Source organism: Bos grunniens, chromosome 18 (genome assembly GCF_055505025.1).
Source record: "Bos grunniens cultivar Pamir isolate PY7600 chromosome 18, Bosgru_T2T1.0, whole genome shotgun sequence".
Classification (NCBI taxonomy): domain Eukaryota; kingdom Metazoa; phylum Chordata; class Mammalia; order Artiodactyla; family Bovidae; genus Bos; species Bos grunniens.
The window spans coordinates 21,659,755-22,813,187 of NC_141182.1; the positions used below are offsets into that span (position 1 = coordinate 21,659,755).

At 41.9% G+C, this 1,153,433-nt stretch overlaps 8 protein-coding genes, 9 long non-coding RNA genes, 1 other non-coding gene and 1 pseudogene across 105 annotated transcripts; 8 read left to right on the forward strand and 11 right to left on the reverse strand.

The window, feature by feature from the left end:
* Positions 1-581: 581 nt before the first annotated feature.
* Positions 582-5,582, reverse strand: LOC147353213 (uncharacterized). Its single transcript, XR_015145003.1, has 2 exons — positions 4,877-5,582; positions 582-3,929 (listed from the first exon to the last, which is right to left on the reverse strand). It is a non-coding gene; the product is annotated as an uncharacterized LOC147353213 (long non-coding RNA).
* A 5,005-nt stretch (positions 5,583-10,587) lies between these two features.
* Positions 10,588-23,581, reverse strand: CHD9NB (CHD9 neighbor). 3 transcript variants are annotated; one of them, XM_086350662.1, is made up of 3 exons: positions 23,321-23,581; positions 23,003-23,232; positions 10,588-11,676 (listed from the first exon to the last, which is right to left on the reverse strand). In XM_086350662.1, exons 2-3 carry the CDS (start codon positions 23,176-23,178, stop codon positions 11,571-11,573), a joined length of 282 nt encoding a protein of 93 aa, XP_086206788.1. In that variant the 5' UTR covers positions 23,179-23,232; positions 23,321-23,581; the 3' UTR covers positions 10,588-11,570. The 3 variants fall into 3 exon arrangements, with proteins under 3 accessions (XP_086206788.1, XP_086206790.1, XP_086206787.1); XM_086350664.1 differs by lacking the exon at positions 23,321-23,581 and having other exon boundaries at positions 23,003-23,142; XM_086350661.1 differs by lacking the exon at positions 10,588-11,676 and having other exon boundaries at positions 22,483-23,232; positions 23,321-23,554.
* Positions 22,911-252,628, forward strand: CHD9 (chromodomain helicase DNA binding protein 9). Of its 36 annotated transcripts, none has more exons than XM_086350647.1 (40): positions 22,911-22,966; positions 115,452-117,071; positions 158,001-158,332; positions 170,751-170,862; positions 171,548-171,605; positions 174,942-175,088; positions 175,947-176,015; positions 176,098-176,153; positions 176,804-176,921; positions 180,329-180,415; positions 180,646-180,783; positions 183,681-183,802; positions 186,961-187,204; positions 190,994-191,170; positions 192,504-192,647; positions 192,745-193,000; positions 194,165-194,375; positions 196,246-196,441; positions 197,783-197,950; positions 198,653-198,832; positions 203,418-203,528; positions 208,537-208,733; positions 209,183-209,382; positions 216,251-216,410; positions 216,861-216,950; positions 223,909-224,012; positions 224,505-224,622; positions 225,240-225,297; positions 227,647-227,689; positions 228,048-228,267; positions 230,440-230,642; positions 232,865-233,773; positions 234,941-235,104; positions 235,832-236,104; positions 236,838-237,006; positions 241,585-241,724; positions 242,037-242,258; positions 244,430-244,558; positions 248,077-248,181; positions 249,156-252,628. In XM_086350647.1, the coding sequence occupies exons 4-40, from the start codon at positions 170,837-170,839 to the stop codon at positions 250,029-250,031; spliced, it is 6,888 nt and encodes a 2,295-aa protein (XP_086206773.1). In that variant the 5' UTR covers positions 22,911-22,966; positions 115,452-117,071; positions 158,001-158,332; positions 170,751-170,836; the 3' UTR covers positions 250,032-252,628. The 36 variants fall into 36 exon arrangements, with proteins under 36 accessions (XP_086206773.1, XP_086206752.1, XP_086206777.1 ...); XM_086350651.1 differs by lacking the exon at positions 22,911-22,966 and adding an exon at positions 62,103-62,261; XM_086350649.1 differs by lacking the exon at positions 22,911-22,966 and adding an exon at positions 83,801-84,148.
* Positions 252,629-272,542: 19,914 nt separating this feature from the next.
* On the forward strand, positions 272,543-318,810 carry RBL2 (RB transcriptional corepressor like 2). 2 transcript variants are annotated; one of them, XM_086350665.1, is made up of 23 exons: positions 272,543-272,885; positions 276,723-276,853; positions 279,416-279,616; positions 283,940-284,004; positions 287,453-287,581; positions 288,921-289,081; positions 289,173-289,237; positions 289,826-290,012; positions 294,904-295,070; positions 297,185-297,294; positions 298,009-298,112; positions 299,464-299,601; positions 300,437-300,601; positions 301,404-301,515; positions 305,214-305,483; positions 305,678-305,958; positions 306,051-306,227; positions 312,137-312,208; positions 312,874-312,979; positions 313,818-314,023; positions 314,642-314,806; positions 317,350-317,521; positions 317,673-318,810. In XM_086350665.1, exons 1-22 carry the CDS (start codon positions 272,646-272,648, stop codon positions 317,518-317,520), a joined length of 3,423 nt encoding a protein of 1,140 aa, XP_086206791.1. In that variant the 5' UTR covers positions 272,543-272,645; the 3' UTR covers position 317,521; positions 317,673-318,810. The 2 variants fall into 2 exon arrangements, with proteins under 2 accessions (XP_086206791.1, XP_086206792.1); XM_086350666.1 differs by lacking the exons at positions 272,543-272,885; positions 276,723-276,853; positions 279,416-279,616; positions 283,940-284,004 and adding an exon at positions 286,265-286,487 and having other exon boundaries at positions 317,350-318,810.
* Positions 318,811-319,456: 646 nt separating this feature from the next.
* AKTIP (AKT interacting protein) lies at positions 319,457-328,185 on the reverse strand. 18 transcript variants are annotated; one of them, XR_015145466.1, is made up of 12 exons: positions 328,120-328,185; positions 326,944-327,070; positions 325,370-325,483; positions 323,985-324,190; positions 321,835-321,899; positions 321,650-321,750; positions 321,044-321,132; positions 320,870-320,968; positions 320,670-320,777; positions 320,364-320,513; positions 319,835-319,895; positions 319,457-319,671 (listed from the first exon to the last, which is right to left on the reverse strand). XR_015145466.1 is itself a non-coding variant. In XM_086350675.1 (11 exons), exons 3-11 carry the CDS (start codon positions 325,409-325,411, stop codon positions 319,561-319,563), a joined length of 879 nt encoding a protein of 292 aa, XP_086206801.1. In that variant the 5' UTR covers positions 325,412-325,483; positions 326,944-327,070; positions 328,120-328,185; the 3' UTR covers positions 319,457-319,560. The 18 variants fall into 18 exon arrangements, 12 of the variants coding, with proteins under 12 accessions (XP_086206801.1, XP_086206794.1, XP_086206802.1 ...); XR_015145467.1 differs by lacking the exon at positions 328,120-328,185 and adding an exon at positions 327,921-328,032 and having other exon boundaries at positions 319,457-319,668; XR_015145465.1 differs by lacking the exon at positions 328,120-328,185 and adding an exon at positions 327,921-328,032.
* A 16,672-nt stretch (positions 328,186-344,857) lies between these two features.
* LOC147353218 (uncharacterized) lies at positions 344,858-379,130 on the reverse strand. Of its 11 annotated transcripts, XR_015145472.1 has the most exons (5): positions 378,791-379,130; positions 378,074-378,245; positions 374,494-374,557; positions 345,575-345,742; positions 344,858-345,121 (listed from the first exon to the last, which is right to left on the reverse strand). XR_015145472.1 is itself a non-coding variant. In XM_086350702.1 (4 exons), the coding sequence occupies exons 2-4, from the start codon at positions 378,160-378,162 to the stop codon at positions 374,294-374,296; spliced, it is 273 nt and encodes a 90-aa protein (XP_086206828.1). In that variant the 5' UTR covers positions 378,163-378,245; positions 378,791-378,928; the 3' UTR covers positions 374,234-374,293. The 11 variants fall into 11 exon arrangements, 2 of the variants coding, with proteins under 2 accessions (XP_086206827.1, XP_086206828.1); XM_086350702.1 differs by lacking the exons at positions 344,858-345,121; positions 345,575-345,742 and adding an exon at positions 374,234-374,413 and having other exon boundaries at positions 378,791-378,928; XR_015145474.1 differs by lacking the exons at positions 344,858-345,121; positions 378,074-378,245 and having other exon boundaries at positions 345,634-345,742; positions 378,791-379,100.
* A 335-nt stretch (positions 379,131-379,465) lies between these two features.
* Positions 379,466-381,210, forward strand: LOC147353219 (uncharacterized). Its single transcript, XR_015145480.1, has 2 exons — positions 379,466-379,795; positions 380,892-381,210. It is a non-coding gene; the product is annotated as an uncharacterized LOC147353219 (long non-coding RNA).
* Positions 380,706-382,078, reverse strand: LOC147353220 (uncharacterized). The gene is made up of 4 exons (XR_015145479.1): positions 381,946-382,078; positions 381,162-381,279; positions 380,953-381,077; positions 380,706-380,838 (listed from the first exon to the last, which is right to left on the reverse strand). It is a non-coding gene; the product is annotated as an uncharacterized LOC147353220 (long non-coding RNA).
* Positions 382,079-384,812: 2,734 nt separating this feature from the next.
* Positions 384,813-386,521, reverse strand: LOC147353221 (uncharacterized). The gene is made up of 3 exons (XR_015145481.1): positions 386,383-386,521; positions 385,708-385,745; positions 384,813-384,942 (listed from the first exon to the last, which is right to left on the reverse strand). It is a non-coding gene; the product is annotated as an uncharacterized LOC147353221 (long non-coding RNA).
* A 1,153-nt stretch (positions 386,522-387,674) lies between these two features.
* Positions 387,675-422,996, forward strand: LOC147353222 (uncharacterized). Its single transcript, XR_015145483.1, has 3 exons — positions 387,675-387,781; positions 422,545-422,687; positions 422,776-422,996. It is a non-coding gene; the product is annotated as an uncharacterized LOC147353222 (long non-coding RNA).
* On the reverse strand, positions 415,682-511,783 carry RPGRIP1L (RPGRIP1 like). Of its 5 annotated transcripts, none has more exons than XM_086350680.1 (26): positions 511,741-511,783; positions 508,091-508,182; positions 506,389-506,533; positions 502,966-503,264; positions 500,526-500,628; positions 498,839-498,982; positions 487,396-487,501; positions 485,238-485,384; positions 483,840-483,913; positions 478,052-478,191; positions 473,029-473,135; positions 472,748-472,798; positions 471,905-472,084; positions 471,246-471,363; positions 463,215-463,667; positions 460,357-460,508; positions 457,014-457,392; positions 452,815-453,005; positions 452,586-452,666; positions 450,997-451,101; positions 450,098-450,260; positions 448,553-448,626; positions 432,722-432,905; positions 423,930-424,014; positions 418,928-419,061; positions 415,682-416,365 (listed from the first exon to the last, which is right to left on the reverse strand). In XM_086350680.1, the coding sequence occupies exons 2-26, from the start codon at positions 508,173-508,175 to the stop codon at positions 416,253-416,255; spliced, it is 3,813 nt and encodes a 1,270-aa protein (XP_086206806.1). In that variant the 5' UTR covers positions 508,176-508,182; positions 511,741-511,783; the 3' UTR covers positions 415,682-416,252. The 5 variants fall into 5 exon arrangements, with proteins under 5 accessions (XP_086206806.1, XP_086206808.1, XP_086206810.1 ...); XM_086350682.1 differs by having other exon boundaries at positions 511,278-511,783; XM_086350684.1 differs by lacking the exon at positions 471,905-472,084.
* A 304-nt stretch (positions 511,784-512,087) lies between these two features.
* On the forward strand, positions 512,088-935,045 carry FTO (FTO alpha-ketoglutarate dependent dioxygenase). Of its 13 annotated transcripts, none has more exons than XM_086350693.1 (11): positions 512,088-512,159; positions 514,629-514,786; positions 622,639-622,716; positions 639,272-639,899; positions 658,819-658,962; positions 680,535-680,614; positions 689,761-689,904; positions 698,085-698,204; positions 749,431-749,555; positions 788,611-788,718; positions 934,680-935,045. In XM_086350693.1, exons 2-10 carry the CDS (start codon positions 514,784-514,786, stop codon positions 788,693-788,695), a joined length of 1,407 nt encoding a protein of 468 aa, XP_086206819.1. In that variant the 5' UTR covers positions 512,088-512,159; positions 514,629-514,783; the 3' UTR covers positions 788,696-788,718; positions 934,680-935,045. The 13 variants fall into 13 exon arrangements, with proteins under 13 accessions (XP_086206819.1, XP_086206815.1, XP_086206821.1 ...); XM_086350689.1 differs by lacking the exon at positions 514,629-514,786 and adding an exon at positions 551,899-552,007; XM_086350695.1 differs by lacking the exons at positions 514,629-514,786; positions 788,611-788,718 and adding exons at positions 551,899-552,007; positions 788,785-788,812.
* Positions 579,558-580,832, reverse strand: LOC147353225 (non-selective voltage-gated ion channel VDAC2 pseudogene; annotated as a pseudogene). The gene has a single exon (XR_015145469.1). The product of XR_015145469.1 is annotated as a non-selective voltage-gated ion channel VDAC2 pseudogene (transcript).
* Positions 632,488-634,475, reverse strand: LOC147353226 (uncharacterized). Its single transcript, XR_015145484.1, has 3 exons — positions 634,342-634,475; positions 633,832-633,936; positions 632,488-632,628 (listed from the first exon to the last, which is right to left on the reverse strand). It is a non-coding gene; the product is annotated as an uncharacterized LOC147353226 (long non-coding RNA).
* Positions 864,358-868,597, forward strand: LOC147353227 (uncharacterized). Its single transcript, XR_015145482.1, has 2 exons — positions 864,358-864,490; positions 868,551-868,597. It is a non-coding gene; the product is annotated as an uncharacterized LOC147353227 (long non-coding RNA).
* A 2,131-nt stretch (positions 935,046-937,176) lies between the features above and the next one.
* On the forward strand, positions 937,177-940,445 carry LOC147353228 (uncharacterized). The gene is made up of 2 exons (XR_015145485.1): positions 937,177-937,380; positions 938,419-940,445. It is a non-coding gene; the product is annotated as an uncharacterized LOC147353228 (long non-coding RNA).
* Positions 940,446-948,570: 8,125 nt separating this feature from the next.
* On the forward strand, positions 948,571-948,695 carry LOC147353229 (U6atac minor spliceosomal RNA). Its single transcript, XR_015146743.1, has one exon. It is a non-coding gene; the product is annotated as a U6atac minor spliceosomal RNA (small nuclear RNA).
* Positions 948,696-992,638: 43,943 nt separating this feature from the next.
* Positions 992,639-999,032, reverse strand: LOC147353230 (uncharacterized). Of its 3 annotated transcripts, none has more exons than XR_015145004.1 (3): positions 998,674-999,032; positions 994,160-994,256; positions 992,639-993,060 (listed from the first exon to the last, which is right to left on the reverse strand). It is a non-coding gene; the product is annotated as an uncharacterized LOC147353230 (long non-coding RNA). The 3 variants fall into 3 exon arrangements; XR_015145006.1 differs by lacking the exon at positions 998,674-999,032 and adding an exon at positions 994,841-996,187; XR_015145005.1 differs by lacking the exon at positions 998,674-999,032 and adding an exon at positions 994,439-994,834.
* An 88,682-nt stretch (positions 999,033-1,087,714) lies between these two features.
* Positions 1,087,715-1,090,732, reverse strand: IRX3 (iroquois homeobox 3). 4 transcript variants are annotated; one of them, XM_086349531.1, is made up of 5 exons: positions 1,090,098-1,090,732; positions 1,088,778-1,089,930; positions 1,088,582-1,088,648; positions 1,088,258-1,088,388; positions 1,087,930-1,088,137 (listed from the first exon to the last, which is right to left on the reverse strand). In XM_086349531.1, exons 1-4 carry the CDS (start codon positions 1,090,362-1,090,364, stop codon positions 1,088,301-1,088,303), a joined length of 1,575 nt encoding a protein of 524 aa, XP_086205657.1. In that variant the 5' UTR covers positions 1,090,365-1,090,732; the 3' UTR covers positions 1,087,930-1,088,137; positions 1,088,258-1,088,300. The 4 variants fall into 4 exon arrangements, with proteins under 4 accessions (XP_086205660.1, XP_086205659.1, XP_086205657.1 ...); XM_086349534.1 differs by lacking the exon at positions 1,088,258-1,088,388 and having other exon boundaries at positions 1,087,715-1,088,137; positions 1,088,811-1,089,930; XM_086349533.1 differs by lacking the exon at positions 1,088,258-1,088,388 and having other exon boundaries at positions 1,087,715-1,088,137.
* Positions 1,090,733-1,153,433: the final 62,701 nt, after the last annotated feature.

Consider the following 1,153,433-nt stretch of genomic DNA (forward strand, 5'->3'; position numbering starts at 1 on the left):
GCTAGAGCTCTGAGATGAGTGTGTAGCCTCCAGGTTACAGGCAGGGGAGGACTGCCCAGAGGAGCTCTTCAACTTCTTGCACGGGGGGACCACTGTATGACCCACAAATTGGTTAACAGCTTGAAATAAGTGTGCAGGTTCGTTCACCCCAGCCTTCGTCACCTGGGCATCGGGTATTTCCTTATGGTTTTGAACATATCGTTCATTGTGTAATCAAGTTCATGTGAATCTCAAAGATTTGGGCTTAGGCAAGTAGCTTCTATGTAATTATCAGTGATTTCATTTTAATGAAATCCAGTGATCAGCCTAGGCAAGTAGCTTCTACGTAATTATCAGTGATTTCATCTTAATAAAATCCAGTGATCAGCCTAGGCAAGTAGCTCCTACGTAATTATCAGGAATTTCATCCTAATGAAATCCAGTGATCAGCCAAAAAAAAAAAACACCTAGGAAATAAACAATGGTGATATACCAGCATTCAGTAGTTGATAAGCAAAAGTATGAATACACCATCTCACAATTTCTAGAGCCATATGCTTCCTTATAGTACAGTTTCCCAACGTGGCAAAAGAACATGTTCATTAACAGGTCCGAGTATGTTTATTCTCTATGTAAAAAGAAGAAGTCAGGTCAACTCCATTGCTGCCCTGCAAATAGTTTCATCAATACCATCTTTCTAGATTCCATATACATGCTCTAATGTACAATATTTGTCTTTCTCTTTCTGACTTACTTCACTCTGTACAATAGGCTTTAGATCCTATGACTGATTCATGTTGATGTATAGCAGAAGTCAGCACAATATTGTAATTATCTTTTTTATTTATCTTTTAATTAATAATCACTTTACAGAATTGTGTTGTTTTCTGGCACACATCAACATGAATCAGCCATAGGTATACATATGTCCCCTCCCTCTGAACCTCCCTCCCATCTCCCTTCCCATCCCATCCCTCAAGTTGATACAGAGCTCCTGTTTAAGTTACCTGAGTCATACACCAAATTCCCACTGGCTATCTATTTTACATATGGTAATATAAGTTTCCACGTTACTCTCTCCTCCAATAAAAAACTTAAAAAGAAAACTTTTTTTTAATTAAAAAAAATAAGGCAAAGGGACTTCCCTGATGATCCAGTGGCTAAGTATCCCCCTTCCAATGCAGGGGATATGGGTTTCAACCCTGGTTAGAGAACTAAGATCCCACATAGTGTGGGGCAAGTTAGCCTGTGCATTGTGACTAAGACCCAATGTAGCCAAATAAATACATAAAATAATTAAAAAAAAAAAAAAAAGAAGAAGAAGCAGGAGAAAGTGCTCTCTTACGCCTCTGACTCGCTCTCTTTTTTAACCAGTGCCACCTGGCTTGCGGGATCCTAGTTCTCCAACCAGGGATTGAACCCAGGCCCTCAGCAGAGAAAACTTGGAGTCCTAACCATTGGACCACCAGGGAGTTCCCACTCTTTCTCTTTTTTTTTCTTTCACTCTTTCTTTCTCTATTTCCTTCCTCTTTCTTTCTCATGTGAAAATACAGGGAGACTCCCACAAGCCAGAAAATGACCTTTTACCACAATCCCAGAACACATGTATCCTGATCTTAGACTTCCAGCCTCTGAAACTGTACAAAATAAATATTTGCTGTGTAACCCTCCCAATTTATGATATCTTGTTCAGTTCAGTTCAGTCGCTCAGTCATATCTGACTCTCTGCGACCCCATGAATTGCAGCATGCCAGGCCTCCCTGTCCATCACCATCTCCCGGAGTTCACTCAGACTCACGTCCATCGAGTCGGTGATGCCATCCAGCCATCTCATCCTCTGCTGTCCCCTTCTCCTCCTGCCCCCAATCCCTCCCAGCATCAGAGTCTTTTCCAATGAGTCAACTCTTCGCATGAGGTGGCCAAAGTACTGGAGTTTCAACTTTAGCATCATTCCTTCCAAAGAACACCCAGGGCTGATCTCCTTCAGAATGGACTGGTTGGATCTCCTTGCAGTCCAAGGGACTCTCAAGTCTTCTCCAACACCACAGTTCAAAAGCATCAATTCTTTGGCGCTCAGCTTTCTTCACAGTCCAACTCTCACATCCATACATGACCACTGGAAAAACCATAGCCTTGACTAGACGGACCTTTGTTGGCAAAGTAATGTCTCTGCTTTTCAATATGCTATCTAGGTTGGTCATAATCTTGTTAAAGCAGCCCAAACTGACTACGACATACAATAACACAAATGTCACACGTTTGCATACAAACGTTGGTCCTCGTCTTTCCTCCACTTTATATTTTTATCTGAACTGTGCTTCTGGAACAAGCTGTCACCTCCTCAATATGGGGGTTAAAGCTTTGTCCAATATTTGTAGAGGAGATTTTTAAGATTTCTTCCTTTTTTCTTGATATATTAATATAACCTTAAAGAGGTTATGGACTAAATTTTGTTTGCCGTTAGTCTGTTTGTTTTTTCTCAGCCTCATGTGGTTGCTTTTAAGAATCCCTTGAGAGCCCCTGAGGAGGACCAAGGGTTACCTGAAGTTCCAGTGACTATAGGGAGTTGAAGGGCTAAAATGGAAAGATAGAAAATCCAGCTTGGTGGATTTATGTTTTCCCAAAGGCGTTATTATCCTTAGAAAAGTCACACTGAGAAGAAAGGAGGCAGGCAGAGTTAGTGCCATGGTGGCAGAACATAGAGTCAGTGGGGTTTGAGAGAAAAGGAATTTAGTCTACTGAAAAGTTCCCATGAGAGGAACAGGATCAAGTAGGGAGAATAGAGAGGCCTTGAAACCAAAGCCAGAAAGGAGAACTTCGAGCCCAAGAGGTATCTTCCAAACAAAGATGTTAGATTGTAACTCAGCTTCAGTAAGTATACTCATTTCAACTATGACTCAAACATAAGTATCTTCCCTGGTGGGTCAGATGGTAAAGAATCTGCCTGCAGTACACAAGACCTGGGTTCAGTCCCTGGGGTGAGAAGATCCCCTGGAGGAGGGCATGGCAACCCACTCCAGCATTCTTGCCTGGAGAATCTCCATGGACAGAGGAGCCTGGTGGGCTACAGTCCGTGGGGTCGCAAAGAGTTGGACACAACTTAGCGACTTTTCGCTTTCTTCACGTTTTTTTACTTCACAGGGCCAAAAATCAAAGAGGGCACAGCAGGTGCAACCCTCATACCCAAAGATAGCCAAGGAGGAAGGAAGGAAGCATCTCATTGCCATAGCGATGAACAGAGGCAGTGGCGAGAGAGACAAGAGTCCTTACAGGATGAGACCTTTCAAGATTTAAATTTCGATGAATTCCCTGAGAGTTGCTAATGGTCAGTAGAACCCCACTTCAGATGTGGTACCCAGACTACCCATATTTCAGTCGTGTCCGACTCCTTTCGGCCCCATGGACTGTAGCCCACCAGGCTCCTCTGTCCATGGGATTTCCCAAGCAAGAATACTGGGGTGGGTTGCCATTGCCTTCTCCAGGGGATCTTCCCAACCCAGAGATCAAATCTGCTACTCTTAAGTCTCCTGCATTGGCAGGTGGGCTTTTTATCTCTAGCGCCACCTGGGAAGCCCCATTTCTACCCTTCAGATCAGTTCAGTTCAGTTCAGTCGTTCAGTCATGTCCGACTCTTTGTGACCCCATGAATCGCAGCACACCACGCCTCCCTGTCCATCACCATCTCCTGGAATTCACTCAGACTCACATCCATCGAGTCAGTAATGCCATCCAGCCATCTCATCCTCTGTCGTCCCCTTCTCCTGCTCCCAATCCCTCCCAGCATCAGAGTCTTTTCCAATGAGTCAACTCTTCGAATGAGGTGGCCAAAGTACTGGAGTTTCAGCTTCAGCATCATTCCTTCTAAAGAAATCCCAGGGCTGATCTCCTTCAGAATGGACTGGTTGGATCTCCTTGCAGTCCAAGGGACTCTCAAGCGGCTTCTCCAACACCTTAAGCAAGTAGAAAACCAGAGTAAACTTTTCAGTTACCAAAACCAGGTTCTCAGGAAACAACACTTTTAGCTACCACAAGACAAAACAGTAGCACAAAAGACAGACAGAACAGCTGCCTGTAACAAAAGTCCCAATATCCAAAGAACTCAGGGATGGGAGGAGCAGACTGGGAGGGAATGACGTAGAAAAGAATGGCTTTATTGCTTTCCCAGGTAAAGGGGGACATGGTGGGTGCCTGTCCCCCAGAAAGCATAAGTCCCAACCCAGGAGGATTTGATAAGGAGTTTTATAGCAAGGGGCTTCCCTGGTGGCTCAGACAGTAAAAAAATCTGCCTGCAATGTAGGAGACCCAGCTTCAGTCCCTGAGTCAAGAAGATCCACTGGAGAAGGGAATGGCAACGCAGTCCACTGCTCTTGCCTGGAGAATTCCATGGATAGAGGAAACTGGGGGGCTACGGTCCGGGGGGGTTTGCAGAGTCAGACACGACTAAGGGACTAACACTCTTTATAGGAACAATTTAAGGGTGGGGTTCCTCTCAAGATCAGGGTGTGTGCAGGGCCTGCACTCCCTTAATCCTGTCTCAGGTGGTCTCCACCCTAGAGAATTTGATGAAGGGTTTGAGAACAGTGGTTCAAAGCTGGGGTCTCGGACAAAATCAGGCTGTGAGCAGGGTTGGCAGTCCCTTCATCTCATCTCCCAGGTGGCCAGTCTCCTAATCTTGATAAGTTTCCCTGGTCCCTTTAATCTTGCCTTGGGTGATTTTTTTTTGGCTGTTCCTCCCTTGTTTAAAAACAGCAAAGAACTGGCTTTAACCAAAAATTTCCTTCTGTAAATCAAAAATTTGGAAAATCTTTTTCAGAAAGGCAGAGAGAGGCTCTTACTGTCCTTGCTTGGCCAGAGTCTGGCGGAGACCCAGGATCCTAACTGGTAAAATAAAGTTTACCTTCGCTGGCATGGTCAAAGGTCCGGGGATCTCAGCAGCAGTCCCCTGAGAGTGGAGAGTCCCAACCATCCCATCTTTACTGCCAAAAGTCATGGGAAGAAAACTTTTCCAGCCTCTGTCCAATAGTTGGGGCCTGATAATTTAAATGAGAAAAAGAAAAAAATCAGATTAACAAGAGAAAACAGAACGTTAATTTTCACACAAGCTTGTGGGAGCTCCCAATCACGGAAAACTCTTGAAATAACCCAAAGGAAAGGTATAGACTTGTGTGCATGCCTGCTCAGTTGTGTCTGACTCTTTTATGACCCTGTGGACTAGCCCACCAGACTCCTCTGTCCATAGGGTTTCCCAGGCAAGAATACTGGAGTGGGTTGCCATTTCCTTCTCCAGGAATGTGTATATAAACCAATTTAACAAAGAGCGGTGGGTTAAGGCTTCAGTGGGAGAATATGAAAGGTTCTGTTGGGCTTTTTGATGCTAATGAGAATGGACAGACCCTCTTCTTGGCAGTTAAATTCACAGGAAACTGCCGAGGAGGAGGTTTAATGGCAGCTGTATTTTGTAATGGCTCTGATTCAGGCAGCTAAAGGAAATTTACACAGCGTTCATTTCTGCACCTCTGTGCTCAAATGTTTTCACTTTAAAATAATCTTTATACCAATTCTGAGGGTCCAAGAGGATCACCGCAATTCTCAAAGGAGTTCTCCAAGTCTCACCCTCTGGAACCAAACTGCCTAGTACATGTTCCAGCCCTGTCTGGGAAAGCTGAGAGACCTGGGGTAAATTACTTACTCCTCTGTGTTTCAATATGCAGAAAGAGGATGGAGTGATTGAAAGGATTAAGCAAGTCCTATGTGTGAAGCATTTGGAACAACGCCTGGACGCAGTAAGAGTGATACAAGTGTTTCCTGTTGTTATTTTTTTATTGCAGTATAACTGACATGTAAGATTATATTCATTTCAAATGTACAAAGTAATGATTCAACATTTAGGTATATTACAAAATGATCACCACAGTATGTGTAGATAGCATCCATCACCAAGCTACAGAATTATTTTTTTTTTTGTCCTATAAGCTTCTCAAACTCAACCATTCCAAAACTCATCTTCTGTCTAAACCTGTCCATCAGGGAATTCCTGTGGTTAGGGATCTGCGCTTTCACTGCTAAAGCTCCGAGTTTAGTACCTGGTCGAGAAACAGATCCCACCAAGCCTCTTGGTGCAGTTTTTTTGTTTGTTTTTTTTTTAAGTCATTAAAAAAAAAAAATAGATAAACTTTTCCTTCCTCCCATTTTCCCTCCTCCCAGAGTCCCTTTTTCATGAGGTGGCACCACCACCAGCCCCATCACCCAAGCAGAAACCCTGATTTCTCTCTCCCCTTTGACCCCATGTAAAATCAACCACTAAAACTGGTTCACTTTAACCCCTAAATACTGCTTTGAGTTTGTTCTCTTCATTTTCGATTTTCTGTCAGAGTTGATGATTGCTTAGCACTTCCCCATCTTGTTGATGGTTTTGGCTGCATGACTCGATGTGGGTGGTGGAATAGTATTAGACATGACTATAGCTGTGCAACTGGACTCAGCCTCTGATGCTCCTGCTGTCGTCATGTGAACACCCTCAGGTAACCTTGATTGCCTGAACCACAGTGACTCATAGGCACACGAGTTTGAAGAAAAAGCTTATGTCTGTGTGCCACTGAGATTTTGTGGTTGCAAAATAGTTTGGGGTTTGTTTGTTTTCTTTTTTGCTGCACTGGGTCTTATTTGCAGCACCCAGGATCTTCTATCTTCATCACAGCATACAGGATCTTTAGTGGTGGCATGTGAACTCTTAGTTGTGGCATGAGATCTAGTTCCCTGACTAGAGATCGAACCCAGGGTCCCTGCACTGGACGCACAGAGTCTCAGCCACTGGACTACCAGGGAAGTCCCAGCTGTTAATAGGAATACCTATCTGATGCTTTTTTCCTAGGGCAGGCAGTTGTCTCCTAGTTGGTGTTTCCATTTCTAGGCTTACTCCTCTAACTGCATCCTTCAAATGGCTACCAGGTTACTCTACCTAAAGTGCAAATCTAATTTGAGCTGACTTACTCATAATTCTTTGAAAATGACAGAAACCAAATTCAAATCACTCTTGGTGGGGGGGAGGGGGGGGGACTGAGAATCTATTGGTTTGTGTAAATCTTTAGGGGTGGTCATAGCTTCTCACATGGCTGGATCCAGTTGCCCAAACAAGCTCACTGGGAATACGTCTCTCCTTCTCAGAACTCCATTCTCTTCTGTAGCTTCATTCTCAAGCAGACCCTCTCCAGCCCGGTGGGGAAAATGACATTAAGAGGTGCCAAGCTAAAATCCTACTATTTTATTAACTCCAAAAGAAAGTGAATACGTCTTTCATAATTGTGCCAACAAAAAGTCTCCCAGAAGACTCACTGTACTGGTTTGGGTTGGATGCCGTTCCTTGAATTAGTCACGTTGACCAGGGAGGAGCAGTGCTCAGCCTTGTACCCGAGAGTGGGATCAGCCCCACCAAGTCATGTAAACCAAGAGTGGATAAGAAAAGGGTTCCCCAAGGGGAAAAGATGGGATTCGTTACCAGAAGGCAGGATACAAAGCAATCAAAAGTGAGTGATGTCTTGGCATCATTCCTCTGCCTAAAGTCCTCCAATGAACTCCTCATCACCATCAGGATGAGTATGAACCACAAGGCCCTCCATGATCTGTGGTCCTTTTCACTTATTAAGCCTCACCTCCCTGTCACTGTGTGCTGGGCCCTTCGCTCCCACAACACTGCATATCGCAACCTTGCAGCTCATACGTTCCCCTTCTGAAACACTTGCCCTGTTTTCTCTAGCCCATTCCTACTTACTCGTACAGGCTCCATATAGGTCTCATCAAAGCTGGAAAGATCTCTCTGACTTTGCTGCTCCAGGCTGTGCTCCCACAAGGACTACCTCAAAATTTTATTAACAATGACATGTTTGGCACAGAGGAGTCTCCGAGTAGGTCTTTCCTGGTAGCTCAGCTGGTAAAGATTCTGTCTGCAGTGCAGGAGACCTCGGTTTGATTCCTGGGTTGGGAAGATCCCCTGGAGAAGGGATAGACTACCCACTTCAGTATTCCTGGGCTTCCCTGGTGGCTCAGCTGGTAAACAATCCATCTGTAATGCAGGAGACCTGGGTTCGATCCCCGGGTTGGAAAGATCCCCTGGAGGAGGGCATGGCCACCCACTCCAGTATTCCTGCATAGAGAATCCCCATGGACAAAAGAGCCTGGCGGGCTATAGTTCATGGGGTTGCAAAGAGCTGGACACGACTGAGCAACTAAGTACAGCACAGCAGCACACTCTCCCAGTAACTGTGGGATTAATAGACGGATAGAGCAAGGAATAAGTGATTGAGTGGTAGAAACAATAAATATTTGCTTAATGAATGAATTTGGTTTGAAATGGGAAGTTGATTGACTCATAGAACTGAAAAATCCAAGGGAAGAGCTGAAGTATTGGTTGTTGTTGCTCAGTTCCCAAGTCGTGTCCAACTCATTGTGACCCCATGGACCACAGCATGCCCAGCTTCCCTGTCACTCACCATCTCCCGGAGTTTGCCCAAGTTCACGTCCATGGCATCAGTGATGCCATCCAACAGTCTCATCCTCTGTCACCTTCTTCTCCTTCTGCCTTCAATCTTTTCCAGCATCAGGGTAAAGGTAAACAGTATATGTGGGTAGGTAAATAGATAGATAGACTGACAAATGGATTGAATGGACTGGATGAATGGGAGGATGGATGAATAGATGGAGACATAAGTGGATAGCAAGGTGACTAGTAAGCAAAATCCTCCTCCTCGAGTAGTTGTGGAAGTGGGCCAGAGAAATGGCTTTCAAGTTATGGGCTGAGTCTATGCAGACCTGCCTTTAAAGGGTTTAAAGCTCATTTGCGTAGACATAATTCTCGCCACTTACACCAGGCACTTGATCCTCAGAGGGAGCTAGATGGGTGATACTGGGCCCCCATGGCACAATTGGAATATCGTTAAAAAGAAACTGGGTCCTTTTTCCTGTTACAGATTAACTTCCTGGCAAATTGCAACATGCCTGCCACAGCTGGAGGTGGATGGAGAATCCTGTTTTTAAAACCCTCAGAGATCTCGCATTAAATTAAAAGAGCATTTTGCACCATCCCAGGAGGAAGCCAAACAAACCACCCTGTTTCTGAACTTCTAAGGACCCGGAGTCCCCTTCATTTGGAGTTGGTAAGAAGTTGAGTGAGTTTTACCCCTCAGGAGCTGATGGAAATAAGTACCACCCTGCCTTCAAACCTCACCACCAGCTGAACTTTTTCCAAGAGTCCTGAGGGTGGACACTGTGAGCAGCTTCTGACCAGACACCATCCTGTTTTGCAGGGTGAATTTCCATTAGGAGGGAGGAGAGAGAAAAACAGAACTGTATTTAAAAAAAAAAAAAAAATTGAAAGCAGTTACCAGAGCTTGGCCTCTGCCCAGAAAGCTGTAGAAAGAGGCCCCAAACTTCCTGATCCCCAGCTGCAAGCCCAGGCCTGTTTCCTGGCCCACTGCAAGTTTCCTACCCCCGGGAAAGAGCAGGGCTTCGGGCCAGCTGAGGAGGCCCCATCTCTCCTGCTCCCTCCTTGAAAGACGTCAGGCTCTGCTGAAGCAAAAGGAACGTTTCCAAATTGCTTTACTTCTGGTCCTTCTTCTCTTTACCCCCACTGCCAGCTTCTCAAAACAATCCTATTCCGTTTCTGAGGTTCTGATGGCCAAAACAAGGGTCGTTTCCAGTAGCATGCTGCCTCTTTTTCTCCATCCTTCCACCTCCCTGCTTCTCATCACCCAGCACACCCCACACTCCCAGAGTAATAAATAAAAGGCCCTCAAAGCATCACCCGTGGCACAATGGTAAAGAATCCGCCTGCCAGTGCAGGAGACACGGGTTCAATCCCTCGGTCAGGAAGATCCCCTGGAGGAGGGCATGGCAACCCGCTCCAGTATTCTTGCCTGGAAAAATCCCATGGTCAGAGGAGACTGGCGGGCTACAGTCCATGGGGTCACAAAAAGTCAGACATGACTGAGCAAGCACACAAAGCATCACCCAGCCTAAAAGTGTCGGGGTGGGGTTGGGGGGGGTGGCGGCGGTGATCCTAGTTGACCAGTTGCCTCCCCCATAGGCAAGTAGATTCAATTGAGTAAAGGGAAATGGCCCTCACTACACACAGGCTGGAACAGGACATGGATTTCCATTTACTTGTGGGAAAGACCCCCCACACTTAATGCAGGACTCTGCAGGGGTGAATTCAGCTGCTGGGGGGAAGTCAAATCTGGGGCTCAAATCTGGGTTCTGCCCCATCCTGGCTGGCCATGCTCAGGCAAGTTATTTAATCTCTTACTACCTCAACCTTCTCATCTATTAAATGGGGATGGTTGTGGTGGTTACATTAAACCACTCGTGTAAATCCTCACCGTGATGCCTGAAACCAAGCAAAGGCTCATAGCCCCGTTTCTCACTCACGTTCTACTGATTTACACCCACCCTTCCCCGCTGATCCTCTAATCTCAGCTCCCCAGTCCTGTCTTTCAAACGTGTTGTGTCATCATTTATTTGCAAACATGTCTGTTTGATTTCAAATTAAAATGCTTCTGAGTCGCATTAAAAACAAAACACATGCAAGGAGGGGAAAAAGAGAGGCTGACAGACATATGAGTAAACAGCGAAATATTTCCGAAGGCTGGATACAGACAGCTCAAACGCTTGAGGGCTCAGGCTGACAGACTCTTGATGGGAAGAGACACAGGAACATCAGCAGAGGGGCATTTTTCTGGGGATTAAAACACCAGGATGGGGAAACCCTCCTCCTTCCTTCCCACCAGTACTCAGGGTTCCGCTTACTGGATGATCAAGGCCTTGTTGTCTTCCATTGCCATGATCACAGTCTGGTTCTGATTGTTCCCATAACTCATTAACAGTTCTCCAAGTTAAATATTGAAGTGCTCAAACAAACAGTGTGGACTGAGCCAAACCCCAAAACTTCCTGTGAGGGGCACTGGCTATTCAGCCAGCTGTTAGAAAAAGGAGAGGGAGGGATAAAACAAGACAAAACAAGAAACTGAGAGCCACACATCCCCATCAGCACTATGGCCAGAAAGCTTTCGGAGTTCAGAAAAGTGAAGCATGTGGAAGGATGGGGGGGTCATAGGACCATCACATCTCAGCCGCAGAGATTGATCAGAGTCAGAGCAGTCAGCCAGGGGGCTCAGGGAAGAGTCCCATCATGTGAGAAGACTTCTTTCATCCTCTCTGTCTATCAGGGAGCTGGGGAAATAGGGCTACCGGGGCTGTGACCCCTCACAGCTCCAGAGCAAAGCCTGGTGAAGGTGACTTCTGAAGGCTGGATCCTGAAGGTGGGGATTTCCCTCTCCTCCTTCTCCTTGGAGCTTCTCAGGACGGGGCTCCTCTCAAGTTTCGCTGGCCAAAGGCAGTTCCAGGGATGAGGTGAGGGTCCGCGAATCCAGAGAGAAGCATCTCAGTTCTTCTGCTCCGGGGCGCCATCCTTCAAGGAGGTGTCTCTGCTGTCCCCGGCCTCTGGGCCAGCCCCCAGATTTGGCTCCTCTCCCTCGGGCTGCTCTGCGGGTTTCTGGGACTCCCCCGCCACCTCGGTGCTCTTGCTGGAGTGGCACCCCATCTCAGTCGGACACAGAGGGCGAGCGCCCTGGGAGGTCCTGCGGTGAGTAGGGTCTGTACGGCTGATCCGAGGGGGCCAGAGTTAAATAACCCTTCCTCAGAGCACAGCTGAAAGAGAACGGATTTGGTTTCCATGGTCACCGGGAGACACCAGTCCAATCTGCATAATGACAACGCCGCCCCCTAACCCCCTCCTTCCTCTGCATCTCTGGGGTGGGCTGAGCCTGGAAGGGGGCCCTTCCGGCTAAGCCAACTAGTTCTCAGAACCAAGCCCTATTCATTCCATCAGAAGAATTCCCTTTTGTTTAACCTGTAACTTCTTTACAAATTACAACCCCCCACCTAGTTACCTGTAAACACCAGGCCTCTCTTCTCATGCAAAGAAAGCCCTGTTACTAAGCAACTGGCTGTGCCCTTCCTCCTTGTCCCAGGGTCATATCAGTTCCTGGGGCTCACAGACCCCCCACTTGGAGGCCATCCCCACCCTAGAATGCCACCTCCACCCAGGGTTGAAGAAGAATGGGAAGGGAAGTCCTAAGACCGTGGATTCCAGGGGTTACCCAAACAAGTAAGTAAAGAAAAGAACTAGCATTAACGGTGCTATGTTAAATATGAAAGTTGGTAACAGTAAATCCTAAGAGTTCTCATCACACACACACACACACACACACAATTTTTTGTTCCTTTAATGTTGTATCTTTAAGAGAGGATGGATGTTCATTCATCTTATTGTGCTAATTATTTCATGATATAGGAAAGTCGAAACATTAGGCTGTATACCTTAATTCATACAGTGCTATCAGTCATGCTCAGTTACTCAGTTGTTGGGCTCTTTGTGATCCCGTGGACTGTAGCCCACCAGACTCCATGGTCCATGGAATTTTCCATGGCAAGAATAATGGAGTGGGTTGCCATTTCCTACTCCAGGGAATCTTCCCACCCCAGGGATCAAACCTGAGTCTCTTGCACCTCCTTCACAGCAGGCGGATTCCTTACCACTGAGCCACCAGGGAAGCCCTATGTCAATTACATCTCAATAAAACTGGAAGAAAAATAAACAAATAAATAAATAAGCAGATTAGCAGGTACCAAGTGCTACTCTGTGCCAAGCACAATTTACATTCATCATCTTGTTTTATCCTCACAACCATCCCAAGAGGTAGGTTGTGTTATTTAACTTTCATTTAACAGATGGAGACACTGAGATTCAGAAAGACTGAAAAACTTATTTAAGGTCTAACAGCCAGGAAATAGCAGGGGTGGGATTTGAACTCGGGTCCCTCAGATTCCCCTCTAATACCATTCTCATTTATTTTAAAGTCCCCATCAGACCATCTTCATGCACCATCATATGTGTAATCAATTTGGGAGGCCTGTCATTGCTCTTTTAATCTGGACATATGAGTAAAGGTTTTCAAAGCTGTGAACGAATTTCTATATATTTTTTAAGTTTTTTTTTTTTTTTTTGGTGGTGCTGGGTCTGTGTTGCTGCAAGCAGGCTTTCTCTAGTTGCATGCGTGGGTTTCTCATTGCAGTTATTGTGAAGACCAGGTTCTAGGGATTTCAGGCTTCAGTAGCTGTGGCACATGGGCTTAGTTGCTCTGAGGCATGTGGGATCTTCCCGAATCAAGGATCCAACTCACGTCCCCTGCACTGGCAGGTGGATTCTTAACCACTGAACCACCAGGGAAGCCAAACACTCTATATTTGACTTCTATTTTATTTCTGATCACCTTGCTTTTCTTTTCCTAACTCCGAAAGGAGCCCGATAATTCTGGCCCAGCTCCCAGGAAGCTGGAAAGAGGATCAGGCAGGTCTACGAAGTAGCTTTTCAGAGAAGCACAGAGTGTACTCTTTTCCAAGTATGCACAAAGCCATCGAAAGTGACTAGCTCCCATTCACTGATGGAGGGGAGGGTACATGCCAGCCTCGGATATCTCACACAAGTCCCCTCGTTTACTCATCACAATCAGACAGCCCCACGTGGGAGTACTATTAAGCCACTCTAGAGGTGAAATAATTGAGTCCAGAGTGGTTAGGTCAATGGCCTGAGGTCAACTCTGTGTCTGGCAGTCAGTTCAGGATGCTGCCTGCAAGCTCTGGAATCTTCCCAGTCCTTGCCCCCCACCCCCCGCCCCGCCCTGCCCCCACTGCCTTAGGTTCATGCCATTTATCTTCCAGGATTTAGGCATTCAGTGATCCACAAGAATGTGGTAAGCCTTCCCTATAAATCACCTGCCTTTGAATGAGCTTCTTGCCAACCAGGCTGGCAGAATGACAATTAGGAAGACATTTAATGTTGTCAATTCACCTCTCCCATATAAACCCCAAAGTACAGTCTGGAGGTGTCAGGGTGGGAGAAGGAGGTTGCATTTGCCTTCCGATTAATTAGAGGCCCTAATTAAGGCAAATGCTCATTCGATACTGAGATGCTAAGCCAATGATTCTCTCGTGAAACCTCCAGATTAATCATGCTTATACCAACTCAGCACAAAAGACAGGCAGCAGGAGCAGCGAGGAGACAGGTAAAACCCTCAGGTTGGGCTTGGCTTAGTTTAGAGGTGTGGCTGGTGAGAACAGATGAGGGCCCTTTTCAGAGTGAATCTGGAGAGAAGCTTTGCCTTGCCCGTGACGCCCACACCCAGGAGAGGTTACACAATCGTGGGGCCCACGTGAAATTAAAATGTGGGCCCTTGTTCAAAAATTACTAAGAATTTCAAGACGGTGACAGTAGAACTTTAAATAAAGCATAAAGGCCCATGAAGCCAGACTTGCCCACACCTAACCTCTTCCCTAATTTTTTCAGAAATGGATTCACCTCTGATGAAGACTGTAATTGGCCAGATCACTAGCTGGCTCTGCCTAGGGGACATTGCCCTAGGAACAGAATGAGGCCAGTGAAAAGACAAGGAAAGAGAAATGGGGTATGGACCACCCAATAATGGATAGGACTTCAGTAGGATAATTTCAATACATTTTCAGCTTTAAAATGCCTTCTTAACTTTTACTACCTATACAACATAGCATGCAGAAGATATCAACATACAGAACAAATAGGGAGACTCCCCTTGTGGTCCAGTGGTTGAGAGTCCACCTTACTGTGCCAGGGACCCAGGTTCGATCCCTGGTCGGGGAACTGGGATCCCGTGTGCCTTGGAGCAGCTAGGCCTGTGTGTTGCAACTACTGAACCCAAGCGTCATGATGAAGAATCCCATGTTACACAGTGAAGATACACGTGCCACAACTAAGACCTGATGCAGCCAAAAAAAAATAATTAATAAATATTAAAAAAAAAAAAAAAAGAACAGATAGGGACTTGCTGGTGGTCAAGCAAGTGGTTAAGACTCCCTGCTCCTAATGCAAGTTTCCCAGTTCAATCCAGGGTTGGCAAACTAAACTAAATCCCTGGTTAAAAAAACTACAAATAAAAACTACTGATATCACATGTTGGCAAAGCTTCAGAGCAACCAGAACTCTCATATGTTCCTGGTGGGAATGCAAAATGGTAACATCACTGTGGAAAACAGTCAGGCAGCTTCTCATACGGTTAAACATACACTTACCATAGACCATTTACCCATATCAGTCTGCTCAGGCGGCCATAAAAAAATGCCACCAAATTGGTAACCTAAACAATAGACATTTTCTCCCAGTTCTGTAGGCTAAGACATCCATAAGCAAGGTGTGGGCAAGTTTCGTTTCTGGAGGGATATTTTTTTCCTGGTTTGTAGACAGCCACCTTCCTGATATATGTTTACATGGCCTTTCCCCTGCGCTCACAAAGATAGAGAACTCTGCAGGCCCTTTCTCTTATAAGGACACTAATTCAATGGGATTAGGACTCCATCAAACCTAATGACCTCGGTGCATGCTCACAAGCTCAGTCGTATCTGACTCTTTGTGACGCTATGGACTGCAGCTCACCAGGCTCCTCTCTCCATGGGATTTCCCAGGCAAGAATACTGGAGTGGGTTGCCATTTCCCTCTCCAGAAGATCTTTCCAGCCCAGGGATCGAACCCACATCTCCTGCATCTCCTGCACTGCAGGCAAATTCTTTCCCACTAAGCCACCAAGGAAGCCCTAAAGGCCCAATCTCCAAATGCAGTCACATTGGGGATTAAATTCAACATATGAATTTGGGGAGGGACACATTCAATCCATAACAGTGTCTAAGGGAAATGAAAACCTATCAGTTCAGTTCAGTCACTCAGTTGTGTGCGACTCTTTGTGACCCCATGAACTGCATCACACCAGGCTTTCCTGTCCCTCACCAACTCCCAGAGTTTGCTCAAACTCATGTCCATTGAGTTGGTGAGGACATCCAACCATCCCACCCTCTGTTGTCCCCTTCTCCTCCCACCTTCAATCTTTCCCAGCATCAGGGTCTTTTCCATTGAGTTGGTTCTTTGCATCAGGTGGCTAAAGTATTGGAGCTTCAGCTTCAGCATCAGTCCTTCCAATGAATATTCAGGGTTGATTTCCTTTAGGATTGACTGGTTGGATCTCCTTGCTGTCCAAGGGACTCTCAAGAGTCTTCTCCAACACCACAGTTCAAAAGCATCAATTCTTTGGCACTCAGTTTTCTTTATGGTCCAACTCTCGTATCCATATATGACTACTGGAAAAACCATAGCTTTGATTATTCAGACCTTTATTGGCAAAGTAATGTCTCTGCTTTTTAATATGCTGTCTAGGTTGGTCATAGCTTTTCTTCTAAAGAACAAGTGTCTTTTAATTTCATGGTTCAGTCACCATCTGCAGTGATTTTAGAACCCCCCAAAATAAAGTCTGTCACTGTTTCCATTGTTTCCCCATCTATTTGCTATGAAGTGATGGGACCAGATGCCATGATCTTTGTTTTCTGAATGCTGAGTTTTAAGCCAGCTTTTTCACTCTCTTTCACTTTCACCAAGAGGCTCTTTAGTTCCTCTTTGCTTTCTGCCATAAGGGTGGTATCATTTGCATATCTGAGGTTATTGATATTTCTCCTGGCAATCTTGATTCCAGCTTGGGCTCATCCAGTCCAGCATTTTCCATGATGTACTCCACATATAAGTTAAATAAGCAGGGTGACAATATACGGCCTTGACATACTCCTTTCCCAATTTGGAACAACAGTCTGTTGTTCCATGTCTGGTTCTAACTATTGCTTCTTGACTGCATACAGATTTCTCAGGAGGCAAGTAAGGTGGTCTGGTATTCCCATCTCTTGAAGAATTTTCCACACTTTGTTGTGATCCACACAGTCAAAGGCTTTGGCATAGTTAATAATGTAGGTGTAGATGCTTTTCTGGAACTCTCTTGCTCTTTCTATGACCCAACAGATGTTGGCAATTGATCTTTGGTTCCCCTGCCTTTTTGAAATCCAGAAAACCTGTGCTCACATGAAAACCTGTACATGAACATTTAGAGCAGCTCTATTAATAATCAATAATTAGAAACAATCCTGGAGAAGGCAATGGCACCCCACTCCAGTACTCTTGCCTGGAAAATCCCATGGACGGAGGAACCTGGTGGGTTTCGGTCCATGGGGTCGCAAGAGTCGGACACAACTGAGCGACTTCACTTTCACTTTTCACTTTCATGCATTGGAGAAGGAAATGGCAACCCACTCCAGTGTTCTTGCCTGGAGAATCCCAGGGACGGGGGAGCCTGGTGGGCTGCGGTCCATGGGGTGCACAGAGTCAGACACAACTGAAGTGACTTAGCAGCAGAAACAATCCAAATGTGAATGGATAAAGAGTGGTACGACAGATAAACCTTCATACAACAGATTATTACTCAGCAATAAAAAGGGAAACTTGCAGTTACGTGTAACAGATTTGATGAATTTCAAAGATATTCATAAGTCAAAGAAGCCAGTCTCAAAGGATTATCTACTGCTTGATTTCACTCACATGACATTCTCAGAAAGACAAAAATATAAGGATAGAGAGAACTTCCCTGGCGATCCAGCAGTTAAGACTCTGTGCTTCCACAGCAAGGGGGTACGGATTCAATCTCTGGTCAGGGAACTAAGATCCCACATGCCAATCAGGCAAAAAACTATATATATATATACACACACACACACACACATATATATATATACATACATATATATGTATGTACAAGGATATATAGGGCTTCCCAGATAGCACTAGTGGTAAAGAACCTACCTACCAATGCAAGAAACATAAGAGATGTGGGTTCCCTCCCTGGGTCGGGAAGATCCCTTGGAAGAGGGCACGGCAACCCAGCCCAGTATTCTTGCTTGGAAAATCCCCATGTACAGAGGAGCCTGGCGGGCTACACTCCATACGGTCACATAGAGCAGAACACGACTGAAGTGACTTAGCACGCACCATATATAAAGATGGAGAACAGATCAGCGGTGTCACTACAAAGTTATAGCTTGAAAGAGTTTTTTTTGGTTTTCTGTGTCCTCTTTGTGGTGCTAGTTACACAAATCTATACACGTGCTCAAATCATAGAACTGTACACCAAAATGTTTTTAAAATCAAATTTGCTGTATATTAATTTAACAAAAAAAAATGTTAAGAGCATCCAAACAAGCAAACAAAAATAAATAAAAACTGTTTTGCCAGGAGCCTAGGGGCTTATTTGCCATCTGGTCCTAGTACTCCAGATCATTTAAAATCCTTTCTCTCCTGCTTTTCATTTGAACAAACAAACAAACACACCTGCCCCTAATTTACCTTGACAGCTGTTTGTTGAGCCACATGGTACAAGGTTCCATTTGGGGTGCCATGTGCTTTCCAGAACCATAGTGAATTTCCATTAAGGAGGCCTGGATGTGCAGGCAGAGGGGGTTCTATGAAGGTAACTTGAAAGCTCTGGCTATAGGCAGGGGCGTGGCCAGCCCAAGCACCCTGCAGGAAGGGAGCTGGGCCATAAGCACCCCAACCTCACTGTCCTCTCTCCCTCTAGTCCCTCCCAGGTCTCCTGTCGGCCAAACCCAACTTGAAGTCAGTGGACACAGAAGCCTTTGGCTCTTGCTCGTTTAGGTCAGTCCCCCAGGATGCAGAGCAGGGTAGAAAAGGAGAGCGGATGTGGAGAGTAAAGAAATCATTTAGCACAATCCACGTGGATCATGTTCTCAAGGGCACAGAATCTGCAGGGGGAGGCAACATCTCTGCAGGGAATTAAACTGTGAGGCAGAATGCAGTGCTATAATACAGGGAAAAGGGCACGTTGGAAAAGAGGGAGAGGGAGCGGTTTCCCAGAGATGGACCCAGAAGCATGAACAGAAAACTAGCTGGTAGAGGAGGAACTAATATCCTGGCCCAAACCAAGAAGGCAAATCTGTCCTGAGGAGTTCAGTTCATTTCATCATTCGTTTGTGGAAAGACAGCTAATAACTCATGTGGCTCAGTGGTGAAGAACTGCCTACCAATGCAAGAGGTGCAAGAGATGTGAGTTCGATCCCTGGGTCAAGAAGATCCCCTAGAGGAAGAAATGGCAACCCACTCCAGTATTCTTGCCTGGGCAATCCCAAGGACAAAGCAGCCTGGCACACTACAATCCATGGGGTTGCAAAGAGTTGGACATGACTGAGCGACTAACAGGGTTAGAAGCATCAGATTCAGGAGCTTCCCTTGTGGTCCAGTGGCCAAGACTCCTCAGCCGCCCCAGGTTCATTCCTGGTCAAAGAACTAGATCTCACATGTCGAAACTAAGAGTTCACATGTCACAGCTAAAGATCCTCAGGCCGCTACGAAGACTGATCTTTCATGCCACAACTCTGATTTGACGCGGCCAAATAAACAAATAAAAAGAAGCATCCCTATTCAGCATGAGAGGGACTGGAGACTGAAAACCAACTCTATAGTGCACATGCTGTACATGTACAGCATGTTGTTTAACCTCTCTGACTCTCAGTTTCCTGGGCTTTTGGAAAGAATCAGTGACACAGCATATATGTCATCCTGCTAATACATCTCATATCTGGCAGGGTTTGCATGTGCAGTTCGTGACCAAAAAGTGACCGACCTTACTTCTGCCATGAACATACTAGGGCCCCCAAAATCAAGTTGCCATTCAGTGCAAGGGCCAGCCTCACAAGATCAAGTACCCTTCCTAGGATGGGTATCAGCCCCTTTCCTGTTGGTCTCTGGCATCCTCGCCTCCTTCCTTCTCTACCCCTCCTTCTGCCAGGGTCCTGACTTCCTGCCCATGCCCCCAGTGCCCCCATTTCTAGCTCCACCCACCTTGAAGGGTAGAGGATTCTCACCCTCTTTTGGGGGGTGGGGCTCTCCACCCAGCTTGAGGGATCTTAATTCCCTGCCCAAGGATTGAACCCTCAGTGAAAGCCCTGAATTTGAACCACTAGACTGCCAGGGGCTTCCCCTCACCTTCTATAATGGAGCATCATTCTGGAAGACAAACAAGCTCTTACCTACTAAAAAAATAGGTTACATCTCACAGCATGAATTTATTAAAAAACAAAATGCAGCAAAAAGAATTCTCCCTTTGAAGGAAAGAATGGACAGAACAGGAGCACAGAGGGATGCAGATGAGATGCCCTTGTCCTCCTGCCCCATGTCTAAGACACGGTGTCCAGCGAGGCTGTCCAGGTGCTCAGTCAACAGTAGTGAAGTGCTCAAAGGCAAAGGCTGTGCAGGCGGGCAATCCAAATTCAGGTCTTGGCCACACGGCTTGCTAACTCTCTTACCCAACAGCAATTACTTAAGAGTTACAGACCTCAGTTTCTTCCTCAATAAAATGGGTGAAATGATTGCTTCATAGGATTATTATTATTATTAAACCAGTTGATCTAAAATTCTGAGTGCCAGGACTTTCCTGGAGGTCCAGTGGTTAAGAATCTGCCTTGCAGTGCAGGGGACACAGGTTCGCTCCCTGGTCGGGGAACTAAGATCCCACATGCCATGGAGCAACTAAGCCTGTGTGCTGCAACCACTGAGCAACTAAGCCCAAACACCACAACTGGAGCCCAATCACCACAGCTAGAGGGAAAAGATCCTGCATGATGTGACAAAGGTCCTGTGTGCTGCAACTAGACCAATGCAGCCAAAATAAATGTTTAAAAATAATTTTAAAAAAATTCTTAGTGCTGGGAACTCCTTGGTGGTCCACTGGTTAGGACTCCATGCTTTCACCACGAAGGGCCTGGGTTCAATCCCTGATTGGGGAACTAAGATCCCCCAAGCTGCACAGCCAAATAAAATTCTTAGTGCCTAATATGTTACAAGACTTCCCAGGTAGCTCAGACAGTAAAGCGTCTGCCTACAGTGCAGGAGACCCGGCTTCTATCCCTGGGTCAGGAAGATCCCCTGAAGAAGGAAATGGCAACCCACTCCAGTACTCTTACCTGGAAAACCCCATGGACAGAGGAGACTGGGAACCAACAGTCCATGGGGTCGGAAAGAGTCGGACATGACTGACTTCACTTTAATATGTTACAAATTATTTTTTTTATTATTGACACTACTTCTACCTATCAAACATGGCTCAGGCCCTCAAGGAGATCATTTATGGAGAAGCTGTGGATAAAAACAGACCTGTTGACAACCACAGTCCCCCAAACTCTGTAATTAGTGGAATGAACAGAATACTAGAAGAACTCAGAGGAGAAATTCTTTAGGAAACCTTTAACCTCATCAGGCGATGCCTGGCATCAGAATCGAAGAGGTTATGCTCTAAAGCTAGGTCCTTGCCTGGGCAAGCGTTGGGGCACAGGAGGGTGGTGTGTAGGGCGGAGAAGGGAGCTCCTGCAAGGCATGAAAGTGACTCAGAGACACTTTAAAGTGGCAGAATGGGAAGTGTACCTGTCAGCACTTCTCTGATAGATTCACCTTGACCAGGGCACGAACGGGCCCTGGGTAGGCTGGGGGTGGCCCCTACGACACACACACACACACACCCTCGTCACTCCAGGTACTGCCCATAGATAATCCTCCCTCCCCCTCCTTCTGTCCTCGATGGTCACTTTGACCAGATGACACCAGTACAGAGAGACCAAAGTTTAAATAGGCACAGGCAGGTGGGGGTAGGGGTGGGAGAATGAACCCAGGTCTCACTGTCACTAATTGTCTCTAATATTTCCACTTGGGTCAACTTCTCCCCAACTACCACCCCAGAGATAAACTGCCTTAAAAGAAGACTTGCCAAACTTGCCTCCATCACCAGGGCACTCTCCACTTTTGGTGCCCTATCGATTGCTACATTAAAAAAAAAAAAAAAAACCCTGTACTTATCCTGCCAAGAGCTCAATTACATTGCATTGCATCTGTGTGTGTGCTAAAAGTTAATGTGTTACATAAAGGTGAATTCAACAAGGGCAGAGACTTCAAGGTGTTTTGTCCTTTCTAGTATCTTCTATTCATAGGAAAGTATCTGGTGCATAGTAAGTGCTCAGTTAACATGGGTTGGAGGAATAAAAATAAATGAAATGTACACACTTTCAATAATTCACCATTTTCCTGACCTTAATAAGCAGCTAACGGGTTCTCAGCCTAGGGCGGTGCTCCCCCAACCCAGGAGACGATTGGAAATATGAAGGGGTGGTTTTGGTTGTCACAATGACTTCAGGGTGGCTACTGGCATTTAGCGCCAAGGAATCAGAGACGTAAATGTCCAGCAGTGCCAGGACGGCTCCAACCAAAGAAATGTCAATGTCAAAGGCGCCCTGGTCAGAAATATAACCTGCATTGCCAACTCCTTAGGAGCCTGTGTCTCTGGGCTCTACACACAGGGTGTGATACAGACTGGATGTTTAATAACAGGGAAAGAAAGGTAACTGCTAGGGGGTGGGAGGATAGGAAATGGAGGGTGGCATGGGGTGGGGGTGGGGTGGGGTGGGGGCGGCGTGGGGTGGGGGTGGGGGCGGGGCTAAAAGAAAGAATCGCTAGTAGGGCAAAGGCCTCCCTGGGTTTGAGAGAGGCCCAGTCCCTTGCATCTTCTGATGCTCGCAATATATTTAAAAGATTCGGCTCTGCCAAGTCGGGGTGTACTGAAAGCTTCTGGATGAAAGGCAAGATCCCTGAGTCCGGCCAGGAAAATCCCAGAATGGATCTCAGGCCAGCAGCCAAGGCCTGGCTGCCTCTCCGTGCCCCCAAGAGAAAGTTCAGCAAGTTCAGGTTCCAGTGCCCTCTAGGGAGTGAAGGTGATCCCACCCAGCCGGGATTTGCGCCCAGGGTGCGCAGCGTGCTGGAAAACCGCCCACGTGGGCAGCCGGGGCAGCATTTCCGCCCGGGACCTACCGCTCTCCCACCTCCCCGCCCGGTCCCCGCGCCTCCGCCCCGCGCCCACTAGGTGGCGCCTGCGCTCTAGTGGGCGCCTCTCGGGCGCAGACGAAAGCGACAGCGGAGCCCCGGCGACAGATCGAACCGGAGTCGCAGGATTCCGGGGACCGGAGGGCAGCGCCGGCAGCCAAGGTAGGAATTCCCGAGCCCCGGGCGTTTCCTGCGAACCTCTGTGGTCGGGGTGGGCCCCGCGGCGGCCGCCGAGGTCGGCTGGCGGTCTCGGTAGATAACCAGACAGGTCGGAGCGGCTGCACGTGTCGTTGCCTGCGGGGACCCGGAGACCCGCCGTCTGCAAGCTGGGCCTCGGGGCACAGCTGGACGCCAGAACGCTCGCACGCAAACATCCTCCGCTGGCTGGTTCCTCTGGAGAGCCTGCCCGAATCCCCCAGCAGCCAGTCCTAGGCGGAGAAAAGAGTTACTGCTCCCCAAATCGACTTCAGCGTTGGAGCCAAGGGCTGATCCAAAAGCACCATTTCTCCAACTTGCCTGCACGCTGGAATCGCTTGGGGGAGCATGAAAAAAATGCCGATGCCCCGTAGCCCTCCACCCCACCCCGCTCCGAGGCTCAGATGGAAGTGGTCTGGGTTGGGGCCTTGGACCTCTGAATATTGCAGAGCTTCCCAGGCGATTCCAACTAGCAGCTAAGGGTGAGGACCCTTGACCCAAAGGGTTGGAGGAAAAGGAAGACGGTTGTTACAGCCCACAATGCTGATTCTCCTCCTCCTCCTTCTTCTTCAGGGAGTCTTTTAAGCAGGAAATATCTCCGCCTTTGAGCTGTCAAAGCCAAGATAACAAACCAACATCCTCCCTCCCAACAGGGCTGGTACTGAAAGGGTTGAACTCGAAAGTGGGCAGGGAACAGAAAGACACAGATGTAGAATATGAGAGAAGACTCTTGGGGAAAAGGGGGCTTGTCCTTACCCTGATCCCACAGAAGTTCAGGGGGCCACCTGGAGCAGCCCTCATCATTTTAGTAAATGCTATGTTTACAGTGAGCCTAGACTTAGAGTTCCCAGAGCCAGCCCTCCCTGGGCTGTGTGGCCCTCAAAAACTCATAGAATCACTCTTAGCCTCAGTTTCTTCATCTGCAAAATGGGTATGATCGTATAAAACTCTTAGATTTGCCATGGAAATTATTGACCACAAGAGGTAATGTTTCCCAAGTGCTCACCTGTGCCTGGCACGATGCTAAATGCTTCCTGTGTGTGGGCACATCTACTCCTCACCCTGACCCACAAGGCATTAACTATACTAACTACCCCGTTTGATGGCCGAGGAAGCTGGGGCTCAGAGAGGCCAAGGAACGTGCTCAGAGTTAAATAATTAATTAGAAGCAGATCCTGTGTTTGAATCCAGGCAGTTTGATTCTAGAGCCCGTGGCAAAAGTACAATGAGTTGCTGTTTCCCTTTTTGATGGAGGAAACATAGAAAAAGCACATTACACAGGGCAGCTCATGGTGCCTCCTCTGCAAACACTAGCTGGCATTGCTTCCAGTGGAGCACTTTCACAGAACTGACTCATGGGCTCATTTAAATTGGATGTCTTGTGGAAAGCCTACTGTGTGCCAGGTTGTAATCCAGATGCTACAGATCCAACAGTGGGTAAGAGGCAAACGAGCCCTCAGTGAACTCACACTCTAGTGAATGAGAGAAATGAGAAGGAAGTACAGTGGATCCTCCTTGTTTGCAGACTCTGTATTTGCGAATTCTCCCACTCGCTAAAATTGATTTGTAACCCCCAAATCGGTATCTTCAGCACTTCTCATGGTCATTCATGGACGTGAACAGGATGGCAGAAAATTCGAGTCACTCAACACACTTGTTCCCACCCGAGGTCGAAACGAGATGACCCTGCCTTCTTGTTCCAACTCTCAGAACTGAGCAAGCATCCCTTTTATGGTCTGTTTAGTGCCTTGGCTTGTTTTTTGTTGTTTTCGCATTTTTTGTGTGTTTTGTTGGTGATTTTGCTGTTTAAAAATCACCCCCAAGACCAATTTGCCGCATGACTCAGGGAACTCAACCCGGGGCTCTCTAACAACCTAGAGGGATAGGATGGGGTGGGAGGTGGGAAGGAGGTCAAAGAGGGAGGGGACACATGAATACCTCTGGCCGACTCATGTTGATGTAAGGCAGAGGCCGAGGAAATGGCAATGCACTCCAGTCCTCTTGCTGGAGAATTCCACGGACAGAGGAGCCTGGCAGGCCACAGTGCATAGGGTTGCAAAGAGTTGGACACAAATGAGTGACTTAAATTTCTTTCTAACACAATATTGTGAAGCAATTTTCCTTCAATTAAAAATAAGTTTGGGGAAAAAAATCAGCCCCCAAACATACTGCTGAAGTGCTGCTATCTAGCGTTCCCAAGCCCAGGAAGGCTGTGTTGTGCCTTATGGGGAAAATGTATATTTGATAAGCTTTGTTCAGGCCTGAGTTGTAGTGGTACTGGCCGTGAGTTCAATGTCAGTGAATCAACAATATATATTAAATAAGGGGTAATGAAACAGAAACACACATAAAACAAGGTTAGGTATTGATCTGTTGAGGAAAATGTGACCAGAGGCTTGCAGAAACCTACCCTTAGGTTGTTCCCTTTAGGAGCAGTGGTTCAGTATTTGCTAATTTCATGTTCATGGCAGCTTCAGAGAACATAACCACTGTGAATAATGAGAATTGACTCTAATTAGAAATTACTGCACATGCAGTGAGAGAATCCAGCACAAAGATGGAGAGGCATACCGAAGGGACCTGCCTTGGATTGAGGGTTAAAAAGGCTGAGAAGCAGCCAGACAGAGGGTGGGATGGGGAAAACATGTTCCAGGGAGGAAAAACAGCATATGCAAAGGCCAACAGGTAGCAAAGTCAAGGAGCTCAAGAAAAGCCAGTGTGCAGGGCGTGTGGAGGAAGCAGAAGTCTAATACTGTAGTAATATGCTGGAGAAGGAGTCTGGGGCCAGGTGGCAGTGTTTCGTGGGCAGCTCTCCTTGCGTCCAGTTAGCACAGAAATCCTGGCAGGCGAGGCAGGATAGTTTTTACCTTTGACAGGTGATGAAATTGATGCCCTGGACAACTATATGCCTTGCTCAAGGTTATACCACTGGTAAGCGGTAAAACCCACCTCCCCAACCTGATCTGGATCTAATGTTGAACAGACGTTTGAGTGTTGGTCTGAGATCTCAGGACATGATCTTGGTCCAGGGATTTGGTTTGGTTTGGGGAGAAATCAGTTACTGAATGAAGCCATCCAGAGCGGATGAAACCACCTGGAACAGCAGAGTGTGGGAGAAGACAAGATCTCATGTCCTTTTAAAAATGAAATTATTCTTGGTGTTAAAACGTTAATGTCTCAGGAGAAGAGTCCTAAGTACCTGCAGAGAGCAGAGGGAGGCCACAGAGATGTAAGAAAAGGAAATGTGAGTGGCTGATCCAAAAAACCCCTCAATACTAGGTCTGGTGATAGGCTGTCCACCCAGGGGCAACAAGGTCTCAATCTGCCTCTTGTCCCCACAGGATAATGATCTGGAATAGGGGTCAGCAAACCCTTCTGTAAATGTTTTGAGTGTTGCGGACCATAGAGTTTCAGCTGTTGCTGTTGTTCAGTTGCTAAGTTGTGTCTGACTCTTTGTGACCCCATGGACTGCAGTACACCAGGCTTCCCTGTCCTTCGCTGTCTCCCAGAGCTTGTTCAAACTTATGTCCATTGAGTTGGTGATGCCATCCAACCATCTCATCCTCTGTTGCCCCCTTCTCCTCCTGCCCTCAATCTTTCCCAGCATTAGAGTCTTTCCAGTGAGTTGACTCTTTGCATCAGGTGGCCAAAGTATTGGAGCTTCAGCTTCAGCATCAGTCCTTCCAGTGAATATTCAGGGTTGATTTCCTTTAGGATTGACTTGTTTGAAACTCATTAGGGTTTAAGTTGCAGCTACTCAACCCTGCAGTTATGGAGTAAAAGCAGCCATAGATGGTATGGGACTGAATGAGTGTAGCTGTGTTTCCAATAAAACTTCATTGATGGATGTTGAAATCTGGGTTTTATATCATTTTTATGGGCCACAAAACGTTATTCTTGTTTTGATTTTTTCCCCAACCATTTAAAATTGTAAAAGCCATTCTTAGCTTACAGGCTGTGAAAAAACAGGTGGGGGATGGGGGTGCCTGTGAGCCATGGGCTGTAGTTTGCTGACTCTCGATCTAGAATCATGGACCTAAGTGTCAGAAGGATACTAAATGTCCTCTTACTTGAATTCTTTCCCAATTCATGAAGCTCCAAGGAGTACTCCCAGCCATTTCTTCAGCGCCATAGTTAAACTGTGCCATAGTTGGGGTTTCCCTAAAGCACATCATGAGACCAGGATTTGGGTGCCTAAAATTTATTTGGAAGGTGATCCCAGAAAGCCCAGTGAGACTGAAATGGACTGGGGAAGAAAGGAAATCCAGTAAAGGTTGTGTTGATGAATGAGTTACTGTGGGACAAAAGGCTCAGCCTCTCTGGGGATTCTTAGAGAGACTGTGTGTCCCAGTATTCCCCCCAATTTCTGCATGCAGTCTGGAGAACACACCCTGTAGCCAAAAAATGCCTTCAGGTAGAAGGACGTGAGAGGCAGCAGGTGTGACTTGGAAACTGCTGCAGGTGTCCTCTGGGGGCGCTGGTGAGTATGGTGGTCTACAACGTGTTTCTAATTTTGCTTTTTGAAGCATACTGATCATACCCTTTGGAGAAGGCAATGGTATCCCACTCCAGTACTCTTGCCTGGAAAATCCCATGGACAGAGGAGCCTGGTGGGCTGCAGTCCATGGGGTCACTAAGAGTCAGAAACGACTGAGTGATTTCACTTTCACTTTTCACTTTTATGCATTGGAAAAGGAAATGGTAACCCACTCCAGTGTTCTTGCCTGGAGAATCCCAGGGACAGGAGAGCCTGGTGGGCTGTGGTCTATGGGGTCGCACAGAGTCGGACACTACTGAAGCAACTTAGCAGCAGCAGCATCAGATCATACCCTTATGGCAGAAAATGAAGAGGAACTAAAAAAACCTCTTGATGAAAGTGAAAGAGGAGAGTGAAAAAAGTTGGCTTAGAGCTCAACATTCAGAAAACTAAGATCAAAGCATCTGGTCCCATCACTTCATGGGAAATAGATGGGGAAACAGTGGAAACAATGTCATATTTTATTTTGGGGGGCTCCAAAATCACTACAGATGGTGATTGCAGCCATGAAATTAAAAGACACTTACTCCTTGAAAGGAAAGTTATGACCAAGTTAGATAGCATATTCAAAAGCAGAGACATTATTTTGCCAACAAAGGTCCGTCTAGTCAAGGCTATGGTTTTTCCAGTGGTCATGTATGGATGTGAGAGTTGGACTGTGAAGAAAGCTGAGCACCAAAGAATTGATGCTTTTGAACTGTGGTGTTGGAGAAGACTCTTGAGAGTCCCTTGGACTGGAAGGACATCCAAGCAGTCCATCCTAAAGGAGATCAGTCCTGGTTGTTCATTGGAAGAACTGATACTGAAGCTGAAACTCCAATACTTTGGCTGCCTCATGTGAAGAGTTGATTCATTGGAAAAGACCCTGATGCTGGGAGGGATTGGGGGCAGGAGGAGAAGGGGACTACAGAGGATGAGATGGCTGGATGGCATCACTGACTCGATGGACATGAGTTTGAGTGAACTCTGGGAGTTGGTGATGGACAGGGAGGCCTGGCGTGCAGCGATTCGTGGGATCACAAAGAATCAGACGCGACTGAGCAACTGAACTGAACTGAACTGATCATACCACTGGGCTTCCCTGGTGACTCAGCAGTAAAGAATCTGGCTGCCAATGCAGGAGATATGGGTTTAATCCCTGGGTTGGGATGATCCCCTGGAGAAGGAAATGGCAATCCATTCCAGTATTCATGCCTGAGAAAGCCCATGGACAGAGAAGCATGGTGGGCTATAGCCCATGGGGTCTCAAAGAGTTGGACACAACTTAGCAACTAAAAAATAACCATCATACCACTGGGTGACGGTTGAGATGATTTTGTGTGACAGACCGTCATGGCACTGAAGATCACGAAACCTCATTCGAGAAAAAGAAGTTATTTCCTTTTTAAACCATCTCTTTGATCCTGCACTGCCTCCCTCCCCAGCACTTTGCTGCTGTCTCTCCCCAGAGGAGGAGCTGCAGCTTTTCACTACCTTGAACTTGCCAGACTTTCCCTTCTGACCACAGTCTATCCCTGGCTCAGAGGGTAAAGAATATGCCTGCAAGGCAGGAGACCTGTGTTTGATCCCTGGGTTGGGAAGATCCCTGGGAGAAGGGCATGGCAACCCAATCTAGTATTCTTACCTGGAGAATTCCACAGACAGAGGAGCCTGGTGGGCTGCAGTCTGGGAGGTCGCAAAGAGTCGAATGTAGCTGAGTGACTAACACTTCATTTCCTTTTGACCACAGTCAACAAAAGAAGTCTCAGTGAAGTACCAGACTGTTTTTTGTAACACTTACTTGTCTCCCTTCTTAGGGAAAAAGCAGTAGTCCTCAAATTGAGGGGATGGAACAGGCAACAGTAGCTAGCTAAGATTTAATAACATTGTTTTATGTTTATTTGTACAGTTGCCATCTGTACATGGCAAGTGCTTCTGGCTTTGCCTTTACAGTAATAATATGAAGTTTCCTTTCAAAAAAATTTATAGAAATAATGTGTCTCCTTAAAGAAAAATAGTACATAATAGTATAAGTGATATTAGATTGTAATAAAAATAGTAATAATTGCTACCACTTACTAAGAACATACTGCTTACTGGGTGCTATTCTAAGCACTTTGCATGTATAATTTGACCAGTCCTCAGCACAATCACATGGGTTAGGTACTATTTGAGGTAGGTACAATTATTAGTGGAGAAAACAGGCATAGGAAAGTAAGGTAACTTGCCCAAAGTTATGTAGCTAGTAAGTGACAGAACTGGACAGAGGAGCCTGGTGGGCTACAGCCCATGGGGTCTCAAAGAGTCAGACATGACTTAGCTGCTAACCACCAACAACAGAAAGAGACAGAACTGGAAAATGAACCCAGGCGTTCCTGTTCCAATCTGTGTTCCCGATTAGTTACACTGCATCTCACAAACCTGACAAAGAAAGAAGAAAGAAAAAAAAGTGATAATATTTGGGACTTCCGTGGTGGTCCGGTGGTTAAGTTTTCATCTTCAAATGCAGGGGGTTCGGACTTGAACCCTGGTCCGGAAGCTAAGACCCTACATGCCTCGCAGCCTAAAAACCAAAATATAAACAGAGGCAATACTGTAGCAAATTCAATAAAGATCTTAAAAATGGTCCACATTAAAAAAAAAAAAAAAAAACTTTAAAGAACTTATTTGATGATATTTGAAGGATTGATATTAAAGGGGTATTACCTTCAAAAATTCCCCTTTAGGTGGACTTCCCCAGTCGTTAAGACTCCATGCTCCCAAGGCAGGAGGCCCAGGTTCCATCCCTGGTTGGGGAACCAAGATCCTGCATGCTGTAAGATGTGGCCACCCCTCAAATTTTTTTAAGTTTCTCTACTTTATCTTGTTGAAACCTGTCTCCCTGTATCTGCCACCCCCATGGTTGCTGTACTTTCTTCCAGAACCCCAGGGAACAGATGTATCCCCCCTGCATCACTGCAGTCCTTCAGATATTTGATGGCTAGGAACCCATTGGCCCTCTGGGATCTTCCCTGCTCTAGATTAAGCACTGCCAGTTCCTTCCGCTTTCTTTCTATCAAGTGTTCTTGGCATCTCCCCCACCCCACCGCCCAAGCCCAGAATTTCTTTCTTCCTTATTCTTTTCTACTCAACAGAACTTATTTTGGTGGCTCTAGCACTTTTTTTTTGCAGGCCTCCCACAGCTCATTCGGGGCTCAGGGGAGATGGCTGTGGTCGGAGTGATTGACGTGGCAAAGAGCAGCTGGCTAGTGATGTCGGGAGAAGAACCCCTCAGGGCCAGCGTGACTGGGGCAGGGTGGAGGGGTGGGTGGGGGAAGCTGGAGGCTGGTGATGCCACTCATTCTTTGCAGGTTACAGAGGGAGAGCCTTTATCGCATGTGAAGCTGATCAGGCTGAAAGGGACAGACTCACCAAATTCACAGCAGCCTGGTGAGGAAGCCAGATCACAAATACGTGAGATGGGACAAGCACCATGAAGCAGGCTGAAATCTTCATGTCAGCCTGTCAGCACATTCTTTCCCCTGTAGAAAAGTCACGGGGGATGCCAGATTCTAGCTAGTAGGTTGGTATTCATGGAATTCAAACAAGGTGAACAAGATGAATGATTTTCATAGCCAGGATGGCCCGAGGTATTTATATCCTCTGAGGGACACAGGAGTCCAGAATGACTCTCGGCCTAATTCTCCTGCTCATGACTAATCAATAAACCAATCTTTGCCTTCCTACTGCTCCCTGGACCAATCTTAAGATTCTGATTAAGAAAGACTTCCAGGAAGCTCTGAGCTGCCTGTAAGGCTCAAGGGATTTCCACTACTGTGGACAATATGAAAGAAAAGATAAACTCTCAAAGGCTTGCTCTTTCTTACCCTTTTTTCTCAGCTCCTCACAAGTTTACCGTGTCTCTCTACCCAACATTCCTTCATTTTATGTTCATGCAATTGGCCTCTCCCATCCCTCCCATTGTCAAGTTTTGATCTGATTTCCAGGCGTTGCTCTTCCTGCTTTGACCAGAGGAACATCCTGTCCTATCCTTAAGAACTTTTGCAGATCAGTAATCACAGACGTTTCGTGTGCATACTACTGATATACTGCCCCCACATTTCAGGGTGACTTGCTGTGTCCCTCTATGTCATAGCTTCTTGCAATCAAGAAGCAGCTTTCCAGGATATTGAGTTTTGTTCCATTATAGAATTGGCAGGATCACAATTTTAAGCTGTTACTACTGTTATCACTTGTCTATGCCTGAAGACTGGGGTACAAGGTGTGTTGAAGAAAAAGGGGCCAGGAGAGGAGGTTTAAGGCACTAAACCCAATAAATTGTGGAGTATGCTGCTCGTGACCAACACTTACGCTTATCTGTAGAGTTAGGAGTGGGGCTTCCCTGGTGGCTCAGTGGTTAAGAATCCACCTGCCAACACAGGGGACAAGGGTGCCATCCCTGGTCCAGGAAGTTCCCACTTGCTGTGGAGCAACCAAGCCCATGTGCCCCAACTACTGAGCCTGTATTCCAGAGCCCAGGAACCGAACTACTGAAGCCCATGCACCCTAGAGCCACGCTCCGTAACAAGAGAAGCCACCCCCAAAAAAAAGCGCAAGAACCACAACAGAAAGTAGCGCCAGCTCCCCGCAACTGAGCACAGTGACGAAGACCCAGCACAGCCAAAAAGAAATAAAGGAATCTTTAAAACAAAAAACAAGGAGTTAGGAATCCTGTTGTTTTGGAGCAAAGAGACCTTTTGCCAGCCATTAAAAATGTACATTTTGGGGACTTCCCTGGTGGTCCGAGCTCCCAATCCAGGGAGTCTGGGTTCAATCCCTGGTCAGGGAACTAGATTTCACATGCCACAACTACGAGCTCGCATGCCTCGAACTAGGAACCAATGCAGCCAAATAAATAAATATATATTTTTTAAAGTGTACATTTTGTTGGGACATCCCTGGTGATCATGGTGAAAACTCCTTCCCTCGTGGTGAAGACTCCATGCTTCCAATGCAGGGGGTGCAGGTTCAGCCCCTAACAGGCGAATTAAGTCACACGGTGTGGCCCAATAAGAGATATTTATATATGTATAACTGAATCACTTTGCTGTGCACTTGAGACTTAACCCAACACTGTAAATTAACTGTCCTTCAAATTTTTTTAATGTGCACTTTGCACATAACCTCTTTTCCCACCCATATAAAGAACCTTGACTTACATAAAGGAAGATAAAATGCATTTAGAGAAGGATCTCCTGGAGCACCTCAAGAGGAAACGTGGGCTGACCAGGGAGCTCCACTTCTCACTTGAAGAAGCCTGCCAGTCTAATGAGAAAGGCACAGCTCCTCAGTTAGGGGAGTCGGATGGAGGAGGTTCCTGCAGCGTCCTTGGAGTGAAAGGCCCCCTCTCCCTGCGAGCTCTGGCTGTATCCGCTGCTTCTCCTCAGTCTGTCAGCAGGCAGCTGGTGGGCCTGGCTTCCTTCACAGCCCCGCTACAGCTGTGCAAATGTGCACCACAAAGCCAAGGGTTCTGAGGGTCAACCCAGGAATTTGTTTTTAGTAGACTTTGGGGTTTTTTTTTACCAGTTTAGATTTACAGAGAACTTGTGATGACAGTAGAGAGTTCCCATACACCCCATACCCAGGTTCCCCTACTAACCGTTTGGTAACCCACAGTCCATTGGTTCTAATTAATGAACCACACTGATACATGATGGATAACCCAAACCCACAGTTTATTCAGATTTTCTCAGTGTTTACCTAATGCCCTTTTTAAAATTCCAGGATCTCGTCTACTGTCCTACATTATTTCATTTTATTATTTCTGGCTGCATTGGGTCTTCATGGTGATGCTCGGAGTGGGGGGCTCTCTAGTTGTGGCACGGCTTGTGTGACCTTAGTTCTCCAAGCAGGGATTGAACCCACGTCCCCTGCATTGGAAGGCAGATTCTTAACCACCAGATCTCTAGGGTCATCCCTTAGTGGTCACGTCTCCTTAGGCTCCTGTTGGCTGTGACCATGTTTCAGAACTCCCTTGTCTGACTCACCTTGCCAGTTTTCAGGGGTACCAGACAAATGTACTGTCAGAATACCACCCTGTTGAAATTTGTGTGATATTTTTCTCACAGTTGGACTCAGGTTATAGGTCTTGGCGAGGAAATAAAGTGAAAATAAATTCCGCAGATATAAAGTGCCTCTTTTTATCACATCACATGTCCGTGATACCAACATGACTTTCCACTGTTGCTACTGCCCTGGGTCACCCGGCTGAGGTTGCATTTGTCATACTGTTCTCTTGAAAGGAAGATTCTTATGTACAGTTCTACCCCTCCTCCTTTAGGGTCATGTGTCTACATTATTTATTTATTTGGCTGTCCAGTCTTAGTTACAATGTGTGGGATCTTTCTTATGGCAATAGAGCTTCTCTCTACTTGTGGTGTGCAAGCTTAGTTGACCCGTGGCATGTGGGATCCTAGTTCCCCAACCGGGGATCCCCTATATTGGGAGGTGGATTCTTAACCACTGGGGAAGCCAGAGTTTAGAACTGTGCAGGGGAGGTTGAACTCCTCTCTCCCACTGATTAATTTTTCTTGTTATTAGTAATAGTATGGACTTGTGGATTTTATCTTATACCCCAGGCTATAATCCAATGCTACTTTGTTTTGTTGCTCAAGTTATTCTAGCTTTGGCCACTAGGAATGGAGTTTGTGTTTTTAAACTGGCTCGCACGCGTTGTCCAAGTTGCGTGTGCACGCTCAGCTGTGTACGGCTTTTTGTGACCCACCAGGCTCCTCTGTCCATGGAATTCTGCAGACAAAAGTACTGGAGTGGGTTGCCATTTCCTTCTCCAGGGGGTCTTCCCATCCAGGGATCAAACCAGTGTCTCCTGCTTTGGTAGGCGGGTTCTTTACCACTGAGCCACCTGCAAAGTTCTCTTTAAAGTAGCTCCCGAGGCCTTTTTTATACATGTTGGAGTTTGGGACCCATGTAGGCCTGGGTTCACACACCGGCTCCACCACTTCCTGGCCGTGTGTGCGTTCTTGGCAGGTTCCTCTACTGCTGGGGCGTCGGTTTTCCCAGCTGAAAATGGAGCTGAGATTGCTGCCCGCCACTTAGGGTTATTAAGATGCTCTTAGTTTCAATTTACATTCCCACCAACAGTGCAAGAGAGCTCCCTTTTCTCCACACCCTCTCCAGCATTTACTGTTTGTAGATTTTTTCATGGTGACCCTTCTGATCAGTGTGAGGTGATAACCTCATTGTAGTTTTGATCTGCATTTCTTTAATAATTAGTGCTGTTGAGCATCTTTTTCATGTGCCTTGTGGCCATCTGTATGTTTTCTATGAAGAAATGTCTGTTTAGGTTTTCCACCCTTTTTTTTTTTTAATTTTTTGATTGGGTTGTTTATAAATTGATATAGCCACTATAAGGAACAGTACAGAGGTTCCTTAAAAAACTGAAAGTGGACCTCCCATATGACCCAGCAATCTCACTACTGGGCATACACTCTGAGAAAACCATAATTCAAAAGGACACACGCACCCCAATATTTGTTGCAGTAGACAGGACATGGGAGCAACCTAAATGCCCATTGATAGATGAATGGATAAAGATGTGATACATATACACAATGGAATATTGTTGCTGTTGTTACTGTTCAGTCACTAAGTCGTCTCTGACTCTTTGCGACCCCATGGACTGAAGGACACCAGGCTTCCCTGTCTGTCATTGTCTCCCAGAGTTTGCTCAAATTCATGTTCTTTGAGTTGGTGATTCTATCTAACCGTCTCGTCCTCTGCAACCTCCTTCTCATTTTGCCTTCAATCTTTTCAGTGAGTAGGCTCTTCCCATCAGATGGCCAAAGGAGTGGAGCTTCAGCTTCAGCATCAGTCCTTCCAGTGAATATTCAGGGTTGATTTCTGTTACGTTGACTGGTTTGATCTCTTTGCAGTGCAAGGGACTCGCAAGAGTCTTCTCCAGCACCACAATTTGAAAGCATAAATTCTTTGGCACTCATTTGTAAAGCCTCATCAGACAACCACTTTGCTTTCTTGAATTTCTTTTTCTTTGGGATGGTTTTGGAATATTACTCAGCCATAAAAAGGAATGAAATAGATCATTTGTAGAGGTGTAGAAGGCAATGGCGACCCACTCCAGTACTCTTGCCTGCAAAACCCCATGGACAGAGGAGCCTGGTAGGCTGCAGTCCATGGGGTCGCAAAGAGTCGGACACGACTGAGCGACTTCACTTTCACTTTTCACTTTCATGCATTGGAGAAGGAAATGGCAACCCACTCCAGTGTTCTTGCCTGGAGAATCCCAGGGATGAGGGAGCCTGGTGGGCTGCCATGTGTGAAACAGATAGCTAGTTGGAGGCTGCTGTATAGCACAAGGAGCTCAACTCGATGCTCTGTGGTGACCTAGAGGGGTAGGATTTGGGGGGATGGGAAGGAAGTCCAAGAAGGAGGGGATATATGTATGCATATAGCTGATTCACTTCATTGTACAGCAGAAACTAACACACTATTATAAAGCAACTATACTCCAATTTTTTTTTAAAGACATACTTAGCATGTCCTCTGTCAATATAAGTTGTTATTATTGTTAGTTTGGCATTCACATTCCATCTGATTCTGGTTCCAGATGGTTAGAAATGAAGGCCAACATCCTTCACAAGGAATGAAGGCATCCTTATGGCTTCAAGCACTTCCTTTCCCAGATGACTGTGCCAGAGTTCCTGCGAGGGGTCCCCTTCTCCCAGGTCACCTCCTCTCCCCGCCCACCAGCCTTCTCTCCAGCTCCAGGTGGCTGCACAACATTTTCATCTTCCTTTTCAACTTCTGCCTCTCAGTCACACCACACGCCCACCAGACAATCTACCTCGAGTGCCCTCCAGCAGTTCACACAGCTGCACATCCTCAGCCCCTCAACCCCGCTTCAGCACCACTTCCTGGGGCACCGCCCAGCAGCCCAGCGGGAAGTGCCCCCTCCCTCTGCCTCCCAACTGCCAGAGCCCTGCTGCGCCTACTCTTGCCCAACAGCCCTTATCGCTTGAGACCCCCGAGTCCTCCCCTCAACAGTCCTCGTCTTTGTTCATCTTTATATCCCGCTTGCACCCTCTGAGACCCCGACACCAGTCTGTGGTCTCGTCTGCACCTGTGCTGAGTTTCAACAAGACAAAGGAAGCAGGGGAAAGGCCATTTCCTCAGCCTACCAGGCTCCTCTGTCCATGGGGTTTTGCAGGCAAGAGTACTGGAGTGGGTCACCATTGCCTTCTACACCTCTACAAATGATCTATTTCATTCCTTTTTATGGCTGAGTAATATTCCAAAACCATCCCAAAGAAAAAGAAATTCAAGAAAGCAAAGTGGTTGTCTGATGAGGCTTTACAAATGCCTTTACAAAGGCCTAACTGGACTTCCCAGAGGTCGAAGTGACCCTAGGTCACTTCCAACTTTTATATACGTGTGTGTGTGTGTGTGTGTATATTTAAATTATGGTAAAATATACAGGGCTTAACATTTACCATTTTAACCATTTGAAAGTATACAGTTTGGTGGCATTAAGTACAATTGCAGCCATCACCAAAATCCCTCTCCAGGTGGTTCCAGAACTTTTTCTTCCTAATGAAAACTTCATACTCATTGAACAATGGATTTAACTGTTTAATCAGTTTTGATTTCCTCCCCCATTTTCTCCTTCCTCCAGCCTCTGACAACCACCATTCCACTTTCTGTCTCTGTGATTTTGACGACCCTAGGTACCTTACAAGGATGGATCACTTAATAGTTGTCCTTATGTGACTGGAGTATTTTACTTAATATAAAGTCTTTAAGGCTCATTCACGTTGCAGCATATGTCAGGATTTCCTTCCTTTTTAAGGCTGAATTCTATTCTATTGTATGTACCTACAGCATTTGGTTTGTCCATTTTTCTGCTGATGGACATTTGGGCTGCTTCCACTTTTTGGCTGTTGTGAATAATACTGCTATGAACATGGGTATACAGATATTTTTGCTTTTAACTCTTTTGGCTGTATATCCATAATGGATCATAAGGTAACTCTACATTTTATTTTTTGAGAAACAGCCTACCATTTTCTACGGAGGCTGTACCATTTTACATTCCCACCAGCAATGCTCAGAGGTTCCTATTTCCCCACATCCTTGCCAACACTTGTTATTTTCTGCTTTGATTATTTGTTTTTTCATTAACAGTCATTCTAATAGGATCTCATAGATTTGATTTGCGTTTTCCTAATGATTAAAGATGTTGATCATCTGTTTATGTGCTTATTGGTCACTTGAATATCTTCTTTGGAGAAATGTCTATTCAAATCTTTTGTCCAAGTTTTAATCAGATTGAGTTTTTTGTTGTTGAGTTGTAGGCGTTCTGTGTGTATTCTGGATATTAATCCCTTATCACATACGTGATTTGCAAATATTTTCTCCCATTCTCCCTTTTCACTCCCTTCTCCCTTTTCACCAGTGTCCTTGTGAAGTTCTGTTTACCTAGTTTTTCTTTTGTTGCTTCTGCTTTTGCTGTCATATCCAAGCAATCATTACCCTAACCCTGAACCTAACCCTAACATTGCCAATTCCAATGCCATAAAGCATTTCCTTTATGTTTTCTTGTAAGAGTTTACAGTTTTAGAGCCTATGTTTTAGTCTTTGGTTCATTTTAGGTAAGTTTTGTATATGGTATAAAGTGAAAGTCCAGCTTCATTCTTTTGTATATGGATATCCAGTTTTTGCAGCACTGTTTGTTAAAAAGATCGTCTTTTCCCTGATGAATGGTTTTGGCACCCTGTTGAAATAAGGGCATAATGGTTATTTGACCATATATATTCCAGGGTACATTTCTAGGCTCTCTTTTCTATTCTACTGGTTTACATATCTGTCTGTATAGCAGTCACATGTTCTTTTGTTTACTATACCTTTGAAAGATTTGAAATCCTAAGTCTGAGTTCTCCAGCTTTGTTCTTTTTCAGGATTGTTCTGGCTTTTGGGGTTCCTTGTGATTCCTTATGAATTTCAGTATGGATTTTTCTGTTTTTGCAAAAAAAAATTGTTATTGGGATTCTGGTAGAGATTGCAGGTGAATCTGTAGATCACTTTGAGGAGTATTATCTTAATATTAAGTCTTCCAATCCATGAACATGGGATGTCTTTCCGTTTATTTTTATCTTTCATTTCTTTCAGCAGTGTTTTGCAGTTTTCAGTGTACAAATCTTTCACCTCCTTAGGTCAATTTAGTCCTAAGTGTTTTATTCTTTTTTGTGCTCACTTGTACTTTTTGAAGCTCCTGATATATTGCAAAATGAAGAAATATAAAACAAGATACCAGAATGGTGGTCAGTTTAAACCATATGTTCTTCTCAGTGTTTCTCAGGGACAGCACATATAGTAATGGGACTATATAGTGACAAAAGCCTAACTTGGAGTCCCTTCATGAATGTGAGGTCTCCCTGTCCACTATCCCCCACTGTGATGGGAGGAAAGAGCGTGAGTGGTTCCTGTTACTGGGGTGGGTGTGGGAATGACAAAATATTCCCTCAGGTGGGCCCGGCTGAGGGATCCAGGAGAGGCTTGAAGTCCCCGAGGCCTTATCAAAGCATCTTCCCAGAATGTGATGTTGAGAACTTCCAGACCTCTTTAAAGCCTCAGGCTGGAAGACCCCACAGTCCTGGATACTTTCTCCCTGGAACAAAAGCAGTCAGCCAGAGGTACAGCTGAAACAGAACAGCCAGCTTACCCACACCATGGTCTTGCTAACGCTGTGGGGATTTTATGGCTGTGTTACTGGCCCACGCCAGTTTCAGTTTGAGGAGTTGAGTGAGGACAAAAGGTGAGGGAGTTCAGCGTGTGAGGGCCAGTCCCTGTTCAGGCATTTCCCCAGCCTCCTGGAAGGGCTTCTAAATGGCAGGCCTCTCCTCTCCAGCCCTTCAGCTGTCTTAGCTTTTTCTCAGCCGCTCTTTTTCAGGCATTGGATTTATTTTCCTTCTCCTTTTTGTGGCCTGTGAGGACACGCACACAGCATAGCCGCACACGCATGCACACACACCCCCACCCCCCGTTCTGTAGCCCTCCAAATGTCTGCAGAATTTATAGGCTGTGGTGTCTGGAGACACAATCTCTGTCTCCTCTTCTGTCTTCTTTCCTCCTTCTCCTTCCTGCTAAAGCCTGTTGTTGTCTTATCCCCAGCCGGAAGCCCCCCTCTGTCATGGGGCCAGGTTCCCGGCCACTTGCTCTGCTCCAGCTGCTGCTCCTGCAGGCCTCAGCCAACTCCTATTTCCATGGCAACCAAAACTCATTTTTCTATCCCTGCATTTCCACTTTGGAAAGGAAACCCATAATAGTTTTTTTCAAAGAAAAAAAAAATTGAGCTACATCTGGCATCGTCAACTTGGACTGTACCGAATTCCTAGCTCCCCCGACTCCCTTGGTCTCACGGAGACCCTCCCCCACTTTCCTTCACCTGCCTCCACCCCTCCCACACCCTGTGGCTCCTGACTCAAAAGCAGGTTTGAGGAGGAGCCTGGGTGAGTTCTTTGTCTCTTTAAATTAATGCAAGAGGACTCTGTGCTTTGCCAGTTCAAGAAGAGGATGGGATTAGAGGCTGTTTACCGTGGCATCATGTAATGCTAACCTGTGCCATCTGTGGTATTTGTTTATTTACCCTCCCCTTGGCTGGTGAGGTCAGAGGTTGTCTGAATATGTCATTATGTCATCTCTGAAGATGAAGCTCCCACTCTTGGGCAGCATGACTCTGAGGTTCTGAGCAAGATTTGATGACTACACTCTCAGTGTGGTGGGTTGGCTGGTTGGGCTGGCATTACACATACAGGAACCTAGGAGAATGATGTGAAGGGGTTTGACAAAGCTCTCCCCTCCCCACCCCCACCCCTAAGACTTTCCTTACTGACTTGGCCTATCCCTGGTGCCTGGAAATTCCACGTTTGGCTGTGAATGCCATTGGGCTCACAAGCCGTTTGCTATTAAAAAGGTAAAGTGCATGTTAAGTTGTGGTCAGCATGGACATTCCACCCCTGGCACCGTACTGTGCACATGAAATGTGCTCGGTTACTGTTTGTTGAGTTGCATTAACGTGTTAGCATATGGCAGTTCGACAGATAACTTTGGTTTGTTTTGTTGTACTGCTCTGCATGGCTTGTGGGATCTTAGTTCCCCTACCAGGGATTGCACCTGGGCCCCCAGGAATGAAAGCACAGAGTCCTAACCACTGGACCACCAGGGAAGTCCCAAGAAAGGATTTTCTGTATTATTATTCACGACTTCATTGCACTCCCCTGAACTACCCACCGCCATCAGTATTGATAACAGAGAGTCACGTGCGAAGTGCAGGCATCAGTTTCTACTACAGCAGTTGGCTCTTCCGGCTGCTCAAAACACAACGTGGGCTGAGAAAACAAGGAGCATCATTCAGCCCCTCCAAGGGGAAGACACTGTTTGTCTAAACATGGTTCTTTATCTCTACAACATGCTACCCCCGCCCGCTCCTGCTACCCATGCGGGCCTGGCTTTTTGAGTCACTCGTGCTGTGTTTTTGAACATAACGTGGGGGAAGAAGAGCCTCCACGGTCTGTTCAGCTCTGGCTCTGAAAAATACAAGCTGCATTCAACTGAATGACAGAAAGAAATCTGTCGAGCCAGGAAGCGTAGTAAATACCGTGACTCTCTGCAAATGTGCACAGCCCAAACAGCTTTTTCCAGTCTGGAAAAATGAAGAGATGTGTCTGTGCAAAACCAGCCAAGCCTCCACCCCTCCTCCCTTTCCACCGCGCCACCCCCCACCTCCTGGCAGGGCCTCCCACCCAGCCCCAGACATTCAGTCATCAGCTTTCATCCTTTGTGACTTGCTTTGCCCCAGGAAATAACATTGCCCAGGCTCTGGGGAGATGTACCAGCCTCTCCCAGGCATCTGAGGGCCGTCTGTCTGGTTGGGTGTCTGTCTGGTTGGGTTTTGCTAGTCGTCTCCGACCTTGGCCAGCTTTGGCTCACAGCACTGTGGTGCGGGAAGCCGGGTGGGTCTGGTGTCTCCTCTTCCCTTGCTTGCTCCCTGCTGCTCTTCCCCTCAATCTTCCCCATTTTGCTCTGAAAGAACCTTTATCCCATCCCGACTTCCATGAGACAGTGTTTAGAGGGAAGGCTTGGACAAGGTAAGGGTTTAAAAGCATTCGCTTTGGACTGGTACAGGGGGTGGAGGTGGAACAGGAAATTTCTCAGTGACTCAGAGACCACCAGGGCCAGGACAACCTTTGGTGGGTACAGTTTCTAAAGGAGAGGGGCTTATAGGGAAAGTCTGGGTCTGCACCTTGCCTTGAAGATACATTTGTGTAGCAGCTCTGGTGTTTTTGCTTCGATGGTATGTTTAGGAATGGGATAGTGCCGACAAAAACATTTGTCTCCTGCAATGTTGACCCCAGAGACCACATATCCAACTGCAGTTCAGTGTATTGGGAGGGGCGCTGGGATGGGGACTGGAAGCAGTGGGTTTGAACCATGACTCCTGAGTGGGGGGTGGGTGTGTCATTCACCGCTGTTTCCGTAGCAGCGAGGGCCAGCCTGCCAGCAGCACGTGCTCGACTAATGGTTGCTGAGTCAGTGAAGGAATGAATGAGCCCATGACCTTGGATACTTTGCCTCCTTGAACCTCAGTTTCTTTCTTTGTAAAAAAAAATAGCATAGGGATGTCCCTGGTGGTCCAATGGCTGACTCCATGCTTCCCAACCAGGGGGCCCGGGGTTCAATCCCTGGTCAGAGAACTAGATCCTGGTGCAGCCAAACAGATAAATAAATAACATTAAAAAAAAACCTAACCTGCCTAGTTCACCAGGTGAGTGCTCCTGCACACGTGTGTGCATGTGTGTGTGAGTGTGTGAAAGGGAGAGAGACAAAGCAGCAGTATGAATGTCCTCTGTTGTAAATTGGAATTTAAAAGTCAGTTTGACTCAGGTTCTGGGCTTTACCCTTAGTGTTTGTGTCTTTCCTCAGAATAAGGGTCTATATTTGTGTCCCCTGAACACTTCGTTCTCCATGCTGTATTCTAGGAACCCTAACGACTGGAGTGCATTTCATTTATTTTTTTTAAATTTTTATTTATTTTAAAAATTTTTTGACTATGTGGCGTGTGGGATCTTAGTTCCCTAACCAGGGGTCAAACCCACACCCCCTGCATTGAAAGTGTGGAGTCTCAACCACTGGACCACCAAGGAAGTCCCCGGGGAGCATTTTAAATGCTCTTAACTGAGCAGTTTAAATCAGAGAACAAAAAAATAAATAAATAAATAAATCAGAGAACAATGATTTTCAAGGTTGGCTTCTGACCAGTGCCATGTTGGTCCCATACTTGGCTCCAGAACTCCACGAACCACCTCCCCCACCCCACTCCCACCCCCACCCCCACCACACACACACACACACACACACACACACACACACGATGGAACTCACCCTAGCTCAAACAGCAGGTTTTCATCCAATGCTGGGGAACTGTGATCCTCAGATCTTTGCTCATCCTGTTTCCTCTGCCTGAAATGCTCCCCTTCCCTATTGCTTGGCTCATTCTAACTCATCCTTCAGATCTCAGCTTAGACCTCAGTTTTCTCAGAATACCATTTCCCACACTCCGCCCCCAAGCCTATCAGGTCACGCCTTCTCCTCCATGGCCTTTCCTTATCCACGTCCCCTGTCTGAGAATGGCATCTTCCCATTCACTTGTCTGCCTCCTTCATGAACTGTGGACCCCCTGCAGATGAAGACTGAGTCTTTCTTGTTCATCGATGGAATCTCAGTGCATATCACAGTGCCATATGCCAAGAAGGTGCTCAATAAATATATATTGATTAGATGAATAGCAAAAGTGTGTTGGTGAGATGAGAGACAGGAGTTAAGAAGGTTCTCTTAGGAAAGTATTGTATTTACTGAAGTATAGAAACAACACTTCTCCTTTCTCCTCCTACCAGAATGGCTTGCATACAAATGAAGCATGCAAATCCACACACACACACACACACACACACACACACCCTGAGATTCACGCACACACCCTGCTGCAGGCAATCGCTTGTGCAATGTACTTTCCCTTGGTCTGAAACTCTGCTCTTGTCAACTCCTCCCATGTAGCTTTCTCATCCCATGTATACAGGGAATTGCAAACCTAACTGGCAGAGTAAAGGTAATGCCAGGGAAAGAGATTCCATGATCACACCTTTGTGACTTGCTGGATCCAGGTTCCCCCACCAGGGATCGAACCGAAGCCTCCTGCAGTGAAAGCGAGGAGTACGAACCACTGGACCTCTGAGAATTCCCATGCCTAAAATCTTTTCTCATCTCTCTCTCTGCCCTCTAGATTACTGCACCATCCCATTGTGAGGACATTCTACTTAACCTTTATTATGTACAAATCAGGAAGACACCTGAACTTAAAAAAAAATAAAGAAAAAGCTTAGTGCATGGTTCTGCCAGCTGCTCAGAGTCCTTGCAAATGTGTCTTTGGGCAAATAGCTCCCAACTCTGTGCCTCTTTTCTATCTCACAGAGAGGAACAGAAGTTGTCCTCAAAGCACCATGTGACTTTTAAAAAACCTTTTTATTTTATATTGGTGTACAGCTGATTAGCGATGTTGTGATAGTTTCCAGTAGACAGCAAAGGGACTCAGTCATACTCATACATGTATTCATTCTCCCCCACAAACTCCTTCCCGCCATCCAGGCTGCCACAGTGTGACTTTTCTGGGGGGAGGAAAAGAGCTCCTTAAATATGCGTGTACTGGTCATGGTTTTGTTGAGCCTGAGAGACAGGAAGGTATCACTTGCTCTTCCACAGGCAGGTGAATTTTAAGTTGTCTTGAAGGTTATCTTAAATGTGGCTAGAGGCTGAAGTGTCGACTTGCCTCTCCCAAAGAAAGAGTTCTGAGCTGGCCACGTGAACTTCCTTGGGAGCAGAATTTCCAAAGAGGATGGGAGGGTGATTGTTAAGGACCCAACTGGCAGCTGATCCAGTGTGATAACATGACAGAAGCCTCCAAGTGTTTTATGAACCAGGGATCAGCAGGCAGGGCCACCTCCTTCCTGGCCCGGGTGGGGCCCTCTGCCCCGTGGCTGCATCTGACCTCCTGGCTCCTTCTCCCAATGGCGTGCTGACCACGTGTAGAGCCTCTAGGTTGGGGCCGCAAACCCGGGCTAACCACCAGACAGATCTTACTGAGCTCATAAGGTCAGCCTTTGCAATATTTTTCTTCTGAAATCAGTTCCCAAATTGGAAGACTTCATATAAAATCCAGATCTCCACGTCTATGGAAAAATGCAAGATCTGGCAACACCAGGCTCACGTTCTCCCACAGGAATAACCAGCCAGAGGTGAGCAGCTGCTGTGCCTTACTGAGAAGATGTGCTGTTTCCAGACCCCACTGCTACTGCCCGGGCTCCAACAGGCTGAAGGTGGTTTCCCTGATGGCTCAGTTGGTAAAGAATCCACCTGCAATATAGGAGCTTGCCTGCAATACAGGAGACCAGGGTTTGATCCCTGTGTTGGGAAGAGCTCCTGGAGAAGGAAATGGCAACCCACTCCAGTACTTTTGCTTGGGAAATCCCATGGACACAGGAGCCTGACGGGCTGCAGTCAATGGGGTCACAGAAGAGTCAGACGTGACTGAGCAAGTAAATCACCACCTCCTCCAGGCTGAACCCAGCGTCCACTACCTTTCATCACTAATGGTATCTGCTGGGCCCCTGAAGGCACCTGCAGGTCTCTCCCTGGATGGGGATCTTCTGTCCCCCAGATGCTTCAGGAGCCCCTTTTCCTCCTCCCTCACCCTGTTGATGTTGATGTGTCCAATATTTCAGTGCCCAAAACTGGGTTCTTTCTGCCTGTAAGTCATACATTGCCATCATCATGAAGAAATACCAGGCCACAGGCTAAGGAGCAGGCAAGGACCTGTTCTTCCCTTCCCAGATAATACACTCCCACTTCAGCAATAACCTTCTGGGAATCATGCCCGTGACTTTCCTTCTTTCTATTCCATTAGTGACTTTCAAAGTGCGTGTTTCAGCCAGATAAAGGAAGCAGACTGCACTGTATCAGACCTCCTGCAGGATGAGCATTGCGGGATGGGGTTGGGGGGGTGGGGTGGGCAGTCAGGGCTTTCCTGTGATTTGCTCTCATACCTGGGAAGTCAGAATCTGCCGGGTCATAGAGGTGCGTTCTCCTAAGGAAGGAATCAGGCCTTGCTTAACTTTGATCACTGAAATCACTGTTCTCCTTGCCCTTTTTTCATAAACAAGGAAATTGGAACAGAGCTAAGAGAGGCTTTTTCATGCACTTTAGGAAAGAATGAGCAATGGAAAAAGGAAATTGAGAGCTTTGGGGGAGTTTATAGCAGAGGAGTCGTTGAGTTTGAAATCGGAGCTGGGAATCCATATGTTTGGGAGGAAAGAAAAGAAAAGACCAGCCACACTCACAGAGCTTCAGTGGTATGTGCGGAAACGGTTATGGCAGAGGTGGTGGAGAACCCCACGTGGGCTTTATCAGACCCAGATGTTCAGGCAACAGTCCTCAGGATGCCCATGAAAGGGGCTGGAGCCAGAGCCTGCTGTGCCAGACCCAGTGTTTTCTTAACTACCGAGGAACACATGAAATCGGAACACGTGAAATCAGTGGCTGGGAGCTTCCCCCTTCGGCACTCTTAACCCTGAAGCCCTGCCACTGTCTGTGCCACACCCGTTACACACAGGCTGGGCCGCCTCCGGGCAAGACAGATGTGGACGGGAGTGGCTCATCTTGTCCCCATCCTTGCCTGTCAGTCCCTGTCAAGCAGGGGCTGCCAACCTGCCTCTGCTGCCCTCCACCCCAGACTAACCTTGGAATACAAGAGTTGGAAAGCCTGGGTTCGATTCTACCTTGTGTAAGTGACTTAGCCTCTCTGAGTCTCAGTTTTACCATCTTTAAAATGGAGGAAAAAAATCATTTGTGAGGGGCACACAAGACATGCGTCAAGGGCTCTGCAAAGAATAAAAGCATAAAACATATTTAAAAAAAATTATTCATTATACTTTAAATATCACTATGGAAAATTTCAAACATATGCTCATGTAGACAGAATAAACCCTCACACACGGGAAACCTCGCTTCTACAATGACCAACTAATGCTCAATCTTATCTCATCTATAGCTCCACCTCCTTTCCCCACCCCCTGTTATTTTGTAGCATATCTCAGATAGCTTATTTGATCTGGTTATCAAAATGACATGGCTGACTTGCTCCCTCAACCAACTGAAATGTACCCAGTTCTCAGATGTCCCTTGTTGCACCCTTTTCCTCTTCCAGCCCCACCGTATACCTAGTACCCTAAACCCTTCTCGAAGCCATTATTCCTATGAAACTGTCAGCTCAGGTTGTAAGCCCTGGATTTTACCAGACTCAGGGATCTGCAGAGAAAGGAGTAGAACTCTAGGGGATTCCCTGGCGGCCCAGTGTTTAGGACTCCATGCTTCCACAGTTGGGGGTAGGGGAGAGGGCTGGAGAAAGAGTTCAATCCACTATGGGCAATGACTTAATCCATCAGGCCTATGTGGTGAGGCCTCCTTAAAACCCCAAAAGGACTCTCTTCAGAGAGCGTCCTGGTTGAACATGTGAACTGGGGAAAGGGTGAGCTGGAGAGGGCATGGAAACTCTCCACCCTTTCCCCTCCATCACTGGCTGGGGATCTAAGATCCCATATGTCATGTGGTCTGGCCAAAAAAAAAAAAAAAAGAGAATAGAAGCCAAAAACATAGACACTGAAGCATCAGTCCTTGGAAGGAGATGATATTGGGCCATTTCAAGCCCTCCAGGCCTTTGACATCCAAGCTTAAACCCTGCAGAAGTTGACTAAGCTCCTCCTCTATCCATGCTTTTCTTCCAGGAGGAGGGCACATGGGGGCAGGGATCACCAAGTGAATTAGGTCCTCCCTCAACCACTGGCTGCAGGAGAATCAGGGCTCTCCTCTGCCAGCAGATGCTCTGGAAGTGACAGTGTTAGTTGCACAGTCATGTCTGACTCTTTGGGACCCCATGGACTGTAGGCCACCAGGCTCTTCTGTCCATGAGATTCTCCTCGCAAGAATACTGGAGTGGATTGCCATTTCCTCCTCCAGGGGATCTTCCCGACTCAGGGATCGAACCTAGGTCTTCTGCATTGTCTGGCTAGAGTCTGTGATGGAGCTGATTGTGAGTCTTGGATGTATTCTCAATCCCTGGAGAGTGGATAGAATGCAGGCTCCGGAGACCGGAGTTCAAATCTGCCTCTACTACTTACATCACTTCTTTGTGCCTGTTTCGCTCTCTCATCTGTAGAGGTTCCAGTACTTAGCTCACAGTTGGTGAATAGATTAAATGAGATAATGCCATATCCATTAGGATTACCTTGGTAACCAGGAACAGAAAATCCAACCCAAGACACCTTTGGGCAAAAAAGGAACTTAGGGGCTTATCTTAAGCTAAGAAGTCCAGGAGTGGTGAAAAGGTTTCGGACCCAATTTCCATTGTGTGATTTTGGGGTCGGTCCCCACAACAACAAGGAATTCTCTGAGATGCCAGCTGAGTATCCCACAATTCAATTCAGTTCTGACACCATCTACTTGGAGATAGTACAAGATCCCACAGGTTACATGACTGCCCTTCACTCGAAGCCCACCCCATGTCAGACACCAATGACAAGTCCAGCCTCTGCTTCTGACCAATTAGCTATATATCAGAGATTCCCTGGACCTCTTCCTCCGGTGTTTTTAATTTGCTAGAGCAGCTCACAGGACTCAGAGAAACTTAGTAGATTACCAGTTTATTATAAAAGGCTGTAACTCAGGAACAGCTAAATGGTGGAAGAGGTGCGTGAGGAAGGTGAAGAGAAAGGGTGGAGAGCTTCCATACCCTCTCCAGTGCACCACTCTCCCCAGTTCACGTGTTCAACCGGAAAGCTCTATGAATGGAGTGCTTTTGGGGTTTTTTGTAGGCCTCACCACTTAGGCTTGATGGATTAATTCATTGCCCACAGGGAAATGAATTCTGTCTCCAACCCTCTCCCCTCCGGGGAAGACCACAAGGGTGAGACTGAAAGTTCCAATCTTCTAATCACTTGTTTGGTTCTCTTGGTAACCAGCCCCCATCCTTAGGCACTTTCCAAAAGCCACATTATTAACATAACAAAGGACACCTTTATAGCTCTGTTCTCTTAGGAAATTCCAAGAGTTTTAGGACCTCCAAGCAAGCAACTATGGAAAAAGACCAAATATTTCTTATTATAAATCACATTATCACTGGTGGCCTTGGCTGGGTTTGGGGTTCTAATCTCAAAATCAGGACTTGATTTCTGTCTGCTTCTTGGCTCCATCTTTTATGTTTCAACTTGAGTTTTGGGTTAAAGTCGTAAAGTAGATGACAGCATCTGTTTTAGCCCCTGTATCCTTTCCAGATCTTCAGAGAGAATCTCTTTCTCAAAACTCCTAGGAAAAGTCTCACTGATCCTGATTGGGTCGCATGACTATCTGTGACACAGTCATGTGATTCAGGGAAATAAGATGCACTCATTTGCGTAGGCAGAGTCCTTGGATCTGTTTGACGGGGGCCGGGGAGGAGGGGTGTGTGTGTAGGTGATTATTAGAAGGAAATTGCAGAGGGAGTTGGGCAAGGTTACCAGAATGAATGTGGCTAAGCACTGGTGACAGTATTGAAGATATTCACTTTAGATGCTGTGTAAATCTCTGGGCATATTATCAAAGCTCATGAATATGATTTTTAAAAATTCCCTTCTATCTCATGGATTATTTTTATTCTTTTTCAAATATCTGAGCCACCAGGGAAGTGGGGGTTTTTCAAATATGTGCTACATCTTTGATCTTCTCGCAGTCCTAGGAGACAGGAGGACAGGTACTATCCGCTTTTACAGATGAGGATATCAGGACACAGAGCAGTCACACAGCAAAATCATAAGGGTGTGATGGCCGTCAGTCCCACTTAACATGAGAGTGTGTGCTCAGTCCTGTCTGATTCTTTGTGACCCCATAGACTGAAGCCTGCCAGACTCCTCTACCCATGGAATTTTCCAGGCCAGAATACTGGAATGGGTTGCCATGCCCTCCTCCAGGGGATCTTCCCGACCCAGGGATTGAACCCTGGTCTCCTGCATTGCAGGCAGATTCTTTACCACCTTGCCACCATAACTGGCTCTGAATTCCCTGGCAGACCCGCTGGAACTGGAAATTGGGATGTACCGTGTATGGGTTAATCAGGACCTGACAGGGAGTTTGGATCAGCTGCCCAGGTTCATTCCAAAGTAAGCAGTGTTAGACTGGCAGCAGTCTGGGTGGGTCAAGTACCCATCACTGATGCCCTGGCAGATGGCAGTGGAGAAAGCTACTACATGGGCCAAGCCTCTGCCACCCCAGGAACACCCTCTCATGACCCACTCCCTTTACCACAATAAACTGAGTACAGGACTTAGTTTTCCTCATTTCAGAAAAAAAAAAAAGTGGGAAAAAAAAAAAAAAAAACGAGGGGTAGGGGAGGGTTAAGGCTGTGCTTGTTGCTGGGCTGACTTTTCCCAAGGGAAATTGGTCCCAGAGCCAAGAGTATCCTTTGCCAAGAAGTGGAGAGAGAGAAGAATCCCCGGTCAAATGGGGGTGGTTTGGCCAGAAGTCCTCGGGATCCTCTTAAGTGTCGTTGGGCTCTCCAAGTGTTAGTCACTCAGTCGTGTCCGACTCTTTGTGACCCCATGGAGTGTAGCCCGCCAGCCTCCTCTGCCCATGGAATCCTCCAGGCAAGAATACTAGAGCGGATTGCCATTCCCTTCTCCAGCGGATCTTCCCGACCCAGGGATTGAACTTGGGTCTCCTGCATTGCAGGCAGATTCTTTATCATCAGAGCCACAGGGGAAGTCCTGGGCTCTCCAAAGAGCCTCCCAAAACACAGCACCCCTCTTCTGCATCCAAGTTCTTAACACACTGAATAAAAAGACAAAGGAATGGCAGAGAGCCAAGGTACCACCTTAATTATCACGAAAGCTAGCATGGGCGATGTCACTTAGTGGAAGGACAAAAACTAGCTTCCTAACAACCTGGAAGGCAGAGGGAATGGAGCGGAACGTGGCGGATTGGCCTTCCTGGGCTTTCTAATCAGATGTCATTCCATGGGCAAGGGCAGTGAGAGTCAAGATCCAAAGTGTATTTAGGGAAAACCCCTCCTCAAGGAAACCAGAAGTGGAGAAAACATGTGACCGTGGCAAGTTATTCATCTCTCTGGGCATCCGTCTCTTCTGGGCACAGTGGGTGATGACAGTACCTCCCTCGCGAAGGAGGCGGGAAGGACTGGCCGGCATGGTTACTGTGTGTGACAGCCCCGGCATGTAGTAATCACTCAATAAAAGCTGCCTGTCTCTGTGCAGAGTCCAGGCTCATGGCAGGTGGCCTTGCTTTTCTCTCCAGCACTGAAGCCCAGGGCCCCCTGAGTCCCGCTGTGTTTGTGTACGGGCTCTTTCTCTCCAGCTGTAAAAATTCATGAGACTGTGGGTGTGCAGCGGCTTCTCAGTTCTTGGCTTCTTCCCAGGCTGTGTTCTCCCCACTTGGGGGGTAGGGGGAGTGGGGTGGGGTGGCAGACATCCTCTCTGCAGTGGTGGGAGCCCTCCTCCTCCCCCCCACAACCACCCCCAGGCCCTGTTCCAGCAGAGCCTGGCTCAAAGTTCAAAGCCGAGGTGGCTTTGTTGAGTAATTCGGTGACACTGCCTGCCCGCCCGCCATCTGAGGGGATGGCTCCCTCCCACACACCCATTTGCCGAGCATCTGCTGCCCTGTGTTTTGCGGTGTGGAGGCTGGGAACGGGCACGCCGCCCCTACTGACCGCCGCGAGGCTGTGCTTCCTTCCTCTCCCCGCTGCCCTTGGGCTCCAGGTCTCAGAGCCTCGCGCGGGGAGGTTTCAGATCCGCTCCCAGGCTGCCTGGCGCGGACTGCATCTGGACTCACCCCAACCTCTTCCTCCTGGGGGTTCAGAGTGTTCTTGGAAGGAAGCCTGGGAAGGGAAAGGCCTTCCCCAGCCTTCCCCATGCAGCAGTTGGCCGACAGCAGAGACCCGAGCTGCCAAGGGCTCCAGAGTCAGACAGACCCGAGTTCAAATCCCTGGGTGACCTTGGGCAGGCTGCTGTCTCTACACTTAGGTTTCTTATTCATGAAAAACTGTGACAGCAACAGGATCTGCCTCGTGGGCTCATTGCCAGGATTCAGCGAGATGTTCCCTATGGGAATGCTCACCCCACATCTGGCAAGTGAGGCGTACTGGAGAGATGGTAGCCCTTGACCATCAGGAGGGGATCTTCCTCCCCAGGAAGGGAGGGAACATCACCTATTTGGCCCATCCCACCGCCCAACCAAGACTCCTGGGTAGTTGCTCTGACTTGACTAAACTGGGTTGTTTTTTTTATTGCAGAGACCTTTTGGGCAAGGACTCTATCTCATTTATCTTGTAACTCCCCCACCTAACATGGTAGCTGACACTTAAAAAGCACACTAAGTGTTCTGAGTAAATAAGTGGAAGGTAAAGGAGCTAGGGAGTGTCTGGCGGCTGCTTCTGCTCCTGGGCTGTTTTCTGAACTCTGGGCCATCCCAGTCTTTCTGCTTTTTTCTCTTCTCCCTCGCTTCCTCCCCTCCTTCCTTGCTCCCTTCCCCCTTCCCTTCCTTCCTTCCTCTCTCCTTCCCACCCTCCCTCCTTCCTTCTTTCCTCCCTCCTTCCTTCTTTCCTTCCTTCTGACCTTCGTTTTGCTAAATGAAAATAGCTTCCATCTTTCCTTTTCTTGTCCTCCAAAGCTGTGAGAGCACCCCTTGAGAGCCCTTCACCCAGCCGAGAGAGCTGCGATTCCTCTTTCAAATTGAGTCTGTCCCCTGACTCATTCATTAAAATGCATAGGGCATGTGACCAAACTGCATAATGAGTCTCTCATGAGGAAGGCTCAGAGGCACGGAGATGCTGCCAACTGCAAAGGCAAATACTTCCCCCCCAGCTGCGGATCAGGCTCATTGGCCGCCGTGCCCTGAGAAGGCCGGGGGCTGCCGTTCATCTCCAGTAAATCAGCCAAGCCCTGGAGAACTGCAGCCTGGCTCAGGCTGTGCAGGCTTGGAAGCTGCGTTCCTTTGGAGAATCCAACCCACGACCTTTTCTCAACCTTCCCCCACCCCTGCTTCACTTCATTTTTCATTTCTCTCAATAGATTTTTAACCACACAAGTAGTATGTGAATATATTCTTTTGATAAAAATTTAAGCAGAAAAGTGAGGCTCCTATGACCATTGCCCAACAGTTCTACTTCTCTCTGAGACAGCCTTCTTCCAGTGTCTTTCAGCTGCTCTGTAAAGGTGCCCCATAAAAGCAATTTAGGGACCCAAATCCCCTTTTGCCCTCCTGAAGTCCCAAGGCCAGTTCTCAACAGAACAGTCAATATGCATCTTGGACCCTTTCTCAGCCCTCTTCCTAGCAGCCCTCCATTCTGCCACGTGTAATCCCCACTCACTGAGGCATCTCCCTTGAATCCCATCCCTACAAGAGAACTCTACCATCCACACTTAGGAGGCAAACAGATAAACCAGATTACTCCCTGATTAGACATTATGTTGCACTGTTTTCCAGAGGCATCTGCACTTTTATTTGGAATCTTGAAGCATGAAAAAGGTGTTGAAATCCAGTGATCATCACGGTGACCTCTCAGATACCAAGGCCATCTGCGTTCCACTTTCAGGGCTTGAGCCTCTCCAAACCCCCTAAATTATATTTCTTGGGTAACAACCTATTCCACCAGGGAGTGGCCTTGGAAAAATCACTAACTTCCCTGGGTCACATTAACTCACCTGCAAGATGGGAACAATACTAGCACCTCCTTCAATGGGTTGTTGTGAAGCTTAAGTGGAAAAGCTTTTGGCATTTTGCCTGGCACGTAGTCAAGACATGATTAATTGTCATGTCATAGTAAAGAATTATCCTCATCATCGTTAGTTTTGCTCTAATCCATAATACTCCAGTTCATTCATTCCGGAAGTATTTTTGTTGAGCACCTACTATGTGCCAGGCACTGTCCTTGATCTTAGGAATCCAGCAAAGAAAGGGTCAAATATGGTTCCCACCCTCGACATTCTGACACAAATGTATCAGATCTTTCTGTTTGTTAAGTACTTTGTTCTCAGGTATGTCATGTCCTCACTGATGCCTTTTAGTCAAGCAGAGGCTGTATGATTATCTCTGTTGTTTGGGTTTAGAGAATTAAGCTAATGTGACAAGTAGAAACTGCACCCCCTACAACATGGTCTGGAGTCTTTCTGGTTCCAGTCTCTTGAGATATCAGTGATTGTTCCCAGGCATGGGGGTGGGTGAGCGGCTTGTAAGCAGCTCCCAGAGCCAAGGTGTGGTTTTTTCCAGTAGCCATGTACAGATGTGAGAGTTGGACCATAAGGAAGGCTGAGCACCTAAAAATTGATGCTTTTGAACTGTGGTGCTGGAGAAGACTTTTGAGAGTCCCTTGGACAGAAAGGAGATCAAACCAGTCAATCCTAAAGGAAATCAATCTTGAGTAGTCATTGGAAGGACTGATGCTGAAGCTGAAGCTCCAATACTTCAGCCACCTGATGTGAAGAGCCGACTCATGGAAAAGACCCTGATGTTGGAAAAGATTGAGGACAGGAGGAGAAGGGGGCAACAGAGGATAAGATGTTGGATGGCATCATCAACTCAATGGAGATGAGTTTGAGCAAACTCTAGGAGATGGGGAAGGACAGGGAAGCCTGGTGTACTGCAGTTCATGGGGTCACAACAAGTCGGATACAACTTAGCAACTGAACAAGAGCCTCAAAGCCCTGACCCCTCCAACAGTAGAACAAAAGAGAGAGAGAGGACAGCCTTCCATGTGCCTCTCAAAGAGTCCCAGTTAGTTCTGTCCATGAAGTCAGTCAACTGTGCCTAACATGCAAACGTATTCTCTGTCTGGGTGCCAGTTTCCAGGGCTTTGAGACGATTTCATTAATGAAAAAGCACTTGCTCCAGCCTGTGGCCCGTGGGCCTGGCTATGACAACAGGCAGCTCAGCTGTCTAAGAGCATCTTCCCCTGGACTCCCCCCAGCGCAGGAGAGAGAAGGGCTGGGACTGTGGGCCCAGTGACCAAACTGCATCTCCTTGGGGAGGTGTCGGAACCCCCAGCTAGAACGGGGTTCTCCGCACACAGCCAGGATCATCCCCCGAGTCAAGGCCAGGCCACAGGACTGGTCCTGTCTGAGAAGACACACAGAAACTGAAAGTCTATACAGGGCAGGCCTGGCAAAAACCCCATGGAAAGGGCACTGCAGGCCCACCACCTCTTGGAGATGCCCAGGACCCGAACAGGGCTCTGCCCATGGCATTTCCCTGACCCCATCACAGTGACCACTCACCCTGGCCCTCTGACCATGGGTGAAAAATCTGAATCTACACAGCAGCATGACTGGTCAAGGGTCCCCCACCCTCAAGGTCAGCACTGCCTAATCCTCATGGAAATTCACACAGCCCTGTCCTTCTTTAGGGTCCTTTATTCACTCTGTCTGGACAAGCTCACACCTTTCCAAGGTGTGCTTCATACCCATCCGAAGCGTATAGTTGCATTTTCTTTTATTGACTCCAAGTATACAGGATCATTCATAGTCTTTGATTCATGATATGCTTTCATCTTCATTTGGACCTTGCACAGCATTCATCTAATTATTATTTATCTATGATTACTTATTTATTTATAATACGGTAAACATCTATGAGGGGGCTCGCCTGCCAATGCAGCAGAAATAAGAGTTGCAAGTTCGATCCCTGGGTTGGGAAGATCCCCTGGAGGAGGACATGGCAACTCACTCCAGTAGTCTTGCCTGGAGAATCCCATGGACAGAGGAGCCTGGCAGGCTACGGTCCGTGGGGTTGCAAAGAGTCGGACAGAACTGAAGCGACACGGCACACATGCACGCAGACACCTGTGATCCCCACCCCCTACTTCTTCCTTTTGATGCGGAAAGCTCATCATTTCTGCACTGGTACCAAATCGAATCTTGGAGACAGGGTTTGGGGTGAAGTAGGAAAGGGTAGCTTTATTGGTTTGCCAGGCAGAGGGGGACACAGTGGGCTAACGTCCTCAAAACCATATATCCTCACTTGGGGAAGACAGTGAGAAGTTTTATATTAATTGTTCTAAGCGGGTGTGGTCAGCTCGTGGACATTCCTCTGATGCGTTGGTGTTGAGGTAAGTAGGAGTCGGCCTATCAGCCTTCAGGTCCAACTGGTCTGGAGTCTACATGCTTGTGGGCAGCATATCATCATTAATCTTTAACTTCTCCCACCTGGAGGGGGTTTCAGTACCTGTGAATTAGCTCAGAGATATTGTTGTGTGTATCCCTTGGTGGGGAAATAGGACCTTGCTCCAAGGCTTCTCATGACTGTTTGTCCCTGGTCTCCCATCTTCTCCCTTCTTTAACAACTGCTTGCCCACTGAAACTCAGGGAACGTCATGGAGGCTGAGTGAAGGCTGTTTCCTATAATCAAAGAAAAGGGGGACACAGAAAGGCTTTATGCCCAGGAGCCCCACAGGGCCCTGCAGGGTATCGCTATGTGTTTCTGCCCTTCCCATCACTTGACCTCCCTCATCCATCCTGAATCCTTTTTTTTTTTGGCTGGATTGGATCTTCACTGTGGCATACAGGCTCTCTGTAGTTGTGACGCTTGGGCTTCTCAGGCTGTGGAGCACAGGCTCTAGAGTGCATGAGCTCAGTGGTTGCAGCATGTTGGCTTAGTTGCCCCGAGGTGTATGAAATCCCAGTTCCCCAGGCAGGGATTGAACCCGAGTCCTCTGCTTTGCAAAGCAGATTCTTTTTTTTGTAAATTAATTTATTTTAATTGGAGGCTAATTACTTTACAATATTGTAGTGGTTTTTGCCATACATTGACATGACTCAGCCACGGGTGTACATGTGTCCCCCATCCTGAACCCCCCTCCCACCTCCCTCCCCAGCCCATCCCTCAGGGTCATCCCAGTGAACCGGCCCTGAGTGCCCTGTCTCATGCATCAAACCTGGACTGGCGATCTAGTTCACATGTGGTAATATACATGTTTCAATGCTGTCTCTCGAATCATCCCACCCTCACCTTCTCCCACTGAGCCCAAAAGTCTATTCTTTACATCTGTGTCTCTTTTGCTGTCTCACATAAAGGATCGTTGTTACCATCTTTCTAAATGTTAATATACTATATTGGTGTTTTTCTTTCTAACTTACTTCACTCTATATGGCTCCAGTTTCATCCACCTCATTAGAACTGGTTCAAATGCATTCCTTTTAATGGCTGAGTAATATTCCATTGTGTCTATGTACCACAGCTTTTTTATCCATTCATCTGCCGATGGACATCTAGGTTGCTTCCATGTCCTAGCTACTGTAAACAGTGCTGTGATGAACATTGGGGTACACATGTCTCTTTCAATTCTGGCAACACAGATTCTTAGGACCACCAGGGAAGTCCCCCATCCTGAATCTTGACTTTCCAATTCCTTTGTATTTCTAAAAATTAATTTTAGTATATTTTTCTGAAAGTTGCATCCTTTAGATCTTGTTTTCATATTGCTTAAGAGAATATTCTGCTGTGTGTAGCCTTCTGGAATATACTTTTTTCTCAAAATGTTATATTGCTAAAATTCATCCACATTGTAGTATAAAGCTATGGTCTCTTTGTTTTCACTATTATAGTCCTTTTACTGTTATGTCCCACAAGCATTTATTTATCCTCCTGACAATCAACATTTGCGTTGTTACCAGCTTTCCACTGTGAATGGCTGAGTTAGACATTCTTGTTGTGGCTCAGCTGGCAAAGAATCCGCCTGCAATGCGGGAGACCAGGGTTCGATCCCTGGGTTGGAAAGATCCCCTGAAGAAGGGAAAGGCTACCCACTCCAGTATTCTGGCCTGGAGGATTCCATCATACCAACAACGGTGATAATAGATTACAGGGGACTTCCTTGGTGGCTCAGACAGTAAAGAATCTGCTTGCAGTGCAGGAGACCTGAGTTTGATCTGTGGATTGGGAAGATCCCCTGGAGAAGGGAATTGCAACCACTCTAGTATTCTTGCCTGGAGAATCCCATGGACAGAGGAGCATGGTGGGCTAGAGTCCAGGGGGTCCCAAAAGTTGAACACGACTGAGCGACTAAGGATGTACATCCCTTGGTGGGCCAGTAGCAAAGACTGTGCTCTCAATGGAGGTGATCCGGATTTGATTCCTGGTCAGGGAACTAGGTCCCACATGGCATAGCTAAAAGATCCCACATGCAGCAACTGAGACCCAGCACAATTTAAAAATAATATAATAGATTAAGCACTAAGTGCCAAGTGCTATGCTGACTAACACCTTTACTTTTATTATCTTGTTGCATCATTTCAGAAACTCTATAAAATAGGTTCTATATTACCCATTTATAAAAGAGGGGGAACTGACATTAAATGTCTTTCCCAGAATCACACAAGCAGTAAATGATGGAGGCATTTATTGTACCTGAACCCTGGCATCTGACATCCAAGCCCTTAACCATGATATTATAGGTGTCCAATAATATTTGAATGACGTGTCTTTACTTACAGGTAACCAGAGGCAGGATCAGATGCCTTGTCACTTTTACTTTTTATCTCCTATCAGAGTATTTAACATGCACCTATATTTTGGTTATAAACAAAGCTTAGAGGATTTTTATAATTTTACTCCAGTCAAATGCAACTCACAATCTATGATTGGTTATAATTTCTCAGAAATCATTATGCAGACTGGAGAAGTCCCACTGTGAGAGAGCTCTAACCTACAAATTGTTCTTAAATGTCATAAGATGTTTATGAATTTCTCCTTTACCAATAATTCCCCAACCCTGCTCTATTTTTTTCTCTTATCAATCACGCTTATTATCTCTAACCTACCATGTAATGTACTTATTGTTGTATCTGTTATTCTCCCACAAAGACAGGAATATTTGTCTGCTTAGCTCTGTCTACCTCTTTAATTGGTTTAGCGCTGATGTGGCCATAGCGCCTGAAACTGTACATGGCCAAAGAAACAGCTCAACAGATATTTGGTGAATGAATGGCAGAAACATATGCTTCCAGGAATGAATGAATGGGTGAATGAGTGAATAAGCCAATGAAGACTAAATTGAACAGCTAATGCAAATCGGCTATGTTATTTTGATTTGCTGGTTTCATTTTTTCTTTTGAAGCCAAGGATTTTTTTTTTCAGGGTTCAGATTTCAAGCATTTCTATAGGTCTGGGAGGCCAGAGATTTTGTGTCTCTGTGCCTAATGGCTAAAACAGTCCTGAGGATCCAAAACCATGTTCTGTTGCCTTTTCCTTTATCTCTTAAAAACCAAAAACATCAGCAGTGTGAGCAGCCTGCCTCAAATGAGACTAGCAGGAGGCATTTTAAAAAATAATAAATAAAAAAGCTCCTGGCAACTTCAATATAGGAATTGTTCTAGCAGTCTCCGTCAGTGTCCAGGTCCAATGCACCCTGTTATGTGTGCAAAACACCTGACGTGTGTAACAGGCCTGACCCCCCTGGCTATTAGTCCAGACGAGGGTGCACTGGATAAAGGCAGGCATCAGGAACCACCCACCCCTCCCAGTTAAGCATCTGTGGCTCAGTTCTCAGAGCCGGGCCAAACGGGTAATTATAGCTTCCCTCTGTGGTGTACAGGGCAGGAGGCTGATTTAATAAAGGAAGCCTGCTGTCTGTCTCCAGCCCGGCTCTGACTCATGGAACCAGGGAGTCCCAAACTCGCTATCCTCGGAGGGTGGCGAGCCACCAGGGGCGGGTGGGAGGTGAGGGTGGCTGCCTTCTCAGAGCCAAAAGCCCCGAGAATGAGGAAACTCCCCACTTGGCCTGGAGGAACCTGCAGCTGGAGCCAGAGGAAGTGAGGCTCAGACAGAGCAGCTGCTGTTCCAGCAACTGCAGCCCCTGCCGAGCACCCTTGAAGGGAGGCCACCCGCCCACCCCCCCTTCCCCCCCCCCGCTGCATGGAGATGTAAAGTAAAAGGAGTTAGTAATTTTCATATTCAGGATTAATTGGGGGAAAAACCAGATCCCCTCTAGAGAGATGTCCGCCTTTGCCTGCCAGGCCGGGGGCCTTGGGGTTCTTTTAGGAGCCCAGGTGGACGGAGGCTGGAGTCCTGAGAGCTCTGTTCTCCTGATTTCTCACTTGGGGAAGGGGAGGCAGCTAATTGGTTCTTTGCAGCCACAGTGGCAGTTTGACCTGGGAGTGGCTTCAGCTCCGGGAGAGGGTGACAGTCAGCTCCGGGGAGGATGTGAATGCCGCCCTCCGTGGGTCACCGGAGGTCATTTTATCCTTCCATCTGCCTCCAGCAGCTTCTTTCCCCTCCTCCTGACCGGCAGCCCGACGGAGACAACTTGACCTCTTCCCCCAGCCCCCACCCTGTCATCCCTTCCCGCTGAGTCACCCCTATCCTGGTCAGGTGATCCTGCCCTGAGCCCTTCCGAGAGCACCTTGACCTATATTCCGAACTCTCCAGGACAGCGGATCTGAATGGTTCCCAGAGAGGGCCCGCCAGGGCCAGTGGGCAGGATGCCCGGGTGCCCGCTGCTGGCAGCCCCAGGCTGCTGAGCAGGCGCCCTGGGGGCAGTGGGAGGGGATGGTTCTCCCCCACCCTCCCCTGGCCCCAGAAGGAGAACCACCAGACGGGCTGGAAAAATGGAAAGTTAGGAGGCTGTGTGCCCGGCTGGGGAGGGAGGTGTCGAGTTGAGTCAGCTGGGAAAGCTGACAGCTACTAGGAGACAGGCCTCCTCCCCTCCTGCTCGGAGCCAGAGTCCCTGGCTCCGTGCCAAGCCCTGACTGCAGCAGGCTGCCGGGGACAAGCGGGGCAGGGAAGGACACATGCCATCCCGGCTCCAGGGTCGGGCGACAGGGCTCCCCAAGGGGAGGGGAAAGCTGAGGAACTATGCAAACCCTGGGATCAACTTCGTCCCAGATGACTCATCTGGTTAATCCCAGCCCAGAACACAACCCCCACCCCACCCCAGCCACCAGGAACAAGTTCCCATCCCCAAATTCCCCACAGAATGAACCCGACTTATTTTGTCTATGGGTTCTTTGTCTGTTCAGGCTTTATGTCCCCGGGATGTGAGGATAACTGGGGGGTTGGTGGAGGCCGTGGGGTGGCGGAGTCGGGAGGCCACAAGGGTTGGGGGAAGGAAGCAGCGCTGTGGAAAAAGATTAACAGGGAAGAGTTCAGAATCAAACTTCAGTCACTGTGGGCCTCACTCTCCAGTCTGTCGCTGAGGGTGCGGGTTTAATAGAGCCACACCACATCCATCAGATGGCGTGAGCATTAGATCAGATGATATGTGTGAAAATGTTCTGTCAATCATGTATCATTATGTATAACTGTATACTTTGGCCACCTGATTCAAAGAGCTGACTCACTGGAAGAGACCCTGATGCTGGGAAAGATTGAGGGCAAGAGGAGAAGAGGGTGATAGAGAGTGAGATGGTTGGATGGCATCACCAAATCAATGGATGTGAATTTGAGCAAACTCTGGGAAGTAGTGAAGGATAGGGAGGCCTGGCATGCTGCAGTCCATGGGGTCGCAGAGAGTCAGACACGACTGAGTGACTGAACAACAACGATATGCTCTCCTCTCTAACTTGTTATATCACTCCCCCGTCCCTTCAAGAGGATCATTTTATTTATTGAATGTCCCAGACACAGAAGAGCCTGCCTCTGGGTGTGTTCACAAATGTAAACAGAAAACCGTAGCTTCTAGCTCCATTGTGGTCCGTCAAGTCTAACGCCCAGGCCCACCTAGCTTGATTACACAGTACCCACAGGTTAACTGTACAGCGTTTTTTTTCTTTCATACCAAGAAAAGCTGTGTCTGTATCGTAATTTGGACAATAATCTGTAGACTGGAGCAAAGTCCATTTTTTTTCATCAGAATGTAAACTTAGGAAGCCTGGTGCCCATGGGTGCTTGAGGAAGGGGCAGGTGCAGGTGACTTGGCTGGAGGCAAAGACGAAGGGAAGAGAGAAGGAAGGAAGGGAATTAGTAACTTTAAGAGCAGAGCTGATTTCCCAGGAAGCTAATTATGCTTAAATTTTAGGGCCTTTCATTTGCATGCATTCCAAGACCTGGTACCTAATTTTTAATTCATAATTATGTATTCTTTCCTTAAAGAGAGCCCACAGTATTTACACTTCGAACCCCACCAAACCTGGATCTGCCCCTTTGCAAGAGGTCTCTGAGAGACCCAACCATTATTCTGCTAAAGATTCACAAGCACGAAAGAAACCCACATGGTGTGGGAGGTGTGGCCTTTCCACGTAGTCCCCACCGTGGACGCCAAATCTGAAATTTGCAGGAAGGTCCACATGTAGGCCAGGCAAGGACAACACCCCACGGAATGGGATGTAGAAAGAGGGTGGAGGTCAGGAATATGCAGAATTTTTGGGCCAGTTCCAACTGACTTCCTGAATCCACTCTGGTGCTTCCAGGACTGGGTAGTGTCCAGGTTCAAATCTGGTTGCATAGCCCAGAGCAGTGGAGAGACAGTGGCTTGCAGTCTAGAATTCTCTCACTGGCCCTGGCTGGTCTTCTGTGTGTGTATGCGCTCAGTCGCTCAGTCGTGTCCAACTCTTTGCAACCTGTAGCCCACCAGGCTCCTCTGTCCATGGGATTCTCCAGGTAAGAATACTGGAATGGGTTGCCATGCCCTCTTCCAGGGAATCTTCCCAACTCAGGGATTGAACTTGTGTCTCTCGTGTCTCCTGCACTGGCAGGCGGGTTCTTTAGCACTAGCGTCACCTGAGAAACCCATGAGTCCCGTCTTAATAACTAGCTACTGGCCTTGGTGGAGTAACTTAACCTCTTTGGGCCTACATTTAAGATAACAGTGGGTGATTTCAAAGTGCTTTGCTTAAATCGCCTTGTCCATCACTGTATTCCCATTGTTGAGTACAATGTAATAATATTAAAGGTAATTGTTAGTATTGTTTTATATTAATGGCAAACATTAACGTAGTGCTTATAGATGAGCAAACTGAAGTACGAAGCTGTTACTAAATTTCCCCAGATCATTCATCGAGTAAATGGTGAGGCTGTGATTCAAATCCATGCAGTCTGGCTCCAGAGTCCCCCTTTTCAATATGCTACATTTTCAATAAACATCTTTTTTTTTTTTAACTAGTAGAGTTTATTTTTTAGAAAACTTCTAGATTTACAGAAAAATTGAGCCCACAATACAGAGAGTCTGAGGAATGTAGCAAATCAGCAAATGAAGTATCCTTTGATTGAGACCATGATTCATTACCAAAGGTACAAGGAAAAGGAATTGGTGAGCTCTCTACTTGGGTAGGTTCCTCCACTTAATTCTCACAGCTAGCTGCTTTGTTAAATAGTAGCATTAACAGCATTTTGCATTGAGGAAACTAAGGCTCAGAGAGGGTAGGGGGCTTGTCCTAGGTCACATAGCAGATGAAGGTTGAGGACTAGAAAGCTACAATATGTCCGATTCTAAAGGTAATGTTTGCCTCTCTATAAACTTCACCATTATCACTAAAAGGTATTTCGTGTTGTATTTAGTAACCTATCGTTTGCCTCTAGTGCCTTATAGAGTTCTAAAATTGCTTTGTAGGGACCTCCCTGGTGGTCCAGTGGTTGAGACTCAGGGCTTCCGGTGCAGAGGGCGTGGGTTCGATCCCTGGTCAGGGAACTAAGATCCCCTATGCCTCGTGTGCACCCAAAAACAAGCAAACAAAAGCTTTGTATTCTTTTTTATCTTTTGGTCCAGGAAGGTGGATGAAGCAATGACTGTGATTTCATTTTGCAGAGGAGGCTGTGTGTGTGTGTGTGTGTGTGTTAGTCACTCAGTCGTGTCCGATTCTTTGCAACCCCATGGACTGTAGCTCTCCAGGCTCCTCTGTCCCTGGAATTCTCCAGGCAAGAATACTGTAGTGGGTTGCCATTTCCTTCTCCAAGGGATCTTCCCGACACAGGGATGAAACCCAGGTCTCCCACATTGCAGGCAGATTCTTTACCATCTGAACTACCAGGGAAGTACTCGGGCTTTAAAAATTAAGATCCTGTGGTAAGTGTTGAGGTAGATTCAGGACTGAAACACTAGTTTGTTAACTCTCCTCCCTTTTTCATCCAAGCATCCCTCCATCAAAACTACCTAACTGCACGTTGACTCTTGCTGAGCCCATAAAGAGGAAATCCCTTGTTTGCTATGAGTCCCCAAGGGGCTGCCCCTTTTGCCAGGGGTTTGCCAAGAAAAACTTTTCCAGAACTGAAGCTTTGACTCCATTTAGGTCCTGTGCTACATATTTAGCATTTTATCTGCTGGGTGGCCAAAGCATGGAGAGAAAAGGTTAACTGTGACATTTTGTTTTTTCACCTGTGTATAACCAGCCCAAGGTGAGGAGTTGGGCATTTTCAGTTAAAGAAGGTTGTGCCTGATTAGGATGGCAAGGTCAGAAACCGCATCGCCAGTGTTGGAAACCCATTTTCTGATGGCGGCAAAGAAAAGATTTCCACTCTGCCCTCAGCTTGCAGGCCAACATAAGGATACGTCTGAAGCAAGCAAATTATCTTTGGCACTTCCCCTTTCTTGACAGCCTCGAGCTGGAGGCACCCAACTTACTACCCCAGAGCAGAGCATATTCTTGTTTGTTTGCTTTTGGTACATCATCTTCATCTTGAAAAAATTTCAAACCTACAGAAATGGTACCTCCTAGATTAAGAAGGGCTTAATTCACTTTTAAAATATTTGAATTTTTAATACAATTTTTAAAGATTACACTTCATTTGCAGTTGTTACAAAATGTTGGCTATATTCCCCATGTTGTACAATACATCCTATCTTACACCCAATAGTTTATACTTTTTCTAGAAGAAGCCAGTGATTCGGCTTATTATGCACCCTTCCAGAGATATTTCATATATATACAAGAAAATATAACTGTATGTGTGTATTCTTGGGTTTTCTATTTTTATTTTTCAAGTTTTTAAAATGTTCCTAGATCAGTTTTTTTTTTTTTTTAATACTTATTTATTTGGCTGTGCAGGGTCATAGTTGCAGCATGTGAACTCTTAGCTGAGGCATGTGGGCTCTAGTTCGCTGCCCAGGGCTCAAACCCAGGCCCCCTGGATTACGAGCATGGGTCTTAACCACTGGACCATCAGGGAAGTCCTTGGACGTATGCGTTCTTGTTTTACCTTTTGTCCCCATGATCGCATACTCTATTATTCCACATCTTGGTTCTGTCATTTGAAATCATTCTAATTCCGTTCATAAAGAATATTCTCATTAAAAAAAAATTTAATCGTATTCCATTGTATGGATATTCCATAATTCGGTTAACCAGGCCCCCAAGATGATCACTTGTTTCCAAACTTTTGTTTCCAAACTTTTACTGATGTACTGTAATGAATAACCTTGAACATGTGTTATTCCTTAGAATGGATTGTAATATAGACCAGAAATGAGGTTCTACTGTAAGATTATGTCTGGGAGGTTTCATAAGTTCAGGTACTTAAAAAGCAGGTCATTTCTTGTCTCTCTTCTACACTCCTTTGATCTGGGGTTGGTAACCTAATCTTATGTGCTCTATGTCTTAAAAGTTTCACTGATGATGTCTCCGGTGACAATGGTGATAAAATAACTTTTCTGAAGAGGTTACTTTCTTGTGCTGAAACTACTGTTTCTCACGGATACCCTGTGCTCACCCCTGCTCAGGACATTAGCCAGTTAGTTCCATACAAATAATGCATATGTTACTTTAGCACCACGAATCTAATCTAGTCTGGGGTCCACCAGTGCCTTGGTGCCAGGTTAGAACACGTGAACCAGAAGTTCAGGCTTCATGTTGTTTGTATTTGGGGAATTAATCCAAGTTTCCCATGCATGCTGTTCGAAGATTTCAAAGAAGCATAGTAAAAAGGTATAAATACCAATAACAACAAAAAATAATAAAGTTATTTCCCAAAGGACAGCTGGAAGGCAGGGCTGCAAAGTTAAATAGCCAGAAACATCCTCTGTGGCTTTTTCAAATTAGGTCTTATTATATGTATTTACTAGGACATATTTCAGATAAAGAACTAAACTCCATCTTTGTTAGCTCAGAGGAAATGAAGACAGGTTCATAATCTAGTTAAAGGTGCAGCTGCTACACTAAACACACACACACACACACACGCACACAAACACCTCACCACTGCCACCACATCATGTCCCACATCCCACATCTTACACATGTTTGGTTACATTGTAGCATTTTGACAAAAAAGTCATCTTATTCAGTTTCCTCCTTCCCAGATGGGCTACCCGTCTGATATATATATATATATTTCAAACATATATGTATATATATGTATGAAAGTGGAGGTGTTAATCACACAGTTGTGTCCAACTCTTTGCAACCCCACGGACAGTAGCCCAACAGGTTCCTCTATCCCTGGAATTCTGCAGGCAAGAATACTGGAGTGGGTTGCCATTCCCATCTTCAGGGGATCTTCCCCACCCAGCATCGAACCTGGGTCTTCTGCATTGCAGGCAGATTCTTTACTGTCTGAGCCACCAGGGAAGCCCAATATATAAATGTATACATATATGTAAAGGACGGAGAAGGCAATGGCACCCCACTCCAGTACTCTTGCCTGGAAAGTCCCATGGACGGAGGAGCCTGGTGGGCTGCAGTCCATGAGGTCGCTGAGTCAAACATGACAGCGACTTCACTTTCACTTTTCACTTTCATGCATTGGAGAAGGAAATGGCAACCCACTCCAGTGTTCTTGCCTGGAGAATCCCAGGGATGGCGGAGCCTTGTGGGTGCCGTCTATGGGGTCGCACAGAGTTGGACATGACTGATGCGACTTAGCAGCAGCAGCAGCATATGTAAAGGAAAGATCCTGGAGAAAGGAATGGCAACCCACTTCAGTACTCTTGCCTGGAGAATTCCATGCACAGAGAAGCAGGACCAGGCTGCAGTCCATGGAATCGCAAAGAGTTGGACACGACTGTGTGACTAACTTCAGTTTGTCAAAGGAAAGACATCACAGCTTCTGAGAACCCTTCCAGCTTTAAAATATGTAGCCACTCTCATCATCAAGAAGTTCTATGTATCCAACTGTTAACTATGGAAATAATTGTCACCTGAGGCCTGGGCATGATACATGACAAGTTCATTTGTTTAATAAACCTTGGTTGAGCATCTTCTGTGGGCCAGGCACTGCCACAGCACAGAGGATGTGGTGGACAGACAGAGATCCTGGTCCCATGGGGCTTATGTTCTATTGGAGGCAGGGAGACAGTAAACAACAATAACAACAAGATACAGTGTATCATATGGTGCTAAGTGATATGGAGATACAAGGGATACAGTAGGGAGTGTGTTGGGGGAATGGTCATAATTTTAATTTATGTGTTTAGGGAAGGCCTCACTGAGAGAGTAGCATTTGAATAACATCCTTGAAGAGGGGAGGTGGTATAATTGGTAACCCTTCAGGCACAAAGTAAATAAACTTCCTCCTTTGTGGTATAATTTGAAGGTAAGCCTTTTTTTGTTTCCAGCTGTTCTTTTCATCAACTAATCATGATCCCTAAAATTCTGTTATTAGTGATACACAGTTAGGTTAAAAAGCTAAAATAAAAAGTATCCAGTTTTGCAAACATAACATTGTAAAGCAACTATACTCCAATAAAAAAAATAATTTAAAAATACACAGTTCTGAACTATTAAAACCTTAGGGTGAATTTGTTTATCTGCTACTTTTGTAAATTTTATCGAGGGCGTAGAGTAAGGTGATTGAACTGGTAGAGGTGTGTGAGGCAATCACAGATGTGGGGATGTGCAGGGAGCAAGAGTGTGACACAAGGGCCCGGGTTGCTGCAGCTGGGAGCCAAGGACCGAATGCTCCTTAAGAATTGTCTCATTTTTGCCTGCTGTCCCCCAGCCCACGTTGCCCAGTCCTGGGCATGATTCCTCCTAACTATACTGCTGAGAGAGGCGCCCTGGGACGCAGGATGTGGCCTGATGTGTGGTTTAATAACGCGTCTCCCGAGGGGCTCAGAGTATTTGGAGTCGTGCTACAGAAGTCATATGGAAGGGGACACACAGGGAAGCAAGTCTGAGTGTTAGTCTGTGGGTATTTTAACAGCTCTCAGAAAAATAAACGAGTCAGGACACCCAAAAGTTTAGTCCTTAATCAATGAAAGAGAGCAGCATTATATATGGTGACATTCACCTCATTTTTTCCTTTAACTGTAAGGCTGTGCTGGGTCTTCGTTGCTGTACCTGGGTTTTTCTCTAGTTGTGGGGAGCGGGGCCTCCTCTCATTGCAGTGACTTCTTTTGTCGCAGAGCATGGGCTCTAGAGTGTTCGGGCTTCAATAGTTGCAGCACCCAGGGTCAATCGCTTCGGTGCTGGGACTTAATTGGCCCAAGGCACGTGGGATCTTCCTGGACCAGGGATCAAACCTGTGTCCCCTCCATTGACAGGTGGATTTTTATCCACTGGACCACCAGGGAGGCCTCACCTCATCTTTTAAAATGAGATTATCCCCTGTGTCTGATTCTTAGGTTTACCTTTGTTTTTATAAGTTCCATTCTCAAAAAAAAAAAGAAAGAAAGAAAAAAAGCTTCTATAGAGAAAAGCTTTAGACCCTGGGTCACAAATTCAAATGTCTACAGGGGGCAGATGGTAATGGACACAAACAGGTAGGGATGGGTGGGGACGGAGACACACCAAAGAGTGCCTGCCTCTTCTCAGCTCCTGGGAGTGTTAACTAGGAATGAGAATTCAGAATTAACATTTGAACAACTGTTTCTATTACAAAGGTAGTTCATGTATGCTTATGTTAATAAGCATTAGAAATTGTAGAGGGTTTTCTATAAAGTTTAAGAAACTACTAAGTTTCTTAACAAGTTTCTTTCTTCAAAGAAAATTTGAACTTGTTTATATAGATTTAAAATAATGCTGTAAAAACTGATGTCTAACGTTAATTTGGGCTGAGTGACTTCTATTGATGATCTTTCTCAGATGTTCTCTATTTTCATGGATCTACTGAAATTAGCACTTTGTGTATTACAAAATAAGTCTACATTTGCTTACCTCTTAAAACCTTTTGCTGGCCTTTCTTGGTTGATGTGCTTATTAAATAGGGTCACTGAAATCAGAGACCTGGGATATGGCTCAAAAGAGGAGTTCCCTGAGTATATCCAAACATTTTTGCTTAAGGCTTGTCTTGTTCCAGAGCTTTGGTTTTTGCTTTAATTGGTTGAATGAATTTTCTGTACTGGTATCTTTAATATTTTTATTTACTGATCTATATCTTAAGCATATCACAGTATTGGTATAAATAAAACTCTAATAGGACAACATAGAATAAAGGACATGTTAGTTAAAAAAAAAAGAGAGAGAGAATTCAGTATTGCTAGGATTTCTCCATTTTCAGCAGAAGTTGGAAATCCACATTTCTAGGCCAAAATCTTCTGATTTTTAAATGAGAGCAACCAGCCCAAGAGACTTGGATACACTGGGCAGACCATTTATGATGTCTGGTATAAAACAGAGGATTTTAGTACATTATAGAACATGATGGCAGAAGTAGACAGAGGAGGGACATCTGATCAACCTTCCATTAAGAAGATAAATTTTTTAGAGAGTTGACTGGCTTTGCCAAGGTTCTGCCTCACCTATTTAACCAGTTATCTTGGGAAATAAATCAAAGTTTCCCAGCTATGCTGTTTGAAAAATTCAAAACTAGTAACCTCTGAGTCAAGAAAATGCTGAACAGAGAAGTCAGAGGCCTGGGTCCCAGGGTTGGTTCTTTCATAGACTCACAGGACCACCTTGGGTGGATTTCTTAGTCCCTTGGGGTTTAATCTCCTTATCTGCAGAATGAAGGCCTGAACTGAAGGGATTTTTCAAAATGTTCCCCTCCAAGCCCAGGAAGTCTTCAGAGATGCCTTTCTAAGGGTGGGGAAGGGCAGGGGGTGCCTAAGCTTACAGAAAGGCTCCTCAGCCTTGGTTCTGTTTTTTCATTCAGGACTTCTGCTTTTCTGTGTTTTAGATCTTGAGCTCCTGAAAAAAAAAAAAAAATTATAATAATCTTTTTAAAGAAAGAAGTTCCTCGTCTTCAGAAAGATTTCAAAATCATTGAATTAGTTTATCAATATCAGTAAGATGTTATTAGGTAAGGTTTGCAAACTCTGTGAGGCCTGAAGCTAATCAGAACGATAGGACTTTTCTCCATTGGTCTACCACAGCTTGTCTGTTTTACCTGCTATTACACCTATAAACCAAATCAACATGCAGCCAACAAATAATGTGGGAAGACTAGACACATGACCCAGTTTGTTTTGAGGGGATTTAAGAAAATCTTTGTTCTGATGAACAGAGGTGGTTTTTTTTTTTTTTTTAATTAATTAATTTATTTGTCTGCATCAGGTCTTAAGTTGTGACATACGGAACCTTTACTTGCATCACATGGACTCTCCAGTTGTGGTGTGTGGGCTTAATTGCCCCATGGCATGTAGGATCCTAGCTCCCTGAGCAAGGATGGAACCCCTGTCCCCTGGAAGGTGGATTCTTAGCCACTGGACCACCAGGGAAGTCCCCAGATGTGATCTTTTGTGATACCATGTATACATATACAGTAGAGTCATATGTGCTACTAAATAAGCTTTTCTTGGGGTTGGGGAGCAGCACGTGGGGGGCTTCCCTTGTGGCTTAGATGTTAGTGAATCTGCCTGCAATGTGAGAGACCTGGATTTGATCCGTGGGTCAGGAAGATCCCCTGGAGAAGGGAATGGCTACTCACTCCAGTATTGTTGCCTGGAGAATCCTATGGACAGAGGAGCCTGGTGGCTACAGTCCACAGGGTTGCAGAAGCATCGAACACGACTTAGTGACCAAACACAGCAACAGCAAAGCTTTTCTCGGTTCATATGACTTGGTAAATTGTATCAGCAGTTTACAGTGATCTGTCAGTGGGAGAAATCTGAAAATCACTCAACTGGCTCTTAAAAATTAGCTATGATTTATTGATAACCTAATTTGTGCTGGTTTTATGTATATCATCTCTAAGCTTCGGATTATTTACACTGTAAAAGAGATGTTTTTAATCTCTATTTTACAAATAAATAAAGTCTAGGTGAGGTTAAAGACTTACCAGGACCACATAGGATTCTAATCCATACCTGTCCCAGCATATTCTCAGCCAGACAACCTCTAAGGTTGGCTTTTAACCTTGAAAAGTTAGGAGGCAGGAGTTCTGTTGTAAGCTGTCCTGGGATCAACTGCAAAACTGCCATCAACTTGCAACTTTCTATATCCTCTTACCTACTGAAACCCTGGAATAGAATTTTAAACTCATAGCTATTCAAATTCAGTGCCCTGATCTTGACTAAATAGAGGCTCTCTGGATTAATTGATTTTTAAATAATTTTATTCATTTATTTTTAGCTGTGCTGGGTCTTTGTTGCTGCTTGGGCTTTTCTCTAGTTGTGGCGAGAGGGGGCTACTCTCTGGTGGCAGGAGGGCTTCTCATTACGGTGGCTTCTCATTGGGGAACACAGGCTCTAGGGCTCTTGGGCTTCTGTAGTTGTGGTTCCTGGGCTCTAGAGCGCAGGCTCAGTAGCTGTGGTGTACGGGTTTAGCTGCCCTGCAGCATGTGGGATCCTCCTGGGTCAGAGATTGAACCCCTGTCTCCTGCATTGGCAGGTGGATTCTGTATTCCTGAGCCACCAGGGGAGCCCCAAGGCTTTCTGAATTTAAATAGTCCCTTTTATAGCCTGGACATCTTTTGCAGGAGATGGAAGAACTTTAAAGGGTGGAAACAGACTTTTGGGGATGAATAAGTGGATTTATTGTGTTATTTCTGGATTTGGCCGAGCTGAGTTTCTCCTGTTGCAGAGGAAATGGCTTTCCCTGTTGGGTGATCTGGTTTAATGGATTCAGGGACAACTTCTTCAGCACTTTGCTGGATACTTCGTATATCCTGGGTCAACATTTCTAATTACTGTAACCACTGTGGTTTTTTTTAATAGTTGTTTGTTTTTTGCTTAAAAGTTCATTGTAAGACGGAAGACCGGTAATTTTCATTTTTTAAAGTTAATTTTTATATTGGAGGATAATTGCTTTACAATGTTGTATTGGTTTCAGCCATACAACAACTTGAATCCCCTGTCTCTTGAGCCTCCCTCCCACCCAGTAATTTTCATTTGCACACTGCAACATTTTCAGAGGAAGTCTATGAATATTACTAGCAAGAAACAACGACATGGGGCAGGGAGCATAGGTGTTCTGATTCTCATTTAACAGGCAAGAAAAATTGCGGATCATTCATTCAGTTGGCAAGTGATAGGGCCTGGATGGTAACTCAAATGTTTCTACTTCTAATCCTGTGTGCACACTCATTTTACTGTAGTTATTTAGGTTTTCTAACTGGAGGGGAAACAACATTGACTTTTAGCATGAATCTAGCTTTTGTGAACAGTTCTGATGGTGGTTTTAAAAAATAAAGAAGAGAACAGCTTATTAAGTTGCACAGTTTGAGGAAAATACCAATAACCATTGCTTTACCTTAAAAAAAAAAAAGAGGTCCCAATTTTATGTAAGGTCTAAAAGTTTAGAGTTTGCCATAACAAAAAGTATGGACAAGTGTTTCTTTTCCGTTTTTTTTTTTTTTTTTTAATATTTATGTATCTTTTTGGCTGTCCAGGGTCTTAGTTGTAATCCAGGGGATCTTGGTCTTCACTGAACCACAAGAGATCTTTAGTGGCAGCATGTGGGATCTAGTTCCCTGACCCAGAATGGAACCCAGGCCCGCTGCATTGGGAGCTCAGAGTCTTAGCCACTGGACTACCAGCGAAGTCCCTGGACAAGTGTTTCTGAGCCAACCACTACTTGATCTCTGTTTCTTACAAAGAAGGGGATGGAATTAGGACACATCCCTCTTCTGGGAGCATTGTTTTTTTGCTTGCTTTGCACTTGAGTGATTGCTTCTGATTTCTACAGCTAAATGAAGAAGTTTGTTGATGACTTTCTTTTATGAAGGAAGAAAAATGCTGGAACTTTCCCCTTTGAGTTTGAGGTTTTCAGAGCAGGTATTAACAGATGAGGGTTCCCAGGTAGCTCAGTGGTAAAGAATCCTCCTGTCCCATTGCAGGAGACGCAGGTTCAATCCCTGGTCAGAAAGAATCCCCTAGAGTAGGAAATGACAACCCACTCCAGTATTCTTACCTGAGAAATCCCATGGACAGAGGAGCCTAGCTGGGTTGCAAAGAGTTGGACATGACTTCGAGACTAAATAAGAACTAACAGATGAACCTAGGTTACTTGAACACCTTGTCTTTTTCCTGAGAGGTAAATTTTTCATTTGGTTTATGCCGAATTCTGCCCCTTTGTGATAACAAGGCAGGTATTCAGAAGCCACAAAGGTAAAGTCTAAAGAATACTTTGAGTTTCCCTAAACAGAGGTGACACAGGAATGACTCACCTAGAGGAGAAGAGCATGGTAGTTGGGTAGTTATTCAGTTCCATGTCACTTAGACCAGTACTTTCTACCTTGGTTACACAAGCAAAGACACAAAGAGCTTTTAAAACATATTGGTGCCCGAGACCCATCACCCCTAGGTTGGGGCGGGGTCTAAGCAACGGTAGTTTTGAAGTTTCCCCAGTGATGCTAGTATGAAGGTTTGAGAATTTCCAGTTGAGGCTTCCAGTATCTTGTTCAAAACCAGTGGGATAACCCCAAATGACAGCAGTTCTTCCAGCCAGGACATTACAGATATGTCGGGTAAGCAGTTCATCAGGATAAAATAGACATTTATCTTTTTGTAATGAGAGTTTTTGTGTTGGAGCATAGTTGATGAACATGTTGTGTTGGTTTCAGGTGTATAGGAAAGTCATTCGGTCATACATATAGGTGTACCTGTTCTTTTTCAAATTCTTTTCTCATTCAGGTTATCACAGATAGTGAGGAGAGTTCCCTGTGCCATACAGTAGATCCTTGTTGGTTATCCATTATAAATACAGTAGTGAAAATACGCATTTCTTGAGCACAAGCGTTCTAGGTGCTGGAAATACTTCCAGGAGCAAAAGTGGCCCTGCCTCGGCCTCCAGAATCTTGCTTTCTAGTGGGCAGAGACAAACACACAAACAGGACTGTGGTGTTAAGAAGGAAACACACTGAGTAATTAGGCGTCAAGGAAGGCCTCTAAGAGGAATCATTTTTGCAAAACCTGAAGGAGCAGCTGAACCCAGAGCCTATGGTAAGGCAGAGGGAGTAGAGGGTGAAAAAATCCCAAGACAAGGAGAGTGGTGTGTTTGAAGAACAGAAAAGCCTGCAGTCCCTTTCGTTTATCTAGAAAGGGGAGTGGCAGAGAGTGAGCAAGCTCTAGCCTGACATTACTTATAGTTTGCACACATCGCTCAGCATGTCCCTGCCAAACAGCACACACTCTGCAAAGGGAACCCAAAGAGAAGTGTCCCCCAGGAGCCAGGGTACTGTGTGCTGGACACAGGGTTCCACAGGATTAGCCAAAAATTGCTAACTATGAGAAAAAGCTAGGCAGACCTCCATTACACTGAGATAAACTGTGAAAAGGGGTAAATTCAATTATATATTTGATATCAAGAGGATTTGGCCTAACATTTTAGTCTTTTATCTTGTTACTAGCCATCACTCAAATACAGTCTATCAGTGTGGCAGAACTGGCCTCATTTTGGAAGAAATTCAGTTTTCTGAAGTACTGTTTTTGAGGTTTCTACCCAACCAAATTTTTTGGAAGGTGAGCTGTTTGTCAAATATCTGTAATGTTGGAGAAATCAAATTTGTGCCTATGGTGGTTTAGTCACAAAGTTGTGTCTGAGTCTTGCGACCCTGTGGATTGTAGCCCACCAGGCTCCTCTGTCCATGGGATTTCCCAGGCAAGAATATTGGAGTGGGTTGCCATTTCCTTCTCCAGGGGATTTTCCCGACCTAGGAATCAAACCCCAGTCTCCTGCATTGCAGGCAGATTCTTTACGGACTGAGAGGCTTAATTTCTATCAATATCTTGTTTAAAGAAACATTGACTCAGTTCCTTTGCTTGTTTTCATAAAGATTTCTACTTCAGTTGTGCAGGATCTGGGAATTCCCTGGTGGTCCAGTGGTTAGTACTCTGTGATTTCACTGCTGAGGGCCCAAGTTCAATCCCTGATTGGAGAACTAAGATGAGATCCCCCAAGCCATGAAGCGAAGCCAAAAAAAAAAAATGTTCAGGGTTACTAACTGCTTACTGTGTAATGGTAACCAGAGGGAAAAAAAAGCTACACTGATTTATTTCAGCAAAGCTTTCTAAGGCCTCTCTGCTCTTGAATTTAAAACAATTTTTTTTTCAATCATGTAACCTGGAATTAATTTTCCTGGTTGGCATGTTGTTACTCATTTTCTATAAAACAAACCATGGGGTTCAGTGCAGAGAAAACAACTATAATTAATATGTATCCTCAACCAGAATGTCCAAGAATTCCAATAATCCCCTCATGCTTTTACATAAGAGATGGTATGTTGCCCTGATAAAAGTGCTGTAAAAGATGATCTTAATAAGAAAGATAGCCCTTCTGAAGAAATCCATATGAGGCAAGAAAAAAAAATTCAATTTTTTTTTTAAATACAAGACTAAAGTAATTGTTAAAGATTTTATTCCTAGCAATAATACATGAGTTCTGTAAGCTCTTTTCCAGACACAACAGGAAGTGTGAAACCTGGCCGATTATGGAAAGATGGTGACCAAATTATAGTCATGGCTATAATGAATAAGGAAAAACAAGTCAAGAAATATTCACAGGAAACCTGGTGCAATTTTCTCTTTTTTGAAGCTGAAACAAGACAAGATGGATTTCAATTGCACCAGGATGGATTTCTCCTTGAAATAAGATGCCTGTAATACCTCTAAAACAAACTAGTTGATTAGAAAAATACAAGTCTACAGTTTCCATTAGTCCTTAGGCTCTGTGATATAGAGCATACTTCTTTTTTTAAGTACACCAATCACAGTATCTGTAAGTTAAGTATTAGAAAATTAGTAAAAATAATTAATTAGTGGGTGTTTATTTACTTTACAAAACTTGTCACAAGGCAAAGGACCATGCCTATTTTTTCACTGTTGTATTTCCAGCACCTAGCGCTGCGCCTGGCACCTCACAGGTATTCTTTTCTTTTCTTTTTTGGCCGCACCATGAGGCTTGCAGGATCTTAGTTCTCTCACTAGGGATTGGACCCACATACTCTCTGACACGCTGTTTTTGAGTTCTCTACCCAACCAGATGTTCTGGAAGGTGGGATGTTTGTCAGAAATCTGCGTGTGTGTGTGTATGCTCAGTTGTGTCCGACTCTTTGCGACCCCATGGCCTGTAACCCTCCAGGCTCTTCTGTCCGTGGGATTTCCCAGGCAAGAATACTGAAGTGGGTTGTCATTTCCTACCTCAAGGGATCTCCCTGACCCAGGGATCGAACCCTTGTCTCTTGCATCTCCTGAATTGGCAGGCTGTTTCTTTACCACTGCACCACCCAGGAAGCCCAAATATCTGTAGTGGAGAAATCAAATATAAGCCTGTAGAAGGCTTAATCTCTATGACTTTGACTGCCCTAGGCAGTGAAAGCGTCGAGGCCTAACCACAGGACTACCAGGGAATTCCCATTCACAGATATTCTTTAAATATTTGTTGAATGAATTAATTTCTTAAATAGCAGCTGCACATTATACACTTCATCCCCTCTAACTTGATTTAGAAACTTCTCCAGGACTGCTTATGTTACCCAAAGAAAAGCAGATGGACAAAGAGAGGGAATAAGATGCTCAGGATGTCTTATCAAAGAAAACAGCAAAACCTCTTTGAAGATTAGGACAAGCAACTGTTGTGTTGTTTTTTTTTTTTCGCCGTGCCATGAAGCATGTGGGATCTTAGTTCCCTGACCCGGGATCAAACCCAGACCCTTGGCAGTGAGAGCATGCAGTCCTAGTCCTTGAACCGCCAGGAAATTCCCAGGACAAGCAACTGTAGAAAATCAAAACAGTGAAAGATTTGAACTGTCAAGTAGGATCATGCTTAGAGGTATATTCCTAACTAAAAGCAGGGGATAAAATAGATACAATTTAGAGACTCTAAGATCTTTCCCTGATTAAGTAGGCCTAAAATAAGAGTCTGAAGAACAGCCGCCTGGCTGAATACATCCTTTGGATGTTTTTATCAGCAGCCTCTAGATTTGAAAACAGTGCTGAACATGCTTTTAATTGATCTTTGAGGTGCTCTAAGCTACAACTGAAAGCCGACCCTCTTTTCTATTTGCTTGAACAAGAGCCTGAAAAGGAAAGCTAAAGAGCTTTCTAGTGATGTCCTTTACCCCTGTTCTAAAAAGTACCTGTATTCTCCATGGAATTCAGGAAATTTCACAACACCCAGGGGCTAATGTGAAGTTAGTTTTTACTCACTACTGAAGGAAATGGCAACCCACTCCAGTATTCTTGCCTGAAAAATCCTCTGGACAGAGGAGCCTGGCAAGTTATAGTCCATGGGGTTGCAGAATCAGACACAACTGAGTAAAGTGGACAAGTATCTAAGCTCCTCAAGCTACTACTTATAATTGCGGAAAGATGGAAATCATGTTAGATTCCATAATACAATGGGGCATAAAACATTTTAAGTTATGAATGTACATAAAATGTGTAAAAGATTACAAAAGTATACTCTGTGAAAGAACATTTACTTTATTGCCTCAACCTGTGAATGAATGTCAAAGAAGATGAATGAAAATATTTTATCTACACACATTTGTTCAGTATTTATTACTAATAATTCATGATTATTTATATGGGAATAACAATCCCTTCTTCTGTAGCCAACACAGTTCCCAGCCTGGTAGACATACATGATGAGGGTATTTCAGTTCAGTTCAGTTCAGTCACTCAGACGTGTCCAACTCTTTGCGACCCCATGAATCGCAGCACACCAGGCCTCCCTGTCCATCACCAACTCCTGGAGTAAATGCATATAAATTACCCCAAAGTCACCAAACTGGTGAGCTCATTGTGAGAAGTAACAGTGCCACTCCAATAATCTTCAAATTAAAAAAATTATTTGCTGCTTAATTGATAAATATAATTAAAATGTATCTATTCCTTTTGCTCAACATGTGTGTATGTATGTATATATGTGTATGTATATATATATGTGTGTGTGTATATGTATATATATATACATATATGTATATATAAATATTGGAGAAGGCAATGGCATCCCACTCCAGTACTCTTGCCTGGAAAATCCCATGGATGGAGGAGCCTGGTAGGCTGCAGTCCATGCGGTCTCTAAGAGTCGGACACAACTGAGCAACTTCACTTTCACTTTTCACTTTCATGCATTGGAGAAGGAAATGGCACCCCACTCCAGTACTCTTGCCTGGAAAATCCCATGGATGGAGGAGCCTGGTGGGCTGCTGTCTCTGGGGTTGCACAGAGTCAGACATGACTGAAGTGACTTAGCAGCATACATAAATATATGAATTTAATGATTGTAATACTGTAACAAAGTTGAAAGTTGCTGGTAGGGATTACTTTTTAAAAAACAGCTTTATTGAAATAGTGTTTACCTACCATAAAAATTCATATTTCAATGGTATTTAGTTGTACAAACATCACCACAATCTAATTTTAGAACATTTTCATTATCCCCCACCCCCCCATAAATATCTATTATCAGTCACTCTTCATTCTTCATCCCTTTCTCCCCAACCCAGCCATAGGTAACCACTAATCCACTTCGTTTCTCCCTTGATTCCTTAATCTGGACATTTCATGTAAATGGAGCTATATATGTGGTCTTTTGTATCTGGCTCTTATCATTCTGCAGAATGTTTTCAAGCTTCTTCCATGTTGTACCAGGTAGCAGTAGTCAATCAATTCTTTTTATGGTTGAATAATTTTCCATTGTATGGATGTAACACTTTGGTTCAGTTCGTCATTTGATGGATATTTGGGTTGTTTCCACTTTGGGGCTATTATGAATAACGTTGCTATGAACATCTGTGTGTAAGTTACACACATGTGTTCATCTCACTGGGGCTTCTGGGTCATATACTAACTATGTTTAACCTTTGGAAGGACTGTTGACCAAAGTGGCTGCACCATTTTTTGAATACTTTCCTACCAGCAATGTATGAGGGTTCTAACTTCTTCTCCACATCCTCACAGACACTGGTTATTGCCAGTCTTTTTTATGATAGCTATCCTAATGGATGTGAAGTCATATTTCATTGTGGTTTTGATTTGCATTTTGTTAATAACTACCAATTATTAGAGTGCATTTTTCATGTGCATATTGGCTGTGGTATATCTTCATCAAAGAAATGTCTATTCAAAAATACTTTGCCTATTTTAAAATTGGATTTTTAAAAAATAGCTGAGTTGTAAGAGATCTTTATATATTCTGGATACTATACCCTCATCAGATGTATGATTTGCAGATATTTTCTGTCATTCTGTAGGTGTCTTTCTTTGCATTTTCTTAATAGTGTCCTTTGAAGCACAGAAGTTTTCTATTTTGACATTCAGTTTATCTATTTTTTTCCTTTGGTTGCTTGTGCAAAAGTTTTTTTATTTTAATGAAGTCCAATTTATATTTTCTTTTATTCTTTATGCTTTTGGTACCATATACATGAAACCATTGCCTAACCCAAGTCCCTGACGATTTACTCCTGTGTTTTCTTCTTAGAGTGCTATAGTGTTACCTCTTACATTGGGGTCTATGATCCTTTTTCATTTATTCTTTTTTGTATTTGGTGTGAGGTAGGGATCCAACTTCATTCTCTAGCATATAGAGTTGCCATTCTCAATTTAAATGTCTTGGCAGTCTTGTTGATAATCAATTAACTATAAATGTAAGATTTTTTTCTGGACTCTCAATTTTAGTCCATTGATCTATATGTCTATCCTTATGCCAGTACCACACTGTCCAATTTCCGCAATGCTGTAGTAAGTTTTGAAGTCAGAAAGTGAGCATCCTCTAACTTTCTTCTTTCTTTAAGGTTTTTTGACTGTTCTGTGGGCATCACTTCTGTAGGTCTCACTGAAGTAGGGTCTAATCCTTAGTTTTGCCATCTTAGAATCTTGATTTTACCAGTTATTCCCCAAAGTGCACAGTACCAGAGCATTGGTTCATACCCCTCAAACTTGCAAGAAAATGCCAAGTTTGATACACTATATGCATTTTGAGATATTCCTTTCTTGGTAATCTTAACTAAAATGGCTATGCAGGGAATTCTTCCTTACAAGGTGCCAAATTAGTTAATATAAGTTTCCTTAGTAAACTTGGAATTGGAAACTAAAGCTCAGGGAGGGATATAGTATAATAGCAAAGAGTTACAGGCTTTTTAAAGTTTGAATCCTATCTCTGTTACTCAGTGATTGTGTAACCAGGGCAAGATTTTTAACCCTTCCCATCTATAAAATAGGGGAAAATAATCCCTTTCTCATAGAATCACTGTGAATGTAAAATAAAATACAATTATGTAAATAATACTATAACAAAGCTGGAAGTTGCTAGCTTCCTGAGCAACCTTTATAAACCCTTACACAGTGCTTGGGACTAGTTAGATTTCAGTAAATGGTACCGACTGGATACACTTGTAGAATGCTTCATTCAGGGTGTGAAGAACAGCTGTCTGACATAGCACAGCTTCCTAGAGACCTGAAACATTGTGTTTGCAGATATGGGATCTTTGGGGTTTGAAAGACTTTGGGTAGGAATGGAGCCATTTTTAGAGTGGGATACAGGGACCTGGAGAGCACATTGCTACCACCTGGTTGTGGATATTCCATTGCCTGAGGAACTAGTAAGCCATTATTACTAGATTTAGCTGTTGATGATTATTGATTCTTATTCATTTAAATTGCAAAAAGTAGTATTTACTGATGTAGCCTCTAAATCCTCAAATGTAGAGCCATCCTTTGCAATGGTTTTTCTAGAGTGCACATATTCAGACACTTCAGCTATCAAGAATACTACTAAGATTTAAGAAATAAGTAAAAACTAGTTATTGAGCAGTTAAAATAGATGTCACAGAACCTCATGTGCTTAATCCACAGGACAGCCCCACAGAAAATCGTTACTCAAAACTTGAAAGTCTAAACTAATAATAGAAGTTTATCTGTGTCTAAGTTCATAGTGCAATAGAATCATTAAAAACAAACAAACAAAAACAGGAAACAAGGTTGTTAGGTAGAAGAATGGAGAAGTGTCAGCCCAGTAGTGAGAAAGGAGACATAAAACAAACAGATGTAAATCTAAAGTAATCATAAAACAGCATTCTAGAGGTAATTTATTATAGAGACATCAGTTCAGTTCAGTTCAGTCGCTCAGTCGTACCCGACCGTTTGCGACCCCATGAATCACAGCACGCCAGGCCTCCCTGTCCATCACCAACTCCCGGAGTTTACCCAAACTCATGTCCATCGAGTCGGTGATGCCATCCAGCCATCTCATCCTCTGTTGTCCCCTTCTCCCCCTGCCCCCAATCCCTCCCAGCATCAGGGTCTTTTCCAATGAGTCAACTCTTCGCATGAGGTGGCCAAAGTATTGGAGTTTCAGCTTCAGCATCTGTCCTTCCAATGAACACCCAGGACTGATCTCCTTCAGAATGGACTGGTTGGATCTCCTTGCAGTCCAAGGGACTCTCAAGAGTCTTCTCCAACACCACAGTTCCAAAGCATCAATTCTTCGGTGCTCAGCTTTCTTCACAGTCCAACTCTCACATCCATACATGACCACTGGAAAAACCATAACTTTGACTAGACGGACCTTTGTTGGCAAAGTAATGTCTCTGCTTTTTAATATGCTATCTAGGTTGGTCACAACTTTCCTTCCAAGGAGTAGGAAGAATTTCAAATCCTGAAAGATGATGCTTTTGAAGTGCTGCACTCAATAAGCCAGCAAATTTGGAAAACTCAGCAGTAGCCACAGGAATGGAAAAGGTCAGTTTTCATTCCAATCCCAAAGAAAGGCAATGCAAAAGAATGGTCAAGCTACCGCACAATTGCACTCATCTCACACACTAGTAAAGTAATGCTCAAAATTCTCCAAGCCAGGCTTCAGCAATACGTGAACCGTGAACTTCCAGATGTTCAAGCTGCTTTTAGAAAAGGCAGAGGAACCAGAGATCAAATTGCCAACATCTGCTGGATCATGGAAAAAGCAAGAGAGTTGCAGAAAAACCTCTATTTCTGCTTTATTGACTATGCCAAAGCCTTTGACTGTGTGGATCACAACAAACTATGGAAAATTCTGAAAGAGATGGGAATACCAGACCACCTGACCTGCCTCTTGAGAAACCTGTATGCAGGTCAGGAAGCAACAGTTAGAACTGGACATGGAACAACAGACTGGTTCCAAATAGGAAAAGGAGTACGTCAAGGCTGTATATTGTCACCCTGCTTATTTAACTTATATGCAGAGTACATCATGAGAAACGCTGGGCTGGAAGAAGCACAAGCTGGAATCAAGATTGCTGGCAGAAATATCAATAACCTTAGATATGCAGATGACACGACCCTTATGGCAGAAAGTGAAGAGGAACTAAAAAGCCTCTTGATGAAAGTGAAAGAGGAGAGTGAAAAAGTTGGCTTAAAGCTCAACATTCAGAAAACTAAGATCATGGCATCTGGTCCCATCACTTCGTGGGAAATAGATGGGGAAACAGTGGAAACAGTGTCAGACTTAATTTTTTGGGGTTCCAAAATCACTGCAGATGGTGATTGCAGCCATGAAATTATAGAGACATGCTGCTGCTGCTGCTGCTAAGTCTCTTCAGTCGTGTCCGACTCTGTGCGACCCCATAGACGGCAGCCCACCAGGCCCCGCCGTCCCTGGGATTCTTCAGGCAATAGAGACATAGATCTACATAATTTTAAGGGCATTCATTGGTCTTAATAGAATGCAGTAATGGTAATAATGATAAGGATGCTCCTTAATCACCAAGCGTGTATTTTTCAAAGGGCTGTATTCAAGAAAATGTGGGTTTTCTTGGGGAGAGGAGTTCTGTAAAGTAGGTAGAGGTTTCATTTAAAGGGAGTATCTTGCCAGATAAATGAGATGTTACTGGCCTTAGATTTGACTCAGCAGGTAGAATTTGCAAGCTAAAGTGGCATTCAAATAAGTAGTGTAGGGAGCTCAAAGGTGAACTGTTTTTTGTGTATTCTTATCCTAGAGTGTAGTTGTTATTAAGTATCCAGGGGAATCAAAACTGTAATTGTACCTTTTCCCTGAGGAGGGTTTTCTCCCAACCCTTTCAGTATCTCAGCTAAACAACGCTGTGTTGATCTACTCTGGACAGCCTTAATAAAGAGTGAAATTACTTGGCAACTAGCTGTCTGTATACTGCAGCCATTCCATTCTGGTCAGGCATAAACATGCACAGTGACATTGCTCTATCCTTCTTTGTGAAGACACAAATTCAAGATTTTTCTGTCAACTTCAAGTGCGGTGCAAGTCACTCAGTCGTGTCCGACTCTTTGCGACGCCATACAGTCCATGGAAGTCTCCAGGTCAGAATACTGAAGTGGGTAGCCTTTCCCTTCTCCAGGGGATCTTCCCAACCCAGGGATCGAACCCTGATGTCCAGCACTGCAGGCGGATTCTTTACCAGCTGAGCCACAAGGGAAGCCCAAGAATACTGGACTGGGTAGTCTATCCCTTCTCAAAGTGAATGTTAAATATCACCCTTCTAGGATGGGAAACGGAACAAACAAGGTGGTGCTGCATATTGCAGGCAGATGATTTACCGACTGAGCTATGAGGGAAGCCCGACTGAACTTGTAACCTTCCGTTATTTTGTCTTCTCTCGTTCAAATATGGATGTTAAAGTTTTAATCCGGTATTAAAGCCAGCTCAGGACCTAAGAGACCCGTAGAATTTTTAGAATCGGAAGGCTTTTAGAAAATGTGTCCACCCTCTTCATTTCACAGAAGGGAAAACCGAGGCCTTGGGACACGTTATGATTTAATGTAGGTCACCCAGTTAATTAGTGACAGAGTAGGAACCCAGGTGTCCCCAGGCCTTCGTAAGCCAGTGGTTTTCTAGTACGCTCCCTAGTCTTGGACCAGTTCCTTCCCCTCTTTGGGGTGGGGGGTGCGGGTGGGGGTGGCGGGCGGGAGAGTCGGAGGAGGTTGTTCTTTCTTTCCCTTCAGAGCTGTGCAATTTAGAACGCGGGCCTGATCATGGGGATGACGAGGTGTCAGCCCGGCTCTCCACCACTTGAGGTGCGCGCGCTCTCTCTAGATGGGGACATGGGGCTGGGTCTCTCCTTAGCCTGGCGCCCCTTTCGCGGTTGGTGCTTAGCACCTGGACTGAATCGCTGTATCATCGCGGCGACACTCTCCTGGCTCCCGATTTTACGGCACAAGCGTGTGCCACCGCCGTCTCAGACCGAAGGGAGAACCTGGGGTTCGAAATCACGACAGTGTCAAGAGGGAGGCTCCGGAAACCCTCCCGGTTCCTCGGAGGACCCCAGCCTGGCGGGGAAATGCCCAGCAAGTGAGTGACCTCGGCGCCGACCCCGCCGCCGGTCAGCTCGCGGCCGGGGTGTGCCTGCCGGGCCTGACGTGGCGGCGAGGCCGCGGGGAGGGGAGAGAACGCCGCGAGGGCGCGGCCTGACGTGGCGGCCGCGGCGGGGCGGCGAGGGGAGCCCGGGCCACTGCACTGCCCCGCGCTCCGGCCAGAGGGCGCCCGGCCCCAACACTTCCCCGCCCCGAGGCCGCCCAGGGCTCCCGGAGCAATCGCACCGGCGATTGGGTCGGCGGCGTGGCGGGGCCATGTTGGAGCCGGGCAGCGACCCCGCCTCCCGCCGCCCTCCACCCCAGGTCAGACCGGGTCGTGTGGGAAGGGGAGCGACAGAGGGGAAGCCTCCCTCCCCGGTCGCCCGGCGCGGCGGGAGCGGCGGCGGGAGCTGCCGCGGCCTCGGCCACCCCTCCGAACCCGGGCCAATCAGCGGCGCGGGCACAAATATGCAAATAGCGCGCCGGTGCTGCCGGAGTGCCGCTCGCAGGGGCTGGTGGGGTCGCGCTGGGGGAGTGAACTGGGCCAATCAGGCGGATGCGTGGCGGCGCGGGGGAGGCGGTGCCCCTTCACTCCTCCCTCCGCTCCCTCCCGGCCCCGCGCTGACAGGGGGGCCTGGCCGCGCCGCCGGTAAGTGCCGCCGCCACCCGTCGCTGCCACCCGCCGCCCCGGGCGTGGGGAGGAAGCCCCGGGGCGCCCCGGGGCAGCGGCCGCTGCTCAACTGGTGGGGAGAGGCGGGGGCGGGTTCTGTCATCCGGGTGGTCGCCTGAGGCCGCCCCCGCCCGGCCAGCCGCGCGTGTCAGTCTCGGTCGAAGCGCGGGGCGGCGGGGGCGCCTCAGTCATGGCGATGCCCGAGAGCCTGCGAGCGGCGGTGAGTACGTGCCGCCGCCGCCGCCACCGCCGCTCGGCCGGGGTGGGGGTTGGGGGGGGTCGGGGCAGGCCGGGCCGCGTCGCGGCCGCGGAGGTGAGGGGCCGGCGCCCGGGGGCGGGCGGGCGCCCAGGGAGGCCTGGGAGGGGGCGCTGCCCGCACGTGCGGCCCAGCCCGCCCGCGGCCCGCCCCGCGCCTGTCATGGCTGCGGGCAGCTGCCCCCGCCTCCCAGCCCGCAGACCCCGGGGTCGGGACCGGGTCGCAGAGCCTGTTGCGTCGGATGGAGGTGAGGGCAGGGCGGGCAGGGCGTGGGTTGGCAGAACCGCCCCCCCCCCCCCGCCCTTCCCCTCTCCGCTTGAGGTCCGGGCCTCCCCGTCCGCTCGCTTCCCTCCCGAGGGTCGGGCTTCCCTCCATCCTGCAGCTTCTTCCCCCGCCCGCCTGCTTTCTCGCCTCCGTGACTCATGACAAGGCGTCCCGCGCGAGTGCTGGGTGCCCTCGAGCCCGGGACGCCCCCGGAGCTTTCCCAGGCCTGGGCGTCCGGGTTACGACCGCAGTGCTTCTCTATGATACCCCGCCCCGAGGGCCTCTCCACGTCTGCAGCGGGGCCCCGACCCCACCAGCCCCTGTGTGTGTTGGGCCTCCGCCGTGACTGCTGCTTTCTTGGCATCTGGGTGTGGGACGTGATGGGTGGTTCCAGGGCTCGCTCTCGGAGATCCATCCCAAAGCCACGCACGACCCGGAAAGCCTGGGTGTCTGACTGGCCTGTAGCAGTCGCCAGCTCAGAGTGGTTTCTGTTTGTTCCTTTTTTGGTTTTGTTTTGCCCCCTCCCCCGCCCCTTTTCTTAAGGAAAATAAAACTTTTCAGAACAAAGTAGACGAGGTTTTTTTTCTTTTTCCCAATTGTGATTATTTACCAGTGTTACACAGTTACTTTCTTGGAAGACTAAGATTTGACTCTGTAGTGACTTTTAGTCAATTTATGTGAAATACTCATAAGTACTTCAGAGCCCCTCCCCATTAAATAAAGTTTATCTTCATGAATGCAATCATTATCACAATTTAATTTCTTAGTTTTGCACTTCTCAGCTTTTCCTTTTCTCTGATTTCAGACTCTAGTTTTACTTAAGCATCTATGATCTTGAACAGAATTTTTGTTATTATTTAGCCTAAACTCTGCATAATCGTATAGGTACTTAGAACCATTAGGTTTACAAATACTTGAATGTACCTAAGGGGAATTTGGAGAAGGAAACGGCAACCCACTCCAGTATCCTTGCCTGGAAAATCTCATGGACTGAGAACGGAGGAGCCTGGTGGGCTGCAGTCCATGGGGTCACAAAGAGTTGGGCACGACTGAGTGACTAACAAGGGAAACTTAAGGGAGGATTCCTCTTTTCGGGACGGGGGTTGTTGGGTTTGGTTTTTGGTTTTTGCAATGCAAAAGGATGAATTTAGTGTTTCTTTTATGTTAGATATACAGAACTTGAATTTAAATGTGACTTTTTGCTAACAGAGGTAGCACAGAGCCTTCCATATGACCAATGTTTGATAAATACTATTTTTGGGTTTCCTGGGTGGCTCAGTTGTAAAGAATCTGCCTTCAATGCAGGAGACTCCAATTCCATCTCTGGGTCAAGAAGATCCCCTGGAGGAGGAAATGGCAACCCACTTCTGTATTCTTGCCTGGGAAATCCCATGGGAAGAGCCTGGCGGGCTACAGTCCATGGGGTCCCAAAAGAGTTGGACATGACCGAGCAACAAAACATTTTTTGTTAAATAATAAAATATTTTTTTATTAAACAACAAAATATTTACTAAATGAAAAATATCTATTGCTACCATGTAGCTTTCAAGATTTTTCTGTTTATATTGCCTTGTTTAGTCACTAAGTGGTGCCTGACTTTTTTGTGACCCACATTGACTGTAGTTCGCCAGGTCCCTCTGTCCATGGGATTTCCCAGGCAAGAATACTGGAGTGGTTTGCCATTTGCTTCTACAGGGGATCTTCCTGACCCAGGGCTCAAACCTGCATCTCCTGCATTATCAGGCAGATTCTTTGCTGCTGTTGTTCTGTTGCTCAATTGTGTCTTATTCATTGTGACCCCATGGACTGCAGCACACCAAGCTTCCTTGTCATTCACTATCTCCTGGAGTTTGCTTAAACTCATGTCCACTGAGGCGGTGATGCCATCCAACCATCTCATCCTCTATTGCCCTCTTCTCCTCCTGCCCTCAATCTTTGCCAGCATCAGGATGTTTTCCAGTGAGTTGGCTCTTCACATCACGTGACCAGAGTATTGGACTTCAGCTTCAGCATCAGTCCTTCCAGTGAATATTCAGGGTTGATTTCCTTCAACCTGGTTTGATCTTGCTCTCTAAGGTGGATTCTTTACCATTGAGCTACCTGGGAAGTCCTTCACGTTAAATAGTTATGGTATACTCCAAAGTCTTGGCAGGTCTCAGTCCTTGGGGAGTTTCCTATAAAATCCACTTCATGTAATATAGACATAAAATGATCTCAGAAAGATCAAAGTAGTTGCCTCCCAGGCTTGCCTCTGGTTATCTCTGTCATCCTTGAACAGTTTTAGGATAGTGGGTACTGTAGAGTTTAAAAACAAAAACCGTTGTGATTGATTAACTAGGAGAAAATGGTGTCCTAAGGATATTGGAAATAATATTAGGAAGAAAATATTGTGCTGGTGTAACCAGTAAAGCCTTCTTGTCTTGGACGGCGTGCTGATTGGTGAGACTCAGGACTTTGTCAGTTTACTAGCTGTATAGTTGTAGTCCAGTTAATTAAATGCTGTGAATCTTCATTTTCTCCCATTTAACAAATCTGTAATTCTAAATATCCCAAGATTTTTCTCTGAAATGCAAATTATTCTTGGATTTAAGTTTTCAAAAGGCAGAGGTTTTGAAAGAGATAGTGGTATATTGGTATTTCAGGTAAATTGGCCTTTCTGGGAAACATTTTTAGAATAACCTCAAGTGAGCAAGTATGAATAAAGGTAGGAAAGCAGTGTTCTCAATGGGAAAAGCCCACGACAAGAAAAGATTAATGAAATCATAGCCTTTTCAACTTGGAAATATCTTTAGATACTTCTAACTCCAGACCCTGTATCTAATATGACTGCATGCCTTCCATAAGGCACTGAACTAACTACACCTTGGTAGTTTACCTGTGGAAATAAGATAGACTCGAAGGAGAGGCTTGTGTAAATTTAGGATGGGGAACTGAAGTAGCATTACAGATTTAGAAGTAAAACCTATTGAAGCTTCTACCAATAGTAAAATGAAAATGTTGGATCAGTGATAGAAATGTAATACAAGAAAAAGTCAACTATTACACTTTGACAGCAAAGGGAAAAAAGTCTCAGGTCAAAGTCTAAAAAAGAAAAATGAATATGATTGAAATAATCTACTGGGGAAATTTCATCAGGTGTTAGTATAATGAATAAAAAACATAGCAATGAGAATATAGAAACTTGAGGTGGTTGGTCAGAGTGAAAATGAATTATGAAAACTAATTATGAGAGTGTGTTGTCATAAATGTTTGAAAAACTCTAAAAGCCAAAGACTAATTAGAAGGGATTCATGGAGACTGAGATAGAGTGATTTTATTGTAACCTTTCATATGTTTTGTAGATGTGGTCTTAACATGATTAAGGTGTTTTAGCAAAATATACAGATTTAGCTTTTTTACGCTTATCTACTTTGTAAATATAAGTTGCCACATTGCAGTTTTGTAACTGTCGTCTAATACTTTGTGTCTCTTTACTCCTTATTTGGGCTTCACTCCCATACATTCCACCTCTCTGAGTTTTACCAGTCTGTGAATACTCAAGTCAAATTCCACATTGTGTAAAATCATCTCTTATCATCGTAGCCCTTAAGGATTTCTCCTTCCCATGAAATCATAGGATTATTATTTGTCTTACTTTTTTGACATTGTGTAGTTTCCTGGCATTCCTTCTATTGTATTGCCTTTGAATTTGCAAGAATACTTTTTGCTCCTTTCTTTTAGAAGCAGTTGGAAAGTTGAAAGAGTGATGGTGAGAAACCCAAAGGAGGGGAAAGCCACTTTGAGCTGTAATTTGTTTCCTGGACTCCAGGCCATAAACATCCATCTGTCCATTAAGCAGATTTATTAAGTGGTCCTTTTATTTAGTAATTTATTATATGTACTATAATGTGACCTCTGCCTTTCTAGAATATACAGTCTAATAGTGGAAACACATAACGAATAAACAATAAACAAATGTCAAATTTCAACTTAGGATGAATACAGTAAGGAAAGAGAACAGAATGCTATGAGAGGGAAAAATGGAAAAGGTTTTAGTGTGTATGGTCAGAGAAGGCCTCTTAGGTGGTGCTGTGTAAGTCACGACGACAAGACTGAGAAGCCAGGCAGGAGAAGAGATTCCTGGAATGGAGAAAAATACATATGAAGGCGAGAAAACAATTCATACCTTGAAGAAATGAAAGAAGTTCAGGGTAGCAAGAACATAATGGAGGGAGACCATGCAGGATGAAAAGAGAGAGAGGCAGAAAGCAGATCATGCGGGGCCTTGCAAGGCACGTTAAAGACTTTTGGGTTTTACTAAGGACATTTCAGTCATTGAAGATTTTGAAGCAGAGGAGTAATACAATTTTTAAAATATAACTTTCGTTTAGATTGGAGCTAAAGGCAAGAGTGAAAGCAAAGACATTATGCTACTATCATCATTGAGGTAAAACAATGCTAACTGGAACTGGGGTAGCAGCTATAGAGATGAGGGAATGGAAAAGGTGATATGTGTATATGTATATATAAAATTGGATCTGCTAGAGACAAGGAGATGGGAATGATAGAGAAATTGACAACTTCATGGTGAACTGAATGTAAATGAAAGGTGTCAAAAATGACCTCCAGGTTCCTGGCTTGAGGAATTAGGTGGTGGTAAGATGTACTGAGAAGAAGATGAGGGAGAAAAAAGGTTTGGTGAGAAAGCTTTGAATACTGTCCATACACAGGTGTCTTCAATGGTTTTATCTGAGTGGTAGATGCCTCAGTCAGGATAGCTTTAACTATGTGTATGACACCACACTATGACATGTTCATAGCTTGTGTTTTGAGAGAAAGGTGTAGACTTCCTATTTATGTTAGAAAAATTGGTAACTGAAATGACCTTTATAATAGTGTCCTTCAGTTTTTGAATGTTTGTGAATATCTTAATGTAGATTGGGGCTTCCCTTGTGGCTCAGCAGGTAAAGAATCACCTGCAATGTGGGAGACCTGGGTTCGATCCCTGGGTTGGGAAGATCCCCTGGAGACAGAAAAGGCTACCCACTCCGGTATTCTGGCCTGGAGAATTCCATGGACTGTATAGTCCATGGGGTCGTAAAGAATCAGACAAGACTGAGCAACTTTGACTTAATGTAGATTACATTGATACAGAGGTTTAAGGAAAAAAAAAAACTTGAGTGTAGTATTAGATGGGTTTATGTATTACTTGGGTGATGGTGTAGAATACAAGTCTTATAGTCTTGGTATCTTCAGGAAATCAGCAGTCTTTAAAGTTATTAGCTTGTAAGTAGCCTGATAGTAAACGTATCATTTTTAATGAGGCTTCTGGTGCTTATGAGTAAAAATTATACCTTAGGTTATTAGTAGCTATTGTTTATCAAATAGCTATAGATGTTGATATTTTTGTTATAATTTGGCATAATTAAGTGAAGTTAGCTAAATGAATTTAAGGTTTTTGTTTTATTTTTTTTTTTTTTGAGGGGAGTGGTTTGTGCTTTAAAACTTTTTTTAACCAGTAATTTTGAACGTTGTTATGGCCACCTCATGCAAAGAGTTGACTCATTGGAAAAGACCCTGATGCTGGGAGGGATTGGGGGCAGGAGGAGAAGGGACGACAGAGGATGAGATGGCTGGATGGCATCACCGACTCAATGGACATGAGTTTAAGTGAACTCCGGGAGTTGGTGGTGGACAGGGAGGCCTGGCGTGCTGCGATTCATGGGGTCGCAAAGAGTCGGACATGACTGAGAGACTGAACTGAGCTGAACTGATTGCTCCAAACAGACGGGATTTGAAATTTGAGGAGAGGGGTATTTATCTTTCTTGGCCATTGATTATGTCAGGTTAAGTTCCTGACTAAGCAGCAGCCCTCTATTGAAAATCGGGAATTTCCTGGTAGTCTGTTGGTTAGGATTTCTTACTTTCACTGCTGAAGGCTCTGGTTCAGTCCCTGGTTGGGGGCCTAAGATCCTGTAAGTCGTGTGGCACACCCCCCAAAAAAAGGATTATTGGAAATCAGTGGTTATTCACCTGAAAGATAAATGCTAATATATCTTACTGGGTTTTTTTGTTTTTATGAGAAGGAAAAGATGGTGAGGATAATGTTTAGGTTTCATATATTTTGCATAAAATGTTTTGTCTTAAAATTTTGTGCTTTACTACAGTTTGGGTAAATTAAAAAATTTTTTCATCGAATTAGCTGACTCGAATTCAGTATGTTTCTGCATTTTCTCAGTTATTTTGAAAGAGTTGCAGTAATTTTATGGGGGCAGAAACTGAAGTACAAGAGGTTAACAAGCATATAGGTATTTGGAAAATGGAGTTAGTGTAGAATTTATTTTCAATATTTGTTTTTGAGTAGAAGGATAGAAAACAAGATGATTTTATTTGTACATTTACGTTTTTGCTAAAGTAGGAGATATTTGCTCTTGCCTAAAGTTAGAAGGGAAGCAGGTAATTGCAGAGGGTGATTAAAGATCCTCCAGAGGTGGAACATGTAAGTCCCTTTGAAAGGCTGGATGGAATGGTGACTATTAAGAGTTGAAAGATTAATCTTTGGGAAGGAGTCATACTTCCTCTTTTGAAAAGAGTGTAATAGAAGAAAAAAGGAATAGATTCAAAAACAGATACATGCTTTGGAAAAGATGATTGGTGAATTTCAACTGAAAAACCTCAGAAAACTAAGAGGCAGAATTGTTTGGGGTGAAAATGGGGAAGTTAGGATTGCAGAATTGGGAGAAAAACAAAAAAAACTGCAAAGAGATAGCCTCAAAGCCTGGAAAAGTGAATTTAAACGTTAAGCAAAAGCAGGGACTGCATTGAAGGCAAATGTTAGGTTCCAGGCATGTAATAATTGTTAGGAATATTATAAATATTGAAATTGTTAGTTGAAATGGACTGAGGCAAGGAGGTAAAATTACAGTGGTGATGTTAATAAAGTATGGTGGGTTGAGTGAGTGTAAAAGGACCCAGGGGTATTGAAAATGATGAGAGGACAGCATTGGAGATAATTAGTGAAAGAGTTTGAGGAGGTCTAGAGAAGCCTAACAGTCTTCGGAAGGTTTGGAGGACTATAGGTTCTTGGGAAGTCAGGAAAGAGATAAGAGGTATGAGAGGGAAGTCAAAGTTGCTCAGTTGTGTCCAGCTCTTTGCCATCCCACAGACTGTAGCCCGCCAGGCTCCTCTGTCCAGGGAATTCTCCAGGCCAGAATACTGGAGTGGGTAGTGGTTCCCTTCTCCAGGGGATATTCCCAACCCAGGGATCGAACCCAGGTCTTCCACATTGCAGGCAAATTGTTTACAGTCAGAGCAAGCTACACTTGTTAAACACTTACTGTATTTTAAGAACTTTGAATGTGTTTCTAAACTGTGCATCAACTTTGCAAGTTAAATGGTGATAATCAGCCTGAGTCTCAGTTTTTAGTGTATTTCGAATTTTGGAAAATTCTGCATTTAAATCAGTTTCCTGTTTTTAATGTTAATAGTATAGACACACACACTTAATTTGGTTATGAGTAAGACTAATATTCAGGACCACTTAATTAAACAGCTTAACCTGACTCAGTAGCAAATAGGAAACTTTTAATCTTTCTTCAATATCAGCCTCAAATTAATTTTCCCAGTTAGCTTTTACTAAGAGTAGAGATGAGATTATATTTTTAAAGATTTTCTTTCTGTGAGATGTAAACCAACACTAAATTAAGTATGAATACCTACAGAGTAAGTAATTGAATTTAGTAAGTGGTGATCTACAGACCAGAGATGTTAATATAAGCATTACCTGAGTGCTGTTTAGATTAGTAGTTGGAGTTCTTTTAAACCAAGGAATGCTTTGTTTTTAAAAGATCCTACTTGAAAGCTTAATCTGTAAAATAAAAGAATATGCAGGGCGAAATTTTACAGGGGAAGAAATGGGGGAAGGGGTAGTCTAAAGCCTTTCCTTCCTTTGGCTAAGTGTTATCCAGTAATCTAGAGAGAGCACAGTTTGAAAACAGCATTTACAGAGTGCTTTTTGTGGGTTATTTATTACAGTTCTAGGAGATCGGTATGAGTATATTACGCTCCCCATTTGCAGATGAAGAAACTGAGCTTGAAAATGATTAAGTGACTCGTTTAAGATTACATAGCCCTACTCCAGTATTCTGCACTGGGAAACCCCACGGACAGAGGAGCCTGGTGGGCTATAGTCCGTGTGGTCGCAGAGTCTGACACGACTGAGCAACTGAATACACACACACACAACAGGTGATAAAGCTGACCAGTCTCTTTTCAAAGCCCTTACTTTTACTTGCTGTGTTATAGGGTCCTTGTAGAATAACTTACCAATGAAAGCAGAATGCTTTGTGGGATACTTGGGCATTAAGCTTCAGTTGGATCACTGAAGGCATTCTCATGTACGCGACTGTGTGTGTGTGTGTGTGTGTGTGTGTAGGGTAAATGTATATAACCTAAAATTTACTATTTTAACCATTTTTAAGTGCAGTCCAGTGGAGGCATACTTCAGGTCATAAAAATGATATATTTTTGCTTAAAAGAATGCTTTTGAATCTCAATTTTTGGTGCAGCTATTAGAATTGAGAGGTTTTGTTTTGTTCAACATTATGACATTGAATTCTTGAAAACATTTGAGGATTTACTATGTGGCAGGAATTACACTAGATGTTCAGGATAAAGATGAGTAAGGACCATTCTCTGCACACCTCTTATTTTGTAGGGAAGACAGACAAGTAGACCAAGAATGATAATGCAGTGTGTGAAGTGTGGAATCCAAAAATTGAATGCTTGGGACTTGCCTGGCAGTCCAGTGGTTAAGATTCTGGGGACACAGGTTCGATCCCTGGTTGGGGATCGAACTAAGATCCCACATGCCACATGGCACGCCTCCCCCACTCAAACTCAAAACAAACCAGCCCTAAAATGAATGCTTAACCTTTCTAGAGGGCTGTGTGTGTGTGTGTGTATGTACACCATGTATTAGCTTCCTAGAGATTGTAGAACTTGAATTTAATATCAGAGCATTATCAGCTGAAGGAACAGGGGTGGTGGGAAGTGATATAGGTGAAGAGAACTTCCTGTGTGTATTAATGGAGATGTGAGAAAATTTGATGAATTCAAGCAGCATTTCAATGTGGTTAAGTCATGGACTGTTGTTTAGTTGCTAAGTCAGGTGCGACTCTCTTGCCATGCCATGGACTGTAGCCCGTCAGGCTCCTCTGTCCATGGGATTTCCCAGGCAAGAATACTGAAGTGGGTTGCCATTTCCTTCTCTAGGGGATCTTCCCAACCTAGGGATTGAACCCACATCTCCTGTTATTGTAGGTGGATTCTTTACCACTGAGCCCCTGGGAAGCCCCAGGCATGGATTACCTATGGGGAAATAGAAGCAAAAACGGGTGGAGAGGCAGTGATATCTTCAGCAAAGGAATGTAAAGTGAGGTTGCTCAGTTGTGTCCGACTCTTTGCAATCCCATGGACTGTAGCCTACCACGCTTCTCTGTCCATGGGATTTTCCAGGCAAGAGCACTGGAGTGGGTTGCCATTTCCTTCTCCAGAGGATCTTCCCAACCCAGGAATCGAACCCCAGTCTCCCACATTGTAAGCAGACGCTTTACCATCTGAGCCACCAGGGAAGTGCAAAGGAATGTAATGAACAAGCAAATATATTGGGAGATGAGTTTAGGCATATAATGATACTATTGGCTGGTATAAATACTTTTTTTAAATGAGTTGGAAACTAGGTACAATCAGATGCAACAGGCTCTTACTAATTTTTCCTCTAGTTAACATAGAATCTTGATATATGTTCCTAGTTCTGCAGATCAGTGAGAAGAAAATACATATTTATTGAGCAGTTACTATATTTTAGACTTCCTTCTTCTGAACACTGCGACAACCCTGCAGTGTGGAAGGTTAGGTGAGGAAAATGAATTCCAAAGAACCATTGAAGGTTATAAAACTTAGAAATGGCAGTTAGAATTTGAACTCATGACTGATCTTCTTCAACTATGCTATGGCCGATCAGTATTTGCCAGAGACTTTTCTTATTGAGTGGTAATCTAATTTATTTTATAACTAATTAGCTGGATGGATACCTAATGCAGTTAATCTGAAACATACCAAGTATACAGGGAACAGAGGTAAGGATGGTCTTTAAAAGAGTTGTATAAACAAATGTAGTAGAGATTGGAATACATGACTTGTACAACTTCTTATGTGGGCTTCTGTGATGATTTAGTGTGTTGTACGTTAATCAGATCAGATCAGATCAGTCACTCAGTTGTGTCCGACTCTTTTCGACCCCATGAATTGCAGCACACCAGGCCTCCCTGTCCATCACCAACTCCCGGAGTTCACTGAGACTCACGTCCATCGAGTCAGTGATGCCATCCAGCTATCTCATCCTCTGTCGTCCCCTTCTCCTCCTGCCCCCGATCCCTCCCAGCATCAGAGTCTTTTCCAATGAGTCAACTCTTCGCATGAGGTGGCCAAAGTACTGGAGTTTCAGCTTTAGCATCATTCTTTCCAAAGAAATCCCAGGGCTGATCTCCTTGTACATTAGTAAAACAACCTAAATTATCTTGTCTACTGGGGAAATTTTTGAAGGATATTCTTCTGTATAACTATTAACAAGTTAGTTTATCTTTCTGTTGTAGTTTTTGCTAGTATTGATATTGTTATGTAATAGGGTCAAATTAGCCTGAAAATCTTTTTCAGTGAGGACAGTGTTGTTCATGCAAATAGTGGAAGGTTAGAACAATCTTCTGTAGCATAATTTCTTTTTTAGAATTTGAGTATAGAACATTATGGGTGATATCTTCACAGGAAAAAAAGTAAGTTTTTTAAAAGTTAAGAGGTATTTTGGGGGCTTCCCAATACTGGTGGCTCAATAGTAAAGAATCCACCTGCAATGCGGGTTTGACCCCTAACCTGGGAAGATCCCACGTGCGGTAGAGCAACCTAGCCCATGCGCCATAACTACTGACCCTGTGCTCTGAAGCCTGGGAGCTGCAGCTTATGAAGCCCACATTCCAGGTCTGCTGAAGCCTGTGCTCCTCAACAAGAGAAGCCACCACAGTGAGAAGCCCACATACTGCAACTGGAGCGTGGCCCTACTTACCGCAACTAGAGAAAAGCCCAAGCAGGAGCAAAGATCCAGCACAGCGAACAAGCAAATAAATAAAATTATATTAAAAAAATGTTTTTAAGTAAGCTAAGTTTCATAAATGTTTATTGGGTTGGCCTAAAAGTTTGTTTTTTCCACAAGGTAGTATGGAATAACTTGAACAAACTTGGCCAACCTAAATATTTTAGAATATAGAGCCCACTACTTTTTATCTTCCTAGTGTTTATTCCGTAAAGAAGATTTTAAGCTTTTTTCCCTGATATCTCTAGTTTGGTTAGGGTAGGTGTTTGTGTGAGTAGAAATTTAACCAAGTGTACAGTGTTGATTAAGGACACCTTCATAAGCATTTAGTCCAAGCCTGTTATTGACAAGGAAACTGGGGGGGGGGGGCAGATGGTTGTTAAATATGCTGTCACACGTTTAAGTAGTTCCAGGAATTAGAATTTTGGTCTCTACACTATACAGGAGAAAACAAATAATACTAATAGGTTTTAGTTTATAGTGTTATGTAAGGACATTTTTCTTTTGAATCCTTTTAGTTTACTTGGAAAGTTTCTGTTCAGGCTTATAAGGCACTACCAGTAAATTAAGCAGAGACAAAGTTGATGTTCATCAGTTTCACAGTATAATATTTTGGTTAGCCCTGAGCAGGTTAGGTCTGATAATTGGGTCATAGTTTGGGGTTTGGTATCCTGATGTCTTTTACTCTACTAACCATAAAATAGTTAAGTGTACTACACAGGTTAGATTCTATAGCATATCATGCTTCTTATTCACAAAGACTTAGAAAAATTTTTAATGAACCATCAGTTCAGTTTAGTTGCTCCGTTGTGTCCATCTCTTCACTACCCCATGGACTCTGGCATGAACCGTAATATATATAAAATTTATATATACCATAATATACATAAAATGGAATATTGTTCAGCCTTAAAAAGGAAAGACATTCTGACATGTGCTACAACATGGATGAACCTTGAATACATTATGCTAAGTGAAATAAGCCTTTTACACACATATACACAAATACTGTATGATTCTACTTATATGAGATATCTAATGTAGTCAAATTCATTACAAACAGACATTAAAATGATGTTGCCAGGGGACTGGGATTGGAGGAAGGGGAATAGTGAGTTGTTTAAATAGAAAAGATTTCAAATTTGCCAGGGGAAAAAATTCTGAAGATTGGTTGCACAAAAATCAATATGTTTAAAACTACTGAACTCTACACTTAAAAATGGTCAAGATGGTAAATTTTATGTTTTACAACAATTAAAACTTTAAAATATTTAAAAAAAATAAATAAATAAATAAAATATTTTGTGTTTTGCAGATTAAAAACATTAATTTTTTGAAAAGATACATGCACCCTTGTGTAAATTGCAGCATTATTTATAATAGCCAAGATATGGAAACAACCCACATGCCCATCAAATAGATGAATAGATTAAAAAGATGTGGTATATATATAGAAAAAAGAATACAGTCTTGCCATTTGTAACAACCATGTATAGGCCTGGGTGATATTATGCTATGTGAAAGAAGAGACAAATACTGTATGCTTTTACTTGCATGTGGAATCTAACAAAACAAGTCATAACAAAAGAGAAACTGGAGTTATAGATACAGAGAACAAACAGGTGGTTGCCAAAGGAAAGATGGTGGCGGGGGGGAGGAAAGAAAGAGGTGAGGGAGATTGAAAGGTACAAACTTTCAGTTGCAAAATAAACGTCACTGGTATGAAGTGTACAGTTTGGGGAATACCGTTAACCAAGTAATCTCTTTGGTGATGTCATAACTAGTCTTAACATGGTGGTTTTTTGAAATATATAGAAAGAGACTATGTTGTGTAACAGGAACTAACATAGTGAAGGTGAATTATACTTTAAAAACACACAAACAAACTGGGAAACAGATCAGATTTATGATTACCAGAGGCAGGAGTAGGGGCTGGAGGGAGGGGAATTGGATGAAGGCCATCAAAAGGTACATGATAAGGTAATTAACACTTCTGTTTGTTGTCATATATGAAAGTTGTTAAATGCTAAGAGTTCTCATCACAAATTTTTTTCTGTTTCTTCAATTGTGTATCTATGTGAGATGATGAGTTGGAGAAGGCAATGGCACCCCACTCCAGTACTCTTGCCTGGAAAATCCCATGGACAGAGGAGCCTGGTAGGCTGCAGTCCATGAGGTTGCTAAGAGTCGGACACGACTGAGTGACTTCACTTTCACTTTTCACTTTCATGCACTGGAGAAGGAAATGGCAACCCACTCCAGTGCTCTTGCCTGGAGAATCCCAGGGACGGGGGAGCCTGGTGGGCTGCCGTCTATGGGGTCACACAGAGTCGGACACGACTGAAGTGACTTAGCAGCAGCAGCAGCAGAGATGATGAGTGATCTCTAAACTTAATGTAATAACCATTCATGATGTGTATCAGAGCATTTTGCTGTACACCTTCAACTTACACAGTGCTGTATGTTAAGTACATCTCAATAAAACTGGAAGAAAAAAATTAAAAATAGTTTTAAATAGGCCATAAGCTCATTGTCCAGATAACCACTAATCCCATTTTTTAGAAAGTTTCATGTAAGATTTTTAAAAAGGACAAAAACAGTTTCTGCTTTACATTGCATTCGTTTTCCCCTCACCCAGATAGTTTTATGTGCATATTCCATGGATAAGTATTTTTTGATTGCTTATTGTAAGATAAAGATAGATTTCTGACCTCTTAGATAACATACGTTTTCTGGAGAAATGTAAGCTTTAAACAAGATAAATATGAAAAACGTATAGCTAATACTAAGGTGAATAAAGGGAGGGGCAGAGATATGAAGGGTTGGAGGAGAGTGACATTTTAGATAGATTGGTCAGGAATGACCTTACCAAGAAAGTTATTTTGAAAAAAGCATTTACAAAAAATGAGGGGAGAATGTACTCAGCAAGTGCAAAGGCCCTGAGGAAGGAGCATGCTTGGCTTTTGTGTGTGTGTGTGTGATGGATTATCGTATATGTTGCATAGAAACATAAAATAGACCCTTTTAGACATTGTATATTCAATTCGGTGGCATTTCCATTCACAGTGTTCTGCAACCATCAGCACTATTTCCAGTTTTTCATTTTTCATCACCACAAAGAGAGACTCTATTCATTAAGAAATAGTTCCCTACTTTCAACCCCTCTTACCAGCCCCTGGTAACCTCTGATATTTCTGTTTCTTTGAATTTGCCTATTCTAGATATTTCATATAAGGAATCATACTGCGTTTTTCCTTCTCTGTCTGCCTTTTATACTGGGCACAGTGTTTATAGGTTCACCCTTGTTTGCAGGTATCAGAATTTCATCCCTTTTTTGTGGTTGAATAGTACTCCATTTTACCAGATTTTGTTTATCAGTTGATGGCATTTGGAGTTTTTTTCGACTTCTGGCTATTATGAAGAATGCTGCTATTGACATTGCTTTATAAATATCTGTTTGAGTCCTTGTTCTTAATTCTTTTGAATGTATATTGTATACCTAGGCATAGAAATTCTGGGTTATATGGTAATTCTGTGTTTACCTGAGGAACTGCCATACTCTTTGCCTCAGTGGCTGTACCATTTTACATTCCTACGAGCAATGTAGGAGGGCCTCAGTTTCTCCATTCTCCTCAACACTTGTTCTCTTATTTTATTTTATAGCATCTCTAGTAGGTATGAAATGATACCTCTTTGTGATTTTGATTTGCATTTCCTTAATGACTGATGTTTAATATCTTTTCATATGTTTATTGGCCATTCCTTTAAGTTGAGTTGTCTTTATAGTATTGATATTTAGTTGTAGGAATTCTTTGTAGAGTATTGAAACTTTATTAGATATGATTTGCAAATGTTTTCCATTTTGTGAGTTGTCTTCACTTTCTTCATACTGTCCTTTGATGCACAAATTTTCAGTTGTTGTGAAATTCAGTTTACCTGTTTGTTTATTTATTTTTGTCACTTATGCCTTTATTTAAGAAATCACTGCCAAAACCAAAGTCATGAAGATTTGCCTCCATATTTTCTTCTCCGAGCGTTATAGTTTTAGCTTTTAAATTAGCATCTTTGATCTATTTGAATGAATTTTTGTATATATGGTATAAAGTAAGGGTTTAGCTTCATTCTTTTGCAGTTGGCTCTTAAGTTTTTGCAGCATTAGTTGTGGAAGAGATCGTTATTCCCCACTGAATGGTCTTGGTATCCTTGTCAAAAAATCAGTTGATCATAGGTGTGAGGGTTTATTCCTGGGCTTTCAGGTCCATCCCATTGGTCTGTTTGTCTGGCCTTATGTCAGTAACACACTGTTTTGATAGTTGTGATTTTGTAGTAAGTTTTGAAATTGAGAAGTGTGAGTCTTCAGCTTGTTCTTTCTCAAGTTTGTTTTGGCTCTTCTGGTTCCCTTGAAATTCAATATGAATTTGTGCAAAAAATGTCATCAGGATTTTGATAAGAGTTGCACTGAATTTATAGGTCACTTTGAGTAGTATTGTCATCTTAACAACATGAAGTCTTCCATTCTTGTCTTTGATTTATTTATATTTCATTATGCACAGATGTCTTTGAATTTATTTAGATGTACTTTAATTCCTTTCCTGGTGGCTTCAGACAGTAAAGTGTCCACTGACAATGCGGGAGACCAGGTTCGATCCCTGGGTTGGGAAGATCCCCTGGAGAAGGAAATGGCAACCCACTCCAGTACTCTTGCCTGGAAAAACCCATGGATGGAGAATCCTGGTGGGCTACAGTCCATGGGGTTGCAAAGAGTCAGACACGACTGAGCAACTTCACTTTAATTCCTTTCAGCTATGTTTTGTAGTCTTCAGTGTCCACATCTTACACAATATTAAAAAATATTTAAATATTTAAATGCTTCATCCCTCAGTTCAGTTCAGTTCAGTCCCTCAGTCGTGTCTGACTCTTTGCGACCCCATGAATCACAGCACACCAGGCCTCCTTGTCCATCACCAACTCCTGGAGTTCACTCAAACTCATGTCCATTGAGTCGGTGATGCCATCCAGCCATCTCATCCTTTGTCGTCCCCTTCTCCTCCTACCCCCAATCCCTCCCAGCATCAGGGTCTTTTCCAATAAGTCAACTCTTTGCATGAGGTTGCCAGAGTACTGGAGTTTCAGCTTCAGCATCAGTCCTTCCAGTGAACACCCAGGGCTGATCTCCTTCAAAATGCACTGGTTGGATCTCCTTGCAGTCCAAGGGACTCTCAACAGTCTTCTCCAACACTACAGTTCAAAAGCATCAATTCTTTGGTGCTCAGCTTTCTTCACAGTCCAATTCTCACGTCCATACATGACCACTGGAAAAACCATAGCCTTAACTAGACGGACCTTTGTTGGCAAAGTAATGTCTCTGCTTTTGAATATGCTATCTAGGTTGGTCATAACTTTCCTTCCAAGGAGTAAGCGTCTTTTAATTTCATGGCTACAATCACCATCTGCAGTGATTTGGGAGCCCCCAAAAATAAAATCTGACACTGTTTCCACTGTTTCTCCATCTATTTGCCATGAAGTGATGGGACCAGATGCTATGATCTTTGTTTTCTGAATGTTGAGCTTTAAGCCAACTTTTTCACTCTCCTCTTTTACTTTCATCTAGAGGCTTTTAGTTCCTCTTCACTTTCTGCCATAAGGGTGGTGATATCTGCATATCTGAGGTTATTGATATTTCTCCCAGAAATCTTAATTCCAGCTTGTGCTTCTTCCAGCCCAGCGTGTCTCATGATGTACTCTGCATATAAGTTAAATAAGCAGGGTGACAATATACAGCCTTGACGTCCTCCTTTTCCTATTTGGAACCAGTCTGTTGTTCCATGTCCAGTTCTAACTGTTGCTTCCTGACCTGCATATAGGTTTCTCAAGAGGCAGGTCAGGTGCTGCCTGGTATTCTCATCTCTTTTAGAATTTTCCACAGTTTATTGTGATCCACACAGTCAAAGGCTTTGGCATAGTCAATAAAGCAGAAATAGATGTTTTTCTGGAACTTTCTTGCTTTTTCGATGATCCAGCGGATGTTGGCAATTTGATCTCTGGTTCCTCTGCCTTTTCTAAAACCAGCTTGAACGTCTGTAAGTTCACAGTTCATGTACTGTTGAAGCCTGGCTTGGAGAATTTTGAGCATTACTTTACTAGCATATTGATGAGTGCAGTTGTGCGGTAGCTTGACCATTCTTTGGCATTGCCTTTCTTTGGGATTGGAATGAAAACTGACCTTTTCCAGTCCTGTGGCCACTGCTGAGTTTTCCAAATTTGCTGGCATATTGAGTGCAGCACTTTCACAGCATCATCTTCCAGGATTTGAAATAGCTCAACTGGAATTCCATCACCTCCATTAGCTTTGTTCATAGTGATGCTTCCTAAGGGCCACTTGACTTCACATTCCAGGATGTCTGGCTCTAGGTGAGTGATCACACTATCATGATTATCTGGGTTGTGAAGCTCTTTTTTGTAAAGTTCTTCTGTATATTCTTGCCACCTCTTCTTAATATCTTCTGCTTCTGTTAGGTTCATACCATTTCTGTATCCCTACGTATTTTTAAAAATGCTATTGTAAATGAAATTGTTCTCTTAATTTCTTTTTTGGAATGGTGATTGCTACTTCATAGAAATGCAACTGATTTTTCTGCATATATTTGTATCCTGAAATTTTATTAAATCCATTTATGAACTCTATATGTTTGTTATTTGTATTTTTCTATAAAGTCATGTTATCTGTGAATAGAGATAGTTGTATTTCTTTTTTTCCACTTTGGTTGCCTTTCATTTTCCTTTTCTTTTTTTTCTTCTATTTTGTCTGACTGAATTTTCTAGTACTATGTTGAAAAGAAGTGGTGAAAGTGGGCATCCTTGTCTAGTCTTGATATTGGGGAAAATGCATTTCCTAATTTTTTGTAATTTCATATCGTCATAAGATTTGAGGTACTTACTATGAAATTCTTAGATCAATTAAAGATGTAGTATAGATTGGTCTATATGCCTATAAACCTTGTTGAAACTCACTAATAAGTAACTTTGAAGCACTACATTAAGACCAAGAGTTCTCAAATGCCAGGATTCTTAAAGTATCAGTGATCAGAAGGAACTTTAAGACTTGTCCAGTCAGTTACAATATGCTACTGGGCTCCTTTTCAATATCTCTATTGAGGTCTCGGTTCGTCTGTTAAAAATTGGAATATGTAACTTTAGTAATAAGGAACTCATTATCTTTGCCTTTGAATAGCTCTATTTCAAATTCCTTTCTTACACTGAGCCAGAATACTTTTCCTTATAGTTTCCTGGTATCTTATCATTCTAGATCAGCCGCTTGGGGTCCTACGGATGGCATGAGTAATAGCGTGGAAAATGAACAATGGGACATATTAGACAACAAGCAGATTGGTGTGATGAGATTGTGGAGGATGTGGAGAGATGGTGGGGTGGTAACTGGAGATGAGAAAAACTTGAAGGGCATATATTTAGTATTAGGGAACAATAAGTTTTCATTGGCAACTAACATAAAATCTCTGTTTTACAAAACTTACTCTGGTCACAATGTGCAGGATAGATTTACAGTGGGAGAATATTTGGGGCAGAACTGTTGGTTTTACAGTGCCATTAGCCAAATAAAGCATGTAGGAGAAAGATTTTAGAAGAATGATTGGTTTTGGATCTCTTTAGTTTATACTTGTGGGCAAGTCCAGGGGGCAGCTGAAAAAATGTACTGGACATAAAGTTTGAAGTTGTCAGCATATAGATAATAGAGAATGCCTTTACCTGGGGAGGATGTCTAGAATGAGGCGAGTACTGAGAAGAGGAATTCTGAGAAGCATGGTTTCAGGTAACTTCACCAGTCTCCTTGTTGTCCTCTGAGTATATCCCATTTTGTCTGTGTTCTTCTTTAGTCAAGCTTGAATGTTATACCCAGGTTTGGTGTTACTAGCGTAAGTGAATACTACGTTTTGTTTAACCAGCATCCTGTTTGTTGTTGGACATCTAGGCTGTATTCAGTCTTTTGCTGGAGCAAGTAATAAATACCTGTATCTGCCATTTCAGTCATACATGAACATATTTATAGAATAAATCATTAGAAGAGAATTTGTTCAGTCAAAGGGTATGTGCACTTGAAATATTTTAATACTGTTTTAAAAAAAAATTTATTTTGGCTGTGCTGCGTCTTTGTTGCTTTGTGTAGGCTTTCTCTAGTTGTGTGGGTAGAGGCGGCTACTCTTCACTGTGGTGCATGGGCTCATTGTGGTGGTCTCTCTTGTTGCAGAGCACAGGCTCTAGGCACATGGGCTTAGTTAGTTGCAGCTCATGGGCTCTAGAGTGCGAGATCAGTAGTTGCGGCACATGGGCTTAGGTGCCCCGCAGCATGTGGGATCTTCCTGGAACAGGGATTGAACCTCTGCCCCCTCCATTGGCAGGTGGATTCCCATCCACGGCACCACTGGGGAAGGGAAGTCCTGCCCTTGAAATATTTATGGATATTAGTAAATTTCTCTCCTTAGAGGTTTTACCATTTTAGCTTTCACAGCATATGAGAATTTTTAAGTTCATTAATATGTTATTAAACTTTGGAATTGTTGTGAATCTGATAGGTGAAAGATGGTATATAAGTGTAGTTCTAATTGACATTCTCTTATTTCAAATAAGAATATGAATTGACTGTTGGTATCCTTTGTCCATTTTTCAAATAGGCTATTAGTATTTTATAGGAAATCTTGATATATTTAAAAATAAGCACCTCAGAGAATTCCCTGGTTTTTCAGTGGTTAAGACTCTGCTTCCCCTGCAGTGGGTCCAGGTTCCATCCTTGGTCGGCTTGTGAGATCAGCTCAGCCTTAGAAAGATGAGCACTTCATCAGTAAATGAGTTGCAGATCAGTTTGCTAATTTTCTTTTATAATCTGATTTGTGATTTTTTTTTTTGCCACACATCTTGCAGGATGTTAGTTTCCCAAGCAGGGATTGAACCTGCACACTTGGCAATGAAAGCCACTGGACAACCAGGAAATTCCCTAATTTATGAATCTTTTCATAAAACTTTATGAAAAATTTATGTAATCTAATTGGTGATTCTTTAATGACATCTATATTTTGTTCCATAAATAGAAAATAAGGTATCCTGTCCATGTTTTCTTCTGGTATTTTCATGGCATTTCATTTCTGAAATTTTTTATCTTTGATCCATTTGTAATTTATCTTGGTTTGAGAACAAGCTATGGATCTAACTTTTTTTCAGGTAGCCATCCAATTGTCTTATTTATTTTATAGTTCATTTCCCCTCAATTTGAGATACTAAATCACTTTCTATTGTATCTGTATGGTTTCTCATGTGTTAATACCACAGTGTTTGAAAAATGAAATTTTATAATACTTTACTATTTAGTAGGATTAGTTCTTCTTGGTTGTCCTTCTTTTTCAGATCTTTTCCTGGTTTTGGTTTTTGTCTATTTAAAAACACCTTGTCTGCCTCTTGAAAAAACTATTGAAATTTTTATTGAGACCACAGTAATATCAGACATTAGTATAAAGAGAGTTCATATATATATACGCACACACACACACACACACACATATATGTATAATAGTATACAGAGAATTTGTGTATTTATAGTGTTGAGTTTTCTTTTTTTTTAAATTTTATTTTATTTTTAAACTTTACAATATTGTATTGGTTTTGCCAAATGTCGAAATGAATCTGCCACAGGTATACATGTGTTCCCCATCCTGAACCCTCCTCCCTCTCCATACCATCCCTCTGGGTCGTCCCAGTGCACCAGCCCCAAGCATCCAGTATCGTGCATCGAACCTGGACTGGCGACTCGTTCCGTATATGATATTATATGTATTTCAATGCCATTCTCCCAAATCATCCCACCCTCTCCCTCTCCCACAGAGTCCAAAAGACTGTTCTATAGCATTTTATATAAAGAGTGTAAATTAATTATCAGCATTTAAAAATCAGGGAATTACCCAAATAAGTCTGGATGAATTTCCAGCTCCTCTTTACAGCTTAGAAACAACAATTAACTGAAACTGACTGGTGGCTTCCCCTTTGTTCTTTTTAGCTAGCCATAGTTCTCTTCTGGCCAGCTTCTCTCATTATGTCAGCCGCCTGGCCTCTGTAGAATTTGCAGCCTGAATATTCTTGTAGAGTTGGTCATCTGCACTGAAAACAGAACTCCAGGATTAAAAAGTATTAGATTTGACCCATTGCTCCATTCTCTTGAGATTGTTTTGTATCTTGGTTCTGTTAACTATTGTAATGAAGGCTGCCTTGCAACGTAAAATCACCTTGTTAAGCAAAGTTTCTATATCTTGGTTTAAGCTGACTCACTTAGACAAGCTGATGATAGGCCTTCTATGATACACTATTGGAAAATTAATTAGTACTACTTAAGTGTGGTTTCACCTAGTTACTAGTATATTATCACATAAACTTACTAGTATTAGGCTAGTAAACATTGTCACATTCTGTACTATCTGTCATATCCTTAATACACTATAGAAACTCTAAGGAAATTAGTAGTATGTGGCCAGTAGTTGAAGGTTTAATCCCTTTAACACTAAACCTTTTATTTTAACCATTTGAGATAAAAAATTTCACATTTCAGTAAGCTGGAACATTTTGCAGATAGCTTTGAAAAGTTTTAAAGGGAGACATAAATCTTCAAGAATTTGAAGGTTTGTCACAATTAGATTTATTTTATAACAATCTCAAAGTAAATCCCTAGGAAGGCAGGAGGAAATTTGACTTGATGAAGTTTTGAACAGGTATTCAAGCATAGTCTGAATGCCTTAACAAGAGTTTGTTTCTAGACATCAACAGACCTTTTTTTCTTTAAACAAAGAAATGGCAAACTCCAGTTTGCCAGCTTTTTATTTTGCCAAATAAGAATATTCTCTCTTTTTTAATTTTAAAAGATCTAGTTGGCTTTATTAAATGATTCATGAATTGGGCAGCATCCCATCTAGCAAATAGAGAGGAATTCCCAGGAAAAATCTTTAAAATGACTAATATCATTATCATCTTATTCTTTGAAATATTGGTCACTGTCATTAGTAGAGGTGCTATTTGCTATCTAGCAATAACTTCAAATAGTAGTAGCTACCATAAAAATGTTCATCAAGTGTTAAGCCAGAGAAGAAATTTTAATCGGTGAAATAGTTCCCTATTGCCTCCAGGATAAAGTCCAGATTTCTTAACAGGGCTAATAAAAGGCCTGGATATCTGACCTCTGCTTGCTTCTCACCATCTCTCTATTTGGCTAGTAGCATGTTCTGGCCACATTATGCTATCAAGTAGTTCCCAAAATGTCCTGTCCTGCCTCACCTCTGGACACTTCTTTAGTGTTTCCTCTGTGCTGTTGCCAATTTTAGGTAACATGCAAGAGAGTGAGGGAATTGTAAAAGACTTATTCTCTACATGAACAGGGATTACTGCTTGCTGGTAGAGTCAGTATTTTATCTTACACATTTGAAGCAGATAGGACTATAGTTAATTGTATAGTTATTTTTGTTCTTTTGTTTTTTACAGATGAAAGCAGAAAGTATGTGATCTTCTCAAGGTCATACAACTAGATGGTGGTAGAGCCAGGACTCAGGTCTATGTTTGTTTGTTTGAAGTATCATGTTCTTTCTAATTTCTTTGTAGTCATTCACTGATTTAGTTAAAATATATCACATGCCTACCATGCTAGACAACATATTAATAATGATACAAAGGTTATAAAGGTGTTCCTTTTTCCCAAGGGTAGAGAGTCTATTGGAGAAAAAAGGTAATATATTATTATAATGAAAAATTATTTATTGTGTGCACAGGTTACTAAACCAGGGTTGAGTAGGCAGAGGCCTTCTATAGGAGGAGAATCCTAAATGGAATTTTCTGCAGGTACAAGTATGAAATACCTGTAAGTAGCTCATAAGCAAAGTAAAAATTGTGTTGTTTAGTCATTAAGTTGTGTTCGACTCTTTTACAGCCCCATAGACAGAGCCTGCCGGGCCCTTCTGTCCATGGGATTTCCCAGCCAAGAATACTAGAATGGGTTGCCATTTCCTTCTCCAGGGGATTTTCTCAACCCAGAGGTCTAACCCACATCTCTTGCACTCAGCTCTCTACTGCTGAGCCACCAGAGAAGCCCAAAGTAAAAATTAATGCAGCACAAATTTAATACTGTATAAAAATGCTATGGACATGACTATAATAGAGGACTGAATAATTTGGTAGGGATCAATGATTATACTAAGTTGGGAAAACTATTAATATGTAGAACTTACTGGGAAGACATTCATTTAGTAGAAAAATATTGAGAGACTTATTTAGAGAATATAGAAATGTTTTAGAGAAAAAGCAACTATTAGACACTGAGGAAAGTAAATTTACCACTGAAGGAAGTTTATATATATGTGTGCATGTGTATAAATTGTGTTATAGAACACATATTTAGAGGCTTTATTTTTTATTCTTATGGCCCAGCTCTTTATGCCTTTCCTGATCTTTTCTGTACATAATTAATTACCATCTAATATATGCTACTGTAATATAGTGCTTTGTATCTCTGCTAAGATGTATATCATATTTTTTATGTGTTTTCTTCCCCTCTAGAATTTTTGAAGGCAGGGATTCTATCCTATTGATTTTTGAATCCATTTTATATGATCATCATGTTTGGCATCAGATAATTGTAGAAACAAAGATAGATAAGTAATTTAATTTTGATTCTGAATACTTGCTTTAACTTTAAAATTCTGTGCCCCAAATGTCTTAATGTACTTAATGATAAGGTCCCCTACAGTGTCGCTCCAACTTGTATTTCTACGTCTATTTTCCAGTTTTCTCCTTTTGTATACTCTAAAATGGTCATACTACGCCTAAATATATACTTCCTTCCTTCCATTTCTTTATTCCTGAATCCTTTGCCTGGCCTGTCCTTTCAATCCCTTTATAAGATCCCTTCAAATGCTAATTGTTCTAAGAAGCTTTTCCTAAATACCTTGCCAACTGTGCTCTCTCTTCTCTTAATAATCACCTTATACATAAATTTGTGCTTGCTTCTCGTAGGCCATGTTTACCATATTTTATTCGGTGTATAATGTGCTCTTCTTGTGCCATTACTCCTTATCTCCCCCATTTAGATTCTGAACTTCCTGAGGGTAGAGGCTTTTGTAGTTTCTGCAGAGTTGCTTTGGATGTAATGGACAGTCAATAATATTTGCTTAATTAAATAGAAAGTTAAAATTGGACTGATGTGGTCTTTTTATGAATTTGTACGATAGTACATTTATTAGAATGAAATAAGATGATAGATCTTAAAGAGGAACTTAATTGAGCATTGTGTCAGTTGTAGAATGAAGTGTTTAAATCAGAAAAGGTGACTTTTTTTTTTAGATTTTATGGGCACTTTTTTCTAGTTTATCTTTAGTTTCTATTTGTATAACTAACATTGACTACTTACGTGTGTCTTGTCACATACGAAATATGTATCTTCTTAGATATAAGGTGTCCATTTTCCTCATAGGATGTTCCTCCTCTGAATGTACTTTAATAAAAGCACAAGTATTGTATTATCTTGGTAATGTATTATATTGGCATTTACTTGTCTGTATCTCCTCTCAGAGGCCAGTTATTCATCATCCTAGTGCCTGGAAGTTGCTTCTCAATAAGTATTTGTTAGAAGAGTAAGCAGCAAAATTGTTTTCTTTAAAGCCTCTCATATTTTTGATAAACTTTGGGTTACATAAATGTAGAAAATACTTTGCTATAGTATAATCAATCATAATGTACAAAATTCAAAGACTATCATTTCCTTCCTAATTGGAATATTACATCATAAGCAAATTTCCAGAACAGTGTTCTAAAAAACCTTTAATTATTTCTTAAGAATAAAACAGATGTACAAGCCTATAGTACATAGTGTAAATTTGGAAATGTTTACTGTTATCACAATAATTGGGAATGTATGAACTAATGTCATATGCTTCAGGTAATTTACTTTCAATCAATTGGGCAGCAGTTTTTGTAGTTCTGAACTCTTGAAGTAATAGATTCTGTATATTCAAGAACTTATTTTAATCAATTCTAAGATGCATATTTTTTCTCCTTTTAATATCTCTGAAATTAAAAGGAGAAAAAATAATAATATCTCTGAAATTAGGATGTGTCTCAGTCACTGTCTGCCTGGTGGCTGTAAACTTAGTCATAGCTATTTATGTAGCCATCACTTCAGTTGGGCTGTGTACATTGGTACTATACATGTTTAATTATTTTAAAGGTCTCAAAAGATATACAGTTATTTGGCTTTTAAACAAAAAGTTATTGATTTTGCAGAGAGGCACAGAGTAGCACAGCATAAATTTAATATTCAGTTCAGTTGCTCAGTCGTGTCTGACTCTTTGGAACCCCATGGACTGCAGTATGCCAGGCCTCCCTGTCCATCACCAACTCCCAGAGTTTACTCAAACTCATGTCCATTGAGTCAGTGATGTCATCCAACCATCGCATCCTCTGTCGTCCCCTTCTCCTCCTGCCTTCAATCTTTCCCAGCATCTGGGTCTTTTCAAATAAGTCAGTTCTTCGCATCAAGTGGCCAAAGTATTGGAGTTTCAGCTTCAGCATCAGTCCTTCCAATGAATATTCATTTATTGAAATTCATTATTCATATATTCATTAGTGAAACAGATATTTGTTGTTGAAGAAATGACAACAATTCTACATTTTTTTACAGAGCAACAATCAGGTGTTTTATGGACCAAAAAGTACTTCTTGGAAGAAGAAATTGTCAAATCCTTCAGAATAAGTCTACTTCTAAAAATGTTTTTTAAAAGTTACAGATAGATTATAAAATAAAGATTCAAAGTGATATAATGTCATAATTTATTTCTTCATGTTATATCAACTAATAATGTTCCTTATATTTGACAACATACTGGATTTCGTAACTTCTGTTGTATTTCTTCTTTTTCGCCTCTCGGTAAATGATCATACATCCATTACAAAAATATAGGACATTGCTTTCTCTGATTAACGGGTTAGGTATACATAGATGTTCCCTTGTCTAGTGTCTAATAGCGGAACATAAGATATGTTCCAGAGAATTGGTTTAACCTACTTTTTTCTTTCTTTTTCTTTTTTTTGGCTAATGCTATGTTCAGATTAGAGCACATAGCCCTCTGTCCATTTAGTCTCATAGTTATAAAATCTGGAAAAATAATTTCTCTTTTTCTGTATTTTACTTTTTCTAAAATTATGTATTTGTTAAAGTACTTGTATACCATTGTGATTGATAAGTCCATTTCCAGGTAAAATTAATGTAAATTTACATAGTTTTTCCTTCTCAGAAAATTTTCAAAAGTATTTTTTCATTTAAATTGTGAGCAGACATTCTCTTTAGGAAATTTATATTTTCTAATACGGACCTCCCAAAATAGAAGCTCTGGAAAAGTTTTTTAGACATTTACTAGTTTTTGAATAAACTAATATGTAGAGGAGCAAGAATCTTCATTTGGGTTCTGTATACAAGACAGTGAGGGCAGAACTCTAAATTCCCTTTTTGAAAAGGTTTGGGATAAATAATACAAGCCTGAAACAAAATTGGCAAGTAACCTATTAGATCCTTTCCACACATAAATTCTACATATGTTATGTGATGTGTCTGTGTATAAATGCTGCCATTTTTTTTCTCTTGCGATTATCATAAGACTAATTTATTTCTTAGCTTAAGCTACTGTTTGTTTTTGCCTCAGCTTGATTATCAGTACATTTTAGTTTGCACAGTTTAGTAAATATAATAAGCGATAGGTATATTCCAAATGATTTAATGGTGGGAGACTTAGGGGTAGAGTGATGAATATAGCTGTTAACAAAAACGTGCTTGGTTTTGCTACATGGATGTTTGTATCACTTGGCTCTCAGGAGGCTGATCTTCCATGGTAGCTGAACAAGAGAACCATGGTAGCAATATGATACAGCATCTCCAACATACCACATGTCTGTGTTGTCTATCAGCTGACCAGATGGCGAACTTTTATCTCATTTAGGGCCAGCTATCATGACTTCATACAATTGCTCTTCTTGCTGTAATTTCATGTGTACCCTATAAAATAGTAGCTTTATCTGCTCAAGAGGTATAGAGCAAAAGATCACAACATACTTGCTAGTCTGAGAGGATCTGTTGTCAATTACCTTCAGTTCAGTCGCTCAGTCGTGTCCGACTCTTTGCAACCCCATGAATCGCGGCACGCCAGGCCTCCCTGTCCATCACCAACTCCCAGAGTTCACCCAGACTCATGTCCATCGAGTCGGTGATGCCATCCAGCCATCTCATCCTCTGTCGTCCCCTTCTCCTCTTGCCCCCAATCCCTCCCAGCATCAGAGTCTTTTCCAGTGAGTCAACTCTTCGCATGAGGTGGCCAAAGTACTGGAGTTTCAGCTTTAGCATCATTCCTTCCAAAGAAATCCCAGGGCTGATCTCCTTCAGAATGGACTGGTTGGATCTCCTTGCAATCCAAGGGACTCTCAAGAGTCTTCTCCAATACCGCAGTTCAAAAGCATCAATCCTTTGGCGCTCAGCCTTCTTCACAGTCCAACTCTCACATCCATACATGACCACAGGAAAAACCATAGCCTTGACTAGACGAACCTTTGTTGGCAAAGTAATGTCTCTGCTTTTCAATATACTATCTAGGTTGGTCATAACTTTCCTTCCAAGGAGTAAGCGTCTTTTAATTTCATGGCTGCAGTCACCATCTGCGGTGATTTTGGAGCCCCAAAAAATAAAATCTGACACTGTTTCCACTGTTTCCCTATGTATTTCCCATGAAGTGATGGGATCAGATGCCATGATTTTCGTTTTCTGAATGTTGAGCTTTAAGCCAACTTTTTCACTCTCCACCTTCACTTTCATCAAGAGGCTTTTTAGTTCCTCTTCACTTTCTGCCATAAGGGTGGTGTCATCTGCATATCTAAGGTTATTGATATTTCTCCCAGAAATCTTGATTCCAGCTTGTGTTTCTTCCAGTCCAGCGTTTCTCATGATGTACTCTGCATATAAGTTAAATAAGCAGGGTGACAATATACAGCCTTGACGTCCTCCTTCTCCTATTTGGAACCAGTCTGTTGTTCCATGTCCAGTTCTAACTGTTGCTTCCTGACCTGCATATAGATTTCTCAAAAGGCAGATCAGGTGGTCTGGTATTCCCATCTCTTTCAGAATTTTCCACAGTTTATTGTGATCCACACAGTCAAAGGCTTTGGCATAGTCAATAAAGCAGAAATAGATGTTTTTCTGGAACTTTCTTGCCTTTTCGATGATCCAGTGGATGTTGGCAATTTGATCTCTGGTTCCTCTGCCTTTTCTAAAAGCAGCTTGAACATCTGGAAGTTCACGGTTCAGGTATTGCTGAAGCCTGGCTTGGAGAATTTTGAGCATTACTTTACTAGCGTGTGAGATGAGTGCAATTGTGCAGTAGTTTCAGCCTTCTTTGGCATTGCCTTTCTTTGGGATTGGAATGAAAACTGACCTTTTCCAGTCCTGTGGCCACTGCTGAGTTTTCCAAATTTGCTGGCATATTGAGTGCAGCACTTCAAAAGCATCATCTTTCAGGATTTGGAATAGCTCAACTGGAATTCCATCACCTCCACTAGCTTTGTTCGTAGTGATGCTTTCTAAGGCCCACTTGACTTCACATTCCAGGATATCTGGCTCTAGGTGAGTGATCACACCATCGTGATTATCTGGGTTGTGAAGATCTTTTTTGTACAGTTCTTCTGTGTATTCTTGCCACCTCTTAATATTTTCTGCTTCTGTTAGGTCCATACCATTTCTGTCCTTTATCGAGCCCATCTTTGCATGAAATATCCCCTTGGTATCTCCAATTTTCTTGAAGAGATCTCTAGTCTTTCCCATTCTGTTGTTTTCCTCTATTTCTTTGCATTGATCACTGAAGAAGGCTTTCTTATCTCTTCTTGCTATTCTTTGGAACTCTGCATTCAGATGCTTATATCTTTCCTTTTCTCCTTTGCTTTTTGCTTCTCTTCTTTTCACAGCTATTTGTAAGGCCTCCCCAGACAGCCATTTTGCTTTTTTGCATTTCTTTTCCATGGGGATGGTCTTGATCCCTGTCTCCTGTACAATGTCACGAACCTCATTCCATAGTTCATCAGGCACTCTATCAGATCTAGGCCCTTAAATCTATTTCTCACTTCCACTGTATAATCATAAGGGATTTGATTTAGATCATACCTGTATGGTCTAGTGGTTTTCTCTACTTTCTTCAATTTAAGTCTGAATTTTACAATAAGGAGTTCATGATCTGAGCCACAGTCAGCTCCTGGTCTTGTTTTTGCTGACTGTATAGAGCTTCTCCATCTTTGGCTGCAGAGAATATAATCAGTCTGATTTTGGTGTTGACCATCTGGTGATGTCCATGTAGAGTGTTCTCTTGTGTTGTTGGAAGAGGGTGTTTGTTATGATCAGTGCATTTTCTTGGCAAAACTCTATTAGTCTTTGCCCTGCTTCATTCCGTATTCCAAGGCCAAATTTGCCTGTTACTCCAGGTGTTTCTTGACTTCCTACTTTTGCATTCCAGTCCCCTATATTGAAAAGGACATCTTTTTTGGGTGTTAGTTCTACCTTAGCACAACATAACTTTCAAGTGTAATACATAAATATTTTGTACATGCTAGAGCTGTTGGGGAGTGATGGCCATTTCATGGTATGGGAGAGTCTGACATTCCATTCTCAAGTTTGCTTTACATTCTGTCATTATAATAATGTCATTATAATACTGACAGAATGCATATATATGCATAGTCATGTCCCCTGTAGCAGCAACTTTTTCCCTGTAGGGAATATCACTGAGCTATTTGCCATGAATTACTATACCAAAACATACTATACACTGAGATTGTATGTTTTTTAAATCATATATAAACTTTGTTTGTAAAACTTTAATGAATATTCATTATTAAACTTTGCTTTTGTTCTTATTTCCTAGGATTCTGACACTTCATGACATGTCATTATCCAGAGCAATAATGAACATTGACCTGTTATGGATTAGTTGATGACCTTTGGAAATGATCCAGTAATATCTACTACAGAGAAACTGAATGTACTCCATTTGGAGTGAACAGCCCAGATTATTATTGAAGTTTTCAAGATGACAGATCCCATGATGGACTTTTTTGATGATGCCAATCTGTTTGGTGAGACCTTAGAAGGTTTGCCAGATGATGCATTTGTACAACCAGGACCTGTTTCACTAGTTGATGAATTGAACTTGGGTGCAGAATTTGAACCTTTGCACATAGACTCACTGAATCATGTTCAAGGTACTCCAACACATCAGAAGATGACTGATTATGAACAGTTAAATCAGTTTGATTCAATGAAATTTCACCAAGTTAATCAGTCTTTTGGTAGCCCAGCTGAACATGTGTTATCACCACACTCTCAGTTTAATTGTTCTCCAATCCACCCCCAGAACCAGCCCAATGGTTTGTTTCCAGATGTAGCAGATGGCAGTCCTATGTGGGGCCATCAGACAGCTACTAGCATTTCAAATCAAAATGGGTCTCCTTTTCACCAACCAGGACATTCTCACTCTATGCATCAAACTAAAAGCTTTGTGGCACACCATGACTTTGCCTTATTTCAGGCCAATGAACAACAAACACAGTGCACTTCGCTACGCTCACAACAAAACAGAAATAATCTTAACCCAGGGCAAAATTCTCTTAGTCAGTCTAAAACTTTTATGGATGTTAATGTTTCTGGTCCACACAGAGTCAGTGTTAACCATCCACCACAAATGAATAATGCATCTACTTCACAACAGTCTCTTTCGATGCAGCAATTTTCGCAAACATCAAACCCTTCAGTACACTTCCTCAAGTGTAGCAGTCACCAAGAAGGTAATTTTAATGGACCTTCTCCAAATATGACTTCTTGTTCTGTCAGTAATTCACAGCAGTTTTCTTCACATTATTCCTTTTCCAGTAATCATGTGTCACCAAATAGTCTTCTTCAACCCTCTGCAGTTCTTGCACCTAATCATACAAATCAGACTTTATCTGATTTTACTGGGAGTAATTCCTTTTCACCTCATAGGGGAATCAAGCAAGAATCGACTCAGCATATGCTAAATCCTAATACATCACTGAATTCAAATAACTTCCAAATGTTGCATTCATCACATCCTCAGGGTAATTACAATTCAAAATTATCTCCTGTGCACATGAACTTCCCGGATCCTGTTGACTCAGGAACTCAAATGGGCCATTTCAGTGATCATGTAGAAACTAATGGCTTTTCATCTTTGGAAGAGAATTTACTTCATCAAGTGGAATCTCAAACTGAGCCATTCACAGGACTTGACCCAGAAGACCTCCTTCAAGAAGGTCTCCTTCCCCAGTTTGATGAGTCAGCATTTGGGCAAGATAATTCAAGTCATGTTTTAGATCATGACCTTGATCGGCAATTTACTTCACATCTTGTAACACGGCCTTCTGATATGGTTCAAACTCAGTTGCACAATCAGGCTCGGAGTTGGCATTCATCACTTTCTAATCATCAGCATTTACATGATAGAAATCGCCTGTGTTTACAGCGACAGGTATGTAACTCTTATTTTGGTTTGGGGTAGCGTGGGGGTTTTACTCACTGAGTTTATTTCACATGAGACATACTCAGAATTTCTCAAACTCAATAATTTTGTCAGGTGAATGTGCATATTTTGACGTAGATTTATAGTGTTTCAATAGTCTTATATGTGAAAGTCCTTCATTGATTTGCTCAAAGCAATAAACTTCTATTATTTAGATTTTTTAAAAATATATATCTTTTATAAGGTACTAAGATATCTTTTGTAACTTTCAGTTATGATTGCCTTTGACAGAAAGATTTATTATCAAAACCAAAAAATAACCATAATTAAAAGAAAATAGATTGGGAATGTTTTATTGCCAATATAATGGACATAGAGTTAATATTCCTATAAAAATAATTTGATAATTTGATGAGATCTCATTAGTTGATAATTAAATAAAATGTAAAAGCTGAAATTCACAAAAGAAGTCAGTAAACGACATTCAGAATGATACGCAACTTTAGTAATAATTCAGTTGCAGTGTGGTTCATTTTTATCTATTAGAAAAATTTTTTAAATTTGATGCTTAATTTATGCAAATTTATGGTGAAATTGGAATTCACATAGCTTTGTAATTGATACAGATATTTTGGAAAGCAATTTGGTGGCACGTGGCATATTTGGGTATAAAAACTTTATTACAATAACCCAAATATGGCAAAAGTAATATACCCAAAGATATTTCTCTTGCTGTATCTAAGAGGGAAAATTGGAAACAGCACAATTTATTATCATATCTATATTGGATGAACTGTTGTAGGCATTAAAAAGACTTTGAAGACTGATAATACGTTAATAATGGTGGAAAAGCATAATTCAAAATTAAGATCCCAGTAAAGTGGTTAAGAGTACAGGCTCTGGTACCACACTACTTGGGTTAGAATCTTGGTTCATGTTACTTATTAAGTGTTAATAATTTCAGTGCATCTCATTTGCTTCATCTTTAAATATGGGATAATAATAGGGCTTTGATAAGAATGAATCGAGTTATAATATGTAAAGTGCTTAAAACTGTGCCTGGCATATAATACATGCTTAGCATATAATAAGCACTTAACAAATGTTTTTATAACTATACTTTTTTCATAGCAGTTTGGAAATATACTTAAGAAAAATACTAAAAGGAAATAGGTTGTTTTAGGGTAGCACAATTGCTTTTCTTGCCTTTGGTTTTTTTATAGTTTTTGTCATATGAATGTATTACTTTAAAATTCTTTTGGTATATTTAATGTAGTATTTTATCAGCTTTCTGAAAGTTTGTTGTTAAAGATTTATAAAATTGCTTTAATACTTTGCTTACTGTGAGATTTGGTAGACAATGAAATACAGCATGGTTCTTGAAATTAAGTATTTACAGACCATTTTTTTATTTCAAAACTTTGAAGTATCTGAAAAGGATAAAATCTTTTGCTTTGTGGGTCATGATGTTTTTAGTACAGCATTTGAATTATCTAAATAGATTTAAGATACTTAAAAGCAACTTGTAAATTCTCTTTCTATCTTTTTGTTGCCTGAATATATTATGATTTTGCTCCCTCTACTGGAAGAGGGTCAAGCATCTTGGACCTTGGGGAAAAACTACTGATCAAACCCAGGATCATCTATTCACTTTTAATGTATATTTCTGACTAGTTTGACTAATTAATTTGTCCAGCATATAATTGAAGTTATTAAATCTGAAATTTATTAACTTATTTCCTTATTTTTTCTAAGGATTTTTTTTAAATTCATGTTTTCCTAAACATGTTCTACTGACTTTAAAAAGAAGACTCTTCTTCTATAGATTTGAAATGAATGGAGAATAATTATAAATATCTAAAATAGTCCCCAATACTAATATTTAGATATTAGTACTAAATCTAATACTAATACTCAACCTTAATGCTATCTGAGAGAAATTCTTTTCACACCAGTTCATCAGCCTTTAATAAATCATCTCATCTACACTGATACATTCATAAGGCTTTATTTAAATCTACTCATCTTCTTGTTTCAGCGTTTGTTTCATTTTGCTAACTTCTTATTCTTTTTGTTACATGTTTAAAAACTGATAAAGGGCAAATGTTTTTGAATACTTATCTGATTTACTGCAAGTCTGTTCTCAAGTTTCCTATTACTTCTTTGTGTTAAGACTTAGAGTTGTGAGTTTCTGATTGTGGGGGTGGAGAGAAGAGATGGATTGGTAGAGAAGATAGGAGATTATAATATGGTTAATAAGGATTGGATATAGATTTTATATGTATAGAATTATGTCAGATATCCCAATATGTGAAATCAAACTATTCAGTATGTTTAATTTATGATAAATTTTGGCAGAGCATATGTAAGTCTTTTATCAGAATTTTTTGGCATTTTCTGAACGATAATGGTTACTACATAGCCAAAATGTTGTATTATTACAGTTTTCCCCAAGTTCTATGAAAAGAAATTTTTTCTTAGGTGTTTTTTTTTTTCTAAGTCTCTTGCTTAAATGCAATAATTTCATTTCAGACTAAATTAGCATTATTAATTATGTGTATAGAAGTTAACAGATTAAAAACTAAGAAAGTGGCATAATTTTTGTTTTATTAGAATTTTTAAAAGGACACATATTGTTATAGCCAAAACAAGATATGAATTAATCTATCGTTGGAAAACTCATGGATGGCACTCTATAATTTTAGAAAGCTTCACTGAGAATATTAAGTATGTAAAGAATATCTGTAAGCCTTGTGTTTTCTTATTCCCCAATTGAGGTGGAGTATTTGTGGATATAATTTCAAAATCCTAGAATCTGTGTCAGTCATTAAAAACTGAATATTGCTGAGAAAATTTCTTTTATAATTGACTCTAGAATTTTACCATTTAAAAAAGAGAAAAGAAAAAAAGTGAGGTGCTACAGGAAGCATTTCTAAATGTAAATACAAAACATAATAGAGAAAATACTAACTTATTTTCATCTCTGGTTGTTAGAGCAGAGGAATATTGAGAGAATAATACCATAAAAATTTCCTAGCTCTTTTATGATAAATACTGCTCTTTAGTGACATAGAATCTTTCATTTTTGTCTGATTATTTGTTAAGTGGGAACACTGTATGGAGCACTGTGTGATCTTTCAATGTTTGTAAATTAAATTTACTGTAAAAGTTCTATAGCAGTGAAAGATATGTGGAATAGCTAAAATAGCTATCAGCATAGGAAATAGAATTTTAGGATGTATGTAATTGTACATAATTCCTTTTTGGCTTTTGTATTCTGATGAATTTATAACTTTATTTACTACCTTGAATTTTTTTTTTAAATTTTCCCTGAAGGTAGGGAAACCTGCCTTTTTTATAAGCTTTAAAAAAACTTAGAGAAAGATTTGAACAGCTTCTGTAAGGCACATTTTAAAATACTGGATTTGGGGGAATTCCCCAGTGGTCCAGACTCTGCACTTTTCACTGCCAAGGGCCTGGGTTCATCTCTGATTGAGAAACTAAGATCCCACAGGCCACACAGTGTGGCCAAATAAATAAATAAGAAAATATTGGGCTTCTTTTCTGACAAAAAACTTAATACATAATTATTATTTAAAAATTGAACAACATAGAAAACAGATGAAAAATAAGTTACTTGTAATATCACTATGAGAAGATACCATTGTTGACATTCTGTAAGTTTCCAATGAGATCAGCTGTCTGTCTCTTCCCTATGTATTTTTGCATTTTTAAGAACAAAGTTGGGATCATATAGTTTATGCTGTTTGGCAAATTGCTTTTTTGTAGTTATTATTATTGTAACAAATTATTGTTACATTTTGCAACAAATTAATATGTTGCAGGCATTTTTTCATGTCCTAAAATATTTTTCTGAAAATGATTTTAAATGGCTAAAAGTTTGCCATCTTAAGTTTGCTAAGGGTGCTGAGTGCTAAGTCGCTTCAGTTGTGTCCACCTCTTTGTGACCCTGGGGACTGTAGCCCGCCAGGCTCCCTTATCCATGGGTTTCTCCAGGCAAAAATACTGAAGTGAGTTGCCATTCCCTTCTCCAGGGGGGTCTTCCTGACCCAGGGATTGCACCTGTGTCTCTTATGTCTCCTGCCTTCACTGGCCAGCCGGTTCTTTACCACTAGCACCTGGGAAGCCCAAGGTTGCTAAAATGCGATATAAAAGTAAAGTTGTTATTGAGATCTGGGAAAAATCTGAGTCAAGGTAATTAAAATATTTTATATTTTTGTTGTATTTATTACTATAATAGTTCAATTTGAAGTAGGTATGTGATAGTGAGCAAAAATTAGAATATGCCCTATGATAGAGCCTTATGTTTGTGCCAACACTGTTCTAAATACTTAATATATGTTATTAACACATTGATCCTCCACAGCAGTCCTTTTATTTGGAGTTAGTTAACTCCTCCAGTTTCCATTTGAGGAAACTGAGGTACAGAAAAGTTAAGTAATATACCCAAAGTCACACCTGACTAGATTCAAATCAGATTTAGCTCCATTATATATGGTCTTAACTACTTTCACTTTCCTTCAGAGTATATTAATGCAGTGTGATGTTTACCAATAATACACTAAGTGATTCCTCCCTTCTCACCCTGCCCCTCCCCCAACCCCTTCAGAAATATACCTTACTGATGAAATAAAAACTTGCTTTAGAGTCTTTAAGTGAAGGCCATTCATCTCATGTATTCTGGCAATATTGACAGATAGTTTATCCGTTACCAGAGGGAAAGACAACCCCAAAACAAAGAACAAAAGTAAAGTGAAATAGCTATTGCTTCCAAAAGTGTTTTGACTTTTTAAAGAATAAGACTGTGTTTTAGATGATAATAACAAATGCCCTGAAGGTAAACCTCATAATTACCTTCAAATATTTGAAGAACCTTAGAGGCTGGAATTGCATCTACCAAGTGGAAGTCACAGAAAAGTAGATTAGTATAAGGAAGTTTGAAGTAAAACACTTGCACTGAAAGCCAGGAGGTGGAAAATGGACTAAATTGGTAGGTTCTTTTCAGCTATTCTGTGGTTGTAATTTTGAGTTTCTTAGTGAGATGTATTATTCATATTGCCTGTTTAGCTCCTGAGTGGCAATTACAAATAATGAAGAAAGGTAAAGATATGTGACAAGTTACCTGCTATCCAGGAATACCTGGGAATTATTTATCACAGATGGGTAAATTTTCCAGATAGTGGACGTGTGTTCTATTAAGCTTTAAAACCTTTAATTATATGGCTTTCTCCCAACCCCCACCCCAAGAGTGATGGTAATGGTGGTAGAATGATCAGTTAAGAAAAGGTGAAAAAACTCTTAAAGTTTTATAGGGAGGTCCTATATGTTCAAATTTGTAATGATTATTGTTACACCTCCAGGAATCACCCTCACTTAAGTAAGGATTTTAGATATTTGAAAGTTATCTTAGAAGCACAACTAATTTTTCCTGTAAATGAAATTACTATTAAAAAACAAAGCGGAAAACTTCCTAAAACTGAATGTAAATCTAAAGCAAGAAATTTGCTATACTTTGCTCAAAGCCATTGAGTTCCGAGGATCCTGAGGTCTTTGCTAGTTATTTTTGGTTTGGGGTTTTGTTAATAGTGGTAACATTTCCTACATCAAAAAGCCAACATATAATGAGTAATTTCAAAATTTGTCATTCCATTTATGTCCCAGACAAAAAGAAGAGAAAAGACCTAACTAGTATTTAGATTGTTTTATTGAATAATTTAAATTCTTGTAAAGTAACATCCCTCTATTTATCAAAATTTATTTGCATCTTTATACATTTGGTATGCTATTGCTTATAAGAAGTTGCAAAATTCTTAGTTGTCTAAGCTAATACACAAAATAGAATTCTGTGAAGGAATTTCCTGTTCAGTTGGTTTTTGTTTTTTCAGATAAAGTGGACTAAGTTTTTTCGTTTTGACATTTCTGTCGAATCTTCTAGATTAAAATGTTCTGTTTGGACTGGAAATGTGTGTAATATTAGCTACTTCTGAAATATCTTAATTATTAAACTGTGTATTATATTGTATTAGAGGGATTGAGTTCTGCACTGAGTAATGACATTCTAGTTGTTAACAGTAGCTTTAAGGCTGTTGACTTCTGACTTGCATACTTAAGGGTGAGAGGTGAACAGGAAGTGAATTCCAGGGGGGGGGGGAAGAGGCGGCAGTTGGTGAGAAATTTGTGGATTTGTGCAGTGTGTGAAGAGTATGAGATTCAAGCCAAACTTCAAAGTAGGTCTAACAGAGTTTATTGTATTCAGTTTTTTTGCTTTTGTGTTTTACTCTTTCTTGCTATTTTTTTAAATGAAAGTGCAGTTGATCATATAAGTTACAGCTATAGCATTGTAGTTAATTTTATTGAGGTGCATTCCCAAATGCCTTAGAACTACTCAGTCATTTATCCTTATTAATGTCTGAAATTGAAAAAAATGTGTTTGGGGCTACTGAACCATCAAACTTTATTCCTGTTATGATAATATGAATACTTTGGAATATTTAAATATGAGAGATCAGGTTTCTTTATTTGGATAGTTGGACTGAAATGATTTTAAACTACTGAAATATTTTAATGCAATATGCTATCAGTAATACATGGAAGGAGATGGTAAGCACACAGGAAGCTTAGACTGCAGTTTTCAGTTAAATAAAATCTGGTAATTTACTATAGGCAACTATGCAAATAATAACTTGCACATTTATTATGCAAATAATACCTTACAAATTATGAAAGGAGGGTAGTCTTCTTTTTTGTATTGACGTTTTATATTATTTGCAATATTATATTCATTTCAGGTATACAACATAGTGATTCAATATTTTTATGGATTATATTGCATTTAAAGTTATTATGAGGTAATAAGGGCTAAGAACCAATCTTTAAGCAAAGTTTTTTGCTAGATTAATGTACACTTGTGTACCTGAAGAGTTTATGTTGAACATTTCCTAGAATTATAGAATTTTAGAGCTGGATAATATTTCACCCTATCCTAATACAAAAAGCAAAAACAGGTCATTTTGCTTGCTGTCATACAACTGGCTAACATTCCTTCTTATAGTTTAAACGCTATAGTATTTAAGCGTGATCAGAAATGAGAATGGCCAGGCATTTAAAATTAATGTGTTATAAGTATTGATATTTTTTGAGTTGCTCAGTTTTGTTTTTGTGTGGGATTTTTTTTGTATATCTTTCAATGTATTTTAAGTTTTTAACCATACTTCTAGTGTTAAAAAATGCACACTTATTGTATCTGTCAAATATAGATATAAACTGTGTATGTGTGAATGACTGAATTTTGTGTAACATCCGTGTTTTAGAAATGTTGCATTTTTGCTGCTTCTGTTTGTTCAGCATTTATTAGGTATCTACCAGGTGTAAGATGGAGAAGGTGATGGCACCCCACTCCAGTACTCTTGCCTGAAAAATCCCATGGACAGAGGAGCCTGGTAGGCTGCAGTCCATGGGGTCGCTAAGAGTCAGACACGACTGAACGACTTCACTTTCACTTTTCACTTTCATGCATTGGAGAAGGAAATGGCAACCCACTCCAGTGTTGTTGCTTGGAGAATCCCAGGGACGAGGGAGCTTAGTGGGCTGCCGTCTATGGGATTGCACAGAGTCGGATACTACTGAAGCGACTTAGCAGCAGCAGCAGCAGCAGGTGTAAGAGATTGTGCTGGGCACTGAGGTTGCAAAAATGAACCAGATATGGTCCTTTGCCTTTGAACAACTCAAACTGAAAATTAAGTCATACTTTCCCATTGATCTGTATTGTAATTTCAGAGGTGTTCTCTTTTCAGTTGTGATTCAGTTGACAGGTTTCTATCACTCCTTAGCTCTCCAACTAAGTGATTTTGAATGAGTGATAATTATAAACAATTCATTTCCTTGATCCATCCTATTTAAAGAAGGTATTCCTCTAAGTTTCTAAGATTAGCTCTTTGTTACAGGACATTTTGTCATTCTGTACCTACTTGATCCTTTGTATGCGTTTATATCTGTATTATAATGTATGTACATATAATATCCAACTGCTCTTGTAAATGGCAGAGTCAAGAAAGCAGGCCCTTTTCTTTTGAGCTTCTAATCTGTTTAATTTTATTACAAACTATTATGTTACAGAACTGTTTTAAAAAAAACTATGTGATTCAACTTTTAGCACTACTTTTTTTTTTTAATGTCAAAAGAGACATAAGTAATTACTGAGAGATACATTATACTTAAAAGATTACATTGCTAGATAAATTTCCTAGGACTTTTTCCCTCTAAATACCTCAAATGAAAGTAAGACTTTCAGAAGTAATTTTTAAAAATTAATGTGGTAAATAAACATTGAATTTAATTAGAAATAGAAATAATAAAACATTTGCATAATATTTTAAGTGGTTTACTTACATTGTTTGAATTTTTTAGTAATAACCTGAGGTATATATAAGTTGGTATTATTTCTCAGAGTTTATAGATTAAGTACTTGAGGTATCAAGAGGGAAAGTAACCTATCTAAAAATCTTTAAATTCATTGTGTTTTTTACCACATCAACTCATAAGAGCATAAACAACAAATATATTCATTGAGCACCTGGTGTTTATATATCAGGTACTGTGCTGGGTACTGACATTACAAATACAAAGAGACCTCTAAGGCTACGCCTGCAAATCTGTATTTTTGTTATATTGCAAGAATAAAGATGACTTTCAGTAAACTTAAGCAATATTAGAAATATGAATATTATGAATTTTTAAACTGTTTATATTTATAGTAATATTTACTTTTCCTGACTTTTTATTTAGGAAAAAAATAAAGTCAACTTAGGAGTTGAAAGGATAATATAGTGGACATCCGTGTACCATCACATAGACTCACTAGTTTTTTGCTTGCCTCATTTGTCTTCTTACTCTGTTTTCATTTTAAATAAAAGTTACTTTTCCTATGTAATAAAACTTATCGTCAATAACAATATCATATGACCAAAATTCAGATACCTTTTAATTATCCTAGTAATTTTTATAGATGTTTATTTTAAAATACAGGATCCAGTCAAAGATCAGGCATTGCATTTAGTTATGTCTTGTTAATATTCTGTATCCTAATACAGGGGTTTTCATGCCTTTTTGTTTTCTTTTCCAATGTCATCATTTTTTAAAAAAGTCTAGACCCTGTCTGTTTTTATCTAATTGTTTCTTCATACTTCAAATTAAACATTTCTTGGTGAGGGTGCCACATAGATGTACTTCTCTTGGGTCACATTAGGTCATATTAGGAGTTGTCTCATTAATGGTGATGCTAAGTTTTATGACCTATTAAAATTACCTTCAGACTTCCCTGGTGGCTCAGACGGTAAAGTGTCTGTCTGTAATGCGAGAGACTTGGGTTCAATGCCTGGGTCAGGAAGATTCCCTGGAGAAGGAAATGGCAACCCATTCCAGTACTCTTGCCCAGAAAATCCCATGGAGGAGGGGCCTGATGTCCATGGGATTGCAAAGAGTCAGACACAACCGAGTGACTACACTTTGTTTCTTTCTAAAATTACCTTCACTCCTTTTTAATTAGTAAGTGGGATTTGGCTATAAAGAGTTGGATCCATAGGTTAAAAAACACTGAATATGTTATAGTCATTTGCCCTTATTCTTTTTGAATATTTGCCAGTGGGAATCTTTGCAAGCCAACCCTGTGCCCTTCTAATGTGTCCTCTTTCTTCTCTAAATACTTCTACTTTCTGGTGTAAGAAAATGTATTTAATTGCTTTGCCTCAGACCTGGAATCAGCCATTTCTTTAAGGAGCTCATTTGCTTTGCTTATACTATGCAATGTAATGGATCTGAGTACTATTTGTAATTTCTTAGTTGGGTTTTTGTGTTAGAACCTTGAGATCCAGAAATTTTTGATTCACTTTCATAAGTACTTTGTCACCATCTAGTATTTCATGTGGTGCTATGTTATGTACGAAATAAAATGTGGTCCTTGCTTGGTATTTGATTTAGGTTAAACTCATGTTGAACAGAGGGGTTTGAGTTTTCTTTTTATAAGGTAGATAGAAATTTTTGAGAGCATACTATATGCTAAGCACTAATATAGTTGTAGTTCTGACAGCTTTGTTTATAAGACATTCATTTGTTTATGAATTCAGTAAATATATTCTGAACACCTGTCATATGAACAAAGTTAGTGGAGGTGATGGAATTCCAGCTGAGCTATTTAAAATCCTAAAAGATTATGCTGTTTAAGTGTGGCACTCAATATGCCAGCAAATTTGGAAAACTTAGCAGTGGCCACAGGACTGAAAAAGTTTTCATTCCAATCCCAAAGAAGGACAATGCCAAAGAATGTTCAAACTACTGCACAACTACACTCATTTCACATGTTAGCAACGTAATGCCCAAATCTTTCAAGCTAGGCTTCAACACTACTTGAATTGAGAACTTCCAGATGGACCTGCTGCATTTAGAAAAGGTAGAGGAAACAGAGATCAAACTACCAATATCTGTTGGAACATACAGAAAGCAAGGGAATTCCAGAAAAACATCTACTTTTGCTTCATTGACTATGCTAAAGCCTTTGACTGTGTCGATCACAACAAACTGTGGAAAATTCCTAAAGAGATGGGAATACCAGACCACCTTACTTGCCTCCTGAGAAACCCATATGCAGGTCAAGAAGCAACATTTAGAACCGGACGTGGAACAATGAACTGGTTCCAAATTGGGAAAGAAGTACTTCAAGGCTGTATACAGTCACCCTGCTTGTTTAAATTCTATGCAGAGTACATCATGTGAAATCCCAGGCTGAATGAAGTTCAAACTGGAATCAAGATTGCCAGGAGAAATATCAGTAACCTCAATATGCAGATGACAACACCCTAATGGCAGAAAGTGACAAGAAACTAAAGAGCCTCTTGATAAAGGTGATGGGGGAGAGTGAAAAATCTGGCTTAAAACTCAACGTTCAAGAAATGAAGATCATGGCATCTGGTCCTGTCACTTCATGACAAATAGTCGGGGAAGTGGAAACAGTGACAGACTTTATTTTCTTGGGCTCCAGAATCACTGAAGGTGGTGACTGCAAGCATGAAATTAAAATATACTTTCTCCTTGGAAGAAAAACTATGACAAACCTAGATAGCTTATTAAAAAGCAGAGACGTTACTTTGCCAGCAAAGGTCCTACGTATAGTCAAAGCTATGGTTTTTCCAGTAATCATGTACAGATGTGAGAGTTGGACCATAAAGAAAGCTGAGCGCTGAAGAATTGATGCTTTTGAATTGTGTTGGAGAAGACTCTTGAGAGTCTCTTGGACTGCAGAAAGATCAAACCAGTCAACCCTAAAGGAAATCAGTCGTGAATATTCGTTGGAAGGACCGATGCTGAAGCTCCAATACTTTGGCTACCTGATGTTAAGAACTGACTCAGTGGAAAAGACCCCAGTGGTGGGAAAGATTGAAGGCAGGAGGAGAAGGGGTCAGCAGAGGATGAGATGGTTGTATGGCATCACCGACTTGATGGACACGAGTTTGAGCAAGCTCCGGGACTTGGTGAAGGACAGGGAAGCCTGGTGTGCTGCAGTCCATAGGCTGCAAAGAGTCCGACATGACTGAGCGACTGAACAACAACGATTGGGAATCTACTGTTTGAGGTACTGAGGGAGATGCAGAGACAATGCCCATATACCGTTTTTATGACTCAAAACTTCTGTGAAACTGCCTAAAAAGGTGTCATGGGAAGTTAAACATGGGGTGGTTTTTTGTCCCTCTGGCTCCTGCATTCTTCTGTAGCCCTGTTGAAGACAATCCACTGGAACTAGGATTTGAGACTCCATCATCTTCCAGTTGCATTCCAATGCCCACTGCTAGCAAAGCTTAACATTGTGCCACTGGCAGAGAAAAATGTGTACAAGTTCCTTTATTGTAGTGCAGACAATGAAGTATAGATTTAGACCTGAGAGGTGATAAAGTGACATCTGGCATGTAAAGTAAGCCTTTGGTGAGGTACTGTTTAGTACTTTTTTTATTATTTTAGTGGTTGCTTTAAGATTAATGGTATACATATTTGACTTATCACAGTTTACCTTCAGTTATAATATACATCTTCAGTATGAATACATATGACTGATATCACAGTGTACTTCCATTTCCCACCATCCTGGCCTTTGTACTTTTGTTGTTGTCTATGTAAGTTATAAACTCCACACTAAATTTCTACTAATGTTCCTTTAGGCAGTCAGCTATCTTTGAATACAATTTTATGAATAAGAAAAAAAAATATTTTATATTTAATTAAATGTCCAGTACTTTGGCCACCTCATGCGAAGAGTTGACTCATTGGAAAAGACTCTGATGCTGGGGGGGATTAGGGGCAGGAGGAGAAGGGGACGATAGAGGATGAGATGGCTGGATGGCATCACTGACTCGATGGACATGAGTCTGAGTGGACAGGGAGGACAGGGAGGCCTGGCGTGCTGCGATTCATGGGGTCGCAAAGAGTCGGACACAACTGAGCGACTGAACTGAACTGAACTGATACCATTTCCAGTATTCTTCATTTCTTCATGTAGACGCTAGGTTTCTATCTGATACCATTTTTTCTGCTTGAAAGACTTCATTTAACATTTCTTGTAGTGCAGGTCTATCGATAGTCATGAATTCTTTTAATTTTTTGATGTCTAAAAAGTTTTACGACCTCTGTTTTTTAAAGACACTTTTGCTGGATATAGACTTCTAGGTTGACAGTGGTTTTTCTTTTTATCCTTTAAATATGTTGCTCTGCTGTGTTCGTTTTTGCCTTGTTTCTGGTGTGAAGACTTCTGTAATTCTTACTTTGTTCCTCTGTGTGTAACATATGTTTGTTCTCTGCTAACTTTTATAAATCTTCTTCTCTTTTATTATTTTTAAGCAGTTTGATTCTGATACTTGGTGTGATTTTCTTCATGTTTCTTGTGCATGAGTTTTGTTGAGCTTTTTAGATCTGTTCTTATAGTTTTTTGTCAAGCATGAACATTTTTCTTTGAAATTTTTTTGTTTTTGTTCTCAAATATAGGTATATTAGGCTGCTTGAAGTTGTACCACAGCTCACTCATGTGTGTATATGTGTATGTGTATTTTTTTTAGCTTTTTCCTTGTCTTTAGTTCTGAGTTTTATTTTTGTTGTTTTGTGTTTGGATAGTTTTTATTAATTTGTATTCACTATTTTCTTTTGTTGTGTAATCTGTTAATTCCAGCCAATGTATTTTTTAAATCTCATTTTCATTCATTTTATGTCTTCCATGTCTATACTTAGCAGGCTTAATCTTTCCTCTAATTTACTGAACATTTGAAATATAATTATACTATGTTACTTTTGCTTGTCTACTATATCTATTATCTGTCATTTCTGAGCCTGCTTCTATTGATTGATTTCTCTCCTTAATGTAGGTTGTATCTTCCTGCCACTTTGCCTGCCTGATAATTTTTGAATGGATGCCAGACATTGTGAATTTTACCATTTAGTGCTAGGAAAGTTTTGCATTTTCTATAAATATTCTTGAGTTTGTTCTGGGATAGAGTTAAGCTACTTGAAAATTGGTTTATAAGATCTGTTTTCAAGCTTTGGATGGACAGTCTTTAGGACTAATTTTCCCCCACAACTGACACAATAATAGCATTGTGAATTCTCTTTCCAATGCCTTGTGAAATAGAAAATTTTCCACTCTGGCTGAGGTGGACCATCCCTGGCCTTAGTGTGAAAGTGCGGTTCCTTTCAGGTGGCTTGTTTTGGGCCTTGGGGAACTTCACAAACTGGTAGTATTATTGATCAGTACTTATCTAAAGCCTTGGGAGGAGACCTTCTGAAGATCTCCAGAGGTCTTTCCCTGTGAAGCTCTCTCTGCTGCAGAATGTTCCCCTGCAAACTAGTAGCTTTGATTCCCCTGAACTCTCAGCTCTGTCTCCTCAACTCAGGCTGTGAGATTCCACCTGACTTTCTGATCTCCCTGTTCTGCAGCTTAAAGTAGGCTAATAGTCAGCCTTGACTTGTTTCTCTTCTCTCAGGGGTTACTACCATGGGTTGCCTGATGTCCACCATCTAGAAATGATAGTTTTACATACTGTGTTTGGTTTTTTGGTTGTTTTAAGTGTGAGGATAAATCCAGTTCCTATTACTCCATCTTGACTTTAATTGGAGGACTTAAAACACCATTTAATGACTATATGATCATTTATAATATAGAAGTAGTATGATTTATGTAGCCAGTTTGCCTTGTATAGTATAGCGAGTATCTTTGTAGATAAATTATTGTGTGTGCCTATAATTAGATTCCTAGAATATCAAGGTTAATGTACAGACTTTCCTTTAATGATTTATACAGTTATGAATAATAATAAGAATACAAGTAGCCAATAAACATTGAGCAGTTATACTTAAAAGATCATGTCTTTACATATTTTTTTCATTTAATTGTCAGAACACCTCTGAGGTAGATCTTATCTACTCTTTTTACAGATACTGACTTGAAGTACAGAATAATTATATAGCTTGTTCAGGGTCATACAGATAGTATTGGATACATTTTTATATGTCATCACATTTTATCCTACTCTTCATTATGGCACCTTAATTTGTAATTTAAAAAAAACCCCAAAACTCAGGGTATCACAGTTTATAAGTCACAGAGCAAAGACAACATGGATTTGAGAAAACTAGATAGTGAGAAAAGATAAAGAGGGAATCCCTTGAAAGTCCAGTGGTTAGGGTTCTGTGCTGTCCCTGCCAAGGGCCTGAGTTCCATCCCTGGTTGGGGAACAAGTCTCACTCACCACCCCCCAAAAAAAGAGAAAGAAAAGGTAAATAATTGATGATTTTGTAATACATAATTCAGTAGTTTGCTTAGTTGTTTTAATAACTATTTACATAATATTTATTATAAAATAATCTTATATAATTCCAGGTTAAATTCATAAGCATCTTAGATATTGTAGTACTGCAGGGAATGGTACTTTTTTTTTTAATCAGATAATCTGATTTCCAAAGTGTTGTATTTTATCTTGTAAAACTGCTGTTTTTGACTTTCTTTTTTTTCTTTTTTTGGCTTGACTCTGTTTCTTTGTAACTTACTCTTTCAGCACTTTCTTAATATTACTCATGTGGTTATATCTCTTACTGAATTGAGCCATAATTACTAGAAAGTTTAATTCATGAATTTTTGTCACCAGACAAATGAGCTATTTATGAAGAAGATAAATTAGTTTTTCTGTTCTTGGTATCTGTCATTCATTTCGCAGTTCCATTGTTGGATAATAAATATTTTGCAGGTTGATTTTTGAATGTCAGTTTCTTTTATAGAGTAGGAATAGCACTGACTTTGTAGTGAGGAGAACGAAGCTTGAATCCTAGCCCTGTTGTCTACTATCATAGTAGTCTTAGGCAAGCTTTCTCATCTGTAGTATGTGGCTGTATATTTTTTCTAACATTTTTGATTAATGTGACAGTAAATTTGAAAGTGCCCTGTAAATTGTAAACTCAGCTTATTATTTGATAATGATTCCTTGCTTCAAGGATTTTCAAAAAATATTATAACTAGAAAGACCTTTAATTATTAATCAACTTTTAAAAATCTTATCATTATAGAAACTGAAGCCCAAATATAAAGTCTGTATAACTTTTTAGTGGCATAATCTAAAATCTGATTCTATTTCCTTTTATTGTTCTTTTTCTTACATAACATTTTTTTACACTCCCCTACTTTCTTATGTAACTATTTCTTAACTCATTTTTAAGCTGGCTTGTCCCTAGAATTTTTGAGTCCCAGGGAAAGAGTACAAATGTAAGCTCTTAAATTGTATGTCAAAATATTTAAAGTTGTGAAGTCAATAAATTGTCAAATATGTTCTGTTCTTCTTTGAGAAACAGAAGCATTTGTTTGAAAATAGAATCCTTGGGCCCTATGGAGTCCCACACCCAGAATATGGCAGAAATGGGTCATTCTACTTTTCTTCCCACTCCTGTTGCTATCTTGTATTTCTGGTGGCCTCATGAACACAATATGGACTTCTCAGCCTGCATATCCAGGCTCCCCTTCGCTCTTGCCATCTCTTTACCCTTGCCATACAAAGTGTTCCTTGCCAAACAAGGACTTCCTTGAGAGAACAAACCTAGGGAATAGACCCAGGTGAGCTCTGCAAGTGAGTGTGAAACTGTTTTAGGTAGGGAATTCCTACATACCTGGAGCATGTTCTAGAAGAGGGAAGAAGTAGTACATTCTTTTGGCCTTGAGGAGGGGTGTGACACAGGAATCAAACCCTCTAAACTGTGCAGCTCAAGGAAGAGGGACTCCTCTTACCTGATGTAAAGAAAGATGTTTTCTTTACAAGCAATGACACAGACATGTGAAGTTTGTTGGTGAGAGCTGGTAAGTTAGTGCAGGATGTAGGTAGCTAGCTTGTCTAAGACCAAGAGAAAAATTTTCTCTTTATGGAAATCTTTATCATTATCCATACCTAGGGCTTTATATCTGTCAATTCAAGTATAGCTGATTTGAGAATTAAGAGTTTGTAGACTGTATAGTTTTAAAATTTTCTTAAAAACAAAGCTGTCTTGGGATTAAAGTGAAATTGTCCTATTAATACATATGTGTGTTCCAGTCAATGAATTGTTAGTATGGTAGTGGATTAGGACAAGTTATTTTCTAATGAAAAATATTCGGTATCCAAAAACAAATAAAAAGAAGTAAATAAATAAAAGTAGTAAATAAATGTTCTTTCATTTCAGTAGGTGTTAACATTTTGCCTTTTTTGCTCTAGTTATAGTTAAGTACGTAGATTTTATTGTTTTGGGTGGTATGATTTGAAAGTAAATTCCAGTCCTCACAAGACTTTACCTCTCAATACTTCATGTTAAAATCTCCTAAAGAATGAGAGATAGGTTTTTAAATACAACCATTATCACACCGAAGATCAGTTAGTTCAGTCGTTCAGTCGTGTCCAACTCTTCGCAACCCTATGGACTGCAGCACGCCAGGCTTCCCTATCCATCACTAACTCCTGGAGCATACTCAAACTCATTTGCATCGAGTTGGTGATGCCATCCCACCATCTCATCCCCTTTCGTCCCCTTCTTCTGCCTTTAATCTTTCCCAGCATCAGGGTCTTTTCCAGTGAGTCAGATCTTCGCATCAGGTGGCCAAAGTATTGGAGTTTCAGCTTCAGCATCAGTCCGTCCAATGAATATTCACGGCTGATTTCCTTTAGGATGGACTGGTTGGATCTCCTTGCAGTCCAACAGACTCTCAAGAGTCTTCTCCAACACCACAGTTCAAAAGCATCACTTCTTCGGCACTCAGCTTTCTGCACAGTCCAACTCTCACATCCATACATGACCACTGGAAAAACCATAGCCTTGACTAGACGGACCTTTGTTGGTAAAGTGATGTGTCTACTTTTTAATATGCTGTCTAGGTTGGTCACCGAAGATAGTCAATAGTAATTTCACATTTCATTTAAAATCTTATTCATATTCAAGTTTCTCCAACTGTTAGGATATACTACTGAATTGTTTAAATCATTTTTACTTAAAATATACCACTGAAATGTTTGAACTCTTTAGTTTTGGTCATGACTTTAGAATTAAAAATATATCCAAGTCTTCATTGCTTTGTCATTAAAAAATTTTTTTTAATAATCCTGGCATACCAATTTAAATTATCATGACATACAAATTTTATATATTTTCTTGTTGCCAGGATGTTCTTTGAAGGAACAGTGGTCTGTAAGTAGCTATGAGTTCTCTCTGACATTTTAAAAATTAATTACTTGTCCCCTTTATTTTAACGTGCCTTCTAAATTTACTTTTTCCTTCAGGGAAAACGTTGGCTAAAATTGGGATAAATGAAAGGGATTTACATAATTTGAGGAGAACAAGTGAGTTACTGAAATCTCTTAGATTTCTTTTGAGGGAAGAGAAGAATGAGAGATTATAAATATTTGAAAACTGTTTTAGTGATATATTAAGGCAAAAATATAGATGACAGTACTTCTGGTGAGAATAAACCATCTAGACTTCTTGAAATGTAGAGTAAGGGTTATACCAATTACTTCTCATAGGTACTCAGTTTTTGACACTGTTCAGTTCAATTCAGTTGCTCAGTCGTGTCCAACTCTTTGCGACCCCATGAATCACAGCACGCCAGGCCTCCTTGTCCATCACCAACTCCCGGAGTTTACCCAGACTCACGTCCATCAAGTCAGTGATGCCATCCAACCATCTCATCCTCTGTCATCCCCTTCTCCTGCCCCCAGTCCCTCCCAGCATCAGGGTCTTTTCCAATGAGTCAGTTCTTCGCATGAGGTGGCCAAAGTATTGGAGTTTCAGCATCAGTCCTTCCAATGAACACCCAGGACTGATCTCCTTTAGGATGGACTGGTTGGATCTCCTTGCAGTCCAAGGGACTCTCAAGAGTTCAAAAGCATCACTTCTTCGGCGCTCAGCTTTCTTCACAGTCCAACTCTCGCATCCATACATGACCACTGGAAAAACCATAGCCTTGACTAGATGGACCTTTGTTGACAAAGAAATGTCTCTGCTTTTGAATATGCTATCTAGGTTGGTTATAACTTTCCTTCCAAGGAGTAAGTGTCTTTTAATTTCATGGCTGCAGTCACCATCTGCAGTGATTTTGGAGCCCAAAAATTAAAGTCTGACACTGTTTCCACTGTTTCCCATCTATTTCCCATGAAGTGATGGGACCAGATGCCATGATTTTAGTTTTCTGAATGTTGAGCTTTAAGCCAACTTTTTCACTCTCCTCTTTCACTTTCATCAAGAGGCTTTTATTTCCTCTTCACTTTCTGCCGTAAGGGTAGTGTCGTCTGCATATCTGAAGCTCATCACTTTTTCTGGGATCTGTTTCTATGGTTTCAGGGATCTGAATTCAGGAATCCATATGGATTCTATGGATCTGTTTCACTACAAAGTCTTAGGCTGATTATTCTTTCTCCAATTTCTTGGTTCTTCTTTTTTCTCCTCCTCACTATTCCAGATTCTCCAAGATACTTGCTAAAGCTCTCCTAGCTTCTCGCTCTATATTTTCTGCTTCTTTTATTTTATGGTATCCCAAGCTTTCTTATATCACTTTGTACAAGATACTCCCTAAATACATACCTTCTTTTTTTTTTTTTCTTTAGCCATGGACTTTATCGTTTGAATATTTGCAATTATTATTCTATACACAAATGTTAATTTCTTACAAAACTCTGTATTCCATATTGCTAGGTCACTTCACTCTTCATTTTATGTCACATTTCCATCAAGAACTATTTCCCCAAATCACAATCTGCCTGATTGTGTGTTGTTGTTGTTCAGTTGCTAAATTGTGTATGACTCTGCGATGCCAGACACTAGCCCACCAGGCTCATCTGTCCATGAGATTTTCCAGGCAAGAATACTGGAGTGGGTTGCCATTTACTTCTCCACCAAATACATACCTTCTTAAATCTCGTTTAACATTTTTCATTTGAATGTAGACCTCTTTACGGATGGGCAGTGAGGGCTGATAACTTAGATGTACCTCCTCTAAATTACTGCCTCTGCTTTGTTCCACTTTAGTGCCAGGTTAATCTGGTATAGCTTTTATCGTAATTTTTCCTGCCCAACGTCTTCACTTAGCCTGGCACTCAAAGCCTCGTACATGACACCATAACTTCCCAAATCTCTCACTACTGTAAGTATCACTCATTCATTAAAATACAATGTTTCCTTTTCCTTAAAAAAGCAAAACAATTGAACCACAAATCACTATATACAAACACTTTTTTTTTCTGTAGCTATCTCTTTTAGTGACTGATACATGTAAGATTAAATAGGATAATATTTGTAAAGAGCTTAAGAAATAGGCACTCAAAAAATATTATAGCCAATTATCACACTATGCGCTGCATGAATTAGCTTGTTTTAATACTGAACACAATCTTTTAGCTGGTAGGAGAAGGCAGTGGCACCCCACTCCAGTACTCTTGCCTGGAAAATCCCATGGACGGAGGAGCCTGGTAGGCTGCAGTCCATGGAATCGCTAAGAGTCAGACACAACTGAGCGACTTCACTTTCACTTTTCACTTTCATGCGTTGGAGAAGGAAATGGCAACCCACTCCAGTGTTCTTGCCTGGAGAATCCCAGGGACGGTGGAGCCTGATGGGCTGCTGTCTATGGGGTCGCACAGAGTCAGACATGACTGAAGCGACTTAGCAGCAGTATTATATGCATTTTATGGATGAGGGCACTATAGTTTGGAAAGATTAACAAACTTGCCCAAAGTTACATGGCTGATATGTAACAGAAAGAAGTTTTAAACCCAAGATTGCCTAACTCCAGAGTCACTATTTTCTTTTTATTGTTAATGGTTATTTACATACTATTTTTAACATGGAGAAAATAAGCTAATCTTCATGAAATGAGATTAAAAATATATTCATATTTGCCTTATTTATTTGAAATCTCTCTTAAGGTTGAGAAGATGAAAAAATAGAAATGAATGGGTTTTTTCTTATTTTTTTAAAAATTGCAGTATAATTGCTTTACTGTCAGGTAAAGCAGGTATATGTATGCGTATATCCACTCTCTCTTGAACCAACTTCCCCCCGCCCCATCCCATCCATCTAGGTCACCACAGAGCACCCAGCTGAGCTCCCTGTGCTATGCAGCAGGTTCCCACTGGCCATCTGTGTTACACACAGTAGTGTTTATGTGTCAGTCCTGCTGTCCCAATATTTGTCTCACCCACCCTTTCCCCCCATTTCCACATTGTCTGTTCTCTGCATCTGTGTCTCTATTCCTGCCCTGCAAACAGGCTCATCTGTAAAATCTTTCTGGATTCCATACATGGGCATTGTGTTGTTCAGTCGCTCAGTTGTGTCTGACTCTTTGTGACCTCATGGTTGCAGCACACCAGGCTTCCCTGTCCTTCACCATCTCCTGAAGTTTACTCAAGCTCACATCCACTGAATCGGTGATGCCGTCCAACCATCTCATTCTCTGTCATCCCCTTCTCCTCCTGCTGTCAGTTTTTTCCACCAACAGGGTCTTTTCCAATGAGTCGACTCTTTGCATCAGGTGGCCACAGTATTGGAGCTTCAGCTTCGGCATCAGTCCTTCCAATGAACATTCGGATTGATTTCCTTTAGGATTGACTGGTTGGATCTCCTTGTAGTTCACAGGGCTCTCAAGAGTCTTCTCTAACACCACAGTTTGAAAGCGTTGATTCTTTGGCTCTCAGCCTTCTTTATGGTCCATCTCTTACATTGGTACCTGACTGCTGGAAAAACCATAGCTTTGACTATATGGACCTTTGTTGGCAAAGTGATGTTTTTGCTTTTTAATATACTCTATCGGTTTGTCATAGCCATAGATATTGTGATTATCCTCATTGCGTAGATGATGCAACTGTACCAAACACTGGCTAGGTTTTAGAGATACAAATCGAATATGACCTTGACTTCTAAATAACTACAATATGCTTTGGCAAACATAGCAGTAAAATTACATATTATAAAAAGGAAGTGATATCTACACCGAATTTTGAATAAGATGTTTGCTTGGCTGCCTTTGAGAGAAAGGGCACTGCAAACAACCAGAACAGTAAATTCAAAGTTATTGATATAACTTAAAAAAGAAAGTATTTCAGTATTTGGGAATTGGAGATAATAACTGGTAAAAGAGAAGATGATCATGTTATGTAGAAATGCTAACAGTCTAAAATGATTGTAGACTTAAAATATTCTATTTCTGTTTAAAATCTTCACATTTTGATTGTAGGTTTTAAAAAATTTCCTTTCCTTCCCCCATCACTAATTACATTGGTTGAAGTAAACTCTCAGATGTCTTTCAGTATCTTATAGGTTTCTCCTGGTATTGGAGGAGATATATAATATTTCCTTTTTATTTTTTACTATTTATTTTCATAAAAAACACTAAATAGCAGTAAAGAAAAATAATTTGTTTTTTGTGTCAAGACATCAATGCATTAGAACAGATGGTTTTTTTCTTAAATAGCTGGTATAATAAATCACTATTTACTTAGATTAATGATAGTAAGATTAAATAGTAGGCACTTTTAGAGTTGTAGCCTTTTAATTTGTTGTGTAACATACAGAAAAGTACACAAATTAGAAGTAAATAGTTTGATAAATTTTCAGACTCATCATCATCTACTTCACCAATCCAAATCAATAAATTGAACATTATCAGAATCCTAAAAATCTCCTCAGGCCTCCTACTAGTCTTGCTTGCCCTCATCCTAAAGGTAATCACTATTTTGACTTACACGTTCATAGATTAGTTTTGCCTGTTATCGAACTTTCTATGTATTTATGTGGAGTGTGTACCCAGGAGTAAAATTGTTCAGTTGTAGGGTATGTGAATGTAGTGCCAGATCAACCACATATTTAGTAATTTAAAACAGCATCCATTTATTATCTCATAGTTTCCTTGGGTCAGATGTCCAGGCCCAGCTTAGCTGGTTTCTCTGCTTAGGGTCTCATAAGACTGCATCCAGCGAGTCCACTTGGGGCTGTGATCTTATAGAAGACTCACACCCTCATCTAGGCTCATGGGATTGTTGGCAGAATTCATTTCCTTGAAGCTGTAGGACTCATAGCAGCTTGCTTCTTCAAGGCCAGAAGGAGACTGTCTCTGAGTTCTTAGGAAAGACTAAGCTGTCTTCTTTAATTACACATTTTTATCTGAAGATAATTGCAGATTTATATGTAATTATAAAAACAGCTAAATCTACTGTATTCTTTACTGAGTTTCTTGGCATATTGATATTTTCTTATGTACAAATTTTTTTGTTTTAAGATTTGCATAGGAATATTTAAGGAAACAGTTTTCTCAGTCCAGGTTTCATATAGATAGGCCTTTAATAGAATGGAATCATTGTTAGTTTTATACATTTTACAAAAACTTGAAAATCTTTGCAATAGGCTAACATTTGAAGATAGTTGTCAGATCAAGATCTCTTTGTTTTCTCATCAAACTTTTGTTTTCATTTAAGAGTATTAGTCATGAGTTAAATAAACTGCAGAGCTAACATAGTCCCAAAACTGCCTTCATTTTTTCTTCTAATTAAAAAAAAAATAGTTTTATTTCTTTTTAATTTTTGGTTCTGCCGGGTTGTTACTGCTGTGCCATTATTACTGCTTTTCTCCGGTTGTGGAGAGCAGGGCCTACTCTGTAGCTGTAGTGCATGGGCTTCCTCACTGTGGTGGCCTGATGAAGCGCATGGGCTCTAGGATGCTCGCACTTCAGTCTTTGGGGCATGTGAGCTCAGTACTTACGGCTCCCGGGCTCTAGAGCACAGGCTCAGTAGTTGTGGTGCATGGGCTTAGTTGCTCTGCAGCATGTGGGATATTCCCAGATCAGGGATCAAACCCGAGTCTCCTGCATTGGCAGGCGGATTCTTTACCACTGAGCCACCAAGGAAGCCCCTGCCTTGACTTGTGACACCATCTACACATTCTGGAGGTTCCCAGAACCACCCTTAGTTTAAATAATAGGCTAGCAGAACTCGCTGAAGAACTATTATACTTATGGTTACAGTTTATTACAGGGGAGATTATAGGTTGTGTGTGTGTATGTGTGTGTCAGTCTTGTCTGACTCTTGGTGACCACATGGACTCGTGGGTTAAAACTTGTCAAAAGAAGGGATGCATAGGCAGCTTCAGAGGGTTTCAAACACAAAGTGCTCTCTTTGGTGGTCCCACCTTTGAGTGTGGCAGTATGCATTGGACATTGTTGGTCAGCGATGCTCATCTGAGCTTCAGGGTCAGAGTTTTTATTTTTATTATATCCATTAAATAGCTATAACTGTTTATCTCTTTGATTGATTAACTAATTGCCCAATATGGTCGATTCCATCCTCCAGGTAGACTAATACCAGGTGACTCAAAGCCCTCCAACCCTAAGCGAAGAGTCTGCGTTGAACCCCTAAGAAATAAAATTGAAGCGTTCATTAACCTCTCAGAACTGTGTATTTCAAAATTTTTTACTGTGACCCAGCATAGGTGTGTTTTTTAATGTTTATGAATGTATATATGTAGGGGCGTGTGTGTATTAAGCTGTAACCAGTGTTTCTGAAAACACTAGTCCACTACGTTTATAAAGAGTGTTAATGGCTATCCCCTGAACTGATGGCTTGTAATGAGATTTTAGTTTATAGTTAAAAATCCTGACTCTGAAAATCAGACCATTGAGAATAGTGATGGCTAATTATTAGAAGGAACCAGCTTAAAACTGTAGGACCTGAACGGATAAGATCTGAAGAGGAATGAGGTTCTCTTGCATGGAGTGGTCTCCAGAAGTACAGACTGGAAAGGATAGTATAGTTGGTGCAAAATGTTATCCAATAGGGAAACTTGGATTTTTAAAATATAAAAATCAGAATGTTCATTTTTGTGCTTTGTTGCTAATTTCTCAAAGCTGCTTAGAATAATTTGATTCATCTTTCCTCAGATCTTTGCATTGCTAATTCTTTCTTTTCATTCCGATTTCAGTATGAGTGGTCTCCTCAGTTAGACTTTCCTTGTGGCCATTTTAAAATAGTCACCCCATCACTTTTAATCCTGTCATCCTGTTTTCATTCTTGGCATAGCCATTACCCTTACCTGATTTTTTCCCCCCTATTTGCCTATCTCCTTCTCTAAAATGTTAGCTCCATTAGATCAGGGGCTTTATCTTGCTCACTGTTTTATTCCCGGTATTTAAACAGCATGTCTGGTAGGTAGTATGTACTCAAATAATGTGTCTTAAATGAGTGATCTAGTCAGTGTTCCTCTTAAACCTCAAACAGAATACATTTCTTTTGGTGAGACTAGAGTATACTATAATTATCACCTCCCTTGTTCATTATACTTCTTTCCTGTTTGTGCAGTCTAAGATTGCATTTACTTTTTTGGCAAGCTCATTGTACCATATATTCATTTAGTTTACAGTGAGCTAAAATTTCCTGGTATTTTTCACATGAACTGTTGCACATACTTTTTCTCTCCCTGCCTTTTTTTTTTTTTTAAGTAGGTAGTAGGGTTTGTGTGTGCGTGTGTGCATGTACACATGTGCTCACACGAATACCCATTTATAGATTTGGCCTTTTAAATTTTTTTCATCAGCATTTTTGAGTATGATCTAAGAGGGAGGCTAATTAAGAACTAATGGTAGGTTTGCTGAAGAGATCTTAAGCTGAATTGAAAGGCTAGAGGAACCCAGAAGATTGACCGGATCCCAGATTTAAGCTGAAAATACTCATTCATTTGGAGGGGCTATGTGCAAGCTGAGGAGGTAGATTCTCTTAGACAGATTTTGGAAGATCTCAGTTGACATGCATAGGTTTGCTTCTTCCTATTCTTAAAAGAAATGTAGCATGATTTCTGCCAGGTTCAGACCTAGCATTGGAGTTAAACCCTTCATGAATCTAAATATTACTCTCTTTGAAACTTAGTATGGACATGAGTATAGTAATACTTGAAGAATTATGTTCTCTTGCATCTGTCCCCTCTTCCTTCCCTGATTTTCCTTTCCTAGCCATCCCACCCTCCCACACTGTGTCCTCAAGATCCTAACCTTCTTGTTTAAAGCAGTCAGTGGAGCATTTTTAATTGCCCTTTATCATTTATAAAACCTTAAGTCATTGTGAACTTCCCAGCACTATTCCTACAGGTCAGTGCCTCTTATATTCTTCTTAATTCTGTCTTTTGTACTCTGCGTTTTGAAATCTGGCAAGTTTGCAACCAGTATTTTTAGATATACTACATCTGTCCTTGTTAGAATCATTTCTTATTGAATTGTTGGAATTTGATTTTTGAGTCCTGACTTGCTGAACTGTATTTCCTGACTTTGTTGATCTGTCTTGTGCTTTTGTAAGTTTCAGGCCATATGATGATACTTTTTTTCCTTTAGCATCAAAAGGCCTACATTTATGACACACAGCTAGTATGCCTAAGCATGTTGTGGATGCCAAAAGGTCATGTTTAGTTTTTTCATATAATTCCCATCACTTCTACTTCCACAGATAACTTCTCTTGTGGTTAGAGTTACATCCAGAGATGCAGTTTCTCTCACGACTTCCTTTGCATTCTGCAAGATGAAATTATAATATGAAATTAAGTATATTTTGTGATTTCTAAAATGCTTTTGACTTTTTATGTATAGCTACTCTTCAATATTTGATTTTCTCTTGCCTAAAGCTGTAAATCAAATTCAAATACCTTATTTAAAAATTTTTCCTTATTGCAAATGTATTTAAATTAGCCTCCCCTTACCATCATTTTTATTTATGTTAGTAATTACTTGAGTGTTCAAGTAGATTTTTAAATATCTCAGAATTCTGAAAGTAAAATTGATTTTTCATAAATTGTATACAAAAAACCAGTGTCTTTGAACATAACCAATTCTCAATCTTCTCTTTAAGGATTTGAGGGTTGTTTTTTTTTCCTTTATATTTATTTTATTCAGTTCAGTTCAGTTCAGTCGCTCAGTCGTGTCCGACTCTTTGTGACCCCATGATTCGCAGCACGCCAGGTCTCCCTGTCCATCACCAACTCCTCGAGTTCACTGAGACTCACGTCCATCGAGTCAGTGATGCCATCCAGCCATCTCATCCTCTGTCGTCCCCTTCTCCTCCTGCCCCCAATCCCTCCCAGCATCAGAGTCTTTTCCAATGAGTCAACTCTTCACATGAGGTGGCCAAAGTACTGGAGTTTCAACTTTAGCATCATTCCTTCCAAAGAACTCCCAGGGCTGACCTCCTTTAGAATGGACTGGTTGGATCCCCTTGCAGTCCAAGGGACTCTCAAGAGTCTTCTCCAACACCACAGTTCAAAAGCATGAATTCTTCGGCACTCAGCTTTCTTCACAGTCCAACTCTCGCATCTATACACAACTACTGGAAAAACCATAGCCTTGACTAGATGGACCTTTGTTGGCAAAGTAATGTCTCTGCTTTTGAATGTGCTATCTAGGTTGGTTATAACTTTTCTTCCAAGGAGTAAGCATCTTTTAATTTCATGGCTGCAGTCACCATCTGCAGTGATTTTGGGGCCCAAAAAAATAAAGTCGGACACTGTTTCCACTGTTTCCCCATCTATTTCCCATGAAGTGATGGGACCAGATGCCATGATCTTCGTTTTCTGAATGTTGAGCTTTAAGCCAACTTTTTCACTCTCCTCTTTCACTTTCATCAAGAGGCTTTTTAGTTCCTCTTCACTTTCTGCCATGAGGGTAGTGTCATCTGCATATCTGAGGTTATTGATATTTCTCCCGTCAATCTTGATTCCAGCTTGTGTTTCTTCCAGTCCAGCATTTCTCATAATATACTCTGCATATAAGTTAAATAAGCAGGGTGACAATATACAGCCTTGATGTACTCCTTTTCCTATTTGGAATCAGTCTGCTGTTCCATGTCCAGTTCAACTGTTGCTTCCTGACCTGCATATAGGTTTCCCTAGAGGCAGGTCAGGTGGTCTGGTATTCCCATCTCTTTCAGAATTTTCCACAGTTTATTGTGATTCACACAGTCAAAGGCTTTGTTTGGCATAGTCAATAAAGCAGAAATAGATGTTTTTCTGGAACTCTCTTGCTTTTTCGATGATCCAGCTTTGAAAATATTGTCCAAAGAATTTAGAATGTGGTGATTAGTGTTGTCCACCAAATTATGCAACTGTGTGGTGGTTAATTTGCTTACACTATTTCCCTTATACTGTATCAGGTTTTCTCAAGACTGTAAAAATGTATTTTACCCATGGGTTTTGTCAGACTGCCTTTACCACACTTCAGTCTCTCTTTTTATCTGGAAGAAATAGAAAATAGCAAATGGATTTACTGCTTTGGAAAGCCTACTGATGCCTCATTCATTGTCTTAAATGTAATGCTTTATGGACTTTGGACCAGTAGTCATCTATGACAATAACTTAGTAGAAGAGTTGAGCTTTGCTGTTATTTCAGTGTGATAGATATTTGTCCTGTCTGTGCCTGAACTCTTTCATCTGCAGTTAGGAATAATTAATATTTGATTAATTTTAATAATTTGATTAATAGGAATATTGTGAAGTCAAATAAGAAATAGTGAAAACTTATGGGAAGGAAAATTATTTTTGAATTAACATATTCAAGAAATCTTACAGTAAATAGATGGGGAAACAATGGAAACAGACAGACTTTATTTTCTTGGGCTCCAAAATAATTGCAGATGATGACTGCAGCCATGAAATTAAACGACTCTTGCTTCTTGGAAGAAAAGCTACGACCAACCTAGACAGCATATTAAAAAGCAGAGACATTACTTTGCCAACAAAGGTCTGTCTAGTCAAAGCTATAGTTTTTCCAGTAGTCATGTATGGATGTGAGAGTTGGACCATAAAGAAAGCAGAGTGCTGAAGAATTGATGCTTTTGAACTGTGGTGTTGGAGAAGACTCTTGAGAGTCCCTAGAACTGCAAGGAGATCAAACCAGTCAGTCCCAAAGGAAGTCAGTCCTGAACCTTCATTGTAAAGACTGATGCAGAAGCTGAAGCTGCAATACTTTGGCTACCTAATGTGAAGAGCTGACTCATTAGAAAAGACTCTGATGCTGGGAAGGATTGAAGGCAGGAGAAAGGGACAACAGAGGACGAGATGGTTGGATGGCATCTCAGACTCAATGGACATGAGTTTGAGCAAGCTCCGGGAGGTGGTAAAGGATAGGGAAGCCTGGTGTGCTGCAGTCAGTGGGGTTGCAAAGAGTCAGACATGACTGAACAACTGAACAAGAAGCATTTTAGAAAAGATGCTGTGGGAAGTTTGTATTATTTACCTAAGTGATATTTATATATAATATTTTAATTTTTTTGATAGAGTTTCTTTTTCATTTTCTTCTTTTTTATCCTTTTCTTTATTTTTGGTTTTGGCTGTGCTGGGTCTGTGTTGCTACATGGGCTTTCTCTAGGTGCGGCAAGCAGGGGTTACTGTCTAGTAGCAGTGCATGACTTCTCACTGAGGTGCTTCCCTGGTTGTGGAGGCTGGCTTCAGTAGCTGCAGCACGTGGGCTTAGTAGGCTTAGTTCCTTCAAGGCGTGTGGGATCTTTCCGGAACAGGGATCAAAACCGTAACTCCTGCACTGGCAGGCAGATTCTTAACCACTGAGCCACCAGGGAAGCCCTAATATTTTAATTTTTTATTAGTGGTGTGATAATTTTGAATTGTTTTATGGAAAGGGCTTTAAATTTTGTACTTGTGATAAAACTCATTCTCTAATTTCATTTTCTCTCTCTCATACAGTGAAGTGAAGTGAACTCTCTCAGTCGTGTCCAACTCTTTGCAACCCCATAGACTGTAGCCTACCAAGGCTCCTCTGTCCATGGGATTTTCCAGGCAATAGTACTGGAGTGGATTGCCATTTCCTTCCCAAGTTTGCAATTCAACTGTAGCCTGCCATTTTCCCTTCATTTATTTAAGAAAAGTATTTAACACTGTCACTTTCTTCCCATTTACTTCTTAATCTACTGTAATATGGCTTACACCTCAACCACTGTGTTAAACTATTCTTACCAGTAACCTGGAATATCTTACAGTGCCAGAAAGTAAAGAAGTGTTCAAAATATGGTGCTGGTAAACAGAGCTTAGGAACCAACTTGAAGGAGCTCTAAAAGGTCAAAGATGGAAAAATTTGAATGACAAATAATCTTATCAGATTATAACCCATAGAATAAAATAAGTTTATACCAGTCCATGAGTCTATACAAGTATAAATAATTGAATAAGTGAATGACTGAATGAATAGATAAAGAGAAGAGGCAACGTTTGTTTGTAGTAGAATTCCAGTTGAAAATGTGGAAGGAATGATGGAAATAAATATTTTCCATTAGGGAAATAACCACAGTAATAATAATTGTTAAAGGCAGCAGTCATCAGTTTTAGCTAAAATAACTAGGCAAATATTTATGAGAGGCAAGATATTTGCATAGTCTGATAAGATACTTAATAATTATAAAAGGAGAAATTTATGATAGTCATGGCAGACATTACTTTAACCAAGGGATCAAAGTTAACAGTACCAGTTATAAGACATACTGTCATCACAGTAAAGCCTGATACGGTGATGCAGTGAGGTGGGCACAGTATCACATTACAGCGGTAACAATAGTATCTGACATTTCTGAGTATTTGTGTGCCAGACGCCACACTAAGCACTTTACTAGCATTATCTGTTAGGCCTCACATAGCCCTAGAAGATAGACACTATTATTATCTCCATTTTACAGATGATGAAACTGGGACCCAGGGCTGGCTGAGTCCAAAGCGCTTTGCTTTAATCACAACATTATGCTGAGAACAGCTTTTAGTGTCATTAGTAATTTGTGGACTGATGAATTCAGTATATTTAATGTTGTCAGTAAGGAACTTCATGAAATTTTGTGGTTTAATGTGTTTAAGATATAATTTTGTTTAGAAACAAAAGACAAAGTTTTGAACAATATGGCATTGAAAAAGCAACACAAACTAATGTAAAATAGGTTAAATATTATTTGTTTTTATATCACGTATAACCATTTTGTAAACAAAAAAGTTTTCATGAAATATTTGATATTTTTATTGAAACCACTTAGCAACTCTAACAGAGAAGGCAGTGGCACCCCACTCAGTACTCTTGCCTGGAAAATCCATGGACGGAGTAGCCTGGTGGGCTGCAGTCCATGGGGTCGCTAAGAGTTGGACACGACTGAGCGACTTCACTTTCACTTTTTACTTTCATGCATGGAGAAGGAAATGGCAACCCACTCCAGTGTTCTTGCCTGGGAGAACCAGCCCACCAGGGGGAGCCTGGTGGGCTGCCGTCTGTGGGGTCGCACAGGGTCGGACACGACTGAAGCGACTTAGCAGCAGCAGCAGCAGCAACCCTAAATGTAAAAATCTGGTCCTATTACTTCCCTGTATGTAGTGAATTACTGATTCCCTATTTCAGTTTAGCATAAAGTCCAGATATTTTAGCATAACTTACAACACTTGATAATCTAACCCATTACCTTTCTGTCTTAATTGCTTATCATTTTTCCACATGCATTGTTTTCTTGTCATGCCAAATTACTTGTTATTCCCAGAATACAACTGTTTAAATTTCTTTATTATATATAACATTTCATGTGTACACAAAATCAGAGTATCTGTCACTCAGCTACAACAGCCATCAGTTTATAGGCAATTTTTTGTCTAGATGACCCTATGGCTATCATTACCACCCCCTCCAGCAACTATCTTGAAACACACCTCAATGATATCGTGTCATCTGTAAATATTTCAGTTTATATACCTAGAAGACAAAGGTTTTTGCTTTAAAACACAACTTTAAAATTAGTTTCACACTTAATAACTATTATTCCTTCATAATCAAATATCCAATCAAAGTTAAAGTGCCCTAGTATTAACAAATATGGTCTTACACACTTTCTCGGGTCTGTATCAAGACAAGGGCCACATATTGCATTCAATTGATATGAATTTTGAGTGTCTTCTTTTTTCTTTTTAATTTTGGCATTACATTTAGTCTTAAGTCTCTTGATCTGTGGTTACACTTTGTTTCTTATAGTTTCTTTGTGAAGAAACTGAGCCATTTGTCTTTAAAGTTTCCCACGTTCTGGATTTTGCTGAATACATTCCCATGGTATGCTCTAACATGTTTTCTCTCTCTGTATTTCCTGTCACATAATAATAAATTTTTATTTAAAAAAAATAACTTTTCATGAATATCCACTATTTGTCTGAACTACTATGTGGATGATTAAATGAAATACAATAATATTATCTTACAATGTATAATTCAGGACTTATGACAGTAAAAGAGAATGTCGTCACTAGGTAAAAGTGGAAACCTGGATACTAGCACAAGTCATAAGAATAAGCCTTTTAATTTGTGAATGTGGGAGTTCACAGATGTAAAGAAAACAAAATAAAATAATTGCCTCACGTCTATCAAAAACTCTGAAAACAAATCTGTGGGTAAAACTCAGACTTTGACATAATAATTTGGATCAATTTTTCCTGTTTTTTTTTCTCTTTAACAGGAAGTCTTTATTGGTACCCTTGGAAATGATGTTATGTAATGAATGCATAAGAAGTTACCACTAATGTTTGATAAATATTATTAAAATCAACTATAAATTTATTGTTTTTAGAGCTTAGTTTAATATGAGTACTTAAGGAAATAATTATATAATTCACCCTAAAATAAAAATATTAAAAACTAGCATCCTGGCTTACTATAAACAGTTTAACAGAACTAAAATGCCTTCTAAGTTAGGTTTATAATATCAAATTGTCTTCAGATATTTACTTTACATTTATTTATTGAAAATTTTTTTTTATTTGACTGTACTAAGACATATAAAGGATCTTAGTTCCCCAACCAGAGATCAAACCTACACCCCCTGTGGTAGAAGCTCAGAGTCTTAACCACTGGACCACCAGGGAAGTCCCTTTGCTTTCCTTTTGATGGCAGAGTTTTTAACTCTTCCCTTTTGACTTCCATTTCAACACTCGTGATACTCACCTTACCATTTTTGTAGTTTTCTTTTTGTTTTTCTTTTTTTGACTCCTTTTCATCTCCAGCTATTCAAAACTTGATGTTTTGGGTTGCACTACTGGTTCTCTTCTTTTATTCTGTTGTCTCTTGGCAGTAAAACTCAGTCTTGCTCAAGTTTCATTATCTCTGTTCTGTTGTATATTCTCTTCCATTGGAAGCTCCATTCACCTCATCCCCAAAGTCTGAATCCTGAGAGTCCTCTCTTCTGAGAAAAGTTGGAAGGTTTTTAGCTATAATACAGTTTAAATATGTTGTTGAAAATTCCTCATTTTGTGTTTTATTATTACCAAAGACTTATATCAGTTTTGTTACTTGAGATACTGTATTCCTTTGTATTGTTGTAAAAATGTATGAAATAGAACTTTAATTTTTTTATATTTTTCCCTAAGAAAGGAACCTGTGCTCAATAGTAGATGTATAGTAGTCATGTGACCATTCTCCCCTTCTTTTTGAAGATTTTTGATTTCCATTCATATCTACACACTGGTGATTCAAGTTTTTAACTGTTTGTATGTGGTGTTAGAGAAGACTCTTGAGAGTCCCTTGGACTGCAAGGAGATCCAACCAGTCCATTCTGAAGGAGATCAGCCCTGGGATTTCTTTGGAAGGAATGATGCTAAAGCTGAAACTCCAGTACTTTGCCCACCTCATGTGAAGAGTTGACTCATTGGAAAAGACTCTGATGCTGGGAGGGATTGGGGGCAGGAGGAGACGGGGACGACAGAGGATGAGATGGCTGGATGGCATCACTGACTCGATGGACGTGAGTCTCAGTGAACTCTGTGAGTTGGTGATGGACAGGGAGGCCTGGCGTGCTGCGATTCATGGGGTCGCAAATGGTCGGACACGACTGAGCGACTGATCTGATCTGATCTGATGCAACTAAAATATTTGAAATGGATGAATTGAGAATGGGCCAATATGTGGGAAAATTATTCCACCAAGAGGAGAAAGAATTGAGTTCCCACTTAGATTTTAACGTCTCTAGCTCCTTACCCAAATCTCTTTGCTTCTTTTATGAAAGAAAAGAGGAATAACTATGGTATTAAAACCTTCTAATTTTTAAAAGGTAGCATTCATAAAGGCTGGGTACCACTCTTTTTCATTCTATTCTACTTCATTTTTTTAGTACTAGTCTGGACCTACTAAATTTATATTGTGACTTGTTATTAGGTCATGGTTTATGGTTTGAAAAACACTTATAGCATAAATCCTTGAGTTTCTCCAACATTGAAATATGACATCCAGGGTCTTCTGTATATTCTTCCAATTGCTATCAAAATAATTGATATGTCACATATATCAAATCTTTATGATTTGCTATGACTTGTTTTTATAAATATTTGTATTTTATGTATTTTTTTTTCATTTAGCATACCCAATCCTTGGGGAGGAAGACCTTTGCCTTTATTTTTTTTAAGTTGTGTTTTGAAACTGTGACAAACCTAGAGAGAAATCAAAAATGAAATACAAAAAAATTCTATTACTTTGTAAAGAATTGGAGAGTGCACTGCAAATCTGATGTTCCCTCACCCCGAAAGACTTGATCTATTTCCTATTTAATAATAAATATTTGGGCTTCCTGGTGGCTCAGATGGTAAAGAGTATGCCTGCAATGCAGGAGACCTGAGTTCTGACCCCTGGGTTGGGAAAATCACCTGGAGAAGAGAATGGCTATCCACTCCAGTATTCTTGCTTGGAGAATCCCATGGACAGAAGAGCCTGGCGGGCTATAGTCCATGGGGTCGCAAAGAGTTGGACACAACTGAGCAACTAACACACAATAAGTATTAATAAATATTACTAATAATAAATATAATAAATATTCTACAGATAATATTTTCCTATATAACTATAAGCATAATGAGTGGGAAATTAATACAGCAGGAGCTGTTGGGACTGAGAGAAAGATTGGACAGAATATGTTGAATGCTTATGTGGGCGAAAAAGAAAAATTGTAACATTGAGAAAAGTTACTATTAACTACCCTTTTGTATATTTGTGTAAATTGGGAAATTGCCTACATTAAAAATGATTAGTTACTTAACATTTCAGTGTTCATGTTCCATGAGAATATAGTTTTAAAGTATAGTTTTAAATATATTTTTATAAAAATGTAATATAGTTTTAAAATCACTAGTAAAGTAATGCTCAAAATTCTCCAAGCCAGGATTCAGCAATACATGAACCGTGAACTTTCAGATGTTCAAGCTGGTTTTAGAAAAGGCAGAGGAACCAGAGATCAAATTGCCAACATCCACTGGATCATCGAAAAAGCAAGAGAGTTCCAGAAAAACATCTATTTCTGCTTTATTGACTATGCCAAAGCCTTTGACTGTGTGGATCACAATAAACTGTGGACGATTCTGAAAGAGATGGGAGTACCAGACCACCTGACCTGCCTCTTGAGAAACCTGTATGCAGGTCAGGAAGCAACAGTTAGAACTGGACATGGAACAGCAGACTGATTCCAAATAGGAAAAGGAGTACGTCAAGGCTGTATATTGTCACCCTGCTTATTTAACTTATATGCAGAGTACCTCATGAGAAACGCTGGGGTGGAGGAAGCACAAAATGGAATCAAGATTGCCAGGAGAAATATCAATAACCTCAGATATGCAGATGACACCACCCTTATGGCAGAAAGTGAAGAACTAAAGAGCCTCTTGATGAAAGTGAAAGAGGAGAGTGAAAAAGTTGGCTTAAAGCTCAACATTAAGAAAACGAAGATCATGGCATCTGGTCCCATCACTTCATGGCAAATAGATGGGGAAACAGTGGAAACAGTGTCAGACTTTATTTTCTTGGGCTCCCAAATCACTGCAGATGATGATTGCAGCCATGAAATTAAAAGATGCTGACTCCTTGGAAACTTATGACCAACCTAGACAGCATAGTAAACAGCAGAGACATTACTCTGTCAACAAAGGTCCATCTAGTCAAGGCTATGGTTTTTCCAGTAGTCATGTATGGATGTGAGAATTGGACTGTGAAGAAAGCTGAGCACCAAAGAATTGATGTTTTTGAACTGTGGTGTTGGAGAAGACTCTTGAGAGTCCCTTGGACTGCAAAGAGATGCAACCATTCCATCCCAAAGGAGATCAGTCCTGGGTGTTCATTGGAAGGACTGATGTTGAAGCTGAAACTCCAATACTTTGGCCACCTAATACGAAGAGCTGCCTCATTGGAAAAGACCCTGATACTGGAAAAGATTGAGGGCAGGAGGAGAAGGGGACGACAGAGGATGAGATGGTTGGATGGCATCACTGACTCAATGGACATGAGTTTGGGTAAACTCCAGGAGCTGGTGATGGACAGGGAGGCGTGGCGTCCTGCGGTTCATGGGGTTGCAAAGAGTTGGACATGACTGAGCCACTGACTGAACCGAACTGAATAGTAGAAGGAATGTTTGATTATAAATATTTGATTGTCTACTGTTAAGATTCATCGTTAAATGGATTTTGAATCGAGTAATAGAATCTATTGAAAAGCTTTGTACGAGAAGTGAGATATTTTGGAAATCACCCTCGGTTCTGTGAATAGTGTCAGTGAGTTAAGATATTGAAAGAAAATGGCAAGAACATCTAAATCTTATATTCCAACCCTTACTTCTTTCTGAGGATCTAGTCCCAAATTTCCAATTACTCAAACTTTCCATTTCAAGCTCAGTGTGAAAAGAATTAAATCATGTACCCATACACACCCTTTCTCAACTAGATTTCCTGTTTCTTTTGTCTTCTCCTGTACTAGTACTTGGTCTAGAAAATAAGTATTGACTCTTCCTGCTTGTCAGCCATACCCACCCATGTATAGGTTATTTCTACCTCTTGGAAAGAGGACTGGAAAAAACTGAACTTGTTTCTTGCATCGTTACTAGTATCTCTGCAATTTTGAGAAAGTCATTTACTTTCTTTTGTATTCAAATTAATCTCTATATCTTAGGGTATTTGAACCAGTCTCTGTAATATATTGGTATTTGAACCAATCCATGTAACTTACAATACAAATACAAAACTTACTTGTATTATACAGTGGTTAAGAGCATGTTTTCCATTATAAGGCTTTCTGCCTCCTCATCCCCGGTCCATCTTGCAGTAGCCGTGTGGTTTCAGGCAAGTTATTTTTCTATGCCTTAGTGCGTGCTTGCTTGGTCACTTTAGTCATGTCCGACTCTCTGCGACCTTATGGACGGTAGCCCGCCAGGCTCCTCTGTCCATGAGATTCTCCAGGCAAGAATACTGGAGTGGGTTGCCATGCCCTCCTCCTGGGGATCTTTCCAATCCAGGGATCCAACTGGTGTCTCTTATGTCTTCTGAATTGGCAGGCAAGTTCTTTACCCCTAGCGCCACCTAGGAAGCCTCTCTGCCTTAGTATCCTTAGCTCTGAGGATATAGTAGTACATATCTAACAGAGTTGTTTTTGTTTTTTCATTTTTATTGGAGTATAGTTGGTTTACAATGTTGCATTAGTTTCAGGTGTACAGCAAAGATTACACATATATTTATATATATACATCCACTTTTTTTAAAGATTCTTTCCCATATAGGCCATTACAGAGAATTGAGTCGAGTTCCCTGTACTAAGCAGCAGGCTCTTATTAGTTTACGTCTTTCATATGTAGTAGTGTGTATATGAGGCTTCCCAGGTGGCTCAGTAGTAAAGAATCCGCCTACCAAGCAGGAGATGTGGGATTGATCCCTGGGCCAGGAAGCTCCCCTGGAAATGAAAATGGCGACCCACTGCAGTATTCTTGCCTGGGCCTGGTGGGCTACAGTCCATGGGGTTACAAAAAGTCAGACACGTCTTAGTGACTAAGCAGCCACAGTGGTAATGTGTATATGTCAATTTCAGTCTCCCATTTATTCCCCCCTCCCATCCCCTGGGAACCATACATTTGTTTTCTACCTGTACTCTACTTCTGTTTTGTAAATAAGTTTATTTGTATCCTTTTTTAAGATCACAATAAGCAATATCATATGATACTTATCTTTCTGTGTCTGACTTTCTTCACTGAGTATCACAGTCTCTTGGTGCATCCATGTTGCTGCAGATGGCATTATTTTGTTCTTTTTTATGGCTAATATTCCATTGTATATTTGTAGCACATCTTCTTTATCCATTTCTTTGTTGATGTACATTTAGGTTTCTTCTGTGTCCTGGCTATTGTAAATTGTGTTGCAGTGAACATTGGAATGCATGTATCTCTTTGAATTTTGGTTTTCTTCGTAGGGTTGTTTTTAAGATTAACTGAGTTACTGCACTGTAGATCCTTGAACAATGTGGGGTTAGCGACTCACTGAAAGATCCAATTATAATTTATAGTTAGTTTTCCCTTTATGTGATTCCTCCATATTTGTAGTTCATGATTCCTCCATATCTGTGGTTCCACATCCTTGGATGAAACCAGTGGTGGATTATGTAGCACTGTAGTATTTATTGGAAAAAATCTGTATATAAGTGGACCCAGGCAGTTTAAATCCACATTGTTCATGTGTATATCATATTAGGCATAGTGCCTAGAACATAGTAAGGATAATATGTGTTAGCTCTTCTTATTATTATTTCTAAAAATTATTTGTGCCCCTAAGTCTCTCATTTTGAAATGCTACTATAAGAATCTCTCCCATGTGCTATACCTCTCCATTATCACTATTACCCTACTACTCAGGATTGAATTAATTATTACATGTAAAATGCTTAGAATAGTGCCTGTCACCTAATAAGCATTTGGTGTTAGCCATTATTATTGGTTATTATGATTTTTACATAGATGACCTCTCAGGTTACTAAGATCCTTTTCTTGCCATTAATGATCCTATGCCTTTAATATCCTTTCCTGCTCTTTACTTTAGTCTTTCTAGGATACTATTCATATAATGTAGCTCCATTTCGGGAGCTTTGATGCCTAAAAGGAAAAAAAAAAACTAAAAACAGGTTCTTTGATGCAGATGTTAGGTGATCTGCCAAGACCAGTTGAAAAAATGGCATTAATGAAAGAGGTCAATGTGAATTTTGAAACAGTGAAAATTTTGTTTTAGGTATTTCATTCTACTAAAACAGTCTCAATATTTTATAGGAGAAAAATGGTATTGATTATCAAATTCAGGAGGACTTGCTACTTATTTTTAGTAACTGACCAAAACTCAAATTGTTATATGAAAAACTCAACAGTTTAGTTGAAACAGAATGTGGAGAGTAAAGGTCAGGAATGTTTTAGGAGTTTTTTGAGGTTAGGAAAATAAATTAATGTATGAATTCAGGTTTAAGTAAGAGAAAATTTTAAGTAGGATTAGTTATTCTTTATAGACAGATCTTATGTGTTCATTTCAAAATCTTAAGCTTCTTTTTAGAATTTAAATGAAAATAGCTTCAGTTCTCTGTTTTAAAAATAACATTGTTAGCTTTTTGTTAGGAGAATAATGAGAGACCTTATCTAATTTCTTAAAGAGAAGTCACTTGTTATGTGTTCATTTCCATGACCTCCTCTTTAACCCTTCACTCCTCTTCAGCTGTGTTTATGCTTTAAATATTTTAGAATTATCACGGAGAAAAGTATTTTTCTCTGGTAATAATTGCATTGGACTTAGTTTTTTTAATGATGATAGCTACATAAAGCAACTTCACTACTGTTTTTGTTTTCAAATAATTTTTTGAAATCAAGTTTTTACGTATATTTTTTAAAAACTTTACTACAGGAAATGGTAGAGTGAGAGTTAAATATGTTACATGGAGGGAAGAACAGTCCATTGGGGGTTAAATTGCAGAGTCTAATGGAATAATAACTGGTAGCACCATCTGCTGGCCTACTTCCGCAGAAGGAGTCAGTATTTTTAACGACATCTCTAATATTCATGCTGATGCATTTTGATGCTTTGTGCATTCATTTCTTTCTGTGCTTTGTTGGAATCTGGCTATCTGCTTACAGCTATTGAGGAAACTCAGCTTTTTAGGAGGGGTTTACGCCTTTTTCATATCTAATTAGGATGAACAGTGGATATAAACTTGCCAAGGCAGAAATGTGTTGATAAATCACAATGTGTATTTGTGGAGGGTTGTGCATCTCTTGGTTGCAGCTTGCTAAATAGGCCATTTAGGAATCTTCTTTCAATGCTTTTTTCTTGAGCACTGCCTGGGGTGGTGAAAAAGCAGAGGGCAAGCCTTTGTCTGACGCCAAAAATGTCTTCAGTGAAGAGGCCAAGAGGAAGGGTAAGTGAAAGCCTGAATGAGTGGGAGGAGGAGGGGTTCTTTGGGCTAAAAGGCTAATGGGATTGAATAACCTTCCTTATTACTGGCTGCTGCTGCGGGAGTCGTACTGCATCGCCATCTTGAGCTTGTTGCTGTTTTCTCGCGTCTTGGTTATTTGTTATAGCCTGTAGGCCTTAAGGTGGCATTTTAGTGAGCGATTCTAAACCCTCCTTCCTTTCTCAGTGCTGTAGCACTGCTATGAAACCTTTGATGAGGCAGGTATAGAAAAGATATCCAGTGAAGCACACTGGAATCAGCATGAAAATGTGTTTGGAAATTCCTGGTGGTTTTTTCCCTTGCTGTAGTCAGAGGCATGTTTACGGGTAAGAATGTAACAAAACTGTGATCTAAGAATATGTGGATGAATGCGTGTTTGAAGAGGATATTCTTTTTAAAATGCTGTTGATTTGCTTCCTGTGATATTGCTAAAATATTAATAATTTTAACGTAAAACTATAAATTTGTTTTTTTCCAGAATTGCTTGAGCAAAATATTATGATATAGAAAGAGAAAAAAATCCTCATTTAACTCTTTCACAGAAGAACTAAAACTTTCTCTAATTTTTAGTATGGTTTTGTCTGTTTACTAACTAGCTATATTGCCGCATAGACTGCACATTAAAATGATTTAAATGGTTTCAGGTTCTAGTTCCAGTTTCTTGTAAAGCAGAGAGGCTTTGTTTTTCTAAAAATCATAATAAACTATGGGGAGTAGTCATTCTGAATGAAAATTGATATTTTAAATTTGTTAATAATTGTCAGAGTTCTGGAATGAAGAGGAAAGAAGATACTTATTCCAAATGCCCAGAATATTTATATGACTTAATTTGGATTAGCTGTATTTATAGGACAAAATTTGAATCAGCTAATTAAGAATGCTGTGAAAATATCAGTGAATCTATATTACCCTTCTTTAATCTTCATTTTTAAAAGCAATAGTTTGGCTTTTTATTTTATACCTAGACTAATATCTAAATCAGCAAAGTGTTTTAATTTTAAACTGTAACACATATATTTGCTTATGTATTTTACTTCTTTAAGCTTAATTCTAAAGTTTTGGTTGTGTGTATTAATTGTTTAAATGTACTTTTATATATTGTGTAAAAATTATTTTGATTTCTCTAGCCTCCATCTTCCAAGAAGAGTGATGGTTCTGGGACATACACTAAGTTGCAGAATACCCAGGTGAGGATCATGTCCGAGAAGAAGCAGAGAAAAAAGGTGGAATCAGAAAGCAAGCAAGAAAAGGCTAATCGTATAATATCAGAGGCCATAGCAAAAGCAAAGGAGCGAGGGGAACGCAATATTCCACGAGTAATGAGCCCTGAAAACTTTCCTAGTGCTTCAGTTGAAGGAAAAGAGGAGAAGAAAGGAAGAAGGATGAAATCCAAGCCAAAGGACAAAGAGAGCAAAAAAACAAAAACTTGTTCTAAATTAAAAGAGAAGACAAAAATTGGGTGAGTTGGTTAAGAATTAAATCTTCCTTAGAAGTTTTTGTAAAGGCAGTCTGTCTCATCTTCTACTTTTGATTTGCATGTGATGTGTTTACTCTCACTTTGGAGTTTTAAGTTGTGTACCTCATTGCCTTTTTGAATGAATTAGGTATTGATAATATTCCAGAATTTTACTAAATTTACTGATATGTGAACATACCTTTTTGTTAGTAAAAAGAATTTAAAATAGGAAGATATTTTATATATAAAATGGAAAAAGGAAAAAGAAAATCCACACTGCTGTGCCAGTTCCAAATTTACTTTATTTAAAATTTAAAAGCGCCTTGAAATTCTTTATAATTGTAGATTTATTTCTCTCTTAGTTGTACTTCACTGGGTACTTTATAGTTTGGAAACATGAAATAGAGTATTTTCTCATAAACCCACAACTTTGAAATAAATGGAATGGCAAGGAAACTAAGACCATTTAAATCAACAATAAGCAGCTCTCAGTTCTTACAGACTTACTTCCTTATAGTTCTGATTTACTTTATGTAATAAAGAGGCCAGGTGAGGATTAATCCTCCAAGAGAATTAGAAGGATAAAGAACTGCTTTTGGAGGGTACATTAATCCTAGGTGTTTTTATTTGACTACTTATTTTCAAAAAATAAAATGTAATAACTATTATTTGTTTTATGTGTTTGTTTATTTTATGTATGCAAGGGTAAAACTAATGTAAGGCTAACAGAGTTTAGACTTGTTTTTATGGGAATATTTGGTTATTTTTGAAGGCTTTATGTGAAATTTTAATTAAGTATTTAATTTTTGTCCACATAAAAGAGTACACAATAAAGGAGAAATTTCATTATTATTAAAATCTTCATTTGCTTAAGAAATTATTTATATATTATATAGATATTTAGAACTAAATTTATAACAGTTTATTCACAGCATTTTCAATGCAACCATCAAACTAAGTTATATCATTAGGTCATGAAGTCTTTCAGTCCAAATCTTTAAATAATATGGGCTCTCTTGTTATAATAGAGACATAATTAATATTATTGATTTTATATTTTATTTGCAGATAGCTAACATTAAATTTGAAGTTTAGATTTTTGTTCCTTTTATGTTTAAAGGTTTTGGTATGAAAGTATCTTATTAGTTCAATATTTTGTCTAGTTTTAATTTAGGAAACCCCATATATAATCCTTTAATGTATTAAAAGTTACCGTAATTAAAATTTTCCAGTTTTAACTTGTACAGGGATATGGACAAAGTAGTAGTACTATTGGAAAGGATATTTAAAATAATCATAAGAGGAAACCTTAGAGAACCTTCAAGAGTTACAGTAAGTTTAAATGGGGGAATGGGAGGATAACTAGAGGAAAGGAAAAGATAACAGAGGTGAACCTGGTTCAAGAAAAAAAATAATATATAAAGGGAAATTAGAAATAATAAATTATAATAAAGAAACATGGATTTTTTAAAAAGTGTAGATTAATATGGTAGGGGATAGTAATATATTAGAGTATCTGTAGTCTGTGATATTTGTATTTTTGTTAGATTAGTAACGATAAATTATTTTAATATTGAACAGCATGATCAATTTAGTGTACTTGTTTTTTAGAGATAGCATTCGTGAGAAGAGGTCAGAATTGTATTGGAAAGATATTTCTATGGTTAGGTATTGAGTAAGTGATAGAAAAATCACTTGCTGAAAGTGGATGAGTTTTTGATAGAGGAATTTATAAGTTGCAGGCAAGTAGAACTGAAGCTTGCCCATATATTATTAAGCTATTGGGAGTGCAGCAGTTTTTTGATCATCTTTATTAGACAACCAAAGATTACTTTGATGTTGGAAGAAAAAGCGTGGATGGAAATGAAATGCATGTACAACCTGGAGTTCTGTATTGGTCACTTCTAATATTTCATTACTGTGCTTTGTAGTTAGCCCACTACGTTGTATTATTTTGAATTTGCAGTTTTTAATTTTTTGTGAAGAACGATCCTTTAAATAGTTAAGTTTATTTGCATCATTTTAATAGTATTTCATGATGTATTAAATATTTTCTTGTAAAGGTTTTGTTTTTCTTAGTTTTAGAAGAATCGAACTTTTGCTAGTATCAGATGATTTATATCAGATAAAATTAAAGTGAGTGTGTGCTGGAACTTAACCAGGAGCATTGATGAATGCTTATTAATGAAACTTAAATTTCAAAAATAGCTAAATTTGTAAACAGTAAGTTATTATTGTATAGTCAGAGTTGTTCACTTAATGCACATACGTGATATCATATAATCTAGGAATTATTATATACTAAGACTAATCTGAAGAAAACCAGTACTGCCTCTGCTTGCTAATATGCGTGAAACCTTTGTATTTTTTCTGCCACTTTCATAGATTAATTTTTTTAAATACGAGGAATAGAGTTTCCTTTTCAGAGACTTTGATATAGTGTCATTTAATCTTTGCAGCAATTCTGACTTAGACGGGGCATGCAGTATGATAATGAGGTTAAGTGCTTTGACTTTGGAACTAGTTGTACTTATGCACATTCCCCCTTTATCGCTTACAAGCAGTGTGACCCTGGACAAATACTTAACCTCTCCAAATTTAGTTTACTCATACATAAAATGAGGATAATGGTAGTGCTTGCCTTATAGTGTTATATTGAGGGTGAAATGATTTAATAACATTTAAAGCATATAGAACGATACCTGTAAATAATGTTAGCCGTTATTTTCTGAAAACATAAATAGCATTTAGCTATTTAAGGAAAAACCCAAGGCTAGGAGCTATGCCCCTTGTTTGAAACAAGTTCTCACCTATCTGTTTAGGTTCTCTTTCTATTAAGGCTCTCTTCCTGAATAAGATGAGTTTAAAAATGAAGCAGACAAAATAAAAACAGAAGCAGTTGGTGAAACTGATAAGAAGGAGAGTAGTTTCACTTACCAATACTTTTTTTCTTATTGGTATGCCTCTGTTTATCAGATTAGCTAGAGTGGCATTTAGGACAGGTGGGTGAATTTTGTTTTGAAACATGCTTGGAGTTTGAAAGGAATTACATGGTTATATGGAAGGGGTGGTGTGAGTTAAAATGGAAATGCTAGGTATAAAATGAAGAGTGAGTTATAGGACTTTTTCTGCTTTGACATTTTTCATGATCTTGGCAGTCAGGTTACAACAAGCCACCTTTCAAATACAAGAGTGGGTATTTCTTTAATGATCTTTGCTACATAATAGAAGCTCCATGAATGGAAAGGAGTGAATTTTATGAAAAGAGTGAATGAATTGAAGATTAAATTTTAAATGATGCCAAATGGTTGCATTTGGTTTCTTAAAATCAGAAATGGCAAGCTAATCCTTCACTAAGTCACAGGAGCAAAATTAATGGTTTAGTAGTGATAAAGTAAATTCTAAAATAAATTCATTCTAAGACTTCTAGTAGAATTTTTCTTATAGCTCGGTTTTAGATTTAATTGAAGCATTTTTAGGTTTATGTTTTATAGCTTTGACATTTAAACTATGTTTCCATGTTGTCAATTATCATTTATACTTCTTTGCATTAGACTATCAGACTGACAAGCAGAATGCTTTTTACACTTAAAAATGTTCTTGTAGCCCTGTAAATTTAATCAGTAAAGGTAAAACCTTCACGATTAAAAGTTAAAAAAAATTTTTTCTATTACTCATAATTATTCTTTCTGTTGTTACAAGAGTGGCAGTTAACAAGTGCTAGAAGTAGCTTTTCTCTTTAGTTAAAGCAGAAAACATCTAAATTAGGAGATATTTATCAAAGCAAGTTGGAATTAAGGGTGTCATGTTATAAAGAAAAACAGTAAAACATTTAATAAGATTTGGAAATTACAATGTGCCCTTCTTTGCGATTGTCATTCTGAGTGCCCAAGGGATAAGCAAAATAACATTTATTAATTACCTACTATGCATATACATATATATGTATGTTTGTATTTTTAAACAAACATGTAAGTATATCCATATGTGTGTCTAGAGAGAAACACACATTTAAATAATAATGGGAAAATCATATGAACAAAATCTGAGGGGAAAATAAGAGGAATCAGCAGAAATTGGGAATTATCACTTTATATTGCATAATAGTGAAATAACAAATGAGAGCCTTCCCTGGTGGTCCAGTGGTTAAGACTCCACAAAGGGGTGGGTGTTCATCCCTGGTCAGTCAGCTACTCCACGTGTCACAGGAAGTAACAACTGAGACCCTGATTGCAGACATTCAGAGTTGTAGGAATTTAGTGTGTGTTTGGATAAAATATAAATGTATTAATTAAATGTTTCTCAGCATATGATAAGAAAGCACTTTCAAAAATGTGTGGTATAAATTTATTATGTATTTTTAATTGTTAATCATGCCATTAGTAGACTGTGTAAGTTATATAATTTTTAAATGCTAAGAAGATAAAATGTTTTATTGATTTGACTATTTCTAAACTTAAGTTCAATGAAAATCTGAAATATTCATCTGCAGAAAGAATTAATGTATACTTTATATATTATTTATGAATTTAAGATTTACAGGTCCATTTATAATACATATATTTTTATGTAAGATGTACTATAAGGTTTATCACTAGCAAATAATGTGTGATTATTTTGTTTAATCTAAAATGTCATTGATTATGACACTTATTTTATGTGTCAGTTAGAAAAAATATATTAACAGTTAAAACTTTGGCATACCTTTGATTATTAGGTGAATCTTGATTTCATAGATGTTAATTTGTGGGGGAAAGGTGTACTTTAGAGACACTATAGTATTTGATTTTAATTTTCCTATATTGTCAGTATTTCTAAGCATAAATTTTTTTTTAAAGAAAGGAAATAAGTTTTTTAAAGAATAAGGATTAAACTATGCTGATACATATACTGACTATGATTAGCTAATACTTGGACCTTAGTGACTATATGAAACAACTTGGTGAAATAAACATTTTGAAAAAAATGATGCCCAATCTTAAACTGGAAGTGATTATTTATTTGTTTTATTTAGTATTATTTTTTGTCCATGCCACATGATGTACTGGATCTTAGTTCCCAGCCAGGGATCAAACTCATGCCCCCGACAGGAGAAGTGCAGAGTCCTAACTACTGAACCTCCAGGGAATTCCCTAAACAGGAAGTAATTTATAATCCACCTTATTAAAAACCTCGAATATAGTCCTCCTTTCATAAATTTAAAGATTAACTAAAAACCATTTTAAAAGTTGATTGTTTTTTTCCAAGTAAGTTTAAGCTAGAATCTTGAGTTGAACTTTAAACTGGAATAATTTCATCAAGTTAAATATGTTTCTTCTTTAAAAAAAACAATACACATGTATATATCTGATGATTTTAAAAATAGCCCCAGTGCCTGCAACTGGGCTTACAAAGAAAAGAAAATCATAATGTAAAATAGTAGGTTTGTTTGTTTGCTCTATGTTTGATGAATTGGATGCATTAATTACAACAAATGGACTAAATTGGATAAGATTCATTGTTTGTCCAATTATTGCAATGAGAGAATCTACAAGGGGCAATTACAGATTGACACCGCATAGAATGTAGCTTGTTACACAGCTTCTACTAATAACACGTGGGCAGGATTTAGATGAGTGCATAAATTACATCTGAAAATCAAATATAACCGTCAAGTATATAAACACTGAGGTTTTCTAGTATGTGTACTTATCAAATGAATTAACATTTCAAATTTATACTTAGTTTGAAATTGCCCTTTGCTGTCTGAAAACAAGCTATGTTTTGATATTTAGTTCTTTTACATGCCTGGACACTTGTTGCTGCAGTTTGCTAACATTGATAACAGATCCTTTTACTGTTTTAAAAAACAAAACTTGCTTAGAGTCTTTATTATCATTAGAGTCTGTATTACTTTGTTGCTTTACTTTGTGACATTTCTAAAAAGCAGACTATCGATTTATTTGAAGAATGTACCTATAATGACATTTTATTTTAGAATTAACATAGTAAACTTTCTGTAATTCATCATAGAGGAATGAAATGCTCTTTGGTAATTGGATATTTTGCTTAACTGATTTTATCATGTTTCTTCTACTTGTGGATCATCTGATTTCCTTCAGATAACATTTATGGCTATCAGTTGTCAATGTACAGGCAATAGATATCCCTGGTTGTTCAGAAATCAACAAACTTTAACCGTGGTATTTTCTAAAATATAATGTAGTTTCATAATCCTCTTTATTCATTAAAGTGTATTTATTGATATTAAATTATCTAGTTACTGGTTGAAGTATAGTATTTTATTTTAAAATCAGTAAGCTATGTTGAAAATAGCAGAGTAGGAGTAAGGAGACTTTTGTCTTTTACTAGACGTGTGGTTTTGGCAATTTGTTTTATCTTTTAGGGCTAAAGTTTCTCTGTTTAGTGGGACTGATGACTTCCTCACCTATATATGAACTTTTCTCAGGGTCAGCTGAGATATTATAGACAAAAGCACTTTGAAATTTTAAGTATTCTGTAAGTATAGAATAGTTTTATTATCCTGAATATTTGTTCCTGGAGTTTTCTTCACTAATTATTTTGAGCCAGTGGTTCTAAAACCTGGTGGGAATTCTTATAAAGTCTGATAAGGGATCCCACTTACTAGATCAGAATTCTGGAGTTGGAACCTACAAATCTGGAGTTTTGTTTTGTTAGTTTTTATTTTGAACTAATCTCACACTTGTGAAAATAGGTTAGGGTTCCCTTAGGCTCTTCACCCAGCTTCCTCAGATGTTAATAATATTTTACCCAAGCACAGTGATCAAAATCAGGAAGTAAACACTTAACACAATCCTGTTAACTGAGTTACAGCTCAGTGCAAATTGTGTCAGTTCCATTTTTTTGGCCAGGATCCAGTTAAGGATTTTATATTTTATTTGTTGTCTTATCTCCTCATACTCCTCCATTTTAGAATGATTCTTCAATCTTTGACATTTTCCTCTTTGGAGTATACTGGGCATTTATTTTGTAGTGCTCAGTTGCTAAGTCATGTCCATCTCTTTGCAACCCCATGGACTGTAGCCCGCCAGGCTCCTCTGTCCATGGCATTTTCCAGGCAAGAATACTGGAGTGGATTGACATTTCTTCCTCCAGGGGATCCTCCTGACCCAGAAATTGAACCTGTGTCTCCTGCGTCTCTGCATTGGCAGGCAGATTCTTTACCACTGAGCCACCTGGGAAGTCCCTTATTTTGCAGAATGTCTCTCAATTTAGAATTTTTATTTTTAACCAACAAACTTCTAATGAAACCTGACTCACATGTTTAGGAATTACTGATCAAAACTAACCAAATGTTTGTTCTTTGTAATATCCCTTATATACCATTTTAGAATGTTTAATAAACTGATATGACTTCATTATTTCTAAGAACCAATGTTCTATGTAAGTACCCATAGGATATGTGTGTGTATGCACATATATATAAACTATATATTTTATATAAAATATATATTTTTTAAACTCAGAATTATGTCAGTGAAGAATGACTTCAAATTTTAGAATAAACCTTATTTCTACAGATGAAATGTAGCTTTTTTGAACAGAATGGTCATATGTGTAAGTATTTGGACCTCAGAAGTTTAGTAGGAAACTATTGTATTTGAAATATTTCTTGCAAAGTTAGAATTTGAAAAATACTTTTGCATGGGTTAATGATAGCTAATTAGTTTATGAATTAAGATTTATTCCAGGCCTATACAATAATATTGGAAGAAAATGCAGAATATAAGAAAAATAAATTTTGAAGGTATTTTTGTTTGTAAGTACATTTTTCAAATAAAGTAATGAAGGTTTACCTTAGGTATTATCTGTTTAGTTTAGTCGCTTAGTCGTGTTCGACTCTTTGCGACACCATGGACTGCTGCACACCAGGCCTCCCTGTCCATCACTAGCTCCTGGAGTTTACTCAGACTCATGTCCATTGAGTCGGTGATGCCATCCAACCATCTCATCATCTGTCGTCCCTTTCTCCTCCCGCCTTCAATCTTTCCCAGCATCAGAGTCTTTTCAAATGAGTCAGTTCGCATCAGGTGGCCAAAGTATTGGAGTTTCAGCTTCAGCATCTGTCCTTCCAATGAATATTCACAACTGATTTCCTTTGGGATGGACTGGTTGGATCTCCTTGCAGTCCAAGGGACTCTCAAGAGTCTTCTCCAACACCACAGTTCAAAAGCATCAATTCTTTGGTGCTCAGCTTTCTTTATAGTCTAACTCTCACATCCATACATGACTACTGGATAAACCATAGCCTTGACTAGATGGACCTTTGTTGGCAAAGGAGTGTCTCTGCTTTTTAATATAAGATATTAAAACACTTATATCTAACTTATCCACCTCCACCAAAAAGAGTGAGTGTTCAAGACTAATTTGGTAGCACTTAGTATTTTTTTTTAGCACTTAGTATTTAGTCAATGTTTATTTATAAAAATATTATTTAAGCAGCTTAGTTCAGTGTCCTTAGAGTGAAAACTTACTTTACCTACTAGAAAGGCAAAGTATAATCTCTTCATAATCATAAATATAAAATTTTAAATCTCTCTGCTCCTGATTTCATTGAAGTTTTTATTGAGTGGGATTTGAGTCTTTAAGCAGCAATATAGATACCATATTAGATTATATATTTCACATACAGAATTTATTTAGCATACCAAACACTAATAAAATGCCTTTTTAAGCAAGGTACTGAAGGGTATTATCGGGCCTTGATCTGCATGTCATAGGAAGTCATTATTAATAGCTTTGCTGCCGCTAGTGTTGTCCTCATCTACAAACCAGTCTAAATTATGTTTGGGTTTGGCAATGGATAGCAGATGAGGGAGTGCCATGAAAACTGTATTTCTATCAATCATTTTTAGTTTGAGTTATCCCTTACCTTGCCATTGAAGATCACCTGCCCAAGTGCCTTAGGTTATATTAAATAACCAGAAGTAACACAAAGGTTACTCTTAGAAGGAGGTTGTTACTTGAAGAAAAAGCATGACAGGAGACTTCTGGGAAACCAGTGTCTTGTTACATTATGTTCAGTTTGAGAAAACTCACTGTGCTATATATACTCTTTTGATATGTGCGCTTCTCTGAATTTACATTATATTGTAGTATTAGTACACTTTTTAAAGGAAACTGAGGAATTGCATTTGGGACCATTTTGAGATTTTAATATCTGTGGTATATCCATGTGGATATGTCTTATAAGCAGTTGGTTATATGAATCTGAAGTTGAGGAAAGGTCTGAATTAGAGATAAGAGATTTGAGAATCTTCAACTTCTAAGTGGTTGTTACAAATGGATTAAATTTCCTAGGAATAGTATATAGAGAGGAAAGAAGTCTAAAGACACAACTTTGAGAAATACCAAAGTTTAAGGGACTGGCAAAAAAACAAAAACAAAACTGAATCCTGCTGAAAAATGACAAAGTAAAGAAGAGCCAAAGAAGTTTAGTCAGAACCAGAAGAATGTTGTGTCATGAATCTGAGAGTGGAGACAAGGAAAAATTAGTTATGTGTTGGTAGATAAAATTTTTTTTAATTTCCATCGGATTTAGCATTACAAGGGTCATTGGTGGCCTTAAACATTAGGAGGTCAGTCTTTGGAGTGAGGCATATTTAATTTCTATCTCAGTTCTTACTATCGGTATGACTTTAAACAAGTAATTTAATTCTTTAAGCCTCAGTTTCCTCCTCTTGTATAATTTGCCTCTCAGAACTATATGAACACAAAGTTAGAGAATGCATATAAAGTCAGCAGAGGTTGACTCAGTAAACTTTGAGTAAATGGAAGCTATGAATATGGAAAGTTGTTTTAAGAGTTTTGATTATAGTGGATTGAGGAGTGAAAGGAACAGTATAAGTGACTCGAGAGCTGTGGATAAGGAGGGAAGAACAAGATGATGTGGTATCTAATAGTAGGTATTACCTCAAGGGAGATTTTTATTTTAGGGGAGAAACCAGAGTAAAGGAAGAGGGACTGGAAGTTAGAGAGGAGATGACCTGTGTAAACAGAGGGGATAGAGTATGACTGTGGGTAGTTCCTTAATGTTGTGTCAGAGTATCCTTTTAAACTTTCTCTGATTTCCTGGTTTCAATGTAAAATGTATGTTTACTGTATGTCATTTATTTCACATACTCAGAAAAGTACAAGTGAGATAACCAAGTAAAAATTACCATTATCATGTTGAAAGTGGTGATCAAACCAATATGAGAATATCCTGGGAATTAATCATTCTAGAATTTTTTCTCACTTCATATCTCATTATCCAGTCAATAACCAAGTCTATTGTTTCTGCTTCCAAAATGAAAAATTATGTATCTTTTTTGACTTCTTCATCCACCCTACCATGGTCCTGTATTTCATTCTTCATTTCTCACCTGAATTGGCAGCTGGTTTCCCTCATTTACATTTCATTTCCTTCTAGTTGCATTGCTTCCTTATTTAAAATTATTTTCCCCCCAATTTTATTGAGAGGTAATTGACATATCACAGTATATTTATTTATGGTGTACAACATAATGATTTGATGTGTGTATATATTGTGAAACTGTTACCACAATAAGTTTGTTAACATCTGTCACCTCACAGTGATATATATTTTTCTTATGATAAGAACTTGTAAGGTTTACTTTCTCAGTAACTGTCAAATATTTAACTCAATATTATTATCTATGGCCACCAGGCTGTACATTACATCCCTAGAATTTGTTTAAAATTCTTACATCTTTCAGTTGCTTTACTGTTCTTATCCATTCAAAATATCTCCATGCCATTTGTTGTCAGTGGTGAGCAAGTCAGATTTCTTTTCAATTTCTGCCCTATGGAGCTTAAAGATGGCCTTAAACTAAAACATTAACCCCTTGCATGTAAGACGGGGTCTTCTATGACCTTGACCCAGCTCTTCCTGTAGTATACTTTGTGTGGTCCTGGCGGTTCATGGGGTCGCAAAGAGTCGGACACGACTGAGCGACTGAACTGAACTGAACATGCTCTTATTGTTGGATATTCTCATATATCCTGTGGTATCCCCCTGTCTGGAATGTACCCAGTCTTTTCTTTCACTACTTGTTGGGCTCCCTTTCATCTTTCAGTTCCCTGTCTCAAACATTGTCTTTTCTGTAAAGCCTTCTTTACTCTTTAGTAAATATAAGCATTTCTTTCTTTGTCTTCACATTACATCTTGTTCTAACTTCCTCTTTATTTTAGCTGTGATCGTATTCTAACAATGATATGTAAGGTTAGGAACCTTATCAACTTTACCTTCAAATCCTAGAACCCAGGAAAGTGGCTGGCATGTCACAGTCAGATGTAGTTACTATTAGTCGAGAAACTACTATGTGTTAAAGGCTGTGCTCAGACATACATTATCCCGCTTAATTCTCAACAAAAATATGGCTCTAGCTATTGCAATATCCCTGTTTTACAGGCAAGGACGCTATCAAGTAATTTCCCCAGTGCCACACAAGACAGGTAAATGGTGACATCAGGCTTTTATATTTTTGAAACTATGATTTCAAAGTAGATGCTTTTAACCTTCAAGTTTTCCCACATTAGTAAATAACTGTTGAAAAAATTTTTGATATATTTCTAATATATCATGCCTGAATATAATCGGGAAGCTTTCTATGTTTGGAATATAGGTATCTAAAATAGAACTTTCCTAATAGTGATCATGTCATCTCATCTCTTGAACTAGATAAGAAAATGTGGGCTGTACTTATGTATTTCCATCTTTCATCAGGAAACAAACATAGAAAACACATTTTCATTTTAGACATTTACATTCAGTGTGTGTTAATGTACATATATATGTGTATATGTTAGAGACAGGTAAATGTATACATACTGTAGAAATATAAAAACTCTTACTCTTTAGAAAGATAGAGTGTAGCTAAGAAAAAAGCCTTAAGTGAAATAACCAAAGAACAATTAATTGTTTAAGTAAGGGAAAAACTGCTATAGGGTAGAAACAGTGGAGACTTGGAGACTAGGTGGGATTCAAAGAAATTAAGTGGAATTTGAAATAAAAAGAAGTAGAAGGAAAAAGAATCCCTCATTGCAAATCTATCCAAGATAATAAAATAAATGAATTTATGTTAATTATTAAATAATTAAATCACCTGACATTTTTCTCATGAAAAATAATCATGAGCCTAAAGAAACAAGGGATAGAATTTAACTATATTTCTAAGCTTGAAATATGTTAGCTGTATTATTGGTTTCTATTTGTCCCATTGGAATAGAGTTTATCATTTGAAAATACCATTTTTTATTTCATGATAAATAGCATCTTTGAAAGTTGAACATTCAAGGCATAAAAAACAGAAGAAAGTTTATCATTGAGATCTTACTTTGACCAAAAATGGAGAAATACAAAGAGATCTTACTGTTTACTCTTTTTCTCTTAAAACAGCAAACTCATTATTACATTGGGTAAGAAACAAAAGAGAAAGAATGAGTCTTCAGATGAAATATCTGATGCAGAGCAGATGACACAGCATGCATTCAAAGAGGAAGACTCTCAAGTGAGTATGAAATTTTTTTCTGAGAAATGAACACTGGCAGATTTAGATAGCATAATATTGTTTTATGGATGTTTATACTGTAGTTTAGTGGTAAAAGTACATTTTATTTTCATACAAGTTATATGACAAAACATTATTACAGTATGGTCCTACAGTGTTAGACCTGAGAGGAAACTTACACATCCTCTTCAAACCCTCTCCGTTTTCAGATAATGAGACTGAAGCCCAGGAGAGTTTAAGTAACAATCCAAAGACCCTGGTGGCTTTTAGCATGGAGAGTATCTAGTGATATTATTACCCTGTACTTATAGAGCATTATTAAATGAATTTAATGATGGAGATACTAATTTTAAAAGTCACATACAAATGATAAAGCAAATGGGTTGAATCATTCTTGAAGATAATTTCTTTGGTCTGCTTCTACTGAGGAAAAGATGAACAGGTATATTAAAAATCCCCTAAAGCAGACAAAAATACTGTACATTTTTCCTTTTTATTTTTTTAATAGCTGTATATTCAAAATAACCTTGTGAAGTTAAAAAATTATATAGTAAAGGTCATAATAATTCAGGCCACCCTCTGCTCTCTAATAATTAAAGTACGACCCTAGGCCGTAGGGGTGGTGGCAGTTGTTGCATTATGGGGCCAGAAAGCCCCTGAATGGCCTTTCTTCTTCCTTATGCAGCTTCTTATCCAATGGGAGAGTAGTGGCTCAAGGCTCCTGGGCTGCTGCAAGAGTTGAGGTAAGGGCAGTGACTGAAGCTCCTAATATTATATGGCCTGGCTTTTTCTTCATATGTTATCCTTAACTTAGGCAAACTTATCATTATTCAATATGAGAAAATGTAGTTAAATTTTTACTAAAATAATGCTGGCCATTTTTCCATTATGTAATTACCAAACAATGAAATGGTAGAATAGGTTAACATGCATATTTCTTCCATGCCTTTCACAGTACTTAACTAGGTTGCTTTGACAAGTGTTTTGCTTTAACACAAAAATTTTAATGGAGAAGGAAAGAAATATTTTCTGGTAAACAATCATAAATCTGTATTATTGATATATTTAAATATATTAATATATAAATTATGTATAAATATCTAAAAATAGTTTTCAACCACAATGGATTGTTATGATTTGAAGGCTTGAAAAGTAATTGAAGGTTTAGAGTCAAGTGAAAAATCTAAAAATATGGTTATGATATTTAATTTTTTACCTGATAGAGAAAATTCAATAATCTAACTACATTTAGAGACTTAAATTATTTTTTAAAGCCCCATAGCACATTTTATTAGGTCTATGATAGGAAACAAATGGTACGTTATCATAATGAAGTATTTAGTCATTTAAGAACATAATGTTTCTGACCTCTTATATAAAGTGCTGTTGATTGAAGCCTTTAAAACATTAAGGAAAAGTTAGAAAAAAGAAATTTGAAGAAATAGTTTGTCACTTTTAAGTTGTCCTTTGAAAAATACTATGGAGAAAAAGAAAGCCAAAGCAACCCACATTGGCCTAAAATATGGACATTCAAATTAGTTCTGTATTTTTAAGGTAGTGAAACTGTTATGTAACAGAGAAAGCTAATTGGTAAGAGTGGCACCTTACTTCTCTTTGCTGAATGTGTATCTATATGCTCTAGTGGAATGTAAGTTTGGGTGAAATCAGTTGGAAAACTGCAAAAAAACTCACAGTTTTTTAAATTACTCATAGACTGATAAAAATCTTCATAGAATGAGGGAGCAGTTTATAGTATGTGGCTCTCATTCCTTCTTGTAAAGAATTACCTGAATGTGCATTTTTGTGAGTTAAAACAATTGTTTCAGGCCATTTGTTTACTACTTACTAAGGATTGTGTATGGCATTTCAAAGTACCTGACCTAAGTGATCAGAAAGGAAACTTTAATGTTGAAATTATCTATAGAATCTTCTAAAAGTATACCAAATTATTACCAGACTTCATTATATAAACTATTTATACCTAGTGAGACATAACATTCATAATATATGTTATTGTTAGAATAATAAGTGTCCTGAATGGTTATTAAATTAAGGTATTTTTGAGCATTAAGAACTGATGCCTGTAATAGAACTCCAAACATTTCTTTAGCCTGGTATTAGAGATCCATCAGAGAAGGCAATGGCACCCACTCCAGTACTCTTGCCTGGAAAATCCCATGGATGGAGGAGCCTGGTAGGCTGCAGTCCATGGGGTCACTAAGAGTCGGACAAGACTCAGTGACTTCACTTTCACTTTTCACTTTCGTGCATTGAAGAAGGAAATGGCAGCCCACTCCAGTGCTCTTGCCTGGAGAATCCCAGGGACGGGGGAGCCTCATGGGCTGCCGTCTGTGGGGTCGCACAGAGTCGGACACAACTGAGGCGACTTAGCAGTAACAGCAGAGATCCATAGACTTTTCTCTCCCAGGGAATAATAAATGTTTCATATCTTTTCCAAAAGAGAATGTGGGAGAATTGGGTTTCTATAAGTCCCTTGGGCTTCCTCAGTGGTTCAGTAAAGAATCCTCTTGTAGTGCAGGAGCCCCCAGGAGATACAGGTTCGATCCCTGGGTCAGGAAGATCCCCTGGAGAAGGAAATGGCAACCCACTCCAGTATTCTTGCCTGGGAAATTCCATGGACGGAGGAGCCTGGCAGGCTACAGTCCATGGGTTCACAAGAGTAAGACACGACTTAACAAGTAAACAAAACAAAAGCTAGTATATTTGTTAGTGAACTCCCCAGCCTTTATGGGCTTCCCTGGTGGCTAAGATGGTAAAGAATCTTTCTGCAGTGCAGGAGACCCATGTTCAGTCTCTTTTATATAATTTTTGTTTGCCACCTTCCTGCCTCCCATAGTGACAAAATTGTCACCTTGAGCTTTGAAAATATAAATATCTTCGTGGCTAAGAGATGGTGACCCATCCTAATTGAAGCATGGAGTTTTCTACTACATTTGGCTGAGCTGCCTCACCACAGTAGTGCCTTTCTTTCTCTCAATATTCCACTACTTTCAAGAGAAGAGGCACTACAGCCTTTCTGAATACAAATAAGTTTGTCCCCACACTGCTGCGCTGATTCAGTTTTGTTATGGCAATGGTAGCATGAAAGACCTACCACATTGAAGACATTGGCAGAAACCAAAAGGAGAACACATGGGTATTCTGTTAGTTGCATTTTGGGGAAATGTTATGGGAGTTACTAAATACACAGAAGGATAGTAAAAGGAAGATGAAATATTGAGTAGTAGAACAGTTGACTGAGGTACCTCCATCCATGAGATTTTAAGGAGGTACGCAAAGTTAAACCTAAGTCCTTAGGGATTTTCAGGCAATTGTGTAATTTGTTTTTTAGTGGGAACATCAAATATTAGATTTTTAGGGAGGTAAGTAAAGCCATGTGCATTTGATACTTGCTTTTAAATTATTTAGATTATTTTAAAATCATGTTACTGCACAGAAGACTTTCTGAAGAGCTTTCTTCTGTTTTTATGATAGTGCTGATCTTTATTTTTAAGGGAAGCTAGTAAAGGCAGTACAACAGTGGTTCCTCCTTCATTCACATTTAAGTTTTTAGTAGCTTTCATACTTTGTTATTTTGTGTATCTCTTTTAAAACATTTTATGTTATTTGTTTTTTTTTCTGTTTTAAACACAGGTTCATGGGTTTTGTGTCAAAGTTTTTATTTCTTTTAGTTTTACACCCCTGATATTAAATTAATATTCATCTGATGACTTTCTAGGTTTGAAGCAAAAACTGTGCTAGTATTAATATTTTAAAATACATGTTTCCCAATCTGTGAAATAGTTAAATAAAAAGACCTTTTTATTCTTAACAAATTCAAAAGAAAAGTAATAAAGGTATTATTGTTAATCATTCCTACTTGACATTTTAGGAAGTAAACTAAAGATAACTAAAGATTGCAAATCTTTGGCAAAGGTAAAATTATAATCTTCCTTTAATTAAAAGTAAAAATGAGGAAAGATGAATGCAGAATACAGTTTTGAAAATTTAATGTACAAAATTGTCAAATGACCCTTTAAAATAAATCATGTGAATATGATCCTTATCATTCATTACAGAAAAGAAGATCAAATCGACAAATTAAAAGGAAAAAATATGCAGAAGATGCAGAAGGGAAACAATCTGAAGAAGAAGTTAAAGGCTCTATGAAAATAAAAAAGAATTCAGCTCCTTTACCTGGTGAACAGCCTTTACAGTTATTTGTGGTAAGACAGATTTTGGGTTGTATGACAAAAAACATTTTAAATCAATGTAAATTAAAAATCTTCATTATCTTTCCTCCTAAAACCTACATTAACTTTTCCTCCTAGGTTCCATATTATAGTTAATAGAACCATTAGTTATTTGGATCAGAAACCTAGGTATTTGTTCTCTCTTTTTTTATCTTTACTTCTTGACATTCAATTTTTTGCCTCCTAAATATATTTTCATGCAACTCCTCCAAACTCTATGTTTTTTGTGGAGTGTTTCTAAATTACAAGTTTAATTACAGTACTTTTCTTGAAAACTCCTCTAATGGTGTCCTAAATCAGAAACAAATGAAAATGCACTTTTTACAGCTTATAAAGCCTTTTGTATGGATTTTTTGGCCTTATGTCCTTCCACTTCCCTCTAAGCTCTCAGTCCTCTGGTTTGATGAACATAGTTGTCTCAGTGCCATATTTTGATACCTTTATGTCTTTACATATGCATTTTCCTCTTTGTAGAGTTCTTCTACTCTCCCTTATCTGGACTGTAACCCAGCTACTCATTTCCTTGCTGAATCATCTGACACCTTGAACAAGTACTAATCTTCTCTATACCTGAGCTTTCTAATCTGCAAAATGTAAACTATTGAGAATAATGCATAAGAGATTAAAAAGCCCAATATGTTTACTATGAGGGTGATGCCAGTGATGATGAGGACAGTAACAACATTTTCATTTTGTATTTCTGACATTTAACATGATCCCTGACATGTTAAATAAGTGTTTGTTGGATTTTAGTATATTTATAGACATACAGAGTAGCAACTGAAATGTTTTCAGAATGTATCATCATACTTTTTCTCCTTCTTCACATAGGAGAATCCAAGTGAAGAAGATGCTGCAATTGTGGACAAGATACTATCTTCTAGAACTATAAAAAAGGAAGTAGGTAGTGATACATTACATTCTGTACTTTATATTCCATGGGCTGATTGTAAAACTCATAATTATTGAATCTTTTTCTTAGATATCATCTGGAGTGATGATTGATACAGAAGAATTTTTTGTAAAATACAAGAATTAGTAAGTATTTGAGTTGGAAAAAAAATAGAAAGATATTATTTCAATATGAATTAATATTTTGAATATATTAAGTTAAATTCTTATTTTTCTTTTATTGGTATTTTGAAATATTTTATTTGTTATTGCATGAACTTAAAAATCATTAAAAAGTGAATAGACTATGAAAACTTTCATGTTAAAATTGAGTAGTTTTTTTCCCAAAAAAAACTACTGACTAACATCGAAATGCAGGAATATTTATAAATCATGCTTTTGGAAATAAGAGACATTTTCCATCATATTATACTGTTAAACTTTTCAGATTTTGTTCAACTTTTTCTTATGCTTTAGTGAAAGAAAGTATTTTAAATAAAATTACATTGCTTTCAAAACAAGTTTGCTTTCTGGTCATGACAAAACTGTTATAATGAAGAAATGAATGAAAAGTCACATCTTTGTTATCCTTATGATTCAGTTTACCATTCTGTGTAGTGATCACAGTGGCTTTATTTTAGAAATTATATGAGAGTCTGTTGACATTAAATGAAATGATGAACAGCCTATTTGGAAAGTTGAAGATAATATTTTTAGAGGCCATGATTAAAAATAAATCTAAAAACAAAACATGATTTTCTATATCATTCTAATATACTACTTTTATAAAATTTTAGCTCTTATCTTCACTGTGAATGGGCCACAGAACAGCAGCTTCTGAAAGATAAAAGGATCCAGCAGAAAATCAAACGATTCAAATTGAGACAAGCACAAAGAGCACATTTTTTTGCAGACGTAAGAAGAAAAAGACTATTATGTGTTGAACTCTGAATGCATGTCATATTATGTATCAAAAACTTAAGTATTATTCATTTTAATTCTTAGGCTTCTACTTTTGATGTTTGACTATAAATGATGTCTACATATTTTCCCCCCTAAATTTAGCTTGTGAGTGAAGTAGCTCAGTTGTGTCCAATTCTTTGCGACTCCATAGACTGTAGCCTACCACGCTTCTCCATCCATGGGATTTTCCAGGCAAGAGTACTGGAGTGGGTTGCCATTTCCTTCTCCAGAGGATCTTCCCAACCCAGGGATTGAACCTGGGTCGCCGCATTGTAGACAGAGACTTTACTGACTTGACTTTACTTCCCTGGTGAGGGAAGCCCTAAATTTAGCTTGGAAAGTAGCTAAAACAGGAACACTAATAAACCAGAATGGTAGCTATCTCCTGTATTTTAAAGTTAACATTTATTTCAATACCTTTTAGAGTTGAATGTGAGTATATTAATATCTTAAAGTATTTTATCAGCAAACTTATTCAAGTAATGGTGACATAACAAATAAATGAAAAAGAAGATTTTTCAGTATATGAGATACTGCATATTTTCTGTATCAGCTTTGTGTATGCATGAACAGAACATTATTGGAAAAATTCATTAACTTTTCCAGGCCTTTTTAAAAAGTCAGATATCCTTTCCTGCTCTAAACTTGTTAATTTTTCTTTTAATAGACTTTTTTAGAGAAGTTTTAGATTCATCTAATTATTTTAACTTTTTATTTGAAAATGTTAATACTGGATTTTCCCACATATATTTTAACTGGATTCCCTAAATGTTAACATTTTACCGTATTTGCTTTATCATTCACATTAATTCTTCTGTCTCTGTGCACTCTCTCCCTCTTTCTGCCTCTCTCTCCCATGTACATTATTTTTTTTCTAAACCATTTGGTAATTCTCAATTTCAGTATTCTCTAGAAGCATTTTCCCATAATAATAGTACAATTAACACAGACATGGTAATATTATCTCATCTATTAGACCTGAATTCATATTTCACTAATTGTTCCACTAGTATTTTTATAGAAAAAATTTTTAAAGTATGTTTATGCTAATTCTGATCCAAAGTCTAGTTCTGCAGTGCATAATACATTTAGTTGGCATGTCTCCTTTAATCGGTATTTTTTTGTTTTCCATCCCTTGGACTTCTTTCTTTTTAAAGAATTTAGGTGGTTTATTCTATAGTGTGTCCCTCAGTTTGGGGTTGTCTTGATTTTCCTCAGCTTCAGGTCATGCATTTTTTTAAATGAACATTACAGAAATGATGCAGCAGCATTCTCAGTGAATCATGTCAGGAGGTATATGATACCTATTTACCCAATTACTGGTAGTGTTAACTTTAATCACTAGATTATGTTAATATCTTATGGCAGATTTTTCTACCATGAAGCTATTTTTATTTCTTTGTAATTGTAAAGTCTACTTCAAAAATTTGTTGATTGAAATGACTATCAACTTATGGATGCTGGGAGGTCCTCAAAAATTTCTCTCTTCCTCACTCTGGTAAATCTCTTATTGAGCTGATGGGGCTTACCAGGTGGCTCAGTGGTAAAGAATCTGCCTGCCAGTACAGGGGATGCAGAAGATGCGGGGTCGAAATGATCCCCTGGAGAAGGAAATGGCAACCCATTCTAGTATTCTTGCCTGGAGAATCCTTGGACAGAGGAGCCTAGTGGGCTGTAGTCCACAGACACGACTTAGTGACTGAGCACACACAATGAGCCAAAGATTTTAGAAGTACTTAACTAATAATCTTTTAATTTTTCATGAAGGTTAATTTTTTTAATGTGCCTCAGGCACAAGATAAACTGGAGCTATGCAGATTTTCTTATAGAGTACTTTTTTACCATTCTGGTGTTGGGTAGTGCTCTTTTATTACCAAGTGTGTCTTGTACATGGAGATGATAGTATTGATCAGGAATGGATTAAGATAGTGAGAACTAAAGGCAGAGCCATGGAGTACTGTAACATTTAGAGGTTAAACAGAGGAAGAGATGCAACAAAGATAACTGAGCTGGGCTTTGGAAGTAAGGCTTTCAGGCATGATTAAGAATTAGCTAAGCAGATGAGAGAAGGAACAGCGATCTATTCAGAAGAGAGAAAAATAAGTATAAAAACATGAAGGTGTGACAGAACATGGAATTTGAAAAGCATGTGGTTTTGTACTTTTGAAGCATAATATCTTGGGTATGGCTGTGTCAAGCAGTAGGAGATGAGGCTGGAGGAAAACGTTTGAGCCTGTTTATTCCCCAGAAACTAATGTGGGCTTGTTTCCCAAATAGGGAAGTCAGTAAAGAATTTGAAGCAAGGGAACAATATGTAAGATTTATAAAGATCCAAGTAAGAAGACATGAGGCAGTGAGAATGAGGAAGGAGGAACCAATTTGAGTTATAAACAAAATTAGAATCTGTGTAAATCAATGAGATAAGGGAGGTGGGAGATGAAAGAAGAGAAAGAATCTAAGACGACTTCTCCGTTGCTGGCTTGTGTAACTGGGAGTAGCTGCTGCTGCTGCTAAGTCACTTCAGTCGTGTCCAACTCTGTGTGACCCCATAGACAGCAGCCCACCAGGCTCCCCTGTCCCTGGGATTCTCCAGGCAAGAACACTGGAGTGGGTTGCCATTTCCTTCTCCAATGCATGAAAGTGAAAAGTCAAAGTGAAGTCGCTCAGTTGTGTCCGACTCTTCGAGACCCCATGGACTACAGCTTACCAGGCTCCTCCGCCCATGGGATTTTCCAGGCAAAAGTACTGGAGTGGGGTGCTATTGCCTTCTCCCACTGGGAGTAGAGTGTGGCCTAAAGTTGGTGCTGTGTTGGCCATTAGCCCAGTTAGAAACTACAGGCAGAAGTACAGGTTGAAGTGTAAATGAATGCAGTTGAGTGTGAAGTCGCTCAGACAGTTTGCGTTTAGTTAGGTAAGGGGGTCTTGAGCACAAGAACCAGCACCAGATAGTGTTTGATACAAATGAGAGAGGACCCTTCACGTCAGGTGATTGGTCTTCAACTCTTGGACCTGGTTACTACTGAGGAAAGTAGCGCAAGAAGGTAAAGGAAAGCCTCTTTTCCAACTAGGAAATTTTAAAGGATATACCTTCTAGAGTAACTTACTTGTCTGAGGTGCCTCATTTTTTTAGTGCTTTTTAGTTGAGTTTTTTTTTATACATAAATTGGTGATTCATAGTACAGACAAATCATAGAAATCTTTTAGAAATTAAAATGGAAGTATTCCATTTTTTGAAATTCAGTTACAGTCAAACTGAAGTGTTTGTTCTATAGTGAATAGCTAGTAATAAGTTTGTCTTTATTTCACTTTTATTTTTCTACTTCTTTGTCAAATATCAATTAAGTTACTTTTAATTTTAGATGGAAGAAGAACCATTTAACCCAGACTACGTTGAAGTAGACAGAGTGTTAGAAGTCTCTTTTTGTGAAGATAAAGATACTGGCGAGGTAAATATTTGGTAGAAATTATTTTTGAGTAAGTAAGAAAAATCTAAAACCTTCCAGGTATTAAAACATTACTTTTTTAGAGGTAATGATCTAAAAACGTTAAACAAAGTTTCATAAGTCTTTACCAGTAAAGATTAATATATTTAAATTTTTTCTGGGGATTCTCAGTTTAAACTGTTTCTTACTATTCTTTTTCAAATTAATAAAGTGAAAAAAACTTTCTTTTACAGCCTGTTATTTACTATTTAGTAAAGTGGTGCTCATTACCGTATGAAGATAGTACTTGGGAACTAAAAGAAGATGTAGATCTTGCAAAAATAGAAGAGTTTGAGCAGTTGCAAGCTTCAAGGCCTGACACAAGACATTTGGTAAGAATATGCCTTATCATCATGAAATCTTAGCATTTCCTTAATCAAGAGGTGTAGTGTGATTTTTGAATTTTGAATTTAGTCTGGTGTGCAATTAATACTGCATTTTTAAAATGACTACATAGTAAGTAAAATTACTACTTAGTATTGTATATATGTTAATTTAACTATTCCTCTATTAGTGGATACTCCAGGTTTTTTCTATTCCAAACAGTGCTACATTGAAACATGGAACCCTTTATAAGTGAAATCAAAAGTATTAATATAATTGTTTGGTCAGAACATATGTGCATTTAAAATTTTTGATAAGAAGGGACTTCCCTGGTGGTCCAATGGCTAAGACTCCATGCTTCCAATGAAGGGGGCATTCAGGGGCCTGGGTTCAATCCCTTGTTGGGAAACTAGGATCCCTCATGCTGCAATGACTACAACAACAAAAATGATCCCATGTGCTGCTGCAGCTAAGACCTGGTGCAGCCAGATAAATTTTAAAAATATTTAAAATTTTTTTGATAAATATTTCCTTTTAAATTTCCCTCCAGAAAAGTTTCAAATACTTCTACTTAATCTTGAATTTACTCAGGTCATTTATAAAAATGTCAAAGGTATCAGTTTCAGCTCTAAGCAGTGTTATTAATTCTCTGTCAAAGAAAAATCTTTAATATACCCACCTTTCCCTTGCTTTCTGTAAACCAGTTATTTCTTTATAACTGAATAGCTCTTCTACTTCCATAGTAGCTTTATTTTTAGAAAGACCGTTTGAATAGAATATCACTAAAGATCCACGTAAATTAAGTACACTGGTTTCCTATTGATTCATCCTTGTCTCTCCTTGCTTTAAAAAAAAAAAACTGAATCAGTTATTGATTTTTCTAGTACAAAGACTACAGAATTCTAGAAGGTTATATGGCAAGTTGTGTTATTTTAATAATTACATTTTTTTTTTACTTAAAGCATAGGATTGTTACCATGTAAATCCAGTTTGCAGAACCAACCAAAAGAAATTCACAAAGAGATATACTATGATTTTAATTAAATATTTTGGCCAGTCCTCTTTCAAATGTAATTTGGTCATAGAAATTTCTTCACTAAAGAGGAATTTGGTATATGAAAAGACTAGAAGAGATTACTTTTCAATTAGAATCAGAATTAAGGAAGGCTGTTATGAAAAATGTGGAGATGTAATATAAAAGAAGAAAGTTAATTGTTCCATGGAAGAGACCATATTGTTTTTATAACAGTTTTTTTTCTGGTTGTCATTTTATTTACTGGTCTTCTTAATCTGTCTCCCAATAATACCCATAGCTTATTACCAAGAGGACAGCAGCTCACCTCTATTCCTTTTGTCTTCCAAGTGCCTTTTCTTGAGCCAGGAAAGGAAAGTGTTAATTCAGGGAGGAACAGTCTAAAGGATATTATGAAGAGGAAAAATTTTCTTTTTGGAGTGGGGTCCATATTTCAGTGGTAACCTGATCTTTAGTCTTATTAAGTAAGCTGTTTCTTAGATTAGTGGTTGTCCGTCAGAGGTGCTTATCAGTACCACTTTGGAACTTTTCGAAAATAAGAGGTGCCTAGTTTCTGTATCCTGGCTCCAGAATCAGAATATCTCTGAGTGGACCCCAGGTGTTAAAAGTCTTTCCCACATGGTGGGAAGAGCCACTGCCTTAGATACATTTGTAGTCTTTGGTAATGTAGCCAATAGAATTAATCCCTTCAGTTAAAGTAAAATCAATTTGACAAAAGTGCTAGTTTATCAAAGTCAAGTAATATAGAAGGTAAGTGATTTTTTTCTTTTTGCCAGTCTATTATTATTAAATAAAACAACATATAAACGTGTTTTTGAACAAATGAAATTTGTTCCTAAACTAAGGAAATAGTGATTGGATTACTGAAAGGAAAATTATTAGAGAACATTATTTAATGTGGAAATTGTTTTAAAGTTCATTGGCTACTATTTAAGAAATTTTTTTTTCTTTTTTTTTTTTTTAGTAAACCCTGGATATTTCATATTTGGGTGCTATTGTAAGATAGTACTTTTAAAATTTATTTATAGTTGTTTCTACAATGTAGAATACAATTTTCTGTATACTGATCTTATGCAGTGATGGTAAAATCACTTCTTAGTTTGTGTTTTTTCTAGATTCCACAGGATTTTCTGTATAGTCAAATCATGTCTTCTGGAAATTAATAAAGTTTCACTTCTTCCTTTTTCATCTTAATGACTTTTATTTCTTTTTCTTGCTTGATTACTCCTGTTACAACCTATAGTACAGTGTTGAATAGAAGTGATGAGAGTGGACATCCTTGCCTTTTCTGATTTTAGGGAGAATGTATTCATTTTTTAACCAGGACATATGATAGGTGGTTTTTTCATAGATGCATCTTACTAAGTTGAGGAAATTTCCCTCTATTCAAAATTTAATTAGAGTTTATTTATTAGGAATAAATCCCTTTTTTTACATCGATCTGAGATTATCATAGGTTTTTTTAGCCTGATCAACAATGATTAATTTTCAAATTTAATCCACCTTCCATACCCAGGAAAAACCCCACTTGGTCTTGCTGTATTACCCCTTTTATATGTTATTAGATTCCATTTGCTAAAATTTTGTTACTAATTTTTTATCTAGATATTGGTCTCTAGATTTCTTGTAATTCCTTTGTCTAATTTCAATATCAGAGTTTCACAGAAAGAGTTGAGACTATGCCTTCCTCTTCAGTTTTCTAGAAGAGTTTATGTAAAACTTATTCGGTCCTTAGATGTTTGTAAAATTTCATCATAATGCCATATATGTTACCCTTCTGTGATTATTTTAAAAACAGTGCTTTTACCATGTATGAGATGTATGGAAAATTTAAAAGTCTGAAATACATCATTCATTTGTTTTTCTACAAAGGATCGTCCTCCTCCTAATATTTGGAAAAAAATAGATCAATCCAGGGATTATAAAAATGGCAATCAACTCAGGGAATACCAACTGGAAGGACTCAACTGGCTCTTATTCAATTGGTACAATAGGTATGTAGTATGTATTAATAAAAAAATATTTTATGTGTGTTTTAAAAATGTGTTCCAAAATACATTAAATAAAATTGATACTAATGTTCCTACATTATTACTATCATGGAGTCTTCATTATTGAAAGAAAAATTGTGGTTACCTCTGGAAGATAATGTACATTATAATTTAGAATTTTGACTACAGTTGCTTCCCTTAAATATGTAGCAATCAGAATAGAAGAAAGTTGATATATTGATTCTTAATCAAATTTGAGATAGCTTTCTTAACATCATCAAACATCAACTATGTTATCGAATGTTTTTCAACTTACACTGCTGTCTGCCAGTAATTGAACCTAGTTACTAAGGTGTGAGCAGTTTCATCTAAAAAGTTAAATAAGTCTGTAATGTACATCTTCAAGGAAGCAGATTTTCAGTAATTGCTAAGGAATAGAATACAAAATATAAGAACCTAGTAATGAATTACCCCCACTTATTATTAATTTTCCAAACTGTTTAAAAAACTTTTTGGAATATTATGTCACCTTTTTTTAGTGAGATGGAAAATTAATTGCAAAAGAAGTAAAAAATGGTATCTCGATTGATAAAAAAGTCTGATTATGTATATAAAAGAGCAAATGAAGGTACTATTACTAGTAATGGTAGCAAAATTTTATGACACTTATTCAGAATCATTTTTCTGTGTTTTTACTTGTCACATGATTCTTCTGTTTAACTAAGTAACAGTTAGTCATGAGTCCATGGCAATGGTGCATCCATCAACTCCATCAGATGGAGTTAGGGGGATCTGTTATCCCCCACAGTGCTCTTCCCCTTGTTTATATTTTCTAAGTGTTATCATTTTTCCCAAGAGAATCTTCCTGGTAAAATAGTCAACAAAATTTTAATTGTCTTCTCTTATCAGTACCCTTTCTCAGTTGCTTGTTTTAAACTTATACCATTTTCCTAAAGCACTTTATCAGAACCCTTCCCCCTTCACTCACTATATATGACTGCTTCTTAGAGAAGTCTAGGACCAGTATTTTAATTCATTGAGATTGTTGCCTGCCCTCTCACACCCAGGCCTAAAAATGTATCTTCATCCTTAGCCATTCATGCATCTGTCCTCCTTTCAGAAGTTAAATGGTGCCTCCCCAGAACCAAGATTGATGCTACAACCTCAGCTCTTGACAGGCATCTCATCTAGTCTTCAGAACCTCACTTCAATCACTTATCAGCCTTCTCTGTTGTATCTTCAAACTATCCCATTAAGACTAATGCCGTCCCTTCAGTCTGTGAACAAATTTGGGTTTAACCTATATATAAAAATTTTTAAGGAAAGGATTAATCTTCTCTCAGCTCTGTTTTTCCTTCTAGCTACCTTGATCCCTCTTTGTAACTTCCAAGGTAGAGGTCTAGGAAGCATAGTCATCATGAACTCTTCCTGTTTTCTTATCTCCAATTCTCCTTAAACCTGTCGTTTGGATTTTAATTCTGTATCATCTCTGAAACTCTTAATTTTCTAATCCACAGTGTTTTTTTCAGCCTTAAATTGCTGTCTCTGCTGCATTGGATAGTAGTTCTAGACGTTCTTTAAACTTTTCTCCCATTCTCACTTCCAACAGCTTCCATAGCGTTAACCCTCCCAGCTCTCCAATACCTCTGTTACTATTCCTTTCAATAGTCTTTCCTGGTTCTTCTTCCTCTGCCTACCCTTTCAGTGTTGGTTCTTTTTCTTTCCCAATGTGCTGTCTTCTCATATTACATGTTTGTTCTGCCTAAGCCAAACTTTATACCACCCCCTGTGTCTTCACTTATCAGTAACATCTCTAAGGCGTTAATTCAAGCCCATATTTGCTTGCTTCTTGCTTCCTTAATGTCTATCTCAGTGATATTTTAACACAACAAATTCACAATTAACCTTATTATTTCCTGTTTTGTCCATATCAGACTTATTCTTCCACATTTTACATCTTGGTTGAGAATAATACAACTTACTTAGTCACCCAAATTTAAATCTGACTGTCATCCCACACTCCATATATCTGATTGATCATTAAGTCCAGATCATTCTAACATGTATTTAACTTCAGAATCAGTTTTCTCTTGATCCCTCCTACCTTAGTCCACAGGTCCACTATTCTTTGCTCTATTATTTTGGTACTTTCCTAATTACTGTCCCAACTTCAAGTCACCTCACCTTCTAGTATTCCCGTGGCACCAGAGTCAGCTTCAAGTATAAACCTAATCTCACCAGGTTTCTTTAACAATGTTCACTGACTCTCATTCTCAATAAAATGATGTCCATAACCTTTATGACCCCTGCTTATCTTAGTAATATCCCTTCCTTTACCATTCCCTCAAAACCATATTAAACTACTTCTTGCCTCCCAGTTAATCGTATTCTTGACACTTGTACCCCTTTGTTCTGCCCTCTGGCAAAACCCTGCTCATTACTGACCTCCTCTCTGAAGGCAGTCTTAACTTCTCTCAGCCTTTCTAGATGCAGTTAGATACTTACTCACCTGAGCTTCCATAATGAACTTAACACTGATGATTCTTAATTGGCCATATATCACAATCATCTGTGCAGCTTATTTTAGAAATTTCAGTTGCTTTTATCCTACTTTGCATATTGAATCAGAATGTAAAGGAGAAGGCCATGGGTAATTGTTTCTTAGGCTGTTCCAGTACACAGCCAGAATTGAAAACCAGTTCTTAATTTGTGCTTCTGTGATAGCACGTTGCATGATTATTTATTTATGTCTGCTTTCTAATAGATGCAAGCCCCTGGAAGGCAGAGAACATGTTCTTTATATATATATATATATATGTGTATATATATATATCCCTGAGATAAGAAGGCATTTAATAAATGTTTCCTGAATAAATAACATTTAGTTTGCTTTGTTCTTGCCATTTTGTTCTTTTAAAAACTCAAGTATCTAACAGGTGGTATCTTTATTTTGGAGCTACAAAAAAATCTATAGTTTTCCCTTTGCAATACTATAATAAAATTATAATCTTTAACCAAATCTGCACTTCAGAAACTTTCACGTTTTTATAAATGCAAGTATTTTAACCTGATCTCTCTGCTTTTTTTATATTTATCTTTTAAAACATTGTAGTATACAGAAAACCCAAAATATACATGGGTAATATATTTGTTTATTTCAGACGAAACTGCATTTTAGCAGATGAAATGGGTCTTGGCAAAACCATTCAATCAATTACATTCCTCTACGAAATCCTTCTGACTGGTATAAGAGGACCTTTCCTGATTATTGCTCCACTTTCTACTATTGCAAACTGGGAGAGAGAATTTCGTACGTGGACTGATATTAATGTTGTGGTTTATCATGGGAGCCTGATTAGCAGACAAATGATACAGCAATATGAGATGTACTTCAGGGACTCACAGGTGTGTTATTGGTGATTTTGTTTGTTGTTTGAAAGGTCAGATTTTAAAAAGATAAGCATTACATATTAATTACTTTCAAATTTGTGATAGATTTTAATTGCCTACTTAGATCTTAGTTTGATTTCTTTATTCCTCATATTTATTTTACAATAAATTTTAGTAGCTGAAGAAAGAAATGACCAAAGTAGGCAAGTTCACACTGTAGTTTACTGGAAGGAAGTATGCTGATTTATACAAATGTACAAATTTGATTTTCTACTTTATTTTTTAGCTAGAATAATTGTTTTATTAATTGTTTTAAATACACATTAAATTTATTTTAAAAATAATAACTGTCTCTTTGATCATCTTCCGGTTTTTTCCCTCCATTTAAAAAATTTACTTCTTCACTGACCACCATGGGTCTGAATGCCCATTGGGTGAAACTGTAGGTTGTCTTGTGTGTTCATTGAGTTTTGATGTTAGACATTTTGGGTTGTTTTGTATACTGGTACACACATACCTCTGTGTCTTTCTTCCTTTGCTTTGATGGTTTTCTTCTCCATATTCTAGAGGAATATTTTCCATTTTACTTTGACCACTTTTCTTTAGGAAGGGATACCTCTTTTTCTGCTAAATATACAGATCATAAAATTGAGATGACATTATATGAAAGAATTTCCTAGCAGAAGGTTAAGTTTAGAAAACATGGAATGCCAAGTTGCAGTTTTTAGTAGTAGTTTGACTCTTCCTAGGTGAAACTTTTACTAAGAAATAAGAAACAAAGTTAACTAAAACACATTTCACACAAAATTGTGTTGTTTCATTAGAAAAGATTATGGCACTCTGCCTCAATAAGTACCTTAATATTTTATTTTCTTTTACTGATTCTTAACATTTTATAAGGATCATTATAACATACGGTCAGGTCATGAGATATGGTATAGGTTAAGGTAAGATAAAGTGCATAGCCTTTTACTTTTGCCTACCAATTATAACTGATTTTCTATTTAGTTAAGGCTGAATATCAGTAAAATTAACTTTCTTCTACTTTAATGTTTGAAACAATTAGATTTCTGTGAAATTAGGCATGTCTGTAATCAGTTCTACTGAAAATTATCAACTTTGCATTTTTGGAGCCTATGACAACTTAAGTTGTTCGATTTCCTTCCGTAGTGTTTTATTATTCTTAATTAGACATTTGTAGAATTTTAGAGCTGTATAATATCATTAAAACCATTTACTCTAGCTTTTTTAAGGTATTTTTAAAATATTAGAAGTTTAAGATTTAATATGTATTTCATGAGTTTGGTATAAATGTGATAGCCAGAAAGCTGAAAGATTCCTGATGTGTTATAAACTGAATAGTATGTAATAAATTATATTTTATGGTAAATGTTATACATTCTAGAATATTGTGTGAAGGGTTTAAAATTTCAAGAGTTAAGGATGTCTCATGTAACGAGATAAATAGATCTATACTTTAAATATAGAAATAACTTTCAGATTAAACTCTTTCAAATATATATATTTTTTAATTAAATGAACATTTAACTTCTGCTTTTTTCCAAATTATTAAATAATTTGAAATCACAGAAATGGCAAAATTATGCTGTAATTTTCTGAATTGCACTGGAAAAAGTAATAGATAATAACACTAATATCTACAGACATTTATTGAGTATTTCCCATGTGCCATGTATTATGCTAAACAGTTTGCATGTAGTATTTCATGTAATCTTTGTAATAGCTACCCTGTAAATAGGTGATATCTTCCTCATTTACAAATGAGGAAGCTGAAGTAAAAAGAAGTGATACTGTTTCTCCTAAAATCACAGAGCAAAACTGGTATTAATAAACCCAAGTCAGACTCAAGAACCTTTGTTTTTAAACAGTACAATACCCCTGAAACTGAATGCATCATATCCCGGGTTTTTAGAGCTGTGTAGACTTATATTTTGTACCTATTCTAATATTCTACTGGAGTTATTGTTCAGCTTAATGGCCAGTGTATGCAATCAATATGAATTGTTCTAAAATTACTGTAATTTAAGTTGATAGGAATTTAAAAATCTAAATCAGATCACATGATTTTCTTAGCCCTTCATTTCTCCTAATAGTTTATAGTTTTCAATGCCATTTAAACAATTGTCTTCACTTGGAATCTAGAACTTTATTCTGTTCCTATATCACTTTCCTTTTGAAACCCCCTTTAAGTGATTCCTTCTTGTCTTATCTAAACTTGGGGGTGACCCAGGGCTCAGTCTTCTACTTTTTATATCCGTACTCATTCCATCAGAGATTTTATTCGGTCACACAACTTAATTACCATCTGTACTGCTGGAAACTCCCAAATCTATATCAACAATTCTAACCTCTTTCCTAAATTCGAGTCATATGCAAATGCCTACTCAGTTACTCCACTTGAATATCTAATAGACATCTCAAACATAACATGTCCAAAACTGAAATCCTACATTTCCTCGTGGTAGTAAATGGCAACCCCAGCTTCTAGTTGTTTGATCCCAAAAGTTTAGTGAAAACTTGAATCCTCTCTTAAACTCACTCCATTCCTATCCGTTAGTAAATCCTGTTGGTTCCACCTTCAAATTAAATCCAGAACTGGCCTCCATTGATGATGGAGGCCTCCAAATCTCATGGCCTCCATTGATGATCTCTTGTTTGAATTACTACAACAGCCTCTTAACTGGTTTCTATGATCCTGTCCTTGGCCTTTTTCAGACTATTTTTTACCAGAACAGCCAAGGAATTCTTTTAAAATATGTCAAATCATGATACTTCTTGTCTCAAAACCCTCTAATAGCTTCTTGCTCAAAGTAAAAGCCAAGAGTCCTCACCACAGCTTTCAAGACCCTATACAGCCTCATGCCCTCCATTCATTGGATTTTAGTCTCACTGGATTTCTTGCTAATATTTGAATACTGCCAAAGATATTCCCATGTTATGGCATTCACATTCTCTATTTCTACCAAGAATGCTTCCTGGTCCAGATCTCTAGATATCAACATGCCTTCCTCCCTGATCTTCAGGACTTGGCTCAAATGTCACTTCTTAGTGATGGCCTCCCAGCCATTGTAAATAGAGTTGGAATGGTCACCTCCAAGCCCATACTTCCCATACACATCCCTGTGTTATTTGAGTCTGTGACCTTTATTACTTTCTAACATAATTTCTTTGATTTTGTTTTTTAATCTTGGGGTTTCTTTTTTCCTTAATGGCTATGTTCTATATTTGAGTAATTGGAATGTAAGTTCCAATTGGATAATTAGTTTTGTCTGTCTTGTTTACTGCTCTATCTCGTGCAGCTAGAACAGAGTCTGGCACATAAACACCCAATAAATACTTGCTAACTAAATGACATGAGTGGCCAGTTTTTATATTTACTACTTATTTGCCATTATATGTGTGGAGTCATAGATATAAATAATAAACATAAACACTGAAATTTATTTGGCTAGATTTTATAATAAGCATTTCTTTTTTGACTTAACATTGTTAATAAGATTCTTAAAAATTATCAAATGTCTTATCAAGGAATACTTTTTTGGATATAATTAATTGTATCATTGTTTTGGCAAAATTTTTGACAACATTCTTGAAAACTACAATCTAATAGTTTTAATGCTAAGGTTCCTCATTTTAAGGGAGTATCTCTGCATATATAAAAATTTCTATGGAAAATAGTTTTATAGCAAATGTCATTAAGTGATTTGTATGCTGCTTGATAGGAATTAAAAATTATGATCAAGACATTCTAGCAAATTATTACATTTGGTAATAAATTTCTAGGGGCGTATTATTCGAGGAGCTTACAGATTCCAAGCCATCATCACCACTTTTGAAATGATTCTTGGAGGCTGTGGAGAGCTTAATGCAATTGAATGGCGATGTGTAATTATTGATGAAGCACATAGGTTAAAAAATAAAAACTGTAAACTTCTAGAAGGTCTGAAACTCATGAATCTGGTAAGTGACTTAATGTCATTTTAATGACTTCCATTTCTTAGCTACATAGTCAAAAGAGCTAGTGCCAAAAACTTATTTCTTTATTTTTTTAATTTTAAAATACAGATTTCTAATTTCTATCTGATAATTAAGATTATTTTGCTTTAATTAGTAAGGGGAAAAAATCTCATCTGTTTTCTAAGACTTAAATTTTTTAGCACTTTTCTCTTAAAAGCTTTAGTAATTTTGTAATTTAAAAAGAGAGGAAAACCTTTGAAGAGTGTCCTATTGAAAAGAAAAATATAAGTTTTAAGGCTAAATTCCTCAATAAAAAGCCCTTTCACCAAAGTTAAAATATTATTCAGATCATTTTATCATAGAGGAATAAAGTATCTGCATGTATTTATTATAGTTAATGGGATTTTTGAAAGTCATCTTATTAATGTGTTTGCTTTCAAATCAAAGTATTTTGTGTTTTTTAACATTTCGATTTAATTAGCATCACATAATTAGTACGTGAGCACTTGAACAAATGACTCAAGTACATTTGCACAGAACTACATAAAGTAAAAGAACTGCATAAAGTACAGAACTACATCAAGTAAAACAGTAAAGTGCTCCTTCATAGTCTTCATCCATGCCCACTCGTACTTTCCACTCCTTACTCCAGTATTTACAGATTGGTATATATCAGTCTAGACTATTTACTAACATCAAATACTTACGTAGACATGCAGATACATATAGAAATATTTTGCTTAAGAATTTAGAGGTATTTTCAAATCAGATTTTAAATACTTTATACTAGTATCACTAAAATATTTTTATTTCCTTTTGTTACTATTACGTTTAATTTGTAATGCATTTCTAGCTCAGAAATATTCCAGTCAGCCTTTCACATTGTTGGATTGTTACTTTAATGATGTAAGAACTTGTTCTTTTGTAAGAAGTCAAGTGATGATCTGCTAAATTGTAAAGAATGAGCACTGTTTTGTATACTAATTACCATACCAAGAATGGCTAAGTACCCGTCAAGAATTTGTCTGTTTCCTTGAATAAAAACCTAAAAATAAACTTTTAATTATTTACTATTTTTCTTTTAAAACCAATAGGTAAAAATTAATAGCAGACAAAGTAAGCTATTATGAGAATAATGCAGAGTCAATTAATGAAGATGAGTGGGTAGAGATATATTTTGAGTTGATTCTTGAATTATGGTCAGAAAAATGTTTGCTTTTCAAAAACATGGAAACATTTGATAATCTATATCAACTTTCATATCATCTTAGCACAATGCTGATTGAGATGGACTTGATAGTATATGATATTGGCATGATGTTCTTTCTTTATATAGGAACACAAGGTGCTTTTGACTGGCACACCTCTCCAAAATACAGTTGAAGAACTATTCAGTCTTCTTCACTTTCTGGAGCCCCTAAGGTTTCCTTCTGAATCAACGTTTATGCAAGAATTTGGGGATCTGAAAACAGAGGAACAGGTATCCTATTAGTCTTTGTAAATAGGTACATCAAATCTCTTCTCATTGTAATTATGCATGTGTATGCTACCTATATTGTCCATCATTTTTTATGCAGGTGCAGAAACTTCAGGCTATCTTGAAACCAATGATGTTGAGACGATTGAAAGAAGATGTGGAAAAGAAGTTGGCACCTAAGGAAGAAACCATCATTGAAGTAGAACTTACTAACATTCAGAAAAAATACTACCGGGCTATTCTGGAGAAGAACTTTTCGTTTTTATCCAAAGGAGCAGGGCAGACTAATGTACCCAACTTAGTCAATACCATGATGGAGCTCAGGAAGTGCTGTAATCACCCGTATCTTATCAAAGGTAGTCGAAAAGGATTGCAAAGAAATCCTTTGCTTTCAACAGATACTCATGAAAAAATAACAAATGCTCAATAAAAGTAACACAGATGTAGTAGCTGCTACAAGGAAAGGCACTGACCCTGTGACTGTCCACCCTGGTGTTCTGTGGGATTACAGTTGTTCCAGAGTCGGGGGCAGTGTGAGCTACTTCGTAACAGTGTCCCATGTTAGCATTACCAGATTACAAAAGCAGGAGACGTGATCAGTCTAACGTGGAGTGCAGTTCCTCCACCAGCTTAATCCTCCTTATGGACAAAGACAGTAAAGCCCATGTTTGAATCTCTGAATTTACATTTTTTTTCCTGGTTTCTTTTCAGTCTGGATACACTAGTTATTGTCTCTAAATTTGTGTGCTCTGATAACAAGGTCTTGTTAGCTCCTCTATTAATGATCTGTCTGTACAGTTGAGTATTTTTACTTCCTGGGAGTATATATAAAGAGTATATATATATAGATAGATAGATATTATATATATATAAAGATATATATATATAGATATATATATATAAAGATATATATTTATATATATATATATATAAAGAGTAGTATACTCTTTATGCAAGACAAGCTATTTCTTAGGCCAGTATCTAACTTGCTTGCAGTTCTGGTACTCTTATAGCTAGACAGGTTGGAGGGAAGGAGAGCACCCTTAATGCTAATCTAGACTATAGGAGAAGTGTGGTCAAACTTGACTTCCCTTTTAATTTTTCCTGTTTGCTTGTTTTGATGGCAAGCAGGATGCCTATAGACACATCTAGGTTATGGTCACCTTGCAGTGGTAATGACTGTTGTATTGGTTTTTAAATACTAGAAATTTATTTAAAAGTTTGTGTTTACTCACTTAGGATAGAACTGTGTTTTCACTAATTCTTATCCTAAGAACATCCATTCAACATTTAACAAACATAAATTTATGTAAGACATTATGCCAGTTATCTTGGGAGATTAAAAAAATGCTTAAGACACTGTCTTTATCCTCAGTGGAATTATAGGCTGGTGTTCTAGTACCTACATTAGAAAAATTTAATGTGTTAAAGAAGCACAGAAGATCACTAATTTAAAAAGAAAGTAGTTGAGAGTATCTGCATTTGTGTGTTGATGCTATTTTCTTATATTTTTTTGACAGGTGCTGAGGAGAAAATACTTGGAGAATTTAGAGATACATATAATCCAGCTGCTTCTGATTTTCATCTTCAAGCAATGATCCAGTCTGCTGGTAAATTGGTCCTTATTGATAAATTGCTTCCCAAAATGAAAGCAGGAGGTCATAAAGTGCTCATCTTCTCTCAAATGGTACGCTGCCTTGATATCCTGGAGGACTATCTTATACATAAAAGGTAAGGCATGTAATTGACCATGAATTATACTATAAAGTATGCTAAGTGTATGGTATTAAAGTTTCTGCAGAATGGTTTACTGTAACCCAACTTTACTCAAGTCTTCCTTTTTACGTAGATTAGAATCCATTTAAATCTGTACATAAAGATTGTTTAAGATTATATATCAGGTTTTCCTAACCTACATATTTTGCAATAGTAGACAGGGCTAATGAGACTAAGAAAATTTTGCACATTGACAGATATTTGCTAACCTATTGATGGGTGTATTAGGTTACATTTTATTTGATGTGTTTATTAACCTTGTAGTAGCGACATTTTAAATGGATTTAATAACCGTCTTCAAAATTAAAGAAAATGATTCAAGATCCTTTTTCAGATCTTTTTCAGTGTTAAAATTAGAACCTGAACTTGCTGGACTTTGACTTATTGTACACTGTATAATATTTGCTCTTGCTTTCACCTTTTCTCATGTGTTTAATGTGGTTTTTTTGTTTTGGTTTGGTTTTTTGATGTATAGTAAGATAATCTCTGCAATAATATCTAATCAGTATTTAGATAAGTAAGATATTTATCAGAGTATTTGTGGGCCAACTAGAAATCAACACATTAATATCAAAGAGAATCTGAAGATTCAGCTGTAATTTTAGTTTATGATATTTTGACCCTTATTAATAAGTAAAGATCAGTCTATGCTAGTTTATATTTTCAGATATTTTATAGTACATTTTTATTTTTCATTTTGTTTTCAGTTCCGCTTTTAGTGTCAGTGTTCTCTCATTTAGTCTTATTCCAAAATTTGTATGCTCTGTTTTATACCAAGTAGAAGGAGGATTAAATTGCAATAGTCTTAAAATAGCCATTCTTGCATTTTCTTGATGTCTTTACACAAAGAACTTTATAAGATAAAGATAAATTTGACTTAAGATGAATTTCATGGAAAACCTCAGATTTCTTTGATCCAGAACTAACAGTATTAGGAGTCACACTCCCCCATTCACAGGCCCCAGAGATAACAGTGCAACTGCTGATAAGACTTAATTATAGGTGGAAAGAAGTGTCTTAAACCAGAAAAGGTGTGGCAAGAGTCATGTGTATTCCTCTTCTAGTTCCAAAGTCTTTATGTATTTTATATTTATTGATGTCTAGCAATTTCTCAGTTTTATGTTAAATGAGGAAGGATAAAAGAAGTTAAAATTTAATTATTTGGCAGTGATGACTTTGAAGAATTAGCATTGTAGTTTGCTGTTAATAAATTACAGTTTACAAGCAAGTATATCAATTGAGAGAGTAACATGATTAAGGTACAGAAAAATCTTGTATCAAGTTTTATTTAAACCTTTGCTTCTTGACCCCCACCAAAAAAAAATCACTTGTTATAGTGAGATTGGTGCATGCATGCTGAGTCACTTCAGTCCTGCCAACTCTACGACCCTATGGACTGTAGCCCACCAGGGTCCTCTGTCCATGGGATCCTCCAGGCAAGAATACTGAAGTGGGTTGCCATGCCCTCCTCCAGGGGATCTTCCTGACCCAGGGATCAAATCCACGTCTCGTTGGCAGGCAGGTTCTTTACCTCTAGCACCACCTGGGAAGCCCAGTTAGTAAAGTATATTAATTGTAAAGCTTTTTATCTGTACATCCAGTAATGCAGAGATTTTGTAACTTTATATTATTTTGTGTTTCCTGTTTAGCACAAACACTGAGAATTATAAAACCATAGAAACTAGTTGGGGTAATATCACTTCTTAATTTTGTAGTAAACATTAATGTTGCAGCAAAACTGATAGCTATGTGTCTGTCAATTTGATAGAATGCTTTTATTTTCATTATATCCATCTATCTAAATTTATTGCATTTCACTTGATAGATATTTATATGAGCGAATTGATGGAAGAGTCAGAGGGAATCTTCGACAAGCTGCTATAGATCGATTTAGTAAACCTGATTCGGATCGATTTGTCTTTCTTCTGTGTACCCGAGCTGGTGGATTGGGCATCAACTTAACTGCAGCTGATACATGTATAATTTTTGATTCTGATTGGAATCCTCAAAATGACCTTCAGGTAAACAAATTCCCTGGCTAAGAGAATTTTTTAAAATTTCCATAGTTATCTTTGATAACCTGTTTTATTTTTATTTGAACAATTAACATGTATGTTTCCCTAAGAAATATCAGTGCCAAATAAAATAGATGAAATTATTTTATTTTAATTTAATGACAATAAAATATAATAAAATATACTTATTTAGATTACATATCTTCTAAAAATGGCTTACCTACTTGAGTATAATATTTAATTGTTTAAAATATATCATATATATTTGTGAAATGCATAGAATAAGTTTAAGAATAGCTTATTTTACTTCTTTAAAAATAAGTGCTTACTTCTGATTTCATCTTTTTAATCATTGCATAATGTAGTATGCATAGAATTGAGACATAATTGAATTTGCTTTTTATGAAATACTAGAGAAAATTAATGTATACATTTAAATTAAGACTACTTGAACTTCATAGAAGTATGGGAATATTAATTAGTGGTTACAATGAGTCAGAGTTTACAGAAAATGTGTTTCTAGGAAGGATACTACATGAGAACAAAGTATTGGAGAAATGCTTCTTTTATTGTTCATAGTAGTCTCAGTAGTACTGTAATTGATATTATTCTTGAGAATATACCTGAATATACCTGACTTAATAAGCAATAATGTTTTAACCTTTCATTTGTATAATCTAGTTCAAAATTTATCAGATTTTAAGTTCAGTAGGAATTTGAGATAATATATGAAGCTCTTACGTAATCTCTGCTGTCTTTACTTTCAAAATGTCTACATATTAGATAATTTGTTCTTTGCATGTTTAAGTAAAATTTAGGCCTCCAAAGTTATTCACCTTAAGGTTTTAGCCCTCTCAGAATTACCCAGCTTAACTAAAATATATTGAAAGAATTGTTGATAATGTAGCAGGGAGAAAAAAAAACTAGAAATTTAGAGTTAAAATTTATGTTTAAAGCCAGCGGCTAAAAAAGTTTGTTCATAGAATTTATGTTCCTGTCTAGAATTATATTGATGACACGCTCTTTAAGAAATAGTATTACTTCATGGATTTATGTTCTCCAGCATAGTTTAAATTTTAACTCATTGCTGATTGTGGTATTTCTTCATGGATTCACATTCTCTGAAATATACATTTAAATTTTAATTTATTGCTGATTTTGGAATCATTTCTCATTTTAGTAAGCTCTGCCTTCATTTCCAGAGACAGGTTATATGCAGTTCAGTAGCAGGAGTTTCTAAAATATTCTTATACGTATTTTTATATTCCTTCAAGATAGCTTAATGTGTAATGCCTTTTGTGCTATTTTATAAAATAAATTGAATCTATAACGTTTCATTTTTTACAGGCCCAAGCTCGTTGCCATAGAATTGGTCAGAATAAAGCAGTTAAAGTCTACCGACTGGTGACTCGTAACTCATATGAAAGAGAGATGTTTGACCGAGCCAGTCTGAAGCTGGGTCTAGATAAGGCTGTGTTACAGAGCATGAGTGGAAGAGAAAGTAATGTTGGTGGTGTATGTATATTTTTTCTTTACTTGGAGTTTTCCTGTTTTTGTTTACATTTAATTTAAACCCCAGATAGCATATTATTTAATTTTGACCCATATTGAACACTAAGTAGATATTTTTATGTAAGGAGGAATTTCAGAATAGAGCTGTATGTATTAGATAACACTTTTGGAACCTGTTCTGTCTATATAGCTCCAATATTTGTGAATCCTAAGAGTAGGATTCACTACTCTGAAAAGAAGAAATTCTTCTTTTTCAAGATGTTTGTATTATGACACGTCAAAATAGAATTCCTTGTTTTTCCACATTTTTTCTATGAAAAAGTTTTCAAACTGGTCTCTTTAGGGCTAAACTACTACCATTGGCTTTGTCTTGTTATAAATGATGTTTTTGGCATTGTTCCCCTCAAAATCTTTTTTGTACCTTGTGATTATAACAACTACTGGATTCTAGTACTAAAAAGAACCTTGAAAGATTACCTGCCCCAGAGGCTTTGTTTTAACTGAAGTTATCATGGGCAAATGGCAGATCTTAGTTTAAAGACAGTGGAGTCAACAACTTCAATATGTTCTTCAGAGAATTCTCTTGGTACTCCCCAAGCCCAAAATGCAACTTAAACATGACTTCTGTGGTTTTTAATGTTCTTTAGGGATACTTTCTCATTTTATGAACTTTACAGAATTATTACCAAAATTTTTACTCTTTAGATTCAACAGCTTTCCAAAAAGGAAATAGAAGATCTGCTTCGAAGAGGTGCTTATGGTGCCATTATGGAAGAAGAAGATGAAGGCTCTAAATTCTGTGAAGAAGATATTGATCAGATTTTACTACGTCGTACAAAAACCATTACAATTGAATCAGAAGGACGTGGGTCAACATTTGCCAAGGTAACAGTGAGTGATATTTTATAACTATACTTGTAGTGTTCTCTCCTAAAAAAATTTTAACGGTCTTTTACTTTACTATTATTTGAGGAGCACCTACTTAATATTTAAATAAACAGAATTACTCAAAAGAAGTAGGTAATATATTCTTTTCCTTCGTTTTTATCTGCTCTCTCATATCAAATTTCACGTGTATTCTTATGCTAGTGAAATGGATGGAGTAGGGGTTCATAACTAGAAATGGTTCTAAGTATTAATTAGAGTAGAAGTTAAATTAAGAAATGAAAGAACATACATGTGAAAATTAGAGAAAAATATAAGTAACATAGTGTAGGAGGTTAAATCATTTTACATTAACTTATAATAATTTAGAGTACTTAAAGGAGAGAAAGGATTTCTAATTTGATTTTAAGTGTTTAAATGAAGTTTAGGGAGAATAAGATGAAGTTTGTGTATTGAAAATAAATATTATTTTAACATTCCTATTTGGGGAAAACATTTTTAAAATGTACTAGCTGCCTTTACACCCACCCTCTTCCCTTCTTCCCTCCCCCGCCTCCCTGCTGGTAAACGTATATCTTGTGTTCTTCTAAAGAGTTTTTTATTGCAGTATTCTGTCCCACCTATAGTGATTCATACAGATTTCTCCTTCACACTTTATTTCCTTTCTGCATTTTCTTCCTTTGTCCCCTCTCCACTTCCAACCCAGAAGTCTTTGTACATCTTTATGGAGATTAGTGTAGTATGGCAGGTAGTCCAGGTGCTACATCAAAAATAATGGTATCAGTCTTCATATGAAAATTTTCCTCTTGCATTCAGGAAGCAAACTAATGTAATCGTGTTGTCAGGTACTTTACTAAGTGGTGGGAATACTAAAATGAAAGGATTCTAGTCACTGTAAAAGAGTAAAAGAGAAAGTATTAATTCTGCATAAAAAGGGAGAACAACAAATCAAGAAAGTCTTTGCAGAGGAAATACATTTAAGCTGACTCTGGAAGGAAGTTTGAATTTAGTTGTGTTACAAAAAGAGAAAGCCACAGAAATGAACTATATGTTGCTAAACTACAAGGAAGATTTCAAGAACTGTGGTGCAGGTGTGTATGGATGTGCAGAGTAAATTAAAATGGAGATGAAATGAAGGTTAGGGAGATTGGACCTAAATTGTGAAAAGCTCAAAAAAATTCCATTTTGAGGAATTTGAACTTGATCGTGAGGCAGTTGAAAAGCTTTTAAATCCCTTCAAGCAGAAAATGGACATAATGGTGTCTGGTTTAGAAATTTAACTCTAGCAGCAGTGTAGAGAATGAGATTGAATTGTGAAAGACTGAAAGTATAGAGACCAGGTAAGAGACTTCTGTAAGCTGTGTCGATGGGCTGACCAGAGCAGTGGAGACCCATTTGAATCAACAGGAATTGATGAGCAGTTAGAAATTTGTGGAAGGAGGTGTCAAAAATAACTTTAATGTAAATTTCTAGCCCTATTTCTGGTGTCATTAAAGTAAAATAGAGAATGCAGAAGAGGAAGTTTATATGGAGAAGATAAAATATTGGAGCTGCTATATTTGTGACATTTATAGGGCATCCAAGCAGAGATATCCAAGAGAGTTGCCTAAGTTACAGATACAGATTTGGGAGTCAATAGAGAACAAAGCAGAAGAAAAGTAGTGTTGTGGAAACAAGAAATACTGTAGAAGTATAAGGTTAAGAAGTAAAACTAGTCATGATTGGTTAGATATACCCTGGGTCTAGCTTCTTTCCTGGGAATCTTGTTTCCTTTGGATTCCTTACTCAAGTTGTCAACGTACTATGTACACACTAGGTATTTTCCCCCTCTTGCCTGAAATTATCTGAAGTTTAGTTAATTTAACCAAAAGGTATTAGTCATAGAAATGACCTTTGTTAGTTAAACTAAGCATAGGGATATTCTCCTTAATTATTTTTTAATTAATGAAGGCATATCTTCATTTAGAGTGTTAATTCTAATAATCATGAAAAGTCAGAACAGCAAAGACTTGAATTCTGGCTCAGAAGCTTAGTGACCCTGGGCAGTTAACATGGATGAGTTTTTCTTGTCCTGAAAGGAGAACATAATAATCATGCTTGACCTTTTCCTTCCATACTATAAAGTGCTCTGTGAGTTTTATTTTCCTCAGGTGTCTAATCATAACCAGCTGTACTCTAAGAATGTGAAATACTTAAGCACTTAAGTGTCTATTTTAAACCTTCAGACCAGATAGTAATTGTTGCATTTGAAAAAAGAGCTTACTGAAGAGGTAACACACTACAGTAGCTGAAGAGGTACCTCATACGCCTGCACTTATAATTTTTCATTTCTGTAATTGTGTGGAAATGCCACTGTCTGATGGCATTGGGCATAGTAGGATGTGGCACTACTATGTAGTGGCACCCAAGGCATTAAGTTGGTACTATTTTTGGCTTTTCCCTAGAACTTCCAGAACTTCAGTTCCTCAGTTGTTTTCAGTGGTTTTGGTAACTAATTCCAGTACATGTTTCTTTGCATTTCCAAATAGTTTTTGATAAGAAGCTCCATATATGGAACAGGTTTCCTTGGTGGCTCAGACAGTAAAGAATCTGCTTGCAATGCAGGAGACGTGGGTTCGATCCCTGGTTTGGGAAGATCCCCTGGAGAAGGGAATGGCTACCCACTCTAGTATTCTTGCCTGGATAATCCCATGAAGAGAGGAGACTGGGGGGCTACAGTCCATGGTGTCACAAAGAGTTGGACACAACTGAGCGACTGACACTTTGATTTTCTTCACTACATATATGGAGCAGGGTGCATAATAAGACTAACTAGATTTAGTTAAATATAGTAAACACTTTTGGGGGATATGGGGGGCTGGGATCTTAGTTCCTCAACCAGGGATTGAACCCACATCTTCAGCAATGAAAGTGCAGTGTCCTAACCAGAGGACTGCCTGGGAATTTCCAACACTAATTCCTTGATACCATCCATCAGTTTTTCAGTGTTAAAACTTTCAGTTATCTATTACCTATGTGTAATTTTCTGCATTTTAAAGTTCCATTGAAATGCAAATGAAGATTTTTATCATTTGATTATACCTCAGATAATTAGCCATTATCCTACAGTCATTCACTAATTATATTCTCCTTTGAAAATCGTTTTATGTGACTATATTCCATTTATTTTCATAGAAGTTTTGTTGTTCAGTTGCTAAGTTATGTCCCATTCTTTGCAACCCCATGGACTGCAGGCTGCCAGGATTTCCTGTCCTTTACTATCTCCCAGAGTTTGCTCAAACTCAAGTGCGTTGATTTTGTGATGCATCCAAACATCTCATTCTCTGATGCCCCTTTCTCCTCTGGCACTCAGTCTTTCCCAGCATCAGGGTCTTTTCCAATGAGTCAGCTCTTTCCTTCAGGTGGCCAAAGTATTGGAGCTTCATCTTCAGCATCAGTCCTTCCAAGTGAATATTCAGGGTTGATTTCTTTTAAGATTAACTGGTTTGCTCTCCTTGCTTTCCAAGGGATTCTCAAGAATCTTCTCCAGCACCACAGTGCATCAAAAGCATCAGTTCTTCGGCGTTCAGCCTTCTTTATGATCCAACTCTCACATCTGTACATGACTACTGGAAAAACCGTAGCTTTGACTATCTAGACCTTTTTCGGCAAAATGATGTCTCTGCTTTTTAATACACTGTCTAGGTTTGTCATAGCTTTTCTTTCAAGGAGCAAGTGTCTTTTAATTTTGCGGCCACAGTCATCATCCACAGTGATTTTGGAGGATGAAAATAAAATCTGCCACTGTTTAGGCTCTTTTCTTAAAGTATTATATATCTTAACCACATATTTCATTTTTATAAAGCACTGTGATGACTTTTCTCTGAAGCAGCATATCTATTTTTAGGAACTTAAGTTGCAGATAATCACAGTTAGTGAATCACAGTGTCAAACTATAATGTCTAAAGTTTGATTTATTTAAAAGATTTTATATAATTTCTATAATATTTAAGAAAATAAATCATTTTTATTTTCTTTTATTCCTCTGTAGTTTCTTAATTTTTGCAGTGCTTATGCAGTATTTTTGTTGTTAGGAAAAGAGTTTTTAAAATAAAAACAGGCAGTGACTCATTTTTCTTTATTTCTCATCTTCTGTATTGCATTTTTAAGGAGACATATCTACTTAAAAATGGGATGGAAATAAAGGAGGAGAAATACCAGAAAATTAACTGTATAGGGCAAAATGTTTAAAATTCTTGTAACCTAATTTCTTTATATTCATGTATTTTTAAAAATCAATTCTGTATCATGTGGTTTTTTTGACCAAAAAGATTTGATACCAGCTTACCCAAAGTTAAATAATTCTTTTGACTTTGCTCGTAAAACTCCAGCCTCTGTTGGTATTAAGCTTTTTGCCATAAGCAGATGCTGTGCTGTGTTTCAGATCATTGCAGTTTGGAACATCCTTTGAGTGTACATGGTGTGTATATGCTGAATTCAAATTCTGTCCACAGTAAATATGAGGAGATAAGATTTTAGATATACTTTAATAGATTTTTCCTCTAAGCTTCAAAGGATTTTGAAAAATTACCATTATGTATTTCAGGCAAGTTTTGTGGCATCTGGAAACCGAACAGATATTTCATTAGATGATCCCAACTTCTGGCAAAAATGGGCGAAAAAGGCAGAAATAGATATAGATGCCATCAGTGGTAGAGTAAGTATTTCCGTCCCTTAAAAAAAAAGTTACCTTTTGGAATACTTTATTATTATAATATTTTAAAGTGTTCAACTATGTACTTACTGAAATTTATCTGCATAAATAAATTGATACAAGGCAGTTAAATGATAACATATTTTACTAGGCACTGCTTCAATTTAATTCTTCAGGTACCTGACATGTTAGGTTGTAATACAGGGAGAGTTAAATTTTGGAGGTCATTTATGTCTTAAAATTATAATGCGTTTTTAAGTTTTCTAATTGTCTTAAAATAATGGATTACTTTTATTTCACTCTTTAGCCTTCATTTTGCTTTTTTGGTGTTAGATCTCATTAATCATGATCTAGTCAACTATAAAAGGAGAAAAAAGAAATCAAGAAAGTGGCATTTTCAAATTCTGACAACTAAAAAAATTTAAAATCCGGTTCTGCTTATGTACATGAATCTATTATGCTTAATAAGTATTATGAAATTTAAAGAAAAAAGAAAGTGGCTTTTTAAACTTAAAACCCTTTGGAGTTAAGAAAGGGCCAAAAGCTAACACAGAATTCATGGAACTGATAATATAACTTCACTTCGAAAGACACCTGTCTAATAATTTATAGGAATCAATGTTTGTAAGTCTTACCTACTGTCAAAATAACTGCTAAATGGTTTAAAGAAATTTATATTAAGCATTGATACATGGGATCCCTTTTAATAGATAGCCTTTTAAAATGTAAAACTTTATGATGAAGAATAATGCGACTGCCAAATAATCATTACTGTTTATATGTTTTGGAAATATGTATAATTCTGTGTGAAACATTATAAATAAGTAAATTAGAAAAGAGATGTTTATTAAAATATTACTGTTTGCATATTGGCATGTTTATATGCCTAAAAAGTCAATGGCATCTGCAAACCACTATAAAATTAATGAATCAGTGAATTAACAGGATAGAGGATAAATATGACATTTAGCCTTCTTAATTATCAGTACTACCAGAAGTAGAAAAATTATGGAAGAGGAAATCTACTTCATAGTAGAAAAACTATTTAGAACACTTAGGGGTATACCTACTGGTCATGTATGATTTTAATAAAGTGAATTACCAAACTTAATTGTAAGATTTGTCAATTAGAAAAACTATACATTTTAAACTTGAGTTTAAACATAGAAATGCAATCCCAATCAAAAATGTTAACAATTTGTTCATATAACCAAACAAAATCTAAAAATTCCTCTGAAATAATAAATATTCAAGAATATTAAATCAGCTCTTAGGAATCTGACTCGGCAATAATCACATGTTTAATGATAATGTGGTACAGTGATGTACATCACTGCATTGTTCATTTTAGAAAAAAATTAGAAACTAATCAGTACTTTTATATTATCTAATGCACTAACTAAAAATCATCATGTAAATCCCTAAATACTCACTTAGAGCTCTGAAACAGGATGTGTTAGTCACTAAGTCATGTCCGACTCTTTCCACCAGGCCCCTCTGTCCGTGGGATTTCCCCGGCAAGAGTACTGGAGTGGGTGGCCATTTCAGCCTCCATGGGATCTTCCCCACCCAGGGATCAGGCCCACATCTCCTGCATTGCAGGTAGATTCTTTACCACTGAGCCACCTGGGAAGCCCCCTAAGATAAGATAGTTAATTTCAGAGAGTCAGAGAGAGAGACCAGTACTTACAGTGTGATCTTGGTTTATAATTTTTTTAAAGTATATAACGGTAATACACAGACACTTGTATATTTGGCCTGGCTCCAGCTAGAGCACACTGTGAAGTAGGTACCATTCTTGTGCTGTGACTAAAATGAATGAGACAGATGAACTGCTGCTTTAATAGGGCTTATAAATTCCGGTGGGTATGTAAACAAATATATAAGATAATTTCTGAGACCAAAGAAAATGAAATCGTAAGATGGTAGAGAATACCTGAAGGAATGGAGATAGCATTAGGTAAAGTGGTCAAGGGAGATCACTCTGAGGGGACATCTGTCCTGAGACTTGAATGATGAGAACAAGGCAGCAATGTAAAGACATGAGAAATAAAATTGCAAGGTAGAGGGAATAGTAGTGAGCCACTGGTTGAAATAAGCTTAGTGTGTTCCAGAAATAGAAATGGCTTTGTGTCAGAACATAGGGAGTTGTTGAGAGTGGTGACAGCTTAGGTCAGAGATGATAGATATGGCTCAAATCAATAGTACCTTATAGATAATCTTATAGAGTAAGGATTTTTTGAATAAATGTATATAAGCATATAGATGGCTCCATAGTAAAGAACTTGCCCTCCAGTGCAGGAGGCACAGATCAATCCATGGGTTGGAAAGATCCTCTGGAGGAGATGGCAACCCACTCCAGTACTCTTGCCTGGGAGATCCCATGGACTGAGGAGTCTGGTGGGCTACAGTTCACAGCGTTGCAAAGAGTTGGACGTGACGTAGTGACTAAACAACAACATAGTCATTTAACACTTGTACAGTTATGTTTTCTGATTTATACATTGTTTAAAATTTTTTATATTTTCCAGCAAGAAGTATCATGAAGACAGATGGGTATATATGTTTAAAATGTAAAAGTATATTAATGTATAATAAAGGAATTAAGATATTGAAAGAAATATATAGAGAGCAAAGAATAGAATAAGAACAGGAGAAAATCAATTTATAGGATGTAAATAAGTAGCATTAGAGGAAAAGGAAGTATGTAATAATCATGATTAGAATATTCAGTTAGCATTGGTGAAGCATTTTAATAATATGCTCTATACCAAGTAAACTCCAATTTGTGGTAAATGTATTTTTGAAACAAAACATGAAAAATAGGAAATCTGATTTCTATTTTATCAAATATTTGATGGGAAAACATTCTGAATTAGAAATCACAAAGGAAGTAATTGGCATATTTAAATATATGACAAAAAATTATGTTATGGCAAAAGGTGCTGACTGGTGACTATTTGTAACAGAAGTATATATGAAAGTATTTTTATTATATAAAAGCTGATGTATTATAGCTGATTCATGTTATACAGCAGATACTAACACAACATTGTAAAACAGTTTTTTAAAAAAGCGCTAATGTAAATTGATCACAGGTAGAAATAAAATCTTTACAGATTATAGGCAAAAAAAACTTGAAATTTACTTGAGAAAGTAAATTTACTTGAGAAAATAAAACTAAGGGGTTTTTTTGGGGGGGACAGGGGAAGGAATAACTCTTTGTTTTGTTTTTAATTAATTTTTATTGAAGTATAGTTGATTTACAGTGTTGTTTTAGTTTCACATGCACAACAAGGTGTTTCCATTATAAATACATTTTTTTTTTTCAGGTTCTTTTCCCTTACAGGTTATTACAAAATATTGAGTATAATTCTCTGTGTTATACACTAGGTCCTTGTCAGCTTTTTCTTACATAGAAGATGCCAGTTAATAAGTGTAGAAGGAATAAGAGAGATGAAAAATCTCAATTAATCCACCCTATTGATGAATTCTAAAATTAGTTTAAAATATAAGGAGAAGCTAAACTTCTATATATCTTTCAAAATATTTATTAATTACAAAAGGAAAACTAGTAAGTTTGCAGTCAAAGAACTTAATAGAGAAGGTTAGTGTCATGAGTCGGAGAAGGCAATGGCACCCCACTCCAGTACTCTTGCCTGGAAAATCCCATGGACGGAGGAACCTGGTGGGCTGCAGTCCATGGGGTCGCTAAGAGTCGGAAACGACTGAGCAACTGCACTTTCACTTTTCACTTTCCTGCATTGGAGAAGGAAATGGCAATCCACTCCAGTGTTCATGCCTGGAGAATCCCAGGGATGGGGCAGCCTGGTGGGCTGCCGTCCATGGGGTCTCACAGAAGTCGGACACCACTGAAGCGACTTAGCAGCAGTGTCATGAGTAATGACATACTAACATTCTATAACCCGTTAAATTCAATGCCCTGTGTACATAACTTACTGTGGGATAGCAGAACCTGCCTGATCTGCTTCCCCCACTACCCTTTACCCTTTTCTGCTCTAGGACTTGAACAGAGAATACCTTTTCAAGGTCCATTGCTCTTTTCGTCACTTATAATGCCATCTCTTTCTTGGATGCCTAGCAAACTACTTCTCATTCTTGAAAATCTCTTTCAAGAATCACTACTTTGTAAATCATTCTGCCTTTTTTGTACCCATCTTGTATCATAACGTATTGTATCCTGAAAAGCATTTGTTTACACATTAGTCTGATCCTCAAGACTATCAGTTTCTCCTGAGCAGAAAGCTGTCTTAGTCACAGCTACGCCTGCAGCCCATAACATAGTGCCTAATTTAGAGAAATTGCTCAATAAAGGTAAGTTTGTCAACTTAAGTTGTTTTGAATGAATTAAAGTGCATTGAACGTAGTGAGGTTCATATACTTTACCTTGCTTGTTGTATATTCAGTTCACTTCAGTCACTCAGTCATGTCCGACTCTTTGCGACCCCATGGACTGCAGCGTATTAGTATGAATCTTTTGGAACCCACTGAAACATGATTCCAGATCCATTAAAAAAAAGTATACCCTTTGACCGATATTTGTATTTCTGGATATTTCACTTCTTTGGACTTATCTATAGGATAAAGTATGAAGATTTACTTTAGCATTGTATATTTTAAAAATTGAAGACAATCTAAATTATGAATTAGGTAAAGAAAATGATTACGATGCATAAATTCAGTTTAAAATATAGTTTATGGTTGTAGAAGCACAATATAATAATTTTCAGATTAATAATAAAGTAATATACCAAATTCTTTTTATCCTATGATTGTAATATGAATTTATGACAAATGGTAATAAGGATTTTAAAGAAATACTAAAAATTTTAAGTTGATTTGGTAGGTCAATGGAATCGTTAGTATTTTCTTTCTTCTGGCTTTATGTAATTATTTTGTCGTTTGTACAGCTTGAAAGGTAAAAATGTAAAATATTGTTAGAAGCACAATAGTAAAAGGACCTTCAAGTAATAGCTGTTAAATTTTACAGAACAGCTTGGTTATTGACACTCCAAGAATTAGGAAGCAAACAAGACCCTTCAGTGCCACAAAAGACGAGTTAGCTGAATTATCTGAACCCGAAAGTGAAGGAGATGAAAAGCCCAAACTTCGGAGACCCTGTGAGCGTTCGAATGGCTATGGAAGAACTGAATGCTTTAGAGTAGAGAAAAATCTGCTAGTTTATGGGTAAAATATTATTTTTAATGTTTACTGTTAGTAGTCTGGTATATAAATTATAGGAAAATATACTATATTCTAGTATACTTTTTGTCTTGTTAGAATCAATAAAATTATTTTTAAAGTATCATGCATTTATATATTTAACATATTTAATAGAATGATGAGTACCTTAAATTTTAAAATTATAAATGTATTGCTAATGTCAAACTCCTTATTGTTCTCAGATTTGCATATTCAGTAACAAAATGGATAATTTTGTTATCCATTATTGAATAAAATAATACTAGAAATTACCATGATTCTGCATGTTATTCATTGGAGACAAAAAAACTATTAGGTAAATCCTGTTAATGACAAGATGTGTTTTTTGCAGTTTTCAGGCCTTTTATCCATGAGTTATGTTTTTCTCTAGGATTTCATCCAATATTAATGTAAATATACCTTTTTTTAAACAGATGGGGCCGATGGAGAGAGATTCTGTCTCATGGCCGTTTTAAAAGGCAGCTAAACGAGCACGATGTAGAAATAATTTGCCGAGCCCTCTTAGCATATTGCCTTGTTCACTACCGAGGAGATGAGAAAATTAAAGGCTTCATATGGGATCTCATTACTCCAACTGAAGACGGGCAGACACGAGAGCTACAGAATCATCTAGGTAGGAGCATACTTTATTTCCTTTTTAAATTCAGCTCTGGTTGTATAACTAGCACTTAACATAGTACCCTATAAAATACTGAAGTATTTCAGATAATGGTAAAGAACTCTTAATCTTCCCTCTCAGTACAAGTTCCAAGTTGGAAAAGACTAGTCTGAGTTTTATATATTGTTATCAAACATGTATTGGTTTACAAGTTGTTGACCCAACAGTATTTCTTAGAGGTTGTCCATCTGTATTCATGTAGATCTATTTTATCTTTTAAACTCCTGCTTAGTAGTCCATAGTATGGGTATTTCTTAATTCATTTAGCATCTCCTTTAATGATGGACATTTTAGACAATTGAAAAACAGGTATCATTGAAGATCCCTGTACATTGCTCGTTGTGCACAGGAACGAATCTTTCACGAAAGTAAATATCAAGAAATGGAATTGTTGAATTACAGCATACATACATCCTTAGCATCTAAAATGTGGTCTGTGAGCCTTTCCCGGGAGCTTTTTAGAAATGCAGAATCTTAGACCACAGACTTACTGCATCAGAATCTACATTTTAACAAGGTCCTCAGCAGTTAGTATGTATATTAAAATTGGGATTTCTGTGTGTTGATTTTATATCCTGCAACTTTACTATAGTCATTGATTATTTCTAGTAATTTTCTGGTGGAATCTTTAGGGTTTTCTATGTAGAGGATCATGTCATCTGCAAATAGTGAGAGTTTTACTTCTTCTTTTCCAATTTGGATTCCTTTTATTTCTTTTTCTGCTCTGATTGCTGTGGCCAAAACTTCCAAAACTATGTTGAATAGTAATGGTGAAAGTGGGCACCCTTGTCTTGTTCCTGACTTTAGAGGAAATGCTTTCAATTTTTCACCATTGAGGATAATGTTTGCTGTGGGTTTGTCATATATAGCTTTTATTATGTTGAGGTATGTTCCTTCTATTCCTGCTTTCTGGAGAGTTTTTATCATAAATGGATGTTGAATTTTGTCAAAGGCTTTCTCTGCATCTATTGAGATAATCATATGGTTTTTATTTTTCAATTTGTTAATGTGGTGTATTACATTGATTGATTTGCGGATATTGAAGAATCCTTGCATCCCTGGGATAAAGCCCACTTGGTCATGGTGTATGATCTTTTTAATGTGTTGCTGGATTCTGATTGCTAGAATTTTGTTAAGGATTTTTGCATCTATGTTCATCAGTGATATTGGCCTGTAGTTTTCTTTTTTTGTGGCATCTTTGTCAGGTTTTGGTATTAGGGTGATGGTGGCCTCATAGAATGAGTTTGGAAGTTTACCTTCCTCTGCAATTTTCTGGAAGAGTTTGAGCAGGATAGGTGTGAGCTCTTCTCTAAATTTTTGGTAGAATTCAGCTGTGAAGCCGTCTGGACCAGGGCTTTTGTTTGCTGGAAGATTTTTGATTACAGTTTCAATTTCCATGCTTGTGATGGGTCTGTTAAGATTTTCTATTTCTTCCTGGTCCAATTTTGGAAAGTTGTACTTTTCTAAGAATTTGTCCATTTCTTCCTCGTTGTCCATTTTATTGGCATATAATTGTTGATAGTAGTCTCTTATGATCCTTTGTATTTCTGTGTTGTCTGTTGTGATCTCTCCATTTTCGTTTCTAATTTTGTTGATTTGATTTTTCTCCCTTTGTTTCTTGATGAGTCTGGCTAATGGTTTGTCAATTTTATTTATCCTTTCAAAGAACCAGCTTTTGGTTTTGTTGATTTTTGCTATGGTCTCTTTTGTTTCTTTTGCATTTATTTCTGCTCTAATTTTTAAGATTTCTTTCCTTCTACTAACCCTGGGGTTCTTCATTTCTTCCTTTTCTAGTTGCTTTAGGTGTAGAGTTAGGTTATTTATTTGACTTTTTTCTTGTTTCTTGAGGTGTGCCTGTATTGCTATGAACTTTCCCCTTAGGACTGCTTTTACCGTGTCCCACAGGTTTTGGGTTGTTGTGTTTTCATTTTCATTCGTTTCTATGCAAATTTTGATTTCTTTTTTGATTTCTTCTGTGATTTGTTGGTTATTCAGCAGTGTGTTGTTCAGCCTCCATATGTTGGAATTTTTAATAGTTTTTCTCCTGTAATTGAGATCTAATCTTACTGCATTGTGGTCAGAAAAAATGCTTGGAATGATTTCTATTTTTTTGAATTTACCAAGGCTATCTTTATGGCCCAGGATGTGATCTATCCTGGAGAAGGTTCCATGTGCGCTTGAGAAAAAGGTGAAATTCATTGTTTGGGGATGAAATGTCCTATAGATATCAATTAGGTCTAACTGGTCTATTGTATCGTTTAAAGTTTGTGTTTCCTTGTTAATTTTCTGTTTAGTTGATCTATCCATAGTAAAGTTGCAGGATATAAAATCAACACACAGAAATCCCTTGCATTCCTATACACTAATAATGAGAAAACAGAAAGAGAAATTAAGGAAACAATTCCATTCACCATTGCAACGGAAAGAATAAAATACTTAGGAATATATCTACCTAAAGAAACTAAAGACCTATATATAGAAAACTATAAAACACTGGTGAAAGAAATCAAAGAGGACACTAATAGATGGAGAAATATACCATGTTCATGGATTGGAAGAATCAATATAGTGAAAATGAGTATACTACCCAAAGCAATTTATAGATTCAATGCAATCCCTATCAAGCTACCAACAGTATTCCTCACAGAGCTAGAACAAATAATTTCACAATTTGTATGGAAATACAAAAAACCTCGAATAGCCAAAGCGATCTTGAGAAAGAAGAATGGAACTGGAGGAATCAACCTACCTGACTTCAGGCTCTACTACAAAGCCACAGTTATCAAGACAGTATGGTACTGGCACAAAGACAGAAATATAGATCAATGGAATAAAATAGAAAGCCCAGAGATAAATCCACGCACATATGGACACCTTATCTTTGACAAAGGAGGCAAGAATATACAATGGATTAAAGACAATCTCTTTAACAAGTGGTGCTGGGAAATCTGGGCAACCACTTGTAAAAGAATGAAACTGGACCACTTTCTAACACCATACACAAAAATAAACTCAAAATGGATTAAAGATCTAAACGTAAGACCAGAAACTATAAAACTCCTAGAGGAGAACATAGGCAAAACACTCTCCGACATACATCACAGCAGGATCCTCTATGACCCACCTCCCAGAATATTGGAAATAAAAGCAAAAATAAACAAATGGGACCTAATTAACCTTAAAAGCTTCTGCACATCAAAGGAAACTATTAGCAAGGTGAAAAGACAGCCTTCAGAATGGGAGAAAATAATAGCAAATGAAGCAACCGACAAACAACTAATCTCAAAAATATACAAGCAACTCCTACAGCTCAACTCCAGAAAAATAAACGACCCAATCAAAAAATGGGCCAAAGAACTAAATAGACATTTCTCCAAAGAAGACATACAGATGGCTAACAAACACATGAAAAGATGCTCAACATCACTCATTATCAGAGAAATGCAAATCAAAACCACTATGAGGTACCATTTCACACCAGTCAGAATGGCTGCGATCCAAAAGTCTACAAATAATAAATGCTGGAGAGGGTGTGGAGAAAAGGGAACCCTCTTACACTGTTGGTGGGAATGCAACCTAGTACAGCCACTATGGAGAACAGTGTGGAGATTCCTTAAAAAACTGGAAATAGAACTGCCTTATGATCCAGCAATCCCACTGCTGGGCATACACACTGAGGAAACCAGAAGGGAAAGAGACACATGTACCCCAATGTTCATCGCAGCACTGTTTATAATAGCCAGGACATGGAAGCAACCTAGATGTCCATCAGCAGATGAATGGATAAGAAAGCAGTGGTACATATACACAATGGAGTATTACTCAGCCATTAAAAAGAATACATTTGAATCAGTTCTAATGAGGTGGATGAAACTGGAGCCTATTATACAGAGTGAAGTAAGCCAGAAGGAAAAACATAAATACAGTATACTAACGCATATATATGGAATTTAGAAAGATGGTAACAATAACTCTGTATACGAGACAGCAAAAGAGACACTGATGTATAGAACAGTCTTATGGACTCTGTGGGAGAGGGAGAGGGTGGGAAGATTTGGGAGAATGGCATTGAAACGTGTAAAATATCATGTAGGAAACGAGTTGCCAGTCCAGGTTCGATGCACGATGCTGGATGCTTGGGGCTGGTGCACTGGACGGCCCAGAGGGATGGTATGAGGAGGGAGGAGGGTTCGGGATGGGGAACACATGTATACCTGTGGCGGATTCATTATGATATTTGGCAAAACTAATACAATTATGTAAAGTTTAAAAATAAAAAAAAATAAAATAAAATAAAATTGGGAAACAGTGATATCCATTTAAATTTTTTTTAATATTTTAATTTGACATCAAATGTGGCTATGCCAACTTACAGTCTTATCGAAGGGCTGGAAATTTTTCTTTGTAATCTTTGTAACCTTGCTAACAGAACATTCTTTTTTGCATAAGATAACTGAATTTTCTATAAAGATAAAAAAGATGACTATGCCCTTAAATTTGTGTTACAGTTTTGTTCGCTTTAATCAACAAATACTTGTCAAAGCACCTGTCATGTGCTTCTTTGCAAAGTACTGGGAAAATGAGAAGGAACAACACAGACAAGATCCCTGAGCTCATGAACCTTACATTCTGGTCAGGCAGAGTTAAGACTATATGGACCTTTGTGAGCAAAGTGATATCTCTGCTTTCTAATGTGCTATCTCAGTTTGCCATAGCTTTTCTTCCAAGGAGCAAGTGTCTTTTGATTTTTGTGGCTGCAATTACCATTCTCAGTGATTTTGGAGCCCAATAAAATGAAATTACCTAAATACTTTTAGATTATGATGAATACTGTGAAGGAAATAAACCAGAAACTGAGATCAAGAACAGAAAGCACGTGGTTTAGATTTGGGGTGGTCATTGGGGTTCTATCCCAATAGGAGGGAATGAAATTATTAATGTGAAGAGCTGATTTCTGGTAAAGATGGAAGATTGTGTATTACACAAATATAATTTCATTCTTCCTTAAAACCCAACTTAAATGTCAATAAAGAGGAAAAAATTCAAGGCATTAAGCTTGATGAAGTATACAGGTAAAAATTTTAGTTTCTTAAATAGTAGAAGGGAAGGAAATGGAGAGGGTATCTATAAATCAGTAGTTCACAACCAGACATGATTTTGTGCCCTAGTCTTGCTCTTACTCGGGGTTGTTACAACTTTGAGGATGTTAATGGCATCTAATGGGTAGAGGCCATGAGTGCACAGGCAGCACCCACAGTAAGAAACTGTGCAGCTCAAAATAACAGTAGTGCCAAGATTGAAAAGCCTGCTATAATCTGAAAGAGATTTAAATGTCCTCAGCCAGTTATAATGTATGAGCCTTATTTGGATCCTGATTGAAAGCAGCAGCCCAGGGGAAATTTTTCTGTTATTTTTATTAGATAATTATAAATTTGAATACTAAATATTAAGTAAGTATTACTGCATTTCTTGGGGCTGACATGTTGTAGGGTATTGTAATTATTTTTTTTAAGGAAGTCTTTTACATATGTTAAAAGATACGCAGACATTTATTAGAGGTGATTATTGTCTTCAGTTAATTTCAAAATAGTATTGGAGGTTCAGGAGCAAACATAATATAGATGAAATAAAATTGGCCGTGAATTGATAATGAAGTTGGAAGATAGGACCCAATGCTCTATCGTATTATTCCATCTATTTTTGTGTATGCCTAATTCCATAATTTAAAAATAAATAAGAATAAACCTTTAAAAGTAGACAGGGTGGGAAACAAATTTTGGAATCTTGGAGTGTTAGATAAGTGGTAACTAACTTAACCAATCAGAGAGAACTAAATCTTAGGTCAACATTAGGAAAAGGCAACAACCAGCTGATTTTGCTTAATAGATTAGCCAAAAGTTTCAGGAGTTTGTGACATCCATGACCTCTGAAAGTGGGTATAAAAGACAGGGGCTTTGATTAAATGTTGTCTAAAAGGGAGATCAGACCCATAAATACCCTCTTCAGCTCCATGTAGCCACGATATGAAGACTGACTGTTTATTCTCTCGAGAAAATAACATAAGGTGTGCATTTCATTGGGATTTGCAACATGGACTTACCAAATAGCTGTTAAATTAATATGTATAATGGACAGTGTCATACTCAAGGAAGAAAACTAAGAAATTTTCCTTGGTTAATCTGACCAGAGCAAAACCTAAAGATAATGACAGGACAAAGCCAGCCAGATTACCCTTCAAAGAGTCCACAGTCATCTTCATTAATTCAGACGGCCAGTCAGTTTTCCTTTCATTCTTAAATGTGAGCAAGTAACCAAGAGTATCAGACATCTGAGGAAAGTCTCCAACATGAATGAGAGACTAAAAACAAATTGCTAAAATGTAATTGTAGGAAACAGGCTGTAAAAAGAAAAGTTTTTAAATATTAATATTTGAAAAGATACTTCAAGTATACCATGATTTTGAAAGAAGAGTAAACACACTTTTGGAAAACAGATCTTTTAGCCACAACTTACACTTTTGTAACTAAGGCAGCAAAAAGTAAAGCACAGGGAAAGGTTTGATCTTTTGGTTTTTACATTTAGAAAATGTTTTGGAACATAGAGGTAATCAGAATGATTAATTAGAGATATTAAATTGGGTGTTTGGTAGAAATTGTGTTAATATGTGTGGAGTCATTGTATTGACTTATCTTGTTTCAAAGATCTCTGTATAGCCTCCACAGACCTCTGAAAGCCTCCAGAAGTTACTCGCATTGTAAAAATGTTTCAAACTGAATATCTGTATACAAATTATCCCTGATTTCATCTGTCCTCATTTCAACAGGCCTGTCAGCCCCGGTACCAAGAGGTAGAAAAGGGAAGAAAGTAAAGACTCAAACAAGCTCATTTGATATACAAAAAGCAGAATGGCTTCGAAAATACAATCCTGAGCAACTACTTCAAGATGAAGGCTACAAAAAACATATAAAACACCACTGTAATAAGTAGGTAGTAGGGTATTTTTAACACAACTCATTAAGAGTTTACTTTTCTGAATTTTAACAATATTAAAGCATGCTGATTTGGAATACAGAGACAGTGTGGTCTAGGACCAGTCCTAATCTTAATCTTACAGGGTGTCCTTCAGCAAATCATGGTACCTCTTGTGTCACTTTTCATCAACAGAGAGAGAAATAAAACTGACCTCCAAGTGATCTCGTTGTATCTTACTTGGCTCTAAAATAATGATGATTGTGAAGATTTTGGAGAAACCTATTATATATATATATATATATATATATATATGGTAGTAATGGGGTTAATTTAATCAGAAGTAATTATTATTATTTCATTATAAAAATTCTGTATACAAATTCTTTTTTAATTTTAACCCCATGAATGAAATTTCTTTAATGATGATTAATGTCTTTTGATTTTTTTCCCCTCATTTTTAGAGTTTTGCTTCGTGTAAGGATGCTGTATTATCTAAAGCAAGAAGTCATTGGAAATGAGTGTCAGAAAGTTTTTGATGGAGTTGATGCAAGGTAAATAACATGTTTATATTTAGTTTTTAGCAACATGATGAGGCAAAAGTTAAATGACTAGGAAATTGTATATTAAGTGGCTCTTTATTCAGTGAAATTCACGGAAAGGAAAATCTACCAAATTTAGAGTAATCCTTGTCAATTTGTTGCCTTTCATCAGTAATCTCATTGTTGGCTCTGTCACTGAAAGTTACAAGAAGAGTGAAAATAGCAGTAGTAGCAGCTTGCTACTACCATCTGAAGTGAAAGTCGCTCAGTTGTGTCCAACTCTCTGCAACCCCATGAACTATACAGTCCATGGAAGTCTCCAGGCCAGAATACTGGAGTGGGTAACCTTTCCCTTCTCCAGGGGATCTTCCCAACCCCAGGATCAAACCCAGGTCTCCCACATTGCAAGTGGATTCTTTACTGGCTGAGACACCAGGGAAGCCCTCCTTTCTGGTTGTGGTGGTTAAACAGCTTATTTATGTTTAATCCCATTTGAGATTAATGATCATAAGTTTGAAGTGAGTCATTTGACAGGGCTCATGCGATTTTCTCCAGCAATGTTCAACTGCTTAGTTATAGGCAAAAAGGTAAGTGGATTTTTAGGTTTAACATGAATTGGGGTTGTGTCATGTGTGTAGAACAGAGGGAAAAGCCGGCAAAGAATTTTAGTGAGTACAGTGCTGGACTCAGTTCAGTTCAGTTCAGTCACTCGGTTGTGTCCAACTCTTTGCGACCCCATGAATCCCAGCACGCCAGGCCTCCCTGTCCATCACCAACTCCCGGAGTTCACCCAGACTCACGTCCATCGAGTCAGTGATGCCATCCAGCCATCTCATCCTCTGTCATCCCCTTCTCCTCCTGCCCCCAATCCCTCCCAGCATCAGAGTCTTTTCCAGTGAGTCAACTCTTTGCATGAGGTGGCCAAAGTACTGGAGAGAATGCTTATTTATAATGAGGAAAGTGGGGGATGAAACTGGGGAAGAGAGTGATGATGGATACTGAGTTAGGTAAGATGGGGGACACCATGATGAAGCTGGAGAATTATAGTGAAAAGTACCCAAGTTAATTAAGTTGGAAGGAACTGACAGTTGGAATTCAGATTGAAGAGAATGCTGCTATTGGTGATGGTAAGATTAAGTATATGACCGTGTGCATGTGTGGCTGTGGTAGAGAGAAAAAAAAAGATGATGTAAAGGTCAAGGAACTGAGAGACCAAGTATTGGATGGATCACATGAGGATGCACAAGTCTCTCATTGTAGTAAGAGGGAGGAAGCTTAAGTTTTAGGGCTCCTACTACCATATCTAAGCCCTAAAACTGTAATTCTCTAGCTTCATCATGGTGTTGGTGTCCCCATGTTAACCACTTACTATTCATCATCACTTTCATCCCCCACTTTCCTCATTATAAATAAGCATTCTGTAGTCCAGCACTGTACTCACTAAAATTCTTTGCCTGCTTTTCCCTCTGTTCTACATACGTGACACAACCCCAATTCATGTTAAACCTAAAAATCCATTTACCTTTTTGCCTATATCTGAGCAGTTGAACATTGCTGGAGAAAATCACACAAACTCTGCCAAATGACTCACTTCAAATTTATGATCATTAATCTCAAATGTGATTAAACACAAATAAGCTTTTTAACCAACATGACCAGAAAGTTCATTTACCAGTTCTTCAAGAGGACCATTCCATACCTCTCTCCTCAAACCATCTTCCTATCCTACTAGCATCCCCTCCAGTAATGACTTCGGTATATATTTCATGAAGAAAATAGAAACAGACAAGAGCCACCTTCAGTTCTACTTGTCATATGTGTCCCCCTATTTATTCCTTCTCTCGGGATGCCCTAGAAATCTTCCTCCTCATCCTCTTAAGAGCAGCCCTTATGCTTGGAACTCATCTCTTACCTTTTAAAGATTTTACACCTTTGTTTCCTGAATCATCATTTCCCCCACTCTTTACTGAATCATTCTCTTGGCATATAAGCATTCCTTAATATCATTCACTTTAAAAAGAACAAAAAACCTACTATAATATACCTACATCCTTCTAATCCATTTCTCTGCTGTCCTTCACAAAAATAGAGAGCTGTGTGGGTTGATAATCTTATACCTCTTTACTTTGCATTTTCTCTTCTGCCTGTTCCAGTTAATCCTATATCTCCACTCTGATTTTTAGTAAGGCCACTAATAACCTAGAATGTGAAGTTTAGATGTCTCTGAACTTACTCTCTTTCTCCCTTCTTGAAATGATGTCTTCAGGAGACATCCATGCTACTACACCCACCTGGTTGTGCTTTTTTCCTCGTTGGTTTTCTTATTTTCCTTTGCTAGCTCTTATTCTTCTAAAAGAGGCTTCCCAGGTGGTTCAGCTTTTAAGCATCCATCGGCTATTGCAGGAGATGCCGGTGCAATCCCTGGGTCAGGACGATCCCGTGGAGTATTCTTGCCTGGAAAATCCCATGGACAGAGGAGCCTGGCAGGCTACAGTTCACAGGGTCGCCAAGAGTAGGATATGGCTGAGAGACTAAACAACAGCAGTCCCTCTGATAGAGCTCTAGATGTTGGATTGGTCAAGAGCTGTGTCCTCAGCTTGCTTTCTTGTCTGTTCTTTCTCCTTAGGTGAACCTATGCAGCCTCATCATATCAAATATAATCTATACATAGATGACTGTCATATTTACATATTCATCCCAGACCTTTCCCCTCAGCTCCAAAGTCTAAAGCAGCTGCCTCAAACATCTCCACTTGAAATATCTGATTAACATCTCAGTCTTCCCCTGCATCTTCCAAATCTTCTATCTCCTTTTCTTCCCTCCCCACCTTCCCACATTCGGGCCTTCTGCATCCTAGTAAATCTACCACCCAGTTGCTCTGGTATTATTCTTGATTATTCTCTTCTCCTCAAATCCTACAGGAAGACTTGTTAGTTTGACAAAGTATATGCGAAGTCTGAGCACTTTTTCACTCTTGCCTCTGCTGACTCCCCAGTGCAAGCCTCCATTATCTCATGTTTAGACTTTTACAATGGCCTCCTTATTGCGTCTCTTTGCCTCTTCTTTTTCAAGAGTCGTTGGATTTTTTTGTTGTTGTTTTGGCACAGCCCCACGATTTGCAGGATCTTAGTTCCCCGACCAGGGAGTGAACCCAGGCCCCCTGCAGTGGAAGCACAGGGTTCTAACCACTACTGAACTGCCAGGGAATTCCCATTTTTGCATCTTTTGCCTCTCTACAGTTGGACCTTGATACAGAAGCCAGAGTGGTCTTTGTAAAGCAAAAATCAGGCCAAGGCACTCCTCTTCTTAGAACCTTCTCATTTCTCTTACAATAAAGACCTATCCTATAGTGCCCTACATAAGTATGGGCCTTCCTCCTCCACTCTGTCCTTCATCCACAATGTTCCTCCAGCATGTTAGGCTCATTCTGTGCTGTTTCCCCAGTGCAATACTCTTTCCCCTCATTTTCCACAGAAGTGCCTGCTCCCATCATGCAGGTCTCAGCTTAGGTTTCACTTCTGCAGATAGGCCTTCCCTGCCCACTCTAGCTAGAGCAGCCCACCGGTCACTGACTATGACTTAACCTTATTTTATCTCATTCATGATGCCTACTAGTATTAAAAATTGTATTTATTTTTAAATTGTATTTCTCCTGTCAGTACAATTTAAGCTGACTGAAGGTGACATCTGCTTTCTGTCTTATTGATGATCATATTCCTAGCCCCAGAACCTGGGAAATAGTAACAATCAGTAAATATAATTTGTTGTTGACTGATCGGCTCCTCTTTTTCTTTGCTCTGATTGAATTCAACCCCTCTGTGATTTCCTAGGAACTGTGATCTTTGAATTATCCTCTTTCATTATTCTCTCCTTCACTGGTTTCTCATTTGGGTTTTATTTGGATTTTAACATATTCATCTCTCTCACAACATACTCCCTCATTGCCTCCAGGCCTTTGTGTTCTTGAGGCAACATTCTCTTTCCCATTTTCCTCCCTTCTCCCTCTCTTACTACTCAGGTGACCTCAAATCAGCCTCCCTGTCTTCTCAACTGGGTGCCTTGTCACAGCACTCATCACAGGTGTTGAAGAGGTTTTGCAGATACTTCTTCAAAAGGGAAGGGATCTGTCTATCTTATTATTGCCATTGTTAGCATATAGTGAATACTGTTTAAATCTATTTTGAATGGATAATCTGGCCAGGGGAAGTCAGAGGCTTTATGCAAGAGATTGCAGAAATTAACAACAGGAGTATATGCACCTTATTGTATTCCTTTCCCCAGCAGTTAACGAACACTTAACATGCATATGGCACATTTAAACGATGAGGTATATACTGAGTGCCCTTTACTAGTCGCTCCGTCGTGTCCAACTCTGTGACCCCACGGACTGTAGCCCACCAGGCTTCTCTGCCCATGGAATTCTCCAGGCGAGAATACTGGAGTGGATTGCCATTCCCTTCTCCAGAGGAACTTCCCACCCTAGAACCCTGGTCTCCTGCATCGCAGGCGGATTCTTTACCAACTGAGCTATCAGGGAAGCCTCCTTTACTCTTTAAAAGAAGGAAAAAAACCTTCCACCTCAGATGTCACAGTGTTTTGAGCTTAGAGTGCCACCTGCTGGTTTGTATAGGGAAATACAGTATCTGACCCACTTGATAATTCCCCTTTGGGTATCCTGTCTCCAGTGTTCTTTTCCTCTTTTTCCTTTATCATTCTGTGCTTCTGCTTTGATTAATCCTGACCAGGAATGCAATCAAAACTAAATATCTTCTTTAACTGTGTTTTTCCTCATCTGTTTTTCAGCTTTTGCCATATCACAGGAAAACCTCTCTTCCTCTTTCTGCACTAAATCAAAAAATATTGTGATTGTGACACTTCTGTTTTTTAAGCAAAATAAGATATAATGAGATGTGCATTTTAGAATGCTGAAAAATGTCTTTCAGTCTCCTGGCAAAACACGAAAAATAAAAAGTGATTTCCTTATGTTTTATTTACTTATAAAACTTATAACTCTTTTTCATTGTCATTGTCTTTTATTTCAACTATATTAGTGCTTAAATATTGGGTTCTTGTGAACCAGACCAGAAACGTTGATCACTTATTTTATATCTGTATGAAAGTTTGAGTTCCCAAAGATAACCAACTTGTAGATGAACTTTTGTCACACAACTTAGGAAACTCTTCATATCTTACATCCATAGTCCTTTGTTAATTTATAAAATTTATGATGCTAAGATGAAGAGATGAAATGTAACTAAATTTATGGGGTTTTTTTTTATGTGTTGTGTCTTTAAATCATATCTGTGATTCTTTGAAAACTGATAATTCATTAATTTCATAGAGAAATTCTCAAGTAGAATTTTGATTCCCTGGGGTATTATGCTGTGCTTAATCACTCAGTCGTGTCCGACTCTTTGCAACCCGCTGGAGAATAGCCTACTATGCTCTTCTGTTCGTGGGGATTCTCCAGGCAAAAATACTGGAGTGGGTTGCCATGCCCTCCTCCAGGGAATCTCCCTGGCCCATGGATCGAACTCAGGTCTCCTGCATTGGAGGTGGATTCTTCACCCTTTGAGCTACCAGGGAACCCCAAGAATACTGGAGTGGGTAGCCTATCCCTTCTCCAGGAGACCTTCCCAACCCAGGAATCAAACTGGGGTCTCCTGCATTGCAGGAGGATTCTTGCCAGCTGAGCTACTAGGCAAGCCTTATTCAATCTCTGCCCCTTTGGCTGTTGAATACAATATAAGAATGACATATATTTGTATAAAAATTAGTGATATTTGCTAATCCTTGTCAGACATTATTAACTCTATGCTAGGCTGAAGGAGACAGTGGCTTGAATCTCTGGTAAAGAAGTGAACATTTCAGTCCTTTTATGTGTGGCATCTTTCCCTTTTTAGAGGTATATATTACTTTAGAAGTGTGTTACTTGCAGAATGTTTCTGGGAAAATAATAATTTCAAGTGATAAAGGAAAAGAAAGTTATATTTATAAAATTATAAGTGCTGTAGTTGTTTTATAATAATGTAAACCACCAAATTACCAGAACATCATGGATTTATCATTGTGTTTTTAGTAACTTATCATATTATCGTTTTGTGGCATGGTATTATAAACAGCATAAAAACAGCACTTTGAGTGTTTTCATCAAATTATTAATCAAAAACTTGCATTTTCCTCTGCTTATAAGCAGTGCTTCATTTTTCAGTGTGACTTTGTAGCAATTGTTGCTGTTGCTGTTCAGTCACTGAGTCATGTCCAACTCTTTGCAGCCCCATGGACTGCAGCATGCCAGGCTTCCCTGTCCTTCACCATCTCCCAGAGCTTGCTCAAACTCATGTCCCTTGAGTCGGTGATGCCATCCAACCCTCTCGTCCTCTGTCATCCCCTTCTCCTCCTACCTTCAATCTTTCCCAACATCAGGGTCTTTTCTAATGAGTGGGCTCTTCGCATCAGGGGGCCAAAATATTGGAGCTTCAGCATCAGTCCTTCCAATGAATATTCAGGATTGATTTCCTATTCCTAGCAATAGCAGTCTAAAAGAGACATAACTTGTTTTACAATGTAGAGCAATTGATTTGCTTTTTTAGGGCCTCAGTCTCTTCATATACAAAATAAAATATTTGAACCAGATGATTCTGGTCACATTGTTTGCTGACATAATCAGGTAGAACCTTTTGTCTGTATCTGAAGGAAATCAGTGAAAAGAATATTATTCCTTAAGGATAAAGTAAACCTGTTGGAACTTACTTCTTCTGTTGTGCTTAAAAGTATTAATTCATTTTATGATATCTTTGTAGTTATTGTGCAATTTTATAATTTTAGTTGGTGATAATTGTGGGAAATAATAAAGTTATATCCGCTTTTTGTTAAAAACCACAATGCTTTTTAGAAGCTGTGTAAACTTTTGCCTCCTCTTAGACTTGTTTATAGTAACTCATAAAGTCATATCATGCTTTTTTTTAAGTGACATTGATGTTTGGGTCCCAGAACCAGACCACTCAGAAGTTCCAGCTGAGTGGTGGGATTTTGATGCTGATAAGTCACTCCTTATTGGAGTTTTTAAACATGGTAAGTGAGAAGTAAGATAGGTAGAGTCTTCATCTCTGTATACTGTTAAATCAGCTATGTCTTAATTTATTGATTTCCACTTACAGCCTTATTTCAGTAACACCCATTGAATACACTGTATAAAGTATATACTCTCAAACTGTCCATCAGTCACTACATTTTCTTATGAGTGAGTGGCATATATAAACTGCTTCTCCCGGACATGTCTCATGTAACATTCCCTCTCAGGAAGAGTTTTTATGTGAGATTTGTTGCATGTGATCAGCTTTTCCTCTTTTTCAGTGTAACTGATAAATTTAATCTAGATTCCTAAATATACTTATTGTCAGACCATGTAATGTTTGTGATAATTTCTAGAAAACGTTTAACCTGTATCATTTTAATATATGGTCCCTTTAGTCCAGGAACATCACCCATCATAAATATGAGAAATACTTACATGTTTTTCTTTTTTTTTATCCTTTTTACCTCCAAAATTGGTGGTCCCTCTAGGTTATGAAAAATATAACACTATCCGAGCAGACCCGGCATTGTGCTTCTTGGAAAGAGTGGGAAAACCTGATGAGAAAGCAGTTGCTGCGGAACAGAGGGCAAATGATTATATGGATGGGTACGTGCATTTCAGAAGCATGAGTTCTCCGTATATCTCTGTCAACATCAGCATGTTCTATGTCAGTGATGTTTCTCTTTAAATAAAGTAGTAGTAAGAGATTTTGGAGTTTACAATCCAAACGAGCTAATGATAGTCTAATAAATCAGCACTTGTCAAACAGAGTGTGAATGAAGAAAGAGACTGGACCTTCCCCACACCCATTCATTTGATGAGTTCTTCACTTGTCCATTCTTAGTAGTCACAGCAATTAAGACCATAAAATTCTGAAGGTGTAAGAGGGAAGAAAAAGGCTAAGCATACACAATTGAAGAGAAACATGGTGTTCATTATACCTGTTTCTTTTCTCACCGAAAGCGAAAAGTAAGAGACTGTGTTAAGATTAATATCACATTTATAAGTGAACTTGGGGGTAAATTAGAACTAGCTTTCTTCTGACTTGCCATGTAATTGCCTTCATGCTAATAGACTTGAGCTCCTCTGGCTAAAGAACAGAGACTTCAGTCTGACCTTTAAAACATTAAAAAGTCTTTCCGACAGTACCCCATTTGTTTGTCCAGCCAAGGGAAATTTGAAGTTCGGGAACAATAATGATGGCATTTGTTCGTATTTAACAGGGATGTGGAAGATCCAGAATACAAACCTGCCCCGGCTATCTTTAAAGATGATATAGAGGTATGCTTTGGATCATGTTTTTAAGTCATCAATTCTAGTTATCCATGTTTTCTTTTGCTTGCTTTTTTTATGTGTGTTTTTCCTTCATATGTTTTTATTATGCATCATTTCTCAGAAGTTAGTGACCAGCTTAGGTTGCCAGACATCACAAATAAGCATTTAGAATTTGCTTGATCTCCCCTTCTAGACAAGCTGGAGAATGGTTTGGACATATGGATGAAATGGAACTTGCCAACATGCTACAATGCTAGGAACCAAAGAAACACAGTGTTCAGGGGCAAAATCCCAAAGCAGAGTGAAAACTAGATACTAAGGTACACAGCAACAGGTAGAAACTGTGCCTCCGTAAAACAGTTTGAAATAGAGGGTAGAGCCTAGAGGAATTTTGAGCTGCTAAAGCACAGTTCTAAGTGTTCTATTTATGGAAAGTCAAAAAGAAGAAAAAGAGTTGTTGAAAGTACAGAAAATAATCTGTTGGATTGGAGAAATGATATTAAAAGAGGAGAGGAATTTCTCCAGTATTTCTAAGAACATAGTAAAGACTAAACAATGCTATGGCTGTCAGGTAGGATTTGCTGGCCTTGGTTGCCAAGGGAATGGGACATTGGTGTGGTGCCTACATGAGGTTTAGGCCAGTGTGTACCAGTGAGAATGATATCCAGTAAAATCAGAACCCTTAAATAGTACTTTCTGCCAAATTGTGCATAAAAACGTAGAAATTTATCTCAGCATGGGCTTCAGGTAAGGAGAAAATTATCTCCCCTGAGAATTCATAACCATAGGCCTACCTTTTTTTGAGTTTATGGTTTGATTTTTTTTTTTTTAATTTAATCTGCATGGTCCAGGAATTCTCAAGGCAAAAAATGTAATATAAAAAGAGATCCCAAGCTGGTAATACACTTGAGGTACCTGGTGAAAGAAAACAAACAAAGATAAAGAAATAATAGAAGAAACAACTTCAGTTGAGATTATATTTGCGTCCTGAAGATAAAAGCCTTCCATGAAATAAGGTCAAAATCCAAAACTTAATCTATGAGGAACAATTTACCATGAGTTAATGTTAGCAAATACAACAAAGAACAAGATTAGATCTCTAAGAATTTCTAATAATAGATCTCCTGAAATAGAAAATGAATAAATTTTTTACTGATTAAAGACATTAAAGAAAACTAAGAACAGAACAAAAGAAAGCATATGATTTTAAAAGGGACATGTGAAGGAGAATTATGTATAACTTTAGAAGTGGAAAATATTGACCTTGAAATTTAAAACTTAACAAGTAAGTTAAACCTTGTGCTGGAGAAGCAAATTAGACACAGTTCATGAGAGAAGAAATTATTTACAATATAGAAGAAATTATCCATAATGTAGCATGATGAATCAGTTTGAGCCAAAAAGAGAGAAACCACATAGTGATTTCAATAGGGAAAGCGTGATGTAAAGACTTACTGATTGTGATAGAGGAATTGAAATAATGAGAGAGAGACTAGAAAGCAGTGTCGGGAACTCTCAAGAATGTAAGAATAGCCACTGCTCCTAAGGCTGAGATACAGCACCCAGGGAAGGATCCTGTCCCCACGAGGGCTAAGGGTATGGCCTTAGTAAACAGAGGACTGTTATCGAAAAGATTAGAAATAACAAGTATTGGATAGGATGCAGAGAAAAGTGAAACCTTATACATGGTTGGCGGGAATGTAAATTGGTGTGGCCACTATGGAAAACAGTATGGAGGTTCCTTAAAAATTAAAAATCGTCATGTGATCCAGCAGCCAAACTACAGGTACTTAGCCTTTAAAGAAAAACACAAATTTGAAAAGATATATGCACCCCTATCACATGTTGTTTCAAGTATTATTTATAATAACCAAGATGTGGTAACAGCCTAAGTGTCTCTTGATGGAAAAATGGGTAAAGAGATTGTGAGAGATATATACATAACACACATTTTCATATATATGTTTATGTATGTATGTATACAATGGAATATTATTCAGTCTTTAAAAAGACTGACGTCTTCTCATTTGCAACAACATGGATGGACCTTGAGAACGTTATGCTAAGTGAAATAAGTCAGAGAAAGACAAATACTGTGTGATCTCTTAATATGTGGAATCTAAAAAAGAACATATTTTTAAACTAAATTGATAGATAAAGAGAACAGATTGTGCTTGCCAGAGGCTAGGAGTTAGAGATGAGGTGGAAATGGGTGAACCGTTTTTGGTTTGGGTTTTTTTAGTTTAAATAAATTTTTAAAATTCTATTGCAAACAAAATATTAAAAAGAAAATCGATTCTCTTATTGTATCTTGACCCAGTTTCCCTATGACAGATTTCTGTTTTCTTTTGAAAGGATGATGTTTCCTCACCAGGAGATCTTGTTATAGCAGATGGAGGTAAATAACGTTTCTTTCTTTAGTAGTATTGTAAATTAACATTGCCATGATACCATGAGATAAGTAAACTAGTACACTGTTATATGTTTCAAATGTACATGAAATTTATTTACAGTTGAAATCATCATAAAACATAGTTGATTGAAAGTTTAACAATATTTTTAGTTCTTAGAGCTCTAATTAAAGCTTTTTTAAAAGATTTGTTTTTGCGTTTCACTTAATTGGATTAAAAGAAAAAATTAAGTAGGGAAATTTTGCTGCTTTTGTGAGCTTCATGACAGTATTTAGTTTTTTTGTGTGTTTGTTTTTTAGTTGTGTGTTTTTTTTTTTTAATTGACATGAGTTTGTTTAAATGTAGATGGTCAGCTGATGGAGGGTGATAAAGTTTATTGGCCTACTCAGTCAGCTTTAACTACCCGTTTGAGGCGTCTCATTACTGCATATCAGCGTACTAATAAAAACAGACAAATCCAGCAGATACAACCTACTTTCCCTGTGCCTGCCAGTGTTATGCAGCCTCTTTATGAAGAAGCCACTCTTAACCCTAAAATGGCAGCCAAGATAGAAAGACAGCAGAGGTAAGACTAAGTTTTTAATATATAGTATCTAAATATACTATTCATTCTGAAGTCTGTTAGGCTGTGATTATCTCACTTTGCTAAAAACATATCTAGGTAGAGAAGTTGGTCACAGCAAAATGCTTTATGCACACATACATGTGTACATAAGTATATGCACACACAAAGATGGTTAGACTAATACAGATTGCATTTTATAGTCACTAGGTCTTATTTTATGTGTAATTCATGTTTATGAACAGTGAGGTGTAAGGAAAATGAAGGTGAAAACTCAACAATTAAATTATAAATGAAATGTATTTTTAAATTATATGAAATAAATTCCACTGTGTCTTATTTCACATGATGGCATTAATGAAGTACAGAATTCATGAAAGAGAAGTTCGTCTCTGCTTTTTATAGAGGATGAACCCTTAAAGCTACTGATGTCAAAGGGAAATAAATGGTAGTAGAACTTCTTGCAAGAGATCTTATTAGGAAGACAGGCACACTTCTCTCATCCCCAAAACTTTAACTTCTTAAAAAGGATAGAATCCCTGGAAAAGAGTAAAGAAAGTTTAGCAATAACCTGGCCTCCTTGTTAAACCTGGATCTTTGGATTTTTTCTGAATGATAAATCACTGTTCCTTTGTTTCACTCGAGGCACATTCATTGTAACCAGAATTTACTCCAACATTTAAGATTTTAGCTATCCTAGATGTAATATTCAAATGCCGCTACCTATGTAAATACACTGTTTCGGTTACCTGTCCTTGCATAACCTCCCATCCCATTACACAGTGATGTAAAGCAACATCGGTTTTTTATTTCTCATGATTCTGTGGGTTGACCAGGTGGTTCTTCTGCTTCCCATGGTGTTGGCCAGAGTGTGGGAAGGGTTTGAAAATTGAGTTAGTTGCACAGTCACATCTGACTCTGTGATCCCATGAACTGTAGCCCACCAGGCTCCTCTGTCTGTGGAATTCTCCAGGCAAGAATACTGGAGTGGGTTGCCATTTCCTTCTCCAGGGGATCTTCCCAACCCAGGGATCAAACCTGGGTCTCCTTCATTGCAGGCAGTTTCCAAGAGGGAGCGTTCCAAATGCCAAAGGCTGAAGTTGCAGGTTTTTTATGGCCCAGCCTCGGCAGTTACAGAGTGTCACAGCTGCCACCCTACTGTTGGTCAAAAAAATCACAGGGCCAACCATGATTTAAGGGAAATGAGTTGCATCTCTCAAATGGAAGAGTGGCAAAGAATTTGTGGCCATCTTCAGTCTGCCACATACATTTTGCCTCAGTCTATATCTTTAGGAAGATTTAGATAATCTTCCTAAAGTTTTAGTTTTATCATAATATTCAGTACCCTGTATTTCGTACAAGGATAAAGTCTAACTTCTTAAGCCTTAATTCAAGAGTCTCTTCAGTTTAGGCCTTAGCATGCATTTATAATTTTATTCACTACTATTTCCTCAGCCTGAATGCCCCACTTAGTCTTGATTCAATATCCTGCTTAAGTTGTTCTTGTCACCGAGAATATTCTTATTAACTCTTTAGTCTATACATGGCCCTACTATTCCTTCAGTGTTCAACATGGGTTCTTTATCCTCTGTTGGTTTTTTCCTGCACTAGACTAGCTCACAGTATTCTTTGTTTTCTGCACTCGTATAGCACTTAGCTAAAAAAAGCTAGTCATTTTCAAAATGATAAAAGATCCTGTAATAACATTTATCTTTTCCTTTCCATGTCTTATCTAACCTGTAAACAAATGCCATTTAATTCTGTGATGTCTTTCTTGATTAGTCAAGTTTGAACAAACCCTTCCATCTTCTGTGCTGTCCTAAACTTGTGGTTTCTATAATACATACAACTATAAAATACTACCTTATACTGTAAATATGTTTGAAATGTTTTATCCAAAGGGAGGGTCATCATGTCTTACACATTCTTGTATCCCATGCATATTTTTTCACACAGTTAAGTATGCAAAAAAACCATTATTGTCTGAAGGAAAAGAAACATGGGTAGAGATGAGTCAACTAGCATTTTTAAATGTGTTTATAAGGCAGTAACCCTGGATTTAATCTTTTAAAGTGTTAGGTACTTGAAGTGTTTTTGAATTTTACAATAGTTATTTATATTCAGCATTAATATTATTTCCATGAACAATGTGACTTTTTCTTTAATTCAAAATAGATGGACAAGAAGAGAAGAAGCTGATTTTTACAGAGTTGTATCTACATTTGGAGTGGTATTTGATCCTGACAGAGGCCAGTTTGATTGGACAAAATTTAGGGCTATGGCTCGGCTACATAAGAAAACTGACGATAGCTTAGAGAAATATCTGTACGCATTCATGTCAATGTGTCGGAGGGTTTGTCGTCTTCCTTCCAAAGAAGGTATGTATAAAATTTTTTTTTCCTTTGTTTCAATCAAAGAAACAATTAAAATCCAGAAATTCCCAGCTTTTTAATACAGTTTCATGTAATTCAACATTTCACCAGTTTTTCTGAATTGTAAGTAAACTCTGCTTAACAGTCCTTTATTCCTTAATTCTACTATTGAAATGAGAGCTAAAGAGAATACAGGTACACATTTAATTTTGAGAAAATAGTGTTTTTATTTAGAACTAGATTTATGATTGTCGAGGGTGGGAAAATAAAGGATAGCTTTTGGTAAATAGAACTAACCTATATTTTTAGTCTGTCTAATAGGAACTGTGCTGGAGGGCTTATTTAGCACAAATGATTTTGCAAGAAATGAGGCCTCCATTCAAAAGACATTTTAGTAGGAAAATCCACCCAGGGCCTTCAGAAAACAAAACCAAAACAAGAGCAATTAATCAGAGCTGCTAATTCTCAGCCAATTTAATTGATTTTGAATCCCAGGTGGGGAGTTTTCATATATCCCTCACGTTTCCTCCCATGATATTAAAATCTTAAATCACTAATCATCTTGCTGCTGCTGCTGCTAAGTCACTTCAGTCATGTCCAACTCTCTGCAACCCCATAGACGGCAGCCCACCAGGCTCTCCCTTCCCTGGGATTCTCCAGGCAAGAATGCTGGAGTGGGTTGCCATTTCCTTCTTCAATACATGAAAGTGAAAAGTGAAACTGAAGTCTTAGTCGAGTCCAACTCTTGGTGACCCCATGGACTGCAGCCCACCAGGCTCCTCTGTCCATGGGATTTTCCAGACAAGAGTACCAGAGTGGGTTGTCATTGCCTTCTCTGAAATTATTAGTCCAGGAAACTAACATTAGTACAATACCATTAACTAAACACCTTTTCAAGTCTTATCTGTTTTTCTACTAATGTCCTTTTTTGTTCCAAGAGCCCATGTTGAATTCCATTGTTGTTTTCCCTTCACCTCCTGCAGTCTGTCACAGTTCCTCAGTTTGGGTTTGTTTGTTTGTTTGTTTCGTCTTTAATGACGCTGATACCGTTGATCAGTTTTGCCAAAAACCCTTCAATTTGGATTTGTCTTGTGTTTTCACATGATTGTGTTGAGGTTATGCCTTTTTTTTTTTGCAAGAATAGCTTAGAATTGATGTTGTGTCTTTCTCAGAACGTAACATCAAGGGGCTCATGATGTCAGTGCGTCTTTTTACTGATGATGTAGCCCTTGATTCTTTGTTAAGCTTAGGTAGTTTCTGCTGCGTTTCTCCAGTGTAAAATTATGTTCTCCCCTGTAGTTAACAGATTATCTTAAGATACTTTGAGACCACACAAATCCTATTCTCCTCAAACTTTCACCCACTGATTTTAGTAACCATCAGTAGATCTTGTCTGCAGCAGTTTTTAACTGTGCAGTTCTACTGCAAGGAAAAACTGTTCCTTCTCCCCAGTCTACTCAATTATTTATTCATATTCATATTTATTCAAATGTGTGTTTATTTTTTATTCTGTAGGTTATAATCCAGTACTGTCAGTGTTAATTCTGGTGTTCATATTGTTCTAAATCTGGCCATTAGTAGCTCTTCAGGTAGTCTCTACATTATTCCAACAAACCTCTATCTTTTTTTGAGTACTTTCCAACTGCCAGTGTCTCTGCTGATAAAGATATGACCCCACCAAAAAGAAGAGTGTGGTCTGATGTTGAAATGGAACTGTCTCAGACTAGTAGTCATACACCATTTGACAATTGTTCCTATGTTTATATCAAATTTTAAGAAAGACTTTGGTGTCCCTGTGAGTCCACTGTAACACTCTGAGTTACCTCAGTGCACTTAAAGATATACAGACTTAAGTTTGCCTATGGGATGTTATTTTAACGTTTAATTTGTATTTATAAGTGAGTTTGAGTGCTTTTCTCTTTGATTAAAACGGAGTAGTGTGACATTAGCTCATAGAGAATTTCTTAAAAGTTCATCCTAGTTCTATTAACATACTTACAAAGTAATCTTAACGTTTTATTTAACTTTCTGTAGATCCAGTGTTATGTGTTACATGGTTATTAATACTTTCTAAAACTTACATTTCTCCTCATTTAAAACTGTTAAAATGAAATTCTGAAACTATACAAGATATTGAGTAGATGTATATTTTAGAAGTTGCATTATTTGTTTTAAACCTATAATGAAATATTTTTTAGGGTAATATGTTTGTTCTTGTCTCAATATAGAATTGGTGGATCCAAGTATTTTTATCCAGCCAATCACAGAAGAACGTGCTTCTCGGACTTTATATCGCATTGAACTTCTAAGGAAAGTAAGGGAACAGGCCCTCCGACATCCACAATTGTTTGAGCGCTTGAAGCTTTGCCATCCAAATCCAGACTTACCAGTCTGGTGGGAATGTGGCTCTCATGATAGGGACTTGCTCATTGGAGCTGCTAAACACGGGGTGAGCCGAACAGACTATCATATTCTTCGGGACCCTGAACTCTCATTTATGGCCGCTCAGAGGAACTACAGTCAAAGTAAGATGGCTCATTCAAGGACTTCTACCCCACTTTTACAGCAATATCAAGTAGCACTTTCTGCTTCTCCTCTTACCTCTCTACCTAGGCTCCTAGATCCTAAAGCTGTTATTCTAGAGGATGTGAAAGTTAAAAGTGAAAACCTTAAAGAGGAGCCTCAGTCTTCTGAAGAAGAGTCTATGTCTTCTGAGGAAACCAGGACACTAATAAAGTCTGAGCCTGTAAGTCCAAAGAATGGTGTTTTACCACAGGCTACTGGAGACCAGAAATCTGGTGGAAAAGGTGAAACAGACAGACGCATGGTTGCAGCCAGAACAGAGCCTCTAACTCCAAACCCGGCTTCTAAGAAACAGCGAGTCCACAAGAGAGGATCAGAGTCTAGTTCTGATTCTGACTCTGATTCTGAGAGATCATCCTGTTCTTCCAGATCATCTTCTTCCTCGTCTTCCTCCTCTTCGTGTTCCCACTCTCGATCAGGCTCTAGCTCTTCTTCTTCCTCCTCTTGTTCTTCAGCATCATCTTCATCCTCATCCTCATCTTCCTCTTCCTCATCCTCCTCCTCATCTTCGTCAGAAGAAAGTGACAGTGAAGAAGAGGAAGTCCAAAAGCGAGGTATATGCATAAAGTGCTTTTGCTATTTTAAGACATTTCATATGCAAATGAGAAGTGATTCAGATTGCTTAAGCATGCTTAAAATTGTTAGTTTAAATTTTACGTGTACAGATTTTCTTAAAGAAGGACTGCTGAAAATGCAACTAGATTACTGGTTCATACTCTGTGTTCAGTATTCACATTGCAAAATGGGTTAGTCAAACAGAGGATTAGAGACTTGGCACAGTAATTTTATTTCTTTGTGATTGCCTTGAATTTAGTATTGTATTTTTCCTAAAACAAGTTCATCAGTGAGCAAATAAAGATAATAATTTTATAATAGACACCAGTCCGACTAACAAGACCCTACTTGGGCCTACTCAGAAAGGTCTAGCGGAGGAACTCCAGCCTGTCCATAGAGTAGTGGTAGGCGGTCCTCTTCTGTGGGCGTCCTTGTTGCAGTCTAACAGCTCAGGTGTAAGGAAATGTGAGTGAGTGTGAGTGCGTTAGTCGCTCAGCCGTGTCCAACTCTTTGCTACCCCATAGATTGGGGCCCACCAGGCTCCTCCATCCATGAGATTTTCCAGGCAAGGATACTGGAGTGGGTAGCCATTCCCTTTCCCAGGGGATCTTCCCAACCCAGGGATCAAACCCAGGTCTTGCAGGTAGACTCTACCGTCTGAGCCACTAGGGAAGACTAAAGAATGAGTCAACATCAAATGGGCACAGGAGCCATAATAGCAAGCATCTCCTGGAACAACTCCACAAGCATGACTTTCTGGGTTTTCACACAGGACATGCCCAATTACAAGAGTTCCCTCCTGAAAGAATGATACCCTCCCCAGCAAATATTTGTGCCCTCTCAGTCCAAATTGATAAACTCCTGAGTTTACCAATCACGAATGTATGTGTTTTCAGGGAAACAGACCTAGAGAGTTACCACAGGTCAAATCTTCTTGCAGAAAGGGATGTTTGGTTAACCCTATTCCTTCAAACTCCGTAATGCCACTTATTTGGCTTTTGCTATAATTTAAAAAATAATGAGTACTTTATTGTATTCTAGGTGATTTTTTTTTAACTTCTCAACTTTTCATTTTCAAATCCTAATTATATAAGATTTGAGAAGTATATGCAAAATTGTGTTACACAGTCTTTAAAACAATTATAATTGGTCATAATTATTCTTAGCAGAAGGTACCCCTCACATGAAAGCCTACGATGAAGAAAGTGTCGCATCACTGAGCACTACCCAGGATGAGACCCAGGATAGTTTCCAGATGAACAACGGGACCGCAGAGTCTGCTTACATCCTACAGGGTGGATACATGCTGGCAGCGTCATATTGGCCAAAGGTAAGTAAATCGTTTCTTGGTGATATAGTTCATTTTTAAAAATATTTTTCTGTCTATCTTTAACGGTAGATAATCTTATTATGTAGGAAAATAGAGTCACTATCATGTGTGGGATGACCATTTGGTGTTAGCATTAAAAGTAACAACTATTACTGTCCACTATTACTCCATTAGATCTATGTCCTTAAATGTATATGATTATCAACCTTAGAATATTCAGAAGAAAAGATAATGAATGCTTATGTTCACATACAATTCAGATGCTTCTTTATGAAATAAGTGCTTTTAAGTGGGTCTTCTTTAAGAAAATTTACGAACCAGTTGTGACCTAGAAAAATGTTCGTTTAAGTACATGTACATACAGTGGTGGAAGCTCAGACTGGATTAAGACAGTTCTTCCTTCCTCCAGTATGTGACTGGATTAGTAGAAGAGTACTTAACTTTAGAAATGAGAGAGAAGAGAACTCTCTACTCTTCTGTATACTCCTGAGTTTGACTTTTTTATGAAGACCCTGTATTACTCTTTAAAAACAAAAGAACAGCAAAATATCTTTATACTTTTTAACTTCACCAATGGAAATTTATACAGAATTGTAATATGTATGTGAGAAAATGTATGCATACCAAGTACACACAAGTTGTACCAGGGATAAATCCATCAAAGCTGTGATCCCCAAAGGTCTGGCTCAATTACTGAAATTACCCTTTGATGTTCATGCTGTTGTAGGATCGTGTGATGATCAACCGGCTGGACAGTATTTGTCAAACAGTCCTGAAAGGGAAGTGGCCTTCAGCTAGAAGAAGTTACGATGCCAACGCAGTGGCTTCTTTCTATACCACAAAGCTGCTGGACAGCTCTGGTGCAGCCACAGAATATAGCGAGCCCAGCGCGCCCCCTCCTGCAGGTGCCGCAGTCAAAGAAGAGCATGACCAGTCAACACAGATGTCAAAGGTGAAGAAGCATGTACGAGAAAAGGAGTTTACAGTGAAAATCAAAGACGTATGTTTATTTTTATTGCCCTAGGACCTGATTGCGATTGCGGTGTGCAGCATGCTTTTCCTGCAAATGGCTGCCTGCTCTTACTCTTACTTCCTTCACATACTTGTTTTCTGGTATTTGGATTGTTTTTTTCTTTTTGATATCCAGGTTATTAAACTTGAATATTCTACTAGAGGGATCATCATTAAATATGTTTCTCTACCTATACTTCTGAAAATAGTCCTTCTGCTGATCAAGATGCTTTCTTAAACAGTCTGACAATTTCTTATTGTTTAGTTCTTTTATATAATATTCGAATGGTATGTCAGTGCACTTTCTGTTTTAAATATTTAGCATGCCTTGTTATCAGTAACATTTCATTGTTCAGTATGATTTTTGAAGCTGAATTGATGCCTAAAACATGGGTAATATCTCTTAAAATGTCATGTGAATAATGTACACAGAAGATATATGTCAATCGCTGAACGGGTTACAATGTACTAGTCACATGAAACATTTGGTTTTGCTCAGAAAAGTGTATGTAATACCTAGATCTTTTTTTTCACTTAAAGATAGAAATTTTAATATTCATTATAGAAATTGATTAAATGTTTTTCTCTAGTTGATGTATGAACAAGAAGAGAACATGACTGATTTTTCAGGGTTTTTACCTCACTTTTTCTAAGTAAAAAATTTCTTATATACTGCAATGATTTTAATCATTTCTTTCTTGATAATGGCATCCGTTTAACAGGAAGGTGGTTTGAAGTTGACATTTCAGAAGCAAGGGCTCACTCAGAGAAGGCCACTGGACAGTGAAGACTGTGCTCCTGGGCAGCAGCAGTACCTCACTCGACTTCGGGACCTTCAAGGTGCGTCAGAGAGCAGCCTCGCCAGTTTCCCAAAATCCCTACCACTATCAGGTGAATATGCTAGTAATCATTGCCTCAGCATGAAATAGTCCATTCTTCCTAAATCCTTCCTAAGTCCTCACTTACTCACAGAATACTTGCAAGGACGAGATCGTTTCTACTTTAAACAGCCCCTTTATCATAAGAAAGCTCTTACCACAAAATTTCTTCTTTGGAAGCAAATTCTGCCCACAATTGGGTCTTCTCAATGATTGTATTTTTGTCTTTAAAGGCATCACAGAAATAACCTAGTCAAATATCTGCATGATAATCTTAACATTTTGAAAACAATGATAATATCTCCCCTTGAGACTATGATTTGTTCTAATTTTTTGGCAATGTGACTCAGTAATTATTAAATACTGAATTAGTGCCATGTTTTCTGTACTCCAAAGGCACTGAGGAATCCATCCGTGAGATTTTGTTTTATTTCTGTTGATCTGGTTGTATTTTGGTTTGTCTGTGTCCCTCTTAAAATGTGCTATCAACAATTGAGAATTTTAGTTAAGAGTAGTTGAGTCTTAAAATGTATGGACTACAACATACTGATCATAAAAAAATGTATCTTTTCAGTTAAAAGCAGATGAATGACTGGAATTTCCTTTGTACCTCTGTATACATAAAGTTAAGGACTCTAATTCGGTTGCCATCCACTACTTGAAAACATTTCAAAACTCCTGTGCTTGTGCACAGTGTGTGACTTTCCTAAAATTTGGGAAAATAATCCTATATTATAGATGTTAAATGATTGCTGTTTCCAGTAGCTACTATTCAGTTCAGTTCAGTCGCTCAGTCGTGTCCGACTCTTTGCGACCCCATGAATCTCAGCAAGCCAGGCCTCCCTGTCCATCACCAACTCCCGGAATTCACTCAGACTCAGGTCCATCGAGTCGGTGATGCCATCCAGCCATCTCATCCTCTGTCGTCCCCTTCTCCTCCTGCCCCCAATCCCTCCCAGCATCAGAGTCTTTTCCAATGAGTCAACTCTTCGCGTGAGGTGGCCAAAGTACTGGAGTTTCAGCTTTAGCATCATTCCTTCCAAAGAAATCCCAGGGCTGACCTCCTTTAGAATGGACTGGTTGGATCTCCTTGCAGTCCAAGGGACTCTCAACAGTCTTCTCCAACACCACAGTTCAAAAGCTCAGCTTTCTTCACAGTCCAACTCTCACATCCATACATGACCACAGGAAAAACCATAGCCTTGACTAGACGGACCTTTGTTGGCAAAGTAATGGCTCTGCTTTTCAATATGCTATCTAGGTTGGTCACAACTTTTCTTCCAAGGAGTAAGCATCTTTTAAAAATATCATGGCTGCAGTTACCATCTGCAGTGATTTGCGAGCCCAAAAAATAAAGTCTGAGACTGTTTCTACTGTTTCCCCATCTATTTCCCATGAAGTGATGGGACCAGATGCCATGATCTTCGTTTTCTGAATGTTGAGCTTTAAGCCAACTTTTTCACTCTCCTCTTTCACTTTCATCAAGAGGCTTTTTAGTTCTTCTTCGCTTTCTACCATAAGGGTGGTGTCATCTGCATATCTGAGGTTATTGATATTTCTCCTGGCAATCTTGATTCCAGCTTGTGCTTCTTCTAGCCCAGCATTTCTCATGATATACTCTGCATGTAAGTTAAACAAGCAGGGTGACAATACACAGCCTTGACATTCTCCTTTTCCTATTTGGAAACAGTCTGTTCCATGTCCAGTTCTAACTGTTGCTTCCTGACCTGCATATAGGTTTCTCAAGAGGCAGGTCAGGTGGTCTTTCAGAATTTTCCACAGTTTATTGTGATCCACACAGTCAAAGGCTTTGGCATAGTCAATAAAGCAGAAATAGATGTTTTTCTGGAACTCTCTTGCTTTTTCGATGATCCAGCGGATATTACCACTATGATGATCCAGCTACTATTACCACTTTCTAATTGTAAATTATAACTAAATAATGAATTAGAGTCATCAGAATTTTGTCACATAGTTTCATTAACCATTCACTGTAATTCTCTAATTACTAGACTTTCAGACAAGTATGAATGAGCCATAGTTCTCTTGCTGAAGTATAAATCCCCCAAGTGTGCTTTACAACGGTAGTGTTGCTATTATTTCTTTTTTCCATGAGAAAATGGGAAGCGATGGGAAAGATAAGTTCTGGGATTTTTTTGCCCAACATAAGTGTGTTTAATAATTCTCCTGCTTGTACCTTGATAATTCCAGAACTATAAAGTGGGATTGATACTTCTGTCTTCTGAACATTTTATTACTATTGCAGCTGAAGACTTTCAAAGACTACAGCCTTTGCCTATAAGTAATTCTTTGGTAAATAATACTGTTTTAATAGTGTTAATAGTAATTATAATGCTAACTTGCACCTATACAAAATATTAAAAAGCCAAAACATTAAAACTAGATAAAATTATTTAAGAATTATATCTCATTCATCTTGATAATTCCAAATGTGAAATCTTTCTTTTGGCCATGCAACACGGTATGAAGGATCTTAGTTCCCCAGCCAGGGATTGAACCTGTGCCCCTCCATTGGGAGCACAAAGTTTTAATCTAAACTAGACTACCCAGGAAATCCCCTTGAATGTGAAATCTAGCTCTGTCTTCTTACAGGACTCTTAGGAAATCTGTTAACATTTTTGAGCCTTTTCTTGTTTGTGAGGTGAGGGGTTGGGGTCAGAGGAAAGGTAGCATTGTTTGGTAGATTAAATAATATATGTGACGTGACTGGAATGGAACTTGGCACATAATTAGATGCTAAACAGATGTTAAAATTAGATTTTAGATTGGATATTGAACAAGTACTATTATAATTCTTCATATTAAGCCCTTTTATGTTTATATGAGTATGCCTCTGAATTTTATCTAAAAGCTTTGAATGAAGAGATATTGTATAATGTAAATTATGTAACGTAAATTAATGAAAGAAAGTAAAATAGCATAAATTATAAGTCTTTAGTTTATTCCAGAAACCACCTGGAATAGTAATCAAAAGATGGTAGAACTAAACAGCCTGGAGTTGAATTCTGTCATTTACCAACTGTTGTGACATTGGGCTTGCAACATAACATTTCTGATCACATTTATAAAATTGGCTTAATACCTCTCTGTTTTGTTTGTTCTGTTTTTGGTAATTTAAGAAGACATTTGTAACACTTAGTCTAGTTTATGATGACACCTAGTAAGCACTCAATAGAAAGTGATATTTATTTTAAATTTTAATATTATTATAATTACATCTTAGAAAAGACAACACAGGCTTTATGAAATAGAGTAAGTTAAATTTTCCATTTTGGATTCCAGCCCAGAATAAATCAGTAATGTTTGTAAAAAGCACTCTCAAGAAGAAATTAAGGGAGCTGGGTTTTTTGTTGTTTTTAAAAAAGAAAGAAAGGGAAGTGTCTTTCATGAGTACACAGGACTTGCTCAAGAAATTCTCCTCAGATGATTGAAAATGTATTTCTCGCTACAAGCTGAACCATTATAAGCAAACATCTCATTCTTAATAATATTTTCTCTCATAAGAGTATTCTAGATGATGTAGTCTTTAAGGACGGGAACTGTGTCTTACCTTTGAACCATCCTAGTGCTTTGTACGTAGCTGTTTAAAAATATGTATCTATTGGGAAAAAATGAATGCATGGAACTGTTGGATTCATACCTCTTAAAAACTTTTTTTTATTGAGTGCCTACTGAAATAAGGAGTGTTTAACTGGCAAGAAACACTGGTGATCTTAGGGAAAATACCTTAAATAGTCTGGTCAGGGGCAAATTTTGGGAATTTGAGGAGTGAAGTTTGTTTTGAAAAAGAGGAGCATAACAGATACCAATGTTTCAAAAGTTTTGAAGGCTATGAAAAAGCCAAAATAAGTTTATTTTTTGTTTGTTTTGAGCCATGATTTTAAGTTGATACAAATCTAATGTAGATTAAGATATTTCGACACCAAAAAAGCAAAGATAAATGGTAAAGCAAACTTATACTTAAAAGATAAAGTAGGAATTAATGGATTCAAAAAAGGTGGAAAGGTTTGCCTTGTACATTTGAAAGGCATGCTTCTTCTCTGAAAGGGTGTGAAAGAAAAGATATGTGGATATCCAAGGGAAAATTTTGAGGAGACATGTTAAAACTTGAAAGAGGCCTGGATTGCAGTTCTCCTGGTTTTTAAATGAGAAGTATTTTTAGTTTAAAAAAAAAAAAGTATTGTTTTTTTTTAATTAAACATTTTGTTTTATTTTGATCATAAGTCTCATTACAAGCATTCATTATTTTATTCTATTTTATTGAAGTATAGTTTACTTATAATGTATTAATTTCTGCTATACAACAAAGTGAGTCATTTAAACATCTATATCTACACACACACACACACACACACACACACACACACACACACTCTCTTTTCCATTATGGTTTATCATAGGATATTTAACATAGTCCCCTGTGCTATACAGTAGGACTTACTGTTTATCCATCCTGTATATGATAGTTGGCATCTGTTTATCCCAAACTCCCAGTCCATCCCCCTAAAAGTGATTACTTTTAATTTAAGAACTAGATTTTTATCACTCTTTTGCATTTTTAATTTGTTAGGTACTCCCATTCAATCAACCCTTGGTGCCAATGGAGTTTTATTAGACAACCAGCCTGTAGTCAAAAAAAGGCGGGGAAGGAGGAAGAATGTAGAAGGTGTTGACATCCTCTTTTTTAACAGAAATAAACCACCTAATCATGTAAGTAAAGTAATGCTTAAAAGCTACTGATTCTTGAGTCCAAAATTCATCCCAGTAAAGATACATATTGCTGCTTTGTGAATTTTTTGTGACTAATAAAAATAACTGAAAAATTAGGAGTATACTGTATAGTTTTAGATTGTATCTCAGTAGAGTCCAGCACTGGCCAAGATTCATGAGAATTTTAAATTTGAAAGACTTAGAAGAAATTTTAAACAATTTTTGTTTCTCTTCAAAAAGAACTGCTTCATTGAACCAAAATCAGAATGCTAAAGCGTGGAAATAAAATTTTCATTTGGTGTTTTTCTACAGGTTACGTTAGGCTTAACCACCTCACAGATTTCTACAGGGATAAATCCAGCACTGTCCTATACTCAACCTCAAGGAATTCCTGATACAGAAACTCCTGTTCCAGTTATTAACCTTAAAGATGGGACAAGACTTGCAGGCGATGATGCACCGAAGAGAAAGGATTTGGAAAAGTGGCTTAAGGAGCACCCAGGTTATGTGGAAGATTTAGGAGCTTTTATTCCTGTAGGTGATACCTTATAAATCTTAGTATTTATGTCTATGATTCATTACATCTATAATGATGAAGCATAAATTGTCACCAACTTATGTTAAATATGTGTTCTGCCCAAGATTTAGGATAGATGAACAGCAAAAACTAATGACCATCTTTCCTATGATATAATATCATTTTCCATTTTTCATTCTGTATTCAATGTGTTTAATAAAAGTCACCTGTCATATACAGAGTACTATCATAGACCCAATGACAGTTATAAAGGTATAAAACCTCCAGTCCTTTCCCTCAAGGAGTTTATTTTAAAATAATAAAAATGATCATAGTAAACACTTATTGAGACTTAACTCTGTACCTGGCTTTATACTTAGCACTTACATGCATTATCTCATTTAACACTCCCAGACTTTATCAGAATGGCCTTGTTATAACTTTATAGATAAAGAAATGGAAACTGAAATTTTAAATAAATAGTGCAAAGCCACACAGCTAATGTCTTAAATCCACTGTCCAAACCTCTGCTCTTAAGATCTTATAAGAATACAAGTACATAGACAATATTAGTCAAGATGAGAATAGGTCTATTCATTTGCATTTTCCTTATCCTCTAAAATACTTCCTACTCACTATCTTATGGGCATACGGCTTTCTTATAGAAATGTATTATTTCGGTTTGCAGTGCTTTACTATCAGATGCTTATGTACCAGATTTTGTGTCAGTCTCCCTTGTTGTTTCTATATATTTTATAAGGTAAAAGAATAGTCGCATATCCCCTGTATGCCAGTTAGTAGCCTTATTCTATCTGCCTCCATTATGAAGATTAATTGGATAACCCAGTAATGTTGTTTCCTACCCTGTGAGCTGCTTAAGGATTGTGTCCTATTCACCTTGTAGCCCCAGGATTTAGCACCTAATTTCTGATACAGAGAATGGTATCTAGTTCCCTGTAAATATTTACTGAGTCAGTGATTTGTAAATGAAAATCTTTTGAAAATGAAAGAATACCGTATAAAGGTAAAATGATTATTAACAGAAAAAAATTTAATTGCCTTATTTTTTCATGCAAAAGAACCACAAAAGCTCCAGTCCCTAGAATATGACTGTACTTGTAATGTGTGTGTGTGTGTAGTATCTTACATTGCTGTTATTATCACCAAAAGGTAACATGGTAGTCTAATACCGAGAACCTCAGTCTTGGCTTTCATATCCTAGTTTTTTTCAGAAAATGCCACTAATTCTCACACTTCCACTTAATTCTTTTTATTAAAAAAAAAAAAAGCCAAATAAAGCTCTTATAAGGAACAGGTTTTCAGTAAGATGAGCAATAATAAAACGAGTATGGCAATTCTGAAGATAATGAGAATCATTAGTTTAACCCTGTAACTTCTTAACATGTTAGAAAATAACATTCATTTATTTAGTCAATTTTTATTGAGCAACTGCTATATGCTAGTTACTGTTGTAAGGTATTTAGGATAAAAAACAGTGAACAATATAAAGTCCTTGCCCTTTTGGCAGTTATGCTCTCGTCTCTGAAGATTCTCAGACCTTTCTCTTACTACTGCAAAGGAATCTTTATTACTCTTTTTAACTTAGAGCCATTCATCATTTTCACTGCAAATAACCCTTTTATCACAATGTTTTATATTATAAAACAATTTTAAGACATTGTTATAAGCCACATTTGTTTAAGTAGCGAATACAACATAATGTTGGCATGATTTCCCAAGGGCACTTGATGTTAATGGTTTCTTGGCTCTCACATGCTACTGTGGTATGTCTACAGCAAAAGGATTGTACCATGGTGTATGTACTATACCTTCAATATATAACATAAATAGCTGGCCTTTGAACAACACAGGAGTTAAGAGATACTGATGCATGCCACCCTCCACAGCCAAAAATTCAAATATAATGTTACAATTAGCCTTCCATGTCCTCAGTTACACATCCTTGGATTCAGTCAACAATGGATTGTGTAGTCACTGGAAAAAAAAATCCACGTATAAGTGCACCTATACAGTTGAAACCCATGTTGTTCAAGGGTCAACTGTATTACTATATCTTATATATACCATATATCTTCAGTTTTACATGGTTAAATTACTTGGATCAGCTTATTTGTGCCATTTGCATAGTTAAAGATTTTACAGCTATTTCTTTGTCTATATATTTTAGCGAATGCAACTCCATGAGGGGAGACCCAAACAAAAAAGGCATCGCTGCAGAAACCCCAATAAATTAGATGTTAATAGTCTCACTGGAGAAGAACGTGTTCAGCTGATTAACAGAAGAAATGCCAGAAAGGTACTTGCATATTTGTTGTTAATTTTTCATACTGATGCACTATGTAAGAGATCTCTAGAACACTGTTTCATTATGCAGTATTTTCTAACAGACCTAGTTGGGTTAAATCTAGAAGATTTGAGGGGAAAGACACGGACTACAATTTTATGCAGTCTAATTTCAAATCCCACACCTTTGGCTAAGCTGTTGAAGGAAATAAGTTACTTTCTATATCTGTACCTTTGCAGTGGCACCGAACCAGGGCACTGCATCTAAAGCAATAGTTCTCAAAAGGGGGTAACTGTCCTCCAAGCGACATTTAGCAATCAGGGGACGTTTTTGATAGTCTTAGCTCTAGATGAAGGAGGTGGGTGTTGGGGAGGTGGTGAGCTGCTAGCCGGATGCTGTTGGCCTTGGCGGGTGAAGGCCCAGAACGCTGCTACACCTCCTGCAGTGCACAGGACAGCCCCCACGACACCAGTCCAAAATGGTCTGTGGTGCAGAGGTTGAGAAACTGCTGAAAGGGAACATTATTCTCATCACAGCCATTACAGATTTATATATATTTATCATGTATTGATAATTCCATCATTAGGCCTTAAAGTGTCTTCTTCTGTCAAAATTGGCATATTATATAATTTTCTGATAGATGGAAATTAAATGTTTTAAATCAAATGTCTTAAGGCAAAGATAAAACATCTTATCTTAGAGACAAATGGTACCCCTGTGCTTATCTTCTTGCTTTACTGATTGATGAATGGTAAGAGCTAGGTTTTTCCAGGTTTTTCTTATTTCTGAATAAAATGTGGCTCTACATTTGTTTCCCCCAGTTGTTTCTGTTTTATGTATGTATTGGTATATGTCTCTCTTACCTCACAAAGTAAATGATAGAACAGTTGAGGCACCTTTTGTAAGTTATGACTTTGACACTTTTATTGTTTTTTACTCTGATGAGCAAGCAGCACAATAAGTAAAAAAAAAAAAGAAAGAAAGAAATGGCCTTCAAAGTAAGAACATCAAGTTTTCCATTGAATTCCTTCACCCACAAATTAAATTACCCTACATAGATCCCTAGTTAATTCCCTACTTCTGTTTGCTCTCTGTTGAATGACCTCACTGCTAGTATAAAAATACATGAAGTCATTTTAATTTCTCAGAAGTATTGAAATTGGAAGAATACCATTTTTAAAATAACAATATATTAATATTATTCTATGTACTAACTCATTAAAATTAATACTAATTTTCCCCCAAGTTTATTCAGCTTTTGTTAGTAGATTAAGATGATGTCAGATGTATTAGGGGAAGAACAAGATGACATTTTAGTTGCATTTTACTTAAATTTTGTGCTTATACAGATTGTGTTGTAAATCTTTGCACTTCATCTTATAACAAAAATTAACCTTTCTAGATATGAATAAATTTGTCTTAGCCAGTTTTAAGGAAATGGAACTATTTTGAAATTTTTACTTGGTTTAATATTAAACATCCTAAATTTTATTTTTAATTGTAGTAGCCTGGTAAAGGACCTGTTAATTTCCCTTGGTTTGTAGATTTCTTTATTGTTCTGAGTTTCTAGAGTACAGGCTTTAACATACAGAGGGCCTCTAGTTTAAACTGGAGTTTAATGAAGGAGATAATATAAAGGAGATAGCAACAAGATTGAGAGGCTAAGTAAAAACTATAGAAAATAATTAGATAAGAATATAGATATTATAACTGGCCACATAAACCCTGTTTGTATCCTAACAAGATATAGTACATATTCATTCAGAAAGCTGTGGGAAAAGGAATTATTTAAGAAGTGTCCTTAGACTCCAAAGGAACATTAAATTGGTAGGTTGAAATCATTTAAATATTTAAAGGGATATGTTTATTTTTATACTTTCAGGGTTCAGTTCAGTTCAGTCGCTCAGTCATGTCCGACTCTTTGTGACCCCATGGACTACAGCACATCAGACTTCCCTGTCCATCACCAACTCCTGGAGCTTACTCAAACTCATGTCCATTGAGTCGGTGATGCCATCCAACCATCTCATCCTCTGTCATCCCCTTCTCCTTCTGCCTTAAATCTTTCCCAGCATCAGGGTCTTTTCAAATGAGTCAGCTCTTCACATCAGGTAGCCAAAATATTGCAGCTTCAGCTTCAGCATCAGTCCTTCAATGAACATTCTGGACTGATTTCCTTTAGGATGAACTGGTTGGACGTCCTTGCAGTCTAAGGGACTCTCAAGAGTCTTCTCCAACACCACAATTCAAAAGCATCAATTCTTTGGTGCTCAGCTTTCTTTATAGTTCAACTCTCACATCCATACATAACTACTGGAAAAACCATAGCTTTGACTAGGCAGACTTTTGTTGGCAAAGCAATGTCTCTGCTTTTTAATATGCTGTCTTATGTTGGTCATAGCTTTTCTTCCAAGGAGCAAGCATCTTAATTTCATGGCTGCAGTGACCATCTGCAGTGATTTTGGACCTCCAAAAAATAGTCTGTCACTGTTTCCACTGTTTCCCCATCTTTTTGCCATGAAGTGATGGGACCTGATGCCATGATCTTAGTTTTCTGAATGTTGAGTTTTAAGCCAACTTTTTCACTCTCCTCTTTCACTTTCATCAAGAGGCTCTTTAGTTCTTTTTCACTTTCTGCCATAAGAGTGGTGTCATCTGCCTATCTGGGGTTATTGATATTTCTCCTGGTAATCTTGATTCCAGCTTGTGCTTCATCCAGCCTGGCATTTCAGCCTGGCATCCAGCCTGACCAAAAAAAAAAGCTCCAGTGATGCCTACAAATACAACTTTTATGGTATCAGTTTGCATAAAAGATACATGCATTGGTTTTTGAGACCTGAGTTTAAAAGCTGATCCTGACACTTACTAGTTAGCTTTAGGCAGCTTGTATAACTTCTCTGAGGCTTAATTCCTTCATTTGAAAAATAGAAATAATCCATTCTCAAATGGATATAGTGAGAACTAAAATAAATTATGTACTTAAAGTCCTTAGCATAATACTTGGCAATATAATAATAACAACTTATATTTATTATGTGCCAGACCCTGAAGCTACTTAGCAGCAGCAGCAGACCCTTTCCTGAGGTGCTTGAATTATCTCATTTTCATAAAACCGTTTGAGGGAGGTATTATTGTTATCTCCATTCTGCAATTCAGAAAGCTGAGGCTCAAAGAGATGTACTGATTTGCCCGAGTTCATGTAGGTCGTAAGTCTGATGACTCCAAAGGATATACTCTTAACTAGGCTACACTGCCTACCCAGCATAGTACTTCACAGTACATGGTAGTTATTTTACTGTCCAAAGAATATACATGAAACATCTAAAATTTATGTTAGCATGTTCATGCAGTATATTGATAGTTCTTATGGGTTGTGGTAGTCCTTTTTACTATAAAAAAGATTGTCAGGGTGGTTCCAAGAATACATGTGTTTTAAAGAAATAAACTCTGTATAGCACAGATTAAAAGAAAGAAATGTCTTCACATTTAATATGCTTTTAAGTGTCTAAAAATCTGTTTTTTATTTATAGGTTGGAGGTGCATTTGCTCCCCCTTTGAAAGATTTGTGTCGGTTCCTGAAAGAAAATGCAGAATATGGAGTAGCTCCTGAATGGGGAGATGTTGTTAAGCAGTCTGTGAGTATTTCATGAACACTAATTTAGACATCATTTAATTATATCTTAGATTTTAAGTTAAGAATTAACAATATTTCATAAATATGTGATGATATTTTTTAGTTCACAGTTTTTATCTTGCAGAGTATGTGGCAAACTTCTCAGATACTTGTTGAATTAGAGTGCAGAATCAGTGTATACTAACTGGTGTCATATTTCTGCTTTACCTTTTTATTGTGGCTACTAGAAAACTTTAAGTTACATATGTTGTTTACATTGTTTCTATTGGACAGTGCCGATCCAGAGGTTGTAAACTCTTAAAATTTAGGAATTTTGGGTTGTTTGTTGAGGGGGAGGGTTGTTTTGTTTTATGGTTACTTCTAGGAGTTTTGAACCCCAGAAAATCTTGGGGGAATTTCAAGAAAGTACCATAGGTTGTTCTCCACTCAGGACTTGGTGCTTCCCAGTCTGCAGGTGCTACTACTGTTCTGAGCCAAGTGATTTTTTTCCCTATTGAGTATCTTTTCCATCTTGGCTCTATCTCTATTATTCCCAAAGTGATAGAAGAGTCAGAAGCATCTCGTTTCAGTCATTACTTACTTCTCTCCTTTCCATACTGTTCTTGCAGATCAGAAGAATGGCATTTCTTTAGTCTTCTGGTGATGTGAACAGTGTAAGGGCATGGCAGTAATAAAATTTTTTGGATCTTCCGGTTTCCAGAACTATTTTACAAACCTATGCCTCATAGTTATAAAAGAGAACCAGAGGCTCTCTTAAAATAAATGAGAAGTGGAAGAACTGTTTCAAGCCCTACTTAAAAATAAGATAAAATTGGGTTACTTCTTTCATAATTGGTTATTTTGTATCAATAAATAACAGAATAAGTTTATGAATAATTTCATGTTTTTAATGGCTTATTTGTATCACTTGTTAATAGCAATTGATTTTATTTTAAAATGTTTATTGTTGGGTTTTTTTTTTTTTTTTTTTTTTAGGGATTTCTTCCAGAAAGTATGTATGAACGTATTCTCACTGGTCCGGTGGTAAGAGAGGAAGTAAGCAGGCGAGGGAGACGACCTAAAAGTGGAATTGCGAAGGCCACAGCGGCGGCGGCAGCTGCAACTGCCAGCAGTATTTCAGGCAATCCTTTGTTAGCCAATGGGTTACTGCCAGGTGTGGACCTCACAACTCTTCAGGCCTTACAACAAAACCTACAAAACTTGCAATCACTGCAAGTGACTGCAGGGCTGATGGGAATGCCTGCTGGCCTTTCTTCTGGAGGAGAAGCTAAAAATGTGGCCGCCATGTTCCCCATGCTGCTGTCGGGAATGACTGGGTTGCCAAATCTGTTGGGCATGGGAGGGCTCCTGACAAAGCCGACAGAATCCGGAACAGAAGAAAAAAAGGGAAATGACTCTAAGGAGGTGGAAGGGAAAAAAGAAAGGACAGAGAGCCAAAACCCCGAGAACGGTGGTGAAAACTCTGTGTCAAGTTCTCCTGCATCCTCTACTGCTGCGTTAAGTACAGCTGCAGCTGCCAGCCCATTAGCTCTGAACCCACTGTTACTATCTAATATTCTTTATCCAGGGATGCTTCTCACTCCAGGCCTTAATCTTCATATTCCAACTTTGTCTCAGTCCAACACTTTTGATGTACAGAAAAACAAAAACAGTGACTTAGGCTCATCTAAGTCTGTGGAAGTAAAGGAAGAAGATTCCAGAGTTAGAGATCAGGAAGACAAAGGGGGAACTGAACCGAGTCCTCTCCATGAAAATAGCACAGATGAGGGTTCAGAGAAAGCCGATGCTTCATCTGGATCTGATAGTACATCATCGTCATCCGAGGATTCAGATTCTAGTAATGAAGACTGATTCCCAGACTGCACTTAAATTATGAACTGATTTTGGATTTTTTTTTCCCCTTTAATTATTAATTGTAAATACGCCAGTGTTGAGTGCATCAATAACTTACTGACCGAACATTTCAGTTATTTGTTTAGAAGTGCAAACTGCTTTCAGAGACGTTTTGCATGTAATATTTCTTAAGATTCATAAGTTTCTGAACTCGTATGTACTATCAAATACATAAAGGTGTAAAATTACAACAAAAGGCATTATAATTTTGTTGGGGGTTAATTTTATGAAAATTATGCTCAATAAGAGTTGTATATTTAATATATTTGCAGTGAACACAGAATACTTTATGCATATTACTGATTTAATTTGAATATAGTTTTACAGCCTCCTTGACACCTATAATTTACAGATCAAAACTCAGCAATAATTTGGGCAGCTAATGAATGTCATGAAAGCTGTAGAATCTACATCACCATCCATTGCTTTAATTACATGAAAATGCTCTAGTGTTGTGATGCACTGCTGATATTTCCAATTCAGGTACAAGTGTGTTTTAAAGAAGAAATAAGTTTCCCAATCGGCCAATTTAACTGGCTACCTGTTACCTCAGCTGAGTTAGTTTAGGAAGTTTACATTCGTTTCTAATTCTATACTTGTTTTCAGGGGTTTTTTAAACACATCCTATATATCATGTTAATCGGGCAAGAAATATGACTTGCTTTTTGCTGAGCTTAACTCTAAAATCAGTAAAATTAAGTCATAAAATAATCCTGTGTCATGTGACTTTGACACCCTCTAGACACATTTAGTTTTAACTTTTCAAAGTTTGGCCTCCTATTAGAAATAATTATGTCTCAGATGAGTAATGTCTGTTTCCAGGGTTCAGAAAAGGTAAATCATGAAATACCACTGAAAAGAACTTTTCAACACAGCATACTTCATGTAAGAGAAATTGTTTGTTTGCTTTATTTGTGTAGATTTCTATTTGTGTTTTATGTCACGGAAATATTCCAAAATTAACAGATAATAGGGTAAAGTAATATGCAGATAGTCTAAATTCATTTTGCGTTTCTAGGTATAAGCAGACTAAATGTTGGCCCAGAATCAGTGTTGGGTTATCAGTTTATATTAAATATACTGAGTTGCCCATTTTGAAAATGCACTTTTAATAATCTCAAAAAATATATACATAATTCCTGTAAACCACAAAAAAAGGAAGCCGAAGGTTTCTGATCAATTTCTTAGAACCCTTTACCATGTAAAATTTGTCTGATATTTGATTTGTGATACAGTTTCTCCTGCTAAAGCTGCTATTATTCTGACAAGGTAGAGGTCCAGGTTCACCTTCATATACATTGAAAACAGAGCTGAATTGGTTATATAATGTCATTTACATCCTAAGGAGAGATAAGCATTGTTCTGGTACTTAAATAAATAAGTCAGTGACAAACTTTGCTAGGGGGGAAACTACCCCACTTCTCTCCCACGGAAAAATTAACTTTCAGTTCATTTTGATACAACTCTATTGCTTTGTCAGGAATTAAGCAATTATATTGGATTTTCCAAGACCTTTACCAGTAAATTATGTTTCTGTATGTAAAATAATCCCTTATTAGAGAGACAGTGTTACATGTATTTACAAAATTATATCGGTTCCATTGGGATTGTATTGATTTTTTGTATTTTCCCGAAATAGTACTTTGAATTGATAGTCCTTTATGCAATGTCTTAGCAATAGTCACTATAATGCCCTTCCAGGAGAAGTGGGTAGTAATTCTTCATCATGAAAATGATATATTACATATTTAGTATCTTCCCTTTGCAGTATTGCACTTTTGTTTGACTAGAATACACCTATGAGATAGCCAAAGTTTTCAAACACAATTAACTTAGGTTGCCAGTGGAGTATTTCAGCACCATCCATGTTTCCCTTCTCTCCCTCTAGTCCTACCCACATGATCTTCATTCCTTTCTGTCTCCAGTTTAAAAGGGAAATAAAAAACCCTAGATCTTGTCAGTAAAATCTAATTTATATCAAATTTATGAGATAAAGTATTTTCCTAATTAGATCAAATGAATTTGGTTAACATCTTAGTGATTCTCTTTCTATGTAATAAAGGCAGTTGCAGTTTTCAAAGCATTAAGGCTAATATTAACTTTAAACATTTCTCTTGGGATTCAAGATACTTCTATCTAGTACTGATTGGGGAAAAGTTGTCCAGCTATCAGCTTAAAAAAAAACATGCAAACATGGTTGTGTAAAGTTAAGGGTTATAAGAAAAAAAGAAATCAGTAGAATTACGTAATACTAAAGTTGCAGTTGAAAGGATATCCAAGTATGTGTTGGTAGTTACTAAAAGAATTATAGCTGTTATTGCCTTGTATTTATAGCCCTGTTTCAGGTTTCATGATTCAAGTCTTAGTCCAATTTTTCTTTTGGACATTTGCAATATTTACCAGTTGTGTTTTGTGTAGTCTGAATTTGCTTTCTGTAGTTAAGCAAACGTCTTAAAAAGTCATTTGTAATTTATTAAATTACTTTCTATGATGTTCTATAGAGCAAATGGAAGTTTAATTATTTTTTATTAAACATATTCTTTGACTACCCATGATGTCAGCCTCTGTACATGACAATACTTTTATTATTTTATATGTAGTTTTTATTCCAGTTATGAAAGAACTACCCATGATGTCAGCCTCTGTACATGACAATACTTTTATTATTTTATATGTATTTTTATTCCAGTTATGAAAGAAACATTAGTCATAAGTCTTTAAAAGGAAAGTGAACATTGGAAGAATTTTTAAGAGACAGAAGCAGGCTATAATTATACCCACAATGTTATTATTTCCTTAAGTTCTCTTCTCCCAGACCTTTAAAAATCCAGAAAGGCTCAGAGATACACCTAACCTCTTAAAGAAATCCATTTTGGAAATCAGTAATTATTTTTCCTTTGGTCTTAGAGGCTTTTCTAATTTATCACTGTTGTTTGTAGTGTTTGGCTGTTTTTTTTCTTTTTGTAAATACAAAAGAAATTTGTTTTCCCTCAAACTGTCGGAGTGGAACAGTGGAGTCTCATCACTCACTCATTTAACTTGACCACACTGAATTATACTGTCATGCTTAGAAAATCTTTTTTTTTTTTTTTCATTTTTGTAAAATAAGGTAAACAAAAGTCAACTGCTTCATCTGATGCTTACCCAGAGGATCAGTAATATATTCAGTGCTGGAGGAAGAATTGGCTATGTTGGATGTTTTTGCAAGAAGATACATATAAAATGATGTATTCTATATATTTTGAGCTGTAGGAAGAAAAAGAGTGAGTTGCAGGGAGAGTAATTTTTGGCTACAAGTGATGTTCAACTCACACAATAAATTTAGAACTTACATAAATGCAACTCCAGAACATAAGCTATTTATTTTTAAATGCAGAAAAATGAAAAAATTATTTAAATAATCCATCAACCTACCCTGAAATACTGTTCATGGAGCTATCAAATCTTATTTATATGTATGTTATATACATATAGTGGGTTGAATAGTTACGGGTTGACTTAAAAAAATTCACATCAACCCATAACTTCAGAATGTGACCTTAATTGGAAATAGGATCTTGGCAGATAAAATCAGTTAAGATGCAGTCATACTAAATTAAGGAGGGCCCTAAATCCAATGACTAGTGTCCTTAAGAGAAGAGGACATAAACACAGGGAGAGGGCCATGAGACAATATGCAGAGATCAGTGCAACGCAGCTTCGAGCCAAGGAACACCAAGGATTGCCAGCAACCACGAGGAGCTAGGAGAGAAGCATGAAGCAGATTCTCCTCCAGAGCCTCCGGGAGGAGCCAGCCTTGCCAACACCTTGATTTTGCACTTCTGGCCTAAACTGCGGTAGGAGTAAATTTCTATTGTTTGAAGCCATCTAGTTTGTGGTAGTCTGTTGGTAGCTTTAGGAAACATACATTTTCATATTAAATCAGTATTATATAGGACATAATGTTTGCTGTTTTGCCTTTTAATATACAGGCCTGTGTGTCAATAAGTACTCTGCAATGTGATTTTTAATACATATATTGCTCATAAAGATGGAATTTATCTAACCAGAAACCTAAAAATGGACAGTTGAGTTTATATATTCATTTTTTTGCATCCATCTTTAATGATTTGCTTAAGCCCTAGAATTGAAATACTTCTGTTTTTAAGGCTTTTCATTTGTGTTGCCAGTGCCAGTGATGACATTAGTTAACAGTTCATTCTACCATTAGCAACATATATTTTATGTATGATTTGATTTCTTACTAATATTGTATTGCATTAGAAATCATCTTAGCCATTACTAACAGGCAAAAGTAACATTTTTTAATTGAAGTATGGTTGATATACAATATAATGTAAACAGTTGTTGTTCAGCCAGTAAGTCGTGTCTGACTCTTTTGCAGCTCTGTGGACTATAGCCCACAAGGCTCCTCTGTCCATGGGATTTCCCAGGCAAGAATACTGGAATAGGTTGCCGTTTCCTTCTCTAGGCGGTCTTCCCAACCCAGGGGTCAAACTCATGTCTCCTGCATTGGCAGGTTTGTTCCTTACCACTGAGCCACCAGGAAAGCCCCATTATATAAATTATAGTGTGCAATATAGAGATTAACAATTTTTAAAGGTTATACTCCATTTATAGTTATTATAAAATATTGGCTATATTCCCCATGTTGTACAATATATCCTTGTCGCATATTTTAGATTCTACATATAAGTGATATCACACAGTGTTTGTCTGACTTATTTCACTTAGCATAATACCCTCCAAATCCATCTATGTTGCCAAAAATGTCAAAATTTCATTCTTTTCTATGGCTGAGTATTTCAATTGTGTGTGTGTATAACCACATCTTCATATCATAATAAATTTTTTAATTGTTCTTCCTTTTTCTTAGTAAAAAATAAGACAATATAAAAAATCAGGAGGAGGAGAGGAAGAGAAGCGCAAAGTAAACAAAAATCTCATGCTGAATACGCAGACATAATTGTTAACCTTTGAGTCATTATTTAGATATACATGTTATATATTATTTTAGTAAGAGTAAGGTTAAACTGTATGTGCCATTTTGTAACCTTTTTTCATTTACCATATCATACTAATATCTTCCCATGCCATTAAAGAATGTTTCATATTTTTAAGGGCTTTCTCATTCCACTTTTTAAAACCTTTGTCAATTTAATAGATTAGAAATAGACCCTTATTTGAGTTTATTTTGGTAAGGAATCTGAATTTCTCCAAAGACTTAATGCACTGTCCTAGCAGTGTGTAGCATATAATCTCTCCACTGATTTGACATGCCTGTGTTGGATTGGTCATAATCTAAGTAATGCATACATTTATCTGTATATGTGAATTATTTAGGTATATGTGATTTAGATCATATCTATCATAGATACATGATAATATCAATGGTATGTATGAAGTAGACATAAGAGTAACTATACTGATAAAAGAGTAATAGATTTGAGAACAAACCAAAAAAATGTTACTAGAAATAAAGGAGAACATTTTACAATGACTGAAGGGTCAATCTATCAGGAAAATAAAACAATTATCAACATACGTGCACCTAATAACAGGTCCACAAAATACATGAAGACAAACTAACAAAACTAAAAGGAAAAATATACAATGCAGCAATAATAGTAGGAGACTAATAGCTCACTTTCCATAATGGATAGAGCAAGTAGGCAAAAGATCAACAAACTGATTTGAAGGTCATTATAAATCAACTAGACCTAAGAAACATCTATTGGACACCACCCAACAATAACAGAATACATGTTCTTAGAGTACACAAAGACCATTCTCCAGGATAGACCACGTAGCAAGTCCAAAGTTCTCAAATTTAAAAATATTAAGTCATACAAAGTATGTTCTCTAGTCATGATGGGATGAAGTTAGAAATCAGTAACAAAGCTTGGAAATTTACAAATATGTGAAAACTAATAACTTATCAATAATAAGTCAAGGAAATCTCAGAGGAAGTTAAAAAATATTTTGAAATGAATGGAAACAAGTAATATACAAAGACATCATATAAAAAAAAACAGTGCATGAAGGGAAATGTATAGCTCTAAGTATCTACATTAAGAAAAAAAAAATCGCAAATCAACCTAACTTTCTACTTTAAGAAACTAGGAAAAGCTCAAACTAAACCCAAGACAAGAAGTAAGGAAATAAAGACAAGAGCATAATTACTGAAATACAAAGTAGAGACAATTAATGAAACCAAAAGGTAATTCTTTAAAAAGATCAGCAAAATTGACAAACTTTTAGCTAAACTGATCAACCAAAAAAGAAAAGACTCAACTTAGTAGAATCAGGGAATTTCTTGGTGGTCCAGTGATTGGAACTCTGCACTTTCACTGATGGAGGCCTGGGTTCAATCCATGGTGGGAAACAGATGTTGCAAGCCACGTGGCATTACAAAGAAAAAGAAAAATTATTAGATGACTCGAAAGAACATCATTTGTACCAATATTACAGAAATAAAAATGTAAGAGAATATTATGAATAATTATATGCCAATAAATTAGATAACCTAGATGAAGTGGCTAAATTTCAAGAACACAACCTAGTGAAACTGAAACAAGAAGAAATAGTAACTAATAAAGAGACTGAATTACTAATTAAAAATTATCCACAACATAATCCCTAGACTGGCCGTTTCACTGAGGGACAAAAAAAAAAATAAAGAATACCTATTCATCACATATTCAAATGGAAAAGAAAACAATTCCCAACTTGTTTTATAGGCAAATATATCTCAGTACCAAAGTTAGACAAGTATTGTAAGAAAACTGGAAACAAATATCCCTTAGGAATACAGATGCCAAAATTCTTAACAAATTGCTAGCAAACTGAATCCAGCAGTACATGAAAGGTACTGTACACGACGACCAAACTGATTCTTTCTCAAGAATGCAAGGATGGTTCAACAATACGAGAAATAATCAATGCACTGTTAATGGGAAAGCGCGGGAGGGGGGAACATGAGTATCCCAATAGATGCAAAAAAGACATTTCACAAAGTCCAACACCATTTCATGATTAACAAAAAGGCTAGATTACACTTTGCTCAATAAAGGTCATTTATGAAAAACGTACAACTAACATAATACCTAATGGTTAAAGACTGAATATTTTCTCCTAAGTGAAGACAAGACTAGGATGTCCTTAATTTTATTCAACATTGTTCTGCAGATTCTATCCAAAGCAAAGAAAAACAACAACGGAAGACATCTAGATTGGCCAAAGTAACCCAAGAGAGAAATGACTGGGAGCATTTGCGTTTTTTTTTCTTTATTTTAATCGAAGTATAGTTGATTCACAATGTTGTATTTATTTCAGGTGTACAACAAAATGATTCAGTTATATAAAATTTGTACTTCATCAGAATTAAAGTCTTTAGTTCTTCAAAGGACACCTTTAAGAAAGTGAAAAAACCCACAGACCAGGGGAAAAATTGCAAATCCTGTATCTGATCGAGTACTTCTATCAGAATATGTACAGATCTCTTACAGTTCAGTAATAGAGACAAAAATTCAGTTGTGAAATGGGCAAAAGATTTAAAAAGACATTTCTTCAAAGAAGATATAAAAAATAGCACATAAGCACACAAAAAGATGTTCAGCATTATTAGCCATCAGTTAGTTCAGTTCAGTCGCTCAGTCATGTCTGACTCTGTGACACCATGAATCGCAGCACGCCAGGCCTCCCTGTCCATCATCAACTCGCGGAGTTCACTCAGACTCACATCCATCGAGTCAGTGATGCCATCCAGCCATCTCATTCTCTGTTGTCCCCTTCTCCTGCCCCCAATCCCTCCCAGCATCAGAGTCTCTTCCAATGAGTCAACTCTTCGCATGAGGTGGCCAAAGTACTGGAGTTTCAGCTTTAGCATCATTCCTTCCAAAGAAATCCCAGGGCTGATCTCCTTCAGAATGGACTGGTTGGATCTCCTTGAAGTTATTAGCCATCAGATAAATGCAAATCAAAACCAAAAAGAGATACAATGCCATACTCCTCGGAATGGCCAGAATCAAAAAAACAGATACTAACTTGGGTTAGCCATGATGTGAAGAAATTAGAACTCACATATTGCTGGAGGAATGTACAATGATGCAGCCACTTTTCAACACAACTTTGCAATTTCTTGTGGTATTCCCTTATGACAGCAATTCTATTCCTAGGTGTATACCCAAAGAAATGAAAACATGTCCAAACAAAAGCTTGTAAACAAACATTCATATTATTCACAATAGCCCAAGAGTATAAAAATCTCAAATGACCATCAATTAATGAATGGATAAATAAAACATGATATACCAATAAATATACCAAAAATGATAGAATGAGCTCTGTTCGTTTCCAAGGCAAACCATTCAATATCACAGTAATCCAAGTCTATGCCCCGACCAGTAATGCTGAAGAAGCTGAACGGTTCTATGAAGTCCTACAAGACCTAGAACTAACACCCACAGATGTCCTTTTCATTATAGGGGACTGAAATGCAAACGTAGGAAGTCAAGAAATACCTGGAGTAACAGGCAAATTTGGCCTTGGAGTACAGAAAGAAGCAGGGCAAAGGCTAATAGAGTTTTGCCAAGAGAATGCACTGGTCATAGCAAACACCATCTTCCAACAACACAAGAGAAGACTCTACGCACGGACATCACCAGATGGTCAACACCAAAATCAGATTGATTGTATTCTTTGCAGCCAAAGATGGGGAAGCTCTATACAGTCAGCAAAAACAAGACTGGGAGCTGACTGTGGCTCAGACCATGAACTCCTTATTGCCAAATTCTGACTTAAATTGAAGAAAGTAGGGAAAACCACTACACCTTTTAGGTATGACCTAAATCAAATCCTTTACAATTATACAATGGAAGTGAGAAATAGATTCAAGGGATTAGATCTGATAGATGGAGTTGATGAAGAACTAGGGATAGACGTTTGTGACATTGTACAGGAGGCAGGGATCAAGACCATCCCCAACATAAAGATGCAAAAAGAAATAATGGTTGTCTGAGGAGGCCTTACAAATAGCTGGGAAAAGAAAAGAAGCGAAAGCAAAGGATAAAAGGAAAGATATACCCATTTGAATACAGATTTCCAAAGAATAGCGGAGATAAGAAAGACTTCCTCAGTGATCAATGCAAAGAAATAGAGGAAAACAATAGAATGGGAAAGACTAGAGATCTCTTCAAGAAACTTAAAGATACCAAGGGAACATGTCATGCAAAGATGGGCACAGAAAGGAAAGAAATGGTATGGACCTAACAGAAGCAGAAGATATTAAGAAGAGCTGGCAAGAATAAACAAAAGAACAATACAAAAAAGATCTTCATGACCCAGATAACCACGATGGTGTGATCACTCACCTAGAGCCAGACATCCTGGGGTCCAAAGTCAAGTGGGCTTTAGGAAGCATCACTATGAACAAAGCTGGTGGAGGTGATGGAATTCCAGTTGAGCTATTTCAAATCCTAAAAGATGATGCTGTGTAAGTGCTGCACTCAATATGCCAGCAAATTTGGAAAACTCAGCGGTGGCCATGGGACTGGAAAAAGTCAGTTTTCATTCCAATCCCAAAGAAAGGCAAGGCCAAGAATGCTCAAACTACCGCACAATTGCACTCATTTTACATGCTAGAAAAGTGATGTTCAAAATTCTCCAAGCCAGGCTTCAACAGTACATGAACTGTGAACTTCCAGATGTTCAAGCTGGTTTTAGAAAAGTCAGAGGAGCCAGAGATCAAATTGCCAACATCCGTTTAATCACTGAAAAAGCAAAAGAGTTCCAGAACACCACCTACTTCTGCTTTATTGACTCTGCCAAAACCTTTGACTGTGTGGATCACAAGAAACTGTGGAAAATCTTCAAGAGATGGGAATACCAGACCACTTGACCTTCCTTCTGAGAAATCTGTATGCAGGTCGGGAAGAAACAATTAGAACTGGATAGGGAACAACAGGCTGGTTCCAAACAAGAAAAGGGGTATGTCAAGGCTGTATATTGTCACCCTGCTTATTTAACTTATATGCAGAGTACATCATGAGAAACGCTGGGCTGGATGAAGCACAAGCTGGAATCAAGATTGCTGGGAGAAATATCAATAACCTCAGATATTGAGGTTATTGCACCCTTATTGCAGAAAGTGAAGAACTAAAGAGCCTCTTGATGAAAGTGAAAGTGGAGAGTGAAAAAATTGGCTTAAAGCTCAACATTCAGAAAACGAAGATCATGGCATCTGGTCCCATCACTTCATGGGAAATAGATGGAGAAACAGTGGAAACAGTGACAGACTTTATTTTTCTGGGCTCCAAAATCACAGCAGATGGTGATTGCAGCCATGAAGTTAAAAGATGCTTGCTCCTTGGAAGTAAAGTTGTGACCAACCTAGACAGCATATTAAAAAGCAGAGACATTACTTTGCCAACAAAGGTCCGTCTAGTCAAAGCTATGGCTTTTCCAGTAGTCATGTTTGGATGTGAAAATTGGACTATAAAGAAAGCTGAGCACCAAAGAATTGATGCTTTTGAACTGTGGTGTTGGAGAAGACTCTTGAGAGTCCCTTGGACTGCAGGCAGATCCAACCAGTCCATCCTAAAGGAAATCAGTCCTGAATATTCACTGGAAGGACTGATGTTGAAGCTGAAACTCCAGTACTTTGGCCACATGATGTGAAGACCTGACTCATTTGAAAAGACCCTGATGCTGGGAAAGATGGAAGGCATGAGGAGAAGGGAACGACAGAGGATGAGATGGTTGGATGGCATCACCAACTCAAGGGACATGAGTTTGAGTAAACTTGGAAGTTGATGATATACAGGGAGGCCTGGTGTACTGCAGTCCATGGGGTCACAGAGTCGGACACGACTGAGTGACTGAACTGAACTGAACTGATACCCATAAAACAAAATATTACTCAACAATAAAAAGCATGAAGTACTGATACATGCTGCAACATGGATAAACCTTGAAAACATTATGCTAAGTGATAGAAACTGTCACAAAGACCACATATTGTATGATTCTATTTCTGTGAAATGTCTAGAACAGGCAAATCTATAGAGATCGAGATATAATCTATAGGTCAGATAGATAGGTAAGGCTTCCCTGGTGGCTCAGATGGTAAAAGAATCTACCTGCAACGTGGGAGACCTGGGTTCGATTCTGGGGTCAGGAAGATCCCCTGGAGCAGGAAATGGCAGCCCACTCCAGTATTCTTGCCTGGAGAACTCCATGGACAGAGGAACCTGGTGGGCTACAGTCCATGGGGTCTCAGAGTTGGACACGACTGAGCGACTAACACTTTCGTAGAGATAGAAAGTATACTAGCAGTCACCTAGGGTTGGAGGCATTGAACTGCCCATGTATATGGGATGGATGTCTCCTTGGTATGACGGAAATGTTCTCAACAGATTTTGGTTTGTTGCATAACTGTGAATATAATAAACTAAAACCAACTGCATTGTATACTTTAAGTGGGTAAATTTTATACTATGTGAAAATAAAGTTGCTTTTAAAAATCGACAGAAAGTACAGTGTACAAGCTCAATGTGAAATCTTTAAACTTTTAAGCTTAATAAATACCCTCTTGTCTCCCTACTGGAGCCCCTGCTGAGATGTGGAAACCTCTGCCCCTTCAACATTTATTGCTGATCCATGAGGCTCAAACTAGCTAACAGCTCCTTCAACTAAGAGAACCCCCTGGGGATCAAGAGGAAAAGCAAGAATTCTGGAACCTCTTTTTTCCTCCTCTGTGCATTTACTCCCAAGATGATCTCACCCTGTCTTTTTTTTTAAATTAGTTTTTTGCTATTTAAAAAAAAAATTATTGAAATATAGTTGATTCACAATGTTGTGTTAGTTTCAGGTATACAGCAAAATGATTTGGACACATGCTGCTGCTGCTGCTAAGTCGCTTCAGTTGTGTCCGACTCTGTGCGACCCCATAGACGGCAGCCCACCAGGCTCCCCCGTCCCTGGGATTCTCCAGGCAAGACTACTGGAGTGGGTTGCCATTTCCTTCTCCAATGCATGAAAGTGAAAAGTGAAAGTGAAGTCGCTCAGTCGTGTCCGACTCTTAGCAACCCCATGGACTACAGCCTACCAGGTTCCTCCATCCATGGGATTTTCCAGGCAAGAGTACTGGAGTGGGGTGCCATTGCCTTCTCCGGATTTGAACACATACATATACATATATACATACACATACACATACATATATACACATATATGAATATGTATATGTACACATATACATATATATAAACATATGAAAGAGATTGTTTTCCCTTATAGGTCACTACAAGATATTGAATATAGTTCCCTGTGCTACACAGTAGGTCCTTGTTGATTCTCTTACGTAGGATATTGTGTATGTGTTAATCCCAAACTTCTAATTTATCTCTCCGCACCTTTCCCCTTTGGTAACCGTAAGTTTGTTTTCTATATCTATGGCTCTATTTCTGTTTTGTATATAAGTTTATTTGTATCATTTTTTTTAGATTCCGCGTATGAGCGATATCATATGATATTATTTGTCTTTAACTTCACTCAGTATGACAATCTAATGTTGCTGCAGATGGCATTGTTTTCATTCTTTTTTGTGGCTGAGTAGCATTCCATTGTAAGTGTATATCACATCTTTTATCTGTCATTGGACATTAGGTTCTTCCCATGAATAGTGCTGCAATGAACATTGGGGTGCAAGTATATTTTTATATTGTGATTTTCTTATGGAGGGCAATCTGCTCAAAGTCCACTGATTTAAATGTAAATCTTATTCATAGACACCCTCACAGAATCATCCTAAACAGTATCTGACCAAATATCTAGGCACAGGGGCCCAGCCACGTTAACGCATAAATTTAACCATTACAGCTTCTATGTGAAGAAGAAATTGTGGTAAAAGGAAAGACAGAAGCAGAGAGGCCAGATAGAAGGACTTTGCAAGGATGCTGGTAAGAGGAGATGGATGCTCAGATCAGAGAACGGGCAATGGAGGATCTGAGAGGTGGTTGGATTTTGAAAAGGTGAAGACTGAGCTGATGGATTAGATGGAGAAGGTAAGAGAAAGAGGAATCAAGGATCACTCCAAAGTATCTTGACCTAGTCAACCAGAAAAATGTTGTTGCCACTTACTGATGGGGGGAAATGGAGACAGCAGGGGATGGGCTTCCATGACCTGAGGATGAGAGAGTGAGGGTCCAGTGGGCCCGGGGAACAGCAGAGAGGGGACAGCAGAAGGGACACAGCCCTTGCTCCTGACCTTGAACCTGGGAGACATGAGGCAACGTTGGACATTCCAGAGTGCACAGTGAAAGGGCTGAGTGGTCACGAGAAGGATATTTCTTCCTGGCCAAAGTATTGTTTAACTCGAGAGGGAAATGACTGGTAGGGTAAGCAATTTTTTTCTTTTTTTTTATTGAAGTATAGTTGATTTACAAAGTTGTGTTAGTTTCAGGTGCTCAACAAAGTGATTCAGTTATATAATGTTTCTGTTGTTGTTCAGTCACTTCTGACTCTTTTGTGGCCCCATGGACTGTAAGCCCACCAGGCTCCTCTGTCCATGGGATTCTCCAGACAAGAATACTGGAGCAGATTGCCATTTCCTGCTTCTGGGTTTGATCCCTGGGTCAGGAAGTTCCCCTGGAGGAGGAAACGGCAACCCACTCCAGTATTCTTGCCTGGAGAATCCCATGGACAGAGGAGCCTGGTGGGCTACAGTCCATGGGGTCACAAAGAGTTGGACACGACTGAACAACTCACACACACACACACACACATCTATCTATTTATCTATCTATATATACACACACATATACACATACATACATAATACACATATATTATAAATATGTGTATATATTTAAGTATGCATATATTCTTTTTCAAATTCTTTTCCCTTGTAGGTTACTATAAAATATTGAGTATAGTTCCCTGTGCTATACAAAGGTTTGCATCTTTAATGAAAACTGAGGGAATCAGTTTGATCAGTATGATTGATTTCATTTTGACCTGGGCCTCACAGATTCAGTAGAGGCCTTGAAGTCAAGCTAGGTGTTTAGTTGCTGTTGCTGTTGCTAAGTCGCTTCAGTCGTGTCCAACTCTGTGCGACCCCATAGACAGCAGCCCACCAGGCTCTGCCATCCCTGGGATTCTCCAGGCAAGAATACTGGAGTGGGTTGCCATTGCCTTCTCCAATGCATGAAGGTGAAAAGTGAAAGTGAAGTCGCTCAGTTGTGTCTGACTCTTCGCAACCCCATGGACTTCAGCCCACCAGGCTCCCCTGTCCGTGGGACTTTACAGGCAAGAGTACTAGAGTAGGGTGCCATTGGTTAAATAAATATTAGTTGAATACCTGTTAAGTGATGAACACTCTTCTAGGTTTTGGTAACAGAGTGTCACTGCTCTCCTTGCCCTAAAACCTTAACCTTCCAGTCACCTTTAGAATCAAGTCCAAAATCTTAACCAGGACTTTGACATCATCTCTATCCGTACCTCCTGCCTTTTCCTCTTGCTTTTTACACTTCAACCACATTCTCATTCCTACAACTCCGTGAATCACCCACGCTTTTTCCTGATGCACAGTCTTTCCAAAAGCTTTTTCCTCTGCCTGAAATGAACCCTTCCCTTGTACTGGCTATAACTTTTAGATTTTTTCTTGCAGAAGTGAAGGGGAAGAAGGGAAAGCCTTTATCCACTTCCATCCACCCAGGCAGCCCTACTCCTGTGCCTGGTAAAGCTCTTCCAGAATGCACTCCTGTAGTTTCCTGACTTTCTTTTTTTGTAATATATTCACGCTTGACAATTTCTGTTTGTTCTAGGTCTATTTTCCCCATGTCAGCATAAACTCTGGAGGGCAGACACCATGCATTTATCATTCACTACTATATCTTCAGTGCTTGGCCAAGTACTTGACACATAATAGGCACTCAGTAAACATCGGTTGAATATTTGAGTGGACGGATGGCACAATCTCTGGGGTGAAAGAATAATCACAGCCCAAGAACCAAATCTCTGGAATAGCTGAGGCTGATTTCTTTTTTTTTTTAATTCTTTTAAAAATTGACATAAAATTGACATATAACATTGTATTAGTCTTAGGTATATAATAATGATTTGATATATGTATGCATACATATACATATATGATTATCACAAGTTTAGTTAACATCTGTAACTACACAAAAGTACAACTTTTTTCCCTGTGATGTGAAATTTTAAAGTTTACTTTCTTTTAAGATTTCTTCTTCACACATACAATGTGGTGTTTTAACTGTAGTCACCATGCTGTACTTTACATTCCCCATAACTTATCTGTTTATAACTGGAAAATTGTACCTTTTGTCCATGATCACCCATTTCACCTACCCACTCCTGCCCACCTCTGGTAACCACCAATCTCTTCTCTGTATCTGTGAGTTTCCTTTTGGTTTTTCCTTTATTTTAGATTTCACGTATCTTTCTCTGTCTGACTTATTTCACTTAGTATAATACCCTCATGAGCCTATGCTTGTTGTCACAAATGGCAGGATTTCCCTCTTCTTATGGCTGAATAATATTCCACTATATACAACTATCTTTATCCATTCATCAGTCAATGAACATGTAGGTGACTTCCATGTCTTGGATGCTGTAAATAATGCTCCTATGAATACAGAGGTGCAGATATCTTTCTGAGCTAGTGATTTCATTTTCTTCCAATAAACACCTAGAAGTGGAATTGCTGGATCATCTGGTAGTTCTTTTTTCTGAGGAACCTCCACATTGTTTTCCATAGTGGCTGCTCAATATACATTCCCATAAACAGTGTACTAGGTTTTTTTTCCCTCTACATCCTTGCCAACATTTGTTATTTATAGCCTTTTTGATGATATCTATTCTGATAGGTCGGAGAAGGCAATGGCACCCCACTCCAGTACTCTTGCCTGGAAAATCCATGGACGGAGGAGCCTAGTAGGCTACAGTCCATGGGGTTGCTAAGAGTCGGACACGACTGAGCGACTTCACTTTCACTTTTCACTTTCATGCATTGGAGAAGGAAATGGCAACCCACTCCAGTGTTCTTGTCTGGAGAATCCCAGGGACAGGGGAGCTTGGTGGGCTGCCATCTATGGGGTCGCACAGAGTCGGACACAACTGAAGCGACTTAGCAGCAGCAGCAGCAGCATTCTGGTAGGTGCAAGGTGATATCTCATTGTGGTTTTGGTTTGCATTTTCCTGATGATGAATGATATTGAGTATCTTTTCATGTGCCTCTTGGCCATTTGTATGTCTTTTTGGGAAAATGTCTATTCAATTCTTCTGCCCATTTTAAGAATTGGGTAGCTAATTTTTTAAGAGAATTTTTTTTTTTTTTTTTTTGCCTGTCTATGTGGCTTGCAAATTTGGAAAACTTAGCAGTGGCCACAAAACTGGAAAGTCAATATTCATTTCAATTCCATAGAAAGGCAATCCAAGAATGTTCAAACTACTGTACAATTGCACTGATTTCACATATTAGCAATGTAATTCTCAAAATCCTTCAAGCTAGGCTTCAGCAGTACATGAACTGAAAATTCCAGATGTACAAGCTGGATTTAGAAAAGGCAGAGGAACCAGAGATCAAATTGCCAACATATACTGGATCATAGAAAAAGCAAGAGAATTAAAAAAAAAAAAAAGTGCTTCATTGACTATGCTAAATCATGTGACTGTGTGGATCACAACAAGCTGTGGAAAATTCTTAAAGAGATGGGAATACCAGACCACCTTACCTGTCTCCTGAGAAGCTTGTATGCAGGTGAAGAAACAACAGTTAGAACTGGACATGGAACAATGGACTAGTTCCAAATTGTAAAAGGAGTACATCAATGCTGCATACTGTTACCCTGCTTATTTAATTTAAATGCAGAATACATCATTTGAAGAAAAAGGCAAAATGGTTGTCTGAGGAGGTCTTACAAATAGCTGAGAAAAGAAGAGAAGCTAAAGGCAAAGGAGAAAAGGAAAGATACACCCATCTGAATGCAGAGTTCCAAAGAATAGCAAGGAGAGATAAGATAGCCTTCCTCAGTGATCAATGCAAAGAAATAGAGGATAACAATAGAATGGGAAAGGCTAAAGATCTCTTCAAGAAAATTAGAGATACCAAGGGAATATTTCATACAAAGATGGGCACAATAAAGGACAGAAATGCTATGGACCTAAAAGAAACAGAAAATATTAAGAGAAGGTAGTAAGAATATACAGAAGGACTACATAAAAAAGATTTTCATGAACCAGATAACCATGTTGGTGTGATCACTTACCTAGAGCCAGACATCCTGGAGTCCAAAGTCAAGTGGGCCTTAGGAAACACGACTAAGAACAAAGCTAGTGGAGGTGATGGAATTCTAGTTGAGCTATTTCAAATCCTAAAAGATGATGCTGTGAAAGTGCTGCATTCAATATGCCAACAAATTTGGAAAACTCAGCAGTGGCCATGTGACTAGAAAAGGTCAGTTTTCATTCCAATCCTAAAGAAAGGCAAGGTCAAAGAATGTTCAAACCGCACAATTGCACTCATCTCACATGCTAGCAAAGTAATGTTCAAAATTCTCCACACCAGGCTTCAACAGCACATGAACAGAGAACTTCCAGATATTCAAACTGGATTTACAAAAGGCAGAGGAACCAGAGATCAAATTGCCAACATCCACTGAATCACAGGAAAAGCAAGAGAGTCCCAGAAAAACATCTACTTCTGCTTTATTGACTCTGCCAAAACCTTTGACTGTGTGGATCACAACAAACTATGGAAAATTCTTCAAGAGATGGGAACACCTGATCTGCCTCCTGAGAAATGTGTATGCAAGTCAAGAAGCAACAGTTACAACCGGACATGGAACAATGGACTGGTTCTAAATCAAGAAAGGAGTACGTCAAGGCTGTACATTGTCACCCTGCTTATTTAACTTATACGCAGAGTATATTGTGCAAAATGCCGGGCTGGATAAAGTACAAGCTGGAATCAAGACTTCCAGGAGAAATATCAACAACCTCAGATATGCAGATGATACCACTCTTATGGCAGAAAGTGAAGAATAACTAAAGGGCCTCTTGATGAAGGTGAAAGAGGAGAGTGAAAAGCCGGCTTAAAATTCAACATTCAGAAAACTAAGATCATGGCATCTGGTCCCATCACTTCATGGTAAATAGAGAGGGAAAAAATGGGAACAGTGTCAGTGTTTATTTTCATGGGCTCCAAAATCACCATGGACTGTGATTGCAGCCATGAAATTAAAAGACATTTGCTCCTTGGAAGAAAAGTTATGACAAACTTAGACAATGTATTAAAAAGAAGAGACGTCACTGTGCCAACAAGTCAAAGCTATAGTTTTCCAGTAGTCATGTATGGATTTGAGAGCTGAACTATAAAGAAGGCAGAGGTACTGAAGAATTGATGCTTTCAAATTGTGGTGCTGGAGAAAATTCTTGAGAGTCCCTTGGATGGCAAGGAGATCAAATCAGTCAATCCTAAAGGAAATCAACCCTGAATATTCATTGGAAGAACTAATGCTGAAGCTGAAGCTCCAATACTTTGGCCAACTGATGTGAAGAGCTTCACTTCAGTTCAGTTCAGTCGCTCAGTCGGGTCCAACTCTTTGCGACCCTATGAACTGCAGCACGCCAGGCCTTCCTGTCCAACACCAACTCCCAGAGCCTACCCAAACTCATGTCCATTGAGTTGGTGATGCCATCCAACCATCTCATCCTCTGTCATCCCCTTCTCCTCCTGCCTTCAATCTTTCCCAGCATCAGGGTCTTTTCAAATGAGTCACCACTTCACATCAGGTGGCCAAAGTATTGGAGTGTCAGCTTCAACATCAGACCTTCCAATGAACATCCAGGACTGATCTCCTTTAGGATGGACTGGTTGGATCTCCTTGCAGTCCAAAGGACTCTCAAGAGTCTCTCCAGCACCACAGTTCAAAAGGAGGAGAAGGAAGTAAGGGAAATAAAAGTTTTGTAACCCTAGTCTAAAAGTCTAATGTCCAAGTCAGTTAATCGCCATCATCAAAAGTGCCTCTGACTTAAGTGCCTAGTTCTTTTTTTCTGGAAGGAATGTTAATGTCAATTATTAAGTAATTTTAGCTTTTCAAAGTTAAAATTTTTAATCTGTTGGTGAGAGTAGTGGTGGCATAAATATTGACCAAGAAAAAAGTTTGTTATTAAGTGATTTCTTTTCTTTCATCATAATTGATAGACATATGTCTTACACTTAACAGATGTTCTGTTGTTTGTTGCTGTATAACAAGCCACCCCCAAAATTCATGATTTGAAACAATAACAATCATAATAATTATAATTATTTTTGTCCACAGATCTGCTGTTTGGCAGGGTTCATCTCTGCTCCATACAGCACTAGCCAGGACAGCTTGACCAGAGGCTGAAGGATCTGCTTCCAACGGGCTCATTCAGCATGCCTGAGTCTAGACCAGGGGACTCAGGTCCTATGGGCAAAAGGAAAACAGCAGAACTTCTGTCCAAACCCTTGCTCTAAGAGATGCCCAAACTCTTCATGGCTTCTAGCAACATAAGACTGTGTCCCAGGATGACTCCAGTCCCTATTAAAATGCCTGCCTGAGAAAGCTCAGTGCTGCCAGAATTTAAAGATTGTTCTTGCTAACATCTGATGAAAAGCCCCAACTGTCCCTTTCCTACAGCATTTACTAAATAGGGCTTACAACTGTGATACCTTCCTCTGCCCTTCTTAGATGTACAGTCATCCCTTGGTATCTGCAGGGCATTGGTTCCAGGAGCCCTACAGATACAATGTCTGCTGGCGTCAAAGTCATATAAAACATCATAGTATTTCCATACAAGCTATGCACATCCTCTTGTAAACTTTAAATCATCTCTAGATCACTTACAATACCTGACACAATGTAAAGAAGTTGAAAGTGTTAGTTCAGTTGTGTCTGATTCTTTGCAAGTCCATGGACTATAGCCTGCCAGCTTCCTCTGTTTATGGAATTCTCCAGGCAAGAATACTGGAGTGGGTTGCCATTCCCTTCTCCAGGGGATCTTCCCAACCCAGGGATCGAACCCAGATCTCCTGCATTGAAGGCAGATTCTTTACCATCTTAGCCACCAGGGAAGCCCCACTCAATATAAGTGCTTTGCAATTAGTTTTAAATACAATGTAAATGCTGTGTAAATAGTTGCTAGGGTGTGTGGCAAACTCAGGTTTTGCTTTTTGGAAATTTCTGGAAATATTTTAAAATTTATTTTTAATTGAAGGATAACTGCTTTACAGTATTGTGTTGGTCTCTGCCATACAAAATGAATCAGCTCTGCTGCTGCTGCTGCTGCTGCTAAGTCGTTTCAGTCATTTCCGACTCTGCGACCCCACAGACAGCAGCCCACCAGGCTCCCCCATCCCTGGGATTCTCTGGGCAAGAACACTGGAGTGGGTTGTCATTTCCTTCTCCAGTGCATGAAAGTGAAAAGTGAAATTGAAGTCACTCAGTCGTGTCCGACTCTTAGTGACCCCATGGACTGCAGCCTACCAGGCTCCTCCGTCCATGGGATTTTCCAGGCAAGAGTACTGGAGTGGGGCGCCATTGCCTTCTCTAGAATCAGCTCTAAGTATATGTATATCTCCTCCCTCTTGAGCATCCCTCCCACCCCCTTCTTGGGAATTTTTTTTAAAAATATTTTTTGATCCACAGTTGGCTGAATCCGCCAACGCACAACCTATGTTTACCGAGGGCTGACTGTATCATCTACAAATCAAGAGTGTCTTTCTCAGAGACCTGAAAGCCATTCCTTTGAAATGTAATCCTCAGGAAGGACAGTCTCTGTTCCCAGTGTTTGTGAGAGGATACAGTTCTACCTTCAACAAATTGACAGCTAGCAGGCCCAGCTGCCCTAATTATATTTATACTCATTAACCCTCTTAACAGTTTTGCTTGAGCTCTTCTCTCTTCCCCCACCTCTACTCTTTCATTCTGCTTTTAAATCCCTAGTCCTCTCCACACAAACCAGGCCTGAGCCTGGCTCTTTCCCCTATTGTCAGGAGTGATGGAATAAAATGTTTTCATCCCTTTCACTGATTTCTGGCTTTATCTATCTTTGATAATAGGCTACCCTAAGTGACCTGGGCTTCCTTGCAGTAAGGTGGCTATGTTTAAAGGGTCAAATGAAGAGAGAGAAAAGTGACCTCATAGCAAAACAGCAGTGTCTTCGGCTCCTGGAGCAGGAAAACGTTTTATACTACCAGTTCAGTCGCTCAGTCATGTCTGACTCTTTGTGACCCCATGGACTGCAGCACGCCAGGCTCCCCTGTCCACCACCAACTCCTGGAGCTTGCTCAAACTCATGTCCAGCGAGTCAGTGATGCCATCCAAACATCTCATCCTCTGTTGTCCCCTTCTTCTCCTGCCTTCAATCTTTCCCAGTATCAGGGTCTTTTCCAGTGAGTCAGCCCTTCTCATCAGATGCCAAAGTATGGGAGCTTCATCTTCAACATCAGTCCTTCCAATCAAAATTCAGGGTTGATTTTCTTTAGTATTGACTGGTTTGATCTCCTGGCAGTCCAACAGACACTCAAGAGTCTTCTCCAACACCACAGTTCAAAAGCATCAATTCTTCGGCTCTCAGCTTTCTTTATGGTCCAACTCTCAAATCCATACATGACTATTGGAAATAGCTTTGACTAGATGGACTTCTGTTGTAAAATAATACTCCTACTTATTAATACTATAGCCCTTTATAAACCAAAGAGGACTAGAAATAAAGTGATTCATATAGATTTGAAAAGAGAAAGCAAAGAAAAATGAAGTTTAAGCCAACTGGGCAACTAAGAACAGAACAAATATGTCACTTAGGGGTAAATGTAAATTCACACTATGGGGGAAAAATGAATCAAATAAAAAAATCAAATAATTATTTGAAAGTCTCACATAAAAGTAAAACATAGAAAAGGAGAATTCCCTGGCGGTCCACCGGTTAGGACTCTACTTCCATTGAAAAGGGCGCTGGTTGAATCCCTGATGGGGGAAATAAGGTACCATAAACCACTGCAGCTCGGACAAAAAAGAGATATAGGAAAGAACTAGAATTTGTAAGAGTGATGCCAAAATTTGAATTTAGGCAGACAGGCCCTGACTTTTACCTTGGTTTTTCAGATTAGGACACGCAGATGATAAGTATTATTTCTGAGGACACTTTGAGCAGTAAACCTTCACGTGTCAACGTTTCTTAGATACTTTCTCTTCAGTACAACCCTGATGAATGGGTCTCTCGATGAAGAGGTACTTGAAATGTAGAGAAGTCGGTTTTATTTCAGGCCAAGAGAGAGGACGCGAGATGACTTTTTTTTTTTTTTTTTTTTTTAATATGATTTTTGATCCCCGTGGGTCTCCGGCCTGGACTACATTTCCCGGCAGGCCGTGCTCGGAACTACGGGTGCCGGCTTGAGGTCCACCGCCGTTGGCGGCGGCGCAGTCGCCGAGAGCGCGGCCGACCGGCGGGCGCTTCGCGGTTTGAATGGCTGCGGGCCCGGGCCCTCGGCTCACCTGAGGACCCGCCGCACAGGTGTACGCCATGCCGTCGGGAGGCGATCAATCGCCGCCGCCCCCGCCTCCCCCTCCGGCGGCGGCGGCCTCAGATGAGGAGGAGGAGGACGATGGCGAGGCGGAGGACGCCGCGCAGCCGTCCCGGTCGCCGGCCCCTCAGACCCAGCAGCGGTTTGACGAGCTGTGCAGCCGTCTGAACATGGACGAGGCGGCGCGGGCCGAGGCCTGGGAGAGCTACCGGAGCATGAGCGAGAGCTACACGCTGGAGGTGCGCCCGGGGGAGGAGAGCAGCGGCTTTCGGGGCCTAGCGGTCCCGCCCCGCCGCGGGGGATGGAGGCCCTTCTCTCTCCGGCTCGGGCGCCCCGTGGGGGAACCCCCCAAGTCAGCCCCGGCTTTCCAGGTCCCCAGCCTGGAGCGGGAAGGGAGTCCTTTCTGCCCACTTTCGTCTTGGAAACCTGGCTTTTGAAAAGCCCTTAGCGGTCCTAAAAGTGAACTCTGTCTCGGTGCTCTTCCCTCTCCGGTTCCGAAGGGGGAACAGCCTTTGCCCTGAATTAGCACCTCGAGGCTGAGGTCGTGCTGGGGTCTGATTACAAAAATACAGCCATCTGGTTGGCAGACTGAACAGGTGCAGTTGTCAGGACCGTACTCAAAGGGGATGGGGGTGGGGGGCTTGCCTGCGCTAGGCTGAAATTAACCGATTTTAGCGTCTGCGTTTCCAGGCTTCTCCTTAAGTTCTTTGCAAGCTGTACCTAATTGCCTTTGTCCAGGCATTGCCATTTGAGTAAATGCGTTACGTTTCGGGCTGTGTTTGTGTATTTGTAAACAAAGACGAATCTTCCCGTGAGCGGATGAAACGGGCTTTCTGCCTACCTGGATATAGACTCATATCTGTCTCTAGGAAGTCAGGACTGCGGCGATCTTGAGGACCTATTGGTCACCCCAGACACTGCACAGGATTTTTAAGAGTCGCTGTCATCTAGACATGTTTTGTCCCTTTCTTCGGACGGGGCTTGCAATTAGAAAAATGGCCATTCTAGCCAGTGAGACTCAACTCTGTAGGCACCTCCCCTTTACGGGCCAATGGGAAGTGACACGGAAGTCTGTATTGTTTATCCGCTGTCTGACTGCCCGTGGGAGTGATATTTAAACTGCGGGCCATATGATTTTCTTAAGTTGTTTAATAGTTTGTGGAAAGAGTAGGGCAAATAGGCTCAGAATGGGAAGGCTAACCGAGGTGTTATTTAACTGTAATACTGTGTTTTGGCCTGTGTGGCACTCATTAAGTTTATTCTTATTATTTTTTATTCTTGCATTAATAGAATTTTAATTTAGTTACATCTGGGGGAGGCGGGGAGCTAGTAATGTACTGGCTTTAGAACCTGACAGGTCTTGGTGACTTCGGGCAATTTACTTAACCACTCCAAACTCAGTTTTGTGATATGTCAACTTGAGATATTTGTACCTACTTTACACAGCTGTTCTGAAGGTTAAGTAAGGTTGTGGCATTTCTGGAGCATAAAGCATTCATGGATAGTGCTTTAGAATTTACAAAGCTCTTTCACATGCTTAGGTGATATGACCGAATAGGCCATGTTATTGTTTATTTCCTAGTGGTTCCTGTGACAAAAGAGAAGGACTGTTTTTGGTGATGGGCGTAAGTGCCTCCAAATAAGCTCTTATTTTACCCTCAGGGTAACCTTGTAAATTAAATAGAAAAAGCATAATTTTACACTTTTTATGCTTAACTCACAGTGGTTAAGTCATATGAAGCCCAGGGTTATATAAACAAATGACAAATAATAGATGGTTCAGTTCAGTTCAGTCACTCAGTCGCGTCCGACTCTTTGCGACCCATGAATCGCAGCACGCCAGGCCTCCCTGTCCATCACCAACTCCCAGAGTTCACTCAGACCCATGTCCATCGAGTCAGTGATGCCATCCAGCAATCTCATCCTCTGTCGTCCCCTTCTCCTCCTGCCCCCAATCCCTCCCAGCATCAGAGTCTTTTCCAATGAGTCAACTCTTCACATGAGGTGGCCAAAGTACTGGAGTTTCAGCTTCAGCATCATTCCTTCCAAAGAACACCCAGGGCTGATCTCCTTTAGGATGGACTAGTTAGATCTCCAGTCCAAGGGACTCTCAAGAGTCTTCTCCAACACCACAGCTCAAAAGCATCAATTCTTCGGCACTCAGCTTTCTTCACAGTCCAACTCTCACATCCATACATGACCACTGGAAAAACCATAGCCTTGACTGGACGAACCTTTGTTGGCAAAGTAATGTCTCTGCTTTTGAATATGCTATCTAGGTTGGTCACAACTTTTCTTCCAAGGAGTAAGCGTTTTTTAATTTCATGGCTGCAATCACCATCTGCCGTGATTTTGGAGCCCAAAAAATAAAGTCTGACACTGTTTCCACCATTTCCCCATCTATTTCCCATGAACTGATGGGACTAGATGCCATGATCTTTGTTTTCTGAATGTTGAGCTTTAAGCCAACTTTTTCACTCTCCACTTTCACTTTCATCAAGAGGCTTTTTACTTCCTCTTCACTTTCTGCCATAAGGGTGGTGTCATCTGCATATCTGAGGTTATTGATATTTCTCCCAGCAATCTTGATTCTAGCTTGTGCTTCTTCCAGTCCAGCGTTTCTCATGATGTACTCTGCATATAAGTTAAATAAGCAGGGTGACAATATACAGCCTTGACGTACTCCTTTTCCTATTTGGAACCAGTCTGTTGTTCCATGTCCAGTTCTAACTGTTGCTTCCTGACCTGCATATAGGTTTCTCAAGAGGCAGGTCAGGTGGTCTGGTATTCCCATCTCTTTCAGAATTTTCCACAGTTTATTGTGATCCACACAGTCAAAGGCTTTGGCATAGTCAATAAAGCAGAAATAGATGTTTTTCTGGAACTCTCTTGCTTTTTCGATGATCCAATGGATGTTGGCAATTTGATCTCTGGTTCCTCTGCCTTTTCTAAAACCAGCTTGAACATCTGGAAGTTCACGGTTCAGGTATTGCTGAAGCCTGGCTTGGAGAATTTTGAGCATTACTTTACTAGCATGTGAGATGAGTGCAATTGTGCGGTAGTTTGCGCATTCTTTGGCCTTGCCTTTCTTTGGGATTGGAATGAAAACTGACCTTTTCCAGTCCTGTGGCCACTGCTGAGTTTTCCAAATTTGCTGGCATATTGAGTGCAGCACTTTCACAGCATCATCTTTCAGGATTTGAAATAGCTCAACTGGAATTCCATCACCTCCACTAGCTCTGTTCGTAGTGATGCTTTCTAAGGCCCACTTGACTTCACATTCCAGGATATCTGGCTCTAGGTGAGTGATCACACCATCATGATTATCTGGGTCATGAAGCTCTTTTTTGTACAGTTCTTCTGTGTAATCTTGCCACCTCTTCTTAATATCTTCTGCTTCTGTTAGGTCCATACCATTTCTGTCCTTTATTGAGCCCATCTTTGCATGGTTAGTTATTTTTTAAAATATGTGTATGATTGCTCAATTTTTAAAAAAAGACTTTGATCTCAGATTCTTAGATCAGTTTACCCAATAAGTAAATCAGTATTTATTTTCCAAATACTTGTTGATCACCTGTTCTTTGCCAGACACTCTTATCCAGGTGCTGGGCATAGAGCAGTGCACAAAAACATCAAAATCCCTGCCCTTGTGGAACTAGTAGTTGGGCATGCTGTCAGATCATGTGGGGTGTCAGTCTCATGAAAGTGTACAGTGGAAAATAAAATTCATTTGATATTTAATATAGAATACTGGTTATAGACTTTTATCTTTTGATTTCTTGTATTTTCTGTTCTTGTTGGGACTTCTAAGGTATATGTGCTGAGAGAGAGAGAGAACCACGTGGAATCCCTATTGCCTTTCATCATCTTGAAAGTTGCATCACTTTCATCTGTGCTGTTGGTGGAGCCAGATCAAAGTGAAAGAACAAACTTATACTTCTCCTTGGAAGAATGTGTCATAAAAGCATTTGGGACAGGAACATGATTGAAAATGCAGTTTCCCACAAGCATTTTTCAACTGAAATATGTATAGTTCATTAGCTCAAACTCAATTGTCTTTTTTTTTTTTTTTACAGGGAAATGATCTTCATTGGTTAGCATGTGCCTTATATGTGGCTTGCAGAAAATCTGTGCCAACTGTAAGCAAGGGGACAGTTGAAGGAAACTATGTATCTTTAACTCGAATCCTGAGATGTTCTGAGCAGAGGTAACTATGTTAGAGTTGTTAAAGTGCGGCTAATATAAAAACATCGTGACAGTAGGAATTCTCTTTCACTTTCTGAGCCTTTGTGCCTGTGGAATGCTAAATTTAGAAATTAGGTCATGGTTTTCCTTTGCCACATCTAAGTACCCGTTATATTTTATTTCTTTGGAGAAAAATATTTAAATTTTAATGTATTTAACACTTAAATGAGGAGTTTACTATTAAAGGTTATGACTTATTGTAATTATTGGGAGAATTCTAAGTAAAGATACTCTAAGTTGAAAAGATAAATATTTTATGGTATTAAACCTGCAACTATATGCACAGGACGGGTATCTTCTATAAGTAATGTGTAAATACTCAGTTTCCTGTTTGGGGGATAAGTAACACTATTACAATATCAGAGAGAAGGCCAAAGAATATTTTGAGGAGGAAGAAATTGCTTTTTCTTTCTGTTGTGTAATTGAATTGATTATGTTTCATTATTTGGGCACTTTGGGTTAATTTTTTCATGGCTTATTAAAGGCTGGTGGGAAAAGGATGTTTGGCATTTTGGAGGAAATACCACTGTCAAAACTTAATGGACCTAGTGGTTTAAAAAAATCACTTACTTTAAAATAATTAACAAGAAATGTAATCTTTTAGCTGTGGTCTATTTATTAATCTTGAATTTCATCCTGAGTTATATTTAGGCCTAAGAACAAGAGGCAATTGATAAAGAATTGAACACCTTGGCTATAAACCTTAAAAAAGGTGCTAAGTATAATCATTGCAAAGAAGCAAAGTGGAGACACAGTAATCTAGTTAAATGACAGATAAGGAACTTTAGAAGCAAAGGTCAAATTATGGAATAATCATTATAGACTTTACTAGACTAAACTTATCTAATACTTTAACACAAGTAATTTCTCAGACTTCAGTTTTATTTCCATTTCAAAAACTCAGTTTTTAACTTCTTATCTATGGGTTCAGGTTATTTACTTTTCTGCCATAATGGACTAAATGAATTAAAAGCAAAGAGCAGTTTGGGAGAAGATATTTACAATGTAACAATGGTCAATATCAGGAATTAAATAACCACTAACACTAGTTAATAATTGGTAAATAGGTACTAAAAAATGGGAAGAGTATATGATTTCACAAAAGCCTAAACTCAAGTAGCTAATAGATGTAACAAATATATTGAATTTCACTAATAATCAAAGAAGCTCAAAGTAAAAATTAGATATTATTTCATTCTCATCAGATTGGGGAAATTTGGAGTCTCATAATACCATTATTTGGGCTTCCCACATGGCGCTAGGGGTAAAGTACCTGCCTGCCAATGCAGGAGAGGTAAGAGACGTGGGTTCGATCCCTGGGTCGGGAAGATCCCCTGGGGAAGAGCATGGCAACCCACTCCAGTATTCTTGCCTGGAGAATCTCATGGACAGAGGAGCCTGACGGGCTATAGTTCACAGGGTCGCACAGAGTCGAACACTGTTGACTGGAGCAACTTAGCATGCACGCACAGTACCATTATGCAGGGAAATAGGAACTCTATTGCTAATGTACATTAGAGTATAAATTGGCACAGTCACTCTAGTGGGAAATTTGGCAGCAGCCAGTAAAGTTGAAGATGCATATTCTCTGACTCAGCAATTCTATTTCTTGGGGATAATTCTTAAAGAAATTCCAATATACATGTATAAAAATGTGTTCCTTATAGCATTTTTTGTTACAGAGAAAAATTAGAAGCCTCAATTTCCATTGGCTGGGGAGTAAATGCAAAAAATAGTAGTTCATATGGAGGAATATTTTTAGCAATTAAAATGAATGAATTCGATCTATCCATATCAACATTACTCTGATAAACAGTATTGAATGGGGAATTCTCTGATGGTTCAATGATTAAGACTTCACACTCTCACTGCAGGGGGTGAGTTTGATAGGGAACTAGGATCCCACATGTTGCAGGATAAGGCCAAAAAACAAACAAAAAGCCATTATTGAATGGAAAAGTAAGTTATAGAATGCTACTTACATTATACTATTTATATAAAATTTTAAAATCAGACATACAAAAGATACTGTTGCTGGGTATGTATATAACCACATAGTAAGTATAAAAACTTGGATGAGAAGGACTCAGACTATAGAATGATGGTTATCTTCGGGGAAGAAGAGTGAGAAATAGGATTGGGGAAGAGTACAAATGAGAACTTTGGCTGTTTCTGTAGAATCTGAGGCAAACGTCAAAATTTATGTGCTGCGTTAATATCCGTTGAATCCGTTGGTACATGAATGTTGGTTTTGTTCTCTGGTTACTTACTTATTTTATAGCGTGGATGTGTATTTCATAATTTAAAAAACCTTTAATCTCAGAAAAAAAGATTAGGAAAGCTTTGGATTAGGAAAGATTTGGAAGATGAGAGAAATAAACCGACCCGTGAGACTAAGCTAGTCAGTCATGAGTTGTGATTTTATGTCACTGTCTGAAAGTAACAGTGAGGTAATGTTGATTTACTTTTATTTACCTATATTTGTATTAATTATGAAAATCTCACTTTTTATTTTTACTATCAGCTTAATTGAATTCTTTAACAAGATGAAGAAATGGGAAGACATGGCCAATCTCCCGCCACATTTCAGAGAACGTACTGAGAGATTAGAAAGAAACTTCACTGTTTCTGCTGTAATTTTTAAGAAATATGAACCCATCTTTCAGGACATTTTTAAATATCCTCAAGAAGAGCAGCCGCGTCAGCAGAGAGGAAGAAAACAGCGGTATGTTAAGCAGGAATACACGCTCTTCTGTCCGTGCTCCGGTTTGGATCCCTTGGTCTGCGTCCCTCAGTTTATTTTGCTAGTCCTAAGAAATCAATGTGATTGTATAAGTAACCTTTTTTTCTCATCATAATTTCTTGCTTTTCATTTTATTTTAGCTCTGAAGAGTTTAGCTTCTTTCATGTTGCAAAATGCGTGGAATCTTTGTTCATATAAACTTTTCCTTCTAGCAACCAGCAGTGCAACAACGGGACTGTCGGTGCCCTCGCCAGTTAGCCACCTTGGGTATAGAATTTGATTACTTAATTTTCTTATATTGACTATTGACTTTTTCTATTATTTTCTACATATTACAATGCATATAAACTCTTTATTTGACTTCTATGTCAAACTGAGTAAATTCCCCTTAAAAGGCTTCTCCTTGTATTTGGATGTTTGCAACCAGTGAAAAGTAGAGAAATTCGGTTGGGGGAGAGTAGTCTAATTGCAACTGTCATGAAATTGTGCTCTGACTGTGTCTGCAAAGTCTGAAAACGTACTCTGGCTCAATGTCTTCCATCTTTCCTGGCAGATAAGGGCAGTTATGGGATACAGATTCTCTACTTTTCTCAGCAAAGTTGTTTCATAAAGTAGAAGAAGAAATAGAACTGGAAAGATGTTGACAAGAAAAGTAGGGGAAAGGGAGTTATTATAATTGAATGAATAAAGTTTGCTTCTCTTTCAGTATATAAAAATGTTCCCAAATTGTGATGGATGTTTATAGTAAGTAAGCATCTTTAAAAATAAAACAATGTACATTTTTATATAGTTGACCCCACTGCTATGGAAGCAGCCAGTCTACTTTGCTTGCAGTTTTGGGGAATTGTCTGTTTATAATGAAGTATTCTAAAGTTTGGATACAAGCTTCTTTCTGAGCCTGAATGAGCTGATAGGATCATTTATAGAAAAATATAGAGTATCTTCTTTCCTTAAAGTGTTGCAGAAAATGATTTCAGATTGCATTTGCTTTGACATATATTATTACATATAATATATATATTATCAGTTCAGTTCAGTCGTGTCCAACTCTTTGCGACCCCAGCACGCCAGGCCTCCCTGTCCATCACCAACTCCCGGAGTTCACCCAAACTTATGTCCCTTGAGTTGGTGATGCCATCCAACCGTCTCATCCTCTGTCATCCCCTTCTCCTCCTGCCTTCAATCTTTCCCAGCATCAGGGTCTTTTCAAATGAGTCAGCTCTTCACATCAGGTGGCCAAAGTATTGGAGTTTCAGCTTCAACATCAGTCCTTCCAATGAATACCCAGGACTGATCTCCTTTAGAATGGACTGGTGGGATCTCCTTGCAGTCCAAGGGACTCTCAAGAGTCTTTTCCAACACCACAGTTCAAAAGCATCAATTCTTCAGTGCTCAGCTTTCCTTATAGTCCAACTCTCACATCCATACATGACTACTGGAAAAACCATAGCCTTAACTAGACAGACCTTTGTTGACAATGTAATTCTATAATATATATTATAGAATTTTCTTAATTATATATGTATATATATTATATTGCTGGAGAAGGAAATGGCAATCCACTCCAGTATTCTTGCTGGAAAATTCCATGGACAGAGAAGCCTGGCAGGCTACACTCCTTGGGGTTGCAAAGAGTGGGCCACAACTGAGTGACTGAGCACATACATATTATATTAGGTGTATATATTACTTAATTCTAATTAAGAAAATTCTAAGATAAGTTTACTAAAAGGTCTACATTTATATCACCCTAATCATAGTAATAATAATCCATACCATTTACTGAGCATTTATTATGGTGCAGGGACTCTGCTAAGACTTAAATTAAGCATGTATTACTTGATTTAATCACTACTTCAGCTTCATGAGGTTGATACTGTTGTTACAGGTGGGGGGAACCAAGCCTTTCAAAGGCTAAGTGATTTGGCCAAGGTCACATAGTAAGTGTGGAGCTCTTACTGAAACTTAAAGAGTCTGCCTGAGAGCCCATCTTCTTCTTATAAACTGTTCTTTGAAAATTTGTCATTGACTATTGAGAGTTTACTATATGAACTACTTTGTTAGGTATTATGTAGGACACAAATATTAAAAGCAAAAACAGGCCAAAACCCAAACCCACAGTTACTGTCTTTTGAGAGCTTACAGTAAGTATTATAAGGGAGAGGCACGTATAAATGCAAAAGATAATAGAAATGTAGGACTTCTGGGGCAAAAATAATTCACTCTGTATAAGCCCGTTAGATAATGTTCCATGGAAGAAGTAGAAACATGTCTGAAAGGATGAGTAGGATTTTGGTAACCATCATTGGGTACCCATTTTGGTGAATTTGGAGAGATAGATGTTCTTCTATGCAGAGGATGAAGAATGAAAATACCACAGCAGCAAAGAGGAAATTTGGCTTAAGTTGGTTGTTTGTTCCAGAGTTTTCAAGTTACAGAGCCAGTTTTGGGAGTACCTTAATTTTATTTTCTTCTTTCCAGTTTTATTGAGATAGAATTGACATATAGCACTATATAAATTTAAGGAGTGCAGTGTAATGATGTGACTTATGAAATGATGACCACAATACGTTTAGTGAACATTCAGAATCTCACATAGCAATACAAAATTAAATAGAAAAAAAATGCCTTCTGATGAGAACCCTTTAAGATTTATTCTCATAACAACTTGCATATATTAACCTACTGCAGTGTTAATTATATTTATTATGTTGTACATTACATCCCTAGGACTTATCTTGTAACTGAAAGTTAGAATGGCTTGAAGGTTAAGCCTAAAAGTTTGACTTTTATCTTGGTAGGCATCAAAACCACGCAGTTTGTCCTGTGTCTGTGGTGGGAAGCCTGCTTTTTAAAGCAGGGCCATGACGTTTAACCCTGGCCATCAACTGGTGAATGAAGCCCTACAATGTGCTACCCAAGGAGAAGTATCTCTTAGTGGATGAGGAGACTAGACACATGGAGAGCAAGGGTACTGAGTTAATGACAGTGTGGGAACTAAACTCCAGTCTTCAGCTTCTTCTCCTCAAAACACCTTGTAAGAATAAGGGTATTGGGATATGGAGCCAACACATGTCTGATCTAAACATTGGCAGAGGTTTTGGTAGAAAAGCCAGTTTAAAACAGGTCTAAAACTCCCTTTAGCAGATGACTTAGCAAATACAACAGGTACTCTTTTATTTTTTTCTCCCTCTTCTTCCCTACAACAGTACCTACAACAGGTACTCTTAATGATCGAAATATAAGGAATTATAGGACGCCCCGAATTTCCACTGAAAAGTCCTCTCGGAGGCCTTCCCTGGTGGTCCAGGGGGTAAGACTCTGTGCTTCCACTGCAGGGGGCACAGGTTTGATCCCTGTGTGGGGTAAGATCCTGCATGTCGTGCAGCATTCTCCCCCAAAAAAGTCTTTTCGTGACTTAATATAATCTGGAATGTATTTAGAGAGTGAGGGTTTACAGTTCATCAGCTGTGATGGAAAAAAACTGGAGGACTGTCTGACTGCACGAGTGTGTGCCAAGCTGCTGCAGTCATGTCCGACACTATGTAGCCCACCAGGCTCCTCTGTCCATGGGATTCTCCAGGCAAGAATACTGGAGTGGGCTGCCATTCCCTTCTCCAGGGGATCTTCCTTACCCAGGGATCAAACTCACGTCTCTTACATCTCCTGCATTGGCAGTCAGATTCTTTACCACTAGCGCCACCTGGGAAGCCAATCTGACTGTATACATGGGTCTTCAAGCAACATTAGCCTTGCGATGTCATCAAAAGAGCTATTGTTATTTTGTTCATTTCATTCTTATTGTTATTTTGTTCGTACCCTTATTCTAACAAGGTGCTTTGAGGAGAAGAAGCTGAAGACTGGGATTTAGTTCCCACACTGTCCTTAACTCTGTACACTTGCTCTCCATGTGTCTTAGTGGCCTCATTCGCCACAAGATCCTTCTCCTTGGTTTATATTATAGGGCTTTATTCACCAGTTGATGGCAAGGAATAAGCATCATTGCCCTGCTTTAACGAACTCGTTAAAAAATAGAACTCGTTTTATTTTCTGCCTTAGCTGTCTTGACCTGGAAAAGCTTCTACAGTTCTTCAGAAGTTTTCTTCTGAGCGAGCTTTCCCTCGCTCCCAGCTGTTTCCTTACCTGTGTTCGACTGGAGCAGAACTTCTTGCACGTTTTCCATGAGAAATGAATCTGCTGTCACTCCCTCCAACTGTGGGTTTTGTTTCTCACCCAGTTTACAGTCGTGTGTCGTGTCTTTTTCTGATTCTTCTGTTATCTCATGACTTTTTTCTCCCCCCAAAGGCGACAGCCCTGTACCGTGTCTGAAGTTTTCCATTTTTGTTGGGTGCTTTTTATATATGCAAAAGGTAAGGAAAGAGTAATATTTATTTCAATATTAGCTTACTTAAAAGTTCAGGTACTACTGTCAACCTATAATGTGTATCAGGAAAAGATGCTCACCGAAAAAGTTCTCGAGGATTTGAATCCTGCTTTCTTTTTTTTAAGTATTGCCATTTTATAAATCTTTTGAATTTCTTTTCTTTCTTTTTTTTTCCTTTGATATTTTCTCCCTTCCTCCCTCTCTCTCTCCCTCTGTTTTTTAAAAAATGTATTTATTCATTTATTTATTTTTGGCTGCGCTGGAACTTTGTTGTTGTGCACAAGCTTTATCCAGTTGTGGCGAGCAGGGGCTGCTCTCGAGTTGCGGTGCGCAGGCGTCTCATTGCAGTGGTCTCTCTCGCGGAGCACAGGCTCGAGGGCTCTCAGGCTTCAGCAGTTGTGGCGCACTGGCCTAGTTGCTCCGCAGCATTGGGTTTCTTTGCAATATACCAAATATCGTACATTAAATGGAATATCCTTTAGTTTTTTTCTTACACAACATCTTTTCCAAAACATATTATCTCTGAATTATGGGCTGAAAACACATTAGTGTGTCTGTGCTTTTGTCTTGGACTTATATTTTGCACAAGACATGCATTACATAATGGAGTGGGACTAATCATTCTCAAAGTAATTTAGATTACTTTTTATGCCTTGTTCGGATAAACATGCTTGATCAAATGCCTTTAGATAGAACTCATTTTTGCTACCCTCTCTTCTCACTTAACCTGCCCAAGGTCTGCATTCAGTGAAATACATTTTTATGACTATCATTGTCCTTTCTGTGTTTCTATGTAAAAATGATTCTTAGTAATTTAAGGAAGAAAAGAAAGTACAGTTCCTTAGCTTTTTCTGTAGACTGTGTAGAATGCCTTTGGCATTAAGATAGCCTAATAAAACAGAAAGTTAAAATCAAAGAATTATAGAGCTGAAAGGTGTTTCTTCAGTAGGAGAGATTCTCACTATTAGGTCAGCTTGCCCAGTGTATTTATTTTAAAGAGTAAGTTACTGAGGCCCAGAGACCAGCTGCTGGAGCAAGAGCTGGGATGTGAATCCACGTCTTCTAGCTCTTGGTCTCATGCTGGGTGTGTGGGCCCTCCAGCAGGGATGTGTCACTCTGTTGGTGTCACTATGATTTGTCTGATTGTTATAGGTTACAACTTACCCTGCCTTCCCCGAGCTGCATGCTTGACTGAAAATAAAAATAATCTTTGTCAGAAGTAAGCTCTTGGTTACTTTTGCTTTCTATTACACTGCATGTTTCTTTAGTGCAGATGAAGGTGGTGTGATCAGTGGCATGAAATGTAGAACATCTTCAGAGCGCGTAACTGTTTTCATGATGGTTTGAACATTTGCTGCCCCTTGGCTTACTGTGGCTGGTGTTATATATGATATTAACCTGGGCAGTAGGTTATGGGCAGGTATATATGACTTAGAGGATTTTTATCTGTTTTTATGGTATGTGTACACTTGGAGGTAAGTATTTAGTACTGGTATATAAATTACTGGAAAAGAAGTGTATTGCCCTCAAGTAGGTTTTGGTCTCAGCTGAGCAACTGGGGTGGCATATTTTTGTCTCCACAGTTATCTCAGTGTTTGAATTTTATTTTACTGTTATTAATTCTGTGTGTAATTATTTGGTCTGAAGGGCCTTTGTCCACTCACAGTCCAGTGCTGTGATCACTTATGCTTCACTACGATCTTTTCCAGTAGAGGAGATTAGTTGGTTTTCTTCAGTTCTTGATTTCAGTATTTGGTGGGGGGAGGTGTATTCTTTATGGGCGTCTTTTTCATGACTTTGTGCACAACGGTGGGCATCCCAGATGATCTCATTCCTGATAAATAAGCCAACACTTGCCTGTTATCTTTGTTGACTTCCAATGGCAAGTACATACCGGTGACAAGTTTGGGCTTGTCATGAAGGGCTTTGTGGCCTGAAGACCGTTAGGCACCACTTCCTGTTTTACATGATATCCCAAGTCTTTACTCAGATTATCTTTGTTGATTGAAAGATAAAATATTTCACAAAGTGGGATTTATTTCTAAAGTCAGGATTGGAAAGGTAGACTCTGTCATGTTAGGAGAGTTCTGGAATTTAGATTCTGATCTTTAGGGGCATTTAAGTTTCTCATAAGAAGTTACTGGGCTGCAGGTTTTTTCCTTCTATGGCAAGTGCACACCAGCGACAAGTTCAGGCTTGTCAGAGTGATGGGCTTTTTAATTTGAAACTGGTAGGTACCACTTCCTGTTTTACATTTGAGGAATTGAGTGTATTTTAATATTAAGCATATTTATAGTCAAACCAAGCAAGTTAGTTTGGTTAGATCAATGCAGAATTTAACCTACTAATTATCATTTATGTTTTTGGCAACAGAAAAATATTTTTTTCTCTTTCTTTAATTCATTTAAATTGATTTGTTGAAATGTTTCACTATTAAAAAAAATGAATTTCTTATCCTGATATGCTGAGGTAAGTGGTAACTTTCTTTAGAGGAAAGAAGAAAAAAAGCCTGAAACCAAGTAGTATGAGTGTGTGTTTGTATTTAGTGTGAAAATGTCGAGGCTTAGAAATAATTCTTCAGATGTATGTTAGCTATTTAGATTGAATTCATCTGTTACTATGAGAACGTAAAATCAATATGGAGCATGTATAAGCAGTGTTTAATGGAAAGAGGGATATGCTTAAAGATACAGAATATCTAGAACTATATTTTAATTTCTAAGAATAACTCTTAACTGCCTGTAAAAACCTATTTTCAATGTTAGGGATAAACCAGAACTACAAAGTTATATATTTCTATAGGTTTAGGTTTTTGGTTTATTTTTTTCTCGGTTACCAGGCATCAACAATTATTCCCAGGATATTTTCTCTAGAACTGAAATATATTTTATTGTGATCTTGTTGCGTTAGTTTGTATGAGCTTGTATTACTACTTCAAAAAGCATTGAACTATTACTGTTAGGAGTCTGATTATAGTTTCTGGTCTTTTTAAAGTACATATATGCTAAAAAATAATTATATTAATAATTTTTGAGCTTTTCCCAAATAAGTATTTATACCGGTTTTCCTGACAGAAAAGTATTTTCATATACAACAATTTCTTACAGCTTGAGATAGTTTATGAAGTTGTGTTCAGAGTTTTCAAAAGAAAAACCAGTGAGAGCAAGTTTGGACAGGCATTTAATAAATGCTTATTTAACAACTATTAAGTGAATGGCATTTTTAGTGAAGTTTTGGTTTTTCTTAAACTCTTAGAAATTTATTAAACAATAAGTAATATTTCAAAATGTAAATTTGCCAAAATACTTTCTGTAGCTCTTGAGTCAGGCTTGCATATTGTTGTATAATGTCATTTTAATTAAAGGAAGAGATTATTTTTATAATATTGTAAAGTTGATGCAAATTTGACTCTATAATTGTTTATAATCCTATAGGTAATTTTCCCATGATTAGTGATGATTTGGTTAATTCTTATCATCTTCTGCTGTGTGCTTTGGACTTAGTTTATGGAAATGCCCTTCAATGTTCCAATCGTAAAGAACTTGTGAACCCTAATTTTAAAGGTGAGTTTGTGAATCTGGGACGCAGATGACTCACGTGTCTACACTATGTTTACTCTTGGGGGTTGTGTACATAGTACAGGTTTCCTAGCATCAGAGAACATAAATGCTTTTCCACGCTTCATCACCATAGTTATCCCAGAGTACTTAGAACTAGGAGTTGAGCTCTCTGTAAAAATATTTGTAGAAAGAGAAATTGCAAATATCACAACGTTTTAGAAGTGTTAGATGACAACTTTAGAAGTTTCTGAAATATATACTCAATGAGAAGTAGGAATTTAGAAATCTGGAGTCGGAACGATGACATTCGAGCTGACGGTGGTTTTGTGTGTTGGCAAGTTTCATGCCTGACACACAGGAGGAGGTCAAAGAAGATTTATTGAAAGATTTATTCATTCAAATCTTTTCTGCAGAAGAGGAGTACCTATGGTTCTAAAATAATTAAAATGCATTTTCAACTCTAAAAGGTGTGTGGAAATGATCATTATTTTGGTAATGCATTTAGTAGACTTTAAGGTGTAGAATTTCTATGAATGATATACAGTAAGAGGCCAAATTATGATTTATAAAGCAAATATTTAAAAAGTACTTATTGAACTAGTATGTAATGCTCTTGCTGCTTGAATAATACCTCGGTAGGATTCTGAGTGACTGTCAGTTTTGAAGTGGTTATGATTAGAATTTCAACTTGTCTGCCTCACAAGATAGATTTTTAAAGTTAGATGAGTTAATTACTTCAGTTGCTCCCGGTTTGGTAAGTCTAGTGTTCTCTGTATTCTGACCTTTCATTTATTTTCTTCCTAACTCCCTTTTGTATTTCTGTATCGCTGGTTCCCTTCATTTTTTCCCTCTTCTTTTATTTATTATTTGTGTTTTTTTTCCTTTGCCTTGCATTGAGTCTAGGGCAAGAAGGGCTGTAAAGTAATATAATAAAAACATCTAACAATTAAAGTATATAAAGAGTATGTGCTTTGAACAGTAACTTTTCTCAAAGTGACTTTTTTATTTGAATGTAACACTTTTTTGCAAAATTTTATTTATCTGTTTTGTAGATATTATAGTAGTATAAAAAATAATTTTTTAGTTTTTCTTTTTTAACTCTCTCCAGATAGATAACTGAATAACTGAAATCTTTTGAGTCATAATAAAAGCTTTACTGCTGTTTGCTATTTTTGAAGTGTATTTAAACAGTTAAATTAGCACCTTCCACTATTTCCTATACACACATGTGCTAACAACAACTGTGCTGATTAGACTCTCTGTTATTTATATTTTAATTTATTACAGTTAGGCTTGTTGAATGCTACCTGATATCTCTGTTCTGTGCTTTTACCCATCATAGGTCTATCTGAAGATTTTCATGCTAAGGATTCTAAACCTTCCTCCGACCCACCTTGCGTCATTGAGAAACTGTGTTCCTTACATGATGGCTTAGTTTTGGAAGCAAAAGGAATAAAGGAACATTTCTGGAAACCTTATATTAGGAAACTTTATGAAAAAAAGGTTTGTAAGTAGAAAGAAATGATTTGAAAATATTTTCTGGGTAAAGACTTGATTTAATATGATGACTTAAGGATCTTTTTTTTCATCATAGCTCCTTAAGGGAAAAGAAGAAAATCTGACTGGTTTTTTAGAACCTGGGAATTTTGGAGAGAGTTTGTGAGTACTTCTATTATAAAAAGTGTTTTCATACTTTATGTGGTCAGGAAACGTCAGAGTTTAATGTTTTTATTGTTTGTATCCTAGAAATTTAGAATATGTTTTATGGCAGAATATAGGGATGCAGTAAAAAATTCTATCAACTCTTACTCAAAGCACATGTTTTGAGGTAGTTGAAAATTGTGCGGCTGTTCTTTAAAGTTTTGATAGTTAAGTTTTGGGATCATGATTTTTGAAAGAAATCCTTTTGGAACTACCCAGGTGGCGAATGGTGCTGTGGAAGCACTGACGTCTTCACAGGTGCCTGGAGCAGCCAGGAGAGAGAACTCGGCTGGCAGCTTGGTACAGGGCACCCACCCTGGGGTACTGTCAGCGAGATACACTTCCTGTGCAAGGCCTGAGCACAGTGGAGCACGCCTGCATTCTTATGCTCCTCAGTTTTTATCTTAGTGATCCCACTAAAATCTAACTTTCACAGAACTATTAGAAGTTTTAGTAAATGAAAACAATGAAACAAGTAGCCTCACACAACTTCAAATGGCAGTTCTGCAGGTGTACATTTTGCCTGTTTTTTTTTCCCCCCTCTAGTAAAGCCATCAATAAAGCCTATGAGGAGTATGTTTTATCTGTTGGGAATTTAGATGAGCGGATTTTTCTGGGCGAGGATGCTGAAGAGGAAATTGGGACTCTCTCAAGGTGCCTGAACACTGGTTCAGGAGCAGAGACCGCTGAGAGGGTGCAGATGAAAAACATCCTGCAGCAGCACTTCGACAAGGTGAGCCAAGCCGACCCGAGAGAGGCAGCGCGAGCAGACGTGCTGAGGGCCTGCTGTGTTCTGGTGGTTGTGTGTGTGTGCATTTTACTGGCTTCCAGTACGAAGGAGAAAATTCACATCCTACCTCTCACAGTTGAAAGGTTATCTCTGTCATTATTTTAATTTTTGTTGACATGACTTTCACAAGTTTTGGTTAGAACTGTGAAAAAGAGTTTAATATAAATGTCAACGAATGCCTCATGCTGGTTGTTGGTTCTGAAAACAGAACCAGGGATATACAGCTGTTACATACTGAACATAGCAGGCATTTCGGAAATGTTGATTGACCCCAATCAGTACCTTCATCTAAGACACTAGGGAAACTGAGAATCTATAGCCTTTAAGAAAACTCTCTTAAACTGAGTTTTGGGATCATGTGTAATTTCAGGCAGGATGATGGAGACTGAGAGTTTCCCTTCTGGTGTGTGGTGTTCATAGAAAATAAGCAACTCCTGACAGGTACTTCCAGAGGCAGTGTGGCTAATTCCAAGGGGGTAACTCACCTGTAAGACCAGACTCAAGGCTGGTTTGCTTTTTTCATTCAGCAAATATTCTCAAGATATTCTATATACCAGATTGTATCCTAGACACTGGGACTACACCAGTGAACAAAACAGCTATGAATATCCTGTTTAGTATTCTGATGTGGGGAGATGGATAAGAGATAACCAAACAAGTAAATTTATAGTTATCAGATGATGATAAATGAAGAAAGCTAAAATCGAGTGGTAGAGCAAAGTATTGAGGAGAAGAGAGAATGGGTGGGCTTAGGGCTTCTGGTGTAGATAGGGTGGTTGGAAAAGGCGTCTCTGAGGAGGTAGTATTAACACAGACCTGAAGAAGGTGAGGAAGGAAGTTACGGGAACAGCTGGGAAATGTTTCTGAAACCAAGACAACAGCAAGCACAAAGCCACGAGGTACAGACATGGTTGGCTTTTTGGAGGAACAGTGAGTGAGAACACCAGTGTGGGAGAGATTGAATGAGTGAGACAGACAATGACCGAGAAGTGCAGGGGGGTGGGCCAAGGGGAGAGGCCAACCACAGAGGACGGTGAGAGCCATGGGAAGATGCTCACGTTTGCTCTGCTTGAGAGGAAAGCCGTTAGGAAGGCGTTGTAGAGAACAGTGACTGATGGAATCTGGTTTACATTTTTAAAAGGGCTCGTGAAGAGGTGGGATGGGGCAGGGGTGGGAGTAAGGAATTAAGAGGCTATTGCAGTGATTCTGGTGATAATTCATGGTGTCTTGAATCAGAGAAATGGTTGTATTTAGGCTCTGTTATGGAGACAGCATCCACAGAATTTACTGATGGCTTGGATCTGGGGTGTGCAAGAAAGAAAACAGTGAGGACTCCAGTTGGGTGCATGGTATAAAAGCTAATGTCCTTACAGATGTCTGGAAGGTCATCAGTGATCTAGCCCCACTCCCTCTCTGAATTCATCTCTCACCACCTCTTCCTCACGTTTCCACTCATGTCACATTAACCTCCTTTTTCCTTCAGATATGCCAAGCCTACTTCCAACTCAGAGCAAGCTGTTTCCTTGGCCTGTAGTGTGTTTCTTCAAGATACTCATGTGGTTCACTTGTTCACTTCCTCCAGATCTCTAATAACCTGACTACCATATAAAATAATAACCACCAGCATCCTCCCATACCTCAAGACTTCCTTTCCCTCTCACTCTGTGATTAGTGTTAGTATTAATCACTGTCTGATGGTAGGTAGGTAGGAAGAATTGTTTATCTGAAGATGATAGAGAAAGACAGAAGGAGGAAGAGGGGAAGGAAGGATAGATGGGCTGTTTATCATCTGTCTCCTTGCATTAGAGTCAAAGCTTCATGAGGTCTATGACGGGTGTTGTGTTCAGTGCTTGTAGGCATTACATAATTATTTACTATTGACAGTTACTGAGGGGAGAAAGAACAAGTCTAGGGGGGTAAAAATCAAGAGTTACAGTTATGAGCATGTTCAATGTGAGATGTCTTTTAGACATTCTAGTAGAGGAGCTGAGTAGGCAGTTAAGAGACACACAAGACTAGGGCTTCCCTGGTGGTCCAGGGGTTACGAATCCAGCTGCCAATGTAGGGGACACAGATTCAGTCCCTGGCCTGGAAAGATTCCACGTGCTGTGAACTAAGCAACTAAGCCCATGAGCTGCAACCACTGAGCCAGCACACCTAGAGCCTGTGCTTGCAACAAGAGAAGCCACCAGATGAGAAGCTGAGCATCTCAACAAAGAGCAGCCCCCACGTGCTGCAACTAGAGAAGGCCTGCACACAGCAACAGTGACCCAGTGCGGCTAAAAAAAAAGATGAATACATCTTTAATAAAGAGAGAGAGACGTAAGACTAGCGTTCACGGCAAATGTAAAGGCTATGTATATAAGTTCCTGTGTGTGTGCGCTCAGTCGTGTCTGACTCTTTGCAACCCCACGGACTGTAGCTTGCCAGGCTCCTCTGTCCAGGCAAGAAGACTGGAGTGAGTTGCCATGCCTCCTCCAGGGGATCTTCCTGATCCAAGGATCAAACCAGCATCTCTTATGTCTCCTGTATTGGCTTCTCTAGCGCCACCTGTGAAGCCCATATGAAAGGACTTCACACACATATACATAGAGTCATTAGGACACAGACGGCTTTTAAAGTTATGGAATTAGGAGAGGTTACCTAGTAGTATGAGTTGACAGGCAATAAAAGAGGTCTAAGGAGTTAAAGACGCTTCTTGATCAGAATGCACAGGAAGTTTTAAGCTAAGAACTTAAACGGGGCTACCAAGCAGCCCTGTGCCGACCTTGAGGACGTGGGCAGGAAGTTGCTTGTGGTTGTCTTACCTCGTTTCCTTTGTGGAAGCGCTGCTGCGTGTAGGCACAGGGGTGGGATGCTGCTGGCTGCTGTTGCTTCTCCTCCCAGAAAGGCTCCGGGTCATACACAGGGAAGATGGTGGCTGCAAGAGAAGCTGCTCAGGGACTCCCCTGGTGGTCCAGTGGTTAAGACTCTGCTCCCAATGCAGGGGGCCCAGGTCTGATCCCAGTGCTGCAACTGAAGAACCTGCACACGGCAACAAAGACCCCAAGCGCGGCAACGACGAACTGACGGAGCCGGGAAAAAGCTGTTAAGCACCGAGAGAAATCTGCTGAGTGTAATCAATCTCGATCATCTTGTTGACCTAAAAAACGATAGGATTAATTTCTTTGAAGCAGAGTGGAAGTCTTGGCTCTACTCTTAAGTTACAGAGAAGCATATAGATTTATTTCTGTATAGTGGATTTCTGTGTTTTTCTGTGTGTTGTGGAACTCGAACAGTTCTGTTGCCAGGTAAAATTTTTGGTGGGTGTTTTTACAGCTGTCTCTGGAATAAGTACTTTCTACATAGGGAAACATAGTCTGTCTTGAGTATTAAAAAAGCTCTTAAGCTATCATAACCTTTCAGAGTTTGTTGGAAATACAGAAAAAGATATTTTATTAGACTGTGTATTCATGCTTAAATTCTTTGGTGTCAGGTTATGTCTTTTTCATCTTTGTGTTCAAGAATTTCATTTGAACTTATTTCTCTGAAGGTCTGTCTGCTTTAGGGGGGAAGCCTACGATAGATTCTAGAAACTAAAGGTGGGGCAAGAAGACTGAAAAAGGCTCTTCTGCATCAGGTTGTGTTCTGCATCTAGGAAGGCTTGCTTTATCCTCTCTGTGAAGCAAGATATGATTATTCAGAGGGGCTTTTGTGAAATCATGGATTTCATTTGGGCCAGATTTAATTCTCAGCTTTCTTTTGTAAGTCTTTGAATAATTACGAAAATAACAGTAGATGCGAGTTATGAAATTATGTTTGTCAGAGATAGCCTTAATATTTTCATGCTTCTTTTTGCTTTCAAGTTAAGTTTTGAAGGAAAAATAATAGGGAATCACTGCAAATGGTGACTGCAGCCATGAAATTAAAAGATGCTTACTCCTTGGAAGAAAAGTTATGACCAACCTAGATAGCATATTCAAAAGCAGAGACATTACTTTGCCAGCAAAGGTCCGTCTAGTCAAGGCTATGGTTTTTCCTGTGGTCATGTATGGATGTGAGAGTTGGACTGTGAAGAAAGCTGAGTGCCGAAGAATTGATGCTTTTGAACTGTGGTGTTGGAGAAGACTCTTGAGAGTCTCTTGGACTGCAGGAAGATCCAACCAGTCCATTCTAAAGGAGATCAGCCCTGGGATTTCTTCGGAAGGAATGATGCTAAAGCTGAAACTCCAGTACTTTGGCCACCTCATGCGAAGAGTTGACTCATTGGAAAAGACTCTGATGCTGGGAGGGATTGGGGGCAGGAGGAGAAGGGGACGACAGAGGATGAGATGGCTGGATGGCATCATTGACTCGATGGACGTGAGTCTGAGTGAACTCCGGGAGTTGGTGATGGACAGGGAGGCCTGGCGTGCTGCAATTCATGGGGTCGCAAAGAGTTGGACATGACTGAGCGATTGAACTGAACTGATGCCTTATTTTAAACATTAACTTTTTTTGTCTGTGCCACATGGTGAGGCTTGTGGGATCTTAGTTCCCAACCAGGGGTTGAACCCCGGCCCTTGGCAGTGAAAGTTCAGAACCCTAACCACAGGACTGCTGGGGAATTCCCGTAAATATTTTTTAAGAGTCAAACTTCTTGGTTGGCTAAAGTATAGATTGTCCTTTAACACAATTTCACATGGATAGTGATGTCTCTTAATGGTGTTATAATTAAATTCCAAGGAAGTGGTGACATTTGAATCACTAATATTTATCAGTAATGTAAAGATAAAGTCTGATTGGCTTGAATTCCCATTTATGAAGTGATTGACAGTCTCTTTGACCTAAACTAGTGTTCCTTTCCCCTCTTTAGTCTAAAGCACTTAGAGTCTCCACACCACTTACCGGTGTGAGGTACATTAAGGACAGCAGCCCTTGTGTGACTCCAGTTTCTACAGCTACACATAGCTTGAGTCGCCTTCACACCATGCTCACGGGCCTCAGGAATGCACCGAGTGAGAGACTGGAACAGACCCTAAGGTTAGTCTGAGCCCTTCCTGCCTTCTAAGATTTGCTTGTTGACTGTCTTCCAGTGCTTTATTTTAATATTTTGCCATTTGTACCTTAATTCACCCATTGATAATTTTATATCAGTGTTATGCTCAGTTCTGTTGTTAGTCCTTAGAGGACAGAAAAGGTATGAATAGCAAATGATCCTTTTTTCTCAGTATCTTAGTCCATTTGGGTTGCTATACAGAATATGGTAGACTGAGTGGCTTAGAAACAACAGAAATTAATTTCTAACAGTTTTAAAGGCTGGAAGTCCAGGATCAAGATGCTAACAGTCAGTGCCTGGTTCGTAGACAGCTGTGTTTTTGCTGTGTCCTCACGTAGCAGAAGGAAGAAGGGAGCTCGCTTGTGTTTTCTTTATAGGGGCTCTAATCCCATTCATGAGGACTGCCCCGCTCATGACCTAATCACCTCCCAAATTCCCCACCTCTGTACATTAACCTTGGGGATTAGATTTCAATACATGAAATTGAGGTGGGAGTAGGGAGGGGAGCAACTGCAACGTTCAGTTTGTAGCTCTCAGATTTTTTTAAACATAGTTCAGGAGACAGTAACTAATAACACTATATACTATAGAATAAAACACTAACCTATCTATTATCAGTTACTCTATCTTAAGATTTCAAGGAAAGAGGGATCAGTAAACATGGGCATCTGTCAAAGAACTTCAGAATAAGGATTGAATCTGAGCAAATTTCTGAAGGGTGGGTCACATTTGAAAAGATAGCCAGTTAGATTCACAGCCAATGTAAAACCGCTGTAACTTTTCTAAGTTCTATAAAACACCTTTAGCCTGGAAAGGAAATAAGCTGCCTTTAGTTCCTTTGATCTGTCTGATACTAGTAAGAATATCAGGGAACTTTAGTGAAAAACACGACTGAATTTCATTACCTGTGCATAATTTTTAGCAAATTTATTTGACAAAATTACCTCCAAGACTGCTTCTATTCCTAAACATTTATGATTTAATGACATAGACCCTATGGGAGACCATTTAATTTCTGGCAGTATAGTATAAGAAAGCCCTGTATAAGCATACAGTAATTTCCCACTCATAGCCACACATATTAAATACCAAGGCTGATCAGTTTTCCTGTACATTTTTATGAAGTCTACTTTATTCATAAACTCGATTGTGATTGACACCCACTATGCTTTTTCTGTATGACCTCTTCCTAAGTCATATTACTCAGATGAATCTTGTTTACCTAGAATTCAGAAACATTTTATAAATACATTTTGGAAGGTTGTCAACCTCTGTGTCTTCCAGATCTCCTTGCAGTCTCTAACTAGGTGTAACAGCTTCTTTAATCTTAAATACCATTAGTGGGGTTAAATATTGCCAGTAGATACTAAGTAGAACAAAAGAGTCCTGTTTTTGTAACCTCTGTGTGTATTCATAAATAAAATTCTGCTTACATACGATACTCAGTAGCCATTAGTATCAGGACTATAATTGATTTTTACTTCCTTTGTAATTTTCTAAACTTGCTGCATTTCTACCGTGACTATATATGTTTATGATCAAGATAAAAACATAGTTATTACAAAAGCCCACATGGTGATCATTTATATTATGCTTCTGAATTGAACATATAGTGCCTTTCAAGTAAAACTAGAAAAATCAATGAAATAAACTTCATTTTGGAGGAAAAAATGTAGCATGCCAGTAATGATTTATATGACTTTGTTTTAGTATAGATTACATAACCCTTCATTCTGTTTCTTTCTAGGAGTCCTTAGTAAAGAGTTGTGCTGCTATCTGGGGAAAGAGTTGAGGGCAATTTTGTTTGTCAAGAGTGATTGCAGATGTGTAGGGTAGGTGGGCGCCAGTCACGTGCATCAAATGGGCACTGGTCAGAGTTGCTCCATGGAATCAATATTTTTCATTCAAATGGTAATACTAACAGCTTTGATAAGGAAGTATGGGATTGCCTGGATTAATTGGGATGTGTATAGTTTCTGCTCAAAGTATTTGATATTTACAGGTTAAAATTACTCTGAAATTCCAGAGTTGTAAACAGTTTATCACTTTGTGACTTGGCAAGACCCTTAAATCAGATAATTTCTTCTTCTTTTTTTAGGTCATGTTCCAGAGATCCAACCCAGGCTATTGCCAACAGATTGAAAGAAATGTATGAGATATATTCTCAGCATTTCCAATCAGAGGAGGATGGCAGTAATTGTACTAAAGGCAAGGCTTAATATTACCCATATTGTTCTCATTTTTGAAATTTAACTATTAATATGTGGATTTCTTTCTTGGAAACTGAGTCAGAAATTGACTCTAGTCTGAGGGCCACAATACGGATATCCAACTTTTCTGTCAACCAACCGATTTCTGGGCTAATCTCAATAAGAGAGAAATTTTAGATTGATAATCTTTATTATGTTGGACTTCTGGCACTTAAAAAATCTTTAGTTTTCATTTGTAGACTGGATATTAAGTATAGAACTATAGTGATTCCTCATAATATTAAGAACAAGGACAGAAGATATAGCTGTTAACCTGCCCAGGCTTGTTCTTGGAGTTGTTTGATGTCATGAAGTATAAGTACCAAATAGGACTGCAGTAGCAAGCCAGTTACATACCTCTTAGCATAGAGCTGCTCTATTTGGAATTAAAAAAAAGAAAAAAGTGTGATCTTGATAGAGTGCTATTACAGTTTTTATGTATAAATTTTATTTCCAATTTTAGAAAAATGTCAGTGTTACCATGAAGAAAATGTTAACGAATCTTAGGGACGGTTGAAATAGTAGCTCTGGGAAGTACATACGTATATATGAAGTGTTGGGGTTGGTTTTTAAATTGTATTCTGTGGGTAGGAGATGGGATAGACCCTCATTTTCCACAATACTTACGTTCTTTGCATGTGACTTTTGTTTTTTTTTATTATTATTTATTCAGATATTGCCAGCAAACATTTTCGTTTTGCAGAGATGCTTTACTATAAAGTATTAGAATCTGTTATTGAGCAGGAACAAAAAAGACTGGGAGACATGGATTTATCTGTGAGTAAATAACCAATGTACTGAGAAGCACAATAAATTGTAGTTCCCTTTCAGCCCAACCCACCAAGAAAACAGCTGCTATTGAAAAAATAATATATGACTTTGAGAGAATAAGATAAGGAAACTTGTGTTCTGAGCCTCTCGTCTCCGGTTGCCCACTTAGTGTCTCTCATCGCAGCAGGCTGTGTGTTATCACTTAGAAATTCTGTGGGTAATGAGACTCCTTAGTCAAGGTTAACACGTTCAGACTTAGCCTTAATTGAGGTTTTTAAATAACATGGAGTTTTAATTCAAGCCTTGTATAGAATAAATTGAGTATTGACTATATAGGAATTTAACATAAATATTCAACCATTGATCTTTGACTAAGGTAATTTTTCTAGATTGTGGAAGTAATGCTTGCTTTTAATGACCTCAATAAAGATAATTTAAAAATAAATTAACTTTAACATTTTAATGAAAACTGTAAAATTGACAAATAATGGTTCTGACTCCTTATAACTATCTACACTGCTTTTATTCTGTATAAAAATATGGCTGCATATACAATGGAATGTTAACCATAAAATAGAATGAAATTCTGCCATTTGCATGGTGTGGATGGACCTAGAGAACACTAAGTGAAATAATGTCACCTACATATGTAATCTTAAAAAACGCAAAACAGAAACAGACTCACTGGTACAGAAAACAAACTTGTGGTTACCAAGGGGGAGAGGGAAGTAGGAACGGATAAATTAGGACTATGGGATTAACTATGCTGCTGCTGCTAAGTCGCTTCAGTCGTGTCCGACTCTGTGTGACCCCATAGACGGCAGCCCACCAGGCTCCCCCGTCCCTGGAATTCTCCAGGCAAGAACACTGGAGTAGGTTGCTATTTCCTTCTCCAGTGCATGAGAGTGAAAAGTGAAAGTGAAGTCGCTCAGTTGTGTCCGACTCTGCGACCCCATAGACGGCAGCCCACCAGGCTCCTCCGTCCATGGGATTTTCCAGGCAAGAGTACTGGAGTGGGGTGCCATTGCCTTCTCCGATTAACTATATGGGATTAACTATACTAACTGCTATATACAAAATAGATAAGCAACAAGGATATTCTGTATAGCACAGCAAATTATAGCCATGGTCTTATAACAACTTATTTCCAGAGTATAATCTGCAAAAATACTGAATCATTACACTGTACAGCTGAAACTAATGTGACATTGTAAATCAACTGAACATCAATAAAAATAGTATATGGTTGTAGAAGTTTAAAAGGCTGTTTTAGGACAATTTTTCTATTTTTAAAATTTTGAGACATACAGAAGAGTGTAAAAATGTTCCTACATGTTGAAGCTTTGTTTTTTTATAGGGCATTCTGGAACAAGATGCATTCCACAGATCACTCTTGGCGTGCTGCCTTGAGGTCGTCACTTTTTCTTATAAGCCTCCTGGGAATTTTCCATTTATTACTGAAATATTCGATGTGCCACTTTATCATTTTTACAAGGTATTTTTGAAAATCTGATACTGATGAGGAAATTGTAGAAGAGAGTAACATTTTGTTGTTAGTCATCTAATCCATTTTAATATGGAAGTACATTTCTTCTGTTTTTAACTACATATTTAATAATTTCCACTCTAAATGGGGAGCAAAGAATAGGAGAGTCTTAAGAACTATATAAATTCTTTTAATGTTTATAGACCTATTTTGTATAAAAGTTTCATATGGTTCCTCCATTTATCTGATAGTCTTTTAGAATACTTCTTTTTATAAGGTAAGAAAGTTTATAAAAAGTAGCAAATTATCACTAGCTAATCATGATAGCAACCTTTTTAATTTTATGAAAATTAAATGAAAGTGTATTTCAGAAAAGAACTTTTCACATGTTACATAGAGGCACACAGTTACAGCACTGATTTGGTTTCCCTCTTGATACTGATTTAGTATATAAACTTATCCTAATTCTTGTACAGTAGTCAAAATGAATTTTTATAGTGGCATAGACTGTTCAGTTTTTAAATATCACATTTTGAGTCATGTTTCTTAATCTCAATAGACACAGCATGTTTTTTAATTTAAAGATTTTTGAAATGTATTACCGTACAAAAGATTTTAGATGGTTCATACCTGCAGTTTAAATAATTATTTATTTAGGTAATGAAATGAAGAGCAGCTGTTTCGAAATAGTATTCTTTAACCTTAATTTTTCATTAATTGACTTCTGTTTCTATACATATGTAAAAAATATTGAAATATGTTTGCCCATTTTGCTTTTCCACTTGAATAATTTTCTTGTTAAAAGTTATTACTAAACAAACCAAGACATTTTTAAACATTTCAGGTGATAGAAGTATTCATTAGAGCAGAAGATGGCCTTTGTAGAGAGGTGGTAAAACACCTTAATCAGATTGAAGAACAAATCTTGGATCATTTAGCCTGGAAACCAGAGTCTCCGCTCTGGGACAGGATTAGAGACAATGAAAACAGAGTTCCCACGTGCGAAGAGGTTTGTGAAAAGATCTTAACATCTTTCTATGACAAAAAGCCTACCAACGTCTATCCTATTCATAATTCTCTTTCACTGACCACAGTTAAACTTAGCATCTTGCTCGTAAGTGTGGGAGGGTAACAGCTGGGTGTGATTTGGTACAGTCACCTCTGTATCTACGAGGAAACAAGAGTCAAATGATTAGTGACTGCCCCAAGGTTTAGTGACAGAGTAAGAATTCAGTGTTCTGTCTTGATTTCCTAGTCAAGTTTCTATACTTTAAAATGGTTGATTGTCTAATTCTCCAAATGAGTAATGAAAGTTAATTTGTATTTAGTATCCAGTTACTAGGTTTGAATTTTTTAAACCTGCCAGACTTTTTTTAAAAGATTTACTTATTATTTTGTTTGGCTGTGCTGGGTCTTCATTGCTGCCCTTGGGCTTTCTCTGGTTGCTGCAAGTAGGGGCTGCTCTCTAGTTGCAGTGTGCAGGCTTCTCATTGGGTGACTTCTCTTGTTGCAGAGCACGGGCTCCAGGGTGAACGGGCTTCAGTAATTGCTGGGGGGCATGTGGGATCTTCCTGGACCAGGGATCGACTCATGTCACTTGTATGGGCAGGCAGATTCCTATCCACTGCACCACCAAGAAAGTCCCAGAATTTTTTTTAACTTCAGTATGAAAGTAAAAAAGATAGGTGATTTTATTTAGGTGGAAAAACTGATGAGCCAAGATAATTTCCTTTTGCCTTAGATTATTTTTTGGTGTTTAAAAAAAAAAACTTTTTTGAATAATGGTATTTTGTGTAAACATTTCTTAATAGGTCATGCCACCTCAGAACCTGGAAAGAGCAGATGAAATTTGTATTGCTGGCTCCCCTCTGACTCCCAGAAGGGTGAGTGAAGTTCGTGCTGATTCTGGAGGACTCGGAAGAAGTAAGTTTAAAATACTAAGGGAAGTATTTTGGGGATTTAAATTCCATCCAAAACTACAAGTGAAGTTAGTAGGGTATATATTCTGTATATAGAAGAAAATAATCCGTGCATTATAGTATCACATGGATCAGTTAAAGAGCACAGGAAAATGTATGATAAGTATCTTTTTAAAATACATAGAATGCTATATATTAATGTGATTCCTATTTTTTAAGTATATTTTTTCCTATAAACACACAAAAGGGCTGAAATGGAAAAATCAAACCATAAATGATTATTGTTGGATAATAGAATTCCAGATTATTTCTATGAAGTTTTTAAGATGAATATGTATTACTTCTAAAATCAGAAGAAACAGAAAAAGGTTTCTTAAAGGTGGAGTCTATGATGGAATTAGGTATAGACGAGCCAGTGAGTTGAGAGGACTGAATGGCCTGAGTGTGTTCAGGTTTTTCATTTTTCTGACTATGCCTTGCTGCTTGTGGGATCTTAGTTCCCTGACCAAGGATTGACCCCGGCAGTGAAATCTCCAAGTCCCAACCACGGATCACAGGGAATTCCCAGGCATGTTTAGCTTTGACTCTTGTCAGTTGAGCAGTGCTACCTACCCTGGTTAACATCACAGCATTGCTGGCCCTGAGGTGCAGCAAAGGGAATTTTTGCTATTCATCCGGTTACAGTTTCAGTTTAGTTCGGTCGCTCAGTTGTGTCCGACTCTTTGCAACCCCATGAATCGCAGCACCAGGCCTCCCTGTCCAGCACCATGTCCCGGAGTTCACTGAGACTCACGTCCATCGAGTCAGTGATGCCATCCAGCCATCTCATCCTCTGTCGTCCCCTTCTCCTCCTGCCCCCGATCCCTCCCAGCATCAGAGTCTTTTCCAATGAGTCAACTCTAGACAGCTCTTTATAACAGTTGCCAAGTGCAACACATACTTCAGATAAAACTTCTTTTTTAAAAGCAATTCTGTAAATCCAGAGAGTTCTAAATTGTTAGATGCCATTAGAAAGATATTATTTCTAGATCAAATTTTTAATGTAATTGATAAGCACTGGCTATAGAAGATCAGTTTTAAAATCAGAAATCACTCTATGTCAGTGTATAGTCAATGGATATGAATCATCTGTATGAAAATGTCCTCATTTTTTAAAGAGGAGGCATAATGGCTTAACTTTTTCTGCTTGTTATCCACTTTAAACTTCATTTTTTGTACTTATCACTTTTCCATATTCATGCTGCTAAGCTGCTGCTAAGTCGCTTCAGTCATGTCGGACTCTGTGCAACCCCATAGACGGAGCCCACCAGGCTCCCCCGTCCCTGGGATTCTCTAGGCAAGAACACTGGAGTGGGTTGCCATTTCCTTCTCCAATGCATGAAAGTGAAAAGTCAAAGTGAAGTTGCTCAGTCGTGTCTGACTCTTAGCAACCCCATGGACTGCAGCCTACCAGGTTCCTCCGTCCATGGGATTTTCCAGGCAAGAGTACTGAAGTGGGTTGCCATTGCCTTCTCTACCATATTCATGAGGTCTTTTAATATTTTACAAGATAATGATCATAATTTGAAACACAAAAAACTATTGAAGTGTAGTTGATTTACAATATTGTGTTAATTTCTGCTATCTAGCAAAGTGACTATACATGTATATATATTCTTTTTTCATATTCTTTTCTATTATAGTTTAGCACAGGATATTGAATATAGTTCCCTGTGCTATACAATAGAACTTTTTTTGTTTATCCAGAGATAATGATCATAATTAATGTATTCTTCTTAACTCTGCAACTTTGTTCCAGATGTAAATCTAGTTAATTTGTTTCCTTTTGTATCATCAAGAAATTGAAATGTTAAGCCACAGTCTGTCAGAAATACTCCTATCAATCCTCTTATGTCCTCCCTACATATATTTTAATACTTAAAACCCACTCATGTGCCGTTTTTACAGCTAGACATGGAAAAGAGAAAGGGATGCTTCTCAAAAATTCAGATTGGTGTGGATTCAAACTTAACAATAGATGAAGCTACAGTGGTTAACAGAGTTTCTGTTTGGGATGTTGAAAAAGTTTTGGGGAAAGATGGTGGTGGTAGTGGCGGTCTGCACAGTAAGTGAAAGTCACTTAGTCGTGTCCAACTCTTTGCAACCCCATAGACAATACAGTCCATGTGATTCTCCAGGTCAGAATACTGGAGTGGGCAGCTGTACCCTTCTCCAGGGGATCTTCCCAACCCAGGGATCGAACCAAGGTCTCCCGCATCACAGGCGGATTCTCTACCAGCTGAGCCACTAGGGAAGTCCAAGAATCCTGGAGTTGGTAGCCTATCCCTTCTCCAGTGAATCTTCCCAACCCAGGAATCGAACTGGGGTCTCCTGCATTGCAGGCAGGTTCTTTACAAGCTGAGCTATCAGCAAAACCCTCTGTGAATGTGATACCACTAGATTGTATACTTAAAAATGGATAAAATGCCAAATTACATGTATTTTATCACAACTTAAAAAAAAATAGTGATGTAATATACCCCAAACCATTGAACTGTACAATCTAAGTGGGTGAAATATATGTGAATCATATCTCAGTAAGGTTGTTTAAAGAATAGTAAACTAAGCTTGTTGCTGCTGCTGCTGCTAAGTCACTTCAGTCGTGTCCGACTCTGTGCGACCCCATAGATGGCAGCCCACCAGGCTCCCCCATCCCTGGGATTCTCCAGGCAAGAACACTGGAGTGGGTTGCCATTTCCTTCTCCAATGCAGGAAAGTGAAAAGTGAAAGGGAAGTCACTCAGTTGTGTCCGACTCTATCGACCCCATGGACTGCAGCCTACCAGGCTTCTCTCTGTCCATGGGATTTTCCAGGCAAGAGTACTGGAGTGGGGTGCCATTGCCTTGTCTAAAACATGTATGTCCATTCTTACTGAATAACATTATTATATTTTAGTAACTTTCTACATGTAAAAAATGACAGTGATGAAAATGCATAAAATGGAGAGTAAATGCCCCAAATGTTACCATAGTAATTTCAAGTCCATCAAGTCTTCATATCAAGTAGTAGCTTTACAGTGAAATCGTGTTATCTGAGTGTTAGGTAGAAACTGAATATGGTAGAAAAATAGTTATTCAAAATGCCCCTAAATCATCCAGACTTCATGGGAGTGGAGGGAAAAGTCTTGTTTGATTTAGCAAAATCAAAAAAACAACAGTGTGAGACAAATAGAGAAAAATCCTTCCTTTAAGTTTTGCTCTTAGTAGTATTCAGTTCGGAGAAGGCAATGGCAACCCGCTCCAGTACTCTTGCCTGGAAAATCCCATGGATGGAGGGGCCTGGTGGGCTGCAGTCTATGGGGTCGCTAGGAGTTAGACACAACTGAGCGACTTCACTTTCACTTTTCACGTTCATGCATTGGAGAAGGAAATGGCAACCCACTCCAGTGTTCTTGCCTGGAGAATCCCAGGGACGGGGGAGCCTGGTGGGCTGCCGTCTATGGGGTCACACAGAGTCGGACACGACTGAAGCGACTTAGCAGCAGCAGTAGCAGTATTCAGTTGAATTTTCATTCATTGAATTTAGCTATGATGTGACGCCTGTTATTTTTGTTTTTCAGTTATAACATTTCAAACACTTAGTTGTGAGCATAATACCTTGGATGGAAGTCAGATCTGTCTCCTTGAGTTAAATGCTTCAATCTTTTCTTTTCTCTGACCCTAGGCATATCATCTCCAACCACGCTGTATGATAGGTACAGCTCCCCAACAGCCAGTTCTACCAGGAGGCGGCTATTTGTGGAGAATGACAGCCCCACTGATGGAGGGACCCCCGGGCGCACTCCCCCGCAGCCTCTAGTCAATGCTGTCCCCGTGCAGAATGTAGCTGGGGAGGCTGTATCTGTCACACCGGTTCCTGGACAGACCTTGGTCACCATGGCAACAGCCACAGTCACAGCCAACAATGGACAAACAGTGACCATTCCTGTACAAGGTAACGAAGGCAGAGTTGGATATTGAGTTCTTTCTCTGGCATTTATTACTTGAGATTTGGCTGGAATGATGATACGAGACAAGCATGGACTGGGAAAGGGGTTGGGAGGGGGAAAATGGGAAACCTCTGCCCGGAGAATCTGGTATTAACAACATTTTCTTTGTGCTTTTTTTTTTCTTTGAAACAAACTTTAGGTATTGCCAATGAGAATGGAGGAATAACGTTCTTCCCAGTCCAAGTCAATGTTGGGGGGCAGGCGCAAGCTGTGACCGGCTCCATCCAGCCCCTCAGTGCTCAGGCCCTGGCTGGAAGCTTAAGCTCGCAACAGGTGACAGGAACAACCTTGCAAGTCCCTGGTCAGGTGGCCATTCAACAGATTTCCCCTGGTGGACCACAGCAGAAACAAGGCCTACCTTTAACCAGCAGCAGTATCAGACCCAGGAAGACAAGCTCTTTATCGCTTTTCTTTAGGAAGGTAATTTTTCACGTACCCTCACCAGGTCTAGAACTTGGGAAATACAAGGGTTAGATAAAGTTTGAGATATAATATTTTTGTTTATCTACTAGGTTTATCACTTAGCAGGTGTCCGCCTTCGGGATCTTTGTGCTAAATTGGATATTTCAGATGAACTGAGGAAAAAAATCTGGACCTGCTTTGAATTCTCCATAATTCAGTGTCCTGAACTTATGATGGACAGACATCTGGACCAGTTGTTAATGTGTGCCATTTATGTGATGGCAAAGGTGAGTACCGTTGGGAATATAAGAGGAAAAAGATGCTACTTCCTCATTCTTAGAACACTTTTAACAGCTTTACTAAGGTAAAATTCACATACTGAATAATCCACCCATTTAAAATATACAGCTCAGTGGATTTTAGTATATTCACAGATATGCGTGACAAGCACCACAGTCAGTTTTAGAATATGATATTCCATTGTATGAAGATATATTTTGTTTATCCATTCATCAGTTGATGGACATTTAGATTATTTTTACTTTAGGGCTGTTATAAATAATGCTGCTAATGAACACGTGTATACAAGTTTCTGCATGGACATTTTTTCATTTCTCTTCTGTATATACCTTGGAGCATATTGCTGGGTCATGTAGTAAACTCCATTTTTAACTGCTTGAGGAACTGCCAGACTGTTTTCCAGTCACTGAACCATTTTACAGTTCCACAGATAAAATAATTTACTGAGGTGAAACTCACATAACATTATGCATTTTAAAACAAATGGTCCAATAAAGCTTTAAAATCGATTAATTTTTTTCTTCTTTTTCAAGGTTTGGCTAGTCTAAATTGCTTGACATTCTTGGTGAATTTTAGAATCAACTTGTCTATTCTTCTTGTTATAAAGAAGTCAGGTGGGGTTCAGATAGAGATGATGTTGAATCTGTAGATTAGTTTGAGGAGTATTGTTATCTTAACCATATTTTACCTCCTGATTAATGAACATTTCGGGCCCATGCTTTTCTTTGTGGGTAGTTTTTTCCTGGTTGCGCGTCTATTCAGACTGTCTATTCCTTCCAGAATCAGTTTTGGTAGTGTGTATCTTCCAAGGAATTTGTTTTCTCCAGGCTTTCTGATTTGTTGGCACCATTGTTTATAATATTCCTTTTAGTTCTTTTTATTCTTTGTCAGTAGTAATTTGCCAGTCTTCTTTAAAACTTTTGGTCAGTCTAGCTGAAAATTTTGTTGGTTTTGTCAAAGAACCACTTTCTGGTTTATTATTATATGCTCTAATCTTTACTATTCCCTTCTTTCTGCTTGCTTTTGTTCTTTTTGTTTTCTCAAGCTTTCTGGAGGCTTATTTATGTTCGTTTTCCTGGCTCTGCCACATGGCTTGTGGGATCTTAGTTCTCTGATCAGGGATTGAACCCAAGCGTTTGGCAGTGAAAGTGCCAAGTCCAACCACTGAACCACCAGGGATTCCCTAGGCTGTGTTTGCTCTTTTTTTTTTTTTTAAGTGTCTTAAGATGGATGGATAGGTAATCTTTCTTTTTTCTTACTATGGGCATTAAGAGCTATAGATTTCCCTCTAAGCACTGCTTTAGCTGTATCTCATAAATTAGGGTATGTTGTGTCTTTATTTCAAAGCATTCTCTAATGTCTTTTGACTTACTGGTTATCTAGGTGTGTTGTTTAATTTCCATGTATTTGTGAGTTTCTCAAATTTCTGTTAATTTCTAGTTTCAATCCACTGTGGTTCCAAAACACACTTTGTATTAGTTACTTTAATCCTTTTAAATTTATTGAAGTTTTGTAGCCTAGCATATGGTCTATCCTGGACAATGTTCAGTGTGCACTTGGGAAGAATATATATTCGTTGTTGGGTGTTACATCTGTTACATCTATAGATGTAAGGTTTTTTAGTTGTTTTTTTTTCTTAATAGTGTTAAAGTCTTTCTTTGTTGATCTTCTGTCTAGTTGATCAATCCATTATTGCCAGTGGGGTATTGAACTCTGTAAATATTATTGAATTGTCTATTTCTCTATTAATTTCTGTCAGTTTTACTTCATGTATTTTGATGCTCTGTTATTAGGTGTATGTATGTTTTTAATTGTTAGATCTTTCTAATGGATTGACCCCTCATAATTATGAAATGTCCCTCTTTATCTCGAGTAACTTTTTTGTTTTAAAGTCTGTTTTATAGTGTGATCTTTGTATAGCCAGTCAGCTTTTTTGAGTTGCTGTTTGCATGATATGTCTTCTTTCCATCCTTTTCTTTTAAATCTGTTTGCTTTAACCTAAAGTGTGTTTTTTGTATATGGAGTATATAGTTGGATCTTTTTTAAAGTAATGTGACAGTTTCTTCCTCTGTGTTAATACATTCACATCTAACATTGTTGTAACTGGATTTATGTCTGGCACTTTACTTTTTTTGTCTCCTGTCTTTTTAGATCCTCTCCTTCACTGCTTTCATTTCCATGTGCATTCAGTAAATACTTTGTAATGTGGTGTTTTCATTTCAGTATTGAGTTTTAAACTTTTTTTTACTAGTGGTTTCTTTACGGTTTTCTATATTTTTATTTTTGCCCTATCTGCCTTTTTTTGGTCCCATCTTTATTGAGATATCACATTTCTTCACATATATATTGGCAATATCTAATCCCTTGAATCTATTTCTCACTTCCACTGCATACTGGTAAGAGATTTGATTTAGGTCATACCCTGAATGGTCTAGTGGGTTTCCCTACTTTCTTCAATTTAAGTCTGAAATATATCCACAAATTTTAACAAATTCCAAGTAGGACAAATGCAAAGAGCTCCATACCTGACACATAGTAAAAAAGTTGAAAGCCAAAGAAAGGGAGAATCTTGAAAGCCTCAAGAGAAAAGCAACTTTTTGCTTACTAGGAAACTCTAATAAAGTAACAGATAACTTCTCATTACAAACTATGGAAGCTATGAAACAGTGTACAAAGTAAAATCTAAGAATCCAGTATGTAACAAAATTATCTCTTGTAAATGAAAGTGAAATGAATACAGTCTCAGCTAAACATAAAGACAGAAAACTTGAACCATCTTACATGAAAATACTAAAGCAAGTTCTTCAAGCTAAAAGTAAGTGACCCCACACAGTAATTCAACTACACATGAAGAAACAAATAGCAGTGGTAAAAATAATTATGTAACTGGAAAGAATACATAATGTGTATTTCTTCTTAACTGATTTTTTTAATTGTATAAAACAATTCTATGTATTCTTGCCACCTCTTCTTCATATCTTAGTGCCTGATGAACTATGGATGGAGGTTCGTGACCTTGTACAGGAGACAGGGATCAAGACCATCCCCAAGAAAAAGAAATGCAAAAAAGCAAAATAGCTGTCTGAGGAGGCCTTACAAATAGCTGTGAAAAGAAGAGAAGCAAAAAGCAAAGGAGAAAAGGAAAGATATATACCCATTTGAATGCAGAGTTCCAAAGAATAGCAAGGAGAGATAAGAAAGCCTTATCAATGATCAGTGCAAAGAAATAGGGGAAGACAATAGAATAGGAAAAACTAGAGATCTTTTCAAGAAAATAAGAGATATCAAGGGAACATTTAATGCAAAGATGGGCTCAATAAAGGACAGAAATGGTATGGACCTAACAGAAGCAGAAGATATTAAGAAGAGGTGGCAAGAATACATACAACTGTACAAAAAAGATCTTGGTATGATCACTCACCTAGAGCCAGAAATTCTGGAATGTGAAGTCAAGTGGGCCTTAGGAAGCATCACTACAAACAAAGCTAGTGGAGCTGATGGAATTCCAGTTGAGCTATTCCAAATCCTAAAAGATGATGTTGTGAAAGTGCTGCACTCAATATGCCAGCAAATTTGGGAAACTCAGCAGTGGCCACAGGAATGGAAAAGGTCAGTTTTCATTCCAATCCCAAAGAAAGGCAAGGCCAAAGAATGCTCAAACTACCACACAATTGCACTCATCTCACACACTAGTAATGCTCAAAAGTCTCCAAGCCAGACTTCAGCAGTACGTGAACCGTGAACTTCCAGATGTTCAAGCTGGTTTTAGGGAAGGCTGAGGAACCAGAGATCAAATTGCCAACGTCTGTTGGATCATCGAAAAAGGAAGAGAGTTCCAGAAAAACATCTATTTCTGCTTTATTGACTATGCCAAAGCCTTTGACTGTGTGGATCACCACAAACTGTAGAAAATTCTTCAAGAGATGGGAAGAATACCAGACCACCTGACCTGCCTCCTGAGAAATCTGTACGCAGGTCAGGAAGAAACAGAACTGGACATGGAACAACAGACTGGTTCCAAATAGGAAAAGGAGTACATCAAGGCTGTATATTGTCACCCTGCTTATTTAACTTATATGCAGAGTACATCATGAGAAACGCTGGACTGGAAGAAGCACAAGCTGGAATCAAGATTGCCGGGAGAAATATCAATAACCTGATATGCAGATGACACCATCCTTCTGGCAGAAAGTGAAGAAGAACTAACGAGCCTCTTGATGAAAGTGAAAGTGCCGGTGCCAGCTGGCAAAGTTGATCAGGTCCCGAGAACATGCACGGCGCGGCTGAGAAAAACTACTACAGCAAAAGAATGCTACAACAAAGATGAGGTCGAGAGGTTCAGACACGTCTCCACAAAGGGAAGCGGTCTGACCACGACTTTATTCAGCATCTTATATTTATACAGGAGAGCGTGACAAAGACAAGACAGTTAACATTTTTTCTTGGTTGACCTATACATTTTACAAAAAGTCACAAGAAATCTTGAGAGCATGGGAATGGCACCCTGTTATTATTTCTTACACTAGATAACATTTCCGTGTGTGTGAGAAGTTTGTCCAGAACTCCAGGTGTCTGCAGTAAATAATCGCCTAATCTCTGGGGTGGCGGGACAGAGAGCTATGTTTGCAAGCAAACCCTAAAGGACTGAGGCAGCTCCCAGAGCTGTGTCCTTCAGACAAAGGACCCCGTTCTCACGGGCAGCTCCCCGCATGAAAGAGTGAAAAAGTTGGCTTAAAACTCAACATTCAGAAAACTAAGATCATGGCATCTGGTCCCAGCACTTCATGGCATATAGATGGGGAAACAGTGGAAACAGTGGCAGACTGTTTTTTTGGGGCTCCACAATCACTGCAGATGGTGACTGCAGCCATGAAATTAAAAGGCGCTTATCCTTGGAAGTAAAGTTATGATCAACCTAGACAGCATATTAAAATGCAGAGACATTAATTTGCCAACAAAGGTCTGTCTGGTCAAGACTATGGTTTTTCCAGTAGTCATGCATGGAGAGTTGGACTGTAAAGAAAGCTGAGTGCCAAAGAATTGATGCATTTGACTGTGGTGTTGGAGGAGACTCTTGAAAGTCCCTTGGACTACAAGATCCAACCAGACCATCCTAAAGGAGATCAGTCCTGAATATTCAATGGAAGGACTGATGCTGAAGCTGATACTCCCAAAACTTTGGCCACCTGATGTGAAGAACTGACTCATTTGAAAAGACCCTGATGCTGGAAAAGATTGAAGGTGGGAGAAGGGGATGACAGAGGATGAGATGGTTGGATGGCATCACTGACTCAATGGACACGAGTTTGAGTAAACTCCGGAAATTGGTGATGGACAGGAGGCCTGGCGAGCTGCAGTCCATGGGGTCGCACAGAGTCAGACATGACTGAGCAACTGAACTGAGACTTAATGTTTTTTAAATAAATTTGGAAGGTTTCAGCCTTGGAATATTTCTTCTGCTGCACTCCTCTGGTACTGTCGTTATGTGACCTTGATGTGCTTAATGGTATGCCCCATTTCTCTGAAGCACTTTTAATTTTTCTTCATTCTGTCCTCTGTTCTGTGAACAATTCCATCTCAGGTTTGTTAAACTTTTCCTTTGCCAGTTTAAATCTAGTTTTTCATTCCTCTAATGAATTTTCTGTCACTATGGTTTATTCTAGGTCTTGATTCAGATACCACGTATTCCCTCTGTTGTTACTGAATTAGTAGATTTACTTGAATATATATTTCTTCATTTGTTGTATGCTTTTTGGAGACATTTCCAGAGACTTTAAATGGTTGTTTTTTAATACGATTTTCACCAGTGTCACTGGGGAGCAGGTTCATGGATCATCTCATACTATATTATGCTAGAAGTCAAATTCACTCTCAGTGTACCCTTATTCTTTGCCAGGTCACAAAAGAAGACAAGTCCTTCCAGAATATTATGCGTTGCTATAGGACTCAGCCACAGGCCCGGAGCCAGGTAACTACATTTTCTCTCAGGGCTGAAAATAAAGATGAAAGTCTTTTTGATGCATATAAAACAATTAACTACAGGTGATTCTGTAACCTCTTCTCCAGGATAAAAAATAGGACTCTATTTTAATCTTATTTAATTATTGACAGCCACACATCTTAATTAGTTTAAGTTTAGTTTAAGTTCTCTTTTCTCCCAAAGTTAATGATGTAAAATATTTGATTCCTTTTTAATTCAGATAATTACAAGATAGGTGTAAATTAGGAAGCTGCTGTTTGGATTCTATGTCACCTTGAATTCAGTCTGGTTTAGGACACACAGTGCTGCACATTTAACCAAAATAGCAGTAAGTGAAAGTTTAAAACCCATTTTACCTTAATGCTATATACTTGTCTCGAAGAGAGAGGTGGGTATGTAAGATCTTTGTATCTGACTTAGGATGGCTTGATTTTACAATTAGAGATTATTGCTGCTCTGTAGTATTGTAGGCAGCACTTGGAAGTTGAAGCCTGACAGGCCCTGATACATAACCTTGGCTGCATTTACAAACCTCCCCTGAGTAGGACAGCTACTGTAGGGAACTGTGAGAATGAAATAACATGTTAAAGTTGTATAGTCTAGGATGTGCTCAATAGATATTGTTCTGTTGCCTTCTCATGCTCTGTTTAAAGGTGTATAGAAGTGTTTTGATAAAAGGGAAAAGGAGAAGAAGAAATTCTGGCAGCAGTGACAGCAGAAGTCATCAGAATTCTCCGACAGAACTAAACAAAGACAGAAGTAAGTGGGATCTTTATGAATGTATACAACTAAATTAGGAGCTCCTCTTATTTTTTAGGTCTAGGACTAAAGAATTAGTAAAATTACTGTTGTAGAAACTGTGAAAACAGTTTATTCCAACAAAAGATTTGTTGGAATAAACTAAATTCTAAATTTAGTAGCAAAGTTGTCCTTTATTTCATGGTTTTGAGACACATTGTGCATAAACATTTTTCTTTAGGGGTACTAGAAAAGGTTAGAGAAGACAGGCATTTGTTGACCTGAGTTCCAAAAAAATGTGGCATGTCAACAGAAACCATGCTATGGAAATACCATCCTTAATTGCTGGTTTATACCACTTAATGCAGGGCTCGGTCCTAGAAAACTGGTGTCAATTAATGAATACTTGCTACAATTAGTGAATACTTGGTGTCAGTTAATCAAGCCCTTGCTACATTAATAGCATGATAGTAGTTAGTGGGGCTTCCCAGGTAGCTCAGTGGTAAAGAATCTACCTGCCAGTGCAGGAAAGCAGGAGATATGGGTTCGACCCTTGGGGTGAGAAGATCCCCTGGAACATGGCAACCCACTCAAGTATTCTTGCTGGGATAATCCCATGAACAGAGGAGCCTGGTGGGCTACATCCCATGGATTCGCAGAGAGTCAGACACGACTGGACACGCACACACACACAGTTAGTACTAAATACCTTGTCTGTGCTTTGCTGCTCGGTGGCGAGGGCCCATTTGCTGCCATTTAACAAGGAGAGCTTGTTAAACGCTCTTCCTGAATTTTCTTTTTAAAAGCACCCTGCACCAGCAGTCTCCCTGTTTAACACCTTCTGTTCTACCCGGTACAGCCAGCAGAGACTCCAGTCCTGTCATGAGGTCCAGCAGCACCTTGCCAGTCCCACAGCCGAGCAGCGCCCCTCCTACCCCGACTCACCTCACGGGGGCCAACAGTGACGTGGAGGAGGAGGAGAGGGGGGACCTCATCCAGTTCTACAACAACATCTATATCAGACAGATGAAAACGTTTGCCATGAAGTACTCACAGGCAAATGCAGTAAGTTTGAGGAGGATTATTTCATACTTTTTTTTACTTGTGAGGAATGAGAAATCACGTGTTTTTGAGCTACTTCTGTGTAAATTAGTTTGACAAATAATTATTTTGTTAAGTAAAATAAAACTGAGAAAGTCTTTAACAGAAATAATTTGCTTAATGAACGTAACTTCTACTGTTGTGAAGGGTTAAACATGAATAAGATTGCATTTGGACTCCCTGCAAAGTATAGTCATATGAGACGGACTGCATAAGTTCAAATTACCCAAAACTTGCCAGCTCTGGTGACCTTGCAAATTATTTAACTTTCTCTGTGCCTATTATTTCCTTGTATATAAAATGAGAATAGAAATAGTCCTTTGCTTATAGGGTTGTTGTGAGGATTAAATGACATAATATATTAAAAATGGTTAAAACAGTGGCACAAAGAAAGCATTTAACCGATTCCTATTGTATGGTTTTCTTTAATTTTTGCCACAAATACATCACTATCTACCATTCATAAAGCATTTAGTTTATTATACCTCTTCACTGATTCAGCAAGAATAACCATTTTCCCAAAAAAGTAATTGGTTAGGAATTTTGTTTACCGTAGAATGTTTTGTTTTTTTTTTTAAACAGATGGATGCTCCTCCACTCTCTCCCTATCCATTTGTAAGAACAGGCTCTCCTCGCCGAATACAGTTGTCTCAGAACCATCCTGTCTACATTTCCCCGCATAAAAATGAAGCGATGCTTTCTCCTCGAGAAAAGATTTTCTACTACTTCAGCAACAGCCCTTCAAAGGTGAGCCTAATGTAAAGCCTGGCCTTTACCAGCCCCACACTTGGGATTCTAAGGGTTGTTGGGAAACCCTTCAGCACGCACACGGGTGATGGGATCCGTGAAGGAAGGGTGACCAGTAGTCCCACAGCAGCAGGAAACAAGGGTTTAGGGGAGAACTTTCAAGTTGGAAACAGGGTAAGGGGTTTAAATTTCCATTCCTCTCTTTTCCTATTTGTGCATCTGAACATTCTGCTATAAATCTGGAATTTTATTTTTTTGTCCCATTTGTAAAACTTTAAAATTCCAAATTTCTGTTAGGGAAAGAAAATCCAGATTCCTTGACGGATTACTCAGTGCCTATCTCTGGGACAGGAACTGTCTCTGTCCTTTGAATTCTTAGTCTAAGAGGAGAAATGGGCATTTTATAACAATATGCACATTAGCACCGATTTAAGTGGTAGCATCTGCCTCAGTCTGCAGTGGGTAGGGAAGCTTGAGTCAAGCCTTAACGGATGAAAAATTAGGAGGTTGCTGAGGTGTGGAAGGAAGGGCATCCAGGATAAAGTGGACAAGAAAGGGAAACAAGTCCTTGAGGCAGTAAGGCTAGAGCTCTGGGAATCATATGTTACTTACTGTTAAGGAGGCAGCTAGATCTTAAAGGTCCTTAAGTGATAATTATAAAGATTGTTCAGAAAACACACACAGATAACAAATGGCCCAGGAAAAACACATACAGATTCCTAAAAAACACAATGTCAATACCATGGAGAGATGGATGACAGATAGATGGTGGGGACAGTACTGCTGTTTCCCTATTAGTAGATTTTCATCCTATACCAAATTAAGTTCCAAATGAATTAAAAAGTTAAACAGAAAAATAAATTGGAGTAGGACTATTCAATTCAAAAGAAGGCCTAAAAAGGAAGAAGACAGCAAACAAAGAGCAAGTAAATACAAATGGTCTAAATACCCCAGTTAGAACTCAGGCCTTGTTAACAGTGGATTAAACTATGATACAGATTACCATAGCATACTATGTAACAGTTAGAGATGTGATCCATATATACTGATATGAGAAGGTGTAAGACATAATGTGGACTGAACAGTATACCAGTTTAATTTTTTTGAAACCCCACTTAATGAACATTATTAAATTTCTAATGCATGCTTCCTAGAAAAAAGAGCAGAAAGCTACACAGTAGCCTGATCTGTTTGGTGAATGAATGGTAAAAGTGTCCTTAGGGACTGGGTGAGGACAAGAAGGTGTATTCTGTATGATCTGGGGGGGAATAAGTATTCATTTTTAAACTGTCATGTACATATTATATAAATTATGGTATATAAAGCACTGTACTGTATATAAATTTTATGTATTAATGTGTTATTAATCTATATTGTTATGTATATAGTAAGGAACACAATTATACTTGCACGATACAAAATATGTTGTATATACTTGTATACAAATACCACTTATACAATTAGTGTATAGTTAACAATTTAAGAACATTCAAGTAAGTGGGAGACTAGAGACAGAAAGTGCAGAGCAGACTTTTAGGGAGGTAAGAGAGTAGAGGAGAAAGAGGAAAACTTGCTTAAAATGGTTAAAATTTGGGAAAGATGCATATACTGATTATAGAAAACCATGGTGGTTTTAAGCCTCATTTAAGAATAAAAACTAAATATCTAGGATCTGCTTTGAAACATCTGAGAGGTGAGAAGTGAATGAAGGCACAGATCAAGTAAGACTGGCCGGCATCGCTGAAGTGGGTGATGGCCATGTGAAGGTTCACTATACACGCTTTTCCGTTCCCATGCTTGAAATGTCCTACAACAAATGCATGTAAATCTGCTCAGTATGCTTTCTACTAGGAAGCATGGACAATGAAATCAGTGGCACATGGTAAAAAAAATCATCCGAAAATAAGGTACAGCTGACTTTTGGGACTCGGGGGAAACTTGGTGCTGAAGGCACCTGTACACAGATCGTCTTTCTAGCCCCCTGGCAGTATTCTTCTCCGTCCAGGTTCCTCACGTGAACCAGAGAATGCAGAAAGTAATGCCTTTCCTCAGTTCTCCCGAGGAAGATGTATAATGCATTTTAGAATTTAGACTTCTCCTATGAAACTCCATGGCTGCTAAAAACAAATGAGTAACACTAGACTGGGGGAAAAGGGGACATAATACTCTATAGTCATGTTACTTTTTTAAAAAAGGAAAATGGAAATGTATGAAGTTGATTAAATATGGCATAGCAACGTGATGCTATTAACTTTTGTAAAAAAGAATCAGATTTGTGAACTTTGATATTGTTAAAGTGTATATCAAAATCACCTCTGGAGCATGTTAAAAAATGAAATACTCTGCCTCTTTCCCAGTCATCATCTCAGCTAGCTGAGAAGTGAGACCAGAAGGGTGTAAAATTTGCTAGTTCTTTCCTTTATAAAGATGTTCAAACTCCTCAAGTAAACTGCTTAACTCATTTGAGGTTCTTTGATCTAACACTGAACTGTGTGTATTAGAATTTTAACGCTTTTTGTATCTATTTTTACCTCTGCCACCAGAGACTGAGAGAAATTAACAGTATGATACGGACAGGAGAAACTCCAACCAAAAAGAGAGGGATCCTTTTGGAAGATGGAAGTGAATCACCTGCAAAAAGAATCTGCCCAGAAAATCATTCTGCCTTATTACGTCGTCTCCAAGATGTAGCTAATGACCGGGGTTCCCACTGAGGTTAGTCCGTCGTATTGAAACTGTCTCTTCACAAACTCTGTTTAGCAGCCACATTTAATGTATGCTAGATGATGGGGCTCTTTTCCTGGATCCTTCCAGTATCCTTAGGATATTTTTACTTACCCGAACTGCCTTTTTTCCTACCTTGCAGTGCTTGCCATCAAGGCTGCCTAGAATCCAACATAGTTGGATTTTTTTAACTCTTTGGCAAAGCTATTCCAAGTATTACAAGTACTGCAGAGAACGAAGCGTACTCGTGTGTAGAAGAGGTCTCTGTTAACGTGTTCCAGCAGAGGAACCATATTTCAGTTCATTCCTGTTTTGTGGTCAGCCCTGGCCCTCATGAAGAGTGAAACTTGGCATTTCGTCCTGAAACACTTAGTAGGAGTGTGAGATTGCATTCCTAAAAGGTAACAAATTGGGAAAGCGCCCAGATTTGGAGGTCCTGGGTAACCAGTCCAAGTCTCCCGTTGCCTTTGTGTAATTCTTCCCTACCCCAGTAGGTGTGGTGCAGTGTGACAAGTCTTTGATTAGTGTGCAATGTGTGAGTGAACTTGTATAAGAAGTGGCACTTTAGGGCTGTAAAAAGCATGATTTTGTAACCCAGATTTTGCTGTATATTTGCGATGGCACTTTCTACAATGTGAACTTTATTAAGTACAAAACTTCTAGGCTTAATATCTTCTTTGATGCTTTTGTACTTTTTTAAAATTGTTAAAGCCCCAGTAGCTACCTTTTGGGCAAGTGTTTTAAATTCTCCATTTTTGTTGATAGGGATCACCTGGCTAAGTAAAGATTTAAAATCAAGTTGAATTAAGGGGATTATTATGAAAAATTATGACCTCTTCCTTTAGGAGGTAGTTATCCAAAAAGACGTGTGTCTTTATTAAGGTGGTATTTTTAAATATCTTTGGGTGTGTTCCTGGAAGTTTAAAAAAATAGATTGGAGAATTTTAGGTTTTTATTAGTACACAGTACCATTTATACAGATTAGAAAATGTTAATTTAACAGCTACTGAATTATCTATATATACCTTTATTAATCACTATTGTTCCAGCAGTTTTAAAGTTGAATGAATAATCTTATTAGGGAGAAAGTTCAATTGTAAATTGAATCAGTATAAACAAAGTTACTAGGTAACTTCATATTGCTCTGAAAGAAATATGGAACTTACACTGTTCACTTAGAATAGTGTTTTGCAAAAATATTTATAAAACCTCTCAAGATACTGCTACTGTAATTTTATATGAAAATAAGTGTATTTTTCAATAAAGCATTTATAAATTAATCTTTGTTTAGTTATATTGAGAAAAGGGTAGTTTCCTGCATAAATGACAAAGAACAATCATTCACTGATTTATTGTCTCTACAAAACACACTAGCCATTCATCGTTTAAATCTCTGACTTCATTAGAAACCGTTTTAACACTTTTTCTCCCTCCTGCCATAAAAATACAGTAATTTGCTTAAAAAAAAAAAAACAACAAAACACCTAAGAACAAGTGTTCTGGTTTCCTCTCACTCACCTAGTGTGTCCCTCAGTGACAGCAGTTTGTACATCAGTAAGACAGTAAGCTGAAGACTGAGGTTCATTCATTCCACTGCTCCTCCACTTCAAAGTGCTAATAAGCTATGGAAACTGCTCTCTCTCTCCTTTCATCTCTGCACCCTAACATATGTACAACCGAAACCACCAATTAAGAAATCACTGTAGTGTTGAACTTTGCTTAACTTCATTAGTTTAAATGAATGCAACTTACCTTTAGCATTATATTCAAAAAAATACGTAAGCTTCAAGGTCCCCAATAATTTGGAGTACTGAACTAGATAACCACCTTAAAGACACTTCTGACAGAAGTAATGCATTACGTAAAGAGAGGTTTCCAGAACTTGCTGTTAGAACCTAAGCATACATGGACAACACTGACGTCAGCCACTGTTCACAATGTTTTACTCTGCAGGCAGTCCTTTGCCATTGGTCAGCTTTAGGAGCCGAAGTCCAGCAGGAAAGTGCGTGGTGCACCGGATTCAGCAGCTCTTAAGTCGCTACCGTTTTCTCTTCTTTACTGAAAGGTTGTACTGAGCCGGGCTTTACCCATGACAGGCCAGCAACGTGAACGCTTTTATTGTGCTGTTCTTCAGGCTTCTTCTAGGCACAATGAAAAACAGACATACAGACCGATAAGGAGATTTCAGCATCGTACCAGTCTGTCTCCCCAAAGGCCACTGTGTACACTCAGTGGTCACCAGTGAAGATATACTTTAGAAAGGAAACAGCAAGTGAACCTATTTCTAAAATGGCATCTACTTACTTTCTGAGTCAGCATCTTCTCTCTGGCTTCATCATGGACAGAAGGATTCCATGGAGAAAAGCTTAAGGAAGAGAGAAACACTAAACAACGGCTCACGAAATTTAATGTCCATTTTTAAGCCCGTTCCCCAAACAGAACTTAACAAGGAACAGTCTTAATCAGTTGTCAGTATGTAAGTTTCAGACATTACCTAAATGATTTTCTCACATAATTATCCCTTAGAGAGCACTTTTCCTGGGTTAGCTCACGTAAGCCTTGCAACCACCCCTGATGTCCTATTATAGATGAAGAAAGCAAGACACGGTAAAATTAAGTAACTGCTCAGGGTCACCAAAGCCAATTAAGTGCAAATGTCACCCAGTCTAACTGCAAAGCCCAAGCTCTTGAACACTATACTACGCTCCTCTCTCCCAGCAACACCCATGCTGCCCAACAGCTAAGTCACTTCAGCTCTCAACACTCTTGAAGACACTTGCCCAACACACACTAACAGTGCTCGGGGAACCCATGATTCGGACTGTTCACTCACACTGATCAGTTTCCCTCCTTTCACCAAATCTGTAGGTTGATGGGGTAATGACCATTTAAGAGGGGCTCCAATTGGAAGGAAAAGTCCTGACACTTGAGCAAGCACATTACCAGGATCTTTGAGAAACCAAAGTCTCTCCATAGCTTGCTCCTGGCAGTAAAGCAGAAATGTAAAGCAGAAATCAAGTTAGAAATGTTGCAGGCTAGCAGATGACTCACTTTCCTTTTAAATCCCCATTCTAAGGCCACCTGGAAAACAGAAGCCCAGTACTCCAAGTGCAGCTTATCTGGATAATGTACCACTCACCTAATTGCATAGGGGTCTTCTATTTTAGGTTGATCAAACAAGCGAGCAGTGCACACCTTAACGCTGTCGACCACTTTACTTTTAAAAAGCTGAATATCTTTCTCGTACCTGTGTCAAAAGTTTAAATCAAAAGGTTACCAACACGACCTCCTCGGCTGTCTTTTCAAATGTATCTTAAATGACAAAGCAGAGTAACATACAGTACTGCAGCCTCTGGGTTCAGGGGGCTTGCCGTATCGATCTTGTAGAAGACTCGCCTTGCGTACATCAGTACTTGCCAAATGTGGTTATGGTTCCGCCTAAAGGGAAACACAGCGGGGTGACTGAGGCTTCCCCTTGCTGGCTTACATCACCACATGCAACTATTTACTGACCTCCATTTTGCAAACGCTCTCTTCACATCCAGTTCACCTGAGGCGGGATCCACTAGCGGGTGAAAGACGGGAACATCGAACACCAGACGCTGCGGTGAGAGAGAGACACTGCCTTTAATGGAGCAGCGGCGCTTGTTAAACCACACACAGACGCTGTAAAAGGAGCTTCAGGACAAGGCAGTCTTGCTGCTTAAAGTCAAAGAGCTGCCTTGAGAAGGACACTTAAGTACTTTCACGATTTTCCTGTAAAAGTGAATTTTGCAATGAAGCAAAGGGAAAGTCTCTCTCCTCCACCACAGCGTAACAGTCACCACTCACATGGCAAGTGCTGTACCACAGCTTCCAGCCTCAAAGGCACACCCTGCACAGAGAAGCAAGCAAAGCTGACGGCAGAAGCCAGCAGGGCAAAAGATGGAACAAAGCAAAAAAAAAAAAAATCCCCTCAAAGGACTACACAATATATAGACAAGTATATATGCCCAGTGTATATGGGCAACTGAAATCATAAAAGTTACGAGGTCCGGAAAAGAACCGAGACATTTTGAAAGCCCCGTTCAGCCCTCCTCACTGACCTAGCAATGAAGCCAGAGTGTATCCCCAACTTACTGGACAGTCACCATCTGGGTAGTTATCAGGGATGTAAACTGTAAACTTAAATACGCCATCTTGATAAAGTCCATGCCGGATGAATATTACTCCAAACCACACTGCAGGACAAAATAGAAACAGTTAAGGGCTAAGTTTGCGTCAGTGGAATCAAACATGCTATGAAAAGAGGGAATGCTTCTTACTTAATGCAGATCGATAAGATGGCTGCACGTAGACACCTGGTAACTTCTGCTTCACAACCAAGGTACTAAAACAGAAGCAGCAGAACAGTGAGACTGGAGGGATGTGAAGAACACACACAGACCAAACCACCCACATTCATCTTTTAAAGAAGGAACAGGTTCTCAAAGGGGACCCGATGCCCTGACCACGTAGACGGAGTCATCACAGTCCCTCACCTGGCCCTAACTGCTGTCTGTCTACTGGCTTCATAACATATGCGTGCAGAGTAGCACAGCCAAAAAAGGGCCCCAGATTTAGAAACGAAAGCCAAGCAGGGATTCACAGTCAAGTTTTCCTCCTAGAAATCAGCTTCCCCAAAACACCATCTTGTAAGCTAACCTGTATAGTTAATGCTGGACATCAAGTTTTAGGTCAGTGAGAGTTATTTGTAAGGTTATTGCTTTTGTGACCACGGACAATAGATCTTACCCACACACATTCAAAAGCTCTTTGAAGGTACAGTTTTAGGTAATTAAGACATTAAAATTCCATGGAATTTCCTTCACTTGGGGGTCATTTTAAGTGTGAACGGGCAGCGTCTGACTGTACTCTGCTCCTGAATTCACCCCCAACTCAGGCCCTTGAACTCTGCAGGCCTCGGCGTGGGAGCCGGTGGGAGCTGAAACAAGGGAAGACAGGCTGCACTGGCTCTTCTGGGACCTGGTCATTCTGCTCTGTTCCCTGCTGCTGAGCCACGAGCCTACACAAGTCATGCTGTGACCGGACCTCGAGAACTGAGGGCCTTAAGGCACATTAACCTGCCAATCCTCAGTTTTACTGAGAAGAAACTTATTAGATCTCAGTTGACATTTTATTACCTATTTGCTACCACACTTATTTTTTAATCATTTTAAAGTAGTTATTCCATTTTTAAATCACTAAAACTCAGCGCATCAACAGCAGTGTGGATGGCAGATGTATCTCCTACAGAGGTTTGCCAGAAAGGCAGATTTTGTGGCCTAATACAGCAGACTTAACACCACAATAGAAGCCTGTCCAACTCACTGCCTTGCCTCAAACACAGGCGTCCATTATAAAGTTACCAGCTCATGCTCAGCCATTCACACTGGGGCCTCAGACCCTCTGACCATTACATTAGTAAAGAAAGGGGGCATTGGAGGATGCTTTTAAAACAGCTTCATGGGCAAAGGCATTTTTAAATGACTGAAATTCAGAATTAATTCTCCAAATTTGCTGCCTATATCACAAATGACCAATATAACAAATGCCATCTGCACTCACTCACTGCGTGAGCCCCTCTGATGGGCCAAGCACTGTTTCATCACTACCAGGCTATGCAGAGGTGCCCATCTCCTCACAATCTGTGGATGGTACAAGCTCAGTCCAATCTGTGACTTCTGTGACTACTCAAGTTCTTACACGGAGCCCAGATCTTTTAAAACTTCCCAACTGCCTACTTCTGCCGTTGGGGGTCCTACAGAATAACTCAAATCCTCTAATTGATGGGCCTTCAAATATATGAAGACAGCTTTAATAAGTACCTTCTAAGTTTTCTCCAAGTTAGTGCTTCCTGTTCCTTCAACTGTTGACTCCTATGGTCAGGCTTCCTGACCTCTGCCTCCTGGGACTAGCCTCTCAGTCTGTCAGGAGGCCTCTTAAGGGTGATTGCCAGAATGGAGCACCAGCCTCCAGCTGCGTCTGACCCAAGAAAGAATAGAGCGCCGCCCTCCCACCGTCCTGCCCTCTACAGCAACCTCTTCAGGGGGTGAATTCCGCACCTCATATAAAGGCAGACCAAAATTAAGTTCCCGGATGCTTAATAAATCTCAGTTTCTCCCTCCTCTTGCTTTTCAAAACAGACATGGAAATTAAAGCACGTATTTGTCTTCAAATCTTACTTACCCAAGCTCTCAGTAAGAACTGTTACTTTTAGAAGCAGAGATTTATATACCACCACTGAGGCCTTGGTGAAGAAAGATTACATTGCCAGCGACAGAGTCCATCCTATATACATTAAGGCTCATACTGAAGGGGGATGGGTTTGACCGTCAAGATTAAATGGCTGCTGTTTACTGAGTCCATCAGAATAAATTTCATTCTTCACATTTAAGGGTCATTCAAAATTTAACCGGATAGTTTCAGAACTTACAACTCTGCAAGAAGGGAGTACTCCAGGTAGAAAGGTCCGTAGGAAGCATGCGTGCCATTTGTTGACTGCGTTGCTGGGGCAGGAGATGTAGGCTTAGTTATGGGCAAAGCATTTTTGGGAATAGAAGGCAGCTGTTTCTTTGGAGCAGTGCGTGGAGGACTGGTTTTCACATCCCCTGTTAATGTCTTCTCTTCACCATCAGACCGCTATTCAAGACGAAGTGGTGAGAACATTTGTTAGCATGATTCTTAAATCATAAGGCCAAGTGTGATGCCCTTCAGTCCTTGACTGAAAAGCTGGAATGACTCTTACAGGGACCTTCTAGCACTGTGATCGAGATGACCTGGAAGTCTGTTGAGTGGGCAAGCTATTATAGAGAGCAGAATCGAGCTGATGCAAGACTAATAAACTATTAGAAAAACTCATTCATCAGCTGTATCCTATAGACAACAAAGCCAATATTTATAGGATTTACATGAAACAAAGAAAGAAAGGGTTTCTCTTCAAGGCCCCAGAAAGAGGGCAAGGGGTTACTACACAATCAGACCAGATTAGAAAGGTGCCCTGGCATGCAGATGTAGGAAATTGGGTGCTAAGCATCTCAAAACAAATAGTGTAATGACTGAAATTAGTCACTCCCTGATGTCAGCACCTTGGTTAGAAACAAAGGGTGAACCTCTTCTCTTGCGCGCATGGGTCTGAGTTTGATCTGGTCCCTAACTGGTGTGTTTTCACATTTGGACTATCATTAGCATAAACCGTCATTCTTAGTCAAAGACAAAGGTCTAAATGATTCAGAGACTAAACTACCACCCCACAGGTATTTCCTTGGCTCCGAGACCATCAAAGGCTGTATCATCACCTGTATTAAAAATGTATACAGTATCAGGTACAGAAAAAAAAAAAAGATTACAAGGGTATTTTTAGACATGGAATTATGGGTGACATTTTCTTTTTGTTTGCATATTTTAAGCTTCCCTAAAACATATTTTATTTTACAAGATATTTTAGTTAGATAAATTAAACCAGTGCTCTCAAGTCTGACTTGACCACATTGGACTGGCCTTTCCCAAAACTTCTCTAACCATGAAATCTTGAAGTTTGTAGAAAAACTACCTACAATGTGTGTCACAAATTTCATCATGTGTGAATATAACCTAAAAGTCAAAATAACAGAATTTTGATTATCAGAATGGTTTCTGAGATGTGATCTCGGTCTCAGAAGCTGACTTTAATCAATGAAATAATTATTTCTCAAAAGTAAAACCTAAACTAGAAAACCAAAGTTAATTCTGCTAAGACAACAGGCAACCTTAATATGGATTATTCTGGCCTCTGTTTTGACACAAATGGGTTTCCTCCCTAAGTTCATCAACTATACCTACTTTGCGTACAGAGCTTGTAGACATGCTCCAGAAAGGGTTCATAACGTGTGCTCCAAACAAAGAAATTCAGTGGTCTGTGTCATCAAATTCTTCTGGCCTCAGAATTCACTTCACCTTAAAATGAGACGGGAAAACAGAGAAACATACTGATACCAACAGTTAAGACTTCTGAAATAGTTAAGAGCTAAATCTGAACCTCTAAACAGAAATACAATAGAATGTTATATAATATGCAGTTATAAAAACCTAGGGAGAAAGTCTTCAGAAACGGTTTCCTTCTACACCCCCTCCCTCTTCTGACTCCAGTTTCTTTCCCATCTTTAAATGCCGACAGGAATCTGTGCACTGAGTCTTTGGCCAGGATTCAGAATATTCAGTAACACAGTTCAGCTCTGGTGCCAGCAGTGCAGAAGATATGGACTGAACAGTTGCTACTAGCAGAATATCTAGGCATTCGACTGCTGGGAAAGCCAGGTTCAGAATGCACTGTACCCACAGACACAAAAGGTCTATCACAGTTCTCAGGGTTATGGGAATTGAAGATCCACGGGAGTTGATTTAAACGTGTCTTAAACACAGAATGATTCTCTCCAGCAAAACTAGCAACCAAAAACAAAGCATGAGAGACACAGAAAACTGGATCCTGTTGGGACCATACAGGACCACACACACACAGAAAAACCCGATCTTTTCAACTGCTTCAAGTGTGGAAACAGCAGGACTATGCATTTAAGGAATTGCCAAGCAATATGTACAAAAGCAGCAGAAGGGGGCCAAAGAAACCTTTCACAAACACACATCTTCCACCAAGGCTTCATGAAGTGGATAAGAAACCCTGTCTTAAAGGTCACAAAGTCAGTGGGTCATTTACTAACAATACAAGGGAGAAGCAGCAAGTGGAGCTGTAAGGACAGCAGCTTGTCTGCTCTGGTGACATTCCCCCCAGGCTCCATCATGTTTAAAACAGAGCTCTGCTCAATTCCTACTTGCACCAATCAAAAGGCTGAAGGTGAAAAAGGTCAGAGCTTAAACAGTATTTTACCAAATTTATAAGCAAGTCATTACAGTAGGATGTGCCAAATGTCCCCCATTCAGCAACAATTTGTTTCCTGCTGAGCTCATACACAGGTGGGCCTCTGATCCCGCCAGTGCCCATTACTGCTGTTCTGCTTTCCAAAATACAGTGCCACCCAATAATTAAAAGAATGTGGGTTCTGGTTCTTCCACTTACCTAATGACTTAAGCCCAGTAAGTAGCAACTTATTGCTGAGAGCTCTCTGCAAACCTGGTGACTATTATACAAGCCAAAATGGCAGGGCACCAAAACTGTAGTGGGGCTAAATGTTCCTGTTTGGTGCGAATGAAAACACGGTTTTCAGATCCAGAGTAATGGGCAGCACCCGCCCGCTGGGTCAGACCTAATTTGACAGGGGAACCCTGTTCCCCTGGAACACAGTGCTCACCACCACGTAAATTGACTGGGGTGGAATACTCACCTGTAAGGTCTCTTCCAAGTCTAATACCTAGTAATTCTATGACTTTGCCTTTAAGAATCAAATATTAATCAAACTTACCCCCAGGTTCCTCCTGTCTTTAAGAAGGAGGTATTGTCTACTGCTGCCTTTGTTTCCAGCAACGACATAATCACCTAGAGAAACTGCAGCACGCTTTTCAGGAGTAACTACATCATTTAATAGATGTCTACTGGGCAGGTACAGCATTTTTCCAAGATGTGACACAGATGGAAGAAAACACAGGACAGGTCCTAGTCATTCCGAAACAATTTAAAAATCTCTGCTGATCTGGTCGTACAAACAACAAAAGACTGTCTCTTAATATCATACAGCTGAGAAGTCGTAGCTTAGCCTGTACGAATTATCCGCACGTGTACTGAGCCAAAACTTGAGACAGGCGGTGCTACCTCCTATGCCTAAACAGGCACATCATCCCGAACAGACTTAAATCACACGTTAAGAGGTGGCAGAGGAGGACCCAGGGAGAAGATGAAAACTGCCTCGGCCCCGGATCTCTGGGGACAGCCGGGACGAGCACCCTCGCCCGGGGCGTAAACCCATCTCCGCGCACGTAGGGAATCTGGACAAACCTGTCTCGGGATGATGTAAGGCAGGAGCCAAACCCTGTCCTCGCTGTTAGCTCGAGGCCGGCCCCGGGCCCGCGAGACCCTCGGATGAAGGGACTGCGGTCCTCGGACGCTACCCTCAAGCTGGAAGCAGGGACGGAGCCGGGCAACGAGGGAAGGCCCCGGACGGGTCGAGCCGGCCCGGCCCGCCTCCCCTCCTCAGGCCGGCCCGGCCCGGCTCCCGGTCAGCCCCCAGTGCCAGGCCCCGGGGTCGGCGGCGGCCGGCGTAGCAGGTGCCTGCAAACGCGGACAGGTGCCCGGCCCCGCCCCCGTGTCCCAGCGCGGCCGCCGTCGCTACAGTCTAGAACCCCCGGCAGAGCACACAAATGCCGGGCCTGAGGACGCTGGCGGGCCGGGTATGAGGACTCCACGGCCCTCGAGCACCTACCACAGCCTGGCAGTGCACCTCACCTCGGTGTTTTCAATGCAGTGCTCCCAGCGGCTGAGCGCCGTCGCAGTCCCACAGCATCTCTGGCCGCAGCGCCAGCCCAGCCCCTGCCTACTCTCCGCCCCGCCCGGCCCTGTTCTCAGCCTCCGGCTCCGCCCCGCAGCCCAGCCCCAGGGCCCGGATGCTTCCGCCCAGCCTCGCGGGGCAGAGTGGTTCCTATACCTGTCGGTCAAAGACGTTCTTCCGGGGGCGTTGAGGCGGTGGCTCTAGGTCCTGCCAATCAAATCTGCTCCGCTCGGGTGGGGCCGCGCTTGACCCTCCCCTTACGTAACAGCGCCCGGAGAGAAACGTCAGTCACGGAAGTATCTGTCCCTGCGGGGGAGGCGGCGGTGGTGGGGTGTTTAGCGGGGAGGGGGCGGAAACAAGTGCCCGGACATAATTGGTCACAGCGTCTGCCAGTTACCATGGAGACCCGCCCACGGGCCTCTGCGTGGCCGCCGCTGCTAGTCGGGAAGGCTGTGACTGCGGGTTTCCCAAACCTGAGTCAGGGCTGGGTAGGGTCGCAGAGCCGGGGTCCCGAACAACGAGCCTGGGGGCGGGGCCGGCCGCCGCCCAACCGCCCCGGTGCCCGCCCTCTCTCGTCCCTCGGTCTCCGGAGACCGCCACGTCTGTCCCACTCGGGTCTGACCGGCCCGCAGTGGCAGGGGCTGGGGCCGCTGTCAGGTTGGGAGAACTTAGGAGAACGCTTGGTGTATCCTTGAGAAATGCCCGTTTTCTGTGTCAAAGAATAGAGGAGCGCATAGGTACAGAAAATGGGACTAAACTCCCAAGTCACCCCTTGGCAGTAGCCTGGCTGCCAGAAGGGCTTTTTAAAAGTGTACCTATCGGACCTGACCTATAAAATCCGAATCCGAGGGGCAATGAGTACCAGGAATTTACATTTGTTGTAAGTTCCTCTGGCGATTCGGGTATGCCTTGAAGTTTGAGAACCTCTTGCACGGTAACGAAGCTCCTGGTCCTCTGATTTTTAAATTTTTATTTTTTTACCTAACAAAGGTGATCTGGAACATCTTCACTACATCTAACCCCTTTCACGGGAGTCGTTTCAGACTGAATAAAGTCTAAACGCAGCCATCTGATTCACAAGGCACACCCTGTGCTGGCCTCATTGCCATATTCCCATCTCATTTCCCACGTTTCTCTCCGGCCTCATTCTGTGGCGGTTGCCCTTGGTTTTCACACCTCCGAGGCTTTTCTTAGAATGGTGCCTACTCTTGGGTTGCTTTTCCAATCCCCACCTAACTCGGGATCTTATACTCAGAAGAGGAGAAATGTTCTCTGATCTGGCTGTTTTGTTCAATTTTTGGTGGCCTTTCACATTCTGGTAAAATGACCTTCTTGTTAAATGGCAAACAGCCAAACGCTCCTAATCCCAAGGGTTGGTTCTGAAATCCAACTTCCTCCTCTAGTGAACATTCCTGAGCCACTTCCGTTTGTCCAGTTAAAATACACTGGGGAATGTTGTAATGCCCTTACTATTAGTGCCAGTCAATATAAAGAGGAAGAGAAGCAGGAAGTCCTTTCTCCTGACCACAGGTGATCTCCCTTGGCACCTCTCTGACCCAATCCCTCCTCAACTTCTTGGCAGTCTCATCATTCTTTCCTGAACTTTTTTTCTGATCCCACCTTCTACCCTTCTCCTTGACAATCTCATCTCTTTCCTAAGCTTCACCAAGGACTCACATATGTTTCTCCAGCTCAGACCTCTCCACTGAGCTTCAGCATCCATTTGGCACTGGATGCTTCAGACACATATCAGAATCCTTATAGCTGCACACGCCAGAAAATCCAACTCCAATCGACTTGCATAGCAAGGAGATTTGCCTCATATGGGAGGGCAGGGTCCGGTGGTGGCAGTCTGGACTTCAGGCACTGCTTTCCTTCCAATGCCTGGATGGTTCCTTAGACACACCCAGGTGTGACAATGGCTAGCAAAACAGAGAGCACCTGTTTCTTCCACGGGTCTCTTCCACAGAGCAAAGATACGTTTCCCAGAAGCTCCCCAGAAGCAATGCTCTCGTTTCAGTGACCAGAAAAAGTCACACGCCAGTCTCTGCCCACAACAAAACCAATCAAGGTCAAGTGGAATGAGTCTGCCAGGATTGGCTAGGGCCTCAGCAAGATTTACCCTGGATCCCTGGCCTTTAGGCAGAGGAGTGACATGATTGGTTTGTATTTTGAAAAGGCTCATGGAGAGGGAAATGGCAACCCACTCCAGTATTCTTGCCTGGAAAATCCCATGGACAGAGGAGCCTGGTGGGCTATAGCCCATGGCGTCGCAGAATCGAACATGACTGAGTCACTGAACAACAACAGCTTTGCCCGGAGAACAGACTGTGGGGGTCATGAGAGCACTTGGGAAAACATTGCAGTAGTTCAGCAAGAGACAGCTGCATGAATTTGATGGTGAAGATGGAGAAGTGAATGAGTTCAGATATTCAAGAGGTGGATGGACAAGTCAGGACTTGCCCATGGATTAGATACGGGGATGAAGACTGTCATGGAAGAAGCCTAGATTCTGACTTGAGCTACTGGATGAATGGTGAGGACTTTCACTAAGATGAGAAACAGTAAAAGCCATGCTGTTTGCAGGGGTGGAGGGATGGGGAAATAGTTCGGTTTCAGTTAGGCAATGTTTGGGGGTGTTTCTTTAAGTTCTCTTGCCTGTGTATTGTTAACCATTTCCTCCTTCTTCTTGGCTAACAGAGCCTTGATTTTTGTTGAGAAGTCCTTCCCTTCAGTGGTTTCCTGTTCTTGGGGCAACATAGTCACCGTGGGCCTGGCCTGGCAGGGCCTATCTGTCCAGCCCCATAGGCCCCAGGCTCCAGCCACTCACCTTCTTCTAATTCCTTGGACGTGTGATGCTCTCCCAGTCTGCCCCACCACAAGAGGGGGCTTGGGTGTTCCCTTTGCCTGCACCATCCTCAAAGAGTCGGGACACAGCAGCTAAACAACAACACGTCTCACCACTTGCTGAGGGCAATTTTCTATCTATGTGGGAGATGACTTGTTAGTATCTATCTTTATACTATATAGTAAGCTCTGTGAAGCAGGCACCATGTCTGTTTCATTGTTCCTGGCCTCCCCAGCATCCAGTACAATGCCTGCCTGTGGTGGGTATGAAACAGATCCTTGACAAGTTCAGTTCAGAAGCAACTCAGTTCAGTTCAGTCGCTCAGTCATGTCCGACTCTTTGCAACCCCATGGACTGCAGCACGCCAGGCTTCCCTGTCCATCACCAAACTCCCAGAGTTTGCATAAACTCATGTCCATCCAGTCAGTGATGCCATCCAACCATCTCATCCTCTATCATCCCCTTCTCCTCCTGCCTTCAGTCTTTCCCAGTATCAGGTTATTTTCCAATGAGTCAGTTCTTCACATCAAGTGGCCAAAGTATTGGAGTTTCAGCTTCAGCATCAGTCCTTCCAATGAATATTCAGGACTGATTTCCTTTAGAAGTAACTACAGTATATTTAAAATACTGACCAACCTGCATGCCCCCAGATCTGCACCAAGAAAGGAGCTGATTATGAAAATGAGGATGATTTATTTAAAGGGAAATGAAAAGGTAGCCTTGAGGTACCATTTCTTCAAGAATAAGATATAAGTACTAAGAAAAAATAAAAAAGCTACTGACCCTAAACCTTACCTGTAAAACATTTTTAATCACTTCATATTATATTCATTAGTCTAACCTTTTGGAGCATATCTGATATTTGTGTTAAAAGATGAATTCTTGGGACTTCCCTGGTGGCCCAGTGGTTAAGACTCCGTGCTCCCAATGCAGGAGGCATGAGTTTGGTCCCTGGTTGAGGAACTAGGATCCTGCATGCCACATAACCAATAAATAAATAATAAAAAATAAATTTAAAACAGGTTTAAAGAATTTTAAATGATTTAAAAAGAATTATTGCATCAAGACTTCAGTAGACGTGTGATCTCTATGAGTAGTCAGGACTCCTGCTCATGTTCTAATAAGCAAAATATTCACTGAGTCCATTTTTCTTTTGGTCTCTGGGAAATTAACTGTACAAAGCCAGTTTAGATCACTGATTTACTACTAAAGGAAGGCCTGAACAGAAGGAAAGGGCCAAATGATGGTTAGTTGAAATGTGTTTCGTATACATGAACCAGTATTTTAAGCTCACTCCATTTACCTCCTAAATCCTTTTCTGAAAGGCAGATTCCTATATAATATGGTATGTATATCACCGTTTACGTGATTATTGTTAAAGATACATGAGATGATTATATAACTGTGCGTTTATTTTAATACATCAGAGAAAAATGCAATAACACATCAGTACCAAGACTTTATGGATAGGAATGTTTAGGCTGAGACCACAGTAATCTCTTTTTTAAAGTGAATAGGTTTAAGGAGGATATTAAGTATTATTAGTTAATGATCCTCAGATATGGCAGAAATTTTTGACAATGATTTAAATTTGAGAAACTGCTATAGAGGATGGTGTGGCTTTTATCCTTTCTACATCCTTACCGATCATGACAATTTTCGCTTATAACATCACAAATGTGCTTCTAGTTTCGGGCTGCATCCCATTTTCTTCCCTGACCTAGTTACTATAACTCCTGACTCATGAATACATTAGTGAGTGGATGGTTGGATTACTGGATAGATGAAATAGATAGATGAATTTTACAGAATACAATATTTCAAATCTAAATCAGAGTAGCTGACAGACTGTCAGTAAATAACGGAGTAAATACTACTCTGTGAGTATTTACACCTTAAGGAAAAGCAATCAGTATACAACACTGCAGTTCATAGAGGGCCAGAAGAGAACTGATTTTCTTTTATAAACCAAAAAGTGCTTTGAACGTGGCATGACACTGCAAATTACCACCCACTCTCTTAGCATGCTCCTGGCTATTCCGCCAGCCACAAGAACTCCTGTTCTCTGATTGGCATTGTATGAAAAATCACCTCAACTCTGCAGTTTCAAAGCATTTGGAGAGATGATAAAGGCTTTAAGGTTAGTTTTAGCCAGAGTGGTAGATTTCAGAAAAGGAAAAAAGAGAAAGCAATATTCATCCATTAATAAATATTGATAATTCAGGGTCTGCTGTGGGCAAAGTACTGTTCCTAACATAGACGCCTTTCTTTCTTACAATAGGTAAATAGAGATCTGTGAAAGCCAAGAAGTCCCAGTGATTTTGAGAGTCTGCCACCCAAAGTAAATGATGTTGTCACTCTCGTTTCTATGTCCCAACTTTCTATTATGAAAATTTTCAGCCATACAGAAAAGTAGAGTGAAAGGACTCTCCTTAAACTCACCACCCAGGTTCAACAACATATTAATGGTGCAACAGTTCTGCTGTATTTCCTTTAACTGTCTAATTTTTTCCTCCCGAATCATTTAAAAATAAGTTGCAGAGGAAGACCAAGATGGCAGATGGGGAACTCACCTCCCCCCACAAATACATCTACATGTGGAGCAATTCTCATTGAAAACTGAAAATTGGCAGAAAGATTTGTTCAATCGAGGCTGTAAAAAAAGATCCACGTGGACCTGGGTAGGAAGGGAAGAGAACCCATCAAGGTCAGGACCTGTGCCCCTGGGAGAGGACTCAGAAGAGGAGGGGGGTTACATGGGCTGAGGTCCTCCCAGGGGAGTAAGCAGTTTAAGCCACATATTGGCCACACCAGCCCTGGGGGAGTGGGTCCGACTCCAGGGAGATGAGTCCATTTGGCTGGCTGGAAGGCTGGTAGGGCTAACAGGTAGGCTGTGGGAAGCTGGGACTCCACCTGTGAGGACTGCATATGTGTGTGCTTGCTCCAAGAACAGGGCAGGGAGGGCAGACTGAAACTGCCTGGGACGCTGGCAGGTTTCTTGCACTCACCCTGGCACTCAGCTCAGCCTAAGCTGAGCATCCACACCGGCCCTGCCCGCTCTGCAGCACAGTTCCACAGTAGGGGGAGGGCTGCAGAGGCCAAGGGGAGAGCTCGGTTGTGAGGGGCAAAGGTGGCTTGGACCCAGAGTGGCTTCTGAGGGGGGCAGCCATTATAGAACCTCAAAAAACCCTGGACTGCCAAAGCAAGTTTGAGAAAAAAGAAGAAAGTTGGAGGTCTCATGCTCCCCAACTTCAGACTATACAATGAAGTTACAGTAATCAAAACACCATGGTACCAGCACACACACACAAAAAAACAGATGCAGAGATCAATGGAACAGAATAGAGAGCCATAAATAAATGCACACACTAATGATCAATTCTTGCCATGAGAACCCCATGAACAGTATAAAATGGTCAGTTAGTCTGTGACAGAGGAGGCATGAATATATACACTGAAGTAAAGACAATCTCTTCAATGCGTGGTTCTGGGAAAACAGGACAGCTGCGTGTAAAAGACTGATAATAGAACACTTTCTCACACCATGTACACCAAAAGACTCGAAGTAGATTAAAGACCTAAATGCAAAACCTGAAACCATAAAACTCCTAGAAGAGAATATAGGCAGAATACCCTTTGACACAAATTGTAGCGATATTTTTTGGATCTGTCTCTAAGGCAAAAGAAACAAAAGCAAACTGTAAACAAATGGGACCTAAATTTGTTAAATTTGAGAACTGCTGCTCATCAAAGCAAACAATCAACAAAACAAAAGGCAACCTACCGAATGAGAAAAAATATTGGTAGATGAGATGGATAAGGCATTAATATCCAAAATCTAAAAACTGCTCATAAAACTCTATATCAAAACAAGCACCCTGATTTTAAAAATGGATAGAATACCTGAATAGACATTTTCCCAAAGAAGATATACAGATGGCCAACAGGCAAATGAAAATACGCTTACTGTAGCTAATCATGAGAGAAATGTGAGTCAAAACCACCATAAGGTATCACCTCACACCCGTCAGAATGGCAGTCTTCAAAAAGTCTGCAAATGACAAATGTTGGCAAAGATGCGGACCAAATGGAGCCAGAGTCCACTATGCAAAGTGGTGGCAAGTCCTTAAGAAAATAAAAATATAGCTACCATGTGATCCACAGATTCCACTCCTGGGCATTATATGCAAAGAAAATGAAAACACCTGTTTAAAAAGATATATGCATGTCAGTGTTCGTAGAAGCATCATTTAGAGCAGCGAAGATGTGGAAGCAACCATGTACCCATCAACAAGTGAATGGATAAAGAGGATATAGGGTGCGTGTGTGTGTATATATACAATGGAATGTATATATGTGTGTATATATACACCCATTCACTGGAATATTGCTCATCCTTTAAAAAAAGAATGAAATTCTGCCATTGACAACAATGCGGATAGACCTAGAGGGTTTTATGTTTCGTGAAATATGTCCCATTGAGAAAGAAAAATACTGTATGATGTGACTTATATGTGGAAATTAAAAAATGAAATAAATGAATAAATCTAACAAAATAGAAACAGACTCACAGATATAGAAACCAAACTAGTGGTTACTAGTGGGGAGAGGAAAGGGGGATGGGCAAGAAAGGGTAGGGGGTTAAGAGATACAAACTACTTTATATAAAAAATAAGCAACAAGGGTATATTATATAGCACAAGGATATACAGCCACTATTTTGTAATAACTTTAAATGGAAAGAAAAAAAGGGGGCTTCCCTGGTGGCTCAGATGGTAAGGAATCCGCCTGCAGTGCAGGAGACCTGGGTTCGATCGCTGGGTTGGGAAGACCCCTGGAGGAGGGCATGGCAACCCACTCCAGTATTATTGCCTGGAGAATCCCCATGGGCAGAGGAGTCTAGTGGGCTACAGTCCACGGGGTCACAAAGAGTCGGACACGACTGAGCTACTAAGCACAAGCACAATCTATAAAAATATTGAATCACCATGTTGAACACGTGAAACTTTCATATTTTAAATCAACTATATTTCAATTAAAAAAAATAAGCTGAGGTCATCGTGAACTTCACTCCTAGGTACCTCGGCATGTATCTCCTAAGGTCTAGGGCATTCCCCTGCCTACAGGGCCACAGTCACACTTGAGAAAATGCTCTAAATTCCTACCCGCATTGCATGCCCATACCTATTTAAATTGTCCTTATTGTCACATATCATAAAAATGCTTTAATTGTCATTTTCTGAAGCCACGATCCAATCAAGATTTATTCACTGTGCTTGGTTGCTCTGTCTCTTTAATCGCTGTTACAGAACAATTCTTCCTCCTGCCCCCATAACTTGGACCTCTGGAACAGACCAGGATGGGTTTCTCGTGATTTTATTCACCTTGATTCTCTACCCCTGATTGATTGATTGATTACTTTTGGCTGTGCCGGGTCTTCCTTGCTGCATGTGGGCTGTCTCTGGTTGCAGCGAGTGGGAGCTACTCTTCACTGAGGGGGTGTGGGCTTGTCATTGAAGTGACCTCTCTTGTGGATCACGGGCTCTAGGCACTCGGGTTTCAGGAGTTGCAGTACATGGACTCAGCAGTTGGGCACAGGCTCAGTTGCTCCATAGCATATGGGATCTTCCCGGATCAGGGATTGAACCTGTGTCCCCTGCATTGACAGGTGGATTCTTAACCACTGGACCATCAGGGAAGTCCTATCTCTGTATTTCTTGAATACAATAAGGGCCAAATACCTGATTAGATTTAGCATTTCTGGCAGGAGTACTTTGTGGGGGAGGAGTTTATTTTGACTCCTTGAACTCCTGATTTAGCAGAATTGCATCCTAATGATTATGTGTGAACAATTAAAAACAGAAATATTGTCTGTGTTAATATAAGTTGCTTGACTCTCTAGCAGTGTAAATAGTAGTAAAATTTGAAGTTTCCATTTTGGAAACGTACTTTTCTCTAGTAACAGGCATTTGGAGAAGGCAATGGCACCCCACTCCAGTACTCTTGCCTGGAAAATCCCATGTGTCGGGAGCCGGCGTGAGGAGCTCTACCCGTGGCAAAGGTCATGAGGAAGGAGGCTCGGCATACACAAAGGCGGGATCGAGCCTCAGGAGTCTCCCTGGATATTTTTGAGAATATTTTTAACAGTTTCAAGATTATTTGTATAAGGAGTTGGCATTCTTTAGTTTCATTGTTACCCGTGTCAGGAAAATCTACTATCTTTTCTACTTTTCTCTTCGAAAAGATTTCACTACTTCCCACCCTTCTTTACCCTACCTATCTTATGAAGGGGGGTCCCGGGCACCCTTGAGTGGGGTCCTAGCCGTCAGAAAACTGCACAATTAGGGGGATTACCTGACTGGAAGCCTGGTTCGGGCACCACTTGCCGAGGTCCAGCCCCGGCTGATCCAGGGTATTCGAAGGGGAGATGGCTTCGGCGAGTTTCACTGGATACAATAGTTTTATTTAAATATTTATCAAAGATATAAAGAGTAATAAAACGAAGATAGCTCAGCAGGAAAATTCAGTGGAGAAAAGAGGCTGAGTAGCTTGGTTTACGCGGAAAATCAATATAACCTGTGACATCAAGTTAGCTCTGACCACGGAGGCCGCAGGCGCCCTCTCGAATAGCGGAAGGTGCCCCACCTTAGGCACCTTTTCGAGTGGGTCTTAGAAGCCCAGGCAAATAAATGGTCGCAGAGGACCTCCATGCTCCAGATGGAGACTCAGCCGGAATGTAAAAAGAAAGAATGACATGGGGAGACCCAGCTTTGGTGAGCAAGGCCCATAGCTTTATTTTCAACAGGGGCTTTTATACCCTAAGTTGCACATAGAGGATAATAGGGGATGTAAAATCATGCAAAGTTAGCAGTCTTTGATCCTTATCAAAACCAGGGTTTCTTTCCTGCAAATTTATCGTATACAAATGGTTTAGGTGATTTACATCATCTTCTGGCCAGAAGGCCTATTAACATTTTATGACTCTTGACAAAGGTTTGTCAACCCTAAGACTTATTTTCTCTAAGAGTAATTATTTTAAGGTTTGGCGCCATCCTCCGAAGGTGTTAGATAAAGTTGCATTCCTACTGCACTTCCTACAGAAGTGCAATGGGTTTACAACAAAAGAAAGAATTTATTACCTTAAGGGTCTAAAGTTGCTAACACCAAGGCCACTACTTATTTTTTCTACATACCAACTATATTAATAAATACACATTTAAGGATACAATACAGGGGATGTGGAAACTTGGCAGCAAGCATTGGCTCATCAATGAAATCTTTTACTAGTTTTATTTTGACAGTTTCTAACTCTCTGAGAGGCTCTAAGCTATTTGAATATCTTAAGCTTCCCGTGCCTCTCGAGGCTAAGAGACTGTAAACAATCGTATGCATAGCTATAGGAGTCTGGGTAAACTTGTCAGGCGAGTTAGAGAGCTATCTAAGGGGTTTGGATTTAAACACTCCTAATGCCCAGGAACTTTATTAACTGGAGCTGTAAGTTAACTCTTTATCAGAGAGAGAGAGATGGTGGTGAGGGACAGCCCCCAGTAAAGTCAGAGGTGAGAGCACAAAGCAGTAAAGTAGGCAGACTCTGGTTTTGGGGGGTAGATGCTCGAGAATATCCAGGGGGACTCCTGAGGCTCGATCCCGCCTTTGCGTATGCCGAGCCTCCTTCCTCATGACCTTTGCCACGGGTGGAGCTCCTCACGCCGGCTCCCGACACCCATGGACGGAGGAGCCTGGTAGGCTGCAGTCCATGGGTCGCGAAGAGTTGGACACGACTGAGCGACTTCACTTTCACTTTTCACTTTCATGCACTGGAGAAGGAAATGGCAGCCCACTCCAGTGTTCTTGCCTGGAGAATCCCAGGGACAGGGGAGCCTGGTGGGCTTCCGTCTATGGGGTCGCACAGAGTCGGACATGACTGAAGCGACTTAGCAGCAGCAGCAGCAACAGGCGTTGGATATTTTGGCCATTACTACTTCTCACTCTTAAGGCTGACTTCCTGTCAATGACTTCTGTCCTCACAAATATCAATGAGGCCATAAATCACACTTGCTATGTGCCACGTGCATTAAGTATTTGTGGTACTTACTGCCAGCTTAGTTGTGGTGGTGGTGGTTTATTCAATAAGTCGTGTCTGACTCTTCGCTAACCCACAGACTGCAGCCCACCAGGCTCTTCTGTCCATGGGATTTTCCAGGCAAGGATACTGGAGCAGGTTGCCACTTCCTTCTTCAGGGGATCTTCCCGACCCAGGGACTAAACCCACGTCTACTGTATCTCCTGCATTGGCAGGTGGATTCTTTACCACTGAGCCACCTGAGAAGTCCGCCAGCTAAGCTGAGTCCAGTTGAAAAAAGGAACTGAACGTGGCTCAGAAGACATCAGGTGGAACAGGGTGACTGCGGTGCTAGCAACTGTTAGGAGAAGAAGGGGCCCTCTTAAAGATTATGTGTATGCAATTCACATTTGAACATTTGCTACTTTCCACCTGTAGCCAAGCCTGGCCTTAGGTTCCTGCTAACTGATACACTGTAAACCTTAAGGACACTCACTTTTCTCTTTTTGATGCCTCAAGGTACCAAACATTCCTTAATGTGCAGAGTAGGGAAAATGAAGACTGCGTGAAGGAACAGTAAAGCCTGGTGCACTGCTGCTTTCTGTGCCAATGTGACTCTAAACAAAGGCGACAGCAGAGACTGTTACTGTATATCCTAGTGGGTTCATATGAATATATTTGTATTTTCTCTAGTAACAGGCAGCAGTTTCTCCTGACACCATGTATATGCCCTTCCTTTTCAGTTGACACTAGCTGGCAAACCTTGCCCTGCTTCACCAAATACAGCTTCAAGCCAGGGAAGGTGCTGGGTGAGCAAATTATCCAAAGGGGGTTGACTTTAGCACCTCCTGGTGGAGGGTTGAGTGCCCTCTGGTGGCCAATGGGAAGAATGCATGCAGCAAAGCAGGAATTAATTTACCGGAGGATGTTTGTTTTAGAGAATACTACCTGTACATTTTAAATAGGCCCCTGCTGTTGAAACCCAGTGCCTACATCAGGATTCTTGAAAAAAGTCACAGCTAAAAGAGTTATGTTTCCCTTACACAAAGTTGCTTAATAGTCTCAACATCTCCATCAAGTCCCCAGAGATAAGAAACGGATTCAAAAGAGAGATTTTTACTGAAACTTTCACCGAAGATGCCTTCAATAACACACTGTGAGTATTATTCCAGAAGCCATTCCCCAGGGCTGCCTCACCGAAGAAAGGTCATGCCTTTGCCCCCCAGCAACTCTCCACTGGTATTCCTGGGCTTGATGTTATCCCTGTACAACTACCTTCCTCTCACCCCCATCAAAACCAGAAGCTGGGATCTTTATTCCCTGAAACATGAACGACTACAGAAAGCTGAATCCTTCTGCACAGTCTGGGACCCAAAGCCCGAAATTAGAGATGAAATGCTCATGGTGGCGTTTCCGGCACTGACCCAGAGCACGCTGACCGATTCTATCCTACAGGGAAGGTGGTCTGGGGAATGAAGGGTGGGGGGAAGGAATCAGGAGAAATTGGGGGCTGGGATGAGCAGGCGACTGCCGCACCCCCTCTCCAAGGCTCTACACTTGCATAGTTCAAGGGCTGCAACATTGCTGAGGAAAAGGCCAGCCCAAATATGCCCACATGACAAAGGACGAGGGTGATCAACTGGGCATCAGGTTTGTGTTAAGGTAGAAACTCGGGAGCAGAGGTGTCCGTAGGCGATGCAGCATTCCCGGTGATCCCAGTCACTCAAGTTAGGCCATCACCTGAGGGTCACGTGATCTGGCTTCTCAGGACAGATATTTATCTTAATCACTGATGAGTGGAGGCTGCACTGGTTGCCCTGGTCTGCTGGTATGGGCAGGCTCCTTCCCTAAAGCTGAATAAGCCAGGTGATGAGCCCCACTGGGGTCAGCTGGGGAAATCCCAACTTCCAGGAAGGTTTGAAACCACCATCCATCCACATCTTCACAGCCTGTACCTGGGTCTGCTGGGGTCTTTCTATCTTAAATCCCAGCATGAGCTGCAGTAGGAGGCCCTGTCTACACCCACTGTGGGAGTGCTCCCCTAGCTCTTCCCTCCTGGAAGAGCCACGGTGACTTAACACAGCCACAGCTCCTTGGCTGTGCTGTCTTGCTATTAGAGGGTGTCTTGCTATTGCTTGCTGACCAGAAATATCACCCAGTGGCAAAATGCAAGGTCACACACACACAGAGGAAGAGGGGCAAAGAATTATGCCACTGAACAGATAATCCCTAAGCCATTCACACGCCTCCACTGCTATGACTCCACTCCACTATGACTCCACCGCACTGCGATGTGGTCCCAGCCACCATGATCTGGATGACCTCTCTCATCTGAATGAGGGCACCAGCCTCCCCACTGGGCTCTGGCTTCCCCCGACTCCTCTCAGTCTGTCCTCAACACGGCAGGTGCAGTGAGCACATTCAGTCTCAAGTCAGGCCACATCATTCTCTGTTCAAACCTCCCGCAGTTTCCCGTCTCAGGTCGACTAAAGGCCTAAGAGGCTCCAAGTAATCTAGCCATTGCTACTGACTCACCTGTGTTCAGCTCCTTCTCTGACTCTGTTGTTTTGCAGAATACAACTGATTTTTGTGTTGGTTTTCTATCCTACAACTTTACTGAGTTCACTTATTTCTAACGGTTTTTCAATGGAATGCTTAGCATATTCTACACATAAGATCATGCCATCTACAAAAGAGATGTGATTTTACTTCCTTTCCAATTTGGATGTCTTTCTTTAGTTTTCCCTCTTTCTTTTGCCTAATTATTCTGGCTAGGATTTTTAGTGCTGCGTTGAATTGAAGTGGCAAGTGGGCGTGCCTGCCTTGCTCCCAATCTAACAAGGAGGTCTTTCAGGTTTTCACCACCAGGTATGATGTTAGCTGTGAATTTTTCATACATGGCCTTATTTTGTTAAGGTAAATTCCTTCTATACCTGATCTGTTGAGAGTTGGGTTTTTTTTTTAATCATAAAAGGGTGTTGAATTTTGTCAAATGGCTTTTCTGCATTTATTGAGATGATGATGTGACTTTTGTCCCTCATTTTGTTAATGTGGCATTATCACATTGTGGTATCAATTCGCATATGTGGCGCCATCCTTGCATCCCAGCAATAAATCCCACTTGGTCATGGAGTGTGACCCTCTTACTGTGCTCTCGAGTACAGTTTGCTTGTATTTTGTTGAGGACTTTTGCATCTATGTTCACCAATCTTTTCCATTTTCTGCTCAAACACCCTTTACCAGTGAGGTCTTTCTTGACCACCATATTTAACATTTGACTCCTCCCAACCCTCTATACCTGCTCTATTTCACCCCTTAGCATTTATCACCAAGCATACTAAATATTCACATGTTTGTTTATGGTCTCTCTCTCCCACGTCCATCTCTGACCCATGTAAAGGCAGGGGTTTTTATTTTTTGTCTGTTTTGGTCACTTCCATAGCCCTTTTACCTAAAAAAAAAAAAGGTGTGGCACACAGCAGGCAAATGATGGGTCGAATTGTATCCTTCCGAACTTTTTATGCTGAAGCCCTTACCCCTAGAACCTCAGATGTAGTTATATTTTGAGATAGGGTTTCAATGAGCTAAGTTAGCAGGAGCCCTAATCTGACTGGTGTCTTGGTAAGAGGAGGAAATTTGGACACACAGGAGACATCTTGAACTCACACTCTTAGACGGATGACCATGTGAAGAAATAGTAAGAGGGAGGCCTCAGGAGAAACCAACCCTGCCAGCATCTTGATCTTGGACTTCTAGCCTCCAGACTTTGAGAAAGTAAATTTCTGCTGTTTATGCTACTCAGTCGGTGGTGTTTTGTTATGGAAGTGTGAGCAAACTAATACAGCACGTAAATATTTGTTGACTGAACGAATATCTTCGGAAGGCCTAAAATAGATGCATCCTTTTTCTCCTTCCCATATTAAGATGAGTGTCCACTGGGTATCTCTCACTCCTGGAGGGATCTGCTGGCCCCAAGGAGAGCTGGCCTGTGAGGAAGGTTACCCCACACCTGTACCAACATGTGGATGGGCCACATTGGAGCTTTTCAGGAGCTGATGGTACCAAGGTACTTCTAATGATGCTTTATCCAATGGCCTGCAGTGTGGGTCAGCAGAATTGGCCATCTCCTATGATGACCCTCTGATCACAGTTAAAAATCAGAAAACCCCATAAGCCAGAAGGGGCTGTAAAGATCCCTGTAATAGTGGTAACAGATGTGTGGTGATAACAGCTGTAATTATTGTTGCTGCTATTTAGCGAGCTTTTACTCTGGGTTGGTGTGGGAAGCACTCTGTAAATCTTAGCTCTTTAATCCTTGGGATAATCCGGTGAGATGGGACCTTGCACTGCCCCTGCCTCACAGATAAGGTAGCTGAGGCTTGGAGAATGAGGCCACAGTCAGTGAGAAAAAGCAGAAATCCAATCTATTTTCATTTTCTGCCTCTCACCAAGCTCTGTTCCTCCTCCTCCAGACTTCCTCCACCCTAATTTCCCTTGAGAAGTCATTTTCCCCAATTTGTTCTTCTTCAGGTGAGACTGAACAGATTCAGATGGGACTGACCCCATCCCCTCAACCCCAGCTCCAAGTGGACCAGGACTGACCAATCAGAATACTCCATTCCTTCCAACTCCCCACTACTCCAGGGATTCAAGGACTGGTCACATGATACAAATTAGTCCAGAGAGGCCCCACCCTGAGGTTTTAGATATCTGGGAGAAGTCCTGGGTACAGGAAACTCCCATTGGTAAGGATGAGAGAACTTCAACCCTGGACACTGCCTTCAGCAAGATTTAGTTCTTTTACCATATGACCCAGTAATCCCACTCCTGGGCATAAACCCAGAGAAAACCATAATTCAAAAAGACACATGCACCCAAATGCTCAGTGCAGCACTATTTGCAATAGCCAGGACATGGAAGCAACCTAAGCTTCCATCAACAGAGGGATGGATAAAGAAGATACTGGTGGTGCCTCAGGGAGGCCTCCTCTGCCTGCCAGGGTCCTCCTTTGGTGGGGCAGGTATCTACCCTTATTTCTGCTTATAGGGGGTACAGTTGACAGCGTGTCATGAAAAGGGGGCAAGGAAAAGATGAGTCTCAGCACAAAACAGTGGTCACGATAGGCCCCTTGGGTTGGTTTGACAGTCACGGGGACACTGAGGATTCTCCAGTGACAGCAAATACTTCTGCTCGTCCCCTCCCTTCTGCTAACCACACATCCACAAAGTCCTCCCAACGGTGGAGGAAGGGGCAGGGCTGTGTGTCAAAGGGGCAGCCCCATCTGAAATAGGATCTGGATGGATCACACACATTCCAGCTCCAGAGCTCTCTCAGTGGATTGGTCAGGCATGGTTTCTGCATAACTCAGGCTGGGCTGCTGCTGTGTCAACAAGCTAGTAACTTTGCAGCCTAACCTACTGAAGGGCGGGGACTCCAGGCTCAGAGGTATTTCCTGGCACACACACCCGTGCAGGAGCCTGGAAGAGCTAGAGCCAAGCTTCAGCTTCTCCCACAGTCAGCCCTTCAAGAGAGCACACACAGCCACTTACACACTCATGAGTCAAGACAGTGCTTCTTATTTGTGTCTTTCCACCCAACCCATTGCTCCAACTACAATAGGACATCTGACAACCTGTAGTCAACTGCCTGAGTGTCGAGACTCTAGAAAGTCCCTTGGATGGCAAGGAGATCAAACCAGTCAATCCTAAAGGAAATCAATCCTGAATATTCATTGGAAGGACTGATGCTGAAGCTCCAATACTTTGGCCACCTGGTACAAAGAGCTAACTCACTGGAAAAGACCCTGATGCTGGGAAAGGTTGAAGGCAGGATAAGGGAGTGACAGAGGATGAGATGGTTGGATGGCATCACTGACTCAATGGACATGCGTGTGAGCTAGCTCTGGGAGATAGTGCAGGACGGGCGAGCCTGGTGTGCTGCAGTTTACGGGGTCGCAAAGAGTCGGGCATGACTTAGCAACAGAATAACCACTCCAGAAAAAGGTCTTTGTCGTCACAACTTTGAGTCTTTTTGCTCCTGAGAAACAGAAAAATCCGAGGCTGCAGGCAAGTGAGGTTGGTGGAGCGGTGATCAAGGAGTCCATTCCCCATCACTTTCCTGTCATGGTCGTCACACAGCTGGGACACGGGTCCCCTCTCCCACAACGTGAACAGAAGAGTTTGGTTGCAATTCCCTCGCACCTTCCAGCTCTCAGCTTGGTGGTGTTGAAGATCTCAAGGGAGAAAGGACTTTAAAGATAAAACAGAGCAATCCTTTGATTTTTGAGACCAAGGGAGGCAAACTGAGGTTTACTGTCTCATAGTCTATCCGTTGTATATGTGGTGGTGCATGGGCCTGAGTGTGTGTGCACGCGTGTGTGTGCAACATGTGTGCAGTGTCTGTGCAGGGAAGGGTCAGAGAGGCTGGGAGGTGGAGAGAGAAGTGCAGAGAGTATGTCTCTTTCCTTTCACAGATCACCCCAGAGATTTCCCTGACTTTACAGGTGGAACTGAAGATAAATGGATTAGCCAGGTGAATAAACCTGTATTAAAAACTTTCTGAAAAATCAATTTGAGAGAGAAGATTTGGGAGAATAAAATATGATCAACTGTGTCAGGTAGCTTGAATAAATCGATGCCTGCAAGTCTGGTAAACAATTTCTGATCTACAGCCCCCAGGGTCTCCTTGCTGGTGATAGTTACCTCGGTAATTGGACCGTGGGATGAGGCCAGGCCAAGGAGGAGAGGCATTACAAATGATGTTTCTTCAAGTGAAAATTAATTTCTTTGCTGACCAACAAAGACCAAAGTAATTTCAGAATTTTAAGGATGGCGAGACATCATAAAATTGTTTATGCTTTTCATTCCGTCCTGAAATTAGACATGGAAATGAAAGAGAAATGAGTCTCTGTCCCCATGCGTGATATTTTGGGCACTGAGGCAGTCGGCTACTATTCAGAGGAGCATCTGATGGCTCCAGGAGCAGGGGAGGGGGAGCCTCTCGCATTGGGGTACACAGAGTACACATCTGTGCATACGCCAGGAGGGAAATCAACCCTGAAAGCCAGAAAGGGTTTTCTCTTCTGCTCTGGACTTTCTCCACACAACAGTTAAAGAGATGTAGCTTTTGGCCCTGGAATGGAATGAATCAGCCTCCAAAAAAAAGAGATGAAATGTACTGTTAAAATTAAGACCTAAGACTAGCTTTTCTATACAGAATGGATAAACAACAAGGTCCTATTGTATAGCATGGAGAACTATATTTAATATTCTCTAATAAATAATAGAAAGTATTAAAAATAATATATACCTATGTGAAACAGAATCACTTTGCTGTACAGCAGAAATTAACCCAACATTGTAAATCAACCATACGTCAATTTTAAAAATTGATTAAAAAAAGAATCCACACAGGAAACCCAGCACTCTATAATTACTTAGAGGAAAAGAATCTGAAAATGAGTGGATATATGTATACGTATAACTGATTTTCTTTGTATAGCAGAAAATAACACAGCATCATAAGTTAACTATACTTAAGAAAATTGTTTTAAAAAGAATCTAAACTCAGTGCTTATGCCAAATAATATCTCCTAATGTATTATTATTAGGATATGACTACAACAGGCCCCAAATTCCCTTATAAATCTTCATAAGGAATATTCAACACTTTTCTTATCAGTAGAATAAAGTGAATGTATGAATAACTAGCTTTACACGAGTGGATAAACCATATGCGTGCAGCATTAACAAAAACTGTCATTGTCTTTGAAATCTGTAATTTCAGAAGTGTGTACACTTAAAAACAGTTGGAAATACTTAATTTTCTAAATGTAAATAAGAAAGACCTAAGGCTATAGTACACTCTGGAGCAGAAGAGGAAGGTGGGACATAGGACAGAAGTGCAAGCAAGTGACAGGCTCGGCCGTGTACTGAAGGTGCTGTGGGCCTGTGTGATTTCACGGACCTCAGCGTGCCACGTGACGGCCAGAGCAGCCTTGACACGAATCAGAGCATCCCGCTCTCCAGCTTAAACCAGTGGCGTGCTGCGGCCCCTCTTTCCAGCTTGAAATGTTTTGTTTTGGAAAATGCCCTTCGGGACTTCCCTGGTTGCCCAGTGGTTACGACGTCCAGTGCAGGGGTGCGGGTTGGGTCCCCTGATGACGAGCTAAGATCCCAAATATCTCACGACCAAACAACCAAAAACATAAAACAAAGTGATAGTGTAACAAGACTTTAAAAATGTTCCACGTAAAAAAAAAAAAAATACCCCTTTTAATGTGTAAAAAGCAGAACACTTTCAATAAAATGAATCCTGAGATGCAAAGAGCTAGCATTTTCACCCAGTGGATGGTCTTTTGTGCACACCCCTTCCCGGCCCCAGCTTCAGGGACCTCACTTCAGTAACTTGAACTTGGTCATGACGGGGTATCTCCACCACTGAAATCCGTCTACATGCCCAAGGGACTGCTGCGTGTTTACCAGCCCACTGTTGCTAAAAAGTCTCCTTACTCTTTAAACTGTAACCTAAGACATTCCGCTGTGGCCTCGGGCTCACCTCTCTACCTTCAGCTGGTATTTATCTCCCTTCTTCTGCTCTGCATCAGCCCACAAGGCCTACACCTACTCCTTGAATGTTCTCTGTTCAACCTGTGCTCTCTGCCTAGAGAATTCTTTCTTCAGATCCTTCTTCAGGCCTCAAATGTCAACTCCCTAGAGGCCTTCTCTAACCTCCTCCTCTTCCATCACTGTTACAGCATCCAATTGTATTGTCTTTGCAGGATTCCCGACTCCCTGAAATCCTCCTTTGTTTTCTTAATTGTTGTCCAGGCCACTGGTAGGATATATGCTTCCTTAAGCGTGGAGATCCTAACGTTCTCATGTCTTCAAAATCCAGCCCTGATACATGTCCGGCTCTCCAACATAGAGGCTGAAATGAATGAATGAATGAGTAGCCCAGAGCCTCAAATACCATCATGGACCAGATATCCTTTTTTGGTAAGTGTGGCTCCTCCTTTTCTGTTCTGAAAATAAATCATTTCAGGGACAATCCCACTTCTAGTCACTGAAACCCTTGAGGGAATAAGTTTCTTAATGTATTTCCTCCTGGGCTAAGAGGCCCAGAACAGTCTGGGCTGTTGGAAGAGGGCGAGCAAAGAAAAGGGCACCAAATACAGACTTTGCCCCTATAATTCTTCTGCTGAGTGACATTTCTGGGTGCTGTGTTGACAGCCACAGGCAATCTTACCTGTAATAAGAGTAATGCAAACTAAAACTCCATTTTTAAAAACTCTGCGATTGGGAAAGATGGAATAATTTAGTTACAGACTGTTGGAAAATGTGTCAAAACAGACCCTCATATATTGCTTGTAGGAGCTTAACTTTGTACCAGCTTTGGCAACTTCTATTACAAATCCAAATATTCAAGCCCTTTGACCTAACGATTCCACATCCATGAATTTATCCAAAAGGTTTATGTTCACAGGGGTGCAGAATTCCAAGCATGCAAGGTTATGAATTGTGGCAAAAGACTGGAATCAATGTAAAAGTTCTTCACTGGGGCCTGGGTTAGACAAATGAAGAAAATGAACTTCTACAGAAACAGAAAGGAATGAGGAAGTTCCTTATGTACTAACCTGGGACAATCTTCAAGATACAGTCAATGAAGAACCACAGGCCTATGATACCATTTGTGTAAAAGTGGGCAAACAGAGAAGTGGGTGTCCACACAGACACACCAATACCTGTATATGCTACGATGCTCTCGGGAAGAATGTACAAGAAAATGGGGGGACCCCCCCTGGTGGTTCAGTGGCTAAGACTCAGCACTCCCAATGCAGGGGGACCAGGTTCGTTTCCCTGCTCAGGGAACTAGATCCCTCATGCCACAACTGAAAAACCCACAAGCCACAATTAAAACAATCCTGTGTGCTGTAAATAAGACCTGGTGCAGCCAAATTAAAAAAAAAAAAGAAATTGGGAACCTGGTTGACTCTAGGTAAGAAGTCAAGTGGCCAAGCGGAATGGGAAGAGGAGGCCTTTTCACTCTGCTTGTTGAATCTGAACCGTGTAACTATCTCTCTTATGCAAAGAAAATTTTAATTGAGAGTTTAAACTATAGGTGTGGCCCTAGAGCAGTTACAAGAGAAAATGCTGCATTTCAGTCATGTTAAAATGTCAGCAGAACTTTTCCACCCAACTTTCTTCCCTGTAAAAGATGACGAGGTGGGGAACGACTTCTAATCCCAGTGGCAAGTGACCTGATGTTGTCTTCTTTGCCGATTTCACCACTTGCTCCTGCCCTGAGGCCCGGGACTTCCTTTCTTTTCTTCTACACTCACTTGGAGATCTCATCCAGTCGACACACTCCCAATCTGAGTCTCCAGCCTGGCCCTCTGCCTGAACTGCAACCAAATGCCTACTCTGCGACCTTACCTGGACGTGGTCCTCTCATCTCCTGTGATACACGAATGCCCCACGGGCTTCTCCTGTTGCGTCATCCCTCTCTCACCTGTCCGCAATCTGGGTCGCCCCTGCCTCACCTACGTCCTGAACCCAGTGGCTTCTCACCCTCAACCTGATCATCCTGGCCATCACCGCTCTCTCTGCTCACCTGGGCTTTTGTCAACCATTGCGTCTCCCTGTTTGCCCTGAAAACTGCCAACATGATCCTGTTGAAACTTAACTCCGATCATGTCATTCTTCTGCCCTGAATCCTCAACTCTGTCCCATCTCAGAGCAAAATCCAAAGTCCTTGCGGGGTCCCTGAAGACCAAGACAGTCTCCTGTCCTCGGCCCATCTCTGTGATCTTGCCTCCTACCATTCTCCCCCTCCGGCCTCAGCAGCCTTCCTGTTCTTCCTCAAAGATCCAGATGCAGGGCCTGTGCACTTGTTTTTCTTTCGTTCATCCTGGAAAATTCTTGTCCCAGACAACTGCACAGCTTGCCTCCTCCCTTCCTTCAGGGCTTTACTCAAACACCACCTCCTCAGAGAGGTCTACCCTGGCCGCTCTATCTACGGTCACAACCCTTTCCCTGCCTCCACCACCAGCCTCCTTTCCCCTGCTTGGCCATCACCCTTCTCAGTTCAGTTCAGTAGTTCAGTCATGTCCAACTCCTTTCAACACCATGGAATGCAGCACACAGGCTTCCCTGTCCATCAACTCCCGGAGCTTCTTCAAACTCATGTCCATCAAGCTGGTGATGCCATCCAACCATCTCATCCTCTGTCGTCCCCTTCTCCTCCTGCCTTCAATCTTTCCCAGCATCATGGTTTTTCTAAAGAGTCAGTTCTTCACATCAGGCGGCCAAAGTATTCGCATTTCAGCATCAGTCCTTCCAATGAATATTCAGGACTGATTTCCTTTAGGATAGACTGGTTTGATCTTCCTGCAGTCCAAGGGACTCTCAGGTCTTCTCCCACACCACAGTTCAAAAGCATCAATTTACTCTTCTCACCATTTACTAAACCATGTGCTTTATTTCCCTGCCTTGTATATTATCTGTTTCCCCATCTCGGATGTCCATTCTTAAAGGGCAGAGATATTTATCTGTTTTCTTCATGGCTGTTTCCCCAGAATTTAGAATAATGTCTGACACACGATAGATGCTCAATAAATACACATTAAATGAATGAATCACCCCCTTGGCTGGCTCTCTGGGAGTGTCAGCTTCCTAGAGTTGGTGTTACATGGTTGAAAGGCAGAATTCAGGGGCAATCTTGATGGGCCTAAGCCACATCACTGCTCATCATGCTGTCCACCTGCCCATCACCTCCATCACCGTCAATGTCCCTGCCTGCACTCAGCAGACAGAGAGTCCTGTATATTCCTAATATCTGTTTTTTTTTTTAATGGACATCCCCTAGTTTTATTTTTTATTTAACTTTTAAAATTATAGTTGATTTACAATGTTGTGTTAGTTTTAGTGTACAGCAAATTGATTCAGTAATACATGCTGCTGCTGCTGCTGCTGCTAAGTCGCTTCAGTCGTGTCTGACTCTGTGCGACCCCATAGCCCACCAGGCTCCCCGTCCCTGGGATTCTCCAGGCAAGAACACTGGAGTGGGTTGCCATTTCCTTCTCCAATACATGAAAGTGAAAAGTGAAAGTGAATCACTCAGTCGTGTCCGACTCCTAGCGACCCCATGGACTGCAGCCTACCAGGCTCCTCCGTCCGTGGGATTTGCCAGGCAAGAGTACTGGAGTGGGGTGCCATTGCCTTCTCCTCAGTAATACATATACACTACCTATTCTTTTTCAGATTCTTTTCCCTTATAGGTTATTACAGACATTAAGTAAAGTTCCCTGTGCTGCACAGTAGGTCCTTGTTGGTAATCTATTTTATAAATAGCAGTGTGTATGTTATTCTCCAACTCCTAATTTATCCCTCCCCCTGTCACTTTTCCCTTTGGTAACCACATCTGTTCTCTGAGTTTGTTTCTCTTTTGTAAATAAGTACATTTGTACATTTGTACTTATTTGTGTCATATTTTAGATTCCACATAAAAGTGATATCATATGGTATTTATCTGACACTTTACTCAGCATGAAAATCTCTAGGACCATCCACTTTGCTGCAAATGGCATTATTTCCACTCTATTTTATGGCTGAGTAATGTTCCACCCTGGGCTTCCCTGGTCACTCAGTAGTAAAGAATCCACCTGCCAACGCAGGAGATGCGGGTTTGATCCCAGGTCCTCAAAAATCCTCTGGAGAAGGAAATGGTAACCCACTCCAGTATTCTTGCCTGGGAAATCCCATGGACAGAGGAGCCTGGTGGGCTAGAGTCCATGGGGTCACAACGTTTCTTTAGCATCCACTCAGAGCTATTGTCTGCCTTGTAGTAGCAAAAGAGTCAGACACGACTTAGCGACTATACAACAATATTCCACTGTGTGTAGGTGTATGTATATATGCATAAATATATATACTAGCGATCTCCTAATTTTAAAAGCAGAAAATTAAAAAGTGCTCAAGCATTGAGGGCTTGGTCCACTCACCTTGAGTCACTGCTTGAAAACGTGGACCTTGCAGAAAGCTGAACTCTAGATAGGATGAAGAGAAGCAGTCCCTGGGATAGAATCTATTGGCAGTTTTCATAAGTTGGGAAGTATTATATCGTCTCTCATTGTTTTTTGGGGGGAGGATGGACCCCAATGACTGAAGGATCTTGTTTACTGAGTTCAGGCTTAGCCTCCCTGTTGTAAGGCCTTCCATGGCCTTTTCTCTGCTCACAGAGAACATTAACAAGTCCATGGGGGTAGCAGGCTTGAAGGAGCTGAGCGTGAGCTCACATGTGTATGAAAAGAGCACTGTGAGGGGAGAAAACCAAGATGGATTGAGGAAAGGTTGGAGGAGCCAAGAGAGGAGAGAGAACGAAAGCAAGGAGGCCAAATGGGGACTTTGGTTCATCAAGAACATGGGATATTCACAGCGGCCCCTTCCTCGCTCTGTCTACACAATCTTTAGCAAAACATATGTGACCGACTCCATGTGCTTGTGCCAAGAGAAGTCATTGTTGGCGGGGGAGGAGTTTGATAAAGAAGGACAGGAGACAATTGACATGTGAGGAACAAATCTAACACTTGGACAAACTTAATTTTAAATATTGATCAAAAGTTGGTGGTGATGACCCAGTGAGTCTACTCCTAGGAGTACATGTATCCAGAGTTGAAAACAAGTGTTTCAACAAAAAGTTGTACCTGACTGTTCACGGTAGCACTATTTCCAATAGCAAAGATGGAAAACAACCCAGACGCCCTTGAGTGGATGAATGATAAACGAAACGTGGTCTGTTGTTACGATGGAGCGTTATTTGGTCCCTGAAAGGAACGCAGTACTGAAACACGGTCTGATGAAGCGTGGAACCAAATGAAAGAAGCCAGTCACAAAAAACCATGTTACATAAGTCCACTCATCTAAAATGTCCAGGACAGGCAAATCTGTGCAGACATAAAGTACATTAGTGATTGCTTAGGGAGCAGGGCACCTCTGGAGGTGACGACTTAACGGTATAAAGACTCTCAGACCAGGACAAAATTCTCAGATCAACTGTGGTGATGGCTGTGCAACTGTGAATATACTAAAATCCATTAAACTGTTGACTTTAATGGGAGAATCATTCGGTATGTGAGCTCAGTAAAATTATTTAAAAATAGAATAGTTGAAGATTTCCTTGGTGGCCCAGTGGAAATCTAAGACTCTGAGCTCCCAATGCAAAGGGCCTAGGTTCAATCTCTGGTCAGGGAATTAGATCCTGAGTGCCACCACTAAGAGCCGGCATGAAAGTGAAAGTGAAGTCGCTCAGTCGTGTCTGACTCTTTGCAACCCCATGGACTGTAGCTTACCAGGCTCCTCCATCCACGGGATTTTCCAGGCAAGAGTACTGGAGTGGGGTGCCATTTCCTCCTCCAGGAGATCTTCCCAATCCAGGGATTGAACCTGGGTCTCCTGCATTGTAGGCAGATGCTTTACCATCTGAGCCACCAGGGAAGTCCAAGATCCAGCATAGCCAAATAAATAAATATCAAAAGTAGAAAAGTCGGTGGGACACCTGTGGAAGATTCACAATACATAAGATGCCATGACTCATCCACCCAAAACTACAGCCTGATGTCTTCGTCAAGCGGGTAGTAGGGTCTGGACCATAGGGCAGAACCAAGGGGGGAGGGTTGGACTAGACATTTCCTTAAAGACCCCCATTGAAAACAACACCAGCCTCTTTGCCACATGAAAGAGGGGAAAGGTGGTGGAACAGAAGTCACCAGCACCCTCTTCTGTGGGGCAAACCCCTCTCAGCCCTTCCCTGTTGACTGTCATGGCTCTGCCCTCTGAAAACATGCTGTATTTCATAAACTGGAAGTAGCACCCAAGACAGTGTGTCTGTTTAGAATTAAGGCCCTTTTAATATTAGAGATTAATGGGGGTCAACCAAGAGGAGAGGGTGGAGGGCCTTAAAGGCTCCCCCTTCTCTCCTTGCAGTATGACTTGAAGCCTGGGCCAAGCATCAGTGCGGCCTCTGGGACTGTCTGTGGTCTGGCTGGGACCAAAGCAGGGCCAGGATCCTCTGGGTCTAATTCTAAGCACTGAAACTTTTTTTTTTTTTTTTTAACTGAAGGAGAGTTGATTACAATGTGTTAGTTTCTGGTGTAAAGTGACTGAGTCATACATATGTATTTTCTTTTTCATATTCTTTTCCATTATGGCTTATTATAGGATATTGAATACAATTTGCTGTGCTATATACTAGAACCTATATACACTGGGACTATAATTTTATACGCAGTGTTTTTTACCTGCTAATCCCAAACTCCTAATATATCTTTCCCCCATCCCCTTTTCCCTTTGGTAACCATAAGTTTGTTTTCCGTGTCTGTGAGCCTGTTTCATAAAAAGTTTATCAGTGTCATATTTTACATTCCACATATAAGTGATATCATATGGTATTTGCCTTTCTCTAACTTATTCCACTTAGTATGATAATCTCTAGGTCTACTCATGTTGCTGCAAATGGCATTATTTCACTCTTATTTTCTGGCTGAGTAGTATTCCATTGCATATATGCACCACATCTTCTTTATCCATTCAGGGGTCAATGGACATTTAGGTTGTCTCCATGTCTTGGCTACTATAAATAATGTTGCAATAAACATTGGGGTGCATGTATCTTTTTTAAAATATTTTCACTGGACTTTAGTTGATTTACAATGTTGTCTGGAAGGTATCTTTTTGAACTATCAGTTCAGTTCAGTCACTCAGTTGTGTCTGATTCTTTGTGACCCCATGAGCTGCAGTACGCCAGGCCTCCCTGTCCATCACCAACTCCCAGTGTTCACCCAAACTCATATTCATTGGCTCGGTGATGCCATCCAACTGTCTCATCCTCTGTCGTCCCCTTCTCCTCCTACCCTCAATCTGTCCCAGCATCAGGGTTTTTTCCAATGAGTCAGCTCTTCACATCAGGTGGCCAAAGTATTGGAATTTCAGCTTCAACATCAGTCTTTCCAATGAACACTCAGGACTGATCTCCTTTTGGATGGACTGGTTGGATCTCCTTGCAGTCCAAGGCACTCTCAAGAGTCTTCTCCAACACCACAGTTCAAAAGCATCAATTCTTCAGTGCTCAGCCTTCTTCACAGTCCAACTCTCACATCCATACCTGACCACTGGAAAAACCATAACCTTGACTAGATGGACCTTTGTTGGAAAAGTAATGTCTCTGCTTTTTAATATGCTGTCTAGGTTGGACATAACTTTCCTTCCAAGGAGTAAGCGTCTTTTAATCTCATGGCTGCAATCACCATCTGCAGTGATTCTGGAGCCCCCCAAAATAATAGTCTCTCACTGTTTCCCCATCTATTTCCCATGAATTGGTGGGACCAGATGCCATGATCTTAGTTTTCTAAATGTTGAGCTTTAAGCCAACTTTTTCACTCTCCTCTTTCACTTTCATCAAGAGTTTCTTTAGTTCCTCTTCACTTTCTGCCATAAGGGTGGTGTCATCTGCATAGCTTAAGTTATTGATATTTCTCCCAGCAATCTTGATTCCAGCTTGTGCTTCATCCAGCCCAGCATTTCTCATGATGTACTCTGCATATAAGTTAAATAAGCAGGGTGACAATATACAGTCTTGACATACTCCTTTTCCTATTTGGAACCAATCTGTTGTTCCACGTTCAGTTCTAACTGTTGCTTCCTGACCTGCATACAGGTTTCTCAAGAGGGAGGTCAGGTGGTCTGGTATTTCCATCTCTTTCAGAATTTTCCACAGTTGTTGTGATCCACACAGTCAAAGGCTTTGGCATAGTCAATAAAGCAGAAATCGATGTTTTTCTGAAACTCTCTTGCTTTTTTGATGATCCAGAGGATGTTGGCAATTTGATCTCTGGTTCCTCTGCCTTTTCTAAAACCAGCTTGAACATCTGGAAGTTCCCGGTTCACGTATTGCTGAAGCCTGGCTTGGAGAATTTTGAGCATTACTTTACCAGTGTGTGTTGTATGCAGCTCAGGAAGCAACAGTTAGAACTGGACATGGAACAACAGACTGGGTTCCAAATAGGAAAAGGAGTTCGTCAAGGCTGTATATTGTCACCCTGTTTATTTAACTTATATGCAGAGTACATCATGAGAAACGCTGGACTGGAAGAAGCACAAGCTGGAATCAAGATTGCCGGGAGAAATCTCAATAACCTCAGATATGCAGATGACACCACCCTTATGGCAGAAAGTGAAGAGGAACTCAAAAACCTCTTGATTAAAGTGAAAGTGGAGAGTGAAAAAGTTGGCTTAAAGCTCAACATTCAGAAAACCAAGATCATGGCATCCAGTCCCATCACTTCATGGGAAATAGATGGGGAAACAGTGGAAACAGTGTCAGACTTTATTTTTCTGGGCTCCAAAATCACTACAGATGGTGACTGCAGCCATGAAATTAAAAGACGCTTACTCCTTGGAAGGAAAGTTATGACCAACCTAGATAGCATATTCAAAAGCAGAGACATTACTTTGCCAACAAAGGTTCATCTAGTCAAGGCTATGGTTTTTCCAGTGGTCAGGTATGGATGTGAGAGTTGGACTGTGAAGAAGGCTGAGCACTGAAGAATTGATGCTTTTGAACTGTGGTGTTGGAGAAGACTCTTGAGAGTCCCTTGGACTGCAAGGAGATCCAACCAGTCCATTCTGAAGGAGATCAGCCCTGGGATTTCTTTGGAAGGAATGATGCTAAAGCTGAAACTCCAGTACTTTGGCCACCTCATGCGAAGAGTTGACGCATTGGAAAAGACTCTGATGCTGGGAGGGATTGGGGGCAAGAGGAGAAGGGGACGACAGAGGATAAGATGGCTGGATGGCATCACTGACTCGATGGACGTGAGTCTGAGTGAACTCCAGAAGTTGGTGACGGACAGGGAGGCCTGGCGTGCTGCGATTCATGGGGTCGCAAAGAATCGGACATGACTGAGCAACTGATCTGATCTGATCTCACTAGCGTGTGAGATGATAGATATATGCCTAGAAGTGGAGAATATGGCAACTATATTTTTAGATTTTCGAGAAACTTCCATACTATTTTTCATATTGGTTGCATCAATTTATACTCCTACCAACAGTGCACAAGGCTTTTCTTTTCTTCACATCCTCTCCAGCACTTGTTATTTGTAGACTTTTTTTAATGGCCATTCTGACTGGTATGAGGTGTTACTTCATTGTAGTTTTGATTTGCATTTTTCTAACGATTATAGCCTTTCATATGCCTATTGACCATCTGTATATCTTCTTTGGAGAAATGTCTATTTTAGTCTTCTGCTCATTTTTTGATTGGGTTTTTTTGTTTCAAGTTGTATGTTGTTCAACCCCTAAGTGTGTCTGACTCTTGGTGACGCCATGGTCTTCAGCATGTCAGGCTCCTCTGTTCTTCACTATCTCCTGGAGTTTGCTAAACTCATGGCCATTGAGTCCGTGATGCCTTCCAACCATCTCATCTTCTATCAACCCTTCTCCTCCTGCCCTCAATCTTTCCCAGCATCAGGGCCTTTTCCAACGAGTTGGCTTTTCGTATCAGGTGTCCAAAGTATTGGAGCTTCAGTTTCAGCATCAGTCCTTCCAATGAATATTGAGGGTTGATTTCCTTTAGGATTGACTGGTTTGATCTCCTTGCAGTCCAAGGGCCTCTCAAGAGTCTTTGCCAGCACCACAATTTGAAAGCATCAATTCTTCAGCGCTCAGCCTTCTTTATGGTTCAACTTTCACATCTCTACATGACTACTGGAAAAACCATAGACTATACAGACTTTTGTCGGCAAAGTGATGTCTTCACTTTTTAATACAGTGTCTAAGTTCGTCATAGCTTTTCTTCTAAGGAGCAAATGTATTTTAATTTCATGGCTGCAGTCATCATCCACAGTGATTCTGGAGTCCAAGAAAATAAAAACTGACACTGTTTCCACTTTTTCTCCATCTGTTTGCCATGAAGTGATGGGACTGGATGCCATGATCTTAGTTTTTTGAATGATGAGTTTTAAACCACCTTTTTCACTTTCCTCCTTCACCTTCATCAGGAGGCTCTTTAGTTCCTCCTCACTTTCTGCCACTAGAGTGGGTTATCATTTGCATATCTAAAGTTATTGATATTTCTCCTGACAATCTTGATTTCACCTTGTGATTCATTCAGTCCGGCATTTCTCATGATGCACTCTGAATATAAGTTAATAAACAGAGTGACAGTATTATACAGTGTTGATGTACTCCTTTCCCAATTTTGAATTAGTCTGTTTCATGTCTGGTTCTAACTGTTACTTCTTGACACACATACTCATTTCTCAGGAGACAGGAAAAGGAGTCTGTAATTCCCATCTCTTGAAGAATTTTTCACAGTCTGTTCTGTGATCCACACAGTCAAAGACTTTAGTGTAATCAATGAAGCAGAAATAGATGTGTCTGTGGAATTCCCTTGTTTTTCGTATGATCCACTGAATGTTGGCAATTTGGTCTCTGGTTCCTCTACCTTTTCCAAATCTAGCTGGTACATCTGGAAGTTCTGAGTTCACATACTGCTGAAGTCGAGCTTGAAGGATTTTGAGCATTACCTTGCAATCATGGGAAAGGAGCACAATTGTACAGTAGTTTGAACATTCTTCGGCATTGCCTTTCTTTAGGATTGGAATGAAAACTGACCTTCAATTTGTATGAGCTGTTTGTAAATTCAAGTTGTATGAGCTGTTTGTATATTTTGGAAATTAAGCCCTTGTCAGTCGCATCATTTGTAAATATTTTCTCCCAGTTCATAGGTTATCTTTTCATTTTATTTTATGGCTTATTTTGCTGGGCAACAGCTTGTAAGTTTGATTCGGTTCCATTTGTTTATTTTCTAAGCACTGACACTTTTTAACAAAGGGCAGAGAAAAGACTGTTGGAGGCCCAGCCTTGGCCGTGAACCTTCAAGTGTTTCTGATTTGGGTGATGGTTTTTCCTCCTGGGGCTGGTCTACAACTAGCTTCCTTGAACACTGGACCTCCATGGAGGACAAAGAAAGCCCAGGTCCATGGTGGTCTTTTGACTGTGGTCCCAAGAGCTGCTCATGGAAGCTGCCTCTTTCTTCCACCATGGCTTGCCCTCAGCCCTCCTCCTGGCAAAGCCCCTTCCTTTGCATTCTCTGGGCTAGACTTGGTGCTCCCAGAGCCCTCATCATCACGGCTGCCTTACACCCCGGCATCTTCATTTTTCATCTGCATGACAAGCTTGATACTTATCCCTGATGCTGTCTTCACAGACATTTAATGAACAGGCTATTAGTGGGCAGCTTATTCCCACCTAACTGCTCTACTGGATGTGAGCACGTGTAGAGGCGAATGTGGTCCTAAGGATGACGGCTGCCCATGTGACCAGGCTCTAGCTATGTGGGCAAGATACAGCTGCCAAATGCATATTTGAGCTCTAGGAAAAATGGTGTCCTTTGTGGAAATACCAAAGCATAAACACACACAACTTTGAAACTTTCGTGTTTTCTCCCCTGCTACAGCTTAACAGAGGCTTCCCAGGTGGCTCAGTGGTAAAGAATCTGCCTGCCAAACAGGAGATGTGGGCTCTATCCCTGGGCTGGGAAGATCCCCTGGAGAAGGAAATGACAACCCACTTCAGTATTCTTGCCTGGAAAATGCCATGGACAGAGGAGCCTGGTAGGCTATAGCCCAGGGGGGTCCTAAAGAATTGGACACAACTTAGGGGCTAAACAACAGCAATAACTTAGCAGAATCTGGCTTCCTGTGGAGGCAGGGTGTTACACGGCAGCCCCTAGCTCAACATCATGTTACTCCATGGCTTCAGTAGGGGGTGTCCTCCCAGCCAATCTGCCCCGGTCAGCCACCCAGGGCCCCACTATCTTTCTGTCTGTGCTCTGCACACCCACCTGGGTGTCCAGCCACCACCGAGGTGATCGGGAAGTACTAAGACAGTACGCTTTCCTTGCCACCAAAATAATCACCAGGAGCCCCTTTGATTTGCAAGGAAATCGGGGCTTCTTAATGCACTTGCTGTCAGGCTGGCCCTTTGAACAAGCTCACTCCATAATTTAGAGTTTGAATCTCGTTTTAAATGGCAGTTAAAAATTGTATGTGGCAGTTCACAATGAAATTTAGCTTGACAGCTTGGACATAAAACTAAAAATAAATGACTTCACATCCAAATAATAAGTAATAACAATGTTAGGCTGCATAAGAATAGCAGGGCTGGATTCAAATACAATATTAATTTTAGGAATATGAGTGACTGGGGAGAGACAGAGGCAAAGAAACAAATCCTTCATATAGCAATCGTCTCCTCTTATCCCCCAGGCAACTGGCTGCCTTTCACCTCCGCGGCACAGCAATTATGTGGTGTAATGGAGGCACCGCAAATAAGCAGAAAGATTTTATTAAACCAAATGAGCAAATCATCTGCGTATTATTGCGATTTGATTGACACTGACAAGTGTCGAGCAGACTCGGATGTGAATATGATAAAGAAGCTTGCAGAAAAGCTCTTGATAATGTTACTCTTGATAAAGTTGCCCGGCCACCCTCTCTAAGTAAATAAAGGGGAGAAGAAGATGACGCATATTAATTCGCCCAGTTTGCAGCCTACTGGAGGACGAGAGCGGGGGGAAAGAAAGTTGCAATGGGTTCAGCGTATGGCATTTTCTATGAATACCAAAATTGCATTCATGATTCGCATAGACTTTACGGTAATATATTAATATTAAAACTAAAGGTCATTCCACATAACAGTTAAGCTGCCTGAGCTTCAACCTTTATATCAATAACAGACTCGGGAAAGTAAGTAAGAGATATTTGAATACTCTAAAATATATATATATATTTCTTTTTATTTGGGAAGATTGCTGGGCTAACATGAGCTCAGGTGGCCCCTCACCCATCTGCCTTCTCCAGGGACAATTAAAGGGCTACCTGGAGGATGGCTGCATCTGAGACAGCTGGGGCTGCCAGGGAGGAGAGGTGATTAATTGCCACAGGCCTTCGGGCCCTCGCACAGGGCTGCGTTTCACTAATGATTCCCTTATGAGCTGGCGGCGGGTGCTGCCACCGATGGGGCTCTACAGAGTCAGCACAAAACTTTACTCAGCTGCTCAGGGTGCTCCGAGCAAAGGGCCTCCAACGAGGCAGTCTCTGTTGAGGACGATTTATGGGAGACCTGCCTGGAGGCAGGGGGCTGGCTGCGATGACCTCCGGAGTGTCCTCCAGGGGGTGGTTTGCTCTGATTCTGTCAGCTGGGCTAGCTCCAGAAGAGCATCCTGGCTGGCTGGGTGGGTTGGGAGAGTGGGTGCATAGACCGACTCTGAAGTTTTCTTGGATGAGACAAAAACGGTCATCAGCTAAATCGAGAGGCTGTTGACATGAGGGTAGAGTACCATTTCTGTAGAGGGAAGTAAGTCAGTGTTCAGAGAAGGTTTATCAGACCCCCATGGGCAGATGCCCAGGTCTGGTTGGCTCAGAAAGGAGGCCAGAGAACCTGATGGCTGAGGATCACCATCCAGTGACCTTGCTGACAGCTTGAAACTGGCCACAGATAGAGTCTTTCCACCGTAGAAATTGGCAAATGCTTTAAACCGGGGCTCCCTCTCCACTAGCCAGCTTGCATTTTAGCAGCAGTCCAATGGCTGACTCAGGACGACATGTGGGAAATTTCACTTCCCATGAGCAGCTGGGTTGTTGCTCTGTTTACTCGCTTATATGGGCATAGAACATAGATTTTTGTCTAAAAAAATTTATATTTATTGAAGTATTATATAAGTTACAGGTGTACAATATAATGAGTCACAATTTTTTTTTGGCCTCACTGTTCATTGGGAGCTCAGAATCTTAACCACTGGACCATCAGGGACATCCCAGTGAGTCATAACTTTTAAAGGCTATACTGCATTAATAGTTACTATAAAATATTAGCTATATTCTCTGTGTTGTACAATATATGCTCTGTCACTCAGTCATGTCTGACTCCTTGAGACCCCATGGACCATAGCCCACCAGACTCCTCTGTCCATGGAATTTCCCAGACAAGAATACTGGAGTGGGTTGCCATTTCCTTCTCCAGGGGATCTTCCTGACTTGAGGATTGAACCTGAATCTTTACGTGTCTTGCAGATATGTGGCAGGCAGATTCTTTACTACTGCGACCACCTGGAAAGCCCCATGTATAATCTATCCTTGTGGCTTTTATCTTTTTAAGATTTTCGGGGGGGGGGTGGATCATTTTTAGTCTTTATTGAACCTGTCTGCAATATTGCTTCTGCTTTATGCTTTGATTTTTTGCAATGAGGCATGTGGGATTAGCGCCCTGATCGGGGATTGCACCTGCACCCCCTGAACTGGAAGGCGAAGCCTCAACTGCCGGATCACCAGGGGAGCCCCTCTCTGTAGCTTATTTTATTCATAATAGTTTGTACCGTTTAATCCCCTACTTCTGTACTCCCCTCCCCTCTCCCCGGATAACCACTAGTTTGTTCTGTGAGTCAGCTTCTTTGTTACATTCACTAGTTTGTTGTTCTGTTTAGATTCTATATATTAGTGAGCTCATCTAGTATGTGTCTTTCTCTGACTTATTTCACTAAGCATCATGCCCTCCAAGCCCATCCATGTTGCTGTAAAGGGCAAAATGTCATTCCTTTTTATGGCTGAGTAGTAGAGCATAGTTTCTTTCACACAGAAAACTTGTGAAGTCCCATTTGGTGCAAAGCAAACGCGGGGGGAAGACTAGATTTAGCACCACTTAATGCAATGATCCCAACCATGTCTTTTGGTAATTTTCTGCCTGTTTTGAGAAAAGAATTTGGGCCTCTGACTTTTTAGTCTTCTCCCCGCCCAGCCGGCTCCTCTCCCAGGTGGCACTTGAGTGAGTGGCATGGGCAGGTGGCTTCAGTGCCTGCATCTCTCTGGAGGAGTCCCTTGACTACTGGCTCTCCCTCACCTGCCTGGCATTGTAAAGTGTTATAACTAGAGATCTAGTCAGTCTCCCTGACGGTCTCGTCTTGGACAGGTTGAACCTGCTTCCCACCCACAACCTTCTGGCCTAAGTAGGGCTCTCATCTGGCATCTGTTGCGGCATCTCCTTGGGTCCCCTGGACGAGGGAAGCTCCTGGTGCAGCCACACCGAGACGGAATGGAATGGGAGGCAGCTCCTGGTAGTTGAGGTCTGGTGCCTGATCACATACCACCTCCCCATTGTTGGGGCCCCCTCCAGGCTGGTGCAGAGGCAAGGGATGAATTTCCAGGGTCCTAAGGAGAGCTGGGGGGCTTCCCAGGTGACTCAGTGGTAAAGAATCTGCCTGCAATGTAGGAGGTGCGGGTTTGATCCCTGGGTCAGGAAGATCCCCTAGAGAAGGAAATGGCAACCCACTCCAGTATCCTTGCCTGGAGAATTCCATGGACAGAGGAGCCTGGCAGGCTACGGTCTATGGGGCTGCAAAGAGTCGGACATGACTTAGCCGCTGAAATGCAGCCGCAAGGGGAGCCAGGGCAGACATGCTTCTTCCTTTGGCTTCTGCCATTTCTGTCTCTCTCCAGGCCAAAGTATGGAGCAGAGACAGAAGGTCCCACATCTGACTGCTCTCCTCCCCACTCCGTCTCTCCTGTCTTCCTCCTCCCACACCTGCCAGAGCCAAAGCCTCTATCTCAGTGTTCTTGAAATGAAGTAGGTGGATCATGACCAGCATCCATCAAAGAGACAAAAGCAAAAGCAGAATTTTAAAAGTGAGCAAATACCACATATAACAAGGCGAAGAATTGTTCCTTGAAACTTGTTTCGATTCTATGTACATATGCGCGCACACATGGCAGTTCTGGTTAAAATGTAAAATGAAAAGATGCTCCACACTGCTGATTGTTAGAAAAATACAAATCAAAACAACAATGAGGTGTCACCTCACACCAGTCAGAATGACCACCATCAAAGTCTACAGATAATGAACGGGGGAGAGGGCGTAGAGAAAAAGGAACCCTCCTACGCTGTTCCTGGGAATGCAAGTTGGTGCAGCCACTATGGAAAGCAGTATGGGGGCTCCTAAAAAAGTAGAGTTGCCATGTGATTCAGAATCCCACTCCTGGGCAAACAACTGGAGAAAACTCCAATTGGAAAAGATACCCCAATATTCACAGCAGCACTATTTACAATAGCCAAGACATGAAAGCAACCTGAGCGTCTATCAGTAGATGACTGGATAAAGAAGGTATGGTGTATATAAACAATGGGATAGTACTCAGCCATCTGCAGCAACATGACGGACCTACAGACTGTCACACTAAGTGAAGTCAGACAAAGACAAATACCATATGATACTGCTTATATACGGACTCTAAAAAATGATGCAAATGAACTTCTTTATGAAACAGAACTAGACTCACAGATATAAAGAACAAACTTATGGTTATCAAAGGGGAAAGTTGGGGGGAGGAATAAATTAGGAGTTTGGCATTAACATGTACATACTTCTACATATAAAATATGATAGATAAAAAACAAGGACCGGAAATGGAAACCCACTCTAGTATTCATACCTGGAAAACCCCATGGATAGCGGAGCCTGGCGGGCTATAGTCCACAGGCTCACAAAGAGTCGGACACGACTGAGTGACTAACATAACAACATATAGCACAGGAAACTAAACTCATCTATATAGTGCTGCTGCTGCTGCTAAGTCACTTCAGTCGTGTCCGACTCTGTGCGACCCCAGAGACGGCAGCCCACCAGGCTCCCCCGTCCCTGGGATTCTCCAGGCAAGAACACTGGAGTGGGTTGCCATTTCCTTCTCCAACACATGAAGGTGAAAAGTGAAAGGGAAGTCGCTCAGTCGTGTCCGACTCTTTGCGACCCCATGGACTGCAGCCTACCAGGCTCCTCTGTCCATGGGATTTTCCAGGCAAGAGTACTGGAGTGGGTTGCCATTGCCTTCTCCTCTATATAGTACAGGGAACTAAAATCAAGATTTTGTAATAACCTATACCAGACAAGAACTTGAGAAAGAATATATATATGTATATGTGTGCCGAGATACTTCAGTCGTGTCCGACTCTTTGTGACCCTATGGACTATACTCCACCAGGTTTCTCTGTCCATGGAATTCTCCAGGCAAGAATACTGGAGTGGGTTGACCATGCCCTTCTCCAGGGGTCTTCCCAACCCAGGGTTCGAACCCACATCTCTTATGTCTCCTGCATTGGCAGGCTGGTTCTTTATGATTAGTGCCACCTGGGAAGCCCATATACATTTATATTAATATATGCATTATTTGTATATGATTTATGTTATATAAATTATATATTATATAACATACATTATATATTTATGTATTAATACATGTATGTGCATATTAATGTGTAAGCTGAATCGTTTTGCTGTACACCAGAAACTAACACGACATTGTAAATCAACTCTACTTCAATTAAAAATACGTAGAATGAGCTTGTGCTGTGGGTCGCAGAAGAACGTGTTTGGCAGTCACTTTTCCACCCTGTGTTCTCCTGCCCCAGAGCGACAGGCCGCCCACCCCAGGGCTCACAGGGTCGCCTCTTCACAGCAGGAGACCTCTAAGCATGGCCCCCTCCAAGCTCGGCTCTGAAGAAGCTAACTGAAGAGACGAAACAACTCAGAAAGTCTCCCCAAGACAAGTCTGGCTGGCCACGCAAAACCACTTTTGAATGTCAGACCCTGAGCAGGACTCTTTCTCTTACTTTCTTCTGTAAACAGCTCTAACCTCTCCTCTCTCCTTAAGGAAGACTGAGGCCCCTAGCCTACAAGGAAGAAAACACATTTGGAAAAAGCTAAAGAAAAGAGGTGATTAGGAATATGACACTTCTGCTGCTGCTGCTTCTGCTAAGTCGCTTCAGTCGTGTCCGACTCAGCCCACCAGGCTCCCCTGTCCCTGGGATTCTCCAGGCAAGAACACTGGAGTGGGTTGCCATTTCCTTCTCCAATGCATGAAAGTGAAAAGTGAAAGTGAACTCGCTCAGTTGTGTCCGATTCTTAGCGACCCCATGGACTGCAGCCTACCAGGCTCCTCTGTCCATGGGATTGTCCAGGCAAGAGTACTGGAGTGGAGTGCTGACCCAATCAAAAAATGGGCCAAAGAACTAAATAGACATTTCTCCAAAGAAGACATACAGATGGCTAACACATGAAAAGATGCTCAACATCACTCATTATCAGAGAAATGAAAATCAAAACCACAATGAGGTACCATTTCACGCCAGTCAGAATGGCTGCAATCCAAAAGTCTACAAGCAATAAATGCTGGAGAGGGTGTGGAGAAAAGGGAACCCTCTTACACTGTTGGTGGAGTGGGGTGCCATTGTCTTCTCCGGACACTTCAGCTGTCACATGCTGATTGTTGAAGAGGCTGTTTTGCTTTGACTCACACCCACTGGGTCCTCCTCTAGCTTAGCCAGCCACCAGCCCATGTGTAGTGATGGGCCCTGAGCTACACACATGCCAGGAGATACTCGGAGCTAAACTGATCACTGCTGAGAAGTCTCCGTCATACATCCTGGCTTTGGATGCCTAATGAGTCATGCATGACTTTGATGAGCAAGTCCACGTGAGATTATAAAAAAGACAAACCAGGACTTCCCTGGTGGCTCAGTGGTAAAGAATCTGCCTGCCGATGAAGGAGACATGGGTTCAGTCCCTGGTCTGGGAAGATCCCATATGTCACGGAGCAACTGAGCCCGTGAGCCACAGCCACTGAGCTGTGGCAATATTAGTATACTGTGTATACCAATTAGTACACGTACACTAATTCCTGCTCTGGAGCCCGGGAACTACAACTACTGAGCCCCCAGGCCTAGAGCCTGTGCCCTGCAACCACAGAGGCCACAACAGTAAGAAGCCCTGGCACCACCACTAGAGAGGAGCCCCCTCACCGCAACGAGAGCAAAAGCCTGCACAGCAACAAAGACCCAGCACAGCTAACGACAAATGAAATTTTAATTTAAAAAAATTAAAAATAAAATAGATGTACAACTCACAGCGTGATACACCAGAGTACTGCATGCTCATTCACGAGCTCTTTACACACATCCCATTAGTGCTAGTAAAAGTGAGATACATACCCATCAATATATTTTATGCCTTCTGTTCAAGAATACACACAATGATCGTATCCTTTCCTGTTTAATTTTGTATACTGGTCTGAGGGAAAAATAAACAAGGCTATATATTTTTTGGAATAATAGGTCTTTAAATTCTAAGAAATTCCAAGGGATAAAATCAGTCAGATATATTAAATGTTAACTGCCATTTCCCTGTATTCTTCTGCTAACAGAATTAGAAACCACCCCCGTAGTGTATTTGATATCTGTCAAGATGTATATAGGCTTCCCTGATAGCTCAGTTGGTAAAGAATCTGCCTGCAATGCAGGAAACCCCAGTTCACTTCCTGGGTCAGTAAGATCCACTGGAGAAGGGACAGGCTACCCATTCCAGTATTCTTGGGCTTCCCTTACGGCTCAGGTGCTAAAGAATCTGCCTGCAATACAGGAGACCTAGGTTGGGAAGATCCCCTGGAGAAGGGGATGGCTACCCACTCCAGTATTCTGGCCTAGAGAATTCCACGGTCTGTACAGTCCATGGGGTCACAAAGGGTCAGACGTGACTAAGCGACTTCATCTTCTTTCAAGACATATGTATATATATACACTAATTCTTGCTTTCTTTACAGCCTACAATTACCAAAACTTCATTTTGAACCAAGAGACTTTTCCCAAGGCCCCATTGTAAACACTACTTTCCCATGGCTGACATACAGAGCACTCTGTAACCTGGCACTCACACCTTATATAAGCTGAGCCTATGAGACGCTCCCGAACTTACCTGTCCATTCGTACAATCATTCCATCAGAAAGTACCAGCATATGTGCTAAGACCTTAGCAAGTCAAAGCCTTTCTCCTCCTAGAATTTACATTCCGGTAAAGGAGAGAAAAAAGCAAACAAACAATTATAGACTGTAAGAGGTGATATGAAGGGAGCGTGCAGAGTGAGGGGATTGATTGGGGGTGACTTTAAGGGGAGGTGTCAGGGAAGGCCCCAGAGGAGGCGGCACTGGATCTGTGAGTCAGCTACGGGAGGGCCAAGTAAAAGCTAAGGGGACAGAATGCAAGGCTTTGTGGTGGGGAGTACCTGGCCTACTGACACATCAGCTGAGCAGGTGGGAGCACCTTGAGAAGAGATGGAAGTGGTCAGTGGAAGCCAGTTCACCCGGGACCTGAGGATCCACTTTATGTTAAGAGCATCTGAAGTCAAAGATCACTCCTTTGTCTTTATTCGTGTGTGTGCTGCACTGTGCTTAGTTGCTCAGTCGTGTCCAATTTTTTTCGACTCTACGGACTGTAGCCCCCCAGGCTCCTCCGTCCATGGGGATTCTCCAGGCAAGAATACTAGACTGGCTTGCCATTTCCTCCTCCACAAGACCTTCCCAATCCAGGGATTGAAGCCAGGCCTCCCACATGGCAGACAGAATCTTTACTGTCTGAGTCACCAAGGAAGCCCAAGAATACTAGAGTGGGTAGCCTATTCCTTCTCCAGGGGAATTTCCTGATCCAGGAATCGAACTGGGATCTCCTGCGTTGCAGGCGGATTCTTTACCATCTAAGCTACTAGGAAAGCCAGTCTTTACTCATAACTGCCCCCAAATAGGGGGAAACTCTCATATTCCTCACCTACTAAATGGATAAACAAACTGTGGCACAGCTGTTTAAAGCCATGCGACTCAGCAATAAGAGGGAACGAACAGCTAATACATGCAACATGGCAGATGCAATTCCAATGCATTATGCCAAGTATATCTGTTATCTATGTGCGTGCGTGTGTGTTCAGTCATGTCCAGTTCTTTGTGACTTCATGGATTGTAGCCCACCAGGATTCTCTGTCCATGAGATTTCCCAGGCAAGAATACTGAAGTGGGTTGCCACTTCCTCCTCCAGGGAATCTTCCTGATCCAGGGATCGAACCTGAGTCTCCTGCATCTCCTGCATTGGCAGACAGATTCTTTACCACTGAGCCACCTGGGAAGCCCCATCTGTTATCTATGCTGTGTAACAAATCATCCCCAAACTCAGAAGAGGCGAAAAATATCTTACCATGTGTCAGAAAGGAAAATTGGAAATATCAAATGAGGGGGACAATAGCCCATTATGAAAGTTGCAGTTATACTGGTTCAGTTCTAGAGAGAAAGTGAACGCTGCATCAGTCTTCACAAATGAGGATCACCCGTGGGGGTCTGCAATGTGGTAGAGACAGAATCATGTAATTCACAGTTCTTATTAGTCACATTCTTGCTGTTGCTGTTCAGTCGCTCAGTCGTGCCTGACTCTTTATGGACTGTAGCCCACCAGGCTCCTCTGTCTATGGGATTTCCCATGCAAGAATACTGGACTGGGTTGCCATTTCATTCTCCAGGGGATCTTCCTGACCCAGGAATAGAACCTGCTTCTCTTGCAGGTCCTACATTGGCAGGTGGATTCTTTACCAGTAGCACCACCAGGGAAGCCTTAGTCATGTTACTGGAAGCAAAATGTACTATTTTGTTGGGTCATCTGGGAAAAGAGAACGTCCCATGACATGACACAGTCTTGATACGCATGAGATGGCGTGTGGCTGATATAATCCTTGGCTGTGAGTACAGAGCCACGGAACCCAGTGCTGGTTCCCTGCTGACACCTCTGGGACCCCAGACCCTCAGTGCTTCAGAGCTTTGGTTTCCTTCACCTGCATTAGTTGTGGTTGGGAATCCATCTCTAAGGCTCCTTCCTTCTGTGAATTATTAGCCATCATTCTGTGACTTGACCACATGCTGCTTCTTGTGTGATGCTCTTTCCTGCCTTCCCAGGTAGGGCTGGGGGCTCCTGCATCCCTCTAGCACATCCATGAGACTTCCTAGGGCCATTTGGGTACCACCTGCACGAATCTGCTATATCTGCTGGCCACCTGCTCCACCTGTTTAATCTTTTCTGTCAAATGAACTCACTTTTAAAAAACTTAAATTTGACTACGTTTATTTTAAAAGTAAACTTTATGTCACAATAGAAGTGGAAGAAAATCGGCGAGACTAGTTAGCTTGAAGCCAACTATAAAATGAATACGATGAGGGCATAGTGATGGAGCCAATTACAGCTGGAAACTTGGGTCTAAGTCTTTTTTTTTTAAGATGGGAGCTCTATGTCTTTTCAATTTTTTAAGTGATTGAAGAATGGCAATAAAGACCTATTAGCACCAAACTGAGGCATTCTCCCTGCTTTAACTAAAGTCTTAAAAGATAACTGAAAAGTGAATAACTTTGTCCTTTGGTGATTTGGGCTTATTTAATGCCATGTCTATACACCATCCAATACCATTTCCCATTACACACTGATGTGTCTGTCCTCTATAGGGCTTCCCGGGTGGCTCGGTAGTAAAGAATCTGCCTGCCAATGTAGGAGACGCAGGTTCAATCCCTGGGTTGGGAAGATCCCCTGGAGGAGGAAATGGCAACCCACTCCAGTATTTTTGCCTGAAGAATTCCATGGACAGAGGAACCTGGCGGGCTACAGTCCATGGGGTCACAGAGAGTCAGACACGACTTAGGGACTGAGCCATGCAAACACACATATGTCCTCCATATTCGGGGAAGTGTTGAAACTGTTATGCATTATAATTATTTCAAATTTGTTTCTCTTGACTGATCTCCCGGAGAACAGGTGGGTTCTGGTTTATCCGTCTCTGCATCCTTAGCAGACATCCCTTTCCCTCCTTCAGAGGACTCGGGACACCCGGCACAGGTCGTGCCATCAGGGGGCGTGAGGAGGAGATGAGCAAAGCTGCCATCATCAGTGAGGGTGCGATTTGAGTTCCAGCAGGAGCTCTGCCTGAAGTTCTAAAGAGGGGAAATTAGACTCCAAAGGAGGATTTGGCCCAAGTTCAGGTACTGTTTTGAGGTGATTTTCAGAGCTATGTTAAATCTCCATGTGGGTTCAAGGCTGCAAAACAGCAGCTACCCAGAACTAACGTGTACAAGCAATGAAGGGACTTCCCCGGCGGTCCAGAGGTTAAAACCCCACGCTCCCAACGCAGGGGGCCTGTGTTTGATCCCTAGTCAGGGAACTAGATCCCATGTACTGCAACCAAGAGTGCGCACGCCGCAAGGAGATCAAAGGTCCCGCGTACTGTGCCTGAGACCGAGAATGGCCAAAAAAAAAAGCTAAAAAAATTCATCTTGCCTCTATAATAATTCCCTAAAAATTGAATTACAAAATAAAGAATAAATAAAAGCAGTGAACATTTTGGAGTGAATTTTTTTTTTTAATGAAAAGACATGGAGTTTTGGGTTTTCAATTTTTTTTCCTTGAAAAATGAGAGCATCCCTACAGGGTGCCAACACGGGTAGAAGGTACCTTAAAAGGCTGGAAGGGCCGTAGACACCTTGTATACCTGTGCTCAGAGCAACATTTCACCACAGTCAAGAAATAGAACAACCCCAATGACCACCAACTGATGAACAGGCAAACAAAATGTGGCTAGAATATTATGCAGTCATGAAAAGGAACGAAGCACAGAAACATTCTACAACATGGCCAAACGTTGAAAACATTGTGTTAAATGAAAGAAGTCAGATACAAAAGGTCACATATTATATGATTTGGTTTACAAGAAATGTCCAGAAGACAGCAGATGAGTGGTTGCCAGGGGCTGGGAGGATAAGATACAATGAAAGGCTGTTGAAATTTCCTTTTGAGGTGATGAAAATGTTCTAGAATTGATGCAGTATGTGAGTGCCATCACAATAAAGCTGTTACCAAAAAGGCTTGGAGGAGCACAGCTTTGTAAACCAGCTGGGAGGGTAATGAGGTTTGTTTATAGCTGTGGTCCTCAGGCCTGACTGCCCATGAGAATCACCAGGGGAGTGTCAGGAACCAATGCCAGCCCCACTTGGACTGCTCACATAAGAAGCTCCTGGGGGTGCGACTGGCCTTTACAGTTTTTAAATCTCCCCAGGTGATTCTGAGACGTAGGGAATACTGGCTCAGGAAACTGGCAAATGCAGATGCAGACTTGACCCAGATGCGTGTCCTTGCTCATGACCAGACCGGCCCACCTTGCTCTGTCCCCATCAAAGCCCCTTCTTCTCCATTTTGTGACCTTTGAAAATAAGTCAGCTGCCCGAGAAGCTATGTGCTCAACCTTCATTATTCATTAGGGAAACACAAACCAAATCCACAATGAGATACCACTTCACACCCATGAGGATGGCTATTATTGAAAGATGCAAAAGTGTTGGTGAGGATGTAGAGAAACTGGAACCTTTGTGCAATATTGGCAAGAATGGAAAATGGTGCAGTCATTAAGGAAAACAGTATGGAGATGCCTCAAAAAGTTAAACTTAGGGACTTCCCTGGTGGTACAGTGGTTAAGAACAGGCCTGCCAATGCAGGGAACATGTGTTCAATCCCTGGCCCAGGAAGATCCCACATGCCTCAGCACAATGCAACAGAGTAGCTCCCGCTCTCTGCACCTGGAGAAAGCTCGCACGTAGCAACAAAGACTCAGCGCAGCCAAAAATAAATAAAAAATGTTAAAAAGTTAAACTTAGATGCTTTTGTAACCTTGCAATTGCACTCTTAGGTATATATCCAAAAGAATTGAAAGCAGTTAAACAAGCTTACACAGGTTCATAGAAGCTTTATTCACAATAGCCAAGAGGTGGAAACAACCCAATTAATTACTGGCAATGAATGATTAAACAAAACGCGGCATATACACACAATGGAATATGATTCAGCCTTAAAAAGGAATGAGATTCTGACACATGCTACCACATGGATAAATCTTGAGAATATTATGCTAAGTAAAATAAGCCAGACATAAAAAGGCAAATATTGCATGATTCCACCTAGATGAGATATTTAGAAGCAGCAGTTTCATGGAGACCAAATGTAGACTAGGTTACCAGAGGCTGAGGGAAGTGGGGAGTTACTTTTGATACAGTGGGAACAGAATTTCTGTTTGGGATGATTTAAGAGTTCTTGAGATGGATAGTGTGACGGTTGCACAAAACTGTGAATGTACATAATGCCACTGAATTGCATAATGGTTAAATGATAACATCTGGACTTTCCTGGTGGTACAGTGGATAAGAATCCGCTTGCCAATCCAAGGGACCCATGTCTGGGAAGATCCCTGGTCCCAGAAGATTCCATATGCCACAGAGCAACTAAGCCTGTGTGCTGCACTACTGAGCCCGAGCGCTGCAACTACTGAAGCTGTGTGCCGAGAGCCCGTGCTCCGCAACAAGAGAAACCACCGCAATAAGAGGCCCCAAGCACCGCAAAGAAGAGTAGCCCCGACTCATCGTAACTAGAAAAAGCCTGCACATGACAACGAAGACCCAGCACAACCAAAAAATAAATCGTTAAAATTTTAAAAAGCAGCAGCAGTGGAGGGGGAACTTTCCTGGTGATCCAGTGGCTAAGACTCTGTGCTCCCAATGCATGGGGTCTGGGTTTGATCCCTGGTCAGGGAACTAGATTCCATATGCCACAACTAAAGAGTTTGCATGCTGCACACCAGTGCATGCTAAATTAGACCCACTGCAGCTAAGTCAAAAAAAAAGAAGCAGTGGAGGCGTAGGGCATGCACCACCCTGGGTTCAGACCCTGTGACGGTGGGCTGCCAGCTTCATCTCTCTGCACCTTGGTTCCCTCACCCACAAAAGCAGGATAACCATAGGGGCCACCTGTTTGGGATGTGGTGCAGACTGAATGAAATAATAGGCAAAACGCTCAGTTCAGAAGCTGGTATACAGTAAGTGCTCAGTAATGGCTATGGGTATCACCACCACCATTACTAGCATCATTATCCAGACCCACACTGATATGTCTGCCTTCACTCTGACGTCCATTCAAAAGGCAGAGTGTGTTTGGGGGTGATGAAAACGTTCTGGCATTAGATAGTGGTGATGGCTGCACAACCTCTGTAAAGTGGTGCATTTACGGAATGTAAATTGGATGTAGACAAAACAGTTAGCTGTGCTGTGCTCAGTCATGTCCAACTCTTTTGCAAGCCCATGGACTGTAGCCCACCACGTTTCTCTGTCCTGGGGATTTCCCAGGCAAGAATACTGGAGTGGGTTGCCATTTCCTCCTCCAGGGAATCTTCCCAACCCAGGGATCAAACCCGCGCCTCCTGCATTGGCAGGCAGATTCTTTACCACTAGCGCCACCTGGGAAACCCGTAGAAACTATAATCACATAGTAACGTAGACACATGTAAGAATCGCATAGTAGGAAATACGTATTTGCTAAGCGGCAAAGTCAGGACCACACAGCAGAGAAATACTTGAGCTGCTGTTTGAGAAGAATCTCAGTTCCTGGTATCAGTGACCAGCTGGGGCTGGGTCTTGGGACCTCAGTCACCTCTGTTCTCTCTGGAGCTGCCCCACCATTCTTGGGGGCTTGTCTGGCTCCCGAGAGGCACACAGAGGAGGCAGGCAGGAGTCTAGGCCTTCGGGAACAAAGCCGAGATAGACGACCTGGGGAATGAGTGCTGAAAGGGTCAAGTTCACTGACATTCCAGATCTACAGACTGTGCCCCTTCCCACGTCACACCTACCGCCTGTAGCGTTCCCTCGGCCTCCTCCTGGGAAGATCTCTTCGCCTCGGACGTCAAAACAAACCTGCAGGGCAGAAAAGGGGGAGTAGGATGGTGATGACCAGCTCTCCCAGCCCCGGTTTCCTCATTACTGACTAGAGGCTAACAACGCTGGCTTGAGAGCCCACTGGGATGGGGAGGGGTGATGCAGATTCCTGGGAGCGGGCTGCAGGCCCAGGTAAATGCTCAGAAAGAGCACCTGCCTCGTGACGTTAAGCAGCAGCACCTGCTTGGGCAGCGGGCGGTCCCACACCTTTCATGTGCTGGGCAGGTAATTTCTACCTGGAAGACTCAGCAACCCCAGCCTGGGATCTGAGAGCCCAGCTGGAGCGAAGATGTGGAATCAAGCACTTGGCAGGGTGTGGGAAGAGTTCCAGCTAAGTCACTTCAGTCATGTCCGACTCTGTGCAACCCTGTGCACTGTAGCCCGCCAGGCTCCTCTGTCCACAGGATTCTCCAGACAAGAATACTGGAGTGGGTTGCCATTTCCTCCTTCAGAGGATCTTCCCAACCCAGGGATTGAACCCGTGTCTCTTCTGTCTCCTGCAGTGGCAGGCGGGTTCTTTACCACTAACGCCTCCTGGGAAGTCCTCAAGGAGCTGGACATAGAGGGTGGAGTCTCAGGTTTCTCAAAACTCAGACCTTGGAATTCTCTGAACTGGCTTAACATTCCCTCTGGGGCAGGAAATACAATCCCCCACCCCGCACCCTGCCCCATGACTGTGTGATAAGGTGGAAACCTAGCAACACCCACCCTGAATCCACCAGGGGAACACTGGCTGGAAAACGTGCAAACTACAGTCACAAAGCAAATGTGTGGGACCTCAGGAGAGAGGAAGAGAAGAGCCTGCTCTCTCTGGAGGTTCAAAAAGACGAATGAGGGAAAATCACCCCAAACAATGTGAAGTTCAATGCTCTTATGATTATTTAGGAAAGCTATTACAGTATGCTTTAAATATGCACTGTTCATTGTATGCACATCTCAAAGCATTTGAACTGTAAGAGGTGAGCTATTGTAAGTCCCCTGACCTTTGGAGTTTATCTATCCGGTCTCATCTCTTTTCAGAAACAGGGTGAAAGGAGCTATATCTGAAGGCTTAGACTCCTGGTGATGGGTTGGAGGTCAAACAGCCAGCTGGTGGCTTGGCCTCCGATTCCAGCCCCTGTGAAGTTTCCACAAATATTTATGAGCCTTTCGATGGCCGGATGGTGGGGAAAATGTTGAGAAAAGTTACAGGGAGTGTTTGCATTTAGGATTTGCCAGCAACTCGCTGTGTAACTGAGGTGGCTTCTCTTTGGGCCTCCGTTTCCTCATCTGTAATATGGGGCCAGAAAAAGCAGCCTCCAAGACCTCTTTTTGCTCCAAGAACACAGTGAAGATTTGTGAATAGTTTTTCTAATTTCTAAAGCAATGTAGGGACTTCCCTGGAGGTCCAGTGGTTGGGTCTCTGCACGTCCACTGCAGGGGGCATGGGATCAACCCCTGGTGGGGGAATGAAGATTTCACATGTTTTGTAGCTCTGCCAAAAAAATAAAAATAGCAATATCTCAATTTAAAAAAGAGGCAGTGTAGCCTCTCCTCACCTAAGTATTATTAAAAAAAAAAAAAGACCCATCTGTTTCTAAGTGGCACTTTTTCCCCCAAAATGTAACTTTGATTCTGCTCCGTCTGAAATCAGCTTCCTACCTCTTATGTAGGACCTCAAAGTTATGAAATTTCTAATTCCAATGTCTTGGCTATTCAGGTGTTAGAGAATTATACAATATTTCTATGACTCAAATCAGGCTTTTGGCTTTAAGACTAAAAGATCCGAGTATCTGGGTTTTTTGTTTTTTTTTTAAAGAAAAATGACGGATATCAGCCCTTAGAAAAATCAGCTCACTTGGAGACCTCCATGGCGTTATTGCCTCCTTTAATATTGCTGACAGTCTCTTGCAAATGTATCACAAGTTGGCATTTATTAGTGCGAGGCACAAGTAAGGGGCATGTTATTTGATTTGAATAACAGCTTGGAGCTACAGTTTGAGTCCAGAAATATATTAGTCAGAAACAATCTCATTTAATAACACAGAAACTAATAAAAGAAAAGTATTCCAACTGATTCAGAATTGAATTTATGAATATTGCTTTAGCAGGATTAATGATCAAAACCCCAACCTGTTTGTCACGTTATAACTGACTTTTCCATTTAAATGCAAAACCAGAAGTCAATGAGTCCGAAGGATTGTATATTGCTTTGAAGAAAACCAGTTCATTTTACATGTAAGCTTCCAAATTGGCAATAAACTTTAATTACAGGGTCAGATAATCAAATTATAATCAAATAGCCTCACATAAAAATCTATGTTTGAAATTAATGAGATACAAGGCTGCCACTCGGTACCAATACACCTCTGTAGCTTACTAGCAGACATTTCATTTTCATTTAAAAGTCACCTTAAGGACTTTCTCCTCAATTTTCACCGTGTAGCTTAATTTGATTTAGAAAACATTTCATTCTTAGACCATACAGTCCTTTGGATTTTCAGACTCATCTCTGCCTTTCCCTCCTCTCAACCTCGGGGGAGGTCTGTTTTATAACTGACAATGGAATTTCCAAATGGGCGCTGTTGGGAAAATTTCCAGCTGCGGGGTGACTACGTGTCTATCTGTGTTGAGAAGAACCTTGCCCCCGTGTCAGGTGTCATCTGGCGGAGGCAGCATCCAAGCCATGGGATACCGTCACCTGGGAAATTTTGCCAGAGGAGGGAAAACATGCGCTTGCCTTAGAAATGCTTCAATTGTTTTGAAATCAACCAATCCATTGGCAAGCGAATGGCATTAACACTTACACGTGCCTCCTTATCTCATTAACTTACAAACAAGAATGTGGAGTTGTATTTTAAAACCTCTGTATTTTATCTTTAAAAACCAGCAATGTCTTTGTCTTCATCAGTAATATTTCTTTTGGGTCAGAATGATGAAGAGCCAGCTTCTGGGCTTCCTCTTACTGGCAGGTAGGAGAGCTGGGACCAGAGAGAGAGATGCCGAGGGACAGCTTTCTATCACTGACATGCTTTCGCTTTCTAAAAATTAGACTTTTGAGTCTTTCCATATTATGCAATAAATGAGGTGCACAGCACCTGACCAGGTTGCCAGCTTTAAAGAAAAAAAATATATATCAATTTTTAGCATAAGTATATCCCAATTATTGCTTGGGATATACTTCTAAAAATATTCATTCATGAAATTCAAATTTAACTGGACATCTCGTGTTTTTGAGAATGCTTGGGATCCTAATCTGTAATAATAATGATAATAAAGTTTGGTATCTTCTGTAACATTAAAAGGGTTTCATGGGGACTCCCTGAATATTTTGCAAACTTGCCTGATTACCCAATCACATGGATCAGCTGGGAGTTTTCTAAAACTACAGTTGCCCAGGGCCACCCTAGCAATGCCGATTCACTAGGTCCAGGGTTTGGCCTGGGAGTCTGTATTTTGACAAGTTTCCCAGGTAATTCTTGGCATCAGACAAGTTTGGAAGAACACTGCAAATACCTCTTTGTCACGACATCCCTGAGAAGGAGGTGGTGATGGAGTAGGGCAGGTAAGGCCAAGTGATGCATTTTTTCAGCTGGGGAATTCATGTCCCAAAAAGGAAGAGGGAGTGTTCGGCTGTCTTCAGAATCTTGCACCAATTGAAACACCAGCCTCGGAGTATTTTATTTCACTGTGGCATAAAGTTAAATGTTATTTGCCTTAATTACTATCTTTGCTGTTTTGTTTGGCAAGCTCAAGGGTCCTACTGTGAGCTATGTAAGTGTGAAGCATCAGTCGAACCTGCCTTGGGTTTTTTATTTGTAATAAGGACATCCTCCCACCTCCAGCCTCCTCCATGGTTTTACCACTAGGACACAAGAGAGACAGGAACTAAAAGCCTTTGGGAAGCTATATCCGTCAGGGCTCAGTCCCAGCTGTGAGAGGGGAGGGGGAGTGTGCCACACAAACTCCGGTGTGCTGCCCCCCACCCACGCCCAGGACCCCTCTAGCTCGTCCTCCACAGCAATCCACAGGGACCTCTGGAAGATGCTGCCCCACACTGCAGGGCAGGGAGGAGAACACCATTTCAGTGTGAACCACAGCCTGTGTCTCACCCCCACTCCCTACACATACACATTAAACAGAAACTGTAAGGATGACAAGGTGATGAGAATATTCAGCAAAAACCAAGAGGACCATGGGGCACGCACACGCCGCCCTGCTCTGCGCTATTACCTCCAGGGCAGGAACTGTGGGTTTGGAATCAGCCATTTCTCTCTCCTCCTTCTGTTCACCAGCAGAGGCATGAAGCAACACATAAAAGGGAAGTCCGGTTTCTCCTGCTCCCGGCTCCCCCTTTCCACCTCGTATTCGGAGTGTCTTCTTGCTCCCCAACAACCTGGGCGTTCATATTTTACTTGCATAGTACAAGCAGCCTCTTTTGGTCAGCGTGGACTGACCACTGAGCCAGCAGTCAGAAAGGGAGGGCTCCCTCCACCTCGTCTCTTGCCATGACCTTGGGCAACCCCGGTCTCTGCCTCACCTCTACTCAGGTTGTGCTTCTTTCTGACATCCTGGAGTCTTCTGCCACGCCTTCCCTTTTATTGGTGACTGATGAGAGTGTCAATTAGGCAGCCTCTAAGATCAAAGAAACACAATTTAATTTTTCCTTTTCACCTGAAGCAGGTTATGTCTGCCCCTTCTCATTAGAAAATTAACTCCTAAATGACTGCCGCTGTGCACCTTTATCTCGACAGATCTTTTCACCATTGCTTGATTTGGCTCCGCCCTCTATGAACCCAACGACTCAAGGGATAATAAGGAATATGTTTCACTTGTAAAGAAGATGGTCTACAAGTCCTCCCAAAGCCACTGACCCTGCAGATTACACCTCATGTGATCCCGATGGATGCCAGGATTTTTCTAAAGACCTGATGAATGTAGTTGCCTCTTACTCTGTTCTGAGGAATCCAGAGGAACCCAACTCAACCGAATGAGATGTGCAGGAGAAGGCAAAGCATCCATGGGAACAAACAGGACAGGATATGGAAGAAGGAAAAGCAAAGTCGGGATGATAATGATCATGGCAAGTGGTGGCATTTGGGCGATGAAGATGAGTAAATTATTCTTTCTTCCTAATCTGAGCCTGTGGTGATGTTCTATTGACTACATAGGCACCAGGTCTGAAACATGGCCTGTGGCGTGTCTTCCAGAGACATCCGAGTCTAAGTCACTCTTGAGGTAAGGAACTGATCAAAATCAGTCCTGAGCCACTCTGCTCCCTCTGGTTGTGATGCTCGGCCAAGCACCCCTTAACTCTGAGGAGCACCACTCGGCGTCACAGCCAGTTCTTTCTGCAATGATGAACACTCAGGGCCCCTAAAGTAGGATTTTGGTTCAGACGTGATGTGAAATTCTGGGAGATGGATGCTGGATGGGTCTCATAGGCCCTCTTTGATCCAGAAGTTCTACAGCTATGGGTTCATCATAAGGAATATGTGTATAAAGCTTACGGTTCTGAAAACCTAGGAATCTTGTCCCGAGTGAATTTTTGTGGCTCATTCCTATGAAAGAATACCCTGAAGCCATTCAAAATCATGTAGAAGAGGACTTCCCCGTTCGTCCAGTGGTTAAGGATCCGCCTGCCAATGCACGGGACAGGGGTTCGATCCCTGGTCTGGGAAGATCCCACATGCTCCAGGCAACTAAGCCCATGCGCCACAAGTACCGAACCCATGCTCTGCAACAACTGAAGCCGCTGCAGGGAGAAGCCCAAGCACCGCAGCTAGAGAGCAGACCCTGCTCACAGCGACTAGGGAAAGCCCAGGCACACAAAGACCCAGGGCAGTCAAAATAAATACGTGTCACACAGAAGAGCACGCTGGGACATGGGGCTTTGGGTTAGTGAAGCCAGAGCACAAGCTACATAAAGACAAAAGTAGTGCAGGGCCCCCTATGGACAAGGAGCCTGGTAGGCTGCAGTCCATGGGGTCGCTGAGGGTCGGACACAACTGAGCGACTTCACTTCCACTTTTCACTTTCATGCATTGGAGAAGGAAATGGCAAGCCACTCCAATGTTCTTGCCTGGAGAATCCCAGGGACGGGGGAGCCTGGTGGGCTGCCATCTATGGGGCTGCACAGAGTCAGACACGACTGAAGTGACTTAGCAGCAGCAGCAGCAGTGCAGGGCCACGTTAAAGTTAACACTGGTCGTCTTCAGTTGACAGAATGATGAATGCTTTCGATTTCGTATTCCTTTTTTTTTTCTTGTTTTCCATGTTTTCTACACAAAGGTAATATTTATTATATATATATATATATTTTTTTTTTAATTAGGAAAAAACGAATTACACTTCTGCTGGGAAAAAGTATTGAACAGGACAAAAATCTTACTGACCTTTAAGGAACTTTCAGCTTCCATTTTGTCCTGAGTCAAAGGACTTTATGTTCTCTGTGTATGGAGGTTGTTCCAAGCTCTACAACCACTGGCGACCTGGGACTTTCTCCTTTCCTCTTTTTGACCTATGTGGAAACGTTCCAGCCAACAAGAGGAAGTATCAAAAGTTCTTATGGGTCAGTTACGGGATGTTTTCATACCTCACCTACCTCTGTGCTTTACCATGGAACCTGACTCAAAGAAGGTGCTGAGTGTTCCCTTGAATGAATGAAAGAAAAGGCCATCTTGCTATTTTGAGGGTTTTCATTTTTGTTCCATTGTTAAAACCTGGTGGAGGGAGTGGAAAAAAAAAGACATTTAACTCAATTCATAACAATCGGGGGTTTAAAATAGAAACTCCCAACCAATTTTGACTGAAAGGGTTCTGTAATAATCTGAACAGCTGCTGTTGTAGACTCAGCCTGAAACAACTTCCAGCGAAGTTCCAAGTCTGCGTTGGATAAAGGCGCAGACGGGGGCAAGGGCTTTAATTAGCATTAATTGCAGTGCCGGCCGGCTGTTTGTCGAAGCCTGGCGGCGAGCATCCTTCCGCAGGCTGTAGATGGAGCCATAACATTACTAAACGGCCTCCCGGCGCACAGGGTGGGGGTTTTGTGCCGGGAGAACCAGATGTATGAAAGTTTTTCCGCTTCCGTTTCTGAGTGTGAACAACCAGCGAACTCAGACCTAATTCTCTCCGAAGCTGACTGTGTTGGTTGAAGCCCAGAAGCTGGCGTTGGGGTGGATTCAGATTCCATGTGCCCAGCAATTATCACCTTCTAGCACCTTCCCCTCTGACAATTTCTCTGCTCCAGGGCATCCCCAGGGCTGTCAGTCCCACCTGGGCCAATGAAATGTATTTCGAACAGCAGATATGGTCCTGCTCTTTACAATCTCTTGCCTTCTTTCCATAAGAGCCACTCACCCAAGTGGCCTGGGCTCCCCAGGGCTCACCTGGCGTCCTGGCCAGAGGGGAGCTGAGGGAGGGTTTCACACCCGCAGACAGGGCCTTGGTTAGCTGGGCAAGCCTCACCTCCTCTTTCCCACCGAAAGGCCCAAACTTGATGAATGGTCCGACTTCAAAACCCTCCCTGGCTTGGTTGATCACTCACATTTCTTTCTCTTCTCTTTTCTGTCTTCAGGACACCTCTCCCTGGCTGTCTTTCTCGTCTCTCCATCTCTCTCTGCCTTCTTCCCCTCTCCTCTCTCCTGCCTTCCCTGCACCTTCTCTCTTTCCACACACAGATTCTTGAAGCCAGAGTCAAATCTTAAATCTAAGGCCATTTCACATTCACTATGCTGTTTTCCTACTGACTTCACTACATCTCATCAGGTCACTGCTTTTCTCGCAAATATTCCATGGCTGCCGCCCTGCTGTCATTCAGGGAAGGCCCACCTTGGCTTGACACTCTCGGGTGCACAGACCGTCTCCTCCTCTCCTGCCCTGTTTGGGCTTCCCAGGCAGCTGCCTTGATTTATACCTCCCCTCCACTGGCTGGACGCCCACTCGTCTCTCCAGGCCCACAGCACATGTTCCCACCTCTTTTACACTGCTTTCCTTGCTTGCCTCAGTGGGATTCCTCTCTCCTGTGAAAGGACTTCAGGATGGCACATGTTTTATTTGCTTTGGATTCTGGCTGCTGGAGTGTGTGTCTGTAAGATAAGATAATCCTTTAAAGGGTTTTCGTTGTAGTACCCTCTTCCCAGGCTTACCCTTGCAAGAGAAGGACGGCTGTTGACCAGGGTGATGAGTGGCCAGGGTGACTTCCTGGGCCCTGTGGGGAATGGGGAGGTCCCTGGCAAAAAATCAATAGCTTCAGGTCACCGCGTGTTGGTGGAAGAGGACCTCTTCCCATCCCTGAGGTGAGACGGCAGGTCCTCAGACCAGCTGTGGGGAGGGCAGAGGGAGAGGTGAAGAAGATGGGGAGTGTAGACACTGATGGAGCCTTGAGAAGGGGTGGTGCCCTTGCCCCGTGGTAGGTGGGAAACCAGGCAGCTTTGTTGGATCTGAGAGCAGAGGGCCTCTGAGTTTGAGGGGAGAGTCTAGTGGCAAACCAGCTACAGGACGGGTCTGGGCAGAAAGGGCCTTAGTCTTATAGAGTGAGCTTCCAGTCTCCTGGCCTGGCAGGGAGAGATGCGGGATACACAGACGCAGGCGTTGCAGCAGAAGTGGTCAGTGTTCCCTGGCCCCTGTAGCTCTTGGACTGTACCTTCTTCTTGCCTGCTGGTCTACCAGCTGCCAGCCCCTGCGTCTCCTTGCCAGAGGGATTCCCCTGGTTGCTCTGCCCATGCACAATGGTAGGCCAGTGTGCTTGGAAAATGAGACCACAGCAGCCCTGATGTCAGCACTGATAGAGCTGATGGATCAATACCCCAGCTCTCTCGCCCCTCACATGTACTCATTCTCCACTTTCTCAGAGTTCCTGGCAAGACTGAATGCCACTTGCCCACCGGGTACTGTGATAACACGCTCTGTGGCAGCTTCTTTCCCTTCCCTGTCTCACTGCTGTATCCCCTACTACTGTGGGTATCACCTCCAAATAAACGATCGACCTGATTTTGGAGGAACTCAAAACCAATACAAACTCAAAAGAGGCCCTTGGGAAGGAGTGAGAATGATGCAGCAGGAAGCCTCAGGGCCTGACATGGGTGTGGAACTCTCCCAGGGGACTCGGCACAGGCAGATGATGCCTCTTCCCAGAGTCTGTGTCTCATAAGCCTTCTCCTTCCTCTCCCTACAAAAACACAGCAGGACAGCTAGGAAGAAAGGGAATGGGGGCTTGTGCTTTAAATTAAATCGATTTGTTGAAAGAGGGGAATTGCATGTTCTTTTCATCTGCCTTTGTGGGTGCCTCCTCCAGCTGTGGCCTTTACCTGCTCCCCTCTCCATCTGAGCTGCCTGAAGGCAGGAAATGGGCCTTGCTCGGCTTGTGGTGGCTCATCCCCTGGTGTCTCCCACGAGGGACACTTGAGCCCGACTCAGTCCACTGGGGAGTATGCCAGGAAGTGCCGATGGCCCTAAAGAGCGCAGAGCAGCCCCCAGCTGATGGCCAGTAGGGAGGTGGGGACCTCAGCCTGATAGGTGCAAGTGACTGAACTCTGCCAACAACTGAGTGAGCCTGAGTGGATTCGTCCTGGGTCTCCAGTTGAGAACCCAAGTTGGCCAACACCTTGACTTTGGCCTCAGGAGACTTGGAGCAGAAGAACCAATTGAGCCTACCTGAAATTGTGACTTGAGATAATAAATTTGGGTTGTTTTAAGCAACTACGTTTGGAGTGATTTGTTACAGCAGCAATAAGAAACTAATACAGAGATTATAACAACCCCATGACTGCTACTTTCTGTGGCAGCTCTGGCTGAAGTGTTGAAAGGCAACCTTTACAGCATGGCCCTTTGTGCTTTGGTCCATCCTGCAGGTTACACGTGCACTTCCTATGCAGGTGGCTTGTTAAGGATAAGAAGTGAATGAAGAAAGCTGCAGGCTCCTTTGGGTCTGAAGAAGGGAGACATGGATATGGATCTGGGGTGGCTTTAGCTGGTTTTGATATGATGTGCGGGTGACCTCTGACTCACAGAGTTTGACGATCGTTTTCTGACTTCATTTCTTCAGGGCTTTTGGCAGGGAGAGCCCTGGAATCTGCCAAGAAGGCTGGTTATGTGGGCAGAAGCAGCGGTCCAGGGAGAAGACTTGACAGCACCCCGGCCGGTTCATCTCTCTATCCAGGTGGGATGATGCCCTGAGGTTTACCTTCAGGTTTTCTTCAACTCTTTTGCTTCTCTTCACCCAAGAACAGGATGCCTGGAGGCAGGAACGGGATTTGCTTTTCCTTCCCAATTCAACTTCTCTGTTTCAACAGGTTTTAAGCTAATGGTTGCTATGGCTGCCCACTGGGGCTGTTCATATACATCCCACGGGTTGTGGTAGGGAATGGGGGTTCACACTTTGATTCCTGCAAGGAACATAAGCAGCATTTTCAGCTCCCAGATGGAGGAAGTGGGAGCTGGCTTCTTGCCTTCATCGTGGAGCTCTGTGGGACCGACTTCTTGTCTGGAACGCAAAGCCCTTGTGTTTGGCTGGACTGTTGTGTCAACCTAGAAAGACTGTGGACTAGAGAAGCAACCATGTGTAGGCTATGGAAAACTGCCTCTGCCAAGGTTCAGGGGAGACTGACCACGGGGTAGGGGCCAGAGCCCGCCTCACACATCTGTCCTCTCTGGCCCTCAGCTCCCTCCCAGGTGAAGACACTTGGCCTCCTTCGCTTCCAAGGTTCCTTTTGACTTTAGAATTCTAGGTTTGAAAAAAAAAATCTAGTAGAACAGACACTAGCTGTTGACAGCAGTAATCTCTGCTGGGGTGGCAACGGGGAATAGTATTAGCGATTAACTTCCCAGGTCAAATTTTAGAAAATATTAAAAAATAATTTTTGGATCATATGCAACAAAACATTAATTTTTTAAATTGTGGGGTTTTGTTTTTCTTTCTAAAAATGTGCTTTCTGTTATGGAAAATTTCAAGCATACATAGACGTATGGGGTAACGAATTCCCACATACCCATCACTCAGCTTCAACCATGGTTGGCTCATAGCCCGTCGTTTCACCAGTATCCCCACCTACTCCCCCTCCTTCTGTCTTATTTTAAAGGAAATCCGAGGCATAACATCATTTCACTCAATACAGCATGTATCACTTTTGTAATTAGAAATTAAAATTTACCTGAGGCATTCTGGAACTAAATATACCTCCATACTCTCCTGCAGAAGCACCACAATAGGATGGAAATAAAATGGAACTGTTAGTCTTCTGGAGATCTGGAAGAAATCTGTTCTCTACCCATGATTGACTAATAATGTTTAATCCAAAGGAAAGAATCTCTAACAGTGGAATTTCATTTATCTGTGGGAGGGGCTGTATTGAGGGACAGGGCACGAGGGAACACTGTTAACTACTCCACTGTGGAGTGTGTAGAGCCAGTCCTGGGAGGGAATGGCTTGTTCATTATCTTCCCCAACTGTTTTGCACTGTATGTGTCAAATCCCATAGTAAATACTGAGAATTATTTTAAAGGATCTCTCAGGAGTTTGGCAGCCTCTCTCCTCCCATTCAACAGTTTCAAAATCCCTGTTACTACCACCACCCTCATCAGCTTGTGCTTATTAAAGGTCCACTTGGACGCACAGCCCCACCTGTTTCCCACTGAGATGGGTCCTTGACTTAATTTTGGGGGTGAGTTCTCCTGCTTTGTTCATTTGGATTAGAAACCCTGTGATGTTCGACCTAGTTTACGTTTTTCCTTTTCTCTTTTGAAACAATAAAAATGTTTCGTGGGGATTCTGGACTACATTAGAGGGTCGTTTTCAATTTTCATGCGAGACATATGGAAAGACTCACCTCCACTTACAGTTTATTCCCTGAGACGGTCTGACCCACAGCCGACACTCCGAAATGGAAAAGACCTTCCAGGCAGTCAGCATTTGAGCACATTTCCCGCCTGCGGCCTGTACTGACCTCAGCTCAAGTCAAAACTCACAGAAACGCTAGACTTGGATGATCCGGGACATGGAAACTTTCAATCCTAAAGTGTGCCCCCTCCTCACTGAGACTGGGGTTCCCCGGACTCTTAGAGTGAGATTGGGCCTGAGCCTGGGGATGGGGCGTGGGCTGCTACAGTGTTTCTCCTCTTTCTCTTCTTTGCCAGCGGGAGAAAGGCCCCTGGGACTTGTTCTATATGGTTGATGGTGCTTCTTTTTGCTTGCTTGAGTTAATGGAGAAAAGCTATACATGGATGTCTGCTGGACTAGTTATGTTTTCCTTGCAAATACAAATCTAAATTGCTCTAGCACAGACAGCTTTAATGCCTGAGTAAACGCTTGACCCTTGGTGAGTTTCCAGAATTAAGGTGTTCGGGTCTTTTGGCATCACTAGGAAATGGGCTTACACCTGACAGGTTAAGGGGTGACAGCAGTAAATACAGACAGGATCAGAGAAGCTGGGAGTCACAGGGTGGAGAGCTGGAAAATTCGGTCCTGACGTCCAGGCTCTCCAGCCTTTTGACATGGGGATTAAGAATGGCCTGCAGAGGCAGCCCGCAGTAGGGAGATTTTAAAGGAAGGATTTTTTGGGTGGAAGCAGATCTGGCAAGGCAGGGGGAGAGGTTTTTTGAGAGAGAAAGAAGAGACTGAAGGCTATTTGGGGGGATGGGGACTAGGGGAGATTGGGGAAGGGAGGGGAGAGATGAGTAGGGAGAAGCTTTGCGGTAGATGAACCTGGAATCTCTGCAGCTGTTTTCCCAGGAACCCTGATGAAGATTTTGCTTTCTTCTCAATTGCTTTCAGTTGTTGCCCCTGACACTGATGGACTGTGATGCTGATGGGAGCCTGGAGCCTAAGGTGGTCCAGATCTTTTGGGTCACAGAAGAGGGTAGAAAAGCAGGGTGCATCCTGGGAAACAACGGAGGTTTCACCATGAAATAGATTTTGGCCTTTTGTTGGACTTGACCTCCCCGCTTTCCCTTTTGACCAGGAGTGGGTCATGGGGTGGCTCCTTGCATCCAGGACCATCAGTGTATTCCCAGCATAGTGTGGAGAATGGGTGTTGCGGGAAACCAGGGATGTGCCGGGGCTGGCTTTCCCAGCCTTGCATAAAGGGCTGAGCCGCGGTGTACAGCACAGGCGGGGGCGGGGGTGCTGAGCAGCGCAGGACAAAGGCGCATGTCAGCAAGTCCTCCATCCGGCGGTCCGGGGGACTTGGCAGACCAGCCAGAGTTTCCTGGCATTTGGTTCTGAAGTAGGTAAGGCCAGCTGGCTCCGGAGAGTTTTTTGTAAAGCTTATGTCAGTCTGCGTCTTGGGGTCCTGTTTGCTGCCTGGGGGGTGATGGAGCTGGCTGGCCGAGTCCCAGCTGTTCCTTTGGGGGCCCATGTGGAGATTCTGGACTCCGACAGCATCTTTCAAGCCAGTAGAGGATGGGGGGCAGCGGGTTGCAGGAAGGTAGGGCTGGGGCTAGAACACGGTGGGGGGTGGGTCTAATAGCCGGAGCTGGTCTCTGGGGCTTAAACAAGCCAAGGAATTCTCACTGACCTGGAGAACAGACACGGGGTGTTCCCCTTTCCCTCCTACTGTGAAGTTTTCTGCCGGAACCTAACCCTCCCTGGGGCGCAGGGGTGTAAGGCACGCTTTGAAAAGGCATTCTTGACCCAGTACACCCACACAAGCTTTTTCTCTGGAAATTTAAAAAAAAAAGGGGGGGGGCTCCAAAACCCAAGTTTTATGCAAACACTTAAGAAGGCGGGCTTTCTGCCTCTTCGCATTACTATCACTAGACAGATTCCATTCCAGGTCCGGGCTGGGGGGAGAGGGAAAGCTTGGGGTTTGCCTCCAAAACCAGGGATCTGTTTCAAGTGATGTGTGTGCACACTTGACTCCCACTGCTCCAGCCTTAAAGGTCGTTCACACTTGAAAACCTCAAGTTTCTTCTCTGGAGCAGAGATCTTTTTCCAGGGGCTTTCTGCTAGTCCCTCTAGTGCTGCTGGGAATGGCAAGACCTCCCCCATGCAACCAAGGGTGAATGGGAGAGCACCCCACCCACGGTCTCAGGCACGCTAAGACGACCTGCTGCTCTTCTGCCTCCTTCACCCCGAAAAATAAAGTCCCCGGGGGCCAGGAGGTCACAGGAGTGGCTGATGCGCATGCGTGCTTGCCGTGTGCCCAGCACTCCTTCTGAGTGCTGTAGCATGAAATAGCTGATTTAAGCTCCACACTAATGATGACTATGATCCTCACTCTGCAGAGGCAGAAACTGAGGCCCAGGGAGACAATGAAATGAGCACATGTCGTGCCGCCAGGGCCCCGGGGGAGCTGGGATTCGAACCCATGTTCTTCTCGCGTCTCTCTGCACCTGCGCAGACTGAGCGTGGGAGGGAGGGCTTTGGCTTTGTGCCCTGGGATCTGAAGCTGAGCATCTTCTGAGGAGGAGCCTTGATGGGAGCGGGGAGAGGGAGGGGGCTGGAGCCAAAGCAGCACTAAGGGAGATGCGGGTGGAACTAGCTTCTTCCCGGAAGCCCACTGGGGCTCTGGAATCAATGAAGTCTTAGAATGAGCAGCTTAGCGGCCACGGGCTTGGGGGTGATTGCCCCACCCCCACCCCGCCGTCCCCAGGAGCCCAAACTACACCCATGGATGAAGCGGCTTTCGTCTTCATCCAGCGTTCGCCCCATGTCAGGCCCAGGTTGTGGGGCTGAGGACAGAGAGGAACAAGATGCAGCCTTTACATTAGATTCTCAGGTCATTACCTCCTGTATTTGATGGGAAGGGGTAAAAAGAAGGTTGGTGTAAAAGCCGCTGCTATTGCAGCGCTTTGGCACCTTGGGAGAATTCCACACGGAGGATAAAACACTACTGCTATTAGGAGAGACCCCTGTAATGGGCCTGTGGGACTGAGAAAGGCTGGACGAAGAGGTTTGGACAAAGACTTCAGCTGTGCTACGTGCAAGGAGTTATGGACTTAACTTGCTGAGACCTTGAGAAGGAGTTTGGGGTCCGAGAATAAATAGGAGTGAAGAGCTCCGCCACGCCCCTGCCCCAGTTATATCCTAATATCTTATCTTGCTAGGATCTGTGGAGGGTGTGAGGCAGGCAGTGGTTAATGAGATCTAGCAAAACTGAGGCCTAGAAACTTCCACTTTAGAGTTATGTCCCACCAGTGCAGTAGTTATTGCTGTGATTTCCTCCTTGCCCCTCTCTGCCCGAGACCTTAAGGGAGTAAAAGTCGGTCACTCACGCACGATAGTGCGCCTCGGAAATGCTGGCGTAGTTCCAGGCAGTAACGTGGCCGGCCATGAGGAGATAACCGAGTAAGGGGCTGCAGTGACCAGTGACCAGGAACGGATTCTTCACAAACCCGGTCTTCCTCCAACCATCTTGAAGGGAGGTGGACGGGGGGCCGACTCTATTACTGCAGAGAGCCTGGGGCTTGGGGCTGGGACAGCATGAGGTGGGTGAGACACTGCCTCTGGCACATTTCAGGGTGTGCCCCCAAACTCAGCCATCAAGATAAATCATATTTGGATGCAGCCTTTAAACTGTCAATATACAAATTCTGATGAACAAAATATCAAAATTTTAAATTAAGATAGAGCCAGTGTATTACGGATTATTTCTTTTGCCTCAGGCTGCAATATGACTGAGCAATGCATTGTTATGGATCCTGTCTTTATTTAACATGTTGATAATTCATTCATCATTGATTTTTTTTTGCATTGATTTATGATTCTTAAAACCTTGCGTTAAAATAAGACTTATCTTGATGGCTGAGTTTTTGGCACACCTTGAAATGTGCCCAGGGAGGAAATCTTACTCACCTTGCCTTGGTCCTGGCCCTGCCTGGGTACTTGAGACATCATTTTATTTGGCCTTAAAGAAAAGAGTAATTCATGAATCTGTGGGTTCATGGGGAAGAGCCACTGCGTGGGTGATACACTCTTGCAGAGTACCGTCTGAGACTGGTTCACTATTGACAGCTGTCTCTCCTCTGGCTGGTTAGTGCTGTCAAATGACAAAAATTAAACAATTCATTACCAGGTTTGATGTGCTTTATTTAAGGGAAAATAATCCATGGACTGGGGGAGTACAGTGCTTCACAAGCAGTGGGGCATTCTTCCCAAGGGATTTGGGGCAACGGGGAGTTTTACAGATGTTAGGAAAGGCGATGCAGAAATAGGGCATGGTTGGCTAGGATGCTGGGACTTCCCTTAAAAGGCAAGTGGGTCCTGTTTTGTAGGAGAAGGTGAACTGGGTAAAAGCTGAGTTGGAGGGACTTTGCTGGCCCAGTAGCTAAGACTCTATGCTCCCAATGCAGGGGGCCCAGGTTCAATCCCAGGTCAGGGAACATGATCCCACATCATGCAACTAAGGGTTCACGTGTTTTAACTCAAGATCCTGCATGCCGAATCTAAGACCCGGCATAGCCAAAAGAGAAAAAAAGCCAGCAGAATTGGAGGATTGGGGTTGGTTTCTTTGACATTGAGGTGTGTTCTGGCCCACTAGATTGGCCTGGCTACCATGGGTCCTGGTACCCGAATGACCTTTACAAGTGCCCTGACTGGGAGCAAGCCCATATTCACACATCATGAGAGGCAGCAAGGCTGGGGCCTCCCTGAGCCCAGATGGTGGGCACTGAGCCAAGGGACCCAGTGTTCCGAGAGGGACGTCTTTTGGGAAGGAGGTTGATTCGATTTTGTCTCAATGAGAACTTTCTTTGGATCTCTGTTCCCCGACTTCACTGCACATTTCAAAACAACATTCTTTATGAACAAGCACCAGGACATCAAATACTTCCACACCCTATGCTAGAAGCGCTTCAGGCCATGTTGCTCTTTTACTTTTAAATAGTTCCATGTAAAATCAGATGTTAACTCTCTCTGAATAAACCCAACTGGAAAGGCTTTTTCTTTAATAACACCAATGACAATCAGAACAGGTGCAAAGAATATGTGCCCCTAACTATAGAGCACCACGCTTTAGAAGGAAAACACTTAAGTTGTTACATATGTAACAAATAATTCTTATTTATGGATGGTGAGAAAAATGAGCAACAAAGCTTGGAGGGAAAGTACAGCAGGAAATATATTAGCAGGAAGCATGATTTATGTCTTTGGGGCCCATTTCTTTAATAAATGGATTTTGTTTGGCATCTTGGTCAACTGCAGCTCCACCCCACCTTTTAATTATTAAAGCTTGCGTTGGGTTCATCACACATGGCAGCTTTTTGAAACCTTTCTTCAGCCAGCAAACGACGAAATAGAATTCCAGGATTTGCGACTCAAGGGAGGTGTACGTACTTCTGAGTCCTGAGATTACGGAAAGCTGCAGCTGGCCAGGATCTTGGAGGGTGACCAGTGCAGCATCTCAGTCCTCACCTTGGTCACCTACACCCCGTCCATTTGTGGTGAGGAAGATGACTCTGAGGGGAAGGAGTCCAGGCAGGATCGCACAGTTGGCCGGTGGTGGAAATGAATTCTTGTGTACGAGATGCTTTGTGGGAAGACTCAAGACCTAGAATTCTAGACTTGGTTTCTTTCTTTTACTTTTTCCCTAAAGTACGACGTTAAAGAACCACGTCATTAATTGGTCTTGAGTATTGGATAGGTGGCCTTGATGATAACTCACAAAAAGCCGAGTGAAGTGAACGTTGCACATTGTGTCTGACTCTTTGTGACCCCGTGGACTGTACAGTCCATGGAATTCTCCAGGCCAGAATACTGGAGTGGGTAGCCTTCCCCTTCTCCAGGGGATCTTCCCAACCCAGGGATCGAACCCAGATCTCCCACATTGCAGGCAGATTCTTTACCAGCTGAGCCACCAGGGAAGCCCCATGAAAAGCCTGGGAGCACTCAAATCTTTGATTCACCTCTATGATGGTGATGTTCAGTCGTAAGTCTTTTACATTATTAATAGCAAGTTTAATGGAGACTTTCTCGCCGGTATTGTTTCCCTCCAACCTGAAGAACTTCCTTTTGGATTCTTTGTAGTGGAGGACTGCTGGTGGCAAATTTTCTTACTTTTTATTTATAGAATATATAAATATTTTGCCATACTCTTGAAGGATATTTGTTGGTACTGAATTATGAGTTGACTTTTTTTTTCTCTCCGCATTTAAAACATGTGATTTCCCTGTTTCCCGGCCTCCATTTTTGTCCGATGATAAGCCAGAGATCACTTGTAGCACTGTTGCTTGTAGTACGTCATTTGTCTTTGTCTCCTCAAGATTCGCTCTGATTTTTAGTTTTCAGCAGATTGACTATGATATGTCTAGGTGTGGTTTACTTTTGTGTGTCCTATTTTGGTTTCTTCAAATATCTTTTCCATTTTGTTTCTCCTCTAAGTTTAGGATTCCAAATACATGTGTACTAGATTTTTTTTTATAGTAGCTTTTCCCACTGAGGCTCTGTTCACTTTTGAATTTTTTTCCACTGTGCTCCACAGAGTAGTTTCTACTGATACATTTTTAACCTCACTCTTTTGTTATCTACAATCAGCTGTGTATTTTTAATTTCAGATTTTAGTTTTTGGTTCTGGGATTTCCACCTGCTTCTTTTTAATTGTTTCTATTTCTCTGCCTAGAGTTCCTATCAGAGAAGGCGATGGCACCCCACTCCAGTACTCTTGCCTAGAAAATCCTGTGGACGGAGGAGCCTGGTAGGCTGCAGTCCATGGGGTTGCGAAGAGTCGGGCACGACTGAGCGACTTCACTTTCACTTTTCACTTTCATGCATTGGAGAAGGAAATGGCAACCCACTCCAGTGTTCTTGCCTGGAGAATCCCAGGGACGGGGGAGCCTGATGGGCTGCCATCTATGGGGTCGCACAGAGTCGGACACGACTGAAGTGACTTAGCAGCAGCCACAGCAGCAGCAGAGTTCCTATATGTTCCCTTATAACAAGCATATTTTTCTTTACTGAGCATAGTTATAATAACTGCTTTAAAATCCTGTCTGAGAATCCTAAGTTCTGGGCTATCTTGGGGTTAGTGTCTCCATTGGTTACCTTCTCTCTTGAGTATGAATCACATTTTCCTGTGTCTTTGTAGGTCTAGTAATTTTAGGTAATTTCCTGAATATTATGGATGAGATGTTACCAAGACCCTGGATTCATTATATTCCTCTGAAAGACTCTGTATTTCTTGTTTGTTTCTCTGCTTAATGTGCAGTTTACTGGGGTAAATTCAAACTCCAAACTGTTATCTCTTCTGTGGCGGGCAGCAACTGAAATCTCAGTTCTTTTATCCTTAGTTGGAACTGCTTGAAATCTGCCCCAAGGGTGTGTGTAGGTTGGAGGCAGCCAGAGATTTGAGCAGAGTTTTTAGACTGAATTCAGGGCTGTTTCTCTGTGGATTTTTTCTTTTCATGATGTTTCTCCAACTTTCTAACTGTTGTGGTCATCCTAAACTCCTCTGATTATTCATGCCTCTGAGACTAAGGGGTTAGTTTTAGCCAGCTGCACAGTAGCTGACTAAGGCCTGCCCTCAGGCAAAAAGCTGTGTGTGTGTGTGTGTGTGTGTGTGTGTGACAGAGAGAGAAAGAGAACTTTCTGTAGTTTTTACCTGCTTTGGAACTTTCTCCAGTGCATTCAGATAGTTATTTTTTTATATATTTATCCAGAGGTTAGTTTAATTGTTATTCTGCCATCAACACAGTGTAATCCTCCTTTTTACCTTTTAAGATACAATAGATGTTCACAGTTCTTTTTCCATTTCATAAGGGTTTCCTCTGTGTGTGTGATGTGTTCTGGCTGTGTCCTGTTCGAATGTCTCTGCTGCATCATCCAGTTCTTCCCTTGTTTGGGAGGACTCTGCCTGCGAACCTCTCTGTGTAAAGCACAAGGGATCTTCTGTCAGCTCAAAATCCTCTGCCAAGGACAGAGTGACGCCAAGTTTGCTGGCTGATGTCTCGGGTCCTGCAACATCTTTCTTCTTGTTTATCCAGTTCAAGTTACTGCCTGACCTCCAGAGTTAAGTTCTCTCTACACTAACTGGGTACAGGGTGACGGTGGCCCTGACACCTTACCACTTTCTGATTGTGGAAATAAAACTGGAAAATGAAAAGAATTACAATTTCAAGGTGCAGGTGGTTCTATAACAACTATGCTCATATTCGGGTTGAGGTATAAGGTCAAGGAAGTTGGCCTAATTATGGAGATGTGGTCAGTTAGGAGCAGATGTGGTGAATTTTGCTCAGTGGACTCAGCGGTCTCTGTTTTCACATATTGATAGTTTGAAGCTATACTTTTCTTCTGTTACCCAAGACTCATCTATGAAAGAGTTTCTTAATATCTAAATAGCTGCAGGGCTTCAAAGAAGCAGAAAATGAGAGAGAAAAAAAGTTAGGCTATTCTGTAGTTTTAAAAATACTTTATTTTTAGAGCACTTCTGGGTTCATAGCAAAACTGAGTGCCAGGTACAGAGCGTACATGCTTGTCTTCTCCCATCCCCCACCCCCTGGCACAGGCACAGCCTCCCTGCTATCAACATTCAGCCCTGAGTGGTACATTTATTACGTTTGGTGAACTTACACTGACACATCACTAACTCCATGGCTTACATTAGGGTTCACTGTTGGTGTTGTGCATTCTAAGGATCTGGACAGATGTATAATGGCATGTGTCCACCACTGTAGTATCAGACAGAATAGTCTCATGGCCCTTGTAAGCCTCTCTGCTCCCCCTGTTCATCCCTCTCTCCCCTGCTACCTCCTGGTAACCACGGATTTCTTTTCTGTTGCCTTAGTTTTGCCTTTTATCGAATATCATACAGCTGGCCTCATACAGTATGTTGCCTTTGTGGATTGGATGCTTCCACTTAGTAATATGCATGTAAGTTTTCTGTGTGTGTCTCCATGGCTTCCTTGGTTCATTTCTCTTTACTACTGAATAAGTTGCCATTGTCTGAATGTACCACCGTTTATTTATCTAGTCATCCATCAAAGGACATCTTAGTTGTTCCAGGCTTTGGCATTTATAAATAAAGTTCCTATAAACATCCATATGTGGGTTTTTGTGTGGACATAGTTTTCAGTTTGCTTGGGTGAATATCAAGGACCTTGACTGCTGGACTGTATGGTAGGAATACATGTAGCTTTGTAAGAAACTGCCAAACTCTCTTCCAAACATTCCACCAGAAATGTTTGAGAGTTGCTCTGGTGTCACATTCTTGTCAGCATTTGGTGCTATCAGTATTCCAGATTTTGGCCATTCTGCTAAGTGTATAGTGGTAACTTGCTGTTATTTTATTTCATGAGAACATATGATGTAGAGCATCTTTTTACATGCTTACTTTCCATCTGATTATCTTCTTTGGTGAGGTGTCTGGTTCAGATCTCTGGCCCATTTTTAATTGCATTGTTATTTCCTTATTGTTGAGTTTTGAGGATTCTTTGTATATTTTGGATTAACAGTCCTTTATCAGATAGCTCTTTTGCAAATGTTTTCTCCCAGGCTGTGGTTTATCTTCTCATTCTCTTGACAGTGTCTTTTGCAGAGCAGAAGTTTTAAATTTTAATGAAGTCCAGCTTATCAATTATTTCTTTCATGGATCATGCCTTTGATGTTGTGTCACTGGTTTTAATAACAAAAACAACCATAACGAGACCATAACGAGACTAACCCAAGGTGGGATGTCAACTGCCACAAAAGCAATCATTTTGTATCAACTAGAGCTCCATGGTAATGTTTTATTTAGCATTTGAGGATCCTTCCACGCAAACCATTCCCATGGACATGTAATACGGAAACATATATGTTTACAATTACTTTGTAAATGGTATAGCTATTTCAAGTGAGATGTCAGCGGTAGAAATAGATTAGGCTGTATATGTGAGTCCTGATTTGGGATTACAAGCAGCAACCACTCTTTGAGCTGCTGCTTCTGACATTCTGCTTGAACTGAAAGCCAGGTCTTATCAACAGAGGTGTTTTTCCATTCCCTGGGAAGCTGGTAATCATGTTCCATGGAATAGTGCGTCCCCCTTCACTGCTCCCAGCCGTAAAACTACAGCTGCTAATGACTGTACTCTACAGAGGCCCTGAACATCAGGATTTGTAGTAGGGTTGGGATGCCACGGCGAGCAATGATGGTGACAGTAACAAGTCGGTTAGCTTCCAAGGGGTTGGATTCCAGTGAAATACATGTCAAGGAGAACTCTGGCAAAAGATATTGGCACTCCTGATCCAAGAGACACCACAGCTGGTGTGTTTATCAGCCCAGTGAGTTCAGATGGAGGGGTAAGTGATGAAGAACTCAAAGGAAATGGGGGACTTCTTAAAGGTGACATCAGGAACCGCCAGAGCACCACCTTCACTGTATTCTCCTGGTCAAAGCCCATCACGGGCACAGCCCAGATACACGGGGGAGGAAGAAAAGATCCTATCTTCGTGGGGGGAGTTTGTGGCTATCATTAATCCACCACATTTAGTAATTTCTTCCGCCACTCCATCTCTTAGACCATTGACATGAAGAGCCCAAAATAACGGTGCACTAATTGTGGCTTCCGTGGGACTTTCCCTGTTCCCTGGGGTGAAACGGTTGCCCTCAGAACCAGGATCTCACAGAACCTGACTGTGGCTGTGGGAAGCACCTATTCTGCAAGCGTGCTCCTGGGAGTGGTGGTGACGGGGGCATTCCTACTTCAACCTTTCGGTTTCTGGAGCCACATATTTTACTGCTGGGGACGGAGGGCTACACCACCTGGAGAGTCGGTGCAGAATTTGTATCCCGGAGGACAGGACCTCAATTCACTCAGTTGTCTCTAAGAAGGCACCTCAGCTGGGCCTGTAATAGGCCATTCCTTCACTCTTGGAGAATGGCTGCCTCTGGACACTGAAATATTGGGCAGAAGCAGTCACCCCTTCATTTCTGTGAAAGGCCTCCCTTGAGGCATGAAAGGCATACCTCCCTTGAGCTGAGGCATGTGACATGGGATCTTGTTTGGTCAGTCAGACATTGTCATCCCTCCAGTGGTGGTACTGGTGGAGGCACTCTGCACGGGGCAGACAAACACATCTCCAGAGGAGGCAGCAGCTGCAGGAGGAACAAATTCCTGCCTCCTCCAAAAGAGAAGGAATCCAGTGGGATCAACCTGCTACCATCAGAGATTGGCTGGTCTCTTTGAGAGATGGCACCATAGCGAGGGCTCAGTGTTAATCTGGCTGCTAGCAGGCTGAGCAGTAGCCAGGACCAGCCGTGGTGACAGAGAGGCCAGCATCTGGGCCCACACACGGGCTCCATTCCTGTCCTTTGGGGCATCCTTAAGTGAGGCCTGGTGCAGCAGTTCACACCAACAGATCGGGCCTGCTGACCCCTAAATCAAACTCAAGATTTTTTTCTCCCTGATGAATCTGGTAGCATCAAAGGCCCTTCCTAAGCCGAGAGACCACAGTGTGGGTTGAAGACAAGGCCCTGCTGTCACCCCATCAGGTGGCATGGGAGCTTGGGCCATTTGTTTGTATATCTCATCAGCACTGTCTGCGCTGCCTGATCCCCAAAGAACCATTTCGATCATGCTGTGGATTGCTGTAGCATGGGTACAGGCTAAGGAGACTCCCACAGGTGTACACAGCTTATGCAGCAAAGAACACAGTGCACACCTGAGGCAAGATGCTGGTAGAGGGAAGTGAGTGGAAGCTGTCGCAGAACTGGCCACCAGAGCCATTGCTGGAATTTGAGATACGGCGGTGGGGATGTGAGGTGGGGCTCCAGAGGCCTCCGGTCTCTTTCTACCCCATCTGCTTTGGTTCTGCTATCCAAAACTGACTTAGATTCTCTGCCCCCAACTCTAATCAGTTTTTTTGAGAAAACAGAAAGATGAGATGGGGAAAGCAGAACAAGAGACCTTGGAGGATCTCTGCTGCTGCTACTGCTGCTGCTGCTAAGTCGCTTCAGTCGTGTCTGACTCTGTGCGACCCCATAGACGGCAGCCCATCAGGCTCTGTCGTCCCTGGGATTCTCCAGGCAAGAACACTGGAGTGGGTTGCCATTTCCTTCTCCAATGCATGAAAGTGAAAAGTGAAAGTGAAGTCGCTCAGTCATGTCCAACTCTTAGCGACCCCATGGACCGCAGCCCACCAGGCTCCTCCGTCCGTGGGATTTGCCAGGCAAGAGTACTGGAGTGGGTGCCATTGAGGATCCCTAGCCATGAGGAAACCACGTGATACTCACTGTAACCATTAATATGTTCCCTCTGTTAAAACTCTTGTCAGTTTTATTTTGTTGTTTGTGGTTCCCTAGGTATATACCCAAGAGTCAAGAAAACATACCTCTAAGGAAAAAGCCCCTTCCTTTTCCTTCCTATGGACATTGTACACAAATGTCCATAACAGCATTGTTCATAATTGCCCAGAAGTGGAAAAAATCTAAATGTCTGTCACTCGATGAGTGAATAAACAGTGTCGTAAGTCATATAGTGGAATATTATTTAGCAATAAAACTGAATGAGACACTGATGCATGCTACAATGTGAATGAACCTTGAAAATATTATGTTCTTTAGTGAAAGAAGCCTGTCACAAAACCACGTATTATGATTCCATTTATGTGAAATATACAGAACAGGCAAATCCACAGAGACAGAAAGTAGATTAGTGGTTACCTGGGGCTGAGCGGAGGGAAGCTGGGAATGGACAATGATTGCTATCTTTATGTGTTTTCTTTTGGGGTTGCTGAAAATGTTCTAAAATTTGATTTTGGTGATCACTGCAGAACTCTGTCATTATGTTAAAAATCATTTAACTGTATACTTTAAATGGATGAATTTTATGGTATGTGAAATACATCTCAAAATAGCTGTGAATAATATACAAATGGAAACACAGTAAAAAGTACGTTTTTTTTTTTCCTTCTTCTAGCTGCCAATTCCCTTCCCCAGAAGCTACCACTAATCAACTTCTTAGATGTAGTTCCAAAGATATTTTATTTATATTCAAGCACATGTACATACGCGTTTTTATGTAATTTATTGCATAAACCAAACACTGTTCCTTACCTTGCTTTTTCATTTAAAAATGTATTTTGGAGACATAAACAGAGAGAATGCCCTGTTAAGATAGGGGCAGATAGGAATAAAAGGTCTAAAAGGCAAAGAATGCGGAAGACTTACCAGTAACCACCAGAAGCTAGGAGAGAGACATGGAACAAAGTCTTCCCTGGAGCCTTCACAGGGACCATTGTCCTGCCAACACCTGGCCTTCAGAACTCTGGATAAATATCTGTTTTTAAGCCAAAAATTAAACAAAAATATACCTTGGAGATTATATCTAAAGTTGATTCCTCTTAAATAATCTAAGACACAATCTAAATTATATCTGACTCCTTTTAAATAGTGGCATAGTGTTAAGTTTCATGACTATAAGAACCATAATTTATTGAATGAATTCCTAATTGGATATTTAGGGTGTTTCCAATTTTTCTTTTAACAAATGATGGAATAAACAACCTTGTCGAATATTATTCCTTACATTTGCAAATACAACTGTGGGATAAAGTCTTCAAAGTGGAGTTATTGGATTAAAAGATAAGTGTATGTTAAATTTTGATAGAATTGCCAAACTCATCACTGTAGCATTTGTGGGAAATTACCCTCCCACTAGTAATATTTGAGTGTGCCTCTTTCCTGTAGCCCTGTTAGCACTATGTACTATAAAATTTTTAATCTTCTCAATCTGATAGTTGAAAATTTTTATCTCACTGTGATTTTTATTTGCATTTTTGTTATTATGAGCATGTGGACTGTCTTTTCCATGTTTAATACCACCATCAATATCATTACATTCAGTAATGTTATATTCACTTCATTAAGTCAGTTGTAGTTTCTTTTCTGTAAATTATTTATAATATTTACCCATGTTTCTATATGCTATTTTTCTTTTACTGTTTTAGGAGCTCTTTATATATTAAGAAAACTAGCTATTTGCTCTATTTTTAGCAAATATTTTTCCAAGTTTTTTCATTTGTTTTGATTTTATGATTTTTTTCCTTGACTATGAGGGCTTCCTTCATACCTCAGTTGGTAAAGAATCTGCCTGCAGTGGAGACCCTGGTTTGATTCCTGGGTCCGGAAGATCCGTGGGAGAAGGGCTAGGCTACCCACTCCAGTATTCTTGGGTTTCCCTTGTCACTCAGCTGGTAAAGAATCCTCCTGCAATGTGGGAGACCTGGTTCGATCCCTGGGTTGGGAAGATCCCCTAGAGAAGGGAAAGGCTACCCACTCCAGTATTCTGGCCTGGAGAATTCCATGGACTGTATAGTCCATAGGATCGCAAAGAGTCGGACATGACTGAGCAACTTTCACTTTCACTATGAGGAAAATTTTATTTTTGTGTAGTCAAATATATTATTTCATTTCATAGCTCCTGGATTTTGTGTTATAGAGGTTATCTCCATTTGAAACTGTAAAAATAATTATTTGTTTAGTTCTAGTGCATATATAGTTTCATTATTTTACATGTATTTATAAAATTTATTTTGCTCTATGGTACGAGTAGGGATCCAATTAACTTTTTACTAGATGCCCTTTTATTGCTTCTAACATCATTACTGAGTGGTCTGCTGCTGCTGCTGCTAAGTCGCTTCTGTCGTGTCCAACTCTGTGTGACCCCATAGATGGCAGCCCATCAGGCTCCCCCGTCCCTGGGATTCTCCAGGCAAGAACACTGGAGTGGGTTGCCATTTCCTTCTCCAATGCATGAAAGTGGAAAGTGAAAGTGAAGTCGCTCAGTCATGTCCAACTCTTAGCGACCCCATGGACTGCAGCCCACCAGGCTCCTCGGTCCATAGGATTTTCCAGGCAAGAGTACTGGAGACTGAGTAGTCTACTTTTCTCTATTATTTAATAAGCCACCTTTGCTGTATCGACTTCTTGTTTGTATTTGGGTCTCTTTCTAGATATTCTGAGCCACACTACATTTCTGTAACAAATATTTCTTGATCATGTTGTATTTAATTTATATATACATATATATATATAATACTAATATTTAAATTGTTGTTGTTGTTCAGTCATCAAGTCATGTCCAACTCTCTGCAACCCCATGAACAGCAGCACACCAGGCTTCCCTGTCCTTGATCATCTCCCAGAGCTTGCTCAAACCCATGTCAATTGAGTATTTAAATATGTGTTTATATATATATATATTTATGTTCAATTTTATTTGGTAACATTTTACTTGGAAGATTTTTGCTTCAATATTCACAAGTGAGATTAGTCTTTAGTTTTCTTTTGAGTATGTCTTGCAATGTTTATTGGGTTTGCAAAACAGTGATATATTCACTTCTTTAAAAGATTATGGAAATTTTCACTCATCTTATATCTCTGAAACAGTTTAAATAGCTTAAAATTTGAATAGCTTAAAAAGATAGTTTAAAATTATCTAGTCTTTGTAGGCCTTTTAGAATTCATCTGCAAAACCTTCTGGGTCTAGTACTTTTGGGGGATTAACCCTTTAACAATTATATTTCTTCTATGGAAACTGACCTTTTAAACTTTCTATCTCTACTAGGGTTAATTTTGGTAAGCAATATTTTCTGGAAAATCATCCACTTTATCTAGGTTTTTAAATGTATCTGCATAGAATTGTTCAATTTAAGATTCTTGACATTGTAGAATAGCCACTGATTCAAGAGTTAAATCTCCAGTTATAATGTTTTAATCTGTACTTGTGCTTGCTTGCTTTTATAATGATTACATGTATTTTGTTGATTTTTTTTCAAAGAAAGATCTTTTTATTTATTAGTTCTATTTGGTTTTTAACTCAATTGCGTCTGCTTTTATCTTTGCTATTTCCTTCTCTCTACTTTCTAAACTTCCTTTTCTAATTTTTGAGATAGGTATTTAATTCATTTATTATTACTTTCATTTTGATTTTTATAAATATTTAATCTATGTATTCTCTTTTTACCTTTGCTTTAATTGTATCTCAAAGACTCTGATACATACTGTTGTCATAATCATTATTTTTAAAAGAAATTGTTTAATTTCAATTTATATTTCCCCTTTGGCTAAAGAATTGTTTAATAACTGAAAATTTCCCAGATGGAAAAGACTTTGTGCCATTTTATTTAAGCCTTATCACATTGTAATGTTGGTTTGCATTATTTTTACTTAAAAAACCTTATTGATGTTTTCTTGGTGACCTTACTTACATATGGTCAGTTTTCATGAATGTGCCATGTATTTGAAAAGAAAAAATATTCTCTTTAATAAGGGTGAAGGCTTCAATGTATATTCATAAGATCTACCCTAGAATTATGTTGTTTATAGTTTCTACATGTTTATTTATTTAGCCCATTTGCTCCGTCTTGAACTAAGAATGGATTACAAGGCTCTTCTAAATATATTTCCATGTGTTTCTCTTCTGTATTCTGCATGAAGGCTGCTGCTGTGTTATTCGATGCAGTTATTAGTAACTCTTGTTTCTTCACTATGAATTATGGCTTTTAGTTTTATGAAGTGTCTTTGTCTCATTGAGCCTTATTCCCTCCATGAATTTCATCTTGTCAAATATCAACTTCACAGACTCTGATTTCTTTATGTGCATTTGCCTGGTTATAGTTTTACCTATCCTTTTAATAACTGCACTTTGTTTTAGGAGTGTCTCTTACAGTATAGAATTGAATTTTTCCTTGAAAGATGATCTGAAAATCTTTTCTCACAAGTTAGTTGAGATCATTTACATTTATTATAACTTAAATACTTGGTCTTAGCTCTTACTGTTTTGTGCTGTATTTACTATGTGTTTTTCATTCTCTGGTCTGTTTTCTTTTCACTTTTCAGTTTTTAAAAATGGTGGTGACTAGAATGATTTGTGGGTTTTGTTTTAGTAATTATCTTTTCACTAATATCTTTATATAATGCCCATGATTGCTTTATTTAGGCTTCTGCTATCTGTCTGCTTTAAATTATATATATTTTTTCTAATTTTATTTTATTTTTAAACTTTACATAATTGTATTAGTTTTGCCAAATATCAAAATGAATCCGCCACAGGTATACATGTGTTCCCCATCCCGAACCCTCCTCCCTCCTCCCTCCCCATACCATCCCTCTGGGCCGTCCCAGTGCACCAGCCCCAAGCATCCAGCATCGTGCATCGAACCTGGACTGGCAACTCGTTTCCTACATGATATTTTACATGTTTCAATGCCACTCTCCCAAATCTTCCCACCCTCTCCCTCTCCCACAGAGTCCATAAGACTGTTCTATACATCAGTGTCTCTTTTGCTGTCTTGTACACCGGGTTATTGTTACCATCTTTCTAAATTCCATATATATGCGTTAGTATACTGTATTTATGTTTTTCCTTCTGGCTTACTTCACTCTGTATAATAGGCTCCAGTTTCATCCACCTCATTAGAACTGATTCAAATGTATTCTTTTTAATGGCTGAGTAATACTCCATTGTGTATATGTACCACTGCTTTCTTATCCATTCATCTGCTGATGGACATCTAGGTTGCTTCCATGTCCTGGCTATTATAAACAGTGCTGCGATGAACATTGGGGTACACGTGTCTCTTTCCCTTCTGGTTTCCTCAGTGTGTATGCCCAGCAGTGGGATTGCTGGATCATAAGGCAGTTCTATTTCCAGTTTTTTAAGGAATCTCCACACTGTTCTCCATAGTGGCTGTACTAGTTTGCATTCCCACCAACAGTGTAAGAGGGTTCCCTTTTCTCCACACCCTCTCCAGCATTTATTATTTGTAGACTTTTGGATCGCAGCCATTCTGACTGGTGTGAAATGGTACCTCATAGTGGTTTTGATTTGCATTTCTCTGATAATGAGTGATGTTGAGCATCTTTTCATGTGTTTGTTAGCCATCTGTATGTCTTCTTTGGAGAAATGTCTATTTAGTTCTTGGGCCCATTTTTTGATTGGGTCGTTTATTTTTCTGGAGTTGAACTGTAGGAGTTGCTTGTATATTTTTGAGATTAGTTGTTTGTCGGTTGCTTCATTTGCTATTATTTTCTCCCATTCTGAAGGCTGTCTTTTCACCTTGCTATTTTGACTCTCACCTTTAATCTTTGTGAAACCAAAATGAATTTATTCTACTTTCACATATCTTTTATCGTTTCCCCTCTTTATAAAATGGTGTTAAATCTACCTTATCAGAGCACATAATTTTTGCTGCATACTATTCTCCATCTTGTTGCCCTAGAGTTAGCTACAGGCAGTGCTTACCACCAGTCTTTTGAACAGTTTCATCATTTGTCTTTTAGTTGGACCAAAGCGGTCTTTCAGTAGATTCCTCAGGAAAGATTTAATAGTACAATACTCCCGGAATTCTTGTCTAAAATTTTTTTTCTGTAAAGAAGCACATGAAAAGATATTCAACGTCATTAGTCATTAGGGAGATAGAAATCAAAACAATAATGATGGGGAGGGAGATGGGAGGGAGGTTCAAGAGGGAAGGGACCTATGTATACCCATGGCTGATTCATGTTGATATATGACAGAAACCAACAGAATTATGTAAAACAATTATCCTTCAATTAAAAAAAAACTATAATGAGATTCTACCCCACACTCATAAGAATGACTATGAAAAATTTAATATTTTGAGTCTTTGCAAGTGTTGCAAGGATGTGGAGAAATTGGAACCCTTGACTATTGCTAGAGGGCTTCCCGGGTGGCGACTGCAATGCAGGAGACTTAAGAGATACAGGTTCAGTCCCTGAGTTGGGAAGATTCCCTGGAGGAGGGCATGGCAACCCACTCCAGTATTCTTGCCTGGAGAATCCCATGGACAGAGGAGCCTGGTGGGCTACAGTCCGTAGGGTTGCAAAGAGTCGGACATAGCTAAAGTGACTTAGCATGCACACCACTGCTAGTGAGGATGTAAGATGGTTCAGTTGTTGTGGAAAGCAGTTTGCAGTTCCTGAAGAAGTAACAGAATTGTCACATGACGCAGCAATTGCTCGTCCAGATTTACACCCCAAAGAGTTGATAATAGGTACTCAAACAAATGTTTGTACCAAGATGTTCACAGCAGCAATGTTCACATTAGCCAAAAGGTAGCAAAAATCCCAATGTCCATCAATGGATAAATAGACAAATTGTGGTTTTTAATACAATGGAATATTATTCAGCCACAAAAAGGAATGAAGTATTGATAATGTTACAGTGTGGATGAATCTCAAAAACATTATGCTAAATGGAAGAAACCAGACACAAAAGGTCACATATTGTATGACTCCATTTATATGAAACATCCAGAATAGGTGTGTGCATGCTCAGTCATGTCTGACTCTTTGTGACCCCATGGGACTGTAGCCCGCCAGGCTCTTCGGTCCATGGGATTGTCTAGGCAAGCATACTGGAGTGGGTTGAAGATCTGCCTCCAGGGGTCTTCCTGACCCAGGGATAGACCTGCATCTCCCACATCTCCTGCATTGCAGGAGGATTCTTTACCACTGCACCACTTGGGAAGCCCCAGAATAGGTAAATTCATAGAAACAGAAAGCAGATTAGGGGTTGCCACGGGCTGGGGAGAGGGCAATAGGATATAAACGCTTACTGTATGCAGGATTTTATACGAAAGTGTTTTGAAACTAGAGATAGTGGTTACACAACACTGTACTAAACGCCACTGAATTGTTCATTTTAAAATAATTTTATGTTATGTGAATTTTATCATAATAAAAATCGATTTTCTTAGCCAAGTTGGATAAAAAAATAATCCTTGTTTTTCACTTCATCTGAGTTTTTTGATCAGTATTTTACGACTGTCTTGTGAGTTGCTCTTGCAAAATCTAATGCCAACCAGATTTTATTTTCTTTATAAGTGTTATTTTTTTTTTTTTTTTTTTGGCCTGGGGGACCAAAGGATATTTTTTTGTTTAACCTTAATGTTTCCTTATTAGGATATATTTCAGAGTTGACTGTTCTGAAGTAGTTTTCGTGCCTGGTGGACCCTTTCAATATGTAGATTCAGGTATTTAATTTCAGGAAAACTTAATTTAAGTTTGCCTGTCTATATTGAAACTATCATTTTCTCACTGGTTCTACCTATTTCTTTAATTTTCTTGACTCCTTTTACTTCTATCCACTGTCATCCCTGGTCTATTCTCAGCCATATTTATTTTCTCTTAGGTACATTATAATTTAGTCATTTCAAGATTCATTTTGTTTTCCCTTCAATTTCTTTCCTAACATCAGTTCCCATTTTATAAGTTCCAGTTTGTATAGTTTGAGTTTTTAAACCCCCAATCTGTTTTTTTCCTATCTGCAGTTCCTTTCTAAATTTTATTTAATTCATGTTGAAATACTGAATCAACATTTTCTTTTGGCATCAGGGCTGGTTTTATTTCTTCTGGAGTTTTGCATCTACTGAGAAGTTTTTTTAAACTTACAAAGTTGAAATATAAATTCAGAAAGTAAATAGCTGATAACCATACTTCACTTTTTCCCCCCACCATCTTAATCCACCATAGTTAGGAATCTATCACATGGTAGGGTATATCACACCACTTACCATAAATCATGTCACCCTTTTTGCCATTTGATGAGTGAGCAACCCAGCTTCAGAGTCCCATTGTGATCTTCTGCTTTCTAGGGCTATTCCTGGGAGCTACCCTTAGCCTAGGTTCCTCCAAAACAGACTTAGCGACTGAGCACGCAACTTTATTTGGGAGATGGTCCCAGGAAGAGGAAGGAGGGCCTGGGAGGAGTAAAGTAGAAGGAAAACGCCAGTGCAAAGTTGTATTTCCAAGTTGCTCACCTCTGTAAGTGGTGGGACTTATTCTTTTTTTTTTTATTTTTAAACTTTATATAATTGTATTAGTTTTGCCAAACATCAAAATGAATCCACCACAGGTATACATGTGTTCCCCATCCTAGACCCTCCTCCCTCCTCCCTCCCCATACCATCCCTCTGGGTTGTCCCAGTGCACCAGCCCCAAGCATCCAGTATCGTGCATCGAACCTGGACTGGCATCTCGTTTCCTACATGATATTTTACGTGTTTCAATGTCATTCTCCCAAATCTTCCCACCCTCTCCCTCTTCCACAGAGTCCATAAGACTGTTCTATACATCAGTGTCTCTTTTGCTGTCTTGCTGGAATCCTATAGAATGCCCTTCAGGGTTTTCCATCTCCACTGGCTGCTGACTCCTATTGGTCAAGAGCTTCCCTGGGGAGTTAACTTTGTTGGTTGTGAATAAAAGATGGAGAGGAGAAGATGGAAATAAAAGATGGGAAGGAGAATGTGAGGTAGGGCCCAAGAAGTATTTCATACTCTTTTTCTAATGACTTCCAATGTTTCAGTAAAGTAATCAGCTCTCAGTCTTAGTGTGGTCTCTGACTTTGAAGATTTTCTGTCTTAGGTTTTCAACAGTTTCTCTACAGTGTGCCTCAAATAACTTTATCAAACTTGAGCATATAGGATTAATTCATTCTTCTAATTGTGTCTTATGCATAGTCTGGAAAATTCTTAGCCATTATCTCTTGGAATATTGAATCTGATTCTCTTTTTTTTTTCCCTCTTTGGGACTTCAATTATGTGTACAGGCCTACTTAGTTTTATTTTACTGTGCTTTGCAGATATTGTGTGTATGTGGCTTTTTTTTAAAAAACAAACTGAGGCTATATTGATCAAATCTTTTGACTTGATAATTTTCCCAAGGTGCCATTTTCCCAACAAGATTTCTTCATTTTGTGTCTGTGTCACATTTTGATAATTCTCATATTTCCAGCTTTTTCACTATTATTTTATTTGTTATAGTGACCTCTGATCAGTGATCTTTGGTGTTACTATGCAAAAAGATTATGGCTCACTGAAAGTGCAAATGATAGCAGTTTTTAGTAATGAAGTATTTTTAAATTAAGGTATGTACATTTTTTTAGACATAATGTATTTGTACACTAAATAGGCTGCAGTATACTACAAATATAACTTTTATATGCACTGGGAAATCAAAAACTTTGTGTGACTTGCTTTATTGTGATATCCACTTTATTGCAATGGTCTGGAATCAAACTTGCAATATCTCCAAGGAGTGCCTGTATAACTTTCCATACAATCCAAGGTTTATTAACTGCTCCCTCTTTTTTTCTTCAGTATTTTCCATTTTTCTTTCCATGCATCCAAATGGATTTTTAATTTTTTTTAAGTTTCCTAAGTCTCTCTTCAATTGTGTCTGATTTGCTGAATATCCACTTAATGAATTCCAAGTTCATGATGAATTTCATAGACAATGATCCCATTATCTGAATTACTTATGTGTGTTTCAAGTCTGTTGTCTTAGTCTTCAGTCATGTGGTCTTTTCTCCTTATGTGCCTAGTTAATTTTATATGTGTACCAAGCACTGTATGTAAAAAAAAAATGTAGAAATATATAATTTGCGTCTGGGGTATTTACTGGGGCTCTTAGTCTTTGGTGGACCCTGGATTACAATTTTTATTCTTCAGAGCCCTGTGAGTCTGCTGGAAGCTCTATTCAGCTTCTGAACCTGTTACCCATGCTTTCAGATTGGAGCTGCATCTAGGAGAAAAGCAGCCTTTGGGGTCAGCTCACTTTCTGGGCTTTCCTCTGTTCCCAGATCTTGTTCCTATAATTTCTTACAGCTTATGTAAAATGAACTTCCCAAGTTGCTCTTAACAGGAAGGGTGATCCAAACTATCAACTTTACCATTCCTGGGGTAGAACTCCATCCTGCTGAAAAGTTTTCTCATTGTTTCCTTATGGAAAATGGCTGTAGGATTCTATTTTTAATTAAAAGTTGATTTGGATTTCCCTGGACTAGCCAAGGCAGAGAATCATCTGGGTGGTTTCTAAAGACTTGTTAAGTGTGTCCTCTATTGCTGTTACAGTGAAGTGCAGTTTTAACAATAAATGACCTTCTGTGGGGCTTCCCAGGTGGTGCTAGTGGTAAAGAATCTGCCTGCCAATGCAGAAGACATATTAAGAGACACAGGTTTGATCCCTGGGTAGGGAAGATCCTCTGGAGGAAGGCATGACAGTCCACTTCAGTACTCTTGCCTGGAGAATCCCATGGACAGAGGGGCTAGCCTCAGATGGGCTACAGTCCATACAGTCACAAAGAGTTGGACATGAATGAAGTGACTTAGCATACGCACACACAGATAATGACACCATCTTCTTTCTCTGGGGCCCGCAGTTTCAGCTGGTTCCTTCTTTATTTCACTATTATGCCTCCAAGGGAGACCTCCCCTTTCCAAAATGCCCCGTTCTCTTCCAGAAGAGGTGTCTTTCTAAGACTGCTGCCTCTGGTCCTCTGCATTTCCAGCCCCTTCCATTCACTTCCCCAGTGACCAGTACTTTGATTCACCAAGCCTCAGACCTGTTCTTGGTATTTCCTCTCTCAGGTGGACTGTCTCCTGGGAGAACCTTAGTTGATATCATCTGTGTTCTGCCACCACCAGAATCGTGTCACAGGTGCTTCTCTTATGCTTAACCCTTGCCCTTCGCACCCTCTGCTGTGGGCTTCTGAGCTGATGTTTATTTCCCTCACTTACACATAAAGTGAAGTTTGTAGAATTTTCTTCTAGTTATGTTGTAGGACTGGGTTATTTCCTGTTGTAGTAGAACCCTGAACAATAAAAACACATATTTTGAACTTTTAGATGAAATTATTTTTTAACTAGCCTTTTGCTATTCAGTTCTAATTTCACTGCATTTTGTTCAGAAACAAATTCTAAGATTTTGATTCTTTGGAAAAAGAGACTTCCTTTGTGGTTGAGTACATGGCTAATTTTTCTTTGAATGTTTTACATGCACTCTATATCCATTTGAGTTTAGTAATCATACTGAATAAATCTAGACTTTTTCTTATTTTTGATATATCACTTTCTTGAGAATTAAACTCTATTAAAACCCATGTACTCATTATAGTTCTGTCAGTTATTGCTTCATGAATTTTGAGGCTATATTGTGAAATATTTACTGTATATGTGTGTAAATATATGTATGTGTGTGTATATATATATATTTGTGTGTGTGTTGTGTGTGTGCTGTGTGCTCAGTTGGTAAGCTGTGTCTGACTCTTTGTGACCCCATGAACTGTAGCCCACCAGGCTCCTCTTTCCATGGCATTTTCTAGGCAAGAGTACTGGAGTGGGTTGCCATTTCCTTCTCCTGGGGATCTTCCTGAGCCAGGTATTAAACCTGAATCTCCTGAACTGGCAGGTGGATTTATAGCATGTGTGCGTGCGTGAATGCAGGTGGATTCTTTACCATTGCTCCATCTGGGGTGTGGGGGTGTGTGTGTGTGTGTGTGTGTTCAAGTTGGCTACATCTTTGACCTGTTGTTCCCTTAACAGTATAAAATCTTTGTCTCTTGTTTTCCACATTGCATTAGATTTTGTCTGATATTAAAACTGTCACTGTACCTTAATGTTTTACATATTTAATGCTTCTATCTCTTGTTTTATAGCTTTTCTTTCCTCTCTTGGTTAGAAAAGTCTCCCCAGGGGAGGGAGGAGGGAGGAGGGTTCAGGATGGGGAACGCGGGTATACCTGTGGCAGATTCATTTCGATATTTGGCAAAACTAATACAATATTGTAAAGTTTAAAAATAAAATAAAATTAAAAAAAAAAAGAAAAGTCTCCCCAGTCTTTAGGCTGTATTGTAGTCTCTAAGTTTTCTTGCAAAATTTCTCTTACTTTTTCTGTTGTTAATGCTGATGTGTAAACTATGACAAAACACATTTATAGAATATATAGCTTGATTTTTAATGACACATTTCCTTAAAATTTCTTAAAAACACCTTATGTTTCAGCTTCTTATCAGTGATAAGAGCTTTCTGAGTTTCAGCTTCTGTTACTTCACTGTAAAAAGGTACAAGAAGCAAAGACATAAAAATTAGCTTGCTGTTTCCTTAGTTTCATAATGGCTAAGAGTGCCCCTGTTATGTTAAATTAAGAGAAGACTTAACACAATGAAATGTTTTGGGAAGGCCGTTTTAACTGTCATAGACGCTGGTATCTAAAGAAGTGCTTCGAGTGGGAATGTAAATTGGTACAGCCACTGTGGAGAAGAGTAGGGAGGTTCCTTAAAAACTATAGAGAGACTTACCATATGAGCCAGCAATCTCACTCCTGGGCATATACGCAGAGAAAAACCGTAAAGACACATGCGCCCCAGTGTTCACTGCAGCACTATTTACAACAGCCAGGACGTGGAAGCAGCCTAAATGTCCGTCAGTAGAGGAAGGGATAAAGATGTGGTACATGTTTACAATGGAATATTACTCAGCCATAAAAAGGAATGAAACTGGGTCATTTGTAGAGATGTGGACAGAACTAGAGACTGTTATACACAGTGAAGTAAGTAAAAAACAAATATTGTATATTGTTGCATATATGTGGAATCTAGAAAAATGGTATAGACAATCTTATTTGCAAAATAGAGACACAGATGTAGAGAAGAACAAACATATGGACACCAAGGGGGGGGAAGGGGAAGTAGGATTAATTGGGAGATTGGGATTGTCATATATACACTATTGATACTGTGTCTAAAATAGGTAAGTAATGAAAACTGACTATATAGCTCAGGGAACCCTACACGGTACTCTGTGGTGACCTAAATGGGAAGGAAATCCAAAAGAGGGGATACATGTATACATATAGCTGAGTCACCCTTGCCGAACAGTAGAAACTACACAACATTGTAAAGCCACTATACTACGATAAAAATTAATTTAAAAAAAAGATGTGGTTAGAGCACAAGAAAAGAGGAAGGAAATACATGCGCTTTGACTAATAACTAAAAATGAGCAGGGGGATAGACAGGTGGGAGGAAATGTCAGCAGAATATAGGTGTGAAGAGAATAGAGGACAGAAATATAAAGATCAACACGTACATCTGATTTAAAAAGAAAACTGATGACATTCAATGGGAGAGAGCTGATTCTGTTATGGGGATGAGAAAGGCGCATCTCAATAAAGAGTGAGAAAGGGCAAAAAGCAAGGAGAAGCCCAAAGGCATCTACCACAGAAAAGAGCTCAGAGTCTGAGGCAACCAGGTTTTACTTCAGAAAAACTGAAGGAGAAACATGGTTTAAATATATGAGTCAATGTTACAGGGAAAACAAGAAGGGCAAGAACAAAAGGTGCGACGGCACCAGGAACACGGGCCCGGCTTCCCAGGAGGTCAGACTGCCGGGTGCAGTCCACTGGTGGTGCTTTGAAATGGAAGTGAAGAGTCTAGCTTGTAAGATCAAAGAGATTGGGATGAGGAGATGTTTTCTCATTCTGAATTTTCAGATTTTGAAACACTTGTTTCTGTAGCTTTGATATTTTTTAGCTTTCTGGTTGACCCGCGGGTTGTTTTTGTTCTGAACAAAGAGGATGGAAAGCTGCCTTTGCTCCCATTCATGGATCTAATTAGGCATGTTGCCCAATCTGTAATAAATCATGGGTTTAGTTTTTCTTTGCTAAGGTGGTCAGAGGCCTTCAGGCATGAGTGACTTATTAAAATGTACTCTCATAGTTGGGGATGAATGATCATCCTGGTATTGTCAATCACTCAATAATTTTATATCCCCGAAGCTCTCCCTTGGTTATTCTGTACTACCCAAAGATGACATTTTATTCTCGTATTTGTTCTTAGACATGATTCACATTTTGCGATATCTAGAGCATAAGGAAATCATTCTAAATTCAGCAATTGTGCCAGTTTGACGAAAAAAACTTATTTTCCATATCCACAGAAATGTTAATCAGATTCTTGTTAGAACATGTGTAAGAAGTGGTTTTCATTGTCACAGCTCCTGATGTCAGATTACTAAAATAATTTATGTTTTGTTGTGGGAACATGGGTGCAGGCAGAGCCTTCCCAATCACACGACCACTCTCGGCCCACACGTCTTCATAATACACAGAAATTATTTGCATTTTGTGGTAACGAGCGAATGGCAGCAACAGCAGAATTTCAACGTGGCTGTTCTTTATTTGATTAAATATATTCTCTATTTATTCTTAAAAAAACTAATTTAAGTTAAACGGCAATAAACCATGATAATTTAGAAAACATGTTGAAACTGAGAGTGAAGAGAAATGTTCTCTACGTAAACCACACTGTAAACCATAAAACTTATTTTTGTCAACTGCTTCTCATGACAGTGGCTAGGAATCTGACATTTCTACTACAGTAGGCAAAAAAACATGTAAAATACACTCTCCCACATACCACATCACATCTCTATTTATATTTCCAAACTAAAAGCATTTCAGCCCCCAAAAGTGCTGAGTGTACTGTGTCCGTTTACACCAAGAGCTGTAAGTTCACACAGGCCTTACCTTAAACGGGTGCATTTGTGTGGCCAGGCCCCTCTACCCTCAAGCCATACTTAATGGATCAGGCCTGGCTCACCAAGAGAAAAACACTGCTCTTGATCCTAAAAGGTGGGGAACTGTTCAATGAACTCTGGTCAACACAAGACAAAATGAAAAGCTATTCTAGAAACCCGTCTAAAGCAGCCAGGATCACTTATCCACTTCAGGATGTGCCAGCAGTTATTCAACTACTTATGAAAGTGAGTTTTGTGAAAATTCATGTAGTTTGAGGCTGAGTATTTCAAAACTAGAAAAGGAATCTTAAGTTATGGTACATACGAAAATGACAGAAATGTGGCTAGTGCTCTGATGTCAGCTGAGATATATATTCTATACAGTTGACTAGATCTCAACAGATTTATAATAAAAACTTCCCCTTTCCACTTCGAGATCATAAGAAGTCAGCACAATCCGGTCTTATCCCTACAGAAAGGGCATTTACTTTGGGATGTAACGTTTTAAAACAATAATACAAACCTCCTGGGAGAATACCACAATAAATGTCTCAAAAACCACTCAGTTAATCCCAGGGTATAATCCGGCTGTTTTAAATTACTGCAGGGAATATTACGGGCCTTAATGACACTGTAACTGCTTAAAGCCAAAGAAAGCTAGAAAGAGAGGCCAAAAAGATGAGCTCAGAGCCAGCTGAAGTGACAACAAACATGTGGCTGTTTACTAGGGTTGGAGAGGTTTAGTCTGCAGATGTTTGTGGTCTCTGGAAGGCTTCAGAGGAATGAGTTGTTATGAAGATTTGCCGAGTTTGATGAGAGCAAGATTCTTCTTGGAGATGGCAGGCCCCAGACAGGGAGGCCCAATGGTAGAGACAGAATTTATAGATTTCTGTGGTCAGATCATACTCTACTGGTTCCACAATGTACATCAACAAATTAATATTGTACGGATGTCATTTCAAAGCCTCTTAAAGACGAGAGTCATTATTGAAGCCATTAGAGCACAGATGGTTCAAACTATATGCAGATATTCATACTTGCATTTTTGCATTATAGCTGCTTTTTTTTTCTGTTGAACTGTAATGAATTGTCTCATAATCTATTCCATCTTCTTGCCATTAGCAGGCTTTGAATGTTCACAAATAGGAGCAAAGAACTCATTTTCCAGAGCTTTAATCACACAAAGAGGGAATGCCTAATTCTCTAAATGAAATGGTCTGTGATCACTGAAGCAGAGATTTAATATATCACGGCAAATTAGGTAGATTTTAATAAATTACTTATCTCTCTGAATACTTTACATATGCTTAAGAAGGAACATAGCCTGTTTGCAAACAGTGAAAACCCACAGCCTATAAAAATCCTTTGAAGAAAATGACAAATAAAAAAGTAAATTAAAAAATGAAATGCATTATATCCTAGACCTCTAGAGACAATTCCTTTGCAGCATTGATTCACAGCTCCATTAAAAATATCAATTAAATCCTTCAGTGAGATTGAGTAAAAGCTAGAAAATTAACTTTCTGAGCTGCTTTTCAAGGATCTGGTTATCCAGATACACCCGAGCATTGTACAAGCTTGATGTAAATTTTTAAAAAATGATAAAAAGATACTCCTTTCAGGTCTAACTAAGCATATCAAAATCTGAGTCATATTTTTAGTATTTTCCTTCTCTGCCATAAGCTAAGTTTTCAAAGTGTAAATTTCATGTATAAATATTTCTTCTTTATATGCACACATCCCTGGATCCATATGAGCATTACAAATATCTGAAAACAATACAAATATTAATAAGAAAAACTATACTTTTTAGGAAAGAAAAACAAAACTTGGAGTGATTTAATAAGTTGGTGCCAAGTCTTATTCTTTATATTTAATTGATAGAAACGGCATGCATCAAAGAAAATGCATACTGAGCTTTAATGTGCATAAAATGGATATTAGCATTTTAAAGAGGAAAATTAACACATTAATCCAAGTAATTTTCATATAGTGCTTCTAATAAAATCTTCCCAGTATAAAACTCTTAATGAGGCTAATCATAGGCATTCCATTTAGTGGGACAATTAGGGATAACATAAAAGTATTTCTTTTTCAGAGGTTTTCTAAGATTTATGCTTTTTTGCTTATTAAAAATAAAAATGGGAATTGCGTTTCAGTTCTTCATAAGGAAATGTTGAAAATGCAAATAGACTTTCTCATGTTATCATGTAGGTATAAATTATTGAGAAGGTGTTGCCCACTGTGGAGAACTTAAGTTCTCAAGGGGTGGCAGTCATGGGAAGAAGGGAATAGAAAAATAAACAAATGAAAAAGTATACAAAACATGAACACTTCAAACCCCGGTCCTCCCCGCCCCAGCTTGCTATGAATTATAGATTATATACACCAGAGTAATTACGGAAACCTCATCTAAGCGCTTTCATGTGAGCATTTACTCAGGAGTAGGAGATGCCTCTGGAACAGTTTCTTTCAAGCCTCCAAGTCATCTCTGAATTGCTCGTAGACAGACCGTAGGGCATGGAGTGCTTCGACTGTTACCCTGAGCTTGCCAATACCTCCACCACTTGCTCTGGCATCCAAAACTAGGGAGAGAATAGCAGAAAAGTGTTAATATCATTCAACAGATTTTTCTTGAGATAAGCCTAACTGAAATAGTAGTCGAAAAGATGAAAACAGCTCTATAAAAGTCCAAAATTCACTGGTATCAGAAATCTAAGAATTAAAGTTTGTCATGTGTGTATGGGGAGAAGGCAATGACACCCTACTCCAGTACTCTTGCCTGGAAAATCCCATGGATGGAGGAGCCTGGTAGGCTGCAGTCCATGGGGTCGCACAGAGTCGGACACGACTGAAGCGACTTAGCAGCATACATATTTCAGAGGTATGGCATGTAGGCATGTATGAATACACACTGCTTGTAGAGTTAAAACTAATTATCTGATCCTGACCTTTACCTAGTGGAAAGGCTATAGGATAATGATTCCCACATAGAAATCAGAATTTCTTAGGAAGAAACAAAAAGTCTTAAAAGGGATCAAGATATGACAGTGAAGAATTTGTTCTAACATACAGTGTTAGCAAATCACAGAATGGCAACCCACTCTAAAGAAATTATGTGATCATAATTTGGAATGCTTATTTATCTTTCTAAAGAAAGCATTCCATTTAAAATAGATTATATGTGGGACTTGCCTGGCGGTCCAGTGGCTAAGACTTCTTGTTCCCCATTCAGGGGGCCCATGTTCGATCCTTGACTGGGGACTAGATGCCACATGCCACTAAGGGTTTGCATGCTGCCACTAAAGATCCCATATGCTACAACTAAGACGCAGCAGAGCCAAATAAATATTAAAAAACAGATGATATGTGAAATGAGAAAAAGTTAAAATGGCAGACCCAGAATCTTAAGGTCTATGGACTCGTTTTGAGGATCTATGAACAGATGTTGCAGGAAAGGAGATGTAACATTTTTGAGTGTCAGTGGGCTTCTCTGGGAAGGAGGCATAGCTTTCAGTGGTGTGCCAAAGGGAGATTGTTTGATCATTCTCTGAGTTCGGGGGTGGCAGTGAAATGGGCTGCTGATTCAGACTCCACCTTCTGTGAACAGGATACTTACTAGTGATTTAAGGCCAGAATTTTGGACCTGGTAAGTCTGAGAGCGCTTGGGAGTCTATATAGTTTCTTTTGTTTTTGTATGTGTGATTTTCTTGAACTTTTATTGTGTGTGTGCTTAATTCCAAGAAAATTTGTAAGGAAACCTTCATATAAAACTTAATATACAAAGATTTAGGTAGAGAAATGAGCAGGAAGGGAGACTTGGGGGCACAAGTGGTCCCCAGCACACAGAGGAGTCGTCACCTCTTCTTTGGGATGTTTCACGTCTGTCTGGCAAAGCAATAAAAACCTGACTCGACTAGTGTTTTAATTTTCTGACTCTTTCCCAGAACAAGGCCACAATAGCTGTCGACATCAGGTCAATATGGTCATTTGTGGTCTTGCAGGATGAGAAGATGGTGTGTGAAACAGAAATGACTGGAGAAGAGATTAAGAATACAAAGCAGAGATAATTTTGATCCTTTTTGTCTCTTGGTTCTGGCTGTCTTTATAGGATTTAGGTTAATATTTTAATCCTCTCATCTATTCTTCTATGCCTGCCAAAGTTGTGACATGTATATGATATGTATGTGATATGTACAGTTTATAAAATTTCCCAGAACAGGTTTCTAATTTGGTTACTTGGTCTAACTTGGTTAATTATTTGGCTTGATTCTGAATTTGGAGCACTTGATGCACATCCAGGGCAAGCTTGATGGCTGAATTATGCTATAAGCAGAGTGCCTGGCACTTAAGAGGTCCTCAGTTAAGTGTTCACTTAATGCACGAATCAATGAGTTAACAAACCATTTACATTCTTCTAGCTGTGGATGGCTCTGCTGACTTAAGAAGTGAGACTAGGACTCAGCCTCATTGCTCCATTTATTGTACAGCTCAGGCCATCCCTGATTATTATTATTAAAGGTCTTGATTTCGTAAAGTACAATTCCTTCAGCAGATTCTAAATGTGTTATATAAGGATAAAGAGTAGAAAATAGGCATTGGTGGGACTCACACCTGGTGAGGTGAAAGTCGAGGAGCAGACTTTTTGTAAAGAATCCCTAACTCCACCCTGAATGCTGATGAGAAGCAAGTGACCAAAATGACTCAGAGTTATTAGCTGTGACTCTATCACCAGACTGTAACATTGAATTAAAGAGAAGCCTTGCAAAAGACACTATAACGATCACTCAGAATAGCATGCCTTAGCTGAAGTGAGGCTTAACAGCATGAGGCTTCTATAAACAATATTAAAAACAATCCAGTGGCCAAATTACTGTCACACTCCCCAACCCCCCCATACTAACAAAATGAGTAATTCCTTATGAAACACAATTAATTATTTTTAAATTTCTGTTGACTCAAAGGAAGGCAGAGAAGGAGGGGGATGCAGGGAGAGATTCCAGCTTTAGCAGAAAGTCAGCTTGAGTTGCAAAGGGTTCAGCTAGTGTGTGACTCAACATCTTTGCAGCCAGCAAAAAGGTTTTAATAAAGGCTTTGGATTTCAGCAATTGCTGGTGGTACAGATTGAGCAATACTTCCACCCGTACCATCGATATTTTGCTCGATGATGTCTCTCCCTTCCCGAAACACGTCAGCGAGGTCAACGTTAGCGATGCCAATGTCCTCACACTCCAGGTCCTGCTCGTCCTCAGGAGGGTCACTGACCACAGTGAAGCGAACACTGAGGAGGGTAAGGACAGAGAACATCACCAGAAAGTGAGAAGGAGACCACCACAAGCGAAACAAGACTCCCGAATGGGTGTGTTTTAAAAATCACAAACTGTGACACTTCAAAGTTTTCTATCATTCCAATAAAAAGAAAATTGTGTTAGATAAATTATTCTATGAATGATTAGTGCACACCCAGACTTCACATGAACACTAATTCACTTTTCTCAGCACTGATTACCATTTATCTCTAGAATCTGAGAAAATTACTAGGCGAAGAGAAGAACCAGATGTTCACTCTATTACACAATTATCTGATCATATTTTGACATGTCTACTGTTGAGGCTAAAAGGATCAAGTGAGTCAAGACCATGGAGGTTAGGGCAGTGTTTTCAACAGAAAGGTAACATTTTCTATAGAAACGCACAACTTTAGAGTTTCTACTAAGCAGCTTAACCAACTGTGTTCTATATATTCTGATTTATGTTAGATAAATGCTGTAGTTCCGCCCAACAGCTATATGAAATGTTTGTATTACTTCAGCAATCTTTTAACTTACAATCATAGCATCCAAGTTTTATTTTACTTTTAGACATATAATTGTAGGGTTCTGATGGAACTGATTTGAATTAGTGGCTTGTGTTGAGGCCAAACACGGATTGACCAAATGACAGGAATTTACAGTTAAGTAGTCTTTTGATATGTCTTGGCAGCACAGCTTAAACCATGAATCCTTGTAAACTACCATATTAACCATTTTCAAAATGTATCCATCCCAAATCAGATGCAAACAAGAAACTTGTTTCTTAGATAACATTCTTTGGTAAAAATCTAAGTCTCTGAGACATTGTGCCTTGAAAAATAGGCACAGTTAAAATCCTTTCCAAATACTTACAGGTAAACATGACAATATTTTAAAATAATTTGCTAAAAGTATTCAACATTTCATTTCTTTACTAAGTCTCTGCTTTTTGGCTAGCAGTACGTTTTGTTCAGGAAATAGAAATCCCTTAAGTTGAAACCAAAGGTAATACCTATTTACACAATAACTGTATAATTATGAAGACTACAGAATGGTCTGCAAAGTGGGTGAGATGGATATTTTATATGATGCATAAAATAGAGAAATTAAGTGGTTAACAACAAAGCCCTACTGTACAGCACAGGAAACTCTGCTCAGTGTTGTGTGGCAGCCGGGATGGGAGGGGAGTCTGGGGGAGAATGGATACATGTCTGTGTGTGGCTGAGTCCCTTCCCTGTTCACCTGAAACTGTCACAGCATTGTTAACCAGCTATACCCCAACACAAAATAAAAAGTTCAAAAAAAGATTAAGTGGTTAAGGGCATCCATTTTGGGCTCAAATTTCTGCCTTACTATTTATTAGCTGTGTGACTTTGTACAAATTACTTAACCTCTCTGATCTCAGTTCCCCTATGGGTAGGACAGTAATAATTCATTTGGCTCTTGTTAAGATCAAATTAGACGATACATTAAGCAGTACCTGGAACATAGTAAGCACTGAATAAGTGTTTGCTCTTTTATTATTATTATTTTTAACCTAGGTACAGTTCCTTAAGCCTCTCCATTTCTAAGGGGAGAGAAAAAGAAGGCATGGGAAAAGCTTGTTTCAATAGAAAACAGAGACACCCAAATTACCCAATGGCTATATCACTCAAACAAGAAGAATAATGATGAAAGATATTGTCCTAAAATGAGTGTGCTTAGAAAAGCATGAATTAGAAGTGATATTTGATGCACATTTTATACCCACAAGACTTACAGAGAAGACAGAGGCTACAAGATTATAATAATAATGTTAAATGTTATCCTTAAATAATGTCTTATTTAAGGATAACATCTATAACTTTACAAATGCAGACTACAACCTCCACTGAATATATGAGAATTCTGAGACAAAAAGGGAAAAAAAAAAAGCCTTCTAAATGCCAACTAAAGGGCTAAACATTAGAAAAAGCAATACTTCTGGTTTAAATTCTATCAAGAGCAAAGTGAGATATCAAATACAAAAATAAGAAATTAGTGTTAGGCTGAAAAGGGAAGAAGGTGCACTGAGACAGTTTAAAAACTATTTAGTTTAGCCTTGGTTTAGGCTAAACTGTATATACACATACATGGACTCATACGGACACATCTCATCTTACCTTGAACCCTGTCAGACAAGAGAGATGGAACCCTGCTTTATGTGCTGAAGAGGCTTCACTAACCAGCTTAAATGTCATCTCCTTGGATATGCCTTCATGTTGTTATTATTTTCTTTACTCCTACTTTTTTTTTGGCTGGGCTACATGGATCTTGAGATCTTAGGCCAGGGATCGAGCCCAGGCCTGGCAGTGGAAGCTTGGAGCCCTAACCACTGGACTGCCAGGGGATTCCCTTCATGTTATTTTCTATTTTAGCAGCTTGTTTAGCTTTCTCTTAGTACCTACTGTAATGCATAGTTGGTCGACTATACATTCCATGAGTGCAGAGACTTCCTCTTATCCAGCATTTTCGTTCCTGATACTTAGGTAGGGATCACAAATGTTTGTTGAACTACTATGTGAACTGCAAAACTGAAGTCCTAGTTGAAGACTGGCTGGAGAAGGCCAGCTTTGGGCTGGGTGGGCCTCAAGATTGAGACCTCAAACGTTGCTTGCTGTCATTTAGGAAACCAGAAGACACTGGAACTCCTTAGATCATTTTCTAAAATGACATTTCTGATTCCTTCCACATTCTGAAATACTTCCTTTTTATATGAAACCGGATAGAAGAGACTAAGGGTCACCTGTGAGTTTTACGCTGGATCTGCACAGTAGAACACTTGCAGGGAAGAAATGAAACCAAAAAGGAGCCTTAAGTCAGTAACAAAACTATGACTTCAAAGAATAGTTTTCAGACTCCCATTTCAATGCGTTGCCTCACTTCTAATGTGACGCTTATCTACTTGTAAATATAGCATGGGGCAGCAAGCAAAGGCGCTACATGTAATTCACTATATTATACAATGCACATCGTTTTATGTGTGTCAGGGAAGTTTGGTCAAACTTATCTAGCTGTGGCTGAATATGGTATCACCAGTTTACGAGAGGGATGCTGTCTGAACAAAAGCGTTCTCATAATCTAGGAGGTACTTGAAGTAATGTGACCTCAGAGTATTTATAAGAAGCAAGAACATTCACTGGAATCAAAACTGTCTTTTGCCTGTGGACAGATGTAAATTCTTTTTTTTTCTCCTTAAGAAAATGACACTGCCTCCCGCGATGGCCCCGTCCCTCCCCTGGCAGTCAGAGGAGCTTGCGGCTGGTGCTCCAAGGCCTCACTCGGCTGTCATCAGCCCTGAGTCAGTCACTTTGCACCTGCAGTGCCTTTTGCTGCGTATTTCTAAAATGACATGAACATTGGTGTCTCTGGGGGGCATTTGGAAATGTTAAGGGAAGCAATGATGGGAGAGTGGGAGTAATTATAGTTATTGTGGACTTCTTTATTTTTTAAAGCTCAGTTCTGGACAGTGATAACCTAGCTTGTTGACTGCAGAGAAGCAGGTGACACGGCCAGTGCTGTCTAATCACTAGTGACCCGCGGTGCCTGAGGGACTGGTGGTGTGTGAGGGGTCTTGAAAGAAGCCCAAGTATACAAAGTAAGTAAAACCTGAGTGATTATCTACCGTCCTGGGAAAAACACCAAACCTAGAAGTAATTAACAGGGTTTTCCTACTCTTTCTTCAGAATCAAGATCCAAGGAAACAATACATGTATTTCAAGGACTTAAAGAAAAAGCCACTGTCAGATCCTAAGAGCTAAGAATTTCAGTTTGCTTTCATGAAACAGAAGATTGGATGCTAGTTTGAAAGCTCTTTTGAAAAATCTAATGTTGTGAACATTCACTTCATGACCTCCAGGAAAGAGATGAACTTGAGACTCTTTCTCAGGCTGGGGCCTAAGCTCAGGTAAGGCAGTGAGAGGCTGTGTCATCATGGGCCATAAAGGCAAGGAGAAGACAATGGGGAGATAAAGGGTCCCCCTCCAGGCCAAGGGGGACAAGCCAGTAAAGGGGCACCACTGAAGCCCCACTCAGCATTCACAGGCAGCACTGAGATAACTCCTGAGACTGCATGGATGGGAGTTCACTCAAATGCACAAAGTCACTAAGATCATGTGCTTTTTCTCCTTCTCAAAAGGGTTTAACTTCTATATGGACCCAAAATGCAAAGTGCCCTGTTCAAATTGGCCGAAAAAGACATTAAAAATAACATGAAATGATGAATTATTAAACCCTGATAGTGATGTAAAAATGTCTAAAAGGCTGAGGAGCTGTTACAAGTAATATTATTATATACTTACTACTGCTCATCATGACTGCAGTGACTACCTACCATGCTGCACTTAAGCTCTTGTGTGAGGAGTTATTCTGTCCATCTAACATGCATCATCTCATTTAATCCTTACAACCACCCTATATGGAATTACTGTTTCCATTTTACAGGGGCAGAAAGTGAGGCACGGTGGTGGTCTGAGGTCCGACAGCTAGTGACCAAACAGGAAGTTATACTCCAGACACTGGGTCCAGAGCGCCCCCTCCTGGCAATCCTTGTTGGGAGCTTTACAGTCACAGTGGCAGTGGGGTACTTTATATACTAACTACACTGTACAGGTCTTTTGGTTTGCAGAGCTCTGTAGGATCTTTACAGCTACTTTGTATGATAGGCAGGGCTATGATATTTCTAGGAGGAAAGAGACGCAGAGAGCTCACATACTCGTTCAAGGACACAGCGAATGAGAGAAGTTGTGTTCTGCTTCCTTATCTCGTGCTTTTTTTTTTTTTAACCAAACCATGCTACCTTGTATAAACCATCAGGTAATTTAGAATGCTTAAAATATACCTTCTATTAGGCATCTCTTGTTTCAGCAGTATAGCTTTTAAGATGTCTCTCTTGGCCTGGTTGTTTTCTTTATCCATGTAGATCACTAAACCAAAAAAAAAAAACACCACAAAACTCACAGGAGGCAGTCACTCAGGAATATGCTACGTCAGTACCATTCTGTATTTGTATAAATACCTGTTTTTAGAGACGCGTGCCACCTTGCTTGTACGCCTGGGAAAAGAAAGCAGCGCTGGAAACCAGAATCAAATCTGAATAGTCATGTGATCTAATGTCATGTCACTGGCAGGCCTCTGTGCACACTGTCAGAGAAGATACGAGCAATATCTGAGAGTGCCACATCGCTGTCACTGCCTGTTAATGGCAGTGGCAGTCATGACAGTAAAAGCCAGCAGTCTTTATTGCTTTGTATTTGAGGGATTTACTGCATTTTCTTTCACCCAAGGAGAGAGTGATAATGATAATGTATGGCAGAGAGCTTGTCCTTCCTGACAGCCCCGGTAATTTAATCCTTCTTTCCTGCCACAATAAGAAATAAAAGAGGCATCCTAGTGCGTTGGGTTGAGGAAATCCACAGGCTAATGTTCGTTCGTGGTTGGGTTGGGGGTACGGGATGGACTTCTAGAGGGAGGTGGGGAGAGGCTTCTTTGGGTGTGAAGTGTCTGTGGTTTTAAAGGTACATGCTGCATGCAGGGATGTGGCTAGACTTTACTGAGCTGAAATATCAGATTAGATAACTCCTCTGAGTCCCACCAGGAAGAAGACGGTGAACACGTGAAAGTAAAGAAGTGTCTGCACTTTGGGAAAATGGCATCTTGGAGTGTGAACACTTCAATTTTCATCCGCTTATTTTTTTTCTCAGCTTGGCAGCCCTTCAGCCATACCTTAGCTGTGGAAGGAAGACATTTCTTTTTCAGATGCCATTTTGGAGTTAAAGTCTCTCTGGTGACCAGATCTCAATTTAGAGATTATCCCTCTATCACACACAGGGTGAAAGATACCACGACAATTCTAAAGCCAGGTTTCACTGGGAACAAACATATTTTATACTGAGAATGTTTCCCTGGACAATTTGAGTTCAATCTCAAATTATGATGCTATCAACTCATTTAATCCTTGGCTCAGTTGACTAAAAACTGAGGGCCAAAGACGGTACATGCCAGGCACTGAGTTAGGCACACATGCTGAGGGGCACAAAGGTCTGTGTAGGGGTGGGCTGGTGGTTTAAGAGAAGGAAGAACCAAGGTCAAACTACAGCCTTGAGCTTATTGTTCTTTGCACGATGCCGTACTAGTGAATGTGGCCAATTATATAAGTTACTGTGATTTACACAAATCGGAAAAGACAAAGGGTTCGTGTAAATTTTATAACTATAGTGTGTTACCTATCAATGCTAAAATGTCATGCTTTTTAAAAAAGTCATTCTCTTCCACTATGGGAAGAGCAACGGGGCCCCATTTTAGCCACCAGAACCCACTTGCCAACGCAAGAGATCTAAGAGATGTGGGTTTGATCCCTGGGTGAGGAACATCCCCTGGAGAAGGGAATGGCAACCCCCTCCAGTATTCTTGCCTGGAAAATTCCATGGACAGAGGAGCCTAGTGGGCTACAGTCCACGGGAATGCAAAGAGTCGGACACGACTGAAATGACTTAGCATGCACAGCACACCACATTTTATGTCTTCTGATGGGTATTTAGGTTGTTCACCGCCTGGCTGTTGTGAATAATGCTGTGCTGAACATGATGTACAAACTCTGTCAGAGTCCTTGCTTTTAATTCTTTTAGGTGTGTTTCCAGAGTATAATTGCTGAATCTTTGGCAATTCTATGTTCAACGTTTTAAAAAAACATCTTTACCACTGAATAATACTTTGGCTACCTGATGTGAAGAGCTGACTCTTTAGAAAAGACCCTGATGCTGGGAAAGACTGAAGGCAGAAGGAGAAGGGGACGACAGAGGACGAGATGGTTGGATGGCGTCACCGACTCAATGGACATGAATTTGAGAAAGCTCCAGGAGATGGTGAAGGACACGGAAGCCTGACGTGCTGCAGGCCACGGTGTCGCAAAGAGTTGGGACACGACTGAGCGACTGAACAACGGCACTAAAACTGGTAAAAACTGGTATAGCTGGGACACGTTTTGCTTTTGCTTCATTCAGGTGACTGCTGCTGCTAAGTCGCTTCAGTCGTGCCCGACTCTTAGCGACCCCATGGACTGCAGCCTACCAGGCTCCTCCGCATGGGATTTTCTAGGTAAGAGGACTAGCACACTGTATTTCCTAGTCTCTTAACAAAGATAAAAATAGTGATGGCCACCATTTAGTGAGTGACATTCATGTACTACATCCTACACTCAATATTTTGCTTACTGCAATCACATCTGTTAAGAACCATGCTGACCCACAATTTACAGACGATCATGCAGACCTAGAGAAGGTAAGTAATTTGCCTCAAGTAACATGGCTAGGAAGTGGCGGAGCTAGAATTTGAACCCAGGAAGGTCTGCCTCATGGCCTGCCTTCTTAACCTCCTTATTCCACATGAGGCCAGAAGTCTTCCTGTTGTTTAAGCTGCAACCATGCTGTTAGCACAGGCTGAAATGTGAGCGAGTTCCATCACTGTGTCAAGAGAAGCCACCTCACGCTCCTTTCACGCTTTCTTAAAAGGGATATTGCTTCCTTAAACCTGGTACCTTAACCAATGCTCTTGACTGAACACTTCCAAAAATTCCTTTCGACAAATAATAAATGCTGGAGAGGGTGTGGCGAGAAGAGAACCCTCCTACACTGTTGGTGGGAACGTAAAATGGTGCAGCCACTATGGAGAACAGTATGAAGTTTCCCTAAGAAACTAAAAACAGAACTACCATATGAGCCAGCAAGCCCACTCCTGGGCACATATCCAGAGAAAACTGTAAGTCAAAATGAAACATGCACCCAAATGTTCACTGCAGCACTATTTACAGTGGTCAAGCCACGGGAGCAACCTACACGTCCATCAACCGATGCGTGAAGAAGACGTGTGGGAGGGGTGTGTGTGTGCACACAGTATACACCACATCTCGCAAACAGATGTATGTGTACACGATGGAGCATTACTCAGCCACTGAAAAGGATGGAATAATGCCATGTGCAGCAACACGGATGGACTGAGATGACCACACTAAGTGAAGGAAGCCAGACAAAGAAAGACAAGCATTATGTGATATTACTTATATGTAGAGTCTAAAAAGAAGGAAAAAAGACAGATGAACTTATTTACAAAGCAGAGAGAGAAAACAAACTTACGGTTACTAAAGGGGAAAAGGTAGGGCGAGGGATAAATTAGGAGTTTTGGATTAATAGATTCACACTACTATACATAAAACAGATAGACAATAGGGACCTACTCTATAGCATATGGGACTATACTCAGTATTTTGTAATAACTTGTAAGGGGAAAAGAATCTGAAAAAGAAAGATATATATATCTGTATGTGTATATATATATATATATATCTGTATGTATATATGTAATTGAATCACTGTACACCTAAAACTAACATACAACACTTTACAACTATACTTGAAAATAAAAAATTTCCTTTTAGAAAAAACTCCAGCTACACACTGATGAGTTTGGTTCTCCAAAAGTGTACCAAGTGAGAAGTACAGCTCTCCTGCTTGTATAAATGAGGCCTTCGGGAACTTAATCTATCCTAATGGTTCTTAGTCCTTAATATGCATCAGAATCCCTGCAGGATGTGATAAAATGCAGATGACTGGGCTCACCTTCAATTTCTAACTCCGTAGGTATGGGGAAGGCCTGAGAATCTGCATGTCTAACATCTTCCCAGCTGCTGGTCAGGATACTATTGAGAACCAAGGTTTAGACCCTTGGTGTTTTTTAAATCAGCTCCTTCTCTGATTTTTGAAAAGGATCAGAAACTAGTAAACATTTTTTTGTGTGTTAAACATGTGGGAGACACTTAGGTTACCTCTAATCAGGTTATGATCCCAAGAATATCCATTTGATATTCTGAATTATGTGGGTTAAAAAAAAAATCTACATTTCAAAACTTAAAATATCCATTAAAAAGCAATCCTGGTGATTATGAAATGAATCTGAACTCTCCAAAAAGTAAGATAATTACCTTTCATTCTCATCAGAAGCCACATGGGTATAGGATTTGCTAGAATTTGACATAAATTTACTGAATGGATGTGTCTCAAAAAAGATACAAACCAGTAGTCCAAACACTTGAGGTGATCTTGAATTCTCTACCATTAAAAACACAACCCACGTACACGTATAACTGATTCACTTTGCTATACAACAGAAACTAGCAAAACACTGCAAAGCAACTCCAATAAAAAGCAAAATTCAGAACGACATCCCTCACTTCTGCAGGTTGGGGAAATCCCTATTTTCTTTAGCAATGTTATTTGGCAAAAGAAATACAGATAGTTTAATTATATAAGGGGGCTTCCCAGGTGGCACTAGTGGTAAAGAACCCACCTGTCAATGCAGGAGACATAAGAGATGCAGGTTCGATCCCTGGGTCTGGAAGATCCCCTCGAGGAGGGCACAGCAACCCCCTCCAGTATTCTTGCCTAGAGAATCTCATGGACAGAGGCACCTGGCAGGCTAAGGGTTGATAACCTTGAATCTCAGATAACTTTTGTGTTAAAGTATTATCTCCCCTTAGTCCTTATCTTTGCCAAGTTTTTCCTCCCATTAGTAACAAAATCTAAAGTTCTGCTTCTTTTTCATCTTCTGAATTAAACTTTAATTGTTCCAACAGATAGACTGTTCAGTACTCAGAGACTAAAGGCCTAGATCTGTATAAGACTCATAAAAACTTTGGACGATTTCATTAATCTTTTTTCCTTCCCACTGTCAGCTCTCTAGAAGATGTTATTCAGCCCAGACAACATTCTTTAGCTCTACCATTAATCTTATTTTTTTTTAACCAAACTATTCTCTTGCTCTCTCAGCATTCTCCAAGCAACATTTTCAAGCTCAATAAAATATAACTTTTGTTTTTGCTACCGATGTCTAGCAAGTTAATTCAACTTTGATTCTTTTTTTTCCCCCTAGTGTTAGTAGCCCTAAAAAAAAAATCTATTTTGTGTATGTGAAACTGGTACTAACACCTCTTAATAAAGACTGAATTAGGCTATGAATAATCCTGGGGATCACTAGTCTAAACCTCTCATTTTATGTACCTAATTCAGGCCTCAGTATACAAATCCCTTCTGAGTAGATTCAAGTCATACTGCAGAGTAAAATCATCGCAAGGTTCAGTTCACCTCTCAACTGGAATGGTGTTCCAATAGGAGACAGCATGTACTAGCTGGCCTTTAAATTTTCTGTCTCAGTTAAAAAGTCAGTTTGGAAATAAAACTACTTTCACTAACATTTAATAAGATTTGGAAGATGTAAGGCTATATTATATTGACCTTTTATATCAAGTAACTTGTGAATGCTAAATCATTACAATAATTAGATGAATGAGATAAGTTATTTATGAAGCAAAGATTCAAGGAAATTCTCCTACAAGGAAGGAGATGCAAACATATTAATTTAAAAATAAGCACTTTCAATATGTCTTCCTTAAGTGAAAAATAAGCCTTCTACAAGGTTAATAATAATTATTTCTCAAATTTGCCGATGATCTAGGACTTCGTTTTTTTAGATACAATAGATATAAGACAGCATTAACTTGCTTCTAAGCCCAAAGTACATTTCTCTCCCTTCCCACCATATAAATATCCTTAAAATTCTTTTCAATTAACCTTGAAAATTCTGTATAGTCAAAACTCAATAGGTAGAAATAGAAGCTGCAAAAAGTATAGTAAATACTTCTAAAGAATTCAATTCTAACAGACTATTGGTTTTCTTGTTGCTATCAGGTGACTATTAATAATTCATCAGAAATACTAAAATACCAATTAGTTAGTAGTATATCTTGTAGTAAAAGGAAAATATAAAAAAAACAAAAACCAAAAACCAAATGAATGCCAACTAACCAACCTGAAGTGAGTGAAAGTCGCTTAGTTGTGTCCGACTACCTGCAACCACAAAGGGTATACAGTCCATGGAATTCTCCAGGCCAGGATACTGGAGTGGGCAGCCGTTCCCTTCTCTAGGGGATCTTCCCAACCCAGGGATCCAACTCAGGTCTCCTGCATTGCAGGTGGATTCTTTACCAGTTGAGCCACAAGGGAAGCCCGAGAATACTGGAGTGTGTAGCCTACCCCTTCTCCAGCGGATCTTCCTGACCCAGGAATTGGAGGTGGATTCTTTACCAATTGAGCTATCAGGGAAGCCCCAACCTAGCAACTGACAAAAAGCCCAAACAGACCTAGGCCATCATGTGAGACTGAACAAAATCCAGGAAACTTGAGCATGTACCACAGGTTTCCCCCAAAGAATAACGTGCATTGCTCCTTAAGCAAATGGAAACATCTGTTGTGCTGCATGGCCAAATTTCTCAATGCATAACCAACTTCTAAAAAACAATTTTGTTGTCAGTTCAACCAAACAGTCTCCTGCTAACCTTTACAATGAATAATAATTTAAAAAAACAGAAGAGCTTGTCTCTTTTCTTGGGAGTACCTTCATTAAAATTAGTTTAGTAACAGTTTTTTCATTAGTAATAAATACTGTGATTATGGCTTACTTTTCTGATACTTTGCAGTTAAAAGATCTCTAGAAAGTGTGAGGTAGTTTTTGGAAATGTTCTGTTAGATCAGGTCAGTGATAGGAAGGAGAAATCAGATTCTTATCCTGACCACACTACTTATTCCCCAAGTGACTTCTCAACTTACCTCTTAATCATAGAATGATAGAATCTGAACTGGAAGGGTTCTTAGCACCTTATTCAATAGATAAAATGGGTAATCATGAAATTTAAACACCTTGCCCAAGTTCTCATAACTAGTAAGAACTTTTGATACAAGGTAGACTAGACTCGATCTCTGGATACTCATGATTACTATCTCAAGCAATGAACATGTTTCTAAAAATGCCAGTTGCAAAACAAACAAACCATGAGCATTCACAACCCTATTGGTACAAAAGTATGATTGTACATATTGATCAAAATGAAATTTACAAACCTTGTGAGAAAAAAATATTGGTGTTCAACTAGCATGAGATGGCCTATTTTGCTAAAGATAACACAACGCTCCATCTTTCTGGTTTGTTTTAACATAGGGCTTTTGAAGAACTTAATAAGCAGTTTTAATTTATGGTCATGGCAACCTGATAAGATTTTTTACTCCCCTCTAATTAAAAGACGCTTACTCCTTGGAAGGAAAGTTATGACCAACCTAGATAGCATATTCAAAAGCAGAGACATTACTTTGCCAACAAAGGTCCGTCTAGTCAAGGCTATGGTTTTTCCAGTAGTCATGTATGGATGTGACAGTTGGACTGTGAAGAAAGCTGAGTGCCGAAGAATTGATGCTTTTGAACTGTGGTGTTGGAGAAGACTCTTGAGAGTCCCTTGGACTGCAATGAGATCCAACCAGTCCATTCTGAAGGAGATCAGCCCTGGGATTTCTTTGGAAGGAATGATGCTAAAATTGAAACTCCAGTACTTTGGCCACCTCATGCGAAGAGTAGACTCATTGGAAAAGACTCTGATGCTGGGAGGGATTGGGGGGAGGAGGAGAAGGGGACGACAGAGGATGAGATGGCTGGATGGCATCACTGACTCAATGGATGTGAGTCTCAGTAAACTCCGGGAGATGGTGATGGACAGGGAGGCCTGGTCTGCTGCGATTCATGGGGTCGCAAAGAGTCGGACATGACTGAGTGACTGAACTGGACTGAACTGAATTATACACTGATACCTACTATCCTTAAAATCATCCTAAAGTTGGTTGATCTAAGAATTTACAGAGTGCCTATTGGGTCTGTACTGGCCTAGCAGATTTTCATGTGAACTAGCTAATAGGTGATAAAGCCTTAAAACAGAAAACCTGCCGGCTGTTATGAAGGGATGTGTGGGCTAAAAATGAAAAGATACTGTAAGAACTTATATCAATTAAAATCCTGAACATCTAGACACTAGGAGAGATAAACATGTATGTTGTAAAAAAACATCTGTGTGACGATACTGAGCAGAAATGCAGAAAAAAATAGGACATTCAATTGTTAGCATCATATGATTTAAAAAAAACTAGTACTTTTATTCCCCTTGAAATACATTTTTTGATTAAATTCAACTTTAGATGCAGGTGGCATTTTTCTACTGATACTGTGATATGGCAGGAAGATCTAGAACATCTTTTTCCCACTGTTTTTGATATAACTTTTACAGTTAAACATTACAGTTGTCCCTTAGTCAGTTGTCAAGGGGGGTTGGTTCCAGGATTCTGCAGCTATCAAAATCCAAGGATGCTCAAGCCCCTTATATGAAATGGCATAGTATTTGCATATAATCTGTGCACACCCTGTATACTTTAAATCATCTCTGGATTACTTATGAAACTTTATGATGTAAACAGTTGTGAATGCATGATAAGTATAAGTTTTGCTCCTTGGAATTTTCTGGAATTTTTTCCCCCAAGTGTTTTCCATTGTGTTTTAGTTGAATCTGAAGATGCAGAACCCACGGACACAAAGGGACAACTGAATTTTAAATTTAATTTCTTAATCCTTATGCTACAGGTTTGACTTTCATTAATCTATTCTGATAATACTTCCATGATTTTATGTGAACATTAGACAATTGTACTTTCTCGTGTTCCTCTGGCTTCCTTCACAGATAAAAGTCTATATTATAAATACCATACCTACCATAGCTATAATTGTAGTAGACCCACTGGCCGCTCTTGGGTTTTGGAAGTGACACGGGTGTCTCTTCAGCGGGAAGACTGTAGAATCGGCACTCCACGAAGAGTCGCTGGATAGTGTCATCTGCAGTTACTCGGGAATCATTAAGGCTAAGGGCTATGATCTCAATCCGGATTTTTTCTGGTGGCTGTTTAAAGAGCAAAAACAAAACACAATAAAGAAACAAAAAAAAAATGAACAAAAAAAAAATCCTTTACTCTTTTTTCACTGTCAATTTTAAATAAAACATGAAGGTACTTGGCCTTCATTGATTTCTTTTTTTGGAAGGTATTGTACCCTACAGTCTAGTTACACATGATAGATTATTCACGACAGAGAGAGAAAGAATGAGCTTCCAGTGCCCCAGGGTTTGAAGTTAACAGTGTCATGGCAATAGTCTCCTGATTTACATTTGAGGCTATAAATACCCGCTAGTAGTCCATCAGGAGTGAAGATTATGAGATCTTCATCTCCAATTGCTTTCAGAATGACACACATCAGTTGGCCTTGTTTCAAACTATGTAGTGAAATACGCGTTTATCACTGCTTTTATTTTACTCTCTGGTACCTGAGAAAGTTTTGGTTATTCAAAGATCAAAGCCTGTTGAACACTTTATACTATTATGCTAACATAAATAACTGTATGAATCCATATTAAGCAGGGCTACAGCTCATTCTCTTGTGTATTCTTCCATAACATATTTCATTTAATGAGCAATAAGTTTTCAAACAAAAGACAAATTTTTATTGAATTTAACATAATTTTCTTACAATTATCTCATTTTTACAGAATTAATGAAAAAATATACTTGTGTAATTTTCATCTCAATCCTTATTTAATAGATTTTAGTGTAACAAACATTATATGTGAGTCATATGTTTCCTTGAACAATAATTTAAAACAAATGATAAGACTATGACTTAAAAATTAGATCACACCAAGATAATTCCTCAGTTAAATGTTTACATTGAATTTAATTTTAAATGTTTACAATTTAAAATTTGTTCTTTATTCCCCCTTACTAAATTTCTCTTTATGAAATTCAGAGGTATGCTACTGTAAATTATATAACTTAAAATAATACTAAAAATCCTGATACTAAGACCTGCTTATATAACTAACTTTTAGGAATTCATTGTCAAATGTAAATCAGTGTGTAATTTCACCATAGCAATTACTATTTTGATATTTCAAAGTATATAATATAATTAATCAAACTGAAAAGCATAAGTACCCTATTGTAAAGAATATTCCCATAAAGAACAATTTCCATTGCTGGCAAACCCCCTCAATATTTGATGAAGTAATTTTACCCCCTTCTTTCAAAAGACATTTTCTTTTATTATGTATTCTAAGACACTTTAACTAAAAACCCAAATCTGAATATTTCAATAAGGTTATTTTATTATTCAGTAGATTCATGGAAATTTTACTAGGATGACAGAGAAAATTCCACACCATTCTGTCTCCACTAATACAGGTACAAGGCTGCAGCTGGCAATATTACTAGGATTAGCATAGTATGATGAAATATTTAAAGGAAAATTTTTTCTAAAACCTAATAAATCAAATGACTGCCAAATGTCATTAAAGTGATGGTCTTTGACTTGAATATGCTTTTCATATTCAAATTTGAAAAGAAAGAGATGAAAGCCTGGAAAGGTTACTCGGTTTCAACTAATAACCTCAAGCCCTCTCTGTTCACGTGCATAAAAAATGAAGTTGGCTCTATTGTCTAATCTCACTTCAGAAAAGCCCTTCCTGCTTGCCAAAGACTAACATAGTAAAGAAAACATTTTAAATATTATTTTTCCTTAAAATGTATTGTGGTTGTCAAAATTGCATACACACAAACTATTTTATACTTCTGGTTCAAATGCAGCACAATGCATAATTAAGTCTTTTACATAACTTGTAATTTGACAAACTTAGAATTGTTATGACAATAACATAAAACATTCCTGTGCTGTGCTGTGGTTAGACTGTTTCTGCACAAAAGAATTAAAAGAAAACAGCTTATAACAAAGGCAAAAGAGGTGTATACATTGTTATTTTCACATTGTGAATGAGAGGAATTTAAAATCTGGTTATCACAGAATCCAATGAAGAGACAAATTAACTTTTAAATAGGGGAATCAAATTTATTTAAGTGTTTTTTTAAATTAATAATAACTGTACAATCCCGGTATGAAAACTTGTATTACTGCAAGAACGAACTTGGGCTGTCAAATAAGACTATATACAAAATATAGTCTACGTACTAAATAAATGCAGATACTTGGATAACAAACAAACAGAATACCAAAACCAAATAAACCAAAAGAAACCCACTATATTACCCCCTCCTCCCAAAAAGCTTTAAAATTCTTTTTACGATATGTCTGCTTTCTGGCCTAGATCATTTTTTTCTTCTTAGTTTCCCTCCCACCACCCCAGCCTCATTAACTCTAGATTATGTCCTTTTCAATTCTCTAACTTAACAGAGTTATCAGTTATCATTTCTTTGTTTCTTTAAGGCTACACGAATCAACCTAAGTCCAAAAAGGGATAAGTTCCAAATAGTATGTATCTAGGGAAGCATGCCCTGAATAAACAATTTCCAAACATTATAAATTTTGGCTAATCGGCCTAGCCAACTTCTTTTTCAATACTGGAACAATTCTGGTTCTGCTCATGCCTCTGTGAATCCAAACTTCAACTAGATGATATGCAAAGATTCTGAAGATTAAGAAGCACATCAACTGTGTAGCAGACAACTCCAACTTAGTGTAAAAACTGAACTCACGATCTCTCCTCTCCACCACTATCATTCATCCTGATACTTGTTATCTCAGGTGATGACATCACTGTCCACCTGGTCACCCACAACCTGGAGACCTTGGAGCCATTCTTGCAAATCTCCATTTTCACACCCACCATATCCTATAGATCATTCATTCCTGTTCCTTTAACTTCCTAAGTATTTCAGTGGTTCACTGAATTAAGGAAAGCTGAAGATATTTCAACACTGTGTCAGCTACTGGAAATACAAAGACAAAACAAGATGCGGTTTCTTTTCTCATTTTTATCTCTAGAGAAACTTCTTTTATGTTCTCACACGATCTGAGGAAGGAACTAATTCAACAGCTTCCAATAGTTACAAAGCAGTTTCACAGAATTAGCAGAGAGAGAGTTTCCCAGGTGGCTCAGGGTTAAACAATCCACCTGCAAAGGCAGGAGATGCAGGTTTGATCCCTGGGTCAGGAAGATGTCCTGGAGAAAGAAATGGCAACCCACTTCAGTATTCTTCCCTGGGAAATCCTATGGATAGAGAAGCCTGGTGGGCTGGAGTCCATGGGGTCACAAAGGAGTTGGACTTTGTGACTAAACAACAAACAACAATAATGACTACAGAATAAGTGGGGAGAAATCAGAAGGAATCACAAAAGATAATTGGTTGGTAGAGTTGTAAGCAGACAGATGGGTGGTATGAGGCTGTTTTAGTTATAGAGGGATTATAGTCTTGCTGTGAAAGAGTGTTAGTTGTTCAGTCATGTCCAACTCTGAGACCCCAAGGTCTGTAGCCCACCAGGCTCCTCTGTCCATGGAATTCTTCAGGCAAGGATACCGGAGTAGGTTGCCATTTCCTTTTCCAGGGGAGCTTCCCGACCCAGGGATCGAACCCGGATCTCCTGCATTGCAAGCAGATTCTTTACCATCTGAGCCACTAGGGAAGCCAGATCTTGCTGACTGTATCAGTGAAGGTGAAGGTGAAGTCGCTCAGTCGTGTCCAACTCTTTGCGACCCCGTGGACTGTAGCCTTCCGGGTTTCTCCGTCCATGGGATTCTCCAGGCAAGAATACTGGAGTGGGTTACCATTTCCTTCTCCAGGGGATCTTCCTGACCCAGGGATCGAACCCGGGTCTCCCGCATTGGAGGCAGACGCTTTAACCTCTGAGCCATCAGGGACACACTCAAAAAATAAATGGCTCTATGCTCATGGCTGTGAGAAAGGTGAGGCCCTCCTCCCTCTAGTCTCCTGCCTGCAGCCTCAACTATTCTTCTGGTGGCAGAGTGCCTTCTCTAAAACAAATTGGGTATCACCTTTCTGCTTGGAAACCTATTACCCTACACTCAAGCCACTTCCCAGACCTGTGGTGTACTGTTTATATTGCTGAGCTTTTGCATCTGAAATCTTCTGTATCAGACAAAATTCCATTTATCTGAAGCCCTGGGCCACGTATGTACTCCTTTTATGAGGGCATTACTCCTGATTTCCAAGACTGACTTGGTTCCTCCTCTGGGCCCGCGCTACACTTTTCACTCACACTGGATTGCATGGATTTGTTTACATATCTGCCCCGCTCTGTAGACTGTGAATTCCTGGAGGCCAGAACCATATCTTATTCATCTTTTGCTCTTTACCATCCTCTCTAGGATCTGGCATTTAGGAGGCTCTCAATAAATACTTAATGACATTGAGTCAAGGGAATGCTGAGGATCTTCTATTTATTGCGGATATCTTTTATATATTGCCAGAAATATGTGAAGCTGCAATTATTAGTGCAGCTCCTTTAGCAAATATTGATTGTGTCTGCTACATTTTGGGAAGCTGGGGATTATTAACTGTTGAAAACATAGATATCTTGCCAGTCTAGATTTTAATTGAATAATACTGTTTCAAAAACTGGTCAGTTTTGTAGAATCTAGGGGTAGGGTATTGTCATGTCAGCTTCTCTGTGTGAAAATTCTCATCATGATATAGTGGAAAAAAAAGTTCAATTAGGTGAACTGGAAGGGATATATATATCTTATATATATATACTCATTCACATGACAGTGACTGAAGCATAGTGTTTCAGACGGATGCAGAATACCGTCTGTTCAAGACCGCCAGAGGAACCCACGCGGTCATTCCTCTGAATAACACTCTGCTCATACAGTACGTTAGCTAGCCAGAACGAGCTTTGGGCCTCTCAGTACTTCTCAGTACATTTCCTCTCCTGTTCACCGGTTACCCTATTAGCCTCCTTAGTTAGCCAGATGTCAGCATCGGCATACAAAAAGAGCATTTAAAATTTCTGATTGTGGTGAGCAGCAGTAATAGAAATCTCTCAAATAAGAACTGTGTGCAACTTCCTTTCAGTTGTCTGTATGGATGGACACTATACTTTATGTGATTGAATGATCTGGAAATGTGATGACAGCCTGTATTACTCTCAGAGAAAAAAAAATTAGAGTTCTCATGATTTTGGCTCAATTCCACTCCTGCTTCCTGACTGATGCTATAATTCTCATTTTAGGCCATATTTCTCTATAGTATTTACTTGGGCTTTTATTGGCAGGCTTACTTTTTTTTTTATGTTTTACTTCAGAAGATCATGCTGAATTCTTCCTCTGGTTTCAACAATCATAGCAGCCACACTGGGGTTGGATTGTTAGGCTTCTAAAAACTTAATTCAACTTGACAGCTCTTAAACACAGTATTGCTTAACTGAGAATGTCCTCTGATAAAGGTTTGGAACTTGTTTCAGTCAGTTAGATTTAAATCTCACTATTGTAGGAGATTGTATGTGAGTTTTACTTCATTCTTAATTCTTCAGCAAACAAGCATTTCTTTAACTTTTTAAAGTATACAGAAAATAATTTGACATGTTCAAGTACTCAACATCTTTAACAGATTTTTACTTTTTTGCTATATCTGATTTAAATCTTTTTGTTTTTATTGTGGGAGAAATAAAATATTTCAGATTCAGGGAAAAGTGCCCCCTCCCAATTCCTTTCCCCCCTTTCTTCTTTCCCCCAGAAGTGACCACTATCCGGAAGCTGATATGTATCATGCCCAGTCACGCTTTTATATTTTCTACTACGTATGTATATATCGATCAACAACTGTTTTCTGTTTTTAGATTTTATATGAATGATAACATCCTCTGTGAATTATTCTGCAATTTATTTTCACTCAATGCTATATTTTGAGATTTATGGTTATAATTGAAATCTAACTCATTAATATTACCTGTTGTACAGAATTCCATTTATATTATATATGTAATTAATTTCTAGTCTGTTTCTCTTCTGAACTGTGGTGTTGGAGAAGACTCTTGAGAGTCCCTTGGACTGCAAGGCGATCCAACCAGGCAGTCCTAAAGGAAATCAGTCCTGAATATTCATTGGAAGGACTGATGCTGAAGCTGAGACTCCAATACTTTGGCCCCCTGATGTGAAGAACCGACTCATTGGAAAAGACACTGATGCTGGGAAAGACTGAAGGCAGGAGGAGAAGGGGATGACAGAGGATGAGATGGTTGGATGGCATCGCCAACGTGATGGACATGAGTTTGAGTAAGCTCCTGGAGTTCGTGATGGACAGGGAAGCCTGGTGTGCTGCAGTCCATGGGGTCGCAAAGAGTCAGACACGACTGAGCGACTGAACTGAACTGAGTCTGTTTCTCTGCTGATGAACAAAATGTTTAAAATTTTTTGCAATTAAAACAATGTTGCACTGAATATCCTTTTGTTTTCTTGTGTATGTGAATGGTTCTCTTAGAATTGCTGGGTGACAGATATAAGAAATTTAACTTAACAGGATTATCAAGTTACTTTCTTAATGGTTACACAAATTTACATGAGTATTATTTTATTGTCATAAAAATGTTTTGTGTATGTATGTGTGTGTAAATAAATTCAAATAAAGCCTATGAAGAACTTGGTACTTTATAATAATCCAGACAAAATGGAAATGGAAGGTTATGAATCTATGCCTGTGACCTTTAAGAATAAAAGTTTAATTGAAGTGAGGTCTAAGACAAGCTCAAAATATTTGGTTCAAAAAGTCAAACAGCACTGGGACTGACAGAGCCATAAGTAAGTCGAGTAGGTAGGAATGGTTAATGATTAAAGATGGGGGTAGGCACAAACACCTCAGAGACTCAAAAAGAGTCCCCTAGACCTCATACTCGGAGAAGGCAATGGCAACCCACTCAGTATTCTTGCCTGGAGAATCCCAGGGACAGAGAAGCCTGGTGGGCTGCTGTCTATGGGGTTGCACAGAGTTGGGCATGACTGATGTGACTTAGCAGCAGCAGCAGCAGCCCTCATACTAGTCTCCAGAGCTTCCACTTACTAGTAATCAAATCCATTCTTCATGCAAGTTTTGATTGACAAGTCTTTGACTTTAAAAATAATAATAGTTCTTTGGGAGAAATACGAGTAAAGAAGAGCACAAACTGTTAAGGTGATAATGTTTTTAACAAACAAAACAAACAATCCAGTTTTCATCAGTGGCAGTAAGTAACCTTTCTTTTATCATATATTCTGTTAAAACATACTGTGTTGAACAAATAATACACATAGTAAAAACTTCAGTGTTGGAGATCAAAATGATGCTGAGGTTAAGAGTGTTTATTTTTAGAACATTGTCTCCTTTATATACCATGAAAATTACTGTATCTATAATGGTCAGCAAATTACAGAAGCTCGTTACCACATGTTCTAAAGCAATGGTTGGAGTATTTTTTCCTAATACAGCTGAGGGATACGACACATCTCCATCATTAACTGTGGCTTACTATGGCAGTACTGTGAAGAAGGGAAGAATTTTTTAAATGACCCTCAATTTCAGGTGATTTTGATATGCCGTTCCACTTTAACCGTCATTGAGAACAGATGTGATAAAATAGAGACTCTCAATTTTGGCTGCCTACTGATATCACTCGGGGAGCTCTAAAGAAAATTCTGGTCTAACTGATCTGAGTGGAGCCTGGGCCTTGGCATTTAAAGGTGCTCCCTAGGTGGTTCTAACTTGTAGCCATGGTGAGAATTACCTCCTTTCCCTAAAGAGGTGGTTGTCAAATTTTAGCATATCCCAGGACAACATGAAAGAGTTGATGAGGCACAGATTGCTGGGCTCCAGACTCAGAGTTTCTGATTCATTAGGTCTAGCGTGGGGTCCAAGAATTTGCATCACTCACAAATTCTCAGGTCATGCTGATGCTGCTAGTCTGAGGACCACACTTGGGAAATCCATGGCTCTAAACCAGAAAAGACTCACCCTCTATTGACCCTCTCTAAGACATTTATAGAAAAGCTTCTACAATTCATATTAAACTATTCTTTAGTTATTAGTTAACATTTTAGTATAGAATTAGCTAACAAATTATTCCCTTTTTAGAAGTAGTCTATGCGTGTGTGCATGGTCAGTTGCTTCAGCTGTGTCTGACTCTTTGTGACCCTATGGACTGTAGCCCGCCAGGCTTCTCTGTCCATGGGATTCTCCAGACAAGAATACTGGAGTCGGTTGCTGTGCCCTTCTCCAGGGGATCTTCCCAACCCAGGGATCTTACCTACATCTCCTGAATTGCATGTGGATTCTTTACCGCTGAGCCACTGGGGAAGCCTAGAAGCAGTCTATACTCATCACTAAAAATAATTCAACAATATAAATCCTAGAAAGTAAAATATCAAAGTTGTTTCCTCCCATTCCCTAACTTAGGAGTTGGCAGATGCTTCCTTCCTGTAAAGGCCAGATAGCAAATATTTTTTGCACGGCAGGCTATAATGGTCTCTGTTGGCAATACTCAACTCTGCTCTTGTGCATGAAGAGGCCACAAACAACCTGTAAATGACAGGTGTGGTGTGTTCCAATAAGACTTTATTTACAAAAATAAGTAGAGGGCTGGATTTGACACATGGGTTATAGTTTGCTGACTCTTGCCCAGACCCATGTCCCAGAGATACTGCAGTACAATGTTTTTATTATATACTTTCAAACATTTTCTTTGATTGTTTGTGCTCATGTCCGACTCTTTGCGACCCCATGGACTGTAGCCCGCCAGGCTCCTCTGTCCATGGGATTTCTCAGGCAACAATACTGAAGCAGATTGCCATTTTCTCCAGCAGGGCAGATCTTCCTAAACCATGGATTGAACCCATGTCTCCTGCTTCTCCTGCACTGGCAGGTAGATTCTTTACCACTGAACCACCTGAGGTGCCTTTCCTTTGCTTACGTGAACCCCAATGTTAGATCTGCATGCTCATATAAAAATACATAAGCATTATGTACAAATATATCTTTTTGCTTGCTTTTAAAATGGAATCATCAGTGATATAATTTCTTACTCATTAGTTTGACAAAAAGCGTGGTGTCAGAAAACAGTAATTTTCACACATTATGTATAAAAGCTTTTCAGCTGGAAATGTTTATATTGGCAAAAATTGATAGAAACCAAAGGGTCCATGAAAAGGCACTTATTTAAACAAATAAAGTTTAGCTATACAATCTAATATTATGCACATGTGTAAAGGAGTATACTGCTATATACTATATACAGTATATACTATACATACAGTATATATACTAGTATATACAGTATATACTATATATACTGCTATATGTAGCAGTATATAGTTCATAGTATATCAGCAAGAGATAATTAAGTTGCAAAATATTAAAAATAATTTTAAAAGCAACTAATATCAGGAGAGTAATACAATATTTTTGGTTATGTAGCTTAAGCTTCTATATGTAAAACAGTGGGAGGGGTGTACTTTACCCACTGATAGGATATCGTGTTTGACTCTGAAGTGACTTAATCACTTTTAATACAGGAATGCCAACAGTAGTGAATTGTTTTATGCATTCTGTCTTTTGCAAAAGCTTTAAAACATTTTCGCTGGACATCACTACTGTGATTGCCTGGGAATGCCTGCTCACTTTGTTCAAGAGAACCTGGCTTCCAGGTGGAAATGCATTTTAATCCGATTGACTATGGCAGCTTTTACAAAACTGCTGTTAGTTAGAAATGGCGAAAGATGTAAACATGCATTGCACAAAAAAGAGTGTTACTGTTTTAGCCTGTGATTTCTCATTCTCACCTGTGGGTACACTTTAAGAAATCTGTGAGCTGAAGGCAATGCATGTAGTTGTGAAATCTGAATGATGCACTGCTTAAATGGTAAAAATTAGAAATAATGTGAAAGAAGGATTATAATTCTCTTTTCCTTACTGCCACGGCAGATGCAAATTTTCAGTTTTGATATCTATTTTGAGGACCTGAAACAAGGCTTTTAATCAATGTATTATATATTAAATTGATACTGTTAACTTCTGATTATTCAAATTAATAAAATATTCATAGAGAAATGTCCAAAGTTTTACATTTCTCAGACACCCTCCCCACCCCCACCCCCATTAATCATCATGCCTAGAAGCTTTTTAGTAAAAGCAGCAGTCATCAGGCTGACGGAATCTGACAGGCCAGCAAGGCCCAATTACACTGGTGCTCTGTGGCACTTTGATGTCCTGGAAACAGAGAGAGATAGGGGCAAATTGGGTAGCACATTATGTTAATGACTTGATTTAATCCAGCCACTAAACTTTATGTAGCCTGTTAAAAAAGATGCTAACACTAATTATGCCACTTTGGAGAGGAAAGGAGGGGACAAGCATTTCGTTCTGACAAAGTGAAGCTCATAAATGTTGTAAATGAAATGAAACAAAATGAAGTAATCTATGATTAATTATACATCACAGACATGAAGAAAAGAGGAAGAACCGAGTAATATGTCTAAGTCCTGGGAAATCTGTTAGATTCCTTTTAAGGATCGACATTTCTAAAAAGTAACTATGAGCTGTCAGATTCTGTAACATGAAAAAAAGAAACTGAATGATCTTAAATTGCTTACATAGTACAGGCGATGACTGAAATTCAGAGTGTAATTGGCATAAATGATTTTTATCTAGGACACTACTTTTAGTCTCAATTTGGTGACATTATAGCTATAGGTAAAGGCAATTTAAAACATTTCTACACAGTGGAGATAACCACAGAGTAGGGTTAATTACCTTTTAACTAATCTCTATGCCTCTATTCTTTATCCTATTGATAACAAGATCTTTTAAAATGTGATGTAAGAGTGTAAGCTCCCCCAAAGCAAGAGACTTATTTCTCTTACCGCTAAGTTCCCAGTCCCCAGAACAAGGCTGGGGACACAGTAAATGCTTACTGACTCCACCTGTTTAATGAATGAGTGATCATCCTCCCCCCTTAAAAATCTTCACTGGCTGCTCACAGAACTTTAGGATAGACTGCAGCTTCCTCAACTGATACACAGAGGCCTCAATGCTCTGGACAGGCCTATCATTTCAGAATCTTCTCCTGGGGCTCCCTCCATATGCCCTAGGCTTGGCCCATCCTAAAACCATTCTGACTCTGAGAATAAGCCATGTTCTCTGCACTCTCTCAAAGTCTCATGCTTTTTATTCCTTTGGGCTATAATGACTCTCCTTTGCTTTCACTAACTCTTAATCACCTTCCACAGCTGGCTCAGGCTTCACTGACTCTAGGAAGCTCTCCCTGACGACGGTCCCTCATGATGAGTTAGGCACCTCTCTTGAATGTTCTCAGAGCAGTTGTGCATCCCAGTCTCCCAGCACTGACCTCTGCGCTCTAATTGTATTTCCCCTACACTGTAAATTTTTGGAAGCCATGGATTGCTTCTTGTATGACACACAGTAGATGCTAATGAACGAAGAACAGTTGTGAGAACTAAAGAAGATATTACATATTAGCCATTCAGTAATACCTTCCCTTCCAAAGAAAGCTATTATAATAGTGCCCTGAGATTTCTACCTGAAGCAGTTCTTAAAGAGGAGATGAAAGAAGAAATTAAGGAGCCACAAAAGTTTTTACGCTTAAAAAGTGAATATCAGCAGTGGGACAAAATGACATTCTGTGTCTCCTGGTTTCATGCACTGAAAAGGACACAGCACTGCTTCTGTAGGGTTCCTACCCAAACAAATGAGCTGAATCCAATTCGGGGAGAAATCTCACAAATTTAAATTGAAGGACATTTTACAACATAAATGGCCTGCATTCTTAGAAAAAGTCAGTGTTATGAAAGACTAACTCAATGGAATGCTGAGGAACCATTATGGATTGAAGGAGGCCAAAGGGGCATGACAACTAAATGCAATGTGTGATCTAGATTTGATCCTGGACCAGGTCAATAACTTGCTATAAGTGATAATACAGGGACAACCCGCAAAATCTTACTAAGAATGGTAGATTAGATAATAGTATTGTATTATTATTCTAAAGTATTTCGGGATAAAGGGGTATGATTTCTTAATTATGTATGTAAGAATGTGTGTATATAATGCATACATACATATAAATGTATATAGGAGAGAGAATAGAAATGATTAAAAAGAGTGTAGCAAACATTAACAACGGATGAATCTGAGTGAAATGTATTCAGGAGTTCTTTGTACCACTTTTGCAATCTTTATAAAGAAAAAAGTTCCATGACTGGTATTAAATGATTGCAAAAGGAGCACACAGAAAAACTGGTACAATCATTAGAAAATGCTGTATTTCACCATTATGATGATCTCCTGAGTTTTGTTCCTGTGTTCACAGATTATACTATTTTACTGTATTTGTTATATAATTTAATAAAACTAAATTTCACCTATTAACATAAGGTACTTGTCAGTACCTTCTACTAAACATAGAATTTGAAAAACCACATGGGAACTTGATTAATGACTACCAAGGCATAAAGCATTGCTTAGAATAGCTGGTTGCTTGAAACAATAATTCACACTTCTGAGATGGCATCAAAAATCATTATAGGAAGTCGCATTTGAGTAGTGAGGGCTGTATTAGGCTGTAGCAAAGTAACAAAAATTACTTTTCTGGAAGTAATAAGGAAAAAATGCAATTTACTCCAAAGGAAAAATATATGTATACATTAGACTTAGTTGACTATTTTAGAAGAATAGCTCTTTCATTAAACTTCTTTGTTACATTAAATTCTCTATTCTTAGTTAAGAGCACTGTACAATTGCACTGAGATGCTAGCAATGCTGTCAATATACACATGATTCCGTTGAAAAATCTGATAAAGGATTTCTCAACCTCAGCACTACTGGCATTTTGGGCCAGACAGGTCTTTGCTGTGGGGCCTGTGCTCTGTAGCATGCTAGGCAGCAACCCTGACTTCTATCCACTAGATGCCAGTAGTAGTCCCTCCCAGGGTGACAACCCAAAATACCTCCAGACGGTGCCAAAACGAATCCCTTGCGAGGCAAAACTGCCCCGGGTTGAAAATCTCTGGTCTGAGATGATAAAATTTTAGATAACATTTCCCCATTCTTTGAAACTGACTTTTAGATGATGAATACAATGTTTAGAAAATAAAGTTAACTGTTGCAATGTCTCCCTAGTATCTCCTGGATAAAATCTAAAATATATTTAGTCTTCTCCATCATATCTGAAACCTTCTATCCTGTTCTGCAGAAAGGCTGCTCTAGTTAGTGTATTCTTATTTCTGAAACATACTGTGCATCCCCTGCCAGCACCAGCATGCACATGACTTTGTGCTTGCTGCCATGTATCCCCATATTTGAGATGTTACAGTTAAAGTGGACACTCCTTTTCCCTATGTGACTGGCTACAGTTGAATGGGTCAAAGGACCACAACTGATAAACATGGATCCAATCCAGAGGCTAGACGGAGCTGATCAGATCTTTCTCTCTGGGCTTGGGCATTTTGTGGGGCTATCTTTGGGCAAGTGAAGCAGAAAAAAATCAGCTTAAAATGAGAAAAAGCAGACATGAAACTCACAAGAAAGAGGGTGGGTGAGCAGATTATGGGCATCTCCTTAATGAAGTCTATTGAAAAATCACTCCAAATTTCTCTTTCCTCTGAACTTCCTTAATTAGTGGCATGACTGTCAGCAAGTCACCTTACTTCAAGGTCTCAGTTTACTTATTTGGAAAATGAGGAAGATGGGCCCTGAACAGCTTTATTCTTTAGCTCAAATATCTACTAATCATTGGTGGTATTGTCTCCTGATTGTTTTAGATTGTAATTTAACTGATGATTTAATACTTGACTTTTCATGAACACATCTTCCCAATTAGTATAATATTTCCTGAGGGCAGGGCCAGAATGCTCTATTTACTCCCTTAGGGAGATGTGATTACCAATTGCAGATGGTGAATCCCTGGGAATCACTGAGTTATAATAAGAGAGATGAGTGCTGTTTGTAAATCTGCTAGAGAAGTAAATCCTTTGGTACTAGTCCCTTAGGCCCTAGGACTGATTCAGTATCTCATACTTTTATGTTCAAAGGCTAAACCATGTAAAGTATCCAAAAATCATGATGAAAGTAAGCAGAGTCTTACAGAACTACTGAGAAAGAAATGTGAAGAATGTGAGAAAGAAATATCTGAGTCAAACTTGCAGGCTTACTACTCTTAAATGGAGTGTTCTTAGTAAAATGATGTGATGGTTAACTTTATGTGTCAAGTTGACTGGGCCATGAGGTATACAAATGTTTGGTCAAACATTATTCTGGGTAAGTCTATTAAGGTGTCTCTGGATAAGATTTAACATTTGAGCTGGCAGACTGAGTCAAGCGGATTATACTCCTTAACGTGGGTGCATGAGTGTGTGCTCAGTCGTGTCCAACTCTGAGAGCCCATGGACCCCTGCCAGGCTCCTCTGTCCATGGAATTTTCCAGGCAAGAATACTGGAACAGGTTGCCATTTCCTACTCCAGAGGATCTTCTGATCTAGGAATGGAACCCATGTCTCCTGCATTGGCAGGCATATTCTTAATCACTGCGCCACCTGGAAAACCCTAATGTGGGTGAAAGTGAAAGTGTTACTGTCTCAGTCATGTTTGACTCTTGGTGGCCCCATGGACTGTAGCCTGCCAGGCTCCTCTGTCCATGAAATTCTCCAGACAAGAATACTGGAGAATTCCATATATCAGTATGCTATACATTAAATGATATTATGATAATTAACAATCATATAACAATGATAATAAAACTTTGGACAGATGAAGTATTTATCAATCATCTGTTTGTACTTCTCAATCACAGAAACAATGGGTTTCTCTAGTTTATGGAGGCACCTGTGACATCTGAAATGTTCTGTTCTATGAGTTTGTTCAGCAGAGAGATTAAGCTAAAAATATGAGATTTTAAGAGTTGAAATAAGTATTGCAATTCTTAAAACAATAAAGTAGAAATTCTATTTTTTCTTTTATTTTTTTAAAGGGGAAATTCTAAAAAAATTAAAGGAATACAATTAATCATTTCAGGAAAATTAACTTGGATGAATAAAAAAGCTATCACTTTTCTTATGTTTACTTTATAAAACCTTTTTTCTCCCCGACAATGAAAAATGCTCTGGTAAGTGGGATACTTCCTATGTAAATTAAAGTATAGCTTCTTTTCAAAACTTCAATTTACATATATACTACTTTTCAGCAATGTGCTACAAAACAAGCAAAGTATATGTATATGAAATGCATTACCTTCTAAGAAAGTTTAATTTTTGGGTAGAATGAAGTAACTTTAATAGTTTATCAGTGACATATTTAGATATGAACAGTCTATGAATTTACATATGTAACTTACTACAGTTTTAAAGGCAATCTCACATTTTGGAAATTCTTTAAAGTTCAGATTTGATTTACTATATCTTTGTATAACGGTTCTGCAAAGGAGTCAGAGAAGTCAACTGATTTGAACAAGTAACTACTGTAGCTACAGATGTTAGGTACTCTAAAACACGTAAGCAAAGCTAACACTTAAATGTTATGGCCCATTACATAATGAAAGCATAAATAAAATTTTCTTATACTAGATCATTATTTGGAAAAGATTATGATAATACATAAATTTTTTTCCAGAAATATTCTTCCTTAAGATTTTCATATATGAAGACTGATAAACTATGAATGAAAAGCAGCTTTATTTCAGAACATTTTTGGTTGATATCAGGTTACTGACCTGTTTGATATTCTTGGAGACAGGACCTGGAATAATACACTCATCACTGTCAGAAGCTGATCTGTCTCCTTCATCTGTTAAGAAACAAAATTTTATTGGTTTAAATCTGTTAAACCAATTACATTTGTACCCTGTGGAGAGAAATAAGCATATATTACAAGGATAACCATAAAAGAAAAATATGATAATCATGTCTGAATTTTTTTAGCACTAAAGATAATTAGATTTACATTACATTTTAGTACTGATTCATTGGAAAAGATCCTGATGCTGGGAAAGACTGAAGGCACGAGGAGAAAGGAACAACAGAGGATGAGAGGGTTGGATGGCATCATCAACTTGATGGACATGAGTTTGAGCAAGCTCCAGGAGATGGTGAAGGACAGGGAAGCCTGGTGTGCTGCAGTCCATGGGGTTAGAAAGAGTTGGACAAGACTGAGCAACTGAACTGAACTACATTTTAGAAAAGAGAAAAGGAAATAAAAATATTGCTTGTTCAAGTATAAAATTAAAGTAAAAATTTTTTAAAGAACATGATAATCATATTTTCTAACAGCCTAACCTAAACTACTGTGTAAAAAATAAAGTTATTCCTACTATTTAAAAATATTTTTAGAAGTTTTACAGTAATATTGCAGTAAAGTTGACATACAATAAACCATACAAATTTGTGTGCAAAATTTGTATTTACACCTTGGAAACATGTATTTTGCTGCTGCTACTGCTGCTGCTGCTAAGTCGCTTCAGTCGTGTCCGACTCTGTGCGACCCCATAGACGGCAGCCCACCAGGCTCCCCTGTCCCTGGGATTCTCCAGGCAAGAACACTGGAGTGGGTTGCCATTTCCTCCTCCAATGCATGAAAGTGAAAAGTGAAAGTGAAGTCGCTCAGTCGTGCCCGAATCTTAGCGACCCCATGGACTGCAGCCTACCAGGCTCCTCCGTCCATGGGATTTTCCAGGCAAGAGTACTGGAGTGGGTGTATTGACAAATATATAATTCTGTGAAACCATCACCATAATTAAGAGAGTGAACATGTCTATCACCCCCAATATTTCCTCATGCCCCCTGTAAAGTTTTTCCTCTTGCATCTTTCTATTTCCATTCGTTCTTCCCTAGGCAACCACTTAAATGCTTTCTGTCACAGTAGATCAGTTTGCCTTTTCTAGATGTTTATATAAGTGAAATCATGTTGTAAGCCTTTCTTTCTTCATTTAAAAAAAATCAAGTCCTCTAGAATAACCTCTAGAATAACTAGATGATAGTACTGAATCCAAAGAGAATATAAAGTCATTTAAAATATATATTTGGAACATGGTCAGCAACAATACTTGCATTCCATTGTGGTGCTCTGAGTTTGAATAAGAAGATATGCAACAATTCCACCTGACCACACCTGACGAGACTGAACTACATCCCATCATTTCTGTCAAGAAACAGCTATCATGAAGTAGACTCATGATTAAATGAAGATGTTCTATGAGGCGTGAACAGATTAAACAAAGCAGAGTCAGGGAAATAATGGTAATTTTAAAAAAGGAAGTCACCTTCGGGTTCCAGTTCTTCAGTTATTTCTGTTTCATCTTCGGAAGACGTCAAACTTCGTTCTGCAAGCTGACCCTCAGACAGTAAAGACACATCGTCGTCCTTTCCTTGCTGCATTTTCTCAGTATTCTCTTTTACCTTATCTACACTGCTTTCCTGAGGAACCTGAAGAAGCAAAAGCACAGTGATATATTATTGCTTATATCACATTTATAGCATTCTTGCTGAAGCCCTTGAATGATAATAAAGCAAGTAAATATACTGGCATGCACTTTATATTTGATTCATGAGAAAATAATCACTTAAGCTGCACAAATGAAAATATGCAGATAACTTAAAATCTGATTACAAATCATATATCAAAAAGCATTAATCTCAAAATGAATTTTACATTATACTTTAATTTGTATGTGTATTTACTACCTACTAATGTCTGCATAATTATAACTATTCCACTGGTAATATGTTAGACCTTTCTATTCCAGGGAAGTCATATAGAATAGGATCAGTGATATGATTTCTTAAAAAAAATTTTTTTTTTCATTTTCGACTGCACTGGGTCTTCATCGTGGCACATGGGGCTCTCGCTGCACGTGGGCCTTCTCCAGTTGTGGCGAGCGGAGGCTACTCTCTAGTTGTGGTGTGCAGGCTTCTGGCTGCGGTGGCTTCTCTTGTTGCAGACCACAGGCTCTACAGTGTGCAGGCTTCACAAGTTGAGGCTCACGATCTCAGCTGCCCTGTGGCATGTGGGATCTTAGTTCCTGGACTAGGGATTGAACCTGTATCCCCTGTGCTGGCAGGGGGATTCTTAACCTCTGGACCACAAGGGAAGTCCCAATGATCATGACAAAGTATTTAAAAAAAAGAAACCTTTCAAGATAATTTTAATGTAAACACATACCTTGGGAATATGTGAAACAGTTGGCATATCAATTTCTCTTTCTGGTATATGTTCCACTTCTGGCGAAATTTCCTTTCTATCTTCAGGAAGAGTAGAGGTCTCCTTCTATTAATGTGAAAATGTGCATATATGTTATTTTCTATTTTTTACTAAATCCTAAATCATCCTGAGACTTTTTCACACACACATACTTACACACTTAGCATTTACTCTCATAACAACTTTCATACATAACATATAGCGGTATTAATTATATTTATCATGTTGGACATTACATCCCTAATACTTATTTTCTTTACAACTGCAAGTTTGTACTTTTGAGCACATTCATCCAATTTGCCTTCCCCACCCCCTGCTTCTGGTAACCAGAAATCTGATCTCTTTTTCTATGAACTTTTTAAAGTTTATTTTTAATTGGAGGATAATTGCTTTATAATATTGTATTGGTTTCTGCCATACAACAGTGTGAATCAGCCACAAGCACACGTGTCCCCTCCATCCTGAACCTCCCCCAACCCCTGCCCCATCGTCATCCTCACAGTTTTCACAGAGCACCAGGTGAGCACCCAGTGCCCATACAGCAGATTCCCACTGGCTATCTATTTAACACATGGTAGTGCATGTATGTGGTTTTGAAGTATAACTGACCTATAACACTGTATTAGTTTTCTGTTAAAATACACAGTGATCTGATGTTTCTATACATTTCAAAATGATCACTACAACAAGCACAGTGATTAGGCTGTGTCAGCCTACAAAGATACTACACAGTCACTGTGTTCCCCATACTGTACATTTCATATCTGTGACCCATCCATTTTACAGTTGGGAGTTTGTATCTCCTAATCTCTTTTGTCTGTTTTTTTCTTTCCCTCAGCCCCTCTAGCAACCACATTTGTTCTTTGTTTCTGTGACGATCTATGACTATGCTTTTGTGTTGTTATGTTTGTCCATTTGTTTTGTTTTTTTTGGATAAGGTCTCTTTCACCTAGATGCAGACTGAGAAGAGAAAGGGTCTAGTCTGAAGCTTGACTGCTGAGGAACTTCAGCATTCAGAGATATGCTCCAGGTGAATGAGAAAAGTTAAGCTGGAGGGAAACTAGGAAGGCATGGTATCCCAGAGGCCAAGAGGGAAAGTATTCCACTCTGTCAAAAGTTACTGGGAGATTAAGAAAGGGACAGGGAATTGATCACTGGATGTAGCAAAGTGACAGTCACTGTGACCTTAGCAAAAGTGGTTTTAATGAGGAAAAGTTTTACTAGTGTGAGCAAGGAACAATTTGAGGAAAGGGAGACAGAATTAAGACAACTTTTTGAAGAGTTTTGTTCTATTTTGCTTTATGGTAAATGGGGAAAGAAGACTGGGGGTAGTATCTCGAGAGAGACATGGGGCCAATGGAAGATTCAGATCAAGAGTAAGATCGTTTAACTTTTATACACAGTGCCAATTACAAAGGTAACATTTTACAGGAAGAAGAAGTGTTTTATATCTGTTTCCCTTTAATCAGGTACGGTATACTATTCATTTGTTTCAAATATTTGTTATGCAGGGGGCGGAAAAAGCAGTGTTCTGAATGTTTACTACTTACATAATGCTGATGTGGTGTGATATCCATAAAAGATACCTTCTTATCTTTAGTTGTTAAACGTCTTGGTTTAGGTGTAGGTGCCTAAGATAAACCAATATGTCAAACTGAGTATAATGAACATACTTTTCAGATTTTTTTTCTCTTTTATGTGGCTATTTATTAAGGAATAATAATAATTATGTAGGAATAATAATAATTTTATAGGAAATTCAAAGTCACTGTTACTCACTGCAATTATAGTACTAAAAGAGGATGTTGGAGGTAGTCTTTGAACAACCTCTGACTCTTCTTTGTGTCTGAAATTTCCTAAGTCTTCAGTTATTATACAACCACTTGGTGGAAGGTAAGCAAATTTCCATTTCAATATAACATGAATGGTTCCGGCAGGATGCTTTTCATGATCTGTTAACTCAAATATGCCTGTCAAATTACAAAAATAATTGTAATTAATGCTAGAGGGAAGTTTTATTACCATAAGAATTAAAGAACAGCAAAAAGAAACTACCCCACAACTTTACAAATAAGTTTAGCTTTTACTTACAACTCAAATGGCTTAAGACAATAAAATAAGACAAAAGGATCTATGACAGGCTCATTTCTCAAGCAGACTGCTTTTAAAAGTTAAGACCTCACAGATAATACCTATTCAAAGAGGAGAAAATTAGCTTATAAATATTTTAATTCATTGAAATTAAATTCAGAGATTCTTCAGAATTTTTAGCCTTCTTCTAAGATATTATCTGGGTTATAGCTCAAATAAGAACCTTCATTTTTTACTTGATATTCTTGTGTCTCTATACATTATACATTATATATATATATTATATATTATAATGTACAAAATACATTAAAACTTCAAAATTTATCTATATATAATACACAATAATGTATATATCCTAAGGAGTCCTTATATTACTACATTATTCTAATTTTAAATACATTTTACTGGGATCTGTTAAATCATTTCAAATTAACAGTAGCATAGCAAAAAAGTCTATAAAATAAACAAACCATCCAAAACATAAAGTATCACCTAGCTGAATATGTAATACTGAGTCACACATTTTAATCCTTATACTAGAGTTTGCAATATGAAAATCCCTGACTTGAAAAAAACAAACCTATATTTCAAGCATAACTTTTGTTTAGGGTATCCTTTACTTGGTTCTCAAGTGTTTGACACTTCTTCTAATGGCTGGCTAGGAAAAACTAAACAACAGCTCTAGACTTTAAGTAGAAAAAAAGGATACAGGTGGAATATAGGGAGGTGAGAAACTTCTATAATAGGCATAGGTGAGATTTACAGAATGGCTGAGTGAAGAGATCAGTAAATATTTTCCACAAAAAGCAATGATAACACCACATAAAATGGTCAAAAAAATTCATTTAAGAACTCCGGAAATTGATCAAAGGTATACAACAAATTAAGAAGTACTTGTTCAAGAAAATCTACGAAACCTCAGTAAGAACAATAGGAGTCAGAAAAGGCCCTAGTAAAGCTACTTGGCAAATAGATGGGGAAAAAATGGAAACAATAACAGACTTACCACTGCAGATGATGCCTGAAGTCACAAAATTAAAAGACACTTGCTCCTTGGAAGAAAAGCTATGACGAACCTAGTGGTTTAGTCGCTAAGTTGTGTCCAACTCTTGCAACCCCGTGGACTGCAGCCTGCCAGGCTCCTCTGTCCATGGATTCTCCAGGCAAGAATACTGGGGTGGGTTGCCATTTCCTTCTCCAGGGGATTTTCCCAACTAGGAATTGAACCCGGGCCTCCTGCATTGCAGGCAGATTCTTTATTGACTAAGCTATGAGAGCTACCTGACAAACCTAGACAGTATATTAAAAAGCAGAGACATCACTTTGCCAACAAAGGTCCATCTAGTCAAAGCTATAGTTTTTCTAGTAGTCCTGTACGGATGTGAGAGTTGGACCATAAAGAAGGCTGAGCACAGAAGAATTGATGCTTTTGAACTGTGGTGCTGGAGAAGACTGTTGAGAGTCCCTTGGACAACTAGGAGATCAAACCAGCCAATCCTAAAGGAAATCAACCCTGAATATTCACTACAAGGACTGATGTTGAAGCTGAAGCTCCAATATTTGGCCACTCAATGGACATGAGTTTGAGCAAACTCTGGGAGATGGTGAAGGACAGGGAAGCCTGGCATGCTGCAGGTCATGGGGTCACAAAGAGTTGGACATGACTTAGCAATTGAACAACAAGAAGCTACTTGTCCCTGGCTGAATGTGAGACTTACAGACTATCTAAACACTGAATGCATCACCTAAGCCATACATTGATCCATAGGCAAAGGGTGGGGGCCTGACAACTCAAGGTGTTTGAACACAACTTTCAACAACCATAGGCTGATCACTAAACTATGTTCAGGCTTAAAATGAAAACAAAAACTTAGCAGAGATATCAGTGGCTATAGCAAGGGAAACAAAACTACAGAACTAGTACAGGCCAAGTCACCAAACAAACAATAACAGCAACAGAAACCCTGTGGAGGGTTAGAATCTACAGATTCTAAAATACAGTGTCCTAAAGGCCCAAATTTAAACAACAGCAAAAAAAAAAAAAAAAAAAAAAAATTCATGAGATACACAAAGAAACAGGAAGGAGAATGTGCTACATACACAGATAGAATGTCACCTAGAGATGCTTTCTCAGGGCATCCAGATGTTAGACTTAGCAGACAAAGACCTAAGAGCAGCTATTGTAAATACGTTCAAAGAGCTAAAAAAAAACCATCTTTAAAGAATTAAAGGAAAGTGTGATGACAATGAATTATAAAACAGAGAACATAATAAAGAGAGAAATTATTAAAAAGAGAACTAGAATGTATTATAAAATATGGAATATAGCTAATATTTTACAACTATAAATGGAGTACAACCCTTAAAAATGACAAATCACTACATTGTATACCTGTAACATATTATACATCAACCATATCTCAATAAAAAGAGAGAGAACTAAAAAGGAGTTCTGGAGTTAAAAAGTATAATTACTGAAATGAAAAAATTCAATAGAGGGGCTTAGTAGGAGATACGAACTGGCAGAAGAATCAATGAACTTGAAGACTAATCAATAGTGATTATCCAAGCTGAAAAGAAAAAAATGAAGAAAAATGAACAGAGCTTCAGAGATCTGTAGGACACCATTAAACATATGAACATATGTGTAACAGGAACCTAAGAAGTGGAAGAAAGGGCAGAAAAAAATAACTGAAGAAATAAGGGCAAAAAACTCCCCAAATTTGATACCTGACAGTACCCTATACATAAAGAAGCTCAACAAATTATAAGTAGAAAAAGCACAAAGGGATCCACAACTAAACACATCAGAGTGGAATTGTTGAACGCCCTCCCCAGCCCCCCAAAACAGAAAGAAAATCTTGAAAATTGTATCATGTATTAGGGAACCATAACAAGATTAACAGATGATTTCTCATTAGAAACAATGAATGCCAGAATCAACTGTCCGATATACTCAAAGTGCTTAAATAAACTGAACCTGATAACTAAGAATATGATATCCAGCAAAACTATCCTTCAGAAAATAAAAGCTACATATAAAGACACTGCCAGATAACAATGCTTAAGTGAATTCACTGCCAGCAGACCTGACTCACAAGACAAATTAGAAGAATTTCTTCAGGCTAATAGGAAGTAATACCAGATGGTAACTCATATCAATATGAAGAAACAGAGGTGAATAAAGGTAATTATATAGGTAATTAGAAAAAGTATAAATATGTTTTTTCCTCATTTCTTAACTGATTTAAAAAACAATTGCATAATTATAAAATTATTATCTTGGGGATTTATAATATATAAAGATAAAAAATACATGAAATAATAACACAAAAGATGGAGAGGAAATAGAGCTATTTGGAATACAAAATTGACACCAGACAGTAACTCAAACCCAAATGAAGATATAAATACGAGAGATGCTAAATACATAAGTTAATATAAAAGTCTCCTATAATTACATATATTCTCCCTTCTCTTAAAGGCCATAAAGTTATATAAAGCAATAACTAACATTGTACTGTTGGGTTTATAACACATAGAGGTATACCATGTATATATATACATATATATACACACACATATATGACAACAGTATCACAAAGGAAGGGGGAGGGAATGGAATTATATTGGGGTAGATTTTTCTAGATTTCAGTGAAAGTTATTAGCATTAAGTTTAAGTGCATTGTGTCACGTTGAGGTGCATATTGTAATCCTTAGAATAACTATTAAGAAAATAACTACAAAAATATAATATTGTGGGTCCAAAGTTTAAGATTATCTTAGAAGGCTAGAAAGATTAGTTACAAATAGATCATATCAATAACACTGAGGAATAATTTAGGTCTTTTTTTAAATAATTTCATGGATTCAAGAAATAGGCTTACCTGAAATACATCTGTCATGTGCCAATGAAATCAGAGGCACATTGACTTTTCCTATGTAAATATTCTCCTGGGTATCACTATCATCAAATACATAAAAACTCAGAGACTCTGACTTAAGGTATCGATCCAAATCCATATTCATTGGCACTGGGAAACACATATGATCATCAAACTGTGGATCATTGCTACTGGGAATGATGGCTGTGTCATGGTCTGCAAAATCAAAAAACTTGTACACAACATATGGGTGTGGCTGAAGGTGGCTTGTTCGGGACTGCAGGTGGTTGCAACATCTTATTGTAATATGAAGTTCATTTAAGTTGCCATCTGTGGAATCAGTAGAACTGAGCTGAGCAGTTTTGGGTGCTTGATGACTTAACTGGAAAAACATACATATTTATATTACAGTAGTAATACAATGAAAAGTAAACAGCAGCTGCCAACCCCCAAACACAATAATTTTGTAAATGGACCAAAAGACTGCAGATTTTCACTTCATAGTAAATTTCTCAGTTAAAGACTCTTGACACTTACTCAAAACCAATATTCTCTAGAACCTGTGTACAGACGCTTTTAGCAGCAACTATAAAAGACTGAGCATACATGTAGAGATTGATGTTAAAACAAACAAACAAACAAAAATAAAGCCAAGAAAGTAGTCTGATGTTTTTTAATTCTATTTAATGCTTAACAAGTAAAGTGAGCAGATAGGTTCAAAGTTAGTTAGAATTTTATTAAGAGCTAATCCTTCAACTATTCCAGTTATTCTCATCATATCTCATTCTTAAGTGAGAACTAATGAACTTGATGGTACCCACTCAGAGAGACAATTTTGTTATATTTGGGTTGGCCCTCATCCTGAACCAATGGGATTTGAGGACAGCAGATACCTGAGGCCAAGGAACAAGGGAACAGAGTGAGAGATAAACTTTGGAGGGGTAAAATCTTGAATTGGAGGGACTTTTCAGAAGAGAGATTAGCAAAGGGAGTTATCAGGCAGAGTTGGAAGCTACTCTATGGCCCTCTATGGAACTATTATTACTCAGACAATTGGTGCACAAGTACTCTAGCGAACAACTGCCTTGATGAAATGCTAAGCCTTTCCTAGCCAATGTGATCTGGGGCAAAACAATGTAGTAATGCAATGTCAGAGAACTCTCCACCTCCCATGCAGGACCCCTCTTTTACTCTATTTTTGAATCTGGATTGAACATCTGGAACTTTTGATTCTAGAGAAGCTTATAAGAGAAAGAAAACAGAACTGAAGTCATAATCTCCTTAGTGGAGACATGTGGTGGTATGGATAGGGGAAATCTGAGAAGGGAATCACAGTACTGCTTTCCCAGGGCTAGTTAGCATCCGGCTATAGAGGGCTGAGTGGAATGATTTACAAAGTACCCCTTCTGCTTCTCCCCTCAACCCTACCCACAAAAGCTGAAGTTCCACCACTAAATGGCTCATTCAAATCATAAACTGAAATCTAAAACTCTTCAAATTACAAACATTAATAAATCATGTGGTTTCACTATTTCTAATTCCCTTTTTCATAATGGCATTTCCCAAGGTGTGCTCTGAAGAACATTAATCCAGAACGATGATCGCTGGGACATGGGTGCCATTCTTTAAGTTTGGGAATCAATGTTATATTAATCATGGTTCTTTTAATTGAAAGCTATAAAAACTGGTTTCACCAAGCAAATACAATGAAAAGAGACTTTAATATAAGAGCATGCATAGTCACTCAGTCATAGGTCTGATTTTTTTGCAACCCCATGGACTATAGCCCGCCAGGCTCCTCCGTCCATGGAATTTTCCTGGGAAGAATACTGGAGTGGGTTGCCATTTCCTTCTCCAGGGGATCTTCCTGACACAGGGACTGAATCCACATCTCTAACATCTGCTGCATTGGCAGGTGGCTTCTTTACCACTGCTCCACCTTGGAAGCCTTTAATGTAAGGCTATAGGGCTATTTCACACAACTGTGTAGCAGAAATGTGGTTGTGTCTTAGGAAGGGAATGGGACTGGAAAACTATAGGAATTTACTCTCCATCTCGTTCTTCATTTTTCTCTGTATGCTTGCTCATTATTCTCTTTCTAGATACATTTTCTTCCCTTTGCAGTTTAACATGATGGCAGATGGCTGTCCTATAGCTCCCAGCTTCCCACGTTTCAGCCATGGAGAGTCTTACTTTCTCTTGATCTCAGAAAGCAGAATCTGATTGGCTCAGTTGGAGGCAGGTGGCTATTACTAAATCATTAATTATAATTGGGTGGAGTGGGAGAGAGCAGGATCATCAAATGTACAGCTGGCCACCGGGGGCCCAGCCCCATGGATTGGAAGAGAGGCCAGTTCCAAGTGAAAAAAGAGAACTGTGCCTTGAACAGACATTCCAAAATATTTCTACTATATTCTATCCCTTTGTTACTTAAGTGTATACTTCATGTTTCCTCCTGAGATTCACATTATACTCAAATCTCAAAAGAAGCCCTAAAGTCAAGGATCTTATTTAACTTTGCTCAATTCAGTCTTTTCTGAATTTATTGGATCATGGAATTCTTCTGGAAATAAGACTGTTAAGATTTCATGAAACACAGTTTGGAAAATGCTCCTCTGAGGAATTGCTTTTAAACCTCCAATTCTCAGTAAAAGAATATTCATTTTATATTCTACTTTGCATTTCAGAAAGCTACAGGGTTCTGAAACAGCTTGGAAGAAGTTGGAAACGGTTGGAAAAAAAGAATAACTGAAACTCCAAGAATAGCTATTCATTTCCTTAACAGCAGAAATTGTAATTAAAGTTACAACTGATGTGTAATATTAGCATTGCAATTCTATTTTTCAAAAGTGTCCTGAATAGCACAAGGGAGTTCCTTTGGGGTGACGGATCAATTCTGTATCTTGATTGTGGTGGTTGATACATGATTATATACAAATGATAAAACTGCATTGAACTCTGTTTCTTCCTACATAAACATACACATACACACACACACACACAGTGTACACGCATACACACGTAAGTGCATGTAAAAACTTAGAAAATCTGAATAAAGTCTGTAGCCTAGTTAATAGTACTGTACCGATGTCAATTTCCTGGCTTTGATACTATACTATAGTTACATAAAATATTACAACTGGGAGAAGCAGGGTGAAGGCTGCACGGACCTCTGTACATTTTTGCTACTTCCTGTTAAGTCTATGATTATTTTGACATAAAAAGTTTAAAAAAAAGCCACTTGATGGCTGTGAAAGAAAGTGATTTCAGTTTAAAGCACGGTAATATAAAGAAATACTATAAAATTTCCGTGTCATAAAAGGGTTGTAAAGTCAAACAAGCTTACCCATTGCATTTGCTCTGGCCCCTTAAAATTTGATGTTATGTATCCCAAAGCCTTTGCCCGTTCTCGATAAAGCCGAATTGCTTGATCCATGGGAACTCTTAATCGGAACCAGTATTCCACTGTGCCAAAATTGGAGATGTCTCCTTTAGTTCCTACAAACCGATACATAATTCACTGTTAAAATGGCCCCATAAATCAAAATATATACCAGTAAAACAAACATCAATAGTATTAGACATTAAAACTATAAATTTTATACTGAATAAAATAATATATGACTTGCACAGATGGTGTGTGACTGGCAAATAACAGAGAAAAAGAGAATAAGTTACTTCTGCAAGTATGAGTTTCACTGTGTGTTAAATATTATTAAAAAACTATGTTTGAGGTAGTCCAATTCACACTATTCCAATCCTCCTAACATGTAAAAAGATTTTTTTCTGATGCTATTTTTTTCTTTTTTTTTAAACAAGCTGCACTCAATGCAGTCTGACAGATACAATATGAAATCTCAAAACTATGAATGTGATATTCCACATTATAATTCAAATTTCAAGAAATCTTTGGCACCTTCCTAATTTTTCTACTGTACCACAAGTACAGGGGAAAACACCATACCTATTGCCAAATCTATACTGTACGTAATACACCCGTGCATGTCTGCCCTGCACATCTTCAGTCCTCACAGTGCTGCCGCTCTTTATCTCTCTTCCTCTGTGACGACTTCCTCCATGGCTCCTGGGGGACCGAAGAGCTCCCTGCTTCCTTTGCAGGAATCAAGGATTATGTCCTCATTAGGGCACTGACTGCTTTGGCAACTGTCACTTCACCAGTTTACTTCTCTACCACACTAAGTTTCTGAGGGCAGGATTTTTTGAACCACGTGAATATATTATCTATGCAATCAATAAAATAAAGTCCCTCCCTAGAACCTAAGTCACCTTCTTTCTTTCTTGAGAAGGCTTCTTCGCTTGGCCTCTAGGATCTCTTGGTTTATCTCTTGGTTTATCTCCCTCTTCACTGGTGACTCCTTAGTTTCCTTTGCTGGCTCTTCCTCTTCTTCTCGAATGCTAAATTTTAGAGTTTCTCAAGGCTCAATCTTTGGTCCCTTTCTCTTTTTTATGTACAGTTACTCTCTCTGTGAAATTATCTGGGTCCAAGGCTTAAAATATATTCTGCATGCTAATGAATCCCACTTTTATATTTCTATCCCTGACCTTCAGACTATTATATCCAACTGCTCATGTGACATTTCCACTTGGCTGTCTAATAGGCAGGTCAATCTTGTTCAGACACTATTCTTAAGTTTTCTTCCTCAAATTTGTTCCTCTACCCGACCTATTTCAACAAATGGCCTCATCATTTTCCTAGCTGTTCACACCAAAATTCTTACCTTGTCTGTTTCTCTTGTTTCTCTACATTCAGTTGATGAACAAGTTTTAAAAGAAGAGTTAATCAACCTACACTGAATATGACTACGTCTTATCACTACTTTCATTACCATCTTAATCCAAGCCACCATTCTCTTTGCACAGATTAATGCAATCGCCTGAAAATGGTCCTATTCCCCCTCTTGGCCGGTATAGACCATTCTTCCCACAGCACCCAGCATGGTTCTTCCAGGATCTGTGTTGTTGGACTTCCCTGGTGGTGCAGTGGATAAGAATCCACCTGCCAATGCACAGGACATGGATTCAATCCCTGCTCCGGGAAGATTCCACATGCTGTGGAGCAACTAAGCCCAAGTAGCATAACTACTGAGGCTGTGAGCTGCAACTGCTGAGCCCGAGTGCTGTAATTACTGAAGCCTGTGAGCCTGTGCTCTGCAGCAAGAAAAGCCACCTGCAGCTAGAGAGGAGCCCCACTTGCTGCAACTAGAGAAAGCCAGAGTGCAGCAATGAAGACCCAGCACAGCCAAACAAACAAAAAACAAAAAGAAAAACTATGTGTGATCTCTTACCTCACCTTCTCAAAAGTATACAATGACTTGCCTCAGTCAGAGAAAAAGACAGTCCAAACATGACCCACAAAGCTCTACAGCATGATCTGATCCCTGCCTACTGCTTTAACGTCATCTCTGCTCTAGTCACAGGCCTCCTCGACGTTCCTCCAATTGGTCAGGTTTGTTTTTCCCTCAGGCCCTTGTACTTGCTGTTTCCTCTGCCTGAAAACAATCTTCCCCTGGATCCTGACATGCAGCTCTCTTTTTAAAAAAATATTTTTAAAAAGTATTTGTTTGGCTGTGGGTCCCAGTTGCAGCACACGGGCTCTCTAGTTGTGGTGCATGGGCTTAAGCTGCCCCATGGCTGATATGGATCTTTATTCAGGTCTCTTTATCAATGTCATCCTGTAGGGAAGTCCTTATCTCAATAAGCAACCTTCCATCTCTCTCTTTAGCCTCTTGCTCCGATCATCTTTCTTCACATCTAAGGATAGGTGTATAGTTTTACGGCCCGTCTTCCCCTCTAGAAGGTAAGCTACAGGAGGGCAGGGGCTTCATCTGTCTTATTTATCACTGATCACAGTATTCGCAGTGCTCAGTAACAGTGATAATGATACTCTCTTTAAAAAATATTTGATCAACATACTATAATCAATGTTTTAATCAAACAAAGATATCAACATGGTAAATAAACATTTGTACTAAGAAGCTTTAAAAAATTAACAGCCATTGTACTGACATTATCAATGACATTTAAGAGTGCAATCAACAGTGGGCAGCTGAATCAGACAGAGAACACTGTCCTTACCCTAAAGGCACCTTGAATCTGTGAGAGAAGATATTAATGTGAAATGCCTTATTAATATAGAAACCAATCAGGGATTCAAACAGCTGAAGTCTGTAAGACTATACTCACCAACCAAACTTGCTGTGCAAAATATTCGACCACTTTTTTCTAGAATTTCATGGAATCTCAACTGACAAGCTGCGATTGTTTCATAATCTGTGCTGTAAGCTTGGTGAACCTCAAGAGTCACAGTATTTTTCTGAATGTATTGTAAGAATAAGTCATTAACATGAACGAGGTATTGAGAAGTAAAGTTATATTCTGGGTGAAGGCCCCGTACTATGGGAGTTGTCTGTAGTTCAAAATCATAGAAAGCGTAGGTACAGAAGGTGACAGGCTCTTTATCCCCAGATGCCTGTAAAACTTCGGAAGAAAAGGTTACTTTGTTGATATGGATTTCAAATAGGTTTTCGCCTCGTTCTAAGTGAATGGTTTCATCAAATTCATCAACTGAGTCATCTGGCATGATTTCTGGCTTAAATTTGTACTGCTTGGTGCCATAGGCAATATCCTTTAATTGGGCTGCAAGAGAAGACACACAGTTTAGAGGTTTTAAGGTGTTGACATATAAAGATACAAAGACACATATGAAGTGGTGGGGAATCTGAGGGCTTGCAGTGTATAGTCCCAATCAAATTCTACAGCTACACTGTTTTTCTGTAACTGATACTGTGTTTTAAAGAAATCTATCACTTATTTTGACATCATTTAGTTAAAAAATTAAGTGGTGATACAGGATATACCAGGGAAAAGGAGAAAGAAGAAAAAAAAAAGCCTTTGAATGAATAACTGAGGTAAATATTTAGATTCCACTTGCTCCTTTGGTTTGGCTCTATTATCTTCTCTCCTTTAAAATCAATTTCTCTTTCCACTGCTACCTTCTTGTCAGTTTATCCAAATATATATTTTTCTACTTTTGGGGATGATGGATATGTTCATTATCTTGATTATGGTGATAGTTTCACAGGTGTATATATATGCCAAACTCCCAAATTGTGCACTTTAAAGATGTGCAATTTAAAGTATGTTTATCCAAAGAAATGAACATTTTTAAAAGTTGTGGTATGATCAGAAATTTAAATACTGATTAGAAATTTTATGATAGTAAATAATTATTGTTCATTTTTAGGTATAATTGTATTGTTATTTTTTAAGACCTCAGATGCATCCTGAAATATTTATTGATGAAATGATATGGTATCTGAGATGTGTTTCAAAAGAATATGGGTAAGATAGAAGGGAGTTGGGGATACAGATGAAAAAAGATTGGCTATGAATTGACTGGCTATGTGGTAAGTACATCAGAGTTTACCATACAATTATTTCCACTCATATATGTTTGAACTTTCCCATAAAGAATTAAACAAATTTTTTTAAAATAATAAAACCATTATGCTGGGAAAAAAATAAAGTATGTTCATTATAATTCTATAAAGTTGCTCTTAAAAATATATATATCTTTCTAGATTAGAACATTCCCTCACATCATATACAAAAATAAACTCAAAATGGTTTAAAGATATAAGTGTAAAACCCAAAACCATGAAACTCCCAGAAGAGAACACAGGCAAAACACTCTTTGACATAAGTTATAGCAATATGTCTTCTGGATCTGTCTCCTAAGGCAAAAGAAATAAAAGCAAAACTAAATAAACTGGATCTAATTAAACTTAAAAGCTTTTGGACAGCAAAGGAAACTACTGACAAAAGAAGAAGATAATCTACTGAATTCAGGAAAATATTTACAAATGATGTGACCTACAATGGGCTAACACCTCAAATACATAATATAAAAAAAATGAAACCCAATATGAAAAAAAACCAAAAAACTTCATTAAAAATGGCAGAAGACCTGAATAGATAACTCACCAAAGAAGACATACAGATGGCTGACAGGCACATGAAAAGATACTCAACATTGCTAATTCTCAGAGAAATGCAAGTGAAAACCACAATGAGATACCACCTCACACCTGTCAGAATGGCTATCATGAAAAAGTGTACAAATAACAAATGCTGGTGAGGGTGTGGAGAAAAGGGAACACTTGTATGCTGTTGGTGGGAATATAAACTAGTACAGCCACTATGGTAAGGAGTATGGAAGTTCCTCAAAAAATTAAATAAAAACTACCATATAATCCAGCAATTCCTGGATACATATCCAGAAAAAACAAAAACACTAATTGAAAACATAATACATGCACCCCAATGTTCACGCTGTTGTTCACTTGCTAAGTTGTGTCTGACTCCTTGCAACCCCATGGACTGTAGCACGCCAGGCTCCCCTGTCCTTCACTATCTCCCTGAGTTTGCTCAAATTCATGTCCATTGAGTCGGTATCTAACCATCTCATCCTCTGCTGCCCCTTTCTCCTTTTGTCTTCAATCTTTCCCAGCATGAGGGATGAGAGTCTTTTCCAATGAGTTGGCTCTTCCCATCAGGTGGCCAAAGTACTGAAGCTTCAGCTTCAGCATCAGTCCTTCCACTGAATATTCAGGGTTAATTTCCTTTCTGATTGAGTAGTTTGAGCTCCTTGCAGTCCAAGGGACTGTGAAGAGTCTTCTCCAACATCACCATTTGAAAGCATCGATTTTTTGATGCTCAGTCTTCTTTATGGTCCAAATCTCATCTCACATTCATACATGACTACTGGAAAAACCATAGTTTTGACTATACAGACCTTTGTTGGCAAAGTGATGTCTCTGCTTTTTAATACACTGTCTAGGTTTGTCACAGCTTTCCTTCTGAGAAGCAAGTGTCTTAATGTCACAGCTGTACCCACAGTGATTTTGGAGCCCCCCAAAAATAAGATCTATCACTGCTTCCACTTTTCTCCCTCCTATCTGCCACCATGAAGTGATGGGATCAGATGCGATGACCTTAGTTTTTCTGAATGTTGAGTTTTAAGCCAGCTTTTTCACTCTCCTCTTTTACCCTCATCAAGAGGCTTTTTAGCTCCTCTTTACTTTCTGCCATTAAAGTGTTATCATCTTCTTAACTGAGGTTGTTGATATTTCTCCTGACAATCTTGATTTTAGCTTGTGATTCATCCAGCCTGGCATTTCACATGATGTACTCTGTATACAAGTTAAATAAACAGGGTGACAATATACAGCCTTGATGTACTCCGTTCCTGATTTTGAACCAGTCTATTGTTCCATGTCCAGTTCTAACTGTGGCTTCTTGACTTGCAAACAGGTTTTTCAGGAGGCAGGTAAGGTGGTCAGGTATTCCCATCTCTTTAAGAATTTTCCACAGTTTCTTGTGATCCACAAAAAGGCTTTAGCATAGTCAATGAAGCAGAAGTAGATGGTTTTCTGGAATTCCTTTGTTTTCTCTGTGATTCAATGAATGTTCATAGTAGCACTATTTACAACAGGCAAGACCTGGAGGCACCTAAGTGCCCATCAACAAATGAACAGATAAAGAAGATGTGATTGATACACACACACACACACACATATGTATTACTCAGCCATAAAAAGAATGAAATTCTGATATTTGCAGCAATGTGGATGGACCTAGAGAATATTACACTTAGTGAAATAAATCAGAGAAAGACAAATAGTGTATGATATCACTTATACGTGGAACCTAAAGATGATACAAATATATATGTAAAGCAGAAGCAGACTTCACAGATATAGAAAAAAGCTTGTGGTTACCAAAGGGGAGAAGGAAGTAGAGGGACAAACTAGGGAGTATGGGATTAACAGATACAGACTACTATGTATAAAATAGATAAGCAACAAGGGTATATTGCATAGCACAGTGAATTATAGCCATTATCTTGTAATGTTTTATAATGAAGTATAATCTACAAAAATACTGAATCACTATGCTGTACCTCTGAAACTAATATATTGCAAATCAACTATATTTCAATAAAAAAATAAAAAGATATGTCTCTTTCTAAATACATGTTTTCCCCCAGGTTACATCCAAACTTCTAAAAAGAGTAATGTCTACTTGTGTCTCCCATTCCTCATGTAACAGACACTCTTCCATCTCCTGTGAAAAGCATCTGCTTTACTTTTCTTGTGAAACTACTCCAGAAAAAGTCACCAATAACCAACTGATTTCTAGAGTGAATGGACTTTGGTCCCGTGTTACTTTGGGATTGGAATGAAACCTGACCTTTTCCAGCCCTGTGGCTACTGCTGAGTTACTTATTTCCTGTGTTACTTGATTTCCTTGCTTAATTGACAATGAAGACCACATCCTCTTCCGTGAACTTTTGTGGGATTCCATGTCTCACCTGCCCTGCTTCTCCTCCTACCACTCTTCTCATTCTTTAAGGGTTTCTCTGCTGGTTTGCTAGGCTTCTGTTTTTATCCGTTTTTTAGTCTATGTTTCATGAGTAACTGTATCCCTGTTTATTTTTTAATTAATTAAATTGAAATATAGTTGACTTACACTCTTGTGCTAATTTCTGCTGTATAGCAAAGTGACTCAGGTATACACATATATACATTCTTTTTCTCTACAGTTTATCCCAGGAGACTGGATACAGTTCCTTGTGCTATACAAGGACCTCGTTGGTTTTTCACTCTAAATGTAATAGTTTGCATCTATGATCCCCAACCTCTTGGTCCACCCTTCTGCCCCTTCCCCTCCCCCTTGGCCACCACGTCTGTTCTCTACGTCTGTGATTCTGTTTCTGCTTTGTAGACAGGTTTGTTTGCGTCATATTTTAGATTTCACATATAAGTGATGCTGCATGGTGTTTGTCTTTCTCTTTCTGACTTAGTTTACTTAGTGTGATCATCTCTAGCTGTATCCAGGATGCTGCGAAAGGCATTCTTTTGTCCGTTTATGACTGGGCAGTACACCATTGTATCTATGCACCACATCTTCTTTATCTGCTCCTCTGCTGATGGACATTTAGGTGGTTTCCATGGCTTGGCTACTGTGAACAGTGATACTGTGAGCATAGGGGTGCATATATCTTTTCGAATCATAATTCAGTCTGTTTATGCCCAGGAGGGGGACTGCTGGGTCATATGGTGATTCTGTTTTTAGTTTCCTGAGGAACCTTCATACTGTTTTCCAAGGTGGATGCACCAACTTACATTCCCACCAATAGTGTGGGAGGATTCCTTTTTCTCCACACCCTCTCCAATATTTGTTATTTGTAGACTTAAAAATTTTTTTTTTTATTTATTTGGCTGCATGAGGTCTTAGTTGTGGCATGCAGATCTTCAGCTGCAGCATGTGGGATCTAGTTCCTTGAACAGGGATTGAATCTGAGCCCCATGCATTGGGAGCACAGAGTCTCAACCACTGGACCATGGAAGCCCTGTTATTAGTAGACTTTTTGATGATGGCTCTTTTGTCAGGTGGTACCTCATTGTAGTTTTTATTTGCATCTCTAATAATTAGTAATCCCATCCCCTTTTATGACTTCTGTTACTATCAATATACTGAAGACTCGATATTTCTATTTTTAATTGAGATTTTTTTCCCTAAATAACAGACTCACATATTAAGTGGCTTGCTGAGCCCTCTATCTAGATACTCTCTAGGCACATCAAACTTAATACACCTAAAGGAGAATGACTCATATTCTCTTCGAGTTATTTCTGGACTTTGAATTCCAAGTGAATGTGTTAGCCTACATCCAGCTGCCTAAGCTGGATACCATGGAGTCACCCTAGGTTGCTCTTTGGCTTTGCGCTCCCCACATCTGTAGGGTCACTGCTATTCAAAAATATTTCCTAAGTCTTTAGCAAATCTGTCCCTGTCTTCTCCACCTCCACTAATGCTACCTTACTTACACCCAGAGTGTTTATTACCTAGATTATTAATGGAGCCCAAACTTCTTCATTCCTTCAAATTTTACTCATTCTTCCCAAAACCTATAGCATAGTCTCCAAAATGTGGTTTTGTGTACTACTTCCTACCCAAAGATTCCTTGGTGCTTCTCTAGGTTAATAAGGTTCAAACTCATGCAGGTGGCGAACACGGCTTTCAGCATTTGGTTCTTTCCAGTTGTATCTCCAAGTTTTCCTCCTTTACCAATCCTGAGTTCCAAACTGATGAAATCATATGCAGTTTCTCAAATCAATGGTGGTGCTTCACATTTGGGGCATTTTTACCTGCCTCATCTACTGCGTGGAATGCCTTTCACTGCTTTTATTTAGTGGTGAATTCTGTCATTATTAAAGACTCCAAGCCTACTGTGCGGAGTCATCCCTGAATCTTCAGATACAAACAGGCATTCTCTCCTCAATGTTTCCTAGGTAGCTTTTTCATTTTCCTAACTTCACACTCTTCACAGTAAAGTGTGTCTACTTACTTGTTGACATCTTTTGAGTTTGAGCTTTTTTCCTATTTGTATTCTCACTGCCTAGCACTTTGCTTAGGATATGTTAGGAACATGAGCATGTTTATGGAATTAATCAATGAATTTAGGAAACAAATAAAATATATTGCTAAAGACTTAGTGACACTTGAAAGGAACGAACATCTCAAACTATGTGACCTTCCTGTTATTCATGAAAATTTCATTAAGCAAATTTTTATTGAATACTACTTGAAATAAAAGGAACACATGCTCTTTGACTTTCAGAAACCCTGTTCATTCAGATAGATTATTTATTGAATTCTTCTACTTAGAGCAGTGGTTCTCCGAGTGTGGTCTGGGAACCCTTGAGGGTTCCTGAGGCTGTTCTGGAGGTCTGTGAGGTTAAAACTATTTTTAAAATAATACTAAGATGTTATTTGCCTTTCTCATTCTTATTCTCTTACAAATGTATAATAGGGTTTCCCAGAATCTACAGGATGTGTGATATCATAACCGATTGACTGCAGAAGCAGATATAAACACCCAGCTGTTTTCTATTAAGACAGACACTAAAAAGACTTGCAAAAATGTTAAACAATTTAAAAAGTTTAAAACAGTGTCACTTGTCTCACTGTTTTTTTGGTATGAAAAATGCAGCTTTTAAAAAATAAATACTATAATTTATGTTAAATATGTATTGGGTTTATTATTATTATTTTAGCATGACAAATATTTTTTAAATTTCTCATTTTTAATTTCTAATATGGTAAATATCTTAAGTATAACCCATATAAACTCATGCCTTTTGGATTCTCAGTGATCTCTAAGAGTGCAAAATTACTGCTGGCACAGATTACCGAGTTTAAGTGCTGCATGGCAGAGAACATGAAAGAGAGACAAAGTATTTATCATTGGAGAATTTATATACTGTAGTCATAGAGAATATGCAAAACTGCAATGGTGAAGAACACATATAATACAATCTCCAAACATATCTTTTAAGTACAGTTCAGTTCAGTTGTTCAGTCATGTCCGACTCTTGGCGACCCTATGAACCGCAGCATGCCGGGCCTCCCTGTCCATCACCAACTCCCGGAGTCCACCCAAACCCAAGTCCCTTGAGTATGTGTGAGCAAAAGTGGTAAGTGCTGAGATAGTCTTTTTCAAAGTATAATCTTATCCCTGTATCTGAATTGCTTGGAATTATTTCTAAATATACAGAATCACAGGCTCCAGGATCTCTAGGAGTAGGACCCAGGAAGCTACCTATGAAACAAGTTCCCAATGTTATTTTCTTACTTGCTAAAGTCCGCAAACCACTGTGGGGGCATTTCAAGGAGAGGGGTGGCTAGGAGTAATGGGAGCCAGCTTCCCGACACAGGCATGCACTGAGTTAGATTTTGAAGTGGGGAAGGGTTATATCTTGGAGTGAGAGAAGAAAGGAGGTTCAGTTGGAGCAGACAAAGGCCTGGTGGTGGGCCAGAGTAAGATGAATCTGACCAAGAGCAAGCAGCAGACTTTTTGGCTGAGAGGCAAGAGAAATTAGAAATGAGGTGCTTAAATTTAGTCTGTGGTACTTTATGAAGTACTCTGAAATCTTGCCTGTGACACCAAATTAAAAAAGCAGTAGGGCATTCTTGAGTAGAGAAGTATCAGATAAAATCAGCCTTTCTGGTAAACTACTATTATCGTTAATAAATTGGGGGAAAAAAAGAGCAAAAAGAAATTGTGAGTGTACACTTGGATGACATTTTCAACTGCTGTAAAAATCCACTCCTCTAGTCACCATGGACAAAGAACTGTGCACACTGTACCTTCTAGTTTCTGGATGCGTGCAGCCCGGGTATCAAGAAGATGAACATACTGTTCCACTTTAAGTTCATAATCTTGCTGCAGATTTTCCATCTTCTGGGTCACTGCCTCAACTTCCATCTAAATAAAATACAGATAAACAGCTTCATTACTTAGGATCTGTTCCATTAAAAAAATTTTTTAAAGCAACTATGATTCAAGCAGACTTTAGATCCTGGGGATACCAGGAGCTGTAAACCATTGTTTCCTGACTTCAAAGAGCTTACAGTTTAGAAAATTATGCTTGACGATGTTCATTAATTAGGAGTGAAATCCACACAACTCTGGATTCCTTTTAAGGAGTGATATTCCCATTAGTTAAAAGCTAATATAAACATGGCTGTGGCAGGACCTTAGGAGAAACTATAACTCAGCTGCAGAGTGTGCTAACACTAGTAAAGGGGGAATTCATCACCACAGTTCACTCTCTAAAACCAAGGACTTAAAATTATTTGTTTTAGAACTCTTTAGTCTAAGTATCCAGTTACAAGGCTAAATTCCGAGCATGTGGTAACACATGACAATTTATAATAGATGATAGTAGATGATACTGCTTTAAAATGCAAATCATCAGTAGAATATTATAGGAAACCTATCTTCTGGATTTAGTGTATTACAGTACCTGATAATCTTTATTAATTTTATGTTGCATAATTAACATGTTTCTTGTCTTTTCAAGTTCTTGCACTGTTTCTGCATGAGTTGCTTGCAGCTCTTTCATGGACCGTTCTAGATCTTTATTAATTTTACTGTCTACTTTTTCTAAAAATGAAAGGTCTCCATTTTTTTGTGATTTTTGAGCCTAAAACAAAACATGTTTTATTACCAAAACAAGAGTTTCTAAAATGTAATTGTGAATTACACAGATATAGCAAGAAATCATTAACTGAAAACAGATAGATTTTCATTTTCCATTAGGAATAAAGCAGTCCTGATATAGAATACAATATTTGGATAGATATTTGGAACAATTACAGAGAAACAGAAAAACAGTTTATTACTCCATGATGCAAAAAAGAATCAAGTGCATTGATTTCTATTTCTTCATTTGATTAAAATCTACACTGTGATGACCTAAAAGAAAAGAAATGTATTTTTGTGTGTCTCCTTATAAATAACAGAATATTCTAGAACTGGAAAATATCTTCTGGTGACATGTATAATTCAGTATTTTACTTAAGATAATAGGGTGCACCAATGTCTCATAGGACAGAAAATTGTTAATTAGTCTTATAGTGGGGCACATAAAAGTGAAATGTTTGTTACAGTTGGAGAAAGTGCTTTAAACATGAGTTTTTGAGGTCTACTTTAATGTGATTTTGATGTCATTATGAAATATGTATATGCTATAACTAAATGTCACCTGACCACTTTCCTGAATAATTCATTCTGCAGATAAGGGTCATCATTATGCCGAAACACTTATATGTAGACATGAAATTCATGGTGAAGTTTAGAAAGTTACCTTTATAAGCAGGAGAGCTTCACTCAGTTCATCAGCATTAATATCACTCTCCTGCAAAAGACAGAGTAAGTAAAAGCTCACCATGAGATATTCATGGAAAGTACAAGAGATATTCCAACTACGCAGATTACCCTCATGGAACATAAGCTGCCAGATACCATGGGTTAATAAACTAAGTTGTATATTTGTATTCTGTTGCTTTGTGGTACAGTGTTTTCTTGATGTATAAAGTAGTTAGATAAAAATTTGGAGTTCATTTTCTAAATAAGAAAATGGTTCACCTGGTTGTAAAACTTCATGCGGTTTTTAAGTTCATCAAGTTGTTGCTTTTGTTCCAGGTACTGTAACTGGAGTTGTCTATTTTCTTGACTGATTTTCTCATTTTGGTCTTAAAAATAAAGTCAACACAATTAGAAAGTTAAGTGAGAAAGAGGTAGAAGAACACATTTTAAGTTAACTTAACTTGTGATACACACCCAGCTTGAGCTAGTATTGTTGTGGCCAGAGAGGAAATTAAGCTCACACCTTAGACAAAGGCAGCAGGGGAGTGAGGAAGAAACACACACTATCATGTGTCCACCATATGATTCACTGGCTTATCAGAAACTTAAGACTGAGGTTCACAGTATTAATATAAGGAAATTGTGCCTCTGGGACTTCAAAGGAACATACTATCTAAAATACCTAAGAAAATACGTTTCTAAATCTATGACTTTTACTTACTTATTAAGGGTCCTGAAAGGCATGCAAAAAAAAAAAAAAAATTGTGTCTTTTAGTGTTTTTAAAATCGACTTTCTTGAGTTATCTTTTCCCCATTTAGCATAAGGTCTTTTTTAATTAAAACAAGATAATTTCTCTGATAATAACTCTGGATCCATAATTATCATCAACCCCATTTTTTAAAAACTCTGTTAAGGTGAGAGAAATGGATTCTCAACCAGTGCATGGTAGTATCAATAATAATTCATGGGCATTCTTTATTCATTGAGTTCATGATATTAATTAGGACATGGACTCAGAGCTATCATTATGGGATGGAGATAGGTTACCCTTGCCTATGTGCTTATTCACTAGGACCCACAAGCTGGGGTACAGGGAAGAGCTACAGAAGACAGCAAATCCATAGAGAGTCGAATTTTTTACCCTTTGCCTTAAATATGCTTAACTTAAAAAAAAGCATAATGGCTAGCTAACAAATCTATCCTTCAGTCCTATGTTCTTAAGTGTCTTCTCCACTAGAGATCGTTGTGGTGGTCAAGTATTCTCCTCTGTTGTCTCCCTGTGGACTGACTCTAAACCATGTCATCCAAAGTGTCTCTACTAATTTCATCCTGCTCACAGAGATTTATGGTTATCATAAGTCCTCAACTCAAGTTGTACATTTTTGTTTCCTTTTCTTAAAAAAAAAAGGGAAATCAACATATTTGCCAAGAATTTCTTACATGAATACATTTGCACACTGACTGCAATTTATACAAAGCTGTTTCTGACTTTTATAAAGCTTTGCGTTCCCAAGACATAAATGCTACATATAAGCAAAAACTGTAAATCACACAGTTAAGAAGAAATGGATTAAATTAGAATATTTTTAATATGACATATTTCTGGCAAACTAAGAAGAAAAGTTACCCTAGGGTATGTGAAACCATTTAAATATCAAATATGTAAATATTTTTCTTATTGATGAAAGGTTCAAAGGTTATCCTAGAGTATAAACTGCTACTATTGGGTGAACTAAATGAAAGAATTTTCCAATGTGAACAATACTTGAAAAATTTTAAGGTAAAGCTCAAATATTTATCTCTAAACTAAAAATTAGGATTAATAATAAATGTGAGTTATTATGAGATAAATTTGCTTTTTTGGTCAGAGAGTAAAACAATAATGTGAAACCCTTTATTTGATGTTGATTAGGTTAAAACAAAATCCAGACTAGGTAACAAAAAGAAGGTAAATGTAGTGAGAAAGATGTAAAACCAAGGTCCTAGGGATAATGTAATTTCCTTCTCTGGCCAGTGAAACTTTTAGGGGTTCTGAGGGGGACCTAAAGTGTAAGGACATGACTGCTCCATCTGGACTGCTCCATCCAGATGCAGTATATATTACTTCTATGCTCTAGTTTTTCTGGTCTCTCAACTTTTCAGAGCAGGGTATATGTTACTGGTGTAAATAAACTTATTCAAATGTTCCTTCCTTTACTGACTTTTGTTTCAACAACCACATCCCCACTTCACTGGTTATTTTTAAAACCAAGGCTTTATTAGTGTGAAAACAATTTATTAATGGGAGAAGGTATTACTGAGTAACAACAACTTTCTCTCTGTAGAATTTTATGTAGAATTATCTACTATATTTTTCCTTTCTTAAACTGTTTATTGGGGGATATAACTCCTGGAACTTTAAAAGTACGGAGACATTATAGTTCAAAGAGGAAATAGACTTGCTGAATTATAATATGAAAAATCAAAGCACTCTGTACAAGATGAAAAATAACCTCCTTACCTTATGATTTGACAAAAAGCAGGTTAAGCTAAACAGCATTTTATTCAAATGAGATAACATTTCACTCTTTTAAAATTATGTTCTTCGAGCACACCATTAATAAGCAGAGTGCAGAGAACAATTCAACTAAACAATTTTCAGAGCTCCTTTGTGCTAATATCTTCAGCTGTGATCAATATAACCATATGTATTATGCTGAATTATGCATTTCAGCTAAAGATAGAAAGGAACTTTCAAAAGCAGGCCCTTAAACACATGCAGTTAATTTAAGCATTAACCAAATGCAAACTGCATTTACATATCCTTCCCCCACATATTCACACAATCTGAAACTAATTTGTACCTTGAATAAAGAGGTGAGTATTCTCTAAAAATAATTTGCCAGTTAGATGAATGACTACAAGAAGCCAGGGAAACATCTTCTGGCAGAGAACACTTGATACATAAGAAAGTAAATGTGTGAAGAGACTTCAAAGTAAAATGAAACAATTTCAAAATCTGTAATACAAAAAGGAATTTTCTAAATATTAAAAGGTTTCCTTAAATAGATAAATTTAATTTTTGGTTTAATACTTCCTGGAAAAAAATTGTTTAAAGGCTGTATTATTTTTCTTATAATCTATCTGAACATTTTCACAAAGAAACAAAAACTTGAAACTAGTAGAACTGTAAATTTCAGGTATTCAAGCAAAAATAACTAAAATAAGTTGAACTAAAAAAAAAAACAGATTTGGTTCTAGCAGTTTTTCTTAAGCAAATAATTGGATAAATGTGTAAAGATCTGTGCAGAAAGATGTTCATGATACTTAAAAAAGCTGAAGCTATTTAAAAATTCATCAATAGACGGCTGTTAAACTGTCTATGGCAGATCCTCACACTGGAAAACTATGACAGCCATTATGAATGATGATGTGGATTTACCATATACTTTTTTAAAAAGCACATTAAATTACATGTATACTTATAGAAACAACTCTGGAAAGACATATATAAATAATAGTGATTATTTTGTGGGTTGTGGGATTGAGTGACTTTTAGAAGAAATTTTTTTGTTTATTGGACTCTTCTTTTTTAATAATGCACATGAGTTATTTTCATTATTTAAAAAATCTGAAAAGACTTAAGAACCAGTAAGAAAAAAAGATAAGGAATGCACTAGTTGCATTAAAATAACTTAGCAATTGTTGTTTTAAAAATTTATAAGAACCCCCAGAATTAATCCAACAGCAATAAATAGGTTTTCTTAACAACAACAAAAAAAGACCACTAAGATTCTATCCTCTTAAAAGAGTTTCTTTCCAGAGAACAATGTAAATGTGAAAAGATGAGAGTTTGGAAATTTGGGTATCTAGGGAAGAACAGAAAGCAAAGGAGAAAGGTTTATTTCATTTCTCTTTCCTTTAGAATGAACAGAGGAAATATAGAGAACTTCTACTTTGGTGGAAGACTTTATTGAGCAACTACTAAACAAAGCACTCTGTTAGGTATAAAATGCTACACATTAAAATCAGGAACTATATATCTTTGACGTAGAAACTTTAAAATATCCACCCAGTCAGAAATCATGTCACCATTTTATTCTACTCACAATCTTCTAGAAAAAAATTCAGAAACCATCTGCCATCAAATTTAACCACTTGGTAAATATAAATACTGCATATATATTTCATTGAGATTAACACCCCATTGATTACAAGATGTGCTCCAATTTCAGACTTCTTAAAATGCTAAAAAAAAATCAGACCATAATTTAAAAAAATGTTATCACCTTTTTAATGATGCTAAAAAGATGCTTCTCAAATTCAGAGATATTAAAATGGGAAAAAAAATCTTTCTTAGAGTTAACAAAATATGGCAGTGTGATCTAAATCAATATAGAGAATACTGCCTAGATATGTAATTGTTTTTTTTAACTGAGTCCGTATTAAACATTTAAATGTTCTCATGTAACTGAACTGCAAATGTTCAAAAGGAGCAACCTTAATCAGTGGGTTTATCTAGCAGATGAGCAAACACGTACAACACTTGGAGCAAATAATTCACTTTCCTGGTTGTGCATTTGTGAGTATACGTGTGTATAAGATAGTAGAGCAGACATCTACTTTAGTATAAATTATTTTACTTCTATGAGACAAGAAGGGTGAGATCTGGGACTCATAAAGTGTAACTTATTAATGATTATTATTTTAGCAGGGACATCTTGACAAGGCTTCTGTGTTTAAGTTCTCTGTCACAGAGTAGAATTCGACATTTCCCTATTAGAGAGGTCTTCCTTGTCTGCCAGATCAAAAACAGCCAAGAGAGACTTCCGCCCTTCTCGGCTGTCTTCCACTGCCATTTTTCCCCCTTTGCACTTGCCACCACCTGATGTACTGCATATTTATTTAATTACTATCAGTTTCTCCCTCTCAAATTTATGCTGCATGAGGACTAGGTCTTTGTTTATTCATTGCTGGATCCCTGGAACTTAGAATAGTGCCTAGCACATACTGGTGCTCAATCAGCACTTGTTGAGTTGAATAAATTTAGGAAAATTAAACAAACTAAAGACAACCTGAACAAGAGTAACTCTGAGGAAAACTAATTTGTTTGGCATGTATGCTAAGCTGAGTAAAGGGAAATTTGCAGCAAGCACTAAACTCATAAAAGCGAATGACTCTTCATACCGGCTGTGTCCCCAGTACGCAGCAAGGTGCCTGGCAAAGCAACAGGCACCACAATGGGTACCTATCAAGTCAGTGAATAACGATGAATAACATGCATGTTCGAAATGAGTAAGTCAGAAGTCATTTCATATGTACCTCTTTCAGTTTTTAATCTGTCAAGGATTTCAGTTTTGTCTGTGAAATCGGATTTTAAGGCTGTCTCGAGTTGAGCAATCTGTATTTTCAGCTGCTGTTCCTTTAACTTCCATTGCTCTTCATGGGCGGCACTGAAGGCACTGCAAGACACACGTGACAGGCAGGGAAAGCTTGGAAATCAGCGTCAACCGAAAATAATAAAGAGAAAAGCTTTTAGTGGCACAGAGACCACTGTCATCATGTCTTAGGAATTAAGTAAACATATGCTGGTCTGCTGCTGTTGAAACCAAGGCGCCTTTCTCAGGCTGCGGTTAGGGAACATGAAAGAGTTTGTGGGATGAGCAAAGGAACTGGCCTTAATTTAGAGCTCTAAAGTCAGAAAAGTTGGCAGTGTGCAGCTTTTGTGGGACTACTAAAGGAATTCAGATACTGTACATAGTCCAAAGGAATCCACAATTCCAAACCTCAGCAGTAGACCTCAGACAAAACCATCCTCTCCCACGAATGCACCCTCTTAATACAGAGAAATGGGACTCTCCACCTGATCGTTAATTCTAGAGTTTGAACTTTTAAAGAGTCTGTGATAAAAACATATCCACAAAATGTGGCGATTCTGATATTAAACAGCAGTGATCATATAATTTTTTTCCTAAAAAGCAAACAGCAGCAGGCTAAGAACAACCAGTTTTACATTGTTACACATGATTGGGGTGAGAACCCAGTGAGAGGACCTTGATAATAATGTTACAGATAGAATTATTATTCATTAATAAAAGTAGCAGTTTAAACTATCATAAAAATCTACTAATGATCAGACACAGGACACTGGAAGAATCAGCTGCAAAATAACCAAGTAGTATACAGAAGGTGTACAGTAAACATTTGTTTAGGTCACTGGTTTCCAAACACTGGCCTAAAACACCGGTGCTAGGTTAAAAATGCAGATCCTGGGGCCCAGGAATTCACAGTTTTATAAAGCTCCCCAGGTGATAACCAGGTTTTGGGAAAACTGACCTTGATTTGTATTTCAGCAGAAAACTATTATCTGTGAGCCTTGATATGACTGAATAATTATCAGCAGCTTTGACCCTTCTACTTATTTTTAAACCCAGTAAAGGAAGCAGAAATTTACTAAATCTGGTTTTGAACTGATGATGAAACAAATGGAAAAGAAACTTGTTACTGAAAATTGCCGAAACTTGTTACTGAAAATTGCCGTAAATGTTGCTCCCCCCGGCTAGTCTGAGGTTTTATTCCAAAAGAGATACTTTTCTGGGAGGCATATCTTTCAAAAGAACAAAAAACTGTGTATTTATTTTACAGTTTGAATGTTTTTATTGCATTTAAAATAACATGACCTTAAAAATAAATAGAATTCTAGAAGTTTCTCTAAATATGACATCTGTTTTTTCTATCAGTATTCTCATTTCACATATGGAACCTTAAAAAAATACATGGATCTGATATATCAATGTTTCATGTTAGTTTTATCAAAGGTAGAGTTACCTAGGTTTAAATGAAATCCAAATATGTACTTTAAATACTGAAGTAAAGAATATCCCCTTACATTTTCATTTTTTTACACAAATATATTTCCATGTCTGGTCAAATTATGTATACCAAACACATAAAAATATGCATATACGTGAGTGTATATGTGTGTATGCATGTGTGTGTGTGTTTTATATTATTAAAAACATGTACTACCCAGAAAAAAAAATTAGCATGATGAAATAGGCACAACCATACATTATATCAGCTGCTAAAAATTAGAAACAGTAGTATTCCAATAGCATTAGTACCAGCAAAAAGATCACCAACAGTTAATCTGGCAGAAACATCAGAAGCTGTATGTGTTTAAATTAAGAACAATTTAGCAGCCTGGTTTTTCCAAACCCACAAAATACTAGTGTAAATCAGCATAAGTCACTCTGAATTTAGTCCACTGCTATCTTCCCTCTAAATTTAGGATTACATTCCACTGGAGTTTCATGAGGAATTCCTTTTGAATTTACTGTATTCCTCTATGCTTGGAGCCATCTGTGTAACTATAAATGGTAAACCACATCTGGCTCCATTTTCTTTGTAGAGGCTGTGTACATGATTAAATCTGCATATGTGAACAGTCTTTGAGAACCCTTTATTCATGAAAATGTTTTTGTACATTGCCTACAGTGACAACTGAGGAAGGGATCATAGTTGGTCTTTGTGCACATTTCATTGTTACATTATGTTGCTGGAGTGATAAAGAATCCATCTGCAATGGAATGCCCATTGGTTCCTGTGGTCACTGGCATGTCCACTGGCAGTCATGGGTCAGCATACTGTAAGTACACACCCTTGATCAACAACATGGTAAGATTAAAAAAAAAAAAGAGCTGAAGAATTCACCTCTATCCTAAAGTCTTTTTTCTTACAGAAGGAATTCCTTTTATTCCAATGTTCAAGGGCATCGTAATGTGAGAGATAGGGAAGAATAAGCTCTAATCCTCCATAAGGAAATCCATAGGTACCTTAGTTAGGCCTAATGGAAATTAAATGCATATTAACATGGGGATATTTCACTTACTAAAGGAAAAATGATTGCCCCAATGTACCCAGTTTGATTTCTGAGAAGCACAAAGTGCTCATTTAGGATCATATGAGCTTCCATGTTTCTTAGAAGATTATAGGGGGTCAGGTGTTCGATTTACAGAAATAGAACACAGAGACTCTATGCATGGTCAGTAGCATGCCCTTAAATTTTGGATATTAGATGACTATCACGTTGTAAAAACTTGAATCATTCAATTCTTAAAATGGTTACTATCATCTTCAGAAACTGGACCAACTCTTCTTTTAAATATGCATTGGATTAGTGTCTCTCAGGAGTTAATACCTTAGAATCACCTTTAAGAGTCTCTGGATTTAAAACTCAAATTGGCTGAATCTGAATTGAATGGTGTTGGGGGTGAGGGACAAGGGCAGGTGGGGAGGTTTCACAGGGGGGGTTAAACCTCCATTTCACTGTTTTCAGGTTACTGATATACATTATAGTTGAGGGACTATTGCATTCATCAGCTGCATTACCCTAAAACTATATACTAATCTCAAAAATGGGACACAGCTTTACTATATTATAGTATAGCTTTTCTCTCTGACCAAATTGAAAGATTTAATTGCAAAAAATTTTAATGAACATTTCTTAAAGTTATACTCATTGCTTGGCAAAGTATCAAAAATGTTTTAACATATTAAAAATGGCTCATACCAAATACTAGCATGAAGATTTTATCTTACCAGATGTTTCTCTAATGTGTCATATGTCAAGTAATAAACACATTCAAAATACCATTTGAAAAGGAAGATGAGAATGCAATCTGCACATCACATTTTTCTACTGAAAACCAGCCAATTCTGAATAACAAACAAATGCTCCCCTCTTAAAAACATGCTATCACTATGACTAACCAAACAGGGAATATATGTAGTTTGTGATGAGCCTTACTTATTGGCAACAATGAATAACACTGCCATGAAATCCAAGAGCTGTAAAGAATCCTGGCGAGGATGTTGATTTTTGTAGAGTTTTTTCAACTATGCTTCTGAAAACACATTATATATTTAAAAAACTGTATTAGAGAATTTTATAGTCCTATTTACTATCATGTGTGCTTGCTGGATTTTGTCCCTAAGTGACATTTTTTTTTGACACAAATGTTTTGACACTCATTATACCCATTTACTTCTACACACTTCACACAAAATTCAAGTGTAAGCAGCATAATGAAGTCTGTTTTTAATGTGGCAGGGAAAAAAAGGTTGCTCAAGCACAAAACACTAAAATAAAACCCTCCAAAGTCAGATTTACACTCTTAGATCACCTTCTAATATGGAAAGATAAATTTCATGATGATAAACTGAGAAAAACATGCCTTTCTTAAAATGTCATTTATGCATTATTCCCAACAAAGTTTAATGTTTTTTTTTTTTTAAAGTTTAATGTTTTTTATTACAAGAAAGTATATTCAGTAGATTCTCATACTGAAGGGGAGTAGAAAATGTAAAAGTAATGACCAAATGGCACTTATACACATGTATTAAGTTCATGCTAAATTACTTGAAATTATAAGACGTTAAGATAAATATTTATAAATTAATAAAAATTTCAAAATCTATGAGAGTTCTATTATTCCATGAATGTTTCCCTCTTGCACATATAATTTTCCACTGCAATTAAAATCAGAGAGATAGACATAGGGGAAAAAAAATCAAGTTTCAGGTTCAGAAGAAATGGATTCTAGTCTTATACTGGGGTTTCAGCAATGCTGAAACTGACTCTGTACAGGTTTCTTAATTTTTCTTGAGTCTTAATTCCCTCATTTATAAGATATGGGGATAACATTTTCTCTGCCATATTATATGGTGATTGTGTGATCTATACAATGAAATTTTAAGATTTCAAACATACAACTACCAAACAGGCATATATCAATATAAACCTATGCATTATTCTGTAGAGACAGATACAATAGGATAATAAATGCTTTACATAAAATTAATCAGGGCTGATGAGAGTGGGACCAGAACAAAGCACTAGGGCCACATGGTCTGGAAGGGGGTCCGAGGGAAATTTCACATGAAGAGTTTTTGCCAGTCTGTCCTCGCTGGAGAGCCCAGGATGTTACTTTGATGTTTGAACCTGCTACTGGTCACCTTTAATATAATAAGCCACTGTGCAAAGATAGTTAACACTAGGATAAGCAACGCAGGTGATACTGTACAATGACATGTCACATTAATTTAGGTATTTTCTCAAAGTAAACCAAAATAAAAGCCTCTCCTTGCTACTTGTTTAATTTGTAAGATGTAAATTTAGCTTACAAAACATATCAAACAAAACCCAGTTAAAAAGTTAAAGCTATATCTGTAGATCAGATAGCTATTTTCTGATGTTTCAGAATGTGACCAATTAGAAGCAACTGTTGAATATCAGCTCTAACATAAATATATATGTCAATATATACAAAATCTACTTACATGTAAATCTGTATTTATCACTTATCGGTATCATACATTGAACAGACTTATAAGTACACACACGTGTGTATCACTTAATTAAACAGTTGTGGAGCAGAATTTTGTTTCTAACATTACTAGAAAGGATTAGTTTTTAAAATACCATAATTATGAAGCAGATTTAAAAAAAAAAAGGAAAGCAGCTCTCTAAAATACATCTTAGGATAAAGATGCGGTGTTTCTCTTTTTAAGAACCAGAAAAAACTAACACCTTTACTTCTCATCAACCGAATTAGGCTCAGCTAACAGGCTGGGTAGCCGAGCAGAACAAACAAGGGCTTGAAGAGACCAAGAGAGGTTCAAATATGATCTCTATTACTTCATAGCTTTAAGAACTCAGGTAAATTTCCCTAATTCTATTTTATTTTCAATTTCTCCAAAGTGGGCATTAACAATACCTGCATTTCCAAGTTGCTGTAAGGAATTTATACCAATGCATAAGCAGGGTATTTATCACAGTGCCTGCACACTTGCAGTCTGTGTTCAAGAAATGAGAGCAGTTTGTCCTGACAACAAAGTGATAGTTTCTTAGTAACAGACTGCTGTTCAGGTTAAAGAACTTATTACCAATCCCTTAAAAAAAGCTTATTTTTCTTTTGTTACATGTATAGCTTTCTTGCAATCAGCTGTGGCTAATTCTTTCATCAATATTAGGTTTTCTGACATTCAGTGTTTTGATAGAAAAGATCTCAAACAAGAGAAGGAGAGAACACATGGAATCACGATTTACCTGTTATAAAGTTTATCATAGTTTTCCTTTAAAAGTTCCCGCTCCTTTTCTAAATCACTAATTCTATCCTGCAGCTGAAATGAAAAGAAAATTACACACTAAGTATATAAAACCACCTAGGGATAAAAAACAAAAACATACGAGGAGACAAACATGTTTCAGTCTTGATTTCTACACTGCAGCCGTGAGCTAGACCACGTATATTGTCTGTATCTAATTTAGCATCAGTTTTTTCCAAGTTGCTAAGTAAACATGAAATTAATATTTCTGTTTTAATTTACTAAGAACGTATGCACTGCTTTATGGCAACATGTGCCAAAACTCAATAAAGGATGTGTTAAAAGCTTGCTATTAGGTTTGGGGAAACATAATATTTTTTTACTCTCCTCCCTGATGGATTCCATCATTATATTCATTTTGTATAAATTTCCAATTCCTCCCCTCCCAAAATTAAAGGATTAAGCTTTCTTTTGGTTTGTGGTTCAAACAAATTGTGTCAGTCACTACTTACTCTGAACACACAATTTCTCATGTTACCTGGAATTTACAAAGAAACAGTAGTACATCTTTCAAATGACTGAACAAATTAAACTATATACCTTGCTTTATCCCAATGTATAAATGAATAATATTTTTAGAAATAAATGTAGGTCAATAATTATATATTGATGACTAAAATGTAGCTTTCTGAATTTATTTCTAGTATTTCAGTTTAATTCACCAGTATATTTTGTTGTTACAACCTTTTCCCATGGATCAGAGTACTCTTAAAATTCATTCCCTTCTCAAAATTCTCTTTTGATGCCAGTATGAGACACTGTAAAAGATTCTTCCAAGATGACAAGAGAAAGTAGGCATCTTATTTCATTTCCATGCTCTTTAAGGACAAAGTTATCAAACTACAGAAAGATTGTGCTAGCTGGGGAACACGAGAAGCAACATGAGTAGGAAGATGAGTTTTTAAACAACTTCTTAGAAAAAAAATAATTTCTCAAAATTGCTGACACTGTACGGCAGAACATTCTCCTCCTTAGAGACAGATATATTCCTATAATTGTTCTGACATCTCAAATGACTAATAAGCTGTTAAGACTGAGACAGTTATATTCCTCAGGTAATCTGGTATCCGTTTAAAAATGTCATGGTTAAAAAAAGCCATGGTTTTCCTTTCCTCAAGGATCCTTAATCCTTTAGATACACAGTGGATCTCAGCACATTTGTAAGTATTGTTAAGTACCGATTTGCCATGCACATATTACTGGGTGTGCTCAAAGTGCCATGGATGTAGTTTAGGATTCTGAAGTCAATATAATATTTAAAATGTCTCTATTTGACTTTTTCAAAACAGTTACAGACAAGTTTTAATGCAACAAATGGCTAAACATTTTAGGAGCTTACCTCTTCTATTCTTCTTTCAGAAAATGTCATAGAACGTAACTGTTTCTCAAGACTGCAGCATTTTAAACGTTGTTCTTTAAGTTGCAGATTTAGCTCATCTCCATTTGCCATTAAGGCATCATGGCTGATCCGGAGAGTTTTTTGCTTCTAAAAAACAAAAAGAAAATCCTTTCAAAACTATTTTTGGATTCTGCTTTGAATGAATGATTACCACTCCAAAAAATGAATTTACTCCAGAAGTTCATGTTACACAGTTTATTCTTTATCTTACCAACATTGTATATGTGCTATTTTATTAATGTGCTACTATACAATGTATAATGTCTCCATACAAGGTAGTCTTGGCCAAAGGGTTTCACGAGGAAGAAAATATTTTAGCACAGAGTCACACAATGCAGTCTGGTTTTGTCCTTTATTTTATTTTTTCCTAGTTTTTTGACTTGGTGATAGTGGCCAGTGAGTAACTTAGTTTTAACAGATAATTTTTTTTTTTTTCATTTCACTGTGGATGCAGTGGTTGGAAATGCTGTCTAAAAAATGCTGCTGCATGGGTTAAAAATAAATTCTGATCACAAATACTCAAACTGAAAAGATTTGTTGCCACACCAGATAAACAGCTTTGGAAGGTTAGCTTCTAATTTTAATACAATTATGAATTTCAATTTCGTAACATAGATACTGAAGTCTTCATTTCAAAAATGGATCTACTTATGAATGTTTTAAATTCAGTTTTATATACTTAAATGCCACATACTTCTTTTAGAAATAAAAAAGGTGATTACACTAAAGTCTTTTCATACAGTCTCTATGACCATAACACGTAATGCCTCCTCTGCTAATTTAAATCATTAAAGTTCTACTGAAGTTCTTCAAATTTTTAAAAGAAACATGGATATTGAGACCCTTGAGTTTAATTTTTGTTAATCTTGGTATTATTATAGAATACTATCTTTAACTAGCTTTCTTTGGGCTACCTCAGTGAAGCTGTTGGTCTGAACCTCTCAAATCTCTACCCAACGTCAATCCCAAAAGATGTATCTGTGTTATCAAAGACACTTGCTACTCATGGTATTAAACAAATACCTACAAATACCTGGAGTCACTGTAAAATGGAAATCAAAACAGTCAAAGGGATAAATGAATGCAGAATCACTCTTTAATTCCTTTCTTAATTCCTCCTTTAGAGATGGCTTACAACTACATATATTTTAAACCTCCTTCTTCTAACTATCTACTGATAGCACTATCAATCCCACTATCTAATTTCTCTTTCATACACGCTCATATTTATATGGAAGTCAATGTATTACTTGACATTTAAAGAGGTTACTGCAGGATGGAAGACACTATCCAGAGTATGGTTGAAAATATTTATCTAATTCAACAGTGAATTTAGGCTTCAGATGACCCTATGCTTTGCATCAATTTACTGCTTTCCTTGTTTCAGTACTTCAAAGAAAGCATTGCTTAATATGAATTCTGCTCATCTGGAATGCTTTGGAGTTCATTAATTCCAGAAACTATATTAATTATGCAGTGCCAATAAACAGGAATGCTCTGATGGCACATTCCTGTGGGGCCACAGTCCTCGTGAAAACAACCATGGGGACAAGAGTACCACATACTGTCAACCTCAACGGTGAGGATTTAAAACAAATACACTGACAGGAGACATGATGGGTATTCAAATATTTTCTGAAACTAGTAGTAAAAAAAAACAAAATACCACATATCAAAATAGATTTAACAAAACTTGGTTATTAACCTATTCTAAGCACTGATCTATCTTGGACACTTCATAAATGCGTGGAACTGAAGATATATACAAATACATCTAAACCTTCATTGCTATATGCCCATACGATTTCAGATAAAAGGAGTGAAGAACAAATGTTCTCGACATGAGATGATTTATGGTAAATGTGTTTATTATTTTAAGATGACACAGGTATTCATAAAAAGTCCAAGCAGTTATTTCTTTAATTAAGTTATAAATAACCATATCAGAAGGGAAATAATACACACTTGAGAATGAAAAGAGCAATCTTTAAAAATTACTTTTTAGTGTTATGACCATTCTACTTTAAAAAATGTTTGAACACTATTTTTGAATCTCTGTATCTATATATCACCGTAATAAAATAATTTATCACAGTACCTCTTGAAGTTGAATAAATTTTCCTTCCATTACTGAAAGGGCATTGCTTTTTTCCACTAGTTGCTTATGAAGCTTAATCAGTTCTACGTTGTCCCGAATGTTTGACCTTCAATGATGTATTTAAGAAAACGACAGAGACAGAATTAAAAATGCAAGACAAAAGAAAAAAAAAAAACTGTGGTGAGACTATAATTTTTCATTGACTGTTACACAGAAAAAAATGTACACACATGCTTATCAGTCACTGAGGTTTCTAGTTTATTATACACTCAGGATAGACTTACTGTTTAAGACCAACCAATAACCATTCTTGAACTTTCACAAACACATAGACTCTCAGAGTTTGAAGGGAGCCCCATATTTGATTTTGTCCCTTCTACATCGTATCATTTTATCGTGTCCTGAAAGATGTGCAAAAGGACATCAGTCTTTAGCACAGCCATCATTCCACCACCAAACTTGAGGCTTATTTTAGGGAGGACTATCATAAAATATGCCATACAGCTACTCATCTTGCCACAACTCCCTCGAAACAAATGGTATCATAAGATTATCATTTATTGGAGTTTCCTCCTGGAGTTCAGACTTTTCAAAATATTTCAAAAAAAAAAGTGACTTAGCATTTTATACTAATAATGCCCAAAGCTGGCATTTAAATACGTTGCAGATGTGCCTGTAGCTGTAAGAGATCATTTAACGTCCACAGGGTATATAGAAACTCTATATGCTGCAATACTAGTTTGTATTTTTCCTACTGAGATTAAAGCAAACGCAGAATTTAACAGGAAGATCTTGTTAAAGGTTAATCATAGATCTAAATGAATACCTGTTTTCAAAAGGCATTTATTTTCCTGACAGAGAAAGAAGGTTCCTTAATTTAATATGTTTTACATTCAAAAGTATTTTAAAAATTGTGAGGTTTGGTTTTAGACTTCATTTTCTAAGAAAAATAAACACAAAAATCTTAAGTTCAGAAAATATTTCAGTATTTAAAGTAAGTAATTTTACTTCCAAAACTTATCTAGTATACACATATTGGAAAAATTGTCACAACGCCCTACTGGAACCAGAAAATGGACTACAAAGCTCACACATCTGTAAACCAGCTGAGGACTTGAAATACTTAATTTTCCTCTTTGATATTTGAAAGTTCATTGTATTTTGGCATCGGACAGTTAGTTGTCCTCGCACAGAAGATAAACAAGTCCAAGAACCTGGATCTTGCCCAGGGTACAGTCTTAACACAATGTTAAAATAATTATGTGTCTAAAACATGTTATCTAGTAGTTCCAAGCACACATTCAACAGTACACTCACCAATATTCCCCTCAGTATTATTTTTACTTACTAAAAAAATAATAATAATATGAAGGGAAAATATTTTTTGAATAGGTCAATAGAAAATATGCATATTTTTTCATATTTAAAAGTCAAAATTAACTTATCTGTTTTCTCCAGAATTACTTGGTTTGACTGCTCAACAGTAAGTGACATTTACTCTTACAGGAGAGAACATTGTTCAAATAATTTCAATCTCTACTTATATTTTCAGCTGTAATTCATCTTTCATTTTTCTTGTTTTTAAGCATGTTAATATTTTCAAGATTGAATATATATGACATATGTATGAATAACAACTAGTATGTGATGACATTAACAAAAAATTAAGTCCCAACAACCCATTCAGCCTCATAGGGTCATATAAACAGCAGGTTTTAATTTTCAATTTTCTTTGTAAGACAAAGGCCAGTAATTATCTTGGAAAAACTGTCAGTGGTCTAATTGGTAGATGTTTTCTTGAATATTTCCTAAAGTCCTTGGAGTTTAAACTTTTCATAGTATTGCCAAGAAAGGTGACTTGGTGTTTTATACTAATGATGCCCAATGAGTAGGCACAAATACAACAGAAGTACTATTTAGAAAACAATGATAATAATGTGGTACTTTAAAAAATCAGTTCATTATAGAGTACACCTATTCTGAAACAACATAGCACCTGGAAGTCTTTAATAATTATTCTAAAGTTTTAGGGGCTCTATACATAATGGCTGGGGCTTCCCAGGTGAAAAAATCCACCTCCCAAAGCAGGAGGCTCAAGAGATGCAGGGTTGATCCCTGGGTCTGGACGATCCCCTGGAATAGGAAATGGTAACCCACTTTAGTGTTTAGTATTCTTGCCTGCAAAATTCCACGGACAGAGGAGCCTGGCGGGCTACCGTCAACGGAGTCGCAGAGAGTTGGATACAACTGAGTGACTAAGCATGACAGATAATGGTTATCATTATGATGGGGTATTTCTGATGGTGACAGTGAAAAGGAAAGATCACTTACTGTTAAGCTGAGAGTGAAGAGTCGATGATATAAAGTGCATGAAAGTTAAAAGCAACACTGTGATGAATGTGGCCTGGTCTTCAGAAAGGTGTACAACAAAAAATCATCTCAGATCTGCCAATCAACATTTTTACACAGATGAAATACAGTAAAAGGATGCGAGTGTATGTGAGAGAGGAAAGAGGTCATGGAAAGGTGACAAGGAACGTGAGAAGGCTACTCGAAGGCAAGAGGGAGCTAGAGTCCTTGCTAAGTGGCTGGTCCTAGACCTCTGCCTGCAGAGGAAGGCCTCAGGTTGGTTTCCTCTGAAGAGCAGAGACAGACAGGGCTAATTTTATGAACAATATTTTAAGTGACTGCCACATAATATGTTCCTGCCCTGTTCTATGCCCTATGAATGGAACATGAAGTCTTCAGGATGATGACATTTGAACAGAAAGAACAATGCATAGCAAACACATTCAGATGAACTCAGACGGTCATGCACCAATTCATACATGCTGCATTATACATGGTGAAACGATCGGCAAATGGATATCAAGCACACTAATTATGTGCTTTGTAAAAATAAATTTCTCATATTTTTCAACAGGGATTTTGAAAAAAAAAAAACCTATACAAAATTAAGTTGGAAAATGTGGTTTCTTTTCTTTTTTTGCAGACATATTATTTAGAATTATGATCAAATCTTTTAAAACTATGAGAAGAGCTGTTGGCCCATCTCTAAGATTAAAAACAAACTAAAATAAATTAGATTTTATGTTGAAAAAAGTAATCCAGCTCTCAAACCTATGTGCCAAGTTTCTCTCATATAATTTGAAACAGTCAAGCAATAAACTCTGGAAGAGGAATTTCTAATGGAAGCCTTGAAAACACTTGACTCCAGCTCTGCTACTGGGTGCCATAATAAATCCAGAAACTTAAAACCTCAAATATACTGGAGAAGGAAAAACTTTCAGTGGTGCTATGTAATGTATAGTCTAATATGAAAGCTTAAGAAGCCAAAACTTTGCTCCAGTGAAAGTTTCTAATACTTCACTTCCTAGGCACACAGTTCCTCCCCGCCTTCACACACGTTAACCTTTCTTTCTTGGCTACAGTACGGATTATGAATGCTAAAAAAAAAGCTTCCTGATTATTTGACGCAAAGATGTTATAATACCATTTTTAGCACCATTTAGAAGGGAAGGTTTTAGAATACAAAAGGTAGGCTATGAAATTCTGGAAAGTTATTAGGTAAGATATTTATGAGATAGAATGAAGAGGTTCTTTTTGAGTAATAGTGTTAGGCTGACTTAATTTGGAGGATAAGCTTGAAAACAATCTTAGAATTCAAAAAAACTCCACAGGTTTTTTTGTTTTTTTTTTTTAAAATAGTGGCAGACAGTCTAAGCATACAGGTCATTCCTAGCTCTTTTTAGGGAAACACGTGTGTGCTAAGTCACTTCAGTTGTGTCGAACTCTGTGTGATCCATTGACTATAGTCCACCAGGCTTCTCTGTCCACGGGATTCTCCAGGAAAGAATACTGGAGTGGGTTGCCATGCCCTTCTCCAGGGGATCTTCCTGACCCAGGGACTGAACTCGTGTCTGTCTCCTGTCAATAGAGAACAGAAACGGTATGCACCTAACAGAAGCAGAAGATATTAAGAAGAGGTGTAAGAATACACAGAAGAACTATACTAGCAAGGTCTTCATGACCCAGATAACAACAATGGTGTGATCTCTAACCTAGAGCCAGACATCCTGGAGTCCAAAGTTAAGGATGCATCATTATGAACAAAGACAGTGGAGGTGATGGAATTCCAGCTAAGCTATTTCAAATTCTAAAAGATCATGCTGTGAAAGTGCTGCACTCAATATGCCAGCAGATTTGGAAAACTCAGCAGTGGCCACAGGACTGGAAAAGGTCAGTTTTCATTCCAATCCTAAAGAATAGTAATGCCAAAGAATGTTTAAACTACTGTACAATTGTACTCATCTCACATGCTAGCAAAGTAATGCTCAAAATTCTCCAAGCTAGGCTTCAACAGTACATGAACTAAGAATCTCCAGATCTTCAAACTGGATTTAGAAAAGGCAGAGGAACCAGAGACCAAATTGCCAACATCCTCTGAAAAAGCAAGGGAATTAAAAAAAAAAAAATCTACTTCTGCTTCATTGACTATGCTAAAGCCTTTGACTGTGTGGATCAAAACAAACTATGGAAAGTTCTTCAAGAAATGGGAATACTAGACCATCTAACCTGCCTCCTGAGAAATCTGTATGAAGGTTAACAAGCAACAATTAATACCAGTCATGGAACAACAGACTGGTTCCAAATTGGGAAAGGAGTACATCAAGACTGTATATTGTCACCCTGCTTATTTAACTTATATGCAGAGTACATCATGAGAAACACTGGGCTGGATGAAGCACAAGCTGGAATCAAGATTACCGGGAGAAACATCAATAACCTCAGATATGCAGATGATACCACCCTTATGGCAGAAAGCGAAGAGGAACTGAAGAGCCTCTTGATGAACGTGAAAGAGGAGAGCTAAAAGGCTGGCTTAAAGCTCAACATTCAAAAAACTAAGATCATGGCATCTGATCCCATCACTTCATGGCAAATAGGAGGGGAAACAATGGAAACAGTGACAGACTTTATTTTCTTGGGCTCCAAAATCACAGCCAAGAAATTCAAAAACGTTTACTCCTTGGAAGAAAAGCTATGACAAACCTAGACAGCATATTAAAAAACAGAGACAGTACTTCTCTGGCAAAAGTCTGTCTAGTCAAAGCTATGGTTTTTCCAGTAGTCAGGTATAGATGTGAGAGTAGGACCATAATGAAAGCTGAGCACCGAAGAACTGATACTTTGAAACTGCGGTGCTGGAGAAGACTCTTGAGAGTCCCTTGGACTGCAAGGAGATCAACCCAGTCAATCCTAAAAGAAATCAGTCCTGAATATTCATTAGAAGGACTGGTGCTGAAGCTGAAGCTCCAATACTTTGGCCACCTGATGCGAAGAACTGACTCATTGGAAAAGACCCTGCTGGAAAAGACTGAAGGCAGGAGAAGGGGACGACAGAGGATGAGATGGTTGGATGGCATCACCGACTCGATGGATGTGAGTTTGAGTAAGCTCTGGCAGTTGGTGATGGACAGGAACACCTGGTGTGCTGTAGTCTTACGGGGTTGCAAAGAGTTGGACGTGACTGAGCGACTGAACTGAACGGTCTCCTGTATTGGCAGGAGACAAAGGTAACAATAGAGTATCACTCCTGAGTAGAATTACAGGAGGTTACTAGAAAATTAAATGGAATAAGCTTCACTAAAATAGCTGAGCAAAGTCTATTTGAAAGGTCATGACTTTGTTCAAAACTGCAACTTAGTTCATAGATGAAAAATAATGCTCCCTCATTTTAGATGCATAAAGGAAAAAGTTTGTATGTGTATGCTTATTTGCCTGTGGATTGCATCTTTCTTGTGGTATTGGGTCAAAACATAAATAAGAACTCAATATTTTTTTATTCTCAAACACCTACAGGGAATGGAAGGGGACAGTTATATAGGCCTTTCTACATGGACATAATCATACTCTTCTGAAAATAGAGGGAGCACTCCCAAAGATTGGTTCGGGACAGGAAGGACCCAAATCCTGGCTCATCTTCTTAAGGGGCCATTTTGAAGTTCAAGTTTGTGGATTCTGACCAGTAATGAGAATTTGAGAATTATATTCAATATATCAGAAAGCCCAATGAGAAATGTAGACTTACTGGCAATTGAGTTTTACAAGTGAACTAAAGGCCTTATATTGTTTTTACTTTTTGATAGAATTATAGCAAATCAGTGCAAAATTATAGGCTATGTCACAATTATCTTGAAATGATTAGCATGATACACGTTTTGGATGAAAAAAAAAAAACAAACCCCAACAAATTGATTAAATTACTGTATACTGCTTAGTTAAGAGGCAAAAATCTTTCAGAATCACAAGGTGCCTGGGGATAAAAGCAACTGTTGTTTTAAAGGACAGAGAACCACTCACTCATTTCAGCCTTTTCATTTCACAGCTGGGGTAGCTACCTGAGGGTTGGAGAAGTAAAGCATTCTGCCAGTTTCTACATGAGGGAGCCAGGTCTAAGAGATAAATTCTTCCCACTCTTGTGCTTCCTTCCTCTGAGATGTTCCTAAGTTTTAGCTTTCCTTCCACTATGAAGTACACTCTAATACATTAGTTACTGTTAATTTTGATAATTTCTGTGGTTTAAATATAAAGTGCCTGGGAAACATGCCAAGCAGCTATCACAAACTAATCTTAGATAACAGTCATAATAAAAAACATGGGGATAAAAGACATAGTATTTGAGCTTGATAACTTTTCACTAGGCAAATTCTAAGGTACTCAAAACACCAGTAGGAACTTGTTGGATATATTTTTTAAAGAAGACAGATCACCTCTCTGTATCAGTGATGTCTACATGGTTGTCCCTAGCCCCAGTTTCCCTTCCATCTGCGAGCCAGATGTGCCCTCTAAATTAGGGGGCTGGGCAATCGGACAAATCCAAATGGAGGGGCACTCTGCAAACAACCATCATTAGTGGTCTGGAAGACTAGGGAACCTCTTGAGAATGAGGGAATCCTAAAAAGTCGTGATGATTAATTACAATACATGGTCCTTGGTTGGATACGAGGTTAAAACAAGAAAAACAAAAGAAAAATAGCAATTAAAAACAAAATAAAAAATAAAAATAGCTATCAAGGATATTAATGGGATAATGGGGTGTTCACTGGAAGGACTGATGCTGAAGCTGAAACTCCAGTACTTTGGCCACCTCACGCAAAGAGTTGACTCATTGGAAAAGACGCAGATGCTGGGAGGGATTGGGGGCGGGAGGAGAAGGGGACGACAGAGGATGAGATGGCTGGATGGCATCACCGGCTAGATGGACATGAGTTTGAGTGAACTCCAGGAGTTGGTGATGGACAGGGAGGCCTGGCGTGTTGTGATTCATGGGGTTGCGAAGAGTCGGACACGACTGAGCGACTGAACTGAACTGACTGTATCATTCATTGTGAAATGTCCTGAATGTGTGATAGGTGTCCTGTGGTTATGTAGGAAGATGTCCTTGTTCATAGAAGGTGCTCAGCAGTGTAGAGACGGTGGCATGGTATATGCACCTAACTCTCAGAGAGAGAGAGAGAAGACACAGGGAAGGAGGGGAGTGGGCCTGTGCCTGAGGGGGCAGAATGCAGGACAGGCTGTGCCATTCACAAACATGCCAAGAGGTGAAAGGCATGTGTGTTCAAGGCACTAATTCTTGCAACTTTGCTGCAGGTTTGCCATTTTTCAAAATGAAATGCTGGGGAAGACCTCTGAGTGCCAGGAAGTAATCTGCATCTGTGCACAGCTGGAAAGATGGAGCCCCAAAAGCCAAGCTGCACGGCTGCAGAAGGTCTCTGTGTTTTTAAGATCCGAGAGTGTGCCGTCAACCAAAGGGAAGAGGACAAGTCAGAGTGTTTGAAATATTTATGGGTTAAATTTCTTCCAGTGGGACATTATGGCACTTACACGATTTTTAATTAAGAAGGTAAACACCCTAACATTTACTTAAAAAAAAAACAAAAAAACCCAAAAAAAACACTTAGTACAAACTACTTACACATTTGGTAAGAGTATAAATATTTGGGGAGTTGAAAAAGTCAGTAAAAGGTAAAATCATCCTGATTTTAATGTTCATGTACATGTGTTCACTGGTTACTGCTTTGCATTTAATTTAAGAAGGCCTTTTTAATAAGCAGAAAATGTGCATTTTTATATTGTTTAAATTTTAATATGGATTTTTGTTCAAAACAACACAGACATTCAGGCTACTTGTAAATGATACAAGATTTTTTGCTAATGAGGCATTATGTAGAACATATGCAAAAATCACAACTCAGTCTTCCAAAATAGACCACAATAACAGGAAAAAACATGATTTTAATAAAAAAGAGCAGTACTGGGCTTTTACTTCAAAGCAATTAAGGGCTTTGGATAACCAAAAGTTTATGTCAAGCTGATGCCAAACCAAACTGGTCTATTAAACACATACTACGAAGAGTTTCTGCAATATTCTATGAAAAGGCTCTTTGCCATAAATATCAGGCACCACACTCTGAAGATTACAACTACTTTAGGTTCATGTTTGAGAACAAGGAGTCCAACATTCAGATCAGACTTCTAGAATTTCAAATCTGAAATAATGTACCCGTGAAAGAGAAGTTTAAATATGTTTTCCATTTTGTGATTTTTCTCTACAGTAAATTATACCAAGTCTTATATTCTCCCCAACATTTTTCAACAGTTTTCCATTAGTCTCAAAAAAAATTGCTGTTACACATAAAATTCTGAGCTATGTGTAAACATATAAGAAAAAAAAAAAGACTTGAAGACCCTTATTTGAAGTCATTTCTTCAGTTTTCAACAACTGTATCTCAAGAAGCAATATGTTATTCACCTTCTTAGAAGAAGGTACCCTTCCTTCTAAACAAATAACCAGTAATTTTCAATTTATAAAATCTGTGAGACAGGGTGTAAGTTGCTTGCTTTCTTTAGTCTCTGCAACAAAAGTTTCTCTAACTGTAATACTCACTTTGTCTATCCCTTCACATTAAGTGACAAAAAATCGAGGTGAATAATACAATCCCCTAAAGAATGCCTTAGTTTACTTTGTAAGGAAAACTTTTCTCTGTGTATATGCTGATGTCTCCTGCTGACAACACGTATACTGGAAAATAGGCAGACCTGTCTATTACTCTAGTTGTGCTGTTATCTAGTCCTAAGATCGAAGAGCTCTTGGATTTCCCTTTCAATTAACACTAAACACTAGTTCTCAGATGATCATATCCCTTTGGAAGGAGGAACGGCCAACATAGGGTCCATCTTATCCTTTGGGAATTTAAGAAATATAAAATAAATTGGGATTTCCCGGTGGCTTAGAGGTAAAGAACCCGCCTGCAATGCAGGAGACATGGGTTTGATCCCTGGTTTGGGAAGATCCCCTGGAGAAGAAAATGGCTATCCACTCCGGTATTCTTGCCTGGAGAACTCCATGGATAGAGGAGCCTGGTGGGCTATAGTCCATGGGGTTGCAAACATGACTTAGCAACTGAGCAGGCATACAACTGAGAAAGTAGCTTGATAACCTTGTATTCAGCTGTTGAGGAATGGCTCCAAGCTTGGGCTTGGACTAATGCACAGTTTTTATATTCAGATAATATTTAAATATGGCTGTTGGCAATTAAGATCACCATATTCAGTGTCGGGGTCTTCAGCACTGTTCTTCACAAGGTACAATTTCTTGGTTTTCCAAGAAGGCTAAGTTTATTCTTAGGGGAACATGGGTAACTCCCAGGTATTTAAAAGCCTGGTTCAAGGCCAGCATTCAAATTACATTCCCTAATACAAATACAATTCTCAAAAATATTCATTTTTCTTTTGCTCTGCACTTAGAAGGGTACAGAAATGTCAACATATAGAATTTCATTACATAATTTAATTTTACACATAACTTTTTAGGAATAGAAATTAGTAGGGATAATATTAATCTTTTAAATCTCTGAAATAAAAAGTCTGCTTTATTTTTTTTTACAAACAAATCTATTATGTATCTTAGCTTTTTCAAATATTACCATGTGAGGTTAGTTTGTGAAAAGAGAATTAAACTCTGATTCTGAAATGAAAAAGTGGAAAATCATGCTTGGTTTTTTGAGAACCAAGTCACATATCACTTGGTAAGGGGAAAACCAAACAGAGAATCTAGGACTGGTTTTAAAAAAAAATCAAGAGAGAAATAAAAGGAACAAGATCTAATAATCATATGCAATGTGTAGACCTCATTTGGATTCTAATTCAAACAAACAGCAAGAAGTCATCTTCAGAGAGGTTGGAATATAAAATAAGTTATTAGATGGTGTCAAGGAATTGCTGTTAATTTTGTTAGGTGTGATAATGGCATGGTGATTACATTTAAAATTCCTTATCACACAGAGCAAATATACTAAAGTATATATAGGTGTGATGACATGATATTTGATAGGGGCTAATTAATTAAAGAACATGAAGGTGAAGGAAAGATGAAACAAGACATGTTGATAACTGTTAAAGTTCAATGATGAGTATATGAGATTTCAATATATTACTCTTTCTGCCTTTGGATATCCTTGTTCCAAACAAAAAAGAAAAGGGCCAAAAGGAAGAAAATAATTCAATAAAGAATACATTAAAAAGGTAAAGTCTTACTGGAAGAACAGCATGGAAGCACAAAAATGAGAGAAGAGGTATTAGAAACCAACAGATGACAAAAGAGGATGGGAAAGAAAACACTACATATTATCCAACATCAAAAATGAAGAGGCAGGACTTCCCTGGTGGCTCGTGGTTAAGAATCCACCTGCAAGTGCAGGGGACACGGGCTTGATCCCTGGTCTGGGAAGATTCCACAGGCAGCTAAGTCCGTTTGCTGAACCACTGAAGCCTACACACCCTGGAGCCTGTGCTCCACAACAAGAGAAGCTACTACGGTGAGCAGCCCACACGCCGCAGCAACAAACACCCAGTGCGGCCATAAATAATAAGCCTTGTTACAAAAAAATGTAGGGGCAGCAAGGAGACTACTGAAGGGCCCCAATGTCCCCATAATGATCAGCATAAGTCAGTGCAAGCTCTCAATGTAAGGAGAGGTAACATCTTTATGGGATGGAGAAAACGGGTACTGTACTACAGAATTTACTACCTTTTATGGGTGGGAAAGAAACTTGAACAAGGTTGGGCTTATTCACAAGGTATGCCAACAGCTGAGTCCTTGTCACACCTGTTTTTCTTGGTAGGTACAATCAAATGGTATCAGTGCTTCCTACGGTTTTGGTAAATGAGCAAAGGCGACAAGGTGAGGCAGAGTAGGCCAGGGAAAAACGCCATTAGCCTTGAGCTGTTGATACCAGTAGGTCTGCAGCAGGCTTATATGAAGAATGCAAAATAAAAACATGATTTTTTAAATAGACTAGACTTATCCTTCTATGGCACATGATAAAGTATTTTAAACTAATTTTGACCTTATCAAAGTGCTATTTCTGTTTTAACATACCTTTGATCTGTAGCCTGATGTTCTCGAAGCTGAAGAAGAGATAACTCAATTTCATTTTCTTTTCTCCTCAACTGAGTTTTCAGGATCTCTGCCAAGCACTCTAACTCTTCTATCTGGCCTCTCTGTGACTCAATAACATTTTCTCTGAAATAAAGAATCTTTACAAGAATTTGTAGTTTGAGGCAAAATCTGCAGGATTTAAGATCAGTACAAAGAAAGTGCTTCATAGTAAAGGGCAAGCAAAAGTTAACAATTTTAGCTTAACTGCCTCTGAACAGTGAAATAGTAGCAGATTAAATCTAATGATCTGGGAATACATAAGGAAGAACTCAAGGGCTTCCCTGGTGGCTCAGCAGTAAAGAATCTGTCTGCCAATGCAAGAGATGAGGGTTCGATCCCCGGGTCAGAAAGATCCCCTGGAGTAGAAAATGGCAACCCACTCCAGTATTCTTGCCTGGGAAATCCCATGGGCAGAGGAAGCTGATAGGCTACAGTCCAGCGAGTCACAAAGTTTGACAGGACTTAGCAACTAAATAACAACAACAAAATGAAAGAATTCAAGGTACTGCTTTATATTAGATAATGTCTTAGGCAATGGGCTAGACTGCAGTTCAATTCAACATAGTATTTACTGGTTACTTGCTATACACTCTGAGATCTGGTCATCTTCAGATAATTTATGCACCTTTGTTCTTTTATATGCACACTTGCCAATACCACCCAAATTAACACTTTATAGAGAGAAGGCAAGAAATTTGCAAAACATAACTTAGTGGTCTTTGGTTTATATTTTCTCTCTACCAGGTCTGGCAGCATCCCAGTGTACTGAGCCTCAGCACTGGTGTGAACCCCGGCTTTTCTGCTTACAGGTAACAAGATTAGGCTAGTCTTTTAGTTTTGTTCCCTCACAGGCAATCATTACTGTAATTGGTATTTAAAATATTCAGAAGAAAAAAATTAAGCCCATATTATTCTTAAGCAGCTACCTAAAATATGATATTCTTTGTCTCATGTTTTCTCTCCTCATTTAGAATTGTGACTTTTTGATGATCCAGGTGAAGACCTGTACTGTAGATAAGGTAGATTCTTATCTTTATTTGTGACTTACAGACACTGAGATTACCATGAGGCTTTCATTAACGGAAAAGTAAGCTAAATGTGGCAGAAGTAACTTTTTTGAAACCATAGTATGATGAAGAATGAAGTACCGTAGAATCACAGGGAAACAAAATCTGACATCCATATGTATTTGATAGCTCCAAACTTTTAAGCCACTCCCTCCAATTCCTTTTTTAAACCACAGAAAGGCTAATTAATTCATGATCTAAAAAAAAAAAAAAAAAAATGAAAGAAAACTACCTGTAATTCTTCTGAGAATGAAAATGTTGCCTGTAAAGCTTATACTATTCTAAATGACTGGGCTTTATGCCATTCCTTTGAGGGGGAAATTATAATAAAGAGAACTATTCTCTCTCTAAACGCTTCCAATGATGCAGTTGGTTAAGATATTCATTTTCCTCACTGTACGGCAAGCATGCTATGTAATACCTGTTCTTGACTCACAGATCTAGCTAGAGGAAATTTTTTGTACATAAACCAATTTTGTTTAAAATAAAGGAGAGGGAGGGATCAAAAGAGACATGATCAATATAAAGGGGTCTAAAGGGATCACAAAAAGCATACATACAAATTTCTTATTTCTCCTCTGGCTTCTTTGAGTAAACTGTTGCTATATTTTGTAGGCATGGTTTGCACAGTTTCTGCTACATCTGTATCTTGGAATTTAATACCTAAAAATAAATTAATAGGATCATACAAGCGAAGTTAGAAAAGAAGGACCCTTGATTTGCTATCATAAGGAAATCTGTAATATAAGCAAGTCTCTTCCATACTGAGAGATGCGGGCTGTACAGTACAGAGAATGAGACATACATTGCCAAAAGAACGGTTAGATCTCAGCCATCAGCTGGCATGAAATAAAGCACAGCACCAAGTACTGCTCATTTAACAAATTCTACTATGTAAACCAAATTACCCAGAAATATTTATTCAACTTAGATTTAGAACTTCGGAAGTAAATTTTGAAAGAACCAAAGTTTTAAATTTAGGTCTTTACAATATAAACTGAGGTATGAAGGAAAAAGTTTTCAAAATCATGATTTTTTTTTTTTTAGTATTTTTGATAAAGGTTTCTTGATTTTTAAATTACTCATTCACACCATTTGACTTTACATTCTGAACCTTATCCTTATTTGTGTGACTCATAGATACTGTGAACATAAGTAAAAATGTTTCCTCTATTTTGATTTATTTTACCTTAATAAGAAAATCCGTATTTCAACAAAGATAAGTTGAGATCATTAATAAGATTCCAAATAAAACATTTTGTTGCTGAACTTAAATACAATTTTGCTTATAAAAATAATTATATGTAATTTTTATAAACCTAATCCCATTGTTAAAAATGAGACATTCTTTTAATTATAAAAGTTACTTCACACTTATACAATAATTAAATGATTAGCTTTTGGTACATAAAGTGAATACAAAGAAAATTTAGTCTATATGAGTAACATCTTCAAGTCTCTTCTGTTCTGTGGCTCTTCTATAAGGAGAAACTTCTATCAAACAATTTAGACAGAAATTCATAGCACTAATATCTTGTCATACTAACCTAATATTTGGGCATTGTCTTTATTTAGCATACACAGACCATAGGGATCATCTTTCCCAAGTCACAGGTGACAAAACTAAGGTTCAGACAGGATAAATGACTATTTAAAGGTAAAATAAATCATGGTATACCTACCATCTCCTGAACTTTCTTCTAATCTGGTGTTATCACTCCATTTTACAGATGGGGAAAATGAGGCTCTGGGAAGTCAAGTGCTCTCAAGATATAAAAATTTAATTAGCAGCCAAATGTATTTTTGATTTATAATTCATTATGATTACTTTGATTATATTCAAAGCCTATTGCCAATCTCACATAGCTCGGAGTAGCCAAGCCCTTTCATCCTGCAGCTGCCTCCTGCCTGCATGGAGGCCTTACTGACTTCAAAGGAACCCTGTCTAGGGAACAGATAGTGTTAACATTTTGGCTTGCAGAAAAAAAATAGAACAAATTTTTCTCTTTTTCTGTTCAGATGGTGTTTTTTATTCCCTCGATGAACTGAAACGAAAGTTTTACATGATTTTTTATTTCCCTAAAAATGTTTGGTCTTTATGTGAAGCATATTCCAAACGAAGATGAATTAGAACTAAAATTCTATTTCCTTCCATGGTGGTTGTAATGAAAAAAAATTTTAAATAGTTATTGATTTTTTGCTTCATTAAAAATAAAGTCTGTGGGTGGAGAGAGCAAGTTTTCTTAGAAATACGTAGGTTCTGTGTATAGTACTGAGTCTTCTATATGCAAATAAATTGCTTTGTAAGCTGGGTAGGTTTTAGGTGATCCATTTTCAACATAAGGAAAGTGATTGACCAGTGATGATTTCTTGGAGCGGGAAGAGACTTTTATGGTCACTTGTTTACATCCTTTTATTCTACATGTAAAGAAAACTCAAGTTCAGAATCACTAGAAAACTTGTCCAAGGTCACCGAGAACCCAACTTTTTAAACCCCGAGTTATGTGCACATTTCATGGTCAAGCTGTCTCCCATGATGAGAAAGATTTAAACAATTCTGTACAATTTATGGAAGGCCTTTGGACAAAGAACTTAAGTGTGATCATTCAGAACAACAGTGTGACCATATAAGCAAGCTAGTGGTTTCTCCATTTGCTTGAGTCAATGCAATTTTCATCACTGCCTATAAAAACCAACTAAAACTAAACTAAACCTGTATTTTATGTAATTTCATATATGCTTCTTTTACCTGTTAGGATGAATACTTATGTTCAATGTTTTACTAGACAAATTTGAGCATGATCTAGTGATTCTTATATAAAATGACCTTCATGTTAATGTGATTTTATCAAAGTGTCAAAAAAACGTTTTTTCTTTTGAAAGATGCTTAAAAACATAAATAATGTAGAAATAAAACTCTGTGTGTGTGTGTATGTATGTATGTGAGTGTAAAACAACCTATTAATTTAAATTTAGGGTTTAATGTAAGCTTTAGTTTACCTTTCCTGGGGCATTCCTGTAAGCCTGCATTTTCATTCACTCTTCTACGCCCGGTGTTAACACGAGATTGCACATAACTGTACGGAGTATGCCTGTGACCCTGGATCTGAAGTTGCTGCTTGGTTGAAATCAGTCTGCTTTTGAGGACTTCATTTTGTCTTTCAAGCTCATGAACTTTCTCTTGTAGCCGCTCAATCATTTCTTCCATTTCCACATCTCTTCCCAACCGCTTGGGGCCGCCACCAACCTGTTCATATCTTTTCTTGTCATTAACTAGCCGTATTAACTTGGTGGCCATTCTAGGGAAATAATAAAAAGATGAAAAGGAATGTGAGAAGTCAGCATAAAATGCATTCTGTTGAAAGGAACATAATCACTGTGAAGACTTCAGTGCAGAACCTGAATAATAAATTTCAGGTTTTGATATAACTATTACTGCCTGTGAAGAATCCTTTGATGATAATTGAAACCACTGGGCAACAATCTGCTTTATAGCACTGACAAATAACAGTTTCCTAAGGCTTATCATTTAAGGTTAGTAAAGAGAGGACACATATTTACTCCATATGTTCCTCAAATGCAATTTTTAACGCATGACCTTATGTAGGAATGCTGTATGCACTTAAATGTAGCTACAGATTGTGGATGTGGTGGGTTATATCTGCAAGCCACAGTAAGTTAAAACTTTTCAAAAGTTTATTAAGACTATGCAGCATTTAGGTGATATATTGTTTTCAGTTTCTCTGGGATTAAGATATATTACAAATATAAAACTGTTAGAATGCATAGATACATATTAAAAGCCCAATGAAAAATTAAAAAGAAACCCAAATGCACCATTAAATGTTGCTCAGTGCTCCAGCAACATGCCTGTTTAATGGGAGAAAATAATTAGACACAAAAAAAGTATTATTTCAATGTTGCTTTTAAATTTAGACATACACTGTGCTTTTGACATCTCAGGAGTTTATACCTTGGATTCTTTTAAGTTTTGATAAAAACTGGTTAGACAGAACAAAAGACAGAAAGGGCACATGGGGGTGATGTAATATACACGTACAGAAAACATGCTTGACAGTGAATGGAAAAATCTTGGCAGTACAAGAAAGAAAAGGTGGCTTTGATGAGAGACACGAGTTCAAGACTTTACAAAATTGGTCGCACATCTTCAATAGCTGATTCTAGTTTATAGTGAATCTATTTTTATAAAGACCCAGACAGGAGATTGAAAATAAAAACACACTTCATTTTTCTTTAAACGGAGTTTTGCTTTATTTTAGCCTGGTTATGGACAGAAGCTTTTACTTAAGAGAACAAAAGTGAAATAAAAAAAAACCCTTAATAGCTTTGGGATGTCATAGTACAACCTTTTGTTGCCCTGAGCGGAGTGCTCTGTAAAAGCGGTAGTAATACATGTCTATCTACACTTCTGGCTACTCGGCCTACAGCATGTGGCATGGCGGGGAGAGCTATGCATAACATAATCAGTTAAGATTGTTTTCTCTTTCCCTTGAGGCACATCCATTAAACATGCTTTATAAGGGATATAGGATAATAAAAACCAAGATCCAAGAGTACCACAAACACCCTAGTAAAATAATCAATGGATTAGTTCCTTTTCCACCTAATCCTGAGAAGGATATATCATTGGGAAGTTTGGGCAGGTATTGCAACCCAACAGAGCCATGCATGCTACCCAGCCCTCTTGGACCCGCAGCCCCACCAAATGCAGCTGCCACAGAGAGATGGTGGCCACTAAAATGAGATGCCAATCTAAATACCTGAATCTTCTGTTACACAGAGACTTTCACACAGAGATAGAGATTATGTTCAAAAGAAAGACATAGCTTTAATGTGGAAAAGCAGTCAATATCTAGAGAAAAGTAAACAACTCGTTTTTAAGGGAAGAGGAGTACACCCATAGAGAGGCTTACAATTCCTCCAAAGATATTGAAGGAAGCTTTGCCAAGAAAGATGATTGCCTCTCTTTGTCCGGTGATAGCAACAATATTCATTTGATTATTTTCTATTAATGAAATAAGTGACCAGGTAAAGTCTGAGTACTTCTTTAGAAAGGTAGTTTATCAAATCTACATTTATTCTAAAGTAAGTGAATCTAATTATATCTTATGGATAAAGTTCTATCCGTGTATCTACGTAGTGTCAGTGGTGTGAAATCGAGAAGGAAATTAGAGCTTTGGGTTATAGTGGTCAATGGATCACTATTCTCAGGGCTGAGTAAAATAAAATCCCTGGGGGTTAAATGGCTTGAACATGCCACAGGAGAGTGGCAGAGAGATAAAAGAACAGATGCATACAACTTGACTCCTAGCACAGTGCTTTTTCCATTAAACTATGTAGCTCATTATTAAGTTGTTTTCTACTTTCTAGCTAGGACAAATTACTAATGAGGTCAAGGTTGTGAATTTAATTCTTTTACTGACCAATTAGGTTTACAAAGAAAAAAACTGTTAAGCAGTCACAGACTAAATGCCTCATTTAGACAGGGTGATGGCTGTTACTGATCAGGAAAACAGTCAGGCAAGTGAGTCATATGTCTTGCAAAAAGACATCATCATGACTCAAAAACCAACTCAAAGTAAAAGCTCTGCACAAAGCAGGTCAGTGGGTCATTAAAACAAAGTCCACAGAGTAGAAACTGACTAGAAGTCATTCCTTTAGAGGCTAAGTTCCAAGCAGAAAAAAATAATCTCTATCTTCCTTCTTCGATCACTGTCCCACCTTTGCATTGTATCTAGAACATGAATACAGATCTGTCCATGCTCACACATGAGAATGAACTTTAAGTCACACATTCAGAAAACAGTCGAGTGTTCCTGAACAAGAAAGAATGAAAGATATCTATCCTTAAGAAATAATTCCTGCAGAAATTGTGCACACAAAAGTGAGTTTCTTCAGAAACAGTAGACTCTTTGAAATAAATATAGATTCTAGATTAATCCAAGCGAGGTAAAATATGTTCCAGATAGTGATGTTTTTACTTAGTAAACCCCAAATCTTAAAGTTAGAACATGCATTCTAACAAGTTAGAATAGCTAATTACTTTTTTAAACTTTCATTTCAAATCAGGACCTCTAGAAACAGATATTTTGGCCATTTGCTTATTAAACTGTAAATATTAAAACAAAAGTTACTTAGAGATATGATACACTCATGGCACTCATAGCTATTAGCTCTTTTTTTCAAATGGCAATTTCAGACATCATAAAAACTCCTAATCTTTTTGTTTTATTATACTAGTTTGTAAGATTTTCCATTTTTAAAATTGTATTTATTTACAACCTGCCTTGCTCCAAAAAAAGATTCAAGGTGGGGTTTTCAATTAAGTTTATAGAAAAGCATATCCTCCAAACTTTACAGAGTCAGGAAAAAAAAAAAAAGCTAAAAGCTTTTTATCATAACCTTTTAATTTTATCCTCTTGCTTGCGGGCATGCTGTTTAAGTAAAATGTTCTCATCATGCAAACGCAAAAATCTGTCTTCCAGTTCCTCACGACTGATACGTGACACTGCCTGGCGAGACTTCATTGTCCGTGTTGTTGAAGTTTCTGCAAAAATGCCAAGGTAATTAATAGTAGGATTACTTAAAAGAGCCTCTAAAAACAATAACTGTTGATAGTAACATAATCTCTGATGCTTTAGAAAATGTTATAGCATTGTTCATGTCACTGATTGGACCTAAGAACAAAAATCTTTGCTATTAATACTTTATATGCAATATTAAGGATATGAGTAACAATAGTTTCCATTCAAAAATGTATTCCAATAACTGTCTTTAAGAACATAAGATGGAACTCTGATTCAATAAAGACTTTTCAATTTGTATGCTGAATGTTGAAAAAAACTAAACTAAAAGGGTATCTGGAAGTATTTTTTTTTTTGCAAAGGTAAGAGTTATAACAAAAACAATATGATTATGATATTTTTCTGAGCTATGGGTGTTGGGTTATAGAAAATAAACTATAAAATCTGCAAGACCAAACAAACAAAAACCTTTGCAAATCATTTATAAGCTATCACACTTTTTTAAAGAACTTTTACACCTTTTAGCAGGTGTGTATGATATTTCTTTTACATATGCTTAAATTTGATATTTTCCTGTGAAGCTGGTCAATTTTCAACAGTCCTCCACAAGAAACAAAGAACAAATGGACAAAGATTAAAGCCCTATAAGGAGGTTACTAGGGCAAGGATTGAACTTAGGGTATCAAATACTAAAAAATAGCCTTGCACATTTAAAATTTCTTTGTATTTGAATCCCCGACATTCCATTAAAGATCTAAAGCAATGCTGATACAGTTTATTTACTCTTAACAATAAAAGCTGTACAGTCAAATTTATTTTTTTCAATGAATAATGTTTTGACCACCTTTCTTTAGTACTTGAAGGTGGCTACCGGTAACACTTTGATTAACAAGCTTGTAGAGAAGACGTAGTGGAATATATTTGACATCATCGGCTTCTCGGTGACAAATGCTGTGGCATGACAGCATGGCTGACATTCTGTACACACAAACAGGAACACAGACCTACACTCTAAATTGTTCCTTAAAGCAGTACTTTTCTTTTTCAATTTGAAAGTGCTTTTTAGCTCCATAGCAACCACTAAAGTGATAAAAGGACAAAGAAAACCTTTAATGTGTATTAATTTGATAAAACAAAGTCAATATCGCTTTGATAAACAAACCATTTTGAGATACTCTACTTGAAAGGCAAAATTTTTTAAATATGGCATTTCCTCCCATATAAAACTTCAGCATAAAGAAACATTTTAATGGTGAATGTGATTTAAACCAGGCAATTCAGTTTGGAGGCTTGGTACTCTCTGTGTAGTTCCACTGATGTGTGGAATTTTAAGAAGATGATTTATAACAATTCTTTATCAGAACAGAGGGGGATTTTACATTTTCTATGAGCTGTTGATAATTGATGCTTGCAGTAAAATACCATATGTTGTTCTAAATTCTCCATCTTCTTGTTTAGTCCAATCAAGAGCTATATAGTGCCTTTCAATGGCTTTGTTTGTATGAATATCAGAAATACTTTAAAAGTAAAGAAGTTACTGATCAAAGTTCATAACTGTAATATGTAACAGCTGGCCATACCTTGCAACCCTCCCATGCCAAAGAGATTTAGACCTATATCTTTCACAGGCAGGTCTCCTGCAGTCTCATCAGTGGGACCAGACATTGCCTATCTGTGGAGAAGAGAAAATTCAAATAAAATCTTTCCAAGTTGTAACATTAACTATGCAATGGAATGAACCAAATAAAATGAACAAGGCACTAGAACTTTAATGGACATCTTATTGCCCACATGTGCTGCTTGAAGAAGATGAAAGCTTCTATTTTAAAAGTAATACTACATTCAATCATGGAGCCAGTGTTCCTTTCAACAGTATATTTCCTATAGTTTGCTGAGGAAATGAGGTAAGATTATCATTCTTCCTTCTCTCTTCTTCTTCTTCCTCTGTTTGCAAAAAAAAAACCCAGAAAACAAAACCTTCCCCAAATTTAAGAAAGACCTCCTGTCCATCCTCCATCCCTTTCTCTGCTCCCCAAAAGAAAGCAGGTATCAAAATACTTCAGTCAGGAACTTGATTCAAATGGTTGTTCTATTACTTACTGGCTGGTCAAGTCACTAATCATGTGCAGAAAACAACACCTGTTGTTAAAAGTGGAGAAAACAACACCTGTTCTCACAGAGTTATTTTAAAGGTACATGAGATAGTAAATTAAAGGCATTTAACACATTTGCCGGGGATGTTAACGTCACTTGAATACTAATCTTCAGCTTGATGCACAAGGGAGTTGGTAGTTTTCTGTGAAAGAGGTTTCATAAATTCACCAGCTGGATTTGTTTTTGTTGTGTCTTTTGTTGCCATGAAGCCTAGGTCCCAGGGCTTCCTACCTCCATGTACATGCTGTCCAGCTAATTCTGGCATTTTTACAGTTTCTGTTCTTTACAGAGATGCACCATAGTAACTTAGTTTCATATGTGGATGTGGGTGGTTCATGCAACATTTAGTAATGCAAAGAACCAGTGAAGATGGCCTAAGGCAGAGGTTCCCAATCTCTAGCACACTGGTCCTAGAATACAGTCTGAGAGAATAAACCAATTTGCCTCATTCACCTCTGTATTCTCAAACGCTGGGACAGAGCTAGGCACATAGCTGGCATTCATTAAATAGTTGGCAAGTGAATGAATGGAGTCCTTGGGGCTTCAGGGTCTGGAGCCAGAGGTGGTTTCCAAAATCTTGTACGCATTATGTGTATATGCATTATCTTTTAGAGACAGGGTTAATAACTTTTATTATAACTCATCAACGTTGCAGACCACTGAGTTTTTACTGTGACGTAAACAACAGACATATGCCTGGGATATCATCTACTTCTTTTGGAAACACTCCTACAGGAGAGGACAATTTAGGAACCAAATTATCAAGAAGTTTAAACACAGGACAACTGTGAAAATGATAACTTTTCCACAGTAGAATTATGGTGGCTTTTATAATAACAACAACAATGAAGGTGATGGTGTTAACATTAATTGAATGCTTAGTAAGATGTGCCAGGCACTCTTGAGGTTGTTACTAAAGTGTGTCCTACTTTACAAACGAAGAAACCAAGACAACAGCTTAGGGCAGTTGCCCAAGGTCACATATCTATGAAGTATCTGTTTGGCACTATTTTTGATGGTCAAAACTGGGAAGCAGGCAGGTGGTGTTACTGGCATCTAGAGGTCAGAGATGATGCTAAATATCGCAGAGGTCTCCAATCTTTTTTGGCACCAGGGATCAGTTTCATGGAAAACAATTTTTCCATGGACCAGGGTGGGAAGGACAGCTTCAGGATGATTCAAATGTGTTACATTTACTCTTTATATTTCTATTATTATTGCATCACATCCACCTCAGATCATCAGGCACTGGATCCTACTATAGTGTACAGGAACCACAAAAAAGAATTATCTGGCCCCCAATGTTAATAACGCCAAGGTTGAGAAATAATGCATGATGTTGCAATGCCTCCCCAACAGTTTCATACAATCATTCCTGGTTCACTATGTGCCACTCACAGTTCTCTGCTGCTGCCGCTGCTAAGTCGCTTCAGTCGTGTCCGACTCTGTGCAACCCCAGAGACGGCAGCCCGCCAGGCTCCCCCGGCCCTGGGATTCTCCAGGCAAGAACACTGGAGTGGGTTGCCATTTCCTTCTCCAATGTATGAAAGTGAAAAGGGAAAGTGAAGTTGCTCAGTCGTATCCGACTCTTTGCGACCCCATGGACTGCAGCCTACCAGGCTCCTCCGTCCATGGCATTTCCTAGGCAAGAGTACTAGAGGGGGGTGCCATTGCCTTCCCCGCACTGTTCTCTAGATTCTTCAAATCCATGGTACCCTTGCCTTGCTCAAGGTCTTTGCACTAGCTGGCTCCTCATTCTTTGGGGCTCAGCTCAATCATTTTTTCCCCAGAAGCCTTCCCTTAGCATCCAATGCTACCATACTCTTCCTCCCAACTTCAGCACTGTTTATTTCTTTTACAGCCATCATCCCCATTTGAGATTATCACGTGTGCAAAGCAAGTCGCTTCAGTCATATCCAACTCTGTGCAACCCTATGGACTGCAGCCTGCCAGGCTCCTCTGTCCATGGGATTCTCCAGGCAAGAATACTGGAGGGGGTTGCTGTGCCCTCCTCCAGGGGATCTTCTGGGCCCAGGGATCGAACCTGCATCTCTTATACCTACTTGCATTGGCAGGTGGGTTCTTTACCACTAGCGCCACCTGGGAAGCCCGAGATGATCATATTTACTGCTATTTACTATCTTCATTGGTCTTCCCTGGTGGCTCAGACGGTAAAGAGTCTGCTTGCAATGCGGGAGACCAGGGTTTGATCCCTGGGTCGGGAAGATCCCCTGGAGAAAGAAATAGCAACCCACTCCGGTTTTCTTGCCTGGAAAATTCCATGGATGGAGGAGCCAGGCGGGCTACAGTCCATGGGGTCGCAAAGAGTCGGACACGACAGAGCGACTAGCACTTGCACTATCTTCATTACTACTTCTTCTATACTAATAAAGTAGAAGCATCTTGAGACCCGCATCGGTCCCGTTCCTAGCTGGTAGAGAATAGTGCCTCAGGGCACAGGGTGGACGCCAGTATTCATGTTTATGGAATGAATAAATGAATACTTGGTACTGAGGCTAAAGAGTAAACAAAGTCTCTACGGTCACGGAGTTCATAGTCTATAGGGTACTCACGATAAACAAATAATTGTAAATAATTAACCAAATAAGTTACTTGGGAGGCTTAGGAGTTTCTCAATCAACTTGTTGTTGTTGTTCAGTCGCTAAGTCGTGTCGGACTCATAGCGATCCCATGGACTGCAGCTCTCCATACTACTCTGTCCTCCACTATTTCCCCGAGTTTGCTCAAATTCCTATCTACTGAGGCAATGAGCGAACTACTTGCAGGTGACCTTTTGCCTGAAGAAGGACCTGGATAAGCACTGTACTTAGCCTCACCCCTCAACAACTAAGGTTCAGGGCTGGGATAGAAAATTTCAAACAGATACTGGGAGTCGGGATAATGGGCGGGCTGTGATTCAGGCCTGAGTAGGTGAGGTGTCTCGTGCTGGGCTGCTCTTCACGTGAGCAGAACGCCAAGGCCTTCTCCAGGAGGTAGAGCAGACCCCACGACCCCGGCCCGTGCTAGAGGTAGAGGGTCGGCTACCTGCACCCCTCTACTCCCCGGGTGTACTCACCGCCACTCTCCCAGCCGCTAGCTACCGTTGCTATAGCGCCGACAGCGACAGCCGGCCGAGAGGAGCACGGGAAAAACATGGCAGGCACCGTTGCCTTCTGGGAATTGTAGTTCTTTTTTGGGCCCTCGCCAGCCCGCTTGCTGAGCAGCAGACTACGCCTGCCCAGCTGTCGGACCTGGGAAATTCTCTAGCTTCCAACCCCGAGGCACATTCCGGCCTTACCGCGGTGCACCCTGGGAGTGGTAGTTCTCTCCTTTCCGAGGGAGAATGGCGCCAGGCGGGATCTGGACGCCAAGAGAACTACATGGAGGAGGCGGGGTCCAGGGCTAGGAATCTACGCGGTTAGTAGTGGCGAAGGCGGCTATAACGGCAGCATGAAGCGGACCCCGACGGCCGAGGAACGAGAGCGCGAAGCTAAGGTATTTCGGGCTCACCCGAGTCTGGGATCTTTCGTGCACTTGTACCTGGGGTCTGGGAACCGGAAGGGCTTGGTTGGATGGCAAGCGGACCCACGGTCTTAAGCGAAGGGGTTACAAGGCCTTGTCAGCAAGGGAGCCAGAGACTTTGGGGGCTTTGAATACGTGCTGCTCGGGATGCAGGCCTAGTCCTAGAGGACCGACTCACATGAGAATTAAGACACCCGTTTCCTTGTCCTGCTTCTGCACTTCATTCCTTGGTTAAGTTTGTAGTTACCCTTGTGCCTCAGTTTACCGGACTCTTAGACGCTTGTGATCATATCAGTTGTGCTTTCCTCTTCGGTAATGATTTCTGTGGATTGAGATCGGGTTAGGTGAGAAAATCTGTGCGATCAGATGTATGTATTTGAAACAGTTGTCTGTGTTGTGTGTCTTCCGCATAGCGGATGTAGAGTTTTAACTACAATACCGTTTTCTACTTTGGGGGGTTCACGCTGTAGCAGTTGTTCCAAGGGATGACAATAATAATTGTTATGGAATTTTCTTTTTTTAGTATTTATTACGCATCAGACTCTGCGGTTCCATAATATTTATATTATTTCGTATTCTTATCACAGCAGATCGCAAGATAGCTATTATACAGATGGAATATCAAGAGTCCTGTTTTACAAATGAAGACTTGAGGCTCAGAAGAATTGAGTGTTTCTCTCATTCCCCAAATCAAGTCCTATCAATTTGTCTAAAAATATTGGTAATCTCTTCACTTTTTTCCATCTTCACCACCTGGGACCGGGCTACCATTACCTCCTCAATGGACTGTACCAGTGATCTCCTTATTGGTCTATATTCACTTCTGCATCCAATCACTCCTTGGTCCCCTTTTGTCCCCCCTTCCACAAAAGACACTTCTTCACACTGTAGTGTGTGAGCTTTTCAAAATGCAAATGCAATCATGGCCCTTTCCTTCTTACCTCCTCTGTCAACCAACTGTTTAAAAATCTTTCATGGGATTCCTTGGTGGTCCAGTGGGGCTCCTGAAATGACTTGAGTTTGATCCCCAGTGGGGAAACTAAGATCCTGCAAGCTGGATGGTGTGGCCAAAAAAAATAAACAAAAAACTTTCATGGCTTTCTGATGCTCTTAGGATAAAAAGGAAACTTCACATGACCTACAGTGTTTTCCACAGTGTAAACTCTACTTGCATCATCCACAGCCTCAATGGATGTGACCCCTCTCTGCTCCCTGCCCATCAACCACATTGGCCTTCTCAGAAGTCCCTATTTCCCCTGCTTTATATGGTTACAGGTTTTTTTTTTTTGGTTGTTGTTGTTGTTCAGTCACTAAGTCATGCCTGACTCTGTGATCCTGTGGACTGTAGCACTCCAGACTTCCCTGTCCTTCACCATCTCCTGGAGTTTGCTCAAATTCATGTCCATTGAATCAATGATGCTATCCAGCCATCTTGTCCTCTGTCTTCCATCCCTTCTCCTCCTGCCTTCAGTCTTTCCCACCATCAGGGTCTTTTCCAATGAGTTGGCTGTTTGCATCAGGTGGCCAAAGTATTGGAGGTTAAGGTTCGGTATCAGTCCTTCCCATGAATATTCAGGGCCTTTATACATGCTGTTTGTTGGTCACTCTGTATTAGGCAATTATTGGAAGTCAGAGCCATTGGTAAATGAACCAGATGCTGTTTATGCTGTCAGAATTTGGAGTCCTCAAGTGAACTCACTTTACTTTGTCTTAGGGCAGTACCTCTATGGATTGAAGATATAAAATATACTGTATTATAATCTGAGTTAGAACTTCCCTGGTGGCTCAGATGGTAAAGCGTCTGCCTACAATGCGGGAGACCCAGGTTCAGTCCCTGGGTTGGGAAGATCCTCTGGAGAAGGAAATGGCAACCCACTCCAGTACTCTTGCCTGGATAATCCCACGGACAGAGGAGCGTGATAGGCTACAGTCCATGGGGTCGCAAAGAGTCGGACACGACTGAGTGACTTCCATATATATATATATATATATATATACACTCTGTAACCTGAGTTAGGGCTTTGCTGGTGGCTCAGTGGTAAAGAATCTGCCTGCAATGCAGGAGATGTGGGTTTGATTCCTGGGTTGGGACGATCCCTTGGAGAAGGAAATGGCAACCCACTCCAGTGTTCTTGCCTGGGAAGTCCCATGGACATAGGAGCCCGTGGGTTGCAGCCCATGGGGTTACAAAGAGTCAGACAGGACTGAGTGACTAAACCACCACCACCACTGTGACCTGAGTTATAGCAAAGTTTCTTTAGAGTCCTGAAGTTTTCATGCTTGAACCTGTATGTGATAAGGCAGTATATAAAGATGAGTTGTTGTTCAGTCGCTAAGTTGTGTTTGACTCCTTGTGACCCCATGGACTAGCCTGCCACGCTCCTCTGTCCGTGGAATTTCCCAGGTAAGAATACTGGAATGGGCTGTCATTTCCTTCTCCAGGGGATCTTCCCGACCCAGGGATGGAACCAGCGTCTCCTGCATTGGCTGGCAGATTCTTACCACTGAGCCACCAGGGAAGCCTGTACAGATAAGTGCAAAGGAGAAAGATCCTTCTGCGTTCATCTACAATAGTTCAAAGGAACAAATGTCACACAATGGTATTGGGCATGATGTCTTTCTTACCTTTTGGGTTTACACTGAAAGTTACTCATTTCTTTTGTAAAGACTTATTTAGCACCTATTATTTGCCTGACAGGCTTCCCAGGTAGCTAAGCTGGTAAGGAATCCCCTTGGAATGCAGGAGACCCTGGTTGGATTCTTGGGTTGGGAAGTTTCCCTGGAGAAGGGATAGTCTACCTCCCCCAGTATTCTTGGGCTTCCCTGGTGACTAAAGAATCCACCTGCAATGCAGGAGACCTGGGTTTGATCCCTGGGTTGGGAAGATCCCCTGGAGGAGGGCATGGCGACCCATTCCCGTATTCTTGCCTGGAGAATCCTCATGGACAAAGGAACCTGGCGGCTATAGTCCATAGCATCCCAAAGAGTTGGACATGAGTGAGCGACTAAGCACAGCACAACACATTCGCCAGACCCTGGGATTCTGATTTTGGCTAAGATAGAATCCTTGTTCAAAGGAGCTTTTACTCTTTTAAAACTCTTAACAGTTGTTGTTGACATCTGATGGATGTTGAAACCAAGGCTTGCAGGAGTTAGAACTTGCCCAAGGTCACCTGGTTGCTCTGTGACACTAGGGCCCAAAGCAAGGTCTTCTCATTCCAAAGCTTTTTTCCATTTTCTGCTCGTAAAACATGTTGAAATGATAGAGCAAGTTGTCTGCCTGTTTACTTTAAAAAATTTCTTTGATCTTTATTTAAAAGTTAATTTGAGAAATATTACTGGTTAGAGCAAAGTATAGGAAAGCAAGTTTTAAATCTTAAATAGAAAATGTTCATTTAATCATAAATTATTTTCTCTTTTTCTAATCCACTTTATTGAGGTGTGCTTTCCGTACCATAAATAGCACCCATTTATAGTGCACAATTTGGTGAGTTTTGACAGATGTTTACACCTGTGAAACCACCACCACAGTTGATACGGAGAACATTTCGATCCCTTCCAATGATTTCCTCTTGCTGATTTGCAGTCAGTCTCTTCCCCTGCCTTGGCTTCCAAGCAACCACTAGTAAGTTTTCTATCACTGTAGATGAAGTCTGTGTTTTCTAGAATTTCATATAGATGGACATATACTCTGTGTATTATTGAGTCTGTCTGCTTTTAATCAGCATGGTTTTTAAGATTTATTCATGTTGTTGCCTGTATCTCTACAGTCACTAAGTCGTGTCCAACTCTTTGTGACCCTGCTGTCCATGGGATTCTCCAGGCAAGAATGCTGGAGTGAGTTGCCGTTTCCTTCTCTAGGGGATCTTCCTGACCCAGGGATTGAACCTGTGTCTCCTGCTTGGCAGGTGGGTTCTTTACCCCCGAGCCACCAGGGAAGGCCTGGATCAATAGCTTGTTCCATTGTATTGCTGACTGTGTACCGCGTGGCTCTGGCGCATTTGTTTATTCATTCGTGTGTTGCTGAACATTTGGATTGTTTCTGAGACCATTATGAAGGAAGTGGCTCTGGCCATTCATGTGTAAGTCTGCGTTTTCATTTCTTTTGGATGAACACCAGGAGTCCACTTGGTGAGCCCTATGGTAGTTCTGTGTTTAATCTTATAAAAAACAGCTCAACAATTTTCCAAAGTGATTCTCCCGTTTGTATTAGTTTCTCAGGACTGCTGGCACAAGTTACCACAATGTCCGTTTTTTAAAAAAAATGGTTCCTTTTTTTTTTCTACAGGGACCACTTTTAAAGTCTTTATTGTATTTGCTACAATACTGCTTCTATTTTATGTTTCTTGGTTTTTTTCTTTTTTTTGCCACAGGGCATAGGGGATTTTAGCTCCCCAACCAGGGATCGAACCCACACCTTCTACACTGGAAGGCAAAGTCTTAACCACTAGAACTTCAGGGAAATTCCAGCCTTGCTGTCTTAACACAACAAAAATGTATTCTCTCATTGTTCTAGAGATGTGTCTGAAATCAAGGGGTCCATAGTACCCCTGATGGCTCTGCTCTAGGGGAGAATCCCTCCTTGAGTCTTTTAGCTTCTGGCGACTCTGGGCATTCCTTGGCTTGGGCTGTGTAACTCCAGTCTCTGCTCGAGTCTTCCCCGTGACTGCCTTCTTTGTGTTTTTCTGACGCATTTCTCTGCATCTTTTCTCTTGTAAGGACACCGGTCATTGCAGTGAGGGCCTCCCCTAAATCCAGGATGATCTTAATTTCATGATCCTCAAGGTCCTTAACTTAATTCCATATGCAAATACCCTTTTTCCAAATAAGATCACATTTAAAGGCACCGGTGGTTAAGACTTGGACATATCTTTTTGGGCGTGCTATTCAAACCTGCTGCACCATTTGACATTTCCATCTCAGCTGCGTATGAGAGCTGTGGTTACTCCCTGTCTTCACCAATACTTAGTATTGTCTCTTGTTTAAATTTTAGGCCTTTTAGTGGGTGTGTGGTGGTATCTCATTGTGGTTTTAATTTGCATTTTAGTGATGACTAATGAGAATTAATATCTCTTTGAAAAGCTTTTTCCATCTTGTAACATGTATGAGTACTTTGTTCCTCTTTGTTACTGAATAATGTAGTACTCCAGTGTCTGAAAGGATTACACTTGGTTTAATCCCTTCCCCTGTTGGTGGATATTTGGGTTGTTTCCACTATTTGGCTATTACAAATAATGCTGCTATGAACATCTGTGTTCTACTTTTTATATATACCTATGTTTTCATTTCTCTTAGATAGAGATCTAGGAGTGGAATTGCTAGGTCATATGGTAAATCTGTGTTTAACATTTTAAGAAACTGGCTGTACTGTTTGTTATGGTCTGAATGCTTGTGTTCCCCCCAGATTCTCTTACTGAAATTCTAATCCCCAAGGTGATGGTATTAGGAGGTAGGGCCTTTCGGAGATGATTAGGTGGTTAGGAATGGAATTAGTGTCCCCTCTACAAGAGGCCTGAGAGAGCTCCCTTGCCCCGTCTGCCATGTGAGGATACATGATTAAGTTGGGTGTCTGAAACTGGAAGAGGGCCTTTACCAGAACCAGACCATGCTGGTTCCCAGATTTTGGACTTCCAGCCTTCAGACCATGAACAATAAATTTCTGCTGTAGATAAGTCACCCAGTCTATGGTATTTTGTTACAGCAGCCTAAATGGACTAAGACATGGTGCTTTCCAATGTGGATACATCATTTAATATTCCTGTTTGAAGGTTACAGTTCTTAACATCCTTGTCAACACTCGTCACTGTCTTTATGAAACCGGGTGTGAAGTGGTATCTCAGAGCACTCTTACATTTCCTTTTTCTGATGTCCAGTGATGTGAAACTGCTTCTTGTGTAGGTTGACCAGGTATAAATCTTCTTTGGTGAAGTGGCTGTTCAGATCTTTTGCTCTTTGTTTTTTTTTGGTTGGTTTGTGTTCTTAATAGTAAGTGTTATGAGTTATTTGTATTTTCTAGATATCAGTCCTTTGTTAGAGATATGTATTGTGAGTACTGTCTCTCTTCTTTAGTTTACGTAATGGTCTTTTGAAGAGCAAAATTGTTTAATTTTGATAAAGATCCAATTTATCGATATTTCTTTTTATGATTCTTGCTTTTTGTGTCATATCTATGAAGTCTTTGCCTATCTTAAGGTCACAAAGATTTCTTGTTTGCTTCTTAAACTTTTTACCCCCATCATGGGTAATTGCTTTTGGTTTTCCTTTTCTCTCTGAAATAGATTACATTTTCTTCTTGTGATTGCTTATGTCGTAGACTTTTGTATAGTTCACATGTCTGGAGGGTGAATAAAAAGGTTGGAGTAAATAGCTTTTTATGATGGCATCTGTTTAATTTGTGTTAACAGCAGAAGAGGGTTCCAAAGTATATTCATGAATTTTTAAAATCAGTTGTTAAAATAAGGCATGCAGCAGGGTAGTTCAGCTTAGTATTTGAAAAGCTGAGTTAGAATCGTGCTTAGTTGCTCAGTTGTGTCCCACTCTTTGCAATGTCATGGACTGTAGCCCGCTTCTCTGTTCATGGGGTTTTTCAGGCAAGAAAACTAGAATAGGTTGCCCTTTCATGATTAGGTTTGGCCACAGTGCCAGGGACCCAGTAAGTATGGCTTTGATTGAGGGTTGCCCCAAGAACCTTTTGCTGATATAAGGCTGCCCCTGTATTTTTGTGTTGTTGCTGTTTTTTTTTCCCAGATTATATAATTTATTATTTTGAAATGATTTAAAATTTATAGAAGAGCTTCAGGAGTGGAACAAAGAGCCCTCACAGCCTTATCGTCCAGATTTGCTCACATCTTGTTAACATTTGCTTTACAGCTCTCTCTCTCTCTTTCCCTATATATAAATACATGAACTATTTTTTTTTTATGAACCATTACAGAGTAAATTGGTGACATCAATCCTCTTTACCCCTGAATACTTCAGCATGTATTTCCTAAGATGCTTTCTTTTTTTTTTTTTTTTTAAATTTTATTTTATTTTTAAACTTTACATAATTGTATTAGTTTTGCCAAATATCAAAATGAATCCACCACAGAGATGCTTTCTTATATATAAACATAGCTTATTGTCAATTTCAGAAAAGTTAACTGATAAAATACTCTTATTTAGCCCAAAGCCCATATTTAAATTTTGCTAATTGTCCTAATAGTATCTTTTATAGCATTTTTGTTTACCTGGTCCAGGTTTTAATCCAGGGTTATATGTTACCTTTAATTGTTATGTCTCTGAGGAAAAACAACAGAATGGGAAAGACTAGAGATCTCTTCAAGAAAATTAGAGATACCAAGGGAATGTTTCATGCAAAGATGGGCTCAATAAAGGACAGAAATGGTATGGACCTAACAGAAGCAGTAGACATTAAGAAGAGATGGCAAGAATACATAGAAGAACTGTACAAGAAAGATCTTCATGACCAAGATAATCACGATGGTATGATCACTCACCTAGAGCCAGATGTCCTGGAATGTGAAGTCAAGTGGGCCTTAGAAAGCATCACTATGAACAAAGATAGTGGAGGTGATGGAATTCCTGTTGAGCTATTTCAAATCCTGGAAGATGATGCTGTGAAAGTGCTGCACTCAATATGCCAGCAAATTTGGAAAACTCAGCAGTGGCCACAGGACTGGAAAAGGTCAGTTTTCATTCCAATCCCAAAGAAAGGCAATGCCAAAGAATGCTGAAACTATCGCACAATTGCACTCATCTCACACGCTAGTAAAGTAATGCTCAAAATTCTCCGAGGCTTCAGCAATACGTGAACTATGAACTTCCAGATGTTCAAGCTGGTTTTAGAAAAGGCAGAGGAACCATAGATCAAATTGCCAACATCTGCTGGATCATGGAAAAAGCAAGAGAGTTCCAGAGAAACATCGATTTCTGCTTTATTGACTATGCCAAAGCCTTTGACTGTGTGGATCACAATAAACTGGAAAATTCTGAAAGAGATGGGAATACCAGACTACCTGACCTGCCTCTTGAGAAACCTGTATGCAGGTCAGGAAGCAACAGTTAGAACTGGACATGGAACAACAGACTGGTTCCAAATAGGAAAAGGAGTACGTCAAGGCTGTATATTGTCACCCTGCTTATTTAACTTATATGCAGAGTACATCATGAGAAACGCTGGGCTGGATGAAGCACAAGCTGGAATCGAGATTGCTGGGAGAAATATCAATCACCTCAGATATGCAGATGATACCACCCTTATGGCAGAAAGTGAAGAGGAACTAAAAAGCCTCTTGATGAAAATGAAAGTGGAGAGTGAAAAAGTTGGCTTAAAGCTCAACATTCAGAAAACTAAGATCATGGCATCTGGTCCCATCACTTCATGGGAAATAGATGGGGAAACAGTGTCAGACTTTATTTTTTTGGGCTCCACAATCACTGCAGATGGTGACTGCAGCCATGAAATTAAAAGATGCTTGCTCCTTGGAAGGAAAGTTATGACCAACCTAGATAGCATATTGAAAAGCAGAGACATTACTTTGCTAACAAAGGTCCGTCTAGTCAAGGTTATGGTTTTTGCAGTGGTTATGTATGGATGTGAGAGTTGGACTGTGAAGAAAGCTGAGCACTGAAGAACTGTGGTGTTGGAGAAGACTCTTGAGAGTCCCTTGGACTGCAAGGAGATCCAACCAGTCCATTGTGAAGGAGATCAGCCCTGGGATTTCTTTGGAAGGAATAATGCTAAAGCTGAAACTCCAGTACTTTGGCCACCTCATGCGAAGAGTTGACTCATTGGAAAAGACTCTGATGCTGGGAGGGATTGGGGGCAGGAGGAGAAGGGGACGACAGAGGATAAGATGGCTGGATGGCGTCACTGGCTCGATGGACGTGAGTCTGAATGAACTCTGGGAGTTGGTGATGGACAGGGAGGCCTGGCATGGACAGGGATCGCAAAGAGTCAGACATGACTGAGCGACTGAACTGAACTGAACTGAACTGAATCTGGTCTCCTTTAATTTCCTTTAAATTGCTTCCTCACCCTTTCTTTGTCTTTTAAGATATTGACGTTTATAATGAGTAAGGCTGTGACCTTTGTGATGAGTACAGGCTATTTGTTTTGTAGAATGTCTCTGTGTTCTTATGTATCTGATATTTCCTTATGATTAGTTTCAGTTGTTTAGTAGCTCAGTAGTGTCCGATTCTGCGACCCCATGGACTGCAGCGTGCCAGGGAACCCTGGTATGCTGGCTTAGATTGAGAATATGCATTTTGGGGCTTGTATATATTTGAGGAAAGATAGGGGCCATTGGAGATCACAGTCCTGCCTATAAAATTGTTCTTTTTGACCCGAATGAACTGTGTTTGAAAGTTTCTCAATTATTTTCCATCCAAGAGATTTCACATGAAAGTCTGGATGGCAGGCTTTCTTGAAAAACTAGACTGTCTGGCCACATTGGGCTTGCATTTCACTAACAGAGCTGAATAGTGGCTGCCCCTTTAGATGAGAATATACTTTCTCTTCTGCCACACCCCACCTTTGCCCATTTAGTCACAGTACAGGCTTCCCTGGTGGTTCAGACAGTAAAGAATCCACCTGCAGTGTGGGAAGACTGGCTTCAATCCCTGGATCAGGAAGATCCCCTGGAGAAGGGAATGGCAACCTACTCCTGTGTTCTTGTCTGGAGAATCCAATGGACAGAGGAGCCTGGTGGGCTACAGTTCATGGGTTCTCAAAGAATCAGACACGACTGAGTGACTCACACTTGCACTTTTCTTTCACAGTGGTTTAGAGTGTGAGACTTTCGAGTGAGATTTCTGGGAAATCCCAGAATTGAATCCTGCCCAATCACTTGCTTTAAGTAACTTAACTTCTCTGTACCTCTGTCTCCTCATCTGTAAAACTGTGGTGAGTGCTCAGTGGCTCAGTCGTGTCCAGCTCTTCGCGATCCCATGGGACTGTAGCCTGCCAGGCTCTTCTGTCCATTGAAATTTTCCAGTCAAGAGTACTGGAGTGGGTTGCCATTTCCCTGTCCAGGTGATCTTCCTGACCCAGGGGTCGAGCCCACGTCTCTTGCGTCTCCTGCGTTGTCAGGCGCATCCTTTACCACTGCACTATTGATGATTGTCCTGAGGATGAACTAAGATACAGGTGAAGCACCTGAACATTGTGTTGCTGTTATTACTGTCATCTCATTGTCATCATCATTACCACCTGTCTGATCCCAGTAGCTATTTTAGCTTATGTTGAGAACATTCATTCTGTGAACTTATACTGAGTGTCTAATTGAGCTCTGGTGGCCTCGGCCTGCAGCAGCCTGAAGTGGGGCTCTGATTCCTGACCAGAGATTGGGGTTGGGTTGCAGTGGTGACAGCACCAAATCCTAGCCACCTGACTCATGGGCCTGGCTCTTTGGCTTTGCAGAAGAGAATTCACAAAGACAGTAAGTAGTGAAACAAGTGAAGTGTTTATTAGAAGGAAGAAGAGTCCACAACCTATGGATAGACAAATAGGCAGGCCGAGAGAGAGAGTCACACTCTCATGGTAGTTTGAATCACTTTTATGGGACTTTTCTTCCCGGTTTCCTTTGACCAGTCATCTTGCTTTGCCCGGTTCTGAGTCTGTATTTGGTATTTACCTCCTGTGTGTGCCTGCACATCTCTTAGACAAGATGGATTCTACCGAAGAGGCCTATGGGTAGTTAGCACCCCTTAGCATCACTCCCCTTTTGACCTCCAAGGTGCCTTTCTTTGCATGTGTAGTCAGGGAGGCCTCCTCACTTCGGGAATGGGAAATATGTGGTCTCTTATCTTCTCTCTGGGCAGGGCCCAGCCTGTTCTTTTGACCGTCCTGCAATTTTTGTCTTTGAGTGTCTACCCTGTGTGCCGGAGGTGGGGAGCGGGGACATCTATCTACCTCCTACGTCTTAATCAGGCAGATTTTCTCCATTAGGGGTTCCACTATCCTTCCCATTCGTCCCAAATGGTGCTAGTTATATGCCGCCCTTGGAAGAATTGAGAATATAAACTATTTTCTGGGTTCCTTGGTTCAGTTGAGGGGCCTGGTTAAGTGCCAAGCAAGGTCTGGCAGGTTTGGTCCTGCAGGACGGGCTTCTTTTCTAAGGAAAATACGTAATTAAGCAAGTACCAGCAGTAGAGTGGTGTGTTTCACCATGGGAATGGCACGTGGTAGCAGGGAGCATCTACTGTGGTACGGGGATCATGGAATCTCTTCCCCAGGAAGATCTGTTTAACCTGGTCTAGGGACACGAGAGAGGAACATGGTGGGCGACAGTCCGTGGGGTCACAAAGAAGCGGACGTGATTGAGCACGCATGCAGCGGTCGTGGAGTTCCTTCCTAAGGCTTCTTTAAGAGTGTATCCGTATACCAGGCCCAGGACTCTGTTAGAGGTTGCTTAGAAATACGATAACTGTTCTTATGTGGGTGTTGAACTCCAAGTGAGCTTTCAAGGTTCTTAATGCTGGCTTGGGTGAGATCATCATTTTTTAAGGTGTTGAGCATAGAAACAGTTTACCTTTATTACTGAGAGAGTTATATACTAAATAGGCACATAATAATTTTGTTTAAGAAATGTACATTTTAACTTTACAGTGGAGAAACCTGGCAGTCACTCCCCCAGCCTGGTAATCAAGACCAGCATCGTCAGTGGCGACAAGTCATGGTGATGACATGAACCCTGGATCTGTTTAATTCATAATAAAGTGATTCAAGTGGTGAAGAAAAAAATGTATTTTTATCAGTGAAGGAATGTATCCAGAATAGATAAGCCTGCTGTTTTCCAAATAAAAATCATTAAAAAGTCTTCCATTTTTGGTGATAATTGGCTTAATATCATCTAAAATAAGCCTTAGGTTACAAGACCTGATGAGCTGTTAATACATAATAACTCAATTTAAAAAGTCTGTTATTTATGTATGAAGTGTTAGTCTCTCAGTCATGTCTGACTTTTTGCGAGCCCATGGACTGTAACGCACCGGCCTCCTCTGTCCATGGGATTTTCCAGGTAAGAATACTGGAGTGGGTTGCCATTCTCTTCCCCAGGGGCTCTTCCTAACCCAGGGATTGAACCTGGGTCTCCTGCATTGCAGGCAGATTCTTTACCGTCTGAGTCACAAGGGAAGCCCACTTTTTTTTATTCTACCTCAGGTTATTTTATTTTTTGCAGTTTGGTCCTTTAGTGAAGTTCTGAGAAGGTTCTTTTGGTCCCTACCTTCATCATGGGCCATCCTGGACTGTTTTACCAGTTTATCTGATGGTAGTTTGGGAAACTAAATGCAGAACATTTTTGGTGGTGGACCAATGACCAGGGGACTTAAAGAAATTAAAACTTCATCTGACAGATTCTACTCTGTTTTTTCCCCCAAATCCAGATTATTTTTTTCTTGATCTGTCTTCCAGGGTGTGGGTCAGTCTTTGTGTGTGTGCTGAGTCACTTCAGACTCTGCAGCCCTATGGGCTGTAGCCCGCCAGGCTCCTCTGTCCATGGGATTCTCCAGGCAAGAACACTGGTATGGGTTGCCATGCCCTCCTCCATGTTATCATTCTGACCCAGCATCTGACCTGTGTCTCTTATGTCTCCTGCATTGGTAGGCAAGTTCTTTACCACTAGTGCCACCTGGGAAGCCTCTTAGGTCAGTCTTTAATCCTCATTTGATAGTTTAAATCGCCTTCTCTAGGTAGAAGAAGGGTTAGGTTTTTTTGCTTATAAGTGTCCACACCACTTTAAATACCTTCCTTGAAAATTAGCTAGTTAAACCATCGAATCACAGTGAGTTCTTGTTACTTTTTATTATTTTCAGATTTTTTTAATTGAAGTATATTAATACAGTGTTGTGGTAGTTTCAGGTTTATTCAGTTCTGTTTCTTAACCTTACTTTTTCTTTTATTGAGAGATAATTCAACATACCGTATAATCCACCCACTTAAAGTGTGCAATTCAGTGGGTTTTGGTGTATTCAGAGTTGTATAATCATCACCGTGGTTAAATTTAGAACATTTCATCATCCACCAAACAAACCCTGCACAGACCCAGCCATTTAAAAATTAACTCCATTGGTTTCCATCAGTAATATGTGTTCATGGTACACGGGGAAAAGAGGGCCCAACCTTCACCCTTATCAGGAACGCATCCATCCCCCAGAGGCACATCCTGTTAACCTTTTTGATCCTAATGTTGGTTTTGAAAACTAAGTTTGCCATTGGAAAAGAGGTCTCTGACACTTTAAACAACCATTAACTTCTTTGAAGACAGCATTGATGTCTCATTCATCCTTCCATCTTTCCAGTGTACTTGGTGGAGAGTCTTGCACATAAAAGAAATTTGTAAATATCTTTTTTTTTATAGATTTTTAAAAAAATTTTATTTTATTTTTAAACTTTACATAATTGTATTAGTTTTGCCAAATATAAAAATGAATCCGCCACAGGTATACATGTGTTCCCCATCCTGAACCCACCTCCCTCCTCCCTCCCCATACCATCCCTCTGGGTCGTCCCAGTGCTCTAGCCCCAAGCATCCAGTATCGTGCATCGAACCTGGACTGGCATCTCGTTTCATACATGATATTTTACATGTTTTATAAATATCTTTTGACTGAAGAGTGAATGATCAAGGCCCAGCGTCTGAGACATGTTCCATGTGACCCCCAATAATGATCATACTGGCTCCCTAGCTGCTGATTGGATTTATAGTGGCTGAGTTTAGCAATACAGGTTCTGGCGTTTGGACTGGATGCATCAAGAAAGTTTAAAGAAAGTTTGAGGGACTCCCCTGGTGGTCCAGTGGCTAGAACTCTGATACTAGGGTCAGTCCCTGGTCAGGAAACTAGATCCCCATATGCTCCAACTAAGAGTTTGCATTGTTGCAACTAAAGTTCCTGTGTGCAGCAACTAAGACCCAGTGTAGCAAATAAATGTATAATAAATATTAAAAATAATAAATTGGTGAATTATTTAAAAAACACAAGTTTGGCACCATGTCTTTTTAGTTTTGTTATCACTGTTCTATCCATGGCTGGATGGCATCACTAACTCAATGGACGTGAGTCTGAGTGAACTCTGGGAGTTGGTGATGGACAGGGAGGCCTGGCGTGCTGTGATTCATGGGGTCGCAAAGAGTCGGACACGACTGAGCGACTGATCTGATCTGATCCATAGTACTTAACATGGTGCCAGACATACAGTAAGCATTCCATAAATATTTATCAAATGAACGAATGAATTCCCAAGAGCATAGCCTGTTATTGGTTGTTAGGCTTTCATTAGTGAGAGATGGAACCAGAACCTGAGAGAAATAATGGAGAATGGTTAAATATCGACACCTGTGGATTTCAAATTACTTTACCTGCCACATGTGCCTGGGTGCTCAGTTGCTTCGTGTCCGATTCTGTGTTCCCAAGACTGTAGTCTGCCAGGCCCCTCCGTCCATGGGGTTGCCATGCCCTCCTCCAGGGGATCTTCCCAGCCCAGGGACTGAACCCCCAGCATACCCTGCTTCTCCTGCATTGGCAGGCAGATTCTTTGCCACTGAGCCACCAGGGAAACCCAGATGCTCTCTAGGGTTACATTTTTGTTTCTGCTACAAACATCTGACCTGATGCCATGCCCATCATATATTTACCCTATAGTTTTGTAAATGACCCGCTTGTGAAGCCAGCGTGCCTTCCTTTATGTTAAAGAACTGCCCTGTGGATAAGTGTCTGGGTTGAGACCTTTATAGCTGGTAGAAGGGCTTCCCAGGTGGCGCCATGTTAAAGGATCCACCTGCCAATGCAGGAGATGCAAGAGACTTGGGTTTGATCCCTGGATCAGGAAGATCCCTTGGAGGAGGAAATGGCAACCCACTCCAGTATTCCAGCCTGGAAAATCCCATGGACAGAGGAGCCTGGTGGGTTGAGCACAGCACACACATGCAGCCGGTAGAAACTAGGTAGACGACTTAGTTTGAAGGAACAGATTCTGTTGCGTCCGGTCTGTGGGGGAGATTTGTTCCCAGTTGCATGAGTGTCTCCATAACTGTTTGTGATCAGAGATTCAAAGGTCTGATTTTTGCATTAGCCCTAAGTCTGCCCTTTGGCGCCTTCATTTAGTGACCAGATCATTCAAGGCTGAGCCTTAAAGGCTAGAATTTCTTCAGTAATAATATAAAATGGGCTGATGTGGCAGCCTTAACTCATTCTGTGGAATTGGGCATGATTAAAGTCTCAAGGCTGCATTAATTCAGATTTTCTCTTTCCATGTACAGCAGTCGTTTATCTCACTGTTTTCCAGGTTGCCATTTTTTGAAAACAGAGATGGAAAATTTTGCTGATTTTTTTTTTCTGTCAGCATGAACATTCAGCTTTTCTTTTCACCCCCCTTTTCTTACCTTTTTACCCCTTTGAAAATAGCATCAGGCAAACGAATGCGGACAGTATAGTTTCCGCGGACTCCAGCCTGTTGTCACGACAATCTCGTTATTTAGGTAAATAGTGTGCCATTTTTTGCTGACTCAGCAGCCAATATGCTGCGAGCAATTTTTGTGTCGGTCACGTGATTGGCTGGGATCGCTATTAATGAGACAAATAATTGGGACGTCTTCGTCGTTGTTCCCCTAAAACCTGATCCTGGTGTTGGAACCAACCAGGCAGAGGAATTGCATATGCAGTCCTCAGAAGGAAAGGATGAGTAGCCAGGGTGCCCAGCTTTTAAATTCATCAGACCCCTGCTGCTTAAATTGCCCCAGCTGTTAATGCTGGAACCATTACAGTAATGGACTCACCAAATGAAGGGGAACGAAGACACGCACACTTTATTACCAGAGGGGCAATTTTCTTTTCATCTGTAATAGCAGCAGTGCCTCTGTATTGATCAGCCCATCAAGATACTAATCCTCTGTAAAATTACTCGTTATAACTGAAAATGTGTTAATCCAAGTCAGTCTGTGTCCCGACTGTCTACTTACTATTGAATACAGGCGATGAGATGGTTTATTTTTCATGATTTAAAGCCTCTGCCCTGGAAATGGCTGGCATTTCCCTCGGAACACGGAGCGCTTAATCTTAGCTCTAGCCCAGGGTTGTCTTTTTGTTTTAAACAGAACATCACCCACTTAATTAAGGAGTGAGTGTCTGTCTTGCTGTCTGAATTATGCCGGTGTTTTATGTTCTGCGGGATTTATTAAGCATCTTGTTTTACATTCCGTGTGTGGTTTGTGCTGTAAATAAAAATAGGCCCATCTTGCACACATTAGAAATTTGCAGGTAGCAAAACGTCAATAAGTAGCAGGGAGGGAAGGTTCTTTGATTTATATTTCAGGCACCAGGCTGTGCTTTGTCGATTGAACTCATAGGCAGGATGCTCCTGGTGTCTGCTATGTGGCAGATGTGTTCTGGCATCGTTGTGTGAGAAAGTTTATGGTTATTTCTGCACCCTTGGTTCAGTAGATTGCTTTTTAGACAATGAAGCATATCTACTCTGCCCCTTCCCCTTGTGTTTTGTGAGAAATGACTATAGCTAGATATTATTATAAGAAGACCTGTTAAAACTGAGTTCTATCTTCCTTAATATTCAGAATTTGAAGAATTACTCTTTAAAACTTCCATTTTTTAAAAAAAAATTCAGTGTAGTCTCTGTGTACATCATGTATTTATTTGTACACAGACCCAAATACCCTCTTGGCAGTATTTTTATTTATTCTAATACACTGTCATTGCTCAAAGCATTTGTGTGGCATTATTCATCGAATTCATTCAGAAATCCTTAACTAGTACTTTCTTGTGTCAGGACGACCCGGGGCTGAGGATTCAAAGATGAAAAAGGTACAGTCTCTGCCAGGGAGGAAAGGGCAAAACTCAGTCTGAAGATAGGCATGTGAACAAATAATTACAGTAATGCAGTATTGTAAATGTTAAAATCCACTTGCGAATGTAGTTTCTAGGAGCAGATAGGAGTTATGGGCACCATAGCAAAAGCAGCCTCATCGATTTTTCTTGCTGTATTACCAAAAGCAGAATTAAGCAATTTAATCACACCTGAAGACTTGCATCTGAATGATTCCCAGCTGTTTGAAAGAAATCTCATCTTTCTGGAGACTTGTTTACTGCCCCCTGGGGACAGTCAAAAGAAAGATTTCCAAAAATGTATGATCAGTGACCACATCTTTGGGTATGTGTAGCTTCCCACGGAGACTACTTTGCAGGGGATAGTGTTTATTTGATTGCTTATGTTCTGGCATTATATTGTAGGTCAGTCTTGTTGCTTTAGAGTATAGTTAATCAAGAGAGACAGTAGCCTGTCCTGGTTAAGAGCATGGATTGGCCAGCCTGCCTTGTTTTTCCCCTAGCGCTCTCTAATAGCTGAGCCGTCTTGAGCAAGTCATCTCATCTTCTTGAGCCTCAATCTTTATCTGTAAAATGGGGATAATCACAGATGTGAGCATTAAATGGTTTAATATATGTAAAGCATTTAGAATAGTGATGGCATATATAAGTATTGTGTTTATAAGCATTAGCTGTTATTGCTGTGGATGTGACTGTAGGCTAATGAAATTATTTTCTGCATGTAGTTCATGAAAGGTGACTCTGTAAATGTGTGACCACAATATGTGTGGCATATAAGGTGGAGAAGCATTTTTTTATTTAAAGTACTGGTTTTTCCTGATTATGTAATTTGTTATTTTAGAAGAATTTTAATACATAGAAAAATACCAAGCAAGGAAAAAATATCTCATAATCCTTCAGAGGATTCACTGTGTTACATATTTGTTAGAATATTATTATTATGCCTGTTATATGTACTATATATGTAATATGGTCCTAATTTTACCTAAAATAAGTTTATGATGCATATTTATACAAGAGATATTTTAAACAAAAATTGGAATCATAATGTGCATATTATGGACTCTGGTTTTGGACACTGGTCTTTTTTACTTACCTGCATCCAGTATATTGTGAATATTTTTCCATATTGTTACAAGTATATGGATTTTTTTTTTCCTGCTGTTATAAATTATCCTTCAGTGACCATTCTTGTGCATAAATCTCTGCACAAATATCTGCTATTTTCCATAGGGTAAATTAAAGGAAGGTGAATCGTCAGGTCAACATTTGTAAAGATTTTTGGCTCACGTTGTCAAATTGCCACCCAGAGGGGTGATGCCAGTTTCCATTCTGACAGGCAGTGCATGAGAATGCATATTTGTCCATCCTTTCCAACACCGGGAACTGTCACGAGATGAAAATATTTGCCGTCTGAAAGAGATGAGTAGGAGCTTATTGTAGAACGAGTTTATATTTTCTTAATTACTAAGTACTGTATGATTGAAGTTCCTTCTACTGGGTTTATTGGCCAGATACAGTTCTTTTGTAATTTGTTCATTCATATCGCCTTCATTCATTTTACTAATGTATATCTTTTCTTATTGATTTGTAAGAACAGTTCATAGATTAAGGGTATTATTATTTGTTACTCATGTGCTGGAAATATTTTTCCTAGTTTCTTTTTTTACATTTGTATTTTTGTTATTCAAAAGTTTTCCTTTATTTATGAATAGGAAAAATTTCCCCACTGAAATATCTAATTAATGGTCACTTCTATGTCCGTCTAGTTATTTTACATTTTAGTTTTTCCACATAATTCTTGTAATGCATCTAAAATCTAGTTGGTGTATGGTATGGAGTAGATGTCTCATTGCTCCTAAAAGATTAACCAGTTTTCCCTGCTGCGTTTATTTACTAGACTGAATGCCAAAACACTCATAGCTGCTTTTTATTCTGTTTCCTTTGTTTTGTCTGTTATTCTGAAAAATCACTTTAGTTACCAGAGTTTTGTGGTACCTTTCAGTATCTGGCAGTACACGGCCCCCATGGTTATTCTTTGTTTTAAAAGTTCCTTGGCTCTTACACTGAGAAGGCAACTTAAACATTTTTACAGAGAAACTTAAAATTCACTTTTTCAGGATCTCCTGTATATTTTACCAACCCTTTGGTGGTGTTTTGTTATTGTGTTAACTTTAGAGCTTAAATTGGAAAGAACTGAAGTATTTATAGTAAAGAAAATTTCTTATTTAACAGTGTTATCTTTTACATATATTTAGGCTTTCTTTTATGACCCTCGGGAAGTTTTGTAATTTTCTTCAACCAGATACTTTTGTTACCTTTTAGGATTATTCCTGGGTATTTTACATATTGAATTACTATTTTTGGTTACTGCTGTAAATGGGGTATTTTTAAATTGTATTTTTAAAATCGTTCTTGAGAAAACTTTTCTTCTGTGCTACTTGACCGTAGTACAGAACGCATGCTTATCATCCTAACAATTTTTTGTTGTTGCTTTTCTTGGGTTTTCTAGGTGTTTAGTAGTTAGATAATTTAATCATTTGCAAATAAAACTTGGTCTCTCTCCCCACTTTCAGTAATACACTCTCCCCTCCTTTTTTTCTCTTCGTTATTACATTGTCTAGAACCTCTAAATAGTGGTGATAGCATAACCATGCCTTTAATAGTGATGCTTTGGGATTCTAGTATTAAGTATAATAGTAGTTGTTGGCAATAATCTTTGATTCTTAGTTTACTTTTTTTTTTTCCCTTTAGGACTGAGGTTGAATTTCTATTGAATATTTTTTGACATCTATTTAGATGGTAATATCTTTCCTTCTCCTACTGATAAGATATAATCTCTTAATACAGCTTCTAACATTGTCTCCTGGTGACAAATCCTAACTGGTCACATTGTGTTGGCCTTTTAGCATGCTACTGAATCCAACCTTTTTGTATTTCAGTTAGGAAAGTCAGATGGGTCTGAAGCGGTGATCACCAGGGAAGCTGGAGAGTGATACCCTCAGGGGGTATGTCAGAATCTTCAAGGAGGCATATTTAATATACATGTTAAGGTCATAATTCATACTCGAGTTAGTAAAACTTAATAAAGCTCTTTTGACTAATATAGAGGGAGATAAGATGAGTTAAAATGCTGTGAAATATTCCTTTTTGTGCTTTATTTAGTTTTGATAGCTAGTTTAGTTTTGATACATAGCATGTGTCATAAAATGAATTACGCCATTTTCCTCCTCTGTGCTTTAGAGCCATTTATAGAACACCAGCATTGTTTGTCCCTGGAAGTTTGAACTAAATTAACTTGTAAAACTCTTCATGCGATGCTGGGGAAGATAATTTTTGGATGACTTTTTCAGTATCTTTTCTAGTTAATGGTCTATTTAGTTTTCTTCTTTTTGAGTAAATTTTGGTCCTTTTGGTTTCTCAGAAATTGAGGTTTCAAATGTATTGGCATCGTATTGAACATATTCTCGGGTTTACGAAGATAGAATTGTACCGTTTCATAATTTTAAAATTCCATATTCACTCTTTTTATCTCCTTTTAAATTATAACTTCCTGTATACATATATTGTCTTCAAAAATTGATTTTACTTGTTTTAAAACTAGCTCTTGGATTTGTTTATGTTTATTCACCTATCTTTACCTCTGCCTTTGTTGTTTCCTTCTGCTTTGCTTAAATTTCTTTTGTTTTTAGTTTTGAAATAAAGTCTGAGTTCTTGAATAATTTGTTCATTTATTTTCATTCTTTTTTTAATATGGAAAGCACTTCAAAATCTTAAAAATAATTTTCTGTGTTTCTGTAACAATTTGTGCCTGTTTTTGTGGCACTTACCTTTCAGTATTATAATGATTTTTTGTTAATCTCTTTCTCTGCTTCATTTTACAAACAACATTTTATTTATTTTTTCATTCCAGTCTGTGTAGAATCTTGAACACCACACGCCCTAAATAATCAGTCTCTCCCTTCACAAAGGAATTAACCACTTCCCAGATTTTTCATTGTGCCGTGTAGACTTTACATGAAATAGTAGCTGCCATGGTGGGAGCACTTCACTGGTAGTTAGGAGCCTAAACTTAGGACCTTACATCTGTCACTTACTAGGCATTCATTAACTGGTACGAGTTCCCCAGCGTCTGTGATGTCTCCTCATCTGTAAAATGGCAATGATCATTCACTCCCCTCTGCGTCTTCTGAGTTGTTGTCAAATGATAATGAATGTAAAAGAATTGTGAACACACACAAAAAGTTATATGGATGTAAATACGATTGAAAATAAAAGGCTTTTAGTATTCTTGCCTTATCCACTACTCTACCATCCCCATTCCCCAACAGAGAAATTATCAAGTTTTTTGGAGCAGAAACTATTAAAAAAAAATGTGTGTGTGTGTGTGTATAGTGTGTGTCCTCTGAAATATCTACCACAGAACTTTGTTGGCAGATATAGTAAACATTTGTTGATTGAATGTTTTCTGAAATTCACTTTTCAACTGCTTATTACCTACTGATCCTTAAGTTTACTAGAGAAGGCAATGGCACCCCACTCCAGTACTCTTGCCTGGAAAATCCCATGGACGGAGGAACCTGGTAGGCTGCAGTCCATGGGGTCGCTAGAAGTCGGACACGACTGAGTGACTTCACTTTCACTTTTCACTTCCATGCATTGGAGAAGGAAATGGCAACCCACTCCAGTGTTCTTGCCTTGAGAATCCCAGGGACAGGGGAGCCTGGTGGGCTGCCATCTGTGGGGTCGCACAGGGTCGGACACGATTGAAACGACTTAGTAATAGTAGTAGGAGGAGGAGGAGGAGCTCTGTTCCAACCATGAAATTTCTACTGTGAAACAGAGCTTCTGATTTATTGGAGTTTATTGGAGTTACGTAGATAGCTGCATCAACACACAGTGAAATGGATGTGCATTGTTTGAGGACATAAATTTTTTGGTACAGTCCTGTTTTCTCTGCAGAAGAAAACTGAGCACATATTCTCCTCCCAAAATACAGACTAAAAACCTAGTGTCATTTACATATATTGATAACAAATTGTAAAATTCATAAAAATTCGTTTCCATTTTTGTATGATATCACTTATATGTGAAATCTAAAAAATGATACAAATGGACAGAAATAGGCTCACAGACACAGAAAAACTTAAAGGGGAATGAGAGGGAGGGAGGGATAAATTATAAAGTTTACCCATACTATATATAAAATAAACAACAAGAACCAGGGGACAATAATCAATATCTTGTAAGACCCCATAATGGAAGAGAGTCTGAAAAAGAATATAAATATATATGTCTATCTGAATCGCTTTGCTGTACACCTGAAGCACTGTAAATAACTATATTTCCATTAAAAAAAGAAGTCTCTACATGTTCTTTGAGGAAGTGTATGCCATCTAATAAGTCAGTCTTAGATTAACAGGTTGCTTTTAAATTGCTAAATGCCATCCAAATGCAGACTGGTTGTATTCTGTGTAATTGTTAAGTAGTTTCTTTAAAAATAGTATTCATTGAAAGAGTTCATGTAACCACTGACATTTCAGTATTGTGGCTTCTCGTACAACATGTATATGATATAATCCTCTTCATAACCGCCCCCGACTCCCCTACTTTTTTAACAGTTCATTGTAGCTGGAAAAAGTTGGTATAACTTTAAAAGCACACATACCCTTCAGGCAACTTTTAAAGATGCCTGTGAGACTTTATATCTCAAATAATTGATGGCCAATTTTGTTGGGTTGTTTTTAAGCTCAAACTCTGAGGATTTACCAAAAAGAAATAAAGTTTTATCTCAGAGAACTAGAAACTAATATGATGGTGTTGTGTTAGATCCACTGGTCCCTGAGGAGTTATCTTAAGTTCCCCACTCTTTCACAAACCTTTTGAGGATTATTCTTTTCATCTCTTCCTTTGCTGACCTTATTTCCTATGTTGAAATGTACGGTAATAACACTAATGATGCCCGTGGCACACTTACTGGTGGATGGTACCTGACATCTTGATGTTTGGTTATATTAAATTTTTGTTGTTATTTCTACTTATTCGTGTTTTATGTAATTATCTTTTTCCTAGGGAGATTGTAAGCTCCCTCTGGTTAAGAACCATGGTATAAATTTGCTTTATGTATCTAACAAGGGCGTGCATGGGAGCATGATAAGTTGCTTCAGTCGTGTCCGAGTCTTTGTGACCCCATGGACTGTAGCCCGCCAGGCTCCTCTGTCCATGGGATTCTCCAGGCAAGAAGTCTAGTGAGTTGCCATGCCCTCCTCCAGGGGATCTTCCCGAAGCCCATCTAACAGTGTACTACAGACAATTGGTTTTCAACATTTCCAGTCAAATGGAAGAAGCATGTATAGACTGGATGGTGACGTGTTTTTTTTTTAACTTTACAGAGCATTTGTTTATCTTCATCTCTTGATTTGTTTTCCATCAACAAAAAATATTCCGTTTAGAAACATAAAAAAAAAAAGTCCCCAAGGTCTTAGTGTATAATGCAGGGATTTATTGGTATCCTGTGATAAACCATAATGGAAAAATATATAAAAAAGAAAAAAAAATATATGTATATGTGTATATAACTGAATCATCTTGCTGTACAGCAGAAATTAATACAACATTGTAAATCAACTTTAATTAAAAATAAATTACAAAAAATAAAAAAGAAAAAGAAAACAAACCTGAATCCCCGTATGATAGAATAGATCTCAGGAAATTCTATTTGTGGACCATAAGAAAACCTTAGATTTTGGTGGCCCTTTACCTATCACTGTGTTTTGTTTTTTTTTTTGAAAGAGTTATATCTGAACCACCTATGTGTCCTGGTTCATTTTGCCACTTCATCTACTGCTCTTCCTCCTGTTTTTATTTAAGACTATAAAGTTACTTTAGTGTATCTGCTGCTGTCACCTTTGCCCTTAGCTAATCAAATAGTTTACCTTGAGGGAAACATTTATCTCCCACTTTCATTATTATTATTTTTGTAGCTGTAAAGATATATATTTTATGTCGGCAGAAGGCTGTAACAGTGAAACGAGGTATTGATCTGCTGTATTTAGCAATTTCTTTCCACCTTGCCATCAATAGCATGTCAGCATCTGTCTGTACCGTGGTTGACCTCACAAATAGCTCTTTATGCTCCCATTGGATTCAAATGATATAGTATGCTGAAAACTAAATCAATGAATGATTATAAAGTTTTTAGTACTATTTCATGACCCAGAGGCAACTGGTACTCTTTGCACAGTATAGTTCAGTGTACAATGAATATGGTCAAGTGAGTGTGTCTGGCTTTTGTTCTGTCAAAAGGAGGAAAGCAGGGTACCAGCTTGGGTTCACTCATCTGCTAAACCAAGGATCTCAAAGGACTTGGGCTTCCCTGGTAGCTCAGTCAGTAAAGAATCTGCCTGCAACGTAGGAGACCAGTGTTTAATCCCTGGGTCAGGAAGATCTCCTGGTGAAGGAAATGACAACCCACTCCACTGTTCTTGCCTGGAATATCCCATGTATAGAGGAGCCTGACAGTCCATGGGGTCACAAGAGTTTGACCCAACTTAGTGACTAAGCCACCACTAGGCTTTCAGTGAGCATTTCACATTATGGAATCAGACATGGAGAAAGCAGTTCCTCCATTTAGTTTAAATTTAGTTTAATGCTGCCCCCCCCACCCCCGCATGTAGCAATATTTCCATAATTATTTGAGCTTTAAGCTTACAGGTTTTTGCTTTCATTTACAAAAGAAAGATAAAATTAAATGCTGTTTCACTGTATCACTGAAAAGTGAAAGTGTTAGTCACTTAGTTGTGTCCACTCTTTGCCCAGCCCATGGACTGTGGCCCACCAGACTCCTCTGTCCGTGGAAATTTCCCGGCAAGAATACTAGAGTGGGTAGCCATTCCCTTTTCCAGGGGATCTTCCCTAACCCAGGAATTGAACTCGAGTCTCCTGCATTGCAGGCAGATTCTTTACCATCTGAGCCACTAGAAAAGCTGCATCGCTGAGGATCTAACAAAAAAGGCACATAGTAAGGGGAGGGAGAATAACGTTGGTCAGGTCTAACAGGACTCTGGGCTTCTCAGCACGTGGAGCAAATACCAGGGTACTGTTGAGTCCACATTCTTCAGCCTTCATCCTTCCTGTGGGTGTTGCGCTCACTTTCCCTGATCTGTGGAACCTTGAAATAGCAAGAGTCACCAATTTGACTGCTTGTGAATGTTGCTGAATCCAGCCACATTAAGCAATTTTTTTTAAAACTGAAGTACAGTTGATTTACAGTGTATTAATTTCTGCTATGTGGCAAAGTGATGTGCATACACGTGCATACAGTTCTATTTATATTTTCCATTATGGTTTAATCCCAGGATATTGAGTGTGGTTCCCTGTACTATACAGTAGAACCTTGTTGTTTAATTCAATTTTTTTTTTTTGAATCTTGCTGAATCTTATGTGTATATATGAAAGAACCTTTTTGATATTGAAATTTGGGGTATGTGGAAAGGTACGGGAGGATTATAGGGAGTGAATGGGGAAAGTGAAACAGAGCAGGTGTCATCCTGATCTTTTGAGGATATGAATCAAATGCATTTCTTTCCAAGAAAATGCCATTTTGATGCATTCCTTTGTCCATCAAAGGACAACCCTGCCCCCATAAGATATTTGAAGGGGGAAATAAATGATGGATATTACGACCACAGGTTGATGTTCTGTATGGCATCTACATGAATGTGGGCACCCTCCATGCAACGTCACAGAGGAAGAAGGCCTGAGGAGGGAATTTAGCTTGTCCTCTTAATCTGGGCTTGTCAATGACAGATTAGGCATCACACTTTCTTTTTCCTGTAGTATTGACTTTGCCTATATTTTAATAATTGGAGCACTGGACTCATCCCAGTGAATTTTTTTGGGATCTGCCCAGGGATCTGACTCTCCTAAATTCTTAGTTTAACTTTGTTACCCATTGAGAATCTGTGACTGATTAAGCAGCTCATCTGTTTTTGAAACCATCTAAAATTTTGTTCTGTATCATCCCTTAAGAATATGAGTGCCATCAGTTGACTCAGTAATACCAAACGAAGTATTTCCTTTTATTTGTCCTGTGTCAGTTCACGTTAAATTTGGGGGTTTGCAACCCAGGTTTAAAATAAAGGGATTTGGGGAAGAAATTCCTGTCTTGGAATTCAGCCTTTGTGATTTTTGTGTATCATACTTGCCTGAATACGAACTAAGAGATTTTTTTCCCCCTAGATTTTTATCCTTCAGGGAAGAGAAGTCATCTCGTATTCAAATTCTTAATCATGTCTCTTGTATTACAGAATGCTTGCTTGGTTTCTTTATTTTGAACAATAGGTACTTGTGGCTTGAAGTATTTTTCTTGATCAGAGTTACAAATAGTAATCTAAGTTTATACACCATAATTTCTGGTTTTGCCTGGGAGTAGAAGGTTGGTACATTACATATTCATGCATGCTTAAAGAAACTCTTGTTTGGCTATCTGTAGCTCTGTATTAGAGACTAGCTATGTTCTTGTCGCTAGAGCAAAGGGCAGTTAGTTGACCTCTGACTGTAAAAGCTTTAGTAATTGTGTGTCTTTGTAAGCTTTGTTCTTTAGAGTTGATAGGTTATCTCCTCTCCTCAGACTTCATTAAGGAACAGTAGGTGATAGTGATCAAAGCTTAAAGACTGACTAGTTGGTGCTTCAGTTGGTGAAGACCAACACCTTCAAATAAGGTTCATTTTCAAGTTCATACCTCTAAGGCTTTCTCTTTTGAGGGCCACTTATGGCTTTATTTGTGGATAGAAATCTCATTGATGGTGAAAAGGGTGTAAGAAGAGTTGTTTAAATTAATTCTTGATCCTAGCCAGTCACTTTCTGTTACAGTCATATAGCTTCTGAATAAGATGAGACATTTCTTTTTACTCAATAAAAATAAAGAAGAAATCTCTCTGTTAATATGTTAACACATACCTGAGTGGGGTCATGTAATTCCACTGTGTAAAAAAGCAGTAAGATCTCAGAATGGTAGAAGGATGTATTTGTATTGTGTGCTAAACTTTGAATCATTTTTGAACTATATTTTTGGAACCAATGCAAAAAATATAAAAAATATTGATAAGTTACTATATACTTAATATTATATTGCTTTCATTAAATAAAACTCTGTCCATATATTACATTCTTATGCTGTCATAGTAATATGATATTAAGGTGACATAATTCATTTTCAAGATTCTTTTCTTTTCTTTTGATGCTTAGGAACTTTCCTAGAAAACTGGCACCTGGGTTCTTCTGTGCCGTTTTGAATGATACGCTTTATTAGAAACTCCCCGAAGAAGAATACATTAATTTTGCATTTTCTTTCTCTTCTTTAGGCTCTGAGAAGGTGTATGTGTCTGAGACTACGTTCGTGTCTAAAAGCCTAGCGGTGCTTAAAACCATGGCTGAAGAGTTTTGCTTAACTGTATACTTTGCATGGATTTGTGATTTGAAATAGGGGGAAAAAAAAGTCAAATCGGAGACAGCTTGAATGGCATGCTGTCAGTTTGGAGCTTCATGAATTGGCAATGGTCTCATTTAGGACCTTCAGATGTGTCTTTGCCTGGACAGAATGAGACCGTTGTGCATGTTGTGGAAGAGACAGCCACTCCTGGCCGCCTCACCACGGGCAGTGGTGCATGACAGTTGCCCTTCATTGCTGGCTTCTTGGAGCTTAACCTCTGACCCTCCACTTAGTCGCTGTGCAGTGGTTGGAGCAGGTTGGAGATGTTGGTGAATGACGGGCATTGGCCTGCAACGTTCTTGTCATTATTTGACTGTCAAAAGGAGCCTGCCATTGGTTTCCATCAAGGTTTGAAACCTCTGTGCAGCAGTCCATATTACTTAACTTCCAAGGCTGTCAACAGCATGATCAAATGTGCATATAAAATCAGAGGGCTGAATATATCTTCCATCTGGAAGTTTCTCCCCTCTTCTTCTCTCTCTCCGTCTCTTTCTCTCTTTTCATTTTTCTTTTGGTTAAATATATTCAGATGACTTTCACAGGGCCAAGAGGTTGAATCTGTTGCCACGGTGAAAAAAGTGAACTGTTGTCTCCTGTGGTCTGAGTTTCAAACAGCACAACATGAATCTTAGCAGCTCTGCCAGTTAAGCTCTTGGACTTGTCTTGCATATTCTATCAGCTTTTGGCCGTTTTGCTTAAGGGACTGATGCTCTCCCAGTGATACCTGGGGTTCACTGACAGGATTAAACATTTACTTTAGTATTTATGTAATTTTGCAAAGGGATGCGAGCTCAGTTTGTGTGATTCATAAAGCAGGGATTGAACTTTAAAATAATTTACAAAGGGATAATAAGACTTTTTTTTTTCTTCTTCTCACGGTAAAGAAGTTCAAACATAAGAGTTTCATTGGCTGTGACCAAGTCTTAGAAACTTCAGAGGTCAGTCTTAGGCAAGGTATTTCTTGAGAAAAATATGATGGTGAAAGCCATCTTTTCATCTGAGACTGAAGAAATTCATCTGAGACTGAATTAAAAAGCATCCTGAGGTGGAGAAGGATGAGGGGCAGGCTCCAATATTGTTAACGTATATGAAAAATGCTGGAAATCAAACTTGATATGCTTCTAGCTTTGTAGAGTAAATGGTTGCAAACTCTAGTTTTGCTTCTGCCACATTCAACTGTGTCACCTTGGATAAGTCAGTTAACCCTTTATTCTCAGGTTCTTTATTTGCAGAAATAGGGGTACTAATGTCAGGATAAAAGGAGATTTTGTTTGAAAAGTTTTTTTAAAAATTATTTTTAATTGAAGGATAATTGCTTTACAATGTTATGTTGTTTTCTTGCCTTACAACATTGTGTATCAGCCTTACGTATACATATATCCCCTCCCTCTGGAGCCTCCCTCCCAACCCCCATCTCACCCATCTAGGTCATCACAGGGCACCAGGCTGGGCTCCCGGTGTTACATAGCAGCTTCCCACTAGCTATCTGTCTCATGCATGGTAATGCGTATGTTTCAGTGCTACTCTCTCAGTTTGTCCCACTTTCTCCTTCGCCCGCAAGTCCACAAATCTGTTCTTTATGTCTGCGTCTCTATTCCTGCCCTGCAAATAGATTCATTGGTATCATTCTTCTAGAATCTGTATGTATGTGTTAATATATCATATTTGTTTTTCTCTTTCTGACTTACTTCACCCTGTAAAACAGGGTCTAGGTTTATCTACCTCAGTTCAACGGACTCAACTTTGTTCTGAAAAGTACTTGCTTTTGTGCAGACCTCTGGGACCCCTATAGGTACTTCCTGATTTCTTTTTTGTCTTTTTCTTAGCAGGAAAGATGTATTCTATAGTCCTAAGGCAACGCTTGGGTAGTTAGCATACTCTAGAACTCAAGACTCTCTGTGTTTCATCTGCCCCCCCAATGTTACTGATTTTAGTTCATAATATCACATTTTAGTCAAACAGTCAAACCACAAATCTGAGTGACCTGCCTGCCCTCTCCCTCCTTTGCTCACTCCACAAATATTGTGTTGTCCAAAAAGTTCATAAGGATTTTTCCATAACCCAATATTTTCTGAGCTCTTACTGTGTGCTGGGCTGTATTCTGAGTTCTGGAATCCAGCCATAAACTAACAGACTGATGGTACCTGCCTTCATGAGCTCAGATTCTGCAAGTAGAGACAGCTAATAAACAAGCCAACAAATAATTACTTCTTTCATAGTTCTAAAGGCTGTGGAGAAAAATAAAGCAGGGTGAGAGGATCAAGGATTGTTTGTGTTGTCAGGAAAGAGCTCTCAGTGGAGGATTCTTTCAGCAGAGACCTGACCAGGGGAGAGAGAAGGCCCTGGGAGGATGGGAGAAGGGCTTCCGTATGAAAGGGGATCACACTTGTTTCTCCTGCTCCTCAGCCAGCTGGTCACCAAGTTCTGACCTCTGTCCTAATGTCTTCCTTCCTTCCCGCCCTCTCTCTCTCCTTCCCACTCTCCCTCCCACTCTCTGTCTCCTCTCTTCATCTTCATGTCACTCCTGTGTTCATGCCATTAAAAAAAAAATTCCTTAGGCTCCTAGCTTGTGGTCTATCTCTCTTGCCAGCTTTAGACGTGTAAAGTGGCCGTAGCACTCCACTATTGACCATTTCTCAGAGATTTGCCACTGGCTGCATGTTAAAAATTCAGGCCCTTGGGCTTGCCATATGAGGTTTCAATTGTTTCAGTCTCCTTCATTATCTGGGCTTGACCCCTGGCCTCTCCCCTCTCCCCCTACAACTTCACACCTGATACCCTCCTATAAGAAAACAAAGCAGTCCTGAACATTTTGACTTCTGTGCCTTGACACATGACTTTTTCCTCCCTGGACTCTTCTCCTACCTCACTGGCACTAAGAGAATGAGAAGATGAGATTTCTGTCAACAGTGGCCTTGAGTGCCACCTCTTCTGAGACTTACCTGATTCTGCTGCCCTTAGTGTTTCATCTGCTTCTTACCTTTAACCTCACCGTACCTGTTCGTCCATTTACATGACTAGTTCATTGAGCTCCTCAAAGGCAACGACTGTGTTTTTATTCAGCTCTTGTATTTTCAGTATCTGACTTAGTATCTGGAACAAAACAAACTCTCCGTAAACTGTCATCTGTTGTGGTGTAATATACAGAATTGTTTACGAACAGATTTATTATGGAGTTTAAATATGATCAGAGTGGATATATGCCTTTTGAAGATACCTTAGGTCAAAATATTCCACTACTGTTCATGGGATTTCTTCCCTTAGGCCTGCCTCAAATAACCAACATCATATTAAAGGAAACTGAGGGTGGAGTGTGAACACATTAGAAAACAGTATATTATGTTAATTTCTTAATAATTATAACACCACTAGGATATGGTGTCAGTGAGTAAACTAGCTCCAGATAAACTTTTATGTTGCCTTTTAAAATAATCCAGCATGCTATGTATTTTTGGCCAAGGAAGATAACACTAAATTTAGTATCTAGTTCAGTCGATAAGTAAACTTTATAATATATCTAATCCATACATGTATCTTTACATTTTCCAGCTGACACTGTAAAGAGTTGTCATGCATTAAAAAAAAATTAGAAGCATTTTAATGCCAAAGCATGGTAGACCCTTCATATGTCTTTAATAGTTAAGCAGTTCCTTATTGTTGACCATTTAGCTTATTTCATTTACTTTTATTAACATAAATAATGCTGTGTTTGTTCAGACGTCTTTAGGTGCATTATTTGTTTGTTTTTTTTTAATGAATACATTTCTAGAAACTGTGAACAATTAGGTCAAAAGATTGTACCATTTTTTAAGACCCTTTGATGCATATTACCAAATTACCTTCTGGAAAAGGTGTATAAATCATTGTCAAGATAGGCTGTAAAAAGTATTGAATATCTTCTTTGTGTTAGTGTGTTTCTTAGATTAGGAGAAGGGGGCGACAAAGGATGAGATGGCTAGATAGCATCACTGACTCAATGGACATGAATTTGAGCAAACTGGGAAACAGAGGAGGACTGAGGAGCCTGGCTGGCTACAGTCCTTGGGACTGCAGAGAGTCAGACATGACTTAGTGACTGAACAACAACAAGAGGAGTGTTCAGTATGGCTATTAACAGGAGACAAAAGAAGAGAGAGAATGGAAAAAACAAACCGCAAATCTCAAGTTTTGCCCTTTTCAAATGGTATGTGGTCTTCCCAGGTGGAGCTAGCCGTAAAGAACCCACCTGCTGATGCAGGAGATATAAGAGACATTGGGTTCGATCCCTGGGTCATGAAGATCCTCTGGAGGAGGAAATGGCAACCCACTCCAGTATTCTCGCCTTGAGAATACCATGGACAGAGGAGCCTGGTGGGCTATAGTCCCATGGGGCCGCAAAAAAGTCAGACACGACTGAAGTGAGTGAAGCATGGTCTCTGGTGCATGATTTGCAACCTGTGTCCTGGGCACTTCTAGGACTCTGCTCCAGGAGGTGGAGGCCTGCGAATGGCTTGGCTTCTTTTTATGTATTTTTAAAATGTTTATACTTTTGAAGAAGATTTCTTTCGAATTAATGGTTCAAAACGTTACAAAAATTTGAAAGCTATGAATTAGCAGCTAAGTTCACTAGTACTATTTTCAAATGAGTGATTCAAAATGGATCTGATTCTTGGCTCTGCTTTTTTGTTTGAGAAACCAGTATCCTGATTCACTTTTGCTTTCTTAAAGGAACCATCTTACTTGCCCAAAGGAAAGAGGAATAACCTTCTGAGTTAGGGTCTCTCCTGTGCTTCACAGCTTTCTCTTGGATTACCTGGTAGATAGGTGTCTGTGTGCTTAAGGCTGTGTGGTGTCAGATCACTTCCTGATTCCAACTTCAGAGGAGAAACTGTGAAATCTCTTATTTTAGGTGAGGGAGAGGTTAAGGCACCTTAAGGGCATGGACTTCTTATCTTGCTTTTATTAGCAGTGGTGTCAACATGCACTAAAATGTGATGACCTCCCCTCCTTTCTGATAAAAGGAAGATGACCTGCCTGGCCTGGATGGAGAGACAGGTGCCTGAGGCACATTGTCACCTCTCATACCAACAGCAAGCATTAAAACAAACAGAAAGGCCGGCAGATTTCTGTTTATCCACGGAAATGTTTGACATTTTTGGCTTCCCATGAAATGTGCTGGGTCCAGGGGAAGAGGGAATAATGTTACGGTGGAAGGAATAAATGAACGAGGGAAAAAAGGAGTTTGACTTCTTAAGAGAGATTTGAGGACTCAGAGGGGCTCCAGTCACAACCCTGTGAATAGTCTGTTGGCAGAGTGTGTGTGTGTGTGTGTGTGTGTGTTATTTGCTCAGTTGTGTCTGACTCTTTGCAACCCCATGGACTGTAGAGGAGTCTGACAGGCTCCTCTCTGTCCATGGAATTCTCCAGGCAAGAATACTGGAGTTAGGGTTACCATTCCCTTCTCCAGGGGATCTTCCCTACCCAGGGATCAAACCTGGGTCTCCCGCCTTGCAGGCAGATTCTTTACCGTCTAAACCACCAGGGAAGCCCATTGGCAGAGTCCTAAGACTCAGACCCTAGAGGGAGCTCATCTTTCAGAGTTTTATTTAATCTTCATTTGTATGGCACCAATATTGCTTGGCTGAAACTTCTCTACAGGTGAACTTAATTAATACAGGGCTACTGTAGAGTTTATACCTAGAGGAGATGCCCATTTGGAAAGGAGAATTAGCCACTCCTAAGTGAAGGAGAATTTTTCTCCTCAGTTAGATGTATTTTCCTGAGGGGTTTGAAGACAGAATCTGAGAACTCTTAGAAAAAGCTGTAGCTATTTTGAGACATTTGATGTAATTTAAGGCTTTTTTTAAGACAATCATGGTGTGGTTTAACCAGTCATCTTGAAATATGAATCATATGGAGATGACACAAGAAGTGATATGTGACACTTGTAGGTGTCTTGGGGAAAGGTTGGGTTTGTCTCCTGTCTACCATGGCAACACTCTTGAGGTATCACTAATAATGTTGTATAAGGATTTCCTCTAGAACTTTGAATCTTAAAATGAAACTTACTTTAGCCAGAACAAAAGAGTTTTGTATTCATGGAAAACTGATTGGAAAGAAGCTGGAAAGCACACACCAGTAGCAGCAATGAAGCAAACAGTACTTGAGCCACATAATAGAAACATGTGGGTTCCACAGGTTGAAGGTATTTTTGGAAGTTTGTTTATTTTCCTAATTTGAATCAACTCATGACAAGACATTTTTTAAAAAGTGTACAGAATGGAAAAATGCTAAAAAAGCCTTTTTTTTGGGGGGAGGTGGTGGTGGTTAGTGGTATTACCAGATCAAGTCTAACAGTGAAGATCCCTGCCTGACCTTTTCTTTCTCCTTAGTTTTGAACATCATTTGTAAGTGGTAAAAAAACTGAATAGTACCACAACTTCAGATTCTTGATTTCTGCTCTGTTTATTTAGGTTTCTTATGAATAAGAGATTGAATCTCTTTATTTTTTTAAAGGAAGTTATTTGTAATCATAGCCCTGTCTGTTCTGTTCTGCATGTTATGAACCTTCCATACAAAATTTGAGAGCAATAGATATTCTCTGGTGATGTTGGGGCTTTTAAATGTTTCCAAAATTCAGTTCTTTCCCCCTGGAATAGATGAGCTTGGTGTTCACTTGATTGCAAATCCCATATGTATACAACTCAGTTTGAGTGGTCAATATCACATTCGAGGAGATGTACATTAACAAGTTTTGTGCATCTACTTAGTATGAATTTGAAAACTTTGACTTCAAGTAACAATTTCTATCTAACAGTGTGTTAAACAGGACTTGTTACACATCATAAGCTGTCTGAAAGAAGGAAGGTCTTCTGGAACACTGACTTAGTAATATAACCAAGGATGCTGGTACTTTCTATTTTCTGCTCTCCATCTTTAGCCCAGGGGCTTTTTGATCTGTTGGCTTAACCTCGTGATCACAAGATTCCATTCATCGTGTCCTCATGTAACTGTTCAAGGCTGGAAGAGGGTGGGAAGATAAAGGGGGGTTTTATATTTGGTGGAAAATCTTTCCCACAAGGCTGCTAGCAGACTCTTCATTATGCCTTTTTGGCCAGTGCTAGATTGCTTGACCATTCCCGTTGCAGAGGAGGCTGGGGAATCTAGAATCTAGCAGAAGTGAATGATATTTCCATGTGTTATGGGTGAATGTTTGTGTCCCCTCAAAACGTATTTGTTGAAACCCTAACCTCCAATGTGATGGTACTTGGAAATGGGGTTTGGGGGAGGTAATTAGGGTCAGATGAGGTCATGAGGATGTAGCCCTCATGGTGGGATTAGTGCCCTCATAAGAAGTGATACCAGAAAGCTCACTCTTTCTCTGTGCACACACAGAGAAAAGGTCATATGAGCATACAGTGAGATGGGGCTGCCCACAAGCCAAGAGAAGAAGTCTCAGAATTAAACCTACTTTGTCAGCACCTCTGTCTTGGACTTCCCAGCCTCCAGAACGCTAAGCAATAAACTTCGGCTAAGCCACCCAGTCTGTGGTGTTCTGTTATGACTGCCCGTGCTGACTAAGATGCCATCCCTGGGTTGGAACACTCATAATCCATTCTGTGGAGTTGTGCTCATTGTGCCTTTGTTGAGGTCAAAGAGAAGGAAGAGCTGATGAGTAAGCAGGCATGGTTTCTGCCACACTCAGTTAACGTATGAGTGGGAAAGAGATTTTTATCTTTTATTCTGGAATGACCAAGCAATGTAGCCTTAGCTTCTGTATGTATACAAAATAATGTATATGTGTATGATATAACCTTTTGGGGCAAATACATATAAAACGGATTGGAAATTGGTATCAATCATGCAGCAAGTTTAACTGGCACTTTCAGTTAAGCTGTTGTGAGTTGCTGGTCAAAGCTGAGGATCTTGTAGTGAATAAGATGGAGAGCCCCCAAACTCACAAGGTCGGTAGACCAGTAGGATAGAGAGATTAGGGAGTAGTTTCAGCACAATGGCATTAGTGCTCAGAATGGGGGACAGCACCATTTCCTCTGCACTGAGTGGATATCAGTGGACACAGACTCAGGGGTCAGGGAGGGGTCTCTTGGAGGAGGTGACATCCTTACCCGAGTCCTGAGATGCAGGAGCCAGTTCTTCTCAGAAACTGATGAACTGACCACCCTTTTTACTTAGGTTCTCCTACAAATCAAGGCACAAGCAAGTCAGCTCTTCCCATGGATGTAGTGGCTATTGTATCAGCAGCTCTGGAGGTAGCGTAGCACAGCGGAAATATTATTGCCTTTGAAGCCTGATGGATAAAGGATTTTGCCTTCAACTAGCTGTGTAAGAACCTGGTTTCCCTAAGGCTCAGTTGCTGTTGTATAAAATGGAGTTGATATGTCGCTATGCAGATGCCATACATAGGAGAACTAGCAAGTGCTGTTAGTGCACTTAATATTTGCAAGACACTTTTCTAATCACTTTATCTCCCTTGATACACATGGTATCCCTATGAAATAGGCCTTTTAATTACCACTGTTTTACAGATGAAGAAACTGGGGACAGAGAAATTAAATCATGTGCTTGAAGATCTCCAGCTAGTACTGGTAGAGCTGGATTTGAACACAGGCTGGCTGGCCTCTGAATCCATGCTGTATGTTGTGCTGAGAAAAGTCAGCTGCGCTCATTCAGTACTCTGGCCTATTAGATAAAACCAGATCAAACTCCTAGCTTAGTGGCAATTAGTAATTTCTGCCCTTACCCACGGAGAAGGCAAAGGCATCGTACTCCAGTACTCTTGCCTGGAAAATCCCATGGGCGGAGGAGCCTGGTAGGCTGCAGTCCATGGGGTCGCTAAGAGTCGGACACAACTGAGTGACTTCACTTTCACTTTTTACTTTCATGCATTGGAGAAGGAAATGGCAACCCACTCCAGTGTTGTTGCCTGGAGAATCCCAGGGACAGGAGAGCCTGTTGGGCTGCCGTCTATGGGGTCGCACAGAGTTGGACACGACTGAAGCGACTTAGCAGCAGCAGCAGCAGCCCTTATCAAAGTCAGTATCGCTTTCTTTCCAAAAGTCTTGGGTTACCATTCCTTTCCCTCCCCATCTATCTTCAGCCTGTGACTGTCTTTCTAGTTTATCAGCAGCTCTAAAATCTGACCCCTGCTCATTCCTTCTGACTCTGCTCTAGTTTAAATGATGTCAAAATGATGACATGGTTGGATGGCATCATCGACTCAGTGGACATGACTTTGTGCAAACTCCGGAAGATAGTGAAGGACAGGGAAGCCTGGTGTGCTGCCGTCCATGGGGTCACAAAAAGTCAGACATGACTTAGTGACTAAACAAAAGAAATTTTAACAGCTTCTGAGCTGTTTTTTTTTTGGCCATTCTCCTTTCCTTCTTTTCCACATGCATCCTCTGTCCTTGCCAGTCTATCTTTTACTTATCTAACAGAACGGATTTTCTTACTGTTTGACTGTGGTCTTAATTCTCTGTAGATCTTAGTTAAATGCATTGCTGTTGACTGTAGGATAAAGTCCAAGTGCCACAGATGCACGCATGCTCTTATTAATATTTCCAGACCACTATCTAACTTAACCTTCCCCTCCTGGCTCTAGCCCTCTCTGCCTCCCCGCTTTCAGGCATATCTATTTACTCTGTATTTTGTTCATCCCTGCAATCCACTGTCTTCCATCCCTGGAGTTCATCTAGGGGAAGAATCGTGCATCTTCTCAAGATTTACTTCGAAAGTTTCTGCCTCTGTAAATCCTTCCTTCCATTGTGCCCACTTAGGTTTAGTTTGGTTTCTGATCACTTAGGATTTCTCTGTTGCACTGGTGTCGTCGGTGGCTCTTTGATGGTGAGTTCTGGAGAGCCAGGACCTCGTCCGCATGTGTTGCTACGATACACAGCACCGTGCAGTTTTCGCCAATAGGAGGGCTATGCTAACACTTACAGAAGGGTTGGTATGATGTCCTGAGAATATATTTTTCATTTTGTACAATGGCTGTACTTTACTTCTTTCTCTGTGTGAAAGAGATTCATATGTGTACACACACACACATACACATGTGCACACACACCACATGTGCGTGAGAGTGCTCCTTCTTACCTAACAGCAATCCCCAGGCTCCTCTGTCCGTGGGGATTCTCCAGGCAAAAATACTGGAGCGAGTTGACATATTCCTCCTCCAAGGGATCTTCCTGACCCAGGGATTGAACCCAGGTCTCCCTTGCAGGCGGATTCTTTACCATCAGAGCCACCAGGAAAGCCCTGATTTTCCCTGTGTGGTACTTTCTAGGGCAGAATGTTGTTTCTCTTAATTTGACTTTATGAGCAAAGAATGTGTGTCCTCGATGATATCTGTACCATTTTGCATGTACTTTTTCCAATAATTATTTTTACTTTTTCATCATATTAATAGTCATATGTAAAATATAATCACATTGTGCAGAGGGATTATGGGGCTTCTCTGGTAGCTCAGTGGTAGAGAATCTGCCTGCCAACACAGGAGACATGATCCCTGGGTCGGGAATATCTCCTGAAGTAGGAAATGGCAACCCACTCTAGTATTCTCGCCTCGGAAATTCCATGGACAGAGAATCCTGGCAGCCTATAGTCCATGGGGTGGCAAAGAGTTGGACCTGATTTAGTGAATAAACAACAACAACAGGGATTATGATGGAAAATAAATGACATCTCTCCCGTTTATTCCTCCCCAGCTGCCCACTTAGAGATGACTGTTCTTTTCAAAGAAAAAGAACTTTGTTGAGATATAATTTGCATATGTGCAGTTTGCCCATTTAAAGTATACAATTCAGTGTTTATGGGTTTTTTTTTTTTTCTTTTTTGCCTATTCACAAGATCGTGGAACTATCGCCACTGAAATCTAACTTTAGAACATTTTCTTCACCTCTAAAATAAGCCCTGTACCCGTGTGTTGTCATTTCCCATTCACTTTACCAACTACCCACCCTCATCTCTGTCTGCGAGTGCTCAGTCATGTCCGACTCCTGTAATTCCATGGACTGCAGGCTGTTGGGTTGCTATTTTCTCCTCCTGGGAATCTTCCTGACCCAGGGATCGAACCTGCATCTCCAGCATCTCCTGCATTGGCAGGCAGAGTCTTTAACACTGAGCCACGTGGGAATCTATTTTCTCTGTTTATAGATTTGCCTATTAGAGACATTGCATATAAGTGGAATCGTAAAATAATACGTGGTTTCTTGTGACTGGCGGCTTTTACTTAACATAATCTGTATGTTTTCGTCATTTGTCCATGGTGTAGAATGTATGAATACTTCATTTTTCTTTTATGGCTGAATAATGTTCCATTTATGGATAAAGCACATTTTATTTACCCATCCATCACTTGACAGACATTTGTTGTTTTAACTTTTTGGCTATTATGAATAATGCTGCTATAAACACTTGTGAACAAGATTTTGTATAGATCGGTTTTCATTTCTTTTGGGTATATACCCAGAAGTGGAATTACTGAGTTATGTGGTAACTCTATGTTTAAACTTTTTGAAGAACTGCTACACTGTTTTCCAAAGCAACTGTACTGTATTACATCCCCACAGCAATGTAAAAAAGGTTTTAATTTCTTTGCACACCCTTGCCAACACTTGTGTGTTCGTGTGTTAGTCGCTCAGTGGTGTCTGACTGTTTGCGACCCCATGGACTGTAGCCCGTCAGGCTTCTCTGTCCTTAGGATCCTCCAGGCAAGAGTACTTGAGTGGATTGCTATTCCTCCTCCAGGGGATCTTCCTGATCCAGGGTTTGAACCCAGGTCTCCGGCATTGTAGGCAAATTCTTTATTGTCTGAGCCATTAGGGAAGCTGTATTGTCAATTTCTTATCTCTTTCAATTTAATTCCCATAATCCTGTGAGTTAGCCAAAGAAAAATATTCTTGCTGTTATTTTATAGGTGAAAACTGCAAGTCAAAGGACTGATGAAATGAGATGCCTACTTTGTGTGTGAATAGAAGGGAGGAAGAGACATGGATAGTTCAAAACATCTAATCATCCAAAAGAAATTTAGAAGTTTTTGAATTAGCTACTTCTGTTGGGGGTCACATTTCCCATCCCCTCTCTCTTTCTGTCTCTCTCTTTTTTTTAATCACTATGGTTGTATTTTTTTGCCTGTGTTAAAAAAAATTGAGGTGTAATTTACCTGACGTAAAATTCACCATTTTAAAGTCTATGAGGTGACAGCTATTATTCCTCCCTATTTCTTAGTGCTTCTTTTTTTTTTTCAATTTATTTTTAATTGAAGAAAAATTGCTTTACAATGTTGTATTGGTTTCTGCAGTACAACAATGCAAGTTAGTGTTTCTAACAGTTGTCTTGAAAAAATTTACATGTGGTTAAAAATACCTTTTCTATATTAGAAAAGAGGGAGAAATACAAAGTTTGATCTCTGGGGAGCCATCCTTGATGCACAGAAGGGACAAGCATAGAAAGACCAGAAAGCAAATAAAAGTCATCTGCTTTGAAGAGGTAAGGTAATTATGTTGACTTTCTTCCATACTTTGTATAGTGCCTTTTCAAAATTAGAGGGAGACGCCAGCCTTGTGTTCTGACATGAATATTTAGCAGCGTCATCTCTAACCCTTAGGATCATCTGGTAAATGTTAACAAGAAGCACCAGGACTTGTGTTTTCCCTGTCTTACTGTTTTTCTACAGGAATGATGACAGCTAGAGTGGCTTTATGACATAATGCCTACAAAGCTGAGTGCTACCCATGTAGTTACCTGGGTTGGCGTAGAGTGTATTTTTTTACAAGCTGGACATAGTGACTAGATATCATCAGTGACATCAGTTTTGTGATCCTGAAGAGTTTTACATACAATTAATTGGACCAAAATTACAAAGGAGAATTTTTATCGTAAATTACGTTTCCGTGTTATGCTTCTGCTCAGTGACTATTTTCTGAAGGTGTGAAGCTTCTGACATACATATGGGATTAAAGAAGTGCTTTGTGTTGTATTTTCAGGCTTTTCTTGTGTTTCTGGTCAGCGTGGCAGAGTTTTATTTTTTATGGGCACATGTCATGCTCAGTTCCCCAGTCTGTCTCAAGTCTCCATCTCATGTCACTTCTTTGTATGATAGATACTTTCTGTCTACGTTGGAGAATCATTAGGGCCACTGAAAATGTTATCTCTGGCTTAGTTAACAGTTTTTATTGCTCATCTGGTGATTCCCAGGTCAACAGACTTTTTCAGTGCATTTCCCAAGTCCCTGTATCACCCAAGAAACATTTTTTCCCTTTCTCTCACCTCATATGAACAAAATTTCACTGCATATTCTAATTATAAAAATGATGGTAGGGACTTGCCTGGTGGTCCAGTGGTTAAGACTTCACCTTCCACGGCAAGGGGTGTGGGTTTGCTCCCTGATTGAGAAGCTAAGATCCCACATGCCTCAGGGCCAAAAAAAAACCAAAACATGAAATAGAAGCAATATTGTAACAAATTCAGTAAAGACTTTAAAAATCGTCCACATCAAAAAATCTTTTGAAGAAAAATACTAGAAGAAAATGATGGCATATTCAGACAATGCTGAAAGTTTCAAGAAGAAAGCACGGGTCTTCCTTTAGTCTTCTTCCCCAGACAAGCATATTCACTGCCGCTGATTTGGACTGGGGCTGAGTCACCTATGGCCTGTGGACCAGGTCTGGCTCGCCACGTTTTTGCATAGCCCCTGAGCTAAGAATGGAATTCACATTTTTAAATGGTTGGGGAAAAAATGAAAAGAAGCATAATATTTCATTACATGTGAAAATAATGTGAAATTTACAATTTAGTGTCCTCATATAAAGCCTTCTGAGCTTCCCTGCGTGTCCAATGCAGAGGGTGCATGTTTGATCCCTGTTCAAGGAACTAAAATCCCACGTGCCATGGGGGCTTGGCCAAAAAATGAAAGAAACAGAAAAGCCTCTTGGAACACAGCCGTGCTCATTCATGTTCATATTTTATGTGCCTTCTCTGAGGTGACGGCAGAGTTGAGAGTTGAGCTGCTGTGACAAACTGGCAGCCTCCAAAGCCTGAAGTATTTACTGTCTGGTCCTTTACAAAAAAATATTTGCTGACCTCTGATCTCTGACCTTCAAGACTTTTTTCCTGTGCCTTTGTGTGAATATTTGTGTGTGTGTAGTTTTTAAACAACGGCCATTCGGTGTGCTTTTGTAATCTACCCTTCGACAGCATATTATGTTGACCAGTAACTTCTGTTGAGTTCCTTTTTTGTTTTTATTCCATTGAATTAAAATCTGAGAACCACTGCTTTCTGTTTTATGTTTGTATTATGTAAGCCCATTAGGTGTTACCTGGGAATACTAATAAAATAATAAAAGTACTTAATGTGTCACTTAAGATTTATTTTAATTGTTTAATGAAATAAAAGTTTTTTTTTCCCCTCTCAACTATGAGATAGGTGGTGGTGGACCAGCCTTTGAAAGTCATGAGCACCCAGCATCTCTTATCATCCTGTTTTGCCATTCTAAGCATATCATCTCATTGAAAGATGGTGAATAGATTCTGTCATTGCTGTATAACAGATTACCAAAGTGTAATGTCTTAAAGCAACAAATATTTATTCTCTTACAGTTATATTTCTGTGGATCAGGAATCCAGACCCATCTTAGCAGGGTCTTAGCAGAGACCCGGGCTCAGAGTCTCTCATAATGTGGCACTCAGGATGCTGGCTGGGGCTGCAGTTATTTTCAGATTTGACTAGGGTTGGAGGGGCTCTGTTTTCAAGGTCACTCTTGAGGCCATTGGCACAATAGTAAACTTGCAGGTCAATTTCATCAACCGGGACAGTGCCGCATGGCTGCTCCAGCTATGAGGAAGTCTGGGGTAGCCACTGTTTGGATGTGCCCATTGTTGCCTACATCAAAATCAGGATTTTGTTAATAAGAAAAATTGTCAGAATAGGTACTCGGTGGGCAAAAGATGGTATCTGCCATGTTGTTGTTGTATAGTCTCTAAGTTGTGTCCAACTCTTTGCAAACCCATGGACTGTAGCCCACCAGGCCTCTCTGTCGGTGGGATTTCCTAGGCAAGAATACTGGAGTGGGTTGCCATTTCCTTCTCCAGGGGATCTTCCCGACCCAGGGATGGAACCCACATCTCCTGTGTCTCCTGCATTGGTAGGTGGATTCTTTATCACTGAGCCACCAGGAAAGCCCAGGTATCTACTACACTGGCTTTGTAAAGTAGTTTGAAGAGTTCAGTGAAGTAACAACCTAAGCCCTTGTCTGATTTATAATATACATTCAAACACTAGCTATGTTTTTTGTTACTCCTTATCAATTATATAGTATAGTTTTGAAGTTTGTGGATATAGCAGGATCTTTGTACAGTTCTATTAAAAAATAGTATAGAAAGAAGAAAACAAACATTTATTGAGTACTTTATGTATGCACTAGTACGTGCATTTTATGAATATGAAGTGAAGTGAAAGTCGCTCAGTCGTGTCCGACTCTTTGTGACCCCATGGATCATACAGTCCATGGAATTCTCCAGACCAGAATACTGGAGTGGGTAGCCATTCCCTTCCCCAGGGGATCTTCCCAACCCGGGGATCAAACCCAGGTCTCCCACATTGCAGAAGGATTTTTTTATCCAGTTGAGCCACAAGGGAAGCCCTGTGTGTGAATATATATTCATACATATTATCTCATTTAATCTTCATAAAAATGGGTATTATTTGTAAAAATAAATGGGTATTATTTGTAAAAATAGATGAGGAAACTAAGGCCCAATAATATTAAGTAAATTGTTTTAGGAGCATATCCCACTGGTGTGCCTGGAATGGATTCTTGCTTGTGGAGAGAATGGTTCCCTTAGTCCTTGGAGTGGGTTAGTAGAGAGTTTGAACTTTGGCCCCAGCACCTCTTCTGATTACTCCAATGTGGTCTGCAAATTTTATAATTTTCTACATGCTTCATGATGTAGAAGAGGTTAGAAAGTATTGTTCAGTCAATGAGCACTTGGCAGAGCTGGAATTTGAACCCAGGTGTGTATAACTCCAGAGCTTCCCAGATGCTGCTAGTGGTAAAGAACCTGCCTGCCATTGCAGGAGACCCAAGAGGTGTGGGTTCGATCCTTGGGTCGGGAAGATCTGCTGGAGGAGGGCATGGCAACCCACTCCAGTATTCTTGCCTGGAGAATACTATGGACAGAGGAGCCTGGGAGGCTACAATCCATAGGGTTACAAAGAGTCAGACACAACTGAAGCGACTTAGCATGCATGCACGCACGTGCGTGTACAACTCCAGAAACCTGTCTTCCATCCTGAAAAGAGTCCTTCCCAATCTGTAAAAGCAGTGAATTCTAGTTAGACTGACATAGCAGTTAAAATGCAGCTTCATTTAATATGTAAAGCATTATGTTTCTTTTATACTTGGTGTGTCTCTCTGTGTCTCGCTTTTAATTGACATCAGTTCAGTTCAGTCGCTCAGTCGTGCCCAACTCTTTGAGACCCCATGAAGTGCAGCACGCCAGGCCTCCTTGTCCTTCACCAACTCCCGGAGTTTACCCAAACCCATGTCGATTGAGTCGGTGATGCCATCCAACCATCTCATCCTCTCTCGTCCCCTTCTCCTCCTGCCCTCAATCTTTCCCAGCATCAGGGTCTTTTCCAATGAGTCAGCTCTTCGCATCAGGTGGCCAAGTATCGGAGTTTCAGCTTCAGCATCATTCCTTCCAATGAACACCCAGGACTGATCTCCTTTAGGATGGACTGTTTGGACCTCTTTGCAGTCCAAGGGACTCTCAAGAGTCTTCTCCAACACCACAGTTCAAAAGCATCAATTCTTCGGCGCTCAGCTTTCTTCACAGTCCAACTCTCACATCCATACATGACCACTGGAAAAACCATAGCCTTGACTTGACGGACGTTTGTTGGCAAAGTAATGTCTCCGCTTTTCGATATGCTATCTAGGTTGGTCATAAGTTTCCTTCCAGGGGTAAACGTCTTTTAATTTCATGGCTGCAGTCACCATCTGCAGTGATTTTGGAATCAGTTCAGTTCAGTCAGTTCAGTCGCTCACTCGTGTCTGACTCTTTGCGACCACATGAATTGCAGCACGCCAGGCCTCCCTGTCCATCACCAACTCCCGGAGTTCACTCAGACTCACGTCCATCGAGTCAGTGATGCCATCCAGCCATCTCATCCTCTGTCGTCCCCTCCTCCTCCTGCCCCCAATCCCTCCCAGCATCAGTCTTTTCCAGTGAGTCAACTCTTCACATGAGGTGGCCAAAGTACTGGAGTTTCAGCTTTAGCATCATACCTTCACATGCTAAAAAAGAGGTTTTCTTGATTATAAAGTTGTTTGATATTATTTGCTGTTTAACTGTAGTCTGAATGGAAGTTCACTTGGCCACTAGGTGTCTCCTTTCGGTTTTGCCCCTTCTGTTGCCACACTCTTAGAAGGAGCCCGAAATGGATGTAAGGGAGATTAGACAATGAGAACATTTAAGAAATGAATGGAACCTGCTCTCTGATGATCCCAAGTGCCTATTTTAAAAAATTAATTTTTTGGAGCATGGTTGCTTTGCAGTGTTGTATTAGTTTCTGCTGCTACTGCAGCTAAGTTGCTTCAGTCGTGTCCGACTCTGTGCCACCCCATAGACGGCAGCCCACCAGGCTCCTCCGTCCATGGGATTTTCCAGGCAAGAGTACTGGAGTGGGGTGCCAGTGCCTTCTCCGATATTAGTTTCTACAGCAAAGTGAATCAGCTATACCTAATATCCCCTCCTTTTTGAACTTCGTTCTTATTCAGGTGATCCCAGATCCCTTTTTTAACCGTTTCCTTTTTACTTCTGTTCGTCTTTGCTCGCAGACTGATATTTAGGTAATAGCTTAATTCTCTGGAAGCTGAAATGAGTCTTTGATATGTGTTTCTCATTTATAAAAGTTTGAAGTGGAGGAAAAGAACTCTGTGCTTATCTAGATAATGTTAGGTAATAATTGTAACAAGTTTGCAGAACATTTTAGGAGTGATTTTAATATCATGGGAATACTTGTGTTACCAGGCAAATGATAATTGCATTATTAATATCAATTCCCCTTATTCTTTAATATAATAATACTGGCTGTCACTTAATGTATACTATCTTCTGTAATCCTTGCAGGGATCCTACATGGATGCTATTTTCCTCCAGATGTAGATGAGGACAATGAAGCTTAGAGAAACTGGTTAATCTGCTCCAAGTTAAATAGAGCTTGGTTACTTTCAAGCTTTTTACGCTCCTCCATTTTGTTGTTGATATTTAGCTGCTAAGTGGTGTCTGATCCTTTTGCGACCCCATGGACTATAGCCTGCCAGGCTCCTCTGTCCATGGGATTTCTCAGACAAAAATACTGGAGTGGGTTGCCATTTCCTTCTCCAGGGGGTCTTCCTGACCCAGGGATCAAACTCGTTGTCTCCTGCTTGGTAGGCGGATTCTTTACCACTGAGCCACCTGGAAGCTCCCCCAATTTGAAAGTTGTTAATTGACAATAACGTCAGGGAGACTTTAACTTAAGCACTCAATTCCCATAGGATAATTCAGCAGAAAGCACTTCTGGAACCATGGTTTTGAGGGCAGAGATCCATCTTCTGCAGTTGTCTTGTAGAAGTGAGCACTGTGCTCCGGACATGGGCTTCCTTCAAGAAGGCTTCAGTCTGTTTGTAGAATTACAAATCGATACACTCAGGGATCACTTTCTGTCCCTTGCCTACAAATGCAGCAACTATTATCATAGGAACAGCCGGGCATTTGACAGCTCAGGTTCAGACCTGGAGCTTCATTAGCTGGAACCTTCTTCTTACTCAATTAGGGGCATACCGAAAAGCTGGGAATTCAGCTGGACTTAGGGTTTTCTTTTAAGACCACAGGCTGATAAGATCTCTTTTACCTGAATTTCCATTCTGCACTAATTTCCAGATTTCTCCAGTTGTCTTAAATCAGCTCATGCTAGGTGTTCCTTGGTCTCGAGTACTTTAATTGTGCATCGCTCTCCAGTTGACTCCCCACTTGGGCTGGTGGTTTCTGCGGACCACAGGAGAATGTATAACAAATATGAGATGAGAGGGCCTTGTCAGGCAGGGAGCGCTGTCTCCGGGAGGTGGGAGCTGGGAGTGGGAGCGGGAGCAGCCCCCAGCACTAACAGGCACACCCCCAAGCTCTGCCCCCCCGACACTGTCAGCCCTCTCTCTTTGTTCCCTTTCCCGACTCACTTCCTGCCAGGGATTTGTGACATGTTTCCTAGCAGATCAAATGAGCCCTTGACACCTGATTGCCCAGTGCTTCTTGTTTACAGTTGCTTTCCAAGGGCACCTCGACAAGATGGAAGGCTTAACGCACTGTAATTAAATTTGCATCTGCTCTGTGACAGGACTCAAAAGAGTTTTCCCCCCTCCACCTGTGAATCTCATTGTAGAGCTCCTGGTGTCTTTGACCATACAACATCCAAAAAGGCAAGATGTGGACAGGTAAACAAACATTGGTTCAGTCTACTGTCAGTATAATGATGAATACTAAATAAGGAGATCCCTTTCTTGCTTGACTTTCTACTCTTCACCTACTTGTTTAGGCAGATTTTTTAACTGGTCTTATAAATGTAAGAACTGTAGATTGGAGGTGATTTTTTTTTATAAGTATTTTTAAAGGAAAACAAACATTGCTGAACAATCTGGATTGATTTAACACCCTTTGGGTTGTACATTTCTCACAAATGCTAATGAATAATTCAGCAAGGCCAAACACAGTCTGCTGGTGGTATCCAGTGTGATTCACACTCGCTAATGAATAATTCCTTTTGGCTTTTATAGAGCAGCTCTAAGGAGTGACTTCTGAGACTCAGATGGGTTATTATTGGGCTATTTGTCAGTGTCCTTGGGGCATTGTGAGCCAAAGTCCAACTTGATGACCCTCTCCACATACCTTCTCTGATTCTTCTGGGAAACAGGCAGCTCTTTCTGTCCCAGCCTTTTAGCTCTCAAACATTGTTGTGAAAGAGGCAATGCTATAACAGGATTCAGCTCCATCGTAATTTCACTGATGCACTTTCTTCAGTGTTTCATTCAAAGAAGTACTGAGCACCTTACTTACGAAGTACTGAGCATAGGGTTGTTTGTATATCGAAGTAACTTAGATTTTGTGCGATGTGTCCTCAAAGGGACCATAGGGTATGTAGGAGAGGCATGAGGTCGGGGGGGAAGATGCTGAGCAGCTTTTTGTCAAAATGACCAGTTACCATTTTCTCATCACGTTCTCAGGTACGCATTTCAGTGCATATTTGCTATTGATGGTGTTGTGTGAAGGTTATATTGTGTTGGATGAGCCTGAACCTTGATTAATGTTGAAACTGCTTAAGGGATATGCTCTATAACGTGACTGCAGAAACACCTAGGTTTGCAGTCCATGTTCATTTCTGCTGCACTGAAGTTAGAAATGTGGTATGACCGGCTTTACTAGCTTGGAGAGTGTGAGGATGGTGAACGGGGATTTACTTATCTCTGAATATTCCCAGGTGGCTCAGTGGTAAAGAATCCGGCTGCTAATGCAGGAGACACAGATTTGATCCCTGGGTTGAGATAATCCCCTGGAGTAGGAAATGGCAGCCCGCTCTAGTATTCTTGCCTGGAAAATTCCATGGACAGAGGAGGGCTATATAGTCCATGGGGTCCCAAAGGGTCGGACACAACTGAGCAACTGAACCCACACACACAGTCCACGTATGGTATCTTAGCAGTTGTACTGCATAACTTGTAACTCTGACATCAGTGAGGCACACCCAGCCTTGGGGAGGTTATCTCTGGCATCCTGTATCTGCTTCAGCTTTTTCTGTTTAACGCCTGGTTTTTGCTCTTCTTTGTAATTGTACTGGAAGATCACAACCCCTAGCTTCTTTGCAGTTAGGTGAAATTCTGTGATTAGTTTTAACCAATGAAATGAAGTAGAAGTGATAGGTATCAATTCCCGGTCAAGACGCTTAAGAGCTGGTGTGCTATTCGCATGCTTTCCCTTGCCCTGCCAGAGTGACCTTGGGGGCTGTGTGTTCCAGACGGTGGAGTCTCCTTTAGACTGGGTTCATGAAAGACTGTGTGTAGAGCCCTCAATGGCCCGTATTGGGCAGGGAACTTGACCAAGAAAGACCTTTCTGTATTAAGTCCCTGAGACTTGGGAGTTTACCCTCAGTAGAGTCTAGACCATTCTCACTAACACAGAGGGATTAGGATAGGAAGAGACCTTTGTGTGTGTATGTGTGTCTTATCTAGGGCCTGGTACTTAACAAGATTCCAGTTAGCTTTGTCAAATGTATTGTCAGTTGGGAATTGAAGGGTGGACTTTATTTAGGGACAGAAAAAGAGTTTATTTCATCAATTGCCAGAGCATTTGTGGGATAAAAAATAATGGTATAAACAGAGTCGTGACAATGAAAGGCTAATTAGTGAGAGGAGCCAGAGTTGAGTTGAGGCTGTTGTAACTCACATTCATGAATTTTAAGTTGTATCCACCATGTTTAATTGCTTAAGATAGTGAACCTGTAATTTTTTCTCTTTGCTTATAGTTTGTACTAGGGGTTGGCTTTTGAACTGAAAATGGTTTTTACATTTTTAAAGGATAAGCAAGGAAAAACGAAAAATGAGAATATTCAGTAAGGGCCGTATGCGGCCCGCAGAGCCTAAAATATCTACTATGTGGCCCTTTATGGAAAAAGTTTGCTCTCCTTTGGTTTATACCCTTAAAATCTTTGCATACCATTATCAAAAAGTATCAGACATTAAAATGTGAGTTCCTCGAGCATGAGAATGGAAAGGTTTTATTAATTTCTGTGTCTTTCGGCCTGTCAAGGTGCATGGAACATTGTACAAGCTCAGAACAAGTTTACTTTATTAAATTGTATGTGAAACATGGGAGTTAAGACATTTTCAAGGATAAGAACTGAGAAGAAATCATGGAATGTCATAGCTCTGAAGGAATCGAACTTTATGTCCTCTGTTCACTTGGCCGGTGACATTTCTGGATTTATTTAAACCTAATATGTGTGGACATCTGTTTAATTTTCATATTGTTTTCAAATAAATGCCATCTTATTTAAAATGCCATTTTAAAGATACTGACTTCTGCTCTAGCATCAAAGTATTGTTAGTCTTCTTTGTTAACCTACCAACTGTCAATGTTTTGCTTTCTCTCTTTTGCTATGTAACATTCATATTAAAAAAAAATTTTAATGTGAGTTTCTATCTGTTCACTCATTCATTTGCTCACTCATAGATATATACCCGCAAGAGATGAAAACATATGTCCACTTAAAAAGTTACTCACAAATGCACATAGTAACATTATTCATAGTAGCCAAACAATAGAAGCAACCCAAATGACTGTCAGCTGATGAATGGATACACAAAGTGTTGTGTAGCTGTGTGATGGAATATTGTTTTGCAACACGGAGATACGAGGTTACAGCATGTATAGTACAACATCAGTGAACCTTGAAGGCATAACACTAAGTGAAAGCCAAGCACGAGAAAACGACATGTTATCTGATTCCATTTGTATAAAAGTGACTACCGTGGGCAGATCTGTACATAACAGGAAGACTAGCAACGGCCTTGAGTAGGAGTGGGATGAGATGGGAATTGTGGGTGACTTCTAATGGGTACGAGGCTTCTTCTTGATATGATGACAAAGTTCTAAATTTGGATTATGATGATTGTTGCAAAACTCTGTGCCTATACAGAAAATCATTGAATTGTACATTCTAAATGGGTGAATTTTATGTTATGTGACTTATATCTCAATAAAGACATAACAGAAATTATGCAGCGATTGCTCGTTTTCTCGTAATGCTGCTGATTATACACCTCTTATTCAAGCAACAGACAGGGCTTGACCCTCTTGTATTTTACCTTCTTGAATTAAAATCTCCTAGAAAGAAGACTATATTCAATTATATTCAAATCCCCTTTGGCCCAGCTATTCTACTTACATGAATTTATTCCATTTCTTTACCTGTACAAAGACATATGTACAAGACTCTTCACTCGGCATTATTTGTAATGGTAAAACCTAAGAATGCAATCTAAATGTCCATCCATAGGGGACACTTTAAGACTGGGGACAGGGGAAGAGAAGGGGGTGACAGAGGATGAGATGGTTGGATGGACGTGAGTTTGAGCAAATTCCAGGAGATAGTGAAAGACAGGGAAGCCTGGTGTGCTGCAGTCCATGGGGTTGCAGAGTTGGACATGACTTACTGACTGAATAACAACAAAGGGGACACTTTAAAAACCTGGAGGGGGGGGCGGTGGGGTGGGAGGGAGTCTCAAGAGGGAGGGGACATGTGTATACTTATGGTTGATCCGTCTTGTTGTATGGCAGAAAGCGACACAATATTGTAATTATCCTTCAGTTAAAAATGACTAAATTAAGAAAAAATATTAAGGAAAATGTAGCCAATGAACTATTCTAGTACCATTAAGAGGAGACAGTTCTAAATGTACCAATATGAAACAATCTTTAAGATATTAAAAAAAACAAACAAGGTACAGAATACTTGTTGCTCTTTATATAAAATGTTTACGTGAAGACAGTATATCTCAGCAAAAATTCAATAATAGTTACTTCTTTAGGAAGGAAAGTTTGGGTATTCAAGCAATAGGAGACTGACTGACTTTTGCAGGGTTAGACATTATTTAATACACTTTTTCCCTCATGACAGTAGGATTCATAATCACCAAAAAGTGAATATCACACAACTGTTTATCAGCTGATGAACAGATAAAATGTGATGTATCCATATAGACATTTAAGTAGAAGAGCTGGGTCAGTGGGGATTTGAACATAAATCGGGTTTGATTCTAGGAATTTGAACTCAACAGGGTAGGTGTGTTCAAATATTATCAAGACCCTAAATGTCCATTGACTGTTGAATGGATAAAGAAGATGTGGTACATGTATACAATGGAACTCAGCCATAAAAAAAAGAATGAAATTGGGTCATCTCTAGTGACGTGGCTGGACCTAGAGGCTGTCATACAGTGAAGTAAGACAAAGAGAAAAATAATGTATATTAACACATATTTATGGAATCTAGGAAAATGGTATTGATGAAACCTATCTGCAGGACAGGAACAGAGGCGCAGATGTAGGGAATGGACTTCTGGACATGGTCGGGGGGAGGAGCGGGTGGGACAAATTGAGAGAGTAACACTGACATGTATACACTACCATGTGTGACATAGTGGGAGGCGGCTGTATAGCAGAGGGAGCTCAGCTGTGTGCTCTGTGACAGTCTAGAGGGGTGGGAGGGGGTGGGGGTGGAAGGGAGGCTCAAGAGGGAGGGGATCTGTGTATCCACGTAGCTGATTCATGTTGTTGTACAACAGAAACTAACACCACGTTGTGAAGCAATGGCACTCCAATTAAAAAAATCAAATTCTCAAAATTAGCAATACATTTAAGTGAAAGCATGATTTGCACCAAAAAAAATTTTTGTAAAAAGTTGATTTCTGTACTACAGCTCAGCAACCAATCTTGCATCTATTTGTGCCCCTCTCTTTTTCAATCCATGTGGAATAATTTGCTTTAAGACTTAATCCCCCCTCAACCCCACCCCAGCCTCTAATGATGGAGCAATTATGTGGTTCCACAGTGATTTTAACACCATCTTCTAACCCAGCTGTGTGGTAGCAATGTATCTGCAGGGCAGAAATGTGGCCTACAAGGGACAATATCAGATTGCCCACAATTATTTTAATGTCTCCTGTGAAATGATAAATGAAGTTTACAGTTATAATAAAAGACCAAGTTTCCCCAAGGTATAAAGAGTTTGCAAGGAAAATTCATGTAGTTACAACTTTTTTTTTTTTTTTTTTAAAGCAACAACAAACATTCTTCATTGAGAGCTTAAAAAAAGCACAACCCAGAGATAGGTTTTCACTGTAGGCATTTATTTGATGAAGCCCAGTAGGGATGCGGGGCTTTCCAGGTGGCGCAGGGGTATAGAATCCACTTGCCAATGCAGTAGACACAGGAGACGTGGGTTCGATCCCTGGGTAGGGAAGATACCCTGGAGTAGGAAATGGCAACCCACTCCAGTATTCTTGCCTGGAAAATGCCACGGACAGAGGAGCATAGTGGGGTTGCAAGGAGTTGGGCACGACTGAGCACGCACGCCCAAGTAAGGCTGAGTAAAGTATGAACATGTTGTAAGATTTATAGCTGCTTCTCTAGGAACTTAGACTTCGAGGTTGGTATAATTGAAAAAATTCTTCCAAGTTTTGCATCTGTGTTGTGCCTTGTTTATAACACTAACTTCATGCAATTTACCAAATACTTGCTGGGATTTTTTTCCTGGTCCTGGGAGGTCCCATAGTTTGGCTGTAACTCCTGCTTTTATTATTTGGTGCCGCTTGGGTTCGTGTCTTTCCCAGCCACTGTAAATCCTCCAGCTGGCCCCACATATGCTTGGTAAGACTGCCATCTTGAGAGGTGAGTGGTTTCTGTTCACAGTAGTATTTGATGCAGTGCCCACGACTATAATTTAAATGTGTCTTTGAAAGACAGCAGGCTTTCCTGGAGGCTCAGATGGTAAAGAATCTGCCTGCGATGCAGGAGTCCTAGGTTTGATCCCTGGGTCGGGAAGATCATCTGGACAAGGGAATGGTTATGCACTCCAGGATTCTTGCCTGGAGAACCCCATGGACAGAGGAGCCTGATGGGCTACAGTCCATGGGGTCACAAAAGAGTAGCACGTGGCTGAGTGACTGGCACTGGCTTTTCCTTTGAAGAGGGCACACCTGGCTCAGTCTCACTATTTCCCCAGCTGGGAAGTGGGGCATAGCAGAAGCAGCACTCCTCCCCACGTCGGAAGATCTCTGCTGTCACATGAAGCTAGCGTTTCCACGTTGGCTTTCCTTCCAGCTGTAGGTGATCTGGCTGCAGTGTTTTTGTTTAAAAAAGATTCCACTTTCTTCGTGTTCCTGCTGCTTGCTACCTACTGACCCACAGCTAGAGGCTGCTCTTGCTGTAGTGTATCTGTTTGCATGACAGGGCACTTTCCTTTATGCCACTGATATCTTGGTATACTTCTTTATATCATATTTGTATTGTTGGTGAACTGGTTTGGAAGTGCCCATGACTTAAAGAAATGGTGCTGTAAATTCTCTTATAATCCTTCTTTCAGGTAGATCCAATTGATAGGTTTAATATTTAGATAGATTATTATTATTCAATTATTATTAAATGATACCACTTATTATAGGTTTATACAAACCCATCCATCTGTACTGTTGAATCTCTGAAGAGTCAGGTGGCCTTTTTGAGTCAAACTTCGCCATAGTATTGAGCTTCCCTGGTGGCCCAGTGGTAAAGAACCTGCCTGCCAATGTAGGAGACAAAAGAGGTATGGGTTCAACCCCTGGGTTAGGAAGATCCCCTAGAGGAGGGCATGGCAACCCACTACAGTATTCTTGCCTGGAGAATCCCATGGACAGAGGAGCCTGGCGGGCTACAGTCCATAGGGTCTCAAGGAGTCAGACATGACAGATCCCCATAGTATAGCTGAGGCCCAGCAAAGCCAAGGGAGTCTCTTGGTGTCTTCCAGATTACGAAGTTGCTTAACCACAGAACTGAATCTATCATTTAGAATTTCAGACTCAGAGCTTTTCCCACTAACTAGAAAGACTTACAAGTTCAAAGATACCTTGAATCGAAGAGGAGGCGGTCCAGAATGGATGGTGAATTATGACAAATGGCACTCCATTAAAATACCAGAACAGTGAAATACTTAGGAAAAAAACAATGCTTAAGTATTTAAAATTTTATTTCCCTTCATTATAATCAAAGGAAGTAACAAATCTTCTTGTATAGTATTTCGAATAGTCTTCGAATAAATATTCTTGCAGCTGCTTCTACAGCTTACCGATAGTCTGACAATATTGCTGATAGTGGTTCTTTCTCTTGATATTGTTAGATGAGATTGAAGAGAAAGTCGGGCTGGGGCAGTTGTGCACCATTCCAGTTGGCTGTAGGCAAGCCAGGAGCCACATCTTTCCTAGGTCAAAAGGGCTGACCCTTTACTACTGCTAGTTGGTGTGTACAACATGTTTTAGAAGAAGTAATTATTTTTAGCTGACTGACTATGACCAAGATTAATAGCTCTTGAAAGGGCTGTGATGAAAGGCTGCCCCAGCTGACTTCTGCATTATTCTTTATTTATCCTGCTCTCATCCCTGTCACCTTTGGGCATCAGCCAAATGTCATTTGTATGAGATTTGCCCCTTGGATGTGAAGGGCCTCTCTTTCTTAATGATGGGATGTGAATTGGGCTGTGAGGCTGAGGTACTTGTACAGTTGACACAACCCAGGGGAGAATCTTCTAGGTCTGTGGGAGTCATAGGAACAGGACATTCACTCCTGGCAAGGGCTTGGGGGAGAGCGGGGATGGGCGGAGAAAGAACATGAGAATATTCAGCTATCTGATCCAGATCCTTGATACAGGGAGTAGTTCAAGGGCTCCACCGGCAAGTCCATATATCTCAGTGGCTCTTCTGTTCAGAGCATTTGCAACTTTCTTCTTCTGAAGATTTTTTTGCTTCGCATTGTCAACTATCTCTGGGCTTCCCAGGTGGCACTAGTAAAGAATCCCCCTGCCAATGGAGGAGGTGCAAGAGACGCGGGTTCAATCCCTGTGTTGGGAAGAGCCTCTGGAATTGTTGTTGTTCCGTCACTAAGTCATGTCTGATTCTTTGTGACCCCATGGGCTGCAGCATGCTAGGCTTCCCTGTCCTTCACTGTCTCTCATAGTTTGCTCGAACTCATGTCCTTTGAGTCAGTGCTGCCAAACAATCATCTCACTCTCTGTCACCCCCTTCTCCTCCTTCCTGGAGGAGGAAATGACAACCTGCTCCAGTAGTTTTGCCTGGAAAATACCATGGACAGAGGAGCCTAGTGGGGTACAGACCATGGGGCTGTAAAGAGTGAGACACGATTGATCGACTGAGCACATACGCATCAACTACCTCTAGTTTTATAAAACTAGGAAATGTCTTTATGGCAGTGACTGCATGTTAACCCCCAGATCCCTTCTTGCCTCCTTCCGTCAGGGACTTTTCAGGGCAATTAGCTTTCTGGAATACAGACTGCATTTCCCAGCTTTCCCTGCAGTTCGGTGAGGCCATGTGACTAAGAGGATGTAGCCTCTGGTAGTTTCTGGGATATTTCCTTTAGAGAAAGCTGCTGTGTGCCCTTTGCCCTTTTCTTCTGAGGCCTTTCCTTTTATCCTGCTGTCTGGACTGTAAATGCTGCTTTTGGATCTTGAGAGTGAGGGCCAGTCCTTAGTGGTGAACTGGAAGTGGCTTGAGTCTCTGAGATCAGCATGGGAACCACCATTCCAGCCTGGTGAAGCCACTACCACTTCAGATTTTCTCTCACTTGCAGCAAACCTAATCCTAGATCATACATGATTTCTGCACATTGCACAAGAGCAGAGGAACTCTCAAGCCGTTAGATTTCCTTCTGTTGTGCTGAATATGGATGTCAGAATTCAAACAGATCCCTCACTTTTCCTTCTTTCAACTAGTATTGAAAGTAAAAAAGTCAAAGTGGTAGTTGCTCAGTCATGTCTGACTCTTTGTGACCCTGTGGACTGTAGCCTGTCAGGCTCCTCTGTCTATGGAATTTTCTAGGCAAGAAAGCTGGAGTGGGTAACCATTCCTTTCTCCAGAGGATCTTCCTGACCCAGGCATTGAACCTGGGTCTCCTACATTGCAGGCAGATTCTTTACCATCTGAGACAACATCGACTACTATTGGCGGTGGTTTAGTCGCTAAGTCGTGTCCAACTCTTTCAACCCCCTGGACTGTAGTCCGCCAGGCTCCTCTGTCCATAGGATTCTCCAGGCAAGAATACTGGAGTGCATTGCCATTTCCTTCTCCAGGGGATCTTCCCAAAACAGGGTTCAACCTGGGTCTCCTGCATTGCAGCCAGATTCTTTACCAAACTGAGCTGCGAGAGAAGCCCTTAAACTAATGCAAATTAAAACAACCAGTGGCTCAGTGGTAAAAGAATCTGCCTGCAATGCAGGAGATACTCAGGAGACCTGGGTTCAATCCCTGGGTCGGGAAAATCCCCTGGAGGAGGAAATGGCAACCTACTCCAGTATTTTTGCCTGGAAAATCCCACGGACAGAGGAGAAGCCTGGCAGGCTACAGTCCATGGGATTGCAAAGAGTTGGACAGGACTGAGCGACTAAACAATAGCAATGATAACAATAATGCATTAATTTATTTAAGAAATAAAGACCTGAGAGATATATGAGTATGCAAGATACATGAGAGAGAGGTTGGGATGAAGACTAGACCACAACATAGGAAAATGATAACCAGGGCTGATCCTAATGGCCTTCTGTAAGAGTTGGGTCAGGAAGCCCTTCCCACCTTCTATTGCCAGCAACAGCTTCTTGTTTTAGATTCTTAGAGGGCCTTTGAGATGTAACTTCATCTGCTTTCTTTTTTTTAAAATTTATTTATTTATTTTAATTGGAGGCTAATTACTTTACAATATTGTAGTGGTTTTCATCTGCTTTCTTAAAGACTTGGGGAGCTTTTTAGGTGGCCAATGTCAAGTCTGTTCAATGCTTTCAGTTCTCTTGCTGGTTAACACTGTTTATATTTTGCCTGACTCACTGGTTTTAGGCCATAATCTTTGCATGTAGCCATCCTTTCTCTAATATTATCTATATTAGATAATATGTACTATATTAGCTGTGTATGTATTTTATTTTTAAGTTGCTCAGTCATATTTGACTCTTTGCGACCCTGTTGCTATAACCTGCCAGGCTCCGCTGTCCATGGAATTCTCCAGGCAAGAATACAGGAGTGGGTAGCCATTCACTGAGGGATCTTCCCAACCCAAGGATTGAATCCAGGTCTCCCCCATTGCAGGCGCAATCTTTACTGTCTGAGCCACCAGGGAAGCCCAGTATTAGCTATCATGCACTGCAAATTGTTATTTACACAACTTTTAAAAGAGATGCTGAGATGTGTTATTACTTTGCACAATTTTTTAAACTTTGGAAGGAGAAAAACAGCTATTCACTTCTCTGGTTCTCATTAGCATTTGTAACGTGGACCATGGGGGCGGTTTTCTGTGCTCTGTTTTTCCTCGCTGTTTCTTGCCTTTTCATTTGAAGAATAGCAGGATCTTGTCTTTTGTTCACACAAGTAAAAGTCCATTCAGCCAGAAAACAGAACAGTGTGCTCCTTGTGCACTCAGAGCATCTGAAGGCTTTTGGTCCCACACTAGTTGCTGTTTAACTACAATAAAATTGTGACCAAAGGAGATAAACATTTAAAGGATAAATGACAGGGCTGTTAATCCGAAAGCCAGTTTTGTAGCATTGTTGTTTTTAGCTAATAGGTATATAGCCTGGAGTCATGGGGATGCCTTTCAACTCTGAAACACAGCAAAACCTGTTTTCCAGCCAGTTAAAAAAAAATTGTCACTGGGTATTTTTAATGGCCGATCACTTTGTGTTTTAAAAAGTCACTTGAATGTGTCTAAATGGTCTCTGGAAACTTCTAGGAATTTTCCTGATGTGTTTGTTAATCTCGGTCATGTCATTCATATGTAAATTATGAAAAAAATATAAATTCATGTATAATGTGACAATTCGATGTGTGTGTGTGTATAATACCAAATCTATTATCTAAGAAAAGGCTTTTATAAGTATGAATTCCGAACTTGATCTGTCTTTATTCCTATAAAGCATGATTTGCCTACCCTTTGGTGGAGGAAAAGCATTTTTGAGAATTTCTTTTCCCTATGAGAATGCGGTACTCCAGTACTCCAGTGCTGAAGCTCTAATACTTTGGCCACTTGATGCAAAACACTGACTCATTGGAAAAGGCTCTGATACTGGGAAAGTTTGAAGGCAGGAGGAGTAGGGGATGACAGAGGACGAGATAGTGGACAGCATCACCAACTCGATGGACATGAGTTTGAGCAAGCTCCAGGAGTTGGTGATGGACAGGGAAGCCAGGCGTGCTGCAGTCCATGGGGTCACAAAGAGTCGGACATGACTGAGCGACCGAACTGAACTGATGAAAATGCAAAGGATAAATCTCTGTTCCGTTTTCTCATGCCTCTCTTTCCCTTTCCTTCCCTTTATGTTTTAAAAAAAAAATTTTATTTTTACTTAGAGGATAACTGTTTTACAATGTTGTGTCGGTTTCTGCCATATATCAACATGAACCAGCCTTACGTATGCATGTCACCTTCCTAGTGAACCTCCCCTCACCTCCTACCCCAACCTTCCCTTCCTTTTTCTCTCTTCCCCTGGCTTCTTTCTCTGTCTCTGTCTTTTTCTCTCTAAGCTGAAATTTGAGTCTTTGGCAAAATTGAGTCTTTGAGAAGAGATGCTTCTGGTTATGGTAAGGGTACTCAGATGTTGGAGTGAGGTTTATTTTTATAAATGGTTTCACTTGTTTTTAGTTGCCAAATGCTGGGGTCTCTTGTCTCTTATTGGCTGGATTATTCAGGTTTATCTTTTCTAGGATATCCCAAAATAAAAGAATCTAAGTATATTGTTACAAATGCATTTCCCTTTTATGCAGTGGCATCTCATTATAGCAGGAAGCTTATACTTTACCTACTTAGGAGGCCTGGAGGTGCCAGCGGTGAAGTAAGAAGTAGGTTTACCACTTACTGGGGCCAGCTGTAACTTAGCTTCAGTGTATGAATGTGGGCCCAGTGTTTACAGATAGTCAGAGTTTTCAGAGGAAACTGAAAATGTGGATTTTTATTTGAAAGCTCTTTATTTTAAAGAGCAGTCTACTAACTGAAATTTAAAGCCCATATGATCCAAATATACCATATTTACTTTCTCAGACTGAAAGCAACTGAGGGTCTGCCCTTTGTGATGTCTATTATTTAGAGAGATTATATTACTAATGTTACCAAAGAGGAATCTGTGAGGATTCCTCTTCAAGGAAGTGGACCAGCCCAAAGAAAAATATGAAGGTTGACATTAGGGGATATCTAAAGAAGAGGCCGGGTTTCCATCATATCATCCTACAGTGGGGGCACATCAGTGGACAAACTCAGTTTCTGCACACAGTGCTTCCAATCCCTTTTTTCTTGCCTCACTTGAAATTATAAACTGATAGGCAAAGATCACCAAACACTGTGGGATGCCTCCAACAAGAAGGACAACACAAAGCAAACAGCAGAAAGAAGGGAAGCCAGAGAGATAGGACGATGGAGAATAGAAGAGAAAACTTCAAAAGAAACGATGATGAGTATTCTTAAGTAGATGAGGAAAGATGGAAACAGGAACAGGATAATAATAAAAAGGAACATTCATATTGTTAATTTTGTTAGTTGTGATAGTATATTGTGGTTATATATATATTTTTGAAAAGGCTGTCCTTATGTATTAGAGTTACATACCAAATACATACATACCATATGTATTTCAATGTACAGTTGAAATATAATGCTTGAAGTTTGTTTTGAAGTAATTCAGAAAAAAGGTAGGGTAAAGGAATAGAACAGTTAACATTAGGAAAATGTTGATAATTGTGTAATAAGTATACAATTATGTAATAAGCTGTGTAAAAGTATGTGAGGGCTTGTTATAATATATAATTTTCTATATGCTTGTGTACTTGAAATTTTCCACTGTGAAATGTTTAAAGTGGGGGGCATTTAGAGACTCAAGAAAGAACTCTTGAAAATTAAAAATATGGTAACAGAGGTAAACATTTCAATAGGATTTGAAAATAAGGTAGAACTTAGAAAGTAGAACAAAAAAATGCAATGAAAGATTAGAGAGGAAAGATATGAAATTAGATGATCAGTCCCAGTGAGCCAGTATCTAACTTTATGAGTTGTAGAGTAAGAGCCAATATATTAAAAGGGAAGGAATTATCAAAGAAATATTACAAGGTAATTTTCTTGATCTGCAAGATGTGAATTTTGAAATTCAAAATAGCCCACTGAGTGTCTAGCATGAGAGCTGAAAAATGACCCCACCAGGGCCCTTTTTTGTGAAATTACAGATACCCAGAGAAAATGAGGCGGTCTTCAGATCTGACATGCAGCCATGTCACTTCTGTCCTCGGCTGGGCTGGGTACTCTGGTGCCAAACTCCCTGGGCTAACTGCTTTCAGACTGTCAGGACTGTGCTAGCTGCCTGATGCTTGGGATTGAAAGGGCATGCTGTCTAACCTCTGTCCCTGGACTTCTAACCAAGCTTCTTGTTTTCAGCTCTGCTTCTGAAATGCACCAATTGTCAGAGGCACCTGGTTGCTGTAATACCTGAACCTTTCTGGAGATGTTAACATCAACCCCCTCCTGTTAAGAATGACTATATCTTTCCCTTTCCCTCCTCAACCCCTGCCCTGCCAGTAGGCTTCAACTTTTCCTGTTCTGTTACATCAGTTAATACTCCCTCTTCATCTTCCAAAAGATGAAGCTGACGTATTTTTAAAAAAATTATTTATTTATTTATTTATTTAATTTTTGGTTCTGCTGCGTCTTTGCTGCGGCGGGCTTTTCTCTAGTTCGGCCAGCAGGGGCTACTTTCTGGTTGTAGCGCACAGGCTTCTCATTGCAGTGGCCTCTCTTATTGCCGATCATGGGCCCTGGGGCATGCGGGCTTCAGTAGTTGTGGCATGTGGGATCAGTAGTTGCGGTCTCTGTATCACAGACTGAATAGTTGTGGCGCATGGGCTTACATGCTCTGCGGCGTGTGCGATCTTCCTGGATCGTGTGCGATCTTCCTGGCTCAGGGATCAAACCTATGTCTCTTGCGTTGGCAGGCTGATTCTTTACCATTGAACCACCAGGGAAGCCCTTTCCTACTGTTTTGGGTCTTACTCTAAGTTTCCCAGGTGGCCCAGTGGCAAAGAATTTGCCTGCCACTGCTGGAGACACCGGAAATGGGGATTTGCTTCCTGGATGGGGAAGATCCCCTGGAGGATGGTAACTGAGACTTCAGTACGCTTGCCTGGAAAATCCATGGACCGAGGAACCTGACAGACTGCAGTTGATGGAGTCGCAAAGAGTTGGATACGGCTGAGTGACTGAGCATGTATACACTGCTGCTGCTGCTAAGTCGCTTCAGTCGTGTCTGACTCTGCGACCCCATAGACAGCAGCCCACCAGGCTCCCCTGTCCCTGGGATTCTCCGGGCAAGAACACTGGAGTGGGTCGCCATTTCCTTCTCCAATGCATGAAAGTGAAAAGTGAAAGTGAAGTCGCTCAGTCGTGTCCGACTCTTAGCGACCCCATGGACTGCAGCCCACCAGGCTCCTCCATCCATGGGATTTTCCAGGCAAGAGTACTGGAGTGGGGTGCCATCACCTTCTCCAATGTATACACTATGCACTCAATATACGCTTTGTCAGCCAACTAGGTTTTGTAGCCTGTGAACATAGGGTGATGTCGAAGTTTACTTACATATTCCCTTATGGCTCCTGATGAATTTGAATTCAGTACTTGCTGATTGAAGTATATACTTAGTTTTATTTTATTACTTTTGTGTATGTTTTATGTGATTTTGTTTCAGTGTCCTCTTACCGCTCAGAGATTGTAGGAAGGACTAAGCATAATGAGTCATAAAGTTAAAAATATCATTGAGTGATATCAGTAAGTTAAGTAGCTCACTGGCTTACAGCTTCAAAAAGATTTTACTGAAACGGCAAGTTTTCAGTTGCATTTAGAGAGGAGGAATGGAGGCCTGACTAGTCATTATACTGGAAAAGGGGAAATCTGGGAGTTGTGTCTGATTTTAGACTGGGAGTCTATTTCAGTTCACTTAATGACTTACCTGTACCCGGGTGCTGCCCTTTGATTTTAAGCTCGTCCCTCTCAGCCTGGGAGAGTTTCAGTTGTTGAGAATATGCCCCTCCAGTGTAAAGAAACAGTGCTGTCATCTTCTCTACAGTCACCTTTTTTCTTAAAGAAACTCTTTTAATAGTTCCACATATTCTGTAGTTATGCATTTCTGTGAGTGCTTACCGGCCCCAGCACTGTGTTTAATAAATTATTGAACTTTGAAGAACCTTTGAGAAGCAAGGGCTTTATGTGACTGAGCAGCAGACATGAAAAAACGCTATCCTCCTGAGTATCTAACAGACAGAATAGAGGCTTGATCAGACAATATAAGCATCGAGTGAATGATGGTAATACCATGAAATATTTACACCCGGAGAGCATGCTAGGGTGGGAAGGAGAGTGGGTGGGTTTTTATCATTTGGGGTTGAACGGGATGCCATACAGCTCACCACTCTGTGATCTTAAAAGCAAAACAGAAAGAAAAAAAGAGAGACAGAAAGATAGGAAGAAAGGAAAAAGAAAAGAAAGAAGAGAAAGAAGAGTTATTGATTTCGTGATATTTTATTGTTTGCAGTAGTTTTTCATAAGAGCAAGGCTCCTTTTGCAGACAGCAACCTTACAAAAAGCCAAGTTTTTATTGATCCTTAAAAGAGACTAAAAAGTCATGGTTTCTTTTTTTTTAATTTTTAAAATTTTATTGAAGTATAATTGATTTGCAATGTTGTGTTAATTGCTGCTGTACAGCAAAGTGATTCAGTTATATATGTATCTATATTCGTGACTATGTAGAGTCATGGTTTCTTGCCATCATAAGTCTAAAGTTTTAATTTACTCAACATCTCATGATTTAACATACCTTAAAAGCCTTCATTTTATTATCTGTGAACATAGAGACTTGCACAGCAAAGAACCAAATAGCCTATCATGTTCTTATTTTCAAACCAAGTATGTGATTTATTTATTTCTTATTTCTATTTTAAATTGGCTTGTGTTGTGTTTATTAAAATGATTATTAAATCATTATTAAAATGATCCACAGAGAAAGTTAACATAATGGAAGAAGTGTCTAGATTACTTCCAAAAAGTTTAGAAGATACTTATCTGAGCTGATATATTTAGAGAATTTCAAATAAGTTCCAGTATAGAAGTAGGCTAAAATGAACATGCCAGACCAATTTGTTTTGTCCCTCTGCCAGTATTTTGTACGTAAATTGTTCTTATAGTGATAAACCTTCTTAGATTTCATGCTACTATGTAGTATTATTGAAAATACTTATTGTTGATAGTGAATATGTCAACAAAAACTAATTTGATTTATTAAGTTTAATTTTACTCAAGATATATGTGCAAAGAAAACAAAGGCCACAGATTGTATTTGGGAGCTATTTTAATGTAATATTTTTACTTTTTCTTTTTATCAGTAGTGGAAAGAATTGAATCACATATTCATAAGGGAGCTCAGAACTAACATAACATTATATATTAATGATACTCCAGTAAAAATTAAGAAAAACAATATGGAAACTCAGATTGACCACACACATTGGCCTTTCAAGGGGATCATCTGCCTTTGGTATCTATCATGAGCTCCCTGGATATTCGGGATGAGTTATGCTAAACAAGGATGAGATGGTTAGATATATCACTGGCTCAATGAACATGAACTTGGACAAACTTTGGGAGATAATGTGGGAGAGGGAGGCCTGGCATGCTGTAGTCCATGGGGTTGCAAAGAGTTGGACGTGACTTGGGGACTCAACAACGACAGCATACTAAGCAAATTTGGAAATTTTCTCCATGATCACATTGTCCTAAACTGACAGATTTTGTCACTTGTAAAGTCAAAGTGATAACGTCGGAAGGGAAGTTTGGTAAGACTTTGCTTAGAAAGTGCAATGTTTTGTCCATTGATTCTAAGTAAGGGAACTTATAATCAAAGGAGTTTACTGTTTATAATAGTAGGAATCCATTGCATTTAGAGAAGTTTATAGTCTAAGGATCCATTAGCAGTGAAATCTGGTAGGAACCTAGTTGTGAAAAGATGTATGAATTCCCAAATTGAAACAGTAGTGGTAAGACAATAATGGTGTGCTTATTTGTTGCTAAAGCGATAACTTTGGAATTTTAGGGTTTGATTGATGTGGATTTAAATTCTGCCTCTGCACTTAACTTGTTGACTTCTGGCAGTTCGTGGGCCTGAGACTCAGTTTTCTTGTCTCCAATAATGGGGCCAGTGATAGTTTATGTCTCAGTGAAACAGCATCTAAGCGCTCAGCACAAGACTCAGTACATAGGACATGCTCCCTCAACATCAGCTCCTTTTTTAGACCAAAAAGGTTTTATCTAGGAAACGAGGAAGTGAGACTTTTAGAAGTTCTTGATTGATAGAGGTAGAGAAGCAGGGAGCCAGATGGGCACCCCAAGCCTGTGGACCACTACATGAGATTGGTGAGAAGTGTGTGTGTGTGTGTGTGTGTGTGTGTGTGTTTTATGATGGACAGATAGGGGAAGGAAGGATTGAATTCACTGGTTTATAGAGGTAAATACGATATTGGTGGTTTGAGATGCCATCTGAAATTCCACTGTCATTATTTGCTGTTCCAAATTGGGCTAGAAAGGCATGTGCACAGGTGAGAATTTTATGTCCTCCTGCGTTTTCCTGAACTTCTCACTCTTTTCAAATGCAAACTGTTAGAAATGTTTGAGCCCATCTAGGGCAAGTCAAAGGTTTGTCTGTTCTTAAATTCTGTCTCTGACCAGATATGCTCAGGGCTGTACCGTACTCTGGGGATTCGGTGGTGACCAACAGACCAGACTCCCTCCTCTTGTGGAGGTTAGCATCTTATTAGAGGAAGAGAGGTAGTAGACAGTATTCAAGATGATGATAAATAAGGCCGTGTTTACTAGATAAAGAGTCGGCTACCATGACTGAGGGGTGGGGCCTGCTGTGGAGAGAGTGGTCTGAGGTTGGCTTTTGATGTGAGATCTGAAGGATAAGGAGGGTGTTCATTCCAGCCACAGGGACATGTCTGAACCACATAGGAGGAGCTCAGAAGCTCGGTGGCCAGATCTTAAGGAGAAAGAGACAAAAGGGGGAAGGAATTGAGGCCAGATCACTTTAGGGCATCTAGGCTGTGGTAAAGGTTTGGGTTTTATGCCAAGCCTGATGGAAACCCATTGGAGGATTTGAAGACGGAGCATGTGTGTGTGTGTGTGTGTGTGTGTGTGTGTGTGTGTGTGTGTGTCCACATCTGATTTGCATTTTGTAAACATCACTGTGGCTGCTTTGTGGGGAATAGTGAAGAAAGGATAGAATTAGGGAGAAAAATCACGGGGAGAGCTAAGCTGATAGCTAGGCCCAGGTGGTGATTATGGAGGTAGAGAGAAGGATTTAGAATATATTTCAGAGGCAAAGCTGACGGGACTTGAAAGGGTTTTGAAAGTAAAGAGGAAATCAGGGGTAAATTCCACGTTTTGAGCTTGACAGACTGGACTGTGCCCACTTACCGAGATCAGAAGACCGAGGAAGAAGTGGGTGTGAAAGCACACGTGCTCCTTTGCACCTTCACACACATCCGGGGCTGTCACCTGGGCTCTGGGGCAGGGGGAGTCTGGCGGTCGGGGCTGGATATAGAAATTTTGAATCATCAGCATAGAGCCACTCTCTGGTTTTAAGCCTGGGAACGCCTCTCCTCGTGAACCCCTGTTCTTCCTTAGCTTGTAAGGAATTTTTAGGCCCTTTCCCTGAGCTGATGTTACCCCTTCACCTTTCCTCCCTGAGTTCCACTACCAGACCGTCGTCTCCAAGCCCCACAGACGTGTTCCTCCCAGGCAAAAACAGAAGATGACGCGCACCATGAACCAGATTTTCCATGACAGACTTGTAAGGAACAAGATAATCTCATTGTTCCTCCTGCTACTTAAAATAAAGGTAATATTGATTTTAGAGTAGCAGTTCAGGTCCTAAGGCGTGATATTGATCAGGCATCTGATGAGAATTTGCAGGGTAGGCTTCCAGCCCTGCAGCTACAGGGCATCTCCCCACTGGGTCAGGCCTCCGTGCTGACCTCCACTGTTACACGTGGTGTTTTTCTTAGGAATTCTTGGCCCTGTTTAGTCTAGGCACTGTCCAGGAGCATTTATTTTACCTGATGGATGGCTCAATCCAGCCTGTCTCTTACCTTAATCTGACCTTAAAAATGAGAACCCTTTTGTTCTTAGTAAAAATGAAGACTAATTTGGACACTGCTTAGAATGATTTTCTTCTCCATGGCCGTGGAGTTCATGTTACATCTTTGGCAGTGAAACTTCTTATTAAAATGTTTTAATCTAGCTTTCCTCCTTTTTTTTTTTTTAAACTTGTTCTTTGGAACATGGCTCACTTTATCTGTATGGATTTTTTTTTTTTTTTTTAAACAGGATAAGGTACCTCTTTTAAAGATGCCAATATTAAGCCCACGAGACCACTCCATTTTAATGTTAGATCAAGGAAAGTAAAGTCCTTGTGGCTATTGTGATATGGTGTATTCAACATACTCCATTTATAGGTTAGGCTTGACAATATTTACAAGTCAGGTTCTGAGGATATTTTGAATTTAATAACAATTTAATAACAAGGGATAAATTGTTTACTGGCCTGAAGGATATAAAGAATCCCTAGAAATCATCTGAAAAGAATCTTTTCATATTAAAAAGTTTTGACTTCCTGCTGTCGTAAGACATGTATTTGCCTCCTGTGTCTGAAAATTCTGGCTGGATTGCCCATGGGGTTGCTTTGAGGTTTAAAAGCGTTAACACAGGCACTCAGCACAGAGCCTGACACATAGTAAGTGCTCATTGATGTTAGCTATTATTAGTTGCTGTGATGAGACATTAGCTGCAGAGTCCTTTAAAAAATTATGTATTTATTTCTTTATGACTATGATGGGTCTTGGTTGCTGTGCTCAGGCTTTTCTCTAGTTGTGGCAGGCGGGGGCTACTCTAGCTGCAGTGCGCAGGCTTCTCATTGCAATGGCTTCTCTTGTTTCAGAGCACAGTCTCTTGGGCACTTGGGCTTTAGTGTTATGGCGCATGGGCTTAGTTGTCCTGGAGCATGTGGAATCTTCCCAGATCAGGGATCGGACTGGTGACCTTGGCATTGGCAGGTGGATTCTTTTTTTTTTTTCAGTTTTCATAAATGTCTATTTCATTATTGGTGGGTAGCGCATTTAACAGCTAAATACATTTAAATAATGTATAGGTGACTGCATGACTGCAGTATTGGTAACTAGATAGACAACCAATTGAACTACAAACCAGCTAACAAGTAACTGTCTAAATATTTAAAATACAGCTCTTGTTTAGATCATCCTTTGTTTTGATCACCTTCGGGGGGTGGGGTGGGGGAAGCCTGCTGGTCACACTGGAAATATATTAAGGCCAAATCTTCTGATACCCATTTCCAGAGGTTTCTTTCAGCTGAATTAAGCCTCCAATTCCAGGGCAAGCCCAAGTTTGTGGCCTCCAGCATTAATGCTCTTCCCGTCTACCAGGGCAGACAGTGTAAGCTTCACACCAGGCCTCAGAGTCTGAGTATAGCCCACTCCAATTAAACTAGAGTTGTTGACTTTTGCAGAAATGGAAGCAGTGGGATCCAGTTGATATTTAGCTGCAATTCCAAAGCGAGTGCAGTTGGTTCCTGATGTCCAAGCAAGATTTACTGAAGTGTCAAGATCTTCACATACTTTCTGATAAATTGATCCTCCAAATTCTGTACCATCATTGACATTAGTGTGTAGCTGGAAGTCCCCAGTCCTGTAGCCCACTGCAAAGTTATTCCTTGTCAGCTTTGATTTGGCACTGTCAGAGGTCATCTGGTACCCAGCAAGCCAGCCCTCATAACCGAAGACAGCCGAACCATGGATTGCAGGTTCAGCAAAATCAAAGTCAACATCACAACCAAGGTTTATACATTCCCTCTTGTAAGAAGACTTGATTTTACCACTTTCCTTTCCTGTGTTTGGTGAAAAGGTGGTATCAAATGTCAGTTTCAAACCTTGGCAAATCTGGTCTTCAGTAGCGATTTCTGTTCCCAGAGTGTTATCAGTGTTCCGCTTTTCTGTGAAAGTCAGACCATACTCACACCATTTATATTTGGTCTCCAAGGTCCCAGTAACTTTACCAGTGTCTGTATTAGATGAACCAGATGTTGAGAATTCCACGCCGCTGCACGACTTTGTTTTCACATCCAGTTTCACCAACCCAAAACCAAATCCTTTGTTGAATATATCTCTGGCAGCTTTGCCAAGGTCAGCATATGATGGAGGAATACACATTTGCCGCGCGCAGTTCTGTCCGTAGGTCGCCATGGCGAGGCCGTGGGGAGAGGTGATCTGGTGGTCTCCGGGGGGGAAGGGAAGGCGCCGCTGCCGCTCCGCTAGCAGCTGAGGCTGTTCAGTTCGCTCGGCGTCGGGCTGCAGCTGCCGCGGCTGGAGGGCAAAGTGAAGGCGGCAGGTGGATTCTTAACCACTGGAACACCGGGGAAGGACCACTTCCCTGCAGAGGAAAAGTCCTGCAGAATCCTTTTCTGTCAGTCACAATACCTGGCCTAGGTCTGAGCACACAGCACAGTGTTCAGGTAGATGCAGAGTGATTAGCGACTCCAACATTTGGGATTTCTTTCCACATGTGAAGTGTCAGAGCCAATTTTATATCTTTTCTAAAATGATCTAAAGTACCTGATATCCTTGGATTCTTTACTTGGTTACTCACAAAAACAGCTGCATGCATTTTGACCATTTCCCTTATCAGCCTGTCTTCTTTGTTAGCTGCCAGATAGGGCTCTGCTTTCAATTTCTTCACACTTAGAAGAGATAATAAATGTTCACATTTCTAGTGCATTACCAGGCACAGAATGGGTCACTGTCACTTGACTTGGCATCATGGCTGCTGGTCCATTCTGCCTTTGCTGCTAAGTAGCTTCAGTCGTGTCAGACTCTGTGCAACCCCAGAGATGGCAGCCCACCAGGCTCCCCCGTCCCTGGGATTCTCCAGGCAAGAACACTGGAGTGGGTTGCCATTTCCTTCTCCAATTCTGCCTTTAGGGAGACTGTTTTGGGAAGTGGGGATGTGGCTTCTTTTAAGGCAGATGGTGAAATAGTTATTTCTTATCCTAGGAGTAGGTACCAAGGGGATTTTACGCTTTCTTAAAATTCTCTGGTGGCTGCACAGAGGGGCAACACACCAGCCTTTTGTGTAGCAGAAGGTTGGTGGAATGGACAGGCAGCTTCGTCAGTGGAGACATGGCCTCTGTTTGGCTCACGAGTACCCAGTTATTTTGGGGGTGGTTTGTGAGTCATCTGAAATATGCATTTAATCTAGACTTGTGGCCTGTTGGTGAGGCTGCTGCTTTTTTATGATCTCAAATGTCTTGTCCATGTTCAGACTTGCCTTATTTCTCTGTTTACTTTGAACTGGGAAAATGTTCACCATGGCATTTGGAATCCCTCCTCAAGTGTGCGTTCGGTCACATCACCCCTGGCTACCACCAGTACAGGGCTGTTTATTTTGGATGTCCTTTTCTGATGTTCAGCTAATTTAACCCACAATGAAGTTAATCCTTGCTTCTTTGGAAAAGTACAGATTTACTTATTAGCTGCTTTCAGAGATATTTGCATTTTCAGGCCAGTGACTATATAATTCCACTGACTTTTGGACCCATCTACTTATGTATGCAGCGGGCACCTTTTTCAAGTCAGGGTTTAGATAGAGCAAATCATAACCATCCTGAGTTATCTGAAGTTCTCTTGAAGGTTAATAATGAACGTACTGGGACAAGGGCTTCCCAGATGGCTTAGTGGTAAAGAATCCACCTGCCAAGCAGGAGATGTGGGTTTGATCCCTGGGTTGTGAAGATCCCTGGAGAAGGAAATGGCAACCCATTCCAGTATTCTTGCCTGGAGAATCCCATGGGTAGAGGAGCCTGGCGGGCTAGAGTTGATGGGGTCGCAAAGAGTTGGGCACGACTTAGCAACTAAACAGTGACGAACAGTATGGGAAAAAAATGAAGGAGTTGTGTTGAATATTCTGTTTTGTCCATTTATCTTGCCTTCTTGTGCAGGAGAGCGAAGAAAATCAAGTTGTTTTTTAATTCAAGCATGTTGACTAACAGCATGGAAGCCACTTCCATGTCCTACTTGGACTTGAGTCTTGGCTCTGTCACTAACTAGCTGTGTGACCTTGGGCAGATTACTTAATTTTGACCTCAGTTTCATTATCTGTGAAGTGAGGATCATTATAGTAACTACAAGGAGGGTTGTTACGAAGATCAAATGAGTTAATTTATGTAAAGCATTTAGAACCAAAGCGAATACATGGTAACTGCTATACAGTGTTAGGTATTATATTTTTATTTGGAATTAGTAATTGCATAAATAAAAAAGATGAAACTGTAAATCATTAATCAGAGCCATTTATCGATGGGATCCTTAGGCATTGCATCTAACCTTTTGGTTAGATTTATATTAGGGAGGTTACTGCTTAAACAAAAATATCAAAATACTGTATCATGGCTTGAACATGAGGAAAATGTGTTTCTTGCTTATGTAACGGTAATGAGTAGGGAAGCTGGTTGGTGGGATGGCTTTCTGCATGGGTTTATTTCAGAAAGGAGGTTCTATCACCTTCGGTACCTTGCCTGTGAGGTCACCTGAGCTTATCTCCATTCCAGTCCGTCAGAAGGGGAAGAGAGCAGGCGGAAAAGTGCTTAGGAGTTTGCATGGGTCAAACCCGGAAGTCGCACTCAGCAATTCCATTCACGTTCCATTGGCCACAACTCAGCAGCTACCCGTTTTGGCCCCAGAGTTTTTCAGAGGTCTATAAAAATGTACAAGACTTTAAAACATGTGTTGATTCCCAATTCCAAACATAAAATGGCAGAATTGAAATGAATTGACATGGTTCATTCATTGATTATAAAATGTAGTCTTCTATTAGCTCCATAAGTTGTTAACATTTAGTATTCATGAAATGTTATTAAATTTGAAGTGAATTTATAAGTTGGATTTTCTGATTTCTCAAGAATTCCCAAATATGCCTGATGCTGATGATCGCTGAGATTATAGTCAATCATTGGTGAGCTTCTCAAAGTCCAGTGAATTCAAATGGAAAATGCTAAAAATCCACTCATATTTTTCTATTGCAAAGCAACTTTAATGTGACATATGGGTACAGTGTTGTGCTGCGGTTCATGGGGTCGCAAAGAGTCGAACACGACTGAGCGACTGATCTGATCTGATCTGATCTGATATGATGGCTTAGATGATCTTAAAACAGTCCTGTTGCTGAGTGTTAGTATATGCAGACCATATTTTGGTTGTTTTGAAAAGGTATGTGATTGGGTTGACTAAACACATTTTGCATGTCCCCCCTGCCCCACCTTATCTTCTTCTCTCCCCCAACCTCTCTTCTTCACTTCTAATAAAATATTTGCTGCTGTGATATCCAAGAACATAAATTACACTACATTTAATAACCTAGGTTCTTGATCTTGGTGATGGCAGGGAGGAAAAGTGCCTTTTCTTTTTCAGGTCATGATTGAAGGCTGGGGTTGGATTGGTCTTTCTTTTGAGTCATTCCTGGCCTCTCGGACCATGGTGTCCTCTTCCTGAACTTTCTTTCTCGTTCTTCCAAAGTGAGGCACTACTGAATGGACGTTGGGAGATGTAGGTTTTTTTTTTTTAATACTTCTTTTTTTTAGCTGTTCCACATGTCTTGCAGGATCTTAGTTCCTCCACCAGGAGTCAAACCCAGACCCCTGGCACTGAAGGGGCTGAGTCCTACCCACTGGACCACCAGGGAATTGGGAGATATAGTTTCAAAAACCACTTCTTATGAAGGATCTTGTCAAGGGTTATTTCATTACAATAGCTTTTGGTTCTTCTGTGTTTTTTTTTTTTTTGCTCAGCCTTACCAACTGGAATTGATTCGTTGATTATAAAAACAAAATGTCCAGAATAGATCAGAAGAGACCTTGATGTAGGTTGGGGCTGTGATATAGACTTTCATGAAAGGGATAGGCAAAATAAGAAATATGGCTGTTGCTTTTGATCAGGCATTGCAGGGAGCCCTGAGAGTGGAGCGTGGGGGAACTTCACGTTTCTTATTCCTCCTACAGTCATCTCCACTTCAGTACACAGCAATTTCATCCTTCTAGTTGCTTAGGCCAGCAACCTCAGAGGCGTCCTTAACTCGTCTTTTTATATCCCACATCTTGGGTGCTTGCTTAGTTGCTTCAGTCGTGTCTGACTCTTTGCGACCCCGTGGATTGTGGCCTGCCAGGCTCCTCTGTCCATGGAATTCTCCAGACAAGAATACGGGAGTGGGTTGCCGTGCCCTCCTCCAGGGGATCTTCCTGGACAGGATCGAACCTGCATCTCTTATGTCTCCTACACTGGCAGGTGGATTCTTTACTACTAGCGCTACCTGGGAAGCCCATCCCACATCTTATATGGTAGCAAATTGTTGACCCTGTCTTCAGAATTTATTTAGAATCCAGCCGCTTCTCGGAACCCCGCACCTCTGTCATCTTCTCCAGCCTACAGGCCTCTTGTCTCCTGGATCATTGCCATGTCTTCCTAACTGGCCTTACCACGACTTTCCTTGGCTTTCTCTATGTGCAAAAACCAGAGCACGTATTAAAAAAATTCACATCATATCATTCTTCTGCTCAGTACTTTTTATGGTTTCCCATAACATCATAATCCAGCCATTCCACTGCTAGTTATCCAAGATGAATGAAAATGTCTGTCCATGCAAAACTCATGCGTCGAACTTCATAGCAGCATTATTCATAATGCCAAAAATGCCATAATGCCGAAAAGTGGAAACAACCACGTGTCCATCAGATGATAAATGAATAATCGAAACGTGGTATATCCATACAGTGGGATATTCGGCAGTCAAAAAGATGAAGTACTGATACGTGGTACAACGTGGATGGATTTTGAGAACATAAAGCTTCGTGAAAGAAGCCAGGGACCAAAGGCCAGATGTTATACGATTTCATATCCAGAGTAAACAAATCTATAGGGACAGAAAGTAGATTAGTGGTGGCCAGGAGCTGGGGAGAGAGGCATGAGGAGTGATTGATCTCGGGTGCAGGGTTACCTTTTGGTATCATGAAAATGTTCTGTGATTAATCTGTGGTGATGACTGCATAACTCTGTGCATATACATTCTGAATTATAAACTCTCAAAGGGCAAATTCCATGGCATGTCAGTTGCATGTCAGTGAAGCTGCTATTTAGACAATAAAACACAAACCCTTTTAACTTTCTGTCTGATCTGTCCGCCTTCCATTCTGTTGTCAGACCAGGCAACGGCTTCCTGCCCCAGGGCCTTTGGACTTGCTGTTCCGCCTTAGAACTTTCTTCCCCCAGATACCCACATGGCTGGTTCCCTCACTTCCTTGAGGTCTCTATTTCAGCAGTACATTCTCAGGAGGCTTTCTCTAATCATGCTAAAATAGCACTCTCCATCTCATTGCCTGATGGCCATCTCTGTTCCCTTTACCCTGTTTTATTTTTCTTGCCATCCCTTACCATCATCTGATATAGTATGTATTTTCTTGTCTGTTTTTTGTCTACATTCCTCTATTACAGTGTGAACTCCAGGAGACAGACAGTGACTCTGCTTGTGTTCACTCCTATATCTGCAGCAATGTAGCAGGTCTCTTCACCAAACCATCAGCATGAGAAGGGCAGGGATTTCGGTGGCAGTGTTTTGGGAATACACTATATTTGTGTGGAGTATTCAATGTATCTTTCTGGTGCCACTTTAGAAATCAAGAGACTGGAAACAGACTCTATGGGAAAGGTAATTTTGGGTCAGAGGGTAGAATGGAAGTCCTCAAAGTTATTGTCAGATAATTCTTCCTGTAGATTGGTAAGTTTTCCTACTTTTTTAAAAAAGCATCTGCTTTATGCTGCTGTGTTATGCAGGATGTGCTAGTTTTCATATATGCCTTACGGGATCAGGGCCTTTGGTTTTATTGCATCTTAATTTACCACCCTCTCTGCTATCTTTTCCTACTTTCGATGTTCTTGACATTTTAGTTTTGAAGAAGTTTTCTGCCAGAAGATGATCAGCAAAGCAAACTCTTTCTAGAAAGCCACTGATTGGTTTGGGGCTTTGATTTGGTTTTAGAGGAGTTTAAGCTGAAACATACCTGCTTTGTGGTTATTTAGAGATGCAGAGGTAGAAATAGAAGTAAAGAAAAGAATGCATTTATGTTTTAGATAACTAATGAGAACCTACTGTATAGCACGGGCTTCCCTTGTGGCTCAGCTGATAAAGAATCCGCCCGCAATGCGGGAGACCTGGGTTCGATCCCTGGGTTGGGAAGATCGCCTGGAGAAGGGAAAGGCTACCCACTCCAGTGTTCTGGCTTGGAGAATCCCATGGACTGTATAGTCCATGGGGTCGCAAAGAGTCGGACACAACTGAGTGACTTTCACTTCACTTCACTTCACTGTATAGCACAGGGGGAAAAAAAAGAAGGTATAAAAATAAAAACAGTATAGGTCTGTTTTAAAAAGCAAGTATTTAGTTGGAGAGGCCCTCACCATTCCTGTTTCCTTTTCTTACTTCCAAGCTTAGGTGGAAGATATCCCCAGTTGTCCTAACTCTCTGCAGGTTAAGAAGCACATGTCACTAGATGGCGCTGAAGTGTCATTTTTTTCACACAACAGAGCCCTGGAACCCTTGCGTTATCTTGCTTCAGGCGACTGGCTTTCTAGGTGTCAGGGAAATTGTTTTATTGGTCGAGGGCATAGTGTAATATATTCATCTCCACCCTAGGCAGCTATTTAATGCCCTGAAACATGGCCCTCTTGTGGCCATGGCCTGTTAACTATGCTTATTTGGTGTAATAATTAGCAGAATTTCTCACTAACAGGCATACTTACCAACACTTCACATCTTCCCCGTACGTGATGGATCGTACATTCTGGAGAAAAAAGTTGGGAAGGTCAAAGCTTAACCTCCTTCTATCAGGGCTACTTTCTGCACATTTGCTCAGAATCGGTTTATATTAACTTGCTTTTGAGCTTCTTCAAACCAGAGTTGTGAGTCGGGTAAACATGTTTGAGCTTTTATGTAATAGCCCAGTGATGGCTTGTAAACACAACACTGTTAATTTTCCAACTCTTAGAATGATAGGAAAATAAATGAATAGCTGCCCAAATGGTTGGATGACACTTGCTACCCAGACTGTGTGTGTTGGAAGCGTGTCCTAGGAACGGTGGGTCTGCCACAGACACCACATTTTAGGTTAAAATTGGAGAAGAAAATTACACACGGGATTTTAATTTTTTCCATGGTTGTAAGTTAGGCCCCATTGAATTCTCTGTGGTTTTACAAGCCCTCTTAGGCTCCTAATATTTCCACACCAACAATTTTAACATTCACTTTAGGACGTGGTTAGAGTTAACTGACAGAATGCCAAACAGGAGAAATTAGGTTTAAAGCAGGAAGTACTTCAGTTGGACCTGTAACTCACCACCTCTCTGACCTTAGGCAGATTGTTGACCTTCTCTGTGCTTTGGTTCTCTCATTTCTTAAAATTAAGATGATGATACCCTTTTGGTATCCTGTGCCAGGTAAAATGAAGTGAGAACGCTTCAAAATGCCTTTACTTATTTTCAAAGCTTCAATAAATGTAACAAATTGTTTTATAGTTCGTTAAGAAAGCTAAGAGGATTTTTCTTTGTTGATTCAAAAGATGAGTTGTGGACATTTTAAAGACTGAATTAAGATAGTCCCTGACTGCTGTCGGGGACAGTCCCTGACTGTTTTAAAGCCATTCATCAAATACTTTCACTTAATTGTTCTGCCCTTATTTAAGCCTACTTGTGTGTCTGCATTTAGTTGTGGGAAACAGAAATGAGATAAGATAGGGAAATGTGTTGTTATTTATTCGCTAAGCTGTGTCCGACTCTTTGTGACCCTGTAGACTGTAGCCTGCCAGGCTCCTCTGTCCATGGGATTTCCCAGGCAAGAATATTGGGGTGGGTTGCCATTTCCTTCTCCAGGGGATCTTCCCGACCCAGGGATAGAACCTGTGTCTCCTGCATTGGCAGGCGGGTTCTTTATCACTTTATTTTCTTTTCTAAGGAAATAGATTCTTATAGAGTCATTGAGAGGACCAGAGAAATGGAAGCTGAGCCTCTGGAGGTGGGCTTCTGAAACAGACTGGCCTGCCAGGTGGACTGCTAATCCATCATACTTGAGGAGGCAAGGGATCAGGAAGCCGTTACTAGAATGTTCACTGTTTTAAGAACATATAGGCTGTGGTTTCTATCCGGGAACAGAAAGGTACCACCATTACAACTGGCCTTGGATAACACCAAAGTTATTGGTCAGATCCTGGAATGTTGCTGCAGAAATCCTTTAATTTTTCCATAACTGTGTTGCCTATAGAAAAAGTCAGAACAGCAAGAAGATGGCCTCCATGTGACTTCTGCCTTCTACATCTCACACGGAGCCTTGTAATTGGTACAACTGTGAAAGTTAAAGTGAAGTTGCTCAATCGTGTCCGACTCTTTGTGATCCTATTGACTGTAGCCTACCAGGCTCCTCCATCCATGGGATTTTCCAGGCAAGAATATTGGAGTGGGTTGCCATTTCCTTCTCCAACTATACCCTCACCCAGAACCCTAGCCGTGAAGGGCTCTGGGAAATGTAGTTTTCAGCTTTTCATCCTCTGCAGCATTGGAAGACACAGGATAGGATTGGAAGGCTGCTGAGTGCCAGTCCATCACATCCATACCCCTCTCTCTCAGTATGTTTTAAGTCTCTTATCTTTACCTCCAAATCAGTATTTCATTTACAGCCTAGCACAGCAAGAAGCTTAGTAGACCTTCAGTAGATGCGCTGTTAATGACCTTGACTTCTTTATTTCTGTGTATGGTCTTCCCACCTGTTATTACACTCTTGGTACCAGATTAGGTTCCAGATTTATCTACCTTGATGTAGCTTTTGATGCTTTTTCATTTCCATCGCCATCTCCTTGTTCAAGCCCAGCCCTTGTCTGACTGTGCTTCTCAGTCTCCTTACCTGTCCCCCTCTTCCTTGGTCTCTAGTCTTGGATTCTTATAACTAGACTGTATTATTAATAAATAGCTTAGTGTTTTAAAAAGCAGAACAGCAAATAAAATAGCACACTTCCATTGTACTCCTGTCCTTCTCAAAAGGCTTTTGTGGCCCCTCATTACATGTGGGATAGATTCTACTTACCTGAACTTTCAGAACCTTCCATAATCTGGGTAAAATCTAACATTCTAATGTCATCTTACATTTCCCCCTGTTGAAATGGCGTCTTAGCCAAAAGGTCCGATTACTGGTGTCTGAGAAGATCCTGTCCTTTACTAATCTTTCAGCATTCTTATGCCTTACTACCTGTGTTTAATTTTCTACTTTCTTCTTCCCATTTTTTTGTGCCTTGGTCATGTTGGTAAGTATTTTTTAATTTTTATTTTGTCCTTCACACTTACACACCACTGTTTTATGTGGGCTTTAGTTTTCTTTTGTGTATTCTTAGTGTTCTTAGTTTTCTTTTGTGACCGTGTATGTTCTCTCCTTTTTTTTTTTCCACGTAGACAGTATAAATATTTGTTATGGATTGATTGACTTGTTGATTCTTCATGGTGTAGACATTTACTTGCTTGGGACAGGGGGATGGGGAAGGGTTAGTGTAGGGGCTGAAGCCACGTCTAGCTGTGTGATTTTTGTCCTTTTGATTTCTTGTGAAAGGACAAATTAACTATTTGCTTTGAGCAAGCTAATGCCGTGTTTTGTGGATTTAATGTTTGAAAAGGGCCCTTGGCTCGAAAGCCCTGGAGCTGAACTCCTTCCCCCCGTTTGCCAGGCTGGATGAGCTCCATGTCTGTACCGCCGCATCGCAGTTTGCTTAAGAGGGGGTTGTGAAATAGCGATGGAATTTGTCTGTGGTTTCTTGCCAGGGAGGAGGAGGAAGAAAGGATTTGGAGTAAATCAGACATGCAAATTAGCAAGGCCCATGGGCCTTAAGTAAATTGCACAATAGAGTCCAAAGAAATTCAGTTTGCCTTCCTTTCTGCTTTTCGTTTGTGCAGGATGTGTGTGAAAAAGGGCAGCTATTCTATATTTGATCTAAGCCAAAATTCTCAACTTATTGGCTCCAGGAGCCTTTTTAGACTTACACAGTCGACCCTCAGTATCTGTAGGAGGTTGGTTCCAGGCCCCCTCGCAGATACCAAAATCCATGTCCTTTGTATAAAACGGGGTAGGTTTTAGTTATAACTTACACACATCCTCCTGTATACTTTAAATCCTCTGTAGATTACTTATAATACCATATACAGGGTAAATGCTATGTAAATACTTGTTAAGTGAGTGAGTGAAAGTCGCTCAGTCGTGTCTGACTCTGTGACACATGGACTATACAGTCCGTGAAATTCTCCAGGTCGGAATACTGGAGTGGGTAGCTGTTTCCTTCTCCAGGGGATTTTTCCAACCCAGGGATCGAACCTAGGTCTCTCACATTGCAGGAGGATTCTTTACCAGCTGAGCCACCAGGGAAGCCCTTGGCATGTGGTAAATACAAATTTTGCTTTTTGGAACTATCTGGAATTTTCCCCCCCTGAGTTTTTTTTGATCTGTGATTGGTTGAATCCACAGATGCAGAACTCACAGATACAGAGGGCTGACTCTACTGCTAAAAGTTATTGAGGAACCCCAAAAGCTTCTATATATATTGGTATCATGGTAGGAACTAAAATTGAGAAATTTAGAAATATTAATTTTTGAAAAGATGTTTGCCAAATTGCAAAGTCTGACTAACCACGTTTTGTGTGTCAGATGTTTTCTCAAGTAAAAATGGTGTTCTGTGAAAAATTGGCTAGTTTAGTCCACAACTCAGTAATCACACAAGGACTTTTCTTTGAAACAGCCATCTCACTTTGAAGTGCTTTAGGTAAACGTCCCATTTTGACACACAGAATACTAAGAAGACAACTTACTTACTATACTTACTTTTGAGGTTTAATAAAGTTAATCATGTTTACTGCTTTAACAGGGGCATTCTCAAGTGAATGAATGTTTTTCTTTTTTCTCTTTTTACTGGACTGCATGATGTAAAGAACACAGTGACTGGTAGTGCGGTTTTGTGCTTTTGGCTTGGTTTGTGCCAAGGTACCTGAAACATCACCCACCATTCTTTTGAACCATTGGTGCAAATGTCAACACAGTGAAAAAAGCAAATAGTAGTACTATAAAAATAGTATTGATCTTGCAGATCTTTGGTTGAACCATTGTGCTAGAGCAATTAGGAAGACTGAAATGTTGAAAAATTCAAAGAATGGAATAAGAGTTTTATGAGTTTTAGCTTCAAGGCTGATTTCTTCTTCACTCTGGAGCTTTGGCTGAGTGAGGCAAGGCAGAGGAGAAAATTTCTCTCCTCTTCTGTGCTTGCTCTCGGCTGAGGGTTTCATTCCTTGGGCTTGAGCTTTTTGAGTTTAGGAAGCACAAGGAGATTCTCTATTTTCGGTAATTATTAGTATTTACCTTAGGTCAATTGATGGTGGTTTTTGTTATTAGAAAAGAATACATAAGTGCTATTTTTGAGATGAGTTCACCATAGGCCTTACTGTTTGGGACATTTTTGAAGGATTCTCTAAAAATAACATATTTTGGACAACATGTGAAACTTATTTCAGTCAGTTGGCCTCATTGACAAGCTTCTGATTGTTTTATTGGTTAGCTTGTTTGCTTCTTTCTTTTTTTTATACTTGGAAGGTAATCTTTCCATTTCTTGAATTGCTATCAGGCTGTGAGATCTCCCAAGTAGTATCATCCCATCGCTGGGGTGAATATGACCTGCACTGGAGACAGCAATGAACCGATCCTGTAAGAGAAGAATCCCAATTTTCCAGTTTCTTTTTTTTTTTTTTTTTAACTTCTTGGGTGGTTGGGGCACATTATTGAGACAATTATTACATTTACTCAAGAGTTTGTCTTTTCTATTAAAAAAAATTCCATCTAAGTGCCTCACGGTGAAGAGGAGGAGATTGTGTAACTGGAGTCTCCTCTTAACTGGTCTTTATTGTTGAAGAAGACTGGCCCCTTTGTGTCTCAGCTTGGCACACAGGAACGGTTTTAATTTAACAGTCCAGCTCCTTTAATAGATCAATTCTCCATTGTGTTTTGAACTTGTTGCATTCCCAGGGTACTCTCTGAGCTATGGGCTTCTTTGGAGAAATTGGGGTGGGGGTGGTGGTGTCAGGGAGGTTTAGTCATTTGGGGTATGATTTATGGTTTAAGCCTAAGCCTCCTTCCTTACTGTTAGACCGGGAAGGTAATTAGCGTATGTAAATAGCTGCTGTGTGTCAGATACTCTAGTAGATGTTCTGTTCATCCTCATCTAATCCTCATGGCATGTCTGATACATCCGGAGCCTATACACTTTCTCTCACCTCTGTTACTTCAAGTCATCATTTATCTCTCTCTTTTTTTAAAAAAATTATTTATTTATTTGGCTGTACTGGGTCTTAGTTGCAGCATGTGGGATCTAGTTCCCTGAGCAGGAATCAAACCCAGGCCCCCCTGCATTGGGAGTGTGGTGTCTCAGTCACTGGGCCACCAGGGAAGTCCCCATCATTTATCTCTTGATTGGACTTGCTTACCCCCAAATTGATCTCCCCACTTAAACTTTAAGAAAAAAATTATTTAATTTAATTTTAATTTGTGTGGCTGCGTTGGGTCTTAGTTGCGGCACGCAGGATCTTTTGTCGCGCCTCCCAGGCTGTTGGTTGCTGTGTATGGGCTTCTCTCTAGTGACGTGCAGGCTCCAGAGCAGGCAGTAGTAGTTGCATTGCACGGGCTTAGTTGCCCTGATTCTAGTAACCAGCACCCCGCCTGCCCCCCAGCCCAGGGATCGGACTCACTTCCTCTGCATGGGAAGACAGATTTCTTAAAACCCCTGGACCACCAGGGCCGCCCCGCTTCACTTCAGCTTTGCCCAGCCCTCTCCTTTATCATAGTCCATTCCCCACACATCGGGTGGACTCAGACTTTAAAAATGAACATCGAATTGTGTCCCCTCCTTACTTAAAGCCCCTCCATGACTGCTTGGCACACAGAGTGAAATCCTGCGTTCTGGCTGACCACGCCCCACGTGACTGGGCTTCTGCCCACTCCCCAGACTTGTCCACTGTGCTCAGACCTGCTGGGCTTCTTTCTGTTCCAGGCTGGTCTTCCTCAGGGCATTTGTACAAGCTGTTCTTCCCGCCTAGAACTCTCCCTTTAGATCTTTACTCTGAGCCTGGCTGCTGCTTCTTGTGATTTGTATCTTACCTGAAATGACACCTGCTCAGTGCAGCCTCTCCGGCCAGTCAGGCTGCAACAGTCTTGCTCTGTTTGTGTCGTTCATTTTATTTGTGTTAATTTACCTGGTGCAGGTGATGAGTGAGGCTCTACTATCAGATGGTCTGGGTTTCCGTCTTGGTTGGCCCTGCCGCTTACCAGCTGTGTGACTTTGGGCAAGTTACTTAACCTTTTGGGCCTTTAGTTTTCTCCTCCAGAAAATGGATATCATAATTTTATGTTGCTCCATTATGAGAATACAATAAGTCAAGACTTACAGTAGTTTCTGACACATTGTATACATTCAGGAACCATTGTTGCGCAGTTGCTAAATTGTGTCTGACTCTTTGTGACCCCATGGACTGCAGCACTCCAGGCTTCCGTATCCTTCACTATATCCCAGAGCTTGCTCAAACTCATGTCCATTGAGTCAGGGATGCCATCCAACCATCTCATCCTCTGTTGCCCCCTTCTCCTCTTTTTTTTTAAAATTTATTTATTTTTTAATTGAAGGATAATTGCTTTACAGAATTTTGTTGTTTTCTATCAGACATCAACATGAATCAGCCATAGCCCTTTTCTCCTCTTGCCTCCAACCTTTCTCAGCATCAAGGTCTTTTCTAATGAGTCGGCTTTTCGCATCATGTGGCCAAAGAAAACCCCATGAACCCAATGAAAAGGCAAGAACCATTAGCTATTATTTTATTAATGTGATCTCTTGTTGCTGTTGTTGAGTCACTGTCAGGTCCGACTCTTTGTGACCCCATGGACTGGAGCCAGACAGGCTTCTCTGTCCATAGGATTTCCCAGGCAAGAATACTAAAGTGAGTTGCCATTTCTTTCTCTGGGGCATCTTTCTGACCCAAGGATTGAACCCGTGTCTCCTGTGCCTTCTGCATTGGCAGGCAGATTCTGTACCACTGCGCCACCTGAGAAGCCCCATTAATGTGATTAGTGTTATGAAAATTATTTTATATATTTTTTACTTACTTGTTTGGCTATTTTAGTCTTACACTGAGTATATAAGCTTTATGAAGAAAGGAACTTTAGCTGTTACATTAAAAATGTACCCCTAGGGCCTGGAACAGTGGCACAAATCAGGACTCACTACAAATCTGTTGATTATTAAAATCTGAAAATCCTTATCCCTATTTTCCTTTTTAAAAAATATTTATTTATTTACTTCATTGGGTCTTAGTTATGGCACGTAGGATCTTTGTTGCATCATGCGGGATCTTTCGTTGCTGTGCACAGGCTCTTCAGTTGTGGCTCATGGGCTCAGTTGTTACAGCATATTGTGGCTTAGTTACTCTGAACATGTGGGATCTTAGTTCCCTGACTAGGGATCGAACCTGTGTCCCCTGTATCACAAGGTAGATTGTTAACCACTGGACCATCAGGGAAGTCCCTTTTCCTATTTTAGAAATTGTATAATCAGGGTTCTGCCAGGTAAAGTAACTTACACAAGGTTACACAGTTTCTAAGTAGCAGTCCTAGGTTTGCGGCTAACTCCAGATTCCAAGGGCTTCCCTGGTGGCTCAGTGGTAAAGAATCCACCTGCTGATGCAGGAGATGCAGGAGATATGGGTTCCATCTCTGGGTCGGGAAGGTCCTCTGGAGAAGAAAATGGCAACCCACTCTGGTAAGACCATATTCTGTCCATTACACCAGAATACAGAAGTGTAGATTTCTTTCCTTCAAAGTGTGTCATGTTGGACACATTATTTTCAGGTTGCCTTTTTATATAAATAATTCCGATGCTTCTCATGAAATGAATACAACCATTTCTGTGAATATGAAGGGTGAAGGCCAAGAGTTAAATCCAGAGGGAAGTTCAGAAAGTGAGATTACGCAAACCCACCAATTCAGGGGTGGGGCGAAGTTACCCAAATCCAGTCTTGGGGATGTGCAAGACAGTGACCTTGGGATTGGACTGCCTGGGGAAATTCATGTGCTTCGACTCCTTCAGGGAAAAAAATCTCTAAAGTCATAAACCCCTATTTCGGGCTCTTGTACTTCTTCTGTATCTTAGTCTGGTGAGGTGGAGACAGAAGTTGAGAAATACCAGTGTTGGCATCTGCAGCTTTCAGGAAATAGTGGACTTGACTCTGATTTTGCCCCTGACAGCATATGACAATGGTCCTTGGTCCATGGGGCTTCACTGACTCATTCTTTTAAGCAGCCTTTGTCTGTTTTTTGTTTGTTTGTTTGTTTAATTTTTGGTAAGCTATGCAAATAGTGTGAGAGTGCATGACACACAGGGTAAAATATAGACTTTGGAGATGGGCAGATCAAGGTTCAAGTTTCTGCTTGACCACTTCTAGGCTGCCTCTTGGCACGTTAACTTCTCTAAACCGCTGTTTGTTTATATAATGGGGATTCGCACGACAAGTCAAAGAGAGCCCCTGCCTCAAACATCTTGTGTCACGTCTCCAGTTTGGATCATCAGCCCTTTTGAGAATTTAGTAAAAGCTATGGATTCTCTCCTTGGAAATGTGCCCATACACCCCAAGTTTGGCATTTAATTTCATGGAATTCATGGAGCCTTTGAAACCCTGGTTAAGCATCCCTGCACTGGGATCAGGGTCCTTATGGTTATGGGGAGAGCCTGTGTGTGTGAGTGTGTGTGTGTTTTCCTTAGGAACTGGACCAGTGCTTCCTGTAGCTTCTTATTAATGTTTGTTGAATGAGGGAATTCAACTAATTTCTAGATTCCTTAATCACCTTGCACTTGATATTTGGTTTCCTCTGCCCTCGGGTGGGTGACAGTGCCAGCTTCGGAACTTTGTCCAGGCATGCCAGTAGTTACTACACTGTGGCAATAAATATCCGAGGCTGTGGTTTTGCCTTAGGTAAACTGTAGAAGTGGGCTCAGGAAACGCTTGGAAAATATCTCTGGTTTATAATAACACGTAAATGTCACGAGCCAGCCCTTGTGGGATGGTACCTGAAAGTATTTGGACACTAGATTGGGCCTGACCATCACAGTATGTGACATTTTGCTCATACATCTTAACTGGTGGAATGTATTAATAAAATCCTAGGGCCAGGAAGTCTTAGAGACAATTTCCTCTAATTTCTCCTAATGGGTTGAATGATTTGTCCAAGGTCACTCAACTGGTGTGGTGGCAGATGTCAGGGCATGTAACTCTCCATCTAAATTTAAATTCCCCCTCTAGGACTTCCCTGGGGGTACAGTGAATAGGAATCCACCTGCCAGTGCTGGGGACACAGGTTTGATCCCTGGTCTGGGAAGATCCCTCATGCCATGGAGCACTGGGGCCCGTGCCACACGACTAAGCCCATGCTCAAGAGCCCATGTGCTGCAACTGCTGAACCCCATGTGCCTGGAGCCCGTGCTCTACAACAAGAGAAGCCCCCGTGATGAGAAGCCCTTGCACCCCAACCAGAGAGTGGCCCCTGCTGTCCGCAACTAGAGAAAGCCCACGCACAGCAATGAAGCCCAGAACAGCCAAACATAAAAATTAAGTTTGAAAAAAAAATGTCTAAATTCCTCCTTTACCCCTCATCAAGTGGGTATTCTTCACCTTCTCTGAAATCAGTACTTACCATTGACTTCTCTGTGGTTTAAACAACCTTTGAGACTAAATGCAGCCATGTTAATGCTGAATAAACAGCACTGTGTGAAATTGGCTTATTTATGAATGTTTATTCCCCTCCTGCTACCCCAGATGTCAGCCCCACATGGACAGGAATCTTGTCTATTTAATTCAATATCTTTAGAGCCTTATATACATATTAGATATGTAATAAAAAGAATTTTTTTTTTTTTACCGTCTCGCACAGCTTGTGGGATCTTAGTTCACTGACCAGGGATTGAACCTGTGTCCTCGGCAGTGGAATCAGGGAACATGTGGACTGCCAAGGAAGTCCAAAATTTTGGTCGAATGAACAAATGAGGAGTTTCTCTGATAGTCCTTTGAATCATATCAGAAGAGTTGGGATTTCACCTCATTTTCATCAGTAATTTAGCAAACATTGACTGAACCTATGGGTATCAGACACTATATCAGGCACAGAAGTGAATGAGATATGGTACCTAGCTTCAAGAAAATCTAAACACAGAAATAACAAAGTCAAGAACAGCAGACCAAATTTGGCTGGCAGTTTTTTTTTCTTCCCTTTTCCTAATACAGTTTGAATGCGTGCTCCGTTATTTCCTGTGTCTTTTATTCACCTGCTTTGCTCATTAAACTGCCTGGCTTCTGATGGCATTTCAGTTCAGATTGTAGGTTCTGTTGATGAGTGATTTCTAAGTATGGCCGATCACTTTATCTCAGAAACAGCACACACATGGGCATGCGTGTGCGTGCTAAGGCACTTCAGTCGTGTCTATTTGCAACTCTGGACCATATTCCACCAGGGTCCTCTGGCCACAGGGATTCTCCAGGCAAAAATACTGGAGTGGTTTGCCATGCCCTCCTCCGGGGATTCTTCCTGACTCAGGGATCAAACCCGTGTCTCTTACGTCTCCTTCATTGGCAGGTGGGTTCTTTACCACCAGTGCCACCTGGGAAGTAGCCCACACACATGGGCAGCCAGATGCTGTCCCTGGAGATTTGGCATCAGTAGTGCTGGGCTGGGACCTGGGAGGCTGTGCAGAAAAGCAGTACCTCTCTAGACAGTTGCAATGAGCAGACAGTCTAGCTAGATACCTGTGCTTTACAGGTAAGCATTGAACATGAGTCCTTGCCTTAGAACCTGGACCTGTTATTCTATAGTAATCACATTTCCTCTTCCTCAAAGATATTTTTTTTCTCCCTCTTTTTAAAAAATTTTTAATTGGAGGATAATTTTTTTTACAGTGTTGTGTTGGTTTCTGCTGTACAAAAATATGAATCAGCTGTAAGTATACATATATCCCCTCCCTTCCACCCCTTACCCCATCCCACCCATCTAGGTTGTCACAAAGCACTGGGTTGAACTCCCTGTTCCTCAAATATTGTATGTTCTTTTCAGTACATGCTTCTGTTCCAGGGGGCTCTAGAACAATTAAATCATGTATTTTCTGTCTGTACTGCTGCTGCTGCTGCTAAGTCGCTTCAGTCGTGTCCGACTCTGTGCGACCCCATAGACGGCAGCCCACCAGGCTTCCCCGTCCCTGGGATTCTCCAGGCAAGAACACTGGAGTGGGTTGCCATTTCCTTCTCCAATGCATGAAAGTGAAAAGTGAAAGTAAAGACTCTCAATCGTGTCCGAATGTAGCAACCCCATGGACTGCAGCCTACCAGGCTCCTCCGTCCATGGGATTTTCCAGGCAAAAGTACTGGAGTGGGGTGCCATTGCCTTCTCCGATTTTCTGTCTGTACACTTAACTCTAAAAACTCCTTGAGATCATGTAGACAACTGAATGCAGACATCAAACAGATAACCCCTGAATGGTCAGAGCCCCATTTGACTCTTTTGTGTCTTTTCATGGGTGGGGGTTATCTCTTTGATTAGATGCTGGCATATAAATTGAGTATGCCTTGGTCACATGGTGACTTTCAAGAGTGAATCCTTTTTTTGTGGAACACAGGAGCTGGTTGTGTTGTTTTTCAGGATTTCTCTTCCTTAACTTGGCAGAAAGATAGCCAGGCCTATCTTGGCAGACCTGGAAATGGGTGAGCTGTCAAGGTGTTGGCAGTGATAGGCTCCTCTGGGTGGGACTCAGGGCATCCTACCAGCAAAAAGGAGAGGAGGCTTAAATGATTTCACATCTGGGCTTTACTTATTATACTTGCTGGAAGTGTTAAATTGGAGGTGACACAGGTAATTGCCAAGTGGGTTTCATTACCAGCCATGGAATAGATAAACGAGGTTCCTTATGTTAAAGACCAAAAGCAAATTAAAGAAAAAAAAAATTAGACTCCATTTGAAGTTAGAGTTCAGAAACTATAGATATGTTCACACATATCAAAAGTGTTTCAGTCCGCCGGTTAACTCAGTTCACGTGTCTCTGTCAGGGTGGGGGTTGTGGAGTGATGTGAAGAAAGGCTGTGATTGATGAGAACTGTAAAAGAGGTTAGGATTGCTAAGCAAAGTCTTTTTGTCTAAGATCAGTACATGTTGCCTTTGGACAGCACTCAGCTCTTAAAATTAATACCTGTGTTAGAGCTAAGATTTTTGACATTATCATCGACTGTATTTTACTGATGTATATATGACTAGTCTCAATAGGTTTCATTTATTAGTAACTTGATTGGTTTAATGAAAATATTTTTAAAAGGAGTATTAAAGCACAGCACCAAGACTTGAGGATCACATCACTGTATAATGTTTCATTCATTCAGTAAATATTTGTTGAATAACCACCTTGCACGGGGATACAGTGGTGAATAGGGCAGGCTGGCAAAGGATAAAGAAAGGGATTTTTGCCTTGTTGTGTTACTATATTCTAATAATCTAGCTTTGCATAAAATAGATACAAAATAATTATAGATGGTCCCCGACTTAACAATGGTTCAATTTAGGTTTTTTTATTCAATAAATTATGTGATATTCAGCACTTTATTATGAAACACACTTTCTGTTAGATGATTTTGCCCAACTGTAGGCTACTGTGTTTTCTGAGCACATTTAAGATGGGCTGAGCTATGATATTTGGTAGGTTAGGTATATTAAATGCATTTTTGACATGTTTTCAACTCACGATGGCTTTATCAGGATGTTCTTTCATCATAAGTCGAGAAAGATATGCCCTATGTGAAAGAAGAAGGGAAGATAGACTTGATCTCTTCTTTCATGGAGCTTACAGTCTGGTGGGAGAGACAGACAAAAAATAAGCACAAATAAACAGAATTTGTGATCGTGCCTGGAGTGAGGAGGCTGTTCTTGATAGGCTGGCCAGGAACGGGCCGGTTTGGAAAGAGACTGATGAGAAAGAGATAGGCTTGCAAAGTCGGGGAGGAAGAGTGTTTAGGAACAGAAGGAAGACCTGATGACAGGTGAACAGTGATGAGGGGAGGCTTGTAGTAGGTTGAAAACGTAGGTGGGGGCTGAATTGAGATAAGGAGTTTGGATTTTATTCTGTGGGCACTGGGAGCTGGGGGCCCATTGTGTGTGTGTGTGTGTGTGTGTGTGTGTGTGTAGGCACTCAGTCATGTCCAACTCTTGTGACCCTTTGGGATTTTCCAGAAAAGAATACTGGAGTGAGTTGCCATTTTTACCTCCACGGGATCTTCTGACCCAGGCACTGAACCTGCATCTCCTGCATTGCAGGCAGGATTCTTTTTGCTGAGTCACTGGGGAAGCCTTGGAGCTCATTAGGAAGGTAGAAGATTTTAATTAAGGGAATGATCTGATCTGATCTGCTTTTTTAAAGAGGTTACTCTGATAGGCAGGGAACCAGAGGAGGACCAGGAGGCGACTGTTGGAATGTGGTCAGTGAGAGGTGATGGTGGCTTGCCCGAAGGGCATAGCAGTGGAAATGGAGAGAAGTGGGTGGATTTGGAATGTATTTTGCAATAGAGAAAATTGTTCAGTGGTCTTGGAGAGTTGCATGAGAAAGTTGACACACACACATACACGCATTCTCTTTTCATGAACATTCTATAAAAAGTATTTGTCGGATTATGGGATTATTGGCCATAAGTGAGAAAACAACTGTTTTTGAAGTGTGGAGAGTCCTATAGAGGAGAAGGTGAACCGAGTGTGTTGCTCAGGGTGGTACACGGCTATGGGTCTGTGGGTCCAGGCATTTTTGACAGCCTGGATTCAAGGTGAAACGACAACTTACACTGTGTATCTTTTGGCAGATCAGAGCGTAATGAAAATAAAATCAGAAAATTCAGCTCTGGCTCTTGAAGGAAATAGGATTCAGAAGAGATTATCTCAAATCTAGTTTATGAGATAATGTGCCCTCTTATAAACACAGACATCGGTTATGCATTTGGAATGTCTGATTTATTCTTCTGGATTCTTTTTGACTGCTGTGAATTCAGTGATCCACTTGGGTAGTCTCTGTTACTGTGAAGTTTTAATAGGTAACAGTCAGAAACGGAGAGGGCAAACATAAAAGCGAACTGAAATGCTAATCGCTCGTACTCTGAAACCATTAACTCGAAGCCGGTTCTTCCTGGCCTAACGTTGTTGGAACATAAGACGGCAGAGAGGTGGAGTGTAACTTGTGCACTGGTCCTTTAGAAACATCATCCTCATGAAAAGCACATACACCTTCAGTTTCCAGGGCAGCAACCTTGGCTTTCCAACCTGCACGGCTTTGTGAAAGAGCTTGAAATTCCCACCGTCACATACGGATCAAAGGGGAAAAGTGAACACGGCCCTAATGCTGGAAGGAGCAGAGCAAGACGAGGAGTTCCTCTCGCTGGAAAGTGCAACCAGTGTTTGCTAGCTAATTTTGATTCTGGTGGTCTTAAAGTCACCCTGGATATAAGTCCAGATGGAGGTCATCTACTTTCACACATTTTACAGATGAGGAAACTAAAGGTTCATCCGACATTAAACATTAACTATGCGTGTACACGTGGCCCGAGGAAAATTGAGCAAGTGGAATTTTATAAACAAAATTAACTTTCCTTTATGCTAGATTTCACATAAACCTGATTGTCCATTTCAGGTTGACTCATTAGCAGATTGTTCATTTCAGCAGGTTAAATTTGAGACCTAATGTTGAACAGAAAAGGGAATGATATTGACAAGAATGGATGAGATTAATTTTATGATGGCAGGTGAACATTTTTCCCAGGCTTTTGAATTTTTCCTTCTCCTTGTCTTTCAGTTCATTTGTAGTCTGGTGTATTAACTAATCATATAAACATCTTTCATCTTGGACTACTAAGTGTGTCCCTAGCAGACTAGGTGAGTCAATTGTAGTTCAGTCAAGCCAAAAAATATAATATCAGAGAGAAGACAATTGAGTCTAGACTCCATATTTGCGTGATAAAGGTTCAGACCAGTCAGGGACACTGAAATATTCCTTGTTGCTAGTTTATGACAGAGCAAATCCAGAGATGTGTTATGCTGATGCCACGTGATTGGGTAATTCTAGAACTGGTCACTTTGCTTCCTGTCCCACTCGAGTCTCCTCGCTTCCTTTAGCATGCATGGAAGTTGCTTTAATCATGTCCAACTCTTTGCAACCCCATGGACTGTAGCCCGCCAGACTCCTCTCTCCATGGGATTCTCCAGGCAAGAATACTGGAGTGGGTTGCCATGCCCTCCTCCAGGGGATCTTGACAGCCCAGGGATCAAACCTGCAGCTCTTAGTCTCCTGCGTTGGCAGGCGGGTTCTTTACCATTAGCGTCACCTGGGAAACATGGGTATTTGGAAATGCCATGCTTTTGTTAAGAATAACAGGACTGGTGTGAAGATCAAGAAGAAGCCAAGTGGGCCATGTTTCCTTCCCATCAAGTAATGTTCTGCCAACATTTATACTGTATGTGCATTGAACTGGGAATCAGCTATAGAGTTTCCTTAGTTGAGGGAATTATAGTCTAATGGGTCTTCTTTACGTTTAAACCTTAACTAAAGTTTGTAAATTCTTTTTCTTTCATCTTGGCTCTTTCTTTACTCTTGACCTCCTTTTCATCTCTTGTTGTTGTTGTTGATTTGCTCAGTCATGTCCAACTCTTTGCAACCCCATGGACTGCAGCACGCCAGGCTTCTCTGTCCTTCACCATCTCCCGGAGCTTCCTCAAACTCATGTCCGTTGAGTTGGTGATGCCATCCAACCATCTCGTCCTCTGCCTTCAATGTTTCCCAGCATCAGGGTCTTTTCTAATGAGTCGGCTCTTCCCATCAGGTGGCTTTTAGTGTAAAACTGACCTTATACATGCTCAACCTCGGTCTCCATTCCTCTGTCATCCTGAAGAATACTTGGTATTGGAAGCCTTTTTTGTCTCATTGGGGTAGGTCCCTCCTGAGGAGTAGGGAGAGCTTGGGCATGTGTCTCTTACTTGTATATCCACTGTACTTGCTCAGTGAGTGTGCAAACACATTGTATTTTCCTAGTCAATAAAAGTAATAAGAACCAGGTGCTTGAATAAATTAATTACATGCCACATTTCATTTTGGAAATATTTTAGTCTAAGACTGCAGTACATTTTAAAAGCTATAATAGATCACTGTGATGAAAGCATCTTAAAATCTGTTAGAGCTGTGCACTTGTAAAATTATTCACTATTACCTGTGTTTTGTGTGTGTGTGCTTATTCACATACATACAAATAAATGAACATGTATATGCTAATTTACATAACATGTAAATAAAGGTGTTCTCTGAGCCAGGACTTTGTGTGCCAGCTTTTTCCCTGAATTAAATTTTTATGGATGAGAGAGATACTCTGAAAATTGGACCATTGGCATAACCCTGTGTACAGTCCTACTTGCAGGCAGAGCTGTAATGATCTGTAACATAAGCTCAAGATTGACAAAGTGTTCAGAGGACACAGGCAGAAGCATTTTTTTCTTCCCTCCTGAGCTAGGTTTTTCTCCAAAAGCGACAAGTACTACTTATCTTTTCAGAGAGCTGTGATGAAGGCCTAAGACTCTTTGTGGTTTAGACTTCATGTGAGTAGGATACCTCTGTACGCTCAGCCTAGAAAAACTTTACAGCAGTCTTGGAATTTTATGAAAGTTTCCTAACTTTGAAGCTCAAGAATACCCTCATTTCTGATTAGGCAGTTGCTAACAATTTTTTTTTCTGGTCTGACTCCATGATGCCAAAAACTCATACATGATTGCTCTATTTGGAGGATAGTATGTGGCCTCAGATGCTTGAGATCATATCTAGTTTCGAAATCATGTCAACTGCAAATATGTGTTTTTCTTTTTCTTCCAGCCTTCCTGAACTTTTTGATTTCTTCAGATTCTCTATGTTCTTTTTTTCTTTCTTTCTGACCTTCACACACGCTATTCATTCATGTTATAGTAAGTATCAAAATTTCCTACCTTTTTTAAGGATGGATAATATTCTGTTGTATCAATATACTACATTTTGTTTATCCATTCATCTGTTGTTGGGCTTCCCTGATAGCTCAGCTGGTAAAGCTGGAAAATTCGCCGGCAATGTAGGAGACCCCAGTTCAATTTCTGGGTTGGGAAGATCCCCTGGAGAAGGGATAGGTTACCCACTCCAGTATTCTTGGGGTTTCCTGGTGGCTCAGAGAATCTGCCTGCAGTGCAGGAGACCTGAGTTCAATCCCTGGGTTGGGAAGATCCCCTGCAGGAGGGCATGGCAACCCACTCCAGTATTCTTGCCTGGAGAATTCCATGGACAGAGGAGCCTGATGGACTACAGTCCATGGGGTCACAAAGAGTCAGACATGACCAAGCAATTAAGCAGCAGCATCTGTTGATGGACCCTTGGGTTTCTTCCATGTTTTGGCTGTTGTGAATATTACTGCTATGAAGATGAGTGTATAAATATGCCTTTGAAACCCAGGTTTCAATTCTTCTGGGTATATACCCAGATATGCAATTGCTGGATAATACAGTTATTGAGTTTTTAATTTTTTAAGAAGTGGCCAGACTGTTTTTTATCACAACCTTCACTATTTTACATTCCCACCAACAGTATACAAGAGTTTCAGTTGCTCTGCACTCATGCCAGTACTTGTTATTTATTTATTTATTTTTTTGGTAATAGTCTTTATCTCTGGGACACTTTTGACCACGTTTCCCTCTGCTTGGCTAACACCGATTAGTGTTTCGGTTCTCTGCTCAGGTGTTACTTCTGGAAAGCCTTCCGCTGGAGCTCTGTATCCTGTCTTATTAGCTAGGTGCTACAGTCTTTGCTTTCTGTATCATAGGACTTCCTGCTTTTGATTATAGTTTCCTTGTTTAATAGTCAGATACTTCTACCATGGGTTGGGATCCATGATGGCAGGAACATCTGTCCTTGATAGATCTGTCATGATCCCTATTGTCTCCTTGCGCCCTGCTGCTGCTGCTAAGTCACTTCAGTCGTGTTTGACTCTGTGCAGCCCCATAGATGGCAGCCCACCAGGCTTCCCGTCCCTGGGATTCTCCAGGCAAGAACACTGGAGTGGGTTGCCATTTCCTTCTCCAATGCATGAAAGTGAAAAGTGAAAGCGAAGTCGCTCAGTCATGTCCGACTCTTCGAGACACCATGGACTGCAGCTCACCAGGCTCCTCCGTCCATGAGATTTTCCAGGCAAGAGTATTGGAGTGGAGTGCCATTGCCTTCTCCTCCTTGCCCTCTGGCTCTCAGTAAAGGCAATGGTTAGAATGTGTGTCCGTAAGTTTAAATATCCCCCATGTAGTGTATCATGCAGCTTGGGTTTAGTAGATAAAGCATATGAATTCAGACTCCTTCTTTGACTTTTACCAGCTTTGAGATCTTGAACCAGGTATTTTATCTAAGTCTCCATTTTCACTTCTTTAAAATGGGGGAAACGGTTTCTGCTTCATCCTCATAAGATTTTTGTAACGATTAAGAGTTAGCGTAGGTACAAGTGCCTGTTAAACCATGAATGACGTGAGAAGAAGCAGGGACACAGAACTCCAACATTTTCAGTCTGGCTGATACTGATGTTAATATGAGAACCAGGAGACACAGACTCCAGGAAGTTAGGAAACGAAAACAGAGAGCTAGTGGGGACTTCCCTGTTGTAATATTCTGGAGAAGTTTAGGTGTAGATTTGGGGTAGAGAGGGCTTCCCTGGTGGCTCTGATGGTAAAGAATCTGCCCACAATGCTGGAGACCCAGGTTTGATCCCTAGGTCGGGAAGATCCCTTGGAGAAGGTATGGCAACCCACTCCAGTATTCTTGCCCGGGGAATCCCATAGACAGAGGAGCCTGGCGGGTTACAGTAATCCATGGGGTCGCAGAGACTCAGACGTGACTGAGCAACTAACACTTTCACTTTGGGTTAGAGATAAAGATTGGAGTGTTAGATGAGATTGCTTAAAGGAAGAATGTTTTATCAAGGGAGAAGAAGAAGAAGGGTAGGGGATGTCTGCTCTTCAGGGCAGAGATCAAAGACCTGAAGCAGGGACTGAGAAGGAGGGAGCAGAGGGCATAGGAATAAAAGGGACGGATGTTATAGAAACCAATGGAAGAGAGGATTTTGAGAAAAGGATGCAGGTACCTCACTAGGCCCAAACGACCTTCCCAAGTGCTTCCCAAACGACCGAGAGGATGATGCTGCGTTTCAGCAAATGAAGTTGGTCACTGATCTTGGGAAAAATCCTTTTAGTAGAATGACAGTGATAGAAGCCAGGTCAAAAGTAGGGTGAGGGCAAAATGAGACAGTGAGAGCTCATGTCGCTTATCTTCAATGGTTTTTCACGACGTTTGGTAGAACATCTTGAAAGATGTTGAAGGAAAGAATGCATTGAGATGGTAGCTGGAGTGGGAAGTAGGAAAAGCCAAGAAAGGGTTTAATTAATTAATTAGCTAGTTAATTAACAGGTTCTTAAGATGGCAGGATTTTTTTTTTTTTAAGCCTGAGATAGTGCATAGTGAAGTCGCTCAGTCGTGTCTGACTCTTTGCGACCTCATGGACTGTAGCCTGCCATGCTCCTCCATCCATGGGATTTTCCAGGCAAGAGTACTGGAGTGGGTTGGCATTTCCTTCTCCAGAGGATCTTCCTGACCCAGGGATCGAACCTGGGTCTCCCACATTGTAGGCAGACGCTTTACCGTCTGAGCCACGAGGGAAGGTGGTCCAAGCCTGAGATAATATAAGTGCAAATGATGAAGAGAAGAGACATGGGAAGAGAAAGAGGTTGCTTGATGATGTAAAATAGAACTGTAATGACTGGCTCATGATGCCGAGGCAAATGGGAAGGAATGGGACCTTGAGGACAGGCAAAATTGTTGGTCTATTTTTAAACTTTTATTAACATGTATAATTAAATAAAATGTATCAAACACTTATATAGTGTTTTGTAAAAGGAATTGCATGCATGTTTGTTTCTTTACAAATAACAACCCATTTAATTTAATTTTCATAACAACCTTTGAGGTAGGTATGGTTACTATGTCTGTTTTATAGATGGAGCAACTGAGGGATAGAGAGGTTAAGTAACTTACTCAGGATCACACAGCTATTAATGGGTGGGGTGGGTGGTGAGATTTCACCCAGTAAGGCCTACATCCTGTATTTTTAACAATTATTTTGGGCTGTGCCTTCTTTCATTTTACCTTGTGTTTAGAGGATACTTAAATATCTGTGTGTCTGAAGTTAAAATCTGAATAAGTAAGTAGAAAGACTAGTTCTCTGCTTTGTTTGTTGTTTAGTTACCGAATCATGTCCAACTGAGGCTCCTCTGTCTGTGGGATTTTCCAGACAAGAACATGGGAGTGGGTTTCCATTTCCTTCTCCAGGGAATCTTCCTGACCCAGGGATCGAACCCATGTCTCCTGCATTGGCAGGCGGATTCTTTGCCGCTGAGCTGCCAGGGAATCCCATTCCTCTGCTTATTGTATCTCAGGTTGGAGTTTTATGTTTTACAGCACATTGACATTAACACATGTGACGGTTAGGTTAGGTTGCAAGCCTTAGCATATTTGCAGAAGAAGAATAACTTTATTAGAATTATTATTTACTTTTTATCAAGACAAGCCAGCAGTGGTAATTTTTCATGTGTGATATAATTGGAAAAGGAAACTTGTAAACATAAAATGCACATATTGAAATAAAATTAAATGTATGCTGGTGAAGTTATAGGGTTTTGCTCAATACCTCTATCAAGAAATTTTGATAATAAAGAGTGTGTATTGACTTCCTGGAATCCTGGGAATGGATAAATGAAAACAAAAAGAAACATCTACTTTGTATTATAGACCTCTAAAATAGTTATTAAATAACTAATTCTTTTAGGCATTTTTATTTCCTTTAAACTTTTCATCACTGCTAGGCAGAAACTATTAGTTGGTATAGCTGTGTCAGCAGCTGAGGGATTTCTGTTGTTGTTGTTGAAGTAATATATCATGTCTTGCATAATTCAGTTGTGGCTACACACGGGGAAGTGTTTAATGTTTGATTATGCAGCACTTGCTGTGGAACTGCAGAGAGGGACAGTGGAGAGCTAAGAATAATTAAATGGACAGTCACTGAGGTCACTTCCTCATGTTTTTACTGCAACACCATGTATATTCTGCTTTCCCGTGGCAGGTTGTTTGATCATGGTGTAATGGTTAAAGCTTTGCAAAATGACAAAGAAGTCAGACATCCTACTGGTCTCAAGTGTGATTATTTACAATTGGACTGCTTGCGGGAAAGTGCTTAGTTTGATCAGACTACTGCTAAGCTGGGCAAGACACATGGTGATATCTCGCAGAGCTCCGTGCTCTGACCTTGAAGTAGACGACTCAGGTATCAAATTTTCCATCAAATTTCCAAATCAAAGTTCCCTGAAGATTGAACCATGATTGAGAGAATTTGCTTTTTTCATACAAACAAGTGTGGCCAACAGGAGTCTTTTTTCCGCTTGAAAATGTAAGCGGTCCATTATTAGGTCTTTGGAGCTAGAATGTAGGTACAGTGGCCATGAAAGAGTTTTAATTAATCTGTTATCTCTCTCATGGTTTGGAAGGGTATTGCCCTTGCTCTTGTATTCACTTACAAAATTAAGGGCAATACTTTGATTGTGGAGAAAAATCTTGGGTAAGTGATTATCTCTGTTTTCAGTAGAATACTTGGAAGTGGCTCAAGGAAATTATAAGGCAGCTACTCCAAAGGAAGTCAGAAGACATTAGACTTCTGAGTTATTATCCTTGAACGAAGAACCCAACCTTTTACTAAAGACATTTGTTACGTTGATATTAATATTATATCCTTCACATGTGTAAACTGCACTTCCCCCAAACTTTCAGTATATTCCTCAGCTTATTTTTTCTCGTTCTTTACTTTTTTCTCTTTCTTTTCTTTATTTTTACTTACTTGACTTCACGGGGTCTTAGTTGTGACACGTGGGATCTTTGATCTTGATTGTAGCATGTGGATTTCTTAGTTGCGACATATAGGGTCTAGTTCCCTGACTAGGGATCGAACCCAGGCCCCTGCATTGGAAGCACAGAGTCTTAGCCACTGGACCACCAGCGAGGTAACTTGGCTTTTATTTCTTTTTAGAGCCTGTTTAGCTGCTTTTTATCATAGAAATTTTTCTCTTCAGGAAACTTTCTTCTCTTTTAAAACTTGGACTACATTCTTAACATTAATGATCATGGGTGGGAACTTAAGATCAAGTTGGTGAGGTAAACAGGTTTTGCTATTCAAATTATTATATGAAGAGCTAAAGTATATATTTTGTACATGTCATTTTGCTTATTTAAAAAAAAATTTCCTCGAAAGATAATTTATGAGGTCAAGGAATGCTAACTTTGTGGAGTGCTTGACAAAGTATGACATGTAGGGAAAGGTGCTATCTTAGGGAGGATATTCTAAAAGTGCTGGAAAATGTAGCTTGATAGCTTGATGCAAGAGAGGTGAACTCCATTAGTAACTAAGTAATTTGTTAGAAAGGTGCATATCATAAAAGAATGAAGGAGAAATGAATTCTAACTAATCAACTTGCATAAGACCCAGATTCATTGTCTTTATGTGGACACAAAGTATAGATTCTTAGATATAGAACAGCAAAGGAAAAAAATAGAGAGAAAAGACATGAACAAGCAATTCACAGAAGAGCTACTGCAAATGGCAATTAACATGAGAAGTTACTCCACCTGAATAACAAAGAAGTATAAATTAGTATGAACTTGTTTTTTCATTTGTCAACTAGCTTAAGATGTAAAAGTTTGATAATAACTGGTATTTGAGTATATGAAGAAATGGTTACTGTCTATTGATGGGTTGAAATAGATAGCATTTTCCTGGAGGGCAGTTTCACAATCTGAATCAAGAGGCTTTAAAAGAGCATGCCTTTTGACCTAGTGAATCTCCTACTTAGGATTTTTATCATTAAGAAATCATCTGTGCCTTCTTGTTATATGCTACAGTTAAGCTCACAGTTTGTGTTTGCCTTCTGCTCCAAACACATGTCAATGACAGGTAACACATTAAAAGAAAAGAAAGTAATAAAAGAGTCATAGCTGGGCTTACAGAGATGTTGTTGGCCAGAAAGAGAGCAAAACATAAAGGGATAAGCTGGATTGAAACTGTGGCGCTGAAAGGGCTTCTGGTATGGAAACAAAAAGTGAGTTTAGGTCCTATGGATCACAGGGACCAAGGTCTACCACTTGAGATGGGACCAGAACTAGGCTTATTGTGTGAAGCCAAGGGTGGAGGTGAAGTTATACCTTTCACAAAAGAAGACTGAAAAAAGATTGCCATGTCAGGAACATAGCTCCATGGAGCTATGAGTTTTGAGGGGCAGGAGAAGATCCCTAAACCTTTAAGAGTAGAAATTGAATCAGACTGATTGATTTTGGAGTGATGGGGGAGAGACTGTTGTGCTCTGAATCACCACTGTATGAGGCTTAGTCCTGGACTGGTGGTATAGGATTATCGTGGAGGGAACTGCTGAACCATTATGGAGGGAAAGGTGAACACACGTGGGAAGCGAGAGGAGGGAGTAAAAAGGAAAGACAAAAAGCCACCCACTCAAAATCAGTCTTCAGAACAAAATACTGAAATACTTAGGAAAGCACAAATAGAATAAACAATGTGAATAAAAATCCATTTCAGATGAGATTAATTTTATAGAAAAGTCAATGAAAGACTGAAATAATCATGTTCAAGAAATTCAAAAGAATAAGGAAAGACATCATACTGATAAAAATGAGATCTAAAAATGCCCCCCAAATACCCAAAAATGGAACAGGAGCAACTTTACGTAAAAAAGAGCCAGGTACAGATTTCGAAAATGAAAAGTATAGTCATAGATGTCATAAACTCAACAGATGGGATTAACTTTAGCCCAGACACAGCTGGAAAGAGAACTGATGAATTGGAAGAGAGTACTGAGGAGTTCGCTTAGAATATATTATACAGAGACAAAAGACTGCAAAAAAGAGAAAGCAGTTAGAAGACTTGGGAGAATAGATGGAGAGATTCCAACCAAGTCTAAAAAGAGACCAGAAAAAGAGAATGAAAGTCATTTGGTCTTGGAGTATGGAATGAAGCAGGGCAAAGGCTAATAGAGTTTTGCCAAGAGAACACACTGGTCATAGCAAACACCCTCTTCCAACAACACAAGAGAAGACTGTACACATGGACATCACCAGATGGTCAACACCGAAATCAGATTGATTATTTTCTTTGCAGACAAAGATGGAGAAGCTCTATATAGTCAGCAAAAACAGACCGGGAGCTGACTGTGGCTTAGATCATGAACTCCTTTATGCCAAATTTAGACTTAAATTGAAGAAAGTAGGGAAAACCACTAGACCATTCAGGTATGACCTAAATCAAATCCCTTATGATTATACAATGGAAGTGAGAAATAGATTTAAGGGACTAGATCTGATAGAGTGCCTGACGAACTATGGATGGAGGTTCGTGTCATTGTACAGGAGACAGGGATCGAGACAATCCCCAAGAAAAAGAAATGCAAAAAAGCAAAATGGCTGTCTGAGGAGGCCTTACAAATAGCTGTGAAAAGAAGAGAATCGAAAAGCAAAGGAGAAAAGGAAAGATATAAGCATCTGAATGCAGAATTCCAAAGAATAGCAAGGAGAGATAAGAAAGCCTTCCTCAGCAATCAATGCAAAGAAATAGAGGAAAACAACAGAATGGGAAAGACTAGAGATCTCTTCAAGAAAATTAGAGATACCAAGGGAATATTTCATGTAAAGATGGGCTCGATAAAGGACAGAAATGATATGGACCTAACAGAAGCAGAAGATATTAAGAAGAGGTGGCAAGAATACACAGAAGAACTGTACAAAAAAGATGTTCACTACCCAGATAATCATGATGGTGTGATCACTCACCTAGAGCCAGACATCCTGGAATGTGAAGTCAAGTGGGCCTTAGAAAGCATCACTACGAACAAAGCTAGTGGAGGTGATGGAATTCCAGTTGAACTATTCCAAATCCTGAAAGATGATGCTGTGAAAGTGCTGCACTCAATATGCCAGCAAATTTGGAAAACTCAGCAGTAGCCACAGGACTGGAAAAGGTCAGTTTTCAATCCAATCCCAAAGAAAAGCAATGCCAAAGAATGCTTAAACTACTGCACAATTGCGCTCATCTCACACGCTAGGAAAGTAATGCTCAAAATTCTCCAAGTCAGGCTTCAATAGTACATGATCCGCAAACTTACAGATGTTCAAGGTGGATTTAGAAAAGGTAGAGGAACCAGAGATCAAATTGCCAACATCCGTTGGAACATCGAAAAAGCAAAAGAATACCAGAAAAACATCTACTTCTGCTTTATTGATTACCCCAAAGCCTTTGACTCTGTGGATCACAACAAACTGTGGACATTTCTAAAAGATGGGAACACTGGACCTCCTTACCTGCCTCCTGAGAAATCTGTGTGCAGGTCAGGAAGCAACAGTTAGAACTGGACATGGAGCAACAGACTGATTTCCTAACTGGGAAAGTAATAGGTCAAGGCTGTATATTGTCACCCTGCGTATTTAACTTCTATGCAGAGTACATCATGCAAAATGCCAGGCTGGATGAAGCACAAAGTGGAATCAAGATTGCCAGGAGAAATATCAATAACCTCAGATATGTAGATGACACACACCACCCTACGGCAGAAAGTGAAGAAGAACTAAAGAAAGATAAGTGGTTAACCCACCTTTATACTAGAGATAAGTGATTAGCACATCACCATGTTACAGTATTGGAATTTTGGATTTTACTGTATATGTTATCAGTGTGTTGTATATTTCTGTGTTCCTTAGTGTTCTTTCAGTACAGTTTACAGAATTCCTTTCAGCATTTCTTATACGGCAGATCTAGTGAAGATGAATTCCCTCAGTGTTTGTCTGGAAAAGTCTTTTTCTTCATTTTTGAAGGACAAATGGAAGCTTGATTTCTTTTTCTCTGTTAACCATGTTCCATCTTTTCCCAACTTCTTGAACTTATGGTCTGCAGTTATATTGCTATTTTTACTGCACTTGTCTACTACAATAATTCTGTCATCTGTTCCATTTTGGCGACAGTTCCCATTGATTGACTTTTATCTTCTTTATCAGTCATATTACCTTGCCTTATAGTGTTGTCTTCCTTTCCATGCATAATAGTTTTTGACTAGTGTGATCCTTTCAGTCTTACTTTTAAGTTGTTTATAAAGGAGCAGAGCGGTAGTCCAGGGCTAACTTTGTACCACTCTTGAGGCAGAATCTTCCTGAGAATTTCTCCTGCTTTGTGGTTTATGTTTTTGTTTTTTTTTTAAACTGTGGCTCGATTTTTAGTCTACTACAGCATAGGCTCCCATTATTAGAAACTGAACAAGAAATGATTAAAAAACAAAATTTTTGAAAGCATCGTAGAACTACCAAAGCAGTGAGGACTTGAGAGTCCAAAAGTAGTGATTATAGTTTAAAATTTTTAAAGTAGCATTGGTTTTAAATTTTAAAAGTAGTATTGATTTTAATTAAAATTGTGTAAAGTGTTTGCATTTATATATGGTTTTTTAAAAATTTTAATAGTGAAAAATCGAACATTTCTTGAAAGATCGGATTTCTCTAATCTTAGGGTTGTGTGGTATAGTGTAGTGGAAATGACCTTTATACTTAGGAAATGAGATTATGAGTTGTGACCAGTAGTGTAATTTCTTGCCAGTCACTTTATGTCTCTGGATGAGGCTTTGTTTTTTCATCTGTTCTAAAATTTCACAGCAATTTTTATTTTTATCACCACTGTAGTTAATTGAGGCATTTTATATATATATACAGTTTCATGGAGTGTTAGACAGTTCTTCTGTAGTTTGTCCAGGAAAATAAGTATCTGAGTTTCTTATGTGGCATTGATCTATGACATTTGATGGGTTATACACAGAATTGCTTGTAGATAATTCACAAGTAATAAATGAAGTTGTCCTTTTTGGAAATGGGTAAATGATAGCAGCAAGTGGTTGCCAAAGTGTATTGAGGGTTTTTTATGTGCTTGGTGACATTCTTAGATCTCTATATGTACTGCTTCATATATATGTCACAGGGAGATAAGAAACTAATCCCAAATCATACATGTAGGCCTGTAGTACTGGTGTTAGAACTAACAGGCTTCTTCGGTGCTCCAGTTTTGTTGTGGACCCTTCCTCCATTTGAATACTATTTGCCTAATAGCTGCATAGTTTATAATTTCTAAAATGTACTAATATATGATCAATTTTATTTAATCTTCACAATACCTTGTGAAGCAGGGTTTTTTATAGATAAGTAAAGAGAGGTTTGGAGAGCTTGATTCAGGTGTGGTACTACATGTAGGAAATGATAGAATCAGGATGCAAATTCTACTGTTGGCCACACCATGGTACATGAGGGAACTAGTTCCCTGACCATGGATTGAACCTGTGTCCCCTGCATTGGGAGTCTGGAGTCTTAACCACTGGACCTCCAGGAAGTCCCTTGAACGCTCTTTGGTGAGATACTTTTTCTTTTTAAAACAAACATGTCACATGGATACATGAAATATTTATTTATACTTCTTTTGGCTTAGCTACTTCTCACTTGTCTTTCTGGTATTAGTTTTGAAGAGTCTTCCTCGGGGAGGCTTTCCTTTCTCACTAAGGCCCTGCCGAAGCACTCAGTCACTTTTCCCACTTATTATTTGAGACCCTCAGAAGATTAGGTGATTATTTTTATAGTGAACTTTCATAAACTTTTATTTGTGATTGTATCTTGAAGACTCAGATAAAGTTTATTTTTTACTGAACCTGACAAAATATGATTCCTAGTGTAAAAATTATGTGGAAAATGAAAAATGTATGAAGAACAGCTGTTTGCATAATCTGATGAAGCCAAAGCGACAGCAGTGGGAAAATACACTTCATTTGTAGGTGAGATACACCTTCCCATTACAAGTCATGATCTAGTTAATCTTTCTATGTAATTACTGTAAGATTTGCAAACTATATGCCTATTTGATAAGATATGGAAACTCAGGTACAAGTTAGTTTTTCACAGTGAGTCAGAATCTTACTAGGGATAAAGTTTTTGACATCCAGCCTTTATGGTTTTGAGTTGTGATATGGGCTTCCCTGGAGAAGGCGATGGCACCCCACTCAAGTACTCTTGCCTGGAAAATCCCATGGACGGAGGAACCTGGTAGGCTGCAGTCCACAGGGTCTCTAAGAGTTGGACACGACTGAGCAACTTCACTTTCACTTTTCCCTTTCATGCATTGGAGAAGGAAATGGCAACCCACTCCAGTGTTCTTGCCTGGAGAATCCCAGGGACGGGGGAGCCTGGTGGGCTGCCGTCTGTGGGGTCGCACAGAGTTGGACACGACTGAAGCGACTTAGCAGCAGCAGCATGGGCTTCCCAGGTGGTGGCAGTGTAAAGAATCTGTCTGCCAGTGCAAGTGACACAGGAGATGAGAGTTTGATCCCCAGGTTGGGAAGATCCCCTTGAGTAAGAACTGTCAACACACTCCAGTATTCTTGCCTGGGAAATCCTGTGGACAGAGCAGCATGGTGGGTTACAATCCATAGGGTCACAAACAGTCGGACGTGACTGAGCACAGTCGCACCCATGATTTACCTAAGGCCTGTGTCTAGCTATCCTTTCCTTGCAGGAGCTGTGGAGGTAGATGGGTGTAGCCCTCATGGAAGGGTCTTGAGATGCTCCTCCTGCAGGTGGGAGAGCCAGCTTTGCTCTCCCTCTGGCTTTCTATGTGACATTCGTGAGCTGCTTGATGTATTTAACACTAGGGTGACAGCAGAGACGCCTGTGAGCAGAGCGGTGTGCTGGAGGGCCCAGCTGTGTGTATTTATCTGTATCTCAGGCTGAGGAGCAGCCGTTAGCCAGATCTGACAGTCAAACAGGAGCCGCTTCTGCCTCCACTCCAGAGTGCATTTGAATATTGTGTCTGTTTACCAACTGCTTGACAGTTGACACAAAGAAATTGTCAGAGCTGTTTTTGTTTCCCCTCTTCACTCTACTGTGCTAGTCCTCGAGTCTCTCTCTGAAATACTTTATCATGCATCACAAATATCTGCACTTTCTAAAATAAAGCCCCAAATCACATTGTCTTCATCTTTATATTGAGTTCCATGTGAAGAATTAATTGGTAATATACTTGAGCAAACTCCAAGAGGTAGTGGAGATAGTGGAGGACAGGGAAGCCTGGCGAGCTGCAGTCCATGAGGTCGCAAAGAGCTGGACACCACTTAGTGGCTGAACGGCAACAAATACTTGAGTTGATAATTGGACATATGTTGAATAGGCAATATGTTTACAGAGTTCAGAAATCAAAGCAATACAGAAAGAAATCTTCCGTCTTGTCTTGCTCTATCTGTGGTCCCTTCTAGTTGTCGTTTCCCACCCCTGTCCCTGACAGCACATGTGCGTGCTTGCTCAGTCACTCAGTCACGTGTGACTCTGTGGCCCCATGGACTGTAGCCCGCCAAGCTCCTCTGTCCATTGCATTCTCCAGGAAAGAATACTGGAATGGGTTGCCATTTCCTCCTCCAGGGGATCTTCCCAACCCAGGGATCAAACTCACGTCTCCTGCATATCTCCTGCACTGCAGGTGAAGTCTTTACCACTGAGCCACCCGGGAAGCCCTCGTCCCCAAGAGAGAACCACTTAAATAGTTTCTCACAAATCCTTTATGTTTCTTTATGCAAATACAAGCAGATGGTTTGTCCCTTGCCTTTCACGTCCCGAGGTATCCTGGAAAGCTGTTTATGTCACTGAAGGGAGCCTCCTCATTCTTGTTGACTGTTGTGTTGTATTCATCGTGTGGATGTACCACCATTTATTTAACCGTCTTCTATGGACATACACTGGCATTGTTTCTAATCTTTTTTTTTTTTTAGTTAATTCACACACCATAAAATTCAACCTTTCAAAGCATACAGTTAAGTGGTTTTTAGTATGTTTCTAAGCTTCTGTTCGGAGAAGGCAATGGCAACCCACTCCAGTACTCTTGCCTGGAAAATCCCATGGGCGGAGGAGCCTGGTAGGCTGCAATCCATGGGGTCGCTAAGAGTCAGACATGACTGAGCGACTTCGCTTTCACTTTTCACTTTCATGCATTGGAGAAGGAAATGGCAACCCACTCCAGTGTTCTTGCCTGGAGAATCCCAGGGACGGGGAAGCCTGATGGGCTGCTGTCTCTGGGGTCCCACAGAGTCGGACATGACTGAAGCGACTTAGCAGCAGCAGCAACAGCAGCAAGCTTCTGTTCTGCCAGTTGTGATCTGGTGTATGTACATTCTTCTGAACATGGTACCCATAAAAAAAAATCTTTAGAAGTAGGATTTGGGGGTCAAAGGGAATAGATTTGAATTCTGATAGGAATTGTCTGTGCCATGCATTGAGATTGTGCTATTTTGCATTCCCGAGTATGAGAAGGCTTGTTTCTCCATTGTTCTGCCTGCATGACTTTGCCTCTTCTTAAAGCAATGTTAATTTTTAAGAAATGTGTGATGTTCATAAGCAGTTTAATAATCATTCCGGATTGAGTTCACCAAGGCAAATATGCCCAAAACTTCTTTTTAAGTTGATAAATAGTGATTTATCAACTTAAGTTATTGCTTTAAGTTATAAATCAATCATTTATAATTGATTTCATTAGTTAATCAGTAGAATTACAGGTTGTGAATGTTGATGTATAGAGCAGATTTCATCCATGTGGCCTTAAGTCGAATGTGGCCTGTTCTCTCCTGTCATAGAGATATAACAATGCTCACAGTGTTTGCCAGGGGAGGGAGACCACTTATATTCTGCTTGCTCTATGATAGGGATATTCTTGTAGAATTTTATCCTTTTGGACACGTGCACCCCAGTGTTCAGAGCAGCACTACTTATAGTAGCCAAGACATGGAAGCAACCTGAGTGTCCATCCACAGAGGAATGCATAAAGAAGACATGGCACATACATACAATGGAATATCACTGAGCCATTAGATGATGAAATAATGCCATTTGCAGCAACATGGAAGGACCTAGAAATTGTCATACTGCGTGAAGTAAGTCAGGTAGTGAAAGACAGATGTCACATGATGTGACTTAGGTATGGAATCTTAAAAAAATGATCCAAGTGATTTACAAACAGAATAGACTCACAGTCATAGGAAAGAAACTTACGGTTGCCAGAAGGAAAAGGGAGGGGGAGGAGCAGAATTTGAGATGAACAGGTATAGACTTCTGCTGCTGCTAAGTCACTTTAGTCGTGTCCGACTCTGTGCGACCCCATAGACGGCAGCCCACCAGGCTCCCCCGTCCCTGGGATTCTCCAGGCAAGAACACTGGAGTGGGTTGCCATTTCCTTCTATCGTTATATAAAAAAGAGTTTTATCCTCTCAATAGAGCCCTCCAGGTTATAATGCTTTATGTCTGTCTGACACACTGGACCTCAACTGAGCTGATTGTTTTTATAATAATTCAGCTGAAGTAGAAACAAGTATAAACAGTAATTATAAACAGAATTTCATCCTCCAGGGGTGCTTGTTCTTCTTTGGGCCAGGTCTCTTGCTGTTTAATCTGGTCAAGGTGGAATATGTAATTCCTAATATGAATCTGTATCGTTGTGTTCCTTCTTGTATTCAGATTAGCTTTTTGGGTTCTCCTGAGGAGATTTTAAGGTGGTATTTGTAAGGTGGAGCCATCTCAAGGTCTGAGATATCATGTGCATTTCCATCATCAAGGCTTTTAAACATTTTTTAAACATTAAAACTTTTTTTTTTTTTGGCATTTAAATGTTCTGTCTGTAGGAAGGACTGGTAAAAGAGTCATAGGAAAATGCAGGCTTTCCTGAGCTTGAAGTGAAAATTGAGGTGTAGATTTTGAGTCAGTTTGTGCTGGAGTTCATAAATGTACAAGTATAGGCATGGAAACATCATTAGCTCTTTCTGTGTCTCAAATAACGGCTGATGTAGAAAACAGATAAGCCACTTAACCAGTGATTTATCTAAACCAATGTTTTTGTGTTAGTATGATAGGTCTTTCATAAAGGAAAACTCTTCATAGTTTAACTGGTTGTTGTTGTCATTTAGTTTCTAAGGCGTTTCTTGACTCTTTGGACGACCCCATGGAGTGTAGCCTGCCAGGCTCCCCTGTCTGTGGGATTTCTCAGACAAGAATACTGGAGTGAGTTGCCATTTCCTTCGCCAGGGGATTGTCCCAGGCCAGGGGTCGAACCCTGGTCTCCTGTGTTAGCAGGCGGATTCTTTACCACTGAGCCATCAGGGAAGCCCCATTTTAACTGGTAAGTCAGTCTTATTATCATAAATGAAAAACTACTTTTAGAGTAGCATTAGACAAAGCAGAAAGTTTAATTAGATAGACAGGCTAGAATTTTGCATAAGAGTAAATTTACTGTTTTGTCTCTCTTAGGTCAAGTGGTTGCTATTTTTCTCTTCCCTCTTTTTTTTTTTTTTTCCCCCTCTCTCTCTTTATTCACTTTGGATAATTATACAAAAGATCTGGAAATAACTTGAGTTCTGCCCAATAGGGTGTTTGCTCTGGACAACTCTGTGATGGGTTGGGGCTTCCCTGGTGGCTCAGCAGTAAAGAATCTGCCTGCAATGCAGGAGCCACAGGAGATGCGGATTCGATCCCTAGGCCAGGAAGATCCCCTGAAGAAGGTCATGGCAACCCACTCCATTATTCTTGTCTGGAGAATCCCATGGACAGAGGAGCCTGGTGGGTATAGTCCATGGGGTTGCAAAGAGTTGGACACAACTGAAGCGACTTGGCACACAAGCACTCTCTGATGGGTTAGTGAGAAGGCTGTGCAGACGTGGGGAAGGTGATTCTCAGGGCCCCTCTGTCTGGGTTAGCAGGTTGTCCACTGCGTAAAGACAGTGCCCGTTGGGGTGGGTTGAGGCTAAAGTCTAGTCTGTGTTTTCCAAGTCCTGCTTTAGGGCTTAGCGCTGCATTAACCCAGAGTAAGGTATACCATTTTTTAATTCTTAAAATTGTTCCTCAGTGGCTGATAACAGCCTGAATATGCATTGCATTGCAGTTTTATTTGAAAATCAATTGTTTCTGCCTTTTCTGTTTTTTTGTCCTTCAGAAGATTTCTGTAGCACCCAGATGATTTCTGTGTGTCTGTGTGTCTGTATACACATTGTTGTTGTTGTTCAGTTGCCCAGTCATGTCTAACTCTTTGTGACCCCATGGAGTGCGGCACGCAAGGCTTCTCTGTTCCTCACCATCTCCTGAAGTTTGCCCAAGTTCATGTTCATTGCATCGGTGATGCCCTTCAGCCATCGCATCCTCTGATGCCCTCTTCTCCTTCTGCCCTCAACCTTTCCCAGCATCAGAGGCTTTTCCGATGAGTCAGCTGTTTGCATCAGATGATCAAAATACTGGAGTTTCAATTTCAGCATCAGTCCTTCAAACGAATATTCAGGGTTCATTTCCCTTGAGATTGACTGGTTTGATCTCCTTGTTCTCCAAGGGACTGACTCTCAGGAGTCTTCTCCAGCACCACAGTTCGAAAGCATCAATAAACATCAGTTTAGTTCCATTCAGTTGCTGAGTCATGTCTGACTCTTTGCGACCCCATGGACTGCAGCACGCCAGGCTTCCCTGTCCATCACCAACTCCCGGAGCTTACTCAAACTCATGTCCATTGAGTCGGTGACGCCATCCAACCATCTCATCATCTGTCATCCCCTTCTTCTCCTGCCTTCAATCTTTCTCAGCATCAGGGTCTTTTCAAATGAGTCAGTTCCTCACATCAGGTGGCCAGAGTAATGGAGCTTCACCTTCAGCATCAGTTCTTCCAATGAATATTCAGGACTGATTTCCTTTAGGATGGACTGGTTGGATCTCCTTGCAGTCCAAGGGACTCTCGGTCTTCTCCAACATACATATATATACATATACATATATATATATATATATATACACACACACATACATATATAATAAACATATATATGCTCTTTATATGCTACATATGCACATATACAAATATATCATGTATGCTTGAATATAAGGTCAAATATTCTTTGAAAAAAATCCCTCATAAGAAAGGTGTCATCTTAGATGTATTTGATTCCTTATAAAGTATGTTGTAATATGGGGTCCTCTCTTAGTTACTTTGTTTGAACTGCCTGGTACTGTTTGGGGAATACACGGTGTCTTGAGATAGCCTCATGAGTGCTGGTTGTGGGTGCTTGAAAAGATTTATCAAATTGGAAAAGAAAAGAGGCAAAGATGCTCAACATAGGTTTAGTAATTATTCTAGAGATAAATGATTACTTTTAAAAAGTAATATGGAAGTGGATATGATCTCAAATAAATGTTTACAGGATGAACAAATAATTCATATACTTTGACCCTGGATCCTTGTGGCTTAGTTGGGTATTTTCAGTGAAAGTAAGGATTTACAAACTGCTGTCTCAAGCAGTTTTTACAGATAGAAAGGTTTGTTCTGGAAAACTGTATGAGATGACTCAAAAGATGACTCTAGCAATGAAGAAAAAGATCCTGGTATTAAAGAGTGAAGCAAATTGCTTCCTGAAATGTGAGAGTGAATAAAATAATTATTTCTAAGTTAATATTTTATATGATGTAATTTAAATGCATATGTAATTAAGTTGATACATTTTATAACTGACTTTTGGCTGGCTTTTTCCTCTAAAGTTGCGGCTAACTTTTGGAGGGTATTCTTTTATTAGAAAAATAAGGCATTGTCAGCCTGGATGGGAGGGGGTTTGGAGGGAGAATGGATACATGTATGTGTGTGACTGAGCCCCTTTGCTGTTCACCTGAAACTTTCACATTGTTTGTTAATTGGCTGTACCCCCAATGCAAAATAAAAAGTTAAAAAAAGAAGACATTGTCTTATATTTTGAGTCTGTTTATAATTTAGTCACCTATAATCATTATTTTTAAACAGAAACTGAGGCTTCTTGAAGAGCTTGAAGACACGTGGCTTCCCTACCTGACCCCCAAAGACGATGAATTCTATCAGCAGGTAAGGTCTTTTAACATTTGTCAATTTCCATTGATTTTTTTTTCCCCTTGATCTACCTTATTTTGCCTATTAAGCAACTGTGGTCTAGAGAGATTAAATGAGAGGTTAAGGTCTGATTTGGTCACCCATTGATTCACCCCCAGAACATATACGTTCCTGCGCAATGTTTCTGCTGTGAACTTAGTGCTTTAGAACAGTGGACTGTCTTTTCTTCCCCAAACGTTCCATGTTTTTCCCTACTTTCCCTCTGCTTCTGTTTCTTCTGCACGGAATCTTCTTTTGCCCCTTATCCTGTTGCCAGATGACTAATTCTTGAGGACTTCACTGAAACATCACCTCCTTTGTGAACGTTTCTTTAACTTATCTTACCTCCAAATGGAATTGATTGCATTCTCCTGGTGCTCCTTGTACCATATAAATCACAAGGGGTCCTTGTGATTGTACCCCTCACAGTGTATTGCAGTTATAGGATTCTGTGTCATTCCCCTGAATTAGTCAGCACTGTTTCAAACACAACTGGCAAAATCGCAAACAAACTCACTGTGGCAAAAAAGGGAATTTATTGACTGACAACTTAGATGTCAAGGATAAGCACATGGCCGAATCCAGTTTCTCGAAAGATGTCATCGGATCACTCTTTTTCCCTGTTTCTTGGCTTGGCTTTTCTCTGGTGACTTCATGCTAGATAGGCGCTCCCCTGATGGTATAAGAGGACTCTGACAGTCCTGGGGGTGTGTGGTCTTAAGCCCATAGGATCTCAGAAGAAGGTGGTGATGTCTTCTTTACTAGTTCTGACTCCCCCAGGCGTGATCTTGTTGGCCTGGTTAGAGGCATGTTTCTCTCCCCAAATCAGTCCTTGTGTTCAGGGTATTGAGATGCTTCTATCAGCCTGGCCTAGTTCCCTCACCCACTTGTGGGGTAGGGTTGGAGTATGACCATTCTCACTCAAATTGCAGGGAGGGTAGGTCAGAGATGGAGGGTTTTTCCCAAAGGGAAATTGGAGCCCTGTTAACACCAAAGAAGGAGAGGAAGGCACGCTGGGAAATAAAAATAGCCCCTTTTCACCCCTTCTTTCCTATGAGGATGTTAGCTCTTGGTGTATAAGAGCTGGGCCACATCATCTTGGTTTCTCCAGCACCCAATGTATGCTTGTCGTCACACTGTTGATTCTCCATGGAAAGAAGAGAGAAACAAATGAGCTTTACCCATCCAGAATCCCAGGTCTCCTGACTTCCAGGGTATTCTCACTTCCAGGACATCATGTGTCATCTCCCTTGTCATTAGAACTTCATCATCTGTCACCTGATCAGTCCTTTTTTGGATTGTTCTAGTTTTCCTCTTTGGAGAAGGCAATGGCACCCCACTCCAGTACTCTTGCCTGGAAAATCCCATGGACGGAGGAGCCTGGTGGGCTGCAGTCCATGGGGTCGCTAGGAGTTGGACACGACTGAGCAACTTCACTCTCACTTTTCACCTTCATGCATTGGAGAAGGAAATGGCAACCCACTCCAGTGTTCCTGCCTGGAGAATCCCAGGGACGGGGGAGCCTGGTGGGCTGCTGTCAATGGGGTCACACAGAGTCGGACACGGCTGAAGTGACTTAGCAGCAGCAGCAGAGCAGTTTTCCTCTTTACCCCTTTTTCTTAATCCTTTAAGCTGAAGTAAACACTTTTTTTTTAACCAAAACATAAATCTGAGCCTGTCAGCTTCCTGCTTCACATCCCTGTGGCTGTCCATTGCCTGGCTCCTGCATTTCCAGCCTTGGCTTCCCCATTCTTTTACCTTTTTACCCATGCTGAGTTTTGTCACTACCTCTCAGTGCTTCGGGGCTTCCCCGGTGGCTCAGCAGGTAAAGAATCCATCTGCAAAATAGGAGACACAGGAGACTCGGGTTCAATCCTTGGGTCAGGAAGATCCCCTGGAGAAGGAAATGGCAACCCACTCCAGTATTCTCACCTGAAAAATCCCATGGGTGAAGGAGCCTGGTGGGCTAGAGTCCGTGGGATCACAAAGAGTCGGACATGACTGAGCGACTAGGTACACACTCAGTGTGTTATGTTTTGGGTCTTCCAGTTACATCCTCTCCATCTCCCTTACTTGGTGAACTTCCGCATTACCCGTTAGTAACAGTTCACATGTCATCCCCTGTAGGGTGCTTCCCTGACACCTCTGTAGCCCAGAGGGTTGTCTCTTTTCCCTCTTGTGTGTACCTGTAGTACTTCATGTGTACTTTAATTATCTGAGGTTATTGTAATGATTATATCTACTACTGTGGGCAGGAATCCCTTAGAAGAAATGTAGTAGCCATCATAGTCAACAAGAGAGTCCGAAATGCAGTACTTGGATGCAATCTCAAAAACGACAGAATGATCTCTGTTCGTTTCCAAGGCAAACACAGAAGAACTGTACAAAAAAAGATCTTCACGACCAAGATAATCACGATGGTGTGATCACCTATCTAGAGCCAGACATTCTGGACTGTGAAGTCAAGTGGGCCTTAAGAAGCATCACTACAAACAAAGATAGTGGAGGTGATGGAATACCAGTTGAGGTATTTGGAATCCTGAAAGATGATGCTGTGAAAGTGCTACACTCAATATGTCAGCAAATTTGGAAGACTCAGCAGTGGCCATAGGACTGGAAAAGGTCAGTTTTCATTCCAATCCCAAAGAAAGGCAATGCCAAAGAATGTTCAAACTACCACACAATTGCACTCATCTCACATGCTAGTAAAGTAATGCTTAAAATTCTCCAAGCCAGGCTTCAGAAATACGTGAACTGTGAATTTCCAGATGTTCAAGCTGGTTTTAGAAAAGGCAGAGGAACCAGAGATCAATATCCGCCAATATCTGCTGATAATTGAAAAAGCAAAAGTTCCAGAAAAACATCTATTTCTGCTTTATTGACTGTGCCAAAGCCTTTGACTGTGTGGATCACAATAAACTGTGGAAAATTCTGAAAGAGATGGGAACACCAGACCACCTGACCTGCCTCTTGAGAAACCTATATGCAGGTCAGGAAGCAATAGTTAGAACTGGACATGGAACAACAGACTGGTTCCAAATAGGAAAAGGAGTACGTCAAGGCTGTATATTGTCACCCTGCTTCTTTAACTTATATGCAGAGTACACCATGAGAAACTCTGGGCTGGAGGAAGCACAAGCTGGAATCAAGATTTCCGGGAGAAATGTCAATAACCTCAGATATGCAGATGACACCACCGTTATGGCAGAAAGTGAAGAAGAACTAAAGAGCCTCTTGATGAAAGTGAAAGTGGAGAGTAAAAAAGTTGGCTTAAAGCTCAATATTCAGAAAACTAAGATCATGACATCTGGTCACATCACTTCATGGCAAATAGATGGGGAAACAGTGGAAACAGTGTCAGACTTTATTTTTCTGGGCTCCCACATCACTGCAGATGGTGATTGCAGTCATGAAATTAAAAGACGCTTACTCTTTGGAAGGCAAGTTATGACTAACCTAGACAGCATATTGAAAAGCAGAGACATTACTTTGCCAACAAAGGTCCGTCTAGTCAAGTCTATGGTTTTTCCAGTAGTCGTGTATGGATGTGAAATTGGACTATAAAGAAAGCTGAGCCCCGAAGAATTGATGCTTTTGAACTGTGGTGTTGGAGAAGATTCTTGAGAGTCCCTTGGACTGCAAGGAGATCCAACCAGTCCATCCTAAAGGAGATCAGTCCTGGGTGTTCATTGGAAGGACTGATGTTGAAGCTGAAACTCCAGTACTTTGGCCACCTGATGCGAAGAGCTGACTCATTGGAAAAGACCCTGATGCTGGGAAAGATTAAGGGCAGGAGGAGAAGGGGATGACAGAGGATGAGATGGTTGGATGGCATCACCGACTCGATGGACATGGGTTTGGGTGAACTCCAGGAGTTGCTGATGGACAGAGAGGCCTGGCGTGCTGCAGTTCATGGGGTAACAAAGAGCTAGACACGATTGAGCCACTGAACTGAACTGAATTGTAATGATTTTTTTTCATGCTCCTCTCTCTCATTTTCTGTACTGTGATATATACGGGGCCTGGCACCTAGTAGGTATTTAATTAGTTTGCTTGAATGGATGAATGAATTACTGTAGGCATTAGTTCTTTATTTATTTTTAGTAAATATTTATGTATCATTTGGCTGTGCCAGGTCCTGTTTGCAGCATGCGGGATCTTTAGTTGCAGCATGTGGGATCTAGTTCCCTAATCAGGGATCGAACCTGGGTCCCCTCCCTTGGGAGCACAAAGCCACTGGAACATTAGGGAAGTCCCTAGTTCGTTTTAAAAAAGGCATGACGTGTAATAATATTTGGTGTGATTTGAGTTTTGTTTACTCCTCCTCAGGGAGGTGGTATCTATAATAATCTACAGGATTTATATAGAAATGTTATATCCCACACTAGTAGTCTTTTCTCTTTTGAGCTTTTCTAGTTTTCCAAATTATCTAAATGATCACGTATTCTTTGGTAATCAAGAAAAAAATAATTTGAAAAAGTACCCTTAAAACAGGTAAACCCTCCAAGTGTAATCAGTTCTTAAATCCTTGCTAATATTTTCATAGATAGGAACTTTTTGGTACACGATAACACACACTGTTACAAAGCAGCCGCTGACCCACTTTAGCTTTTGTATGGCAGAAGTTGTGCACAAAGAATTAAACACCAAGGTTAGCCCAGGTGTTCTCAGCCAGACATACCCTGAACCAGGAAAGGAGACGCCAGGGCAAACAGAACAACTCTCAAGGCTTGGCTTTTATCTTGCTAAGACCCACAACAAACCTGATACCAATATCTAATCGCTTTAAGTGCACCATGTAATAATGGAGTGTTTCAACCAAACCTTAGTCCAGTAAATCTCTTCTCTTAAAAGATGAAGTGAAAATACTTTTTAATGACACGAGTGAATAGAAAGTTCAGCCCTGACACTGAGTCCCTTACACAGGTCCTAGCCACAGGAATGCCAACCCAGCTGCTAGTCATCAAAACAAGACTTTCTGCAGTTTCCAGATTGGGTCTGTTTATTGACCCTTCCTGCCGGCGTGCCAGGGACTGTGCTCAACGTTTTCTGAATGCTTGTCACATTTCATCCACACAGCAGCCTCTTGCATTCATTCCACAATTACAGATTCACCAACTTCCTCTTCTTCAGGCTTCGATTGCTTGAGATAGAGATACTGACTTCCTCTTTTACAAATCAGGACAGACTAAGCTCCGTATCTGAGAGACAGAGCTGCAGTTCATCCCAGATTTTTCTGACTGTGAAGACCCAGACTCTTTCTGCCACACTGTTTGCCTCCCAGTATGCCTTGATCAAATTCACAGTGCCTTCAAAGAAGTTTTTTTTTTATTTGTTCTGATTAAGACTATAGAGAAAACCAATGAAAGAAAACAGCAACAGTAACAAACTCCAAGCGGAAGAGCCAGAGGACCTCTTTTGGTTTACTGCAGAGCACAGGGAAGTGGATTCCATTGAAAATAACCTCTGGATTCTAGATATGGGAGGTCTGTCCCCCTTATCCAGAGACAGCGCCACCCTTCTTAGCATTCCCTGTTATTTTCATTCATTCTGTGCTTTCCTTGTGTGGGCTTCTCTGGTGGCTCAGTGGTAAAGAATCTGCCATCAATGCAGGAGACAGGGGTTTGATCCCTGGGTTGGAAGATTTCCTGGGGGAGGGGGCGGCAACCCACTCCAGTATTCTTGCCTGGAGAATCCCATGGACAAAGGAACCTGGCAGGCTACAGTCTACAGGGTCGCAGAGTCGGACACGACTGAAGTGACTTAATAAGCAGGCAGGTGCTACTTTCTACGTGTCAGTGTTATCTCAGTGCTTTACATGTATTTGCTCATTTAAATCTTATCATTGACACTCTGAGGCAGGTTGTTTTAAAAACCCTACTCTAGGAACTTCCCTCGTGGTCCAGTGGCTAATACTCCATGCTTCCAGTGCAGGGACCCTGGTTCTATCTCTAGTCAGGGAAGTAGATCCCACATGTGGCAACCAAATAAATGAATATTTAAAAAATTTTTTTTTTTAGAGATGAAACTCAGAGGCACCGAGAGGTTTAAAAATAAGCATGAAGTGTCAAAGGCTGGGATTGAGACTGTCTGGGTCCTCAGTTTAACTAAGTGCTGCCCTTCTGTATCTCCTGGTGATTCTGGAATTGCTCTGATTTTATCCCGATGATCCCATGCCTCTGTGTCCATCCCTTTTCTCCCTCATAACTTGCGATGCTCTCAGTCCACCTCACTGGGGGTGGTTCTACCTGAAAGTCTTGCAGGGACATTGAACTACTCATGATCTATATGAATTCATTGTGTGTGTGCTCAGTTGCTGTCATGTCTGACTCTTTGTGATCCTACAGACTGTAGCCCCCCAGGCTCTTCTGTCCACAGGATTCTCCAGGCAAGAATACTGCACTGGGTTGCCGTGCCCTCATCCAGGGGATCTTCCCAACCCAGGGATCGAACCTGCATCTCTTGCATTGCAGGTGGATTCTTTACTGCTGAGCCACTGGGGAAGTCCATGAATTTGTTACTTAGTTAAACAAATGTACTTAGCCTTGGCTTCCCAAGTGGCGCTAGTGGTAAAGAACCTGCCTACCAATGCAGGGGACTTAAGAGATACCAGTTTGGTCCCTGGGATATCCGTTGGAGAAGGGCATGGCAACCCACTCCAGTATTCTTGCCTGGAGAATCCCATGGACAGAGGAACCCTTTTGGCAGGCTACAGTCCATAGGGTCGCAAAGAGTCAGACACGATTGAAGCGACTTAACACTTCATCGCTTCTGGACGGAGTTAACAGCAAAGCCTCTAAGATACGTTTGAGGACATCCAGCTGAGGCTGACACATCTGGTGGGGAGTGACAGAGTTGGAGGGCGTAGAAGGAAATGAGATCGGAGCATGGTGGCCCGATTCTGCAGGAATTTGCTGTCCACAGTGAGAACACTGGCCATGACTTTGAGTGAGATGGGAAGACATGACAGGGTTTGGAGCACAAGAATGATAGGATATGACTTAGGTTTTACAGGGATCCTGCCTTGCATTCCCTTCTCTAGTGACATTACCCCTGCTCCTGTTGTTCAAATCCGGCCTTTGCAGTCCTCAGCTTCTCTTCATGCCTTCCAGACCTTGTTTACTGCCTGGGCCCTGGCAGTTCTAATTTTTCAGAATCTCACATTTTTTCTTTTTGAGAGTTAACAGAATATATTAATGATAAAAAGAGAGTTCTGTTTTGGAATAGGTTGCGTACGTGCTAAGTCGCTTCAATTGTGTCTGACTCTTTGCGACTCCATGAACTGTACCACTGGGTCTCCTACATTGCAGGCAGATTCTTTACCAACTGAGCCACCAGGGAAGCCCCCAAATATGGCAGACTTGTCATTCCTTGCTTTGTAAATTTGGTTGGGTCTCTCTTGCCTCTGAGGTCAAGTCCAAACTCCTCTGCATATGCTGTGGTCCCAAATTACCTCTGCTGGTCTAGTCTCCACTGCTTTGCCTGATGTTGTGACCAGCCTCCAGCTCCGGTCAGACAGAGTTTCTCACTAGCTCTTGGCTCTACCGTGCCCTGCCATCCTTTCATGCTCTTGTGTCTCTTGTCCCCTGGGTCTAGAGTACCCTCAGCCCCTTTTCTATCTGGTGAGCATCTACTCATCCTTAAAGTTTTCCTTACTTAAGTCTCTTCTGTGTTGATACCAGGAAGTCCCACTTGTGTTATTTTCAATATCAGAGCGCTTTTCACTACCGCTGCCACGTGCATTGTGGCAAAAGCTGCCTCCGTTTCCCTCTCTTGAGTGGTTGCAGTGGTTTCCTAATTTCTTTTGCCTCCATGTCCAGTTTGTTTTAACACAGCATCAGTAGTAGTTTTCTTCTTAAAGCATAAATCAACTCATGCTTCCTCGGTGGTCCAGTGGTTTGCCTTCCAATCCAGGGGGTGCGGGTTCGAGCCCTGGTCAGGGAGGTGGGTTTCCACATGCCTTGGGACCAGAAAACCAGAAGATAAAACAGAAGCAATGTTGTAGCAAACTCAATAAAGACTTAGAAATAGTCCACATCAAAAATAAATAAATAGAGCAGCTCATTAGATTTTCTTGCTCAAAGCCCTTCATGGCTTCCCATCTTTTCAGAGTAAAAGCCTAAGTCCTGATGGTTACTTACGGAGCATGGCAAAACCTGTCTCTGACTTCCCTCCCCTCATTTCCTGCTTGCCCTGGCCCCTCCCCTCCCACTCTGGCATTCTAGCTCTTCCTGGAATAAACCGAGCACACTCTTGCCCCAAGGCCTTTGCACTTAACGTTCCTCAGCCTGGAACTCTCTTTGCCCCCAGGTGTCTGCAGGGCTTGTGTGCTCATTTCTTGCCTTCCTTGGCTCAGATGTCACCTCATCAGAAGCCTCCTCTGCCCATCCTGTGTAAAATTCAGCCCTGACGCTCCTATCCTACTTACTTGGGTTTGTTTTTCTCCATAGCACGTATCACATTCTAAAATGCATGAATACACCATAATACAGCAATACACAATCTAAACTATAAAATAAATATATTTTACTAAATAAACAAGTAATTAATGAATAAATAAAATACTCTCTATATACATATGCATAATGAACTATATGGTGCTTCTTTGGTGGCTTAGTGGTAAAGAATCTGCCTGAAATGCAGGAGACGTGGGTTCAATCCGTGGGTCAGAGAGATCCCCTGGAGAAGGAAAGGGCAACCCACTCCAGTATTCTTGCCTGGGAAATCCCATGGACAGAGGAGCCTGGTGGGCTACAGTCCGTGGGGTTGCAAAGAATCAGACACAATTTAGCAGCTAGACAACAACAATGAAGTGTATATAGTTTATATTCATAGTGTATAAATATATACTAAATATAGTATGTGTGTGTATATATATATACGCACACATATATGGGCTTCCCTGGTGCTCAGATGGTAAAGAATCCATCTTCCATGTGGGTGGCAGTTCCATCCCTGGGTTGGGAAGATCCCCTGGAGGAGGGCATGGCAACCCACTCTAGTATCCTTGCCTGGAGAATCCCATGGACAGAGAAGCCCAGCGGGCTACAGTCCAGGGGGTCACAGGAGTCAGACATGACTGAGCACATGCGCACCACAAAGAACAATTTTGTTTGTGGAAGGATTTTCCAGACTCCATTCCTAATCATTTATTCCCTGCTCCCAGAGTAGTATATTCATACTTCTGTTGTGAAAAGTCTGAGATCTCTAACTCTTGGTTCTTATTTCTATTTCTACTGTTAAACTATGAGATGCTATAAAATGGGACCTAACTTGTTTTTATCATTATATTTATGGCACTTTATGCAGTGTTTGGTACAAATAAATATTCAGTAAATTCTAAATAAATTCAAAATGAACTACTGAATGAATGAGTGAACCGACATGTTGTCTCAGTTTGTAGTGTACTTTGTAGCGTGTTCACAAGACTCTTTGTGGGAACTGTTGCAAGGCTTAGGCAGTGCCTTGGGAAGATCGCCCGCCTCCTTTGGGAGACAGCTCAGCATCTTGCAGCCGGGGGGCTGGACCAAATAAGTGTCTAGCCCATTTGTCCTGGGATGGCTGCCAAGTCATACGTAATTTACAGTGAAAATCTTGTAGAAAATATTGTGATTGATATAGTGTGAATTTCTATAGAGTGCAAAATAAAGTGTTAACTGGCAAAATTTATTAACAGCCAGATTAGAAATATACTCCCATGAAATCAGAGTGTCCTGGCAGTTAAATGAAGTCCATTTCCCAGATCACTTGAAGGTTTTAAATTTTATTTCACTCTAGGAAAGGTTGAGTTCCATTGGTCTTCGTTTAGGAGAGCCTCCTGTGAACTGGTACCTTATTCAATACCATGTCTTGACTTCAGCATATGATGAAATTCTTTCAGAACCATCCCTTGATATAAGAGGAAGAAGGAGAATTTTTATATAATGGTTTAAAATAGGTAGAAAATAAAGCTTATGCTCCAGAGAAGCTAACATTCCATATCTTTCAGCCCTTGATAAAGGTCTGGCATGTTGGCAACTTATATCTAAAATACCTTTCCAGTTTACAAAACAGAAATAGACTGACAGACACAGAAAACAAACGCCATAGGGGGAGGGATAAATTAGGAATTACACTACTATAATAAAATAGATAAACAGCAAGGACACAGTGCATAGCTCAGGGAACTGTATTCAATATCTTATGATAGCCTATATTGGAAAATAATCTGAAAAATAATACATATAACATATATATATATATAAAAAACTGAATCACTTTGCTATATACTTGAAACTAACACAATATTGTAAATCAACTGTACTTCAATTAGAAAAATACCTTTCCAAATACTTACTAAACTTTTAATATGTATTCATCATTTATGTCATAGAATCTTTTATAGATCTTAAGGAATGTATTATGTGACCAGATAACTGCTAATATTATAATTACATAACCGTACACTCCCTGGAAAAACTTTAATGGCATTAAATAACAACCAAAAATTCTAACGTATTTGAAAATCTGCCAACAGGTGTTCCAAATTATTGTGTGATATCTGATGTTCTACTTGTACCTGTCCAAAATGGAAAGTGGACTTATTTGTTTGATGGAGTGAATTAATATTAAATTATTTAATGTTCAATTCTTTTCCAAAATTCATCTAATGTTCATTTCTTGAATTACAATATTTAATGTTCATTTCTTTACCCATTGTTTAAAGAATTAATATTAAATTATTTAATGTTCAATTCTTTTCTAAAATTCATCTAGTGTTCATTTCTTGAATTACAATATTTAATGTGCATTTCTTTACCCATTGTTGTCTTTAAAGAAAAATTTAACAAGCGCTTCATGGCACTTTTATGTGTCAAGCACCCATCTAATTATGTCATAGATAATAAGAGAGGATATTTAAATTTAGGTTTGGAGAAGTTTTCTCCTGCATTTTTGCAGATTATGACAAAATTAGTTAGTTATTGTTATTTGTATTCCTTGTGGTAAAATCAAAATTTCCTAGAGCATTGAGCAACATGCCAAGTCAGATTTAGACAGTACCAGAAGATATCTTGCGGAGAAGGCAATGGCACCCCACTCCAGTACTCTTACCTAGAGAATCCCAGGGACAGCGGAGCCTGGTGGGCTGCTGTCTGTGGCGTCGCACAGAGTCAGACATGACTGAAGTGACTTAGTGGCGGCAGCAGCAGAAGATATCTTGAAATATTTTGAAAATTTAGAGTCATCAAAAAGAACCTCCTGGCACATGCAAGAGATGTTGTATTATTCGAAATTAAGAATTAGCTATTTGAAATTAAGAATTTTCAAATGTAACATCTTTTCTGATTTAAGAAGTGTTCTGCATTTATTTTTGAAAATTTGAAAATTATACAGATGTCTAAAGAAAAAAATTAAACTTACATCCAAGTGCATTACCCAGAGAGAACTACCAGAAAATTTTGGCTCTGTTTTTTTCCAAATCTTCTTTTCTTATTTTCACATATACCATTTTTCTTTGTATGAAACTATGACCCTATTGTCTAAATATATTGTTACTAATTTCTCATACAGCATTAGCTCTAAAACATATTCTAAAAAATCCTTTTAAAATGTGTTACTTACAGAGGAGCCTGATGGGCCTGATGGGGTTGCAAAGTGGGATACGACTTAGCAACTGAACAACAACAGCAGCAATTCTGAAATAGGCTGGAAAGAGAAGCAGACTTGCATTCAGATAAGACTGTAAATTTGATAATAGGCAGATGAGTGAGTGTCAGGGGGCATTGCAGAGATGAAGGAGGGGCAGTTCAATGAAAATCTGAAATGAATCACTAGTTCAGAATGTGTGCCGATCCTTAGAGCTGATTGCCAAACGGTTCTCCACCCCTTCCCCATCACCCGACTCTGCAGAATTACACTTCCGGTCCTCTCATCCTGGATGAAACACGTGACTGTCTCTGTCCAGTGATAGAAGGCGGCCGTCACTTCTAGCCTGGAGTGTTTCACTGGCAGTGCCAGACCCTGCCAAACCCTCTTTTCCCTTTCAGCATAACCACTTGGTGGCTGCTTGGATCCCTGAGTTACTGCTTTACTGGACAGTAATTCTCTGCCAGCCCGCAAACAGTATGTAAAATGATCAATATCACTGGGTGAAGCCACTAAGATTTGAGGGCTTTCTGTCACTCCAGCGTTATCTACTCTATTCTGCCTGATCAGGAAGGCAAGGCATAGTAGAAGGGATGCAGTAAGTTTGAGGAAGCACAGAGGAGGGGGATGAATCACTCAAATCTAAATGTGGGGCAGTGACTAGGAAAGCATGGTAGGACTACCCTGCTTTGCAGAGAGCCTGTGTTAGATCTGATTGCAGAGTGACAGGCAGCAGGTTAGGTGGCATCGCTGTGCACTACCACGGAGACTGCCAGGATCCATTTAGGAGTTCTGGCTTCTATACCTCGTTTATCCCAGTAGAACAGCAGGCACAGAGACATACTTTCTGTTTACACAGCCCATGAGGAGTGCAGCATAATCCAATAAACAAGAGACAGAACATTCTGGAGCCATGAGCAGTAACCCTAATTTTATTGCTAAACTGGCTACTCTCTGAGCAAGGTCCCTGAGGCCTCAGTATACTGGAAGCACAGTTAGCTAGCAGCAGTGATTAAAAGGAAGTTTCTCCGTACTTTCTTAACAATTCCAGTGTTCTTTAAATAATCCTTAGTATAAAACATTAAAGGAAAGGAAGATTGTTCCCAGGAACTTGGTTTTGAAACACACTCCCTCTGGGACTGAGAGAGGAAGAAGCCTGGAAATAATACACACGCATACACTCTCGCTGCTATTGTTCAATGCAGATTGGGCCTAGAGACTAATGAAGTTATATTTAACACAGGGGAATTATAACTCTAAAGACCTGGGAAATTCACATAACCATATGAGGATCACATATAAATACCTTAACATTAAAAACAACACTAAAAATATAACAATAATAATGACATGGGAAAGTATTAAAAAAGTTTTTTTTTTCACTGGTAACTCTTGTTCCTCTTGCCTTGGATCACACGTGCTTCTTTTTCTTTGGCCTCAAGAGCCCAGGACTTCAGTACTTCCCCTTCAAGGCATTCTCTTTCCCCCAACTTTGTACCTGGCAGATCCTTCTCATCCTCCAGGTCCCTTACTCAAATAAACCCTCCCTGAATGTCCATCCTCCATTAGATATCCCCCTGCTCAAGTGCTCAGCGACTTTGCTCCTGTAGTCAGTCACCCTGTCTTCTGTACCATCTTCTTCTTCCCCTGTCGTTCCCCTGAGCACGCTGACAAACCCTAGTGTACCTTTTTCTCTTCCATTGTCAAAAGTCGCCCCGTGGTCTAGCCTTCCCCTGCATCAAGTCTGTTTTGCTCTTCCCTACCGTAGCAAAACCATGCCAACAGACAAATGCCATCTCTGCCACCTCCTCTTTCATCCCCAGCTGACCCCCATCAGGCTCTTGTCCCCCTCACTCTGTTGAAATGACCCTGGTCATTGTCATCAGTGATTTTCATGCTTTTCAGTCTAGTGGATAATTTTTTCCCCATGTCACTTTGTCTCTTAGGGGAAGCTGACATAGTTGACGTGTCCATCTTTCTTGAAATGCTCCTCTCTTCTTGGCTTTTGCATTCATACACTCTCCTGGTTTTCCACCTCAAAGTTCTCCTTTGCTGAGTCTTTGTGACTCAGAAAGTGGCTTCGGGTTTCCTTCTGGGTTTGTGCTGTTCCCTTAGGAGACCTCAGTCATTCCCATTCTTTAAAAATCAACTGTGTGGCGTGCTGATGGCACCCCCCTTAAGTTCCCTGGCCACACTCTCCTCTGAGATCCTGATGTATGTCTGCAGTTGCCTCCTTATTTCCACCTGAAGATTTTGTTGCCATCTTCTTGGCTATAGCTTCAGAGTAAAGCTCCTCATTCCTTCCTGTCCTTCTACCTGTTTTGCTTTACCTCAGTCTTTCTTATTTAAAAAGAAATAGTAAATTGGGACTTCCCTGGTGGTCCAGTGGCTAAGACTCCTCGCTTCCAGTGCAGGGAGCCCAAGCTCAGCCCCTGGTCAGGGAACTAGATCCCACGTGCCGCAACTAAGAATTCACATGCCACAACTGAAGATCTTGACCTGGTGCAGCCATATAAATATTTGAAACAGCAAACAAATAAAAAACTCAGAAAACTGTTCAGTTATTAAGTCCAGAGTCTGGAAAAGTCATCTGCCACTTTTTTCCCTTCTTAATTCCTCACAGCTAATTCATAGTGTTTCCATTTGATCTGCCTACAAGATACATGTTTTACCTGTTCATTTATCTCCATCTCTAATCCAGACCCATTATCATTTTTCTCCTGGATGGTTGTAATAGCAGCAGAGTTTTCCACTTTGACATTTGCCTCTTTCCAATCCATGCCCACTATTTTAATTAAGAGTGATTTTTATGAAATGTAAATCAACCATGTAACACAGGGAGCGCTGCCTGGTGCTCTCTGGTGACCTAGATTGATGGGATGAGGGCTTGGTGGGAGGGAGATCCAAGAGGGAGAGGATATACGTATGTATATAGCTGCTTCACTTTGTTATACAGCAGAAACGAACACAACATTGTAAAGCAACTTTACCCCAAATTAAAAAAAAAAACAAACACAACATAAATCAAATTGTTCTTTGCCCTTTGACGTCCTCCAACGCACTCAAGAGTGATATCTAGAGTCCTTACTTTGCCTTCCCAGGCTCTGTGTGATCCAGCTGTGCCTTCCTCTTCATCTTTAGTGCAAGTCACTCTGCCTTGGGCTCTTTTGCTTTGGTAAAACAGGTCTTATTTTTGTCTCTAGAATAGGCTGGTCTCCATCCTCAGTGTCTTTGTAGGTTTCGGTCCCTCTTCATGGAAGGTCTTTCTCTAGTTCATCTCACGGCCTGTACCTTCTTTTCCTAAAGAGCTCAGTCTATAGGCTGGCTCCAAGAATGTCTTTCCTTCTCCAATGACAGATTTTCCACTCATTTGTTTCTGTCCAAGTACTTAAGACAACTTGGAATCGTTCTTCATTTGTATGATTTGGTATAATAAAAAGCTCTGTGAGGCCAGGAACCTTATTTCTGTGTAGTGTGTGGTATATGCTCTACAGACATACATTGAATGAAAAAAATGTATGGAAAAATAAATGGTCTTGCCCTGTTGAGCATATAAATGATTACTGAATGAAGATGTAGAAGAAAACTGTCAAAAATGGTAGGCAGTACAATACTGAAAAGGCACCAGTCAGATGACACTTTCTGGGGGTAATGTGAGATCCTGGGCTTTGGTTTGAAAAAAACTCAATTTCACTGTGTAGAATCAGGGAGCTGATTGGCTGAAAAGTGAATGAAGTCCTAAACTGCATCAATAAATCCCTGTGTTTCCATGTTATGGGAGGACATTATCTTATAGTGCTCTCCTCTGGTGAAACCAGTAGAATTATTACATCTTTCTAAATTGCAGTGGGATGTCTCATCCATTCATTCAGCCAGTATTTACTGAGTACATCCTGGGTACTCATATTATAGTTGGAAGCAAAACTATCATGGCTTTTGTGTTCATGGGACTCAGTGTCTGACTCACAAAGAAAAGTTATTTCTCTTTCAGTGAAAGCATTGAAGCAGAAGCCAGTTTTTCATTTATTGAGAGGCTGTGCAATCTTGTGGTTAAGAGCTCATGCTTCTGGAGCTTGACTCTGAAGCCTGCAGGTTTTAAATTCCAGCTCTCCTATTATCAGTCCTTGTGACTTTGGGCGAGTTTTTATTTATTTTATTTATTATTTTTTAATTTGGCTGTGCCATGTGCCATGTGGGATCTTAGTTCCCTGAGCAGGAATTGAACCCATGACCCCTGCATTGGAAGTGTGGAATCTTAACCACTGGACCACCAGAGAAGTCCCCAAGTTTTTGGAATGTCTCTCTGCCTCAGTATTCTCATCTATGACCTGGAGATAATATTAATAATAGTACCTCCACATAAAGTTGTAAGAAGTAAATGAGTTGGTATGTATAAATCATTTTGAATAGTACACAACACTTGGTAAGCCCTTAAAAAAACAGGTGTTAAGCAGCAATTAATCAGGTTGTGTTGTTTTGGAAGGCCAAAGCTGGAAGACAGGTTGAGGGTGGGGAGAAATGGTCACAGAGGGAGCTTGGAAGACCAAAGACCAAATCATTATTATCGTTTTATTTATGTTGTTGCTGTTCAGTCGCTCAGTCTTGTCTGACTCTTTGCAACCCCATGGACTGCAGCACGCCAGGCTTCCCTGTCCTTCACTGTCTCCTGGAGTTTTCTCAAACTCATAAACTTTTGTTTATAATTGTCTGTAATGGAGCTTGGACCTAAAACTCTTTGGTGGAGAGTTGATGACTTAGTTTTCTATTTTAGGCTAGAGAGATATGTGTTTAGAAATACCCCTGACAGTCTTTTTTATTCTCCTGAGGCTTATGAAGAAACACACTTTTGAAATAATAAAATTATAGCTCTCCATAAACACATATTTTTGCTTTGCTTTTGTTCTAGTGGCAACTGAAATATCCTAAACTAATTCTCCGAGAAGCTGCCAGCGTGCCTGAGTTGCTCCATAAAGAGGTTCAACAAGCCTTTCTCACGCTGCACAAGCACGGCTGTTTATTTCGGGATCTGGTGAGGATCCAGGGCAAAGACTTGCTCACTCCAGTCTCTCGCATCCTCATTGGTAACCCCGGCTGCACCTACAAGTACCTGAACACCAGGCTCTTCACGGTACCCTGGCCCGTGAAAGGCTCTGATGCAAAGTACAATGAGGCCGAAATAGCTGCCGCCTGTCAAACGTTCCTCAAGCTCAACAGCTACCTGCAGGTAGAGACCATCCAGGCTTTGGAAGAGCTTGCTGCCAAGGAGAAAGCCAACATCGATGCCGTGCCAGTGTGCATAGGTCCAGATTTCCCCAGGGTTGGCATGGGGTCCTCCTTTGACGGGCACGATGAGATTGACATGAAGAACCGAGCAGCGTACAACGTCACTTTGTTGAATTTCATGGATCCCCAGAAGATGCCATACCTGAAAGAGGAACCGTATTTTGGCATGGGGAAAATGGCCGTGAGCTGGCATCATGATGAAAATCTGGTGGACAGGTCAGCGGTGGCAGTGTACAGTTATAGCTGTGAAGGTACAGTCTGCTCTATGAAGAAGCAGCCCCGAACATAACATGACCAGAGTCGCGCAGGCTCTGGAGATATGATTGGATATGCGTGCGTGTGTTTGTGTGTGTGTGTGTGTACGTAGATGTGTGTCCTTCTAAGGTTTGCTGCGCCCATATATCTACAGAAAATGCTTCTTTCTCATCCATTTGTGCTATTTGGCTCATTGTTATCCTGTGCTCAGAATATTTTCCCTCGTAAGCGCTGCTTGTCATTGTCTTTCCCAAGCCCTGGAGAGCCGCATCTTGGTTTCACACACCCAGCTGCCTTTTTCTAAAGCTCAGAGTAGATTGTACAGTTGTTATAATTGACTTGCTGATAAAGGGCCAGGAAAACAAAAATCTGTCAAATCCTTCCAGGTTCCCACAGGTGTACATTTCCAGTCTTGCCAAAACGTTTTATTACAATTGACATTGCTGTCTTGAAGGGAGTGATTTGTCAACTGTGGACTTGTTCTTGGCTTCCTCCAGTTTTGACTACTGTCCTTCCTCATCAGAAACAGCTGAGGTGGGTTTTATAAGCTGACAGACCTCTATTTTCAGGAGTATCTCTAGCCCGCCCCCCTCGCCCCCCCATCAGTTCTGCAGTTTTAGACCTGAGAGGGTTTCTGTGGCCAGCCTGTTCTTGCAGTTTCTGAAACCTGGTGCCCTTGGAGCAAAGATCACAGGCTACCTTTTCTGTGGTCTGCACAAATTTTCCTTCTCTGATTGTTCAGGTTCTGTGTTTTGAAGGTCCCCAGTGTTTTTCAGAACAGGATTATAAAAAAGGTAGGTGGGCAAATCAAGGACAGAGTGACCTTTGCTGACTTCTTTGCCTGATCATTTGGCAAAGGAATATAAGACGTAGTGTTAGCTCTTTTGGTGATGGAGAGGGAGGCCTGGCATGCTGCAGTCCATGGGGTTGCAAAGAGTCGGACACAACTGGGTGACTGAAGAACAGCCATTAGCTCTTTTGCCAGTTTCTCTCTTCTTGTTCACTGAAAAATGCTTGGAAAACCAGAGTTCTAGATATACCATCGGGAATCAACTGGAACTTTTAAGGGCCATTGTTTCCTGAAAGCTTGTTTTTTAATTGGATTTTGTTGTTATTTGACTCTTATTTACTAAGACAACTGTTTTAGAAAAGGGATTTTCAAAAAGAAACTGTCCTTGCTTGCTCTCTATCTTACCATTTCCCAGTCTCAAAAATTTCCTCTGGATAGCTAAAATGTTTTCCACCTTTACCTTTGGTCTTTGGCCAGGATCAAGGAACTAGTTTAGCAGTTAGAAAATTTACTAGTTTCACTGGCATCTCAAATAATGATGCTGACCTAGGAAAATTGCTTGCAGGAGATTTGATGCTTTCCTAATGGAAAGAACCGCGAACCTCTGATCTTTAATAAGGTCTTGCCAGGGATTTAAGAACTATCACATCCAAGAACTCTGATGTTAACGAACAATGGAGTTTGCTAGTTTCTTTCTTAAGGAGGCAACTCTCTGAAACCGAGGCAGTGGTATGTGATAGCTCAAACAGCTACAAAGATGTCTTTGTGCTCCTGCATGCTCTCAGCCTTTCTGTTTAATAGTCCTATTGTACTCCCAGAGCGTGGGTGATCAAATAGTTTTTGAAACCTAGAATATCTTGTGGAGAGGAATGAAAATTTTTAATGACTGTTTCTGTGGTTGGGAGTAGTTAAGACTGATAAACTATACAAATAAACCTAAGTACATAAAGCTTCGTCCTTGCGCTTATCACCTAGACGAGGGAACTGCAGAATGCAGATCTATAGGGGCAGGGTAATTCCTTTGTGTTCTTAATCCCCAAAGTTCCCAGAACTCAATCTCATAATAGTAGCAATACTGGGAGCCCTCATTTATTGAGCACCTACTGTGTGCCAGGCACTGGTAGAAGCATTTTACATTTATTTACTGATGTTATTTTTGCAACTCTGTGAATGAAGTACTACTGTTATCCTCATTTTACATATGAGGAAACTGAGGTGCAGGAGGATGGTGAACTTTTCCATGGTTATACAGCTATGATCAGCAGAGCTAGGATTTGAACTCAGACCATCTGGCTTCAGAGTCCTAACAGCTAAGGCTAAATGCTTTGTGAGCGGGTATTTCCTACCTCTACAGTATAGCTGGGCTTCCCTGGTGGTTCAGTGGTAAAGAATTTGCCTGCCAATGCAGGAGATGCACGAGACACAGGAAACATGGGTTCGATCCCATGTCTCTGACCCTGGGAAAGCTGAATCCACTGAAGCGTGGACATTTGTTTCCATAATTCTTAAGTCTTTATTTCAAAGTGAGTAGCTTTATACTTCTTAGCTGTCTTTGAGACCAGGAAAAGCTAGGTTATAATTACAGCTAGAAGTTTTAGAGCACTCATAACTTAAAAAAAAATTTTTTTTTTCCCCTTAGCCTCACAGCATCCCTATCTAAGGTCTCAAAGCTCATTTGATCTTGTTTATTTCAGCGTGTCATGCCATATCTGTGTTCGTTGTTTCTGAAGTCACTTCCACTGCTCAGTAAAACTTGTTTGATCTTATAAGTCACATTTTTTTAACCCCCATGCAATTATTTATTCAATTAACAGTACGCATCTACTGTTTGCCAAGCACTCTTCTAGATACTGAGAATATGACAGTGAACAAAAATTGTTGCCCTCGTGGAGCTATGTTTTAGCAAGGAGAGACAGGAAAGAAACAAATAAGCTTATATATATTGCAAAGGTAAGGCACAGGCTTACAGTTTTAAATAGGAAAGTTAGCCTTCCTTCAGTTGGGTAACCTTGGAGCAAAGATTGGGAGGAGCATATGAATGAATTGTGAAGACTCAGAGATGGGACATGACTTTGGGATGTTTCAGAAGCAACAAGTATGGATGGAAGAGAGGCAGAGAAGAGGTGAAGTAATAGAGGTGAAGACAGACTGGAAGACTAGGGGTCAGAAGACTAGGTGGCAGAAGATAGGACCTTCTAACACTGCTACAGTATGTGCTAAGTTGCTCTGTTGCATCCAACTCTTCGTGAGTCCATGGACTGTAGCCCTCCAGGCTCCTCTGTCCATGGGATTCTCCAGGCAAGAATACTGGAGTGAGTGGCCATGCCCTCCTCCAGGGGATCTTCCCAACCCAGGGATAAAACCTGGGTCTCTTACATCTCCTGAACTGGCAGACTGTTCTTTACCACTAACACCACCTGGGAACAGGAGGCCCCCCCCATCGACAGGGGATGCCTTCCAAGACCCTCTGGTTTCCTGAAACCATGGACAGTACTGAACCCTATGTAGATTGTGTTTTCTCCTATACATCCATACCTATGATGAAGCTGAATTTATAAATTAGGCACAGTAAGAGATTAACAACTATAACTAATAATAAAATATAACAATTATACCATAATAAGAGTTCTGGTTTCTCTCTTAAAGTATCATATTGTACAGATTTCGTACCTTGCCTATCTTAACTAACCACTTATCACTCACTGTCACCGTAACATTTGGAGTTTGAGGTGCAACAGCAAAACTAGCTTAAATTTATTTTTCCTTCTTCACGACTTCACAGGTAGAAGATTTGTTCTTACCATAGATGTTAGAAACATTGGCATACAGCTCTTTTTCTTTCCATACTAAGTTGAGAATGTTCACCTTTTCACTTAAAGGAAGCACTTTACAACTTCTCTGTGGCCTATTGGGATTGCCAGCATCAGTGTTCTTATGCTTTGGGATCATTGCTAAGTATAGTAAGGGAATGCAAGTGCTGGATCCAGTAATGCAAGCTTACTGGAATGCAGGCACTGCAATACCATGACAATTGACCTGATAACCAGAGGGCTACTACCCACCACTGGACAAAGGGGTGAGTTACTTTCCAGGCAGGACAGAGCAGGATATCATCATGCTGCTCAGAACGGCATGCAACTTAAAAACTTAGGAACTGTTTATCCCTGTAACTTTCCATTTGATATTTTCAAGATTGCTGTTGACTGTGGGTAACTGAAACCACAGAAAGCGAAACAGCAGATAAGGAGAGGCTATTGTATTAATAATAACAATCCTGGGCTTGTCCTTGGAGCGGGATGGGGAGCCATTGCAGCAGGGGTAGAAGGGAGGCAGGACTGGAAGCAGGGGAGCTGCAGTAGGCCATTGGGTAGTCCAGACTAGAGACGGTGGATCAGGTTAGAAGAGGCAGAGGTGATGAGACACAGTTCTATCGAGTCCCATATCTTTTCCCCAGAAAAGATGGCAGTGCCTGTCAGAGAAGAAGCCCAGCAGCAGCATCTCCCAATTGTCCAGAGAGGGCTAGGGGTTTCCCTGGTGGTCCAGTGGCTAAGACTCAATGCTCTCAATGCAGGGGCGGTAGATTTGACCCCTGGCCAGGGAACTAAATCCCACATGCCACAACTAAAGATCCTACATACTGCAACAAAGATGGGAGATCCCAAGTACTGCAATTAAGACAGTGCTAATTTGTTTCAGTCATGTCCGACTCTTTGCAACCCCGTGGACCTCAGCCCTCCAGGCTCCTCTGTCCATGGGATTCTCCAGGAAAGAATACTGGAGTGGGTTGCCTCCAGGGGATGTTTCCAACCCAAGGATGGAACCCTGGGTTGTCTCTTACATTTCCTGCATTGGCAGGTGAATTCTCTACCATTGGAGCCATCTGGGAAGCAATTAAGACCTGGTTCAGTTCAGTTCAGTTGCTCAGTCATGTCCGACTCTTTGCAACCCCATGAATTGCAGCACACCAGGCCTCCCTGTCCATCACCAACTCCTGACGTTTACCCAAACTCATATCCATCGAGTCGGTGATACCATCCAGCCATCTCATCCTCTGTCGGCCCCTTCTCCTCCTGCTCCCAATCCCTCCCAGCATCATGGTCTTTGCCAATGAGTCAACTCTTCCCATGAGGTGGCCAAAGAATTGGAGTTTCAGCTTCAGCATCAGTCCTTCCGATGAACACCCAGGACTGATCTCTTTTAGGATGGACTGGTTGGATCTTCTTGCAGTCCAAGGGACTCTCAAGAGTCTTCTCCAACACCACAGTTCAAAAGCATCAATTCTTCGGCGCTCAGCTTTCTTCACAGTCAAACTCTCACATCCATACATGACCACAGGAAAAACCATAGCCTTGACTAGACAGACCTTTATTGGCAAAGTAATGTCTCTGCTTTTCAATATGCTATCTAGGTTGGTCATAACTTGCCTTCCAAGGAGTAAGTGTCTTTCAATTTCATGACTGCAGTCACTGTCTGCAGTGATTTTAGAGCCCCCCAAAATAAAGTCTGACGCTGTTTCCACTGTTTCCCCATCTATTTCCCATGAAGTGATGGGACTGGATGCCATGATCTTAGTTTTCTGAATGTTGAGCTTTAAGTCAACTTTTTCACTCTCCTCTTTCACTTTCATCAAGAGGCTTTTTAGTTCCTCTTCACTTTCTGCCATCAGGGTGGTATCATCTGCATATCTGGGGTTATTGATATTTCTCCCGGCAATCTTGATTCCAGCTTGTGCTTCCTCCAGCCCAGGGTTTCTCATGATGTACTCTGCATATAAGTTAAATAAGCAGGGATATACAGCCTTGACGTACTTCTTTTCCTATTTGGAACCAGTCTGTTGTTCCATGTCCAGTTCTAACTGTTGCTTCCTGACCTGCATATAGGTTTCTCAAGAGGCAGGTCAGGTGGTCTGGTATTCCCATCTCTTTCAGAATTTTCCACAGTTTATTGTGATCCACACAGTCGAAGGCTTTGGCCTAGTCAATAAAGCAGAAATCGATGTTTTTCTGGAACTCTCTTGCTTTTTTGATGATCCAGCGGATGTTGGCAATTTGATCTCTGGTTCCTCTGCCTTTTCTAAAACCAGCTTGAACATCTGGAAGTTCATGGTTCACGTATTGCTGAAGCCTGGCTTGGAGAATTTTGAGCATTACTTTACTAGCATGTGAGATGAGTGCAATTGTGCGGTAGTTTCCGCATTCTTTGGCATTGCCTTTCTTTGGGATTGGAATGAAAACTGACCTTTTCCAGTCCTGTGGCCACTGCTGAGTTTTCCAAATTTGCTGGCATATTGAGTGCAGCACTTTCACAGCATCATACAGCCAAATAAATAAAATAAATAAGTGTCTTTTAAAAAGATAAAAGGCTAGGACCATAAGAATGGGTGGACTTTCCCCCCTCTCTCCATAGCTTTATTGGAGCATCATTTATATACAATAACTGCACATATTTAAAGTCTGCAATTTATGAAGTAGGATGTGAAGTTTGAGGTGGTTCATTGGCACAGACTAGCCCAGATGTCCCATCTGGGGAGTTCTTATCAACATAATCGACTCTACTTTGTTGGAGTTTCAGATTCCTGAGTCCCATGCTCTTCCTAATTTTTTTCTTTATTTTAGTGAAGCATTAGAGATTAGTATCCTCTAATGATATCTTAAGAAAGGGCATTTAGAAAGCACATTTTGGAGACCTTGAACGTCTCAAGTTATCTTTATTCTGCATTGACATGTGTAGATACTTTACATAAGGAAATCTTGACGGACAATAATTTTCCTTCAGAATTTTGGGGACGTCGTATGTACCAGTGTCTTTTTATCTTCCAGTGTTCATGTTGTGAGCTCTGATTTTTTTTTTCTTTATCCCTTATTTGATAATGATTTTTTGATTGGGTTTTCCCCTAATATTTTATACATTCACAGTGATATTTTTTTCATCCATTATACTGGCATTTGATGGGTCCTTTCAATCTGGAAGGAAACTCATGTCCTTCAATGTGGGATATTTTCTTGAATCACTTTGTTAATTATTTCTTCCTCTCCAGCTTTCTTTTCTCTCTAGAATCCATATTTTTTGATACTCAGACTGTTTCCTGTAATTTTGTTACTTATTCTCTTGTTTTTTAATCTTTTTTGTATTTTAATCTTTTTAATCTATTTGTTTTTAATCTTTTTGTATTTTTTAAACTGAGAGTGTAACCCACTCTCAGAAGTTATCTTACCTTTCTCTTTCAACTGGTTACCACTATCTTAACTTCTAAGGCCATATATTAGTTTTATACATATTTGAATTAGAATTGTAAGCTCTTTGAAGGAATGGTTTGTGTCTTGATCCTTCTTTGTATGTGCATATAATGCAAATCAGTATTTTTTTGCCCCAAATCAGTAGGTATCTTTTGTCCTTGAGTAGTTCATGCTATTTAACTACATTGTGGCCATTGTCCAATAACTGATTTCTGCAGCTGCAACGTCTGTTTAATACTAAGATTCTTTAGATTGCACATAGCAGATGCTTGGCCTAAACAGGTTCATTTAAGACAATATGAAATTGTTTTATTTAATACTAAGACCAGTCTCGCTGGCTTCAGGCACCTTGTTTCAACAGTAATGGTGTGGCCAGCTTCAGACTTCTCCCCCTTCATATTTTGGCTCTTTTTGAGCTGTAGCTTTATTCTCTTGAGGGAGGTAAACTTCTTGTGGCCCCCAAGTGCCTGCCTCCAGCTTTTGTGGCTACTTTCTTTCTTACGGAGGCGATTTGAGAAGGAGAGAAACTGTGCCTTGGACATGGGTAAAGCTTTGCCCTAGGGACTTCCCTGGTGGTCCAGTGGTTAAGAATCCACCTTCCAATGCAGGGGATGTGCCTTCTGTCCCTGGTCAGGGAACTAAGATCCCACGTGCTGCAGGACAATTTAGCCTGTGCACTACAACTAGAGAAGCCTGGATGCTGCAACGAAGACCCAGCACAGCCAAAAATGGTTAAAAATGAAACAAAGCAAAACAAATTAGTTAAATAGAAAGCTTTGCCTGAAGATAGGTGAACAAATAATTATTCTTTTTTTATTAATCCAGGTTGATTGTGGTCTTCTATGCTGTTTACAGTCTTCCCTGGTGGTTCAGTAGTAAAGAACCCACCTGCCAATGCAGGAGACGTGGGTTTGATCCCTGTGTAGGGAAAATCCCCTGGAGAAGGATATGGCAACCCACTCCAGTATTCTTGCCTGGGAAATCCCACGGACAGAGGGGCCTGGCGGGCTACAGTGCATGGGGTCATAAAAGAGTCAGACGTGACTTAGTGACTAAACAACAACAACAATATTGTTTTCAACATCCAGGTTTTCTCTAAGGCTCCATGACTCTGTACTTTGCTGAGGTTGCCCACAGAATTGCAGCCTTTGTTGTTTGAAGCTCTGGTTCAAGGAAGTTTATTTGAGAAGCATTTCGGCTTCCTCTCCTCATTTTATGTGTGTGTCTGTGTGTGTGTGTGTGTGTACAGTCACTCAGTTGTGTCCCACTCTTTGTGACCCCATGGACTGTAGCCTGCCAGGCTTCTCTGTCCATGGAATTTTTCCAGGCAAGAATACTGAAGTGGGTTGCTACTTCTTTCTCCAGGGGATCTTCCTGACGCAGGGATCAAACCCGCGTCTCCTGCATTGGCATATGGGTTCATTACCACTGAGCCACCAGGGAAGCCTCTCATTTCATATTTTATTTTAAATAATGTCATGGTCTTAGAGCTTTAGCCAAGAACCCCCAGAGCAATTTTTCTCTCCTCTTCTCACTTTCACTTTATTCCACCATGTCCATGAAACATGATATAATGAGGTTCTCCTATGATGTGAATATTTATATCTTAAAATTTTTTTTTCCCAAATGCTTAATCTGGAAGCTGACAGAGCCAGACATCCTGTTGAAAGGCTTCAGATTTTTTCGGTAAAGAGTTCTCAATATTTCTCATGAAATCCTAGAAAACTTATAATTAATTTCATAATTTATCTGTGTCAGGGGACTACATTTGTCCCTGAATTGCTGCTTTTGAGACATGTTAGAACAGCTTCTTGTCATGGATTTTGAGCTGAGATTGATAAGGGTTTTTTTTTCCTTCAAAATTCTGAATTCTCTATTTCTTCAGACCATACCTTGCTCAGTGGCTAAGGAGTGTGCTGTGAGTTAGCAGCTGGCTTGACTGATTGTTCCTCACAGCCAATCAAGGAATGCATTTTTAACTGGTAGAGCTCTTCCAGGAAATCTTCTTGGCCAGCCCTTCTTTACAAGGAGCAGAGACCTTCAGGTTGTTATTGTTGTTTAGTTGCTAAGTCGTGTCCAACTCTTTGCCACCTCAGGGACTGCAGCATGCCAGGCTCCCCTGTCCTTCATTTTCTCCCAGAGTTTGCTTAAACTCGTATCCATTGAATCAGTGATGCCATCCAACCATCTTATCCTTCGTCATCCCCTTCTCCTCCTGCCCTCAATCATTTGCAGCATCAGGGTCTTTTCCAATGAGTTGGGTCTTCACATCAAGTGGCCAAAGAATACCAAAAGGAGCTTCAGCTTTAGCATCAGTCCTTCCAGTGAATATTCAGGGTTGTTTTCCTTTAGGATTGACTTTTTTGATCTTGCAGTCCAAGGGGTTCTCAAGAGTTTTCTCCAATACCACAGTTCATAAACATCAATTCTTCAGCAGTCAGCCTTCTTTATGGTCCAACTCTCGCATCCATACATGACTACTGGAAAAACCATAGCTTTGGCTATATGGATCTTTGTCGGCAAAGTGATGTCTCTGCTTTTTAATACACTGTCTAGGTTTGTCATAGCTTTTCTTTCAAGGAGCAGACATCTTTTAATTTCTTCAGGAATATTTCCCAAGTGTTCTCTGGCTTATGCCATTTGCCATTATTTTGGAAACCTGTCCAGAAAGATTATCCAAAGTCAGCACTTAGAAACATCTACCTTCCAGAGGGATCATTCTAGGAAACAGATCTGACCCACGGAAAAGTCACCATCAGTGTCTGCCACTGCCCTCAGCATGAGCCTAGCTTGCTTACGTGATTCACGAAACCGCCATGCCTCTTTGGGCCTTTCCCCACCTCTTCAGCCTTTTCACTTGCAAATCCATGTCATTCAAGTAACAGTCCTTTGCTGTTTTTGTTGTTTAGTTGCTAAGTCATGTCTGACTCTTGGCAACCCCATGGACTGTAGACCCCCAGACTCCTCTGTCCATGGAATTCTCCAGGCAAGAATACTGGAGTGGTAGCCATTCCCTTCTCCAGGGGATCTTCCTGACCCCAGGATCAAACCTGTGTCTCCTGCTTGGCAGGTGAATTCTTTACCACTAAGCCACCTGGGAAGTCCGTAACACTCTTACCACTAAGAATCATTATGTTTCTAAACATCCACCTGCCATATCCCTTCCAGAGTGTGTCTCCCAGCCTTATACCTTTCCCCTTTCACCTTTTGTGTTTCTCCATTTTGAGAAATGATTCCTGGTCCCAGACACTGGAATGTCATAGATCAGTGCTGGACAGAAAACATCCTTAGCCTTTGTCTACCAGCTGAGCCTCTGCAACTTCTGGGTTTCTCCTGCCTCAAGATTTGTGACATGAACAGGATGGGACCTGCTGTGTAAGCCCCTCTAGGTATGGGGTAAGGAAGCAGAGGAAATTGTTGTCTGGGCCAGAGTCTTAGAAACGTTAGCACTTGGCTAAGGCAACACAAGTGTGCGTGCGTGCATGCTCGATTGTGTCTGACTCTTTGTGACCGCATGGACTGTGGCCTGCCAGGCTCCTCTGTCCATGGGATTCTCCAAGCAAGAATACTGGAGTAGGTTGCCATTTCCTTCTCCAGGGAATCTTCTCGACCCAGGGAGTGTACCCAAGTCTCCTATGTCGGCAGACAGGAGAAGCCCCAGCTAAGGCAATAAGAAATAGGAAATAGAGCTGTTTTTTTAATGTGTGGTGATGAGAAATATATGTATATATATATATTTACACACACACACATATATATTTGCACATCAGCAAAATTATTGCCATAGAATATTAATGGTATTATGCTTTAAATATGGTAGAAAATTTCATGTGATATATTTTACTTGATTAGAACTGTCATCTTTTCTTTCATGCTCAGGCTTCTGTATTTGTTGTCTGTGTAACAGTGGTTTGCACACAGCTCCGGGAATGCACACAAAATATTTGATGACATTTATCTTTTATTAAATGGAATTAATTTTTTCTCAAAAAACTAGTTAGCTATTTTTTTCTCCTTTATTTCTTAAAGCCTTTTAAAGATGTGACAGAAAAATCTTACAGGTACACATGGAAAAGTAATACTTGATTGCAGCTGAAAATTAATTGGTTAACCTGGGGGTTGGAGTTTAGGACATTTTAAACCTGACGGTTAAATTTCACATTCTTTTGTGTTTTGTCACATCTTTCACTTCTTTAGTCGTTTGGTTAGTGGGAGCTGGGAATGCACTGAACACACCGAGACACATAAAACCCTTTCAGTGTTGCTGAAGTTCAAAGGCAAGTAGGAGCCAACTGCCTCTGCTTGTTTCCAAAATAACATAGGGAAACAGTAATCAGTTGCAGTTGCTATAAATAATTACAAGTTGATTTTATTGAGAAAGTGAGCAACACTGTATTTATGCAATAAAAAATTTATCAGACATACATCTTCCCTCCTCCCTTCCCAGCCCACGGAGGAAACAAACCTTCAACAAAACATTATTTTAATGAGCACATTTCAAAGGTGCTGGATTTATGGGAGACATCAGGCAACACTGATTGCAATTACTGTCTCTCTTTGTCGTTCAGGACTTTATTGATGCCATATTGAGAAGAGTGTGAGGATGAAAGTTAGAGGGGAAAGTAGTCAACCAGCCTGTTAGCCTGTAAACATCCATACTCGGTGGCATCAAAAACCTCCTTAAAATGGTTGTCTTTGTAGTTTAAAACTCATTTCTTTTTCAAGTTGTTGATTTGACCAGAGATGGATGTACAAAAAAACCTTCTTAAAATGTCTCTATTCTTTTCCTTGGGCTTCCCAGGTGGCTCACTGGTAAAAATATCCACCTGCTAAGCAGGAGATGTGGTTTCAATCCCTGGATCTTGAAGATCCCTCGGAGAAGGAAATGGCAACCCACTCCAGTATTCTTCTCTGGGAAATCCCATGGACAGAGGATCCTGGCAGGCTACAGTCCATGGGATTGCAAAAGAGTTAGACATGACTTAGAAACTAAACAACAATTCTTTTTCTTGGGCTACAAGCTACAGCTATTATCATTGGGACCCTCTAGAATAAAGCAGCCTGAAGACTTATAGTATAAAAGATAATAAATACTGATTTTTCTTATTAATATTCTTTTGTTAAATCAATCTGCTTATCAAATAATTGAGTATTATTGCTTTATTATGTTGTATGTTGGTATTAGTCACGTGAATTAGTTGGTATTAGTCACATTACATCATCTTTTTTCTACATTTTTTTTTTAACATTTTGGCCACACTGCGTGGCATGTGGGGTCTTAGCTCCCTGACCAGGGATTGAACCCACACCGTCTGTAGTGGAAGCACGGATCCTAACTGTTGGGCTGCTAGGGAAGTCCTACATCGTGATTATTGTATTCAGTCTCAGCTTCCTCACTAATGTGTGCTGTGCACATCTCTATCACATCACAGATACCAAGCCTATAGAGCAGGAGTCGGCAAACACTTTCTGTATAAAGGACCAGATAATAAAGATTTTCAACTCCAGAGGCCTCTGGTCTGTGTCTTAGCTACTCAACCATGTTGTTGTGTGTGAAAGCAGCTGTGGATAGGATGTCAGTGAACGGGCCTGACTATTCTTGTTAAACTTCACAGAAGCAGGTGATGGGACCGATTTGCCTATGGGCTAGAGTGGGGTTCACGGACTTGAATGCCTGTCGGGGGCCAGGCAGGTATCCAATGGAGTCACGTGGCTGACGGAACTGCCACTTGTGCCTTGTCTGAAAGATGCAGCTACTTCTTACTTATGGCCACTTGTGACCGGCTCAGTGAGACCTGAGTTTGTAATTCACGAGTAGCTGGAGCAACTTCCTGGTGGTCCAGTGGCTAAGACTCTGAGCTCACAATGCATGGGGCCCAGGTTCGATCCCTGCAACTAAGACTGGGCACAGTCACATAAATGAATAAATCTATGTTAAAAAAAAAAAAAAAGAATAAGCTTCAGAGTCAGACAGACCTAAATTGAATTGTGCTTACTAGCAGTGTGAACCTAGACAAGTTATTGTTTTTTTTAAAGAATAGCTGGAAATTGGTATTTTAGGCAAAGCACTTTTATCAGTAGGCAGCTAATTTAGATTCAATCAGAAAATATTGTACAGGTCAGGCTATATACCTTTGAGAACTCTTTTCTGGTCCATAGGATCTAATTTAGAAGTGCTGGTCTTTTCAGGTATAATTATGTATAATGAAGAACTTCCTGTCATACTTTGACCACCTGAGGAGAAGAGTCAACTCATTGGAAAAGACCCTGATGCTGGAAAAGACTGAAGGCAAAAGGAGAAGAGAGTGGCAGAGGACGAGATGCTTAGATAGCATCACTGACTCAATGGACATGTATTTGAGCAAACTCCGGGAGATAGCAAAGGACAGGGAAGCCTGGTATGCTGCAGCCCATAAAGTTGCAAAAAGTTGGTCAAGACTTGGCAACTGAACACCACCACCAAGAACTTGTTGGTGAATGTTATTAGACACTTGTTGGTGAATATCATTAGACACTTGTTGGTGAATATCATTAGACATGGGCAGCACATATCTAGTTCAGGTGCTGCTAACTACCTATTCTAGTGCTGTGACAGACATCAATAATCGATCATACCACTCTATCCTGCTGAGCTTAGAGTGATTCACCACCAGACCTCAAAAAAGCTACAGCTGGTAAATTCACTGTGTCCTTTGTAGCTCAGCTGGTAAAGACTCTACCTGCAATTCAGGAGACCCCTGTTTGATTCCTGGGTGGGAAGATAGGGAAGGGATAGGCTGGGGAAGGAATAGGCTATCCACTCCAGTATTCTTGGGCTTCCCTGGTGGCTCAGACGGTAAAGGATCAGCCTGCCATGCGGGAGATGTGGGTTTGATCCCTGGGTTGGGAAGATCCTCTGGAGAAAGGAACAGCTACCCACTCCAGTATTCTAGCCTGGAGAATTCCATGGACTATTCAGTTCATGGAGTTGCAGAGTTGGACACGACTGAATGACTTTCACTTTCTTCTGATATGTAAGGTATTTGTCAACCCTGTTCCAGAGGATTCTCTTTAAAATGTATTTTGGATTAACCCAGAAAATGGCATTGAACTTTTAAACTCTGTGATTTTAAAGAATCTAGCCAGAAATTGCTCTTAACCACAGAGTATTTGAGAAAATATATATCATAAATAACAACAGATAGGACAGAAGGTAAAATCCTGTTCCTATGGCAGTATCAGATTTTAGATTCAAACTTAGGGAATTGAAGACTATCCACAGTTGGATGTGTCCTTAAAAACTTCAGTAGCATTCCTTCTTTGACGACACCTGAACTTGTTTTTCTGGTGTGTCTTTTTTCACCATACCTGTGTGAAGTAATGGGAATGAATAGTTATAAAGGGCAGGTCCTTTTTTTCTTTCTCTTTCTGTCCCTGATGCTGGTTTACAGATACTAGATAGAGTGTAAGATGTTCAGAATTTAAGGACTCTGTATTTGAATATATGCCATCTGGGATGCAGGTAACTTTCGGATTGTGTATGTGACATGCTGGATGTGATGCTGCCTAAGTAAAAGGTGTTTTATTGTTCATTTTGATTGCATAAAATTTACATCTTTTGTATTCTGCCCTCTGTGAGTCTAAACCATACTTGTCTTTCAAGTTTGATCATCTCTAAGAATTTTGTTCTACTTGTTCTAGCCTGCATTGAACCTGTCCTTTAGATTTCTTGAATGTTGAGAACTGTGCTAATTCAGCAGTGTCATACTTTATTATTACATTATTTGACTTATTTGCATTTGTTATTCGCCCACCCCCTGCCATAATTAACATTTTCTTTTCCTGTCATCTTGCACAGTAAAGACCATGAATGGTGTGAACTGAGAGAGCATACTATGTTTAAGTAGGCAATTTAGAACAAATGTTCATTGGATGTCATTTATATGCCAGTTGTTCAGCTGCTAAGTCATATCCAATTCTTTGCAACCCCATGGACTGTAGCACGCAGACTTCCCTGTCCTTCAGTATCTACTGGAGTTAGCTCAAAGTCATGGCCATTGAGTCGGTGATGCTATCTAGCCATCTCATCCTCTGTCACCCCTCTCCTTTTGCCTTCAGTCTTTCCTAGCATCAGGATCTTTTCCAGGCTCTTCGCATCAGGTGGCCAGAGTATTCAGCTTCGGCATCAATTCTTCCAATGTGGAGTTCTAAATGTGGATGAAACAGAAAAATGGACCCTGCATTTGAAGACCAGAGTCTAGTGGTTTAAAGTCTAGTGAAGTGTAGTTGCTCAGTCGTGTCCGACTCTTTGCGACCCCATGGACTGTAGCCTACTAGGCTCCTCCATCTATGGGATTTTCCAGGCAAGAATACTGGAGTGGGTTGCTATTTCCTTCTCCAGGAGATCTTCCCAACCCAGAGATTGAACCCGGGTCTCCCACATTGTAGGCAGATGCTTTACCCTCTGAGCCACCAGGGAAGTCTAGTGGATTAAAGTCTAGTGGAGTTTAAAATGTTCCATTTCTAGTAGTCAGTGATGAACATTCACAACTCCGCTGGAAGTAAAGCTCCACTGGGCATAGGTCTTTGTTTCATTTACTGATAAACCCCACGTGCCCAGGTCAGCACGTCGTTTATTGTAACTGCTCAATAAATATTTCTTAGATGAACTTTTACATGTTTTTATGTAGGTATGGGACAGTTAATGTAGGTGAATCATAGGGTGTGCCTTCTACTTCCTTTACTTGTCTCTCCTGTTTATTCCAGCCATGTAATTCTCTTTCCAGAAAAAATCAGTCTTGAGTTTTCTTCCAGAAATATTATTAATATATGCACATATACACACATATATGTGTATGTGGGTTTTTTTTAATACAAATTATAGCCTATTCCTTTCTTTCTCTTAAAAATATAGGAGATAGTTTTCTATCATTGCATGCCCATATTATTTTTAGTGGCTATATAGTGTTTTTATTGCCTGAACATTTCATATTTTATTAAACCAGAAATTTATTGATGGATGTTGAAGTTATTCTGATCTTTTGCTTTTATAAACAGTGCTCTAGTAAATAGCCTCCTTCAATTTGCAACCTCTGCAAGTAGGAATTTTAGTATACATTTCTAAAAGTGGTATTGTGGAATTCCTACAAATTCAAAGGTTTTTAAAAATAAAAAAAAATTTTTAATAATAAAAACGAGTTACATTTGTAATTTTGATAGGTATTGCAGATAATCTTCCATAGAGAATATGAATATGCCATTTTGCTCCACTCTTACTAACATTATATTTTATTAAAGTGCTTATTTTTTTCTGATCTAATAGGTGAAAAATATCTATTATGGCTTTGTTTTGTGTGTTTGAACGTCTTTTTATATGTTTACAAACTCCATTTTATGTCTTCTGTCTTTATAACTTTTGCCCATTTTTCTCTTTGATTATTGATATTTATCTTTCTGATGTGTAGAAGTTCTTTATATGGTTAAAAAAAAGTCCCTGGCCAAGCTTGCTTGTTTATATTTCTGTGTTAATTATAGAGTCAGCTTGTCTAGGACCAAACCCAGTGAACTAAAAATCAATCCTGTTGGTATTTTTATTGTGTTTATGTCAAATTTATGGATGACTTAGGGAGAACTGGCATTTCTGTAATGTTTCACCTTATTTCTCAAGAACATAATATGTCTTTGCATTTGTTTGAGTGAGTCATTATGGTGATAAAGGATACTGTCTTAACTTTTTCTATTAACTTTCTGATGTTTTCCTATTAAAATATGTTGGCTTTGAGATAAATCTATATTGTATCATGTAAAGGAACTAGTCATCTATTGCTCTTATTGAGGTTTTTATCATGAAAGGATGTATGTTATCAATTATTTTTGTGTATCTGGTGACTCATGTATTTTTTGTTTGTTTTCATCTATGAATATGATGAATTTTAAGTATTGTTGTTGTTCAGTCACTAAGTCGTGTTCAACTCTTTGCGACCCTGTGGACTGCAGCACGCCAGGCTTCCCTGTCCTTCAGTATCTTCTAGAATTTGCTCAAACTCATGTCCACTGAATCAGTGATGCTGTCTAACCATCTCATCCTCTGCCACTCTCTTTTCCTTTTGCCTTCAATCTTTCCCAGCTTTAGGGTCTTTCCCAGTGTGTTGGCTCTTCCCATCAGGTGGCCAAAGCATTGGATTTCAACTTTAGCATCAATCCTTCCAATGAATATTCAGAGTTGATTTCCTTTAGGATTAGCTGGTTTGATCTCCCTGCTGTCCAAGGGACTCTCAAGAGCCTTCTCCAGCACCACTGTTCAAAAGCATCAATTCTTCAGTGTTCAGCCTTCTCCAGCGTCCAACTCGCATATCTGTACATGATTGTTGGAAAAACCGTAACTTTGACTAGATAGACCTTTTTCAGCAAAGTGATGTCTCTGATTTTTAAAATGTTGTCTATGTTTGTCATAGTTTTCATTCCAAGGAGGAAGCATCTTTAATTTTGTGGTTGCAGTCACGTCCGCCGTGATTTTGGAGCCCAAGAAAATAAAATCTGTCACTGCTTCTACTTTTTACCTTCTGTTTGCCGTGAAGGAATGGGACCAGATGCTTGACCTTAGTTTTTTGAACGTTGAGTTTTAAGCCAACTTTTTCATTCTCCTCTTTCACCCTCAAGAGGCTCTTTAGTTCCTCTTCACTTTCTGTCATTGGCATGGTATCATCTGCATATCTGAGGTTGTTAATATTTCTCCCAGCAATAGACTATCCTTCTACTCCTGAAGTAAGTTCTACTTCGTCATGTTATTCTTGTAAAATGCTGCTGGATTTTGATTCTTTTTCCTTATATAGATCTTCCTCAACTTTCAGTGGGATTATCTCACAATAAACCCATTTTAAGTTGAAAATAGCATAAGTCAAAACTGCATTTAATACACATAACCAGCCAAACATCATTGTTTACCCTAGCCTGCCTTAAACCTGCTTGGAACACTTACATTAGTCTGCAGTTGAGTAGAGTCACCTAACACAAAGTGTATTGTAATAAAGTGCTGAGTATCCCATGTAATTTATTGGATATTGTACTGAAAGTGGAAATTAGGATGATTTGTATGCATAGTGAGTAGTTACCAGTGTATTGATTCTCCACCCTCCTGATCATGAGGCTCACTTGGAGTGGCTGCTGCCTAGCATCACAACAGTACTTTTCTGCATACTGCTAGCCCCTGATGGGACCAAAATTCAGCATCAAAGTATGGTTGCAACTCAATGCATATTGTTTCACACCATTGTAGAGTTGAAAAATCATTAAGTTGAGCCATAGTTAAGTTGGGGACCGTCTATACTATTAATATATTTAGAAATTATGCATTGGTTTTGGATGTGAGACTGGTGTGTGTGTGTGTGTGTGTATTGGATTTGATACATATTCTTGTCTTTATGAAAAGAATCTGGACACTATTTTGTGTTCTTGAACAATTTACAATTTATTGAAATTGCACTCTTCTTAACTGTTTGATAGAATTTTCCTTTGCAACTCTCTAGTCCTGTGTTCCTTGACTTCTTCTATACCTTCTGTGGCTTTTTAAGTCATTCTACCTCTTCGGGGGTCAATTTTGGCCATTCATATTTTCCTAAAAACCTATGCAGATTTTCTGATTTAGTTACATGAAACTGAACAAAATAATCATCTTTAATTTTCTTTGATACCTGCGGTTATTTCCTTACCACTTTCAGATTTTTTTATCAAAAAAAAAATTAATGACATGTTAAAATATTTTAAAGAATGTGTTTTTTTTTTTAAATGATGCAAATAGAATATATAGTTCACTTATCCATATTTTATTAAAACTTCAGTTATTCTTAAGGTAACTATGAAATTCAGAACTTTAGATGAAACATTCCTGACAACTCTCTTTTCTTTTGACAGGCCCTGAAGAGGAAAGTGAGGACGACCCTCAGCTTGAAGGCAGAGATCCTGATATTTGGCATGTTGGTTTTAAGATCTCGTGGGACATAGAGACACCTGGTTTGGCGATACCCCTTCACCAAGGAGACTGCTACTTTATGCTTGGTAATGCGAGGATCAAAGCCATACTGATGCTCTAGTGTCTTAAGTTTTAGATTATTGGGTACATATTTTGCATATGTCTTTTGAAGTAAACTTTGTAAGTTTTTCATATGATAATGAAGCTTCTACATGTAACTTGATTTTTTTTTCTTTTTAAGATACTGCTAATTTTAAAAGTTGCTTTTCTTTTCATTCTAAGTGTTGATGGCGTTCCCCAAAGTACTAACCAGTTTTCAAGATTTTTTTCATCAGAGCCCCTAAATCATCTCAATCACCTTATTAATGTGAAGTTTAAAAAAATATGTCCCTGTCTCTGTAGGTTTTTAGTGAAAGTTTTTTCTAGTTTTGAATTTAGTTTCCTCTCAGGAACAGCTGGCCTGACAACACAGCCTCTTCCTCTACTCCCTGCCCCCTACTCCCTCCCAAGTTCCGCTCATTTCCCTCACTTAGTTCTCTGGGAAACAATATTTCAGCCCTGGTCAGCCTTGCTGAAGCTACGAAGTTTGGGGAGTTTGGAGAGCTTCATTTTTTGTTTCTTACTCTAAGTTTTTTTTTTGTTTTGTTTATTTTTAGACTTTCTGTTTGCTTTCTGATGCACAGCATGCAAACATTATCCTTTTTTTCCTTACAGAGCCTCTTAGGGTTTATTTTGTCCTTGGCTCTCACTCCTAATTATTTTGGGGTTAATCTCACTCTTACCTGCCTAGGGGAATCTACTCATGTGTTTGGTTTTAGAGCCAGGAACATCAAGGCTCAAACCCAGTGTTTATAATAAGAATTATCTCCCAATAATAGAGTGTCTGTAGAGGGTCCTCTTTGTGCTTCGTAAGTTTCAGGAGATACTGGAAATGGATAACACTTGGTCCTTACTTTCTAGGAATTATGAGTTTGGGGTAGCCATTCAGTCATGACCTCACTAAATGTTTTCCAAATTTCATTCATTCACACACTAGCTTCAAGTTTCTTGCCATATTCCTGTGCTACCCATACTAGTATTGTTGTTGTTGTTTAGTCAGTAAGTCTAGTCTGACTCTTTGAGACCCCACGGACTGCAGCATGCCAGGCTTCCCTGTCCTTCATTGTTTCCCGGAGTTTGCTCAGATTCATGTCCATTGAGTTGGTGATGCTATCTAACCATCTCATCCTCTGTCATCCCCTTCTCCTTTTGCCTTCAATCTTTCCCTGCATCAGTGTCTTTTCCAGTGAGTTGGCTGTTCCCATCAGGGGGCCAAAGTATTAAAGCTTCAGTTTTAGCATCAGTCAGGGTTGATTTCCTTTAGGATTGACTGATTTGATCTCCTTGCAGTCCATGGGACTCTCAAGAGTCTTCTCCAGCACCACATTATTACTTATGTAATATTTCTCTCTAGATAAACTGTTTTTTTTTTCTTGAACAGAAATGAGTTTATTTTAGGTGATTTTATATCTGAAATGGAAAACCAGTATCACTTAACATAGTTAGAAGAATCGTACAGAGTGAAAGTAAAGTCATCTTAGTATCTGGTGCTTTTGTTTCCTGAAGACTCTGAGACTCAGGCCTGTTCTGTCTTCAGTCACTATTAGGGAGAGGTGTTAACCCAATCATGGTACCAATTTTGGGCTTTCTCCTTTGTGGCAACAGGAAGATTGGAAGATCATGATGCAGGGAATTACTTTCTCCCAGTGCGATTCAGTAGTAAATTCTTAAATTCTTTTCGTGGAGGAGTCCTGCATTTGTCGCACACTATTCTTCTGTTGTTGTTCAGTCATTAGGTCGTGTCCAACTCTGCGACCCCAGGGACTGTAGCCTGCCAGGCTCCTCTCCTCCACTGTCACCCGGAGTTTGCTCAAATTCATGTCCGTTGAGTTGGTGATGCTGTCTAACCATCTCATCCTCTAAGTAAGCTCCAAATCTCTTGCCTTCTATTTGCATGTTGCTTTCCAGTTTACAGATCAGTTTCGCATAAGCCATCTCAATCAATCTCCAAACAGCCTTGCTAGGGAGATGGTGCAGAGTATCAATCTGTTTTTAAGTAATTTGCCCAAGGTCACTCAGTTCGTGTGAGGCAGAACAGAGGGCAGTATGTGGTCGCGTGTTTCTTATTCGGTGCTTTTCTTGCTCTCAAAGGGACCATTTAGATTTGATCCCAATTCATTGAAGATGTCGAGGTGGGAATGCTTTTAGGGGTAAAGTCATCTCTTCATCTGCCCTGCTCCTGCTTATCTCAGGATTTGAGTTTCTATTCTCAAGTCTTTGCCTCATCGTTGAGCATCATTTATAGGTAAAACAGATTATTATTTCATTTTTTAATATACCACCCAGATGTGGATATTTACCATGAATATAAATAGGTTGTCATTTCAGCCAGTAAATCACTTTCCTTTTGGGTACTCTGAGTTTCTATTAATATTTTGCATCTTTAAAAGAAATGGGAGTCAGAATAGTGCTATTTTAAATAGCTTTATTAACTTTCTATGTATAAAAGTAGTAAATGACATTGTAAAGGTTCAGCTACTTTCCATTTATTTAGTAACATCTCATGTTTTCTTTTCTGATTGAAAAAGCAGTATATGCTCATTGTAGAGAAAAGAAACTCTGAAAAGTATAAAGTGAAAAGAAGAAAATAAAAATCAGGTTCATGCCTATTTCGGTATATTCCTTTTCAGACTTTTTCAACGTGTACATAAATATGTACCTGGAATGGCAGTTGTTGGTGTCTTAGTGACTAAGTCATGTCCGACTCTTCTGTCACCCCATGGACTGTAGCCCCCCGGGCTCCTCTGTCTGTGGGATTTCCCAGGCAAGAATAATGGACTGGGTTGCCGTTTCCTACTCCAGGGGCTCTTCCTGACTCAGGGATCGAACCTGTGTCTTCTGCCTTCTCAGGCGGATTCTTTACCACTGAGCCACCAGGGAAGCCCAGGAATAACAGTAGTATATGAATAACAGCTATGTTTACTGTGGACTAATGACAAGTCAAGCCTTCTGTGAATCTTCTCAGTAACCCTGAGAAGTAGATACCAGCTCTGTTCAGAAAGAAGATCAGGTTAGATTGATGTAGTGACTTAGCCATGGTTACACAGTGGGAAAGAATCATGGATTGAAACTTGTCACTTTAGCCCACCTGTGCTCTGATACCCATGTCAGGCCATCTGGACCCTGTACCTGGAGGCCTTCTGCACCCCTGTCCAGCACTGACCCCTGCTCTGAGCTTCTCTGCCTTACCTGAAGGCTTAAGACTTAATTGTTCAGAAGGGCAGAAAGGAAGGTGACGATGGTGGTCTGTTTGCTTCTTTCTTTTCCAGTTCATTTTTTAAAAGTTATTTATCCGTTTATTTATTTTCGGCTTGTTGCTCTATGTGGGCTTTCTCTAGTCGTGGCGAGCAGGGGCTACTCTTCATTGCAGTGCGTGGGCTTCTCATTGTGGCTTCTCTTATTGGAGAGCACAGGCTCTAGGGCACGTGGGCTTCAGCAGTTGGGGCTCCCAGGCTCTCGAGCATGGACTCAGTAGTTGTAGACCATGGGCTTAGTTGCTCCGAAGCATGTGAGATCTTCCCAGATCAGGGATGGAACCAGTGTCCTCTGCATTGCAAGGTGAACTCTTAACCGCTGGACTACCAGGGAAGCCCTCCATTTCTTTTTAAAGTTATGTTTTTCTTGGCTCAGAAATTACATTAAAAATGAAAATATTAAATAATTGCATTGTCCTTTTAACTTATAATGAATATACATTTTTATAATATACATTGGTTCCAGTTAGCTGTTGTAGGTGATAAAGGAAGATAGTTGTCATTTTATAGCAGCTGATATCTGAGACATAACATCTAGTTCTGATTTCCAAACTCTTGCCTTCAGATAAAGGTGAAATAACTGATAACTTAGTGAACTAGGCCAAGCATAGCACACTGCACCTCAAGTTTGTGCTTGGAATCTGTTTTCTTATTAAGATGTCATATTCGATTTCTAAAATGACTTGTCCCGCATCTTCTCTTAGGCTAAACAAAAGAAAAATAAAAGCAACCGTGGTGGAAAGCCACCTTTTCTCTTTACTTTTTAAAAGCCAAGGACTCTAAAGAACCCTGTCCCGGGATCCCTGCCCTGTGCTGATACCTGAAATCTGAACTTCATAGCACTTTTGAAAAGGAAACAGTTTAGCTCAATTTATAATAATATATTGGTCTGCAGAGGAAGTGCAGACCAAACCCTGCTGTCTCAAGTCAGTCCTCCAGGGGTGTCTGATGGGGAACGTGCCGGGTGCCTGTAATAAATCCACTGCCTGTGGAATTGAGTGAAGGCCCTGCTGGCAGTGCCTGAGGACACGCTTAACTGGGGTTGTCACGGTTTTACTTTTAAATTGGAATCTTTGCCCTAATCTCAGAGTTAGACATGACCAGATTTGCAAGCAGATTTACAATTTTCACTAATTTTCCAACCAGGACTTCAAAACACACTTAGAGAAGAAAAAAAAAAAATACACTCTGGTCTTTCTCAGAATGGGATGATTTACTTTGCCACAGATGTTTTCCATAGACTGAAGGCAACCAGGGAGTTAGGGACTTAAAAGTGGCTTGGAGACAAACTGTGGGTTTGTTTTTTGTGTGGAACCGATTATACAGTTCAAGGGACATCAACCAAATCATGTTCATTAAGCCGGAGCCGACTGTAGACGTGGGATGGTTCAGGACAAAGGTGAGTGTTAGATAAACATTTTGGACAAACCTCCTCCCCTCACCCCTTTATTTATTATTTTTCACATATCACTCTTCATGACTCTGTTCTCTCTACTCTCTTTACTTTTGTTTCCTTAAAACCAACTACATCTCATTTTCACATGTCATTATTGTGCCAATTAACTATTTTGAAGCTTCGGTTGCCAAGTAAAAATTGCACGACAAAAAAGAACAGCAATATAAATTGAAATGCACAGTATCTCCTTTTTGGGTTGGCGTTCCCTCACCAGCAGTTTAGGATGGAATAATAGAAAGGCCAGGTGACTTTCAGGTTCAGGGTGGAATAAGAGAAAGGTCAGGTGACGAGCTTCCCTCAGGTTCCCCTCTTGTCTGTGGGCTGTGCGTTGTTAGCACCGCTCTGAGCCTCTGCCTCCAGTGAAAAGCTGGTGCTTCATGACATTTGCTTCCCAGGGTTACTGTGAAGTCAAATAAAAAAGTATAGGGGACCTGTTTACAGGGCAGGGATAGAGACGCAGATGCAGAGTGGACTTGTGGACACAACGGGGAAGGAGAGGCTGGGATGAATTGAGAAAGTAGCACTGAAATGTATACACTGCTGCTGCTGCTAAGTCACTTCAGTCGTGTCCGACTCTGTGCGACCCCACAGACGGCCGCCCACCAGTCTCCCCCATCCCTGGGATTCTCCAGGCAACAACACTGGAGTGGGTTGCCATTTCCTTCTCCAATGCAGGAAAGTGAAAAGTGAAAGTGAAGTCGCTCAGTCGTGTCCGACTGTTAGCAACCCCACAGACTGCAGCCTACCAAGCTCCTCCGTCCATGGGATTTTCCAGGCAAGAGTACTGGAGCGGGGTGCCACTGCCTTCTCCGAAATGTAAACTCTACCATGTGTGAAATAGATAGCTAGTGGGAAGTTGCTCTATAGCACATAGAGTCAGCTCAGGGCTCTGTGATGACCTAGAGGGGTGGGAGGGAGATTCAAGAGGGAGGGACACGTGTATACGTTTGGCTGATTCACTTTGTTATATGGCAGAAACCAATACAACATTGTAAAGCAGTTATTCTCCAATTAAAAAGAAATTTAAAAAGAAGTATCGAGACTTCCCTTGGTGGTCTAGTGGTTAAGACTGAGCTTCCAATGCAGGGGACCTGGGTTCAAGTCAATCCCTGGTTGGGGAGCTAAGCTCTCACATGCTATGTGGCAACAACAACAACAACAACAAAATATTAAAAGAAATTTAAAACATTTTTTAAACAGAGAAAGTTTATGGAAAGCGCTTTCTGAATTACAACTTGAACATGAGGACTCGTTAGAAGACTGGGACCTGGGTCATGGTGTATTGGAGAACCAGTGAGGGGAGGCTGCCAGAAGAGTGCTGAGTGCTGGGTTCTTACCTCGCTCCATGCCCTGAGCTTGGCCGGCTTTGCACCTAATCGTTCCATGTATATATTTCTGTAGCCACATAAAGGAACTACAAGGAAGGGAAATCTCCCCAGTTGATTCTTGCGGCTGGGAAGAGTTGCCATCTGGCCATTGTTGAATCAGAGCTCTGTAGTAACCGCAATCTTGCCTTGGTGGGGGTTGCATTTACTTATAGAGCCTGACCCGTGGTTTTCTTCTTGATGAGGTTCACCTTCTCTGAAATACCTATGGCTTAGAGCAGCCAGAGCTGGTGCACTGTGAGCGTTTGATGTGGTGTAACCTGAAAATGTGCCATGCGTCTACTTCGGGAGTCAACACGAGCAGCGGAGTTGGAGTTTGTAGCTCTGTGAGCAGGAAGAACAGAGGCCTCTAGGAGTTTAAAAGTCTCTTGACTGGGGCTCTTCTGGGGCTTCCCGTGGAGACCATGGTAGCTTTGTAAATCCTCCAGGTGTCTGTCAGTCCTGCCCTGTCTTAGACCTTTTGTTCATAGGAAAAGCCTTGTGTTATTTTTTCCTCTGACCCCTTTCCCTCCCTCCTCTAACCCCTGACTGACCAGCTGAAGCAAAAAAGACCTCTAATATATGGCTTAATCATAAATTCTAAATAATTATACTTTATTACCTCTCATGGGTCTTGAAATGTAGGTGCTACATTCTGCTTTCTGCCGAGGCAAGGGAATAATACAGAAACAGTAGTAAATTATAACTTCAGGCTGCAGTCGTAAGCTTGAGGAATTGCCATTTAAGTGGAAAGTGCTTGAACAGCCCAATGAGCAGCTGTCATGTCTATTTTCACTCTGAAACGTAGGAACATGACAGTATAGTTTCCGCTGCTTGTCCAGTGTGAACTTAGCGTGTTCTCCTTCCCTGCTCGGCAACCGCAGTATCTGCTTCTTGCTGTTCACTTTTTTTTGCACGGTTGAGGATGTGTCTCTCCTGAAACTTTTTGCTCTAAAATATTCCCCTAAATGCTGACATTTTCAAACTTGGGGTTTCTGACTTGATATCCCTGGTGGCTCAGATGGTAAAGAATCTGCTGCAATGCAGGAGACCCAGATTTGATCCCTGGGTAGGGAAATCCCCTGGAGAAGGAAATGGCAGCCCACTCCAGTATTCCTGCCTGAGAAATCCCATGGATTTCTGCAGTCTATGGGATAGCAAAGAGTTGGGCACGACTGAGCAACTAACACATACTTTACACGCCAGATTTTTTGGTCTTCAGACAAACTGGGGAGAGGACAAGGCCGGTGTCATAGGCTCTGAGAATAGGAACCTGAGTGTGTTCCTAGGTCCTTGGAAGGATCTGCCATTTTCTTACCATATCTAGTCTTTTTGTTTATTTCTGTAGTATTTCTGTTGTGAACTTTACTTGAAGTATATGTGATGAGTACCTCCTGAGGGCCAGGCACTGAGCTGGAGGCTTTGATATATTTTATTTATTTATCGTAACAAACCTGTGAGGTGTGTAATCGTCCCCTTCTAGTCACCTTTTTTTTTTTTTCCCCAGAAAAGAAAATTGATGGGAATGGACTGCTAGTGGGTAGTATATGGTTTCTTTTAGGAGTATGAAAATACTCTCAAATTAGTTTATGATGATGGTTGCACAATTCTGTGAATGCACTAAAATGCAGTGAGTTGTATATTTTCAATGAGTGAATTATTTGATATGTGAATTGTATCTCCATAAAGCTCCATAAAGTGAAGATGTTAGTTGCTCAGTCGTGTCTGACTCTTTGTGACCCCATAGACTGTAGCCCACCAGGCTTCTCTGTCCATGGGATTCTCCAGGCAAGGATACTGGTATGGGTTGCCATTTTCTGCTCCAGGGGATCTTCCCGACCCAGGGATTGAACCCAGGTCTCCTGCGTTGCAGGCAGATTCTTTACCGCCTGAGCCACCAGCACCAGGAAGCAGGTATGTGAACTGTATCTCCATAAAGCTCCATAATGGAGAAGACAATGGCACCCCACTCCAGTACTCTTGCCTGGAAAATCCCATGGACGGAGGAGCCTGGTAGGCTGTAGATCATGGGGTTGCCAAGAGTCGGACACGACTGAGTGACTTCACTTTCACTTTTCACTTTCCTGCATTGGAGAAGGAAATGGCAACCCACTCCAGTGTTCTTGCCTAGAGAATTCCGGGGACGGGGGAGCCTGGTGGGCTGTCGTCTCTGGGGTCGCACAGAGTCGGACACGACTGAAGTGACTTAGCAGCAGCAGCAAAGCTCAATAAAACCCCATTTTAAAAAGGAAATTGAAGCTCAGAGAGGTAAAATCACTTGCTCAAGGTGACATATCTAGTGAAGCTTACGTTTAAGTCCAGATTTTTCTGAGACAAACCTATTCTTTCTTCCGTGGAACTCGGCTAGCTCTACCAATTATATCGTTGTGGAATCTTTTTCTTTAAAAGTGTGGAAAAAGAATATTAGTTAAAAAACAAACAAACAAACAAAAAAGAATATTAGTTGACCAACTAATAGATGAATACACATATATTCTCACTGTTAAGGATTCAGATAATATGGAAGTGCGTAGAATAAAATGTAGAGGTACTCTTTTATCTTCTGTCTGTTCCTTTTATAAGCATTAACATAAATAGTTATGTAGATATGTTTATGTTACGGCTGCTTTTTTAAAAAACACAAATGGGACAGTACAGTATTGTGTTAGTTGAGTACCTAGGCTTTGTTGGACTTATGAACTAATTGGCCTTCAGATGGTACTCTCAGAACAAAACTCATTTGTATGTAGGGGACTTATTGTGTGTTAGTAGGTACATATGTGTATGTGTGTGTGTGTGTATACTACTTAGTTTTTTTAACTTAATAATATGTCCTGGAGATTTTTTTCATGTCAGTACCTCATCCATATTATTGTTGGTATTATAATAAAAATAATATATGTACTAGGAAATAAAAATTTAAACAGTGGAGGTTGATCTAAAATGGAAAGGAAAAATAAATAAATAAAAAATAAAATGGAAAGGGGGAAACTTTGCCACCTACCCCCAAGTTCCATTTCTTAGACGTAACTACTTTTCACTGTATTCACATTTTATTCCTTAGGCGATTCTTTCCTGCTTAACTGTTAAAATATCCTTAATACTTCAGTTTTTTCATTTAACAACTTTAAGGCCTGTCAGTCTTTCATGAAGAAAAATGTGGGATTGGCTCTCTTACACTCTCACTCTTCCTAACTTTTGTCACTTGATGTTTATTTTTAAGGTTTTTTTTCTCTTAATTGATCAACTTTATACCAAGACATAGATGCTCTCACTTGACTTCTGGTATTTCAGCCATGTCATTGCTGTCATATTTTTGAACTATATAATGTTTACAGGCTCATCTGTTATTTTGATGAGGGGACCATGCTTTCTCTGTATGTCGACAGTGTACAGTGTGTGTTATTAATTGTGCTTATGTGTGTGTTATTAATTGTAGAACCAAATGGAGTGACTGGACTCCTGCATAGAAGGTCTCATCCACTGTAATCACTAAACTTACATCAGTTGAAAGAACATGATGCAAATGTCAGGTCAAGATTTCAGACCTCACCAAAAGCTCAGGCTCGCGCTGCATTATTGAGGTGGTTTTGTGTTCGAGCCGTGGCTTTCTTGTTGCTTGGTTCTCCCTCTCTCCCTGGCGTTCATCACTGCCTTTCTCTGTCTTTACTGACTGGAGAGTCATGCCATGGTGCTGGCTCGATGCTATTAGATGTTGCATCATATGACTTAGTTAATGTTTTGATAAACACTGCCTTCTTCAAACCCATCTGACACAGTTTTACTGAGATTGCTTCTCATTGCACTCCTAGGAGAATTCCGTTGTCACTCAGGTCCTGTGTCTTCGTTCTTTTTCTGGAATTTTCTAAGAATGCCTTCTGACTACTATATTTTAGATTCCCCAAAATGTGTACCCTCTCCAGGACCCACCACAGTACTTTGAACATGGTAGGTGCTTTAATAAATATTGAATCAATGAGTGAAATTCCTCTTCATTCATGGCAGTATAGGCAAAAGGAAATATTTATTCTATCCTTAAAAGCTCCTGGCTGGAAAAGGTTTTAAAGACCCCTGCCAAAACAGATGGCCATTCATCTTATATTCTGGGATCTCTAGAGACAGCTTTTAGAATCTTCCATGACAGTCTATTCCTTCAGTGACCCATGCTTTACTTCCTCATAACTAATCCAGATAACGATGTGGCATCATAGAATTTTCCAAATGACACAGTGTCTGGATCAATTTGTACATTCTCTTCCATGTTTTTTTTTATAAGAACACCATCAAAGGTTAAAAAAAAAAAAGGTGCCTATGTGTTTTTTTTTAAGCTGAGGATGAATAATAATATTACTATGAATTATGAAGACCTTTTAATCTCTTATGGTTCATTCAATCAGTCATGTGGTATTGAATAATTCTCTATATGGGTTGGGTAGGTGGAGTGTTCCCCGTTGAGTGGCAGTCTCTCTCTCTGTCTCTTTTTAAATATTTATTTATTTACTTTTGGCTCTGTCGGGTTTCAGTTGCAGCATGTGGGATCTCTCATTGCCTTGCTGGCTCTTCATTGCAGCGTTGGCTCTTTGGTTGCGGAGCTTGGGCTTCGTTGCCTCACAGCATGTGAAATCTTAGTTCCCTAGCCAGCGATCGAATGCAGTCTCCTGCATTGGAAGGTGTATTCTTAACTACTGGACCACCAGGGAAGTCCCTGGCTGGCAGTCTTACTATGCCCTCTTTGGCTATTGGGTTATCTCTACAGCATAATTCATAAAAGTACAGGCTATGGGAAGGAATTTTTCAGGCTTTTAATTTGATTGCATATACTGTGTATGCTCTTTGCTCCTTCTGTAAAAACAGTGGGGGAATGACCATGAATGAAACCTTTAAAAAAATTTATTTATTTAATTGATTTTTGTTGACTGAGCTCAGGACTAGACCAGGAATGAATCTGACTTTCTTGAATCAGTCAGTTCCTGTAGCAGATTTCAAGCCCAATGTCCTCATTGGGCTTCCTTGGTGGCTCAATGGTAAAGAATCCGCCTGCAATGCAGGAGACAAAAGAGACACAGGTTTGATCCCTGGATGGGGAAGATGTCCTGGACAAGGAAATGGCAACCCTCTCCAGTATTCTTGCCTAGAGAATCCCATGGACGGAGGAGCTTGGCAGGCTGTAGTCCCTGGGGTTGCAAGAGTTGGACATGATTTAGCGACTAAGCCACCGCCACTACTGTGCCGGCACTATACCCCCATTAAACTGTCTCTGTGGAATAATTCTTCTAGGCCCAATAAACATTTCAACTTTTTTTTTTTTTTGACACAGTTCGAGGCTTTCAGGATCTTAGTTCTCCAACGATTTCTGGACACGGCATCAAAAGTGCCAGGAAATTTCCTACAAATTTTAAAAAGGTATAAATTATCGTCCTTAGTTCATTATAGTGACTTTGTTCTAAAACTGATCCTGGCATACCTCTTTCCCCTTACGTTTTCATATTGTTCACTCCACCTAGCTATATTTTCTCCTTCATTCTAGGTACACGTATAACTCACCTATTTAGGGTTGACATTAAAAAAATTTAATAGCCACAGTGACAGTGACACCAGCCATTCAGTGTGGTTGCCATAACTCTCTTTCCCTCCAGACTGTAGCAACTGATATAGCAGTCTTATGTCACCTATTAGAGCTAAGGTTTTTCAGAGCCACTATTAATTGTATTTCTGTACTGTGCACAGCACTTAGTGCCTTGTACAGAATAGGAACTTGCCGAGTATCTGGAGAGAACAGCCTTATTTCCTCCCTAAGTATTAGCCAGAAACCTTATCTTGGGCTTCTGTGGGGGCTCAGGTGGTAAAGAATCTGCCTGCAATGCAGGAGACCAGGGTTCAATCCCTGGGTCAGGAAGATGCCCTGGAGAAGGTAATGGCAACCTACTCCAGAATTCTTGCCTGGAGAATTACATGGACAGAAGAGTCTGGTAGGCTGTAGTCCATGGAGTCACAAAGAGCTGGACATGACTGAGCAACTAACACATTTGCTTTTTTTAAAAAAACAAAACTATCTTCAATTGCCAATGGAAAATCAGATATTGAAATAGAAGTGACTAAAGAAAGTAGTCAAAAGGTGTTTGAAGGAACAGAACTGAAGAGTTTAAGTGGCTATTCCAGTTTCATTCATTAGCTTTACTTGGAAGTTCTGGGGCCTGGAGTTCACTGGAGCAGTGGCTTTGTATATACAAAGTGGGAAGAGAAGAGACTTCATTCAAGTTTTCTGTTAACCTAACCTTCTCATCTCTCCATTTCCATGATCCCCTCTGCCCTTCTGTCTCATGGGAAGAGTTGCTACCAGGATGAGAAAAGGCAGCCCTTCCTAAAGTGGGATTAAAGTTCCTTTTGCTGATTTAGAAATCAAGAATGAATGATTAACCTCAAGAATGTATTCTCTTCTCAGCCCAACAATAAAATAAGCATTCCATAAAAGTTAATCTTAGAAAACAAAGAGAGAGAAAGGTGTGTACCCTGAGGTCATCTTCACCTCTGTACTTGTTTCTATAAAAGAGTTTTCAGTCCCCTGGAAAATACACTGCAAAAGATGTATAAAACGAACCAAAGCTCTTATTGCCCTTACTGATTTCAGTGTTCTTTCATTTCTTTTTGGGGAATGAATATCTCTTTTCTGAGGACCTCTTCATTGAGCATTCCCTTTTGCATTTAAAAAAGTCATCATACTTACTGTTTTATTTTTTATTGTTAAGTACAAAAGTAATAATGTATGCTGTCCAGTCAAAGATGCTGTGAAGGACTTCTCTGGTGGTCCCATGGTTAAGGATCTACCTGCCAGTGCAGGGGACATGGGTTCCATCCCTGGTCCAGGAAAATCCCACATTCCACAGGGCACCTAAGCCCCTGTGCCACAACTATGAAGCCTGCGCTCTAGAGCCCGTGAGCCACAACTACTAAATCCGTGAGCTGAAGCTACTTAAATCTGCACCCTAGAGTCCGTGCTCTGCAACAGAGAAGCCACCACAATGAGTAGCCCATGCACAGCAACTAGAGAAAGCCTGTGTGCAGCGATGAAGACCCACCCAGCCAAATTTAAATGTATAAATAAAAGAAAAAACCAACTCCCCCAAAAACAATCAATTTTAAGATGTGCTCTAAATTCAGAGATGCTAAAAATGAAATATTAGAATTGATGCTTACTGTAAAGAATTTGTAAACTATAAGGAAGTGTAAATTGGATAACAAAAATACATCACATAATATGACCACACAGAGCTAGCAACATTCATAACTATTTGATGTGATTCCTTCTAGCATTTTTTTCCTATACCTGGGAAAATATGTTTTCCCAAATATGCGAAAATTAATATCAGATTATATGGTATTAGGTATAATGTTAATATGATATTAATATCATTAGATATGATGTTTAGAAAATTAATATATTAGATATGTTTGGGAATACCAGGCCACCTTACCTGTCTCCTGAGAATCCTGTATGCAAGTCAAGAAGCAACAGTTAGAACCGGACATGGAACACCAGACTGGTTCAAAATTGAGAAAGGTGTGCATCAAGCCTGTATATTGTCACCTTCCTTATTTAACTTATATGCAGAGTACATCATGTGAAATGCCAGGCTGAATGAATCACAAGCTGGAATCAAGATTGCTGGGAGAAATATCAACAATCTCAGATATGCAGATGATACCACTCTAATGGCAGAGAGCAAAGTGGAACGTAAGAGCTTCTTGATAAAGGTGAAAGAGAGTGAAAAAGCTGGCTTAAAACTCAGCACTCAAAAAACAGATCATGGCATCCAGTCCCATCACTTCATGGCAGATAGATGGGAAACAATGGAAACAGCAACACTCTTTATTTTCTTGGGCTCCAAAATCACTGCAGATGGTGACTGCAGCCATGAAATTAAAAGACGCTTGCTCCTTGGAAGGAAAGCTATGACAAACCTAGACAGTGTATTAAAAAGCAGAGACATCACTTTGCCGGTAAAGGTGAACATTGTCAAAGCTAAAGTTTTTCCAGTAGTCATGTATGGCTGTGAGAGTTGGACCATAAAGAAGGCTGAGTGTTGAATAATTGATGCCTTCGATTTGTGATGCTAGCAAAGACACTTGAGAGTCCCTTGGACTGCAAGGAGATCAAACCAGTCAATCCTAAAGGAAATCAAGCTTGAATATTCATTGGAAGGACTGATGCTGAAGCTGAAGCCCTAATACTTTAGCCACCTGATGTGAAGAGCTGACTCGTTGGGAAAGATCCTGATGCTAGGAACGATTGAAGGCAAGAGGAGACGGGAACAACAGAGGATGAGATGGTTGGATTGTATTACCAACTCAATGGACATGGGTTTGAGCAAACTCCAGGAGACAGTGAAGGACAGGGAAGCCTGGTGTGCTACAGTCTATGGGGTCACAGAGTCGGACACGACTGAGCAGCTGAACAACAGCAACAACAATAATGTGTTATATCTTGTTTTTTTCCCAATAGTTTTTTGTCTTTTTTCTCCAATACTTATATATCTTGAATATTTTTCCTTATTAAATATTCCTCGAAAATGTGATTTTAAAAAATGGCTTAAATAGGAGTCCTCTACTTTTGTCATGCCATTTATTACCAGTGCCTTGGTATCAAATATATCTCTCTGGTGAACATCTTTGTACCTAATCTTTATCTGCACCTATGGTTATTTCTCTAGGAAGAGTTACTAGAAGTGAGCCACCTGAGTAAGGATGAGAGTGTTGATAGGTAAAGACTGTACATATTGCATGGTTAGACTGTTCTTCAGAATGTTCTCAGTTTGCCTTCCTACCTACAGTGTATGAAATGTGTTTATCAGTTCCTTTTACCAACCTACCTTATTGCGCCCTAGGCAACACCAGGCATTACAATTAAAAATGTTTTCTCCAATTTAATGAGTGAAAATAACATGCTGTTGTTTTAAAGTACACTTACTTGTTGATGATGTTGAACACTTTCCATGTTTTCATGGCCATTTGTATTCTTCTTTCTATTACTATTTATTAGCTGATCATCTTTTGCCCATTTTTCTGTTGACATGTTATTGACATGCATCTTGATGCTTACTTTATTCAGCTCTTCTGTTCTTTTACTGGGCATTAAAAAAAAAAACAAACATACTCTTTAAAATTTTTGACTTAGATTTTTTTAAACAATTCTTAAAAAAAAAAATTTTTTTTTTTTTAAATTTTTGACCCTGTTGCACAGCATGTTGGAGATGGCAATGGCACCCCACTGCAGTACTCTTGCCTGGAAAATCCCGTGGATGGAGGAGCCTGGTAGGCTGCAGTCCATGGGGTCGCTAAATGTAGGACACGACTGACCGAGTTCACTTTCACTTTTCATTTTCATGCATTGGAGAAGGAAATGGCAACCCACTCCAGTGTTGTTGCCTGGAGAATCCCAGGGATGGGGGAGCCTGGTGGGCTGCCGTCTATGGGGTCGCATAGAGTCGGACACGACTGAAGCGACTTAGCAGCAGCAGCAGCAGCACAGCATATGGGATCTTAGTTCCTGATCCAGGGATCAAACCCATGCCCCTTGCATTGGAAGCCTAAGGTCTTAACCACTGGCCTACCAGGGAAGTCCCTAAAATAAATTTTAATATAGAAAATTTTTTAGATGAAGTGTACTTACTTTCATTTATTATTATGTTCTTATTTCGTCACTAAGTCATGTCCAACTCTTTGTGACCCCATGAACTGTAGTCCACCAGACTCCTCTGTCCAGGGAGTTTTCCAGGCAGGAATACCTGAATGGGTTGCCATTCCCTTCTCCAGGGAATCTTCCCGACCCAGGGATTGAACTGGAGTCTCCTACATTGGCAGGCAGATTCTTTACCATTGAGCCACCATGGAAGCTCATTAATTATACTAGCATTGAATTAAATAGCCGTATTAAAATTATTTAACAACTTGTATGTTCCCTGCTAGTCTTTTTATATTGTGGTTTTAATTATTTTGATTGCCATCTTGTCAGCTAAAGTATAGGTTCTAACTGTTTGATGAAGGCTAATGATAGGGAAGTGGTGGTAGTGTGTTTTCTGAGTCTTTGCATTGTTTGAGTGTGACTTACTATACCTACATGTATTCATATCTCCTTTAATGGCTATCGGAATCTTGAGTAAGGAGGTTTCCACCTTAAAGCTCTATAGATATTGTTCCCTTGACCTCTAATATTTGATGTTAAGGAGATACCTGAAATCATCTCCATTTTGATCCTATTATAGCAAGTTGTGCTTTTTCTTTGGACATTTTTCGTATTTTATATTTAATTTTTGAACGGAAAATGTTTATGCACTTGGTTAGCCATTTTGTAGTACAGACTCAGGCCTTTTTACAACTTTGGAAAATATTCTTCTGTTATTTCTTTGATTATTCTTTCATTGCTCTATTTTCTGCTTTCTACGATTTCTGTTCTGTCTCTTTTGGCTTAATCTGCCCCTCATCTCTTATCTTTTTCTGTCACTAATTTTTGTTTTCTGTCTGAGTTCTGGGAGAATTTCTTGAGTTCCCATTCACTTGGGTGATTTGGTTTTTCTGCAGCATGCATTCTGTTGTGTAGTCAGGCTCTTACTGTTTTAAATGAAGGCAGACTTACTAAAAAGACAAATCAGCCCCAAGCAGCCTTTCCTGATCTCATGCTGTTCCATCTTCATGATTACTTTGCCACATTATTACAGGTGCAGTGCCTTCTTGAGTCAAGTGGCTTCTTGAAAAATTGAGACTTTTATGAAAATTTTTTTCTGACCATTTGAGTAACACTTTTTCAGAAGAGGCAGTTTCTGTCAAACTGGTTCCTTTCCTTAGAACTATAGTAATTTTGCCCGAGTTTAGTAATTTTTTCCTTGCCTGTTTTTCCTTATAGAAAGAAGACTAGCACCAGCTAAGAGGCAACTTGGTGTTAAGACTGGTTCTATGAAAACTTAGTACAGATTCCTGGCTAAATACTTCACCTGAAGGCAGAAAATGCACCTTTGCAGGGTCAGATGAGAGACTTGATGAACTGGAGCGAACTGAATAACTTGTTTTTGTCTTTGGGTGGTATGGATGCTCATGGTATGAGCAAACACGGGCAGCTTTTGGACTGGGGATCGAACCCTTACCCCCTGCCTTGGATGGGGAGATCTTAACCACTGGCCTGCCAGGGAAGTCCTGGTATTTTTTCCTAATTGAAGTATAATTGATTTATAGTACAGTGCTACCTTTCTTTAATCTCATTCCTCTTATACTGTATCCAGCAGAGTTGCTTGTAATTTCTGACATATTGAGCACCTTTCTCTGATATTGAGCACTGAAAGGAGTCTTCATTTTTTTGATATTTCTTTGATGGTCTCATTGAGAATCTAGGAATGGGGTAGGTAGAGGTCTGGGTCTGTACTGTCGTCTCATCAGGAATACTCCCTTCCCCCCTTCCATTGGCTATTAAATTCTGAAAATGTCCTCAGTCATGGATGTCCCCACATCTAGGAAAAATAAGGTCATAAATATTAAGATTGAGGGATGAGAATGGACAGGTGAGTAAGAATGAAAAGCTTCAGTGATTGTGTGAAAGTGGGAAGATTGGATTTCAGTATTGGGCTTATTTAGCTCTGGAGTGCCTTTAGCAAAGCTCCTGATTGTTACTTTAAGAAATTTGGGGACGCAGTAGCCCCTGGTAAAACACTGGACAACAAAACCAAGAAAATAAGGGCTGGGTTACATTTAGGGTGACCAGCTGTCCCAGTTTGTCTGGGTAGGGGAGAGGATCTCAGGATTCGGGACTTTGTATTAAAGCCAGGAAAGTACTGGGCATGAACTGATCACCCTAGCGTGAATTATGCCTTTGCATCTGTGGTCTCTTATATGAGATGAGATTTCATGCTACAGTGAATGTCCAGCGTTCTCTCCTTCCACTGATAGAGCAAGCAGCATTTAGCCTGCAAAGAGTGAGAGCTCTTTTTCCATTTGTTTTGTTGAATAAATTCTACAAACTCTGATTGCTCCTGAGTATAGTCAGTTTTTTTAGCTGTTTTCTGAGATAACTCTGGCAAATAGGCATTCTTTAATGTTTTCTTTCTAAAAATTATTAGGATTAGTCTTTAAAGCTGGGGGCATCTTTAGTACATCCTTTGAGATGTACAATCCATGAGGTTTGAGCCACGTTCATAGATTTAGAGTTTGAGACAAATTAGAAGTCCCACAGTGAAAATACAGGGTTCTTTCTAAAAGTCATAAAGGACTAGAGACATTTGGGAGCAATTTCAAAAGAGTCGTTTGATTAGAGAGTTGCCAAGGATTTAAAGAAAGGCACACACCCCGGACTGTTACTTCTAATGTTGTGTTTGCCACTTGGTCTTCCTTCTTAAGTGCCTTTGAGCTGCCCCTCAGCGGAACAAAAGCTCTTAAGAAATCTGTCTGTTAAGATGATTTTCTCCCTCCTTGTGATATCTTTAGAGCCCACTGTTAATAGCCGGGGAGTAATAAGGCTTTTATTTGGATAGGTGAGAATGGCATCTGTATATTTCTTAGAAATTGTTTCAGTCCTTTATGGGCATCTGGCCTGGGGAAACTCCTGCAACCCCTGCTTTTTGTTTTTGTTCGGCTTTGAATCCCCCTTCAGACAAAATAGTTCAGATCAACTAGAAATTCTCAGGTGTGTCCTTAACTGAAATCCTCAGAGGGCAAATTGAAGAGAGAAGGGTCATCCAGTCGTCTTCAGGCCTTAAGCCACACTTAAAAAAATTTTTTTTTAATTTAATTTTAATTTTTTAAATTGGAGGATAATTGCTTTACAGTATGTTAGTTTCTACTGTACAGCAAAGTGAATCAGTTTATCAGTTATATATATATATTCCTTTCCCATTTAGGTCACCACAAAGCATTGAGTAGAATTCCTCATGCTGTATGGTAGGTTCTCATTAGTTATCTATTGTATCATATATCTTTTATTTCTCTGTGTTACTTTTTGGGTGAATGCTGGTTATGGCCAGTTTTATTTATTGGTGTCTGATTTTGTTATACTCTTTTAAGTAGTGTTGGACTTTGCTCTAGTGAGTAATTAAATTATTTGGAATAAGTTGGATTCTTTTGAGGCTTGCTTTTAAGCTTTTAGGTGGATCTTGGGCAGCCTTTCATATAGGACTTGTTTAACCTTACTACTAAGACTATGCTTTTGTAAAGACTCTTATCTGGGCCTTGCCAGGCAGTGCAGTGGTGAAGAATCCACCTGCTAATACAGAAGATGCAAGAGACACCGGTTAGTTCCCTGGGTCGGAAAGATCCCCTGGAGGAGGAAGTGGCAGCCTGCTCTAGTATTCTTGCCTGGAGAATCCCATGGACAGAGGAGCCTGGCGGGCTACAGTCCATGGGGTCGTGAAGAGTTGGTCATGACTGAGCGATGAGGACACGAACACAAAGACTCTATCTATTATTGTCTCAGATAGTAGGAGCCATTCTGGCCGCTGAGAACACGGTGTTCTTGGCCTAATGTGAGCCTGAGGTTTCTGGAGCTTCTTTTCCTACAGCTTTCTGGAGCTTCTTTTCCTGCCTGGAGCAAGTTTTCATTCACATATGCACAGTTTAGTGTGGAGTCAAAGACTGGAAGGAACCCTTCTGCAGATGTCTCCTTGATCTCTCCCTGCGCAAGTTCTTCTATTGCAGTATTCTGCCTTACAGATCTCTGCTCCCTGGTCTTCCTACTCTTTGTCTTCACAACTCAGCAGGAAGGAAAGCTGAACACTCAGAATTCTGACTTCTCCCTCCCTACTCTGTGGCTCTGAAACTGTTTCCAGCTGGAAAGCCAGGCAATTGTAGGACTCACCTATTTAATTTCTCTTGTATTTGGGGTTATGTCATGCTCTGTCTTCCTGTGTTTTATAGTTGTATAAGGCAAGAAGGTCAACCTTGTCATCATTCTCAGTGCTCATCACTTAGTTGTGTCTGACTCTTTGCAACCCCATGGACTGTAGCCCGCCAGGCTCCTGTGTCCATGGGGTTTTCCAGGCAAGAATACTGAGTGGGTTGCCATTTTCTTCTCCAGAGGATCTTCCCCACCCAGGGATTGAACCTGTATTGCCTGTGTCTCCTGCGTTGGTTGATGAATTCTTTGCCACCTGGGAAGCCCATCCTTGTCATGACTACTCCCTAAGATCCATAAACAAATGTCCTGCAATTGGCATTTTGTGTTTCCTCTCTTATGTTTAGAGGAAATTTTATAGGTTGTTTTTGCTGACATGTAGTTGGTCTTTGCCTCCTAATTTAAATCGTTGTCTTTCTTGGTATCTTCCTAAGAAGTCTTTGTCGCTTATGTAGGAAGTCATGTGTTGCCAGGGACAGTCTGGTTCTCTTCTTACTAACAGAGGAATAGAAGCAATGCTCTAAACAGAGGTGATACAGATTTTTGCCTCACATGTGGCATCATTTCATAGAATATACAAGAACTTGGCCATTGAATTTTCTCCAATTGCATGTGGTTTCAGGCATATTCTTTAGCTGATGAATTCACCACCTACTCCATTCTTGGGTCATGAATCTGTAGGCTTGAATTCTGTTCTGAGAGCCAAAGCATTGCAACGTGCTGAGTTGGTTGGTTTGCTGCCTGGAAAATTGTTAGGGCAAAATTGATACTTTGATTGGGGAGGGCAGGAGGCAGATTTTCAGATGAAAGATGTTCAATTCCAAAGAATACGAAAGAATTTTGGCTTATTCATAAAGCATGAGTAGAATTAGATGTATAATGAAAAAGAGAAGTTCAACCCATAAATAGTGCTGAGTGGGTATCATAAGACTACAGGTAAGTAGGGTGACCATATAGCCTGTTGGCTAAGTACAGTGCTGGTTTACGCCTGTTGTCCTAAAGTAATTATTAATCACATCCCCTTTCTCTATTGAAAGTGTCATGGTTTTTGATGGCTTTACCCCACAATGGTTTTATACCATATGACTATATATATATATGCACACATATATGTATATCTGCTGCTACTGCTGCTAAGTCACTTCAGTCGTGTCTGACTCTGTGTGACCCCAGAGACGGCAGCCCACCAGGCTCCCCCCGTCCCTGGGATTCTCCAGGCAAGAACGCTGGAGTGGGTTGCCATTTCCTTCTCCAATGCATGAAAGTGAAAAGTGAAAGTGAACTCGGTCAGTCGTGTCCTACATTTAGCGACCCCATGGACTACAGCCTACCAGGCTCCTCCATCCATGGGATTTTCCAGGCAAGAGTACTGGAGTGGGGTGCCATCGCCTTCTCTGATATATCTATCTATCTATATCTATTTATCTCTCTATATAAAGTCATCCTACTTGCAAAAAATAGTTTAGATTATACAAAGTAATTGTTATATTTTTGGTTCTTGTCATTCTTCTTGAATGATGGATTTACTGTTTACTTTGTAATTTAAATACTATTTAGTGACTGATAAGTGGCGTGTTGGATGCTTTTTTTCCTTTAATTTTTGGTATTTTTCCTGCAGATGATCTCAATGCCACCCACCAACACTGTGTTTTGGCTGGTTTACCACCTCGGTTTAGTTCCACCCACCGAGTGGCGGAGGTAAGTGTAAATAAAAATGTGACTCAAACTTAATTGGATGTGACAGAAGTGGTTGCATGAGCAATTTATCATAGAACTTTGGAAGACTATTTGATAGGAAAATTGCTTCCATCTAACTAGATTTTAGCCTCTGTTTACTTGCTTTTGAGCTTCGAGTTGTGTTGGATCCAGTTGTAAAAAGTGTCTTCACAGCCTGGGCTAAGTCTGTTTTGCTTCCTTCGAGTTGTGTTTCTTGGAAAAGGTGCCTGCAAGAGGGGACCTTGGCAGGTGTTGCTGGTTGGAGATTTTCTAAAGTGTTGGTACCTGTCAAGGTCAAGGTCAAGGTCAAGGTGGTGACTGGAACGAAACTGGGTAGATCTGTGTGCTTGTGCATGTGTTAGTTGTAACTGGGCTCAGAGGGTTGAGAATTTACATTCCCATTAACTTTGGGTCAGGCTTCTGGGCATGTGAATGTAAATTAAAGAGACAGTTAGAGTGGTGCCAGGGAATTTCTGAACTCCCCAGTCAGGTTCCTAACCCAGGCTTGATTGCTGAATTCTGCCACCACTTGCAGTGGCTGATAGTCAGCTGATTAGACTAGTTCAGAATAGAAAGTTAAGAGATGAGGGAAGCCCTTAGTAGTCATCCTGGGGTGTTGTGTGTGCTTGCTTAGGAAGAGTTGTAGAGAGCAGGGAGAATGATCATGAAAAGGATTACAAGTTGACCTCTTATCCAAACTTGTTATCTGTGCTTTGCTTTTATAGCTTGACTTTTCACCATACTGCAGGGGGACCAGTGTGAGAAAGTTGGGCAGAAGGGATAAAATAAAGTGTTAGGGAAACACAAACACACAACCTTTCTAGTCCTGATACTATAGAGTCTATAAGGCAATGTCATGTTTACTGGTAATTAAGCAGCTTTCCTGGTAAACTGGTCAAGCTGCTCGGTGGCTGAGATGGCATGTGTCTAAGTCAAGATGCCAGCAAGCCCATCAAGCGTTCCCTCCTTCCCGCTTTCTCCTTATCTCCCTTTCTTGTTTCTTGCATTCAATCATTCATCTAAATATTCGAGGGCCTGTTCTGTGTCTAGCAGCACTAAAGGCTTGAGAGAGAGAGAGAGAGCCATTAGCTTGACGGGTATGCCCACTAGTTTTGCTGAACTAGCTTTTCAGTTTGAGAGGCAAATATTAAATAGATAAAAACACAAATAATTTATCTTAGAGACCTAAAGTAAGTTCTATTAGAAAAGAAGAAAGGAAGAAAGGAAGGAAGGGAGGGAGGAGGCAAGGGGCAAAAGGAAGGAGGGAAGAGGAAGGAAGGTGAAAGGGAGGAGTGAAGGAAGGCAAAAAGAAGTGAGCAAGCAGTTATCCAGCATCTTACATGTGCTTTGTGTTGTGCAAAAGAGATTTCATTTTTGTATAATACAAGATGGTATAGACATCTGTTTCTAGTCAGAACTTTCCCAAGAATTCTTTTGAGTGTGTGGCTACTTACACATATCTGCATCTTTCCTAATTCAATCTGGAGGAGTGGACAAGGTGATTAGTGCTGTGCTGAGAGGGCTAGTGTATAATGATGAATAAGAAGTTTGGGAAAGTGTATTTGATAAGGATAACAATCATATCTAATTCAGAGTGTTCTTATGAGGATTAAATGAGTTAATACGTGTAAGTGTTTTAGAACAGTGGCTGATAGAGTATGCCTGCAAAGAATGTTAGCCGCTATACATATATATTAAATTGCTACTACCTCTACTACTACTGTTGCTACTGCTATTATTACTACTATTACTATTACTGCCTTTTTCAATTATCCTGATGAAAAGCTAGTGGGAGACGGGAACAACCAAAACTCTGTGTGGAAGGTGATACTGTCTCCGTTGATACACTGGAATGAACACGGTAAAGCAAGAGAATTTATGTCATCAACAAATCTTAATTGAAACAGTTGCTATTGACTGAAAGCTACTACTCAGAAGAAGGGAAGTGATTTTAGTTCTATCATCCATTCTGCAAACTTCTGTTGAACTTTCCAGTGTTCAAGGTATTCTTTTAGACACTTGTGGATAGTGGTAGTTGACGTGTGGTATCTTTAAGATGTTTCCCGTCTAAGAGGAGGTAAGTACAGAATAGAGAATAGAGTAAGACTTCATGAGTGACCTGACAGGTAGATGTGTAAGACTTGAATGTGTAGGGATTAGGGAATTTTAGGACAGTTGAGGTCAGCTAATGGGATGAGGACTCAGGTGCAAATACTGTGATTGGTTTGGGATGGGGATACAAGGGGAATATTGAATGGCTCAACTTTGAATCCAAGGATTGCCAGAAAAGGAGTATTAGCAGATAAAGGCTGATTCCTGAATGGGACCAGATTGTGAAAAATCTTGGATATTAGGTGTGTTTGGAGTTGGTGATGGACAGGGAGGCCTGGCGTGCTGCAACTCATGGGCTCGCAAAGAGTGAGACACGACTGAATGACTGAACTGAACTGAACTGAAACTTAAATTAGGGGATTTCCTGGTGGCTCAGACAGTAATGAATCTGCCTGCAATGCAGGAGACCCAGGTTCAATTCCTGAGTCAGGAAGATCCCCTGGAAAAGGGAATGGCAACCCACTCCAGTATTATTGCCTGGAGAATTCCACGGACAGAGAAGCCTGGCAGGCCACAGTCAATGGGGTCACAAAGAGTCGGACTTGACTGAGCAACTAACACTTTCACTTTCACAAACTTAAATTGGTTGGTGAACTGAAAGTCGCTCAGTCGTGTCCGACTCTTGAGACCCGATGGACTGTAGCCTGCCAGGCTCCTCTGTCCAGGGGCTTCTCCAGGCAAGAATACTGGAGTGGGTTGCCATTTCCTACTCCAAAATTGGTTGGTAGATGGGGGTTATCAATGATTTATTTATTGCAGTATTGACATATTGGAGATATCTTTTGGAAGATGAAAATGATAAAGACATCAATTAAACCTGTTAGTCTGAACTAAAGTAGTGGCAACAGGAGAAAAGAAGAAATTCCCTTGACTAATGTAGGAAATGTAGTGACAGACTTGGCAACTGAATGCAGTGGAGGACGGAATGGAAGAGTGAATGAGTGGGCGATGAATGAATGGATGAACAAGCGAATGAATGAACACACTGACCAACTACCTCTTTACTGTATGCTTGTCATGTGCCAGGCTCTCGGGTGACTCTGAGAGCAAGCCAGGTTGCAAGCCAGGTTGCAAGCCTGGGTGATTTGGAAATGACATTACTGTAAGCAGGTAGTTCTAAGACACTAGGGAAAGAATATAGTTCACTTTCAAACAGTTTGAGTTAGAGCTGCCAAGTGGAGAGGTCCAGCAGACAAATGGAAATTTGGGATTAAAACTTGTAAGAGATCAGGACATCTTTCCTTCTCCACCTCCTACAATAAATACATAGTCAGAAGTTCCCAAAAGGAGCCCTTCAGACTGCGTTTTTAAAGGACACCTCTGGTCTTAATTCCTTTTTTTCCTAGATGACCAACTTTACTAAAGTGGCAGTGCTGTAAAAATATCCTGAGGTTTAGCTTTCTCTGTTTAGTTATAGATGTTTATTTGTGTCTTCTAGTTTTTAGGGAAATTTTTGAGCATTAATTTATTTATTAAAAGAAAAAAAAGAAATGGAGATATACAGTGATGCCTTAGGAGAAAAACATAATCCCAAACCTACATCTTTTATCTCTACTTTAGTTGAAGCTTATGATATTTTAAATTCCGTGGATGGAGGAGCCTGGTAGGCTGCAGTCCAGGGGGTCGATAGAGTCGGATACCACTGAGCGACTTCACTTTCACTTTTCACTTTCATGCATTGGAGAAGGAAATGGCAACCCACTCCAGTGTTCTTGCCTGGAGAATCCCAGGGATGGGGGAGCCTGGTGGGCTGCCTTTGTGGGGTCGCACAGAGTTGGACACGACTGAAACGACTTAGCAGCAGCAGCAACATGATATTTTACTGATTAGATACATACAATGTGAAAGATGTGACTATCTTGCTTTCTATATTGTAGATCATAGTCAATACACGCTATGGTCTGTGGGCCAGCCAGCTATTTTTGTAAATAAAGTTTTATTGGAACCTAGCCATGCTTATGTATTGTTTATGGCTGCTTTGGAGCTACAATGGCAGAGCTGAGTAGTTGAACACAGACCTTATGACCTGCAAGCCTAAAATATCTACTGTCTGGCCTTTTTTAAGAAAAAGTTCATTCACTCTGTTTTGCGTGATCCTGTATATACAGGCTTCAAAAATTATCTTAAAGTTAAATGCAGTATTTTTAAAAAATGATCATTTTAAGGTTAACTTTTTACTTCTACCAAAAGTCAAAAATGATAATATTCAATGCTGGTGAAGTTACAGTGAAACTGTACATTAATGCACTTCTGTTAGTTTTTCTAATTGGCATACTTTTTGGAAAGCTGTATTGGGATATGTCTAAAGCACCATGAATATTTTTATGGTATGGTAAAGCTATTGAATAATATCTTTGACCTCAAACCTAGGAAAAAATTCAAAAGAAGTATATATAAAAAACTATTTGCCTGGCATGATTAATAGTAGTGAAAAGTTGGATAAAACCTTAACGCTTTTATATTATGTGACTCACTAATTAAATTGTTAATATCATCACCTCATTGAGCAGCATTGCAAACGGTAGTTTGGAATACTTCTGTACAAACAGTGAAAAACAGCATATACATTGCTAAGTATATATTGATTATAGCTGTGTGTGGATGAAGAATCACACTCACTAAAAATAAAATAGGGTAAGGTGGCAGGATTATGTTTTTATCTTATTTAAAACTTTTAATTTCATCTTATTGTTTTCAGTAACAGAAGAGGGAAAAGATTTTTTCCCCATCACTATAGTTACCATTGCTGTTTCCTTAAATATATGGAGAAAATCCATGCAGCTTTATGGCCTTGCTTGTTCTACACATGACCTTTCCCTCATGAAGTATAAAATTTGATGTCTTTTCTGTGCCAAACAAAATGATTTGCTATTTTCTGCCTATTCACAATATGTAGGAAGCAGATTGTTTTAAGGAAATGATGTTCTGAAATTCATTTTAGTTACTCAGAAGAAATTGATTCAGTTTTTGGTTGCAAAAATGTGATTAGATTATATCTGATGACTCGCACGGAGAAGGCAATGGCACCCCCACTCCAGTACTCTTGCCTGGAAAATCCCATGGACGGAGGAGCCTGGTGGGCTGCAGTCCATGGGGTCACTAAGAGTCAGACACGACTGAGTGACTTCACTTTCACTTTCCACTTTCATGCGTCGGAGAAGGAAATGGCAACCCACTCCAGTGTTCTTGCCTGGAGAATCCCAGGGACAGGGGAGCCTGGTGGGCTGCCGTCTATGGGGTTGCATAGAGTCGGACACGACTGAAGCGACTTAGCAGCAGCAGCAGCAGCAGCAGCAGATGACTCTCAATCTTTATTTGATTTTAGGTTTTTTTTTTCTGGTTGTGTAGAATATTCTTGGGATTCAACACAGAATATCTGTTTTTTTCTAAATTTAAATTTTATGTATAATTATATTTTGAATAGGTAGTTACTCAAATGGTTCAAAACTCAAAAAGTATCTAAGTGTGTACAGTTGATATGTGTCTCTCCTCACCCCAACCAGCTCCTCTTCCCCAGAGGCAACCAATATTATCAGATGTTTTTTATCCTTTCAGTGATATTTAATAAATATGTAAGCAAACACATATGTATTTAATGATAATTTTAAAAATTTCTTACATAACTAGTAGCCTGCACACTATTCTGCACTTATTGTTTTGCTTTATTTTAGTTAACCTTGGTAAATAATTACTTATCTGTATGCGATTCTTAGAGTAGGAAATGTTTTTGAAAGCTATGATACCAAAAGCATAAGCTATCAAAGAAAAAATAGATGATTTGAACTTTATCAAAGTTAAAACTGTGATGCTTCAAAGGTTACCATCAAGAAAGTAAAAAACACAAGCCACAGAATGGGAGAAAATATTTGTAAATATATTATAAATATATATATATATGTCATGTATCTCACAAGGTGCACATTTTTAGAATATGTAAAGAACTTCTTACAAGTCAGTGATTGAAAAGATAAATAATCCAACCTTTTTTAAAATTAAAAAAAAATTTTAATTAATTTTAATTGGAGGATAATTGCTTTATAATGTTGTGGTGCCTTTGCCATACTTTGACATGAATCCAGTCTTTTAAAAAGGTAAAGGATCTAAATAGACATATCTCCAAAGGAGATATACAGATGGCCCATAAACACATGAGAAAATAGCTGTAATCAGAATCACAGTAACAAGTGTTGCTGAGGATATGCAGAAATTGAAGCCTTCATACATTGCTGGATGGAATGTGAAATGGTGCAGCCATTTTGGAAAACAGTCTACCACTTCTTCGGAAGGTTAATACAGAATTACCATATTGTCCAGCAATTCCCATGCCTAGGTGTATGGAAGAGAGAAATGAAAGAGAAATGAAAACTTGTATGTGAATGTTCATAGTAGCTTAATTCATAATAGCCAAAGAGTGGAGAGCCCAAAGGTTCATCCTCTGATGATTGGATAAACAGGTGACATATCTCTACGGCTGAATGATTTGATGATGATATTTGACGGTGAATAGGAACGGGATACAGACACATGTTCAACACAGGAGAACCTTGAAAATGAGACTGAGTGAAAGAAGCCAGTCACAAAGGACCGCAGATTGTATGGTTTCCTTTATACGAAATATACAGAGTAGTCAAATCTATAGACCCAGAAAGTAGATTAGTGCTTGCCTAGGGCTAGGAAGGCTGGTAGAAATGAGACGGCATGACTGCTGAAATGGACAGGGATTCTTTTTTGGAGTGATTAAAATGCTCTAAAAATAACTGAAAAACATTGAATTATGTGCTTTAAGTGGGTAAATTTTATGACATGTGAGCTATTAATATATCTCAATTAAACTGTTACCTAAAAAAACTAGTCCTGATTATAGGTTCCTTAGGAATATATATACATCTTCTGGGTGATTAGAGTTCATCTTCCTCTTTATATCTGCTGCTGCTGCTGCTAAGTCACTTCAGTCGTGTCCGACCCTGTGCGACCCAATAGTTGGCAGCCCACCAGGCTCCCCCGTCCCTGGGATTCTCCAGGCAAGAACACTGGAGTGGGTTGCCATTTCCTTCTCCAATGCATGAAAGTGAAAAGTGAAAGTGAATTCGCTCAGCCGTGTCCGACTCTTAGCAACCTCATGGACTGCAGCCCACCAGGCTCCTCCATCCATGGGATTTTCCAGGCAAGAGTACTGGAGTGGGTTGCCATTGCCTTCTCCGCCTCTTTATATCAGATGACTTCTAATCACCCAGAAAATGTATATACATTCCTACCCCCTCTTTTTTTTTTTTTTTTTTTTTTGGTGACAGCAGGTATGGCTTCACCAGAGTTCATTTAACTGGTCCCTTATTGATGGGAAGTTCTGTGTTGTTTTTAATTGTTATAGAAGATGGCATTTTAATTAATTGCCTTTCATGGAGGTTACACCATACTTGGGAAAGTAAAGGTACAGGCAGAATATGTTTATAGACAGAATGTCATGAAAAAAAAAATGTTGTAGAGTTGCCCACGGGACAAAGGCAAGTGGTAATTTAATTCTAGTTTTTGTTTTTTCTTTGTAGCACATTAGAGTTGCTGCCCTTCTATTCCCAGCACTTTGGGATCGTCATATTAAAATACTTATTAGTCAAGCTTCTGGTTTTGGCACAGAAACTTTGTTGTTTTTTTTCCCCCCAGGCGTGCCCAGGTCACATTGTGTAAAGTGGCAGTAACCATGCAAAGAATTTTTGTACCAGGGGATTAGCTTTCAAGGTTATTCCGAAGGGATTCGTTTAAATTGTAAATAATAAAATAAAAATACTTTGGGGAGACATTTCCCTCATTGGGTCTAAAGGATATTTATAGCTTGCTTTTTATCATCCTAGGAAATCGTGTCATTATCAAAACAAACGGATGCACACTCCGCCTGCATCCTCTTTTTTTTCTGACATATGCTCATTCAAAGGAGTTCGTCCCTTTGACCTCTGTTTGCTCCCACAGATCAAAGAGGGATGGGCCCGTTACCTGTTCCTTTGCTCATGCCCAGGTACTAGGTGAGGCCTTTGAACATGCCTTGAGGGCACGAGTCACAGATTCTCCACGATTTGAGGATTCTCTTCTGCCATTGACTTGCAGCTGCCTAGTGTACACTGTCTTGCCGAAAAGGAAAACGAATCCTTTGCTCTGTGTTTATAGCTTCATTTTTCCCCCGTTGCTGTTGTATTTTGGTTGTTTTTGAACCAGTTCCACTGTCTGTTTACCTTTTTATTTCCCTCATTGTTAGGTGCAGGGCACTTGAGATAAAGTCAGCATCCTTGACTTCTTGGTTAATTAGTTATTCCTCCAATATGTACTTAGGGCCTATCCCCTGGTGGCTCAGATGGTAAAGAATCTGCCTGCAGTAGACCCAGGTTCGATCCCTGGGTCAGGAAGGTCCCCTGGAGAAGGGATTGGCAACCCACTCCAGTATTTTTGCCTGGGAAATCCCATGGACAGAGGAACCTGGTAGGCTGCAGTCCACGACTGAGTGACTAACACTTTCCAATAGGAGCTTATTAAGTTTTTGTTTTATATATACATACATATATATATATGTATGTGTATATATATATATATGTATATAAATATAATTAAGACTCAGGGACTTTCCTGGAGGTCCAGTGGTTAAGACTTCATGCTTCCACTGCAGGGGGCACAGCTTCAGTCCCTGGTCAGGGGACTAAGATCCCACATGCCTCACTACAGGGCCAAAAACAAACAAAAAGAGTCAGTTCTAGGTGCTGTGGGGAAACAGGGGGTTAGCCTCCAGAAGCCTACTCTCTGGAGATATGAAGCCTATGTAATAAGAAAACAGCAACATGAGTGGCCCAGGGGAGGCCAGGGTGGGAGCGCAGAGCCCAAGGAGAAGGCTGCTGTAGTCAGTCTTGGGTTAAGAAGCATAGGCTGAGTTGTGAGGGCAGCAGGTAAGTGCCCAGAAAGGGGACAGACATCCTAGGAAGGGAGGCTTGGTCAACTTGGGGTTCACTTACTGTGTCGGTGGCTGGTTGTCTCTGCAGTGCTCAACAGGGACCTTGGAGTACATCTTACAGCGCTGCCAGGTGGCCCTGCAGAATGTCCGCGAGGAGGCAGACAACGGTGAAATCTCTTTGAAATCCTTGGAGTCAGTGGTTTTGAAACAAGGAGAAGAAATCCACAACGAGGTAAGGGCTTCCGAGAACTGTGGTGATTCTGTCCTACTTGTAGCTAACAAAGTAACTGTTTGCTCTAAGTATAAGAGCCCAAGGATGGTTCATTGCTTACAAGGCAGTAGCCAGAGCATTGACATTTTCATGCCAGTGCTGCCAGCCTTTGTCTGCACAGTGCACAGTGAGCCAGATAGCATATGCCAGATAGCATGTGCATGGAGGGTTCACATTCTATTAATAGGAGAGGGGACTTCCCTGGTAGCTTAGCTGGTAAAGAATCTGCCTGCAATGCAGGAGACCCCTGTTCAATTCCTGACTCAGGAAGATTCCCTGGAGAAGGGATAAGGGCTTTCTGGTGCCTCAGATAGTAAAGAATCTGCCTGCAATCTGGGAGACCTGGATTGGGTTCAATCCCCGGGTTGGGAAAATCCCCTGGAGGAGGGCATGGCAACCCACTCCAGTATTCTTGCCTAGAGAATCCCCATGGACAGAGGTGCCTGGCAGGCTACAGTCCATGGAGTTGAAAAGAGTTGGACACAAATGAGCGACTAAGCACAGCACAGTAGGCGAGGAGCCCGGGCTGGAGTAACCTGTTCGTGATGGGCAGTAGGCATGCCTGTCCTTTGCTCCAAATCAAGGCACATCTTTTTCCTCTAAGTCTGTTATCAAACCTGCCCTTTATTCTGGGCAGAGAAATTATATTTTCCAAGGATATTAACCATACACACATCCTTGCAGTGAGAGTCTGAAACAAAAGGCAAGGCATGTAGAAATGCAAGAGGCCCATGAAGGCTAAACTTCCAACAAGGACTGATGGAAACTGAAGGAGAATCCTCAGAGCAGGTGAACCGTAGGAGCCATGCCTTTTGTTTACAAAATTCTGAAGTCTGTGAGACCAGCAGGTCTGGGTCCCCTAAGTCAGTGTTTCACAAACTGTTATTTTCATGAATACCCTGTCAATTTTTGCTATATCTTTGGACTGCATCTGTTGTTATCTTTTCAATACTTTTTAAAGAATCAGCTCATTTTTTATGTAAATAAAAATCTTTAAAAAGGAAGCTTTATATTACCACTTTTAAGTGGAAAGCCAATATCAGCAGCCAAAAGAAAAAGTAACCAGAAAACTCTAGCCTGTGAAAACAGCAATGTTATGCTATTCTAGCAGATGCTTTTGGCTAAAGAAGGTTCTGGGCCTACAGTCTTCATTTTTCATGTTAAGAAGTGAGGTTAGTGCAGAACTTCATACACTTTCTAAAAGTCATTGAATTCTACACTGAAAATGGGTGGATTTTGTAGTGGGTGCGTGTGTGTGTGCTCTGTCGCTTCAGCGTATCTGACTCTTTGCAACTCTATGGACCGTAGCCCACCAGGCTCCTCTGTCCATGGGATTTCCCAGGCAAGAACCCTAGAGTGGATTTCCGTGCCCTCCTTCAGGGAATCCTCCCAACTTAGGGATTGAACCCACATCTCTTGTGTCTCCTGCGTTGCAGGTGGATTCTTTACCCACTGAGCTACCTGAGAATCCCTTTATGGTGGGTAAATATACCTTTAAGGAAAAAAAAAAAAAGGTTACCAAGTGGTAGAGAATTATTGAAGATTATCATCAATCAAAGACTTTTTCTTTGGTGTAGTTAGAACGATTGGTGGAGAATTTGGAATACAAAAATGTTCTCAATCATCTTTTCAATAAATAATTACTGAACATGCACAAAGCACTCTTTCTGGGTGCTTTTGGATAGAGTGGTAAATAAAATAGACATTCTAGTGCAGGGAGATGATGATAAGCAATAAACACCCTCCATCAGGTCATTATATAATATGTTGGAAAAAGTTAAAGCAGAGAAGATTGAGATAAGCAGAGAGCATCCCCACTGTAAGATGTCCTCTGAGCAGAGACTTAAAGGAGGTGAGGGAGGGAGCCACGTGGACATCCAGGTCACAGTGTTTCAGGCAGAGAGAAAAACCGCTGCGTGGGCTGTGCAGTGGGAGAATGCCTGGTGTTCATGGACTAGCTGAGGGACAGTCCCGTGTAAGTGGTGGGAGTGGGGCTAAGAGTTCCAGGAGATGAGGTCATGGAGAAGGTGCCAGGGGACGTGGAGCCGAAGGTTGTATTGGTCATTGGAGGTGTCTGTAAGGACCAGGACTTTCCTTTTTACTTTGAAGGTAATAGGGAACCACTAAGGGGTTTTGAGCAGAGAACAGAGTTCAAACAGAGCCATTAATATTTTCTTTCAATGTTTTTTTTACTGTGATACAAGTCACATAATATAAAACATACTATTTTAAACATATTTAACTGTATGGTTCAGTAGCACTATGGTTCACCTTGTGGTACAACTCTAACCATCATCCGTCTCCCAAATTTTTAGCTTTCCTAAACTGACACTCTGTCCCCATTAAACACTAAACTCTATCCCCATTAAACACTTAAGTCCCCATTCCCCGTCCTCAGCCCCCCTGCCCCACCACACCCCTGACCCCTGGCATCTATGTGTACTTTCTGACTCCATGGATTTCCCTGTTCTCATGTAAGTGGAGTCAAGCAGTATTGGTCTGTACCTCCTGTATATTGGAATGCGTTTAACTTAATGTATGTCCTATATGTTTTGTGCCACTTCCTTTTTTCCCCCCATGCTATACAGTAGGTTCTTATTATTATCTGTTTTATACATATTAGTATGTAAATGTCACTGTTTCCCAATTTATTCTCCCTACTTTCCCTGCTTCGTGTCCATACATTTGTTCTCTACATCTGTCTCTATTTCAACGTCATGTAATATCTTTAAAAAGATATTTAATTATCTTATGAGCTGCTCCGTAGTTTGTGAAATATGCCATAATCTCTAGAACCAAAGGCAGAGAAATTCTGCCTTTTAGGGAAATAATCACTTCTAACGCTCAGCTAAACCCAGGAGTGACTTTCTTCACTCCCTTTTGTCTGCTAAGTAGCCTGTGTTCTCTGCCACCAATTCCTGCTGGAGACACTGCTGAGAACTAGAACTTGAGGAAAGAGAAGCATCTGTGGGCCCAGTGACCTCAGTCAGTTAGACTTGGATGCAAAGTTCTGTCTCACTCCATATCGCCTTCTGTAAACACCCTGCCGTTTTAGGATCGCTAGCCTGCTAGCGATGCACCGGGGTGGATGTGTTCTTTAACACGTATGTGGGCTCTTTTCCATCCTTTCTGGTCTTCTGTGACTGACTGCGATGTTTTGTTACCAGTGATGGGTGGGGGTTGTCTGTAAAATCACACTGTTTATCTAACCACAGGGAAAATACTGTAATCTGAACCCATGTGCTTCAGAAAGTGGCTGGCTGCTTTTGACATTGTATATGTTAGTGGGGTGGGGATGGGGCAGAGATGTATCAGAAATGTTAGCCCCTTGAGGCTAGCCTCGGCTTGAATGGGGAGGTCTTAAATCTAAGTAGCATGTTTACCAGTCTTCTCTAGTCCCCCAGTCTTTGATTCTTCAAGGTCATGTCCTTGCTTTCAGAATGAATTCCATATGTCAGGGCACATCATCAGATGCTCTTCTTTCGCCCTGCAAGTTGGCATGCTCACGCTCTTCTGCGTTCTGTTGTGTGAATGAGAGCAGGAGTGCCCAGAACCCTTTCCACACTTCTCACTGTGTGCTTTCCTCTCTCTCAAAGGCCTTTGCTGGACTAATTATAGGATGAAGCCCTTGGTTTTATGTCTGCAGACTTTTGGGCTGTGCAGGTTTAACTGTGGTTGATTTTCCTTGTCTTAGATAGTTTCTAACTAAGCAATTTGGGGACTTTGAAGGTTGGAACTCCGTACCTGAAGGATATATTGTTTTTCCAATTTAATATGCTTAAACATATTTTTGGTCAAGTTTAATAGAACTTTCCTCTGTGTTTATATAATAGTCTTTTCCTTCTTAAAAATTATCAAATGTGGAATTCATTCTTGTCATTTAGTAAATTTCCTCTAGGAGAATGTATTGGGTTGGCCAAAAAGTTTGTTCAAGTTTTTCCATGGCCAAAAACTTCATTCAGGTTTTTCCATAAGATGTTACGAACATAAGATGTTATGAACATAATATGTTGGTCAAATGAACTTTTTGGCCAACCCATTACTATTTGATGTCATCATTTGGTTCTCATTTTGTCCTGATCAGACCTGCATCTTCCTTAGAACTCCTGGTAAAAGGCTTTCATGGATTAACTCTTTGTAGATTGGACCTTAGCATCTCTCCCTGTTCTAATACCTAATATTAGATATTAATATCGTTCTAATATCTTTCTGCTTGAAAACACTTATTTTATTTATTACAGTGAGACATTTACCCCTGTGGGCAAGTTCCCACCCCTCATGCATAAGCTGACCTGGGATCAAACCAAGGATTGAAACTAACTTGGCAGAAGTAGGTGATGTTTGCTTACCTGTAAGAGTGATGCAAATGGTTTCCAACTGTACAGTGATGTAGTGACTCAGAAATGTGATTTGGGAATCTTATAAGCTTTGCTCCCCATTGCCTAAGTTCCCAGTGACTATGGTTCAGGTCGGCAGATGGCTTCTGTTTGTGCTTCACCTTCAGATTTTTCTAAACATTTCTAGGAGAAAGCTTTTCTTGATTGACCTCTCTTTTGACTATCCCACAGAGCAGTCAGGTGCAGGTGAATTAGAAAGGTTCCAAGAGGTGATTCTCTGGGTCACAGCTCCGTAACTAACACTGTTGGAAACGTGTTCATTTTTCTCTGACGATTCAGAAGGCCCTTCAAGATCCTGCACGTTCTCTAGACTTGTCAGCGTTCCTTCCAACACTGTCGGTATTACGTATCATTGTATTGCCATTACGCCAAAGATCAGATCATAGTGAATTTCCATTAAGTGCATGTCTGAGACCTGGGAGTGTGGTTTAAAAGCATCATGAACAATGACAGTACCTCAAGAGAAGCTGAGAGCCTGGCGGGAGGGACTACCCCCTGGAGAAGGGTTGAAGAGCCTCCTCTAGTCATGGCTAGACCATTGTCAGTCAGCCAGTACAGTGATACTGATTCTTTTCAGCCTTGAAGTAGTAGGATTTGTGCTCTATTCTGAGTCCTGACCCTTTCTTTGGTTTTGTGCAGCATCTGCCCTGCCTCTTTCCTTCCTCATCAGCAGACTTTGGGGTAGAAGGGTGGACGACTGCTTTTATTTTGGTAACTCAAACTGAATCAGGCAGCTGGAAATATTTTTTGCTTTCTTAATTAATTTTAAGGAAAGTGCCAACTGCTTATCTTGGCAATGTTAGAACTGGAGAGGGCAGCATTTGATGAATATCCTGTAATAGTTTTTGCCCACAATGTCAAAGTGAAAAAGCCAGGTTACGGAGTTGATTAAAATGCATGCCAGTGGGTTTCATGCCCACAAAGATTGTATCTCATGGGCAGGACTTCCACCCCTGAAAAAAAACTCTGTTGGGTATAAGTTTCAGGGGTTGAACTTTCCTGGACCGGCCTCAGTGGAACAGGGGGTGAGCATGAATTGACATGGTTGTTAAAACTTTTCTTGCTCAAAAATTTCATAAGATCGTGAGATTCTTGAGGACAAGGACTGCTGGGCCTTGTGGTCCCCTTTGGCCTGTATTCTTCGTATCTCCCAAGTGTCTGGCATGTTTGGCTATTCATTATTAACCCACCTAATCCTCACCATAAAACTATGTGGTGATTATGTAATTATCTTTATTTTACAGATGACAGAGCTGTTCAGGAGTAGAGCCTAGAACTGACTCCAGAGACTTTATTCTTAACCATGACACTGTCTGCTTCAAAAGATAGTTGGGGCATCTAAAGAGGAAGTGAACATCATTATTTATTAAAGTGGACAGGGTCTTTCTTTGCTTCCTTGTCCTATAGCAGAGTTTCCAAGTATTCTCCACTCTTTTGAACTTTCATTTACTGAAATCCAGACTCTATTGTACCTTTATAGGCTGAATGAACTAATTACAAATGATAATTATTTTGTTTCCTGGGATATCATGGTTGCCAAGGCTTGTATGTTTTGTTCTCATAATGGAAGTAACCAGCCCAAAGATTATAAAAAAATTAAAAGCAAAACCCTTTCAACTCTCCCTAACATAGAGGCTTGATGCTTTGTTGACAGGCTGTTCCTGTAATGTCAACAAATTTCATGTGAAATCTAAAAAGAACTCTTTTTTTTTTTTCCCTTGTAATAAATAATGTTGTTAAACCTGTATTTTCAGAGAAGTTGAACTACACTTGTATTCATTTTCCTTTCAAAGCAGTTAAGTTTACCCCCGTTAACCACTGTCTTTTAATACCACAGATAAGGTTTAGCAGCTATTGTCTGAATATTGTCTACATTCCCTTTTTTCCCTGTTTAAACAGCTTTAACTGAAATCGGTTCTACATATCAAACAAACATTTAGTTAGTGTAAACTAAAACCCTTTCATATGACTTGGTGTTCTCAGGTTAGTTATTTGAGTGATTTTCACCATTGTTAAATCTTCACAAGTTGCTTTTGTTTGCATGAAAGTTCAGCATGGATAAACAAACAAAAAATTCTTTGTGGTAACAGGTGAAGACTATTATAACTCTGTGCCTGTATAAGGAACATGATTACCTTAGTAAAGCCAACCTTAACCAATATTAAGCTGTGAAAGCTCTACATTTCTTTAGACGGCAGAAGTAAAAAGAGCTTTGGGATGAATGAAGTTGTACTTTTGATGGTAAAATTTGCTTTTCAAGTTGAAGATAAGTGATAGAAAATACATAGGAAACAACTTCTTATTCTTTTAAAGCTTAAGTTAGTCTCTCACCTACATATGTTGGAATTATTTCAGTGCAGGAAGTGGAAAACTCAACCTGAAATGGTTTAAGCCAAAGGGGCTTCAGGAATAACTTGATCAAGAGTCAGCTGATCTGACTAGGACCTGGTTTTTTAATCTGTTCATCTTGTAGCTGCTTCCTACTGCGTTGCCTCCATTCTTCCCATTCTGCAAAATGGTTGCAGAATCCTTTTCCTGAATCTTCTGACAGTCTTACTCTGATTGATCATATACCTGTCTCCCCCAAGCCCATTTCTGTGGCTGGAGAAGTGTGGTGGGCTGATGGGCTCAGATAGGGTTGCATGTTCCACTCCCGGTATTAGTAGAGCGCTACCCAGACCACGTGGACTGAGACCGGGAAAGGCAGTGGGTTACCAGATGAATCATGGGATTTGGCTAGAGTAAAAGGGTGCTCGGGAGAGAAATATTTGAAGTTTACCGTAGTAGGTTCTTAGGAAGGAAGAGAAATGGTTAGTGGCTTTACTGTGCTTTTTACCTATTGTCATTTGCCCTGACTGAATTGAAAGTGACAATTTGAATGGCTCTGTAGGTGTAATGTGTCCCTCCGTAATTATATTGTTCAGTTACATGAACACCTTCCTGCCAGCTCCTCCTGGCCCATGGGTAAATTCTTTGTTTATTTTAGATCTAAAAATACTTAAAATTGGTACCTCCTGATATGTGTCTGTGTTTTGCTCTTTTTGTTGTTGTTTTTCAGTCACTAAGTCATGTCTCACTCTTTGCAGCCCCATGGACTACAGCACACCAAGCTTCCCTGTCCTTCACCATCTCCCAGAGTTTGCTCAGATTCATGTCCATTGAGCCTTCTAACGATGTCATCTTCTGCCGCCCTCTTCTCCTTTCAATCTTTCTCAGCATGAGGGTCTTTCCAGTGACTCAGCTCTTCACATCAGGTGGCCAAAGTATTGGAGCTTCAGCTTCAGTCCTTCCAATGAATATTCAGGGTTGATTTCCTGTAGGATTGACTGGTTTGATCTTCTTACAGTACTAATCTTTAATAAAGATGTTTAATGAAAACATATTTTGTTTGATTTTGCCTTTCCCACCCTACACAGCGCAGGCTGTCATGTGCTTTAGGATCTCAGGATTTGCTGTGATTGACCGATAGCTTCCTCTTGTCTGAGTGATGAACGGTGACTGAAAACCCCCTCCCCAGCCTGACCTGGGTTGTCTCACTAAGCTCTATGTCTACTTCCTCCTTGACTTTGTGAAAAGGCTCCAGAGACTTTGAGTTATATTGGGAACTGGTTAGGCTGAGTTTTCCTCTTTTTCTCACCCTATGGCTGTGAAGTTACTGGAGGAGAATTGAATGACGAAGTTCATTGTCCTTGATTGTCCATCATGGGGACATTATAACCACGGTCTTGTCTTTATGATCCCCAGGTCGAGTTTGAATGGCTGAGACAGTTTTGGTTTCAAGGCAGTCGATACAAAAAGTGCACTGACTGGTGGTGTCAGCCCATGAGTCAGCTGGAAGAGATGTGGAGAAAGATGGAGTGGTTGGTAAGTATCCAGGAGTGGATTTCTTGGGATGTTGTGCTCTGTCAGTCCTTGGCTGCCTCCTTGGCCTGGGTAAATGCAAGAGAAAGACAAACATCATATGATATAGCTTATACGTGGAATCCAAAATAATGATGCAAATGAAATTATCTTCAAAACAGAAGTTGACTCACAGACATGGAAAACCAATTTATGGTTACCAGAGGGGAAAGGGAGGCGAGGAGGGATAAATTGGGAGTTTAGGATTAACATAGATACACTACTATATATAAAATAGATAATCAGAAAAGATCTATTGTATAGCAAAGGGGGCTCTACTCAGTATTTTGTAATAACCTATAATGGAAAAGAATCTGAAAAAGAATAAGTTTATATATGTGTGTGTATATATATATATATATGCTTTGGTATATGTGGCTTTGGTCGGCGCCTGAAACTAACACAACATTGTAAATCCACTCTACTTACTCTTTGTAAGGTAATGGGAACAGCCAAGATTTGATCAGCACAAGCTGAGTTCAGTGCAGTGAACCTTTACTGAGCACTTCCTACATGCAGGGCTTCACTGATAGCTCAGTTGGTAAAGAATCTGCCTGCCATGCAGGAGACCTGGGTTCGATCCCTGGGTTGGGAAGATCCCTTTGGAGAAGGGAAAGGCTACTCACTCCAGTATTCTGGCCTGGAGAATTCCATGGACTGTGTAGTCCATAGGGTCAAAGAGAGTCAGACATGAAACTGAGTGACTTTCACTTCTCATTTTTCCTATGTGCAAGGCACCATGTTAGACATATGTCGGGAAGTGACCATGAGAACCATGCAGCAATAATTCCTAAACTTCATCTGCATTTTTATAGGCACCAGGCACTATTCTAAGAGTGTTCCCTATATTAACTTTTAAAGTTAAACTGTTAAAGTTCTTATGACAGTCTGGTGAGGTGCAGAAACTGTTTATTTATAGATGTGAAAACCAAGGCCTAGAGAAATGAAGTGCCTCGCCCAAGGTCATGGAGTAAGTGGCAGAGGGAGATTGAATCCCAGGCTGCCTGGCTCTGGAGCTTGTGCCCTTAACCACTGCATTCGGTTTAACAAGGGGAGAAGCGTGAATATAGCCAGGTGTTACATTAACTCAAATGAAATCCTGTAATGGAGATTTAAAGGAAAAAAAGTCACTATCCAGAGGCAGAAGTATTAAATTCAGAGCATTGGAGCTGGGACAGTTGTGAAGAACAGATGTGGCTTTTGGGGACCTTGGGTGGGGAGAAGGAGGGTTGGTTGCATAAGACATTCTGAGAGAAGTGTTAGGTTCCGGTCACTGTAAGAACAAGATCACCAGGGGGGAAGTACAGTGTGACCAGAGCATGGAATTCAGGGCATGTGTCGTAGGAACTCTCACTGGAAGGTATGTTGAGGCCATTTGGGTTAAGTCTAAATTTAAATAGTAGTAATAATGCCAAAAGGGCTTCCCAGGTGACTCAATGGTAAAGAATCCACCCATCAAGGCAGGAGATATGGGTTTGATCCCTGGGTTGAGAAGATCCCCTGGAGGAGGACATGGCAACCCACTCCAATGTTATTGCCTGGAAAATTCCATGGACATAGGAGCCTGGTGGGCTACAGTCCAAGGGGTTGCAGAGTCAGACACAACTTGGTGACTGAGCATGCATGCACACACGTGATACTTACTAAGTTCCATACACTATTCTAAATATTACATGTATAATTTAATTTCTATGATAATTTCATAAAGTAGGTATTTTTCTCCCATTTTACACAGAGAGTTTTTTGTTGTATTGTGTGTTAGTCACTTAGTCGTGTCCGACTCTTTGCAACCCCACAGATTCCTCTGTCCGTGGTGATTCTCCAGGCAAGGATACTGGCCTGGGTATCCTATCCCTTCTCCAGCAGATCTTCCCAGGGATCGAACTGCGGTCCCCTGCATTGCAGGCGGATTCTGTGCCCTCTGAGCCACCAGGGAAGCCCAAGGAGACTGAAGCACAAAAGGTTTCCCTAACTTCTTCAAGGTCATACAGCTAAGTCGGGGAACTGGAGTTAGAACTCAGGAAGACTGGTTCTAGGGTCATGCCCTGCACCACCTCACTGTTCTACCTCCAGATCATCAAGTTTGGAATGTAGTGGAAAAGTGATAAAAGCCTGCTAAACTCTTGAGAGAGTACTGCTGTGCAGACTTTATGAGATGTGCTAGAAACAGTGAACCAATTTGAGAAATGGGTAGTTCTTGCTAATCCCTATTTTATAATAATGAAAATACCAAGTCACAACCATGATTGGCACCCCAGTTTGAAAGTCCGAATCAGAATCCAGAAGTCCCGGCCATCCAGCCTTTTCCTTAAATCTCTAAACCACACCTTTTCATGGATGTATGTTTAGGGGAAGGAATGTTGTAATCCTTTTAGTGTACTAAAAGTATCACAAAAATTGATTTCTCCAAAGACATGAATCAGTTCAAAATGGAGCATTGTGCAACTGGATTGGAGGTGATGAAAATTTTGTGCTGAAATTTCCTGCTAGTTCTCTTCCTAAAATTAGGCTGTGCAGAGTATGCTCCAGTTTTTCCTGGGATGTATATATAAAGGCAGGTTTATTTTGAGAGAATTTCTTTTTCACTGTGTAATTCTGGTTTTATCTATTTATCTACATGAATTAGAAACTTCCCTGGTGGCTCACGGTAAAGAATCCACCTGCAAGTCAGGAACCGCTGGAGACGTGGGTTCGATCCCTGGGTTGGGAAGATCTTCTGGAGAGGGGCATGGTAACCCACTCCAGTATTCTTGCCTGGAGAATCCCCATGGACAGAGGAGCCTGGCGGGCTACAGTCCATGGGGTCACAGAGTCGGATATGACTGAAGCGACTTAGCAGGCATGTACGAGTTAGAACTTCTTTACTTGCTGAACCTTGATCTTAAGGTATAGGTTTGACTTTGGGACTGTAATTTAACAGTTCTTTGAATTAGAGTTGGCAAACTGTAACAATTAAACAATTAGAATTGGTGAAATAAGAAAGAAACTCACTTGTAGTGTTTTAAAAATATATTTTTGAATTGCTTTTGTTCAAGGGCTTCTTTTTTTTTTTTAAGTGGAATCTTTGGTTTTGTGAGCTTACCAGTGATGTTCATTACGAATTCACTTTAACTATTTAGTTATATATATATATATATGTATATATATATATATATGTTTAATTTGGTGGTGCTAGCACATTAGATAAACTATCTGTTCTTCATAACTCTTGTGTAAAAGTACTAAAAAGAAGAACAGTCTTGGGAATTGGCCAGAGCCAGTTTCCTTGCAGTTGGTGTGGTGTTACTGAGTGTTCTGAGTGAAATCAATGGGCTCTGTGTCTCAGCAAGTCTAAGGATGATGGTTATCAGCAGAGTGAAGGTTTGGGCCAAGATAAAAGGAATGACACTTCTAAATTAAATTTAAGCATTGCTTCAAGCCTTTTTGTAATGACTTTTAACAAATTCATAACAATGTACTTTTGCTATTGGAAGAGACGAGAATGATCATTGGAAAAATCTCTGATCCTGTGACTGGTAGTGCCGTGCCAACCGATAGTTGTGTGGGGATGGAACTGGCACTGGCTGGTCACATTCCTACTTTGTACCAGTCTGCCTCCGATGTTTTCATTTGTGAGCAGTAGGGGGCAATGTTGAGCTACCAGTTTGAGGCCCCCGGATGCTAACTAAGCCTTTCAAGAAAATGCAGACAAATGTACCATTAACTGTCCAGAATTATCCCTGTTGCTTCAAGTTAGCTGTAATCTCCAAGATTCCATAACACAGGAAATCAGTTGTGGGTTAACAAATTCAACAGCAATTTAACATAAAAACTGCAGTGTTTGGTGCACATTTGGATTCTATAGAATTAGACTAATCCAAACAGCCTTTCTGAATGCACTCACTTGGCTTCCAGGGAATACGCGACTCAAAATGATGATCCTTTTAGACAAATGCTTCTTCTTTATCATTATGGTTTTCTGCATTTGTTGCGTATGTGTTGTGGAAAGATTTCTCTAATTAATGCACTTTTTCTGTTGTGCAACATAGCATCGATCTCCTTTGACAAGAAAATAAAACAAAAAAACCTCAGGCAATATGTACATTACTTTTCACCTTTTGCTTGTGATTAAAGCAACCTTTGACAGCCCTCGTACTGGGGAAGAGACTTGTGTTGTAACTCTTCTCTGTCTTTGTGTTCTTTTTTTTTTTTCCCCTTTGTGGTTGGAAGGTATAGTCTCAGGTAGGATCTAAAAGAAGAACGGAAAATGAGCTTTGAAATCACATTTCTTCCATTAATGGTAATTGCTTTACATGTCATAACCAGTCACATATTTTAAAAAGTTTAGTCAGCTATCTCTAAGACTCCCCTAGCCTCCATTGCCCATCCCCTGTTCCAGTAAGCACCTTTTTTTTAATCACACTGTTTATTCTTGCCATTTTTTTTTTCCCCCTGAGGATAGTTCTTCTCTGGGCATGCTCTTGTGATGTAAATGTTAAACCTTATATTTGAATGACATTCTGATAAAATATCACATTTCCCCTGAATATTACCGCATGAACTTATGAGCCATTAAGCCCCAAAGCACCAGAACCCTTTCTTATAATCCAGGAACTTAGCCTAGTCGTTCCTCTCAATTCTGCTCTTCAGGAAGGTATGATGACACTCTAACACTATTCAAATATTTGTATTTTATTTTATTTTTTAAACTAGCCCACCACTCCACATCTGAGATTAGCACGTTATAGGGAGACTCTTCAGGATAAGAGAGAGTTACCATTTGAAAGAAAGTGCACAGGCTTTGCTTTCTGGGTAAAAAATAAAATATGAAAAGCTCAACTCTCCTGTGAGGTGAGGAAGTCTTACTGCAGCCAGAGATTCAGCGGATAGGCCATTTGTCTCATAGGGTCTGGTATCGCACTCTGCAAAACTGACATTTATTTTACCTATAAAAAATGTTTTAACACTATCAAGTTCACTGAGATATAGAAAAGAATGCTAGGTGTGATGTCCTCTAAATTGATGACATTTATTCCTTGCCTTTTGACCTTAAGAAAAAAAAAAAAAGAGGTCAATTTGGTATATAACCCAATAGAATATTCTAGGAGAGTTTCCAGAGTAAACATTTTCAGAATACAGATGATTTTTGTAGTGGAGAGAAATTTCCTCCTCCTTCCTTTATGGCTTTTAAATTTTTTTTTGTTTTTCTAGAGGAGAAGGGTAGATCCTGATCATTTTCAGTGTTTTGAATTGCATTTCCTGTCCTGACAGTTCCTCACCCTGGGATAGCCGTGCATTTATATGGCAGTTGGCCTTAATAACCTTTATTGACTTTAGTGGATTGGAGCCAAGGCTGGATTATTTTAATGTATCCGTTTTGAAACAGTGTAAAACACAACATATAATTATGTTAGGTAAGCTATCGGCTACATTTAATTCTACCCATTTATGTTAACATTTGGCACGGGAGAGCAGGGAGACGTGGAAAATGAGTAGGTGTTTTATTTCAGACTGTTACCCGTTTTTTGTTGTTAAAGTTTTAAGAGAGAAAGGTACTTAAGAATGTGAAAGTTGTCCTTTACAAGTCAGTTGTAATAGTTTAATTTCAAGATGAGTCATGCGTTTTAGCTTGTCATTCTGGCCTGTGTAAATCATCTGAGAAGGCTCCGAGTGCGGAGCCTGATCGCTGCTGTCTAGCTAAGCCCTCCGTAGTGTAGGTTACACAGAGGTGGGGAATGATGGAGCCAGGGCCAGTTTGTTTGTTTTTGGAGAGATTAATGAAGCTATCATCACAGTGCTTTAGATTAAATTCTTTGTAACTGAATAAAGGAACAAGGCTGCTTTTTCACATCCTGAAATATATCCTGGGTATACTGCTGTTTGCCATCATATTATAGTTCAGTTAGCTAAGTTCATTTTAAGCTTCCAGGATTAACAATTTATAAGGGTGTGAGGAAGAAAATGATATAAATATTGATCTTTTTTGTCTTATGAATGGTGAAGTCATTAACTTATATGTGTGCGTGTATATATATATATTTACATATCTCTTGCCTTTAGTGTTAGTGCATATACTAAATTATATTTGCTAAATTAATAATATTAATTTTATTAATTTAATATATTTGCTAAATTATCTATTTATTGTTTATATTATTAATTATTTATTTAATATATTTGCTAAATTAATAATGGTTATTAATCCTGCCTTCTGTTTTTCAGAATTAGCATTTCTGATGTAGAAGCAAAGCGTATTATAGTAATTTAGAATCTGGTGTGAAATGTCTAGTGGTTTTAAATGAAAATTTAAATTCCTTTTCCCCTTTTGGTCCAGTGCTGAGTGAGTCAGAAGAAGCACAGGTTGGAGGCACGCAGACAGTCGCAAGCACACAACAATTCAAATTACGCGTGCAGACTCTGAGCTCTGGGGATAGTCTATGTTTAGCTTTAGAAATTTGGAGAAAAGAAAAAAGCCACTTTTTTGGCTATAGTGGCTTAAAATCCTGGGTTCACATTCTTTTTATTACCTTAAATGTCTTCCCTGAAGGTTGGTTCTTTCCATTTGCCTCCCTCCCCCACCTCCTCCCCCACTTCCACACCTCTGTATTGTTATATTAAAAGTAAAATATCTGGGGGAAAATTGTATGGATAATTTAGCAATGAATTTCGAACAGGTATGGATTCCTTTGATTGCCTTCTGGGTTTCTCTCAGATTTTTCTAATTTTTTTCCTTTGTTGCTACAGACTTAATCATGAATTAAGAAAAAAAAAAGTGTTGTGAATTCTGTCTATTTGGAAAGAAATTTCCAATTCCAAGAGAATTCAGGCTTAAGCCTTAGAAGCAGAATGTGCATGGAAAGCACAAAGGACTCTGTTTATGATTCTCTTTGAAGTGTTTTTGCAACTGGATAAGGAAAATTTTAGAAACCGTCTGATAGTGTTCAGGGTAAATACTTAAACCCCTTTAGAGAATTTCACACACAGATACTGTGCAGCAGAAAAAAGGGATACTTATGTTTCTTAAAGCTGCTACAGCCTACAGCTTTGTACTTAAAGACAGAGGTGTTGAATAGAATTCTACTGAGGATACATCCAGTGACAATATCTCCAGAAACATCAGAGCAAACCAGTGGGTAGGACTTTCTGTTTTTAACCCTTCCGTGAGCTGTATGAGAGTTGAGCTTTATTGGTACCAAGGACTAGAATGTCCCTGTTACATTCCAGGAATTGTTAAGAGGATTGTTCCAGTACTGCCGCTCTGCACACAATGAGAGCACGACTAAAAATGTTGAAGATGGTGAGACAAAGTGACAGGAGCTGGGAAATTCCAAGTGAAAAAGCCTTGCCATCTCTCGTAACTCTGTGTGAGAAAAACACAGAATAAACAGCCAAGCTTTCTAATATTTGAGCCTGATTTCATAGGCTTTAGCTAAATTTTGTTAGCGTGTGTTAATAAACACACGCACTCACACACATACACATTTCGCATACATTCTGTGTATTTTTCAAGTAAACAAATTCTATTGTTATATATGATTTTCACTACGCTGAAATTCAGATTTATACAAAGGTGTGAAGCGCCTGCTCGTTTTCCCCAGGGAACTATGGGAGCCTAGGCTGCTAGAATTTATTTTGGATTGCTTTGACTAGCAGACCATCTTAGCATTTCAGATGTAAATTCAGAAACCTTCGTGCCAGATTGGGCTGGTGGGAATTTCCATTTTTCCTAGAAAAGATAGAGAATAAAACAAATTGTATACTTCCTCTGGTTTCTTGGGGCGGGGGTAGGGAGTGGGACATTAAATTCAGCTCTAGGCTGTCATTTATCTTTTTATAAATATCTTTGACATAGTCTAGAAAAGCTCAGTCTGATAGAATGAAATGATTTTTTTTTTTAAAACAACAGACCTACAGTTTTGCAAGGGAAGCAAGATTTCTAAAGGATAAATATGCCAACTGTTGGGGATATGATCAAGATCTTAGGATCTTATTTCCCAGGTTGGTTACTGAATGGTTCTTAAAACTGTTCTCTTCTGAAAAAAAACTGTTTTGATGATCAAATGAAAGAGTTTGTAAAGTATAAAACACTGAACATGCAGAAGGCGTCACCAGGAGTGATTTTAGAAGTGTGAACAGGTGGCCACTGCAGATTCCTTACTTAGAGATCGTTTGACTCAGCCTCCTTAGTGTCAGCATTGCCCCCATCCCCCACACCCATTGCCCATTTCCCTTCCTCCAGAACTGGGATCAGTCCTGGAGCTAAAGCTACGCATAGTGGTTTGGAGCTCAAGGCTACTCTGGTAATGTTTCTTCTTGACTGTGGGCTAGATACTTTGGGAGGTGGGGCCAGGAATCTTCCCAGACTTTGCAAAAATGTCTCTCTGGACAAATGTGCTCCAGGTGTCAAGATCTGACTTACTAGAGAGCTCTGGGAACATATTAAGTTGACTTTTTCCTGCATTAAGGGTAACATAATCATCATCCTGCTCTCTTCTTGTCAACATCTGCAAAGGATGACCTTTTTTTAAAAAAAAAAGACTAAAGAAAACTGAGGTAGCCTTTCCAGTCTTCCTGAAAGTATCTCTGATCATTTTCATTTTTTTAATGACAATATATTTTTTAAAATTGTATTTTATTTTTGATTGGAGGACAGCAGTACTCCACAACCTCGTGTTGGTTTCTGCCATTCATCAATATGAATCAGCCATAGGTATACACATGTCCGCCCCCTCTTGAACCTCCCTCCCACCTTCCTCCCCATCCCACCCCTCTAGGTAGTCTTAGAGCACCAGCTTTGGGTTTCCTGCATCATGCTGCAAAAATTCCCACTGGCTAGCTATATTTTTAACACCATCTTTTCCCTAACACATAAATTAGGATCATCTTTTTTTGTATCTCCTTGCATGATCTCAGCCCATCTGGAACCACCTGTGACAGTCCTATTTGTAAATTTTTCCTTGATGTGGGGAAAAATCTCAGATAATCTCCAACTTGGTTTTGATTGATGGACAAAATTAGCCTTCACATAAAAATCTGGAGTCTCCTAGCCATCTGCAAAATTAATTTTCAGTGTGTAAGACATACCTGCCCTGGTTATAAACACCTGGAACAGGTGGTTGCTTGATAATGTATATATCCCTCTAACTTCAATGTTATTAATTTAAATGAACAATTATGAAATTGACCAAAATTATGCATCAGATCCTCTTTAACAGATGTTGGGGGATTAAGAGGGCTTGTATTTTATTTAATGTCATAAACTTTTCATGCAGTCACCAGTGAATTATTTTTAACGAATGAAAGTTGTGGAATATGCCAGCACCAGCAATAACTTAGTGTTTTGTTGGTACTGAGGTCTCGTATCTTGGGGCACATGAACAGTAGTTGGGAAGGGAGTACCCTCTTCAGCCATATAGTAATAAGTATCTCAAACTTAACAACTCAAGAAGCAAACTCTTGATTCCCATAACTTCCCCAGCCTTCCTTGCACAGGTCAATAATTTGCACTCCTCACTGCCCCGTCAGAAACCTTGGAATTTTCTTGGTTTATCTCTTGATCCATCAATGAAGCCAGTTAGCTCTGTTTTCAAAATAGAGTCATGATCTGACCACTCTTCACCACTCTCTCTGTTACCACCTTGGTATAAATAACATCCCCGTTTTTACCACTTATGTTCACCCCTGTCAGACTGTTCCTTTCAAATGTGTCAAGTCATTTCACTCCCTGGTCCCCATCTCACCATCCTGTCCAGAAGCCCAGTTTCCCTCAGTGTGATCATCTCTAGTTGCGTCCATGTTGCAGCAAGTGGAGTAAGTCAGAAAGACAAAACCATATGCTATCACTCATATGTGGGATCGCAGGTATGACAGGTGAACCTATCTGCAGAACAGAAACACACTCATAGAGAACAGACTCATGGTTGCCCAGGGGGATGGGGTTAGGGGAGGGATGGAGTGGGAGGCTGGGATTAGCAAATGTAAGCTTTTAGATACAGGATCGATAACAAAATGGCACCCCACTCCAGTACTCTTGCCTGGAAAATCCCATGGACGGAGGAGCCTGGTAGGCTACAGTCCATGGGGTCGCAAAGAGTCGGACACGACTGAGCAACTTTACTTTACTATACAGCACAGGGAACTTTTAACGAGAAACTATAATGGAAAAGGATATTTTAAAAAAAGAAAAGAAATCCAACTTCCTTCTGAGGGGCCTAACGCCCTCTAGGATCTATCTGTTCCCACCTCCACCTTCTCTCCCCAGCATAGTCTTTCTCCCCTCCCCCTCCTCCACTAGCCTTCTTTACAAACACACACACACACACACACAAACAGAATGGGCTTTTAAAAAAAGATTCCTTTATTGGGCTGTATTGGGTCTCAGTTGTAGCACGTGGGATCTTTGGCCATGGCATGCGGACTCTAGTTGTAACGCATGGGTTCTGTAGTTGCAGGGTACGGGCTTACTTGCTCCGCAGCATGTGAGATCTTAGTTCCCCGATCAGGGGGTGAACCACGTCACCTGCATTGCAAGGCGGATTCATAACCACCGGACCACCAGGGAAGTCTCCCTTCTTTACCATCTTTAGAACATGCCCAGTTTCCTCCTGCCTCAGGGTGTTTGATTTGCTGTTGCCTGTGTCTGGGACATTCTTCCCTCCGTTATTTGCCTGACTCACTCCCTCATTTCCTTTCTATCTCTCTGCTCCAGTCCCTCCTCTGGGAGAGTTTCCTCTGACCGAGTTCTCTAGCTGTAGAGAGAGTATAGCGCTGTTCTGTTTTCCTCCTCCTGCTCTCCCCTGCCTGCTGTGATACCATGTACGTGTTTATAGTCTGCCTCTACTTATAATCTCATAAGGGCAGGAACTTTGTTTCATTCACTATTATTTCCCCAGCTCTTAAACTGTGCCCCATACTTTGTAGGTTGCTGTTGTTCAGTTGTTCAATCATGTCCGACTCTGCAACCCCATGGACTGCAGCACACCAGGCTTCCCTGTCCATCACCAGTTCCTGGAGCTTGCTAAAAAGCATGTTCATTGAGTCGGTGATGGCATCCAACCATCTCCATCTCCTGTCATCCACTTCTCCTCCTGCCTTCAATCTTTCACAGCATCAGGGTCTTTTCCAATGAATCAGTTCTTCGCATCAGGTGGCCAAAGTATTGGAGGTTCAGCTTCAGTATCAGTCCTTCCAATGAATATTCAAGACTGATTTCCTGTAGGATTGACTGGTTGGATCTCCTTGCAGTCCAAGGGATTCTCAAGAGTCTTCTCCAACACCACAGTTCAAAAGCATCAATTCTTTGGTGCTCAGCTTTCTTTATAGTCCAACTCTCACATCCATACATGACCACTGGAAAAACCATTGCCTTGACTAGATGGACCTTTGTTGGTAAAGTAATGTCTCTGCTTTTTAATGATGCTGTCTAGGTTAGTCATAGCTTTTCTTCCGAGGAGCAAGCATCTTTTAATTTCATGGCTGCAGTCATCATCTGCAATGATTTTGGAGCCCAAGAAAATAGTCTGTCACTATTTCCATTGTTTCCCATCTATTTGCCATAAGGTGATGGGCTGCATGCCCATCTTGGTTTTTTGAATGCTGAGTTTTAAGCCAGCTTTTTTAGTCTCCTATTTCACCTTCATCAAGAGGCTCTTTAGCTCCTCTTTGCTTTCTGCCATAAGAGTGGTGTCATCTGCATATCTGAGGTTATTGATATTTCTCCCGGCAATCTTGATTCCAGCTTGTGCTTCATCCAACCTGGTAGATACTCAACACTTAACTTGTTAAAGCAAATTAGGAGTTTGGGATTAACACATACGTACTGAAGTGAAGTGAAGTGTTAGTTACCCAGTGTCCTATTGGTGAGTTGGACATGACTCTGGCTCATGGTGGTTCAGTGGTTAGGATTCCAGGCTTCCACTGGAAGCCTGGGTTCAGCCCCCCAAAATAGTAATATTAAAGGAAATTAATTCATGTTGGGTCATTTTTCCAGCCCTGCCACTTCCTCACTTTCAGGCTCAATGGCACAACCTTCAATGCATTCTTTTCTTTTTATTCCCATTTTTAAAGTCTTTATTGAATTTGTTACAATATTGCTTCTGCTTTTTCAAAAATTTAGTTTTAATTGGAGTATAGTTGCTTTACAATATTTTGTTGCTTTCTGTCATACATCAGCATGAATCAGCCATAGGTACACATATGTTCCCTCCTTCTTGAACCTCCCTCCCACCTCCCACCCCACTTACCTCTCTAGGTCCTCACAGAGCAGCAGGCTGAGCTCCCTGTGTTATACAGCAACGTCCCACTAGCTATCAATCTTACATATGGTCATGATGCATTCTTTTTAACTCTGTACGTTTTCCTCAAATGTTTGGTCCTGATCCACGTGAATATTTAGGGGTTAGTTTTATTTTTAAGCCAACACAACCCTCTCAGCAGTACCCCCCAAACATCTTGAAAATTAAAAAATAATAACAGTATCAAGAGCACAGATGATGCACCAGAACATTCTGTTTTATGCCTTTGGCATTTTCACTGTGAAGATGGAGCAATCCCTGGCAAACAACTTACACGAATATGAAAACTCTAAAAAAAAAAAAAGAGAGACATAACTAGGTTATTAAGTTTCCCTGAGTAGCAGTGCTGCAAAAACTTAAAATCATGGGGGGTTTTTTGCCTCATTTGTTGGCATCCTTCACATTTTAGATTTTCCTCTTCTTGAAAAACTTAATAAAGTACAATTGTCATAAAAGTAAACGTCTTTCCCAACAAAGCTTGGACTTTTTATGACTAATTTCCCAAGTGAGAGAGGGAGAAGACCGTGGACTGGACAGGTTTGGGGCACAAAACTAGGGAAGTCTCTGAGGAGTAAACTGACTTCCGCTAGACAAGCCGAACACTGATTAAAATATTTATCATCCTTTGGGTATGCAATAGCTTTTGATGATGGAAGGCATATTAATATTCATCTTTGCTGCTTGTCTGCACTTCAGATGGATCCCAGGAAAGAATGTTCAGTTGACCAGTTTTTTCTCCTCTCCAGGAGTCCTTGAGACCTAGTACAGCTTGGAACCAAGAAACTTGCCTTGTGATGGGATTGAGCTTTTTCTGGGGGGTGGGAGTAGGGGTGGGGATGGCCAGGGGTAGTGTGTGGAGGGGTGGAGATGGGAGGAATACAAACCAGGAGAGACCTTTGGACTGGGAAACTTTAAAGGCTGACTGCTTTCTTACAAGAAGCCAGTTGCCAGAACAAAGGGAGGAGTTTGGTCATAATTTTCTAAGCAGCAGAACTGGCATGGCTGAGTCCGTGAGGCTGACATGGCTCCTCGTGGGGAGTCTAAGCCTTACAGAGGATGTTGGGGTGAATACCACTGGGGGCTGAAGCTTCCCCTCTCCTTCCCCCTCCTCCCCTGCCTTTACTGAGGAAGATGTTTGCTGCCGATACCCAGGTCTTCTGAAAACTGGTTCTTCTGGAGTGCACCATCTCATTGTCATCCTGAGACAGAATAAATATAGATGGTGTCCACTTAGGCAGGCATGCACAGCACAAGGTGGCCTCCTGGGGTTCTCAAAACTTGTCTTTTTTAAAAAAAAATTTTTTTTAATTGAAGTATAGTTGATTGACAGTGTTGCGTTCATTAGCTTCAGGTGTATAGCAAAAACTTAATAAAGTACAATTGTCATAAAAGTAAATGTGTTTCCCAACAAAGCTTGGACTTTTTATGACTAATTTCCCAAGTGAGAGTTATATATTCAGTTATATATATATGTGTGTGTGTACACACACACACACACACACACACACACACACACACACACACACACACATATATATATACGAATTCCCTGGTGGCTCAGTTGGTAAAGAATCTGCCTACAGTGCAGGAGACCTGGGTTCAATCCCTGGGTGGGAAAGATCCCCTGGAGAAGGGAATGCCAACCCACTCCAGTATTCTTGTCTGAAGAATTCCAGGGACAGAGGAGCCTAGTGGATTACTGTCCATGGGGTCGCAAAGAGTCGGACAGAAATTCATAAATACAAACACACACATATATATGTATATTCTCTTTTAGATTCTTTTCCCTTATAGGTTATTACAAAGTATTGAGTATAGTTCCCTGTGCTATAGTAGGGTCCTTGTTGGTTACCTATTTTATATATAGTAGAGTGTATATGTTGATCCCAAACTCCCAATTTATCCCTCTCACCCCTCCTTCCCCTTTCATAACTGTAAATTTGTTTTCTATGTCTGTGGGTCTATTTCTTCTTTTTAGACTTTTAATTTTATGTTAGAGTATAGTTGATTAACAACGTGATGGTCTCAGGTGTATATGGATCTGTCTCTGCTTTGTGTGTAAATTCACTTGAATCTTTTTTTTTTTTAGATTCTGCATATAAGCAATATATGGTTATTTGTCTTTCTCTGTCTGACTTAACTACACTTAGTATGGTAATCTCTAGGTCAAGACCTGTCTTTTAATTTTTTCTTTTTTTCTTTATTGGGAGGAAGAATCTGGCTTATTAGTTTAGTTAATTAAGCAGTGTTGTTTTCTGTCTTGATGGGAATAGCCTTGATTATATTTTTGAAGGCAAGTAAGAGCCCTGAAAGAACCTGACCTTTTTATTGAGTTGTCTTAAAAAAAAAAAAACCTGGCAATTGAATAGGAAATTTTCATAAAAGCAGCAGTGTGTGAGGACACTTAGTTTCTGTCTTTAAATTCTGAAAATTCAGAATCTTCGCCCCTTTGCATTTTAGTTTCTATGACTCCATGATGAGATAGTCTTATGAAAGATACCTTAGAAAATTGGACAATAATGATAAATTTGAAGACTCAAAAGAGTAGAAGTGTATTTTTTTCCTTGACCCTAGTCATTTAATCATTCATCTGCTCCAGCTTATGTAGGTATTGTGAAGTTATTCAAAAAATGAGGGCTTGTGTCTCCCACACTGATAAGGCATGAGGCAGTAGGTAATTCAGAGAGTGGGAAAACAAAGGAGAAAGGTGGGTTCTGAGAGAGGTTTTTGGGACCACAGAGGAGGATTTTCATAGCTGGATCTGAGTGGACTCTATTCAAGGATGGCTGAAGCCGGAGACACTGTTGCAGGAGAACGCAAGCTCTGCTCACAGATTTGGAAAGACTGGATGGAGCACGCTTTGGGGAAGTCCAGTAGTGAGATGAGAAGATACACAGGGGCCTTCTTTTTCTAACCATTTCTCTGTAAGGCACAGCACTCTCACCCCTTCATAACTGGCTTTCCTATCAAAGGCATGGGCAGCCAAGTGCCACACGTGCACAGTGGAAAATAAAATGAAACTGCCTTATTGTCTTGCATTTGTGAAGATTTTCCTTGGGAAACAAGTCAAGATTGTATTGTTTGCACTATTTTCATCCTGAGTACAGCAAACAAACAACACTACATTTTCAAAAGAATTGCAAATGAGGCATTTTTCCAACCAAGGTCTTTTATTATTATTATTATTATTATTTTGCCTCAAAAATGAGTATCGAGCCTGGGGTATAGTACTGGGAACTATACTCAATATCTTGTAATAACCTATATTAGAAAAGAATCTGAAAAGGAATATATATATACACATATATACATATATAGTATGTATATATCTGAACCACTTTGCTACCCTTGAAACTGACACAACATTGTAAATTAGCTATACTTCAGTTTTTAAAAATTGAATACAAGCCTAATAATTTTGGACTTTTGGTCAAAGGTTTTCTCTTGAGTGAACCAGTGAACTCTTTTTCTCTTTGCTTTTCTTCTCCTTCCTGCTTTCCTTCCTTCTTCCTCCCTCCCTTCCTATCTCTTTCTTTCTGATATTGGAATTGGGATCCGGAGGAAATGACATCTTCACCGCCCCTTACAGAGGCGACAGTCTTGAGGACCTAAGTATTTGCACAGAAATATTTTGAAACACAGCCAAGAGTGTCATTCATGAGTTATTTGATTTGATTCAGGACAGCGGGTATGGTCATCTATCATTTCCACGGCTGAAAAAGAGCATTTTCTTTCCCACGCGTATCTCCCCATTCTTCAGCTAATAGCTCCAGGTTAGTGATTGAGCACTCCACGCTGTCTCGTATTTGCCATTGCACTTTGGCATGTCAGTCACACCACTTGAAAGACTGAGTCACTGTTCGGAATGTAAATGGTGGCTGTTCATTCTAGTCTCTCCCACCTTTTATTTATAGATTTCTGCTAGGCATTCACTTTTTCTCTTTGTGTGATGTTATTATTTTCTAGTGACTAGTTTGATTACTTCCAAGGCATGAGGTGTTAATTCTTGAGTGATTAACAGCTCCCTGTGAGTTTGATCTTCAGACTCAAGCTTCTGCAATATTGTCGTTACTTTGATCCCCTCAGTTTGTAAAAAACAGTAATATCTGCAAAGTGCAATAAGGCAAAGTGCAATAAAATAAGGTATCCCTGTACATAAGATTTTTACATATAACGTCTATGGTAATACCTAGGAGTAAAATTGTTGGATCAAAGAATATGTGTATTTTCAGTTTTAAGAGAGATGGTCAAATTGCCCTCCATAGATAGAGTTTGTCATAGAGTTTCTATGTGTGTGTATGTATGTATATTTATATGTATGTATTCATATGTAGTGGTAAAGAATCCACCTGGCAACGCAGGAGATGTGGGTTTGATCCCTGGGCCCAGAAGATCCCCTGAAGTGGGAAATGGCAACCCACTCCAGTATTCTTGCCTGGAAAATCCCATGGACAGAGGAGCTTGGCAGGCTACAGTTCGTGGGGTCACTAAAGAGTCAGACATGACTTATCGACTAAACAACAACATCAACAACAATTCATATGTAGAGTTTATGTGATGCAATGCCTGTTTTCCTCACGTCCTTACCAGTGGCAGTATATTAACAGACTTTTTGCAAGTATGATTGGTGAAGAGCGATTACTGTTTTGCGTATAAAGAAACTGAGGCTCAGAGACATTAAGTGACTTTGTTAAGATCACAGAAGTGCTGAGCTACAGAGCTGGGGTTTGCAGTTCGCCAAGGCAGTCTGGTTGCAGAGTCTGCTCTCTGAATCACTATAATAGTCTTAGCTGAAGCTCCATTCTGTTAGATATGACCAAAGAATTCTGACAGATTTAGAGGTTCCAGCAAGGACCACTCATATTTCTTTGGCTGGTAACTGTGGGAAGTTGTTCTTTCACCATGGAGTTGTCTGCCAAGTCAGCTGAATCAGTCCAGGTGATCAGAATCGTTCCTCTGACATCCAGTGATATTAATAAGTAGTGGGATTGAGTTTTATATGGGAAGTAGGTGGCCCTTTACCCTGCTGAATCTTAGGACCCAATGCTGTAGCTGTTTTCATCAATGGAAGGGAAAGGTCAGGGGGTGGTCTCCTTGCTGCCAGAGACATGGCCTGTTGCCTGATTTTCTGTTTAAAGTTACGTTCCTGCTGGACTGTGTTCAGGTGTGAGTTTTGGTGGCTGTGTTCCGCTGTGATGAACCTCCTTGGCCTCTCCTGCTCACCTTCATTCTTTCTCCACCTGTCAGTCTTCATTAGGTCCTTTAAACAATGATTCATCTTCTGTTCTGGCCCTTTCCTGCTTGGCTCTGCAACTGTGAGTTCAAGCCTTCACCCCGCACACACCGTTTCTAAGTAAGAGTTTATGGCAGGAAGACTTTGGGCAGGATTGAGATGATCAGAGAATGGTTAGAATTATATTTCCAGGTAAAGGCAAGGATGAGAAGAGGTCTCAGGAGGGGTAGAGAGGTCCTCTTTGACCCCTTCCTAAGCTGTGTTGATAGACTCTCATTCTCAGGAGTTGGGTGGGGTCCCCTCTATGACTCTGGGCCCTGACGGGTCACATCCCTTGCTGTGTTGTAAAGTCAGGTTCTACTGTTGATGGCATGACCCACAGTATCTGTCATTAAGTCTTGTCGATTTGAGTCCTATCCCCTTTGAAGTAGTCAAGGTTAGATCCTTTTGGGTTAAGAACTTCAGGTCTCAGGCTAGCCAAGTCTGAGCCCTGGCTGAATTAAGTAAGAGTGTGTGATACTGGGCAGTGACATGGGGAGCCTCAAGCTTCCACTTCTGTAAAATGTGTGTGCTGAAAGTAATGCCCTGTTGGGATTATGGTGAGATTTGTCCACAGTAGTAAGTGTAATGTTTCGTATATTGCCTGGCATGTTTTCAGCATTATTGTTTTGAACCTGTCCTCTTCTTTCATTCCTCCTGCCATCTGCTAATTCAGTGCCCCCTCAACTTTCACCTAAGTCATTCCTCCAGCTCCCGTAGACTCCCAGCTTAATCTTATGGTTACATTTGCCTAGAATCCATGCTTTCCATTCAAGTCTCTGTTCAGAAGTCCCCTCAGAGTGGCCCTTTCCTCTCCCTTCTCTCTCTGCTTTATTTTTCCTCAGAGCATTTATCACTCTCTGATTGGATATCTAATACATACATCTGTTTCCTGTGCTAGAATTTTAAGCATCTCAAGGGCAGGGACTCTATCTTGTCTCTTCTGTGTTCTCAATGCCCAGTATAGGACCACAGCTGTTTGTTGTGCAAGTGAAGACTCACATGCTTTGTGAGTGTAGACTCTTTCTGAGTTGCCCCTTTTTACACGTATAGTGCTTCATACCGGAGAAGGCAATGGCACCCCACTCCAGTACTCTTGCCTGGAATATATAATATAATATAATATAGTTAATTATATTAAATATAATTTAATGTAAAAGATTTTTTGGGGGTCATGCTATGTGGCATGCAGGATCTTAGTTCACTGACCAGGGATTGAACCCACCCCTCCTGCAATGGGGGGTCTTCCCTGCTGGATCAGACTATAAAAAATCCACATGAAATGCAGGAAATGTGGGTTTGATCCCTGGGTCAGGAAGCTCCCCTGGAGAAGGGAATGGCTGCCCACTCCAGTATTCTTGCCTGGAGAATCCCATGGACAAGGAGACTGGTAGGCTACAGTCCATGGGATCACAAAGAGTCGGACACAACTGAGCAACTAACACTTTCCCCTGCAATGAAAGGGAGGAGTCTTAACCACTGGATACTGGACATCAAGTCTTAACCACTGGACATCAAGCCCCTGTGATATTTGTTGAATGGCCTGCTGTCCCTTCTTCTTGGTTTAGTCCATTTTACAAACTCCTTTGTTTAAAAACATTCAATAATGATCCATTACCAACTGCCAAAACTTTATCTTTTCAGCCTTTTCTGGAATGTGATTTCTCTGCCTTCAAGGTCTTCAACCTTAGGTTGTACATGAGAGACCCCATGCAGCTTTTTAAGGACTTGAGCATAATGTCCAGGGACTAGGGTTCAACAGCTATAACTTTCAATCTTGGTTGCACATTTGAATCATGCAAGATTAATTTTCAAAAGTATCACGTGGGTGTTGGCTCCAGCAATACTGATTTAATTGGTCTAATCTGTGGTGCTTGGTGGATTTCAGTGTTTGGCCAAGTTGCAGTAGGTTTAAAAACCCTCACAAATGATTCTGATATGTATTTAGGGCTGAGAACAACTGTTCAACAGGTATCTGACCTCTCAACAAGTTCATTTTGATCAAATGGATGAATACATGGACATTTGAGCAAATTAATGGGAAATGCTATCTCGCTTTGAAGTAAAGTGAAGTTGCTCAGCTGTGTCTGACTCTGCAAATCCATGGACTGTAGCCTACCAGGCTCCTCTGTCCATGGGATTTTCTAGGCAAGAGTACTGGAGTGGGTTGCCATTTCCTTCTCCAGGGGATCTTCCTGACCCAGGGATCAAACCCAGGTCTCCCTCACTGCAGGCAGATTCTTTACCAGCTGAGCCAGCAGCGAAGCCCGGTGACTTTAAACCAGGTCAAATATATTGTCTCACTTTAAACATTTTTAAACTTTAAAAATGTGTTGCCTCACTTTAAAACAACACAAATGTATTGAGTGCCTGTTGCATTTCCAAGATTCTGGGGAGGACTCAGAAGGGAAACAGCCATCTTTATAATTGGTATACAGGGTAGAAGAGGATGTCAACAAATGTACAGAATTGTAAAAGCTTGGGAGATGGTGGGGCACATGTGAATGGGTAGGATTTTGGAGTCTTCTTGATCAGCAGGGACTTCTGAATTGAGTCTTATGGAGTGGAGAGAATTTCAGCAGGTGACGATGGCAATGGGGAGAGAATATTCTGACATCTCCCGTGGCGGGAACAGCACATGTAATGGTTGAGGTCGGGAAATGCAGTTTATATTCAAGCTGCCTACAGTGGGGCTGGCAGTCCCCCAAAGCTAGTCTCCTCTGTGCTTATTCGCTCAGTCATGTCCGACTCTTTGTGATCCCATGGACTGTAGCCTGCCAGGCTTCTCTGTCCATGGGGATTCTCCAGGCAAGGATACTGGAGTGGGTTTGCCATGCCCTCCTCCAGGGGATCTTCCCAACCCAGGGATTGAACCCAGGTCTCCTTCATTGCGGGCAGATTCTTTACTGTTTGAGCCACCAGGGAAGCTTAAGAATACTGGAGTGGGTAGCCTATCCCTTCTCCAGGGGATCTTCCTGACCCAGAAATTGAACTGAGATCTCCTGTATTGCAGGCGGATTCTTCACCAGGGAAGCCAGTCTTCTTCTAGAGTTCTCTAACTCAGGAAATGGTACCACTGCTCAGTCAGCTCTTCATGCAAGAAGTAGAGGAGTCATCCTTGAGAGTTACCCCTTTCCCTCCCCACATATCCAATCTGAGAACTTTTATTCCTGAAGTATCCACTTTTTTCTGCTGTGTGTGCTCAGTCACTCAGTCATGGCCGACTCTTTGTGACCCCATGGATTATGGCCTGCCAGGCTCCTCTGTCCACGGAATTCTCCATGCAAGGATACTGGAGTGGGTAGCCATCTGTTCTCCAGGGGATCTTCCCTACCCAGGGATGTCTGGATTTACAATTAAGGGCAGTATTTTCAAATGCAATTTCCAAACATTTTGGCACTAGGAGCCATGCAGAATCTGGACAGTGGTTTCAGCAGTGTCACTTAGAGGCCATTCTTTCTTATGCTTCTTGTGTCAGTGCCCAGAGTCACCATCCAGCTTTGAAGGGACCAGAGGGTCTCCAGCCCAGGGTATCTTTGGCACAGGTACAAGAATCCTCACGCTGACTGACTTGGAATTCCTGGTGAGAAGTGATTTGTTACCCTGATTAGAATGTAAACACTTGCTGGAGTTGAGTTTTGTTTCTCATGTGAGTTTTATTATAGCCTTCTGTGTTTATAAACATGTCTCGAGCATGAGGGAGAAATGTGATAACCTTTAAGCCCCCAAGAGAGTATCCATTTGTTTACTCTGTGGGCTGAAATTAAGATAACTTAGCATCCTTCTCTGAGAGTCCTGTATCCCTCTTGCTTTGACCAGCTCACATGGGATGGTGCCCAGATTATCATTCCCTAATTGTTCCGTCCTCTTCTAGTAGAGTCTGTAAAGTCTTTTGACAGATTACTTCTGTAGTCAGTTGGCATTCACTGGAGGGGTGCAAAGTCCAGGTGAGATGTCTGTTGAATCCAACAAACAGATACTGACTTTTTAAAGATTTAATGTGTCAGGCAATGGAGCAAATCAAGAGTTGCTATACTCATGGAGCTTACAAGCTTGTTAAGGAAATAGACATACATGTAAATAAGGCATGATGTGGAATGTCAAATGAGAGGGAGAAACAGAGCATTGTGGGAGTGCCCAGAGCATATGAGTCAGATTGAGAAAGCTGGGGAAGGCTTCGTGGAAGAGGGGTGTCCATTTGATTGTACCTTGAAGAGTGAACTGACTTTTGATAGCAGAATTTTCACAGGTAAAGAGGAGGGACAGGCCCCATTTTCGGCAAGGCCAGCAGCAGGCACAGGGCTCAGTTCTAGAACACTAGGGCATGCCTGTAGAAACAATATAGTATCTTGTCACTGGTGTTTCGGGGACCTGTTTTTGGGCTGAAATGGAAGCGAGAGAGGTAGGCACCTAGGAACTAGCGAACCAGTGAAAAGGAGGGAACAGGATGATCTTATGAAGAGCCTTGAATGGCATGCTTAGGAATTTGGCCTTAAAAAATTATTTATTTATTTGGCTTCACTGGGTCTTTTTTTTTAATTAATTAATTTATTTTAATTGGAGGATAAGTACTTTACAATATTGTGACGGTTGTTGCCACACATCAGCATGAATCGGCCACAGGTATGCATGTGTCCCCGGGTCATAATTGCGGCCCACAGGATCTTCGATCTTCGTTGTGGCAAGTGGGATCTTTAGTTGGAGCATGAGAGCTCTTTAGTAGAGGCCTGTGGGATCTAGTTCCCTGTCCAGGGATTGAAGCCGGACCCCCTGCATTGGGAGCATGGAGTGTTAGCCACTGGACCACCAGGGAAGTCCCAGCAAATGTGGGGGTTTGGTTTCAAAGATTTTTGAGTAGCTTTCATTTTTCAAAATTGTAACTGGCAGCAGCACAGTGGATGGATTATAGAAAGGAGAGGCTGGGGACGGGAAGACCTGTTGCAAATATACTTGTGAGCAGTAATGAGGTTCCAAACCAGGGAGGGTGATGGAGAGAATAAGAAGAGGGATGAATTCCTGAGTTTTGCTTAGTTTTTAGAGAGGTACATAAGGCAGACTACAGTCAATAGGTTGCAAAGACTCTACTTCAGTCACATGACGGAGGCAACTGAGCACACACGCACACACATAGACCTTCATAATTGGATGTTAGGGACCAGAGATGAGGAAAAGTCATGGGAAACTTCACAAGGTATCCAATCTTAGTTAGGATGGATGAGGATACCATTTACCAAGCTAAAGAACAGAAGAGAAGGACTTGAAGTGCCATATTGACTTTGAGGAGCCAGTAGAACATCTAAGATGGTCTAGAAATCGCAGAAGGTCTGGAGCTTGGTAGAGATGCCAGAAGCAAGTGTAGACATGGGGGTTGGATTCATGTCTTCAGCAGGCATTCCTTCCATGCCTATCATGTGCCAGGCAGTGTTCTCCCATCTGTTCATCCGTGTTTGAGAGCCCCTAACTTGTGGCAGCCATCAACATGGAGACACAGCAGAAGGAAGTGGCGTGAGTGAGTAAGAAGGTCGGTGAAGAAGTCAAGGGGCATCACAGGTGAAGTCTATTAATAGTATAAAGGTTAAGCATAGGAGGTGGCAGTCAGAGGGCTGCAGAGAAAACCAGGGGCAGGTGGTAGAATTGAAGGAGACGTCATGTCAAGCCCCAGGAGAGGTCAGTAGGGTCAAGAGGGACCCTACTGTTGAATTCAGCTTGGAAAATTCCAGTAGGACGGTAAGGGCAGAAGGACAAGGAGGGTGAAGACTGGTGGACCAGGCTGCACATTATTGTGATGGGACTGAGAGGAGGTTTCTCAGAGCAGCTCTGTCTTCCAGGGATGCTGTAGGGCAACCTGAGGGGCCTGAGAAGAGGCACGTTTTAGCCAGATGGGGGCGCTGCAGTTAGCTCTCAGAATTCCTGAGTTCCTCCAGTTGTCAGCCTGTAGACCTTCACTTGCCCGGTAGCTGACTAAAGGCTGACCTGGAGCCATAAACATTTTAATTTGCAAAACCATTGTCGTATTCCAACATAAACGGGGGGCAATTTAGCAATGCGTCTCCAAAATAGCACTGGGTGCTGGCTCAGGCTTTTGCGGTATATGTTGAAAATGAACACTGAATGCCATGGCATAAAAAACCAGATTGTTGATTTTCATGATTAATTTGGTCTCTAAGGCCAAGGAACCTGTTCATGGCCATATATCAGTTGTGGTTATAATTGTGGGGCAAAATGAAAAATCAATACTGGAACTACAGGGCTGTATTCTTAAAATCCAAGGCGTGTTTTGTTGCAAATGTCATAGAAGAAACTGACCTTCAAAGGGACAGACATACCTTCATTATTGCACAAGTGTGTGTCCGTGGTGGAAAAGCCAAGGAAAGGGATTGGGTCTTATCAGAGTGTAGCTGGGGTGCTTGGAGAAGGTTCAGATGCTTACAATTTCGAGTAAAATCTCACTTCCAGTTCTGTGTGTGGGCTTCCCAGGTGGCTCACTGTAAAGAATTGCCTGTCAGTGCAGGAGACGCAGGACTCATGGGTTTGTCCTTGTGGTGGGAGGATCCCCTAGAGGAGGAAGGGGCAACCCATTCCAGTATTCTTGTCTGAAAACATCCCATGAACAGAGGAGCCTGGCAGACTACAGTCCATGGGGTCACAAAGAGACGGACATGACTGAGTGACTGAGCGCCCATGCACGTACAGTTGTATGTGTCCTAAGGCAGCCTCAACTAGTAACTCTAGAAGGTTGTGCAGATGGAAGCCAGGACACCTGGGTATACTTTAGCCTCCGCTAATCACATGCTGCTGTCAGACAAGTCTCTTCCTCACCCCAGTATGTTTCTGTGGTTTTCTGTGTTAGGACTTCAGAGATGCTTGAAGTCCTCTGAAAAGATTGACATACTTGAATGGGAAAGAAACATCTTCCATTAGCATCATTATGAATAAGACACCCAAGGGGCTTGTTTACATTTTCCATGCCTTCGATTGGGAATAGACTTCTTTTCTGTCAAGCCTGTGTTGTTTAAGTCTGTGTGTAGGGGATTCTTTTCTGTGTTTCGCCTTTTGTTTTGGCAGAAGTGCCCGATCCCCACTTGCCATGGCGAAAGAATCATTACCTGCAGACTACATTAGACAAATAGAACGTGAAGGGAAGAACCTCGTGTAGGTAGATGGGAGTGTGAGAACCAGGAAATGGCCTGCCCATGGGTCCAAACGTTGGCAGCAGTGCCATGGCAAAAAGAAATCTCAACATCCAGAAAAAAAAAGCAAAAGTGTTAGTTGCTCAGTCGTGTCCGACTCTTTGCAACCCTGTGGACTGTGCCTGCCAGGCTCCTCTGTCCATGGAATTCTCCAGGGATGACTACTGAAATGGGTTGCTATTTCCTACTCAAGGAGATCTTCCTGACCCAGGGATTGAACCCGTGTCTCCTGCATTGCAGGCAGATTCTTTCCCATCTGAGCCACCAACATCCAGGTGAAGATTCATTCTCTGATCCGACCTGCCATTTTTCTAAGCCAAGCTGGAATTAATTAAGTAGACGAATGAGTCAGTTGAAATTTACTAGCAGCTTCTTGACCTAATGCCTTAGAAAGTTCTGTCCTTACAGATCAGGTCTCACATTGAGGTCAGAAGAATCAGATCCAACTCAAAGAAAGGAGAGCTAGTGGAAACGCCAAAGGTGCCTTCCAGTGAACTGTACCTCTAGCGGGCCCCCTTGACGCGCTTCTGTTCCATGCGACTTATGATTATTTGAGTGCTAAGGTTTGCGGCAGGCTGCCTTGATGTATAGGCTGAGGTGGTGATTTGTTTCTTTTCCCATCTCCTTTGCATCTCCTCGTTTCAACTTAAGAAATGAATTGTGTGGCCTTTTATTATATAGAGATTAGCGCAGCCTTTTTTTAAGTCCCTCTTCTGTGATCTCTCTTAGGAGTTGACTCTTTGCAAAAGAAACACTTCTCTCTTGTCAGAATGACAGTGATTACCCCACAGTTTGGAAAATCTCCAGCAGCTTTTGTTCCCTGAAAAAAAAAAAAAAAAAGAACTTGATTTGATGAATAAAAAGTTGGGGGATTTGATGAGTCAGAGGGCAAGAAAATGTCCTCGCCTCACATGAGGCTCTCAGAGTCAGACACAGCGAACATCGGGGAGAAAATAAACCTTAATCTCCCAAGGAAAAAACCCTGGAGCATGAAAGTGTTCCCTCTAGAAATGCTGTAAATCTTGCAAACCCTATAGGTTTTCTGTTTGGGGCAACATCAAAGCCCAGCGACTTTTGAGATTAAAGTGTGTTTGACAAACAAAACTTTCCCCATGCCACACTCTTTACGAGATTTGGCCTGTCTCTTGCCTTTGTTTTACCTCCATGGGACTTCCTTTCTTCCTGAGATGTGGGAAGTCTCACCTCCTCAAACCTGGGGCAGGCTGCGACGGTTTGTGCCTTGAATGGCGGGTGCAGACCCCAGCGGCAGGCCCTCCACTTTCCAGCATGTTCCTGCCCCAGCGGTGGCCCACACCTTCTCCCGGTCGCTTCCCAGGGACCCTCTTACTTGTGGAAGAGTTTCAGAGTCTTCACTGACTCTAAGAAGATCAAACAGCAGGAAGACAGTGGTTTCCCTCAGCCGAGACAAAGGAGTTTGTCTTTTACCTCAGAATTTCTGTTTCTTTTCAAACTGTCTTCCCCACTGTCTCAGAAGAAATGCTTGTGTATTTTTTTGTTTGTTTGTTTGTTTTGTCCTGACCTGTTTCCGTGTCGGGGATGTCTTGGCGCTTTCTCTCTTGCAAACTGGAAATAGATGATTCTGTTTTTGTGCAGGGAAAGTTCTTTTTTGGAGAAATTATCACTTAACAGAAGAAAAACTTTCCTTCAGTAAGATCATTTTTGGGGGAAGTAGAGAGTGATAAGATTTTGCTTTAAAAAAAAAAAAAAAACGCCTTTGTCTTTTAATGGAGTTGGGTTCTCTCAAGTCACACATTCCAGCCTTCTGCCAAAGTCCCCAGTATGGTCTGATCTGCGGCTGCTCCTCAGGGTGGTCATATCGCAAGTGGAGGACAGCTTGGGGAGGCAAACGGCTTTAAGGGTAAAGCCCACAGCGTAAAAATCTCATTACTGGAAAAGCGCTTGTGTGGTTCAGGCTAGGTACTCCCCAGTGGAAGGATGGTGACGGTGAATGGTTAAGGGACTCACTAAAATATCTTAAATTGTCTCCGTTAAACACGTAGCGTCCTTCGAGGTCACACAGAGCTGAAACTTGAACAGCTGTACAACAAGCATCTGAGATTGTTTTTAATTGTGTCCCCTTTCTCGAACAGCAGTAATTCTTGTTGATACTGTCAAGAACCTTTCCACCGAGCACAAGCACACCATACTTGAAGGTCAAATGCTTAACCCTTCTGCATGGTTACAATGAAAACGGACCCCTTTGTTTTCATTAATGTATACCCCAGCCGCGCACACGGGGAGAATGGGGGCCTCAGGCGCTCACCAAGCTGAAGTAACTTATTGTCCGAGCACCACAAAGAGAGCATATTTTTGTTTTCATCCAGCAGTTGCTTCCCCTTTGCCTGTGCAGCCAACCACGAGACAGTACGGCCATTTATCAATGGGCAGAATTTTTGGGTACCATTTTGTTCCTCTGACCTGTGTTACTTTTTACTGACCCGACCAAATTGCTTAAAAATTTTCCCTTTTCTGCTGTCAGTGTTTAAAGCTGCTTAATGTCTCTGAAGTGATCCACGCACCACCACCGCCCCCACCCCGCCCACCGCTTTTTTAAAACACTTTATATTCCTGTTTACCAGCACACCTGTTACTGTAGCGAACCATGAAATCACAAATGTTATGCAGCTCTTAGTGACCAATAATACTTGATTAAATATAAAGAACATCTCTTATACTCTGATACTCTGATGCCATGGTGGTGTATGAAGGTAAGCGGGCTGATGATCTACATATATTTATTTGTCGGGAGCCAATCAGGAAAGTAGGTTGGTGTGTTTATTTGTTTGTTTGGTAAAAAGAAATCTCTCTTGCTCTTTTTTTTTTTTTCCTGCTCCTTAAGAGTTAAACCAAAGGGACCAGTTCAGCAAACATTAAATATGAGCCTCAAACATGAAGGCTGCATTGTTACTGAAACAAAAATGCCGCAGCAGGTGGTGGACTTGAACAGGAGGGAGGAGGAGGTTCAGTTGTTGCCCATTTTTCTAATCCTTTCAGAAAACCCATTGTCTAAGCCCCAAAGTTAAAGTGTCCTGGTTCCGTCTCACGGAGACAATTTCGACATGAAAGGACCGTGCCCACCACGGGTTTTCTCCAACGGTTTAATCTTTGGGTATGGAATGCATCACCACTAAACAAGGCAGGAGAGGCAATTATCTCTGTGAGATGAGCCAATAATATCTGCTTATCAAAGCATAAAACTGTCCTGAGTACAGCCAGTTAGTTAAGTAGGAATTCGTGCCAGCAGCGGTAGTGTTAGCAGCTTTTAGATTGTATCCCTCAAGATAGAAATGTGCTTTCTGTTGTCTTTGGGGCTTTCAGAGCAAATTAGTGGTGACCACGTAAAGCTCAGGTGAAACCCCGCTTAGTCTGTACCTGTTTATATCAAAGTGTTTCATGGAGGGGATAGTTTTTTAAAGGTATCAATAACTGAAGTTGAAATAATTGCTTTCTTACCCCAAAGATTAATAAAATATAGTTTATAGCTTTAGAATCAGAGTTCATTAAATAGGAGGCACTGAAAAATGAGTTAGGGACTTGCCTGGCGGTCCAGTGGTTAAGAGTCCACCTTCCAATGCAGGGGTTCTAGTCCTGGTCAGGGAACTAAGATACCGTTGGGCACTTAAGCTCTCGTGTTGCAACTAGGGAAGCCTGCCCACCACAACTACTGAGCCCATGTGCTGTAGAGCCTGTGTGCCACCATTTGAGAAGCCCATGTGCCACAACAGAGAGCCCGCACATCCAAAAATAAATGAAAAATAAACCTTTTTTTTCTTTTTTTAAAATAAAAAATGAGTTAAAGGGCAAAGGCAGACTCCTGGACTGCTTCCCATTATTGCTCCGCTGCAGGGGATGAAGTAGCCCATTTGTGTGCAGAGTCCCTCTGTGTTTCGTTTTGTTTTTTAATATTTCTTTATTTGGCTGAACTGGATCTTAGTTGCAACTCCTAGCTGTGGCATGTGGGATCTAGTTCCCTGACCAGGGATCAAACCTGGGCACCGTGCACTGGAAGTGCCAAGTCTTAGCCACTGGATCACCAGGAAGGACCCCTTCTGTGTTCTCGTTGAGCTGTTTTGATTGTTGGTTTTAGTCCAAATCGCAGTTGGAATAATTTAAGAAAGTGAGTGCAGTGTAGTGACAGTTTTCTATTATAAATTCCTGAGAAGTCTAGAGTTGAAAAATCTCATTTTCATAAACTTCAGACACAAATTCGGATACATTTGTAGATGTTCCATCAGCCATGTTCTTGTATTAATGGCTGACGTGAACAACCAGGTTTATCAGCCTAACCAGAAGGAAGCTACATTTCTACTGCTTAAGCCACATGTAAGATCTAATGATGGCTGCTGTCTGTGGCACTAAACATATAAACAGGATAAAATCTGCCCAACTCAAAGATTTTTGTAACTTTCTGTATAATACTGGCATTCAGAAGTTAGTGAACTTACGGTTGCCAAAGGGGAAAGGTCTGGGGGGGTGGGGATGAATTGGGAGTGTAGGATTGACATATGCACATTACTATAAAAATAGATAACCAACAAGGACCTACTGCATAGCACAGGGAACTCTGCTCCATATTATGTAACAACTTAAATGGGAAAAAATTTTGAAAAAGAATAGATACATTTATGTGTATATCCGAATCACTTTGCTGTATGCCTGAAGTTCATACAACGTTGTTAATCAACTCTACTCCAATAGAAAATAAAAATGAAAAAAAAAAAAAGTTAGTGTCTCCATCCGACACTCATATTCCTTTCATGTGTGATATTCATAAATGTGAGAAAGGGTGAAAAAAATCCTGACTGATGTAATTTTCAGCCTTGGTTTGGACATTATAGCTGGACAGGTCTGGATATCTGAAGCAAATTTAGGTGGAAAGAGAGTTGGGTAGAGATGAGGTTCAGCAACCACTTGGTGTCTTCAGGATTCAAAAAACAGCGCTGTTCCCTGGGACCTCAGGTCTGCTTTCTTTGTGTCTAAGTGGGACTGCAGTCGACCAGAAAGTAAGCCACTGTTTCTTCTACAGGTAGAGACCATCTCTGAACCCTAGTCTGATACTGAAATGATTGTTGAGAACTTAGCAGCATTTACCCTGGTTCTGGTAACCATCCTTACTCTACCACCTGCTGGCATTGAGATCCTGGACCAGTTACTAAGCACTGGTAAAATGGATTTGTAAATAATACCATCCAACCTTAAGGGGTTGTTGAAAGGGTTAAATGAGATGCTGTATCCCGGCTTCATAGGATGTGCTCCAGAGTCATTACATAGTTTCGTGGTTGAGTCATTACAGAGTTTCATGAACTCTGCTACCAGACTGCCTAGGTTTGAATCCTGACCCTACCGCTTAGCACCTGTGTGACTGGACACCAGTTATTTAATACTTGTGTGCCTTGATTTTCTTGTCTGTAAATTGGGATAGTGATAAAACCAGCTTAACTGAACTGTTATGAAAATGTAACAAGGAATCCATGAGAAGCGATCAGGACGGGATCTGGCATGTGGTAAACTTCCAATCAGTGATCATTTTTGTGGTTGTTTTTGTTATTAATACCTCTCTAGTTGTATTTATTTAGCCACCAAAATGTGTTTTTCTTTTCATAGCTACTATTAATGCTTAATAGTAGCTATGAAACTCAGGGCTCAGGGTTCCCTGGTGGCTCAGAAGTTAAAGCGTCTGCCTGGAATGCGGGAGACCCAGGTTCGATCCCTGGGTCGGGAAGATCCCCTGGAAAGGAAATGGCAACCCACTCCAGTACTCTTGCCTGGAAAATCCCATGGAGGGAGGGAGGAGCCTGGTAGGCTGCAGTCCATGGGGTCAGACACGACTGAGTGACTTCACTTACTTATTAATGCATTAGTAATATGTACTTAAATTACTGCTTTAATAGGCATTTAAATAATTCCTGAACTCCTGTTTGAGAACTCTGTCTCCAAACCGTGTGCGTATGTGTTCTCTGAGCAGATATGTGCCAAGCAGCAAGTAATGCTGCCATTGAAGACTTGGTAGGCAGTGGTGTTTACAGAGAGTGTAAACAGGCAGGAACTGCATTTGTCTTGGGTAGATTTTATCTGTGGACAAGTGCAGCAACTCTGCCCACGTGACCTGTCCTGAATTATCTTTCCCTACCAGATTGTTACTTCATTTAGAGTTTTAATAGTCACATTGTCAATAGCATGTTCAGCTTCATTACAGCAGGACATAGCTCTGACCTCAGGAATCTTAAGAAAAATAAGACTTTTTTTTAAGGGTGGGAAGATCCTTATGTTGAAATTTTTTAGTTGTATCTTTGTTCTTACGGGTTCACATTTTAGTTTTCATTGCCTCAAAATGAAAAGGATAAGAATATTTAGCAGATCAGGGTTAAATAATAATGTAATGGTTATGCTTGGCAGTGAACAGGACAGTCTACTGTTCTATAAATCAAGTCTGACAGTTCAATAGTTAATTTACATAACCGCTTTGGTCACCTTCCACCCCATGTATATATTTTATTTTTCTATCTGGAGAGTAAGCTCCTGGTAGCCAGGTACTGTGGCCTTACAGATTACAGACAGCCTTATAGTAGAGACTCAAATTGTTTGATTTATTACATGGAAATTTTGCCTTCAGAACAGTCTGTTCCTTGTGCTCTGTGTGTTTGAAATGTATTGGGCCTGGAGTATGGAGCACCATAGCTTGACTTCTATATTCATTTTGATATTGAATGAGTTATTTAATGTAGCCGAGCCTCAGAGTCCTTATCTGTAATAAGAAGGTTAATAACACTTGCTCTACCTAACTCACCTAGTTGTTGTGAGGATTACACGAGCCATTGTTCATGAAAACACTTTGTAAAGTGTAAATCAGTTTACACGTGTGTTGGCTTTGGTCCTGGAGGCTGATGCAGGGGTTAGGTTTGGCTCTGTTACTTACTCATGGTGTAAAATTTGGCCAATTACTCAACCTTTCTGAGAGTCCCTTGGACTGCAAGGAGATCCAACCAGTCCATTCTGAAGAAGATCAGCCCTGGGATTTCTTTGGAAGGAATGATGCTAAAGCTGAAACTCCAGTACTTTGGCCACCTCATGCGAAGAGTTGACTCATTGGAAAAGACTCTGATGCTGGGAAAGATTGAAGGCAAAAGGAGAAGAGGGTGGCAGAGGATGAGATGGTTGGATAGCATCACCAACTCAAAGAACATGAACTTGGGCAAACTCCGAGAGAGGGACAAGGAGGTCTGGCATGCTGCAGTCCATGGGGTCACAAAGAGTCAGACACAACTTAGCAGCTGAACAGCAATGACAACCCTTTGAAGTAGGTGCTAGAAATAGTCTCTTTTATAGATGAAGATACTGAGGTACGAAGGGTAAGTCACTTGCCATGGCTAACTCAGCCACGAAATAGATTCAAGAGCCTATGTCCTTGCTCCTCCTCCTAAAATCCACAGGGCAAGAGACTTCCTGACTTGCTTCCTGTAGCGTTCTCTTCCTTACCCATTCCCATCAGCTTTGCTTAATAAATTTGAGTTCCGTGCCATCCAGTTGTCAACTCAGATAGAGTAATAAGTGCAGAATGATGTGTGTGTGTGTGTGTGTGTGTTATTTCCCCAAATCTTTAAGTCTGACATACATGTTTCTGTCATACTCTAGACCATCTGTCTGCTAAAATGTTCCACTAGCATTTCCAGCTTCATGTGTCTACAATTGGACTCTTCCCTGCAGCTTTGGGGAGTTATTTACTCTCTCCATCCCTCAATTTCCTCATTTAAAAAATAGAGGATGGGAATTCCCTAGCGACCCAGGGGTTAAGACTCTGCACTTCCACTGCAGGGGGCACACGTTCAATGCCTGGTCTTCAGTGCCTGGTCGGGGAACTAAGATCCGGCATGCCATAAATACATTTTAAAAATGTTTTTAATAATAAAAAAAAGAGGTGGCACTTAAACAGTTGCTTTCTTGATGAAATAAGATCCTGTTGATAAAATGCTTGATTCGATCCCTAGCACCTAGTAGGCACTAAAGAAATGAACCTTGGGCTGTTACTGCCACTTTGTGGGAAGCAGTTCTCAAAGCTCCAGGGGGCAGTCGAAGGTTCTTGGCGGGGCCCTCTGGCCTCGGTCTCCTGAGCAGTTACAATTTCTACCCGGGCTTTGGTCTGGATGTGACTGAGAAGGGGGTGGGCAGAAGGTAGGGTCAGGGGAGCCAATAGATACAAAGGAGTGAATTATAACAAAGAGCCTTTTCTGCTTCAGTTCTTGTGTAGAAAACATATGTTCAGTGATGCGGGCAGCAGTTGGGTTAAAGACACACTGTAGGGCTGCAGACAAAAGGCCGCACTCTTCCTGCATCACAATGTTTTCAGACATATTCACTTGGCTCACTTGTGAGGGACTGAGCTGTCAGCTGGATCTTCTTGCAAGTGTGATTTCTTTTTCCTGCCCGTTCCCTTTCAGAGGCCTCCCCGCCTCCCCTCCCCTTCTTCCCCCAATGTTTTACACTTCATATAATCCAGTGTGCATAACAGACCACTTCAGCCTTTGTGTTCCTGATGTTTGCGGGGGCAGGGGGAGCAGATCTGATGGAGATCTCGGGGACCTTTTCACTGGCCCAAGGATTGGAAGGCGCTAAGCCACTGTGAGGCCAGACATCATCTGTGGCTCAATTACAGAGCGCTTGAAGTAGCTACCCATTCTCCACCTTCAATTAACAGTTCCGACAACAAACAGATTAGCGCAGCGAGATTCTTAGAAGTGGTGGCTGGGGACTGGGGGCGTGTGTGTGTGTGTGTGTGTGTGTGTGTGTGTGTGTGTTGCGGTGGCCTTGGGAGAGTTCTTGCTCTTATGCGTGGAGTGAATAGATTTTGATGAAAAGACGAAGATACGGCAAGGCACTGCTGGAGTAGCTGAAGAGAAGTCGGCTGTCATTCTATTAACAGTATTCATGATGTGAGGTGTGTGTGTATGTCGAGACTGAATTGGAGACCTGGGTGGTGTTGCTGTGCACCATGGCTATCATTGAAACATTTGTGTTTTCTTTCTTTCTTTAAAAATGGTGGAAAGGCCCATTCCCTTTTTACTTTATTTTTTTTTTTTAATATTTATTTGGCTGCGTTGGGTCTTGGTTGCAGCACATGGAATCTTCGTTGCAGTGTGCGAGATTTCATTGCAGCATATAGACTCTAATGGTGGCACGCCAATCAGTAGTTGCAGTGAGAGGGCTCCAGAGCCCCATGGCTTCAGTAGTTGCAGTGTGCGGGCTCTTAAGTTGTGGTGTGTGGGCTCAGTAGTTGCTCCAAGTCAAATGGGATCTTTGTTCCCCAACCGGGGATCGAACCCACGTCCCCTGCATTGCAAAGTGAGTTCTTAACCTCTGGACCACCAGGGATGTCCCCAAACCTTTCTGTTTGCTTTATTGAAGATTTTGCGGCTATGGTAGGTTTGTTTCCTTGCGCAAGACTTTAGAAAGAGACTTTTAGATGTATTTCTCTTTACTAGGTAGATGCATATAATATAAAGCATTACACATAGTATCTTGATGTATTTATTATCTAGTAGAGCTTCCCTTTCAGTGAACAGTCAGCTAGAAATGTAAAGAATTAGCACTCTAGGCCTTCTGCCACTGATGTGTATTTACTTTGGGCATTTCACCTTCCCAGTCTCAGTTTTCCCATCTATGAAATGGGAATCTCATTATCCTCACACCTTATAGAGCATACTATAATAAAACAATCACTGTAAGATAATGGTCAATGAAAATACTCTCTTGTCTTTTTTCATACTATTTTTATTTATCTGGTAGTTTTTTTTCTTTCTTTCTTTTTTTCACTTTGGCTATTTCTGGATTTTTTTTCTATTTTGGCTGCATGGCCTGTGGGATCTAGTTCCCTGAGCAGCAACTGAACCTGAGCTCCCTGCATTGGGAGCACAGAGTCTTAACCACTGGACCACCAGGGAAGTCCCCACACTCTTTTCTTTGTAGAAACTGTGTGTTGAGTCTTCATTGTCACATCACTGAGTCACTTTCAAGGCTTTTGCTGCTTCTTTCTTCCAATGGCCTTGCTCAGATGCTCTTGTGTCATGATATTGTTGATTAGTTGAGTTGCTCGTCCAGGAGGTCACCAGCATCTTGCAGGGAAGGCGAGGCAGCGGGGAGACAGGGACTTTCCCATTGACTTAGAGCCCTCCATGGGCCATTAGCTCATTTCAGCAGTAGATGCAATTACAGCCCTGCTAATGAATAGGCCGTCAAGTGGAATTTCCCATATATGGTGTCTTCTGGTGTGAGGATAATTTCAACACCTCCAAGTCCTGAGACATGAAACAGGATATAAATATTTTCTAATGAAAAGCACCAACAAAGTCATCTCTGCCAACACATGTCAGAACTGACAAAGGAAACTACTGATGCTATTAGTTTTTAGTGCTGTCATTTGGAAATCCTTGAAAGGAAAGTATTGTGGAAATGTATACCTGGTCCCCTTAGACAGAAAGTAACAGTCTGCAAAGATTTTAGTAATGGAGACAGCTAAGAGGATGTAAGTTGGGACTAGAATGACACCTGAGGTGGCACCCTCTTTGGCCTGGAGTGGAGTGTTTCCCTGGGCCAACAGGAGAACAGCTGGAAAATAAATGGATATTCTTTCCCACATCAAATGGGTTCATTTCACAGAGTGATGGGAAAGGGAGGCGAGAGTAATAAGGGTGTATGTGTGAGACTTTACCCCCTAGTGTATAGGGTTTTTTTTCTTTCTTTCTTGTTTTGAAAGAAAGTGAATGTTTCAGAAGCTAGAATGATTCCTGGGCTCTCTTGGCAAGAATAATTATGCTGTTTCTCTCACTTCTCCATGAATCAGCTTTATTATATAGACTGCATGAAATAGTGACTAAATGTTGACTCTGCTGAAACAAACGAATCTATTAGACTCTTTGGAAAACAGAGGGTAAAGAACAATGATTTTTGTAAACTCCATAACAGTCAAAAAAAGGCTCTCAGTAAGTATGCAGAGACTAGAAATCAAATCCCATTTCCTATCATAGAAGCCTGTTGTTTTAGCCCCGGTAGTTAAGGTACTGTATGTGAAAGATTTAAGACTGGTTGGAAAGCTTGGCTTCTGTTTTATTAGGCTGCTATTGAAAAGCCAACAGCCTAACTTCGACTAGGTGCTTTGAGATTTCTTAATGGGCTGTCAGGGGCAAGACACCAGGGCTGTGCTATTCTAGCTCTTTCCTGTACATTAAAACAACAGGGGCCAAGCGATCGCATACAGAAGTATGAATGACTTGATGCTTTCTCTGTTCCATATGGCCAGCCATGTCTTTGGCAATTAATCATGTACAAAATCAGTCGAGTGCTCTCTGAAGCATTGAAGTCAACATTCAGTTGTGCCGGTGCCAGTGGGGGCAGTGGGGTTGCAGGCGTAAAGTAGCAGGATGAGGGGTCGCTGGCGCCACGGCCCAAGCAGCTGGCTTCTATAAACAACACTTTTTTCCCTCGCCTTTTCTTTCTGTCTTCCTCTTTCTTGCTTACTTCTCCCCCTCTCTTTATTTCTTCCCCCCTTTTCCCTTCGCTTTCCTTTCCTTCCTTTTTTCTTTCCTTTTTTTTTCTCCCTCCCTCCTTCCCTCCCTCCCTCCTTCCCTTCTCCCTTCCCTTCCCCCCTCCTTCCCATCTTCCTTCCTTCCTTCTTGCTTTCCTTGAGAATCACAAGGATCATTTTTCACCATCCTCTGAAACACCATGGTTGCAGCTTGGTTCTAAGGTTTAGCTTCTGCTCACTGCCCTGGCACCCCACGTTTAACACCTGGAGCAGGCTGCCGTTTTCCTCCAGCAGCCTGGCCGTCCCAGCGCTCACCCACATGACTTGTCCTGAGAGCTCACCCAGCACCAGACAGGCCGCTGTGGCTCTGTAGCTTTTAGTGAACCACATTAAACATGGTGATTTCTATACTGTTCAGAGGGGAAAAGTGGGAAGTAACTATGAAAGTGCCTTGGGGAAAAAAAGTAAGTAGTTATTCCCATTTATGGCTATAGTATTTTAGGATTAAAAAAAAAATCAGTATTCATTATCTTCTTTGATCTTTCTTCCCCTAGGTTTTTTTTTTTTTTTTTTTTTAACACAGAACGCTGCTGATATCAGTCATGACAATTTCTAATATCTATTGAGCATTTTGTGTGTGCCAGGCATTGGGCAGAATACTTGTGCTGGATAATCTCACGTAATCGTCCCAAGAAGTCTAGATGCTGTTACATAGACCCCTTGACAGATGAGAAGACGGATCAAAGAAAGGTTTGCCCTGAATTCTTTTCTCACAGACATTCCTGATTACTCTCAGTTAGCTCCCGCCTCTCAATAGCACACAATGGATAAGCGCCAGAATATGTCTTCTGGGTACATTTTTTTGAGGATTCACTTGGTAAACTCTGCTGAGATGTTCATGCACCTTAAAGCAGGTCTTTGAGATGAACTGAACCAAGTGTCTCTTTAGGCGGAAGTAAAAGCCCGCTTTGTTCGCTGCCTCTTGGAGACTTCTGCCTTTGCGCCTGCCTTTCAGGACAGCCTAGCTTATCTCCTGCCCTCCTTGGTAAGACTGTGAGGGGTGGGGGAGGAAAGGGATGGGGGGCGGAGAAGACGGCAGCCTTAAGTCATCCGGTAGACGGGGGCACCCAGTGGTGACTTGGTGTTATCTCTTAGCCCAGGTCATGCAGGATGTGTCTTCTCAAATTCAGGAAACAGGGGGAAGAAAGTCTGAACATTGTGTAAACATTAGCACCCTCAAAACCTCTTGCTCCCGGAGAGGGAGATAAAGTAGGCAGAAAGTCCGAGGGGGAATGTTTATTTGTTCTGCTGGGCTGTGGATCCAAGCACGCTGGAAATCTTCGGCGGTGCCCAGTCCAGTTTAGACAAGGCGGAGGCATCACTCAGCATCGAGCTGCAGAGGCCTCACAAAAGAGCCATCTGAAACTGACAATCAGTCAATGAAGGCAGACCCGAGATCGACCTCTCTTTGATGGGACCAAGGCTATCTCAGTGGGTTCTGTGCCTTTTTTCTTTTTCTTCTTTTAAAAAAAAAAAAAAACAGGCTGGGTTGGGGGGAGAAAGAAAGAAAAAAAAAAAAGTGTTCCTGGACTTTTGAAGAAGGGAGCCCTGGTTAGGTTTTTGACAGCCCATGGCAATGTTGATGTGATGAAATAGCTTTCCCAGCTGATAACATCTTAAACCAAGTTTCTTCGCAAGTTGAACCTTTAGCCCTCATTATCAGTCAGGGCATATCTTTGTAATTTGTGTGTGCAGCAGGGAACTACAGCCCTAACATGAGGCAGCTATGTATATAAAAAGTGTTAGGAATAGCATTTTTTCCCACCACAACAGTAGGACTTTTTTGGTGGTAGTAAGGGTTGAGAGATGCTGAGAAGGTGGGAAATGTATGCAACTTCTGGCATCCTAGCGTTTATATGGCTTTTGAAATTGGAAAAACAGCAGCAGACTTTTTTTTTTTTTAATGAACTAAGAGAGATCACAAGCCATATTTGTTGAATGCCTCCTGTTTCCATGCATTTTCTTAGACACAGTTCTCTGATTTGTAAGAAGGATGGATTAAACCTAGGTTTTGGAGTTGAAGGCCTGTTGGAAGCTGTTACTCCAGATCAGAAAGGAACCAAAAGAAGGAAGGACTTACTTTCCATTATTAGTAAATGAGTAAATACTGTTATTCTCCTTTTAAATCTAAGAATGATTCCTATCTACAAACCTTATATGGTATAAATTCTGCATAGTGCAAGTTATGTTCATAATGTGCTTTCCTAAAGATGCCCTAGAATTAGGACATATTGAAAGTTACCAAATGTAAGAATATAACCATCAAGAATTAGGTGAATTACTCAGGGTTAGTTGAATGAATTCTGGATTGGGAGACTTTTTTCCCAAGAAAGATGTGAAACCTATGCCTAAAATTTAAGTCCTGTTAGAGCTTTAGAGTTTTGGTTTTTCTTTTCTCGTTCTCAGTCAGTCTCTCTCTCTCTCAACCTCTCTCTTTCTCTAGTTCTGGACATTTTACTTAATCTTTTATGCATAAAGTTTTGAGCCAGGAGAACCTAAAAACACTGCAGAATTCTTAGAGGTCATTAGAATGCTGTGGGTTGCCAGAGTTCAAAATAGTTTTCTCTGCTGCAATGGACAAAGTAAGACTTCTTCTTTTGGCTTATCAGGAGACTATGCATAGATTAGATGCTATCATAGCTTTGTGGTAAAACTATTTTTGGATACATCCATCCAAATGAACATTGCCCTAAGCAGTCGCCTAGGGATTGCAAAGGCTTCATTTTTTTCATGATACTTTTGTTTAAAAATAGGTGGTATAACTTTTTTTCTTAGATTTGTCTTTAGAAATAGTTTGAATCAGACCAAAGCTTGTTTCACACATTGTTCTTGGTCTTGAATAATACTCTGTCCACCTTCTTCACCAGACGTGCTCAGACATGTCATATGACTTCATTTGTTCCACAAGCCTCTATCAGGAGTCCACTTTCACAACTGGCGCCGAACTTGGCATCTTAGAGGATTTGAAAAGAAATAGGTATGGACCCTATCTGTTCTCGCAGAGCTCACACTCTGGAAGAGGAAAGCTCTAGTGCATAATTAATCACAGTGGAATATGAAGTGATTTATGAGATGCTCAAGGGCGGTCCGTAAGAAGGGGTGACACTCTACTTAGTTTGGTGGAAGGATGTGGTTCCTGGAGGACTTCACATAGGAGGTGTTATCTGAGATGTTTCTTGAAGAATTAGTAGTTACTGGTAAGTTATATAACCAGGTACAAGTAAATATATAATCTACAATAGGCATGTATTTTCAGGGAACTGCAATTAGTCTAATGTGGAATAGAAGAGAGACAGAGCTAAGACTTGAGACGTCAGCACTGCCTATATAAAAATGAGAGGGTTTTTCATTTTTTTTCTGATTAAGGAATCTGGGCTTTAAAAATTATTGTTTTGTACCTCTCAAATACAATAACTGAAGTCTGCATGAACCTGAAGTCTGTAAGCTGCTCTGGCTTAGGTGGAGTTTTGGAGGCGGAAATTTCTCATCTCCTTTGACTCTGACATACTCCTCTTGTAGGAGGTAAATTCATAGAAGGGGTGAGACTGACCCAGAGATGCTAGTTGGGACACCATTTCATGGCCCAGATGAGAGCTGTCCTGTACCAAGTCTAATGGCCGTGGGGAAGAAGTAAGTCTGAGTCCTGCTGAACAAAGAGGAACGATAGGTGTTGATGTTTAGGTGCAGGGAGGGCAGGAACACAAAGAGACAAGGCTAGGATGAGTCCTGGATGTCTGGTTTAGGTGACTGCATTGGGAGTGGTGTCATTCGTCATTCTAGGGAGGTAAAGGGAGAAGGGGACGACAGAGCATGAGATGGTTGATGGCATCACCTACTCGATGGACATGAGTTTGAGCAAGCTCCAGGAGTTGGTAATGGACAGGGAAGCCTGGTGTGCTGCAGTCCATGGGGTCACAAAGAGTCAGAGATGACTGAACTGAACTGAAAGGGAGAAGGAGCAGATTGATGGGGAACAGAAATTGCAGTTCACAAGTGGACGAGTTGAGGCTGAAGTATCATTTTGAGATGTATGTCGAAGGGGAATCAACCATCTAGTGGTTGATTCTATGGGACCAGAGTTTAGCAGAGAGGTCTGCTTGTAGGTAGAAGTCCATGGGAAGTGGTTGGTCTGCAGGGACCTGTAAAGCCATTGGAGGGGAAGGTTGCCCACAGAGAATGCAGGCAACAGAGAGAACAGGAGAACCAAGGACAGAACCCTGGGCTAAGCACAGGTGAGGGTCCCACAGTGAGGAGCCCCACTAGAAGACTAAGAAGAATAGGGCACATATTGGATAGTGGCCTCAGAGAGAGAGAGGCGTCTACTAATAATGCCATGTACAGTGAAATCAGAACTGATTCTAAAAATAAAGCCCACCGTCCAAGGATCAAGATTTTTCTCCTGTGAGGGATATGCAAAGGAGGGTGCCTCTGGCTTCTGAGAGAGGCTTCTGATGGCTGTGGCCATTCAATGGTTACTTGTTCTTCTTTGGAAAATTTTCAAGTTGTAGACACTTTAGGGGAATCCTCTTGCTAAAATAGCAGAGCCTAACACAAGGTGGATGAGGGCATTTAAGATGAAACTAAAGCTCATAATCATAATGGCACAAGACTGGGTAACTAGGCCTCGCGAGAATCCGTAGGGAGGCTCTGTGGTCATCTCCATCCTGCAGTGTAGGAGAGGCCATAGGGAGGAAGTGGCAGCTGGGATTTGTGTAGTCAGCTCTCTTCAGTTCAGTTCAGTTGCTCAGTCGTGTCTGACTCTTTGCGACCCCATGAATCGCAGCACGCCAGGCCTCCCTGTCCATCACCAACTCCCGGCGTTCACTCAGACTCACGTCCATCGAGTCAGTAATGCCATCCAGCCATCTCATCCTCTATTGTCCCCTTCTCCTCTTGCCCCCAATCCCTCCCAGCATCAGAGTCTTTTCCAATGAGTTAACTCTTCGCATGAGGTGGCCAAAGTACTGGAGTTTCAGCTTTTGCATCATTCCTTCCAAAGAAATCCCAGGGCTGATGTCCTTCAGAATGGACTGGTTGGATCTCCGTGCAGTCCAAGGGACTCTCAAGAGTCTTCTCCAACACCACAGTTCAAAAGCATCAATTCTTCAGCGCTCAGCCTTCTTCACAGTCCAACTCTCACATCCGTACATGACCACTGGAAAAACCATAGCCTTGACTAGACGGACCTTTGTTGGCAGAGTAATGTCTCTGCTTTTCAATATGCTATCTAGGTTGGTCATAACTTTCCTTCCAAGGAGTAAGCGTCTTTTAATTTCATGGCTGCAGTCACCATCTGCAGTGATTTTGGAGCCCCCCCCCCAAAAAAAAACTCTCAGTTTCCACTGTTTCCCCATCTATTTCCCATGAAGTGATGGAACCAGATGCCATGATCTTTGTTTTCTGAATGTTGAGTTTTAAGCCAACTTTTTCACTCTCGTCTTTCACCTTCATCAAGAGGCTTTTTAGTTCCTCTTCACTTTCTGCCATAAGGGTGGTGTCATCTGCATATCTGAGGTTATTGACATTTCTCTCGGCAATCTTGATGCCAGCTTGTGCTTCTTCCAGCCCAGCATTTCTCATGATGTACACTGCATATAAGTTAAATAAGCAAGGTGACAATATACAGACTTGACGTACTCCTTTTTCCTATTTGGAACGAGTCTGTTGTTCCATGTCCAGTTCTAACTGTTGCTTCCTGACCTGCATATAGGTTTCTCAAGAGGCAGCTCAGGTGGTCTGGTATTCCCATCTCTTTCAGAATTTTCCACAGTTTATTGTGATCCACACAGTCAAAGGCTTTGGTATAGTCAATAAAGCAGAAATAGATGTTTTTCTGGAACTCTGTTGCTCTTTTGATAATCCAGCTGATGTTGGCAATTTCATCTCTGGTTCCTCTGCCTTTTCTAAAACCAGCTTGAACAACTGGAGGTTCACGGTTCACGTATTGCTGAAGCCTGGCTTGGAGAATTTTGAGCATTACTTTACTAGCGTGTGAGATAAGTGCAATTGTGCAGTAGTTTGAGCATTCTTCGGGATTGCCTTTCTTTGGGATTGGAATGAAAACTGACCTTTTCTAGTCCTGTGGCCACTGCTGAGTTTTCCAAATTTGCTGGCATATTGCGTGCAGCACTTTCACTGCATCATCTTTTGGGATTTGCAATAGCTCAACTGGAATTCCATCACCTCCACTAGCTTTGTTCATAGTGATGTTTTCTAAGGCCCACTTGACTTCACATTCCAGGATGTCTGGCTCTAGGTGAGTGATCACATTGGTCGTGAAGATCTTTTTTGTACAGTTCTTCTGTGTATTCTTGCCACCTCTTCTTAATATCTTCTGCTTCTGTTAGGTCCAAAGCATTTCTGTCCTTTATTGAGCCCATCTTTGCATGAAATGTTCCCTTGGTGTCTCTAATTTTCTTGAAGAGATCTCTAGTCTTTCCCATTCTGTTGTTTCTTACATGGATATTAAAGGGAAAGAGGTGATGGGATGAACTGGGAGACTGAGATTGACATATACTGGAGTGGGTTGCCACGCCCACCTCTAGGGAATCTTCCCAATCCAAGGATCAAACCCAGCCCTCTTAAGTCTCCTGCATTGGCAGGCGGCTTCTTTACCACTAGCGCCACCTGGGAAGCCCATATATACACTTTTGTTGTTCTTCAGTCACTAAGTTGTGTCCAACTCTTTGTGACCCCACGGACTGCAGCACGCTAGGCTTCCCTGTCCATCATCTCCCCGAGTTTGCTCGAACACATGTCCATTGAGTCGGTGATGCCATCAGCCGTCTCGTCGTCTGTCATCCCCTTCTCCTCCTGCCCTCAATCTTTCCCAGCGTCAGGATCTCTTCCAGTGAGTCAGTTCTTTGCATCAGGTAGCCACAGTATTGGAGCTTCAGCTTCAACATCAGTCCTTCCAATGAATATTCAGAATATTCCGTACTATAAAATAGATCACTAGTGAGAACCCACGGTATAGCACACTGGACGTAGTTCACTCTGTAGCACAGGGAACTCTACTCAGCGCTCTGTGGTGGCCTAAATGGGAAGGAAACCCTTGTGGAGCCAACACTATTATAAGGATTAAAATACCACAATTTTTATAAAAAGAATGCCCTTTGACACTCTGAGATTTCCTTTTGTGAAAGAACTTCTTTTCACTCTAAATTTTATGAAATACTCTATTTTAGGGTCTGAATGCTCAATCTAAGTTCAGCCAGCTTTTTCCAATATCTTAAAAAAAAATTTGTAACAGAATTTGTTTTGTAACCCAGATACATTTTTTCTGTATTTTTTACTAACTGCTTCTCTTTTAAATATATTTATATGTAAACATGTTATCTACATTCTTTCTTGTCCTAAAAATGTGATAAAAGTGAACTTTTATAATTAAATTTTGTAAAAGTTACATATGATAAAATTGACTTTTTTGGATATACAGTTCTGTGAGTTTTAACATATGTCTAAACTCCTATAGCTACCACCATTTTCAGGATGCAGACTAGTTTTATCATTCTTAAAATTCCTTCACTGATTTGATCTCTGTCCCTATAATTTGCTTTTTCCAAATGTCCAGTAAATGGAATCAGGCTGTGTTTTTTATCTCTGGAGCGTCACCTCTCTCACTCAGCATAATGATGTTGAGATTCATTCGAGTGGGCTGCATGTATCAATTACCCATCACTTTTGTTTGCTGAGGAGTATTCCATTGTATCACGGTGTGTTTATCCACTTGCCCTTTAAGGAAGGACATTTAGGTTATTTACAGTTTTGGGCAATTATGAATAAAGCTGCTATCAACATCTATATATGTGTTTCTGTGGGAATGTAAGTGTTTATTTCTTTAGGTAAAGCCCTAGAAATGGGATTGCTGGTGATAATATTAAGTGTGTGTGTAACTTTATAAAAAACTGCCAAACTCTCTACTAGAATGACAGTCTTTTGCATTCCTACCAGCAAACAGATGTATAAACTTTTGAACACTTAAATGCTGTTTTAAACACCGTTGGCTTGAGGTTGGCAAATTGTGTCTCACAGTTCCTTAGACTTTTGAAGAGATACCCCACGACAAGGGGAGAACCTCCAGTCCTCCATACCTTCAAAGCTTCAAACTGTTTTATATATTGAGTTTCATAGAAGAATACCTTTAGGGAGAAAAGCGATTTATCTGTGAAGTATGGAAAAACCATTGCAGTAGGGCAGGCAACCCATTCTAGTATTCTTGCCTGGATAATCCCATGGACAGAGGAGGCCGGCGGGTTAGTCCGTAGTGTCGCAAAAAGTTGGACACTCTGGAGCAAAACGGCTTGGTGCAGCATGGCAGTTCATCCCGAGCAGGGGTGCAGACCTGGGATGATGCTAGGTGGTATTCCAGGACTCTACACATACGGAGAGTCACTCAGAAAAGGTGATTACATCTTCAGCTCCTTTTCTATTTCTGTGACTGTGTCCAGGAGGTCTTCATTTAGACTCATATGTCTCTACGTTCTCCCATACACGTTCATGTCCTCTTTTACAAAGAAGAAGCCAGCTTCAGCCTCAGAACCTGCAGCAAGCAACAATAATATCCGTCTGGAAGGAGAGGAGATTACAAGGAGATCAAACCAGTCAATCCTAAAGGAAATCAGTCCTGAATATTCATTGGAAAGACTGATGCTGAAACTGAAGCTCCAGTACTTTGGCCACCTGATGCGAAGAACTGACTCATTGGAAAAGACCCTGACACTGGGAAAGATCGAAGGCAGGAGGAGAAGCAGACGACAGAGAATAAGATGGTTGGATGGCATCACCAACTTGATGGACATGAGTTTGAGCCAGCTCTGGGAGATGGTGATGGACAGGGAAGCCTGGCATGGTGCAGTTCATGGGTTTACAGAGTCGGACACGACTGAGGACTGAACTGAACTGAGAATGAGAGGAACATTTAACTTTGTTTTTAATATATTATTTTTCTGGTTATCTTCTCATTTATGACAAGTAGCACTGGTCTTCCATTTTTCTTTTGAAGAGAATTCATTTTATATTTTAAAATATAAGTCGATTGAAAGAAAAATATTAGGTATTAATACAAGATCTCCGGGAGGAGGAAATGGCAACCCACTCCAGTATTCTTGCCTGGAAAATCCCATAGACAGAGGAGCCTGGCGGGCTGCAGTCCATAGGGTCATAAAGAGTCAGACACAGCTGAAGCGACTGAACACAGACATTAATACTTTATACACAAATAATGGGTATTCTATTATAATATGTACCTGAGGACATGGTCGTAAACTGTATGACTTTCTGAGGTCAGGATGCAGGGACACGTGTGCACCTGGGGCTGATTCATGTCGCTGTATGGCAAAAACCACCACAGTAAAGTAATTATCCTCAAATTAAAATAAATTAATCAATTAAAAAAAAAAGAATTATGAGATGAACTAGAATGACTAAAGTTTGGGAAACTCAGAACGAGGAGAACTAGTTGTTTAAACAGACCAGGAAGTGAGTCCTTTTGTGAAGTGACAAGAGCTCCGTGGTGGAGCACGTGACTCTCTCAGCTTCTATGAGTTTTATCAACTCATGAAGTAGTAATAATAATAATAATGTGTGTGTGTGTGTTAGTTGCTCAGTCGTGTCTGACTCTTTGCGACCCCAGGGACTATATAGCTCGTCGGGCTCCTCTGTCCATGGGGTCCTTCGGGCAAGAATACTGGAGTGGGTTGCCATTCCCTTCTCCAGGGGATCTTCCCGACCCAGGGATTGAATCCGGGTCTCTCCGATTGAAGGCAGACTCTATAATAGTAATTTCTTAAAAGAAGACAGTCTTCCGTTGCTCTTTGTTTTTGCAATGCTTGTTTTTCCAGTTCCTACTTTTATTACCAGTTTGACGAGCATTTATCAAAAGTCATTAGGGGAGCAGTGGGGATACAGTCGAAACTAAATAGGATCCTCTGCCCCCATGAATTCAGCTTTCTTCAACCCTTCCTCTTCAGGATTCATGGTAAACTAGGGCTTCTGGATAAAACGTAAACGATATGAAAGGCCAAGAAGAGACAAACGACTTGTTTGAAAAAGTCAAATAGAGAAATAATTTTATTTTCATCATGTCTTTGGAGCCACCTAGATGTGTGTTTTATTTTCCATGTGAAGCACTTTTTGGTAAAATAATGTGTACCAACAGGCATGGTGATAAACTGCATGACTTCCTGAGGTCCCTTCTGGCTTTCAGTGTTTGACGGGGGGTATCACAGACAAGGAGCAATGCTGTTGTTAGAGTCCCCATTGATGCCAAGACCTCTCTGAAATGAGACATTGTTTACACTATAGGCCACAAATTAGCAGCTGCCTGAGTTCCGTTTAGCCATTGTTTCTTGTTTAGCCCACATGGTATTTAAAAAAAATTGGGGGGCCAGAAGGGCAATATAGGAATGGGGGGGTGGGAGGTACAAACCCCTGGGTATAAGATAAGCTCAAGGATGTATTGTATAATGCAGGGAATATAGCCAATATTTTGTAATAAATGTAAATGGAAAGTAACCTTTAAAAATTGTATTAAATGCAAATAAAACTACAATGGGGTATTACCTCATACCAGTCAGAATGGCCAATATCAGAAAGTCTACAAATAATAAATCCTGGAAAGGTTGCAGAGAAAAAGGAATCCTCCTGCACTGTTGGTGGGACTGTAAGTTCGTGCAGTGACTATGGAGAACTGTATGTTTAGTCGCTCAGTCACGTCTGGCTCTTTGCGACCCCATGGACTGTAGCCCACCAGGCTCCTCGGTCCATGGGATTTTCCCGGCAAGAACACTGGAGTGGGTTGCCATTGCCTTCTCCAGGGGATCTTCCTGACCCAGGGATCAAACGCCCACCTCATGCACTGGCAGGCAGATTCTTTATTGCTGAGCCACCAAGGAAGCCCATGGAGAATAGTATGTAGATTCCTTAAAAAGAAAAAGCAAAATAAAACTGAAAATAAAGCTACCATATGATCCTGTGGTCCCACTCCTGGGCATATATCTGGGGAAAAACTTAATTCAAGAAGATACATGCACCCCAGTGTTCATAGGGGCACTGTTTACAACAGCCTAAGACATGGGAGCAACCTCAGTGTCCATCACCTGAGGAATAGATAAAGAAGATGTGATGTATGTACAATGGAATATTACTCAGCCAGAGAATGAAATGGTGCCATTTGCAGCAACATGAATGGACCTAGAGATTGTCATACTAAGTCAGTCAGATGAAGGCAGATATCATGGGATATCTCTTACATGTGGAATCTAAACTATGACACAAATGAACACATTTATGAAATAGAAACAGGCTCACAGACATGGAAAACAAACTTACGGTTACCAAAGGAGAAGGGGGATGAGGATGGGTAAGTGAGGAATTTGGGATTAAAATTTACCCACTACTGTAACATAGGTAACCAACAAGGACCTATTGTATAACACTGGGAACTGTACTCAATATCTTGTAATAACCTATAGAAGAGAATGTTAAAATACATATATAACTGATTCACTTTGCTGTACACCTAAAACTAACACAACATTGTAAGTCAACTATGTTTCAATAAAAATTGAAAAAAAAATCAAATTTGTATAAAATTAAAAACTAAAAAATAATTAGTTTCTGACATTTTAAAATTAGGAATTTTCACGTTAAAAAAAGAACAGAGTTCTTGTTTATTTTGAAAATTCATGAATCTGGCCCCACCAAAACAGCTTTTCTGAATGGCAGAGTTGCCTGGGGCTGAGGCTGAGTAGCGACTGTCTTTTTAGACAGAGCACATGCTCTCTTCAGGAACCTTGCTTAACTTACTCTTGTTACCTTTCTGGTCCTAGTCAGTATTTGAATTTACAACCCCTGCTTTAGACACTGGGAGCCTGGGTGTCATGCTTTAGAATCACCTAGAGAAACCCACAGAGAAGGCAACGGCACCCCACTCCAGTGTTCTTGCCTGGAGAATCCCAGGCACGGGGGAGCCTGGTGGGCTGCCGTCTGTGGGGTCGCACAGAGTCAGACACGACTGAAGCGACTTAGCAGCAGCAGCAGCAGTAGCAGCAGAGAAACCCAGCATTCCTCCCGGTGCTGGGGGGCCACAAGTATTGTCCTAGGAGCTCGTGTGTGCTTGGTCGCTCAGTCGTGTCCAACTCTTTGCGACCCTGTGGAGTATAGCCCACCAGGCCCCTCTGTCCATGGGGATTCTCCAGGCAAGAACACTGGCGTGGGTTGCTATGCCCTCCTCCAGAGGATCTTCGCAACCCAGGGATCAAACCCAGGTCTCCTGCATTGTGGGCGGATTCTTTACCGTCTGAGCCACGAGGGAAGCCCTAGAAGCTTCGTATGCATTTGGTTATATCACCAGTAGAGTAGCTGTCATTCTGGGTCCAGGAGGCAGAGATAGGGTCCTTTTCCTGACTAATGCTTGGCAGAGTATTGTGGATCCTTTCCAGTGGACATACTGTTTCCTGTCTGATCTGTAAGGTCTGCACTTTGATTTATTTTTTCTGGTGCACCACACAGCATGCAGGATCTTAGTTCCCCGACCAGGGATTGAACCCATGCCCACCACACTGGAAGTGCACATTCTGAACCACTGGAGCAGCCAGCGAAGTCTCTCCTGTCTTACCTGTTTGTATCAGTTAGGACGTTTGATTGTAAGCAACAGAAAATGATTCTGGTGAATTTGAACAAAGTGGGACTTTATTGAAAGGATGTTGGATAACTAAAGTTGTCCAAGGAAACTCTAGAGTTTGAGAGAACAAACTTATGGACACGGGGTGGGCAGGGAATAGAGGGTGGGATGAATGGAGAGCGTAGCATGGAAACGTATACACCACTATATATAAAATGGCCAATGGGAATTTGCTGAATGACTCAGGGAACTCAAACCAGGGCTCTGTAACAACCTAGAGGGGTGGGATGGGGAGGGTGGTGGGGGGGAGGTTCAAGAGGGAGGGGACATATGTATACCTATGGCTGATTCTTGTTGATATTTGGTAGAAACCAATAAAATATTGTAAAGCAATTCTCCGTCAATTAAGAAGAAATACATTTGATTATGTATATGAAAAAAAGAGACTCAAATTTCAGGAAGCCGGGAATACTTTGAGGACCATGGGTGGTAGGAACTGTGGGAATATAGATAAATTGCTACTACATTCCGCAACGCCCCCCCCCCCCCCCCGCCAACTTTCTTTGTCATCTCAAGTGTCTAAAGTCCTGGAAAAGAAAATTAGGCCAGCCTGGCCCACATCCTTGGTGGGGGAGAGCAGAATGCTTTGGGTGACAGTCCCTCTAAGATGACATGCAATAAAAGACTTCGCCCACAAGGAGATCTAGATGCTGTCACAGGAAAGGGGACTGGGTATGGACGGAGGGCATCGAAAACTGCAAGTGTTTGTCACACCTCTTCTCACGGTTGTCTTGAAGATATTAAGCATACAGTGTAAAATGTTATAGAGGAGTAAGCAAGTGGTATTTCAAGATCCGTGAGAATCAGATGTTGAGTGTGCTCTTCATGTCAGCGAAGGTGTGGGCATCAGTTACATAAGGAATTGCTGTTTACTCACTAAGTCGTGGCTGACTCTCTTGCGATCCCATGGATGGTAGCCTGCCAGTCTCCTCTCTGTCCATGGGATTTCTCAGGCAAGAATACGGGAGTGGGTTGCCATTTCCTACTCCAAAGTAAGGAATACACTGACTGATTAGAACAGAGAAAGTGGCAGAATTGCTTTGGTTATAACATCTCCAAAGAAGCCCCCCACCCCACCAGCCTTTCATGAAGAACAACATTTATAAATCCTAGAGATTTCTACCCCAATTGTTAATATGTGAAGGTAAATTTTCATTTGAAAAAGAGTTCTGTGATTAGAACTTGAAAGGTGTTTTGCTCACTCAGATTTCAAGTACCAGTAGAATACTTTCCATTGTTTTCTTAATTGTTTTTCTAGTGTCACAGACATTTGCATGTTTAAAATAAGACCCTACAGAGGTGAGTTGTAAAGTTGAAATGACAATGTCAAATTTGAGTTTCGATGTAACGTTACTTATTAGAGTGACCCAGGTGTGATGCGCTTGCTTTTCAACTACTTAAAAAAGCAGCATCTAAATTTCGAGTGTTTTTGTACTCACCTGTGAGCCTAATTTTTTTTTTTAAAGACCATAGCCATAACCATGGAGTAGCAGATTCTTCCCCAAATCATGTGTCTACCGTGCTTATGAATCCCTGTATCTACTATTTGAAGTATGCGGTGGATTTTCAAACCTGGAAAGATATTCATAGAGATATACTCTTCTTTGATTCTTGTGCTCTTAGTGTTCCTTTCTTTGTAAGCTCTTGATTTGCAGCAAGCAAGGAAAATGGAGTGAACCAAAAAAAAAAAAAGAAAAAATTCCTGGCATGGCTGGAAATAGAAATTAATGATTCAAATAAGAAAGGCAGTGCAGTAAGCCTCAGCTGGTTGGCAGGAAACAGAGAGGGAAAGTCAGAGACTGCTCTTTTTTAAGAGGCCAGACACACAACACACAGTGAAGTGTACGTGAAAATAATTTCTAATAGTAGCTCGTGGTCGGCAGTTGCCAGGGAAAAAAATCATTGGTGCACCGAGAAAATTAGAGTGAGAATGCACAGCGTCTTGATGTGTTACTTAAGGCAATGGAGCTTTGGAGTTTACCTTATGTGCCATGTACATTGATTAAGTACAAAATATATGCTGGCCATTTTTGACCATCATTTACTGTATTGATTTGTTAGCAGGGGAACTGTAATAAAAAAGCCATTGATTTACTGTCCTTATTTGCTTATGGGCTTTTTTTCATTATTAATTTTTCACTTTCACTTTCTCTTTTTGGGGATTGTTTCTTCTAGACAAGCGCTGTGCTTCGCGAAGTTAGAAGAGAGGGGGTCCCCATGGAACAAAAGAATGAGATGTTGACATCCATCCTCGCCTCGATCACCACTCGCCAGAACCTGAGGAGAGAATGGCATGCCAGGTTTGTTCTGTTACGAAATGGGATTTGTTGTCCCTGGAAAATGAGGGCTTTCTTTGGGGAAGCCCTTCCTGACGGCTGGCCTCATCCCTCTCAGTGTGGAGGGGCCATGAAAAAAAAGAAGCAAGTGACAGATGCTTTCAGCCAAAGTTTTCTTTCCTGCACATGGTACCTGTGTTAATTGCAGTGATCCATGATGTCATCTGTATGCATATATGATTTATCCTCGAGTGTAGCATTTAGCATAAATGTTTACATCTTGAGCATAACGTAATCTAAGTACCTGATGCTGAAGAACCCTTTTAATCAACCGTCTAAAAGTCAACACTGCTGTTTAGCTGGGGCAGGTGTCTAGGAAATTCACAGTGTTCTTACATCACGTGGGAGGCAGCTTGCTTGCACTCGGTCTATGCAGCAGCCCCGTTTTCAGAACTGACCAAAGAGAAATGACTTTGGCTTCAGCCTCATTTCTGTGCACATGGACTTAGCTGTGGTTAGACAGCTGTGGCTGGTAAAAAGTGTCTGTAGATCATCAGTTTTTACAGAATGGATTCTTGCATGCTAAGTACCATGTTATCCTGCTTTTCTTTGAAAAATGCTTTGCTGGTAGAAGCCTTGAACCAGTTCCTTCAAATGTTAAAATTATCCTTTAGATGTGTAATTCGTGTTGTTGAATTACCATCAGTCTCTGAGCAAGAGGAGAGGAATCAGAAAAATTATGCTGGATTCTGCGTCCGAGTCTTATTCGATGCTTAAAAATTCTGTGTGCCTGGGAGTGAAGAACATTTATTGATAGCCATAATATTCTCCAAATGAGTTCATGCAACAGAATTTATAATAATTAATGGCTTTACTAGTAACAATTATCATAAAAATAGATTTGCTTGAACAAGGCTGAAGATGAGCATTTTCCAAAAAAGGAGACAGTGAAGAGTAGGAACTATCCATTATGTTTCGGTATCAGAAAGCTGCTTTTTCACATATGCATATTGTTTCTGAATTTAGAAACAATAAACCATGAAATCATGGTTTGAAACCATGGTTTTGAAACCATGATTGAAACCATGATTTTAAAAATTCCTAGTCACTTTTCCCCCTTACCACCTTTTTGTAGTGTGGTTAGGGAGCATGACAGTTTGAACTATAGTCATGAAATGATTTTCAACTGAAGTTTCAATAATTAATTAAAAATGTTTCTTTCTATTACAATTTAAATATGTATATTCACTAAAGTATGCATATTTTATGAAATAGTGGAATATCCTTGGGGGGACATCTAAGAGATTGCTCTCTCTCTTTGACCTTTTATATCTTTTCCCCTGGTGATTTTTTTTTTTTGGGTGTGCTGTGAGGGTTGTGGGATCCTAGTTCCCAGACCAGGGATGAAACCTGGGCCCTCAGCAGTGAAAGCCTGGAGTCTTAAGCATTTCACTGCCAGGGAATTCCCCTGGTGATTCTTATTAAATACAAAAGGAAAGAACTTCCCTGGTGGGCTAGTGGTTAAGACTTTGCATTCCAGTTGAAGGTGTATGGGTTCGACCCCTGGTCAGGAAGCTAAGATCCCACATGTCTTGAGGCTAAAAAGTCAAAGCATAAAATAGAAGCCATATTGTAACAGATACAGTAAAGACTTTAAAATGGCCCACATTAAAAAAAAAATCTAAAAAATATATATTAAAAGAAGAAAGAAAGAGAGCGGAAGATAGAAGGAAGGATGGGTGGGAGGGAAGGGGAGAGAGAGAGAAAGAAAGAAGGAAAGAAAAGAAAGGAAACAATTCCCCTGTGAACCCTCTCCCATCCCCACAACCAGACAGCACAGCTAGAGAAAATGTTGAGAACGAGAACGGACTGCCTCTGTTGAGTGCATTCGGTTTGTTAACAATAATTTCCTAATACACCAAGTCATCAGACGGCGTGGCCAGAAGTGGCCTGTTTTTAAAAGGAGTCTGGTTGCTGCATTTCTGGCCCTTAACTGCTAACAATTTAATCAGGACTTGGAGCCAGGGCTGAAGTTGATGTAGTCTAGCATCTGAAACAAAACTTGTCGAGTTTCCTTTGTGGCAGGGGAGGAGACAAGAAAGAGCTTAGCTGCTGACACTCTGCAGACCTCCTTAAAACCAAACACCTGAAAGAAAATTTCAAGAGGGCAGTGTCTTGAGAGCTCAGAAGTGTCCGCAGAGTATTCAATAACCGTAATCCTCCCCCTGCCAACCCCCCTCCCCCACCCCTCTGCCAGCCCCATTTGAAGTTTCCCATCCCATTGATCTATCTAAAAGACTCGTCCATGCGGTCTGTATAAACAGACGGTTACCATCCACCTTTCTTTTCCTCATCAAAGCTTCCCCTGGCCGTCTGGAACCGGGCATCGCCTGGAGTGGCCATCAGGCGCGCAGTGGTGAAAGTTATAAAACACCCTCTCTGGCACCAACCCAGAGTGGCCTGGGTTTCAGAGGTGGGCCTGTTGTGTACTTCGGAATTACATGAGGAAGAATGTACTCTGACAGATAATAATTAGCGCTTGCCAAAGGCCAAGCGATGGCTTACAGTATTTTACTTTTCACCCGAGCTATCTGGGGATCCGTGAGATTTAGATAATAGAAATTTTTTCTTTTTTCCTCCGAAAGTTAAATACAGATGACTCTAATTACCTGATACTGCACCTTAGAGAATGCGTTAGAAAGAGTACGACTTGGAGAAATTTAGGTCACTGAGACTCCGCAGCTGGTGCTAGCTTTAGTGGAAGTCTTGTTGTAATAAAGGCTTCAGTAGGTTCGTTTATGTGAACGGTATTAGGGAGACTGTCTTCCCCGCAACTCGTAACTTGGTTTTCAAATATTTGTCTCTCTGCGAGGGCCAGGAGCCAAGCCATTGTTTGGGATGCCCTGAAGTCTCTTAAACTGAAAGCATATGTTCCCTGTAATTTGGCTTTTGGAGGAAAGTGTCAATTCTGCGTGACTCGGAGTAACTGAGTTTGTCACAGTGTCACACGACCCTGGGATTCTCGAGGCATATCTGAGTCCTGTGGGTTTCCTTCCCCAAGCCCGGTAATCCCATAAACAACCCTCTCCAAATAGGCTTATTAGGGCTGTCTATTCACTTCCCTGGAGTTGAAAGATCCCAAGTACATCGGGAGAAGCCGTGTGAATGCAGGGTAAGTGTTAACAGAAGTGGTACCGAATTTCTGAAGATTTGGCTTTGTTTATACAGTCCACTCCGCCTGATGGACAGCTTGTTATAGCTTTTAAAGAACTGGCCAAGCCCTCTGATCTGACCCCTTCTTGACCTCTGCAGCCCGAAGGTCAGTCTGCAGCTAATAAACTCGAAGGTTCTTAAGGTCTACTGTAGGAAAAGGCAGAAAAAGAGCAGCTGCAAGGGCTGGGTATCCCCGGGATCGGCTGCTCAGGGGTCACTCTCTGATAATGAAAATGATTACCAAATTATATGGAAGTTTAACCGCGGTAGTGAGTGAGAGGAGGGTGGAGCCCAGCGTATTAGGTTTGATAAATGAACTGTGAAGAGGCCCATCTGGCCCTCAACATCTTTTCTCCCCCTCTTTCCCTACCAAGGGGAAACATTTTAAAATAACAGCAGTACATATAGACTCAATGACCCATGCAAGGAGCTGGAATGGATTAAGATTTAATGGTGACAGTGGAAGAAATTATCATTTGAAAAGTGCACTAAAGAAAAGGTACAGTTCCATGTCCAGGCCCGAATTGTTTTTCTAAATAAGAAAAAAAAGAAAAAAATCAGTGCCTTTGTTGATTTTACTCAAATCCCTGACGTCTTGCCTAGATCACTGAAAAATCTGAGGGTGTGTTTGTTATGGAATAATTATTTGTAGTCAGCTTAAGGAAAGGAATGGGCTTCCTTTGCCTTGAACATGTCAGAATGTGAAGCAAATTATTTTTTTTTCCTGCTTGCATGCTTAGTTGAGAGAATGTAACTAAGTCAAGCTTTAGCAAAAATGCTTTACAAAAAAATTGCAATCCGTTTCAGCAACTGGCCACTGAATGTTGTACATTCTTTTTTTTTTTTGATACTAAATATTATTGTGACTCTCGCACACTGTTTTACTCCCATACTTGGCAGTTTTCCTATAAAAATAAGAAAGTGCCTAATTTTAGTTGAGTAGATATGTATATTCCTTTCTTTATCCCTTTTTCAAAGAAACGTCATAGCAATGCTGATTAGAGCCAACAATGGGTCAGTCTCAAGCTATATGTTCCTTTACTTGTGAATTGATAAGAGTAATCTGTCTAAGGGGTTTCCCGTATGGCTTAGCAAGTAAAGACTCCACCTTCAATCTGGGAGACACAGGAGATGCAAGTTCCATCCCCTGGGTCGGGAAGGTCCCCTGGAGGAGGAAATGGCAACCCACTCCAGTATGCTTACCTGAAAAGTCTTGCAGACAGAGGAGCCTGGTGGGCTACAGCCCATGGGGTCGCAAAGAGTCAGACGTGACTGAGCAACTAAGCAATCAATCTATCTAAAACTCTCTCCCAGCTTCCTCTGGGCACTGATTGTCCTGGTTTCTGACCAGCGACACTGGTGTTCGCAAACCTCTGTGCTCTTCTTCAGAGGAACATCCTACGCTTCTGCTTTCAGAAAGATGATTTTATTCAATGAGCATTTTAGAAAATACATTTTTCAAATTTATTCTTTGGCTGCTTTGGGTCTTAGTTACGACACAAGGGATCTTCCTTGCTTCAAGCCGGATTCTTTGTTGCAGTGCATGGACTCTGTAGTTGTGGCGTGGGCTCAGTACTTGGCTGTGTGCTGGCTTAGTTGCTCCGCAGCAAGTGGGATCTTAATTCCCCCACCAGGGATCGAACCCACATCCCCTGAAAGGTGGATTCTTAACCCCTGGACCACCAGGAAAATCCTGGGCATTTTTGTGTATTTTGTATGCCTATTCGATATAAAATACTGTGTGAGGTGCTGTGCATCAGATAAATTCTTAATGTGTGCTCAGCAGCCAATTTAAGTTTATCTGGGGATGAGAACTGAGCAAATTCCTAGAAAGAGGCTATGGAAAGCAGTGGAAAAGAAAGTAGTAAAGCTGTCATGACCACAAGAGTGGCCCTTTGCTCTAACCCTCCCTGGAAAGTATTTAATTGTAGATGTCTCTGAAATCTAACATTGCCATGCTGTTGAAAACTCCTTAATTGAACACTGTTGCCTACCTCATATAAGCCACACCCAGACAATGCTTATGTTTAAAATAGAAATAAAAATCTACTAAACATTACTCAAAGTTACCATATTTTTCATCTTAGGTTTTGACTTGACTGTGTATACCCACAGGGATGTACAATGAGCAGAAGTCTCACTGGGTTGGGTGAAGGATAACTCAGGGAGATGAAGTACATTTCCAGAATGAAGTGTGCTTTTTAACTTTAAAGCATTCTCCTTTAAATTTTTGCTCAGCAAGGTGCAAATATAAAAAATAAGATGCAAGCCAGGCCATTTGGGGGTTTTTTAAATTGAGATATAATTCATGTAACATAAAATGAATCATTTGAAAATATACAGTTAAGTGATTTTTTTTTTTAGAATATACACAAGATTGTACAACCATCACCATTATTCAATTTCGGAGCATTTCCATTACCCCCAAATGAAACCCTGAAACTGTGAACAACCACTCTCAAGTTTCCCAACCACTTTCTGTCTCATCTACTTTCTGTCTCTATAGATTTGCTGATTCTGAACATTTCATACGAACGGAATCATGCAATATGTGACCTTTTGTATTTGACTTCTTTCATTCAGCATAATGATTTCAAGGTTCATCCCCATTATATCAGTTCTTCGTTCCTTTTTATTGCCAAAAAATCTTGCATTGTATGCATAGACCATGTTGTGTTGATCTATTCATTGGTTGATGGACATCTGGGTTGTTTCCAACTTTTTGGCTCTTACAAATAGTGCTGCTGTGTACATTCATGTATAAGTTTTTGAGTGGCACGTTTTCAGCTCCTCCGAGTAGAAACCCAAGCCTGGAATGGGTGGGTCACATAACAACTCCGTGTTTAACTTCTTGAGGAGCTGCCAAGCTCTTTTCCTCAACTGCTCCACCATTTTACATTCCCACCAGTAGTACATAAAGGTTTCAATTTTTCTACAATCTTGCCAACCCTCGTTCTTGTCCTTTTTTTGGATTATATTATAGATATCCTAGTGTTATCGCCTTGTGGTTTTGATTTGCATTTCGCTGATGGCTAATAATTTGAGCATCTTTTCATGTGTTTATTTAAGACCTTTTTTTTTTTTAAATTAGGAGATTTTAAAACACGACAGACTTAAGGACTTACCTTTCAGTGGTAAAGAGGTCATGAGCCTGTTAAGGTGTATGGCCTGCAGGATGGACAGAGCTCCAAACGAAGCTGGCATGAGTGTGCCCAGTCCTTTATTTATTTGCGTGTGGCCCGTGTGTGTATTTATTTCTTTCTGATTCTCCCCTACATCACCCTTCTACCATTCTGCTAGATTTCTTCCATTATAGAATCTCTGAACATTGCACACTGAATGGGAATGTAGCCCAATCCAACAGAAAGTCTGTTCACCTAAGCTCCACCCACTTCTAGGCTCAAACAGGGCTTACTATATTTTCCTAGTAGACAATTTAAGTTGGGTCCAAGGAGCTTTAAAATGGTATTGAGTAAAGTTTTGTTTTTTTTTTTCTTTTTATAGCCAATATTTTTTGGTGATAGAAAAGAATGAAGAACTGATATATGCTACAGTGGGGATGAACCTTGAAATCATGATTTTTTTGTTTATGGCAGTTTCTTAGAAAAACTTTTAGAACTACTTCTTTCCAGTTAAAAGTAACTTTGTAGACCTAGTTGTCTTTTTTTTTTTTTTGATGTGCACCATTTTTAAAGCTTTTATAGACTTTGTTACAATATCGCTCTGTATTATGCTTTGGTTTTTTGGCCAAGAGGCATGTAAGATCTTAGGTCCCCTGCCAGGGATCGAACTCACACCCCCTGCACTGGAAAGCGAAGTCTTAGCCACTGGACACCAGGGAAGTCCCCTTAGATGTCTGTGTGTATGTGTCTTTCCCACATTGGGCTTTGGCTTCTCAAAAAACTACCAAGTTACCATCTTTTTCTGGACAAGTGAAGTACCCAGACATCTTATTATTGACCATCCTGTTACCTTCCACAGCCCAATCATCACCACTCACCTCCAGGATGGATCCACTTTGGACAGGCTCCAAAATCGAGTTGTTATAACCCAGATCTTGTAACGAGCAGCATTTACTTTCCTAAGCTAATCAGCTTCAGAACTCTGATATGGATGCAACGGGTAAAACATTTTGTGTGGATCGACTTTGGTTGTCAGGCTTGTACCGTTTTCCCCATGGTTATCTGATCTCTCCTTTTGTTTGCTGGCAGGCCCGAATTCTACTCAAGCCTGACAGGTTGCCCCTGTCCAATTTTGCAATTATAAGCTGTTATTTTCTGAGTGCTTACTATATACAGGTAATTGTGCTCTATGCTGTGGGAAATGGAGCAGACGCATTAAAAAGAAAGATGCATTAAAAAGAGGGAACAAAGGAAGTTCCTCCTTCATAATTTTGAGGAGGACTGAGCATTTGAGATATTGGCCTATTGCTTTGAGTTTATAGTCGTCTAATCCTACCAAGGATGGAAACCTTGAAATTGGATATAAGGAGAGATCTCTAATAGGTGCTGAGTCTCTGGTACTGAACTCCCAACCCAACACCTCTGACCCTCGCATCCAGCATGAGGGAAGAAGGGCGCTCTGGGCACAGACTGACTTGGGCTCTCGAGGAAGAGCCCAGGAGCGAACAGCATGGAACTGAGCCGGGACCAGTACAGAAAGACATGATCTCCTCCCTGAGCCAGCCGTTCCTGAGTCCCTGTCCTTCCTGGAAGTGAAATTGAATGGATGAAGGAAGGGAGAACATGGGGAGGGGAAGGTCCTCCCCAGGGTCATTTCTCTGAGTAAAGGGTCGGTTTCATGCCAGGAGGGCAGAGCTGAAGCTGAGTATGGCTTCAAGTCCATATTTCAAAGGGCAGCTGATCTTTGCTGGTTACCTGCTGATGTCCTGATGGGCTTTGATGGTATCAGCACAGTGATGAGCTCAGGCTTGGCAACTAGGCATTGGGACCAAATTTGTCTTTAATACTAGGAAGTCATGGTCACAAAAAGTGGACTCAGTAGCCTTGAGGTTGGGCTATGGGGTGATGCTATTGTTTAGTCACGAAGTCGTGTCTGACTTTTTGCAACCCTGTGAACTGCAGCCCGCCAGGCTCCTCTGTCCATGAGATTTCCCAGGCAAAAATACTGGAGTGGGTTGCCATTTCCTTCTCCAGGGGATCTTCCAGACCTGGGGATCAAGCCTGCATCTTCTGCATTAGCAGGCGGGTTCTTTACCGCCTGAGCTACCAGGGAAGCCCATGGGATGATGAGGCTGTTGTCCTGTGAGACAACACGTGATGAACCATCTGACCATGTCAGTTGACTGGTCAGGTTCGTTGGGAACGAGAAGTTGTGGCATCTCCAGTTCAGGGGCTGCCCCCTGCAATGAGCTAACTGTGTGTGCAGCCTTGAGGGTAGGGGAGCAGGGAGGCACTGGCCCACTAGTTGTCATCCGTGTCATTCTTTTTAATGTGTCTGCCCCATCTCCTTTAATAATTGCAGTCTCTACTTTCTGCTGCCCTTAGCAGAAGAATGCCCTTTGTGTCTCTGAACCAGATTACTCCATAAAATCGGATAACTCCATAAAACCTCCTCATAAATGTGTAGGAAATGAAACATTGTATAAATTTAGAGCATAGGGATTAAATGAGTCTAGAGATAAAGTTACCTTTCTTCCAAGATACAGCAACTTATCTTAAGGAGGCAAGTGTTGTTAATGTTATTACCATTGTTACTGTCATGATTTGAACAGTTTTATGGGGGACAAAAGCCAATTGACTTCTGCACATCTTATTTGTAAAATCAACACATAGGCTTCAGTATGAGTCCTGCGCCTGGCAGTTTTCTGAGTGGTAGCTGGCTGTTTCTTAGAGGCAGTGCTTCTTCAGTTTTTTGAGAAAACATGGGTTCATTCATTGATTTATTCATTAAATACTTAGCAAGCACCAGCTGTTTATCAAGCACTGTTCCAGGTGTTAGAAACAGCATTAAACAAAACTGATGAGCATTTTTCTCTTATGGAGCTTCAATTCAAGTGGAAGGACCAATAAAAAGTGTTTTCCTGAGTAGAACTCTGAACATTACTTTAAAAAAATAATGTGCGGCAACTTTCCCGGCTGTCCAGTGGTTAAGACTTCACCTTCCAATTCAGGGAGTACAGGTTTGACCCCTGGTTGGGGAGCTAAAACCCCACATGCCTTGTGGCCAAACTCCCCCCCCAAAAAAAAATTTTAACATAGAAGCAATTATGTAAACAAATAACATAACTTTGTTAAATTTATGGAATTTAACAAATTCCATAACGACTTTAAAAATGGTCCACTCCAAAAGAACTCTTTAAAAAAATGTGCACAGTTGCCATGTCCTACCTATTCAGCACACAGCAGAAGCAGAATATAGTCATTCAGTTGAAACAGAGATAAAATTTCCTCTTCTCATGTTCATCCTAAGATGATCACTTGTTATCGCATTTGCAGCTCTAGTCCTAGCGGGTCAGATTTGTGACACGGTCAGGGCATGTCAGTGTTCTGAGGCTCACCATCCTTGGAGTCTACAGCATTAATTTTTTCTTAGATAGTTTGCACCCTAGTTCACAATGACTTTAACACAAAAGAGGTGTCACTTTAAATGTCTTCACTTTAAAGAAGGCTTAAATTCATGTCACGTTGTATTCACAAATACTCTTAAGGGTAAACAGTAGAAGCTATACGTATCTCCTCAGTGTTAGGGAGGGGAGATTACACGTGGCAGTGTGACGGTGCGGTCCGGCATTTAATAGATGGTATTGATGAGTACTGTGAGTGAGCAGTCAGTCATGCACTCACTGACTTAGCAAATATCTGTCACACGCCTACCTGGTACCAGACGCTACTGTACTCCCTGAGGTATAGGAATGAATAACACTTGACCAGGGGAAATAATAATCTTGTCTAATAATGCAATGCAAGGGGTTAAATCTGGATTCTGGAGAAGTCCTTGTCCCAGAGACGAAAGTGGCAGGCTCACCAGAAATGTTCTTGTGTGATTCTTTCTGTGCCCGGCCTTTGTGAGGAGCACTGCTCTGCTGAGTGATTGTACAGCCTACACGTGGGTAAGAACCTCCTGTCTTCAAGTGTGTGTGAGAGAGGGGAGAAACCTCGGTGCGGTTATGGGCCAGAGAATAAAATCTGGGTTACCTTGTCTCCAGAGAGTTTTCAGTGTTAGTGGGGGAAAAATGATTTCTTCCAGAGTAAAGTGTATGACTGTGGTATAGAGGTTGGGTGCATAGATGCTGAGTAGATGGCCTAGGTTTGAATGTCAGATCTACTTCTGAAACTCCAAGCAAGTTGTGAGAAACTCGACAAGTTGCTTAACCCCTTTGGACCTCAGTTTTCTCATTTGTAACTTGCCTGAGCGGATAATAAGAGAACCTGTTCCTTAGACGTGTTTAAGGGATTCCATGGAAAAAAACCTACAGCAAATACCTGTCACATACTCTGTGCTCAGTAAAAATTATCCCTCCTCTTCAAGGACTTCCCTGGCAGTCCAGTGGTTAAGACATTTTCCTTCCACTGCAGGGGGCACAGGTTTGATCCCTGGTCAAGGAACTAAGATCTCCCATGCCGCCTGGTATGGCCAAAAATTAGGATAAAAATTCTGCTCCTCTTCAGATCAAAACAAAAAAGTGAAGAGCAGTGCAAGCCAGACTCACTCGAACTGGCCTCTCCTTTGCGAGAGTGCCCCCATGTAAAACCCAAGCCTCATGGTATGGCTGGGTGTTGCTGAATTGGTGAAGGAGGGAACATTAGATAGAACTCAACCTGTGTCAGGCCCTGTCCTGAGTAAGGACTGTCACATCAAGTTGACAGAGGCTTGGATACCAATTTGAATCCTGTCTCCAGCTGGCTTGTAGACTCTGGGCACGTCAGAGACATCGGATCTCAGCAGCTCTGTCTACAAAAGAAGTGGCTTGATTCAGTGACCTCAAAGGCATCTTCCCTCTCTGGCAAGGTGTGACCCTCTGAGTTGGAGCCCAGGGGGCCACTAAAGATGGGGTGGTTGTCACATTTCTGCCTCCACTGTCCTTGAAACCTGAAGTTGTCCTAATTTTAGCCATACTAGCAGTGAACATGTAGTGAGAACTCTCTAAGTGCCAGACAAAGTTTTAAATGCTTTAGGAGGTGAGAAAAGGGAGACAGAAAGATGCAAAGTCATTGCCCAGGGCCGCAGAGCTAACAGTGCAGGCGTGTCTGCTCAGTTGCTTCTGTTGTGTCCGACTCTGTGTGACACTATGGACTGTCAGCCGCCAGGCTTCTCTGTCCATGGGTTTCTCCAGGCAAGAATACTGGAGTGGGTTGCCATGCCCAGGGATGGAACCTGCGTCTCCTACATTGCAGTGGAGATGGAATTTAAGCCAAGACAGCCCAGCTCAGACCTCTGCTGTGTGGTCACAGCCAGAGCTGGAGTAACAAAACTTTCCTCTTTGTCAGCCACTCACATGTTCTCCTGGTACTTGACCTGGGTCTCACAGTGTAAGCGTTAGAAACCTCCCAGGGACCTTCCCAGCATGGAGATAGACGGGCGTGTGTCTGTAAATGTGTATTTCCTCTGGTACCTAAGCATGCTTCATACTTTTTAGTTGTGGGGGGCATCTCTCTCTCTAAGGAAGTAGTTTCCAGCTCATACTTTATAAATCTCCCTACCTTAAATCCTTGAAAGTAAAGTTATTACCTTTATGGCTATGTCATCTCTTCTATACTGGTTACAATCTCTTAGAAGTTGGGAGAGTAGGGGCCCAGATGGGAGCATCAAAGTTTAGCGTCCAAAGATCTGTAAATCCTTTAAGTGGAGTAATTTCAGAGCCAGGTTAGTTAAGGCTGATTTGAGTAGATTTCCTTGTTCTGAATGGGTAGCATTTATCTTCTCTATAATGGGTTAATCACTGCTGTACAGTATGTTTAGGAAACAATTTACCGCACGTGAAGAGCAGTAATTTTATTTTATCTCAGGGGTGTCCCCAGTGTATTTTACAAATTTTCCCTATAATGGATATTCCAGGTTCTAGATAAAAAGTTAAACTCTGGCTTTCAGTTGAGGAAGGAATGGGGTGAAGGGTGGGGGTAGGGAATAGCCCTGCCGGCCTGTAGGGGACACTGTTGCCTCATTTATCAGGATGATTTTTCACTGTCTTGTCCCAGGACAGAAACAAAACAAGTAAACAACAAAAATAGGTCCGGTCACCTTAATATTGCTTATTGAAATTATTTGAGTGATTCCTGTGTGTTTAGAATATTCGGTGTTTGGGGGGGTATTGATCAAGCTTTTTAGTATCCACGCCAGGAAAGGCATAGCTTAGTGTTTTCTTTCCAAGAGACGAGTGATCCATAAGCCTTACATTTCTTACTAGCTTTCTCTTCATCCTCTTCTCTGGACAGGGTGCCACTTTGTAGTTTAATAAACCTGAGGTTTAACATGGACCATCTTAGTTTTTTAGGAACTTCTGCCTACGTTACGTTGAAATGCTTCAATTCTGTTAACATTGTATTCTGAATGACAATCCTAAGCCTTGGGGAGGGCATTTTGGAAGTTCCAGCTCCCTTCTTTTGATCCAGATCTTTATCATCACTGAAAAAGATGCGGTTTACGGAGAAAATGAAGTCATGTCTAGGAGGCAGGCGTGTGGAGGGCCTGGTCTGCAATCCGGGAAGCATCCTGCCAGATGCTCGACCTGCTCTGGGTTCAGCCTGCCTCTCTCCCCAACCTGCCGCTAGCCTCTGCCTCCGTGTCCAGGTGCCCCGGGACCCTGCCAGGAAATCTCCAGCCCTCCCTGGCCAGCTCTGGCCTCTTGCCCCCCAGAACAGCGGCCCTAGAAGGTGATTGTAATTAACCCCTGGAAAGCATCAGTTCTGCTAAGGCAGCGTGTGCCGTAATGATACTGTTCGCTCGCCCCCTTTCCAGTTTCACCATCAATTATGCCATGTGTTTCATCCAGTTGGTGCTACCCTCCCAGTGTTAATTATAACCTACAAGACTGTTACAGTTAATTTTATGGCAAGCATATTGTCTCTTCAAGGCTCCGGAGCAGCTCATAAATTATCTTGAAGGTAAAATGTAACTTGGGGAACCAGTTATGAAAATTCCATCCATCTCGCTTAGGAGCCACAGCTGCTACTGTCAGCTGCCTCACGGCCGCATTGTGAAGGAATTACGGTGGGTCAAGTTTAAGAGGGGAGGCCTAGGCTGTCACCGAGGAGGAAGGCTGTCCTGGCCCTGTCAGAGCAGCACCTCCTGCCAATCCCTGGTGGTTTCACTTTGCAGGCAGGAAGAGGCAGGCAGCACAGGTGAACGGTCCCCAAGCTGTCTGTATTCATTACTTTACAGAAACGTGTTGTAGGTAGGCAGGTCCAGAGACCTCGCCTCTTTTCTGTTGTCATGATGTTAGGCATCATCTGCAAAGTGTGAGAGAGATGACTCTATAACTAAGTCTGGGCTTGGTTCTGGAGAGCCCAGGAGGAGAGGGGCAGGAGGCATCAGGGGCTGTGTCTCCCAGGAGCCCCATGCTGGACTCTCCCAGTGATGCCCTGGTCTCTCCAGCTAATGCTTGTCTGGCCAAAGCCCTGGGCTTCAGCCGACATCTTCCTTGTGGCTGTTAACTCGTCTTCCAGTCTGATCAAGTGAGATTTCGCTGTGAACGAACATCCTCTTAAAATCGCCTACTAAATAAATTAACAGGTTCTCTGATTGGGATAATAAACACCCTTCTTTTCAGTTTCCTTGCACGAAGTGGAAGCTTTACATTTCAGCCCTCGGGGCTTTGGCATTATTATTTTTAATGACTTGAACACCAGTCTTTCATTTAGCTTGTTTGTATAGTTACTGTAAATGATCTTTCCGCTGTTGGTTCTTCATTTGAAATTCCGCATGTTATGCTCGCTTTAAAAGCTTTGAGGGGGCCTCTGAGGATTGGGAGCCTTCTTAAGCACCGCATCTTCCAGCAGCACTAGAAGCAGGCCGTGGCAGAAAAGTCAGAGTGGGTGTGCTGAGAAAGTAGGCAAGCGTGTGGAAATCTCAGCGCGAGTCTGACGGATGCAAACACAGAACGGCGCCGGCTTGGTGTTGGGTGACGCTCTGCATGGTCAGGAAAGTAGGCCTTCCCTGAGCTGTTCACTTCTCCCTGTGTATTTTGGAGCATGTCCCGTGTGTTCACACAGGTACCTGCCTTTGTACCAACAGCCCCAGAGACCATTACACCTGGGCTGTGTGACTGAGAGAATGAGACTTGGTTGTTTGTTTGCTTTTTTTAATAGAAGTATAGTTGATTTACAATGTGGTATTGGTTTCAGGTACACAGCATAGTGATTCTGTTTTATATATATATATATATTCAGATTCTTTTCTATTTTAGTCTATCACAAAATACTGAGTATAGTTTCCTGTGCTACACAGTACCTACGTGTTTATCTTTTCATATATAGTAGAAGGCAGTGGCACCCCACTCCAGTACTCTTCCCTGGAAAATCCCATGGACGGAGGAGCCTGGTAGGCTATAGTTCATGGGGTCACTGAGGGTCAGACAAGACTGAGCGACTTCACTTTCACTTTTCACTTTCATGCATTGGAGAAGGAAATGGCAACCCACTCCAGTGTTCTTGCCTGGAGAATCCCAGGGATGGGGGAGCCTGGTGAGCTGCCGTCTCAGGGGTCGCACACAGTCGGACACTACTGAAGCGACTTAGCAGCAGCAGCAGCAGCAGCAGTGTGTACCTGTTAATCCCAAACTCCTAATTTATCCCTTCCCAGCCCTTACCCTTTGGTAACCATAAGTTTGTTTTCTATGACTTTGAGTCTATTTCTGTTTTGTAAATACTTTATCCTTTTATTTATATCTTTTTTTTTTTTTTTTCTGATTCCACATCTAAGTGACGTCATATGATATTTGCCCTTCTCTGTCTGACTTCACTTAGTATGACAATCTCTGGGTCCATCCATGTGGCTGCAAATGACATTATTTCATTCTTCTTTATGGCTGGGTAGTATTACACATTATTACGCTCAGTATTATGGCTGAGTAATATACATGCATTGTATATGTGTGTGGGGCTCACCAGCTGGCACAGTGGTAAAGAATCCACCTGCCAATGCAGGAGATGTGAGTTCCATCCCTGGGTCGAGAAGATCCCTTGCCTGGAAAATTCCATGGAGCCTGGTGGGCTCCCGTCCACAGGGTCACAAAGAGTCAGACACAACTAAGCACACACACAAACACACACACATCACATCTTCTTTATCCATTCATCTGTTGATGGACACTTAGGTTGCTCTCATGTCTTGGCTACTGTAAACAGTGCTATTATGAACATTAGAGTACCTGCAATTTTTCAATTTTGAGTTTTCATCTTTTTTGGAGAGACCCTGTGTTGAGGGCACATGAAACTGTGAAATCCTGCCCGAAGAGAGGTTGGACTTAATCATGGACGTGTTCTTCTGAGCTTTTGACCATAAAACAGCTGAATACCTGGGTACTTGTGAGTTTTCTAGTGAATTCAGACAAGAGGTTGCAAGTGCAAATGTCTGCAGGGAGGGCCTGGCAGATCATTTGGATGAATGAAGACAGAGAAATGGGATTGAAGTAAATAGGGAAGTTCACACCCTATCCAAAGTGGGCAGCAAGGAGGCTGCATCCGTCTTACTAGGTCTCCTATATTTTTGAGAGGGGGGGGCGGGGAAATTCAGACTGTGTGTGTCAGCTAACAATTTGTATGTTAGCCATAATTCAAACGTTTTTATTTGAAAATAAGATTTCCTAAGAAATCTGTATGCAGGTCAAGAAGCAACAGTTAGAACCGGACATGGAACAGCATACTGGTTCCAAATCAGGAAAGGAGTACGTCAAGGCTGCATATCGTCACCCTGCTTATTTAACTAATATGCAGAGTACGTCATGCAAATGCCGGGCTGGATGAACCCCAAGCTGGAATCAAAATTGCCGGGAGAAATATCAATAACCTCAGATACGCAGATGACCCCATCCTTATGGCAGAAAGCGAAGAACTCCAGAGCTTCTTGATGAAAGTGAAAGAGGAGAGTGAAAAAGTTGGCTTAAAACTCAACATTCAGAAAACTAAGATGATGGTATCCAATCCCATCACTTCATGGCAAAGAGATGGGGAAACAATGGAAACAGTGAGAGACTTAATTTGGGGGGGTCCAAAATCACTGCAGATGGTGACTGCAGCCTTGAAATTAAAAGATGCTTGCTCTTTGGAAGAAAAGCTATGACTAACCTAGACAGCATATTAAAAAGCAGAGACATTACTTTGCTGACAAAGATCCGTCTTGTCAAAGCTATGGTTTTTCCAGTAGTCATGCATGGATATGAGAGTTGGACTATAAAGAAAGCTGAGCACCGAAGAATTGATGCTTTTGAACTGTGGTATTGGAGAAGACTCTTGAGAGTCCCTTGGATTGCAAGGAGATCCAACCAGTCAATCCTAAAGGAAATCAATCATGAATGTTCATTGGAAGGACTGATGCTGAAGCTGAAACTCCAGTACTTTGGTCACCTGATGCAAAGAACTGACTCATTTGAAAAGACCCTGATGCTGGGAAAGATTGAAGGCAGGAGGAGAAGGGGACGACAGAGAATGAGATGGTTGGATGGCATCATGGACTCAGTGGACATGAATTTGAGCAAGCTCTGGGAGTTGGTGATGGACAGGGAAGCCTAGTGTGCTGCAGTCCATGGGGTTACAAAAAGTCAGACATGACTGAGCAACTGGACTGAACTGACTAAAAGGTTTTTATGTGTTATTCAGGCCGATCAATACATGTCTGCAGACTGGATGGTATGGCTAGGGTTCTGAGTATAGAATGCAAGTCCCTGCCTGCTTTGAGTGAAAAATCTTCTCCACCATCTTAAACTTGTAGAGAAGACAGGCAATGATCCTGGCCAAGGAACCAGGAGGCAATCTGAATACTGCCTCCTGTGACCTTGTAATGTTCTGTTCTGTGTCAGTTCTTGCTTGGAGGAAGCATTTGCATGTGTTTTTTTTTTTTTTGCCTTTAACTTGGCAATCTTTCATCTTTCCTTTTACAGAGGAAGCATATGAGAGTTTTCCAAACTGAATGAGGTGTATATGGTGCTCATTGTCACTATAAAAATGGTGTCTGCAAAAATGTTGGCAGTTTGGAATCCAATGAAGAGTTTGGTCTTCAGGAAGGTAGGGCAGGGACTCCATTGCTGATGATCACCATTTCTCCTATTACACCCTCAAGTTTATGCCTCTTCCCCAGCACTGCCACAGGGGAACCCAGCTGTTCCTTCATGGCACAAAGATGTCATGTGGTCAGAATAATCTTTCAGTCTCTTTGCTCAGACTGATGGCCCCATGAAGGTGTGGTCAGGGAAGTTGTTAAATACATGTGGGTTTGATCTTCTGGAGAAGAGGAAAATATAAAAAACGATTTCTTTCCTTAAAAGAAAAGGATAATCCTAGACCTTGGCGGCCGCGAGAGTCAGCTGCTACGCATGCGTGGTTCAATTTCATTGTAAATATTTCATAAAGGTTATTAGGAAGGAGCCAGGCTGACATCACAACCCCAACTATACCAGAGGAACCATTTCACTGAAATAAGTGAACATTTCTAAAGAAACATGAATTTCTAATGTAAAGTTAACATCAGGTCAGAAAACCCTCTGGAAGAAACGCCTGTATCAATGTTTATAATCTCTGCATTTATGGATTTGCAGTTTGTGCAAAAGACTCCCAAAGAGACTCTATTTTGGTTAAATAAGACTAGCTTGTGAAATAGTCTGTATATCCAAATCCATCCTAACCCAATGTCTTGGCAGCCTTCTGTATAAATAATGTCTTATCCAAAATATGTGTATTTGAAAAAGGAAGAGGAAAATTAAGTGGCAAACTGTGTCTCTGGGTTGCCATAAACTGACAGAATCCTAGAAACAGAAAGCAAAGGCTGACAGCTCATTCATTCTTTGAGCAAATTATAGAGCTGTACATTAATTTATGGATTGTATTGATGTATGGAAGGTTGCCGTGAGAGGCAAAATGTTCACCCTACTTTTTTTTCCTTTTTTTTTTTTGGAGTAAAAGTTTATTTAAGCTTTTGGGGTTTGGTGCGGTGATGGGGGAAGTATGTCACAGAAATTATGAGTTTTAGAGGTATTTGGCAAAGGAAAAAATGAAAGAATATTCACATTTTTTAAAAATTTAATCTGCATTCACAGATGGTCGTGTTCAGGTGCTATTTTAATTACGAGGTAAAGAACAGCCCCACACGGTAGGAAGTCATCTTAATAAATGGAGAGAGGCTTTTGTCTTCAAGCGTCAAAGATCCTGGCTATGGAGAAATTTAAATACTTTTTGCTACAGGGGAGAGTCTCAAATGACCAAAATCCTTGGAGAAAGCATAAGGATGGACTCTACTCAAGATCAAAGGAGTCCACTAGACATGTTTCACCAGCATGTGGCTTTGAACTTTCTCAATAGTGGTCATTTTAGCGATGGCCTTTCCAGTGATAAACGTCCACCATGGATATCTTCATGTGATCAGAGGGAAAATAAACAGAACAAATTGCAAATATATCTTGAAAATTTTAATCCCAAGTGGAAATTATTTCTTTATGGCTCTTCAGCTCCGAGCACTGCTGTGCCCTTCAAGATAGAGTGCCCAGAAGAACTAAGAATAATTCAAACACTGCTGTAACTTACAGCTTGCATTAATAACACACAAATAGAACAGTCTTCTTATTAAATATCGGTAATATATTATAATAATGTTTTACTGTCTTTCCCTTAGTGGGGAATTATGAGGGCCTCATGTTAGGACCTCAGTGTCCTGACATAGTTAATTATCCATGGATAATGGTTTTCAGGCATCGCTGTTCTGAGGGATGCAGCTTTGTTGTGGAGGGCCTAAGTGTTTGCAGACTCAGGTGTGGTGCACCTATGCACTTTCCTACAGAAGCAAACAGCTGCGTTTTCTTTACCATATTATACATCACATAGAGCATCTCATTTATTATAGCTAAGCTAATGGTGCAAGTGCAAACCTTTATGTCCTGTCCTATACAGCGATAATATATTTGCTGTAGAGATGTTCACTTGATTTTCGTAAGTAATTAATCTTTTCCTGTACCAAATGTATCACAGGAAAATGGGTTAGCACAGGGGTCAAAATACGTTTAATGTGGTCTGCAGAGATTGGAGGAGACCTCTGGTATAGCATCATTTTTTTTGTCTTTCACAAGGGCCTCGCCCTGTCTGGAGTCTCACCCACCAGCACGATACTCTCATTACTAGGGACTTAGGCTAATGAAAGGGAGTTCTTTATAATCCTTCAGCACCAGGACAGGGTTCAGACCTGAGTATGTGCTACGGGAAGTAAGCTCAGTAACTCACCCACATTCAGTCCCTTGAAAAGGCTGTGTGTTGTCCATGTGGATGGTGGTGGTGGTAGGTTTCTGTTAAATCTAAAGTGTTCACTGGTTCATTTGACCAGTTCATACATAGGTGGGCCCTTTGGAAATGTGCCAAGGCCTCACTGAGAGGCCCCTGAAGAGTAACACGCAGTGCACAGGTGGTACAGAAGGTGATTTTGTAATATACCCAAGATTGTTACTTTAAAAGTTACATATTTTGCTTTAGATTGACAGGCGTGATTGACATTTGGATCCATGGTTCCCAAGTCATATTTTTGAGGACAGGACTAAAATCCATCTTTAAGTTGTTGGTTTTTTTTTGTTTTGTTTTTTTTTTAGTTCTTTTTTTTTTTTTTGGCCACACCACGTGACATGTGGAATCTTCGTTCCCTGACCAGGAATGGAACCCATGTCCCCTGCAGTGAAAGTACAGTCTTAACCACTGGACGGCCAGGGAAGCACCTAAGTTGTGTGGTTATTTTTTAAAACTGATTTAAAGAAAAATTCTGGAAATTATAATACTGTAGGTGGTTCATGAATATTGCTAAAAATCATAATGGTGGAGCACATCACAACATGCTGTCCTTAACAAACTGAAGGGATTAGGAAACATGTATCTTAGTCATAATTATGCTGTTAGTTATGAAGAAGATGATGGTGACAATCATCATCGTTAATAAGAGTAGCTAGCCTCTGGTGAATCTTGACTATGTGCTGGGTATTGTTCTAAGTGTTTCCCCCATACTTCCTGGCTTACTTTTCATGCCAACCCGGTGAAGGAAGAGTTGTTTTAATTTCCATTTTATAGAGATACCTTAAAATTCAGGTGATACTTCAGTTAAGGTAACTAAGACCCAGAAAGACAAGGAATTTGCCCAAACTAGCAAGTTATAAGTGGCCACACAAGAGCTTCGAGCCTAGGGAGTGAAGTTCTTGTGTCTTCTCCCCACCCGCTTTTCCCAGCTTTATTGAGATATAATTCACGTGTAACATGGTGTAAGTGTAAGTTGTACAATATGATAATCTAATATATGTATATATTGTAAAATAATTCTGGTGTCTGCCTTTTAATTATTGTATTTTTCTACATGTTGTTGGGTTAAGGAATATTACCCTCTGTTCTCCAAAGAAGAAAGGTAGACAAATATGAAAACGCATACTGCATGTAATTATATATTATGTAATGTGAAAGCGAAAGTCGTTCGGTTGTGTCTGACTCTTTGTGACCCCTTGGATCATACAGTCCATGGAATTCTCCAGGCCAGAAGACTGGAGTGCGTAGCCTTTCCCTTCTCCAGGGATCTTCCTAACCCAGGGATCAAACCAGGTCTCCCACATTGCAGGTGGATTCTTTACCCTCTGAGCCACAAGGGAGGCCCACTGTATAATGTAAATAATATTTAAGTTTGTAGATATTATTTACATATATTATACATATAATGTATGTGTAATATAATAATGCAGTGGTCATCCATGTTCTATGAAGGCTGTAACCTGTGCTACTGGTCAGGTCCTGCTCTATGTTCCAGAGTATGCTAAGTATTGCACAGATGACTTGGAACTTGAGATTCTTTATTGAAGTTAATGAAAAGGCGGGGGGCAGGGAGATTATAAAGCTGTGTTTTTTAGTTACCGCCATAGACCCTTCTGCTTGTATGTTATTAGGGGATGCATGTATGCGTGTGTGCTCAGTCATGTCTGACTCTTTGTGACCCCATGGACTGTAGCTCCTCCAGGCTCCTCTGTCCATGGGATTTCCCAGGCAAGAATACTAGAGTGGTTGCCATTTCCTTCACCAGGGGATCTTCCTGACCCAGGGATCGAACCTGCATCTCCTGCATTGGCAGGTGGATTCTTTACCACTGAGCCCCATGAGAAGTCCAGCCCCATTAAGTGACACTTATTTATTACCAAACAAGGGCCTAGGGAGCAAAAGATCTTTGGCAACCTCTCATATTTCCATGCTTAGAAAAACGTCCTAATTCTTTGACCCATTCACTTCAAATATATAGAAATAATGTCTGATCTTGTCTGAAACTTAAAATGGAGATCTTGAGCAAATAACATGGTTATAGTCCCAGAAAGAAAAGACAGAGAGTTAACCTGTGACAATTCATCTCAACTCTTAACAAATGAAATACATAGAAGATCAAGCCCCCAGGACCAAGATATAAGTAGGAATTAGTTCTCTTGGGTCCCAGAGCAAGGCTGAATGTGCACATCTGAAGTTCTTCTGTGACTCTTGGTTCATCTTGATTTAAAATTCCAGAAAGATGCTCAAACAGGCAAGATCTCATCTGATATTTTTCTGAGCTAAGTGCTTCATTTTTTTCCCAGTGTTTATGACTAGTCACACTGCACAAGGAAACTTTATCTGGATGAGGTGTGAAGGTATGGAGAAATCGCTAATAGGGTCACTTAGAAAACTTCAATAAGTGTTTTCAAGCCAAGGTCCCCAAGGACCAAGAGTCATCATGAACAATTACTTGAGAATCGCGAGATGCTCAAAGAGGAAAATTGCTGAACAAAATGAGTTGGAAGAATGTGTATCTTTGTCATTTCACGTTGAAGCCAGGGGCTAAAACTCACATTTTGCACCATTGTAATCTACAACCATTTAATTTGCTAACAAGACTTCACTCATCAGGATTGGCAGCCTCCTCCTTCAGGATAATCAAAACAAGAAGTTTTTGGCTCTGGAGAGTAAATGTTGTCGATCTTTTATTGTCCAGCCCCACCATTTTCTTGCTGGCAGGCTGAGATGAAACAGAAAGCTGATATTTGGAGCCACTGGAATTGCAGGCCTTGTAATTTAGAAATATCCATTTTATCCCGTGTAATTTCTTTCCCTAAGATTCCTCCGTCTAAATCTGATACAGGTAGGAGCCAAGACAAACAGTAACCATTTATAGTCATCCAGACCAGTTTGAATTTCACCCTAATGTAAAGCAAAGAGAGTTTTTGGCTTCATTTCAGGTGTGTAACAGGGGTAGAAAATGCATTTAAAATTTAGCAGCAAATGTTACCATATGTTTCCATAACAACTGCAAACTTTTATGTTAGAAAAGCAATAATATAAACACGGAGGAATCTTGGAACAGTAAACTATTAATTTACCAAATATAAAAAAATCCAGCATGAAGGGGCTTTTATAGCCACAGAAGCCATCCTGGGGGCCAGCATCCTGTGAATTTCTCCATTATGTGGCAGAACATGCTGCTGGTTGGTTTACATGAGCAGATCTTTTGAAATTATAGGTACAGTGTCAATTCTCCACAGTGCATTTTTCTGAAACAATGTGTGATGGTGCCAGCTATGGCTGATTTCTTTGACCATAGTGAGCTAACAGAATACCCTTTAGTAGCTGCCCCCAAAGCATGTCTGTAAAATAAATGCACTTTTTTTTCCCTTCACCCATGGCGTCAGACTTAATAAGGAAGGCTAAGGTCCTATGGAAAGTGTAACACCCAGGATCAGGCTCTAGTGGTTATCAAGGAAAAGAGGCTCATAAATGGTTGATATATATGAAGACAGTTCACAGCTTTCTCTCTTACTCATTTTGGAATCTCAAAGAGACAAGGGAAGGGGTAGGGGAGGAAATGGATCTGAAAATGCATTGATTGATTGATTGGCTGTGCTAGGTTTTAGCTGCTGCATGGGCTTTTCTACAGTTGTGGTGATTGGGGGCTACTGGTGCTCGGGCTTCTCACTGCGGTGGCTTCTCTCGTTGCTGAACTCAGACCCTCGAGTACGTGGGCTTCAGTAGTCGAAGCGCGAGGGCTCAGTAACTGAGGTTCCCGGGCTCTAGAGCACAGCTTCGATAGTTGTGATCATCGGGCTTGGTTGCTCTGCAGCATGTGGGGTCTTCCTAGACCAGGGATTGAGCCCGTGTCTCCTGTTTTGGCAGGCAGTTTCTTTACCACTGAGCCACCAGGGAAGCTCGACTGTATCTTAAGAATAAGGAATTAGTAACTAGAGTTGTTCAAATCACCACCAAGGCAAACTCAGAGTTCTCAGATTTCTCTGTGGGGCAAAGAAACAATCTTCTTTTAAGGGATGTGTCAGAAACTTAACAACATGTGGATGGGCCTTTTATTTGGCAAGATATATGATTGTTTTTCCCCTAAAACTACCTCAGAGTGTGGGTAGGGTTTTGAATATTTTCCTGGAACAATGTTACCTTGTCATTTAAGGGAAGACAAGGCACCTTGCCCAGCCCTGAAACCTGGGGTGATTAAAAAAATGTTTTTTAAGATTTTTTGATGTGGACCATTTTTTAAATCTTTATTGAAATTGTTATGATATCACTTCTGCTTTATGTTTGGGGTTTTTGGCCCTGAGGCACGTGGGATCTTAGTTCCCCGTCCAGGGACTGAACCTGCACTCTCTGCCTTGGAAGGCAAAGTCCTAATCACTGGATCACCTCGGAAGTCCCCTGAGATAACTGTCGCTGAAGGTCAAAAGTCAAAGAGAAAAGAAGGTCAGAGGGAGATAGGTGGCCCCAAAAATGAAGTGCAGAACTCTAGAGGGGGCATGCCTCCAGGAAGGGCCCTTGTACAAGTTCGAGAAGGGGTTAATATTCTCAAAATTTTAGAAGGTGGAGGAAAGTGCTTCTGCTGTTGCAGCTGGGGTAGGGTGTGCATCTTGGCCTCCCTGTCCTTCATGGTGGAATTCACAGGCTGCTGAGCCAGAAGGGAGGCAGCGGGGGCCTTGGTTACAGCAAAGCTTAGAGTATGTGTGCCAAGGAGAAGACAGAGAAGACAGAGACTGATGTTTAAGGAGCTGAGAAAACCTGTCCATGCAGGAATAAGAGGTGTGATGAGAGGAGAAGAATGTGGGACGGGGCTGGAGAGGCAGGAGCGGTCAGAGCTTAGGGTTGGGGTAAAGATTTCATTCCATCATGGTGTTTGCTGTCTCTGAATAGAAATGGATCCAAATTCCATTTACAAAACATTTTGCAAGTTTGCATTTTGTGTTCAGTGCTGTCTTCTAATCGAGGTTTGGCAGGCATCAGAAAGCGGACAGAATTGATTGTGAGAGAAGTGCCAGATTAAATGGCAAAAGCCATAAGTAAATCATGGGCTCTTTGAAATCAGTAGTCATTATGAGTTGGGAAGGTTTTTATGAAAAGAAAGAGGGAGTCAAAATGGAGCCCAGCAGATACTGGGCACCTACTGTGTGTTGATGCTTAATATGTATGTTCATGATTCTTCCTCTGAGTCATTGTACAAATGTTGAGTACTACTGTCTATAGAAGATGAAACTGAATATGGAGAAAATTAAATAAAGACAGTTATGGTCAGAACTTAAGTTCAGGCCAATTTAATGTGTTGCAAGAGCATCAGAAGCTCAAAATCACTAACCATGAACTAAAAATGTCACAGGTTTTCGAGTAGCTCTGTGAGGTAGTCATTCTCCCACTTGCTCTCTCACTTGTCTGCTGCTGATGTGCTAAAATGTCAAGACAAAAGGATCTGTGTGTTTGTTTTTAGGGATGTGGGGAAGAAAGGGGGCCCTCGGGAGGTGGTGGCCTACAATGAAGCCAGTCTTGGGGAGGAAATCCTCTCAAATAGAGTAGGCAGCGGCAGCTACTAAGTGGTAAGGAAAGCAGACTGAGTCCCTGGAGGAGGAGAGGAGAGTTAATGGAAGAAGTAGGCGTCAGGTGACCTTGTAAGGTTGGGGAGGGCACCGGGCTGCAAAGACCTGAAGACATGGGAGTGTAGAACACATTATCACTGGCGTTATTTCCTGGAGGCAAGCAGAAATGCCTTGAGAGGAGACATAATACAGCCCATGAATCACCAACATTTTCTTCTTTGGTCCAAGCGTCTCTAAACAACCCTATTTAAAATGTGTTTCTCTAGGAAGTCATTGTTTGCTTCAGGGGTTCTGTCCTTAGGTTATCTTTTGAGGGATGGCCCTGGGTGGTGACAGGTCAACCTTAAGGTGACCTTTTTTTTTTAAACAGAGGCCGTAGCCCCGTAAAAGTTTTCTTCTCCCCTGGCTTCAGCTAGGCTGGCATTTCTGACAGACGTGTAAACAGATGCCAGCATTGTCGCTAATGACAGGTGATTATAAGAGGCATGGGGGCCAAGGTAATTAAACCACAATTTGACAGGAACATTTGGCCGTGTAATATTTCAGCATAAAAAAATATCTTTGCCACGTGCATCTTCCCCACTTGGTTTGGTAAAGAGACTTCATTTTATTCTTCAGAGCCTGGTACTTTGAGATCTGAAACTTTCCTCCCTGAATTCTTCACGGTTCATGGTAGGGCTCCAGAAAATGCTTAGTATTGGACTGTAGGGATCTAGAGAGGGTCTGAGACTCTCACCACGGTCTGCTCTCAAGCGGTAGTGGGAACAGGGTTTGTGACGCTTTGCTGGGATTGTACTTGACTTATTATTGTGTCCAGTTTGATAGTGGTAATGCCTTCAGAGAGAGATGTGAATTATTTTTATACCAGTATCATTTCAGCTTCTCTCTCTATTGCCAGGATCTACCTGATATTGCTCCCAGAGACCGAAAGATAGCATCTTCAATTCTTGAGTCCCCTTCATTCCCACTACTGGAAGTAGGAGAAGAAAAATCTGGAATCACCGGTAACCTTTTGTTACAAGGAATGATAGAAACAGCCGTCCAGATATGGAGTCTGTTCATTTATCCCTTAGATTTAAATGTGATATGTCTTTTAAAACCCACTACATTCTTTCTGCTGCCAGGATATTAGCCATGCCTGTAGATCTAGACACTTAGAGGCTACCCCCTGCTAACTGCTGATGCCTTCTAGCTTGTGATGATATGTTTGAAGGGATCTTGTCTTCTGTTGGATAAATAGCAGACCTTCCTAGACTTACAGTTTTCATTACTGGACTAGCTATATGAGTCTTTTTTATAATCAGTATAGTTAGCATGTTTTCTTTCAATAAACAACAGCCAACATTTACTACTTAATTATGGTTCTGGTGCTTGTCTAAAATGGGAGCTTTTCCCAAGCAGGTTAGATCATTCCTTTGCTGCAAAAACAGCCTTTTAATACTCTTGGTGTGTTGTATACCTGCCAATTTGAAGAGATTGTTGAAGCAGGCCATTCAAAGAAGGCCAGCTTACTGGCCGGAGAGCTGTTGCTTTTCTTTGGCCGGTTCTGATTTTCTCAAGGGAGGAGTCGAGGAGGAGATGAACTGGCAAGTACAGTTTGATTTCTGCCAGAGGAGGACTGAGCGATTGTGACTCTGTGGGCTGGCCCCCTCCAGCGTGGAAAGCTCACGGCCAGCTTTTACATTCTGCTTCAGGCTGCAGTCAGTTTCTAAGCAGAGGCTTTTTTAAAGCTTTGTCAGATAGGTTAAAAGGTGTCCCACCTCTGGTGTATTAAAAGAGAGAGAGAGAGATTAAACTCACTAAGCCTGCCATGTTCCCTGTAAAATATCAAGTCAAAATGATTTTTAAATCCAAAGTTACCAGGCTTAGGGGGTGTGACCTTTAGTGAAGGCAGCCTCCAAACCAGGGAGGGGATCTGAGCAAAAGACAATCAGTCCACAGGCTGGGGGCCTCGGGAAAGCCGCCGCTGAGTCTGGAGTGAATTGTCTTGTTTCTCTGCCTTGCGGCCGACACAGCATCAACCGCAGATCAATAGCCAACCTGCCTTCTGGGCCTCTAGGTTCACTACAGAGTTCCAGGTAACCAGGCCTGAGCTCAGCTCCTGGGGGTTACAGAGATGAATCAGGCAAGCTCTCTGCCTGCAGGAGGCTGAACATCAGGTGAACACTGCTGCAGGAGTAACTCTAATGGAACTCCTGCTAAAGCATCCAAGTGCTTTGTGTGTATCAGTAATAATAGGACTGGGGCAGGAAATGGCAAACCACTCCAGTATTCTTGCTTAGAAAATTCCAAGGACAGGGGAGCCTGGGGGGCTACAGTCCATGGGGGTGCAAAGAGTCGACAGGCCTGAGTGACTGAGCATGCACAATATGAGTTCATTTCTCAACGAGTGCTTCTCTGTGCCAGGCCCAGAATTTTTAATAAGAGCTTTATGTGAATTAATTTGACCTCTACAACAATAAGTATTTTTTTTTATCGTATCCCTAATTTTAACAAGGGCAAGACAAGCCAAGGCAAAAAGATGTTAAGTAAGTTTCCCAGGAACATGGGTCTGGGGGGCAGAGGAGCTGGAGTGCTGTAGCAGGAAGTCAGGACACTGAGCCCAAGCCCGGGGGCGTGTCCCCGGGACCACCGTCAGGACCACTTTGTGGGCGTGCACACACGGATTGCAGGTGGGGCTTGAGAGTGTGCATTGCTAGCAAATTCTCAGATGGCGTTGATGCCCACAGCCCTGTGCCAAATGGAAGAGCACAGCGGAAAAACATGAGATACTGTATTACTACTATAAACAGAGGGGCTTCCCAGGTAGCTCAGTGGTAAATAACCCTCTTGCCAATACAGGAGCCACAGGTTTGATTCCTGGGTTGGGAAGATCCCCTGGAGGAGGAAGTGGCAACCCACTTCAGTATGCTTGCCTGGAGAATCCCATGGACAGAGGAGCCCAGTGGGCTACAGTCCATGGGGTTGCAAACAGACACACTTCGTGACTAAGCAGACACACAGGATAAAGAGAGTGCTTTGAGAATACCAATTGCAGTGATATAATTATTATTGTTGTTGTTGATGTTTTATGAGCATCATTATTATTGTCATGAAAGCAGGTCTTTATTGAATGCTGCTCTTGCCTGGGTACTGTCTGGAAACCATGTGGGCATTGTAACTGCTACTGTGGGCTATCTCATGTAATCCTCACAGCAGTCATATGAGGTAACACTACTGTTAACCCCATTTTAGAGCTGAGGAAACTGAGGCACAATGTTCAAACTTGTTTCAACGTCAGAATGAGGACTCAGATTACCCTCAGGGTCTTTCCAGGTTCTTAACCACAAAGAGGGTGATGAACCACTCAGGGGCATCAGCCACCTCCATAAACAGGGAGCCTGTGAGCGGGGCCCTGAGGGAGGTGGGGGAGGGAGAGAGCCCTTCCCAAGTGAAACAGAGATGTGCAAGGGCCCTGCTTTCATGCAGGAGGTGTGAAAAGGAGTGAGTAACACGGAGCCTTCTGTGTACACTGCGTGGCAAGAAACACAGCACGGTAAGGCTGGGAAAGTAGGCTGCAGGCCTGGAAAACCAGGAGTCAGTGGTGCTCCCGAGTGGACCTGGAGCTTTTGAGCATCTCTCTGGGGCACCCTTTTCTCAGAACTCATGCTGAGACTTCCAAACAGTGATGGAGTCATGCTTTGTTCAAGGTGCTGGCAGGCCACCCCCTCCCTGCCTTCCATAGCGTCAGAGTGTCCAAAACACATTCCAAGAAGGGTTTGATTTCTAAGGTCACTGACCCCGTGACAGTGACTCATGCATCACCTGCCCAGGGACAGGTGAGTTTTGTACACCAGCCGGATCAAAAACAAACAGGCGCGTGTGCGCGTGCACGGCTGTGAGTGTGGGGTGTATAAATCCACATAGCGCACTTAGAAGAGGCCTGCTGTGGCCCTGGTGCAATGGCACCATCGGAGCTGCCAGCTTGTTTTATTTCTGATCTCGCCTGGCAGCCCCTGAAGGAGGGAAGAGTATGAATTTTTATCTCCCATTGACTAGACTTTCATTATATTGTGCTTACAGACACAATGTCAGCACATAAAATGTTAAACATCACTGGCCTGAAAGAGGTTCCCATTGTCTTAGCTCTGGTGCTGGGGGAATCTCGCTCGCCTTGCCGTAGTGGTTCTGTCAGTGTAATATGACAAGAAGCATTTCTCAGTAATGACAGACATTGCATATGAGTGACAGGAACTCTGACCGCGAAGAGTGGGTTCAATTACCAGAGACGGGGGGATACCTGAGATAAAACGAAAGGGCCCAATTGTGCTTGCTTTCGACCCCTTGACTCTGAGATCCAGAGCAGCCAAGACAAATGGCTGATTAACCAGTCCCTAACCCTCTTTTTTCTGTGATAAACTTGTTTGGATTTCTCTGTCCGGGAATTAAAAAAAAAAAAAAAAAAAAAGTCTGTGGTTGGAGTGTTTCTAAAGGAAACATGATCAGAAAACAAGAGGGCTGCTTGGTGTGAGTCAGTTTCATCTCTCATAAGCACACAGCCGACAACTGTCATTCTATCTTGGAGTGGATCTAGGGCGCCGTGTCCAGAAATCAATACAAGATCAATGATGGCTTGCTCTCTGAACCCCGCCTCTCTCCGGCTGCCGCTCCCATGCACCTGTAGCCAGGCTGACGCCAGTGTCAATGAGAGATCCCGCCATCAGAAGCTCTCCTTTTTCCCACTTCTCCTCCTGTAGTCCGCTCTGCTCAGCATCGGGTGCCGTGTTATGGGTGTTTAGGGACCACCGCTCCCAGCTCCCAGGTAGAATTCTCGAGAGCTGCCCAATTAAACTGTCGCAGGCCGCCCTCAGTTGACTAGCTCTGCAGAGTCACTTAGCCAACAGACATTCCTGACTATTAAAGCCAGTAGCAGCATGTCTCCAGAGCTGGAGATAAAATGAATGAAATTTGTTATTCTGGGCTGACACTTGATCCCAGCTGTTGAACTAATGCTGTTGCACCTGAAGTTTTCCTTTATGGTAATTGCTGTCTGTGTTATTATTTCATAGACTAAATTGGAGAAAATTGCAACAGGTATTAAATTCTTGGAGCTCATTCATGGGAGTTCTATTGTGCATTCTTCCAGGGTAGATTCCAACTTCAGTTCGAGGCTGGGAAGACGGATTTTGCCAGCCAGATGCACTGGCTTGTGTTTCATTATTATCGGAGACTTTCCAATTTTAGGTCTCGTCAGCCATTTATCAGCTTTACCTGAAATCTGCTTTCCAATCCACTTTTGTTATTAATTCAGTCAGCACATGTTGGGATGGGCCCTTGGGGAATTGTTAGGATAACCGATGTCATCAGCAATTTGCACCAGTCCTGATCCATGACGCATCCTTGGTGGTATCACTGAATCTCTTGCATCATGAACTCTTAGGTAAAGGGCAGTGTGAAATAAGACTTCTCACAAGGCGCCTCTGGCTTCCACCACTCTAGCTGGTAGTTCTTGAACACCTCAAGTAGTACCACTTGCGTGAGTACTCACTGGAACCAGTGTGCTGGGGAGGTGATGTCTGCAGCCTCCCAAAGCATCTGAATCACTGGTCCTCACTCCTAAGTCCTGTTCACTGTCTCCTTGTTTGTGTTAACCTCTTTCACGGGGTCTCTTCCCAGAGCTGTGTGTGTAGTGTGTTAGTCATTCAGTCGTGTCCAACTCTTTGCAACCCCATGGATTGTAACCCTACCAGGCTCCTCTGTCCATGGGATTCTCCAGGCAGGGATACTGGAGTGAGTTGACATTCTCTTCTCCAGGGGATCTTCCCGACCCAGGGATCGAACCCAGGTCTCTTGCATTGCAGGCAGATTCTTTACCATCTGAGCCACCAGGCAAGCCCAATATAATAGCTGCACATGTGTATTTCAGATCCAGAACTCGTTCTTCTTCAGATTTCTGCTTCTGTATCACCAGCGTGAGTGATAAGCTCTTCTCTCCAAATCTTACCTGCACTTACTGTTCTGTATCTTTTGAATGACTGATAGGGCCTTGATTATTTGGCCAATTTTGTGTGGATTGCATGGAGAACACGGTGGCGACCTCAGCCAAAGAGCCTGCCCGAGAGCTTGTTATGTGCACGCTGAGTCGCTTCAGTCGTGTCCGGCTCTCGTCGACGTTATGGACTGTAGCCAACCAGGCTCCTCTGTCCATGGGATTCTCCAGGGAAGAATACTGGAGTGGGTTGCTCTGCCCTCTTCCAGGGAATCTTCCCCACCCAGGGATCGGACTTGTGTCTCTTATGTCTCCCTTCTTGGCAGGCGGTTTCTTTACCATTCTGTTCTTCTCTCCTAGACTTGAGTTAGAGAGTGTCAGACTTTGCGTAAGGGCCTCACCTTCATTGTAACAACTCATCTCATTCACCTTCATGCAGAGAGGTTTTTCCTCACTTTCCCAATGAAGAAACTAGGTCTCTGAAAGCTAATGAAATGATTCCCACTTCACATTTTTATTTTTTAAGTAATTTATTTGGCCGGGTCAGGTCTTAGTGTGGTACGCCGGCTTAGTTGCTCCTCACCGTGTGTGATCTTAGTTCCCTGACCAGGGATCAAACCCATGTCCCCTGTATTGCAGGGCAGAGTCTCAACTGCTGAACCACCAGGGAATCCCCCCTCTTCACATTTTTAAAGTCATTTTAGTGGCAGGGACTCAACTTGGGTCTGTTGCTTCTGAAGCCACGGTCACCAGCTTTAGATTTGCGCCTCTGTGAGATGACTTCCTCTTGTCTTGGAAGGTAGTGGAACTTTCAGCAAGGAACTTTCAGCAGATTGCTAAAATTCTCTGTAGTTGTTCCTAATAATAATGCCAACCCAGCACTAGGCTTTTAGCCACTACTATGAAAACGAAAAAACCTGCCAGAGCATAAAACAAAGTGTAATTCTTCAAATATAAACTTTAAACCCATTTCCACAAGCCTGAGTTATTTAGAATTGGTTGAGCTCCCTGCCACATGGATCACAGCAGGTCTTTTTCAAGGCCAGGGGTTGGCAGACTTTTTCTGTAAAAGGTCAGATAGTAAATATTTTAGGCTTTGGGCCACATGGTCTTTGTCACAGTTGCTCTTGAAGCACACGAGCTGCCGTCAACAATATATAAATGAACCTGGTCGAGGGTGGGGGCTGCGTTCTAGTGAAACTTTATTTACTAAAACAGGTGGCAGGATTTGGCCCATGGACCTTAGCTTGCCAAACCCTGGCCTAAAAAGCCTTGAAGAAGACATATGTTTAGAGGAACCAGAACACAACCAGTATTTTATTCTCTTTTCTCTATTTTCTTTATTAGTTGATACATAGATTGCTAGTAAGTGAGATGTCCTCTCAGCATAATTTGAAGCCCTTCCCATTGGCTTGGATTTTAAAGTTGTTTTCTTTCTCTTTTTGAAAATTTCTTCTTTAAGCACATGTTTAATGTGTCCATGTTCTTTCCATTAAATATCTTGGTTGCCTTCCCAGACTTCAAATTGCAGTGAATTTATCCCCAAAGGATGTTTGGTATCAATTCTCAAGATGCAGTTTGAATGTAGTCTGTCTCTATAATGGAAGCAGGATTCCAAATCTTCATTATTTAAGTTCCAGAGAAAGTAATGAATCATTGACATGGCTATTACTCAGCACTGTTAAGGTATACTGAACCCATTGTTTTCTTGTCTTATAGCTTTATACAGCTCAAAGGATAAAACAGTATAAAGATTTAATTTTAGGGCTGCGTATGAGGCATTAGATTATGATTTCTACCTAAGCCATGCTAAACTCAGATTATAACGAAACTTTTTTTGTTTTTTTCAACTCAGCATTTTCCCTGAGGTAAAGCTAAAAACAAACAACAACCAAAAAAAAAAAAAACCTAGTTTGTGAGTCCCAGAATCATTTATCCTAACAGTTGTAAGTTTCCTTGTTGTTACTACAGGCATATAATAATGACTCCTTTTATAAAACATCGCGTCATGTTGTCGTGTATAATAGGGATTAGTGGCATAATTTTATTTTATAAAGAAGGAATTAGCAGTGGCCCTAGGATGACAGTGCTGGTGTTGTTTAAGTGGTGGCATGCTCAAGCGCTTAGTTGTACTCTTAGGACTTTATAATCTCTTTGAAAGTCCTAATAAAGGCATCTCTGATGTCCTCATCTTCCCTACCCAAGGGCAGCTATGTTGGGGAGAAGGGAAGATACTAGAAGGAGCTGCATTTCAGCACCTTGCTACCTGCCTGAAGCCCGCTCCCTACCCTAAAGTGAGGTACTGGTGTTCTCCTGATTCGTCCAACCCTGTGCACACGCAACATTCAGTTACTTCATCCTGTCTTCCTTCTGTGTTTCTAGAGCAGCAGCACAGCGCAGTATGCATTTTGTGGTCAAAAACCCCATTATCTTGGATGAGCCTTCTAACTTGTCTGACCTTCAGTGTCCTCTTATATAAAATTGGAAGACTAATACCAACCTTACAGTGTAATTTTGAAACTTCGTGCAGACGTATATATATGTAAGTGCTTTGTAAATGGTACTTGATGCCTATGAGTCATTTTTGCTATTTGACTAGCTACTGCCTTTGTTTTGTTTGGGAGGCTCCTCTACTATCATTAAAATAGCTAAATCCATAGTCCTTTTGGAACTTACTTCGTGGAGTTGCCCATGTGAGAAGCAGCTTAATTTCAAATCAACCAGGATTGGTCCATGATCGAATGCCAGGGGGCACTGTTCCCATTGTGTTGAATATATGGTACCCTCAGAAACACAATTGCAATACTACAATCAATTAGTAAAATTACATGTGCATTAATTTTTAAAAACACCATCCTTGTAGAGAAGGGAGACAAAAAGAAGCAAATGTAGAATGGGAATTGAAACCTACAATAGGTTTCAATGGGAAACCTATTGAAAATGTGTTCATTTCTCATTTCCCTTGTAGCTTCTAATTTGGTGCTCATTTTTTGAAACTACTGTTGGTTTTCTCAGCATACAATGTTTTAATACACAGGGCAATTCTTTCTCTTTTACCCCCCTTTTAGGATCTTTTGCTGATCTTGGTTTTTATTGCTCTGGAGAAGTGCCTTCCAAAGCTCCTGAAAGTAAATTTCATTTATGTCCTTTGTCTGTATTTAGAATTGAGCCAAACCAAGAATGGCCTCTATGTTGGGTGACCATCTTGGTTGTCACCTATATGCGATGTGATCACAAACAGAAAGAAACTTAATTTTCTGTATGTAGATGTGAGAGACAGGTGGATACAAACTGTAAGATTCTAGTACCTTCTGCCCATGTCAAATGAGCTAAACCCTTCCCAAAAAGCCAGCCAGAAAACATATGATACCATTTGCAATGGTAGAATGTTGCACGCTGTTCTTCTGTAATTATAATGGCCTGATCCATGTGGGGCTGTGAGTCTTGCTTAACCATCATTAATCTACTGAGTCTTGGTATCAGCATCCCATCTTAAGGAGCAGCAGTGCTTGGCTGGCTGAGTAGGGCTTTGATTTCATTGTAATAAGGATAGCTGTGTTAAAATTCTGCTGCTCGGTGGTACCCAAGGATTCTGGGAAGAGAAGGTTTGTCTTTTTTTCTTTTCTCCTCTCTTTTCTGCTTTTCCCTTTTTGGCGTGGTGGGGAAGCATTGTTTCTGTCTCTTCCATCCCCTAGGTTACTATTTGTGCTCTCCCTTGATCTCCTGCTTGTCCCTTTATTTCTCCGCATCATGAAAGTTTCTGTGTGACCAGGAGTCTGTTTAGTAGACCATATTGTGAGTGAAGGGCCAGCGTTTGTTGCCTGATTTTGGCAATGCTGGGCAGTCAGCTGGGATGTAATTAAGACTCTGAGAACAGGCTGTCTTCTCCACGGGAAGGGCATGTTAGATGGTACTGGGATTTGGGGCTGTCAGTTTGGCCAAGGCTGGAGACAGAGCTAGGGACAGAGATATTTCCTTTCATTTATAATCCCTTTATGTACAGTGTATGCACTTGGCGAAGTTTACATCTAACCTAGTGGCTGGAGCTTACAAGCCAACGCAGTGCAATTAGCATATGTTACATGTATATTTTAGTAACATTTTAAAGCAAGTGCATATTTCCAAAGTGAATTATGCATGGATGACAGCAATAGGGTTGTGTTGCACTGGGTGTCAAATCCCACAACTTTTTGTCGAGACTGTGGGTTTAACACTAAAAAGGCAGAAAGACTAAACGAAGTAAAACAGTTTTAATTTTTAACAGTTTGGTTCGACCCAAGGAGCCAGGCTGTGACAGATATAACTGACATTTGAATAATTGGATTAATTTAGAGAAGGGCAAATCCGGTTTTGACGGTTGTGCTTGTGTGTATGTCTTTTTTTTTTTTTTTTTTTTCAATTTTTTGCAGGAGTGGAGTTGTGTGGCTTAGATATGCACTTTGTGTGATGCCAAGCAAAGCTCAAGGAAACTCCACCAAATGATTAAAATTGTCACTTAATTAGCTTGTTTTCATATATATGTGTCTGTGTGTGCGTGTACATTCTTCCTATGTTATAGAAAAGAAGCCCACAATATATACTTCCTTCACCTCTATCTGTGGCATGCATATATACATTTTGGATATATAAGCAAATTATGTGTGCTCTTGGGAACTTAGGCAATACAGTTGGAGGAAAATATACACCATTTCAGAGGCATTGCAGAAAACGTGCAGACAAGGAAACTCACCATGACATTGGCAAACCCTTTTCCTCCCCGTATCCTTGTGTTAGAAGCCATCACAAGGCAGCAGAAGAAAAGCCTAATTTCGTATCTGGGGTATCAGTAGCCGAATTCCACATGGTTAAGTCCTCAATCCGAAATTCCTGCAGATTTATGTGGCTTTTTAAGCTTCTTGTGTGGAGATCATCTCAGCAACTTGAAACCAAATACAGTGCCCTAGCACCCCTCCCCCTCCAAAGTGCTGTTAATAAAATACACCGTCTAGAATCAACACGCCAAGGCTAGAACCTGCGGCAAGCAGTCTTGAATTGTGGCGCTGGGCTGGTTCTAAGAGCCTTTTCCCCAGCAGGACATTAACAGACATTAACACCCGGGCAAGAAGTGTTGATGTGTGGTTTACAATGTTAGCACCCAGTTAGGCAGGGCTCACACATGCTGTAGGAATCTTGTAGCAACACATGTGTGTGTGGAGTCAAATTAATGAGAACCATAAAGGGAGAGACATTCCACTCGGGCTGGGGACCTTATCTTAGCCTCCTTTTACCAAGCAAACCCAGTGCTCAGCTGGGTGGCAATGGCCCGGTTGGATGTTTTCAATATTAACAAAACATATACACACCAGTGTCTATAAAACAGGTAAGCAACAAGGACCTGCTGTATAGCAAAGGGCACTATACTTAATATCTTGTAATAACCTCTAATGGAAAAGAGTCTGTAAAAGAATAGATATATACATATAACTGAATCACTTTGCTATTCTCTTGAAACGGACACAACATTGTAAATTAACTATACTTCAATTTAGAAAAAGACGAAGGAAAAGCAGGAAAAATGAGGAGGCTTGAAAGTTGTGTTTTGCTCTCTCATCATTTGATGGTGGAGCCCTGCATGCTCTTCAGCACTTTCGATTAATACCCTTTCTCATCAGGTGCCCTTCAGGCTGAGAGGAAAGGAAACTCACGAGACTCACAGTCTGACTACGAGGCAGACATTATTATTTTCCCCTTTCGGCTTCCCCTGGCTCTTCTTCAAGTGTTTCTGGATGGTTCGGAGACACTTTCTGGTTTACTTTGTAAATGGGGCGATGAAGCTTTCTTGTCTCCTGCCTGGCTCTCCTTAGGGGATTCTCAAAGCCTTTTAAAATTGTGTGTTTTTCTGGGGCAGCCTTGAAAGTCCCAAGAGTGAAGTTGCCATCTGTCCTTTATATTAAAAGAATCTTCTGTATTGTATACCTGATGGGCTTGTCCCAGAGATAGATGTTGTTAATTAAAGGACAGCATTTGTCCTTTATCTGAAATAAATCTTCTCTCTTGCCTGAAGAACAGTTTTCCCAGCTTTAGGAAAGAGTTAAGGACATTCTGCTTGGAGTCCTTGTGTTTACTAAAGGTCCTCACTCCAGAATCACTCCCTTGGCTTTTATGTGATCAGATATGAAGAATAGTAAATTACTTAATAAAAATTTTTTTTGCTCGTTTTCTTTCTAATTCATTTATCTACCAAGGTTGTAGCTTGGCAGAGGCTTATGTAAATGAATGTAACACAGAGTGTTAATGGTAATTGGTGATTTTGGGGTAGAGATTTGCAAACAGCAGGCTCCCAGACATTCTAAACATGAGGCATCCTTATGCAGTAGATACGATGGTCCCTATACCTTGCAATGCCACGTCTCTAGTTTGCTACAACACAGGCTCTGTTTTTATACCCCCTGCCCCTGGGAAAAGAAAAATGCCAACATCTGCCCGCAGTAAAAAGAGCTGGAGTTCCGTCAGATCACAGCTCAAATACGTACGTACATGGAGAAAGAAAGTACCTTCTTTAATCTGCTGGCTCTCCCTGTCTCAAGAAACTCAGAAAATAATTCGGATTTTTAATGTGGAAAAGCAGCTTGGGCAATGTGGCTGTGAACTGGTGTCTAAAGTGTGTCAGCCTCTGTTGTCCTGTTAAACTCGGAGAAGGAAGGTGGCTAGGGCCTTGCCAGGGACGAGCTTCAAGGAAAAAGCAGACCGATTGCAGTGGCAGAAATGTTGCTTGAGGAACATGATCAGGGTTGAGAATCGAGGTGGGTACAACTGTCCTTTTGTTGGTAGGAAAGACCCCAGAATCACCTATGCCACGTATCGTGAAAATAATAGTGGAGTGGACCATGAATTTCTGGTGATATAATGGTCCAGCCAAAGCCTAAGCCTAATATGCAGTGACTCACCTTTAGAGAAGGATTTCAGTTAGGTACCATTTTCCATCATCTGTTCTTTTTTTTCCCCTCTTAATCATACAGACCAGCAATCAGGCAGGTTGCAGGTTAGAGTAAAGCAGGCTTGGATGAAGACTTGTGGCAGCTGTGATGAACAGGCCACCACTAAGACTTTTTGCAGGGGCCAGCAGCATCTTCATTCTGACCAGTTGTACCCTGTGGGGATGTGAAGAATGCTCAGATTTTTCACTAGGAGCTGTGGATGTGAAACTGTTTGAACTTCTTAATATTAGCAGATAATTCACTATTTTAAAACCGTATAGGCTCCCAATATGGTGTGCCCAGGTTCAATCCCTGGTTGGGGAACTAGGGATTGTTCTAAGGAGTTCTCATGTTGCAACTGAAGATCCCGTGTGCTGCAACTAAGACCCAGTGTGTGCGTGCTTAATCATCAGTGGTGGCCAGCTCTTTGCAGCCGCATGGACTGTAGTCCGCCAGGCTCCTCTGTCCATGGGATTTTCCAGGCAAGAATACTGCAGTGGGTTACCGTTTCCCACTCCAGCAGATCTTCCTGACCCAGGGATAGAACCTGGGTCTCCTGCTTTGCAGGCAGATTCTTTACCTGCTTGAGCCATCAGGGAAGCCCCAAGACCCAGTGTAGCTAAATAAATAAATAAAATGTTAAGTTAAAAGTAAATAAAACCATCTAAGTCAGATCAAATCATCTGTAGTAAGATGTGCTTTCTGGGCTGCTAGTTAGTACACACTGATACGCATAATATGGTAACTTTAACAAAATGGGGATCTCCTCAGTAATAAATTGACCACATGGAAACATTTTTAAAAAATAGAAAGACACTCAGCCACAAGCAACTATTAATGTTTTGGGATTATTTCCCTTTGAGTCTTTGTCTATTGTATATGCTTTTTATACACGTTTTAAAATAGTTGTCATAGCCTTTGTTTTCTCACTTACAATTATAGGCAGTTTTCTTATATGGCTGCAAGATATTCCATCAAGGAAATGTATCGAATATGCAAAATCATTCCCCTATTGGTGGACGTTTAAGTTGCTTTTGATCTGACACCATTGTAAGTACTGTTGCAATTACATATTTACTGATACTGCTTTTCCCTTATTTTGGATTACTTCCTTAGGCTCTGAAAGGAGGATTGCTTAATCAAGGTATGACTGTCTTTATGGTTTTCAGTCCATATCACCAAATTGCTTTCCAAAGGGGTTGCACCAGTATGCACTGCAGTCAGCAGAACAGGAGTATGCAACTTCTCAGTGTACCCTTGCCAACATTCTTACAGTTTAGGGATTCTAGCCAACTGATAGGTGAAAATCAAACCTCACTGATGTTTGGATTTGCCTTTATTTGAGTTTTTTCATACATCTGTTGACTAATTGTACTTGCTCTTCTAACATCTGTATTTTCTGAGGCTAAATTCTGTTGAGGTTTGGGTTGCTTTTGTGTGTGTGGTTTAAAGTTGTCTCTGTTAACAATTGATAAGTAATTTGGGAAGAGCCTCCTTGGCCAGGCCCTCCTCCAGGGGACCCCCTATCTCAGCACGGCTGCAGCTGCCACTTTTAACTGTGCATTAACTTGGACTTGAGCCAGGGCCCAAGCAGGGTCCCCTTCCTAAAGAGGGGCTCTTGTGTGTCTGGTGAACCGCAAGCTCAGGGCTGTATCTGCCAATATGTTTCTGGCAGAGCCTTCTAATAAAATCCCGTCCACACTCTTCTATGAAATGCAGTTGCAAAACTGAATGATGATTACCTGATGCCCTTTTTCAGCCACAGCCAATCTCCATGTGTCAGATAGTTTTGTCCATTGCCTCCCGACTTCCGTCCTTCACCTCTGTGTTTCATGCATGTTCTAACTACAGTATAGATGATGTAAATTCAGAGTTTGTTATAATATGAACGAATGGAATGGGCCTCGAGCCAGTAATATGGAAGAAGGTTCTGTTATTGGCTCTGTCCTTTGTTTAATAATAGCTAACAACAAGAATATATTGAATGCTGAGATACTTTCTTAGCATTTTTCATATGTTATTGAAATTTCATAACAGTCCTACTAGGTAGAAAATGTTATTATCCCATAGAGGTAAGGAAACGGAAGCTCAGAGAGGTGAATATTTGTCTAATATCAGACTTCATTGTTCTGGACGAAAGTGAATTTTTCATTACTCAGGGTCTCAGTCTTCTCATTTGCAGAATGGAGTTGCTTCTCTTCACCTCATTGCATTGGCATGGAACCAAAATGATGTCCTGTATTTTATTAAGGTGGCTTCCTAGGTGGCGCTAGTGGTAAAGAATCCACCTGCCAATGCAGAAGACATAAGAGGTGTGGGTTTGATCCCTGAGTTGGGAAGATCCGCCGGAGGAGGGCATGGCAACCCACTCCAGTATTCTTACCTGGAGAATCCCATAGACAGAGGAGCCTGGCGGGCTACAGTTCATAAGTTCACACAGAGTCAGACACAACTGAAGCAACTTAGCATACTCACACACAGACACACATATTATCAAGTTGCATTGAGTATTGAACCTAGGACATGTAAACAAAGGTGTAGTTTTTAATTAGTTTACCTCTCCAGTGATCAGCTTCTTCATTCATAAAGTCGTAAGTACAGGACCAGATTATTTTCATTGGTTGCTTTCAACTATAGCATCTTCTCATTGGCTACAGACTCAAGCCTTGGTGAAGAAAAAAAAAAAAAAAAGCCTGTGTAGTTCCCAGGGGCTGTACTGATGATTGCATGCAGGTTAAGTCAACTCTGCGTGCCAGGGTTATCCAACCCCCTCAGCCATTTTTCTTGGGAAGAAAGTGCACACTTTTAAGAAGGAGGAATTTCACTCTTCCATGTGCACAGAGTGCATGTGAGCTGAGTCTCTTCAGTCACGTCTGACTCTTTGCGACCCTGTGGACTGTAGCCCACCAGGCTCCTCTGTTCATGGGATTCTCCAGGCAAGAATACTGGAGTGGGTTGCCATGCCCTCCTCCAGGGGCATCTTCCTGACCCAGGGATTGAACCCACATCTCTTATGTCTCCTGCATTGGCAGGCAGGTTCTTTATACTGGTGCCACGGTGCACACACAGAGAGTACAGGAAAATTCTCAGAATGGGGTAGTTGAGGTTCCAGTGTCTCGTGGCTGCTTTAAAGCCATATGGAACTGCTTACTTTGGCCCCAAGGATGCTGTCACCTCTTAAATGTAAAAGTAGGAATATACCTTATTTCTGGTTTTCCTCATACAGTACCTTACCCTCAGGTGGAAACTGAATCAACCAAAGGGATTAATGGAGAAAGAAAAAGGTGCTGAGTCAACTCCACACAGAAATGCATTCAGGTTTAATTTCATACATATCATTTAAAAAAAAAAAAAATAGGGGTTCAGGATCCCATATGGCATTTAGCCTCCTAAACAAAGATGAGAAACCCCAGACGAGAAGCAGGTGGCCTGGCACGGAGAGCAGAGGTTATTTTTGCCTCTGGGCTCCTGCCATTTCAGAGTTTAGCAGTGGCGAGGCTATACAGCAGGACGCTGACCCCAGATGCTCCCTCGATGGTGGGGACGGAGCAGGCCCATCACAACTTCCGAGAGAGTAAACTTGCTCATATCTAGGTCACAGTGACCCTCCCAGAAAAGTCTCCGTCTTAACTTATTCCTCTCTACGGCTTAATTGCTACTTCCAAACCTGATTCATCCCCAGTGAAGTCACAGCCTTCATCATCCACCCATCCCCTGTGATCCCGTGATTCCATGCAGTGAGGGCGCATTTCTTTCAGGTCACCTCTTGGGCAACAGGTTGAGAGGGCTTCGTCTTGAGGATGGTGTTAGGAACCAGAGGTTCGGGAGCTTCGCTTCTCCTTCTGGCTCTCCCTCTCCTTAGGGTTTAGTTTCCCTGACTGAAATCTGAAGAAATTTGAAGTAGGTCGGGAATTTTAATGTCAAGTGCTGGTAACATTTATTACCTGGCCAGTAACAAACGTGAATGAGGAGAGAAGAGAAAGAGGAGGGAAGTAGCTGGAAATGAGGGAACTTGGGGATGAGGTGGAATGGATACTTTGATTGGATGATGGTTATATGGGCATATACATTTTTCAAAACTCACTGAACTTATTACTTGAGATCTATGCATTTTATTGTACGTAAAGAAAGTAAAATGGACAACCTAGTGAACGGGGGGACACATACTTTATTTAAAGACAGCAATGAAAAAAATGCTATTATCATTATAGCCTATTTTTCTACTGTTTAATTAAATTGAGAAAATAAAAGTAGCATTGAGTCTATGTAATTTATCTATTTATGAATAAAAATAACTGATATATATTTAAAAATAAAGAAATGAAGGTGGTGGTGATGAGCTTCATCTAGCTGCTTCTCTGCAGAAGGTGGCCCCAGTGTGGCTACGTTTTCAAGAAAAGGCAGAAATTTGGATATTTTTATAAAATCTCAGATTATGTAGGTTTGTGGGTCTTGTTTAGTCAAATAGAACATCAGTTCATGCTGTTTGAATTAGAGGCTTCTTAAGTCTACCCGAAAGATCATTTGAGCTCTAATATTGAATGATTCTGGTTTGCTATCAGACCTTGAACCAAAAAATTGTGCTTGAACCTTAAATTAAAAAAGGAAAATCAAACTTCAGTTTTCTTCCCCTATAAAATGTTGATAATCCATGGCTAATTTTATAGGGATCTGGTGAAGAGCATATGAAGTAGTACCTTGTCTAAAACCACTGTGAAACATGAATAAGTAGCGTATAAAGCCAAGTCACGATTCTCATTATTGTTATTCAAAAGAATTACTTAGATTTTTAGAACTGTTAATGTTCAGAACAGAAGCACTGGGCTTTTTCGGGATGGCTAATAAAAACATCAAGAATTCACCAGGAGTCCATTGCTTGCCCTCAAATGAACGTGCAGACTTTTCATTATCCTTGGAGGAGAGTGTTTCTGTGGCGTGTGAAGAAAAGAGAAGGCGTTTCATAGGTACAGCTGCTCATATAAATTGCAAAAATTCTGGGAGCTGAAGTCCGAGGTATGGCAGTAACATATAAAGAAATGCAGTGGGCTGTATTAAAGACTCCTTGTCGCAGGCACTCACTGCCCAGAAATCGGAAGCTCTGTCTTGTCCCTGACATTTTGTGAACAAGCAGCCTGTATTGGATGGTGATAAATGGATTATCTTAAATGTCATTCTGCACTGTTTTAGAGTTGCAACGAGAGTTTTGATATTGAGTTGTTGGTTAGTATATTCTATACCAATCCTTTATGATGAAATAATCTCCTCAAGTTACACCTAGAAATGTCAAAGTTGCTTATTTCTTCAATCACCCGTAGCAATGTTTCCATTACGAGAGATGCAGAGCAGGTTGTGTAATAATATCAAACTATTTATAGAAACATTTCCTAGGAATCTCTTCTCTCCTTGAGTTGTTTGTGTATTTAATACTAGAGATTTGTTTTTATATTTATGTATAGTTTTCTATTTCTAAATTAACTTCAGCTGAGGTTGTTTCACTAGTCTTTATAGAGAGTGCATTTAAAAATTGATATTAGCATTCAAAATAAAACTAAGGCCAGTCTAACCTTTTTAAAATATAAAGATCCATTTCATATGGTTTCCAATATTGTAATAGTCATGTGTGTGTGTTACAACTACATCCTATATATGATATGAATGTTATCATCACAACAAATTGAAAACATGCTGTTTATTTAGGATAAAGTGGTATGTAATACTTTGACAAAAGAAAATTTATTATTTATTTTATGCTAATTTAGGCATTATTTCAATTTGTAGTATTTCTTTGAAATTCCAGGTTTAATCAAATTATAACTATAATACAGAATATAGTCATTTATAGAAAGATTTGGTCCAGTGAATTTATGTGGAAGTATGTACAAACTAGATTTTGAAAGCATGTCTCAAGTTTTACTTGGCAAAGGTATTCTAAATATTAACTTTCTTCCCTGAAGATAAGATCTTTCTACACTCAGATATTGAAATTATTTAATACGTCTGTACATACTGACTCTTCCTTTCCCTCTGTACTCCACTAATCTTACCCGGAGCCTTCCTTCTCTACAGTCCTTAAAAAAAAAAAAAAAAAATGTAATGCATATTTAAAAGAAAAAAATATATAAATAATAACATTAAGTTGAACCGTATAAAATTACTATTTTTGTACATCAAAAAAGTCACGTATCAGCAAATTTATGCAAATTACCCTAACTGTTAATATTTATGTTATGTTTACTATATGCCAGACATGTGCTTGATGTATATGAATTTATTGATTACAGTAAATCTTATGAGTAGGTACTATTATTACCCCAACCTACAGATGACATCTGAGGCATGGATTGATTTAAATAACTATTAGAACAAGGCATCCTACCTCCAGTGCTTGTAACCATTGCTCTGTGTTGCCTCTCCAGAAAAGCAAACTTTCTTTGGCTCTATCACCAAATATTGGTTTCCCCTGCAAAAGTCATGTAATCAGCTTGATGTGTATCCTTTTCAATCTGCCTCTTATGTTCTTGTGCACATTTATATATGAACCGATAGAAAATAATGGTATTATCTGATTATTTTCATTCTTTCTGTTTTCTGTGCGATGTCTTATCTTAATTTCATCCTTTCCGTATTCATTCCTTCTTTCCTTCTCTCTTTATTTTTTACAGATAGTGCAAACTATATAGTTCTACAACTTGTGTTTATTCACTGTAAACTCACTTTGAAAGCTATTTGTGTTAGTACGTACAAATCTAAGTAATTCATTTTGACTGCTGCATGATATTCCATGTCTGACTTTAACTCCCTTGCTATTGGTGATATATGAATTCTTTTCTTTTGTTTCTGCTATCACAAGCCATATTGTAGTGAATATCCTTCTTCATGCCTCTTGGTCCATATATAGACCAAATATTTCTATAGTGTAGAAGTCAAGAAATGGTAATAATAGGTTAAAGTACGTACACATTTAAAACTTTAGTGACTGTTAAATCATCTCTAAAAAAGCTGTGTCAATTCTGTTCCCATCACTTGCATATGAGGAGTTGTTATTCATTTGACAATCTTGATTATTTTATTTTTGCCACTTTGATAGATGAAAAATTCTATCTTGTAGTTTTAATTTGCATTTTTTTGATCACTGCTGCTGCTGCTGCTAAGTCGCTTCAGTCATGTCCGACTCTGTGCGACCCCATAGACGGCAGCCCACCAGGCTCCCCCGTCCCTGGGATTCTCCAGGCAAGAACACTGGAGTGGGTTGCCATTTCCTTCTCCAATGCATGAAAGTGAAAAGTGAAAGTGAAGTCGCTCAGTCGTGTCCGACTCTTAGTGACCCCATGGACTGCAGCCTACCAGGCTCCTCCGTCCATGGGATTTTCCAGGCAAGAGTACTGGAGTGGGGTGCTATTGCCTTCTCTGTTTGATCACTAGTGAGCATGTTTTCATGTTATTATTGAATATTAAATATGTTTCTTCTCATATTACTTGTTTATACCCTTTATGCATCTTTCTGTTATTTATTTTTCTCTTATTCATTTATAGTTATTTATATTTCTATATATTGATTCTCTTCAATTTTCTGTTACAAATTTGTTCTCTTAATCTGTCACTTATTATTTAATTTTGAAATTATTTTATTGTGATATCTTTTATCTCAGATGTATTTTAATCTTGTCATATGCGTTTATCAAATATATTATTCTTTTCCTTTATAGTTTTTGCATATTATTGCTTTCTTAAGACTGCCTTTCTTACTCCATGTTTTGAAATAAATCCATTTTTATTGTATTCTAGTGCTTTCATAGTTTTGTTTTTAATGTTTATTTCTTTAATCTACCAAAATTTTACCTTTGTGACTGGTTGTTAGGTAGAGATTAACTTTACTAATTTTTTTTTTAAATGGGAAAACCAGTTGGAACAATAACATTTTAAAAATAAACCATTCTTATCTCTACTAATTTGAAAAGACACTTTTATCATATACTGAATTCCCATAAATGTGTATGTCAGTTTCTGCACTATCAATTCTGTTTGAATTATATTTTTGCCTAAGTACCAAAATATTATGTTCTGATATATCATAGTGCCTGTCCTTCCTATTTTTAAAATAATTTTGTTGCTATTCTCATGCCTTTTTCTTCCAGATGAATTTCAGGATGTGTCAAATTTCATTTAAAAACATCCCATTGGTATTTTTATTATGAGTGCATTGAATTTATAGATTTATATGTTAGAGAACTTTTTAAAAATTAAGTTTCCTCATCCATTAAGATGATATATTTTATATTTATTTATGTCATCTTTTGCGTACTTCAGTAGAGTTTTAAAAGTTTTCCTCACATCTTCCTAAGTTTATTTCTAGATATTTCATGGTGTCTCTTGCTCTTGTGGTAAGAGTTACAAGTATGTAAGATAGCTGTTGGTTTTTTACATTTATTTATCTTATTAAACTCTTTTATTAGTTCTAGTAGTTTTTCAGTTGATTCTAACACAGGCACTTGAAAATTTTCTTTCTTTCTGCCTTAGCTGAAATTTTCAGAATAAAGTTGAAAAATAGCAGGAATAGTAGGCATCTTTATGGTTTTCCTGTTGGTAATAAGAATACTAATGTTTTATAAGTAAGTTTGAGATTTGCTGAGATTTCTGGTAAAATATCTTTTACAAAGTAAGGGAATTTGTGTTCTCTTTAGTGGATACTGCATTTAATCGGATCCCTCTTTTTTAGGAGGAGACTATTGAGATGATCATATGTTTTTTTCCTTTAATTTGTAAATGTAATATAGTAGATTATTAGATTTTATTCTGTTGAACCATCCTTGTACTCCTAGAATAGACCTTTGTTGATCCTGATGTAATGTACAGATGGATTTGATTTTCTGGTGTTTTATTTATTATTTTTATGTCTTATTTTCATAAGTGAGATTTCCCTGTAGATGTCTTTTCCCTGTATAGACTGTAGTTAACAGGTCTCAGTAGAACTCATTCATTTCTAACCTTTCCATGAAGTTGACCCTTTTGAAGTTTGTCCAAGGCTTGATTGGTTTTGGCTATTTTAGCATCAAGGCTTTTGCATGCAGCTTCCCTTATGTCTTTGAACTTTATTTCTATTTATAGCTTTCCAGAGCCAAGGCATGAGTATGCTCTTTCAAATTTTTTTTTTGCTCTTGCCTCCCAGCTTCTTTATGGAGAGAGAGTATAAATATTTCATTGAAGCATGATGCTGCACCTTTATGAAACCTGTAATTGCCCCTTTTCAGTTGGAAAGGATAAACTTTTCTTTCTCTTCATTTTTTTTCCTTGTTAAAGCTGTAGTTTTATTAATGCCTAATTAATGTTAAATGTCTCCCTAGAAATAGACATTTCCTACTTTATAGGGACAAGCACCTGGTTTGGAGAGGACAGTATTATATAAGTTTTTGCAGGAATGTCAAACATTTGACAGGCCCAGCACTTACTCCCTTTTCTCCCACCTATGGCTGATACCACTGATCTTAATTCATGTTTTCCTCCTGAGTTTTCTCAACACAGGATATCAAATAGCTACTCCTGGCACTTGTAATTTAGATGAAACCTATTTGCAGTTCCTAAAGTTATGGAAATGACACAGATTGGAAAGCAGGAGTCCTGGGTTTTTAGTCTCTTAACTTGCAGTGAGGGATCAAGCCACTGTGATACTTAATCTTTGTTTCCACAACTGTGCAATGAAGAGATTAAACTAGGTAATCTCTAATAGATCTTCTGTTTTGAATATTTTCTGATGCCTTTTACAGGTTCCTTCAAGGTTGTTTCAGGGGCCCAAATGTTTATATCTTGAGGATTTGTAAATCTTCACCCAAATGTACATATGTAATTTTGCAATTACCATTTTGCTATTTTCTTGTTCAGTTATATGTTTTTCAGATTCTAAATGCATCTGCTGTTTAGCTAATTCCTTTTTTTTGTTTGTTTACTACTTCCTACTACTTTTAAAATTGATAAATGTTCATTGTAGAAAAAGTGAAAATTATAGAAAAACACTGGAAGAAAATAAAGAACATCCAGAACTGTCAATATTTGGTAATGGGTTAGGAATGTTTGTTTTTAAATTTTGTGTACCCTGTCCCTTTCACAGAAAAGATTTTGTTATCATTTTCTGACTCTTCCACTTCATTCAAGAATCATTCTCCTCAAAATAGACAATACTTTATTTAACCACATCTCTTGTTTTTCACTTTTAAATATTATGACAGACATCCATTTGTAAGAATCTTTGACCCTTTATTGAACAGATTTCTAGGTACGAAATTACAAGGTTGAAGGGACTAGACATTTTAAATCCCTAACAAATCATAGATACCTAATAAATGTGTGCAGTGAATTTTTGAGTAAAACTAAAATATTTGATTTCCAGAAAAATGTACCAATTTACATTTTCATCAACAGTTTTTAAGACTGCTCATCCCTTCTCGTGTTTGTGAACATGGAGTAGTGCCATTAAAAAAACTTTTTTTTTTTTTTTTTTTGCCAATTTTATGGGCAAAAGTAATATCTTACTTCTTTATTGTTACTGTGGTTGAATTTTTTTTCAAGCCTATTGGCCATGTATAAACACACACACACACGTGTGTGTGTGTCTTTGTGTGTGTTTGAACTTCTTATGTCTTCAGAGCATTTTCTCCTTCCTTTGCTGCTACTGCTGCTAAGTCGCTTCAGTCGTGTCCAACTCTATGCGACCCCATAGACGGAAGCCCACCAGGCTCCCCCATCCCTGGGATTCTCCAGGCAAGAACACTGGAGTGGGTTGCCATTTCCTTCTCCAATGCATGAAAGTGAAAAGTGAAAGTGAAGTCGCTCAGTCGTGTCCGACTCTTAGTGACCCCATGGACTGCAGCCTACCAGGTTCCTCCGTCCATGGGGTTTTCCAGGCAAAAGTACTGGAGTGGGATGCCATTGCCTCCTTCCTTTGGAGACATACATATTAACGGTTACTAGCTACAATGGCTCTGAACTCATTAACAACATGCTGCTACATAATTTGCATTTGGAGCTAATCTTAGCAGAGTGGAAATCCCAAGAAGGAGGTAAAGGAGAGAACTTCAGAAGTCTCTATACATCTGGTAAGACTTTATTGTTTCTAACCAATAATTATATAATTAAAGAGTTATAAGATTGGGATTGACATATAAGTACTACTATATATAAAATAAATAACTGATAAGGAATTACTGTATAGCATAAGGAATTCTTCTCAATACTCTGTAATGACCTCTATGGGAAAAGAATCTAAAAAAAGAGCGACTATATATATATATGGATGTCAGATTCGTTTTGCTGTATACCAGAAACTAACACAACATTGTAAAGCAACTATATCCCAAAAAATTTTTTTGAAGACTAAAAATAATTTAAAAAGGAGTAACATTTTGGTAAAATAATAATATTGTGGTAAAATCTTGGTACATTTGGAAGCTCCTTCCATGCACGCATCCTTACAGGGGAGCTTCAGTTTGCTCTCTCCCTGGAAACTTATTTGGGTTATAGGAAGCGTTAAGCCAAAGCATGTTGCCTCATTAAGTCAGATCTCAGGACCTTAAAACCTGGCTTCCATATTTATGATGTTCACTAGCAGAACTCCGCTCGTGGCTCTTCATGCCACTGAAAGACCAGACCTGCTGATCTCAGCTGTGTGTGTGCCCTTTATGAGTCAAAAATATGAAGATAGAACCAGTCCAACCCTGAAGTCAAGAAGAACTGGTTAGTCATGAAATGAAACTACATGACTTTGCTCTTTTCTATTTTGTGTCTCTATAGAATCTCTTGATTTATTCCTAGTTCTTCTAACTTGGTGCTGTGGGAGTCATTTTACTAAAGAGTTGTAAAATGATCACTGATCATCTCTGGTGAGATTACTTGACAAGACTTTTGTACCCAGAAACCAACAAAGTGGCTGAATCATGCATTTTTCAGGTTCAGTACTAGGTAAACAAGTTAGACTTTTTTCATTCAGGCTCCCAGCAGAGGGAGGGGCTGGCATGAGGCGGGTAGGAGCTGAAATCCAAGGCAGTCTCCCCTCTCCAAACTGGGACTCTGTTTACCCACAGGGGCACCTTCTACTAATTTGCCTAAAGGTGCCAAAAAGGCCGCCAAAACCCTAATCAGCAGTTTCTACAACTTAAGAAAGAGCCTCTCCTTGCAAGGAGATCCAGACCCAAGATCTGGATCCCAAAAGCTGTCCCTAAAACCTTTTGTCTATAAATTAAGAGTGGCATTAGGCAGCCACTGGCAATACTGTTGAGGACATAATTTTGCTCTAGTATTTAGGTTTGTCCCTATCAATAAATCTAAACAGAAAATTATTAAGGTCTAGATAGAAAGTTTCTTAAGAAACTGTTTAAATAACTCAGTGAACAACTTTTATATTTTTTATTGCAACATTAGGGCTTTATTTATTTTTTTTTCCTGAAGTGACCATAACTAACACAGGATTAGACGCAAAAACTGTTTTCTGATACAGCTTGTCATTACAAAATTCTCAGTTCCCATAGAGTCATGTTATCCACAATTTTAAACAGAATGTCGCCAGTTTTCTTCTCAGTGAGATAGCAGGGTTTTCCACAGTGTTTCAGGCCTGACAAACTACTATTAAATTTGGAGGTAAAGTCCTAATGGCATCCACATGTGAGGGACCATATTCCTTTGTGTTCCCCAGATGTCCTACCAAAAACAAACAAACAAACACAAAAGAAGATGAAGTCACTTTTCTGTGAGTAGTATCAGTAGAAAGTGAAAGTGTTAGTCGCTCAGTTGTGTCCGACTCTTTGCGACCCCATGGACTGTAGCCCGCCAGACTCCTCTGTCCATGGGATTCTCTTAGGCAAGAATACTAGAGTGGGTTAGCCATTCCCATCTGCAGGGGATCTTGCCCACCCAGGGACTGAACCCCGGGTCTCTTGCATTGCAGGCAGATTCTTTACTGTCTGAGCCACTAGAGAAGCCCCACTATACATGAAGGAAAATCTGAAGCCTTTCTGCTCTTAAGAGCGATTCTGAGCCTAATTTCAGTATCACAGTCCTGAACCTCATTGAGAAATTAAGCAAAGGCTCACTCCACCACCCTCTGTGATTAGAAACCATTAGAAAGGAGGCATTGGGGTAAGTCTCAAGCTCATTGTTGAGGTAGGTTGAGAGTCACTGTTATGGAAGGGCATGGCGTACCTCAAGCGCCTTTTGCCTGCCTCAGCTGGTGAATATGCTAGAGTAGCGTGCTTTATGTGAGATTTACATTTTCCTTTTTCATGAGGGAAATTAAATTTTAAATCCTTTTTATTAAACGTGTTGTTCAAATACCATGACAATAGATAGATGAAGAAGAGCTTAACTTGATGGTAGTTCATGTGCCCTCATGTTATAACCAGAGGGATTTTAGTGAAGAAGCTTGCCTGTAGGGGTCAGCTTGCCTAGAGGTGGTGCTGGAGAAGACTCTTGAGAGTCCCTTGGAGAGCAAGGAGATCAAACCAGTCAATCCTAAAGGAAATCAGCCCTGAATATTCATTGGAAGGACTGATGCTGAAACTGAAGCTCCAGTACTTTGGCTACCTGCTGTGAAGAGCTGACCCATTGTAAAAGACCCTGGTGCTGGGAAAGATTGAGGATAAGAGAAGAGGGCGACAGAAGATGAAATGGTTGGATGGCATCACCAACTCAATGGACATGAGTTTGAGCAAACCCCAGGAGATAGTGAAGGACAGGGAAGCCTGGCATGCTACAGTCCATGGGGTCACAAAGAGTCGGATATGACTTAGCGACTGAATAACAACAACATAGGCATCAGGAGGCTTAATTCTGTCCTATACCACATGCAGAAGTTACCATTATAATACCTGCTCACGAGAACTTGTTCAGCCTCACTGGTACAAATTCACATCTTCAAGTGACAGAAGGCTCAGAAATATTACGCTCTTGGAAGCTCTGTCCAGGAAACAAGAGTTTTCTAACTGGGCTTTTGCAGCTGTTGAAACTTCATCACCTTTCACCTGAATCTCTACTATGATTTGCAAATAAAGAGCCAGTGAGAAAAACATGCAGCTCGAAGCTGGCAAAGTTTTAAGTGGGTAAAGCTTGTAGCGTTTAGATCATAGCCCCAAATTACTTAAGGCTTCTACTAAGATGGAAATCAGAATCTTTACTGCTGAGAGACTGGATATTCAGATAGATTTTTTTATGAAGCAAATAAATATTTTAACATGCAAACACTACCCAAGCGGGTAGTGATGCTTCAAACAGGATCAGAGGTCAGTTTTTTTTTTTTTCTGTCTGTTTTGGAGATGGTGCCAAGTTGAAAGGTATTGCATATTACTACCTACCCTGGGCCTCATGTAGTAAAATAATTACTGCTGGCTGGTGCAAAATATGTACATGCATTTCTATCATCAAAGATTCTGAGATTTCTTTCTGCATTTTGTGTGTGTGTGTGTGTGGCCCTCATTATAAAAAATATATCATGAGGAAGAAGAGGATTTTTTCCATCACAACTGTGAGAGTTAGGCTGAAAATGCGTGTTGGATAGTTCAACTTTTAACACACTTAATTTTGGAGTAATAAGTAAGAATATGATGGATTTTTCCTTTAGAGGATAGTAAGATTCATTTTCATAGTTTGCCTTTAAAACATGCACCAGAGCCCTAGGGTTGTATGCCTGCTAAGTTGTTTCGGTCGTGTCCGACTCTTTCTGACCCTGTGGACTGTAGCCTGCCAGGCTCCTCAGTCCATGGGATTCTCCAGGCAAGAATACCAGAGTGGGTTGCCATGTCCTCCTCCAGGGGATCTTCCCAACCAAGGGATCAAACCCACATCTCCTGCGGCTCCTGCATGGCAGGTGACTTCTTTACTGCTGAGCCACCAGGGAAGCCCAGGACCCTAGGAAACCAGATGCTGTTTAGAGTTGCTGCTGACTGGTCTGAGTGGATGGGGTCCCAGCACATCTTCAGGCGAATATAAGGGTCTGTGGTACCTTTTTCCGAAACTCAAACACTGACTCAGTGGAGTGGAATTTTCATCACAGCTGGAACTGCTAGAGAGGACTTGGTGCTTCTGACATCCTTTTCTTCTCTGCCTTCAAGTAGGGAAAAGTAGTATTGGTGGGCAGTTCATTAGTAGGTACGCAAAGGAGCAGATCCATACCGGAGCCAGGTGCCATGTGACAGGGAGGCGTGGGGACCAGGAAGAGCCAGGAAGCCCACCTTGAGTTTAAAGAGGACAACTGGCTGCCCTGAGGGAACAGGCCCGCTGTCGTGGACTTGTCAGATTTCTTTTTTCCGAAGGAAGCCGGAAATCCTGACTTTTATATGAAGTGTACTTGTATAAACATTTTGGCAACTAACGTTTTAAAGTGTTTTTAAACCTGTTGAAGGCTGGAATTTACCTGCAAGCCACATGTTTGTGACTTAAGCTTTCAAACACCACAGAAGGTGGAGCTGGCAGCCTAGTGGCAATACTTAATTGTCCCCCCAGGGAAGTGTTCATAGGCTGGTATATTCAGGATGGGGGCTTCCCTGTGCAGCGGTAAAGAATCTTCCTGCCAATGCAGGAGACGCAGGTTCAATCCCTGAGTCTGGAAGACTTCCTGGAGATGTAAATGACAACCCAATCCAGTATTCTTGCCTGGGAAATTCCACGGATAGAGGAGCCTGGCGGGCTACAGTCTGTGGCGTTGCAAAGAGTCAGATACAACTTACCGACTGAAAACAATGACACAAATTTGGGATGATGAGTGTTCTGTGGTTTTAAACCTTCCTGCAAAGAGTGCAGAGTTACTCTGAGGTTGAGAGCAGCTTGTCACATTTATTTCATTTCCTTTTAATGACATAGATCCTTTGTCAAGGCCGACTTAAGGGAGTTGTTCCAGAAATGTTTGTAGGGCAGAGCCGCCCTCAGCTTTCTTTTCTTACTGACTTTTAACCCATCACAGAGTAATTACTTTCTCTCCTCCTCCCGCCCATCAACTTTTGGAATGTGGTTATTCTTCAAAGTTCATTCAGAGGCAGGGCATTATTCATGTTTCCTTTCCCAGAGCCACTAAGCATCAACAGGAGATAGTGTTTGTACCACAGTCAAACAGATAAATCATCACTTAATGTGTGCTTTTGAGTAATGACTGGTTTAGCAATGATCAGATAGACAAGAAAAGACCTTGGCTAAGTCAGTGATGTTATGACATGATTATTTTAATATTGTTTCTTTTGGTTTCTTTCAGGATGTCTAACTGGCATCTGAGTTTCTTGGGCAAAGAGTGCTGTGATAGAAATATGTTTGTTTTCCAGGGCAGAGGGGAGTGGTGGTGAGCAGAGAAATTACAATGTGTCCTCAGCTACCATTGATGTCCTTCCAAATAGATGAAGTTTAGTTTAAAACCCGCCATTAATTCTTGGCCTCTGGCAAGAGTGGTACAAGATTGCCTGTTTGTTCCAGTGGGCGTATGGGGGTGGGGAAGGGGGACAGGGCAGCAATTAGTCCATGACATTTATGACCGATTTATAAAATACAAATGAAATAATTGGTTACAAAATCAAGGCAAGCCTTCGCTTGCCTTTTGCAAACTTGTTCTCAACACATTGTGAAACTTTATGAACAGTCTTTGCAGAAAGCAAACAGCAGCCAGCCTGAGGAGATGAATCCAGGGCGCTCGACCCAATCCAGGGCACTCGACCCGGGGAACAGCAATGGGACAAGAAGATTCTCAAAGAACATTTGCTCCCTCTTCACAAATACACACCTCACTGTTATTTCAGATCCAGAGATAGTCTCAGGAACTCACCACATTTTTGGTATAGCAGGCCTAGTTAGGGAAAAGAAAAAGAGAATGTTTCCCACTCAATGTTACATGTATGCGATCCCTTTTAAGTCTTTGCTTATGATTCAAGTACAGGGCATTTGCAAAAGAACCTGAATAAGAGACCGTATGCGTCTTTGCAGCCCTTTCTTCACCCATTAAAATGCACGAGGTGGTGTTCAGACTTAGAGAACAAACTGGTTACTGAGGTGGGTAGGATGGGAAGACATGATAGGGAATTTGCGGTCAACGTGTGCACACTGCTATTTTTTCATAACCAACAAGGAGCCTGGCAGGCTATCGTCTATGGGGTTGCAAAAAGTTGGAGATGACTCAGTGATTAATACAAACAAGGACAAGGACTGTAGCCTGCCAGAATCCTCTGTCCATGGAATTTTCCAGGCAAGAATACTGGAGTGGGTGGCCATTTCCTCCTCCAGGGGATCTTCCCAGACCAGGGATTGAACCTGCATCTCCTGCATTGGCCGTTGGGTTCTTTACCACTGTGTCACCTGGGAAGCCCTTTATTTTCTACACTCCTGAGCAAAATTTAGAAAAACTGGCTGGACTAGTTTAGAGAAGAAGGCTAATGGGGGTTTATTTTCAAAATGCACTCCTACTCTAAATGGTCTGCTTTTAGAAATAGGCTGTTCTAATTTTGAAATGAATTCATACTGCTCATACACTCTGAAAGTTCAGTTTTCCTCTCCAGCTGCTTAAAATTACAACCACCATCTCCAAATGCCCGGAATTCACTTTGGTTAAAACTGAAATTGAAAAGGGAAAGCCAGGACAGGACACTACCCCGTAAATCTAGGTTAAACCGGGTTGAGTTTTGCCAGAGTCCGCCGTTTACGGTTTCAGCCACCCCAGCCCGGCACGCCGTGTTTTCCTCTGCTTCTTTGTGAGGACTGACCACGTGTTCTTTCGCCATGCTCCAAAGCTGAACATCATCCCAAAGGCTCCGGAGCCTTCTGTGGAGCCTTTGTGCGGCTCCCGGAAGGGCTGGGCCATGAATATGCAATGCCTGATGTGGCACGTTGTCTTCTTTTAAGAATACGGAAAGGGCGTCCTGATCTCCAAGTTGGGAGCCGACTTCTGATTTCAGCCTAGACAGGTCTGCTTAAAACTATAATCAAGCTGATTGTATTGCCCTGGAATTCTAATTTCCAATTTAGGGTTTTGCTATATAATCTCTAGTAGAGTGTGTCTAATCTTCATGAAACCCAGAGTCTTTATAAAAACTCGATGGATTTTCTTCCACGGGTCTAGGCTGAGCTCTAGAGACATTAGATTACTGAGTAATTGAAGGCAGCGTTGTTATGTCACTGTCTTTTTGAAAGACCAACTCAAATTCTATATGCCGTAGCTTTGATCCTTTTCATTTAATTCTAAGTACACTTGTTATTATAGTAACTGTTGTTTGTATGTTATTTTAGCTTTTTACTTAAGTAGCTATTTAGCAATTTAAATGAAAATGTAATTAGGTTACATCTGTTTTACATGCATGTAATACCACGCAGATGTAAACTTCTATTAAAGCCATATTTTCTTTTTGGCAAGGCAAGGCAAAAAACAAAATTGCACCAATCATTGGAGTAAGTCTTGCTCTTAAAAAAATATATATATGTATACAAAGCACTATGCTATTATTTATGTGGTGGTGAGAGTACATCACTTCAGTTTTTTTTTTTTTTTTTAAGTAAAAGAACAAACAAATGCCTTTAATATATCTGGATACAGAGTTTAAAATGACAGTGTAGCTTCCTCCATTCTGTGGGTTTGTGCAGACAGAGTTGTACCATCTCCACATCATAAACACAAGCTCTTACAACTTCACATCCTGTGCGTCAGGGAGCTGCAAGGGTCTAACTCAGCTTGGCTTTCACTGACTTTGGTGAAGCACAGAGTTGGACATGACTGAAGTGACTTAGCAGTAGCAGTAGCAGTAGTAGTAGGTCAGGTGGCTTAGTGGTAAAGAATCCGTCTCCAATGCAGGAGACCCAGGTTCGATCCCCTGGAGGAGGAAATGGCAACCCACTCCAATATTCTTGCCTGGGAAATCATTTGAGTCGCAAAGGAGTCGGACACAACTTAGTAACTAAACAACCACCACCACCCCTGGCTTGTGAAAACGACAACACAACTAAAAAACAACGATTATTTAAAAAAAAAAAAATCCACGAGTAATATTTACTTAAACTGCCTCATAGGCTTTTTGCAAGGATCAAAGTGAGATAATAAGTGTACATGTATTTTGAAAAGTATAGAACGTAACTGTTAGAGAGCATTATTATTATATTAATCCAAAAACAGCATCAACAGTAAGCCCCCTCCCATCCCCCTCCCACATTTTTGTGTGTACAATGGGGATTGAACTCAGAAATTAATTCTCCTGTTTTGGGAGCCATTGCGTCCCTTATAGCCTCTTAATAGGATTTATAAAACATCATTTCAGACAAAGTCATCTATCTTACTCGCTAACGAGACACAAAATTTGGACTGTCTGGAACCAGGTAATATTTTAAGAGTTGCCCATTTGTTCCATACATGTTCAGCTTTTCAATGCAGTCATTTTTAATGGTGGTTTTTATAGCATCCATAAAAATATTTTCATATAATTCTTCCTTGTAAATATGGTTAAACTTTTAGCTTTCTGCTACTTGGTGACCTGTTAAATAACTTAATGTACTTTCAAATTGATTGTTCAGTGCCAAGACAATAAGAAGCCAGGAGGAGCCAGCTTTATGGCGTTGCTCTGTTACATTGGGGCCCTAGGTTGAGCTATGAAGAAAAAAAATTCCAGCAGGGTTTGCCATATCCAACTTGTTAGAGCTTTTCCATCCCTGATTCTGAAAGAGGGAGCATGGGTTTCATTGCTAACATCTTTCTCATACCTGTTTTAAGTAGTATTTTAGATGGCAGGGAAAGGAAATCTACCCTTCACGTAATGATCTATGTAGCACTTATTGAACACTTACTGTATGCCAAGTGCTATTCTAAATGCTTCCTATATCATTTCATCCTTGAGAGCAAACTCATGAATAATTACTGTTGTTATCCTTCATTTGTTAGATAATTTTTTATTGAAGTATAGGTAATTTACAATGTTGTGTTAGTTTCAGGTGTATAGTCTATCAGTTTCATATATATAATTTCAAAGTAATCTGAAAGAGGATAAATAGTTTTAATATATATTTTTATAAAATTTTCTATTTTCTAAATAAATATATATTTACCCTCTTTCAGATTATTTTCCATTTTTAGATTATTACAAGATATTGAGGATAATTTCTGGTGCTATACAGTAGGTCTTTGCTGTTTACCTGTTTTATATATAGTAGTATGTATATATTAGTTCCAAATTCCTAATTTATCCCTCTCCCACTCATTTTGTGGAAAGTGAAGAAATCTAGAGAAATGAAGAAGACCAGCAAAATTAAGAATTTTCCCAAGGTTGTAGAGCTACCAAGTGACAGAGCTAAGATTTTAACCTTGGCAATCTAGCACCAAGACCTAGATTTGTACCCCCTATACTTCTCCATACCTCATGTAATACCAGGAGTTTTGCTGTTACTGTCATCTCTTTGTTTTTTATTGGTTCCATCATCCAAATCAAGCATCTGTGAGCTAGAAAAACTCCTGAGAGAGTCTTCCTCCCCATAGCCCCCTTTTCCCAGTTCAGAAAACCATGTTTGAAAGACCTAGGTGACACAGAAGTAAAAATAAGTAAGACATGGTGCTCACTGCACTTAGAGTTTTCTTTGTGAGGGGTTGGGATAAGAGATAGGAGAAAAAAGACCGCCAAGGAGGATGGAATACATACTAAATAAAGATTCAGCTGATGTGTTCTGGGAGCCCAGGTCAGAGTCATCAAGATCATGGGAAACATCACTTAACCTGGGCCTGGAAGAATGGATAGGATTGTGATAATACAGGTGGTATTTCAAGCTTCAAGAATAGAGTGAGCAAAGACTTAGAGAAAAGAAAATGCAAGCTGGCCTATTGAAATAGTTAAAGCGAGAGATGCTGAAGCCTCGATTGGCCACCAGCAGGAAGAGCACAACTCAGGAAATAGAATGACCTTGCAAAGGCAGGGAGGGGGTTGCGATGTGGCAATCAATTAGCAAGAGAGGGGGTGAGGGAGAGTTTGAGGAGGATACTGGGGTCTCTGACCCAGTAGGCTAATAGGAACTTACATCATGTAATTAGGAGGGCAGAATCCGGTCCATCAGGTAAGAACATGGACCCTTTATTCTAAGAGTCCTGGATTGGGAAACTTCCCTGGCAGTCCAGTGGTTAAAGATTTTGCCCTCCAATGCAGGGGGCTACAGGTTCGATTCCTGATCGGGGAACTAAGATCCCACATGGCCTCATGGCCAAAAAACCAAAATATAAAACAGAAGCAGTATTGTAAGAAATTCAACAAAGACTTTAAAAATGGTCCACATCAAAAAAAATGAAAAAATCTTTAAAGAAAAAAAGAAAGAGAGTCCAGGCTCTGAATCTGTTCTTTCTCACTTTCTGGTTTAGTGACTTTGAGCCAGTTACTTGTTTCACTCCCAGTTTCCTCATCTCTCAGATGGAAACAGTCTTCATACTTACCCCGTAATATTGTTGGGAAAAAGCTAATAGCTGTGGCATAGCTAATAGCACAGTGCCTCAAAGCACACGATAGATAAGTATCAGTTACTAGCCTCTTGGTTTGGGTGACTGGGCTTTCATCCCCATTTGAGCGATGAGGTTACCTAAGTCTGGGTGGGTGGCGTGGCTTTCTAAGGTCCTGCATTCAGCAAGGGCTCGCAGGGGTGAGTAGAGACCAGTAGTCTTGCCTCTTGGTACAGTGCTCGGTACTGTACACTCAGTCAGTGTCAGGGTAAATCTCGTGGTGGTGTGACTTTGACCTTTTTTCCATAGAGGATGGACCTAGCCGAAGCCAGTACTGTCCCCTCTTATGCCTTTATGGCCATTTGTTGAGCATGGGTTATGTGTCTAGTCTGCAGCTATATGTTTTGCCTACATTTCTTTTTTTTTTAACATTTTTTTTTTTTTCATGTGGACCATTTTAAAAGTTTTTACTGAATTTCTTACAGTATTGCTTCTGTTTTATGTTTTGGTTTTCTGGTCAGGATCTCAGTTTTCTGACCAGGGATGGAACCCGCACTCTCTCCACTAGGAGGTGAAGTCTTAACCACTGGACCGCCAGGGCATCCCCACTTACATTTCTGATGACAGAATATAGATTTAAATGTTCTCCCTTTGCTTTCTTTGATAACTTAGGTGTTCACTTTTTCAGAGTCTTTTGGGTCCACCCAACGCAGTGGTGGATAGGGAGGCCTGGCATCCTGCGATTCATGGGGTCGCAGAGTCGGACACGACTGAGCGACTGAACTGAACTGAGCTGAAGGCCGTGGTAACCGTCAACGTGTGCCCTGCAGAATGTTCATGACAATGTAAACTGTATTTCTTGATGACTTGCTGGCACAGGAAGGCCACCCAAAACGTACCCGCTTCTCTATCCTACATCACGGTGTGTGTCCTTTTCTTTTTTCTCCTTTTGTGCCCAAGTTAAGCTATTAAGTAGGTAATACCCACTTAAACCCAGATCGTGGTGCTTGCGAAAACAACGCCCAAGACTTGTGAATAGTCCTCACTGTTAATTGTTAAAAGCTGCTGATGCCGGTGGCTGACCTCGGAGCGCCTGTGTTGTGACAGCTCGTTTGTGTCGATGAGGCGAATGTGTATCTGCCATGGTGGCAGGAGTCAAGGATGAGTCTGGGAGTCCCGGACACAGTGTCAGAGCATGTTTCACCGAGAGAACAAGATTGATTGATTGTGTTCCATGAGGGCGAGGTGGACCCGGCACCACTGTACCACATGCTTTTTTTATTTCCCCGTCTGCTAACTATGCAAGTACAAACAGCTTTAACACAATTTTTTTTTTTTTTTTTACCTAGAAAGGAGCCTGAGGCTGCATCCAAGTACATTTAACATATGAAAATTGAGCTGCTTTGAACTTGTATGTTTTTGATAACTGCTTGGTATGCTTCCTGGAGAATCACCTGTAGGCTTTTCTTTCCAAATCCTAATCCCTTTGATTGAATGCCAGGACAGATAAGTCTCATTGAATCACTCCAGTCTCATAATTCTTCCTTCATGCAGAGTTGAAAGGGAACAGCACCAGATTCAATAGGCAAATCCTCAGATTTAGCGAAAGTCATTCAAACACTTTAAAACTGAAATGGTTTTGTTCTCAAATAGGGTTCAGATGGGCTACCGAATGTTTACACAAGCTAGTGGCCGCCATGCACTGCAGGACGGACAGAAAAACACCCTTCTCTCCACCTCCATCCTCCCCCCAACCCCCAACCATTGCTGTCTCTGAGACCAGGGATTGGAAGGAAGACAGCTTGGAGAGTGAAGTTTCAAAGCAAGCTGGCATGACTGTTTAAACGTGGGCATAAGAACAAGCCTGACTTTTCTTGTTTTCTCTCCTCCTCGAGACCAGTCGAAACATTCCTGTCCTCTCCTCCCAACCCCCTTTCGGAGGAAGGAAAACAACCATGTTCTTTTTATCTTTACAAATGTGCCTGGTGGGGACTAATCTAAACCAGTTCAAGATGCTTTTATTGAAAACTGTTCAGAGGAACGGAAGGTGCTGCAGAATTAGAAAGAGAGTGGCATCTGGGCCTCCCCGCCCCGAGCTTGCTCTCTGTCTCTGTGTCTTTCTCTCTCTTTTGGCATTAACCTGGATTTCTGCTGAGACCTCTGTTAAGAGCCTTTTCAGATATCATGTTTATGGTTCCTTTCTGCTGCACATCCTGTGTTTGCCCTATTTGGCCAAGAGAGCGCTTCAGTTGGGAAAGGCCATCTTCTTTGTCTTTGTATCTAGTTCCCTGTTATACCTGAGATGTCATTTCTAGGTTCTCTTGTGATAGGACGCCTGCATGGCTTTGTCAGAGTGGCTGTCCCCTCCTGGGTGAACAGTCCTTCCCTCCTCTCGGCCACTGGATGAAGAGATGGACTTGTTATCAGAGTACTGGGAATCCGAGGGCCCCACTCAGCTTGAACTTGAGGCTAGACTGGATGTATTCTTGCCTGGCTAGTTTCCCCGGGGCTTCCCAGGTGGCACTAATGGTAAAGAACCCGCCTGCCAATGCAGGAGATGTGGGTTCGATTCCTGGGTTGGAAAGATCCCCTGGAGGAGAGCATGGCAAACCACTCTAGTATTCCTGCCTGGAGAATCCCATGGACAGAGGAGCCTGGCAGGCTATAGTCCATGGGGTCGCAAAGAGTCGGACATGACTGAAGCAACTTAGCATGCATGCAAGCAAAATAAAGCCACTTTACGAATTGTTGACACCAAACCTTTGTCAAGAACCTAGTATATTAGGGAACTTCCCTGGCGGTCCAGTGGTTAAGATGCCACACTTCCAATGCAAGGGGTGTGGGTTTGATCCCTGGTTGGGGAACTAAGATCCCACAATGCTGTGTAGTGCAGCCCCCCAAATTAATTAATTAAATTAAAAATGGCTTTTAAAAAAGAGAATATAGTATATCAGTGAAGTGAAAGATGCTATGTGATTATGAAAAGGGTTCAAGATTTAAACCTACCCCGAGAGTGTGTTAGTCACTCAGTTGTGTCCAACTCTTTGCAATTCCATGGACTGTAGCCTGCCAGGCTTCTCTGTCCATGGGATTTTCCAAGCAAGAATCCTGGGATGGGTAGCCATTCCCTTCTCCACTAGATCTTCCCAACCCAGGGATCAAACCTGGGTCTCCTGCATTGCAGGAGGATTCTTTACCCTCTGAGCCACCAGGGAAGCCCCATGAGGGAGCACACGAAATGATTCAGCAGTGATCCAGACAGCTCTCATCTGAACATACCATTTTCTCCTATTGGACTCCATGTTCCATCTAGATCTGTACTAAGATTTGACCTTGCCTTGCTTGTGGATTTTCACTCATTGATGGTATAAGTTTATTAACAACCTTATTCATTAGACCCTTTCCGTTGCTCTTTTTTTCTGTTTCTTTCCCTGGAAGGTTTTTATGGCGTTGTAATCATTTATAATTTTTAAGTGCCTCTCATAATGCCTAAAAACAGCACTAGATTTTAATGAGTGCCGTTTAACCATAGGAGGCTTGTGTCTGCATCCATGTCAGTTCTTACAACAATACTTTGGAATGGAAGTAGAAAGTTTATGACACGTTTTATTGTATTCCTAAATGTGAAAGAGGATTCTAATTTCAAAATAAGTGGCTATACTTTTTAATTCTTATTTAGCCTCTGTAGCTGTTTTAATATCCCTTTTATGGTTGACTGGTTGATGTTTTAAAACAAGTTCTTTGGGGACTCCATGCCCATTAGTCCCTGGCCATAAAACCTGAACTTGACTAAAATAAAACATGATGCCATGGAGCAATTAAGAGGAGAACTTTCAGAGATGACTGTGAATATGAAATGCAGTGATTTATTTTATTAATGGATTTGGGGGAAAACCAGCCCACCTCTCTTAAGCTCAACTCTGTGTATTTGGGGATTTTTATATTTTTAATTTATTTCTTTGTTTCTCTCAGGGCAATAGAGGGTTCCATAGCGGGTTCTTAAGGTATAGCAACCCTTTTGTAGCCTACTACTTCTGAATATGAAACTTTATTTTTTTCATTTTATGTGGAAAATGGGGGTGATGTCACTTAGGAAAGCAATTTTTCCCCAAAGTGGTTTTGGGGAACCAGGGTCTGGTGATGTGTTATTTAAAAAAGCGGTAATGTAGTAAAGCTAGGCTTTGTGCTTTAAATAATTGCAGGATTTATGGGATCTATCCCCAACCTGTTCAGTTTTATGGGAGGACAAAATACAGGTTTTTCATTTCATCAGAGTTTCTTAAAAACCTGGAAAGGCAGTTGACAGTGGTTTCTCTAACATTATAGTAACGTCTTTGTTTATTAAACCTGGTTTGTAATCATTGAGGAGTGCTGCAATTTAGTAGCCGTTGAATTTGCAAATAGGATCGGCATCTTTAACCTTTGAAGGAAAGGGTTACTTTTAACGCTTTAAAACTTCCACTGACTCTCAGCTGCCGAGTAAAGGAGAAGGTAGGTTCAGGCTGTAAAAGCCCTTACGTGCTTTCCAGCCTCCTTCGTTTCCTCTGATCCCCCCTTCCCCACCAATGGTAGGTCTGCTCCAGAGCACTTACTGTAATTCAGCTTTTCCATCTACTGTACTTTCCAGTTTCCATTCCTCTGCTCATGTTTTCTTCCCTTCGTATATTCCTTCTTATTCTGCCTCCTCCCGCTCAGTTCGTCCCTCGCTGGCCCCCCGCCCCCAGGTGCACTTTTCTTTTGCCTCCAAGGCAGACGTTTCCTCCTTGAAGAGGCCTTTTTTGACTCGCTGCCTGGGGCTTCCTCCTACACCTATGCAACATGTGTGCAGTATCTGCTGCTGCTGCCGTGTCAGCATTCTTCCCCTGCCCAGCAAACTGACCTCCTCTCTGGTCCATGACACTTCCTACGGATCTTGATTCTTGCACTTATCACATTAAGCTTAGCTGTTTGTATGAATGCTTGTCGTGTTCACCCGAAACCCAGCCTCTTGAGGGCAGAGGTGGTCTTATCTCTCTCTGTGACCCAAACAGCCACATGGAAGATGCACATGCCAAGTCACTTCAGTCGTGCCTGACCTTGTGACCCCATGAACTGTAGCCTGCCAGGCTCCTCTGTCCATGGGATTCTCCAGGCAGAAATACTGGAGTGGGTAGCCTTGCCATCCTTCAGGGGATCTTCCCGACCCAGGGATCGAACCTGCATCTCTTACGTCTCCTGCATTGGCAGGCAGGTTCTTTACCTCTCGCGCCACCTGGGGCAGTGACTCTCGAATGCACGAACAAATATTTTCTGGCCTTAAGAAATGTCAGGGGATGCCTAACCTAAGAATTTGGGTGGATAGAAGTGCTTCCCCTCCCTTCCCCCATTTTAAAAGTCATTAGTCAGCCCACGTGATATGACTGAGAAAACCTCCTATTGGAGCTAATGGACGTTAAACTCAGAGATCGTCAGGAGCTGGCCAAGAACCCAAGGGTGGCCAGTGAGAAACCACGGCCTAGAAACTTGAGTCTTCTGGTTTCACAGCCAGATCCCCTGGCAGCTGTACCAGTGTTGTTCTGGCAGGCACACTCTGTTGCCTGTCTGACAGCCAACCCCCTGTCCCAACCCTGCTTCTTCAGCCCGCTAAGAGTCGAATTTTGTTCAGCTGGTAGATAGAGTCTTTGATTGCAGGGACCTTCTGCCAGCTCCAGGGGTAAATCAGAGTTGAGTTAAGCAAGTCATGGCATTAGATGCTCACACTCCCAGCCTCCCTTGCACATAGGGGACCATGGGACAAACTCTAACCTCGGCGATATAAGGCAAAGTCTGCGAGGGCTTCTAGGAAGGGTTTCCTTCCAGTGAAAAGACACAGCCTTATCCTCTGCCCTTTCAAAGGCTTCCTGCCTTGGTACCCAGCGAAAGGACATGATGTTAGAACTTTAACAGCCAGTTTACAGCCACGAGGGGACACGTGAGGATAAAGCCTACACTAATGCTGGAGGAATGGATGGACAGAAAGGGCCTAGATCCACGATGACCAACTCAAAACCTTCCACCTCCAGACTTCTTAAATAAATGGAATGGATGGACAGAAAGGGCCTAGATCCACGATGACCAACTCAAAACCTTCCACCTCCAGACTTCTTAAATAAATGGAATGGATGGACAGAAAGGGCCTAGATCCACGATGACCAACTCAAAACCTTCCACCTCCAGACTTCTTAAATAAATGGAATGGATGGACAGAAAGGGCCTAGATCCACAATGACCAACTCAAAACCTTCCACCTCCAGACTTCTTAAATAAATGGAATGGATGGACAGAAAGGGCCTAGATCCACGATGACCAACTCAAAACCTTCCACCTCCAGACTTCTTAAATAAATTTGTGTCCTGATGGTTGCAGTTTTTGAGAGTTTGTTTTCTGCTCCTTGGAGCAGAGCACATCCTAGCTGATTCAATTGCTTGTTGAAGAAAAAATAAAAATGAAGACAGCATTCTAAGAGGAAAGATAGTGACTGAAGGAGAAGTCTTGACAACATAGTGGTCAAGAAATTGGGTGGGAGACTTGTACAGTTCTGTTAAGTTCAGGGAAGACTCACTGAGAAGGCCTGGAACAATCATCATTCAAGAAACGTGAAAGTGTGAGCTCTGATATTCCCGGCACTAGGCAGGAGGTTGAGGATACAGAGGTTTTAAAAATAAACAGTTTCTATCCTTCAGGAACTTTTAGTCTACTAAGGGAGACTGGTGAATAAGCAGGCAATTAACTAAGAATGGGATCAGTGCTATCTTTTGATAGGGGTGCATTCAGGAACTCTGAGAGTTCACAGGAAACCATGGAACCGTGATAGGCTGGGGAAAAAGAAGGGTTAGGAAAGATTCCCTGGAAGTATCTGAGTCTTGAAGAAGGAATAGGATTTTTGCCAGCTGAAGAACTGTGGGAAAAGGAGAGAAGGGACACTCAGGATAAAGGGGAAAAAGCACAAGAGTGGAACTTTGGAAAAGTTGAAGAATCTTGCCATCTTTGATCTAGACGTTTTTCATTGAGATTTGGCAAAACTGTGACAGCTATAAGTGTTCTGTATACTTTTGGTATTTAAAAATATAATAAATTTTAAGTGAATAAGTGAGAAATAAGAGATGAAAGCAGCAAGTACTGGGGCTTCCCTGGTGGTCCAGTGTTTAAGACTTAGCCTTCCACTGCAGGGGTTGTGGGTTTGATTCCTGGTTGGGAAACTAAGATCCCGCATGCCTCGTGGCCAAAAAATCAAAACATAAAACGGGAGCAATCTTGTAAGGAATTAAATAAAGACTTTAAAAAATGGTCCACATAAAAAAGAAAAAGCGTTAAAAAAAAGAAAAAACAGGTATTAAAACATTATTTCCCAGTGCATCACTCTAGATCCTTGGAATGTTCAATGATTTTAAGCAGAATAAAAGAGAAGAGTGGTTTATATGGTCAAATAAATTTGGGAAACATCGATTTTAAATAAAATCTAATAGTTTTCATTCCTGCAAGAATCTCCAGAGCCCTTAATACTCTCATGTTAATTGTAACTAACCAAAAGGAGGCTGGATCATTTCCTCACATATATTTGACCATACACTCTTTTTTAGGCAACCGTCTGCAGAACTGAGGCCTTGAGAAGGGTTGGTATAGACTATTCCTTCAGAGAGCTTGACTGAGAAAGAAAGTAGATTTATAGGGTGCCGACTAGAATGGGGTCTGAGTAAAGATAGACATTTCATGAAGTGGGAGAGTAAAGAGCGTGTGTCCACACCAAGGGCGAAAAGCAGGGTGAGGAGTTATAGACACAGGAGCAGAGGTGCATGACTGAACGCAAGCAAGGTACTTGAGATTCTAAGAGGGATAGAATTCTAAAGGAATTCTGCCAGCATCTTTGCTCAGGATGTCAAGATTGTTATAATACTGTGTTTCCACGTACTAGGACCATGTAGGACTCTAGATCAGAGACTAGACAAACAAACACACCAGAGTCTTCTTACTGAATTTAGGTATCAGTTGCAAGAGACAGAAAAGACAACTCAAACTGACTTAAGGAGAAAGAGTTTAGTGGTTCAAGTCATTGAAAAGTACATGGTAACTAGCTTTTGCTGCTGCTGCTGCTAAGTCGCCTCAGTCGTGTCCAACTCTGTGCGACCCCATAGACGGCAGCCCACCAGGCTCCCCTGTCCCTGGGATTCTCCAGGCAAGAACACTGGAGTGGGTTGCCATTTCCTTCTCCAATGCATGAAAGTGAAAGTGAAGTCGCTCAGTCGTGTCTGACTCTTAGTGACCCCATGTACTGCAGCCCACCAGGCTCCTCCATCCATGGGATTTTCCAGGGAAGAGTACTGGAGTGGGGTGCCATCGCCGTCTCGGGTAACTAGCTTCAGGCATGGCTAAATGTAGATTAACCATATCATCAGGACCCATCTCTCTCTTCTTAAGTTCTTTGTTGGTCACATTCTTAGTTTCCTCATAGCTCCTAGCAGCTTTGGCCTCTTCTATTTGTAATATGGTTGCAGTTCCAGATTTCATGTCTACCATCACACCACTAATCCTCTAATGAAAAAACTTTCCTTTCTCAGAAGCCCTAGGCTCTTTCAATACCTCCTTAGTCTGAGTGAATTATGTGTCCTTCCTTGAATCAAGCCCTGTAGTCAGGAGATAAGGCGTATACCTAAATCAGTCAGTGCCCAAGAACCCTCATCACCTTCCTCCCGTGAATGGTGCTGATTCCCATAAGGAAAACCAAGAATTCTGTATCTCAAGAGTTGAATATGTTTAAAAAAAAAACAAAACAGTAACTCCCTCTTACTTCCTAAGAAAGGAAACTAACTTCCAAAACAGAGGCCTTAGGTTTTTACCCAAGGTGATTTTAAATTCTAAATGTCAGATTGTGTAGCATCCCAGATCTGACAGCATGAATTAGATCCCTCCGTGTGGAGCACCCAAGTAAACCAAGAATGCTTACAGCCTTCCTGGGGAATACTGACTGATGCTCACTGAAGAAGTCCTGCAAGAAATCCTCTTTAGAAAGAAACAAAAAGCAGTTTTTGAGAAGCCAGCTTTCACCAAAGACCAGAACCTGTCAGCCACAGGCAGAAGTCATTAGCAGGATTTATACATGCCCATAGCCAGCACTGAGTCAAAAGGAGATACGCCAAGGGGATTTCTCTCTTCCGGAAACCCACCAGAGGAATGAGGAAGACTTTCCGGGTTAAGTTTCAGAGAACCTAATGCATAAATCCCCTTAACAAACACTGGGATTTGGGTCTGTAACTCATCCCTCTCAGCTTGGGTCCCGTGGAGATGAGCTGCCGTGGCTGCCTTGGGACTAACACAACGAAACCGAGGAAGAGTGGGGTAGGATTTATGGTGACAGCGTGGAAACTGCTGAACATGGTGACTTTTTCATGTTGTCGCCCTGGATGCATTTCTGCTTTCAGGACACTTGGTGATCCCTGAGCTGTGGCTAAAGATCCCAGGGAAAACAGCCAGTTGCTGGGCGGTAGGCATTGTTCCCTCTGTGTGGTTTACAACTCCGTGACTTCATTTCTCCTCTGATAGAGACTGTGCCATAAATTGGCTGGATCCTCCTCCCAAACTCTGAGGCCAGTTAGACTGCGAAAATCTGGATTCTCTCCCTGTCTGAATCATAGAGGACATCATTACTTTGCTAAGTTTCTGCCTCATGAGGAGATTTTAAAAACCTGCACCCAGAATGTCTGGATTGCCAGACGTTCTTCCTAGAGGTACCTCTGGCTTGGAGAAAAGTAGCCAGAATTTTTAAAAAATCTTTTTATGGTTTATTTTTATTTATTTTTTATAATTTTTTTAAATTGGAAGATAATTGATTTACAATGTTGTGTTGGTTTCTGCCGAACAGCAACGTGAATCAGCCACAAGTATACCTCCCTCTCCCTTCCACCCCACCCCACCCATCCCACCCCTCCAGGTTGTCACAGAGCACTGGGTTGAGCTCCCTGTGCTACATAGCAACTTCCAGTAGCTGTCTGTTCTGCATATGACAGTATATGTGTTTCAGTGAGGAACCAGCATTTATATCCAGACAGCGTGCCATTTACTCTGTTTACCTACTTGTTGCATTAGATATAAAGTCAGAATGAATGATGAGACTCAAAAGAAAAAGATCCACAAGGCAGTCTGTTGAACAGGAAAGCAGGGATGATCTTGTGTGGCCAACACTGTACTCCATTAGCACTCTGGCTGTGGATTTGGCCGCCATTCAACAGCTTCCACGGTCGGCTTTCTGCACCCCTTTTCTCTTCCTCCTCCTGTTTGATTGCAAATTTATTTTAACTGAGGATTTACTTGTCACCTCATGTTGACATTTCAAGTTATTGCATTAAGGAAAACACAGAAGAAAGCAAACAAGCAAGTGTATTCCAACAGGTCACCAGGCGTAGAAGTCATACTCAAATTACAAAGAAAAGGAAGGGAGTTGGGCTAGGGGAATGGAGGCCAGATATATTTACGGGGGGTGGGGGGGTTGGGGAACCCTCCTAACCAAGTCAGATCCTGGATCGTGGATATTTTTCTCAGCTACTGGTGATTCCTGGGGCTACTAAGCAGGAGGAGATTCTGATCCAGCTGAAGTTGCCATGTAATTCTGTGGAATCACGCTACTATTCTGATTCCTCTGATTATAAGTGACTGCAACAACAAAAAAGATTGCTCTGCTTAACTGTTGCCACAGTGTCTCTAGGGGACTGGTTTGCTTTGGTCTGTACATTCCCCAAAGGCAAGCTGAGACCATGTAAATTAAAGAGAGAGAGCTGGTGACAACCAGCTCTGTGGTTTTATTTGATTTTCCAGAACACATGTCCATCAGCATGTTGTAGACAACACAATATGATTAAAGCCCAGCAATAATCACCTCTATATTGCATTTTAATTGGTATAATGTATGACGAATAGTTAAGTGGGAACCACCAGGTATGCTTTTACCTTTGAGCAATGTGTTTGATTCATCAGATTTTATTTAACAGCATGAAATAGGAGTTAGGAAGTCTGCACCCTGAGCTGCACTGTGCCACTCATCAGCCTTGTGACCTTGGATAAGTCACCAAATATCTTTGGATCTCATTTTCCTCAGCTCTAAAATGATAAAATCTAAGTAGTCTTCCATTTCCAAAATAAATCCAAAACTTTTTCTAGTGTCTGGAATTTTATTACTGAGTTCAGGGATGTTAAGTCTCTTTACCAATTGAGTCTCTTCCTTTTTAATATATGACAAAGATGGCTTTGTCTAAACTTTGGATTTTTGAAACTGATTTCAGTGAATTGCATCATACATGTCTTAACTAACTTATATTAAGCAAGAGAGAGAGAAAAAAAAAAAATAGCAATAGAAATCGTTCTTTCCCTGCTGTGAGCATTTGCCCTGGAGTAAATGTGAGACAGGAGTCAGGAATCTATGCCTGCCTTTCAGAGGGTGAATATCTTCCTATTTTGAGTGTGATTCTAACACCTTTAAGACATATATTGTTTTTGCACAATATGGCCCCAAAACATAAGGCAGCTATTCGACCCTAACTACACATTTGGTGGTTAAGCGATGAGCCATACCAGTGATGGGGGATTGGACTTAACTGAAAAATGGTAAATTGACCTACAAGTGACAGGTAAATATTTGAGTTCAACTTTGAAGGATTTTTGAGTGTAATTTGGTCCCTTCATAATTTTTGCTTTCTCTGATGACTTTAGAGTCGGATAGCCCTGCCCTTTATCCTACTTCCAAAGCATAAAATAAGACTCATCAATAAACACCATTAGATTTTGAACATTTTCTCTCTTGCAGTTGGTCTAAGAAATGATAAGAGTGGAATTTGGGATGGGAAACCATGTCAGAGCCTACCTACTGTACTTTATGGCTGTTAAGTCTGCTAAACTAGCCTCCCAAGACTTAGTCTTTCTCAGTGTCCCTTGGGAACTTGCCTTTCAGCATGTGGTCACCAGCTTGTGCTCGTAGACAAACATAAGCCACCAGCTTTGTGCTCAGCCTTCCAACCCTAGTAGAATTTAGCCTCAGAAAGGGCTTCCTTTAGGCTAGATGATCGGTGACATTGTGTTCTAAACACTTAAGGAAAAAGACCACAAATTTCTACTTGAATGCATCTTATTTTTTACCACCTAAAAGCAAATGAATTGAAGAACACAAGGAGAAGACATTAAGAAGAGTATTTCAGTCTCTCTGTTTATGAAGCTGCATGCATTTTTAACTGATTCTAAGCTAAATTATAGATTTCCACTTTAACCTCTTCATCCTTATGTTTCTCTGGTGTCTGTTGTATGGAAGGAAGTTTCTATTTCTCTTGATATTCACATTTCCTTTTACAATTCCAGAAGTACTTCAGGCCTTCAAAACTCTTAATAAATAGTGACTTTCACAATTATTTTTAAAGTGGTACTACTAAAAAATGTGTTGTGATCTCTTAAAATCATGTTCTCATGAAGACAAACTATAACAAGTGTTGATGATAATAGGGATTGATTGCAGTTCTTGTATATTGCTGGTGTGGATGTAAAATGGTGTAACCACTTTGGAAAACAGTCTAGAAATTCTTAAAATTATTAAACACAGAATCACCATGTGATCCAGCAATTTCACTCCTAGTCACCCAAGAAAAATAAAAATATGTATCTACATAAAATTTGCATACATATATTAAAAGGAACATTATTCATAAAGGAAAAATGGAAACAACTTAGGTGTACCTTGAATAATGAATGTGTAATCAAAATGTGGTATATCCATCAGTTCAGTTCAGTCACTCAGTCATGTCCAGCTCTTTGCGACCCCATGGACTGCAGCACACCAGACTTGCTTGTCCTTCACCAACGCCTGGAGCCTGCTCAAACTCATGTCCGTCAAGTCAGTGATGCCATCCAACCATCTCATCCTCTGTTGTCCCCATCTCCTCCTGCCTTCAATCTTTCCCAGCATCAGGGTCTTTTCCAAAGAGTCAGTTCTTTGCATCAGGTGGCCAAAGTATTAGAGTTTCAGCTTCAGCATCAGTCCTTCCAATGAATATTCAGGACTGATTTCCTTTAGGATGGACTGGTTGGATCTCCTTGCAGTCCAAGGGACTCTCAAGAGTCTTCTCCAACACCACAGTTCAAAAACATCAATTCTGTGCTCAGCTTTCTTTGTAGTCCAACTCTCACATCCATACATGACCACTGGAAAAACCATAGCTTTGACTAGATGGACCTTTATTGGCAAAGTAATGTCTCTGCTTTTTAATATGCTGTCTAGGTTGGTCATAACTTCCCTTCCAAAGAGCAATCATCTTTTAATTTCAAGGCTGCAGTCACCATCTGCAGTGATTCTGGAGCCCCCAAAAATAAAGTTTTCTGTCACTGTTTGCATTGTTTCCCCATCTATTTGCCATGAAGTGATGGTAGCAGATGCCATGATCTTAGTTTTCTGAATGTTGAATTGTAACCCCAATTTTTCACTCTCCTATTTCACTTTCATCAAGAGGCTCTTGAGTTCTTCTTCACTTTCTGCTATAAGGGTGGTGTCATCTGTGTATCTGAGGTTATTGATATTTCTCCCATCAATCTTGATTCCAGCTTGTGCTTTACCAAGCCCAGCATTTCTCATGATGTACTCTGCATATAAGTTGAATAAGCAGGGTGACAGTATACAGCTTTGATGTACTCCTTTCCTGGTTTGGAACCAGTCTGTTGTTCCATGTTGGGTTCTAACTGTTGTTTCTTGACCTGCATACAGATTTCTCAGGTATATCCATACAGTGGAATATTCTTCAGCAATAAAAAATGAAATACTAATACATGCTTACAATATGGATGAATTGTGAATTGCTAAGTGAAAGAAGCCAGTTACAAAATAGCATATAATATGATTCCATTTATATGCAATGTCCAGAACTGACTAATCTGTTAAGAGACAGAAAGTAGTTTAGTGGTTGTTGGGCTGGTTTGGGCAGTACTATAAGTCACCAAAGTATCCTCTTTAAGTAGGTAAATCATATGGAATGTGAATTATATTTTAATAAATATAATTAAGAAATGGGCTCAGAATATGTCTAATTATATTTGAGTGAGTGAGTGAAAGTCGCTCAGTCATGTCCAACTCTTTGCAATCCCAGGGACTATACAGTCCATGGAATTCTCCAGGCCAGAACACTGGAGTAGGTAGCCTTTCCTTTCTCCAGGGGAATCTTCCCAACCCAGGGATTGAACCCAGGTCTCCCGCATTGCAGGTGAATTCTTTACCAGCTGAGCCACATACTTAGCATGTTGCAACTTCAGGGAAGTGATGCTATTAGATTTTTGTAAGTAAAAGCAGCAGAATTTCCCATGTTGGGTTATTCTTTGGCCATCTTGTAAATCAAATTGAAGCTGATGTTTGCTCATCATTACAATGAGCTGAGCTACTGCATAAAAGTAGAGTGTAACTATCAAGTGATTACAAAACACCCATGTTAGATACCACATGCTATTTGATGAATTAGCATCCTTAACCAAAGAGGACAGATACAAAATGGGATGTCACACATGTACATGAGAATTTTCCCATAGGCCAAATGAATACTCCTGATTTTGATACCAGGCACCAACTCTAATGTAATGAAGTTATGTAGCCTGATGATGGGGAAATTCAATGGAATGCCTTAGCATTATGGGTTATCTCCAGACAGAACCAGATCTCTTGTCTTCACATCAAGGTAGAGAGAGGAGAATGTATATTTATATGTACATATATAATTGTTGTATTACCCTGTACTATATTATTAGTTATAGTAATAGCTATATAACATAACTGTTTTCTAAGAACTATACTAATATAGTATATATAGTACATATTACTTGTGTGTGTACTCATTTGATCCTCATGAGAGTTTTTTGAGGAAGATGTTTCATGAGAGTTTTTTGAGGAAGATGTTTTTAGCATTTTAGGGATGATAAAACCTGGAGAATAGAAGTTGTGACTTGCTGTGATTACCCAACCACCTCTCACTCATGACTCAGGAGGCATTTATCAAGCAGCTACTACATACAGCCATTAAAGATGCAAAGAGAAATCAGACACAGCCACTGCCTTCAAGAACTTAAAGATCTGTGCTGTGCTTAGTCGCTCAGTCGTGTCTGACTCTTTGTGACCTCATGAACTGTACCAGTCGGGCTCCTCTGTCCATGGGGATTCTCCAAGCAAGAATACTGGAGTGAGTTGCCATGCCTTCCTCCAGGGAATCTTCCCAACCCAGAGACTGAACCCAGGTCCACTGTAGGCGGATCCTTTACCATCTGAGCCACCAGAAACGTCCTTAATCCAAGTCTAATATCCTGTCATGAAAGTGAAAGTTGCTCAGTCTTGTCTGACTCTTTGTGACCCTATGAACTGGGGTCCATGGAATTCTCCAGGTCAGAATACTGGAGTGGCAACCCATGGATTGAACCCAGGTCTCCTGCATTTCAGGTAGATTCTTTATCAGCCGAGCCACAAGGGAAGCCCACCAATACTGGAGTGGGTAGACTATCCCTTCTCCAGCGGATCTTCCTGATCCAGGAATCAAACCGGGGTCTCCTGCTTTGCAGGCAGAGTCTTTACCATCTGAGCTACCAGGGAAGTCCTGTGCTGGAGCAGAATTCAGCTGTGTCATTTCAAAGGTAGTTTTGGGGCATCTGTCTCAGGACTCAATGGCCAAGATAAATTGATACATAAATGTAAGATCACTGTGCTAATGGGAAAAGGTGTTATGGAGAACATTTCTTCAAATATATGTAAGACTCTTCTTAGGAACTACTCGTTCATTATTAAGTTCTTTGATGATGCAGACCATTGCTCAAGAATCTCTTCCCAGAGCATTTTATAAACATCAAGTAATTTTCATGATGGGTAGTTCCAGAAAGGGTTAAACTCAGCTTCTCTGGGACACATAATGGGAAAGTGGCTGAACATGATTTCAAAGGGATTTTTTAGGAGAGAATTCCAATTACAGAGAAGTAATTTCCCTTTCTAGCTTACTAAGCTCTCTTTCAGACTAATGCAGTTTCAAGATTCATATCCCTTCTCTCCTTATTTCAACAGATATTTTGAATATGAAAATCTTATGTCAAAACTTAGCCGAAGCCTTCATCAGGCTTTTGAAAGGCTAAGTAAGAATTCTGTTTCTAGGAATAAAAAGATTCGGATCAGAAAGATTCTTTGCTGGCTAGAGTTCCTTTTTGGAGGGTAGTTCAAGCAGTCTTTAATCATATTTTTGTTGATTATTTATTAGTTTCCCTGGGAAATCAAAGACTCGGTAACGTAAAATGTGTTTTCCTTAAGATATTTTATGAATCAGAATCCCCAGTCAAGATATAATGGAAAATACATTTCCTTTGCCGATATGGACTAATTGGGAATTAAAATACCTTTCTCTGGTGAGTGCCCCACGTGGAAATGCTAAATGACCCAACTGGCCCAATTGTACCAACCCTGGTTTCTGTACATCCAGACAAACACAGTTTGTCTCCTGCCACCCAGATGAAACTCTTATGCCGCTGCTAGAGGAAGAGAGTGCTTTGTCAGTAAATCAAAACTGCAGAGAACTAGAACTAATTTAAGTGAAAGGATAGGCTCCAGGCCAGCTGTGTGGGTAAATCCACACTGAACCAAACGGGGGGACTGTTGAAACCTAATATATGTGTATTCCAGCCATCATCAGCATAGCATCTGTGTAACGAAGCTCCTAGGGTTTGTCAGTGAGAGAAGTGTGAAGGTTGACCTCCATCCTCAACCATGTGGGGCTACCAGCCTGTGGCAGTTTGGGCCAATACCGGGCTTGCTTGTTAAAGAGCCAGCTTTGGCTAGCTTCCTAATGGAGGTGAGGGGAATTATGAAATATACTTACTTGTATACAGATCATCTTGATCAAATGAAATCAAAGGGCATTTGAGAAAAAAGTCTGTCAAAAGGGCAAGAATAGAGACTCAGACATAAAGAAAAGACTGTGGCCACAGCGGGGAAGGAGAGGGTAGGATGAATTGAGAGTAGCATTGAGATATATACATTACCAAGGGTAAAATAGCTATGGAAAAACTGTCATATAGCACAGGGAGCTCAGCCTCCTGCTCTGGATGACCTAGGAGGGTGGGATGGGGTGAGAGGTGGGAGAGAGGTTCTAGAGAGTGGCTGATTCATGTTGATGTATGGCAGAAGCCAGCACAACCTTATAAGGCAATTATCCTCCAGTTAAAAATAAATTTTTGGAGAAGGAAATGGCAGCCCACTCCAGTATTCTTGCCTGGAAAATCCCATGGATCACGGAGCCTGGTAGGCTACCGTCCATGGCGTCGCAAAGAGTCGGACATGACTGAGCAACTTCACTTTCACTAAAAATAAATTTTAAAAGAGATTTGATGCATTTTATACTGTTGAGTGGGCTTCCCTGATAGCTCAGCTGGTAAAGAATGTGCCTGCAATGCAAGAGACCCCAGTTCGATTCCTAGGTCTGGAAGAGCCCCTGCAGAAGGGATAGGCTACCCACTCCAGTATTCTTGGGCTTCCATGGTGGCTCAGACAGTAAAGAATCCATCTGCAATGCAGGAGACCTGGGTTCGATCCCTGAGTTGGGAAGATCCCCTGGCAGAGGGCATGACAACCCATCCCAGTATTCTTGCCTGTAGAATCCCCATGGACAGAGGAGCAAGGCAGACTACAGTCCATGGGGTCACAAAGAGTTGAACACGACTGAGCGACTAAGCACAGCACAGCATACCACTGAGTCCACTATAGTTTTGGGAAACACGAGATGCACTTTCATGAAAAATGCAAAAACAATTCAGAATAATAAAGTGTGTGTGTGTGTGTGTGTGTGTGTGAGTGAGTGAGTGTGACAGAGGCAAGTGGACCTTGGTAGTGAAGCGCACAACTCTGGAGTCAGTCTGAGTTCAAAGCCCACTCTGCCACTTCCTGAGAATGAGACCTGGAGCAAGTTGCTTATCCCTTCACTGTTTGGATCGTCATTTGTAAAAAGATGATAAGAGTGTCCACCTCGTAAAGTTGCTGTGAATTAATACATGTGAAGGTGTTGAAAATGCTGGCATGTTATAAGCACAACACAAATCGGTTGTTAATATTATAGAGCAGAAATCACAAACTTGAATGCTTACAACACCCAGGAGTACCAGCACAGTCATCGCGGGCAATAGAGACAGGGCGGAGTGAGAGGTGGGACAGTGTAAACTACTCACTGGAAGCACCACTTTGCACTGCACTGGATGTGACTGCTGCCTTGTATATGACCCCGTCCCATGTTGCCATATCTTCTGGTATTTCAGAGGAAGCTGAAAATCTGGGTTTTATTGAAAATCACCCAACTCTTTTCACTGCAGTTGATTTATTTTAAAACCCTCTACAAGCCAAATAAAGCTCTGTCTGCAGGCTATGACGGAGAAGGCAATGGCACCCCACTCCAGCACTCTTGCCTGGAAAATCCCGTGGATGGAGGAGCCTGGTGGGCCTCAGTCCATGGGGTCGCAAAGAGTCAGACAAGACTCAGCGACTTCACTTTCACTTTTCACTTTCATGCATTGGAGAAGGAAACGGCAACCCACTCCAGTGTTCTTGCCTGGAGAATCCCAGGGACGGGGGAGCCTTGTGGGCTGCCGTCTATGGGGTTGCACAGAGTCGGACACGACTGAAGCGACTTAGCAGCAGCAGCAGCAGCAGCAGGCTATGAGCCACCAACCAGCTCATGACCTTTTTGGTCTAATAGGGAAACATTTTAATGGAGCGTGTAGAAATCCATCTGATGAATTTATTCTCACACTATGAAACAGGTTCATTTTGATTCCAGAAATATTCAGGGGGTTTCTACTAAGTGCCCAGGCTGCAGTAGAGGCCATGACAGACAATCTGAGGAACACACACACTTTATAAGGCTTTTGAAGAGAAGGCAACACGTGGCACTCAGTAGATACTTGATAAATGTAGGTTCCAGCTCCCTTTACCATTAGTCTAGGCTTGATTCAGTAAGTGTTTGGGAGCTAACTCAGATTTCTGTGTAATAATCGTTGTGATGCAGTTAGAAGTGAATGAACCTCCAAATACTGTTGCAGAAACTCTCTCCGACAGCTCTATTCCTTTTAAGTTTCCTGATTCTTCTTTGGTTCATCTTCTTAACTCTTATTTGATATCACATCAGTACTGAAGGGATTTGGGCTATGATATTTTGCAGTTATTTGCATGTTGCTCCACAAATTTTTCTTGTTTTCTTCTTTGAGAGTACGAGCTCCCTTCATGCTTTCAAAGGTGTTCCATGGGACACTAATTCTGTGAGCTAAGCCACTATCATTTGGAGAGTATTATACAACCCCCTGCTCGTTCTTGGAGATTCACAAAGTATATTAGCAGAACCCGCTAAAGGCTCTCGGAGGGGAACACTGAACCCCTCCTCCTTTCTCCCCCGTTAACGCATCTGAATATGCCCGGTTTCTGATACTGTTTGACCCATTAGGGGAAAAGCTGGATTGTTCAATTACAGTTCCCGTTAGAACTGTAGTTGCCTCCAGTTTCTTCCCTATGCCAGCTTCTACAGGTAAACGTGTCTCCGAAGACTCAGGCTTTATTTTCAGTTTGAGTGTGGCAGTGGCCATCTTGTTGCTGCCTAACAATTGATTTCTAAGTTTCTTGAGGAAAGAGACTGTCATCCTGTCCTCTCCCCAGCATCAAGCTTCCGCAGGAAGCGTTTAGCAAAGGTACATTGAATGCTGTCTCAAATATATATATATGAGACATAGATAGCCACCAGCTTACCTGGTGGCTCGGTCAGTAAAGAATCTGCCTGCAGTGCTGGAGATGGCCTGCAAAGCAAGAGATGGGTTCGAGCCCAGTGAGCTACAGTCCATGGAGTAGCAATGAGTCGGACACCAACCACTTTATATAGATACATGTATATCAGTCATAGGAGGTGTTAACAAGAGATGAATTCTGATAAAGAGTGGATGGATATTCGGGGGTCCTATTTTTGTAACTTTTCTGCACTTTTGAAATGATTTCCAAACTTTAAAATTTCCTTCAATCAAATTGTGCTTTTAAACGGTGTAAATTATACCTCAGTTTAAAAAAAAAAAAAAAGATTTCAAGGTCTAACAAGCTTGAGAGATAGGAGTAAAAGAAAGGAAAATGGAGGGTGCCCATAAAACAGGTCAAGAAAAGAGGTGGAAGTTTACTGGGAGAAGAAGAACAAGTGAGCAATCAATTCTGCAGCTTGGGATTTCCCCAAAGATCAGTGCCTGATAGTGGTTTCAAGATAGTATCTCCTGAGAGCCCAGCTCCCAGACTGCATTCCACCTCGGGTCTGCCCAGGCCTCCCAGCAAGCCTTGTGTTATGGTGTCTGCCAGCACATTATGTCTTCACAGGTTGCTGACTCCTCCACTCTCTGTCCACCCACTCCCCCTGCCTCCTACATACACATCTGGTCTTTCTGCTGTGAGTCCAGCCCAGTAATCTCCTCCATCATGATGTAGCTTCCTCCATGATTCAGTCACCCAGGCACACTGCTCAGCACTTCATGGCAAGACTCAACCTGACCCTTCTTTAGAGAAAGAGGAGTTCATATCAGAGATGAAGGTTCATCTGTAAAGTGACATTTCCCACCCATCAGCCACTGAGGAACTGGAGTTTATTTTTGACCATCCCCGTGAGCTTTCTGCAGACCCTAACAGACATGGGAACACAGAGCTGTTGTCCCCATCTTTCTGAGCCTCAGTGGCTCTAGTATGTCTTTTTGTTGTGGGCAGAGTGCTCATTCTTTGGCTTTAATGTAATTCCTTCCCTTCTAGATCTTTGCTTTTGTAAATACTCAGTAAAACATACATGGGAAATCAATATGACATGCCCCAACCCAATTGTAATGGTCATAGAAAGACCATTGTAGCCTTTAAAATCAGGCCTGTTGACACTCATATTTTCACAACCAGTCCCTCTTCCTCACCTCTCGAGCTTTATGAACATGAGCGATTTAAGACGATAAGAGTCACAGGATTTTAAATAGCTTAACTCCTAGGTGTGTTTGGTATGGAAACAAAGATAACCCTGTTCAAGAGTGAATTTGTGCCTCTGGGTGAATGGCCAGGTGTTCTTTTAACTGAACCGTGAGACTAATTTCTTCCTGGCCTCTGGAAACCAGCTGAAGCAGTGGCCCAGCTGGTATATCTTCAATCTTGCATACCAACATCTTTCTCTGATTCACAGATTTCCTTTATCCCCAGCACTTCCTCTGGTATGTGCATCCCCGACAGTAAGCGATATCTCTTACTGGATTTGGGCGTTTTTAAGTCGCAAGTCTGCTGGAGCAGGGAAGAAGAAGGGTGGATGGTTACAATAGACTGTTTCCAGAGGGAACCTGCCTTTAATCTCACTCACCTCTGACTCTCCTGCATTGGATGGTCTCCACACTTACAAGGAGATGACACCGAAGTCATTGAGGATAACTTTATGAACATGACTCGTTTTAATATTTCAGTGATCTCAGAGAAAACAAAGTTAACCTAGATCCAGTTGTAATATCCTTGACTAGAAGTGTAAAACAACAAGAAAAGTATGTCGATGGTTATCTAAAGAAGAAATTTCTTTTGGAAATTTTCCAAGAACTTTCAGTTGCAGAGCACAGCCTTTGTTATTAATTGACTCACTTTCTTTTTTTTATTGGACTGTAGTTGATTAACAGCGTTGTGTTAGTTTGGGGTATACCCCAAAGTGATTCAGTTATATGTGTATCTATTCTTTTTCAGATTCGTTTCCCATTTAGGTTGTTACAGGGTACTGAGTAGAGTTTCCTGTGCTGTATGGTAGGTCCTTGTTGGTTATCAGTTTTAAATGGTGCAGTATGTACATGTCAGTCCCCAACCCCCAATCTGTCCCTTCCCCCTCTCTCATACTCCCCTACCCCAGTAACCATGGGTCATTCTCTAAATCTGTGTTAGCTGACTCACTTTCAATGATTTGGGATTTGGAGAGCCCTAGGGATTTACTTCGTGACTCACTGAGTAAAACTTGATATTGCGAAAGCAGAAGTCTATACCTGATACTCTGGTGATTCTCAGAATACCAGATCATATCCATAATTTATTTCTCCCAAATAACTGTGACATATAAGATTCTCCATGCACTAGCAAGGGTATTTGAAAGTCATAAGTTAAGTGATAGAAGACCTGTGGTGACTTGAAGCACACCCACTGTCGGCAGCGTGTGCCTGTAGACACTTCTACTATGCTCTGTATCCTATATTGCTCACAGTTATTTGAAAGGAATTGCAGTTTCCTTTGCTACTGATAGATGGGCTTTGGTTTTCAAGAGGCTGTAGTGTTTCGGTTGAAGCTCTGTCTCTGTTAGAGAGGAAATTTACAGGGGTTCCCCAACGTGAGCTGCAACGGGAGGCAACCTAGAAAACCTCCTTCAGTCCTGTGTGCGTGTGAGGATCTTGGTCCATTAAACCAAGTCATCACTCCTACGGCTCACCTGGAGAATGCTGTTCTCATTGGCCTGAGTCTAGCTTGCCTGAAGTGTGTGCCATAAGATGTGAGAGGTTTTCGGGCATTTTATCTTTTAATTTTTGAAAATGATTGTGTATTTATTTTGGCTGCACTGAGTCTTTGTTGCTGCACATGGGCTTTCTCTAGTTGGGGCAAGTGGGGGCTACTCTTCATCATGGTGCACAGGCTCCTCCTTGCAGTGGCTTCTCTCGTGGCGCGTGGGTGCTAGGGCACACAGGCTTCAGTAGTTGTGGTACATGGGTTCAGTAAGTTGGGCACCCTGGCTTAGTGGGTGGCATGTGGGACCTTCCTGGGCCAGGGATCAAACCCACGTCCCCTGCATTGGCAGGCAGATTCTTAACCCTTGGACCACCAGGGAAGTCCCGCCGGGTTATCAGCCATTTTTAAATGAAGAGAGGTGTCCTGGTTATTTCAACGGCAGAATGCCTTGAACTGGACGTTGTCAGATGTCTCCATGTTACAGAAACAATGAGGTTTCATGTAAAGTAGTATAGCAATGTTCACTCCTAAGACTGTACGTTCCTTGTTCTGTTTACACAGAGTCGTGTTTTACTGCAGTTCTTTACACTCGGTGACAAGAGATTCATTTTCAAAAAGGAATTTCCTGTGACTAATAATAAAATAATAGAGACTTGCCTGGAGGTCCAGTGGTTAAGACTTCGCCTTCCAATGCAGGGGGTGTGAGTTCAATCCCTGATCGAGGAACTAAGATCCCACATTCCTCTCGGCCAAAAAACCAAAACATAAAACAGAAACAATATTGTAATAAATTCAATAAAGTCTTTTAAAATGGTCCACATTAAAAAAAATTAATAATAAAGTAATAAAGCTGTATCCATAGTAGAAGGGACTGGGACCAGAGCAGAAAGTCTGGACTAGCTTTTGAAAAAAAAAGATTTAAAGATGTTAAGACTTTGGAAAAAGTCAACTTAAAATATAACATGAGTAATAACATGAGTAATGATAACAATCATATTTCTTGGTTGCTTATCGTATGCCAAATCCTATGCTACACGATTGTGTAGATGGTTAAATTTCATCTTTACAAGACTCTCCGAAGCAGGTGCTTTGTTATCCCTATTTGCCTGATAAGAAAGGTGAGACGTCACCCCGTGACTGAGGGTGTGACGGCATCCAGCAGGGAAGGAAAACAGGCTTCCAGCTCACATGCTTGGCCTTAGAGCGCTTGCTCTTGGCTGGGTTTTTTGTTTTTTTTTTTTTTAATCTTACCTCATATATCATTTCTTCCTGCAGCAGAGGTCACACACGAAGAGCCAGGAGGCCAAGTCTGGCCTCAGGTAACAGCAGTGGAGCTCCTGAGCTATGGAGCAATTACTGTGTGTCAGGATTGTTTTATGTACCTTCTTTTATTCCTTCATTTTATCCTCAAAACAACTCCATGAAGTAGGCAGCGGTTACTATCCCCATTTACATGTGAGGAGAAGTGACATTCAGATTAAGTAATGTATCCCAAATGTTGGCACAGCTAACATGCAACTCCAGACAGTCTGGTCCCAGAATCCATCCTTTTAACTGTTTTGTTAAAAAAAAAGAAAAAAAAAAATGCAGTTGCTTGCCAACAGTTTTTTAATAAAATTTTTTTAAATTGAAGTATAGTTGATATATAATTTGTGATTGTTTCAGGTGAGGCATACACCGAAGTGATTCAGTTATGCATGTATTTTTTTCCTTCAAATTCTTTTCCCTTATAGGTGGTGGTTGTTGTTATTTAGTCGCTAAGTCATGTCCAACTTCTGCAATCCTATGAACTGTAGCCCTCCAGGTTCCTCTGTCCATGGGATTTTCCAGGCAAGAAAAACCCACTGGAGTGGGTTGCCATTTCCTTCTCCAAGAGATCTTCCCAACCCAGGGATCAAAGCCTCTTTTCTTTCATTTGCTGCCTTGGTAGACGGATTCTTTACCACTGAGCCACCAGAGAAGCCCCCGTTATAGGTTATTACAGAATATAGTTTATTCTGTTATTACAGATGTGTAATTCCCTGTGCTTTACGGTAGGTCCTTATTGGTTATCTATTTTATATATAGTGGTGTATATATTGGGGCTTCCCAGGTGGTTCTAGGTTCCCAGATGGTTCCCAGGTTCGATCCCTGAATTGGGAAGATCCTCTGGAGGAGGGTATGGCAACCCACTCCAGTATTCTTTTTTTTTTTTTTTAATTCATTTATTTATTTTAATTGGAGGATAATTACAGTATCGTAGTGGTTTTTGCCATACATCAACATGAATCAGCCATGGGTGCTCATGTGTCCCCCCATCCTGAACTCCCCTCCCATCCCTCTGGGGATGGGGTGGGGAGAGAGCACCAGCTTGTCCCAGAGCACCTGCTTTAAGTGCCTTGCTTCATGCATGAAACTTGCACTGGTCATCTATTTTACATATGGTAATATACATGTTTCAATGTTATTCTGTCAAATCATCCTACCCTCGCCTTCTCCCACATAGTCCAAAAGTCTCTTCTTTACATCTGTGCCTCTTTTGCTGTCTTCCACATAGGGTCTTCATTACCGTCTTTCTAAATTCCATATATATGTGTTAATATACTATATTGGTGTTTCTCTTTCTGACTTACTTCATTCTGTATAATAAGCTCCAGTTTCTTCGACCTCATTAGAACTGACTCAGACGCATTCTTTTTTTATAGCTGAGTAATAGTCCATTGTGTATGTATGTGTACCACAACTTCCTTATCTATTCGTCTGCTGAAAGACATCTAGGTTGCTTCCATGTCCTAGCTATTGTAAACAGTGCTACAATGAACATTGGGGTACATGTGTCTCTTTCGATTCTGATTTCTTCCGTCCCACTCCAGTATTCTTGCCTGGAGAATCCTATGGACAGAGGAGCCTGGCGGGCTACAGTTCATGGAGTTGCAAAGAGTCAGACTCATCTGAAGTGACTTAGTATGCATGCACACACAATGTGTATATGTTTCCCAAACTCATAATTTATCCCTTGCTCTGTACCCTGTTCTCCTTTGGGTACCATACATTTGTTTTCTGTGTCAGTGGGTCTGTTTTGTATATAAGTTTATTTGTGTCTTTTTTAAAGATTCCACATATAAGTGATATAATGATACTTGTCTTTTTCTTTCTGACTTACTTCACTTAGTATGATCATTTCTAGGTCTCTCCACGTTGCTGCAAGTGGCATTATTTCATTCTTTTTTTTCTTTTTTCTGATGTGGACCATTTTAAAAATCTTTATTGAATTTGTTACAATATTGCTTCTGTTTTTATGTTTTGGTTTTTCGGCCCTGAGTTTTATGGCATCTTAGCTCCCTGACAAGGGATCCAACCCCTGCCCTGGCAGGTGAAGTCTGAACCACTGGGCTGCCAGGGAGGTCTCGCCTTCTTTTTTTATGGTTGAGTAATATTTCATTGTATAAATAAACCACATCTCCTGTATCCATTCATCTGTAGATGGGCATTTAGGTTGTTTCCATGTCTCGTCTATTGTAAATAGTGCTGCTCTGAACATTGAGGTGCATGCATTTTTTAAAATTAGCGTTTTCTGCAGATCTATGCGGCAGGAGTGGGATTGCTGGATCATATGGTAGCTTTGTTTTTAGTTTCTTAAGGAACATCCATACTGTTCTCAATAGCAGCTGCACTAGTTTACATTCCTACCCGCAGTGTAGGAGGGTTCCCTTTTCTCCACTCTGGCACTTATTACTTGTAGACCTTTTCATATTTGTTTGCCAACATTTTAAAACCAAGTCGACTTCCCTTTTAAAAATTAAGAAGAACAGATGATTGGACAGTACTGGTCCCCTTCCACCTGGCGACAATCACTTGGCAGCAGTGGGTAGCTGCCTGTTGTACAGGGAACAAACATCTCTTACCTGGTTGGCACTGCCCCCTCACTTTGACTGTGTTTACTCTTTGGTCGCCCGCCTGGCGTGGGCTTCTTATCTTGCAATTCCAATCTGTGATCTCCCTAGTACTGGAGCTTCCCCTGCAGCAGCCTAAATGGCTTTTATTGCAGCACAAGGTATTCCATTCATTTCCCCCAAAGAGCAACAAACTCCTCCTCCCTGCCTTCCTCCCCATCTTCTTCCCCCAGTTCCTGCAGGTCTAGTGTTTGTGCACAATCAGTTGGGGAGCATGTGAGGTTTATAACATTTTCTGTCTGCCGGGTCAGTGGCACTCTGGTGCTCGGTTGGCAGTAACCAAGGTGGTAACAGCATCTCCAGGCTTTGGCACACAGCTTGGTAGGTTCTTGTGTGACACAGAGATTCCCGGCCTCTGTACGTGTCAGAGCAAAATGCAACTCTTAACATCCAGACATGCAGAGAAAGATTTTGGCAGGTATCTGCCTCCTTCTCAAACTGGAGATTTAAATATTTTAAAAGGGCTTTTCCAAGAGCTCAGTCTCGATTATTTGTTTCATGTCGAGCCCAACCAGTGCATTATTGGTAAGATAATGAGTGGCATTCACCCAAGGGTAATCCTTTCAGGGATTTTGATGATGCAGTAAATCATGAGTGTAAAGCCTGAGTGGTTTATGCCATTAAAACCTCAAGATAGAATTAGACTTGTAATCACCACTTGCCCATGTTTTGTCATTTATGATAATTATGGTAGTAATAATCCATGTATTGTTGAGAAGTAGCAGTCAGAAGCATCCATCAATTTTTTATCGACACCAAATCAAGTTGATACTTCATCTTTGCTGCAAAAATGTAGATTGCACCAATTAGTCTAAAGAAATTGGGCAGTCATTAGCAATGAAGTCAGCAGTTAATCTACAGGACATTTCTGGTCCCTCTGATGCCAACAATCCCTCTTAATTATGTGGAATATCGTGAGCGTCTTTGGGAGTCTGTCAATAGTGCCATTGTTGGCTTAGAACTAGAAGAAGCATCTATGTCCCTGCATTTTATTGTTTTTTAAAAAATGCCCTAATGCTTCCCAGTTCCCACCTTGTACCCTTTTGCGCTTCTGGGCAAATTTATTCTGAAGCAGAACACTCAAAACAAAGCAGTTGGAATTTTTTTTCTCTTATTTAGAAATAGGAATTTTCCCCCAATGGGCTGCTTTCAGTGATGTGTGCTAGCTCACTGTCCCATACTTCTTAACTATTCTTGTTACCCAATGAAATAATCATCTCTAAAAAAAAAAAAAAAGGAAAGAAAGGAAGGAAGGAAGGAAGAAAAAGGAAGCCAGAATTTAAAGGAGAAAAATCCAACTAGTTGTGAAGAAATCCTGGGGCTAATGAGCTTTCTGCATCTGCCTCAAGTCTTTTCCCCAGGCTAGCCCCATCTCCCTCTCAGACATTTTCAATCAGTGTTCCCCACAAATTGTATTAAGCAGCTGAATAATAGAGGGTAGAAATTTCAAATATATATATATATATATATTTTGTATTTAGGGAATTTGGAAACGAAAGAACAGGAAAAAGCAACTCATTCCTAATGTCCTACCATGGCACCAACTCTCTGACCATTTTCATAGGTTTTATTTCGAGCTCGTAAACCTTTGTAACATGTTGAGCTTTATTGTTGTTGATTTAGTGTTATTATTATTATAATCTTTTCTTTTCCTCTTATAAATATTTTTCACTTTACTAACAGTTTTAATCATCATTTTTAATGGATGCATAATACTCTATTAAAAATATGTCTCTGTGTTTTAGATTATTTCCTTGAGATAAATTGTTCAAAATGAAATACTGGATCAAAATTTATAAGCTTCTTTATGACTCTTGATATATATTGACAAACTGCTTTCCAAAAGGATTATACCAATTAAAAAGAAAACAAACCCCACCAGTAATATATGCAGATGCCAGTTGAGTTTTAGTAAATGAGATTTAAATTCAGATGTGTTGTTAGGCTTGTAGCTAAGCTAAAAATATAAATGCTAGTTTCCTTAATGGACAAATGGATATGGTATCAAATTGTGCTCTGACTCAAGTTGGCTTAAACAAGGCCTAGTATTATCTCACATTACAGGAAGTTCAGAAGTAGGACAGCTGTAGGTTGATACGATCATAGGTCCCATGATGTCACTGAATACCTGGATTCCTGTCTTGTAAGCTCTGCAATTGTAACCTTTACCCTTATGCAGGCTTCCTTCATGTTCCAAATGGCTGCAGCTGCTCCAGGCATCACATCCAGATGCAGAAGCAGCAACAGTGGAAACAGATCAACTCTTCTAGTGTCTCCTTCTCTAGAGTGAGAAAATCGTTACAAGAACTCCCAGTTGACCTTCCCTCTGGTCTCATTGCCCAGGTCCGGGTCGGCTCTCTCCTCCTAAAGCAAGGACTGGCAAGGGAAGTGGAAACACCATTATTGGCTTTATTAACCAGGACTTCCTCCTGAGCCAGCACTGGAGTCCATTTCCTCTGAATATTGAACACATGAATAAAATAGAGGTTCTGTTAGCGAGGAATAAGAAGGAACTGGTTGCCGGGGAGGTAACCAGCAGTGCCTCCCACAGTCACCATGCTTTTCTTTCTTCAGTCTCTGGCGCACTCTCAGGACCATTTAAAATTCTTTAGTAACAGTTCATGCATCTAATGAATATATGCAAAATATATGCAAGCACTTGGTTTGGCCCGTTCTGGGCAGACACTTGTAGGTCCTCATGTAGGCTGATCACTCTCCGTTATTTCCTTTACATTTTTCTAAAAACTGACTTCAGTGCTGGGCCCCTAAGACGGGAACCAGGAACTCCTCTATTTTTATATACCTTCGGTGCTGAGGGTCTCCTTAGGGGGAAGAGGTAGAAGTTGGAGGATTTTCTGTTTGGTAGAGATTTGACATCTAGTAATGCTATGGTCAGGGCTGCTGCTGAGATTGAAGGTTTACAGCCTGATGAAACAAGCCTGCTGTCCAGGCTGAATCACCTGGGCTCTGTGCATCTGATTCTACTGTGCAGCATTTCAGTCCTGATGAGCACCTCCAGGAAAAGACCAGGAAAGAAGAGGGGGATTGAGGAATTCACGTCAGTCACATACTTTTCATCTCCTTGTAGGAATGGCTGAAATTCCTGCCTCAAAGAGTATTCTGAAAAGAATGTACTTTATTTCTACACATATTTCCCCACTAGTGGCACAGATTATTTAGGAACATTATAATTTAGGGTAAAATAAGTAAGAAAAACATTTTTTAAGGCTACAACAGAGGAAAAAAAAATCCATGTGTCTCCTGGTTGAATAAACCAATTGTTGTTTAGTCACCAAGTCATGTCCGACTCTTTAGTGACCCTGTGGACTATAGCCCACCAGGCTTTCCTGTCCATGGGATTCCCCAGGCAAGAATACTGGAGTGGGTTGCCATTTCCTTCTCCAGGGGATCTTCCTGACCCAGGGATTGAACCCGTATCTCCTGAGTTTGCAGGCAGATTCTTTACCACTGAGCCACCAGGCAAGTGAAGAAACCAACCTAGATATCGTATGCCTCAGAAATTCAGTACTATTTTGCATTTTGTATGGCAGCTCACTCTGGTCCTGCCTGGAGAATCCCATAGACAGAGGAGCCTGGCAGGCTACAGTCCACAGAGTTGCAAAGAGTCAGACACAGCTGAAGCAGTTTAGCACACAGCGCATATGCGGTTGGGTCTTATGATACACATGTTGACTCTGTGTCAGTGCATGACTTGCAAATACTCTTTGGCACCAGGATACTAAAGGTGATCTTGGGTCAGAGCTGCTAGCTCCTACACCCAGGTACATGGGGCTCCGAAGTTACCCATTCCCTAGCATGCCGTGATGGAGTCATTGAGTCCGTTGTTTTTTTAGGAGTGGGGATTTTAAAAAAAAAAAAAGGGAAAAGAAACCCCACCTACTATTTTCTTGTGCTTTCTATTTTACAGTTTCCAAAGGATTTTTACAACATAATTACATGTCCTAATTATGAGATTACATACATTTCCACCACTTACATAATCAGGCATAATTATACCAACTCCTTGGACAGACAATGGTAAAAATACTTGACGCAAAAATGACACAACAAAATGCTGTTTCAGAAAGACTTTGGGAGTGTATGCTCCCCAGTCCCTCAACAGAGGCGGATCAAGATGACTGGGATAGCCTTCAAGTAGCTGTTAGAGCTTTTCTAGGTTACGACACCTGCAATAACTCGTGTAGCCCTCCTAAAGTTAACCTGTGAGGGAGCTGGTGGAGTTCTGGAAGTTCTGGTTTGGTCTCCTTCTTGGCCTCACCTTCTGTCCCTCTTTCACTTGCCATTTCCATCTCTTCTCCCCTTCCCTCCCTTCTCTCCTCTTCCCCTACCCGCTTCCTCTCATTTAGGGGCCAGGACAAGGGTTTGGAACTGTAGGCTAATGGGGGAGAAATGGCATAGATCCCTGGGGCTTTACCTCCCACAAAAGGGATCCATGGATGAAAATACTTTAAGGCACTGGCTTAGAAGAGAGAATGTGGTCCTTAAAATCTTCTAACTTACTCCTCAGAAGGTAGACTGGATATAAGGTCAAGGTCCATTGGGTTTCACAGCTTTTTTTTTTTTTTTTTTTTTTTAGCGTGGTATCATTGTTCTATAGGAGACCAAAAAGGTAGAGCGAGGGCAAGCAGACTACAACGTATGTATTAAAACTAGGAGTCTTTGAAATGAAGAATGGTATTACAGACAATTCCTTAGAAACAGCATGCTAGTTTATTAGAATTGTTTTTTTCATCACTGATAACAAAATATATTTAAAGGGTGATTGTTTTCCAACTCAACTCCTTCCCCTCCTATTTTTTTTTTTTCCAAGAAAAAATTCTAAGCAGAAGGTTTTTAAATAGATGTTTAAAGCCTTTTTTTTTTTAAGAGGGGAGGATGGGGTTATTGTTATATTCTAGAACTTTGCCATCATTCACCTATTGAATTTTTTTATTAAAAAATAAAATACAGTTCCTAATCACTACCCTGAGTTTACAGTTCAGAACAGTTTGGGGGACTGGCTCATGACTTTCTCTTAGGGACAGTATCTCTTAGGTGTACTGCCTATAGTCCATCTGGAGCAAATTAGAGAGTGAAAGGATGGAGTTGCCACTGTTTCTGATTGGTTACGGTAGTATTGGGGGAAAAAAAAATTGACTTGCCCTGCTCTGGGAAGAAAGATGGATAAAATGCTCTTTGAACACACCAGGCTTTTTTTTTTTTCTTCTTCTTCTTCAATGTCGGTACAGAAGGGTTGCATTTATATTTGGCTTTCCAGACCTGTCTCTTGACCTTCTAATTACTTTATTTGAAACAGCACTGAGGGTATAATAAACCTGGAGGTTGCCTCTCCTTTGCTTTATCATAAATTAAAGCTGCCGGTTGGTCGAGGTGAAAGTGAAGGCAGAATGTTCATTACCGCACAAGTGACGGCTTGTCAATAGCAGGGCTTTTTAGTTTGTTCTAGTCAGCACTTGCTGTGCATTCTGTTGGGCCACTGGGAAATAAATACAACAAGATTATACATTTGGAATACCACAAGAGTTCACCAGGAAAAAAACACACAAATGATGAATTATACACTCGGTAGAAAGTGACATGCTATCTTGTGCTATTAACAACCACAGATAATTGCAACGAATTGTAATTGCAGTTTGCAACTTACAGTACAGTGTGTCCGACATCAATCTTAATAGTGAACAAAGCAATTTATATTAAAACTTAATTCACTTGGTAACTTTCAGCTGTATACACGGGAGCTAACAGATGTAGCTTTTCAGAAAGTTCAAAGGCATTTGAAACGTGGCAAGAAATGCTAATGCAGTAAGCCTTGGAGAAATATTGCATTACTCCTTGTAATGAAAACAAATGTATGTCATTATCTCCCAGTTTGTGTTTATTTAATAAAATACGCAGTTTGCACATTGGTGAATTCAGTGTTTCTGAATGGATGTAGAATGCTGTTCTATTTGGAATCAGAGACCAAATAGGACTGGCAATTATGCGTCTAGTATAAATAGTCTGCCTTACTATTTTAGTAGCATTCACCTTAATGCTTCGGTGGATTTTGTATGAGGTGTAACAGCAGACTGGCGTAACTTTATTCATGACTTTCCTTAGATTGGATGTCTTTGAAGCAAGAAAGGGAGATCTCCTGGAATTACTTAAGAGAACAAGCATATTTGTTTTGTGAGCTTGACTGATGGCCGGTAGAGCAGTTGAGTGAAATCTCTAAACTGATTAGGGCTTTAGTTCAAATAATCTTCTACCTTTTTCATTAATTTATTCCTTAATGCTATTTTGCTGCTCTTCTACCAAGGATAATAATCTCACACTCGCTGACCTCCATGAGTGGATGACCTGGAGCCCATAACTAATCTTATTTACTCTCCTGACCAGCCGAACTTCATTTACCTTGACTGGATAAAGAGCCTTGCGTGGCTAAGCCTCCCCTCCTTCGAAGCATTCTAGTTAATCTACAGTGAAGGGGTGACGATAGACTTTCCCAGTCAAGATCCAGAAGCATCTAGGGGCAGTGGAAACTTGGTGCCTTTCCTCCTTCTTTCTTCAAAGCATTTTTCCTGTGTCATTTTTCATCCTTCCTGAGATTTTAAAAATTATAGAGAAGAACTCAGTGGGGTGGAGGCGCAGCGAAGAGGGGACATAGCCACAGTCTCACTGTCGTAACATAACCATTTTCATTTTGAAAGTCAGTTTCCAGCTGTGGGCTGTGTGAATGTGAGTACAGTGTTGAATTTAGATGTCACCACTGAATACATCTAATTTTGTGTTCTGCTTTTTTAAATACCAGTGTTTCCTGTGTTGCTGGATAATTTAATAGTTGTGTATTTTCATAATGATGCTAATAATCCATTAAGGTTCAACAGTGTATTTTATTTACTCATTCCCCATTATTGGAAAGTTGGGTTACTTCCACTGTTAAGAATAATGATGTGATAAAAATCTCTTTAGGTGTTTTCTTTGTTTAGATTGTCTACCTGGAGTATAGTATTAGAAGTGTACTTGTTAAGTAAAAGATATAAATGTGTGTGTGGCTTTTTGCCTTACATGACCAAAATAGCTTCCTGGACTAGTTATGGTAGGTTATGTTACCACCAGCAGCGTAGGAAGAATATACAGTTTTATCACAGCAGTACTGAGGTTTATCCTGCTTCTTCCATGTACAAACTAAATGATGTTGGCTAAGTAAATTAACCTCCCTGCCTCATCTGAATCTCATTATTCCCCATCTGAATAAAAGGGATAATAATAGTGCTTGCTTCGTGGATTATTATGAGTATTATATAACTTTATATATGTCAAGTTTTGGGGACAGGAAGCACTCAATAAAGATTACTTTTTATCAATATTACTGTGATTCTTACTAAATTTACACTTTTCTCCTAATTTAATATCACCTTCTATTTAAGCTGCAGTTTTTAAAGCAAATGTCATAATCCATAATGAGCAGACTTATCTCATTATCCGTAGTCATATGATCCATAATCAGCAACTTCTGTCCTTTTTCAATGAAAAAGTTAAATTGCTTAGGCCATGAGCCGTCAGGAAGACCTTCTAATGGGGTGAATATTCTGTCCGTAAAGGAGAGGTTTTTGGAAGCTCCCTCTCTTAATTTGTCATAATAAAATGCCTCTTGTGCCAGAACACTCTAAATGGGCCTTGAAGCTGCAGGGTTAGGGGGCACTCATTCTGCAATTCTCACATTCAGTGAGAACCCAAGTTCCCTACCTGTGTATAGGTATTGGGCTGTGCGGTAAATCATGTCGGGTGTCTGCTGGTTTTTCAATAAGACAAAGAACAGGTTTCCTGGGTCCCTTAATTTTGGAAATTCGATTTCAAATTTATTCGAAGAAAAACCGGAACGAATCTTCTTATCTCATGGGATGATTTTGTTGCAGAGCATCTGCCGCCTCTTACTGAGCCCTGAGTACAGTGCTTCCCAAAGCAGGGAGTCAGAGCAGCTTGCCCTGCCTGACCATAGAACCCCTGCTTAGACTCGGCTGGGCATTACCCACCCCAGGCAGAGACTGGAAATCACTTTTCCCTGAGACAGTCTTTTAAGCAAAAGAAAGGTGGCTGCTTCATAGTTCCCTTCTGAGGATAATTTCTGAGTTAGAATGCTTTGATGGCAAGCAACAGAAACAATTAACTTAAGTCCAAAAAAAAAAGGGCAGGAGAGAAAGGTTATTTTTATAAAAGGCTATGGGGTGGTTTACAGTACCTGTGAAAAATGACTCAGATGGGAGAAGAAACCTGTCGTTTCTAGGATCCAGGCAGCAGGGAAGTGTGTACACTCAATAATAAGAGGGAATAAGCTCTGCTCCACTCAAGAATCAAAATCTGATAGGGCCCAGGGCTTCCCTGGTGGCTCCGTGGTAAAGAACCTGCCTGCCAATGCAGAAGACATGGGTTTGATCCCTGGTCGGGGAAGATCCCACATGCCGCGGAGCAACTAAGCCTGCGTACCACAGCTACTGAGCCCGTGTGCCACAACTGCTGACGCCTGCATGCCCTAGGCCTGTGCTCCACAACAAGAGAAGCCCCCGCAATGAGAAGCCCTCCACTGCAGCTAGAGAGTAGACCCCCCAGCTCACCTCAACTAGAGAAAAGCCTGCACAGCAGCGAAGACCCAGCACAGCCAAAAATAAATAAATAAAATTAGAAAGAAACAAATTTGCAATCTTTAAACAAACAAACAAAAAAGTAAGGGGACCCAGCCTGAATCTTGTGCCTAGTTCTCGGCTAGGGGAGGCGCAGTCACCCTGAGGGCAGTCCCGCTAAGTCCCACTACTGGGGGAAACAATTTCCCGAAAGAAAATTGGAGTCATGTTACTAGAAGGAGTTATAAGAAAAAGAAATAGAGACTGCACAGCTGAAAATAACAAATATTTACTGAACTTTTAAGATTGTATTACTATAGTAATTCCTCCACACTAATGATTAGAAAAGCAACTGAATGATCATGGACATTGTGAAGTATTTGGACAACCCAGTAGCTATTGCCTATGACATTAGAGACAAATGTAACTCATTTTTATTACTCATTATGACATTGAGGACCCACATAATCAGGTATTTTGTAGGAGAAATATCTCATATTTGGCTATAAATATTGCAGATCTGAAAGGCAGTGTCTTCAACCTTATGGAGATTTATATTTCCTTCATGTGCGAGGAATCCACAAAGACTGGGGCCCTTATGGATGCCTCACAACATTAGCAATGTTCAGAGCTCCTTCAGTCTTTCCACTCTGTCAAACTTTTGACATGGGTTCTATCTTAAGGTTTACTTCATGATCACAATAGAACTGCTCCAGCTCTTAACATCTCATCTACATTCCAGGTAGGAAGAAGGAAGAAAGAGGGGAAGGTAAATGTGCCTGACAATGGAGTCACCCCTCTACTCAATCCCCATTTTAAGGAACTTCCCCGGGAGCCCTTTCCTAGGGGCAAAGAACCTGCCTACAAATGCAGGAGATGTTAAGAGACTCAGGTTCCATCCCTGGGTAGAGAAGATCCCCCGCAAGAGGGCACGATAACCCACTCCAGTATTCTTGCCTGAACAATTCCATGGACGGAGGAGCTACTGGTGGGCTACCATCCATAGGGTCGCAAAGAATCGGACACGACTGAAGTGACTTAGTTGTTGTTCAGTCACTCAGTCGTGTCTGACTCTTTGTGACCCCATGGACTGCAGCACACCAGCCTTCTTGTCCTTCACCATCTCCTGGAGCTTTGCTCAAACTTATGTCCATTGAGTTGGTGAAGCCATCCAACCATCTCGTCCTCTGTCGTCCCCTTCTCCTCCTTAGCACACAACAATCTCCCTCTAGAGTCCATTAGTCAAAACTTCATCACACCTGTCGATAAAGCAAACGGAAATATTTTTCAGCTGAGTACAATGTGACTCCCAACAAAAGCAGTTTTCAGTAACGGAGGGAGAAAAGGAGGATGGGTGCAAGAAGGGAGCCAGCAGTTTCGGATACAGTCCCCTTATGGGGAGTAGATACTCTTCAGCTCTCTCCTAGGAGTCCCTGATGTCACACCACTATTATAGACGAGAACCCGGGAGAGTTATAATGAAGCGTTTTCACAGGTAGAGAGAGAAGGAAGTGGATTGAATGATGAAAACTTTAGGTCATCAAATAAAGTTCCAACATTTTCTTCTTGCCCCAAACATTCACAACAAACTCGGTGGAGTAGAAATTGAAGGCAAATGTGCCCTGCCATTTTTCTTTAGCCTTTTTGCAATGCAACAGGACAATCAATACAAATCTTTGCAGTAATCATATATTGATTTTCCTAGAATATAACTCCATTTAAAGCACTTTTATCCCCAAGAGTAGAAACATTGGAGGCTATCAAAGGAGGAAGTAGGTTTCCTTGACCCCCATCTGCAGTGCACAATTGATTAACAGAGAGTAGTTATGAGAGAGAGAGAGAAAAGAGAGAAGTCACCGAAAGGTTAATACTAGCTAAAGAGAAACGTGATTATAGGACGTTAGGCTTTTGGAAAAAATCATAAGGTCGGGATAAGATAATGATACCGTCTAAAATTACATGAGATTTTGAGTACTTAGCATCCTCTTACTATGTACCTCCCTTCCCCCAACAGCTGCAGCCAAATTTGGGTAATCGACAAAGCCCTGAAAGGACAGAGGCTGATTGATAATGCTTAGGTTTGGACTGGGGATGAACTGGCTTGATAAGGGAATGAGAGATGCTGTGGTAGTTTTTCTGGAGTCATTTAGTCTTTAAGTACTAAACTCAGGCTTTCACATATATCATGTTGAAGGTTTCCTTGCCTCCAACAAAGCCAAAAGGAAAAGAAAGAAAAATATTTTAAAAGACTCATTGTAATCCCTTTTCTTAAGAAAACGAAGAACAAAAGTCCTAGTCCTTTCCCTGCTCTTCATCATTTCAATCCCTAACAGTGACAAAAATTAACAACCACCTTCTGACAATCCCAGGAGTTTAGATCTGCTGAATATTTCTATGGGCCAACACCTTCATCCCAGAGACAAAAATGATTGGATGGTAACATTGAAAAAGGAAGGCCAATTCTGCTCTGGCTCAGGCCTGAGGAACTGTTGTTCAGTTGCTAAGTTGTGTCCGACTCTTTGTGACCCCATGGACTGCAGCACACAAGCTTCCCTGTCCTTCACTATCCTTCCTTGTCCTTCACATGAGTTTGTTCAAACTCATGTCCATTGAGTCCATGATGCCATCCAACCATCTCATGCTCTGTCACCCCATTCTTCTCCTGCCCTCACTCTTTTCCAGCATCAGGGTCTTTTCCAGTGAGTTGGCTCTTCGCATCAGGGGGCCAAAGTATTAGAGCTTCAGTTTCAGCATCAGTTCTTCCAATGAATATTCAGGGTTGATTTCCTTTAGGATTGACTGGTTTGATCTCCTTGCTGTCCAAGGGACTGTCAAGAGTTTTCTGTAGCAGCGCAGTGTGAAAGCATCAATTCTTTGGCACTTAGCCTTCTTTATGGTCCAACTCTCACACCCATACATGATTACTGGAAAAATCGTAGCTTTGACTATCAGTTCAGTTCAGTTCAGTTGCTCAGTCGTGTCCGACTCTTTGCGACCCCATGAACCACAAAACGCCAGGCCTCCCTGTCCATCACCAACTCCCGGAGTCCACCCAAACCCATGTCCATTGAGTCGGCCATGCCATCCAGCCATCTCATCCTTTGTTGTCCCCTTCTCCTTCTGCCCTCAATCTTTCCCAGCATCAGGGTCTTTTCAAATGAGTCAGCTCTTTGCATCAGGTGGCCAAAGTATTGGAGTTTCAGCTTCAACATCAGTCCTACCAATGAACACCCAGGACTGATCTCCTTTAGGATGGACTGGTTGGATCTCCTTGCAATCCAAGGGACTCTCAAGACTCTTCTCCAACACCAGAGTTCAAAAGCTTTGACTGTAGGGACCTTGAATAACTGGGATGTTACCAAACTGAGGGTGACACCTCCTCCAGCAACCCCAAGTACCCAGCTCTTACACATTGCTTGCTCAAAAGACAAGAGGGCGTCCTGGGGTTCTCTTGTTTGCAATTTATTGTTCCCAGTATATGTCTTTCCTTAATCCCTCTTGTTTTGTTATCAGGGCTGGATCCTCACAAACAAGCTCTTTAGTAAATTAGAAGGTGCATGTAGCCTCATTATCCTTCTCAATGTTCTCTACTTGCTACTGTTTATTTTCCTAACAACTTCAGGAGTTTATGTTTTGTTTTGTGTTGCTTTTTCTTTTGCTTCAGGCAAAGCAACTAGTACACATTGTCAGATAAAGTATCTTATCTGTCAGCAGCACCCTTGTGAATTAATCATAATTCAGTGGGCTTACTAATCAAGATTTGAGATGAATGTTTTGATAGAGCAGTCAGATTTGTCTAATCTATCATTAGTGACAGTCACTTCAGGCAGAGTGTGAACTTGGCAATATTAGACTTGTTTCTGATCCCTTTGGCTTGGCCCACCACTTAGGTAGTGTGGCTGAGCCTAAGCAGTGGACCTAGGCATTACAGATAATTAACTTCTGCTTCTCACTGCCCCCAATCCTTCTTCACCTCCCACCAATTTTCAGAATACCTTAGGAGGGATTCAGCTCCTGTGAACTTCCTGTTCATGGCATCTAGAGTTTCAGGAACATGGCATTACCTTTGTCATTTTCACCTGATAACAAAGGTGGGCCAAGCCCAAGTAACAAATCTCCTGGGTAATTTATGATATCACTTAGAAATGATAGTCAGACAAAACATAGACATAATCCGTTGTTCAAATCCTAAAAGATGATGCTGTGAAAGTGCTGCACTCAGTATGTCAGCAAATTTGGAAAACTCAGCAGTGGCCACAGGACTGGAAAAGGTCAGTTTCATTCCAGTCCCAAAGAAAGGCAATGCCAAAGAATGTTCAGACTACCACACAATTGTACTCATCTCACATGCTAGCAAAGTAATGCTCAAAATTCTCCCCAAGCCAAGCTTCAACAAGTACGTGAACCGTGAACTTCAAGATGTTCAAGCTGGATTTAGAAAAAGCAGAGGAACCAGAGATCAAATTGCCAACATCCACTGGATCATTGAAAAAGCAAGAGAGTTCCAGAAAAACATCTACTTCTGCTTTATTGACTAAGCTAAAGCCTTTGACTGTGTGGATCACAACAAACTGGAAAATTCTTAAAGAGATGCAAATACCAGACCACCTGACCTGCCTCCTGAGAAATCTGTATGCAAGTCAAGAAGCAACAGGTAGAAGTGGACATGGAACAACAGAGTGGTTCCAAATTGGGAAAGGAGTACGTCAGGGCTGTATATTGTCACCCTGCTTATTTAACTTATATGCAGGGTACATTATGCGAAATGCCGGGCTGGATGAAGCACAAGCAGGAATCAAGATTGCTGGGAGAAATATCAATAACCTCAGATATGCAGATGACACCATTCTTATGGCAGAAAGTGAAGAACTAAAGAGCCTCTTGAAAGTAAAAGAGGAGACTAAAAAGTTGGCTTAAAACTCAACATTCAGAAAACTAAGATCATGGCATCTGGTCCCATCACTTTATGGCAAATAGATGGGAAACAGTGGAAACAGTGTTGGACTTTATTTTGGGGGACTCCAAAACCACTGCAGATGGTGACTGCAGCCATGAAATTAAAAGATGCTTGCTCCTTGGAAGAAAAGCTATGACCAACCTAGACAGCATATTAAAAAACAGAGACATTACTTTGCCAACAAAGGTCCATCTAGTCAAAGCTATGGTTTTTCCAGTAGTCGTGTATGGATGTGAGAGTTGGACTCTAAAGAAAGCTGAGCATGGAAGAATTGATGCTTTTGAACTGTGGTGTGGAGAAGACCCTTGAGAGTCCCTTGGACTGCAAGGAGATCCAACCACTCAATCCTAAACAAGTCAGCCCTGAATATTCATTGGAAGGACTGATGCGGAAGCTAAAACGCCAGTACTTTACCCACCTTATGCGAAGAGCTGACTCATTTGAAAAGACCCTGATTCTGGGAAAGATTGAGGGCAGGAGGAGAAGGGGATGACAGAGGGTGAGATGCTTGGATGGCATCACCGACTTGATGGACATGAGTTTGAGTAAGCTCCCGGAGTTGGTGATGGACAGGGAAGCCTAGTGTGCTGCAGTCCATGGGGTCACAAAGAGTTGTACACAACTGAGCAACTGAACTGAATCTGTTGTTAACCTTTATTGATTACAACTCTTGTCACGTCGTGTGTCACTAAAATCTGTACCCTATGTGACTGAGTTGTACGTACTTGGGAGTAATTTACAGCATAGCTTGTACATTTTTTTTCAATTTGATAGTATAAATGAAAGCTTTTGTTGTAGATTAGTATTTTGTTGTACACAATGTTTTAAGTTCTGAAATAAAATCCCAAAGTAGCAAGTTACACTGTGTATATTACTGAAGCTGAAGCTACAGTACTTTGGCCACCTGATCTTCTTGCTGTCCAAGGGATTCTCAAGGGTCTTCTCCAGCACCACAGGTGGAAAACATCAGTTTTTCGGTGCTCAGCCTTCTTTATGGGCCAACTCTCACATCCATACATGACTACTGGAAAAACCATAGCTTTGACTAGAGGGACCCCTGTGGCAAAGTGATGTCTCTGCTTTTTAATTTGCTGTCTAGGTTTGTCATAGCTTTTCTTCCAAAGAGTAAATGTCTTTTAATTTTAGGGCTGCAGTTATCATGCAGTCACAGTGATTTTGGAGCCCATGAAAATAAAATCTGCCACTGTTTTCTTTTTCTCCTCTTTTTATTTGCTATAAAGTGATGGGACTGGATACCATGATCTTAGTTTTTTGAATGTTGAGTTTTAAGCCAGCTTTTTCACTCTCTTCTTTCACCTTCATTAAGAGGCTCTTTAGTTCCTCTTCACTTTCTGTCATAAGGGTGGAGTCATCTGCATATCTAAGGTTATTGATATTTCTCCCAGCGATCTTGAGTCCAGTTTGTGATTTATCCAGCCTAGCATTTCACATCATGTACTCTGCATATAAGTTAAATAAGCAGGGTGAAAATATACAGTCTTGATGTACTCCTTTCCCAATTTTGAGCTAGTCTTTTGTTCCTGTATGGTTCTAACTCTTGCTTCTTGACCTGCAAACAGGTTTCTCAGGAGGCAGGTAAGGTGGTCTGATATTCCCATCTCTTTAAGGATTTTCCACAGTTTATTATAATCCACAAAGGCTTTAGCATAGTCAATGACACAGAAGTAGATGTTTCTCTGGAATTCTTTTACTTTTTCTCTGATCCAACAGATGTTAGCAATTTGATCTCTGGTCCCTCTGCCTTTTGTAAATCCAGCTTGTACTTCTGGATCATGTACTGTTGAACCAATTCTTGGTTCATGTACTGTTGAAGCCTGGCTTGGAGGATTTTGAGCTTTATATTGCTAGCATGAGAAATGAGCACAATTGTACAGTAGTTTGAACATTCTTTGGCATTGTCCTTCTTTGGGATTGGAATGAAAACCTACCCTTTTACAGTCCTGTGAGCACTGCTGAGTTTTTCAAATTGGCTGCCATGTTGAGTGCAGCACTTTAACAGCATCATCTATATATAAATACATGTATTTATCTAGATGTATATATCTTTATAAAGATAAATATAAAGATATTTCCTTGTAAAGTGTTTGGGAAATTCCAGAGAAGTCTAAGGGAAAAAAATTTTAATTTCCCAGAATTCCATCAACACTGAGTTAATGTTAACAATATTAATTCATCCTATGAAAGTTAAATAAATAACAGTACAAATACCAATGAGTGATGGCCTGAGTAAAATGGAATTCTCCTGACATGCTGTTCTGGAATCTATGAAACACCAGAAGAAAATCTAAAGGCATCCGGGAAGATGAAACTCTCAAGGTTTCAGTTTCTACATGAAAGGCATATGGGAAAGCTCATTTACGCTGTTAGCGTATCCAACATGTTGAAAGTGACAACTTTTCAATTTCCCAGGTATGTCACAAGGCTTCCTAAATGAATGCTAGTCACACTTTGAGAGATGACCGAGACAAGGAAGAGTGGAGCGTTACCTAATTAGACTCCAGGTATAATTATGTAGTTGCTTCCCTGATAGCTCAGCTAGTAAAGAATCTGCCTGCAATGCAGGAGACCCGAGTCCTGGTGGCTCAGATGGTAAAGAATCCACCTGCAATGCGGGAGATCTGGGTTTGATCCCTGGGTTGGGAAGAACCCCTGGAGGAGGGTATGGCAACCCACTTGAGTGTTCTTGCTGGAGAATCCTCAGGGACAGAGGAGTCAGGCAGGCTAAATCCATGGGATCACAACGAGTCAGACACGACTGAACGACTAAGCACACACATAATTACGAAGTTACATAAGGTGCTCCAGGCAGCAGTGTTCTGTGTGTTAATTAACTTTCATGCTGAATGTACAGTAACACTTGAACAAAGAACAGTTCCCAGAGGAAGAGAAGCTCCCTCACTTGCCCTGACTTAGTCATTTTCTTCCTAAAACTACCTTCCCTATCCCCTTTTGTTAGTTGAGATGGGAGCCATAGGGCAGGCTGTTTTACAAGAAGTTCATCATTGGTTCCTTTAACTGCCTACTTTCTTCCCTAACCCTTGCACATTCTTTAAAATGATCTTTGAAGAAGTAATATGTGTCAGAATTTACTTATGTATTTATCTGTTCAGTTCAGTTCAGTCGCTCAGTTGTGTCTGACTCTTTGTGACCCCATGAATTGCAGCACGCCAGGCCTCCCTGTCCATCACCAACTCCCGGAGTTCACTCAGACTCATGTCCATCGAGTCAGTGATGCCATCCAGCCATCTCATCCTCTGTCGTCCCCTTCTCCTCCTGCCCCCAATCCCACCCAGCATCAGAGTCTTTTCCAATGAGTCAACTCTTGGCATGAGGTGGCCAAAGTACTGGAGTTTCAGCTTTAGCATCATTCATTCCAAAGAACACCCAGGACCGATCTCCTTTAGAATGGACTGGTTGGATCTCCTTGCAGTCCAAGGGACTCTCAAGAGTCTTCTCCAACACCACAGTTCAAAAGCATCAATTTCTTCAGCACTCAGCTGTCTTCACAGTCCACGTCTCACATCCATACATGACTACTGGAAAAACCACAGCCTTGACTAGACGGACCTTTGTTGGCAAAATAATGTCTCTGCTTTTCAATATGCTATCTAGGTTGGTCATAACTTTCCTTCCAAGGAGTAAGCATCTTGTAATTTCATGGCTGCAATAACCCATCTGCAGTGTAAAATCCAACCAATTTTCAACTTTGATCTTTTTCTCTTCATGAAACCACACAAGTCTCTTCCTCTAGTGAAGAATGACATTCACTGGACCACAGGATGAGTTCACATCCCAGCAGCTATCTTGTGTCCTGGACCTCTCTGGTTGATCCCATTCCTGTCTGCAGGTGACAACAATGGGAAAGGCACTGGTTAAACAATATTCTTTCTTCTAATAAATTAGTCCATGGCTTCATTTGTGCTAGCCTCTCTGTTGATTGCTGCCTGAGTCCTTAACTAACACGATAGAGTACACTCGGTAAATCCATATATATCAAGTCTACATACTTGCATGAGAAAAGATTTCAGGTAATCAATGATGCACTGTGTATGGATAGGAGCCAATTAATTTTCCACTCCTCTCTCAGTCCTCAAGTGGGAAAATCCCATTTTGAGGTTCTCTGCTCCTTCTAATCCTGTCTCCTTGACATCTCCTGGCTTCATTTTGCTACTAATGAAGTCTTTGGGATGACACACAGGACCACCCTGATCATGTGGGAGATGGACAGTACTTCTAGGATTCTCTGTACAATAGCAGGCAATTAACATAGATTAAGGGTTTACCAGAAACTTTAATAACTCAGATTCACCACCTTTTTAAAAAATTCTAGTACCTCTCACCAGTTATGAGAAACAAGTGCTTCAAAATGGTCTTGATTTTTGTTGTTTTATTAGAAGAAAGGAATAATGAAAGCCTTTGTGGTATAAAAAGCTTCATTGAGGAGCCCTGTGATTGGACAAGAAATGTTTTCAAATAATGCAGCCCTTGTGCAGATAAGGCTCACCTCATGCAGATAAGTACTTACATTTGGACTGCTTGAGTACTTCCTTTCCATAATTTTCGGTTGGATAGCTGGTGAAACTGTCCTCACTGTTTTATTCCCCTCTGGTGGGTTGCGGTCTATGGGGTCGCACAGAGTCGGACACGACTGAAGTGATGCAGCAGCAGCAGCAGCAGCCAGTGTCGATGGATCAGAGGGGAATCCATCAGGGAATCCATTGACCAGATCAGCCCTTCATAGTCAAAACGAGAACGACCAATTTTGACCAAGCACTTGCTCTTTGCAAGATTAGATTTGGTACATCCAAAACCCAAAGAAGACTAAGACATAATCCTTGTCCCCAGAGAGTTTTCCATCTATTTTGGAAGATAAGACAGAAACATGAAGGACCCTGATGCTGGAAAAGATTGAAGGCAGGAGGAGAAGGGAGTGACAGAGGATAAGAGGGTTGGATGGCATCATGGACTCAATGGACATGAGTTTGAGCAAACCCTGGGAGATGGTTAAGGACGGGGAAGCCTGCTGATCTGCAGTCCATGGGGTTGCAGAGTCGGACATGACTGGACGACTGAACAACAAAAAAGGACTCAAATAACAGTTCAAGATAATACTAGTGAAGATATGTCACATGACAACACATGATTGTCAAAGGCATTTACAGATTTCTCTTAGAAGAAAAGTATTCTCAGATCCTTCTAATAGTCAAATCTCATAGATGCCAGTTCTGAATCCCCATAATATTAAGTACTAACTCTATAAAGATGCTTTTCAATTTCAAAATGTCAGCTAAAGAGAAATCTGGTCTATGTAACTTGTAAAATAATTATTTTAGATTATCACTGAACTAGTGGTAAAGAACCCACCTACCAATGCAGGAGATGTAAAAGACGTGGGTTTGATCCCTGGGTCAGGAAGATCCCCCTGAGAAGGGCATGGCAACCCACTCCAGTATTCTGGCCTGGAGAATCCCATGGGCAGAGGAACCTGGTATCTATAGGAACCGTATAGTCCATAGGGTCACAAAGAGTCAGACATGATTGAAGCAACTTAGCCCACAAAGGCATAGAATTTTAAAATTCTGATAAAACTCACAGATCTCTGAGAAGATGCCAGTGGGGCTCACAGACCCAGAATATAGTCATTTCATTAGCAGGATCCAGGTTCACTGATGGGTTCATTTCAAGCCATGTTGATCAGACTTTGGGGGAATAGTTGGCTTTCAAGTTGGGTTAGATGTAGGCAGGTGAAGAGAGGTCATTCCAATTAGGTAGAATTCATTAGGAGGGTCAGGAGAACCTAGGATAAACCAGGTTCGATGCGTTGGGCTTTCTGGCTAAAATAGAAAGTTTCAGAAACTTAGACCAAGTACGTAGGAGATACTAAGAGATGGCTGAGTTCTGAGAAGCCGTCAAAGGCTTCCAGTGCTAAGTGTGACATGATGCTCATGATATTAGTATTTTAGAAAGATTAGTTTGGTGGCAGGTATACAATGGATTTGGGTTGTTCTTATTTAAAGGGATGTATTTGGAGGAAAGCAAGATTCTTGAAATAACATGATGTGGACATGTACTCTGCAGAGCAGTGATACAGAAGGGAAATATAAATTTCAAAGGACTTACGAGAGAATTTTATAACCAATTATTTACAGAGATGAAGAAGAGGACAGAGTCAAGGGTGATTCTCGATTTCAAACCTAGCAGTAAACAGACATTTAGAGGAAGCAAGTTGTACATGCCAACACTTAGCTTAAGCACAGGGAGAAGTTTTAAGGATACAGCCATGTGAATAGCTATTGATAAGACCTACAATGCAAAGAAAGAAGCACTGCCTTGACATTCCCCTGGTTGAGAAAATTATGAAATTGTCCTACAAAGAATTACTTTAATTTTCATGTCAACTCAGCAACCTGAGCTATAAGAATACTTAAAGTACAAAGCCAGTAATGGACAGTAAACAGATTGCCAGATGTTTTCATGATTTTGATATTTTATTGCATTGTTAGTAATCACCTTAAACTGTCTTCTTACGGGGGCTTGTGATTAAGGGTTTGGTGGTTCTACCACCAGTGGACAGCCAGATTTTCCCTCTTTGTTCCTATTTAGGTTAAAACTCATATCACCTTGGTTCTCAGAAACTGACAAATTGACCAATGACCTGTCAATAACCAACGGCCTTTTTTTTAGCTGATAACCGAGATTCTGTTGTCTGTGAAGAACAAGTGCTCTTCTAATCATGTGACTTGGCCTCTGTAATGCTTGAAGAATTGGCTGCTTTCTGTCTAGTGGAGCAATGAAGTTGAGGCTGTGGGGCCGGGAAATCTCTGGGGTGACACCCTCAAATTTGAAGAGTGAGGAGAAATGGAGCAGAAAAACCCTGTACCTCCTGCCAAAGCTGTTGCCTTGACCTAGGAATCTACTGGGTTGGCCAAAATATTTGTTCCAGTTTTTCCATTAGATGTGATGGAAAAACCTGAACGAGCTTATTGGCCAACCCAATCGATCCGGGCTAAAGACTGAATTGAGTGCAGACAGTTGTCTAGTTGAAGACTGTCTTTATGAAACTTGCACTCACCCCATTTCAGAGAACAGGGAAAATTCCACGTTCATCAGAAACATCTAAGTCTTGTGAGCTCCAGACTATGTGACTTTTTAATAGGCGGTGGCCTTTAAGGTCCTTACAACTTTCCAAGTGTCTCACTTACAATGCCTTCAGTCTCGTGCTGCCCTGTCCACAATTTAGCCATCTCAGCATCACTTCTGAAAGGTGAAGGTCCAAGGTCTGTGGCACAGGCCCCCTGACACTTTGAGGGCCAGAGCCGTGCTGGCCAAATTCTGAAACCATTTACAAATCGGAAAATAACAAAATTAAGGGTGGCTATTTCCCCCGTTACCGAGAGGTGGTATATGTGAAATCACCTTTTTAAATAGACTTTACAATAAATATTGGCTTTCCTCTCTCTGGGAAGGCAGACATTTGTGTAACAAGGAAAGAAAGCACTCTTCTAATAAAAGATCCCGTCGCTTTTCCATCTTAAAATGAGAGCTTAAGAGCTTTATGATCCTAAAATGAAAAGAATTCCCTGACTATATAAGAAAAAGGAAAGAGTGATGGAAAATTTGGGCCTCCCCCCCGCCCAAAAAAAATGTACTTCACCTTGCCGTCTCAGCATAGCCCATTGGCATGAGCACCCTGGGAGGATGGAGCTTTTATTAGGACATAATCATTTCCAGCTCTCTTGCAGTCATTATCCTCAGAGTTTCCCAAATGCTGTGCTATGTTGGCACTTCACCCTGGAACCTGCGTAGCCACAGGTGGGGAATGAACCGAGCTTTCGAGACCAATAGGATGGTGTGAACATAAGACCAGGTAACAGAGCTGTTTTAGTCATTTTAGGATCATAAAAAGGTCGTTAATGCTTTGCTTTCAAGCCACTGCAGTTTCTCTAATTCTTCTGGAGCTATACTTTTTTTTTTTATAATCATAGTTCACATTTTCACATAAATTGGCTTGAAATAATTTCCAGTAATAAGCTGATGTCTGTAGCTACACTTATATCAGGTTCTCAGTCTAATACAGGTATTGTATTAGTGGCTGTGTAGAGGACAAAGCACACTGAGTCTCCAGCAAAACATAATTGGAATAAATCCCTTTCAAAATAATAATATATGATCACCTTTCTAAATATGGGCCTCCCTGGTGGCTCAGATGGTAAAGAATCCACCTGCGATGCAGGAGACCCAGGTTCAATCCCTGGGTCGGGAAGATCCTCTGGAGAAGGGAATGGCAACCCGCTCCAGTATTCTCCCCTGGAGAATTCCATGGACAGAGGAGCCTGGAGGGGCTACAGTCCATGTGGTCACATGACTGTACAACTAGTGCTAACACTTTCTAAATATACAAAGCTTGGAATCACCCACTTAATATCATTTTTTGTGTGTTACGGTAACCACTGAGGTCAGAAAATGCAGAGCTGATTCCAATTTTTTCCCTTATGGTCTGAAAGAACTCACATATCTCTCAAAGTGACTGATAGCAGGAAGTACCTTACTGATGGAACAGGAACTGATGTGTCCATTTTGTTATTTTGGCTGTAAAACAGATGTTCTCTTTAGTCAGATCATCTACTTTTAAGGTATTCCTGAATGCAGACTTGCAAGATAACTTGCCAGTTAGTCCTTGATAGGTACAAAAGTTAAAGCACCAAGAAAACAGGTGTCTTTCCAAGACCACATAGCTATTCACATCCATAAGTGAAGTGAGACCCACTGTGAGGCCTTTTCTTCATTTTGGTGGGGTCGCTGTGGTTCTGACCCCTCAGTCTGACTTACAGTAACATGAAGGGGGAGGTCTCAGCTGAATGCGCAGTCTTCATTAGATGTCCTGGAACCATGTCGACATGTGACTTCCCAAAGATCTCTTAACCAGACACTGGCTCTAACAGCTCCTCCCCTGGGACAGAAGGGTCTTTAAGGTATTTTGAGGGGAGGAGAAGGGTTAAGAGGTCTAATCCATAACTCTAAATCCCCATGCTTGGGGGAGCTCATTGACATGGTGGGTTTTAAGGGCTCCTCTGGAGCCATTAGGGTTTGTCATGCTGAGGCCCACTAGAGAACACTTAATTGTAGATCATTGCCCCAGTGTGTTACGAGGGCTTTTCAGGGTCTTTAACAAAGCAGCTTCTTGCCACTTACGGGAAACCTTGGGAAAGTTCTGAGGCAGACAAACCCAAGCATATTCTTTACATCTGTCCTGAAGTAACTGGAATCGTCAGATTCTTTGTATCTTCCCCTCACTTTTTCCCTCTTAAATAAATCAAGCCTCGGTTGTACATAGATCCCTGGGTGCTGGATGTATGTCGAATACGTTTCTTTCCCTTTTCAATTTCTTGCTTTTGAAGTTGGGATTTTTGGTGGTGGTGTGGTATGGTGGAGATGGTGTAATGAACACACACAGTTATCACATCCAGGGGCTGTGAAACTTTAATTTAGCAGCGTAATAAAACCACATTGTTTCATATGGAGCCAATTCCTCCTTGCCTTCTTCCCCCAAGGACTGAAGGAAGTATCTCTGGTATATGTTTAAATACTTGATAGATGAGACCTGCAGATAGATGGGTGGGTTAAGGCAGAGCACAAAAGAAAGCTCATGTTTTCAGCTGTATATCCTATTTTTAGGTTCAAATTGCCCCTCAGTGTTCAGAATTTACATTAGTCCTAATCTAACATGTAGCTCTTTAATGTTTCCAATATTCTGGGTGGACTGAGTTCCCAGCTTTCACATTGCCTGTCTCTGTTAGCATCTCTGCATCTATAAGAGGGCATTCATTAGGGCTGTATGGAGGGAAATCCACCAAAAGACCCGACCCCACTTCTGGGGTATCCACTTCTGGGGTATTCTTGGGGAATCCAAGTCCCCAGCATTGAAGACAATGAATTGAGAGGCACCCTGAATCATAAAGATAGATCCAAGGATCAAAACTAAAAACCTAGAGTCTCTTTTTGCCCTGAACTCTCAAGCTCTTTCAAAAACGGGTTCACTGAAAATGCTGAAGTTTTGAGAGTTCTAGCTCCTTCTTGTGGTTTCCCACACTGTCAAACAGAAGTTGAGCTCTGGGGTCAGAAATAATTAACAGGTAGTCTTTGTGTTAAGCAGGAGCCTGTGCATTGAGCTTGCGCTCCGCCGGCACAGTCCTGTGTTGTTGGGTTTTTACAAGCGCATCGCCTCTGTTCTTCTACTGATGGGAACAAATAATACTGTTTTGTTTTTTTTCTGTTTAAATTACCAGGAGGTGGGTGGATGTGTAGAAATACCGAGGACCCTGAATGAGGATTGTTAACTCTGAGTGCTTTTTGCTAGGTTGGATATATACCAGTGAAATAAGGGACACGATTGTTTTGGAAGAACTCTGTGACCGATTCAGAAGATCTCATTAAACCCGATCTTAGGAATAGTTGGGAAGATTTTTGTCTTTGATTTCCGCATCTCCCTACGTGTCTGCTTGCTCCCTTCTTTCGCAAAATCAACTTCTGCTGTATCTCTATCCGCGTGACTGACTGAAAGATGGCTGCCAGTTCTGGAATAATCCACTCTGGCTCAGGAGGTTGGGGGTGGTGGACTGTGAGGCCGCCCTGAACAGACATGGCCGCCAGGATCCTACTGCTGAAGCCACACGTGTTCGAGAGGCAATCCAGTGTATTTCCATCGTACCACTTCTTTACGGAGTACGTCAAAGTATCTATAGTTCCTTGTATCCCTCAAAATAGAGTTACTTTAAGGCCTGAACATAAAATTTTAGAGCAGGAAAGGATTTTAAAGTTCACCCAACCCTACCCTCTGTGTCTCATTGGGGGATAAAAAAGTGAAGGCAAAGAGAAAGTGATTAATTTCCCAGAGGTCCTAAAGCTAGGGAATGGTGTCCAGTGTGCACGCTTTTAGGCAAAATCATCTAATATATCCTTTATTCAATTTTTTCCTGCTGTGTCACAGCTACACATACTTCAGATGTTATTTTTTCCTATTGCCTAGAAATTTTTGGATTACAAGGCATTTATATTTATAGTCCCTTATTTAATAGATGGTTTGTTTTAGGTTTTTATAGACTGTTTTATGCTAGCAAAAACATAGGTAATGTTTGTGAAGACAAGACGGAAACATGGAAACATGCTTATGATGTACCATTCAATGAAAACAGCCAATTAATGATTCTGTATTCTTTATGTTCAAAAGTATGTAAAAATATTCGTGTGAATGCCAGCTAGGTTTTTTAGAATGGTGGTATTGTGTGTAACTTTCAATTATCCTTAAGACTGCTGTTATTTTTAGTATTTTAGAAAGTACACTTAATGAGAAGACAACCTACCCTACTTCTGATTGTATTCTTGCTCACAGAAGTGAACTTGCCCTAACATAATGCTGTATTTTTCGGAGCCACTGGAATCTTTATTCCAACAGTGAACACATCAAAAATGAAATCCTCATCGCTGTGGCTCCAGCTGCATTAAATTAGGGTCTAAGCAGAGACTTGGCCCCAGGAAGATGGCCCATCATCAGAAGCCATCAGAGGATATTTTCAAGCACTGGTAGAATCAGGATTTAGGAGTTGGGAAGAACCTCTCATCATGTAATTTCAGAGCCACTGGGTTTCAGAAGTGGTAGAAGCGTGGAACATTGCAGGTCTGTAGAGGCAAAAGTTTGGTCAAAATCCAGATAGGGGACTCTCATTGCAGTGGCCTCCCAGTGAAGTGCTTTCTGCAAGGGAAATTAGATGCATCAAGATTGTGCTTCAGGAACTCCCCTGGTGGTCCGCTGGTTAAGTCTGCCTTCCAATGTACGGGACACAGGTTCAATCCCTGGTCAGGGGATGAAGATCCCGCAAACTGAGGGGCTACTGAGACTGTGCGCCATAAATAAGAGAAGCCCACACAGCACAACGAGGATCCTGCATGCTGCAACTGACCCAAAGCAGCAGTAAATACAGAAAAAAAAAAAGATTGCCCTTCACCTGGAAAAGGCCTTCTCCACCCTCTCCACTGCCCTCCCCCCACCCCACCCCCAAGCTTTGCTGTCTACTTCTGACTTTCTGGGGAGAAAATGCAACCCATTAGACACCATCTGATTTTTAATCTGCCCTTATGGCAGTCCATGTGTAAAGCAAGACAGGACAACTAGAACAGCCAGCAGGGCTTGTGAGGGCTGGAGGGCGCACCTTGGAAAGGGGGCCGTTTGCTTGCACGCTCCTTTTCTTCTACTTGAAAAGGGCAAACCAGATTGTCAAGGAGCATGAGAAGTAAAGGGAAGGGATCAAGAGGCGAGCTGACACTACATATCCCACACCTGTCAGGTGCTTTTAATCCATTAGCTCTTAGACCCCAGGAACCTGCTCCTTCTGGCTCTTTCTACCACATTTAACAGTGCTGTGTGGTTGGGGCTTAATGAAGGTAGTGCTTAATGAATTTGATGAAGAGGGCAGGTTGTCAGGAGCCTCCACCGAGGCACCTCTGCTTCTCTGAAAGTAGGACAGTCTTTGTTTCAGAGTCGATACAGAGGGATGGCAGAGAATGAAAGATATTTCAGTATCTGGAAAGAAACTATGTAGAGTTTGGAAGAGAAATTTCAACACCTTTACAGGATTATCAAGCATCTTATCCCCATAGGAATGATCTGGCCCATTCATTCATTGATGGATTTATTCATTGATCTGTGCTTTTCATTCAACAAACTTTTTTACCTCCCACCGTGCTGAGTACTGGAGAAACAGGACCTTGACCTCATGGAGTTTATAGGGAAGACGTCCTCCAGACTCGCGCCACCACATCTATCTTGAGTGCTTAATATTTTAGGTACTATGCTGTGCTGTGCTTAGTGGCTCAGTCATGTCCGAGTCCATAGGGTGGGCTACACCCTGCGGACTGTAACCCACCAGGCTCCTCTGTCCATGGGGATTCTCCAGGCAAGAATACTAGAGTGGATTGCCATACCCTGCTCCAGGGGATCTTCCCCGACCCAGAGATTGAACGCGGGTCTCCAACATTGCAGGGAGATTTTTTTACCGTCTGAGACACCAGGGAAGCCCAAGAATACTGGAGTGGGTAGCCTATCCTTTCTCCAGGGGGTCTTCCTCACCTAGGAATTGAACCAGGGTCTCCTGCATTGCAGGCAGATTCTTTACCAGGTGAGCTGCCAAGGAAGCCCATTAGGTACCATGAGGAGTCATAAAGGTGAACCAACGGAGTCCTCAGGAAGTGCAAATGTCAGGGATGGATCCTAATTGTAATCTCTCCAGAGATTTTTAGTCAGTTAGTCAATTAGGCCTCTCACTTCCTGTAGATATTTGTTTTCTTGGTTGGATTCCAATTTCCCTGTTCTAATTGCTTTTCTGGTCCTGGCCAGCCCTCAGCATGCAAGATTGCCATTGATACCTGCTGTTTGAAGCACAAGCCAACGATTCTTTATTTAATTTTTTTTTTCTTTTAGTTTAGCTGGATTGGGTCTTTATTGCTTTGTGGGGACTTTGTCTAGTTTCAGTGAGTGGAGCTACTCTTTGTTGCGATGTGCGGACTTCTCACTGTGGTGGCTTTTCCTGCTGTGGAGCACAGGCTCTAGGCATGCGGGCTTCAGTAGTTGCTTCTAGCACACGGGCTTGGTTGGTCCACAGCATGTGGCACTGTAAAGGAGGGAAAGGGACAGGGCACAACTTTTGAAAGAATGACATAGCCCAGGGACACAACATAAACTGATGAGAATCAAATGGGAGCAAGATGGCAGACAAGACTAGACCTTGATCCTCAACCAGCAAGTGAAATGACTGACCCAGAGGCGCCATGACGGTTCCAAGGCACTGTCCAAAGACCAGGAGTTGGCGGTGGCCCAAATCCTGGAAATCTCCACCCCTTCCCAAAAATAATCCTCCTGGCTCACTAAAGTGAAGTGAAGTGAAGTCACTCAGTCGTGTCTGACTCTTTGTGACCCCATGGACCGTAGCCTACCAGGCTCCTCCATCCATGGGATTTTCCAGGCAAGAGTACTGGAGTAGGTTGCAATTTCCTTCTCCAGGGGGTCTTCCCGACCCAGGGATTGAACCTGGTTCTCCCACATTGTAGGCAGATGCTTTACCGTCTGAGTCACCAGGGAAGTCATATATGAAATTACCCAGCCTGTAAAAACTAACCACGCCACATTTCTAGGCCGCACTCGGCTTCTGCAATGGCCCACACTCTGTGGAATGTGCTTCTCTCTGAATCTGAATAAATCTACTTCTTACCTATCACTATGTCTCTCACTGAATTCTTTTTGCAATGAGACATGAGAAGGAAATGGCAACCCACTCCAGTACTCTTGCCTGGAAAATTCCATGGACTGAGGAGCCTGGTAGGCTACAGTCCATGGGATCGCGAAGAGTCGGACATGACTGAGCGACTTCAGTTTCAGTTTCAGTATGAAGAACCTGAGCTTCATTAGTTCCTTAAACCAGGTAGGTACCATGGGTTTTGGCTGGGTTTGAGTCCCAGCACATGAGTTCAAGTCCCATCTGAGATAAACTGTTTCAGAATCTTCCAGGGTCAGGGAAGTCCACAAGCCAACAGTTCTTGTTTCCAAAAATCTTGGCTCTCTGTGCCCCAATGCCAAACAGAAATACAGAGACAGAGTTATGGAGGAGAAAGAAAGAGGAAAGAGTCGCTTTATTCCTTTGTCAGGCAAGGGGAAACATAGTAAGCTAGTGCCTCAAGGACTGCACCTTGGGCTTCCCTGGGGGCTCAGACAGTGAAGAATCTGCCTGCAGTGCAGGAGACCTGGGTTTGATCTCAGGGTCGGGAAGATTCCCCTGGAGAAGGGAATGGCAACCCACTCCAGACTTCTGCCTGGAGAATCCCATGGACAGAGGAGCCTGGTAGGCTACAGACCATGGGGTCACAAGAGTCAGACACGACTGAGTGACTAACAGTATTAGCGGTCCTTGGTGAGTAGGGAAAGGTTATATAGTCAGGCAGGAGTATGTGATAAGACTCAAGGCAGTCACAGTCTTGGATTCTTTGTTCTGCAGTTGCAAAAGGGTGGGGTTTGCTGACAAGATTAGGGTGTGTGCAGGGTCCCAGGTGGTCCCCTCCTAATCTCAATGAACTCTGCCTCAGGTGGTTTCCTTGCTGCTTCCCCTTTGATGAGCAACTGTGCTGCCCTTTGAAACTCAGAAGGTCATGGAGGCCAGATTCCTGCTCTTGAGAAACGGGGAACAAAAAGGCCTCCGTGCCCTGGAGTCCCACAGGGCCCTGCTAGGCATGAGTCTCACCTTGGCCACAGCTGCACTTAGTTGGGCCTCTCTGAAGCTGCATTTAGCAGGGATTGGTTGAGCCTCTGCAAACCTCAATTCAAATCAGAGTTCAAACCTGGTGAGCAAACTGCTTTAATACTAACAGTGAAGGGGGTGGGGGTGGGGAGGGGGAAATGAGTTTAAAATAATCCTTTTAGAGACACAAGATGCACTGACTTGACCTTTTATTCAGATTCTTTTCTTTCCAATAACAGTGATTTCAGGTCAACATCTCTTTCCATTTGGTTAATTCCATTAGGGTCATGCCAAAAGAGAGGTTCCGTCTGTGCCTTTGAAACCCAAATGGGATGAAGAAAAGTCATTGACATGGTCAAAATTTCAGTTATGCTAACCAGATTAAAGACTTTCTACGGAATTAAAGAAAAATTTGACACATAGATTATTTGAGACTAATCATTTAAGCACATAGGGAAATCTTCCCTGAAGTGGTATATTGCCAAGCTCTCTTAGTACTGACATGTCAGCAGTAGAGACCAGTTTTAAACCAGTATTGGGTTGGCCAAAAAGTTCATTCCAGTTTTTCTGTGTAAAAATAATGGAAAAACCTGAATAAACTTTAATAAACTATAAAACAGCAGACATCATTTTGCCAACAAAGGTCGATATAGTTCAAGCTATGGTTTTCCCAGTAGTAATGTACAGATGTGAGAGTTGGACCATAAAGAAGGCTGAGCACTGAAGAATTGATGCTTTTGAACTGTGATGCTGGAGAAGATTCTTGAGAGTCCCTTGGGCTGCAAGGAGATCAAACCAGTACATCCTAAAGAAAAAGTCAACCCTGAATATTCATTGGAAGGACTGATGGTGAAACTGAAGCTCCTGTACTTTGGCCACCTGATGTGAAGAGCTGACTCATTGGAGAAGACCCTGATGCCGGGAAGGACTGAGGGCAAGAGAAGGGTGCAACAGAGGGTGAGATGGTTAGATAGTATCACTGACTTAATGGACATGAATTTGAGCCAACTCTGGCAGATAGTGGAGGGTAGAGGAGCCTGGCGTTCTGCAGTCTATGGGGTGGCAGAGTTAGATACAACTTAGCAACTGAGCAACAACAATATAAAAAGAAGATCATTTCAGAGAGTGATTTAGGAAATGGGGGTAGAAGGGTGGGCCTTTAGAGGGGCCAGAGAAAGCTGCTCTGAGAGGTGACATTTGAGCTGAGATTTGAAAGACAAGAAAGAGACATCTACGTAAGGACATGGAGTTAGTGTTCCCAACAGAGGGGACCCTGGTAAGTCAGAGTTCCTGAGGTAGGATTGGGCTTGCTGTCTTAGGGGAAGAGGAGGAGGTCTGAAACATGTTCAAGGCAGAGCGATAGGAGATGGGAATAGTCAGAGAGGACACAGGGCCACAGGATGAAGTTTCAATTGTGTTGGAAGTCCAGAGAATACTTTAGACAACCAAACACAGACTTTTCAGCAAAGGAAAAATGGGTGAGGTGTATGTTTTATTTAGGACTGAAGAACGCACAGAGGTTTCTCCTGCTTCTGGTACCTCCACATTGAATTATGCAAGGATTAGTAAAATCAAATCATATTTACTAAACTGCTTTGAAAATTTTAAAACACTATACATTTGAGGATATTGTTATGAAATCATTAAACACCATTGAAGATATTACTTTATGAAAGTGTTAGTCGCTCAGTCTTGTCTGAATCTTTGCGACCCCATGGACTGTAGCCCGCCAGGCTCCTCTGTCCATGGAGATTGTCCAGGCAAGAATACTCAAGTGGGTTGCCGTTCCTTCCTCCAGGGGATCTTCCCAACCCAGGGATGGAACCTGGGTCTACCTGCACTGCAGGCCAATTCTTTACCATCTGAGCCACCAGGGAAGCCATTATTTGTGGGAGAAGCCAGTTCTCCCTGTTAGACCCTCCTGGCCATTCTCTGAGGCCTGTGTCGCTCTGAGGACTCTGTTGTCATTTTCCATACATCGTGAGGGCTTCGGGGAGGAGGATTCCCGCCGTGTAAACCCACAGACACTGAGGAGAGGATCCTGGTTTGGCCCAGTGCTCTCCTCTGAGTCCCTGCGAGCAAAGGTGAAGATGTCCTGAGGCTGTGATTCCCAGAAAGTCCCCCGCTTCTGGGGCCACATGAGCTAAATGGAAATTATGAAAATATCCAGGGCAAGAAGCTAATAAATAAGAAGTGACAGGCATTGCATATTAGGGGATTATTTGACTCTCCTGCAAGACCCATGATGAAGGCTGAGGGCGTCTAATCATCGCCCCGTAATGTGCTGCCTGATGAACTCCTGATACAAAAGGAAGTCTGGTCCTTCGAAAGAATTAACCAGAAGATTTATGTCCTGAGGAGGATCGCGCCCTTTGACGTGGGCCATTTCTAAGAGCTTTTTTTGTGACCTTTGGCTTCTAAATGTAGCCCTTGGCCGTGATCTCTAGAAAAGGTAAAGGAATATGGCCCAGGTTTGTTCCATGGCACCAGGAATAAGGGAGCTAAGATACAGGATGGTGATCACCATTCATGCTGGCTGTTGTCTGGGCCTGGCCCCCTCCACGGAAAGCCCTGGCAGGGATGCTGTAATCGTGTACTCAATGAAGGCAGAAGTTGTTTTGATATCTTTTTACTAAGTAATTCTACCAGTGCTCTCCAAGCCAGAAGTGCAGCACAAATTAATTGAGCAAAAAAAGTGACTTGCATTCAGTTGGCCTTTCTGTTCTTATTAGGATTGGAAAGGACCATTGGATGCAGATCATTTCAGAGGGGGAAAAAAAAAAGGCATATGTTACTTATTGTTTGGGGTGAGTGTTTTTAGGATTTAAAAAGGGGATGCCGTGTCCTTAATAACTCTGGCATGCCACACCAATTCTGGTTGGCCTGACAGAGTAAACATGAGCGCTCTCCCATTATTCTTGCAGCCTTGGCTTCCCCTCCAGCCTGATATGTATTCCACGCACAGTCAAGCCTCTGAGTTGACATCTTCTTCTAAAATTGTTTGGCTGTAATAAATATAAAACTTTCACCACTGATGTAAAGCATTGCTGGTTGGCATCATTTCGTACCCCCTTTTAATTATTCCTGACACTGTGGAGAAACATCTAATATAAATCTGTAATGTGTGCCGATGACAAACTACACGGTTGAAGGACCATGTAATTTCTCCACAATTAATTAAAGTGCATGGAGATTTTTTTCCCCCCTTCTTCCTTGCTTGCTTTCTTTTTTTTTTTTTTTTTGCTTTCCCCTAGCAGCCAGATGCCACTGAGTGGCTCAAATAACACTGCTGTCAACTGTAAAAAATTAAGATCCAAACCGTAAGAAAGGTACTTAGATAAAGAAACCAGATGCCGGGTTATTTTGATCCCCACATACATCTTGATGTAAGCCGCCATTGTTCAACATCTGTATTTCCACAGCCTTAATTATGTACTTAACTCTGCAAGTCTGTCAGCAGTTGATTTCCACAAGTATCGTCACTTTGGTAAATCTTTTATTTAAAAAAAAAAAAAATTGAATGGTGCCAATCAGCCAAGGGATGAGAGACACTAGGAGCTAGGAGACCTTGTGCAGAAAGAAGCCACTGCCTGTTTACAGCCCTGCAGACTGGTGTTTATGGGCACGTGTGTGTGGTCACTCAGAGAATGGGGCTGGGTGTGGAGGGGAACAAACGCTCTGCTACCATTGCCGGCTGATCTGCCACCTGGAATTGATCAAAAGCAAATTAATTTTCATTTTCAATTAGGAATACAATTAAATCGAAAGTGGTGAGGGGGGGAAATTGTAATGTTTACATACAGCTCGGGTGGTGGGAGGGCGGAGGAAATGGCAGATGACATGAAATACACGTCTTTGTATCTGGGCGTTTAATTCATTCAAGTGTGAAGGGGGTGGCTTGGGCTGCCGCCGCCGCAGCCGCTGCTACTGCCTTTCACTTCCCCAGAAGCGGCCCCCTCCTTCCCTTGAGCAGAGTTTTCAGGGAAAGGGAAGAGGGACAGCCCATCAGGGGGTAGAGACTGTGAGAGGTCCCTCCGTGGGGCCCTGCCCTCTTGCTCTGCCGGCTCCTTTTCCCAGGATTCTGCAGTGCGTCAAAGAGGTGGATGTTTTCGAGAAGCGCTTGTATTCGGAAACAGGAATTTGACTTTGCAGTCTGCCCCCAGCCCACAGGCTCCCAGCGTCAGAGCGGTACCTGGCAAACGGATCCCCCGTCTCAGTCTGGCCATCATCAAGAGATATTGAGTGATTGTGTGAAAGCAATCTGGCTGCTGAATGCCTCGTGTCACAGGATCCGAGCTCTTTCGCTTGACTTTTTCTCTGCATTCAACGGTTGCCTTTTGTTGGAGTAACTGAGTGGGGGCCTGCTGGGCGGACAGGATTCCTCCCGGCTGCCTGGGGAACACTTGGCCCACTGTGTTCATCGCCAGGGGTGGTAACTGGGGGGAGCTTTGACCCTCATTGGAAGGCAAGTCAATTATTTGTCAATTATGAGATCTAGAAATCCAGATAGGGGACTCTTGTCAAAGGCTTGGCTCTGGGGTCTGGGAACGGATAAGATAACCGTGGTTTGGTGAACAGGCAGCACATGTTTCTTCCCTGTATCCACCTGTCTGTATCCCAGGGCAGTCACATTTTGGCCTGCCCTGAGCCTGCTGCTGTGCTGGTGAGAAACTCCCAAATACCCATCTTGGAGATCAGCCCCTTTGAAAAAGCAGAGTTGGTCAGTGATAAATATTTTGTCATATGAATAACAATGAAGATAGCTTCAAATAATAGCTGACATCTTTGTAAAATCCTCCGGGTGATGGATTAAGAGGAAGAGAAGGCTCTGGGTCAGGGCAACAGCTGCTTCTGGTGGAAGATCCTCCAAGGCAGTGTGGTGATCACTAATCCCCAGCGCTCCAGTCCACATTTTCCTTCGTACCACCCCCACCTTCCTGGTCCCGGTGCAAGGGTGTAAGTTTCTTCCCTGCATGATATTTGTGCTTTTAAAGAAGATTTTATGACTTCTGCTACGTTGGAATTCCTCTCTTTACTAGACAGTTGGCATGACTGCAGCCTGAAACCAGGATGGAGTTGTTAACACGCTGGGATCAGTTTCCCCCTCCCCCTCTTTAAATCTATTCTTTTCATTATTTTTTTTAAAGGCGGGGAAAAAACACTCCAACAAATCAACAAAACTATTAACTTTCTGATTTATTTGCTACAGAGAGTGAAAAAAAAAAACCAAAAAGTCAATGTGAAGTGACAGAAACACCAGGACAGACAGGAGGAAAACATTCTACATGCAAGTTTCCATCTGAAATCGCACTACAAGCAGTGGGTTATCTGGAGATAGACATCTTCAATTTCCTGACTGCATAATAGAAATGGGATTTCTTCTTCCTCTTACAAAGAAAAAGAGCATGCTCCGTAGCGTTGACATAAAGTTTTCTGTGATTTGGGTTCCCCAAAGTCCACCTCTCAAGAATAGGCTTCTCTCATCTCCGCTGTTAACAGTTTCCACCGCTTCTCCTTCAAAGGCATAGGTCAGTGTTGCTAACATGATGAAGGCCAGAAGACGTCTTCACAGGAGCCTGGGAGATTAACTCTGCCCACCTGGCAGATATCATGGCATTTAGTAAATAGACAGGTCAGGGCTAGTGGCTCAGCTTGTAAAGAATCCGCCTGCAGTGTGGGAGACCTGGATTCAATCCCCAGATTGGGAACAGCTACCCACTCCAATATTCTGGCCTGGAGAATTCCATGGACTGTATAGTCCATAGGATCGAAAAGAGTTGGACATGACTGAGCGACTTTCATTTCCACCTTTCAGCGAAACAGCAGTGAGAAAATCAATCTGGATTGGTGACCTAATAGCTGCATCTCTCTCTCTCTTTTTAAAAATTTTGACTGTTATGGGTCTTCATAGTGGCATACGTGTTCATTAGCAGTGTGTCGGATCTTAGTTCCCCAACCAGGGATTGAACCCAGGTCCCCTGCACTGAGAGGTAGATTCTTAACCACTGGACCACCAGGCAAGTCCCTAATAGGTGCACCTCTTGCACACATTATCACTTAGCAAGTGTCTTAGTGTTAGAAGTTTCTAACCCTAAGGATTTGAGACTGTGGTTGGAGGCAGTTCAGGACAGTATGGACATTTGTCCCAGCTGAGGTTGGGCTAGACTCTGCAGGTAGCTGACCCGCCCTCCTCAAGAACTGGCCCAAGTGATGTGTGGTCTTCAAATGCACACATCTTCCTCAAATGCACTATATTTTCCTCGCCCCCTAAGTTTCTGATGACCCATTTCTGAGATGTGAAATTCTTGGCGTTGGCGCATAGCTTGCATCACTTTTACACTTGAAAATGCCCCATGATCTCAAAAGCAGTCCTCGTTTTTCAATCACTCTGTATATCGATACTTCATTTTATTTCATGGAATGTTTTAAAATTATATTTAAAAGGCAGCCTCTTTCGTCTCATGTGCCCTTCCTTGGCTGGGAAACAAAGGCAGTCTCTTAAGAGGTGTTTTATATTTTATGAATACAGAGAGAGAGCACAGTTCTTTAATAGGTACATATGTAAGAGAGTGCCACGTTATAGGTTTTCAGAGATTAAAAGTTCTGGAACAAGGCTGTTTGATCACATCTTTGAAGGGCAAAGGAGCAGATAGAAACCTTACAGGTCTGGATGCCCAAACAGAATACTCCCAGAACCTGGGGACAACAGGGGCTTTTCTGAGGTCATATTATTCTCACCAATAAGAGCATCCTGCCTCAACCGCGGGTGAGGGCTGTGCAAAATGGATCATTCTCATCTTATGCTTCATGGTTATGGGCATGTAATATGTTCTTCATTGAGCCGGGCAATTGACGGAGACGCCAGTGCATTTAAGACTCGAGTCTACTGGAAATGAGACTTGCATTCTTGCCAGAAATGGATGCTTTTCTGTGTCCGCCACTATCACACATCTTGATATTTTTTGTAATCCTGACTCTTAAAACAATAATATCAAACAACTCCAGGGGAAAAAAAAGTTAAATATTTCCATATGAAGAGCTGATTAAATTTGTATGGTTTTCTTTTCAGTAAAAATTGATACGTGATGAAACGCAGTGCAGCTGGATGGCTGGTTGGAGCTGATATTCCCACGTCCTCTGATCTCTCTACCAGTTCGAAGGGCGGGTGCCCAGTGACCCGCCGTGCTGTGACTCGGGTTCTGAAATGCTCATTCGCTGGGCACCTGGACCGCAGAATGCATGCTCTAAACAGAGTCAGCAGTCACCTGGTTCAGGTCTCTCTTCTTAAGTCATATGGTTATCCCCTGAGCTTTCCTTCAGCGGCAGGCGGAGTCCATGGGAAGTGTTGTAGTTGACAGTGGGCAGGTGACACTCTTTCAGGATCTTTTCAGTTGAAACGGGCAAAAGCCTGGCAGGGATGTGTGGGTAGGTGGTGGCAAAGATGATTTATTGGCTCATGTGTTTGAAAAGGGGCTTCTCCCGTCACTCAGTGGCAGTCTGCCTGCAATGCAGAAGACACGGGTTCAATCCCTGGGTTGGGAAGATTCCCCCAGAAGAGGGAGTGCAACCCACTCCAGTATCCTTGCCTGGAGAATCCCCATGGATAGAGGAGCCTGGCGGGCTCCAGTCCATAGCGTTGCAAAGAGTCAGACACAGCTGAAGCGGCAAAGCACACACGCACGTGTTTGAAAAGGTCAAGAATATCTGACTTTGGAACAGTATGACCTTGAGTTGAGATAAGGTGGCCATGACCTACATTCTTCTGCTCCGTGTGCTACTCCCTCCCAGCAATGTTGGCCCCACCGTCAGTCAGACTTTCTTCCCTTGCTCACAAGATTTTGACCAGTTGCTCTTGATGCTCTTTCCTTCCGTGTTCATATCCCACAGTGTTCCCAGCACAGATGCTCCTTTGCCTTGATGGAAGCTAAGGGAGCAGGGTGAGCCAGGGCTGGGGTTGGCTGCACTTGACACCCTGGGGCCCAGAGTCTGGAAAGAAGAGCTTTCGTGGAGGACAGCTAGGATAAGATCACAGCCTGAGTTGGTGACCAAAACAAGAGTATTCTGGGGGACACTTCCCTAGATAGAGAAGTCCAGTGGTTGAGACTCTGCCTTGCAATGCCAGGGACACAGGGTCAGTCCCTGGTCCAGGAAGATCCCACATACTGTGGGGCAGCTAAGACCTCTGGCTACAACTACTGAACCCAGGAGCTCTGGAGCCCAAGCTCCACTAGAGAGAAGCCCGCATGCTGTGGTGAAGAGGCTGCATTCAGTAACATGATGCAGCCAAAATAAATATTGAAACCAAAACAAAACAAAAAACCAAGGCTATACCAAAGGCCATTCCACCAAAACATTAAGACAGGAAAGTAGACCTCTTTGATCAGGAAACTTGGTGTCACAGGTTAATCATATTCACTGCTTCTATATCCATTCCCTGTAAAATATGGATAATAAGAGGGAGGGGCTGCTCAGTTATTCCTACGGATGTCCAGGCTCGGCTTCCGATTTTCCCAGTGTTCAGGGTGGGTGGGTGTCTTTCTGCTGCTGCTCACAGTGGCCCAAGGTGACAGAAGTGTATTTTTGTTCAGCAGACTTAAAAGAGATGAAACCATCCTGCCATGTCTGTGCTTAAAAACCATGTCCATCTGGCGACCTCTGCGGACAGGAAGTTGTCAAAGAGTCAGGGATCCCTCTAGGTTTTGGCCGGCTTTGATCCTTGCTCATCACACATCCTCAGGACTCTCCTTGACCGCTAGGATAAGAAAGCACCCGTTTTCTCTTTATTCTGCCTGTTCCTCTCTCTGCTGCTGCTAAGTCACTTCAGTCGTGTCCGACTCTGTGCAACCCCATAGATGGCAGCCCACCAGGTTCCCCCATCCCTGGGAATCTCCAGGCAAGAAGTTCCTCTCTCTGCTGCTGCTGCTAAGTTGCTTCAGTCGTGTCCGACTCTGCGCGACCCCATAAACGGCAGCCCACTAGGGATTCTCCAGGCAAGAACACTAGAGTGGGTTGCCATTTCCTTACCCACCCTCATTTTCTCCTCCTCGGGGCTTTCAAAGATCATCTCCTGCTGGATCACTGCTCAAAGTTCCCTTGGTCTGCTGGTCTTGCCATGAGAAGCAGAAGTACCTTGAACCACTTCTAATGGTGGTGACTTTCCTGGGTGAGGTCAGGCACTGGGAAAATGGGTAGGAGATATTTACAGCGGCTCTCTTCATGTAATTCCTCAGTCAGGGATGGCAAAGGTCCCCAACTCAAGGACTTCAATGTTTGTGATTAGAGAAAAAGACAAACTTGACTCTCAACGTTGGCAAGGCTCCAGGGAAAGTCGTGTGTGCCACTGAGCTATTAGAGATCTCTGTTTGTCAAACGGAGTGCTTACCATGGGCTCCTTTTCCGCCCTCCCCCCAGCCCCTCCACCATACCAGAAACCTGTCTACAAACAAAGCATTTACCCTCTGAGGATTTCTTTCTAATTAAAATTTTACATATACCCAATAAACAAGGGCACGTTTGAAATGGAAATTTGTCATTTTCCTAGGCAACTTAAATCAGCCCCGCCTACCTTGAGACCAGGGTTTCTCCTTCAGCTCAAAGCTGCACAATGCTGGTTTCCCTTTACTCTTGGGCGGCTCATACTCCCTGTGTCCTTAAATCCTGGGATGGGTTCTTCTTGGGTTTTTTGTTTTTTTTTTTTCTTGAACACTTTCTGCAGTTTAGTTATTTGTTGTAATTATCAAGTTCATTTTTCTCTAATAGATGTGATTAAGTATATTTAGCACTGTGTAATGAGTTTTCTGCCTGGTTGCATCTTAGCTAATAAGGAATTCCTCAGCGGCATCTCTTGACAGCTGCTGCGAATCCCAGGTCTGTGCAGCCACAAGAGACCCCTTCCATGAACTGCCAGCATTAAAGAAATTAACTCCATTACACTCACCATAAAATTGAGGCTGAAATTTGATTACTCATAGACCCTCAATTCAACTAGAAACTGTAGAAATGGGGTGGGGCCAGTAGGGAGGAAGGTGAGTGAACGTGAAACACCAGTGTTCACTTTTCCATCAGTGTGTGTGTTCAGATGCTTCCAACCGTACCTCTGATTTGGTACCAGAGCAGGACCAGAGAACAGTGCCAAGCTGGTGACTTTATAGCCATGCACTTTGGTGGGTGTAAGAGACTGGAAGTCTTTGTTTCTGCCATGATGGTGGTGCCTTATTTTTCATGCTTTTGCCTTCTTTGGGCTAAGAAAACCTGTTGGTGTGTTTTTGGCCATCGGAACTACTTGCCATTGTCATAGGCGGTCCAGATTTGTCAGGCGAAAGTGCTTAGGGCAATTAGTTATTGGTGACTGGCTGCTATGATGTATAGTTGCCTAGCAACGGCCTCTGAATTAAGTCTCTGGAAAGGGGCATACAGGAAGAGACAGGAAGATGAAATAGGTACCATTTCGATGGGTAGGTGAGTGGGTAATGAAAAAAGAGTAAAAGGTATTTATAATCATAGAAACGGCTGAGTGGAAACTTGGGGCTACAGGAGAGAAGAGACAGAACTTAGTTCTTGCTTAGTTCTCCCTTGCTAAATAAAATAAGAGTAAGCAGCAGTCGAACCAACCCCATTAAAACAAAAGCTCATCTTTCTTCGACACTTTGTGATTCCCATGCAGGCAGGACTCAAGGAGTGCTCTTTATCCCAAGCGCAGCGTGAAAATTCGTGGAAGGGAGAGATGGAGACCCGAGTCATGCCTGACTCTTGAAATCTTGAGGACAAGCTTAATTCATACCAACTTTAGTTCATACCAACGAACTGGGGTTAACTGGGGGGACAGGATCCAGTTTTGATTCAGTCCTGCTGTAGTACCAGGTGGAATTGGTACTCTCAGATACAGATGTTCCATCTCAATTCATGTGAAGTCAGGAAGTATCTTGAAGAAGCCGAGAACAGCACATCCGTTTCATTAGAGTCGGCTGAGTTTAGACACGTGGCAGACTAAGCCATCACCCTGAACTCCCTGATTTATTTAGTGAGCTGGTTTAGCCTCTGGAAGGCCAGACGAGCCAAAGAAAGTAGAGAAGCAGACTATGGCCTTGATCCAGATACGGAGCCTTGTTAAGGGGCTGCCTTATCTGCATGAGGAGCTACGTCTAGAGGTCTGCAAGGGTCCGGGGATCATTACCACTGGTAAGAGCTGGTTTGCAATTAGTGTTGAAACACTGAGATAAAGAAAGGATATATAGGAATTAAAAACAGATAATGTAAACACTAACAAAGAGTCTTAATCCCCTCAAATGAGTGTTTTGCATGTTTACCTCTGATCGGAATTCTTAATAATATCGAGTGAATTGCAATTCAATAAAGATCCCCCAGGAAGAAAGAAGTCGATCCTTGGATTACAAAACAAAACAAGAAAAACAAAATCCACCGCCCCCCCGAAAAAAAGAAAACTTACACTCACTGCCTTTCCATTACTTGAAAAATAAAAAAAGAACATTTTAAATAGTAAATACATGACACAAGAAGGTTTTGTCTGGATTTAGTCGGGTTCAGATCACTTACAGACACAGTGGAATCCCCCGTTATGTAGTAATTAGAAGGGCATCTTTCAGGCTTGGAAAGCAGATTTTCTATCTCCACCTATGACTTGTTTTCTCTCTGTAGAGTGAAGGTGTTTTGATATAAAGTTATTATCGTGCAATTGAGCAAGTCTTTGCCCTCCTGGCCTGAAGGTCCTCACTGGAGAGAGGAAGTTGATAACCATCTCTGATTCTTGCCTGCTACCTATTAAAGGCTCACCCTCACTTACAATCCAATACTGTATATTCAGGACACTATATAATTATTTGGGAAGAAGCCAAAATGATGGCTAGGGCATAATAATAGCATGTATAATAACAGTCTGTCTAATGGCCTATGGTTCCAGTTTAAATATCTTAAGCTAAGGGTGCCCTACACTCCTACATTCCCACCCCTGCTCCCATCTCTTTTCCGTATGTAATATTCATATAATTTCTTAACACCCAGCTTCCCTACTGGACTGTAAACTCTGTGAGAGCAGGAGACATACCTTGCTTTCCACTGACTGTTGTAGCCATAGCACCCAGCACAGGGTCTCTTACATAGAAGGAACTCAATATTGATTGAATTCATTGTTTTCTTAGCATCCAGCAGTGGTAACTGATCTCTCAGATGGCCCCGCATGATCCCTAGCTTCCAGAATTCACAGCCTAGTGAAATCCTCTCTCTTTCAGTGAGGGCTAGACTTGCTGACTTGCTTCTGACAAACAGAATAAGGGGGGGAACTAGGTCATAAAGGGCGTCATGGTAACTCTCGATGTCTTTCTGTCTGGACCACTCATCCTGGAGGAAGCCAGCTGCCGTGAACAGCCTTCTGGAGAAGCCCTTAAGGAACTGAGGCCTCCAGCCAACAGCCGTGGCAGTGAGCTTCCAAGTGTACCTTCTAGCCCACATGAAGCTTCAGGTGCCTGCAGCACCTGCTGACACGTTGAGTGTGCATCCTCGTGAGAGACCCTGAACCACATGCCTGACCTACAGAAACACTGAGATACTCACGCTTACTGTTTTAGGCCCCTAATGTGGCAGGTAATTCGTTACACAGCAGTAGATAATGGATATACTAGTCAGTTGCCATAGGCATCACTTTATTCCCTTGTTCATTCAGTGAGTACTTACTGAATGCCAGCTCTGCCAGGGACTGTGCAGGATGCTGGGAACACCAGGACAAATAAGGCAAGGTCCCTGCCATCAAGGACTTGAAGTCTAGGAGAGGGAGATGGACGTGTAAACAGAGAGCATTGAAGCACTGCCCATCGAGGTGCAGTGGACATCAAAGGAGGAAGCTGGAACAGGGTGGGGCGGGAGGGTCCCTAAGACCAACACAGTGGTGTCTTATATACACACAAGTCCATCACAGGAAACACCGTTTCCCAATTGTAACTTAGCTTAGCTTTAAACAGTCTCAGCAAATTTTGTTCCATGTCCATCCACATAGCATTGAGTCATCATAGAGCGGGTCTGCCGCTACAGAAGAAACGTCCTAAGTTCTTGGCCCTGGGGTGTGAGCATCCCATGCTGAACCTGACCCCTTTTGAATGGTTCTTCTCAGTCTGTCAGTTTTCTTTATCCTCCCCTGATCTCTCTGTCACTAACACTCTATTATCCAGGACCCTTTTGATTAGAAACAAATGGTTTGATTATTTTTAAAAGAACAAAAAACCATGAGACTGTTTGAATGCTTTGTATGTTTGCTGGCTGTAGAAACACTTGTTTCACTGCGGCTGGAGGCTGAACACGATAGGAGGAAGAGGGCCCACCCATAGTGTAGGCCCACCAGTGGAATGCTTCTAGAAAATGATGAGAAGATAAAGACATCAGCCAGTATAGCCCGTGTGTGTGTGTGTCTGTGCGTCTGTGTGTCTGTGTCTGTGCATGTGTGTGTTCAGTTTCGCAGTCGTGTTTGACTTCTTGTGACCCCGTGGACTGTAGCCCGCCAGGCTCCTCTGTCCATCGAATTTTCCAGGCAAGAATACTGGAATGGGTTGCCATTTCCTTCTCCAGGGGATCTTCCTGACCCAGGGATCAAACCCGCATCTCTTGCGTTGGCAGGCAGATTCTTTACCACTGAGTCACCCATGTTTTATTGTTTGTTTAGCTGCACTGGTCTTGGTTGTGCCATGTGGGATCTGGTTCCCTGACCAGGGATCGAACCCAGGGCCCCTGCACTGGGAGTGCAGTCTTAGCCACTGGACCACTAGGGAAGTCCTGCCCTGATAGTACTGACGATCAGTATTAAATCGCCGTGGAAGGAGCGCATCTCCATAGGGACCTCCTATGGTAGCTTTAGAACAGCGGGTTCATTAGTAGACGCATTTCCAGAACCGCATCCTCTAGGCTAAAGCAAGCTTTCCCTGCACAGGGATGGTGTTCTATGGCTGACCTACGGCTGACCAAGGATGAGTGACAGAGAGGGGAAAATTCATTTCGCAGTAAAGAAGCAGCTCTGCTGGGCCTGGGCCCTCTACCCTCTAGGGCCTGGGTCTCAGGAACAAGAAGGACGAGGCACCAGAGAACCACAGTAATACTGTCAAAATGCTCCCAGCTTTAGAGATGACTCCGAGGAGGAAAAGAGCGACACATTCTTTTTCCTTTTGCCACAGGCTGTGGTGGGAAAGCAATAAGATGCTGATGCTATCCTCTTGCAGGTGTAACTGATTTGAGTGGGGGAAGGGAGGCAGCCTAGCAGAGACACCAAAGATTGTTTGGGCTCTTCCCACCTCCTGTTCGTGAACAGGAGAACGGAGGAGCCATAGGTGGTGTGTAGGAATTTTTTGTTTAGATTCTTTTCCTCCCCTTTAAAAAAAAGGGAAAGCGCCTCCTTTGTATGCTGCGGCAGTGTCTGTTTTGTGTTGTGGTGGTTGTTGTTTTAAATAGGAGAACTTGTGAAATGAGACTGCATGAAAGATGGACTTGTTTTATATATGGGATATTGCCTGTCCTTCAGATCTATGTGTCTCGCTTATGGAATGAACCAAAGTAGGAGAGATAAACTAATATTTTGTATAAGCTCAGCCAGACAATACAGATGATAAAGATGTTTCATCTTCTTATGCATGCAGAAAATATGAAAAATCGTAGTTTACACATATTTGCTCAATTCAAGTGTAAAATTGGGCCCCTCGATTGCCCTGGGCCACAGTGGCTGTGTTAAGGAAGCTCGATTTACCTTGCAGCCGAGTGAAAAATGATCAGAATATTAGACTCATCTAGCCCACATTAAGGAGCCATTGCATTTCCCGACAATTTTCTGCTATCTCAATATGAAAACAGAGCAATTTCGACTCATATCAGGTTATGATCGGCAATTACAGTTGCATAATTCACCTAGTCGCCTCTTTGCAGGGCCTTTATTTTCCCTCTTGGTGACATTCCTGAGAAAGTGCCTGATAAAAATGTCATATATCATCCCAGCTTTAGAACTCGTGAGGGGGTAATCTGCTATGCCTTGCTGAGCCCATATTCATCACTGGATTTTTGACTTGGAGGGGTCATGGCACTCATAATTTCCTGTTTGATATTGTCCTCACCAGCTCTGACAAGGGCTGTAAAAGCTGGGTTGTAGGCAGCGGTTAAGCCCTGTTCCAATGGGGCTCATCACCAGCAATAACAGTGCATTACCGCGGCTCGTGCTGTAGTTGGCCGTTTCGAAGATAATTAGATTTGATGTCAACATTTCTTTATCACCTGCATCCTTTTGTGCATCTGTGTGTCAAGTTGTTATTTCCGGATTTATTAGCACCCTCAGAGCTCTTCTCTGTCAGCCTGTGGGCTGTTTGTGTTGACAGTTGTAAAGTTAATTACTAGTACTAATGAGCACCGGGCTTTTGGTGGACATGGCGCTTTGGACATTTAAAACTATAATTAGTTTTTTTTTTTTTTTCCTTGTGTAGTGCTTCAGTACAGGAAAACAGTGTTTAAAAAATACCTTCCGTTCCATTTTGACATTCTGTGTGCAGTCAACTTATCTTTTATTCAAAGGCTCCAAAAATTCAGTTCTGTTTATTTTTCAAATAGACTTCTTTTCCATTGTAACTCCATGAATAATTTCTCTTGTTCCTTCTCTTTCAACTTGATCATGTGACCATCTCATCTGCCTTGAGAATTAGGCTAGTGATGGTGGAAGGCTCAGAAAACGTGCTGGGAAAACGTTGACCTCCACCCAATCAGTAGACGGCAAATTTTCCCGAGATAACTCTACTCTTTTTAAATCTTACTCTGGGTTCGACTGGAAGATTCAATGACTGGAGAAGACTGGGTGAAATTAAAAGAGTAATAGGTAGTTCTCCAGGTGGCTGGTCCCTAACTAACAGCCAGTATTTCTGTCGTATTAATTCTGTGCCCAGGAATCATGGCACAGTGTCCCTAGAAACATCCTTACAACAAACCTAAGAGGGGATTACTGGTATCTCCATCTTATAGATGGGGAAGCTGAGGTTGAGAAAGGTTAAGCAACTTACCCAGGGTCTTGCAAGTAGGAAGTTGCGCTGAGATTTGAATCTAGTCAATGTAGCTTGGAACCTGTGCTCATAACTAGAACTCTAAAGACACAAAGTACGCTTTCACAAAAAAATTAGCAGACTCCTGGGGCATGTATTCTAGAAGAACAAAAAGCCATCACTTAGTGAATCAGATGGGCTCATTTGTATTTCACTCCCAGTCGTCCAGGGATGCGAGTTTCAGTGTAATGGCAATTATCTGTGGCATGTACTTTATGGACGTATTTTGTCTGGTCTTTTGCAGCGGCAGAGTACCACTCCCTTGCTGCTATTCATATTTACTTTCTATTCATCATTATCTGCCATTTTGCTAAATAACTATCCTTCCCGGACATAAATCATCTATAAAAATACTCTGGCTCAGAGAAAATTTCGCCCTGGCACTGCAATGATGAGATAACTATTTTCATCTCTTGTTGAAGCATTGAGATTTATTGGCTTTCGATGGGCAGCAGACCAGGCATCACTCTCTGCTAAACAGACTCCCACTTGCATTTATTCTTATTGCATTTAGCGATTCAAAATGGAGCGCTGGGAATCCCTCGAGGGTCCATTCCCAGCCTGGGTGGGGTGTTATTACTTTATATTAGATAAGGGAAGGACACACAAAGAAACATGTGGCGATGCGGATGATTTTTTATTTCCGTTTAGCAGTGATGACAGAATGTCATAGTGAAATGACTTCAGAAGTCATTTTCCCCACTGCCCCGGTGCTGCAGCCCTGTCCCTCGAGGGCTCTTCCGTTGTACAGTGTTATTAATTCTGCTAACTTTCAGACTTCATTGCTGACAACAGGCCTCTTGGCTTTCGCAGCCTATTACATTAAATTTCCCATCAAACCATGTCAGCCTCTGAGGTCACAGATTTCGAGAGAAGCTTTAGATAGTTTGCCATCTGACTTCACGGGCAGGTGTTTTCTAAATTGCTTTTAGGTTTGTTTTTCCAGTGTCAGAAATCAGATTGAACTTATTTAAAAAAAAAAAAAAACAAAAAACTCAAGACAGTGAGCGCTCATCAGGGTAAGAACAAAGCAGAGTGCAGGACACGTCTGAACTGGCGCATGTGTTTGTGTGTGTGTGCACGCCCCCGCCTTGCACTTGTATTCCAGTTGACCTTCCAGTAGACTATCATCCCCGACCCCACCTGGTGAGTAGAATGTCTTGTTGACTTTTTTTTTTTTTTTTTCCGCATCTATTGAAGCCCCCAAATAATAGTGTGACGGCCCTGGTGAGCAGGGCTAGGCTCCGCTGACCTTGATTTTGGAGGGATCTGTGAAACTGTGGCTGGCGTTAGAAGGTCACTGGGCAGGCTGGTGAGAGGATTGTGGGTCTGGTTTGACACTAGCGTGGCTTAATGTAGAATCTTTGAGCAAGTTCCCAGTGGCAATAAAAACTCCTGTGTTCCCCTTCCTGTGTTAATTTCAGCACACTGTTGTGGGATTAAAATAAAGGAAAGGCAGAAACCTTCCTTCCAACTAACATGGCCACAGGCACCACGGTGCTGTCAAAATTACATTCCGAAGGAAGCTTGGGGAGGAAAATGGAGCCGGGGCTCCCGTCTCAAAACAGAAAAGAAATGAGATGTTATTTTTGAAGCAGTCAGCTCCCAAAAATGATTACAAATCATTTGGCGAATCCAACGTGCCCTCCAAGTCCTTATTTATTATTAGTTCCAGTTAATATCTCTGCTCTAAAAAAGACAATATTCGGGTCTCCGCTTGCTGTCCGTGGCCGTTCAGATTTACAGGCTTGGCGGGGAGCAGCCTTGAGGTTCCCTCACTGCGTGTTGTATGTGGGCTGGGGAGGGTGGCCAAGTGACAGGCCTTAGGGGCTGGAGAGGAGGGGGGTTATCCACTCTTGAGCCTCCGCAGTGGGGGATGTTCGTCACTTGGATGTCCCACCTCTGCGCAGGTGACAAGAGCCTGGGTGCCTTGAGGGCAGGGGTGAATGCCGGCCCCGCCTCCTTTTTCCCTCTAATATTTAGAGACCACACATCTCCCCTAAACCCCTCCTTAGTTTGCTCTGCACACAGGAGGAGGTGGCGGAACCAGGCTCGGGCTGGAGAAAGGATGTGAGTGCGACGAGGCAGTATCACCGCGTTTCCCCTGCTAGCAGCCATAAGGAGAGAGAGTCATTTGTGACACTCTGGGGACAGTTTTGTCACCCTGACAGTAATGCTGTTATGCGCTGGCTTGACACACAGGATGAATCCATAAAGACAGATAAGTAACTGTGAAAGTGGCTGGGGATCAGGCTGAGTGCCACCACTCACCTGCAGTGACAAATAGAGAGTCATGAAGGATTGCAAATCCTGCCCAACACGGAGATCTGTCAGCAAAGAGATGGACGGCAGCCCGGGTGACACAGGCGGCTGGACTGACGCGTGCGCACGCGTGCCCCTGGCCAGGGGGGGTGTCGGGGGGTCGACTTCAGAGCCTCTCTGGGCAGGGCAGAGGCTTTTCCCAGAGGGGTGTTTGTTGGGGTGCGTGGTGGGGGGCAGGGAGAGGATTTCAACGCTCTCCCTGTACTTTTCTTGATGAAATGAAACTCTGGGTGTTGTGTCTTTTTATTAGTTAAGTTCAGACTTATTTGGTTAAGAAGGCTGTATTTCGTTTCCATTTTCTTTCCCTGGGATTTTTTTCATACCAATAGGGGTCCCCATCTGCAAATCAAATGAGTCCACTTTTGATAGTTAGCAAAATATGACTGCTAAGCCGTTGCTGTCAGGGGCACCAGGCAAAGGGCAGGAGGTAGCCAGGAAGGCGCGGGGGGGATGCTTAAATTTATCTTTTATGCTGGAGAGGCTTGTTATTTCTGGCTAAGAATCTGCTTTTCTTCACTGAAAGAGATTCAGAGGGAATCATTGGGGGGAGAAAAAAAAAACACAACAGGCTGTATGCTGGACCTGCTGTTTCCCAGTTGGGCCGGAGATGCAAAGAGAACTGTGTGGTCAGGTCCTGAAATCCATTGTGTTACCATGCGGGATATGCCATCTTTGTTTTAATTATTCTTGAGGTCATTAAAGCCTGGCTGTGTGTCATGTCATCTTCTTGGAAAGTTATGAAAGAGAGTTGAGGTGACAATTAAGCATACACGGTAAGAGTGAAAACCTCCTTGGGTCCCCATCAGGGACTGGGGCAAAAGGTATTTAGAGCTCTTCTTTTACCCAGAAGGACTCTTTTGACCCCAGGGATGAGTGTAACCATATTGGGGATCCAAGGGTTTCAGGCAGGGTGGGTCCTGAGACTTATATGTAGATTAGCAGGACGGCGAAAGGAAAGCAAACCCATAATCAAGAATCTGTTTTCTGTAACAGTGATCAGTATTGCTGCTATTGATGTTTGTAAGTGGCATACGAAGGCTCATCTAGCAAATCCTTTTTCTGACTATTTTAAAGTAATCATTTTTAAAGAAAAGAATTACCATAATATGTCCCCCCTCTAATGAGTCCTCTTGGCCTATTCCACTGCTCTCATTTTTGCCACCTACCTTTGTCATAGGTGAAAATGTCCTTGTGCTGTGCTAAGTAACTTCAGTCACGTCCAACTCTGTGTAACCCTATGGACTGTATCCCACCAGGCTCCTCTGTCCGTGGGAGTCTCCAAGCAAGAATACTGGAGTGGGTTGACATGCCCTCCTCCAGGGAATCTTTCCAACCCAGGGACTGAACCCGTTTCTCTTATGTCTTCTGCATTGGCAGGCAGGTTCTTTACCCCCAGTGCCACCTGGGAAGCCCTGAATATGTCCTTGATTTATGTCAGTTGTACCTACTCTACTAATTTTACTTTTAGGAGCTTAATCTAGAGCACCTCGTGTTTCTGAAACTCTTTGTTTCCTCAAAACTAGTTACATACAGCTTAAACTATTACTAATGCTGCGGCTACTCTGATTGCTACCACTTCTATTTGAGCTGTATATATTTAAACATTTATTCTCCTCTCTAGGCAGACCCTCGCAACGAGATTTTTCTTTAGAAAACCTTGGGGCCTATTTGTTGGTTTTAAGATTCTTTTAGTTTATAATTTGGGGAGGCTAAGAATGTTTTAAAGCTATTCAACAATAATGAAAACAGTTTTTTTTTTTGACCCCAGGTTCTCAGTTTGACATGTTTTGACCCTATCATTCTAACCATGATTTAAATTCTGAATTTCCAGAAGCCTTATTAAAGATGTCAATTTGTGCCCCCAGAATGGTAAATGTTCCTGTGAACTTTGACTCCTAAAGGAAACTCGATTTTAAAAGAATAAAAGATTTTCCTGATAAATATGTTCCTCATTTTGGGCTAATACTTTCAGTCTGAAGGCTGGAATGGGGAAGGGCCAGCCCATTCCCTGACCCTTCTAGCTCCCTGTTTCTGTGATCCAGTGCTCTTTTACAACCCATGGCCTTAGATTTTTATTTTGCCAAGATCCCTTTTGTAATGGGATGTAAATCTCCCAGTGCACACCTGATTACATAGGCTTGTCTGTGAATTTAAAAAGAGGGTGGACCACTTACCATCGTGGAGCTACAGGTGAGCCTGCCAGGTATCCAGAACTCCAGAACCTAAAGGGAACTCTTGGCTTATTTTGTTCATTTGAGAGCCAAGGTCACACTACTTCTTGGGGCCTTGGTGATGCAATGCAAGCCAGGGGCTTTTCCCGGCTACAGATCTCCTTGCTCTGATGTGCACAGGTTCTTCTGGAAGTCATCCAGCTCCTACCCGCCTCTTCTCCTTGGATGGCCACAGTGGCCCTGACGGGGGGCCCTGTGACCAGGGACAGCTGAGTGGTGCTAATGTTTGTCATAGTTACCCTTCTCTTCTCCATCTATCTGCTGCTCTTCTGTATATGTGCCAACTTCCTGGCCAGGACACCAGCTACCAGAATTTGTCACTAAAAATGCATCAGATGGGGCTTCCCTGGCAGTTCAGTGGTAAAGAATCTGCCTGCCAATGCAGGAGACACAGGTTTGATCCTTGGTCTAGGAGGATCCCTCAAGCCTTGGGAGCAGCTAAGCCCAGGCATCACAACTTCTGAGCCTGTGGTCTAGAGCCCGGGAGCCACAACCACTGAAGCCCACATGCCCTAGAACCCACGCTCCGCAACGAGACGCCACCTCAATGAGAAGCCTGTGCACTACAACTGGAGAGTAGCCCCTGCCGTCTGCAACTAGAGAAAAAGCCCGTGCAGCAATGAAGACCAGCACAGCCAATAATAGATAAATAATTTTTAAAATGTATCAGATGATGCTCACATCCTGTTTTAGCTCCATACCCAAATTCTCAATGAGAGTGCTTTGGGAGAGAAGTTTCTTTTGCAGAGTGTAATCTACCTTATCACTGGCCCTCCCCGTGTTCACCTAGTCACTGCTCACAGAGATAATTCACCCACCTGTACTACCTTCCCAGGAATCGAAACGCTTTTTTGGTATTAAGATTTTTTTTAACTTGTTTTTTAAAAATATTTACTTAGTTATTTATCTGACTGCGCTGGGTCTTAGGTGCATCACGCGGGATCTTTTGTTGTGGTGCACATGCTCTAGTTGCGGAGCGCAGGCTCAGTAGTCGGGGCTTGTGGGCTTAGTTGCCCGTGGCATGTGGGATCTTAGTTCCCTGACCAGGGATAGAACCCAAGTCCCCTGCATTGCAAGGCAGATTCTTTTTCTCTCTCTCGTTTTTAAATTGGAGGGCAATTGCTTTACAATATTGTGTTGGCCTCTGCCATACATCAACATGAATCAGCCACAGTGTACACACGTCCTCTCCCTCCTAAACCCCCCTCCCATCTCCCACCCCATCGCGCCTCTCTAGGTTGTCACAGAGCACCGCAGGCTGGATCCTTAACTACTAGACCACCAGGGAAGTGCCAAGATGTAATTTTTCAAAATTGATGTGCCCAGCCCATTTTTGTATCGTGCTCACCAACACTTGGCATTGCCTCAGCCTCCTCAAATCCTCTTCACCAATCTGCTTTCGGCCTGAGTGATTGTGAGGGACACTGGTGTCTTTGGAACCCTTGGGCCAGCAGCACCTTGGGAGATTCTCAAGAGGAGACTTGGTTCAAATAAGAGCACAGCAGTGCTCTTCAGGGTTGACTATCCACTTCGTACACATTATGATGATGATGATGATGATCCTCTTAACTTGGTGAGGTGACTAGGCAGATACCACTGGCCCTGCTTTATTACCAGAAAACTTGGAGGTGGAGAGGTCCCATTACCAATTGGCTGGGCTGAATTTCCTGTCCCAGAAGATTTGTGGGCAGTGTTCCCCAGAGTCCTTAGAGCAGTCCTTGCTGTAGATGGGACAGGTGATGATGACCCACTTTGCAGAGGGGGAGCCCGAAGTTTAGGGAGCCTGACTGGCTCTCTTGGGGACACAGCAGATGACAGCTGGGAAACATATCCCAGACCTTCCGACTCTTAGACCAACACCCTTTGCATTATAGTGAGATTAACCCCACAATCAAGAAAACCTCAAGAACAAAGCTACCCTTAAGTCTCTGTAGAGCATCACCCTTCAGATGATTCCAAATTCCCGTGTCAGTCAGGCAACAATTCCTTCTGGGGAATCTTCTCCCTCATGAGAAGAAAGTCTCCTTTGGCCAACTGTTGAGACCAGAACCAGAGAGGGCTTAGTGGAGTGCCCCTCACCTGGGGCATGCTCACCAATTCATGGGCTTTGGGGATGCTGACGATTGGGACCCAAATTCTCCCAAATTCAGGCACTGCTTGCCTTTCGCTGACTCACACCCTGAGTATTTGCAAAGGGCAGGGGCTGTAATGCAAAGATGGTGTGGATGAATGAAAGAGGAGTGTCAGGTATTGCTGAGGAAAGGTGTCCCTGGCAGGGGGACAGATTGCAGACGCAGCCATCCCTCAGAGCAGACACTGGAGGCAGGAGAGAGAGGGAGGGAGCTGAGGAAGGCTCCCATCCCCGAAGCCCGGGCTAGGATCTTGAATCACAGGGGACTCTGCAGCAAGGCCGAGTGTGCTGCCTTGCAAAGGTCAGGCTTTAATTACATGCACAGTTAAATGGAAATACTGTAGAGAGGTCACACTCATATTTCTTCAGCCTTCATTAATGTTATTGCTCCATCACTTTCTCTCTCCTTGGGTTTGTAAATGAAAGTTCCTTTAAGTACATTTAAAAGGATTATTTATTTTTAATTGTTTTACCTCTGGAGGGAGAGGTTACCTTTTTTTTTTTTTTTTTGAGCAGTTAAAAATAAAACTTCACCTATGCATTTCTTGCTAATTTATTTCAAAGCCTGTGTTTTTTATAGTCTTATCTACTAATGCTTTTGATTAAAACACAAGCAAAAACCAGCCAACATGAACAGGTTGAATGGCACATCTGTGCAGAAGATAGCAGCTCACTTATTTATGGCTCAAAGAAATGGAGCCTAAATGAAGCTAGCTATTGCTGGAGAGTGGATAAGCGGCCATTATGAATTATCCTTAATTATAGCGATTTCCTAAACTAATAAACCTGCTAAATCTTTATTGCAAAGGTTAGTTTACGCAGTGCATATAAAACCCGCATGTGCTTCGAATCAGACACCAGCTGTCTGACAGTGTGTTCCTATTTCCGTGAGTGTTCACATAAATTTTATGTAGGTTATATTAACAGTCAGTCCATATCACTAGCCACAGATGCCAGGAGACATAAAAATTGCTCTCTAGTGAGCCTAAATATCCCTAGAAGCTAGTTGTGTCTAATGTTCCATGTAGTATTTGTACGTGAAAGCACCAGATTGGAGGGTTATTTACAGATGAATATTTCAATCCAGTTAGTTCATATAGGCCTACTTAGCCTTCGTCGCTGGTTTATTTGTATGCTAAATAATTCACCAAAGGTTCTTGTTTACTTTCTATAGTAGTTTCTATGAAATGCAAACAAGGGAGCCAACTTTAGGTGTTCAAAAGGCTAAGCAGTTCTGTGTTTAAATGCAGGTCAGAGCAGCAAATGCAGGCTTGCCGCCGGGCTGTCACTCAGTTTTACCCATTCTTCGTCGTCTTCTCTCTTTTTTTTTTCTTTCTTCGTCATCTTCTCTCTTTTTTTTTTCTCCTTTCCTCCTCCAGATATGACTGGAGCTTGCTGCTTTCATAGGAATTTTTGGCTGGGCTATCTTTAGCCTAAATTTATCTTTTTCAATACCTGCTATAGGCTGCCTTTGGTTTACACAATTAACCACGCAGCACCAGCAGACAAGAACACCCCTTTGGCTTCCCGAAGCTTCCCCATAGTCCTCTGGGCTGACAAGAACAGGTCAGTCCTCGGCTGTTGGATGCCCTTGTTTTCTTCCCCTTTTTCCTTTGGCTTTCTTTTTTTTTCTGTTTCCTTTTTGTCCTCCATGATTTTTTTTTCTGGTACATTTCTAATTCTCAAGATCTGAGAAGACAGCAAGTAGGACCTTTCTCTTTTCCTGGAAAGCCCTGAGGCAGCCCGACCTCTGTCACCCTGAAGGACAAAGGAGCCAAATCCAGTTCTAAATTAAGTCGCCTTCCGTGGCCCTCAGAACGTATGTTCACCTGGGTGGGAAGGGTCATTGTCTTCTGAGGTGGCGGTTACCTGGCCTGTTGTTCGGATGTTCCCGTGGCTCAGTCTCTATGTGAAAAATACCTCTTTTCTCCCCCTATGTTTTGCAGATGTTTCTGATCCTAAACATTTGCCCCTAAAGAGATTGGAAAATAGCCTCCTTCATTTTCAGCCAGGCACTGCCAAGACCGTGAGAGGGTTCAATAGCCGTGCTAACTTTTTATTTAATAATATTGATTTTATCATTTTTACTACTTACAATGGGGATTGGTCTGCTGATAGTTATTTGACCTCCCTTTGTGCATGGCTGTGGAGTGCTTCGTTAAAGCTATCGACATACCTCTCTCTTCCCCCATCCCCTTCCAGCAGCCCATCTCGGCAAATAATATTGAGATGCAGTAACTGTTCCCTGATATTGATTTCAGACCGTGTTCATCACACCCTTCCCAGGGCCAGGCCAAGAGCATCAGCCCCCGTTCTGTTAAACCCTTGACTGCTGTAGGCCAAAGTATCATTTCCATCTTCTGAGCGAAAATATCAACCATATATGTTTCCAAAAAAAAAAAATTACCCAGGAAAATGAAAGCGTTTTTTGATCTTGATTAGTTTTTACAAATACATAATTAAACTGATCTTTTCAGTTTTATATTGAGCGTTTTCTTTTTTTTTTTTATTTAAGGAATGTTAGAAGATCCGTGGGTCTCTGAGCTGGTAGGAGGAACTCTGATTACATTTTAAGCCTCTGGGATTCAGAGTTTGGCACTTTCAGCCAGACTCAGGGCCTCTCTGACCTTCGGTTCTCAACCAGGCGGGGCTGTTCTCAGCACCTGGACCTAAAAAAAAGCTCCATGTTTTGCCTCTGTGGAATCAGTTGAGATGACAGCACATTTAAAAGAACCAGGGGTTTCACATTCAAGAAGTGGCCGATTTAATCCGGTGATTATAAACACACCTACCCATAGGAAGCACGTGACATAGGTGGATGTGTATATTCACCGAGAAAAATACCCAACACTGAGCCAGTAATCCTGGAAATCATACGTTTTATTGACCAGAAAAAAAAAAGAGCAGTAGAAAATTTGCACCAAGAGCGATTATATCTAAGTGTTTGAATTATACGTGATTTAAATTTTCTGCTTTGGGCATTTCTACATTTTCCAAATTTTCTTTTGGAATTAGAAAAGGAATCCTACTCAGAAGTGTGACTTTTCAAAATGGAGAGGTTAGTAGAAGGATTGGAAATCCAGAAGTTCCCTGTCTACCAAAGTGAATGTGTTAGCCAAGGTTGAAATTGACTCAGCGGCCATGCTCGTCCCTGCTCCGAGCTAAGCAAGACAGACGCCACTGCCACTGTGCACCTGCTGGTCTGTATTTTGTGAATCTAACAGGGATCGAGCCAACCTTTGCCTTTGAAATGTAGGGCACAATGGTTGGAAAGATGGATTTCGGAGTCAGACAGACCTAGGTTTGATTCCTGGTTCTTTCTCCTGCCAGCCAGGCCTTTGAGCAAGTTAACTTTCTCTGTGCCTCAGTCTTCTCATCTGGAAAATGGATTATTGAGAGGATGGAGTGAGATTCTGTATATAAGATCTTCACACAATGCCTGGCATCTAGTACTCCATCAGTAAACTGTAATTGTCATGAATGGCATCTGTAGAGCAATTTCCTTGTCATACCAGAGCCATAATAGAAATTAGCATATTCGTAGTCCACAGAATGCTGATTTTTTTTTTTTTTTTTTTCTCTCCTGAAGCCCAACCAAGACTCAAGTGAGATCAACCCAGTTGTCTAATACATTTCAGAATTCCAGGACAACTCTGATTTCCTATAGCACTCTTTGACTAAAGGCAATTCATTTTTTAATGTCTATCTAAATGAAACTTTATGTTTTTGTTAGGATTTTTAAAAAGTTAAATTATTATTATTATTTTGTTTATTTGGCTGCTCCGGGTCTTAGTTGGGGCATGCAGGATCTTTAGTTGCGTCATGCACAATGTAGCTTGCTGATCAGGGATCGAACCTAGGGCCCCACCCCCACCCCATATTGAGAGTACAGAGTCTTCACCACTGGACCACTAGAAAGTCCCATCATTAGAGGATTTTTAAAGAAACAAACATTTGTAGCAGGAAAAAAGAAAACCTTATAAGTCTTTATTTGTGGTTCTGAAACTGTGATCACCATACTAAGTTCTTTAGCATAGAATATACTCCTCCCCCAAAATATGTACACACGTGCACAGATGTACACGTGCGCATGAGCACATGTGCACATGCGTGTACACATGCATGCACACACGCAAACACACACACCTCCTCTCTGAAGCAAGGATTCTTCCGGAGAAATGCTAGACAAACGTAACTGGAACCCTCAGACTGTCATCTCATTTTTGTCCTAGGGTCAGTTTTGCTATTCTGTCTGTATGGTCAGAAACACTTTCTAATACCACGGACAGCAGAGGTTCTTCCCTGCAGGCAGCCATTTTCAGGGCTGAAAGCAGAATATAAAAAAAGCAGCTAAATTAGAGACTTTACACAGTTGCTGGAACCGGCTTAATGAGAGACAGCGAACATTTTGCAGGCTACTGAACTTCTGAAATGTGACAATCCAAGCAAATGAAATCATGGTACCTCTCATTGTAGTTTAATTGGACTCAAACTTGGCACGAGGGGCTTGCTGAAAGCTGTATTCCAGGAGACAGACAGGAATCGTGCACCAACGAATTCAGCCTACACCACGCATCATCTTACAAGCACCCGAGCTCCGCGCGGCTCTCAGGACAGACTCTTGCAGTCAGGAGAGAGAGAACCGCAGCGAATGAAAGCAGAGATGATAAGGCGGGCCAAGCCCTGGCCTGCTGAATGGCATACCTGTCACCCCGAGTTATGCACTCGAAATAGCTCAGCCTCGTGGCAGCCCATGCAGGCCAATTTATTTTAAAGAGGCAAAAAGAAGTGAAACAAACTTAGGCCCTCTCTTCTGCCTGTTAGAGTGTCAAGATATCAGTGTCAAGGAGCCCTCTTCACAGAAGGGTGAGGGTGAGCTGAGCATAAACACTAACAAGAGAAGGGCTAAGCATGGGCCTCCTGTGGAGTGGAGCTAAATGGAATCCCAAAAAGCAGAAAATTACCATAGCTGTCAGGAATGGGACGTGTCAGGCAACAGTCAAGGGAGTGAAACTATGAGGGGAAGGTGCATTTGGAGAGAGGATGATCTGAAGAATCATATCGTTTGGGGTTGTACCTGTCTGGAGTCAGGAGACCCTCGGAAAGCTTAGGGGGGGGGTCTCTCGGCTTCCTCATTTCGTCCCTGTGTCCTTTGAGTTCTCAGGGTTGAAACTGAGTATAGGCTCCCAGCCTCTTCTGGTCTAACCATCCCGCCTGACCACTCGAGCCCATGTGTCCTCTTTATCAGGGCTTCAAGTTCTCGCCGGTGAGGCTAGGGAGAGTGGACAAATGGGGTGCCGGCATGTAACAGGCCATCCTGGACATTGATTTTTGAAGGTTCATTAGATAAATGCTGACATCAGAGATTGATGTCTCTTTAAACCAGTACCTACTGCAGGGGTGTCTAGGGAATCAAAAATATTGATGTAACATGTTTGAGCAGAAGGCCCACTGGAGAATTCCCCTGCCTAAATGGGATCCATCAATTTAGACTTTCTTTAATTATTCTAATTTGGTGCATCCCATCAGAAGTGGAGTTTGTGTGCAGATCTGGTTTTTATGGAGAAGGCTGCTCCCACTTTAGGGGCCAAGGAAAGCCAGCCAGGGTGTGTGCGGGTCTATTTTTCATTGTTGTTTTGAGCCGCTGTTTAGTAATTAAAATTTTTGATCATAGCCTGATTTTCCCATACAGTGTGGCCGTGAAATTGACAAGGGACTGATTAATGGGCCGACCCTGGGGCCAGGAGGCTACTGGGTTGTTCTCCCGTGGAAGGCATGCTGGCAAAATAAAGTTGATGGTTTTGTTTGTGTTTAACCCTTCACCTTGGCACTATCAATAGATTGAAGACATCATTTGTATCTGCAAGTGTTTCTTTAATTAAGACCTTCTAAAAATCTTTCCTATTGATTCATTCCATTATCCTATTGATTAACTGCAGTGGATCATGTACTCGGTCTTCAGTGGAAGGCAACAGTCTGGGCCGGCTGTCATGACTACAGATGCGGACCACAGGCGGCTAGCATCCAACGCCCAGGGCCGGCGGGAGTGTCTTGCGTTCTAATGAGGCATTGGCAGTGGCTCGGTGGGGCTCGCTGAACACCGCGGAGAAAGCCAGTTGTCTGCTGCTGGAGGGGTGGCCAAGCATAAAGCATTGCTTCTAGTCATTTATAAATGCAGCCGCTTAGCGAGCTGGGGATCTGAGGAGGTGGGGGGGCAGGCGGCGGTGCGGCTCATAGGCTTGAGAGGAGGATAGGAATGGCAGATTCTGCTTTGCATTTGAAAATTTAAGCTTTGGAACAAAAGCAGTCTCAGAAATCTCGGTGTAAGCGGTGTGAGCGAGGCATGGCTCAGGGACGAGATGTTCCGTCTTCCCTTGCCCACGCTGCAGCTCTGTGCCCCTCCCCCAGTGTTAATCCGCCTCCTCGCCAGACTGGCTACTGGTACCACACAATGGGTTTCCTGTCTTAGAGGAGCGTCCCCATCTTCAGGGTTCCCTGGTGGTACAGTGGTAAAGAATTCACCTGCCAGTGCAGGAGGCACAGGTTCGATCCCTCGTCTGGAAAGATCCCCTGGAGGAGAAAATGGCGACCCACACTAGTATTCTTGCCTGGGAAATCCCGTGGACAGAGGAGCCTGGCAGGCCACAGTCCACAGGGTCGCAAAAATCAAACATGACTTAGCAACAACAACCCATCTTTGTAGTTCAGAAAGAAGAGCTGGCCACTTTTACCTTCTGTCTAGACTCTAAACCATCCCCTGGTATTAAAAATGAAGAAATCCGCAGCTGAGCTAGTTCTTAAACTTAGTGTTTTGAAACATGCCTTAATATTGATGGTCATAATGAATTATCCTAGCTGGAGTTTGAGGACAGAAGGACTTTACAAGGCTGTAGTTTGGAGTTCTGTGATGTGCAAAATCAAATGAGATAATATGCAAATGAGATAAAGCACTCATCACATAGTGAGTGCTCAATCAATAGACCAATGACTTTAAAAATTTATTTATTTATTTGTTATTTATTGTTGGCTGTGCTGGGTCATTGTAGCTATGCAGGCTTTCTCTAGTTGCTGCAAACAGGGGCTACCTTTCATTGCGGTGGGCAGGCTTCTCATTGCGGTGACTTCACTTGTGGAACACAGGCTCTAGGCGTGCGGGCTTCAGTCATTGTGGTGGACGAGCCTAGCTGCCCCACGACATGTGGAATCTTCATGGACCAGGGCTTGAACCTGCGGCCCGTGCATTGGCAGGTGGAAGTCCATCAATAACTGTTGGCCTGCCCAATATACATTTTTCTTCTCATCATGTTCTATTCCATTCCTTGTGCATTCCCTTCCTCCCCATCCTTCAAATTAGACCAGAATTGATGGCCTTCTCGAGGATCAGGAGGCCTTTCTTCCCAAGTGGAATCCAGCAGAAAAGAAAAAAAAAAAGCAGAAGCACAGATGCTGGGCAGGAGGCAGATAAAGTTAGAGAAGATAAGAGGATCTCTCTCTGCCCTGACTCTTTAGTTGGCAAATTAATGAATTTTCACTCTCAGAGTGGAAAATCCTGCGACTGTGAAACATCTCACCTCCTAAGCAAGGTCGTAATGGTCATCATCTTCACAGTCAAGCTGGGCCTGGGCTTTCAGTAGTGGGTGTGGTCCCTAAGTTCACGCCAGGGCTTCACAGACCCCGAAAAAAAGAAGTCAGAATGTCCCTGCGTATTTGTGTTTGGGGGTTGAGAAAGGTGTGATAATGGCTGAGAGAAACTCTTCTTCTGAATACGAATATTTAAAATAAAAATTTCCCCATTGATAGAATTTTAAAATCAGAATGAAGTGCACATCCCTGCTGGTTTGTTTCTCCCGTGGACTCTTAGGACAGCCAGTTGTTTGTGCGAATCCAAATGCTCAGTCTCCCTTGGCACCAGATGTCACGTTTCGGGTGTCCTGCGTTCCGTCCAGCACGATAACATTGCAAAATGAACAAACTCTGCGGCCTGACCAGCCTAACATCCAGGTCCAACCTTGTCAGCTTTTAAAAATGCCTAATTTCCATGTATCTGTAAAGTTTGCCATTGGTACATACCCTAGACTCCTCTTCTTCAGAAAAGAAATGTATTTAGATCTAAGTGTACTTTCCATAAGGGAAATTATTTCAAATATAGAGTAGGGAACATTTGAAAATAAACAGTATTTCTGAGTTTGCTTTTTCCATGAGCATGTTTTAAATAAGCATGTAATCTTCACTTTATTGAATCACTTTTTTAAATTTAAAGACATATAAAACTGCAAAGAGATGTCTCCTATAATCCCATCACCTTGAGATAACCACTATGAATGTTTTTTAGTGTATTATCTCCTAGTCTTTTTAAAATACACACATACCTATGTATATACTTTTTTTAAACAAATGAAATAGTATTGCTTTATGATATTGTGTTAGTTTCAGGTGTGCAGCAGAGTGATTCAGTTATGCAGTGATTCAGTTAAGTGAGTCACTTTTTCAAATTCTTCTCCATTATAGGTTTTTATGAGATACTGAATATAGTTCCCTGTGCTATTTAGCAGGTCCTTGTTGTTATGTATATACTTTTTAAAGCAAAATTATAATTTTTTTCACTTATATCATAAGCATTTTTTCATATCTTTAAATATTCCCTGAGAACATGATTGTTAATAGAAACTAGAATTCCCTTGTATAGACATCCTGGATTCATTTCATTTTTCTCCTGTTGTTGAACACTTAGGTTAATTCCTTTTTTTTTTTCATATTATATAAAACACCAGGATAAGTATTCCTGGCTGCAATTTATGTGTGTTTCTATCACCTTAAATTACTAGAAATTGAATTACTGAGTCAAAGAATATGCACATTTTAAAAGTTTCTGATACATGTTGCCAAAATATTCTTCCAAAAGGTTGAACTGATTATATAGCTTCCCCCAGTAGTTTGTGAGCATGCCTGTGTGTGTGTGTGTGTGTGTGTGTTTTCAATTTGACAGATTAGGAAAACAGTGTCTCCTTGATTTCATTTACATTTTTTTGATTAGTAATGGGGTAGAAATGTTTTCTTCTATTTAAAGTTATTTACATGTCTTCTTTTGTAAAATATTTGTCCAGTCGTTTCGAAGTGTTTGGCTTTTTCTAATTGACATGAAGAATTGTTTTCTTTTCAGTTAAAAATTATGGCTCCTTTTCATAGATAATCAGATGAGATTGCTATAGATAGTCCAGTTGGATTCTTCATGAAGACATTAAGTTGTATTTGGAATGTCTTGATAATGGCAATGTTATTCATGCACTTCTTACTTTTTATAAAATGACTGTTTGCCACTGATAAAAAAGATATATGAGAAAGAATCTGACAGTGTCAATCCAGCTCGAGTTAACTATCCCAGGACACTACCAGCATTTTATTACAGTTGTCAAAAAAAGGAAAAAACCCAACAATTTTATTGTTTTGATTATTGAGATCCAGCCACAGATCAACTGAGCAATTAAAATCTCTAAATAACGTTCTCTGAATTGTCAAACAAAGGATTCGTTCCCAGTGGAAAGGACTTTTTTGAAAGAAGATAGTTTTCGCTGTAATGTCTGTGCCAGTAAATGGTCGCACTAATTGGAATATACAGAAATATTTTACCAGTTTAACAATGCATGACATCCTAATAAGATTGTGATGACAAGCTTTTCTTTTTATGAAAGGTGATGCTACCGCTTGCTTCTAATATACATGGGCTCATGTGTCTTTTTATGACATGTTATAAATGAAATGTTTAGTAGGAATTAATCTGCCCTAGTCAAATCTTTCCTGTATGTGAAATTATGTTTTAAAGGCAGGACAACAGAATCTTGATTTCTGTTGTTTTAAGTGCTCGGAATATTAATAATATATTTGAAGGCATCTTGGAATGGGATAGTAAAGGATGACAATTAAATGCATATTAAACTGCTTGTCCCAAATCCTACTCATCTGCTACTAGAATGTGTGAAGCCGGATTCCCCTTCTTGCCCCAGCTCAGATGGCTGGCTGAGTGCAGGCTTGGGACAGTTAATGACAATCTTCCAAGACAAGCAGGACTTAACATCAATATCCCTCTCCCTGATAATCTATATACTCTGGAGGTGGTGAGCCCTGGCAGGGTTTTGATGATTTTATGATGGCTTGTGTATATTTACAGTGTGTTTAAAATACTCTTTTTAATTATCATTTGAGTGACAAAGCTTAATCTTTCAATCTTTATCTGCACCTCCTGCTGATGTATATTTGTTGGGTAACTAAAAAGCGGAAATTTACTAAAGCCCGAGCTTTATGCCAGTAATAAGACTGAGGAGTCAATAGATGATTAACCTGCCTTTCTCCTCTTTATGAGAATAAAGGAATCACTTTAAAAAATCTTTGAAGGTGGCTGAGGTTTTTCAAAACCGCCTCCTAGAAACGTAGAACAGCCATACAGCACTGGGCAACATCTGAATTGCAGAAAGCAAGCATGTATGGAAAAGAACATTTAAAATATCATTTGAATACTGTTCTTCAAGTACATTGATATAAACCCTTTGTCTATATCCTAAGCATTTCATATACACGTACATGTTTATGAATATATGTGTGACATGTATACATTGTGCTATGTATATATTATATACATACAAATTATCTCGTGGAGTTAGGCAGCCTGTCTGATTGGATATTGATATTTTGTTAGATTTTACGGGCTAAATAAATACAACATAGTCATCATTCAGCCTATCATAGCTATGTCTTAAAATGTTCCCTTTGTATTATTTCACTTGAAATGAGATGAAAGCCTGGGGTTATTGGTCCTTGGCGCAAATGAGTAAAGACACATATGTTAATAATGGATGCCAAGAATTTAGAATGAAGTATTGAAACTCTGTCTTGGTTTTTCAGAAAGATGAGACACAACCACTACTCTTTTTGAAAGCTCTTGTTTCTGATAGTAATAGGTCAGAATTTTAAGCAAAAGCAAAGAAAAACAATTCCCAGTAACTGGCCTGTGTGGTTACTAACATGTGCGATTCTCTGATAAAGTTACTGATCGTCATCTTCGGCATATATAAAGGACCTGCAGGCTGCCTAAGCCTCCTCTCAAAGAAATCTTAAAAATCATGGATTGATTTGCAGATTTAGTGGGATATTAAAAGCTGATGTTGTGCCTGAATAAGATAAGCGTTCTATATTAGACTGTCCTGGAGAAAACCCTCACGTGGCTAGGTGATTTTATTGACATCTTGGAACTAAAGACCATAAATTCTGCTATCAGGCAACATACTGTCCTAAGAAATAGACATCATGGATGCCAAAGCTGCCTCTGGGAGCCCAGCAGACATAGCATGGAGTCAGATAAAGCATTAAATCCCAGACCCAGCCCAGCATCTGCAGCCCTGTCACCTCTTTCAGCCTGGTTATTGGTAAGCTTGGCTGCCATTCGTAACACATCCATGCCCTTGAGCAGGTTGTTGCTAGCACCACCAGTGAGTCATACTCAAGGCCAAGTGTGCATCCCTAGCAGCCCCCTCTGCACCCCACCCCACGGCTACTCCTATCAAAATGATGCTTATCCTATGGTTGTCGCATGGAGATTTAGGCAACAACAGCAGAATTTGTTCCAAGAGTTCAGCTAAACAAGGCAGAAAACTTATTAAGTCTCCTTGGTCAGGCAAGTGCTCATTTTTCGAGAAATCATGAAAGGGCCAAAGCATGGTAAGCTGAAAAAAAGCAGACAGCAGGATAGAGGTAGATAAGGGGTTGGGTGTGGGGAGCTGAGTCCGAAGGAAGAGGCCAGCAAGGTCCGGAGGCCAGAATGGCAGGCAGTTGCATCAAGGATCCAGATTGAGTGGAAAGGCTCCGACTGAAGTTCTAGGCCAAAAGGTGTTTGGAAACTGGACCAGAATGTCTTAACCATGAAAAGCTGAAATCAACGTAAAAGCTGGGCAGTGACATAGCAAGGGTGGGGCAGTGGGAAGAGTCCACCCCACCTCTCCCTCTCAGAACCCTTCCTTCTATGCTGGCAGGAAAGGGCTGCATTGTTTATAGAAGGTTGTAACAAAACAGACAAGAGTCTATGTGCCTTTCGTTATCACCATTCTCTGTCAGTTCTAAACAACAGCCATGATGGAATACGCATTCCTCTCTAAAGAAATCTTGTGTTGGTCTAACATCCATCCAATTTCTGAATTACTCGTGAAGTTTACTTATGTGTGTTCAAGCTTCAGATTAGCACTTTTTAGTAAGACATCGTTTAAGAAACATTGTATTTGGCATAGACATCCACTCGAGAGAATTTGTGCAGTCAGCAACTGACACATACGTACTCAACTGTACCCATTCATCTCAAGAGTAAGTTCATCACCATTTGGAAATGATTGAACCGTGCTTCGAGTGTGGTGTATATCTCCAGCCACCATGCTTGCCATATTCCTGCATCTGAACAGTAAATGGGAAATAAACAGTGATCAGCAAGACCAAAAAACAATTGGGGTGCTTCAACTCTTCCATACCATGTGACCACTTGAAGCTTTTGTTTTTTGTTTAAAATTTAAAGCTGTGAAACAGTTGACAAATCTCTCTGTAACAGTTGTTATTTGGTAAATGAAACTTTTACTTCCCTATGTAAAATATTTTATTGAATTTGAATCATAATTTGAAGTTAAATAAATTCTTTAATTGTTCATTGATTATTTGAAATTGAAGACTAAATCAAGGAAAATATTATTACTGATTATAATATGCTAATTATTGAGAAAATTTTATGATATAGAGGCAAGGGGTATGAAAAATGATTTGCTGCAGCTGTCACATATGCTAAGCACGTCCCTGGAGATGGGGTAGTGTTTATGAGTACCGAGTGAATTCAGTCCCTGGAGAAGGGGATGGCTACCCACTCCAGTATTCTTGCCTGGAGAATTCCATGGACAGAGAAGCCTAGCAGGCTATAGTCCATGGGGTGGCTAAGAGTTGGACACGCTGAGTGACTGACGCTACTACAGTGAATTCAGTGCCTGTTGACATAATCAATAATGATAAGGAAACATAGGCACAGGATGACCAGACCCAAAAAGAACTTGATTCTGGACTTTGTGATCTGATATCGCCTGATATTCTTTGCATCTAAACTGGCCCCCAAGTGAAGCCAGGAATGCTATCACAGAAGGAGACATGTCCATCAGTTTACCTAGAGTTCAGTTCAGTTCAGTTCAGTTCAGTTTGCTTAGTTGTGTCTGACTCTTTGCAACCCCATGGACTGCAGCATGCCAGCCCTCCCCATCCATCAACTCCTGGAGTTTACTCAAACTCATGTCCATTGAGTCGGTGGTGCCATCCAACCATCTCATCCTCTGTCGTCCCCTTCTCCTCCTGCCTTCAGTCTTTCCGAGCATCAGGGACTTTTCAAATGAATCAGTTCTTCACATCAGCTGGCCAAAGTATTGGAGTTTCAGCTTCAATATCAGTCCTTCCAATGAACATTCAGGACTGATTTCTTTTAGGATAGACTGGTTGGATCTCCTTGCAGTCCAAGGGACTCTTCAAGAGTCTTCTCCAGCACCACAGTTCAAAAGCATCAATTCTTCAGCGCTCAGCTTTCTTTATAGTCCCAACTCTCACATCCATACATGACTACCGAAAAAACCATAGCTCTGACTAGATGGACCTTTGTTGGTAAAGTGATGTCTTTGCTTTTTAATATGCTGTCTAGGTTGGACATAACTTTCCTTCCAAAGAGTACGTGTCTTTTAATTTCATGGCTGCAATCACCATCTGCAGTGATTTTGGAGCCCCCCAAAATAAAATCTGCCACTGTTTCCACTGTTTCCCCATTGATTTGCCATGATGTGATGGGAGCAGATGCCATGATCTTATTTTTCTGAATGTTGAGCTTTAAGCTCAACTTTTTCACTCTCCTCTTTCACTTTCATCAAGAGGCTCTTAAGTTCTTCTTCACTTTCTGCCATAAGGGTGATGTTATCTGCATATCTGAGGTTATTGATATTTCTCCCATCAATCTTGATTCCAGCTTGTGCTTCATCCAGCCCAGCATTTCTCATGATGTACTCTGCATATAAGTTAAATAAGCAGGGTGACAATATACAGCCTTGATATACTCCTTTCCCAATTTGGAACCAGTCTATTGTTCCATGTCCAGTTCTAACTGTTGCTTCCTGACCTACATACAGATTTCTCAAGAGGCAGGTCAGGTGGTCTGGTATTCCCATCTCTTTCAGAATTTTCCACAGTTTATTATCATCCACACAGTCAAAGGCTTTGGCATAGTCTGTAAAGCAGAAATAGATATTTTTCTAGAACTCTCTTGCTTTTTCGATGATCCACCAGATGTTGGCAATTTGATCTCTGTTTCCTCTGCCTTTTCTAAAACCAGCTTGAACATTTGGAAGTTCATGGTTCACGTATTGCTGAAGCCTGGCTTGGAGAATTTTGAGCATTACTTTACTAGCATGTGAGATACATGCAATTGTGTGGTAGTTTGAGCATTCTTTGGCATTGCCCTTCTTTGGGATTGGAATGAAAACTGACCTTTTCCAGGCCTGTGGCCACTGCTGAGTTTTCCAAATTTGCTGGCATATTGAGTGCAGCACTTTCACAGCATCATCTTCCAGGATTTGAAATAGCTCAACTGGAATTCCATCACCTCCACTAGCTTTGTTCATAGTGATGCTTTCTAAGGCCCACTTGACTTCACATTCCAGGATGTCTGGCTCTAGGTGAGTGATCACACCATCATGATTATCTGGGTCATGAAGATCTTTTTTGTACAGTTCTGTGTATTCTTGCCACCTCTTCTTAATATCTTCTGCTTTGGTTAGGTCCATACCGTTTCTGTTCTTTATTGTGCCCATCTTTGCATGGAATGCTCCCTTGATATCTCTAATTTTCTTGAAGAGATCTCTAGTATTTCCCATTCTATTGTTTTCCTCTATTTCTTTGCATTGATCGCTGAGGAAGGCTTTCTTATCTCTCCTTGCTATTCTTTGGAACTCTGCATTTAAATGGGTATATCTTTCCTTTTCTCCTTTGCTTTTTGCTTCCTTTCTTTCACAGCTATTTGTAAGGCCTCCTCAGACAGCCATTTTGCTTTTTTGCATTTCTTTTTCTTAGTGGTGGTCTTGATCCCTGTCTCATACAATGTCACAAACCTCCGTCCATAGTTCTTCAGGCACTCTGTCTATCAGATCTAGTCCCTTAAATCTATTTCTCACTTCCACTGTATAATTAGGGATTTGATTTAGGTCATACCTGGATGGTCTAATGGTTTTCTCTACTTTCTTCAATTTAAGTCTGAATTTGGCAATAAGGAGTTCATGATCTGAGCCACAGTCAGCTCCTGGTCTTGCTTTTGCTGACTGTATAGAGCTTCTCCATCTTTGGCTGCAAAGAATATAATCAATCTGATTTTGATATTGACCATCTGGTGAGTCCATGTGTAGAGTCTTCTCTTGTGTTGTTGGAAGAGGGTATTTGCTATGACCGGTACGTTCTCTTGGCAAAACTCTATTAGCCTTTGCCCTGCTTCATTCTGTACTCCAGGGCCAAATTTGCCTGTTACCTAGAGTTAGGGAATGAAAATAAATGAGGGACAGGCTGTTTGTTGATGGTCACCCTGGGCAAAACATGCAGAGCCCACCAAGGAACTCCTATGGAGTGAGGCAACTCAGGAGACAACAAGGAAGCCCTCCTCAGCCAAGGCCCTTCTGAACTGAGAGTTCAGAATGCAAAATGGCAGCATCCTAGCAGACACGAGACAACCAGCGGATGGTGCATGGCCACAGACAGGGGTTGGCCCTTTTACAGCCCAGTGAGCTGGAGCAGAACATAACAGAGATGAATGAAGCAGGCCGAGCGTGGAGAGGTGGGATTTGATTCACACTGGAGCACGTGTGTCCTGTCTAAAGGGGACAGCCAGTACTCAGCTCCCCCTAGTTATCATCCTGGGAGGATATTGACCCAGATAAGCACGTCTTTCAGTTTTTCAAGCAAAGCCAAACATCTGACTGTTTGAGCAAAATCTCTAGATTTCTTTTTCTTTTTCAAAAAATAACTGATTCACTTCTTTAAAAAAAAAAAAAGTATAAAAGCCAAAACTATTGGGGCCACAATAAATATTTGGGAGCAAAATGTCACCCTTGAGCCACCATTTTGTCAGCTCTGCACCAGAGCCTTATGCCGTTGCTGCCGTCCTCACGCGACGCCAACCATAGTGAGGTCATGCCTTGGAATACTAGAGAGGGCTAAGCATCACATTCAGGACAAAAGGAGAGGCATCTCTTGACTTAAAGACAGTGATGGGGACTTCTCTGGTGGTCCAGTGGTTAAGAATCCTCCTTGCGATGCAGGGGATGTGGGTTCAATCCCTGGCTGAGGAACTAAGTTCCCACATGCCACAGAGCAACTAAGTCCAGCTGGTTGCATGCAGCCAGGGAGTCCATGCACCACAACTAGAGAGCTGTGTACCTCAGCAAAGGATCCCGAGTGCTGCAGCCAAGGCCAACACAGCCAAATACATACAAATAAAATAATTTAAAAAAAGACCATGATGGAATAACTGTCACAGAAACTGTCACAGTCTGCAGTCACCAGGGCTTCCCAGGTGGCTCAAACAGTAAAGGATCTGCCTGTAATGCAGGAGACGTGGGTTCGATCCCTGGGTTGGGAAGATCCCCTGGAGAAGGGCATGGCAACCCACTCCAGTATTCTTGCCTGGAGAATCCCATGGACAGAGGAGCCTGGTGGGCTACCTACAGTCTATGGGGTCACAAAGAGTCAGACACAACTGAACGGTAACACTTCCACTAACACTTGCAGTCACCAAGCACCAGGGAAGACATTACACTAAGAACAGTAGCTGTCATCTGTTGAGCTCATGACTCTGTGCCAGGCCTTGGGCTACCCTACCCTTCACAGCTGTGACCTTGGGCAGTCTTCCCAGCAGTGCCATGAAATGGATTTTTACTTCCCCACTTATGGATAAGGATGCGCAGCAAGATTTTGTCATTTTCCCAAGTTCAGTCATATAGTCAGGGCTCCACCCCATGCCTCTCTTGGACTTCAGAGCTCAGGGTCTCAACCAGTGAGCCTCAGCTGCCCAGTGGTGTGGGGCTTCTGTTCACTATGCTAGGACGCCAGAGCCAGGTTGCCTTGAATGCCACGCACCACCCAGGAGCTTCGGTGGCTTCCCCAGGAACACAGAGATAACAGTCTCCTTCCATGGTTTTTGTCACCTGGTCAATAATTGTTTGAACACCAAAGCTGGCCACCGCCCTTGTCCCATTATGGAAACTTCTCTTTAGCAAAAGCCCAGGAGAGAAGGGACCAACTCAGACAGTTTGGCCCTGGAGCGCTTGCGTCAGCGTTCTCCTGCAAGAATATACTTTGACTTATGCATTGCTTGCTTAATAGACCACAAAAGTCAACATCCCTCTGGAAGAACAGCTCGTGCTCGGAGGCATCACGGGGCCTCAAAAGATCCTGTTGGGGCAGGATGTTGTGTAAAACCCACAAGTGGAGCTAAACCCCATGTCTTCTCATTATAATGTTAATATTTAAGAAAGCTTCAGAGACGGCCTCTGTGCTTTCTCCCAAAAAAGGGGGTTGGGATTTTTCTTTCTCCTATTTTGCTTTTCAGACCTGGAAGCACATCAACACTTCTTTTTTTTTTTTTTTTTTTCAACAAAAGAGTGTGTCTCTTGTCCCTGGGTATGGCAATGAGACAGAGAAGAAGCCAGTGTGTAGAGGGGAGGGAGGGGAGGTGACTGATGGAACATAGCTCCCACTGGAAAGAGATACAGGCAGAGGGGCTCCCGGGGCTGTCTCAAGCCCCGCCTTCCCAAAGGAGGCAATGAGATCTTATTTCAGATCGTGTCCGCATTCCATTTTCCAGGAACCTTGTGGCAGGTCCCCAATTTCTATTGTCCTCCAGCCCAGTCTGGGACTGGGCTCGCACTAGTGGCTGAGCCAGCCATGCAGGTATTGGCATGGCAGACACAGAAATGAGATCCAGCCTGACACACACTCAGGACACATTCTTGAGAGACTGCGTGGCCCCAGAGTGCCCAATAGTCACCCCACTACCACACACACTGGCCGCCTCTTGTGCACAGTGGATTGAAATAAGCTCTGACCATGTTCAGTCCATGCCATGCCCTGCCCTCGGGTCAGTAGCCAAAGAGGCAGCAGATTTGAACCAAAAATAACGAGCGCTATAAATCATCAGATGCCCCCAAACACTGCAGCATTGTTCGGAGATTACGGCGTGCCCTGGATAGTAGGAGATATCTAATCAGAAAGTCAGAATGAACAGCCCCATGGAACAGATGGGCGAATTCTATGGACTTTCCTTCCTTCAAAAGGGGAGGGGCCATTATTTAAATTTATATACAGCGGAAGCCACTGGAACCCCCATCCTGATGATTAAATCTGGATGATCGCAACATCCAGATGCATTAAACAGCGACCTTCTCAAATCAGACACGAGCAGAGACACCACATGGCCACGGCCAAGGACACAGAGAGTTCACTTCACAGGCTTGTGAGTTTCAGTGCTGGGTCAGTTAAAGACATTAGCAGAAAGCAGACTGATTTCCACTAGCATCTTGGGCCAGGGGAGTTATCGCTTCTACTAAGTTAAATTCCACCCCCAGTCTGTGAGTCTAGGAAATTATTTCAGTCAGAGTTATGCAATGTCAAGGAAAGAGACACGGCATATAGGAAATAGAATTTGAACTGTTGAGTCAAGGGCAGTGTCTCTGCCTCCAAGCTCTCCAGCTCCTTTCACTGATCTGTAGAACGCAGATGACCAACGTTACAAAAATTTTGCCATTCTTGCTTCAGAGGCTGAGAGCAGAGCAACTTCACATGGAAACCGACATTCCCACAAATATAAAAGTTATACGTAGGAGACTTCACTGGTCCATTGGTTGAGAATCCTGCCAATGCAAGGGGCACAAGTTCAGCCCCTGGTCCAGTAAGATCCCACATGCCCCAGGGCAACTAAGAACGTGCGCCACGACTGCTGAACTCCTGTGCCTGAAGACTGCGCCCTGCACCAAGAGAAGGCACTGCATGAGAAGCCCTGTACATCGTAGCAGTTAGAGAGTAGCCTCTACTCACCGCGATAAGAAAAAGCCCACTTGCAACAACAAAGACCCAGTGCAGCCAGAGATAAATAAATCGATTGTTTTAAAGTTTATGTAGGAAATGTGACCTCGAAAAATCACCATATTGAGTGAAATCTGGGAGGTGCCCAGGATGTTTAGTTCGCAATTCTGCATCTGGTTAAAGTACTTAGAAGCTTAGGCATATACTCTCAGTATCTTTAGCATCACCTTCATGTATGCTATGTCACTCTTGATCCATTATCATACTCTTGGGGAATTTCAGGATCCCCGTAGTCTATAATGGCAAAACTACAATTGAATTTAACAGATTGAGGGGCCCATGTTGTTTCTCAGCCAATTTTAGAAATTCTTAAAAGTCAGTTTCTCATGATAAGCAAATTTTAGTTTGAAAACTTTATGAGGTGGGAGGGATCATTCTTCATTTTGGCTCAAGGGCCTCTTTTGGTTGCAACGGACAAAAGAAAATCTTTAAAAGCAAACTTTATGAGAAGGGAGAAAGGGTTGCAGTTTGGGGGCTCTTTTTAAATTGGGTTTGTCTTCTTAGCTCCTGCCTTGAGCAGGAAACAGAATATATTGCATCCACAGATTTTCTTAATTGTAAAAAGTGAATACTCTAAAATGTATTTTTTTTAAATTGTGATTATGTTACAGTGGTTTCTATGTACCATCGATTAGATTTTGATTAAGAGTTTTATTAAATAACTAGTGTTTCACCAGCATCTAATTAAATCTTCTATCTAAATTGAACAGAAAATTATGGGTGAAAAGAAAGCATTTGTAGCTGACTTTATTACAGATAAGACTATTATTTGTTCATCTTAAGAATTTGAGATCAAATTTACAAGCAGCATCCTCATCAAATTTCTTTTCTGGGCTGCTGAGCCCTGGCCCCTTGAAAGCAGCCCATTATCTCCCCGCCTCCTTTTTATTATAGTGTCCTGGTTGTTGGCAACACGCCCGCTGTTTAAGGTTACTTTCATTAATTAACCGAAAGTTAATTTCTTTGCAAGCAAAATCTCTGATCTCATTATGTTGTCTTTAAAGCTGAAAGCTTCAGGTTTTCTGGTCTCCTTTGATGGCACAATAAAAAGCCTGCTCTTTATCTTAAGGGAAACTGTCTCCAGGGTTTAATTTAATAGTCCTTGAAATAGTTACAGCACAGCCAGGCAGACTACAATAATCTGCCCATTTTAGAAAACCTTGGCTTTGTCATGGGTAAGAGAGCCCAGTGCCTGGTACGGATGTGGACCATGCGGGCCCTGTGTTCACAGAAATCCTGCATTTTACCTCTTGGGGTCCCATGTTTACACCCCCATTCTGTGTCCTGGTGGAGATCAGAACAAATGCCAAAAGCAGTATCCCTTCCAAGGCGTGCCTCTCATTCCCTGGGAGTCTGGAAGTTTGAAGGAGTGACGTTTCCTCTCTTAGCCTTTACTGTGTCTGCTGCGCTGTCTTTTGTCCCTCTGGTAGAAATGAAGCAACGTTCGATGGTACTCAGAGTTTGGGGTAGTGGTTTGGAGCCTGCCAAACCTGAGTTTGAATCCCAGTCTTTCCTTGGAGAAGCTCCGTGTCTTTGGACAAGTTACGTAATCGCTTTGTCTTAAGTCTCAGTTTCTTCATCAGTAAACTTTAAATGATTATGCAGAGTTAAGAAAATTAAACCCAGAACTTGCCCTGGCAGTTCATCAGTTAAGACTTGCATTTAAAATCTTGAGGGCTTGGGTTCCATCCCTGGTCGGGGAACTATCATTGAATTCTGCAAGTAAAGCAAGTGAATTGTATGGTATATAAATTATGACTCAATAAAAAAAAAATTTAAGTTAAATCAAGTGACTAATCCATAGTAGTAGTGTTAGTCGCTCAGATGTGCCCAACTCTTTACAACCCCATGAATTATAGCCTGGCAGGCTACTCTGTCCATGGGATTCCCCAGGCAAGAATACTGGAGCAGGTTGCCCTTTCCTTTTCCAGGGACTCTTCCCTACCCAGGGATTGAACCGGGGTCTCCTGCACTGCAGGCAGATTCTTTCCCATCTGAGCCACCAGGGAAGCCAACTAATCCATAGCAGATACTTATTTGTTAAGTCCTCTTCTCTTGATGGTCCTGCTTTAGGCTTTACCAGCTACAACTGTGTTTCTCAGTTTAGGGTTCAGCTTGATATTTAAGGGCTAGGATCTACAATGCTATAACAGAAGCAGCAGTTTGGGGGAGATGCTCAAACTCCACAGAGCATTTTTGGCGTGGATTTAATGAGTTGGGTTTTGAATAGCCCCGAATGCTCTTTTATAGATGTGGGAACATGAAGAGTGTATTTCCTTTGTCTCTCTGAGTTAGCTTCATTCTCAGTGATGAAATCTGGTTACTTTCTGGAGCATTAAATTCAGTGAGTTGAGAGGGGCCAGAATGTCTTTTCAGAGCCTCCCGGTGTAGGTCACACGGAGGGAAGAGAACTCTTCAGGTGGCTCAAGTCTCAGGAGCCATCCAGGTACATGGAGAAGCCATTTGTATTCCACTGAGCCCAGCGATGTTGCACACACACAGCTGAGATTTACAGAGGCCGGGAGGGAGGGCTGCCGGGAGCCGGTAGTGGCATGACCCGACATGGTGCTTCCGATGCCTGGGAGACTGGGTCTGCGCCATTTGTGAACGTCCCCGGTACCCATCGCTGGTGAAGGATGCAATTGACTCAGCTCAAGCAGGTCAAAGTCACTTAGGCAGAAAATCCCAGGTCTTGGGAAGAAAAGTCCCATGCCTCTAGGGCCCTTGGCAGAAGTCAAAGGTCCAAGGTAATGTATTGGCAAAGATTCTGTCTGCTTTGGTGCCTCACTTACTGCTCCCCCCACCTATGCTTTTAGGCAGGAATATTGTCAATGCTATTGATTAGTTGATCTGATAATCCGGCAAGCTCCCTGATGTGTTAAGTCTCCTCCTTTGGGCTGACTGCAAGTGAGGGCAGAGTGTATGCTTCAGTTGGGGGCTGTCTCTCGGCGGACCTTGCTTAGACACCACTTCTACAGTGAGATTGCTACAGGCATGACAGTTCCCATTATTCTTTTGGCTGTCACACTTAACCCTTCCTGAGACTTTTACCCTAGTTATCTACATTTTCTAGCCTTACTTTATTTTTTTTTAACTTTTTATTTTATACTGGAGTGTAGCTGATTAACAAAGCTGTGATGTTTTCAGGTGGACAGCAAAGGGACTCAGCCATACATATACACGTATCCATTCTCCCCCCAAACTTCCCTCCCATCCAGGCTGCCATATGACATTGAGCAGAGTTCCCTGTGCTATAAGGTAGGACCTTGTTGGTTAACCATTTTAAATATAGCAGTGTGTACATGTTGATCCCAAACTCCCTAACTGTCCCTTCCCCACCTTCCATCCCCCCTGGCAACCATAAGTTCGTTCTCTAGGTCTGTGAGTCTCTTTCTATTTTGTAAATAAGTTTATTTGTAGCCTTATGTTAGATTTGGGAAAACACTTTGTCTTCTGCATTGGGCCTCTAGGGTCTCTTGATTTCTTAGCATTTATGACATTTATGTGTTTAGGTTTTTATTTTTTATTTTCCTTTTCTGCTGTGAGTGCGCTCCATTCTCTTCAACTTCCCCTCCTGGACAACCCCCACCCCCATCCCCCGCCATGGCAGAAATCATATTTGCCTTTCTCCTCATCTGGTAGTGATCTTTAAGTATTCCATCAGCCACATCCCTCCTTTAAAAACTATGTAGCAACTCAATGGTATGTGATGCATGGTGGGTAGGTATCAAAAGAAAGAGTGGTCTTTGGTAAGGGCAATAGAGTTATCCAGAAAGAGCACAGAGTGGTGATAAATAAGCTAGCAGCGTGTCATTCACTGCACTTGGTTTATCAGTTGCTTGTTTAGAGTCTGGTCTGGAATAGCTAGAAACCTCAGAACCCTCTGATTTGTCTTTCTTTAACTTGTTATTCATTCACTCCACCCTCTCTTTGGCTTCCATCTCCAAGGTCTTCAACCTTGTGGAAAGGGCATCAAGGTACCACTGGAAATCCAAGCCACCACTTGGATAAATTACGCCTTCAGCTGTTGGGGTCCATCGTGCTATTTGTTCTACCTCCCAGCTCACTGTGCTTGACATCAATTACATTCTCTGCCTTGGTTCAAAGAATGCAAGATGAGTACTTTAATCCCCTTTGCAAAATAATCATAACAACAACAATGACAATAAGGCCTCTGAGCAGAGAAAGTTAAGCCTAATTCAGATTTTTTAAAAGTGGAAAACGAATCATAAATACCTGAGAAATGAGGTTCATAATGCAAACCCCAAGAAGCCCTTTAACCTGGGCAAAATCCTATAACACAATTATATACAATTTCACACTTGACTGGAGCTGTTATTTGAGCAAAAATAACCATTTTTCTGCTTGCGCTAAATGAACCACGAGAGCCACGTATCCAGCTACAGAAAAATGTAGGCTCGCACGTTCAGTCTGCATGTAATCAGCGTGCTTGATGGCAAGGGCATTGTAGGATCAAAAGAGTTAATCATTGGATCCTGCCCACAGCAACCACACAATTAAGGGCAAGATTAGCAGAGATGAAAAATTTATTGTGAAAATGCAACGCTGGGTCTGCAAAACAAAATGATTTCGCTGAGCAGTTGTTCTGTTGCCATAATCCTAATGATCAAGTCTATTACACTAATAATAGGAGAAAAACTAATTGCAGAGAGGACAGGACAAATCTTTTTTAATCTGCGTTGTCATCCCAACTAAGTCCCAACCCATTTGTATTAATCTTTGCTGACAGAGTCACATGATGGACATAATTTCTTATAATTTACCAGCTATGGATCTAACCTTTCTTCATCAAATATTCATAAAGGCAGGATTCTCAATGATTTTCTGTCTCTCTTCATATTTACAGCTTGTTGTCTTCTTCCTTTTTACAGTAATTTGGACACAATTGAAGTCAAATGGAATTAAAGTTAAATGCCTTTAGCAACTGAGGTGCCTGAAAGCAGAGACTTGGGGGAGGGGTCGTGAACTGGAGGGGAAGAGCCTGTGTTCCCAGGACCGTTCACATCCCAGAGGAGTTCCAGTGGGCTGCCCTGCCCGCAAAGGGAAAAACAAAATCACTTGGAGAATAAAATGCCATTGCCCTGACTTGGCCTGCAGAGCATGCACTCTTAGGCCTGTGGATCGAGATGCCCAGAGGCTGAGCTGATCGGGAGTGCCATGCCTTCCTCTGACCACAGGGCTTGCTGGGAACCTAGGCTTCTGGGGCCAGGTCCTGTCTAAGCATGCATCAGAGGGGCCCCGAGAAACATGCCGGGAGCTATAATGGTGGACAAGAAGAGCTGGTTGGTACCGTTACTTAGAAAATGAACGTGAATATCTGAAACCATTCCTGAGAACATTTTTGGTAGAAAAACATCTGTTTCCACTTTGCTTCTTTGTTGCTTTGACAGTTTTCTTAAGAGACATGTAGATGAAAGAAGTTTTATAAAGCTTAGGTGTTTAAAATAAGTATAGCCACTGGTCCTGTATTTTTTTTCCTCTCCCCGCTTGCAAGGCTTCAGTTTCAGTGGAATGGCAGGAGTTTGGGGAAGATGAAATAGTCTGGAGAAATCCCTTTTCTACTCCAGTCCTCAGAGGATCCTACCTTTACTGAAACCACCAGGATGTTGTAGGTAAATTCTCCTTTAAGATGCAAAGGAGTTGTTTTACCTGGTTGACTTCAAATTCCTATATTGACTAAACCAAGAATTTACTTCTTGCTGAGTTTCCAGAATTCTGGCTGATAGAACAGAAGTGAGAACTGAAGCTGCTTATATTCTTTAACAGCTGATTCGCGTCCCTAACTCTAAGGTATTTTGGTTTTTTCACCATTAAAACTTCATCAAGTACTTTTTGAGCACTACCCCTAAATCTCAGACCTTCTCACCCTTCCAAATATTTTTCTGTGCATTTATAGACCTGTAGATGTACTTCAGACAAATATGTTTTCTTTGTTTTACCTAAACGGTCATGACAAACCACCATTGGTTCTGCCAGTCAATACCCAGCTTGCTTTTGTTACTCGATAACAAACATACCTAGATTTAGGAATCTCCCTATGTTAGAACGTATGATATAAATCTATTTAATTGTTGCAGAGATGTCCATAGGTTGTATATACCATCGTTCAGTATTAGTCCCATGATAATGGACATTTAGGCTGTTTCCAGTTTTTCAAATTATAAGCAGTTCTGCAAAACACCATTAAATGTTTAGGACCAAGATAGAGCACATGTAATTGTCTTAACAGCAATGCTGGCTTTTGCAAATACAGTTTTGAGAATGTTTATACTGACCTGACCCCATACTTTTTTAATGTCTTCTACCAATCTAAGTCTCCTTTCTGATGGGAAGGACCAAAACAATTATGAGACATTTGGTATCATACGCGCCCCACACATAAATAGACATTCCAGATGGCAGTGAATTAAATGTTTTCAATAGGGGGAAAATGATAATCAGCTGTAAGAAATGCCCAAGTAGAGCTATTATTCAAGGAGACTATCATTGTGGTGAGTTTGCTGTTATGCAGATTGAGTTATACTGAAGGTCAGACTGTGCGCCCTGAGCTGCAGTTGCATCCTGGGAAATTCTCCTCCGTGGTACTGGGTTCTCTATTTGCCTTGTTCACCAACACTCATGCTATAAAGAGGTGTCTATGATTATGTAAAGGATGACTTGCCAATTAGGATACACGTACGTGTATGGTGTTAATAACCATACCTCAGTCTCTTACAAATCTAATGGAAGATGGCAGGAAGTTCTTTTAAAGGACTAAAATCTTTGGCCGGAAGGTTTGAGGGGTAAGTTCCTTGAAAATGTTTACTAGGGATATCAGATACTGTCATTCTTCTGGGCTAGCTAGAATCGGATAGGTGCAGAGATGCTCATCAGCTCCCTCTGGGTTAATGGAAGAAATAAGGCAGGTACACAGTCAGATTCTATACATTTGTGGAAGTGCAGATTGAAAACTTCCAATCTGAGTGGGTGTAAAGATTCTAAGTTATTTTTTAAATAATTCACATTAACTACTGTTAGGTTTAGGGTTAACAATCTTGTCAGGTACTGTTTAGCTTTGCTGAAAACCAACAACTGACTTAAGAATGACACACAGATGGAAAAGATCCTTCCACCAGAGTTCATGAAACATTGCTGCTGCTGCTAAATCGCTTCAGTCGTGTCCGACTCTGTGCGACCCCATAGATGGCAGCCCATCAGGCTCCCCCGTCCCTGGGATTCTCCAGGCAAGAACACTAGAGTGGGTTGCTGTTTCCTTCTCCAATGCATGAAAGTGAAAAGTGAAAGTGAAGTCGCTCAGTCGTTTCTGACTCTTAGCGATCCCGTGGACTGCAGCCTACCAGGCTCCTCCATCCATGGATTTTCCAGGCAAGAGTACTGGAGTGGGGTGCCATTGCCTTCTCATGAAACATTAGGTATGTCTTATTCCTGCAACTCTGTTTAGGCTGTTAACTGGCCCCATCTCTCATTCTATACTGGGCACTCTTATCCTTATCTTATAAAAGGGGAAGTTGAGAGATTCTGCCAAAAGTTAGTGGAACCTAAGAAAAAATAGATAAATTCATCAAAAATGAAAAACTTTTGTGTGTCAAAGAACACTATCAAGAAAGTGAAAAGATAACCTACAAAATAGAGGAAAAAATCTTGCAAATCATGTATCTGATAGAAGTTTACTATCCAGACTATAAAAAACTCCTAAAATTCAAGAACTAAGAGACAAACAACCCAATTAAAAAACAGGCAAAGGAATTGATTAGATATTTTTCCAAAGAAGATATACAAATATCTAGTAAGTCCATGAAGAGATGCTTATGACCATTAATCATTAGGGAAATGTAAATTAAAACCACAGTGTGAGACTACTTCACACCTACTAAGAGAGCTATAATAATTTTTTAAAAATAACAAAATAGCAAGTGTTAGCAAGGATGTGGAGAAATTAGAACCCTCATACATTGCTGGTAGAAATGTAAAACCACACAATGCCTTTGGAAAATAATTTGGTGGTTCCTGAAAAAGTTAAATGAATTAGCATCTATGTGACCCAGCAAGTCCATTCCTAGGTATAAATTCAAAAGAATTGAAAACAGGGATTCAAGCAGATACTTCATAACATTTTTCACAATAGCTAAAAGGTGGAAGCAATCCAAGCATCCACGAGCAGATGAGTGAGTAAACCATGCATGTTATATACATGAAATGGAATACTATTCAGCCATAAAAGGGAACAAAGTTCTGTCACATGCTATAACCTGTACAGACCTCAAAAACACATGCCAACTGAAATAAACCAGACACAAAAGGACGAATATATGATTCCACTTATACGAACTATCTAAAATAGACAAACTCAGAGAGACAGAAAGTCAAGTAGAGGTTACCGGTACTGCAGCAAGAGGGAATGGGGAATTGCATGATGAATTTCTGTTCGAGGTGCTGGTGAGAAAATTTTAGAAGCAGATACTGGTGATTCTTGTACAACATTGTGAATGCAACGAATACCACTGAGTTATATGCTTAAAAGTAGGTAAAACGGCAAATTGTACATTATATATTTTTTAACACAGTAAGAAAAGTGAATGGAACCAGATGTAGAACTTAAGCATATCATCTAAAGTTCCAAAGGTATACAATTGAGGAACTAAAACTACAGAGAAACTCTATTGCAGTGGCTTGCTTCGCAGCGAATCACTCTAAAACGTAGCAGCTTGCAACAACCCAGTTGCTGCTGTTGTCTAGTCGCTAAGTTGTATCCGACTCTTTTTCGACCCCATGGACTGTAGCCCACCAAGCTCCTCTGTCCATGGGATTTCCCAGGCAGGACTACTGAAGTGGGTTGCCATTTCCTTCTCCAAGAGGGAATCTTCCTGACCCAGGGCTCAAACCGTGTCTCCACTGGCAGGCGGGTTCTTTGCCCTCTGAGCCACCAGAGAAGCCCTCAATCACAGTTACTAATTCTCATATAAGACCCTGGTCTTCTGTGCGTTGACTCATCTGGATAGAAGGCTCTTCTACTGGCCCCACTGAGGGTCTCTCACCTGGACTGTAGTCAGGCAGCAGCTGGAGCAGAAAGTCTGAGTTCAGCTGGGGACTCTGGGATCACTCAGCCTCCATCTTTCCACGTGGCCTTTCTGTGTGGTCTCCTGCAGATACCCAGACTTCTTGCAGTGAGGTTCAAGATACCCAAGTGCACAAAAGCAGAAGCTTCCAGGCTTTTTAAAACAATTGTTCTCATGTCACCCATGCTGCAATCTACTGTTTAAAGCAGATGACAGAGAGGGCCAACTGAGCCTCGGAATATGGGTAAATCCTGGAACACCAGTCTCACATGCACAGGATAAGGAGAGTCAAACCCTAATGTCACACTGCAGGAAGACAAAGGATTATATCTGAAGTTGAAGGATCAAGGAATAGGAGTGTGGTACATATTGGTGAGAGATACACCAGGTAACCACTGTTGGAAACAAATCCAGGGCTGAGATGGATTAGAGCGGGGAACTCCTGCTTTTTTCATTGTATACACTCTTCTGTATCATTAGATTTAAAACTTGTGGCTGTGCACTGTTTCAATAACATGATAGGGTAGTTTGGAGTATGGCTGTGGGGCCAGATCACCTGGGCTCATATCTTGGTCACGTCAGTTATAATCTCTGTGACCTTGGGCAAATGACGTCACCACTCAGTGCCTCAGTGTTCCCATCTGTAGGCTGGGGATAAAAATCATAACCTCAGGACTAACCTGGTCCTGTGGCTAAGCACCAGTGGCTAAGACTCCAAGTTCCCAGTGCAGAGGGCCCAAGTTCGATCCCTGATCAGGGAGCTAGATCTCACGTGCCACAACTAAGGATTCCACATGCTGCAACCAAAGCTGAAGATCCCGAGTGCTGCAGCCAAGACCTGGCACACAAATAAATAAATATATAAGTAAGTAAATACTTTAAAACAAAATCATAACATCATAGGGTGATTAGGATTAAATGAATAAAGCACTTAGAATGCCGATGAGGCACAAAGTAGACCCTCAAATAATGTCAGCTCTTAACAGCTATAACTTTAAAAAAGAAGAAGCATGCAAACCCACGGTGAACTAGGGGTCCTCAGACCAGATCCTTAGTCTCCTAAAGTGAAAAGTATTAGTCACTCAGTTGTGTCTGACTCTTTGCAACCCCCCGGAATGTAGCCTGCCAGGCTCCTCTGTCCATGGGATTCTCCAAGCAAGAATACTGGAGTGGATGGAGTGGGTAGCCATTCCCTTCTCCAGATCTTCCTGACCCAGGGATGGAACCCTCTCTCTGGCATTGCAAGCAGATTCTTTACCATCTGAGCCATCAGGGAAGCTCAACTCTGCCACAGATGAGCTGAGCAAGTCTGTTAACCTCAGCTTCCAACTGAGAAGGATATAAGCTAAGATGAGCTCCTAAGAATAGAGGTTGTGTCAAATCTGAAACCTAAAAGAGCCACGACTGTCAAAAATTACCCTGCTGAAACATGAGACTCCCCTCCCTCTTCCAAGAGATTCTTTACAGCCGAGCCTGTTCCTTTATCCTCATACTCTACCCACTATGGAGGCATAATTCAGAGCCTCACTGGCTGCCTGTCCAGAGACCTTCTCCTGGGACAGAACTTTATAAATCATTTTAAGTTAGTGGCCATAACTCCCAGGTGCTTACACGAGACCAAGTGGAAAAGGACATTAACTTGGAACCAATTAAATTGCTGCTAGTCTGTATTTGCTGGCCTCCTGGACGGATCTCTCCCAGAAGGCTGCTCATGTGGTCAGCCCTGGGTGAAACTGTTACGAAGGTAAAATCGCGCTCCAGAGAATCCCCCTTCCTCGCACCCCAGAGAAGGCGGAGTTCACATGTCCCTCCGCTCCATCAAGGAAACAACGTGATCCGTCCAAGAGGTGACTTAAAATCATCTCATCCTTAGAAGCAGTTGCGTTTTTAAATGCCTTTCCTTTTTTTCTCTGTACACTAGGGGGAAAAAAATGAATGAATGGTACACTTTCTGGTCTGGATTAGAGGCCAGAGCAAGAACTGTTGTGCAGTGAGGAGGCTGTCCTAAAACCTGTGCTCCCGTACCACGTGGGCAGGCCACCTGCCAATAGCAATTACACAGATGACCCCAGCCTCGTAACTTACTAGTGGGTGCTGATGGGCACTAGGACCTGGGCCAGTCCGTCTCCAGCTAGAAAGAGCAATTTAAATTAGGAACAGCAAGCTCCTTCCATCTCACCGAGCTCCCCTAGCAGCTGGGGGGTGATGCGGAGAAAGCATAATGGCCCCTCAGTCGGCTAGTCTGTGCCAACTCCCAGGTGGTCTCGACTGCAGAACCGTTCTTCCAAAAAGTGTGAAATTCTAACTTAGCAGTCGGCTGAGAAGCCTGGCTCGCTGGCAGGCCAGGCACGGGGGCAGGAGGTGACAGCCGCTAATCAGGCCCTTGCTGTGCCAGCCTGACTCACCGCTGCGCCCTGGCCCATTCCCCGCTGACCCTGCTCCTGTCGCGCTCAGTCAGGAGCCGAACCTCTCCACTAATCGGCCTGTTCGCGGGAGCTGGAGAGGTGACTTGTAACAGGCCTCTCGTTCCCAGCCTCCTCTATAATGACATTCTGCACAAGCAGAGTCGTCCTTTGATTCCCTGTGACCTTCTGGATTTTGGCAAATGAGAAAGCGCCTGGGATGCACGGCGAAGACCCAAGGGTGTCTTTCCTGCAAAGAAATGCTCTGGTCTTCCACCCCCGCCTCCACCCGCATCTCTCACTTGTACCAGGCAAGGACACGGCCTCATTCAGTTTTCCCTGGTGGAAAAAAGCCTTCTTCTTCCGGTGCCAAGGGGGCTCTGAGATGAGGTGGCCGGTATTTGGCCCATGTGTGAGTATTTACCAGGCGAAACTCCGGGGCTCAGTGGCTGTCTCGCCTTGACAGATGAGAAAATGCTGTCTTCGTGCCCTTGCCAAGGTCACCCCACTAGCCAACACCCATGTGGGGAGAACACATTGCCCCCCACCACCACCCCAGAGAGTAAGGGAACTGCAGACCCAAGCTTTCAAAGCCACAGCGTAGAAGGCTTTGCACCAGCCTGCGGAAGGCGAGACCCTACAAGGCTGTAAGTAATAAATAGATAATGGCCGGTCTCTCTGCCTGCTTGCTCCTTGGAGATGCTCGGATGGGAACCTGGTGGCTGTGATGATTAATGAATCAACCCGCCGAGTTAACCTGCAGTTTGGAGGCCACGCGCAGCCCCTAAGGCAGTCTCTGGGCAACTCATCCTTCCTCGCCAAGGCGCTCACGGGCTTTTGTCCATGGGTGGCAACACCGGCAGCCCAGCAGAAGCTTCGGCTTGAACGGTTTCAGAATTTGGTCCGCTTTCTACTGAAGTGCAATTATATAAAAAAAAAAAAACTGCTTTCAAACTGTCATTTTAGAGGGAACCCCCACACTAACTCAGAGCCCATCTTAGTCTTCTGTGGCTCCCAGCATCTAAGATTACACTTCTTCCTCAGCCTGAATCCACAACCCCCCGGAAGGAAAAGAAAAGCGAAAATTGGATGAGTTGCATTCAAAAGATACACTTCCAGTGAACTTTGGAATGCTGGGAGGCTCTCCTTTTCTCTTCCAGCGCAGACGGGAACAAAGCGTCACAGCGTCAAAGCGATGGGGGTGGTCAGGTTCAGTGCTTCCCCTCCCTCTCAGCCAGCCTGGGGAGGGCCCATCAGGCCAGGAAAGAGATTTCAGGAGAATACTTCACTTCGTCAACTCAACACCGAGGGTAGGTTGAGTGTAGAAGTTTCTTCTCCTGAAATGACCACCCACTTCCTAAAGAAGAAAGTTTTCTGCAGAGGATGAGACTGGATCCTGTCACTTCCTTCTTAAGCCCCCAGGGCTTTCCCACCTCACTTAGAATACAATCACTCTGTACAATGGCTGCCAAGGCCCTGGTCCTCTCTGACCCCGCCACCTGCGTTCCTTGGTCACCCTCCTTCAGCCTCCTTGCTGTTTCTCTTGACCATGCTTGACTCACGGTCACCTAAAATCTCTTTCCCCTGGGGGAGATGCCTACTCCTCCCACTCCAGGCAGAACCATTCCCCCATCTCTCATTCGCTGTCTTACTCATTTCCTGTTTGATTTGCTCCAGAGCATTTATCTCTAGCAGAAATTACCTTAATGTCTATTCACTGACCTCGTGTGGCAGAGAATACTAGTTTCTCATCCTGTCCCCTTTCTTTCCTTGTTCCTGAGTATAGAATCCCAGGTTTTTTGTTTTGTTTTGTTTTTTAAAAAAAGCTTTTTATTTTATTTTGGAGTATAGCTAATTACCAATGTTGTAATAGATTCAGGAGGACAGCACAGGGACCAGCCATACATATGCATGTATCCATTCTCCCCCAAACTCCCCTCCCATCCAGGCTGCCACATGACATTGAGCTATGCTATAGAGTAGGCCTTTGTTGGTTAACCATTTTAAATATAACAGTGTATACGTGTCGATCCCGAAGTCCCTAACTATCCCTTCCTCCCTGGCAACCGTAAGTTTGTAGAATCCCAGTCCTGATGGAGCAAAGAAGGTGGCACATCCAGTTAAAACCCAGCACTTCCCAGCCTCTTCTGTAGCCCAGGGACTGAGTTCTAGTCTGTGAGCTAGAGGTGGAGGTTGGTTGGCTGTCTTCCTTAGAAGGAGGAGGTAAAGGTGTATTTTACCCCTCTCGCCTTCCTGCTCCTGCTTGGGATACCAGATACAGTGGCTAGGCACCTGGACCTTAAAGGTGAGCTCAAAGATGGCAGCCATCAGCTAAGAATGGCAGAGCAAAAAGATAGATGGAGCAGCCCAAGTCCTGGATGTCTGTGGATTGCTGTCGTGTGACCTTCCATGAAAAAGCAAAAACAAGCTTCCCTCTTCTTTAGCCACTGTTAATTTCTAATCCCTCTTGCTGGCAGCTAGATGCAGTTTATAACTAATACTGCTGTTGCTGAATCGCTCAGTCGGGTCTGACTCCTTGAAACCCTATGGACTGTAGCCCTCCAGGCTCCTCTGCCAACGGGCCCTTTCCAGGCAAGAATACTGGAGTGGGTTGCCATTTCCTCCTCCAGGGGATCTTCCCAAGTCAGGGACTGAACCAGCATTTCCTGTGTGTCCTGCTTGGCAGGCAGATTCTTTACCACTGAGCCACCTGGGAAGCCCCTTATAACTAATACATGTGCTTATTCCATCTTCCTTCAGTAGAATAGGTACCTCCATGAGACCTGGAACTTTGTCTAGTTCATTACTGTATCTCTAGATCCTTGTGAAGTGAACATCACTCAGTCGTGTCCAACTCTTGCGACCCCATGGACTGTAGCCTGCCAGGCTCTTCTGTCCATGGAATTTTCCAGGCAAGAACACTGGAGTGGGTTGTCATTTCCTACTCCACTAGATCCTTGTACCTAGTAAATGTTTGTTGAATGAATGAATGAACTCAGGCACACACACAGAGCACTAACCAAACCCCTTCTGCCCCAATCCTGTCTTGATCAGTAGGTCAGTAGGCAGGCATTTAGTAAGCTACACTGAGTTGTCATCTTTTGTTAAAATTGAAGTATAGTTGATTTACAATATTATATTAGTTTTAGGTGTACAGCAAACTGATTCAGTTATATATACATACGTGTGTAAAGATTCCCCAGTGGCTCGGTGATGAAGAATCTGCCTACCAATTCAGGAGACGTAGGAGACTTAGGTTCGGTCCCTGGGTTGGGAAGATCCCCTGGAGAAGGGAAAGACTACCCACTTGCCTGGAGAAACCCATAGACAGAGGAGCCTGGTGGCTACAGTCAGATATGACCGACTGACTAAACAACAGCATATGTATATATCTATACTTTTGAATTCTTTACCATTATAGTTTATTGAGTTTTCCTCCTTTTTGATAACTGAACCCAGGAGCATAGCTATTTATGTGGGTAAAAGCAATTTTAATTTCTAAACATTAGCTGCAGAAACATCATTCCGTTCCTAGGGGTATAAAACGCAGGTTTGCTTTGGCTTCAAGATGAGGACATTTCTGACGTCTTTGGAGTTTGGGGCCTTGTTCGCATAGCAATCCTGATGCTACAGCTGCTTGGACTTCTTACCCTTCTACTGAAGAGCTCCACTGAAGTATAGTTTTATTCCTGTCATAAAACACCCGTAGGTGGCGGGAGCTGTTTATTATCTCTAATCTTGAAATGGCAGCTTAGAGAATCCGTGGGTTCTTGGGCTAGAGTAGAATCGTGTCCAGTGGAGGCTGTGATACACATGTGTTACCTCGAGGGAATGAGAATTTGCTGGCAAAAATAGTTTCTGAATCAGAGTAACAGTGAGCGGTAGTACTTCCAATTCCACCAGTAGAAGTGAGGTTTCCTGGAAAAATGCTGAGCTAGCAAATCACCTAAATTTCAGTCCCAGCTGCATGACTTACAGCCATGTGACTGCCCTAGTGCAAGGCCTCCACGTCCATCTCTCTCCAGTCTCCAACCGGACCCTATCCTAGTAGTGACGGTCACTTGAGATAAGGTACGTGGAGGTAAACCATAGTATTTATATATAGGGGCAGACTTCCCTGGTGATCCAGTGGTTGAGAATCCACCTTCCAATGCAGGGGACACAGGTTTGAGTCTAAGATCCCACATGCCATGTAGGCAGCTAAGCCCGCATGCCGCAACTTCTGAGCCCAAGAGCTACAATTCAAGAGAAGTCCGCGTGCCGCAACGAAGGTCCTGCATGCTGCAACTAAGACCCGCCACCACCAAAAATAAATAAATAAAGTAAATATCGTTAAATAGATTTTTATATCAAATCCCAATTTTTTTAAAGATGGGAAGAACCTTAGGGATTGTCTAACCCAGCCCTTCATTTTACAGATCTGAGTACCAGTGGCCAGAAAGTCAAGGTTTTGCCCACGGTCTCAGGATAGGTTAGTGGTAGAGCTGGGTCTTGAATTTCCAGACCAATATTTTGTCCTACCCTCTCATCCTCCTTGTCCGTGGGTAATAAGATATTCTCATTATTCCTCCTCTGATTGTGCCTTGTACTTTTACTGTCTTCATCATAAAATGGGTGCTCTCACAGAGAGATGAGTTCATCTTTGTACACTTGGAAGTTCCCACGATGCAAGTTGCTTTCCATCATCTGTGCGTCCCAACCCTATTTACTGTGGCTGCCCTTTCCTCCTCCAGGGTCTATTCCCAACCCAGGAATCAAACCCGCATCTCCTGCATCTCCTGCATTAGCAGGTGGATTGTTTACCACTGAGCTGCCTGGGAAAGCCCATTTATTGTAGCTACAATGTGCCAAACTCTGCTTTAGGCTCGGAGGATACAGCAATGAGTAAAACAGAAATTCCTGCCTTCAGAGAGCTTACACACACACACACACATACACACATACACACACGGTATCAAGTGTTGTGGAGCAAAAAATGGGGCAGGAAAAGAAGACGGGGAGAGGGGAGCATGGGGTTGGATATGGAGGAAGGGGAGAAGCTGCTGTCTTCCGTAGGGCAATCTAGGAAGGCCTTGGTCATTGGATTATGTTTAATCGATGACCTGAAGGAACAGGGGAACGAGCCACATGGATATTTTAGGGAAAGAGTTTTCAAAGCTGAAGAAACAGCAGATTTAAATACCTGAGAGTGTTCTTTGCCTGTTGAAGGAAGAAGAAATAAGCCAGTAGGACTGGATCAAAGTGAATAATGGGACAAATGGAAGGAGAGACCAGGAGTAGGGGTGGGGAAGGGGTAGGTCATGTAGGGACTTAAGGACCATTGTAAGAATTTTGACTTGGACTCCGTTTTTGTTTTTTTTAATTCTTTGTTGAATTTGTTTTGCTCCTGTCTTATATTTTATTTTTTGGGGTGTAAGGTATGTGGGATCTTAGCTCCCCAACCAAGGATAGAACCCGCACCCTCTGCATTGGAAGGCCAAATCTTTAACCACTGGACCACCAGGAAGCACCAGGACTCAGCTCTTAAATGGGTGCAGAGCATAGATTCATCAAAAGACTGGGATGTGTGTGTGTTAGTCACTCAGGCATGTCCGACACTTTCTGACCCCATGGACTCTAGCCCGCCGGGCTCCCCTGTCCATGGGATATCCTTCATCAATTGGCACTCTGTTTCAGCCCGCCATTTTCTCACTCCACATTTGGACAGCCTTCCCCTGCCCACTGTTGGTTTGGGGCTCCACCGAGTTTTCTGTGTGAGTGCTCTCGACCTATTAACGAATGTTCTTAAAGGAGAGAAGAGGAACAAAGGCCCAGTTAGCCTCACGTTCGGTATAAGGTTAAAATAAACTTGGGAGATGCTTCTCGGCCTCCAAAAACCAATTAAGCAGGTTACTCGCAAGTATTTCTAAGAACAGCAGCCCAGTGGAAAGAGACTGACAGGTGAGCAGATGGGAGAACCATCAACTCAAATTTATTTCACAGCTTACAACTCAAATGAGCATTCCAGAGTCAGAACAGCTGGCCTTTTATGCTGTAAGCCATTGTCCTTTGCTTTGCTCATCTCTCAAGAGTATGAGCGGGTTATGTGGCAGTGGCCGTCTGTCTGTCGGTCTTTGACTTTGCAGGGAAAAATCCTTTGTAGGAAATAAGCTCTTGATGTAAACCAGATTCCTCTGTAATGTCTGCTGCTTCCATGGGTTTTGAAGTTTCTAGATCCTGAAAATCAACGGCTTTGACCCCTTAGCTTTCATTTTCATAACTATATTCATTTTCTCTGTGACGGCTATTATCTGATTCTAAGTAAATGGAATTTAACCGAATAGTCAAAAAGCAAAAATCTTCAGGTTTGCAAGAAGAAACATTTTTTTTAAAATGTTACAGTGCATCTGAAAATCACAGCTGTCTTGAATTTCTGATCGTAAGTTATTCTGGGAGCTTTCTGAAGTTTGAGACTGTCCCATGCAAACTTTACTTAAGTTTCAGGCAACGGGGGAAGTCGTGAAATTTGGAAAGGGTTATCTTTTGTCAATCATGGCCTTTTGTGGGGTACGGTGCTGACAGAGGATGGAGGAGAGACCGTATTCTATGGCTGAAAGGAGGGCTTGATACTACCCTGTGGGGATTTTGTTCCAGTAATTGCATCAAATCAGACCTTCTGCCATGTTGCAGGTATAGCATTAATATCACTCATTAAGTCATAGGGCTGTATGCTTTCCCTCCCAATGGCAGAATCACTGGCAGAATATATTTTCTTCCAAAGTGTTTGTTTTCATTGTTGCCCTTTAAAAATAATGAGTTCATTCTATTCCCTTGCAAGGAAAGTTACTCTAGACTGCTTTGAAATTGTATATCTTTTGTTGAGCACAGTTCTGCAGTGGTTCCATAGCTTTGTGTGCTGGGGAACCCAACCCGGCCTCTCTTAAAACTCCTAACCAAGCTGCCTCAGACCTGATTCATATAATCGTCCAGCCGATTTGACCTTTATATTGTTACCCTCAGCCAGGTAGAAGTCATGCCAGTTTCAGATGACCCTATCATGTGACCAGAGATCAAAGGTCAGCAGCTCCTAAACGTTCAGCTGTCAAGGTAGCCCATTCATCACTCTCATTATGTAACTGACAAGCCGACAAATGAAGCTGGGGATAAAATTGTTTTCTACCCTCCGCCTCCTGGGCTTACACCCCAGTGGTGGGCCAAGCAGTCTCACATATTAAGTGGTTCCACGAGCCTGCCGGAGTCCCTGGAGTAAGGGGAAGGAGTCCAGGAGGCCTGTTCTCTGTGCTGGACCCTGAGAAGTCACCAGTTGCCTGCTTAGGGGGCCAAGCTGCAGGTCTACAGGAACCAATGCTAAGTCTGGTATCCTCTGAAATGGAGATGAATTTAATGTGAGTTCTCTATGGACCCAAAGAAACCCTTGTGTCCCCTCCCCGCCCCACATATGACCTTCAGCATTTTTGTGGTCCTTCGTGGCAGGTTAAGATGATGTGTGTTTTTGCAGACTGGCGAAGTCTGAAGAGTCACATGCAGAAATTCACATCAACAGGACCTTCCTCTAGGGAGTCTAGCTTGGGGCCAGGTGCCTTCAGGAAACTTTTTAAAACCAGGATCCAAAATTATTCTTTTGATGTCTATATTTTGGAATATTACAAAGAACTGGAGATTAGGAATCAGACAATTTTGCCAAATCCCGACTCTGTCCTTTCTTGAGCTGTGAAAGCTTGGAAAAGTTAGTTGATCTTCTGTACCTCCACTTCTGTTCAAGAACATGCATTTAATGAGAAGACTTATACAGTGTCTGGGCTTCCCTGGTGGCTCAGATCGTAAAGAATCTGCCTGCAGTGTGGGAGATGTGGGTTCGATCCCTGGGTCGGGAAGATCCCCTGAAGAAGGGAACGGCTATCTGCTCCAGTATTCTGGCCTGGAGAATTCCATGGACTGTAGAGTCCATTGGGTCGCAAAGAGTCGGACACAACTGAGTGACTCTCACTTTCACTTTTCACAGTGCCTGATGCTTAGTGTATATGATTGTGTGTGTGTTAGTCGCTCAGTCATGTCCGACTCTTTGCCGTTCCCTTCTCCAGGCGATCTTCCCGACCCAGGGATCGAACCCACATCTCCCACACTGCAGGCAGATTCTTTACCATCTGAGCCACCAGGGAAGCCCAGTGTATATGACTGGCTATGTTTAATGTTTCTATTACTATTATTACTATTCCTTTGTTCTGAGAGGAGATGTCATCAGGGAAGCAGAAGCATGAAATAGAAATTCTTTATAGGATCTCCCATAGCAACAGAATCTCTGAAAAACCTCGTAAGGGCAGATGGGTAAGGAGATGGCAGGATTACACAGTGTAGTCGTGTGGGTTGGGAGGAAGCCCTAGAGGAGGCAGCAGATTGTACTGTAGAAGGGAAAAGCATGTGCCGTCCTCCTGGGCCCTGAAAGAAAGAACAGAGATGCCTTTAAGGCCTATTAAATGGCTCAGCAAGCCACTCCATTGCCAAAAAGCATCCCTGATTTTTATACCAGCAAGAGGTCTTGGGACCTTGCCTTTTCCTCTCCTGACCTCTTGGAGGTACTATCTGAGCACCGTATCCCTCACCCCAGTGCTGCTCTTCTTTGGTGGAGCCTTTGCCACAGGTCACATGGGCTCTTTCAGTGATCCAGAGTGGGACAAAGCCTTGGTTCCATACACCAGGTGGACCGGAAACCCTGGTCAAAGGAAATTTCTTTTTGGATCCCAGGTTGGAACTCTTGACACCCTGCTATTTATGGTTACTGGGCTACTTAATATATTAATATTATATTTCAGAGAAATTATAGGTAATACTGGTGTTGAGGTGAAGAATTAGGAACTATGAGAACCACTGTTAACATAGAAAATGTAATGTTTGAGTTCCAAACAAGTGTGGGAAACAGCTGTTAATATTTACAGCAGCTGGGCTTTGCTTGGGTTATTCCCATCCCCTCCCAATGAGAGAATAGTATAGGATCAGAGTTGTTGTTTACTCACTAGGTCATGTCTGACTCTTCACAACCCCATGGACTGTAGCCCGCCAGGCTCCATCCATGGGATTCTCCAGGCAAGAATACTGGAGTGGGTTGCCATTTCCTCCTCCAGGGGATCTTCCTGCTGCTGCTGCTGCTAAGTCGCTTCAGTCATGTCTGTGTGACTCCATAGACGGCAGCCCACCAGGCTCCCCCGTCCCTGGGATTCTCACCCAAGGATTGAACCCGCATCTTCCACATTGCAGGCGGATTCTTTACCACTGAGCCACCAAGGAAGCCCACACGTAAAGTACTGCTTGTCTTTAAACACTGGGATTACTCTGCCTGGCGAGATGTTTCTATTCTACTGGGCCTGGGGAGACTAAGAACAGAGAGCAGTCAAGGTCCCGGATTGATCTGAGCTCCATCCAAAGCGTAGAAGCCACTGAAGAAATTATTACTCCTTTACATTGTTATTTCCTACTTTTTGCACGCTGGTCCTGGCAGTTGGGTTTTGCAGGTTAAATGTATTAATCGATTTGATGTGACACGTCAGGATTTTCTACTTGAGTGAAGCCTCTTCAACTTTGGTGCTGGTTGACACTGTTTGAGGGAATGAATATATTCTGATGTGGCCAATATCCTGAAAAAGGCTTCTGTTTGATGTGAATCAGAAGGACGGTCAGCTCCTCAGCATGAATGAAAATTCCAGGAAAAAACTTGGACTTGGAGAAGAGTGTACTTTTTTTAGTCCTTGGTTATTTTCTGATGACGCTGTGAGTCCAAATTGTTCTAGTCTTTAAAAGTGTGATGTCTTTCACACTAGCTTTTTTTTTTTTTTTTAATGCTTTCTTTTTAACGGCTACAATATGTTTCATTGTCTGGATACACATAGTTTATTCATTTTTTTCCCACACATTTTAAAGCGTTACAGGCCTCCCAGCCAATGTTGCCTGAGCTGTATTTTAAAAATAGAACTTGTATCACATTGGAAAGGGCTGTTACTGTTGTTTAGTCGCTAAGTCGTGTCCAACTCTTTTGCAACCCCATGGACTGTAGCCTGCTAGGCTCCTCTGTCCATGGCATTTGCCAGGCAAGTATACTGGAGTGGGTTGCTGTTTCATTATCCAGGGGATCTTCCCAACGCAGGGATCAAACCTGTGTCTCCTTCTTGGCAGGCAGATTCTGTACCGCTGAGCCACCTGGGAAGTTGGAACAGACTATGGAGGTGTAATTCAACATTTGTGCAGCAGTCTACATATTTTAAAGGACTTTATGTACATTGTTTAATTTTTATCTTCACCTAGTCCAGTGAAGCAGGGAAACACAGACTTCACACGGCAGTTGAGGAAACTAAGAGGTCAAGAAATTTTTCTCAGGGTCACCCCAGGAATACAGTTGACCCTTGAATAGATTTGAACTAAGAAGATTCCCTGATACATGGATTTTTAATAAATAAATATACAGTCAGACCTCTGTATCTGGATACATAACCTGAGGATACAGAGGGCCAGCTGAAAGGGATATGAGCATCCATGGATTTTGGTACCCAAGCAGGGGATTCTGGAATCAATTCCCCAAAAATACTGGGGGATGACTCTATATACCTGGGGGTGACTGTCTATACCCGCGGATAACTGTATAATTAGAAGTAGTTTAGGCTCTTAAAAGATAAAGGAGTGGGACTTTTCTGGTGGCCCAGTGGTAAATACTTCACACTCCCACCGCAGGGAGCATGCGTTCGATTCCTGTTTGGGGAACTAAGATCCCACATGCCACAAAGCACAGCCAAAAGAAAAGAAAGCTCTGTCAGAAGATGAAGGTGTATCTTTTACATCTATAGACAAAAGATACTTATGCTCTGAGAACCTCAAAGTCATTGGAATGAAGAGAAGAAAGTTTTATCAGTTCATTTGCTGTAATTATTTTTGTAGAAACATGACGAAAACATTTTGCTCCTTTCGTTCCCCTGAAATGGTTTGGAATCTCCTGAATACCAGAATTTGGCAGGAATAGCCAAGGAATCAGGGGATAGGGCCCATTTTGGTCCAAATGGGAATCCATGAGAAAGATGGAACATGGTAGAAAGGGTAGCCTACCAAATGTCCCAGGTCTGCCCATCCCCTGCTCTCCCACCTGCCACTGAATTAACCTTGCATGAGGCAGCTCTCTTGTGAAACATGGTTCAAATGCCAACCTCTTCCTCTCTCAGGTTATTGTGAAATCAGTGCTGCGGGTTAAGATTCTTCAGGATGCTCAAACAACATGCAGAATGTACTTACTTTATCAGGAGTTACTCTCTTCTTTCACATTAAAGAATTCTCTCTTAGGAGTTTGTTTTCCTTGTCTCCTCAAGGCCTGTGCTTGGTAATATTTAATCCATTAAGTTCTAGTTTCTGGTACTTCTTTCTTTCTTTTTTTTTTTTTTTATGCTTGCTTTATCCCAGTCCATCTTTTAGCAGGAGCCATTTGTCCCAAAATCTTGTCATTTCATCAAGCATACTTAATGGAAATGTTACCTGTCCTTCTTTATTTGTCGCAAAATTTAAGGACGAGGAGGAAGACCGTACATGTTTTCTTAAAATCAATGGCCAGCACATTACTGTAAAACCTATTGATTAAAAACACAAAGTATAATGTTAGTCATTTAGTCTGTGAAGTGATGCAATAAGGGAAGAAATTTATCCTCTGACTCTTGCATTAACCTTTTATTGACTGCTTGCATACCCATAATTAACACACACTTTAGCTAAAGTGGTTAATTTCAGCATGGTGACCAGTGCTCCCTAATGTAGCTGCCGTCCTGATGATCCAGATGGAAGTGTAGCCCTGGGGGAAATCAGCGAGCAGTGGGGCCCTGCATGAGTTACACCTGTGGGCGGGGACGAGGAGGGGACCTCTGGACAGTCGGCTCACAGACCAGCCAACGGGACACCTTTCAGCTGCTTCCTGTTTCGTCACTAGGTCATTCAGGGAGAACTCTTCCTCAGTAGCAGGAGTTTTGAGGGTGGCTTATAGAGTCCTTTGAATTGAAATAACGTGATTTTCGGAGGGAGAGAGATGATGTATATGTCATTTTCCTCTGCTCCCCTGGCAATGCTCCATAAAAGGAGCAGGGTTTTCTAAGTGAAAATGAAAGCCACCAAGGCTTCCCTGGTGGCTCAGATGGTAAAGAATCTGCCCGCAGTGCAGGAGACACAGGTCGGGAAGATCCCCTGGAGAAGGAAATGGCAACCCACTCCAGTATTCTTGCCTGAAAAATCCCTTAGATGGAGGATCCTGATGGGCTACAGTCCACGGGGTCGCAAAGAGTCAGACACAACTGAGCGACATCACTTTCTTTCTTTTCTAAGTAGATCTAAGTTTATTTGTTAATCCAAAGCATTCAAAAGAGGATTTTTTTCTTAAGGATAGGAGTAGAGAGTACAAGGTGGAAAGGGGAAACTGTAACTTTCTTACTGTTGAGCTGAGTTTTTTGCTGTTTAGCTTGAGTTTCTTACTATTTAGCTTCTCTCCTCTGTCTGTAAGAAAAGAAACTGAAGTCGCTCAGTGGTGTCTGACTCTTCTCGACCCCATGGACGGTAGCCTACCAGGCTCCTCCGTCCATGGGATTTTCAGGGCAAGAGTACTGGACCGGGTTGCCATTTCCTTCTCCAGGGGATCTTCCCAACCCAGGGATCAAACCCGGGTCTCCTGAGTTGTAGGCAGACGCTTTTACTCTCTGAGCCACCAGGGAAGTCATGTCTGTAAGAGATGGAACCAATTCCACTCAAACCACATGGCCAAGCATAGGGACGGGACAAATTCCCCATAGGAAAATTAGAATCTTCTTTGTGGCAAAGATGGGAATAGACACCAGACAGCCAATGTCCACCACTGTAAGGATTCCTAAATCATTGCTTAAGAGAACTCAGGGCCCCTTGATTTCGTGAGAACCACAGAGTATGCACGCTGAGAAACCATCCAACTTCGTTTCCTGGAAATGCCAAGTCAGCCTGAAATAGCTGCCACTGAAGTAGTCCAACGCCAGTGCCTATTAAGAATTCTGGGTCTTCAGGAGCAACCGCTATGTCTTTTCTGCGTCTCAGTAGTTTAGCCTGTCACTGGAGAGTTGCAGCAGCTTGCATACATAAGCCTTGGCATCCTGGAATGTCACATTGTGCTCGGATTCAGCCTCAGGCTTCATCTGATTCAAGCCAGAAAGAGTTGCTCTGGCTCTCCAGTTTCCCCCGCAAAGAGCCAATCCAGAGGCCACCCTGCTCAGTTCGTTGAAGGGAGGGGACGGTCAGAGGAGCAACAGGCAGCCCCCTCGTTGGCATCTCCTGTCGTCACTGGAGACACCAGTTCACTACTGGCAGGAGAAGTAACAATAGTGAAAGTTCAGTTCAGTTTGGTCGCTCAGTCGTGTCTGACTCTTTGCGACCCCATGAATCACAGCACGCCAGGCCTCCCATAGTATTTAGTAATAATGTGCCAGGCGGTGTGCTAAGAACTTCACATGTGTTAATCCCTATAACTTTCACAACAAGCCCATACGTAAGGTACTATCATTGTTGTCATCATTATTCTCATGTGACAAGTGAGCAACTGAGGTTTGGTGAGTTTAGGATACTCAAGATGTCAGGCCCCAGGGAAGCGGCGGTACCGCGTGTCCAGAGGACACCTTCACCACTGTGCTTCCCTGTCTTAGGAAATTAGGATGGGAGGGAGACTGAATGCGTGGTTTGAGCAGGGGCTTCCTTGGGAGCTCAGCTGGTAAAGAATCCACCCGCAATGCAGGAGACCTGGTTCAATTCCTAGGTCAGGAAGATGCCCTGGAGAAGGGATAAGCTACCTGCTCCAGTATTCTTGGGCTTCCCTGGTGGCTCAGACGGTAAAGAATCCACCTGAAACGGGAGAGACGTGGGTTTGATCCCTGGGTAGGAAGATCGCCTGGAGGAGGACGTGGCAACTCACCAGTATTCTTGCCTGGAGAATCCCCATGGACAGAGGAGGCTGGTGGACTACAGTCCATGGGATCACAAAGAGTCAGACGCAACTGAATGACTAAGCATAGTACAAGAAAATATGCCTTCAGGTCATTCTCAAGCCTTTCTTTTTCAGTCCCAGTATCTGGCATGGTGTTGAAGCAGACGGTATGATTTGAGTCAGAGCTGACTGTCCTTCTTGTAGGTGGATACATGACCTCAACAGCACGCCCTCTGCGGAGCCCAGTCATGGTCACTGACAAACTGGCAAGGAGCGCTGAGCATTAAAGGAAGAGTTATGTTTTTGTTTTGCGGCTTGCAAACTCTTAGTGTGGCATGTGGAATCTAGTTCCCCGACCAAGGGTCGAACTCGGGTCCCCTGCATGGAGAGCGTGGAGTCTGAGCCACTGGACCACCAGGAAGTCCCTAAAGGAAGCTCTTTAAAGGCTCTTGAGGGGACTTCCCTGGTGGCCCAGTGCACAGGATGCAGGTTTGTTCTCTGGTCAGGGAACTAAGATCCCACGTGCCTCGGAGCAACTAAACCCTAAATTAATGAACTCTAAACTACTGGAGCCCGTGGCCACAACTAGAGGGTCCTTGCCCTGCAGTGAAATATCCCACATGACGCAGTGAAGATCTTGAGTGCTGCAACCAAGACCCAACACAGCCAAATAAATGAATAAATGAATATTTAAAAACAGTGATCTTGAAAGATCTAGATTAAGGCCCTAAAGAGCCCCAGCAAGGGGTTCTGTCTCTAGTCCAGAGGGAGGCAGTGAGTATACACAGCTCCTAGCCTCTCAGGGCCAGCATGAGAAGGAGGTAGTCCCCACGTCAGTCAGCCCTTCCATCAGAAGAACAATAGTAGAAAATCAGAGCCACTTCACCCAGAAGAAAACTGGCTGGGCTTTGGACATGTGCAATACAGTGTCAGCAAACGTCTGCAGGAGGTGTTCATATTTCCAATACTTTCTCAAAATGAGGGGGCCAAACCCATTTGACAGATGAAAAAGCATCTCTATTGACTTTGGACAAACCTTACACCAGCCGAGGTGGATCAGCACTTATCAGAGCCCTTTAATCTGCCAACCAGGATAATGTGTGCAGAGATCATTTCCCTGCCGTGAGATGGAAGTGCTCAATTTGGAATAACTCTCCCTCTCTGGTAAATTGAGCCTTACTCTCTGATTCCGAGGCCGAGAGACAGCGCAATTTAAAAAGCTTCGCAGAGTTCCTTTGTAATTAGTCGCAGCTTCCCTTGAATATTAATTTCTCCCCCATCCCTTTCATGTGATTTAGAGACTATATCTCTAGAACTGAAGTGAGCGGCAGCGTCTCAAACACCTATTATTATTAAGTAGTCTGTAGAACAGCCTCTGTTCTTCGGTGCTGTGTGGGCTTATCAGTGCAAACAGTTTAATATTTATGCTAAGAGGATTGTCAAAAGCAGCTTCTGTTGCTTTAATTCTTGTTTTAAATAAATAATGAGAACATTTAAACACATTACTCTTCTTGGGGCCCTGAGGTCAGCTAATCTTATTATTTATGAAGTGATGTGCTACATAATAGTACTTAGTGCATGTTAACAGACGCTATTATCAGGGCCCGATGCGGAGAGCCGAAGATATATTGGAATGTTATGTGTAATGTACGACGGATTGAGTGCACAGAATGCCGGTGGAGCAATTAACCACCCGAGAAAATAGGTGTAAAGTTGAAGTATGTTTTCCCATGGGGATCCCCTCACCATTAATAATTCCCCAGAGGAGAAGATGTCTTTTAGTTAGGAGCCTTCTCAGCCATCAAGGCTTGGAAATAGGGTCGGGATGGTCCATTCTTTGATCTCTTCATAGTTAGTCCTACACGGAAGGCACATGATGGATGGGTAGGGCCACTTTTTTAATTGATTTAGAGGGTAGGCCGAGAAGGTGGGGGTGGCGTGGGAGAGGACCAGGCAACTCTCCCAGATGTACTCAAGAGTAATTCTTTTTGGGGGCACGCACTGTCCCCGCCACGTACTCCAAGAGAACAGAGAAATTGTTCGTTTCTTATTGCAATCTGTGTTTTCTTCTCTCTGATCCTCATTTCTCGGATATATAAAGCCAAAGCCACCGAGTTTTCCCAGATCAATTTCCAGTAAGCTGGTCTCTTGGAGAGGTAGCTGCCTGCCAAGGTGTGACAATGTGGCCCCAACTTTTTTCCTCCGAGGCTATAATTTAGTTGCATATGATAATTAATTTCTCTACTATTGATGAATAATCCATTTAATAAAAACCGTGATTTAAGTGTTTTCCTTAGGGAGTCACTCTTGCTAGCCTCTTAATTTAATTTTGTGGAAGTTTTCCCCACCTATTCATCAGTGGAAATGATTATTAACCTCTATTTGCATATATCCTTATAAATCGGTCTCTCCTTGGAGTGCCTTTTTCCGAGCACAGCAAGCTGGGACACTTGTAAATCTCCAGGATCTCCGAAGTCAATCCCAGTCTGTAATATTGTTTAATCTATTCTTGGATGTTTTAATGCAGTAAATTCAATTTAATCTTTCCCAGTAATCTAGTAATACATGGAAATCCCACAAACATTTAAATCTGATAATGGTTTAATCACATACTTTAAATAACAGTCGAGATAATGAAAAAATAATTCACCATTTTAAAGGCAGAGTAACTGAATTTCCCCGCCATGATTGGCTTCTACAAAGCTCTTGAGAGATAATACAAATCTGGGAATTGAAATAAAGAAGTTCCAGCCTCATCAAGAACAGTTCTTCCTTCTTAAAAACACACCTGCTTTCTGCCTCCCAAACTCATTTTTCCTTCCTCCTCATCACCACCATCACAGTGGATTGCCAAGGTTGCCCCAGGTTGCCTGAGTATGGGTCTTGCAGTCTTTTCTTCCTGGGAATTAACTGCCTATTCTTACTTTTCCAGGTGCCAGTCTCGAATTGCCCGAACTTTACCTGCTGATCAGAAGCCAGAATGCCGGCCGTACTGGGAAAAGGGTGATCCTTCGATGCCTCTGCCATTTGATCTCACAGAGATCGTTTCTGAACTCAGAGGTCTGCTTCTGGAAACCAGGCCCTAGAGGCAGAGCGCAGTCCTCAGGTGGAGGAGGAAAGGCTATTTTCAGTTCCTCTTCTCCAACCCTGTCGTGGGCTTAGGCAAGGGCGGTATGGGGTAGACTTGGCCTTGAGATTGTAGAAACTGTTGAGATGATAGAGAATGGCCTTGGAGATTGTTTCCAGTTGGGAACAATTAGGGAGTGGAACCCATGAAGATTAAAATGTTTGAAAATGACACAGTGTTATAGTGATTTGGTATTAAATTAAAAATACCCCAAAAATATAATACCCCCCCCAAAAAAAAACAAAAAACTATTCCCCACTTGGATTTTTAATGCAAGCTATTCCACTCCTGAGGCCTGGGGAGTGACCAGGGTGAACCTGGCCTTTGGCAGAACCTAACCTACTTTGCTCTTTCCCAAGCCTTTGCAGAGTCCCTACAGGGGATCTCTCCAGTCATGGAGGAGAAGATCAAATTTAGAGACGTTTAGCCCATTTTCTCAACACATCCTTCAGAGTCTCTGTGGTCCAATATGGTAGCCACTAGGTAGATGGGGCTTCTACCATTTAAATTCCATTTTAATTGTAATTAAAAATTCAGTTCTTCAGTTGCACGAGCCACATTTCAAGTGCTTAGTAGCCCAGGTGTGGCTAGAGACTACTGTATTGGACACAGAACGTTTTCATCTTTGTAGAAAGCCCTCCTAGACGATACTTCTGTCAAAAGTTTGAGAGCGAGAGAGTCAGTCTTCCAGTTCTCTGTAGCTGCTCTCCCCACCTGCAAAATAAATGAGAAGAGCAATGCCTCGTTGGAAAGGAGCCTCTTTCCCTTCTCTAAGGCAGCCAAGGTTGTGAGCCCTGTACTCTGCACACAGGAAGAGAGCAGTGTTGAAGATTAAAATAAAACTGACATCTTGTCTTTAGGAAGTTACCCTGATCTAATGAAAGAGACAGAACTCTATTTACATCGCTTCTTGGATTTAACCAACACACTACGTATTTGTTTTCCTTTAATTCCCCCATTCACACATAATGGCTAGAATTGAGGCTTGAAGAACCCTAGTGCCCCATCCTGGTGATGCAGGAGCACCAGAGAGATGAGAAAGAGGTTAGAACTTGGGCTTTTGGTTTTCGAGTGCCTAGATGCAAATGCCCACTGGCTTGTGATCTTTGACATGTGACTGTGCCTCGGTTTCCTCATCTGTATAATGGGGATACTACAGGCACACCGATTCCCAAGGTGAAGATGAAATGAATAATCTAGTTACAGATTTAGAACAATCTCTGGTACGTAGTTAAACATGCAGCAAATATTAGTAAAATATTATATATCAGTAAGCTGACCTGCTGTAGGCATCTTCCCCTCCCTTCCTCAATCTTGGTGCCAGTTTGTCTCATGATGCCATGAACCCACCTCTCGCTTTCGGGCCTGGCTTTCACCCTATGGTGGCCCCAGAAATCACAAGATTAGTCAGCCCCTCTCCCCAGCCTGTCGCTTTCTCTTGTCATCTGCAGTATTCGGGAAGCCGAGGAGCTTTTTCACCCATTCAGAGGTACCCTGAGAACTAAACTCTCCCGCCATCAGAATCTCACCGGTTCAAGGTTTGGGCTCATTTCTACAGAGTTAACCTCAGAGAGATCACATCACACAAGGCAGATGGGGTTTCACCATCTTGAGACTCTCAAATCTTAGATGAGTTCCCTGATGCCCTTAAGCCTCAGTCTCCTCATCAGTAAAAGATGAAGTGCTCCCTCTTACGGTTGCGGGAAAGATGAAATGAAATCATGGAGGCAGGGTGTGCAGGGCAGCCTCGGGACCATATCGCCTCCTGTTTTATTTCACCCCCCAGAATGTTTGTTCCTTGTCATAGTTCATGAGGAGCCAGTATTTAAAAATGGAAGATTTCATATAACATAAAGTTGTGTGCGTCCTCTTTAAAATTCAGAGCACCCAGCAGCCTCCATCCTGACATGGCAGAGAGCTAGGTAGCATCCTCTTAGGTGGGGCCTGAACCCTCCATGGCCGCCGTCACTCCCAGTTACCATTTATTGTGAATCTGACCATCTTTACCGCTTCACGTCAGCACCTGCTTGCTTGCACCCGTAGAGTAGAAATAAATAATAACGTTGCGTGCTTACCCCCATATGTGTGTATTACTATCCAGCTATTGTTGTGGACTGCTTGTACTAATATGCCATGTACATCATAAAACACGCATAAACAATAAAAATATTGAAAGGATGAGATAAGAAACCGAGAGAATGCCTGCTCTGTTTCTCCTCTCACAGGGGCAGGTGAGCATGCTTCCTGGGCCCGGCGGGGGCGGGGCGGGGCGGGGCGGTGGGGTAGCAAGTGAAGAGTGTGCTCAGGGTCTTTCAGGTGGGGAAACAGCCAGTGTTGGAGAAACCACTTCCAGCTGCTGCTAAGTCGCTTCAGTCATGTCCGACTCCGTGCGACCCCATAGACGGCAGCCCGCCAGGCTCCTCCGTCCCTGGGATTCTCCAGGCAAGAGTACTGGAGTGAGTTGCCATTGCCTTCTCCAAAGCACTTCCAGGAGTGAATCCAAAAGGTGAGATCATGTTTTCTCAGAAGAAGTGGTGGCTTTCAATGAGCTTGAGCCCAGTGTGTTTGAGGATTACCTACGCTTGCTCTCGGAGAGGGGTAGGGTAGGTTTCAGACAGGTAGAAGGGGGAAGGGCAAGAAATGATTAAAAAAAGGGGTGGCTGGGGACACTAAGCTGACAATCAACTCAGTTCCTGCTCCTCCCCCGTGAACTACTGAAGGACTTTTCTGGGGACATGGGCCATGTGGGTAGTGGGGGCGGGGAGGAAGCTTTGCCCTGGTTCCACCTTTAGCCAGCAGTTGTCACTGCTACCTGTAAGGCTTCCCCATCCCCTGGTCCCAGCTATCATCAGAAAGTTATCTGAAGAGATAGGTCCCTTTCTGCTAAGATGCTACTGACTTTCCCTCCCACAGATGTTTCTTGACCACCTACTGCACCTCAGGGGCGTGGTGAACCCTGGACATCCAAGGAGGTCCCTGCCTTCCAAGGGCTCCCGTGTACCGACCCCCATGCAGGAGTGGGGGATGTGGTAACCCCAGTAGGAACTTAACTCTATAGTGGGGAAACAGTCAGCCTGCAAATAAACAACACGATGGTTTCCAATCATTTTCAATACCAGGATGGAAACCCATAAGGCAAGGGGACAGAGCATAGCTGGGGACTGAGGAAGGATAACTTGGCTTAGGAAGTCCAGGAAAGGGCGTGATGAGGGAAGAGCTTCCCAGGAAAGGGAACAGCAGGTACAAAGGCCCTGAGGCTGGAAGGTGCTTAGAGTGGGAAGATCAAGGAAGAGAAAGCACCACGATGGCTGAAGCAAAGAAACAAGGCCAAGGAGGGAAGGAGATGCAGGTAGGGCGGAGGCGGGACCAGCGTTTGAATGTGATTCTCAAGTGCCCAAGAAACACGGAAGGCTCTATGCAGGTGGGTGGGGGTCATTGGTGTGAAAGTCTCACGCTTCCAGATCATTGCCTGGTTGCTCTCTGGATTCCGAAGGGTCTCAGTCTGAAGGCACGGCTTTCTAACCAGGAATTTCCCTATTCCTAGGGCCAGGTGGAGAAGATGTCCTGCCAGCTCCTCCAAGAGCATGAGGTGGCACCCCATCCTCCTGTTGCTTCACTTCCAGCAGCACCCACAACTTTGTGTCCACTCTGCCCCCCCTCTTTCACAGGCAGCCTCTGCTCAGGGGAGTTCACTAGAGAGAAGGAGGGGGTGGTCATGGCATGGCTTGTGACACAATTTTAGTAATAAGCTTCCAAATCCATCACTAACCAAACCGAGGTGTGCTAGAAATGATTCCATCACCCTATTAAATGGACACACCACGTTCAGTAGTTTTTTGGTGTATATTTCGAGGGAAAGTATTTTGGAAAGCAACATTTTTTTTTCTTTCCTGATCTAGTTAAGGCTGATTTTTACCACTGGGCAAATTGCATACATTTGGATCTATGCCATGCTAAATACTGTTTATTTTGGAGATCTGTCAGAGGCAAGCCCATGGAAGACGGGGCAGGGGGTGGGGGTTCTTATTTGAAAAGGCAATTCTCATCCAAACAGATTGAGAAGGACCGAGGAGCAGTGCGGATTAAAATGCGCTGAAGTGGTAATGCCGTTCATCCAGTTTGCCTTTGTTACTTTGTGATTAAATGGTATTTTTAATTAAGTTTCATTGGGAGCCATAGGTATGGCAGTGGTGAAATCAATTTGACAACCATAAAGGGGGAGGGAAGGCCCAGGAGTGTTGTAATGATTGTGGCTGCAGGGAGAGCCGGGCAGCTCTGAGAGGCTGGGGTGAGGAAGGGGAGAAGCAGGGGAGGGGGAGGAAGGAGCAGGCAGCCAGGGATGACTTCCTGCACGATGCCCAGGGCTCCCGTGGCTGCTGCTGCATCTGCGGGGCTGGTTGTAGGGATTATCGGGAAAAGGGGTACACCTGGCTCTCTCGATTACCCAAGTCCCACCCCCAGACCCTGTGCTGTAGCCTCACCCCAGCCTTACTCCTGAACAGGGCTGACCCACCAATCTTCAGCCCATCCCCTTCCTTTCTCCCCATAACCTGTCAAGGCAATACAGTCTATTAAAATTATCCAGGTTGTTATGCAATCACGGTCATGTCCAACTCTTTGCGACCCCATGGGCTGTAGCCCGCCAGGCTCCTCTGTCCATGGGATTCTCCAGGCGAGAATACTGAAGTAGGTTGCCATGCCCTCCTCCAGGGGATCTTCCCAACCCAAGGATCAAACCCATGTCTCTTGAGTCTCTTGCATTGGCCGGCAGGGTCTTTACCACTTTGCACCTGGGAAGCCTGTTATCTCGGTATCACATGTGATGGTAACATATCGTTCTGGAACTAAGTAGGAGATACAGCGTGAACCACTGGGGTGACAGGACAGCCCAACCAGTTAGGTGTTACAAAAACAAAGACTGGCTCACAGGGAGCCCCCAGATCCTCTTCCCATGATTGCACACCCCTGCTCTGTATCCGGTTACCATGGATCAGATTTTCAGAATCTTCTGATTCCTGGATGTCAGGAGAGTCTTTTGGTTGCAGGGTCCTAATTCTGTGTGTATTCCTAAGGCTAGCCTCCCTTTCAAACCTTTGTTTTCTTATCTGCAAAATGGGAACAATTGTAGTATATCTACCACCTGAGGTTGTCGTGAAGATTAAGATGTTGATGTGCATACAGCATGCCTCCAGCCCTGGCTGGGTCTTCAGTGACATGCCAGCTCTAATAATTATGATCCCAGTTTCTTGTGATAACAGTTGTAGCTTCATGACTGGGGCAAATCCCTTGACCTCCCTGTGATCCAGTCTTTGTTTCTATAACGCCTAGCTGTTTAAACCATCCTGCCACCATAGTGGTTCACACTAGTCTCCTACTTAGTATCAGAATAATATGTTACCATCCCATTCTATCCCATTTTCCTCTCCCAGCTTCCACTTTTTTTCTTTTTCTCTCAGCAGATGGTGTGGACCTTTTTATAAATGAGATGCTCTGAAAAATGATTCCCTCATACTCCCCATTACTACAACGGGATTAGGTCACCCCCTTGCAATTTTAGATCTGCTTTAAAAATTCTCGCCATCACCTTTTAATAGATGATCTGTGTTCAACAATTGTTTATTGACTCTGAATGTCTAAGTACCAGGGTCTGTCTCTTGCCAGGGGAAGGAAGCATTAATTAACTCCCAGCATTAGATTCAGTGATTCTTTTCCAATGATGCAGTTCGTGACTTTTGCTTGCATTTTCTTTTCATCAGTCCTGAAAGAATTGAGGTAAAATAGTTCCGCTGCACATGTGTGTCAAGCTAAATGGATAACAGCAGATACAGATCTGTTTGCCTGTCTGCACTTGCCTTTAGACAAAATTCATCAATTTTACAAAAGCCACTGACTAAACATGGCACCAATACAAATAAGTGCTTCTAGCATGCGGGTTTTCCTGTTGTTTTTAATCTGGTAAAGTGCTGTAGCTTCCTGCTGAGGGATGGGAAGTGCTGGCTTAGGACAGCGCTGCCACAGATGGGGACCAAAAGGTGAAGGCCATTTTCCGGGAAGTTTAGGAAAAGCCCAGTGGTTCCGGACTTGGTGTGCTGGAGACCATCCCAGACTGCTTGGTTAATGACTGCTACAGGAAGCGGATTCCGGCTCTCATATTCAATATTCAACAGAGACCATATGTTAGCCACCCTTTGGTTGTGCTGAGGTCTCAAAGGTACCCTGCTTGCCCTTCCCAGCTTCTGAGACAGAGCCAGAGGATATACAGGAAACCGACAGGAAAGTTCACCAGCGCTATGAGGCCAGCACCTCTCCCGCCAGAGATAATGTTTAGAAGGACCTTGTCAATACCAAATGTTAGTTGCTCAGTCGTGTTCGACTCTTTGTGATCCCACAGACTGTAGCTCATCAGGCTCCTCTGTCCATAGGATTTCCTAGGCAAGAATACTGGAGTGGGTTGCCATTCCCTTCTCCAGGATATCTTCCTGACCCAGGGATCAAACCCAGATCTGCTGCATTGCCAGCGGATTCTTTACTGTCTCAGCCACCAGGGAAGCCTGTGAATACCAAAGCCCTAGGCAAATCCAAAGAAGGAGGATTATTATTATTTATTTTGTGAGATCAGTTTCATTTGCATGCGTAATGGAAGAGTTTGTGTACGTTTATCACTTCTGATCAGGCAAAGCCAGTTTGACACTTAGTGACCTTTTGAGGTCACAAAAAAACTCCCTTTTGAGGCCACAGCAAACAGCCAGAGCTTGGCTGCACTTTCACAAAAACAGTCTTGAAAAATACTGGTAAGGCCACTTTTAAAACTTCTTCAGACACCATGAACCCCGAGAAAACACCTTTCCAGAGTGAAGAACTGTTCAGTCCTTGCTAAAATAATCTTGGGTCCTCGGGACACATAGATACAGAGAGCAGACATTCATTTGTTACTTTGCAAATTGGCCATTCCCAGCTTAGAATGCTTTTTATCTTTTCAAACAGGGAATTGAGTTTTTCCACTTTGGAGCAAGTGCAGTTAACCTACCAACCTCGGAGCCCCAAAAGGGCTGAGTCAATTTCTCAGGGCAACTCGAGCTCCAGCTCGTAACTCATCCAACTCAGAGAACGGTACCCCTGGTCACCCTCCCACCCCCGCCCCCGCCCCCGCCCCTCAGCTCTTCAGACAGAGATTTCCAGTTGATTACCCCTTGATTAGAGCCCAGAGAGAGGCAAGCCAGGTATATAGGATTCCCATTGTCCTTCCCGCCTCTGCTCCCGACCAGGGTCAGGCCGAGAGGGCTCTTGGTGAACACTGAACAATCAAGCCCTGTTTACCATGGACGTTTAGTTTTCTTTTCTCAAAATCAAAACAGAGTTTAGTAGGCAGCGTTATTTCATACATGCCTCTTGATCAATGGAATGATCTGTCAGAAGCCATTAAAGCCCCCATTAGCTTGAATGCATTCAAAGCTAAACTATTGGATCATTTAAGGGCCGCGGTGATTGTTTTTAATATACTGTACATTGATTTCTCCCTGTGAGCGGCAACATAAGTTTGAAACTAACTGTGTATGACTAAGGCTTCATTTGCTGTCTCCAGTCCTCTGTGACAAGCATGGTTTCACTTCGACCAGAAATGTCTGTGTATAGTTTTTAAAGAGATGCAGACCCTGGTAGATTTCCCAAGGTTTAGACTGAGTTGAGTTTTTTTTTTTCCTTTCCCAAGCTTTCTCCCATTTCTCTGTGCCCACTCAGTGAGCTGGGCGTGCAGAATGGGAGAACCATCCCTGCCAGGGATCTCAAGTGAAAGGCAGTGGGGGAAATTTTTCTGAAAGCATGAAGTCCCAGTCGAGGCCAAAATCGAAGTGAATTTGACAGCCTTGGGCTGACGAAGGTCTGTGGCCAGCGCAAAGCAACAGAAGTGTGGCAGTGTCGGGGCATCCTTGCTGGGGCAGAGGCAGCAGATACTGCCATCTTTTGGTAGGTTGACCCTTCCTTAGCCAAAATGGATTCTTCTAACACTCACTCACTGATTCCTTCCTAAATACCAGACTCTGTGCTAGGGGTCATCTGGCTCCCAGGTGGTGCTAGTGGTAAAGAACCCATCTGCCAATGCAGGAGACATAAGAGACATGGGTTCGATCCCTGGGTCGGAAGGAGGGCATGGCAACCCATTCCAGTACTCTTGCCTGGAGAATCCCATGGACAGAGGAGCCTGGTGGGCTACAGTCCATGGGGTTGGATGCCACTTAGGGACTTTAATTTCAGTTCTTCTCTTTCAAGAATAAAAGAGTATTTTAGTCAAAGAAGCAAGGCATGTATCCCAAAGAAAAGTTTTCATATGCAAATGAGGCAATTAAAGTCTGGATGAGAGAAATTAAATTATTTAAGAATTACAGAAGTGGGTTTTCAAGTTTCTGGTTCAGTTCAGTTGCTCAGTCATATCTGACTCTTTTTGACCCCATGAGCTGCAGCACGCCAGGCCTCCCTGTCCAACACCAGCTCCCAGAGCCCACCCAAACTCATGTCCATTGAGTCCGTGATGCCACCCAACCATCTCATCCTCTGTCGTCCCCTTCTCCTCCTGCCCTCAATCTTACCCAGCATTAGGGTCTTTTCAAATGAGTCTGCTGTTCACATCAGGTGGCCAAAGTATTGGAGTTTCAGGTTCAACATCAGACCTTCCAATGAATACCCAGGACTGATCTCCTTTAGGATGGACTGGTTGGATCTCCTTGCAGTCCAAGGGACTCTCAAGAGTCTTCTCCAACACCACAGTTCAAAAGCATTAATTCTTCGGTGCTCAGCTTTCTTTATAGTCCAACTCTCACATCCATACATGACTACTGGAAAAACCATAGCCTTGACTAGATGGACCTTTGTTGGCAAAGTAATGTCTCTACTTTTTAATATGCTGTCTAGTTTGGTCATAACTTTCCTTCCAAGGAGTAAGCGTCTTTTAATTTCATGGCTGCAGTCACCATCTGCAGTGATTTTGGAGCCCCCCCCCCCCCAAAAAAAAATCTCTCCCTGTTTCCACTGCTTCCCCATCTATTTGCCATGAAGTGATGGGACCAGATGCCATGATCTTAGTTTTCTGAATAATGAGCTTTAAGCCAACTTTTTCACTCTCCTCTTTCACTTTCATCAAGAGGCTTTTGAGTTCCTCTTCACTTTCTGCCATAAGGGTGGTGTCATCTGCATATCTGAGGTTATTGATATTTCTCCCGGAAATCTTGATTCCAGCTTGTGCTTCCTCCAGCCCAGCGTTTCTCATGATGTACTCTGCATATAAGTTAAACAAGTTTCTGGTATATCTTGAGATTTAGAAAGAATATGAACATTCTTTTCGGAGGTGTCTGTGCTGGGTCTTCGTGGCCACACATGAGCTTTCTCTGGTTGCGGTGAGCAGGGCTACTCTGCATCACAATTTGCGGGCTTCCCATTGGGTGGCTTCTCGTTGTGGCGCACGGGCTGTCGGGCACACGGGCTCGGTGGTCTTGGTGCACTACTAGTAGCTGTGGAATCTTCCCGGATCAGGGACCAAACCCGTGTCCCCTGCATTGGCAGGTAGAATCTCAGTCACTGGGCTACCAGAGAAGTCCAATATGGACTTTCTTAAATCTACCTCCCAAATAAACCTAAGATATGGGGAAGAAGAACAAGGATAAGATTAGCCTACCCCTCCAATTGCACCCCAGAAGGGAGAAGTTTTCTGAAGTCTAGAAAATAGTTCAGTTCAGTCACTCAGTCATGTCCAACATTTTGTGACCCTATGGACTGCAGCACACATGGCTTCCCTGTCCATCACCAACTCCCAGAGCCTAATCAAACTCATGTCCATCATGTCGGTGATGCCATCCAACCATCTCATCCTCTGTTGTCCCCTTCTTCTACTTTCGATCTTTCCCAGCATCATTTCCAATGAGTCAGTTCTTCACATCAGGTGGCCAAAGTATTGGAGTTTCAGCTTCAGCATCAGTCCTTCCAATGAATGTTCAGGACTGGGTGTCAAGCCCTCCTCCAGAGGATCTTCCCAACCCAGGGATCAAACCCACATCATGTCTATTACTTACTAATTACTCAACACATGTAAAAGATGATGATAATTCTTGCTATAGCACCCCAACGAAAACACTCATGCCAAGGCCACTGTCTATACAGCAGCATGGGAAAAAAAAAAAAAAAAAATTCAAGGGCAATACCGTTGCCCTAGTAGACTAGTAGCAAGAGCTGTGTTTCTTCTTGAATTAAAGGAGCTTGAGTGGGGCAGGCAGGGGACAAGGGCAAGCCATCCCAAGGGTGGAGCCACTGCCTGTCTTTCAGGGTCAGGCATCTTATTTAAACGGAGGGCAGGCCTGCAGGAGAGCGAGCTGCAGGCTCATCTTCCTTCAACAGATAGATAAAGAATCGTTTCTGAGCGCTCCCTATCTCTCTTGCTCCTGTAACACTGCTAAGGTTATTCTAATGCCTCATTAGGAGAGGCGGTGATCTGGTCTATGATTTTTTTTTTTGTGGAGGTGGGTGGCAGGAAGCAGGAGGGGTGGACCTGTGCTTTCTAACTTACACGACTGACTAATGTGTCATTATAAAGGATCAGAAAAACACAGCTGCTGCTTATTCTGTGGTTGAACTTATCACCCCAAAAGCTCTGGTGGCTTATAGAGTTTTATGAAGGAATTCACAATTTATCATTTTTGCTCAGACTGTTACCATTGTAACGAAGTTGCAAGGTGAGTCTAGCTGTCCATAGATTTCTCCTCCATCTGGTGTGCTGGCAGGTTCCTGTTGCCTCCTTAAAGCTTCTGCATTTTGCCCTACCATCCAAACTCTCCAGGAATGCCCTAGGTCTTTCCTGTCGCACTAATCTCTTGCCATCTGAATCCCTGAGTCACTTATAAACCACTCTGTTTTCATTTGTTGATCATTTCCATTTGTTCTGCCACCAGCGTGTTTATAAATACTATTTCACTTTGTCAAATTCAGTTTCCATATTGGACTATGAAATACCAGAAGGCAGAGCTCACAGGATCCGATCTTTATACTTCCATTTTATTAGGCTCCATAACACTCAGAATCACACTTAATCTCTCCCAAAACATTTAATATTTATTAGCTATCAATCCAGCTAACTTTTATCTGACACATAATAGATACTCAATAAATGTGTGTTGACTGGCTGTTTGCTAGAGGAAAAAAATCTATCATCATCCTCCCCTGCTTTAAAATCCACCCCCAACCCCCCAGGCCCCCTTCCCCTAAGATTTTTCTGACCACAGCTTACAAGGCTATTTGAAATTTACCCGCAACTTCTCTCTCCAACTTCATCTCCCCAAACTTACTTCTCACCTTGTTCCAGCCACACCTAATTTTGCATGATGTCCTGAGTCCTCCCATGGCTCTGGCTCTGCATCTAGGTGAGTGGCCTTGAACATGGTGGGACTTAGCAGTGGCTCAGATGGTAAAGCATCTACCTGCAATGCAGGAGACCCGGGTTCATTCCCTGGGTCTGGAAGATCCCCTGGAGAAGGAAATGGCAACCCACTCCAGTACTCTTGCCTGGAAAATTCCATGGACAGAGGAGCCTAGTCAGCTACAGTTCATGGTGTTGCAGAGAGTCGGACACGACTGAGCAACTTCACTTCACTTCACTTCAATTGGTTAAAGCTGAGAATGGGTGGAGCTGGGGAGGATTTGATCAACAAAATCTGTGTCCCCAAGAGGCATTTGATCAAGGAGACACTGATATGATAGCCAAACATCTGAGACGGTGGTTGGGACATGGCAGCAGGGACTATATGGGGCCTTGATTCTGCCTCAGATTAAAGGGAACAGAGAAGGCACCCCAGGAAGCAGCAAACCTCCCATGTGAAGTCAAGGCCCAGCCAAGTCGTGCAGCATTCAGTATAGGCATCCAGGGCCAGTGCAGTTCTGAGAGCAAGAGCACAAAAGTCACGTGCCTTGGCCAATGATACTGAGGGAAGACTGGAAGAGCTCAGTGGACATGGACTTGGGGCGCTGGACTTGGGTCAGCAAGACTAACTTCAGATCCCATTGACCTGGGATCATTAGGCTACTCTACAAATAACAGCAGTGTCATATCATAACCATTTACTCAAGAATTCAATTCTCCAGGCATATCGAACAAAGCGAAGGGCAAAACGACAGAATGATTCCATCCCCAAGTGGCAGTCAGCAAGTGCCCAGCCTGGAGGGTGAGCTGGGGGGCAAGAATCCTGTTTTCTCTTTGGGGAAGGCACCACATGGCTTCTAAACACAGTCAGTTACTTCACCTGGAGCTTAACTGAAGAGACACGATCTGTTCCAGCAACAGGGAGGCAAAGCTGCCTAAATATTTGACCAGAGAGAACTTACCAGTGGCAAATAAGCTCATGAAAAGATGGTCAATATCATTAGCCATCAGGCAAATGCACATTTAAACCACTACACACCTGTAGGAACGGCTATAATTTTATAACACCACTTGCTGGGAAGGATGTAAGAAGCTGGAGCATCAAAAATAGCTGGTGGGAATGTGAAATGGTACAGCCACTCCAAAAAAAGAGTTGGGCAGTTTCTTATAAGATGAAACAGGAAATTAACCATAGGACCCAGCAACCATACTCAATCATTTATCCCTGAGAAATAAAGCCTCTACTCCTAAAAATGTACATGACTGTCCACAGCTTTATTCATCATAGCCCAAACTGTAAAGAAACTACAAAGGATGTAATTTGGGTGTATCCACATCATGGAATACTTCTAAGCAATAAAAAAGGAATTACCTATTGATACACACACCAACTTGAATGGATCTCCAGAGAATTGTGCTGAAAAGCAACAACAACCAAAAAGTCTAATCTCAAATGGTTATATGCTATATATGTATGCAAACCAATGACTTCACTTCTTAAATAACCTTGAACTATCAAAAGTATAGAATTGGAGGGCAGATTGGCGGTAGCCAGAGGTCAGGGATGGGAAGTAGCTATCAAGGAGCAGCATACAGGCAGACTCCTGATGACCAAAGAGTTCTGTATCGACGGAAGAGTTCTGTATCTTGATGCTGGTGGCGGGGATTTTATGAATCTACACATGGGAAAAAATTGTGCTTACTGTTTCTACATGCACACGCAACTATTGGAATCTGAATGATTCCGTGGACTGCAGCACTATCAGTTTCCTGGTTTTGATATTACAGGACAATTTGATATTGTATTACAGTTATCTAAGATGTTACAATCCTGGGGAACTGGCTGGAGGGCACACAGGACCTCCCTGTATATTTGGGGTGGGGGGGCAACTTCCTGAGAATCTATCAGTTCAGTTCAGTCGCTCAGTCGTGTCTGACTCTTTTCGACCCCTTGAATTGCAGCACGCCAGGCCTCCCTGTCCATCACCAACTCCTGGAGTTCACTCAAACTCACGTTCATGGAGTCAGTGATGCCATCCAGCCATCTCATCCTCTGTCGTCCCCGTCTCCTCCTGCCCCCAATCCCTCCCAGCATCAGAGTCTTTTCCAATGAGTCAACTCTTCGCATGAGGTGGCCAAAGTACTGGAGTTTCAGCTTAAGCATCATTCCTTCCAAAGAAATCCCAGGGCTGATCTCCTTCAGAATGGACCGGTTGGATCTTCTTGCAGTCCAAGGGACTCTCAAGAGTCTTCTCCAACACCATTGTTCCCAAATAAAAAGTTAAAAAAGAAACTGGTCCGGTATTGCATGAGAGGGGAGAAGGTGAGCACTCCCTTGACAAGAATGGAAGGGGCCCTTGGGCCTGACAACACCCCCATAGTTAAGGCATTGCCACCTGCTTCGTGGCATCTAACCACTGCTTTTGTAGAGAATAGACTTGTGGGAGCAGTGAGGGAAAGTAGTGAGAGTTACGAATTGAGAGAGCAGCATTTCCATATATGTATATACACTACCAGTGTGAAATAGCTAGCTAGTGGGAAGCATAGCACAGTGAGCTCAGCTAGGTGCTGTGATGACATAGAGGGCCGGGGGTGGGGGTGGTGGGAGAGAAGCTCAAGAAGGAGGGGATATATGTATACAGACGGCTGGCTGACTCACATTGTACAGCAGAAACGAACGCAATATTGTGAAGCAATCACATTCCAATTTTAAAAATTAAAAAAAAAAAAACTAGTCAGGCTGAACAAAATAAAAGTCAGTGTTCCCATTTCCAACATACCACCTCCCTGGGGGACTCTCAAGAGTAATTGTCACTGTAGATGATTCCTCGCACATAAGATGCGACTGTACTCTTGAAACTCAAAGCTCGCTCACGCTTGTACCTTAGAACTGCACTCATCCCTGGGGACCGAGCTTCCCCCGGGCATTGCTGCCGTGTCTTCATGAATCCTGCTGGAAGGAGACCCCTCTCCCCATTCATTGATTGCATGAGACTTCTTCAGACAAGGTCACAGGCACATCCAATAATCCGAAATGATCCTTTAACCAAACATATTTGGGATGCACTGGGCTAGACTGTGTTCCTAAGTGTCCTCTGAAACCTATGGATGGAAACAGTAACTACCATCTGGGCCTGTGCTGTAAGTACTTCACATCACTGTCTCACAAAACATTCACAGCAACCCCATCTGATAGTTCCTATTGTTGAACTCCATTTTTTCCACGTGAGGAAATTTAGGCACAGAGAGGCTGAATAACTTGCCCCAGATCACACAGCTGGTAGCTGGCAGAGCCAGGATTTGAACCCTGGGAATCTGGCTCCAGAGCCTAAGCACTTAATCTCTCTTTCCCAGCTTGAGCTTGACTAAACCTAGAAGGTACTGCTGCTGCTGCTAAGTCCCATCAGTCGTGTCCAACTCTGTTCGACCCCATAGACGACAGCCCACCAGGCTCCCCCATTCCTGGGATTCTCCAGGCAAGGACACCAGAGTGGGCTGCCATTTCCTTCTCCAATGCATGAAGGTGAAAAGTGAAAGTGGACTCGCTCAGTCGTGTCCGACTCTTAGTGACCCCATGGACTGCAGCCTACCAGTCTCCTCCACCCATGGGATTTTCCAGGCAAGACTGCTGGAGTGGGGTGCCATTGCCTTCTCCAATGCATGAGAGTGAAAAGTGAAAGTGAAGTCACCCAGTCGTGTCCGACTCTTAGTGACCCCATGGACTGCAGCCTACCAGACTCCTCCGTCCATGGGATTTTCCAGGCAAGAGTACTGGAGTGGGGTGCCATTGCTTTCTCTGGTAAAGTCAGGAACCAGAGTTACTTTCAGCCACTGCCACGTGAGAGCAATGCATTATAGTGGAGCAGTTAGATCCCTGGACTTCGGAGGAAGTCATACCCAAGTTCCAGTCTCAACAGACCTCCACCACCACCACACACACACACTCACAAATAGCTGCGTGACCATGGGTAAGTGGCTTAACCTCTCTGTGCCCCAGCTTCTCTCCTGTTAAAAGGGACTACTAACAACATCTATGACATAGGATGGTCTGAGGGTTAAAAAGAGAGTACACAAATCTCTTAGCATAGGGCAAAACAGAGTAACTGCTCAAAAAAGAGAAACATAGCTTTTCGAGGAAGAGACTTTCCTCTTTGGTGCTGGGGAGTAAGTAGGGAAGAGGGGCAGGTTTCCATCAGTGTTATTGTAGAAGAGAGCAATTGCTGATCCTTGATGGAAAAACAAAGGCACCTCCTCAAGGAACCCGCAGTGTGGAAGCAGTCCCTGCACTTCAGAGCCTGGAGGCGGTCTAACGACCATGTCCCCTCTGAACAGAGTCGGCAATTGCTTTGGATGGGACCACCTGCAAAGATGGCAGGACTGCTAGGGTCGCTTGATTCTTAAACCATTTGAGAAGCTACCAAGGTAGAGTTTAGGTGTGAAATTGATAAGTACATGCTCATCCGCTTGGTCGTGTCCCATTCTTTGCAACCCTATGGACTGTAGCCCACCAGGCCCCTTTGTCCATGGGATTTTCCAGGCAAGAACACTGGAGTGGGTTGCCACTTCCTCCTGCAGGGGATCTTCCCAATCCAGAGACTGAACACACGTCTCCTGAATCTCTTGCATTGGCAAAAAGATTCTTTACCACTGAGCTGCCTAACCCACCCCAAAAATGTTTTTTGAAGAATATTCTTAATATTCCTAAAAAATTTTTGTTCAGCTTCATAGAAAACTGGAGGAAATTTTTATCACCTGGAGGAAGCTTTAAAAAAATTTTTTTATTGGAATCTAGTTGATTTACAATGCTATGTTAGTTTCAGGTATACATATACATATATACACTCTTATTTTAGATTTTTTCCCATACCGTCCATTATAGAGTTTTGAGTAGAGCTGCCTGTGCCATATAGTAGGTTCTTATTAGTTATCTATTTTGTATATCATAGTGTGTCTATGTCAATCCCAATCTTCCAATTTATCCCTCCTTCCCTCTCGTCCCCTGGCAACCATTAGTTTTCTGTGTCTGTGACTTGACTTCTGTCTCATGACTGAGTTCACATATACCCTTTTTAAAGATTCTGCATATAAATGATATCATATTTACTTGTCTTTCTGTATTCGATTTACTTCATTCAGTATGACAGTCTCTAGGTCCATCATGTTGCTGCAAATAGAATTATTTTCTTCTTTTTTGTAGTTGAGTAATGTTCCGTTGTACACATGCACCACATCTTTATCCATTCCTCTGTTGATGGACATTTAGGTTGCTTCCATGTCTTGGCTGTTGTAAATAATGCTGCAATGAACACTGAGGAGCCGGAGTCTTCTTTTCTAATCGTGATTTCCTCTGGCTATATGCCCAGGAGTGGGATTGTGGGATCATATGGTAGTTCTATTTTTACTTTTTTAAAGACACCTGCATGCTGTTCTCCATAGTGGTTGTCACAGCCTACACTCCACCAGCCATGTAGGAGGGTTCCTTTTCCTCCACACCCTCTCAGCATTTATTGTTTATAGATTTTTGTGACGATGGCCATTCTGACTGGTGTGAGACAATAAATCATTGTAGTTTTGATTTGCATTTCTCTAATAATTAGTGATATTAAACAACTTTTCACTTTTTTTTTTTTTCCATCTGTATGTCTTCTTTGGAGAAATGTCTATTTAAGTCTGAAACTTTTATTTTTGCTGTCACCTTATTGACCTCATCTCCTGTGAACCTCTCTACTCCCACCTCCAGCCCTGGTTATCTCTCTCTGCATCATTCACTCCAGCTTCCATACACCAAGTCCTGACCCACCCCAGGGCCTCTACATTTGCTTTTGGCTCTCTTGGAACCCCCTTCATCCCGGTACCCACACAGCTCCTTCATATTCTTTGGGTCCTTCTTTGACTGTCACCTTCAAAGTGAGGCCTTTCTTGGCTACCTTGTACACAATTGAGTATTAGGATTTTCAGCATTGAGTCCAAAATAACATTTAAAAATAACAGCTTTATTGAGCTATAATTCACCTACTGTAACCAAGATAACAGTTTTAAGATTGATGTTAATCTTTACCTCATCTAGTTTTATGGATTATATTGAGTGAATTCTAAAATACCTTCTCCCACCCAGTTTTAACATCTCTGACATCAGGATGTACCTTACAACAATGGCATGTCATAGTTTAATTAGCAGCATTTTATTTTTTCTTTCGTAACAATACATAAAATAACAGTGTATAACCAAGGGTCTCTTTGCATTGAGGAAATGTGGCAACTAAAATTTCTATCACCATTTACTCTAAAGAGCTCAAAGTACAGAGCTGGACTGTTGATAAAGATGTAAAGTACATCATTAAACTGCAATAAAAAGAGATTCCATTCGGAGTGAGATAGCATCACCGGGGTGGGGGCATTGATTCCGAAGTTGCTTCTGAGTTCATCTGTGCTGGAGGGTGGGAAATGTTTTTGTTAATTTATGAGTCCTGCTCTTCTATTTAGAATCTTTTCCTTGTCTTCCCTCCCGTTTCTCTCTCTCTCTCTCTCTCTAATGCTTGCTGAAGGATTTCTTTTCTTTTGAGAATGTTAAAAACAATCATAATGAAAAACCTTCACAGCGACTCAGTCTTTGAAAACTGACATCAAGGTGAATGTCTAGTGGAAATTTGGGGCTTGCTGGGCTGCCACGGGCCGTTTGCATTTAAACAAGTGGTGACTTTGATTTAAGGATTTGACTTGATGGGTAATATATCCAAAGCAGGAGATGATGTATATACTGTTTCCATCAGAAATATCAAGTTCTGTGTGTGATGTGTTTATTTCTCTGAGTGGTTATGTATTTAATAAATAATGTGTTTCAGTGGGTATTATTTTCATTTCAGTCTGTAATTCCTTCACAATATGTCTCAGTTTCGGGGGTGAATGACACTTCATAAATTATGAGCTGTTATTAGCTGCTTTCTCGTTGCATCTTAATTATTAGGCTGCAAAGAGAGGGCAGACTTTTATAAGCATTCATATTTTCTGTTTACAAGGCTTTTACTGACGTCTAATAAATTTAATTACCTCTAATAAGAAGAGGAAATGGAGTTCTATTTAGCAAATTCATAGCTTTGAAATGCATCTTGTAGCTTTATGAGCGTGGCAAGCTCCAGAAAGGTGAATGCCATTTAAGAAGCCGTGGCTGGGTTAAACTAACTGCAAAAATGTTAAATTATTTTTGTTTCCATTTTATTGCTTAACCTCCAGGGTAAACTTCAGGCTACCTGATAAAGCAGCCACTCAGGAACTTTAAACTTTACATGCTTTGCCCCACAGGGCCAAAGCCGACTCTGGTATTAAAGGTACATTTTTCAAACATAATTTTAGATTTGGAAATTGATTGTGTCTTGACCTACTTATTTCCAAGAGCTGTTCATTCCCGACTCCTTTGTTTTGCTCGTATTATAAATCTATTGTTCTTTCAGGAGGACTCCCAGCTGGTATGAGGGTGGAGGGAGGGGAATCAATGCAGTGAAGACGGACTCATTCTGCCAACACTGCTATCATTTGAATCAAATCCACAATTAACCGGACTCGGGCTGCAAAAAAGACACGCCAAGATCTCTGATCAACTGCTTCCTACAGAGGGTGGGAGTGGAGTAGACGGCTGGTTTATAAAGATCATGTTTGAAGGAAGAGGGATCCTATAAAATATTTAATGACTTATTTTATAGGGCATCAGATAATTTAGATTTTCCTTTTGGTTGGATGTCTTCCCAAATAACATTTTTAAGGCATCTAGATTTTCATTTATTGTAGCAAACAGACCCTTGGAAAAACCATACTACTTAGTGAGGAATGCTTTCTTTTCTTGGTCTTTTTTCAAAACCTAAACACAATCTAGAGGTTAATAGGAGAGGCTTGTGAATGAAAAAGTGTCTTTTAAAAGTGCCCTCCCGCCTGGAGTCTCTCTCTTTCTATGGGACTTGGCCACACTGCTCTGAAGCACTCCTAGGGGCTTGTCCTCATCTCTTTCTTGGTCCCCACCTACACTCTCCATCCATCCATCACGTCTGCAGCCTCAGAATCCTGTTTTTCCTCTATTTGCCAACACCTTATTTCTGTTCCTTGTTATTTCCTCTGGGACAATGACAGCAGCTTTCCCAGGGATCTTTCGTCCAGTCTGGACCCTTTGAGTCTGTTATCCACAGCAATGGCCAGAACCAGCTTCCTCTAAAAGAATAAACACATGTGACCCAGCCCTACAGTAGGGTCCCAAAACACTCCTCTAGTCTCATCTCCCATCTCTGTGCCTGACTCCTCTCCTCCCTGAGTCCTGCCAAGCCTCTGGTTCCAATCTAATGGTGCTTCTTGTTTCCTAAATACAGTCAGTCCTTCCAGGGAGCTGAACAGACTCCACTGGGACATTTACCAGAGAGGTGGAGATTGATGGCAATGGATTTAAGAGTAGAGACAAAGTGGACACTGTGAGAAAATAATTTTTGTTTCAAATAATCTATATTAGACAGGAAAAAGAAACGATCAAGAAAGGGTATTTTTAACATATATTTTTGGCATACCAGTCATTTCAATTTCTTTTTGTAAGAATTGCTTCTTCCTATCCTTTGTCAGGGGCTTCCGTGGTGGCTCATGCAGGAGACCCCAGTTCGATCCCTGGGTCAGGAAGATTCCCTGGAGGAGTGCATGGCTACCCACTCCAGTATTCTTGCCTGGAGAATCCCAGAGACAGAGGAGCCTGGTGGGCTACAGTCCATGGGGTTGCAAAGAGTCAGACATGACTTAGCAGCTAACACTTTCACATTCTTTGTTATTAAAAAAAAGAAAAAATAGTCCTTTTAAAATTGATTCCTAGAAACTCTTTGTATGTTTTGAATATCATCACTCTCTTGTATGTGTCTCAAATATTGTCTCCTGGTCAATCATGCGTCTTTTAATGTTGATTATAGTATCCTTTATCACATATTGTATATTTCATCATATATGAATATTTGGATTTTTAATATATTCAAATCTGTTCATATCTTCCATTATCGTCTTTTGTTTCTGTCCTACGAGCACTCCCCATCACAAATTACTCTTAGTTTTCTGCTGGTGCTCTGTTTTCTGTTTAACTTCAGATCTTTATTTTACCTTACTTTTATTGTGGTGAATGATGGCAGAAAAAGTTCTGGCTCTGTGCGCTACCCCCAGTGTGTCCACTTGCCTTGTAACCAGTCAATGGACGATCAATGATTCCTACGCTGATTTGGAAATTCATCTTTTTAAAAATTCTAATTTTTAAAATGTGTGTATTTTTAATTTATTTATTTTGCTGCATTGGATCTTAGTTGCAGCACGTGAGATCTTTTTTTGTGGCATGCTGAATCTTCAGTCACTGTGGTGCCCAGACTCTATCTGTGGCGCCTGGGCTCTGGAGTTGTGACGCCTAGCCTTGGTCACTCAGCAGCATGTGAATTCTTAGTTCCCCGACTAGGGAACTTAACCACTGGACCACCAGGCAAGTCCCTAAACTCTAGTTTTTAAAGGAGAATCATCTTGAGTATGTTTACACACATGAAACAAGGTCCTTTGGACATCTTTTCACTCTGGTGCGTGCTGCTGTGTCTGCCGGAGTCTCCGAGTTAGGATGAGCAGAGCCCCCCGGGAACCCGTGTTGGAAGCACAGCATGAGTGAGAAATGCAGGGAGCGGTTGTTACCAAGCATAACCTAACCTGTCACAACCAGCGCATCTTCTGCTCTCATCTAAATTCTGGCCATAACTGTATTCTTAGAGGAAAGGGAAGGGATGCTTACTTTTCAGTTACTGAATTTCATTTTTTTTTGTCCTTAAAAAGATTTTTTAATAGCAAAACATCTTGTACATAACTTAAAGTTTACCAGTTTAACCATTTTTAAGTATACAGTTCTGTAGCATTAAGTACATCCACAATGATGTACAACCATAATTACTGTCTTCAGAACTTTAAAAAATTTTATTCATTTTTATTGGAGTCTAGTTGCTTTACAATGTGTGTTGGTTTCTGTTGTACAGCAAGGTGAATTAGTGATACAGATACATATATACCCTCATTTTTAGATTTCCTTCCTATTTATGTCACCACGGATTACTGAGTAGGGTTTCCTGAGCTAAACAGTAGGATCTCATTAGTTATCTATTTTATACATAGTAGTGTACATATGTCAATCCCAATCCACCAATTTGCACCCCCTCCACCTTGGTAACCATAGTTTATTCTCTACACCTGTGACTCTATTTCTGCTTTGCCAATTAGTTCATCTCTACCATTTTTATAGATTCCACATACTGCTGCTACTGCTAAGTCGCTTCAGTCGTGTCCGACTCTGTGCGACCCCACAGACGGCAGCCCACCAGGCTCCGCCGTCCCTGGGATTCTCCAAGCAAGAACACTGGAGTGGGTTGCCATTTCCTTCTCCAACGCATGAAAGTGAAAAGTGAAAGTGAAGTCGTAGATTCCACATAGAAGCAATATTATGCAATATTTGTTTTTCTTTTTCTGACTTACTTCACTTTGTATGACAATCTTTAGGTCCATCCATGTCTCTGCAAAGGGCACAATTTCATTCGTTCTTGTATCTGACTAACATTCCATTGTGTATATGTACCACGTCTTCTTTATCCATTCCTTCATTGATGGACATTTAAGTTGTTTCCATGTTTGGCTATTGTAAATAGTGCTGCAGTGAATATTGGGGTGTGTACATCCTTTTGAATGATGGTTTTCTCTGAATATATGCCCAGGAGTGAGATTGCTGGGTCACATCACCTAGGCTTTGATAACCACTGTTCTACTTTCTGTCTCAATGAATTCAACTATTCTAAGTATCTGCAGCCATGAAATTAAAAGATGCTTGCTCCTTGAAAGAAAAGCTATGACCAACCTAGACAGTATATTGAAAAGCAGAGACATTACTTTGCTGCAAAGGTTTATCTAGTCAAAGCTATGATTTTTCCAGTAGTCATGTATGGATGTGAGAGTTGGACCATAAAGAAAGCTGAACACTGAAGAATTGATGCTTTTGAACTGTGGTGCTGGAGAAGACTCTTGAGAAACCCTTGGATTGTAAGGAGATCCAATCAGTCAATCCTAAAGGAAATCAGTCCTGGATATTCATTGGAAGGACTGATGCTGAAGCTGAAACTCCAATACTTTGGCCACCTGATGCGAAGAACTGACTCATTGGAAAAGACCCTGCTGCTGGGAAAGAATGAAGGCAGGAGGAGAAGGGGATGACAGAGGATGAGATGGCTGGATGACATCACTGAGTAGATGGACATGAGTTTGAGCAGGCTCCAGGAGTTGCTGATGGACAGGGAGGCCTAGTGTGCTGCAGTCCATGGGGCCGCAAAGAGTTGGACACAACTGAGCGACTGAACTGAAGTATCTTATTAGAGAGAATCATACTTATGTGTCTTTTGCGACTACCTTATTTCACTTAGTAAAATGTTCTCAAGGTTCATTCGTGCTATAACACGTGTCAGAATGTCTTTCCTTTTTAAGGCTAAATAGTCTTTTGTTTATCCACTCATCCATCGATGGACATTTGTGTCGTTCACACCTTTGGTGGAATGCTGCTATGAACACTGGTTTGTGCATATCTGTTCCAGCACCTGTTTTCAATTATTTTGAGTAATATACCCCTAAGTGGAATTGCTGGATCATATTGTAATTCTGTTTCTAAGTCTTTGAGGACTCGCTCTACAGTTTTGCACAGTAGTTATACCATTTTACATTCCCACTAGCAACAAACAGGATTTCAATTCTTCCACATCCATGTCAACACATTGTTTTCTGGTTTTTTTCTTTGTTTGTTTAATATTAACAATTCTAATGGGTACGAAGTGGTTTTTCACTGTGGTCCAAATTTCTTTTTGATTCATTCCTTGCCACAGGAGAACAAAATTTCCCATTTCCCCTAAAAATGGGGAAAATGCTTTCAGCTCCACTTTAGATTTGAAAGCAGCCCTTAGCCAGACTCTGACATGGCTGAATTCAGTCTTTTATCCCTGTTCTTCTTGTGTCTTATGCCCATTTCCAAATGCCTCTCCTGACAAGCCCTCTTCTCAACCAAAGCACTCATTTACACTAAGAAGATAGTGAGATATCCTGAGAGGATTTGTTGTTTAAACACAAGGCTGGGGTAGGGGCAGCATTCACTCAGAGAAATACATTGCTGATGGCATAAGTACAAAATTTAGTGAGAAGATGTGTGGGGTAAGGCACCCCGGAAATTGTATAGACAAGAATGCCTCACAAAAAGGATGCCTCATTCCCACAAGCCACATCCTGAGTCCAGCCTCCATCTGGTCCTGTGCTGCTCTCTGGTTTACTGTTTTCGGAGTTAGGCTCTCTTGGATGTGTTTTTATGTTTCTGGTTTTTTTAAGAATTGAGTTTGTTAATCCTTTTTTAAAAATTTATATAAATTTCACATAGCATAAATTCACCATATAAACCATTTAAAAGTGCATAATTCAGTAGTTTTGAGTATATTTACAAGGTTGTACAACATTATGACTATCTTTTTCTAAAACACTATCTGATTTCATCACCCTCCCCCCCACTTCCCCCCCAAAAAAACCCTAGTGCGTGTGTACATGCTAAATTGCTTCAGTCATTGCTTCAGACTCTTTGCAACCCCATGGACTATAGCCTGCCAGGCTCCTCTGTCCATAGGGATACTCCAGGCAAGAACACTGGAATGGGTTGCCTTGCCCTCCTCCAGGGGAGCTTCCCGACCCAGGGATTGAACCCGCATCTCTTATATCTCCTGCATTGGTAGGCACCAGCTTGTTGGTAGTCGATCCCAATTCCCAATCATTTTTTCTCCCTTTTTCAAAATTGAAATATAGTTGATTTACAAGGGTGTATTAATTTCTACTGTACAGCTAAGGGTTTGAGTTATATACAAGTGTGTACACGCACATGCACACACACACCCTTTTAAAATATTTTTTCCATGCTCTTTAAGTGTCAGCATGATTGTATGACTTTATCCAGAAGTTTCCTGATGAACACATAAAGCTCAACTATAAAACTCAGCATCTTCATTGGAACTAAGCTTTTAATTGGACTTCTAACATTCTGAGATGTTCTTAAGATCCCTCCAAGTGATGAGTCTGTGCAGAATGGGAGGACTGCTGTGAGCACTTGGAATGGGGCTAAAGCTCTACCATGGAGATTCAGGCTGAAGGCGTCTGTTCAGCCAGGCCTGTCAGATTCTATCATCAAACGTGACATCATTGGCTCTGACAGTGCTTCCGAGTGACGACCAGAGAGGCACCATCACTCCTTAGCTGGGTCTCTTGGGACCTGAACTCTGGGCATGCTGCTTTTTGCCACCCCTGGGAAGTCAGGGCTTGGAGCTGGGCCAGTGAAACCGGGGCTTTGCCTGCCCACCTCCACTCCACTCAGGGTGCCCCTTGTTTTACTCCTGGGCACCTCCTGAGTCCTGTAAGAAGAGCCATCACGGGGAAACACATGTTCTTTTAGATTCCTGCTCACAAAGGAAGACAAGAATCCCTCCTGTAGCTCCTCAGAAGAAAGCGGAGACTGCACAGCAATGATGAACAAGGGTCATGTCAAGGTTGATGACAGGTTGATGGTAACTACAGGGCCAACAAGTCAAAGTGTCAGTCACCCGGTTGTGTCAGACTCTTGGCGACCCCGGGGACTGTAGCCCACCAGGCTCCTCTGTCCATGGGGATTCTCCAGGCAAGAACACTGGAGAGGGCTGCCATTTTCTTCTCCAGGAGATCTTCCCAACCCAGGGATTGAACCCATGTCTCCCACACTGTAGGTGGATTTTTCACTGCCTGAGCCACCAGGGAAGCCAACACCAAGAAGGAACCAACACCTACAGGAACCAACACCAAGAAGGAAAACCCAACAAGAAAATCCTGAAACCTGGATTCTCTCCACCTGGAAGCCAGCAGTGTCTCACTTTCACCAAAGGCCTGAACCTCTCACCTCTCCCCTTGACCCTCCAACTCGACACCATATGGTGGGTGCTAGATTTTCTTCCCAGGCAAGGAGCTCCTTTCTAATGGTTCTCTTCTTTCCCCATCTCCAGCCCAAAGGCATCACTACCAACCCCTTTTAAGAGAAAAGTCGTTTTATTTTGTTTTTAAATTGGTGAATATTGTAACAGTCTGCAGAAACAAGCCCTGTCCTTCATGAGGTCAGCCTCTGACATGAAGAAGCAGGCCTCTTAGCATGTCTTCAGAATCATGTGTCTCTGGATGACTCCATTCCCATAGCATGAGAGGTTCTTACTTAATCTCTACATGAATAAATGTACCCACCAAGTGGTCCCTCCCAAAGTGGGAGTTACCCTGAAGGACAAGCCCAGCATCTACTGTTGAAAATACCAAGAGCTCAGAAATATTGGGCTCCAGTCTCAGACCTTCCTGCTAAGACTTCCTAATTCTCAACCTACAGAGTGGCCAGTCTGCATAACTGAAGGGAGATAGCAACTAGATCATTAACTGAATCCCAAAGAACATTTCAACTCAATGTCCATTGGCATTCAGTGGAAAACTACCCAGAGCTGCACTTCCTGCCAGATCCTGTCAGGGAGTCAAGACTGTGGTCCAGGATATCCCCCGAGGTCCAGTGGCCGAGAATCCACCTACTAATACAAGGGACACAGGTTTGATCCCTGGTCCGGGAGGATCCTGAATGCCATGAAACAGCTAAGCCCATGCACCACAATTATTGAGCCCCTGTGCCAAACTGCTGCACCCCACAAGCCTAGAGCCTGTGCTCCGCAACAAAAGAAGCCACTGCAAAGAAGAAAAGCCTCCGCTTGCCATGGGGGCTTGCTGCAGCTAGAGAAAGCCCATGTGCAGCAAAGAAGACTCAGGGCAGCCAAAAAAATAACTCTGACCTGGACAAACCTCCAGCCTAGTTTCAGTAGGAAAAAAGGGATAGGATGGAAACAGCATAATATGGTTCATGATCAAAGACTGATTCAGAAAACGAGACTTCAGGAAATAGGAAAAGTGTCATTTTCTATAGGAGGTCTGTTATGGAATCCTGGAATTCTAGAGCTAGAAGGATCTTGGAAGTCAATTGTCCCAATTTCTTCACTTTTGAGGAAGGAGGCTGAGATCCAAAATATTTATGAGTTGTGCAAGGTCACATAGCTAGTAAAGTCAAAACTGGGGCCGACCACCAGGACTCCTAATTACCAGACCTTAGTGTGTGTGTGTGTGTGTGTGTGTGTGTGTGTGTGTATGTGTGTGTGTGTGTGTGTGTGTGAGATGGACAGAAGTGATGCTCTCAGGGAATCCTCAGTGCCTGAGGCTTTGAAGGACCCAGAAGGATTTGTTCAGCTGCCTTAAGCTCATGTGGGTTTATGTTAACTGGAAGCAGAAGGAGCTTCCTTTGCCTTTAAAAACTCAAGTCTGACTCATTTATATCTGAACCACTTGCCTGAGCAGCCAGTAGCAGCCTGACTGATCCTCTTGCTCCATCTCTCCCGTTCCATTCACCAGCAGACTTCCCCACACCCAGCTCTGGTCAAAGCTGTGCCCCCACTCACGCTCTTCCTGTACTTCCCATCGCCTGCTTGGGATCTTCTAAAGTTAGCAAAGGCACTCTTCCCCAGGTTAAGTCTGATTTTGTGTTCACTACCAAAGAGTTTTTCTTTAATCGAGATATAATTCAGTTCAATTCAGTTCAGTCCCTCAGTCGTGTCCAACTCCTTGCAACCCCATGGACCACAGCACACCAGGCCTCCCCGTCCATCACCAACTCCCAGAGTTTACCCAAACTCATGTCCATTGAGTTGGTGATGCCATCCAACCATGTCATCCTCTGTCCTCCCCTTCTCCTCCTGCCTTCAATCTTTCCTAGCATCAGGGTCTTTTCCAAAGAGTCAGTTCTTTGAATCAGGTGGCCAAAGTGTTGGAGTTTCAGCTTCAGCATCAGTCCTTCCAATGAACACACAGGACTGATCTCCTTTAGGATAGACTGGTTGGATCTCCTTGCAGTCCAAGGGACTCTCAAGAGTCTTCTCCAACACCACAGTTCAAAAGCATCAATTCTGCAATGCTCATCTTTCTTCGATGCTCTAGTCCAACTCTCACATCCATACATGACTACTAAAATTCAACCTCTTAAAGTTATACTATTCAGTGATTTTTCAACATTCTCAAAGTTATGCAACCATCACCACTAGCAATGTTTTCATTAGTTCAAAAAGAAACTGAATACCCATGAGAAGTCACACCCATTATCCCTTTCCCCAGCCCCTGGCAACCACTAATCTATTTTCTGTCTCTATAGATTTACCTTCACTGGACCTTTCATATAAATGAAATCATATGATTTGTAGCCTTTGGCTCGTATAATGTTTTCATTATACAAAGAAGCCTTTGGCTTTGGCTTCTTCGTATAATGTTTTCAAGGTTCATCCATGTTGTAGGATGTGTCGATACTTCATTCCTTTTTATGGTTAAATAATATTACATCGCATGATAGACCACACTTTGTTGATTTATTCATTGATTCTTGGGGACTTCCCTGGTGGCCCAGTGATTAAGAATCTGCCTTCCAATGAAGGGGGCTCAGGTTCCATCCCTGCATGCTCTTGAGCCTGCCAACCACAATTAGAGACAATCCTGGGCGTCAAAAGAAGCCCTTTGCCACAGCAAGGAGCCCAGGTCACAGTGGAGGACCCCACGTGCCCCATCTAAGATCCAGCGCAGCCAAATAAATAAAGAAGAGTCATTCTCATTCAATTTTTTAAAAATTCATCAATTCATGGATATTTTAGCTGCTTCTACTTTGGGGCTTTTATGAATAATGATGCTATGAACATTTGTGTGCAATTTTTTTTTATGGATGTGTTTCAAGTTCTCCTGCATATATACCCAGAAGTGGAATTGCTGTGCATTTATTAACTCTATGTTGAACTTTTGGAGCAACTGTCAAACTGTTTTCCACAGCAGATACACCATTTTATATTCTCATCAGAAGTTTACGAGATTTCTGGTTTCTGCATATCTTTCCCAACACTTATCATTGTCCATCTTTTTGATGATAGCTGTCCTAACCTAACAGGTATTAAGTAGTATTTTCTTGTCCTTATGATTTACTTTTCCCTAACAATTAATGATGTTGGGCATGTTTTCAGGTACTTATTCTCCATTAGCATATTGTCTTTGGAAAAATGACTTTTCATATCCTTTGCTCATCTTTTAATTATTTCTTTTTTTATTATTGAATAATAAGTGCTCTTTATATATTATGGCTGTTAGTCCTTTATCTGATATGGACTTCCAAATAACCTCACATTCTGTGAGTTATCTTTCACCTTCTTGGGTCTGTCCTTTGAAGCACAAAAACTTTTAATTTTGATGAAGCCAAATTTACCCAATTTTCCCTTTGATTGCTTGTGTTTCTTGTATCCTATCTATCCAAAAAGTCAAATTTTTTTAGTATTTCTTTGGCTGCGGTGGGTCTTAGTTGCAGCACATGGAATCTGTAGTTGGGGCAAACACGATCTTCTGGTTGTGTCACGTGAACTCTTCTTTTAAAAAATGGAGTTTAATTGCTTTACAATGTTGTGTTCGCTTCTGCTGTACAGCAGCCAATCAGCTGTATGTATGCGTACTCCCCTTCTTCTTGGGCCTCCTCCCATCCCACCCCTCTAGGTCAGCACAGAGCACTGGGCTGAGCTCCCTGTGCTTCATGGCGGCTTCCCACCAGCTCTCTGTTTACCAATGGCTGTGAATATGTGTCAGTGTTACTCTCCCAGTTGGTTCTGCCTTCTCCTCCCCCAATCCCCATGTCCACAAGTCTGTTCTCTACGTCTGCATCTTTATTCCTGCCCTGCAAGTGGGTTCATCACTAGTCTTAGTTGCCATGTGAGATCCATTTCCCTGACCAGGGATCATACCCAGGCCCCTTTCATTGGGAGCACAGAGTCTTAGCCACCAGGGAAATCCCTGTTCAAAGACTTTTAAGAGCACCTTTAATTTCCTGTCCAAGATGATACTGAACAACATTCAGATGGTAACTACACACCTCTCTTTTAAGAAATAATCTTTTCCTGTTTGAGCTGACCAGCACTTTCAAAATACTCTTGGGAGGGAGAGATGTGGAAGACTTGTACTATGGCCATAGCTGGAAACTGCTCCCAAGTGTAGGGACAGAAAATGTTCAAATGCTCACATTTTGAGCCATGGCAATAGCCAATTACAGCTTTCTTTTACCTCATTTAGGAAGAGCAACTAGTTCCAATTTTCTTTCAAACTCTAAAAAATAGAAACAGATACTGAATTCTTCTCTGTGGGGTTTTTCAAATCTTCCCTTGGGGCTTCTCAGGTGACTCAGTGGTAAAGAATCCATCTGCCAATGCAGGAGACCCAGGAGACATGGATTTGATCCCTGGGTCAGGAAGAACCCCTAGAGGAGGAAATGGCAACCCACTCCAGTATTCTTGCCTGGAGAATCCCATGGACAGAGAAGTCTGGCGGGCTGCAGCCCAGGGGGTCACAAAGAGTTGGACATGACTGAGCAGGCACATCTGTGCACCCTTGGCCTCTTGCCTCCTGGTCAAGGTTAAAGGTTAGACTGAGTGACAATTTTCTCCTCCATGAAAATCAGGTTTGGATGGCAAGGAAACCTCCTGACTTTGTCTTGAATCCAGATCAGTGATACTTTCTGCTGATGTGTGTGTGTGTGTGTATATATATATATTTTTTTTTTTACTTTATTATTATTATTTTAATTTTTGGCCACACCTCGCAGCATGTGGACCTTAGTTCCCTGACCAGGGATGGAACCTGGGCCCCTGTATTGGAAGGCCCTGGCTTACCAGGGAAGTCCCCATTCTGCTAATCTTGATACCTCAGGGCATCCCCTCTGTCCTACTCTCTACAGGGTAGATGGTCTGAGCCACAGCAGTCCTTATCTCGTTGAATGACCAATTATGGCTTTTGCCCTCTTAAGGACTTGTGATTCTAACAAAACCTGCCTCTGGGCTCTGAGGGAATTTACTCATAAGAACGCTTGGAGTCCTCAAAGTGTCCTTCAGAAACCTAATCTGTCCCAGAGTAGGAAGGACCCAACAGGACTCCTGGGCAGATGGCGGCACTCTGGAATTTGGGAGATACCTATTGTCATCTTGCTCTCCTCATCCAACTAAGATCCCCGACATTGGATGTGTGGGGTCTGAAGTCAAATTTTAGCTTTCCTCCATCTCTGCTGTCTTGCTACCCTCTGCCAGCTTCCAACTATAAGCCTGGGCACAGCCAGATTTCCAGAACTGTGCAAGCTGGAACTGTGTAGTTCCAGAACTGCCCACTCCCCTGTGAATTGGCCAGTACTGGGATATGCCCTTTAGTAGATAGCAGGAATAGGGAGACTAAGCAGGAATGGGCTGAGAAGGCACCTCGAATAGAGGTAGAAAGTATGATGAATTCACCGCCTAATGAGATGGATCTGTCATGCTCCCAGCCTCACGGCCGCATCCCCAGGATAGATCATGCAATTGATAAGCGGGAGATGAAACACTCTGCCTCCTTCTCATTTATTAGGACTTAGAGAAAATGAATCTCATTTGGAGCTCTCTGGGGTCACTTTGGGCTCGATTCCTTTTTAGCTGGGAGGTGGAGAGTCTGGAAAGGTTAGCTGCCTGTCCCCGAAGCTGTTAACCAGCGTGCTCAGAGCTCAGGAAGTGCTGGGGGCTGGGGATCAGAACATTAGGGAATGAAGTTTGCCGTCTGACCCCACCGGCCATGAAGGTTAAGGAGCTGGTGACAACTGATTTCTCAAGTGCGTTTTGTTTGCAGATGGCTTTCTAGCGATTTAGGTGGGTCGTTAGTGGATCAATACTTTTCTCAGGAGTCTCTGAAATCCCTGCCTGCTTGAGAGTTGAGCAGAGGTAGTTATTTCTAACGAGCAATTGTGCCCAATGGCAAGACTCCTCCCTAATTTTTAGCTGCCATCAGCACTCTGGGTGTTTTGTTTGTGATATGTGTGTGTGTGTGTGTGTGTGTATATATATATATTTTTTTTTTTAAATGAATTCTATGCTTAGTCACTCAGTCATGTCCAATTCTTTGTGACCCTATGGGCTGTAGCCCCTTAGGCTCCTCTGTTCTTGGCATTCTCCAGGCAAGAAATACTTGAGTGGGTTGTCATTTCCTTCTCCAGGGGAATCTTCCAGACCAGGGATGAAACCCACATCTCCTGCATTGGCAGGCAGGTTCTTTACCTCTCATGCCATGTGAGAAGCCTGCTGGAAGGAAAAGTGAGCCTCAATGGCTGCCACTTAAGCAAGATGGGTTAACTGTGGAGCAGGGAGGCAGACAGGGTTGACCACAGGCCTGGCAGTCCTTTTCCATCTGATGCCTGATCCATAGAAGGGAATGAACTTTGAGATTTTATTTATTTTTATTTTTAGTATTTTTTTATTTATTTGGCTACACCAGGTCTTAGTTGTGGCACGCGTGAGTTACATGTGGGATCTAGTTCCCTGACCAGGTGTTGAACCCCAGCCCCTGCATTGGGAGCTCTACTACTAGAGAAGTTCCGGTATTATTTGGATAATTGTGTAGATAGAGTTGTGTTTCCCTGATGGCTCAGTGATAAAGAATCCATTTGCAAACCTGGAGGCACAGTAGACTCGGGCTCGATCCCTGGGTCAGAAAGATCCCCTGGATCCCCTGCTGAAGCAAATGAGCATGTACCCATGCATGCACACATGTAGATGGAGTTACATGAGACGCAGAGGGATTAAGTGTCTTAACTGGAGTAATTTAGTCCAGTTGCCTGAGCTGGAATGTTCTCCCTCTGACTGTGAGCTTATACAAGCTACTCAGCCTTCCTAAGCTTCAGTTTCCTTATCTGTCAAATGAGACATTATGTGCTATGATCGTGGCTCTGTGCCTGGAAAGTAATCAGTAGTCAATAAATGATAGCTGACCCAGATTTTCTACCTTAGAGTCCATTTCCGCCCCCCTCCCCCCCCCCATAAAATTACAGGAACCTTGAGACAGGAAGGAAGGAGTGTGGTTGGATTTTGAAAATGTGTAAATGTGTGTTTTTTCTTCAAAGGTGTACTATAGTGTTATTTGTGGTTGAGTGTAACTTGGAAGAACCCTACAAGCACTGATCTGATCAGGATGGCACTGTAGGTAAATGCCCAGGCTCCAAAACCAGGCTGCTCCCGATCAAGGCCCAGGTCCACCACTCAGTAGCTGGGTGACCTTGGGTAAGTTAGGTAACCGTTCTGTGCCTCTGAGTCGTCACCAAAACGTGAAGCTAATGATACTGTCTACCTTATAGGTTGCTGGGAAGATTCAGGGAGTTAATACCTGCAAGTGCTCAAGGAAGGTTAGCTGTTATTAGTGCCATCCTTTTATAGGCTGGGGATGGAATCACGGCCATTTGGTTTGCCAGAATATGAATAAGTCAATGGTTAGATTCATTGGGTTATAAACTGCTGATTGAGGGTTATATGTTAAACATAGAGGAGTTTCTGATCTCAGTAGAGGTTACATACAGGAACAAGGAAGGAAAAGAGACCAAAGAACCTGAGAAGGAGGAAAAGAGGTGTGACCTAGAGAGGAAAGTGTTGATTGGATGGGGTTAGGAGATCTGGGTTCTTCTACAGGTGATACCATTCGCTAACTGGGGGATAGCAGGTATCCCAGCCAGGTACAAACTCCCTGGGAATCAGTCCTGGTCTCTTCACCCATATGGTGAGAAGGTTGACTAAAATCATTCCATTTATGTAGACATTATTTAGCAAATATTTATCAAGTGCCCATGTGCCAGGGGATGCACCAGTGAAGATAACTGACCCTTCTCTCATGGGGTTTACATTCTGTTCTCTAGTGGAGGGGGCAGACAGGAAGCGAAGAAACCAACAAACAAGACAATTACAAATGGATGGGAACCACCTTTGCACTGAGAGTTGGGGGTTGGGGGAGTTGCTCAGGGATGAACTCTCTGAACAGGTGATGTTTGTACTGATTCCTGGAGAAGTGGCCAGATCTGGGGAGGAGCATTCCAGGCAGAGATCTGGGGACAGCAAAAGAATGGGCATGTTCAGGGCGGAGGGAAGGGATAGTTAGGGAGTTTGGGATAGACATGTACACACTGCCATATTTTAAATGGATAACCAACAAGGACCTACTGTATAGCACAGGAGACTCTGCTCAGCGTTATGTGGCAGGCTGGACAGGAGGGGGGTTTGGGAGAGAATGGATACATGTATATGTGTGGCTGAGTCCCTTTGCTGTCCACCTGAAACTATCAGAGCATCCTTAATCAGCTATCAGTCAGTTCAGCTGTTCAGTCAGTTCAGTTGCCATCCCATGGACTGCAGTATGCCAAGCTTCTCTGTCCTTCACCAACTCCCAGAGTTAACTCAAACTTATGTCCACTGAGTCGGTGATGCCATCCAACCACTTCATCCTCTGGCATCCCCTTCTCCTCCCACCCTAAATCTTTCCCAGCATCAGGGTCTTTTCAAATGAGTCAGTTCTTCGCATCAGGTGGCCAAAGTATTGGAGTTTCAGCTTCAGCATCAGTCCTTCCAATAAATACTCAGGACTGATTTCCTTTAGGATCAACTGGTTGGATCTCCTTGCAGTCCAAGGGACTCTCAAGCTGACTCTAATCTGCTATACTCCAATACAAAATAAAAAGTTTAAAAAAAGAATGGGCATGTTTGAGGAAGAGAGAGCAGAGAAATCTGAGCTACAGTGGAGAGAGAGAAAGCCACAGAAACTGTGGGCAGGGTGAGGAGTTTGACTTGTGAAAAATATGAGAAATCTTGGAAGCGGGTTTAAGCATGGTAGAGGCGTCATTTAATTCTCATTGTTGAAAAACAGACTAGCTGCTGAGTGGAGAAAGGATGGGAGAAGAGGAAGAATGTGAACTGGGAGCAGAGTGCTGAGTGGTCCAGGAGGCAGAGCATGGAGATGGAACAGGAGGGATGGAAAAAAGTGGGTCGATCTCAGACAGAGTTGATGGTAGCGATAGCAGAGCCTGGTGCAGATGGATGTGCAGGCTGAGGGAAAGAAGGCAATCAGGACAAGCCCTCAATTCGGGATGCGAATTCATCCAATTTTGCTGAGTTATGCCACAATAACAAACAGCCCTAGAATCTCAGTCGCTTACAAAACAGTTTTATTTTTCACTTAAGTCCCATGTCACCTGAAGGTTACTGGGTGCTCAATCTTCTTCCCATGTCTATTTCACTTTAGGATCCAGCCTGAAGGAACAGCCTCTCTTCTTCGGGGTAGATTAGGGGAAAAAAGGAAGAAAACAATCCAAAACAAGCAATGACTGGGAAAGCGTCTGCCTACCTCACGTCCTCTCGTGTGCCATTGGCTAGAGCTAGTCACATGGCCAAGTCAATGACAAGGGGAGGTTATATATACTCCTCCCACAAGACACAGTGCAAGTCTCAAGTGGGGAGTGGCTCTCCTGGAACAAATTAAAATCTATCGAAAGGCCTGGGCTTGTGCCTTTTATTGAGAGTGGGGTGAGCAGTGATGGGAGGAGATCGGGACCAGTTTTGGGGGGGACACCACATAACGACCCCTTCTCATCATCTGAATTCCCATCAAGGGCTTCGATCTCGTGTGAACTAAATGAGTTGGATACGAACCAGCCGAGGGAGAATGTCTGCCTTAGAGGCAGCACTGAGTTGTTTCGGAGAAGACAGACTGGATATTCTAGAGACCAGGGGGCATGCAGGTTAAGTTCCCTCAAGAAAAAGGCCCGTAATCCAAGCCCATCTGCTTTGTTCAGCCACTCATTTCAGCCCGACCACCAAGTCCTCAGGGGTGAGCCGGGGCCCCCACGCTCTTCTTTGTTCTCTCTCCTCTACTCCGGGCTCAGGATTTCCAGGGCCTCTGGGGAGGTCAAGTGCTGGTTCCCTGCCCTCCTCTTCAGAGATCAAAAAATGGTTCCCTGGTTGAACAATGGCCCGACCATCTGCAATATGTTAACTGCATAATGGAATGTAACTCGAAGGGCTTTTAAAAACACGAAGAGAGATTTTATTGTAACTAATCGTGATGGATGGTGAGTACGGTCACACCAGGAACATAAATCTTTGTGCCAAGCCTCGAACTAAAAAGCCGACTAACTCCAGAGTTCAGAGAGCCTTGTCCTCAGCCACGGGCAAGTCCCACGGGAGAGGTTTGGAGACCTCGTCTGCATTAAGAGGGCAGATACCTTCCCTCCCTGGGGCCCCCGACCACCCATCTCCAGGTCCCTCTGCAGTGAAGTCACTCGGGCTGCTTCTGCTTGAGTGATGGGCTGCCCGCTGCATCCTCCAAGGCTCCCAGGAGTGGACCAGGAGGCAGGGAATAGACCAGGCAGGAGCGATGGCAGCTCCTACTACTCTCCTGATTAATTAAAGAGAATGAGTCGAAGACCAAGGCAAGCTCTCAACAGAAAATATCATGTGTAATAGCTGCTCCTCTTCGTTCTGTTCACTCTTTTAGGACCATCTCAGCTCCCATGAATGACGCCAAGGCTCTTCCTTCATGAAGGCTATTAGGTCAATGTTTTATGGTCATTGGCGAAGGAATAAGAATACCACTGTTAGAAATTCTGGACTTGAGAGTCAGCTCTGCCACTCTATGACTGTGGGCAAGCCACTTAAATTCTCTGGGCCTCAGTTTTCCCAATGATAATCTGTTTAATGGGCACAATAATACCTGGGCTACCTAATTACAAGCATGAGTTTGAGGGACAAATGAAATTATGTATGTCTCAAAGCAGTTTGTAAAACATGAGACTATTTGATTTTTATTCAATACGAATTTGGTAAAGAACTCAAAAGACATTCCTAGATCTATATCTATATCTATATCTATATCTATCTATCTATCTATCTATCTATATATATACTCCCCCCCGCCCTGGAAAAACAAAAACCAGAAAGAAAAATGAGAAAACTGGGTTGGCTTCACTTTCAAAATGAAGATATGGCTTGGCTTCTGGTTCCCATCTCCCACCACCAACTTAAAAATAACAATCTCTAAATTCAGCATTTTAGAATCTGAGAATGAAGATGCTGCATTTTTTTTTTTAATACAAGGGCTGTGAAAAATTTATGCTTTGAAAAAGCATGACACAATGATGACTTTTCCCTGGGTCTTTACCACCCATCACTATCTATAAGGCAAGGAGCCAGAGCCTGGGGACCACAGGGAGCCCAGGAGACAGGAAGGGCACATCAATTTCACCCTGGTGACCCTACTCATCACTGGTAGTGGCTGGATTGTCGTTAGGATCTTAAAAAGGGCTGTGTTCAAATGCCTCCATTGGCTACTTCTGGGTCATCCTCATCCTTAGCGTGGCCCTTCTGGTATTAGAGGTTCTCCTGGACTCCTTGAAGTGTCCAGGCTCTTCTCAGGGTTCCTCCATGCCTGATCCTCAATGCAGGATCTTTGTCACTGGATGGGGTGTTTTTCAACCTATTTCTGAAGCTTCCAGAAGTTCTTTAAAACTTGAGTCCACTGAATTGCATTCTTCTCAGTTTCCTAGGACAACAGTAGATTGTTTCTTATTCTTAGATGTCTTCAAAAATTCCTTTGGGGATTTTGGGAATGAAGGGGAAATCATTGTTGCCTTGATTTTCAGTCTTAAAACCACCTGTTGGGAGCTTGGTACGTTTTTTGGAATTGATTAAAATCAATATTGGAAACTAAAAGATCATTCTTGCACATGTTTTATGGAAAAATTTAAAGAGTATGGTCTTCCTTTGTAGGGAATATAATTTGATATTAAATCAACCTTATTATATTATTCAAATTTTATCTTTATTTAATACTCTTGAGTCCTTTTGTTTGAGGATTATCTAATTAAATAACATTTTTAAAATTCTGAGAATCTCTGAATTTAATAGAGTTAACTCATTTATCTGGTTTTGTATTTAATAGTTAATCTATTTATATATTATGACTAATATTTGGCTTTCTATTATTCCATTTTGCTTTTAGGCTTATTTGCTTTCCTCTTCTTTTTAAAAAAATATAATGTTTAATTTCTTTCTTTTATTAAAAAATTTTAGAAAGGCAGACCCCAATTTTGTTCTGTTAGTGGCAGTCCTTAAGTTTTTAAAGTACATCTTTGATCATTTTTCTCTGTCACTATAAGTCGGTATCACTCCGACTTTCCCATGGGTATAATAGAAAATGTCTTGAATTTGTCTTTTACCTCATTAAATTGATTTTCTGCAGTATCCCACCTGCTGTTCAGATGATGGTTTTTAATTAATCAATTGTGTTTTTCCTCTATTCGCTCTTCTCTTATCTCAGATTGTTTCTTTCTCATCCTGCTTGCTCTAGTTTCTGGACTCACTGTCCTTTGAATATTGTTGAAAAAGCAAATCAGACATTTTCTAAAGTTGTCTATTTCTTGCAGCGAGTCTACATGGCAAAAAAAGGGGTTTCTAAAGCCCTTCAGGTGGCCTTTTTCTCAGACCTGCAGGACTTTCAGCATCCGGTGTCTTCTCTGCCCCATTAGCAGGAGGCTGGCTCTCTCTGCCACCAACCTCCAAGAAAGGACGGTTCTGTGGGCTTTTGTTAATGTCTCCTCCACGTACTTCCCAAGCAGCTCCTCTGAAATGGTAAGAGGGATGAAGAACTGGTCTCCTGAACTCTCCCCCCATGTCTCTGGTCATCCTTACAGAGGGCAGTGATATGTGACAGACAAGAAAACACCAACCAAGTCTGCTGATTTCTCACTGCCTTGTGGGAAAAACAAAATAAAGCCACATAACATCACTCAATCAATCTGAAGCTGTCCCTAGATCCTGGGTTTTCTCTGATCTCATACAGAGTTAATGCTAACAGGTTTCTTTCAGTGACAAGTTTGATCTTTTTTTTTTTTTTTAACAAGTACATTAGTAGATGTAGCATCTCCTGTTCTTGAAATTGATTCATATGCAATCATTATGGCAGTGTACAAAGATTCAGTCTACAATGCTGAATACACAGTGGTCTTACATTAGCATACAACTGGAAGCAGCCTAGAGGTCTAAAAATAAAGGACCGATCGATCGATTGGTTAAAGCTTGGTGATGCAGCCCTTCAAAACAGAGCAGGACTATTTTATTACATGGGCATATTTTCATTGTTAAGCAAGTGAAAAGTCACAAAACCTTGTTTGATCCCATTTTTTGATAAAAATAGTATAAGTGTGCGTGTAATAGAAAGGAGAGAGAAATAACAGAATAATAATATGCACGCTTAATCTCTCAATCGTGTCTGACTCTGCGACCTCATGGACTCTAGCCCATCAGACTCCTCTGTCTGTGGAATTCTCCAGGCAAGAATACTGGAGTGGGTTGCCATTTCCTCCTCCAGGGGATCTTCCCAACTCAGGAATCAAACCCCTGTCTCCTGCATCAGCAGATGGATCCTTTAGCACTGAGCCACCTGGGAAGTCTGAATAACAATATACCAATATGTTAATCTCTGCGTGAAGCTAACTACTTAGATTTAAACTTTTTTTTTCTTTCCTGATTTCACCTATATTCTCTTCAGTGCATATATAATTTTCGGTATTGAGGGAAAGAAAATATTTTTTCTTTTTTCTTTTCAGTTGAAGGACAATTGTTTTAAATTGTTGTGTTGGTTTCTGCCATACAACAACGTGCATCAGCCATAAGTATACACATGTCCCCTTCTTCTTGTACCCCCCTCCCACCTCCCACCCCATCCCACCCCTCTAGGTTGTCAGAGCACGGGGTCGAGCTTCCTGTGTTATATAGCAACTTCCTACTAGCTATCTCTCCTGCATACGGTAATATATGTGTTTCAATGCTACTCTCTTAATTCATTCACCCTCTCTTTCCCCCACTGTGACCACAAGTCTGTCCTCTATGCCTGCGTCTCTATTCCTGCCCTGCAAATAGGTTCATCCGTACCATTTTTCTACATTCCATATATGTGTGTTAAGATATGATATTTATTTCTCTGTTTCTGACTTACTGCACTCTGTATAATAGGCTCTAGAAAGAAATTATTCTTTAAAATATTAGTTCATTGGAAGATTTCTGGGAATCCTTATAGATGTTATCTCAGTATCAGATGATCTTGCTATTGTCTTGCTGTTCCCCCTCCCCTGAAAGAACAAAATGAGAAAGACCGGATATTCTGGGCATCCTTCTCCATGAGAAATCATATGGATGTTCATTATTAGGACCCTGGTATGCTGGAGGGTTCTGAAACAATTTCTGAATTATCAGAAACAAAAAGTATAATTCTCTTCTTGTGTATGTGCATTGAAAATTTGTTTTTATTCCTTCTCTGAAAGCTAGTACATTCATAAAGTGATGAAATTCTTGAACTAGAAGGGATCTCAGGGCCAGTGGTAAGCTGGAACTCACTCAAGGTGGCTTGAGGCATCATCCCAAGTATACATCCAGTCATGTCAAACCCGAGGCTTGAAATCAGCAGCAGTGGGAGTATTGACACCATGGGAATGGGCGAAACTGCCAGTCAGGGGCCTTCCCCCTCTAAGAGCTGGTTGTTTATCAGAACACCATCACTTTAGAGACGATCTAATCCATGAAGGAACGGGGAGGGGACGGTGCCTAGGAGAAGTCATCTGCCCAGGGTTACATGACGGCTTGAGGACAGAGCTGGCCTGACAGCTGGGGCCTCTCGAATTCCTCCAGCCAGATATACCACAAGGGCTCTGCTAAAAACAGCACAACTCAGGTTTTTCCAGTGCTAAAGGGAAGCCTGTTCATTTCATTCAGGAGCAGGGGAAAATCTCACTTCTAGAGTCTGAAGGAAAATGAGCAGAGTGCCCATAACCATTATTTAACTTTGTGCAGATTCACAGAGAGACTTGGAGCGATGAGTCGAGACAATTAATCTGCATGGGAAACTAAGCACTTATCAGATAATTGTTAAAAAAGAAAAAAAGCTGAAATCCCTGTATTAGACAACACAATATTCTTACCATTTCTGCAATGATTTGTTAATTAAATTGCTGCTAAAACAATATTTATTTTTCACCTTAAAATCAGCTGAATATCAATCTACAATCAATACAACGTTGCCTGGAGGCATCACTTGCTTCAAATTTGCTTCACAAATCTGCTGCAGGTAATTTATACCCAGTCAATAAGACATGTTTCAAAAGCCACTTTTCCCTCCCAACAGGCAACCCTGGTCTAATTTACAATTGGATAAGAACTAGCGAACTATACTCACCTGAGTTAAATGTAATTTGTAATAGGATTTTTTTTTTTTTTTTTTAAGCAGTAGTGAAAGATTTGATTTCGTCTGTTCGGTATGCAAGTAATCTTTGGCTATTTCTGGGACGATAACTGAAAACATAAATTGCTTTTGTTTCCCTTTCAGGCATCATTTTTTGTTGTTGTTATTTGGGTGGGGAGGGGGGACCTTCAGGGACAGCGAACATCGTAATTGCCCTCTCCTGTACACGTCTGCAGAATCCACTGGTAAAAATTTAAGAGGTGATATGATTGTTTGGGTTTATTTCTTAAGAAAAGGAAATCTTTATTCCAAGACAAATCTTTCTCTTGTTATCTGGGAGGAGGCAGCGGCAGAGGTGAAGCAAGAGCCGTCAAATTTTGGCTGAATGAAAGACTTACAAATTAATTCCAGGGCTTGAAATCTCAACAAACGTTGAAATCTATAACTAGCATTAGGAAATACAATTAACTTATTCGGCAGCCCCGGTGCAGTTTGGGTACATCTTCAGCCTCGGGTGGATACCATCTCTGGAAAGTGGGTCTCTAAGCTCTCACCCACCCTCCCCATTTCATTCCATCAGCTGCCCCATTTGATTGGTTAAGTAGTTCGGATTGCACAATCCTCTCTTTTTCTTTCGGATTGATGTGTTTATTACTTTTTGTGACAGTGGCTCCCAAGGCAGATGTTCAATAAAGGGGGGAAAAAAAATCTGATACAGACCCAAGTAAAGAGAGAAGCGGTGGAGATTGCAGAAAATTGGGAAAGTTATCATAAGCATGGAGCTGTTATTGGCGATTTTGCTCCCAGCGTTTGTAGCCGTTGTGTTATTTACTCTTCTGCAGCCAGAAACCTAGCGGGGAATTATTGAAAGCCGAGTTTCCCGAGTTTTAAATTGCCCTTGTTTTTTTGTGCACATCGTGCCAGCAGCTCATCAAAGGGAGGACTAAATTGAAGCTCTGAGAGATGCGAGCTATGCTGTCTCTCTGTCTCTCTTTCTCCCTGTCTCTCTTTTTCCAGAATGAGAAGGGTGGACTTAGCTTCCTAAGGATATTGTTGTGGTTGAGTTGCTTAAATTGTGTCTGACTCTTCTGCGACTCCATGGGCCATAGACCCTGCCAGGCTGCTCTGTCCATGGGATTTTCCAGGCAAGAATACTGGAGTGGGTTGGGATTTCCCAAGCAAGAATACTGGAGTGGGTTGCTATTTTCTTCTCCAGGGGATCTTTCTGACCCAGGGATCGAACCTGTGACGTCTGCATTGGCAAATTCTTTACCACTGAGCCACCTGGGAAGCCCCTCTTAAGGATGAGGTTGTGTTTATTTGATGGTACCAGGGAGCAGGGTCAGGCTTGGGCATGACTGTGACCCTCGTCTTCAGGGTTCCTTGGGGCCCCAGCTTCCCATCCCTGGCTGCCTCTATGGCTCTGCCCTCTCCCCGAATTCCCTGCTCTCCTGGCTCTCCTCTTTCCTCATCTTTCCCAACTCCTGATCATTCCTGGGTCCCTGGAAGATTTACCTGCCTTAGACATCTGCAGGGGACCCAGTGACAAATCCATGCAAATCAACATCCTCTGATATATTTAAATTGAAGTATAGCTAATTTATAATGTTGTGTTAACTTCTACTGTACAGCAAAGTGATTCAGCTATATATATATATGTATATATATACACACACACACACTGGTTTTTTTTGGGGGGGAACTTCCTTTGTGGCTCAGCTGGTAAAGAATCCATCTGCAACTCGGGAGACCTGGGTTCGATCCCTGGGTTGGGAAGATCCCCTGGAGAAAGGCTACCCATTTCAGAATTCTGGCCTAGAGAATTCCATGGACCATATAGTCCACAGGGTCGCAAAGAGTTGGACCCAACTGATTGACTTTCACTCTCACTTTCTTTTTTTTTTTTTTTAATATTCTTTCCATTATGGTTTATCATAGGATGCTGAATAGAGTTCTCTGTGCCATATAGTAGGGCCTTGTTTTCTATCCATTCCATATATAATAGCTTACAGCCACTAATGTCAGCCTCCCAATCCACCCCTCCTCCCTTGGCAACCACAAGTCTGTTCTCCATGTACATGAATCCATTCTGTTTCATAAATAGGTTCATTTATGGCCTATTTTAAATTCCATGTATAAGTGATATCATACGGTCTTTGTCTTTCTCGTTCTGACTTACTTCACTTAGTATGACAATCCCTAGTTGCAACCATGTTGCTTCAAATGGCATTATTTTGTTCTTTTTTTATGGCTGAGTAATATTTCATTGTGATTATATATCACATCTTTATCCATTCATCTGTAGATGGACATTCAAGTCAAATCAACTTCCTCTGAAACGCTATGTTCTCTCCCTGCCCCTGATGTTATTGAAACACATTCAACCAGTTGCCTTCTAGAGACAACACTCTCCATCAGGATTTCCATCAAATGGGCTTTGAGGTCCTCCAGGTTTCCAGGTTTTCCACTGGTCCCCGTCTATGCAACTGCTTCTCAGTCTGCCCAAAGTCCATTTTTATCAGGTTTATGCCCCTTCACTTGCTTCTTAATGTTCTTCTCCCACACAGCACAGGAAACTCTTAATCTATAAAAATTAACCCCCCCCCAAAAAGAAACAAAAACTACCCCATAGGAGAACAAGAACATCTCAGTTTGGCAATTAACTGGATTTGGGAATATTGTTTTTCAGTTGCTAAGTCATGTCCGACTCTTTATGACCTCATGGACTGCAGTAGGCCAGGCTTCCCTGTCCTTCACTGTCTTCTGGAGTTTGCTCGAGTTCATGTCTGTTGAGTCAGTGATGCTATCTAACCATCTCATCCTCTGCTGCCCTCTTCTCCTTTTGCCTTCAATCTTTCCCAACACCAGGGTCTTCTCCAATGAGTCAGCTCTTTGCATCAGGTGGCCAGAGTATTGGAGATTCAGCTTCAGTCCTTCCAATGAATATTCAGGGTTGATTTCCTTTAGAATTGACTGGTTTGAACTCCATGCAGTCCAAGGGACTCTCAATAGTCCCAGACAAATATGTTTCCAAGGAAGCTCCCTCTCGGCCTTTCCTACGGCACATCCACTCATTAAAGCTCTGCAAAGGCCCAAAGTAAGAAAACATGCTTCATACTGGCTTTCATCTGATGTTTCCAGAAATTATCTGGCTGGTTAAACGATCATTCAGAGAGATTGACTGCATAGTCTATGTTGCAGGTCTCATGCTTGGGTCTAGGATGGCAATGTGTAAAAGAAGAGGTAGTCTCTCATCCTCACCACCCCACAAGCCAAGGAGAGATGCCACAGAGGAAACCAAAACCGCCGACACCTTGACCTTGGACTTGCAGCCTCCACAGCTGGAATAAAATCGATTTGTCTTGTGTAAGCCACCCAGCCTGTGGTACTCTTTATGGCAGCCCTGGTAAACAGAGGGGAAACTGGCTTTGGGTGCAGAAAATAGTCATAACTAAGTGTCAGACTTGGAGAAGGCAATGGCACCCTCCTCCAGTACTCTTGCCTGGAAAATCCCATGGACAGAAGAGCCTGGTGGGCTGCAGTCCTTGGAGTCGCTGAGTCGGACACGACTGAGCGACTTCACTTTCACTTTTCACTTTCATGCATTGGAGAAGGAAATGGCAACCCACTCCAGTGTTCTTGCCTGGAAAATCCCAGGGACGGGGGAGCCTGGTGGGCTGCCGTCTATGGGGTCACACAGAGTCGGACACGAGTGAAGCGACTTAGCAGCAGCAGCAGCAAGTGTCAAACTGGTTAGAGAAAGTGAATGTGCAGACAGTGAGGAAGGAGAGAGAAAAAGGGGAAGGAGCTTGAGCAAACATCCAGGAGGGCAGTGAACTTTCCCCATAGACACTTGGGGATAAGCCCTCCTTATCACTTGGGAGATGCTGGCCAGACGGAAGCAGCCTGAGAACTTGGAAAGAAGCATGTGGATAGCATAGCTGGTTTCCTGAGTGATGGCAGTAGATCCATTGATCCTACCTTACTGTCTTTTTTTTCACATGGAAAGTGAATTTTTCATGCCACGAGGGGCATCACCCATCAAATGGTTTCATTTATTTCCAACCTCCATGTTTGACAACTTTAGGCTCAGAAACACTGGTGCTGGTCTCTGTAGAGGTGGAATGATGGATGGGAGGGAAGTGAAGACTCTCAGGTATGCATTTCAAAATAATTTTTTTTAAATCAAGAAATTGCCAGATGGCCAAATGATCAATGGAAACCTCTAGATGGAATGGGTATTTGGTTGAGGCCAGGAAGAAATACTCTAAATAGCACTGGAAAATGACCATTAAAAAAAAAAAAAAACCTCCCTCAGATGTCTGCATCATATAAATCTAATAAGACAGAGCAAAAAATATTGGATTTATTTTTACAAGTTAGCGATGACCTTCCGACCTTCTGAATGGATTCACTTCGCACAGTTCCTCTTAAGGGCCTTAGGGTGATGACTAACTCATAAAAATAAATCCAATATTTTCCCCTTAGCCATGTCATAGCCAATGTAGGAATTCAGATGATGGCGTAAGGGAGGTGGGTTTTCATTTCATTTGACCTCCCATTATGAGAGGTGCTGAGCCCTCAGCCCTGGCGGGGCCTCCAGCTTCCAGCCCTCCTATAATCTGTGAACAAAGGAAGAAGAACAAGCTACCTGTGTTGGGACCAAGCCCAGGGCTGGGCATCATGAGGGTGTGGTGGCCAGACACAGGAGACCAGTATACCTGGAGGGAAAACCCCACTTTGGTCCAAGGTAAAAGGTAATCCCCTCCCCTTGATTGTGGGTGGGGCAGTGGGCTGGTAATGGGGCTATTCTTCAATGAGAAGAGAAATCCCACCTTTGATGAAGGGTGTTCACAGAAAAGGGGATTTGGCCTCGTGGAATAATCAAGGTTGGGTCTTCATAAGGCCGGAAACACCACTTGGATCAGCGCTTTGACACCTGTCACTACCAGGAACCCTTGTTGATCAAACATATATATCCAGGCATGGGATGGCTGTGAGGCTATGCAGTGGACAAAACCAGGCACTGGCCCTGTCCCCATGGGGACAGGGGATGCAAGACTGTGAATGCAAGATTCCAACAGTCGCCCAATAAACACCATCATCACAAACTGAGATCAAGTCCCCAAGAGGGCACACCTGAGTCCTAGGGAAGCCAATGATGGCAAGACCCTGACTGCAGAGGGAAGAGGGGCAGTCCAAGGGGACTTCCTGGAGGAAGTGGCACTGGAGCCGAGAGATGACAGGGAGCTAACAGGTAGCAGGGAAGTGGAGAAAGAGGGACCAGCATTCGTGAGGCAGGTGGGGTTCCCCCAAAGCAGGGGGACTCTGTGACAAGCTGTGTGCCTGGGATTGCCACTTGCAGGAGGAGAGGGAGGGAGTAGCTGGGCTCATAGGTGGAGGCCTTGGGGAATCCCCAGGAGCTGAGAGGCTGGGATGGCCCCTCAGATCAGTCTTGAGCTGGGCTGAGGGTGCTAGGCCTAAACACTCCCTCCCCAAACCCCCACCCCTCTGCCACACCTGTTAGTCACAGGGCCACTGAGTGCAGGCCCTCTGGGGTAGGTGGGGGGCCTGGGTAAGGCAGCCCAGCTTCACCTGGGGCATAGCTCTGTCATTCAGAATTAGGCCCACGTCCTTCTAGTACCTGTTCATTTCTTTCTGCCAACACCCCTTGGGACCTAGGGAGCACTGGAACTTTCTCAGCTACCTTGTGAAGGAGTGTTTATTTCTCCTTTATTTATTTATTGGCTGTGTCGGGCCTTAGTTTTGGCGCACAGGGACTTAATTGCCAGTTGAGGGGCTGTGCGGGGAGTTCCCTCTAGTTGTGGTGTATAGGCTCAGCAGTTGGGCACTCTGGCTTAGTTGCTCCGCAGCATGTGAGATCTTAGTTCCCTGAACAGGGATCAAACCCACGTCCCCAGCATTGGAAGGCACATTCCTAACCACTGGACCACCAGTAGTAGTGTTAATTGCTGAATCATGTCTGACTCTTTGCGATCCCATGGACTGTAGCCCACCAGGCTCCTCGGTCCATGGAATTCTTCAGGCAAGAATACTGGAGTGGGTTGCCATTTCCTGCAGGGCATCTTCCTGGCTGAGGGATTGAACCCAGGTCTCCTGCATCGCAGGCGGGATTCTTTACCATCTGAGCCACCAGGGAAGCCCACTGGACCGCCAGGGAAGTTCCCTACTTCTCCTGCGGACCATTCCTTCTTCAGGTGCCCTGCCCTCCTCAGGGAGCTCAGTTTGGTGTCTGTCCTCCTGGGAGAGGTTGGTTGCTTTCTCCTCAATGTGCTCTTTTCTTTTCTAGGGGTATCGATGGTTGTTTCTCTACAAGAGGCTCTGGGAGGCCAGCCTGAAAGGGCGGGAGGTGGGCATGGCAAGGGAAGTTGTGTCTGCCAGCACTTTATACCATCCTGAGGAGGTGTCAATCATGTATGCCAAAGGTGGGGAGCCACTGGCATAGGGAGCCTACAAGAGGATCCTTCACACCAGAGTCTAGGCCCTGTCTCCAGCACAACCCGCCTGCCTGCCTAGTAGAGAAGCAAGACACACCATGTTTCTTTTTATGCCTGTGCCCTGAGGCTTGTGGGATCTCAATTCCTCAAGCAGGGACTGAACCTGGACCATGGGAGTGAAACCCCCAAATCCTAACCATTAGGCCACGAGGACACTCCCAAGATAAACCACTTTTTTTTTACTTCCCAGTACCTGCCTGGAGTTCTTCCCATAACCAGGGCTCTATTTACAATTAACCCCTTTTCCGTGTAACAGAGACACATGACAATTCTGTGGAGGAGATAGCAAAGCTCCCCAGTACCACCTTAGGTATGGTGGCGGTGGTTTAGTCTCTAAATCGTGTCCAACTCTTTGTGTCCCCATGGTCAGCCCGGCAGACTCCTCCATCCATGGGATTCTCCAGGCAAGAATATTGGAGAGGGTTGCCATTTCCTTTCCCAGGGGATCTTCCCAACCCAGGGATCGAACCTGCATCTCCCGCATTGCAGATGGATTCTTTACCGTTGAGCCACCTGGGAAGCCCCTTTGCATATTTTACCACAATATAAACAAATGATGTGCCCTTTGACCAGTGCCTCTTTATTTATATCTCCCCACCCACCACCCCCGCTTCTGGCAACCACCACTCTACTCTAGGCTTCTGTGAGCCTGACTATTTTAAATTCTACATATAGGTGAGATCGTACAGCATCTGTCTTTCTGTGTCTGGCTTATTCCACATAATGCCTTCTAGGTTTATCCATGTCATCACACACAGCAGATGTCCTTTTTTAGGGCTGAATCATATTTCATTGTAAAAACAGACCACTATTTCTTTTGACCAAAGGGTATGGTGTTTGAGTTATACAGGATGTTATGAGTTCTGGGGATCTAATTAACGGCATGGTGATGATAGTCAACAATACTGTATTGCCTATTTGAAACTTGCTAACAGGATAGACTTCATTTATATCTCAACACACACACACACAAATGGAAACTCTGTGAGGTGACAGATATGTTATTTAGCTTGATTACAGTGATCTTTTCACAATGTCCACATATATGAAGGGCTTCCCTGATGGCTCAGCAGTAAAGAATCTGCCTGCCAATGCAGGAGATGTAGGTCTGATCCCTAGATCAGTAAGATCCCCTAGAGAGGAAAATAGCAATCCCCCTTCAGTATTCTTGCCTGGAAAATCCTGTGGACAGAGAAGCCTGGCAGGCTATATAGTCCATGGGGTCACAGACAAGTTGGGCATGACTTAGTGACTAAACAACAACATAAATCAAAACATCGAGTTGTACATCTTAGATATACATAATCTTTAGTATTTTTATATATTTTTTTAAAATAGAAGTATTATTGATTTACAATGTGACAGTTTCTGGTGTACAGCAGAGTGGTTCAGTTATGCTTCTATATGTATATATATTCTTCTTCATATTCTTTTTCGTTATTGGTTACTACAAGATACTGAGTATTTCCTTGTGCTATACGGTAGGACCTTGTTTATCTCTTTTGCATAGTAGTGTATATCTGCCAGAGATATATACCACTTTTATACATCAAAGTTATCACCAAAAAGTTGTTTACGAATGGTGTGTTTTCTCTGCCATCCACGTTTAACTGGCTGTTCAGCATGTTGTTGGGCACCATGGTTCCTACGGCCACAGGAACTCTGGGGTCTCCTCTCTACCAGGAAAGCCGCTCGGCTCCGGCGGCTCAACCTGCAGCCTGGAAAGGATGGGAGGTGGCTGGCTGAGACTCTGCTAGGCCTGTTTCATCTTCTATTTTTTTTTTTGTCTCTTGGTCAGTGACCGTGTTGCCCTGTCCTCTTGGCTCAGCCTGCAGGGAGAACCCCATCATTGCGGAGGACCTCACGCAGTATCTTCGGACTAGTTGAGTGGCTTATCTTGATATGGGGAAGTAGGGGGAAATTTGGGACTTCCAGCAGTCAGAGGCCCTCTCTCCACCTCCTGTGTCTGGTTCCATATGTTCAATCATGGGCTCCTCTTTCCTGGAGCTGCCCTGGAGCAGGTCAGGGCTGGCTTCCTCCTCCAGCCTGATCTTTAATATAAGCAATATCTTCCCAGCCAGGGCTCCTGTGACAGCAGTTTGCTTCAAGAGCACAAATTAAAGTGATGCCACCCAGGGCATGAATGGTCTTAGCAGAGTCAACAGCAGGGAGCATCGGCATCCTTATTTAATATGAAAGGTGACTAAGCAGAGACACTGCCCTTGCAGCCAGACCTGGTCTGAATACCAAAGGAATGGCAGGGAGGAAGGGGGAAGGGCAAGCTTGGAGCTGCGGGGTCACACCAGGCACGGCTCACGTGCCTGCCCTGGGGGGCTGTGGGACAGGAGGGAAAGGTCAGGAACTCTCTGCAAATATTTGGAGGGCTGTTCCCACGCCCGGTGGGTCTGGATGCAGGGTAATCCTCTTCTGGAAGGGGCCCAGTAATCTCTGAGCAAATGCTGGCCTAACCGGTAAGGCCCTGGCTGAGCCGGCCTCTCTCCCCTGGGGGCAGCAGCCAGGAAGAAGGTGAGCACCCCAGGCTGGGGCCTGAACGGAGCACACCTGCTGAGAAATTCTTTTGTGCAAGACCCGAAGCGGTGGGATGTACAGTATTTTGTTATCTATAAAAACATTTATGAAGCCTGTGCTGTATATCAGACTCTGGGCTAAGGATGGGGCTTCAGAGATGAAAGACGTGGTTCCCTAGAGTCTGACCTGTAAGCTCCCAGAGGACAAGAAGCATCTCTTCTGCTCACTGTTAGATCCTCGGGAGTTAACAGTGAATGGATGACTTGTAATACAACGGAGCCTCTTGCCCATCCCGTGGGGCTTGAGGATGGCTTCTTGGAGATGAACTTACAGAGCAGTTGGAGAGAGCTGGGCAGAGAGGTAATGGAAGGACAGAGGGAACAGTCTATACAAGGACATGAAGGTTCTGTGGGCTGTGAGACTTGAAGCTGGAACCCGGGCGGGAACCAGGTGTGGAAGGACCTTGCAGGTGGTGGTGAGGAGCTTGTATTCCTTTTTGAATCTCCTGAAAGATTTTAAGTAGCAGAGTGACAAGATCTGATTGGCGTTTCAGATCATGTGCCTGGAGGATGAATTTGCTCATTGTGTTTATTAAGACAGACAAAAATAAACCCCTCTTCTACATCCTATATTGTGCTGGATCTAGACTAGCACTGTCCAACAGAAACACAATGTGGGCCACATCAGTAAATTTATATTTCTTACTAGTCACATTGAAACATTGAAGCCTAGTAGCCACGTAGGTTTCCCTGGTAGTTCAGCTGGTAAAGAATCTGCCTGCAATGCAGGAGACCCTGGTTCGATTCCTGGGTCAGGAAGATCCCCTGGAGAAAGGTTAGGCTACCCACTCCAGTATTTTGGGGATTCCCTGGTGGCTCAGATGATAAAGATTCCACCTGTAATGTGGGAGACCTGGACTTGATCCCTGAGTTGGGAAGATCCCTTGGAGGAGGGCATGGCAACCCACTCCAGTATTCTTGCCTGGAGAATCCCCATGGACAGAGGAGCCTGGCGGGCTACAGTCCATGGGGTCGCAAAGAGTCAGACAGGAATGACGGACTAATCACACACACACACACACATTGAAAAAAGTAAACAAAACCGGTAATAGACTTACTATTTTATTTAACCAATGGATCTGAAATATCACAATACCTTTTACGTTGTCTTGGTTCTACATCTTTGAAATCCAGTGTTTCTTTGACTCTTCCAGCCCTTCTGAATTCAACTTGCCTCATTTCAAAGGAAGAGTGGCTACTATACTGAACAGTGCATGCAGGTGTAGACAAGGGTGCTGGTGTAGACAGTGGGGAATGAAGCCATCGGTCTCTCTCCTCACAGAGCTCAGAATCTAGCAGAGAAGACCCATAATTAAGCAAGCAAACAAAATAGTACAATGAAAGTTCCAGTGGTGGTGAGAGTGGAAGGAGGATCGTGACACGTAATTCAGGGAAAATTTGAATGCTTAAGGATGAATGGGGGTTCCGCTAAGTGAGAAGTAGGCATTCCTGGTGGGCAGAACTAATGTGTGAAGGGCTAATGGCCACACTTAGTGAGCTGCCCTAAGGCCAGGGAGCACCGCGTGAGATGAGTCTGTCAAGGGCACCAGGACCGGGTCAGGCCAGCCTCCAGCCACGATGGGCTTTCAGACCTTCTGGTAAGAGCAGTGAGAAACCACTAGTGGGTCATAAAAAGCAGGGGAATTACCATGACCAGATCCTTAAGAATACATCACTGGGGTTGATGTCGCCAGGTTTGGAGGAAAGGGGCCACTGAGAATGCGAAGCAGTGGAAGGAGGTAGGAGAAGCCAGAAGTTAGAAGCAACAGGACTTGTAGGGGGTTGGAGGGGTGTGTGGGGGGAAGCTAGGTTGAGGTTGAAAGAAAAGAGGGTAATAGTGGATGACTCCCAGGTTTCTGGTGCTGTTTCTGAGACTGGGGACCTAAAGGACAGGCAGCCTTGAGGGGCCCAGGAATTAATAAGTTCAGTTTAGAGCTGTTGAGTTTGAGGCATGTGTGAGATCTCCAATATCTGATTTTACATGACAATAAGTAAGGCCAAACTTGGGAGAGAGGTCTGAACTACAATCACATTTGAGAGATGGTCTGTGTTCACATGTGTGGTTGGTAATTACATACACAGTAGCAGGAATTAAGCTGAAGCTCCAATACTTTGGCAACATGATGAGAAGAGCCAACTCATTGGTGAAGAGCCTGATGCTGGGAAAGATTGAGGGCAGGAGGAAAAGGGGCCAACAGAGGATGAGATGGTTGACGGCATCACAGACTCAATGGACATGAGTTTGAGCAAACTCTGGGAGACAGTGAAGGACAGGGAAGCCGGCATGCTGCAGTCCGTGGGGTCGCAAAGAGTGGGACATGACTTAGCAACTGAACAACAAGCAAGAGTTAAAGACATTGAACCCCATCTACAGCAGTGGTTCTCAACCAAGGGTGGTTTTGTGGCCTCCATCCCTACACCGGGCGATTTGGCATTGTCTGTATTGATTGTCCCATTCACGGAGTTAGGAGGAGTGCTGCTGGCCAGTTTTATCATACTAGGAAGCAGGAAAAAAGGCACCAGATCATAAAATCTTTGAGGGCCCCAGGCATACCAGGCCTTTTCAAAGCAAAGGAGAATAAACTTTAACCATCCTTCACCCAGCGTCCCAGGGTTTGGGATGTGATGCAGGCAAGTGTTAGGTAATAAACTCCAGGGAAACATTTTCTTTTAAGTCCCCTGTTTCATCTTTAAAAATCAATAGATTTAAATTATAGTCATAATATATCACTGTGCATCTTAATATAATAATAAAAATGTTATATTCTTTCCTAGCTGAGTTTCATGATCCCTCCCCATGCTGTTAGTTTTCCCAAGCCTCTGAGAGACACCACCTTATAACCCTGGGAGAGCAAGTCCAACTTGAGATCAAGTCCAGCTTGATACCCATAAACACCCACATGCTCTCCTCGGATACCATGGACCTCTTGGATGGCTGACAGATCCCTAAGGATGTAGGGGATGATGAAGTGATGAAGGAACCGCCATGGAGAACATCATGCTGAAATAAAGAGTTCTCCTGGAAAATGGGAGGAGGGTTCCTGAATTCTCTACATCTTCTACAAGAACTGTGATTCTGATTTGATTTTTCGAGCTGGCAAAATTTTTCTAAGTAGAGTTAGTAGTTAGCAGGAAACATTGCCAACTTCTTGGAGGCACCTATTGGAGGTGCTTGACATAGTTTCTGTTTGGTAACAGTTTAACCCTCACAGGTATTGAAGTTGGAGGTGTTTGCCTCCTGCAAATCATCCATTACAGACACCCTCTACAATAGCAGACATGGCCAAGCAAGCTGGCTGTCAGAACCTCCGAAGAAGGATGCCAGGAGAAATGGGATGTCGGAGATAATGTCCTCTTCTTTGTCTCCTGGGAAAGAAGTCATCCCCAGGTTGCTCAGGCCAGGATGGAGTTGACTCTTCTCTGCCACTTCCCACGCCTTGCAGCTAAGTGTGCCGCGATTCCAGGGACTACATTTCCCTCTATGGAAAAACAGTCTGCTGATTTTGAACAAAATGGCTCTGAATTTACATAATTAAAATTCCAGTGTCTTTCAGATCACAACAATGGGTAATTAACATTGTTACTTGTCAGTTGGGAAATACCTCGGGGAGGAGGAGATCAGAGCCCAGCCGCTTTATTTTGGGCCACATCTCACGGACAATCGGGGCTAATTGACTCACCCCCATCTCATCGAAAATGAATGAAAAGAACATTGAAAGTCACTCAGCCCGGCTGGCGATCCATGCAGAAAGGCCGCTGGCTCAAACAATCCCGTGTGAGACCAGAACCCCAACCCTGCATTCGAGGATGGTGGCCTGACAGTCTAATTTAGAAGCGTTGCTTAAAATCTTAATCAGCGTGTTGAAATTAGCAGAGGCGAGTTTTGACACTGTGTTTGTTGTCTATGGTTATCATTTTTAATAAATGTTAAAGTGTTTTTACAGGTGTGGAAAAAGCACATCCCTGGGATACCTATCTCCTAGGTTTGTACTCTTCACTCAAGGAAAAAAAAAAAACATGTCATCGTCAAGAATGAAGACGTAACATATTCATCAGAGCCCGTCTTCCTTTTATTTTGCGGTTCCCCGAAAGCTATCTGCAATCCTAAGCCTGCGTCCATCTTCCCTGCACAAGTATATCTTGATTGACACATCTCCAAATAAGCTTGTGAACAGCTTTCCGTATTAGCCTCAGAATAATTCAGATGTCAAATTACGGCTCACAGACTCCCTGACTCCTCTCGCGCCCCAGAATGAATTTTTTAAATATTTGGGAGAAAATATTAAATTTTGTTCAGGTTGGGTCAAAGTTCAGATCATTTGGTAATAAAGAGCCACAGAGGGTGTTTGCACAGAACTGGGGGCGGCATTGATTTTATTTTGTGCGACAGCTGCAGGTCAGGCTGACCCTTGGTGAGCTGTTTGGAGTTTGCGAGCCTGCAGCTTTCGGCATCTCTGGCAGTTTGCCGTGGGTTTCCTTTGGACAGAAAAGGGAACGAGGGAAGAAAGAAGGGGAAAAAAACGCGACTCTTTCTCTCTCTGTGTGCTGGAGTCCTAGCTGATGTCATCTCTAAATATGCAGCTTTAATTGCTCCTCTCGGCAGCAGCAAGGGGAGAGGTGATCTTCCGTGTTTTCATCCCCGTTGAAACTACACTGCCGATTCAGCCTGGATTCCTGTCCTGCAAACCGCACAGAAGCATCTCTTACCAGCAAAAAGGCAAAGCGGTGCTTGCCTGGCTGATAATGACCACTTTTCATAATATTTGTTGGATGCTCTGTAACGTGTGGCTGAGAAACTCTCATTATTACTGGCTGTTTGCGCAGCTGTAAATATTTAACCAAGAATGCTACCTGCTTTGTGGAAAGACTGGCTAATTACACCTGCTCCTGTCTATAATTACATATTGTTGTAAAAATTCCAGGATAATGACACAACTGTGTCTTCTTCGTGCAAGGGGTAAATTTATACCGAGGACAGCGCTTGAATTTCCATAAGCAATTAGCCTACACGTTTTCATCCTTGTGTTTTCCTGTGATTTTATTGAAATGAAAGATAATGAATTAAATCCAATTACAGCAAGAAGACAGCCAGCAACTGGATGTTCATTGGGAACCACAGTTCTACTTTGTAAGCAAAGTGAGGAGGTGAACTATGTCCCTGCTCAAGACAGGAGAAGCATCTCGATAAATTAGCAATATCAGCCTGATAGCACGATTCCTGCTGAACAGCCCTTAATGGAGACACGGGTTCTATTCACAAAATGTTTCTTCTAACGGTGCATATTTCTAGTCTGATGAATGTGAGGTACTGCTCTTGGCTTGTAGCCTGATTATGAGTGGAACATCTCTATAAAAAAAATGTTTCCCCAGATGCCATAATAAAGCCCAAGACAATAATCCATAGTTCACAGGGTTTGTCAAAGAGAGCGAGAGAAAGAGAGAGTGCTCTGGAATCCAGGAAATACGAGGCAGGTAATATCCTTATCTTCTTACTTTAAAACATGGGCATTCCTATTCTTTTGGAAATCTTAGCTCTCCAGGAGATGTAGAGAGATGTAACCCCTCTCTAGGCTACAGAAAAGGCTCACTTGCTTTAATCAGGAGACTGTTCAAAGACGCAGAGCCACGGTTCCCGAAAAACAAAACAAAATGAGTGGCTTGACGGCACAGACATTTCCCAAATCAATACGCCTCTACATCTTTATAGCTCTCTTTTCCTTTTTTGCTCGCTCACCATCTTTCCTCTTCACCCCTCTTCTCCCTCTGGATAAATGCAAACACCTTCAAATGTCAAAAGCGGAGACATGACCCATCCTTTAACCGCACACCGAACGATGATGTTCTGAGTACCGCATCATTTCAGACACAAACACATCTTCCCGGCTTACGGGCTCCCTGGAACAGTTTTAAACCTGATGGTGATGAATTCACTTATTTATCTAGTGGTCATGACTATTTCTACTAACACTTTGGTAAATATGAGGGTGATGGTGGAATTATAGCAGGCAGGGGGAGAGGAACAGTGACAGCCCAGCCGGCCGGGGATGGGAGCTGACAGGCTGCCCTGCCCAGCCCAGCCAGGCAACTACTCTCTTCGATTTCCTCTCAGTGGCCGGGCTGGAGTGTGGCTGCCTAATGGTTTGCTGTCGATACAGTAAAAATGCTCGCCCGTCTTTACCTCTAATCCATTCTGAGAGCACTCTTTACGTAAATGGTCTATGCCGTTTTCTTCATTTTCAGAAAAGGCAATCGAGTAAGATCGAACCACACAGGCTGTTGGTACAGGGTTTGGGGAAGCATGTGTGTGTTTAAAAAAGCACAATGATTAATTCAGAGACACAGCATTTTGTGTTAAGTTGTCTTTGACTATTTTCTTCCTAGCTGTTTTTTTCTTTTAAAGGGCTCTGAAAATCAATGCTATGTTTCACTACCATCCATCTTTATACAGTAATAAATTAAGTGGGAGGTATTGATATTTTTGACTGAGCTTTTAAAATTTACATACTAATGACAATTATACCCTTGTGGCTGTTGATTTCTGCTGCTGTTTACTGCTTGTGACTTGGGAAAGACTCAGTAGAAGTTTGCCTGGTTTCCCTATGTACATGAGGGTTCTGAAACCTCTACCCATGGCTCAGATGGAGGGCAGTCAGAGACCTGGTCCCAGGGAGATGAGAGCTCAGAAAAGCTTTGCCTGTCTGCTGTTTCACTTGTTCTCCTGAAGAAATTCTGCAGGAACTCGCCAAGGCTGAGTGACCTCAGACTGGGCAATGGATGTGCTAGAGCTAAGCTCGGGTGATATCAAAATATCTAACACAGGCGTGGGGTGGGCAGTGGCCCTCCACCAACCAGCTCGTGGCAGAGATGTCCTGGAGGTTCTCCTGCTTTGCCAGCTGTTAACCCTTTAGGTGCTGAATTAAGGGAAGGGAAGAGGTTCTAGGGAAAGGCCAGGGCAATGGGCAGCAGAGGGCTTGGGAGAAAATGACTCTTTATCAGCTAGTTCAAAATATCCCAATATTTACTACTGGTATCCATTGGGTGAATTTTAGCCCTGGATATGAGTCCCTCCACCCACAAATTTAGGAATCTTGGGGAATTCTTAGATGTATTGTGTGCCCTTCCCATTCCTTAAGAAAAAAAAGGCTAGAATTTTGAAACCTTGACATGGCCTCATGCTTCCAAACTATTCCTGATAAACTCTGTTCTTGTTCTTTATTTGCAAAGTAGTGTCCGACTCTTTTGCGGCCCCATGGACTGTAGCCCGCCAGGCTGCTCTGACCATGGGAGTGTCCAGGCAAGAATACTGGAGTGGGTAGCCATTTCCTCCTCCAGAGGATTTTCCCGACCCAGGGATTGAACTCGTGACTCCTGCATGGCAGGTGGATTCTTTACCACTGAGCCTCCTGGGAAGCCCTGATAAACTCTGAGTTTGGGCAAAACTGTGGACAACCACCACTTGCCCTCATCTGTACTCCTCCTGTCAAGTAGGTTAAAGGCATCTTCTCAGCATTTGTAAATGTTTGTTTTGAAGCAGAGGGAGAGTCCTAGCAGAGAGGGGATTCAGGGAGCAAGGTCAAGCCTCCTATATGATTTTATTTTAGGAAATCAAATCCCTCTGGACACTCTGAGTGCTACCCACAGGCAGAATCCCAGGAAAACTACCCGCACACTGGCACATGGGCCTCCACTGCATTTAAAAGATTATTTGGGAGGACTGGGACAGCCTTAAAGTGCACAACAGTTTATTCACAGAGATTAATATGTCAGTAATATTGATTGTCGGAGGCCTGCTTCATTCTATTTAGGATTCCACAGGCCACAGACAGCAGTCATTCAGGCGTGATTTTTCCCTCTAGAATTTCTAGCAGGTTGAGGCGCCCAGTCCGCGAGATGCTGAATGGCAAATTCTGTCAAACTAGATACTGCCAAGGCGATCCCCAGGGCAAGGTGCGTGGATTTTGTTTACATGTTGCCGAGGCAGGCATCAATTGTCTGCTTCTATGTCAGGGCCCTTTCCCCCATCCCCTTCTAAATAAAGTAGGTCACCCGATGGCCCAGGCAACTAGGGTGTAGAGGAGCCAGAAGAGTCTTCCAGAATCAATTCTGAAATCATGATGCAGAATTAACCAATATTGTGGTTGTGGTTTAGCCGCTAAGTTGTGTCCAACTCTTGCGACCCCATGGACTGCAGTCCGCCAGGCCCCTCTGTCCTTGGGATTCTCCAGGCAAGAATACTGGAGTGAGTTGCCATTTCCTTCTCCAGGGGATCTTCCCAACCAAAGAATCGAACCCAGGTCTCCTGCATTGCAAGCAGGCTCTTTGCCAGCTGAACTACAAGGGAAACCAAATATTAAGGGTGCTAACAGTTCGGTGTCTCTGGTTTCCCACTGCTTGGAGATTGCTCCGTTACACGCAACTGTCCAGGAAGTGCCTTTGCAAGAGTGTCTGCGATGAAAGAACGGAACCTATGAGAGGTGTGGAGAAGAACTCACTTTTATCAAAGGATCGGCTTTCAGGATGGTCTGGGAGCCCAGAGCATTATTGTATTACACACCACACTGAAACGCGCCTTGTTCTGATTTTTCTCCCTCCCCCTCCTCCTCTCTTTTCTTTGAGTGTTTTCGAAATAAAAGAGTTTTTTCTTCCAAATTGCGCTGGGAGGCAAATTCTTGAACGGTGTAATAGAAAATGTTAGACAATATTCCTTACCGGAGCTATTGACATTTTGGATAGTTGTGACACTTTGATTTTTCTCAAAACATATGGATCAAGCCTGGCTGCCTTATTGGACAGGAAGTCCGGATGAAAGGGCTTCCTTTATCTTTCTTTGTATTTTCCCCCCTCTGTTTGTTCGTGCCTTTCTCTCTGAATAGAATCGTGGTTTTCTTAAGCTGTCCGGGGAGTCGTTATTGCCTTACTAAATATTTCATGGTGCACAGCACACCATACCTGCCAACTGCTTCTTATTTGTTGTCAAAAATAAAGTGTTCATCCTTCAGAGGGGGAGGGAAAAAATAAAAAAAAGATAGCAGGTTTCTCCTATTGTTTTCATTTTAAAGTTTCTCGTAGGCACCCTATGCACGGGAACACTGGAAATCTGAGAAGGATGCTTTTATTTTCCCAGGGACGCACGGCTGGCCACTTATTTATTTATTTGCGGCTTATTTATTTAGTTGCCGCACACTCTTTGCTATGATTCCCAGCACTTGTTTCTTGGCGGTTTCCCTTCCGATTTGTTCAAAAGGGAAAAGTTCAAAGCGGCTCTGTCAGCTGAGGGAGAAGCCTGCTGAATACTAACCCTCCAGCGCCCGCCTGCACTGACCTTGAGAGAGGGGCCCTAAACGGTTCCATCTCGAAGCCCCGCATGTGTGTTTTGTTAGACCAGGTCGGGAGGGGTCAGGGCTCACCTGAGGCCAGCGGAGCCCGGGCCGACCTGCCCGAGCAGCAGGGTAATGCATTTTTAAAAGGGACATTCTCGCCTCTGAGTGGGCCTAATATGGTCTCTGTTTAAAAACCTGTCAGAATCCCAAGCACACACTCCATAAAATATAAATAAGTACTTACTGTTTGCAGATGTTGCTTGTTTTTTCTAATGTGTGTATTTGAAGTCCCAGAATCCTCACTTCCTGTCAGGCTCCCCCATGCCTCTCTCCTCCGGTTTCTGAAGGAACAAGGAGGGGGGAACTTCAGATCGCAATTTCTCAATGAAGACACCTTCTGTCAAAGCTGTCAGCATCCCTGGAGCAATTAGCATTCCCTTTTTCTTTCTCTCTCTCCCCAACCTCCCCCCTCTCCCTTTCTCTCTCCTTCAACACTGAGGTTTATTTCTTGTCACAGCTTTACCTGGGCCTTGGAGAGCCACCTCCCTTGTTAGCAGCCTTTGAAAGAAGCTTAAAGTCTCGGGAAAGAGTGATTTTTGGAGGCTCTGAAAGGCAATGCTGTAACTCGATAGGCCTGTAATCTGCACGCTGAGATTAATTGGAAAGAATTAGGGAAGGGACTACAGGGAGCCGCCATCATCCTTCCCGGGGAAATTCGTAGATGGGGCCTCGTACGTCTTTGCCACCTCCACCCCGAGAGTCACGTTGATAAATGCGCAGTGCAGGTGTCTGATTAATTTAGACCTGTGTTTGGCTGCATCTGGGCCACCGGCCCCTGAGTCTGACCCACGATTTCTAGATTCATCCACAGCCGTCTTCCTCCTGCTTCAACTGCGCTGCACCCAGCTCACCCCCAGCTCCAAACCTGCTCCAAAGATGCTGGGTGGGAGCCTGATGGAGAAGTCAACTCCTGGTTCTGCGTCTGTTGTAACCCCTTCTTTCTCCTCCTGTTTCCTTTCTTGGTTACTGCCTGCTGCCCTGGTGGGGGTGTTGAGTAACAGGTGGAACCTGGGCACACGTTTCTACGTGACCAAGCCAAGTAGCTCATTTAGGCCAGCGTTCCCGATGGGCAGTGACAGAAGAGGGCTGTGGAAGTGACTGTTTTCTCTGCAGCCCTCCCAGGATGCACGCCAACATTTTAGTAACTCACTCTCTGGGGACCCTGCCACATGTACTTAGAAAGCAAGTCTGTGGACTTGCCAAAATTGGCAGTTTGGGCTTGTATTTTTTAATTTACTTATTCTTTGTCATGTATGCACTCCTCTGGTTAAAAAGGCCAGCTGAGCCCTTGTTTTTTGGCCCCTTTCTTTCTTTACTTAGAAAGTGGTGGTTCAGAAGGAAACCCACTGCTAGATCCCCACTCTGTCTGCACATCCTTTTATTTCTGACTTTCCCAGTTTTGGAGCCAGTGGTCATCAATAGTTTATCAATAGCCTCATGAACTGAAAGCTTGCTGCCCCAGACCCAAATTACTGCTAAGAATCAAAGACTTCCCCTCCACCCACTTTAAGCAGAGACTCTTGACAAATGCTATTCATCTGCCACGTGCTTTAATTATCTATTATTTTTAAAGAAAGAAAAGAAGAGACAGACACCAAGCCTTCCCTTGTTTCTAAAACCATTTGGGGAGGGTCTGATTCTGAACACACACCCAGGACAGCGTGGCTCCATGCCCGAGTCGGGCTAGTTGAGTTTGCTTCATCTTTAAAAGCACAGGAACCATAAATCAAGATGAAAATCCTACAGCCCCAAAGCCTTACCAATTGATACAATTTGAAAATGGGCAGCCGGAGAGGCTGGGGAGAAAGCTGACATGATGACTTTTATAATAGCAGAACGTTTAAGGTTATAGAAATAAAAGGAAGAGGATGAAATCAGGAGCGTTGATCTCTGCCTGCAGGCTCTCAGCTCACTGGAAGCTCCAGCAATTATTTCTGCTCTGGCTTTCCCCTCCTTTTTTTTTCCAGCAGTCTGTTTGAAATGAAGCAGAACCGGGCATGGCAGGCTTATCAGTGTCGTTAGCTGACAGGGCGCTCAGCACACCTGCTTTTACTTGCTGCCATTTCAGGCACTAATGCCACAGAGAATGTTGCTTGGGTCCTTATAATGTGTAAAGATTCATTTATTTCACCTTTTGAACCTGCCTGACCCCCTGGGCTTGTGTTGCGGAGTAGGGGGAGGGCAGGAGAGGTTTTTTTTTTTTTTTTCCTGGCACTTAGAAGAAGCTGGCAATTAGGGATCTGGCCCTGGGGCTGTTGCTATGATAGAATCTTAAAAGAGAGGTAAGGGCTTAGCCAAGGAGGCGCTGGGAGCCGGGCAGGACTTGGGCCACCGAAGGGGACTGGGGGATGGTACTGGGCAGAATTCCCCTGACTGCTGCCTCCCTGGCTCCAAGGTGTCCCAAGTGCTGTGCTATTTTGACACGTGGGCACCCCTACTTTTAGAGACTCCCCCTATCACATCAAATGTACCTACCTCTCTCATCGTCACCAAGATTGCTGACATGATATTAAAAAAAATATGCATTTATTTATTTTTGGCTGCACGGGGTCCTAGCTGCCCACAAGGGCTCCGTAGGCCCGTGGCATGTGGGATCTTAGTTCCCCCACCAGGGATCGAACCTGAGCCCCCTGCACTGGAAGGTGAGGTCCTAACCACTGAACCACCAGGGAAGTCTCTGCTGACAAGATCTTTAAAAATCCTTTTGCCATTGCAATGACTTGGCCATGGGTACCTCGTTTTATTGACAGTGGCTAAGACTTCCTGGCAATCATCACATGCACCTAGGAATTCCTGTGGAGAGAAAGACCTACCCTTCAAACTGGTGTCCAATGTAATGGAATTTTTATGAATACTAAATTTAGCCATCAATGAAGTTGACATAGTATTAAGTTTTGCAGACATTTTAATCGAACACCTATTCAATTTCGTGGTTTTCTTTTTGAATTCTGGAGCCAATAAACATAGTATATGTTTTTTGGTCTCAAACATTTTAATAGGCCCCAGAAAAACAGAATCTGGTCACCCCAAACCTGATGGCCCATGTGCATAATGATGCTTTTTCTTCCCTTTTCCTTCTTTTTTTCTTGCCTTCCTTTGATATGGGTTTGACCAATACATTTTCCCTTCCAGAAGTCTTAGTTTAAGGTTTTGGTTTCTCAGGAGTAAAATTGTAATTCTTGTTGGTGGGTATTATACTCTTGTAGGAATTTGATTCTGTTTCCTCCTTCTATTTCGTATCTCATGACAAGTACTGGAGAGAGTAGGGCATATTCTTTAACCTCTACATGGAAATCTGGGAATTCCTTCAATTCTTGATGTTTCCTTCTTTTCAAGAGGTTGATCATATACCTCTGTTGTTTATGCCTCAGCAGCACTTCCTCTTCTTTCATTAATAACAATTCCAGTTTCCTCAGGGAGAGGCATCCCTGCCCAGTGATTTAGTCCATTTGTTTCCAGGTCAATTAGAGCATCCCATCATCCTGGCCAGTTATTGGTTTCAGAACTGCTATAACTATTTGGAAAAATAGAGCCTTTATTTTAATGCAGAGATTGCTGGCTTAAGAAGCTGCCAAGAACCAATTGTGCAGATAGTATGGTTGAAGCAGAGAAAAACAGACTAAAGAAGTTAAGCTAGAAGAACAAAGTCTTGATGATAGTACAAAGGCCCCTGGATCCAGCCATGCCTGAAAGTCATAAAGCGATACCACCCCTAAAAGAATTGATTAGATGAACAGGTAAATTCCTACTTTGCTTAGGCCAGTTTGACTTGGGTGGCTGTCACTTGTGATCAAAGGGATCTTGACATGTTCTGATATCATTAAGCAGGCAAGGCCAGGAGAGAGATCTCATTTCATCTCCTCTGTTAGGAAGCAGTTTGAATTGGAATGTGAGACGTGGGTGTTGGAAGGTCGGGGAGGGGAACAATGTTATCAATAAGGAGAACAATGTCGTGGACCAGTCACTGTGCTCATGTCTCCCAATAACTCTCAGAAATTCATTGTCCCCAGTTCACAGAAAAAAAAAACTGAGGCTCAAAGCCACCTACCCAGGAAAAACACAGCCTGATTGGTTTCGGACCTGTTTTACTCTAAAGTGGCTCAGACCAACACCTAGAACTAAATGTTTGAGCTCATGTTTCTAATCCTTAGGGCACAAAGCCCTGGAGGCTCAGGTTCTCCTGTTGGGTCCTGTGGTCTTGCATTGCTTTGCTGCTTAGTCACTCAGTCGTGTTCGATCATTTACAACCCCAAGGACTGTCGCCTGCCAGGCTCCTCAGTCCATGGGCTTCTCCAGGCAAGAACACTGGAGTGGGTTGCCGTTTCCTCCTCCAGGGAATCTTCCTGACCCTGGGACTGAACCTGCATCTCCTGTGGCTCCTGCATTGCAGGTGGGTTCTTTACCGCTGAGCCACCTGGGAAGTTTTTGTGCTTGTTATTCCGCTTTTTTTCTCACTGCTACCTCCATGGAATTCCTACCATTTAAAGTCCTATTCCTATGAGTCTGGAGAAATTTTACACTGCTTAGAATCTTCTATGAATTTGCAAATTCCAGTTGATATTTCAGATATTCAGACTCCTTGGGATGAGTTTGGGGAGGGTGGGAGATAGAAGCAGGTATCAAAGAAAGAAAAACTTACTTATGTCCCAATCATTTCAAGATTTGGCCCTAACAAAGGAAAAGAGGCCAGATCCTTACCTGATAAAGAAGAAGTAAGGGTCTAGAAGAAGTGGATCTTGGATGATTCTGCCTGTTTTCAGTCTTGGTGTGACTAAGTTCTCTTTTATATAACCTTCCTCTCTCCATCCTCCCACCTGTGATTCTGACAGCTCTCACTCATCACCAAAGCCAAAGAATCTCAGAAAACATCTTAGGAGGTGCTTCATTAAAACCAGTTGACTTGGCATCTGGGTTCCACTATTGATAAACTCCCGATAGAAACCAACTGAGCCTTTGATCTAGTGAGGGCAGGTGTGTGTGCGACCTTGTTGCCCAGGCTAACCAAGTGGGGGAAGGTACCAACCAGAAGGTCTTAGTAAGAGTAATGACCTCCTTGCTGTAAGTCTCCTTCTACTGGTGCTATGGACTCTCCACCCATTTAGACTCATTCCCGCTCATTCTGGGAGCGATCAGAGGTGTCTCACGACTACTTACACTCCAGTCATCTCAGCTACAATCAAGAGTCCACCATTTTCCTCGCATCCTACTTTTAATTGCTCAGTTACCACTGCTAACGCCACACGTGAAGTCTTATCCATTTTCCCAGTGCATCTGCAGGCGGTCCTGTCCCCAGAGTTCATTCATTCCTTTAATATTAGCTCCTCCCTGGCCCTACTTTTTGTGCCTCAATGACAGAGCAGGTCTACCTTATGTTTTCAGTATTTACAGAACTCTTATGATGCTTTGAGACGTTTTTCTCATTAGTTTTCTAATGAAGCTAACATCATTTTCCTCTTAGCTCTTTTCATTTTACTTCCTCTTTCTTTTGGCTTCTTATTCCTAGAATTCAGATATCAATTCCCGGGCTGGACTGGACGACCATCTGAGTAGTAGACAGCCTTCCTTTCCCACACTGACCCATCATTGTAACACTGTGGGTCTGCAGCTTGGTTCTCATTTTCTGTAGGGTAAGCTCTTTCCCAGGAATTCCTAGGTCCAATGAAGCTCACCCTCCCCACTCTGCTGAACCCAGGGTGAGTTTTCTAACCAAGGGCATCAGTGCTCTACGTTCTGAGGTCCCCTTGAAATTCGAAAGAGTTTGTACCAGAAAAGGGCTTGCTCTTCAAACAGAAAATAGACTTGTTACTGCCCAAGTTAAAGATTTTAGGGGTTTAGCATCTTTTTGTGAGTGCATAATTTTCCAGTGGTTCTGTTTTCCATTCTTGGTGGCAAAGTGTTCCTGGATTTGTGAGAAGGTTTGTTTTCTTTCTTAAAAGCTGAGAATTCCAAGTGGAACCCTCCATCAGTGGACTTCTATCTGAATCCCTTCCCTGGTGAAATTTTTATTCTTGCAGATGCTGCACAGTTCAAATTTCATAGACTTGAATTCTGAAGATTCTTTGGGATAAAAACATTCTTAGTTCACAGGACTGGGAAGTGAATTTCGCTGCCTATAGTCTGGGCATGTATATGGCTGCTCTGTGAATTAATACTTGTCAGACCTTGTTACTGTGAAATAGCTGTGGTGAGGTGATGACCATCATTTATTTTATTTTATTACTGTTTTTTATTTGATTTCATTTAGGCTTTGGCAAAGGTGAGAGTACTGACTCGTATTTCCCGTTTATGTTTGATACACAAAAGCCCCTTGGGAAGGGGAGTGATGCTAACTGAAATTACGTAAATTAAAGAGGAAATTTGCTAAGACACCTTGATAGACTCAGAAATGAGAACATCTTAAGTGTTTGGTCATTCCCGTTGTTGGCTTTGGCGCTCATGCTTAGTGGAAGAGTTCTGGAGGCGGCATGGAACAGGTGTGGTGGCCTAGGGAGTGGCTTTTTAATGTCCAAGTGACATGGTGATTAGGGCTTACTGTGCACAAGCAACAAAGCTAAGACTGGTTTGGCCAATAATTTAGAAGAGGGAACCAGCAGAGTGATGAGACCAGGTTTTATCAACCTACGAATCCTCCCGAGACCTGCAGAAGTACTTGAAATTATAAGCAGGGTCATTCAGAGAGGCATGGTGCTGGTGGGGGAGGCGGGTGTCCCCCTGGGAAAGAGATCATTCGAAGTGAACAGAGACTCAAGAGCAGCATTTGCTGCTGGGACAGAAATCAGCATGGTGTCCTAGAGAGCAATATGGGTTCAAATCCCACTTTTGACATTTACTAGGTATGGGGATAATTGTAAAATAGACTTTTATCTCTTATTACAAAAGCAATAAATTTTTTTCTTTTTTTAAAAATAGAAGTAAAAAGAAGAAAAGGGAAAATTCACTCAATCTCTTTCATCCAGAAAAAAAATCTACTCTTACTTCTTTCAGGGCTATTTTCCAAAACCTGTTTTGTGTATAGACACATGTACTTACCTGTGTTACAAAAATAAAATTGCACATGGCATTTTGTAAACCTCCTTTTAATGTTCAACTCTGAACATTGTCAGCATCATTTTTAATGGCTGTACAATATCCCATCTTATGGACGTACTTTTATTTACTCAATCCTCTCTTGTTGGACACATAGGTTGTGTGCAGAATGGCTGTTGTATACACTTGCAGCTGTGAGTAGGAAGGGAAGGTGTGGTATGGTACATTTGGGTCATGACATTGCTCCCCTCCTTCTCCCTTCGCATAGACTCGCAAAATTGAAGTAGGTCCTCCTGTCCCTCTGGCCAGAGACAAGGCTGAGATGGGAGCCCAGGCTTGTCAACCACTGCATCACCGGGTCTCTTGTTGAAGGCCTTCCAGGAGACATGCCCAGTAGGGTCAGCTCACTGGAGAGAAGCTCTGGAGCTGTCTGACAGGCTTCAGGGCACCAAGCAAAGCTGAGTCACTGTGACCTGGACTTGCCAGCCTCTGGAACTGCACTTTCCAAACCGGTCTTGGAAGTCTTTCTTATGAAAGTTACGCTCCACGCTCTATTCAGGAACTGGTCTCAGACAAGTCTCGCTGGGGAATCCTTGATTTTTAGATCACTCTCCTCTCTACATTTGGGGCAATCGTTTACTTCTCCTCCTGGAGAGAAGAGACGGAGGCCACACAGAGAGACAGGTGTGTGGTCTGTGCATCCCAAGGAGACACAGGGGCAGGTGAGCGAGCTGGTGCTGGCTTTGGAATCTGCTTTGGATGCTAAGTAGGGCTTCCCTCGTAGCTCAGTTGGAAGGGAAAGGCTACCCATTCCAGTATTCTGGCCTGGAAAATTCCATGAACTGTATAGTCCATGGGGTTGCAAAGAGTCAGACATGACTGAGTGACTTTCACTTTCACTTTGGGTGCTAAGTGGAGTCTTTGCTTCTGGAGTCATGACTGGACTTCAGTGTCCTTTCCTCCTGGTGATATTGTCATTTGAGCCGGAGCTTTAAATAATAAAAATTAAAAGCCATTAGAGGATAAGACTTGCATACTTTATACCTGTGAAGATGGCTCTTCTCCAAAAATCAGAAAAGAAATATTGACAAGGATGTGTAGGAATTAGAACCCTTGTGTCCTGCTGGTGGGAATGTAAAATGGTACAAATTCTGTGAAAAACACCATATGTATGGCACAACTGTATGATCCAGCAATTGCACTTGTGGGTTTAGATCCTAAATAACTGAAAGCAAGGACTGCCTTAGCAGCATTATTCACAATAGCCAAGAGGTAGAAACAACCCCAATGTCCCGGTTGTCCCATCAACCCAGTTGATGAATGGATAATAAAATATGGTCTATACCTACAGAATAATATTATTCAGGCTTAAAGAGGAAGGAATCTGATTCATGCTATAATTTTGAAGATATGCTAAGTGAGCTTTAAATAATAAACATTATCAGCTACCAGGAGGCTTCCCTGGTAGTTCAGATGATAAAGAATCTGTCTACCATGCAAGAAACCTGGGTTCAATGCCTGGGCCAGGAAGATCCCCTGGAGAAGGGAATGGCAACCCACTCCAGGATTCTTGCCTGGGAAATCTCATGGACAGAGGAGGCTGGTGGGCTACTGTCCACGGGGCCTCAAAGAGTAGTACATGACTTAGTGACTAATGCTTCATGCTAAGTGAAACAAACTGGACATAGAAGGGCAAATACTGTATGATTCCACTCATATGAAGTACTTAGAAGAGTCAAAGTCATAGAGAAAGAAAGTAGAATGGTGGTTGCCAGGGGTTGGGAGTTACTGTTTAATGGGATAGAGGGTTATGGAAAAGGATGATGGCGATGACTGTACAATAATTGTGAGTTGAATGTACAGAATTGGACACTCAAAAAGGGTTAAAATGGTAAAATTTATGTTACGTAGATTTAAAGAATGATTTATCCTTTTTATAACTGAAGAAACAGGCTCTAGGAAAATGGAAGTGGCACAACGTTTCACCTTTTGGGGGAAATTCAGTTCTCTAATGACTTTTTTTAAAGAAATTTTTTTTGATGTGGACTATTTTAAAGTCTTTATTGAATTTGTTACAATACAGCTTCTGTTTTGTGTTTTGGTTTCTTGGCCATGAAGCATGTGGGGTCTTAGCTCCCTGACCAGGGATAGAACCCTCACCCCCCACACTGGAAGGTGAAGTCTTAGCCACTGGACTACGAGAGAAACCCCTCTAATGACCTTTTCAGCGCATGCTTGCTGCTGTTGCTGCTAAGTCGCTTCAGTCGTGTGCAACTCTGTGCGACCCCAGAGACGGCAGCCTACCCGTCCCTGGGATTCTCCAGGCAAGAACACCGGAGTGGGTTGCCATTTCCTTCTCCAATGCATGAAAGTGAAAAGTGAAAGTGAAGTCGCTCAGTCGTGTCCGACTCTTAGCGACCCCATGGACTACAGCCTACCAGGCTCCTCCGTCCATGGGATTTTCCAGGCAAGAGTACTGGAGTGAGGTGCCATTGCTGATCATCTAATGAGGGTAAATTACATGCACTCCCGCTGTGCGCTGAGGACTCCAGACAGTGCCAAGGGGCTCACATTTTAGCTAGTGTGGGTTGAGGAGTGGGGGAGAATCAGGAATGTAGGTGAGGGGACTCTCGTGCGTTGTAAGGCAGAAGGTCACCAGGCTGAGGAAGGTGGAAACGGGCTCTGGAAACGCAGGGGCGTGGGGTCTCACTCCTGCCTGGGGAGGCTGGGAGATCCAGGAGTAGGATGTTGATCAGCAGAGCTGGTGAGAGGGGATTCCAGAAGGATACAGTGTTGATAGAGTAACAGGAATGAGAAGATTAACAGTGCCTGTTCCATGCCAGGTGTATGCTAAGTACCTGACACATGGAATCTCATTTCATCCTCAGAACACTTCAGAAAGGCAGCTTCTTTATTAGCCCCGTTTTACAGATAAGGAGAAAGAAGCCCAGAGAGAGAGAAAGCTGTCCAAGATCACACAGCTAGTTTTAAAAAATACACAGCTTGGAGTGGGGTGGTGAGCTTCCATATCTAGGGATCTTCAGGTCATTGCAGATGGCAGAAGAGAAATGGTAGAATCAAGGTAAGAGAGGATGTCAGATCCCCTTGGACCTTTAATACAGGATGATAGGTGGGCATTGTTTCATTAAACCGAATAAGTCAACTTATGCTTTCTTCTGTTCCAAAAGGAATTTGGAGATGGTAGCAAGTGGGAATCTTTGTGGGTCAAGTGGGGGGCCTGGGAGCCAGTGATAGGTGGAGTAGAGTCAGAGATGGTGGTGCTCGGGGTTACTGAATATGAGTGTTAATTACTATGGTAGCCAGTCTTCAAGGTGACCCCCAGTGAGAAATTCCCTAGGGGTGGTTAAGACTCCTTGCTTCCACTGCAGGGAGCATGGGTTCAATCCCTGATCAGGAAACCAAGATCCCTCATGCCATGTGGCACAGCCAAAAAAGAAAAGATGACCCTCAATGATCTCTGCCTCCTGGTATGCATGCCCTTGAGTGATCCCTCTCATACTCAATGGAAATGACCTGTGTAACCAGTAGGATATTATGTAAATGATGGTGTGCAGCTTCCAAGGCCAGGACATACAAGACACTTGGCTCTCACCCCACTTCCACTGGCATCGCTTGCTCTGGAGACAGCTGGCGGCCGTGTTGTGAGGCTGCTCCAGCAGCCTGGCGGAGAAGGTCCACATGGTGATGAACTGAGGCCTCCCGCCCACCCTGGATATGGAGTCTCCAACCCCAGTCACACCTCCTGGTGACTGCAACCTCATGAAGAACCCCTGGACCTGCTCCCAAATTCCTGACCTGGAGAAACTATGTGAGATAAGAAATGTTTATTGTCTTATTAAGTTTAGGGCTTTAAACGTTACCCCCAGGTAATTTTTCAATGTAATGCCTAGACAATAAATAGTTAATGTAATAACTAAAATGACTCATTCTCTAGCCCCTGCCTAGACTGCAGTGTTTCCTTCAGAAGGAAACATGGTTTATTGGTAGTTGAACTTTTAGCTTAAAGGAATATTTCATTTCCATGAGGAGTAGAGGGGAAATTACGGAGTAATTCTTACATGCTGATACCATATTCTTCATAACCTGGAGATCTTCCCACCATTGACATCCCTTACATGCAGAGTCTAAAAAGAAATGGTACTGACGAACTTATTTACAAAACAGACTCACAGACTCAGAGAACAAACTTATGGTTCCCGGGGGAGGATGGATAGTTAGGGAGTCTGGGATGGACATGTACACACTGCCATATTTAAAATGCGAACCAGCAAGGACCTGCTGTACAGCACAGGGAACTCTGCTCAGTGTTATGTGGCAGCCTGGATGAAAAGGGAGTTTGGGGGAGAATGGATACATGTATATGTATGGCTAAGTCCCTTTGCTGTCCACCTGAAACTATCACAACATTATTAATTGGCTATATGCCAATATCGGAGAAGGCAATGGCACCCCACTCCAGTACTCTTGCCTGGAAAATCCCATGGACAGAGGAGCCTGATGGGCTGCAGTCCATGGGGTCGTGAAGAGTTGGACATGACTGAGCAACTTCACCGTCACTTTTCACTTTCATGCATTGGAGAAGGAAATAGCAACCCTCTCCAGTGTTCTTGCCTGGAGAATCCCAGGGATTAGGGGAGCCTGGTGGGCTGCCATCTATGGGGTTGCACAGAGTCGGACATGACTGAAGCGACTTAGCAGCAGCAGGATATGCCAATATAAAATAAGAAGTTTTTTTAAAAGGATACCATATATAACTGGGAAGAGGTGGAGGCAAGAGCAGCTAGGAAATTTCTTTCATCTCCAGGCCTGCTGGTCTGTTCCTCCCAGGCTCACTTAGATGTCCTGCCTGGCTACTGTTGCCCAACCTCCCCTCCACTGGCCTGTAAGCTCTGTGGAGCTGGGCCTGAGATGCACTGCTTTTCTTGCCCGTCCCTTATTTGTTGTAATGTCTAGGATACATAATCTTGTACTCAGCCAGGTTCTGGTATCAGACCATAAAGTTGTATCCAGTTATTTTGCTAGTGTAAGTAATGCAGCCATGAAGATATTTTGGAAAATTTTGGCTGATCTATCCATACGGTAAATTCCTGGTACTGTGTATCTACATAGGATGCTTTAGTTCTTAATTTTCTGAATCTGGGAGATACCATTACGACAGGAGATGGCAGAGTTGTAACAGGAGGGTGAGCAGGTAGTCCTCTTAGAGGGGAAAATCTTGCCCTGAGGTAGGGGAATGGAGGAGAGGGTCTCTTTCCCCTTGTTTACCCCCAGATACATATCATATTTAAAAAACATTTTATTTGGCTATGCTTGGTCTTAGTTGTGGCATGTGGGATCTAGTTCCTTTACCAGGGATTGAACCTGGGCCTTCTGCTTTGGAAGTGTGGAGTCTTAACCACTGGACCGCCAGGGAAGTCCCTATGTGTCGCATTTTAAATAAAGGAGGCCTTTTAAATAAAGACGGCCAGATGGAGGGGCTCATGTTAGGCAGGCCTGTCGGCCGCACACCCTGGCTCCTGTGCGTGTGTGTGTTTGAGTGTGTTCCTTAGGCACTGTGGACCAACCCGTGTTGATCCCTCCTCTTAGCCCGGCTCAGCCTGAACCTCTGCAGTGTCCCTGCACTGCTTTATGGGGCCAGCAGAGAGCATGTCATTGTGGAGAGAAGGTCCAAAGAGGCCGGATGCGGAGGGAGGGAGGCCTGGAATCAGGTGGGCTGGCCTCCCAGGGGTCTGGAGCCGCACATCTGCAGGGACCCCGGGGCCTTTCTGGAGATCAGCTCTTGAAGGCCGGGCTACTGTGGGCCTGGCTTTCCATCCCCTGGAAAGGAGAGGCAGGGACAGACACCAGGGGACAACCTGCAATCCCGTGCTGCTGTAGCCTAGGGTGGTACAAGAAGACGATCTGATTCAAGTCGTGAGTAGTAACCTCCTCTCCATCAGGTTGAATTCTGAGACTCTGGTTGTCAGGAGTCAATAACGCAAGCCACCTTGGGCCTCAGCTCATCACATTTCAGCCACCAAGGCCACACTGTCTAACAATTTGCGGGTGCTGAGTTTTCCTCTCCCTCCCTCCCTCTGTCTGCCGATGCTCCCAGCCGACCAACAGTGCCCTTCGCCCCAGCAGTCTGGCCTCCTCCCTCTTCCTGTGGATGCCCGTGGGTGAGTTGCTCTAGGAATGGAAACCAGACTGGGGCGACCACCGTGCCCAATGCCATTGGCACGAGTCGGGGCCTCTAATGCACACAGCATGGCCCCAGACGCGCCCAGACGTGTGTGGTTAGCCCCCGCCAGTGCGTCATGGGCGTGTCAGGGAACTGCCACCCCTCCCTAAGCAGCCGTGAAGCCATGGCTGTGACAGCCCTGCGGGTCGGGTGTTGTCCGAAGGGTATCCTCCTGGGTGGTTTGTGGGCTTGGGATGTCAGGGAAATCTGGGACAAAGGCCCTGGGGATGCAGTTGTGGGAAGCGGCCACCTGCTGGAGCGCCTGTGTTCCATCCTGCAGGTTGTCCTGTCCCTTGCCCAGCTCCACCTGGGTACAGTTTTGTGCCAGATATCTCACTGTCCAAAAAAATATAAAACATGTAAACTCTTTTTAAAAAAATTTTATTTGCAAGGTGCCTGTATTTGGGTCCCAGAGCTGTTCCATCCATGGGTTGGGATCCATCTTTGGCTGAAAGTGGGCGCTTAGCCCATGAGCCAGAAGAGCTAAGGAACTCTCTTGATGGGCTGAAGTGTGCCCACTGAAACCCTAGTGGCCGGAGCTGGGCAAGCAGGGGCCTGAAGAGAAGCCTGACTTGTGTCTGCCGCGGTGACAGAGGGAAGAAGGAACGGAAACCTGGCATTCCCTGCCTTTCCTCTGACTCACCGTGGTTTGACTGGGGAATTGGCCACACGGTGCAAAGCACAGACACAAGGACTTTTGAGGGGCCTCGAGCCACACTTGTTTCTGCAGGTCCGCCCCGTCTGTGCAGGTCTCCCCACCCAGCCCCGAGGCCTCCGAGGGATGGGAGACAGACGATCTGGCAGCCCACGTGAAAGGCCCTTTGTGCTCTTGCCTGGAAAGGTCTCCGGTGCTGCTTGGAGCGCTCTCGGAGAAGGGGATTTGTTCCTTTAATTGATAATGAGTATCAGAAAGGTCATATTTACATTATGAGCTGGGTGGGAATTGTGTGTGTGCTGACAGCGGGGGCGGGGAGGGGGGTCACACAAATAAATGACATCCAGCTCCCTGTGTCTGCGGCCTCCAGAGGTTCGGAAAAGGTGGGGAATCCAGGCGGGCTGAGAACAGAGAAATGGTGGAAATGAAGACGCGGGGGAGAGGGTATGGGAGAGGGAGAGAGACAGAGCCAGAGGAAAAAAGGGACAGAGGGTGGGAAGGAGAAAAGACAGACGAAGGGGAAGGGAGCCCAGAAGGAGAGGGGCAAGCCAGAGAGATGGGGATACAGAGAGTCCAAGTGACCCTGTGTAGCCGTGATGCTGTCTCACTAGATTGGTGTGTCAGTTATGGGAAGAGAATGCACTGCAGGAGCCAAACCATCAGACTCCTGGGGTCATTTCTCAAACACCCACCCTGTGACCCAAAGTGAAAGGAAGTGTTAGTCTCTCAGCCATGTCCGACTTCTTGCAGCCCTGTGGACTGTAGCCCGCCAGGCTCCTCTGTCCTTGGAATTCTCCAGACAAGAATACTGGAGTGGGGAGTGGGTTGCCATGCCCTCCTCCAGGAGATCTTCCTCACCCAGGGATTGCAGCTGGGTCTCCTGCATTGCAGGCAGATTCATTTCCATCTGAGCCACCATGGAAGCCCTAAGCGAAGTTCAAATAAGATTGCATCACTATTTAAAGTGGTTTGATGACTCGCCATTGACCCTAAGAGGCACTCTGCAACACGGCTCACCAGTCCAGGGTGGCCTGACTCTTCCTACCCTCCGCCCTTGCACGCCTTGCATTTCCCTGGCCAAACCCCTCCTCCACACAAAGCCCTGCCTGACTTCTGAAAATTCCCTCTGCGTCCTGCCATCCCCAGCCTTCCCAGATGTCTCATGCTGTGTTGTAATTACCTTTTGAGTTGTCTGCTCCCCTACGGGACTTCTGGCTCTGAGGGTCATCACCACTGCATGTATGCACACGGTCCTGGCTGTACATACATATGTGAATCTGACCTTCCGTGCGTATTTATTGACTTGGGTGGCACCATTTTAGCCTCTTCTAAAGTCTTCTAAAGTCTTCTTTAGTCTCCAGAAAAGGGTCTTCCTCCTAGTTCTCATAGATGGGGAAATGTGATGTTTTGGAGAAAAGACCTTGAAGATAATGCATCTAGGTTTTTCATTGGAGTCTTAGTGTGGGGAGTGGATAACCCCACTGCATCTCAGGTTCCCTCTGGCTGCATTGTGATTGGAAGAGCGTCCACAGGAGAGGTCCCCCGTGCCCCAGGGTGCTGGCAGGGAGTGCCCAGGAATGGATGGAGAGCCTCTTTTCTCCTGCTGACATCACTCAGGACACTCATGGAAGGACAGGAAGCTGCCACAGGGATAAGCCTGTCGGTGGGACCATCACAGAAAGGCCCCCACCACCTGAGGGTGAAGATTTTAACCTTCAAACAAGGTCATGCTTCCTGATGTCACTGACAACAAAAGAGTCAGCGATTTGGGGACACGGCTTCCGGCTGGTTCGCTGACTGAGGAGCCCAGCATGGCATCAGGGGCAGTTGATGAATTGCAGGGGAAACCCAGTCTCCATCCACATGGGAAGGTGTGAGATTATCAGCGTAGGAAGAGAGTTGGCAAGTGTGCAAGAGAGAGAGAGAGACAGAGACAGAGAGGGGAAGACATGGGGGTGATGAAGGAGGGAAAGGAGGGCCAAGGACCTTGTTATTTTCCAGATAGAAGAGGGGAATTATCTTTCTTGATTTTTATAAATGATGTTATCAGACTTTCCTGCTTGTCCAGTGGTTAAGAATCCTCTTGTCAATGCAGAGGACATGGGTTCAATCCCGGGTCCAGGAGGATTCCACATGCCTTGGGTCCAGATGCCACAACTACCGAAGCCCCCACACTCCTACCCATGCTCTGCAATAGGAGAAGCCGCCACGACGAGAAGCCCACATGCGGCAACTAGAGAGAGGCCTCTGCTCACTGCAGCTAGAGAAGGCCCGCACACAGCCACGAAGACCTAGCACAGCCAAAAAAAAAATTATCATTTGCTTCTTTGAAAATCTAAAATCTAAGCTTGATTGTTATGTGTATAAATGGCACCGTACAATAGTCATTTGTTCCTGAGAAATGAATTTGGCATCAGGAGTGGGTGGAAATGTCCACCACCCTGGTCGTCCCCATTAAGTGGGCCAGTTGGATGTCGTCAGTGGGCGCACATGTTGTCAGCGCCCTCCTGCAGAAAGGCTTAGGGGTTAAAGTCTGGGCGGCGGAGATCTGAGTCGGCATCCCTATAAGGGACCATGTTTGCGTCATCTGTTCACGGCAGAGTCAGGCATTCAGGAAGAGAGTTCATATGTGTGACCATATGAACAGACCCTGGGCCTGTTATAATTATTCATTCTCCAAATTTATGAAATCTTCCTGTGGGCAGCATGGTTTTAGGCACTGAACATACAATGATGTATAAAGAAGACAGTCTATCACATTTTATAATAACATCCTAGATTTTTAAAAAGTATAAATGTTTAGTGGTGTATTTAAAATAAAATAGGATATCATCTATTATAAACAACTGTTTGTTGATCTATTTAAATTGGAATAAGGATAATAGCGGTGCTCATTAATTGATCTCACATGATAATCAAGGTTTGCCTTGATTATTTTTATGGGATTTTTATTATATATATAGGATTTTTATTATATATATATATTTTAAATTTTATATATATATATTTTATTTTTTATTACATATATAGGATTTTTATTATTTTTACTATTATTTAATAGTTTTATTTTTTTAGGATTATCCATAATTTTTAAAATTTATCTTTTATAGAAGTATACTTGATGTATAATGTTATATAAGATACTTGTGTACAATATAATGATTCACAATTTTTAGAGGTTATACTCCATTTATAGTTATTATAAAGTATTGGCTATATTCCCTGTGTTGTACAATATATCCTTACAGTTTATTTTTTGTTTATTTTTATTTTACTTTAAAAACATTTTATTTATTATTTATTTGGGTGTGTTGGGTTTTAGCTGTAGCACGCAGGATCTTTAGTTTTGGCATCTGAACTCTTAGTTGCAACATGTGGGATCTAGTTCCCTGACCAGGGATCGAACCCTGGCTGCCTGCATTGGAAGCCCAGAGTCTTAGCCACTGTACCACTAGGGAAGTTCCCTCCTTGTGGCTTATTTTATATGTAATAGTTCATCTCCCTTAATTTCCCCCCTACTTCCCCTCCCCACCACGCCTTCTCCGCACTGGTAACACTAGTTTGTCCCCTGTATCTGCGAGTCTCTGCTTTTTTTGTTATATTCACCAGCTTGTTGTAGTTTTTAGATTCCACATATCAGTGATATTACATTTGTCTTTCTCTGTCTGACATTTTCACTTAGCATAATACCCTCTGAGTCCATCCGCTGCCTGTTTCATTTGATTTGATCTTCCCAGCAGTCCTTTATAGGGGTATTTAACATTCCCATTTTACATGCAAGAAAACAGAGGCTCCTAGAAATTAAGTGGCCAAAGCTAGGACTGGATTGTTAGAGCAGACTTTTTGACTCAAAAGCCCACGGTCTAACCATGGCATTTATTATGTGATTAAAGGGACTCAGAGGATAAAACAGTGGGCCCCCCCGGGACTGTTCTGGAATTCCTCAGGTAGATACTCGGGAATGCCTGGGTCCTGGGAAGGGCTGGAGGGCACGACAGGGAAGCCTGATTCCACATGAGATGCCCTGTGATGAGTCAGTTCCTGCTTTTTGAGATTTAATCCTTCCCCCTAATGTGTGTTCATCGTGTAACCCAGGGAAGATTGGTATTCGGGGAAGGAGCATCAAAGGCGGTAATTAAACTGTCCCCACTGATGCGCTCAGGCTCTGAGAGTAGACTTGTTTGATTCTGCGGAGGAAATCATTGGTATTTTAACAGGAGGCAGGAAACTTTTGATTAGCAAGTGATAGATAAACAGATCAATGCCTTTTCTGGCGACATTTTCAGCTTCATTATTGTCGCCAGAAAAAGCCGGGAGTGGGGTCGGGGGAGGCAGATGTTGGGGAGAGAAGAGAGGAGGTCATGATGGGTCCTTCGGGGCTTGAATGAGTGAGGGGCTAGGGAAGGGGCTGAGCTGGGGGGGGGGGCGGTCCCAGGAAGATGAGGCTGCCCGTCAGTCCCTGATGGGGGTGGTGGAAGAGGGAACTGGAAAGCCTCCACTCCTGAACAGGCTCCTGAGTGGTCCCTGCCGCAGCATTGCTGCCCCACCAGGGTCCGATGGGATTCTGCCCACCCGGCTTCTCCCTGATTGTCTAAATCTCTGCTCCCTGGTGCTCCAGCCCTTCCGCTTTACTGCCGCTTTCTCAAGGTCAGGGGGAGTTAAGACCAGAGATTATACTGTGTCAGGCTTGCCTTTTTGAAATATGACTCAGTGTAATCTCTTTCCACACCAGAGGAGAGATGCCAAAATCGCACTTCAATCTCCAGCTCGCAGTGGGCTTATTGGGATTTTCACAGGGCTCTGGCGAGATAAGACTTTCTTCTCTCAGGGTGCCCTTTGACAAACTTTGGTTAAGTGAGGCCATAACTTAGCAAGGGCAGGTTTCCAGATGTCGCAGACTCTGGGCCCAGCAGACAGAGCAGGGGCCAGGCCACCCCCAGCACCACTGATCCTGGTACCAGGGCAAGAGGGAAGGTGTGCTCCCCGGCACCCACCCCTGCTCCTCGCTTACAAGCCTTCCAATTGGGTGGGCTCAAGTTCCAGCTCATCTTTCTGAGCCTCAGTCTTCTTATCTGTAAAATGGAGATAGCACGCCCACCTCTCAAGGTTCTCCTGGGGATTGGGAGTAATGTTGGAAAAGCTGGTGCTGAAGAAGAAGCCATGACTCTCATCTCCAGCACGTGGAGCAAGCTGGCTCCAGATCCCCTCTGACCCTATTCAGAATTTCTAATTCCTTTCTCCTTCCCTGTGTTTTAAATGGCCTTTTAATTTTTGCTAGTTACCCAAACCCAAGTCAAACTAGTAAGAGAGGGAATATTTTGCCTTAGTTGACTATAACGGTCTTCAGGCACAGGTCTATCCAGGGGCTAAGACACTGTCATTGGGATTCTATTCTTCCTCCAGCCTCTCTCAGCTCTGCTGCCCTCTCTTTGGCTCCATTCTCATGGTGGCAAGATGGTGACCAGCTGCTCCAGGCTGTCCCCCTGTGCCCTCAGGCACAAGTCCAGTGAAGAGAATATTTCTTCCCTGATCACAGTCATGATGATTCTGGAATTGACTCTTTCTTACTCTGGTTTGCCTAGATTTGGACACGGCACGTATACCCGAGTCAATCGCAGTATCCAGAGATGTGATGCTCAGATTGGTCAGGCTGAGGTCACATGATGGCTTAGAGTTGGCCCCATCAAACTGCATGGACAGAATGTGTGATGGGTGGAACCCCAGATGCTGTTTCCAGAAGAATGGGAGGTGTGTTGGGCCGGCAGATGTCTGCAACAGAACTTACTACCAGAGTCTAGTTTTGAGACAGAGGAAGTGCCTGGCTCTTTCCAGTACAATTAAATAAGGAGAGAATTTTGTTCAGGTCAACCTTGTTTAGCTCTTGGGATCAGAGCCTCACTGATAGGGAACAGTGATTGTGGCTGAAGTTCTTTTTGTTTTCCTACCTGACCAAATTCTGGCCTTACCTTGAAAGCAGCTAGCACAGGGCTAGAAAAGGAATCAGGACAAAGATGCAAGTTTCTGGGAGGGTGGACAAAGAAGGGAGAGACCTTCTCCATTTCCCTGAGCCATGGGTCCCCTGGGCTCGGCACCCAGCCCCTACCCACAACCTGACAATCTTGGCTTGCTGGCCGAGAAGTATGACTGCTTCTTGAGTGCCCATGGGAGTGGCCATTGTCCTAAAGGGTACCTTGCAGGGGAATAAGAGAGCCCATGAGATCTGGTGGGAAGAGTCACTAATTTAGCATCTGGCTTCTGCCAAGGACTGGGTTCAGATCTGGACTCTACCACATTCATGCACAAGTACTGTAGACTCTTGGGCCTCGGTATTCTCATGTGAAATGGGGTAATGATGGTTATGATACACATGGGTAATACTCATAGAACATGTTATGTGCCTGCTAGTATGAACTGAGTTATGTCCCCCTCCCCAACTTATATGTTTAAATTCTAACCTGCAATGTGACTATTTCCAGATAGGGCCTCTTGAGGAGGTGGTTAAGGTTAAATGAGGTCATGAGGGTGGGGCCCTAACCCAACAGGTTCGGTGTCTTATTTGTTATTATTATTAATTTATTTGGCTGAATTGAGTCTTAGTTGCAGCACACAGGATCTCTGTTGTGGCATGTGGGCTCCAGAGCACACAGGCTCAGTAGCTGTAGTATCTGGGCTTAGTTGCTCCACAGCATATGGGATCTTAGTTCCTTGACCATGAATTGAACCTGTGTCCCCTGCGTTGGAAGGCAGATTCTTAACCCCTGGGCCACCAGGGAAGTCCCAAGGGTTGGTGTCTTCTAAGAAGAAAAAGAGACATTGACTCTCTCTTTCCTTGTGAGCACAGAAGAAAGGCCAGATCACAGTGAGAAGGTGGCTGTCTGCAGGCCAGCACTGTGATCTTGCACTGCCCAGCCTCTGGAACTATGAGAAATAAATATATGTTGTCTAAGCTACTCAGTCTGTATATTTTATTATGGCAACCTGAGCAGACTAACATGCTTGGCTTTGTTTGTTTCCTCTATTAGAAGCAAATGTTATTTAAAGAAATGTTTTAATTAGGGTATAGTTGCTTTACAGTGTTGTTAGTTTCGATTGTACAGCAAAATGAATCAGCTACAGGTATACATATATGCCCTCTTTTTTGGATTTCCTTCCCATTTAGGTCACCGCAGAGCCCCTAGTAGAGTTACCTGTGCTATACAGTAGAGTCTCATTAGTTATCTATTTTATACATAGTAGTGTATACATTTCAATCCCAATCTCCCAATTCACCCCACCTTACCCCCTGGTATCCAAACATTTGTTCTCTATGTCTCTGTCTCTGTTTCTGCTTTGTAAATAAGATCTTTTATACCAATTGTTTCAGATTCCATACATATGCTTAATATATATTTGCTTTTCTCTCTCTGACTTACTTCACTCCGTATGACAGTCTTTAGGTCCATCCAGGTCTCTACAAATAACTCAATTTCATTTTTTTGGCTGAGTAATATTCCATTGTATATATGTACCATATCTTCTTTATCCATTCCTATGTTGATGGGCATTTAGGTTGGCTTTATTTTAAATACTCTTTGTCTCTCTCTCTATTACCTCATTGAAACTTTACAGCAATCATGTTTGCAAGGTGCTGTTATTTATATTTTACACATCAGTTACAGGTATCGAAAGCCCAAAGAGATTAAGTCACTTGCTGGAGGACACACAGCTAGTCAGTGGCAGGCAGGCTGGCTCCAGAATCCAAGCTTTCACGATGAATCTGTATGTATTTAGCCAAGGCTTGGTGTGCGGAATAAATGAGATACCGTGTGTAAAGGGCTTCTCCGGGTACGTGGCATGTGGGAAATAGCAGAAGTTCCTCACTTTCTCTGCTGACCTATGACCTCATAGGCAGGTTAACCATCATGCCCCATGCCTGCAAGAGCTAGATGAGCCGCATTGCAGGGTTTCCATGGCAGGCCAACAGCTCACATCAAAGACCCACGATGGGAGGCTCCTGTTTGCCCATCTCACCCATCACCAGGCAACACAGTACTGTGGGGAGGCTGAGTAAGCACATACGAAATGAAAATGGTTTTGGAAACAAAGAGCCACCCCGGGAGAGATATTTGTCTACAGGGCCTTGTGATTTTTGAGGTAGCTGGCAGGGTGGGGGTGGTTGGCAGTGAGATGGTATCATCAGACTACATGTGGAGGTCTTGGGAGGCAGTGTCGGGGGCAGAGGCTGATGACTGCCCCATCTGCTTGCAGCTTTGATCTCAAAGCATCTCCGTTTTCATGATGACTCTGGCAGTGGGGGGGCTTCCTAGGTGGCACAGTGAAAGAATCTGCCTTCAAAGCAGGAGATGCAGGAGATGTGGGTTCAATACCTGCATGGGGAAGATCCCCTGAAGGAGGGCATGGTAACCTACTCCAGTGTTCTTGCCTGGAGAATCCCATGGGGAGAATCCCATCCACTATAGTCTGGTGGGCTATAGTCCATAGGGTCATATAGAATCGGACATGACTGAAATGACTGAGTATAAACACACACACACACACACACACACACACAGAGGTAGTGAGGACATGGCAGCAGGGGATAGAAGGGTGGGGTTAAAGACAGGAGAGTGGAAGAATCCTGGGAGCAAAGGCAGAGGGGTGGGGCAGTGGGCAGGGCTGACCACTTAGTGCCAGGGACCTGATGGACCTTCTCGTTCTATCCATGGAGCCAGTCTTTAAAGCCATCTCGGTTTAGGAAAGCTCAAAAAGGACAGCGCATTTATGAGACCATCTTCTATGACCCGGTGAGGTCCCAGGCTGGAGAGAGACCCTTCAAAGGCTCCTGCCCTCCTTTCTCAAAGTGACCTTGGCCTTGAATGAATGTTCTGTCTCATTCTACCCATGATGGAGGGTGGTTATTAACAAAAGTGGGACTCACCGCTGATTACTTCCCCACTCCATTAATTTTCATTTTCCCTGGATCCTTTGACGCAGACTGTGGGCTGAGACAGTGAGGACTGGAATTTGCTTGTTACTTACTCCTGAGTTAGAACATCTTCCCATCTGCCAGGCATCTTTCTGCTCAGTGTCCTGGCTACACATCTGTGCTCACTTATCATCAGCCAGTTCTTCTCTTCTCCTCCATATAATCCAGAGTCCTTTCTACAGTCCCTACATCAGGAGAACTGAGAAACCACAGGTAGACTGAGGCATCCACCTCACAACTGGCCCAGGTCCTTGGCCAGACATCAGAGCTTAGCCAGGGAAGAGAGCAGTGCAGCCCCCAGACTAAACAGTCCCTGGCCTCTCTGTGGGCAATCCACAAAGAGTGGTCAGTGGTGCGTCTCCTGGTACATTTCAGTAGGTGAAGACTTGCCTGGCGAAGTAGTGCTCGGTGCTCATATTGCATCAGAAGGACCTGGAGAGCTTTTCCTAACTCTGGATGCCTTGGCTCTGTCTCCAAGAGACTTAGTTTCAATTATTCTGAAGTATGGCCCATGTGACTCTAACATATAGCCAGGGTCAAGAACCACTGATCCATGGCCTTCTTCCCTTCATGTGGTGAATGCATGATGCATGGACTTCCCCCAAGTAATCTGTACTTTAATACTGCACGTGGTCAACACAAAGGAATGAATCCCTAATGGTGACATATAAGACACACAGAAGTATGGGCTTCCCAGATGACTCTAGTGGTAAAGAACCCATCTGCCAATGCAGGAGACGTAAGTGATGCTGGCTTGATTCCTGGGTCAGAAAGATTCCCTGAGAAGGGCATGGCAATCCACTCCAGCACTCTTGCCTGGAGAATCCCATGGACAGAGGAGCATGGCATGCTACAGTCCACGGGGCTGCACAGAGTTGAGTCAGACACGACTGGAGTGACTTAGCACACACACGCGGTGATGGTACATTATCTTTTGAGATGTAAAAGTTTCTCTGCAACTCAGAAGACAAGCCCTCATTGCCATAATGGGCACTACTGCCTATCTTTGGAGGGGATGCCCTGCCAGAAATTAAACTTGCGTTCTTCTCTTTTCTTCACAGGAAGAGTTCCCATGTACAGGAACAGACTGACCGTCCCCATGTAATCCACATTTCAATACTGCATCTTGTCAGCACAAAGGAATGAATCCCTAATGGTGAGATTTAGAGGAAGTGGAAGTGGTGAAACCTCCTTGGAAAGATAGGGGAAAGGTCAATTACCCTGAGAACAGAAGCAGCCCAGCCAGAGCTGGGTGTTTACTATGGGGAAAGAGGGTGGTGGCCCTGAGTCTGTGGATGGTAAATGAGAAAACTGGTCCAACCAGGGCTTCATGGGGAGACTTTCCAATTGTGGAATAGCCAGGAGCTCTGAGCACAGGCCCTTTGGGCTTGTTGGTGGCTGCATGGACCCATGGGAGCTCGAGTGCTACAAGGGGGGCCCAGTCCGGGCTGGGTCTCCCACTTTGCTTTTTTCTGCAGAGAGGTTGCAGAGAGGCCTCTGGTCACATTTTGAGCCCCTCATCTGTGAGGCCTCCTCCTTGGTACCTGGTGGCTGTTGGATTTTCTCCTCTCTCCTGAGCTTGCTGAGGCTACTTCCTCTTCTGGTAGCTCGTGACCAGGACCACAGGTCACCTCCTACTCTGTGGAGGGTGAGCACTGCACAGTGTGGGAGTTTCAGGGACCTATACACGCCTGGATCTCAGGGACGCTGCTTGGGCAGCTGGGGTTCTAGGGACTGTGTGTGTGTGTGTTTGTGACTACACATGATTCTATTTCCTTTCAGCAAGCTGGGTCCAGAAGAAAGAAGAACAGTCCCCACTCAGGGAACACTATGTCTACGGCCGCACCACCCTGAACGTGCACAGTCGCATCTGATCTCAGAAGCTAAGCAGGGTCGGGCCTGGATAGTACTTGAGACTTCCTGGGAACACTGGGGTGCTGTAGGCTTTCAGATTCCCTGGTGGCACAGATGGTAAAGAGTCTGCCTGCAATGCAGGAAACCTGGATTTGATCCCTGGATCAGGAAGATCCCCTGGAGAAGGAAATGGCAAACCCACTCCAGTATTCTTGCCTGGGAAATCCCATGGACAGAGGAGCCTGGCAGGCTACAGTCCCTGGGGTTGCAAAGAATCAGACATGACAGGGAGACTTCACTTCATTGGGAACACTGGAGCTCAGTCCTCCTTCACCTATGAAGGCTCTTCTCAAATGGATGGAATGGGATGGATGCAGGGAAGGGCCCATGGACTGCTCTAGGCAGAGCTTTGGAAGCTTGAGGACTAGACCTTCTTAAATGGACCAGATACCTTGATGGTGCGAGTGATATAGACTTGTGGGTCTTCAGTTGGGTCTCCAAAGGGCTTGAAATATGAAAGGAGGCAGGAGGCAGAAATAGTAGAAGCAAAGTCCTGGCAGTGGCTGCTCAACACAGCTAGCATATCTGCTCGAGTTCCATGGCAGCTGGGTCATAATTTTACAAGTGGAGAAACTGAGTCAAATAAGTGGAACCAGGTCTTAGGGCAAATGGGTGTCTAGCCACTGAGCTTCCCTTCTCAGAAAGGGGCTACTTCCTGAGAAGCTTGGTCATATCAAGGAGCTCATTCACTCACTATTTCCTGAGCACCTACTGTGTGCCAGGCACTGGCTATGGAGTCATGCGAACGGCTGGGAGATGAACTGTGTAGGAAGTCGGGGAAGGGCTTCTCTGAGGAGGTAACACTGGAGCTGAAGCAGGTATAAGATGCTATCTATAGGGACTCCTTGGTGGTCCAGTGGTTGAGACTTTTCTTCCCAACAGAGGGGGTGTGGGTTCGATCCCTGGTCAAGGAGCTAAGATTCCACGGGGCTTGAAGCCAAAAACCCAAAATATAAAAACAGAAGGAATGTTGTACAAGTTCAATAAAGACTTTAAACATGATCCACATCAAAAAATCTTTAAAAATATGATATCGCTAGATGTAATACAGAGATACATAGATATACATACGCATGATATAGGAAGGAAGGAATTTTTGTGCTCAGTCATGTCCAACTCTTTGCGAGCCCAAGGGCTCTAGCTCCTCTGTTTGTGGAATTTTCCAAGCAAGAATGCTGGAGCATGTTGCCTTTTCTTTTTCCAGGGGATCTTCCCAACTCGGGGATCAAACCCATGTCTCTTGTGTCTCCTGCATTGGCAGTCATTGAGCCGCCAGGGAAGCCTACGTGTATGGTATGTTATGTAATGATATATCACATCACATCACAGTCCAGCATTTGAAGACACAGCGGAAGCACAAAGAGCAGTCCAGGAGGGTGCCACGGCCTTGGCAAAAACCCTGAGGTCAGAATAAACTTGGAGTGTTCAAGAGCACAGCTGATTGTGCGGGCTAGTAGCCTACAAGGGGTTGGAGAGGTAAGGGTGGGTAGGGGACACTTCCTGAGAAGCCTGGTCACTCCAAGCACTGTGGGAAGACACGAAGGGTTTTATATATAAGAGCACCAAGACCTGATGGATAATTTTTAAAAGACCTCTTTGGTTGTCCTCTGAAGGATGGATGGGGGTGGGAAAGAAGCCAGGATGGGCTGGGTTGCTCCGAGGAGTATTCTGGTAGTCTGGACTCCAGGCAACACAGGCTTGATGGCAGCAGCAGACACAGAAGGGTGGGTGAATTCATCCTACACGTTAGCAGGAGAGAGGCCAGTAGTCCAGGATTCTATCCCAACAGGGGGGCTTTCATCAATAAGATTGTTTTCAAGAGGGGTCCTAAGTGTCGCTGCCTCCCTGGCAGCGCCAGCAGCTCCGGGAGTGCCTTTGTTTTCCATCTGCTCTGGTGTTTGTGATTAAATTGATCTGCATGTAACTGATGCTGCTTCTCACCGGTCTGCAAACCAGACCTGCATCCATGGGGCCGCGACGTTGTCCACAGCACAACTGCTCTGCAGAACCCTCCTCCCCTCCCCTTCCTGGATGAAGGGAGGAGGTGCACCCCGCAACAGCAAAAAAAATCCTGGCCCCTATCATCTTTATGATTCCTAAAGAGTGTCAGCCAGAGTTTCAAGACAACACATGTTCCCAGAAAATAGCCCTGGCTTCGAGACGCTCCAGGCATTATCCTATTCAAATCACAAACAGATAAATCATCGCTCCACACCATCTCCAGTTAGCCCACGTTGGAAATTAGAAGAGCTTGCATATTCACCGTAGTTGGCTTCTGTCAGATTGGAAATGCTTATGATAATTGGGATTGCAGCCTACATGCAAAGTTGTGGAGTGTGTAAATAACCAATTATGAGGTTTTTAAAGGAGAAGCTTGTTTGGTTCTGAGAGACAGATTCTCCCCAGTGGAACTCGCTTTTGCCTTTGTACAGTATGGATGTAATTTAAAGTATCCCTGGGTGTTCTCCTCACACTATTTATTTAGGGTATTTATACAAGAATAGACTCTATTGAGATGAAGCAGTGTAGATTGAGAGGCGCTTGCTGAAACTGGAGTGATATTGATTACAATGGCAGAAGATGGTGGTTGTCAGGTCACCTTCCTACCATTGATTGTTGACTGCTCCTTAACACCCCTTCTCCAGCACTCCTGTCCTTCCCCTCTGCCAATCACAGCCACATTAATTGTGGGGACAAATTTAATCATTGCTCCCTTGCAGTCCTGTTGCAATTCCAAGTCATTTTTCACACACAGTAAAATTGTGGTCAGGCTGCGGGAAGGGAAATTGTGAGAGAGGCAGGCTACTGCAAAAAGATACAGTGCATTTCCATCATTTAATGAGGAGAGCTGGAAGGCTAGTTATTTCTCTCTGATTATGCTACGGCTCAGTCTGGGTATTGGGCTGTGCAGAAGAATGCAGGATTGACTCTTTCAATTGCTAGGAAAATTTCCCTGTCTTTGTCAGTAATGGGTGGCCCTCCACCCTCTGGGGGTGTGATGGCCGAAAATTAAACAGCCTGGCAGATCAGCTACCTACTTGCTTAATAGGGGCCAGACCAGCAGTTACCACTGTGGTTGGTGTCAATTTCATTGTCTCTGTGGCCTGTTTGAAAGAAAAAAAAAAAGACTAACTAAGCACTTTGGACTGCAAAGATTTTAATCTTGCCAATACAGATAGCTAGGCAAATCCTTAATTAACTTTGCAAAGTAGGATCTAAATCTTTACCACTTCAAGTTCTCTCAGTGTAATGGAAAGATCATCAACATCATATAGCAAGTGGTCATTCATTCATTCACTGTATAAGGATTGTGGCGCTAGGTGCTGGCAATAGAGGGGTGAACCAAACTTGCCTTTATGGAGTTTATATTCTAGAAAGAGCAGTGTTTTTTCTTTTTTTTGTGATAAGAACACAACATGAGATCTAGCCTTTTAATTTTTAAATGTGCAGTATGTTATTACTGACTATGGGTGCAATGTTGGCCAGATCTCTAGCACTGATTCATCTTACTTAACTGAAACGTTATACCTGTTGATGAATATGTCTCCATTTCCCCTTCGCCCCCCCTCCTCCTGGTAATCACCATTCCAGTCTTTGATCTTATGGTTTTGCCTCTTTTAAATACCTCATCTGAGTGGAATCATGCAGTACTTGTCTATATGTGTCTGGCTTATTTCAGGAGCATAACTTCCTAAAAGTTCATCCATGTTGCTGTATATTGTAGGACTTTCTTCTTTTTTTTTAAATCAGACTGCATGGCCTTGGCACTTATTGCCACCTTGGCCAAGAATGAAGACCTCCTACTTTTTGAAGTCTGTATAGTATTACACTGTACTGATCCACCACATTTTCTTGATCCACTCATCTGTCAGAGAACATTGAGGCTCCTTCTGTATCCAACAGCACTCAGGTATTTTGCCTAGTGCTGCGATGAACTCAGGCTTGTACAAATGACCAACAGGTTTATGAAAAAAATGCACTTTGTCACTAGTTATCATGGGAGTGTAAACCAAAACCAGCATCATCTCAAATGTCAGGGTAGCTTTATCAAAGCAAGCAAAGTGAAAGTCACTGTCGTGTCTGACTCTTTGTGACCCCATGGACTATACAGTCTATGGAATTCTCCAGGCCAGAACACTGGAATGGGTAGCCTTTCCCTTCTCCAGGGGATCTTCCCAACCCAGGGATCAAACCCAGGTCTCCCACATTGCAGGCAGATTCTTTACCAGCAGAGCCATGAGGGAAGCCCAAGAATACTGGAGTGGGTAGCCTGTTCCTTCTCCAGAGGATCTTCCCAACTCAGGAATCGAACCAGGGTTCTCCTGCATTGCAGGTGGATTCTTTACTAACTGAGCTATCAGGTCCCAGGTAAAGCACGCAAAGAATCCCCAGAATCAGAAGACATCAAGTGCTGGTGAGGATGTGGAGAGATTAGAACACTTGAGCACTGTTGGTGGGAATGCAAAACGGTAAAACTGCTATGGAAAGTGATACAGCAATTCCTCAGAAAGTTAAAAATAAAACTACCATATGATCCAGCAGTCACGCTTCTGGGTTTATATCCAAAAAATCCCCTGAAATCAGCATCTCAAAGAGATCTTAAACCATGTCTAGAACAGTGGTTTTTAGGCTTTAGCATGTTTCAGAATTACCTGGAGGGGTTGTTAAACTATCAGTTACTGGGCTCCTCCCAGCTCTGGAGTTTCTGATTCAACAGGTCTAGGGTCAGTTCTGGACTTTGCATTTCTTTTTTTGAAAATAGAATTTTATAATTTTATGTATTTATGTATTTATTTTTGGCTGTGCTGGGTCTTCATTGCTGCACGGGCTTTTCTCTGGTTGCGCCGAACTGGGGCTACTCTCTAGTTGCCGTGTGTCGACTTCTCATTGCAGTGACTTCTTTTGTTGCAGAGTTACAAGCTCTAGGGCTCGTGGGCTTCCATAGTTCCAGCAGGAGGACTCAGTAGTTTCAGCTCCCTAGCTCTAGAGCACAGGCTCAGTAGTGTGTCACACGGGCTTAGTTGCTCTGAGACTTGTGAGGTCTTCCTGGATCAGGGATTGAACCTGAATTAGCAGGCAGATTCTTGACCACTGAGCCACGAGCCTGGACTTTGCATTTCTAACTAGTCCCGAGGTACCACTGCCGCTAGCCCAGGGAACACCACTTTGAGAACGACTTTGACTGTGTGGATCACAATAAACTGTGGAAAATTCTGAAAGAGATGGGAATACCAGACCACCTGATCTGCCTCTTGAGAAATCTGTATGCAGGTCAGGAAGCAAAAGTTAGAACTGGACATGGAACAACAGACTGGTTCCAAATAGGAAAAGGAGTACGTCAAGGCTGTATATTGTCACCCTGTTTATTTAACTTATATGCAGAGTACATCATGAGAAACGCTGGACTAGAAGAAACACAAGCTGGAATCCAGATTGCCGGGAGAAATATCAATAACCTCAGATATGCAGATGACACCACCCTGATGGCAGAAAGTGAAGAGGAACTAAAAAGCCTCTTGATGAAAGTGAAAGTGAAGAGTGAAAAAGTTGGCTTAAAGCTCAACATTCAGAAAATGAAGATCATGGCATCCGGTCCCATCACTTCATGGGAAATAGATGGGGAAACAGTGGAAACAGTGTCAGACTTTATTTTTCTGGGCTCCAAAATCACTGCAGATGGTGACTGCAGCCATGAAATTAAAAGACGCTTACTCCTTGGAAGGAAAGTTATGACCAACCTAGACAGCATGTTCAAAAGCAGAGACATTACTTTGCCAACAAAGGTCCGTCTAGTCAAGGCTATGGTTTTTTCCTGTGGTCATGTATGGATGTGAGAGTTGGACTGTGAAGAAGGCTTAGCACCGAAGAATTGATGCTTTTGAACTGTGGTGTTGGAGAAGACTCTTGAGAGTCCCTTGGACTGCAAGGAGATCCAACCAGTGCATTCTGAAGATCAGCCCTGGGATTTCTTTGGAAGGAATGATGCTAAAGCTGAAACTCCACTACTTTGGCCACCTCACGCAAAGAGTTGACTCATTGGAAAAGACCCTGATGCTGGGAGGGATTGGGGACAGGAGGAGAAGGGGACGACAGAGGATGAGATGGCTGGATGGCATCACTGACTCGGGCTTGAGTCTGAGTGAACTCCGGGAGTTGGTGATGGACAGGGAGGCCTGGCATGCTGCGATTCATGGGGTCGCAAAGAGTCGGACACAACTGAGCGACTGATCTGATCTGATACTAACAAGATCAGTAGATGTCAAATCTGGCTGCACATTCACATCACCTTCTGAAAGCTTTTAAAGAATCCCCATGTCTGGGGCCCCACTGCCAGTAATGCTGATTTAATTAATCTGAGCAAGGGTCTGGGCAGGGGTGTTTTGAAAAAAGCACTCCAGGTGGTTCTGTGCAATTGGGTTCAAAAACACTATTTCATCTGAATTTAAGAGTAGAGGATAGAAGATTTTAGTGCAGGAGTTGAGAGTCTGACATATGTCACTGAGCACTCTGGGTCCATTTCTAACCCTGGCAAATTAAAAAATTTTTTTTCTTAATTTAATTAAGAATTTATTTTGACCTCACACACAGTATGGGATCTTAGTCCCCCGACCAGGGAACCCAAGCCTCTTGCATGGGAAGCATGGAGTCTTAACTACTGGACCACCAGGAAAGTCTCCTTATCCTGGTAGATTACTTGATCTTCCCGTGTGTCATTGTTCTCATCTGTAACAATCAGAATATCCAATTTGTAGAGCTGTGGTGAGGCTTGAGGGATATTATATATATATATATATGCCTGGCACATAGCAAGCCCTTGATCCATGCTGGCTTTCTGCATTGTTTTTCCAGCGGTGCATACAGCAGGACTCTACCAATTTTAATTATTCAATATGTGCTTAGTTGCTTGGTGATCATGTCTGACTCTTTGCCACTGCATGAACTATAGCCCGCCAAGCTCCTCTGTCCATTGGGATTCTCCAGGCACAAATACTGGAGTCGGTTGCCATGCCCTCCTCCAGGGGATCTTCCCAACCCAGGGACTGAACCCAGGTCTTCTGCATTGCAGGCGGATTCTTTACCATCTGAGCCACCAGGGAAGCCCAATTATTCGGTATATTTCCAGTTAAATGCCTTGCCTATTAAGATACCAGCAGAGGCTTACTCTTTCTTAGGCTTGCCATTTGCCCTGATGCTGTCTAGAGGGATCCCTGCCACCTCCCTTCTCTGTCTTCTTTCAAACACCAATAATAAGGTCCTCCTGCTGCTCTGACAACCCCAACTTCTTAGCCAGTGTCTTGTTTGCAGCTGTGGAAACATTCGTCATTCAGTGTAACCAAGCAAAGCGCCCCGCCCTGGGATGGGTCTAAAACACACGCTGGAGATGCGGTGCCAGAAGAGCAAATGGTACCCGAGGATAATTCCTCAAATGAGCCTCAGGCACATAGTGAAAGCTGTTGGAAGCCAGAGAACCCCTTTTTTAAAAATTCGACTGACAGTCAAGTTTGGGCCTCTCTCCATCACTTTCTCACGCTCTGCTACGCTTTGGACGCTGTTCATTTAAAGAAAGTCATTCTCATTGGGGTGTGGGTGGGGAGAGGGTGATGGGACCGACAAGAGTTTGGGAAGGAGACGAGGCATGTGCGTGAGGGTGGAAGGCATGACTAGGGATCCTGGGTTGCTCTAGGAGGTGACTGTGGGTGGAGTCAGAGTTCCCAGAGGGAGGGGCAGGGGAAAGAATGTGCTCTCCTGTATTCGCCTTGTTAGACTTGGTGCATGCGCACTCAGTCACTCAGTCGTCTCCAACTCTTTGCGACCCCATGGATTGTAGCCCACCAGTCTCCTCTGTCCATGGAATTTCCCAGGCAAGAATTCTGGAGTGGGTTGCCATTTCCTCCTCCAGGGGATCTTCCTGAACCAGGGATCGAACCCATGTCTCTTGTGTCTCTTGCATTGGGTGGGCAGATTTTTTATGGTTAAGCTACCTGTAGGACTTCATAGATGGAGAAGGCAATGGCACCCCACTCCAGTACTTTGCTTGGAAAATCCCATGGATGGAGGAGCCTGGTAGGCTGCAGTCTATGGGGTGGCTAAGAGTTGGGCACGACTGAGCGACTTCCCTTTCACTTTTCACTTTCATGCATTGGAGAAGGAAATGGCGACCCACTCCAGTGTTCTTGCCTGGAGAATCCCAGGGACGGGGGAGCCTGGTGGCTGCCGTCTGTGGTATCACACAGAGTCGGACACGACTGAAGTGACTTAGCAGCAGCAGCAGCAGGACTTCATAGAAGCTATATTTGTACATGGCGCCTGCTGAAACCAAGAATCCAGACTAGTCTTGAGGTGGGGAAAGCAGGGAAGTGATTCCAGGCCCAGTTACTCAGAAGCTCTTATAAAACAGCCTCGCCTTTCACTTGGGTGATGTGGGAGACAGCATCCTTCTTTTGGGTCATCCACAAATTGAGGTCGTATAGCCTAGTGGTCAACAATACAGGCTCTGGGATCAGAAATAATCCTGGGCATGCATCCTCACCACCTCCTCTTGCTAGGTTGTGTGATCTCAGGCAAGTGCTTCATCTGGTTTTGTTGTTGCATCTGTAAAATGGGCATTATAATCGTCCAGTGGCCAGAGTACAGGACTGTCACAAGGATTGAATGAGGTCATGTCTGTAAAATACTCACACCACCTGGTGCATAGTAAGTTCTGCCCTTCAACCATCCAACAACTCTTTACTTGTTAAGCCCAACTACGGGCCTGGCCTCACTCACATAGGAGCTGGCACACAGGGGTGAACAAGGCAGGCATGGTCCCTGTCCTCAGAAAGCTTATCTTATATCCTGGAACAGAGAGGTTGAAGAAAGAACAACAAAACAACAATAATAAATACACAAAGGCAATACCCCGAGAAAACCATAGTTCAAAAGATACAAGTACCCCAGGGTTCACTGCATCACTATTTACAATAACCAGGACATGGAAGCAAACTAATGTCCACTGACAGAGGAACGGATAAAGAAGATGCAGTGTATACACACACACACACACACACACACACACACACACACACACAATGGAATATTACTCAGCCATAAAAAGGAATGAAATCGGGTCGTTTGTAGTGATGTGGATGGTCTTAGAGTCTCTCATACAGAGTGATGTAAGTCAGAAAGAGAAAAGCAAATATGTATATTAATGCATATATATGGAATCTAGAAAAATGGTACAGACAAACTTATCTGCAGGGCAGGAATAGAGACACGGACATAGAGAATGGGCTTATGGACAGAGTCAGGGAAGGAGAGAGGGGGACAAACTGCGAGAGTAGCTTTGACACACACACACTGCCATGAGGAGAACGGATAGCTAGTGGGAAGCTGCTGTGTAATGCCGAGATGTTCAGAGATGTTCGGTCTAATGCCCTGTGATGACCTAGAAGGCTGGGACGGGGGTGTGTGAGGGAGGTCCAAGATGGGGGAGTGTATGTATACATATTGATTCATGTTGTGCAGCAGAAACTAACACAGCATTGTAAAGCAATTATGCATGTGTGTGTGTGTGTGTGTGTGTGCTAGGTCACTGTAGTTGTGTCTGAATCTTTGCGGCCCTATGGACCGTAGCCCGCCCGGCTCCTCAATCCATGGGATTCTCCAGGCAAGAATACTGGAGTGGGTTGCCATTTCCTGCTCCAGGGGATCTTTGGGACCCAGGGATCGAACCCACATCTCTTATGTCTCCTGCAATGGTAGGTGGGTTCTTTACCACTAGCAATTATATACCAATTAAAAAAAAAAAAGCAAGGAGGTGGCATTGAATGCTATGGTAATAATTAGAAAGTGGCATGAAGGGGGGGGCCACATTCAACTGAGTGGGCAAGATAAGGTCTCTGTGAGGAGAGAACACGTAACCTGAGATAATGAAGAGGCAGCCATACCAGTATCTGGAGCACCAGCATTTCGGGGGGTGGGCAGCATGTGCAAAGGTCCTGAGCCTAGACAGAGGAAGGATGGAAAGGAGGCCTGGGAGCTGCTGCAGAGTGATCCATGGTGAGAGCAGGAGGGGATGATGCGGTGGAAAGAGGCCCGAACCAGATCCCGTAGGGCGTCGTGGGCTCTGGAAGGACTGTGGAGTGCAGTGGGAGGTCCTGGGAAGATTTGAGCAGGTGAGAAACGGACTTGTTTGGGTTTTCAGTCTCAGATAAGCCCCAGGGCGGCTCAGGGACAACAGACTGAAGGGCGCGAGCAGAAGCAGGGAGACCAGCTAGGGGGCTCCTGCCACCTTGGGGGACAGAGATGCTAGCGGCTCAGCTGTCCCTGCTGATGTCTGCTTTCAGCCCTCCTGCTCTCTCTTGGGGTGGGAAGCAGGGAGAAAAGCCTCCAGTCCAGGTCCCCGGAATGGCATCTGCAGGCTGGAGAACGGGTTTGGTCCTCCTCACTGTGCATCCTCCGGCCTCAGGCAATAGCGCTGAGATGCAGCAGGAGGGAAGACCCCTCCCGTGCCTAGGTCCCCCAAAGCCCCTCCTGTCCTCCAGGGAACCAGGATGCTGCCCATCACCTGCCCTGGAGGTGACACTAGGTGGTTGCTAGGGGTTTTCTGGATCACTTCCGCTCTTGGAGGCAAGTACATCACCAACAGGTATAGGAAACATGCCTGCTCTGCCTGCCGCCCAGATGCCCAGCCAACCATTAGGAAGTTGCTTGGAACTTTTATCCCCATCTCCTTGGGTCCATCTGGTTTCGATACTGAAGAGGCCTAGGCCCTGATGTTTGACTGGCTTCCCACCCCCATCCCCAACCTTCTGGCCTTCTAGCAGGATTGGGTCTATCTGAAGGCCTCTGGGGTAGAAAGGAATTAGACATGAGGCAGAAACCTGGTCTCACAGAACACATCCCTGGACACAGGACTTGCTGGACAGGTTGGCACACCTGAGTCTATCAAACCAAATTCCTTCTGGGGTCCCCACCCATCCCCCAGCCTGTCTCATGCAACCAGAGAATTTGATTTTTCACAAAAATAGATTTCTCTTCCTCCTCTGGTGTTCTATGGAAGCCCCCAACTTGAAGAAATCCCTTCCCGTCCTGTGCGGTTTGTTTTTTTCTTTTTCAGCCCATCTTTGTATTCCTTCGATTTTTATAGCCGACCATTTCGAACGTGAACTAAGTACTAAACAAGCATTATTACCGCTTTGTGCACTGCACACCGCCGAGGCATAAATCCCACATTAACCTCATCCTAAAGAGCAGCTGAATGCATTTTAATAAATGTCCCAAATGGCTTCAGTGTCTAGTAGCCAAACGGAATAAAAAATGCACACATATTACAGGATGTTATGAACCTTTCGATCAAAAGTAATAATAAACAGACTGCTTGTTGGGCTTGGTGATTGGGTTACGTTTCTAAACAGTAGATAGAGAGACAAATCAAGGTAGAACTGAGATGATGCTGTGATGTGATCCAAGGGGGCCTAGCAATTTCCAGGGGTTTGTGATGAAAAGGTAGACAGATCTCTTTGCCTCACGATACGTTTTCATTCTAAGCTCTCCGTCTAAATGGTACCAAGAGAAACGAGCAAACTAAGAAATCTTTGCTGCATTCAGATATTGAATCTAAGCAGCTAGATAAAGGCTGGGACGCACATCATTTGTCAGCGGAATAAAAATTCAGATGAGGTCTTTTCCTGACGCTGTGCCAGGCACATTAGGAAAGCATTTTATTTTCATGTGTCAGTGACGGCGTGCCGTTGGGGCCAAACTTCCTCCTCCTACAAGGTGTGACTTGAAGGCAGGCACGGTATGGTCTTCTGTTAACGGGCAGCACATCAAGATACAGGGCCTCTGTCACCAGGCTGCCTTCTTCATCCCCTGTCTGGGATTTCCACTCAGAAAGTTCCAGAAGTTAATTAGCCCTTTCGGTCATCAGCCCGGGGTAAATAAGCTATCCTGCCCGTGGCCATTTCGGATGTGCAGATGTTTTGGTCTGGGCACATCTGTAGGCAATCACTCTGCTTTCTGGGCAGGAATGGTGTTTTATTATGGGATTAGATGTGTAATCTTGGATAAATAGTAGAAATTGGAGGACTTCAGTTGGACGACTTGTTTTCTCTCCTGGAGAGCAGTGTAAATAGCAAACCAGAAACCATTCGCTCATTATTGAAGCAATAATCGAACTTGCCAGTCTTCTCCCTTCTGGCGGGACCTCCGGGGTCAGCGTGAAACTCTTGGCATGCGAGGCGCTGAGGGGTGTCGGGCCAGGCATGGGGTACAGCTTGGGGGAAACACTGGCTGGGGCCTCTGCTGAGGAGGTGGCTGCTTTGGGGGCCTGGCCACCAGGGGGTCTGGACTGCATCTCAGTGCCTCCTTGCAGTTTTGGAGGGGTAGGTCTTCCGCCAGCCCCAGCCAAACGCCTTCCAAGTGTGAGTATTGCTGAAAGAGGAGGTGGTCCAGGCTGTTACTGATACCTTTCCCCAATTCTGGTAATACATATAATGATGTTACTCAGTTTTGTTTTACATTTCCAAAACAGATGTACCAAATCCCTGTAAACTGATCTATGGTAATACACTTAATTTTAATCTTCAATGTTAAAAGTAAAAACTGATCACGCAAAGCAGAAACATGTGTCACTTCACCATAAGCTGGCACAGGATCCAGCCTCCCCCTCGCCACTTAACCGTTTGGGTCCTGCTGTCGGCTCTTTCCTGATTTGGTCGCCCTTGTTAATTTCCTCCTCGTTTCTCTGGGAGTCTTCCTCTGCCAGGTGTCTTCTGCAGCTGCTGGGCACTTCTCCCCTTGGGCGTGTCCCAGGGTCACAAAGCTTGCTGCTTTGGGCGACCATGAGTGGGCTCTGCAAGGCACATGTCCACTGTGGTTTGGAAAGTTGGAAAAAGATGTCTCAAAGTTATGTCAGATTGTGGAAAACCATTGTAAAAATCAGGATTCCCTGGGAACTCAGCTGATAAAGAATTGGCCTGCAATGCATGAGACCCCGGTTCCATTCTTGGGTTGCGAAGTTCCCCTGGAGAAAGGGCAGGCTACCCGCTCCAGTGTTCTTGGGCTTCTCGGGTGGCTCAGATGGTAAAGAATCCACCTACAATGTGGGAGACCTGGGTTCAATCTCTGGGTTGGGAAGATCCCTGGAGGAGGGCATGGCAACCCACTCCAGTATTCTTGCCTGGAGACTCCCCATTGACAGAGGAGCCTGGCAGGCTACAGACCATGGGGTCACAGAGTCAGACACGATTGAGCGACTAAGCACAGCACACATTGTAAAAGTCAATGGAAAAGGGCTTCCCTGGTGATCCAGTGGTTAACAATCTGTCTGCCAATGCGGGGGACACGGGTTCGATCCCTGGTCCGGGAAGATTCTACACACTGCGGGGCAGCTAAGCCCATGTGCTGCAACTACTGAGTCCAAGAGTCACAACTGCTGAAGCCTGTGTGCCTAGAGCCTGTGCTCTGAAACAAGAGAAGCCACTGCAATGAGAAACCCGCACACTGTAACGAGGGAGTATCCACAGCTTGCAGAAACTAGGGAAAGCCTGCATGCAGCAATGAAGACCCAGAATAGCCAAAATAACTAACTAATTAAATACATAAAAAATTTTTTTAAGTCAATGGAAAGCAAGTGCTCCCTGCCCAAGATGCTGGTTAAATATTAAAGCAAGTTGGGTAATAATTACCAACAATTTCATTCGTGAGTGGACTTCCCTGGTGGCTCTGACAGTAAAGAATCCACCTGCAATTCAGGAGACCTGGGTTTGATCCCTGGGGAACTGTGTTGGAGAAGACTCTTGAGAGTCTCTTGGACAGCAAGGAGATCAAACCAGTCAATCCTAAAGGAAATCAGTCCTGAATATTCATTGGAAGGACTGATGCTGAAGCTGAAGCTCCAATACTTTGGCCACCTGATGCTAAGAACTGACTCATTGGAAAAGACTCTGATGCTGGGCAAGATTGAAGGTAGGAGAAGAAGGAGGCGAGAGAGGATGAGATGGTTAGATGGCATCACTGACTCCACAGACATGAGTTTGTGCAAGGTCCAGGAGTTAGTGATGGACAGGGAAGCCTGGTGTGCTTCAGTCCATGGGGTCACAAACAGTCGGACATGACTGAGCGACTAAATTGAGCTGTTTCATGAGTGAAAGTCACTCAGTTGTGTCTGACTCTTTGTGACCCCATGGACTATACAGTCTGAGGAATTCTCCTGGGCAGAATACTGGAGTGGGTAACCATTACCTTCTCCAGGGGATCTTCCCAACCCAGGGAGCGAACCCAGGTCTCCCAGATTGCAGGTGGATTCTTTACCAGCTAAGCCCCATTCATGAGTAAGGGTCAAGGTAAAAGCCCAGAATTTTTCTTCTAGAAGTTGGCTGTAGTTTCTTAACAGAGGAGGTCCTGCTTCTCAGAGGCTCAACATAGGTGGTAATTAGGAAAGTCGACCTGGAAGAAAGGAGGGATTCTTTGGAATATGACAGTAGAGGTGTACCTTCATCATGGATCAGAGGGGCTTGGGATGGTGGAGTGCACGGAATAATTTTTAAGCCAGTGCAAGGCCTCTGGCCCCAAAACTTTGCTCATTCCCAGCTGAGCATCCTATGTGGTACCAGCTTTTTTTCTGACTAACTCCTGGTGGCCATCACCGCACGATGTGGCATTGCTGAAGCTTCATCCCTTGATCAAGGTTAAGAAGCGTTGTTGGCGGATGGACATCTTTTATAACAGAGTTGGGTGGAGGTTAGGGGAAAGTAGTGATTGCCATGACTGTTGGGGTTGACCTCTTGGGAGCAGATACCTCCAGGAGATGAATAATCTCAGACAGAAGGAAAGGCATACAGAGTCTGGAGACCAAGAGGCCAGGCAGAGGGTGGGAACCAGAAGCTGTGAGTACCAATGAGTGCTCAGCATTAGGGGAGGTAGTGGGGCCAGGTTACAGAGGGCCTGTGCTAGGGAGTTTCAGACTCGAATCTGAGGCTGATGGCGCGAGCCTCGGAAGGAAGTGACATAGAGATCTGTGACTTAGAAAGATCTCTTGGCCAACTCAGTGGGCGGCACTGAAGAAGACCAAAGAAGAAATGTTGGTCTTTTTCAGCTCTGACCCCTGTCCTTTGATCACCTGCAGGGGCATCTCATTCTCACTGGGCCCCTGTTTCTGCTCTTCGTTCTTTCCATTACGTCACTTCCTCTCTAGGCTTTGCATACAAGATTGAGATAACTTCTTTCTTCTTCTGGGACCCTAAATTCTTCATCTTGGCCAAGATTAGAGAGAACTCTTCCCTTCAGGAAGTGAAATCCATCATATGAAAATGCTGAAGGCCAGTGTGGCATGGAAGACTTGAGAAAAACACAGATTTCTGGGCTCCAGCCACAGAGTTTCTGACTTGATAGGTCAGGGGTACTGGAGGCCTGAAAATCTGCATTTCTACAAGCTCCCAGGTGCTGCTGCTGCTGCCATCCAGGGACCACACTCTCAGCAGCCGTGACAAGCCTCTTGGTGCAAGCAGCCCCTCTTCATCTTTGCTGTGTGATCTGAAGGCGGCGGAGGGATGATCAGATGGTCCTGGATGGTGCAAGTGGAGACATTTCCCTAAGGGAGCTTCAGAAATTAAATTCAGAAGAAGGGTCCTGTGCCCTGGGCCCTGGAGAGCCTGTGCACTTTCTTTTGGGCTCTTGGGGGAAGAGTCCTCTCAGCCCTAACCATGCATGGAGGGTCCTGTTCTTTATCCAAAAACAACATGATGAACAAGAATTCAATTTGGCAGGGGCACTTTCTGTTGAAGCATACTTTCTCTTAATTTAATCACCCATGCAAGAGCCTTCCAGACGTATGGATGGAAGTTTTTAGAAATTCAGCTCATTTTCTCAGATAGTTTCATTCTGGAACATCTGGTGGGGGATGGGAGCTGAGAGGTGGAGAGACAGACTGTCAGATGGAGAGTATTCAACTAGGAATGGGAACCCAGATGGAAAGATTTTTTTTTGAAAGACACAAAAATGGAGTTGTGGGAAAAATGCATTTCTGGAGTCAGGCCCACCTGGCTGGAATTCCAGACCTGCCACTTACTGGTGTGTGGCTCTGGGCAAACTATCTGATCCCTCTGAACCTCACTTTCCTCATCTGGAAGATGGGTCCATAACAGCTACTTTGCAGAGATGCTGTCAAGATTACAAGTGACATATGTACAGCCTCAAGCACACACTGGAAGCCCAGGAAACCCTCAGATAATGTCATCTATTCTCCAAATGTAGTTGCTATTATTTTTCTTCTTCTTTTTAATATTATCTCCATTTCAGAGGATTTATTTTATTCATTTATTTTAGTTTTGACTGTGCTGCATCTTCACTGTCGCTTGGGCTTTTCTCCCGTTGTGAGCGGGGTGGTGCACGAGCTTCTCAGGGCAGTGGCTTCTCTTGCTGTGGCGCGTGGGCTCCAGGGCATGCAGGTTTCCGGAGCTGCAGCACGTGAGTTCAGCAGTCGCGGCTCCCCCGCTCAATAGTTGTGGTGCACGGGCTTCGTTGCTTCAAGGTACATGGGATCCTCTCTGCTCAGGGATTGAACCCGCGTCTCCTGCACTGGCAGGCAGGTTCTTTACCTCTGAGCCACCAGGGAAGCCCTCAGTGTTCTTTCATTCTGCCAGTGTTCTGAGGGGGTCTGCTCTGTGCCGGCTTCTGCTCAGGGCCACAGGGACAGAGTGTGAGAGAGATGTGCCTGCCTGGGAGGAGTTCTGGCCTGGCCCAGCGGAAGACATGGACGATGTGCGTATACGCAGCTCCGTGACAGAGGCATCTGCTGGTGCTATACCTGGCACCGTGGAAAGAGATGGTGGACAGTTGTGCCCAATCTAAATTGGGGGCTTGTATTTCTGGACAGAGGCCCTTTCTGGGGACAGCAACATGTAAAACCTTGTCTAAAGGAAAAAAAAGACAAAGCTTATCTAGCCTGGGAAAAATATGGCTTCTCTCTTGCCCTCCCAAACTGTGCTTCCTGCCTCTGTGACTCTGTTGTTTAGTCAGTTGTGTCCAATTCTTTGCAACCCCGTGGACCATAGCCTGCCAGGCTCTTCTGTCCATGGGATTTTCTAGGCAAGAATACTGGAATGGGTTGTCATTTCCTCCTTCATCTGTGACTCTGCATGGAGGAAAATAGACTAGAAGGATGTCTTTGTAGCTGGGCATGGGTGGCTTGGGTAGGTGGTGCTTAGCCGTGCTTTCCAGGTCCAGGCAGGAGGATGGGTGATAAGAACGCAATGATTGTCACCACAGCTCACCTGTGTCTGGCGCTTGGTGGGTGCCCATCACAGATTCCCAGGCATCAGCTCATTTAGTCTTTGCAGCAACCCCATGAGACTGGCACTATCATGTAAGACCAAGCCCAGGGTGAGGCAAGTGAGTCACTCACACAGGCTCCCAATTTAAGGAGGTACCCAAAATTCAGTAATCAAGACAATATTTTAGGGACTTCCCTGGTGGTTCAGTGGCTAAGACTCCAAGGTCTCAAGGCAAGGGGCCCAGGTTGTTCAATTCCTGGTCAGGGAATTAGATCCTACATGTTGCAAGGAAGATCAAAGATCTTGGATGCTGAAACTAAGACTCAGCACAGCCAAATATATAAATGAATGAATGAAGAAATACATATTTTAAAATAACACATTTTTCAAAATTATTTATTTTTATTTATTTGTTTGGCTCTGCAGGATCTTAGCTGCAGCATCTGAACTCTTAGTCCAGAGGCATGTGGGATTCAGTTCCCTGACCAGGGATTGATCCCAGGCCCTCCTCACTGGGAGCAGAATCTTAGCCACCAGACTGCCAGGAAAGTCCCAAAAGAAAATATTTTAAAGCCACTTTAAAACATCAATGCAAAAAATTTCTGAGGAACACGTTATCAACATTTTAAATAACAAAACATCCTACTCTCCACTTTTGTAACCCGCCCTCACTCACCTAACCTTTAATCCTGGCCCAGCATCATCCCCATTTTACAGATGAAGAAACTGAGGTGCAGGGAGACTGTCTTTGTTCCTGCCTTGTAGTTCAGGGCCTTCTAATTGAAGGGTAGTGGCCAGACAGATGGCCTTCCCAGGTGGCTCAGTGGTAAAGAATCTGCCTGCCAATTCAGGGGATGCAGGAGAGGCAGGTTTGATCCCTGGGTCAGGAAGATCACCTGGAGGAGGGCATGGCAACCCACTCCAGTATTCTTGCCTGGAGAAGTCTATGGACAGAGGAGCCTGCTGGGCTACAGTCCATGGGTTGCAAAGAGTCCGACACAACTGAGTGCCTGAGAGTGCACGCACGCACGACCAAGCAAGCAGCTTCCTTTTGCTCTGAATGGTCCTCTGGGGGCATCTGTTCATCCACCCCTCACAGGGAAACAGGAAAATAGACGGTGGATAGCAAGGAGGCTGGGGCAGCTGGGCCGTTTCTGTTGTGGTCGCTGTTACTGTTTAACATGCATCAGACCCCGCAGCGCACTTTGAAATCAAAATGTACCAGGAAGCATCCTGGTAAACTTAGCTCTTTAGTCTTTTGAGGAGGGGGGCACCTGGCTGTACTTCAGAGAGAAATCAGATAGAGCAAAGACAAGACCATTGTCAGTGACCCCAGATGGGAAGAAAGGGAGAATGAGACACCAAAACAGAGCCTGTGGCTACTTGAAAGAGATCACCCGGGGATGGAGGAAGGACCCATACACAATAATATTTTCCCTTTTTTAAATGACTTTCACAAACATTAGTTCATCTATTCATGGCAAGCTAGATGCCATGATTTCCATTTTACTGCTGAGAAAACGTTAAGGGAAGAGAAGGTAGGGATTAGTTTATGATTGGTAGCCTGGCGAGCTGGGGAGACGAGAACTTAGACCCTCTGCTCCCCTTTCTGACCTTTTTTCAATACTTCTGTACAGCAGGAGTCCCCAGCCTCCCGGATCGAATGCCTGGTGATCCGAGGTGGAGCTGACATAATAATAATAGAAACGAAGTGCGCAAGAAATGTAACAAGCTTGAATCATCCTGAAGCCATCTCCCCCGTCTGGTCTGTGGAAAAACTGTCCTAAAGGAAACCAGTCCCTGGTGCTAAAAAGTCTGGGGACCACTGCTGTACAGAGCAGCCCACGCATGACACAGAGCTTGTTTCTATTTAACTCATAAGCGCAGCACTAAACTCATTGCATCTGTGAACTGGAAGGAAGCAGAGTTCTCTCACCCCAAATCTACCCCAAACGCACCTGCGTTCCTTTTACTCTGCACATGCAAGTTGTTCTTTGAACTAACAGTCCTGGACTTTGCATTCATAACCTGTTTCATTTCACTGAGCTTCGGTCGAGATCTCTCTCGATGTCAGTTCTGTTGTTTGCTTCTGCAGCAGATGTGAATTATACGATGGTCCTAAGGAATCTGGTCTCTGCGTCCATGGGTCTCACAATGTGATGCTGCTGCTCCTCCCATCCGTTGATCTGTTACTCTCCCCTCCTGGGTCTGGGCTGTCCTTGGGGTTTGCTTTGACCTGGAGAATGTAGCAGAAGTGAGGTTGTATTATTTGCAACAGTCAAAAGGTGGAAACAACCCAAGTGTCCATGGACAGAAGAATGAATGAACCAAATGTGATACGCACATACCAGAAATGTTATTCAGCATGGAAAGAGAAGGGCACTCTGACACATGCCCCATAAAGGATGAGGCTTGACAACATGACGCTAAGAGAAATAAGCCAGTTACACAAAGGACAAATATTGTATGATTCCACTTCTGTGAGGTTCCCAGAATAGTCAAATTCATAAAGGCAGAGGTAGAAGGGTGGTTACCAACAGCTAGGGCGAGGGAAGAATGGGGAGTTAGTGTTTAATGGGTACAGAGTTTCTGTTTGGAAAGGTGGAAACGATCTTAGAGATAGATGGTGATGATGGTGGCCCAAAAAAGTGAATGTACTTAATCTCAGTGAACTGTACACTTAAAAATGGTTAAAATGGCAACTTGTATGTCAAAAGTATTTTATCACAATAAAAATAAATTTTTTTAAAAAGTGAGAATGGGCAAGTTTGGAGCCTAGGCCTTAAGAGGCCTTGCAGTTTCTGCCTTGGCCTTCCTAGAACATGGCCCCAAGAGCACCAAGCAAAGACCATCATCCCCCGTCTAGCCTTGGAAGGGCGAGAGGCCACTTGGAGGGGCACAAAGCACCCCAATCAGCAGCCAGTGTGACAGGTCTTCTGGGGTTTTCCAGCCCAGCTGACATGAGGCCAGGCAGAACCCATGGAAGAACTGCCCAGCCAACCCACAGAAGAAGAATGATATTGTTGTTCTAAGCCAACCTCTGTGTCTCTCCTTTTAGTTGCTCACTCGCCTCCAATTCTCTGCTTGTTCATGGATTGGGGGAAGATGTATATTGTACTGTTTCATCCAACTCCTATTTGGTATTACTATTTTTTTTTTTTTAAGCACAAAAGATCTTCCCTTTCATGGTAACAACCAGGCTAGGAATTTTCATCTTATCATGTTTTAGTGATGCCTAGTGAATCAGAAAATAAAATCTGACCCTTAGCTCTCCTATCACCTAAAAGGCTCATAGGTGTCCCATGAAGACCTGTTTACAAGCCATGGACTCTTTATCCTGAACTCTCCCCCAGTCCTGTTAACCAAAGGTGATTTTTTTTCCTCTTCCTCCAGACGAAAGTCATACTCCCAGGAAATCTGTCATTTTTCCAGGTAGAATAATAACTTATCAGAGGGTTTCTTAACCAACTGAGTTAAGACTTTACAGCAATGAAACATGGACTCTTACCCCTGCTGAAGACAAAATAAGTGATACAAACTTTCTAGAGACGATGTAGCAATCTTGATAAAAAGAATGAAAAATATACATAGCCTATGAGTCCCACATTTCACTTTTAGGAACTTGTCTTAAGTAAATAATTGTGGCTGTGAGCTAAGATTTAGCTACACAGAAGTATATTATGGTACTGATTGTATTAGTGAAAAATAGGAAACAACCCCCATTTCCAATAAGAGGGGATTTATCAAATATTTTTAAGTTGTAGCCATAGAAGAGAATGTTATGCAGCTGTTAAAATTTTTTTGTAGAAGACTACTCAATGATATGGGGCTTCCCTGGTGGCTCAGATGGTAAAGAATTGACCTGTAATGTGGGAAACCTGGGTTTGATCCCTGGGTCAGGGATATCTCCTGGAGGAGGGCATGGCAACCCACTCTAGTACTCTTGCCTGGAGAATCCCCATGGACAGAGGAGCCTGGTGGGCTACAGTCCATGGGATGGCAAAGAGTTGGACAGAAATGAGCGACTAAGCACAGCATGCAATGATATAAAAAGATGTTCAAAATCTGTTGCAAACCAATATTCAATAACCAATTGAGTGTGATTTTGCTTTTATGAAAAATGTATTTATATAAAATATGTTATAATACAGATGTGTATAAAATGCACAGAAAGAGTTATACCAAAATGTTAACAATGGTTACTCCTGGGAAGTAGAACTAAGATTGATCTTGAGTTATTTTTTCCCAGCTTGTCTATGTATTTTAAATAGTTCTCAAATATTCTACACTCGGTGGTTAATTGCTTTTGTTTTAGGAGGTAACACAATAGAAGAAGTGGTGATATTTATTTTAAAATAGTCTTCATACAAAGCATGTATTAATTATGGAAGAGAAGTTGGAGAAACATAATCTTCCTTCCCTTGTGGGATCTTTTTTTTCAAGAAATTTAAAATAATTTTCTATAGTTGTTTATGTATCTTTGGCTATGTTGGGTCTTCATCGCTTCTCTCTAGTTGCAGCGAGCAGGGGCTCCTCTCTAGTTGCGGTGCACGGGCTTCTCCTTGCGGTGGCTTCTCTCGTTGTGGAGCACAGACTCCAGGGCGTGAGGGGTTCAGTAGCTGCAACTCCCAGCTCTAGAGCACAGACTCAGTAATTGTGCTTAGGTGCCCTGCAGCATGTGGGATCTTCCTGGACCAGGGATTGAACTGCATCACCTGCGTTGGCAGGTAGATTCTCTACCACTGAGCCTCTAAGGAAGTCCTCACTGAATATCTTTTTAATGCATGATTTGGAAGTAGTGAGGCCAGGTGTCCATGTCTCCACCATGAAGCAGCAGAGTGAGATGCTGAGGACCTGGACAGTATCGTGAAGGGACATCTGTCCACTCAGCTTCCCACAGATCCTTATTTAGGGAGCATAGCTCAAGGAACCTAAGTGTGGTCTCCACCTGGCTAGCCCAAGGCAACTGGATTAACACAGTGGCTGGTGGAAACAGACCTCTTGGATTGAAATCCTGGCTTGGACTGCTACCAGCTTTGGGATCTTAGAAAGGAAACAGAGACTTCAGCCATTTGTTTACATGAAGCAGGGTCAGCTGCCATCTTGCCGGTACTGGCCCATCAGTTGGTCAGAGTTGAAGTCAGAAACTTCCTGAGCACCTACCACGGAGACATTTTTTCCCAGAAGAAAGCCCTGGAAGTAATTTTAAAATATCTAGGACCCAGGATTGCTTCCTGGGGCCATGAGTGGTTCACCACCTTCTGCTTACTGGAGCCTTGCTTTGGCTCTCTGGGTGCTCCCACGGCGAGGAAGGTCAGTGCCCGTGGAACAGCCCCGTTCAGCTTGGATTCTCTGTTCCTGAGTCTGGTGTCAGCTGCTGAAACCCCAAATGGCTTCCCGAGGGTTCAAGGCGTAGAGAAATAGCCTGTCTGTGCCCCACATGGAGAGGCCAGAAGGAAAGACAAATGTTTTAAACTCTCAGCCACCCGGCCTCCTGTTCTTGCTATTTCCCTAACATATGCTAACATATGCTTTCCTCCAGAACTTCAAAAACCTGCTTTTAGCAGCAATGAAAATAGGACCGTGCATCCAATTCAACTCTGAGCTTCAGAGTTTCCTCTAATACCATTACCTCATGTACAGAAGAAAATGTAAATCTGAAATATGCTGGTGATTATAACCTTTCTTCCTGACAGACATTGTAATATAAATGCACATAAATTGAATTTCTTCTTTAAAGAAATTTGAATACCTTTGGAGCATTTTAGCAAATCATCTGCAGTCCTCGCGGCACTACATCAGTGATCTGTGGAAAAGTGATCTGTCTGTAGCATGACTTCTGCAAAAGAAGGATGGAGCAGGGCCGGGACATGCCAAGAAAAATAGGACCCATCTTATTGATATTCAAAATTTATTTTATTAAACTTGCACAAAAGAGAGAGACGTAGGGAGCGGGCGCTACCAGGGAAGGGGATTCAAATATTAACTCCCAATGTCCTGCTCACTATCATCTGCCTGCCAAAATTGAGGAGAAAATGAAGAAAGAAGGGGAATGACAGATTTTTGGTTTTCCTTCATTTTGACTCTGCCCACTGGGGCTGTGTTTGTAGGCCCCATGTTAACTATTAAATCAGAAATAGAGTGGAGTGTGGGCGTGGGAAGCTGCGTGCATCAGATAAGAGTTCTTGGGCCCAGATGCCTCTCCGGGATGGATGGAGAAGGGAGGTCAGAATAGTGTGTGTTCTCCAGCTTGTGCTTGGACGGGAACCTGACCACTCAGAGCTCTCGTCCCTCCCAGGGGCTAAGGACAGGGCTTCCAGAGGCTTGATTGCTGATTGTCGCTGCTAAGCTGATAAGACTTGAAAAATCATCATAATAAAAAGTACGTTTCAGTTTGAGTCTTAGCTTTATAGGGTCTTGTTTGCATGACCTTGAATACAGTACAATCTGGGTCACAGTTTCCCCTCTGTGTAGAATGGATCCTCCTGTGATTGTTATAAAGTTCAGCTGATTTTTGTATTTAAATCACCAAGTTTCTTTCATATGGAAATTTCTTATTTTGAATAAGAAAACAGAAATTGTTAAAGAAAGAAAGTGCACCAGCTTTCAACCCTTGGCTCCCACAGCTTGAACCCTGGTTCTGTGCCCAGGTTCATTTTTCAGTTCTGAGTTGGCATTTGAAAGTGACCAGTGGACTGGGCCCTTTGGATCTGGGCCCAGTGGGCGCCCAAGAACTCTAAGGCTGTGGTTTGGGGGCTTGGCCTTCGCTTGGCTTGGAGTTTCCCACTGTCTAGAAACCTCCAAGATGGTAGGAAAGGAACCGGTGGATTTTGGTCAGAAGGAATTTTCAAGTTAGGAATGTTGCTTAGGAGCCCTTCAGCCATAAACGCTGGAAGATTAACAGAGGATGTTACTTCCTGGTGGCTCAGACGGTAAAGCGTCTACCTACAATGCGAGAGACCCGGGTTCAATCCCTGGGTCGGGAAGATCTCCTGGAGAAGGAAACCCACTCAACCCACTCCAGTATTCTTGCCTGGAAAATCCCACAAACAGAGAAGCCTGGTAGGCTACAGTCCATGGGGTCGAAAAGAGTCGGTCACAACTGAGCGACTTCACTAACAGAGGATATTGTCCTCTGAGAGCAAACGTGGTCTGTGTTCCCCAGAGTGATCCACCAACAATAAGGAATTACGGGTATGTCCACTTCCACCATCACCTCCCAGCTCCAGGGGTCCCGTAACTATACTTTTCTTCAGTCAAGAAGCCAGCTGGGGCCACAATATCCTTTGGGCTACCTGGAGGAAGCATCTGGAAGTGCCTTTCTCGGTCTGCTGGCCCTAAGATGGGTCAGGCTCCTGGGCTGCTCTTTCTTAATCTATCAGATCACACATGCCCCTGACAAAACAAAGCCCACCAGTGCCTGACCAATGACAGGACTACTCTGACAAGACAGTCTGGAGGCAGGTGGGTGATTCACAGCCCGACCTCGTACTATAGATTGCCCAGTTTGGAATCCTGATTCCATCACTCTGGGAGTGTCGGGCAAGTGACTTCCCTTCTCTGTGCCTCAATTTACTCATCAGCAAAATGGGAATGATGCTATGAGACCAAACCACAGGAAACTGCCATCTGTATAGATCAGAAACAGTCAATGGCAACGTCCTATGATTCATCCTAATAGTACACACTAATGGAGCCATAAGAAATTCACAAGCAGAAAAAACGTGCAAAGTATGTGGTGAGAGCACAGTAGTGCCTTGACCTGAGTACTTAACAGGGCAGCCCTGTACACTGGCCGTCTCCTGACAAATGCATTCATCCAGCGGACACTAGGGGAAGGCAACATTTACTTCCAGTTGGAGCTATATTTGCTTTTATTTTCCATGAATTTTGATCTTGTGACTTTTGTTTGAAAAAAGCCAACAGCAGCAACTACAAAGCACGTGGGACTGGGGCTGCGTGTCAGGCGAACAGAGCTACTGCCGGCCACGGTCTGCCCCCCTGACAGCGCTTGTTGCAATCACATAATTACTTGTTAGTCTGAACTGTACTGATTTATGGAGGATCAATCTTTCTGCTGGTCTCCATTCCGCAGGGTTCCGTGCCAGGAGCTTGTCAGAGAAGCTCATTTTCCTAGAAGAGAGAAAACAAACAGTGAGACAGTGAGTGTGCCCTTGCAGATGTGGAGCTCAGAGAACAAAGTTCTGTCCACCCCATCTAGTACCTTTTATTATTTAAGGGCCACCCAGCCTCAGGTGTGGAGACGGTACCTTGAGAACAAGCCCAACTCTGGCCCAGGTCAACTGACTTCTCCCCCAGCCCCTCCTTACGTGGAATCCATAAAGAATGTGAAGCTTAAAAAGCTGAGCTATGGAGCTTCCTTGGATGTCTGGTGGTTAAGACTCGGCCTGCCAGTCAGTGCGGGAGACATGGGTTCAATCCCTGGTCTGGGAAGATCCCACATACGCTGTTGGGGCAACTAAGCCTGTGTGCCACAACTACTGAAGCCACATGCTTTAGAGCCCATGCTCTGCGTTAAGCCCCCGCAATCAGAAGCCTGTGCACTGCAATGAAGACCCAGGACAGCCTAAATAAATAAATAAAAATTTTTTTAAAAGCTGAAGCTTCTCAGATCTATTCATTTAGAGACCCGGGGGAGAGTTTAATAAGGGGGATTTGTAAAACTCTTAACTTTAGGGGTACAGGAAGGTTCTGGTGGGGACTGGTAAGGGGCAGCTGGTCGCAAGGAGGCTGAGAACATAAGCTCTGAAGTCAGAGAGTTCAGTTCAGTTCAGTTCAGTCGCTCATTCGTGTCTGACTCTTTGCAACCCCATGAATCGCAGCACGCCAGGCCTCGCTATCCATCACCAACTCCTGGAGTGCATTCAGACTCACGTCCATCGAGTCAGTGATGCCATCCAGCCATCTCATCCTCTGTCGTCCCCTTCTCCTCCTGCCCCCAATCCCTCCCAGCATCAGAGTCTTTTCCAATGAGTCAACTCTTTGCATGAGGTGGCCAAAGTGCTGGAGTTTCAGCTTTAGCATCATTCCTTCCAAAGAAATCCCAGGGCTGATCTCCTTCAGAATGGACTGGTTGGATCTCCTTGCAGTCCAAGGGACTCTCAAGAGTCTTCTCTAACACCACAGTTCAAAAGCCTCAATTCTTCGGTGCTCAGCTTTCTTCACAGTCCAACTCTCACATCCATACATGACCACAGGAAAGACCATAGCCTTGACTAGACGGACCTTTGTTGGCAAAGTAATGTCTCTGCTTTTGATGCTATCTAGGTTGGTCATTACTTTTCTTCCCAGGAGTAAGTGTCTTTTAATTTCATGGCTGCAGTCACCATCTGCAGTGATTTTGGAGCCCAGAAAAATAAAGTCTGACACTGTTTCCACTGTTTCCCCATCTATTTCCCATGAAGTGATGGGACCGGATGCCATGATCTTCGTTTTCTCAATGTTGAGCTTTAAGCCAACTTTTTCACTCTCCTCTTTCACTTTCATCAAGAGGCTTTTTAGTTCCTCTTCACTTTCTGCCATCAGGGTGGTGTCATCTGCATATCTGAGGTTATTGATATTTCTCCTGGCAATCTGGATTCCAGCTTGTGCTTCTTCCAGCCCAGCGTTTCTCATGATGTACTCTGCATATAAGTTAAATAAGCAGGGTGACAATATACAGCCTTGACGTACTCCTTTTCCTATTTGCAACCAGTCTGTTTTTCCATGTCCAGTTCTAACTTTTGCTTCCTGACCTGCATACAAATTTCTCAAGAGGCAGGTCAGGTGGTCTGGTATTCCTATCTCTTTCAGAATTTTCCATAGTTTATTGTGACCCATGCAGTCAAAGGCTTTGGCATAGTCAATAAAACAGAAATAGATGTTTTTCTGGAACTCTCTTGCTTTTTCGATGATCCAGTGGATGTTGGCAATTTGGTCTCTGGTTCCTCTGCCTTTTCTAAAACTGAAGGGCAAATCCAGGCTCCAAGCCTTCCTAGCTACACGGTTCTGGGCCAGTCAGTTAACCTGGCCAAGCCTCAGTTTTCCCATCTGTAAAATGGCACTTTCTCACTGAGCCAGTGTCCTGTGAAAAGAGTTGGTGTGTGTGAAGCAGTAGGCATAATGCACTGGATATAGTTAATGCTCAGTAAATGCTGGTGAATACAGAAAGGTCACAGTGCTGCAGTAAGAGTTTTAAGTGTCTTCTTCGGTCCTTCTGCCATTCTCAAGGGTAAACTCTGGGAAACAGGCACACTCGTTCTCTTCTGTATCTAGCACAACGTCTCATATCTGTGGGGTATCTAAAAATGAAGGTTAATTATGAAAGAAAGGGATTGGGAGCTGGAATATCTGCCTTCTGGTCCCAGCTCTGTGACCTTGGGATAGATTCCATCTCCTCTCTGGGACTCAGGTTTCTCTCCTAGACTGGAACCAGCATTTCTCAAAGTTTGCCCTGAGATTCTAAGAATATTACCATGTTATATAGCTCAGTGGGCAAAAGAAGAGGAGAGATGGGCTCTGTGGTCAAGTTCATTTAGGAGAGGTTGAGATGAATCATCAGACCAAGTTTCCTTACAGAACTTCTCAGAGCCCTTGGGAATTCAGCATTTCTGGGATCTCTCTGACCTAGGAGGCCCACTTCTCTGAAATCTTTCTATACCCGGATGTGATTTACAAGGGTGACCCTAGAGAAGTTAAATCTGTTTTGCTGGACTCATTTCTGAGTCTCCTAGGAGGACAGGAAGTAACGGGGCAGTCAGGCGTTCTCCAGGACTGGGAGAGCCCCTGGCAGAAATCGTGGCTTCTTTCCCTTGGTGGTCTTTGCAAGCTTCTCCGGGACTGGGATGGGCCTGGGGAATCTTTGGGCTCCTCAACTCAGGGTCTGAACACAGATGTCTACGTTCAGGATAATAATAGTGACTTTGAGTGCCTGGAAAATTGTGCCAAGGAATGTGTCTGGTTTATCAGAAAGGCCACCTCACCTTAGCCCAGAGGGGAACCTTCTCTGGGAGATTAATGTCCATGATTTCCCTGAGACTTTGCTAAAGATGAGGGGTGACTAGAAATGTCCACCCCACAATGTGGAGGCCAGCAGACTCGAGAGGGACGGAGAAGAGAAAAGGAGCTGATTTTCCCAAACTGTGGTTGTTTAGTTGCTAAGTCGTGTCCGACACTTTTGCAACCCCATGGACTGTAGTCCGCCAGGCTCCTCTGTCCATTGGGATTTTTCCAGGCAAGAATACTGGAGTGGGTTGCCATTTCCTTCTCCAGGAGGTCTTCCCCACCCAGGGATCGAACTCACATTTCCTGCATTGGCAGGCAGATTCTTTACCACTGAGCCACCGGGGGAGCCTTGTTTTTCCAACAGGGTGAGGATATTTACTGAGGGAGTTGCTTTTACTTTCTTAATCGATGATTCATCCGTTTGTTCAACATATTCATATTGAATACGCAGCGCATGCCCGGCATTGTTCCAGGCTCTGGGAGTCCTGCGGTGGACAAACACAGAGTCTCTGCTCTCAGGTGGAGTTTACGTTTCTATGTGAGGAGATAGTAAACAAAGATATAACAGGTCAGGAGGCTGCTACAATACATGCTCAGAAGAAAAATGAAGCAGGTTAAAGGGACAGAGTGGTTAGGAGGGCTCTTTTAGGTAGGGTGATCAGGAAAGGGCTCTCAGATTTGGCGACCTCTGGGTAGAGATCTAGATGGAGTGAGGAAGCTGTGTGGATATCCAAGGGAATGTAATTCCAGGAACCGGAGCAGTCAGTGCAAAGGCCCTGAGGTACATATGTAGTTGATGTGTTCAAACAACAGGGGAGAGGTCAGTGTGACTTGAGTGGAGTGAGCAGTGGGGAGAGAAATTGGAGAAAGTCATCAGAGAAGCCTTTAGAGCTTGGATTGTATTTAAATAAAATAACTTTATTGAGGCATATTCTGCACAGTGTATAATTTGCCCTTTTCAACTGAATGACTCAATGTTTTTTAAAGTGAATTTACCAAACGGTGCCACCATCACTCTAAATTTGAGAGCCTTTTCATCACCCCAGTATGAGCTCTTGTGCTCATTTACTGTTAATCCCCGCTTCTGTCTGCCCCCACCCCAGGCAACCACTGTCTGCTTTCTGCTGTCATTATAGCTTCACCTTTTCTGAAAGTTCCCTACAAATGGCATCTCTTTGGTCTGGCTTCTTTCACTGAGTATAGCGTTTTTGTTTGTTTGTTTGTTTTGGTTTTTTGAGATTTGCCCATGTCTTAGCTCATATCTTCGATTCATCCCTTTTTATTTCTAAATGGTATTCCTACTTGGATTGTGTTTTAAGCAGTGACAGAAATCCATGGGAGGGTCTGGGGTGTAAGAGAGACTTATGACAGCACCTGGGCTTTATCACAGAGAAGCAGAATTTCTGGCAGGACGAGCCCATGGCTTTGGCATAGATGAGTCTGCTTCTGCCACTGACAGGCTGTTACCCTTGGACAAGTCATTTTACCTACTTGAGTCTCAATTGTTTCATTTATTTTTTACTGGGGTGAAATATACCTAGCGTAAAATGTATCCTTTTAACCATTTTTAGATGTGCACTTCAGTGGCATTAAGCATATTCACATTGTCAAGCAACCATCACCAACACCCGTTTCCAGAACTTCTCCATAACTCCAAACTGAACCTCTGTACCCATTAAACTGTATCTCCACCCATCCTCTTGCCCAGCCCTTGACAAGTTCCATTCTATTGGGCTGGCCAAAAAGTTTGTTCAGGGTTTTCCATACCATCTTAGCCAAGTAATACTTCCAGTCTTTTTTGGATTTGACTCAGCGGTTCCCCGACCTTTTTGGCACCAGGGACCGTTTTCATGGAAGACCATTTTTCCACAGACCTGGGAGGGTGGTGGTTTCAAGATGATTCAAGAGCGTTACATTTATCGCGCAGTTTATTTCTATTATTGTTACATCAGCTCCATCTCAGACCGCCCAGTCACTAGATCCCAGAAGTTGAGGACCCCTGCTCTAGGTAATTTATATACGTGGAATCACGTGGTATTTGTCCTTTTGTGTCTGCCTGATTTCATCTAGCCTGATGTCCTCAAGGTTCATTCCTACTGTAGCAGGTGTTAGAATTTCCTTCCATTTTTACACCGCATTCCGGTTATCTGCTCATCCATCGACGGACATTTGGATTGCTTCCACTTTTGGCTGTTATGAATCACTTGGGTGCACACCTCATTTTTAGAATGCAGATGCCAGTAGTCATCTACCCGACAGGAGTGTCACGCGGATGGAATGACACGATTCACCTAAGCTGCTTGGCACGGAGCCTGACACGCGAAAAAATGCCGTAAGAACACCATTCACTAACGACTCAGTGACAATAGAGTCATTATTATTAATGATGATCTGTAGCCAAGTATTTGATAGAGAAATGTCACAGAAAGGCAGGCTCATCGGGAAAGCCGTGGGTGCTTTGTTTTTTCTTCATATAAACACAATTTCTACTATAAAAGTAATGTAGCCTTAATTTTTAAAATTTAGAGACTAGAGAAGGAAAAAAAAAAAAAAAAACCTCCACCCATAATCCTACCATTTTCATGGAGTTTTGATTTCTTTCTATTCCAGAGGGATTAAACAGACTGCATTTCAATAGAACAGAGAAAAACTGGATTTCGGGGGTGGGGGCGGCTGGTGGGGGTGGGGAAGAGACCCTGTTGAAGATTCTTCTTTGAGAGGAATCATGTTGGTGTTTTGCTTTTAAAATCCCAGGGTCTGGCTGATTCAGCCAAGCTGGATGCATTTTTTTTTTTTTTTGGCCTCAGCATGGAGAGAGAGAGAGAGGGAGGAATCAAAAAAAGGAAATATCATTTCCTTAACGACTAGGTATTAATATCCTGTTTAATTTAATTTCGGCTTTCTGCGCCGGTGAGCTCTTTTTCCCTCTAACGTACAGTGTCAGCTTGGCAGGGAGTTTCTGACAGTATCAAAAGAGGATTTAGCTCTGAACCCTTGCCATAAAAGTGTCTCTATCTGCGCCCAGCGTAGGCTTTCAGAAGAGAGCATTGTGTCCTGTGAAGATGGTAATTGAGTGAATGAGGCCTGGCACCTGGGCCTGCCGTGGAGTCCTGATAAGGACATAAAGACAGGCCTAAAGGGCCTGCTTGCCAGAGGCAGAGAGCCTGGTGCGTCCCCGCGGAGCGCTGAGCTCGGGGACTCAGCCCCTGCCGCCCAGCAGAAGAGGATCCTGGGCAGAGGGGAGACTCTAGTATCCTGCACTTCAACACGGTGGATGGCACGCTGGGGGAGATAAGCACGGATGAATGGGACGGAGTTGGCCCAGCCAGCTGGTACACCCCCTATTTCTTGATCAATACAATCTATTCTTTGGCCAATGCTAGTCTAGAGAGCTGTCTTCTGTCTTGTCTTGAGGGGCTGAATGGCCACTGTAAGACTGAATGGGGATCTCTGTGAGTCTGAGTGGTTAATTTTCCTAATGATTCCAACCTATATCCAACTGCCTTTGGTCAGGATTCACAGCTCCAAACAGGATTGCCCATCCCTCTGAGGACTCAAGAATGATCACTTCCTCTCTGAACTGAAGACAATTAAGCAGATACGTGACCATGGGAATATTGCCTACCCATCCATCTGCCTATCTGCCCATCCATCCACCACACCATCCATCCATCCATCCATTGACAATCCCTGCTGCTATCCCAACACTGCAGTTACCCATTATTCATCCATCCACCCATCCACCCATCCATCCATCCATCCACCCATCCATCCACCCATCCATCCATCCATCTGACTTTAGAGAGCCTTCAGGAACTGATGGATATGTTCTTTTAATAGGCTTTTAATAGTGAGAGCTTTGAACAAGAAGTTGGAGCCCAAATCCCCAATTAGCTGTGTGACCCCAGCTAAGTCAGGCTTCCCTGGTAGCAGCTGGTAAAGAATCTGCTGGCAGTGCAGGAGACCCCAGTTCAATTCCTGGGCCAGGAAGATCCCCTGGAGGAGGGCATGGCAACCCACGCCACTATTCTTGCCTGGAGAGTCCCATGTCAGAGGAGCCTGGTGGGCTCCAGTCCATGGGATTGCAAAGAATGAGACATGCCTGAAGTGACAGAGCATAGCACAGCATCCAGCTAAATCACTGCTTTAGAGTTTGCCAAAACCGTGGCCTTATTAACGAGGGGCAGGCTAACTTTGTAAACCATCACTCCCAAATTTCAGTGGCATCTAATGTAAGGTCCAGGAACACAAAGAGAACACAGACATCGGGAATGCCAGGTGTCTCTGCCCCTGGGTCTCTGGACGGCTCTTGATCCTAAAGAAACAGTAAAATGTCAGATACCAAGAGAGAGAAGTGGGTCCAAAGCCTCCAGATTTTCTTTATTCCCTACGGATGAAATTAGATGTTATCTGCATTACTTCTGATTGCTGCCAAGGTGGGAGATTCTTCTACTGGCCACTGGAGAGCAGAGAAGATAGAAGACTGAAGAGCAGGAAAGTTTTTCTGTCTTTCTTTCCTTCTTCTATTAAAGTACAGTGATTTACAGTGTTGTGTTAGTTTCAGGTGTATAGCAAAGTAATTCCGTTATACATGCATATATATCAATTTCAGATTCTTTTCCCTTATAGGCTATTATAAAACATTGAGTATAGTTCCCTGTGCTATACAGTAGGACCTTGTTGGGTATCTATTTCATATATAGCAGAAGTTTTTTCTGATCCCTGAATTAAAAACTTTTCAAATATGACCATAGGACCCCACTCCGAAGTGGAGGAAAGAAGGTCGTATTCTCATCTCTTTAAATATTTGACATTGGGAAGAAATCAAAGGCCCATAATATCATCTAATTATAGTCTTCTTTTATCTGGAATTCTGATGGACAAGTTTATACCTAGTCTTTTCTAGGAACCTATACAAATATATATTTCAAAATCATCATCATCATTGCTGACATTGACTGAGTACTTATTATGGCCACCTGATGTAAATAGCCGACTCATTGGATAAGACCCTGATGCTGGGAAAGATTGAAGACAGAGGAGAAGAAGGCACCAGAGGATGAGTTAGTTGGACAGCATTGCTGGTGCAATGGACATGAACATGGGCAAACTCCAGGAGACGGTGAAGGACAGGGAAGCCTGCTGTGCTGCAGTCCATGGGGTCATGAAGAGTCAGGACACAGCTTGGCGACTGGACAACAAAAACATTATGAGCCAGGCATTATTCTAAGAGATCTATACAATTATATAGTTTACTTGCAACAACCTTATGAAGTAGGTATGATTATAGCCCCATGTTTCGGAAATCTGTGATGGGATGAGATTTACCTAAGATCACACAGCTACAAAGTGGTAGAACAAGAAAGAATGATTTGAGTGACTTGACTTGCACCCAACAGCGTGGAAGGTATCATGGCGGCTCCTACAGGAGATTTTCTTAAAGGTCCTTCTTTTGGCTACTTAAACTCTATATATCAGTTTTCTCTTCCATCAAGTGGGGGTGCCAGTCACTGACTGTCTGGCCTCTGTGGGCAGCTTTATTGCAGAAATCATATAAGAGAATGGATTTAAAAGCACTTGTCCAAGTACTAGATGCCACAAATGAACAGAGTCGCTGCTCTGGGTGTAGCATCTTTTGTCTGCAGGTTTTATGCTGCGCTTGCCTCAACCTTGCTAAAAGTCATCAAGTGAGTGATTCAGCAAAGTGAGGGCTTACCACAGAACACAGTGTTCAGATGCAGTCCTTACCTTCAGAATATTAACCTCGGAAGGCTGGGGTGAGCTGGGAAGTCTGGAGCCTTCCCCGAGGTCCCTGGCAGTTTCTTTGCTGTGCATGTTTTTCCAGCTCAAGGAGAGATGAGCCTCATCTCTACACTCCAGATGTTTCCAGGACTGCAGAGACAGCAGTGTTTGCAGCGGGCTATCGGGCACCAGCTCTTCCGGTCCTGTTCTCCGTATTTGATTTACAATGTTGTGTTAATTTCTGCTGCACAGCAAAGTGACTCAGCTATACATCTACATATTCTTTTCCGTGATGGTTGATCATAGGATACTGAGTATGGAGTTCCCTGTGTTATACAGCAGGGCCTTGATGTTTATCCATTTTATATATAATAGTTTGTATTGGCTAATCCACCAACTCCCAATCCTTTCCTCCCCTCCCATGGGTTCTCTTTAAATGGCTTGGTTTCACTGCAGGGAATGCTGAGGAGATGGGAGTATTTTTATTTTTTCTCGCAAAAAATTAAAGAAACTGTAATCTCTTTCACATCTGGGTCTGACTGCAGATAGGCAAGAGTGGGCAGAACAGGCTGGTGGGCAAGTCAACCTCAGGAAGAGGCAGGTACCCTTTAGGAGACTGCATACCTGTGCAGGTGTGACTGCTGGCCCCCCATGCAAAGTCTCAGCAAGAAGAGGTGAGGTGCCTCCAGTGGGGGCTAGGGGAGGGCGTTTGCTTTTATTTTTCCGTGATGTTGGGCTCTTTCCTCTTGGAGTATTCTGTCTGCATTTTCTGGAAGCAGTTAGAAGAAACAGTTAAATGTTTAAGGGAAAATGGCTAACATGCCTAGCATCTTTGTAGAGCTGGTTCCCACTCAGAGAAAGGCTTTATCCAAATTAATTCTTCCCTAACCAACTCTATTCTCTCTATGCAAAGGGCTTTCCTGAAACTTCCAAATGTTTATAGGGCAGATTAAACAAGCTTGAGGTCATAAAGTGCAGCTGCTATTTAAATATAAGCATCCAGGTCCCAGGCATCTGATTATTGGTAGGTGTTGAGTACCACTTGCAGAGCGAGTGGCCGGCCTGCCTTAAATAACTCTAACTAGGCCCAAACAGTCCTTAAGAGGTTTCTAGGATTAGATCACAGCCTGGCAAAAGCAGAGAAAGTCTGGAAAAGTCCTAGGAGGATTTTAAATTTTTTTCTTTTGTTTTAATCTAGCAGATCAAGCAGCTGAGGCAAGCTTTGGACCAAATTAAACATTTCAATAACTCGTATTTTTAAATCACAATCAGCTGGAGGAATGCTGGTTTGTGCCTGGCCCAGAAGAACATTCTTGAGGATATTTTGAAAGGATCACCAATAGGGAGGCTGGGGAAGCAGATTATTGCCATTGCTCCTAAAGGAAAGAAGGATTTGTTTTATTCCGAACTGGAGGGTGCTCAGTGGGGTGACTGGCAGATGGAAAAGGACCTAGCCAAGTGTCTTAGCACAGGCTGCTATGACAAAATGCCATAGACTGGGTGACTTACACAACATGGACTTATTTCTCACAGTTCTGGAGGCTGAGAAGTCCATGTTCAAGGTTCCAGCCGATTTGGTTACTGGTGGAAGCCTTCTTCCTGGCTTGTAGATGGCTTCTTGTGTGGTAGAGAAAGACAGCTCTTTTTTCTCTTGAATCTCTTCTTGTGTGCATGTGTGCTAAGTCACTTCAGTCATTTCCGACTGACTCTTTTTAACTCTGTGGACTGTAACCCACCAGGTTCTTCTGTCCATGGAATTCTCCAAGCAAGAATACTGGAGTGGGTTGCCATGCCCTCCTCCAGGAATCTTTCCAACCCAGAGATCAAACCTGTGTCTCCTGGAGCTCCTGCATTGTCAGGCAGGTTTGGATTCTTTACCACTAGCTCCACCTAGGAAGCCCCTATCTCTTCTATAAGGGCACTAATCCCATCACAAGGACAAGCCCTTGTGACCTAATTACCTCCAAAAGCTCCACCTCCAAATACAATCACATTGGGAGATAGGGCTTCAGTGTAATAATTTTGGGGAAGCACAACTTAGTCAATAGCACCAAGGTACCCCTTGAGACCATCAAAATATTTAACAAACCAAGACGCAAGCACCTCCCCAAAATGATATCTGCTAGAAATGCTTCTGCATTAACAAGCACAAAAAACATAAGAGTCCTAATCACCGATGTAGGTGACAGTGACACCCAGGAAGTATGGCCCAGGACGTCTTATTTCATGCCTGGTCCCTGATGCTATATGCTAGAACAAAATTAAGTGCCAAAGGACGAGCACTGCGTGGGATTCTCCCTCAACGTTTATTCCATGAAAGATGGGTTTGGTCCTTTGGGGCTTAATGTTGAAAATAAACTTGGCTGAGCAGGTAAACTCTTAAGAGGCCAGCTAATGCCAGGTGATTCTCTCGGCTTGTGAAATCTCTGCCTTTTACTTGGTCATATTTTCAAAAGAGAAGACAGCTAATGGGAGTAAGTTCCTTACATTAAAAACATACTTTGGTTAACAGCACAAAACCACTTAAGTTGGCAGCAGACCAATTATTAATTAGATGAATGGCCTCTTATAAATCCCTCTGCAGCCTCTGGACAGCCGATGGGTTTATGGCCCATGCATTAGGGAACATGGTTGCTCTGTGGTTATAATTATCCACAGTTGCTGGCAGTTTGAGAGTCACAGAGCCAAAAACATCTGCCCTGTGGACATGCTGTCCCGTGCTACCACAGGGGTGATGGGGAGAAAGCTGACATAGGAGAGGATGGTTTGTTCTATTGCCTTTCTTAGCTGTCTGTTGCTGGCAAAGTCCCGAGAATTGTTTTCTTTTTTAATTGTACATTCCTTTTTAATTGAAGCATGGTTGACTTATAGTATTGTGTTAGCTTCAGATATACAGCAAAGTTATTCAGTTATATATGTATTTTCAGATTATTTTCCATTATAGGTTATTACAAGATACTGAATAGTGCTCCTTCTGCTATAAAGTAAATCCTTGTTGATTATCTATTTTATGTACAGTAGTTTGTATCTGTTAATCCCAGTCTTCTAGTTTATACCCCTCTCCATCTACTTCCCCCGTGGTAACCATAAATTTGTTTTCTATGTCTGTGAGTCCGTTTCTGTTTTCTATATAGATTCATTTGCATTATTTTTTAGAGTTCACATATAAGCAATATATGATATCTGTGTTTTCCTGTCTGACTTACTCCCCTATGTATGATAATCTCTATGTCCATCCATGTTTCTGCAGAAGGTACTATTTCATTCTTTTTTTATGGCTGAGTAATATAATATGTATCACATTTTCTTAAACCAATCCAAGAGAAGTGCCTAGAATTTTTTCTTAGTTTCCTCATCTGAACGTGTATCCAATTGGTACTTCTAGTTTTCACCTGCCTAGCATCCACTTCTCCTTTCTTTTGATAACAGCACCTTGATTTGCCTTCAGAAGCTATCTCTTCTCTACTCTCAGTCCCTGAGTTTCTCTTAGCACTGGGATGGCCACGTGACCCCGGCCTGATCAGTCAGAGCAGTGTGTCCCCCTTGCTTCAGTGACTGGTCCCATCTAGTTGGAAGCAGAGCTACTCAATTCCCTGGCACTATATCAACAACTATTGTTCATGGGGAGCAGATCCAACTCTGGCAGTCAGCTTTGTTCATGTCTGTGAATGTCTGTAGTTGCAAGGTTTTGAAAGTTAGTATGTTCTTATAGTTCTTTAAAAATATATATATTGAAAATACTGGAAAAGAACCCCATTGCTCTCATAGCACGAATTATAGAAGGGAGAGACCCTCAATATTTTAGCCAATGGAGCCGAGAAAGACTGATGCAATGGGGAACCCTATAGGCGTGTATTAACCCAGAGTCTAACTATTGATGTAAAAGCACATGGAGCTCAGTGGCTTCACACACACAGTTTAGTTTTCACCAATGTCCTGTCCTCTTGACAGTGGGTAGGAGGGAGCTCTCTTCCTCCAGTCATTCAGACTCTAGTTTCTTTCCATCTCGTGGTTCTGCCAGCCCCTGCACCTGCCAACCCTACTCTGGATCTTTGAGTTTTGATAGTAGGCAGCAGGAAGAGAAAGCACTGAGTATGATGCTGAGGCTTGATGGGCCAGGCCTAGCAGTGATGCACATCAGCCCATATCCCATTGGCTAGAACCCAGTCACATGGCCACCCTAACTGCAAGGGAAGCTGGGAAATGTAGTTGACCTTGTTGCCCAGGAGGAAGGGAAACACGTAAGTAGACAGCAGCTAGGCTCTGCTGCACTCCAGTGACACCATTACAAGTTGGTGGTTCAGTTGACAGCATGTTTTCTTTTTGTGACTATGAATATCACAAGTGTGCTTTCTTTGGGGCGACAGAAAGGTACCAAAGAAAATAGCAAAAACTCAAAGCCAGCCATTTCTCAGGCTTTCTGGCTCCATGAGATTGAAAATATTTAGAGGTCATAGGCTTCTTGGTTCTCACTGAATGCCTCGTTTGTCCTAAGTGATTAGTTTGACGTTGGGTAACACAGTTGAAGAGTCCAGTGTTGTTTTAGTCAAAACTGGGTTTTCCTCTAACTGTCTGTTCACTTGTTTATTACCGTCTGGAAACCTAGTTCCCAAGAAAGCTGGAGTTTCGTACATGTCCAGGCATCTGAAGGCTCCACACTAGTTTGATGGGTGACATTATGTGTGTTCATGAGAAAATCATTTCAAGGGCTACAAATGAGTCCTTTAGTAATACCCAGGAGTCATAATGTCTGTGACATAATGAACCTTCCTAAATTACAACCTACACTAATTAGATCACTTATTGCCACATTCCAGGCCCTGAAACAATTTGCTTAAAGTGATAGTTACCTCTAATGAAAAGATACATAACGGAAAATGTCAGCAACCTTTTAAATCCTCCACAACTTATCATGAAGACCGTCTTGTGCAAAGTGCTCGTGGTGAAGTAACTTCTTTTGTCTCCGATTCCTCCTAAATTAGGTGAGTATTTTATGATCGCTTAGAAATAGAGGGAATTCCCCGGGGTCATCAGGAGATTAGGTAAGGTCTGTCTGTCTCCTCCAACCCTCTTCTGACCCCTTCCTGCCTCTGCTCCTCTCTGCTCAACCACTCTCCTCTCTGTGGCTGAGACACTCACAGCATCTTGCCTAGAATGATTTATGGTTGCCAGTTTCTTAGAAAGTGGGCTTTCCTGGCTGCCTGGAGGCCCTGACGGCCTGGCAGGGGTGACATTCCTTGTCTTTCCTCAAGCCCTCCCCAAGAGTGCCCTATGTGACAGCCACCTCTCTGGTGAGGTTGGAAGGGGTGTCCCCATCACGCATACTGATGGAAAACAAAGTCTGGAGCAGGCTGGTACCATCGATGCCAGACTGGCAGTTAGAGCTTCAGTAGGAAACAGAGTCATTCGAGGAGGCCATTGAAAGGTACTATAAGTCCCCTTCATACAAAGAACTAACACGCAAACATGCCTCTGGTTCCAGCAAGGAACCAGAACCTGTGTCATCAACGTCAGAAAATGAAGGTGGAAGTCCTTCAGTCGTGTTCGACTCTCTGCGATCCCATGGACTGGGGTCTGCCAGGCTCCTCTGTCCATGGGATTTTCCAGGCAAGAATACTGGAGTGGATAGCTGTTCCCTTCTCCAGGGTGTCTTCCCAACCCAGGAATCAACTGGGGTCTCCTGCATTGCAGGTGGATTCTTTACCAGCTGACCTACCATGGAGAGAAATTGCAGCTTGCCCTCCGTCTCCTATTGCTGGTGATCCTTCAGTTCTACCATCTCCCGGTTCCTGTCCCTCTTCTAGTCTGTAACTCTTCTTGCCTGTTCAGCCCCTTATTACCAGCAGTTGTACTGTACTACTGTACTTTTCAGGGTACTGTACGATTAAAATGTTTTAATTTTTTGTTCATTTTAATGTATTATTTGCATGAAAAGCATTGTACACCTATTACAGAACAGTACTATATAGCCACTTATGTTAGTTGGGAACCCAGGCTAAGTTTGTTGGACTTAATGATCAAACCAGACTCACTAACCCTCTCTCTGAATGGAACTCTTTCATATGTAGGGGACTTACTGTATTTGCAAAGATATGGGCAGGGTGCAGAGAAACCCAAGGATGGCACTGAGCTGTTGCCACCTCTCGGCCCAAAGGGACCAGGGTAAAGAGCAGCCATCAGAATTGAGAAGTCAGAATCTCTAGAAAGGACCTCCGTGAGCCTCTCTGCTGACCTCACTGCCTGTCCCAGGTGCCCCAGGGAGGGATCCAGAGAATAAATTCCCCGGAGGGGAGGTGAGCAGGAAGCACATTGGACCTGTTTGATCCAGACCGGTCGGATCAGCTTCCAGGGCCACAGAGCAGGAGAGGAGAGGGGAGTGCGCTTTGAGGGGTGAGGCATGCAGATGGTCTGCGCCCGGCAGGTTCTGCCCAGAGCCCTGTTGTTTGGGAAACCATCTTCCCTGCCATGTCCTTTTCTTGTTCCCTTGGGTCCTGAGTTGCCACTCTCCTCCGTGTAGGCGAGGAGCAGAACTCTGGTCAGCCTGGGGTCTCACCCTCGGCTTGGCTTCTTCTGGGGACAAATGGCTGCCCTTTGGGGACATCCGATGACATCCTATCTGTCCTCCCAGGCCCAGAACACAGCACAGGCTCCCTTGTGCTTCAGGACTCACCCTGACAGCCTGAGACAAAGAAGTCGTTTCATCAGAAAAACAGACCACACCCATTTAGAAAATGAGATCTCTCTGCTACACTCCTCTTTCTTGGAAAAAAAAAAAAAAGAAGAGGAACTGAGAGGGACTTATTTATTGCCTGGACCTTCTGGCTTCCAGAAAGCTTATTTGGAAGCACCTGGGGAGTTGGTTGCCTGCCACAAAACAGGTGCTGAGAACCTATCGGGGAATCTGAGTGGTAGGGCCCCCGGGAGAGTTCTCCAAGTTTGGAGTTCTCGTTAAAAACTTTCCTTGATACCACCATCCCCTGGAAAAGAACAGAATCCATCTTCCAACTGAAAAGACATTCTTTTGCCTTCAGGCTTGTGTGTCAGTAATAACTGTGATAATAGCAATAGCCCCTTTTAACACATTAGGTAATTTATTTATGTTTTCCCATTTTGGTCCTCACATCATCTCCGTGGATCAGTTAGAAGTGAGGAAACAAGTTCTGAGAGCTTCAGGCACTTCCCCGGGGGCAACACAGCTGGGCGATGCTGTGAGCCAGTTCTTCCAAACAGTAAAGCTGGTGCTCCCCAACCTCCATCCCCCCTTGGCAGGCCCAGCTGAGGCAGAGAAAAATCCAGAAGTATTCTAAAATAGTATTCCTGCTCTCAAGGAGCTAAAGATCTATTCGCAGAGACAAGGTAGACCTTCAGGGAAGAGTTGCGGTGCTGTAAGCTTCAGAGCCAGATGCCAGTGTGCGTGTGTTTGTGTGTGCCTATATGTGTGTGTGTGTAGATGGGGCAGGCTGCATCACATACATCCTCTCATGTAAGCATCTCAACAATCCTATGAAATGGGGACTTGGGATCACCTCATTCTTACAGATGAAGAAGTTCAGTCTCAGAGAGATTATGTGGCTTGTCCAAGGTCACACAGCCAGTAAATTCAAGAGCCCAAACTGTAACCCAGAGAAGTCTGTCTCCGCAGCTAATGCTTTTGACTACTGTCTAAGGCTCTGAGTTGATCGATACATAACCCAGCCTTCCTGCCCAGTCCATGCAGTGGAGCCTGGAGAAAGCAAGGACAGTCCTGTCCTGGGATTCGTGTTAATGAGATGAGACGGGATTTCCCCCAGGCAGGGACCTGGGGGCCAGAGGCCAGACAGAAAAGGGCAGTCCTCCTGCTTTGGGGACAGCCAGGCTTCCCAGGGGTTTGCAGACTGCTGCCTGTAGACCTGGGCAATGTCCCACTCCCTAGACCTCAAATCCCTCCTGGGCCACTTGAGAGAGATGGGAGCAAGCTCTGACGGGGAGGACCCCCAAGATCCCTTCTCAGGTCCTGCTCCCTTGAAAATGTTTTTCTTCACAGGCCAGCAAGGCTCCTTTCCCTCTGTAGCCAACATGTCCAAGGCTGACAGGTTAAAACTGCTTGCTTGCTTTTAAGTGTCAGGAGATGTAAATAGTTTTAGTCTTCAGTGGTTTCTGATTGAATCTCCTTTTGAAGTAATGATAGCTATAATTTAAAGCAACAGTTACCATATTTTCCTTGCTGACTGGCCTGCTTTGAAGCACTAAGTATAAATCTGCTTAAAATCTTAAAATAGCTGTAGCTCTGTCTCAATATTCTACCAGGAGCCAGGGAGATTCGGCCTCTAATTGCCATCATCTGTAACTAATATCAGCAGCACAGCGGGCTCGTGACAAGGTGGCTGGGAGAATTGCTCTGACATGGACAGGAAGGTAGAGGCAGAGACATGGTCTCTCTTGGGGACCCTTGGCTTTGGTTGGAGTTCGGAAGAAACCCGTCCCGAAATTAGGACCAAATGGGCTTGGAGCTCTGAGATTTTCAGGACGGTCTTTTCCAGCCCCTTACAGGAGCCTGGGGTGAAAATGAGAGGGGGGCCTCCTTGCAAAATAGTGTGCGGAAAGTTTAAGGGTGGGCAGACACTCAGTTTGAGCCAATGCAATTCCCAGGGACTGCCTCCAGGCTTCCTTATTCTTCATAAGAAAAATAAGGGCTGGAGGGGAGATTCCAGTGTGGCTGGTGATCCGTGCGGAATAATGGATAACCTTTTCTGCTGTGTTCCAGAAAATGCATTGAAAACCCAATTGATATCTTAAATTGGCAGCTATGTTTCATTCATTCACAAACATTAGTTGATTCAACGAATACTCTCTGAATCTCTGCAGTACGCGGGGCAGTAAACAAAACAGTCGGCAATCCCATCTGACAGGGTTTCTGATAAGCACAGGAGAGTTGGATGGTGATGAATGTAAGGGGGTAAAGTATAGCAGGAAAGAAGGTAGGGAGGACCAAGGTTGCCATTTAAAAAATCATTGTCAGTCTTCTCTCATGGCTCAAGTGGCAAAGAATCTGCCTGACAATGCAGGAGACACAGGTTTGATCCCTGGTCCGGGAAGATCCCACATGCTTGGAAGCAACTGAGCCTCTGAGCCACAACTATGGAGCCCATGTGCTTCGCAACAAGAGAAGCCGCTGAAATGAGACGCTCATGCATCACAACTGTAGAGTAGCCCCCTCGTCACAACTGGAGAAAAACCTGCGCAGCAGCTAAGGCCCAGCACAGCCCCAAATAAATAGTCAAATAATTTTAAAAGGCTGTCACCCAGAAGGCGGCTTAAAATGACATTTCTGTTTTTGTGTGAACTGGTCAATGAAAAGTGTACTAATGTGAGCAGAGGCAGACTATTATAAACAGAATGGATAAACAGCAAGACCCTACTGCTTAACACAGGGAACTATATTCAATATCCCATGACAGCCATAATGAAAAAGAACATGAGAAGGAATGCGTGTATGTGTATACATATATGTATAACTGAATCACTTTGCTGAATAGCAGAAATAACACATTGTAAATCAACTATTCTTTAATAAATAAAATTTTGAAGAAAGTGTACTAATATGGATCAACTTACCATTCTAAAAAATCCTGGTGGGAAACATTCAGAGAAGTTGGCAAGGCTTAGGCCAAGACGATGGGTGATACTAACTTTTTCTTCTTTCTGTACACATTTTCTAAACAACCGTGATAAAAATGTATGCCTTTTGGGAAAAACTGGTAATTGATTTTGGCAATTCCTCACTAAGTTAAACACAGAATTACTGTATGATCTAGTAATTCCACCCCTGATTGTATACTTGGTGTTCAAACAAAAATTTGTACTTGAATGTTCATAGCAGTGCTATTCAGATTAGACAGAGGACATTAAACAACCCAATGTCCTCTAAGGGATGAACAAATAGTATGTGGTATATCCATATGATGGAACATTATTTGACCATAAAAAAGAATGAAGTGCTAACCCCTGCTACAGCAGAGATGAACCTTGAAAACATTATGCTAAGTGAGAGAAGTCAAATGCAAAATTCCATGTATTGCATGATTCCATTTAAGTGGGGTATCCTTACAGGAAAACAAATAAGTGGTTGCCTAGGGCTTCAGGGAGAAGGCTTAATGACTATAGGGGTTCTTTTAGGGTAATTAAAATGTTGTGGAACCTAGGTAGCGATGATGGTTGTACAACAATGTGGATGTACTAGATATCGCTGAATTGTGTAGTTTATTTTTATTTTTATTTTATTTTTTTTTCCGACTCTCCCACCACCAACTTCCCTTTATTTTTAAATTTTATTTTATTTTTATGCTGCATCACACAGCTTTCGGGATCTTAGTTCCCCAATCAGGGATAGAACCCAGGGCTGTGAAAGTACAGAGTCCTAGCCATGGGCACACCAGGGAAGTCTCTAAATTGTTAACTTTAGGGTAAAATGGTAAATTTTATGTTACATATATTTTACTGTAATAAAGAAGACATGGCAGCCAGGTTAAGTTACTGGAAAACTTAGTGGCCGTAGATGCCTGTAAGAGTTGCCTGAGGGATCTTTGTCTGGTAACCAAGAAGTCGGGTTTGGGGACTGGCAGAGACCTCACTGAGACTCATTACTTCCTGTAATTCACTGAGCACCGCCTGGGTGCCAGGCAGTGAGGCTGCGATAGTCACAATGACAGGCCTTCTCGGATGGATCCCCTGCTGGTCTGGCTCCCCAGGTGATGAAGCAGTTGATGGGCAGAGGTGAGGAGTCAAGGTGAAGCTGTCTGTGTGGACCACTGGCCCTGACATGCCCCTCTGTGCTGAGGATGGAGGTCTCAAAGAGAAGCCAGGCAGGCACTGTGGGAAGTGCCTGCTGGGAGTTCACTGGGAAACCAGCTGGGTGGCTCTGGGGGCCCATAAGGAATTAATGATTTTCCAGAGATGATCCACAGAGAGGGTACAAATCATTGAGAAAGAGCCTGTTTTCCTGAAACCTGGGCATTCCAGTTGTCTTTAAAAGTTCCCATGCTTTCTAGGATGCAGGAAATCAAGCTGTCTGTTCATGGGGAGGGAAGAGGGGCATCTTCCATCATGGGGGCAGGAGGAAAGCCCTCTCATCACACCTGCCTCCTTGCCTTTGCCTCCCCGAGAGCCCAGGAACCACCTCTCACGTGTACCTCTGAGACTCTGCCCCATGCCCTGGGACTCACTACAACTTTCTAGGTCAGGCTTTACAGCTGAAAACTTTGGTGCCAAGAGACGAGAGAGATTTTCTCCAAGCAACCTGCAGATCCTTGCCTGATTCTCCTCCTCTTTATCCAGTGAGAAGGAAGGGGCAAAGTCCCGGTCCAATCTGAGGCCCACAGACGAAGGCAACTCCCGGGCGCAGTGGGGGCTTGGAGCCCACCCCAGCCCCAAGAGAAGTCACCCTGCCCCTGGGAATAGCTGGGTGAAGCCCTCCCACCCCAGAAAGGGGCATCCCTGTGTGGGCATGCCCCATAGCTGGTGCCTCTCCCTACTCCTTTCTGCGTCTCTGATCGTGGTCTAGCCGAACTCAACCATACGCCTTCCTGGAGCAGCCCCTGCCCTTCCCACCTCCGACCTACTTTCTGTTCTCTCTTCCTGGAATAACCTCCTGCAAAGCACCTCCTGTTGAACACCTAGCCGTCCTTTCATCTCATCTCAAACGCCACCTCCTCCGAATGCTGCCCGTCCTTCCAGCCGAGTCCTTGCCCCTGAACAGGGTCCAGCTCTCCTCTTGTGAATGTCAGGACAGTCTGCCAAGCACAGACTTCATTTGTGCTGCTCTCTAACCTTCAAAGAATCACACAGCACCCCGTGGTTTAAGACACAGCTTTGGAGTTGGACAGTCAGGGGTTCAATCCGGAATCAACTTGGGGAAATCACTTTACCTCTCTGATCCAAGTTTTATTATCTGTGAAATGAAAATAACAGTAGTAATAATAATAAGGGGACTTCCCTAACCCTAACAGTGGTTAGGACTCCAAGCTTCCACTGCAAGGGGCATGGGTTTGATTCCTGGTCAGGGAATTAAGATCCTGCATGCTGTGTGGTACAGCCAAAAAAAGTAATAATAATAGTGTGTTGAAAGTGTGTTAGTCAGTCACGTCTGACTCTGTGACCCGTAGACTGTAGCCACAAGGCTTCTCTGTCCACAGGATTTCCCAGGCAAGAATAATGGAGTGTGTTGCCATCTCCTTTTCCAGGGGATCTTCCTGACCCAGGGATCGAACCTGGGTCTCCCACATGGCAGGCAGATTCTTTACCACCTGAGCCACCAGGGAAGTCCAATAATAATGGCACCTACTTACAACACTGATGTCCCCTGAGGATTAAATAGATGTATGTTGCAAAGCAGGACCACAGCCGAGGTTAGGATGAGGAAAATGAGATGCCCAAGGTGCAAAATTTAAGGAGGTATCCAAGGGGTCATTAAAGTGCAGGCTGCCCCTTCCACCTCACCTTGGTCCTGACCCTAACGCAAGTTACACTGGACAGGCTAGAGAACACAGTGGGGGATTGTGGGATACACCAAGCACACATTCAGAAGCATGTGCAGAGATTACGCCTGTATTTGTACAACTCCCTATGTGTGTGAGTGTTGGTAGGTACATGTATAAGTGTGTATATACACACACACGTACGTACATTTATAGGTGCATATATCCATTCTAAAGGAGATCAGTCCTGAGTGTTCATTGGAAAGACTGATGTTGAAGCTGAAGCTCCAATAACTTTGGCCACCTGATGCGAAGAGCTGACTCATTTGAAAAGACCCTGATGCTGGGAAAGATTGAGGACAGGAGGAGAAGGGGATGACAGAGGATGAGATGGTTGGATGGCATCACCGACTCGATGGACATGAGTTTGGGTAAACTCTGGGAGTTGGTAATGGACAGGGAGGCCTGGCATGCTGTGGTTCGTGGAGTCACGAAGAGTCAGACACGACTGAGTGACTAAACTGAACTGATACATATATACATATGTATGTACATTTATAGATGTGTATGTATATATATACATGTATGTGTACATTTATAGGTGAATAGAAATGCCTGGAAAAATACATCAATAGTGATTTCAGAACTGGAATGGAGGAACTTTGCCATTATGCTCTTTAGTAGTTTTTCACACTTTTATATTACTTTTGTAATTAAAAATTAAACAGAAAGATATCCAACGAAGCAATTTTGACTCAGGATGGGGTTTTTTGCTCTAATATTTTCCTGCTGTGTGACCTCAACACCTTTGGCTCCCCACTATTCTCTTTGTTCTTGATTAAGAGAATGGGGAAAATTGTCCTGGCATGCTCAGATACCTGTCTCTTTATCATCTGCACTTAACTGCATGCATGCTCAGTCACTCAGTCGCATCCAACTCTTTGGGACTCCCTGGACTGTAGCCCGCCAAGTTCCTCTGTCCATGGGATTTTCCAGAGCAAGAGTATTGGAGTGGATTGCCATTTCCTTCTCCAGGGGATCTTCTCAACTCAGGGTTCGAACCCATGTCTCCCTCGTCTCCTGCTTTGGCAGGCAGTTTCTTTACCGCTGAGCCACCTGGGAAGCCCTATTCTGCCGCCTTATCCTGGGGCATTTCAGTTCAACAAATACAAACTAATCGATTCACCTACTTGCCAAATATTTGTTGAACTCCTACTATGTGTTGGGCAACATGTTAAAGTCCAAGGACTCAAGGATGAGAAAGAAGATACTGGCCACTCTCCTAGACTTGGCATCCAGCGTAGAAACAGACAGTGGTCCAGCAACCAATGAGGACGTGTGTGGTTACAAGTGCGCTCACGATGTACAGCAAAAGACTAGCACTGTTCACGACAGAGGGTTCTGGGGGCTCAGCGAAGTTTGGGGGCTCAGAGAGGACCCTCTGGAGAAGGTGGCTTTGATCTAATAACCGAGGAAAGAATTGGTTTAGAGCTGAGCAAAGACAGTGATTGGGGAGGGGAAGATAACTGGTGGGAACAGCTTGTGTAAAGGCCCAAAAAAGGGATTGTTGAGGAATTACACAAGGACCAACAAGCTGGGACAGAGAGAGCACGGGGTTGAAGGACAAGTAAGATTTAGGCTGCAGCAGTGGGCAGTAAGATCCTGGAAAATTCCACTAGATTTCTGATTTTCCACCCCACAGGCAACAAGAGGTCAACGAAAATTGAGGACGTAAGAGACTGGATCAGAACTGTGGTTTAAAAGGATCTTTCACTCACAGACAAAAAGAACAAATTAGTGGTTAAAATGGAGAGAGGGAAACGGGGAGCCATATAGAGGTAGGGGAGTAAGAGGTACAAACTGCTATGTATAAAATAAGCTGTTAATACAAGGATATAGTGTGCAACACAGGGAGTATGGCCAATACTTTATAATGATTATAAATGGAGTATAACCTTTAAAAACTGTGAATGACCATTTTGTATACCTGTAACTTACATAATATCGTACATCAACTGTACTTCAATTAAAAAGTAAAAAATAAAGAGATGTCTTTTCAATCCGAGATATTTCAAGGCAGATGGGATATTACATATCACGGGCCAGCAAGTGTTCTGTAAGGGCAAAGGTAAATATGTTAGGCTCTGTGGACTGTATGGTTTCTGTTACAACTGCTCGACTCTGCTGTTGCAGCTCGAAAGTAGCCCTAGGGAATAGGAAAGCAAATGGGTGTCACTATGTTCCAATAAAACTTTATTTACAAAAACAGACAAAGGGCCAGATTTGGCCTGAGGTCTGAAGTTTACTGACACCTTTTGTATGATAATGTTAATTTTGTCAGTGACAGCAATATTATAATTATAGTTTTTTAAAAGTTCTTATCTGTTAGAACTAGGGACTGTAGAAATTGTGGATGACATGCCATGATGTCTGAGACTTATTTCCTATCTCAGGCAAAAACATAAGGGATAAACAGATGGAACAAAACTGACAAAATATTGATAGCTGCTGAAGACGGTTGACAGGGGCCCATCCAACCGTTCTCTCTGCTTCTGTTTACAGAAATATTTTTTTGGTGTGTGTTAGGAAATTTCCATAATAAAAAGACTTAAAGCTCTCTCCAGATCTTTGAAAGCAGAGTAGAGAGTCGGCTGTGGGGGTTGGGGGCGGAGGGGCACTGACCTTGTGTGAGGCCCAGGAAAAACAGACATAGACAGATACGGTCGGATCCTCACCCTCAGAAAGTTGACCATCTCATAGGCGTGATTAAGGATTCCACTAATAAGAGCAGCTGGGGGTGTGTGGTTGGGCAATGGAGGAAATGTGTTTCAGCAAAGATGTTAAGAGGATGTTGATGGGTGAAGATGTGTCCATCTGAGCGGTGGACCTGGCGTGGCTGGGACAGGAGGAGCCAGCAGGGCGGTGGAAGGCCAAGATAATGTTCCTGGCAGTCTGTGAAGGGAGGTGGGACCATGAACGGGTGAGGCACTCAGCTTCTGGCCCCATATTGCCCAACCCCAAGCCTACTCTTGTCATCATTTACTAAATGCAGGGTCTTAGGCAAATTGCTTAGCCTCTATGTGCTTCAATTTCCAAGTCTTCAGACTAGGAAAAATCATGTAAGACATAGAGCAAAGCAAGTGCTTAATAAACCTCACCCACAATGATGCCTGAGGATGATATTGTTTGAGCAGGTGAATCTGTGCATTGAGAAATCCCTCTGGTTGCAGTGGGTAGGATGAATTATGGAGAAATGAGGGCAGGGAGGTGCTTAGGAGGCAGGAAACCGGACAGTCAGAGTGGGAAGGAGAAGGATGTTAAGAGCTGAAAGATATAGCAGAGTAAAGCATGATGAACTGGGTGATGGGTTAGATGGAGGAGATTGGCAGTGGGGGTGGGAGGGGCGTGAGAGGTAATAAGGCAGGGGGAGTGAAGACACAGTTCTAGAGCCTGGGAGGAGGGTGCTGTTGTTAGGGGGAGGGTCGCTGTGTAGTGACACTGGGTTGGGGACCCTGAGTTTGAGGGACTGTGGGAATGCAGATTGGAATCCTGAAGCAATGAGGGTGTGGCCCTAATGAAACATAAGTGATGTAAGATTTCCTGTCACCTTTAAAGTAGGTTCCTGATTTATGCATCCTGAGGTCTTAGAACTGATTATTAAAAATGTAGTGTCACATGCACATCCCAGCTGCCTTCTTCTAAAGGTAATACCGGGAACTCTGGTTGCCTTTATAACAAGGAAGCATGTTGTTTCTCAAAATATATTCCAGGTCTGCTTGGAAGGGTGTGTGTGTGTGTGTGTGTGTGTGCGCGCAGGCATACACATGCGCATGTGAAATACTTCTTTTGAAACTACCCAATCATCTTAATTAGATTGAACAGTCTTCCAATCCCTTATTTAGAATGGAATTTGGGGCCCAAGCTCTGCTTTCCTTTAACATGGAGAAGGGGAGAATGAAAATAAACTTTGATTTCACTGTGGCTGAGAAGCAAAGTGGGGGGGGGGCGTCTGGATTTTGAGCTGTGGATGCCCTGTGCCAGCGGTTGTCACTGGACACGGGCACGTCTCCCAAGGCAAGGAGGTTTCTGGGACATGAGTACCCGCCCCACGCCCTCCCATCCAAGCCCTGGTCTTCAGCCTTTGAAAGGTCCTCTGCTAAAGGGCCTAGCCTTTTCAGGCTCTACGTGTGGGTTATATGGCACTAGGTTTCAGTCCCAGCTCCACTATTTCCTAGGTCTGTAACTTCAGACATGCCCCTTAAGTTCTCCAAATCTCACTTTGAAGCTGCTGCTGCTGCTAAGTCACTTTGGTTGTGTCCAACTCTGTGCGACCCCATAGATGGCAGCCCACCAGGCTCCCCCGTCCCTGGGATTCTCCAGGCAAGAACACCGGAGTGGGTTGCCATTTCCTTCTCCAATGCATGAAAGTGAAAAGTGAAAGTGAAGTCGCTCAGTCGTGTCCGACTCTTAGCGACCCCATGGACTACAGCCCACCAGGCCCCTCCGTCCATGGGATTTTCCAGGCAAGAGTACTAGAGTGGGGTGCCATTGCTTTCTCCAAAATCTCACTTTAGTCTCAGTAAAATGGGGATAATAACAATTGCTTCCTACACCTGGGTGATGGTTGTCAGGCTGAGAGGAGATACGCATATACAGTATAAAAGCATAGTTGTTTAGCGGCTAAGTCATGTCTGATTCTTTTGTGACCTCATGGATTGTAGCCCACCAGGCTCCCCTCTCCATGGGATTTCCCAGGCAAGAATACTGGAGTGGATTGCCATCTGCTTCTCCAGGGGATCTTCCCGATCCAGGGATCAAACTCAGGTCTCCTGCATTAGAGGTGGATTCTTTATCAGTGAGCCACCTAGACCCACCTTAAATATTTTGAAATAAGTGTAGTGTACTCTGAGTGACTACATGACTACAGACTATGATAATAGCAATACTGAAGGTAAAATGCACCAAAGGGGACAATAAAACATAGTAGGTGCTCAGTAAATGCTGACTTTTTTTTTTTCTTTATCCAAGAGAATCCAGGGAGTCAGAACTACTGTGCTTTCCACACATTTGCTTTATGGGCTTGAGCACTTTCTGATACTTTAACTATTCAGAGCGGGGCTTTGATTGACTTCTCCAAACAGCCTGAGGGAGAAACAAGGGACGTTTCCAGAGGCTGAGATATGGTCAGGGCTGCATGTCCAGTGGACACTGGGACATCACTAAATTATAGGTTGACATCCCTGGAGTCCTGAGTATGAGGGAATTGACTCTTTAATGGCCAACGCCTTGGGGACAAAAGTCCTTATGACCCAGCATGTTGAAATGTGAGAAAGGAAACGTCAAATGTCCTCCCATATCTTATGTGAGGGGCCTCTGTTGGCCCCTGAGGCCATCCTTCTAGCCTTACCTAGTGGAGGGTTACAAGGTTCAGCCAAGGAGAGTGGAGAATCCTTTAATGCTGCGTTTCTGTCTTTGTCCTCCCAGGGCTTCCCACAGGCAGACTTGCCTTGTGCGGGAAGAGCTGGTAACTAGACACTGACACCCGGGGAAGGACCGCCTGAGAGCCTTTGTAGCCAATGTTACAATAGTGACTATTAATGAAATAATTGCTTTCCTGGATCTTCTGTTTGTTTTTTAATTTTTACTATGCTGTGTTGGCTTCTGCCATACAACGATGCGAATCAGCCATAATTATACATATGTCTCCTCCCCCTTGAGCCTCCCTCCTCTCCTCCCATCCCACCCCTCTAGGTAACCACAGAGCGCCAGACTATCCGTTTCACACGTGAGCGTGTGTATACGACGATGCTACTGTCTCCATTCACCCCGCTCTCACCCTCCCCCACAGCGCCTACAATCTGTTCTCTACAGCTGCTTCTCCACCGCTTCCCTGCAAACAGGTTCCCCAGTATCATTTTCCTAGATTCTATAAATATGTGCTAATATACAATATTTGTTTTTCCTCTTTCTGACTCAATCCATCTTTTAATTCCTTCCACACGCTGCAAGCTAGAGAGTAGTGTGTGGAGGAAAAAACTGAGCCCCAAAGAGGGAAGTGATTTTGTGGTTGTTACACGTAAAGCTGGGGTGTGAACTCACCTCTGTTGGACGCCAGAACCCTAGTGTCCTTCCCCATGTCATCCCTGGGATCCCCTTTTCTGGGTCCTGGTGCTTGAGTCCATCAGCTCAGTCTCACCACCTCCCCACCTGACCTCATCCCACCCTAGCCTCTGCTTCCAGACTCACACAGAAACTCTGCTCTTCTGGAACCTCCGACATCATTCAGTTTGTACTTAATGCTGCTTCAAATGACAGTCCTCATCCCTCCCTGGAATGAACCAGGGTGCTTTTTAATGTCTCCTAATACATTTGGTTCTCTGGCTGACATTGAATACCTTGTTACTCTCACCTCTGGTGAAAGACACTGGCATCTGGCTTCTGGGCTTATCTCCTGTGCTTGCTGAAGGATCACTGTATTTCCTCTTCTCCTGAAAATACCTGACCTTCCTTGTGGCTCAGATAACAGAGGTGGTCCCCAGTGCCTGCTGTCTCAGGGGCATTCCTGGTCTCCAAGGGGAGGAGAGCCTTGCACTGGCTCAGAGCTATGAGAATTCTCCTAAAATTGTCCCAGGTACCCTAGGGAAAGAAGTGACTTTTTTGGTTCACTCTTGTATGTGAAACATTTACTAGTTGTTTAGTAGAATGGAAGGGCTGAGACATTCATTGTAGTAACACGGTAGAGATTGCCAGTTGCCAGTTAACGCCTAATCTTCCCTTATGCCTCACCAAGGACTCTAATCACATAGTAGTGCAGCTAGCTATTAGACTGTTTCCCCCAATCTTCTCTGAGACTTAATTCTGGCCAGTGAAATGCAAGTAGAAATTGTTGGGAGAGCCATTCAGGATGTCTCCATAAATAATGACTGCTGAGGAAGGCCTTTTTTGTTCTTACTTCCTTCTCCCTTCTGAAGCATAGATGTGATGGCAGGAGTATCAGCAGCCATTTTAGACCATGAGGTAGCTGCAGATGGAAATAACATACGAAGAAGAATGGAAGAATAGAATGACAGAAGGAGCCTGGGTCCCTGAGGAACCATGGAGCCACTGCACCAACCCCAGACTGCCTGCCTCAGTATTTCTTTCATATATATAACAATAACCCATTAAATGTTTCTATTATTTTGAGTTTTCTATTACATGCAATTGGGTCTAATCATTACTGATACATAACACTTAAAAGCAGGTGGCATTCCGGCAATGAGAAAACATGTATGTGAAAGGTTGTTCACTGCTGTATCATTTGTAATTGCAAAACACTGAAAAACCTCTAAAAATCCACAATATGAGACTGGTTGTCTAATTGTGATATAGCTACCCAATGGAGTTCTATGCTGCTATAAAAATGATTGAGGATAAGATCTGTGGCCTTAAGTGGGAGTGATTTAAAGGACGTATTGTTAAAGTAGGATGCTACCTTTCGTGTAGAATGAGGGGGGAGAAAAAATATATGTATTTGCTCATTTGTGCAAAAAAACATGCTAGAAGGATAAGACAGAAACTAATGAAACTGTTAGTCACCGGAAGTGAGTGGGAGTGGGGTTGAAAGAGGAGAAGGAATGGGAGGGAGTAACAGGTCTCTAGTATACTTTTTTGTACACTTCTGACTTTTGGAACCATGTTACTATTTCATGTGCTAAAAAAAGAGAAATAAAATCAACAGAGTTGGGGAAAAGTCTTAAAATGAGATACAAGTGAAAGCAAATGAACTGAAGCATTTTCCCAAAAGAAATGCACAGCCACACTGAAAGGAAGGGTCAGGGAGAGCCGACCCCAGCGATTTTGGAACACAGTGTTTGGATGAAAGATAAAAAGAGTCCTGCCTGAGTCTTAATCTCTAGATAGTTGGTTTCTTTTTTGCAGGTGTATAGGTTAGCAATGCTGAAAATACTGGAATTGAGCAGATAAGTAAATACATTGTATATAATGGGAGCCAGGTTTCTCATTGACAGGGAAGGGAATCACATATAGGGAAAAAAGAAAGATCTAATAAACTCTGACATGCTGGATTGGAACTGGAGGTACAGTGTTCATTGGAATTGGAGGTACAATGGGTAGGGGTTATGTATGGAACCCCTTGGTACAATTCTTGCAAGTTTTTCTGTAAATCCGAAAGTAGGTCAAAATTGAAAAATTAAAAGAAATTAAAATGGATGGCTCGCTTGTGAGAGTTGAGACTGAGGCTTGAACCCAGTCCTTCAGGTTCCCGGTCAGGGGGTCTCTTTTTGTCGCACAACCTTCTCTTCCTTCTGGGTGAGGACCTCAGGTGAAGGTCAACACAGGGCAAATGGATTTCCCATCCCCCAGCTCATTCATTGCTGGGAAGGATCCCTGACATGCGCACAGAAGAGGAGCGGGTACCCTCTGTAGGGGCTGAGGCCACATCTCTAGGATCTTTTGTTGCTACTGGAACACTAGACCAGGAGGTGTCTGTCTGGGTCCCAGTGTGGACACAGGTAAGGGGGTGTGGCTCAGCCTTTGAGGGTCTTCTCTGCACGCTCATCTTCCTCACTTACCCACTAATCCTCCTGTCTTCCCTAAACATGTGCAGGAAGATTTTTTTCAATGTGATATATCCCTCCCCTTATCTTTTCCCTTATCTTGGATAGGGCCATTCCTCTCATAGGCTTCTTATATTTCAAAATGTTGCTTCCCTAGAGTTTCAATAGTAATTCAACACAATGGCCAAAAAAAGAAAGGAACCAGTCTTTTCCCTCGTTAGCCATTCCCCCTCTTGTTCAGTAGCTAAGTCATGTTGGACTCTTTGCGACCCACAAACTGCATCATGCCAGGCTTCTCTGTCCTTCACTATCTCCCTGAGTTTGTTCAAACTCATGTCCATTGAATCAGTGATGCTAGCCAATCATCTTATCCTCGGTTACCCCCTTCTCCTCTTGCCTTCATTCGTTCAGGGTCTTTTCCAATGACTTGGCTCCCCACATCAGATGGCCACAATATTGGAACTTCAGCTTCAGCCCTTCCAATGAATCTTCAGGGTTGATTTCCTTTAGGATTGACTGGTTTGATCTCCTTGCTGTCCAAGGGACACTCAAGGGTCTTCTCCAGCTAGGAGTTTGTTAATATGTGTTCAGAGCACCTGAGTGATTCAGAGTTTGGCAGCGGGGTTAAAAACTTCACCCTGCCTTTGGGACCTCAGTTCCCCACCTGCAATGTGGGGCATGACAATGGTACTGGCCTTGCTGAGTGGTTCTGAGGATTGAAAGAGATAAAGCATATAGGTGTTTATTCTAGCATCAACAAATGTTAAATGGTAGTAGAATTTGATGGTAGTGATCTTGTGCAGCAGTGCAAAAGAGGAGCCACTGAGAAGACCACATTGCTTTCCTGAACCCAAACTCATCTTCTCTGGAATTTCATTAACCAGCCAGTGCGTTTGATAGGTTTCATGGCCTTCTGAATAAATTCATGGGTTTAATCTGCTTGGCAAATATTCTTCTCCCAGTCTTTCTCACACGGTGTGTAACTTAGCGGTCCCTGCCCTGGCCTGGGTGTGTGTGTAGCTCAAACTTCATTTTTCCTGGACACAGAACGGCACCGTGGTGGCGCAGTTTTCCAGAAAGCATTTTCTTCCACTGCCTCTTCATGGTGAGTATCAGACAACAGCAGTTTGCTGATGTGGAGGGAAGGTTGTCTGCTTTTTTAAGCCCCATGCAGATCTCCCTTCAAATATGGCCATTTGGAGTCTTATTACTGTAATAATAGGGAGATGAGCACAATCCAGTAGCTTCTTGAATAAAAACATTTCAGAACATCATTGTTTGAGGGTGCAAAAGCTTATTCTATGGGTAGGTAAAAATCTGTAAAATCTGTTAAGTAGTTTCAACAGGACCTCTTATGCCAAAACTCTGCAACAACAATTCACTTTCCTTTACCAGCCTGTTTGTGTTGACCTAGTTCTCTCAGTGTCTTTATCTTCTTGTACTTGTGTCTGGTTGTTTTGTTGTTGTGTGTGCGTATGTGTGTGTATGTGTGTGAGTGCATGTCTGAACATTTTGGGGAGCGTCTTTAAATAGTATGTGTTGGCCAGCGGGGCATACCCAACAGTTTTTGAGATATAATTCACAGGAAATTGTAATTCACTCATTTAAATGTACAGTATTCAATGGCTTTAGTATACTTCAGTGTTGTGCAACCGTTACCGTAATCAATTTCAAAACATTTTCAATCACTCAAAAGAAATCCTGTACCCTTTAGCAGTCACTCCCCGCAGTCTGCCCTGCCCTTACAACCCTAGGAAACCACTAACCAATTTCCTGTCTCTATAGATTTGCTTATTCTGGATATTTCAGATGAATGGAATTACGAAATATGTGATCTTTTAAAGTGGGCTTCTTTAACTTAGCACGGTTTTAAAGTTCATCCACGGTGTAGCACAGAGCTCCCCAACCTCTGGGATCTAATGCCTGATGATCTGAGGTGGAACTGATGTAATAATAATAGAAATACAGTGCAATAGGTATCATGTGTTTGAATAACCCCCAAACCTCCCCCCACCTCTGGTCCATGGAAAAATTCCATGAAACTAGTTTCTGGTGCCAAAAAGGCTGGGGACTGCTGCTGTAGCGTGTATGAGGACTGCATTCTTCTGTAAGGCCAAGCAGTACTGGATATACCGCATTTTGTTCATTCATTCATCAGTTGAGAAGCATTTGGGTTGTTTCCACTTTGGGGCTGTTGACACTGCTGTGAACATTGGTGGACAAGCCTTTGTGGATGTCTGTTTTCATTTCTCTTGAATGTGTATCTAAGAATGGAATTGCTGGGTCATATAGAAACCGTGTTTAACTTTTTGAGTAAAGGTAAATTTTTTTTTTCAAGGGATTGCCCATCTTACATTCCCATCAACAACGTATCAAGGTTGCAATTTCTTCATGCTATCACCAACACATGTTAATGTCTATCTTTTTATTGCTGTCATTTAGTCGTTAAGTCATGTCCAACTTTTCTGCGACCCCCTGGACTCCACCAGGCTCCTCTGTGCATGAAATTTCCCAGGCAAGACTACTGGGGTGGATTGCCATTTCCTTCTCCAGGGGCTCTTTGCAACCCAGGGATTGAACTCAAGTCTCCTGCTTTGGCAGGAGGAGTCTTTACCATATGAGCCACCAGGGAAGCCTGTCTTTTTTATTACAGATAACCTAACGAATGTGAAGTGATATCTCATTGTGGTTTTGATTTGCATTTTTCTGTTGACTAATCATGTTGAGCATCTTTTCATGTGCTTATTGGTCATCTCTCTTTGGAGAAATGTATATTCAGATACTTGGCCCACTTTTAAATTGGATTATTTGTGTTTTATTGTTAAGTTGAAATAGTGTTTTAATATATATATATTCTATATACAGTTCTCTCATCAAATATATAATTTGTATTTCCCCCATTATGTTTGTTATCTTTTCACCTTCACAGCATGTTTATAGCACCTTTATAGTTATCCTTTGTAGTTTTACATTTTGATAAAGTCCAACTCACCTATTTTTTTCTTTTATTACTTGTATTTTGGTTTCATATCTAAGAAGGCTTTACTTTGCTTAGGGTCACAAGTATTTCTGCCTGTATTTTCTTCTAAGAGTTTTATAGCTTTAGTTCTTTCAATTAAGTCTATGACATTTAAAACATTTTAATTTTTATATATGGAATGAGGAAGGATCCAACTTGGTTCTTTTGTACATGGATATCCCATTGTCTCCATTTTTAAAATATAGTTCTGTGCCAGTTTGTAAATTGTGTCCTGTCTTTTGCTATGACAATTCCCCTACTTCCTGGACATTCCCACGACTCACAGAACAACTTGTCAATGTCTGGCCCAGCAAGAGGCCTCAGGTCCCTGCCAGCCCTGATGCTGGTGAAGTCCCAGTTGTTAAATATTTCAAATGTTATACCTATGTGTTGGTGTGTGTTGTGACACATTCTCGGGGTTGGTGATGCCAATATCAATTCAGAGATATCCTGTAACTTGTCATTAATAACCATGTATTGTACCTGGATCTTCCCAACCCAGGGATCGAACCCAGGTCTCCAGCATTTAGGTGGATTCTTTACCATCTGAGCCACCAGGGAAGCCCTTGAATTGAGTGGGTAGCCTGTCCCTTCTCCAGGGGAACTTCCTCTGAGTGACCGAACTGAACTGATTGTACCTGGAGGGGGTGTTGCTAGAGCAAAGAGAAAGGTGAGCTTTTCTGTAATTAGCACATCAGTGAGGACTGGACAAGGGTGGATCCTGCCCCAGCATGAGCTCAGTAGTTGCATGAAAACCTGTGAGCCAAAGATCTCAGACAGCAAGAAGAGAACATTCTATTGTGGTTTCTCCACAGGCAAACTTCTAACCCATCTGATGCTCCCATCACAAACGTGCCATCTGAGGACCAGGGAGATGAGCTGGGTGGGTTCCTCCTCTGCCATCTCCTATGGGGTTAGCCTGATCCTCAGAGTGAGTTTGACCATCCACCGTTTTATGGGATGGAAGGAGCCTCTCCCTTTCCTGGAAAGGTGAAATGGTCAAGACAGCTTCCTTAGACGCCTCTAGTGTGCGGATCAGTCTAGTGTCACAAAAGAGTCAGACACCACTTAGCAACCAAACAACAGAAAGCAACCAGTGTGTGGTGCCTTCTGAGGCCCTGTACCCGCAGCTTGCTGGGCCACGGAGAGGGGCGCTGCCAGGAGGCCCTGTACCTGCAGCCTGCTGGGCCACGGAGAGGGGCGCTGCCAGGCATCAGAGGGACTCCATTTCTGCCAGCCCTTCTGTGCCCGCCCGCCCTCCCCCGTCTCTGCTCAGCCCTTCTCTCCTGCAATGTCTTCCCGCCACATTTCTGGATAATTATATTTTTGGCAATGGCCCTTCTGCGTGCTGTGGTGCGAACTGTCGAGTCAATGGCCTTTTCCCAAGTACTATTTCCAGCTAGGCTGTGCCATCCTGTTCTTCTGCTGAAGTCCAGGACACAAAAGTTCAGGGGTCTTGCCGGGGGAATAGACTGTGGTGTAGAGACCTCCTGGCCCAACTGTTACATGGCCAGTAAAGGAATGTCTTAGGAAAAAATCAGTGAGAGCATATGACAGGTTTCCTCAACCTCATTGACTGGCCTCATGAAAAGTCCTGACTGCACCATAATATATGAGTGGTCAGGAGGAACTGGGCATATATTTAGGGTGCTCAGGTATGGCAGGGGAAGGACAGAGGAAACTAGAAATGAGTGGCTGCTGCCTTCAAACCATTCTCTCAGGCTGACTTCATATAGCAAAACACGATGACAGGTCCCTGACACAGGGCATGCCTGAACAAAGGCTAACTCTTGCTATCTCGTATAATGACTGCATGTTATAATTGTATTTAAAGTTGTTGTATTTGATGACTACTATTTTTCCAAAATTCTATTGAGAATGATAATATGTAATAATTCTTGCTTTGTAAAGTATTTGTAGGTGGTTTTCCTAACCATCTAAATACACTTTTAGAAAAAATTTTAATTTGATTGCTGAATTCCAAAGCAGCAATGTATTTATTGAGTGATCACTAACACTAGGCTCTGGGAGGTACCCAGCACCAAGATATCTCCAGCCTAAAGATGCATCTCCCAGCTCAGGTTCAAGTACAAAAGGGCAAGAGAGAGGGACAATTAAAGAGAAGGGAACATGCCAAGCATGTTCATGACTTCAAGCAAAACATGGTCCCCAAGAATCTGACCCATCCTTCTGACCTTTGTCACCCTTCCGGGACATTGGGGTCCAACTTCCACCCCAAGCTAGGGTATACCTCTCTTCCTTAGGCGTGCTTATAGCATCTTGTCGTTATCCTTCATGTTGCTGTTGTTCAGTCGTTAAGTCGTGTCCAACTCTTTGCGACCCCCTGAACTGCAGCACGCCAGGCTTCCCTGTCCTTCGCTATCTCCCTGAATTTGCTCAAACTCGTGTCCATTGAGTCAGTGATGCCATCCAACCATCTCATCCTCTGTCACAGTCCACTATGTTTATTATTATGACTATTATTATGAATAAATTATGTGTTTCCAATAGAGTGAAAGCTCCAGGAGGGCAGGGACTTTGTTCATTTTGTGTCTCTGGCACATTAGTGAATGAATTAATAAATATTGTTATCCTTGATAAATATTCTTGAATGAATGAATGAATAAAACTAAGCAGAGGAGTCAATCCTTGACCCAGAAGTTCCTACCTGTTTTGTGCCCATCTGGTATAGCTGCCCTGCCTTCTTTCCTTCCTTTCCCACTCCCTCCCTTCCTCCTTCTCTCCCCACTTCTTGCCTTCCTCTTCTCCTTTCTCTCTTTTCCTCCCACCTCTCCTTCCTGCTCTTCATGAGATGTACCCAAGTTTAGTGGGGATCAGCTGCAAGGCAGTTTATAAGAAATCAGTTCCTCTGAATCGAGTCCTACACTTTCTATTTATGTATATCCCAGAGAAAGAAATGGCAACCCACTCCAGTATTCTTGCCTGGAGAATCCCATGGACAGAGGAGCCTGGCTGGCTACAGTCCATGAGGTCACAAAGACTCGGACACAGCTAAGTGACTAACACACACACATGCACCTATGTTGTGAAATGGGGCCTCGCCGGTGGCTCAGTGGTAAAGAATCTGCCTGCAATGCAAGAGCCTGCAATGTAGGCCTGGCGGGCTACAGTTCATGGGGTGCAAGAATCGGACACGACTGAAGTGACTTAGCTTACACTGTGAAGTATCTGGAAGGGCATGTGGGCAGAGGCTGTGGCCCTGAGGAGCCCAGTGTTACTCACAGCTAATCTTGAACACATGTGAGGGTGGAAGAAGGGGCGAAATGCCTCTTGAGCCCTGGCAATCTCAGCCTCGGGTTGGCATGTGGCACCTTCTCCCTTGACCGCTTTCTTCCCTTCTTCCCTGCCCTTCCTCCAGCATCCTCCACCCTGTGCATCCCACAGAGGTCCACATCTCAGAGCCGGTTCCTGTCTCCATCCTGGAAGGACCACAGGCTTTGCTGAGGAGCATCTAGGCCAGTGCTTCTCTCACTTCAGCAAGCTCTCTCATCACCCAGAGAGTCCTAAGCAAATACAGCTTCTGATTCAGGGGCTCTGGAAGGGGCCTGAGACTCTGCATTTCCAACAAGCTCTGAGGGTGATGCTGATGTTGCTGGTCCAGGGATGACACATTGAGTACTAGAGACCTGGAAGTAGGACAAGCCTTTCTTCTGCTAATGTGGATGGCCTCTTACAGCAAACCATTGGTATCTGATCTCTCCTGGAAACCCTGTTCTACCAGGACTGGAGATGGAATGAAAGGAGTGGACAGAGCCCCTCATCCTGTCCTGTGCTCACTTCAAAGGATAAAATCAAAGGTGACAGATGCAAACTTCCCCCTCTGGCACATCTGCTCCCAGGCCCAGGCCCTGCTCCCAGGCACTGCCCTCCATGCAGAGGGTGGGCTGCAGTGAGAGCTGGTGCGCTGGGCCTATCTGAGACAGGCCGGGCCCAAGTGCATCAGGGTCCCAGGGTCTGGGTCAGAACACTTGGTCAAGTTGAACAAATGGCTGAGCTTGGGTTTCCTTATGCACACACTGGGGATAACAATAGCTATTGCCCAGGTTTGTTGTTGTCATCGATAAAAATAATATTTGTAATGTAGTAAGTATTAGGCAAGAGGCAAATCATTATGCACAATGCATTGTTCTAAGCATGAATTAACTCATTTAACTCTATTAACAATGAGGAGGGGTTTCCCTGGTGGTCCAGTGGTTAGGACTCTGAGCTCTCACTGCTGAAGTCTGGGTTCGATCCCCAGTCGGGGAACTAAGATCTCACAAACTGCACAGTGCTGCGAGAAAACAAAGAAATAAAATAAAAATTAAAAATAAAACCTATGAGGGAGGTAAAATTATAATTATTATAATTATTCTTTCTGTTTTAAAGGAAGAAAAGTTCAGAGAGGTGCAGTGAGTAGCCCAAGGTCACACAGTTAGGGAGTGATGAAGGTGGGATTTGAATCAAGGGCGTCTGACCCTGCTGCTTCACGAATATCAGGGGTGCTTGGTGAATGAATGAATGAGTCTCAGCTCCACTGTGAGGTCCAGAGAAACTGCTCTCTCTCTCTCTCAAGTATATTTGTTATTTAAAAACAACAAACAAAAAAAGCTTTTTGAAGAGCTAACCTATTCACATTGTTCAAAAGGAACAAAGAAATAGAAACTGAAAATTAGCCCTCAGGGCCTCGATCCCCCGCCACCCAGGTCCTTTCCTTAAGGCGACCACTCTTACCAGCTTCTTATACAAACAAACGTATATTCTCCTTTTAATTCAGATAATAGCATGCCATATGGAGTATTCTGCTTGGATAATTTTCACTCCATGAAGATCATTCACTTTACCAGAAGACTTTCTTAAACTCCGTCCCCCTCCCCAAAGCCTGAAATGTCTTCATCTGTGGCGATGAACATTGAATAAAATGCACAGAAAGTGTTTACCATGGGGCCTATCGAATAATAAACACTTCACTCCATCTAATTGATTGTATTTTATTGAAGCACGGTAACGGAAGTGAGAGTTGAAATGGCCTCCACTCTGGACAGGCCTCGGAGGCCAATCCTGGCTCCTGAAGGTGACGAGATTTCCTGTTGAAGTTTGTGGTCAGATAATGAACCATTTATCCATGAAGACAGGAAGGGAGGAAGGAAGGAGCAAACCAAAACATGGAGGAAGAAAACTTCAAAACCACTCTGAAAAATAGAAACTGAGCCCCCCAGCCCTACCCTCACCCCCTTTCAGTGGCCTCGCCAGCACTGAGGTGAACACCATCTGGCTTCAGACACTTTCCCTCCACACCCCAGCATCAAGTCAAGTGAAATGGGACAGGAGGAGAGAGATAAATGGGGTTGGTTCACACAGAGCCTCTAGATTCCATGCTACAGTGATGAATAATGTCCAAGACCCAGAAAACACACAGCTTGGTTGGGTCTGGGCCTCTTACTCATACAGAGGTGTGAGCAGAGGGGAGCAGAGCTCCTGTCCTGCTAAACTTGTGGAGCTACGATTCCAGGGCCCTGGCAGGAGCCCCTGGTGACTGGAACAGTCTGCTACCCAGGCAGATGGCCTGCCTGGCTCCCCACTCTGGACGTCCGGCTGGCAACGGTGTCATTGGCCCACACAGATCTGGGCATGAGAGGAGGGTCTCTTACTATCAGGAATTCATTTCTTTCCTCCTAGCCATTGAAATCCCATTAAAAAAAAAAAAAGACCCCAACATAACATTTAAATAATAGCAAGTTTCTTCTAATCTTTTCATATTTTTTTAAAATCACCGTTTAAAAGATTTTTTTCAAATTACCCTTGGAAACTCCCACTATCTAATAATTATCAGAAAAAAAGGAGAGAGGAAAAGGAAACGGGGGGAGAAGAAAAAAAAAAAAAAGCCCACCAGAGGCAGGGAAGGTCTGCTTTGTCAGGGAGAAGGAAATAAAGAGAAATCAGCCCAGCTTCAAAGGGCGCATTTCCATAATTGCCCTGTAACTTTGGCAAAATGAATCTGAGCGGCTGAGAAGAGCACAGTCTCTCAGATGAGTGCACTCCAAAGGCCCTGAGGGCTGTGGGCCCACTTGTTAGCCGCCCAGAGCAGTGAGAGAATGCAGGACAAAAGCCATGAAATCACAGCCTTCTTGTCCTAGACGGCCAGCCTCAGAGTAAGACCTTACCCTGCCTGCCTCCATCCAGCTCCAGCTCCCCGTCATAGGGTGCGTACACGCACACGCGCGGGCGTGCGCGCGCACACACACACACACACACACGCACATTCCAGGTTAAATAAACAAGTAAATAAATAAATGCATTTATGTGCATGGAAAGACTGGCAACAGTTAAGAGGTGGCAATAATTAGGAGGCAGGAGTTAAGCTTTCAGCTGTGACCATATTCTTGTAACCTGCTCCTGATATAAATATCCAGGGGAAAAGGCTCTAACTTTACAGGCACACGTCCTCTTTAGGGTTGACTCTGGCCCTCTGGCCCAAGACGATGCCACCTCTAGTGGCTCCTCAGGCACCAGGCTGAGCTGAAAATCTGATCTTTCTTTTTCCCAGGATGGCACAGTTTCCTGTTTGCCTCCCTCACTCCTGCTTCCCCATTCCAGGGCTAAAAAGTTTTTTTTTTTAAGAACAAAAACACTCCACTTAGCGCCCTGTGTTAATGTTTGCCTCCGCAAAGCTGTGGTTTCTGGGAGAAAATACCTTCCGTGATTGCCTCCAGACACCTCTCCCCTCTCTCAACTATATGTTTCTCAAGCTTGGCATTGTTGACATTTTGGACTGGATAATTCTTCGTTGCAGGGAGCCCGACTTTGCCTTATAGGACCTTCCCTGGTTTCCATTCATGAGATGCTAGCAGCACCCCTACCCTGTCATGACCACTGAAAGTGTCTCCAGACATTGCCATCTGTCCCGGAAGTGGGGGGATCACCTGGCTGACGACTGCTCTTAGGAGCTCTTCCGGGTCTCTCGCCCTGAGTGCTCATGCTTTCCAGCTTCAGGAAGAGATGCCTTGTGGGGTTTTCCATCCAGACCTTCAGGATGGCCTTGAGAGGGGCTGGAGCTTCTGTTCAAAGGGGAACAGCAGCAACATTAAAGCTAAGTTGGTGACACAATAGATGGATTTTTTAATGTGGTCAAGTAGGCTGGCTGGACCAGGTGACAGTGACCAATTAGGATCCAGGGGTGGTTTCTAGAGAGGTTACGGGGCCTTTTCCTCCCTGTCATTGTCTTGGGAACCCACATTTCTTTCATTTGCGCCTAATCCTAGCCAATGTTGGATTTGTAAGAAATTCTGAACAAATTCATCTAATCTGATCTCTTCCAAGTGGCAGCTGATGAAAGCCTGGGATCTTGAGAGAGTATGAGGCTTGCCCCCACTCAAGTTGCAAGTGCTTCTAATCACAGATGCAATTGTTACACACCTGCAATTGCTCATTTTCATTTGATAGAGGTAGAAGGTACATGCAACCACAAACTACAGGATGCAGAGGACATTTCTAGAAGGATATAAATAATTAGGCCCAAAGTGAATTCCTGACAGAAACTCTCAACGAACCAGCGAAGGCATCTGACATCCAATTCCTTCCCAAGCATTCAGTCCCTCTCTCTAATCTTCCAGAACCCAGGCCTAAGACAGAGGACCCACTGGCTCTGCCTGGTCACCAGGTGCCCAGAGGACAGCAGCCCAGGAGGTGGTCCCTCCCTCTCCCTACTCCTCCTCTGGAGCAGGTGAGTGGCTGGTTCCTTCCACCTTTCCTCTCCCCAAAGCCCCCTGGCCCTTCCATGCTGCCTTCTGACTGGAGACCCTGCTTCCTCCTTGCTGCATTCCACCCCAAAATAGATTCAATTGGAAACCATGAACCTGCTGGTCCCAGAGGTGGGCCATCACTTAGGGAGATAATTTTATTCTCCTCTGGCTCCCTAGCCCGGCGAAGCACCCCCACCTCCAGCTCCATGCAGATAATGAGAGAAGCAGTGACATCTACTCCTTCCTCTGACCTAATTGATTATCCCCACACACCTCCCAGTGCTTTGCATAACCAGCCCCGACAGCAGGAACTCCTTCCAGGCAGAGTGATTGACATATTTTATTTCTAATTGAAGCTTAATCAGTACCAAGGATGAGATTCCCAAATATTTTCTCTCTCTCTCATTCTCTGGCTTTCTGTTTTTCTCTCCCTCTCTTCCCCAGTTTCCTTTTTAAATCATAGGGCCAGATGATAAGGGACAGAGGCAGTTTCTAGGATCCCTGAATAGAGAGTGATGAGGTGGGGAACTCAGGAAAGAGGTCCTGAGAGGAGGCTGGGGAATCTATTTCCTGGTGAAATGAAAGTGTTGCAGAGAAATGGTCTCCTCTTCCCCCTATTAGCTGAAAAGCCTGTGGGCTTCCTTTCTGTCTTGATCACATTATCTTATTGGGGTCACCTTGGGACTATTGGGGCTTCCCTCATGGCTCAGATGGTAAAGAATTTGCCCACAATGTGAGAGACCTAGGTTCAATCCCTGGGTAGGGAAGATGCCCTGGAGAAGAAAATGGCAACCCACTCCGGTATTCTTGCCGGGAGAATCCCCTGGACAGAGGAGCCTGGTAGGTTACAGTCCATGGGGTCGCAAAGAGTCAGACACGACTGAATGCCTGAACAATAACACTTGGGGCCATTTGAAGGGGCCATGTATTCTCTGCGACAGGCAAGATACACACATCCTGGGTCTCTCCCAGGTCTACCTCCACTCTCCTCTGGTATCACGTATCCTGCCCTTTCAGTGGGGGTGTGATTGGCCTCCTCCAAGGACCAATATCCCCAGAATAGGATGGGTTGACATGCTGACCAAACCGACAGGCAACCAGACCAGACCTCTCCAAGCTGAGGCTGGCCTCTCCATGCCCATCTCCCTCTGAACAGACGGATGCATGGCTCAGTCTCTTGCTGGACGGTCAGTGTGGAAAGGCTGTCCACCCAACTTCTGCTCTCACTTGCTCTCCCTGCTGCCCTCCTGCCTGGAGAGTGTCCCTTCTCCCTGAGTTCAGCTGGGTCCTCAGATGTCTGACTTTTATGGCTGATGGGAGAGGGTGGGGCAGAATACTACCAGGAGTTTGAGGAGTGGGGATCAAGATTCTGGAATATAAGGACAAGACTAGAGCCATTTACTCCTCCTACCACATGCTAGCACTGGACATGCTTTGTCTCTCATCCTCGCCACCACCCTCCCAGGTCACTAGTCCCATTTTACAGGTGAAGAAATAGGGTGCAGAGAAGCTCATTGTCTGCCCAGAGTTTCCCAGGATGCAGAAAGGGGGAACTCTGGTCTGTGCTCCATGAAGCCTGTGAGTTACTAGCTGAGGGGCTATCAGACTTGTCCATGTGCAGACACTCATGTTAACCAGAGGTCTCTGCCCGGGTATGCCCTGGCCTCTGAGGTTCGAGGTGCCGGCAGCTGGAACGGGACTCCACGTCTGGAGGCACTATGTCCAGGGCCAGGGTTGAACCACAGTCTATGCCTGCCACCTGGGAAGGAGCCTAAAGTCTCTCTTCTGGGTTAGAGGCTAGAGGAACAAGTCCCATCTTTGCTGGGTATACGCTTCTGTCTCACACGCCCACAGTGGGCCCCAAAGGCTGAAGACCGACCCTCCCTGCCTGCCCTCGGGGAGCCACCACACCAGGCTCTCCCAGCCTCCAGGCGGGTCAGCTGGGGCACAGAAGTGGCGGCTGTGCCCCCTGGGTGGGTCCTTGCTGGACTCCCTCCGCTTCCACCGGATCTCTAAGATGTACAATATGACGCAGCGCCCTGTTCCATGACTTCGAGTGTGCAGGCTCCCCCAAACTTCCGGGGACCCGCAGAGATGTCACATGCCCCACTGTGCGGAGGCAAACACAGGGTGTCTGGCCGCTCTATACATTTACCAACTCCACGTGGGAAGGGAGATGCAAAAAGGATACTCCCACTTTGTATCCCAAGGCGCCACTCTTCCAGCATCTCTACAACTTAAGTCACAGTTGGCCAGGGCTGGCTGACTTCAAGGGAGAAAAGAAGGCGCGGAAGGGACAAGACGCGCGGCCTGGCTGGAGAGGCCGCCGAGGCAAGCGCCGAGCGGCCCTTTTGTCCTGTAGAGGGAGCTCCAGCCCCAAATTTCCCGGCTCCCTCCCCCGGCCCGCCCACCCCTGTCCGGCCTGGAGCCGGACTCCGGGTTGGACCCTTGCATCGGCCCGATACGCAGCTCCCCCGCCTTCCCCGCGAAGGGACCTCAGAAAGCTGCCCTTCCAGGGCACTTTGGGAAAACCTACTGGGGTGCCAAGACGCACAGATGCCGCGCGGAACCGACCCCTCAACTCATAATGCGGGCTGGGCAGTGTCAACAAGGGGAAAGGATGTGCACCCCTGGATTTCCTGCTCCTCCATACACCCCCACTCACTGCCACCCCACATCCATATATCTATAAGGAGGTGTCTGGGGGTCCGTGTGGTTGGAAGGGGGTCTGAAACGGAGCTTACACAGTCCCTTATACAAGACTGAGTCTCCGTTGTGTCTATGGAAGGATGGGGGGCAGGCTTCCAGATCCTTCTTATGAGTCTTTCTGCTGTGTCATCAGACAAGGCCCCAAGGCCCCGCGGTTGCTTCAGCGGAACTGGGAGCTGGGCCCAGTTTCCCGGCTCCTGGAGGGGAATCTTGCCCCGTTTCCCACCTGTCTCCTCTGCCCTTTCTTTCGAGCGCCCGGGGTACTTCTCCAACTGCCTCTTCTCCAGCGGCGCCCCCAGCCCGGCCGCTTCGGCCTCTCCTTCGCTTCTGCTGTCCCTGACTCGCCTCGCCTTCTTTTCTGCTGATTCCGGCGACTCTTCAAACATGGGCGGGGGGTGGAGGGTAAAACAAAACAAAAAGCACCAAGCAGACCCCTCTAGGGGCAGACAGGCGGTTTATAGTCAAAGTGGCAACAGCTCATTTATTTAGCCAAAAATAGATACTTTCTTGTACAATTTGGTTCACACATATGTACATTTTTCTGTATATACAAAAAAAAAAAAGTCAGACGCGCTTATTCTCACTGAAACTCCACCCCCCAAAACCAACCGAACAAACAAACCTCACAAACTCAACTAATGTGGGGAACAGAAACCACTGGGGGAGGACTGAGGGGGGGGATTTGTTTTATTCCTTTTTTTTTCTTTAGTTTTCTTTTTAGGTATTCATACACCGACATGCTTACAAGTCATAACTATACAGAGCAATTTTTTTTTTTTTACAATTATTACAACGATTTAAAAATTTCTTTTAAAAAAAGATCTAGGATGAGGAGAGAGCCGATAAGACCAGAGCGGCATCCAGGTGGTTCTGGGGCCTGCAAGACAGAGGCGATGGTAGTAAAGAAAGAGATTTTTAGGAGAGATCGATGCACCCTAGGACTGGGAGACCCAACCCAGGGTGGAGGCCGGGGGTCAAGGAAGCAGGCAGATCTCACTGTGAAATGAGGTCCAGCTGTGGACGCTGGTCTTCCAGTTTAACTATAAGATTGGGCGGGAGGCGTCAGGACCCGAGGTCTGGGGCTGGTAGGAGGTGGGCTTCACCGGAGCCCCGGTGTCTGGACTGGGACTGTCGGAGAGTCATCTCAGAGCCCGCGGGGAAGAAGGAGGAGTGTGTTTCGTCCCCTGGTGAAAGCGCTTCCTAGCTGCGTTCCCCCGGGGCGGGGTGGGGTGGAGGGACCTGAAACCTAGTTTGCTCCGCATTCCTTCCTTCCCCGGCCTGCCAGTCCCAAAACCCCCACCCCAGTTCGGGGGTCTCTTACCGCCTGGGCACCGGCTGGAAAGCTGTCTTGAGTAACTTTTTCTCCACTTCCAAGGCACTACAGCGATCTACGGGAAGCGGGGAGAAAAAGGAGGGCCTTTAGAGCGCTCGGCGTCCGGGGCTGCGGGAGGCGGGCGCGGCGTGGTAAGCGCTCTGCGCCCGCGAGGGACCTGCCCGGGCGCGACCCCCAGACTCACCCCCTCCCTCCGAATCCTGCGCGCCGCAGTCACCTGTTCCGCCCTCGGGCTCCGCCGGCCGAGCGAAGGCAGCGGCGGCGGCGGCGGCCGGGTGGCCCGCGGCTCCGGGAAGTCCCAGCAGGTGTGGCGGGCCCGAGCCCAGCAGGGAGAGCGGGTGCGGGCGTGGGCCAGGCGGCGGGCCTGGGAACGGCCGGTTGGTCCAAGCGGGGAACTTGCCCAGCGGCGCCGAGACGAGTCTGTGGGCCGCGGCGGCGGCGGCCGGAGAGAGCTGCAGGGCCGAGGGCGCGACCGCTGCCCCGGGGGGAGAACCCCCCGCGCCCTGAGGCGAGCGGCGCGGGTTGTCCGGGCTTGTGGCCGTCTCGGCCAGGGACCAGATCTTGGGTTTTTGCAGGGCCGAGGCGGGCGCCGGTGCAGGAGCGCAGGGGTCCAGGCCCGCTGGGGGTGAGGGCGGAGATGGCGGAGCGGTGGCCACGGGCGGTGGCACTGGGGCCAGACTCAGGATGGGCAGGGGACGCTCCTCCAAGCCCTCGGAGCTGTCCTCCGAGTCGCTATTCTTGGAGTCTGAGATGGGCTCCAGGCCGAGGTCGCCGTCCCTGTGCGACGCCCCTGTCAGGGCCAGCTCGGGTCCCGCGACCGCGCCGTCTAAGTTCTCCAAATCGATCTCCTCGTCTTCATCGTCGTCCGCCAGGCCCTCGCCCCCGGTGTCCTCCTCCTCCCCCCCGAGCTCCTCCTCCTCCAGCTCCAGTTCGCGTTTGCTGTCTTCTTCATCCTCCTCCTCGTCTTCCTCCTCGCGCTCGCTCCCATAAGCGTTGCCCTCCTCGTCGGTGCGGCTACGGGGCGCCCAGGTCATCTTGTTCTCCTTCTTGAGGCGCCGGCGCGCGTTAGCGAACCAGGTGGACACCTGGGTGAGGGTCATCTTGGTGATGATGGCCAGCATGATCTTCTCGCCCTTGGTGGGGTAGGGGTTCTTGCGGTGCTCGTTGAGCCAGGCCTTGAGCGTGCTCGTGCTCTCTCGGGTGGCGTTCTTGGGACGGGATGGGTCCCCGAACTGATACTGGCCATATGGGTAGAAGGCGGGGTGCGGGTGCGGAAACGCGGTGGCCGCGGCCGTATGCTGCACCCCGGGGCTGTCCTTCAGCTCATACTGCGTGCCCTGTACGCACATGGAGAAGGAAGGGACGCGCGCGGAGGGAGCATGGATGAGCCCCGGCCGTCGCCGCCTCCACCCTCCCGGCCCAGGCCTCGCTAGTCTACTCAGCGCGCACACCTCGTCCGGCGCCCCAGCTCTAACCTCCCTTCCGCGGCTCCCAGGGCACTTACCAGCTGAGGGAAGATGGGCAGCTCGGCGGCGTAGGGCAGGAAGGCGCCGTAGCCTTGGGCGGCTGCGGCTGCTGCTGCCGCCGCGGCGTAGGGCGCCCCGTACACGGACGAGAGCACGTTGGACAGGGACCCCGAGGCAGCCAGCTCCGAGGCGCCGGCTCCCGGGCCGCCCCGGGCCCCAGCGCTGCCACCGCCGGCGGCGGCCCCCGGGCGCTCGGGTGGGTAGAGCGGGCGGATGTACTGGTATCCGAGCTGGGGGAAGGACATGGTGGCCCGCGGGGCACGGACAGAGAGGGGGCCCGGCCCCCCGGGGCCGCCCAGCTCAGCGCCGCCCGCGGGCTCCGGGGCGCATCGGGGGCTGGGCCCGGCTGCGGCCGCGCTGCCTTCCGCGCTGCGCTGCGCTCCGCGTTCGCCTATTGATCTGCTCCGGGGCGGCGGCGGCGGCGGCGGCGGCGGCGAGGAGCCAGGTCAGGTCCGAACAGATTGGCGGAGATTCCCGGGGCTCCGGAATCTGATTGACATTTCTACGGGCCCGCAAGCCCCTCCTCTCTGCGCCGCGCTCCCTCCTCTCGGCCGCCGGAGCTGCCTCTGCCCGCGCCTGGCTTCTCGCTGCCCTCCTCTCCCCGAGCAGTGTCGCGCCTGGCTTCCTTCGCTCTCCTCTAGTTTTCACTCCCCCTCCTCGCCCTTCCTCTCTCCTCCCCTTTCTGCGCTCCTCTTCCCCCCAGGATCGCTTCCGCTCCTTCGGGCTCTTTCACGCTCCTGGACTACGGAACTCTTTCTCGTCTTTCCCTTTCTCTCTGTTCCTTTCTCTCCCCTTTCTGTTCCCGTCACTCTTTCTTTTTAAAACCTATTTTCTCTGTACACACACCACACTCCCCACACTCTCATCCCCCCGGCCTCTGAACTTTGGGTTAAGACGGCCTAAACTTGTGGACACTTGGGGTGCCGTGCGCGGGGGGTGGGGTGGGGGGGAGGGGGTGTGTGTCCATATCTGTGTCGGTGTGTCCGTCCCCGCCCTCACCCCCTCCCTCGCCCTTCCCCAAATCTCGGGTCTGACGTCGCGCCCTCTTATTCGACTTTTCCTCGCGTCTCCTTCGCGAGTCGCCAATCGCCTGGGCGCCCTGCAGGCGAGGCCGCCCACCCCGCAGAGAAGGCGCGCGGGGCGGGGCGGGGGCGGGAGCCCCGGCGCAGCTAGTCCCTTCCCGCCCCCTCTGGCCCGCGGCGGAAGGGGGCGCGGGAGGCGCGGGGACCGGGGTTAGCACTGGGTCAGCTCACCCCTCTAGCTTCTCGCCTCTCGGTACCTCTCCCTCTGCCCCAGCGCGTGGGATCTGGGTCGGGACCAGACAGACCCTAGTCCGGGGCAGGCGCTGGGACTTTACTCTGCCCCGGCCCGCTTTCCGGCTCGCACCTCTAGACTCTTGGCCACTCTCAGCGGCTTAGGGAGGGAGTGGAAGAGGCGTTAGGGAAGTGGGGGCGTGTGCTTTAAGGGAGTCTTCAAGGACCTTCTCACTGCCCGGGGCGGGGCGGGGAGGCGAGGTAGCCCCCTTCCCAGAGGACTAAATCCTGCAATTAACCACGTTCACACCACGCCGATGTCAGGGTGCAGAATCCTTTCTTAGAAATGGCGTGCGTTGTGGGGCGGGGTGGGGGGGGGGGGGCGGTGCTGCAGAGTGGACACCCAGGGCATCCTGGGGAGCGATGTCAGGGAAACGGAGCCCCAAGCTGTCGTGGGATGGGGAAGAGCAAGGAGCCGGGTGGCAGAGGCTCCAGGAACTTTCAGGGAGCGCTTGGAAAAGTTAATATACTGGAATTTTCGGTCCGTAGAGATTCTTCGTTTCCCTCCCCCTTCTCCTGCTCCCGGGGTCTCCGCGCCAACCTGTTTTCTTTCGGCAGAGATCCTCCCATCCGCGGGGGTGGGGATGGGAGACAAGACTTAGTTTTACAGTGGGGTATTTCCTAAACTAAAGCTGAAATCCCAGAATCCGGGCGCCCACCTTCACAGGTTAGGGCGTGCAGCCGAGAGGAGGATTGAAATTCCCGGTATTGCGGCGACTCCGGGCTGAACGCTTTAGGCCGCTGCGGCGACCTACGCATAGGCCAGGCCGGCAGCAGGAGCGCTCCGGGGACAACCCCCGGGCGGTGCCTGTCTTGGAGTTGCCGGTCCCGGCTCGGAGGCAGAAAGTGGCTGCCTTGCTCTGATTGATAGAAGAATCTAATCCGAATTCTAGCAGAGCGGAAGGATCGGAGAATCTTGGCCCCAGCTGTCTCTGGTCTCAGCGGCTCCAGGGAGCCCCGCTGGGAGTCCCCGTGGACACCCAGTTTTGACCTCGCCCCTACTCCCCGCCTCTTTCTACCAGTCTTCGTGCAGGTCGGCGCCTCGAGTAGGCATGAAGGCCGAGAAAATTGGGTGGTGGTGGGGGGTATACAAGGGAAAGTTTTGGGGCAGCTAGGTTTGGGGTTCGATTGCGGAAAGTAACGTGCGGCCTTCTCAAACTGGGTCATACTGCTTCCCTAGCCTCCTACTCACCTGCGTCTGCCTGGTGCCAGGTGTTGGCCTTAGCTGGAGTCTCCCCAGAAGAGGAGGTATCAGAGGAAGCTTTGAAATGTTTCCCCGGCGCCTGATTTCGTTTTCAGTTAAACCTCTTGGCCGAGTGGCTTAGGGAATCACGGGCTCACCGACTCAAGAAAAATCTCAGGGTTACAAAATTGAGGGTAACGTTATTGCCTGGAGTGTTCCCTAAGTGTCAGACGCGGAGCCTCGAAGGCCCTGCGAATCTAGAGTTTGCACAAAGTAGTGACACCAGACCCGCCCCGGGGAGAGCCAAGCGAGATGCCCAAGTGGGGAAACTGGGGCTGCGCTGGGCCCCTGTCTAACGCGCAGCTCTTCGAGAAGAACAGAGAACAATGAACACAAGAGATGCTTCCTCCGCCCGCATAACTCGCTATCGACCTGGCTGCATTGGACTGCGAGAGGCGGGAAAGAGGCCAGGCAAGGGGCGAAGCTGTGCTCAATGAATTAGCCACGCCGGACCAGGGGACCCATGGCCCAGAAGACGAACCTCCAACCCAGATGAGGACCCAGGGACCTCGATTATTTAGAAACCTCCAGGCGCCCCAGGTCTTCAGCAGAACAGCCTCTCCGCTCCCCTAGTCTCCAGCGGAGACCCTAGCCCGGGCGATCCGCGCCCCACCTCGGGACCCAGAGCCCTAGGCAGCCGAGCCCCGACGTGGCGCTAGCTCCCCAATGCCACCAGGCCAGTGGAATCCGGCTCTGAACTGAACTCACGGGTCCAAGGACAGCCGAGCCTTTTCCAGGGATTTTTAATCCAAGAGATGGGGTCAAAATGACACTCGCACAGGGAGGAAAAGCAGGTGCACGGGAAGTTGATTTGGGAAAGTCGTGCGCGCAAAAACGCACACAAACCCTTCTCCACCATCTCTCTTTCTTCCAACGTTCCCAGAGCACAAAATGCTTCGGAGGCTTGCTGTAGACGTTCTCTCAACGCGGCCGAGGGTGTGGGGAATGAGCAGGGGGCGTCCACAGCACTGGCTTAGCGCGCACTCACTGCAGCGCTCCCGGGTCTCACACTTGGAGGTGCGGGCCCGACGTGTGCCCAGGGCCGGTGGCCCGCCTGGCTCAAGGGCTGCGCCGCGCACTGTACACGGGACTCCAGTCACCAGGCCCCCTTCCTGCCCCCTCCTCGCTCGGCCTCACGGCGCCCACGCGTCCCCATTGGGGGGCGCCGCTGTAGCCCTAAGTTTCTCCGCCGAGGCCCATCTTCTGTCCTTCCCTCCCAGGCCCGATGTCCCTGGGCTTCAGTGCGGACCCGCGCGATCCCTCTGCTTCCTGCAGACGCCGCGGCGCACGCTCCCACCGCTCCCTCCCCCCGCGCTCGGGTTACAGGTTAATGAAATGCTCGTTTTCCTCAGTCATTTGTTTTGTTTTCCTGCAAAGTTCTGATAAGTAGCTAACCAACGAAGCTTGTAATTACAATCTTACAGAAACCGGGCCGATCTGTATATAAATCTCACCATCCAATTACAAGATGTAATAATTTTGCACTCAAGCTGGTAATGAGGTCTAATACTCGTGCATGCGATAATCCCCTCTGGATGCTGGCTTGATCAGATGTTGGCTTTGTAATTAGACGGGCAGAAAATCATTATTTCATGTTCAAATAGAAAATGAGGTTGGTGGGAAGTTAATTTCTCTCCGCTCTGTGAAGCGTAGACAAGAATTTAATGATTTAATTACAGTTGTAAGCCCTTTCCATGAGACTTAAATTGAGCTGAGAATATTTTTTTCTTTCTCTCTCTCTTCTGCGTTCTCTCTCTCTCCGCTATTAGCAGCTGCGTGGACGCCCGAGTGCGTGGCTTGGTGTCCGCACCGGGAGGGGGTTGTATCAGATAAAGAGTCCAGACCCCCAGCATCCCTGGAGGCGTGGGGCGCGGCCTCCCGGGCCGCCCAGGAACGGACTGCCTCTTGCCCCCGGTACTCAGGGCCTCGGACCCCTCTCTGGGCCCAGAGAAGCGACTGGGAAACTTTGGGAGAAAGTTTGCCAACTTTGCTCTCGGCGAGGGAGAGGCTGCCCGAAGGGCCGGGCCAGCGACTGGCCGCTACGGGAGGGGTGGGCCCCCAGCCACGCCGGGCACTCGGAGCTGGCCGGGCTGACCAAGGAGAGGCGCGAGGCCGGCCGGCGGCGGGCCCCTCGCTTCCCCAAGCCGCCCCTGACCCCCTCAAAATGGCCCGAGCCCCTGGGTCTCCAAGCAGCCGCGATGCGCAGCAGCACCCAGAGTGGCCAGGATTGGAAACCTGGCCCTCAACGCGAGTGATTTTATTTCTCTTTACCTCTCCAGGATCATCTTTTCCACCTGACTCGAGCAGTTTCACTCCCTCTCCCTCTTTTGTTTTTTTTCTCTCTCTGTCTTTCCCACTTTCTATATATTCGATTTCTAGGTCATTGATTTTACTTCTCGTCACTCAATTCCCTCATTCGCTGCATCTTTTTCTCCCTCGTCTGGACCACTTTTCAGTTCACTTTTCTCAATTGTGCTTCCTTCCTCTTCCCTTAATTTATGTATCTTTTTTCCCTTCTCTGACTCTGCGTCTCTCCCCCTCTTCCTCATTTCTCGTTCTTTCTTTTCTTTTTTTCCCGTCCCTCTCGTTCATCCTAATCTATTTCCTTCGTCGATTTCTTGGTCTGTCTCTCAGGTCCTCTGCGTATATTTTCTCTGCTCTTCCTCTCCAGCATTCGTCCCCTCCCCCCGTGGATCTGCTTTGCCGGCGGCGCCCCCTTCTCATCCATCTTGGGAGATGAATATGTCGCTTTATTAGATGCCGAGGCCAGAGCTGGGTGATGGGGCTCGGCCAGCCTAGCGCATTTTCTTCATGCATATTGACGAGATGGTAATGAGCGCGTTTGCATTGTTGCGTGGAGATGCTGCGTTTCCTGCCTCAGTTCGGAGCCGGCGAGGGTGTCACGGGCCCAAGAGTGACGGCAGTGGGCACCTGGCCTGATGGCCTCAGCTGGCCCTCAGCGGGTTCACGGTGCTCAGGGCCCGGGGAAGGAAGTGACCTCCGCGAGGGCCCGGGCGGGCCGCCGCCTCCTTGGGCTCCTCCACAAAGGCTGTCTGCTCTCCCCTCATTAAAGCCTCGTTATGGGAACCCCCGCCTGGCTCGCGACGGTTCTTTCGGCGCCCCCAGCCCAGGGGCCTCGGACCCCCCTCCCCTGTTGTTTTGAGGCCTGGGATGGAGCGCCACCAGGAAATTAGTGCCTGACAACAGCGTCTAATGGCAATAAATTGTTTGCGATTCCGAGTGACACGTCGCGGGATCAAACACAGCCGCATTGTGTACGGTGCCGGCTCGCTCCTCGTTAATCTTGCAGCGCGCAGTGGCCGCGCTTGGTCAGGGAAGGTTGCGCTCAGGCCCTTGGCTCTCAGCCTACCTGGAGGACCAGTCTTTCTAGAGGGGCTTGCCCTTTCCCGAGAAGGTCTGCAAAGCTCAGGACCGGGACCTAGGCTCGCCTCTCCAAGAGGTGGTTTCTGAACGTCAGGATCTCCAAGAGCACAAACTCTGAAATGAACTAAGATGGAGCCGACATACTCCTTGCTGGAAATTCGGAAGAGTGTGAAGCCCCCTTTCTAGACACAGTGGAGTGGGGGTTCTTTGGACATTAGACTTTTGCCTTAATCACCCCACCACCACCATTCTCTTCCAACTTCATACTGGGAAAGTTGAGAGTTTTTGGTTTACAAGCAACAAAAGTCAAGATTTGGCCTTGTCTGGAATTGTGTTAGATCTTGTCCCCCAAACTTCAAGCCCTCCACTACCACCTTTACTATTATTTGCTTAATATTTTTCCTTTCTTTGACTCAAGTTAAATATTTAAATACATGTTTTTAGAAAGAAAACTTGATATTACTACTGTAAATGGAAAAGTGGCTATCACTTACCATAAAAGTAAATTGTAAAAGATAAACACAAGTAAAACCAAGCAATGTTAATACATTTTAGCCATGACTGCTTGCTTGGGAATGGCTTCTAGAGGTCCAGCTGTGTGTGAGCGTGTGTGTGTGTGTGTGTGTGAGCGTGTGTGTGTGTGTGTGTGCGTGTGTGTGTGTGTGTATTAGCTAGTGTTGTTTTTCAGTTGCTCATTCGTGTCTGACTTGCGACCCATGGACTGTAGCACACCAGGCTTCCCTGTCCTTCACCATCTCCCAGAGCTTGCTCAAACTCATGTCCATTGAGTTGGTGATGCCATCTAGCCATCTTGTCCTCTGTTGTTCCCTTTAGCAAGTGCTGGGAATGTCAAATACTGAATCATTCTAGAAGATGAGAGAATTGAAAAGGAAATGTTTCTCACTATTTAATAATGTTAGCTAATTCTCTGTCTCCACACTACCTAATATTATGTTCAGTTTCCTAAAAGCTGCATTGGTTTAGGGTTTACCAAAGTCTGTTGAAGAGTATGTAAAAAATTCAAGATAAAAGAATAACATGTTGAGTTATTATTACCAAATAGTTGTGTTAAGCATAGTCACGCAAAATCACATCTAATTCTCGCAATAGACCTATGAGGGAGAGACCAGCTTAGGGTGCCCGCGTCTGGTTGTGCAGGATGCTTTGGAACAAGGGCACCTAACTGAAGAACTAAGAGGCTCTGAAGTCCGGTCTTTCCGTGCTCAGGGCTGCACTCAAGGAAAAGCAGATTTCTCTAATCTGCACAAAAGTGGGGTATGACCCAGCCCTAGAGAAGGGGAAACAAGACTTAGAGAGCTTGGAAAAGCCCAGGCTGGAGCCCCATCTAATATTTATCCCTCCTCTGGGAGGAAGATCAGGGCCTTTGGGTGATTGGGGGAGGTGGTGTAAGGGTCTGGGAGGAAGTTACTGGAAGACTAGTCCCTGGTTTGGCCAAAGGTAAAGGCAATGGGCCTGCCAATGCAAGAGATGCAAGAGACTTGGGTTCCATCCCTGGTCGGGAAGATCCCCCTGGAGTAGGAAATGGCAGTGCACTCTAGAATTCTTGCCTGAAGAATCCCCATGGACAGAGGAGCCTGGCGGGCTACAATCCATGGAGTCGCAAAGAGTTGAACACAACTGAGTGCACACACACACACACACACACACACACACACGCAAAGACACACATGCAAAGGCAACAGGACTGCTGTGCTTTCCCTTCCCCTTGAGCCTCACACTTCTTGCAAATATTTGGAGAGGACTTGAGTAAAAATACAGCAGATCGAATGTACATTATCTCAGCTAGCAACCAGGTTGGGGCAGGGAGAGAAGATGTTCTTGGTTTGCTTGACCTAACCATGGGTGTTTCGACTGTTCCTTGCCTTTTTTTGGTTCAGTTTACCTGCATGAGTTTATAGCCCAGAGTCCTGCTTTGTTACCATCCATACTGTTAAGAAGTTTCAGATTCTTAAGAGCAAACAGGAATTGCATTGCATGAGAGATTGAGAATTAGGGTGACTTCTGGAGAAGGGAATGGCTACCCACTCCAGTATTTTTGCCTGGAAAATCCCGAGGACAGAGGAGCCTGCTGGGATACAGTCCATGGGGTCGCAAAGAGTCGGACATGATTGAGTGACTAACACTTTTTTCTGATCATAGACATCTTTGGGGGGAAATTTTGTCTCCACAGAATATTTTTTTTTTAAGTTGAATTGCTTGCCAACACTTGCTAATTAGGTGATTTTATTTAAAAATCTAGATTTCAGTTTGTTAGAAAAACCAGAAGGCTAAGAAATCCAAGACTGTCCTCAATGAGATCACAGCAACTACTCATGTATCTGGACACCCATTTGCTCCAATTTGCTCCATTGCCTGCAGGCAGCTGAGTGGTAGCACTGCTTTGCATCCTTAGTTGAGAGAATGGAAGCCCTTGCAGTAGATGCTGCTCCTCCATTGAATAGCACAGAGTGTGATCTGGGCAAGGTGTTGTAAGAGCTTCTTCTTTCCTTTTCTCTCTACCACACTCCTGGTTAGCAGAGTAGCTGCTTTTCCAGCTAACCAGGTTGAAGGCAGGTTTCCGGGAGTCGAAGAAATGAATAGCTCTGAGAGGATGTCCAGGAGACCCAGCTAGGCCAATTCTAAAGCTTCTGGGAAGAGAATAGAAAGACTGGTCCCTAAATAGCCATTTGTAAGATGCCCCCACCCCCTTGCTTTCCCATCCTTAGCATCAGCTCCATTCCCCCTTTTTTTTTATTTGGCTGCTCTGGGTCTTAGATGTAGTTGAATGGGGGATGGGAATCTAGTTCCCTGACCAGGGATTAAACCCAGGCCCCCTGCGTTGGGAGGGTAGAGTCTTAACCACTAGACTACCAGGGAAATTCTGTGCAGCAACCCTTTCTTGATTCCCATGCGCCTTCTTAAAAATGTCAAGCCACAAAGCCTGCTTCCTCCCTTCTTTTCTCCCTCTCCCTTTCTCCTTGCAACACACATTTATTGTTCGGCAAGCTAGGAACTGTGCTAAGTTCTGGGAAGCATGAGCTGGAGAGGCTAGGACCCTGTTCTCATGGAGCTTACATTTTAGTGGGACAATCAAATACCAATCAGGAAAACAAGGAGGACAAATTAAGATATATTAAGTTCTACAAAACAGCACAAACAGTAATACAAGGTATACTGAGTTGGATGATGTCTTCCTCAGATTCATGTCTTTCCAAGAACCTAAGAACCCAGACTTATTTGGAAATAGGACCCTTGAAGATGTAATGAATTGAGGTGAAACTCACATTGGGGTTTCATCTCCTATTGGAGCAGAGTGGGCTTGGAATCCAGTAAGACCAGTGTCATTGTAAGAAGGGGAGAAAAGACACAGAGACAGACACAGAAGGGAACAGGTGATGTGAAGACAGGCAAAAATTGGATTGATGCATCTATAAACCAAGGAATGCCGAAAATTGCTGACAATCACCAGAAGCTAGAAAGAGGCAAGAAAGAATTCTCCCCTAGGGCCTTTTGAGAGAGCATAGCCCTGTCAACACCTTGATTTCAGACATCTAGTCTTCAGAACCATAAATTTCTGTAGTTTCAAGTCATCTAGTTTGTGGTAATTTGTTACAGCAACCTTAAGAAACTAGTATGCAGAGGGATAAGAGAGCTGTTACTTTAGATAGCACAATCACAGATCTGCAAGGAGGAGATGATGTTTTAGCTGAGATGGAGTCAGTCGTGAAATTCTGGGAGAAGTGTGTTTTAAAGCTGCTCAGTCCAATACGGTAGCTGCTAGCCACATGTGACCATAGAACGCTTGAAATGCAGCTGGTCCAAATTGAGATAAGCTGAAAGAGTAAAACACCCACCAGATTTCAAAGACTTAGTATGAAAAGAAAAGAATGTAAACCATTTCATTCATTTTTTAATATTGATGGCACATTGAAACAATATTTTGGATAGCTTGAGTTCAATAAAGAATATTATTAAAATTAATTTCACCTGCTTCTTTTACCTTTCTTAGTGTGGGCAGTAGGAGATTTCGAATTACATTTGTGACTCACATTACATTTCTATTGCGTGGTGTTGTTCTAAAGGTCAGAACAGCATGTACAAAGGCCCTGTGGCAGGGAGGAGTGGTTCCCTACTCAGCTTGCATGTTGATATTTATTTGGTGATGTTGCTAGACATGGGGAGCTGATCTGAGAAGCCCTGTGGAACTTACAAAGAGTAAATATGTCTTTGTTCCTTCTCAGTGGAAAGAGTGGCCATGAAGTTCAGTGCTTCAACCTGAATGGTGCCTCCTTTCTATTTGCCAACACCCTTAGACACAAACTTTGCCATCCTTTCTGCTTGGTACATTCATCTCATCTTCTCCCTATGCTTGTTAACATAAGGACTTACAACGAGGCCTAACTCCTGGTGCCGAGGCCCTGGGGTGATACATAAGCAGAGTCTGCCCTCCCCAAACCCACAGCTTGCAAAGTGAACATCAAAGACCGTATTAGTCCACTTATGAAGCTAGCATTTTGTTCTTTCAATACAGAGGTCACAAAAGGATACTCTGGACAGGGGGATGTTGCCTCTGAGATGAGACTATAAAAAGGCTATGGCTTCTGTCTTGGGCACTTCTGACTCTTTTGTCTTTGAGATTACCAGCTACCATGTTGTGAAGACGCTCAGACCGCTGTTGAAGGGGTCCACCTGGCAAGGAACAAGGCTTTCTGGCCACCATGTGGGTGAGCTTGGATGTGGATTCTCCAGTCCCTGATGAGTCTTCAGGGGACTGTAGCCCAGGCCAACCACTTGAGCGTAACCCTATAAGAAATCCTGAGCCAGCTGCACCTGGAGTCTGACTCATGAAACTGTGAAATATTATGTTTGTTGTTTGAAGCTAAATGTTGGCAAACTACAGGTGGGTAGGCTGCCTGTTTTTATAAATAAAGTTTTATTGGAACACAAGAATGCCCATTGTCTATGGTTGCTTTCAGACTCCAGGGCAGAACCTGTTGAGTAGTTGCAGTGAATGTCATACAACCCACAAGCCTGAAGTATTTACTGTTTGGCTCTTTAAGGAAAAGTTTATTGATTCCCATTTTAAGATGCTGTGTTTTAGAATAATTATTATACAACAATAACTAACTAATACAATGACTTTAGGATCTAGAACAATGGACCTAACATGGCTTGTATGTTATAGGTTAAGGCTTCTGCTTTCAATTTAGCTCCATGTAGTAGGTGTTGCGTCAAGGAGTATGTCAAGGCTGTATATTGTCACCCTGCTTATTTAACTTATATGCAGAGTACATTGTGTGAAATGCCAGGCTGGATGAAGCACAAGCTGGAATCAAGATTGTTGGGAGAAATATCAATAACCTCAGATATGCGGATGACACCACTCTTATGGCAGAAAGCGAAGAGGATCTAAAGAGCCTCTAGATGAAGATGAAAGAGGAGAGTGAAAAAGCTGGCTTAAAACTCAACATTCAGAAAACTAAGATAATGGCATCCAGTCCCATCACTTCATGGCAAACAGATGGGGAAACAATGGAAACAGTAAACAACCTTTTTTTATTGGGCTCCAAAATCACTGCAAGATGGTGACTACAGCAGTGAAATTAAAGGACACTTACTCCTTGGAAGAAAAGCTATGACCAACCTAGATAGCATATTAAGAAGCAGAGACATTACTTTGCTAAAAAAGGTCCATTTAGTCAAAGCTATGGTTTTTCCAGTAGTCATATATGGATGTGAGAGTTGGACTATAAAGAAGGCTGAGTGCCAAAGAATTGATGCTTTTGAACTGTGGTGTTGGAGAAGACTCTTGAGAGTCCCTTGAACAGCAAGGAGATCAAGCCAGTCAATCCTAAAGGAAATCAATCCTGAATATTCATTGGAAGGACTGATGCTGAAGCTGAAGTTCCAGTACTTGGCCACCTGATGTGAAGAGCTGATTCATTGAAAAAGACCCTGATGCTCAGAAAGATTGAAGGCAGGAGGAGAAGGGGATGACAGAGGACAAGATTGTTGAATGGCATCACCAACTCAATGGACATGAGTTTGAGCAAGCTCTGGGAGTGGTGAAAGACAGGGAAGCCTGGCATGCTACAGTCAGTCCATGGGGTCCCAAAGAGCTGGACAAGACTGAACAATTGAAAATAAACTAGTATGTTAATGACATTAAATGTGAACTGAGCATTTACTGTGTGCCGGGCCCAGTCTCAATCATATTCAGGAATGCTGCATTCATCCCTTTATCTATGGTCCCCTCAGGCATTTCTGCAGTTGATGACATTCTGTAGGTGTGACAAGTGTCTGTGGATGTAAATTGCCTTTTAGAGATTGGAATTAGCAGGACATACAACGGAAGACTCTGTAATCATGGGGTGGTAAGCAGAGAGCAAACACGTTCAGCTGCTAAGTACGTTTGTTGGTTGTTAAACTCTGGAAACGTTCCTATCACCTTGTCCTGAGCCTCTCAGGGCTCTCCTGCTGCCGCAGCAGCCCACCAGCCCCTTCCCTCTCCCACCGTCACCCCGGCCCTTGGCCCAGTGATCCAGCAACCAAAGGGCATAAGGCAGGCACAGCAGGGGCCATCCAAGTCTTTAGGGTCTACCCCGACTGGTCGGGCTTCCCAGGTGGTGCTAGTGGTAAAGAACTCACCTGCCAATACAGGAGACGCAGGAGATGAGGATTCGATCCCTGGGTCGGGAAGATCCCCTGGAGGAGGGCAGGGCAACACACTCCAGTATTCTTGCCTGGAGAATCCCATGGACAGGGCTATGGTCCATGGGGTTCCAAAGAGTCAGACAGGACTGAAGTGACTTAGCATGCACGCACGCTGATTGGTCAATTCCCATGTCATGCCGATGGTGGCATATTTAATGTCACCCAAAGACAAAACCCGGACTGCCAGCCACTGCTCCACCTTGGTCTTGGCTTGTGGAAGAAGGCCCATCACCACTGCTCTCCAAGGCCAGACCTCAACCTGGTCCAGAAGAGACACTCAGCAAAGCTGACAGAATTCACAGGTGTCTACTGAACGTTTGCCCCTTTATGGGATTAACAGGGGAGAGGATGCAAAGAACAATAAGACATGGGAGAGTCTGTAGCCAGACCTTCTGCTCATAATCAAACCCCACTTCTGACCTTGGGCAAGCGACTCAGTTCTCTGTGCTTAAGTTTCCTCTTCTGTGACAATAATGGTTCCTACATCATGGCATTTTTATTAAAGAGAAAGTATTATAATTACATATATATATGTATATATATATACATATATATATGTTTTCCCCAATGGCTCACTTCCTTAATTGCTCAACAGATAAAGAATCTGCTTGCAATCCAGGAGACACAGGATACATGAGTTCGATGCCTGGATTGGGAAGATCCCCTGGAGGAAGGTGGCAACCTGCGCCAATATTCTTGCCTGAAAATCCCATGGACAGAGGAGCTTGGCAGGCTACAGTCCAAAAGGGATGCAAAGAGTCAGACATGACTGAGTGACTAAGCACAGAAGCACACACACACACACACACGCATATATGTATACATTCCCTTCTCCAGGGAATCTTCCCAATCCAGGGATCAAACCCAGGTCTCCCGCATTCAGGTGGATTCTTTACCAGCTGAGTCATCAGAGAAGCCCCATATACATATATGTGTACATATATAATTACAATAGGTATGTGTGTGTTAGTCACTCAGTCATGTCCAGCTCTTTGCAACCTCATGAATTGTAACCCACCAGGCTCCTCTGTCCATGGGATTCTCCAGGCAAGAATACTGGAATGGGTTGCCATGCTCTCCTCCAGGGGATCTTCCTGACCCAGAAATTGAAGCCTAGTCTCCCTCATTGAAGGCAGGTTCTTTACTGTCTGAGCCACCAGGGAAGCCCCACTATATATATATATATATATATATATATATATATTTTATGTGAATATATTATACCACTATAATATAATTATATATAATTTAACAATACAAAGATAGCACTAACACAAGTGCTAAGAATAATACCTGTACTTAGTAAGTACTCAGCAAATCTTAGAAAAAGAGTCTAGGGGCCGGAAGAATAAACTCAGAGTGGGTTCTGACAATGGCAAGATGTTCATTCAGCCAGTGTGTACTGAACATTGATGAGCTTTCCACGATGCGAACAAGGGCTGGTTTCCTGGGCATGTGACCTGTGCCCAGTGCCCCATGCTTAAAAGCACCCTGGACTTAGTTTAATGCTCTGCTGCTGCCATCTCAAGATTCTTAAGTACTTTTGAACAAGGGGTTCACATTTTCATTTTGAGCCAAGCCCCAAGATTATGTAAGGATCTTGTACACAGCAGTGGGTGAGGCTCAATGCTGTTCCTTGGAAGTTTTGCATGCCTGCTGCGTGGGTGGGTGGACCCAAGGTAATCCCATCACTGAGCTATATACATCCTGGGGGAGCGTCAGGCCTGCGCATGTGCACTCATGCATCTATGTTGGGGGAGAATGGCCCAGAAGACCTGTTTGAAGCTGCAAAGAGAACATAGCAAAGGCCAAGCCTGCCTGCTTCCACCATGGCAACCCCGAGAGGAACTGCGGCTGGGAAACCGGGTCCCATAATGCCTCTGTTCAGGGAATTCTGCTTGGATTTATTTTCTGCAAGAAGGATAAGGTTTTGAATTCTGAAATATTTTTGAAACCTTTGGAAAATCCCACTTAAATCACTGATGACAGTTTGACATTTTTCCAGCTGTTTGGAAGCAGTAGACAAGTCGAGTCGCTCGGCAGGGCACAGGCTGGCATGCTGGGATGTGTGTGGGTTCTAAACTCCCTCCCCGTTCCTGGCTCCTTTAGGCTTTTAGGAGAAAGGGAAGGGGAAAAAAGAGAGAAAACCGAAACCCAGACTCTTTCAGGGTTTGTGCCCACGTGGACCATCTGCATTTAGTGGATTTATCCTGAAAGTGAAATCTTAGTTGGGCAACCATGTCTTTCTTCCTTTTCCACATCAGTGGACTCACCTCCTTCTCGCCAGCAAAGATTCCAGTAGCTTGTGTCTTTCCCTCATTAAATTCACATCTTGGTCAGGAGGATTGTTTTCTTGGCTCATCGGGTGCCACTGATGGCTCCTTAATTTTTTTTTTTTCGTGGTCTGCCACAGGCAATCAAGATGTGGGTATGGATTATAACTCAGATTCCATCTTCAGCTAGATCCGTTGGATAAGAGCATGTGCTCAATTCTTAGCATTGCCTCTCACTCTCTGGGACCTCTGGGAAGTTATTTGGCCTCTCTGTGTCTCAATTTTCTCATCTGTAAAATGCCCAGAGGAGGATTAAATGACTTGATACATATGAAGTACTTAGAACTCATAATTAAGTGTTTTGGTATATAAGTATACATGTATAACATATTTTGAAAGACATCTTTCCCACATATTATTATGTATGGATATACTAATGTCTCCATCATCATATGTCTATCTGTAAACACACATGTATATAATGCTCTTTACATCCAGGTGCAGTTTTAAGCCCTCTTCAAGAATTACCTCACTCAAACCTCAAAATGACAGTATGAGCTAGGGACTGATGTGTCCCTCGTTTTAAAGATTAAGGAAACTGGCACAGAGACGTTAAGTAACTTGCCTGAGGCCACACAGCTAGAACCAAGAGACACTCAGGCTTTTAGCGCTATGGTCACCACCCACTCCCCCAACCCTTACCCTTTGGGATCTGCTCATACGTACAACTCAAACTTTGCTAAACATTTAGGATTTTTCGTTTTTCAATAATGTCTTCAACTTCTTATTGAAGAATAACTGACTTGAAATGCATGTTTCCTAACTGTAAGAGTGCATTTATTTTCACAAAGTGAAAACACCCATGTAAACATGTAAGTATCCACACCAGAAAACAGAAGATGGTGGTCCCAGGCACCCCCTAGGTCTTCTGGTCACTCCATTCGCACCCCCTACCGGACTAGCCTGACTACCAACAGCAGAGATTAGTTTTGTCCAGTTTTATACTTCATGCAAACAGAATCATGCAACATGTATTCTTTTGACTCTGGCCTGTTTTGCTCAATATTATGTTTATAAGTTTCATGCATATTGTTGCTTTGGTTGTAGATTATTTATTCTCATACTGCACGGGATCTCATTTATAATTTATCTATCTACTGTTGATGGGCATTTGGGTCATTTTCATGAATGGTGCTGCTAGGAACCTTCATGCCTTTTTTTTTTTTTTTGATGTGGGCCATTTTTTAAAAGTCTTTAGAATCTGTTACAATGTTGGTTTTGTTTTATGTATTGATATTTTGGCTGGGAGGCATATGGGATCTTAGCTCCCAGCCAGGGATTGAACCCGCACCCCTTGCATTAGAAGGTGGAGTCTTAACCACTGGACCACCAGGGAAGCCCCTGGCACATGCCTTTGGGTGGACATATATATGCATTTCTGTCACGTATACACCTAGGAATGGGGCGTAGGATGCGCATATATTCAGCTTCAGTAGACAGTGCTAAACTGTTTGCCAAAGTTTTTTTTCAGGATGCCCTGTGGTGGTGGTGATGGTGGGGAATGAGATCGGGGGTTGGATATTTTGCAAATGATTTCCCTTTCTGACCATTGGGTGGAAATGAAATGTGACATTTGGACCTAGTGGCAGGCAGAGTCTCATCAAGGCATGCCAGGGGCTTATTTATGGGGTTTTGTTAAACATCCCACCTTTCTTTAATTTCTGCAGGATATCCTCTTCCTGCAAAGTTGGCCGAAAGGGCAAACCATGCAGGACTCGTGATGGGGCTGTTAGAGCTGAAAGGCGGAGTGTCAGTGGGGCTGACGGTGACCCTGGGCGGGTGTGAGTCAGGCATGGAGCCCCTCTCACCCTGCGAGTCCACAGAGCCAATGTGATGGAGTGACGCCTCTGCTCATGGCCAAACTCTAAGCTCTCTCTGCATGGCCTCCCCTGAGCTGGACCTCAAGGACACGGTGGTATACGAGGTCATCTGGATTCCTGTCCTCTCTGAGCTTACCTTTTTCTGGGGAATGCAGACACAAACACGGACCTGAACCAATTGACACAAATATTTTCAGAGCATGATAAGAAAATGAAAAAAATAAATAAAACAAGGAGATGAGAAAGCAAGAAATCAGAAAGACGGGTGGCATTGGAGACAGCCCAGAAAAAAGACACCAGGCATCAGCTTAGAAATACCCTAATATATAGAAATACCTCAATATTTACAAATACTGAGCAGGGCCAGCCTCGTGAGCATGCACATCTGTGCCCTTGCTGTGATGCTCTGGTCTTCCTGTCCTAAAAGTCTTAATTTTTTTTTTTTTTTTTTTTTATCGAGCCTCATGACATGTGGGATCTTAGTTCCCCAACCAGGGATCAAACCCTTGCTCCTTGCATTGGAAGCTTGGAGTCTTAACCACTGGCCTGCCAGGGAAGTCCCCCAAAAGTCTTAATAATTTTTGAACAAGGAGCCTGATTTTTCACTTTGTCCTGGGCCCTGTGGATCATGTAGCTGGTCCTCCCAGATTGTTGGGGTGAGGGACAAAGAAACTGCATGCAAAACACCCCAAGGGCTGAGCCTGGAGGACCCTTCAGTTTCTTCTTTCTCCTCTCCCTTTCCCCTCATTTCTTTGCATCTTACAAGTTCTGAACCTGGCACTGAGGCTTCAGGGAGAGCAAATTCGGACCCAAATGGGGCAGTTGCTTTTGATGTGGGCTTTTCAGGGCTTAGAAATCCTGCAGTTCCTGTCCCTGGAGGCCCCGGGTGATTAATGATAAAGGGGCTTTCTCCATTGTGTAAGCTGGAAGGAAGGAAGGAAGAGCACTTGAAAAGCAGAGAGTGTCCAAGTGCTGGGCCCTTGGACTTCCAGGCCTCTGGGGAGGGAAGTGGAGCCCTTCAGCAGAGGACCTGTCCCGGGTAGCTCGGGGAGCCAGATGGGCTGGTGACCCGAGTTGGGTCATCAGGCTGTGACCCCGGGCCATCTCTGTTGTGCTTTGATAATCCAGCTATGGCCTCAAGTCCAGCTGAGGCTTGGAGAGTCACTGCTGAGGATTTGAGACTCTGGCAGAATCCAAATCCTGGCCTGGTCCTCCAGAATGTTCCTAGTGTCCTGGGAGACCCTCAGTCCCAGTCACACTGTCAGGGAGGGTCTAGGGCCCCTCAGGGTCTGAGAGGAACCCTGCTTCTGCTGTCATGAGCCCTTCCATCATTTCAAAAGGAGAAGAAATGCCAAGGTAAGGTTCCCGAAGATGGTGGTTTGCTAGAGACATTTGCTACCAACAGAAGAATTTGTTTGAGAAACACACACAGAATATCATGCAGGGTGACCATGTGAGATGGGATTTTTATATTCTCACTCACATTTATATTTATAGTTAGTTAGCTAATTGATGGGGGAACAAACAGGATCATATGGATACACAGTCCAGCTTACCCATCCCCCTGGGGGATGATTCTTAGGCGGGGTCTCTGTGGTTCCTCCGAGGGTCCCAGGGGCTGAGTCCCAGTGGTAACCTGCTCACTGATGCACCTCTCATGGCTTGCCTCCCTTCCCTGCCTCGCTTTGCCCCCACCTTATTGTGCTTCTGGGATCAGCCCCCTAATAGACTCCCTGCACCCCAGTTCTTTTCTCAGACTCTGCTTTTAAGCTCCAGATTAGGACAGTGCCTTAGCAACTCGGATCTAGCATGTCAGTCCCAGAACCCATGAACATCCTCTAGATTATGGTTATTTATTTATTTACTTATTTTTGGCTGCACTGGGTCTTTCTTGCTTTCACATGGACTTTCTCTAACCTAACAAGCAGGGCTATTCTTCACTGTGACACTCAGGCTTCTCACTGTGGTGGCTTCTCTTGCCTCAGAGCATAGGCTCTAGGCACGCGGGCTTCAGAAGTTGCGGTGTGCAGGCTCAGTAGTTGTGGCACATGGGTTTAGTGGCCCTGTGGCATGTGGGATCTTCCTAGACCACGGATCAAACTTGCGTCCCCTGCACAGGCAGGTGGATTCTTATCCACTGTGCCACCAGGGAAGTCCATCCTCCAGATTTTAACTACATTTCAAGGTATTGACACCTTGTTCTGTGACCTTAGGTAAATTACTCTGTCAGGGGCCCAGATATTTCACCCAAATTTTAAGTGAAATAGCATTAAGCTAATAATATCCATATCTCTGCTTTTCCAGTATGGTTATGAACATCAAGTGCCCTAATACCTCGGGAATGGTGGTGATCCCCGAGTAGAGGGATTGGAGTGCGATCAGTTTCCTTTGTTCTTTTTCTTATTTTCCAACTTTTGTGCATGTTACATGTAAATGTTTTGATATCAATCAATATGGGCCATTGGAAAATGAAGTTGAGTTCAGTTCAGTCACACAGTTGTGTCCGACTCTTTGCAACCCCATGAACTACAGCATGCCAGGCTTCTCTGTCCATCACCGACTCCCAGAGCTTGCTCAAACTCATGTCCATTGAGTCAGTGATGCCATCCAACCTTCTCATCCTCTGTCATCCCCTTCTCCTACTTTCAACTTTTACCATTATCAGGGTCTTTTCCAATGAGTCAGTTCTTTGCATCAGATGGCCAAAGTATTGGAGCTTCAGCTTCAGCGTCAGTCTTTCCAATGAATATTCAGGACTGATTTCCTTTAGGATTGACTGGTTTGATCTCCCTGAAGTCCAAGGAACTCTCAAGAGTCTTCTCCAACACCATAGTTCAAAAGCATCAGTTCTTCGGTGCTCAGCTTTTTTTATGGTCCAACTCTTACATCCATACATAACTACTGGAAAAACCATAGCTTTGACTAGATGGACCTTTGTCGACAAAGTAATGTCTTTGCTTTTTAATATGCTGTCTAGGTAGGTCACTGATTTTCTTCCAAGGAGCAAGCATCTTTTAAATTCATGGCTGCAGTCACCATCTGCAAGGATTTTGGAGCCCAGGAAAATAAAGTCTCCCACTCTTTCCATTGTTTCCCCATCTATTTGCCATGAAGTGATGGGACCAGATGCCATAATCTTCATTTTTTGAATATTGAGTTTTAAGCCAGCTTTTTCACTCTCCTCTTTTACTTTCATCAAGAGGCTCTTAAGTTCCTTTTGGCTTTCTGCCATAAGAGTGGTATCATCTGCATATCTGAGGCTATTGATATTTCTCCTGGCAATCTTGATTCTGGGAAATAAAGAGAGCTTCTGAAGACTGGAGAACATTAGGTAAGAGGAAAGAAGGGGTTAGAGACAGTGAGCTTTGAGGCAAGCATCTGTCATTTGGGGCACTGGGTCCAGGAATTGATGCCAAACATCAGTTTTTTTTGAGGGCAACATGGAAGCCCATGGTCTCAGGTGGGTCATGGAAGCCTGGGCTGGGGTCTAGAGTGGGAGACTCCTTTTAGGAGCCTTGAATGAGGGAGAAGGGGCTGATGCTGAACTTAGCATCTGAATTGTAGCAGGATGGTGGGAGGACAGCAGGAGTGTGGAGAGAGGGGATGAGAAAGAGTTGGGGGAGGGGACCCAGCCCTGAGGGATGGATCAGGGCAGAGGAGAGACTCTAAGGACAGATATCCACACCAAAGGACAGCTTGGATGCACTTGGATTTTCCCTCACATTGTTTGTAAAAGAAGAAAGAGAAAGAAGCTGTAATATGTCCAGAACTCCAAGTGTCTCTGAGCACCCCATTTCCTGATTTAAGCCAGCCCTCTGCTGGCCTTCCTGATCTGTGAGGATGGACATCTCTGTCTTAGTTATTGCCACAGACCTAGACTATCTGAAAACTAATATTATTCAACTGCGCTGCATGCTATGTTGCTTCAGTCGTGTCTGACTCTTTGTGACCTTATGGACTGTAGCCCGCCAGGCTCCTCTGTCCATGGGATTCTCCAGGCAAGAATACTGGAGTGGGTTGCCAAGCCCTCCACCAGGGGATCTTCCCTACCCAGGGATTGAACCTGGGTTTCTTCTGTCTCCTGCACTGGCAGATGGGGTCTTTACCACTAGCGCAACCTGGGAAGCCCATATTATTCAACTGATTTAACCCAAAATATAAGCTGGGGGGCTCTTTGTGGCTTAGTCTTACCTCAGCGTGGGATTTAGAGAAACAGGGTCCAAAATAAAAAATACACAGGATTTAGAAATGATTCTAATTTTATTTGTGACTCACGGGACACTTCCATGTGGATTTAATTCATAATCTGGAGCCACGCCTCCTATGGTGACACGCCCCTCTTTCCCTCTTCTCTGGTCCTCACACATCCTGAGGCTGCTGCAGAGATGCCAGCTCTCCAGATGCCCCCAAGTCTGTTCCTCATCTGTAGCCTCTGTGGCATTTCCTCTTCCTCCTTCCCACATTTCATGCTGCATAGCCTCCCTGCCAGATGTCCCTGGGATGTCTGCTCTGGCCCAAAGAACGTGCTAGAAGGGTTGGAGAACACATGAGCTCTTTGCTCAGAGTCCTTCCTTATTTTTCAGAGAGGGACTCATGCTGAGACCACTGATCACAGGAACAGATGAAGGAGGACTTGGCTAACTGAAGCATCTGGGTTTGGATCCTGGATCCTCTTCTTGTTCGCGACGTGACGTTATGCAAGTGATGAAGCCATTTGGAAAGTCAGTTTCCTTGTGAGCAAAACAGGAAAGTAACCTACTTACTTCAGAGAGTCATTAGGGTCAAATGAGTTAACTTATTGAGATGTTCTTCCAGCACCTGACACGGAGTGAGCTCACTCCGTCACCATCCTGAATGTCGTTCACCAGCATGGAGAAAACAGAGGTTGGTCCTCTTCTGTCCCAGGAGAGAAGTAACTGAACTCAGTTTCCTTTGAACCCAGTTTCCCCTGAACCCTCAACATTGGCACCACCATCCTTCCTTCCCTCCTCCTCATCCTTTTCTGCTCCTCCTCCTCCCCTCCCTCCTCTTCTGCTCCCCTTTCTCCCCCTTCCCCCATTTCCTCCTCCTTCTTCTCATTACATTATCATTTTATGGGCTCTGGGACCAGGCTGGCTGAATTAACATCTTGACTCTAGGACTTAGTAGGATTCAGGTAAACTGCTTAACTTCCATGCACCTTCTTCCTCCGTAAAAAAAAAAAAAAAAAGGTTAATATCATTAGAAATGCTGGGCTGGAAGAAGCACAAGCTGGAATCAAGATTGCCGGGAGAAATATCAATAACCTCAGATATGCAGATGATATCTGCCACCCTTATGGCAGAAAGTGAAGAGGAACTAAAAAGCTTCTTGATGGAAGTGAAAGTGGAGAGTGAAAAAGTTGGCTTAAAGCTCAACATTCAGAAAACGAAGATCATGGCCCCATTACTTCATGGGAAATAGATGGGGAAACAGTGGAAACAGTGTCAAACTTTATTTTTTGGGGCTCCAAAATCACTACAGATGGTGACTGCAGCCATGAAATTAAAAGATGCTTACTCCTTGGAAGAACAGTTATGACCAACCTAGATAGCATATTGAAAAGCAGAGACATTACTTTACCAACAAAGGTCCGTCTAGTCAAGGCTATGGTTTTTCCTGTGGCCATGTACAGATGTGAGTGTTGGACTGTGAAGACAGCTGAGTACCGAAGAATTGATGCTTTTGAACTGTGGTGCTGGAGAAGACTCTTGAGAGTCCCTTGGACTGCAAGGAGATCCAACCAGTGCATTCTGAAGGAGATCAGCCCTGGGATTTCTTTGGAAGGAATGATGCTAAGGCTGAAACTCCAGTACTTTGGCCACCTGATGCAAAGAGTGGACTAATTGGGAAAGACTCTGAGGCTGGGAGGGATTGGGGGCAGGAAGAGAAGGGGACGACAGAGGATGAGATGGCTGGATGGCATCACTGACTCGATGGACATGAGTCTGAGTGAACTCTGGGAGTTGGTGATGGACAGGGAGGCCTGGCGTGCTGCGATTCATGGGGTCACAAAGAGTCGGACGCAACTAAACCACTGAACTGAACTGAACTGAAGGGTATATACCATATAGAATTGCTATGAAGATTGAGAAAGCTCATACCATATGTAGACGAGCTGAGAAGAAAGTTTTCTTACAGTAAGTGCCCAATGAATGTTAATTATTCTGTTGTATGCAGAGTAACAGGCAGAATCTGAATTGGAAACCAGTTTTATCTGGCAGTGAAAGGATGTTTATAACAACAGTCCTGCCTTCTTCCTTCAGGCTTAGCATGGGGCCACTTTTAGTTACAAAAATGTTCCTTCCCCATATGCCCCAAGGAATGAAAAGTAGAATCTCAAAGAGATATTTGCTCATATGCTCATAGCATATATGCTCATATGCTCATAGCAGCCTTACTCCCATTGGCAAGAAGTGGAAGCAACTCACGTGGCCGTTGATGGGTGAATGGACAAACAGATGTAAATGCCTACAGTGCAGTATAATTCAGTCTTAAAAAGGAAAGAAGTCCTGACATATGGTACAACATGAATAAACCTTAAAGACACTATGCTGACTGAAATAATCCAGTCCCCAAAAGACAGCTTACTGTATGATTCTGTGAGAGGGTCAACAGAGCCAGTGGCTCAGGCAGTCAGGAGGCTTTGTAAATTGATTCATTTTGAAATTTGGGGGGAAGCGCCTTATTATTATCTGTGTGTCGTTGAGGGAAAAGGGGGAAATGTGTGAGTTTTTGCAGTTGCTCCATTGGTTCATGTGAGTATCCGTGGCTATAGAGACCTGACTGTCTCCCCAGGTCTCCCGACCACATTCTCTTTAGGGTCTGGGTGGTGAGTGAACCTATTGTGTCAGCTGGAACACACTGCAATGACCTGTGGATAGTGTTTTTTTTTTTTTTTTTCTTTTTCCAGTTAAATTGCTAATGTCCACTGGGTCTTTTTTAGCTAAAGTGTTGAGATCTTCTTCTGGGTTGGAAGGAGGTGAGACCATCCACAGGCAGAAATTGCCTCCTTTGGAATAGGCTTGATTGGAATTCAGAGAAAGTGAAGGCAATTTGGGACTTGGAAAGAGAAAAAAGCGGTGGGCTAACGGGCAAATGGAGGTTTGTTTTTTTTTTTTCCTCCTCTCTCTCTCTCTCTTTTTGGCTTAATTTTTCTCCCTGTCTTTCTGGGGGTTTTGGTCTCATTTCTCTCTGCCAAGCTATTTCTACTTTCTACTTAAAATCCCAGTTCAAATCTCTAGCTCTCCAAGAACTGATTATTTCTTATTAAAGCGTTGTCTTTGCCCGGACTCCCCCGAAGGCAGATTCTTGGGCAAAAGCTGGCATGCAGGTAGCTTATTTGGGAAAAATCCCAGGGAGCTAGGCTCCCAGGATGGAGCAGGGGTGAAGTGAGGAGGGTGAGAAAGCCCCCACAGGAAAGCATCATAGACTGCATCTCAGTGCTCATGAGATTTTCTGTCACTGGCAGGGAGCTTGTTGTGGTCTCAGGGCTGTCATGAGCTGGAGAGAGGAGCGAGTGGGAAGGCAGGCTTGCCCACCCCAAGCACATGCCTTCCACCCTTCCCTTACTCTCAAGTTCAGAGACTCCCAACTTCCTGAAGCTCCATTAGGGACTCATTCTGTCTCCTTGTTCAGGGAGATTCTGGAGAGTGGAGCATTTTAAGGTCTGGAAGGCACACAGGTGCTAGAAATATTTTCATGTTCCTGGGCTATGCGTTTCCAGCTGATCAGGAGGGGAGAGATCAGTGTCTAGAATCAGATAGACCTGGATTTGAATTCCAGCTCTGCCACATCTAGACTGTATAAGTTTGGGCAAGTCACTTATCTCTCTAGATTGACTTTTCTTTCCTGAAAAATGGAGACCAAAATATTTGATGTATGTGGCTATGGTATTCATTCGGTTAGTGCTTAACCTAACTGTTTTAATAGGAAGCCTTAATCTCAGTGGTTTAACACACAGAAGATTATTTCTCACTCAAGTGATGTCCTAAATGGTTGTTTCTGATTGGTGGGCAGCCCTTTTGCAAGTGATGGGCTTCTTTAATCTTTGGTCAAAGACGCTTCTTCCATCTTTGACTCTTTAACACATGGATCCAAAGTTCCCATATTGTGTGTATCAAGTGGACAAGGAGAAATAAGCTTGGAGGTCATGTTTCTCCTGGACTGCTCTCAGCCAAAACTAATCATGGCAGGGACCAGGGACTCTTCCAATGGGTGACTCTAGCTTGAAGATCTCACGTTGGCCTGGCAGCAACTTTCTTGGAGGTGCAGTGCAGTCTGAGACTTTTTGTACTCCTTCTTCCTCCCAACTTTATTCCTACAAGAATCAGACCCTCATGTGTCCTGAAAGTTCTTCATGCTTTCTTTCTGCCGCCCTCAATGAAACCCTTGCATGTCTAATTCCATCATGATGTCTACTTCTCAGCCAACCTGAACTAATGCACATGCCGACTCTTAACTGCAAGGGAGTCTGGGAAATGTAGTTTATCTGTGTATCCAGGAGGGAACGGAAGTAGGTCTAGTGAACAGTGAGCCAATCTCTGGCATAGACATTATGAGAATTAAGATACTATGTAGTAAACTACCTAACTCTGTACCTGATACAGAGACAGGCAGCAAGTGGCTCTCTTGTCACTGTTGCCGTTTGTACCCTGATATCAAGTCCCTGCAGACATGTGGTATATCTCTTTCTTATCCCCACACTTGACCTGGCCCAGCAGGTAGTCTGACACTCCCTCTGTTTCTTACAAATCAAAGTAGGGAAAGTCACACATGTTCAGAAATGATGGCGTTAGTGGAACTGAAGCCACCTCTAGGAACATCTTTCCAGCAGCCCCAATTCACCCCCTAACTTGGGTAACCCCTCAGATGAGAGCAGAATCCCATGGTGTGATACGACCAGTTTAGCCAATGCTGGCCCTCCGGGAGAACCCCAGGCATTTCAGAAGGAGCATCTTTGCCCATCCCCAGCCCTTTCCCTCCATGCTTGCTTCCAAGGGCCACCCTTGCTTTAAGAGTTCCATAAATGCTGATAATTGTTGCATTAAGCTTCAGTTTATTATTTTTTTCTGGGTGCAGGTATGTGGATGATAGGAGGCCTTGCTGCATTTACATACAAATTGAAGATTTTTATTAATCAGTCCAGTACCAGAGATCCAACGGTAACAGTCCATCAGGCCCTTAAATACATTTGGTGACATTTTTACCATGCATTAGCATGGTAGGGCAAGGCGAATATAATGTCCCAATGATTGCTTTTCCATTGAAAGCACAAACGGTTTCATTTTTCCTGTCATCTCAAATAAGTGTTAAAGAGGGTTTGGAGGCTGTTGTGTCCGCGCCGTATGCTCGGGACTTACAAACACTGATGAGGGCATTAAATAACCATTAGCGTCTCGGCCTGGATCACAGGACCGTCCCTCCTCTTCAGAATTTATTCTTTGATTTAAAGTGAAGGCAATCTGTGGTTGCTTTCATAAAGTCCTGAGGCCCCTCCATTCTCCCTCCAACAAAATGCATTACAACAGTAATTTTATGACTGTTAAAATAACTGTCGTTAACAAGCACTTAATTAAAATGTACAATAAATAGCCGACTGCCGCCTTATCTGCTCTCCGGAGCGGCCACAGCTCGAGACTGCAATGCCCAGGCCTGCTGTTGCCCAGCTTGTTTGCAGATTAATTGCTTTTTGAGCTGGCAGGAGCTGCCTCTTCAGCAGCCAGATCGTAAATGACCAGATAGGGACTTTATCAATCAGGCGAGTGCGCCTGTGACCGCCGGTGGACAGGCTGGAAAGGCTGGGGGAGGGCAGAGGGCAAACCTTGGGTTGGGTAGGTGGCCTTCCTGGTTGGGGGTGAGGTGGGCAGCCATGGAGGTGGCAGAGTCTGGGCGATAGCAAAAACCTGGGCGAAGGGGTCCGTGGCGGCTTAGCCTCCTCCAGCATTCATTTGGATAGCTCTGGCATAAAAACAGTTGTGATCATCATAATAATCATCATAGCTAGCCCTTACTTTGGAGAAGGCAATGGCACCCCACTCCAGTACTCTTGCCTGGAAAATCCCATGAATGGAGGAGCCTAGTAGGCTGCAGTCCATGGGGTCGCTAAGAGTCGGACACGACTGAGCGACTTCACTTTCACTTTTCACTTTCATGCATTGGAGAAGGAAATGGCACCCCACTCCAGTGTTCTTGCCTGGAGAATCCAGGGACAGGGGAGCCTGGTGGGCTGCTGTCTATGGGGTCACACAGAGTCGGACACGACTGAAGCGTCTTAGCAGCAGCAGCACTTACTGGGGTCAGGAGGATCCCCTGGTGAAGGGATAGACTACCCACTCCAGTTTTCTTGGGGTTCCCTGGTGGTTCAGATGGTAAAGAATCCACCTGCAATGTGGGAGACCTGGGTTCGATCCCTGGGTTGGGAAGATCCTCTGGAGAAAGGCATGGCAACCCACTCCAGTATTATTGCCTGGAGAATCCTCATGGACAGAGAAGCCTGGTGGGCTACAGTCCCTGGGGTTGTAAAGAGTCGGGACCATGACTGAGCGACTAAGCACATCATAACACTTACTTAGTACTGGTACTTTATTAATTATTATTTTTAATACTAATTCATCTATTTGACTGTATTGGGTCTTAGTCATAGCTCAGGGGATCCTCTATCTTTGTTGTGGCGTGGGGGATCTAGTTCCCCACCAGGGATGGAACCCATGCTCCCTGCATTGGGAGCATGGAGTCTTAGCCAGTGGACCACCAGGAAGACTCTGCTACTTTATTTTTATCAGCATATTTAATTCTTACAAGAATACTACGAGATTGTGATTCCTAAAATTCTCATTGACAGATAAGGAAACCGAGGCTCACAGAGGTTAAGAGACTCACCCAGGGTCACACAGTTCATAAGTAGCTCAGCTGCAATTCAGAAAACCCAGGAAGGACTGCTTCATGGAAAGGGTGCTTAACCACTGCTGGGGTGCTGTCTCTTAGTAGATGTGAATTTATTGTGTGCCTGCCTGTCAAGTGCCCAGGACTGTGTTAAATTCTTTATATGCATCACTTTCTGTGAGTATTTATTCCTTTAATAAATACTTATTTATGAAGGGAGATCTGGGCTCAATCCCTAGGTTGGGAAGATCCCCTGGAACAGGGCATGGCAACCCACTCCAGTATTCCTGCCTGGAGACTCCCCAAGGACAGAGGGGCCTTGTGGGCTACAGTCCATGGGGTCGCAAAGAGTTGGACACGACTGAGTGACTAAGTACACACAAACACGTGACTATGTATTAGGTTTAGTTGCTAGGGGTACTGTGATGAGCCTGGGGGATCTGATGTCTGCCCTTACACAGCACACAGATGGTGGGAAAGACAGCTGTGGAGTAGAAAATGGGACCATAGAGCTGAGTTCCTTTAAAAAAGATACATATGTGTATGTGTGTGTGTGTGTGTGTGAGTGTTAGTGGAGTCAAGGAGAGCTTCCAGGAGCAGGTGACTTTGAAGCTGAGGCTTCAGTGGTGCAGGGACCAGCCAGGTGCTGGGCAGGGGAATGAGTGTTCTGGGCAGGGGTGACAGCATTGGTGAAGGCACGGAAAATGTAGAGCGTGGTGTGTCTGAGCACTTCAGTATGGCTGGGCTTTGGGGTGGCACGTGACAGCGACAGAGGACGAGGCTCAGGACATCGCAGGTGCTAGGTGAGAAGGGACCTTGAACCTAGAGGTACAGACAAGGCTCTGAATTTTGCTTTAGAAGGGCCCTGTCTGGAGAAGGGTAACTTTTATCTAAAGTCAGCAACTTTGTAGAGCAGGTATCATGATTCCCAGTTTTATAGCTAAGAAAGCAGAGGCATGTAGGTGGAGGGGTAAGGGGCTTGCCCCAGCTCACCTGGCCAGAGGTATCTGGGGCAGATCGTGGTGGGTAGGAGACCAGCATCCCACACAGATGCCCAGAGCTTGTCCCCCTCTGCTCAGCTGTCACAGCCCAGGCTAGGGGGGTCACTCCAGGTTTTGAAGCTGGTGTCTTAGAACCCCTGAAACCACTGAGTCATGAAAATAATTATCTTTCAAGTGTAGATTGTCTTCCTTTGGAAATCCGTTCTGCTAGGGTTCTTCCTCAATCCCCACGCAGGAAAGAAATATCGGTAAGTCTGGGAAGGATGGGTAGAAATGTTTCAGGCTGCAAATAGCAGGATAAAGTATAAGACCCTACCGACAGGCTGAAACAGTGTACCCATCGAATCATATTCCACAATAAGAGGTCTGAAGGAGGGCAGTTCTGGTTGGGGCCAGCAGTCTAACCATATCATGGAGGACCCAGCCTCTTTTTATATTCCCTTCTGCTGTTCTCAGCTTGCTAGCCTTTCACTCTTGGACTTTTGCAAAACCGTCACAAAATGGCCACCACATTAAAGGTAGAGGAAGGGAAAGGGCTGAAGCAGGAAGTGCTTTCCAGAAAGTTGGTGCACCCGTACCCTTCTGTGCCATTGGTCAGATCAAAGTCATGTGACCACCTCTAGCTGCAAGACATGCTGGGAGTGCAACTCCAGCCTGCCGTAATCAGTGGAGTCCTGGGCCCAGGGCCACCCTGAACAAAATCAGATCTCTCAGCTAGCAAGAGCAGGCAGGATGGATGGTGAAGGGAAGACATCTGGTTGTGTCTGTCACAGTATCCAGCCATGACTGTGTGTCAGGAGTTAGACTAAGGGCTTTGCAGGAAGGCTGGGGAGACCAAGGCTCAGAGAAGCCCAGGACTGGTGGGTGGGGGAATGACTGTGGTTTGACTTAGATCTGTCTGTCTCCACAGTCTCTGCTCCCAACCTCCAGACCTTAGTTATGTGGCTACTGCAGCTCTGGAGGGGTGTGAAGGAGGCTGACCCCAACCCCTGGACACCTGCATACAGATAGCCCCAATGCTCCATCTGAACCAAGCACACCAGGCCCTCAGCCTGGAGTCTGACTCCTGATTTCCTTGCCCAAGGGTTGCCTTCATCCACCCCATCATCTCCTGACTGCTTGGCAGAGAGCATTTCTCTCTTAGTTTCCAGCAACGAGGTCATCTTGGGCAAAGCGTAGACTCATTTTTAAAAGATCAGTTTCACGATAATAAGGAAAAAAGATGAATAGACAGCAATGGTAGATTTAAAAAAAAATAAGATATGATTACTCTTTTTGAAATGTTTGTGTGTATAAGGTCTTGGGGGACAGTGCATATAAGCCATCCCATGGTGGGCAGGGGATTGGTAATAAAGTGGCTGTGGGCAGCTGAAGGGTCAGGCTGGGTACCTGGCTGCATCCCTTAGCCTGGAAATGCATGAGGATCCTACTAATGTGCAAGCTTTATTCAGATGGATCCATCCCAGCCTTGTAAATCAATGGAGACCAGCCAAAGATGATCTGGAAGCCACTGCATACAAGGAAACTGCTGTTGGCGGGTGGGGTGCCCTGGAAAGAAACACTTCCAGTCTTGGCATCTTGGAAGATATTGAACTGAGGTCTCTACCTGACTGTTATTTAAATAAACACAAAAGATGAAGGTAAGCAGTCCAGGGAGGATACTGGAAACAGTCAGCAAACAGAAGAGCTCAGCTGGGAGGGAGCTGCTCGGTGTTTCTGTCAAATCCATTTGCATCAGAATCCTGCAGGGCAGAAAGACCCAAATGCAGAGTGAGTATGCACAGCCATTTGCCAGTGTGAAGGTCAGGGAAGGAGCAGGGCTGTTCCCCCTCCCCTGGGGATGCGCAGAGGGCCCCACATCGCCTGGTGCCATCTCTCCTCTGTGCATTCATTAAAGGGCCAGCTTGGTGGCCCCATGGCCAGAGAGTGACTGCACCACTTATGAACCAGGTATCAAGCACGCACTGTTCTGACTGACGTTGATGAACTGCTTAGGAGTCCTCTTACTGAGTGCAGGCTGTGTTTACAGAGCCTCCTAGCAGCCCCTCTGAGGATGGTCCCTGTCATTGTTCACAGTCTCTGGTTTGGTTTCTCCTGAAACTTGCCCATGGAGACCAGCAAGATTGGGTGGGAAGGACAGAGGCTTAGCATTGGATCAAAAAGCCCTGGTGTGGGAGACTTGTGTCACTTTGGCTAAGTTACTGTCTGCATGAGCTATAGTTTCCTCTTTGGGAAAATGGGTATAATTTTTCTCAGCATTGTTGGGAACAGTAGAGGAAACTGTGGTTCCTTTTAGAGCTACGATTCTCTTCCCTTTGTCTGCTGGTAGGTTAGATTCCAATTTTATTGTGTGCTTGCCAGGAGACTACAGATCTAGAAAATAAACCCAGGGACCACGGATGCATCGTTTGCTGACTGTGGGATGGCTATCAGGGGTTTAGGCCCTGCAAGAAGGGTGACATTGTGACATAGAATTCCAGAGCATGAACTGCGTTGCCTTTCAATCCTCTTTCTATCATAATTAAGTAAAAAAGAGAATCTCAGTTTGGTGCTAATATTCCCTCAACACTTTCCCAACTCTTTCTAATCTCCCTTTAAACAAAGACAGGTTATAGAGACAGAAAATAGAATACTGGTTGCCAGGAGCTGAAAGGAGGGGGAATGAGGAGTTACTGTTTAATGCAGATGGAGTTTCAGTTTGGGAAGATGAAAGAAGCTCTAGAAATGAAGCCTGATAATAGTGCTAATATGTACACAGGTGGTGGTAGTGGTAAAGAGATGTTAGAGATGTGGGTTTGATCCCTGGGTCAGGAAGATCCCCTGGAGGAGGGCATGGCAACCCACTCCAGTATTCTTGCCTGGAGAATCCCATGGACAGAGGAGCCTGGCGGGCTACAGTTCGTGGGGTTGCAAAGAGTCAGACACGAATGAAGTGATGTAGCACACATGCACACAATACGGACACAATGTGGAGAGGACACAAAACTGCTGAAATACCTGGACATGTAAAAACGGTAAATCTTACATTATGTGTATTTTACCATGATAAAAACAACCAGAAACAAGAACAAAGACAGCAGGCTTCAGGCACAGAGGTTGTGGTAGGTAACAGCATCAAAGTGGCCTTGAACAGCATTAGTCTAAAATGTCACATTTACTGTTAAAGTTGCCTTTTTGTTGAGGCTAAAGAATACTGGCTTTCCATTTCCAAATATCCACTGGATTCAAAGTTTTCTTTTGAAGCACACTTAACAAAGCTAGGAGAAATTGTAGGTAAGTAACGGCATACGCAGAGGGCAAAATCACAAATCTGGGGCAGGAATGCTTGAAGTCGGGGCATCAGTGTGTAGTTGCTTCAGTTGTGTCCGACTCTTTGTGACCCTATGGACCATAGTCTGCTGGGCTCCTCTGTCTCTAGGCAAGAATCCTGGAGTGAGTTGCCATGCCCTCTTTCAGGGGATCTTCCTGACCCAGGGATTGAACCTGGGTCTCTTATGTCTCCTGTACTGGCAGGCCATTTCTGTACTGCTAGTGCCACCTGGGAAGCTTGGGGTATCAGTCCTAAATTCAGTGCTGGACCAAAGGCCAGTAGTGGAGCACACGCTCCTGTGCACCTTCTCGTGCCCACACATCTCCTGATCCCCTTGAGTCTTTGTCTTGGGCTGTCTTGACTTTCCACTGCCCTTGTAAGCTGAGAAGGATGTAGGGTAGACTAGAAGCAGATGATGAGGCACCCTGGGTCTTTGTCTGTGCATTGACTTTTCAGAGATGTCACCTTTTAGGAGATCTCTGCCCCTCCCTCCCTCTGAATTTGCAGCGTTTAGAAGCAGTTGGTGGGTCCACGGGATGCTCACCTAGTTGGGACCAAATTAATAAAGGTTTGATGGCTCAGCACCAGCTAGAATCTCACATCCAACCTAAATTCAACCCCAATACAACGTTCCTTCAGCTTCCACAAGCTTCTATGTCTTATTTTTCACATATGAGTGATTGTAAAATATGGGCCCTTTCTTTGGTACCAGTGATCGGGGCCCCTGACTGTGGTGGGGCAGCAAGGGCTTGGGAGTCTAACTTGGCTGATGGTAGGGTGCTGGGGAATCCTTTGGAGACTGGGTGGTGTTGAGAGAAGACTCAGGGCCTCTGTCCCCACTAATGAGGTTGAACTAAGCATCAAAACAGTATCTCCAGGCTGGGATATCAGTGATCTTTGGGATTTGATTACGTTTTGAAAGGCATAACTTGAAAAGGATTCATGAAGCAGAATTGGTAGGCCAAGGAGATCGGATTTCTGGTTAGACAGAGGTTCAACCCTGCAGAGGCTGGTGGTGGAGTAGGAGGTGGGTGCCCATCTTGCTGTTGGGTACTGGGGCCTGCTGCTGTTTAGTTGCTAAGTCATTGTTTGACTCTTTGCAACCTCTACGGACTGTAGCCCGCCAGGGTCCTCTGTCTGTGGAACTCTCCAGGCAAGAATACTGGAGTGGGTTGCCATGCCCTCCTCCAAGGGATCTTCCCGAGCCCGGGATTGAACCCTTGTCTCCTGCATTGGCAGGCAGATTCTTTACCACTGCATCACCAGGGAAGACTTGGGTTTATCCTGGTTCTGCCAGATCTGCTCCACATTTGACCCAGACATTGGTGCCGCCTCCCTGCTCCCTCTCTTCAGGGAGCCACCACAGATGCAATAGGACTGCTTCTATTTCACCCTGGTCTCATGAAGGATCATGTTTTGGTGTTTTTCTCTGCCATGAAGTTTTGTCTCTGATTTTAATGTTTGGATCATGTTCCAGTCAGATTGGAAAGATCTGTCTGTTCATCTGCAGAAAGAACATCCTATTCCCACTGAAATTTAAGTAACAAGACCTCATGGTTTCCGAGAATCTTCCCCTTTCTCTTCCCTCCCTGCCGCATGGAACCCCTAAAGGTTGCCAGAGTAGAGAGACCTGAAATTGCCTCCTTTCTCACAGGCCTGGCCCGCTTATACCAGTCAGGAGAAGCTAGGTTACAATGTAAGGGATAGCACCCGCCTCGTGTCACATGGCACTGGCTTTAAGCCAAAGTTTATGACTCATTCATGGGGGCTTCCCAGGTGGCGCAGTGGTAAAGAATCTGCCTGCCAGTGAAGGAGACGCAAGCGATGCGGGTTTGATCTCTGGGTTGAGAAGATCCCTGGGAGAAGGAAAAGGCAACCCACTCCAGTATTCTTGCCTGGAGAATTCCATGGACAGAGGAGCCTGGTGGGCTACAGTCCACGGGACTGCAAAGAGTTGGACATGAGTGAGTGACTGAGCATGCACACACGCAGACATCCGCCCACTCACCCACCCACACACACATTACACACTCACACTTCATGTCTGACAGGGCTTGGTGTGGAAACTGGGGCTAGCGGAAGGGGTACTCCCCTCCACGCGGTTTGTCACTCAGGGGCTCAGGCTGAGGGAAGGGCCCAGTTGATGCCACAGGTATCTTTGCATGAAGCTTCCAGGGTGCTCTCTCACCAGGGGAAGTGGTGGCCGGAGAGTTGAGCTTGCTCGCATCTCACTGGCCATGACTAGTGTTGCTGTTGTTCAGTCGCTCGGTTGTGTCCGACTCTTAGCGACCCCATGGACTGCAGCACGCCAGGCCTCCCTTTCCTTCACCATCTCCTGGAGTTTGCTCAAACTCATGTCCACTGAGTCAGGGATGCATCACCTACTCAAAGGACTCAACGACTGGTGTTAGAGGTGCGGGATTACCATTCTTCCCGCGTCCCGCAGTAGAGGAGGAGTATATCCTGGTGACAGTGATGTCTGTGCCCCACTGAAGCCCCTGGGCTTTCGGCCCTTTCTGCATGACTCTCCTCAAAGCCCAGGTGCTTCCTTCCTGCTTGGGACCCCCTCCCAACCTCCACCCCTGTGCACTTCTCAGTAGAGTCCTTTATTTAAAAAAAAAGTTAATTGGAGACAATTGCTTTACAGTGTTGTGTTGGTTTCTGCCATACTACAACATGAATTGTTCATAAGTATACATATGTCCCCTCCCTCTTGACGCTCCCTCGCAGCCCCAGCCTATCCCACCCCTCTCGGTCATCACAGAGCACCAGGTTGATCTCCCTGCGCTATACAGCAACTTCCCACTAGCTAGCCATTTTGCATGTGGTGATGTATATATTTCAATGCTCCTCTCTCTATTCGTCCCACCCTCTCCTTCCTGCACTGTGTCTCAGTGGAGCCCTTTTGGAAGAACTTGTCTTAGTCCGTCTCCAGACCTGGTGTAGTGCAGTGGTGATAAGCACAGATTCTAGAGCCAGTCTTCTTGGGTTTGAATCTGAGCCCAAGGAAATAGTCTAACATTTCTGACCCTCACTTTCTCAAATAGAGACAAAAACAGTCCCTGCCTCTGAGGCTTATTGTCAGTATTAAATTTTCCATGTGTGTAATATGCTTTGGAAGTTGCCTGGCACACGGTAAGCTCTCTGTAAGCTCTGTTTAAGTTCTGTTACCTGTGGCACCACATGTGTGCTGTGAATCAGGCTACGAGAACTATCAGGAACATAAATTGCAGGCCAGCTTGGTGCTAGACTGGGGGTGTTGGGGTCAGCAAGGCATTGCCATCCAGCCAGGCTGCAGCTCTTTGCGATTCCTCACTCTCTGCCAACTTTCTTGCACTTTATGGAATGAAAATCCATGACCATGACAGGGATGTTTTCTCATTCTAGTGTACCTTCCAGACTCTAGTGGGGCCTGGACCTAAAGCTAAGGGCAGAGCAGAAAGGAGCTTTGCCCCCTCAAGAGTTTCTGACTCTTCTGGAGATGTCCCCACAGAGCAGCCTGGTTCCTAGAGCCTGGGAAGCAGGGATGAGCTTTGCATCCTTTCTCCGCCGCTAGCAGAGTGACTGTGGCCAAGTCAAGCTTCAGTTTCTTAATCTGTAAAATAGGGATTGTATCTATCAATCAATGATATCATGCAACAACATGCTTATGGTTACAGTATCAATCGATGTTATCACGTAACAACATGCTTACAATCAGGTCTGGCTCAGAATAAGTGCTCAGTAAGGCTCCTGTTATTTATTCATTGGCTGTGCTCGGTCTTCATTGCAGTGCCAGGTTTCTCTAGTTGCAGCACACAGGCTTTAGAGCAGGCAAGCTCAGTAGTTGGGGTGTGGGGGCTTTTCTAGTTGCTTAGTGCAGACTTGTTTCCCGGTTTGTGGGACCTTAGTTCCCTGACCAGGGATCGAACTCATGTCCCCTGCATTGCAAGGCGGATTCTCTTTTTTTTCTTGGAAGGCGGATTCTTAACCACTGGATCACCAGGGAAGTTCCCCCCTGCCCCTTACTCTTATTAGTACTGAGGAGAGTGTAGGGAACCGGGGAAGAGAAAGTCAGAGAATTAAACAGGGGTGTGTTTATGAAAGTGCTGTAATCATTTGGGGAATTCAAACTATCCCAAGGACAAGAGGCAGCCCTGGAGCTTTTAATCAAAGCATGACATCACTGGGTCTCCACTTTGGGAAGGTTTCTCTGGCTTCCTTCTAGAGAGTGGATTAATGGGAACAGGATAGGGCAGAAAAGCATCCAGAGAGTGTTCTGGATTAGGGTAATATCAGTGGAGGATATCCAGAGAAAAATAGATTTATAATGTGTTAAGCAGACAGCATACTGTTACAAGCAAATTCTTACATAGCATTAACTATGCATCAGGACTGTTCTAAGCATCTCACACTGTTCACTCATTTAATTGCCACAACCACTCTATGAGGTAGGTTCTCCTAGCATCATCACCATAACTTGGCCGGGTTCACACAGCTGGCTAGGAGTTGGAGATGGGATTTGAAACTAGGAGGTGTGGTTCCAATGTCACCCTCTTAAAACTGAGCATCGATTTGGTAATTGATAGGATATGGAGGAGTGTATCTGCTATCTGTGACTCCAATGATGCTGCGTAACAAATGTACCAAACCCAGCTGCATAGACCAAGAACCACTCTGTGTGTGTATGTGCGCTCCTGGGTCTCCGGGTTGGTGGAGGAGTGGTCTGTGGCTCTGAGTTCACTGGAGGGCTCACTCACTGGTCTGGGTTTATCTGTGGGCCTGAAGGCGGCTTTGCTGGGACGGATTTTCTGACAAGTCCGAGGTGTCTGGTGGACTCAGTACTGTCCTGTGTTTCTTCCTCCAAGAAGGTAGCCCAGGCGTGTTCTCATGGAAGAGCAGAAGGGCTGGGAGGGATTTGAAACATGAGAAGAGCGGATCATTGCCACGTAGCCACATGTCAGCTCCCAGGGGAGCCCTGATGCAAGGGATGGGGAAATGGACTCCACCTCTTAAAGGACCAAGAGCAGGGGGACAGGAAAAGCCAGACACTTGGGCCATTTTGCTCAGAATTTTTGCTCAGGCAGCTAAGTGAACTTCACATGTTGCTGAGAGGAGCAGAAATAAGGGCAGTTTACAGGAGAAGGTGAGCAGAAATCCACTCGATTTCTTCCATCCAAGGACTCCATGGGAACCTACCTACTCTACAGAGATGGGGAAAGTGAAAGTGAAGTCGCTAAGTCGTGTCCGACTCTTGCGATCCCACGGACTATAGCCTACCAGGTTCCTCTGCCCATGGGATTTTCCAGGCGAGAATACTGGAGTGGGTTGCCATTTCCTTCTTCGGGAGATCTTCCCAACTCAGGGATTGAACCCAGGTCCCCCGCATTGTAGGCAGACGCTTTACCATCTGAGCCATGAGGAATCCAGAGACGGGGAATGGGATACATATTTGTGGCTCGCTCTGATGAGTGAGTCTGAGGGCTGGAGATGTCCAGTGATGGGGGTTTCTTCCTCCCTCCTCAAGAGTGGATTATCAGCTGGGACGGATGATCGTGGCCTGAGATGGAACCCCTGTGGCTGGGAAGCAGCACCAAGGAGGGCAGGCTGTGTAACAGGCTCGCTCAGTGGACAGTAAACTGGTTGGTGATCAGACATCTTCCCTCCTTTCCTGACTACCCCATCCCCGACCCCTTCTTTCCTCCCTTGTGTGACAGAGACATTGCTACTACTCACACTCTGCCCAGGATGGCTAAAAGGTCCCATTGACTGAAATCATCAATTCTTCATAACCCTCCAAAGTTTACCTCCACCGAGGTATATTTTCCATTAAGTTGTAGTCTCCAGGTGAAGTCCAACTCTGCAACAAACATGTAGCCACAAGCCTCTTGCTGCTGGTTTACTATCCATGCTGGCATCCCTGGGGTCTTGGGTGGTTAGGCCTGGCTCCATGAAGAGGCAAAGAGTGGGAATTCTGCTTCTCCCTCCTGCGCCTCCTCCCCTCTGCCTTGGGGAGACCTGCCTGCTCCTGGCTTCCATGCTTAATGGGTCTGTTTTCCAATTCTCTAAACAGATGAGTGAGTGTGAAAAAGAAGTCAACACAGAAACATAAGCTTCCATCAGAAGACCTTGAAACAAAGTGAATAGCTGCCAGCATCAACGAAGCGAGAACATCCCCAGCATCATCTGCGTGAGGCCAATCCCACTTGCTGTCTTGGAGCCAGAAAACTCAGAACCAAGGCTGGGGTCATACAGAAATAAGAAGGTCATAGTTCCTCCAGCTATTGGCTGTGCAACCTCAGGCAGGGCTTCACTGGTGGCTCAGTGGTAAAGAATCCACCTGCCAATGCAGGAGATGTGGGTTTGATCCCTGGGTTGGGAAGATCCCCTGGAGGAGGGCGTGACAACCCACTCCAGTATTCTTGCCTGGAGAATCCCATGGACAGAGGAGCCTGGTGCGCTACAGTCCATGGGGTTGCAGAGTCAGACACAACTTAGTGACTGAACAACAACAACAAACCTCAGGGAAGTGACTGACTGCCACAGTTTCTCCATCTGTAAAATGGGAATGCATAATGGTGCTTGTCCCGTAGAACCACACTGCAGGTAACATGAGATAATACATGAAAGCATTCAGAATCATGCCTCACATGTAGTCAGCTAATACAGTTTCCATTCAAATGGTTATCAGTCAAGCTGAAATGGCTCTGTGACCTTGGACAGGTTACCTACATTTTTTATGCCGCAGTTTCTTCATCTGTAAATGGAGGGACAATCATCCCTTGTGTTATGAGGGTAGTTTCAAAAATCATAATTGAAAATTACAAAAACTTAGGAAAATGCTTAGGACATTGGTTAGCACTTTAGCAGGTTTTCAATAAAATTAGTTTCCTTCCTTTCACTGAGGCTGGATCCAAACAAATGGTCAGTTAAAAAAACAGTGTTGTTTCCTTAAGGAAAAACAAAGTTCTTGAAGCATAACAAATCTAAAGTATACATCTCTCTTTTTTTTTAGTTGCAATGATATTTATTATAACATTCTTTGAAATTAATTAATTTTTAATTGAAGAATAGTGGATTTAAAGTGAAAGTCACTCAGTCATGTCTGACTCTTTGCGACCCCATGGACTATACAGTCCATGGAATTCTTCAGGCCAGAATACTGGAGTGGATAACCTTTCCCTTCTCCAGGGGATCTTCCCAACCCAGGGATGGAACCCAGGTCTCCTGCATTGCAGGCGGATTCTTTACCAGCTGAACCACAGGGTAAGTCCACAATATTATATTAGTTTCAGGTGTACAGCATTGTGATTCAATATTTTTATGGGTAATTCTCCATTTAAAGTTATTACTAAATAATGGCTGTATTTCCCTTTGCTGTACAATATATCCTTATTTATTTATTTTAGTTCTTTAATTTATAAAATTAAAAAATATAAAATTTATTTATTCCATTTTTTTATTTAAAACAACTTGTTTATTTATTTATTTGACTGCACTGAATCTTAGTCACAACACTCAACATCTTCTATCTTCCTTGCAGCCTGTGAGATCTTTAGTTATAACCTGTAAACAACTCTTAGTTGCGGCATGTGAGATCTAGTTCCCTGACTGGGAATCGAACCCCAGCCCCCTGCATTGGGAGCACGGAGTCTTAGCCACTGGACCGCCAGGGCATTCCCACTTATTTATTTTATGCATAGTAGTTTGTATCCCTTAATCTTCTACTCTTTTCTCGTCCTCCTCCTTTCCCTCTCCTTACTGGTGACCACTAATCTGTTCCCTGTATCTGTGAGTCTGCTTCTGTTTTCTTACATATTCTCATTTGTTTATTTTTTAGATCCCACACAAAAGTGATAACAGAGTATTTGTCTTTCTGTGACTTACTTCACTAAGCACAGTACTCTCTAGGTCCATCCTGAAGTTGTTGTCGTTCAGTTGTTAAGCTGTGTCTGACTCTTGGTGACCTCATGGACAGCCGAAAGCCAGCCTCTGTCCTCCACTGTCTCCTGGAGTTTGCTCAGATTCATGCCCACCGAGTTTGTGATACTGTCCAACCATCTCATCCTCTGTCACCTCTTTCTCCTCCTGTCTTCAGTCTCTCTCAGCCTCAGAAACTTTTCCAGTGAGTGGGCTCTTCTCATCAGGTGGCCAAAGTATTGGAGCTTCAGCTTCAGCATCAGTCCTTCCAATGAACATTCAGGACTGATCTCCTTTAGAATGGACTGGTTTGATCTCCTTGTAGTCCAAGGGGCTCTCAAGAGTCTTCTCCAGCACACAAAAAATATATACCTCTTAAAGGTGAAATCCAATGAATTTTTGCAAATATATTCATGACTCAGATCAAGATAGAGAACATTTCCAGCACCTCTCAGGGCTCCACTGTGCCTCTTTTCTATCAATGCTCTCACCCTTAGAGATATCTGTTATCCTTATTTCTAATACTATAGATTAGTTTTGCCTGTTCCTGAACTTCATATCAGTGAGATAAAGTATGTATTCTTTTGTGGCTGGCATTTTCAGTTCAAGAGGGTGTCTTCAGATCCATCTATGTTATCTGTGGATATGTATGTATCCATCTGTGGACATATATGTTATTGTACATGTCCACTGGTATGCATTTGGATCCAACTTGAAGTTATTTATGAATAAAGCTTCTGGGAACCTTCTCCTACATGTCTTTTCATGGATATATGAACTTATTTTTGTTGGGTGGATATCCAGGAATGGAGTTGCTGAGTCATAGCTAGGTGCACATCTACTTCAGAAGATCTCGCCAAACATTTCCAAAGTGAGCAGTTACTCACAGATTACTTTTTGACTTGTTAAGAATCTTTTTAAGAGAAGGAATTAAGTTTAGAAGAGAGTTAATGCTGAATTTACTTCATTGAATTTTACTGAATTCCAATTTCCTCTTTCTTACTTACAAGTCGCTGAGAACTGACAATCTTCCATAGAAACAGCTGTGATTATACCTAAATAAACTGCTGCAAAAATACTCACTGTTTATACTGGAAATAAATGAAAATAATCTAAATGTCAATAGATGGATGATTAATAAATCATAATATTCCCATATTACACCATTGCAAGATAATGTGAAAAAAGTACTAGCCTGGAGATGTACTAATTTTAGAGAGATTATAGAAGGCATATTGCAGAATATTATATAGAAGATGGATTCTATATGTCTCTTATACATCAGGAAATGTTTTATGGTGGCCTTTTTGAAAATTGTTTTAAAAACTATCTCTGCCTATCATCTATCTATCCATCTAGCATCCAACTGTCTCCATATATATCGCTCTTACCTATCTATCTTCTATCCATCCATTGAAATTGGGCACAGAGTATGAAAAGGCAATTCACAGAAGAGGAAATAGAAAGGGCCAGTAAATATATGAGAGATGCTCAATTTCATTGGTAACCATGAAGTTCAATGAAAATAACCATGAAATATCAGTTCACACCCAGTCAATTAGCAAAAGTCTGATGATGACCACATTGTGTTGGGGGTAGAGAATGTGGAGCAACATAAACTTGCATACACCAATGGCTATTGCAAGATCGTTCTCTGAAGTGATTCTATTCATTAATATTAATGGCAGGAATACAAATTAGGGCAGCCATTTTGCTGAGCCATTTGTGAATGTTCAGTAAGGAGGAAGATACTTACATCCAGACATTCCAGCTAGCTCTACACTGAAGAAGCTTATGCCCATGTATTCAATACACAAGGAGATGGATACAAAAATGTTCACTGCAGCATTGTTCATAAAGTGAAAAATCAGAAACACCACCAGTATTTCTCTACGGGAGAACAGAGAATGTGTAAATAAACTGTGGTACAAGGACACAGTAAAATATGATACTGGGTTAAAAAAGAAAAGAGCAGTATTACAGTGTAACTACATGGAGAATCTGCAAACAATGTAGAAGGAGAATAACCAAGCTGGCGATGGCTTCTGTACTATGATTCTATTTCTATAACGAGCAGCATTGAATAAAACAGTGTAATATGTTGTTTTATGACTAAAAATACACGAAGTGGAAGTATAACAGGGGTATCAAAATAATAATTTCCAGACAAAGGTTACCTCTGGAGAGGGAGGAAGGGAATGATATAAAGAAGAGACACAAGGACTTTCAATTTTGTCTGTAATGTTTTATTTCTTAAGATGGATGGTGCGTTCTTGGATATTCATTACATTGATCTCTGAAATACTTAATATCAAAGTAAGATTTATCCATCCATCCATCTGGACGGTTCTATATCAAAATGTTAATGGTGGTTATGTCTGAGGAGTAAGATTATGGGGGAGAGTGTTTTTCATTTTCTACTTTATATATGTCTGTTGAATTTTTAAGTAGTATACATTGCTTGCAGAATCATTTTTAAAAGGAAGAAAAAGAGGAAATTGGTAACCTGTGCATGCTAGATGTGCTAATTCTCAGTTAAAGAAAGCATGTCTTTTCCTGACTACTCAGGGTAGAAACGAGGGGGGATGCCCTACTAGAGTGGAGGTAGTTTCTCCTGGAAGGGTCAGTGAGGTGGGCGGAAAGAAAGACCTGTGATGCTGTGAGTGGATGGGGTGGACTTGGGCTTTGAAGGAGCCCATACTCAGCAGGTAGCAGGAAGATGGGAGGGGTGGAGTGCAGGTGCTTGAAGCCTGAACTCCTCAGATCTTTTGCTCATTATCACACAGCGGCGGTCACAGCAGACCATTTTAGGACCTCCTGAAATGAAAACTCTTAAAAAGCAGAGACAGACCAATAAAATCCTTCTGGGTTATAGTCCGTTCACTTGGAGCCAAATGGATTGCTCGTTAATACCTTCCCCCATTTGCCTTATGACCAATTAGCAGCTATTAAGACCCAACTCATCCTGGCATGAAGTTTTTCCCTAGCAGTGGATGCCACTGCTGAGAGCCTGGGGACTCGGGGTGGATTTCCTGCTTCTCCCTCTGGTGTCCCAAAACTCACCCCCCAGATTAAGCCTGGGGGGAGTGCTGCGTTCCGGGCGCCAGCACTGCCTGACCCCATCAGGGAACCCACAGGAAAGGCGTGGGCTGCTGTCTACCCAGACCTCCTGTCTGCTTCTTCCCTAGGCCCACCTTGAGATGGTGCAGGTTCTCTGACCCATAGGCAGGCTGCCTGCTGCAGAACCTGCAGCTGGGACTCAGATGCTGCTGTTTTCCCCTCCCTCTCTCCGTCCCTCCCTTCCTCCCACTTTCCCTCTCTTCTTCCGTTTCCCTTCCTCCTTCCTTCTTTCCTTTCTTCCTTCCATCCTTCCTCCCTATCTCCTTCCCTCCCTCCCTCTCCCTTCCCTCTCTCCCTCCTTCCTCCCATCCCTCCTCCACCTTTCTTTATTTCTCCCTTCCTCCCTTTTTCCCTCCCTCCCTCTTCCTTCCCTCCTTCCCTCCCTTCCTCCCTCCATTCCCCCACTTCTTTCTTTTACATTCTGATAAAACAAGCAAGCAATGGCTGTACCTGTGTATTGAGTGCTCTGTGTACCAGACGTCATGCTCAATGCAAGTGTATTTTCTCACGCATTCCTCACAATAACACCGTGAGAATAATCATTTCTGTTTGACAGTCAGGGCAGTGGAGACACACAGAAAGAGGTTAAGTGACTTGTTCGAGGTCCCATCATGGAAAAACTGGCAGAGCTGAGGTTGAGAGCTAAAAGTCTGTGCTTTTCGCTGTGAATCCAAGAAAAGTATGTTTTAATGACCTCAAGTTTCTTGAAATGTCAAGATAAGAGCGAGTATAAAATACACACTCCCATCAAGGAGTTCTTGTCTTACTAAGACGGCAAGTGGAGAGGAAGTTTTATTCCTTCTGTGAGTGTTTATTGAGCACCTGCTGTGTACTGGGTGTTGTTCGAGGTGCTGAGGATTTCGCAGGAAATCAAACTGACATCTCTCTGTTTCTGGTGGAGTTTACATTCTAAGGGGATGATGCGGAATAATGAAATAAAGCTGTACAAACAAGAAACTGAGTCAGAGCAGCCTATGAGAAACATAGAGAAATAAAATTGGATGACACGATAGAGATGTAGATAGGGTGGGCCTGGGGAGGTCTCTTCAGAATCTTGGATGTTGAGATGAGGTGACTATGGCAAGACCTCGGAGGAAGAGTATTATTCCTGTGAAAGGGCCAGGAAAGACAGAGACTCGGCTTTTTGTTGTTCAGTCACTAAGTTGTGTCTGACTCTGCCACCCGATGGACTGCAGAACACCAGGCCAGCCCCTTCTATCCTCCCCTGTCTCGAGGAATTTGCTCAAACTCATGACTACCAAGTCAGTGATGCTATCTAATCATCTCATCCTCTGCTGTTCCTTTCTCCTTTTGCCTTCAATCTTTCCCAGAATCTGGGTTCTTTTCTTTTTTTCCCCAATGAGTTGGCTTTGTGCATTGAGTGGCCAAAGTACTGGAACTTCAGCTTCAGCCTCAGTCCCTCCAAAGAATATTCAGGATTGATTTCCTTTAGGATTGACTGCTTTGATCTTCCTGCAGTCCGAGGGACTCTCAAGAGTTCTCCAGCACCACAGTCTGAAAGCATCAGTTCTTTGGTGCTCAGCCTTCTTCATGGTCCAACTCTCACATCTGTACATGACTACTGGAAAAACCGTAACTCTGACTATACGGACCTTTGTCAGCAAAGTGATGTCTCTGCTTTTTAATACACTGTCTAGGTTTGTCATAGCTTCCCTCCCAAGGACCAAGCATTTCAGGTTTGAGAAACTAAAAGGTCAGTGCTGTTGCACTGGAGTCAGGGAGGAGAAGATTTGTACCAGATGAAGTTGAAAGAAAGGCAGGGGCTGGACTTATATGGCCTGGTGGCTCATGCTGGTGAGTTTGGATTTTACTCCATTTGCAGTGGAAAGAAGTGAAAGGGTTTTAGGCAGGGGAATGACATGACTCTGATCTGACTTTCGCAAGATCCCTCTGGCTGCTGTGTAGATAATAGCAATAGATCACCTCAAGATCCCTGAAGCCTGTGTGGGACGATGAGCAGGCTACTAGGGGTCGGGCTAGAGAATGCACTGGGTAATCTAGGAAGGCTGCCGGGAAGAGGAGGGCTGAAGCCAGAGTTTGGAAACCAGTGCTCTTCTTGGAGGGACATGAACTGGCAGGAGCGTGGAGGCAGTCTAGCCATTGAACCTTTGGGAATAAATGGACACCAAGCCAGGGCTGAAACACAGGGTATGGGTTTCAAGTTCCTGGAGCAGCCATCTGCTGTAGGTCCAATACTGGGCACTTTGCGTCTCTTGTGGGGCAGATGTTTTTATCCTTTCCTGTATAGTAGATAGCTGTATCCTCATTTGTGCCAGGCGTTTGATTTGCAGCAATCCAAAGAGGTAGGCATCACCTCCTGTTGGTGAAGGGTGGAGCTCTGGGGCCAGATGGTCTGGGCTCAAGTCCCAGTCCACCACCTGTGGGATCTTGGGCCAGTTCCTTAACTTCTGCAAGCCTCAGAGTTCTCATTTGTATTGTGGACCTGTCAGTGAGAATGCTTTTGGCTGCAAATAAGAGCAAACACCGGGCTTCCCAGGTGACTCAGTGGGAAAGAATGTGCCTGTTAATGCAGGAGATGTGGGTTTGATCCCTGGATTGGGAAGATCCCCTGGAGGAGAAAACAGCAACCCACTCCAGTATTCTTGCCTGGAGAATCCCATGGACAGAGGAACCTGGCGGGCTACAATCTATAGGGTCGCAAAGAGTTGGACATGCCTGAGCGACTGAACACACGTGTACAAGAGCAAACACCAGCTTAAACGTTAGGAGATTTATTCTCTCACATAACCGGAGGTGCCAGCCCTGTGTCAGCTCTGTCTTGGTGACATCTCTCTGTGTCTCTGCTCTGCGTCTCCAGATTAACCTCTTCCTTTAGTGGAGGCAGGACGCTGGCAGCAGTTTCTGATGTCACATCCAGATACGACAATGTCCAGGGGAAGAGGAGGGGCTGTTTCTTCCTAGGGCAAGGAAACTTTTCTCAGAAGACCCCATCTCCCATTCGTGCCTCATTGTCTGAAATCAGGTCCCATGCTTATCCGTGATTCCATAGATAGTGTGAGGGATGGGATGGCCAAACCTGGTCTAGATTCAACACCTTAGGGGTGAGGCGGGGTGGACTGGGAGTTGTTGGGGTGTGGAGGGGAGGGTTTGGATGATGTCAAGTCAACCACTGCAACTACCATCAAAGAGTTGATATCCACACTTAAGTGTTTGGAACAGGGCGTGACACACAGTAGGTGCTCAATCCATGCTTAGTCGTTCAGTCGAGTCCAACTCTTTGTGACTGCATGGACTGCAACCCACCAGGCTTCTCTGTCCATGGACTTCTCCAGGCAAGAATACTGGAGTGGGTTGCTAATTCCTTCTCCAGGGCATCCTCCTGACCCAGGGGTTGAATCTGTGTCGCCTGTGTCTCTTGCATTGCAGGTGGATTCTTTACCCACTGAGCCATCGAGGTGCTCAATAAATCTTATTAATAGCCATGAGAGGAAGGAGGAAAAGGAAGAGGAGAAGTTGTAAAAAGAAGATCTACCTCTCAACATCCTACTCGGTGGCTGTGACATTAAAGCCAGTGCTCTTTTGATTTCCTTGTGTAGCCTCTGTTCTGAGTTTTCACGAAAAGGGGTGGAGAGCTAAGGCAGACTTGGCCTGAGGATCGAGGACAGTTTGCCACCCAAGATGTTTGGTTCCCTGAGGGCAGAGTCTTGATGTCTCCAGCCGCTGCCCAGCAACTCCGCCCCCCCCCCCCCCCCCGCCCACTCACACCCAATTCTCATACAGACCAAGCTGTTCCTTAGGCCTTGCTGTCATTCTCAGAATCCCAGCACCCAGTGCTGCGTGGAATCCCTGAGACTCCTTGATCCCTCACCACCCAGGTCAGGATGTCTGTTCTCAGCACCCTGCTGAGCCGACTTACTCACTCTTGAAGAATTTCTGGGCAATTCTGGGACAGCTTCCATGCAGTGAGCGAGTTTTCTGCTCTGCCAGGAGCAGAGCATGAGCTATGGGGCCTCGGGCAAATTATATCATCTCTTGGAGCCTCAGTTTTCTTATCAGTAAAATGGGACAATAAATCTCATTTTTTCCTAGGCTTGTTCTGAGGATGAAATGAAATCATGTGAGTGAAACACAGGGTCGAGCATGAAGAAGTTTCTGACTGTGATTCATTTATTTTTATGGAGGTGAAATTTACATAAGAAAATTACGTAAATTTTATCCTTAAACTTCAGTGTCATGTAGTACATTGAAACGTTGCACATCTATCACCTCTATTTAGTTCCAAAACATTTTTTTATCACTTCATATCCATAAAGCAGTCACTCCTGAGTCCCCGCCCTAGCCTGGTCTCTGACAACCACGAATATGCTTTTTGTCTCCAAGGATTTACCTGTGCTGGATAGGTAACCTGTGCTGGATAGGACAACCATGAATATGCTTTTTGTCTCCAAGGATTTACCTGTGCTGGATAGGTCATGTAAGTGTAATCAAACAGTATGTGACCTTTGGCGTCCAATTGCTTTCACTTAGCATTTATCTATGTTGTAGAGATTTATCTCTATTGCAGCATTGGTCAGCCTTTCACTCCTTACCGACACTGAATAATATTCCACTTATCCACTACATTAAAAAAAAATACTATTCATCCATCAATGAACTTTCAGTTGTTTTTCCCATTTGACTGTTGAATAATGCTCCTGTCGTCTTGCAGGTACCTGTGCTTGTGTGGATTCCCTCTTTTCAATTCTTTTTGTGCATTTACTTAAGAGTGGAATTTCTGGGTTATATGGTGATTCTGTTTCAAGTTTCCACCAGCCGTGTAGAGTGGTTCCAACTTCTCACCAACACATGTTAATTTTCCATTGTTTTGATTATAGCCATCCTAGTGGGTGTGAAATGGTATCTTATAATTTACTTATAAGCAGTGACAGGGAGGGAGATGGATTTAGGGGTCTGAGTGGTTCACATTCCTGAGAAATGGCTTTGTAATGCTCCTCAGCCTAACCAGTGCTGCCTGTTCTTGAGTGTGTTCTACGCGTGCTCCCTGCAGAGATTCAGACGGGCAGGCGTGCCTCTCCCGATTCACGGCTCCTCCCTCACCCCACCAGAGCTGGGGCCTCTGAGGTTGGTGGGAACGCCCCCACCTGAGTCTGTCCTCCATGATTCCTGAGTTGGGTGAAAGGTAGACTCTAAAGGCAATGGCACCCCACTCCAGTACTCTTGCCTGGAAAATCCCATGGACGGAGGAGCCTGGTGGGCTGCCGTCTATGGGGTCGCACAGAGTCGGACACGACTGAGCGACTTCACTTTCACTTTTCACTTTATGCATTGGAGAAGGAAATGGCAACCCACTCCAGTGCTCTTGCCTGGAGAATCCCAGGGGCGGGGGAGCCTGGTGGGCTGCCGTCTATGGGGTCGCACAGAGTCGGACACGACTGAACTGACTTAGCAGCAGCAGTAGCAGACTCCAAAGGTGCTTCTTTCTTTCCGGTTGAGCGCGGGTCTCCGTTGCTTTGTCCAGGCCTTTCTCTCGTTTGGGAGGGTGGGGCTACTCTCTAGTTGCGGTGTGCAGGCCTCTCACTTCGGTGACTTCTCTTGCTGTGGAACACTCTGGGTGCTCTAGGCACCCAGATTTTAGTAGCTGCAGCACGCGGGCTTGGTAGTCGTGGCTCGTGGGCTCTAGAGTTTGGTCTCAGTAGCCGTGGCCCCCGGGGTTCGTTTCTCCATGGTCTGTGGGATCTTCCCAGACCTGGGATCGAACCCGTGTCCTCTGTATCGGCAGGCGGATTCTTGAGCACTGCATCACCGGGGAAGTACTAAAGGTGCTTCTGGGAGAGAAACTGCGATTCTCTCCTGCTCCTGCGTTTCCCGCACCGTGTTGCCGTCCCCAAGATGGCGGGTGGGGTGGAGCGCCGGGCAGAGCTGCCAGGATTTCAGGTGGAAAGTTCCCGGGTCTCCTGTCAGCTGCGACTGGGTTCTGGCCTTGGAGAGTGAAGAGACCCTGGTGGGGCCTCATTGCGGTCACCCTGACGGTCACCCTTCCAGTCAGCGTTCTCTCCTGCCTCAGTCTTTCTCAGAGCCCCAGGGAGGCGGCCCCTTCCCTTCAGGCCTTTCCCTGTGTTTTTGGGTCTCTGTCTGAGAACCAAGCCCAGCCCCGACCACCAACATGGGTCTGAGTCTGTGCCCAGCTTTTGATCCCTGGACTGCTGTCTGTAAAAACGGAGGAACCTCTGTCCGGGTCACTGGACTCCTCTCCGCTCTGGGTGGAGGCTGGTTGTGGATTTGGTGACCCTCAGCCCTTCCCCTTCGCCTCAGCTGTTGCTGCCATGTCCTTCGTGACCCGCAAGACCAGGTCTAACTCAAACGGCTCCAAAGTGCCCAGGACACCTCCTTGGACTCTGAGCCGGGTGGACTGGAAAGTGGTGGCCCAGGAGAGGAGGGTTGGACACCACAGACCTGTAGCACTTTGAGACCACATCTCTGACCTTCTAGGTCCTTTGGACAAGGCAATGGCCATCAGATCCAGGTTTTCTGAAGCATACTGACGGGCATGAGCTCTAAGCCACCCGTCATTCCTTTTCATTGAGACACACCCCAGTCTGCCTACCCAGTTCAGCTCCTCCTTCAACTCCTTTATTTAATTAATTATTATTATTATTATTTTTTGGTCCTGCCATATGGCATATGGGATCTTCTTTCCCCAACCCAGGATTGAATCTGAGCCCCCTGCATCGGAAGTGTGTGGAGTCTTAACCACTGGGCCGCTAAGGAAGTCCATTCATCTCCTTTATTAATAATCCTCTCCATCCCCCTTGTCCTTCCAAGCAAGGCTCAAACCCTTCTGGAGCCTGAACTCCCGTGGGAGGTGAAATGGGTGAGGAAAGGAGGGTAGGGGCCCCTGGCACACACCTTGTTTCCAGATGTCTGGGACCATCTCAGCCCAGCTTCCTTCAGACCCCTCACTTGGATGAGAGTTCATGAGAGCCCTGCTACTCTCTGCACTCCTCTCCTGGGAGACAGGATCTATTAGAATGAGGTCCTCACATGCTGAGGTCGCAAACCGGCCTCATCTCTCTTTAGTCCCAGGTTATCTCTTTAAAAGCAACGTAACACCTCCCCCAACAACTTCATCAGTTAAAAAAATTTTTTTGGTCATTGCAAGAGTCATGTTTTCTGGGAGATGGACAAGCTGAAACAACCAAAAATTAAAACAGAGAAAAGTACCTATAATTCTGTCACCCAGCATTAACCCTTTACACATGATGGTAATGACAGCAAGAACCACCCCTTACTGAACATTTATTTGGTATCAGATATGCAGATGAATACTTTACATAGATCACTTTGACTGTCACAACAGCTCAATGAAGTAGGGATTTTCTGCATTCTACAGACAAAGGTGCAGACTTAAAGAGAGGTTATATAACTTGCCCAAGGTCGCATAGCTCATAAGATGCAAACCCCAAACCTGTCTGTCTGCCTGCAAAGCACACCCATCTCTCAAACACTAGTCAAGTAAATATATTTATAGAAAACATTTTAATGGAATTAACTGTAGCTATTTCTCTGTAACCTGCTTCTGCTCCTTCATCTAACAACAGATAATTAATACCTTCCCCGGGTCACTGTGTTGTCTTTTGCAATATTATTTTAAGTGGCTGTTTAGTATCTCATTGTAGGCATGTTCGAAGCTTTGTTTAGCTAATCCCCTATTGTTGGGCATACAGGTTGTTTCTCAAGTTTTTGTTTTTATAAACAACACTGCAAAGAACAGCCCTGTGCTTTTTTTTTTAATTTGGCCGCAGTTCACTGTAGGTTTCTTACAGATAAATTCCCAGAGGGAGAGGTTGGGAGGGAGGGGGCATGGTTTTGTTTTTTAAATGTCTGTAACATCGTTGGATCAATTACATATAATTTGTGGATACAAGTTGTGCCATTCACCGAGAGAAGGTTGACACCTTTCCTGACTTGCTGAGATTTGCACAACCTGGAATTAGATGGGTTGTAAACAAGCCTTCTAATAACCCTAGATTATCTGTGGCTATTGTCAGGTCATGTAGAGGTGGTAATTTATTAAGCAGAGTTTTCAAATGCGTCCAAGTACCCCGGGGTGGAGTTGAGCGTGGGAGGGGCTCAGGGAGGAAGGGGTGGAGCTGTGGTATTTGCGGGGAGCTGGTAGGCAGCTGGTGGCCATTTGTCTTGTGGCTGGCTCACTCCACTACCCTTTCTGTCTGATGTCAAGCTGAAGAAACTTCCCGGGGAGGGAGCTGCCCCCCAGCTGCTAGGGGGAAGAGATGGAGCGGCAAGGGTGGAGGCCATCCGGGCATGTGGAGGTTAACAAGTCCTGCCCTGTTCCTACAAGGTGGTGGGTGCCGTTTCAACATGGTTATTACGCTGCTTTAGCAGCCAAGAAACACCAGCTGGTGATGGTGAAATGCCACAGAAGAATTTCTTCAGGGAAGTTATTCACCAGCTAAACACTTGCTCATTCCATGAAGACTGTGGAGAAGGGGAATTTTCTCAGTGCAGGAGGGACACCCTGCCTGCTGCTGTCCCCCCTCTCCCCCACCTCCCCTGTCCCTGTCCCCAAGACTCCCCTTACTGATCCGGTCACATTCTTTGGACATCACTTGTTTGATCACATTACTTGACTTCCAGGCCACCTGCTCCCTGAACAGAGTGGAGAGGCTGCGGGGTGGGGACTTAATGGGTACACACATCAGTTTAGCTGGAACAGAACCAGTTTGGACTTAACTCTGATTGTTCAGCTTCTCAGGTGGCTCAGCGGTAAAGAATCTGTCTGCCCATGCAGGAGACGCAAGAGACATGGGTTCAATCCCTGGGTCAGGAAGATCCCCGGGAGAAGGAAATGGAAACGCACTCCAGATTCTTGCCTGGAAAATCCTGTGGATAGAGGAGCCTGGTGGGCTACTGTCCATGGGGTCCCAAAGAGTCAGACATGACAGAGTGATTGAACACACACATGTACTGGTTGTTCCATGAGATGTATGGCCCAATTTTCTGGATGGACAGGACAGGTGGGTACAAGGAGACAATCTCTGACCAGCGGGACTTTCCTTCAAGTGGGCCACAAACTTGAGTGTTGGGAGGAGACTTTCTCAGGTAGAGGTCCCTATGGTGGGTGACAGCCTATGGACTTTGGTGGGTAAGGACTGAACAAACAGAAGCCTGGTGAGGAGTGGTGAGGTAGGGTCCAGGAGGCAGGGCTGTTTCACCAATTCACAATTCTCCTAGGGCACTAAGCTTCTGGGTCTTTCTAGACCACATATGTTTCCCTTATCTACCCATCCCACCTACTTCTCCAACCCAGCAGTGAGCATTTAGTCCTTTGTCAACAGTCAATGTAGTAAGACTTCTTTGGTGGTCCAGTGGTTAAGACTCAGCGTTTCCAATGTAGGGGACATAGGTTCTATCCCTGGTCTGGGAACTAAGATCCCACGTGCCTTGGCAAGGCCCAAAGATAAAAGAAGTCAATGTAGTATCATTCCATTTATTGAGCAGTGACTATGCATCAGGTGCCATCTTAAACACTTAGTGTGCATTGCTTGTTTAATTCTTCCAACAGCCTTGTGAGGTAGGTACAGTTCTCTTCTCTCTATTACAGGTGGAGAAGTACAGGCTGGGAGTTTGTCATTTGCCCCAGGTCACCGATCATAGACGTTGCTACTGAAATCCAGGTTTGTTTGGCCCCAAAGTTTAGTCTCTTGACAGCAATGGGCTCACATGTCTCTCTGAGGTTTTTCCTCACTCAAGTCTCGCAGCCCATAGTCGTGTCCTCAGGAAACCCTGAACGCCATTTGAGAGCCTCCATTGCGGTCATGTAACTGTTCTTTTTTTATGTCTCTCTACTCACCCTGCTGGAAGGCGTCAGGGATTGTGTGTGCTTCATGTCCATAGCCCAGGGTTTGGCGTGTGTAGATGTTTAATAAATATTTGAGGGAAGAAATGAGTCGTAAAATCATAATAACTCAGCTCAATGTCTGGGTATTTATAGGCTTTCTCCTCTGGAAGCTTCTTCTGGAATGTCCAGAGAATAGAGTAAATCCAAGACAGATAGAGTGATCCAGGCTAAATCCAAAATAGAGCAAAGCCAAGGGACACACAGACTCTCAGAAGGGGTGAAGTTTTCTTACCTCTTTGAACAACTCTTTTTAACAAATGTGTTTTTCCTTCTAAAATTTCCATCTTTTTTCTTTTTTTCCTTTAGCCATGGACTTTACTCTTTGAAGATTTGCAACTATTATTCCACACACAAATTTTAATTTCTTAAAAAACTCTTATGATCCGCATCGCTAGGTCACTTCATGCTTTGCTGTGCGGTGCTTAGTTGCTTCAGTCGTGTCCAACTCTGCAACCCCATGGACTTCACTCTCCATTTTATGCCACATTTCCATCAAGAAGTGTTTCCCCAAACCACAATCTGTCTGATTGTGTGTTGTTGTTCAGTTGCTAAGTTGTGTCTGACTCTTTGCAACCCATGGACTGTAGCCCACCAGCCTCCTCCGTCCATGGGATTTTCCAGGCAAGAATACTGGAGTGGGTTGCCATTTCCTTCTCCCGAGGATCTTCCCGACCCAAGGATCGAACCTGTGTCTCCTGTATGGCAGGGCGTCTCCTGTATCACAAATGGATTCTTTACCGCCGAGCCACCAGGGCAAGCCCCTGTGGGGATGGGTCTTATTAACTGGCTTCCTGAAAAGCTGACCAGGCTGAGGACTCCCTGGCGTTTCTACCCCAGCTTTTGTACATTAAAGAAAATTCTACCTGCTCACTTCTTTAACTACAGTGTGATTCACTTGAATAATTTTTAAAAAGAAATAACTGATGTTAAATTCCTGATGACTCTTCCATGCAGGTGTGCTGCCTCTGATGGGGGCAGAGGTTGTGACAAAATCACCTCCAGTGGCATTGGTGGCTGTCCCGTGTTCCTCTTCTCCTTCCTGAAATGACACAGTCAGGCCAAGCTGGTGGGTGACAGGGTGCCTCTGAGGCCTCCAACCTCGTGTCCTTCACAAGGACATGCCTGGTGTCCACCATGGCTGCTTTGTCAGGCAGTGAACTCAGGGCAGAGGAGGGTGGAGGGACACCCATTGGCTGCCAGCAGCCGGTCCTTGCCAGTGGAGGGTCCGCAAGATGCTGAAGGCTTTAGCGTGAAGGACCAGACCTCTCCAGGAGGATTCACAGTCCGGGCTGATGCTGGAGGAGACAGGAAGTATAGTAAATGTGGCGGCCACCGCTTCTCCAGTTAAATGTTTGTTTTCTGTGGCAGTCAGGGCTGGGGATGGGTTTTGCTTTGTTTTTTTTTTTTTTTTGATGATTCACATATCATAAAATTCACCCCTTTAAACTATGCAACTTAGTGGGTTTTTTTTCACTAAGTTGTGAAACTATCACTACTGTCTAATTCCAGCAATCCCCAAAGAATTCTCATCGCCCCCAAAAGAAATCCCAAGCCTGTTAGCAGTCACTTTCTATTCTTTCCTCATCCCAGCCTCTGTCGACCACGAATCTACTTTCTGTCTTGATCGATCCGTCCAATCTCGGCGTTTCATTTACATAGAATCCTATGACTTCTGTGTCTGGCTTCTTTTACTCTGCATCATGGTTTCAAGGTTCATCCATGTCGTAGCGTGTATCCAGACTTCATGCCTTTCTATGACTGAATAAATATCTGTGGACATTTCGATTGTTTCCACTTCTTGGTCCTTAAAAATAATGCGGCTACTAACATTTGTGTAAAAGTTTCTGCATGACATATGTTTGCAATTCTCTTGTGTGAATTCCCTTCAGAGCAAAAGTTCTGGGTCAGAGGATAACTCTATCCTCAAACTTCTAAGTGATTTCCAGACTGTTTCTGAAGTGACAGCACCATTTTACATTCCCACCAGCAATGTGTGAGAATTCCAATTCCTCCGTGTTTTATGTCCATCTTTTTGATTAGAGTCATCCTCGAGGATGTGGCCTGCAGTGCTTAGTCGCTTAGTTGTGTCCGACTCTTTGCGGCCCCATGGACTGTAGCCCGTCAGGGTCCTCTGTCCATAGGGATTCTCCAATCAAGAATACTAGAGTGGGTTGCCATGCCTTCCTCCAGGGGATCTTCCCAACCCAGGGATTGAACCCAGGTCTCCCGCTTTGCAGGCTGATTCTTTAGTGTCTAAGCCACCGGGAAAGTACTGAGGATGTGGAGGGGATATGCACTAGGTGATCTTGTGATTAGGATGACCCAAGATGAATGGGCTTCCCTGGTAGCTCAGCTGGTAAAGAATCTGCCTGCAATGCAGGAGACCCTGGTTTGATTCCTGGGTCGAGAAGATCTGCTGGAGAAGGGATAGGCTACCTACTCCAATATTCTTGGGCTTCTCTTGTGGTTCAGCTGCTAAAGAATCTGCCTGAAATGCAGGAGACCTCAGTTTAATCCCTGGGTTGGGAAGATCCCCTGGAGAAGGGAAACGCTACCCACTCCAGTATTTTCACAAAGAGTCGGACACGACTGAGTGACTTTCACCTTTCACTTTCAAGATGAATGGAAGGGGGAAAACTGAAGTACTGGGAGCATCTCAGGGTACATCCCTAGGAGGTTTGGGGACACGTCCCATCACAGATGAGGCAGGCAGCATGTGTGTTTACTTCTGGCTTATAGCCCCAGCACCTAGAATGAACTAGCTACCTAAAAGGCATTCAACAGTAAACTATGTGTTGAATATAGGAATGACTGAATTAAGGAATCAAAGCCCCAGTCATTGGGGACCCAGTGAGCATGGAAATACTAGAGATGGGTGCATGCGTGCGAGTCAAGTCACTTCAGTTGTGTCTGACACTGTGCAATCCCGTGGACTGTAGCTTGCCAGGCTTCTCTGGCCATAGAATTTTCCAGGCAAGAATACTGGAGTGGATTGCCATGCTCTCCTCCAGGGGAATCTTCCTGACTCAGGGATCAAACCTGCATCTCTGACGTCTCCTGCATTGCAGGCAGATTCTTTACCACTAGCGCCACCTGGGAAGCTGAGGAGATGGGTATATGCTATATATCCCAGAAGAGAACTACTCCTCCTAGAATCTTGTCCTCAGTCTTTTTCTTTTTTAGTAATGGAGAAAGACGTAGCTTTAACCTTTCATGTAAACAAAGCAAAGAGGTTAGTAAGGAATGGGTGGGAAGGAACTGCAGCTTGCGCTGGAGAAGCAGTGGGCTGTGAAGTGTGGTTCAAAACAACCACAACATCCCCAGGATGTCCCACAAGGACAACATCCCCAGAGAGGCTTCGGCACCCACTGAACTGTATCCCTGTTGCACCCGACTTCCCTAACCGGCCTTCCGTGGGAACGTTCAGCTTCAGATGTCTTCTCTGTTGTCTCCTTTCAGATCTTTCTTTGCACAGGTAGCTGTGATTCTCGCATTCTGTGGTAGAGGAGAGGACAGTCACTTGGCTGCTGAGCCTCCTTCCAGCATGAGCTCACTGGCTCTTCCTGGGATGGTTATGTAGGTGCAGGAGGGGCAGCAGAGCCTACAGATGCTGTGTTTCTTGAAGCTGGGCACTGAGGAGGGGTAGGGTGCTAAAGAGGCCACTTTCTGTGTGAACAGAAATGTTTCTGGCAGAACATTTAGTGCAATAATAATAATAACAGCTCTAGTTACAGAATATTTTATATATGCCAGATTCTGCCCAGAGTACTTCATATAATCTGGTGATGGCTGTTGATTGTCTTCCTGGAGTAGACACTCCCTGCTTCCTCCTTATTCCTGTTAATAGAGGACCAGAGGATAAAGTGAGATAGGTACCTCATTCCTTTTCCCCAAATATTTGTCTTCCCAGCATCCTTTGTAGTTAGGATTGGTCACGTGATCCAGTTCTGGCCAATAAGATGGAAGAAGTGCTGGGTGTTCTCTTTAAAAAAAAAAGATGTGGGAATGGAAGTCCTCTATACTGAAGATTCTGCATTCAGGTCTTCTGCAGCCCCCTTGTGACTATAAGAAGGGGAAAGAAAGCCAACTAGATTGCTGAGCCATTGAGCTAACCCTGAAGATGACTTCTCCTGACGTCTTGTTATTCAAGAAAATATGTTCTTTGTTGAAGTCACAGTAAATGATATTTTCTGTTTCTTGATGCCAAAAACATAATAGGCAGATCTATTTTATCTTATTAATCCTCATAATCACCCCAAGTATCGTTCTTTACCCATTATAAATGAGAGAATTCATGTTCAGAGAGGATAAGTTACTCATCCAAGTTGACACAGCCAGAATAAATAGGTGAGTCAGAATCTGAATGTAGGTCTGTCTCCAAGCCCTTCTTATTTTCATTGTTGCAAACCTCTGTCCACTCTGGCCTCAGACAAGGTGAACAATGTCCAGACAGAATTTTGGCAGAAAGGGATCTTCTTCACCCCCAAAATGTGCCCTGGGTCTCCTGGGTTGCTGGTTCATTCTTCCCTCGTGGTATCAGAGTCTTTGGGCTCCTCCATGAAGCAGGCCTCTGACCATCTGGTGGGAATGGCCAGTATACAGGAAGGCACACAGGGCTTAGAATAAATAAGCCTAGGCTCAAATCCCAGCTTTGGCACTTATTAGCTGTGTGACCTTGGGTAGGTTCCCTGACCTCTGTGAGCCCTGATTCCTCATTTGTAAAGTGCATAAGAATTCACTTGGACAGAAAAATCAGGTAGAGCTATCTTGAGCCAAAAGTGAAGACCAATGAGTAGATCTGGCTCTAGTCTTAGGGGTAGAGGTGTTCGTAGAAAGAGAAAACATTGCCCCGTATTTCCAAATTCCACTGCCCAGCTTCATCACCCCCAGGTGTCTGCATTTCCTCCTCCATGCAGTGCACCATGAAAAATCATGCCTGTTTGCTGGGAATACCACTTACGGCTCTACAACGAACGCTCGTGTTTCTGATTGGTTGGCATGGTCATACGACCATTCTGGGAGCCAGGGGATGGAGTTAGTTCCATCAGAACCTTTCTCTGAAAGTGGGATGGTTTGATCCCCATGGAAAGAGGAGGTCCTATACCTAGAAGTAGGGAATAGATGAAGAAAAAAATCCAAAAGATGCCTCCTCACACACTTGATAGAGCAGTTTTGAGCATTCAATGAGACAGATATACCTGTGCGAGTACCCAGCACGTCACTGACTCTAGTAGACAGTTGGTAATGGAGTTGGCCTCTTCCCAGGACTTGCCACTGCCCTCCCTGAGGCCCTTGGCCTGTCCCTTTGTGTTAGTGGGCACATTTGGGGGGGAACTAGCCCATTTCCACTATGCAGCCCCTATCCATCACCCCAGCCTTTGTCCCTGCACCCAACGTGACAATCACCCTGTTGCTTGACATGAGATTCTAATCCTATTATTCATTCATCAACCAGCGGACAAGAACAGCCCTGGATCGAACATGGCCAAGGAGCCTGGGAGAAGCCTTCTCCACTGCTGCGAAACTAGGCTTAACTCAGGCACAATAGGTGTGTAATTTAAGGTTTTGTTGAGCTGAAATCCAATCACATACTTGACTGGTGGATCACAGAGACTCCCAGGCTAAAAGAATGAGATAATTCCACCTCACACAAAAACTGGCATTCGGCTTTGACTTAATGACAAATGTGTGACCAACCTTACACTGTTTTTCCCTCGCCCCCCTCTCTCTGTCTCTTCTTTTTTTCAATGTATTTCCACCTCCTTCCCCTCTCCCCTCCATGTCGTCCCCTCCTCTGTACCATTCAGAGATGGGATGGGACTCGGCAGAGTCCTAGAGCTAGAAACAAAGGTAAATAAGCAGGAGGACACTTAATGAATGGTGATCAGCCGATGGATGAACTCACGCTTATTTTATTCACTTAACTGAATGATTACATGGAGGTGAGAGATGGCTTTTGGGGACGGACTTAGTCTAATTCTTACTGGTCTTGGCTCTTCTCTTCCAGGAGTGGCTTCAAATGAGAAAGGGTAGCAGACAAGAGAGACTCACGGTCCTACTCCTGAACTGTCCCCTTTATTCATTCAGTGCTTTTTGTCTAGTGGGTATCACTCATTGTGGGGTGGGGAAGTGTTGTAAGAAGAAATAGTGTATTTAGTTTTTGAGCCCTGTTAAGTGGTGGGATAGATATTTATATTATAAGAGACAGTAGTATAAATGTGTTCACTTAACTTCATGAGTTCACGGAAATGTATTCACTCCACAAACATTTATTGAATGAGTACCACATGACCTGCACTCTGCTAGCACTGGGTGATGCTCTGGTGAAGAAACACATTAAACAAATAAACAACAAATAGCATGGAACTAGGAACGATGGAGAAGGCTACTTTGGAAGTGAAAGGGGTGCAGTGATGGCGAATTAAATGAGAGGTGGTTTTTAGGGAAGACTTCTCAGAGGAAGGGACATTTGAGTTGAGAACTGAAAGATGAAAAATCATTTATTCTAAAATCTTGGGGAAGAGCTTTGGAGTTCATGGCCCGTGCTTAGATGGGAGATAGTAGGGTAAACCAGGGCTTCCCTGGTAGCTTAGCTGGTAAAGAATCTGTCTGCAGTGCAGGATAACCCGGTTTGATTCCTGGGTTGGGAAGATCTCTTGGAGAAGGGATAGGCTACCCACTCCAGTATTCTTGGGTTTCTCTGGTCGCTCAGATGGGAAAGAATCCACCTGCAATGTAGGAGACCTGGGTTCCATCCCTGGATTGGGAAGATCCCCTGGAGGAGGCAACGGCAACCCACTCTAGTATTCTTGTCTGGAGAATTCCATGGACAGAGGGGCCTGGTGGGCTACAGTCCGTGGGGTCACAAAGAATTGGACACAACTGAACGACTAAGCACAGCACAGGCTGAGCCAGAAGGCCTAGCTTCGAGCTCTGCCTGCCATTTATGTGTGCTATATATGGGAGCAAGTCATTTGCCTTTCTGAGTCTCTGCTTTCTTTCTTTTTTTCCCCCCACTGCGCGAGGTCTTGGTTACTGTGAGCAGGCTTTCTCTGGATGTGGTGAGCAGGGGCCACTCTTCATTGCGGCGCGCAGGCTTCTCAGTGTGGTGACTTCTCTTGCTGCTGAGCCCGGGCTCTAGGCACACAGGCCTCAGTCATTGTGGTGCATGGGCTTAGCTGCTCCGTGGCAAGTGGAATCCTCCTGGATCAGGGATCGAAACTGTGTCCTCTGCATTGGCAAGAAGATTCTCAAACACTGGACCACCAGGGAAGTCCCAAGTCCCTGCTTTTTAACATGTTCTGTGAACTTCACCAAGTCTCTGTGAGGCCCCATAGTGACCACAGTGGGGTCAAGAATGAAAAGCCATTCTTCTTTGCAGAATGTAACTGCAAGGAAAATGATTAAATTCATGTTTCTTCATTGAATGGGTATGCTGGGTGTAAGGAGTGTTGTCTCCAGAAATGGACGTGACTAGGGACCAGTCTGTGGAATGGGTTTCAATTAAATTTTCTTTCTTGGAACTTCTGTATGTCAGCTCTTGGCTTGAATTTTCCAGAGAAATAGTTTCTACTGGGAGAGAGCTGAACTGAGCTTTCCAATGAGATTCTGGAGTAATTTAAGATGAACCTGACACTCATCATTCGTGCATTGGCCCAACAAGGGCTTGATTTTGTAGCCAACATTAATTTTACATCAACTAAGTGCCAGATACTCTGCCAAATACTTTGCTTATATCGTCTCATTTAATCTTTACCAGAGCCCTATTTTTCAGACAAGGAAGAGGTTATATGATTTATTGTAGGTTACACAATTACGACAGAGGCAGAGCTGAGATTTGAATATTTCTAGTACTGTTAATTACTGTTGTGAACACTAGTAATGATAGCTTCCACTTATTAAATGCTCACTATGTGTCATGACTATGTTGTTCTGAGAAGTCAATTATTCTTCCATGCCCTCACATGGGTGGGCATGCTTAGTCATGTCCAACTCTCTGAAACCTCATAAATAGTAGCCTACCAGGGTCCTCTGTCCATGAAATTTTCCAGGCAAGAATACTGGAGTGGGTTACCAGTTCTTATTCAGGGGTTTTTCCTGCCCCAGGTATCAAATCCAAGTCTCTTGCATCTCTTGCATTGGCAGGAAGATTCTTTACCACTCTGCCACCTGGGAAGCCCAGATGCTGTCCCTTAGTAGGTAATATTTCTTTTAGTTCAAGGTGCTTTTAGGACCATTTTGTCTTCGGTATTTTTTCGTTAAGACATGTCTAGGCATGGAGGCTGGTTTATTTTCTTTGCTTGGGATTCCTGAATCTGAGGGTTTATAGACTATTTCTGTCCCCACAAATATCCACATGTTGGAATCTAATACCTGATGTGATGATATTTGGAGGTGGGGTCTTTAGAGGGGACCCCATGGATTGTAGCCCGCCAGGCTCCTCTGTCTGTGGAATTGCCCAGGCAAGAATACTGGGAATACTTAATGAATGGGATTAGAATCTCTATGAAGGAGGTCCCAGAGAGATCTCTCACTGTCTCTACCATGAGAGGACACAGCAAGAAGACTACCATCTATGAACTGGAAGTGAGCTCTTACCAGACACTCAGACTCTATCAGCAACTTGATCTTGGACTTCCCAGCCTCCAGAACTGTGAATAATAATTGTTTGTTTATAAGGGGATTTCCTGGTGGCTCAGATGGTAAAGAATCTGCCTACAATGCAGGAGACCTGGTTTGATCCCTGGGTTGGGAAGATCCCCTGGAGAAGGAAATGGCAACCCACTCCAATATTCTTGCCTGAAGAATTCCATGGACAGAGGAGCCTGGCAGGCTACAATTTATGGGGTCACAAAGAGTCAGACACGACTGAGCAACTAACACTTCACTTCACTTCAGTGTATCGAGTTGATAGTATTCTGTTATGGCAGCCTGAACAGAGTAAGACATGAGGATTAGTGACTTCCCTCAATTCTGGATTTTCTCAATTATTTGAATATTGCCTCCCCTCTAATTTTTTATCTTCTCTTTCTGCAATGTAGGCTAGAACTTTCCCTTTGATTTTTCCTACTTTTTATCCTCTCTTCCAAAATTTCCACCTCTATTTCTCTCTGAGCTATAGTCTAATTCCTTCAGACCTGTCATCCAGTTCACTAATTTTCCCTCAGCTGTGTCTAATTGATTTAAGTCATCCATTTTCTTTTAAAAATTGAAGTATAACATATAGATAGAAGTGCAGAAATCATAGGTTTGCAGCTTGGTGAGTTTTCACAAAGTGGATGTACATCCATAACCACCACCCAGGTGAACAATCAGAACCTGACCAGCACCCTAGAAGCTCCTTCCCTCCCTTCCCGTCACCATCCACCTTCTTCTCCACAGAAACCATTCTTTGAGACCCACCACCACAGATGGTTTTGGCTATTTTCAACGTTCCCTAAATGGAATAATGCAGTATTTACCAGTCAGCAGTACATTTTTGGTGTTTGTCAATATAGCTGTATGTGTATTATCCACTTCTAAAAGTTTTGTTTAGTTCTAAAAAACATAGCATGCTGGGTTTTATGTTCTTCTTCTGTTTGTTCACATATCTGCAGACTTTGTGAGTCTTATTCTCATGGTAGTTTGCTTCCTTGTGATTTAGTTTGTGGTCATGTTCTCTTGGCTTTTTACCTGTGGGAATGTTTTCAGGCTGGGCCTTACTTAGAGCTGCTGCTGCTGCTAAGTCGCTTCAGTCGTGTCTGACTCTGTGTGACCCCATAGACGGCAGCCCACCAGGTTCCTCCATCCCTGGGATTCTCCAGGCAAGAATACTGGAGTGGGTTGCCATTTAATTTCCATTTGCTTCTGCCAAGCTTCCTGATTAGTTACGAAACATGGTACTACTTTAAACAAAATAGTGGGCTTAGGGCTTTTTGTGCCAATATGTGGATACTGTGAGTGGATTTGGATTCCAAACCCATGTGAGGTTTATGACTAAGAGCTTGCAGGGGAGACTGATAAAAACCCCAGGGGATGGTGGGTTGTTGCTAACAACTTTATTGAAATATGGGGTGATATTTTTCATCCTAACTCACTCACTGAGGGATTCACCTTCCTGGGATCCCCATTCTTAACAGCTGCCTTACTTAGGTCTTAAGCCTGGGCTTCACTACTCCCTACATCAGAGATCCTTTAAAACAGAGGCTTAGGTCCACCAGTTGCTGGTGGCTGCTCCTCAGGCAAACAGTTGTTCAGGCTTACTCATCCCCTGCTTTGGAGCATTCTCATTATTTCTGGCCTCCAAGGATTTCAGTCGCTTTTCCTGCTAGCTCAGTCATACATTTAAAAAATGTAATCTTAAAAAATTTTTTATCCAACATTTTTTTGTGTGTG

What these genes read in the sequence shown, in the direction of transcription:
- CHD9 (XM_086350626.1), top strand. Translation starts at nt 115,617, where the DNA reads ATGACAGATCCCATGATGGACTTTTTTGATGATGCCAATCTGTTTGGT. An exon ending in AGAGCTACAGAATCATCTAG is followed by an intron (nt 209,383 to 216,250) that starts GTAGGAGCATAC and finishes TCATTTCAACAG; the next exon opens with GCCTGTCAGCCCCGGTACCA. An exon ending in ATTTAGGAGCTTTTATTCCT is followed by an intron (nt 242,259 to 244,429) that starts GTAGGTGATACC and finishes TATATATTTTAG; the next exon opens with CGAATGCAACTCCATGAGGG.
- LOC147353218 (XM_086350701.1), bottom strand. Translation starts at nt 378,978, where the DNA reads ATGCAAGTAAAATATGAACGCCCAGGTTGTTGGGGAGCAAGAAGACAC. An exon ending in CCACAGTTCCTGCCCTGGAG is followed by an intron (nt 374,558 to 378,790) that starts GTAATAGCGCAG and finishes TCTGCCCTGCAG; the next exon opens with GTTTGTTTTGACGTCCGAGG. An exon ending in CCGAGGGAACGCTACAGGCG is followed by an intron (nt 374,414 to 374,493) that starts GTAGGTGTGACG and finishes CTCATTCCCCAG; the next exon opens with GTCGTCTATCTCGGCTTTGT.
- RPGRIP1L (XM_086350680.1), bottom strand. Translation starts at nt 508,175, where the DNA reads ATGTCTGGTCCCACTGATGAGACTGCAGGAGACCTGCCTGTGAAAGAT. An exon ending in CTGAAAGAAGAATAGAAGAG is followed by an intron (nt 483,914 to 485,237) that starts GTAAGCTCCTAA and finishes TTTTCATTTCAG; the next exon opens with CTGCAGGATAGAATTAGTGA. An exon ending in TGAAGAACTGGAACCCGAAG is followed by an intron (nt 448,627 to 450,097) that starts GTGACTTCCTTT and finishes GTTTCTTAACAG; the next exon opens with ATGAAGGAGACAGATCAGCT.
- AKTIP (XM_086350670.1), bottom strand. Translation starts at nt 325,411, where the DNA reads ATGAACCCTTTCTGGAGCATGTCTACAAGCTCTGTACGCAAA. An exon ending in ACCCAGATGGTGACTGTCCA is followed by an intron (nt 321,133 to 321,649) that starts GTAAGTTGGGGA and finishes CTCTCACCGCAG; the next exon opens with CGTCTGGTGTTCGATGTTCC. An exon ending in GAAGACCCCTATGCAATTAG is followed by an intron (nt 319,896 to 320,669) that starts GTGAGTGGTACA and finishes CTCTTCCTTAAG; the next exon opens with CTTTTCTCCATGGAATCCTT.
- FTO (XM_086350686.1), top strand. Translation starts at nt 551,945, where the DNA reads ATGCACAGAAGGGACAAGCATAGAAAGACCAGAAAGCAAATAAAAGTC. An exon ending in AAGTCATCTGCTTTGAAGAG is followed by an intron (nt 552,008 to 622,638) that starts GTAAGGTAATTA and finishes ATTTTTAAACAG; the next exon opens with AAACTGAGGCTTCTTGAAGA. An exon ending in CCACCCACCGAGTGGCGGAG is followed by an intron (nt 680,615 to 689,760) that starts GTAAGTGTAAAT and finishes TTGTCTCTGCAG; the next exon opens with TGCTCAACAGGGACCTTGGA.
- CHD9NB (XM_086350661.1), bottom strand. Translation starts at nt 23,349, where the DNA reads ATGCTCCCCCAAGCGATTCCAGCGTGCAG. An exon ending in CAAGCGATTCCAGCGTGCAG is followed by an intron (nt 23,233 to 23,320) that starts GCAAGTTGGAGA and finishes TTCTCCGCCTAG; the next exon opens with GACTGGCTGCTGGGGGATTC.
- IRX3 (XM_086349531.1), bottom strand. Translation starts at nt 1,090,364, where the DNA reads ATGTCCTTCCCCCAGCTCGGATACCAGTACATCCGCCCGCTCTACCCA. An exon ending in TGCCCATCTTCCCTCAGCTG is followed by an intron (nt 1,089,931 to 1,090,097) that starts GTAAGTGCCCTG and finishes ATGTGCGTACAG; the next exon opens with GGCACGCAGTATGAGCTGAA. An exon ending in GCAGGATTCGGAGGGAGGGG is followed by an intron (nt 1,088,649 to 1,088,777) that starts GTGAGTCTGGGG and finishes CGCTTCCCGTAG; the next exon opens with ATCGCTGTAGTGCCTTGGAA.
- RBL2 (XM_086350665.1), top strand. Translation starts at nt 272,646, where the DNA reads ATGCCGTCGGGAGGCGATCAATCGCCGCCGCCCCCGCCTCCCCCTCCG. An exon ending in TATCGCTTTTCTTTAGGAAG is followed by an intron (nt 305,959 to 306,050) that starts GTAATTTTTCAC and finishes TTTATCTACTAG; the next exon opens with GTTTATCACTTAGCAGGTGT. An exon ending in AGTACTCACAGGCAAATGCA is followed by an intron (nt 314,024 to 314,641) that starts GTAAGTTTGAGG and finishes TTTTTTAAACAG; the next exon opens with ATGGATGCTCCTCCACTCTC.